Raw genomic sequence first — 1153433 nt, forward strand, 5'->3', positions numbered from 1 at the left:
CGCCCCGGTAAACTCAACGAGCCCCCAGACGCCCTCTCCCGAGGTACATGTGCCAGCGCACAAGTGGACCAACTCCGGGCCCTATACGACAGCCTTTGTCACCTGGGGGTCACTCGATTGTACCATCGGTTCAAAGCTCGCAATCTGCCCTATTCCGTGGAGGAAGTAAGGACAGTCACCAGGGACTGCCAGGTCTGTGCGGAGTGCAAGCCGCACCTCTACCGGCCAAACCGTGCGTGCCGGTTAAAGGCATCCCACCCCTTTGAATGCCTCAGCGTGGATTTCAAAGGCCCCCTCCCCTCCACCGACCGTAACACGTATATTCTCAGTGTGGTCGATGAGTACTCCAGATCCCCCTTCGCCACCCCATTCCCCGATATGATGTCTGCCACCGTCATAAAGGCCCTCAGCACCATACTCGCTCTGTTCGGTTTCCCCGCCTACATCCACAGTGACAGGGGACCCTCATTCATGAGCGATGAGCTGCGTCAGTTCCTGCTCAGCAGAGGTATAGCCTCCAGCAGGACAACCAGCTACAACCCCCGGGGAAACGGGCAAGTAGAACGGGAGAATGGGACGGTTTGGAGGGCCGCCCAGCTGGCCCTATGTTCCAGGAACCTCCCAGCCTCTCGCTGGCAGGAGGTCCTCCCTGACACCCTACACTCCATCCGGTCACTATTGTGCACCGCCACTAATAACACACCCCATGAACGTGTTTTTACCTTCCCCAGGAAGTCCACATCCGGGGTGTCGCTCCCGACTTGGCTCACAGCTCGAGGACTGGTCCTTCTCCGTAGGCACGTCCGACTCCACAAGGCGGACCCCTTGGTGGACAGGGTTCACCTGCTCCACGCCAACCCTCAATATGCCTACGTTGAGTTCCCCGACGGCCGCCAAGATACTATCTCACTCAGGGACCTGGCACCGTCAGGTTCCACCACAACACCCATGCGCCCCCCCCTCCCACCACGCCACCAATATTGACCCCACCAGACCACCCCCCCCCCCCCTTTCCCCCTTTTCCGCACAAGAGGACGAAGAGGACTTTGGCACGCTCCCAGAGTTCCACGCCGACTGGCCAGCATCAGCACCGCCACCACCACCATCGGTGCCACCTTCACCACCGCCAGCATCAACTTGGCCGCCACCGTTACGCTGCTCCCAACTAAGCACCGGACCGACTGAACCTTTGACGGATTCTGGACCGTCAACATGGACTTTTTCTTTTTCCCTACCACTGTACATAATTGCACTAATTGTATATAGTTTCACGTCACCCCCGCCGGACTCATTTTTAACAGGGGGTGAATGTGGTGAACCACTGTATTAGGGGATGTAAGGAAGGACCTGCACTACAGGTCCGCCGGTAGGCCCTGCCGGCTGGCTCCGCCCACTAGGAACTGTATAAATATGCATGACCTCCAGTGCCCTGCCATTTCGCCAGCTGCAGCAGGAGGCCACGCATCTGACTGTAATAAAGCCACAGTTGTACCCAACTTTAGTCTTTGTGCAATTGATCGTGCATCAGTGGATTTCCTCCGGGTGCTCCGGTTTCCTCCCACAAGTTCTGAAAAATGTGCTGTTAGGTGGATTGACTTTGCTAAATTACTTCTTCATGTCCAAAGGTGTGTTGGGGTTGCCGGAATAGGGTGGGTGATTAGGCCTGGGTGGGTGCTCTTTCAGAGGGTCGTTGCAGACGTAATGGCCTCCTTCTGCACTGTAGGAATTGTATGCATTCCTCACCATTCCTGTGGATACTGCACCTTGAAAGATCCATATCTTGCTGAGCTTCTCTGGAGCACGCCACAGTCCCTGTAATGAGAAATCCTTCCACTGACAAACTTGCTGCATCAACTTGCCTAACCTCCCTGATTGGCCGGAAGTATGGAGGCGAGCTCTTTATTGGTTTTCTCTGACAGGCTGTAATTGAAAGATTCTTACCACGGCGGTCAGGTTCATGACCCAAAAGTAGTCCCAACATTCAAAACAAAAACCAACCCGGGAAAATGCAGTCCAATGTTTTTCTAAACCTGATCAAAGAGAGGATTGCATTGTCTCCTCCATTGCTGAAAGAGGGATACAAGTGATGGTTCCCACTTGATCAAAGGAGCTCTCTCGCAGTGAGTCAGATGAAGTGGATTTGTGACAGCAACAGAACAAAGGGATCGGACCACATACATAGCCAACTGAAGTCATCTCATTTCTGAAATTCAGTTTTAGCATGACTATTTAAAACCACACAAAATCTATATTCAAATCTCCATGTTAGTCACAATGCATCAACACGAGTGATTCGACATTTATTCTTTGATTATGAATTGGACTAGATATTCTGTTTACTGAACAACATTTTGTTTAAGAGAGACATCATATTCATTTTATGAGATTTGCTCAGCTATTATGTCTGTCTTTGGATACCACAGCTGTCATGTAGAGATAAAGAAGTTTGAGTACAATAATCTTTATTGTCACAAGTAGTATTACATTAACATTATGCACCTTACATTATGCAATGAAGTTACTGTGAAAAGCCCAAATCCAGAATGGATCTTGATTCTGGATCGAGGCAACAAGAAGTCTCATTGATGTCCAATCCAGAGCCAGGTTGTGCATTAAATCTACATTTAAAAGTTTAGTGTTGAGCACATTGCTAATCATTGAGGGCTAAATGTTTGTCTTTACATGTGGGTAATTGTAGGCACATGGCATCAGCAGCATGTGGTTGGCACTGCTGCCTCACATCGCCAGGCACCCGGGTTCAATTGCGACCTCGGGTGACTTTCCCACGTGGAGTTTGCACGTTCTCCCCGTGCCTGCAAGGGTTTCCTCCAGTGCTTCGGTTCCCTCCCATAGCCCAAAGGTGTGCAGGTTAGGTTAAGGGGTTATTGGGATGGGGTGGGGAAGTGGGTCTAGGTGAGGTGCTTTTCACAGGTCGGTGCAGACCCGATGGTCGAATGACTCCCTTCTGCACTGTAGGGATTCTAAGATCAGGTGCTTGTAGTTCAAGGATAGCATGACTAAATCCAAAAAAACTGCCTCTCCCTTTTGTCCCTGTTCGATGGGACGGGGAGGGTGGGGAGAGGGTGGGGGGGGGGGGGGGGGGCGGGGGGGGGGTTGCAGTAACCAAGCGATATGGGACCAAGCCATGGTTTCTGTGTCTGGTTGGATGAATTCCATCAAGTTACATCACATGACCACCTATTGCCAACCACCCGATCCTGTCCCAGGGGCTGGTTTAAAACACTGGGCTAAATCGCTGGCTTTTAAAGCAGACCAAGGAGGCCAGCAGCACGGTTCAATTCCCGTATCAGCCTCCCCGAACAGGCGCCGGAATGTGGCGACTAGGGGCTTTTCACAGTAACTTCATTGAAGCCTACGTGTGACAATAAGCGATTTTCATTTCATTCAACCCCCCGGCCATTGATCACCCAATGTGTCCATTCTCACCATACTCCGCCTACCCACGCTAAGTGGAAAGCAAACAGGCTCTTTGTTATTCGATTGGACGATTCTTGGCTGTCAGTCAACAGACTTTATTCCATGTCTCTAATATTTCTATAACTCATAGTTCCAAGAAAATGAAACAAAAACACAATTGTTTTTAGTGCCCCTATTATTTTTCTCCTGTTGCTTGCAGCAGTGCCCTGGAGGCCAATTCCTGAAGACTCCAGGCCAATCGTGGAAGTTCGCCAAGCCTATACTGGACCAGTAATCAGGAGGTCATGAGTTCATAATCCCACCATAACAAGCTGGAAGATTGAATTCATTAAGTCTGGTCAATCATTGACTGGAGTCAGATAATTAACCATGAAAGTTTCCAGATCATTATATAAAACCCAGCTCGTTCATCAATGTCCCACTGCTTGACCTGATCTAAATGTAACTCCAGTCTGAAGTGGTTGTGGTTGGCTCTACAATGTCCTCTGGGATAACCTGGCAAGCCCAGGATGAACACCCACCACTATAATAATAATAATATAAGAGGGGTACAAGGGTCAGGCAATGAATGCAGTTTTGCCAGAGGCACCCACTTTCTGGGACAAACGTAAGGACGGGGACACAATCTATCAAATACAGGATAATTTTTCACACTCAGCGGGTTGAATTTTTGTGGAGGATGTGGGACGGTCGAGTCAGGACAGCATCTGTGGAGAGAGAACGGAGCTAAGGTTTTGAGTCTGGATGACCCCTTGTCAAAGCTGTTTTGGTTGTCTTAACACCACAAATTATCTACAGCTAGAAGTGCAGATGATACAAAACAGACAAAGGTGTCCGACTTGAAAGCTGCACAGGATAAACTCCAGGATGATTTGAAAATACTTGATATTTGCACATCCGGGTTGCAGATGAAATTCACTGCAGATAAATGCAAAGTGCTTCACCAGATAAAATATGCAGCAAGGGATTTAAATGGAAATGACAGAATACGCTCCATTTGCCTGGATGAGTGCAACTCCGACAACATTCAACAAAGCAGCCCTCCTGATTGTCACTACCTTGAACCATCACTTCCTCCACCAGTGTGTACCATCTACAAGATGCACTTCAGCAACCTGCCACCTCGATCATCTAGAAGGACAAGAGCAGCAGATGTATTGGAATACACAGTAGGTCTACTCCAAGCCACACACCATCCTGACTTGGAACTATATTGCCACCCCTTCCAAGCAGCACTGTGGGTACACCCACAGAGGTTCAAGACGATGATTCACCACCAGTTTCTCAAGGGTAATAAAGGGTGGGGGGAACAAATGCTGGCATATCCTATGAAAGAATTAAAAAAGTGTCTGGCAAATGAAAAATATCCACGGGTCTTGATTGAGAACAAATTGAAATTAATGCAACAATGCTCAGTGGCAGTAAGTGAATCAAATCAAATGTTGGGATGTATCAAAAGGCCAATATTAAAGCCAAACAAGTGAGTAATCCTGCACTATTTTAATCATTGGCGCAACCACACTTAGAATACTGTGTACAGTTCTATTCACCACAGGGTATTGCAATGACTGTGAAGGTACAAAGGGAGCAATCAGAGTGATTAAAGCAATCGAGAGATTGGGTTATGAGGAGTCACTGGACTAGAGATGGCTGAGAGATGATATGGTTGCTGCATATAACATTTTAAAGCGACTAGATAACGTAGATCATGATAAGGTATTTTACCTTTTCCAGAAGAGTAGAGCACAGCCTACCTTTGACGTGGAGTTAATTCAAAGTTATTCTGTGTAAACTTTATTTTGGAGGGGTCAATTATATCACTTGGCTATTTGGCTGGAGTGTGGTGCAAAGTAATGCCAGCAGCATGAGTTAAATCCATGTGCCAGTTCAGGTACTTCTTGGGCCTGTCTCCTCACCTTGCCCCATAGTGATGCCATGCTATAAACCATGATCAGCAATCCTCAGAGATCAAGAATGGTACATAGAAAGAGAGAAATAGTGGTCAAACTATTGAACATGCTCCTATGAGAGACCTTTGAAAAATCTAATATTCACTCATTCAATTAAATTAATTGCTTTCTGAAAATAATGGGCGGGATTCTCCATCAGCTGACACCAGAATCTGGAAACACTATTGGGTAGAGAATCGGTTTTGACGGCAAAATCGTGGCAGGTGCCAGTTTCCCACCAAATCGAAATTCTCAGGTGCCTCGACAGCGGGGTCAATGCGCTCCACCCCGCGTAATGTGAACACCGTTGGGATATCATTAGCAGGCCTGACCCGGTATTCCCCAGGGCCTCGCGATTCTCTGCCTCCACCGGGGGAATTCCCCACGGCGAGGTACACTTGTGCTTTTAAAAATCGGGAAACAAGTGCCATGACTGATGAGGGAGAGAGAGGAGGCAGGACATGGAGAGGCACAACCGTGAGCTGCCAGCCCTGACACTGGCCGGGCTGGCTGGGTGGGGGGCCTGCCAGGGCCGGGCGGTGTGGGGGAGGGTGGTGATCAGGGGATGGGCCATGGGGCTGGGGTGATCCCCCACGGGACTGGGGCGGTGCCCAGGCACGGACCATCATTGTCTCGGCAGGGTCTGCTTTCTCGCGTCCATGGAGCACAGGGAGTGGACCATCTCCATCTGGGACTGCGCCACATCACACTGTGACTGTGCCACCAACTTCTGGGTCTGAGCCACATCAGCCAGTGACTACGCCATCACCCTATGGGACTGGGCCACCTCCCTCTGCATCTGTGCCACATCCGCCAGGGCCTTGGCAATGCCGCCGATGCCCTCGGCCATGGCCCGCTGCGACTTAACCACGCTCAGGAACGCCGCTGCAATTTTCAGGTTGTCTGGCACATGGCTGCCTGTGTTCGGGCAGCCCTGTCCTGGGCTTCGTCCAGCACCTGCACAGATTGCCCAGGCCTTGGACATGCTAATCCATAGCCAAAAGCCTTGCCCCCAATGCCTCCGCCGCGGACGCCACCTGTGCAGCGTTGGCCTGGGTGGCACGTATTGTTGGTACCACCTCCTGCTGCTGCACGTGGTTGGACTCCTCCACCTGCAGGTGCTGGATGTTCGCTGACAACCCCTCATGTACTCCCTCGCTCTGCGACTGCACCTCCACGATTAATGGGACAGTCCATTCCAGAAGCCCGAAAACCGTCTGGATGGCAGCTAGCCCCTGGGGTCGGCCCGTCCTCTGACCGTACCTCCCTCGGGAGTTCCTACCTCCACCTGATGTACCGGAGCAGCTGTGTGGTGGATACCAGATCGTGTCCCAGGAGCTCTTCACTAAAGTGCCCAACCGCGGTGAGTGTCTCTGCGATGGTGGAGGGTGTTGGAGACAGGTGTGCCGGAAAATCTGTGTCATCCTCGGACTCAAGCTCTGGGGGTACCTGGGTCTTGGGTATACGGTTCCTTTCCGTGTCGGTATCATCCTCGTCCCTGTTCGGCACCCAGGCTCTGGCTCTGGCTGTGGCTGGGGACGGGGGACACCAGAAGGACCCGCCCCATCACCAGCAGGTCATGCAAGACACAAGACAGGACATGATTAGACCACGGGCCCGGGGGGGGAGTGTGGGTGTTTGGAGCGGGGGTGAGGAGTGGTGTGGGGGGTGGTGTGAGGATGGTGTGAGGTTGAGGGTGGGGTGGGGTTGAGGGTGGTGTGAGGTGAGGGTGGTGTGAGAGTGGTGTGATTGGTGTGGGTTTTTGGGTGGTGTGGGGGTGAGGTGCTGTATAAGTATAAATTGTTTCCTTTCTTTAACTTCATGTTTAGCTGACAACTATATATGTTTTCCAGGAAATGTTGATATTCTGTACATATGGCCAAGAGGTGTGTCGAAAAGAAAAGCAGCAGAGGCACCTTCAACCATGGCCATTATCTTTATCCCTTTTTTGCTTCTGGATATAACCAAAGGAGAAAGAAAGAGAAAATCACAGTCTTATTCAACATCAGCTTTTCATATTAATTTAAAGGGACAGACAATTCTCACTGCCAATACACCACTGACTCTGAAACTAATCTGTCAGTGTATGACTCAGTACCATTGTGGTTTTTAACTGTCAGAATGGAAAAACATGTTAGCAAATTGAACCTGATTTCACTAGAACAGAAATAGTTTGGTTTACTTTATTTTTACATCTTTGTTTCCCCCCTCTCTTCTGGATGCTGGGGTCGCGCCACAGGTAACCGTCTCCTTCTTCCGTGAGTGTCAGCAGGCTGTGCTACCACAGAGGGCTTCACAGCTGAGCCCCTGTGTTTCTGCATAAGTAACTTCCCATAGAAAGTACTAGACAGAGATCAAAAGTTGTGATTCTGGGTGACCATTGCTCTCCCGGGGGCCAGGTTCTAGTTTCTCGATCCCCATTTTGTCCAACTTCGAACTGGATTCAAATGCTAAGTCTTCCTGACTTGTATGGTGTAGCCACTTTAAATGGCCAACTCCCGATTCAAAATGGCGAATGGCAAAGGCTGATGGGAAAGTCAGCCAAAAAAACAAAAACCAGCAGCTGCAGGTTGACTGTGTATTTACCTCTGGAAAGGCCAGACAATATCGATACCAGCAACCATCAGCATAACAAAACACCAGCCATCTGCATACTAATGAGCAATCCCCGGGAACAATAAGCAACATTTAGACACACAAAGCAAAACCAGACTCTTCGGCGCCAGCAGGAGCCTACACAAAAGGAGGTGAACGAGCACCTCAAGACCGCCCATCGGTCAGGGAACCGCTCCAGCATTGGAGAAAATTGAACCAAGCGATTGGGACAAAGTCCAATCACTTGGGACCAGGTACAGGGTCCGCCCCGAAAGGCGGGAAGAACCAGGGGACTATAAGAGTTGAGCCCCAAGTTCAAATCGCTCTCTCTTCTTCACTCGTCACCTCTCTTCACCGCTCTCTTCTTCCTGCCCGGGTCACCCAGCAAAAGGAACCAACATTGACCGTGACTGGCGCAGTGACTCCAGTGATCATCGAAGCCAGTAAGTCTTAATTTAACGCTCGTTACGAGATAGGCGCTCCTAGCTACCAATCCGTACCAACTTCGAATCCCACAGACTCAGAACCTGAACGAAAGGCCATTTTTTCCCCTGACCTGGTGGGCCAGTCCGAAGTTAAGTATAGGCCTGTTAGTTGTAGAAGTAGCTTAGACGTACAATTTGTGCATGAGTAGCGATTACTGTGTATAATAAATGTGCTTTGATTTAAATCTTACTAATCGGTGTATTGGATTATTGATCATTACTTGGACTTGAACCTCGTGACGGTATCATAAAGATACCTGGAGACTCGAGAGCAAAGGTAATAAAACAGAGCAATTGAACCAAGGAGAAAATTAGCAACAATAGCACAACCACTCTCTGGAGTAACCAGCTGGGGAGCATGAAACAGCTGGATGGTTCGGTCATTCCCGAGGCCCCCTGAATTTCGACCCAAATCCTGAAGTTCAAAATGCCGCCCCTTAGAACATAGAACATACAGTGCAGAAGGAGGCCATTCGGCCTATCGAGTCTGCACCGACCCACTTAAGCCCTCACTTCACCCTATCACCGTAACCCAATAACCCCTCCTAACCTTTTTGGTCATGAAGGGCAATTTATCATGGCCAATCCACCTAACCTGCACATTTGGACTGTGGGAGGAAACCGGAGCACCCGGAGGAAACTCATGCAGACACGGGGAAAACGTGCAGACTCCGCACAGACAGTGACCCAGTGGGGAATCGAACCTGGGACCCTGGCGCTGTGAAGCCACAACGATATCCACTTGTGCTACCGTGCTGCCCCTTAGAATCTTGTGGTTGGTGCTACCGATTTGCGCATGTCAGAAGTTGCGAATCTGATTGTTATTGTCATCGCGTAATGTCAAAAACGTAACTCAGGACAGCCTGCGAGATCAGTCACCAAAACAGAAAAAGAAACACATATTTCATTTTAAAAATAGCCTCAAACAGGCAGACTCTGTGGAGAGAAGATGGTTTAAACATCCAAGAGGAAAACAAACATTTCTGAGTACAGTTGAACATTGGCCAAATGACTCAATGGTCCCAAAGTTCGAGGGGACCCACTATATTGATGTAACTACATTGGCATGGAACCCAAAGGAGAAGTTTTGGAATTTTCCTAGCTGCAACAGACTTTGAGAGAGCATGTTCAAGATCTCCATTATCCTTCACGCAGCATCCTGGCCGAGCTCGAATTTTAACGTTATGGCTCCTTGTTCTGGACTCCCCACCAGTGGAAATGGATTCTCTCTATCCAGACTATTAATTCATTGAACCATTTGAAACTTCTCAGTGAGATCATCCTTTAACCTTCTGCCTTCATGAGAACAGAAAAGCTGGGACTTTCCAGTCCCACTAATAGGACTGAATAATTTGACAGACCAGTCGACGTTCCTGTGGTGGATGGGGCTGAAAACTCCCACCCCTGGTATATGCAATATGACTACAAAGTGTAACCCTTTAAACCTTGGTATCAGAATACCAAGAATACGCATGACATCTTCCCCCACAGCCAATATAATCCTTCAGGAGTTCTGATGTCCAGGCTGGAACCTGCACCCTAAATATGATGTAACTCTTAGCTGTATAATAAATGTGCGGCGGGATTCTCCATTCCTGAGACCAGGGTGCGAAGGGCCGGTGCAGACTCGATGGGCCGAATGGCCTCCTTCAGCACTGTTAGTTCTATGATTCTATGATTCTCCCAAAACATTTTGAAGTTAATTTGTGGCGGGCTTTTCAGGGAGTTTCCCGCTGGCTCAGCCGGCAACTTCCCCAACGCCTCAATGACACTGAGCCACCTTTTTTGGACCGTGGGGAATTTCTCGCCGGTTTAGCCCACACTTACGGTGCGATTCTCTGGAAACATTTCCGAGTGCTGTGACGAGTGTGAATTGTTGCCAATTTCCTGGTGCTTGGCCCAGCGAGGTCGGCAACACTATTCAACATTAATTGGTCCACTGAATGAAGCCTCACGGGCTCCCCGCCCTGAATGCCGGCTCGCCAGCTGATTTGCCGGGACCGCGCTCGCCAGCTCCCCGCTAACAAGGTCGAGCAGCACTCAAGCTGCACTTGCTCAGCCAACCCCAGCCAGATCGCAACAATGGCGCCGAAGAGACCCGCCCCGAGATTCGGGGGCGCTGACCTGGGGAGGCTCCTCAACATGGTCGAGGCCAGGAGGGATGTCCTGTTCCCCCGAGTGTCCCAGAGGGTGAGCCACAAGCCAGCCAATGTTACCTAGGACGAGGTGGCGGCAGCAGTCAACTTGAGCAGTGTGACCAGGAGGACTGGCCTCCAGTGTTGGAAGAAGGTCAATGACCTACACCGGGCAGCCAGAGTGAATAGACACCAACATCTCACTCCCGATCACACCAACAGAGCATCCCCCCAGGCGACCCCCAACCATCCCGCCACACCCTTCAGCTCTCCCTCCACCCACCCCATCAATCCAACCCTCCACCCACCCCTTCAACCCCCCCTCCACCCCAACCCTCCCTTCACTCCCGCCCCCACAGCTGTGAACCACGCGTGCGGCTAACGATGCCCTGTCTGTGTGCCCTCAGGAAAAGCTCTCCCAGAATCGGAGGGAAGGGCCCAGACTGGCGGTGGGGTGCCAGACTTGAGAATCCTCACCACTTTCTAGGAGCGGGCCCTGGGGGTGACTAGTGTGGTTGAGTACAGGGCAGTCACCAACGCGGAGGCTGCTGGACACCGCAGAGGTGTGGGACCACCCGGCTCCACCTGGAGGACCTGTCAAACGTGAGTTGTTATTGCCTTACTGACTGGCCCATCCACATGTCCATTCTCCCGCCGGTCCAGCAGCCGACGGCACCGGCCCATCCCGGGCGGTCCCTCTCCTGACTCCGAGGAGGATGCCTTGGAGGAGAGCTCTGAGGATGCAACTGTTATAGTCGCGGTACAGATGTCATCCTCACCCTCCACCATCGCAGATACACACACCTCGGTGGGAAATGTTGGTGGTCAGGCGTCTGGGGCACAATCTGGTGAGCACCACACTGCTGATGATACACATACGGTGGAGGCAGGAACCCCCAGGTGAGACAGCAGTTGGAGGTCTGCTGGATCCCTGGACCCAGCTGGGTCCCAGCCTGATGCTGAGCCCCTGGAACAGAGTTACCCGGGGCTGATAGAGACGATAGGGACCAACCTGAATATTCAGAGGGTGAGGTCAGCGTCACTCCTGCAGATCCATAGCTGATTGGAGGAGTCCCAGAGGCTATGGGTGCAGGAGATGCCGCCGGCAATGCCTGGCACTGAGGCCAACACTGCTCGGGTGGTCACCGCAGTGGAGAGCCTGGTGCACGATGCTGGCACCATGAGCGAAGGTGTCCAAGGCATCAGGCAGTCGGTGAGGGCCATGGCTGAGGGTCTTGTCAGTATGGCTGCCTCACTGGGGGATGTCACCCAGAACTAGGCCGACCTTAATGGGCTTCTGCAGGATATGTCCTGCTCTCAGATGGGAATTGCCGAGACCCTGCGGAGCTTGTCACAGTCGCAGGGGGACTTGGCTAAGGCACTGCCGAGCATGGCCCAGTCACTGGGGGATGTATTCCAGTCACTGAGAAGCATTGCCAAGGGCGTCGACACCATGGTGCGGATCATGGGGAACCACCAGGGCTGGCATGGCCAGATGATGCAGGGGCAGCCGGGTCCTGAGCCAGCTGCCCCTCCATCCCAAGGTGAACCCCAGGGCCCTATGGGCACCGCTTGGGAGGATCGGGCGCTGGGTGCCAACCTTATCCGTCCCATGGTGCGGCGACGGTAGCTGCCAGCACTCTCAAGTTCCACCCTTCTATTGAGGCCGCGTCTCGGGGTCAGCACACGGGACAGGGCGGCACAGTGTGCATGTGCCATCGACAAGTGAGCCGGGGCCCTCCGGCCTCAGAGCCCCGGAGGACACCCGCCTGGGGCATCGAAGGCCACGGGATGAGGTAAGCAGCTGCCTGCCTCCACCTCTGATGTGCATCCTGGGGAAACACCAAGACATAGTGGTAGAGCTAAGAGGGCCAGGCACGTTGAGCATCACTGAGGGCACCGGGGTAGGGGGGAGGGATTAGGTAGCAGTTGGGGTTGGGGGCAGGGGTGGGGTTGGGGGGACGCCACGATCGGGAATGAAGTGTTGTACAGCACATTAAACAACTCTTTGCACAAACATCATGATGCCTCTGTCTCTTTGACCCCCGGACCCTTTGCCTGTCCCTCCAGGCAACCCTCCTCCCCGTGGCACCCACCCACCCTCCAGCCGTGGTCCTGTCCCAGGAGCTGTGTCCCACCCCCTGGATGTTCGGATGTTGGCTGCAGCGTGTGTGGTGCTGACTCCCACAGGCATCAAGGTGTGAACGGAATGCTAGGCAATGACTCCCACATGCTACATGGTCCGCCTACCCACGGGAACCCACTTGGCATGTGTCACATGCTCACTTAACCACGAGTGCCAATTCCCTATTAGTGATAGCCTTCAGCCGCGCAGCCAGAGGCCTCAGCAGTCGGTGGGAGTTATGGGTGATTGATAGGGCAGACGGGCAGGGGCAGGGATTGCCCCCGGAATGGGTTTTAGGATCTAAGGGTTGGTATGGTGGTGCCATGAGTGATAGCCCCCCTAGTTGCACCCCGGCGTCTCCCCATCCGACACTCCCATGGTGGCCCACCCATGCGGAAGGTTCCCCGCCCCCCGCCGAGCACAGGGGCAGAAAGCCCAGTGTCCCCGGGCACTTTGTCTGTGAGAAAAGATGGCTACTCACCTCCTCAGCTCCCCACAAAACTCTTCCATCAGGTTCACGTTTTTCAAAAGGAGTATTAACCGGTGCGAGCGTGAGCACTTGCTGGGGAGGCCGATGAATGACTGGAGGCCGTTGGGTGACAGGTGGCTCTCATTAATTGTATGCCAATGGGGCTTAAGTGATGGATAATTGGTTTCTCGTGCACATTGCGGCGTGATTCCGAATTTGCCTATGGGAGCGGGCCAGTTGCATCGCAAACAGTTTGGAGCCTGCCGCAGTTCCTGTATTTGGCCACTCACGCTATTCACCAGCCTCGTTACGCTTGATAGCGAGCGTAAGAAGGCCGGAAGATCGCGCCCTTAGAATTTATTTTCACATATGGGAGCGGAATTCAGATATCGGGCCGCCATTTTGAAAGGGTGCCCTGATTTCTGTCATGATATCCACATTAGCATATCATGGTGCAATCACACACACACTGATGGACAGGTAGTTGGACCAACCAACACACACACAACATCGCAGCCAATCACCAGTGAGAGCACACACACTATAAAACAGGGAACACCACGTTCCCGCTCATTCTACCAGAACATAGCTCAGAGCACAGAGCTCACAGCGTGCCACTCAGACATACACCATGTGCTGAGTGCCTCACCAAGATAGTGATAGGGCTGGGTCCACAGGTTAGCTGGTGAAGCACGAACCTCAGCCAGCAGTTATTAGTTGTTATTGTTTAAGACAATAAAACAGAGTTGTACCATCTACAACCGTGTTGGATCATTTGTGTATCGGAACACCCAACACGACATGATACCAGTAGTGGAAGCTGGCCAGCGACTGTGAGACCTACCTGCACCCTTTCAGAAATCCGCCATCCTGCTCCATGGAGAACATCAGCCCGCCGCAGCCGCTCCGAATCGCTGGAAATCTTGGCGTCAACTGGAAGCTGTTTCTAAGTGAGCTTGTGGGTCCCCCACATCCCATACCCATGGGTAATGTCACTCACCACACACATGGACACGACCCCACACCCGCCAAGGGAGGACTGCCCGCTATGGGGTCCCTGGGGTCCCCCCTCTTCAGGCGCCCCAAGCTCCCTTACAGCACCCGCTCCTTCCAGGACCACCACCCCTCCAACCTCCCGGAGGCTCCTACCTGCCTACCCTGCACCCGCCCACCCTTCAAACCCCCTCCACCCTCATTTCATTGGCAAGGACCCCTCGCCCCCTGGCCCTTGGCAGTGCCACCCTGGCACTTGGGCACGCTTGCACTGCCACCCTGGCACACAGGCAGTGCTCCTGCTAGCTTGGAAGTGCCATCTGGGAACCTGGCACTGCCAGGGTGGCAGTGCCAAGGTGCCAACTGGGCAGTGCCAAGGTACCCACTTTCCAGGGGGAGGGCTAGGGAGCCATCCTGCACTTACCCTGACTACCCTGGGATCTCCGATGGCCTGGCCTGATCGACGCCTGGATGCAGCCTCCCTGGGGAAGCTGAAGAATCGAAGGAGGCTGGTGGATCCCAGGTGAGTAGGTCGTAAGTAGGTTTATGACCTACTTTCGGGAGCGGCATTTGGTCGCATCCATTTGAGGAGGAGTTCCGACTCTGACGTCTCGCGGGATTTTGGAGAATCTCGTGAGGCGTGGCGCCTGTTCGGAGGCTCGCATGAAGCCTCTCCCGGCAGTCTCCACGGGAATCGCGCTCGAAGTGTTGATGCCGGGCCAGAACTTGTGGACTTACATGAGAGCAAAACTGGCGCTGTACCTGGAACAATTCAGCAACTGTGGTGGGGCTAGCACCACGTGGAACACAATCGACTCCAATGAAAAACGGTGTGGGATTCGCCGGGTCTGTGATTGACACTCAGGAGGCTGGCAAGCTGCAGCCGCATATACACATTACGCTCCCCCCACACACACCATCCCAGACAACAAGATGGCACTGGTTGTGCTGGAGTGCACCCATCCCGCTGATGCATCAGCTGGGGCCAGAGGACACCTGGGGAGTGGCCTGGGGCGACACCTATACAACCCGTGGCCCTACGTTCACAGGTCTGTTAGCGGTGTTCAGCTGCATGGCTGCCTTTCCGGCTGTCGCACTGATATGCCATGCCCGTCCACTCCGACCACACAGCCCACCTCATGGCCACCCCCCGGCCCTGGCAGACTCCCTCAGCCAGCGGCACAACTATCAGCAAACTATGACGATGATGGACATTTTCCGTACCCCCTCTCTCTCCCTGAGCAGCCATGATGCCAGTTTCATTATTTATAAAAGTACAAGTGAACGGAGACGTCGAGAACTCGGCGCATTGGAGGTGGAGAATCACAGAGGCCCCGGAGAATACCGGGTCAGGCCCGCTAATGACATGCAAACGGCGTTTACTGTACGTGCGTTCTGGACCGCATTGACGCCGCTGTCGAGGTGACGGAGAATTGCGATTTGGTGTCAAATCTGCACCCACCGCGATTTTGGCATCAGAACCTATTCTCCGCCCAATCGTGTTTTATGATTTCGCCGTCAGCCAAAGGAGAATCCTGCCTGTACTGTTTCAAATTGGTTGTTTGTTTTGTGCATATGGTATTTTAAAAATTCCTACATAATAGGTCAAAGATTGAAATAAGAATATAATAGATTATTCCATGGTTTGTATTGACACTCCAAAAAGAATTAATATAAGGCGATCTTTAACAAAAGGAAAGTGCTGCCTATAAAGTGATCTGTAATGTACTGCCGTGTGTTGTGTATAAAGGGGTCTGTAATGTCCAGTAATGTACTGCAATGTGCTGCCTATAAAGGGATCTGTAATGAAATGAAAATCGCTTGTCACAAGTAGGCTTCAATGAAGTTACTGTGAAAAGTCGCCACATTCCGGCGCCTGTTTGGGGAGGTTGGTACAGGAATTGAACCGTGCTGCTGGCCTGCCTTGGTCTGCTTTCAAAGCCAATGTACTGCAATGTGCTATCTATTGAGGAATTTGTAATGTACTGCAATGTGCTGTCCATAAAGGGATCTGTAATGTACAGTAATGTCCTGCAATGTACTGTCTATAATGGCATCTGTAATGTACTGCAATGTGCTGTGTATAAAGTGATCTGCAATGTGATGAACTGCAATGTGTTGTCAATTAAGAGATCTGTACTGTAATGTACTGCAATGTGCTGCCTATAAAGGGATCTCTAATGTAGTAAAACGTACTGCAATGTGTTGTCTATAAAGGGATCTGTAATGTACTGGAATATCCTGCAATGTGCTGTGTATGAATGGATCAGTAAAATACTGTAATGTACTGCATATAATGTTTTCACGGATGGCGAGGTCTTTGTAGTTGAAGTGATCAGAGAACATCCAGCTTTGTAAATGATATGCGACTGCACACTGTACTTGTTGACCAGGTTCTGTCACCCATGTGTGTATCTTTCAGTAACATTCACCTGTCGCACGTCACCTGTTGTCGGATTATAGAATATGTCCTGTCTCCCATGTGGGTGTCTTCCAGTAACGGTCTCCTGTCGTCACGCCACCTGTGGTCGGATGTTAGAATACGTCCTGTCTCACATGTGGCTATCTTTCAGTAGAGTTCTCCCGTCGTCACGCCACTTGTGGTCGGACGCTAGAATACCAATCCACATATATGGGCACCAATGTCTACACACAGTTTGGTCACCACATTATATACATATCATCACATCCTCCTCTTTTTCAGAATGATTGTTAAATCATTGACATGCACATATAAGCTATTTACAGATACATGAATTTTAAATGAGTCAAATTAAATGCATGCAAATTTTAAATGTCCATCTCTTTAAAAAATCAGTCTCTTGGCTGATTCTGCTGTTTCACCACCTTCGATGTGTGGGGTGTTCTTTGTCTTGAGCTTGTGGTGTTTAAAAGTCTTACCGGCTTCTGCTGCCAGCGCAACTTCCCGATTATGTTTCGAAGGAAGTGGTTCCATTTTATTTGGCTTCAGAGATTTCCTTGCTATACCAGGGCTCACCGTTATGCTGTTCAATATCGGCTGCAAGGGATATTGGCTGGTGTCCATGTGCTGCAAGGGCAGTTGAATTTCGAAGAGGGTATAAAAGAGCTGTGCATCCTGCAACCAGCAGAATTCATATCACCATAAAGATCCGAACCACAGAGCTCAACCACAACCTCCGAGGGCATTGTGCCTGCGTGTGGCTCCTCTTTGTCTGTGTGTCCTTGATGCTGTGCTGCAGGGCACTCATCTCAGCGATTTGCTGCTTTATGATTAGCAGATTGTTTTCTATGATTCTTCCGTTTTGATTTCGTTAGTCTTGCCGCTGCTGAGATATGTGTTGCATTGTGTTTATTATTTCATTTGACTCACGGTTGGGCAGCACGGTGGTGCAGTGGTTAGCACTGCTGTCTCATGGCGCTGAGGTTCCAGGTTCGATTCCGGCCCTGGGTCACCGTCCGTGTGGAGTTTGCACATTCTCCCCGTGTTTGCGTGGGTTTCGCCCCCACAACCCAAAGATGTGTAGGCTAGGTGGATTGGCCACGCTAAATTGCCCCTTAATTGGAAAAAATGAATTGGGTACTCTAAATTTAAAAAATATATATATATATTTGACTCACGGTTTTGGTCGTTGTGTTGGTGCACCCTCTCGGAGGCAACCCTGTCTTCTAGGCCCACCATGGTTTCGGTAACAGCTTGACAGTGCTTTCTGAGCAGAGTTGCGGCCTGAGCTTTGGATTTGTTCCCCGACGTCTGTTGTGTCTGTTTACTTTTGGTTGCTATGTGCACCATCTGTATGCAGTTGGTGCCTGTGTCTTGAATTTCTGTGTCGTCAATTGCATAATCGCTGTGCATTTCGGTGAGTTCATAGAAATCGTCGTCTTGGTCATATAGTCGCTGGACTAGTTGTAAGGCCTCACATGCTGTCACGCCTAGCAGTAATCTTTATCCACCTCGACAAGTGCGAATTCCACCAAATATGACTGGTTGTTAACCTCTACATGCAGAGTGCATTTTCCAAGCGTTTTAATGTGTGCGCCGTGGTAGTCTGTGAGACTGCACTCATTGTCTGGCTGAGTGTGTGGCTGAATGCACATCTTCTTGGCGTCTGCCTCGCTTATGAAATTTGCTCTGGCACCAGTGTCCATTTTGATGTATGTGCTGGTTTGATTTATCGTTAGCTGAATTGTCCAATTGTCTACCTGGCCGGTTCCTGTTTCTTCTATCTTGTAGAATCGTTCTGGGTCTTCCATGACAATATCGATGAAGAATGAATCTTCGGCGCCACCTGTTGCACTGATGTCCTCATCTTGCCTACGCCGGCTGGCATTTTGCAATGTAGAAGCGTTGTTTCTCATTTCATTTACGTAGTTGATGCTCCTCGGCACCTGTGTTTGTTCTATGGACTGGCATTGCTGGGCAAAATGGTTGCGCTTTGAGCATCTGGCACAAGTTTTGCCATATGCAGGGCACTTACGCGGGCTGTGCGTTCTGCCGCACCTCGGACACAAAGCGGCATGTCCCATCCCCATGCTGACCACGCCGGTAGCTTTGCTGTGACACAGCAAAGGTGGCGCGGTCTCGCTTTCTCGCTTTGCGCCACTTCCCTGTGTTTGAATTTCAGTGGTTTGTTGCAAAGCAACTCCACTGGCCTTGAATACCCATATTCCATCGAATAAAAGTCAAATCTCGTTTGCGCAGCAATCGTTCGCATAACGTGTCGCTTTTAAGTCCATAAACAATTTGGTCCTTGATTAAAGAATCCTGCAGGTCTGCAAAATTGCAGGATTGCGCTTTAAGACGCAAGTCTGTTACAAAAGATTTGAAAGCTTCGCCCAATTTTTGTGACCGCATACGAAAGACATTTCGCTCAAACATTACATTTTTCTTCAGATGGCAGTAGTCATCGAAGTGTCCAATTATTTTATCGTACCTTTTCAAGTCGCCCTCCGAGGCAAACTGGAATGTGTTATATAAGTTAATTGCCTGGGGACCTGCTACAGTCATCAGTAATGCTATTTTCCTTAGATCTGAGGCCTCCTGGAGACCCTAGGCATTAAAGTAATAAGTAAATTGTTGTTTAAAATCACGCCAGTTGGCATCTACATTACCAGTCGTGAGGAGTGGGCCGGGTGTCCTGAGTGCTTCCATCTTCCATCTCGCTTCACCTGGTTGTCTTGAGTTTCGCAGCCGATCTCTTTCTTGTCGAGCCTCCGATTGTCCTTTCTGATTTTTCTTGCCATATCTAGCTTTTCCTAACTGCACCCATTTGAAATTCAAATGGCACTCCGTGGTACCACCTAATGTTCTCTGTATGCACGAATGGCAAGGTCTTTGTAGTTGAAGTGATCAGAGAACATTCGGCTTTATAAATGAACAAAACTGTTTATTAATTAACCAAAACACTAAAGGGTTTCTGTGATGTCTGCTATGATTACTGTGGAAATGTCAGCTAAATACAAACAACTATAATTAACTAATATTGATTACTGTTGACTCAGGAGCTGCTCGATATGCGACTGCACACTGTACTTGCTGTCTAGGGTCTGTCTCCCATGTGGGTGTCTTCCAGTAATGTTCTCCCGTCGTCACGCCACCTGTGGTCGGACGCTAAAATACCAATCCACACATACAGGCCCAATGTCGACACACAGTTTGGTCACCACATTATACACACAGATGATAGTTCACATATCATCAAACTGCAATGTGCTGTCTATAAAGGTGGTGGAAGCAGGTTCAAAAGGAACTTTCAAAATGCTATTGGAGTTAAATTTGGAATGAAAACATTTGAAGGGCTATGTTAAACACTGGGATTGTTAGACGACGTGAATAGTTCTTTCAAAAAACCTGACACAGACCAGATGGGCCAAATGGCCCCCTGGGTTGTCTGATCCGATGTACAAACCTGGCTTTCAGTGGCTAATTGTAAATAAGCGTGACTGCAATCACACTCCTTTCATGAAAGAAATGACACTGGTGTGGCTGTGTGGTCATGGGTTCATAATTTCAACCGTCTAAATATGCTCACTGTAATTCCCTGCTGCAATATTGCAAAGAGTGCCTGAACATGCCAGAAACATGGGAATGCTGCATTCCCACATAGGCTAGATCGCACAAGAAACTTTACAAAGATGTACCTGGTGTCTATTAGTACTCAGCTTTCGCAGTGCGTTGGTAACACAGTTCGGTACTATATGTTCCAAGGTCAGCTTGTTCAGGATAGAAATATTGGGATCGCTTAGCAATTTGTAAATCAAAATCCACTTATACAATGCAATTGTAAACATCTAGCACAGGGCTAAATCGCTGGCTTTGAAAGCAGACCAAGGCAGGCCAGCAGCACAGTTCAATTCCCGTACCAGCCTCCCCGAACAGGCGCCGGAATGTGGCGACTAGGGGCTTTTCACAGTAACTTCATTTGAAGCCTACTTGTGACAATAAGTGATTTTAATTTCATCTGTAGAAGAAAATATTGTTTAAATTCACTTCCCTTATATGGAGGCTGCAGTAGCCCATATGATATATTACTACCAGAGATCGTAGCATGCGCCCATTTACTACACATTCTTTTCTGAAGGAATGCATTTTTGTCCCTATGCTCTACAAGTTATACGCCTTTGAGATAATGAAGCTCCTCTAAATGTAGTCTATTGTGAACCCCCGATTTTAATAGCTCCATCATTAATAATCATCTTTTTACATTGGAATTTTAAGCTCTGGAATTCCCTCCCAAAACTTCTCCACTCCTTGCGTCCCCATTCCTTCTTAGATGCTCCTTAAAACTTACTTCTTTGCCCAACCCCTTAGTCATCTGTTCGGATATCCTCTCCTGTGGCTTGGTGCCAAAATTGCTTTTATTGGTATTGTTCATTAAGCATCTGGGAATATTTTGTTACATTAAGGATGCTGGCTGGGATTCTCTGTTCTGTGCCACTAAGATCAGGAATAAGGTCGGACGCAGAATCCTGCGTCGGGCCAAAAATGGGCTTGGCGCTTGGCAGAAAACCCGTTCCCAGCCTCCGGTCCTGCTACTCGCCGTCGGGAACATGCAAACAGCTCCTTTGCATTAATTTGAATGTGATTAATGGGCTGGAAGCCCGAATCGCAACCCCCCCCCAACCCCCTCCCCCCCCCACCCCAAAAACCCTTGTGTTATGCTCCACTCCTCCCAGCTGGGAGTCACATGAGCATGATTTGTTACAAGTATTTACAAACGGGGTCCTGATGCCATGGCCTTTGAGGGGGAGCAAGGAGGTAAGTACCTTTTTCAGTGTCTTTGGGCTTGCTGGGAGGTGTATGCTTGGAGCTCTGGGATTAGTGGGGACCGACTTGATGGCAAGGGTGTGGACTCGAGGTGCCCCCCTCAGGATTGGGATGCCATTGCTGAACCACGCATTGCTGCTGTAGAAGGCTGGCAACTCACCAGTTAGGTGTTACTTACAGGCTCCTGACTGTTTTATCTGTTGACTGCTGCCAGAATCCTGGAAATGCTCTGAGATCTCCTGGTCATGTAGATATTCATCTACCCCACCCATTTGGAGACCCTCTTGTATCCACGGTAGAATCAAAGGGAAGGGCTTGACCATGCTCAAACACTGGTCCACCAGGTTCTGAGACTCCTCATTGCACGCCATAGATGCACAGCTCCACAGTAGAAGAAGTAGGGGATTGATCAGAGCTCAACCCACACAAAAGCCACATGTACCGTTGGTCGCTGAAACCCTTCCTGGCACGCAGCCTCTCTCGGAGTAATAGCCTCACTTGTGAGATTATCAGCTAACCCACTCCTAGGGGTTAGATGATTGCTTCAGGCCCTGCAGGTCAACCCTGCCCCATTGCTCTTACACGGTATGAGTATTTGGATCTCGTGTCTGCCCAGGAAACCTGAACAACTCCCTTTCACAACCTTGGTGTTACACACAGGCCCCACATCACACTGCAGCCAAGCTCCCAGCAAAGGCACACAGCCCTCGGTTACCCCCATCTGTAGGATGTGCTGCACACCAGTCTCTTGGCATAGTGTTGTATGCCTGCACAACATGAACATCTGCACCAGCAGTTGCCTCTGTTCTGGCCAAAGGCAGAAGCTTCACTTATTGAGGACACCCACAGTAGGCCCCACTGGGAGAAACAGCAAGACAGGGGCCTCAGAGCCCGTTGCAAACACCTGCTGTGGAAGCCACCGGTGCCCCATTTGGCAGGGATGGGTGGTGAGGATAGAGGCCTTGCAGATCAATGGCCGGGTGTAAGTCACTGATGGGGACAGGGCTGCAGTGTCAATTACATGATGTAGATGGGGTCGAGGGAGTGTGTGGGGAGGTTGTTGTTGGTACTGGATGGGGGGATGTTGAGGGTGGTGGAGCTCTAGAATTCAGGATGACCATGTAATTCAAGGAGTTTGAATGGTCAAGGGAGATAGAATTCGATACTCAGCCAGCAATGCTGCTATCTATCTGGCTGCTGCCACCATCGCGGATGCATAGTGGCAAAATTACCAGGGCCAGTCCAGGAAGACCCTGCATGACAGGAGCCTGCGCAGAATAGCAGTGGCCAGACGGTAAGGCTCAATGCCGGCCGTCAGCCAGGTTGAGGAGGAGGTACGAAAGCGGTGCCACATCTGGCCACATTTATACCGTTGGCACTTTTTCATCGAGGAGGTGCCAGATCGCGAGTGCTGCCATCGATTCCGGCTCACCAAGCAGACCATGTGACACCTGTGCCAGTCGGTGGCGCCCCTTTTATAAAAGTCCACATACAGGTGCATCCAAGATGCCCTATGCACCTGGGCAGCAACCGGCATCCACTTTAATCTGGACCAGGAATGCCGGGCTGCAGGATTTTCTCCCATCGCTGGCATGCACAGGTCCAGGTATTTATTGATGGCATGCATGTCACCCACAGATCACTGGTTAATGATGCCTGTGCAGAGGTCCCAGACCCAGGCGGTTAGACGTTATTGTGGTGATATGCATCACTGTAAATACACAAGGGGTTAACATAGATACACTAGGACACTGTAAATACACAAGGGGTTAATGTAAATACACTAGAACTAAATAAACACTCGAGGGAGCACCAGAGACATCATGACACACAGACATTCAACCAATAGGCCAGTAAGATAGGGCACGACCAATAGGCATTCAAGACACATCCAGAGGTGACACTACTACAAGGGGGCTACCCATATAAAAGGGCAGGGCACACATGCTCTTTTTCTTTCCATAGGCAACACTCAGAGACACAGGGGCAGATCAAGGAAGTATCACACCCACCGCATGGATTAGAGCAGACTGGTTAGTTAGATTGAGTTACTATAGTAAGATCAGCAGGAGAGTCGAATCCAAGTAGGAGAATTGTTAACTGTTCAATAAATGTGTTAAACCTATCTCCAAGTCTGAACCTTCCTTTGTCAGAGTATACATCAAGGAAGCAGCTTATGCTACGTGAAGTAGCATAACACAATATGGTTCCAGGACTGCTTGTTAAATCTACAGAGATCAACTCAACAAATCCGTGACAACCAGCAACAGCACCCAGGCATGATGTTCGAGATTCCGGTTCTGCAGCAGCTCAGGTACCATGGCAATCTCAGTGCAGAGATTCGAGATCTACCTGGTAGCGTCTGACTTAGTTGGCGTGGCGGATGCAGAGAAAATAAAGCTGCTACTCACCATCGCCGGTGTCAGAGCAGCAGAAATCTTTGGACCTTCAAATACTCTGAAGGACAATAAAAGAGAGACTTTCACACAGTCCTGGACAAGTTTCAGGAATTCTGCGAGGAAAACACAAGAGAGAACGGTAAAAGAGGCGCCAATACTGACTGTTATAACCTGCCTGCTTACCATTGGCTGGGGGCTAATGACAATCCCACAATCCTGTGGGAGTATGAGCTTCCCCAATGAGGGGGGCGGAGAAATCTTTAGCAGACTCCCTGTATAAATAAAGCTGGCCAGTTTGGGACCAGCAGGAAGGAGTAAGCAGCAAGCGAGGTTGCTGCTGTTGTGTATATATATATATATATATATATATATATGTTATTGTAAATAAATGTTATTTCTTTGTATCCTTAAAACTCATGCTGGATTCTTCGTAGCCCTCACAAAACTGGCGATGAGGGTTAAAGTAAATAGCTGTCTACACTGCTGAAGCCACCTCCCTGGATTTTTGTTGGACACAGGTTGGAAGTTGTTTTCTATTACGCCATGCATGTACGGACGTTTGGATGTTTTTGATGCTGCGCTGGAAAGCTGGAACCAGTATGCACAACGTATGCGTTACTATTTCCGGGCAAACAATATCACCGAAAACGAGCGCCAGGTGGTCATATTGCTCACCGCCTGCGGCCCGCATACGTTTGGAGTGATTAGGAGCCTTACGTACCCAGCTGCGCCGGACACCAAAACATTTCATAGATCATAGAATTTACAGTGCAGAAGGAGGCCATTCGGCCCATCAAGTCTGCACCGGCTCTTGGAAAGAGCACCCTACCCAAGGTCAACACCTCCACCCTAACCCCACTAAGGGCAATTTTGGACACTAAGGGCAATTTGACATGGCCAATCCACCTAACCCGCACATCTTTGGACTGTGGGAGGAAACCGGAGCACCCGGAGGAAACTCATGCACACACGGGGAGGATGTGCAGACTCTGCACAGGCAGTGACCCAAGCCGGGAATCGAACCTGGGACCCTGGAGCTGTGAAGCAATTGTGCTATCCACAATGCTACCGTGCTGCCTCTTTGATGAATTTAGTGGGACAGCATTTTAACCCAACCCCGTCCACGATATTCCAACGTTACCGGTTTAATACCACTGAGAGGACCCCAGGAGAATCCCTTGCCAACTTTCTATCCAGGCTGCGCAGGATTGCGGAGTACTGTGACTATGGTGAGACCTTGTCAGAAATGTTACGCGACCGCTTGGTTTGCGGTATTAACAATGCGGCCACCCAGAGAAAGTTGTTAGCTCAGCCAACATTGACTTTTCAACAGGCCATTCAAATAATATTGTCCCGAGAGAGCACAGAACGAGGAGTGCAGGAGTTACAGGGAATGGAAGTGCATGCCTTGAGGCGCAACCCCTTCCGTCCGAAAACGTCCCTCCGCACTCCTGCGGTACCTTGGGTGAGACGACGTCCGAATCGACGTCAGTGGCCATCGGACATTCCTCCCCGAAGGGAGCATTCTCCAGAACCAATGGATGAGGAGCCATGCCCGTGTCAGACTTGTAGGCGCCGGCCCCGTCGCGGACGCCGGTCCTGGGGGCGCCATCGTTCCGACCAAAACTGGGACCATCCCAGGGGCCGTACCTTCTATGTGGATGAACCTGCGGTGACTACTCCTGAGGACGTGGAGACGGGGGACGACTGCCTGCAGCTGCATTGTGTGGCAGCTCCCCGTGTGGCCCCCAATAAGGTGACAGTACGGATCAATGGTCACCCGCTTGAGATGGAGTTGGACACTGGCGCAGCGGTCTCCGTGATCGCCCAGAGGACATTCGACCGCATCAAGCAGGGTATACAGACCCTTACATTAACCGACACACAGGCCAGGTTGGCCACCTATGCGGGGGAACCATTGGACATTGCAGGAACTACGATGACTCCTGTTGTTTATGGATGCCAGGAGGGGCGTTTCCCACTTATCGTGGTGCGCAGCCATGGGCCCAGCCTGTTGGGTCGGGACTGTTTGCGCCATTTGCGGTTGCGGTGGCAGCACATCCTCCAAACAGTTTCTGGAGGGTTGACTGAGGTGCTAGGACGATACCCAGATGTATTCCAGCCCGGTTTGGGGAAAATAAAAGGGGCCGTAGCCCGTATCCAAGTCGAACCAGGAGCCACGCTGCACTATTTCCGGGCACGCCCGGTGCCTTACGCCTTGCTCGAGAAGGTAGAAGGGGAGCTCACTCATTTGGAAATTTTGGGTATTATCAGGCCCGTCCGTTTCACTTACTGGGTAGCACCAATTGTACCTGTAATGAAGCCAGATGCCACAGTTCGCTTGTGCGGCGACTATAAACTTACAGTGAATACGGCTTCCCGACTCAACCGATATCCAATGCCTCGCATAGAGGATCTCTACGCAAAGCTTGCAGGTGGACTCTCGTTCACAAAATTAGATATAAGTCACGCCTACCTACAGTTGGAGCTGGACCCTGCCTCCCGACCATATGTAACGATTAATACACACCGGGGCCTGTATGAATATGCACGTTTGCCCTTTGGAGTATCCTCTGCCTGCGCTATTTTTCAACGCGTTATGGAGGGCATTTTGAGAGGTTTACCGTGTGTCGCTGTCTACTTAGATGACGTTTTGATCACAGGGACGTCGGAGCAGGAACATTTGGAAAATCTGGAGGCTGTCCTGAGAGCTTTTCGGAGGCTGGAGTCCATTTACGTCGCACAAAGTGCATCTTTCAGGCGAAGGAAGTAGTCTACCTGGGTTATCGAGTGGACCGCGAAGGTTAACACCCCGTCGCAGAGAAGATGCGGGCGATTCAACAGGCCCCCGCCCCGACTGACACTTTGCATCTTCGTTCTTTTCTCGGCCTCGTAAACTATTACGGGAAGTTCCTCCCAATCCGGCAACTACGCTGGCCCCATTGCATCTTCTGCTAAAGAAAAATCACACCTGGGTTTGGGGTCAGCCGCAAGAAACCGCTTTCCGGCGGGTAAAACAACAATTGTCGTCGTCTGGGTTACTAACCCACTATGATCCTGGAAAGCCTTTGCTCGTCACATGTGATGCATCCCCGTATGGTATTGGGGCCGTCCTGTCCCACAAGATGGAGAACGGGGCCGAGCGGCCGATAGCTTTCGCCTCCCGCACATTGACTGCAGCGGAAAAAAAAGTACGCGCAGATCGAGAAGGAGGGCCTGGCAGTGGTCTTTGTGGTGAAACGTTTCCACCAGTACGTGTATGGCCGCCACTTCACTATCGTGACTGACCATAAGCCTCTGCTGGGACTTTTCAGAGAGGATAAGCCAATGCCGCCCATTGCTTCCGCACGGATCCAGCGCTGGGCTTTGTTGCTTGCTGCTTACGGGTATTCTCAAGCACAAACCAGGAACGCAGATAGCGAATGCTGACGCACTGAGCCGATTGCCTTTATCAACTGGCCCCATGTCGACCCCCACGACCGGTGAGGTGGTTGCAACCCTACATTTTATGGACACCTTGCCTGTCACGGCATCACAGATCCGTGAGTGGACCCAGATGGAGCCAGTCCTGTCAAAGGTTCGGCACATAGTCCTGTATGGTGGGCAGCATAGACAGCTCCCAGGCGAGATGCGGGCATTTTCCTCCAAGCTGTCAGAATTCAGTGTGGAAAACGGCATCCTCTTGTGGGGGACGCGTGTGATTGTCCTGGAAAAAGGACAGGAGCTGATACTAAGAGACTTGCACAATGGGCATCCAGGTGTGACCAAAATGAAAATGTTGGCCTGGAGTTATGTTTGGTGGCCAGGCCTTGACGCCGACATTGAGAAGGTGACCCAAAACTGCTCCATTTGTCAGGAGCATCAGAAGCTTCTGCCGGCCGCGCCCCTACATCACTGGAAATGGCCAGCGCGGCCTTGGGCATGCTTGCATGCTGATTTCGCCGGCCCTTTTCAAGGATCCATGTTCCTTTTATTAATCGATGCCCAGTCTAAATGGCTAGAGGTGCATAAGATGTTAGGCACAACGTCCTGCGCAACAATTGAGAAGATGTGTTTGTCTTTCAGTACACATGGCCTCCCCGAGGTGCTAGTCACGGATAATGTCACTCCATTCAGGTGTGAGGAGTTTGCGAGGTTCATGAAGATGAACGGCATACGTCATATCCTCACTGCCCCTTACCACCCGGCTTCAAATGGGTTGGCGGAGCGCGCAGTGCAGACATTCAAACGAGGCCTAAAGAAGCAGTCTTCCGGGTCCATGGACACGAGACTGGCTCGCTTTTTGTTTTCGTCTCGGACCAGCCCCCATGCGGTGACTGGGGTAGCTCCCGCAGAACTCCTAATGGGCCGGAGACTTCGCACCCGCCTTAGTATGGTTTTCCTGGACATTGCCGCACACAAGAACGGCAGGGACAGGGTTTTTCTTGGCATCGGCCGATTCGGCAGTTTGCGCCCGGTGACCCAGTGTTCGTTTGCAATTTTGCTGGTGGTGCCCAGTGGGTCCCTGGCGTAATCTTTCGCCACATGGGCCCTATATCTTACCAGGTGCCAGCCCAGGGTCGTCTCCAGCACAAACATGTAGACCACGTTCGGTCCAGAAGACTATCCCTTTCAAAGATTCCCCGCCCCCGGAGCTCATTTCTACGGCGGCAGAGACCAGAGACAATGGAAAGTAGTCCTCACAATCTTCCACTGGTGCCTCACTCAAAGCCTGCGCAGGTCGTTACAGAACCGCGTGGAGATAGAGATGCTGACATGACAGAGGCAGCAGACTCTGACTCCGAGATGGAGACACAGGATGCATCAGAGGGGGAATCCTCGGGCCCACGGGCCGTAGATGTACAACCGTTACGCCGTTCATCACGGAAGCGCCGGTCTCCGTCTCGTTACACGCCGCCCGATCCAGCGCCTCGTGCAAATGGTGTCCGGCCTGCAGCAAAACGAGTCTGACGCCCTCCTTTGCCAGGGTCTTGGACTTTGGGGGGGGGGGAGGGATGTTTATAACCTGCCTGCTTACCATCGGCTGGGGACTAATGACAATCCCACAATCCTGTGGGAGTATGAGCTTCCCCAATGAGTGGGGTGGAGAAATCATTAGCAGACTCCCTGTATAAGTAAAGCTGGCCAGTTTGGAACCAGCAGGACGGAGTAAGCAGCAAGCGAGGTTGCTACTGTTGTGTATATATATGTTATTGTAAATAAATGTTGTTTCTTTGTATCCTTGAAACTTGTGCTGGATTCTTCGTGGCCCTCACAAAACTGGCGACGAGGCGAAGGTAGGCCTGCAAATGCAGAAAATGGCAGTTTTGATTTGCAGCCTCCTTGGGAAAGGAGCCGCACATGCACAGTTGCGCAAGGAGTGCACAGAACGGAAAGGTCCGTTTGCGCATGCGTGTCGCAATTGCAAAAAAGATATCAAGTAAAGGAACAGCGATCTGCGCATGCGCAATCGCTCCCTACGCTCTACGTCACAAGCGTCATGACGTCAGAGGCCCCGGACCACGCCCACTTAAAGGGGAGATGTCCCAAAACAGTAAAAACAAATTTTAAAGCCGGAAAACACAATTCTTTCACCTGGAACGACAGCACAATGCCTGAACTTCGACCAGTAGCTGAAAGTAACCTCCGCAGAACCCTGCAACAAGCAGTTAGCACTGCCCAAAGCAATGATTTAGTCCTTGACGACTACAACTCTGACGTTTTTACTTCTTTGGACATCGCGAACATAGTGACAGCTCCGACACAAAAAGTGATGATCTGGTCCTTGAAGACTACGACTCAGATGACGATTTCATCTTGGGAGATGGCGACCCCAGTACCAAGTCCGAACCGCAACTAGAGGTGCTGTACATTGAAGACTCCGACGACAAATTCTTCGGATTGGGTAATCCTCAACCCAGCATATCTGACATCCCGACTCGTGAGTGCAGGATTATGCTGCGGCCTGTCGCCAAGAGACAGAGAGCGGTACAAGCCCACAGAGAGCGACCTGCTGCCACACAGAGGGTGGTCCACACACCACAAAGAGTCCCCGACTCCACACAGAGAGTGGTCCACACACCACAAAGGGTCCCAGCCTCCACACAAGAAGTGATGACAGTCTCCACAGAAAGACCAATGCACGATTCCACACAGGGAACGCTGCAAGACTCCACAGAGGGAGTGACACAAGCCTCCACAGCGAGCTCGTGGACAGACTCCGCGATGGAAGCAACGCAAGACTACAGTGTGCATTCCTGTATGATCAAGACCATGGACGCCCGGCAACCTTAACTGAGCAACCAGCAGCAGACGATGCAAGTCTGCCACGCTCACGTGAACAACAAAGTGACTATGACAGTCCACCCAGATTATTTGAGCCACCAGAAGAAGACTCTGACAGTCTACCCAGCTCAAGTGAACGACAAGAAGACACGGAGGCTCTACCCACTGTATGTGCGACAAGTGACGACGGCATCCCACTTCCCATGCCAGATGTGCAACGTGACAGACCTAGTGTGTACAGAGGCACTCGACAATCACAGTGAGACTACTGGTGCCTCCGGTGACGCCACGTTACTTCAAACCTCACTCGCTCGAGCCTCTCCACAAGCAAATGCATTCCTGAACGTTTTGACTCCGGTCAGGAAGAATCATGAAACCTCAGAAGATTCAAGTGAACCTGAAATGACTCCGGACAGAGAGCATCAAGAAACCTCAGCTGACACAGGTGAACCCGAAAGGGCTCCAGACGGGGAGCATCGACAAGCCAAAGCTGATTCAAGTGAACCAGACATGACTCCAGACAGGGAGAGATGAGGAATCAGTGACGGCACGCTCAAGGAAACAGCAGATGCCACAAAAGACACTGACACGAGTAACTGCATGAAGGACCCGTATTACCCACAGAGGGTGGTCGTTGAGCGCAACAAACAAAGAACAAAGAAAAGTACAGCACAGGAACAGGCCCTTCGGCCCTCCAAGCCCGTGCCGACCATGCTGCCCGACGAAACTACAATCTTCTACACTTCCTGGGTCCGTATCCCTCTATTCCCATCCTATTCATGTATTTGTCAAGATGCCACTTAAATGTCACTATCGTCCCTGCTTCCACCACCTCCTCCGGTAGTGAGTTCCAGGCACCCACTACCCTCTGCGTAAAAAACTTGCCTCGTACATCTACTCTAAACCTTGCCCCTCTCACCTTAAACCTATGCCCCCTAGTAATTGACCCCTCTACCCTGGGGAAAAGCTTCTGACTATCCACTCTGTCTATGCCCCTCATAATTTTGTAGACCTCTATCAGGTCGCTCCTCACCCTCCGTCGTTCCAGTGAGAACAAACCAAATTTATTCAACCGCTCCTCATAGCTAATGCCCTCCATACCAGGTAACATTCTGGTAAATCTCTTCTGCACCCTCTCTAAAGCCTCCACGTCCTTCTGGTAGTGTGGCGACCAGAATTGAACACTATACTCCAAGTGTGGCCTAACTAAGGTTCTATACAGCTGCAACATGACTTGCCAATTCTTATACTCAATGCCCCGGCCAATGAAGGCAAGCATGCCGTATGCCTTCTTGACTACCTTCTCCACCTGTGTTGCCCCTTTCAGTGACCTGTGGACCTGTACACCTAGATCTCTCTAACTTTCAATACTCTTGAGGGTTCTACCATTCACTGTATATTCCCTAACTGTATTAGACCTTCCAAAATGCATTACCTCACATTTGTCCGGATTAAACTCCATCTGCCATCTCTCCCCTCAGTCTCCAAACAATCTAAATCCTGCTGTATCCCCTGACAGTCCTCATCGCTATCCGCAATTCCACCAACCTTTGTGTCGTCTGCAAACTTACTAATCAGACCAGTTACATTTTCCTCCAAATCATTTATATATACTACAAACAGCAAAGGTTCCAGCACTGATCCCTGCGGAACACCACTAGTCACAGCCCTCAAATTAGAAAAGCATCCTTCGATTGCTACTCTCTGCCTTCTATGACCTAGCCAGTTCTGTATCCACCTTGCCAGCTCACCCCTGATCCCATGTGACTTCACCTTTTGTACTAGTCTACCATGAGGGACCTTATAAAAGGCCTGACTGAAGTCCATGTAGACAACATCCATTTCCCTACCTGCATCAATCATCTTTGTGACCTCCTCGAAAAACTCTATCAATTAGTGAGACACGACCTCCCCTTCACAAAACCATGCTGCCTCTCACTAATACGTTCATTTGCTTCCAAATGGGAGTAGATCCTGTCTCGAAGAATTCTCTCCAGTAATTTCCCTCCCTCTGATGTAAGGCTCACCGGCCTGTAGTTCCCTGGATTATCCTTGCTACCCTTCTTAAACAGAGGAACAACATTGGCTATTCTCCAGTCCTTCGGGACATCACCTGAAGACAGTGGGGATCCAAAGATTTCTGTCAAGGCCTCAGCAATTTCCTCTCTAGCCTCCTTCAGTATTCTGGGGTAGATCCCATCAGGCCCTGGGGACTTATCTACCTTAATATTTTTCAAGACGCCCAACACCTCGTCTTTTTGGATCTCAATGTGACCCAGGCTATCTACACACCCTTCTCCAGACTCAACATCTACCAATTTCTTCTCTTTGGTGAATACTGATGCAAAGTATTCATTTAGTACTCGCCCATTTCCTCTGGCTCCACACATAGATTCCCTTGCCTATCCTTCAGTGGGCCAACCCTTTCCCTGGCTACCCTCTTGCTTTTGATGTACGTGTAAAAAGTCTTGGGATTTTCCTTAACCCTATTTGCCAATGACTTTTCTTGACCCCTTCTAGCCCTCCTGACTCCTTGCTTAAGTTCCTTCCGACTTTCCTTATATTTCACACAGGCTTTGTCTGTTCCCAGCCTTTTAGCCCTGACAAATGCCTCCTTTTTCTTTTTGACGAGGCCTACAATATCCCTCGTTATCCAAGGTTCCCGAAAATTGCCGTATTTACCCTTCTTCCTCACAGGAACATGCCGGTCCTGAATTCCTTTCAACTGACACTTGAAAGCCTCCCACATGTCAGATGTTGATTTGCCCTCAAACATCCGCCCCCAATCTAGGTTCTTCAGTTCCCGCCTAATATTGTTATAATTAGCCTTCCCCCAATGTAGCACATTCACCCTAGGACCACTCTTATCCTTGTCCACCAGCACTTTAAAACTTACTGAATTGTGGTCACTGTTCCCGAAATGCTCCCCTACTGAAACTTCTACCACCTGGCCGGGCTCATTCCCCAATACCAGGTCCAGTACAGCCCCTTCCCTAGTTGGACTGTCTACATATTGTTTTAAGAAGCCCTCCTGGATGATCCTTACAAACTCTGCCCCGTCTAAGCCCCTGGCATTAAGTGAGTCCTCGTCAATATTGAGGAAGTTGAAGTCCCCCCATCACTACAACCCTGTTGTTTTTACTCTTTTCCAAAATCTGTCTACCTATCTGCTCCTCTAACTCCCGCTGGCTGTTGGGAGGCCTGTAGTAAACCCCCAACATTGTGACTGCACCCTTCTTATTCCTGATCTCTACCCATATAGCCTCACTGCCCTCTGAGGTGTCCTCCCATAGTACAGCTGTGATATTCTCCCTAACCAGTAGCGCAACTCTTCCACCCCTTTTACATCCCCCTCTATCCCGCCTGAAACATCTAAATCCTGGAACATTTAGCTGCCAATCCTGCCCTTCCCTCAACCAGGTCTCTGTAATGGCAACAACATCATAGTTCCAAGTACTAATCCAAGCTCTAGGTTCATCTGCCTTACCCGTAATACTTCTTGCATTAAAACATATGCACTTCAGGCCACCAGACCTGCTGTGTTCAGTAACTTCACCCTGTCTGCTCTGCCTCAGAGCCATACTGTCCCTATTCCCTAGTTCTCCCTCAATGCTCTCACATTCTGACCTATTGCTCCCGTGCCCACCCCCCTGCCATACTAGTTTAAACCCTTCCGTGTGACACTAGCAAACACAACAACAACATCTACAAATCCAACAACGAAGACAACATCAAGAAGCGTACCAGAGGCAACAACGTCGACAACAAGCACGGCAAAAACAACAACAATGGAACTACGACCGGTACAACATGGTACGACTCTGCAAATGCGGGACACTGTTACTGCTTCGCTCAGTACAATGACATACCATGGCAGGACGACACAGATTGCATACATCGCTACCACAAGCATCGAAAGAAAAAAAGAGTCAAATTTAGGCAACAAAGTGATTTGACCACTTCTTGGTTCCTTAAGCACAGGGACACTGACGACGTTCACAAGGACATGCCACCATCACATCACCAACTCACCAACCAAACAAGAAAGCCACTCGACCATATTAATTAATGAACTTTGGACTCATACATATTATTTGGACTTATTGTATGATAATCACTGTCATTATGATTTGTACATAACATCACTGATCTACCTATTTTGTTCAATTTTCTTTAACACTGTACAGAAAATATGTAACACGAAAAAAGGGGGAATGTGGTGATATACATCACTGTAAATACACAATGGGTTAATGTAGATACACTAGGACACTGTAAATACACAAGGGGTTAATGTAAATACACTAGAACTAAATAAACACTCGAGGGAGCACCAGAGACATCATGACACACAGGCATTCAACCAAAAGGCCAGTAAGATAGGGCACAACCAATGAGCATTCAAGACACATCCAGAGGTGACACTACCACAAGAGGGCTACCCATATAAAAGGACAGGGCACACATGCTCTTTTTCTTTCCATGGCGACACTCAGAGACACAGGGGCAGATCAAGGAAGCATCACACTCACCGCATGGATTAGAGCAGACTGGTTAGTTAGATCGAGTTACTACAGTAGATTATCAGGAGAGTCGAATCCAAGTAGGAGAATTGTTAACTGTTCAATAAATGTGTTAAATTTATCTCCAAATCTGAACCTTCCTTTGTCAGAGCATACATCAAGGAAGCAGCTTATGCTACGTGAAGAAACATAACACAACAGTTATAATGATGCTCACTCAGCAACCAGGAGCCTCATCAAGCAGTGCATCGTTGTCCTAACAATGAATTTCTTCTGCATCCTCTCCAAGACCTTGACATTCTTCCTAAAATGTGCATCCCAGAATTGAGCACGATATTCTGGGAGAGGCCAAATTGGTGCATAATTTCCTTGCTTTTGAACTTGAATGCAGTGTTAATAAAACCAAAGATCTCATAGGCTTTAACAAAGAGAAATTCAAGGGATCATTCATTGAGAATTTAAAAAAAAAATTCATCTATGAATCTAGGCCAGCATTTATTGCCCCTCCCCAGTGGCCCTTGAGAAGGTGATAGTGAGCTGCCTTCAGGACCTGATGCATGAAATGCTGGACAGTTGGCTTAACAATAACTAAAAGCTCAGTTGACTCTTACTTATTTATTATGGCCACTGGGTCAGGAGGGGTGGGAAGGCTTTAGACCACCTTGTATTTATGTGCCCCCCCAGCCAAAAACATGCCCGGATGTTGTGGGGGTGGGGGGGAGTTCGGGTTGGGGGGATGGGGGGGGGACTGTAAAATCCAGCCTGGTGTAATTTTTTGCAATCCTCCAGGACTCTGCCGCTGCACCACATCCAAGAAGATTGGAATATCGTGGCCAGAGCCTCCACAATTCCCACCCTTACTTCCCTCAGTAACCTAAGATGCATCCCATCCAAATTTTTTCAATTTAAGTGCTGACAACCTTTTGAGTAACTACTTGAGCTATGTTGATCCAATCCAATATCATGACTGCCTCATTTACGGTGATATTCACAACATTCTGTTCTCTGGTGAAGACTGAACAAAGTACATATTTAATAGATCAGCATAACCGCCACAGGATTATCTCCCATTTGGTCCATATTTCTTTGTTTGACTGTCTTTTTTCTCTTTACATGTTTATAAAAGACTTCGGGTTATTTTTTATATTGGTCCCTAATCATGGGCGAAATTCCCCCCCAACGGCGCGATGTCCGCCGACTGGCGCCCAAATCAGCGCCAATCAGACGGGCATCGCGCCGCCCCAAAGGTGCGGAATGCTCCGCATCTTTGGGGGCCGAGCCCCAACATTGAGGGGCTAGGCCGACGCCGGAGGGATTTTTGCCCCGCCAGCTGGCGGAAATGGCGTTTGTTGCCCCGCCAGCTGGCGCGGAAATGCGGCGCATGCGCGGGAGCGTCAACGGCCGCTGACAGTTTCCCGCGCATGCGCAGTGGGGAGAGTCACTTCCGCCTCCGCCATGGTGGAGGCCGTGGCGGAGGCGGAAGGGAAAGAGTGCTCCCACGGCACAGGCCCGCCCGCGGATCGGTGGGCCCCCATCGCTGGCCAGGCCACCGTGAGGGCACCCCCCGGGGTCAGATCACCCCGCGCCCCCCCCCAGGACCCCGGAGCCCGCCCACGCCGCCTGGTCCCGCCGGTAAATACCAGGTTTAATTTACGCGACTTTAAAAAAAATATATCTTTGTTCAAATTTTCAACATAATTTCAACAAAACCCCCCCTACAGGAAAAAGAAACAAGAACATAAGAACACAACCCACAAGAATTATACAAAGGATTTCCCCAAACTACCATAACCCCCCATATAACAATAAAAACACAAATAGGGAAACACCCCACCCTCACCCAAATGCCACCCCAAAAGAACCCCCCCCCCCCCCCGGGTGCTGCTGCTGACCTCCTCCTAACGCTCGGTTCGTAGCCACACTCGCCACCGGGGCTTTGTATAGTAGCCTAACCCAACTGATGAACCCCTCCCCGAACCCAAACCTCCGCTGCACCTCCCAAAGATACTCCCACTCCACCCTATCGAAGGCCTTCTCCGCGTCCATAGCCGCAACTAACTCAGCTTCCCCCTCCACTGAAGATATCATAATTACATTAAGGAGCCTCCGCACATTGGTGTTCAGCTGCCTACCCTTCACAAATCCCATCTGGTCCTCATGGATCACCCCCGGGACACAGTCCTCAATTCTCGTGGCCAGAACCTTCGCCAGCAACTTCGCGTCGACATTGAGGAGCGAGAGCGGCCTGTACGATAAACACTGTAATGGGTCCTTGGCCCGCTTCAAGATCAAAGAGATCAGTGCCCTGGACATTGTCGGGGGCAAGGTCCCCCCCTCCAACTAGCTGCTCCTCCTCCACCCTCGGGAACATCAGCCAATCTAGAAATTGGCGCATCCCCCCCCCCCCGCCGGGGGCTCCGACCTGTACAGCTCCTCATAGAGGTCCCTGAATGCCTTGTTTATTCCCACCGCACTCCGCACCGTGTTCCCCTCTTTATCCCTAACTCCACCAATCTCCCTTGCTGCCTCCCTCTTCCGAAGCTGATGTGCCAGTATCCGACTCGCCTTTTCCCCGTACTCATACGCCGCCCCCTGCGCTTTCCTCCACTGCGCCTCTGCTTTCCCAGTAGTCAGCAAGTCAAATTCCGTCTGGAGGTTCCATTGCTCCCTAAGAAGTCCCTCCTCGGGGGCCTCTGCATAGCTCCTGTCCACCCTTAATATACCCCCACCAGTTTCTCCCTCTCTCTCTTCTCCCTATGGGCCCTAATGGAGATTAGCTCTCCCCTGACCACCGCCTCCCAGACTACCCCCACCTGGCCCGAGATCACGTCCTCGTTCTCCGAGGCTTTTTGCCGCACCTCCCGGATCGCCGCCCCTTGGGCCTTCTGGGTCTCCACCAGCTTGTCGATCGATGCCTTCATCGGCTCTAGCAGTTCTGCCTTCAGCTCTGCAAAGCAGCGTTTGAGGAACTCCTGCTGCTCCTGCGACCATAGCACCCATGCTGCTTGGTCTCCACCCGTCGTCATCTTGCTTCTCCTCCCTCGCACTTTTCGTTGCACTAAAATCACTTTCTTGACGGCTCCACTCCTGGTCCAATCCATACAGTGCCGGGGAGCTGCACTGTCACCTTCCCACACTGGGAGCCGTCGAACATTTGCCGTTGGGGTTCCTCAAAAGAGCCCAAAAGTCTGTTTCTGGCGGGAGCTGCCGAACGTGCGACCTAGCTCAGCATAGCCGCACCCGGAAGTCCAACACTGGCTGCTACTTGATGCAGTCTTAACTAAAGGATGCTCCAGACTTTGCAATGAGTTCAACGTGTTTATTGAACTATTAACACAGTTCTCAAATTAGTTCGACTCTCTGCTAATCTAACTGTAGTAACTCGGTCTGTACCAGTTTGCTCTAAGCCACGTGCTGGGGTGTGATGCTGCTGATCAACCCTGTCTAACTCTCGAGATGTCTGTCTGTGGAAAGAGGCAGGGTTTGAGTGCCTCATCCCTTTTATAGTGATTATGTCATGCCCCCTTGTGGTGATGCCACCTCTGAGTGTCCTGACTGCCCATTGGTTGTGTCCTATTCTGAGTGTTCATTGGTTGTATGTTTGCATATCATGACATCTCTCCTTTTTTTCTTTTTTTTTTACATGTATATACATGTGGATGTGTCTGTCTAATGTGACTGACTGAGGAATACAGAACAGAACAAACAAAACAAATGCTCATAAGTCCAGTCTCTGAGGCTTACATCTGATCCTCGTCGACCGCCGGAGAGGTGGTAGAGGGGATGACGGTGTCTTGACAGGCGAGTGGGAGGCACGACTGGTGGCCTCGTGGTTCGAGGTGTCTGGAGGTGACAATTCGACGTGTGGAAATGGAGGGGAAAGTGGTTGTGGGCAAGAAACTTTTCGCAGTGCCCTTCGATTCCTTCGCACAATGGAGCCATCAGCCATGCGTATGACATAGGATCTGGGGACGGTCTGTCGAACAACGACAGCCGGAGCAGACCACCCACCATCCGGTATCTTGATCCTGACCGTGTCTGCCGGGGATAGCACGTCCAGATCGGTGGCATGTGCGTCATAGCCCTGCTTCTGGCTGTCGCAAAGCTGCTGCATCTTCTGCAGCACCGGGAGGTGATGAAGGTTGGGCAGGTGTATGACTGGAAGTGTCGTCCGCAGGTCCCTGTTCATCAGCTGTTGAGCTGGCGACATGCCAGTGGACAAGGGAGTCGCCTGGTACGCAAGTAGCGCAAGGTGTATGTCGGAAGCAGAGTCCGAGGCCTTGCGGATGAGCTGCTTAACGATGTGCACCCCTTTTTCAACTTTGCCATTGGACTGCGGACAGCGCGGACTGGAGGTGACATGCCTGAAATTGTAGCTCTTGGCAAACGTGGACCATTCTCAACTGTGGAAGCACAGGCCATTGTCGCTCATGACGGTGTTCGGGATGCCATGCCATGAGAATGTCTCTTTACACGCTTTGATGACGGTCCGTGAGGTGAGCTCTGACAGATTCAGCACCTCAGGATAGTTCAAAAAGTAATCGATGAATGAGATATAGTCGCGACCATTCGCGTGGAATCGGTCAATGCCAACCTTGGACCACGGAGAGGTCTCTAGGTCATGTGGTTGGAGCGTCTCCCTGCTCTGCGCTGGTTGGAACCTCTGACAGGTTTCGCAGTTCAGGACCATATCCGTGATGTCCTGGTTGACGCCGGGCCAGTAGACAGCTTGCTGGACCCTGCGTCTGCACTTTTCTATGCTCAGATGTCCCTCATGAATCTGCTGCAGCACCAGGCTCTGGAGACATAGCGGGCTGACTATCCTGTCCATCTTGAGCAGGATGCCGTCGATCAGCATCAGGTCGTCCTTGCCATTGTAGAATTGAGGGCATTGCCCTTTCTGCCAGCCATTGCTGAGGTTGTGGATGACTCGCTGCAACAGAGGGTCTTTGGCCGTCTCTTCTCGGATGAGAACAATCTTCTCATCTGTTGCCGGGAGAGTGCTTGCACACAGTTGTACCTGCAATACAATGTGCTAGGTGATCTCCAGTGGTTCACTGGGTGAGTTGACGGAGCGGGACAATGCATCGGTGATGATGAGCTCCTTGCTATGTGTGTACACCAAATTGAAATCATACCTCTGGAGTTTGAGCAGAATTCTCTGCAAACAAGGCGACATGTCGTTCAGGTCCTTTTGGATGATGTGGACCAGAGGCCTATGATCCGTCTCAACAGTAAATGTTGGCAAGCCGTAGACATAATCATGAAATTTGAGGATGCTGGTGAGAAGACCTAAACATTCCTTCTCAATCTGCGCATATCTGGTCTCAGTGGGTGTCATTGCCCGTGACGCATATGCTACTGGTACCCAGGATGCTGTGTCATCTCCTTGAAGCAACACCGCCCCAATGCCATCCTGACTCGCATCTGTGGATATCTTGGTCTCTCGGTCTGGGTCAAAGAACGCAAGGACGGGTGCAGTGGTGAGCTTGGCTTTCAGCTCCAGCCACTCTGTTTGGTTGCATGTTTGCATATCATGATAGGCAGGTTCCCTAGCAGCAGTGCCAGAAAGCCATGAAAAACGCCATAGACATGAGCAGGACCGGAAGATCTTGCCAACGGGAAATAGTGAGCAACCTCAGCCATCGGAAAACATGCTGCAAGAGTGCTGGAAAATCCCAGCCCATGTGACAATTGGTGTGGACCAGCAGGTACTTGGTTACCTGCTGTCCCTGATTCTCCATGCAGGTGGCCAATCTTTCCATGGAGATGGACTTCAGATGCGCACCTCCCCAACCTGACCTGCTTGTATTCAAAGTTCAACCTCTTCCTCTTGTCTGCCAGAACAATGGGCGAAATTCTCCGGAAACGGCGCGATGTCCGCCGACTGGCGCCCAAAACGGCACAAATCAGACGGGCATCGCGCCGCCCCAAAGGTGCGGAATGTTCCGCATCTTTGGGTGCCGAGCCCCAACATTGAGGGGCTAGGTCGGCGCCGGACGAATTTCCGCCCCGCCAGCTGGCGGAAAAGGTCTTTGGTGCCCCGCCAGCTGACGCGGAAATGACATCTCCGGGCGGCGCATGCGCGGGAGCGTCAGCAGCCGCTGACGGCATTCCCGCGCATGCGCAGTGGAGGGAGTCTCTTCCGCCTCCGCCATGGTGGAGACCGTGGCGGAGGCGGAAGGGAAAGAGTGCCCCCACGGCACAGGCCCGCCCGCGGATCGGTGGGCACCGATCGCGGGCCAGGCCACCGTGGGGGCACCCCCCGGGGCCAGATCGCCCCGTGCCCCCCCCAGGACCCCGGAGCCCGCCCACGCTGCCTTGTCCCACCGGTAAGGTAGGTGGTCTAATTTACGCCGGCGGGACAGGCATTTTAGCGGCGGGACTTCGGCCCATCCGGGCCGGAGAATCGAGCGGGGGGGCCTGCCAACCGGCGCGATACCCGCCCCCGCCGAATCTCCAGTGCCGGAGACTTCGGCAACCGGCGGGGGCGGGATTCACGCCAACCCCCGGCGATTCTCCGACCCGGCGGGGGGTCGGAGAATCTCGCCCCACATTTCTCTTCACGTCCTTATAGCTGGCAGCACATGTTCCTGGCGAGCTGCAGAAAATAGGTTGGGGGCAAGTAGTGTTGGAGGGTTTGTAGCCCTTGCATGGTGAGACTCCATCGGTAGAATTGCTGTATCTCTCCTGCCAATTGTAGAGTGGATGTATTATGTACCTTACAGGGTCTCTTTAAAAACTGAGGCTTGAACATTCAAATGAGGGTTGTGATTAACCCTGCCTGCTCTGTGTCATAATATGAACCCATGCACATCATGCAGGCAGTGACAGTCACCCAAGTGAGCCAATCAACATACAGAACAGAACACGACCAATCACCAGACATAACACCAGAGGGGGGGCTTCCAACTATAAAACACACGAGGCATCAGCACTCTGCCTCGTTCCACTGGTGACAACTGTAGTGACAGTCAGGGTGTACAAATCATTCAACACCTTCTACACGTGGATCAGAGCTAGCCTGGTCTAGATAGTTAATGTTAGTTTACTTAGGAGTAGTAGAGAGTCAACACACAGTCAGCTGTGTGCTTCGTTACTGAAGTTCAATAAATCTTATTGAACCAACGCCTATGTTTGGTGTATGCTTGATCATTTAACTGCATTGTGTTGCAGTCCGTGTTACCCCAGGGTGAATAACATGACACTCTGATTGGTGAAGAACGCCAGAAGCAGAATGCTAATGTTGTGACTCAGTTAAAGAGCCAGGCAAAACCCTTCTTCACAAACATTTGGGTTCTTGATCCACTGCCAGTTTTCCCTGTTTTAAGTGGGTCCAAATGTTAAAATTCAGTTCCATATCATTAATAATCCTGGGAGCTCTAGCTTCAGATTTCCCCTCATGGGAACGTATCTACAATGAACCCGAGCCTTCTCTTTATAGGCTTCTCATAGTTCAAATGCTCTTTGCCTACCAATCTTTCAATTCAATCCACCTGGGCCAGATTCCTTTCCAACTCACTGAAGTTAGTAGATTTTTATGCAACATCGTATCTTGTTCTTCTCCATAATTATTCTAAACATGATGCTGTTATGACAACTGCTCCTCATACGCTGGAACATGACCTTTTCTACCCCACTGCATTCCCCAGAACACGATGCAGTGTGCTGAAAACACACTGATCAGGAAAGATCTCTTGTACGGTATTTCAAGAATACGTGGGTCGCGTGTGGTCCCATCCATCGGAACTCGGAGTGGCGGCTGCGGACTCAGTCCAGCGCCGCCACAGTCAGGGGAGGGCCAATCCGCGGGCGCCACAGAAAATAAACCCTGATCTTGAAGACGTTCGGGGAAGGAAACCTTGCCGGGAGTGGAGGAGTGGAGGATTATTGTGACTAGTGCAGAATAAAGTGAGTTGTGCCCTGTCAGTCTTGCCTCTGTCTACAACACATTCAATGATTGCGTAAACCTTCTTAACCATGAAGGCCGGTCTTCGCAACTTTTCCCCTCGCCTGAGGTGTGGTGATCCTTAGGTTAAACCGCCACCAAAGGGGAAAGCAGCCTGGGACTATGGCGACTTTACCTTTTACGTAAACTTTCTGAATGATTTTCAGATCTGTGGCATACTGATAGGAGCACCTATAAATCTCATACAATTAAAACCAGTTTAATGGATCTACTTACAAAATTGTTCGATCATCCTTAAATGGGCATGCACCAATTGAATTCCCAACGAAAGTCACACACGTGATTCATTTGTAACTTTCTGAACCATCTCATTATGTCGAAGTAGTTGATGTAATTCTAACCAAGGAAAATAACGAGTGTAACACAATAAATGACCAAATGTGTATATTCAGAGTGGAAAAAGCACATTATGTCATTCAGTGTGAATTTATTGGAAACAAGGAACACCTTGTGAGGGCCAGATTGAGAATTTGAACAAAGTCACTTATGCCTAATCACAGAGCGACTGCCAGTGGGAAGATGCCCGAGGAGGGGATTCTCATCCATGGGCAAGAGATGGACAGTAGAGAATGGTGAAGGCTTATTAATCCCATCCTGCCCAGGCCTGATTTCTCCCACCCCACCAGGCGGTGTGTAAATAGTGGGGCCCCTGAAGGATTTCATTCCTGTCTGCTGCACCTATGAAGGGTGGCAGTACAGGCTCCAAGTTCCTCTTCTGGAGGGACAGGCATGGTCAGAAGCTTCCCCTGTCTCCAGTCTTTCCTCACCTCCCCTTTCCTGTCTGCTGAAAAGCCCAAGTTTACACTTCACTCCAATCCTTGGGGTGTGCCTGTCCCTCCAAGATCACTCCATGCAATAAAAAGAAAATAAGAACTTGGATTTATACAGCACCTCTCACAAACTGTGGAAGTTCCAAAGCTCTTTACAACCAATTAAATATGTTTGAAGTGCTGCCATTTTTGCAATGTAGTAAATATTGCAGCCAATTTGTCCACAGCAAACTCCCACACACAGCAATGTGATAATGACCAGATGATCTGTTTCTACGTGATATTGGTTGAGTAACAAATATTGGCCAGGACATGAAGGAGATCTCTGCTCATTTTGAAATGATGCCCTGAATTTTACACTCCCCCACTGGCAGGAAATTGCAAGGGCAGGATTCCTTCTGGTTCTCACTCACTCCAACCACACAACTTGGGTGGGCAAAGCCTTGGATAAGCAGACCGCCTTTGCTCTAATTGAGGCCCCCTAAGTGGCCAATTAATGGCCACATGAGGACATTTTCCCATCCAGCCTCAATTTCTAGGCTGGCAGGGACATTGAACCTCCTTGGGGGAAGGTCAGTTTTGTAGACCACGAAGGAGTCCACACCGAGTAGTTTAAATGAAACAAAGTTTTACTACGATAAACTATTACTTACAATGCACGATAGATCCCAACCGGGTCTTTCCCGTCAGTACTAAATCTGCCCGACTTTACATGGTTTAACGTTCCCCGCTCCCTTAACAGGAGAGCTCGTATTTGGCCAGGCTTACGGGGAGTCTGATTTTTCCACCCCGTAAGTCTCATGCACTTCATGACATCCCTCCTCCCAAAGTCCGAAGAATCCTCTGATGACTGGGGTGAAGGAGGGTGCTGGATTCACTTCGTATCTGGTTGTACATTGTGCATCCGCGGTGCCAGATCGTGAAGGCGAACGCTGCTTCCGACTGGAACGTCGGGATGGATGCTCTGCCTGAGGCCGCTGTACTGTTGATTCCCCATCGCAGATCAGCAACACATATCTGAATCTGTGTTGATGAACTCTCTCATATCAAGTCTTGACCCCCTTGGGACTCTCTGGTCAGATTCGGCTTGACAAGAACTTTGCGTTCACAAGGGACTTTACGAAGAATAGGTCACCTGGAATGAATGTGATCCGGGTGCTTTTGCATTATTCGACCACTTGATAGGAGGCCAGCCCTGTCTGGTGGATGATGGTCCCGGAGTTCTCCTGGGCGGCATCTGCAAAGTTTCGGACAGACTTGCGTTACCTGGTACAAAGAACCTGGCCAGTTGATGTCGAACGGGGCAACGCCCTTACATCTTCCTGCCTATATCAGAAAAAAACATATTAAGGTGGATCCAAAGCCTCTGGCCCATTAGCATTTCAGCCGGGGCCTTCCCAGTCACCGAGTGTTGGGTGGTCCGGCAGTACGAATTTGCCGTTCCCTGTAAGCCTTCAGAAAACCAGAGAACTCCTCACGCATTAAGGATGTGCCATTTGTCTGTAACTCACACTTTGGGAATGCCATGGGTACTGAAGGACAAATGCAACTTCTCAATGGTTGCTCTGGAGGTGGTCGCTGCCATCGTGAGGGCCTCCAGCCATTTGGAATGGGCATCAATCACGAGGAGGAACATCATGGCTTGAAATGGGCTGGCAAAGGCAGCATGCAACCACGCCCACGGCTGCTCTGGCCATTCCCAAGGGTGGAGGGGCACGGCCAGCAGGAGCTTCCGGTGCTCTTGTTAGATGTTGCATCGTTGGACCCGGCCACCAAATGTAGCTGCATGCTAATATTTTCATATTTGGCACCCCCCAGGTGTCCATTGTGGAGATCGTTCAAGATCAACCCCTGGCCCGGTTCCAGGTCAACGACGCACGCACCCCATAGTAGGACACTGTCATCCACACTAAACCCTGACATCTTTGATGAGAAAGTCCACAATTCACCTGGAAGCTGTCGATGCTGACCGCTACACAACACGAGATGCCAAACGTTTGAAAGAACCGGGTGTGTTGAGCCCACTCATGGATCCTAGATGCAGTGACCAGTAACAAATCTGTCATGATATCCACATCAGCATATCATGGCGCAATCACACACACACTGATGGACAGGCAGTTGGACCAACCAGCACACACATAACATTGCAGCCAATCACCAGTGAGAGCACACGCACTATACAACGGGGAACACCACAGTTCCCGCTCATTCTACCAGGAGATAGCTCAGAGCACAGAGCTCACAGCGCGCCACTCAGACATAGACCATGTGCTGAGTGCCTCACTAAGATAGTGATAGGGCTGGGTCCACAGGTTAGCTGGTGAAGCACGTACCCAAGCCAGTAGTTAGTTGTTACCATTGTTTAGACAATAAAACAGAGTTGTACCATCTACAGCCGTGTTGGATCATTTGTGCAGCAGAACACCCAACACGACAAAATCCATAACGTTTTTTAAAATAAATTTAGAGTACCCAATTAATTTTTTCCAATTTAGGGGCAATTTAGCGTGGCTAATCCACCTACCCCGCACATCTTTGTGTTGTGGGGGTGAAACCTACGCAAACGCGGGGAGAATATGCAAACTCCACACGGACAGTGACCCAGAGCCGGGATCGAATCTGGGACCTCAGCGCCGTGAGACAGCAGGGCTAACCCACTGTGCCACCGTGCTGCCCTGTAAACACATAAAGTTAAGAGTGGTGACAACTTTGTTTGCCCTGGGGTAAAGATGGAGCGCTAGTCGGCAAGGGTAGTCGGCTCGACACATCGATGTGCGCAATTTGGATGCCTGGACGATTGTCAAACGAGTACTCGTGGGCGGCCAATAAAAGTGCCCACCCCTGGAGTCTAGCTGAAGCGAGGGATGGAATTGACTTTTCCTCCTTCAAAAGACTGAGTAGCGGTTTGTAGTCGGTGACGATGATGAAATGGCAGCCGTAAAATTTCTTTGGCCACAGACAGTTTCTCGGAGGCAAAAGTGGTCGACCGATCCTGCCATGTTCCACCCAATGGGACAGAACAATGCGGGACGGTGATGCATTGCATGTGATGATGAGAGGTTTGGTGGGATCATATTGTGTCAACAACCCGAAAGATGAAAGTCGTTTCTTCACTTGCTGGAAAGCAGGCTCCAGCGACCTGCTCCACGCACACTCCTGTTATTTTTAAAGGCAGATACAGAGATCACGAGCATCGTCGCGAGATTCAGAATGAACTTGCTGTAATAAAGTTAAAAGAAGAATCGACATGGAGGCCCAACCAGGCCTACTCCAAGGCCATGATCCCAGGAACATCCACCCACCAACGCTGGAACTGACCACGTGACCCAGCCCAACCTGACCCAGGGAGACACTGCCAGCGACCCAAACCCAGACTAAACACCCTCAAAACAGGAAGACCTAACGCGAGGACCCGAACCCGCCAAAAGGTAGACCTGTCCTTGCGGAACCCCGGGGCCTGACATGTCCCCCTTGCAAGTCCAAAATCACAACCAGGGCCCAGGACCCTGCCAGATGCAATCACTTACCTTCCACAAGGCCAGACTTCTCCCATTGGATCCCGGGACCATCGACAAGCAGCCGCTGACCTATGAAGCGAGGGAAATTTGCCGGTCTGCAGGTGAGACTAAAACAACACAGTTTCAAGTCTCCTCGCGCCAGCATACACCTGGCAAACATCCAAATGATCGAAAACAAGCTGGACAAGCTTAACGCTAGACTTACCTCTCAGAGGGAAGAAAGGGACTGCTGTGTGCTCTGTTTCACAGAGACATGGCTCACCCCTGCCTCACCGGACTGTGCCATGCAACCTGACGGCTTCTCAATACACCAAATGGACTGCAAGGCGTCATCGGGCAAAGTGAAGGATGGAGGGGTTTGCCTCCTCATCAACTCCTCCTGGTGCCCAGACGTGGCGACCCTGGCGAACTACTGCTCCCCGGACCTGGAGTACCTGACTGTGAAGTGCCACCCGTACTATCTTCCAGTAAACCCAGAGGCCTTGTTCATAATGGCTGGGGACTTCAACCAGACCAACCTCAAGAGTGTACTGCCAAAGTTCCACCAATGCTTCTCCTGTCCCACCAGGAGTGCCACCATCCTTGACCACTGCTAAACAAACATCAAGGGCACCCGGCGATCCATCCCCTGAAAATTGGACCACAAGATGGTGCTCCTTCTCACAGCATATAAGCAGAAACTTAAGCACGAGAATCAGGTTTGAAGGTTGTGCAATGCTGGTCCGAAGCAACAGAAGAGATGCAATGCGATTGCTTAGAGTCAGTGGACTGGTCCATACTCAAGAACTCATCAGCCAACCTAAACGAGTCACATACTTCATCAGTAAGTGTGTAGGAGATTGCGTGCCAAAGATTGTAATACGGATGTTCCCCAACTGGAAACTATGGTTTATCCGGAGATTCACTCCCTACTGAAGGCCAGGTCTGAGACGTTCAAGACAGGTGACCCTGAACTGTACAAGAGATCTAGGTCCGACATCCACAAAGCCATCAGGGACGCCAAGACGCAATACCAGACTAAAGACATGGACTCTCGTCGGTTGTGGCAAGACTTAAACTTCTGACACTAAGATTGGTGGAGTAGCAGATAGTGAAGGGGACTGTCAGAGAATACAGCAGAATATAGATAGATTGGAGAGTTGGGTGGAGAAATGGCAGATGGAGTTCAATCCGGGCAAATACGAGGTGATACATTTTGGAAGATCCAATTCAAGAGCGAACTATAAACGAAAAAGCCCTGGGGAAAATTGATGTATGGAGACATCTGGGTGTTCAGGTCCATTGTACCCTGAAGGTGGCTGGGCAGGTCGATAGAGTGGTCAAGAAGGCATGCTTTCCTTCATCGGAAGGGGTATTGAGTATAAGAGTTGGCAGGTCATGTTACAGTTGTATAAGACTTTGGTTCAGCCACGTTTGGAATACTGCGTACAGTTCTGCACACATCAATGTGTCGAGCCGACTACCCTTGCCGACTAGCGCTCCCTCTTTACCCCAGTGCAAACAAAGTTGTCACCAAATTACCAAAAAGATGTGGATGCTTTGGAGAAGGTGCAGAGGAGGTTCACCAGGATGTTGCCTGGTATGGAGGGTGCTAGCTATGAATAGAGGTTGAGTAGATTAGGATTATTTTCATTCGAAAGACGGATGTTGAGGGGGACCTCATTGAGATCTACAAAATCATGAGAGGTATAGAAAGGGTGGATAGCAAGAAGCTTTTTCCCAGAGTGGGGGACTCAATTACTAGGGGTCACGAGTTCAAGGTGAGAGGGGAAAAGTTTAAGGGAGATATGCGTGGAAAGTTCTTTACGCAGAGGGTAGTGGGTGCCTGGAACGCTTTGCCAGTGGAGGTGGTACGATAGCGTCATTTAAGATGTATCTAGACAGATACATGAATGGGCAGGGAGCAGAGGGATACAGATCCTTAGAAAATAGGCGACAGTTTTAGATAGAGGATCTGGATCGGCGCAGGCTTGGAGGGCTGAATTTTTCTTTGTTCTTTGTTCTAATATAATGGGCCACAAAGCAAACCCAAATAGAATCTCTGGCAACAGAGCACCCCTCCCGGATGAGCTCAATGAATTCTATGCTCATTTCGAGCAGGAAACCAACAAACTGTTGTCACCTGCCCCAGCAACCTCGGACACACCCATACCTAATGTGACAGCTTCCAAAGTCAGATCGGCCTTCTTGAAAGTGAACCCTCAGAAAGCAGCAGGTCCTCAGATGTGTGGTGTGTTCGTGGTCACTTTCAACCATTTTGGGCAGCATGATAGCATGGTGGTTAGCACAATTGCTTCACAGCTCCAGGGTCCCAAGTTCGATTCCCGGCTTGGGTCACTGTCTGTGCGGAGTCTGCATATCCTCCCCGTATGTGTGTGGGTTTCCTCCGGGTGCTGCGGTTTTCTCCCACAGTCCAAAGATGTGCAGGTTAGGTGGATTGGCCATGATCAATTGCCCTTAGTGTCCAAAATTGCCCTTAGTATTGGGTAGGGTTACTGGGTTATTGGGATAGGGTGGAGGTGTGGACTTGGGTAGGATCCTCTTTCCAAGAGCTGGTACAGACTCGATGGGCCGAATGGCCTCCTTCTGCACTGTAAATTCTATGATTCTCCCTACTGCATTCCGTGGTTCCCACCTGCTTCAAGAAGGCCACCATCATACCGGTACCAAAGAAGAACCAGGCAAAGTGCCTCATCGAATACAGTCCGGTGCACTTGACATCTATTATTATTATTATTGTGAAGTGCTTCGAGAGGTTGGTCATGAGACACACCAACTCCATACTTCCAGAATGCCTTGATCCATTGCAATTTGCATACCGCCACAACTGGTCCACGTAGATGTCATCTTCCTGGCCTACACTCATCCCTGGAGCATCTCGACAACAAGGACTCTTACGTCAGACTCCTATTCATTGACTACAGCTCTGCCTTCAACATCACAATCCCAGCCAAGCTCATATCAAAACTCCAAAACCTAGGACATCAACAATCTGTCCTGGTCCACCCACGTCGACGCTACCACCAAGAAAGCACAACAGTGCCTATACTTCCTCAGGAAACTAAGGAAATTCGGCATTTCCACATTGACACTTAACAATTTTTACAGGTGCATCATAGATGCACCAGCATCACAGCCTGGCATGGCAACTGCTTGGCCCAAGACCGCAAGAAACTTCAGAGAATCATGAACACAGCCCAGTCCATCACACAAACCTGCCTCCCATTCATTGACTCTATCTACATCTCCCGCTGCCTGTGGAAAGTGGACAGCATAATCAAAGACCCCTCCCACCCGGCTTACTCACTCTTCCAACTTCTTCCATCGGGCAGAAGATAAAATTCTGAGAACACGCACTGACAGATTCAAAAACAGCTTCTTCCCGCTGTTACCAGACTCCTAAATGACCCTCTTATGGACTTAACTTATCTCTCTACACACCTTCTCCACTGTTGTTAGCATTACACGCTGTATGCTTCACCTGATGTCAATGTCTATGTATTTACATTGTGTATCTATCGTATGTTTTCATATATTGAATGATCTGCCTGGACTGTACGCAGAACAATACCTTTCACTATACCTCGTTACACGCGACACTAAATTTAAATCTAATCTAAATCGAATCTGATAGTTCACTAACCCTCAAAGCGAGAGAAGCTCAGCAGCGCTCGGAGGGGCAGAGGCAATGTCTTGGGGTCTTTTACATCCACCTGAGAGGGAAGATTGGTTTTGGTTGAACATTTAATTTGAAAATGCTGCGCATGTAAAGCAGCACCTGCGACAATGGAGAGCTCTACCAGCACCTGCTGCACTCTTGACAGCGTGCTGGAACAAGCGTCTGCTTCCATATTAGCATGTTAAAGGGGCCGAATACCTGCTTCAGGTGGCCACAAACACCTGAGAAAATGGTCCAGCCCAATGTCAATAAGGACTTCTTTCAGACTGTCCTGACACCTGAAATTGACTTTTGTTGAGTTACACAACTTAAAACAGGCGCAAAGAAGTTCAATTCCTGAGCTAAATATCCAGCAATGAAATGGGACAGAATTGATCTTGGTCCAGTTCCTGGACCCAGCTGATGGTGAGTCTGAGTGGATGGGGAATCTATGCGAATGCAATGGCAATACAAGGCGCTATGTCAACCAACACATTAACCTAGGTTAGATGAGAATTAAATTGTCTCTGGAGAGGTATTACTCTGTGCATGAAAGAAAATATACACCATTAGTTTTAAAGCCCATGTTTTCAATTTACTGCCACATGGTATAAATTAGTCACAACCTCTAAGGAGACAGGAACAAACAAATATTTATTGGGGTCACCAAATTGGCCGATTAACCTTGAAAGGAAGGTCAGCTCCATGAAAACAGCCAATTTAATCCGAAAACTGGTAACAAGTTAATTATCTTTCCTTTCCTTATGTTTTAAATAGTGCAGGGCCTGCATTATCAGATTATGTTACTCAAATCAGTCCGTTATACCAAGTGGAGTTCTACAGGGTTGGACAATATTTTTGAGGCCTAAAATCTTTTACAGATTGTAAATTCTTTTTGTTCAGTGTTAACCAACTTTTAATATTACTGTTTTTTAAAAATAAGTGTATTTTATTTACATTCCTCAGTTTGTTGATCTCTTCTTTGTCGATATATAATTTTATGTATTTAATTTCCTTCAATACAAAAGTTCGTTGTTCATTTTGGGGCCTGGACCCACTCAGGGGCTGCGATGGATCGCAGGATAATTATTTTTTGGTCTTCTTGACACATGCACCCAGGCGCCAAGAAGAACGTTGTACTGGAGAAGGGCACATCGCGTTTCACATGAAAGAACATAGAAGATGGGCATGGCTCCCTGGCATATAGAAGACATAGAAGTCAGTCACCGAGAGGCTAGAGGGAGGGCAGTTGGTCAGGAGGGAGAGGTCATTGTCCCCACACCAGTAAAGAGGAGGAGGAGGGGCAGGACAACCATGTACTACCCTGTGGGAAGGGTGCACAGACCTAGCACATCTTGCCTCAACATGATGGAATACTCGTGCTGAAGGTGACTGGGGCTAAGTCATGAGGCAGTGACAGATATGTTACATGGTCTAGCAACAAAAAAGCCACAATCCATTAACCTCCATGTCCTACCAGTGGTTGCGAAGGTAACCTCTTAACTTTTATGCCTCAGTATCTTTCCAGGGGTCTTTATTAAATTTAAAATGCGCGGGAGGAGAGAGCCGGGACAGCGAAAACAGCGCCGGAGGAGAGAGCCGGGAGATTTAAAAAGCGCGGGAGGAGAGAGCCGGGACCGCGAAAACAGCGCCGGAGGAGAGAGCCGGGTGATTTAAAAAGCGCGGGAGGAGAGAGCCGGGACAGCAAAAACAGTGCCGGAGGAGAGAGCCGGATGATTTAAAAAGCGCGGGAGGAGAGAGCCGGGACCGCGAAAACAGCGCCGGAGGAGAGAGCCGGGAGATTTAAAAAACGCGGGAGGAGAGAGCCGGGACAGCGAAAACCGCGCCGGAGGAGAGAGCCGGGAGATTTAAAAAGCGCGGGAGGAGAGAGCCGGGACAGCGAAAACAGCGCTGGAGGAGAGAGTCGGGAGATTTAAAAAGCGCGGGAGGAGAGAGACGGGACAGCGAAAACAGCACCGGAGGAGAGAGCCGGGTGATTTAAAAAGCGCGGGAGGAGAGAGCCGGGACAGCGAAAACAGCGCCGGAGGAGAGAGCCGGGAGATTTAAAAAGCGCGGGAGGAGAGAGCCTGGACAGTGCTGGGAGAGGTGAGTGCACAAACGGTGTGGCAGGAGTGCCTTTAGACACGGGGTGCTGATTGGAACAGAGTGCATCTGAGTTTAGGTGAATGACTGAGTTCGGGTGAGTGGCTGTGTTTTTGTTCGTGTTCGGGTTTATCCTTGAGGTTCTATAAAGAAATTATTTTTTTAAAAAAATATTTAAATTAATTAATTAGTTGAATATGGCTGGACAGGTGATGTCTGTTGCTGTATGATGATGGAACTGGTGGGTCCCATTGAGACCGTCAGTGACCACATCTGCAGCAAGTGTTGGCTGCTCGAGGAACTTCGGCTCAGAATTGATGAGCTGGAGACCGAGCTGCACACACTGCGGCACATTAGGGAGGGGGAACATTACCTGGACGCTTTGTTTCAGGAGGCAGTCACACCCGGTAGAATAAGTACTGTTAATTCGGTCAGTGGTCAGGGACAGAGTGGTGTGACTGCAAGGGAGGCAGGTAGGGGGATCCTGAGTTTAGGAGTTGAGGAGCCTCAGCCCTTGACCTTCTCCAACAGGTATGAGGTACTTGCTCCCTGTGTGGATGAGGAAGAGGGCTGTAGGGAGGATGCGTTGACTGACCACTGCACCGTGGTACAGGAAGCCATTCAAGAGGGGGGAGCAAAAAGACAAGTGGTAGTTGTAGGGGATTTTATAATTAGGGCGATTGATGGCATCCTTTGTAAGCCAGATCGAGAGTCCCGCATGGTATGTTGCCTGCCCGGTGCCAGGGTGAGGGACATCTCTGATCGGCTTGAAAGGATTTTGGAGAGGGAGGGGGAGGATCCAGTTATTGTGGTCCATGTTGGGACTAACAACATAGGTAAGACTAGGAAAGAGGACCTGTATGGGGATTATCAAACACTAGGGACTAAATTAAAGAACAGGTCCTCCAGGGTTATAATCTCTGGATTACTACCCGAGCCGCTTGCCAATTGGCATAGGGTTGAGAAAATTAGAGAAGTTAACACGTGGCTAAAGGAGTGGTGCGGGAAAGAGGGATTCCATTTCATGGGGCATTGGCATCAGTTCTGGGGCAGGAGGGACCTGTACCGTTGGGACGGTCTTCACCTGAACCATTCTGGGACCAGTGTTCTAGCGAATAGGATAAATAGGTTGGTCACAAGGACTTTAAACTAGCAAGTTGGAGGGGAAGGGAAATGTAAAGCTACGGACAGTATAATGGTTAATGGAGATCAAGGCAGCAGGTTACGTGACAGGTTATTATGTAGAGATATGGGTTCAAAGACAAGGAAAATTAGGAGAAAGGGTAAGAGGAAAAATAAATTGCGAAAAGTTACTGATCAAGGTGTTAGGATTCATAACAAAGACATAAAAAACAGCATAAGTGTACTTTACCTGAATGCTCGTAGTATACGAAATAAGGCAAATGAGTTGATGGCGCAAATCATCGTGAATGACTATGATTTAGTGGCCATGACTGAAACATGGTTAAAAGATGGTCACAACTGGGAGTTAAATATCCAAGGGTATCAGACTATACAAAAGGATAGAATGGATGGTAAGGGCGGTGGTGTCGCTTTGTTGTTTAAGGATGGCATCCGGGCAATAGTAAGGGATGATATTGGTGCTATGGAGGACAATGTAGAATCAATTTGGGTGGAAATCAGGAATAGTAAGGCGAAAAGGACACTGATAGGAGTAGTCTATAGGTTACCAAATAGTAACAGGATGGTAGGGCAGGCAATAAGCAAAGAAATAACGGATGCATGTAGAAATGGTACAGCGGTTATCATGGGAGATTTTAATCTGCATATCGATTGGTTTAACCAGGTTGGTAAAGGCAGCCTTGAGGAGGAATTTATAGAATGTGTCCGGGATAATTTCCTGGAACAGTATGTAATGGAACCTACAAGGGAACAAGCGGTCCTAGATCTGGTCCTGTGTAATGAGGCAGGATTGATTAATGATCTCATAGTTCGGGATCCTCTTGGAAGGAGCGACCACAATATGGTGGAATTTAAAATACAGTTGGAGGATGACAAGGTAAAATCAAACACTAGTGTTTTGTGCTTAAACAAAGGCGATGACAATGGGATGAGAGAAGAACTAGCTAAGGTAGACTGGGAGCAAAGACTTCATGGTGAAGCAGTTGAGGAACAGTGGAGAACCTTCCGAGCGATCTTTCACAGTGTTCAGAAAAGGTTCATACCGACAAAAAAGAAAGACGGTAGAAAGGGGAAAAATCGACCGTGGATATCTAAGGAGGTGAGGGAGAGTATCAAATTGAAGGAAAAAACATACAAAGTGGCAAAAAGTAGTGGGAGACTAGAGGACTGGGAAGTCTTTAGGGGACAACAGAAAGCTACTAAAAAAGCCATAAAGAAGAGTAAGGTAGACTATGAAAGTAAACTGGCTCAGAACATAAAAGCAGATAGTAAAAGCTTCTACAAATATATAAGACAAAAAAGAGTGGCTAAGGTAAATATTGGTCCTTTGGAAGATGAGAAGGGAGATTTAATAATAGGAGACGGGGAAATGGCTGAGGAGCTGAACAGGTTTTTTGGGTCAGTCTTCACAGTGGAGGACACAAATAACATGCCAGTGACTGATGGAAATAAAGATATGATAGGTGAGGACCTTGAGATGATTGTAATCACTAAGGAGGCAGTATTGGGCAAGCTAATGGGGCTAATGGTAGACAAGTCTCCTGGCCCTGATGGGATGCATTCCAGAGTGTTAAAAGAGATGGCTAGGGAAATTGTAAACGCACCAGTGATAATTTATCAAAATTCACTAGACTCTGGGGTGGTCCCAGGTGATTGGAAAGTAGCAAACGTGACACCACTGTTTAAAAAAGGAGGTCGGCAGAAAGCGGGTAATTATAGGCCGGTAAGCTTAACTTCGGTTGTAGGGAAAATGCTGGAATCTATCATTAAGGAGGAAATAGCGGGGCACCTGGAGGGAAATTGTCCCATTGGGCAGACGCAGCATGGGTTCACAAAGGGTAGGTCGTGTCTGACTAATTTGGTAGAATTTTTTGAGGACGTTACCAGTGCAGTAGATAACGGGGAGCCAATGGATGTGGTATATCTGGATTTCCAGAAAGCTTTTGACAAGGTGCCACACAAAAGGTTGCTGCATAAACTAAAGATGCATGGCATTGAGGGTAAAGTGGTAGCATGGGTAGAGGATTGGTTAACTAACAGAAAGCAGAGAGTGGGGATAAATGGGTGTTTCTCTGGTTGGCAACCTGTAACTAGTGGGGTCCCTCAAGGATCAGTGTTGGGCCCGCAGTTGTTCACAATTTACATAGACGATTTGGAGTTGGGGACTAAGTGCAATGTGTCAAAGTTTGAAGACGACACTAAGATGAGTGGTAAAGCAAAAAGTGCAGAGGATACCGGAAGTCTGCAGAAAGATTTGGATAGGTTAGGTGAATGGGCTAGGGTCTGGCAGATGGAATTCAATGTTGCCAAGTGTGAGGCTATCCATTTTGGGAGGAATAACAGCAGAATGGATTATTATTTAAACAGTAAGATGTTAAAACATGCTGCTGTGCAGAGGGACCTGGGTGTGCTGGTGCACGAGTCGCAAAAAGTTGGTGTGCAGGTGCAACAGGTGATTAAGAAGGCTAATCGAGTTTTGTCTTTCATTGCTAGAGGGATGGAGTTCAAGACTAGGGAGGTTATGCTGCAATTGTATAGGGTGTTGGTGAGGCCGCATCTGGAGTATTGTGTTCAGTTTTGGTCTCCTTACCTGAGAAAAGACACATTGGCACTGGAGGGAGTGCAGAGGAGATTCACTAGGTTGATCCCAGAGTTGAGGGGATTAGATTATGACGAGAGGTTGAGTAGGCTGGGACTGTACTCATTGGAGTTTAGAAGGATGCGGGGGGATCTTATTGAGACATATAAAATTATGAAGGGAATAGATAGGATAGATGAGGGCAGGTTGTTTCCACTGGCCGGGGAAAGCAGAACTAGGGGGCATAGCCTCAAAATAAGGGGAGGTAGATTTAGGACGGAGTGTAGGAGGAACTTCTTCACCCAAAGGGTTGTGAATCTCTGGAATTCCATGCCCAGTGAAGCAGTTGAGGCTCCTTCTTTAAACGTTTTTAAGAAAAAGATAGATACCTTTCTAAAGAATAAAGGGATTCGGGGATATGGTGTACGGGCCGGAGAGTGGAGCTGAGTCCACAAAGATCAGCCATGATCTCATTAAATGGCGGAGCAGGCTCGAGGGGCCAGATGGCCTACTCCTGTTCCTAGTTCTTATGTTCTTATGTCATGAGGAGACCTTCTGGTTTCTCTCAGTCAGCAGCTACTTCAGCCACCAATGCAGATCCGTGGTTGGCTTCAGGTGACAAGGGCTACCCCTCTACCCCTTAAGACCTTGGTTAATGACAAGCAGAAAACACAAGTCATGAGTATGAACACTATGGGCGGCACGGTAGCACAGTGGTTAGCACTGTTACTTCACAGCTCCAGGGATACGGTTTTGATTCCCATCTTGGGTCACTGTCTGCGCAGTCTGCAAGTTCTCCCTGCAGGGTTTTCCTCTGGGTGCTCCGGTTTCCTTCCACAAGTTCGAGAGATGTGCTTCTATAGGTAACTTGGACATTCTGAATTCTCCCTCTGTGTGCCCGAACAGGCGTCGGAATGTGGCGACGAGGGGCTTTTCACATTAACTTCATTGCAGTGTAAGCCTACTTGTGACAATAATAAAGATTATTACCAGACGCACCTTCAATTACTATCGATGGATAAACGTCAGTGTTTGTTGAGGATTTTACTTACCTCGTGAGCCTTATCAGCAATGACAATAATGCTAAGAAGGACATAAAGGCATGACTGAATAAAAGTGACATGTTCATTTAGCGGACTTTGAACCACCTGGAAGTCCAAATAGTACAGTCTTAAGACCAAAATCAGACTCTACAGCAGTAATGTAAAGTCAATCCTGCTACATGGATCTAAATGCTGGAGGGTACTGAAGACAAACATGGGCAAGGTCAATGACTTTCATCGTACCCAGAACGGGGAAAACGTCTGACATGGCGAGGGAACTAGGGGCCTTCATGGAACAGATGGGGGCGGTGGACCCATGGAGGTTCCTGCACCCGGGAGAAAAGGAGTTCTCGTTCTTTTTTCTGCGTCCAGGAAGGCGATCACCTCTGGTGTTCTCTCCCCGCGGGGGTGGAGGGAGGGTCATTATCACATTCCGCAGCCGCCTGATGTTCGCTGTGGGCTGCCTACCCTTGACAAAGCCCGTTTGGTCCTCTGCAACAACCCTCCGGGCCCTGGCCACAGCAGCACTCCCATCCTCCTCAACAAGGTACACAACAAGCCCAGTGGTAGAGGCCATGCTGAGAACGTGGACCCAGTTGAGACAGCACTTCGGGATAACCAAAATGTCCCTTATGGCCCCCATCTGCGGCAATCACAGATCCCCCCAGCCATGCTAGATACCACCTTCAAAAGATGGAGGCGGGACGGGGGCACACTGACGTTCGGGGACTTCTACGTAGGGCACAGACTGGCGACACTGGACGAACTGACGAGGAAGTGGAAACTAGCAAGAGGACAGGAATGTGACACCTTCAAATAAAGCACTTCCTCCGCAAAGGGACAGTAGAGTACCCCATGGCCCCAGAAAGCACACTACTAGAGGACCTGATAGGCACAAGCAGCGAGAAGGGGGGGCTACGTGGGTAAATGTACGGACAGCTACTGGACAGAACTCGGACTCCACTGGACGGGACCAGAAAAAAATGGGAGGACGAACTGGGGACAGAGGTAGGATCGGGAATCTGGAGCGAAGCACTGAGCAGGGTGAGCTCCACCTCCTCCTGCGCAAGGCTAAGCCTAATGCAGATCAAAGTGGTGCACAGAGTGCTCCTGACCAGAACCCGAATGAGCAGGTTCTTCCCGGAGGTGGAGGACAAATGTGAGCGGTGCCAGAGGGGCCCGGCCAACCACACCCACATGTTTTAGGCTTGCCCCAAGCTTGCTGGGTTCTGGGCAGCCTTCTCTGACGCAATGTCCAGGGCTGTGGGGGTGAGGGTGAATCCATGTCCAATAGTGGCAATCTTCGGGGTATCGGAGCAGCCAGAGCTACACATGGGGAAGCTTTCGCTTCCCTAATCGCACGGCGGAGAATCCTGCTCGGCTGGCGATCGGCAGCACCCACGGCTGCAGACTGGCTCGCTGACCTCTCGGAATTTCTCCACCTGGAGAAGATTAAGTACGCCATCCGAGCGTCGGAGGAAGGCTTCCTGGATGCTTGGGGGCAGTTGGTCGGCCTGTTCCAAAACCTGTTTGAGGCCAGCAACGAGGAGTAAGCCAGAGGAAAAAAAGGTGAAGAACCAAAGGACTGCGCAACCCGTGGGGGGGGATGGGGAAACCACAAGAGAAGAGGAAGGGTGCTGAAACCAATGGGGAGGGGGGGGGGAGGAGGAGGAAGGAGGGATATCATAGACCGATCCAGAGGGCAGCAAAATGTACGTACAGTTAGGCAAATGAAGGACAAACCAAACCTCTCTGTAAAATAAAGCAAATTAGCGCGGGCAAGAAAAATGTAATGTCTATAAGTAACAACTGTTTATAAATATGAGAAAAGCCAATAAAAAGATTTTGGAAAAAAAAATGACTTTCATAGTAATTGCCATGTAAGATCTGTAGCAGCTACTGGCCAAATAAAGGGCGAGATCTTCTAGCCTCTCCGCGGCATGTTTCTCAGCAGTAGGAAGTGGCCCGCTGTTGGCTGGCAGTGGGATCTTCTGGTTCCGCCGCTATCAATGGGATTTCCCATTGAATCCACCCCATACCTCCGGGAAACCCGTGGCAGGGGTGCGCCACCGGCGGGACTGAAATACCCCACTGGCGTGAACAGCAGGAAGATCTGACCCACAATTCCCAGTGAGGACCTGGACAAGAAGACTGGCTGCCACAGCATTGTCCCTGAAATCAAGAAGCACCAGATAAGATGGCTCAGGCACATGTTAAAGATGCCCAAGAACCAATACTGAAGTTTGCTCTCAGATGTACACCAGTTGGGAGACCTAAATGGGTCAAGTCAAAAAACATGCCGCAGGACTGTGGATGAACTGCAAGAGCTGGGGCTTGCATGGGACAAGGCATAAGTCACAGCACAAGAAAGGGACCGATGAAGGAACAGTGTTGCTGCCTAAAGTCTCAGCCGGGACTGGAATGACAAGACAGAGAACATCCACAGTCCACTTTGCTTTCATCTCAGAATTTTTTTTCTTACACATTCTAAAATGTAAATAAACAGCAGATGGGTTTTTAGATGTCTGATGAGATGTAGGAAACAGTCTCCTTTGTCTCCACAAACAAAGGAGATTAAAGTCCAGCCATTTTTCTTCCCCATACCTTTCTGTCAAGTGTCTCTGTTTGAAATGGGCGTTGACACCTCTTCAGGGGCAAAATGATATGTTCCCTCTGACAGATCTGTCATTATAATCCACAGAGGAACTTTCCAGAAAGTGATCACTTTACAATATCAGCCACCAGTGGACGGCATGTTGGCACAGTGGTTAGCACTGCTGCTTCACAGCGCCACTTGATGATGACAACACCATGAGCAGTGTTCCAATCTCTGAGGAGAAGGAAGATAAGGAGGAGGACTCTGTTCATTTGGAAGATTCCGAAATGGATGAAGAGGAGGAGGCCACCAGTATCAGAGCAGCTGGGGAGAAAGGGCATCTAGCCAGGGCTGACTCTGTGCAGGGGGTAATCATTGCCACTTGGGTCCTTGAGCAAAATAGATTCTCATAAGCTCCTCCAATATAATAATTGCCACCAGTCAGTCCCTCGTGACATACTTCCACTTAAAGAACCTTGTACATTGACTCCACAATTACTCTTGTGACTGCCCATTCCCCACAAGGTAGGTGATAAATATCAATTAATTAGACTCAGTCACATTCATATGGCTGAAACCCTCACCATCATAACTATGGGCCTCGTCATATTGCAAACACACATGGTAATAAGTCATTCACAAACTGGCCCCCTCACATGAATGCCAATGACTGTAAATGAAGGGCCTATACACCAAATAGTCCTGAATCAAGCCATCGCTACAGTGCTAAGAGTGACACAACATCAGAATTCAAACCCTGTACATGCTGATAGGATTGTACGTTGTAGAATGCATGCAGATATGACACAAGGAACCCTTGTTTTCTCATAATGCCCTTTGAAAGAACGTGCACACCATCCATTCCGGCCAATGGCCCAGTTTCCGTTATGGGCACCACATGCAACATTCCTGGGTTCCATTCTATAAGGATGAGACAAGCTTCTTAACTTGCCTGATTGCAGCAGGTCATTGAACCTTCTCCTGCACTGAAACCATGAGTGCTGATGGTCCCTTGTTGCACTCACCGCAGCCACAATTTGAATCCAGGCCTTCTTGGTTTCTGCAGGGGCATTACTGCAGCCAGCAGGGTAAAGGACTGGCCTCCTCTTCTGGATCTCCTCCACCAAAACCTGACAGTCTTGGTCAGAAAGGTGTGGGACAGCTGGACCCATCCTTTCCCCCACATCTCCCCTATGTGACACTCTATGGAAAAAAACGTAAGGTGAAAAGGGTTGTGAGCTATTTAGATTACAATGGCTGTAAAAACCTGCATGGGTTTATCCAGCTGGGGATGATTGTTTCCCTGTGCTCAGTGGAACTGTGAGCTCCCCTGCTGTGGGCGGGGTAGCTCACCCAGCAATAGTGTAGAAGCTTGGCCACTGTAGAGCCAATTAGATAGGAGAGAGGACCCGGTGAGGTGCACCAGACCTCGTGTAGCTAATGTTGTTTGCTGAATAAAAATACTTTTAAGAAACCCTTGGACTTGCCGCGCTTTCTCATAATGGCCTCATTTTTGTTTTTGCATTTTTGTGTGCTTAAATGCACTAACCATCTTCCCCATATCATCGATGATTATTGGTAAGACTTGGTGGAATAACTGGCTCTCTGTAAATGCTTGGTGCCTTATATGTTGTCACTGTGACTCCAAGGTAGCATGCTGTGCACTGCGACCAGCTCTACTGGTATTGATTGATTGATTGATTGATTTGATTTATTGTCACATGTACCGAAGTGCAGTGAAAAGTATTTTTCTGCGGCCAAGGAAAAGTACACAGTACGTACACAGTAAAGGAAAAGAATAATCAACAGAGAACATTGACAAATGGTACATCGACAAATAGTGATTGGTTACAGTGCGGAACAAGGGGCCAAACAAAGCAAATACATGAGCAAGAGCAGCATAGGGCGTTATGAATAGTGTACTTATAGAGAACAGACCAGTCCGAGGGGGAGTCATTGAGGAGTCTTGTAGCAGTGGGGAAGAAGCTATTCCTGTGTCTGGATGTCCAAGTCTTCAGACTTCTGTACCTACTGCCTGATGGAAGGGTCTGGAAGAAGGCAATGCCTGGGTGGGAGGGGTCTCTGATAATTCTGTCTGCCTTCCTGAGGCAGCGGGAGGAATATACAGAATCAATGTGGGGATGGCAAGCTTGTGTGAAACGTTGGGCTGAGTTCACCACACTCTGCAGTTTCTTGCGATCTTGGACCGAGCAGTTGCTATACCAGGCTGTGATGCAGCCGGATAGGATGCTCTCTATCGCACGTCTGTCGAAGTTTGTGAGAGTCGATGCAGACATGCCAAATTTCTTTAGCTTCCGTAGGAAGTAGAGACGTTGTTGGACTTTCTTGACTGTTGCATCAACATGAGTGGACCAGGACAGACTGTTGGTGATGGTGACCCCCAGGAACCTAAAGCTATCGACCATCTCCACTTCAGAGCCATTGATGTAGACGGGAGTGTGTATCGTGCTACGCTTCCTGAAGTCGATGATCAGTTTCTTGGTCTTTTTGACATTTAGAGAGAGGTTGTTTTCGGTGCACCATGCAACCAAGACATCTTTTCCCAAAGGTAGGGGAGTCTAAAACTAGAGGGCATAGGTTTAAGGTGAGAGGGGAGAGATTCAGAAGGGCCCAGAGGGGCAATTTCTTCACTCAGAGGGTAGTGAGTGTCTGGAATGGGCTGCCAGAGGTAGTAGTAGAGGCGGGTACAATTGTGTCTTTCAAAAAGCATTTAGATAGTTACATGGGTAAGATGGGTATAGAGGGTTATGGGCCAAGTGCGGGCAACTGGGACTAGCTTAATGGTAAAAACTGGGCGGCATGGACTGGTTGGGCCAAAGGGCCTGTTTCCATGCTGTAAACTTCTATGATTCTATGATTCTATGATCTCCCTCTTAGTCACACTATTATGCAGTTGCAGTGTGCAGCTGTGAGGCACCTGGTTGAGGGTCAATGCTGGGGGTGTATCCTAATAGATTGGTGACAAGAGGGAAAGTGGATGGGATAATGGTTTTCTGCCCCACCTGCTTGGAGGTCCCGCAGCCCCTAACCAGGCATTACAAAGTTGCCCCCCTATTGATTTAAATCAACGTTCCCATTGATTTGCATATGTGGGAAGTTTTTGATTTAATATTTATCTATCAATAAGGCAACAACTCCCAAACGGCCCTTTTCAAATTTAAAACAGGATCAACCAGCAAGGTGACAGCTTGTGAACCATGCTGCAGACCTTGGATATGCATTGGGGAGAGGGAATTTGGTACAGGGCATGGAGCAAATATCAAGTATCCAAGCACTATTTATGTCGCTGTGCATGGAGTTGAAAATAACAGGGTTCAAATGGGTAGATACTGCGATACTATTACATTGAGTGGAGGGATCCAGAACATGAGGCGAGGGGAGAGGGGCAGTCAGGGGGCACAATTTTAACATTAGGGCTGGGCTATTCGAGAGTAAAATCAGGAAGCCTCTTCCACACAAAATATAATGGTAATCCAGAAGTTTCTCTCCCAAAAGACCACAGATGCTGGGGGTTCAACTGAAATCATTAGAATTAAAGAATTGGTGTACAGATCATGATTTAATTGAATGGTAGAACAGCCTTGAAGAGCTGAATGGCCTACTCTGGTTCTTATATAGCAACAATAATGACTGGCATCTATATGATGATTCTTACAGAGACAAAGGTTTGAAGATGCTTAACATAGGTAAAAATCAAAAAGGTGGAGGCCAGGCCAAAGAAAGAGATATTGAAAAGCGTCACCAAACATTTTGTCAAAGAGGTGGGAGTTAATAAAGGTCTCAGAAGTGAGATGGAGCTCTTGAAATATTTAGTGAGGGATTTCTGGATTGTGTGAGCCAGTTGTCAATTCACAAAAGATCATTTAGAGAAGTGTTTTTCAAACTGTTTTGCCCGGGACTCATTTTTAGCAACCGGCCATCCTTCGGGACCCACATCGCCCAAACTTCGCGACACACCATTTTCACTTACCCTTAATGTGACAGATGAGCCTGCTTGGTCCTCACAATCTCACTTGCTTTGTTATTTAATGTTACATTTCTGCTGAGGACTTCAGCTGATAATTTAAGATGTCAGTACATCCGTTGAAAAAAAAGAGGTTTGTCCTCGAACTCGCCAGGCTCAGTCTTCAAATGTCTTTGAAGTTTTAAGGCTTTTAATCTTTCATTTCACAGCACTTTCCTACATATAACACAACAAACTTTGCATCCTGATTTGCATTTGGCACAATTAATAAACCCATACCTCAAGAAATCATCGTTATGCTGCTTTGTTCCTGTTTTCAGCTTCTCCTTCGTGGGTTGTTCACCAGAAGCCCTGGAGCTCACACCAGCACTGCTGGCAGCTGCAAAATGGAGGAATCTCTCTCGCGCCCAGAGCATGTGTCATCAGTGTAGAGGGCACGTGACCTGCTCTCTGCCACTGCTTTTGGAGAGAAGACTCCATCAATTTATTAAAAGAATTTGTTCCTGGGTCAGCGCACTGATGTCAGGTGGAGGCGGTCTGCCTCGCTGGGCTGCGTACTGGTGAGGGGGCACGCGTGCATGGGATGGACGGCATTCTGAAAGCTGATCACGGCCAGCACTTTTAAAATCCGGTCGCGGCTGTTGGGCACTTCTTCCCATGGTTGGAAAAGCCGCGGCTGATGGCTCTGTGAGTCTCCCGACACTTGCCCGTGACCCTGAGTTGGAAAATGACTGATCTAGAGACTCCTCAATGTTTCTTTGGATGGTGTTATCATGTTAACATTATTTGAATAATAAGCAAACGGTTCATCCATTCCTCTACAACTATCTGGTTTACATGCAAGTTTCTCCCTCATATAAAGTTTGGCATTCCACAAATATGGCTAAGCTTGTTCAATAATACCCTGCACCTTTGAAATAACTCAATAAAGCAGGTGTTCTGAGGAATTGATGCCTGATATTCCGGTGCATTCACAGTAATTTTAAAGTGTAAGGTTGTAAAGCGCTGAAAATATTTTGATATGACTGTACATGTTTTGACAAATTCCACTGGAATAGATCAAGTTTCTTATGTGTCAGCCGTGGCTCAGTTTGTAGCCCTCATGTTTGGAGATAGAAAGTTGTTCATTCAAAGTCCCACTCCAGTGACTTGGATATAAAATCTAGGCTGATCCTCCAATGCAATACTGAGGGAGTGCTGCACTGTCAAAGGTGTCCGGCGGAATTCTCCGTTCCTGAGACAAACCACCGGGGCAGGATTTGCGGACTGCCATGACAGTAAAACTGGCACCATACCTGTGGTAGTCACCACTGTTGTATTATATTGTATATACTGCACTACATACGAGGGTATTACGGTAAGGGCCCTGTACTACAGGTACGGGGGTAGACCCCTACCTGCTGGCTCCGCCCAGTAGGCGGAGTATAAATGTGTGTGCTCTCCGAACTGCAGCCATTTCGGTGGCAGCTATAGGAGGCCACACATCTTGGTGTAATAAAGCCTCGATTACTCTCTACTCTCGTCTCATCGTAATTGATAGTGCATCAATTTATTACACAGCGATTTTACAAAGATGGATCTCTGCATCAAGCCGGATTGGCTGCAGCTGCATCCTCAAGCAGACAACGCCAAAAAAAAGGACTTTGAACATTGGCTAGCTTGCTTTGAAGCATACATCGGAACTGCGACAGACCCAATCCCAGAAGCACAGAAGCTCCAGATTCTGTACACGCGGCTGAGCTCCGATGCCTTTCCCCTCATCCAGATCGCGCCTGGTGCTGCGAGTCAAGTGACACACGCAAGATTTCACTCCTGGCGTGAGGCCTGACTTGGGCCTCTCCCGCGATTCACCCGTCATGCCCACCGCGATGCGGTGGGAATATCATGCCCATGGAATAAAAATACTTCATTGGTGGAGGGCCAGTTTGGCAGGTTGAAAATGGATCTGTCCCAGGGTAAACTGAAATCAAAGATTGGCAGGTCAAACTGGACAGATCAATAGGTTGCCTTTAAAGAGGAGACTCCTCAGGTAAACTGAGGTACATTCCCATGAGGGAGGAGGTAGAGCAACCAAAGACTGACTTCCCTGGATTACGAAGGAGGTGGAGAATAAAATGAAGTTGCAAAAGGGTCCACATGATAGATACTTTGTTGATAATACAAGGGAGACAAAGGCTGAACATAGAAAGCTCAGAGAGAATGTGAAAAAGAAATAAGAGGGACAATGAAAGAGTAGAAGAAGACACTGGCAGCTAACTTAAAAGGTAATCCAAAAGTCCCCGACAGGTATAAAAAGAATAAAAGGGAAGTTAGAGGAGGGGTGTGGCTGATTTTGAGCTGAAAAAGATACCTATGGATGGAGACAGAGGGCATGGTTAAGGAACTATGGTTATCTTCACCAAGGAAGAAGATGGTATCAAGGTCATAGCGATAGAGAAGAGAGTTGAGATACTAAATGTGCTAAAAATGGATAAAGAGGAGGTAATAGAAAAGCTTGCCATGCTTGTGGTTGATATACGGTCATGGTAAATAGTCTTTTTTAACTAAAGGAAGGTATAACGTGAGGTTGCCCAGGATCAGTACCATGACCAGTGCTTTTCTTGATGTAAATTGAGACTATTGTGTATGGGGCACAATTTCAAAATTAGTAGATAAGATAAAACTTTCTCCATTTTTTGAGACTAAGTGAGGTGGCAGGCGGCTGCGGCAGCACATTTAGCGCTGGCAAAATGGCGGGATTCTGTGCCGGATTCTGCGTTTAGAACCTCTACCCACTGTATGTGGAGTCTTTGTGCATCCCCTACCAGTAAACGATGTGGCTTCACTTTGACCCACTTGTTTGTGAACTTTTCATGCAGCCTTGTCAGGGTCCAGCTTCCTCCCCCTCAGTCTTCACTCTGCCTTCAATTGTTCACCATCCGTAATAATAATAATAATAATAATAATAATAGCTTATTGTCACAAGTAGGCTTCAATGAAGTTACTGTGAAAACCCCTAGTCGCCACATTCCGGCGCCTGTTCGGAGAGGCTGGTACGGGAATTGATTCCACGCTGCTGGCATTGTTCTGCATTACAAGCCAGCTATTTTTTAAAATTTATAAATTTAGATTACCCAATTATTTTTTCCAATTAAGGGGGCAATTTAGCGTGGCCAATCCACCTACTCTGCACATTTTTGGGTTGTGGGGGCGAAACCCACGCAGACAGGGGAGAATGTGCAAACTCCACACGGACAGTGACCCAGATCCGGGATCGAACCTGGGACCTCAGCGCCGTGAGGCAGCTGTGCTAACCACTAGGCCACCGTGCTGCCCTACAAGCCAGCTATTTAGCCCACTGTGCTAAACTAGCCCCTGATACATCTCTGCCTGTCATCGTGTCCGCTAGCCCTTCCAACTCCCACTCTTGAGGGAGTGCAATGAAATTAAATGAAAATCGCTTATTGTCACAAGTAGGCTTCAATGAAGTTACTGTGAAAAGTCCCTAGGAATCAATGTTGGGATACTTGCTGTTCGTGGTTTATCTAAATGATTTAGATAAGAATGTCGGAGGGTTGATCAGTACGTTCGGGGTTGATATGAAAATTGGTGGGGTGGTAAATAGTGAGGAGAGTAGCCTTGGATTACAGGAGGATATAGACGGGCGAGTCGGATGGGCTGATCAGTGAACAAATGGAATTCAATCTGGGTAAGTGTGAGGTGATGCACTTGGGCAGGTCAAAAAAGGCAAGGGAATACATGATAAACGGCAGGATCCTGGAAAGCACCATGGATCAGAGGGACCTTGGTGTGCGTGTCCCCCGGTCCCTTAAGGTAGCACAGCAGGTGGACACAGTGGTTAAGAAGGCATATGGTATACTTGCTTTTATTAGCCGAGGGAAAGAGTTTAATAATAATAATCTTTATTGTCACAAGTAGGCTTATTGATGTGTTAAGTAAGTTGGTTCAACGTTGACTGCAACTGGATGCAGTGAAACTAGAAACTGGCTTCTGACACAGGAGATGGTCCAACACTGTTTTATTGAACTTCCTGATTGCTGTACATAGTCTGCTGTGAGTTGACCCTCTGTCAATCTAACTGATAACCTCCTACTGGCTTGACCAGACTAACTCTACCTCATGGTGACAGTGCTCACTGGCTTGTGCACTCTTACTATCTCAGTAGCTGTATCCTGTAGAGAGAGGGAGAGTCTTAATGCCCTGTGTGCTTTTATAGTGGTGGTGTCCTGTCTGGTGATTGGTTGTTATGTGTTGTGTGTGTTCATTGGCTATCCTGTGTGTCAGTCACTGCCTGTCTGCATCTCATTATATACATGAGTGGATATTATGACACTTATATTAACACTGCAATGAAGTCACTGTGAAAATGCCCTAGTCGCCACATCCGGCACCTGTTCGGGTACACAGAGGGAGTATTCAGAATGTCCAAATTACCTCAGGACCTGTGGCAGGAAACCGGAGCACCAGGAGGAATCCCATGCAGACACAGGGAGAACGTGCAGTCTCCATACAGACAGTGACCCAAGCCAGGAATCGAACCTGGGACCCTGGAAATGTGAAGCAACAGTGCTAATCACTCTGCTACCATGCAGGGAGGTTATACTGGAGCTGTATGAAACTTTGGTTGGGCCACAGCTAGAGAATTGTGTCCAGTTCTGGAAACCACATTGTAGGGAGGGATGTGCTAGCACTTGAAAAGGTACAGAGGAGATTTACCAGGATGTTGCCTGGGCTGGAGAGTTTTAGTTATGAAGAGAGATTGGATAGACTTTCCTTGGAGCAAAGGAGACTGAAGGGGGATATGATTGAGATGTATAAAATTATGAGGGGCATAGATGGAGTCGACAGGAAGAAACTTTTCCCTTTGCTGGAGAGATCAATGACCAGGGGACATAGATTTAAGGTAAGGGGTAGGAGGTTTAGAGGGGATGTGAGGTAAACCTTTTTCACCGAGAGTGTGGTGGGAGTTTGGAACTCGCTGCATGAAAGGGTGGTGGAGGCAGAGACCTTCATAACATTTAAGAAGTATTTAGATGTGTACTTGCAATCCCAAGCCATACAAGGCTATGGGCAAGTGCTGGGAAATGGGATTGGAATAGTTAGGTGGTTGATTTTGACTGGCGCAGACACGATGGGCTGAAGGGCCTTTTCTGTGCTGTAGACATCTATGACTCCAAGACTCTATGACTTGCACAGCCCTCCTTCCACGCTGCCCCGCTTGTATGCATCAGCCACTTCCTTGCCCCCTCACCTCGCACCCCACCTCCAGTCAAACATTGGACCGTTGGAGTGAAACGTCCATGAATCCCGCAGCACAGTGCTGTCGATTAAGACATGGAGCTGGAGGAATCAACCAGTGAGCCTCAGCAGATTGACAACAGAAGCAGTGCAACATTATGGCAGGTAGGTTATGTCACACCCACCTCAAACTCTTGAGCGACCTGAGGTCCGTCATTTATTTTGAAACGGGTTTGACAACGATGTGATTTCCCGCTGGCGTGACGCGAGATTGGAAGGCCGGACAAGAATTTGGCGATCAGCTATTTTAATTAGCATTCATGAGATGCAAATGAATGAAAATGGCGTCCACGCCACCGGGCAGTGGGAGAATCAACTAGGCATGAACCTGCCACTGGAAGAATTGCAAACTGTTTTTACACGAGTGGGTTTCCGTTGGGTTCTCCACTCCCGCCACAGGCAGAATGGGAGAATTCTACCCATAGCGTTTGATAAGGTTCCCCACGGTAGGCTATTGCAAAAAATACGGAGGCTGGGGATTGAGGGTGATTTAGAGATGTGGATCAGAAATTGGCTAGCTGAAAGAAGACAGAGGGTGGTGGTTGATGGGAAATGTTCAGAATGGAGTACAGTCACAAGTGGAGTACCACAAGGATCTGTTCTGGGGCCGTTGCTGTTTGTCATTTTTATCAATGACCTAGAGGAAGGCGCAGAAGGGTGGGTGAGTAAATTTGCAGACGATACTAAAGTCGGTGGTGTTGTCGATAGTGTGGAAGGATGTAGCAGGTTACAGAGGGATATAGATAAGCTGCAGAGCTGGGCTGAGAGGTGGCAAATGGAGTTTGATGTAGAGAAGTGTGAGGTGATTCACTTTGGAAGGAATAACAGGAATGCGGAATATTTGGCTAATGGTAAAGTTCTTGAAAGTGTGGATGAGCAGAGGGATCTAGGTGTCCATGTACATAGATCCCTGAAAGTTGCCACCCAGGTTGATAGGGTTGTGAAGAAGGCCTATGGAGTGTTGGCCTTTATTGGTAGAGGGATTGAGTTCCGGAGTCGGGAGGTCATGTTGCAGCTGTACAGAACTCTGGTACGGCCGCATTTGGAGTATTGCGTACAGTTCTGGTCACCGCATTATAGGAAGGACGTGGAGGCTTTGGAGCGGGTGCAGAGGAGATTTACCAGGATGTTGCCTGGTATGGAGGGAAAATCTTATGAGGAAAGGCTGACGGACTTGAGGTTGTTTTCGTTGGAGAGAAGAAGGTTAAGAGGAGACTTAATAGAGGCATACAAAATGATCAGGGGGTTGGATAGGGTGGACAGTGAGAGCCTTCTCCCGCGGATGGATATGGCTGGCACGAGGGGACATAACTTTAAACTGAGGGGTAATAGATATAGGACAGAGGTCAGAGGTAGGTTCTTTACGCAAAGAGTAGTGAGGCCGTGGAATGCCCTACCTGCTACAGTAGTGAACTCGCCAACATTGAGGGCATTTAAAAGTTTATTGGATAAACATATGGATGATAATGGCATAGTGTAGGTTAGATGGCTTTTGTTTCGGTGCAACATCGTGGGCCGAAGGGCCTGTACTGCGCTGTATTGTTCTATGTTCTATGTTCTATGTTCTATAGGCCCGAACCTTGTGTTCAGGATCAGAACCCCTGCTTCCGGTTCTGAAAAGACAAAATACTATGAAATGAAATGAAATGAAAATGAAAATCGCTTATTGTCACAAGTAGGCTTCAAATGAAGTTACTGTGAAAAGCCCCTAGTCGCCACATTCTGGCACCTGTTCAGGGAGGCTGTTAAGGGAACTGTTACGACTTACCCACTACTTAGCTGTTACTGCCCACTTACCTACTACCTAGCTGTTACTACCCAATTACCTTACTCTGATTTTTCAGAGCAATCTTCTGAGGATAAGTCCTGCAGAACTCAGTCAGTGCAGGAAATCTTGGGGTGAACAGCAGAGAGAATCTGCACAGAAACCACTTTTTACAGCATATTCTGCAAGGAAAGAGTTTAAATGTCCCAATTACCTTGAATAGAAGGTAAATATGTCAGAGAGTAGGATGGGTAAGGTAAGTGGGTAAAAGGGGGGTAGGGTGGGTACGAGTGGGTGAGGGGTAGGGTGAGTAAGATAAGTGTGTAAGGAGGTGGGGTGTGTAAGACCATAAGATTATAAGACAGAGAGCAGAAATAGGCCATTTGGCCCATTGAGTCTGCTCTGCCATTCAGTGAGATCGTGACTGATTTGAGATCATCCTCAACTCCACTTCCTGCTTTATCCCCATAATCTATAGACCCTTGTGGATTAAAAATCTGTCTATCTCAGCCTTGAGGTCAGACTTAAGGGGGTAAGGTGGGTGAGGGGGTAGGGAGGGCGAGGTAAGTGGGTAAGGGTTAGGGTGAGTAAGGGGCTAGGGTGCGTAAGGTAAGTAGGTAAGAGGTAGGGTGGGAAGCTAAGTGGGTATAGGGTAGGATGGCAGGTGAGTAGAGTGATAGGGAGGCAGGGTGAATGTGAGTATGTGGTTTGGGATGGAGTCAAGGGGAAGTTGGGGGAGTCAGGTGGTGGGGTCGGACAGGTGAGGTTGGGGAGGGAGTCGGTGGGTCGGTGGGGCTTCAGGTGGTGGGGGCTAGTCAAGTTGGGTTGTGGAAGAGTGGTGTGGTGGGGGCTAGTCAGATCAGGTGAGGGGGAGAAGTATGTGCAGGGGGGTAGTCTTTGGGTAGTAGGGAGAGGGGGTGGGGTGGTGTCCAGTGTGAGTGTTTCGATGTTTTGGTCGTCGGTTGCATAGTTATCCAGGAATCAGACTAAGTTTTTCTTGTCTAACATTTCCTGGGTAATTATACATGTAAGTAAATCAGAACTGTCTCAAGTCTCTGGCTCTAACTCAGAGTTGCAGACATTTTTGGAGGGTCCTGGGGAGCAGGAGAATTGCCCATTGGCAGTTCACACGTCCCGGACAATTCCAATCAAGTCCTTGCACTGGGACATCCAAGGGGGCTCATGGCAAATATTTCCGGGTATGTCCAGTCTCTGACAATCCGGAGGTCAGAAGATGTGCACCATAATGAACTTTGAGGAGGGCAGTAATAGATTTCAAGAGGACATGGAGCGGGGGATGGAATGAGAGGACACATGACAGATTAAATTTAATGCACAGAAGTGTGAATTTAAACATTTTGGTAGGAAGAGCAAAGTGATTAATATAAAATATGGGTAGATTTCTAAAAGGGGTGCAGGGACAGACAAATCTGGAGATAAATGTACACAAATCATTGACTGTGGCAGAGCAGGTTGAAAAAGTGATTTAAAAGATGCACAGCATCCTGGACTTTATTAACAGAGTACAAAAGTAAGGAATTTATGATGATCCTCTATAAAGGGCTGATGTAACCTCAATTGTGTTCAATTCTGGACACTGCATTTAGAAAGGATATGAAGGCTTTACAGCGTGTGCAGAAAAGATTTACAAGAATGAATCAAGGGACGAGAGAGTTCAGTTGCAAGGATAGATTGGAGAAGCTGGAGTTGATTTCCTTTGGGAAGAGAAGGTTGAGAGGAGATTTGATAGAAGTATTTACAATCATGAGGTGTCTAGACAGAGCAGTTAGGGAGAAATTGATCCCATTGACAGAAAGGGTTGGGAACCAGACAATGCAGATTTAAAGTTCCTGGCAAAAGAATCAAAGGTGAGGCGAGAAACATTTTTTATACAATGAGTGGTTGTGATCTGGAATGCCCTGCCTGAGAGTATGCTGGATGCAAGATTTATTTCTGGCTTTTATCATGGCTTGACATTCAATGACATTACCATCGCTGAATGTCCCCACTGTCAACATTCTGGGGGTTACCATTGACCACAAACCTAAACTGGATTTGTCATATAAATACTGTAGCTAAAAGAGCAGACCAGAGGTTAGGAATCCTGTGGTGAGTAGCTCACCTCCTGACTCCCCAAAGCCTGTCCACCATCTACAAGACAGAAGTCAGGGGTGTAATGGAATACTCTCCATTTGCTGGATGAGTGCAGCTCCAACAACACTCAAGAAGCTCGACACCATCCAGGACAAAGCAGCCCGCTTGACTGGCACCCCTTCCACAAACATTCACTCCCTCCACCGCCTAAATACAGTAGCAGCCGTGTGTACCATCTACAATATGCACTGCAGGAACTCACCAAGGCTCATTCGGCAGCACCTTCCATCAGGAACTCCAATACCAGTAGTGTGAGGTGGAAACTTTTGCCCAACTTTCCTTCAGCTGGGTACTTTGGGGGAAGGAAATTGCATTATTAAAGCACCTTTCGTGACTTGAGGACATCGTCAAGTGCTCTCTAACTGATGAAGTTATTTTTGAAGAATAGTCACTCTTGCAATGCAGCAAGTGCAGCAGTCAATTTGCACACAGCAAGGTTGAGCAGTCAGCAATGAGAAAAATAGCCAGATCATCTGGTTTAAGTGTCAGTTGATAATGCCAATGGCAACCTGACAACATAACTGGAAATCAGCAGAACTCTCAGTCCAAGAAGATCTATCAGAGCACGATGCTGTTGTCACAGTTTCGATGAACGCATTATGGTATGTGTTGCAGGTGTGTTCAACCTGTTGTGTGGCAGTATTTAACAATAATGATTAACCTTAACCTTATTCTATTGCCTGCGTGTTTGCTCTTCCTAAATAGTTCCAGTGAGAGGTGGTGGTGTGGTGAACGGTTACTACAACAGGTTTTCATAGGTATTATTGCAATTGGTTAAACCTTGTTATCTATTTATATCAAAGAGTTCCTTCTTTTAAACAACGCACTCGACTATCCTATTTGTGGTCTCAAGTTACACATGTTTACGACGAGAATGAAATGGAAGAGAAAAGAAGCAAAGTTTTTCTTTGTTCAGTGGGTGACACAGGGTTACATACAGTGAGCAGCTAGTTTCTTTGTGAATTTATTCAGCAGAATTTCAAGTTAGCAGCACCATGGTGGCTATGTTCGGGGAGGTTGGAGGGTTTAATGAGTGAAGTGTTGACTGGGCAGAAAACGTGGAGCGGTTGCAGCACCTCTTTGTAGCAAATGGAATAGAAGATGCGGTGAGGCAGCATTCGATTCTCCTAAATGTGGGGGTGAGGACTTATAAATTGATGAGGAATCTGACCATGCCACAGCAGCCAGGGGAGATTTCATTTGCAGACTTAGTCGCCCTGATGTGGAATTATCATCATCCAAAACCCTCAGTGACTGTTCAAAGATTCAAATTTGATAACCATTTTAGAACTCTGTGATTTCGGTGAAGTGTCAGATGATATGCTTAGAAATATGTTGGTCTGCGGCATTAACGAGGACAGCATTGAGCATTGGTTGTTGGGTGAGGCCAAACTGACTTTTAAGAAGGCTCTGGAAATTTCTCAGGGTTTGGAAATGGCTGCAGCAATGCTAGACATATTCAACAGGCTAATGGTGGCGCCCAGGCAGGGGCGCTGCACCAAGCACAGAAAGAAGCTGCAAGCGGAAAGGTGAAAGCAGTGGCGTATTTTGGGTGGGAGGGCCACACTATGCGAATCAGTGTAAGTTTCTGGATGCTGTTTGTCACTGATGCAACAAGAAGGGGAATTTAGCAAAGAAATGCAGGGGTGCGAAAGGCAAAGCAAAGGTTGAGCAAGAAAATTTTAATTCGAGGAAGTGTCAAGCAGCTACGCACCACAAGGAAACTCAGATCAGGCAGAGGAGCATTCTCACAACATGTTTAATATTAATGAGGCATGAGTGGAGTCTATTTATACTACAGTGATGGTGGATGGGAAGCGAATCAAGATGGAGGTGAACAGCGAGCTTCCGCATCCATAATTAGTAAAGAGACCTATAAGCCGATGTGGGACTTTAACTGAGCATCAGCCCTTACCCTAACAAAGATTAAACTTAGGACATGCACCGGAGAATCCATTCTATTACTTGGGACATTGGAAGTCCATATTGTGTACAACAGTCAAAAAGGAAGGGCCACCTCCTTGCGATCAAAGGGAAGGAGCCAAGTTTGCTAGGGCATGACTGGCTCAGCAAACTTCCATTGGCCTTGAGCGAGATCAAACACAAAAGGTGACCTAGGATGTTGTCAAGAGCTATCCAGGCGTGTTCAAGGATGAACTGGGTACATTATGTGGTACTATCGTGAAATTGTAACATAGATCTTCAGGCTATTCTTCGCTTTCTGAAGTCCAGAACCGTGCCCTATGCCATGAAAAGGGAAGTGGAGGAGGAGTTGGAACGACTGCAAAGGCTTGGACTCATTGAGCCTATTCAGATTTCTCGTTGGTCAGCTCCAATTGTTCCTGTCCTGAAAAATGATGGTATGGAGCACACCATCATTGGCTACAAGCTCACCATTAACCAGGTTTTCAAATTGGAAGCTTATTCATTACCTCGGGTGGAAGATGCGTTTTCAAATCTTGCAGGAGGCATGTTTTCAAAACTAGACATGAGTCAGACATATAAAAAAGTCTTGCGAAAGGAAGATTTGAAACAGTACATGACCATCGACACGTGGCTTGTTCAAGTATAATCATTTGATTTTTGGCGTATCCTCCAGTCCAGCGCTCTTGCAAAGGACAATGGACAACCTTTTACAAGGCATTCCTCATGTGGCAGTCTGCTTCGATAACATTTTAGGTACAGGAAGACTGGGAAGGAGCCCCTTAGCAACCTCGATTGAGGTTTAAACAGCTTTTGAGAGGCGGGACTGTGACTGAAGAGGGAGCAAACTTATGCACTTATGTAGAGCTCAATAAAAGTGAGGAGGTCTCTGCTGCCATTCTGTGGGAAGCGCTGAAGGTGGTTATTAGGGGGGAGTTTATTTTGATTCAGGCGCATAGGGAAAAGATGGAAAGGTTGGAGAGGCAGAGATCAGTGGAGGCCATTTTGGCGATGGACCGGAGGCATTCCGTGGCCACTGAGGAGGGGTTTTTGAAGGAGAGGAAGAAGCTCCAGCTGGAGTTTGAGCTTTTGTGTACAAGAAAGGCAGTGAGACAGTTGTGGCGGGCTAGGGAGGGGGGTGCTGTATGAGCATGGCAAGAAGACCAGCAGGTTGCTTGCGCACTAGTTGAGGCGGCAGGTGGTGGTGAGGGAGATTGGGTGGATGAAGAATTTGAGGGGTAGGATGGTCACTGAGTCAGGGAAGGTGAATAGGATAATTGAGGCCTTCTACCGGGGCTGTACAGAGCCCCCGGGTGGTTGGGGGGGGGGGGGGGGGGGGACTCAGACATAAGGCAGGTCTCGATGGCCTGGATTTTCCGGTGGTGGAGGAAGGGAAGGTGCGGGGGCTGGGTGATCCGATTGGACTGGGAGAAGTGAGAGGGTGTGTGGGTTTGATGCAGTCTGGGAAGGCCCAGTACCGGACGGGTTCCCAGCCAAATTTTGCAAAAATATGTTACAGAATTAGGGCCCAATTTAGTGGAGATGTTGAACAAGTTGCAAGGAGGAGCTCCCGCCCACATTGATATGGCATCAATTTCACTTCTTTTGAAGAAGGATACGGATCCAGAGGAGTGTGAATCGTTGTCGAATGTGGATATAAAGCTATTGGCTAAGGTGCTGGCGACATGCAAGGAGGGTTTTGTGCCAGGGGTGATAGATGAGGATCAAATGGGGTTTATGAAGGGACGGCAGCTGTTAGCTAATGATAAGAGCCTGTTAAATAACAATCTTTGTTAGTGTCACAAGTAGGCTTACATTAACACTGCAATGAAGTTACTGTGAAAATCCCCCAGTCGCCACACGACAGCGCCTGTTTGGATACACTGAGGGAGAATTCAGAATGCGATTATGATACCCTTGGGGGGAGGGCAGGTTAGAAAATGGAGGTGATAGTGTCTATGGACGCGGAGAAGGTGTTTGACTGAGTTGAGTGGGAGTATTTATTCGAGGTGTTGGGGCAGTTTTGATTGGGCAGGGCTTTGTGGATTGGATTAGATTGTTGTATGGTGCCCCCACAGTGAGTGTTTGCACAAATAATAATAGTTTGGGTTATTTCCGTCTGCACTGGGGAACGAGGCAGGGGTGTCCGTTGTATCTATTGGTTTTTGCACTGGCGATCGAGCCTTTGGCAATGGCACTTATGTTTTCGGGGGGGGTGCAGGTGGAGAGATATTGAGAGGGGAGGGATGGTGCATCAGGTCCCCCAGTATGCGGACAATCTATTGTTGTGTGTCACAGATCCGGTGGATAGTATTGATAGGATAATGGGGGTATTGACGGAGTTTGGGTCACTCTCAGGGTATAAGCTCAATGGAGGATAGAGCGATGTGTTCCCAGTCAATGCTCAGGTGTAGGGGCGGGGCTTGGAGAAGTTGCTATTTCCCCTGGTCAAGTCGAGTTTTCGATATTTGGCTATACGGGAGGAACATAACTGGGCCTAATTGCATAAATTGAATTTGGTAAACTTGGTGGAGGAGGTGAAGGAGGATTTTCAGAGGTGGGGCGTTCTTCCGCTTTCACTGGTTGGAAGGGTCCAGACAGTAAAGATGGCGGCTTTTCCAAAGTTTCTGTTCATTTTTCAGAATCTTCTGATTTTTGTGCCTAAGGCATTCTTTGGGAGGGTGAATAGGATAATTCCTGAATTTATATGGGCGGGTAAGGTATCCCAGATTAGGAGGGTGTTTTTGGAGAGGGACAGGCGGGGAGGGGGATTGGCGCTACCGAGCTTGCTGAATTATTACTGGGTGTCGAATGTGGAAACTTAGGAAGTGGGCAGTGGAGGAGCGGTCGGTGTGGGGGCAGATGGAGGAGGACTCATGTGGAGGGACGTGTTTGATGGCACTGTTACTGACGCCTCTTCCGTTCTCGTCGGCCAGGTACTCCACGAGCCCGGTGGTGGTTTCATCGCTCAGAGTGCGGAATCAGTGCAGGCAACATTTTCAGATGGAGGATCTGTCCTTGCGGACGCTGATCTGTGGCAATCACAGATTTGTCCCAGCAGGGCTGGACTCCACATTTAGGGTGTGGGAGCAGATGGGGATAAAGTGTTTTAGGGACCTGTTCGTAGAGGATTGGTTTGCGGAGTTGGGAGAGTTGGAGGAGAAGTTCCAGTTGGCGAGTAGGAATGGGTCCTTGCAAATCAGGAATTCTGTGAGAAAGGAGTTGGCCACATTCCCGAGGTTGGCAGCCCTGTTATTGCATGAAATAATTCTGCCTGAGGCCGAGGTAGGGGAGGGTAGGATCTTGGGCATATAGAGGGAATTGATGGAAAGGGAGAGGTCCTTGGGGGGGGATATAAAGCGGAAGTTGGAGGAGGAGCTGGGGGGGGTTACTTGAGGTGAGTTGACGGAGTGATGCCCTGCGAAGGGTAAATTTTACTTTCTTGTGTGCGAGGTTGAGCTTCATTCAGTTTAAAGTGGTGCACAGAATATGACAGTGTCGCAGATGAGGCGTTTTTTTCCAGGGGTCGAGGACAGAGGCAGGTGGTGCTAGAGGGGACCGGCCCATATCTTCTGGGCCTGCCCAAAGTTGGAGGAGTTCTGGGAGTCCTTTGCGGGGGACCATGTCAGAGATTCTGGGGATGAGATTGGCTCCGAGCCTGTGGGTGGCGATATTTGGGGTGCTGGAGGATACGGGACTGCAGGTGGGGAGAGAGGCTGACATGTAGGCCTTTGCCTCCCTGATAGCCCAGAGGCGGATCTTGTTAGGGTGGCGGGATCCAGAGCCGTCTAAGACGGCAGGGTGGGTGAGTGGCTTGGCGGAATTCCTTCAATTGTAAAAAATAAAATTTGCAAATAGGGGATCAAAGGAGGGGTTCTTTTCGAGATCGAGGCCGATCATCGCCTTCTTTAAGGAATGGTAAACGTCTGCTGGTGGGGGTGGGGGTGTTATTTTTACTGTATTGTAGGTTTTTTTGTGTTTTTTGTTTAATAATTGAAAGGTAGATTGGGTTGTGGCATGGTGGGAGGGGGGGCGGGGTGTATTCGGACCACGTATTATGGATGATGGTTACGTGTGTTCTGTGCTTTGTAAATCAGTTGAAAATGCCTTCAATAAAAATATTTCTTAAAAAAGGGAAGGGCCGAGTTTGTATGGCGCGACTGATTCAGGAAAATTCCCTTGAACTGGGGCAAAATCAAATATACAAGGGAGGTTGTTACGAGATATCCTGACATGTTCAAGGATAAACTGGGTACATAACCACTTCATCCTTTCATCAAGGGCAGCACGGTAGCACAAGTGGCTAGCACTGTGGCTTCACAGCGCCAGGGTCCCAGGTTCGATTCCCCGCTGGGTCACTGTCTGTGCGTAGTCTGCACGTTCCCCCGTGTCTGCGTGGGTTTCCTCCGGGTGCTCCGGTTTCCTCCCACAGTCCAAAGACGTGCAGGTTAGGTGGATTGGCTATGCTGAATTGCCCTTAGTGTCCATAAAGGTTAGGAGGGGTAGGGTTATGGGGATAGGGTGGAAGTGAGGGCTTATAGTGGGTCAGTGCAGTCTCGATGGGCCAAATGGCCACCTTCTGCACTGTATGTTCCATGTTCTATCCTGCGGAGTGGCCTGATAGGCCGTGGTCCAAACCGCATGTGGACTTTGACGGATCTTTCATAAATCATGTTTTTAGTTGTTGTAGATGCGCATTCAAAACGGTTGGAAGAACATATCATGAGTAATATTACAGCTCCTGAGATAATAGAGAAACTAGATCAAATTTTCGCACCTCATGAGTTACCAGATTCGCTTGTTTCAGATAACGATGCTACATTTACAAGTGAGGTGTGTAACGTTCTCATTGGATGGCCTGATTTGTATTACAAGAACATTTGTAGCTAAAGCTATAAACGATTTAGCAACATTAACTGTGGGTAAACTATATACAAAACAACAGATGAATAATAGTAAGATCATGTACAAGCAACCTCTCTCCAACTTCCTCCAGCCAGTCTGAGGGGGTCACCTGACTCTAATATTCACTTATATACCAGTGAGACATCTAGTGGTCGGTCGGTGAATTGCAACACAACAATGATATCACGACATCCCCTTTGAAGGAATAAATTAATACATTATCATCAGTATATTTACATGTGATATCATTAGCCTGTGAATCTAGCTATTAATTTTTTTCTTAATTTTTTAAAAACTGGTTTAACAAATATATCTATATATATACACAAGGACAGCAAGCATAGTATGTACAAATAGTCTAAATCTACAAATTGAGTCGATCAGGTTTTCTTCTGAATCTGGTTGATCTTCTCAAAGTTTGACCTTGCTGCTCAGAACTTGTAGATTCAATGTTCTCCATGACATTCTCATGCTCAGGAACTGCTGAACATAGAACATACAGTGCAGAAGGAGGCCATTTGGCCCATCGAGTCTGCACTGACCCACTTAAGCCCTCACTTCCACCCTATCCCTGTAACCCAATAACCCCATCTAACCTTTTTGGTCACTAAGGGCAATTTATCATGGCCAATCCACCTAACCTGCACGTCTTTGGATGGTGGGAGGAATCCGGAGCACCCGGAGGAAACCCACGCAGACACATGGAGAACCTGCAGACTACGCACAGACAGTGACCCAGCGGGGAATCAAACCTGGGACCCTGGCGCTGTGAAGCCTCAGTGCTATCCACTTGTGCTACCGTGCTGCCCGATCTGACACTGCAGCTGATGTTGATTCTGACGTAGATTTGTCATTCATCACGTTGTTGTGAAAATCTTCTCTGGTTTTCAAGAGTGCTGTAATGGGCGAGGCGTTTTCAGAACCCCAAAATGTATCATGGAGTTCAACCAACCTCTCCCTTTAATGGATTTGTTGCTTTTCCTAGCACACGGCTTTTTCCCTAGGTGTGGGATTACAATTATGGAGATGTGGGTTTTTAAACACAAAACACTGTTTATTCCATGAACTCAACTTAACATCTTAAATAAACATTGGATCTCTTAACACCCCTTACTTCAAAGATAACTCAGAAAGTATTGCAACAGTAAATAATTCCTTAAAATGTTCCTTCAAACTTCCAAGAGACTTAACACCTTTAAACAAAATCACATCAGGTTAAAGGCTTTACTTTAAATCACCCAAATGATCCAGAGATAGTCTTTAATGGTAGAGATGCAGCTCACTGCAAAACACAGACACACAACCAGCTCTTTTCAAAACTTGCAGCTCTCTGGAAACACACAGACACACACACACTGCTTTTTAAACTGAAACTAAAAACCTGCAAAATGGCTGAACTGAGCTGAGCTCCACCCACTCTATGACATCACTGTTTTCTTTAAGGTACATTGCTTAAACATCCATGTCTTAAAGGTACCCTCACATGACAGTGAGCTATGATTTCTTCTTAAAACCGACCCTTCCTCTGTCTGTACATTGTAGGAACGAGGTGCTACTTCTTCAAGTACAATGGCTTTTCTCGACCAATTGCCTGAATCTTCTATTCTCACAATGTCATCACTACTCAGAGATGGTAAAGTTCTAGACACTCTATCATAGAACTGATTTTGTTTCTCTTTAATGTTTTGCATTTCCTGCAGTACCACTGAATTCTCCTCCTTCTTTGCCAAGTATGGAAATGTGGCACGCAATCATCTATTCATGAGTAACTCTGCTGGCTATCTATATTGTGATGCTCTGTAACTCAATAGTGCAAGAAATTGATCAGATTGGCTGTCCATTGCTTTATTCAATAATTGGTTAACAATATGTACATCTTTTTTGGCTTTTCCATTGGCTTGAGGGTACAACGGACTCAACGTGATGTATTGAAATCATATGTGACTGCGAAGTGTTGCCACTCTTTACTGCTAAAACAAGGACCATTGTCACTCACGATGACTTGCGGAATTCCCTGTCTAGCAAAAGTGGACTTGATATGCAGTATAACACTGCTTGCCGTTATGCTTGACAGTAGAGCCATTTTGGGATGGTTGAAAAATAGTCCATGATCATTAAATAATCACTCCCTCATAGGTGAAAGGGATCAATAGCTACTTTCTGCAATGGTGCTATAGGTAAATCAGATATTTGCATAGGTTCTCTTGTTTGCTTGTAACGATATGTCTGGCATATGTCACAACAACTGACCATCCTTTCAATATCCTGGTTTATACCTGGCCAGTAAACAGAACCACAAGCTCTCTGTTTACATTTTTCAATGCCAAGATGTCCTTTGTGTATCCTCTTTAGTACATCATTGTGAAGAGATTGAGGGACGACTATAGCGTTCAAATGAAGCACTACTCCATTAACGATAGAGAGTTCAGATCTTATATTGTAGAACTCCATACATTGATCTCTGGGGCAATGTGGGGTGATGTTCCTCTTGAAGAGTGCGATCCTTCCTGGTCTCTTTTTGTATCTCACGTAGTTTTATAAATGGTAGTAGTGTGGAAATAGATTGACATGCAGACCTACATCTTCAGCAATTTCACTACTAATTCTTTGTATCGGCACTCTCGATAATGCATCTGCTAAGAACAAATATTTGCCAGGCGTGTAGATGAGATTGAAGTCATAGCATTGTAAGTTCATCATCAATCTCTGTATGCGTGGAAACATCTGGTTGAGATTTGTTTTGATGATGTTAAACAAAGGCCGATGATCTGTCTCAACTGTGAAAGTTGGACGCCCATAGATGTAGTGATGGAATTTCACCAAACCTACAACTAAACCCAGGCATTCTTTTTCAATTTGATTGTACCTCTGCTTTGTTGTCATCATGGATCGTGATGCATACGCGACTGGTTTCCAATCGTCATGCTTGAGTTGCAGAAAAACACTCCCAGACCATCTTTTGACACGTCTTTTGACACTTTAATCTGCTTGCATGGGTCAAAAGATTTGAGAACTGGCGTGGTGGTTAGTGAAATCTTGAGCTTCTTCCACTCTTGCTCATGTTGCTCAGTCCAATTGAAATCCGTTGTCTTGTGCAGGAGTTCACGTCGATGTCTTTTGCTGACATGTTTGGAATGAATTTCCCAATAAAATTGATCATACCCATCACTCTTAAGATGGCTTCCTTGTCCCGTGGTTTTGCCATGTTGAGAATTGTCTTTGTCAGGTTCAATGCCATGCAATAAGATCTTGCCACCTAGGAATGTGACCTTAGTTACTCCAAATTGGCATTTTTGCTTGTTGAGCTTCAACATATTTCTCCTGATGCTCATTAGAACTTTAAGCAACCTCATATTATGTTCGTCTGTGGTTGACCTCCAAATGATGATATAATCCACAAACACATGTACATAGATACATAGATACATAGAAGATAGGAGCAGGAGGAGGCCTTTTGGCCCTTCGAGCCTGCGCCACCATTTATCACGATCATGGCTGATCATCCAACTCAATAGCCTAATCCTGCTTTCTCCCCATAGCCCTTGATCCCATTCTCCCCAAGTGCTATATTCAGCTGCCTCTTGAATATATTCAAAGTTTTAGCATCAACTACTTCCTGTGGTAATGAATTCCACAGGCTCACCACTCTTTGTGTGAAGAAGTGTCTCCTTATCTCTGTCCAAAATGGTTTACCCTGAATCCTCAGGCTGTGACCCCTGGTTCTGGACACACCTATCATTGGTAACATCTTCCCTGCATCTACCCTGTCTAGTCCTGTTAGAATTTTATAAGTCTCTATAAGATTCCCCCTCATTCTTCTGAACTCCAACGAGAACAACCCCAACCTAGTCAATCTCTCCTCATATGACAGTCCCGCCATCCCTGGAATCAGTCTGGTAAACCTTCACTGCACTCCCTCAAGAGCAAGAACATCCTTCCTCAGAGAAGAAGACCAAAACTGCACACAATACTCCAAGTGTGGCCTCACCAAGCAAACAAAGTATACCTCTGATGCCTGTGATTATGTGCTCCATGGCATGGTGAAAAGTTTCTGATGCCAAACTTATGCCAAACGGCATTCTCAGAAAGTAGAACCATCCAAATGACGTATTAAAAGTGCAGTATTTTGTATTTTGTTCCTCTAGCTTTAGTTCCCAGAAACCCTGAGGAGCGTCAAGTTTCATAAAAGTTGCATACCAGCCATCTCAGATGTGATTTCCTCACGCTTTGGGATTTGGTAATGTTCTCTTTTGATATTCTCGTTAAGATATTTAGGACCCACACATATGCAAATATCACAATTCTTTTTCTTTACATAAACCATGGAGTTTACCCAGTCGGTGGGTTCTTCTATCTTTCTGATTACTTTTCATTTTGTGATTTTGTCCAGCTCTTTTTTGAGGCGATCCCGAAGAGGTGCGGGTACGCTTCTCGGTGAATGTATCACAGGTTTTGCATCCTCTTTGAGTTGTATCTTGGAGGTGAATGGTAGTGTACCAAAATCTGTGAACACATCGCTGAATTTGTTGATAATGTTCTCTGAATCGTTGGAGTGTCAATCCAATCCTTTGTGGATGCTAAATACCAACTGCACTAGACCCAATTCTTCACAGGACTGGTCAATTAATAATGAATCCAAGCCCTCAGAAACAACACAGAATGGGATGGAATAAACTGTGTTCTTCACCACCACACTCAGGTCACAAGCACCATAATATTTAATGCTTGACCCATTATAATCTCTCAGAAATATTTTGTGATTTCTTCTTATCGGCTGAATTTTTAGATTTTTTAAATCCATCATGCTGATTAAATTAGCTTTGGCACCAGTGTCTAACTTCAATTGGACCACTGTACCGTTCACTTCAAGTGGTAGCAACGATTTCAAGTGCATTTATTTTAAATAGAGTAACAGTTTGCATTTTATTTAAGTGCTGTAGAAATTTTTGATGTCGCCCAAAAATTCTTCTTCTCTGTTATTACTCCGACAAACAATGATATTTCATCAGTGGAGACTGTGTCTGATCTGGGGTTGAGCTTCGAGTGACAATTCTGAGCAAAGTGATTTTTTCCTTTGCATCTGGAACAAAACTTGCCAATTGCTGAACACTGCCTTAATTTGTGTCTTTGACCACATCTTTTACACAGAAATACTTTGTCCTGATCTTTAACCTGTTTGTTGGTATGCAAGGAGCTGCAGGAACTTTCCCGCCTTGTTTCAGAAGTTTCGCTCCTTTTTGGAAAAAGGGCAGCAACCAGGGTGTTTTCCTCCAAGAAGACTCCGCCATTCCTGAGAAACATTTTGGAATGCTGTGCTGCTAGCTCGTGAGTCTGACAAATCTCAACTGTTTGTTCCAAAGACATCTCCGATTCCCTCAGTAACGGTCCCCTCAGCTTATTGTCATTCACACCAAACACAATCTGGTCCTGGATCATGTAAGATTCCACCGCAGGAAAACTACAGGTTTTAGCTTTTAACTTTAAATCAGTGATGAAATGATCCATGGACTCCACTGTTTTCTGTAACCGTGATCTAAACACACAGTGTTCATAAATTTCATTCTTTCTGGGGTTGCAATGTGTATCAAATCTTCGAGTTACTTCGTTAAAATTTTCAACTTTGCAAATTTAAACGTGTTAAACACAGCAATTGCTTCGGGCCCTGCCGCTGTTAGGAGCATCGCTACCTTAAGTGAATCTGATTGATCTTCTTTACTGGTGTAAGAAACAGATGAAATTGTTGTTCAAACACACGCCAGTTGCTGTCCACATTACCATGAAATCTGAGACTCATTGGTGGATTCAAGGACTCCATTCTTGCAGTCTGCAAAATCTTCAAATCTCTGTGGATCTTGTGGCAGGCTTGTTTTTTTGGTACCGTCTAGTGTTCTTGTCGGATGGCCTGATTTATCTTACAAGAACACTTGTAGCTAAAGCTATGAACAATTTATTAACATTATCTGTGAGTAAACTATATGCAAATCAACAGATGGATAAAAATAAGATCAAGCACAAGCAACCTCTCTCCAGTTTCCTCCATCCAGTCTGAGGGATCACCTAACTCTAATATTCACTTATATACTAGTGAGACACCTAATGGTCAGTTGGTGAATTACAACACAACCATGATATCACTACAAGGTACTTCAGGAACTCATGCAAAAGAATGGTATTCCCCATGCATGTACTGTGCCATTTCATCCGGCTTTGAATGGTCTGGTGGAGCAAACTGTTTAAACTTTGAAAGAAATATATATTTTTTTTAAATAAACATTTTATTGAGGTATTTTTGGTACAGTAACAACAACAAAATAAACAATATACATGAAACCATAAACATAGTGCAAAAGCCATTTACCTCTTGTACAGGTCCCACCCTTATTGACCCCTAATGTAAACTACTCTCTCCCCCCCCCCCCCCCCATCTGCTGATGATTAATTTCCCGCAAAGAAGTCGACGAACGGTTGCCACCTCCGGGTGAACCCTAACAGTGACCCTCTCAAGGCGAACTTGATTTTCTCCAGAGAAAGCTAGCCATGTCCGATAGCCAGGTCTCCGACTTCGGGGTTTTGAGTCCCTCCAAGCCAATAGTATCCGTCTCCGGGCTACCAGGGAAGCAAAGGCCAGAACGTCTGCCTCTTTCTCCTCCTGGATTCCCGGGTCTTCTGACACCCCGAAAATCACCACCTCTGGACTCAGCACCACCCTTGTTTTTAAGACCGTGGACATGACATCCGCAAACTCCTGCCAAAATCCCCGAAGCTTTGGACATGTCCAAAACATGTGGACATGGTTCGCCGGTCCTCCCGCACATTTTGCGCACCTGTCCTCCACCCCAAAGAATCTGCTCATCCGGGCCAGTGTCATGTGAGCCCGGTCGGTGCACAACCTTAAATTGTATCAGACTGAGCCTGGCACATGTTGCGGACGCGCTGACTCTACTCAACGTGTCCGCCCATAGACCATCCTCTATCTCTCCTCCCAGCTCCTCCTCCCACTTGCGCTTCAGCTCCTCGGTCTGCATCTCCTCTGACCCCATAAGTTCCTTATAAATGTCTGAGACGCTCCCTTCTCCTGCCCACCCTCTGGAAACTACCCTGTCCTGAATCCCCCTTAGCGGTAGGAGCGGGAAGGTTGACACCTGTTTACGAAGGAAGTCCCGCACCTGCAGATGCCTGAATTAATTTCCCCTCACCAACCCAAACTTTTCCTCCAACGCCCTCATACTCAGAAAGCTCCCCTCTATGAACATATCCCCCATCCTCTCAATCCCCGCTCTCCGCCATAACCGGAACCCCCCGTCCATACTCCCTGGGGCAAACCGGTGATTATCACAGACTGGGGCCCAGACCGATGCTCCCACTGCTCCCACATGCCGCCTCCACTGGCCCCAAACTCTCATAGTCGCCACCACCACTGGACTGATGGAGTACCGTGCCGGCGGGAACGGCAGAGGCGCAGTTACCAACGCCCCCAAACTGGTGCCCTTACATGAAGCCGCCTCCATACGCACCCATACCGACCCCTCCCCCACCACCCACTTCCTGATCATGGCTATATTAGCCACCCAGTAATAGTTGCTAAAATTTGGCAGCGCCAGCCCGCCCTCTCTCCGACTTTGCTCAAGCATTACCGTCCTTACTCGCGGGGTCTTGCCCGCCCAGACGAAGCCCATTATCACCCTGTTGACCCGCTTAAAAAAGGGCCGTGGAATAAAGATGGGGAGACACTGAAATACAAATAGGAATCTCGGAAACCGTCACCTTCACCGTTTGCACCCTCCCAGCCAGAGACAACGGAAGCGCGTCCCATCTCCGAAAGTCGTCCTTCATTTGGTCCACCAGCCGGGCCAGATTCAATTTATGCAGCCGGTCCCATTTCCACGTCACTTGGATGCCTAGGTACCTAAAGATTCCCTCTACTAACCTAAACGTCAGCTCTCCCAGTCGCCTCTCCTCTCCCCTTGCCTGGACCACAAACATCTCACTCTTTCCCATATTAAGCTGATACCCTGAAAACCGGCCAAATTCCCCTAGAATCCTCAGGATTTCTTCCATCCCCTCCATTGGGTCCGAAACGTACAGAAGCAAGTCATCTGCATAGAGCGAAACCATGGTCCGAGATTGTAATCGCCAAGTACCCCATGTCCACCACCCCAGCCAGCAATGCTCAAAATAAAGAAATCAATCCGGGAGTACACTTTATGCACGTGTGAGCAGAAGGAGAACTCCTTCACCCTCGGCTGCCCAAACCTCCGTGGGTCCACCCCCTCCCATCAGCTCCATGAACCCTCTTAGTTCCTTTGCCATTGCTGGCACCCAGCCCGTTTTCGAGCTTGACCGGCCCAAGCCAGGGTCCATAACTGTGTTGAAGTCCCCTCCCATGACCGACCTGTGCGAGTCCAGGTCTGGTATCTTCCCCAACATCCTCTTTATAAACTCCACATCATCCCAATTTGGCGCATACACATTTACTAATACCCCCTGCACCCCCTCCAGTTTCCCACTGACCATAATATACTGACCTCCCACGTCCGAGACTATTCTACCCACCTCAAATACCACTCGCTTATTGATCAGGATAGCGACCCCTCTAGTCTTTGAATGTCGACCCGAGTGAAAGACCGGACTGACCCAGCCTTTCCTCAGTCTAACCTGGTCCGTTACTCTAAGGTGCATCTGCTGCAACATTACCACATCCGACTTCAATCCCCTAAGATGCGTGAACACACGTGCCCTTTTGACCGGCCCATTTAACCCTTGAACATTCCGGGTGATCAGCCTAGTTGGGGGGCTCATTGCCCCCCCTCCCCTCCGCTGATCAGCCATCCCCTTTTTTAGGCCCGCCTCCAGCCCGTGCTCCGCGTCTCCACTGGTCCATCCCCAGGCAGCCCCTGCCCCCAACCTCCTCTCAGTCCCTCAGCCCAAGTCCCTCCCTCATCAGCAGAACATTTGCCCCCCTTCCCCCCCTAGTAACAACACCCTGTAACCCAACCCCTTTACTAAACCAAACATATGCACCCCCCCCCCCCCCACTGTGCTTCCGTGAGCTAGCTCGCCCAGCTAGCTTGGTGGCCCCCATCCCCGGCGCCAGATAGTCTCCCACCTATTGTCCCTCACCCCCCCCCCCCCCCCCCGCTCATACAAACAAACTCCAACATCAAACAATCCCCACACAATTGTCCAACAGAAAAACACCAAAATCAAAACAAGCACACCACCATCCCCCAGTGAAAACCTTAACTCACTCAGCTCTACTGCTGGTTCCAAATCAATGCAAACGGCATCACAAACATCTTCCATGAAACGCAAAACGACAGAGAAAGAAAAAGAAAAAACAAAAGCATGAACGTTGCAGCCAAGCTCAAAAGTTCTCAATCCATCACCAACCCTTTCTTTTTCGCAACGTCCAACACGTCCTCAGGCGACTCGAAGCAGAAGTGCTGATCCTCACGCGTGACCCAGAAATGGGCTGGGTATAACAGTCCAAACTTCACCTTTTTCTTAAAAAGCATCGACCTCAGCTGGTTGAAGCCTGCTCTCCTCCTGGCCACCTCTACACTCAGGTCCTGGTAAACCCCGCAGGATGCTATTGTCCCATTTACAGCTCCGTGTTTGCTTGGTCCACTGTAGAATGCGCCCCTTACACGAGAACCTGTGGAATCTCACCACCATTGCCCTCGGGTGGTCTCCCATTTGTGGCTTCCTCGCAAGTGCTCTGCGAGCCCTATCCACCTCCAAGGGCCGGGAGAATGCCCCATCCCCCAGCAGCTTCACAAACATGTCTGTGATGTAAGCCCAGCCTCCGTCCCTTCGGACCCCTCTGGGAGCCCGACGATTCTTAGGTTCTGCGGCGGGACCCATTCTCTAGGTCCTCCACCTTCTCCAGGAGCTTCTTCTGCTGGTCCCTCAGCATCCCCACCTCCAGCTCCACCGCAGTCTGATGTTCCTCCTGCTCAGCCAGCGGCTTCTCCACCTTCTGGATCGCCCGATCCTGGGAGTCCAATCTATGCTCCAACCGCTCAATCGACTCTTTTATCAGGTCCATGCAGTCCCGTTTCTGCTTAACAAAGCCTTCCTGAATGACTTGCATCAGCTGCTCCGTTGACCGCTGGGTCGACAAGCCAGAGATCCGGTCCTCCGCCATGCTGTCTCCTGTTGCAGCTACAGCCGAAGCCTTCTCTATCTTTTTGTTTCTGCCCTTACGAACACTACTAGTCCTTCTCTCCATGCAGCAAAGTGGGAATTCAGTAAACAATTGCCACTAAAATCCGTTTTACAATTCAAATCCGGTAGAAAAACGGGGGAAGGTACACAAGTCCGACCAAAGCGGGAGCCACCATATGTGCGACTTACTCCTTCATAGCCGCCATGGGTAGTCCCTTTGAAAGAAAGATTGAAGTGAATGGCAGGTGATACTTTCAGAACCAAGGTCTCAAGGTTTTTATTTCAGCTTTGTATCACGCCACAATCCACTACAGGGCTCACTCCTGTGAAATTGTTGTTAGGTAGAAGTCCTACGTTTCGTCTGGATCTGCTTCATCCAGATCTAAGAGCGAAAGTGAGGAGGAGGCAAAAGAAGCAAAAGGTGGGGCACGACTACAATGCCAAAGAGAGGCAGTTCAAACCAGATGATCAGGACTTCATCAGAAACTTTGGTAGTAACCAGAGGTAGTTACTGTGAATAATGTAAATCAAAGTGGCCCAGTATCTTGGGTCGTGAGACTGCAACACAGAAGAGTTGTTCGCGGATACCAAGGCCATATTTGCTTATGGTATGACTCTGAGTCAGAAAAGGTTTCAAAGTCAGCAACCATTGTTGATAACAAGGTAGAAGAGTGGTACAGTTGTTGGGGTAGCACCCTGGCACAGTGGTTAGCACTGCTACCTCACAGGGACCGGAGTTCAATTCCAACCTTGGGTGTCTGTGTTGAGTTTGCATTTCCCCCGTGTCTGCATGGGTTTCCACGGGTGCTCCACTTTCCTCCCACAGCCCAGAGATGTGCAAGTTAGGTGGATTGGCCATTCTAAGTTGTCCCTTAGTGTCCAATGGGTAGGTGGGGTTATGGGGTTACAGGGATAGGGTGGGGGAGTGAGTCTAGGCAGGGCTCAGGGAGTTGGTGTAGACTCAATGGCCGAATGGCCTCTTTGTGCACTGTAGGGATTCTAATGCTGCTATGGGCGTTCAATAGGAAGTGGTTCCGTGTTTCAAGGTTTGCCGGTTGGCTTTTCTGTGGGAGGGGAAGAAGAACATTCATGTTCAGCTTCCCAATCTACCTTTTCACCTACGATTCCAGATCCACCATTACAAGATTCATCAGTGGCATTGCGTAGGTCGGAATACAACCGCAAAGCTCCTGACAAGCTTTCATACAGTTAACACATAACTTTTATTGTTTTTCTATCCTGATGGGGGATTGAAATTTAAGGGGGGAGAAGTGTTACAGAGTGTTCTTTTAAGCATTTCTCCCTTCTGAGCATGTCTGGACTTTGGCTGGGACTTCAGTCTGCAAGAGAGTCCTGCAAACCCAGACCTATTCCATGCTCCTGTTTTCCTTTGTTACTGCTATTCTGTTAAACTTCGTTAATTATTTATATAAAGAAGACCTTTCTTTGAATAGCACATTCGACTACCTTATTTGTGGACACACTGCCCATTCCTTGTATTAGTCCAGTAAACCGTTGCGGAACTGTTTCCAATGCATTTGTACCTTTCCTTAAATAATCAGATTAAACTGTACACAAGACTCCAGACGTGGTCACACTAATGCTCTGTACAGCTGAAGCATAACCTCCCTATTTTTGTAATCAATTCCCCTCCCAATAAACAATAGCATTTTATTAGCTTTCCTAATTACTTGCTGTATTTGTCTCGTAGCCTTTTGTGATTCATGCACTAGGACACCCAGATCCCTCTGCACCTCAGGGATCCGAACTTGAGATTTGAGTGCAAGAGGGGAGCTGGGTAACTGGCTGGGAGTTGGTTCAAGTGTCAGAAAAGGCTCAATATCTTTTTTTTAATTTAGAGTACCCAATTCATTTTTTCCAATTAAGGGGCAATTTAGAGTGGCCAATCCACCTAGCCTGCACATCTTTGGGTTGTGGGGGCGAAACCCACGCAGACACGGGGAGAATGTGCAAAGTCCACACGGACAGTGACCCAGACCCGGGATCGAACCAGGAACCTCGGTGCCGTGAGGCAGAAGGGCTAACCCACTGCACCACCGTGCTACCCTAAGGCGCAATATTTTTGAAGGACAAGCTCGGCAGGTCTGACAGCATTTGTGGAGGGAGAAACAGAGTTAACCTTCCGACACTGTACCACTCTTCCTCAAAGTTACATGGACTCAAAACGTTAACTCTGTTTATCTCTCCACAGATGCTGTCAAATTTGTTGAGCTTTCCCATCATTTACTGTACTCACCTCAGATTTTCAGCACCAACAATATTTTGGGTTTTTTCCAATATTTCTGTTTGTTTTATCTGTGTGCCAGGGTAGTAGGAGTCCTTATTCAGGACCATAAAGGAAACAGTAGACCTCCCTTGCCCTGGGCTTTGCCACCATTCCTAATTGTCCCTCTAGATCCCTCCAACATGCCTGAGTGCCAAGGACCATCCCTGGTGTCAGGGCCCTGTCACCTGAATTTTCATTCCGGTCCGCCATCTAGACAATGGTTCCTGGCAGATTCCAAGCAGGATTTGGGACCTGTTTGTGAAAATGAGGCCTGGAAGTAAAAATCTCGTCGGGCTTCAACAGATGAGTTTGTGGCTTGCCGAGGCCCCTTGCATCCGGTGATGAAATCAGGCAAGTCCCAGCTCTGCTCAGTCAGCCAATCTCAGCCTGGTAAACTGTAGGGACACCACAGTTAGCTTTCAGTGTGAGAAAGTTTCCTCGTCATTGTCCCTCATCACTTTGCTTCCATTCTGTTACATAAGGGCCAAACACACTATTTTAATAATTTTGAAAATTAGCTGACAACACTTATTTTCAAACGTGGCTTTGTTCAGCAATGGATGCGACAGATGTTCATAACTAAATCTGGCTGGCATCCAGCAGAAATTCGGAACAGATTCGGAGAAGAGAGGACGGTGGCTGGAACTTGTGTCACTCCTTGATCTGTACGATTCCAGATGACAACTGCCTTTTCTTCAGTCTTAACTCATTGCGGAGATGAACCCTTCAGCTCAGTCGGTGCTTTTTAATCCTCTGGTGAGGTAGGGGTGGGGGTGGGCGGGGGAGGGGGGAGAGAGAAAATACTTTAATCATTTTGTTAGAGATTTTGTGGGAATGGCACTACCCAGAGTGGTTGCTAAAAAAAACCTCCAACTTATGGAGTATATTTGCAAAATTGTTTGATCGTTTCTGATCGGGTGCACTATAGCACTCGAGAGGCCAACGTTTACATTTGCAGGAAGTTTGCAGTGTCAAAAGAAGGAGTTTTGTGCGTAATGTTTCACTGAAATGCCCTCTCCAACATGTTCAATTGGAGAAAACAATCATTGGTTTGATGTTCTTGAGGCTCTGATAGCTTGCAATAACTTATTCTCCCTGTGGAAGGCTGGAGCGGAGGGGAAACCGGACTATAAAAAGCAAAACATTCTGTCACACAGTATGACACAAATCATCTGGGGAATTCTATCCTCCTTTGAAATCTCTCCCTTTGCATGTAATTCAGTATCTTTGAATCAACGTTAACCACAGGAGCATTTCCTCAGATCTGGTTGGAAGGGTTACTATTTCACTGGACGGTTTACATTTTCTCACATCATCCTTTGCCAGCTTTCAGTGAACTCCAGTGTATGGGGCTGAACAACATTGTGCTAATTTTTTATTTAGTCATGATGTACTTCTGCGAGCTGCTGAGTCCAAGTAATATTCATTTGCTCCAGGTAGGAGCGATGTCAGGAATGTTATTAACTATTTTCTTGTGAGTACAACTTGCTCTCTCCCCAAGGCTCAGAAAGGTTAAGCAGTCAACAGCTGCGATATATAGAGCCAATCTCACCCTGGGCAGCAGGTGGGGTACAGAAAGGAAGAACTTGCAATTATCCAGCACTTTACTGAAGGCACTGTTGCTAAGTTTGCAGATGATACAAAGATCTGTAGAGGGACAGGTAGTATTGAGGAAGCAAGAGGGCTGCAGAAGGATTTGGATAGGCTAGGAAAGTGGGCAATGAAGTAGCAAATGAAATACAATGTGGAAAAGTGCGAGGTTATGCACTTTGGAAGGAGGAATTTACTCATAGACTATTTTCTAAATGGGGAAATGCTTAGGAAATCAGAAGCACAAAGAGACTTGGGAGTCCTTGTTTACAATTCTCTTAAAGGTTAACGTGTAGGTTCAGTCGACAGTTAAGAAGGCAAATGCAATGTTAGCATTCATGTCAAGAGGGCTAGAATACAAGACCAGGGATGCACTTCTGAGGTTGTATAAGGCTCTAGTCAGGCCCCATTTGGAGTATTGTGAGCAGTTTTGGGCCCCGTACCTAAGGAAAGATGTGCTGGCCTTGGAAAGGGTCCAGAGGAGGTTCACAAGAATGACCCCTGGAATGAAGAACTTGTCGTATGAGGAACGGTTGAGGACTCTGGGTCTGTTCTCGCTGGAGTTTAGAAGGATGAGGGGGGATCTTATTGAAATGTACAGGATATTGCGAGGCCTGGATAGAGTGGATGTGGAGAGGATGTTTCCACTTGTAGGTAAAACTAGAACCAGAGGACACCATCTCAGACTAAAGGGACGATCCTTTAAAACTGAGATGAGGAGGAATTTCTTCAGCCAGAGGGTGGTGAATCTGTGGAACTCTTTACCGCAGAAGGCTATGGAGGCCAAATCATTGAGTGTCTTTAAGACAGAGATAGATAGGTTCTTGATTAATAAGGGGATCAGGGGTTGTGGGGAGAAGGCAGGAGGATGAGGATGAGAAAATATCAGCTATGATTGAATGGCAGGGCAGACTCGATGGGCCGAGTGGCCTAATTTTGCTCCTATGTCTTATGGTCTTATGGTCTTTACACAACTTCTGGATGCCCCAAAGTGCTTTACAACCAATTAAATGTTTCTGAAGTGCAGTCATTGTTTAATGTAGGAAACATGGCAACGAATTTGCGTATAGCAAGCTCTTGCAAACTGCAATGCAACAATGGCCAGATCTTTTATTTGTAGTGATGTTGGTTGAGGGATAACTATTGGCCAGGGAGAACACAATCATAAAGAAATTGTGACAGAAAATGACCAGCTGGTACATCAGGCCTTCCCTATACTCCTAATGGCTGCAGAATCAGGACTAGACACTTCCTAACTCTATTCACTTCCTCAGCCCAGCGGTGTGATCTCCCAGGACAGGTAAAATAAGAGAATGATCCAGAGCCAATAAAGGGAGAACATAAGAACATAAGAACTATGAGCAGGAGTAGGCCATCTGGCCCCTCGAGCCTGCTCCACCATTCAATGAGATCATGGCTGATCTTTTGTGGACTCAGCTCCACTTTCCGGCCCGAACACCATAACCCTTAATCCCTTTATTCTTCAAAAAACTATCTATCTTTATCTTAAAAACATTTAATGAAGGAGCCTCAACTGCTTCACTGGCCAACGAATTCCACAGATTTACAACCCTTTGGGTGAAGGAGTTCCTCCTAAACTCAGTTCTAAATCTACTTCCCCTTATTTTGAGGCTATGCCCCCTAGTTCTGCTTTCACCCGCCAGAGGAAACAACCTGCCCGCATCTATCCTATCTATTCCCTTCATAATGTTATATGTTTGTATAAGATCCCCCCTCATCCTTCTAAATTCCAACGAGTACAGTCCCAGTCTACTCAACCTCTCCTCGTAATCCAACCCCTTCAGCTCTGGGATTAACATAGTGAATCTCCTCTGCACACCCTCCAGCGCCAGTACGTCCTTTCTCAGGTAAGGAGACTAAAACTGAACACAATACTCCAGGTGTGGCCTCACTAACACCTTATATAATTGCAGCATAACCTCCCTAGTCTTAAACCCCATCCCTCTAGCAATGAAGGACAAAATTCCATTTGCCTTCTTAATCACCTGTTGCACCTGTAAACCAACTTTTTGCGGCTCATGCACTAGCACACCCAGATCTCTCTGCACAGCAGCATGTTTTAATATTTTATCATTTAAATAATAATCCCTTTTGCTGTTATTCCTACTAAAATGGATAACCTCACATTTGTCAACATTGTATTCTATCTGGTAGACCCTAGCCCATTCACTTAACCTATCCAAATCCCTCTGCAGACTTCCAGTATCCTCTGCACTTTTTGCTTTCCCACTCATCTTAGTGTCGTCTGCAAACTTGGACACATTGCCCTTGGTCCCCAACTCCAAATCATCTATGTAAATTGTGAACAGTTGTGGGCCCAACACTAATCCCTAAGGGACACCACTAGCTACTGATTGCCAACCAGAGAAACACCCATTAATCCCCAGAAAGTCTTGGGAAAATTCCTCTCCGACCTGCTCAGATGATAGAAGTCAAAGCTAGTTCAGGAGATCACATTGACCATCGATTCCCTATTTCTTAACTACTCACCTAGTATAGAATGCAATCTTTGCCTCGGTCAAGAACAAACCCAGCTTTCTTTTGAAGGGGTGCAGAGAATCAGCACTCACTACACCAGCCAATGATGCATTCCAGAGGCTCACTACTCTCACAGAAGGGAAGGATTGCCTAGCATTCAACTATTGCCATTCCTGCATAGTTTAAATGCATGTCCTTCCCAATCAAATGCGAATATTTCATCCATAAGCAAGCAATCTAGTCCTTTCATTGTTTTATATAGCTCTATCAGGTTGCCTCTGGAGCTCTAAAGTGAACAGACCCAGCTCTTTAAACCTATTTGACTAACAAAAATAAGCTTTGTCTCATTTTTGTAGCTTTCTACGAATCTTTTACAAGGTCACTATATCTCCCATCATATGTGGGAGTCAAATGAGGCGCAGAACTCCACACGTGGTCTAAATATAATGTGCGTAATGGGAATTTCCATTTGATTCATATGGAATTTTTCTATTATTCCACGACAATACATTTGCTTTGACTACATCTTTTCTGCATTAGCCGTGGCCCTTGAATGACCTGTGCATAAGAACACTTCAATTTTTTATCTATCAGCCACTTTCAGAATCATTTCCAAGAAATGGTATGCGTATTCAGTGTAATCTTATGCCCACCTGAAGGGACAGGTGAGCCTCAATTTAACACCTCATCCAAATAACTACACTGATGACAGTGCAGCACTCCCCCTCAGTACTGAGCCTCTGACAGTGCAGCACTCCCTCAGTACTGAGCCTCTGACAGTGTAGCACTCCCTCAGTACTGACCCTCTGACAGTGCAGCACTCCCTCAGTACTGATCCTCTGACAGTGCAGCACTCCCTCAGTACTGACCCTCTGACAGTGCAGCACTCCCTCAGTACTGACCCTCTGACAGTGCAGCACTCCCTCAGTACTGAGCCTCTGACAGTACAGCACTCCCTCAGTACTGAGCTTCTGACAGTGCAGCACTCCCTCAGTACTGACCCTCTGACAGTGCAGCTCTCCCTCAGTACTGACCCTCTGACAGTGCAGCACTCCCTCAGTACTGACCCTCTGACAGTGCAGCACTCTCTCAGTACTGAGCCTCTGACAGTGCAGCACTCCCTCAGTACTGCATTGGGGAGACAGCTTAGATTTTATGCTCAAGTCTTCAGAGTAGGGCTTGAACCCACAATATTAAGACTTAGAGCTGAGAGTGTTACCATTGAGTCACAGCTAATACATTGGGCTCAGAACCCATGGCTGAAGATGGACAACACACCCAAGGTCCTGACTATTATTGACAGCATAAATCAAGTGCCTGAGCTCTCAAATAAGCAATGTTTTCTCCGGAGCATAGCTGTTTCAATAAGAGTAATCTCTGTAGTCAATTTCACAATGTTTACTTACACAAGGTTAAGTGGTTTCAAAGGCTTGCATTTCATTGAAACTTTAAAAACAATATTTTTTATTCCAATCCCGATCAAATTCTTACATACAAAGGCATAACTATATAATACAAACAGTTTGTCATTATTATTTTAACAAAGTAACTGTAATGACCCTAACCTCCCCCCCCACCCCCCAGCCCAATCATTCTCTCTTCCTCTTCCCTCCTCTCCCCCCCCCCCCCCCCCCCTGCAAACTGCTGGCTGTGAACAGGTCCTTAAAGATGGCCTCCACCTGGAATAGAACTTTTTCTCCAACCTCTCAAGGCATATTTAATATTTTCCAATCTCAGAAATTCCTCCAAGTCTCCCAGTCATGCTGAGTGCTTGGGTGGCACTGCCAATCTTCATCTAGGCGGGAGTCGTCTCCAGCCCACCAGGGAAGCAAACGGCAAGACATCAGTCCTCCTCCACTCAATAAACTCCTGCAAGTCTGACACCCCAAAGATCGCCACGAGTGGGCATGGCTCCAACTTGATCACAACGGTCTCCGACATGATCTCAAAAATCGAGACCCAGTCCAAAATGTTGCCTAAATTCATTCCAGACTTTTAAAGATGCCACTACCACAGGGTTCGTGGAGAAAACGGAAGAGGAGCTGTAACCAGTGCCTTAGGCACAATCCTACACACGAGGCCTGGTGCGCCGCCAATAATCTCTCCCTCAATGTCAACAAAATGAAGGAGATTGTCATCGACTTCGGGAAGCGTAGTGGAGAACATGCCCCTGTTTACATCAATGGGAACGAAGTAGAAAGGGTCAAGCCCTTCAAGTTTTTAGGTGTCCACATCACCAGCAACCTGTCCTGGTCCCCCCATGCCGACACTATAGTTAAGAAAGCCCACCAACGACCCTACTTTCTCAGAAGACCAAGGAAATTTAGCATGTCAGCTACGACTCTCACCAACCTTTGCAGATGCACCATAGAAGGCATTCTTTCTGGTTGTATCACAGCTTGGTATGATTCCTGCTCTGCCCAAGACCGCAGGAAATTACAAAAGGTCGTGAATGTAGCCCAATCCATCACGCAAACCAGCCTCCCATCCATTGAGCCTGTCTGCAATTCCCACTGCCTCAGAAAGGCAGCCAGCATAATTAAGGACCCCACGCACCCTGGACATACTCTCTTCCACCTTCTTCCGTCAGGGAAAAGCTACCAAAGTTTGAAGTCACGTACCAACTGACTCAAGAACAGCTTCTTCCCTGCTGCCATCAGACTTTTGAATGGACCTACCTCGTATTAAGTTGCTCTTTTCTCTACACCTTGCTATAACTGTAACATTATATTCTGCAGTCTCTCCTTCCTTCCCTATGTATGGTATGCATTGTTTGTACAGCGTGCAAGAAACAATACTTTTCGTTGTATACCAATACATGTGACAATAATAAATCAAATCAACTCAAATCCTCCATCGGTCCCCACCCCGGCCCCGGCTGCTCGAACCACATTCGCACCTTCCTGATGTTCGCCACCAAGGGGCATCATGACAAATACATGAATAGGATGGGAATAGAGGGATACGGACCCAGGAAGTGTAGAAGATTGTAGTTTAGTCGGGCAGCATGGTCGGCACGGGCTTGGAGGGCCGAAGGGACTGTTCCTGTGCTGTACATTTCTTTGTTCTTTGTTCTTTGTTCAAGTAATAGAGCATCAGGTATGATTGTGCCATCGCACCCGATTGTCGCCCTCTCTGCAGGAAGGCTCTTCTTATCCTGGGAGTCTATCCCACCCGGACAAACGCACAGATTAATTTATCAACTCTAGTGATAAAATATTTAGGGAGGAAGATTGGAAGACACTGGAACACAAATAAAAATCTCGGCAGAACGTTCATTGTGACTGTATGTACTCTACCCGCCAAGGAAAGCGGGAGGCATCCCACCTCTTCAAGCCCCCCTTCACCTCTTCTACCAAACTGGACAAGTTACAGTTTATGTAACAGTGCCAAATTGTGCTTCACCTGAATCCCTAGATTTTTAAACTTTCTCTTGGTCAGTTTAAACGGCACTTTCCCCAGCTCTGCCCTCCTCCCCAGGGAATTCACTGGGAAGATTTCGCTCTTGCTCATATTTAATCTGTACCCTGACAAGGATCTGAACTTATTCAACAGCTCCAAAATTCCTCCTGGACTTGGGAGAGCATCAGAAACATACAACAACAAATCGTCAGCGTAAAGGGAGGGACACCCTATGGTCTTTATCCCCCCCTCAATGGGCGGGATTCTCCACTCCCACGCCAAAGTGGTCGCACCGTCGTGAACGCCGTCGAGGTTCACGACGGCGCCGAACGGCTCCGGTCCCGACCGATTCAGGCCCTGACAATGGGCCAGGATCGGGGCCGCGTCATCTACACGCGCCAGGCCTTGTTGCCCACTTAAAAGCGGCGCCGCATAGATGACGCGGTCGGCGCCACATAACGGACGTCATCCGCGTATGCGCGGGTTGGCCGGCGCCAACCCGTGCATGCGTGGTTGCCGTCCTCTCTATGTCCGCCCCGCAACATCCATCCCCCATCTTCTTGCGGGGCGGACATAGAGAGGACGGCAACCACGCATGCGGGGTTGGCGCCGGCCAACCCGCGCATACGCGGATGACGTCCGTTATGTGGCGCCGGCCGCGTCATCTATGCGGCGCCGCTTTTACGCGGGCAACAAGGCCGTTCTCTCTATGTCCGCCCCGCAAGAAGATGGGGGACGGATCTTGCAGGGCCGCGGAAGGAAGGAGGTCCTCCTTCAGAGAGGACGGCCCGACGATTGGTGGGCACCGATCGCAGGCCACCCCACATTCCAGGTAAAGCCAGGTGCAGGATCCCCCCTCGCCCCCCCGCAGACCGCCCCCCCAGCGTTCACGCACCGCCCACGACTGCAGCGACCAGGTGTGGACGGCGCCGGGGGGAACCCGCCGTTTTGGCCTGGCCGCTCGGCCCATCCGGGCCTCAGAATAGCGGGGGTGCCGGAGAATCGCCATTTTCGGTGGGTTCGGCCGGGCCGTTCCCGCCGCTTGGGAGAATCGCGGGAGGGCATCGGACCAGCGTCCCCGGAAATTTTGGCGGCCCAGGCGATTCTCCCAACCGGCGTGGGAGTGGAGAATCGCGCAGAATACCTCTGTGCCCTCCTGACGATCTAAGCGTGATGGCCAATGGCTCAATCACTAACGCGAACAATAATGGGGATTGTGGACATCCCTGCCTTGTGCTCCTGTATAATCGGAACTATCCTGATCCCACTTCATTGGTCTGGACATTATTGTGGGGCACTATACTGCTGTCTCACCCAGGAGATAAATATTGAACCAAATCCGAATCGGCCCAAGGCCTTGAAGAGGTAGCTCCACTCCATCCGATCAAAAACCTTTTCCGCATCCATGGAGATGCTTACCTATTTGACGACAACTACCAGCCTTTGACAACCCCTGTCTGGTCCTCACAGATCTCCTGTGGCAGGCATCCCTCCAGTCGCTTTGCAAAAACCTTAGCTAATATTTTCACATCAGCATTTAACTGTGAACTAGGCCTGGAAGACCCACACACAGGGAATCTTTGTCCTTTTTTGGAATCAGAGAGATAGATGGCTGCGCAAACGTAGCCAGCAGTACCCCCTTTTTTAAAAAAAATAATTTTTATTAAAGGTTTTCATAAAATATCAATAACAAAATGAGAAAGAAAAAAGAACCCAACAGGGTTAAGTACAAAACACAATCTAAAAAAGCAACCCCCCAAACCCCTCCCCCCCGTACATAAATAATAAATTAACATTAACACCCCGACTTAAGACACCAGGTGTATACACCCCCTCAGACCCTCCAGTGTAAATAACATAAACACAAATAAAGTAAACCACCCCCCCCCCCCGCGCCCGCCCCACCCCCCGAGCTCCTGCTGCCATTGACCAATGTCTAGCGTTCTGCCAGAAAGTCTAAGAACGGTTGCCACCGCCTAAAGAACCCTTGTACCGACCCTCTCAAGGCGAATTTCACCCTCACCAATTTAATGAACCCTGCCATATCGCTGATCCAGGATTCCACGCTTGGGGGCCTCGTATCTTTCCACTGAAGGAGAATCCTTCGCCGGGCTACCAGGGACGCAAAGGCCAGAATTACAGGCCTCTTTCGCCTCCTGCACTCCCGGCTCCTCTGCCACCCCAAATATTGCGAGCCCCCAGCCCGGTTTGACCCTGGATCCTACCACCCTCGACACCGTCCTTGCTACGCCCTTCCAAAATTCCTCCAGCGCTGGGCATGCCCAGAACATATGGGTGTGATTTGCTGGGCTCCCTGAGCACCAAACACACCTGTCCTCACCCCCAAAGAACCTGCTGATCCTTGTCACGGTCATATGTGCCCTGTGCAGCACCTTAAACTGTATGAGGCTGAGCCTCGCGCATGAAGAGGAAGAGTTCACCCTCCCTAGTGCATCTGCCCACGTCCCCTCTTCGATCTCCTCTCCCAACTCCTCCTCCCACTTACCTTTCAACTCCACCACCGAGGCCTCCTCCTCCTCCTGCATCACCTGGTAAGTTTCCGAGATCTTCCCCACTCCCACCCACCCTCCCCGAGAGCACCCTGTCCTGTACCGTGTGTGGCAGTAGCCGTGGGAATTCCACCACCTGCCGTCTGGCAAACGCCCTTACCTGTAAGTACCTGAAGGTGTTCCCTGGGGGGGAGCCCGTACTTCTCCTCCAGCTCACCCAAGCTCGCGAACTTCCCGTCCACAAACAGGTCCCCCAACTTGCGTATGCCTGCCCTGTGCCACCCCGAAAACCCTCCACCTGTTCTTCCTGGGGCGAACCGGTGGTTCCCCCGTAATGGGGTCCACGCCGAGGCCCCGACTTCCCCCCTATGCCGCCTCCACTGCCCCCAAATTCTGAGGGCCGCCACCACCACCAGGCTCGTGGTATACCTCCTTGGAGGGAGCGGCAGCGGTGCCGTTGCCAGCGCCCCCAGACTCGTACCCACACAGGACGCCGTCTCCAGCCTCTTCCATGCAGCCCCCTCCCCCTCCATCACCCACTTGCGCACCATTGTCGCATTGGCAGCCCAGTAGTACCCACAGAGGTTGGGCAGCGCCAGCCCCCCCCCCCCCTATCTCTACTCCGCTCCAGGAACACCCTTCTCACCCTCGGAGTCCCTCGCGCCCACACAAACCCCATTATACTCCTGTTAACCCGCCTGAAAAAAGCCTTCGGAATAAACACGGGGAGGCACTGGAACAGGAACAAAAACCTTGGGAGCACTGTCATTTTGATTGACTGCACCCTACCCGCCAGGGACAGCGGCAACGCGTCCCACCTCTTGAACTCCTCCATTTGCTCCACCAGCCTTGTAAAGTTAAGCCTATGCAGGGCCCCCCAGCTCCTGGCCACCTGGACCCCCAAATATCTGAAACTCCTCTCCGCCTTTTTTAGTGGGAGCTCGCCAATCCCCCTCTCCTGGTCCCCTAGCTGAACTACGAACAGCTCGCTCTTCCCCATATTGAGCTTGTACCCCGAAAAGTCCCCGAATTCCCGAAGCATTCTCATTACCTCTGGCATTCCTCCCACCGGGTCCGCCACATACAGCAGCAGGTCGTCCGCATAAAGCGACACCCTATGCTCCTCCCCACCCCGCACCAACCCCCTCCAGTTCCTCGACTCTCTCAGTGCCATAGTCAGGGGTTCAATCGCCAGTGCAAAGAGCAGGGGAGACAGGGGACACGCCTGTCTTGTCCCTCGGTGCAACCGAAAGTACTCGGACCTCCTCCTATTTGTGGCCACACTCGCCATCGGGACCTCGTACAACAGCCTAACCCACCTGACAAACCCCTCCCCAAAACCGAACCTCTTCAGCAGCTCCCACAGGTACCCCCACTCTGCCCTATCGAAGGCTTTCTCAGCGTCCATCGGCACTACTATCTCCGCCTCCCCCTCCCTCGTCGGCATCATGATAACGTTCAAAAGCCTCCGCACATTTGCGTTCAACTGTCTCCCCTTCACAAACCCCGTCTGGTCTTCATGGATGATCTGCGGCACACAATCCTCAATCCTCGTGGCTAAGACCTTCGCCAGCACCTTGGCATCTACATTTAGCAAGGAAATCGGTCTGTAAGACCCACATTGCAGGGGGGGATCCTTGTCCCGCTTCAGGATCAAGGAGATCAGTGCCCGGGACATCGTCGGGGGTAAAGCTCCCCCCTCCCTTGCCTCATTAAAGGTCCTAACTAACAGCGGGCCCAACAGGTCCATATATTTTTTATAGAACTCGACCGGGAAACCGTCCGGCCCCGGTGTCATCCCCGCCTGCATGCTTCCTATCCCTTTGATCAGCTCCTCCAGCCCAATCGGGGCCCCCAGTCCCGCCACCAGTCCCTCTTCCACCTTTGGAAACCTCAATTGGTCCAGGAAACGGCCCATCCCTCCCTCCTCCCGTGGGGGCTCGGATCGGTACAATTCCTCGTAGAAGTCCCTGAAGACCCCATTGATGCCAACCCCACTCCGCACCACGCTCCCTCCCCTGTCCTTAACTCCCCCGATCTCCCTAGCTGCGTCCCGCTTCCGAAGCGGATGCGCCAGCATCCGGCTTGCCTTTTCCCATACTCGTAGACCGCCCCCTGGGCCTTCCTCCACTGCACCTCCGCCTTCCTGGTGGTCACCAGGTCGAATTCGGCCTGGAGGCTGCGCCTCTTCCTCAACAATCCTTCCTCAGGTTCTTCCGTATACCTCCTGACTACCCTCACCATCTCCCCCACCAGCCTCTCCCTCTCCCCCCGCTCCCTCCGCTTCTTGTGGGCCCTGATGGAGATCAGCTCTCCCCTCACCACCGCCTTCAGTGCCTCCCATACCATCCCCACTCGGACCTCCCCGTTGTCGTTGGTCTCCAAGTACCTCTCTATACTTCCTCGGACCCGCTCGCTCACCTCCTCGTCCGCCAACAGCCCCACCTCCAAGTGCCACAGCGGGCGCTGGTCCCTCTCCTCCCCCATCTCCAAGTCCACCCAATGCGGGGCGTGGTCCGAAATGGCTATTGCCGAATACTCGGTATCCTCTACTCTCGCTATCAGCGCCCTACTCAAAATGAAAAAGTCGATTCGAGAATAAGCCTTATGGACATGTGAGAAGAATGAAAATTCCCTAGCCCCCGGCCTTGCAAATCTCCAAGGGTCCACCCCTCCCATTTGGTCCATAAATCCCCTCAACACTCTAGCCGCCGCCGGCTTCCTACCCGTCCTAGACCTGGAGCGATCCAGTGCAGGATCCAACACCGTGTTAAAGTCTCCCCCATTATCAGGCCCCCCACTTCCAAGTCTGGGAAATGACCCAACATACGCCGCATAAAACCCGCATCGTCCCAGTTCGGAGCCTACACATTGACCAGTACCACCCTCTCTCCATGCAACTTACCACTTACCATTACGTACCTACCGCCATTATCTGCCACAATGCTCGACGCCTCGAATAACACCTTCTTTCCCACCAAGATCGCCACCCCTCGATTTTTGGCATCTAGCCCCGAGTGAAACACCTGACCTACCCACCCTTTCCTCAGTCTTACCAGGTCTGCCACCTTCAGGTGTGTCTCCTGGAGCATAACCACATCCGCCTTGAGCCCCTTCAGGCGCGCGAACACGCGGGCCCGCTTAACCGGCCCATTCAGTCCCCTTACATTCCAGGTTATCAGCCGTATTAGGGGGCTACCCGCCCCCCCTCCCCCGCCGACTAGCCATGACCCCTCCTCGGCCAGCCACGCGCCCGCACCCCACACCCGGCCTGTTCCCCACAGCGGCATACCCCCGTCTTGACCCACCCCACTCGCTCCAGCTCCTCCTTGATCTTAGCAGCAGCAACTCGATCCCCCCCCCCCCCAACCCCCCTCCCTCCACCCCCGGCTCGGACCCATCCTAGCTGGTTTACTCCCCCCATTGCACTTCCGTAAGTCAGCTGACTCCTGCTGACCCCGGCCACTCACGCCTCCCCTTCGACTCCTCCCATTGTGTGGCACACCCTCCTCTCCCGCTCCCCATTCACAGGCTCTCCCCCTCCATTCTAAACGCGGGAAACAATCCTCGCTTCCCCGCCCCCCCAAGTCTTCGGGGCGGGAAAAAACATCCCGCACTCTCCACCTACCAGGCCCCACCACCAACCAAAACAGTGCCCAACCCGCCCCATCCACCCTCCCCAACCCGAAAGAGAAAAACACAGAGAAAAAGAAACCCAAAACAATGCAAAGGCCCCCCCCTCCGAACCAAAAATAGGCGTAACATATCCACCGCAGTCCCCAATCGCCCATCCCGACCCTCAGTCTGTGCCCAGCTTCTCGGCCTGAACAAAGGCCCACGCCTCCTCCGGAGACTCAAAATAATGGTGCCGGTCCTTGTAGGTAACCCACAGTCGCGCCGGCTGCAACATGCCAAACTTCACCCCCTTCCTGTGCAGCACCGCCTTCGCTCGATTGTACCCGGCCCTCCTCTTCGCCACCTCCGCACTCCAGTCCCGATATATCCGAACCTCCGCGTTCTCCCACCTGCTGCTCCTCTCCTTCTTGCCCCACCTGAGCACACACTCCCGATCGACGAACCGATGGAACCGCACCAGCACCGCCCGCGGAGGCTGTTAGCCTTGGTCCTCCTCGCCAACACTCTATGGGCCCCTTCCAGCTCCAGGGGCCCCTGGAAGGACCCCACTCCCATCAGTGAGTTTAATATGGTGACCACATAGGGCCCCACCTCCGGCCCCTCCAGCCCCTCCGGGAGGCCCAGAATCCGCAGATTCTTCCGCCTCGACCGATTCTCCATCTCCTCGAACCGCTCCTGCCATTTCTTGTGGAGCGCCTCGTGCGCCTCCACCTTTACCGCCAGGGCTGAGATCTCGTCATCATTGTCAGAGATCTTTTGTTGAGCCTCTCGGATCGCCACCCCCTGGGCCGTCTGTGTCTCCAGCAGCTTATCAATAGAAGCCTTCATCGGCTCTAGCAGGTCTGTTTTAATCTCTCTGAGGCAGCGCTGGATACCCTCCTGTTGCTCCTCCGCCCACTGCCTCCATGCTGCCTGGTCTCCGCCCGCCGCCATTTTGTCCTTCTTCCCTCCCTTCTTCTGGTCCACCACCACCTTTTTTGTCACCCCCGCTCCTAGTTAAAGCCATATACTGACGGGGAACTATTATTAACTCCTTCCCACACCGGGAAACGTCGAAAAAGTGCCCTTGGGGGCCCTGAAAAGAGCCCAAAAGTTTCGAGAGGGAATCCTTTTGGCAGTGTTCGCTTCACCAATCTGCCCCAAAATGTCCGTGGAAACTCCTGAAAAAGGTCTAAGTGTCCATTCCAGATGGGAGCTGCCGAATACGTGACCTACTTCTCCATGGCCGCCACCGGAAGCCTCGTCCCCGCTTCTTCAGTGGCCCTGGTGAGATCTTTTCACAGTTGTTCCCTCTGCTGTTAAAATTCACTTTTGATAAAGGTCCTCAGGTCAGTTTGCAGCTTTAAGCTTGCCCTTCCCCCGATTGCATGCTGGAAGGGGCCCTGTTTATCCTGTTGCAGCCAAATCTTCCACTGCTTCTGCCGGGCCTGGCAGCCAAAAGACACAACACTCCTGGGGGACACCGTCAGGGGAGTGTTGCAGTCCTCTTGCCACACCGGGAAATGTCAAACAAATGCCGTGGGGGCCCTGTAAAGAGCCCAAAAGTCCGTTCCAAGCCGGAGCTACCGAATATGCGACCTAGCTCTGCATAGCCGCACCCGGAAGTGAGCAGTACCCCCTTGACAGACAGTCATTGAACATCACCAGTAAATGCCGAGAACTGTTTGTAAAATTCCCCCGGAAAACCACCTGGCCCCGATGTTTTCCCCAATTGCATGGAACCAATACAATCCATAACTTCCTCAAATTTCAACGGTGCCTCGAACCCTAGCCTCTTCACCAACTCCACTGCAAAGTCCAAACTATCCAAAAGCTGTTCCATCTCTTCACCATCCTCCAGTGGTTCAGACTTGTACAGCCTCCGATAAAAAGCATCAAAAGCTCCAACAATCTTGTCCGGAACAGTAAAGAACCCTCCCCCCCCATCTTTCAACTTGACTATCTCCCATGTGGCCACCTGCCATCTCAGATGATGAGATAATAAATGACTGGATTTGTCCCCGTGCTCATAAAACACCCCTCATGAGTGTGAAGCTGGCTCACCGCTTTCCCCGTCGACTCAAGCTCAAACTTATTTGTAACCTGAGTTGATGATGCAGCAGTACAAAACCTTGGTAAGGCCACATTTGGAGTACTGTGTGCAGTTCTGGTCGCCTCATTTTAGGAAGGATGTGGAAGCTTTGGAAAAGGTGCAAAGGAGATTTACCAGGATGTTGCCTGGAATGGAGGGTAGGCCTTATGAGGAAAGGTTGAGGGTGCTAGGCCTTTTCTCATTAGAACGGAGAAGGATGAGGAGAGACTTGATCGAGGTTTATAAGATGATCAGGGGAATAGAGCACAGGGCTAAATTGCTGGCTTTGAAAGTTGACCAAGGCAGGCCAGCAGCACGGTTCAATTCCCGTACCAGCCTCCCCGAACAGGCGCCGGAATGTGACGACTAGGGGCTTTTCACAGTAACTTCATTTGAAGCCTACTTGTGACAATAAGCGATTTCTTCTTCTTCTTCTTCGAGATAGAGTAGACAGTCAGAGACTTTTTCCCCAGGTAGAACAAACCATTACAAGGGGACATAAATTTAAGGTGAATGGCGAAAGATATAGGGGGGATGTCAGAGGTAGGTTCTTTACCCAGAGAGTAGTGGGGGCATGGAATGCACTGCCTGTGGAAGTAGTTGAGTTGGAAACATTAGGGACCTTCAAGCAGCTATTGGATAGGTACATGGATTACGGTAGAATGATGGGGTGTAGATGAATTTGTTCTTAATCTCGGACAAAAGTTCGGCACAACATCGTGAGCTGAAGGGTCTGTTCTGTGCTGTATTTTCTACGTTCTACGTTCTATGTTCTAACCTCATTCTCACACCAACAATTCTGTAGTAGGGGAATGGAGTACTGCTGCTTCACCTCCGGGATTCAGTCCATCAACCCCTACCTCTCTACCCTGCCATGTGCCTCCTGCAAGAAGACAACCTCTGTGCTCAAACTCTTCACATAGGCAAAACCCAGGGACCTTTTAACCAGACCATTAAACCCCCTTACGTTCCACGTAACCAACTTAATGGGGGCATCTGGACACCCCCCTCTATTAGACTCAGCCTTATCACTCACATGATGGCTTCCAACTAGGCCCAAACCTATCTCGACTCCAGGCCCATCCAAGATGCCTGCCGACCCCACCCTTATACATATCCATGCACAAAGAAATCCTTGTTGAAATAATGTTCCTTGTTTTAAAAGTGACTCGCAATTGAGATGGGTGCACCATTCCGAATCGCACCTAGTTTTGCAAAGCGCCGCCTTGGCCTTGTTGAACCTAACTGGTCGCTTGCCAGCCCCGACCCGATATCCTGGTAAATTCAAATGTGGTGCTCTTTCCAATAGCTTTCCCTCGTGGCCTTCGCCCACTTTAAGATCTGCTCTTTATCAGGAAACCTATGAACGTGGACCATGACCGCCAGCAGTGGATTCCCGAATTTTAACTTCCTTTGTAGTGACTGGTGGGCCTGGTCCACCTTGGGAGAGTTCACAAAGACCCACTCTCCCACCAACTTCCTTAACATCTTTCCCTAACAAACTCTGTGGCGCTCAGTAGCCCGACAATCTGCAGATTTTGGAGCCTGATTTTGTTCCCTTGGTCTTCGACCTAGGCCCTCAAAACACTTTGGGCCTCTGCCTCTGCCATCAACAGTACCTCAGTTGCAAAAGAGGCAATCCGGTCGCATTGATCCGAGACCACATCTTCCGCCTCCCAGGCCTTCATACCCTATGCCTCCATCCACTGCTCTACCCTCTCCAAAGTTACTCAAAGGTCTCTGGAAAGATCCTCTACCATTGCCTTTGTTTTTGGAACTCACCCATAAGGAATTCCATCAATTTCTCTGTTGATCCGAGGGAAAGCATTGACATGGACGACCCAGAGGACTTTACTATATCTTTTTTTCTCCACACTGTGAGGTACAGCTGAATCTGATTCAGCACTCTTATTCGACTTTTGCTTGGATTTACGACCTGCAATAATCCCACGCCGATGGAGAGAATGGTAAGTTAAGGTTATCTTTCTTTTTTATCTGCGATTTCATGCATAGATCGGGTGGTAAGGGCCAAAAAGTGTGTCGCTGAACGGGAGCTGCCTTGTACGTGACCGCTCACTGCATTGCCGCCATCGGAAGTCCAATTGAAACATTAAAGGTTGGGATGATTGACATTTTTATTGCCTTGCAGTGAAATGACTTTTTATAAACATAGTGGAAAGCAATGGATGAATGATTTTTTAATAGTTATTTTTTTATATATGCTACTGTCACTATAGGATTCATTGGTTCAGTATAATGTACAGTTGGTCAATGGCCATGGAAGTGCTATAGTTTTGCATTGGAGGCCATGGGGTGATGAGTGGATTGGCACATCTAGGCATGAGGGGCCAAAGAGGCTGGCTGGTGTACCATAGATTAGCATAGGGGGCATGAGAGGCAATAGGGAGTGGGTGGCTGTCCTTACCATGGCATGTGGAGGCGTGTGGATGACCTTTTAAAATGTCCCATCATGCAAACTAGGGTTCACAATTCCTGTGAGGGACCGTGAACCAGAGCTCTTTAAAAACCTGGCCCGACTCCATAAAAACTGCCGAGTTGTAGGACGTACGCAATGGAACCGGCCAGGCTGGGAGTGCAAGATGTGGGCTTTTGATACAAACTAGGCCACACCCTTAAAAGGCACTCCTGAAAACCAAACTGCAAGGGACCGGGGTGGGGGATTCCGGAGTTGGGACCCACTTGCTCTCACCTGCCCTTTTTAAAGGGCTCCTAAGTCAACCCAGCTCGATGAAAATTCAGCCCTATGTTCCAAATTTTGCAAGCATGAGTTTGTTGAGTACGGTCAATCCGTTTCCTATTGCGCACAGTGAAGGGACGTGCTGTTTGGTATGATCTGCCAGTCGTACAGCTTACAAACCCGGCATCACATCGGCACTGAAATTCAAGTTCCACGCGCGTCGCAGGCAATGCATCTTTTGGGCTTGACCTCAGCATCTTGTGTTGCCATAGCACCGCAGCAGTGTGGAACAGCCAACTTTATCTGTTGCTCAAATCTTTCAGATACCTGATCTAACTCAAGTTCATGCACTGTCACAAATAAGCCAATGGTCTCACTATTGGACCTCAAAAGGACCTCAAATTACCCTGGGAGGGCAAAGCATCTGAGAAATATCACCAATGATAAGCCTAGACTGCAGCTCCCGGATTTTATTGCTTTAACCCTGAATGTTCGAAACTCTGCTTCAGGTAAGTAAGGATGGCAAACAATGGCAGCTTTGTTGTCATTACTATCACAACATCCTGGCAATGTGGGAGTCTGTGCCGACAGTTAACTAGGTAGACACTAGGTATGTCACTACGTAGACATGTCCCCTCTGAAAAATGTGATGCTTTGCGATCTTATTGATGTGGGCGTGAGCAGTGAAGTAGATAAATGTACAGCCCTAGTTTTCTTTGTCCCACTATCTCCTTGCTTTCACTGCACACAAGGATTGACTGAAAACATTGCACAGCAAAGCCAGCTGAACTCAATGTAAAATTGTGCAAGAAAATGCAAATGCCCTCCAGCTATAATCCAGAAAAGGGAAACCATTGCACAAAAACAAAACTCCCCCCAGTCATGGGTGACAGCAATTGGGCAGCCCATTTTAAATCTCTCCTGATTAGAGTCAGTGAAAATAAAATCGTCCTTCAATTCTATATGAAAGCGGATCCAAACAAACCCAACATAACTGAACTATTTACTTTCTGTACTTCAGTGAAGAGAATTAAAGTTCAGAAAATATTTTTTAAAGAACCCTTTAACAACCTCTGAGTGTGTTTGGAGCTATACTTCAGTTTTTATGAGCTGAGACATTTAATACAGAATGTACTGAAGTAACACAGTGTAACTGTTATAATGTATTAACTGCACAATTTATCTTAATCAGCTGGATGTCATGTATTGCTTCCAGAGCTGGAAATTCACCAATGGGATGAAAGAATGAATAATGCATTGCAGTGAATCCGTGATACATAGAGATAGGTAATTAATGATCCATTTCTCACACTTTTAGTGTGTCAGTAGGTGAAGATATCTTTGTCACAGGCCTTACACAGGCTGTGTGGACTCTGCTTCGACATAGAAAACAGGGGGGGGCGATTCTCCAAAATGGAGCCCAAGAGTTTGCACCGTCGTGAACGGCGTCACGTTTCACGACGGTGCGAAACGGGCACAGGGACAACCGATTCTGGCCCCCACAGGGGGCCAGCACGGTGCTGGAACGGTTCACGCTGCTCCAGCCTCCTTTCCCGGCGCCAAATGGGTGGCGCGCCAAACCACACATGCGCAGTTGGGCCGCGCCAACCTGCGCATGCGTGGGGGACTTCTTCAGCGCGCCGGCCCCGACTCAACATAGCGTCGGTGTTCAGGGGCTGGCCGCGCAACAAAGTAGGCCCGGGGGGGAGAGGCCGGTCCGCCGATTGGTGGGCCCCGATCGCGGGCCAGACCCCATCGGAGGCCCCCCCCCCCCGGTGAAGGATCGCTTTTCCCCGCCCCACAGGCCTCCACCCGACTCTTCGCGCAGAGTTCCCGCCGGCAGCGACCAGGGGTGAACGGCGCCGGTGGGACTCTGTCATATCCATGAAGCCGCTCGGCCCATCCGGGCAGGAGAGTCGGCGGCCCCGCCGATTCCAGCGGCCGACGCCGACGTCGGTACATCATGGCGCGGTTGCGCCGATTCTCCAGCCCGCGCGGGGCTCGCAGAATCGCCCCCAGGGCTTCTGTTATAAAATTGTTCTGGCTCATAGTTATGAGGCGCAATTCAGCGGACTTAAAACTAAGTCCGGTTTCGGGCGGGTTTGGTGGGGTGTTTTTCGGTGGCTGCCAAGATTCACACCGCTATTCACTGGCACTTTGTTGGTTTTGTGGGGCCTCTGGTAGTCTCTCCCCGCCATGGCCTCACTTTGGTCAATTTAAGCTCAACTCGCCAAAAGGACAAGCTCCTCGCAGATTGAGGCGCCATTTTAACCTGCAGCCCTGATCCCTGCACTCCCGCTCCTTTCAACAGCCCTCCCCCCGGCTGGCAGCGGGATCCGCCGTTCCGGCAGCCAGGCAATGGGGTTTCCCATTGTGAAACCCGCGGGCTTGCGTACACTCCTGGCGAAGTTGAGGGCCCCGCATTATGTTCTCCCACCGGAACTAAATTGCAACTGGAAACAGTTCCCAAACATTCACCATGTACATTCATGCATGGTGAGGCTGCGAGGGATTCCTGAGAGAACCCCACTATCGGGCCACCATTTTGAGTGGGCAGCCCGATCGCGAGGTCCTGCGGCTGGCCACCTCCCTCCCCGCATTGCAATTCAGTCCCCACCCCATCCCCCGCATCACAATTCAACCCCCCAACCCTGATTTTCCCCAAGTCTGTGGGTGACCTGACCCGCCCCTCCCCTACAGAGCCCCCTCAATAAAGAGGCCCCCCCAGAGACCCCCTAAATTTAGACCCCTAAATACGGGGACTCCCAGAGATCCCCTAAATAAAGTGACTCCCTAAATAAAGAGATCCCCACAGATGCCCCAGAAAAGAGACCCCTGCCAGGAAGACCCCAGAAAAGAGACCCCTCTCTGGAGCCCCCCAGAAAAGAGACCCCTGTCAGGAAACTAGTGAGCAGTCCAGACAGAGGCAGTGAAAGATATTTATGTTGTAACACTCACCTGGGCAATACACCTGCTGGCTCAGACACAGGAAGCACCATGTGTCCATTCCTGGAAAAAGAAAGCAGCTGTGTTAAAACCCTTCAGATCTTTGAGTTGCAAGCCATTCGTTAATTTCCCTTATGGGCTGTGATTGACAGGTTCCACGCACACACAGATGTCAGCTTTGCTTCATTCATCTTCCTTCATGGTTGAGTAACTCGAAAGTATTCTAATCACAATGTTTATAAACATCAACCACGTCAAAGAGAGTTAAGTTCTGTCAACTTCCAGCTGAACACTTTAAAATCACTCTGCACGGTCCCGTGAAAATCATCCAGTCAATTTTAACGGACACTGGTGGAGGGGAAAATATTAGTGAGGACACTAGAAGAGTTCCCCTGGCCTTCAATGGAAACAAGGTGTAAATCAAGGCATGGATTTTCAGATTACGGACAAGTGTGTTCAGATAAAATTACCCCCCTTTTCTCCACGGTCAAATATCAAATGAAAACACTTTTGTATGCTGGCAATGTTGGGCGACAGTGTGAGCGGGCAGTGTGGATTACTCTATTAAAATGGATACATTTTTATAGAACAATCACTTTGAAACTGCATTGACTTTACCACAAAATAGTTGTTTGAAGGGAAATCATTTTCTTTAACCATAATAATGTGCGAAGGTCATGCTCGGCCATATGGTTTTTATTTTTGAAAACTTTCAGCTCCTGTTGTCAATTTCCCCATGATGATTAGCTTGGTAATTTTGAGTGCTTTGCATTAACTCAGGGAATAAGGACAGACAGTTTAAAGTTAGCTGTTTCCAAGGTGTCACGTAGAACCTGTTCTCAGACTGGATTGTAATTTGAGCAGCACGCAAAACTGTACATAATGTTTCAGAAGGTCCTCTTCTGCCAAACCCTTGTCTGTCAGCCTTGGAGGTACATGCAGAGCCAACAGATTATGCTCAAAGTTTGATTCCAAAATAGCATCCCAGGTGTTTGCAAGGCATGTCAAAATATGTCAATACTCGCTTGTCTCCTGCAGAGTTCTGGACTTCACATTGAAAATGCATGGAGTAATAATTTCATTAATGGGCTTATGCTTGTTTCTTTGGCACAGGAGATGTTCCCAACTGAAGCCAGTACAAATCTCAAATGGCATACACCCATACTTCTCTTTTCATTTCTATTCCTCTCCCAATGAACTGCAGTGCTCTGCCTGCTTATTGTTTTATTGCATTAATTTGTCTCACTACATCTAATGGTTTATGTATCTGTGCTCCTTGTTCCCTTTATTTCCTCTACCCCATTTAGTCTGTGGCCTCTTTATTCTTTCTATCAAAATGCACCAACCCTTACTTCTTTCTTCACCGTATGCTCTCCGCCCGCAGGTGAGATGTTCCGGTCCCACTGCCAGCGGGATTTAATTGATGGATTTTTGGCTGGCCCACCGCATGCACCATGGCATGTCCCGGCCCTTAGTTCACTGTCTGCTAATACCCCACCCTGATCAGATGGTTTGCCTTGTACTCTCAGGGCAGCGTGAGGACAGAGGCAGGCCTCAAGCCCACCTCAGCTGGGATAGGAATGGAACCTGTGCTGATGGTATTATCTGAACCATATGCTTGCCATCTAGTCCACTGAGCTCACCTGTCGCTTACCCTAGGCTTACCTGTACTGAAATTCATTTGCCAATCACATGGTCGTTCTGAAAGTTTACCAATATTGCATTTTATTACAGACTTTCTCAGCATTAACTTCCCAATTTGATGTCATCTACAAGTTTATAAATTATGGGCGTAATTTAATAGAAAAGATTCTATGTGTGGTAGCGAGTGAAAACTATCTTCCCTACCCTTTGCCCGGCGGGGACGTCACTGGTATCAAACGTTAATTGGTCCACTTAACGAGGCCCCATGGGCTTCACGTTGCAAATGATGGTCCCGCCGGCGGATTTCCCGGCACCAGGCCTGCCAACTCCCGGCCAACAAGGGCGAACCGCACTTAAACTGATCCTGCAGAGCAAACCCCACACAGCTCGCAGCCATGCCACCGAGGAGGCCAGCCTTACAATTCGGGGATAGCGGCTGAGCCAGATTGTTGGACGTGGTCGAGATTAGACGGGATGCCCTATGCCCCCGAGGGGATCGGAGGGTCAGCCACAAGGCAGTGAGTGCCGCCTGGGAGGAAGTGGCAGAGGCCCACACTCGGGGAGCATCACCAGGAGGACCAGCACCCAGTGCTGTAAGAAAATCAACAACCTCCACCAGGCCGCACGGGTGGGTTGACACCGCCCCCCTGACACAGCCCCGGCCGCCCCCCCATCATGAGCATGCACCTGGCACATTAGCAGGCCCCAGCCCACCCATGTCCAGCAGTGCCACCCACGACGCCCCCCCCCCAATATTCCCCATCCCCCCATCACCTGCCCAAATGCCCATTCCCCCCAACCCCCGCGATGAACGGTGCGTGAGGCTCACAACGCCCCCTCTGTCTCCCCGCAGGCCCACAACAGATGCCGGACATGTGGTGAACATATGCTATTACAATTCACCACTGTACTGTGTTGTATTATGTTGATGCCTTTGTGGGCTCCACCTGTGGCTCAGCCCCCTCGGGGTGGTATATGAACCTGTAAGCCTGTAAGCAGCACTCAGTACAGAGCAGTCGCAGGCAGGCACAGATCTAGTGTATTAAAACCACTGTTCACTTCTACTCTTCGTCTCGTGTGAATTGATGGTCGCATCAATTTAATACACTAAGACACTGCAATGGAAGCCGCCCTCAAACCTGATCGACTGGCACTTGACCCACAGGCAGCTGAAGCCAAGGGAATCTTTCGCACTGGTTCTGTTGCTTTGAGGCCTACCTCGCCGCCTCCTCCTCGCCCGCCGTCACCGAAGCGCAGAAGCTGAGTCTCCTCCACGCCCGGGTGAGCCACAGAATCTCCGTACTGATCGAAGAAGAGCCCACAACAGATGCCGGACATCAGAGTCCTCACTGCCTATGAGAGACGGGGCCTGGACGTTGTGGGGGTGGCCAAGGACAGATCGGTCACCGACGCAGAGGTTGGCCTATGTTGCAGAGGTGAGGATCCATCGGCCCCACCCAGATGACCTGTCACACGTGAGTTTTTAATGCCATGCAGAGCAGCCCATCCCTCTCACTGACCACATGTCCATTCTCCCGCAGGATCTCCACCTGACGGCACTGGCCCAACCTGGGTTGTCTCTCCACCGCTTCCCAAGATCCCAGCACTCAGCTGGATTGCAGTCAGATACCGGGTCCCTGGATAAGGTTTACCCGGAGCTGATGCAGACGATCGGGTGCGGCCGTGATATTCAGAGGAAGATGTCAGCGACACTCCAGCAGTTCCATACCAAATTGGAGGAGTCCCTGAGGCTACGGGAGCAGGAGATAATGCCGCAATGCGTGGCACCTAGGCCAACACTGCTAGGGTGACGACCGTAGTGGAGCCTGGTGTATGTCCGCAGCGTGAGTGGATGTGTCCAAGGCGAGGCTCAATCAGTGATGACCTTGGCTGAGCACCTCAACAGCATTTCCCAGTCGCTGGGGGATGTTCCAGTCTCAGGTTGGCATTGCCGAGACACTGCAGAGCATGTCCGAATCGCTGGGGGGGGGGGCGTGTCCATGTCGCAGGTGGGCATGTCCCAGTCACTGAGGAGCATCGCCGAGGGCATCGACACTGTGCTGCAGACATTGGGGACCTGTCAGGGCTGGCAGAGCCAGATAACGCAGGGGCAGTCGGGGCTCGATCCAGAGGCCCCTCCATACCGACCTGAACCCCAGGGCACTATGGGCACTGACTGGGAGGAGGGGACGCTGGGTGCCAACTCTGAGCCACTCTATGGAGTGGCAACTGCGGCCATAACTCCCTTGAAGACCCAACCCCCCTGACAACGGGGCGTCTTGCAGTCAGCACCCGGAACAGGGTGGCACAATGTGGCAAGTGCCGCCAGCAAGTGGGCCGTGGACCACCGGCCACCTGGTTTGGCAGCAGCACTGTGAGGGCAGCCTCCGACGGGCACCCCCCCCATATCCCCCGCCATCCAACACGTCCTGCTCATGCACCCCCAGCTGTAACGGGGGCCCCTGGTCACTGGACCCTACACCCTTTACCCCAGACACCCGTATGTAATGTTACCGGTACCAAACGCTGTTCCCCTCACCAGTGCACACACCCACCCTCTGGTCGTGGAAATGCCCCATGTACTGGGACCCAGCCCCTGGGTGTTCAGATGTTGGCTCTGCATCCTTGATGTTGCTTATTGTAGTACTCAGGCACAGTGTCCAGGCATCACAGTCTGATTAGGATGCTAGGCAATAACTCCCACATGCTACATGGCATGCATATGGGAATCTACTTGGGAGCTGTGAAGTGCTCACTTAACTATGATTGCCCTATCCCTATTAGCAATAGCTTTCAGCCACAGGTTCTGAAGCCTCCACGGTCATTGGTAGTTATGGGCGGTTGGTGGGGTGGACAGGCAGGAGCTGGGTTTGCCCCATAATGGCTACATACGGTTCAGGGGGGTGGGTTGGCAGACCTGCGGGCTCTGTGACACCCAATCCCCCCACCCCAGCCCATGGGTGATCCCCTCCAGCAACGGTGAACCACCCTGACCATGTCTGCCCCCCCCCCCCCACATAGGTTGGGCTCTCCCACCCCCACCCCCTGAGCACTGTGGCAGAAATCCCAGTGCCCCCGCGCTCATTTCCTGTGAGCGAAGATGGCTACTCACCTCCACAGCAGCAGCCATTCCACAGATACACATTTTTAAAAAGGTGTTCTAATCACCACCCACATGACCACTTGCTGGGGAGGTGGTTAGATCACAGGAGGCCGTTAGATAGGCCATTAATTATATGGAGAACGGCCTTAAGTGATGATTATTGGTCTCTCGCCACTCTACAGCGGGATCCTGATTTCGCCAACGGGAGCAGGCCGGTTAGGCCGCAAACTGATTAGCGCCTGGCACGGCTCTCAATTTTGGTCTCTTCCGCGATCTAACAGCCACTTGACACTCTCCTTCGAGCGCAATGCGGCCATTAAATTGCACCCTACATTTTCCATCCGTTCCCGCAGGTGGGATCTTCTTAGCCCTGCCAACAGCGGCATTCCCAACATGGGTTCCCCAGCGACGGAGGGTGGGGACAATGGAAATCCCCATTGACAGTGGAGGGACCAGAAGATCCCACCTCCGGCCAATGGTAGACTGCCTCCACCATGGCCAAACATGCGGCGGAATTGGGGGCGGGGAATCCTGCTGATAGAAAAAGAGGCCAAGGCACGTCTCAGATGTGTAATCATGAAAATAGACATCAAACCATAAAGGTTTGCTCTCAGAGGCGTTTTTAACTAGAGTCTTAAAGAAGAAGTAACCTCCTGTATCCTGATCAGATATTTCCTCTAACACAGTCATTTTCAAACTCAGAGTTGCGACCCACGGTTGGGTCATGGGCAGGTGTCTGGAGGGTCGCAGCGATCAGCGTTCCCGATCGCGGGAAGAAGTGCCCAACAGCCGCGACCTGTTTTTCAATATGTTGCTGTGACAGGCTTTCAGAATGCTGTCCATCACGTGCATACATGCCCCCTCACCAGTGAGCAGGCCCACAGCCCAGCGAGGCAGGTCACCTCCTCCTGACATCAGTGCGCTGACCTAGGAACAGATTCTCTAAAAAATTGATGGAGTCTTCTCTCCAAAAGCAGTGGCAGAGAGCAGGTCACGTGCCCTCTACACTGATGACACATGCTCTGGGCGCGAGAGAGATTCCTCCATTTTGCAGCTGCCAGCAGTGCTGATGTGAGCTCCAGGGCTTCTGGTGAACAACCCACGAAGGAGAAGCTGAAAACAGGAACAAAGCAGCATAACGATGATTTCTTGAGGTATGGGTTTATTAATTGTGCCAAATCAGGATGCAAAGTTTGTTGTGTTATATGTAGGAAAGTGCTGTGAAATGAAAGATTAAAAGCCTTCAAACTTCAAAGTCATTTCAAGATTAAGCATGGCGAGTTCGAGGACAAACCTCTTGATGTTTTTCAATGGGTGCAGTGAGACCTTAAATTATCAGCTGAAGTCCTTATCAGAAATGTAACATTGAATAACAAAGCAAGTGAGATTGTGAGGACCAAGCAGGCTCACCTGTCACATTAAAGGTAAGTGAAAATGGTGGGTTGTGACGTTCAGATAATAATAATCTTTATTATTGTCATAAGTAGGCTTACATTAACACTGCAATGAAGTTACTGTGAAAAGCCCCCAGTCGCCACATTCGGGCGCCTGTTCGAGAACACGGAGGGAGAATTCAGAATGTCCAATTCACCTAACAGCACGTCTTTTGGGACTTGTGGGAGGAAACTGCAGCACTCGGAGGAAACCCATGCAGACACGGGGAGAATGTGCAGACTCCACACAGGCAGTGACCCAAGCCGGGAATTGAACCCGGCTTCACTATGCCACCCTGTTCTGCCCATTGCCCTTGAGTAGCGCTGGTGTCAGGAGGGGGGATTCAAAAGAAATAGAGACCGCCGCCGTCTACTTGATGGCAGGCTCCGGGTTGGCCTCCAGAGCTTCCTCCCCCCTGACGGTGAACCTAGGGCCCCAGGGGACTCTATTGGATGGAGGGGCAGCTGGAGTGAGCTCCAAAGCCTCTCAATCATGTGGCTCTGCCAATCCTGGAGGCTCCCTACTGTCAGCACCATGGTGTGAATGCTCCTCAGTGACTGGGCCATGCTCTGCAGTGCCTCGGCAATGTCCACCTGCATCTCAGACTCGTCCCTCAGTGACTGAGACATGATGTTGAGGCCCTCAGCCTTGGTCGTCTCAGACTGAGCCATACCTTGGACACCACCACTCATGACGCGGAGGTCGTGCTCCAGGTTTACCACTGTGGTTTCCACCCTAGCCGTGTTGGGCTCAGTGCCACTCATTGTCGCCACCATTTCCTGCACCTTTGGGGTTCCTCCAATTGCCCTTGCAGTCGCTGGAATGTCACTAACGTACCCTCCTGAATGTCATGGCTCTGTCCTATCATCTGCATCAGCTCTGGGTGAACCTTGCCAGAGGCTCAACATCTGGCTGGGACCGAGCAGACCTCTGACTGCTGTCACCCTTGAATGTTCCTACCCACCTGATGAGCATCAGCAACTGTGTGGCGCTCACCAGATTAAGCCCCAGAAGCCTGTCCACTACTGTCGCCCACCGAGGTGCGTGTCTATGCTGGTGGAAGGTGGGGGTGACAGTTGTGATGCCTCGACAGCTTTCCTCCGAGGTGTTCTCTTGGGTGGCTGGGGCAGGGGGAAGGTGGTGGGTACAACTCTGAATGGCTCAGCCTCATCAGGTGGAGATCCTGTGAGACAATGGACATGTGGTCAGTGAGAGAGAAGGATCATCTTGTATGACATGAACAACTCTCTTGGGGCAGGTCATCTGGATGAAGGGACAGTGGATCCTCACCCCTCTGTTGCAGACCAACCTCGCTGTCAGTGACTGCTCTCCCCTTGGCCAATACCGCAATCTCCAAGGCGTGTTCCTCACAGGGAGTGAGGACTCTGATCTCTAGGACTCGGCCACCCGTCTTGGCCCTTTCCCATTGATTATGGGATAACTTCCCCTGTGGAGAGAAAGAGAGGGCATTGTAAGCCGCACACTAGATAGGTCAGGGGGTCTATAGCAGGTGTCATGTGTGGGCACCGCACCTGGACATAAGGGATTGTGCTGGCGCATGCCTGGTGGTTCTGAAGAACATACACAAAGATTTGATGTGGGGAGGGTGCAAGGTGCCAGCCAGTGATTTGTTCAGGGGGGGTTGGAATGTGAGGAGTGGCAGGCGGAACTGATGCCAGGAGAGATGTGGTAATTTATCCTTGGAGCACATGGGAGGTTGTTTGTCTACTTCTGACATTGGGCGGCGGTCCTGCTTGTGATATTGCCCGGACTGACAGCTGCTGCCACTGCCTCCCAGACGGCATTTCCCACCCAGCTGCTGGTCCTCCGACTCCCTCGGCGGAACAGGGTGCCCTGCCTCTCACCCACAGCATCGAGAAGTCCTGTCAGGTCAGCATCGCCAAAGCGAGGAGCAGGTCTGCGCGCTGCCATGCTTGTGTGTTGACTGCGAGTGAGTGACAAGGGAGCATTTGAAAACAGCTCTCCCTTGGCGAGTTGGACGGATTGGACTGCGAGGGAAACAGTAATGGTGAGAATCTCGGAGCGGCTTATTTTTATTGCTAAGTGTGAATACGGGCTGTGATCTTGCGAACTCGGTCATCGCCAAACTTCCCACCAAACAAAAATGAAAATGAAAATCGCTTATTGTCACAAGTAGGCTTCAAATGAAGTTACTGTGAAAAGCCTCTAGTTGCCACATTCCGGCGCCTGTTCGGGACGGCTGGTACAGGAATTGAACCGTGCTGCTGGCCTGCCTTGGTCTGCTTTCAAAGCCAACGATTTAGCCCTGTGCTAAACCAGCCCAGCTAAACATGCCCAAAGTGACACTTTGAAATCTTTCCATTGAATCGGCCCTCAGATTCTCATTTGATAGAAGTGAAAATTGGATGGTTTCTATAAAAAGCATGAAATCCAGTTGTTGGCTCAGGATACCAGATTAAAATTGACCCCAATGTTCTTGTTCTCTTTTTAACCATCAACAATGGGATACATATGTTCACACATACCTGAATGGCGTTTAGAACAGAAAAGCACAATTGTTAACACATTCATACCAATCATTTGTCAGAAATAAAAGTATTGAAAATTCAATCTCCAATTTCTTTCAGTCTTTTTAGGGAAAATAAACTTTGAAGGGCACACCCTTCAACTCCTGATAGATAGCAGGCTGGAAGATTCTGCAGACTGCACATGATCAGAATGCATTGATTCGATTGAATTTCTTATTAAATTGATGTCATGCTCAAATATCCTGTTGGATATTTGGATGCCTTTGAGACAAGCTGGGCCTTTTAAGTAAAACATTTAATGAGGCTATTAAAAGCAATAAAGAGCTTAACCTAATGCAACATTTTTCACATCCTCAGAACACCCCAGAGCACTTCCTAGTTAATGAGCAAGTTTCTAAAGTGTAGTCACTGTTGCCGTGTCGAGATATAGGGCGTCAAATAGTATAAAGCAAGGCTCACACGGGTCACTGGAACATAGGAATAGATAATTCAGCCCTCAAACCCGTGGCACCATTCAATTAGATTGTTTTAAAAAAAAAGGTATTTTATTCCAAACATAAACAATAACAACAAAATCACATTTCAATCAAACATTCTTCCCCTAGTAATCCCTTCCCTCCCCTCCCCCTACAATGAACAACTCCTCAACTATCCTCATGAACAGCCTCCACCGTACCTCAAAGCCCTCTTCTGACCCCCTTAATGCAAACTTAATCTTTTCCAACTGGAGAAACCTGTCCAGACCCCCCCAGCTACGTAGTAACCCCCGGTGGGGTATCTGACCTCCAATTCAATAGAATCCGTCGCTGGGTAACCAGAGAGTCAAAGGCTGCGACATCGACTCCCTTTCCCTCCAGCAGCCCTGGCACCTCCAAAACGCCACCATAGGGTCCGGCTTCACCTCCGCACCCACGATCCTCGATTAGGTCCCAAACACAGTCTCCCAGAAGCTCTCCAACGTCTCACAACTCTAAAACATGTGAACTTGATTCGCCGGCCCGGCCCACACCTCACACCCATCTGTTACCCCGGGGAAGAACCCACTCACCCCAGCCCGAGTTATGTGCACCCTGTGCACCACTTTAAACTGAATCAAGCACATTCTAGCACAATTCACTTGCTGAATTGCCTCACACCAGAGCCCGCATCTTATCTCCCTCCCCATCTCCCCCTCCCACGTCCGTGTTATCCTTTCCACCAGTGCCTTACCCTGCTCTCCCAACCACCTGTATATGTCCCCGATCCTGCCCTCCCCCATCTCATCTGGGAGCAGCAGTTTCTCCAGCTGCGTGCACTCCGGTAGTTGGGGGAACGTTGGCAGCTCCTTTCGCACAAAATTCCGTACCTGCCAATATCTAAACTCACTTCCCCTCGGTAACTCAAACCTCGCCCGCAGCTCATCCAAGCCTGTGGATTTCCCCTCTGAGAACATATCCCTGACCTGCTCCCATCTCTCCTCCCTCCACCACCAATACATCCCATCCAAACCCCACCCCCAACTTAAACCTGTGGTTCCCATACAATGGCGTCAACACAGACATCTGGTCCAATTTAAAATACCTCCTCAGTTGATTCCAAAAATTAACAGTCAACTCCACCACTGGACTCCCCGTATAGTTCCTTGGGGCTAACGGCAAGGGGGCCATCACCAGGGTCCTCAAACGTGAGCACTTACAGGACTCCTCCTCCAACCTGATCCACTCTACCCCCTATTCCCTCCCCACCTCCCCAGCAATGCCTCGCCTTCTCCACATTCAGTGCCCAATTGTAGTGAACCAGGTTCGGGAGCGCCAACCCCCCTCTCTGCCTCTACCTTTGTAGCAGGGCCCTCTTCACCCTCAGTACCTTCTCCGCCCACACAAATTCTGAGACCACCACCTCCACCTTCTCGAAAAAGACCTTAGGATCGGGAAGGACTCAAAAACAAACAGGAATCTTGGCAGCACATTCATCTTTACCACCTGCACCCTCCCTTCCAACGTCAAGTGCAATGTGTCCCACCTTTTAAAGTTCCCCTTAACTGCGTCCACTAACCAAGCATTGTGGCCCACTCATGCGTTACCTGAATCCCCAGATATCTTGCCACCTTAAATGGTAGCGCCCCCAGGTTTGCCCGCCACCCAGCCGCATTCGTCAGGAACACTTCACTCTTCCCTACATTCAACTTATTGTCAGAAAAAGCTCCGAATCTCTCCAACAAGCCCATAATTTTGCCTATACTTTCCAATGGGTCTGACATAAACAACAACAGGTTGCCCGCATACGGTGATACCCGGTGCTCCCTACCCCCCCTCAGACTCCCTCGTCACTGAGCCGACGCCCAAAGGGCCATCGCCAAGGGCTCGATCACCAATGCAAATAACAACAGTGACAGTGGGCACACCTGCCTCATCCCGCATGCAACCCAGATTACCCCAAACTCATCTTGTTTGTTCGAACACCAGCCATGGAAGAAGCACACAACAATCAAACCCACGCCACAAATTTTGGTCCAAACGCAAACCTTCCCAAGACCTCAAGCCGGCGCCTGCACTCTACCTATTCAAATGCCTTCTCTGCATTCATGAACACAATCATCTCTGGTTCCATCCCCCTGATTGAGTCAAAATTACATTCAGCAACCTCCTGATGTTACTGGAGAGCTGCCTCCCCTTCACAAAACTGGTTTGGTCCTTGGAAACCACCTCCAGGACGCATCCCTCCAACCTGCGTGCCAGCACCTTCGCCAGAACTTTCACATCCATGTTTAATAGTGAAATAGGCCTGTAGGCCCCACACTCCAGTGAGTCCTTCTGCTTTTTTTGGATCAGTGAAATCAACACCTGAGGTAACGTAGCCGACAGCTCCCTGTTTTCCACCACCTCACTAAACACACCCAACAGGTGGGGGGCCAATTCCGGCTCACACTGCTTGTAAAACTCCACTGGAAAACTGTCCGGCCCCGGGGCCTTCCTCGACTGCATCCTACTAATGCATTCCATCACCTCCCTTAAACCCAAAGGCTCCTCCAATGCCTGCCTCTTCCCCTCTTCCAACTCTGCGAACTCCAACCCATCCAGTGACTGTCCCATATCCTCAGCCTCACCAGCTCAGCCCTATACAACCCCTCGTACAAAGCCTTAAACACCTCATTTATCCTCTCCAGCTCCGACATCACCTCCCCTTCTCCGCCCTCACCTGCAAACATCCCTGGACTCTGCCTGCTGCCACAATTGATGGGCTAACATATGACTTGCCTTCTCGCCATACGCATATTGCACTCCCCTCACCCTCTGCAACTTCCCACTGCCTTACCCATTGTCAACCTGTCAAACTGCCCCAACAACATCTTCCTCTCTGCTAACAGCTCCTTTGTGGGGGCCTCCGAGTAGCTCCTATCGACCTCAACTATCTCGTCCAATAACCTCTGGTGCTCCCCCCTCCTCATCCTATCCCTATGGGCCTTGAACAAAATAATTTCACCTTGGACCACCGCCTTCAAGGCCTCCCAAAACTGTGTCTGCTTATACCTCACCATTCTGGTTGAAATCCACATAGTTCTTAATCACCACTCTCACCTTCCCACAAAATTCCTTATCAGCCAAAAGTCCCGAGTCCAACCTCCACCCCGGTCTCTGCACCTGTTCCAAACAAAGCCTCACATTTCACCAGTGCAGCGCATTGTCTAAGATCACAATACCTGCATATTCCGTCCTATCGTCCCCATCAGCACTGCCCAACTCACCACAAAAATCAATCCTGGAATGCACCCTATACATGTGAGAAGAAGGAATACTCCCTTCCTCCCAGGTCCCTGAGCTACCATCCCCATCCTTTTCATGAACCCTCACAGTTCTTTCACCATTCTCAACATTCCCATCGACTTCAGGCTTGACCTATCCAACCTTGACTCCTTTGTACAATAGAAACCCCCCCCCCATGATCAACTGGTGGCAGGTCCGTAATCTCTTCCAGTAACCTCTTCACAAAACCACCATTGTCACAAAGAACAAAGAACAAAGAAAAGTACAGCACAGAAACAAGCCCTTCGGCCCTCCAAGCCTGCGCTGACCATGCTGCCCGTCAAAGCAAGAACCTTCTACAGTTCCAGGGTCCGTATCCTTCTATTCCCATCCTATTCATGTATTTGTCAAGATGCCCCTTAAAGGACTTCCGGTTGCGGCTAAGCGGAGCTAAGTCGCACATTCAGCAGCTCCCGCTAGAAACAGACTTTTGGGCTCTTTTTATGGCCCCCAACGGTACTTTTCCGACGATTCCCAGTGTGGGAAGGGGACAGCAATATTCCCCCGGCACTGTATGGATTGGACCAGGAGTGGAGCGGTGAAAAAAGTGGAATTGGAGCAGAGAAAGGTGCGAGGGAGGAAGACCAAGATGGCGGCGGGTGGAGAGCAGGCAGTGTGGGCGCAGTGGTCACAGGAGCAGCATGAGTTTCTCCAGCGCTGCTTAACGGAGCTGAAGGCAGAGCTGCTGGAGCCGATGAAGGCGTCAATTGACAAGCTGCATGATACTCAGACGGCCCAAGGGGCGGCGATCCGGGAGGTCTGGCAAAAGGTCTCAGAGAATGAGGATGAGATCTTGGGCCTGGCAGTGAAGGTGGAGGCGCACGAGGCGCTCCATAAGAAATGGCAGGCGAAGTTCGAGGACATGGAGAACCGGTCGAGAAGAAAGAATCTGCGGATTCTGGGTCTCCCGGACGGGCTGGAAGGATCGGATGTCGGAACCTACGTGGTCACCATGTTTAACACGCTGATGGGCGCGGGTGCCTTCCAAGGGCCCCTGGAGCTGGAGGGGGCCCATCGAGTACTGGCGAGGAGGCCCAAGCCCAGCAAGACGCCGTGGGCGGTGCTGGTGCGGTTCCACTGTTTCGTGGACAGAGAATGTGTCTTAAAGTGGGCCAAGAAAAAGCGGAGCAGCAGGTGGGAGAACGCAGAGGTTCGAATATATCAGGACTGGAGTGCGGAGGTGGCGAAGAGGAGGGCCGGGTACAATCGAGCGAAGGCGGTGCTGCATCGGAGAGGGGTGAAGTTCGACATGTTGCAGCCGGCGCGATTGTGGGTCACCTACAGGGACCCTCATCATTACTTCGAGACGCCGGGTGAGGCATGGACCTTCATTCAGGCCAAAAAGCTGGACTTGGATTGAGGGCTGGGGACGAGGGGATGTGAGGGGGGATGGTTGGGACTGTTGTGTCGTGTTTTGGGGGATTGTGCGGTTGGTTGGGGAATGTTTCTTCTCTGTCTGTCGGGTGGGGTCGTAGGGGTGGCAGGTAAAAGCCTGTGGGCGTCGGTGGCTGGAAATGGAGATGGGGCCCCGTGGGGGGGGGGAGGCCCGAGTCGGGGGAATTGGGACTGGGCCTGGAAAGGGAGCTGCGCCAGAGGAGGCGGGGTCGGGTGGGTGAAAGCGCGGGCTTTTTCCCGCGCTAATGGTGGAAAGGGGCGGGGCCAGTGCTGGAAAGCGCGGGCATTTTCCCGCGCTGAAAGTGGAAGGGGTGGGGTCGGGAGGGGGTGGGGTGAGCCCGTTGACGGACAGGAGGGGGAGGGGAGACTCCCACATTGGGGGGGGGGGTCGATGGAGCGGCGGGAGTGGCCGGGGTCAGCAGGAGTTGGCTGACTCACGGGAGTGCAATGGGGGAGCAATGCTGCTAGGGGGAGACCTAGCCGGGGAGGGGTGGGGGTGTGGGGGTGGGGAACCGGGTTGCTGCTGGAATGGCCAAGAGGGAGCTGGAGTCTGTAGAAGAGGTCGGAGCGGGGGTCTGCCGCTGGGGGGAACAGGAAGTGCGGGGGGGGCGCCTGCACGTGGCTGGCCTAGAAAGGGTTATGGCTAATCGGCGGGAGGGGGGTGGTGGGGGGGGGGGGCAGCCCCCTGATCTGGCTAATAACCTGGAATGTAAGAGGCCTGAACAGGCCGGTCAAACGGGCCCGTGTGTTCGCGCACCTGAAGGGGCTGAAGGCAGATGTGGTCATGCTCCAGGAAATGCATCTGCGGGTGGCAGATCAGGTAAGGCTAAGGAAGGGGTGGGTAGGGCAGGTGTTCCATTTGGGGTTGGATGCAAAAGGTCGGGGAGTGGCGATTTTGATGAGGAAGCGGGTGTCGTTTGAGGCGTTGAGCATCGTGGCAGACAATGGAGGTAGATACGTGATGGTGAGCGGTAAGCTGCAGGGGGTGCGGGTGATCTTGGTAAATGTATACGCCCCGAATTGGGACGATGCGAGGTTCATGCGGCCGGATCCCGAATTGGGACGATGCAGGGTTCATGTTGGGCCGGATCCCGTATTTGGAGACAGGGGCCTGATATTGGGGGGGGGGGGGGGGGAATTCAACACGGTGCTGGATCCGGCATTGGATCGCTCTAGGTCTAGGACGGGCAGGAGGCCGGCGGCGGCCAAGGTGCTGAGGGGGTTTATGGACCAGATGGGAGGAGTGGATCCATGGAGATTTGCGAGGCCGGGGGCCAGGGAATTCTCATTCTTCTCCCATGATCATAAGGCCTACTCTCGGATTGACTTTTTTGTAATGAACAGGGCGCTGATTCCGAGGGTGGAGGACACGGAGTATTCGGCGATAGCCATCTCTGACCATGCCCCGCATTGGGTGGACCTAGAGCTGGGGGAGAAGAGGGACCAGCGCCCGCTGTGGCGCTTGGAGGTGGGGTTGTTGGCGGACGAGGAGGTGAGCGGGCAGGTCCGGGGGTGTATAGAAAGGTACCTGGAGGCCGATGATAATGAGGAGGTGCAGGTAGGGATGGTCTGGGAGGCGCTGAAGGCGGTGATCAGGGGTGAGTTGATCTCCATTAGGGCCCACAGAGAGGGGAAGGAGAGGAGAGAGAGGGAGAGGCTAGTGGGGGAGATGGTAAGGGTGGTTAGGAGGTATTCAGAGGCCACTGAGGAGGGACTACTCAAGGAGCGACGACGCCTCCAGGCCAAGTTCAACCTGTTGACCACCAGGAAGGCGGAGGTGCAGTGGAGGAAGGCGCAAGGGGCGGTGTATGAGTACTGAGAGAAGGCTAGCCGGATGCTGGCACACCAGCTTCGGAAGCGGGAGGCAGCGAGGGAGATCGGGGGAGTCAGGGATGGAGGGGGGAGCACAGAGCGAAGTGCAGTGGGTATTAATGGTGACTTCAGGGACTTTTACGAGGGGCTGTATCGGTCTGAGCCCCCATTGGAGGAGGGGGAATGGGTCGCTTTCTGGACCGGCTGAGGTTCCCGAGGGTAGAGGAGGGGCAGGTGGCTGGGCTGGGGGCGCCGGTTGGGTTGGAGGAACTGGGCAAGGAACTGGCGAGTATGCAGGCGGGGAAGGCACCGGGGCCAGATGGGTTCCCAGTGGAATTCTATAGGAAGTACGTGGACCTGTTGGGCCCGCTGCTGGTAAGGACTTTCAACGAGGCAAGGGAGGGGGGGGGTCCTGCCCCCGACGATGTCTAGGGTGCTGATTTCTCTAATTCTGAAGCGGGACAAGGATCCTGTACAGTGCGGATCGTATAGGCCGATTTCACTCCTTAATGTGGATGCAAAACTGCTAGCAAAGGTATTGGCCGTGAGGATTGAGGACTGTGTTCCGGGGGTCATACACGAGGATCAGACAGGTTTTGTGAAAGGGAGGCAGTTGAATACCAACGTACGTAGGCTCCTGAATGTAATTATGATGCCGGCGGTGGAGGGGGAGCTGGAGATAGTGGCGGCTATGGACGCGGAGAAGGCCTTTGATAGGGTGGAGTGGGGGTACCTGTGGGAGGAGTTGAGGAGGTTTGGGTTTGGGGAGGGGTTCGTCAGCTGGGTGAGGTTGCTGTACGAGGCCCCGGTGGCGATTGTGGCCACGAACAGGAGGAGGTCGGAATATTTCCGGCTATATCGAGGGATGAGGCAGGAGTGCCCTCTATCCCCCCTGATCTTTGCGCTGGTGATTGAGTCCCTAGCCATGGCTTTGAGGGAGTCCAGGAACTGGAGGGGGTTGGTGCTGGAAGGGAGGAACACTGGGTATCGTTGTATGCGGACGATCTGCTATTGTATGTGGCGGACCCGGTGGGGGAATGCTGGAGGTAATGAGGATCCTTACGGAGTTTGGGGATTTCTCCGGGTATAAGCTCAACATGGTGAAGAGCGAGCTGTTCGTGGTGCACCAGGGAGACCAGGAAAGGGGGATTGGTGAGCTTCCGCTAAAAAGGGCAGAAAGAAGTTTTAGATACCTGGAGGTTCAGGCGGCTAGGAGCTGGGGGGCCCTGCATAAGCTCAACTTAACGAGGCTGGTGATGTGTTGGGTGCTCTGAGGTACAGACGAACCAACACGGTTGCGATTGGTACAACGCAGTTTTATTCCATTAAACTATTGATACATCTGACTTGGTACTCAGCACGTTGTGACTGTGTGAGTGTCTTGCTATGAGGTCCTGGCCCTGTGCCGTCTCCAGATGGACTGCTTAGGAAGTGTCGTGTTTCTTGTTTTATACTATGTCTGCTCTTGTCTGTGATTGGCTGTCGTGTTATGTGTGCTAATTGGTCCGTTGGTCTGTCTATCATTATGTATGTGTTATGATGTATGTTTGAATATCATGACATCCCCCCTTTTTTACAAGATTGTGTGTCTACGTGTTATAAATATAAATGTGTCCTGAGTGCAGCTAAAGGTGTGTATGTGCGTAATATTTACATCATGTACATGGGGCTTAACTATATACAAGGGGTGATGTCAGGTGTGACATGCTAACGAGGTTGTACCATAACAAAAAGAAGAACAACATGGAAATTTGGAACGATCAAACGAAGCCTGTAACGAGAAAACAGAGACATGTTATAAAACAGTGGTTGCAAAAGTTTGACGTGTGAACAGTCTCATAAGTCCAGTCTAGTAGGTGGGCGACGAATTCGGGTTGACCGCCTCAAGGGTGGGTCGAGAACCATCGGCTGAGGTGCGAGCCTGGCCACGGGCGGCTACAGAAGGGGCATGGTATATGGCAGCTCCACAAAGTCGCTATCAGGAACCAGTGGAGGACACGGCGTCTGTGTAGGGACCTGTTGCGATCGTGGAAGTAAGCGAAGGGCTCGCCGATTGCGCCTACGCACGGATCCATCCGACATGCGTACCAGGAACGAGCGGGGAGCCACGCGTTGGAGGACTTCGGCAGGTGCTGACCAGCCACCTTCTGGTAGGTGGATGCGGACGTTGTCTCCAGGGGCCAGGGAGGGAAGATCAGTTGCCCGTGTGTCGTACGATCTCTTCTGACGATCGCGCTGCAGTTGCATCCTATGCAGTACCGGAGCATGGTCTATTGTTGGTGCCAGGATAGAAGGCACAGTGGTTCTGAGGGCGCGACCCATCAGCAGCTGTGCTGGTGAGAGACCAGTGGCTAGTGGGGCCGAGCGATAGGCCAGCAGGGCGAGGTAGAAGTCCGACCCGGCAGCAGCAGCCTTGCAGAGGAGCCGCTTGGCAATGTGAACGCCCTTCTCCGCCTTTCCATTTGACTGGGGATGCAGAGGGCTAGACGTCACGTGTGTGAAGCCATTCCTGGCTGGCAAAACAGGGCCCATTGTCCGACATGACAGTCATCGGAATGCCATGGCGAGCAAAGGTGTCTTTGCAGGCCCTGATGACAGCAGACGACGTCAAATCGTGCAGGCGTATGACTTCTGGGTAGTTTGAGAAGTAGTCAACTATGATGACATAGTCCCTGCCGAGCGCGTGAAACAGGTCGACACCCACCTTCGCCCAGGGGGACGTTACCAGCTCATGGGGCAGAAGCGTCTCAGGAGGTTGTGCCGGCTGAAACCTTTGGCAGATTGTACAGTTGAGCACCATGTTGGCAATATCGTCACTGATGCCCGGCCAGTATACCGCCCCTCGGGCCCTCCGTCTGCACTTCTCGACCTCCAAGTGGCCTTCGTGTAGTTGGTCGAGAACCAGCTGGCGCATGCTGTGCGGAGTCACAATCCGGTCCAGCTTCAGAAGTACACCATCAATGATGGCTAGGTCGTCTCGTACATTGTAGAACTGCGGGCACTGCCCTTTGAGCCATCCTCCCGTCATGTGGCGCATCACTCGCTGCAGAAGGGGGTCGGCCGCAGTCTCTCGGCGGATACGGGCCAGACGGGAGTCGTCAGCCGGCAGATTTGCCGCTGTGAAAGCCACCTGTGCCTCGACCTGACATACGAACCCCTCCGCACCTGGCAGCGTGCTCACTGCTCTGGATAGGGCATCCGCCACGATGAGGTCCTTCCCTGGAGTGTAGACCAGTTGGAAGACGTACCTCCTGAGTTTAAGTAGGATGCGCTGGAGGCGAGGGGTCATCTCGTTCAGGTCTTTGTTTATTATGCTGACCAGGGGGCGGTGGTCAGTTTCGACAGTGAACCGGGGAAGACCATATACGTAATCATGGAACTTGTCTAAACCGGTTAGCAAGCCCAGGCACTCTTTTTCGATTTGCGCGTAGCGCTGCTCTTTGGGGTCATGGCCCGCGATGCATAGGCAACCGGGGCCCATGACGACGTATCATCCCTCTGCAGGAGCACTGCTCCAATGCCGGATTGGCTGGCATCAGTTGAGATTTTGGTGGCACGAGACATGTCAAAAAACGGCAACACTGGTGCCGTAGTGAGTTTGCGTTTGAGCTCCTCCCATTCCAACTGGTGTGTGTGTTGCCACTGGAACTCTGTGGATTTTCTGACCAGGTGGCGCAGAGTCGTCGTGTGGGAGGCAAGGTTGGGAATGAACATTCCCAGGAAGTTGACCATGCCAAGGAAGCGTAGGACAGCTTTCTTGTCGGCCGGCTGCGGCATGGCTGTGATGGCGCTCACCTTGTCTGCATCCGGACGGACCCCTGACCGGGAGATATGGTCCCCCAGGAACTTCAACTCTGTATGGCCAAAGGAGCACTTGGCTCGGTTGAGGCGCAGGCCGTTTTCCCGTATGCGGGCAAAAACGCGTTGGAGACGATATATGTGCTCCTGCGGTGTGGTGGACAAGATGATGACATCGTCCACATATACGCGCACCCCTTTGATGCCTTCCATCATATGCTCCATGATTCTATGGAAGACCTCGGATGCCGAGATGATGCCAAATGGCATCCGGTTGTAGCAGAACCTGCCGAAAGAGGTGTTGAATGTGCATAGTCTTCGGCTGGCCGGGTCCAGTTGGATCTGCCAAAACCCCTTAGAAGCATCCAGTTTCGTGACTATCTTCGCCTGGGACATTTCACTCGTGATCTCCTCCCGCTTGGGTATGGGATAATATTCCCTCATAATATTATTATTGAGGTCTTTGGGGTCAATACAGATACGGAGCTCGCCGGAGGGCTTCTTGACACACACCATGGAGCTGACCCACGGCGCGGGCTCCGTGACCCTGGATAGGACCCCTTGGTCCTGGCGATCCTGCAGCTGCTGCTTGAGGCGGTCTTTAAGTGGCGCAGGAACCCTGCGAGGTGCGTGAACTACCGGGATGACGTCCGGTTTGAGGCGAATCCGGTAGGTATATGGCAGTGTTCCCATGCCCTCGAATGCCTCCTGGTTGTGGGCGAGGAGCGATTGGAGATGTGCTTTGAACTCTGCATCTGGGAAGTCAGACGTGCCGTCTGGAGAGAGAGAGTGGATTCGTTGCACGAGATGGAGAGCCTTGCATGCCTGTGCGCCCAGCAGGGAGTCCTTTGATGAGCTGACTATCTCGAACGAGAGTGTGGCCGTGTGTGTGTTGTGTGTCACCTGGAGCTGGCAGGATCCCATGGCCGGGATAACGTTCCCGTTGTAGTCGACCATCTTGCACCGGGATGGCCGGATTGGTGGTCTGACCTTCATGGCGTAGAAGGCTGACCATGCTATGAGGTTGGCGGCGGCAGCAGTGTCCAGGCGGAAAGTGATCGGCAATCGGTTGACCGTTAGGGTGGCACTCCATTCATCGCCCAGATTGATGGTGTTGACCCGGTTCCCATCAATGACCACAACCCGGAAGGCGTCTTGGTCATCTATGTCATTGGTTTGGATGTTGTGATGTGGAGGCTGAATGGTCCGCACGTTCCTGCGAGGTTGTCGGAGAATTGGAAGATCAACAGGTTGAGCTGCTCGACAGTAGGCAGCGTAGTGGCCCATCTTGCCACAGCGTAGGCATTGTCGGGTTTTTGCAGGACATTGCCCTTTTAAATGTGCAGCTCCACAGTTGCCGCACGTCATGACGTCATGGCGTTCGTTACGCCACTGCGCATGCGCAGTTCGGTCTTGCGTCGGGCATGCCTGCGCAGTATGTCCCTCAGTGTTGCCGTAGGTTTTGGCGCGCACAAACGCGGGAGGCCTTGAAAAGCGCGCGAAACGGCCGCCCTCGTCCGGGCCGCGGGCCGGGAGAAACTCGATTGCCTGGACTCCTTCGGCCTCGTGGGTGGCCTGGCTTGCCGATTCGTACGCATGGGACCCCTTCCGTGCCGATTCGGTCGCCTGAAATTGGGCATAGCGGCTAGTCGCATTCTCATGCAGGACACAGGCTTCAACTGCAGATGCTAAGGTCAGGCCTTTTATTTTTAGAAGCTGCTGGCGTAGGCCACTGGAGGCAACGCCAAAAACGATCTGGTCCCGGATCATGGACTCTGAGGTCGTGTCGTAACCGCAGGACTGTGCGAGTATGCGGAGGTGCGTCAGGAAGGACTGAAAGAGCTCATCCTTACCTTGCAGGCGCTGCTGAAAGACATACCTCGCAAAGCTTTCGTTGACCTCAACGTTGAAGTGCTTGTCGAGCTTGAGGAGGACCGTGTCATACTTAGCTTTATTCTCGCCTTCCACGAACACCAAGGAGTTGTATACATGGATGGCGTGCTGACCTGCGGTCGTGAGGAGCATGGCAATCTTCGTTTCGTCTGAGGCGCCCTGTTTTTCATTGGTTTGCATGAAGAGTTTGAAGCGCTGCTTGAAGAGCGTCCAATTTGTGCCCAGGTTCCCAGCGACTTGCAACGGCTGCGGTTTGTTGAGGGTGTCCATGGCTCAGGATGGCAGATTTGCTGGTAGGCATCGATTCACTCCTGGTACCATGATGTGTTGGGTGCTCTGAGGTACAGACGAACCAACACGGTTGCGATTGGTACAACGCAGTCTTATTCCATTAAACTATTTATACATCAGACTTGGTACTCAACACGTTGTGACTGTGTAAGTGTCTTGCTTTGAGGTCCTGGCCCTGTGCCGTCTCCAGATGGACTGCCTAGGAAGTGTCGTGTTTCTTGTTTTATACTGTGTCTGCTCTTGTCTGTGATTGGCTGTCGTGTTATGTGTGCTAATTGGTCCGTTGGTCTGTCTATCATTATGTATGTGTTATGATGTATGTTTGAATATCATGACAGCTGGTGGAGCAAATGGAGGAGGAGTTCAAAAGGTGGGATATGCTGCCGCTGGGGTAGGGTGCAGTCGGTTAAAATGACGGTGCTCCCGAGGTTTTTGTTTTTGTTTCAGTGCCTCGCCATCCTGATTCGTAAGGCCTTCTTTAAGCGGGTTAACAGGAGTATTATGGGGTTCGTATGGGCGAAGAAGACCCCGAGGGTGAGAAGAGTGTTCTTGGAGCGGAGCAGGGACAGGGGGGAATTAGCATTGCCAAACTTATGTGGGTACTATTGGGCTGCCAACGTGGCGATGATACGTAAGTGGATAATGGAGGGGGAGGGGGCGGTGTGGAAGAGGCTGGAGATGGCGTCCTGTGTGGGCACGAGCCTGGGGACGCTGGTGAAGGCACCGCTGCTGCTTCCTCTGACGAGGTACACCACGAACCCGGTGGTAGCGGCGACCCTCAAAATCTGGGGGCAATGGAGCTGCCACAGGGGGGAGGTGGGGGTTTCGGTGTGGTCCCCGATACGGGAGAACCATCAGTTTGTCCCGGGGAAAATGGATGGGGGGTTCCTGAGTTGACACAAGGCAGGTATTAGGAGGATGGGGGACCTGTTCATAGCCGGGAAGTTTGCAAGCCTTGGGGAGCTGGAGGAGGGGGGGGGGGGGGGGGGGGGGGGGGTGGGGGGGGGGGGGGGTAAGTTTGTGTCTGGTAAGGGATGCACTATTGTTTACTTTTTAACGTTTATTTGTTTATTTATGCACTTTTGTTCTTGTTGTTTCATTATTTGTGTTGGGGGGGGGTTCTATTTTTCTGTTGTGATAATCTGTGAAAAATTTTGAATAAAAATTATTTAAAAAAAAAGATGCCCCTTAAAAGTAATTATCATACCTGCTTTCACCACCACCTCCGGCAGCGATTTCCAGGCACCCACTACCCTCTGTGTAAAAACCTTCCCTCACACATCTCCTCTGAACTTTGCCCCTCGCATCTTAAACCTATGCCCCCTAGTAATTGACTCTTCCACCCTGGGGTAAAGCTTCTGACTATCCATTCTGTCCATGCCCGTTATAATTTTGTAGACTTCTATCCTCAACCTCCGTCATTCCAGTGAGAACAAATTGTGTTTATCCAGTCTCTCCTCACAGCTAATGCCTTCATAGCAGGCAACATCCTCGTAAACCTCTTTTATACCTTCTCCAAAGTCTCCACATCCTTCTGGTAGTGTGGCAAGCAGAATTGAACACTATATTCCAAGTGTGGCCTAACTAAGGTTCTCTAAAGTTGCAACATGACTTGACAATTTTTATATTCAATGCCCCGGCCGATGAAGGCAAGCATGCTGTATGCCTTCTTGACTACCTTCTCCATCTGCGTTGCCCCTTTCAGTGACCTGTGGACCTGTACACCCAGATCTCTCTGCATGTCAATACTCTTAAGGGTTATTATTAAGATTGTGGGTCTTCCAGAGGAAGTGGAGGGAATGAGCGCTACGAACTACATTACTATTAGGTTATTATTATTATTAGGCACATGGACGTTTACCAACACCACCGGCATCCCCACTAATACCCCATTCACTATCACTTCCCCCGCCACACTGGCCAACCATCACAGCCTCCCCCCTCCCCCCGTGCACTCCCGTTCACTAGCATTGCTCGCGAGCGAGGTGACTCCTGCCCAAAGAACCCCTCCATCCCTCCCCATCCCTCCTCCCACACAACCCACCTTAACTTGAGTAACAGGCCTCGATTACCATAAAAAGTATCAAAGACATCAACATCCCAAAACAGCCCCAGAAATACAACCATGAGAAAAACAATGTCAAAAGCACAAAAGACCTCCTGAAAAAAGTAGGAGGAGTGGGAGCAATCGTCCTCCTTACAAATTTAGAACTTCTTAACTTCCCCCCACATTGCAAACAAGAACAATAACAAAACCCAACTTTTGCAGACCTAACTCCTCCCACCCAAGTCACCATTCAGCTCTTCCCCCAGCTTATGATCCCGGATAAAGTCATTTGCCTCCTCCAGCGTCCCAAAGTTATATTCCCGGCCATCATAGGTTACCCAAGGTTTGGCCAGGTACAACACCCCGAATCGACTCTGTAGTCGATGCAGCACTGCCTTGGCCTTGTTGAGCCCCACTCACCACCTGACTAACTCTGCTCCAATGCCTTGATAAACCCGATTTGATTTCCCTCCCATTTACACACCCATTTCATCCTGGCCCACCTCAGGATCTTTTCTTTGTCTAGAAACTTGTGCATCCGCACAATCACTGCCCGTGGCAGCTTTACCGCTCTGTTTCTGCCTCAAGAACCTATGGGCCCAATCCACCTCTGGGGCCTTGTCCAACACCTTCACCTCCACCAACCTGACCAACATCCCCGCGACGTAGTTCATAGCTCGTTCTCTCCACTCGCATAATCCGCAGGTTTTGTCACTTGGACCTATGTTCCTGGTCCTCCACCTTTGGCTGCAAAGACTGGCAAAGATCCCCCGGATCACCACCTCCACTTCCAAAGACACAATACGGTCACTCTGGTCAGACACCACCTTCTCCACCTCCTGGATCGTGGCCCCTGTGTTCCGAGGCACTAATTCCAGGGACCCTCGAAGAGATGACACTGCCCCTCAGTCACCTTTGACCAGTCACTCTGCATTTCCTTCCTTTGCTGCAGAAACCCCTCTTTAATGAAGCCCATCAATTGCTCTGTCTGCAGCTTTCCTGTCAATGACGACACGTCCCCTTACGCCATTTTTGTAATTGGTACTGCATCACAAGTCTCCTCAAACTCTTTCATCAGGTCTTTCACTGTCTTTAGCTGGGTCTAGTAGCCTGTAACTTGCCCATCCAGGGAAGAACTTCGTTCCCTACACTCTCGGCTCCACTTCTCCACCAAATTTGAGCTGCCCTGTGTGTGACCACTCACTCCATGGCCACCACCGGAAGTCCATTCAATTAAATTGTTACAGATCAACTCTATCAACTAGCCTTGATCCATATCCCTTTATATCCTTAACCCTAAAAAAAAATCAATCTTAGTATTGCAAATGTCAATTGATCCAACATTCGCAGTGTTTGGCGATGAGAATAACAGCTTTCCAATGTGCTTGCATGAAGATGCGCTTCCTGATTTCACTGCTGAATAGTCTCGCTCTAATATTGAATCTGTGCAGTTATGTTCTTAACCCCTCCACCAGAGAAAATAGTTTCCACAGAATCTTTTTATCATTGTAAACACCCAATTAGATTACCCCTCAAGCTTTTAGAGTTCAAGGAAGATAAACCAAGCTTACAAACCAAGATCATTTAACCCTTTAAGCCTTGCTACCATTGTGGCAAATAACAAGTTCATGTTTTGGGATCTTCAGTTATGTTGACGAATTTGAATCGCTTTAGGACTTCACTTTTGTTACTTAGCATACAAGAAGTCACAAAGCCCAAACGGCTTTGTGACAGATCCACTGGCAGCCTCCCAGACAGTCTTGATCCACTGCAGTTTGCTTATCACCGCAACCGGTTCATAGCAGATGCTATCTCCCTGGCTCTACAATCAACATTAACACCTCGACAACAAGGACACCTACATAAGACTGCTGTTCATAGACTACAGCTCCCCCTTCAACACCATTAACCCAACAAGACTAATAACCAAACTCTGTGATCTTGGACTTGACCCCTCCATGTGCAGCTGGATCCTTGACTTCCTCACCAACAGACCGCAATCTGTCAGGATAGGCAACAGCACCTCCTCCATAACACCAGGGCCCCGTAAGGATGTGTGCTCAGTCTTCTACTGTACTCCCTATACACACATGACTGAGCGGCAAGATTTAACTCCAACTCAATCTATATGTTTGTGGATAATACGACTGTGGTGGGCCGTATCTCAAACAACGACAAATCAGACTACAGGAGGGAGATAAATCATTTGGTTGCATGGTGTACCGAAAACAACCTCTCTCTAAATGTCGGGAAGACTAAGGAACTGATCATCGACTTCAGTAAGTGTAGCACGACACACACACCCGTCTGCATCAATGGCTCCGAAGTGGAGATGGTCAATAGATTTAGGTTCCTGGGGGTCACCATCACCAACAGTCTGTCCTGGTCCACTCACGTTGATGCAACAGTCAAGAAAGCCCAACAACGTCTCTACTTCCTACGGAAGCTAAAGAAATTTTGCATGTCTGCATCGACTCTCACAAATTTCTACAGATGTGCAATAGAGAACATCCTATCCGGCTGCATCGCAGCCTGGTATAGCAACTGCTCGGTCCAAGATCGCAAGAAACTGCAGAGTGTGGTGAACTCAGCCCGGCGCATCACACAAGCTTGCCACCCCCACATTGATTCTGCATATTCCTCCCGCTGCCTCAGGAAGGCAGACAGCATTATCAGAGACCCCTCCCACCCAGGCATTGCCTTCTTCCAGACCCTTCTATCAGGCAGAAGGTACAGAAGTCTGAAGACCCGCACACCCAGACATAGGAACAGCTTCTTCCCCACAGTTACTAGACTCCTCAACGACTCCCCCTCGGACTGATCTGTCCCTGTAAGAACACTATTCACGATGCTTTATGCTGCCCTTGTTCATGTATTTGCTTTGTTTGGCGCCTTGTTCCGCACTGTAACCAATCACTGTTTGTCGATGTACCATTGCCAATGTTCTCCGTTGATTATTCTCTTTGTCTACTATGTACGTACTGTATACGTTCCCTCGGTCACAGAAAAATACTTTTCACTGTACTTCGGTACATGTGACAATAAATCAAATCAAAATCAAATCAAATCAAATCAAACTTGGATTCAATGCTCTTCCAGTTTCCACTGGACTGCTTCTTCCTGCTGGACCCATGGAGCTGCACTAACTGAAGATTCTGTAATAATCACTTGCCTGTCAATGCTGTCCACTGGATTATGGCCTCACACCTGGTATTGCAGGGGTCAGTTGGTGTGTTATGCCTGTTGTTACCTTTGTCCACTTGTGCAGAGCTTTCTGGATAGAAGGTCTGCTGGCAAGGTTCACCTTTAAAATGGAAGGGTGGGGGCAAGAACTGGCGTATACAATCTGTATATAGAGCATCTTTCTTGGAAAAAACAGATAATTACAAAAAGACTGGTGGATGACCAACTACTAAATATTATTTTTTACGTACTGAGAATAATTTCCAGTCCCTAGTGCTGATAATTCATAGCACTTAAAGCAAAATAAACTATATACATGTGTGAATTATCGCTTAGAAGTCAAGGTATGTGGCGGCAAGGGACTTTTCACAGTAACTTCATACTTGTGATAATAAAAGGTTATTTTTATTATTATTGTAGAGTTAAGCATTCCAGAAAGATTTAACACCGAAGCCAATTATGTTTTTACTAACAAGCTGGATATTGAGCCAGCTAATACAATATTACACATGTTTCTGTTCTTGTGAAAAGACACACGGAACTTAATTGTGCTGGTTAACAGGAATTCTCTTAACACAACATTTGAAGTAATTTACTTAAATGTTACCATCCCAAACCTAACTTCAGGGAAAACAAACAAGGAGATATGAAAAGAAAGAAACAATATACAAAACATATATTATCGATCGATCTATATATGCTTAGATTATTTTTCATGTAATTTATAATAAATTCAGATAAAAGAAGAATAAAAAATGTACATGAAGACATGTACAAAATTAGGGAAAATAATACATTTGCAAATAAAGCACTAACGATGGAGCATTCTCCCCATGGCTACCCTCAAGATATTTGTGACTACCACCTGCCTCTCCCACGATGACAAACCATGATTGTCACCAACAAAACCACCTATTTCAATGAAGAACTGGGTTAAACAAGGTTATGTCACTGCATCGATATTTTCCTCACTAATATTGCACCTCATCTCCAGAAAACTACTCACAGGCATGGAGATAATCTACAGGACCGATGGGAAACTGTTCAAGCCATGCCACCGTCAATCCCAAACCAAAATCACTCCAACCTGAGTTATTGAGTTTCAGGATGCAGATGACACCAGTTTGTGCGCTCGCTCTCAAACTGATCTCCAGGTCAACGTTGACCTTTTCTCTGAAACATATGAGAAAATGGGTCTTTCACTAAAAATCTAAAGAAAACAGAAGGGGTAAGTCATGGCAGGTGAGCTCTGTGGTAAAGGGCTAACAGAGGGAAACATTTATCTAAGCCAAAAACAGGAACTACCAAATAAGGCCCTGGCAGGATATTGATATTGGCTGTCTGCTCGACCACTCAAGTCGGCACAGAAACCCATCAACGCTAAATGGGATTTTATGATTACCCAATTACAGTATTTATCAAGGTAACACAAAACGACAAAAGATCATGCTATGAACATGTAACTAACGTTGCAACAGTAAAGATCAACTTTGCAACAGGAAGGATAATAAACAAAGAGGCCATCAGACTCCATAATTGGCTAATAGCTAGTCAGAAATGAGTGTTTCAGAGGACAATGGATCTTGATTAAATCACTGTGGTTAAACAAGAGTATCCTGTTTATTTTGTGGTGATATAAATCACTGTAAGTACACAAAGGGTTAATGTGAGCACACTACACCTAGCTAGACACTAGAGGAAGCACCAGAGACATGACACACAGACATTCAACCAATGGATCAGTAAGATAGGACACGACCAATGGGCATTCAAGATACACACAGAGGTGACACTACCACAGGAGAGCATTACACCAACCCATATAAAAGGACACAGCACACAAGATCTTCCTCTTTCCAGTGGAGACACTCAGTGTGTACACAGGGTTGATTTGAAACACATCACACCCACCACGTGGATTGTAGCAGACTGGTTCATCAGTCTGAGTAGCTATAGAAGGATTAAGAGGAGAATCGAATCCAAGTAGGAGAATTGTTAATAGTTTAATAAACTTGTTATAGCTATCTCCAAGTCTGAACCTTCCTTTGTCAGAGTGCACATCAAGGAAGCAGCTTATGCTACGTCAAGAGCATAACAAAACATGGTACCAGTGAGCGACTGTTAAATCCATATGGTTACAACTCAGCGAACAGTGACAACCAGCAACAGCAGTCAGGCAAGCTGATGTTCAAGATTCCAATTCCACAGCAGCTCAGGTACCAAGGCAATCTCAGTGAAAACTGGCATTGGCTCCGGCAGAGATTCAAGATCTACCTGGTAGTGTCCGACCTAGATGGCATGGCGGGTGCAGAAAAAATAAAGCTTCTACTTACCATCGTGGGTCCAGAAGCAGCTGAAATCTTCCAGACCTTCAAATACTCAAAGGGGCAAAACAAGAGCAATTTCCAGGCAGTCCTGGACAAATTCCAAGAATTCTGCGAGGAACATACAAGACAAAACGGTAAATGAGGCACCAAAACTCACCGCGAGGTAAGCTTGCAGCAACGAACGGCAGTTTTGATTTGCAGCCGTCTTGGAAAAGGTGCTGCACATGCGCAGTTGCGCAAAGAGCGCACAGAACGGGAAGGTCAGTTTGCACATGCGCGGGAAGCCGGACCCGGACCATGCCCACTTAAAGGGGAAATGTCCCAAAACACGGAAAAGAAAATGTCACCTGGAACAACAGCACAATGCCTGAAATTTGACCAGTAGCTGAAAGTAGCCTCCGCAGAACCCTACAACAAGCAGTTAGCACCGCCCAAAGAGATTATACAAATCTTGAAGACTACGACTCCGACCTTGAATTCTTCTTTGGACATCGCGGCCCAATGCCAGCTTCGATACAAAACGTGATGATATGGTTCTAGAAGACAACGACTCAGACGAAGATTTCACTTTGGGAGATGGCTACCCCAGTATCAAATGCGAACCGCAACTAGACGTGTTGTACATTGATGACCCCGACGACGAGTTCTTCGGATTGGGGAATCTTCAGCCCAGCATATATGACATCCTGACTCATGAGTGCAGGATTCTGCTGCGGCCTGACGCCAAGAGACAGAGAGCGGTGCAAGTCCACAGAGAGTGGCCTGCTGCCATAAAGAGAGTGGTCCACGCACCGCAAAGAGTCCCCGACTCCACACAGAGAGTGGTCCACGCACCACAAAGGGTCCCAGCCTCCACACAGAAAGCGATGAAAGACTCCACAGCGAGCTGGTGGACAGCCTCCACCATAGAAGCAACGCAAGACTCCATGGCTCAGTCCTTACATGAACAAGAAGTGATGACAGTCTCCACAGCGAGACCAATGCACGATTCCACACAAGGAACACTGCAAGACTCCACAGAGGGAGTGACACAAGCCTCCACAGCGAGCTCGTGGACAGCCTCCACGATAGAAGGCATGCAAGACTCCATAGCGCAGTCCTTGCATGAAAAAGACCATGAGGGTCTAGCAACCTCCTCTGAGCAACCAGCAGCAGACGATGCAAGTCTGCCACGCTCCAGTGAACAAGAAGAAGACTCTGACAGTCTACCACGCTCACGTGAACAACAAAGCGACTATGACAGTCCACCCAGATTGTTTGAGCCACCAGAAGAAGACTCTGACAGTCCACCACGCTCAAGTGAATGACAAGAAGCTACGAAGGCTCTACCCACTGTATGTGCGACAAGTGACGATGGCATCCCACTTCCCATACCAGATGTGCAACGTGACAGATCTCAGCTAGAATGTACAGAGGCACTCGACAATCACAGTGAGACTACTGGTGACTCCGGTGACACCACGTTACTTCAAACCTCATCCGCTCGAGCCTCTCCACAAGCAAATGCATTCCTGACTGTTTTGATCCCGGACGGGGAGCATCACGAAACTTCAGAAGATTCAAGTGAACCTGAAATGACTCCGGACGGGGAGCATCGACAAACCAAAGCTGATTCAAGTAAGCCGGACATGACTCCAGACTGGGAGCGCCGCAAACTCAGTGACGGCATGCTCAAGGAAACAGCAGATGCCACAAAGGACGCTGACACGAGTAACTGTGTGAAGGACTCATATTATCCACAGAGGGTGGTCCTTGAGCGCAACAAGCACGACAACAAAACCAACCAACACAACAACAACATCAAAGACAATAACAAGAAGCATACCGAAGCCACCAATGTCGACAACAAGCACGACAAAAACAACCCCTATGGAACTACGACTGGTATGGCATGGTACAACTCTGCAAATGCGGGACACTGTTACTGCTCAGCTCAGTACAATGACATGCCATGGCAGGATGATGCATCTTACCAATTCACGTTTGCTGCACTACCAACAGGCAACCTGGCTTTCAGGACAGATGCCATCAAGAATTGCTACCATAAGCATCAAAAAAAAAAGACAGTCAATGAAGTGATTTGAACACTTGAACATCTCCTGATGACCAAACACCAGGACACTGACGGCGTCCACAGTGGAATGACAACATCACCTTGACACTTCTATACCTGACCATATAAATTCATGAACCTTGGACTCATAACTTTTATTTTGTATTGTCTTATCCTCAAAGTCATCGCAACTGTGATTTGGCCTTGTATCATATTGGATAGTCATCACAGTTATTATAACTTGTACATAGCATCACTTATCTACCTAGTTTGTTCAATTTTCTTTAACACTGTACAGAAAATATGTAACACGTAAAAAGGGGGGATGTGGTGATATACATCACTGTAAGTACGCAAAGGGTTAATGTGAACACACTACACCTAGCTAGACACTAGAGGAAGCACTAGAGACATGACACACAGACAGTCAACCAATAGGTCAGTAAGATAGGACATGACCAATGGGCATTCAAGATACACACAGAGGTGACACTACCACAGGAGAGCATTACACCAACCCATATAAAAGGACACAGCACACATGATCTTCCTCTTTCCAGTGGAGACACTCAGTGTGTACACAGGGTTGATTTGAAACACATCACACCCACCATATGGATTATAGCAGACTGGTTCGTCAGTCTGAGTAGCTATAGAAGGGTTAAGAGGAGAGTCGAGTCCAAGTAGGAGAATTGTTAATAATTTAATAAAAGTGTTAAAGCTATCTCCAAGTCTGAACCTTCCTTTGTCAGAGTGCACATCAAGGAAGCAGCTTATGCTACGTCAAGAGCATAACAAAACACAGAGGACAATGGATCTTGTTTAAATCACTGTGGTTAAACAAGAGTATCCTGTTTATTTCTATTAATGAATGCAAGTCTTGATGATACAATAGAAGTCAGGCCAGGTGTGTGTGTATCATGCCTCAGCGCTAGCAGAACCTGGATAAAAGAAGGAATGTCAGAACACACAGTCAGCGACAACCTGGGAACCCCCGGGGCACCATCACAGAACAGGAGCCGTGAGCTCAGAGCTCAAAGAAGACATCCACACCAAGTGATCATAGCCTGGACAGCCTCTTTCACTCGAGTTTGAGCCATCTCTGTACTATATTCTCAGAAATTGTGATTATGTTACCTCTTCCAAATAAAGTAGAGTTGTACTAAATGCAGGTATGTATGTTATGTTTGTCTATGCCGATCAAGGAGGGTCTCGGTTAACAGCTTAAAGCTGTGGTGTGCTCTTCCCGCTCTATGGGGAGGCCGGGAACATTTTCAGTGCCCGGGCAGCATGTGTTCAGAAAGTGTCTCCAGCTGCAGCTTCTGGAAGGCCAGGTTTCAGAGCTGGAGCAGCAGTTAGGGACATTGTGGAGCCTCCTCAAAGTGGAGAGTATTGTGGATAGCATGTATAGAAATGTGGTTACACCTGACACTCAGCTTCTACAAGCAGGAAGGGAATTAGTGACCACCAGGCAGAGCAAGAGGAGGCAGTGCAGGAATCTTCTGTGGCCATTCAGCAGCAAAACAGATATACCGCTTTGGACATTTGGGGGGAATGGCATCTCAGAGGAAATCAGCAACAACCAAATTTATTGCACCACAATTTGCTCTGCTGCACAGGGGAGGAATAAAAAGTGTGTAAATGAAATAGTTGTAGACGATTCAATTGTAAGGAGAAGATATAGGCATCTCTGAGGCTGCAAATGAATTTCCAGGGTGGTATGTTGCCTCCCTGGTGTCTCAGAGTGGCTGTAGGACACTCTAGAGGAGGATGGTAAACAGCCAGTGGTCGGGGTACACATTGGGACAAACGACATGTTAAGAAAAAGGAACGAGGTGCTAAAAGGGGGGGGGGGCACGGTAGCACAGTGGTCAGCACAGTTGCTTCACAGCTCCAGGGTCCCAGGTTCGATTCCGGCTTGGGTCACTGTCTGTGCGGAGTCTGCACGTTCTCCCCGTGTGTGCGTGGGATTCCTCCGGGTGCTCCGGTTTCCTCCCACAGTCCAAAGATGTGCAGGTTAGGTGGATTGGCCATGATAAATTGCTCTAGTGGCCAAAAAGATTAGGTGGGGTTACTGAGTTGCGGGGATAGGGTGGAGGTGTGAGCTTAGGTCGGGTGCTCTTTAAAAAAAAGGCTGATGCAGGCTCGATGGGCCGAATGGCCTCCTTCTGCACTGTAAATTTTATAAAAGCAGGAAGTAAGTTGAAAAGTAGGACCTCAATGTCGTGATCTCAGGATTACTACCAGTGTTATATGCTAGTCAGAGCAGAAATAGCATGATATATCAGGTGAATATGTGGCTGAAGAGACGGTGTGAGGGGAGGATTTCAGATTCCTGGGGCATTGGGACTGGTTCTGGGGGAGGTGGGATCAGTACAAACTGGATGGGTTACACCTGGGCAGGACCGGGACTGATTTCCCAGGGGGAGTATTTTCTAGAGTGGTTGGGGAGGGTTTTAATTAAAATTGCAGGGGGATGGGATCCTAGCAAGAAGTTAGAGGAGGTGGAAACACATACAAGTAAAAAGACATACAGGGGAATAAGAAAAGTGACAGGCAGAAAAATCAAGGGCCAGAATCAAACAGGGCCATGGTGAAAAATAATGGGAACGGGTCAAGAATTGTGAAAAAGACAAGCCTTAAGGCTTTAAGCCTTAATGAGCCAAGCACTCACAATAAAGTGGATGAATTAATCATACAAATATATATTAACAGGTATGATATAATCGGGATTAGGGAGACAAAGCTACAGGGTGATTCGGGATAGGAATTGAACATCCAGGGGTATTCAGTGTTTAGGAAGGACTGGCAAAAAGGAAACGGTGGTGGGGTTGCATTGCTGGTTAAAGAGGAAATTAACGCAATAATGACGAAAAATATTAGTTCCAATGCTGCAAAATCTTTATGGGTAGAGTTGAGAAACACTAAGGGGCAAAAAAGGTTCATGGGGGTTGTATATAGACCCCAAAACTGTAGTGGTGATGTTGGGAATGGCATTAAACAGGGAATTAGAGATACAACAAAACCTGGGCGTCTTTGTACACAAGTTGCTGAACGTCAGCATGCAGGTGCAACAGGCGGTAAAGAAGGCGCACGGTATGTTGGCGGATTTGATTACAGGAGCAGGATGTCTTGCTGCAATTATAGGGGGCCTTGGTGAGCCCACACCTAGAATATTGTGCGTAGTTTTTGATGTGTTGGGTGCTCTGGATCCGTGGAGCACATACAGGCCACCAACACTTAAAATAGTACAACACTATTTTATTAAGTTAGAAACTGTTGAACATACTTTCACTGTGGGTCAACACGATGTTAGATTAAACTAAAGACCTATGGCTGTCCGAACCAGTCTAGCACTCAGCACATGGTGAAGATCTGTGCTGTAAGCTGTAAGCTCTGTCCTTCTAGGAGGCTGCATCTCGAATGAGCGGGAATTCTGATGCCCCCTGAATTTATAGTGAGTGTGCTCTAACTGGTGATTGGCTGTGGTGTTGTGTGTGTTGATTGGTCTTGCTGTGTGTCCATCAGTGTGTGTGTGTCTGCACCATGATATACTGGTGTATATTATGACATCCCCCCTTTTATAAAAAAATGTATGTGTGTGGCAATAAATAATGTATGGTGAGAATGTTCCTAACTGACTTCCGGTGACGGCGGGCGGGAGGCGGCCGCACAATGGAGAGCCCCCGCTCGGGAACGGCAATTTCGGGGCTTTAAGCCCGGTCCCAGGGTCCGCGGAGGCGGCAGAAGAAGGGAGAAGGCACTGAGAAGACACAGGAGGAAAAAAAGAACAAAGAAAAATGTCGAGCGTGAACAGAAAAACGGCCGAAAAAATCCCAGCTGGAGGTCCGTCGGGGAGTGGAAAGGTCACCGCGGGGTCACAAGGAAAAATGGAGGCTGGAGCACCAGGGAAGGCCGCACTGCTTACGGCTGAAGAAATAACCAAGGTGATGGCTGCGGAATTTGAAAAGCAGTTGGCGCAGATTGCGAAATGCATGGAGACGGTGAGAAGGAGATGAGGGAGGTTTTGAGTGTGCTGGTGGAGGAGGCGGTTTCCCCAGTGAGGACGGAGGTGGCGTGCGCAGTGGTGGAGGTGCGAGAGCAAGGGGAGGCGCTGAAGGAAGTGGAGGAGACGGTATTGCAGCACGGTGATCAACTTACCTCGATGGGGAAAGAGATGCGGAAGGTGATGGACACGAACAAGAATCTGCGAGGAAAAATGGAAGACCTGGAAAACAGATCCATGCGACAGAATTTGAGGATTGTGGGGCTGCCCGAAGGAGTTGACGGACCGAAGCCGACTGAGTATTTTGCCGCGATGCTGGCAAAACTACTGGGGGAGGGGGAGGACCCCTCCCGATATGAACTGGATCGGGCTCATCGGTCGTGGAGGTCTGTACCAAAGGCGAGTGAGCCGCCAAGGGCAGTGACTCTGTGCTTCCATAGGTACAGGGTGAAGGAGAAGGTCCTGAGCTGGGCCAAGCAGAAGCGGGTGGTGCAGTGGGCTGGAGCTGGTATACGTGTATACCAGGACTTTACGGTGGACCTGGCAAGGAGGCGGGCTGCCTTCAACCGGGTGAAGAGGGCACTCTACATTAGCAAGGTGCGGTGCGGCATTGTATATCTAGCGAAGCTGAGGGTGACTTACAAGCTCAGGGACTTTTATTTTGGAACGGCGGAAGCAGCGGAGGAGTTTGCGAAAGCAGAAGGACTGTGGCAGAACTGACAAACTGAGGAATGGCCATGTGCTGATGTAACCTCATGACTGTATTTTCTTCTTTTTTATATCACTGCGCGCGGGTGTAGAGACTAAAGGAGCCAATGTGGTATATATTTGGGCGAGGGAAGGGACGGGACTTTCACTCGAAATGAGGGTTCTTTGGGGTGTAGGTGGATATGCGGGGTTTGTGTGCTAAAAGGGGATCTTTGGGCTTTCCTGGGGCCGGGCAAGTGAGAAAGGGACCCGGGTGGGGGCCTCCACGCTGGCCGGTGTGTGCCGGCCAGTGAACGGGAGTGAGGTGGGGGAGGGGCTGCGGCCATCGGAGCCTGGCAGAACAGGGTCCGAGTGGTCTAGCCGGGGTGGAAAGTTGGGGGGGAAGGAACCGAGGGTAGGGGGAGGCGTTTTACAAGAGGCAGTGGATGGGAGGAGCTGGAGACCTGGGGTGGGTGGGGGGGGGGGGGGAGGAGCTGTGTAAGATTAAGGGTGACTACGGGTAATCCCTGATTTATTTTTGTCATTTGTTTATGTAAACATGCGGGCTGAGGTTTGGGGGTTGGTGGGTAGATGGGATCGTTGTTATTATGGGGACTGACATATCTTGCTGATTATTGTTTATTGTTGATGGATGTAAATGTGGGAGAAAATGTGAAAATGAAGGAGAATAAAAAAAAATTTTTTTAAAAGAGAATGTTCCTAACTACGTGTGGGGTGTGAAAACATATTTACAGGACTACGTACATGAGAACTAAGCTATTTACATGGGAAGGTGCCTGGTGCTGAGAAGCAGTATGCAACAAGAGTAACGAGATCAACACTATATACAAACCAGGGAAACGATCAAACAAAGCAACTAAACAATTCAGAGAGTCCATAAGTTCGCAAAGTTCATAAATGTAGCTCTGAGGTGGGTGATGAATTCTGGTTGACTCACTTATCTCTATCCATAGACACAATCACAGCAGACAGTCTCTCAGGTGGACATCTCTTTCTTTCTGGTTGAATTTGGCGTTCTGGAACCTGGTTGCTCGGTAGTGTCCTCATTCCTTTGTGGAGATGGTACTTCCTGGGCAGTTACTCCAGCATCTGTCACTGTCGGTGTTGGAACGTTCTCAGAAACAGAATCTGAACTTGTCGCTGTGTCTGGTCTCTGTTCCAAAGTATCGATCTCCACATTTCCCAAGGGAAGACCCTCTTCAGAAGTTTCTATGATGTAAAAACAATGAATTTACGAAATGTTGGCACCATTGGTTAGCCCATCCCTAATTACCCCTCAGAAGGTGGGGGTGAGTTGCCTTAGAATTTACATTGCAGAAGGAGGCCATTCGGCCCATCAAGTCTACACCGGTCCCCGGAAAGAGCACCTCACCCATCTGCAACCTATCCCAGTAACTCAGTAACCCCACCCAACCTTCCCTTAGACACTAAGGGGCAATTTATCATGGCCAATCCACCTCACCTACTGGGCAGCAATGATCCCTGTGCTCCCATATGCTTCAGTGACTTGAACAACCTACAGCAGGGACCTCAAAGCTCTGTTTAGTACCATCATGGTGCCTTCCCAAGATCCTCCAAATCCGATGATAACAAAGATGCTCCCACAGCAACATCCTTTTCCAAACCAACATTCCCAGTGTTGAGACATTAATGACTCCAAACCAGTTCTGTTGGGCGGACATTATGTTTGTGTGCCTGACCAAGATTCCAGAAGCAGATGCTCTACTCGTATCTCAGTGCGGCAGGAGACTCCTTGGAAGACAGTGCAAATGCTGTAGGGATGTCCTCAAAGCATCCCTGAAGAGGTCAAACATCCCCACGGATTCATCGAAGACCCCAGCTTGTGACCGACCAAAAGAGAGAAGGTTCATGCGGGAAGAAACCAAACACATCCAGAGACTTCACCAGCAACATGCGGAGACAAAGCTGAGGCTTCAGAAAGAGCTCAGAAACCTCCCAACAACTCAAGGACACCCTGTCTCACATGTGGCAGAGTCTGCAGATCGTGCATTGGTCTTATCAGCCATCTCAGACCCCATCAGCGGTGCCTCCCAAGAGCCTCCAAATCCGATGATAAGAAAAGTTGTCCAACAGCAACATCCTCCTGGAAGATGAATGAAAGGGACTACCTAAGAAGAAGAATCTTTTGATTTCAGCATTGTGAAAAGAAACGGAGCTGTTCTCAATGTTAATTAAACCTGTATCCTTAAAAATCCTAGTTAGAACCACATTTACACGGACGACAGGAGTGGAGGAGATTTCTCCATCTTCCACTGTCAAAGCAGCTGTTATCACACAGATTTCATTCTTGTGTTTGCCAATTGCTTAATTCCATTTTGATTTAGTACATAAGTACCCCTCTCAAACAGACACACACAGGGGGTGGGGGTGGGGATTCTCTGCCCAGTGCGCATCCCGCTATGCTGGGAAAATATCAGGAGAGCCCCTAAACGGGATTTCACCAGGCGGGTAAACAGATAGTGATTCTCCTGGTTTCCTGCAGCTAATGTAATCTGGTTCACGCCCAATAAGCCTTTAAATAAGCTTTGTCAATTTAAAGTCGAATTTTCCCGGCTCCCGATATTCTCCCCCAGCCTGCACAGCATGAAGCTGGCACTAATCACTACTGATCTCCACTTACAGAGACCAGGACCTGTGCAGGGTACCATGGGGCACTGCCAGGTTGGCACTGCCAAGGGTGTCGTGGCACTCCTGGGGTGGGGCCTGGAAGAGGCAGGGCCTGAAAGGGAGCATGTGGGGGGCATGAAGGAGGCGGGGTCTGAAGGGGACATGAAAGGGAACATGTGGGGGCATGAAGGGGGTGGGGTCTGAAGTAGGGGCATGAAGGGAGGGGGGTCATCCAGCAACCCCACAACAGGTGTTACTCACCTGATGCGGGGGTCACTGGTATCAGCGATAGTGAGGGGGATATTAGATGCCGGCAATAAGGAGAGGGAGTCTGAAGGGAGTCCCATTAGGGGTGGACCCTGAAGCCAGTGATCGTTGGGGGGGAGGGGGTGGGGGTGGGGGGAGGGGGGTGGTAGAGGGAGTTAGTGCCGGTGGGGGGGGGGGGGGGGCACTGAAGTCCCGATGCTGGCGATGTTAATGTTGGGGGACCTTTACTGTCACTTTGGGATCAGGCCACTGTCACATTCTTGTGCTTGGCTGGTAGGAAAGTCTAGTTCTTGACTAGTTAAGACATTTTATTATGAAACAAATGTGTTGTTAAGATAATTATGAGAAATATATTATAAACTACTAATAATGATAAATTATCCTAGAGTTACTGCAAGTATAACTATCCACTAATACGACTATCTCCAGATTTCTCGAGGTACAGAGTAACGTGGTAGATTTACACTGCCACCTGCTGGTTGGAGGTCAGTTACATCATTATATACATGATTGCTTATGCATATCACCACATCCCCTTTCCTTTGGAAATTTAGCTATTCATGACTTTGTTTTACAATACAATATGATATGCATAATTCTTAAGAACATTTAATATTTACAGTCCATCACAAATTCAATCCCTCAGGTTTTCGTCTTTGCCTTATCGACCTTCTGAGCATCGGTTGAACTTGTGAATGTGTTTCATTTTCATCTGTTGTTGCAGATGTTTCTTGTTGTTCTTGAATTTGTGCATTTTTACTTTGTTCTGGCTCTGAATGCTGAGACATTTCTTTATCAACTGTCTTTAGATTGCTTACAATGTCCTCTTGGGGGTTCCACAACGAAAGGTTGCTGAACCTTCAGCAAAGCTCTCCTTTTTCTCCTTGAGACTGTTCCACCATCAGTGATGATTAGATACAAATGAGGACCTGCCTGTTGCAGTACCTTACCATACTTGGTAAGTCCATTAATTAAACCGAAGCATTCTTTTTAAATTTGAGCATATGTGCGCTCTGTGTCAGACATTGACCTGGAAGCAGAGGCAATTGGAAGCCAATTTTCATCATTGGGGGTTCCACAACGAAAGGTTGCTGAACGGTTGCAATAACACCGTTCCCAACCCACCTTTCGACGCATCTGTCGATATTTTCGTCTTCTTTGTAGGGTCAACAAAATGTCAGTAATGGCGCTGCTGTCAATGCTTCTTGTAATGCTTGCCATTCCTGTTCATGTCTAGTAGACCACTGGAATGTAATGTCTTTCTTGATGGTTTCTCTGAGGTGTGAAGTTTTTGCTGCGAGATGAGGAATAAGTTTTCCAACAAAATTTACCATTTCTAACATTCGGGGTATATCTTTTTTGTCATTGGGAAGTGGCATACATAAGATTGCCTTTATTTTTTCTTGATCAGGTTGTATACCTTTTGCAGAAAGCTTACCTCCCAAGAATGTGGTATTGTCGAAACCAAATTGGCATTTGGTGTTATTCAACTTTAAGCCATTCTTTTTATTGCTCTTTTGTCGTGTTCTTCTCATGTTGATCCCCAGACGATAATGTTTTCAACATATACTCTGACTCCTGGAATTCCTTCTATTATGTGTTCCTGGCCCGTTGGAAAATTTCTGATGCAGAAATTACATCAAACAGCACCTTTAAAAAACAATATCGCCCGAATGGAGTGTTAAAAGTGCACAGCTTTGTGCTCTCCTTATCCAACCCGAGCTGCTAAAAGCCTTGTGATGGGTCTAATTTGCTAAAACAGGTTACATGTGATTTCTTCCCTCTTCGGAATCAGATAATGTTCTCTTTTAATGTTGAAGTTCAGATCTTTGGGGCCCATATAGATTCTTAGGTGGTTATTTCTCTTCTTAACGCAGACCATAGAGTTTATCCAATCTGTCGGTTCTTCAGTGCGTTTGATTATGCCCATGTCATTCTTTCTAGCTCATCCTTCAATCTGTCTTTTAATGGAGCTGGTACACGTCTTGGTGCGTGTATTACTGGTTGCGCCTTCTCTTTTAACTGGATTCGGTATGTGAAAGGTAAAGTGCCAAAGCCTTGAAATATCCCAGGAAATTGCTTCATTATGGAATCTACTGATGCATTTTGTCTGGTTATAGCACAGTCTGCACTGTAAACTTGTTTCACTAGCTCAAGTGCTTCACATGCTTGCACTGCCAGTAGAGATTCCCGTTCAGCCTCTACAATGGAAAATTTTACCGTGTGAACTTTGTTCTTTACATTTCCATCGAGCTTGCATGCCCCTGGCCTAGTGATTTCATTTCCGTTGTAGTCTTTCCATAGTATTACTTTATGTAACATTTGTGGTTTAATTCTCAGCTCTTTTAAATCTGACATGGCAAATTTTAACAGCATCGTCAAGCTGAAGCTCATTTTCTCTTAATAGCCTCTCGCGTACCTTGTTGTTACAAATCCCGAACTCGATTTGATCGTGGATAATCGATGCTTGTAAGGTAGCAAAATTACATGACTGAGCCTTCAATCACAAATCGGTCAAAAATCTATCAAACAATTTGCCTGCCTTCTGGGTGTGCGTGCAAAATATGTCGCGCTCAAACGTCTCTTTCCTATTGGAGTGGAATGCCGATCAAATTGATTTACAACTTCATCGAAGTTCTTGCTATCTGCCTCGCTATTGAAAACAAACATATTAAATATTTCCATCGCTGGTGGACCTGCTACAGTGAGCAGCAATGCTATGCTTCTCTCATCAGGCTGTGCCTGCAGACCAAGAACTGCAACGTAGAGTGTGAATTGCTGTTTAAAGACATGCCCATTTTCATCTACATTACCAGTGCCTCGAAGCTGGTGTGGTGCCTTCAGACCTTCCACCCTGGACTTCGAAGTCTAGCAGTGTGTTGAGTACTAGTTGCCAGTAGTTCACGAGGTTAGAAGAAGGTTTTTTCTTTTTCCCTTCTTCTTCTTTGTAGTTATCTTCAGTTGTTCGGAACTTCAAATAATCTTGTTTTCTTAGTAGATCTTCTATCCTGGTACCATGTTACATTTTTGTGCTTGGCTGGTAAAAATGATGCACAATAGAATGTCTAGTTCTTGACTAGTTAAGATATTTTATTGTAAGACAAGTGCATGGTTACGGTAACTATGAGAAATATATTACAAACTACTAATAATGATAAATTATCCTAGAGCTACTGCAAATATCACTATCCACTAACACGACTATCTCCAGACTCCTTTTTAAAAAAATTTTTTATTAAAGGTTTTCATAAAATATCAATAACAGAATGAGAGAAAAAAAGAACCCAATAGGGTTAAGTACAAAACACAGTTCAGAAAAGCAACCCTCCAAACCCCCCTCCCCCTGTACATAAATAATAAATTAACATTAACACCCCAACTTAACACAGCAGGTATATACACCCCCTCAGACCCTTCAGTATAAATAACAAAAACAATAATAAAGTAAACCCCACCCCCCCGCCGAGCTGCTGCTGCCATTGGCCAATGACTATCGTTCTGCCAGAAAGTCTAAGAACGGTTGCCACCGCCTAAAGAACCCTTGTACCGACCCTCTCAAGGCAAATTTCACCCTCTCCAATTTAATGAACCCTGCCATATCGCAGATCCAGGATTCCACGCTTGGGGGCCTCGCATCCTTCCACTGAAGAAGAATCCTTCACCGGGCTACCAGGGACGCAAAGGCCAGAATTCCGGCCTCTTTCGCCTCCTGCACTCCCGGCTCCTCTGCCACCCCAAATATTGCGAGCCCCCAGCCCGGTTTGACCCTGGATCCTACCACCCTCGACACCGTCCTCGCTACGCCCTTCCAAATTCCTCCAGCACTGGGCATGCCCAGAACATATGGGTGTGATTTGCCGGGCTTCCTGAGCACCTAACACACCTGTCCTCACCCCCAAAGAACCGGCTCATCCTTGTCCCGGTCATGTGTGCCCTGTGCAGCACCTCAAACTGCCGTCTCCACTGCCCCCAAATTTTGAGGGCAGCCGCTACCACCGGGCTCGTGGTATACCTCCTTGGAGGGAGTGGCAGCGGCGCCGTTGCCAGCGGCCCCAGACTCGTACCCACACAAGACGCTGTCTCCAGCCTCTTCCATGCAGCCCCCTCCCCCTCCATCACCCACTTGCGCACCATCGTCGCATTGGCGGCCCAGTAGTACCCACAGAGGTTGGGCAGCGCCAGTCCCCCCCTATCTCTACTCCGCTCCAGGAACACCCTTCTCACCCTCGGAGTCCCTCGCGCCCACACAAACCCCATTATACTCCTATTAACCCGCCTGAAAAAAGCCTTCGGGATAAACACGGGGAGGCACTGGAACAGGAACAAAGACCTTGGGAGCACCGTCATTTTGATTGACTGCACCCTACCCGCCAAGGACAGCGGCAACGCGTCCCACCTCTTGAACTCCTCCCCCATTTGCTCCACCAGCCTTGTAAAATTAAGCCTATGCAGGGCCCCCCAGCTCCTGGCCACCTGGACCCCCAAATACCTGAAGCTCCTCTCCGCCCTTTTTAGTGGGAGCTCGCCAATCCCCCTCTCCTGGTCCCCTGGATCAACTATGAACAGCTCACTCTTCCCCATGTTGAGCTTGTACCCCGAAAAGTCCCCGAATTCCCTAAGAATGCTCATTACCTCCGGCATTCTTCCCGCCGGGTCCGCCACATACAGCAGCAGGTCATCCGCATAAAGCAACACCCTATGCTCCTCCCCACCCCGCACCAACCCCCTCCAGTTCCTCGACTCCCTCAGTGCCATAGCCAGGGGTTCAATCGCCAGTGTGAAGAGCAGGGGGGACAGGGGACACCCCTGTCTCGTCCTTCGGTGCAGCCGAAAGTACTCGGACCTCCTCCTGTTTGTGGCCACACTCGCCATCGGGACCTCATGCAACAGCCTAACCCACCTGACAAACCCCTCCCCAAACCCGAACCTCTTCAGCACCTCCCACAAGTACCCCCACTCTACCCTATCGAAGGCTTTCTCAGCGTCCATCGCCATCACTATCTCCGCCTCCCCCTCCCTCGCCGGCATCATGATAACGTTCAAAAGCCTCCGCACATTCACATTCAACTGTCTCCCCTTCACAAACCCCGTCTGGTCTTCATGGATGATCTGCGGCACACAATCCTCAATCCTCGTGGCTAAGACCTTCGCCAGCGCCTTGGCATCTACATTTCGCAAGGAAATCGGTCTGTAAGACCCACATTACAGGGGATCCTTGTCCCGCTTCAGGATCAAGGAGATCAGTGCCCGGGACCCCCCTCCCTTGCCTCATTGAAGGTCCTGACTAACAGCGGGCCCAACAGGTCCATATATTTTTTATAGAATTCGACCGGGAAACCGTCCGGCCCCGGTGCCTTCCCCGCCTGCATGCTTCCTATCCCTTTGGTCAGCTCCTCCAGCCCAATCGGGCCCCCAATCCCGCCACCAGTCCCTCTTCCACCTTTGGAAACCTCAATTGGTCAAGGAAGCGGCCCATCCCTCTCTCCTCCAGTGGGGGCTCGGACCGATTAAATTCCTCATAAAAGTCCCTGAAGACCCCATTGATGCCAACCCCACTCCGCACCACACTCCCTCCCCTGTCCTTAACTCCCTCGATCTCCCTAGCTGCGTCCCGCTTCCGAAGCTGATGCGCCAGCATCTAGCTTGCCTTTTCCCCATACTCGTAAATCGCACCCGGGCCTTCCTCCACTGCACCTCCGCCTTCCTGGTGGTCACCAGGTCGAATTCGGCCTGGAGGCTACGCCTCTTCCTCAACAATCCTTCCTCGGGCTCCTCCGCATACCTCCTGTCTACCCTCACCATCTCCCCCGCAAGCCTTTCCCTCTCCACCCGCTCCCTCCGCTCCTTGTGGGCCCTAATGGAGATCAGCTCTCCCCTCACCACCGCCTTCAGCGCCTCCCATACCATCTCCACTCGGACCTCCCTGTTGTCGTTGGTCTATAAGTATCTCTCTATACTTCCTCGGACCCGGTCGCTCACCTCCTCGTCCGCCAACAGCCCCACCTCCAAGCGCCACAGCGGGCACTGGCCCCTCTCCTCCCCCATCTCCAAGTCCACCCAATGCGGGGCGTGGTCCGAAATTGCTATTGCCAAATACTCAGTATCCTCTACTCTCGCTGTCAGCGCCGTACTCAAAATGAAAAAGTCGATTCGGGAATAAGCCTTATGGACATGTGAGAAGAATGAAAATTCCCTAGCCCCTGGCCTTGCAAATCTCCAAGGGTCCACCCTTCCATCTGGTCCATAAACCCCCTCAACACTCTAGCCGCCGCTGGCTTCCTACCTGTCCTAGACCTGGAGCGATCCAGTGCCGGATCCAGCACCGTGTTAAAGTCTCCCCCCCATTATCAGGCCCCCCACTTCCAAGTCTGGGATCCGACCCAACATACGCCACATAAAACCCGCATCGTCCCAGTTCGGGCCATACACATTGACCAGTACCACCCTCTCTCCCTGCAACTTACCACTTACCATTACGTACCTACCGCCATTATCTGCCACAATGCTCGACGACTCGAATGACACCTTCTTTCCCACCGTGATCACCACCCCTCGATTTTTGGCATCCAGCCCCAAGTGAAACACCTGACCTACCCACCCTTTCCTTAATCTTACCTGGTCTGCCACCTTCAGGTGTGTCTCCTGGAGCATAACCACATCCGCCTTGAGCCCCTTCAGGTGCGCGAAGACGCGGGCCCGCTTAACCCGGCCCATTCAGTCCACTTACATTCCAGGTTATCAGCTGGATCAGGGGGCTACCCGCCCCCCTCCCCCGCCGACTAGCCATGACCCCTCCTCGGCCAGCCACGCGCCCGCACCCTACACCCGGCCCGTTCCCCACAGCGGCATACCCCCGTCTCGACCCCCCCCACTCGCTCCAGCTCCTCCTTGACCTTAGCAGCAGCAACTCGATACCCCCCCCACCCCCCCCCCCAACAGCCCCCCCCCCCCCCCCCCCTGGGCTAGGACCCATCCTAGCTGATTTACTCCCCCCATTGCACTTCCGCAAGTCAGCTGACTCCTGCTGACCCCGGCCACTCCCGCCTCTCCATCGACTCCTCCCATTGTGTGACACACCCTCCTCTCCCATTCCCCATCCATAGGCTCTCCCCCTCCCCCTTCCATTCTTTTTTAAAAAATATATATTTTATTGAAAATGTTTTCCAAACAACAATTTTTCCCTCTTACAAAGCAAACAAAACAATAACAAAACAGAAATTTTTAACAGTACACAGGTAACAAAACCCCATTGTCTATTGACCTAAACTAAACTAACCCCCCCCCCCCTCCCCCTGGGCTGCTGCTGCTGGTCATCTGTCTTCCCTCTAACGTTCCCCTAGGTAGTCGAGAAATGGCTGCCACCCCCCCCTTCCATTCTAAGCGCGGGAAACAACCCTCGCTTCCCCGCCCCGGCCCCGCCTCCTCCAGTCTTCAGCGCGGGAAAAAGCCCGCGCTTTCCTCCTACCCGGCCCCACCACCTCTGACGCAGCTCCTTTTACACGCCCGGTCCCCTCACCCCCGACTCGGGCCTCCCCCTCCCCCGCGGGGCCCCATCTCACCGCCGGCCACCACCCCTGTTCCGTTTACCTACCCCCTTCCAAGGGCCCCCCCGATCAACCCAACCAAAACAGTGCCCAACCCGCCCCAGCCACCCTCACCAACCCGAAAGAGAAAAACACAGAGAAAAAGAAGAAACCCGCAGCAATGCAAAGGCCCCCCCTTGAAAAAAGAAACATAACATATCAACCGTAGTCTCGAATTGCCCATCCCGACCCTCAATCTTTGTCCAATTTCTCGGCCTGAACAAAGGCCCACGCCTCCTCCGGAGACTCAAAATAATGGTGCCGGTCCTTGTAGGTAACCCACAGTCGCGCCGGCTGCAACATGCCAAACTTCACCCCCTTCCTGTGCAGCACCGCCTTCGCTCGATTGTACCCGGCCCTCCTCTTCGCCACCTCCGCACTCCAGTCCCGATATATCCGAACCTCCGCGTTCTCCCACCTGCTGCTCCTCTCCTTCTTGGCCCACCTGAGCACACACTCCCAATCGACGAACCGATGGAACCTCACCAGCACCGCCCGCAAGGGCTCGTTAGCCTTGGCCCCCCTCGCCAGCACTCTATGGGCCCCTTCCAGCTCCAGGGGCCCCTGAAAGGACCCCACTCCCATCAGCGAGTTCAACATGGTGACCACATAGGCCCCCACGTCCGGCCCCTCCAGCCCTTCTGGGAGGCCCAGAATCCGCAGATTCTTCCGCCTCGACCGATTCTCCATCTCCTCGAACTGCTCCTGCCATTTCTTGTGGAGCGCCTCGTGCGCCTCCACCTATACCGCCAAGCCCAAGATCTCGTCCTCATTGTCAGAGATCTTTTGTCGAGCCTCGCGGATCGCCACCCCCTGGGCCGTCTGTGTCTCCAGCAGCTTATCAATAGAAGCCTTCATCGGCTCTAGCAGGTCCGCTTTAATCTCTCTGAAGCAGCGCTGGATACCCTCCTGCTGCTCCTCCGCTCACTGCATCCACGCTGCCTGGTCTCCGCCCGCCGCCATTTTGTTCTTCTTCCCTCGCACCTTCTTCGGGTCCACCACCAACATTTTTGTCGCCCCGCTCCTAGTAGAAGCCATATACTGACGGGGAGCTGTTATAAACTCCTTCCCACACCAGGAAAAGTCAAAAAAGTGCCTTTGGGTCCCTGAAAAGAGGCCAAAAGTCAGTTTTTGCGGGAGCCGCCGAATGTGCGACTTAGCTCCGCATAGCCGCAACCGGAAGTCATCTCCAGACTCCTTAAGGTACAGAGTCACGTGGTAGATTTACACTGCCACCCGTTGGTTGGAGGTCGTTTACATTATTATATACATGATTACTTATGTATATCATCACAGGCACGGTGAAGCCGGGCTTGCTGCCGTGTTTCATCCCAGCTCCTCTCAGTGCCGGTGCAAAACTCTCTTCCCTCCAAATAAATTTGTAAGTGTGGGTAGGTTGCAATGAGAATCCCATTCAACCACCATCGGGAATCACACCTCATTTCCCACTGGAGACCACACTTAAAAATGTTTTGGAAGAATTCTGGCCATGGTTGAGGTTAAAAAAGACAGGCAAACCTGGTTTGATTGAAGACAGACAAATAATATAAATAGCTAAAAGATTAGAAAGAGGTATTTTTTCAGGAAATAATATTTCGTGTAAACCTCCTTCAAGATAGATAAAACACAATGTTCTGAGTAAAAGAATACAAATTGCAATAAATTAACAAGGAAGTTGTCTGACCTACGGATATTAAAGGAGCAGATTATCCCATTAGGATAAAGGATGGGATTTCATATAAAGGATTGGAGCCAAAACGAGAAAATGAATACAGATTGTCTCATTTTATTTCAATTACACAGAAAATTCAACACAGATTTAATTCATTTTTTATGTAGCCTGTTATGCGCCAGGATTTAGAGAACTCCAAAGTGTATCATGGAATTCACCTGACCCACAACTTTTAATAGATTGTGGTATTGGGAGCACACGGCCCACTCTACAGGTGTGGTACAGCAGAAATGGAAAAGTATTTTTTAAAGCAAAACAATGTTTATTCTATGAACTCAAGTTAACCTTTTAAAAAATACAGTGAACATCTTAGCAACCATTAATTCAAATACAACCCCCAAAGAATACAACACTAAGTAATCCTTAATAACTTCCCAAACAACATCCAGAAGACAAAAGAAACACCTTTTAACAGAAGCACATTAGGTTTACATTCACTACTGAAACATTTATAATTTTGAATTCACCAAATGATCAAGAGATAATATTTTCATGGCAGAGAGATCAACAGTGCACCTGCTTTGTCTGGCTTCAGCTGCAACACGGAAAACAAAACTAAAACACACCCTGCAGCAAACAGCCTAAAACAAAAGTAAAAAGCTGACAGGCAGCCCAGCTCCGCCCACACTCTGACATCACTGGTAAACACCCATTTCTTTAAGGTACATTTCTTAAACACCCATTTCTTAAAGGTACATTTCTTAAACACCCATTTCTTAAAGGTACTCTCACATGACACCTCCCCCCAAGACAAAAAAATAAACCATAAACTTCAAGATGGTTTCATTTTTCACCTTTTCACCATCCTTTAAGAAATGCGCACAGTAAATACACTTTTTCGTTTCAAAAAACAACACGCAAACAGATATAATAATATAGTCCATTTTTGTTCTTCTTCCTCCAACTGAAACTGCTTCCGTTCATCACATTCGTGACAAAGCATCGGCTATCATGTTTTCTCGTCCTGCCACATGTACTATTTGTAAATGAAATGGCTGTAACAATAAACTCCAGCGAAACAGCCTTGCATTGTTATTCCGGAATCGCTCCAAAAACATCAACGGATTATGATCAGTATATATAACGGTGTCAGACGGATTGCTGGTCACATAAATGTGAAAATGTTGCAAAGCCAGCACCAAGCTCAAAGTCTCCTTCTCAATCATGGAATACTTTTTCTGGTGAGAATTCAATTTCTTTGAAAAATAACCAATTGACCACTCTAGCCCTTCATCGTCGTCTTGTAGAAGCACCGCACCTACACCCACATCACTCGAAATCGCATTATTTCCCGTCGTGTCGAGGGTATCAGAAACTCCCAAATAACTTTTGTTTTCACATCCCGTGGGAACATTCGACCCTGTCCGATTGTATGGCCAAGGAAAGTGACTTGGGCCTTTGCAAATTCACTTTTGGCTAGGTTTATCACCAAACCAGCCTCCTGAAGTTGATCGAATAATTCCCTCAGATGTTTTAAATGTTCTGTCCATGTCTGGCTGAAAATTACCAGATGTCAATGTATACCGCACAATTGGGTAATCCTGAAACAACTTTGTTAGTTAACTGTTGAAATGTGGCTGGGGTGTTTTTCATGCCAAATGGCATAACTTTGAATTGGTATATACCATCTGGAATCACAAAAGCTGAAATCTCCTTCACCCTTTCGGATAAAGGTATCTGCCAGTAACCTTTAAGTAAATCCAGTTTATAAATAAAAGTTGATTGTCCCACTTTCTCAATGCAATTCTCCAAACGTGGGATAGGATAAGAGTCCGTTCTTGTAACTGTATTAACCTTTCTATAGTCCACACACAACCGTTGGGTACCATCTGGTTTAGGTACCATCACTATGGGTGAGCTCCATTGGCTGCAACCCACTTCAATTATGCCATTTTTAAGCATACTCTCAATCTCTTTGTTAACCTGTGCCAATTTTAAAGGGTAAAGTCTGTATGGATATTGTTTGATTGGAACAGCCGTTCCCACATCTACATCATGTGTAGCCATTTTAGTACGTCCCAATTTATCTCCACAAACTTGCCCATGTGATATCAATAACTCTTTCAGTCCGTTTTTCCTCTGGAAGGCAACTCAACAATTTATCCCAATTTTTAAGAACATTGTTGTTTTCCAATTTAATTTGAGGCATGCCAAATTCACAGTCATCTGGATTTGGTTCATCACTTTGAGTTAGAATCATTAAAACCCCCTCCTTTTTCTCTCCTTCCCTTTCAAAGTACCTTGTAAGCATATTCACATGACACACTCGGTGGGTGAGTCTTCCTTCTATCTGGTGTTTTTAACCACATAATTCACCTCACTTAATTTCCTTTCAATCTGATAAGGTCCACAAAACCTTGCTTTTAAAGGTTCACCTACCACTAGTAACAACACTGAAACTTTATCTCCACTGGCAAAACTACGAACTTTGGATTTCTTGTCCGCTACCCATTTCATCGCATTTTGTGCAACCTTTAAATGTTGTCTAGCCAATTCACCTGCTCTATTTAACCATTGCCTAAAATTTGACACGTAATCCAATAATGTAATTTCTGATTTCTCACTCACCAATTTTTCCTTAATCAATTTAAGTGGTCCTCTTGCCTCATGACCAAAAGTTAGTTCAAAAGGACTGAATTTGGTTGACTCATTAGGTGCATCCCTAATTGCAAACAGTACGAATGGAATTCCTTTATCCCGATCCTCTGGATAATCTTGACAATAAGCCCTCAACACTGTCTTTAATGGCTGATGCCACCTTTCTAACGCTTCCTGCGATTCTGGATGGTATGCTGTTGATTTAAATTGTTTTATTCCATAGCTATCCGTAACTTCTTTGAATAACCTGGAAGTAAAATTCGATCCTTGATCCGATTGTATTTCAGTGGGTAGTCCATATCTAGTAAAGAATTTAAGTAACTCCTCCACAATCTTCTTAGCTGTAATATTACATACATATTAGGACCAGTCAGCATGGATTTAGTAAGGGGAGGTCGTGCCTGACAAACCTGTTAGAGTTCTTTGAAGAGATAACAAATAGGTTAGACCAAGGAGAGCCAATGGATGTTATCTATCTTGACTTCCAAAAGGCCTTTGATAAGGTGCCTCACGGGAGACTGCTGAGTAAAATAAGGGCCCATGGTATTTGAGGCAAGGTACTAACATGGATTGACGATTGGCTGTCAGGCAGAAGGCAGAGAGTTGGGATAAAAGGTTCTTTTTCGGAATGGCAACCGGTGACGAGTGGTGTCCCGCAGGGTTCAGTGTTGGGGCCACAGCTGTTCTCTGTATATATTAACGATCTAGATGACGGGACTGGGGGCATTCTGGCTAAGTTTGCCGATGATACAAAGATAGGTGGAGGGGCAGGTAGTATGGAGGAGGTGGGGAGGCTGCAGAAAGATTTAGACAGTTTAGGAGAGTGGTCCAAGAAATGGCTGATGAAATTCAACGTGGGCAAGTGCGAGGTCTTGCACTTTGGTAAAAAGAATAGAGGCATGGACTATTTTCTAAACGGTGACAAAATTCATAATGCTGAAGTGCAAAGGGACTTGGGAGTCCTAGTCCAGGATTCTCTAAAGGTAAACTTGCAGGTTGAGTCCGTAATTAAGAAAGCAAATGCAATGTTGTCATTTATCTCAAGAGGCTTGGAATATAAAAGCAGGGATGTACTTCTGAAGCTTTATAAAGCATTAGTTAGGCCCCATTTAGAATACTGTGAGCAATTTTGGGCCCCACACCTCAGGAAGGACATACTGGCACTGGAGCGGGTCCAGCGGAGATTTACACGGATGATCCCAGGAATGGTAGGCCTAACATACGATGAACGTGTGAGGATCCTGGGATTATATTCATTGGAGTTTCGGAGGTTGAGGGGAGATCTAATAGAAACTTACAAGATAATGAATGGCTTACATAGGGTGGACGTAGGGAAGTTGTTTCCATTAGCAGGGGAGACTAGGACCCGGGGGCACAGCCTTAGAATAAAAGGGAGTCACTTTAGAACAGAGATGAGGAGAAATTTCTTCAGCCACAGAGTGGTGTGTCTGTGGAATTCATTGCCACAGAGGGCGGTGGAGGCCGGGACGTTGAGTGTCTTTAAGACAGAAGTTGATAAATTCTTGATTTCTCGAGGAATTAAGGGCTATGGAGAGAGAGCGGGTAAATGGAGTTGAAATCAGCAATGATTGAATGGTGGAGTGGACTCGATGGGCCGAATGGCCTTACTTCCGCTCCTATGTCTTATGGTCTTATGGTCTTATGGTTTTATCACTGCTTGAGGTTTCCCTATCACTTGACATGTGTGACATGATTGACAAAATTTAACTACATCTTTATGTAGTCCAGGCCAATAAAAATGTTTCTGGATTTTAGCTTGAGTTTTCCTTATTCCCAAATGCCCTCCCACTGGTACTTCATGTGCAACTCGCAACACCTCCTTTCTATTTCTATACCCTACTGGCAATACTACTTGATGAACTTCTGCCCACTTTTCATCCGCCTGCATATGTAATGGTCTCCATTTTCTCATCAAGACATCACTTTTACGGTAATAACACTCTGGTATACACATAAATTCCTCTTCTGTATATGCTTTCTGATACATCCATTTTATTTCTATATCTTTCTGTTGTAACTCCGCCAATTTTCCTGAACTAAAAATATCCGCCTCATCCTCCACCTGTTCGTGTTCTTTTTCAACTTCTGATCAAAACATTTTTCTGATGATTGCACTTCAACTTCATCTTCACTCTTTGATTTCTCCTCTTGTCTTAACCTGTGACTTTGCGACCTTGTTACTACACAATCCAGATAAATCCCATAATATTCGTCCTTCAACACTTCAATTGTCTGATTTTGCACTGGCTTATCAACCACAGTAGGCATCACTCCCACCTGTGATCCAGCGATATCATTACCCAAGATAAACTGTATTCCTGGACAAGATAGTTTCTCTATTACTCCTACTACCACTTCACCACTCTTCACTGGACTTTCCAACCTTACCTTATATAATGGAACACTACTCCTCCCACCCTGGAATTCCACGTATTTCCACCTTTTCTGGCAACATTCTTCCCAAACTACATAACTCCTCATTTCTTACCATTGCGGATTGACTAGCTCCCGTATCTCTTAAATTTGTAACTTCTTTACCTGTTCCTCCTGATATACATGAGTAAACTTTACCCACACAAGTAAATTCTTTAAAGAGATATCTTCCCTTCTTATCAATCACCACTTGATCAGGCTGTACAATCTTTTGCACCTCCTTCGCTTCACTTGAGCTTTCCTTTACCACTTTAACAAACCCCACTGTCTTATCCTGTTTTACCACATCAGCCTTCCCAGTGCTTTTCTTCAACCGCCAACACTGTGACTTTACATGGCCTAGTTTATTGCAGTGAAAACATTTGAAACTTTTCAGTCTCTTCCACCCTCCTGGATTTATTTTTTACTCTGAGGTACACTCTCTTTATTGTCTCCCATCAGATCACATTTACTTTTACCACTTGAGTATTTCTCATGTCCCCAGTTTCTATCCCTCACAGGCTGAAACTGATGTCGGAAACCAAGCTTTGATTTGTGAACTAATTCATAATCATCTGCTATTTATGCTGCTAACTTCGCAGTTTTAACCCTCTGCTCTTCCACATGAGTTCTCACTACATCAGGAATTGAATTTTTAAACTCCTCCAAAAGCATAATTTCTCTGAGAGCTTCATACGTTTGGTCTATTTTCAAAGCCCGTATCCACCTATCAAAATTACTCTGTTTGAGCCTTTCAAACTCCATGTATGTGTGACCAAAGTTTTTCCTTAAATTTCTAAACCTTTGTCTGTAAGCTTCAGCTCCGGTAGTGATGCAAACACTTCACTAGCCCTACCTACCAGCTTTGTTTGAATCAATAATACCCACATGTCCTGTGGCCATTTCATTTGTTTAGCCACCTTCTCAAATGAACTAAAAAAGGCTTCCACCTCCTTCTCGTCAAACCTTGGCAATGCTTGGACATATTTAAATAGATCCCCACCAAGCCTTTGACTTTGACGCTCTTTCTCACTATCCTCATCACTATCATCCAACTGTACGTTTCCCTTTACGTCTGCCAATTTTAACTGACTGTCATGTTTCATGGCCATTTTCCGAAGTTCAAACTCTCTCTCTTTATCTTTTTCCCTGATCTGTATCTCCCTTTCTCTTTCTTTTTGTTCTGCTAGGGATATTCTTTCTTTTCTCCTTTCTTCTCTCTCCTTTTCTTTTTCCTCTCTCTCTCTTTCTTTTTCTGCTCTCTCTCTTTCCTTTTCCTCTCATTCATATTCAAGCTGCTTTAATTCTTTCTCATGTTCCATTTGTTTAATTTGGAACTGAATTTTTGCCATTTCCAATGAGTCAAACTGTATCTCAGGCAACTTTAAATGCTTAGCCACCGTCATAATGACCTCATCTTTTCGCATTTTGTCAGGTAATGTTAGCTGCAATGTTTTTTCCAAATCTAACAGTCTGCTTTTAGTCTCTGTCCGTAAGGTACTGCGTGTGACTGTCTCCACCCCCAAAAACATCAGAGCCTCTGAAAGAGCCATTGTCCACAATACACTCCCTACTTAACTGAAATGCCACACCTGAAAAGCAACAACAATATGCTCACCCCTCACTGTCTTTAAGTTCACTAAGCCAATCCAATAGATAGACTTTTATCCCAGACTTGCCCCCAATTTGTTATGGGCCAGGATTTAGAGAACCCCAAAGTGTATCATGGAATTCACCTGACCCACAACTTTTAATAGATTGTGATATGGGGAGCACACGGCCCACTCTACAGGTGTGGTACAGCAGAAATGGAAAAGTATTTTTTAAAGCAAAACAACGTTTATTCTATGAACTCAAGTTAACCTTTTAAAACATACAGTGAACATCTTAGCAACCATTAATTCAAATACAACCCCCAAAGAATACAACACTAAGTATTCCTTAATAACTTCCCAAACAACATCCAGAAGACAAAAGAAACACCTTTTAACAGAAGCACATTAGCTTTACATTCACTACTGAGAACATTTATAATTCTGAATTCACCAAATGATCAAGAGATTGCCTTTTCATGGCAGAGAGATCAACAGTACACCTGCTCTGTCTGGCCTCAGCTCCAACACTGAAAACAAAACTAAAACACACCCTGCAGCAAACAGCCTAAACCAAAATAAAAAGCTGACAGACAGCCCAGCTCCACCCACACTCTGACATCACTGATAAACACCCATTTCTTAAAGGTAATTTCTTAAACATCCATTTCTTAAAGGTACTCTCACATGACAAGCCTCCAAATTCACTTCCTGAGAAGGTTTCCATGGTGTAGCCCACCACACAACAAGAGTTTGTGGAAAACAATGGCTACCCACTGTTGGAGGACAACAGTTCAAAACCTTCCATTATTGGAAGGATATTAGAACAATGGAAAGGTTGCCTGGAAGTAAAGTTATAAAGAAAGGTTGAAAATGTAATAGGTCATAATAGCATAGAATTTTACAGCGTTGAAGGAGATAATTCAGCCCATCGTGCCTGTCCCAGATTATGGAAAGAGCTTTCCAGTTAGTTCCTGGGCCCTGCGTACTTAGCCCCCTACTATACTCCCTATACACACACGACTGTGTGACAAAATCCGGCTCCAACTCCATTTACAAGTTTGCTGATGGCACAACCATAGTGGGTCGGATCTCAAACAACAATGAGTCAGAGTATGGGCAGGAGATAGAGAACCTAGTGGCATGGTGCAACAACAACAATCTCTCCCTCAATGTCAGCAAAACTAAGGAGCTGGTCATGTAAACCTTTATGACTCTAACTCTATTGACTTCAGGAAGCAAAGTAACGCACACACCGCTGCCTGCTTCAATGGTGCCAAGGTGGAGATGGTTGACAGCTTCAAATTCCTAGGTGAGCACATCACCACAATCTGTCCTGGTCCACCCATGTCGATGCTACGGCCAAGAAAGCACAACAGCGCCTACACTTCCTCAGGAAACTAAGGAAATTCGGCATGGCCCCATTGACTCTTGCCCAAGACCCAAGACCGTAAGAAACTACAGAGAGTCGTGAACACAACCCAGTCCATCACGCGAACCCACCTCCCATCCATTGACTCTGTTTACACCTCAGGCTGCCTTGGGAAAGCGGGCAGCAGAATCAAAGACCCCTCTCACCCGGTTATTCTCTCTTGCAACTTCTTCCATCAGGGAGGAGATACAAAAGTCTGAGGACATGTACTGATTCAAAACCAGCTTCTTCCCCACTGCTACCAGACTCCTAAACGACCCTCTTATGGATCTCTTCACACATCTCTTCTCTACGGAGTAGTACTGCATGCTTCGCCCAATGCCTGTGTCTATGTATTTACATTGTGTATTTATGTATGTCCAATGCTACTTTTTTCATGTATGGAGCGATCTGTCTGGACTGTACGCAGAGCAATGCTTTTAACTGTACCTTGGTACACGTGACAATAAAGCTAATCCAAATCCACTCCTCCAACCTTTACAAATACATACACAGCAAATGAAAGAGCAAATGAGCAAAAGATTGCTTCCAATGTTTGGCAGGTTGGTAATGAGGTGTCAGAGACAGAGGGTTAACACTCGATGAATAAATAAGGAACTTAGAAGCCTTTTGACAGAGAATAAATTCTAAGGCAGTCTGGTTGAATGCCGGAATTTTTATCTAATTCTATTACACAAAAGAACATTAGGACATGGAATTCTTTATCACAAGTGACTATTGGATCGAGGCTTTGAGTGTAATTTTCAATTTTTCACTGGCATTGCGGATTGGGTTCATTGAAATAAAAAAATAAAAAAATCAGGCCAGATTCCAAAAATCATTTACGCTATGTGGAGTTCCCAAGGGAATCTTCTGTTGCTGCCCGTCATGGCAGATCAGGAATCCTGCTGGAGACCAGTGTGAAATGGATTTGCATCCCAATAATGGGATGCAGCTGAAGGTCTGACCGGAATCTTCCCCTCACCAAACCCGATTCTCAGCGACGCCAGTGGGAAAACATGCCGGTACAGAACCATGCAGTAGTCAGGACTTACCTGAACACTATCTGGGTCTGCCTCCAGAGTTCTGGATGGTGGCTGCCAGCAACTCTGGACCCCAGAGCACCACAGCAGTGGGTGGAGGGAACATCTACACGTGGATCTTCCAGATACAGTGTCAACAAGGATGTCCATCTTCCAGCCTCAGAATGTTCCTGGAGATCCACGATCTTTCTTCAGGAGATCCATCTTCCAGCCTCAGAATGTTCCTGGAGATCCATCTTTGTTTTTCAGAGGTCCATCTTCTTTCTTCAACGGTGGATCGGCGCGTTTGAGCGTCTATTAAATATGGCACCCAGATATGATGGTGGCACATGCGCCATCATGCCTTCCCCGCCATGGAATATGGCACTCACCCCCGGGTGCATAATTAATGATGTTGGGGCTGGAAGATATGGCATGGCTTCCTGCTGGCCTCTGCAGCGGGAAAGACTCCTCATTTCCGCCGCCACCACAGGACTCAGCCCATAGTTTCCCTTAGCTCAGCTAGGATGAAAAGGGTTGAGCTTGACAACTTCACAGGGTCATGGCCCCACTTAAATATATGCCATGAGCTTAGATTATTGTATATCCTTTCACTTTGATTGAGAGCAAGAAAATTCAATTACTGGTACTGTTCTATGTTTAACTATGCCTGTTGAAGGCATATTGCTTCTTCAAAGAGAGAATATGGCAGAAGGCAAAGGGATACTGTCCCTTCAACTACTCAGAGTTAACTTAACTTGACATCATATTAATGAACCTCTGGCTGGTTGAAACAATGTGAAAAGCTCCGAACTATCAACCAAGAAGTAAAGCATTAAAGCCTGGCTCAAAATGGCAAACTCTCACGCTACCTCGTGTACTGATGAAAGCCGCAGGATTCCTGTGGGACTGGCGGAAAAACTGGAGGAACAGAAGAGAATGTACTGCTCAATACCATGCTGCAACTTCTCATCAGCTTATGTAACAACGGGACCGAATGGGATGGATGGGCATTTTATGGAACGGCATTTAAAATAAAAAATATCACTGCAGGAATTCTCAACAGGCCATCCTACTCTGCTCCCAGACCAGTTTAAAAAAAAAGAATTTTGAGTACCCAATTCATTTTTTCCAATTAAGGGGCAATTTAGCATTTTCAATCCACCTACCCTGCATATCTTTGGGTTGTGGTGGCGAAACCCACACAAACACGGGGAGAATGTGCAAACTCCACACGGACAGTGACCCAGATCTGGGAACGAACTTGGGACCTCGCCGCCGTGAGGCAGCAGTGCTAACCACTGTGCCACTGTGCTACCCCCCCAGACCAGTTTTTAAAGTTAATGTCCAATTCTTCAACACCATTTGGTCCTTTAAACTGTAGATTTTATTATACAGAAATGTATTTCAGTGTCACTGCCTCATGCTGAATTAAAAGGGACTGCTTATAATATCCATCTTGTAACATCCTTTAACAGCTTAACCTTTCAGGTTCAATTAGGCAACAGATTGCTAGTTCCGTCTGTGCGTTGGATATTGAGATCTAAACAACGAAGCAAAGTAGAAATAAATCTATTTCGACACAAGTTATTCCAAATCTCACTTTAAAACCTCTTGCAATGTCCAGTCACCAAAATGATTCACATTTAGAGGTACAGATGTGATATCACTGCACAATGTGTGCATCCTGATAAAATAATAAGTGCTCGGTACAGATTTATTTTGAATCATCAAATCAGAGAATGGTTACAATACTGAAGGAAACCATTCAGCCCATCATGTCTATTGTTATGACTGGCCCCAGATGAGATAACCCCTCAAATTGTTTTGCCACCAGCTGAGGAGGGATGAACTGGTTCCCTTTCTTTTTTCAACACCCCCCCCTTTGGTGATCGCAACAAGGTCAATTGTAAAAGGATCCCTCCCTCCGTGGATACCTTTACCCAGTTCAAATGTATCTGTTTTTTAAAAGGAACCAATTTAACCAGAATTTCTTGAGTTAAAGAAAGCGTTTATTAGTTAGTAAAACACAAGAAGGGTGCTTCCGGTGGCGGCCATGGTGTGAGTGGTCGCACATTTGGCAACTCCCGCTCGAGGCGTTTTTTCAGATCTTTTCCCTGTTTGTCGGGTGGATGTTTTGCGGAAAAATGGTGTAGGGGTGATTGGAGGAAAGTTTAACTCCACTGGAGGGGCTGGTGGGCGGATCCACGGGCCAGATGTGGGTCGAGAAGAAGGGAGCAGTTGGAGCAAGAGAATCTTCGTGCGACACACGTCAAGATGGTGGAGGGTAAAAGGTCTGCCTCGCCTGCCCAGTGGTCGACGGAGCAACTGGTGGACTTCTTAAATGAGAAGTTCAGCCAACAGAGGAGGGATGTCCAGGAGGACCGAGCCAACGTGGTACAGCCATTAAAAGCAGGAATTGACCATGTGGGGCAGAGGCTGGAGTCCCAGGGCCAGGCTGTTCGAAAAGTGGAGCAGGTGGTGGGGGAGCACGAGGAGCAGCTTGCCTCATTGGTGGCTGAAATAGTTGTGATGCCTGAAACTCAGAAGCTGTTCAGGGAGAAGGTGGTGATGTGTTGGGTGTTCTGGATCCGTGGAACACACACAGGTCACCAACACTTGAACTAGTGCAACACTATTTTATTGAATCATTGACTGTTTAACATACTCTGACTGTGGGTTAACATGATACTAGCTTTAACTAAAGACCTTTGCCTTGTCCTAACCAGTCGATGCACTCAGCACATGGTGAATGTCTGTGATACAGGCTGTGAGCTCTGTCCTCCTAGCTAGCTGCAACTCGAATGAGCGGGAACTCTGATGCCCCCTGTCTTTATAGTGCGTGTGCTCTAACTGGTGATTGGCTGTGGTGCTGATTGGTCCCACTGTGTGTCCATCAGTGTGTGGCTGCACCATGATATACTGGTGTATATTATGACATCCCCCCCTTTTATAAAATATGTACCTGCGTAGCAAAAATAGTGTATGGTGAATGTCCCTGACTACGTGTGTGCGAAAGACATATTTACAGGACTATGTACATGAGAACTAAGCTATTTACATGGGAAGGTGCCTTGTGCAGAAAAACAGTATGCAACAAGAATAACGAGATGAACACTATATACAAACCACGTAAAAGATTAAACGGAAGAACAGAACAAATCAGAAAGTCCATAAGTCCACAAAGTTCACAAATTAAGTCTCTGAGGTGGGCGACGAATTCTGGTTGACCGCCTCAAGGGTGGGTCGGGAACTGCCGGCTGAGGAGCGGGCTGGACTGCGTCAGAGTGAGCAGGATGCAGAGTGACCGGGATCTCTGCATAGTCCATAGCAGGAGGGCGAGGCTACAGTGGAGGATCATGTAGTGAGCGTGGAACGAGACGAAGGGCACGTCGATTGCGGCGCAGAATGGAGCCATCCGGTAGACGAACCAGGAATGAGCGGGGGGTGCCGGGGTGGAGGTTGGGGGGGGTCCGTGCCGGGGAGGGGGATGGGGGGTCCGTGCCGGGGAGGAGGTTGGGGTCCGTGCCGGGGAGGAAGTTTGGGGGGGTCCATGCTGGGGAGGAGGTTGGGGGGGTCCGTGCCGGGGAGGGGGATGGGGGGTCCTTGCCGGGGTGGAGGTTGGGGGGGGTCCGTGCCGGGGAGGGGGATGGGGGGTCCGTGCCGGGGAGGAGGTTGGGGTCCGTGCCGGGGAGGAAGTTTGGGGGGGTCCGTGCTGGGGAGGAGGTTGGGGGGGTCCGTGCCGGGGAGGGGGATGGGGGGTCCATGCCGGGGAGGAGGTTGGGGGGGTGTCCGTGCCGGGGAGGGGGATGGGGGGTCCGTGCCGGGGAGGAGGTTGGGGTCCGTGCCGGGGAGGAGGTTGGGGGGGGGGTCCGTGCCGGGGAGGGGGATGGGGGGTCCGTGCCGGGGTGGAGGTTGGGGGGGGGTCCGTGCCGGGGAGGGGGATGGGGGGTCCGTGCCGGGGAGGAGGTTGGGGTCCGTGCCGGGGAGGAGGTTTGGGGGGGTCCGTGCCGGGGAGGAGGATGGGGGGGTGTCCGTGCCGGGGAGGGGGATGGTGGGTCCGTGCCGGGGAGGAGGTTGGGGTCCGTGCCGGGGAGGAGGTTGGGGGGGGGGGTCCGTGCCGGGGAGGGGGATGGGGGGGTCTGTGCCGGGGTGGAGGTTGGGGGGGTCCATGCCGGGGAGGGGGATGGGGGGTCCGTGCCGGGGAGGGGGATGCGAGGGCAAGTGAGTTGGTCCACCTGGCCAGGTGCCAGCCTCCAACAGTTGGACCCATGTGGTCCATGCCACCTGGCTCGGGGGAGGAGGGGATATGGGCAATGATGACATGTCGTCGTTCCCCTCCCCCCCACCAGGCCGTCATGTTTTCCGATCATCCAGCAATGTTGGCCGCCGTGGCGGCAGCCGCTAATGTCTATGTTGCCCTGGATGAGGAGGAGGAGCGTGCCAGAGAGGCGGTGCAGGCTGCCGCAGAGGGACAGGCGGCAGCCGCCCAGGCTGGAGGGACACCTGACCGACAGGACGAGGAGGGGGAGGAGGACGTCGCGGCCCCACGGCAACGGAGGCACCCGAGGGCGCCCCGTGTGTACCGGCCCCGGCAGTCATACCAGGACCTCACGGACCGGGAATGCAGGAGGAGACTCAGGATGAGGCGGGAAACCGTGGCACACATCTGCCACCTGCTGGCACACCTGTCACCGTGTGGCACTGGCGGGGGACACCCTCTCCCCGTGTCCGTCAAGGTTACGGTGGCCCTGAACTTTTATGCAACGGGGTCATTCCAGGCACCGAGTGGGGACCTGTCCGGCATATCGCAGACATCGGTGCATCGGTGCATCCGGGTAGTGACAGATGCCCTATATGCCATGGCGCACCGCTACATCCGCTTCCCCGTGGACTGGGCCAGCCAAGATACCCGGGCCGTGGGCTTCTCTGCCGTGGCCGGGTTCCCCATGGTCCAGGGCGCGATTGATGGGATGCACGTCGCCGTGCGGCCACCTGCAGATAACAGGGCCGTGTTCACTAATAGGAAGGGGACCTATTCGATGAACATACAGGTGGTCTGCGACCACCGCATGATGATCCTGCACGTCTGCGCCAGTTACCCAGGCAGTGTACACGCCTCATACGTGTTGTCGCGGTCATCCATCCCCGGCATGTACGAGGGACGCCATCCCCGGCTGAAGGGCTGGTTGCTGGGCACAGGGGCTACCCATTGCGATCGTGGCTGATGACGCCTGTACGGAGGCCACGCAATGAGGCGGAGAACCGCTACAATGATGCCCATGGAGCGACAAGGGGAGTGATAGAGAGGTGCGTTGGCGTGCTGAAGATGCGTTTCAGGTGCCTGGACCTCTCTGGGGACGCCCTCCAGTATCGGTCAGATAGGGTCGGCCGCATCATTGTGGTGTGCTGCGTCCTGCACAACATAGCCCAGCAGAGGGGCGATGTGCCACAGGCAGAGGAGGGCGGAGTGGAGGAGCAGCAGGAAGAGGCGCAGTCCTCCCCAGATGAGGGGGATGGGGTAATGGTCAGGGCAGACGGGGTAGACACAGGCGGGTGGCTGTCCACCGTTACCAGCTGGCCCAGCGGGCACGGGACAGACTGATAGCCGCCCGCTTCACTGACTAGATGGGCGTGGGAATCGGGTAGTATGGCCACAGACCGCACACCATGGCAACAGCCGACCACCCCCACCCCCCCACCCATCCACCCACCCAGCACCCTCACCCCCCTCCCCAACCCCACCCACCCCACCCGCATGCACACCACCCCGCCCCATTGTCGATCCACCTGCGGCACAACGGGCCGGGCTCACACAGTTGCGGGTGGACGCGTGTCTATTGCAGGCCATGGAGGATGATGCCCTGCGGTGAGCTCCTGGCTCCACATCGTTGGACTATGTCTGACCCATGGCCACAGTACCACCATCCACCCGGACCACCCCTGCATGCGGCTGTGACACTGCAGCGCACGGTCCCGTCCTCTGCCCGGGGGATGTTGATGGCGGCCCAGGGGGAAGGGGGCAGACTCACCTGGGGCTGAGGTAAGACCACCCCTCACACACACACTTGCGCTCAACGTACATGACACCCCCGCACGCTTTGGACAGAGCACAAAGGCAGCTTCTGTAGGTGTAACATTGACTTTAATAACCAAAGGATTTCATGCATGTGCCCTAGCCCCTAAAACTTATCTGTGCCCTGCACCCGTGCCAACTTACTCAGTGTCTAATTGTTTGGCCTTACGGGCCCTTTGACTACGTCTACGTGGTTCCCCAGACGGCACAGCAGAACTGGAGGTGGACTCCTGTGATTCCTGCCCTCTGACACTGGATCCCTTTGGCGGCCGTTTCCTGGGGCGCCCTGGCCTAGATGGGCCAGGCTGCGGCCCAGGCGACTGGGATGGCGAGCTGCCAGCCTGTCCTGCCCGTTGCCCACCCTATGCACCTGGGACGGAAGGGGGGGGGGAGTCCGAGGTGTCGCGGTGTACCGGGACCTCCCCTACAGGGGGAGCCGGGACGGACCACACCACCTCCTCCTCCCTTGGGGTGCCCGATGGCCCCCAGGCCTCTACATGGGTGGGGGATGCGAACGGACTGGCCATCCGACGCCCCCCCCGACATCTGGCGCTGCCAGTCTTGGAGGCCCGTGCTGGTATCGACAGGGGTCTGCTGGTTTGCAGCCATGGAGCCCAGGGGGTTGGCAAACCCTGTCTGTGACAGTGCGACGCCGGCTCGCACATGGCCACTGGCACCGATGCCCTCAGCGATGGCCTGCAGAGACTGGGCCATGGCCTACTGAGACTCGGCCATGGCCTGCAGAGACTGGGCTATGGCGATGAGCGCCTCTGCCATCTGGTGCTGGCACTGGCTCATGGCCTCCTGTGAGAGGGCAGCCATGTCCTGGGCCACCGACGCCGCCTGCACGGAAAGCCCCAGGCCTCGCAAACCGTTCCCCATGTCTGACACCATCGCACCCATTGCCTCCACCGCGGACGCCACCCGTGCGGTGTCAGCCTGGGTGGCACGCATGACCGGCACCACTCCCAGCTCCTGGACGCGGGTGGACTCCTCCACCTGCGACTGCAGCCGCCGCAAGCCGGCCGTCACCCTCTTCGCTCGTCTCCGGTTCGGTGGTTGCATCGGATCTATGTGTGGGTGTGGTAACTCCAGGAACCCGGGATCCATCTGGGCGGCAGATGTTCGCTTGGGCTGGGCTGCCCTCTGACCGCCCGGCCCCTCTGCTGCTCCTACCTCCACCTGCTGTACCGGGACGGCTGTGTTGTGCGCACCAGTGAGTGTACAGACGCCTCATCACTAAAATGACCAACTGAGGTGAGTGTTTCTGCGATGGTGGAGGGTGTTGGTGACAGCAGTGGCATTGTGTCGTGCTCTTCGTCCCACTCTGAGTCCATGGCACTTTGGGGTGGGGGTTCGTCTCCACCCATCCACTCTGAGTCACTGTCCGGTATTTCGTCTTCCTGGGTAGTGCTGTCCCGGGTAGGGGTGTCCTGGGCAGTGCTGTCCCGGGTAGTGGTGTCCCGGGTAGTGGTGTCCAGGGTAGTGGTGTCCTGGGTAGTGGTGTCCTGGGTAGTGGTGTCCTGGGTAGTGGTGTCCTGGCTCGGATGTGACGAGGGCCTGTGGCTGCCCCCCTCGTCGCTGGGTGGTCGCTCCCGCACGTGACGGGGGTGTCGTCTCCCTGTTGCTCCAGGTCTCTCCGTCTCCCGTGGTGTGCGAGGGGCATCCTGCAGGCGTCGCATGCTGGAGGGTGCGGGTCTCTCCGTCTCCCGTGGTGTGCGAGGGGCATCCTGCGGGCGTCGCATGCTGGAGGGTCTGGGTCTCTCCATCTCCCGTGGCCTCCGAGGGGCATCCTGCGGGCGTCGCATGCTGGAGGGTCCGGGTCTCTCCCTCTCCCGTGGCCTCCGAGGGGCATCCTGCGGGCGTCGAATGCTGGAGGGTCCGGGTCTCTCCATCTCCCGTGGTCTCCGAGGGGCATCCTGCGGGCGTCGCATGCCGGAGGGTCCGGATCTCTCCGTCTCCCGTGGCCTCCGATGGGCATCCTGCGGGCGGTCTGCATCTGCGGGGATGGGTGCCTGGACGTTTGCTCCTGCGATACACAATGAAGCATGCATGGTTAGACACGCAGGCAGTGATCAGGTGATATGGGGGAGGGGGATATAGGGAAAGGGGGATATGGGGACGGGCTGTCGGTGGCTCACTTGCTAGTACGCCCACGACCTCTGCATCAGCAACCTCCCGCCGTCAGGTCCGCCAGCCAGTTCCAGGGCCCTTTCCTCGTGTTCGGTCAGTGGCCTCTCATCAGCGGGGCCTCCTCCAGTCCTCACATGCTCCCTATTATTGTGTGCGCGCTTCTCCTGTGGGGGGGGGGGGGTTGGCAGGGGTAAAAGGCAACACTGTTAGGCAGGTATATGAATGCACGCCATCGGTTGCGCGTGCATTGCAGAGGTTAAGGTTAGGGCTGGATTCATTTGGGGATATGGGGGAGGGGGGATATGGGGGAGGGGGGTTATGGGGGAGGGGAGATATGGGGGAAAGGGGGAGGGGGGATATGGGGGAGGAGGGGATATGGGGGAGGGGGGATATGGGGAAGGCTCACCCTGCCTGCTCTGACGAGGTTGTTCACCTTCTTGTGGCACTGGGTGCCTGTCCGTGGTGTCAGGGCCGCAGCGGTGACGGCCTCTGCCACTTCCCTCCACAGACGCCGGCTGTGGCGTGGGGCAACTCTGCGGCCGTACCCGGGATACAGGGCGTCCCTCCTCTGCTCCACCACGTCCAGGAGCGCCTCCACATCGCGTGACTCGAACCTCGGGGCTGAGCGGCGGCCAGCCATCCGGTCGGGTGTTCCGGTCGGGTGGGGGGGAGCAGCGCGGCCTTATGAGCCGTCACGCCATGCGGCGCGTATGACGCTGCACGGCGTGAACCACTGCGCAAGCGCGGATCCCGTTACGTCGCTGCTAGCCCATTTCGGGCCGGAGACTTTCGACCCATTTTTCCGACGTGACGCAAGTCGGATTTGCGCCGTTTTCTTGCGCCGATCGCCGGACCTTCCGCCGATAACGGAGAATTTCTGAAGGTGGCAGGACAGGTAGATAAAGTGGTAAAGAAAGCATCTGGAATATTTCTTTTTATTGCAGAATGTACAGAATACAAAGCAAGAATGCCATTCTGGAACTGTATAAAAGCTGGTTAGGCCACTGTTGGAATTTTGTGTACATTTCTGGGGCGTCATTCTCCGACCCCCCGCCGGGTCGGAGAATGGCCGTTGGCCGCCGTGAATCCCGCCCCCGCCCCCGCCGAAGTCTCCGAAGGGAGAAAAGTCGGCGGGGCGTTAATGGCGCCGCTGCTGCGGAGAATGTCACGGGTCTGCGCAAGGCAGCCAATTTTCGGCCTGCCGATATTCTCCCTTCCGGATGGGCCGAAGTCCCGTCGACGTGATGACCGTTCACGTCGACGTGAATCAAACCTCCTTTTCATCGGCGTGACTCGGTGCTCCAGGCTCACGCCGACCAGCGAGGAGGTGAGTGACGGCCTGGGGGGTTGGCTCTGGGCAGGAAATGGCGTGGCCGCAGACTGATTGCCTGAGGAGAGGTGTGTCTCGGCTTGTGTGTGTGTGCGGCGGGGGGGGGGGGTGGTTAGAGTAGGCTGGGCTCCGGGGGAGTGCCGGGAGGGGGTCCGTGCCGGGGTGGAGGTTGGGGGTTGTGGAGGGGGTCCGTGCCGGGGTGGAGGTTGGGGGGGGGTCCGTGCTGGGGTGGAGGTTGGGGGTTGGGGAGGGGGTCCGTGCCGGGGTGGAGGTTGGGGAGGGGGTCCGTGCCGGGGTGGAGTTTGGGGAGGGGGTCCGTGCCGGGGTGGAGGTTGGGGGGGGGGTCCGTGCTGGGGTGGAGGTTGGGGGTTGTGGAGGGGGTCCGTGCCGGGGTGGAGGTTGGGGGGGGGTCCGTGCTGGGGTGGAGGTTGGGGGTTGGGGAGGGGGTCCGTGCCGGGGTGGAGGTTGGGGGTTGGGGAGGGGGTCCGTGCCGGGGTGGAGGTTGGGGGTTGGGGAGGGGGTCCGTGCCGGGGTGGAGGTTGGGGGGAGGGGTCCGTGCTGGGGTGGAGGTTGGGGGGGGGGTCCGTGCTGGGGTGGAGGTTGGGGGTTGGGGAGGGGGTCCGTGCCGGGGTGGAGGTTGGGGAGGGGGTCCGTGCCGGGGTGGAGGTTGGGGAGGGGGTCCGTGCCGGGGTGGAGGTTGGGGAGGGGGTCCGTGCCGGGGTGGAGGTTGGGGAGGGGGTCCGTGCCGGGGTGGAGGTTGGGGGGGGGGTCCGTGCCGGGGTGGAGGTTGGGGGGGGGGTCCGTGCTGGGGTGGAGGTTGGGGGTTGTGGAGGCGGTCCGTGCCGGGGTGGTGGTTGGGGGGGGATCCGTGCTGGGGTGGAGGTTGGGGGTTGGGGAGGGGGTCCGTGCCGGGGTGGAGGTTGGGGAGGGGGTCCGTGCCGGGGTGGAGTTTGGGGAGGGGGTCCGTGCCGGGGTGGAGGTTGGGGGGGGTCCGTGCTGGGGTGGAGGTTGGGGGTTGTGGAGGGGGTCCGTGCCGGGGTGGAGGTTGGGGGGGGGTCCGTGCTGGGGTGGAGGTTGGGGGTTGGGGAGGGGGTCCGTGCCGGGGTGGAGGTTGGGGGTTGGGGAGGGGGTCCGTGCCGGGGTGGAGGTTGGGGGTTGGGGAGGGGGTCCGTGCCGGGGTGGAGGTTGGGGGGGGGGTCCGTGCTGGGGTGGAGGTTGGGGGGGGGTCCGTGCTGGGGTGGAGGTTGGGGGTTGGGGAGGGGGTCCGTGCCGGGGTGGAGGTTGGGGAGGGGGTCCGTGCCGGGGTGGAGGTTGGGGAGGGGGTCCGTGCCGGGGTGGAGGTTGGGGAGGGGGTCCGTGCCGGGGTGGAGGTTGGGGAGGGGGTCCGTGCCGGGGTGGAGGCTGGGGTGGGGTCCGTGCCGGGGTGGAGGTTGGGGGGGGGGTCCGTGCTGGGGTGGAGGTTGGGGGGGGGTCCGTGCTGGGGTGGAGGTTGGGGGTTGTGGAGGGGGTCCGTGCCGGGGTGGAGGTTGGGGGGGGGTCCGTGCTGGGGTGGAGGTTGGGGGTTGGGGAGGGGGTCCGTGCCGGGGTGGAGGTTGGGGGTTGGGGAGGGGGTCCGTGCCGGGGTGGAGGTTGGGGGTTGGGGAGGGGGTCCGTGCCGGGGTGGAGGTTGGGGGGGGGGTCCGTGCTGGGGTGGAGGTTGGGGGGGGGTCCGTGCTGGGGTGGAGGTTGGGGGTTGGGGAGGGGGTCCGTGCCGGGGTGGAGGTTGGGGAGGGGGTCCGTGCCGGGGTGGAGGTTGGGGAGGGGGTCCGTGCCGGGGTGGAGGTTGGGGAGGGGGTCCGTGCCGGGGTGGAGGTTGGGGAGGGGGTCCGTGCCGGGGTGGAGGTTGGGGGGGGGTCCGTGCTGGGGTGGAGGTTGGGGGGGGGTCCGTGCCGGGGTGGAGGTTGCGGGTTGTGGAGGGGGTCCGTGCCGGGGTGGAGGTTGGGGGGGGGTCCGTGCTGGGGTGGAGGTTGGGGGTTGGGGAGGGGGTCCGTGCCGGGGTGGATGTTGGGGAGGGGGGCCGTGCCGGGGTGAAGGTTGGGGGGGGGTCCGTGCCGGGGTGGGTGATGGGAGGGCAAATGAGTTGGTCCACCTGGCCAGGTGCCAGCCTCCAACAGTTGGACCCATGCGGTCCATGCCACCTGGCTGGGGCGAGGAGGGGATATGGGCAATGATGACATGTCGTCGTTCCCCTCCCCCCCACCAGGCCGTCATGTTTTCAGACCATCCAGCGATGTTGGCCGCCGTGGTGGCAGCCGCTCATGTCTATGTTGCCCTGGATGAGGAGGAGGAGGAGGAGGAGCGTGCCAGAGAGGCGGCGCAGGCTGCCGCAGAGGGGCAGGCGGTAGCCGCCCAGGCTGGAGGGACACCTGACCGACAGGACGAGGAGGGGGAGGAGGACGTCGCGGCCCCACGGCAACGGATGCACCCGAGGGCGCCCCGTGTGTACCGGCCCCGGCAGTCATACCAGGACCTCACGGACCGGGAATGCAGGAGGAGACTCGGATGAGCCGGGAAACCTGCTGGCACACCTGTCACCGCGTGGCACTGGCGGGGGACACCCTCTCCCCGTGTCCATCAAGGTTACGGTGGCCCTGAACTTTTATGCAACGGGGTCATTCCAGGCACCGAGTGGGGACCTGTCCGGCATATCGCAGACATCGGTGCATCGGTGCATCCGGGCAGTGACAGATGCCCTATATGCCATGGCGCACCGCTACATCCGCTTCCCCGTGGACCGGGCCAGCCAAGATGCCCGGGCCGTGGGCTTCTCTGCCGTTGCCGGGTTCCCCATGGTCCAGGGCGCGATCGATGGGATGCACGTCGCCGTGCGGCCACCTGCAGATAACAGGGCCGTGTTCACTAATAGGAAGGGGACCTATTCGATGAACGTACAGGTGGTCTGCGACCACCGCATGATGATCCTGCACGTCTGCGCCCGTCACCCAGGCAGTGTACACGACTCATTCGTGTTGTCGCGGTCATCCATCCCCGGCATGTACGAGGGACGCCATCCCCGGCTGAGGGGCTGGTTGCTGGGCGACAGGGGCTACCCATTGCGATCGTGGCTGATGACGCCTATACGGAGGCCACGCAATGAGGCGGAGAACCGCTACAATGATGCCCATGTAGCGACAAGGGGAGTGATCGAGAGGTGCTTTGGCGTGCTGAAGATGCGTTTCAGGTGCCTGGACCTCTCTGGGGGCGCCCTCCAGTATCGGTCAGATAGGGTCGGCCGCATCATTGTGGTGTGCTGCGTCCTGCACAACATAGCCCAGCAGAGGGGCGATGTGCCGCAGGCAGAGGAGGGCGGAGTGGAGGAGCAGCAGGAAGAGGCCCAGTCCTCCCCAGATGAGGGGGATGGGGGCAATGGTCAGGGCAGACGGGGTAGACACAGACGGGTGGCTGTCCACCGTTACCGGCTGGCCCAGCGGGCACGGGACAGACGGTGTCAGACATGGGGAACGGTTTGCGAGGCCTGGGGCCTTCCGTGCAGGCGGCGTCTGTGGCCCAGGAAATGGCTGCCCTCTCACAGGAGGCCATGAGCCAGTGCCAGCGCCAGATGGCAGAGGCGCTCAACGCCATAGCCCAGTCTCAGCAGGCCATGGCCCAGTCTCAGCAGGCCATAGCCCAGTCTCTGCAGGCCATGGCCCAGTCTCTGCAGGCCATGGCCCAGTCTCAGCAGGCCATCGCTGAGGGCATCGGCGCCAGTGGCCATGTGCGAGCTGGCGTCGCACTGTCGCAGACAGGGTTCGACAACCCCCTGGGCTCCATGGCTGCAAACCTGCAGACCCCTGTCGATACCAGCACGGGCCTCCAGGACTGGCAGCGCCAGATGTCGGGGGCGCGTCGGATGGCCAGTCCGTTCGCATCCCCCACCCATGTAGAGGCCTGGGGGCCATCGGGCACCCCGAGGGAGGAGGAGGTGGTGTGGTCCGTCCCGGCTCCCTCTGTAGGGGAGGTCCCGGTACACCGCTACACCTCGGACTCCCCCCCTTCCGTCCCAGGTGCATCGGGTGGGCAACGGGCAGGACAGGCTGGCAGCTCGCCATCCCAGTCGCCCGGGCCGCAGCCTGGCCCATCTAGGCCAGGACGCCCCAGGAAACGGCCGCCAAAGGGATCCAGTGTCAGAGGGCAGGAATCACAGGAGTCCACCTCCAGTTCTGCTGTACCGTCTGGGGAACCACGTAGACGTAGTCAAAGGGCCCGTAAGGCCAAACAATTAGACACTGAGTAAGTTGGCACGGGTGCAGGGCACAGATGAGTTTTAGGCGCGAGGGCACTTGCATGAACTCCTTTGGTTATTAAAGTCAATGTTACACCTACCGAAGCTGCCTTTGTGCTCTGTCCAAAGTGTGCGGGGGTGTCATGTACGTTGAGCGCAAGTGTGTGTGTGAGGGGTGGTCTTACCTCAGCCCCAGGTGAGTCTGCCCCCTTCCCCCTGGGCCGCCATCAACATCCCCCGGGCAGAGGACGGGACCGTGCGCTGCAGTGTCACAGCCGCATGCAGGGATGGTCCGGGTGGATGGTGGTACTGTGGCCATGGGTCAGACATAGTCCAACGATGTAGAGCCAGGAGCTCTTCGGAGGCGGGTTGTCATCATTCTCCATGGCCTGCGATAGACACGCGTCCACCCGCAACTGGGTGAGCCCGGCCCGTTGTGCCGCCGGTGGATCGGCAATTGGGAGTGGGGGGGTGGTGTGCATGCGGGTGGGGTGTGTGGGGTTGGGGAGGGGGGTGAGGGTGCTGGGTGGGTGGATGGGTGGGGGGTGTGGGTGGTCGGCTGTTGTCATGGTGTGCGGTCTGTGGCCATACTACCCGATTCCCACGCCCATCTAGTCAGTGAAGCGGGCGGTGTCAGCCTGGGTGGCACGCATGACCGGGACCACTCCCAGCTCCTGGACGCGGGTGGACTCCTCCACCTGCGACCGCAGCCGCCGCAAGCCACCCGTCACCCTATTCGCTCGTCTCCGTGTCGGTGGTTGCATCGGATCTATGTGTGGGTGTGGTAACTGCAGGAACCCGGGATCCATCTGGGCGGCAGATGTTCGCTTGGCCTGGGCTGCCCTCCGACCGCCCGGTCCCTCTGCTGCTCCTACCTCCACCTGCTGTACCGGGACGGCTGTGTTGTGCGCACCAGTGAGTGTACCAGACACCTCATCACTAAAGTGCCCAACCGTGGTGAGTGTTTCTGCGATGGTGGAGGGTGTTGGTGACAGCAGTGGCGTTGTGTCGTGCTCTTCGTCCCACTCTGAGTCCATGGCACTTTGGGGTGGGGGTTCGTCTCCACCCATCCACTCTGAGTCACTGTCCGGTATTTTGTCTTCCCGGGTAGGGGTGTCCTGGGTAGTGCTGTCCCGGGTAGTGCTGTCCCGGGTAGTGCTGTCCCGGGTAGTGCTGTCCCGGGTAGTGGTGTCCCGGGTAGGGGTGTCCTGGGTAGTGGTGTCCCGGGTAGGGGTGTCCTGGATAGTGGTGTCCTGGGTAGTGGTGTCCTGGCTCGGATGTGACGGGGGCCTGTGGCTGCCCCCCTCATCGCTGGGTGGTCGCTCCCGCACGTGACGGGGGTGTCGTCTCCCTGTTGCTCCAGGTCTCTCCGTCTCCCGTGGTCTCCGAGGGGCATCCTGCGGGCGTCGCATGCTGGAGGGTTCGGGTCTCTCCGTCTCCCGTGGTCTCCGAGGGGCATCCTGCGGGCGTCGCATGCTGGAGGGTTCGGGTCTCTCCGTCTCCCGTGGTCTCCGAGGGGCATCCTGCGGGCGTCGCATGCTGGAGGGTTCGGGTCTCTCCGTCTCCCGTGGTCTCCGAGGGGCATCCTGCGGGCGTCGCATGCTGGAGGGTTCGGGTCTCTCCGTCTCCCGTAGTCTCCGAGGGGCATCCTGCGGGCGTCGCATGCTGGAGGGTTCGGGTCTCTCCGTCTCCCGTGGTCTCCGAGGGGCATCCTGCGGACGTCGCATGCTGGAGGGTGCGGGTCTCTCCGACTCCCGTGGTCTCCGAGGGGCATCCTGCGGGCGGTCTGCATCTGCGGGGATGGGTGCCTGGACGTTTGGTCCTGCGATACACAATGAAGCATGCATGGTTAGACATCAGGCAGTGATCAGGTGATACGGGAGAGGGGGATATAGGGGAGGGGGGATATGGGGACGGGCTGTTGGTGGCTCACTTGCTCGTGGGGCCCCGACCTCTGCATCAGCAACCTCCCGGTCCTCAGGTCCGCCAGCCAGTTCCAGGGCCCTTTCCTCGTGTTCGGTCAGTGGCCTCTCATCAGCGGGCCCTCCTCCAGTCCTCACATGCTCCCTATTGTTGTGTGCGCGCTTCTCCTGGGGGGGTGGGGGGGGGGGTGGTGGCAGGGGTAAAAGGCAACAGTGTTAGGCAGGTATATGAATGCACGCCATCGGTTGCGCATGCATTGCAGAGGTTAAGGTTAGGGCTGGATTCACTTGGGGATATGGGGGATATGGGGGAGGGGGGGATATGGGGGAGGGGGGATATGGGGGAGGGGGGATATGGGGGATATGGGGGAGGGGGGAATATGGGGATATGGTGGAGGGGGGATATGGGGGATATGGGGGAGGGGGGATATGGGGGATATGGGGGAGGGGGGGATATGGGGGAGGGGGGATATGGGGGATATGGGGGAGGGGGGATATGTGGGAGGGGGGATATGGGGAGGGGGGATATGGGGAATATGGGGGAGGGGGGATATGGGGGAGGGGGGAACATGGGGGATATGGGGGAGGGGGGATATGGGGGAGGGGGGATATGGGGGAGGGGGGAATATGGGGGATATGGGGGAGGGGGGATATGGGGGATATGGGGGAGGGGGGGATATGGGGGAGGGGGGATATGGGTGATATGGGGGAGGTGGGATATGTGGGAGGGGGGATATGGGGGAGGGGGGGATATGGTGAATATGGGGGAGGGGGGATATGGGGAGGGGGGAATATGGGGGATATGGGGGAGGGGGGATATGGGGGATATGGGGGAGGGGGGATATGGGGGAGGGGGGATATGGGGGAAATGGGGGAGGGGGGATATGGGGGAGGGGGGGGATATGGGGGAGGGGGGATATGGGGGAGGGGGGATATGGGGGATATGGGGGAGGAGGGGATATGGGGGAGGGGGGGATATGGGGATGGGGGGGATTTGGGGGAGAGGGGATATGGGGGATATGGGGGACGCTCACCCTGCCTGCTCTGACGAGGTCGTTCACCTTCTTGTGGCACTGGGTGCCTGTCCGTGGTGTTAGGGCCACAGCGGTGACGGCCTCTGCCACCTCCCTCCACAGACGCCGGCTGTGGCGTGGGGCAACTCTGCGGCCGTGCCCGAGATACAGGGCGTCCCTCCTCTGCTCCACCGCATCCAGGAGCGCCTCCACATCGCGTGACTCGAACCTCGGGTCTGAGCGTCGGCCAGCCATCAAGTCGGGTGTTGCGGTCGGCTGTTCCGGTCGGGTGGGGGGGAGCTGCGCGGCCTTATGAGCCGTCACGCCGTGCAGCGCGTATGACGCTGCACGGCGTGAACCACTGCGCAAGCGCGGATCCCGTTACATCGCTGCTAGCCCATTTCGGGCCGCAGACTATCGGCCCATTTTTATGACGTGACGCAAGTGGGATTTGCGCCGTTTTTTGCGCCGATCGGCGGAGTTTCCGCCGATAACGGAGAATTTCGCCCCTGGTCAGCACATTATAGGGAGGATATAACTGATCTGCAGAGAGTGCAAAGAAGATTTACCACATGGTTGCCAGGGATGGGCAATAACAGCTATGAAGAATGATAGGTAGGCAGGCGTTGTTTTCCTTAGAATAAAGGAGGCTGATTGAGTTGTATGAAATTATGAGGGACCTAGATAGAGGAGACAGGGGGCGGGATTCTCCACTCCCGCGGCGAAGTGCCCACGCTGTCGTGAATGCCGTCGAGGTTCACGACGGCGCGAAACAGCCCCGGTCCCGACTGATTCAGGGCCCGATGATGGGCTAGGATCGGGGCCGCGTCATCTACACGCACCAGGCCTTGTCGCCGTGTAAAGGCGGCGCCGCATGCATGACGTGGCCGGCGCTGCATAACTGGCGTCACCCGCGCATGCGTGGTTGCCGTCCTCTCCGAGTCCACCCCGCAAGAAGATGGCGGACGAATCTTCCGGGGCCGCGGAAGGAAGGAGGTCCTCCTTCAAAGAGGACGGCCCGACGATTGGTGGGCACCGATCGCAGGCCATCCCACATTTGAGGTACCCCCCGGCGCAGGATCCCCCCTCCCCCCCCCCCCTGCAGGCCGCTCCCCCAGCATTCCCGCACTGTTCCCGACGGCAGCAACCAGGTGTGGACGGCGCCGGGGGGAACCCGCCGTTTTGGCCTGGCCGCTCGGCCCATCCGGGCCTGAGAATAGCGGGGGTGCCGGAGAATCGGCACTTTGGGTGACTCCGGCGATTCTCCGGCCTGCGGCCCGTGGAACTCGACGGGGCCGTTCCCACCGCTTGGGAGAATCGCGGGAGGGCGTCAGACCAGTGTCCCGGGAAATTTTGGCGGCCCAGGCGATTCTCCCAACCGGCGCGGGAGTGGAGAATCTCACCCAGGGAGTTTCCCCTAGCAGAGGCGTCAATTACCAGGGAGGATAGATTTATGGTGATTGGTAGAAGGGTTAGAGGGGATATTGGAAAAAAAAAATTACCCAGAGGGTGGTGGGTGCCTGGAATTCACTGCCTAGATTGGTGGTTGAGGCAGAAACCCCCAACTCATTTAAAAGGTGCCTGGATCTACACCTGAAGTGATGTAACCTGCAAACTATGGATCGGGTGCTGGAAGGCAGGATTAGAAGAAGCAGCTAATTTTGTTTACAGCTGCAGCAGAAAGATGGGCTGAATGACTTTTTCTGTTCTGTAACCTTCCTCTGGTTCTAATTACTCCTTGAACGTCTTGAGCAGATATGTCCAATATATGGGCACTAATGTTCCTCCCCTTCCTCTTCCATCAGCTTGCCCTTTGTGTTCCCTCTGCTTCCTTTCCCAGTCATCAAGAAGGCAGCTCATCACCACCCTCTCAAGGGCAATTCGGGATGGGCAATAATACTGTGAATAAATTAATTAATTAAAATGTTGCATTCCAAGAAGTGGACATACTAATCCACCCAAGTTTCAGAGCAACTGCTTTGTGGAGAAGCCTTGAAACCTTCACCTGTCACACCACACACCCCGTGGACATTGGCAACTTGAAAAAACTGTCGAATGCACCAAAGACCTGTAAAATCACATCAATAGGGAGAAGAAATCAAGCAACCAACTGATAATTAGTTGATCATGTTTTTAAATAGTGCTTTTGAGAGAAGCTTACTACTGCGGATAGCATGTTCAAGGATAAGAGAGGGGGCTAGCTGGAGTGTTGAGCTGAAAAGCTGACACTGTTGACATCAATGTCATTATCTGCCTGTTATGCATGTTTCATACACATGCACATTCACTGTATGTGTACAAATTCCCTAACAGGACAAGGTGGTGGTGCTGTGGTGCAGTGGTATTATTGCTTGACTAGTGATCCTGAGGCCCAGGGTAATTCTCTGGGCACCTGGGTTCAAATCCCAGCACAGGGTACAATTTTAAAACTCAATTTATTCAATAGGCCGAAGGATCTCTTTCAGTGTTGTAACAATATGGCATTTGGCATAAGCTGTCTTGTATGCATATGCAAGTCCCAAAATACGTGCTTGTTAGGTGAATTGGACATTCTGAATTCTCCCTCACTATACCCGAATCGGTGCCGGAGAAAGGTGCCGAGGGAATTTTTAATTCTCCAATTAAGGGGCAGTTTAGCATTACCATCTTCCTGCTCATCTTTTTGTTGTGGGGATGAGACCCATGTAGATATGGGGAGAATGTGCAAACTCCATATGGACAGTGACCCAGGGCCAGGATTGATTTCCGGGTCCTCGGTACCGTGAGACAGTAGTGCTAACTACTGTGCCACCCACGACTAGGGGCTTTTCACAGGAACTTCATTGCAGTGTTAATGTAAGCCTACTTGTGACACTAATAAAGATTGTTATTATACATTATTTTGGCCAAGGGCATTCAGAGTGCCCAAAATATGGGCAGTAAACATAGAAAATAGGAGGAGGAGGCCATTTGGTCCTTTAAACCTGGTGCGCCATTCACTATGATCATGGCTGATCATCCAACTGAATAGCCTAATCCCACCTCCCCCAGACCCTTTGATCCCATTTACCCCAGTGCTATCTCTAACTGCTTCTTGAAAATATACAATGTTTGGTCTCAACTACTTTATGTGATAGCGAATTCCACAGGTCGACCACTCTGGGTAAAACGATTTCTCCTCATATCTGTCCTAAACGGTCTGTCCCGCATCCTCAGTCTGTGACCCCTGGTTCTGGGCACCCCCACCATCGGGAACATCCTTCTTGTATCTACCCTGTCCAGTCATGTTAACATTTTATAGGTTTCTATGGGATCCCACCTCATTCTTCTGACCTCCAGCCAATACAATCCTAAACGATTCAATCGCTCCTTTTATGTCAGTCCTGCATCCAGGATCAGTCTGGTAAACCGTCGTTGCACTCCCTCTTGAGCAAGTTGATCCTTCCTCAGATAAGGAGACCAAAACTGCACACAGTATTCCAGCTGTGATCTCACCAAGGCCCTGCAATTGCAGCAACACATCCCTGCTCCTGCACTCAAATCCTCTCGCTATGAAGGCCAACATACCATGTGCCATCTTTACCGCCTGCTGTATCTGCATGCTTACCTTCAGTGACTGGTGCACAGGTCTCATTGCACACTCCCCTCTCCTAATTTTTGGCCATTCAGGTAATAACCTGCCTTCTAGTTTTTACTAACAAAGTGGATAACCTCACATTTATCCAAATTATGCTGCATCTCCCATTAATGTGCCCACTCACTCAACTTGTTCAAATCATACTGAAGCATTTCTGCATCCTCCTCACAGCTCACCCTCCCACCCAACGTTGTGTCATCTGCAAATTTGGAGATATTACATTTAGTTCCCTCATCTACACAGCTCACCCTCCCACCCAACGTTGTGTCATCTGCAAATTTGGAGATATTACATTTAGTTCCCTCATCTAAACCATTTTTGTAGTGAATAGCTGGAGTCCCAGCACCAATCCCTGTGATACCCACTAGTCACTACCTGCCATTTGGAAAAATTCCTGTTTATTCCTACTCTGTTTCCTGTCTGCCAACCAGTTTTTTATCCATCTCAATACACTACCCCTAGTCCCATATGCTTTCATTTTATACTAATCTCTTCAATGGGAATTTGTCAAAAGCCTTCTGAAAGTCCTAATACACCACTTCCACTGGCCTGCCCTTGTCAACTCTACTAGTTACATCCTCAAAGAATTCCAGTAGATTTGTCAAGCCTGATTTTCCTTTCATACATCCATGCTGACACTGTGTCCGATCCTGCCACTCTTTTCTAAGTACACTGCTATAGAATCTCTGATAATGGATTCTAGAATTTCCCCCACGACCGTCATCAGGCTTCCGGTCTGTATTTCCCTGTTTTCTCTCTACCTCCCTTTCTAAATAGTGGGGTGACATTAGCTAATGTAACTAATATTACTGATGTCCCCTGTTTCACATCCGATGAGTGTACAGCCCAAATCAAATGTTAGAATTGTGCAATTAGGTGCACCTTCATTTGTTTAACACGGAATATCATAATGAAGAAAGTGGTGTCCTTCTAGTCCCAAGTGCCTGCACTGACCAGGCATAAAAGGTATCCCTAAAATCTCAAAAAACAGTAAGCTAAGTCACTAAAAGTGTAACAATGGCAATGTTTTTACATTACTTATTCCTATTTGTTGCTACAAATTAGGCATTGATTGGCTACATTGAATCAGTTCCCAAATCTACCAGTAGATGGGCCACAGTCCAATGGGATTTGCAGACGGACCGCAGCAACAATTAAAAATGAAATGGAAAAAAAAATGAAAATCACTTATTGTCACAATTAGGCTTCAATGAAGTTACTGTGAAAAGCCCCTAGTCGCCACATTCCGGCGCCTGTTCAGGGAGGCTGGTACGGGAATTGAACCGTGCTGCTGGCCTGCCTTGGTCTGCTTTAGAAGCCAGTGATTTAGCCCAGTGTGCTAAACCAGCACAGTACAAATACACACACACACACACACACACAGAGGGTGGCACGGTAGCACAGAGGGTGGCACGGTAGTACAGTGGTTGGCACTGTTGCTTTACAGTGCCAGGGTCCCAGGTTCGATTCCCGGCTTGGGTCACTGTCTGTGCGGAGTCTGCACTTTCTCCCCGTGTCTGCATGGGTTTCCTCCGGGTGCTCCGGTTTCCTCCCACAAGTCCCGAAAGACGTGCTGTTAGGTAATTTGGACATTCTGAATTCTCCCTCTCTGTACCCGAACAGGCGCAGGAATGTGGCGACTCGGGGCTTTTCACAGTGACTGCATTGCAGTGTTAATGTAAGCCTACTTGTGACATTAGTAAAGATTATTATTATTACATTCAAACGTCCAGGGGACTATCGATGGCACACAAGTCACCCTATGAGCACTGGCTCGACAGGGGATGCCCTGCATTAACAGGAAGGGCTTCCACTCCCTGAATGTGCAGTTGGTGTGCGATCACCCACTGCACAACGTACACATTTGCGCACTATCCAGGCACTGTCCATGGCACATTTTCCTGATGCACTCTGAGGTTCCCAGAGCCTTTTAAACGCTCCCTCGGAAGAGGGGTTGGCTCGTGGGGGACAAGGTGTGCCTGCTAAGGTAATGCCTAATAGTGCCGGTGCAAGGCCCCAGACTGTTGCGGTGAAATGATGGAGCGAATGCTGGATAATGGAGGCAGCCTTACTGAGGCAGGTTAGGGAGGGTGTCCGAGGAAGAGGGGAATGCCCAGGAAAGGGAATGTCTGGGGACGTGTGAAATGTCCAGTGGAATGGGGACGAATGTCTAGGGGGGTGGGGAAAGAGCGTGTCTTTGAGGGCGGTTGATGGTGTCCATGGTGGGGTTCTAGGGGGAGAACTCGGGGTACTGGTGATAGCTGGAAAGATTCACAGGAAGAGGGGGTACACAGAGGGAAAATACGGTGGGGTTGCAGATCCAGGTGGAGGTCTGGTAGGTGAAGGTCTTATTGGATAGGTCACGGAGGGGGACAAGACAGGTGGCTCAGACAGCTGGCGGAGGAAGGGTCTGTGTGGGCATAGAAATCCTGCCCTGGATCTTCCCAAAGTAACAAAGGTAAGGAGCAGATATCAGAGTCTGGAGAAGGCATGGAGGGAGGATTAGCAGCTCTGTCCCACTATTTGCTTCTACTCCTTTTGTGATGCCGAAAGATAAACCTGCTGGTTAGTAGATGGTTTCAGTACATGTACCGGTTTAGAGAAACCTCCATTATTTACATTCCAATAACCTGCACTCCAATTACAACCCAGAATTTTCACAGAATAATAGTTTGAGCACCCACTGCATAATGCTTCTCTAATATAATGCTTTACTTGTTGTCTATTTTGTTTTGACAGGTGTTGCTGTGCCAAACATGCATGACCATGATGGTTGGCTCTCAATGGCACTCAATTTTCTGCCAATTTGCTTTGGCCACGGATTGGGCATTTCACTGTAAAATGGAATGCATGAAAGTTTTGTTCTACCTGCTTCCAGCATCCTCTTGAGTCAACTAAAGTGTTGCTTAATGGATTTATAAATGTTGGAATTCAGATCTTGCACAGGTCCTTGTATCGTGGGATTGGTGCAGAGGCTGTAGTCTGTGCCCTGGATTGTTTTGAGAGAGGTTACCTGCTGCACTATGTATCGAGTGTGTGTGGAGGGGTTCACAACTCTGACAGGAAACCCCGGGTCTGGGTCTTTCCTCTTTCTGTCAGTTTCCTACCGGCCTTGTCAGTGGAGGCGGCCATTGCCTGCTGCCTAAAAGGCGAATGGTGTCAAGGGTAGATTGGGTTGGGGGGGGGTAATAGTAGAATCAAGCTCCATGGGATGGTTCAGCACCTAGCATTTTCTGTGGCATGCGGTGTACTGAGAGAGTCGCATAACAATGGTCTACATGTGGTAATCTTTCACTGAAAACTTTAATTTGTTTAAAAAATATATCATCAGATTAGGTAGGACGAGGGGCCATGAAAGAGTGACCATTCCTCCCTAAGCAGGGACATCAGGAGCTATTCTTCAGAAAAATTGTGGTAGCGAGCGGGAATTGCCGTGAGCTTCCCGCCGCTCTCCCCAGCGACGCTGGTAACGCTATTCAACATTAATTGGTCCACTTAACGAGGCCTCACGGGCTTCTCGCCACAAATGAAGGCTCACTAGCTGATTCGCCAGCACCGCGCTCGCCAGCCCCCCGCTAACAACATTGAGCAGCATTTAAGCTGCACCTGCTCAGCCAACCCAGCCAGATCGCAACAATGGTGCCCAGGAGACCACCCTAAGATTAGGGGACGCTGACCTGGGGAGGCTCTGAGACACAGTGGACGCCAGGAGGGATGTCCTGTTCCCCCGAGGGTCCCGGAGGGTTAGCCATAGGGCAACCAGTGCTGCCTGGGATAAGGTGACGGCAGGGGTGAGCTCGGGGAGTATGACCAAGAGGACTGGCTTCCAGTGCAGGAAGAAGGTCAACGACCTACAGCGGGCAGCACGAGTGAGTAGACACCAATTTCCCCCCCGCCCCAACAGAGCACCCACCTCTCAACTCCCCATGCAACCCTCAGCCCTCCCCCCCCCTCACCCCTCAACCACCCCAACCCCACCTTCACATCCCCTCTCCCACCTCCCACCATGGCTGTGGCTAACGATGCCCCCTCAGGAAAAGCTCTCCCATAATCGTTGGGAGAAGGCCCAGACTGGCAGAGGGGTGCCAGACGTCAGGATCCTCGCCATCTTCGAGGAGCAGGCCCTGGAGGTGACTGAGGAAAGATTGGTCACCCCACGCAGAGGCTGACGGATGCCGCAGAGGTGAGGAACCATCGGCTTCCGCCCGAAGAATCTGTCAAACATAAATTGTTATTGCCTTACTGACTGACCCATCCCTCCCACTGACCACATGGCCATTCTCCTGCAGGTCCACCAGCCGACGGCAGCAGCCCTACCCGAGACGGCATCCTCTTCTGACTCCGAGGAGAACACTTCGGAGGAGAGCTGTCATCCCCACCCTCCACCAGGGCAGATACACACACCTCGGTGGGACATATTAGTGGCCAGGCTTTGGGGTCACAACCTGGTGAGCACCACACCACTGATGCCACACATCATGCGGAGGCAGGAACCCCCCAGGTGAGACAGCATTCGGAGGGCTGCTGGATCCCTGTACCCAGCTGTGTCCCAGCCTGATGCTGAGCTTGTGGAACAGAGTTACCGGGAGCTGATGGGACGATAGGAACCAATGATAGGACGTGCAGAGGGAGATGTCAGCATCACTCCAGCAGATCCATAGCCGATTGGAGGAGACCCAGAGGCTACGGGTGCAGGAGATGACTCCCCTTAAAAGCCTCTATTTGTAAGGCCCAGAATTCTGTCTGCATTTTTAACAGCCTGACAGACTTGGCCTGCCACCTTCAAAGCCAATCATGGAACAGGGTCTTGTCAAGTATTGAAAGTGGCAACAATGCCGTACAGCTACAGACCTCAAGGCTACAAATTGAGCAATCCTCATGCATAGCCCCTTTAAGAATTATTACTGTGCAGAGGTAGCCACATGTATTTCATAATTGTAATTTTACCACACATCCATGTACTTCTTCTGCAATGCTAGTATTGCATCAGGGTAACCTATTTTTATCTCTGTGTAGGTTCCAGTATTAAAAGATTAAAACACTAACAGAGAGCAGTGTTTTTGCATGCATATTGGGGCCAGGTGCTATTCATGCAGAGAGCAGCATTGTCAGTTTTGTTTCACAGATTTGTAGAAGTCTGATCTCCCTTGAGAGTGAAGGAGCCAGTGCTCAATGCTGCCAGTTCCTCCTTTGCCTGCTGGGCTAGGTGGCCACCAGTATCATTTAATCCAGCTCACCTCTCCCTCACTCCATCCAACACCTCACCTGGCTGGAAATCTGTCACCTTCCTGGTGCATTCCTGTCACAATGCAAATGGCCATCTTAGAAAGGGCACAGGTTAAGCTGAGGCCTGGATATGTCACTTCACTTCCCAAAAGGGCTTCCTGGGGTCTTGGAATGGGTAAAAGCCCACGCCTGCCGTTTACAAGGTCAGCAACAAAGGCAGATTGGGCGGAGATTCAGAACACTGGAACTCCTCACGTTACTGACCTCTGAGTTAGTCAATGTTTCATTCAGGTTCTCAAACAACTGATATGAGCACAACCTTGAGGCCCAGGCCGGGATTGTGACCTTGCCAGTAATATCCACATTTAGAATATCTTCTTCTTCGGCGATCACTTGCTAACGAGTGTGTGTCCACCTAAGAAACTCCGTGTTACTGGTCATGGGTTAGGTGGGTCCTTGCGTGGCTGATGAGCTTGGCAGGTATTTCCGGGAGGTGGAATCTGTCCTTGGACTCTAGATTCCTGGTATTCCTTTCTCAGGCCCCTTTCCGGGCCTTCCTCTTACCATCGGGTGTTATTGAAGAATTGTGTTCTTTCAGTCAGGAGGTTTCTCCAAGTAGGTCTCTTCTGAACAAAGGTCTCCCAGGAGTTGACATCTATGTTGCATCTCTTGAGGTATGCCTTCAGATATCTTTGAAGCGCTTACTTTGTCCTCCTTCGTTGAGCAGGGTAAAGAAGATTTGCTTTGGCAGTCGGGATTCTGACATCCTAAGCAAATGGCCGGCCCAGTGGAATTGGTTTTGGATGATCGTGGCCATTGATGCTGGTGCTCTTGGCTCCTTCAAGGATGCTGCTGTTAGTACTCCCTATCCTCCCAGTTGATTCAGAGAATTCGTCTCAGACAACATTGATGGTATCTCTCCAGGGCCTTGAGCTAGCACCTGTACATAGCCCATGTTTCTGGGCCATATAGAAGAGTTGTGAGGACGACTGCCTTGTACAAGGATCTTGGTATCAGCATGAAGATCGCAGTCATCAAAGACTCTCATCCTTAGGCGCCCAAAGGACTCTCGCGGATTGGATAAGATGTTGGACCTTCACATCGATGTCAGCCTTAGATAAGATCTGGCCCCCCAGGTAGGAGATATGTTCCACATTTGGTAGCGTTCCTCCATTGATCTTGATGGAGGGAGAGATGGGATCCTGCCCTGGGGCACATTGGTAAAGGAATAGAGTCTTCTTGAGGTTGAGGCTGAGAGAGGTTCTTTGGTACGCTTCCACGATGGGTCAAGCATGGCTTGGAGATTCTCTCCTAAGAGAATGGGGATGGCGATGTCATCCACATACTGAAGTTCCACGGGCGTTGTCCTTTCCCTGGATTGCCACCTTGCTGTGGTGGAGAGGTTTGAACGTTCTGTTGATCCAGAGAGCAATGCCATCGGTGTCTTAAACTCCTGGCAGGGTCACTCATGACAGTAAGGTCTGAGGGGAGGAACCAGAAAAAAAAACACAATTAGAATATGCATCCATTTTTTAGTTTGCTTATTTGAATTTGGTTTTTAATCCATTAATATCGACACCAATTTTCCCAAATATACTTCTTTGAAAGTCCCTTTATTGTAGTTCACAGATGGTTATAGATTCTTTGTCTTCACCAGTTGCCCTGCTGTGTGGGAAAATAGTGTGCATTACACTCATTTTAAACAATAACATTGGGTGTTAAACAGATTTATTTGTACCCCTTAGAAGGTTACAGCAAACATTAATTAATCCTTCATCAGCAATTTCTGGGTTTATATATAAATGCAAAGGATTTAATTATGCAAGGAGACTGTGTTAGTTTAATTTGCTTCCCCTTGAGTTTGGAAGATTGAGGGGTGATATGATTGAGGTGTTCAAAAGAAATTTAAAAATGGCATCTCGATCTCTTGCTACAATGGCAGGTTCTGGCGAGCAGAGCTCCCCACTTAAAAAAACCGGGGCTATGAGCGCCCTCGGCCACGCGTTCCCCATTCAGGCGCCTTATTCAAAGCGAGTCGTGTTGAATAGCTGCGAGTGCCGGGAAACACACGGCTAAACCCGCTCGCTATGGGACTTTGTCCCTTTTGCCAGAATCGCACCCAATGTCTACATACATATTGAAAACTGCCTATAGGCTGCTTACACTATAACTACATCCTTCCAAAAGTTGTTGAAATGTCACCTGTGGTGGGGGGCTGTCAGTAAAGTGTAACACGTTTATAAAGACAGATTCAATTATAACATAGGCAATTAGACTTTGGGTGTTACCTCAGATTCATAGAGGCTCTCCAGTGCGGAAGGAGGCCATATGGCCCACCAAGTCTGCTGACCCTTGGAAAGAGTACCCTACCTAGGCCTGTGTCCCGACCCTATCCCTGTAGCCCAGTAACACCACCTTACCCTTTTTGGGGCAATTTAGCATGGCCAATCCACCCAACCTGTACATCCTTGGACTATGGGAGGAAACCGGAGCAACTGGAGGAAACCCCGCAGACACGGGGAGAAAGTGCAAACTACACACAGATAGTCACCCGAAACTGGAATTGAACCCGGGCCTCTGATGCTGTGAGGCAGCAGTGCTAACCACTGTGCCACCGTACCGTCCCAGTTGGTAACACTCTTGCTTCTGAATCATGAGGTTGTGAGTTCAAATCCCACTCCAGGGAACTGACCACATAATCTAGAATGATGCTCTAGTGCAGTTCAGTAATAGGTGCCACCTTTTGGGTGAGATGTTAAACTGGATGTTAAAGGGCAGCACGGGGGCGCAGTGGTAGCACTGCAGTCTCACGGCGCCGAGGTCCCAGGTTCGATCCCGGCTCTGGGTCACTGTCCGTGCGGAGTTTGCACATTCTCCAAGTGTTTGCGTGGGTTTCGCCCCCACAACCCAAAGATGTGCAAGGTAGGTGGATTGGCCACGCTAAATTGGCCCTTAATTGGAAAAATGAATTGGGTACTCTAAATTTATTTTTTTTAAACTGGATGTTAAAAGTTCTATGGCATTACTGGAAAAAGAGCAGGGGCAGGCTCCTGAGCAATATTAACTCCTCCACTAATACCACTAAAGCAGATCATTCACAATCCTCTAAGCCTTGTAATTGGCTCACAAATGTGGAGGAAGTTTCAGCCCTTGGAGGCTGAGATTAGATACAGAGATGGGAGATCAGAGGCTGGGATATGGGAACAATGATTGGGTACAAATGCCTGATATGAGAAATTGACAACACCGGCCTACTGAATAATATGATCAGGGATAGTCAGCATGGCTTTGTGAAGGGTAGGTCATGCCTCACAAACCTTATTGAGTTCTTTGAGAAGGTGACTGAACAGGTAGACGAGGGTAGAGCAGTTGATGTGGTGTATATGGATTTCAGCAAAGCGTTTGATAAGGTTCCCCACGGTAGGCTATTGCAAAAAATACGGAGGCTGGGGATTGAGGGTGATTTAGAGATGTGGATCAGAAATTGGCTAGCTGAAAGAAGACAGAGGGTGGTGGTTGATGGGAAATGTTCAGAATGGAGTACAGTCACAAGTGGAGTACCACAAGGATCTGTTCTGGGGCCGTTGCTGTTTGTCATTTTTATCAATGACCTAGAGGAAGGCGCAGAAGGGTGGGTGAGTAAATTTGCAGACGATACTAAAGTCGGTGGTGTTGTCGATAGTGTGGAAGGATGTAGCAGATTACAGAGGGATATAGATAAGCTGCAGAGCTGGGCCGAGAGGTGGCAAATGGAGTTTAACGTAGAGAAGTGTGAGGTGATTCACTTTGGAAGGAATAACAGGAATGCGGAATATTTGGCTAATGGTAAAGTTCTTGAAAGTGTGGCTGAGCAGAGGGATCTAGGTGTCCATGTACATAGATCCCTGAAAGTTGCCACCCAGGTTGATAGGGTTGTGAAGAAGGCCTATGGAGTGTTGGCCTTTATTGGTAGAGGGATTGAGTTCCGGAGTCGGGAGGTCATGTTGCAGCTGTACAGAACTCTGGTCCGGCCGCATTTGGAGTATTGCGTACAGTTCTGGTCACCGCATTATAGGAAGGACGTGGAGGCTTTGGAGCGGGTGCAGAGGAGATTTACCAGGATGTTGCCTGGTATGGAGGGAAAATCTTATGAGGAAAGGCTGATGGACTTGAGGTTGTTTTCGTTGGAGAGAAGAAGGTTAAGAGGAGACTTAATAGAGGCATACAAAATGATCAGGGGGTTGGATAGGGTGGACAGTGAGAGCCTTCTCCCGCGGATGGATATGGCTGGCACGAGGGGACATAACTTTAAACTGAGGGGTAATAGATATAGGACAGAGGTCAGAGGTAGGTTCTTTACGCAAAGAGTAGTGAGGCCGTGGAATGCCCTACCTGCTACAGTGGTGAACTCGCCAACATTGAGGGCATTTAAAAGTTTATTGGATAAACATATGGATGATAATGGCATAGTGTAGGTTGGATGGCTTTTGTTTCGGTGCAACATCGTGGGCCGAAGGGCCTGTACTGCGCTGTATTGTTCTATGTTCTATGTTCTATGTTCTATTGTCCCTTCCCAGGAACGGCATTTCAAAGACAGTTCTAGTAGCCACATCACAGCTTGAGCAAGATCAATTAATTCAGAAAAGGTCAAGGACTGAACAATGAAACTGCCTCATCTACATGGTGCTGTGCAACTGCATGTGATTCACTTGGCTGCTGAGGAACAGCAAAGGAGGGCTGCAGCTTGTTAGGTACACCCATCCAGAGGTGCAGTCAGATACTGTGAAGGAGGCTTACATTTACCTCTGAGAAAAGTGCACGTAATAGGAGGAATGATCTCCTCAAACATCACAGTATACTCAGAGCTGTCAGCAAGAGATTTGCAGTCCATCAATCCACACAGGAGATATAGGCAGTGATATACTATATTGTCATTACAGTCTATTTCCATCTTGGAAGAAATATTCCTCAGCATCGGTCTGGTTCATTCATTATAAAAGCAAAATACTGCAGATGCTGGAAATCGGAAACAGAAACAGAAAATGCTGTAAAAACTCAGCAGGTCTGGCAACATTTGCAGAGAGAAACAGTGGGTGAGATTCTCTGGCCTCCCTGCGGCGTGTTTCTCGGTGGCGGGAGGTAGCCCACTGTTGGCGGCATCAGGATCTTCTGATCCTGCCGCTGGCAATGTGATTTTCCATTGAATCCACCTCACGCTGCCGGGAAACCCATGGAGGGGCTGCGCTGTCGGCGGTGGGCGGAATATCCCGCCGGAGTGAACAGCGCAAGATCTCGCCCAGAGTAAACATTTCGAGTCCATGTGAAGAAGAGTCACACGCGCTCAAAACATTAGCTCAGCTTCTCTGTCTGCAGCTGCGACCAGACCTGTTTATTTTGGCTCATTTATCAGTTTTGTGTAAGTTTATGTAGCTCTGATGCAGTGCAGACTAATAATAGTGGTGTTAAAAAGCTACATACATATTATGATACGGATTTCCCATGAAATACCTATTCAGCAGAAATACCTTACAGAGCTCTGTATTCAGGAAAGTACCAATAACTCCAAATGAAAATGAGTTTCGTACGTTATGTTAATGTGGTAAAAGTAAGTCTTTGAATGAACAATAACAAGATCTAGGCCATCACCCACATACCCCAGGTTTAAAACAGAAAAGAAACAACATTTCACAGTGAGTCATTCACCAAGGGAAGGGGGTGGCTTTAATTTCAGGGTGTATTCCTTACACACTGCAGTATTGCTCTGCTTAACTGAAGCATGCTTTTAACTTCCAATGGAACTTCAACAAGAAAGCAATTGCAGGTTGAAGACATTGAAGCCTAGAAACTATGAACTGTGACGACAGCCATGAAAAACATGGGGATGCCTTGGAGGTATTTTCTAAATCTATTCCAATATTTTCTTTATTTCTGAGTAATCGAACAAGAATGAAACTTGAGAGTGTAGAGAACCTGCACCATACAAATTTTTAAGAGCCTTGTGGATCATGCTTAAAGACCATCTGATCCATTTCGCCTGACCCACAAAATTGCAATGCCTTATGCATCACAATATACACACTCGACACAATATTTCCTCCAACATCTGTTTTCCGTACACAGCTGGCTCGTTGCACTGCGTAATCCTGTTAATATTGCGTACACGTCTTAAAGGGAAAATTGCTTGTGCCAAGCCTGCTTGTTCCCTGGGCAGGCGAGAGGGAACACTGCCCTCCATCCCATATAATCTCCTGGAAAAAGCAAAGAAAAAATAAAACGCGGGCTAAGAAAAGAAAAAGAACTCGGAAGTTGCTCTCTGAAGCCCTTGGGTGATCAATATGAGTCCACTATGGCTCTGAATGATTCTGTATAGTACGCACCTTTTGTAAGAGATTATCTCATCCCCTGCCAGAAACACATCCAACTCCCACTTGAAGGTATTCAGTGAATCAGAGTTAACTGCATGAGCCAGAGCTTTGTCCCCTCCTATCTGAGAAAATAACCACCTCTTGACATCTAATTTAGTTCTGGATCTTGCATAACTTGAGATTGTGGCCTCTTGGACTTTCCTAACCTATTAAGTTGAAACAAACTGTTTTCTCAAGAGCAATTTAATTACTTCATCACCTTAGAAATCATGATCAGACCACCCAAAGTCTATGGGATGGAATTGTCCAACATCCCTCACGTGTTTCCTGGTGGCAGAGGTGGCTCACCATTGGCTGCCGGCGATCCCGCCAGTTCAAAACACTAAAGACCGTCTGAGAGAAGGAATTCCTCCTCATCTCCATCTTAAATGGGAGACCCCTTATTCATAAACTGTGACCCCAGTTCTAGATTCCCCCATGAGGGAAACATCCTCACAACAACTAACCCGTCATTCCCCTCAGAATCTTACATGTTTCAATAAGGTTACCTCTCACTCTTCTAAACTCCAATGAGTATAGGCCCAACCTGCTCAACCTCTCCTTACAATACAAACCTTTGGGAATCAGGAATCAGCCTTGTGAACCTTCTCTGAACTGCCTCCAATGCAAGTGAGCTTCTCCTTAGGTAAGGTGACCGAAGCTGTATACAGTACTCCAGGTGCGTCTCACCAAAGCCATGCACAGTTGAAGAAAGACTTCTCTATTTTATATTCCCATCCCCCCCCCTTGCAATAAAGGCCAACATTCTGTTTTTCTTCTGAGTTACTTGCTGTACCTGCATGCTGACTTTTGTGATTCATGTAGGACACCCAGGTCGTCTGGACTGCAGCATTCTGCTGTCTTTCTCCATTTAAGTAATATTCTGCTTTTCTATTCTTCTGCAAAGTGGACAACCTCACATTTTCCCACATTGTGCTCTGTATACCAACTTTGTGCCCACTCACTTAACCTATAATAACTCATTCACCTGAGGAAGGAGCAGTGCTCCGAAAGCTAGTGATTTGAAACAAACGTGTTGGACTTTAACCTGATGTAAGACTGCTTCCTATGCTCACCCCAGTCCAACACCGGCAAGTCCACATCATCTACTAACTATATCGCATAATAGTCAGCATTGTGTCTGTCCTTGCCTTGTGGAATGATGGTGCAGTAGTGGTAATGTCACTGGTCTAGTAATTCAGAGGCTCAGGCTAATTCCCTGGAAGATGTGTTCCTATCCCACCATGCTGCCCTTGCCAGTGATGCCCACATCCTGTGAAAGAATAAAGAAAGAAAATGCAGGTGGATCTCTGGTGGCGTAATGCAGGGAGAAGATTCGCACAAGGTGGCTCCTGCTAGAATACTGTACTTATTACTCCTTTTCATAGTACCACGGGTTGTTTTCTCTTGAAAACCCAGAGTGATTGTTATAAGGATCTTGTATGACTGAAATGGCCAAAAATGTCAGGGGATGGAAGGTAAAAAGCAGAAGTTCGTCGACAGAGTCTGAGGCTTCTCAGACTTCATTAGCAGGTAAAATGGCAGAGTCAGTTTCTGGTGAGCACCCCTATGGTTAATATTTACAGCCCAAACTGGGATGATACAAATTTTATTAATACCCTGCTGGCCTCCCTCCCCAATTTAGACTCACACAGCTCATTTTGGATGGGAACTTGAACTGTGTCTTGGACCCTAGATTAGATCATTCCAAGCCAAATCTCTTACTCCATTGGGGGTGGCCAGGGCTTTGTTGTCTTTCATGGAGCAGATGGGGAGGGATAGGTCCTTGGTGCTTCCTGCACCCAGGCGATAAATATATTTTTGTTTTTTTCTTATGTTCACCAGGTATATTCGCAGATTGTTTTTACATAGAATTTACAGTGCAGGAGGAGGCCATTCGGCCCATCAAGTCTGCACCGTCTCTTGGAAAAAGCACCCTACCCAAGGTCCACACCTCCACCCTATTCCCATCACCCAGTAACCCCACCCAACACTCAGGGCAATTTGGACACTAAGGGCAATTTATCATGGCCAATCCACCTAACCTGCACATCTTTGGACTGTGGGACGAAACCAGAGCACCCGGAGGAAACCCACGCAGACACGGGGAGAATGTGCAGACTCCACCCAGACAGTTACTCAAGTGGGGAATTGAACCTGGGACATGGAGCTGTGAAGCAATTGTGCTAAACACAATGCTACCGTGCTGCCCTTGGTGTTGTAGATAGGTCTGTTATCCCTTGTAGCCATCTGGGATGGCCACTTTCAGCATATAAAATGGACATTCGCTGAGCATACAGGGAAAAATGGACAATGCAAAGTAACAAGCAGGCACAGAGCCTGAATGTGTATTTAGAAGACAGACTGCAGACAGAACCGAAACTCTTGGCCGATTTGCACATTGATGGCCCATCTCCGGTGAACAAAGACTAGTGCTCAGGTAGCTGGTACCGTCCCAGACATTCCGGCACCACTACCCCAGCAAGAAGGCACAAACAAAGCAAGGCCAACGGCCACTTAGGACACGCCCAGCCATCGAGGCACCCGCCCCTTTATTGGCTCAGATCGATGGCAGTGATTGAGAAGCTGCCCAATTAATTGGGACCAGGTTTAAGGCCCGCCTAAAAGCGCGCGAAGCCCCCCGAGTATAAGAAGGAATCCTCGCCGTATGTTCAGCCTCTTGGAATTGGCTCTCAACCGGAGAGACCCTTCCACCTGCACCACCAGAAGCAAGTAAGTTCAAGTTCAACGCTTGCTACCAGACGGAGGACCTTAGCTGTACTCCTGCTACCTCTTCGAACCCAACAGCCTCAGATCCGAACAACGGCCATTGTTCCTCTGACTTAAGAGGGCACCCGAAGTTAAGTATAGGTGTTAGTGATAGACATAGTTTAGCCTGTAGTGTTATTGTGCATGAGTAAATCATACTGTGTGTAAATAAAGTATCATTGACTTTGAACTAACTAACTGGTGTATTGGCTCTTTGATCGGTATTCGGTTGAACCTTGTGACGGTATCAAGAGGTACCTGACGACTCTGAAAGCATATTCATAATTAAGATTAAGAGAGGCGGCCTTATTATTCGCCATATTTATAGCCACCGAAAGAGAGCAACACCCTTAAGCGGTAACTGCTGAGTACTCAGCGATTTTTAGATTGTTATTTTGGACCATGCCCCGCACTTTGTTGATTTGGCGCTAGAATCTGGCCCAACCCAACATTCACCTTGGAGGTTAGACAGAACATTATGAGTGAATAAGAAATTTTGTGAGCGCAAGTCCACTGCCATAGACAAGATGGCGTGGATCGGTCATGTCTGTCGTTTTGGGCAGTCTATCCATCCAATCGTGGAGGTGGAGAGGAGAGGTGAGTTAGAATCCCCATTAAACCTTGATGAAATGTTATAATGCATTGGTTTACTGTAGACTGGCAAAGCTCATAGTCCGGATTGCTTTCTGATTAATTTTTATCAGACGTTCACAGGGCAGCTAGTGCCTTTAATTCTGGATATGTGTAATGATTCCTTATCCCGGGGTTCGTTGCCCTCTACTTTCACTCAGGCCTCTGTCTCTTTGATTCTTAAGAAGTACAAAGACCAGACAGAGTGTGGTTCATACTGACCTATCTCACTGTTGAACGTGATGTCAAGTTACTTGCCAAGGTGTTAGCGTTTCAGCTGGAGCCCTGCACCCCAGAGGTAATCTCGAAGGATCAGGAGGGTTTCGTGAAAGGTCGACAATTGTCCCAATATACGTCATCTGTTAAATATTGTCCTTTTTCCCTCTTTGGTGCTTAAACCAGAGGGGATTGTTTCCCTGGATGCCGAAAAGGCATTCGATAGAGTGCAGTGAGGGTATCTGTTCATGATTCTTGGGAGGTTCGGTTTTGGCTAGGAATTTATTTCTTGGATTTGGCTATGTTTAAAGCCCCCACTGCTAGTGTTCATGCAAATATTCTGAACTCTGGTTATTTTTCATTGAATAGGGGCACAAGACAGGACTGTTCACTGTCCCCGCTCCTATTTGCTTTGGCAATAGAACTGCTCACTATAGCGCAAGGTCCTCTGTTAAGTGGAGTGGGATAAATCAGGACGGGGTGGAGCATTTGCACGGATGACCTACCTCTCTAATTTACGGACCCAGCACTCTCCATGGATGAGATAATGAAGATTTCTGGCTCATTTTCTGGGTAGAAGTTGAACTTGGTCAAGAGAAAGTTTCCCAGTCAACCCCCCGGGGAAGAGAGCCCAACTGGGGAAGTTACCTTTATGCCTTACCAAAACTAGCTTTTGTTATCTGGTCCGGGTGGCCCACAACTGGGCCTCACTGCATAAATTAAATTACACTAGTATGGTCGACAGTATGACGACTTGCAGAAGTGAGATAACCACCCCCAAGATTTTTATTTATTTTTCAATGTCTCCCAATTTTTCTCCCCAAGTCCTTATTTGTTAAAATTAGCAAATTGATGCCCGCCTTTATTTGGGCGGATATGACTTCAAATATCCGTGGGGCGTTGCTCCAAAGAGACAGAAAATCGGGGGTTTGGCTTTACCCAATTTACTGTTTCACTATTGGGTAGCCAATATTCAGAAGATATTGTGGTTTAGCGTTCCCGGTTCAATATGGGGACAAATGAAAGCGAGTTCTTGCACTGTTTCTAGTCTTTATGCAACAGTTGCCCTTTTCTCTGGTGAGATTTTCCTCAAATCCAGTGGTGGTCTCCAACCTGAGAATTTGGAAGGAGTTTAGGCAGTATTTCAAGCTCCCACCCTGTCTTTGCTTGACCCCATTTGCAATAACCACCTTTTCCTACCAGCTGTTTTGGACTCGACATTTAAGTCTTGGGCGGGGAAGCACCTGGAGAGGTTTGGGGACTTGTTTGTGGGGGGGAGGTTTGCTAGTTTTAAGGAATTAGCTAAGAAATCTCAACTGCCCGGTTCCAGTCTTTTCAGGTATTTTCAAATTTGCGGTTTTTCATGCAAGGCCTTCCCCTCCTTTCCTTTGGTTCCACCTTCTTCCCTGTTGAAGAAGAGTTTGTCTTTGGTTAGGCCTGATGGGGGGGGACTATTTCGAACATATATGGCCAAATCCTTTCAATGGATTCTGCTCCGTTGAGTGAGGTGAGGAGGAAATGGGAGGGCAAATTAGGTCCCATTGTTAATCATTGAATTTACAGCGCAGAAGGAGGTCATTCAGGCCATCGAGTCTGCACCAGCCCTTGGAAAGAGCACCCTACTTAAGCCCACACCTCCACCCTATCCCCGTAACTCAGTAATCCCACCCAACCTTTTTGGACACGAAAGGCAATTTAGCATGGCCAATCCACTTAACCTGCACATCTTTGGACTGCGGGAGGAAACCGGAGCACCCGGAGGAAACCCACGCAGACACGGGGAAGAACGTGCAGACTCCGCACAGACAGTGGCCCAAGCCGGGAATCGAACCTAGGACCCTGGAGCCGTGAAGCAATTTTGCAAGCCACTGTGCTACTGTGCCACTTAAGGGGGGGGGAAGGAGTGAGTCCCTTCACAGAGCCTTGTCGTCATCTGCTTGGCTGAGTTTGATTCAATTCAAGGTTTTGCACAAAATGCACCTGACTAGAATTAGGATGAGTGGATTCTTCTCCGGGGTTGAAGATAAGTGTGAGTGCTGCCCTTGGGGCCGGCTAAACATACACACATGTTCTGGTCCTGTCTCAAGTTGATAAGCTTCTGGGTTTCTTTCTTTAACACCATCTCAGAGATACTCCGTGTAGATTTGGACCCATGCCTGCTGCTGGCCATATTTGGGGTGTCAGATTTGCCAATGCTCCAGACAGAGGTGAAGGCAGATGTCCTCGCCTTTGTCTCGTTGGTAGCCCAGAGGCAAATTCTGCTTGGGTGGAGATCTCCTACCTTACCCAGTGTCTCTGCCTGGTTGGGTGACCTCATGTCATTTCTGCATTTGGAGAAGGACACGTTCATCATCAGGGGGTCGGTGGAGAGGTTCTACCTAAGATGGTGACCATTTATTTCCTCTTTTAAGGAGTTAGTCACCATCAGTTGTTTGGGGTGGGGGGGCGGGGCGTTTAGTTTATTCTGTGTTAAAGTTAACGTGTGTTTTTTTATTTCTCTCTTCTATTGTGTATTTCTGTTTGATTGTTTCAGGTGGTTTAGTTTAATGTGGAAAATTTTCAATAAACATTTTTTTTAAAAGAAAGAAAATGCAAAACTATCCTGTCCCAAGTGGCAGGATAGTGATATTCCCATTTGGTGATATTCAGAGAAGGCCATAAACTTTGTGGGAGATTTCAATTTACAACCAGTAACTCAGTAACTCAGAAGCCCACCATGGCAAGTTGTGAAAGGCAATTCAATAAATCTAATCAACGTTAAGTGCCAGCCATGGCTTAGTGTTAACAGTGTCACCCCTGAGTTAAAAGGTAATGGGCTGAATCCTGCTGCAGAGACTTGAGCACGTATTTTAGTCTGATACTTCGGTATTGAGGGAATATTCCATTGTTTGAGGTGCTGCCTCCCATATGAGGTGTCAAATCATGGCACTATTTAAAGAGGAACTTCCCTAATGTTATACAAGAACCAAAAGCAGGGGTGGACCATCAAGCCCATTGAGCCTGCTCTGCCATTCGGTATGATCATGGCTGATATTGGGCTCCAACACCACTTTTCCACCAGGTTTCCATAACTTTAAATGTATTCAACAATGGAGCAGCCACAACCCTCTGGTGCAGAGAATTATAAAGATTCTCAACCCATTGAGTAAAGTAATTTCCCTCATCTCTGTCCTAAATTATTGTCCAGCAGGAACAATCTCTCAACCCCTACTCTCTCAAGCCCCCTCAGAACCTGTATATATTTTGATGAGATTGTCTGTCATTCTTCTAAACTGCAGAAAATACAGGCCCAATTTACACATCCTCTCCTCATTGGACAACCCCGGCACTCCAAGGACTAGTTTAGTGAACCTTCATCGTACTGTCTGCAATGCAAGAATGTCCTTCCTTAAATAGGGAGACCAAAATTGCACACAGTGGTCAGAATCTTGCCATGATTTGTCAAAGTGTTAGTTTTAATGAGAAAACCGGCATTTATCTCTCCAGCTGCACAGTCAGATTTCCTCTCCAGATTTTCCCTATGCACAGAGAATCTGGGGGGACTGGCTTTCGCCGTTACTCCAGTGGGGCGAGGCCTGATAGAGCCGGAAATGCTGGCTCCACAGAGATTGGGGCGTCCCAATCTGCAATCGAAATTAACTTTCCCCCCTTACGGACATAGGGGAACACCCGACAAGCATCAGGGCAACACCTTCCCTGCCCTACAAGCATCAGGACAACCACACACCCCACCACACATAAAAAGAATCCCCTTAATGGGGCTCTCCATAGGTTCCGCCTCAGGTGCGTGTTCACGTGCACAAACATGATGTGACACGGAAGCAAAAAGCCACAAACAGCAGCACCTCACAAAACACTTTTGCAGATAAATCTCCATCACTATTTCTGATTGTTGAAGTAAGCCCAGTCAGTAAAGACCACAGCTGAGATGGAAACAGGGAAACTTCTCTGCCAAACTGCAGAACACCAGAATCTCCAAACTCACCATTTGTCTGCTGAAGTCAGTTTGTTCAATGTCTTTTGGAAATCTAGGTATACTACATCTACTGGTTTCCCTTTATCCACTGTTATGGATCAGGGTTTAAAAACTCCAAAGTGTATTATGGAGTTCACCTGACCTATAACATTTTGTTGAATTTGGCTAGGATGAGCACAAGAGCCTTCCCTTCAGGTGTGATTCAACAGTCTTCCTAGACACTTTAATCAAACAAGCTTTATTCTAAGAACTTAGTTAACATTTATATAAATGCATAGCAAGAATTATTCTATCAATTACAAACATAACGATACCCCACAGCTTCAGTAATCTATGTATAACATTTAATGAATTTTCCCTTAACTGTTCCAATTCAAAAACAAATTCCCAAAAACCAAAACCCCTTTTCAAGGGCGTGGCCCAGCACTCTGCATTCTCACTTGAATAAGACTGGCTTTTCCTGAGATTCTGACCCCGTCTCACCAGCAGGTTTAAACCCTTCCGGAAAGCAAACTATATTTTTTAAGTTTCCAAAACAGCAGGTAGCTATAATCAATGGGTTTTTACTGGAACAGATATTTAAAATGAAAATAGAGAGAGACAGACTCTCTGCCTGAGTTCACAGAGCCAAAACTGAAAGCAAAAGCAAAAATCAAACCTCACAGCCACAGCTCAGCTCTACCCACAAAATGACATCACTGAAGCCATGTGATAAGTCACAAACCTTTCTTAAAGGAACACTCCCATGACACCACCCTGCTGGTTACTTCCTCCAAAAACCTCTGGGCCCTATCTACTGGCCGTGTCGCACCCAAACGGGTGCATGACGTGGTGGTAGATGCAGGGAGAAGCCTCCTGTGGGTTTCCTGGAAGCCAGTACGCTTCACGAGATCTATCTAGATCTTGCAAGGTGTTACGATCAGGATCCCACCCAACATTATGCGCCTAAGTCAATTTCAAACCCACTTAGGCGTGCTCACCCAGGATCTTACAGGCTTCCAGCATCTAACCGCCTCCCGAGGGAGGCATCAGAAGACCAGGTGGAGTGGCACCGGGGGGGGGGGTCTTCTGGGACATCGGAGGCCCCTGGGTGGTCTGGGACAGGGTAACCCCCTGGCCTGGCCTTTCCCCTGGGACATGGACAACTTGATACTGCCACTTTGGCACCTTGGCATTGCCAACCTGGCACTTCAAGGCGGGTATGAAGGTGCCCCTGGAAGGTTGAGGGGGGTGAAGGTGTGGGTTGTGGAAGGGGGGGAGCCTGAAAGTGGGTGTAGGAATGCCTGGAAAGGGGGGGGGTGCCCTCAGCGATCCCATAGCAGTGTGTCTACACTTGGGGATTTGTGGGGTAATGCCCATTTGTGTGCGGGGTGATATTGTCCATGGGTGGGGGTGTAGCCCACCTAGAGATCGGGGCATTGTTTAAAAATGGTGGCCCGATCTCTGAGGAGTCGGTCTGGCCATTGTGTTCACCTATCCAGTGATGAAAATAATTCTACTTGCGAGCTTGACCGGTGAAAAACTCCCCAGGGCCCAAAAAGGTGACTGCGTGTGGTGGTGAACTCGCCCACAGAGCCGGCGGGAAACTCCCAGCAAAACCCACCCCAAACGACACTTTGAAAATTTCCATTACATTGCGCCCTCTACTAAATTTGTCAGGCAGATTTCCCTTTTGTAAAACTACGTTGATTTGATTCCTGACCAAACTTACCCCACAATCTACAAAAACTCAAGCATATGGGGCTGGATTCTCCGCTCCCCGACGCCAAAATCTAGTTCGGCGACTGGGCGGAGATTAACATTTGACTCCCTTATCGGGAGCGGTGCAGGTTTTTGTATTCTATGCCCCCTGAAAAGTGACGTACTCCAGGAGTACACCGCACCGATTATCCATGGCCTCAGGCCATTGCCTGAGGCCCGTCCCATGAAGCTCCGTCCCCGACCCACTGAGTTCCCGACGGCGTGGGTTACGTGTGCTCACACTGTCCGGGGGCCGTGCGTGGCGGCTGCAGACTCAGTCCGGCACCGCCACAGACGGGGAGGGCTGATCCGCGGGCAGGGGGGGGCTTCATTCAGGGCTGGGGGCACTGTGGGGGGGCAGTCCAGGGCACGCCAGGGGCCAAAGGGAGGCACTACTTTCACGGTGCGGGTCCGCGGGCTGAGTCCACCATGAAGCACAGCATGCCCGCTGCAGGCCGCCACCATGCGCATGCACAGCCACCGAACCAGGAATGCTCAGAACCATATCAGCAGCTAGAGCCGGGTGCTCTACGCTGTCTCCCTGCTAGCCCCCAGCAAAATGGGGAATCAGTGGCCATTATGCACCAATTTACCTGGTGTAAAAGACCACCGTTTTCACGCCGGCATGGAGACTTATTTTCCAAAATGGAGAATCCAGCCCGACTTGAAATGTTGACGTGATTCAGTGGACTCAAGTTAAAACCACAGAAGCTCGCCAGCAGGAAAGGCTCCTCGCAGAGCTTTAGTACAATAGCTATTGTGTTTTAGAACAATAACGTTTATGTACACGGCACTGGAGGTCCCAGCGGATCTCTCCTCTATGGGCGCAATTTAACTAAGATCACACACCAAGCACATTTAACCGCATGATTCCCGGACCTCGCAGCATCGAGTAACACAGCCCTATCAAACGTTACTTGGGTTAGAAAAGGGGGCCTCAGTGGGGAGCGTGGGGCCTGGACAGCACATAGCCCCGTTTCCTGCACTGAGGAGCTCCGCTCACCGGAACTCCTCAGTGTAGCCAGTGATCTAAAAATGGTGTCCCGATCTCTGGAGCACCTGATGCGACCACTGACCACACCCCCCCCCCCAAGCCCTAATTCACTACAAGTGAATCCCCAGGCCCGCCCCTGCACCCCCCCCCCCCCCCCACCCCACCCCCACCCCCCGCATACCCTCCAACACCTGCACAGGGCAACCACGGCCCAATCACTGCCACGCAGAAAATGCCAGCTGACAGTGCCACCTGTGCACCCAGGCTGGCATTGCTAGGATGCCAGGCTGGCAGTGCCAGGATTCCAGGCTGAATGCCAGGGTGTCCGGGGGGCTCCAGCAGTGCCAGGATACCACCCTTGCCTAAGGGCATGCACCTGGGGCCTTCTGATCCCCTGAGAGACTCCCATGAGTGCTGTTCTGTCTGGTCTCTATTAGTGAATGGGGCTCACCCGAGGTCTCCGAGGTGAAAGGGATAGATCCCAATGCCTCTGGTCCCTCGGGAAACTACATATTCGCGTGAGACTAGCTGCATCGCTCGAATTCACAGATTTGCCAAAAAGTGATCCCACCCACAATGACTCATATCGCAACATCTCGTGAGATCGCATTAGATATCATGAGGCATTGCAAGCCGGGTATAATAATAATCTTTCATGTCACAAGTAGGCTTACATTAACACTGCAATGAAGTTACTGTGAAAAGTCCCTAGTCGCCACATTCCGGCACCTGTTCGGGTACATTGAGGGAGAATTCAGAATGTCCAATTCACCTAACAGCACGTCTTTCGGGACTTGTGGGAGGAAACCGGAGGACCCGGAGGAAACCCACGCAGACACAGGGAGAACGTGCAGACTCTGCACAGACAGTGACCCAAACCGAGAATCGAACCTGGGATCCTGCCGCTGTGAAGCAACAGTGCTAACCACTATGCTACTTTGCTAGACACTGAGAGTGGGTTCTCCCAGTTTCCATTGGCCATGTTATGCCACAGCACACTGCTTTTTGGGCGCAGCATGACCATTTGATTTCTACCTACGTCAGTACCCAAACTGGCCAACTTTATACAAAAGTTTAGTGTGGTTTAGTGTTTTTAGCATGGTTTAGTGTGCCCGCCCCCTTTAACAGGGGAGCTCATATTCAGCGAGACTCATGGGGATTCTAATCATTGCCACGTCGTAAGTTCCATGCGAGTTATAACACTCCTCTAACAGCTACCAAAGTACGAAGAATCCTCCAATGACTGTGGCAATGGAGGGCGGCGGGTACACTTTGTCTCCGGCTGTGCGTCATGCACCCGCGGCGCAGGAATGGGCGGTGTATACTGGGAAGGCGAATGCCGCTTCCGGCCGGAATGTCGAATCAGAATCTCTGCCTGAGTCTGCTGCACTGTGGATTCTCCAGCAGAGACCACCGACGGCTGGGTCTCCAACTCTGAATCTGTGTTGATGACCTCTCTCATGTTGGCATCTTGACCCCTTTGGGGTTCTGAACTGGCCCGCTCAGGCATCAGGTTCGGTTGGACAAGAACTTTTTGCTCACAAGGAATTTTATGAAGAATTGGTCGCCTGGACTTAATGTGATCCACGTGCTTATGCACTACTCAACCCTGGACTTGTATTTGGTAGGAAACCTGTTGGGCAGATTATGGTCCCGGAGATCCACTGGGCACTGTCTGCAATATTTCAGACATACACTGCTTCACCTGGTACAAAGGGCCTGAGCAGTTGATGTCGAACGGGGCAACAACTTTGCAGGTCTTGGTTGTGGCGCACCTTCCCGCCGATAACAGGGAAGACCATGCTAAGGCGAGTCCAAAGTCACTGTCCCATCAATTTCTCAGCTGGGCCCACACCAGTCATTGCATGCAGGGTGGACCTGTAACAAAACAGGAATCAGGCCAGCCGAGTGTCCATTGACAAAGAACAGTACAGCACAGGAACAGGCCATTCGGCCCTCCAAGCCTGCGCCGATCATGCTGCCCATCTAAACTCAAATCTTCTACACTTCCTGGGTCCGTATCCCTCTATTCCCATCCTATTCATGTCAAAATACCTCTTAAACATCGCTATCGTCCCTGCTTCCACCACCTCCTCCAGCAGCGAGTTCCAGGCACCCACTACCCTCTGTGTAAAAAATTGGCCTTGCACATCTACTCTAAATTTTGTCCCCCCCCTACCTTAAACCTATGTCCCCTAATAAGTAACTTTTACACCCTGGGAAAAAGCTTCTGTCTATCCACTCTGACCATGCCCCTCATAATTTTGTAAACTTCTATCTGGTCGCCCTTCAAACTCCCTCGTTCCAGTGAAAACAATCTGAGTTTATCCAACCTCTCCTCATAGCTAATACTCTCCAGACTAGGCAACATCCTGGTAAATCTCTCTGTACCCTCTCCAAAGCCTCCACATCCTTCTGGTAGTGTGGCGACCAGAATTGGACGCGATATTCCAAGTGTGGCCTAATTAAGGTTCTTTACAGCTGCAGCGTGACTTGCCAATTTTTATACTCAATGTCCCGACCGATGAAGGCAAGCATGCTGCATGCCTTCTTGACTACCTTACCTGCCTGCATTGCCACTTTCAGTGATCTGTGAACCTGTGCGCCCAGATCTCTCTGCCTGACAGTACTCCCATCTGTATTAGGCCTTCCAAAATGCGGAACACCACTAGTCACAGCAAGTTTAGCTATATATGGTTTAGGGTTCCCTGCACCCTTTGATGGTGGAGCTCATATTCAGCACGAAGACTCACAGGGAGTCTAATCATTGCCACTGCGGTAAGTCCCGTGCGGGTTATCACACACATTTATGGGATCTTGCTGCTCATAAATTGTATTTATAACAGTGACGACACATCATAAGCATGTAATTGCCTGTAAAGTGCTTGGACACATGCTAAGGTTGTGAACAATGTTGTAGAAATGCAAGCACTTTCCTTGCTTGGCACCAGAGAAAGGAAGACCAGGCTGGATTGTGGTAAAAATCAAACTGGTCCCATTGATGTTCCTTCAAATGAGGCAACCTGACACCCTTTCTGTTCTGGCCTACATGTACATCCACACAATAGACTCTTAATGCCTCTGAAATGACCAAATGAACTAACTCCTCAGGCAATGAAAGAGGGACAATAAGGACATGGCTTTTCCAGTGCCACTAACATGTTGACAATAAATGATTAAAGAACCTTTTGTTGCTCCCCCATTCAGTTCAAGAATTTCTCTGAACCAGAGCTCTGCATAAAGTTGATGAGTATGACAGGGAAGGATAATCGTTTCTGAATTGCATCCAGGAGAATTTTCTCCTTCGTCATGTTTCTGGCCCAGTCCTGGGAAATTAAATGGGCCAAATGGAATTGCCCACGGAGAATTTGGGGAACAGTGAGCATAATATGATAATGTTTAGGTTAGCTATGGAAAAGGACAAGGAGCAAGCTAGAATGAAAATACTCAATTGGAGGAGGGACAATTTCAATGAGGTGACGCCTGCTCCATGTAACTTGATCGGAGATGGGCAGACAAAACTGTCACAGAAACTAAAAAGGAGATGGTTCCCATATAATGCATTTCTCCAAGGGGGAGAGGTAGTGCAAGCAAATTCAGAGCTACACGGGGAATGAAAGAGAAGGCGAGTAAAGATGAAAAAGCCGTGTATACCAGATGTCAGGTCAAATATGGGAAGTTCAGAGAGGAGGTAGGGAAAAAAGAAAAGGAGAGGACGAGAGAGAACGTGAGAAAAGACTGGCAGCTACCATAAAAGGGTAGCCTTCTATAGGCTTATATATAGTAAAGGTGTACTAAGAGGAAGTGTGATGGTGCAAATAGGGGATCAATCCATGGAAACTGAGGTACTAAAAAAATACTTTGCATTTTTCTTTACGAGTGAAAGAGGAGATAAATGAGATGCTGAATGAGTTAAAAGTTGATAAAGGTATGTGTGTGGGGGTAATTAAAAAAGCTGTTTGAGATTAAAGTTTATAAATCACCAGGACTGGATGGGATGCATCTGAGGATGCTTAAGGAAGTAAGGATGGAAGCATAATGAATGTCAAGTGTGGTTTTCCATAACTGGAACATTCTGCTTTCAAATCACTGATTCGTTGAGCCATAAAATAGTTAAAGTACAGAAGGAGGCCATTCCGCCCGTTGTGTCCCTGTCAGCACTTTGCAAGATCAGCACAGCTAATTCAACACCTCTGTCTTTTCCCTACAATTTCCTACAATTTCTTGCTCTTTAAGTAATTATCCAATTCCCTTTTGAATACCACAATTGAAGCTGCCCCCAAAGCACTCCGTGGCAGAGCATTCTAACCCTAACCACAAGCTGCATAAAGAGGTTGTTCCTCATGTCACCTTTTGTCCTATTCGCCTGAAATCAGTGTGTTCTGGTTCATGGTCCTTGTGCAAATGAGAGCAGTTTCTCCCTTGTTGTTGAGGTTGCTCTTCTATTCTCAGCAAAGTGAAAAGAGACAGCTTAGTGTGTTTTGTGATGTAGCATCTGTGGAACTCTGAGCTGTCTATTGCACCCATCCATGTATGGGATCAGGGGAAGTACAAACCACATCCTGAGGAGCTCAAGAACGAGAAATATGATGCAGAGAATAATTCAAGGATAGGCAACCAGCTTTTAAAAATAAGTGAAGAAAACAGTAGGAAGATAGGAAGATAGTAATGAAGAAGTGGGATGGCGGGAAGAGGTTGTTGGTATTTTACATTAAGCTCTAGCATAGGCATATAACAGCTACAGCTTGCATTTATATAGTTCTTTTAATTAGTAAAACATCTCAAGATGCTTCATATAATCAGATTAAAATTGACACTGATGAAGGAGATAGTGGTGACGAAGATGAAAAATTCTTAGAGATGGTATGAAAATTAGGTCAGAAAGTTATGTCAAATGTGATGCCATGTTTGGGAACAGACCAACTTCATTAACAGGGGGATCAGGGAGTTATGGGGAGAAGGCAGGAGAATTGGAATGTAGAAACATATCAGCCATGATCGAATGGCGGAGCAGACTCGATGGACCAAATGGCCTAATTCTGCTTCTATGTCTTCTGGTCTTATATTTGGACTGGTGACCATTGCTTGATTAAAGAGCTAGGTTTTAGGGAGCATCTTCAAGAAGGAGAGTTGGAAAGATTTAGCAAAGGAATTTCAGGGGCCTAGACAGCATGTCGGATTTTGGAGTGCCCAGAGGCCAGAATTGGAAGACAGAGAGCTCTCAAAGGTTGTAAGAGACAATAGAGTTAGAGAGGGATGAATAGATTTGAATAGAAGGATGAGAAATTCCTAATATACAAAGCACATATCACTCCAATATATGTGACATAAATAGGAGATATTTAAATGTCTGTCGAGCTGTGCATGCTCTTTTGTAAAATATTACTTCTGCCGTTAGTGAAGGAGTTGCTGAGTCCACATTTGCATGGGATACATGTCAGAAGCTGTTGGTTTTTAGAAAGTAGCCACTCCAGTCATTGCCAGCAGAGCTTACGAGTCATCAGTAAATGATGTTAACAACAGTACAGGTGCTTTACTTCCTGTAGTCAGCTCCCTGATAGGCAGCCTTGCTCAAGGAACCACACATTGAAAATGGGATTAAAATAAATGGTTATAAAATCATTGCAAGGAGGAGCCTCAATTTCTGATCTCAGCTCCCAACAGGTGGACCCTATTATACTGGATCATTGTTTTAAAAAACTTTAAAACAAGTGCTTATTTGTTTCTCCTCACATTTGTATTTGGAGGAATTTATTAAAGCAATGGCGCTGAGTTAAATTAGTGTAACGTCCCGTGCACTGCAGCTTTCTGGAGGTTTCTTGCTGGATTGTATTGCACGGCATAATCTACCATTATTGATTGCAGACTTAATGCATCCATTTTAATCCATTTAATAGGCCATATAGATACACAGATGACCCTTTTACAACTCTTGAAAGATATTGATAATGATGCTTGTGTATTGTTAGCTTTCAAATTACAGTTGGCAATCTTAGTGCACAAATTACATTCCCCGGTTTACTGTTTACTAGAGGTTTACGGTTTACTAGAGGTTTCAGGCAGTTTGTTTTAATTATATGCCTCTGATTAGCAAACCATGGATTGTCATATGAATTTAAAAGTGAATTTGCTATTGCGCTTTGGAAATGGGGTAGGGCAGGGTGAGTGTATAAGATTAACTCCCAATTTGAAGCATTTTAGTTATCAAGGTACCTACAGGCTCAAAGCACTTGGCCTCCGCTCTTTAAAGAAGCATGGGGCTCCATTTTCCAACCCTTCCCACCAGCAGGATATTCCAGGCCCACCAAGGTGAACTCCCGTGGCGGGTTCCCCGGGCAGAGGGACGAGTGAGCCACTCAAACCGCTGTATGCATCAGCGTGACTGCTGGAAGTAGACTGGCACAGTCATCAGTGAGAAGATCTCATCGCCACTGTGTAGCTCTGCAGTGACACTTTACATTTTTTGGACGGTTCCTTCCTTCAGTTGTGGAGGGCTCCACTGGAGTCACATGAAGTGGCTGAGGCAGAGCTGCAAGTGGTCACAGGGAGCCTGAATGATAGTGGGTCCCGCTCTGCGCATGTGCTAATCACCCAGGTTGTTGGCCAAGGCCGCTGGCTTGAATTGGGTCAACTGGATGCCAAAATGTAATCATTTCAGGGCTGTACTGAGCACTCAGAACTGCACTGCTCTACGTTCTATGTAAGTCTCCATCTGGAGTCATTAAAGCGATCCGCAGGGAATGGCGTGCGGGTTCCCACTAAAAATAAGATCATTCCCACGTGTGAATATATTTCCAACTAGCTTTCAAAATGTAAGCCCAGCTTCTTCTACTGTGGTACAGCATCGTGCATACACTCTTATGTAAATGGTTATTTTCCTGCTTGTCAGCTGTTTTCCTTTTGGGAGATTTAATTTATGTTAATTTTATGTCAGCACAATTCATTCACAATATGCAAATAAAGATTTTTAAAAATCAGATTTAAAATCTGCTTAAAATCAGACTCACGGGGTAGTCTCTTTAGCTGCTGATTCAGAATGTGGACTGATGGCATACAAGATTGAGCTGGGTCACGGCAAGGTGTCAGCTATGGCTCAAAGGTAAACATTTCCAGCTCGAAAGTTGTAGGTTTAAGACGCAGCCCAGAGATTTAAGCCCACGATCCAGGCTAACATTTCATTAGGGGTGCCATCGTTCAGATGATATGCGAAGTCAAGGCCTGTCTACCATCTCAGGTAGATGTGAAAGATCCCCAAACAGTGTTTTGAAGAAGAACTGGGCAGATCTTCCTGGTGTCCTGGCCAATGTTTATCCCTCATCCAACATCATGAAAACAGATTATAATAATCTATGAAAATTCCCTAGTCGCCACACTCCGGCATCTGTTCGGGTACACTGAGGGAGAATTCAGAATGTCCAATTCACCTAACAAGTACGTCTTTCTTTCGGGACTTGTGGGAGGAAACCGGAGCACCCGGAGGAAACCCGGGGAGAACATGCAGACTCCACATAGACAGTGACCCAAGCTGGGAATTGAACCTGGGTCCCTGGCACTGTGAAGCAACAGTGCCAACCACTGTACTACCGTACCGCCAGCTGCTTGTTAACCTATTGCTATTTCAAGTATCTTTCTGTGTACAAATTGGCTGCTGCACTTCTAACATTACGACTATGAAAGTGGTTCATACCCACTTTAGGGCTCATCGAGACTACATAATTGCAAGTCCTTTCTTTCTATAATGCCTTTATATAAGTCAGACAGTGTGTTGATAACATTTTGCCAACTTTGTTTGTTATGGTTCCCATGGTGTTGTTCAATGATGTGGCCTAAATCCAGAAACAACAGTCCTTCTAACCATCTCAGCTGATCCTGGGTGTTACCACATTCATACACATCATGTTCCCACATCCTTTAATCTACACCCAAGCACCAACTCCAAATCATTACTTTCTTAAGCTAATATGTCATTAAAGGCTGTCATTCTTTGGCATGATCTTCAGTACAGTAGAGCACTGTTTCCCTCTGCATCGTGGAGTATGCCTTGTACACCACATGAATACATGGGTGGAAAAACCTCCACTTAAGCCATCATTGATGAGACAGCTCTTTCCAAATAAGAAATCTGACTGCCGGGGATTGGTGGTGGATCGCTGCATTGCTCAGGATATATTAGATGGACATAACATCAGGTCTCTCGTTGTTGCCTGGTGCACCCTCAGAACACATTGAGATCAAGTCCCACTCAAGAGACATGAGCACAAAATCCAGGCAAAAACTCCAATTTAATATTGAGGGAGTTCGGCACTGTCTGAGGTACCAGGCTGGATCCTCCGCTGTCGGGATTCTGCGTTACGCCGGCAGCGCACCCACGCCTGGAGATTTTGACTGCATGGAGATGCCCACAATGGGAAATCCCATTGGCCGGCTGGCGGGACGGAGAATCCCGCTGCCGGCGGGGGCGCCACACCAGAAAACTGATGCGGTAGGACGGAGAATCCTGCCCTCTATCTTTCAGATAAGACATTAACCTGCAACCCTGTCTTGCCTCTCAGGTCAGAGGCATCTTTCAGATCAGACATTAACCTGCAACCACATATTCCCTATCAGGTGGGCTGTGTCATAATATCCACTCATGTATACAATGAGAGCGAGTTAAAGATGTGGATGGCGTGATCCCCCGCAGTCGACAGGAACAGCGCGATTTTCCTGGCAACTGATGCTGCCTCGAGGTCGGAGGCAGTGATTGATACACAGGATAACCAATGAACACACACAAGACACAGAACAACCAATCACCAGACAGGACACTACCCCTATAAAACACACAAGGCATTAAGACTCTCCCTCTTCTCACAGGATACAGCTACAGAGATAGTTAGAGTGCACAAGGCCGTGAGCACCGTCTCCATGTGACAGAGAGCTAGTCTGGTCAAGCCAGTCAGAGGTTATCAGTTTAGATTAATCGAGTGTCAACCCACAGCAGATTATGTACAGCAACCAGCAGGTTCAATAAAACAGTGTTGAACCATCTCCTGTGTCAGAAGCCTGTTTCTAGTCTCACTGCATCCAGTTGCAGTCAATGTTAAACCAACTCCGATAACACATCATGGTACCAGGGAACTATTAACTCTAATGAACCTACCTCGAGTGAATCTGCAATGACCAGCAAGCAACTTCCAGCGGCATGGAAAAGATCCAGCCCACTCCGCAACTCCCGATCTCCGGCAACCTCGGCGGCAACTGGAAGGTCTTCAAACAGAAGTTCCTCCTGTATATCGAGGCCTCCAACCTCAAGGCAGCATCGGATGCCAGGAAGATCGCGCTGTTCCTGTCTATTGCGGGGGATCACGCCATCCACATCTTTAACTCGCTCACGTTTGCCGATGGCGAAGACAAGACGAAGTTCAAGACAGTTCTGCTGAAATTCGACAGCCACTGCAACATTGAGGTGAATGAGAGCTTTGAACGGTACATCTTCCAACAGAGGCTTCAGGGTAAGGATGAACCTTTTCAGTCCTTCTTGACCCATCCCCGCATCCTAGCGCAGTCATGTAATTATGACTTGACGACTGATTCCATGATCCGGGATCGGGGGCGCGATTCTCCAAGGCCCGCCGGTTGGGAGGATCGCCGGCCGCGCCAATATATCGCGCGACGCCAGTCCGACGCCGTCCCGCCATGCTCCTAACCGGCGAGAACGGCCCCGTCGAGATCTACACCGTGCCAGCCGGAGAATCGTCCGAGACACTCACAACGGCGATTCTCCAGTACCCCCGCTATTCTCCGGTCCGGATGGGCCGAGCGGCCGCTACGACACGACAGGTTCCCGTCGGCGCCGTCCACACCTGGTCGCTGCCGGCGGGAACTGTGCGGGAATGCTGGGGGTGTGGCCTGTGGGGGGGGGGTTCTGTCACCGGGAGGGGGCCTCCGATGGGGTCTGGCCCGCGATCGGGGCCCACCGATCAGCGGGCCGACCTCTCTAAAGGAGGACCTCCTTTCCTCCGCCGTCCCGCACGATCCATCTGCCATCTTCTTGCGGTGCAGCCTCGGGGAGGACGGCAACCGCGCATGCGCGGGTGACTTCATTTACGCGATGCCAGCCGCGTCATTTACGCGCCGCCGCTTTTTACGCGGCGCCAAGGTCCAGCGCGCATAAAATACGCTACCCCACTCCTAGCCCCCCGGGGGCAGGAGAATAGGGGGCTGGGAGCAGGCTCCGACGCCGGAGTGAAACACTCCGGTTTTCACTCCGGCGTCGGGATTTTGTCTCCCTTTGGGAGAATCCCGCCCCACATCATTTTCGGGGTCCAGTCCAACTCCCTGCGGGAGCAGCTACTCAAAATCAAACAGTTGACCCTCTCCGTCGCCATCGAAACGTGCGATGTCCATGAGCATGCCAGAAATCGCTACTCCCACATCAGGGCGGCAGAAACAGCAAAACTGGCCTCCCACGAGGCAGAAAGGGAGCAGGCCATCGCACAAATGCAAGGCCTGAGCATCGAGGAGAGTGACTGTTTCACGCGCTTTTCCCGGGTCCCTACGCATGCGCGCCACGACCGGGAGGACGATGAGGCCGAAGACCCTACTGCGCATGTGCGAACATCAGCCGACTGCACTGCGCATGCGCAACGGCGCACAGAATGCGCTGACGTCAGCGTCATGACGTGTACAAATTGTGGCTCCGCCCATTTAAAGCGGCAATGTCCAGCCAAAGGCAGGCGATGTCTACAGCGTGGAAAGCCTGGACATTATGCGGCCCTCTGCAGGTCCGCTCCACTGAGCAACAGCCAGCGATCCCAGCTGCAGCGCAGACGTGTCCGCTGCGTACAACAAGGCATGCAGGATTCTGATCCCGAAAGCCCGACGGACCCCGATGCTGACTGCCTCGAGTCTCCTTATCAGGTGGGCATCATCACCACACGCGAGCTGGTCTCCACCGCGCCTGCAAACCGCCTTTCAATCCTAAGTGTGGATCCTGACGACGAGTGGTGTGCTGTCATCACGGTCAACCAGTGTCGCATCCGATTCAAATTATACACTGACTCGTCTGCGAACCTCATATCCCAGTCAGACCTCGACAGCATCCGAGACCAACCTAGCACCCTTCCACCAGCCTGCCAGCTCCCTGACTACAATGGTAATGCCATAGCTGCCAGTGGGTCGTGTCAGCTAGGTGTATCTCACAAGGCAATCAAGGCGACATTATGATTCGAGATCATCCGGCCTGACAAGGCATCCCTGCTCGGTGCTTGCGCATGCAAACTCCTAAATCTGGTACAGCAGGTTCATGCCGTGTCCTCTACACCTGCGACTGCCTCGCCCAATGCGAACCTGCAGGCTGAGATAGGCAACATCCTCACACAATACCACAATGTGTTTGATGGGATGGGCACGCTCCCATATCGCTACAAGATACTACTCAAGCCGAATGCCACCCCAGTCATCCATGCACCACGCCGGGTGCCGGCTCCTCTCAAGGATCATCTGAAAACGCAGCTACGAGAGCTTCAAGACCAGGGCATCATTTCAAAGGTCACAGAACCAACAGACTGGGTCAGCTCCATGGTCTGCGTCAAGAAGCCCTCTGACGAACTCCGCATTTGCATCGATTCCAAAGACCTGAATCACAACATCATGCGAGAGCACTACCCAATCCCGAAGCGAGAAGAATTAACCTGTGAGTGGCTCATGCCAAATTCTTCACCAAGCTGGACGCCTCACGTGATACAGATACAGATACAGCTGGACGAGTCCAGTAGGAAGCTGTGCACGTTTAACACTTAGTTCGGCAGGTATTGCCACAACCGCATGCCTTTCGGTATCATTTCAGCTTCCGAAGTCTTTCATCGAATAATGGAGCAAATGATAGAGGGCATCGAGGGGGTGCGAGTCTACGTGGACGACGTGATCATCTGGTCCACGACGCCCGAAGATCACATCGCTCGCCTCAGATACGTTTTCCAGAGGATCCACGAAAATGGCCTCCAGCTCAACAGGGCCAAATGCTCATTTGGTCGGTCCGCTATCAAGTTTCTGGGTGATCACATTTCACAGCAACGTGTGCAACCTGATGCTGACAAGGTACTGGCAATCAATGCCATGAAGACCCCAAGAGGACACAAAGGCGGTCCTATGTTTCCTTGGGATGGAAAAATTTTCTCGGAAAATTCATTCCTAACATGGCATCCCACACCACAGGCCTCCGGCATCTCGTAAAAAAGTCCACAGTGTTCCAGTGGCTTCCCGCACATCAAGCGGAGTGGCTTGAGCTGAAGGAGAAGCTCACCACAGTCCCAGTACTGGCGTTCTTTGACCCGACCAAGGATACCAAGATATCCACAGACGCAAACCAGGACGGCATTGGTGCGGTGCTCCTCCAAAGAGATGACTCCTCGTCCTGGGCTCCAGTGGCATATGCATCCAGGGCCATGACTCCGACCGAACAACGGTATGCCCAGATCAAAAAAGAGTGTTTGGGTCTCCTGACAGGAATAGTCAAGTTTCATGACTACGTATACGGTCTGCCAAAGTTCACGGTGGAAACAGACCACAGGCCTTTAGTCCACATAATCCAGAAGGATTTAAATGATATGACACCTCGGCTGCAGCAAAGTCTTCTTCGTCTCCGCCGATATTGCTTCGAACTCGTCTACACACCGGGTAAGGAGCTGATCATCGCGGATGCCCTATCCCGATCCATCACCATGCAATGTGAACCGGGCGACTTCATTCGCCACGTCGAGGCACAGGTGCAGTTGTGTGCCAGCAACCTCCCAGCCACTGATGAACGAGTTGTCCAAATACGCGAAGAAACTGTCAAAGATCCTCTACTGCAGCGTGTGATGCAACACCTCGCCCAGGGCTGGCAAAAGGGGCAGTGCCCTCAGTTCTTCAGCGTTAAGGACGAGTTAACGGTTGTTGAGGGATCCTTCTTAAACTGGATAGAATTGTCATTCCCCGAAGCATGCAAACCATGGTGCTGGGGGTCGAGAAATGTCGACGCAGAGCTCGGCAGGCAGTTTACTGGCCTGGCATCAGCCAGGACATTGCCAACACGGTCCTCAACTGCACAACATGCCAGAAATTCCAACCATCCCAGCCCAAGGAAATACTGTAACAGCACGAGATCATGACCTCTCCGTGGTCCAAGGTGGGGATAGACCTCTTTCACGCAAATGGGCGTGAATTCGTACTTTTAGTCGACTACTTCTCCAGCTATCCGGAAATGGTGAAACTGTCGGACCTCACGTCCAAGTCAGTCATCAAAGCCTGCAAAGAGACGTTTGCCAGGCACAGGATACCACTCACAGTAATGAGTGACAACGGTCCATGTTTCTACAGCCAAGAGTGTCCGACTTTGCACGAGCCAACCACTTCAGTCACATCACATCCAGTCCCCATTACCCGCAATCAAACGGGAAGGCTGAGAAGGAGGTCCATATTGTCAAGCAGTTGCTTTGCAAGGCTGCAGACTCAGCCTCTGATTTTAACCTGGCGCTGTTGGCATACAGGGCAACCCCTCTGTCGACTTGTGCGTCTCCGACGCACCTGCTCATGAACCGCAACCTGAGGACGACGGTTCCAGCCATCCATGTTCCAAACCTTGACCACGTCACGGTGCTGCAGAAAGTGCAGCGATCCAGGGACCAGCAGAAGATCACATATGATGCTCATGCCACTGATTTGCCTGTGCTGGCTCCGGAAGATGTTGTTTGCGTCCAGTTGCCTGAGGGAGGCTGGTCAGCCCCAGCTGTTGTCGTCAGACAGTCCGCCCCCAGGTCTTTTGTTTATCAAATGGCTGATGGCTCCATTCTACGGCGCAACAGGAGGGCGCTGCGCAAAATTGCCTGCCCACCACCTGCCCGCACTTCTCCGCATGTCATCCTGCCGCCTCAGGACATCTCATACCACGTGGCCACTGATCTGGCAGCAATCCCACCTGTCCACGAGGCCACCGATCTGGCAGCAATCCCGCCTGTCCAGGTGCCGGCATCCCCTCCCTCCACCTCTGAGGCGATCGACAAGAATTCATCGCCCACCACAAAGACTGAATCTATACACTTGAATCCTGTAAATGTTGTTCAGTTTGCTCTGTATCTGCACGCTAGACACCTTCCCATGTACATATGTTCATTCACTCACCACTTGTACAAAGTCATACATGTTTATACAGCCACATTCCAAAATGTATTTCAAAAAGGGGAGATGTCATAATATCCACTCACGTATATAATGAGATGCAGACAGGCAGTGATTGACACACAGGATAACCAATGAACACACACGACACAGAACAACCAATCACCAGACAGGACACTACCACTATAAAACACAATGTGGAGATGCCGGCATTGGACTGGGGTGAGCACAGTAAGAAGTTATACAACACCAGGTTAAGGTCCAACAGGTTTGTTTCGATGTCACGAGCTTTCGGAGCGCTGCTCCTTCCTCAGGTGAAACACATAAGGCATTAAGACTCTCCCTCTTACCACAGGATACAGCTACAGAGATAGTTAGAGTGCACAAGGCCGCGAGCACCATCTCCATGTGACAGAGAGCTAGTCTGGTCAAGCCAGTCAGAGGTTATCAGTTTAGATTAATCGAGTGTCAACCCACAGCAGATTATGTTCAGCAGCCGACAGGTTCAATAAAACAGTGTTGGACCATCTCCTGTGTCGGAAGCCTGTTTCTAGTCTCACTGCATCCAGTTGCAGTCAATGTTAAACCAACTCAGATAACACATCAGGCTGTATTTGAAGGACAACAGGGGAAGTCGTTCTCTCATGCTGGTTACCGAAACAGAATATCAGATCATTATTGTATTGCTGTTTGTAGGAGTTGCTGTGGACAAATTAGCTGTATGTTTTCCACATTACAACTGTGAGTACACTTCAAAAAAGTACTTCACTGGCTGGGGAGCACTTTGGGATGTCTTGTATTTGTGAAATGTGCGATATACCTTCCAATGCTTTCCATTAACTTTTCATAGGGAAAGAAAAGGATAATTTGTTGTGTGGGTAGGACCAACTGACATTCCTCTGCAATAAAACATTGTTACCAAGTTTAGTTCAGCACAGAGAAAATGATGTAGGAAAAGGGGAAGGCTATTTGTGCATAGCAAGGCCCCACAAACAGCAAAGGGACAACCAGATAACTGCACAAAACTGGGCTTGGTAGTAACTGTTGTCTGGGTATCATAGATGTCTTTAGGAGATCAAAATGGCAGAAATGGTGCACATCCACAGTTCTGGGGTGAATCATGTCAGATGCCATTATAGATGAAGATATTAGTGCTTGGGCAGCTAATGTTCACCAGGAGTATGGTAGAGCAGGCAGATCATGACATTATTCAGTGCGCAATGCCAATTTAACAAGTGTTGCTATTTTGCAACTCAATGTACCAGCTGATGTCCTCTCAATCTCCTACAGCCGAATTAGCAGCAGCAAGGACACCCTACCAGCAGCATTTAAAGGGGTCATCAGCTACTTACATGTTAGTTGCGGGTTGGTTTCGTCTGGCTGCTAGTACAATTCTACAAAGATTTGGTGCTACCAACGTTCTTTCAAATTGTAAAACTCCACAGGGAATGGTGTGAAAAGGGCTGAAGGAAATTTCACTAACATCAAGGTTTCTGCACAAACTGCTTCTTCCTAGTAGGTGTGGACTGCAGCATGACTGGGAGAGCAACCACACGGAGCACACACAATAGCTGGCGGGTAGGAGGAGATGGAGGTGGGGGGTTTGGGGGGGAGCTTGATTGTGAAGGGCTTTTATCAGGAGGCCATATTCATCGTGAGAGGCTGGGAATTCCCTTAGCTGGGAAGGTGAAAGTTATCTGCAACCTCAGAGTCTCTAGGGCCTCACCTGAGTACGATCTACCTAGATGAAGGGGGAGGAACTATCCCCTTAATCCAGGGGCCTCTTGGACATAAATGCTTCGGATCATGTTTGAGCCAGGCGCAAGAGACCCTTCGGGGAAAGGAGCTGCAATATAATAGATATTTGAGTTCCTTCCAGCCATCGCTTCTGAGTGGTCACTTGCCTGGGACTTTGCAGTGACCATGACAATGAACTTGTGCATCTGGCTCCTTCCAGGTTGGATGGGAAGACATTGGCAACAACTTGCTGCTTGCCATCTGGTGTTGGACAAGGGAGGTCACTGAGGCTCTCTACTCAAGGAGAGATGCCTATGTTTCATTCCCTGATGAAAGGTCACGGATTTGAAACATCGTCCCAGAATGTCACATGACTTGGGAGCCCTTTGAAAATGGTGGGCATGAACCGAATCCTGGGTGTTTGCCAGGATGGGAATAAGGGTAAAGGTAGCCCAACTGCAAGCAGCATAGCTGCCCTGCTGGCTCCATTGCAAGTGTGGGCAGTTTAATGCCTACCCTGAAATTTACTGGAGTCAGTAAGATGTGGTTCACGGCCTCTCGGAGAATTCTCCAGCCGTGTGAAAACCCAGTACCAAGCAAAATAAAAACAAAAATAAAATAATCTGCCAGAAATTCTTTCATTGACAAACTTTGAAATACAAAAAAAAGATTTTTGTTTTTTCAATTTCAATGGTTAGATGCTGTAGTGTAGGTCAGATGTGTTTTATTAATGGCTTAGATGAAGAGACACAGGGTAATGCATCCAAGTATTCTGCTGATACAAAGCTAGGTGGCAAGGTTATCTGAAGGGAGAACACAGAGGCTTCAAAGCGATATAGTTAGGTTAAATAAGCAGGCAACATGACGGCAATAATAATAATAATCTTTATTAGTGTCACAAGTAGGTTTATATTTTTTTCCCATAAATTTAGAGTGCCCAATTCATTTTTTCCAATTAAGGGGCAATTTAGCGTGGCCAATCCACCTACCCTGCCCAGCTTTGGGTTGCGAGGGCGGAACACACGCAAACACGGCAAACTCCACACGGACAGTGACCCAGAGCCGGGATCGAACCTGGGACCTCGGCGCCGTGAGGCAACAGAGCTAACCCACTGAGCCACCGTGCTGCCCGTCAAGTAGGCTTATATTAACACGGCAATGAAGTTACTGTGAAAATCCCCTCGTCGCCACATTCGCCTGTTCGGGTACACAGAGGGAGAATTCAGAATGACCAATTCACCTAACCTGCACGTCTTTCGGGACTTGTGGGAGAAAACTGGATCACCCGGAGGAAACCCACGCATACACGGGGAGAACGTGCACACTCCGCACAGACAGTGACCCAAGCCAAAATGGAGCATAATGTAAGGAAATGTAAAGTTATTCAATTTGGTTATAAGAACAGAACAGCAGAATATTTTCTGGGTGCAAAACTTATAAATGTTAATGTTCACAGAGGCATGGGTGTACTTGTACAAGAAACACAAAGTTAGCATGCTGGTGCAGAAAGCAATTAGGAAGGCAAATGGCATTTTGTCCTTTATTGCAAGGAGATTGGAATACATGAGTAAAGAAGTCTTACTACAGTTGCACAAGGCTTTGGTGAGGCACATGTAGATTGTTTTGTGCAATTTTATTCTCCATATTTAAGGAGAGATATAATTGCATTGGAGATAGTGCAGTGAAGGTTCACTAAATTAATCCCTGGGATAAAGAGATTGTCCTATTATGAGAAGCTGAGTAAATTGGGTCTATATTGTCTGCAGTTTAGGAGAATGTGTAGGGATCTCATTGAACATACAATTTTCTGAAGGGGCTTGGTAGGCTGGGATGATTGTATCGAATGGTGGAGCAAGCTCAATGGGCCACATGGTCTACTTACATAGAATTTACAGTGCAGAAGAAGGCGATTCGGCCCATCAAGTCTGCATCGACCCTTGGAAAGCGCACCCTAATTAAGCCCACAGCTCCACCTATCCCCGTAACTCCACATAACCATTTTGGACAATTTAGAATGGCCAATCCACCTAACCTGCACATCTTTGGACTGTGGGAGGAAACCAGAGCACCCGGAGGAAACCCATGCAGACACAGAGATAACGTGCAGACTCCGCACAAACAGTGGCCCAAGCCGGGAATCGAACCTGGGGCCCTGGCGCTAACCACTGGGCTACCGTGCCAACCCTTGCCTGCTCTTATTTCTTACATTCTTATATTTTACTGCAGTGATTGATTATCGGGTTCTGTCCTGCAAAGATAAATTGACCATTAGTAGAGATTTGAAGCCGTATTTTCTTCAGTTTTGAATTTGTTTTCCCCATTGGGAAAAAAGTGCTCTTATGCATTCAAAACTGAAGAAATCACTGTTTGGATTCTCTAATGCAATAATCTGAAATGATTTAAATGCCTAGTCATTTTTTAAATGGAAAAATAACCTTTAGCACCTTTCACTTTGAGAAAAAATGGCCCCACCTGCTCCTGGACCTTTTATACTGACAGGATATCTGGTATAGCTTATGAAAAAAACATGATCTGTTTTTTCAATTTCAATAGACTTCATTGTTTACATTTCCCAGGATTTCCCATTATAACTGAGCCCAATATGAATGCTTGGCTGAGTTTCAAATTGTGTTCATATTTTGATTGACAGTATTAATAGGTTATTAAAGAATCATATGTATTTGATGTGGTTAGTTAAATAGATGTTTGTTTTACAATAGATTGACCACTTTGGGGAGGGAGGATTTAAATATTTTCGATGGGTTTTATGAATGAGAGTTTTCTCAGTATCAAGTGCATTTGAGTGAGAGCTTTATTAGATTGTTGGAAGTTTATTTCCTTCCTCTGCATATGGCTCTTGAGCTTTTCCAATCTTGGAAACCGGGTAATTGGCTGTGGAGAATGCATGGGAATATGGAGGTATCATGAGAAATAAGAGGGAGCATGGAGCAGGCATGGGGAATATGAGGGGCCATGGGAGTATGGAGGTGGTACAGGGAATTGAGAGGGCATGGGCGTATAGTATTTATTATTGTTACAAGTAGGCTTACATTAACACTGCAATGAGGTCACTGTGAAAAGCCCCTAGTCGCCATATTCCGACGCCTGTTCGGGTACACAGAGGGAGATTTCAGAATGTCCAAATTACCTAACAGCACGTCTTTCGGGACTTGCGGGAAGAAACTGGAGCAACCGGAGGAAACCTACGCAGACACGGGGAGAATGTGCAGATTCCACACAGACAGTGACCCAAACCGGGAATCGAACCTGGGACCCTGACGCTGTGAAGTAACAATGCTAACCATTGTGCTACCGTGCTGCCCATAGACGTAGCGGTAGAGAAAGGAGGGCCAAGCACGTTGAGGTTCACTGAGAGGACACTGGGAGGACGGGGGTAGGTAGGGGGAAATGAAGGGAGTGTGCGATGGGCAGGGCATTGGAGGGAAGGGAGGGAGGGTGGGGAGAGTAGAGCAGCACCATCGGAAGAGTTGGGCAGTGATACTTGTACGAGAAGCATTAAAATAACTTCACCACAACCAGCATGATGCCACTGGCTCTTTGTTCTGCGATGCGGGCTCACCATCAATCCCAAACCCCATCTACTTGCCCCCCGCAACACACACCGCGCTGCCCAACCCCCCTGCCCACCCGACACGTCCTGCCAATGCACCCCCGGCCATGACGGAGTGGGGGGGGTCTGCTCACCGGACAGCACACCCTGCACCTCAGAACCTCGATCAGAATGTCGCCAAACCCCGGCCGTGAACATGTGCCCGGTGGTGGCGCCCATCCCCTGGGTGTTCGGAGGTTGTTCTGCCTGCTGCAGTGTTCAAGCAGTGTCCATGCATCAAGCTGTGATTGGGATGCTAGGCAATGAGCCCCACATGCTCCATGGCCTGCCTACCCACAGGGATCCACCAGGTTCATTGCCTGTGGGCGAAGGAGGCCACTTACCTCCTCGGGTCCCCCTAGCAGCCCTTCTGCCAGGTTCATGTTTTTCAAAGGGAGTACGAATCGGCGGATGCGTGACCACTTGCTGCGGAGGCCGCTGGATAACAGGAGGCCGTTAGATATGGGTTAGCTCCCATTAATTGGATGGAAATAAGGCTTAAGTGGTGATTATTGGTTTCTCGCCAAGCTATGGCGAGATCCCAATTTCGCCTACGGGAGTGGACCGGTTGCATCGCAAGCGGTTTGGCGCCCAAGATAGTTCTCGTATTTGGCCGCTTCCGTTATTCACGGGTCCATCTCGTCGCGTCCTCGCTCAAGGCCACTGAATTGCGTCCTCAGTGTGGACGAAACCGGTGAGAAACTCTCCAGGGCAAAAGGACACGGTTTTCCGGCTTCGTTGCGCTCTCACTCAAGTGAAATGAGGCTGGCGAATAGCGGGAGAGGCCGAAAATAAGAACCGCACCCAGTCGATATACCTACGCCTCAGGACTTCAGTGGTGAAAGAAGGCAGCTCACCTTCTGAAGGGCAACTAGGGATGGGCAATAAATGCTGACATAACCAGAGAGGCCCACATCCTGTAAATGAATAGACTGGCTGCCTCAATTGTTCTGCACTCTTTCTCACATTCTTCCAGACAGATTTGTGTCTGTATGTTACACGGATATCACAGAAAACCTGTAACCTGACTTTCCATGTCTCTTCCCTTCCCATAGTAGTGCTAACTGTAGGAGAGGATTGTGCAACTTTGCATGTTAGGTATAAATCATAATTGATAGATCTTATAAGTGCGTGATGGGGTGTGGTAAACAAAATAGCGTGGGAGGCTAGTGGTGCAGTTGGCAGAATTTTACTGTTGAAGATGCATTTGACTTTGCTGACTTATGTGAGGTCATCAAACTTCTTGCAACACTGCATCCAGGTCTGAGACGAGGGGTGGGATTCTCCGAGCCTCTGCGCTGCAATCACGCTCGGCGCGGGGGCGGAGAATGGGCGACAAACCTGAGATCGGGGGCGTCATTCTCCGACCCCCCAGCGGGTCGGAGAATGGCCGTTGGCCGCCGTGAATCCCGCCCCCGCCGGTTGCCGAAGTCTCCGAATGGGGAGAAAAGTCGGCGGGGCGTTAATGTCGCCGCTGCCGTCGGAGAATGTCACGGGTCTGCGCAAGGCAGCCGATTTTCGGCCTGCCGATATTCTCCCTTCCGGATGGGCCGAAGGCCCGTCGCCGTGATGACCGTTCACGTCGACGTAAATTAAACCTCCTTTCAATCGGCGTGACCCTGTGCTCCAGGTTCACGACGACCAGCGTGGAGGTGAGTGACGGCCTGGGGGGTTGGTTCTGGGCAGGCGATGGCGTGGCCGCAGTCTGAATGTGTGAGGAGAGGTGTGTCTCGGGTTGTGTGTGTGTGTGTGTGCAGCGGGGGGGGGGGTTAGAGTGGGCTGGGCTCCAGGGGAGTGCCGGGAGGGGGGTCCGTGCCGGGGAGGGGGATGGGGGGGGTCCGTGCCGGGGACGGGGATGGGGGGTCCGTGCCGGGGAGGAGGATGGGGTCCGTGCCGGGGAGGAGGTTGGGGTCCGTGCCGGGGAGGAGGTTGGGGGGGGGCCCATGCCGGGGAGGGGGATGGGGGGTCCGTGCCAGGGAGGAGGTTGGGGGGGGTCCGTGCCGGGGAGGAGGTTGGGGGGGGTCCGTGCCGGGGAGGTGGTTGGGGGGGTCCGTGCCGGGGAGGGGGATGGGGGGGGTCCATGCCGGGGAGGGGGATTGGGGGTCCGTGCCGGGGAAGAGGTTGGGGTCCGTGCCGGGGAGGAGGTTGGGCGAGGTCCGTGCCGGGGAGGAGGTTGGGGGGGTCCGTGCCGGGGAGGGGAATGGGAGGTCCGTGCCAGGGAGGAGGGTAGGGGGGGGTCCATGCCGGGGAGGGGGATGGGGGGTCCGTGCCGGGGAGGAGGTTGGGGGGGTCCGTGCCGGGGAGGAGGTTGGGGGGGTCCGTGCCGGGGAGGAGGTTGGAGGGGGTCCGTGCCGTGGAGGGGGATGGGGGGTCCGTGCCGGGGAGGAGGTTGGGGGGGGGTCCGTGCCGGGGAGGGGGATGGGGGGTCCGTGCCGGGGAGGAGATTGGGGGGTCCGTGCCGGGGAGGTGGATGGGGGTCCATGCCGGGGGGGAGGTTGGGGTCCGTGCCGGGGAGGAGGTTGGGGGGGGGTCCGTGCCGGGGAGGAGGTTGGGGGGGTCCGTGCTGGGGAGGAGGTTGGGGGGGGTCCGTGCCGGGGAGGGGGATGGGGGGGGTCCGTGCCGGGGAGGAGGTTGGGGGGGGGGTCCGTGCCGGGGAGGGGGATGCGAGGGCAAGTGAGTTGGTCCACCTGGCCAGGTGCCAGCCTCCAACAGTTGGACCCATGCGGTTCATGCCACCTGGCTGGGGGGAGGAGGGGATATGGGCAATGATGACATGTCGTCGTTCCCCTCCCCCCCACCAGGTCGTCATGTTTTCCGATCATCCAGCGATGTTGGCAGCCGTGGCGGCAGCCGCTAATGTCTATGTTGCCCTGGATGAGGAGGAGGAGGAGGAGGAGGAGGAGGAGCGTGCCAGAGAGGCGGCTCAGGCTGCCGCAGAGGGACAGGCGGCAGCCGCCCAGGCTGGAGGGACACCTGACCGACAGGACGAGGAGGGGGAGGAGGACGCCGCGGCCCCACGGCAACGGAGGCACCCGAGGGCGCCCCATGTGTACCGGCCCCGGCACTCATACCAGGACCTCACGGACCGGGAATGCAGGAGGAGGCTCCGGATGAGGCGGGAAACCGTGGCACACATCTGCCACCTGCTGGCACACCTGTCACCGCGTGGCACTGGCGGGGGACACCCTCTCCCCGTGTCTGTCAAGGTTACGGTGGCCCTGAACTTTTATGCAACGGGGTCATTCCAGGCACCGAGTGGGGACCTGTCCGGCATATCGCAGACATCGGTGCACCGGTGCATCCGGGCAGTGACAGATGCCCTATATGCCATGGCGCACCGCTACATCCGCTTCCCTGTGGACCGGGCCAGCCAAGATGCCCGGGCCGTGGGCTTCTCTGCCGTGGCGGGGTTCCCCATGGTCCAGGGCGCGATTGATGGGATGCACGTCGCCGTGCGGCCACCTGCAGATAACAGGGCCGTGTTCACCAATAGGAAGGGGACCTATTCGATGAACATACAGGTGGTCTGCGACCACTGCATGATGATCCTGCACGTCTGCGCCCGTTACCCAGGCAGTGTACATGACTCATACGTGTTGTCGCGGTCATCGATCCCAGGCATGTACGAGGGACGCCATCCCCGGCTGAGGGGCTGGTTGCTGGGCGACAGGGGCTACCCATTGCGATCGTGGCTGATGACGCCTATACGGAGGCCACGCAATGAGGCGGAGAACCGCTACAATGATGCCCATGTAGCGACAAGGGGAGTGATCGAGAGGTGCTTTGGCGTGCTGAAGATGCGTTTCAGGTGCCTGGACCTCTCTGGGGGTGCCCTCCAGTATCGGTCAGATAGGGTCGGCTGCATCATTGTGGTGTGCTGCGTCCTGCACAACATAGCCCACCAGAGGGGCGATGTGCCGCAGGCAGAGGAGGGCGGAGTGGAGGAGCAGCAGGAAGAGGCGCAGTCCTCCCCAGATGAGGGGGATGGGGGTAATGGTCAGGGCAGATGGGGTAGACACAGGCGGGTGGCTGTCCACCGTTACCGGCTGGCCCAGCGGGCACGGGACAGACTGATAGCCGCCCGCTTCACTGGCTAGATGGGCGTGGGAATCGGGTAGTATGGCCACAGACCGCACACCATGGCAACAGCCGACCACCCCCACCCCCCACCCATCCACCCACCCAGCACGCTCACCCCCCTCCCCAACCCCACCCACCCCACCCGCACGCACACCACCCTCCCCCATTGCCGATCCACCTGCGGCACAACAGCCGGGCTCACACAGTTGCGGGTGGACGCGTTTCTATTGCAGGCCATGGAGGATGATGACAACCCGCCCTGCGGTGAGCTCCTGGCTCCACATCGTTGGACTATGTCTGACCCATGGCCACAGTACCACCATCCACCCGGATCATCCCTGCATGCGGCTGTGACACTGCAGCGCACGGTCCCGTCCTCTGCCTGGGGGGATGTTGATGGCGGCCCAGGGGGAACAGGGCAGACTCACCTGGGGCTGAGGTAACACCACCCCTCACACACACACTTGCGCTCAACGTACATGATACCCCCGCACTCTTTGGACAGAGCACAAAGGCAGCTTCTGTAGGTGTAACATTGACTTTAATAACCAAAGGAGTTCATGCACGTGCCCTAGCCCCTAAAACTCATCTGTGCCCTGCACCCGTGCCAACTTACTCAGTGTCTAATTGTTTGGCCTTACGGGCCCTTTGACTACGTCTACGTCGTTCCCCAGACGGTACAGCAGAACTGGAGGTGGACTCCTGTGATTCCTGCCCTCTGACACTGGATCCCTTTGGCGGCCGTTTCCTGGGGCGTCCTGGCCTAGATGGGCCAGGCTGCGGCCCGGGCGACTGGGATGGCGAGCTGCCAGCCTGTCCTGCCCGTTGCCCACCCGATGCACCTGGGACGGAAGGGGGGGAGTCCGAGGTGTCGCGGTGTTCCGGGACCTCCCCTCCAGGGGGAGCCGGGACGGACCACACCACCTCCTCCTCCCTCGGGGTGCCCGATGGCCCCCAGGCATCGACATGGGTGGGGGATGCGAACGGACTGGCCATCTGACGCCCCCCCGACATCTGGCGCTGCCAGTCCTGGAGGCCCGTGCTGGTATCGACAGGGGTCTGCAGGTTTGCAGCCATGGAGCCCAGGGGTTTGGCAAACCCTGTTTGTGACAGTGCGACGCCGGCTCGCACATGGCCACTGGCGCCGATGCCCTCAGCGATGGCCTGCAGAGACTGGGCCATGGCCTGCTGAGACAGGGCCATGGCCTGCAGAGACTGGGCTATGGCGTTGAGTGCCTCTGCCATCTGGCGCTGGCACTGGCTCATGGCCTCCTGTGAGAGGGCAGCCATTTCCTGGGCCACAGACGCCGCCTGCACGGAAGGCCCCAGGCCTCGCAAACCGTTCCCCATGTCTGACACCGTCGCACCCATTGCCTCCACCGCGGACGCCACCCGTGAGGTGTCAGCCTGGGTGGCACGCATGACCGGCACCACTCCCAGCTCCTGGACGCGGGTGGACTCCTCCACCTGCGACTGCAGCCGCCGCAAGCCGCCCGTCACCCTCTTCGCTCGTCTCCGGGTCGGTGGTTGCATCGGATCTATATGTGGGTGTGGTAACTCCAGGAACCCGGGATCCATCTGGGCGGCAGATGTTCGCTTGGGCTGGGCTGCCCTCCGACCGCCCGGCCCCTCTGCTGCTCCTACCTCCACCTGCTGTACCGGGACGGCTGTGTTGTGCGCACCAGTGAGTGTAGCAGACGCCTCATCACTAAAGTGCCCAACCGAGGTGAGTGTTTCTGCGATGGTGGAGGGTGTTGGTGACAGCAGTGGCGTTGTGTCGTGCTCTTCGTCCCACTGAGTCCATGGCACTTTGGGGTGGGGGTTCGTCTCCACCCATCCACTCTGAGTCACTGTCCGGTATTTCGTCTTCCTGGATAGTGCTGTCCCGGGTAGGGGTGTCCTGGGTAGTGGTGTCCTGGGTAGTGGTGTCCTGGGTCGTGGTGTCCTGGCTCGGATGTGACGGGGGCCTGTGGCTGCCCCCCTCGTCGCTGGGTGGTCGCTCCCGCACGTGACGGGGGTGTCGTCTCCCTGATGCTCCAGGTCTCTCCGTCTCCCGTGGTGTGCGAGGGGCATCCTGCGGGCGTCGCATGCTGGAGGGTCCGGGTCTCTCCGTCTCCCGTGGTGTGCGAGGGGCAGCCTGCGGGCGTCGCATGCTGGAGGGTGCGGGTCTCTCTGTCTACCGTGGCCTCCGAGGGGCATCCTGCGGGCGTCGCATGCTGGAGGGTCCGGGTCTCTCTGTCTCCCGTGGCCTCCGGGTGGCATCCTGCGGGCGTCGCATGCTGGAGGGTCCGGGTCTCTCTGTCTCCCGTGGCCTCCGAGGGGCATCCTGCGGGTGGTCTGCATCTGCGGGGATGGGTGCCTGGACGTTTGGTCCTGCGATAAACAATGAAGCATGCATGGTTAGACATCAGGCAGCGATCAGGTGATATGGGGGAGGGGGATATAGGGGAGGGGGGATATGGGGACGGGCTGTCGGTGGCTCACTTGCTAGTATGCCCCCGACCTCTGCATCAGCAACCTCCCGGTCCTCAGGTCCGCCAGCCAGTTCCAGGGCCCTTTCCTCGTGTTCGGTCAGTGGCCTCCCATCAGCGGGGCCTCCTCCAGTCCTCACATGCTCCCTATTGTTGTGTGCGCGCTTCTCCTGTGGGGGGGGGGGGGGGTCAGGGGTAAAAGGCAACACTGTTAGGCAGGTATATGAATGCACGCCATCGGTTGCGCTGCATTGCAGAGGTTACGGTTAGGGCTGGATTCACTTGGGGATATGGGGGATATGGGGGAGAGGGATATGGGGGAGGGGGGATATGGGGAGGGGGATATGGGGGATATGGGGAGGGGGGATATGGGGGAGGGGGGATATGGGGGAGGGGGATATGGGGGAGGGGGATATGGGGGAGGGGAGATATGGGGGAGGGGGGATATGGGGGAGGGGGGATATGGGGGAGGGGGGATATGGGGGAGGGGGATATGGGGGAGGGGGATATGGGGGAGGGGAGATATGGGGAGGGGGATATGGGGAAGGGGGATATGGTGAAGGGAGTTATGGGGATATGGGGGAGGGGGATATGGGGGAGGGGGGATATGGGGTAGGGGGGATATGGGGGAGGGGGGATATGGGGGAGGGGGGATATGGGGAAGGGGGGATATGGGGGAGGGGGGATATGGGGGAGGGGGAATATGGGGAGGGGGGATATGGGGAGGGGGGTTATGGGGGAGGGGGGATATGGGGGATATGGGGAGGGGGATATGGGGGATATGAGGGAGGGGGATATGGGGAGGGGGGATATGGGGGAGAGGGGATATGGGGGAGGGGGGATATGGGGATATGGGGGAGGGGGTATATGGGGAGGGGGATATGGGGGATATGGGGGAGGGGGGATATGGGGGAGGGGGGATATGGGGAAGGGGGATATGGTGAAGGGAGTTATGGGGATATGGGGGAGGGGGGATATGGGGGAGGGGGGATATGGGGTAGGGGGGATATGGGGGAGGGGGGATATGGGGGAGGGGGGATATGGGGAAGGGGGGATATGGGGGAGGGGGGATATGGGGAGGGGGAATATGGGGGAGGGGGGATATGGGGAGGGGGGTTATGGGGGAGGGGGGATATGGGGGATATGGGGAGGGGGATATGGGGGATATGAGGGAGGGGGATATGGGGAGGGGGGATATGGGGGAGGGGGGATATGGGGGAGGGGGATATGGGGATATGGGGGAGGGGGTCTATGGGGAGGGGGATATGGGGGATATGGGGGAGGGGGGATATGGGGGAGGGGGGATATGGGGGAAATGGGGGAGGGGGGATATGGGGGAGGGGGGGATATGGGGGAGAGGGGGGATATGGGGGAGGCTCACCCTGCCTGCTCTGACGAGGTCGTTCACCTTCTTGTGGCACTGGGTGCCTGTCCGTGGTGTTAGGGCCACAGCGGTGACGGCCTCTGCCACCTCCCTCCACAGACGCCGGCTGTGGCGTGGGGCAACTCTGCGGCCGTGCCCGGGATACAGGGCGTCCCTCCTCTGCTCCACCGCGTCCAGGAGCGCCTCCACATCCCGTGACCCGAACCTCGGGGCTGAGCGGCGGCCAGCCATCCAGTCGAGTGTTCCGGTCGGGTGGGGGGGAGCAGCGCGGCCTTATGAGCCGTCACGCCGTGCAGCGCGTATGACGCTGCACGGCGTGAACCACGTGTACAAGCGCGGATCCCGTTACGTCGCTGCTAGCCCATTTCGGGCCGGAGACTTTCGACCCATTTTTCTGACGTGACGCAATTCGGATTTGCGCCGTTTTTTGCGCCTTTCCGCCGATAACGGAGAATTTCGCCCCGGGTTTGCGCTGCTCCCACGATTCTCCGGTCCCTGGAGAATCGGTGCCAATCGGGCGCTCTCGGCCGACGCGGCGCCAGTCGGGGCTATTGAAAGAGGCCCCTGCGGCGATTCTCCAAGCGCAGCTGGCCGAGTTCCCGCCGGCGAGATTCTCTCATGGTTCCTCCCGTCGGGCACTCAGTCCACGGCTGCCCTGGTGGGGGGCAGGGGGATCATTCACCGGGGTGGGGCACGGCCTCCAGGACAGCCAGGCTATCGATCGGGGGCCACCGATCTGCGGGCGCCTGCAATCTGGGGGGCCTATCTTCTTGGTGCCGGTCCGTGGTTGGCCATGCCGTGCGGGGCGGTGGCCTTACATATGCGCGGACCCCCGACCGGAAGTGCAGGCCCCCGTATCGGCAGCTGGAGCTGCGAGGAGCACTCCGGGGCCCTGTTGCCACCTGCAAATCGGAGAATCCACGTAAGTCCAGAGTGATTCGCGGGTGTTTTTCCGCAGGCGTGGGGACATAGCCCCATCATTGGAGAATCCCGCCCGATGTTTCTGGCCTGGGGCGAGATTCTCCGACCCCCCGCCGGGTTGGAGAATCGCCGGGGGCTGGTGTGAATCCCGCACCCGCCAGTTGCCGAATTCTCCGGCACCGGAGATTCGGCGGGGGCGGGAATCGCGCTGTACCAGTAGGCGCCCCCCCCCCGCGATTCTCCGGCGTGTCAAGGCGACGCAGGCGAGCTCCGGGGTGATCTGGCCCCGGGGGGTGCCCCCACGGTGGTCTGGCCCGCCATCGGAGCCCACCGATCCGCGGGAGGGCCTGTGCCGTGGGGGCACTCTTTTCCTTCCGCCTTCGCCACGGTCTCCACCATGGCGGAGGCGGAAGAGACTACCTCCACTGCGCATGCGCGGGGATGCCGTGAGCGGCCGCTAACGCTCCTGCGCATGCGCCGCCCGGCAATGTCATTTCCGCGCCAGCTGGCGAGGCACCAAAGGCCTTTTCCGCCAGCTGGCGGGGCGGAAATTAGTCCGGCGCGGGCCTAGCTCCTCAAGGTTGGGGCTCGGCCCCCCAAGATGCAGAGGGCCGTGTGCTGTGGCATGCCACAGTTCGCTTGTATGGCGACTATAAATTTATAGTGAATACGGCTATCCGGCTCGACCGATATCTAATGCCTCGCACAGAGGATCTCTACGCGAAGTTTGCAGGCGGACTCTCATTCACAAAATTAGATATGAGTCGCGCCTACCTACAGTTGGAGCGGGACCCTGCCTTCCGGCCATATGTAACTATTAATACACACCGGGGCCTGTATGAATATACACGATTGCCGTTTGGGGTATCCTCTGCCTGTGCTATTTTTCAATGAGTCATGGAGGGCATCTTGAGAGGTTTCCCGCGTGTTGCTGTCTACTTAGACAACGTTTTGATTACAGGGACGTCGGAGCAGGAACATTTGGAGGCTGTCCTTAGACGCTTTTCAGAGGCTGGAGTCAATTTACGTCGTACAAAGTGCGTCTTTCAAGCAAAGGACGTAATCTACCTGTGTTTTCGGGTGGACCGCGAAGGTTTGCATCCCGTCGCAGAGAAGGTGCGCGCAATTCAACAGGCCCCCGCCCCGACTGACACTTCGCATCTTCGTTCATTTCTCGGCCTAGTAAACTATTGGGGAAAGTTGCTCCCCAATCTGGTAACTATGCTGGCCCCGTAGCACCTTCTGCTAAAGAAGAATCACACCTGGGTTTGGGGTCAGCCGCAAGAAACCGCTTTCCGGCGGGTAAAACAATTGTCCTCGCTGGGTTACTAACCCAGTATGATCCTGGAAAGCCTTTGCTCATCACGTGTGATGCATCCCCATATACATCATTTCATTTTCATTTTTTTACATATGGTATTGGGGCCGTCCTGTCCCACAAGATGGAGAACCGGACCGAGCGGCTGATAGTTTTCACCTCCCGTACATTGACTGCATCAGAAAAGAAGTACGCACAGATCGAGAAGGAGGGCCTGGCGGTGGTCTTTGCGGTGAAATGCTTCCACCAGAATGTGTATGTCCGCCACTTCACTATCGTGACTGATCATAAGTCTCTGCTGGGACTTTTCCGAGAGAATAAGCCATTACCACCCATTGCTTCCGTACGGATCCAGCGCTGGGCTTTGTTGCTCGCTGCATACGAGTATTCTCTGGAGCACAAACCAGGAACCCAGATAGTGAATGCCGACGCACTGAGCCGATTGCCTTTATCGACCGGCCCCATGTCGACCCCCACGACCGGTGAGGTGTTTGCAACCCTAAATTTTATGGACACCTTGCCTGTCACGGCATCACAGATCCGTGAGTGGACCCAGACGGAGCCAGTCCTGCCAAAGGTTCGGCACATAGTCCTGTATGGTGGGCAGCATAGACAGCTCCCAGGCGAGTTGCGGGCGTTTTCCTCAACTGTCAGAATTTAGCATGGAAGATGGTATTGTCTTGTGGGGGACGCGTGTGATGGTCCCGGAAAAAGAACAGGAGCCGATACTAAGGGACTTGCACAATGGGCAACCGGGTGTGACCAAAATGAAAATGTTGGCCCGGAGCTATGTCTGGTGGCCAGGCCTCGACACCGACATTGAGAAGGTGGCCCAAAACTGCTCCATTTGCCAGGAGCATCAGAAGCTTCTGCCGGCCACGCCCCTACATCACTGGGAATGGCCAGGGCGGCCTTGGGCGCACTTACATGCGGATTTCGCCGGCCCTTTTCAAGGATCCATGTTCCTTCTATTAATCGATGCCCTGTCTAAATGGTTAGAGGTGCATAAGATGCTAGGCACAACGTCCTGCGCAACAATCGAGAAGATGTGTTTGTCTTTCAGTACACATGGCCTCCCCGAGGTGCTGGTCATGGGCAACGGCACTCCATTCACGAGTGAGGAGTTTGCGAGGTTCATGAAGATGAATGGCATACGCCATATCCGCACCGCTCCATACCACCCGGCTTCCAATGGGTTGGCGGAGCGCGCAGTGCAGACATTCAGACGGGACCTAAAGAAGCAGTCTTCCGGGTCTATGGACACGAGACTGGCTCGTTTTTTGTTTTCAGACAGGACCACTCCACATGCAGTGACTGGGGTAGCTCCCACGGAACTCCTAATGGGCCGGAGACTTCGCACCCGCCTTAGCATGGTTTTCCTGGACATTGGTGCAAAAGTACGCCGCACTCAAGAACGGCAGGGACAGGGTTTTTCTCGGCATTGGCCGATTCGGCAGTTTGCGCCCGGTGACCCAGTGTTCGTTCGTAATTTTGCTGGTGGTGCCAAGTGGGTCCCTGGCGTAATCTTTCGCCGAACGGGCCCTATCTCTAACCAGGCGCAAGCCCTGGGTCGCCTCCAGCGCAAACATGTAGACCACGTTCGGTCCAGAAGACCATCTCTTCCAAAGATTCCCCACTCCCGGAGCTCACTTCTACAGCCACAGAGACCAGACACTGGAGATTATTCCTCACAATCTTCCTCTGGTGCCGCACTCAAAGCCTGTGCAGGTCGTTGCAGAACCACGTGGAGATAGAGACGCCGAGATGACGGAGGCAGCGGACTCCGACTCAGAGATGGAGACACAGGACGCCTCAGAGGGGGAGTCCTCGGGCCCACGGGCCGTGGATGTACAACCGTTATGCCTTTCATCACGGAAGCATCGTTCTCTGTCTCGTTACACGTCGCCCGATCCAGCGCCTCATGCAAATAGTATCCGGCCTGCAGCAAAACGAGTCAACACCCTCCTTCACCAGGGTGTTTGGTGGATTCCTTAACTTTGGGGGGGGAGGGATGTTATAACCTGCCTGCTTACCACTGGCTGGGAACTAATGGCATTCCCACAATTCTTATTGAGTATGAGCTTCCCCAATGAGGGGGGCAGAGACATCATGAGTAGATTCCCTGCATAAATAGAGCTGGCCAGTTTGGAACCAGCTCGAGAGGAGCAGCAAGGGAGTTACTGCTGCTGTTGTGTGTGTGTGTTTGTGATATATATATATATATACACATGTTATTGTAAATAAATGTTATTTCTTTCTATCCTTCAACTCGTGCTGGATTACTCGTGGCCCTCACAAAACTTTCTCACTGCTCCCATTATTCTTTTGCATACCCTGCGCTGCAGGGGCCTATAAACCAGTGATTTTCAAACATTTTTGCCTGGGACCCATTTTTACAGACCAGCCATCCTTCGGGACCCACGCCGGCCGCCCTTCGCGACCCACCATCTTCACTTACCTTTAATGTGACAGATGAGCCTGCTTGGTCCTCACAATCTCACTTGCTTTGTTATTCAATGTTACATTTCTGATAAGGACTTCAGCTGATGATTTAAGATCTCACTGCACCCGGTTGAAAAAAAAGAGGTTTGTCCTTGAACTCGCCATGCAATAACCCAGACCTCAAGTGAGCATCTTTATGCTTCTTTGTTCCTGATTTCAGCTTCTTCTCCTTCATGGGTTGTTCACCAGAGGCCCAGGAGTTCACACCAGCAATGCTGGCAGCTGCAAAATGGAGGAATCTCTCTGGCGCCCAGAGCACGTGGCGCTACCGTGATCTGCTCTCCGCTGCCGCTCCAAGTAGGAAGACTCCAGCAATTAAAATAAATCTACTCCTGGGTCAGCACGCTGATGTCAGGAGGATGCGTTCTGCCCTGCTGGGCTCTGGGCCTGCTCACTGCTGAGGGGGTACACATGCACGGGATGGTCAGCATTCTGAAAGGCATTTAAAAAAAAAAAATTTAGAGTACCCAATTTATTTTTCCAATTAAGGGACAATTTAGCGTGGCCAATCCACCTACTCTGCACATCTTTGGGCTGTGGGGGCGAAACCCACGCAGACACGGGGAGAATGTGCAAACTCCACACGGACAGTGACCCGGGGTCGGGATCGAACCTGGGACCTCGGCACTGTGAGGCAGCAGGTCTAACCCACTGCGCCACCGTGCTGCCCCTGAAAGGCATTTTTAAAAGCTGGTCGCTCCTTTGGGCACTTCTTCCCGTGATCGGGAATGCCGACGCACGGCCCTGCGATTGGGGATGCAGCAAAACATGGCCCCGCGGCCCTCCCGACACTCACCCAACATCCACCCGTGGATCCCGACCCTGGGCTTGTAAATGACTGCCACAAACCACTTGATGCACAATCAATAACTACTAAAACGAGGTTGTAGCACAACTGAAGGCTTTAATAGACTAGAACTGTTCCCCAGCAGCTCAGGTACAGAATGAGGGCTGCTGGGACGGCACTGATTCATATACCCCGCCTATCAGGGCGGAGCTACATACTATACAGCCAATGGTAAACCCCCAGGTTTAACCAATCGAACTTCAGCCTCTCGGGTACTGCAATACCTGATAATACCACACTCACCCCCTGTTAATAAGGAGTCTAGCGGGGGTGGTGGCCAGCGGCTACAACTGTATTCAACATGGTATGATCAGATATGGAGGTACCGTGATACCTCCTTACAGTGTTTAGTATTTACAGTTACAGATCGGTTAAACTGAAGCAATCAGTCGGTCAGGTGCCCTGGTCGTCCTCTGGGATTGTCTGAGCCTCGATGGTGATTCCGGTGGGGGCTCAGGCGTCTGCGACTCTGGGAGCGTGGCTTCGGCCTCCATGGCAGCTTTGTCACCTCTAGACGGCGCTGGTGGGGAAAACAGTTGACCTGGGAGGGGGGTACCTGTAGGGGGCGTCGGTGGGTGGGAAGGCCCAGGCAGGGGCGGCAGGAGAACTGACCCTCCTGTGAGGTGCTGTGGAGGGGGGAGGGGGGCGGGTGGTTGGGTTGCGCGTGGGGTTCCAGCGGGCGCCAGGTCCCATAGGGAGACCATATCTTGTCGGCAGTCAGGGAACGCCACGTAGGCGTATTGGGGGTTGGCGTGCAGCAGATGGACCCTCTCGACCAATGGGTCCGACTTGTGCGCCCGCACGTGTTTTCGGAGCAGGATGGGTCCGGGTGTTGCCAGCCAGATCGGGAGCGAGATCCCGGAGGAGGAGGAGACGTTCGTGAGGTGTCTGATTGGTGGGCGTACAGAGCAGTGACCGGATGGAGTGGAGGGCCTCCTGGAGGACGTCTTGCCAGCGGGAGACTGGGAGGTTCTTGCATCGTAGGGCCAGTAGAACGGTCTTCCAAAGCGTTCCGTTCTCTCTCTCTACCTGCCCGTTTCCCCGGGGGTTGTAACTGGTCGTCCTGCTCGAGGTGATGCCCTTGCTGAGCAGTTTGTCGCTCATAAAGGAGGACTCCCTATCACTGTGTATGAACGCGGGGAAACCGAACAGTGCAAAGATACTATGGAGGGCCTTGATGACGGTGGTTGCGGTCATGTCTGGGCAGGGGATGGCGAATGGGAACCGGGCGTACTCGTCAACCACGTTCAGGAAATACGTGTTGCAGTCGGTGGAGGGGAGGGGGCCTTTGAAGTCCATGATGAGGCATTATCGTTGTTGTAGGTGGAGAGGCAGACAGTGAGGGGGGGGTAGAAGTCCACCGAATTGGAAGGTCAGACTTTGTAGGTTACATTGGAAGTCCAACCCCAGGAGTGTAGCCGCGCAGAGGTGCGGAAGGACATAAAGGCGGAAATTGTTGAATTTCCTTCCTTGGATCGTGAGGTTTGCTAGACAGAACCCCTTTATCTCCACTGAGTGGGAACCGGAGGCCAGGGAGATTTACAGGGTGGGTAAAAAATGAACAGCGCCTTACCGTGTTGGGGTGTATAAAGCTCTCCGTGCTCCCAGAGTCGATCAGGCAGGACGTCTCGTGGCCGTTGATGAAGACCGTCGTCGTTGCTGTTGAGAGTGTTCGATGTCGAGTTTGGTCCAGAGTCACCGAGGCCAGATGCAGTAGTTGTGAATTTTGATCGGGTAGTGTGTAGTCGGCTGAGCTGGGGTCCTGGGGCCCCATCTAAGATGGTGTCTCCCATGGGTCGCACATGGTGGTCGGACATGGACAAAATGGCGGTGCCCATCCGTCCAGCAGGGTGTCCGGGGAACAAGATGGCGGCGCCCGTGGGCCGCACGTGGCCCTAGGATACGGGGGTGGCGGAGACTGCTAGCCGCTTGGGGCCCGAGGAGAAGTTCGCTGTGGCAGTCCGGAGTCGCCGCTGGAGACCGCGGCCACCGCTCGTGCCTGGCAGACCCCCACGAAATGGCCCTTCTTGCTGCACCCTTTGCAGGTGGATGTGCGGGCCGAGCAACGCTGGCGGGGGTGCTTTTCCTGCCCTCAGAAGAAACAGCGGGGCCCATCGGAGTTGGCGGGCTGCCTTACAGCGCAGGCCTGTGGGGACACGGGGAAGGTCTGTGGGGCTGCCGCTGTGGGATTCCACGTTGCCCAGGGGGCCGCCGCGCGGTCGGGCACCTAGCATTGTGCGTTCCTGGAGGCAACGTCCATGGACCCTGCCAGGGCCCGTGCCTCCCGAAGTCCCAGGGTGTTTTTTTTGTGTAACCTCTACCCTCATCTGTTGGTGCACTCTTAGGTTCGTACACTCTCTATCTCTTTCTGCCATGCTCTTATCATTTCCCTTATTCCTACCTTGTGCTTTTGCCTCATTTTTCATCTTTGTTTTATCCCATCCTCCCAAACTTTATTCCTCATCCCCACTATTTACTTTAAAGTCCTCTCTACCCCCCAGATATACAACTAATCAGAACACTTGTCCCAGCGCAGTTTAGGTGAAGACCATCCCAGTTGCACAGCTCTCACTTTCCCTCGGATTGGTTCCAGTGACACATGAATTGAAACCCATTTCGCATAGATGATGGCATAGAAAATCATATCTCCAAATTTGATAATGATACAAAGTTAGGTGGCATTGTAGAAAGTCTAGATGACAGCATAAAATTGCAAGGAGATATTGACAGACTAGGTGAATGAGCAAAATTGTGGCAAATGGAATTCAATGTAAGCAAATAGAACATAGAACATACAGTGCAGAAGGAGGCCATTCCACCCATCGAGTCTGCACCGACCCACTTAAGCCCTAACTTCCACCCTATCCCCGTAGCCCAATAACCCCTCCTAACCTTTTTGGTCACGAAGTGCAATTTATCATGACCAATCCACCTAACCTACATGTCTTTGGACTGTGGGAGGAAACCGGAGCACCCGGAGGAAACCCACGCAGACACGGGAGAACGTGTAGACTCTGCACAGATAGTGACCCAGCGGGGAATCAAACCTGGGACCCTGGCACTGTGAAGCCACAGTGCTATCCATTTGTGCTACCGTGCTGCCCACTAATGTGAGGTTATCCATTTTGGAGCAAAAAAGGATAGAGCAGAGTATTTTCTAAATGGAACGAGGTCAGGTACGGTGGACGTCCAAAGAGATTTGGGGGTTCAGATGCATAAATCCTTAAAATACCACGAGCAAGTGCAGAAAATAATCAAAAAGGCTGAGGAATGCTAACCTTTATAACTAGCAGATTGCAGTATAAAAGTTATGCTGCAGCTGTACAAAACCCTGGTTAGACCCCACTTGGAGTACGATGAACAGTTCTGCGCACCACACCTTAGGAAGGATATTTGGCCTTGGAGGCAGTGCAACATAGGTTTACAAAAATAATACCTGGATTATAGGGCTAGGTTACAAGGAGAGATTACACAAATTAGGCCTGTTTTCACTAGAATTTAGAAGGTTAAGGGGTGATCTGATCAAAGTATTCAAGATATTAACAGGGAAAGACAGGGTAGATAAAGATAAATTATTTCTACTGGTTCGAGATTCTAAAACCAGACAGCATTGTCCAGAAATTAGGGCCAGACCGTTCAGGAGAGATGTTGGGAAGCACTTCATCACGCAAAGGGTGGTAAAGTTTTTGGAACTCGCTCCCACAAACAGCAGTTGAAGCTAGAATCTGAGATAAATAGATTTTTGTTTAGCAAAGATATTAAAGAATATGGGCCCAAGGCAAGTATGTGGAGTTAGGCCACAATTCAGCCATGATTTCATTAAGTGGCGGACAGGTTTGAGGGACTGAATGCCCTATTCCTGTTCCTATGTTCCACTTCCAGATCTCGTCCAGCCTACTCTCTGATTGGTGCTAAAATGTGCTGTTCTAAGAAATTGTCCTGAAAACTCTCCATGAGCTCATCATCCAGGCTACTTTTCCCAATCTAATTTGTCCAATCTGTGTAAATTAAAATCACTCATGATTATCACCATACCTTTCTGTTATAACCTGCTGCTTACCACTGGCTGGAGACTAATGGCAATCCCGCAATCCTTTGGGAGTATGAGCTTCCCCAATGAGGGGGGCGGAGAAATCATTAGCAGATTCCCTGCATAAATAGAGCTGGCCAGTTTGGAACCGGCAGAGGAGAGTGAGCAGCAAGGATATATATATATACACTATTGTAAATAAATGTTATTTCTTTCTATCCTTCAACTCGTGCTGGATTCTTCGTGACCCTCACAAAACTGGCGACGAGGGTTAAAGTGGATAGCTGTCTACGCTGCTGAAGCCACCTCCCTGGATTTTTGTTGGATACAGGTTGGAAGTTTTTTTCTATTACACCATGCCTCTGCACGGACGTTTGGATGTTTTTGATACTGCGCTGGAAAGTTGGAACCAGTACGCACAATGGACGTGTTACTATTTCCGGGCAAACAACGTCACCGAAAACTAGCGCCAGGTGGTTATTTTGCTCATCGCCTGCGGCCCGCATACGTTTGGGGTGATTAGGAGCCTTACATACCCAGCTGCGCCAGACACCAAGACGTTTGATGAACTTGTGAACTTAGTGGGGCAACATTTTAACCCAACCCCGTCCACGATAGTCCAGCATTACCGGTTTAATACCGCTGAAGGACCCAGGAGAATCCCTTGCAGAGTTTCTATCCAGGCTACGCAAGATTGCGGAGTACTGTGACTATGGTGAGACCTTGTCAGAAATGTTATGCGACCGTTTGGTTTGCGATATTAACAATGCGGCCACCCAGAGAAAGTTGTTACCTGAACCAACATTGACTTTTCAACAGGCCATTCAAATAGTATTGTCCCGAGAGAGCGCAGAACGATGAGTGCAGGAGCTACAGGGAATGGAGGTGCATGCCTTGGGGTGCAACCCCTTCTGTCCAAAAGCATTTCCCCGCACCCCTGTGGTACCTTGGGTGGGGCGGCGTCTGGATCGACGCCAGTGGCCATCGGGCATTCCTCCCCGAAGGGAGCCTTCTCCAGAACCGATGGATGAGGAGCCATGTCTGTGTCAGACTTGTAGGCGCGACCCCGTCGCAGACGGCGGTCCTGGGGGCCGCCGTCGTTCCGACCGAAACGGGGACCAGCCCAGGGGCCATAACTGGGACCAGCCCAGGGGCCGTACCTTCCATGTGGATGAACCTGCGGCGACTACTCCTGAGGACGTGGAGACGGAGGACGACTGCCTGCAGCTGCATTGTGTGGCAGCTCCCCGTGTGGCCCCCATTAAGGTGACAGTACGGGTCAGTGGCCACCCGCTTGAGATGGAGTTGGACACTGGCGCAGCGGTCTCCGTGATCGCCCAGAGGACATTCGACCGCATCAAGCAGGGTATACAGACCCTTACATTAACCGACTCACAGGCCAGGTTGGCCACCTACACGGGGGAACCACTGGACATTGCAGGAACTACAATGACCTCTGTTGTTTATGGACGCCAGGACGGGCGTTTCCCACTTATCGTGGTGCGCGGCCATGGGCCCAGCCTGTTGGGTCGGGACTGGTTGCGCCATTTGCGGTTGCAATGGCAGCACATCCTCCAAACAGTTTCTGAAGGGTTGACTGAGGTACTAGGACGATACCCAGATGTATTCCAGCCTGGTTTGGGGAAAATAAAAGGGGCCGTAGCCCGTATCCAAGTCGAACCAAGAGCCACGCCGCGCTATTTCCGGGCATGCCCGGTGCCTTACGCCTTGCTCGAGAAGGTAGAAGGGGAGCTCACTCGTTTGGAGAGTTTGGGTATTATCAGGCCCGTCCATTTTGCTGACTGGGCAGCACCAATTGTACCTGTAATGAAGCCAGATGCCACAGTTCGCTTGTGTGGCGACTATAAACTTACAGTGAATACGGCTTCCCGACTCGACCGATATCCAATGCCTCGCATAGAGGATCTCTACGCAAGGCTTGCAGGTGGACTCTCGTTCACAAAATTAGATATGAGTCACGCCTACCTGCAGTTGGAGCTGGACCCTGCCTCCCGACCATATGTAACGATTAATACACACCGGGGCCTGTATGAATATACATGGTTGCCCTTTGGAGTATCCTCTGCCTGCGCAATTTTTCAACGTGTTATGGAGGGTATTTTGAGAGGTTTACCACGTGTTACTCTCTACTTAGGTGACGTTTTGATTACAGGGACGTCGGAGCAGGAACATTTGGGAAATCTGGAGGCTGTCCTTAGACGCTTTTCGGAGGCTGGAGTCCGTTTACGTCGCACAAAGTGCATATTTCAGGCAAAGGAAGTAGTCTACCTAGGTTATCGGGTGGACCGCGAAGGTTTACACCCTGTCGCAGAGAAGGTGCGTGCAATTCAACAGGCCCCCGCCCCGACTGACACTTCGCATCTTCGTTCTTTTCTTGGTCTCGTAAACTATTATGGGAAGTTCCTCCCCAATCTGGCAACTACGCTGGCCCCATTGCATCTTCTGCTAAAGAAAAATCACACCTGGGTTTGGGGTCAGCCGCAAGAAACCGCTTTCCGGCGGGTAAAACAACAATTGTCGTCGTCTGGGTTACTAACCCACTATGATCCTGGAAAGCCTTTGCTCGTCACATGTGATGCATCCCCGTATGGTATTGGGGCCGTCCTGTCCTACAAGATGGAGAACGGGGCCGAGCGACCGATAGCTTTCGCCTCCCACACATTGACTGCAGCGGAGAAAAAGTACGCGCAGATCGAGAAGGAGGGCCTGGCAGTGGTTTTTGAGGTGAAACGCTTCCACCAGTACGTGTATGGCCGCCATTTCACTATCGTGACTGATCATAAGCCTCTGCTGGGACTTTTCAGAGAGGATAAGCCAATACCGCCCATTGCTTCCGCACGGATCCAGCACTGGGCCTTGTTGCTTGCTGCATACGAGTATTCTCTGGAGCACAAACCAGGAACGCAGATAGCAAATGCCGACGCACTGAGCCGATTGCCTTTATCGACCGGCCCCATGTCAACCCTAAATGTTATGGACACCTTGCCTGTCACGGCATCACAGATCCGTGAGTGGACCCAGACGGAGACAGTCCTGTCAAAGGTTCAGCACATAGTCCTGTATGGTGGGCAGCATAGACAGCTCCCAGGCGAGTTGCGGGCATTTTCCTCCAAGCTGTCAGAATTCAGCGTGGAAAACGGCATCCTCTTGTGGGGGACGCGTGTGATTGTCCCGGAAAAAGGCCAAGAGCTGATACTAACAGACTTGCACAATGGGCATCCAGGTGTGACCAAAATGAAAATGTTGGCCCGGAGTTATGTCTGGTGGCCAGGCCTCGACACCGACATTGAGAAGGTGTCCCAAAACTGCTCCATTTGCCAGGAGCATCAGAAGCTTCCGCCGGCCGCGCCCCTACATCACTGGGAATGGCCAGGGCGGCCTTGGAACGCTTGCATGCAGATTTCGCAGGCCCTTTTCAAGGATCCATGTTCCTTCTATTAATTGACACCCAGTCTAAATGACTAGAGGTGCATAAGATGCAGGGGACAACGTCCTGCGCAACAAGTGAAAAGATGCATTTGTCGTTTAGTACGCATGGCCTCCCCGAGGAGCTGGTCACGGATAACGGCACTCCATTCACGAGTGAGGAGTTTGCGAGGTTCACGAAGATGAACGGCATACGCCATATCAGCACTGCCCCTTACCACCCGGCTTCAAATGGGTTGGCAGAGCGCGCAGTGCAGACATTCAAAAGAGGCCTAAAGAAGCCGTCTTCCGGATCAATGGACACGAGACTCGCTCGCTTTTTGTTTACGTATAGGACCACCCCCCATGCGGTGACTGGGGTAGCTCCCGCAGAACTCCTAATGGGCCGGAGACTTCGCACCCGCCTTAGTATGGTTTTCCCGGACATTGGCGCAAAAGTACGCCACACACAAGAACGGCAGGGACAGGGATTTTCTCGCCATCGGCCGATTCGGCAGTTTGCGTCCGGTGACCCAGTGTTCGTTCGGAATTTTGCTGGTGGTGCCCAGTGGGTTCCTGGTGTAATCTTTCGGCAAACGGGCCCTATATCTTACCAGGTGCAAGCCCAGGGTCGTCTCCAGCGCAAACATGTAGACCACGTTCGGTCCAGAAGATTATCCCCTCCAAAGATTCCCCGCCCCCGGAGCTCATTTCTACAGCCGCAGAGACCAGGGACAAGGGAAGGTAGTCCTCACAATCTTCCACTGGTGCCTCACTCGAAGCCTGTGCAGGTCGTTACAGAACCGAATGGAGATAGAGACGCTGACATGACGGAGGCAGCAGACTCTGACTCCGAGATGGAGACACAGGATGCATCAGAGGGGGAATCCTCGGGTCCATGGGCCGTGGATGTACAACCGTTGCACCGTTCATCACGGAAGCGCCGGTCTCCGTCTCGTTACACGCCACCTGATCCAGCGCCGCGTGCAAATGGTGTCCGGCCTGCGGCAAAACGAGTCCGACGCCCTCCTTCGCCAGGGTCTTCGGTGGATTCCTTGGACTTTGGTGGGGAGGGATGTTATAACCTGCCTGCTTACCATTGGCTGGGGACTAATGACAATCCTACAATCCTGTGGAAGTATGAGCTTCCCCAATGAGGGGGCGGCGGGGGAGAAACCATTAGTAAACTCCAAGTATAAATAAAGCTGGCCAGTTTGGAAACAGCAGGAAGGAGTGTGCAGCAAGGGAAGTTGCTGCTGCTGCTATATATATATGTTATTGTAAATAAATGTTATTACTTTGTATCCTTAAAACTCGTGCTGGATTCTTCGTGGCCCTCACAATAAAGAGAAATAGAAAAGCAGATATGTAGGCAAATTTCAGAGAAGTGTAACAGTAATACTGATAGTGATAATGAGGAATTTCAACTTCCCCAACATTAACTGAGGTAGTCATAGTGTGAAAAATTTAGAGGGTACGGAATTCTTAAAATGCGTCCAGGAGAAATTTTTAAAGCCGTACACAGAAGGTCCTGCAAGAGAGGTCCTGGACTTCAATTCAGGTATCAAAGCTGGACAAGTGGTTGAAGTATTGAAGTATTAGGGGGGGAACATTTTGCAGACAGTGATCATAACTCTGTCACATTCAAGATTGTTATGGAAAAGGACAGGAAGGGCCTGAGACCAACTTTCTAAACTGAGGGAAGGCCGATTTTAATAAGATCAGATATGATTAGGCCAGAGTGGACTGGGAGAAGACACTTTTAGGTAAATCTGTGACAGAACAGTGGGACACATTCAAGAACAAAATAGGGAAAGTACAGGGCCAACATGTTCCAATCAAGAAAAAGGTGGGATCAACAAAACCGGTGAACCCTGGATATCGAGGATTCTACAGCCTTGGATAAGGAGAAAAAAGGAGGCTTATGACAGGTAGCGAGGGCTCAAAATGGCAGAAGCCCTAGAGGCGTATAGAATGTGCAAAAAGGAACTTCAAAAGGAAACACAAAAGGATACTGGCGGGTAAAATAAAGGAAACTCCTAAGTTGTTTTACAAGCACATTAAGGGTGAAAGGATACTGGGGAAAGAGTAGGGCCCATTAAGGACCACAGTGGTAATTTGTGTGTGGAGCCGGAGGATATAGGTAGGGTGCTAAATGAATGTGTTGTGTCGGTGTTCACTTGTGAGAGGGATGGTGTGGGTATAGAAATCAGGGAGAAGGACTGTAATAAAATTAAAGAGATTAACATAGACAGAGTGAAGATTCAGAGTGGTCTGGCAGGCTTAAAAGTAGACCAATCTCCAGGGCCAGATGAAAGTGTATCCCAGGCTGTTGAGTGAGGCAAGGGAGGAAATAGCAGGGGTGCTGGCAATAATTTTCAATTCCTTTCTGGCCACAGGAGAGGTGCCGGAGGACTGAAGGCTAGCCAATGTGGCACCATTATTCAATCAGGGAGGAAGGGATAAACCAGGAAACTACAGACCACTCAGTCTAACCTCAGTGGTGGGGAAGCAATTCTCTGAGAGACAGAATGAATCTGCAGTTGGAGAGGCAGGGATTAATCAAGAACAGTCAGCATAGTTTTGTTAAGGGGAGGTCATGTCTGATCAACTTGACTTAATTTTTCAAAGAGGTGACCAGGTGTGTTGATGAGGGAAATATATTTGACGTAGTCTACTTGGATTTCAGCAAGGCTTTTGATAAGGTTCCACATGGGAGACTGCTGGCGAAGGTAAGCGCCCATGAAATCCAAGGAAATTTGGCAAATTAGATCCAGAATTAGCTGAATGGCAGGTCAGCTAATGGTCAAGGGGTGTTTTTCTGACTGGAAGCCTGTGTCCAGTGGGGTCCCGCAGGGATCAGTGTTGGGGCCCTTGCTGACACGAATGTAGGATGATTGATCAGTACGTTTGCGACTGATACAAAAATTGGTGGGGTGGTAAATAGTGAGAATAGCCTTAGATTACAGGAGGATATAGACGGTCAGATGGGCTGATCTGTGGCAAGTTGAATTCAAGCCGGGTAATTGTGTTGCTAACTTTTGGTTGGCTCTTAATTTGTTGCTCGTTGTATCTTTACTTAATTTGCTCTGTTTCTATAACCTTTGCTCTAGAGTCGCCAGGTATCTTTATGATACCGCCACGAGGTTCAAGTTGAAGTACTGATTAATAACCCAACACACCAATTAGTAAGATTCAAATCAAATCACATTTATTATACACAGTAAATCACTACTCATACATAAACTCTACTTTCTAGGCTATTCCTATCACTAAAAGGCCTATACTTAGCTTCGGAATTGGCCCACCAGGTCAGGGGAGCAAATGGCCTTTCGTTCGGGTTCTGAAGCTGCAGGATTCAAAAGCTGGTATGGACTGGTAGCTAGGAGCGCCTATCTTGTCGCGTGCATTGACTGGAGACTTACTTGGTTGATGCGGCAGCTTGGGCAGTTCACTCTCAACGGTTGATTTGCTGCTGAGTGACCCTGCCAAGAAGGACGATTTGAACTTGGGGACTCTACTTTATAGTCCCCAGGGGCTTCCCGTCGTTCAGGGCGGACCCCGTACCTGGTTCCAAGTGATTGGACTGCGTTTCGATCACCTGGATCGATTTCTCCAATACTGGAGTTGTTCCCTGATCACTGGGCGGTCCCTGAGTGTCCGTTGGCCTTCCGTTGTCTTGGCTTCTGCCGGTGCCGAGGAGTCTGGCTTGGCCTTATTCACCTTAAGTGTTTCAATTGTGCCCGGGGATCGCTTATTAATATGCAGTTCAGTGCTGTCTGGGCTTTTGCAAGTTCTAATACACAGGATTTCTGCACTTGCTGGTTTTTGCCTGTGTTGGCTGAATTTCCCTGCAGCCTTTGTGGATCTCCATTTTAAGTCGGGAAGTGGCCAACCCAGGTGTCTACAGTGTGAGGTGATGCACTTGGGCAGGACAAACAAGGCAAGGGAATACATGATAAACGGCAGGACCCTGGAAAACACTGAGAATCAGAGTGTGCAAAGGTAGCAGAACAGGTGAATGTAGTGCTTAAGAAGGCATATGGTACACTTTATTAGCCAGGACGCAGAGTTTAAGAGCAGGTCAGTTATACTGGAACTGTATAAAATGTTGATTAGGCCAGAGCTAAAGTATTGTGTGCAGTTCTGGAATCCACATTATAGGTGGGATGTGATCACAAAGGAAAGGGTGCAGAGGAGATTTACCAGGATGTTGCCTGCGCTGGAGAATTTCCACTATGAGGAGAGATTGGATGGACTGAGGTTTGTTTCCTTGGAGCAGAGGAGACTGGGGGTGGGGGGGGGGGGGGGGGGGGGGGGGGGGGAGGGCCGCTTAATTGAGATGTATAATTTTAGGAGGGACAAAGATAGAGTAGACAGGAAGAAACATTTCCCCTTGGTGGAGGGACCAATGACTAGGGGGCACAGATATAAGGTAAGGGAGAGGAGATGTAGAGGGAATGTGAGGAAAAACCTTTTTACCCAGAGGACGGTGGGCGTCTGGAACGTACTGCCTGAAAGGATAGTGGAGGCAGAGACCTTCATAACATTTAAGAAGCGTGCACTTGCTGATCCCAGGACATAAAAGACTATGGGCCAAGTGCTGAGAAAATGGGATTGGAATAGTACTGTTTTTGACCGGCACAGGCACGATGGGCCAAAGGACGTTTTGTGTGCTGTAGATATCCATGACTATGACTCTGTGACTTCCAACAACTGCCCTGCACATCCCTCTGTTCATTCTCCAAGTCATGCCATATTCCAAGAAGAGAATCCCCGCTGGTGCCCCCATGTGTGGAAGAAATTGGGTTGTGCAGAAGCTTTGAAGTCAGCAAAACATCCTTCAGCAGGTGGCACACCACTCAGTTGGCTTTTGCAACTTGAAACTTTAAGAAACAACACTTGCAAACCATAGCAATAGCAGAAAGGCATCAACCAGCAACTAAACAGCAAGTGATTGATCCCTTTAAATAAGGCGAGTGGAGGACCTTCCTAAACAATGGGCACAGATCCCCAGCCACACAGGTAAATAGAGAGTACGAAGCATGGAGTTCAAAATGGCAGCACTAGTATCAACACTCTGATTTGTCTGCTGCGTATACTTCTGGTCGCCATTCAAGGTGCACATACTACAGCCCTCACCAATATGGTGGCATGATTCGCCCTAGAAATATGCGTACACGCGCCATGGGCTCCATTTTGGAACTCCAAGGACAAAAATGTTCCAAAAGTGAATTTTCATCAATAGATCCCGGGCAACAGTGATTCATCACTAGATCCCGGTCTATATCAGTAGCACGCTAGACTTTATTATCTCATTAAACAGAGATAGTGAAAACCTTTGAAGAAAGAAGCTTTGATGTCTTTCATAAAAAGGTCATGTTTGCTTTTTGGTGGATTTTTAACTAAACTCTCCCAGTTAAAACTCCAATTACATCAAGCATTCAAAGAAAAGATAGCTATTTCTGGACCAGCCCTGTTATTACAACCCATCTTAGCTCTCGTTATAGATGTTTGTAAGTACCAGCAGATGGGAACTGAATGCAAAATAATTAGTGAATGGCACACACTGTTTAATATGTAGAGGTCCAACCAAGGGATGGGAAAGACTTACAGACTGCGCCACAGAAGCAGCCAACCGATCAAAGAGAGTTCAGCAGTAGAGTGACACTCCTGCTTTCCCAATATTTTGTCACAGGTTTGACTGATGCCTGATACTGCTAGCAAGGGTTGCCAGCGGTTGGCTGAGTTGCTAGACATACCGGGATGTTGCGATGGAAATAACACAAAGAAACACTTACATTTCTATCCCATTTTTCATAATCTCAGGACATCCCAACACCAACTAAGGATTTTTATCATCACTGTTGCAATGTAGGAAATACAACAGCTATTCTACTTAGTGAAAGCTCCCATCTAGAAATTAGTGATGTTAGTTGAGATAACATTTCTGTTCTCCAAAATAGTACAGTGGGAGTTTCTTCATTGATTCAGGGAGGGGAGCTGGAGCCTCCATTAGGTGTCCAAGCCTCTTCATAAGCTTGGGATCTGGTAACACAGTGCTTATGTTACAGGATTTGCAGTGGCCTAGTCTAATGATCTGGAGATGAGTTTAAATCCCATCAGGAAGTTGGGGAATTCAAATTAAGTTCATTAAAAAAAGTCTGGCAGAAAAGTTAATAACAAAAACCATGACCATGACACGATCCTCTGAAAGGTTCTGGTAAGCCACTTATTGGCTATGATGGGCAATAAATGCCAACCGTGCCAATGATGACCATGTCCGGGGAGAGCAGGAGGCCACTTGGGGAGTCAGTGTTCAGAGAGGCCCTTTGCGCATTGTGTCTGCATCAACAAAACTACACTAAATCTACACTATTCCCACTTTTCAGCACTTGGCCCATAGCCTTGAATGTTATGACATAAGTGCTCATCCACATTTTTTTAAATAAAAAGGTTGTCAGGTTTCACAGCCCCACTATCCTCCTAGGCAGTGCACTCCAAACTCTGGGTGAAAATCTTTCCTCAAATCCCCTCACCTTAAAATTATGCCCCCATTATTTGACCTTTCAACTAAGGGGAACAGTGGCTTCCTCTTCACCCTATCCATACCCCTCAATCAGCTCCCCCAGGCTTCTCTGCTCGAAGGAAAACAACCAAGCTGAAGGATATTGGAGGACGAAGCCAGACAGGGAAGTGAAGTACAGCCCCTGGTGTCTGCTGTTTCACAGCATCATGTACATGTACAGCTGAATGTAAAAAGGAGTTAAGAGAATGAGAATGATGGGCACATTACCCAACAAAACCAAGGAGGTATTTATGGGACCCATGGAACGGCGTTCAATCTGGATTACTTATCCATTGACACACATAACATCATGGAAGAATGGCAGTATGCCATATTTCTACAATCATTAGCTTTAGGTCTGTATAGACACCCCTGAGAAACCTAGTGAAGATTCCAACTATTACAAGAATAAGACTGCTCACTTTGTGTAATGCTACCTCTTCAAACAATAAATTTGATGAATTTCGATCAAGGAAATTAATATTTTGTAAGTGACTGAAACATGACACCAATCAGATCTATGTAGCCATTTCAAATTGCATTATTTGTCGAACCAAGGGTTCATCACATTGAAGATGGAGCGGCATTATGCATAAACAATGATCAGAATTGTAGCCACCTGGGTTGGCCACTTCCCGATTTAAAATGGAGAACCGCAAAGACTGAAGGGAAATTCAGCCAACACAGGCAAAGACTAGCAAATACAGAAATCATGTATATTGGAACTTGCAAAAACCAGACAGCACCGAAACCAGCAGCCATCTGCATAGTAATGAGCGATCCAAGGCACAATTGCAACACTTAAGGTGAATAAAGCCAAGCCAGACTCCTCGGCACCAGCAGGAGCCAAGACAAAGGAAGGCCAACGGACATTTAGGGACCGCCCAGCGATCAGGGAACAGCTCCAGTATTGGAGAAATCGATCCAAATGATCGGAACGCAGTCCAATCACTTGGAACCAGGTACAGCAGGCAGAAGCAGACATCCAAGCGGTGAAAACGCACCAGGACCCTGCATGGGTGAACGAAGGCAGGAACAGCCCCCCACAAAAGCCACAGGAGTGTTACAACTGTGGACAGTTAGGACACTTTTCACGAAAATGCAATGCCCCACGAAAGCCACAGAGAGCCCAGCAGACAGGCACTCTGAATAAGAATAAGACAGAGCCCATACATAGTGTAGGCACCCGTTCAGACCAGACGGACCTGAACGGAACGGACTGACGGTGTTCGAGCTCCCCCAGTTGGGTCTGCGACACCCTTTGGGACAGGTCCGGCCGACCAGTAGTTGCAGCAAAGATACGGGACAGCCCATCGAATTTCTCTGGGACACAGGAGGGCCCCACACCACAATCAATTCCTCCAGAAAGACACGTGGCCCACTACAGCCACCATCACCCTCAGTGGCTTTACAGGCCATTCACAGCAGGGACACATTAGAGACCCTGTACCCATTCAGATTGGCAATATAACGACAAAGCACCCCATAGTTTTAGTCGATCTACCCCACACAGCAGAACACATTTTGGGAATTGACTTTATGAACTCCCACCACCTTTCATTTGATCCGGTAAACCAATGTGTTTGGAGAATGGCAAAATCCGCAAGAGCTCCCGCAAGGCTCACAATAGGTGAATACGCAAACAAGATTAGCGCAGTCGGCGAATTCTGGTTTGACCCGACCACGATTAGCACGGACAAGCAGGTTAGGGCAGTTCTGCAGAAGCACAGGACAGCATTCGCGACCTACAAACACGACTGTGGCCGGATGACTGGTTCCGTTCAAATCACAGGACCTGACCCTAGACCCCAAAAGCAATACGGATTTCCCCAAGAGGCAGAGGGAGAAATCGCAAAAGTTACCAACAGCTTATTAGAGCAGGGCGTACTCAGATCAGTAGCCTCCACTAATAATGCCCCGATTTGGCCAGTGAGAAAGCCCGATGGATCATGGGCCATCGATTACCGGGAACTCAACAAAGTCACCCCCGCAGCAGCCCCCACGATAGCCACAAGTCCCGAGACCATGCTCAAACAGGGACTCAACTCACAATACTTTACGGTTTGGACGCCAGTAATGAATTCTGGTCCATTCCATTGGCAAAAGCGTGCCAATACAAATTTGTCTTCACTTTTAAAAATCAGCAGTACATGTGGACATGCCTTCCACAAGGATTCCACAACTCCCCCTCCATTTTCCACCGACAGCGGGCAAATGGATTATCGAAATTTTCTCGCCCCGAATGTCTGGTCCAGTATGTGGACGACCTAGTACTGCAGACAGACACCAAGGCAGAGCAAATCGAGCTTCTGGCCGAACTCCTGGAACTCCTACAGAGAATTGATTGCAAAGTAAACCCCAAAAAGGCCCAGATTTTGGAAAACAAAGTGATATATTTGGGTACGATTATTACGCACGGTAAACGCGAGATTGAGCACAAAGGAATTGACTCGATTGCCAAATTGCCACTTCCCCAGAATGTTTCAGCCCTCCGGTTGTTTTTAGGACTGGTTGGCGACTGCCGAAACCACATTGACGGTTTCGCCAGTAAGGCAGCATCCCTCTCGGAACTCCTAAAGAAAGGAGCCCATTGGGAATCGCTTCTGCAGCATACGGATGCTGTGATGCTTTGAAAAGAGCCCTCATTGCAGTCCCCGCACTACAGGTTCCAGACCCGCTTTCCTCCTACGCTATAAAGATAGCTAGCGCCGACCGCACCTTTCGGCCGTGCTCCTCCAGGAACGGCACAACCAGTTAAGACCCGTGGCTTACGCATCCAGACTTTTAGATCCTGTGGAGCAGTGATTTTCGGCCTGTGAAAGGCACCTGCTCCCAGTTTTCTGGCCAGTTCAGTATTTCTCCTACAGAACCGGACTAAACCCCATCACAATCCTCATGGAACACACCCCCACCGAACTTTTACTTGACGGATTACTTAAGGACGGTACAGTTAGCCAAATTAGAGCAGCTAGATGGACCCTTCTTTTGCAGTGATGTGGAGATGCCGGCGTTGGACTGGGGTGAGCACAGTACGAAGTCTTACAACACCAGGTTAAAGTCCAACAGGTTTGTTTCGATGTCACTAGCTTTCGGAGCGCTGCTCCTTCCTCAGGTGAATGAAGAGGTCTGTTCCAGAAACACATATATAGACAAATTCAAAGATGCCAAACAATGCTAGGAATGCGAGCATTAGCAGGTGATTAAATCTTTACAAATCCAGAGAGGGGTAACCCCAGGTTAAAGAGGTGTGAATTGTATCAAGCCAGGACAGTTGGTAGGATTTCGCAGGCCAGATGGTGGGAGATGAATGTAATGCGACATGAATCCCAGGTCCCGGTTGAGGCCGCACTCATGTGTGCAGAACTTGGCTATAAGTTTCTGCTCGGCGATTCTGCGTTGTCGCGGGTTCTGAAGGCCGCCTTGGAGAACGCTTACCCGGAGATCAGAGGCTGAATGCCCTTGACTGCTGAAGTGTTCCCCGACTGGAAGGGAACATTCTTTTGCAGGGATGGGACATCATTGTTAAAAGGACCAAGATCCACACTGTCTTAGCTGATAACCTTCAGTACCCAGGCACCCCCCATGAATGTGAAATCATCTCACCGCACCACAACACAGGCCCCTTTATTGCGAAAACAACCCCCAGAAATATAGGTAGTCCAACCCAGAGCCCCCAGCACACAGACACGTGCGCACCTTTAAGGATATATGTGGATGGTTCTTCCACAGTATTAGAAGGGAGGCGTATTACAGGATGCGGCATATATGTCGAGGACGCGCAGGGACGCGCCCTAGAAGAGATCTCCTTAAAGATACCAGGCCACTTAGGCGCACAGGCGGCAGAACTAGCAGCCGTTGCGTATATTATAGATCACCCAGATTCCTTCCCCAGCCCAGCAGACATATACTCGGACAGCCTCTATGTCTGCAATAGCCTTACAGAATTCCTATCCCTGTGGAAGGCAAGAGGATTTGTTTCCGCAGATGGAAAACCCCTCCCTTCAGCCCCATTGCTCCGCCACATTTTAGAGTAAGCACAGGACAAGACATTCGGAATTGTTAAAGTTCGAAGTCACCAGCATTCCTCCGCCCCTGGAAATGTAAAAGCCGACGCACTGGCCAAAGCAGGTTCCAGGCATGGATATTTTTGGACACCCCCCAGAAAGTGCACAGTGAATGCAGTTCAGGTGTCGCAGACTAATATCGAGGATTTAGTGCAGGCCCAGAAGCAGGATAGCAATCTCAGGGAGATTTTAAAAGGAAATTTACGGCACCTTACATTAGATTTAAAAATGCACTGACCACACATGACGGTGTGGTGTTAAAAGACACCCTTTATGTAGTTCCTGAACAGGACAGGAATCAACTTATTTGTTTATTCCATGACAGTCATGGCCATCAGGGAATTGATCCCACTACAGCCCACCTCAGGCAGCTCTGTTGGTGGCCGAGTTTAAAAGAAGGTGTAACGCACTACGTTGAGAATTGCCTTATCTGTGCCCAGAACAATCCGGACATATACGCAAAGAAGGCTCAACTTAGCCACACCTGCCCCGTTAACGGCCCCTGGACTAACCTCCAGATCGATTTTATAGGACCATTGCTCCCTTGCAGGATTGGTTACAAATACGTATTAGTCGTCATAGACACTTTTACGAAATGGGTAGAGGCTTTCCCATCCAGAACTAACACGGCAAAGACCACAGCCAAGATCTTAACCCACCACATCTTTACGAGATGGGGACTCCCCCGCAGCATTGAATCCGACCAAGGTTCCCATTTTACGGGACGTGTCATGAAGAACGTCCTCACGATATTTGGCATTACCCAAAAATTCCACATCGCATACCACCCCCAGTCAAGTGGTATCGTGGAGCGCATGAATCGGACCCTAAAATCCACCCTCAGAAAAATGGTCCAACAAAACAACACCACTTGGGACTCAGTCCTCCCTTTTGCGCTGATGTTTTTGAGAAATACTGTCTCAACTTCCATAGGTTACACCCCACACACTCTCATGACCGGACGCCCCATGAAAGGCACAGAATTTTTATTAGGATTGGACTTGACTAGCCCCGAAGTGACTGCCCTCACACACGAGAACGCAGTCAAGCAATTAATCGAAACGTCATGACAAATAAGGCTATGAACGAAAAGGTTGAAATCCTGGCTCCACCAGGCAATAGTGATCATGCCACAGCTCTTTGGAAGCCACAACAGTACCTACTGTCCCCCAGTTAGATTCACATGATTTAAACATGCCTGCTGAAAGACTGGAATATAGACATTAGGCAGAGGATGATGACTCATGACTGGTTTGAGATCACTTGCAACAGTGTCAGGAATTCTACAATACCCATAATCGTGCTATCGAGAATATTTCCCAACATGAGAGAGGGAAGAAAGAAAACATGAGAACAGGGATTTCAAAAGGATAGATGAGAAAGAGGTGGAAAAACCCCCAGATAAACTACCCACCAGCCCCACTCGTTCATACATGCTTCATTCTTCAATAAAATGTTTTTGCTGAACTTTCTGCCGAATTGCAAAATTATATCAATTCATCAAAATAAAAATAAAGCATACATAAGCTAGACTGTCTATTTCAACTGCAGCTAAGAGTCATGTAACGGTCATAAATTTTCTACAGAAGAGCTACTCATCACTGCCCACTTGATGTTGAATCACAGAAGTAGATGGAACAAATCTGTGAGTGCAGCAATGATTCAATTATTAGAGACAGACCTTTCTTTAGTCATACATGCTGCCCACCCATCTGCACTGGAACAATCGCGTAATCCCCATGCTACATGCCAAATCTCAAACAGACCAGGGGAGCAGGAACTTACACATAGAGATAAGGAAAACTGTTCATTAACCTTTACATTCTCAACAGCAAATTTCAGGCTTCCCAGGTCAGTTCCTAATATACTTAAATTTTACTTTCACCCCATCGACCGCAGTCAACATTCACTCCCATCACCGCTGACACATAGTTCCAGTACTGAAATGAAACGAAAATCGCTTATTGTCACAAGTAGGCTTCAAATGAAGTTACTGTGAAAAGCCCCTAGTCGCCACATTCCGGCGCCTGTTCGGGGAGGCTGGTAGGGGAATTGAACCCGCGCTGCTGGCCTGCATTGGTCTGCTTTAAAAGCCAGCTATTTAGCCCTGTGCTAAACCAGCCCCTAATGAGTATCATCTACAAGATGCAATGCAACAACTCTGCAAGGTTCCTGCGACAGCATCTTCCTAAGCTGTAATCATTACCAACTAGAAGGATACAAGATACATGGGAAGACTACCACTTGCAAGTTCCCCTTCAAATCACACACCATAATTACTTGGAACTACATTACCATTCCTTTACTGTTGCTGGCTTAAAATCCTGGAACCCTTTTCTTAACAGCACTGTGGGTGGTCCTGTAATACATGGACTGTGGCAATTCAAGAAGGCGACTCACCACCACCTTCTCAAGAGCAATTGCTGCTCTAGCCAGCAGTGTCCGCATCCCTTTACAAACACATTTGTTAAATAAATGCGCTTTTAGGATGTGGACAGCACTGGCAAGGCCAGCTGGTCATTGACTTCAGGAAGCAAAGTATCATACACACCGCTGACTGCATCAATGGTGCCGAGGTAGAGATGGTTGACAGCTTCAAATTCCTAGGTGTGCACATCATCAACAATTAATCCTGGTCCACCCACGTCGACGCTACGACCAAGAAAGCACAACAGCACAACTTTCTCAGGAAACTAAGGAAATTCAGCTCTTACCAATTTTTACAGATGCATCATAGAAAATATCCCATCTGGCTGCACCACAGCCTGGTATGGCAACTGCTCGGCCCAAGACCAAAAGAAACTACAGTGAGTCGTGAATATAGCCCAGGCCATCTCACAAACCCACCTCCCATCCACTGACTCTGTCTACACCTCCCGCTGCCTTGGGAAAGTGGGCAGCATAATCAAAGACCCCTCCCACCCGTCTTACTCACCCATCCAACTTCTTCCATCTGGCACGAGATACAAAAGCCTGAGAACACGGACTAACAGGTTCAAAAACAGCTTCTTCCTCGATGTTACCAGACTCCTAAACGACCCTCTTATGGACTAATCTAATCTCTTCACACATCTTCTCGATTGAGTAGTACTACACTCCTGAATGCTTGTATCTATGTATTTACATTGTGTATTTTATGTTTGCCCTATTATGTATTTTCTTTTCATGTATGGAATGACCTGTCTGAACTGTACACAGAACAGTACTTTTCACTGTACCTCGGTACACTTGACAATAAACAAATCCAATCCAATAATGATTCCTCATCCAGGTTGCTCTGAGAAGATGGTTGTGGATCTCATCCGTGAAATGAATTTTGAGGCTACCGAAAGTCCAATTAACACATTAAGGTGCATTTTTCATCCCTGCAGGACATTAGTGAACTGGTTGCAAATTTAGGAAAATGTTTTTGGTGTTTATTGTTTGATTTTATTAAATTCAATGTTACAATTTGTCACAGCAGGATTTGGACTCAGAATGTCAGGGTTGCAAGTCAATGCTATAATCACAGTAACAATAACCCCACAGTTCAACAGCAAACACCTAAAACCTGCTCCTCTCAGGTTTGGTCAGTAGCGGGGGGCTGGTCAGTTGGGGATTAGTTGGAGGCCGGGGTTGGGTGGTCAGTGGGGGCTTGGGGGGTGGTCAGGTGTTTTGTGGGGGCTTGGTGGTGGGGAATGGAACAACATGGAGAACTCTTGCGAAGGGGTTGTGCCTCTAGGACTCCACAGGTATTTTATCACTGAGCTGGCATGTAATTCCGCAATATAAATGTATGAGGGGCATAATTATTCCTCCTGGATGTCCCTAATGGTGGACCAGAGAGAAGCCATTAGATTCACAAGCACAGTGACAATTTAGCACCATGAAATCTATAGTCCAGATTTTGTGATGCACCATGATCCCTACTTGGCCCGTGATGTGATTGGCCTTTCCTGCCGCACCATGACCAACACTGCTGAACATAATTATAATATTTTCAATATTATTGCGCCTGAGCTCCAGGCCCTTTAAGCACCTCTAATTGGAAGATCACCAACCAATGATGCTGCAGGACCATCAGTAGTTTAAAGCAGGGTTTTTCATGGAGCGATCGGTCGCAACATTCCCAATTGTGGGAGAAGCATCCAACATCCACTACTGCCATTTTTATTGAGAATGGTGGTTGCTGCCATCTTTTAAATAATGAAATGAGGTTGTGTGCAGTCTTCTGGCCAGAAGCGGCAGCAGTGAGCAGGACATGCCCCCTGCATGTACATCTGGTGTCAAGCGCCTTGAATATATGTGCTTTTGGTGCCAAGTCACGGAGAAGAGCTTCTTCCATTTTATAGCTGTTGATAAGCAAGTCAAGAGGACTGTGAAGATTAATTATTTTCTTTCAAGAGATGGCCTGAGACACAAATAGCCAGTGTACCCACTGGACAGGATCTCATAACAGAACTGGAGAGAACTGTTCAGGAGAGTCCAATGCAGGACGGAGCAGTGCTAGTACAGAGCTCCAAGGCCTCTAGCTAACAGCCTACAAAGAAGAAACTTAACTCGAGAACAAAGCAGTATAACGATGATTTCGTGAGGTATGATTGTGTCAGTTGTTCCAATGATTCTATAGAGAGATTTGGGCCAAATGCAGGCAAATGAGGTTAGCTTAGATGTGCTTTTTGATTGGCATGGACCAGTGTGGGCCAAAGGACCTGTCTCTGTGCCATAGATACTATGGGCGGGATTCTCCGATCCCCGCTGGGTCGGAGAGTCGCTGGGGGCGGCGTGAATCCCGCCCCGCCACTCTGACGCCGGCTGCCGAATTCTCTGCCGCCGGATTTCGGGCGGGGGCAGGGATCATGACGCACTGGTTGGGGGCCGTTGGCAGTGGCCCATCCCCCGGCAATTCTCCGGGCCCTGCTGGGCCGAGCGGCCGTGCATTCCTGGCCAGTCCCGCCGGCATGAAATGGACATGGTCCATCCCGGCGGGACCTGGCTTGTCGGCCGTCTAGTGGGGTCCTCAGGGGGCATGGGGGGAACTGGCCCCGGGGGGGGGGGGGGGGCCACGGTGGCCTGGCCCGCGATCGGGGTCCACTGATCTGCAGGCGGGCCTGTGCCGTGGGGGCACTCTTTCCCACCGTGCCGGCCTCTGTAAGGCTCCGCGATGGCCGGCGCGGAGAAGAAACCCCCTGCACATGCGGAAGAAACATACCGGCGGTTCTGCGCATGCGCCAGAACACACCAGCGGTCATGCGCATGCACCAACTCGCGACAGCCGGCGGCGGCCCTTCAACGCCGTTTGACGAGGCGCCACCCCCTCCAGCGCCGGCTGAGGATTCTGCAATTTCCGGGCGGCCCGACGCTGGAGTGGTTCATGCCGCTCTTGCCGCCGGTACAGGCCGCCTCGCCAATTCCGGGAGAATCCCGGCCCATGATTCTAATAAGGATGCAAAGCCCATGTGTGCCATATGCAGAGTAGTACCGGCAATTGAGAGGAGAAGTTTCAGATTTTGAAAGAGAAGTGGTGGTTGAAAATTCCTTTTGAGGTTGAGTCAGTTATTAACTTACAGCTGCTGACTCCAAATTAAAAGAATACACTGCTGTACATGGCCTGTGATAGCACATTGCAAACACGCCAAGAGGCTGTCGGCTTTCTGGAGTAGTGGGCTGGATTAGCTAAATAGGAACAGAGACCCATAGGAAGCGTGTTTAGCCACGTGTTTCCCCGCGTTTGCAGTGCCGAGAAACACAATGCTATTAAATGTCACTTATGTTAGATAGGAGCCTCAGCAGGGAATGTGCGGCTGAGGTCGCACATAGCCCTGCTTTCTGCACTGAAGAGCTCCGCTTGCCAGAATTCCTCAGTGTAGCGAGAGATAAGGACGCCATCTTTAAATGGCATCCCGATCTCTGGAGCCCCTGAAGAAACCCCTGAACACCCAATAAACAACCCCGCAGGGCACCCCCAGCCGGATCACCACTGCACACAGAATGCCAATTTGGCACCACTGACTGTGCCATCTGGGCATCTTGGCATTGCCAGGCTGGCACCCATGTGGCATTTCCAGGGTGCCAGGTCACACCCTGCCCAAAGGGCATGCACTTGGGGGGCCTCTGATCCCCTGGGAGACCCCCAGGAGTGCCACCCCATGTGGTCCCTGTTTGTGGAGACCAGTACTGAATGGTGCTCGCCCGAGGTCTCCGAGGCAAAGGAGATAGATCCCAACGCCTCAGGGACCTCAGGAATTTGCACATTAAAGTGAGACTAGCTGTCTCGCTTTAATATGCAAATTTGCTGAAAGGTGATCCCGACTACAATGGGTGGGATTTACATTGCGTGAGATCACGCGAGGCGTTGCAAATGGGTAGATCCCGGGAGTGGGGTTTCCTGGCTTCTATCAGCCAAGCTGCGCCGCGGTGAGCTGCTTTTCAGGCACAGAATGGCTGTAAAATTGCGCTCTAGATCTCCCAGGAGTATCCAGTGCTGAGTAAAACAAGCATTTGTAGTCCTCAACCATTTACAAGGCGTTCTTTACATGTACCACCTATGCCAATGCCGTTTGCAATTTACAATCTGATTGATCAGCCAATATTTATCTGACATGTCATCTATTACCGCATGGCTACTTTTGGAAGACCTTACTAAACGGGCTCTCAGCTGCAGTGTCATAGCGACAATGTTTACATTTGTGCACTTATCTTGAAATTCCGCATTGGCAAATGCCCCACACCAACATTATCTGTCAGGAACTCTGTAGATGTTCCTATCCAGCATTCCATGGCCTTATCAACACCGTTCCTTTTTGTATTTGCTATGTATCACAGTGGACAGGCTAAATCTGGTAGTGATATCTATGAAGTGTTGTAAAAAATACCCCTATCCTGGGGCGAAATTCTCCCGAAATGGCGCGATGTCCGCCGACTGGCGCCCAAAATGGCATCTTTGGGGGCCGAGCCCCAACATTGAGGGGCTAGGCCGACGCCGGAGGAATTTCCGCCCCGCCAGCTGGCGGAAATGGCCTTTGTTGCCCCGCCAGCTGGCGCGGAAATGACATGTCGGGGCGGCGCATGCGCGGGAGCGTCAGCAGCCGCTGAAAGTTTCCTGCGCATGCGCAGTGGAGGGAGTCTCTTCCGCCTCCGCCGTGGTGGAGACCGTGGCGGAGGCGGAAGGGAAAGAGTGCCCCCACGGCACAGGCCCGCCCGCGGATCGGTGGGCCCCGATCGGGGGCCAGGCCACCGTGGGGGCACCCCCGGGGTTAGATCGCCCCGCGCCCCCCCCCCCCCAGGACCCCGGAGCCCGCCCACGCCGCCTTGTCCCGCCGGTAAATAGGTGCTTTAATTTACGCCGGCGGGACAGGCAATTTATCGGCGGGACTTCGGCCCATCCGGGCGGAGAATCGAGCGGGGGGGCCCGCCAACCGGCGCGGCGCGATTCCCGCCCCCGCCGAATCTCCCGTGCCGGAGGCTTCGGCAACCGGCGGGGGCGGGATTCACGGCAGCCCCCGGCGATTCTCCGACCCAGCGGGGGGGGTCGGAGAATGACGCCCCGGTCCCAAACTTTCAAGTCCATTGCCACTGCATGGTTAAACTCTGGCGAAAGGCTAGCTCAGCGTCTTGCTATATTTAATGCAGATTTCACACTAATTTTATCAATAAGGTCATCACATCCTTTATCTTGAAGTAGAGTCTTCAGTTTCTGTGGCGCTGGATATGCAAACTGTGTGTAATTTCCAAATTAGCTTATTTTTATCTACCAAATTCTTATTCGTAGTGGCTAACAAAACTTCATGAATCTTTGAGAAAACTCTGGCTTTCTTAGTTGTAAGCACTATTGTCCAGATTGAGCGAAGATGTACATATTTTTCAAACTCTATGAGTATGATGTAATGGCTGTCTCGCGCAAGTTGCGAATCCAAGGGAGCGGGTTAGATCGGGGTAGGTTCCGAAATCGGGAACCGCACCAATCGATTTCCGATCTAACTGGCTTGCTCCCGTTGGCGAGATCCGGGTCCTGCCGTGGCATGGCGAGAAACCAATAATCACCAATTAAGGCCAATTTCCATCCCATTAATCGGAAGGACTTGCTTTCTAACGGCCTCCTGTGATCGAACTGGCTCCCCCGCAAGCGTCACACAGGTGCCCTTTAGCACACCTATTTAAAACTGTGAAGCTGGCAAAATGGCTGCTGTGATGATCCAAGTAGATGAGTAGCCATCTTGGAAATTGAGCAATCAGCCCAGGGGCACTGGAGCTGCTGCCCCAGTGCTCGATGGGGGATTGAAGAGCCCTGGGGGGGAGGGGGGGGGCGGGCGAATGGTGGGAGGGGAGAGAAGGAGGCCATTTGGGGTGGATTGGCACCATCGGAGGGGAGTCGCCCCTGGCCAGCCACTGCAGGTCCAACATGCCACTCCCCCCGGATCGTGTATGCCCATACCAGAGGAAACTTCAGCTTTTGCCTGTCCGTCCCACCGAACACCTCCAGGACGGAACCCTGTCCATGGTAAGATGGTGAAGGTCTCTTTAACCCTCACTGACCATGATGGCCTCTGGCCTCACAGGTGAAGGCTGTGGAATTGGCAATGTTAGTAATGTGAGCACGTCACAGCTCCGGACGCTTGTTTGCCCGGGCAGTGACTATATACAATATGATCTGGGCCAAGCCCACCAAGATGCCTGGGCAGCAAGATTTTCCGCCATCGTCACAATGCCCACGACCAGGGAGTATTAGATGGCACACATGTGATCTTGCATGCACTGGGGGTCCAGGAGCATCCTTCATTAACAGGGAGGGGTTTCACTTCTTGAACGTTCAATTTGTGTGCGAACACCACCGGAAGATCTTTCACGTGCATGCATGCTTCCCAGGGAGTGTGCACAACAGCTACATCCCGGAGCAGTTGGAGATCCCCGGCATCTTAAAGGGGCATTCCAGGAAGACCAGTTGGCTCTTCAGGGATAAAAGTCCGCTTATGTCCTGGCTAATGACACATCTGCAGAGGCTGGTGAGTGGTGTGGAGACCCTATAACGAGGCCCATGGGGCCACCCAGGCTGTCATTGAGCGGTACATTGGACTGCTCAAAATGCCGTTCCGATGCCTCAACGGCCTCGGTGGTGCCCTGCAGTATTCCCGAAGAGGATCACCCGCTGTGTGGTGGACTGCTGTGCTCTTCACAAGCTGGCACAGCAGCAGGGCAATGTGCTGGAGGTGGAGGGGAAGGAATATATGGCCATCTCTGAGGAGGATGAGGGGGCACCGGACCAGGAGGGGCTGGAGGACGAGCATGGGGAGGACCAGTGAAAGCAGCCGGAGGATGGAAGATAGGAGGCGGCACCGAGAGTCCGGCAATCCCGGAGGGTCAGGGAAGCTCTCGCTCACTTCTCATAGGACATGGTTTCGTCCGTCATCTCAGCCCCTCTCCCCATCGCACCCACCGTCCCTCTGCTCCCCCCACCCGATCCGCCTCCCTCCGCTCCCACCCAATTACCCTGTTCCACCCTCCCAGGGTCTGTTACATCACTCCATGGCGAGGGGCCTGTGTTTGCACTGTCAGCGGGTCAATATACAAGGCAGGAGAATGATGATAACCCGCTCTGAGCTGGGCTCCGGTGCATCTCAATCCAGCCATAGTCTAACTCCTGTCTGTCTGCTGACAGCACTCTCACACCCATTACCTATTCATGGTATGCCTTGGGAGGTGTCCCGGATCTAGGACCACCGTGTCCGGGGGCGGGGGCCAGGGGAGGGCAGAGGACAACATGGGAGGGGTGATCCAGAACACCCATCGCATCAATCACCATTGTCTCCCTGTAGGGAGGCTCCAGGTTAGTCCCCAGGACTCCCTCCTCGGTGGGTGCCCGAAGGGCCCTGTGGGCCATCTTGGAACAGAGAGACAGATTGAGTGAGCTCCAGAGGCCCCTGTATTCTCTGGCTCTGCCAGCTCTGGTGACTCCTCATTGTCTGCACTGTGATGTCGATGCCCTCAGCGATTCCCCTCTGTGGCCGGGCCATGTTCTGCAGAGCCTCGTCAATGCCCACCTGAGACTAGGACACGTTCCTCAGCGACTGGGACATGCTCTGGTGTGCCTCGGCAATGCACACCTGTGACTGGGAGATGCTCCGCAGCGCCTCAACATGATTCATCTGTGTCTGGGACATGCTGTCGAGACCCTCAGTCATAGACGTCACTGACTGAGCAATACGTTGGACACCACCACTCAAGCTACTGATGTCATGCTCCAGGCTTTCCACTGCGGTCACCATCCTAGCAGTGTTGGCCTCGGTGCCACGCATTGCCGGCACCATAGCCATAGCACCCATAGCCTTTGGGACTCCTCCAATCAGCTTGGACCCGTTGGTGTGTCTCTGACATCCCTCTCTGAATCTCACGGCCGTACCCTAGCGTCTGCATCAGCTCCGGGATACCTGGTCCAGAGACTACGCATCTGACTGGGACCCAGCTGGGTCCTGGGATCCAGCAGACCTCCGACTGCTGTCTCGCCTGGGGGTTCCTGCAACTGTGTGATGCTCATCAGATTGTGCCCCAGAAGCTTGTCCGCTACTTTGGCCCACCAAGGTGTGTGTCTGCACTGGTGGAAGGTGAGCTATGATGCCTCGACAGTGGCATCTTCAGAGTTGTCTCTTGGGAGGTGGGTGAGGGCCCACCTTGGATGGACTGGCACCATCAGATGGAGATTCTGCAGGAGAATGGACATGTGGTCAGTGGGAGGGAAGGACCATTATGCCTGGCATGAATAATACACGGGTCATCTGATTGAGTGCCGGTGGATACCCACCTCTGTGGTGCAGGCCAATCTTAATGTTGGTGACCAATATGTTCTTGGCCACCCACCCCCACGATCTCCAGGGCCCGTTCCTTATAGGGGATGAGGACTCTGATTTCCGGCACACCCCATCCACCTGGGCCAACTCCCGATCGCTATGGGCTAACTTCTCCTGCGGGGAGAAAGAGACGGCATTCTGAGCTGCACTCTTCATGCATCGCAGGGTGGGGGGGGCATGACAGAGGGACAGGTGTGGGCACCGATGCTGGTGATGGGCGGGGTACACAGTTGGGTGCCAGGGTGTCATCATAGAATTTACTGTCCTGGGGAACAGAGGCGGTATCGTGCTGGGCGGTGATGCGTAGTGTCGTAGGGGGGGGTGGCCAGGGATGGCAGGCAGGACTGGTGCAAGGGGGCCAATGTCAACTCACCCGTGCGGCTTTATGAAGGTCGTTGAGCTTGTGGCAATGGTGGCGGTCTTCCTGGTGACACTCGCCGGGCGCACTGCTGCAGGCACTGCCTCTCAGGCTGCAATGGCTGTCCTGTGGCTGACCTTCTGACCCCTCGCAGGGGACCAGCCTATCTCATCAGGATTCCACCACATCCAACAGTCTGGCCAGGTCGGTGCCTCCGAATCGCGGTCTGGGTCTCTGGTTGGCACGGCTCCGTGTTGTCTGAGGTTGGCTCTGTGAAGTCAGTTTAAGTGCGGCTCTCCTTCATCAGTGGGGAGCTGCCGCACTTAATCCAGGTGAATTAGCTGACGGGACAGTCATGTCCGATGTGAAGCCCATGGGGTATCATTGCCGGCCCTAATTGGCGTTGGATACCGGTAGCGGTCTCACCGGATCGTCCATCGGGAAACACCCGGCAATTCCCGCTCGCTATCAGACTTAGAAACCTTTCTGTTATATTGAACTATGTCCCACAGCGAGGGCATTTAGCTGCGTGTTTCCCGGCACCTGTAGCGCTAAGAAACGCAAAGTTATCTAATGCGACTCCGGTTAGATACAGGGCCTCAGCGGGGAACGCGCGGCCGAGGTGCACTTAGTCTCGTTCCCTGTGTTGAGGAGCCCCGCTCGCTGATAGTCCAGATCTGGACATTTTTAAATGGCATCCGATCTCTCGACCCTCGACGTGACCCCCAAGCCCCAACTCACATATAAGGGGGTCCTTGATCCCCCGGGAGACCCCATGAGTGCCATTCTGTCTGATCCCCGTTTGTTTTGACTAGTGCTGAAGAGCGCTAGCCCAAAGTCTCCAAGGTGAAGGGGATAGATCGCAACGCCTTGGTTACCTCAAGGAACTGCATATTACAGTGAGACTAGCTGTCTCGTTCTAATATGCAGATTTGCCAAGAAGTGATCCCGCTCACAATGAGCGGGTTTCACATCACGACGCCTCTCGAGATTACGTTAGATCTCGCAAGGCATGGGAGTGAGGTCTCCTGGCATTTACCGCCTGCATTGCGCAGCGGCCGCTGCTTCTCTATCATTCTTCATCTCCACCCTGTACCTCGATCATTCGTCACATCTGGTGTCATCTGAGACTTTTTCCATCACAGATCGACTTAACCACAGCGGTATCATGCTAGAAACCACATCAATACTGAAAAACAAATTGATCCTTGCCATCTAACAAGGGAGGACTACCCGTTTGGAGGATGTTAATGTACTGTCATCTCCGAACCTGAAGCAGGGGTCACATTCATACACCCTGATCTTCTGCCGGGCTGTCTCATTGAGAGACCCCAGATAGCAGTTAAGCCAGCCCACACCACATACTGTGGAAGAGCAACCACTGTGCAAAATGAAGGAATCGACCGTCGATATGCTCGTTCCTGGATTCAAACTCTCAGTGACCAATACAATGCCATCATGGCAGTTACCATCATCATTTTCAGTCTCAGAAATTGTCTCATAAAATTACTTCAAAACATGGGGCGGGATTTTCCGACCCCCCCCCCCCCCGCTGGGTCGGAGAATCGCCGGGGGGTGGCGTGAATCCCGCCTCTGCCGGCCGCCGAATTCTCCGACACCGAAAATTCAGTGGGGGCGGGAATTGCGCCGCGCCGGTCGGCGGGCCCGCCCCGGCAATTCTCCGGCCCGCGATGGGCCGAAGTCCTGCTGCTGTCATGCCAGTCCCACCGACGTGAATCAAACCACCTACCTTATCGGCGGGACTGGCGGCGTGGGCTGGCTCCGGGGTCCTGAGGGGGTTGTGGTCGGGGCGATTTGGCCCCGGGGTGTGTCCCCACGGTGGCCTGGCCCGCGATCGGGGCCCACCGATCCGTGGGCAGGCCTGTGCCGTGGGGGGCACTCTTTTCCTTCCGCCTCAGCCATAGTCTCCGCGATGGCCGATGCGGAAGTGACACCCACCCCTGCACATGCGCGGGGACGACATCAGCAGCCGCTGACGCCTCCGCGCATGCACAGACTTCCGCCGCCTGGCGCAGTCCCTTTGCCGCTGGCTGGCGTTGCGCCAAAGGCCATTCCCGCCGTCCGGTGGCGCGCCAACCACTCCGCCGTGGGCCTAGCCCCTCAATGTGAAGGCTTGGCCCCTAAAGGTGCGGATTCTCTGCAACTTTGGGGCGGCCCGACACCGGAGTGGTTCCCGCCACTCCATCCCGCCAGGACCCCCCGCCCCGCTGGGTAGGGGAGAATCCCAGCCATCGTTCCTTCGCGGTGGACCACACGGTGGTTAGCACTGTTTCTTCACAGCTCCAGGGTCCCAGGTTAGATTCCCGGCTTGTGTGGAGTCTGCATGTTCTCCCCAGGGGTTCCTCCGGGTGCTCCGGTTTCCTCCCACAGTCCAAAGATGTGCAGGTTAGGTGGATTGGCCATACTAAATTGTCCTTAGTGCTCAAAAGGTTAGGTGGGGTTACTGGAATAGGGTGGAGGTGTGGGTTTAGGTGGGGTGCGCTTTCCAAGGGCCGGTGTAGGCTCGATGGGCCGAATGGTTTCCTTCTGCACTGTAAATTCTATGATTCTATGATAGTTCATCACTATGATACTGAGAATTGCACCAGTAACACCGATTAACCATATGCCATACATTTCTGGGGATTAAAGCTTATGGTCCCCATCCCAGGCACGCTTTTTGTCCCAACTTTCAAACTGGCTAGGGTTATGACCGTTTCAAACCTCCTGTCATTAACCCCCATCTCTGTTTTGATATTTTTGTCCAATGTTTAGTTGACCTTGGGATTGAGCTACCATTGAATCCCTTATTCTTTGTTTTTACAGGTATTTTGCTCGCATATAGAACATAGAACATACAGTGCAGAAGGAGGCCATTCGGCCCATCGAGTCTGCACCGACCCACTCAAGCCCTCACTTCCACCCTATCCCCGTAACCCAATAACCCCTCCTAACCTTTTTGGACACTAAGGGCAATTTGTCATAGCCAATCCACCTAACCTGCATGTCTTTGGACTGTGGGAGGAAACCGGAGCACCCGGAGGAAACCCACGCACACATGGGGAGAATGTGCAGACTCCGCACAGACAGTGACCCAGCGGGGAATCGAACCTGGGACCGTGGCGCTGTGAAGCCACAGTGCTATCCACTTGTGCTACCGTGCTGTCTAAATGCCTGGAGAGTGGCTGGAAACAACTGTTCTCCCCAGAATTCTCTTTAAGGTGCTGTAGCCATTTGATCTCGGACAGATTCTTTCCCCCAGAATTGAATCTCTGTTTTTATCAAAAGACTATCAACATGGGAAATGGAGGCACTGTCCAGTATTTTAAACGCCTATACAGAGTCCAGAATTCCAAGTGCAAATCTGTAATCTCTTGTAACATTTATCAAACTCCATGATATATTCTCCCATGGACTGATCCTCTGATTTCCTAAACCTATCAAAGATTGCCCAGGTTTCATATGCTACCAATAATTCATCCCTTTTGTAAAACCTATCCAAAAATTGGAACAGAAGGTCCAATCCCACTTGATCCAGATTATCCACATTCCACTCTTTTTACTCCTGATCGTACTTCTGGATGGTAACGATAGTGTTAATGCCATAACTTGCTTCTTTTGGGGTACAGAACATAGAACATTACAGTGCAGTACAGGCCCTTCGGCCCTCGATGTTGTGCCCAGAAGTAACCCTAGTCCACATTTCAACGTCAGCTTTCCATTGCTGATGTGGTTCAGAGTCAAACAATTGGTGGGTAGTCAAAACCTGCAATTTTGCAATGTCCTTCCATCATTCCGTAACTTAAATTGTCAGCAACAATACACTGGTTTTCCTTAGAGGATTGAGACAAAAACCTTCATGTACAGCAGTCAATGACCAAGCTTAAACTTCCTTCTCTGCTACCATTTGTTACTTACAACCAGGGGCTATGGTGGAAAAATCTATCCAATCTGGGCTTTTCACTTCAAGCTGGTTTATTGCAAGACACTCCCTCAGAGCAACTAACCCACAAGAAGCTCTCTTCCCACGGTGTTCCAATTATTTTGTACAACATAACGAATTAAGTAAACAAAATCAAATGATCTGAGGGACAAATTAAAGGGGCAGCCCGTCAAAGGGAAACTGCTTTAAACAAAAATCGAATCACAAATAAATCTTAAGACATTAAACCAAAATGTGATTAAAGGGGTCAATAAGGCACCCCAGCCACTGTGGTGCCCAACAGGTATGGAAGGTCCCAAGGGTGCCCATGGACACCGCATGCCCCCTCTCCAGGGACACCCGGCCATGAAAGTAGCCACAGAAGAGGGGCAACTCCTTTGATCGGCCACTGCCTGGACCTGTTGATGTTAAGCTTTGCCAGGTCCTCCTCTTTACCCGTCACTCTCCGCACCGAGTGAACAGTCAACCACATTGATGTGGGTAACATGTAGGCCAGATCAGGTAAAGGGTGGCAGGTTTCCTTCCCTAAAAAAAATTAGTGCACCAGATGGATTTTTGCAACAATTGACAATAGTTTCATGGCCATCATTAGGCTTGTAACTCCAATTTTTATTGAATTCAAATTTCACCATCTGCCACTGTGTGTTTTGAACCAGAGCATTACTGTAGGTCTCTGAATTATTCGTCCAGTGACAACACCGCTGCACCACCCTGAGGTTTCTTATGTCCATCTGAGAGGGCAACAGGTCCTCGATTTATCATTGTACATCACATAGAATCATAGAATCTCTAGACTCCCGAAAAACGTGCTGTTCGGTGAATTGGACATTCTGAATTCTCCCTCTGTACCCGAACAGGCGCCGGAATGTGGCAACTAGGGGCTTTTCACAGTAACTTCATTGCAGTGTTAATGTAAGCCTGCATGGGATAATAAAGATTTTAAAAATTAGAGTGCAGAATGAGGCCATTCGGGCCATCGAGTCTACATCTACCATCTAAAAGAGCACCCTAGCTAGGCCCAATCCCCCTACCCTATCCATGTAGCACTTCCTCGGTATAAAATTTTGCACTCAAGCCTTTGGACTGGGACTTGAACCTCTAACCATCTGACTGAGAGCCTGGCAGGCAAGGAGTTAAATGAATATCAGAGAGTGCCAGCACTGCAATGTATTCAAGCTGTTGCCCGGTACATTTTAATAATTTCAAATAGGCTGATTAACAGTGGAGAAGTTGAACAAGATAAATACAGCACAATCTATTATACCCTGGAGATGCAAAACTGAACTCTGATATCCTTTCTGCATTCATTTTGAGCAGTGTAATATCAGAATTAATCAGTTAATCATCTCTATCTTAACAGGAGGCCAGACATGCGCGAATCATTCCTTCAAGACAGTTCTCCTTCCATGTAAATCCAGTAATAAATGCCAAAACAAATGTAGAATTGGGGATTCTATCATCATTGCAATTGTTTTAATATCACTCACTAAAATAATAACTGATATTGTACAAACCCCAAATTGAGCTGCCACATTCATGATTGTGATTAGCTTTGGTATCCTTTTTCATTACTGCAGTTCACAAGAATATTGGAATTCTTCATTGTACATGTAAAGTGCAATCAATTTGCACACAAACATACAAACAAGAAGCAGGAGTAGGCCATTCAGCCAGGGAGGCCCTCATCCGTGCCCGCTTCACATAGGATGTGGCCTCTTCCATCATTCCATCTCTCCCCACCCCCCTCCCCTGTTCCTCTGCATCCCCCCTTCACCATCGTCCTCCCCCACCACCACACACCCTCCCCCCCCATTTCCAGGGTCTGTGTAACATCACTCCAGGGTGATGGGGCTGTGTTGGCACTGTCAGCAGGGTCATGGTCGAGGGCGGGGTGGGGGTTATGAGAGCCCACAGAGAGCTGAGCACTGGTGCTTTTCAATCAATGCCATCGCCTGACCCCTGCCTGTCTGCTGTGTGCCCCGTCACATCCATCACCTGCATATGGTGTGCCGGGGTGTGCGGGGCGAGGGGGAGCCCAGGACCCCCATGAATGGGGAGATGGGGCATGGGATTGGTCCTCGGCCCGCATTGCTGAACAAAGTACCAGAGGGGTCATACTGATCTAAGCCAACATACTTTAATGGTGAGCAAAAGTGTCCTCAACTGTCCCAATTTCCCAATGGTGTCGCCTCACTTACCCCACCCATTCCAAACACCCCCACCTTTTCCTCCTGCACCCCCTTTACCCCCTACCACACTTACACCCTACGTGGCTCCCCCCATTTCCCTACATACCAGTGCTCTCTCAGTAATCCTCGTTCTTAGCCTTCCGTGCTCTACCATTATGTCTAGGTGTGTCCCCAGGGAGCTGGAGGGTTTTGGGGTGGGGCCTGGAAGATGTATGGGGAGTATGAGGGGAGGGGGTCAGATGTCCAGTGCAAACTCACCCAAGGGGCCGAGTGGAGGTCGTTGGCCTTTTTGCAGCACTGGGTGCCAGTCCTCCTGGATACGCTCCCTGAGTTGACGGCCGCTGCCACTTACTCCCAGGCAGTGATGGCTGTCCTGTGGCTGAGCCCCTGGATTCCTGGGGCAACAGGGTTCCCATTTGGTCTCCACCGCGTCTAGCAGTTATCCAAGGTCAGCGACACCAAAGAGTGGGCCTGGTCTCTGTAGAGACTTGGCTGCGAGCTGAGTGAGGCTGACTGTGCAGAAGCGAATTAAGTGCTGCTGTCACTTGTTAATGGAGGGCTGGCGAGCACAGTGAATCAGCCGACGAACCGAGATTTGTGGTGTGAATCCCGGGAAGCCTCGTTAAGTGGACCAATTCATGTTCTGTTGTGGTGACAGGTGACAGCCTTACCCTTGGGGGGGGGGGGTGCAGTTCCCACTCGCTACCATACTGAGAAACGTTTTGGTTAACTTGCGTCCAGAATTATTTTCATTACTGGGGAGCCACCATTTTGAAAGGCACCCCGGTGTCTAAGAGGGTTTGTAGGTCACCCCATGGGCAATGTCACCCTCCACACGCATGGACATTACCCCTTTTAAGGCCGTCCCACTCCCCTTACACACATCCCCTTCCAAGATCCTTATCCTTCAACCACCTCAACTTTCTGGAGGCCCCTCCATACCTGCCCGACACCCCTCCCATTCTTCATAACCCCTCTGCACCCTCTTTTCATGGGCATGGTCCCCCTCAGACCCTGACCATTGACACTGCCACCCTGGCAGTGTTTCTGTGACTTTGCAGTGCCATCCGGGCACCTTGACAGTGCCAGGGTGGCAGTGACAAGGTGCCAGCCTGGCAGTGCCATGGGGCTCGTGTTTAAGGGGGAATATCAGGGGGCCATCCTGCACTGTCCCCGACCACGCAGGGGCTTCCGGTGGCCTGGAGACTCCCCCGGGTGCAAGACTTGGGCGGGATCCTGATAACGATGCCTCATGAGATCTGGGTAGATTTCGAGAGGTGTACTGGCTGTCGGGAAGTCCACGGGAGGCCTCTTTCAGCATCCACCGGCCGCGATGCATTGCAGTCAGAAACATTGCAGTTTTCTTCTGAACACTGAGTGTCACCATCACTGAAGTTGGGCTTCAGTAGCACAGGATGGGCGTTAGTGAATTGCATTTGGGTTGGACTTGATTTTAGTTACCATTTTTATTGCTTGATATGTGTTGTAAAAAAATCATAACATGGTGCAAAAACTTTAGCTGGAAGTAACTTATAATCAACAATGCTTTTGTTGAATCAATGACAATTACACGGCCTTTGTCACTGTGATCGATGTGTCACAGAAGTAGTTTTTGCTTCAACTGTCGTGTTGGGTGTTCCAATACACAAATGAACCAACACGGTTGTAGATGGTCCAACTCTGTTTTATTGTCTTGTACAATTATAACTAATAACTGCTGGCTGAGGTTCGTGCTTCACCAGCTCACCTGTGGACCCAGCCCTTTCACTATCTTGGTGAGGCACTCAGCACATGGTCTATGTCTGAGTGGCCGCTGTGAGCTCTGTGCTCTGAGCTATCTCCTGGTAGAATGAGCGGGAACTGTGGTGTTCCCCGTTGTATAGTGCGTGTGCTCTCACTGGTGATTGGCTGCGATGTTGTGTGTGTGTTGGTTGGTCCAACTATCTGTCCATCAGTGTGTGTGTGATTGCACTATGATATGCTAATGTGGATATCATGACATCAACATTACTTATCCTTAAATCTTAGTAATTTTTTGTTCCATCGTTGATTTATAAATTATGACCTGATTTTTTAGGATGGTGAGCGCTCGGTGCCCACTATCCTGAGAGTCAACAGGAAACACATCCCTGCCGACTCTGATTGGTCGAGTGCAATTGATTGGCAGCAGGAGGGTCTTCCATCTGTCCTTGCACACAGTATCGCCTTGGAGTGCTGTCAGCCAATCGGTATGTACCAGGCGTCCAGGGGTGGGAGGATAAGGGATGCCCTTGAGAGTCGGAATGATCTCGGTATCGGGGGTAGACTAGTAGGTGGAGGGCCGGAGCTCACAGGTCCCTGAGGGGTGGGCTCACCATAACCAAAAGGGCCTTCTGATTGAGCCCCCGCCCCCCACATCCCACCCAAGATCGAGGGTGGAAATTGTTTCTGTTTCGCACCCTGATCTAACCGAAACCCATCAGCCTAAAAATTGAAGCTGGGCAAGAAAAGGCCCAAGGGTGGCCACTTAAGTCCTTAATAGGGGCAATCTTCCCATCCAATTCCCTGCCCATCTCACTGTATAATTGCATTTGGGTTGGGGCAGGCGTGATCCCCGAGCCAATCCTGTCCATGCAATTGTACGTTTCTCTCACTGCCTTAGAACGCGTCGAGGGAGGGGAGTAGCAGAAGATTCTGGCCTATCTGATTCATCTCAATAAAACAGAAAGTGAAATGTTTTATTCAGGCCTTTGTGATAATGAAACACACAATGAACATTTGCAAAGAGTGGCAAATGTCATGTGATAAAATATCATGTGATTTAGCATCACATAAGTACCAGAAGAACCCTCGGAATGCGACGGGCCCAGATGGGATCCCTGGTCGTGTACTCAGAGCCTGCACGGACCAGCTGGCAGAGGTATTCACGGACATCTTTAACCTGTCCCTACTCCACTCCGAGGTCCCCACCTGCTTCAAGAAGACCACCATCATACCGGTACCAAAGAAGAACCAGGCAACGTGCCTCAATGACTACCGACCAGTGGCCCTGACTTCAGTCGTAATGAAGTGCTTCGAGAGGTTGATCATGAAGCGCATCACCTCCATACTCCCAGAATGCCTTGATCCACTGCAATTCGCATACCGCTGCAACCGGTCCACATCAGACACCATTTCCCTGGCCCTACACTCATCCCTAGAGCATCTCGAAAACAAGGACTCCTACATTAGACTCCTATTTATTGACTACAGCTCCGCCTTCAACACCATAATCCCAGCCAAGCTCATATCAAAGCTCCAAAACCTAGGACTTGGCTCCCCACTCTGCAACTGGATCCTCGATTATCTGACCAACAGACCACAATCAGTAGGAATGAACAACAACACCTCCTCCACAATAGTCCTCAACACCAGCGCCCCGCAAGGCTGCGTACTTAGCCCCCTACTCTACTCCCTGTACACACACGACTGCGTGGCAAAACTTGGTTCCAACTCCATCTACAAGTTTGCTGATGATACGACCATAGTGGGCCGGATCTCGAATAACGATGAGTCCGAATACAGCAGGGAGATAGAGAACCTAGTGGAGTGGTGTAGCGACAACAATCTCTCCCTCAATGTCAGCAAAACTAAAGATCTGGTAATTGACTTCAGGAAGCAAAGTACTGTACACACCCCTGTCAGCATCAACGGGGCCGAGGTGGAGATGGTTAGCAGTTTCAAATTCCTAGGGGTGCACATCTCCAAAAATCTGTCCTGGTCCACCCACGTCGACGCTACCACCAAGAAAGCACAACAGCGCCTATACTTCCTCAGGAAACTAAGGAAATTCGGCATGTCCACATTGACTCTTACCAACTTTTACAGATGCACCATAGAAAGCATCCTATCAGGCTGCATCACAGCCTGGTATGGCAACTGCTCGGCCCAGGACCGAAAGAAACTTCAGAGAGTCGTGAACACCGCCCAGTCCATCACACAAACCTGCCTCCCATCCATTGACTCCATCTACACCTCCCGCTGCCTGGGGAAAGCGGGCAGTATAAGCAAAGATCCCTCCCACCCGGCTTACTCACTCTTCCAACTTCTTCCATCGGGCAGGAGATACAGAAGTCTGAGAACACGCACGAACAGACTCAAAAACAGCTTCTTCCCCACTGTCATCAGACTCCTAAATGACCCTCTTATGGACTGATTTAATTAACACTACACACTGTATGCTTCATCCGATGCCAGTGCTTATGTAGTTACATTGTATATGTTGTGTTGCCCTATTATGTGTTTTCTTTTATTCCCTTTTCTTCCCATGTACTTAATGATCTGTTGAGCTGCTCGCAGAAAAATACTTTTCACTGTACCTCGGTACACGTGACAATAAACAAATCCATCCATCCATCCATGTGATTCAATGCCATGTGATCAAATGCCACATGATCAGATCTCAAGGAATATGCCAAACATGAGTTGGCAAACCTAAGCTGGAGATTTCAGAGACACGGATGAAGAAACAAAGTAATCTAACAAAAGGTTTAAATGGAGTCCATGGGGCTGATATTCTGATTGCAAGCTCCTGGCCCAGCTAGGCTACTTATCTAATGTGCAAAGTTGATGGGCCGACTTCATGCTGAGGATGCTGAAGCCGATACCGAGATCATCCCGACTCTCAAGGGCATCCCTTATCCTCCCACCCCTGGACGCATTTGGAAACTTGGCCCTATAAATGCTATGTTCTTTTAGTTCTCATGGGCTACAGACAATGTATCCAAAACCACTTGAGTCATTTTTTACCATAATTCTTTGAACTATCTTGGGACACATTGCGAAAGGAATTTTTTAAATCATTATTCATAAGTGCATAAGAATTCCAATTCCAATATTGGTAAGATCACTAGATTATTTCATAATTTCTTTTTTGTGTTATGGAGGCAGAGCCCTCATGACCATTTTTACTAAAATGGAGGTATAGACTCTTTCCCAGTACAAGATACATCACACAGCCCCTGTAGCAAATTACATGGTGCTTACAGATATATATAGTAAGGCTCTTACACAGTTCTGCGCATTTAGGTGGCAGTGCACATTGTAAAAACTGAGATTCATCCTTGGCAGGGAGCTGAGAGTGGGCAGGAAGAATGAGTCATGAGCCTTACTGTTCATTGGATTCTGGGGCGAAATTCTCCTACCCGCCCCGCCACATTTCTGCGCCGACCCGCCGGCGGGAGTCTCCGTAACACCGGCCGGTCAATGGGGTTTCCCATTGTGGGGCAGCCCCACGCCGTCGGGAAACCCCCGGGCGCCGGCAAAACGGAGACTCCCGCCGGCGGAGAATGACGCCCCTGGTCTTTGGGATGATTACAATGGCTACTGAGTGCTAGGCTTCCTCCCCTTCCTCAAATACTGTCAGTATCTTCACTACATCTAATTATTTAACTTTTGAGGACACTGATATAGCAGTGTAATTACCCTTTCATTTTCAAGTAGATTGACAATGCAATAAATTAATGTTTTATCATAACACGGCTGAAAATAGCAGTGAAATCAGGCGAAAAATTTGGAGTGAAATCTGGAAGTGCTTCATGGTAAGAACATGGATCACAAGAAACAGGAGCAGATTGGACTGTACAGCTCTTCAGGCCAACTCTGCTTTTCAATATGATCCCAATATCTCTCGATTGCCTTGGTGCCCAAAAATCTACCAGCCTTCGCCTTGGCAGAATCTGCAACATGTCAGGAACAAATAGAAAAAAACTCAAGCATCACAAGAAAGACACAGCTTTCCACAGTCAGATACAACTGGTACTAATATTGTGGGGAGCCGGAATGATAAAAAGACACACTACACTAGTAATTTCCTTTTAACTATCTTGGCATCATCATGAAAGCAAAATGATTTTCAAGAAACTTTCAAAAGGGGAAAATGGAGAAGACATTAAGACAAACCAGATTCGTACTGACACAGGGGAATGCAATTCTACTCAATACTAAAATGGCTGACTTCCGGTGCAATATGGGAGGTCGGGTTTCTGGGAGCTCCGATCAGGGCGAGTTCTTTTTCATTTTTGCCCATTTTTTCGGGTGATACTCACCAGAAAACGCAAGAGATCGACAGGACATGTTCCCCCGTGCTGATCCCATGTCCAAACGAAAAGCAAAAAAACCCAGGAAACCTGAAACTGACCTGCTCTCAATGGATTCGGGAGCCCCATGGAATGCCCCAGCATTTAAATGGCGACCACAGAGCAGCAGTCCCAATCATGCTATACATGCACTCTGACGCTCTCTGCACTTCAAAAAGCAGTGGATGCTGATATCGAACAGAAGATGTAAGTCAGTAGAGGAGGTGCAGGGACCGGTCCGGATGGAACTCGACAAAGCCATTGGAATGGGAAAAAAGCATAGTGAAACACTGAAAGGTGTCGAGGAGGTGCTTACAAGACACAAGTTTGTGTTGCTCAAGGCCAGGATTGCAGTGATGGCTGATGAAAATGATTTGTTTTGTTTTGGAAAATACTTTTTGCGTAATTTATAGCAATTTAATTAATAATCTTTAATAATCTGTATTGTCACAAGTATGTTTACATTAACACTGCAATGAAGTTACTGTGAAAAGCCCCTAGTCGCCACATTCCAACGCCTGTTCGGGTACACGGAGGGAGAATTCAGAAAGTCCAAATTACCTAACAGCACGTCTTTCGGGACTTGTGGGAGGAAACCGGAGCACCCGGAGGAAACCCACGCAGACACGGTCTTCCTTCAGCTGGGCCATTCATATCTGCTCCTCCCGTATTTCTCACTATTTTCCTCCCCAAAGCCGGACAAAACATATAACAAAGAATAACAATTAAACAGCAAGAACCTCCTTCCCTTGCAACAGAAAAACTTAGTTACTAAGTACCCCCATCCACCCTTCCCACCACCTCCCCCCCCCCCCCCCCCCCGCCCCCCCAAACAGATAACAGTGGCCAACTCTTTAAAGTACATTATAAACGGTCGTCATCTACGGTAAAACCCTTCCACTGACTCACTCACAGTAAACGTGACCTTCTCGAGATGTAAAAACTCCATCAAGTCACCCAGCCACATTGAGATGCTTGGCGACCTCCAGCCTGAAAGGATCCGCCTCCTTGCCACCAGTGAGGCAAAGACCAGAACATTTGCCCCCACACCTGTCCGGAACTCCGGCACATCCGAAACGCCAAAAATCGCCACTAATGGGCAAGACTCCAACCCAATGTTCAGGATTGCCGACATAGTCTCAAAAAAGGACCACCGGATGCCCATGAGCTTTTAGCACGATCAGAACATGTGCATGTGGTGCGCCGGCCCCCAGAACACCGAACACATCTGTCATCCAGCCCTTCAAAAATACAACTCATTCTAGCCTTTGTGAGGTGTCCCCGAACACCACTTTCAGCTGGATGAGACTCATCCGTACACAGGACGAGGCTGAGTTCTCCCTCCTCAGCGCCTCACTCCAAACCTCCTCCTCCAAGATCGGCCCCAGTTCCTCTGCCCACTTTGCCTTCATACCCTCAACAGAGCATGTCTCCTCTCCCACTATCTGCTGACAGATACCTGACCTGTTGGCTACCTCCAAACCAGAGCAGGATAAGATCCTCTCGAGCAAGGTATATTGGCTCTCATAGCGAGAGGTTTTGAGTATAGGACTAGAGATGTTTGATTCAATTGTATAGGGCATTGGTGAGACCAAACCTGGAGTATTGTGTGCCGTTTTGGTGTCTTTATCTTTGGGAGGATGTTCTTGCTATGGAGGGAGTGTAGCGAAGCTTTACCGGGCTGATTCCTGGGTTGGCTGGACTGTCATATGAGGAGGGACTAAATTGGTTAGGATTATATTCATTGGAGTTTAGAAGAGTGAGAGGGGATCTCATAGAAACCTACAAAATTCTAACAGGGTTAGACAGGGTAGATTCAGAAAGAATGTTCCCGATGGTGGGGGAGTCCATAAATAGAGGTCATAGTTTGAGGATAAGGAGTAAGAGTGGTGAATCTGTGGAATTCACTGCCACAGAAAGTAGTTGAGGCCAAAACGTTGTGTAATTTCAAGAAGGAATTAAATATAGCTCTTGGGGCTAAAGGGATCAAGGGATATAGAGGGAAGGCGGGATCAGGGTATTGAACTTGATGATCATAATAAATTGCGGAACAGGCTCGAAGGGCTGAGTGGCCTCGTCCTGCTTCTATTTTCTATGTTTTTATTCCAATATTTTCAATCGCGCAACTCAGTGCCTGGGATTTGCCCTGCGTTCCCCTTGGCGCCACAGCCTTCCCTGCTGGAGGAAATCTTACGGTTGGCAAGAATTGGAGAGGCGGGGGGGGCAAATATCTTGAATATCTATGAGTGGACCATCTCATTGGAATCTGTCGCTTGATCGGGTGAAAGTGAAGTGGGAGGAGGAGTTGGGACCCATCTTAGATGAAGGTGTGTAGAATGGGGCCCTCTAGAGGGTAAATTCCACCTCATCCTGCGCACAGCTCAGCCTCATCCAACTCAAGGTGGTTCATGGAGCTCATCTAATCAAAAGTAGGATGAGCGGGTTCTTTAACGATGGAGGAGTGGAGGAGTGGCGTGAGCGGGGTTCTTGTGTGCCTGCCAACCATACCCACATGTCCTGGTCTTGTCCAAAGGTGGCAAGCTTTTGGGTCTCCTTTCAGACGATGTTAGCGGTTCTTAACATTGATCTAAGCCTTGTCTGTTGGTGGCCATTTTCGGGCTGTCAGACACGTCGGGGCTGCGCACCGGTGGGTGAGGGAGGGTGCACTCGTCTTTGCCTCACTGATAGCCCGAAGGCGAGTTCTGTTGGGATGGGGTGTGCCCACTCCGCCTAGTGCCTTGGCCAGTTTGGGTGACCTTATGGTCTTTTTATACCTGGAAAAGGTCAAGTACACCATCAGGGATTTGGTGGAGCGATTCTACCTGAGGTGGCAGCCATTTATCTGTCACTTTAAAAAGCTAATTACCATCAGCTGTTAGGCGGGGCAGGAGGGTTTATGGGTGCGGTTAGGGGGGGATATGAGGTGGGGGGGGATGATTTTGGTTGTAGGCTTTGCTGTTTTTCTATATCTCTGATTTCTTGTGTTTACACAATGATTGTATACCATGTTTGAACAATTTTTATAGTCGTATTGTAGTACAAATCGTGTTTGTTAAATATGAAAACTTTAATAAAATATATATTTTTTTAAATACTAAAATGGCTTGGAATGATAACCGTTAAAATGTGAACCATCGTACTCAAAAGCCACATTAACGTCTGAGATCACCCAATTTACGTTTAATTTTATGCATTAGTTTCTTTGTAATTGAAAGGTTAGCTTTGAAGCAAGCATATACATTATATCTGCCATGAACTCCGTTATTCCATTGTAAGATGAACTTTTGTGTTCCGTGTATTACTATAATTCAATTAATGGAGTCCGAACCAGGGATAGGTTTTAAATTTGCAGAAGGTTCATAAACATTGTCAGACTGCTTTGCATCCACTTTATTTTCCCCAGTTGGAGATTATGCTAACTGTCTAAATGAGATTTTGGCTCTGATATTTAAAGAGAATGGCTAAGAAACCCAGAAATGCTGGTATTGCCGAGTTTCTGCCAAAGTTAGCGGCAGGACTCATTAAATTGAAAGGCTGATTGGCTGTCGGGCAGAAAAACCAGCAGTAGAAGGTCACAGTTCCAAACCCTCCTTCTATGCCAGTGTTTATCTAACTTTTTTTCCCGGGAGCCAGCTTTACCAATTGCCTAACCTTCTGGACCCACGTTGGCCGACTTTTGCAACCCATCATTATTTCTTACCTTTAATGTGACAGGTGAGCCTGCTTGGTCCTCGCAATCTCATTTGCTTTGTCATTCAATATTACATTTCTGCTGAAGACTTGAGGGGATGATTTAAGGTCTTGCTGCATCCTTTGAGAAAATTCAAGAGGTTTGCCTTTGAACTCGCCATGCCTTTGAAATTTTGAGGGTTTTAAACTTTCATTTACCAGTAACTCCCTGCATACAACACATATGGGCTTTACATCCTAATTTGCATTGGTTCAATTAAGGAAGCCATTACTCAATAATTAATTTGTATACTGCTTTGTTCCCGTCTTCAGTTTTTTCTTTGTTGGGTGTTCACCACAAGCCCTGGAGCTCAGCATGCAGCTCAAGGGTGCTGCTTTGTCTTTCCCTGGACTCTCCTGCGAAGCTATCTCCAGCAGATTCAGTTGTGAGATCCTGGCCTGTTTGTGTCTTTGGCCCTCTCTTCCTTATTACAAAATAATCCATCTTCAGTTCTTTACAGTCCTGTTGCTTGCTTGCTGGCCACTACAACTGGAGGAATCCCTCCTCCATGCCCAAAGCATGGACATACAGGGCATGACCTCAGTGTACGTGCCGTGCTCATGACTTGCTCTCTGCCATCCCTTCTGGTGGGAAGACTCCATCATTTGCTTTTAAAGGTCAGTCACGGCCAGCTTTCTTAAAGGCTGATTGTGGTCGTTAGACGCTTCTCCCACAGTCAGGAATGCCGCAACTGATCGCTCCACGACCCTTCCGACATCCACCCGCGACCCACTCGCAGGTCACAACCCTGAGTTTGAAAAACCCTGTTCTATGCTGTAGCATTCTGTGATAAATATCTCAAGGCACTTAAATGGTGACAAAAGACATGCTGAGAGATAGTAGAACAAGTGTTGGAGAAGGTGACTGCATGTTCGGTAAAAGAGGCATATTTTGAATCAGTTACTGAGGGTGATAAAGATGGGGGGTAAGATAAAAGGGTTTAAGGGGCAAGTTCCAAAGTGTGTAGCTAAAACGGATAAACACTCTGTCACCAACAGTACAGAAGAGGGAGAGGTAATTGCAAAGGGGCAAAAATTAGAAGAGTGAAACTTACCTGCTAGTGCACAAGAGTAGAGGAACTGCCACAGTCAAGGCGAGGGCAAGATCATTTGCAATGAGGGTGAGGTTTTTGAATTTCCGATGCATTGCATTTTGGGAAATCATTTAAATTGATGAAATAAGTCATGACAAAGAACAGTTTTTTGGGGGGAGTGGGGGTAAGTGGAAGTCAATGATGGCTTTTGAGAAAGTTACGGGTGAAGTAGGATGGATTCTAGGAGGGTAACATGGACAGCATTGGAAAAGACAAGGCTAGAGATGATGATGGTGTAGATGGGAGTGAGGTAAGAATAAAGATGCATAATGTTGCAAAGGTGAAATTAGGGTAAATAAAGTTTTTCCTTGTTGAGCGTTCACATAAGGAAGCACCCAGAGGCAAGGTTGTGTGTCCAGGCTAGAGGAGGCTAGGGCGTGTGCCGAACAAGGTGGCTTTGGTCTCACTAATGTTATTTTGGAGTCTGGTATACTCATGACTAAAGGAGTGAAGCAGCACATTGATAAGTGTGATTTCAAGGCTGGAAATGGGTGGCTCCTGTATACATGTAGAGCCTTGTCCCATGCTGAACAGTTTGCTGTTATCAGAAGGAGGCAGCACGTAGATGGGAAAGCTCTGGAATTATTTAATTTTACTTGCTTGGTTTGCAGCCAGAATGTTTCTATCTTCTGGTACACATTATTATAAGTGCCCAGTTCTTTTGTGGAGTCCTGTCGACAATTTTTCTTTCTTATGTCGCTTTTTAATGGAGTTAACTTTATTCTGTTTGATTCTCCAGATCCTTTCTGAAATTTTCTTGAGCCTTACTGTTTTCTGGCTATTTTGGTCTTGAATTAACTGATAGGATGGTACTTGCCTCACCAATTTGTTGTCCAGTCACCATTAAATGACTGGCTCTCTGCCATCAAGCACTATAAGTAGCCACAGTGTTATTGGAAACATATGCTCATTAACAATGTTGGCGTTGAGTCAGCAACTGCTGTCCGAAACTTACATTATGCTCCAGACAATGGGACAGTGTAGGATCAGTCTAGCCACAGGAAAAAAACATTCTTTTTCAAGAAACTAAGAATGTAAAATTGTTAGAAGCAATACTCCCCCGCTTTCTTCATTCTCCTTGCCATGTCTGAGTGTTTCATAAAGTAACATTAATCAATATCTTCCTTGTCAGGGATGTGATTGTTCTGCAGTGCTAGGAAAGTACTTATTTAACATGTTTAGTGCCCTTATGTTTAGAGACTAAAAAATAACGAGGTCATCCTTTTTGACATTCATCCCAACTACTAGTTTTAGCTATTTGAAGACGCAGCACTTTTCTTAATGACAGCCTCTGTAAAAATCTTGGAACCGTGAGCCAGAATCTTCCTAACTCCATCATGCATTATATCACATGACATTTGTAAAATGGGCTAAACACATCAAAAATCAACAGTTACTATTCGATTGTGTTTTTGACTTCACTACAAAGTGAATTGCACTCTTTTAGAGTTAAATTAATGTCATTCTTAATGTAAATTTTGATTTGTTCCTAACTCATGAAAATCTATCATTTGTTTGAATTTATTAATTTGTTCTTAGTTCACCGAATGTAGTTTATAAACAGAGAAGACTATTTTAGAGTGCAGAAAGCTGTCAGAAATGTTTGAGCAAAGGTTAAAGGGTAAAATAACAATACAAAAATTGCTAATGTTAGAAACGTGAAAGGAAAAACCCAAAATGTAAAAATAACCAGAAAGTCAGCCTGCAGCTGGAAAGAGAAGACATGTTAATGTTTTGATTATAAACCAAAAACATCAGAGGACGGGCCTACATCGTGACAGATCTTTCTCTTCAGTTGCCAGGCCCTGGCGATCATAGACTGCCATGATAATCTTGCTCTAGAGCCGTGGATAATCTTCATTGGTGGCTCATTCATCCAGTTTGCAAGGCTGTTTGGAAAGATTGTTCTTTGTCTACCTTGATAGCTTTTACCATTGATCTACCTCAATCTCTTTCTCATCAGCATCAGACTTTTTAAATCATAGGCCAGAAATTTAAGCAATTTTCATTTCACTTCATTCAATGCTCATTAGAGCATAATATGGTAGCAGGGCTCTTGGAGTTATCCCCACAAACTCTTCAGATAGTAGGGGCCAATCCCCTCGCATCCTAAAACTTCAGACCATCATTTTATTACGTGCCCAAGAAATCCCAATGATCTCTTCCTGATTTTGGTCAGCAGAGCGCTTTTGGGTGCAGATTTTACCAGCAGCACTTCACTGTGACTTATCCAAGATACCTTCACGTTTGCCTCAAAACCTACAACTTTTCAGCCTCAATTCTTCTCTGCAATATTTCACTGATCATCCAACGCTCGTGTCAAAATTCGTGTGAGGTCCATGATTCTCGGTTTTGTTTTCATGGCTAATTTTGAATTGATCATAATCTTTGTCATTTTTGAATGCATCTTTGGCCATTCCAATCCTTCGTTTTATTTCTTGGTCACACTTTTGTCCGATGTTAACACACTTCCTCGAGCACAAAATGTGTCTACCTGTGTTTCAGAAAGAAGAGCATTTTCTGCATTATATGTTTATGGAAAAATAGTCGCCCTAATTTTAACCCAGCCCTTAAGCATTGCAGCTTTGCTCATACCCTGTCTGGGCTACTACATCCAGTTCTAGACAATGCACAAGTTGGCCTTCCAGAGGGGGTAGATTTACCAGAATGATATCGGTGGGGTGAGGAGCAGGGGAAAGGCTGATGGGTTTTAAACTGAGGACAAGTTGAATAAACTTGGTTTTTATTTGCTACAGAATGGAAGGTTGAGTACTGATCTGATCAATGTGTTTTAAATGATAAAATATTCTCAGATCTTCCAAGCAGAAACAATGATCGTGTGTTTGCAGATATGCAAGAAAATACCCCCCAATCTGACGCTGCTCCACATTTCTTCTAGGATCATCTGAGCTGAGCGTCAAAATGAGTGGATGAATGAGTGAATGGGTAGGTGGGTAGGGTGGCAGGGTGGCTACATGGTAGGTTGGGTAGGTGGGTGAGGTGGATAGGTGAGTCAGGTGGGTAAGTGGGTAGGTAGGTTGAGTGGGTAGGTGGGTATGAGAGTAGCCGGGTCTGGTGTGGGGGGGCGGGGTGGGGGGTGGGGGGTGGTACAGCTCAAGGGCAGGCAGCTCTAGTTGGGTGGTAGTCATATGGTGGGGGTAGTCAGGTTGGCTGGGGCTGTAGCTGAATTGTGTGAGATAATTAGTTTGGGGATTGGTCACTTCTGGCTTGGGGGGGGGGGGGGTGTAGTTGAGTCGGTTGGAGTTAGTCAGGTCGGGTTGAGGGATAATAGGGTGCTGGGAGGTGGTCAGGTCAAGGGAGCAGTCAGGTTCGATCGTGGAGTGTTGGGGGAGGGGAAGTCAAATCTGGCCAAGGGGTGGTCAGAGGCGGTAGTCAGGTGGGGGGTAATTGGTTTGGGGGCTAGTCAGGTAGATCGTCAGGTGATAATTGTGGGTGATTGGGGAATCAGTTCAGAAGTTGTCCAGGAGATAGACTAGGGGCTGGATTTTCCGGCTCTTCCCACTTGCAGGATCTACCAGTCCTGCCAAAGTCAACAAGGATTTGAATGGATTCTACGATGGGAAATGCTCAGGGTCCCAACACACATCATTAGTCATCATCCAGTCTCCGACCCAATATGTCACAACATAGAATATAGAACATAGAGCAGTACAGCACAGTATAGGCCCTTCGGCCCATGATGTTGTGCCGACCATTTATCCTAATCTAAGATCAACCTAACCTACACCCCTTCAATTTACTGCTGTCCATGTGCCTGTCCAAGAGTCGCTTAAATGTCCCTAATGACTCTGACTCCACCACCTCTGTTGGCAGTGCATTCCACACACCCACCACTCGCTGTGTAAAGGACTGAACTCTGACATCTCCCCTATATCTTCCTCCAATCACCTTAAAACTATGTCCCCTCGTGACAGCCATTTCTGCCCTGGGGAAAAGTCTCTGGCTATCCACGCTATCCATGCCTCTCATCACCTTGTACACCTCTATCAAGTCACCGCCCTTCCTTCTTCGATCCAGTGAGAAAAGCCCTAGCTCCTGATGTGTTGGGTGTTCTGGATCCGTGGAACACATACAGGCCACCAACACTTAAAATAGTACGACACTATTTTATTAAGCTAGAAACTGTTGAATGTACTTTCACTGTGGGTTAACACGATGTTAGATTAAACTAAAGACCTATGCCTGTCCTAACCAGTCTATGCACTCAGCACATAGTGAAGATCTGTGCTGTAAGCTGTAAGCTCTGTACTTCTGAGAGGCTGCATCCCGAATGAGCGGGAACTCTGATGCCCTCTGTCTATATAGTGAGTGTGCTCTAACCGGAGATTGGCTGCGGTGTTGTGTGTGTTGATTGGTCTTGCTGTGTGTCCATCAGTGTTTGTGTCTTCACCATGATATACTGGTGTATATTATGACAGCTCCCTCAACCTTTCTTCATAAGACATGCCCTACGTTCAAGGCAGCATCCTGGTAAATCTCCTCTGCATCTTCTCCAAAGTATCCACAGCCTTCCTATAATGATGCGACCAGAACTGGACACAATATTCCAAGTATGGTCTAACAAGGGTTTTATAAAGCTGCAGCAAAACCTCACGGCTCTTAAACTCAATCCCTCTGTTAATGAAAGCCAACACACCATACGCCTTCTTAACAACCCTATCAACCTGGGTGGCAACTTTGAGGGATCGATGTCCGTGGACCCCAAGATCCCTCTGTTCCTCCACACTCCCAAAAATCCTGCCTTTAACCCTGTATTCAGCATTCAAATTAGACCTGCCAAAGTGAATCACTTCGCATTTATCTGGGTTGAACTCCATCTGCCACTTCTCAGCTCAGCTCTGCATCCTGTCAATGTCCCGTTGTAACCTGCAACATCCCACAACACTATCTACAACTCCACCAATCTTTGTGACATCGGCAAACTTACTAACCCACCCTTTCACTTCCTCATTCAAGTAATTTATAAAAATCACAAAGAGCAGAGGTGCCAGAGCAGATCCGTGCGGGACACCATTGGTCACCGACCTCCAGGCAGAATACTTTCCATCCACTACCACTCGCTGTCTTCTTTTCGCCAGCCAATTCTGTATCCAGATAGCCAAATTTCCCTGTATCCCATGCCCCCTAACTTTCTGAATGAGCCTACCATGGTGAACCTTATCAAATGCCTTACTGAAATCCATATACACATCCACTGCCCGACCTTCATCAATGTGTCTCGTCACATCCTCAAAGAATTCAATAAGGCTTGTGAGGCATGACTTGCCCCTCACAAAGCCATGCTGACTATCTTTAATCAAACGATGTTCTTCTAAATAATCATAATTCCGGGGCGCAATTCTCCCATCGGGAGACTAAGTCCCGACGCCCGAGTGAAAACCGGAGTGTTTCACTCCGGCGTCGGAGGCCGCTCCCAGCCCCCTATTATCCCGCCCCCGGGGGGCTAGTAGCAGCGTTGCGCCATTTACGGCGCCGGGCCTTGGCGCCACGTAAAAGCAGCGTCGCGTAAATGACGCGGCCGGTGCCGGGTAAATGATGTCAACCACGCATGCGCGGGTTGGCCGGCGCTAACCCTCGCATGCACGGTTGCCGTCCTCTCCGGGGCCGCCCCGCAAGAAGATGTCGGATGGATCTTGCGGGGCGGCGGAGGAAAGGAGGTCCTCCTTCAGAGGGGCCGGCCCGCCAATCGGTGGGCACCGAACGCGGGCCAGACCCCTTTTGAGGCCGCCCCGGTGCAGGAATCCCCCCCCCCCAGCGTTCCCGTGCTGTTCCCGCCGGCAGCGACCAGGCGTGGACGGCGCCGGTGGGAGGCCGTCGTGTTGGGAAGACCACGCGGCCCATCCGGGCCGGAGACTCGCCGCTCGCCCGTTACAAACGGCGAGCGCCGATTCTCCCAGCGGCCAGCCGCGATTCTCGCCGCGCCGGTTTGGGGGGTTGGGAGAATCGCGTGCGGGTGCCGGGGCGGTGTGGCGGGACTCGCGCGGCGATCCGGCGATTCTCCCACCCGGCGTGGGGGGGGGGGGGGGAGAATTCCGCCCCCTATCTCTCAGGATCCTTTCCAATATTTTGCTCACCACAGACGTAAGACTGACTGGACTGTAATTCCCAGGGATTTCCCTATTACCTTACTTGAACAGGGGAACAACATTCGCCTCCCTCTGTCTTGTGGGGAATCTGGAAAACGGGGCCTAATCTTAAATTAGAGCTCAGTCATTCAGAAGTGCTTTGTCACATAAAGGGGAGTAGAAGTCTGAACTCTGTCCTGCCTGAAAAGCAGTGGATACTGGGAGCCAACTGTCATGATATTCAAACACACACATCATGATAGACACACCAACAGACAAATCAGAACACACACCACAACCAATGACAGAAAGATATAAAAGCACAGACACGACCCCCGGTGGTCAGTATTAGCTGCAGAGGAGAACCAGGACACATCTGTTGCCAAACACACTTAGGGAGACAGCACGTGCAGAGTATCCAGAACGAACTGTATTATAAGAGTTATAATAAAATAGAGTTGTACCACATACAACTGTGTTGGCTCATCTGTGCACCAGAGCACCCAACACCACATGGTACAGGAGTGGATCGATACCTGCCGGCATACCTCAGTGTACACAGACAACCAGCAGTGCCCAGGCATGATGTACGAGCTCCCGGTTCCGCAGGCGCTCCAGTGCTACGGCGATCTCCGCGAAAACTGGCGGCGATTCCGGCAAATGTTCGAATTGTTCCTGGTGGCAGCTGAACTCAAAGACCTGGATGATAGGGAAAAAATTGAATTTCTCCTCACCATCGCCGGTGCAAGGGCAAGAGAAATATTCAGAAGGTTCAGGTTCTTCAGGAGGCAGCAAAGGTACGATTACCAGGCAGTCCTGGACAAATTCTCCAAGTACTGTGAAGAAAACGCAATCCAATCGGCACATAAAGGTAAGAAAAGCTGCAGTACTCACCTCGTGGCTGGGATCCCGGAGCCCGAATTCCCAGAGGCCGAAATCCCGGGCCTGAGAGAAGGCTGGGTCGAGGTCGGCGGCCATCTTGCTAAAGGTATCACGCTAGCACAGTTGCGCGAGAAGTGCGCAGAACCGGAAGTATCGTTTGCGCATGCGCGAGATGCTGCGCATGCGCAGTCCAGAAAACGGCAAGACAATGACAGTCCACCGACATGGTGTGCACCACCAGATGAAAACTCTGACAATTTACCCAACCCTAGTGAACAGCAAGCTGCTAATGAGGATCTATCCACGGGATGTGAGACGAGTGACGACAGCATCCCACTTCCCATGCAAAAGGTGCAAGGTGACGGACCTCGCCTAGTGCGTACCGAGGCACTCGACGATCACGGTGGGACCACTGACGACTGCGGTGGCGGCGCACCGCTTCCACCCTCGATGACTCGACCCTCTCCACTGGTTGGTGCATTCCTGCATGTTCCGACTCCAGAAGTGCAGCTTCAGGGAATCTCGGCTGCCTCCAGTGAACCTGTTGGGACTCCGGACGGGGGGCATCGACGGAAGGCAGACCGGACTCCAGATGGGGAGCAGCCAAGCGCCGACTCTGATTCGCGCATGCCAGACCTTGCTCCGGACGGGCGGTGTCGCGGCCTCGGTGATGGCACGCTCAGGGTGACGGCGGATGCCACGGCGACAGGGAATGGATCGCGTGGCAGTCCCACTGGGTCGGCAGTGGCAACCAGCACCGGCGGTCCAAGATGGACACACCAATTCGCGCCATCGCCAGACGTTGATGCGAGCAACAATTCTCTCTCCAAGGCGACATGCTTCGACGTTTCTCTGCGGAGTCGCCCTTCCGGCACAGCAGGTGGCCGGAACCAGCGTGCATGGTCTCGGCCAACTTCCACATCTGGCACAGTCATCGCCTTGCATGATATTAGTGATGGTGCTACTTCGATGGCAACGACCCGTCGGCTACAAGATGCCGTCCACCACAAACATAAAAAGAAAAAGACTCCACCTTGTTCCTGGCATGCAGGGCGGATGGATTGGTGCGTAGGCGCAATCAGCGAGCTTTGCGCCGCCTTCCACGCTCGCAACTGAACCGTACGCACACGCCGGATCCTCCACTGGTTCCCAAGGATGACTTTGTGGAGATGCCACGGATCATGCCCCTTCCATCGCCACCAGAACCAAACCACAGCCAAGGCACCACTAACAAAGATGTTGAATGTTATATTTGCACGAATGAAAAAACCAAGCACTGCACGAAGTACAACAAATGGTAAAGTAGAGACTTCGGCAACAGCATCACCTCCAACAGTCCAAGGTGAACCAGTGTGACCCCAAATCTCCACAGCTGAACCGGCTTGAGGACCAGCCCATTCTTGAGGCGGTCACCCATTAGACTGGACTTATAACGCTGTTCATACGTTCAAAAAGTCAAACACTTCTGTATTATAACCTGTTGTTGTTTATTGTTCCAGATATCGTCTGACCAGACCAATGTTCAAGTTTTTTTTTCTCTCGCATCCAAGTTTTGTTATGGTACAACCTTGTTAGTGTGACGCACCCGACATCGCCCCATGTAAATAGTTACATCGTATACACACGCTGTACATAACACACACACACACTCTTCGATGCACTCACGACACAATTATATTTATAACCACGTAGGCACATATCTTTGTAAAAAGGGGGGATGTCATGATATTCAAACACACACATCATGATAGACACACCAACAGACAAATCAGAACACACAACACCACAACCAATGACAGAAAGATATAAAAGCACAGACACGACCCCCGGTGGTCAGTATTAGCTGCAGAGGAGAACCAGGACACATCTGTTGCCAAACACACTTAGGGAGACAGCACGTGCAGAGTATCCAGAACGAACTGTATTATAAGAGTTATAATAAAATAGAGTTGTACCACATACAACTGTGTTGGCTCATCTGTGCACCAGAGCACCCAACACCACACCAACTGGTGCTTCAAACCTGAGGTTAATAGATTTTTATTGGGTATGGGTATCAAAGGACATCAGCACGGTAGCATGGTGGTTAGCACAATTGCTTCACAGCTCCAGGGTCCCAGGTTCGATTCCCGGCTTGGGTCACTGTCTGTGCGGAGTCTGCATGTTCTCCCCGTGTTTGCGTGGGTTTCCTCCGGGTGCTCCGGTTTTCTCCCACAGTCCAGAGATGTGCTGGTTAGGTGGATTGCCCATGCTAAATTTTCCTTAGTGTTGGGTGGGGTTACTGGATAGGGTGGAGGTGTGGGCTTGGGTAGGGTGCCCTTTCAAAGAGCCGGTACAGACTCGATGGGCCGAATGGCCTCCTTCTGCACTGTAAATTCTATAAAAAATGCAGGAAAATAGAGTTCAGGTACAGATTAGCCATGGTCCAACTGAATGGTTTAACTGGCTCGAAGGGCTGACTGTCCACTCCTGTTCCTATGTAACCCACTTGACAGAAAGAGGCAGGTTCAAGTAAAATCAATGGAATGTAACATTGGGCAGGATGCTGCAGACTCAAAATATGATAGCCAACTTTTAATGATTATATGAACGGCAGCAGCAAATAATGTGTGTGTGCACAGTCAGGGTCGGCAACTGCTCCTTAATCTGATGTGCCAAAGCTCAAAAATATCCCATCGCTGAGCAGTTGCCATTATAATCTTACAACTTTTACACCACTTCAACTATGTGGGGCTACCTTATGGCTGATTGAGAATCTCAATTTGGGTATAAAATAGGTCTGCTATGTTTGGACTCGCAACTGTCAGATAGACTGTCAGAATTCACAGTCTGAGGACATGCCATCAAAATTAAAATGTATATGATGCAGCAAATAACATTATGGCCACGTAACTGGTTTTATTGAGGACGAGGGATCTTTGATTCATGATCAGCCACCCTGCAACTCAGTTTCATCCCCAGGGTGCTATCTTGGTTCAGTTGTCTCACTCTCGCTTCAAACCCTACTGTACATATTGGGGGTGGGGTGGGCTCTTCTGTGGGAGAGGAGCATCGCCTGATTGCTTGTCTTAATTCATAACAGCAAACACTCTAGAAAATTGACAGGGGTTTGCATAGAAGTTCAAGGCAGATGAGCTGGAGATTCCCTGCAGTAATTCACACCCACAATTGAGACTGATACTAAATTGAGGCTGACATTAAACTGACAATGACTCAGCAGTGTTGAAGAGTGCGAACGGGGCCTTCCTATGGATGAGATGTGAGGCCTTTTCAGCTTGCTCAGACGGACGTTAGGAATTACAGGACATCATTGATGAACAGTAGGAAGTTCTCCTGATGCCATTGTCAATATTCATCCATCATTTGCGGTTTCCTTCATTTATTTGCTGTTTACAAGACCTTGCTATGTACAACTTGGCTGATAAGTTCACCTTAATTAAAAAATGATCAAGTTTGCGTTCATAAAAAAAACATATTTCAAAAATGAACCAACAGCTGCAAAACAATTTGAGACTTTCCTGGGAATATTAAAAGACGTTACGTAAATAGCCGTTCACTGTTTGTTTCTTTCTTTATGCAGGTTTCATGGTGGAAGGAGCTAGCCTTTGGCATGGTGGTAACAGCTGTACCTCTGTGAAAAGGTGAAGGATTCGAGCACTGCTGTATGCAGTGAGAGGAGACTACAATATCATTTCTAAATACTGGAATGGCAACCAGCAAGATACATGTGTGCCAGATGGACTGGCCACTATAGCTCAGGCAGTATTTTCACCTCTGTCAAAAGGGTTGGGTTTCGGCCTTACTCCAGACAACGCCAGTGGGAATAGACTAGACAGGATAGGACAGACAGGGATCCCTCTGTAGGTCTCAACCCATATCATTGACTCTGAATACTGAATTGGATACTGGGGATACTTCGACTGCTGGATGCTGGTAAGCACATTGCCCCCATCCCATCTCTTCCATCCCATTGTAAAGCATAGGTGGGGGCTCTTTAGGTCATGGTTTTGGTCCGGCTAGGAGAAGGTACTCAAGAGGTAAAATCCATGAGAAAGGCAACCGGAAAGTACCTTGGCTACTCTTTGCAATCTGACAATCTCAGGAGGTGAGTTAGGCCTGTCCTAGGGCATAATAAAATGGTAAGTCATAAAGGGTATAACGTTCCTGATAGATTCTCTAAGTAGGGTGTTCCTGAATAGATTAAACACTTGCTCAGGATAATCTGTAGAATAAATGGAAAATTCCTTCAGGTATGTTAAAGAGAAATGATATCGTCATAGGTTTTACAGGTGGAAACAAGGGCAATGGCTGCCCTATCTTTTAGAACTACTTTTCCAAAATAAGGTATAGAGACCGATAATATGGAGCAATATTTTTCTCAGACGTTAACTTCCTCTTAAAAAACAGGCCCACTCCCAATTGAACTACCTTAACTCAGTGACATCATGACACAGTAATCATATTGGAGGGACAGTGGATTAACTTAAGCAATTTAAGTGCCCCTGAGTTTCTGACAATTTCAGAAACTAAGCAGGCTACATACACAGGCACAGAGACAGAGTGACACACTTAGACACTTATTTTATTATAGTTAGTCTACAACATCTTTTTGTTGGCCAGTTGATTCACTAATGCAGCACAGGTACTGAGCGGGAAGTGAAAATGTTAATTGTGAAGACAGTTAAAGGTATGTCCTCTAATGGTCTTGTCTGTTCTTTAAACAATCTGGTGCCTCGAGATTTAAAGTCACAAAACCACCTGGATTCAGGTCTGCTGGAAGCTGTCAGGGACTCCATTTGAAATTTGAACCATTTCCAGGTATCAGCAGCTGCGTTTGTTGAATGAGGTCACAGCAATGATCCACCTGTGCCTTGAGCCAAATCTATTTTAGACCTAGTATTGTGTAATGAGGCAGGACTAATTAGCAATCTCAGAGTAGGTAAGTGGGAAAATGGGATCATAATACAATTTAATTCCATACCAACACAAAAGTAAACTACTGCAGATGCTGTCCATCCGAAATAAAAACAGATAATGCGCGAAAGACTCAAATTTTAGATTAAAAGACAAAGGTTTATAATTTATTTTTAAAATAAATTTAGAGTACCCAATTCATTTTTTCCAATTAAGGGGAAATTTAGCGTGGCCAATCCACCTACCCTGCACATCTTTGGGTTGTGGGGGTGAAACCCATGCAAACACGGGGAGAATGTGTAAACTCCACACGGACAGTGACCCGGGATCGAACCTGGGATCTCGGTGCCGTGAGGCAACAGGGCTAACCCACTGCGTCACCGTGCTGCCCAGGTTTATAATATTGAGAAGAATATTGGATTGGGAAAGTTTTGGAACAGCAAAGGGTGGCCAAAAATTGATTAAAAGGGGAAAACATAGAATAAAGTAAACTAACCAAGAATAAGGGGCGTGTCGGAGTCGGAGAATGGCCGTTGGCCGCCGTGAATCCCACCCCCGCCGAAGTCTCCGCTCCCGGAGATTGGACGGGGGCGGGAATCGGGCCGCGCCGGTTGGCGGGATCCCCCGCTGGATTCTCCGGCCCGGATGGGCCGAAGTCCCGCTCAGGAATTGCCTGTCCCGCCGACGTAAATCAAACCTGGTATTTACCGGCGGGACCAGGCGGCGTGGGCGGGCTCCGGGGTCCTGGGGGGGGCGCGGGGCGATCTGACCCCGGGGGGTGCCCCCACGGTGGCCTGGCCCGCGATCGGGGCCCACCGATCCGTGGGTGGGCCTGTGTCGTGGGGGCACTCTTTCCCTTCCGCCTCCGCTACGGCCTCCACCATGGCGGAGGCGGAAGAGACTCTCCCCACTGCGCATGCGCGGGAAACTGACAGCGGCCGCTGACGCTACCACACATGCGCTGGGAAACTGACAGCGGCCGCTGACGCTCCCGCGCATGCACTGGGAAACTGACAGCGGCCGCTGACGCTCCCGCGCATGCGCCGCATTTCCGCGCCAGCTGGCGGGGAAACAAACGCCATTTCCGCCAGCTGGCAGGGCGGAAATCCCTCCGGCGTTGGCCTAGCCCCTCAATGTTGGGGCTAGGCCGCCAAAGATGCGGAGCCTTCCGCACCTTTGGGCCGGCGCGATGCCCGTCTGATTGGCGCCGGCTTTGGCGCCAGTCGGCGGACATCCCGCCGTTGGGGGAGAATTTTGCCCATGAAATCAGATTGTAAGAGTGTTTACAGGTATATAAGAACATAAAAACATAATAACTAGGAGCAGGAATAGGCCATCTGGCCCCTTGAGCCTGTTCCGCCATTCAATGAGATCATGGCTGATCTTTTGTGGACTCAGCTCCACTTTCCGGCCCGAACACCATAACCCTTAATCCCTTTATTCTTCAAAAAACTATCTATCTTTATCTTAAAAACATTTAATGAAGGAGCCTCAACTGCTTCACTGGGCAAGGAATTCCATAGATTCACAACCCTTTGGGTGAAGAAGTTCCTCCTAAACTCAGTCCTAAATTTACTTCCCCTTATTTTGAGGCTATGCCCCCTAGTTCTGCTTTCACCCGCCAGTGGAAACAACCTGCCCGCATCTATCCTATCTAGTCCCTTCATAATTTTATATGTTTCGATAAGATCCCCCCTCATCCTTCTAAATTCCAACGAGTACAGTCCCAGTCTACTCAACCTTTCCTCGTAATCCAACCCCTTCAGCTCTGGGATTAACCTAGTGAATCTCCTCTGCACACCCTCCAGTGCCAGTACATCCTTTCTCAAGTAAGGAGACGAAAACTGAACACAATACTCCAGGTGTGGCCTCACTGACACCTTTTCCAATTGCAGCATAATCTCCCTAGTCTTAAACTCCATCCTTCTAGCAATGAAGGACAAAATTCCATTCACCTTCTTAATCACCTGTTGCACCTGTAAACCAACTTTCTGCGACTCATACACTAGCACACCCAAGTCTCTCTGCACAGCAGCATGCTTTAATATTTTATCATTTGAATAATAATCCCTTTTGCTGTTATTCCTACCAAAATGGATAACCTCACATTTGTCAACATTGTATTCCATCTGCCAGACCCTAGCCCATTCACTTAGCCTATCCAAATCCCTCTGCAGACTTCCAGTATCCTCTGCACTTTTTGCTTTACCACTCATCTTAGTGTCATCTGCAAACTTGGACACATTGCCCTTGGTCCCCAACTCCAAATCATCTATGTAAATTGTGAACAATTGTGGGCCCAACACTGATCCCTGAGGGACACCACTAGCTACTAATTGCCAACCAGAGAAACACCCATTAATCACCACTCTTTGCTTTCTATTAATTAACCAATCCTCTATCCATGCTACTACTTTACCCTTAATGCCATGCATCTTTTAAAAAAAATGGTTTTTTTATTATCCTCCTTTTTCACATTTTCTCCCGCATTTACACCCATCAACAATAAACAATAATCAGCAAGATATGTCAATCCCCATAACAATAACAACGATCCCATCCGCCCACAAACCCCCAAACATCAGCCCGCATGTTTACATAAACAAATGATAAAAAGGAATCAGGGATTACCCATAGTCACCCTTAATCTACACAGCCCCCCCCCCCCCCCCCAACTAATGTTCGATGTTATCCAGTTCTTGAAAGTGCATAATAAATAGTGCCCATGACTTGTAGAACCCCTCCGAGCTTCCCCTCAGTTCGAACTTAACCTTCTCAAGGGTCAAGTATTCCAACAGGTCTCCCCGCCATGCCAGGGCACTGGGTGGAGAGGCTGCTCTCCATCCCAGCAGGTCCCGCCTTCGGGCAATCAACGAGGCGAAGGCTATGACATCTGCCTCCGCACCTGTTTCCAACCCTGGCTGGAATGTCATGCATCTTTATCTTATGCAGCAACCTTTTGTGTGGTACCTTGTCAAAGGCTTTCCGGAAATCCAGAGAGACCACATCCATTGGCTCCCCGTTATCTACCGCACTGGTAATGTCCTCAGAAAATTCCACTAAATTAGTTAGGCACGACCTGCCCTTTATGAACCCATGCTGCGTCTGTCCAATGGGACAATTTCTATCCAGATGCCTCGCTATTTCTTCCTTGATGATAGATTCCAGCATCTTCCCTATTACCGAAGTTAAGCTCACTGGCCTATAATTACCCGCTTTCTGTCTACCTCCTTTTTACAACAGTGGTGTCACGTTTGCTAATTTCCAATCCGCGGGGACCACCCCAGAGTATAGTGAATTTTGGTAAATTATCACTTAGTGATAACAATCCTTTCAAGGTCCTCACCTGTCATAGCCTCATTTCTATCAGTCACTGCCATGTTATTTGTGTCTTCCACTGTGAAGACCGACCCAAAAAACCTGTTCAGTTCCTCAGCCATTTCCTCATCTCCCATTATTAAATCTCCCTTCTCATCCTCTAAAGGACCAATATTTACCTTAGCCACCCTTTTTTGTTTTATATATTTGTAGAAACTTTTACTATCTGTTTTTATATTCTGAGCAAGTTTACTCTCATAATCTATCTTACTCTTCTTTATAGCTTTTTTAGTAGCTTTCTGTTGCCCCCTAAAGATTTCCCAGTCCTCTAGTCTCCCACTAACTTTGACACTTTGTATGCTTTTTCCTTCAATTTGATACTCTCCCTTATTTCCTTAGATATCTACGGTCAATTTTCCCTCTTTCTACCGTCCTTCCTTTTTGTTGGTATAAACCTTTGCTGAGCACTATGAAAAATCGCTTGGAAGGTTCTCCACTGTTCCTCAACTGTTTCACCATAAAGTCTTTGCTCCCAGTCTACCTTAGCTAGTCCTTCTCTCATCCCATTGTAATCTCCTTTGTTTAAGCACAAAACACTAGTGTTTGATTTTACCTTCTCACCCTCCGTCTGTATTTTAAATTCCACCACATTGTGATCGCTCCTTCCGAGAGGATCCCTAACTATGAGATCATGTATCAATCCTGTATCATTACACAGGACCAGATCTAGGAACGCTTGTTCCCTCGTAGGTTCCATTTCATACTGTTCTAGGAAACTATCACGGATACATTCTATAAACTCCTCCTCAAGGCTGCCTTGACCGAACTGGTTAAACCAATCGACATGTAGATTAAAATCCCCATGATAACTGCTGTATCATTTCTACATGCATCCGTTATTTCTTTGTGTATTGCCTGCCCCACCATAATGTTACTATTTGGTGGCCTATAGACTACTCCCATCAGTGACCTTTTTCGCCTTACTATTCCTGATTTCCACCCAAATGGATTCAACCTTGTCCTCCATAGCACCGATGTCATCCCTTACTATTGCCCGGATGTCATCCTTAAATAACAGAGCTACACCACCTCCCTTACCATCCACTCTGTCCTTCCGAATAGTTTGATACCCTTGGATATTTAACTCCCAGTCGTGACCATCCTTTAACCATGTTTCATATAAAAAGGAGGGGAATAGCTAAAATATAAACATGGATCTCTTCGAGACAAAGGCAGGAGAGATTAACATGGGGAAAAGGGATTGGCAGAAACATTCAGCGGGATTCTTCAACCCACCGGCATGTCGGAGAATCCCCGGGGGGGCAGCGCGAATCCCGCCCCGTCGCCCCAATGCCGCCTGCCGTATTCTCCGGCACTGGTTTTCGGGCAGGGACAGGGTTCACGCCATTAGCACATTAGCAGAGGCCCCCCCGGCAACTCCCCGGGCCCCAATGGGCCGAGCGGCCGCCCGTTATTGGCCAGTCCTGCCGGCGTGGATTAGACATGGTCCCACACGGCGGGACCTGGCAGGTAAGTCAGCTGGGGCAGTACTGCGCGGAACCACGCAGTCCCTTCAGCATCCACCTAGCCCCCCCGGAAGTGTGGGGAATTCCGCACTTTCGGGGCTGGTGACGCCGGAGTGGTTCACGCCGGTTTTCCTGCTGGCATGGGGAATTAGTCCCACGAAAGGAGAATCCCGCCCATTGTTTGTGTCAGTCTACACAACAGAAAACACAAATTACGTACCACAAATAGAGGGTGACTAAACCAATAGGAGTAAAGAACTTAAAATAATTAATATCAGGAGAGAAAAAGTCCGAGAGAAACTTAAGAAACTAAAGCCTACAAATCCTGAGGATCTGATGGCCTAAATCCTATGGTTCTAAAAAGGCTGCTTCAAGGATAGTGATTATGCTGCATAAGATTTTCCAAAATCCCCGAGGCTCTAGAATGCTCCCAGTGAATTGGGAGTTAGTAAATGTAGCATTGGTATTCAAGGAAGGAGGAGGGGAGAAAGCAGGGGTGGAATTTCCATTCTGAAGTGTAAGTCCCGTGATGATTCCCGCTGGGCGGTGGAACGGCTGGACACGTGCAATCTTCCGATGTTCAGCTCATTAATTATGTATTCCCAAGAAGCACAGTTAATCTCATGGTGGGTAGGTAGACAGTCGTCTGCCCTGCCATTACCTCATGGGGCCAAAGGTCCTGGCACCATATTTAAATAGCAGCATTCACCCAATGCAGGCCATGAGCTTTACATTACTCCCCCAGAGTGCTTCTGGTTGTATCTTGTACTGGAAAAGCTGGCAAATGTGAGCAACCGCATCCTGGGATATACCAAGGCGCCTCCGGTGTTGCCTTTCACTAATTTCTAGATAAGAATACTGCCATTGCAGTGTACCATGTTCACCACCTTGACCTTTTTGAGGCCCGTTTGCCTCTTGCTGCTCAGGACCTTGCTTCTTCTGGCCCTTTATAACCAATGATGGGCCCTCCTTCTCTTTGTCTGGATGAGACCCATTATCAAGGCAGGGTCGCTAATGAAGGAATTTCTGCTATATGGGCTTATAAGTATTTGGTGAAATAAGGGTTAAAAGCTTGGGTTAGAGTGTGTTTGACTGCTGAAGTCATGTTTTTAAAAGACCTTTGAGCTGGATTCTCCGATCGCCAATCCGGAAATCGCATTCAGTGATCAGTCAGAGAATCCCCATTTACATCGGAATCAGGGGCGGCATCGTTTTTGCGCTGCTCCGCCCCCTCAAAGTTTCTGCAGGGGTTCGTACTGCAGTCATCTCTGTTCTGTAAACCAGTGTCAAAAGATCTCTTTCTCAAAGAGTAGCTCTGTAAAGCAAGTATTACTCTGTGTCATTGGTATTTATGGTAGATTGAGAGCTGAGATGGTTTATTTTCTTGTTGTTTAAGTGGGAATAAAGATAGCAATTGTATTCACTGTATTGAGCAGTATTGTTTAAGGGGTAATTGTAAGTTATTTTTGGGTGTCATGTGAAAGATTTTGATACTATGTTAGTAATAAAGTTTGTTTTAATAAACCATGTCCCTATTTCTTTGTGCAATCACAGCTGGAGCAAAGTATCCTTTCCGCACAGTCTTACAAATTAAAATAAAATATTGGGGTTCCAGACCAGTATCCGAGCCACTGCTAGAGTCTGGTCTGGGATCATAATAAATGCCTCAGGAAGTCACCAGTCCCGCCAACACCTCATGGAGTCAAAGATCTGGATGAATATTTGAATGGCACCAGGACAGGCACCCACTCTTTGCCATCCTGCAGCATCATTTATATCAGTTATATTTTGTGAAGAGATCAATTGTTTTGATTAACAGTTTTATGAGCTAGGATTAAAGTTTGTTGAGGAGTTTATTGAATGCCTGTTTGTTTATTTTTATAGTTTCATGAGCATTGCAAAGACTTCCCAAAGTTCTTCTAGAGTTCATGAATTCTACCCCTAATGGATACTGAATGGGTGGGCATGTAAGTTATGGAGTGGGATAAGAGGGGACCTAGGGGCATGGAGCAGTCATGAGGGTATGGATGGGACATTGAGGTGTGGAGTGGTTATTGGTGGTTTGGATAGGACATCGAGTATGAAGGTTGCATGGGGGTTTATGTTGAGTTTGGTGGGAGTTGAGGGCTAGGGTGCCTAACACTTGTGTACATAACTGAGTCAAAGTCCCAATAAACAAAGGCAAACGTCTACTATGTCCATTTTGGAAGCACTCTGCCTTTTTTACTGCCTCAGATATGCTTCTGGAGGCGGTGGTCCCAACTCCGCCCCATCTCTGATACCTGCCCACGAAAACAATGTGGGTGGGCACAGCCACTCAGGGGGCAGGTTTGTGATGGCGGGAAATGGCCCAAATTGCGAGTTCTGTCTTACCGTGAAAAATTAGGCTCTCGGTCTCCATATCTGAGGAAGGACATACTTGTCCTAGAGGTAGTACAATGAAGATCCACTAGGATCCTGGGATGAGAGAGTTGTCCTATAATGAGAGGCTGAGTAAATTGAGCCTATATACTCTGGAGTTCAGAATAATGAAAGGTGATCTCATTGAACATAGAACATAGAACATTACAGCGCAGTACAGGCCCTTTGGCCCTCGATGTTGCGCCGACCTGTGAAACCACTCTAAAGCCCATCTACACTATTCCCTTATCGTCCATATGACCACCCAGGAGTCCATACTGAAACATACAAGATTCTGAAAGAACCTGACAGGGTAAACACTAAATCTAGACCACAGGGACACAGACTCAGGATAAGGGAACAATCGTTTAGGACTGAGTTTGGGAGAAATTTCTTCACTCAGAGGGTTGTCAATCTTTGGAACTCTCTAACCCAGGGAGTTGTGGATGATCCACCATTGAAAGTGTTTAAGGCTGCAATAGACAGATTTGGGGGGGCAGAATTTTCTCTGAGGGTTTCTGAATCCTACCATCATGCTGAAATATGTGTCAGATTATCCTCGCAGTAGCCAATTAAAGCCAGAGGATAGGCTCTACATCCAATTAAAGATGGTGGAAACTGCCGCATGGAAATTGGAGTCAAACAGTAAATACCAGCCTTTCCTGCTTCACCCACATCCCCAGAAGGAACTCAGAAAAACTGCAGTACAGTAGTACTCACTACTGCCATGATTCGGTGGTAACACTCCCCACCTCTGAATCGAAGGTTTGTGGGTCGAAGCACCTCTCTCAAGATTTAGCACATAATCTGATTATCCCTTAGGCAACATGAATAAACATTAATAAAAACAGTGCTCAGGTGGGAGTGCCAAGTTGCCAGCCTGGCAGTGCCATAGTATCTGCGTTCTGGGGGTGCACCGGGGGTCACCCTGCCCTGTCCCTGACCACCCAGGAGCCTCCAATGGCCCGGGAGAGTTCCCGGGTGATGTTCCTCCTTGTCCATGTTTGTACTGATTTAGGCACGCGAGGTTTGGTCAAGCACATTGTGGTTGGAATCCTGTTCGCGATGCCTCACCTGATCTGTGTGTACTGGGTGCCAGGAAGTGTACTGGGTGCCAGGAGCTGTACTGGGTGCCAGAAAGTATACTGGGTGCCAGGAAGTGTACTGGGTGCCAGGAAGCCCGCGGGAGGCTTCTCTCGGTATCTACCGGCTTCGTCGCGCTCCCGTTCGAGCGCAAAAAGGGCCTGTAGTTCGCGTCCAGAATAGCTGGTCATTTTCACATTGCTGTTTACAGGGCTTTGCTCTGCAAAATCCTGGGGCAGCACGGTAGAACAATGGTTAGCACTATGGTTTCACAGCGCCAGGGTCCCAGGTTCGATTCCCGGCTTGGGTCACTGTGCGGAGTCTGCACGTTCTCTCCGTGTCTGCGTGGGTTTCCTCCGGGTGCTCCGATTTCCTCCCACAAGTCCTGAAAGACGTGCTGTTAGGTAATTTGGACATTCTGAATTCTCTCTCTGTGTACCCAAACAGGCGCTGGAATGTGGCGACTAGGGGCTTTTCACAGAACTTAATTGCAGTGTTAATGTAAGCCTACTTGTGACAATAAAGATTATTATTATGATTATGCGCAAATTGATGACTACCTTTCTGACATTCCAGCAGTAACTTAATGTCAAAAATATTTCATTGCCTGTCAAGTACTTTGGGACATTCTTAGGTTTTGAAAGATACTATGAAAAGCAAGTTCCTTCTCCATTCTTTTCTTTTACCAAGTAGAAACACATAACAGTGGTTAATTTTCCCAGTCCTCCCTTCCTAACTGTAGACTGGCAAAAAGATCGAGAAGCTGCAGAGAAACAGTGCTAACTCTGATTCTGGCAGTTTCTGGGGTTTCCACTATTTTCTGTCAGTAACAGATGATGAGCAGGACAGACTCTATGGTAGCGAACTCCATTCTCTAGCCACAAGCTAAATTCCCTGTCGCTGACAACTCAGCCCAACCAGACCATTCACAACAGATGTGTGGGTTGGAATTTTCTGGCCGTTCCCGCTGGCAGCCACACCTCCGCCATTCGCTGGCAGTGGGATTCTCTCTTCCCACTGCTTGTCAATGGGATTTCCCATTGAAACAACCCCTTGGCATCGGAAAACCAACGGGCAGGGGGGGTTGCTGCCGGCGGGAACAGAGAATCCCAACAGTCGGAAAATTCCGGCCGATATTTTAAGTTAGTTGTGTTTGGGAATTAGTCTATTGAATCTTGAGAAGTTAATACAAGAATGGCAAGTTAGGTATCTGGAATGTACAAACATTCTTGTGTCGAATGTATTGACCCTGTCCATCATGATTAGGACTTGACAAGAAAAGACAAAGGTTCATTTGGTTGTAGCTTTCCTACCATCCTGATAGTGGCATAACACAATGATAATGGAGTTGTTAACTAATCACAGCAATCAATTACTCTAAAGCAGACCAGACAGGACACAAGGAAAATTCTAGTGGTAGAAAACTTTGCCACAGGTCATTAAGTTACACTTTTCCTCCCAAGCGTGCTAACCCCATGCCTCAAATTATTCATATCCTGGTTCCCAAAATTATTTTCTGAAATAAATCTTATCTACTCTGCGCAGCTGAGAATCAAAGAATCTTTGTGCCCTGAGAACAATTGCCTTTCAAGACTAATAGAAATGTGGATGGCACAAAACTGGTGCCAAAATCCTGCCAAGGCAGATAAAAAGTTAAAGAAATCCTTTGAGGGACAATACACTGCATGTTGAATGAGGCTCGGTTTCTGGTCCTGCAACATGAATATCATGTCACCCCCATAAGTTACATCACCGGCATGGTTCTTATGATGTGAATTATCAGCTGTAAATCACATTACATTCACTTGCATTAACTGTGCAAATTCAGCAATTTGATGACATGCTGTTAATTTCAGTGAGGAGGCTCATGGTGGAGCTGCAATATTTTCAGTGTTGGCAAGGCTAACAGGCGAATTTTGCAAATTGTCCACTAATTTGTGGAGAATCTGGGCTCATGGCATATCTCTTTTTCACCACAAATTGCAGGATTCCTACCAAATAATTATGCCGTTAACTTGCTACAAACTGACATAATCAACCGGCGGGTGTAATAATAACTCGTGACTACAATTTGAGATTAATTTGACTGTCAAAACAAATTTTAATTTTAATACAGTAAATACACTGATGATTCCGTTCATAAGCACATTGCTCACTGTGATTGTGATCCATAATGTCTTGGAAAGTACCAGACTTTAGTTGGTTGATGCCCACCAGAGTGTGAGGCGGAGGGGTGGAGGGGGAAATGTGTGTGTGTGGGGGGGGGGGGGTCAGCCAGAGTTTGGTTGGAGTTTTCAGGGGAGAAATGGGGGAACAAGGAATAGAAGTAAAAGGATGATACAGGCATTGTCAACTGGATGTGAGCAGGTGTTGGAGAGGAAATGTATTTGCTGGAATTGATGGGAGCAGTGAATGTGGGAGTGCGGGAAACAGGGTTAATTCTCCTCACTCCACAAAAGTGTAGGTCGAGGGTTTCATCTGATTATCATAGATTATCATAGAATTTACAGTGCAGAAGGAGGCCATTCGGCCCATCGAGTCTGCACCGGCTCTTGGAAAGAGCACCCTACCCAAGGTCAACACCTCCGCCCTATCACCATAACCCACTAACCCCACCCAACACTAAGGGCAATTTTGGACACGAAGGGCAATTTATCATGGCCAATCCACCTAACCCGCACATCTTTGGACTGTGGGAGGAAACCGGAGCACCCGGGGGAAACCCACGCACACACGGGGAGGATGTGCAGTCTCTGCACAGACAGTGACCCAAGCCGGAATCGAACCTGGGACCCTGGAGCTGTGAAGCAATTGTGCTATCCACAAGGCTACCGTGCTGCCCGTAAATGTGACCTTTGCTGATGTGACCTTTTAAGCTAGTATTATTTTCACTGAGGTACTACTCATTAGCTATTTTAATGAATAAATGAATTGGTAGCATTGACCTAGACAATGCAAATTTGGCCAGGTCACTGTTGAAGAAACTGTTTGAAAATACACTCTCTGCCATGGTTGGAAATGTCAGTACAATATTTTAACAGCACATAAAATCAGTTAAAGAACTTCAAGCCGTTGCCAGTAAAGGCAGGGATTATGGTTTTCCTAATACAAGGCCTCCGCCCTTGGCATTTATTGAGGATTAATCTGTTTGAGTAGTGTCATGATATTCAAACACACACATCATGATAGACACACCAACAGACAAATCAGAACACACACCACCACAACCAATCACAGAAAGATATAAAAGCACAAACACGACACCTGGTGGTCAGTATTAGCTGGAGAGGAGGACCAGGACAGACCTGCTACACGACACACTCAGGGAGACAGCACGTGCAGAGTATCCAGAACGAACTGTATTATAAGAGTTAAAATAAAATAGAGTTGTACCACATACAACTGTGTTGGCTCATCTGTGCACCAGAGCACCCAACACCACATGGTACAGGAGTGGATCGATACCTGCCGGCATACCTCAGTGTACACAGACAACCAGCAGTGCCCAGGCAAAATGATAGAGCTCCCGGTTCCGCAGCCGCTCCAGTGCTACGGCGATCTCCGCAAAAACTGGCGGCGATTCCGGCAAGTGTTCGAATTGTTCCTGGTGGCAGCTGAACTCCAAGACCTGGATGATAGCGAAAAAATTGAATTTCTCCTCACCATCACTGGTGCAAGGGCAAGAGAAATATTCACAAGGTTCAGATTCTTCAGGAGGCAGCAAAGGTACGATTACCAGGCTGTCCTGGACAAATTCTCCAAGTGCTGTGAAGAAAACGCAATCCAATCGGCAAGTAAAGGTAAGAAAAGTGGCAGTACTCACCTCGTGGCTGGGATCCCGGAGCCCGAATTCCCAGAGGCCGAAATCCCGGGCCTGAGAGAGGGCTGGGTCGAGGTCGGTGGCCATCTTGCTAAAGGTATCACGCTAGCACAGTTGCGCGAGCAGTGCGCAGAACCGGAAGTTTCGTTTGCGCATGCGCGAGATGCTGCGCATGCGCAGTCAAGAAAACGGCCATCGGTAAAGGAACAGCGATCTGAGCATGCGCAGTAGCTTCCTACGTGCTACATACCGAGCGTCAGGATGTCAGAGGCCCCAGACCGCACCAATTTAAAGGGGAAACGTCCCAAATCCAATTTATAAGGGAAACGTCCCAAATCAAAAAAACAAAAATCTGTTAAAGCTGTAAAACAACCTTCCCTCACCTGGAATGACAGCACATTGCCGCAAATTGACCCAGGAGATGAATTTGACCTCCGAAGAACCCTCCGACAAGCAGTTACCTACGCACAAGCCGATGATTCCGACCTCGAATACTTTGATGACGATCTTTACAGTGTTTCCGGACCTCGCGAGCCCAATGATAGCTCCGTGGTCCTATACGACTATGACTCGGACGAACCTTTCGTGTTGCACATTGGCGGCCCCCACATTGAATCCGACGCAGATGCGGATTCATTTTTCGGATTTGAGGATCTTCAATCCAGCAGATATGACGTCACAACTTATCAGTACCGGATGATGCTGCAGCCTGACATTAACAGACAGGGAGCGGTGCAAGCACACGGAGAGCGCCCTGCTGCCACACAGAGCGTGGTCCACGTCCCGCTCAACGTTCCCGACTCTATGAAAGAAGACATGCAAGACTCCAGAGCGCAGTCCTTGCACGAACAAGAAGTGACTCCAGTGTCACAAGCCTCCACAGAGAGCTCGTGGACAGCCTCCACGATAGAAGCAACGCAAGACTCCAGAGCGCAGTCCTTGCATGAACAAAAAGTGACTCCAGAGTCACAAGCCTCCACAGGGAGCTCGTGGACAGCCTCCACGATAGAAGCAACGCAAGACTCCAGAGCGCAGTCCTTGCACGAACAAGAAGTGACTCCAGTGTCACAAGCCTCCACAGAGAGCTCGTGGACAGCCTCCACGATAGAAGCAACGCAAGACTCCAATGTGCAGTCCTTGCAGGAACAAGATCATGAGGGTCTAGCAACCTCTCCTGACCAACCAGCGGCAGACGATGCAAGTCTGCCATGCTCACGTGAACAGCAAGAAGGCTATAACAGCCTACCATGCTCCACTACACAGCAGCATGACCATGACGGTCTCTCATGCTACAATGAAGGGCACAGCGCTGAAGACTGTTCAAGCCCAACTGAAGACAAGCCAAAGGAATCGCCTCTTCCAAGCCCGAAGAAAAAAGGTTTATGCGCTGACCTTCAGGATCATTATAGCCGAACAGAGATTAATAATGCTGCACGGTCACAGAAGGATGCTGAGGATTTGCTAAAGAAATTAATTGAATGTTTAACTTGCAAGGAGCAGACTGAGAATTGCCAGTGTTTTAGTACGGATCAAAAACATGGACAAGACATTGATCCTCAGGTAATGGAAATAACACAACCTGAATTATATCTACAGCAGGGACAAATGTCTCCCTTCAACACAAAGCCGCAAAGTCCCAACTTCGGAGACCAGCAGTTAGTCAGTAATGACTCTTCAAACCTTGAGGGGAACATTAATTGCATTGAACCTATACACACTCCACTGATAAATGAGCAGAACATTGGAGCAAGAATCCTGAGGACACCGACATCGAGTAGCCAGATAACGAATTTAAAACCCGCAGCAGTTTCAAGTGAACCAAGTGTGCTTTCCACTAATGGTGAAGATGCAGATAAGGTCGACCCGATTATCCATTGTACCACACTAACCCCAGTGATTAAGCAGTTATGTATGGGGAGTATAATGTGGGCAATTGAGAACAGTAAAAGAGAGACTGTGACCATGCCAGTCCCAACAAAATCAGACCCAGAGACCATGAAGGCATGTACATTAGACAAAGATACATATGAGGTACCTGAGAAGAAAAGTGAAACGGAATGTTCTTTGGAAAATAGTACAATGTCGATAGAAAAATTGAATCCTTTATTCGAGACCATACATATGGGAGAATTTGGGGGTAATAAACAAGGTTCTGCAATGTCTGGGGGAAGATTTAAAATTCCAAAGAAGAAAAGCCCAAATGAAGGACAACGGCAAGACAATGACAGTCCACCGACATGGTGTGCACCACCAGATGAAAACTCTGACAATTTACCCAACCCTAGTGAACAGCAAGCTGCTAATGAGGATCTATCCACGGGATGTGAGACGAGTGACGACAGCATCCCACTTCCCATGCAAAAGGTGCAAGGTGACAGACCTCGCCTAGTGCGTACCGAGGCACTCGACGATCACGGTGGGACCACTGACGACTGCGGTGGCGGCGCACCGCTTCCACCCTCGATGGCTCGAGCCTCTCCACTGGTTGGTGCATTCCTGCATGTTCCGCCTCCAGAAGTGCAGCTTCAGGGAATCTCGGCTGCCTCCAGTGAACCTGTTGGGACTCCGGACGGGGGGCATCGACGGAAGGCAGACCGGACTCCAGATGGGGAGCAGCCAAGCGCCGACTCTGATTCGCGCATGCCAGACCTTGCTCCGGACGGGCGGTGTCGCGGCCTCGGTGATGGCACGCTCAGGGTGATGGCGGATGCCACAGCGACAGGGAATGGATCGCGTGGCAGTCCAACTGGGTCGGCAGTGGCGACCAGCACAAGTAGAAGATAAGGGGGTCAGGGTATAGTAGTGGGAGACCAACAGGGAAATGCAGCAGTGGGTGTGGGTTGAATTTAGAAGTTACAAAGCTGGGAGGTCTGAACTAAATAAGTATACAGCAGCACCAGCAAATCTCCCTTCCTTCAAGTAGCAGACCCTAGGCGGATTTTGGCATCATGGACTTCCATTTGATTTGTCCATGATTATGCATGGCAAAGTACTGCATTGAATTGCTATTGCCTTCTGCAATATGGCTGACCAGGAAACTGCCCCACTCTTACCACCTGCCGTCAGGTGTATTGGAAGGACTTATAGATATCAACTTATTTGACCATATTGTGAACACAACTTCCATGGACATCAACCCAGAGCTTAGGGCCCATAGGTAGGGATGCTCCCACTGCACCACAAGTCCTTCTCACCACCAGGCATAAAGAAGTAAAATGGGCGGGTAATGTGAACGTGTCTATGTCACAGTATGGCATGACCCAAAATTGAGTGCTGGAAATAGTACAAAGGAAGTTAATTTGACACAGCAAGTGCATATTGGTGTGTAAAACAATATATTACAAATATAGGTAGGGAGATGTTTTCTATGCATAAAACAAGTGCTTTAACTTTGAGACAAATCTGATTTAAGAATAGAAGAATATTTTCCCTTGAACAAACCTAGATCTAAATATACCATCTGCAATAAAGGCAAAAGCCGTAACTAATTAGTTTTTCCAGTCTATTTGACAAACACTGATCTGCCAGTACAGAACACTCTGTTACAGGCCGTGCTGTTCTTCCACTTACCTCAAGCACACTCCCAAAGCAGTGACACCTCCCACTGGTGCTGACAGTTAATTACAGGTACAGAGGGAGGGCTACTGACTTTTCCACAGCCAAACTGACACACCAACCAAGAATGGGACTTTCCCCATAGTGCATGCAAAACCAGTTTAGATTCAGCATTAGTAACTTTGCTCTTGTCAGTTCAACTTTAAGAAAAAATGTAAGAATACCACAAGTACCTCTATTCCACTGCAAATTAAATCTAATCTCACCTCATTTCTGTGGCAGAACATTGACATTAATTGTTTCAACAAATACAGATGGCAAATTCAGGTGATGAAATAACTCAAAAATTTGAGTGTGTTTTTAATAAAAGAGATCTTTCTGTGGTACTGTACATTCTGTAATATAAGGGGAAGCTTTGACACATGATTTTTATTTTCACGACTGGGCCAAAAAGCTTATAAGAAGCTTATTTTGTTTTGCATCATTCATTCATGGGATGAGGGCATTGCCGGCAAGGCCTGCATTTATTGTCCATTCCTAATTTCCCTTGAAAAGATGGTGTTGAGCCACTTTCTCGAATTGCTGCAGTCCATGGTGTAGGTGTACCCAGAATGCTGTTTGGGAGGGATTCCAAATTTGAGCCAGCTAGCAGGAAAGAACAGTGACATATTTCCAAGACAGACTGGTATGTGACTTGGAGGGGAACTTGCAGGTTGTAGTGTTCCCATGTATCTGCTGCCCTTGACCTTCTAGCTGGTGAGATTTTAGGTTTGGAAGCTGCCTAGCTGAGTTTCTGCAATGCGCCTTATAAATGTACACACCCTCCAGCCACTGAGCACCAGTGGTGAAGGGGTTCAATGTCAACAGTGGTGGATGGGGTGCTAATCAATGGGTAGCTTTATTTTGAATGTTGTCAAGCATCTTGAGAGTTGTTGGAACTGCACTCATCCAAGAACGTGGGGAATAGTCCATCATTTTTCCACCTAGAGTCATAGAGTTTTACAGCACAGAAAGAGGCCCTTCAGCCGATCATGTCTGTCCCATTGACATATCTATTCTAATCCCATTTTCCAGCACTTGGTCCGTAGCCTTGTATGTTATGGTATAACAAGTGCTCATGTAAATGCTTCTTAAATGTTGTGAGGATTCCCGCCTCTCCCACCCGACTAGGCAGTGTCTGACTTGTGCCTTATAGATTGATGTACCATCAATGACGACAGATGAGAGTTGGAAGAGTAAACTGTGGCTTTAATCAGCTAAAAGATACCTGCTGGCAGCCGGTCCCAGAATGAGGGCACAGCTGGAGGTTAGCTACCTTTATACTTGAGCCCGAGGGGCGGAGCCAGCAGGGACAAACCCAGCCATGTAACAAACAGTAAGAACACTAAGTACAATAAGTAAGAACAGTATGTACAATATAACACATGTGGTTCACCACATTCACCCCCTGTTTAACAAAAAGAGTCCGGCGGGAGTGAAGTGGACGGGTTAAATTAGAGATCGAGTCTGTCGGGGGTTTTGACCTTCCGCTGTGATCACCTCAGTCCCGGCTGTGGTGAGGACACTGGTGTTGAATGAAGTGTTGAGGCCTGCGTATCCAGGAGCGTGTCGTCTTCCGGATAAGTAGCAATAGAGGGAGACGGTGTAGAGTCGTGAGTAGCAACGGAGGGAGACAGTGTAGAGTCGGGGGTAGTGGTGATGGTCGCTGGGGAACCTGCGGGTGCCAAGTCCCGAAGGGAGACTGTGTCCTCCCGCCCACCATGGTGTACCACGTAGGCATATTTGGGGTTAGCATGGAGGAGAAGGACCCGTTCAACCAGGGGATCCGACTTGTGACTCCTTGCACGCTTCCGGAGCACGCCCTGGAACCGTCAACCAGGATGGGAGCTAGACCTCTGAGGTGGACTTCCTGGGGAAGACAAACATTCTCTTGTGAGGTGTCGCATTGGTGGCGGTACACAGGAGCAACCGGATGGAGTGGAGCGCATCGGGAAGGATCTCCTGCCAGCGGGAGACAGGGAGACTCCTAGACCGTAGAGCCAGCAGGACGGCCTTCCAGACCATAGTGTTCTCCCTCTCCACCTGTCCGTTTCCCCGGGGGTTGTAGCTGGTAGTCCTGCTTGAGGTGATGCCCTTGCTAAGCAGGACCTGACGCAGCTCATCACTCATGAAGGAGGAACCCCGATCGCTGTGGATGTAAGTGGGGAATCCGAACAAGGTGAAGAGGCTGTGCAGGGCTTCGATGACTGTGGCAGAGATCATGTCAGGGCACGGGATGGCGGAAGGGAAACATGAGTACTCATCAATGATATTGAGAAAGTACACATTACGGTCAGTGGAGGGGAGGGGCCCTTTGAAATTGATGCTGAGGCGCTCAAAGGGGCGGGAGGCCTTTACCAGGTGTGCTCTATCCAGCCAATAGAAGTGCGGTTTGCACTCCGCGCAGACCTGGCAGTCCCTGGTCATGGTCCTGACCTCCTCGATGGAGTAAGGCAGGTTGCGGGCCTTGACAAACTGAAAAAATTGGGTGACACCCCCGGGTGACAGAGGTCATTGTGGAGAGCCCGAAGTCTGTTGACTTGTGTGCTGGCACATGTACCGTGGGACAGGGCATCTGGGGGCACATTGAGCTTCCCTGGTCGATACAAGATATCATAATTATAGGTGGCGAGTTCGATCCTCCACCTTAGGATCTTGTCATTCTTGATCTTGCCCCGCTGTGCGTTATTGAACATGAAGGCAACCCACCGTTGGTCAGTGAGGAGGGTGAATCGCCTGCCGGCCAGGTAATGCCTCCAATGTCGCACAGCTTCCACAATGGCCTGTGCTTCCTTTTCGACGAAGGAGTGTCGAATTTCAGAGCCCTGGAGGGTACGGGAGAAAAAAGCCCCGGACTGCCCGCCTGGTTGAGGGTAGCGGCCAGAGCAAAGTCAGACGCATCGCTCTCCACCTGGAATGGGATGGACTCGTCTACTCCGTGCATCGGCTTTGGCAATATCTGTTTTGATGCGGTTGAAGGCCAGGCGGGCCTCAGCCGTCAGGGGGAAAATGGTGGATTTAATGAGTGGGCGGGCCTTGTCCGCATAATTGGGGACCCACTGGGCATAATAGGAAAAGAACCCCAGGCATCTCTTCAGGGCCTTGGGGCAGGGGGGAGTGGAAGTTCCAGAAGGGGGTGCATGCGGTCGGGATCAGGCCCTAGGACTCCGTTTTCCACAACGTAGCCAAGGATGGCTAGGCGGGTTGTGCGGAAAACGCATTTCTCCTTATTGTATGTTAGGTTAAGGAGCTTGGCGGTGTGGAGGAAATGTTGGAGGTTAGCATCATGGTCCTGCTGGTCATGGTCGCAGGTGGTGACATTATCCAGATACGGGAACGTGGCCCGCAGCCCGTACTGGTCAACCATTCGGTCCATCTCCCGTTGGAAGACCGAGACGCCATTGGTGGCGTCGAAGGAGACCCTGAGGAAGTAGTAGAGGCAGCCATGTGCCTCGAAGGCAATGTATTGGCGGTCCTCCGGGCGGATAGGGAGCTGGTGGTACACGGACCTCAAGTCAATAGTGGAGAAGACACGGTACTGCGCAATCTGATTGACCATGTCAGATATGCGAGGGAGAGGGTACGCATCAAGCTGCGTGTACCGGTTGATGGTCTGACTGTAGTCGATGACCATCTGGTGCTTCTCCCCAGTTTTGACGACCACCACTTGGGCTCTCCAGGGGCTGGTACTGGCCGCTATGATCCCTTCCCGCAGGAGTCGCTGGACCTCCAACCTGATAAAGGCCTTGTCCTGAGCACTGTATCGTCTGCTCCTAGTGGCGACGGGCTTACAGTGAGGTTAGCAAAGAGCGGGGTGGGGCGACCTTAAGGGTCGAGAGGCGACAGACGGTGAGAGGGGGCAGGGGTCCATCGAACTCTAAGGTAAGACTTTTGAGGTGGCATTGGAAATCTAGACCTAGTAGTAGGGCTGCGCAGAGTGGGGGGAGGACGTAGAGCTTGAAATTTTTGTACTCGACCCTCCGTACTGTAAGGGTTGTGATACAGTATCCACAGACATCCACGGAATGTGATTCAGAAGCCAGGGAGATTTTCTGGGTTGTGGGTAAAATTGGGAGGGAGCAGTGCTGTACCGTATCTGGGTGAATTAAACTCTCCGTGCTCCCGAAGTCGAAGAGGCAGGTCATCTCATGGCCGTTGATCCGGATGGCCATCATGGATTTAATGAGGTGATGAGGTCGAGATTGGTCGAGGGTGATGGAGGCAAGCTTCGGAGGTGGGTGGGCTGATCGAGGGTAGCGGAGGCCAGCGTACGATCTGGTGAGCAGGGGTTCCGGGAGGCGGCGGGGTGATTTCAAGATGGCTGCCCCCACGGGTCGCATGTAGCGGGTGGCGTCGAAGATGGCGGCCCCCACGGGTCGCACTTGCGGGTGGCGTCAAAGATGGCGGCCAAGATGGCGGGCCCCATGGGTCGCACGTGGTGGGTGGCGTCGAAGATGGCGGCCCCCATGGGTCGCACGTGGTGGATGACGTGGAAGATGGGGGCAGTCCCCGCGGGCTACATGCAGCACTGCTGGGTTTAGAAACAGGTTGGGCCTGGCAGACTTTAGAGAAATAGCCCTTCTTTCCTCACCCGTTGCAGATCGCGCTCCTCGCTGGGCAATGTTGTCTGGGGTGCTTACCCTGGCCACAGAAGTAACATTTTGGGTCTCCGGAGTTGGCGGGTCGTTGCACGGCACAGGCTTGCGGTGCCCCTGGGTCAGGTGATGGCGGCGCCCACGATGTCCACGAGGGTGCCGTGTGGTTGGAGGTGTAGGCATCCATGTTATGGAAGGCCACTTCCAACGAGTCCGAGAGCTGTACTGTGTCTTGGAGGTCGAGTGTACCCCCTTCTAGTCGGCGCTGGCGGATGTGATTAGATTTTATGCCTGCGGCATAGGCGTCCCGGATCAACAATTTGGTGTGCTTGACAGCTGATACCGCCTTACAACTGCAGTTTGGCCGAGTACCCGCAAGGCGTGCAGAAATTCAGCTTGCAATTCTCTGGGGCGCGGTCGCTTCGTGGCAACGAGATGCCTAGCGTACACCTCGTTGACTTCCTTAACATACTGCCCCTTCAACAGCATTATTGCATCCTCGTACGAGGTAGCGTCTCTGATAAGAAGGAAAGCTTGCGGGCTCACCCGGGAGTTGAGGACTCACAGCTTGTGGGTCTCAGCGACGGCGGTGGCGGAGGAATCAATGTAAGATTCAAAGCAGCTGAGCCAGTGTTCAAACGTGGCAGTGGCGTTGGCTGCTTGGGGGTCCAGCTCCAGGCGATCAGGCTTGAGCGATGGATCCATCTTAAAATTTCAGCTGATTAAATTGATGTACCATCAATGACGACAGACGAGAGTCGGAAGAGTAAACTGTGGCTTTAATCAGCTAAAAGACACCTGCTGGCAGCCGGTCCCAGAATGAGGGCACAGCTGGAGGTTAGCTACCTTTATACTTGAGCCCGAGGGGCAGAGCCAGCAGGGACAAACCCAGACATGTAACAAACAGTAAGGACAGTAAGTACAATAAGTAAGAACAGTATGTACAATATAATACAGTGGTTCACCACATAGATTGTGGCCAGGCTTTGGGGAGTCAGGAAATGAGTTAAGTGCCACACAATTCCCAGCTTCTGGCCGGCTCTTGTAGCCACAGTTTTATGTGGCTGACCCAGTTAAATTTCTGGTCAATGGTAACTTCAAAGTTATTGATAGTGGGGAATTCACCGATGATAATAAAGTTGAATATCAGGGGGAGATAGATTCTCTCCCGTTGGAGATGGGCTTCGCCTGACATATTTGTGGCATATATGTTACTGCCACTTATCAGCCGAAGCCAGTATGTTGACTAGGTCTTGCTGCATGTGGGTATGGATTGCTGCATTATCTGAAGAGTTATGAATTGAACTGATTACTGTGCAATCATCAGCGATCTTATGATGGAACAAAGGTCGTCAGTGAAGCAGCTATGATAGTTGAGTTGAGGACACTGCTCTAAGGAATTCCTATGGCAATGTCCTGGGGCTGAAATCATTGGCTTTCAACAACCACAACCGCCTTTCTTTGTGCTGGGTATAATTCCCACCAGCGGACAGTTTTTCCCTTGATTTCTATTAACTTCAATTTTATTACAGCTCCTTGATGCCACACTCAGGCCCAGATGTTTGCCATGACAGACAACTTCTCTGTCCACATACCAGTTTTGAGGTAACAGATCCCATTTAGCACTGTGGTAGTGCCACACAAAATTGAGCGTGTCCTCAGCTAGCCTTGGTGATGGACATTGAAGTCTCCCACGCAGAGTATCATCTGTGTTCTTGCTACTATCAGTGCCTCTTCAAATTGGTGTTCGACATGGGGGAGCACTGATTCATCAGTTGAGGGAGGGCGTTAGGTGGTAATCAGCAGGGGTTTCTTTGCCCATATTTGGGCTGATGCCATGAGACTTCATGGAGTCAAGAGTCCATGGACTGAATGCTGAGAACTCCAATGGCCACCCCCTCCCAACTGTATATCAGATCTGCCCTCTCTAGTGAAGCTGCCCTGCTGGTGGGACAGGACATACTCAGGGATGATGATGGAGGAGTTTAAGACATTGGCTGGAAGGGATGATTCAGTGCGTATGACTATGTCAGGCTGTTGCTTGACTAATTTGTGGGACAGCTATCCCACTTTTGGCACAAGGCACCAGATATTGGTAAGGAGGAAGAACTTTGTGGGGTTGACTAGACTGGGTATTCTTTTTCACATGTCCAATGGCTAAGCCAATTTCCTGTTTTCTTCTTACTTAACTTTTCCATAATGGTTTGAACAACTGAGGTGCTTGCTAGGCCATTCGAGCGTCAACCACGTTGCCGTGGGTTTGGAGTCATATGCAGACCTCACTGAATAAAGGTGGCTGACTTCCTTCCTTCAAGAACATTAATGAGCCAGATGGGGCTTTACAACAATCTGGTAATTTCATGATCATCGGTATGAATTATGTATTAATTAATTGAGTTTAAATTCCCCCCAGCTGCCTTGGTGGGATTTGAATTGATGCCTCTGGTTTGCCAGTCCGGGACTATTCCTGTTATATTAGCACAAAGGCCTGAGACATCAGGACATTCATGTTCAGGCAGTTTTCTTTAATCTCTCTCCATTGGTGTGTAGCGTCTCTGAAAATGCTGACAGAAGCTCACACATTTTCTATTGCTGTTCCAAAACAGTAGGGTGTGTGAGAGACTGTGAACAGTAGGATGTATCAGAAAGACCTTCACTCTGTATAATTCTATGCTGCCCTGGTATATATCCATTTATGTCACAGGCAACAAAAGAAAAAGAGAGAAAGATTTTCACAGTGTTTTTCACAGCCACCTAAAATCTCAAAGTGCTTTACAGCCAATGAAGTACTCTTGAAGTGTAGTCACTGTTGTAATATAGGAAATGCGACAGCCAATTTGCACACAACAAGATCCCACAAACAGTAATGTGACAACGGCCGGATAATCGTTTTTTGGGAGATTGATTGAGAGATAAATATTGGCCAGGACACTGAGGATAATGCCCCAGCTCTTCATCGAAATAGTACCATGGGATCTTACACATCCACCCAAGAAGGCATGGATGTCAGTTTAATGTTTCATCCAAAAGACAGCACCTCCAGCAATACAGCAGTCCCTCAATACTGGACTGGCGTGTTAGCCTAGATTTTTGAGCTCAAACTTGGGCCTTGAACCTTGTGACTTGGAGACAAATGTGTTATGGAACTTGGCATTTGGATCTGATCTCAGTTGACACTCTCACGTCTAAACCAGATGGTATGAGCACATAATCAAGGCTGGCCCGTTGGTGCAGTACTGAAGGAAGGCTGCAATATTGAAAATACCATCTGTTGGATGAGGCATTAAACTGAAACGCTGTGTCTCTATGCAGACTGATTCCTGGGATGGCAAGATTGTTGTATGAGGAGAGAGTGGATAGACTGGGCCTTTATTCACTGGAAATTAGAAGAATGAGAGGAGATCTAATTGAAACATATAAAATTCTGCCACGCCTGGACAGAGTGGATGCAGGGATGATGTTTCTTCTGGCTGGGTTGTCTAAAACGAGGGGGTCACAGTTTCAGGATATTCAATCGGCCATTTAGGATTGAAATGAGGAGAAACTTCTTCACTCAGAGGAGGTGAACCTGTGGCATTCTCTACCACAGAAGGCTGTGGAGACCAAGTCGCTGAATACATATAAGAAGGAAATAGATAGATTTCTAGACTCTAAAGGTGTCAAGGGGTATGGGGCGAGCACTGTGTATGGTGTTGAGATGGAGGATTAGCCATGATCATGTTGAAAGTGGCACAGGCTTGAAGGGCCGAATGGCCTTCTCCTGCTCCTATTTTCTATATTTCTGTGCTTATAAATCCGATGATATTAGTCAACGGGTGAAAAAGAGTTCCCATAGCTCAGTTGGTAACAAACTCGTCTCTGAATCACAAGGTTCCAGGTTCAAATCTCACTTTCGGGTCTGAGCGCAAAAAATCAAAGCTGACACTCCAGTGCAACATTGCCGGAGGTGCGGTTCCCCGGATGAGACATTGAACCGAGATTTCATCTGCCTCCTCGGGTTGATATGGTTCTATTTCAAAGAAGGGGGGGTGGGGGCATTCTCCCTACTGTCTTGGCAGCATCACAAAAAACAGATCATCTGGCCATTATCACATTGCTGCTTGTGGCGCACAATTTAGCTGTCACATTTCCTACGTCACAACAGTGACTACACCTCAAAACATAATACTTCACTGGCGCTGAAGCACTTTGAGCTATCCAGTGGTTGTTATAAATGCATGTCTTTCATTGTTTGGTTCATGTGGGATCTCGCTGTGCAGAATTGACTGCCACATCTCTCTACAAAACAATTTCCGTAGCTATTAAGCGTTACCAGCACTCTGAGGATATGAAAACTGTCCCATAAATGCAGGTCTTTTCCTTCTTCTGTAACATCTATTAGCCCCGTGAGTGATTAGTAAGAGTAGGCAGTTTTTATTTGTCACTGTGACGGTGGAATTACAATTTCTATTTGCACCACTGTTTGTCATAGAGTGCCTTTTAAACATGCATTGCATCCTGGCTAAAATATGTTAAGGTGGAATGTGGGATGTTTGCTTCAAAAACATGAGCTAGTGGAAAGACTAGAAATACATATTCTTTCGTGTCTAGTTTATAGAGTGTCAGTTCTGACTGAGATCCAAATCCCGTTGACAAAGTCAAAGTTTTCAGCTCAATTTTTAAAATTGATGAAAGTATGTGCCTCTGAGTCATATGCTGGTATTGAGCTCAGGCGCTGGTTTGAAAATGTCAAATTGAAAGGAGTGTGTGATATGAGGATCTTATCTGTATTTGGGAGGAATCACTCCTGTGTTTGTGTGGGCTGCTCATCTCCTGATTAGAACGCTCCAATGTGAGTTTCAGTGTTGAATACCAGACCAAAGTTTCTGTGACCTTTGTCGAAGGTTGACTGTGAGCCTATCTGACTCATAACAGGAGCTGCAGTACAGATTGGCACACAAGATTAGCTTCAGACAACAAACCTCTACATTTATTTAACCCCTTCAATGCTGTAAAACTTACCACAAGTCTTTGAACAAAATCCCTCCAAGCTCGGTGGCACTACTTTCTGTTAGGCCTAGGCTTGGCTGGGCCCTGGAACTGACCTCCTGCCCTACTGGAGCCCCAAACGTAAATTAACTTTTCCCTTTGGCTGAGCTTTTAATTTCATGTGCAACTGGTTCAATTATGCACTGCACAAGCTCCAACATTTCCAATCTTAAATTGTTAACAGAGCTCTACTTAGATCACAGATGCCTGCAGGTGGCCCAGTGGTATTGTCATGGGGCCAGTAATCCAGATACCCAGGGTAATGCTCCGGGGACCTGGGTTCGAATCCCACCACGGCAGAGAATGAAGTATAAATCCAATAAAATCTGGAATTAAAAGCCGAAAAACCATGTAAGCATTGTCAATTGTTTTAAAAACCCATCTGGTTCATTAATGTCCTTACCTGGTCTGGCCCACATGTGACTCTCGATCCACAGCAATGTGATTGACTCTTAAAAGCCGGCTACTCAGTTTAAGGGCAATTAGGGATGAGCAGTAAATGCTGGCCCATCCAGCGACACCCACATCCCATGAATGAATAATAAAATAGTAGATAAGGTGGCTCAGAAGCCATATGGGATACTTGCCTATATGAGCTGAGGCACAGAGAAAGGAGGTTGTGCTATTTAGGTTAGGCCACAACTGGAGTACTGCGTATCGTCTGGTCACCACATTATAGGAAGGATGCGATTACACTTGCGGAGGAGATTTACGAGGATGCTGCCTGGGCTAGAGGGTTTGAGTAATGAGGAAAGATTTGATAGGCTAGAGTTCTTTCCCTTGGAGCAGCGTAGGTTGTGAGGGGTCATGCTAGAGGTGCATAAAATCTTGAGGGGCCTAGATAGAATGAATAGAAAGGCACTTGTTCCATTAGTAGAGGGGGCAATAACCAGGGGGCACAGCTTTAAGTTAAGAGATAGAACGCCTCTAATGGCACAGGAGGGGGACCTCTAATAGACACACGAGTGTTGCAAAGGAGGGACCCACCACCCGCTTTTACTGACCAGCAGCCTGTAGTTAATCCTGCTGGGATTCACGTCACGTATAGGTCTTTCCCACTGTCCATTAAATTAAAGCAGTGGCGGGATGAGGTCCTTAGTTGGGCAGTAATTTCCCACTTAAGGGCCTTACTGGGCCTGGGGAAGCTGGACTACCCGATGCCTCACCTGCCGCCTGTAAAATTGGGGACGGGATGGGCAAGGTTGTTGGGCTGGCTACAGGCAGCCTGCCGATGGTACTGTGTCCAATTTCTGATCCATCAGTCTGTGGCTTATAAAAATCAGGCCTATCAAGTCAAATTAGCTCATTAGTGAACCTCCAAGTAGAAAAACCAGTCCACCGATAAGCTTCCTGAGAAGCCAAAGCGTTAGAGATAATGACAACATTACTGACCACCAACAATGGTGCTCCTTCCACACACACCGGTCTAGTTTTTAAGCCTCATGAGTCTCCATTAACAATTAGTGGTAATTCAACGAGTGCAAGAGTGAGACAAAATGAGGGTAACATTATTTCCAACTGCAAAGGATAGGCCTCGATAGTCTGTTTGCACATGCGGCTAAATTAAAATAAATTTTAATTCCTCACAACACCATCATATTATTAATTTGAAAATATGGATCCAGCCTAAATATTGCAGTGTAATTTACTGCCCCAATGTTTAGGAACTGCAACCAATTAAATTTTCTTTCATATGTACTCTTGACTGTGTGTATAAAAGGGACAAGGGTGTTACTATTTCACAAATTGGTAGCTTCACTAAGTGGTTGTGTCAGTCAGTTGTGTCCATATGTGAGACATATGGATAAGCTCACCACGTTTCATATTGACAGGCTTCGTAATCTTCTTCTCAAAAGCACTAATGAACACCCACCCAAAACCTCTGTCAGTTAAACAGGTAAAGTCAGCAACTAATTTACAGGCAGCATGTTTGTAGACACAGCAAAACAACTGGTCTGTTAATCTGTTTTGAAGATGGTTGAAGAATGAAGCTTGGCTAAGACAGTGACTGTTTTTGACGTATTTATTAACAGAAACACAACATACAAAACACCTTTCACTAATACATGCAATCAGAGTATGCATATGGTCCCAAATAAATGGACTAATAAAAAACAAACTAGACTGAATACAAAGACAGTAATGCAAAGAGTTTTTCACCTCTAGAACCTGAGTGACAATCCAGCCCAGCATGATGGGATTAACAACTCTTTCTGTTAGCAGTCAGAGTCTCATGTGAATGGTTCACAGTTTGATTGACAGCTCCAAGTGGTTATAAACTCTGTGAAATGGGACTATAAATTCCAATGCTTGCTTTTATAAGCAATCAGTTTTTTGTGGAAATAATGAATTCATTTTAATGGACACTTTAGAACTTTATTTAGTTTCCACATGGGTCTTGATGTCTGCCCATGGTGGATGCTTGGTGAGTTGGTATGGTATGTATAAGGGAAAATGTTGGTTTTGGGAGGGGCATGGGTTGGCATGAATTGGCATTAAGTTGACATACGGACTATCACGGTGGGCAGAGTGTGTGGGAGTGAGGGGATGTGAAGGCTGGAGGGCTTTTAAAAAAAATTGTTTTTCTCCTAAATCTTAGACAAAGTGCTAGTGCACCGAGGCAGGCCTTCTACCCAGTCCAGCTCTACACCCAGCTGCTTCAACGCCGTTCTCAAATCACCCACCCTACCGCTGAGAGCCAAAATCATAAGACCATAAGACTATAAGACATAGGAGCAGAATTAGGCCATTCGGCGCATCGGGTCTGCTCGGCCATTCAATCATGGCTGATATTTTCTCATCCCCATTCTCCTGCCTTCTCCCCATAACCCCTGATCCCCTTTTAATCAAGAACCTATCTATCTCTGTCTTAAAGATACTCAGTGATTTGCCCTCCACAGCCTTCTGTGGCAAAGAGTTTCACAGATTCACCACCCTCTGGCTGAAGAAATTCCTCCTCATCTCTGTTTTAAAAGGTCGTCCCTTCAGTCTGAGGTGGTGTCCTCTGCTTCTAGTTTCTCTTACAAGTGGAAACATCCTCTCCACGCCCACTCTAGCCAGACCTCGCAGTATCTTGTAAGTTTCAATAAGATCCCTCCTCATCCTTCTAAACTCCAAAGAGTACAGACCCAGAGTCCTCAGCCGTTCCTCATACGACAAGTTCTTCATTCCAGGGATCATTCTTGTGGACCTCCTCTGGACCCTTTCCAAGGCCAGCACATCTTTCCTTAGATACGGGGCCCAAAACTGCTCATAATACTCCAAATGGGGTCTGACCAAAGCCTTATACAGCCTCAGAAGTACCTCCCTGGTCTTGTATTCTAGCCCTCTTGACATGAATGCTAACATTGTATTTGCCTTCTTAACTGCCGACTGAACCTGCACGTTAACCTTAAGAGAATTGTGAACAAGGACTCCCAAGTCCCTTTGTGCTTCTGGTTTCCTAAGCATTTCCCCATTTAGAAAATAGTCTACGCCTAAATTCCTCCTTCCAAAGTGCATAACCTCACACTTTTCCACATTGTATTTCATTTGCCACTTCATTGCCCACTCTCCCAGCTGGAGAAATCCTTCTGCTGCCCCCTTGCTTCCTCACTACTACCTGTCCCTCTACAGATCTTTGTATCATCTGCAAATTTCTCAACAGTGCCTTCAGTTCCTTCTTCCAGATCATTAATGTATATTGTGAAAAGTTGTGGTCCCAGCACAGACCCCTGAGGCACACCACTAGTCACCGGCTGCCATCCTGAAAAATACCCCTTTATCTCCACTCTCTGCCTTCTGCCAGTCAGCTAATCCTCTATCCATGCCAGGATCTTACCCTTAACACCATGGGCTCTTAACTTATTTAACAGTCATATTTATCAGAACTTTCCAGGGCACTTTCTCCAGGGTCATATTTGCAGAGCCAGGGGGCGTCATTCTCCGACCCCCCGCCGGGTCGGAGAATGGCCGTTGGCCGCCGTGAATCCCGCCCCCGCCGAAGTCTCCACTCCCGGCGATTGGGCGGGGGCGGGAATCCGGCCGCGCCGGTTGGCGGGACCCCCCGCTGGATTCTCCGGCCCGGATGGGCCGAAGTCCCGCCCAGGAATTGCCTGTCCCGCCGACATAAATCAAACCTGGTATTTACCGGCGGGACCAGGCGGCGTGGGCGGGCTCCGGGGTCCTGGGTGGGGCGCGGGGGGATCTGACCCCGGGGGGGGCCCCCACGGTGGCCTGGCCCGCAATCGGGGCCCACTGATCCGCGGACGGGCCTGTGCCGTGGGGGCACTCTTTCCCTTCCGCCTCTGCTACGGCCTCCACCATGGCGGAGGCGGAAGAGACTCTCCCCACTGCGCATGCGCGGGAAACTGACAGCGGCCGCTGACGCTCCCGCGCATGCGCCGCATTTCCGCGCCAGCTGGCGGGGCAACAAACGCCATTTCCGCCAGCTGGCGGGGCGGAAATCCCTCCGGCGTCAGCCTAGCCCCTCAATGTTGGGGCTAGGCTGCCAAAGATGCGGAGACTTCCGCACCTTTTTGCCGGCGCGATGCCCGTCTGATTGGCGCCGGCTTTGGCGCCAGTCGGCGGGCATCCCGCCGTTGGGGGAGAATTTCGCCCAGGAAGTATCCCGACCCAACGCTCCCAACCTGGTGATCAGCACTAACATCTCTCAGCTTGATACATACAAAACTCAGTAAGAAAAAATAAACAATGATGTAAGTGTAACGTTTAAATAGATTAAGTGAGTGGGTAGACGGATTAAGTGAGTGGGCAAAACGATGGGAAAGGAGCTTAATGTAGGCATGTCTGAGGTCATCCGCCTTGGACTTAAGAAAGGCAAAGCAGTAGTTTCTAAAATGAGAAACTAGGAACTGTCGTTTAGTTTTTAATGAACTATTTGAAGATGATGGAACTGCAGAAAAGCTGCTGACATCTTTATGAGTGGCCTTGTAAATTATTTTTAAACCTACATTTAATGTTTAAGAAACAACATATGTTATAATGAAGGTTCCAGGAAAGTCTGTAAATATTTGAATTATGGTCTTGGTTATAAATTATGTACAGTTTTTAAAAATGGATTAAGTGAATGGGCAAAATGCACAGGTAAGTATTGGTGTAAAATGGGCAATATCGATTTGGCCTCCCAGAAGATGCAATGGCCCAATTTTGCCGTTCATTAACTTCAATGAAAGGGCAATGTGAATAATAGTTCAACATTTCCCGGTTTCTACTACCTCCCAGAGTTAAATTACCACCAATATGTAGAAACATATAAATGGAAATTACAAAAAATTAAGGTAGATTTTTTACAGTTGCATTGCAATTTACAAAAGTACTGAAATGATATTCAGTCCCCAGGGCTGTCTGCCCAGTTGATGAGCTCTCAAACAAATCGAATGATGAAAGGTAATTTACATGAAATGTGGAGGGGGTCAAAATGCAGCCAATCAAAGACTGAAAGCTCTTGTGTACAGAAGCTCCCGATGGACCCACCTGAAGTCCCAGGATCACGAAGGACCCAGGCTGCAGGCAAATACTTTGGGGGAGGGGGTGCAGTTTCACAGGGTAGGGTCACTTAGAGAGGAAGGTTTCAGGAGCAAGGGCAGGCCAGTGCCTATCAAGGGGATTCCTCCCACCTTTCCCCATCTCCACTCCCTCTATCAGGCACTGATTGCCTTTGTTCAAGGGACCTGATTGCAGCTGGGTTAAAACTGGCATCAAGGAAATGAGGCCCTTAAGTGGTCATTAATTGGCTACTTGGCGGAATTCCGGTGACAGGGATGTGCTGAGAAGTCGCACATCAGGTGGCTCTCCTCCCACAAACCTGGAAAATAGGCACTTTTTGCCCTTAAAAGCCCGCTGACACCAAAACATCATCCCCACACCACTACCAAAACACGACAAGAGGGAAATGCCAAATAACAACCATTCCAGAGGGCATGTGGAAACCAGGAAAATGCCTGGACAAACAAGCAACCGAGCCGGCCGATGCATGAGGCCGTGAAACTCGAGCCTCGCTAGAGTGAGAGAGACCGGCCAGCCACATGAGAAGCCCCCCCACACCAGGGGTGGATAGAGGATGTTTCTCTCAAGAGAATTGAGAGAGCATCGGGAAGAGATGAAGTCGGACATTCAAGTTGCGGCGAAGGGTGTGGTTGCCGAAGTTCTGGCGACCATGCAGGTGGCTCTGGATAAGGTGGAACGGTGACTGGAAACTAAAGAGGAAATGATCAAAGAGCTGGAAGAAACTGCAACAGACCAGGGAGACCGGATCATCGCCCTGGAGAAGGAGGTGGCAAGGCTGGTCGTGACGCAGGGGAATTTGAAAGAGACAATTGAAGACTTGGAGAACCAGTCGAGGTGTCAAAACCTACGAATCGTGGGCCTACTGGAGGGGACCGAAGGTAGGAACCCCACAGACTATGTGGCCCAAATGCTGAGCAGCCTGGTGGGAAGGGGTAGCTTCCCCAACCCACCAGAAATCGACCGAGCGTACCGGTCACTTCGCCCAAAGCCGGGGACCAGCCGAGGTCAATAATCACCAAAATGCAATGGTACGAGGACCGGGACCGGGTCCTGCGCTGGGCGAGGCAAATCAAAAACTGTAACTGGGAAGGCCACCGGATTCGGATTTATCAGGACATTGGAGCCGACCTGGCCAAGCTCCGGGCCGAATTTAATAGGGCGAAGGCCGTGCTGTACAAAAAACAGTGTAAGGTTTGGGATGCTGCACCCAGCCAATCTCTGAGTTACATTCCAAGGCAGGGAACACTTCTTCACGGCCCCGCCCCTGCTGACACGGACAAGTTCGTCTCGGAGAATGGACTAGAGAAGCAGCAGCAGGAACAGCGATGAAGAGCCCATAGGAAGGGACTCTTAACGTTTACTTTCTACTTTCTGAATTGCCAACTATGAACCACCACCATATTGACCACTTTGCGCGGGATTGTACTGCCTCGTTCTGAGGACGAGAGAGGAAAGAGAGGAAGGTAGGAACGAGTCCAGCAAAGCGTAGAAGAAGGTGAGGGGAATGGCAGACAATAAGCTCAGGGATCGGTGACAGGAGGATACATAACTAGCCCTGGGAGGGGGGCCACCACATTAGCGGGATGGCTAGCACCCGGAAGCGTGCAGGAGAGAGAGGCCGCGGCGCATCTCCCGCAAGGAGGAAAGTGCCTGGCAAGGGGGGTGGCAGATATCGGGAATAGGGGACAGCTTGGGGAATAAACAGGGGGAAGAGAGAAGAGGGGGCATCTACAGGGGAGGGGGGAAAGAAGACAGGGGGGGAGAAAACACCACAAGGGAAATACAGGTAAAGAAGGATTGAGGGCATTAGGCTGGCTACAACAGGCCACAAGAGATGACTTGGAACAAAATGGCACTGCAAGCAACCACTGGAGGGTCCCTGAACAAAGGGAAATCCCGGAGTGCAGGGGCGCACCCACATGGCGTACTCACATTTGACGGCCATTTTGGGTGCCCCCTGGACAAAGGGAAACCCTGGAGCGCAGGGACCCAGCCTCATGGGGAGAACAGTGCCCGAGGCCATCTTGGATGGCCCCGTATCAAAGGGAAAAGCCAGAGTGCAGGGGCTCATCCACCAGGTAAGTATAGTTGATCCCACGGGAGCAGGGGGACAAAAAAAAATTCCCCATCAGGATCGTCACTTGACACTTCAGGGAACTTACCAGCCCAGTGAAAAGATCCCAAGTCTTCACTCAAATGAAAAGTATGAAAGCTGATATAGTCTTCCTCCAAGAGATGCACCTGAGGGAGAAGGACCAATTGCGGGTAGGGAAGGGCTGGGTGGGGCAGACGTGCCATTTTGGATATGGGACGAGGGCGAGGGAGGTTGCCATAGTGACAGATAAGAGGACGGCATTAATGGCGACGAGGACGGGTATGGACCCAGGGGGACGGCGTGTCATGGTCAGCGGTATCCTAAACGGGGCACCGGTAGTATTGGTGAACGTGTACTACGTGTACCCACAGAGACAACACAGAGTTTATAAAGAAGACCATGCCAGAAATCCCCAACATAGACATACACTGACTAATCATGGGGGGAGACGTTAACTGTGTGCAGGACCCACGGGGCAGATAGGTCGAATCCCAAAACGGGGAACAACATCCAAGATGGCAAAAGAACTCAGCACATTCATGGAGCAGATGGGGGCAGTGGACCCCTGGCGGTTCACCCACCCAGGGGAGAAGGAGTTCTCCTTCTTCTCCCAGGTACACAATGTATATGCACGGATTGACTTCTTTGTAGTGAGGAACTCGGTGCTTCCAGGGCTAGTAAGAGCGGAATATTCCGCAATTGTAATCTCCGACCACACTCAGCATTACATGGATGTGAGGTTGGAGATGGGCCATGCCCAACGCCCCACATGGAGGTTGGGCATGACCCTCCTGGCCGACAAGGCTTCCTGTGAGAAAATATTACAGGCCATAGATGGGTTTGTTACTAACAACCAGAATGGGGAGGTCTCACCGTCCATATTCTGGGAGGCGCTGAAGGCTGTGATCAGGGGTGAAATTATTCCTTCAAAGCATGAAGAGATAGGGAAGAGAGGGCGGCTAGGCAACAGCTAGTTGACTCCTTACTGAAAGTAGACTGATGATACTCCGAGGCCCCGATCGTAGAGCTCCTGGCAGAGAGGAAAAAGCTGCAAATGGACTTTGACCTGCTCTCCACGAGGAAAGCAGCGCGCCAAATCCACCAGGCATGAGGGAAACTGTACAAGCACAGAGTCGAGGCCAGCCACCTGCTGGCTCACCAGCTGAGAAAGCAGGCAGCCACGAGGGAAATAGCACAGTCAGGGACAACAGAGGCAAATTAGTAGCATAGCCGGTTAAGGTCAATGAGGCATTCAAGACCTTCTACCTGGGGCTGTCCACCTCCGAGCCCCTGGCAGGGGACTTGGGGATGAAGCAGTTCCTCGATGGATTGGACATGCCAGTCACGGGGGAGGATAAGAAACGGGGCCTGGAGCACTGCTGAAAGTGAGAGAAATCATGGAGAATACCAGCTCCATGGAGGCGGGGAAGGCGCTGGGACCGGACGGTTTCCTGGCGGACTTCTACATCTACCTGTGGGAGATGTTCACAGATTCACTGGCGAGGGGCACACTGCTGTCTACGCTAGCACAAGCCTCAACTTGCTGATACCTAAAAGACAAAAATCCAACAAAATACAGTTCCTACAGACCCATCTTGCTGCTAGATGCAGACGTGAAAATACTGGCCAAGATCCTTGCCAAAAGGCTGGATGACTGTGCAGAGGTGGTAGCAGAAGACCAAACAGGCCTTGTCAACAGTAGACAGCTAACATTGAACATCAGGCGCCTGCTGAATGTGATCAGAGAATTCCTGAGGTGATCATCTCCCTGGACGCAGAAAAGGCCTTCGACAAAATCGAATGGAAGTACCTCATCGAGGTACGGGAGCGGTTCAGGCTTGGAACAGGGTTCACCGCCTGGGTGAAACTCCTGTACAGCGCTCCCACGGCGACCATACGGACAAACGCCACCAGCTCTAAGTACTTTCAGCTGCACAGAGGCACAAGGCAGGGATGCCCGTTAACCCAGCTGCTGTATGCCCTGGCGTTCGAATCACTGCCGATTGCACTTAGGGCAGCAAGGAACTGGAAAAGGATCCGGAGAGGAGACCGAGAGCACAGGGTTTCGCTCTATGAAGATTACCTGCTCCTCCACATCTCAGGCCCGAGAAGCAGCGTGTAAGGAATCATGGCGCTCTTGAAAGAGTTCAGAACCTTCTCGAGCTACAAACGTTACCTGAGCAAAAGCGAGATCTCCCCGGTGAACCCGCAAGGGGGAGGGGCAGAGCTGGAGGGGCTGCCGTTTAAACAGGCCCAGCGCAAATTCCGCTACCTGGGGATCCAAATCTCTCACGACTAGACAGAGATCCACAAATGGAACCTGACCAGCCTGATGGAGGAAGTAAAACAGGACCTGCAGAGATGGAACACACTCCCACTCTCCCTGGCAGGGAGAGTGCAGACGATCAAGATGAACCTACTGCCTAGGTTCCTCTTCCTGTTTAGATCCATCCCGATCTACATCCCCAAGGCGTTCTTCAATTCACCAGACAAATTGATTATGGCGCTTGTGTGGGAAGGGAAGAACGCAAGGATCACAAAGAGAGTACTGCAGAGAACGAGATCCATGGGGGGCTAAGCCCTCCCAAACCTGCAATATTACCGTTGGGGGCAACCGCGGAGAGGGTAAAGGGGCGGTTGGTGTGTTGCCTCCCAGGTGCCAGGGTCCATGATGTCTCGGATCGTGTTTTCGGGATCCCTAAGGGGGAGGGGGAGCATCCCCAAGTCGTGGTCCACATAGGTACCAATGACATAGGTAGGAAAAGGGATAGGGATGTAAGGCAGGAATTCAGGGAGCTAGGGTGGAAACTTAGATCTAGGACAAACAGAGTTATTATCTCTGGGTTGTTACCCGTGCCACGTGCTAGGGAGACGAGGAATAGGGAGAGAGAGGAGTTGAACACGTGGCTACAGGGATGGTGCAGAAGGGAGGGTTTCTGGATAATTGGGGCTCATTCTGGGGTCGGTGGGACCTCTACAAATGGGATGGTCTACACCTGGACCAGAGGGGTACCAATATCCTGGGGGGGAAATTTGCTAATGCTCTTCGGGAGGGTTTAAACTAGTTCAGCAGGGGATTGGGAACCTGAATTGTAGCTCCAGTATACAGGAGGTTGAGAGTAGTGAGGTCATGAGTAAGGTTTCAAAGTTGCAGGTGTGTACCGGCAGGCAGGAAGGTGGTTTAAAGTGTGTCTTCTTCAATGCCAGGAGCATCCGGAATAAAGTGGGTGAACTTGCGGCATGGGTTGGTACCTGGGACTTCAATGTTGTGGCCATTTCGGAGACATGGATAGAGCAGGGACAGGAATGGTTGTTGCAGGTGCCGGGGTTTAGATATTTCAGTAAGCTCATGGAAGGTGGTAAAAGAGGGGGAGGGGTGGCATTGTTAGTCAAGGACAGTATTACGGTGGCAGAAAGGATGTTTGATGAGGACTCGTCTATTGAGGTGGTATGGGCTGAGGTTAGAAACAGGAAAGGAGAGGTCACCCTGTTAGGGGTTTTCTATAGGCCTCCGAAAGTTCCAGAGATGAAGAGGAAAGGATTGCAAAGATTATTCTGGATAGGAGTGAAAGCAACAGGGTAGTTGTTATGGGGGACTTTAACTTTCCAAATATTGACTGGAAACGCTATAGTTCGAGTACTTTAGATGGGACCGTTTTTGTCCAATATGTGCAGGAGGGTTTCCTGACACAGTATGTAGATAGGCCAACAAGAGGCGAGGCCATATTGGATTTGGTACTGGGTAATGAACCAGGACAGGTGTTAGATTTGGAGGTAGGCGAGCACTTTGGTGATAGTGACCACAATTCGATTATGTTTAGTTTAGTGATGGAAAGGGATAGGTATATACCGCAGGGCAAGAGTTATATCTGGGGGAAAGGCAATTATGATGTGATTAGGCAACACTTAGGATGCATTGGATGGAGAGGAAAACTGCAGGGGATGGGCACAATGGAAATGTGGAGCTTGTTCAAGGAACAGCTACTGCGTGTCCTTGAAAAGTATATACCTGTCAGGCAGTGAGGAAGTGGTCGAGCGAGGGAACCGTGGTTTTCTAAAGCAGTCGAAACACTTGTCAAGAGGAAGACGGAGGCTTATGTAAAGCTGAGACATGAAGGTTCAGTTAGTGCGCTCGAGAGTTACAAGTTAGCTAGGAAGGGCCTAAAGAGAGAGCTAAGAAGAGCCAGGAGGAGACATGAGAAGTCTTTGGAAGGTAGGATCAAGGATAACCCTAAAGCTTTCTATAGATGTGTCAGGAATAAAAGAATGACTAGGGTAAGAGTAGGGCCAGTCAAGGACAGTGGTGGGAAGTTGTGCGTGGAGTCCGAGGAGATAGGAGAGGTGCTAAATGAATATTTTTCGTCAGTATTCACACAGGAAAAAGACAATGTTGTCGAGGAGAATACTGAGATTCAGGCTACTAGACTAGAAGGGCTTGAGGTTCATAAGGAGGAGGTGTTAGCAATTCTGGAAAGGGTGACAATCGATAAGTCCCCTAGGTCGGATGGGATTTATCCTAGGATTCTCTGGGAAGCTAGGGAGGAGATTGCTGAGCCTTTGGCTTTGATCTTTAAGTCATCTTTGTCTACAGGAATAAGGCCAGAAGACTGGAGGATAGCAAATGTTGTCCCCTTGTTCAAGAAGAGGAGTAGAGACAACCCCGGTAACTATAGACAGTGAGCCTTACTTCTGTTGTGGACAAAGTCTTGGAAAGGTTTATGAGAGATAGGCTGTATAATCATCTGGAAAGGAATAATTTGATTAGAGATAGTCAACACAGTTTTGTGAAGGATAGGTCGTGCCTCACAAACCTTATTGAGTTCTTTGAGAAGGTGACCAAACAGGTGGATGAGGGTAAAGCAGTTGATGTGGTGTATATGGATTTCAGTAAAGGGTTTGATAAGGTTCCCCATGGTAGGCTACTGCAGAAAATATGGAGGCATGGGATTCAGGGTGATTTAGCTTTTTGGATCAGAAATTGGCTAGCTGGAAGAAGACAAAGGGTGGTGGTTGATGGGAAATGTTCAGACTGGAGTCCAGTTACTAGTGGTGTACCACAAGGATCTGTTTTGGGGCCACTGCTGTTTGTCATTTTTATAAATGACCTGGAGGAGGGCGTAGAAGGATGGGTGAGTAAATTTGCAGATGACACTAAAGTCGGTGGAGTTGTGGACAGTGCGGAAGGATGTTACAAGTTACAGAGAGACATAGATAAGCTGCAGCGCTGGGCTGAGAGGTGGCAAATGGAGTTTAATGCAGAAAAGTGTGAGGTGATTCATTTTGGAAGGAATAACAGGAAGACAGAGTACTGGGCTAATGGTAAGATTCTTGGTAGTGTGGATGAGCAGAGAGATCACGGTGTCCATGTACATAGATCCCTGAAAGTTGCCATCCAGGCTGAGAGGGCTGTTAAGAAGGCGTATGGTGTGTTAGCTTTTATTGGTAGAGGGATTGAGTTTCGGAGCCATGAGGTAATGTTGCAGCTGTACAAAACTCTGGTGCGGCCGCATTTGGAGTATTGCGTGCAATTCTGGTCGCCGCATTATAGGAAGGATGTGGAAGCATTGGAAAGGGTGCAGAGGAGATTTACCATAATGTTGCCTGGTATGGAGGGAAGATCTTATGAGGGAAGGCTGAGGGACTTGAGGCTGTTTTCGTTAGAGAGAAGAAGGTTAAGAGGTGACTTAATTGAGGCATACAAGATGATCAGAGGATTAGTTAGGGTGGACAGTGAGAGCCTTTTTCCTCGGATGGTGATGTCTAGCACGAGGGGACATAGCTTTAAATTGAGGGGAGATAGATATAGGACAGATGTCAGAGGTAGGTTCTTTACTCAGAGGGTAGTAAGGGCGTGGAATGCCCTGCCTGCAACAGTAGTGGACTCGCCAACACTAAGGGCATTCAAATGGTCATTGGATAGACATATGGACGATAAGGGAATAGTGATGATGGGCTTTAGCGTGGTTTCACAGGTTGGCGCAACATCGAGGGCCGAAGGGCCTGTACTGCACTGTAATGTTCTATGTTCTATAAAGGAGCCAAAAGCCAAGTCGGTGATTATGGAGGAGGGCTACTGCAGAGGGACCTCCCTCCGGGCCCTCGCCACAGAGGCACTCCCATCCCCACCTAATAAATATTCAATGTGCCCAGTGGTGGTAGCAACACTCTAGCCGTGGAACCAACTGCGACAGCATTTCGGGCTAACTGAGATGTCTGACAAAGCCCCCAACAGCAACAACCACAGGTTCATGCCGGCGACTGTGAACGCCACCTTCAAAAGGTGGAGACAGGACGGGGAGACGCTGATAGTTAGGGACTTTTACACCAACAGCAAACTGACAATGCGCGAGGAACTGACAGAAATATTCCAGCTTATGGGGTGGAACGAAGTAAGGTACCTTTAGATCAAAAACTTCCGATAAAGGGAAACAAAGACGTACCCACGACCACCACGACAACACTGCTAGAAGACCTGCTGCACAAGGACATCTTGGGGAAAGGGAACTGTGGTGACATGTACGGATGACTGCTAATAGGGGCGAATACCAAACTGGACGAGACAAGGGGAAGTGGGAGGAGCACTTGGGTTTGAAATAGGGTGGGGACTCTGGAGCGAAACACTGCACAGGGTGAACTCCACCTCCATGTGCGCAAGGCTAAGCCTAACGCAGCTAAAAGTGACACACAGAGCCCACTTAACCAGAACTCGAATGAGCAGGTTCTTCCCAGAGGTGGAGGACAAATGCAAACGGTGCCAAGGAGGCCCGGCCAATCACGCCCATATGTTCTGGTCTTGCCCTAAACGCCTGGGTTTTGGACAGCCATCTTTGAGGCAATGTCCAAGTTGGTGGGAATGAGGATGGAGCATGCTCGAGAGCGGCAGTCTGTGGGGTATCAGAACAACCAGATCTCTTCATGGGGAGGAGGGCCGACGTTCTTGTCTTTGCTTCCCTAATCGCCTGCCGGAGAATCCTGCTCGGCTGGCAGTCAGCAGCACCACCAATGGAATGGATAAGAGGAGGGGCAACAGGGGAACAGCCAGAATGGAAAAACTACTGGGGAACGAAAAACAGGAACCTGTAATCACCACTGTAAATAATGCAAGAAGAAGAACGACAATATATATATGTAAATAATAGAAACCGACCGATGTGTAAATTGTTTTCTTTATCCTCTGCCTCCTAATGTTTGTCCACGCTTATCCTTGTTTTGTGTACCACAAAAAACTCAATAAAAACATTTTTAAAAATTAATTCGCCACTTAAGAGCCTTAATTAGTGGTGGGCCGGGAAGGTCGACCATGGGCCTTCCCACCCAGAACTTAGTTCTGGTAGAGACAAAAAGAGAGCCGTGTTCAGAAACACCACCACCTCATCTAATTACATAGCCTTCCCATGTCCATGCTCACCATTAGCAAGAGAAGTATCTGCCCATTAATTCTTTATCTCTCTACATATGTTGCTTGACCTGAGTATTTCTAGCATTTTCTATTTTTATTTCTGATTTTCGGTATCTACAGTATGTGACCTATAACAATATTTATTTTTGTTTCATACAGCGTTTGTACAACTAGATGAAAGTGGAGAAACTATGGAAAACTTTGAGGGGGCCCAAAAAGCTTTTACATTCAATGTTTAAGAAACAACCAAGGCCTTTGACAAGGTGCCGCATAGGAGACTGTTAAATAAGTTAAGAGCCCATGGTGTTAAGGGTAAGATCCTGGCATGGATAGAGGATTGGCTGACTGGAAGAAGGCAACGAGTGGGGATAAAGGAGTCTTTTTCAGGATGGTCGCCAGTGACTAGTGGTGTGCCTCAGGGGTCTGTGCTGGGACCACAACTTTTCACAATATACATTAATAATCTGGAAGAAGGAACTGAAGGCACTGTTGCTAAGTTTGCAGATGATACAAAGATCCGCAGAGGGACAGTTGTATTGAGGAAGCAAAGAGGCTGCAGAAGGATTTGGACAGGCTAGGAGGGTGGGTAATGAAGTGGCAGATGAAATACAATGTGGAAAAGTGTGAGGTTATGCACTTTGGAATGAGGAATTTAGGCATCGACTATTTTCTAAATGGGGAATACTTAGGAAAACAGAAACACAAAGGGACTTGGGAGTCCTTGTTCACGATTCTCTAAAGATTAACGTGCAGGTTCGGTCGGCAGTTAGGAAGGCAAATGAAATGTTAGCATTCATGTAAAGAGGGCTAGAATACAAGACCAGGGATGTACTTCTGAGGCTGTATAAGGCTCTGGTCAGACCCCATTTGGAGTATTATGAGCAGTTTTGGGCCCCGTATCTAAGGAAAGATGTGCTGGCCTTGGAATGGGTCCAGAGGAGGTTCACAAGAATGATTCCTGGAATGAACAGCTTGTCGTATGAGGAATGGTTGAGGACTTTGGGTCTGTACTCGTTGGAGTTTAGAAGGATGAGGGGGAATCTTATTGAAACTTACAGGATGCTGCGAGGCCTGGATATAGTGGACGTGGAGAGGATGTTTCCACTTGTAGGAAAAACTAGAAGCAGAGAACACCATCTCAGACTAAAGGGATGATCCTTTAAAACAGAGATGAGGAATTTCTTCAGCCAGAGGCTGGTGAATCTGTGAAACTCTTTGCTGCAGAGGGCAAATCACTGAGTGTCTTTAATACAGATAGGTTCTCGATTAATAAGGGGATCAGGGGTTATGGGGAGAAGGCAGGAGAATGGGGATGAGAAAAATGTCAGCCATGATTGAATGGCGGAGCAGACTCGATGGGCCGATTGGCCTAATTCTGCTTCGATGTCTTATGGTCTTGTGGGATTCTCCGTTCCTGAGACTATAAGTGTTGACACCGGGACAGGATTCACAGAGTTCCACGACAGCAAAACTGGTGCCAGAGCTGGACCGATTCAGTGACTGTGGAGGGGTTAACACCGGCGCCACGTGGAACACAATTGATTCCAATGAAAAATGGTGCAGGATCCGCCGGGCCCATGATTGACACTCGGGAGGCTGGCAAGCTGCAGCCGCTTATACACATTACAATCCCCACACACACACTCATCCCAGACAACACAATGGCACGGGTTGCGTTGGAGCACACCCATCCTGCTGATGGGTCAGCAGACCAGGGGCACCTAGAGGGGTGGCCTGGGTGGCATCTATACAACTTGTGACCCTCAATTCACAGTAGGCAGTTAGTAGCGTGCATGGCTGCCTTGCAGGCTGTGGCAACGGTGTTCCATTCCACCCTGACCCCATAACCCACCTCCTGGCCAACCCCCGCTATTCTCCCGGCATGTTTTACAATTTTTAAAAGCACAAGTGAACCTTCGTCAGTAATTAGCTCTGGCGGAGGTGGAGACTCGCAGAGACCCCGGAGAATACCGGGTCAGGCCCGCTAATAATATGCCAACGTCGTTTACTGTACGTATGGAGTGCAACACATTGACACCACTGTCGAGGCACAGGAGAATTGCGATTTTATTTTTATTAAGGGGCAATTTAGCGTGGCCAATCCACCTACCCTGCACATCTTTGGGTTGTGGGGGCGAAACCCACGCAAACACGGGGAGAATGTGCAAACTCCACATGGACAGTGACCCAGAATCAGGATCAAACCTCGGTGCCACCCCAATGGGCGGCACACCCCCAGGTGCAACTAACCCTAACCCTAATGTGCTGCGCATCTCTGCCAATATACGCACAACCACTGGCCTGCACGTATATCCGTGCCTAACACTGTTGCTCTTTATCCCTGCCACCCACACGCCCGCCCCCCACAGGAGAAGGGTGCACACAACGACAGGGAGCATGAGAGGACCGGAGGGGGCCCAGCTGATGAGAGACTACTCACCGTTCATGAGGAGAGGGCCATGGAACTGGCAGGCGGACCCGAGGACCGGGAGGTTGCCGATGCAGAGGTCGGGGGCACACCACCAAGTGAGATCCCCCACGGCACGTCCCCCTTCCCCTATTTCCTCCCTTCCCCACATCCCCCCTCCCCATATACCCCCTCTCCCATATCCCCCCTATCCCCCCTTCCCATATCCCCCATCCCCCATATCCCCCATATCCCCCCTCCCCATATCCCCCCTCCCCCATATCCCCCCCCCATATCCTCCCACCCCCATATCCTCCCACCCCTATATCCCCCCTCCCCCATATCTCCCCTGCCCCATATCCCCATATCCCCCCTCCCCCACATCCCCACATATTCCCCCTCCCCATATCCCCCATCCCCCATATTCCCCCTCCCCATATCCCCCATATTCCCCCTCCCCATATCCCCCATATTCCCCCTCCCCCATATTCCCCCTCCCCCATATCCCCCATATACCCCCTCCCCCATATCCCCCATAATCCCCTCCCCCATATCCTCCCTCGCCCATGACCTCCCTCCCATATTTCCCCCTTCATGGCGTCCATGAGACAGGGAGAGGCCCGGCCCCTCCGGCATGCGACGCCCCCACGACTCCCCAGGACGGCCACGAGATAGGGACAGGCCCGGAGCAACAGGGAGACGACGCCCCCGTCTCGTGCGAGTGCGGCAACGCAGGCCTGTGACACCCAGCGACGAGGGGGGCAGCCACAGGCCCCCGTCGCAGTCGAGCCAGGGCAGCCCTACCCAGGGCAGCCCTACCCAGGACAGCCCTACCCAGGACAGCCCTACCCAGGACAGCCCTACCCAGGACAGCCCTACCCAGGGCAGCCCTACCCAGGGCAGCCCTACCCAGGACAGCCCTACCCAGGACAGCCCCACCCAGGACAGCCCTACCCAGGACAGCCCTACCCAGGACAGCCCTACCCAGGACAGCCCTACCCAGGGCAGCCCTACCCAGGACACCCCTACCCAGGACACCCCTACCCAGGACAGCCCTACCCAGGACAGCCCCACCCAGGACACCCCTACCCGGGACAGCCCGACCCAGGACAGCCCTACCCAGGACAGCCCTACCCAGGACAGCCCCACCCAGGACAGCCCTACCCAGGACAGCCCTACCCAGGACAGCCCTACCCAGGACAGCCCTACCCAGGACAGCCCTACCCAGGACAGCCCTACCCAGGGCAGCCCTACCCAGGGCAGCCCTACCCAGGACAGCCCTACCCAGGACAGCCCTACCCGGGACAGCCCGACCCAGGACAGCCCTACCCAGGACAGCCCTACCCAGGACAGCCCTACCCAGGACAGCCCTACCCAGGACAGCCCTACCCGGGACAGCCCTACCCGGGACAGCCCGACCCGGGACAGCCCTACCCGGGACAGCCCGACCCGGGACAGCCCTACCCAGGGCAGCCCTACCCAGGATAGCCCTACCCAGGACAGCCCTACCCAGGGCAGCCCTACCCAGGACAGCCCTACCCAGGACAGCCCTACCCAGGACAGCCCGACCCGGGACAGCCCTACCCAGGACAGCCCGACCCAGGACAGCCCTACCCAGGACACCCCTACCCAGGACAGCCCTACCCAGGACAGCCCTACCCGGGACAGCCCCACCCAGGACAGCCCTACCCAGGAGACCCCTACCCAGGACAGCCCTACCCAGGACAGCCCTACCCAGGACAGCCCTACCCAGGACAGCCCTACCCAGGACACCCCTACCCAGGACACCCCTACCCAGGACAGCCCTACCCGGGACAGCCCGACCCGGGACAGCCCTACCCAGGACAGCCCTACCCAGGACAGCCCTACCCGGGACAGCCCTACCCAGGACACCCCTACCCAGGACAGCCCTACCCAGGACAGCCCTACCCAGGACAGCCCTACCCAGGACAGCCCTACCCAGGATACCCCTACCCGGGACAGCCCGACCCGGGACAGCCCTACCCAGGACAGCCCTACCTGGGACAGCCCTACCCAGGACAGCCCGACCCGGGACAGCCCTACCCAGGACAGCCCTACCCGGGACAGCCCTACCCGGGACAGCCCTACCCAGGACAGCCCGACCCGGGACAGCCCTACCCAGGACAGCCCTACCCAGGGCAGCCCTACCCAGGACAGCCCGACCCGGGACAGCCCTACCCAGGACAGCCCTACCCAGGACAGCCCTACCCGGGACAGCCCTACCCGGGACAGCCCGACCCAGGACAGCCCTACCCGGGACAGCCCTACCCAGGACAGCCCTACCCAGGGCAGCCCTACCCAGGACAGCCCGACCCGGGACAGCCCTACCCAGGACAGCCCTACCCAGGGCAGCCCTACCCAGGACAGCCCTACCCGGGACAGCCCTACCCAGGACAGCCCGACCCGGGACAGCCCTACCCAGGACAGCCCTACCCAGGGCAGCCCTACCCAGGACAGCCCTACCCAGGACAGCCCTACCCAGGACACCCCTACCCAGGACACCCCTACCCGGGACACCCCTATCCGGGACACCCCTATCCGGGACACCCCTACCCGGGACACCCCTACCCGGGACACCCCTATCCGGGTCACCCCTACCCGGGACACCCCTACCCAGGACACCCCTACCCGGGACACCCCTATCCGGGACACCCCTACCCGGGACACCGACACACATGACACTGAAATACAGGACACTGACACACAGGGGACAGGTGGACAGGAACCGCCACCCCAGGGGACCATGGACTCAGAGTCGGACGATGCTCACGACACAACGCCACTGCTGTCTCCAACACCCTCCACCATCGCAGAAACACTCACCTCGGTTGGGCACTTTAATGATGAGGCGTCTGCTACACTCACTGGTGCGCACAACACAGCCGTCCCGGTACAGCAGGTGGAGGTAGGAGCAGCCGAGGGGCCGGGCAGTCGGAGGGCAGCCCAGGCCAAGCGAACATCTGCCGCCCAGATGGGTCCCGGGTTCCTGGAGTTACCACACCCACCCATAGACCCGATGCAGTCACCGAGCCAGGGACGATCGAAGGGGGTGACGGCTGGCTTGTGGCAGCTGCAGACGCAGGTGGAGGTGTGCACCCTTCGTCCAGGAGCTGGGAGTGGTGCCGGTCATGCGTGCCACCCAGGCCGACACCGCACGGGTGGCGTCCGTGGTGGAGGCAATGGGTGCGACGGTGTCAGACATGGGGAACGGTTTGCGAGGCCTGGGGCCTTCCGTGCAGGTGGCGTCTGTGGCCCAGGACATGGCTGCCCTCTCACAGGAAGCCATGAGCCAGAGCCAGCGGCAGATGGCAGAGGCACTCAACGCCGTGGCCCTGTCTCAGCAGGCCATGGCCCAGTCTCTGCAGGCAGTGGCCCAGTCTCAGCAGTCCATCGTTGAGGGCATCGGCGCCATTTCCCAGGTGCTGGCCGGCGTCGCCCAGACACAGGCAGGGATGGCCAACTCCCTGAGCTCCATGGCTGCAAACTTGCAGACCCTTGTCAATACCAGGGCAGGCCTCCAGGACTGGCAGCGCCAGGTGTCGGGGGGGCGTCGGATGGGCGGTCTGTTCGCACCCCCGACCCATGTAGAGGCCCCGGGACCATCGGGCACCCCAAGGGAGGAGGAGGTGCTGGGGCCTGTTCCGGGTCCCCTGTAGGGGAGGTCCCAGAACACCGCGGCACCTCGGACTCTCCCCCTTCCGTCCCAGGTGCATCTGGTGGGCAACGGGCAGGACAGGCTGGCAGCTCGCCATCCCAGTCGCCCGGACCGCAGCCTGGCCCATCTAGGCCCGGCCGTCCCAGGAAACGGCCGCCAAAGGGCAGGAATCACAGGAGTCCACCTCCAGTTCTGCTGAAGAGTCTGGGGAACCACCTAGACGTAGTCATAGGGCTCGTAAGGCCAAACAATTAGACACTGAGTAAGTTGGCACGGGTGCAGGGCACAGACGAGTTATAGGGGCTAGGGCACGTGTATGAACTGTTTGTTATTAAAATCACTTTCACACCTACAGAAGCTACCTTTGTGCTCTGTCCGAAGTGTGCGGGGGTGTCGTGTGCGTTGGGCGCCAGTGTGTGTGTGAGGGATGGTATTATGTCGGCCCCAGGTGAGTGTGCCGCCCTCCCCCTGAGTCTCCCTCGCCATCCCCCCGGGCAGAGGACGGGACCGTGCGCTGCAGTGTCACGGCCCCATGCAGGGATGGTCCGGGTGGATGGTGGTACTGTGGCCATGGGTCAGACATTGTCCAACGATGTAGAGCCAGGAGCTCATCGCAGAGCGGGTTGTCATCATCCTCCATGGCCTGCAATAGACACGCGTCCACCGGGGACCGTGTGAGCCCGGCACGTTGTGCCGCAGGTGGATCTGCAATGGGGGGGGGGGGGTGCAAGCGGGTGGGGTGGGTGTGGTTGGTGGTGGGTGGATGGGAAGGGGGGGGTGGGGTGAGGGTGTTGATGGTGGGTGGGTGGGGGGGGTGAGGGTGGTCGGCTGGTGCTGTGGTGTGCGGTCTGTGCCCATACTCGGCGATTCCCACGCCCCCCTAGTCCGTGAACCGGGCGGCTATCAGCCTGTCTCGTGCCCGCTGGCCCAGCCGGTAATGGTGGGCATCCTCCCGCCCATGTCCAGTCCGTCTGTCCTGACCATTGCTCCCATCCTCCTCATCTGGGGAGGACTGGGCCTCTTCCTGCTGCTCCTCCACTCCGCCCTCCTCTGCCTGCGGCACATCGCCCCTCTGCTGGGCTATGTTGTGCAGGACGCAGCCGACCACAACGATGCGGCCGACCCTATCTGATGGGTACTGGAGGGCCGCTCCAGAGCGGGCCAGGCACCTGAAACGCATTTTCAGCAGTCCAAAGCACCTCTCTATCACACCCCTGGTCGCTGCATGGTCATCGTTGTAGCCATTCTCCGCGTCAGTCTGTGGCCTCCGTATAAGCGTCATCAGCCACGACCGCAATGGGTAACCCCTGTCGCCCAGCAACCAGCCCCTCAGCCGGGGGTGGCGTCCCTCGAACATGGTGGGGATGAAAGATTGCACCAATACAAATGAGTCATGTACACTGCCCGGGTACCGGGCGCAGACGTGCAGGATCATCATGCGGTGGTCGCAGACCACCTGAATGTTCATGGAATAGGTCCCCTTCCTATTGGTGAACACGACCCTGTTATCCACAGGTGGCCACATGGCGACGTGCATCCCATCGATCGCGCCCTGGGCCATGGGCATCCTGGTTACGGCAGCGAAGCCCACAACCCGGGCATCCTGGCTGGCCCGGTGTACAGGGAACTGGATGTAGCGGTCCGCAATGGCATATAGGGCGCCTGTCACTGCCCAGGTGCACCGGTGCACTGATGCCTGCGAGATGCCGGACAGGTCCCCACTCGGCGCCTGGAATGACCCCATGGCATAAAAGTTCAGGGCCACCGTAACCTTGACGGACACGGGGAGAGGGTGACCTCCCCCAGTGCCACGCGGTGCCAGGTGTGCCATCAGGTGGCAGATGTGTGCCACGGTTTCCCGGCTCATCTGGAGTCTCCTCCTGCATGCTCGGTCTGTAAGGTCCTGGTACGACGAGCGGGGCCGGTACACACGGGGTCTCCTCGGGCGTCTCCGTCGCTGTGGCGCCACGACCTCCTCCTCTCCCACCTCGTGCTCCTCCTCCTCCTCGGGCTCCTCCTCCTCCTCGGGCTCCTCCTCCTCCTCGTGCTCCTCCTCCTCCTCGTGCTCCTCCTCGTGCTCCTCCTCCTCTTCGTGCTCCTCCTCCTCCTCCTCGCCCTGTCGGGCGGTCGGCCCTCCAGCCTGGGCGGCTGCCGCCTGCCCCTCTGCGGCACGCTTCTCTGCGGCAGCCTCTGCCACCTCCCTGGCATGCTCCTGCTCCAGCTCCCCCAGGGCAACATGTAGAAGTGCGGCTGCCGCCACGGCGACCAACATCGCTGGCTGATCAGCAAACATAACGGCCTGCAGGGGGTGGGGGTGGGGGGGGGGGGGTGGGGGGGGGGGGGGGTGGGGGGGGGATGACGACATGTCATCACTGCCCGTACACTCGCCCCCCTCCCCGGCACTCGCCCTCTCCCCCCTCCCCGGCACTCGCCCTCTCCCCCCTCCCCGGCACTCGCCCTCCCTCCCCTCCCCGGCACTCGCCCCCTCCCCGGCACTTGCCCCCTCACCCCGGCACCCGCGCCCACCCTGGCACCTGCCCCCTCCCCGGCAGTCGCCCTCTCCCCCCTCCCCGGCACTCGCTCTCTCCCCCCTCCCCGGCACTCGTCCTCTCCCCCCTCCCCGGCACTCGCCCTCTCCCCCCTCCCCGGCACTCGCCACCTCCCCGGCACTCGCCCCCTCACCCCGGCACTCATCCCTTCACCCCGGCACTCATCCCTTCACCCTGGCACTCGCCCCCTCACCCCGGCACTCGCCCCCTCCCCGGCACTCGCCCCCTCCCCGGCACTCGCCCCCTCCCCGGCACTCGCCCTCTACCCCCTCCCCGGCACTCGCCTCTTCCCCCTCCCCGACACTCGCCCTCACCCCCCTCCCCGACACTCGCCCTCTCTCCCCTCCCCGGCACTCACCCCCTCACCTCGGCACTCGCCACCTCACCCCAGCACTTGCCCCTTCACCCGGCACTCGCCCCCTCACCCCAGCACTCGCCCCCCTCCCCGGCACTCGCCCCCCCTCCCTGGCACTCACACCCTCACCCCCCTCCACCCCCCCTCCACCTCCCCTCCACCCCCCCTCCACCCCCCCGCCCCGCCCCCCGCACACACACAGACTGCGGCCAAACTGTTACTTCTCCTGTGGCCACCCCACGCCGTGGCCAACCTCCGCGGTGTCCAGCGTCAACCATCAGCATTGGTTGACGCCGTTATATAGGTGGTTTAATTTACGCCGGCGTGACTCGTGGTCACGTGGCGGGACTTCGGCCCATCCGGCTGGGAGAATTCGGGCAGACCCGGGGTCCATGGCATCGTGCCGGTCCCCGCCATTCTCCGAGGCGGGCGGCGCGATTCACGCCTCGGCGACTTTTGGGGGGTCGGAGAATTGGGAGGCCGGCGAGGGCGGGATTCACGCCGACCCCCGGCGATTCTCCGACCCGGTGGGGGGGGTGGGGGGGTCGGAGAATCCCGCCCCTTACCCTTCCAGGGGGATCTGAGGCAGACTGTGCACTTTTCAGGACTGAAGGTGGCAGTGGCTTTAGACTCCTTCATGAGTTTGCACGATATACAGCGAGCAATCATCTGAATGGGGCCGCCATTATCCCACAGAATAGCTTTGATGTGCCAATTTTGAATGATAGACTAACCACTCTGGTGTTAATGTGGGATAATTGAATCAAAGGAAGCTCCTGATCAGACCCCGATGGGGGCAAACATTCTGGAGCGTGAACTGACTATGAGACTTTGAAGCAACTATTAGGAAAATGGAATCCACGAGACTTACAAAGGGTTAAATTCAAAAAATAGTTACAAATGAGCAGACTATAGACAAAGAGTGTAAAGCTGTGCCACCTGCATGCAGTCAATACAAGTACTTGTTAATTTCTCTTACTCTACCACTACATCTTGGTGCCGTTCTGACGTAGGCAGCTGAGGTGGAAGTAGCCTGCTGGCTGCTATTCCCTACTGACCGAGATGACTTTGGCAGGTGTCCTCTGGCCCGAGGATTAGAGGGCACTGGCTTGCTCAGGGCCTCCTGCTCAGGTGCAGGTCCACCCTCCTCGGCCTGACCTGCTGGAGATGACGGGGTCACTGGTGTCATAATATCCACGCATGTATATAATGAGATGCAGACAGGCAGTGATTGACACACAGGATGACCAGTAAGCACACAGCACAGTGCAGCCAATCACCAGACAGGACACCACCACTATAAAGCCAGAGGGCACTAGGTTTCCCGCTCTCTCTGGACCCAGCCACTGAGACAGTCAGAGTCCACGAGCTAGCACAGTGCAAACACCATGCGGTAGCTAGTAAGTGGGCCAGGAAGATAAAGGGCTGGAAAGATAAAGATAGATAGTTTTTGGAAGAATAAAGGGATTAAGGGTTATGGTGTTCGGGCCGGAAAGTGGCGCTGAGTCCACAAAAGATCAGCCATGATCTCATTGAATGGTGGAGCAGGCTCGAGGGGCCAGATGGCCTACTCCTGCTTCTAGTTCTTATGTTCTTATGTTCTCAGTCTGGTCAGGCTAGTACAAGGTCTCCAGTCAGTTCAGTATAGTGTCGACCCACAGTTAAATATGTATGTTAGTTCTATCGTTCAATAAAACCGTGTTGGATCTTCTACAGTGTTAGAGGTCTGTTTCTCGCATCGCTGCATCAAGTGCAGTCTGTTGTGTTGGGCTCTCTAGATCCGTGGAACACATACAGGTCACCAACACTTGAAATAGTGCAACACTATTTTATTGAGTCATTAACTGTTTAATATACTCTCACTGTGGATTAACACAATATTAGCTTTAACTAAAGACCTTTGCCTTGTCCTAACCAGTCGATGCACTCAGCACATGGTGAATGTCTGTGCTGCAGGCTGTGAGCTCTGTCCTACTAGGAAACTGCAGCTCGAATGAGCGGGAACTCTGATGCCCCCTATCTTTATAGTGCGTGTGTTCTAACTGGTGATTGGCTGCGGTGTTGTGTGTGTTGATTGGTCCCACTGTGTGTCCATCAGTGTGTGTGTGTGTATCTGCACCATGATATACTGGTGTATATTATGACATCGCCCCTTTTATAAAAGAATGTACATGTGTGGCAATAAATGGTGTATGGTGAGAATGTCCCTAACTACGTGTGTGCGAAAGACATATTTACAGGACTATGTACATGAGAACTAAGCTATTTACATGGGAAGGTGCCTGGTGCAGAAAAACAGTATGCAACAAGAATAACGAGACGAACACTATATACAAACCATGTAAACAATCAAACAGAAGAACGAACAATTCAGAAAGTCTATAAGTCCACAAAGTTCACAAATTAAGTCTCTGAGGTGGGCGACGAATTCTGGTTGACCGCCTCAAGAGTGGGTTGGGAGCCGTCGGCTGAGGAGCGGGCTGGACTGCGTCAGAGTGAGGAGGATACAGAGTGACAGGGATCTCTGCATAGTCCATGGTAGGGTCAGCAGGAGGGCGAGGCAACAGTGGAGGATCACGTAGCGAGTGTGGAACGAGACGAAGGGCGCGTCGATGGTGGCACCAAATGGACCCATCCGGAAGACGAACCAGGAACGAGCGGGTGGCCACCTGCCGAAGGACAACAGCGGTTGCAGACCAGCCACCATCCGGAAGATGGATGCGGAGGTTGTCATCTGGAGCCAGAGCAGGGAGATCAGCTGCACGGGAGTCATGAGCCGCCTTGTGCTGTGCACGAGACAGCTGCATCCGTCAAAGGACCGGAACGTGGTCGAGGTCTGGGACATGGATGGACGGCACCGTCGTCCTCAGGGTACGACCCATGAGCAATTGGGCTGGCGACAGGCCAGTGGACAGTGGGGCGGAGCGATAGGCTAGCAAGGCGAGGTAGAAATCGGACCCAGCATCGGCAGCCTTGCAGAGGAGCCGTTTGACTATATGTACTCCCTTCTCCGCTTTGCCGTTGGATTGGAGGTACAGGGGACTGGATGTCACATGGGCAAAATTGTACGACCTGGCAAAGTTGGACCATTCCTGGCTTGCGAAGCAGGGGCCATTGTCTGACATAAACGTGAGTGGGATGCCGTGTCGAGCAAAGGTGTCCTTACAGGCACGGATGACTGCAGACGATGTGATATCGTGCAACCGTATCACCTCTGGGTAATTTGAAAAGTAGTACATGATCAGGACATAGTCTCTACCCAGCGCGTGGAACAGGTTGATGCCCACCTTGGTCCAAGGTGACGTGACCAACTCATGGGGCTGCAGGGTCTCACGTGGTTGGGCCGGTTGGAAGCGCTGACAAGTGGGGCAGTTGAGCACTGTGTTGGCTATGTCATCATTAATGCCGGGCCAGTACACAGCCTCTCCGGCCCATCGGCGGCACTTTTCCACACAAAGGTGGCCCTCGTGGAGCTGTTCCAGGACGAGCTGGCGCATGCTATGCGGGATGACAATGCGGTCCAGTTTCAGCAGAACCCCGTCTACTACCGCCAGATCATCGCTGACATTATAGAACTGAGGGCATTGGCCCTTGAGCCACCCGTCTGTTAGGTGGCGCATGACACGCTGTGGCAAGGGGTCAGCCACCGTCTCGTGGTGAATTTGGATGAGGCGTTCATCCGTGGCAGGTAGATTGGAGGCCACGAAGGCCACATGGGCGTCAACCTGGCAGACGAATCCCGCTGGGTCACATGGAGTGTTGACTGCCCTGGAGAGACCGTCAGCAATGATGAGGTCTTTGCCTGGGGTGTATACCAGCTGGAAGTCATATCGCCGGAGTTTGAGAAGAATACGCTGGAGGCGAGGTGTCATGTCGTTCAAGTCTTTCTGTATTATATTGACCAGCGGGCGATGGTCGGTCTCGACGGTGAATTGAGGAAGTCCGTACACATAGTCGTGAAACTTAACCACACTGGTCAGAAGGCCCAGGCACTCCTTTTCTATCTGCGCGTAGCGCTGCTCCATGGGGGTCATGGCACGTGACGCATATTCAATGGGGGCCCATGATGAGGCCTCATCACGTTGCAGGAGCACCGCCCCAATGCCGGATTGACTGGCATCGGTCGAAATTTTGGTCTCTTTTGCTGGATCAAAGAAAGCTAAGACCGGGGCCGTGGTGAGTTTAGTTTTCAGTTCTCTCCATTCGCGCTCGTGGGCAGGGAGCCATTGGAAGTCTGTCGCCTTCCTGACCAGGTTCCTGAAAGCCGTGGTATGAGAGGCGAGGTTAGGGATGAACTTCCCTAAAATGTTGACCGCGCCCAGAAATCGGAGGACCGCCTTCTTGTCCTCTGCCGTTTTCATGGCTGTGATAGCAGCCACCTTGTCCACATCCGGCCGCACACCCAACTGGGAGATGTGGTCCTTGAGGAACTTGAGTTCCGTCTGACCAAAAGAGCATTTGGCCCTGTTTAGGCGGAGGTCCTGCTCACGTATACGTTTGAATACGCGCTGGAGGCGACTGACATGCTTCTGCGGGGTGGTGGACCAAATGATTATGTCGTCGACATAGACGCGAAGACCTTCAATGCTTTCCATCATTTGTTCCATAATCCTATGGAACACTTATGAAGCAGATATGATCCCAAAAGGCATCCTGTTGTAACAATATCTGCCAAAGGGGATATTAAATGTACACAGTTTCCTGCTGGATTTGTCGAGCTGGATTTGCCAGAATCCTTTTGAGACGTTGAGTTTGGTGAAGAGCTTGGCGCGAGCCATCTCGCATGTGATCTCTTCGCGCTTGGGAATTGGATAATGCTCCCTCATGATATTGCGATTTAGATCCTTGGGATCAATGCAAATTCTCAATTTGCCGGAAGGCTTTTTTACACATACCATGGAACTGACCCAGTCGGTCGGTTCCGTGACTCTGAAAATCACTCCTTGGTCCTGGAGATTCTGCAGCTGCTGCTTGAGGCGGTCCTTAAGGGGTGCTGGGACCCTACGAGGTGCGTGCACCACAGGCGTGGCATTCTGTTTCAATAAGATCTTGTCGGTGTATGGGAGCGTGCCCATGCCTTCGAAGACGTCGTGGTGCTGGTTGATGATGGCGTTGAGTTGTGCCCTGAAGTCGGTGTCCTGAAAGGCAGACGTGTCATCAGGTGAGAGAGAGTGAACTCTCTGAACTAGGTTCAACAGCTTGCATGCCTGCGCGCCAAGCAGGGAGGCTTTCGAGGAGGCCACGATTTCAAAAGGAAGGCTGGCTTTGCGTGACCTGTGCGTCACTTCAAGTTGGCACGAGCCGCTGGCATCAATGGCATTGCCATTGTAATCCAATAGCTTGCAGGCTTCTGGAAGGATGGCTGGTTTGACACAAAGGCTTTGGAAGTCAGACCAATGAGATTGGCGGAGGCACCAGTGTCCAGGCGGAATCGTATTTGGCACCGGTTGACCGTCAGGGTGGCACACCACTCATCGTCTGGATCGATGCTGTACACTGACAGCGGCTGGTGTCTTTGCGTCGGGGACACCCTGTTTTTTGTCACGATGCAGACTTGAAAAGGCGCCTTCGGGTCCTCGGGGTCACTGTTGCGTGGGAGGTCCGCATTGGACTCGGTGACCGTGGGTTGAATTGCCCGGACATTCCTGCGCGGCTGGTTGAAGCGATATTAATTGGCAGGCTGAGTTGCTCGGCATAAGGCAGCATAGTGACCAAGTCTGCCACATCTTAAGGCATTGTCGAGATTTGGCAGGGCATTGCTGTTTTAAATGGGCGGAGCCACAGTTGCCGCACGTCATAGCGTCAGCACGTTTGCTGCACCACCGCGCATGCGCGGTGCGGTCGTGCGTGGTGCGCGCCTGCGCATTATGTTCTTCGACGTCGCCGTCCCCTCATTTGGTGCGCACAAGCGCGGGAGTCCGCGAAAAGCGCGCGAAATGGCCGCCCTCATCCAAGCTGAGGCCCTGGAGTTGCTCAATTGCTTGGACCCAATCCGCCTCGTGGGGACCTTGCCGCGCCATTTCAGCCACTTGAATGTGGGAATACCGACTCGTGGCGTTTTCGTGTAGGACACAGGTCTCAATGGCGTTCGCTCGGGTGAGCTGCTTTACTTTGAGGAGCTGCTGTCGCAGGGGGTCCGACTGAACACCGAAAACGATCTGGTCGCGTATCATGGAGTCGGAGGTGGGCCCGTAGCTGCAAGACTGTGCAAGGATGCGGAGGTGCGTGAGAAAGGATTGGAAAGGTTCATCCTTACCCTGCAAACGCTGTTGGAACACGTAGCGCTCGAAGCTTCCATTCACCTCTACGCTGCAGTGAGTGTCAAACCTGAGGAGGACCGTCTTGAACTTTGTTTTATCTTCATCATCCGCAAAGGTGAGAGAATTGAAAATGTGGATTGCATGGTCCCCGGCCGTGGATAGGAGGAGAGCAATCTTCCTGATATCCGAGGCGTCCTCCCAGTCTGTGGCCTCAAGGAAGAGCTGGAAGCGTTGTCTGAATATCTTCCAGTTGGCCCCTAGGTTGCCGGCGATGCGGAGCGGCGGCGGCGGGCAGGTGTTGCCCATTTTGCAGGATGACGGAATGCTGGCGGAAGGCAGATCACTTGCAGGTAGGTCTAAGAAGTGCTAAATCCCTCAACTCCTGGTATCATGTTGTGTTGGGCGCTCTGGATCCGTGGAACACATACAGGTCACCAACACTTGAAATAGTGCAACACTATTTTATTGAGTCATTAACTGTTTAACATACTCTCACTGTGGGTTAAAATGATATTAGCTTTAACTAAAGACCTTTGCCTTGCCCTAACCAGTCGATGCACTCAGCACATGGTGAATGTCTGTGCTGCAGGCTGTGAGCTCTGTCCTAACTAGGAAGCTGCAGCTCGAATGAGCGGGAACTCTGATGCACCCTGTCTTTATAGTGCGTGTGCTCTAACTGGTGATTGGCTGCGGTGTTGTGTGTGTTGATTGGTCCCACTGCGTGTCCTTCAGTGTGTGTGTCTGCACCATGATATACTCGTGTATATTATGACAGTCCACACCGAACCGACCTGCCTAACACATCAACTGGCAGAAGGGAGATGGAGTAGCAAGGCACTCTTGGAGTATTCTGGGTTGATGCCCTTAGGGTGCCTGACTGGCGCTCCTCCTGCCAGTGGGTGCCCGATGATACCTCCTTGCCTCTTTGAGGAGAAAGGGCACCTACAGGGAGGTCAATGTTCCCGTCCCCCTCTCACCTGGCTGTTGCATCTTGTAGATGGTACACAAGGCTGCCACTGTTCGTCAATGGTGGAGGGTGTGAATGTTTGTGGAAGGGGGAGCAATCAAACGGATACTTTGTCCTGGATGGTGTTGAGCTTCTTGAGTGTTGTTCGTGCTGCACTACCCCAGGCAAATGGAGAGTATTCCATTACACTCCTGACTTGTGCGTTGTAGATGGTGGACAGGCTTTGGGGTGTCAGGGGGTGAGTTACTCACCGCAGGATTCCTAATCTCTGACCTGCTTTGGTAGCCACAGTATTTATTTGGCTAGCCATGTTCAGTTTCTGATCATGGTAACTCCCAGGATGTTGATAGTGGGGGATTCAGCAATGGTAATGTCATTGAATATCAAGGGGCGATGGTTAGGTCCTCTATTGCTTGAGACGGGGGTTACCATGACGGTCATTGCCTGGCACTTGTGTGGCACCAATGTAACTTACTACTTGTCAGCCCAAGCCTGGCTATTATCCAGGTCTTGCTGTATTTGGACACGGACTGCTTCATTATCTGAGGAGTCGTGAATGGTGCTGAACATTGTGCAGTCATCCGCAAACATGCCCACTTCCGACCTTATGATGGAACGAAGAGCTTTGATGAAGCAGGTGAAGACGGGTGCGCAGCAAGTCGTCCGTCGCACTGTTACTTCATGGGGCCGTGTGTCTGGGTGCCATGTTTACAGAGCACCCGGGCAGCCATTCAATCACTGCACACCAGGAGCTCTGGATTGTGTTTCAACCGCAGTGCTGAAAAGAGAGAAACATTTTTCCCCAGCCTAGGATACTACTCTGAGGAACTCTTGCAGAAATGTCCTGGAGCTGAGATGATTGACCTCCAACAACCACAACCACCTTCCTTCGTGCCAGGTATGACTCGAACCAGCAGATAGTTTTCTCCCCGATTCCCATTGACTCCAGTTTAGCTAGGGTGGCACTCATTCAGTGCTAATGTCCCATCTGCCGGTGGTATGTAACATCCCTGTGCATTCAAACACTTAGAGTGCCTCAGTGATACTGTTATGAGAGTGTCAGTTTGCAGTAAGTAGACTGCTCACTTACCCTGGCGGAGTGCAGAAGATCATTCATCCTTTCTTTCTGGAACACATGGGCACTAACCCCTCCTGAAACCTTCTCCCAGGCCATCGTGGTCAGACAGGAGGGCCTCCTACTCCCATTCCCATGGAAACAGGAACTTCCCCCTTTCCTGGCTGATCTGGGGGGGGGGTGGGGGGGGGGGGCGGGGGGGTTATCGCCTGGGCTAAAGGTTGCTCTTTTTTTGACACTGCAGTTGATACACAATCCAGAGCTCCTGCTATGCAGCGACTGACTGGCTGTCCGGGTGTCCTGTAAACATGGCACCCAGACACGTGGCCCCATGAAGTAACAGTGGGACCTGCGACTTGCTGCGCACCCCTCCATGAGATTTGGCATGTTCCACAGGGATGCATAAATACCCAGCTGAACAGTTTACGGTCACACATGTTCAGCCATCCTGCCACCCAGCAGGAATCACTCCGACTTCCTCACCCGCCACTAAACCTAGACTTCAGAGCAAAAGGTTCCATCATTATGTTTAAACCTAAACGCAAAACTGAAAAGTACTTAGGCAACCTGCTTTACTGGCTTTAATATCCAATATTAAGTGTAATATTGGTGTGGTGATATACATCACTGTTAGTACACAAAGGGTTAATGTACATACACTACACCTAGCTAGACACTAGAGGGAACACCAGAGACATGACACACAGGCAGTCAACCAATAGGTCAGTAAGATAGGACAAAACCAATGGGCAGTCACGATACAGACAGAGGTGACACTACCACAGGAGGGCATTACCCATATAAAAGGACACATCACACATGCTCAGGCTCTTTCCAGTGGAGACACTCAGTGAGTACAGACACAGGGTTGATTGAACATCACTCCCACCACATGGATTGTAGCAGACTGGTTAGTCAGTCTGAGTAGCTCCAGCAGGATTAACAGTAGCGTCAAATCCAAGTAGGAGAATTGTTAATAGCTTAATAAATGTGTTAAAGCTATCTCCAAGTCTGAACCTTCCTTTGTCAGAGTGCACATTAAGGAAGCAGCTTATGCTACGTCAAGAGCATAACAAAACAATTGGTAGCTAGCACACAGAGACAGATGTCCACATCTACATTTCAAGATTCATGTAAGCATTCCTCCATTAGCGAGTGACTTAGTTAGACAGTGTGACCCCAGCTGCTATACACAGCACTCTCTAACAGGTTTCAGATACGACCTGACCTAATGTAACCCGAGCACCATGACATACCTTTGCATAATTTAACAAGGAAATATAATTGTCTAGATTCCCACTGTGAGGTTATGCTCACAGAGCGTCTCTAAATGCGAATGTAAATTGGAGATATGCCACGCCCTCATGGAGCATCACAATGACTAACTATAATTGGCACCTTTCTGTCACCCTCAGTTTTGTATTACTTTTTTTTGCAGCAGTTGCTGTGTATTAAGCTCTCCCTCTTAAGAGTCTGTCAGTGACAGTTATGAATGGAAGGTATTGCTCACTGAAAATAATTTTTTAAAATCATAGAATCATACAGCACAGATGAAGGTCATTTGCCAATTGTTCCTGTGTTGGCACTTTGGTAGAACTATCCTGTAAGTCCCACTTCCCCTGCACCTTTCTGAGAGCCCTATAAATTATTTCCCTTCAACCAGATATTCAATTACTTCCTGCAAGTTACCGATGAACCTGCTTCCACGGATTTCAGGTCGTGCATTCCAAATCAGAATTTGCATTGATACATCACCTTTTACAACCTCAAAAGAAACAGCATCAACAACTTGAGACATCCCAAAGTGCTTCACAGGCAATTAGCTACTTTTGAAGTGAAATCGCTGTTGGAATGCAGGAGATGCAGCAGCCAATTCTTGGACAGCAAGCTCCCTAAGTAATAATAATAATAGCAATTTTATAATATTCATAATAATAATCTTTATTGTCACAAGTAGACTTACATTAACACTGCAATGAAGTTACTGTCTAAAGCCCGTAGCCTTGTGGTAATGTCCAGATAATCTACTTAAACAAAGTCAGTTCAGGGGCAAACACTGGTCAGGAAATTGACAAGAGCTCTGTCATGTTGGGTGCTCTGCTACATAGACGAACCAACACGGTTGCGGATGGTACAACTCAGATTTATTACTAACAATATTAACATTGGTAAACTGGTTACTGTGGTTCATTCATTACCCTCTAACCAGTGGACCTAGCCCTAACACTATCTTGGAGAGGCACTCAGCACATGGTGGATGTCTGAGTGGCTTGCTGTGAGCTCTGTGCCCTGAGCTGTCTCCTGCTGGAATGAGCGGGAAGTGTCGTGTTCCCCGTTTTATAATGTGTATGCTCTTGCCTGTGATTGGCTGTGATGTTATGTGTGTGTTGATTGGTCCGTTGATCTGTCCATCAGTGTGTATGTATGTTTGCTCCATAATGTTTACCTGAATATCATGACAAGCTCCTCTTCTTCAAAATAGTGCTATGGGATCTTTTACATCCACCAAAAAGGGAAGACTCCTCAGTGGTAACATTTTTGCTTCAGAATCGGAAGACTGTCGGTTCAAGTGTCAACTCTCAAATATAATGTCATGGGTTCAAGTTCCATTCCAGAGTCTTGCGCATAAAGCCACGCTTTTCCCATCACATTGCGGCTGCCGCCAATTCCATTGCACCGGGTGTATTGCGGGAGAGGCCCAAAACGAACTTTGCGCCAGGTCCCGAACCGATCATGATCCAGACGTTCGGTACGCCCAGTCGGCATAATACATTACCTTCAGCATGGTCCAAGCCCAACAGGTTGCCTGGGCAGCGGGATTCGCCACCATCGGCGAAATGCCTTAGGTCCAGGAAGTGATCGATGGGACGCATGTCTCCCTATGATCACCGGCGCATAAGGGGGCGCTTTTCACAAACCAAAAGGAGTTTCACTCGATGAACATTGAGTTGGTGTGTGACCATGAGATGCACATCATGCACATCTGTGCCAGATACCCGGGCAGTGTGCACAACGCCTTCATCCTGGCATACTCGACGGTTCCCGACACCTTCAAGGTGCTCCCATGGGTGAGTGGTTGGCTCCTAGGTGACAGGGGTAATCCACTGCGGTTGTGGCTGAAAACGCCACAGAGCGACACAGAGAACCGCTGCAACGATGGCCATGCAGCGGCCAGGGGCATGATCGAGCGGTACATCGGCGTGTTCAAGGTGCGGTTCAGACACTTTACCACTCTGGAGGGGTCCTCCCGTATAGCGCTAGGAGAGTCTCTCACATCATGGTGGCTTACTGCGTCCTCCACAACATGTGCAGCAGAGGGGCGTCATGCTGGAGGGGGCAGACGAATCGTCTCCAGGTTCACTGACTAGGGACCCCGGCCATCGGCAACCCTAATGTCCCGTCCCACCCCACTACCCTCCCCTGTCCACCCTAACTGCATCCCCCCCATCACAACTACACCTGTCCACCCTCCCTGCGCCCACCACCCCCACACCTATGTCCCGTCCCCCCCCCCTCCACACTCCGTATTCCACACCTGCTTCACTCCATGGTGCTGGCCCTTCATTGGCAGTATCAGCGGGTCTGGTCCATGGGATGGAGAATGATGATGACCTGCTCCACGATGAGCTCTGGTGCTCCACATCGTTGGACGGAGTCTGACTCTTGCTCATGACAACACATTCCATTGTCCACCCCAGTGATCCCTGCATGTGAGCTGACCATTCCACCGCTCGATCCCATCAAACTCTCGGGTTGGTGAAGGTGGGGACGGGCTCCGGGATGCATTGGGTGGGGGGGGGGGGTGGAAGGGTGTGGGGCTAGGGATCGGGGCTATGTGCAGTGGCTTCCAGCCCAGCCCATCCTACAGACAGAGCACCAAGGCAGTTTGGAACATTAGTGTTTCTTGTGATACATAACCCCTATCTTGTGCCCTAGCCCCTAACACTATCCTATTCACTGCACCAGTGCCAACCTAAATGGTGTCTAGCTTTCTGCCCTCACGCGCCCTAACCTTCCATCCAGTTACGTCCCCAGACGTACATCAGGAGTGGAGGTGGCCTGCTGTGAATCCCGTCCTGTAACTTAGGTCCACTTTGGCGGCCGTCCTCTGGAGTGGCCGGGCCTGGGCGGGACCTGCAGTCCTTTGGGTGTCCCAGTGGTGTGGTGCCACCCTGTTCTGCCTGCTGCCCATCGGATTCGTCAGGGACAGATGGGGGGATTTAGGCACTGGCACAGGCCCCAGCACCTCCTCCTCCCTCGGGGTGCCCAATGGCCCCCGGGCTACTCCTGATGGTGGGGTGCAGTTGGAGCAAGCTCCAGGGGCTCTGCTGCCACCTGGCGCTGCCAGTCCTGGAGGCCCACTCTCAATGCTCAGCAGGGGTTCATAGAGGATTCTCAGGGGGTTTGACAAGGTAGATTTAGAGAAGTTGTTTCCCCTTGTGGGAGAATCTAGGACTAGAGGGTATATTATCAAAGTAAGGGGTCACCCATTTAAGGCAGCGATAAGGAGGAATTTCTTCTCTCAGGACCTGGCAATCCTCTGTCCGTTTCTGCAGGGAAAACCGGGGGTTTTACGTGGCGCGGATGCTAGCTCCCACCAGAGGGAGGATCGGTGCCGAGGTAGCGGCGACTTTCTGGTCCTAATACCAGGCACTTCCTCCGTACATAGCATCAGGATCGGACAATCCAGCACTAAGTACTGACGCCGGGACAGGATTTGTGGAGTTGCACAACAGCAAAATTGGTGTCGCACCTGGACCGATTCAGCTCCAGTTAAAGGGCTAGCACCGACACCATGTGGAATACAATCGATTCCAATGAGAATCGGTGCCGGATTCACCAAATTCGTGATTGACACTCAGGAGGCTGACAAGCTGCAGCCGCTTTTACACACTTCACTCCACACACACACATTCCCAGCCAACAAGATGGCAGCGAGGAGAGCAGCTCCCCATTTCACAGACACTGAGTTGGAGACCCTCCTGGACATGGGACTGAGCCTGCCAGCTGCCGTCGTTCACCGTGCCTGGGCGCAGGTGGCAGAGGTGGTCAGTGCCACCAGCAATACTGTTCGGACCGGCCAGCAGGGCCAGAAAAAATTGCACAACCTCCTCGGGGTGGCCATGGTGAAAAGGCAATACTGTGCCTATAGCAATAACCCCGTCTCACACATCCGTAACACGACCCCCTCCCACACACCCGGAGGACAGGTGAACCCTCACCCTCCACCACGACGGCTGCCATGCCGGGCGCCCTGACCACTGATGCCACTAGCTACCCATCCCCTGGGCTGAATGCGTCGGACTGTCTAACAGTCATTTTCTGATTCCCCTCCCCCAGGAGGAGGTCGCCCATAACCGCCAGCATCGGGAGAACCAGGAGGGGGTCCGCCAGACCTGTGGCCCCTCACCGTGGATGAGCAGAGGGCACTGGATGTGGACGGTTGCCCAGAGGAAAGGGAAATTGCCAGGGTGGAGATCGGCTACGGGCAAGGATGTGAGACCCCCGCTTAGTTGCGATTCAACCCCCTCCACATCACCACACACCACCCTCACCCTCACACCATCTTAACCCCACCCCGACACCACGCCCACCCCCACACCACTCTCACCCTCACTCCCATCCTCACCCCCACCCCTACATAACCCTCACCCCCACCATCACCCTCACCCCCACACTCACCCTCACACCCACACTCACCCTCACACCACCCTCACCCTCACCCCTGCACCATCCTCACACCACCCTCACCCCCATACCACCCTCACTCCTACACTCACCCTCACCCCCCCATACCATCCCCACACTACCTTCACCCCCACCCTCACCCACATCTACTCCACCCTCACCACCACACCATCCTCACCCTCACTCCCACCACCCCTACTTTCACCCTGCCCGCGGTCTAATCATGCATCTTGCAGGACCTGCTGGTGATGGGACGGGTTTATCTCGTGTGCCCCGCCCCCAGCAGGTAACAGAGCCGGAGCCCCCGCCATGTGCCGAGCAATGAAGATGACAGCAGTACAGGCGGCAGTCCTCGACAAGATACCCAAGACACCCCGGAGCTCAAGTCCGAGGATGACACGGATTTCCCGTCAGAGTGCCTCCAACACCCTCCACCATCCCAGAGACACTCACCTCGGTTGGGCACTTCAGTGATGAGGCTCCTGGGACACTATCTGGTGCACACCACACAACTGCTCCGGTACAACAGATAGAGGTAGGAGCACCCGAGTGGGTGGATGGTCAGAGGGCGGGAAGACCCCAGGGAGTAGCTTCCGTCCAGATGGGTTTCTGGCTTCTGGAACGGGCAGTCCCATCGATTGTGGAGCTGCAGTCACAGAGCCAGGGACCATATGAGGGGTTGTTAACAAGCAGGATCAGGAGGTGGAGCCAACAATGTGTGCCAACCTGGTCAACACCCCGCAGGTGGTGTCTGCAGTGGAGGCATTGGGGGCAAGGGTTTTGGCTATGGATCAGTATGTCCAAGGCCTGGGGCATGCAATGCACGCGCTGGCCGAGGCCCAGGACAGGGTTGCCACCTCCCAGGCAGCCATGTGCCAGAGCCACTAGGAAATTCCAATGGCACTCCTGAGCATGGCCCAGTCACAGCAGGCCATGGCTGTGAACGGCGGCGGCATTGCCCAGGAGCTGGCCGACATGACGCAGCCACAGAGGGAGGTGGCCTAGTTCCAGAGGGAGATGACGCAGTCACTGGCTGAAAGGTGTTAGCACCTTCAAAGGGTGATGTGGCGCAGTCCCAGGCAGTGATGGTCCACTCCTTTTGCTCAGCTGATGGCCGGCAGCATGCAGACCATGGTCGAGGTCAGAGCGGGCCTCCAGGACTGGAAGCATAGGTGGCGGGGGAGTCTCAGGGGATGGCTCCGCTCGCACCCCGTCCCATGGAGTAGCCCAGTGGCCATCGGACACCCTGAGGGGAAGCCGGTGACTCCACAGAGGAGATGCCGGAACACCGCAGCACCTCGGACTCCTCCTCTCCTGTCCCTGGTGCATCTGGTGGACAGCGGACAGAACAAATCAGCACCATGTTGACCCCCTCCGCACCAGAAGATACCCGCCAATGGGGACCCAGGTTGCAGGACAGGTATCACAGCAGGCCCCCTCCGCTCCTGATGTACTGTCTGGGGGATCCACCTAGACGTAGCGTTAGGGCGCATAAGGCCAGAAAGTTAGATACCAGTTAAATTGGCATTGGTGCTGGACACAGTTTAGTTATAGGAGCTAGGGCACGTATCTGTAAATATTTGTGCACATTAAACACCTGGTAACACTGTTACAACCTGCATCGGTGCTCTGTCAGATGGGTGTGAGGGGTGGGTTGGTGGAGGACGCAGCAGGCTGCCACGATGCGGGCGACCCTCTCAGCTCCTGAGGGCCCTTCCAGGTCCAGCTCCTGACTTGTATCTTCAGGAGGCCGATGCACCGCTTGATCACGCCCCTGGTCTCCGCATGGGTGTCGCTATAGCGGGTCTTGGCATCGTTCTGTGGCCTCTCGATATGTGTCATCAGCCACAACCGCAGTGGATTACCCATGCCCACCCTGGAGCCAACCACTAGTCTTGAACATGTCAGGAATCGTCGAGTGTGCCAGGATGAAGGTGTCATGCACACTGCCTGGACATCGGGTGCAGACTTTCATGATGTGCATCTGATGGTCACATATCAGCTGTGTGTTCACTGAGTGGAACCCCTTTCGGTTTATGTAGAGCGGCCTGTCATCTACAGGTAATCGTAGGGCGACATGCATCTTGGGCCCGGGGCACCCCGTCGATGGCGGTGAACCCCACTGCCCAGGCATCCTGGTGGGCTGGGTCCACATTGAAGTGGATGTATGTGCTGACCAAGCTTACTGGGTCTCTGTGACGGCGCGGATGCACCTGCGCACTGATCTCTGTGAGATCCGTGACAGGGGCTGGTTTAGCACAGGGCTAAATAGCTGGCTTTGAAAGCAGACCAAGGCAGGCCAGCAGCATGGTTCAATTCCCGTACCAGCCTCCCCGAACAGGTGCCGGAATGTGGCGACTAGGGGCTTTTCACAGTAACTTCATTTGAAGCCTACTTGTGATAATAAGCGATTTTCATTTCATTCATTTTCAAGTCCCCACTTGGCGTCTGGAAGGACCCCGTGGTGCAAAAGTTCAGGGCGACCGTCACCTTGATGGCCACTGGGAGCGGGTGTCCTCCCTCATACCCCCGCGATGCCAGGTGTGCCATCATCTGACAGATATGTCACATTGTCTCTCTGCTCAGCCGGAGTCTTCAACAGCATGCCCAGCTTGGCAGGTCCTCAAATGACAGGCCCTGCTGGTACACACGAGGCCTCATGCGGCGCCTCCTTAGCGGATCCTCCTCCATGGCCTGTTGGGCGGCTCGCTCTCCATCCTGGTCGGCTGCCTCCTGTTCCGCTGCTGCACGTTCCGCTGTTGCACGTTCCGCTATTGCACACTCTGCTGCTGCAGCTTCTTCCTCCTTGAGCAGCTCCAACTCGTACAGCCGCAGGGCATCCCCAAGGCTGCAGTGAATAGCAGGAAGGCCACCATTGATCTTTGAATTCCAATGTCCATTGTCTGCAGGGGGTGAAAAGCCGACATGTTAACATGGTGCATACACCCATGCCCAACCATCCAACCATGTCCAAAGAGCTACGCGGTGCCCCTGGTTGGCTCTGCAGACTCTACCCCCGCATGTTTCCTCCCCCCCCTCATCTCCACACCCCTGGCTCCATCGGTGCCCGGCACCATGGGGTCTTTGGTCCTGGTATTCATCCCTGCTGCCAGGTGTACCGTCAGCTGGTGCTGCCCTTGCCAGCAATATACTCCACGCCCTTGGCCGGCGCCCCCCTTGGGGCTGCAGTGGCTGTTGCCCTAGGTAGGCTGCCTGATTACTCGCCGATGGGTGGCGGCTGGTTGGGTGGGAGGGTGGTATGGGAGAGGATGCGGGGCTGATGGAGTGAAGGGTGGGGACTGGGATGCAGGATTGGGGGCTGCGGGGACACCCATACGACTGGTGTCACTCTGCAGAACCAGGGGCAAGGTGGGTAGTCAGTGGGGTGACCATCAAGATGGCTGCCTTGCAGGCTGTAGCAATGGTGGTCTGTGCCTGGAAACCACCTTAGTCCTGTGGGGAGTCACTCCGACCACACGCCTGTTCCCCTGTCACCCCCCCCCCCCCCCCCCCACCACCCCCCCGCCCCCCCCCGGCCCTGGCCGGCCCTACCCTCCCGCCGGGTCGGAGAATGGCCGTTGGCTGCCGTGAATCCCGCCCCCGCCCCCGCCGAAGTCTCCGGTACCGGGGATTGGGTGGGGGCGGGAATCGGGCCGCGCCGGTTGGCGGGACCCCCCGCTGAATTCTCCTGCCCGGATGGGCCGAAGTCCCGCCCAGAAATTGCCTGTCCCGCCGGCGTAAATCAAAGCTGGTATTTACCGGCGGGACCAGGCGGCGTGGGCGGGATCCGGGGTCCTGGGGGGGGCACGGGGCGATCTGACCCCGGGGGGTGCCCCCACGGTGGCCTGGCCCGCGATCGGGGCCCACCGATCCGCGGGCGGGCCTGTGCCGTGGGGGCACTCTTTCCCTTCCGCCTCCGCCACAGTCTCCACCATGGCGGAGGCGGAAGAGATTCTCCCCATTGCGCATGCGCGGGAAACTGTCGGCGGCCGCTGACGCTCCCGCGCATGCGCCGCATTTCCGCACCAGCTGGCGGGGCAACAAACGCCATTTCCGCCAGCTGGCGGGGCGGAAATCCCTCCGGCGCCGGCCTAGCCCCTCAATGTTGGGGCTCGGCCCCCAAAGATGCGGAGCATTCCGCACCTTTGGGCCGGCGCGATGCCCGTCTGATTGGCGCTGTTTTGGGCGCCAGTCGGCGGACATCGCGCCGTTGGGGGAGAATTTCGCCCCTGATGCCAAACCATGCAACATTTTAGTACACTAACCATTAATACTGTAATGTAGCAACAAACCAGCAACAGAAAGTTTTTCAAAGTAATCAGTAATTAATCAATAAGAAGTCTTACGAAAGCAGATTAAAGTCCAACAGGTGTGTTTCAAATCACTAGCTTGCGGAGCACTGCTCCTTCCTCAGGTGAATGGAGAGGTAGGTTCCAGAAACATTTATATAGACAAAGTCAACGATGCAAGACGATAATTTGAATGCGAGCATTTGCAGGTAATAAAGTCTTTACAGAGCCAGAGACTTAAAGACTTAATTACCTGCAATAACAGACACAGCCTGAAATAAAAGGAGAATTTTGCAGATGTTGCGGGGATCAGAAAAAAACCCTGCTCTGACTTTCCTTCAGAGTCGTGAGGAATGTTAGGCACACTGAGCGTGATCTAGCAGCCACGTCAACTGTGGCTGAAAATCTGTAATGGCTGCTAAATCTCACAAATGGTCAAAAACAGGGTTTGTGTCGGCGCGATCTCAGTTTAAGATCTTCCTTGTCCCCCGCTGCTGAAATAATCATTTCCATACATTTTAATAAATTTACATTTTTAAAAAAAACGCATTTTATTCAAACTTGTTTCAAAGTAGGTTACAGCAAATAAACACCCCGGAAAACATTCTTCCCAACAATCAACTATACTGTTTGTACAGATTTTTCTCCTTTTTCACCCCCCCCCCCCCCCCCCACCCCCACCCCCCCCCCCCCCGTGACGAATAACTCCTCAAACACGGTCACAAACATCCCCCACCTTTTCTCAAACTCCCCCGCTGAGCCCCTTAACTTACACTTTATCTTCTCTAACCGCAGGAAGTCATACAGGTCACCCAACCAAGCTGCTACTCCCGGTGGCGATGCCGACCGCCACTCCAGCAAAATTTGTCGCCGTGCAATCAGAGAGGCGAAGGACAAGACATCGGCCTTCCTCCTCTCCATGAGCCCCAGCTTCTCTGAAACCCCAAATATCGCCATCAAAGGGTCCGGGTCCACTCCCTCCTCCACTATCCTGGCTAAGACCGCGAACACTCCCGCCCAGAATCTTCCCAATTTTTCACACCCAAAACATGTGCGCATGATTCACTGGCCCCCGCCCACACCTCTCACACTCATCTGCTACCGCCTGAAAGAACCCACTCATTCTCGCCCGAGTCATATGCACCCTGTGCACCACCTTAAACTGTATCAGGCTCATCCTTGCACAAGAGGAGGTCCCGTTTACCCTTCACAGTGCCTCACTCCATACTCCCCAATTGATCTCCATTCCCAACTCCGCTTTCCATTTCTCCTTGATCTTCACCACCCGCTCACCTCCCTGCCCCCCCCCAGCCACTTGTATATATCCCCAATTCTTCCCTCCCCTTTCCACATCCGGAAGCAGCAGTCGCTCCAGCAGGATGTATCCCGGCAATCTAGAGAACCCCTTCCAGACCTTTCGTGCAAAGTCCTTAACCTGTAGATACCTGAACTCACTACCCCTCGGCAGCTCTACCCTCTCTCTTAGCTCCTCCAGACTGGCGAACCCTTCCTCCAAATACAGATCCCTCACCTTGACCAGCCCCACGTCCCTCCACCTCCTGTATACACTGTCCAGCCCCCCCGGCTCAAACCCATGATTCTCGCACAGCGGCGTTAGCACCGACATCCCTTCCACTTTAAAATGCCTCCTCAGCTGATTCCATATCTTCACCGTGGACTGCACCACTGGGCTCCCTGAGTACCTACGCAGAACCATTGGCAATGCTGCAGTCACCATAGCCCTCAAACTAGACCTCTTACAAGATTTTCTGGGCAGCACGGTAGCATTGTGGATAGCACAATTGCTTCACAGCTCCAGGGTACCAGGTTCGATTCCGGCTTGGGTCACTGTCTGTGCGGAGACTACACATCCTCCCCGTGTGTGCGTGGGTTTCCTCCGGGTGCTCCGGTTTCCAAAGATGTGCAGGTTAGGTGAATTGGCCATGATAAATTGCCCTTAGTGTCCAAAATTGCCCTTAGTGTTGGGTGTGGTTACTGGGTTATGGGGCTAGGGTGGAGGTGTTGACCTTGTGTAGGGTGCTCTTTCCAAGAGCCGGTGCAGACTAGATGGGCCGAATGGCCTCCTTCTGCACTGTAAATTCTATGATCTGTGATCTATGATTCCTCCTCCATCCTAACCCACTCTACCCCTTCTCCTTCCCACCACCGCCGCACCTTGTCCACATTCGCCGCCCAATAATAATGAAGCAAGTTTGGCAATGCCAACCCCCCCTGCTGCGTCTGCCTCTGTAGAAGGGTCCTCCCCACCCTCGGTATCTCCCCCGCCCATACAAAGTCAGAGATGATCGTGTCCACTTTCTGAAAAAAGGCCTTTGGTATAAAGATCGGGAGAGCCAGAAAGATAAACAAGAACCTCGGCAGAATATTCATTTTCACCACTTGGACCCTCCCCACCAACGTTAAGTGCGTTTTGTTACCTGTGTGGTAGGTAACATGTGCTACTCAAACCTTGGTTAATGATGAGGTCTTCTGAATCTGGATGAAGAAAACTCGAACTCGTCCAGTAGTAACAAAAGGTTTATTGAGTAACTATAACAACAATTGCAAGAGTTCTTTACTTTAACATTGATACTAATGATAAGGTTAACAAGATCTAACTACGGTAACTATACATAACTCCACTAGCCATCTGAACAAGTCTGCTATTGCCCTGGGCACAGTGCACCCGAGAGAGAGAGAGACCCAATGTGGTTGCCTTTTATACCCATGTTGATCCGGCCCTCTAGTGATCATGTGGTGCTACTGATTACACATTAATCCCTTGTGTACATGCACACATAGAGATCACTACACAGTGTATCCCACCTCTTAAGATCCTCCCTGGCCTCCTCCACCAGCTTCGTTAAGTTCCACTTATGGAGCCCCGTCCATTCCCTCGATACCTGAATCCCCAAGTACCTAAACCTATCCCTCGCTACCGTAAATGGCATCCTCCCTAGCCCGCTGTGCCAGCTCATTCACCGGGAATACTTCGCTTTTCCCTACATTCAGCTTGTATCCTGAGAACCCTCCAAACGTCCTCAACAGGCCCATAATCCTTCCCATACTCTCCAACAGATCCGAAACATACAGCAAGAGGTCATCGGCATAGAGCGACACCCGATGCTCCCTCTGTCCCCTTATTATCCCCTGCCACTCTGCCGACCCCCTGAGAGCCATCGCCAATGGCTCTATGGCTAGCGCAAATAGCAGCGGCGACAGCGGGCACCCCTGCCTCGTACCCCTGTGTAAGTCAAACCTTCGTGAGCTCATATCGTTCGGCCTCACCCTCGCTCTTGGCGCCACATACAGCAACCGCACCCATGCCACAAATCTTGACCCAAACCCAATCCTTCCCAAAACTTCAAACAAGTATCGCCACTCCACCCGATCAAATGCTTTCTCCGCGTCCATGGACACCACCACCTCCGGTACCAGAGCTCTTGACGGATTCATCACCACATTCAACAGCTGTCTTATATTACTCGCGAGCTGCCTGCCCTTCACGAAGCCTGTTTGATCTTCTGCAACCACCCCTGGGACACAATCCTCCATCCTCCCCACCAATAACTTAGCCAATACTTTCACATTCGTGTTCAATAGTGATATGGGTCTATAACGACCCACATTCCACCGGATCCTTCCCTTTTTGGGGGATTAGTGCGATTACTGCCTGCTTCATCGTCTCAGGCAACTCCCCCTTCTCCAGTGCTTCATTAAACGCCCCCAACAGATGTGGTGCCAGGTCCGCCGCAAATTCCTTATAAAATTCTGCCGGGTACCCATCCGGCCCAGGGGCCTTCCTGACTTCATACCCCTGATACTATCCAGCACCTCCCTCAGCCCCAGGGGCTCCTCCAATGCCTGCCTCTTTGCTTCCTCCACCTGGGGAAATTCCAGCTCGTCCAAAACCCACCCTATGTCCCTCTCCTCTCCTCCTGGGTCTGCCTCATAAAGTCCCTATTAATACTCTCTAAATGCCTCATTTATCTTCCCTGGCTCTGACACCACATCCCCAGCCCCAGTTCGGATCTTCAATATTTCCCTGGATGCAGCCTGCCTCCGCAGCTAGTGCACCAGCATGCGGCTCGCCTTCTCCCCATACTCGTATTGCACCCCTCTTGCCCTACGCAGTTGCCCTACCGCCCTCCCCGTTGTCAGCCTGTCAAATTGCCCCTGCAACCTTTTCCTCCTCGCCAATCCCTCCACGGTGGGCACCCTCGAATATTCCCTGTCCACCTCCACTATCTCGCTCACTAGACGGTCATGTTCCACCCTCCTTTCCTTATCCGCACGAACCGTAAATGAGATAATTTCTCCCTAGACCTCTGCCTTCAGTGCTTCCCAAAAAATCTCCGCCAACACCTCCCCATTCTGATTGAACTCCACATATTCCCTAATCGCCAACCGCACCTTATCACAAACACCTCCATCCACCAACAACCCCGAGTCAAACCTCCACCCTGGCCTCTGCTCTCGACCCGTACTGAACCGAATATCCAGCCAGTGGGGTGCATGGTCCGAGATAACTATCCCCACATACTCTGTCCCCTCCACCCCAACCAAAATCTCCCGACTCACTGCAAAGTAATCAATCCTCAAATACACCTGAGAGACGTGTGTAAAGAAGGAATACTCCCTTCCCCCTGGGTTCTGAAAGCGCCATGGATCCACCATACCCATCCTCTCTATAAACCCCCCCAGCTCCCTTGCCATTCGTACCCTACCCATCGACCTGGGGCTCGACCTATCCACCCTCGGATCCAGGACACAGTTAAAATCTCCTCCCACGATCAACTGGTTCGTGGCCAAATCTGGGATTGCTGCCAGCAACCCCCTCATAAAACCCACATCATCCCAATTTGGGGCATACACATTTACCAACACTACTGCTGCCCCTTCCAATACCCCACTCACAATCACATATCTCCCACCTGGATCCCTCACCTCCTTCGCACTCACAAATCCCATTTATTTGCTCATTAAAATCACCACACCCCTCGATTTCAAATCAAACCCGGAGTGAAAAACCTGCCCAACCCACCCCTTCCTTAACCTAACCTGGTCCTTCACACGGAGGTGTGTCTCCTGAATAAATTTATATTTGGTTAATGGGTTTGACGCCATAGCACCCACCCACGACGTTTCTTCCCTTCTGGCGGCATGACTTCACGTCAACGCAAAGCAATACTGGTTTTCAAAGTTAAAAAACAGTCGTGATGACCATGTCGGTGGTACAGAGGTGCCTATAGCCTCTGGGGATTGAGGGACATGCCAGGGCAATGTTCCCTGGCACCCTGGTAGTGCCTCCTGAGAGTGTCCACTGCCATATGTATATTGTCAGGGGGCAATGCCAAGGGGAGTTACCTTCTTCCATTGGGGTGGGTATCCCTTCTGCATGTGGGAGGGATATCTTTATCCATCGAGGAGGGAAAGGGCGGTGGGGGAGCCATCTGCGTGCGGGAGTTGGGGTGTTCCCCTTATCCATGGGGGGGGCTTGTCAGTGGAGTGTCTCCTTTTGTGTGTTGGGGTTGGGGGCATTCCCCTTATCAATGGGGGGCTTGGTTGGGGGTCACCCTCAGTGTGTGAGGGCTGAGGGGTTCCCCTTATCCATGGATGGGGAGGTGGGGGAGAGTGTGGATGGGGTGTTCCCCTTCTGCGTTGGAGGCCGGGGGTGGGGGGTGGGGTCCCGATGTCCATTGGTGGGGGGGAGAGGCCTTAATTTTAACTTTGAGATCAGGGAGCCCTTTTTAAAGGGCACCCCAATCTCTGATTCCTACCATTTTTAGGCCCTGCCCCTCCAGCTGGCTGTGTGATCCTCGCCGGCACTCTGAAATTGTACAGAGTGCTGTTAAATCAGGCGAGAAAAGGCTTCTGAGAAGCCGGCGAATTTCACACAGCTTTTCTCGCCTGATATACCATTGAAACGCCGGTTGTCCGGATTAGGAGTTTTATGCTTGTAATGAGCAATTCGTAAATAAATATAAAAGTGTGTGTGTAGCTCTTTTCTTCATCAACTGGCTTTCCGGAGTATTGCTAGTAGAACAACAGTGAATACATGCTCGAAAACAAGACATTGCACACTATATATGAGCATATATAATTGCAGGTTACTCACTCAGCAAGGCATGATGCTTCTTTGGAATCACTTTTGCCATTCCTTCTAGAGTCAGCTAGTCCTGTTTATTTCTGGTATGTTATTATTCTGTATGGAACAAATAAATTATGCAGTTTTACAATTTTGATTCTCCATATCATCAAAATCATGCTGATGTCCCATCCTGCTGCTTTCCACTAAGCTGTCCAATTTTTTTTTTGTTTTCTGGTTGAGAATATGAGTTGTAATTTTCCAAGTGTCTTGCATGGCCTTGGCAATGCAGCCAAGAGGTCAGGCTGGTAATATACTCTTGGCTCTCAGCAAGTGCCAATCTGAGCCAACTGCTACATGGCAAATGGAAACCGTATACAGTCCCTGCTAGAACACCTTGTAGTCATCCTTCCCAGGTGAGGCAAAGCTTAGGTACAATTGAAGTCTGCTGCTCCTACCTTGCCTTCCAGCTGCACGTATCCGAGAAGCAGGCTGTTGCTGTTGCTGCTCCCCTCTCTGAAGTCCAGTTACAGATCACTGAGTGGCTGCTAATGCTGATCATATTGCTCCTCATCGGAGGTCCAATTAAATTCAGCCAAGGCCCCACCCATCCTAATTCAGAAAACCTCCAAAGTATGGAAAGTAAATACTCAGAAAAACAACTGGAAACCAACGAGCAAATAAAAAAGCAACTGCGGTACTGAATATTTAGTCCTGTATTTCCGTGAGTTTGAACCGGTCCCCTCAATTGCCCTTGTGTTCTTGCCTTGTGTTTACTGCTGAATTTCAGGACGTTCAAGAAACCACAACTGTGCTATTAGATTTGAAAGTCTGTTAAAGTAATGAAATGTTATTTCAATTGAGCACTTATCAAATGTTAATTAGTATATGTTTCTCTCCCGAGGGCATTCCTTGCAAGAAACCTCGAGTTAAACACGGAAGTCAGCAGGTTAGGAAGAAGCTTCCCAATCAACTTGCATTTTACCTGGTTCTTGGCGCTTCCCAGCACCCAAAGCGATGCATTTCTCAAGGCTAAAATTTCTCCCTCGGATTCTGAAACTCAAATGTAAATTGGTAGAAACACAGAATGGTAGCAGTACAGGAGCAGGCCATTCGGTCCGTTGTGCCTGTACCGGCTCTCCGAAAGAACAGCTCACCTGGTCCTTTCTCCCATCTTCCCCCGTAACCCTACACGTTCTTCCATTTCAAATGATAAGCCAAACCTTCCTTGCTCTTGTGCTCTATGCCCCTATTAATAAAGCCGAGGATATGTATGCTTTATCAATCACGTTCTCAACCTATCCTGCCACCTTCAATATACACCCTGGTCCCTCTGATCTGCACCCCCTTTAGAATAATATCCTTTATATTGTCTCTCTGTGTTCTTCCTACCAAAATGAATCACTTCACACCTCTCTGCATTGAATTTCAATTGTCACTTGTCCACCCATCAAATTGTCCATGAACTTTTTAAAGTTCTGCAATATCCTCATATTTCACAATTCTCCAAGTTTTGTATCACCGCCATACTAAATGGGTTAGATTTCAAAAAGATCTAGCAGCTCAAAACTGGGCATCCACGAGGGGCTGTGAACCATCAACAGTAACATTGTATTCAGCCACAAACTGTAACCCCATGGCCTGGCACATTCCTCACGGTACCATTGCCATCATTCCTGGTTCAGTGAAGAGTGCAGGAGCAGCACCAACACACGTAAAAATGAGGGCCTGGATTCCCAATTTCTAAGATTAAAGTGTCGATGCCGACGCAGGATTTGTGGAGTTCCATGACAGTACAACTGGCGCCACACCTGGACTGATTCATCGACTGTGAAGGGGCTAGCACCGGTGCCATGTGGAACACAATCGATTCCAATGAGAAACGGTGCCGGATTCGCCGGGTCCGAGATTGACACTCAGGAAGCTGACAAGCTGCAGCCGCATATACACACTTCACTCCCCACCCACAGCATCCTAGCCAACAAGATGGCAACAAGGAGTGCAGCCCCAAGATTCACCAATGCCAGCTGGACGCCAGCTAGACGCCAGCTGCCCACCCCCTGGGCTACATTCGTCGGACTGTCTAACGCTGTCGTTATCTGTTTCCCACCCCTCCCCCCCAGGGGATGGTCGCTCATGACCGCCAGAAGCGGGAGAAAACTGGAGGGGGACCGCTGAACCTACAACCTCTCACCCATGCAGAGCAGAGGGCCTGGATGTGGTCTGCGGACCGGAGGAAAGGGAGGTCGCCGGCGTGGAGTTCGGCCGCAGGTGAGGAAGTGTGACCTTGCTGAGTTGCAGTTCCCCGTGAAACGTGTGTCAACCACCCCCCCCCCAACAACACTTCCACACCACCGTTCCCCCACCCTGACCCCCACATCACCCTCACTCCCACCCTCACCCAACACCACCTCCACCCTCACCACCCCCACTATCCACCACCCCCACTATCCCCCCCCTCCGCCGCACCACCCTCAATCGGCGCTGACTGAGGCCCATGATAAGGCCGCCGCCTCACAGAGCCACCAGGAAATTGCAGTGGCCTTCTGAGCGTGGCCCAGTCACAGCAGGCCATGACTGGGAACGTCAATGGCGCAGACACAGAGGGAAATGGCCCAGTCCCAGAGGGAGATGGCCCAGTCACTGGCTAATGTGACACAAACCCAGAAGGTGGTGGCACAGTCGCAGTGTGATGTGGTGCAGTCCCAGACGGAGATGCTCCATTCCCTGTGCTCCATGGCCGCGAGCATGCAGACTCTGGCCGTCACCAGAGTGAGGCCTCCATGACTGGTGGCATCAGGTGGTGGGGGAGCCTCAGGGGGCAGCTCTGCTTGCATCCACATCCCTTGGAGTAGCACGGGAGGGGAGGTGCCGGAGTACCTCAGACTCCCCCTCCCTATCCTGTCACTGGTGCATCTGGTGGGCAGTGGGAATAACAGGGTAGCACCATGCCACCCGGGATGCCCGAGCAGCAGCCGAGCCTGGAGAAAGCCAACGGGAACCCAGGCCGCAGGGCGGGAACCACAGCAGGCCACCTCCACTCTTGATGTACCATCTGGGATCTACCAAGACGTAGCGTTAGGGCCCATAAGGCCAGAAAGTTAGATACCAGTTAAGGTGCCATGGTGCAGGGCACAGTTTAGTTTTAGGGGCTTGGGCACAAATCTGTATATACATTGTTACATTAAACACCTGTTGACACTGTTACAACCTGCCTCAGTGTTCTGTCAGATGCGTATGAGGAGTGCACTGGAATGGGCAGGCGTTGGGATGAAGTGGAATGGGTGGACTTTGTGGGTGGCCTGGGCTCCCCCCACCCCGCCCCCCAACTGTCCCCACCAGGCGAGGGGGTGGCTGGGGGAGGGACAGGGGGTGTGGCCAGATGTGGTGTCCGTGCTCCATGCCAGTCCCGCCACCCCACCCCCAATTGGTGAACCTGGAGGCGATCAGTGTGGCCCATGCACGTTGTCCCTGGCGCACACTCTTTCCTCCCCCTACCCTCACACGCACTCGCTTTACCCCACCCCTTGCGCACACTCTTTCTTTCCCCCCGCTCCCCCCACACTCGTTCTCTCCCCCCCCCCACTCGTTCTCTCTCCTCCCCCCGACCACCAGTGGTAATTGTGAGATGCAGGAGCTCGAAGAAAATGCGATGGCCATATAATTTCCCAAGATTCTATGACATTGTTTTCCTATATATTAATCATCTGAGTCCCCACATGTCAATTAAACTATGTCTTTAAAGTGAAAAGTATTAGTGCCGGTATGCACTTTATTTGGAACCATGAACCATTGAATCATTAATCTTTAGTATAGCTAGAAACTCTTATTCAGCTAAATTAATGGCTCGCACGGTACCTCTTCAATTTTCGACAGCATTTGAGATTAAATGGTATCAGGTCTAGCAAACTAACCAATCTTCAGTGCCTCAGACAAACTAAGGCCATTTATGCATCTACATTCAAGGAGTCAATATCTAAAGCATTTGTACCTCCCATTGTCTCATCTTGAACAGTGAAAATGAATATAAAACATATACATTTACAATTCAACCAGATCCTGCTCTTCAACACTAACCACCATGCTAAATTTTTCAAAGGACCTAAGCAGCTTTTCTGGCCATTAACAGAAGCTTTACCATGGGAATGCCACCTGATCAGTTATATTTTTTCAATGCATTTTTGGCATTCAATTGTGGCTTTAGTTAACTTCCGCTGATAACTGTACATGCAATCTTGCCAAAGTTTTATACTTCATGAAATATTTATTTTTGAGGCTGCTTTCTGACTATTTATGTAAATAACTTTATTTTTCTTCACTATAACTTATTTCCATCAACTGAACACCCCAACATCCATTTCTCAAACCATTCCTGATACATGAAAATTGAGCCCATTCTTAAAGCAGGAGGGATCTGGGGATGGATTCCCCATTTTGGGGACTAAGTCCCTACGCCGTCGTGAAAACTGGTGTCAAAAGAACACAGATTCACCGTCTTGCTGGGGGCTAGCAGGCAGCCGTCGTAGAGCTCGCAGCTCCAGCTGCCGATACGGCCCCCAGCACTTCCGGATCAGAGGCCGCGCATGCCAACGCAGCGGCCTCCAGTGGCCGCACCATGCTTCATGGCGGACTCAGCTCGCGGACCTGGACCGGCAAAATAGTGCCCTGCATCAGCCACTCTCACGCCCCGGACCGCCCGCACACATTGCCCCCAGCCCCGAATGAAACCCCCCCAGTAATGATATGTATATATGTAGACAAGTAAAGGGTTAATTATTACATCTCAGTGTGACACGACCAGGAGAGGGCACCACCTGATTCCACTATAAATATGAGAACTCAAAGGATCTTGGGTCTCTTCCAACCAGGAGTGACTTGACCAGAGTTCTTCAAACTTTTTTTCTGGGGACCCATTTTTACCAACCGGCCAACCTTCGCGACCCACGCCGGCCGGCGTGATCGACCCACCATTTTCTCTTACCTTGTTTACTGCTGACAAAAATGGAGGAAATGGTTTTGGGTCCCTTTGGCCCTCGTACGCGCTCCTCCAATGGAACCTGTTGGATGAGGGTGAAGCCTTCCGGTGTCGGAAAGTATGGAGTCTCAATCTGTCCAAAGTTCTGCATTTTTTTCCTGTAAGATTTTATCAAATAAAACCCGTCCGAACTTGCAAAAAAAAATGAATAAAATAAATGAATAAAATGAATTTAAAAACCCCGAACTTGTAAAAAAAAAGAATAAATAAATGGAAAAAATAAAAATTAAATGAATAAATGAAATGAATAAAATGAATTAAAAAACCCCGAACTTGTAAAACAAAAAGCTGCGACCGTTTAAAAAAATAGCGGCCGCACTGCGCATGCGTGCCTGATCATCGGCGCGCATGCGTATAGTTTTACGCATGCGCGCCGATGATCGTACGCGTATGCGCAATGCGGCTGAATTTTTTTTACATGTTCATGGCCATTTTGAAGGCCGCTTGCAGCTGGCGTTATTAAAAGCCGGGTGCTGTGCGGGGATTTGCGCGATCGGGAGCGCCGCGAAGGACGGCTCCGCGACGTTCCCGACACCCACCCACGGGTCGCGCCCCCGAGTTTGAAGAACACTGGACTAGACAGTAGAGTGTAAGAGAGATAGATCACAGCATCGTTTAGCACGTGTACTTGAAATTAGTTATTACTTTAATATAGATAACTTGATTACTAGTTATAGTTCTGTGGAATGTGTGAACTCAATATTAATCAATCGTTATTCAATAAATCAGTTTTGTTTTAAGTTAAAGATTGGTGTGATTCAGTCTATCTGAATTGATCCATCTGTGACAAAGCTACAATCCTATCCCAGTCCTCCAGCTGGTTTCCTCAGATCCCATGATTTCACTCCTACTATTCTGCTTGGAATTACAGGTGTTGATCACTACCAGCCCTATAGTTACCTGGTGTGCAACTGTGTCAGCTACTCCCACTGTTTAATTCAAAGTTTAATTCAAAGTGGAATCACACCATCAGACCATTCTGGATTATGAAGCAATGAGTAATGATATATTACCAAAGTAATATAACACCCCCCCCCGCCCTCCGATCAGCCCTCCCCTGACTGTGGCATCCCGGACGTCCGCAGCAGCCATGCGAGGATCCCGGATGGTGGGACCATGAGAGGTCCACGCTGTCGGGAATTCGGCCGGTCGGGGACGGAGCATCGCGGGGTGGGCCTCAGGCAATGGCTTGAGGTGGTGGATACTCGGCGCGACGTACTCCACGGGCACGCCGCTTTTCGGGGGTAGAGAATTTTAAAACTGGCGCCGCTTCCGATTTTGGCGACAAAATGGATTCTCCGCCCTATCACCGAATGCAATCTCGGCGGCGGGGAGCAGAGAATCCAGCCCCTGGGCTTTCCAGCCTGGGAAGGAGAATACTAAAAGGAGATCTCAAGGCCGGGTGCAAGATAGTAAGTGATAGTTTAACCCAAAAAATAACTTTGAATTAAACAGTGGGAGTAGGACAAGCTGACACAGTTGCACACCAGGAAAAGGTATCTATAGTGCTGATAGTGATCAACACCTGGAATTCCAAGCAGAGTAGTAGGAGTGAAATCATCGGTTCTGAGGAAACCAGCTGGAGGACTGGGATAGGATTTTAGCTTTGTCCCAGATGGATGAATTCAGATAGACTGAATGGTTTTCGTCACCAGTAAGCATCTTATGGGACCATCTTTTGATGCAGTTGTGTCTTACTTTCCTCCAGCCCATTCCACACCACCCCCATCACCATCTCCTGTTCTGTCCAATCTAAAATGAGCTAATGTTTGTTGTTTGTGGTATGCAAGTTACTTTAAGGCTATTCTAAGTGCCGGTATGAAAGTCCACGCCCACGGCTGTTTTGGCAGACCAACTGAAACAGATAAATCACTTGTACCCACAGTGACGCCCCCGTGTTCTCAGACCTTTGAAACAGGAGAGAAACATGGCTCCAAACTGAAACATTTTGGTGTCAGTAAACATCTGCCCTATCTTCTCAAAGTCTATCCGCTTCACATGGTTAAATTTTCACTTCACTAGTTAACCATCAAAGTCACCTTATTATAAATCTGAATTCTCACAAAACAGTCAGGAGAAATATGCATTTCTTGTATCAATAATGAGAAAATTAATTGTCTCCTCAATAGTTTAATTTTTATCCAGAAGATCTTTTCAGTTCTCCTCTAAACACGTTTTTTTCTTTCTTGTCACCTTAGGGGTGGATTCTCCATTGCCCGGGATTCCTGATCGGGAGGAGAATGGAGCATCCCCGATATGGGATTGACGCCGGGCACCAAACCCGTTCACACTATCACAGTACCACAGTAAAACACAGTACAGAAAAGGCCCTTCGGCCCATCGAGTCTGCACCGCCGCATGAAAGGCACCTGATCTGCCAATCCTAATCACATTTGCCAGCACTTCACCCACAGCCTCAAATGTTAAGACATGCCAAGTGCTCATCCAGGTCCTTTTTAAAGGATGTGATATAACCCGCCGTTACCACCCTCCCAGGCAGTGCATTCCAGACCCGTCACCACCCTCTGGGTAAAAAAGGTTTTCCTCAAATTCCCCGAAACCTCCTGCCCTCACCTTGAACAGTTATTCCCTATTCACCCTGTCCATTCCCCATTATCTTGTACACCTCGATCAGGTCGCCCCTCAGTCTTCTCTGCTCCTGCGAAAACAACCCAAGCCTATCCAACTTCTCTTCATAACTAAAATGTTCCATCCCAGGCAACATCCTGGTGAAACGCCTCTGCACGTGTTCCAGTGCAGTCACATCTTTCCTATAATGTGGCGACCAGAACTGCACACAGTACTCCAGCTGTGACCTCACTAATGTTCTATATAACTCCAACTTTTGTAATCTATGCCACAATTGATAAAGGTAAGAGTCCCAAATGCCTTTTTCACCACCTGATTAATCTGCCCTTCTGCCTTCAGAGATCTATTTACAAACACGCCAAGCACTTTTTGTTCCTCAGGACTTCTGAGTGTGGTGCCATTCATTGAATATTTCCTTGTCAAATTGTTCCTTCCAAAGTGTAACACCTCACACTTCACACGCACACACACTCCGAACCCCTGCCGGCAGAGTCAGTCAGCTACCTGCCCTCTGCCGGCAGCACCATGGAAAACCACAATTTGCATGTATTTTAATCTGATTAACGTCCTGGAAGCCTGATTCTCTAACCCCTCCTTGACTTGATGCAGGGATTGTTGGGGAGTGTAGTGCTGGACCTCAGGGAGTAGCAGGGAACGGCTTGGTGACAACTGCCTGCACTCGGGATGTCCCCCTTTGGATCGGGGCTTTGGCTGAGACCCCCATTGCTGCTATAAATTTAAACTCACTCCCTAGCTGCAAATTACAGGATCCTGGTGGTTGAGACTGCTGACTGTTCACAGAACCCTGCAAATGCTCTGAGGGTTATTGGTCATGTGGCAAATTTCCCATCCCGTCCATCTGGATACCCTCATATCCCAGCAGTGTCATCAAGGGGATGGGCGTGGGCATGCTCAATCGCCAGCCCATCAGCTGTTGGCACTCCTCAGTGCACTCCTTAGAAGCCCAGCCCCACACCAAAGGAAGCAAGGGATGGGCAGAGCTCACCCCAAACAAAGGACACATGCACCGGTGCCGCTGGAACCCTCCCTGGCACTTAGCCCCATCTCAGAGTAAAGGCCTCACCATTGACATTATCAGCTAGCCCACCTCTGAGGACCACGAACTGTCTCCAAGTCCACTGTGCTCCTGATCCCATCATCCTGTCCCAGCCAGGAAACATGATCAGCTCCCTGTCACAACCTGTGTGTAGAGCCCAGGCTCCACATCACACTGGAGTTAAAGTCCCAGCGAACCCACACATCCCTTACTCAGCCCCATCTGTAGGACCCTCTGCACACCAGTCTCTTAGCATAGAGGCAGACGCCTGCACAGTATGAATGTCTCCACCGTACAACCAGTTGCTTCCCTTTTGGCGGCAGATACAAGGTTCACCCAATGAGGAGACCCACAGTAGACCCCATTGGGAGCAACAGGACAGAGACCAAAGAGTCGATCGCTAAGACCGGTTGCAGCAGCCATCAGTACTCCAGTTGGCAGGGGCAGTTGTTGAGGATAGAGGCTCCCTACATCACAAGCCGGGTGCCAGTCGCTGATGGGGACAGAGGTACAGTGCAAACTACTTCCTCTCAAATGGATGGGGAAGGGAGGGATGGGAGGGGGGAACATGTTGAGGGTGACCATGTAACCTGGTGGCATTGGATGGTGAGGGGTACCTGCACCTTGCTAACATTCTTTGTCTCTCCCCACTCCACCTGCGGCGACATGGATTTCGGAGTACAGGCAGCTATGCTTGGTAGCTACCTGGCCACTGCTGCGGTCTCGAATGCATGGTGGCACAAGCACCAGGGCTAGCCCAGGGAAGACATGCACAAGAGGAGCCTCCCGAGAGCAGCGGGGACCGGCCAGTGAACCTTATGAGCTGGTCATCCAGCAGGCCGTGGAGGGGCTGCAAAGGCAGTGTTGCATCAGGCCACATGTGTACATCGGCACTTGTGGATTGGATTTGATTTGATTTATTGTCACGTGTACCGAGGTACAGTAAAAAATATTGTTCTGTGTGCAGTCCAGGCAGATTATTCCATACATGAGAAAACATCTGACATACAATAAATACACAATGTAAATACATAGACATCGGGTGAAGCATACAGACTGCAATACTAGTCAATAAGAAGATGTGTGGAGAGATCAGTTCAGTCCATAAGAGGGTCATTCAGGAGTCTGGTAACAGTGGGGCAGAAGCTGTTTTTGAATCTGTTAGTGTGTGTTCTCAGAGTATTGGATCTCCTGCCCAATGGAAGAGGTTGGAAGAGAGAATAATTTGTGTGGGAGGGGTCTTTGATTATGCTGCCCGCTTTCCCAAGGCAGCGGGAGATGGAGACAGTCAATGGATGGGAGGCGGGTTTGTGTGATGGACTGGGTGTGTTCACAACTCTCTGCAGTTTCTTCCGGTCTTGAGCCGAGCAGTTGCCATACCAGGCTGTGATGCAGCCAGATAGGATGCTTTCTGTGGCGCACCTGTAAAAGTTAGTAAGAGTCAATGTGGACATGCTGAATTTCCTTTGTTTCCTGAGGAAGTATATGACCTTTCTTGGTCATAGCGTCAATGTGGGTGGACCAGGATGGATTGTTGGTGATGTGCATATCTAGGAATTTGAAGCTGTCAACCATCTCCCCCTCGGCACCATTGATGCAGACAGGGGTGTGTACGACACTTCGCTTCCTGAAGTCAATGACCAGCTCTTTAGATTTGCTGAGATTGAGGGAGAGTTTGTTGTCATTACACCTCGCAACTAGGTTCTCCATCTCCCTCCTGTACTCTGACTCATTCTTGTTCGAGATCCGACCCACGTGTCATCAGCAAACGTTTAGATGGAGTTGGAGCCAAATTTTGCCACACAGTCATGTGTGAATAGGGAGTATAGTAGGGGGCTAAGTACCCAGCCTTGCAGGGACCTGGAATTGAGGACTGTTGTGGAGGAGGTGTTGTTGTTTATCCTTACTGATTGTGGTCTATGGGTCAGGAATGCAAGGGTCCAGTTGCAGAGGGAGGAACCAAGTCCTGGGTTTTGGAGTTGGGATATGAGCTTGGCTGGGATTATGGTGTTGAAGGCAGAGCTGTAGGCAATGAATAGGAGTCTCCTTCCACGAACTTCCAGACTGGGTGTGTTGCTGACTACTGTGGCTCATCAGGGTGACATGTGCCAAATGGTGGCACTCCTGGTAGCAAGGAGTATGGGAGAGGTCGCCTGCTCTCTGTGGCCGTCAAAGTGACAGTGGCCCTCAACTTCTATGCCTCTGGCTCATTCCAGGGTTTGAGTGGGGACCTGCGTGGGATCTCACAAATGTCAGCACACAGGTACACCCATGCTACCACGCATTCATGGATGCCTATGTGCCCGGCATCAAACTACATCACCTTCAACCTGGACAAGGTCAAACAGGATGCTTGAGCAGCAGGATTTAGCCCCATTGCTGGCATGACCCAGGCTCAGGGGGTTATCAATAGCACACATGTTGCGCCCCCCCCCCCCACCCCAAGCACTGGTTCAACATGGAATGCCCTTCATCAATAGGAAAGGCTTCCACTCCATAAATGTACAGTTGGTGTGTGACCACCAGCTACACGTCATGCACGTCTACGCACAATGCATACATCCTGGCACACTTGTCGGTTCACTACACCTTAAAGGTGCTCCGTCAGGTGAGGGGTTGGCTAGTGGGTGACAAGTCTTACCCACTGAGGCCATGGCTAATGACACCTGTGTGGAGACCCAGACCGAGGCAGGAACCGTGATACCACAACTCTCACTTAGCAACCAGGAGCGTGATTGAACGACCCATCGGCCTTCTGAAGATGTGCATCCGATGCTTGGATTGCTCTGGTGGGACCCTCCAATATAGTCTCCAGTGGGTCGCAGTCATTGTGGTGGCTTGCTGGGTGCTCCATAACATTGCACAGCAGCGGGGCAATATGCTGGGGGGTGGAGTGGAATGGTAGGCCTCACCTGACGAGGAGGACGATGATGGTGTCCAGGAGGATTTGTGCGTGAAGTTTACTCTTCTAAACTCCAGCAGGTGGGGCTGGTTTAACACAGTGGGTTAAACAGCTGGCTTGTAGTGCAGAACAAGGCCAGCAGTGCAGGTTCAATTATTGTACCAGCCTCCCCGAACAGGTGCCGGAATGTGGCGACTAAGGGGCTTTTCACAGTAACTTCATTGAAGCCTACTTGTGACAATAAGCGATTATTATTATTATTACTATTACATAAGCAATTGCTATTACATTGCTTCCCTCTTCCCCTCCCACACATCTATATCTGTCACACTTTACCCTCCGATGTTAGTTTCTCTGCAGTATGGCCTATGACACCTTTTGTTCCCTCTGGGGACTGCCATTAGCACTCTTTCCCCTTGCTTTCTGTGGCTATTAGCACCCCGTTTCCCTGGGTTTCTGTGGCTATGATTCATCTTTTATTCTCACTCCACAGTATAAATATTTCCCACTTTCTCTGTCTTTAGCTTTGACAAAAGGTCATCTGGACTCGAAACGTTAGCTCTTTTCTCTCCCTACAGATGCTGGCAGACCGGCTGATATTTTCCAGCATTTTCTTTTTGGTTTCAGCCTTATTTGGATTTGTTTATTGTCACGTGTACCGAGGTTCAGTGAAAAGTAGTTTTCTGCGAGCAGCTCAACAGATCATTAAGTACATGGGAAGAAAAGGGAAGAAAAGAAAATACATAATAGAGAAAATGCATAATAGAGATATTATTTGAACTGTTTTTAACACATTCATACTCTTCCTTCACTAAAAAGACCAACACTGAACACAATGCACCAGATGTGGTACACCAATGCCCTGTATAACTGAAGCATAACCTCTCTACTGTTCAATTCCCCTTGCAATAAACAATAACATTCTATTAGCTTTCCTAATTACTCACTGCACCTGCATACACACCTTTTACGATTCATGCACTAGGACACCCAGATCCCACTACATCTCAGGGCTCTGCAACCTCTCACCATTTAGATAATATACTTCTTTTTTATTCTTCCCATCAAAATGGACAATTTCACATTTTCTCACATTATATTCCATTTGCCCGATTTTTGTCCACTCACTTAAACTATCGATATCCATTTTGGGGCCTCCTGATGTCCTCTTCATAACATACGTTCCTACTTATCTTTGCGTCATCTGCAAATTTAGCAACCATACCTCAGTAGAATCTCTGTGGGTAGAGTTGATGAATCACAAAGGAAAAAAGACCCTGATGGGAGTTATGTCCAGGCCCCCTAGCAGTAGTCAGGATGTGGGGCAGAAAATAAATCAGGAGATAGAAGAAGCATATAAGGCAATATTGCAATAGTCATGGGTGACTTCAATATGCAGGTGGACTGGGAAAATCAGGTTGGTAGTGGATCCCAAGATAAGGGGCTGGATTCTCCCAAAATGGGACTATTTTCCCACGCCGGCGTAAAAGCGCTGGCCTTTTACTACAGAGATTCCTGTAAAAAAGAAGAGCTAATTCAATGCTCTGCAGGGGGTTAGCAGGGACCCGGAGTAAATCTCGCAGCTTTAGCTGCGGATACGTGTCCCTGCACTTCCGGTTTGAAGTCCGTGCATGCGCACGGCGGCGGCCTCCAACGGCCATGCCGAGCTCCATGGCAGACTTGGACCGCGGAGCCAGACCCAAAAATGAGACCCCCCCCCCCCCGATCGGCCACGCGCCTCTAACCGCGCGGATCTAACCTCCGACCGCCTATAATACCCGTCTGGTGTCTGATCCCCCGCCCCCGACCAGGACGGCCGTGGACATAGTCTGCAGCCACCACGCCAGCAACCCGACCGGCAATAGGTGGTTAGTACCACGTCATTAGGAACGTGGCCAGTCGGGAGTGGAGATCGCTGGGCGGGCCTCTGTCAATGGGCCCCCAGCCACATGGCGTACTCCGCGATCATGCCGATTCACTGGAGGCAGGAAGGGTCCCAGAAGATAGGAAATGGCTAATGTAAAAGCCCTGTTTAAGAAGGGAGGGAGGTAGAAGATGGGAAATTATAAAGAACAAAGAAAACCCTTCGGCCCTCCAAGCTTGTGCCGATCATAAAGCCCTAACTTAAAAAAAAACCTTCTGCCCTTACTCAGTCCGTATCCCTCTATTTCCTCCCTATTCACGTACCCATCCAAATTCCTCTTAAATGTTGCTAATGTGCCTGCTTCCACCACATCCTCTGGCAGTGCGTTCCAGGCTGGATAGCCTGACTTTGGTCATTGTTAAGATTTTAGACTCCACTATTAAGAATAAGATTGCTTTGCCATGGCCATAGAACCCTTAGCAATGGCCCTGAGAGCAGCGAATACCTGGAGGGATATAGTGAGAGGGGGGTGGAGCACAGGGTCTCTCTCTATGCGGACGATTTGTTGCTTTATATCACGGACCCGGTGGGGGGGATGACCGAAATCATGGAGGCATTAGGAGAATTTGGGCGATTTTCAGGCTTTCAGTTAAATATGGGAAAGAGCAAGATGATCGTGATTCAGGCATGGGGGCAGGAAACGAAGGAGCTACCTTTTAAATTGGTTGGGAAGCGTTTTAGGTACCTGGGGATTCAAGTGGCCAAGGGTTGGGGGCAGCTTCACAAGTTAAATTTGGGCAAAGCAGTGGATCAAATGAGAAGGGATTTTTGTAGATGGGAGATGCTCCCACTGACGCTGGCGGGGAGGGTTCAGACGGTGAAGATGACTGTCCTTCCGAGACTGCTTTTCTTTTTTCAGTGTCTCCCGATTTTTGTCACAAAGGCTTTTTTCAGAAGTATGAATGTGGCGATACCGAGGTTTATTTGGACGGGCAAAACCCCAAGAGTAAAGAGGACACTCCTGGAACGGGCCCGCGGGGAAGGGGATTGGCTCTCCCGAGCTTTATTAACTATTACTGGGCCAACATATTGATGGTCAGGAAGTGGGTAGTGGGGGTGGGGTCGTTCTGGGAGTGGATGGACGCAGCATCCTGCAAAGGTACGAGTCTGGAGGCTTTACTGATGGCGCCCCTGCCGTTCTCGCTGGCTCGGTACTCCACAAGTCCTGTGGTGGTGGCAGCCCTGAGGGTGTGGGGGCAATGGAGGCAGCACATGAGACTGGAGGGGGCGTCAGTGTGGTCACCGATCTGTGACAATCACCGGTTTGGCCCGGGGGGGCTGGATGGGGGCTTTAAGGTATGGCAGCGGGCAGGGATTGAGAGGTTTGGGGATCTATTCATCCAGGAGGGCTTCCCGATCTTGGAGACATTAGAAGAGGAGTTTGATTTGCCGGGAGGGAACGGGTTTCGGTATCTTCAAGTGCGGGACTTTGTACGGAGACAGGTCCCAAGCTTTCCTCGCCTCCCCCTGAGGGGACTACAGGATAAAGTGCTGTCAAAAACAGGGGTTGGAGGTGGGAAGGTTTCGGACGTATACAGGGAATTGTTAGAGTGGGAAGGGGCCCCTATCAGAGAGGTGAAGAGAAAGTGGGAAGAGGAACTAGGAGGGGGGCTGGAAACTGAACTGTGGGAAAAAGCCTTGAAAAGGGTAAATGCATCCTCGTCCTGTGCTAGACTCAGCTTGATTCAGTTCAAGGTAGTCTACAGGGCCCACATGACGGTAGCTCAGATGAGTAGGATCTTCGAGAAGGTGGAGGACAGATGTGGGCGGTGTGGGGTAGCCCGGCCAACCATGTTCATATGTTTTGGGCATGTCCGAAACTGAGGGAATTCTGGCAGGGATTTACAGATGTTATGTCGGAAATCCTGGAAGGTGGGGTAACTCCGAGTCCAGAATTAGCTAAATTTGGGGTGTCGGAAGATCCGGGGGCAAAGGGGGGGAGGGTGGCCGATATTCTGGCCTTCTCCTCCCTGGTGGCCAGGAGACGGATCTTGCTGAGATGGAGGGACTCAGAACCCCCGAAATCAGGAGTGTGGGTCAGCGATATGGTTGAGTTTCTCAGTCTGGAGAAAATCAAGTTCGCTCGAAGAGGATCAATACAGGGATTCGCCCGGAGTTGGCAGCCGTTCATCGATTTCTTTAACAAAAACTAATCGTCAGCTGTAAGGGGGGAAAGGAAAAAAGTGGGGGGTAGGAAAACAGGAGGCATGGTAATGTTAAAGAATGACAGGGGAATTTAGTATACGGGGAATTGGGGATAGGGCGGAAGAAGTGGGGTACGTGGTCTATTGTTTGTTGTTACTTTAGGGGGTATTTTGTGTGTCGACCCACCCGGTTGTTTTAGAAATATCAATATTGTAAATTGTGAAAATTACAAATGCTTCAATAAAATATTTTCTGAAAAAAAAAGAGACTAAAATTGCGGAGTACTTGGGAATGCATGATAAAATAGGACTGAGTCAGTATGGCTTCGTCAAGGAGCAGCATGGTCGCACAGTGGGTAGCCCTGTTGCTTCACAGCTCCAGGGTCCCAGGTTTGATTCCCGGCTTGGGTCACTGACTGTGTGGCGTCTTCATATTCCCCCTGTGTCTGCGTGGGTTTCCTCCGGGTGCTCCGGTTTCCTCCCACAAGTATCGAAAGACATGCTGTCAGGTGAATTGGATATTCTGAATTCTACCTCTGTGTACCCGAACAGGCGCCGGAATGTGGTGACTAGGGGCTTTTCACAGTAACTTCATTGCAGTGTTAATGTAAGCCTACTTGTGACAATAAAGATTATTTTAAAAAAAGGAGAGGTCATGTCTGACAAATCTGTTGGAATTCTTTGAGGAGGAAACGAGAGAGTGAGACAAGGGAGAGCCAGTGGACGTGATCTATTTGGATTTCCAGAAGGCTTTTGACAAGGTGCAGCACAAAGGCTGCTGAATAAGATAAGCGCCCATGGTGTTAGGGGCAAGGTACTGACATGGATAGAGGTTTGGCTGACTGGCAGAAGGCAGAGAATGGAGATACAGGTGTCTTTTCAGGATGCCAGCTGGTGACTAGTCATTAATGATCTGGAAGAAGGAACTGAGGGCATTGTTGCTAAGTTTGCAGATGATACAAAGATATGTAGAGGTAATGTGAAGGAAGCGGGGAGGCTGCAGAAGGACTTGGACAGGCTAGGAGAGTGGGCAGAAAATGGCAGATGGAATACAATGAGGAGAAGTGTGAGGTTATGCACTTTGATAGGAAAATAGAGGCATGGGGTGGGATTCTCTGGCCACGTCCGCCCGGCAACCGGACTTTTCTATTGTCTGTGTTTCGCCCGTGGCATTCTTGCGGCAGGCGGGGCGGAAAAATCCAGCCCATAGACTATTTTCTAAATGGGGAAAGGTTTTGGAAATCAGAAGAACAAAGGGACTTAGGAGTCCTAGTTCAGGATTCTCTTAAGATTAACGTGCAGTTCAGTTGGTAGTTAGGGAGGCAAATGCAATGTTAGCATTCATACCGAGAGGGCTAGAATACAAGACCAGGGATGTACTTCTGAGGCTGCATTAGGCTCTGGTCAGACCCTATTTGGGGTATTGTGAGCAGTTTTGGGCCCCATATCTAAAGAAGGATGTGCTGGCCTTTGAAGGAGTCCAGAGGAAATTCACAAAAACTATCCCAGGAATGAAGAGCTTGTCATATGAGGAGCGGTTGAGGACCCTGGGTCTGTACCCGATTGAGTTGAGAAGGATGAGGGGCATCTTATTGAAACATACAGAATATTGAGAGCCTAGAGACACTGGACATGGAGAAGACATTTCCACTAATAGGAGAGATTAGAACTGAGGGCACAGCCTCAGACTGAAGGGCCGATCCTTTAAAACAGAGATGAAGAGGAATTTCTTCAGCCAGGGGCTGGTGAATCTGTGGAACTCTTTGCTGCAGATGGCTTTGGAGGTCAAATCACTGAGTGTCTTTAAGACAGAGTGAGATAGCTTCTTGATTAGGGGTTACAGGGAGAAGGCAGGAGAATGGGGATGAGAAACACATCAGCCATGATAGAATGACAGAGCAGATTAGATGGGCCAAATGGATTGGGTTTGTTTATTGTCACGTGTACCGAAGTACAGTGAAAAGTATTTTTCTGCGAACAGCTCAACAGATAGAACATAGAACATATAGTGCAGAAGGAGACCATTTGGCCCTTCGAGTCTGCACCAACCCACTTAAGTCCTCACTTGCTCCGGATTCCCGATGCCCAATGACCCCTCCTAACATTTTTTGGTCACTAAGGGCAATTCATCAAGCCCAATCCACCTAACCTGCACGTCTTTGAACTGTGGGAGGAAACCGGAGCACCCGGAGGAAACCCACGCAGACCCGGGGAGAACATGCAGACTCCGCACAGACAGTGACCCAGCAGGGAATCGAACCTGGGACCCTGGAGCTGTGAAGCTACAGTGCTACCCACTGTGCTACCGTGCTGCCCAACAGATCATTAAGTGCATGAGAAGAAAAGGAAATAAAAGAAAATACATCATAGGGCAACACAAGGTACACAATGTAACTAGATAATACCGGCATCAGGTGAAGCATACAGGGGTGTAGTGTTAATCAGGTCAGTCCATGCGAGGGTCGTTTAGGAGTCTGGTAACAGCGGGGAAGAAGCTGTTTTAGAGTCTGTTTGTGCGTGTTCTCAGACTTATGTAACTCCTGCCCGATGGGAGAAGTTGGAAGAGTGATTAAGCCGGGTGGGAGGGATCTTTGCTTATACTGCCCGCTTTCCCGAGGCAGCGGGAGGTGTAGATGGAGTCAATGGATGGGAGACAGGTTTGTGTGATGGACTGGGATGTGTTCACGACTCTCTGAAGTTTCTTGCGGTCTTGGGCCGAGCAGTTGCCATACCAGGCTGTGATGCAGCCAGACAGGATGGTTTCTATAGTGCATCTGTAAAGGTTGGTAAGAGTTAATGTGGACATGTCGAATTTCCTTATTTTCCTGAGGAAATATAGGCACTGTTGTGCTTTCTTGGTGGCAGCGTCGACGTGGGTGGACCAGGACAGATTTTTGGAGATGTGTAACCCTAGGAATTTGAAACTGCTAACCATCTCCACCTCGGCCCCATTGATGCTGATAGGGGTGAGTACAGTACTTTGCTTTCTGAAGTCAATGACCAGCTCTTTAGTTTTGCTGGCATTGAGAGATAGATTGTTGTCGCTGCACCACTCCACTAGGTTCTCAATCTCCCTCCTGTATTCTGACTCGTCGTTATTCGAGATCCGGCCCACTATGGTCGTATCGTCAGCAAACTTGTAGATGGAGTTGGAACCAAATTTTGCCACGCAGTCGTTTGTTATACAGGGAGTATAGTAGAGGGCTAGGTATGCAACCTTGCAGGGCCCCGGTATTGAGTACTATTGTGGAGGAGGTGTTGTTGTTCATTCTTACTGATTGTGGTCTGTGGGTCAGAATGTCGAGGATCCAGTTGCAGAGTGAGGAGCCAAGTCCTAGGTTTTGGAGCTTTTTTATGATCTTGGCTGGGATAATGATGTTGAAGGCGGAGCTGTCGACAATAAATAGGAGTCTGATGTAGGAGTCCTTCTTGTCGAGATGCTGTTGGGGTGAGTTTAGGGCCAGGGAGATGGTGTCTGCTATGGACTGGTTGCGGTGATATGCGAATTACAGTGGATCAAGGCGTTCTGGGAGTACGGAGGTGATGCGCTTCATGATCAACCTCTCGAAGCACTTCATTATGACTGGAGTCAGGGCCACTGGTCGGTAGTCATTGAGGCACGTTGCCTGGTTCTTCTTTGGCACCAGTATGATGGTGGTCTTCTTGAAGCAGGTGGGGACCTCAGAGCGGAGTAGGGACAGGTTAAAGATTTTTTTTTTTAAATTTAGTGTACCCAATTAACTTTTTCCAATTAAGGGGCAATTTAGCGTGCCCAATCCACCTACCCTGCACATCTTTGGGTTGTGGGGGCGAAACCCACGCAAACACGGGAAGAATGTGCAAACTCCACACGGACAGTCACCCAGAGCTGGGATCGAACCTGGGACCTCAGCGCCGTGAAGCTGCAGGGCTAACCCACTGCGCCACCATGCTGTCCTGGGACAGGTTAAAGATGTCCGCGAACACATCTGCCAGCTGGTCCACGCAGGCTCTTAGTGCACGACCAGGGATCCCGTCCAGACCCGTCGCCTTCCGAGGGTTCACTTTCAGGAAAGCTGATCTGACTTCGGAAGCTGTGTTGGTGGATATGGGTGAGTTATGGGCTGCTGGGACACTCAACCCGAGCATAGAATGCATTGAGTTCATCGGGGAGGGGTGTGCTGCTGCTGGAGATACTGCTCGGCTTCGCTTTGTAGCCGTTATGTTGCTTAGGCCTCGCCACAACTGCCGAGAGTCTGTAACGCTAGTCTGTGACTCTAGCTTGGTCTGATATTCTCTCTTGGCATCGCGGATGGCTTTGCGGAGGTCGTACCTGGATTTCTTGTTTAGGTCAGGATCGTCTGTCTTGAACGCCTCAGATCTGTTCTTCAGTAGAGATCTTCAATCTCGTGATTGAGCCATGGTTTCCAGTTGGGGAACGTATGTACTGCTTTCTATGGCAGGCAGTTGTCCACACATTTGCTGATGAAGTCTGTGATGGTGGTGGCATACTCATTTAAGTTGGTCACTGAGTTCTTAAATATGGACCAGTCCACTGTCCCCAAGCAGTCACATCGCAACTCTTCTGTTTCCTCGGACCAGCACTGCACGACCTTCTTAGCTGGATTCTCCCGCTTGAGTTACTGCTTGTATGCTGGGAGAAGGAGCACCGTCTTATGGTCTGGTTTCCCAAAGTGCGGTCGGGGGATGGAATGGTAAGCACCCTTGATTTTTGAGTAGCAGTGGTCGAGAGTTTTGTCGCCCCTGGTGAGTCAGGAGATGAACTGATGGAATTTTGGCAGTACACTCTTGAGGTTGGCCTTGTTGAAGTCCCCGGCCACAATGAAAAAGGCCTCCGGATGTTCTGTTTCACAGTTGTTTATAACTATGTACAGTTCGGCCAGCGCCTTCTTCACTTCTGCCTGGGGTGGGATGTAGACCGCTGTGATAATGGCTGAAGGGAACGCACGTGGGTGGCACTTCACGGTCAGGTGTTCCAGGTCCAGAGGGCAGTAGGTCGCCAGGGTTGTCACATCCAAGCACCAGGAGGCGTTGAAGCGGAGGCAAACCCCTCCACCCTTCGCTTTGCCTGATGACGCAGTGCGATCTGCCTGATGAATTGAGAAGCCTTCAGGTTATATGGCACAGTCCGGTGAGGCGGGGGTGAGCCATGTCTCTATGAAACAGAGCACATAGCAGTCTCTGTTGGCCTAATTCTGCTCCTATATCTTATGGTCCCTTCATTGAAATTATTTATATAAACTGTTAAAAGTTGAGGCTCCAACACTGAATCCGATGGCACACTACTCATAACATCCTCGAACTAGAAAAAGACCCATTAACGCCTACTCTTTGTTTCTTATTAGCCGGCCAATCTTCAATCTATGCAAATAGGTTACCCCCTCCACCATGAGCTTTAATTTTTCTACAATAACCTTTGATATGGCACCTCATCTAATGCCTTCCCAAAATCTAAGTACAGTATATCCACCATTTCCCCTGTATTGACAGCACATGTTCCTTCTTCAAAGAACTCCAATAAATTGGTTAAACGTGATTTCCTTTTCAGGAAACCTTGTTGCCTCTGCCTGATTAATTTGAATGTTTCTTTTATTTTGAAAATGTTTTTATTGCAGTTTTTCACTTTATACACTGTACAATAGACAACGGTATGTGGATCAGGCACAATATACAAGAGCTTTCCATTGGGAGTGCTGCCGTGGTGAGGGCTTGGAGGGCCTTCCCTGTACAGGAGCTCTCCTCCGTCCTTACCCATTCCATTTCTGGTTCTTTCACCCATCCCCTCACTCTTTCTGCAGTGCCTGCCCAGTGGTGGTATTGTGGTTTGGGAGAGACAGCCCCCCCCCATGTTTCTTCTTCCTCGTGGGAACTTTTTGGGGATCCTTGGGTCCTTCCCCTCCCACACAAAAGCCACAATCATTTTATCGACCGCGTTGAAGAAGGTCTTGGAGATGTAGATCGGCATGGATCTGAACAGGAAGAAGAATCTGGGCAGCATATTCATCTTGCTCGTCTGCACCCTCCCCGTTAGACACAGTGGGAGTGTGTCCCATCTCTGTAGGTCCTTTTTTATTTCCTCCGCCAGACTGGTAAGGTTCCTCTTGTGGATCTGTGTCCAATCATGTGCAATCTGGATCCTGAAACAAAATTTACTTTGGGCTAGTTTGAATGGCTGTCCCTCCAGCTCTGCCCCTCCCCCCTCCCCCTTCGGGATCATGGGGAAGACTTCACTCCTGCCCAGTTGAGTTTGCAGCCCGAGGAGCCTCCAAACTCTCTCCAGTCGCTTCATGATCCCTTCCATGCCGCTTTGCGGGTTCGAGATGTAGAGGAACAGGTTATCTGCAGAGAACGTGACTCTGTGTTCTCTGTCGCCTCTTCGGATCCCCTTCCAGCTTCTCGCCGCTATGTGGGCCTTGATTGCCAGGGCGAATATGAGTGGGGACAGCGGACATCCCTACCTTGTGCCTCTGTGCAGCTGGAAGGATTCAGAGCTTGTGGTGATGGTCCATACACTCGCCTTGTGGGCATTGTACCATGAGGCTCTGCGGTCGGGGCCTCAGAGCACCTTCTGTTGACCTCCAGAATGGAGTCGATCAGTTGCTGCCTCGCCGCCCTCTCTTCCCTGTCTCTATGAGCCTTATAGGCGATAATTTCTCCTCTAATCACAGCCCAGCATCTCGCAGAACGTGGAGGGTAAGACCTCCCAGTTCCAGTTGTCAGTAATATATTTGTCTATGGCCTGTGATGTTTTCTGGCAGAAGACCTGGGGCTGGTTTAGCACAGGGCTAAATCGCTGGCTTTTAAAGCAGACAAAAGCAGGCCAGCAGCGCGGATTCAATTCCCATACCAGCCTCCCCGAACAGGCGCCGGAATGTGGCGACTAGGGGCTTTTCACAGTAACTTCATTTGAAGCCTACTTGTGACAATAAGCGATTTTCATTTCAAGACCTTGTCGGCCAAGAGGGTCATGTCCAACCTCCACGATAGCACATTCCCGGATTATCCTGTGTTTCTGTTGAGGAACCTGCAAGGGGTGATGCCGTGTTTTCTATTTGTGAAAAGGCTTTGTATTGGTACCAATATGTATCAGTGACACTTCCTTGGTGTTTAATGGTCAGTGTGACATATAGAATGTTACGTAGTTGATTTTCAAATCTTTGCTACTGTTGACCGTTTATTAAAAAAATATTCTCAACTCTCAAGTGCCTCCTCGAAGGCGCAGGTGTCATGCCTCAGAGGATGATTAGTGCGCTGCATGTCTAGCAAACTTTGATGCCTGAACAGTGTGCCTGTCTCTAGGAGCATCAGCACCATAGAGGCAATAATCAAACAGCGAAGAGCAGGGCTTCACCACCGAGGGTCCTCTCGCGGTCAATGGTTAAGTGTCTGGTGAGTGAAGGGCAGCTGAACATGGACTGAATGTTCCCGGAGAGGTCTGGGGTCTAGGGGCTCCTGATCTGACTGGGCGAGTGTGCAGAGCAAGGGTTGCCAGCACAACTGGCTCATTGATTGGCACAGAGAAGGCGGCACAGTCAGGGTAAGGGTGGAGGCGGCTTGGGGGATTTGAGGGTCCCAGGATGGAAGCCCTAACAGATTGTTGGTATCTCTCCTTCTCCAATTCCTTCCAGATAAAACTATGTTTGCTGGTCTGGATCCCGCAGAGCCTGCCATCACTGTGCTTGTGACAGCCGAGACGGGCAGGAGGCTTAGAAAGCAACAGTGACAACGCAGGTTGGAGTGGCACACCATGTGCAGGGGGCTGCTGCGTATCCTGAAGACCTAGTAGCCCATCTGACTGAGGAGGGATCCAGAAGGAGAGGCGAGTGACGACTCAAGGTGTACAGATGCCATTGATCGTTCCATGAGTTGAGGGACACCATGTGCTGCAGCAGACTCCATCTCAGCAGAGAGGCAGTGCAGCACCTGTGCCATGTCCTTGTGGACATGGCACCCTGTAGATGAGAAGGACACCCGCACCCAGTGGCCGTGAAGGTTGCTGCAGCCCTCGACACTCATGCCACTGGTTCATTCCAGGGCTCGAGCGGGGACCTATGTGGCATATCACAATCTTCCGTCCATAGGTGCATCCAGGAGGTGATGGATGCTCTGAATGCCCGGGCTTCAGACTATATAAACTTTGACCTGGGCCAGGCCCACCAAGATGCCCAGGCTGTAGAATTTGCCACCATCGCGGGATGCCCCTGATCCAGTGGGCAATCGATGGCATGCATGTCACCCTGCAAGCACCAGGAAATCAGGGAGTCCCCTATATTAACAGAAAGAGGTTCCACTCCCAGAATGTTCAGATCGTGTGCGACCACTGCCTCAGGATTTTGCATGTGTGTGCCCACTACCCTGGGAGTACATCTACATCCCGGGGCACGTGGAGATTCCGAGTATCATCAAGGGTGGGCTCATGGGGGAGAAGAGATACTCGCTGAGGACTTGGCTGATGCTGGTGCAGAGGCCTGAGACCGAGGCAGCGACCCGATACAATGTGGCCCACATTACCACCTTTGCTGTCGTTGAGCGGTGCATCGGGCTGCTGACAATGCGGTTCCGATGCCTTCACTGCTGTTATGGGCCAGGGTTTAAGAGAACCCCAAAGTGTATCATGGAGTTCACCTGACCCACTACTTTTAATAATTGTGGTTATGGGGAGCACACGGGCCTACTTTCTAGGTGTGATGCAACAGAGATCTACAGTACTTTTAAATTAAAACAATGTTTATTTATGAAACCAGTTGACACTTTATAAACCCACAGTAAACATCTTAACAACTATCAACACCAATAAATTCCCCAAAGAATACAGTACTCTATAAGTACCTCTTAATCTTTCCTTGAAACAGCCATAAGACAAAAAAGAACCGTTTTTACACAAAGACACCAGGTTTAACTTCTCTACTGAGAGCAGTTACCACTTTGAAACCACCAAATGAACATTCTTTAGCTTGCAGAGATTCATACACATCTTGTTGGGATTGCAGCTTCTCCAAATCTAAAACAAAACTAAAAAACACCCTGTAGCTGACAGCCCAAAGCGAAAGTAAAAGCAGACAGACAGCCCAGCTCCAACCACACTCTGACATCACTGATAAACACCCATTTCTTAAAGGTACATCCACTACAGCTATTTTATAAACACTCATTTCTTAAAGGTACTCTCACATGACACCGCTCTGATGGTGCCTTGCAGTACACCCCCCAGTCTCTTGCTTTGTGGTGGTCTCCACAATCTGGTAAAGCAGCGGGGCAACATTCTGAGGGAGGAGGAGGCAGAGGGACATGCAGCTTCATCTGAGGAAGAGGTCGCTAAGGGGGTGGTGTTGGGGGGCGGACCATGAGGGTTTGGAGAATGAGCCCGAGGAGGAACCGGAGGATGGAGGAGAGGCTGTGGCAAGCGTCCAATGTGTGAGGGGGACCAGGGAGTCCCTCATCATCTCCAGATTCTCCTAGGACGAGACTGTGTCCATCAGCTCAACACTCCCCCCTCTCCTCCCATCCCCCCCCCCCCCCACCCCCCACCCCCCAAACACCACCCCCTTAGCGACCACCCTGTCCCACTCCAGAGTTACGGGCCTATGTTGGCACTCAGTGGGTCACCATACAAAGTAGGAGAGTGATGATCACTTGCTGTGAGAAAAGGTCTGGTGTTCCTCAGTTTCTGCTAAAGTCTGACTCCTGTCTTTCTGCTGACAGTGCACTCACACCCATCCTCTGGACAGGGTCTGCATCAGGGACTTTTGATCTTGGACAATTGTGCTCGGTGCTCGGGTGAGGGGGGGGCACTGTGAAGATTAACGTGACAGAGGCTTCACATGTATGAGATGTGACATGTTTTAACAGTGAACATTGCACTGTGACAGATTTCCATTCCCCCTAGCTACAGATAATGACCGCACCAGTGCCCACTCCATGCTCCTCACTCTTCTTGATCTTTCATGGTCTACTGCTATGTCTAGGTGTGTCTCTAGGATGCACATCGGAGGTAGAAGCAGCCTGCTGCTTTCCACGCCCTGTGGCCTTTGATGTCCTTGGCAGACACACTGCCGACTTATCGGTGTCACTGGCACCGTGCCACCCTGTTCTGCCCTTGAGATGCACCGGTGTCAGGAGGGGGGAATTCGGAAGAACTGGAGACTGCTGTAGTCTCTTTGGTGGCAGGCCCTGGGTTGGCCTCCAGTTCTTTCTCCTCCCTGACAGTAACTGCAGAGTCCTGGGGGACTCCATGAGTGAGCTCCAGTGGTCTCCGAGTCATCTGGCCCTGCCAGTCCTGGAGGCTCCCCATGGTCTGCACCATGGTGTCGACCAGCGATGGTCCTCAGTGACTGGGCCATACACTGCAGTGCCTCTGCAATCTCCACCTGTTTCTGGGACACATCCCTCATCTCCTGGGACATGATGTTGAGACTCTCAGCCATGGAAGTCATAGACAGAGCCATGCCTTAGACACCGACGCACATGATGTGGATGTCATGCTCCACGTTTTCCATTGCGGTCGCCATCCTAGCAGTGTTGGCCTCAGTGCCATGCATTGATGCCACCATCTCCTGCATTGAAGCTTTTGGAGTGCCTCCAATCAGCCTTGCAGTCACTGAAATGTTACTGACACCCCTCCTGAATCTCACAGCTCTGACCGATCAGCTGCATCAGCTCAAGGAGAACCTTCTCTAGTGGCTGGGACCTAAGCTGTGTCCTGGGATCGAGCAGACCTCCAACTGCTCACTCCCTCGGATGTTTCTGCCTCCATCTGATGTGCATCAGCAACTGTGATGTGCTCACCAGGTTGTGCCCCAGACTCCACTCCACTAATGTCGGCCACTGCACTGGTGGAGGGTTCCGATAGCTGTGATCTCTCGCCAGTCGTCTTTAATTAATAATCTTCATTGTCACAAGTAGGCTTACATTAACACTGCAATGAAGTTACTGTGAAAATCCCCTAGTCGCCACATTCTGACGCCTGTTCGGGGACACACAAGGAGGATTCAGAATGTTCAAATTACCTAACAAGCACGTCTTTCGGGGAGGAAACCCACACAGACACGTGCAGACACCACACAGCCAGTGACCCAAGCCGGGAATCGAACCTGGGACTCTGGTGCTGTGAAGCAACAGTGCTAACCACTGTGCTACCTGAGTTTTCTCGGATCTCTCCTCCGAGGTGTTCGCTTGGGTGGTGGCGAGAGTGGGAACGATTCTGGATGGTCCTGCCCATCAGATGGAGATCCTGCGAGACAATGGACATGTGGTCAGTGAGAGGGAAGGATACTTTTGTCTGACATGAACAACTCTCTTGACACAGGCCATCTGGGTAAAGAGGAAGTAGATCCTCACCTCCCTGGCGCAGGCCAACCTCACTGTCAGCGAGTGTCCTCTCCTCAGCCAACCCCGTGATTTCCAGGACCCGTTCCTCATAGGGGGTGAGGACTCGAATCCCTACCCCCACCCCGTCTTCACCTTTTCCCATTTATTCCCAGGGATATCTTTTCCTGCGGAGACAAAGAAAGGACATTGTGAGCCGCACACTTGATGAGTCAGGGGAGTCTACAGCAGGTGGCGTGTAAGGGCATCAAACCTGGACATGTAGGGGTTATGCTGGTGGGTGCCAGTGGGTTCTGAGGCTGTGGGAGGTTGCGAAGTGTCAGCCAATGCATTGAGGGTGGGGATTGGGAATTTGAAGGGTGGCAGATGGAACTGATGCCAGGAGAGAGGTAATAACTTACTCTTGCGGCTCGTTGGAGGTCGTTGATCTTCTTCTGACATTGGACGGCGGTCCTCCTGGTCATGCTGCCCGCACTGCCAACTACTGTCGCTGCCTCCCAGGTGGCATTGCTGATCCTGCTGCTGCTCCTCCGACCTCCTCAGGGGAACAGGGCACCCTGCCGCTCAACCACATCGTCAAGAAGCTTGGCCAAGTCAGAATCCCGAAAGCGAGGAGCAGGTCTGTGCACTGCCATGGTTGTGTGTTGACTGAGTGAGTAGTGAGGAATGTTTAAAAGCAGCTTTGTTGGCAGTGAGCAGCTGAGGCGTGAGTAGGGTGAATTCTTGGCACTAAGTGGGCTGCGATCTCGCCAATATAGCCATCGCGAAACTCCCAGCCAAATGCATCCAAAACCGAACCTTAACATTGGTCCTCTGAATTGCGCCCAAAGAGTAATTTTTGTTGATTGCTAAATTACAGAAAAAAACTAGATTTGCCTTAAAACTGTGTCACTAGACAGAGCAACACACAGCCCTTAGGGCCAGGAAACTGGAGATTGTTGAAATGATGTCGGGTGTCAGATAACACGAGAATGCAGGTGGGAAGAGACTGGACAAGGGGAGAGAAAATAGACTCAAGATAGGAAAAAATGAGAGCCGTGGGGGCAGGAACAGGCTGATATGATGGATCTGCTAGAACTATCTTGTTGGTGGATTTTGAAAAGGAGGTAGAAGTGGGCTGTGCGGGGCTAGGGCCTCTGAGGCTTGAGGCTGAGGACATGAATAGGATGGGAATAGAGGGATACGGACCCAGGGAATGTAGAAGATTTTAGTTTAGACGGGCAGCATGGTCGGCGCGGACTTGGAGGGCCAAAGGGCCTGTTCCTGTGCTGTACTTTTCTTTGTTCTTTTCTTTGTTCTTTGAGGGAAGATCACCAGAGGCAATGAGGTCAATGAGAGGTCTGGGAACAATGGCTTGATGTTCAGTGGTGAAGTCATTGTCCGGGGGAGGTAGGAAGAAGTATCTGAGAGTTGATGCACAGTCATTGCAGGGTAGATGTTGGTACGCAAGACATCAATGCCATCAGCCTTGTCATCAGGTTTGATAACAAAGTCAGGGTTATACTTGAGAAAACAGAGCACAGGAAGTTCAGAGGGAGCCAGATTAGACTGGATGAGGGGAGCAGAGAAATTATGCTGGCCGATGTTATGCTGACAGATATCAATGAAAAGGTCAAGACTGGGTAAGAGGCCAGAGATGGGGGTCCAGGTGGAGGGAGCTTTTAGCATTAGTGGGTAGAGGTGGAAAAGTGATTCAATGCAAGATGCAGTCGGCAACCTCTGCTGGACATACCTGCAATGCAAGAATAAGTTCAAGGGAAGGCGGTGCCGGAGTGGTATTGTCACTGGACTCGTGACCCAGAGACCCAGAGTAATGCTCTGGGGACCCAGGTTCAAATCCCACCACAGCAGATGGTAGAATTCAAATTCAACAAAAATCTGGAATTAAAAAATGTCTGATGTTGATTGTCGTTAAAAACCCATCTGGTTCACTGATGTCCTTTAGGGAAGGAAATCTGCTGTCCTTACCTGGTCTGGCCTACATGAGTCTCTAGACCCACAGCAATGTGGTTCCCTCTTAAATGCCCCCTCGAGGGCAATTAGGGATGGGCAATAAATGCTGGCACAGTTGGCGATGCCCACATCCCATGAACAAATTTAAAAAATGTTAAGTTACGCCTCCTATTACATATCTATCATTACTCCATGATTAACCTTTCATGACTTGTTGCCTAAGTACTCATTACCCATCTATTCCTCAATTGGCAGCACTCTCCTCCAATCACTGAATACACTTCATTCCAGCTCTTTCAGTTCCCATTGCAGCCTGTTGCATCTGCTACCCTGCTCAGGGTTACTTCCTTCACCTCTTCATATCTCTACCATCATCCACTGCCAGTTGTGATTCAGTACATCTGAGGCAGAAGCTTTTGTATTAAGTCTAAACTCAGAGACATAAGTACAAAACTGTTATATATGTGGGTTATTGTACTTGTGTGCAAGGTCTCTTTAAGAAGGGTACACGTGACACGCATGACATCATTGTCTATTTCGTAGGCTTTTGCCATTAGTCTAGTACCAATCCTTGTACAGTGAAGACCTATTTAATAAACATCTTTTGAGTTTGCATTAAACCCACGTGTATCAGAAATCTATTTATTTTGTACTGTTAGTGCAAAGATACAGCACAAACACATGGCTGCTACTCCTGTGCTGTACAGGGGGTGCATTGTGTTGTCAGAACAGATAAGGGCCGGGATTTTCCGAACCCGTGCCGGGTCGGAGAATCGCCGGGGGGGTTGCGAGAATCCCGCCACGCCGTTCCAACGCCGGGCCGCCGATTCTCTGGCAACCGGAGAATCAGCGGCAATCGGGCCCGCGCGGTACCCTGCCGAGTTACGCCAAGTCCCAGCAAGTCCCCCTGGCGTGGTTTACATATGGTTCCACCCGGCGGGACCTCGGCGTTCTGGCTGCGGGGGCCGTCCTGGTTGGGGGTGGGGGTCTCCACGGTAGCCAGGCCCACGATCGGGGGCTAACAATCGGCGGGTGTGCTCATTCCGGGGGGGGGGGGGGGCTATGTTCCTCTGCGCGGGGCCCCTGTAGGGTCGCGCGGGGGCCGACGTGGAGACGGCCGTGGCGCGCATGTGCGGACCCGCGCTGGCCATGGTGCGCATGGGCGGACCCGCGCTGGCCGTGTAGGGACAGCTTTCTGCGCCGGAGCAGCACACAGCACTCCGCTGCCGTTCTAGCCTCCGAAGAAGAGCCCGGCGTCAACACTTGGCTGCGATATCGGTGAATCCCAGCCCAAGATGTTAAACTGTGGCCTTGTTTTCTCTCTGGTGTTCTTAAAGGATCCCGTGGCAATGTTCAAGGAAGAGCAGGGGAGTTTTTCCCAGTGTCCTAACCCCCCCCCTCACTCAACATCACCAAAATATCTGCTCATTATAATATTTCTGTTTGTGTGAGCTTGCTGTGTGTACATTGACTGTCAGGTTCCCTACATTATAACAGTGACTACACTGGAAGGTAGTTGGTTATAAAGTGGGTTAGGGTATCCTGAGGTTATGAAAGGTGTTATATAAATGCAAGACTTTCTTTCTCACACCAGCAATACTATAGTACAAGTGCATCCTCTAAACTTCACATGACTTCAATATGGACACACTTCCTTTATTCTTGCAGGCCAAACTGTCATTCAATAACAGGGAGCAAACTGTCACAGGAGTGCTGTCCATGGCTGTCCCCACCAAAAGAGCAGGTGATAAGTACACCATAGGCATGGGATGTGTCAAAGCTGAATGTCTGACAAGGTTGGAGGAGAGGACGAGTAGTTTTTTCACTATCTTCATTTCTTTCGCTTCTCACCTAATTTACCCTTCAGCTCCTCTACCAGTGCTTCCCCCTCTTCTTTCATCTCCTGGTATATTGCCGACACCTTGCCCTCCCCGACCCATACACCCGAGATCACCCTGTCTTGAATTTCCTGTGCCGGGAGCAACGGGAACTCCCTCACCTGCCGCCTCACAAACACCCTCACCTGCATGTATCTAAAAGCAATTCCCGGGGGTATCTCAAACTTCTCCTCTAGTGCCCCTCGGCTCGCAAACGTCCCATCAATGAACAGGTCCCCCATTCTTCTAATCCCCGCCCGATGCCAGCTCTGAAACCCCCCGTCCATCCTCCCCGGGACAAACCGGTGGTTACCCCTGATCGGGGACCACACCGAGGCTCCCATTGCACCCCTTTGCCGCCTCCACTGGCCCCAGATCCTTAGCGTTGCCGCCACCACCGGGCTCGTGGTGTATGTTGACGGCGAGAGCGGCAGCGGTGCCGTCACCAGCGCCCCCAGGCTCGTTCCTTTACAGGACGCCATCTCCACCCTCTTCCATGTCGCCCCCTCTCCCTCCATCACCCACTTGCGGATCATCGCCACATTTGCTGCCCAGTAGTAGCTCCCTAGGTTCGGCAGCGCCAACCCTCCTCGGTCCCTACTGCGTTCCAGAAACCCTCTCCTTATCCCCGGGGTTATAATCGCCCACACAAACCCCATAATACTCCTACCTACTCTCTTAAAAAAAGCCTTGGTGATCACGATGGGAAGGCACTGAAACACAAACAGAAACCTCGGAAGGACCACCATTTTGACCGACTGCACTCTACCCACTAGTGAGAGCGGTAACATGTCCCATCTTTTGAAGTCCTCCTCCATCTGCTCCACCAACCTCGTCAGATTCAGTTTATGTAGGGCCCCCCAACTCCTGGCTATCTGGATACCCAGGTACCGAAAGCTCCCCTCCGCCCTCCTCAGCGATAGATCCCCTATCCCCCTTTCTTGGTCCCCTGCCTGTACCACAAAAAGCTCACTCTTCCCTACATTGAGCTTATAGCCCGAAAAATCCCCAAACTCCCTTAGAGTCTGCATGACCTCCACCATCCCCTCCACTGGATCCGCCACGTACAGCAACAGGTCATCCGCATAAAGTGACACCCGATGCTCTTCTCCCCCTCGGACCACCCCCCTCCATTTCCTAGACTCCCTCAATAACATGGCCAAGGGTTCAATCGCCAATGCAAACTACAGGGAGGACAGGGGGCACCCCTGCCTCGTCCCTCGGTACAGCCGAAAGTACTCCGACCTCCGCCTGTTCGTCACCACACTCGCAACCGGGGCTCTGTAAAGGAGTTTAACCCAACTAATAAACCCTCCCCCGAACCCAAACCTACGCAGCATTTCCCAGAGGTACTCCCACTCTACTCGGTCAAAGGCCTTCTCTGCGTCCATAGCTGCCACTATCTCCGCCTCTCCCTCCTCCGATGGCATCATTATCACGTTTAAGAGCCACCGCACATTGGTGTTTAGTTGCCTGCCCTTTACAAATCCTGTCTGGTCCTCGTGGATCAGCCCGGGACACAGTCCTCGATCCTCGTAGCCAGCACTTTTGCCAGCAACTTAGCATCCACATTGAGGAGCGAGATCGGCCTGTACGATCCACATTGCAGTGGGTCCTTGTCCCACTTTAGGATCAAAGAAATCGTCGCTTCCGACATTGTCGGGGGAGGGTCCCTTCCTCCCTTGCCTCATTAAAGGTCCTCACTAGTAGCGGGGCCAACAGGTCTACGTACTTCCTGTAGAACTCCACCGGGAACCCGTCCGGTCCCGGGGCCTTCCCCGCCTGCATGCTCCCCAAACCCTTGCTCAGCTCCTCCAACCCAATTGGTGCCCCCAAACCAGCCACCTCTTGCTCCTCCACCCTCGGGAATCTCAGTTGGTCTAGGAATCGTCTCATCCCCTCTTCCCCCACTAACCTCTCCCTTTCTATGCCCTCTGTCTTCTCCCTATGAGCCCTGATGGAGATTAGCTCTCCCCTGATCACCGCCTTCAGCGCCTCCCATACCAGCCCCACTCGCACCTCCCCATTGTCGTTGGCCTCCAAGTACCTTTTGATGCACCCCCTCACCTTCCCACACACCACCTCATCTGCCAGCAGTCCCACATCCAGCCGCCACAGAGGGCGTTGGCCCCTCTCCTCTCCCAGCTCCAGTTCCACCCAGTGCGGGACGTGATCCGAAACGACTGTGGCCGAATACTCCGTTCCCTCCACTTTCGGGATGAGCGCCCTGCCCAGAACAAAAAAATCTATCCGGGAGTAGGCTTTGTGCACGTGGGAGAAAAAAGAAAATTCCCTGGCCTGCGGCCTGGCAAACCTCCAAGGGGTCCACTCCCCCCATCTGATCCATAAACCCCCTCAGCACCCTGGCCGCCGCCGGCCTCTTTCCAGTCCTTGATCTGGAGCGGTCTAGTGCTGGGTCCAACACCGTATTGAAGTCCCCACCCATTATCAGGCCTCCTACCTCCAGGTCCGGAATGCACCCCAACATGCGCTTCATGAATCCGGCATCATCCCAGTTCGGGGCGTATACATTTACCAACACCACCCACGTCCCCTGCAACTTAGCGTTTACCATCATATATCGCCCTCCGTTATCCACTACGATATTCTTGGCCTCAAATGAAACCCGCTTCCCCATCAATATTTCCACCCCTCTATTCTTCGCGTCCAGCCCAGAGTGGAATACCTGTCCTACCCATCCCTTTCTTAACCTGACCTGGTCCGCCACCTTCAGATGTGTCTCTTGGAGCATGACCACGTCTGCCTTCAGTCCCTTTAAGTGCGCGAACAATCGAGCCCTCTTCACCGGCCCGTTCAGGCCCCTCACGTTCCACGTTGTCAGCCGGATTAGAGAGCCCCCCCCCCGCCGACTAGCCATCTCCTTTTCTAGGCCAGTCCCGTGTCCGCGCCGCCCTCACCCTCCAGTCCCCCAGCCGGGAGACCCCCGCCACGACCACCTCTTCTGTGTCTCATTCCCCTTCGGCCAGTGCAGCAGCAACCCTTTTTCCCCCCCCTTCCCCCCCTCCCCTCCCCCCCGTTAGACCCCTGTCTAGCTTTTTTGCTCCCCCCATATCACTCCCGTAAGTCAGCTGACACCTGCTGACCCCGGCTTCCCCCGTCGTCCCATTGACCTCCCCGTGTGGGAATCTCCCAATCAGTGTGCGTTTCTCCATTCCCCCTCCCGCCTTTCTTCCCTAGCGCGGGAAAAAACCCTGCGCTTTCCTAAGCCCACCCCGCCCCCTCTGGCGCAGCTCCAGTCGCGGCCTTGTCTCTCTCTCCCCCAGCCCATGTAACAGTTCCTGCGCGTGATTGATCCCCTATATACAACAACCATCAAACATCAAACATCCCCCCCACCCTCACAAACCCTCAGTTTGAGTCCAACTTTTCGGTGTGAATAAAGGTCCACGCCACTTCAGGCGTTTCGAAATAATGGTGCTGATCCTTGTATGTGACCCACAGTCGCGCTGGCTGGAGCATTCCATATCTCACTCCTTTCCGGTGCAGCACCGCCTTGGCCCGGTTGAAACCCGCTCTCCTCTTTGCAACCTCCGTGCTCCAGTCCGGGTATATTCGGATCTCTGCATTGTCCCACCTGCTGCTCCGCTCCTTCTTGGCCCATTTCAGGACCCACTCTCTGTCCGTGAACCGGTGCAACCTCACCACCATCGCCCTTGGCGGCTCATTTGCCTTGGGCCTCCTCGCCAGCAGCCGGTGTGCCCCATCCAGCTCATGCGGTCTTGAAGGGGCCTCCGCGCCCATCATCGCCTCGAGCATCGTGCTCGCGTATGGCCCGGCATCGGCCCCCTCCACTCCTTCTGGGAGACCCAGGATCCTCAGGTTCTTTCTCTTCGACCTGTTCTCCAGGTCTTCGAGTCTTCCCGCCCACCTCTTGTGCAGCGCCTCGTGCTGCTCCACTCTCACCGCCAGGCCCAAGATCTCGTCCGCATTCTCACTGACTCCTTTCTGCACCTCCTGGATCTTTACCTCGTGGGCCTTCTGGGTCGTCCCTAGTCCTTCAATTGCCGACAGCATAGGCGCCAGCATATCCTTCCGCAGCTCCTCGAAGCAGCGCTTGATGAACTCCTGCAGCTCCGGCCCACACTCAGCTTTGTCCCCGGCTGCCGCCATTTTGCTTTTCTTCCCTCGCTTCTCCCGCTGCTCCAATGCCACTTTTTTGGCCGTTTCACTTCTGGTCCGGTCCATAAAAGTTGAAGGGGGACCTCGCTCTTCCCTTCCCCACGGGTCGTCTTCAAAAAAATTTCCGTTGGGGCTCCTCTAAAGAGCCCGAAAGTCCGTGATAGCGGAAGCTGCCGAATCGTGCGGCTTAGCTCCGCATAGCCGCAACCGGAAGTCCTTGAAGGAACATTTTAAGGAATTATTTACTGTGGCAATATTTTCTGAGTTATCTTTGAAGTAAGGGGTGCTAAGAGATCCAATGTTTATTTAAGATGTTAAGTTGAGTTCATGGAATAAACAGTGTTTTGTGTTTAAAAACCCACGTGTGCATAATTGCAATCCCACACCTAGGGAAAAAACCATGTGCTAGGAAAAGCAACAAATCCATTAAAGGGAGAGGTATGTTGAACTCCATAATACATTTTGGGGTTCTGAAAATGCCTCACCCATAACAAAGTCAATACATTACCCCCAAGGTGGTACCCTGTTAAAAGTCTTTTGAAAGTCCTGATACACAACATCCACAGGTTCACCCTTATCAACTCTACTGGTCACATCCTCAGAAAATTCCAGAAGATTTGTCAAGCATGGTTTCCCTTTAGTGAATCCATGCTGACTTAAACCAATCCTGTCCCCGCTTTCCAAATGCTCAGTTATTTCATTCTTAATAATTGACTCCAGCATTTTCCCCACCACCGATGTCAGTCTAACTGGTCAATAATTCCCCGTTTTCCCCCTCCCTCATTTTTTAAAAGTAGGGTTACATTAGCTACCCTCCAATCCATTGGAACTCTTCCAGAGCAGGTTTTAATCCCGTCAATTTCCCCAAAACAATTTCCTGACTAATAAGAGTTTCCTTCAGTTCCTCATTCATGCTAGCCACTCTGTCCCCTAGTATTTCCGGAAGGTTATTTGTGTCCTTCTTAGTGAAGACAGATCCAAAGTAATTGTTCAATTGCTCTGCCATCTCTTTGTTGCCCATCATGAATTCATTTGATTTTAACTGTAAGGGACCTACATTTGTCTTCACCGGTCTTTTTCTCTTCACAAATCGAAAGAAGCTTTTGCAGTCAGTTTTTATGTTTTCTGCAAGTTTACTCTTGTATTTTATATTCCCATTCCGAATGAAACCCTTTGTCCTCCTCTGCTGAATTTAACATTTCTCCCAGACCTCAGGCTTGCTGATTTTTTTGGCCAATTTATATGCCTCCTCTTTGGCTTTAGCACTAACCCTGATTTCCCTTGTTAGACATGGTTGACCTTCCCCATCTTACTCTTGCGTCAGACAAGGATGTACAAATGTTGAAATTCATCCATGTGTTCTTTAAATGTCTGCCATTGCCTACCCACCGTCAACCCCTGAAGTATCCTTTGTCAGCTTATCCTAGCCAATGCACATCTCATACCATCAAAGTTAGCTTTCTTTAAGTTTAGGACCCTAGTCTCTGACTTAACTGTGTCACTCTCCAACTTAATGAAGAATTCTACCATATTATGGTCACTCTTGCCTACAAATCTCACACCACAATGTTGCTAACTAATCCTCTTTCTCTTGATCCCAGACCAGACCCCAACAGTGGCTAGGATACTGGACAGAAACCCCAATATTTTATTTTAAATTTGTAGGACTGTGAGAAACATATATCCTGCTCCAGGAGTGATTTTACAAAAAAATAAGGATATCGTATATTAAAACAAACTTTATTACTAACACAGTATTAAAATATCTTTAACATAATACCTGAAAATAGCTAACATTTACCCCTTAAACAATACTAATCAATACAGTGAATACAGTAATCCTTAACTGCTATATTTGCCTGCTCAAACAACAAAAAAACCACCTCAGTTCTCAGTCCACTGTTAAATACAGTTAGCACTCAGGAACTCTTGCTTTACAGAGATGTTCTTTGAGAAAGAAAGATCGTCTGACACTACTTTAAAGAAAGGATTTGAATCCTGTCAGAACCATGCAAAATCTCTGGGTGTATTTCTTCAGAAGCTGCTTTAACTTGTTTCGTCTCACCTTTTAATTACACTCAACTGAACTCCTTGGGAAGAAACTATTAATCTAGCTACAGACATATCTTTTAACTGAACTGAACTTCTGCTCACATCTGCAACTAAAACGCAGCTAACTCTGCTTTTCTACAAACTGCCTGATACCTCGGCTCCACCCAGTAATTATATCATTTGCTAGCTGAAATCTAATTAACTCCACAGAGAATCCCCTGAATCAAAACAACAGTCCAAGCTTCTACAATGGCCTAATTGCACCCCAGCTCCTCAAAATCTTTCAACCCAAGATTCTTTAAAAAACACTACTAACCCAGATTTTTAAACGTTATTGCACCAAACACCTATTATATTACATGCCTGAAATACCTACATTCATCATACACAGTCCTCAGAGAAAATGAAAAGAGGGCAGCAACACAGAACTCTAAGTATAACTCAACCTATACTTGCAGACACTGATCTAGAGACTGGCACCGTAGAAGGTTTAGAGAGAAGGTTTGGTTTGCACATGAAATTCACCCAGAACTTGTGCGAAGGAGTGAGGGCAGGGAGTATAGGATGGCCCAGTCACCAGATCATTGGAGCTCACATCCTTATCCCACTATACAAGGTCCAAAGGGAGACGTTTGATAAGAATGCCAATGACAATTCACACAGACATTGGAACGGTATTGGGCTGTCCACCAGCAAGGTGGTGTACAATGTTAGAGAATGTGGAGGATTCAACTCCAGCTTGTGAATTGTCTTCATGCAGACCATGCAGTTAATTTTGGAGTGAGTAGTCAGCTCTATAGCATTATAGGAAGCCTCATAGCAACAGGGCCTCTGACGAGAGCTCCAACAGCATCACTGGAACCTCAGCCTCACGCCATCTTGATTCTAGGTTTCAGCATCTCCTCTAGCTTACAAAGCCAAGAGAAGAACACGGCTAGTGGCCTCAAGGGTCTCCCAGCACACATGCACTATTATCTTTCAGAACAGTGAAAGCATTGAGAGTAGCATTGGTTCCATGTGGAGGTATCTATTGACCTATCAGGATGACAATGCGCTAACTCCGCCTTCAGCTTCTCAACCAATGCTCGTGTTGGGCCAGTGGGGTAAACCTACCTCGGCCAAAACTGAATCACAGGGATCTGCAATCGGATCGTCAATGGAAACAGCTCCATGAGGTTACCCACCATGACCATCTCAAGTGAATTCAGTTGCCAATTGACAGCCTACCACCTCCCATGCAGTAGCTCCATCTGAGGAGCAATGGGATAAGTAAACAGGCACACACGACAGGTTCTAAAGATTACACAAATGGATAGGCAGTACTGCTTTTAGCATTTGTCAAGACATCAATAGTTTGATGAAACATAAATAACAACAGGCTGATTGCACACAACATTGACTGTGAGAGCCGTGCACTCCTTCTGCACCAAAGTGGAAATATTACTTTTGTTTTTACCATTTGAAGTTGATGACAGTTCTATCAATATATAAATGATTAAGCATTTTCTATAACTTGGTATGAAATATTTGCGTGTATTAAATGTACTCAATCTTATTCATGCGGTCATGGTCAGTGAACAAGCTTGATTTCAATCTCACAGCCCGCAGAGGGATGGCCTCTCATGTGGCCCACCCTCGAGCCTAGGTTGCTCATCACTGCCTTAGGAACAAGATAGCTGATGCACATCCCCATTAATGTCATGAGTACGGCCTCAACCAGGACCTTGGATTCATGTTGCATTACATTCACCCCCCACCATCTGGCCTGGGCTTGTGAAATCCTACCAACTGTATTGGCTTGAGATAATTCACACCTCTTTAACCTGTGATTATCCCTCTCTCCAGTTGCTCCGTCTGCACCTGTAGACTTAATTACCTGTAAAGACTCACATTCAAAGTATTGTCTGGCATCTTTGACTTTGTCTATGTTTCTGGAACCCACCTTTTTGTTCACCTGAGGAAGGAGCAGCGCTCCGAACGCTAGTGATTCGAAACAAACCTGTTGGACTTTAACCTGGTGTTGTAAGACTTCTTACTCATGTTATAGTGGAGCAAATTGGATGCACAAAAGGCCAGAATTAGAGTAATGTAGAGTTTGTAGAGAGTTGTGGAGCTAGACAAAGTTACAGAAGCAGATGAGGCCATGGAAGGATTTGAACATAAGGGTGAAGATTTCAAATTAAAAGAGAATTTTAAGCTTTACTTTCCCTGCTCTGGTCATTTACGGTACTGCACCAAAGGCATAACCCAGTTTCTTAATGACCAACTAAACTGGAAACTCAGGTGCACTAAAATGCAGCCATCAGTTTAGCTTTGTATATGTTGACTCCAAATCGTACATTTTTCATGCCAGCATTGCCATTACATTTGAATGGTGTCCTCGGTACAGTTCACTTAAGGTCATGTATTAAAATATGAAATCCATGGAGTGTGCTTAACCACTCCCCTCCACTGCAATGTCATATAGCACATATCAAATCAAATTGGATCAACAAGCTAGGCTGTAATTTTAGTTCAGCTATTCAAGATTCATTTCTTGGCATTCCCTCTTATTAAACAGTGGGTTTTTTGATAGCTGCACGCAATTTATTTTTAGTTCATGTTGCCAGCAGCAATGCACTCTGTGTTTATGAGTGTCAATGGCTACATTTTATATTTGGTTATAAATCATCATAAATAAGGACATTTGCGTGGATTTGTAGCATGCTCCTCTCTGTGAAGCTTTGACATTATGGTGTGTTGGTGCCAACTTCGTCCCCAAACTTAGGTGCGCACAAAAATCTTTACGTTATTTTTATGATTGCATCATTAGGGTGGAGTGCAGTGGAAGAGCTTGTTCATCCATCAGTTCCGGCCACCACGATTGTGGTCAGTTAGGGTCAAATTAGTCCTCCCAGTGCAAGCAATCCCAAGACTTGAGGCTGTCAATTCGCTAATCCCAATAGAAACTATTCTGAGGCTAGAGTGAACAGTCAAATTAGAAAGTTTGCATAGAAAACTAGGAAGGACATAGAGCAAAATAATAAAAAGAAAACAGAAAGAGTAGGAATTAAATGGAAGAAAAATGATATGCCAATTACTAACATAGATCTCGCTCCACATACAGGCTCCAGTCTCCATCAGTTTGCTTTACACATGGGCTGGATTCTCCGATCCCTGATGCTGAAATCGCTTTTGCAATGCTCCAATCCCTGAAAGCGGCGTACTCTAGGAGTAAGCCACGCGCCGTACCCACGGCCTCAGGCCATTGCCTGAGGCCTGCCCCGCGATGCTCCGTCCCCGACCAGCCCAATTCCCGACGGCATGGGACACGCGTAGTCTCATCCGTCGGGAACTCGGCGTGGCGACTGTGGACTCAGTCCAGCGCCGCCACAGTCAGGGGAGAGCCGATTCGCGGGCAGGGGGGGCATTATTCGGGGCTGGGGGCACTGTGGGGGGGTGGGGGGGGTCCAGGGTGCGCGGGCTGGATGAAGGGGGGGGACTATGTTTGCAAGCCAGCTCCGTGGGCTGGGTCCACCATGAAGCACGGCAGCCGCTGCAGGCTGCAGCCGTGCGCATGCACGGTCAAGATCCAGGCAATGCTCCGAGCCTTATCGACAGCAAGAGCTGGGAGCTCTACTCTGCCTGGCTGATAGCTGCCCCCCCCCCGGAGCAGGGAATCGGTGGCCATTTAACGCCAGTTTTCCTGACGTAAATCACCACAGTATTCACGCCGGAGTGGGAACGTAGTCTCCCAAAAGGAGAATCCAGCCCCGGGTCTCTGCACTCTCCACTTTATACTCCTATGTCTCTGTGCTCCCCACTTTATACTTCCGTGTCTCTGTGGCTCCCTACTTTATACTCTCGGGTCTCTGTTCTCTTCACTTTATACTCCCTGGTCCTTGTGCTCTCCGCTTTATACTCATGGCTCTCTGCGCTCTCCACGTTATACCTCGGGTCCCTGTGCTCCCTACCTAATACTCTCGGGTCTCTGAACACTCCACCTCATACCCACAGGTCTCTCTGCTCTCCACTCTATACTCCCGTGTCTCTGTGCTCCCCATTTTATACTCCCACCTCTCTTGTTCTCCACTTTACGATCTTGGGTCCTTGCGCTCTCCGCTATATACTCATGGGTCTCAGCACTCTCCACGTACTACCGCAGGTCCCTGTGCTCCTCACTTTATACTCCCGGGTCTCTGTGCTCTCCACTTTATACTCATGGGTTTCTGCACTTTCCACTTCATTCTCACAGGTCTCTGTGCTCTCCACATTCTACTCCCAGGTCTCTCTGCTCTCCACTTTATACTCCCGGGTCTCTGTGCTCTCCACTTTATACTCCCGGGTCTCTGCACTCTCCACTTTCTACTCCCAGGTTTCTGCACTCTCCACTTTCTACAGCCAGGTCTCTGTGCTCTACACTTTATACTCCCGGGTCTCTGTGCTCTTCATTTATACGCCCGGGTCTCTGTGCTCTCCACTTTATACTCCCAGGTCTCTGTGCTCTCCACTTTCCACTCCCGGGTCTCTGTGCTCTCCACTTTCTACTCTTGGGTCTCTGCACTCTCCACTTTCTACTCTCGGGTCTCTGTGCGCTCCACTTTCTACTCCAGGGTCTCTGTGCTCTCCACATTCTACACCCAGGTCTCTGTGCTCTACACTTTATACTCCCGGGTCTCTGTGCTCTTCATTTATGCTCCCGGGTCTCTGTGCTCTCCACTTTATACTCCCAGGTCTCTGTGCTCTCCATTTTCCACTCCCGGGTCTCTGTGCTCTCCACTTTCTACTCTTGGGTCTCTGTGCTCTCCACTTTCTACTCTCGGGTCCCTGTGCTCTCCACTTTATACTCCCAGGTCTCTGTGCTCTCCACTTTCCACTCGCGGGTCTCTGTGCTCTCCACTTTCTACTCTCGGGTCTCTATGCTCTCCACTTTCTCCTCTCGGGTCTCTGTGCTCTCCACTTTATACTCCCAGGTCTCTGTGCTCTCCACTTTCCACTCCCGTGTCTCTGTGTTCTCCACTTTCTACGATCGGGTCTCTGTGTTCTCCACTTTCTACTCCCCGGTCTCTGTGCTCTCCACTTTCTACTCCCGGGTCTCTGTGCTCTCCAGTATATACCCTCATGTCTCTCTGCTCTCCACTTTATATTCCCGGGTCTCTGTGCTCTCCACTTTCTAATCCCGGGTTTCTGTGCTCTCCACTTTCTACACCCGGGTCTCCGTGCTCTCCACTTTCTAATCCCGGGTCTCGGTGCTGTCCACTTTCTACTCTCAGGTCTCTGTTCTCAGCACTTTATACTCTCAGGTCTCTGTGCTCTGCACTTTATACTCTCAGGTCTCTGCGCTCTCCACTTTCTCCTCTCGGGTCTCTGTGTTCTCCACTTTCTACTCCCCGGTCTCTGTGTTCTCCACTTTCTACGATCGGGTCTCTGTGTTCTCCACTTTCTACTCCCCGGTCTCTGTGCTCTCCACTTTCTACTCCCGGGTCTCTGTGCTCTCCAGTATATACCCTCATGTCTCTCTGCTCTCCACTTTATATTCCCGGGTCTCTGTGCTCTCCACTTTCTAATCCCGGGTTTCTGTGCTCTCCACTTTCTACACCCGGGTCTCCGTGCTCTCCACTTTCTAATCCCGGGTCTCGGTGCTGTCCACTTTCTACTCTCAGGTCTCTGTTCTCAGCACTTTATACTCTCAGGTCTCTGTGCTCTGCACTTTATACTCTCAGGTCTCTGCGCTCTCCACTTTCTCCTCTCGGGTCTCTGTGTTCTCCACTTTCTACTCCCCGGTCTCTGTGCTCTCCACTTTCTACTCACGGGTCTCTGTGCTCTCCTCTTTCTACTCCCGGGTCTCTATGCTCTCCACCTTCTACACCCGGGTCTCCGTGCTCTCCACTTTCTACTCCCAGGTCTCTGTGCTGTCCACTTTATACTCTCAGGTCTCTGTGCTCTCCACTTTATACTCTCAGGTCTCTGTGCTCTCCACTTTATACTCCCGGGTCTCTGTGCTATCCACTTTCTACTCTCAGCTCTCTGTGCTCTTCACTTTATACTCCCAGGTCTCTGTGCTCTCCGCTTTCTACTCCCGGGTCTCTGGGCTCTCCACTTTCTACAACCGGGTCTCTGTGCTCTCCACTTTCTACTCCTGGGTCTCTGTGCTCTCCACTTTCTACTCTCAGGTCTCTGTGCACTCCACTTTATACTCTCAGGTATCTGTACATTCCACTTTATACTCCCGGGTCTCTGTGCTATCCACTTTCTACTCCCGGGTCTCTGTGCCCTCCACTTTGTACTCCCGTGTCTCTGTGCTCTCCACTTTCTACTCTTGGGTCTCTGTGCTCTCCACTTTGTACTCTTGGGTCTCTGTGTTCTCCACTTTCTACTCCCGGTCTCTGTGCTCTCCACTTTCTACTCCCGGGTCTCTGCACTCTCCACTTTCTACTCCCAGGACTCTGTGCTCTCCACGTTCTACTCCCGGGTCTCTGTGCTATCCACTTTCTACTCTCAGGTCTCTGTGCTCTCCACTTTCTACTCCCAGGTCTCTGTGCTCTCCGCTTTCTACTCCCGGGTCTCTGTGCTCTCCGCTTTCTACTCCCGGGTCTCTGTGCTCTCCACTTTCTAATCTCGGGTCTCTGTGCTCTCCACTTTCTACTCCCGGATCTCTGCACTCTCCACTTTCTACTCCCAGGACTCTGTGCTCTCCACTTTATACTCCCAGGTCTCTGTGCTCTCCACTTTATACTCCCAGGTCTCTGCACTCTCCACTTTCTACTCCCGGGTCTCTGTGCTCTCCACTTTCTACTCCCAGGTCTCTGTGCACTCCACTTTATACTCCCGGGTCTCTGTGCTCTTCATTTATACTCCCGGGTCTCTGTGCTCTCCATTTTATACTCCCAGGTCTCTGTGCTCTCCACTTTCTACACCCGAGTCTCTGTGCTCTCCACTTTCTACTCCCGGATCTCTGCACTCTCCACTTTCTACTCCCAGGACTCTGTGCTCTCCACTTTCTACTCCCGGGTCTCTGCTCTCCACTTTCTACTCCCGTGTCTCGGTGTTCTCCACTTTCTACTCTCGAGTCTCTGTGCTCTCAACTTTCTACTCCCGGGTCTCTGTGCTCTCCAGTATATACCCTCATGTCTCTCTGCTCTCCACTTTATATTCCCGGGTCTCTGTGCTCTCCACTTTCAACTCTCGGGTTTCTGTGCTCCCCACTTTCTACATCCGGGTCTCCGTGCTCTCCACTTTCTACTCCCGGGTCTCTGTGCTGTCCACTTTATACTCTCAGGAATCTGTGCTCTCCACTTTATACTCCCGGGTCTCTGTGCTATCCACTTTCTACTCCCGGGTCTCTGTGCTCTCCACTTTCTACTCCCGGGACTCTGTGCTCTCCACTTTCTACACCCGGGTCTCTGTGCTCTCCACTTTGTACTCCCGTGTCTCTGTGCTCTCCACTTTCTACTCTCGGGTCTCTGTGCTCTCCACTTTCCATTCTTGGGTCTCTGTGTTCTCCACTTTCTACTCTCGGGTCTCTATGCTCTCCACTTTCTCCTCTCGGGTCTCTGTGCTCTCCACTTTATACTCCCAGGTCTCTGTGCTCTCCACTTTCCACTCCCGTGTCTCTGTGTTCTCCACTTTCTACGATCGGGTCTCTGTGCTCTCCACTTTCTACTCCCGGGTCTCTGTGCTCTCCAGTATATACCCTCATGTCTCTCTGCTCTCCACTTTATATTCCCGGGTCTCTGTGCTCTCCACTTTCTAATCCCGGGTTTCTGTGCTCTCCACTTTCTACACCCGGGTCTCCGTGCTCTCCACTTTCTAATCCCGGGTCTCGGTGCTGTCCACTTTCTACTCTCAGGTCTCTGTTCTCAGCACTTTATACTCTCAGGTCTCTGTGCTCTGCACTTTATACTCTCAGGTCTCTGCGCTCTCCACTTTCTCCTCTCGGGTCTCTGTGTTCTCCACTTTCTACTCCCCGGTCTCTGTGCTCTCCACTTTCTACTCACGGGTCTCTGTGCTCTCCACTTTCTACTCCCGGGACTCTATGCTCTCCACCTTCTACACCCGGGTCTCCGTGCTCTCCACTTTCTACTCCCAGGTCTCTGTGCTGTCCACTTTATACTCTCAGGTCTCTGTGCTCTCCACTTTCTACTCTCAGGTCTCTGTGCTCTCCACTTTATACTCCCGGGTCTCTGTGCTATCCACTTTCTACTCTCAGCTCTCTGTGCTCTTCACTTTATACTCCCAGGTCTCTGTGCTCTCCGCTTTCTACTCCCGGGTCTCTGGGCTCTCCACTTTCTACAACCGGGTCTCTGTGCTCTCCACTTTCTACTCCTGGGTCTCTGTGCTCTCCACTTTCTACTCTCAGGTCTCTGTGCACTCCACTTTATACTCTCAGGTATCTGTGCATTCTGCCGGATCTCTGCACTCTCCACTTTCTACTCCCAGGACTCTGTGCTCTCCACTTTATACTCCCAGGTCCCTGTGCTCTCCACTTTATACTCCCAGGTCTCTGTGCTCTTCATTTATACTCCCAGGACTCTGTGCTCTCCACTTTATACTCCCAGGTCTCTGTGCTCTCCACTTTATACGCCCAGGTCTCTGCACTCTCCACTTTCTACTCCCAGGACTCTGTGCTCTCCACTTTCTACTCCCAGGTTTCTGTGCACTCCACTTTATACTCCCGGGTCTCTGTGCTCTTCATTTATACTCCCGGGTCTCTGTGCTCTCCATTTTATACTCCCAGGTCTCTGTGCTCTCCACTTTCTACACCCGAGTCTCTGTGCTCTCCACTTTCTACTCCCGGATCTCTGCACTCTCCACTTTCTACTCCCAGGACTCTGTGCTCTCCACTTTCTTCTCCCGGGTCTCTGCTCTCCACTTTCTACTCCCGTGTCTCGGTGTTCTCCACTTTCTACTCTCGGGTCTCTGTGCTCTCAACTTTCTACTCCCGGGTCTCTGTGCTCTCCAGTATATACCCTCATGTCTCTCTGCTCTCCACTTTATATTCCCGGGTCTCTGTGCTCTCCACTTTCAACTCCCGGGTTTCTGTGCTCCCCACTTTCTACACCCGGGTCTCCGTGCTCTCCACTTTCTACTCCCGGGTCTCTGTGCTGTCCACTTTATACTCTCAGGAATCTGTGCTCTCCACTTTATACTCCCGGGTCTCTGTGCTATCCACTTTCTACTCCCGGGTCTCTGTGCTCTCCACTTTCTACACCTGGGACTCTGTGCTCTCCACTTTCTACACCCGGGTCTCTGTGCTCTCCACTTTGTACTCCCATGTCTCTGTGCTCTCCACTTTCTACTCTCGGGTCTCTGTGCTCTCCACATTCTACTCTTGGGTCTCTGTGTTCTCCACTTTATACTCCCAGGTCTCTGTGCTCTCCGCTTTCTACTCCCGGGTCTCTGTGCTCTCCACTTTCTACTCCCCGGACTCAGTGCTCTCCACGTTCTACTCTCGGGTCTCTGTGCTATCCACTTTCTACTCTCAGGTCTCGGTGCTCTCCACTTTCTACTCCCAGGTCTCTGTGCTATCCGCTTTCTACTCCCGGGTCTCTGTGGTCTCCACTTTCTACTCCCGGGTCTCTGTGCTCTCCACTTTCTAATCTCGGGTCTCTGTGCTCTCCACTTTCTACTGCCGGATCTCTGCACTCTCCACTTTCTACTCCCAGGACTCTGTGCTCTCCACTTTATACTCCCAGGTCCCTATGCTCTCCACTTTATACTCCCAGGTCTCTGTGCTCTTCATTTATACTCCCAGGACTCTGTGCTCTCCACTTTATACTCCCAGGTCTCTGTGCTCTCCACTTTATACGCCCAGGTCTCTGCACTCTCCACTTTCTACTCCCAGGACTCTGTGCTCTCCACTTTCTACTCCCGGGTCTCTGCTCTCCACTTTCTAATCTCGGGTCTCTGTGTTCTCCACTTTCTACTCCCGGTCTCTGTGCTCTCCACTTTCTACTCCCAGGTCTCTGCACTCTCCACTTTCTACTCCCAGGTCTCTGTGCTCTCCAATTTATACTCCCAGGTCTCTGTGCTCTCCACTTTCTACTCCCGGATCTCTGCGCTCTCCACTTTATACTCCTAGGTCTCTGCACTCTCCACTTTATACTGCCAGATCTCTGCACTCTCTACTTTCTACTCCCAGGACTCTGTGCTCTCCACTTTATACTCCCAGTTTTCTGTGCTCTACACTTTATACTCCCAGGTCTCTGTGCTCTCCACTTTCTACTCCCGGGTCTCTGTGCTCTCCACTTTATACTCCCAGGTCTCTGTGCTCTCAACTTTCTACTCCCGGGTCTCTGCGCTCTTCACGAAATACCCTCATGTCTCTCTGCTCTTCATTATATACCCTCATGTCTCTCGGCTCTCCACTTTCTATTCCCGGGTCTCTGTGCTCTCCACTTTATACTCCCGGGTCTCTGTGCTCTCCACTTTCTACTCTCAGGTCTCTGTGCTGTCCACTTTATACTCTCAGGTCTCTGTGCTCTCCACTTTCTACTCTCAGGTCTCTGTGCTCTCTACTTTATACTCCCGGGTCTCTGTGCTCTCCTCTTTCTACTCTCAGCTCTCTGTGCTCTTCACTTTATACTCCCGGGTCTCTGTGCTCTCCACCTTCTACTCCCGGGTCTCTGTGCTCTCCACTTTCTACTATCAGGTCTCTGTGCTCACTACTTTCTACTGTCAGGTCTCTGTGCTCTCCACTTTCTACTCCCAGGTCTCGGTGCTCTCCACGTTCTACTCCCGGGTCTCTGTGCTCTCCACTTTCTACTCCCGGGTCTCTGTGCTCTCCACTTTCTACACTCAGGTCTCTGTGTTCTCCACTTTCTACTCCCCGGTCTCTGTGCTCTCCACTTTCTGCTCTCGGGTCTCTGTGTTCTCCACTTTCTACTCCCGGGTCTCTGTGCTCTCCACTTTCTAATCCCAGGTCTCTTTGCTCTCCAATCTCTACTCCCGGGGCTCTGTGCTCTCCACTTTCTACTCCCGGGTCTCTGTGTTCTCCACTTTCTGCTCCCGGGTCTCTGCACTCTCCACTTTCTACTCCCAGGACTCTGTGCTCTCCACTTTATACTCCCAGGTCTCTGTGCTCTCCACTTTCTACTCCCGGGTCTCTGTGCTCTCCACTTAATACTCCCAGGTCTCTGCAATCTCCACTTTCTACTCCCAGGTCTCTGTGCTCTCCACTTTATACTCCCAGGTCTCTGTGCTCTCCACTTTCTACTCCCGGGTCTCTGTGCTCTCCACTTTATACTCCCAGGTCTCTGCACTCTCCACTTTATACTCCCAGGTCTCTGCACTCTCCACTTTCTACTCCCAGGACTCTGTGCTCTCCACTTTCTACTCCCAGGTCTCTGTGCTCTCCACTTTCTACTTCCGGGTCTCTGTGCTCTTCACGAAATACCCTCATGTCTCTCTGCTCTTCACTATATACCCTCATGTCTCTCTGCTCTCCACTTTCTACTCCCGGGTCTCTGTGCTCTCCACTTTCTACTCCCCGGACTCAGTGCTCTCCACGTTCTACTCTCGGGTCTCTGTGCTATCCACTTTCTACTCTCAGGTCTCGGTGCTCTCCACTTTCTACTCCCAGGTCTCTGTGCTATCCGCTTTCTACTCCCGGGTCTCTGTGCTCTCCACTTTCTACACCCGGGTCTCTGTGCTCTCCACTTTGTACTCCCGTGTCTCTGTGCCCTCCACTTTCTACTCTCGGGTCTCTGTGCTCTCCACATTCTACTCTTGGGTCTCTGTGTTCTCCACTTTATACTCCCAGGTCTCTGTGCTCTCCGCTTTCTACTCTCGGGTCTCTGTGCTCTCCACTTTCTACTCCCCGGACTCAGTGCTCTCCACGTTCTACTCTCGGGTCTCTGTGCTCTCCACTTTCTACTCCCAGGTCTCTGTGCTATCCGCTTTCTACTCCCGGGTCTCTGTGGTCTCCACTTTCTACTCCCGGGTCTCTGTGCTCTCCACTTTCTAATCTCGGGTCTCTGTGCTCTCCACTTTCTACTGCCGGATCTCTGCACTCTTCACTTTCTACTCCCAGGACTCTGTGCTCTCCACTTTATACTCCCAGATCCCTGTGCTCTCCACTTTATACTCCCAGGTCTCTGTGCTCTTCATTTATACTCACAGGACTCTGTGCTCTCCACTTAATACTCCCAGGTCTCTGTGCTCTCCACTTTATACGCCCAGGTCTCTGCACTCTCCACTTTCTACTCCCAGGACTCTGTGCTCTCCACTTTCTACTCCCAGGTCTCTGTGCACTCCACTTTATACTCCCGGGTCTCTGTGCTCTTCATTTATACTCCCGGGTCTCTGTGCTCTCCATTTTATACTCCCAGGTCTCTGTGCTCTCCACTTTCTACACCCGAGTCTCTGTGCTCTCCACTTTCTACTCCCGGATCTCTGCACTCTCCACTTTCTACTCCCAGGACTCTGTGCTCTCCACTTTCTACTCCCGGGTCTCTGCTCTCCACTTTCTACTCCCGTGTCTCGGTGTTCTCCACTTTCTACTCTCGGGTCTCTGTCCTCTCAACTTTCTTCTCCCGGGTCTCTGTGCTCTCCAGTATATACCCTCATGTCTCTCTGCTCTCCACTTTATATTCCCGGGTCTCTGTGCTCTCCACTTTCAACTCCCGGGTTTCTGTGCTCCCCACTTTCTACACCCGGGTCTCCGTGCTCTCCACTTTCTACTCCCGGGTCTCTGTGCTGTCCACTTTATACTCTCAGGAATCTGTGCTCTCCACTTTATACTCCCGGGTCTCTGTGCTATCCACTTTCTACTCCCGGGTCTCTGTGCTCTCCACTTTCTACTCCCGGGACTCTGTGCTCTCCACTTTCTACACCCGGGTCTCTGTGCTCTCCACTTTGTACTCCCGTGTCTCTGTGCTCTCCACTTTCTAATCTCGGGTCTCTGTGCTCTCCACATTCTACTCTTGGGTCTCTGTGTTCTCCACTTTATACTCCCAGGTCTCTGTGCTCTCCGCTTTCTACTCTCGGGTCTCTGTGCTCTCCACTTTCTACTCCCCGGACTCAGTGCTCTCCACGTTCTACTCTCGGGTCTCTGTGCTATCCACTTTCTACTCTCAGGTCTCGGTGCTCTCCACTTTCTACTCCCAGGTCTCTGTGCTATCCGCTTTCTCATCCCGGGTCTCTGTGGTCTCCACTTTCTACTCCCGGGTCTCTGTGCTCTCCACTTTCTAATCTCGGGTCTCTGTGCTCTCCACTTTCTACTGCCGGATCTCTGCACTCTCCACTTTCTACTCCGAGGACTCTGTGCTCTCCACTTTATACTCCCAGGTCCCTGTGCTCTCCACTTTATACTCCCAGGTCTCTGTGCTCTTCATTTATACTCCCAGGACTCTGTGCTCTCCACTTTATACTCCCAGGTCTCTGTGCTCTCCACTTTATACGCCCAGGTCTCTGCACTCTCCACTTTCTACTCCCAGGACTCTGTGCTCTCCACTTTCTACTCCCAGGTTTCTGTGCACTCCACTTTATACTCCCGGGTCTCTGTGCTCTTCATTTATACTCCCGGGTCTCTGTGCTCTCCATTTTATACTCCCAGGTCTCTGTGCTCTCCACTTTCTACACCCGAGTCTCTGTGCTCTCCACTTTCTACTCCCGGATCTCTGCACTCTCCACTTTCTACTCCCAGGACTCTGTGCTCTCCACTTTATACTCCCAGGTCTCTGTGCTCTCCACTTTATACGCCCAGGTCTCTGCACTCTCCACTTTCTACTCCCAGGACTCTGTGCTCTCCACTTTCTACTCCCGGGTCTCTGCTCTCCACTTTCTAATCTCGGGTCTCTGTGTTCTCCACTTTCTACTCCCGGTCTCTGTGCTCTCCACTTTCTACTCCCATGTCTCTGCACTCTCCACTTTCTACTCACAGGTCTCTGTGCTCTCCAATTTATACTCCCAGGTCTCTGTGCTCTCCACTTTCTACTCCCAGGTTTCTGTGCACTCCACTTTATACTCCCGGGTCTCTGTGCTCTTCATTTATACTCCCGGGTCTCTGTGCTCTCCATTTTATACTCCCAGGTCTCTGTGCTCTCCACTTTCTACACCCGAGTCTCTGTGCTCTCCACTTTCTACTCCCGGATCTCTGCACTCTCCACTTTCTACTCCCAGGACTCTGTGCTCTCCACTTTCTTCTCCCGGGTCTCTGCTCTCCACTTTCTACTCCCGTGTCTCGGTGTTCTCCACTTTCTACTCTCGGGTCTCTGTGCTCTCAACTTTCTACTCCCGGGTCTCTGTGCTCTCCAGTATATACCCTCATGTCTCTCTGCTCTCCACTTTATATTCCCGGGTCTCTGTGCTCTCCACTTTCAACTCCCGGGTTTCTGTGCTCCCCACTTTCTACACCCGGGTCTCCGTGCTCTCCACTTTCTACTCCCGGGTCTCTGTGCTGTCCACTTTATACTCTCAGGAATCTGTGCTCTCCACTTTATACTCCCGGGTCTCTGTGCTATCCACTTTCTACTCCCGGGTCTCTGTGCTCTCCACTTTCTACACCTGGGACTCTGTGCTCTCCACTTTCTACACCCGGGTCTCTGTGCTCTCCACTTTGTACTCCCGTGTCTCTGTGCTCTCCACTTTCTACTCTCGGGTCTCTGTGCTCTCCACATTCTACTCTTGGGTCTCTGTGTTCTCCACTTTATATTCCCAGGTCTCTGTGCTCTCCGCTTTCTACTCCCGGGTCTCTGTGCTCTCCACTTTCTACTCCCCGGACTCAGTGCTCTCCACGTTCTACTCCCGGGTCTCTGTGCTATCCACTTTCTACTCCCGGGTCTCTGTGCTCTCCACTTTCTACACCTGGGACTCTGTGCTCTCCACTTTCTACACCCGGGTCTCTGTGCTCTCCACTTTGTACTCCCGTGTCTCTGTGCTCTCCACTTTCTACTCTCGGGTCTCTGTGCTCTCCACATTCTACTCTTGGGTCTCTGTGTTCTCCACTTTATACTCCCAGGTCTCTGTGCTCTCCGCTTTCTACTCCCGGGTCTCTGTGCTCTCCACTTTCTACTCCCCGGACTCAGTGCTCTCCACGTTCTACTCTCGGGTCTCTGTGCTATCCACTTTCTACTCTCAGGTCTCGGTGCTCTCCACTTTCTACTCCCAGGTCTCTGTGCTATCCGCTTTCTACTCCCGGGTCTCTGTGGTCTCCACTTTCTACTCCCGGGTCTCTGTGCTCTCCACTTTCTAATCTCGGGTCTCTGTGCTCTCCACTTTCTACTGCCGGATCTCTGCACTCTCCACTTTCTACTCCCAGGACTCTGTGCTCTCCACTTTATACTCCCAGGTCCCTGTGCTCTCCACTTTATACTCCCAGGTCTCTGTGCTCTTCATTTATACTCCCAGGACTCTGTGCTCTCCACTTTATACTCCCAGGTCTCTGTGCTCTCCACTTTATACGCCCAGGTCTCTGCACTCTCCACTTTCTACTCCCAGGACTCTGTGCTCTCCACTTTCTACTCCCGGGTCTCTGCTCTCCACTTTCTAATCTCGGGTCTCTGTGTTCTCCACTTTCTACTCCCGGTCTCTGTGCTCTCCACTTTCTACTCCCATGTCTCTGCACTCTCCACTTTCTACTCACAGGTCTCTGTGCTCTCCAATTTATACTCCCAGGTCTCTGTGCTCTCCACTTTCTACTCCCGGATCTCTGTGCTCTCCACTTTATACTCCTAGGTCTCTGCACTCTCCACTTTATACTGCCAGGTCTCTGCACTCTCTACTTTCTACTCCCAGGACTCTGTGCTCTCCACTTTATACTCCCAGGTTTCTGTGCTCTCCACTTTATACTCCCAGGTCTCTGTGCTCTCCACTTTCTACTCCCGGGTCTCTGTGCTCTCCACTTTATACTCCCAGGTCTCTGTGCTCTCCACTTTCTACTCCCGGGTCTCTGCGCTCTTCACGAAATACCCTCATGTCTCTCTGCTCTTCATTATATACCCTCATGTCTCTCGGCTCTCCACTTTCTATTCCCGGGTCTCTGTGCTCTCCACTTTATACTCCCGGGTCTCTGTGCTCTCCACTTTCTACTCTCAGGTCTCTGTGCTGTCCACTTTATACTCTCAGGTCTCTGTGCTCTCCACTTTCTATTCTCAGGTCTCTGTGCTCTCTACTTTATACTCCCGGGTCTCTGTGCTCTCCTCTTTCTCCTCTCAGCTCTCTGTGCTCTTCACTTTATACTCCCGGGTCTCTGTGCTCTCCACCTTCTACTCCCGGGTCTCTGTGCTCTCCACTTTCTACTCCCAGGTCTCGGTGCTCTCCACGTTCTACTCCCCGGTCTCTGTGCTCTCCACTTTCTGCTCTCGGGTCTCTGTGTTCTCCACTTTCTACTCCCGGGTCTCTGTGCTCTCCACTTTCTAATCCCAGGTCTCTTTGCTCTCCAATCTCTACTCCCGGGGCTCTGTGCTCTCCACTTTCTACTCCCGGGTCTCTGTGTTCTCCACTTTCTGCTCCCCGGTCTCTGCACTCTCCACTTTCTACTCCCAGGACTCTGTGCTCTCCACTTTATACTCCCAGGTCTCTGTGCTCTCCACTTTCTACTCCCGGGTCTCTGTGCTCTCCACTTAATACTCCCAGGTCTCTGCAATCTCCACTTTCTACTCCCAGGTCTCTGTGCTCTCCACTTTATACTCCCAGGTCTCTGTGCTCTCCACTTTCTACTCCCGGGTCTCTGTGCTCTCCACTTTATACTCCCAGGTCTTTGCACTCTCCACTTTATACTCCCAGGTCTCTGCACTCTCCACTTTCTACTCCCAGGACTCTGTGCTCTCCACTTTCTACTCCCGGGTCTCTGTGCTCTCCACTTTCTACTTCCGGGTCTCTGTGCTCTTCACGAAATACCCTCATGTCTCTCTGCTCTTCACTATATACCCTCATGTCTCTCTGCTCTCCACTTTCTACTCCCGGGTCTCTGTGCTCTCCACTTTCTACTCCCCGGACTCAGTGCTCTCCACGTTCTACTCTCGGGTCTCTGTGCTATCCACTTTCTACTCTCAGGTCTCGGTGCTCTCCACTTTCTACTCCCAGGTCTCTGTGCTATCCGCTTTCTACTCCCGGGTCTCTGTGCTCTCCACTTTCTACACCCGGGTCTCTGTGCTCTCCACTTTGTACTCCCGTGTCTCTGTGCTCTCCACTTTCTACTCTCGGGTCTCTGTGCTCTCCACATTCTACTCTTGGGTCTCTGTGTTCTCCACTTTATACTCCCAGGTCTCTGTGCTCTTTGCTTTCTACTCTCGGGTCTCTGTGCTCTCCACTTTCTACTCCCCGGACTCAGTGCTCTCCACGTTCTACTCTCGGGTCTCTGTGCTATCCACTTTCTACTCTCAGGTCTCGGTGCTCTCCACTTTCTACTCCCAGGTCTCTGTGCTATCCGCTTTCTACTCCCGGGTCTCTGTGGTCTCCACTTTCTACTCCCGGGTCTCTGTGCTCTCCACTTTCTAATCTCGGGTCTCTGTGCTCTCCACTTTCTACTGCCGGATCTCTGCACTCTTCACTTTCTACTCCCAGGACTCTGTGCTCTCCACTTTATACTCCCAGATCCCTGTGCTCTCCACTTTATACTCCCAGGTCTCTGTGCTCTTCATTTATACTCACAGGACTCTGTGCTCTCCACTTAATACTCCCAGGTCTCTGTGCTCTCCACTTTATACGCCCAGGTCTCTGCACTCTCCACTTTCTACTCCCAGGACTCTGTGCTCTCCACTTTCTACTCCCAGGTCTCTGTGCACTCCACTTTATACTCCCGGGTCTCTGTGCTCTTCATTTATACTCCCGGGTCTCTGTGCTCTCCATTTTATACTCCCAGGTCTCTGTGCTCTCCACTTTCTACACCCGAGTCTCTGTGCTCTCCACTTTCTACTCCCGGATCTCTGCACTCTCCACTTTCTACTCCCAGGACTCTGTGCTCTCCACTTTCTACTCCCGGGTCTCTGCTCTCCACTTTCTACTCCCGTGTCTCGGTGTTCTCCACTTTCTACTCTCGGGTCTCTGTCCTCTCAACTTTCTACTCCCGGGTCTCTGTGCTCTCCAGTATATACCCTCATGTCTCTCTGCTCTCCACTTTATATTCCCGGGTCTCTGTGCTCTCCACTTTCAACTCCCGGATTTCTGTGCTCCCCACTTTCTACACCCGGGTCTCCGTGCTCTCCACTTTCTACTCCCGGGTCTCTGTGCTGTCCACTTTATACTCTCAGGAATCTGTGCTCTCCACTTTATACTCCCGGGTCTCTGTGCTATCCACTTTCTACTCCCGGGTCTCTGTGCTCTCCACTTTCTACTCCCGGGACTCTGTGCTCTCCACTTTCTACACCCGGGTCTCTGTGCTCTCCACTTTGTACTCCCGTGTCTCTGTGCTCTCCACTTTCTACTCTCGGGTCTCTGTGCTCTCCACATTCTACTCTTGGGTCTCTGTGTTCTCCACTTTATACTCCCAGGTCTCTGTGCTCTCCGCTTTCTACTCTCGGGTCTCTGTGCTCTCCACTTTCTACTCCCCGGACTCAGTGCTCTCCACGTTCTACTCTCGGGTCTCTGTGCTATCCACTTTCTACTCTCAGGTCTCGGTGCTCTCCACTTTCTACTCCCAGGTCTCTGTGCTATCCGCTTTCTACTCCCGGGTCTCTGTGGTCTCCACTTTCTACTCCCGGGTCTCTGTGCTCTCCACTTTCTAATCTCGGGTCTCTGTGCTCTCCACTTTCTACTGCCGGATCTCTGCACTCTCCACTTTCTACTCCCAGGACTCTGTGCTCTCCACTTTATACTCCCAGGTCCCTGTGCTCTCCACTTTCTACTCCCAGGTCTCTGTGCTCTTCATTTATACTCCCAGGACTCTGTGCTCTCCACTTTATACTCCCAGGTCTCTGTGCTCTCCACTTTATACGCCCAGGTCTCTGCACTCTCCACTTTCTACTCCCAGGACTCTGTGCTCTCCACTTTCTACTCCCGGGTCTCTGCTCTCCACTTTCTAATCTCGGGTCTCTGTGTTCTCCACTTTCTACTCCCGGTCTCTGTGCTCTCCACTTTCTACTCCCAGGTCTCTGCACTCTCCACTTTCTACTCCCAGGTCTCTGTGCTCTCCAATTTATACTCCCAGGTCTCTGTGCTCTCCACTTTCTACTCCCGGATCTCTGTGCTCTCCACTTTATACTCCTAGGTCTCTGCACTCTCCACTTTATACTGCCAGGTCTCTGCACTCTCTACTTTCTACTCCCAGGACTCTGTGCTCTCCACTTTATACTCCCAGTTTTCTGTGCTGTCCACTTTATACTCCCAGGTCTCTGTGCTCTCCACTTTCTACTCCCGGGTCTCTGTGCTCTCCACTTTATACTCCCAGGTCTCTGTGCTCTCCACTTTCTACTCCCGGGTCTCTGCGCTCTTCACGAAATACCCTCATGTCTCTCTGCTCTTCATTATATACCCTCATGTCTCTCGGCTCTCCACTTTCTATTCCCGGGTCTCTGTGCTCTCCACTTTATACTCCCGGGTCTCTGTGCTCTCCACTTTCTACTCTCAGGTCTCTGTGCTGTCCACTTTATACTCTCAGGTCTCTGTGCTCTCCACTTTCTATTCTCTGGTCTCTGTGCTCTCTACTTTATACTCCCGGGTCTCTGTGCTCTCCTCTTTCTCCTCTCAGCTCTCTGTGCTCTTCACTTTATACTCCCGGGTCTCTGTGCTCTCCACCTTCTACTCCCGGGTCTCTGTGCTCTCCACTTTCTACTATCAGGTCTCTGTGCTCACGACTGTCTACTGTCAGGTCTCTGTGCTCTCCACTTTCTACTCCCAGGTCTCGGTGCTCTCCACGTTCTACTCCCGGGTCTCTGTGCTCTCCACTTTGTAGTCCCGGCTCTCTGTGCTCTCCACTTTCTACTCTCAGGTCTCTGTGTTCTCCACTTTCTACTCCCCGGTCTCTGTGCTCTCCACTTTCTGCTCTCGGGTCTCTGTGTTCTCCACTTTCTACTCCCGGGTCTCTGTGCTCTCCACTTTCTAATCCCAGGTCTCTTTGCTCTCCAATCTCTACTCCCGGGACTCTGTGCTCTCCACTTTCTACTCCCGGGTCTCTGTGTTCTCCACTTTCTGCTCCCGGGTCTCTGCACTCTCCACTTTCTACTCCCAGGACTCTGTGCTCTCCACTTTATACTCCCAGGTCTCTGTGCTCTCCACTTTCTACTCCCGGGTCTCTGTGCTCTCCACTTAATACTCCCAGGTCTCTGCAATCTCCACTTTCTACTCCCAGGTCTCTGTGCTCTCCACTTTATACTCCCAGGTCTCTGTGCTCTCCACTTTCTACTCCCGGGTCTCTGTGCTCTCCACTTTATACTCCCAGGTCTCTGCACTCTCCACTTTATACTCCCAGGTCTCTGCACTCTCCACTTTCTACTCCCAGGACTCTGTGCTCTCCACTTTCTACTCCCAGGTCTCTGTGCTCTCCACTTTCTACTCCCGGGTCTCTGTGCTCTTCACGAAATACCCTCATGTCTCTCTGCTCTTCACTATATACCCTCATGTCTCTCTGCTCTCCACTTTCTACTCCCGGGTCTCTGTGCTCTCCGCTTTATACTCCCGTGTCTCTGTGCTCTCCACTTTCTACTGCCGGATCTCTGCACTCTCCACTTTCTACTCCCAGGACTCTGTGCTCTCCACTTTATACTCCCAGGTCCCTGTGCTCTCCACTTTATACTCCCAGGTCTCTGTGCTCTTCATTTATACTCCCAGGACTCTGTGCTCTCCACTTTATACTCCCAGGTCTCTGTGCTCTCCACTTTATACGCCCAGGTCTCTGCACTCTCCACTTTCTACTCCCAGGACTCTGTGCTCTCCACTTTCTACTCCCGGGTCTCTGCTCTCCACTTTCTAATCTCGGGTCTCTGTGTTCTCCACTTTCTACTCCCGGTCTCTGTGCTCTCCACTTTCTACTCCCAGGTCTCTGCACTCTCCAATTTCAACTCCCAGGTCTCTGTGCTCTCCAATTTATACTCCCAGGTCTCTGTGCTCTCCACTTTCTACTTCCGGATCTCTGTGCTCTCCACTTTATACTCCTAGGTCACTGCACTCTCCACTTTATACTGCCAGGTCTCTGCACTCTCTCCTTTCTGCTCCCAGGACTCTGTGCTCCCCACTTTATACTCCCAGTTTTCTGTGCTATACACTTTATACTCCCAGGTCTCTGTGCTCTCCACTTTCTACTCACGGGTCTCTGTGCTCTCCACTTTATACTCCCAGGTCTCTGTGCTCTCCACTTTCTACTCCCGGGTCTCTGCGCTCTTCACGAAATACCCTCATGTCTCTCTGCTCTTCATTATATACCCTCATGTCTCTCGGCTCTCCACTTTCTATTCCCGGGTCTCTGTGCTCTCCACTTTATACTCCCAGGTCTCTGTGCTCTCCACTTTCTACTCTCAGGTCTCTGTGCTGTCCACTTTATACTCTCAGGTCTCTGTGCTCTCCACTTTCTACTCTCAGGTCTCTGTGCTCTCTACTTTATACTCCCGGGTCTCTGTGCTCTCCTCTTTCTACTCTCAGCTCTCTGTGCTCTTCACTTTATACTCCCGGGTCTCTGTGCTCTCCACCTTCTACTCCCGGGTCTCTGTGCTCTCCACTTTCTACTATCAGGTCTCTGTGCTCACTACTTTCTACTGTCAGGTCTCTGTGCTCTCCACTTTCTACTCCCAGGTCTCGGTGCTCTGCACGTTCTACTCCCGGGTCTCTGTGCTCTCCACTTTCTACTCCCGGGTCTCTGTGCTCTCCACTTTCTACTCTCAGGTCTCTGTGTTCTCCACTTTCTACTCCCGGGTCTCTGTGCTCTCCACTTTCTAATCTTGGGTCTCTGTGCTCTCCACTTTCTACTCCCGGATCTCTGCACTCTCCACTTTCTACTCCCAGGACTCTGTGCTCTCCACTTTATACTCCCAGGTCTCTGTGCTCTCCAATTTATACTCCCAGGTCTCTGCACTCTCCACTTTCTACTCCCGGGTCTCTGTGCTCTCCACTTTCTACTCCCAGGTCTCTGTGCACTCCACTTTATACTCCCGGGTCTCTGTGCTCTTCATTTATACTCCCGGGTCTCTGTGCTCTCCATTTTATACTCCCAGGTCTCTGTGCTCTCCACTTTCTACACCCGAGTCTCTGTGCTCTCCACTTTCTACTCCCGGATCTCTGCACTCTCCACTTTCTACTCCCAGGACTCTGTGCTCTCCACTTTCTACTCCCGGGTCTCTGCTCTCCACTTTCTACTCCCGTGTCTCGGTGTTCTCCACTTTCTACTCTCGGGTCTCTGTGCTCTCAACTTTCTACTCCCGGGTCTCTGTGCTCTCCAGTATATACCCTCATGTCTCTCTGCTCTCCACTTTATATTCCCGGGTCTCTGTGTTCTCCACTTTCTACTCTCGGGTCTCTGTGTTCTCCACTTTCAACTCCCGGGTTTCTGTGCTCCCCACTTTCTACACCCGGGTCTCCGTGCTCTCCACTTTCTACTCCCGGGTCTCTGTGCTGTCCACTTTATACTCTCAGGAATCTGTGCTCTCCACTTTATACTCCCGGGTCTCTGTGCTATCCACTTCCTACTCCCGGGTCTCTGTGCTCTCCACTTTCTACTCCCGGGACTCTGTGCTCTCCACTTTCTACACCCGGGTCTCTGTGCTCTCCACTTTGTACTCCCGTGGCTCTGTGCTCTCCACTTTCTACACTCGGGTCTCTGTGCTCTCCACATTCTACTCTTGGGTCTCTGTGTTCTCCACTTTATACTCCCAGGTCTCTGTGCTCTCCGCTTTCTACTCCCGGGTCTCTGTGCTCTCCACTTTCTACTCCCCGGACTCAGTGCTCTCCACGTTCTACTCTCGGATCTCTGTGCTATCCACTTTCTACTCTCAGGTCTCGGTGCTCTCCACTTTCTACTCCCAGGTCTCTGTGCTATCCGCTTTCTACTCCCGGGTCTCTGTGGTCTCCACTTTCTACTCCCGGGTCTCTGTGCTCTCCACTTTCTAATCTCGGGTCTCTGTGCTCTCCACTTTCTACTGCCGGATCTCTGCACTCTCCACTTTCTACTCCCAGGACTCTGTGCTCTCCACTTTATACTCCCAGGTCCCTGTGCTCTCCACTTTATACTCCCAGGTCTCTGTGCTCTTCATTTATACTCCCAGGACTCTGTGCTCTCCACTTTATACTCCCAGGTCTCTGTGCTCTCCACTTTATACGCCCAGGTCTCTGCACTCTCCACTTTCTACTCCCAGGACTCTGTGCTCTCCACTTTCTACTCCCGGGTCTCTGCTCTCCACTTTCTAATCTCGGGTCTCTGTGTTCTCCACTTTCTACTCCCGGTCTCTGTGCTCTCCACTTTCCACTCCCAGGTCTCTGCACTCTCCACTTTCTACTCCCAGGTCTCTGTGCTCTCCAATTTATACTCCCAGGTCTCTGTGCTCTCCACTTTCTACTCCCGGATCTCTGTGCTCTCCACTTTATACTCCTAGGTCTCTGCACTCTCCACTTTATACTGCCAGGTCTCTGCACTCTCTACTTTCTACTCCCAGGACTCTGTGCTCTCCACTTTCTACTCCCAGTTTTCTGTGCTCTCCACTTTATACTCCCAGGTCTCTGTGCTCTTCACTTTCTACTCCCGGGTCTCTGTGCTCTCCACTTTATAATCCCAGGTCTCTGTGCTCTCCACTTTCTACTCCCGGGTCTCTGCGCTCTTCACGAAATACCCTCATGTCTCTCTGCTCTTCATTATATACCCTCATGTCTCTCGGCTCTCCACTTTCTATTCCCGGGTCTGTGTGCTCTCCACTTTATACTCCCGGGTCTCTGTGCTCTCCACTTTCTACTCTCAGGTCTCTGTGCTGTCCACTTTATACTCTCAGGTCTCTGTGCTCTCCACTTTCTACTCTCAGGTCTCTGTGCTCTCTACTTTATACTCCCGGGTCTCTGTGCTCTCCTCTTTCTACTCTCAGCTCTCTGTGCTCTTCACTTTATACTCCCGGGTCTATGTGCTCTCCACCTTCTACTCCCGGGTCTCTGTGCTCTCCACTTTCTACTATCAGGTCTCTGAGCTCACTACTTTCTACTGTCAGGTCTCTGTGCTCTCCACTTTCTACTCCCAGGTCTCGGTGCTCTCCACGTTCTACTCCCGGGTCTCTGTGCTCTCCACTTTCTACTCCCCGGTGTCTGTGCTCTCCACTTTCTACTCTCAGGTCTCTGTGTTCTCCACTTTCTACTCCCCGGTCTCTGTGCTCTCCACTTTCTGCTCTCGGGTCTCTGTGTTCTCCACTTTCTACTCCCGGGTCTCTGTGCTCTCCACTTTCTAATCCCAGGTCTCTTTGCTCTCCAATCTCTACTCCCGGGGCTCTGTGCTCTCCACTTTCTACTCCCGGGTCTCTGTGTTCACCACTTTCTGCTCCCGGGTCTCTGCACTCTCCACTTTCTACTCCCAGGACTCTGTGCTCTCCAATTTATACTCCCAGGTCTCTGCACTCTCCACTTTCTACTCCCGGGTCTCTGTGCTCTCCACTTTCTACTCCCAGGTCTCTGTGCACTCCACTTTATACTCCCGGGTCTCTGTGCTCTTCATTTATACTCCCGGGTCTCTGTGCTCTCCATTTTATACTCCCAGGTCTCTGTGCTCTCCACTTTCTACACCCGAGTCTCTGTGCTCTCCACTTTCTACTCCCGGATCTCTGCACTCTCCACTTTCACTCCCAGGACTCTGTGCTCTCCACTTTCTACTCCCGGGTCTCTGCTCTCCACTTTCTACTCCCGTGTCTCGGTGTTCTCCACTTTCTACTCTCGGGTCTCTGTGCTCTCAACTTTCTACTCCCGGGTCTCTGTGCTCTCCAGTATATACCCTCATGTCTCTCTGCTCTCCACTTTATATTCCCGGGTCTCTGTGTTCTCCACTTTCTACTCTCGGGTCTCTGTGTTCTCCACTTTCAACTCCCGGGTTTCTGTGCTCCCCACTTTCTACACCCGGGTCTCCGTGCTCTCCACTTTCTACTCCCGGGTCTCTGTGCTGTCCACTTTATACTCTCAGGAATCTGTGCTCTCCACTTTATACTCCCGGGTCTCTGTGCTATCCACTTCCTACTCCCGGGTCTCTGTGCTCTCCACTTTCTACTCCCGGGACTCTGTGCTCTCCACTTTCTACACCCGGGTCTCTGTGCTCTCCACTTTGTACTCCCGTGGCTCTGTGCTCTCCACTTTCTACACTCGGGTCTCTGTGCTCTCCACATTCTACTCTTGGGTCTCTGTGTTCTCCACTTTATACTCCCAGGTCTCTGTGCTCTCCGCTTTCTACTCCCGGGTCTCTGTGCTCTCCACTTTCTACTCCCCGGACTCAGTGCTCTCCACGTTCTACTCTCGGATCTCTGTGCTATCCACTTTCTACTCTCAGGTCTCGGTGCTCTCCACTTTCTACTCCCAGGTCTCTGTGCTATCCGCTTTCTACTCCCGGGTCTCTGTGGTCTCCACTTTCTACTCCCGGGTCTCTGTGCTCTCCACTTTCTAATCTCGGGTCTCTGTGCTCTCCACTTTCTACTGCCGGATCTCTGCACTCTCCACTTTCTACTCCCAGGACTCTGTGCTCTCCACTTTATACTCCCAGGTCCCTGTGCTCTCCACTTTATACTCCCAGGTCTCTGTGCTCTTCATTTATACTCCCAGGACTCTGTGCTCTCCACTTTATACTCCCAGGTCTCTGTGCTCTCCACTTTATACGCCCAGGTCTCTGCACTCTCCACTTTCTACTCCCAGGACTCTGTGCTCTCCACTTTCTACTCCCGGGTCTCTGCTCTCCACTTTCTAATCTCGGGTCTCTGTGTTCTCCACTTTCTACTCCCGGTCTCTGTGCTCTCCACTTTCCACTCCCAGGTCTCTGCACTCTCCACTTTCTACTCCCAGGTCTCTGTGCTCTCCAATTTATACTCCCAGGTCTCTGTGCTCTCCACTTTCTACTCCCGGATCTCTGTGCTCTCCACTTTATACTCCTAGGTCTCTGCACTCTCCACTTTATACTGCCAGGTCTCTGCACTCTCTACTTTCTACTCCCAGGACTCTGTGCTCTCCACTTTCTACTCCCAGTTTTCTGTGCTCTCCACTTTATACTCCCAGGTCTCTGTGCTCTTCACTTTCTACTCCCGGGTCTCTGTGCTCTCCACTTTATAATCCCAGGTCTCTGTGCTCTCCACTTTCTACTCCCGGGTCTCTGCGCTCTTCACGAAATACCCTCATGTCTCTCTGCTCTTCATTATATACCCTCATGTCTCTCGGCTCTCCACTTTCTATTCCCGGGTCTCTGTGCTCTCCACTTTATACTCCCGGGTCTCTGTGCTCTCCACTTTCTACTCTCAGGTCTCTGTGCTGTCCACTTTATACTCTCAGGTCTCTGTGCTCTCCACTTTCTACTCTCAGGTCTCTGTGCTCTCTACTTTATACTCCCGGGTCTCTGTGCTCTCCTCTTTCTACTCTCAGCTCTCTGTGCTCTTCACTTTATACTCCCGGGTCTATGTGCTCTCCACCTTCTACTCCCGGGTCTCTGTGCTCTCCACTTTCTACTATCAGGTCTCTGAGCTCACTACTTTCTACTGTCAGGTCTCTGTGCTCTCCACTTTCTACTCCCAGGTCTCGGTGCTCTCCACGTTCTACTCCCGGGTCTCTGTGCTCTCCACTTTCTACTCCCCGGTGTCTGTGCTCTCCACTTTCTACTCTCAGGTCTCTGTGTTCTCCACTTTCTACTCCCCGGTCTCTGTGCTCTCCACTTTCTGCTCTCGGGTCTCTGTGTTCTCCACTTTCTACTCCCGGGTCTCTGTGCTCTCCACTTTCTAATCCCAGGTCTCTTTGCTCTCCAATCTCTACTCCCGGGGCTCTGTGCTCTCCACTTTCTACTCCCGGGTCTCTGTGTTCACCACTTTCTGCTCCCGGGTCTCTGCACTCTCCACTTTCTACTCCCAGGACTCTGTGCTCTCCACTTTATACTCCCAGGTCTCTGTGCTCTCCACTTTCTACTCCCGGGTCTCTGTGCTCTCCACTTAATACTCCCAGGTCTCTGCAATCTCCACTTTCTACTCCCAGGTCTCTGTGCTCTCCACTTTATACTCCCAGGTCTCTGTGCTCTCCACTTTCTACTCCCGGGTCTCTGTGCTCTCCACTTTATACTCCCAGGTCTCTGCACTCTCCACTTTATACTCCCAGGTCTCTGCACTCTCCACTTTCTACTCCCAGGACTCTGTGCTCTCCACTTTCTACTCCCAGGTCTCTGTGCTCTCCACTTTCTACTCCCGGGTCTCTGTGCTCTTCACGAAATACCCTCATGTCTCTCTGCTCTTCACTATATACCCTCATGTCTCTCTGCTCTCCACTTTCTACTCCCGGGTCTCTGTGCTCTCCGCTTTATACTCCCGTGTCTCTGTGCTCTCCACTTTCTACTCCCGGATCTCTGTGCTCTCCACTTTATACTCCTAGGTCTCTGCACTCTCCACTTTATACTGCCAGGTCTCTGCACTCTCTACTTTCTACTCCCAGGACTCTGTGCTCTCCACTTTATACTCCCAGTTTTCTGTGCTCTCCACTTTATACTCCCAGGTCTCTGTGCTCTCCACTTTCTACTCCCGGGTCTCTGTGCTCTCCACTTTATACTCCCAGGTCTCTGTGCTCTCCACTTTCTACTCCCGGGTCTCTGCGCTCTTCACGAAATACCCTCATGTCTCTCTGCTCTTCATTATATACCCTCATGTCTCTCGGCTCTCCACTTTCTATTCCCGGGTCTCTGTGCTCTCCACTTTATACTCCCGGGTCTCTGTGCTCTCCACTTTCTACTCTCAGGTCTCTGTGCTGTCCACTTTATATTCTCAGGTCTCTGTGCTCTCCACTTTCTACTCTCAGCTCTCTGTGCTCTCTACTTTATACTCCCGGGTCTCTGTGCTCTCCTCTTTCTACTCTCAGCTCTCTGTGCTCTTCACTTTATACTCCCGGGTCTATGTGCTCTCCACCTTCTACTCCCGGGTCTCTGTGCTCTCCACTTTCTACTATCAGGTCTCTGTGCTCACTACTTTCTACTGTCAGGTCTCTGTGCTCTCCACTTTCTACTCCCAGGTCTCGGTGCTCTCCACGTTCTACTCCCGGGCCTCTGTGCTCTCCACTTTCTACTCCCGGGTGTCTGTGCTCTCCACTTTCTACTCTCAGGTCTCTGTGTTCTCCACTTTCTACTCCCCGGTCTCTGTGCTCTCCACTTTCTGCTCTCGGGTCTCTGTGTTCTCCACTTTCTACTCCCGGGTCTCTGTGCTCTCCACTTTCTAATCCCAGGTCTCTTTGCTCTCCAATCTCTACTCCCGGGGCTCTGTGCTCTCCACTTTCTACTCCCGGGTCTCTGTGTTCTACACTTTCTGCTCCCGGGTCTCTGCACTCTCCACTTTCTACTCCCAGGACTCTGTGCTCTCCACTTTATACTCCCAGGTCTCTGTGCTCTCCACTTTCTACTCCCGGGTCTCTGTGCTCTCCACTTAATACTCCCAGGTCTCTGCAATCTCCACTTTCTACTCCCAGGTCTCTGTGCTCTCCACTTTATACTCCCAGGTCTCTGTGCTCTCCACTTTCTACTCCCGGGTCTCTGTGCTCTCCACTTTATACTCCCAGGTCTCTGCACTCTCCACTTTATACTCCCAGGTCTCTGCACTCTCCACTTTCTACTCCCAGGACTCTGTGCTCTCCACTTTCTACTCCCAGGTCTCTGTGCTCTCCACTTTCTACTCCCGGGTCTCTGTGCTCTTCACGAAATACCCTCATGTCTCTCTGCTCTTCACTATATACCCTCATGTCTCTCTGCTCTCCACTTTCTACTCCCGGGTCTCTGTGCTCTCCGCTTTATACTCCCGTGTCTCTGTGCTCTCCACTTTCTACTGCCGGATCTCTGCACTCTCCACTTTCTACTCCCAGGACTCTGTGCTCTCCACTTTATACTCCCAGGTCCCTGTGCTCTCCACTTTATACTCCCAGGTCTCTGTGCTCTTCATTTATACTCCCAGGACTCTGTGCTCTCCACTTTATACTCCCAGGTCTCTGTGCTCTCCACTTTATACGCCCAGGTCTCTGCACTCTCCACTTTCTACTCCCAGGACTCTGTGCTCTCCACTTTCTACTCCCGGGTCTCTGCTCTCCACTTTCTAATCTCGGGTCTCTGTGTTCTCCACTTTCTACTCCCGGTCTCTGTGCTCTCCACTTTCTACTCCCAGGTCTCTGCACTCTCCACTTTATACTCCCAGGTCTCTGTGCTCTCCAATTTATACTCCCAGGTCTCTGTGCTCTCCACTTTTTACTCCCGGGTCTCTGTGCTCTCCACTTTACACTCACAGGTCTCTGTGCTCTCCACTTTCTACTCCCGGGTCTCTGCGCTCTCCACTTTATACTCCCGGGTCTCTGTGCTCTCCACTTTCTACTCTCAGGTCTCTGTGCTGTCCACTTTATACTCTCAGGTCTCTGTGCTCTCCACTTTCTACTCTCAGGTCTCTGTGCTCTCTACTTTATACTCCCGGGTCTCTGTGCTCTCCTCTTTCTACTCTCAGCTCTCTGTGCTCTTCACTTTATACTCCCGGGTCTCTGTGCTCTCCACCTTCTACTCCCGGGTCTCTGTGCTCTCCACTTTCTACTATCAGGTCTCTGTGCTCACTACTTTCTACTGTCAGGTCTCTGTGCTCTCCACTTTCTACTCCCAGGTCTCGGTGCTCTCCACGTTCTACTCCCGGGTCTCTGTGCTCTCCACTTTCTACTCCCGGGTCTCTGTGCTCTCCACTTTCTACTCTCAGGTCTCTGTGTTCTCCACTTTCTACTCCCCGGTCTCTGTGCTCTCCACTTTCTGCTCTCGGGTCTCTGTGTTCTCCACTTTCTACTCCCGGGTCTCTGTGCTCTCCACTTTCTAATCCCAGGTCTCTTTGCTCTCCAATCTCTACTCCCGGGGCTCTGTGCACTCCACTTTCTACTCCCGGGTCTCTGTGTTCTCCACTTTCTACTCCCGGTCTCTGTGCTCTCCACTTTCTGCTCCCGGGTCTCTGCACTCTCCACTTTCTACTCCCAGGACTCTGTGCTCTCCACTTTATACTCCCAGGTCTCTGTGCTCTCCGCTTTATACTTCCGTGTCTCTGTGCTCTCCACTTTCTACTGCCGGATCTCTGCACTCTCCGCTTTCTACTCCCAGGAATCTGTGCTCTCCACTTTATACTCCCAGGTCCCTGTGCTCTCCACTTTATACTCCCAGGTCTCTGTGCTCTTCATTTATACTCCCAGGACTCTGTGCTCTCCACTTTATACTCCCAGGTCTCTGTGCTCTCCACTTTATACGCCCAGGTCTCTGCACTCTCCACTTTCTACTCCCAGGACTCTGTGCTCTCCACTTTCTACTCCCGGGTCTCTGCTCTCCACTTTCTAATCTCGGGTCTCTGTGTTCTCCACTTTCTACTCCCGGTCTCTGTGCTCTCCACTTTCTACTCCCAGGTCTCTGCACTCTCCACTTTCTACTCGCAGGTCTCTGTGCTCTCTAATTTATACTCCCAGGTCTCTGTGCTCTCCACTTTCTACTCCCGGATCTCTGTGCTCTCCACTTTATACTCCTAGGTCTCTGCACTCTCCACTTTATACTCCCAGGTCTCTGTGCTCTCCACTTTATACGCCCAGGTCTCTGCACTCTCCACTTTCTACTCCCAGGACTCTGTGCTCTCCACTTTCTACTCCCGGGTCTCCGCTCTCCACTTTCTAATCTCGGGTCTCTGTGTTCTCCACTTTCTACTCCCGGTCTCTGTGCTCTCCACTTTCTACTCCCAGGTCTCTGCACTCTCCACTTTCTACTCCCAGGTCTCTGTGCTCTCCAATTTATACTCCCAGGTCTCTGTGCTCTCCACTTTCTACTCCCGGATCTCTGTGCTCTCCACTTTATACTCCTAGGTCTCTGCACTCTCCACTTTATACTGCCAGGTCTCTGCACTCTCTACTTTCTACTCCTAGGACTCTGTGCTCTCCACTTTATACTCCCAGTTTTCTGTGCTCTCCACTTTATACTCCCAGGTCTCTGTGCTCTCCACTTTCTACTCCCGGGTCTCTGTGCTCTCCACTTTACACTCCCAGGTCTCTGTGCTCTCCACTTTCTACTCCCGGGTCTCTGCGCTCTTCACGAAATACCCTCATGTCTCTCTGCTCTTCATTATATACCCTCATGTCTCTCGGCTCTCCACTTTCTATTCCCGGGTCTCTGTGCTCTCCACTTTATACTCCCGGGTCTCTGTGCTCTCCACTTTCTACTCTCAGATCTCTGTGCTGTCCACTTTATACTCTCAGGTCTCTGTGCTCTCCACTTTCTACTCTCAGGTCTCTGTGCTCTCTACTTTATACTCCCGGGTCTCTGTGCTCTCCTCTTTCTACTCTCAGCTCTCTGTGCTCTTCACTTTATACTCCCGGGTCTCTGTGCTCTCCACCTTCTACTCCCGGTTCTCTGTGCTCTCCACTTTCTACTATCAGGTCTCTGTGCTCACTACTTTCTACTGTCAGGTCTCTGTGCTCTCCACTTTCTACTCCCAGGTCTCGGTGCTCTCCACGTTCTACTCCCGGGTCTCTGTGCTCTCCACTTTCTACTCCCGGGTCTCTGTGCTCTCCACTTTCTACTCTCAGGTCTCTGTGTTCTCCACTTTCTACTCCCCGGTCTCTGTGCTCTCCACTTTCTGCTCTCGGGTCTCTGTGTTCTCCACTTTCTACTCCCGGGTCTCTGTGCTCTCAACTTTCTAATCCCAGGTCTCTTTGCTCTCCAATCTCTACTCCCGGGGCTCTGTGCTCTCCACTTTCTACTCCCGGGTCTCTGTGTTCTCCACTTTCTACTCCCGGTCTCTGTGCTCTCCACTTTCTGCTCCCGGGTCTCTGCACTCTCCACTTTCTACTCCCAGGACTCTGTGCTCTCCACTTTATACTCCCAGGTCTCTGTGCTCTCCACTTTCTACTCCCGGGTCTCTGTGCTCTCCACTTAATACTCCCAGGTCTCTGCAATCTCCACTTTCTACTCCCAGGTCTCTGTGCTCTCCACTTTATACTCCCAGGTCTCTGTGCTCTCCACTTTCTACTCCCGGGTCTCTGTGCTCTCCACTTTATACTCCCAGGTCTCTGCACTCTCCACTTTATACTCCCAGGTCTCTGCACTCTCCACTTTCTACTCCCAGGACTCTGTGCTCTCCACTATCTACTCCCAGGTCTCTGTGCTCTCCACTTTCTACTCCCGGGTCTCTGTGCTCTTCACGAAATACGCTCATGTCTCTCTGCTCTTCACTATATACCCTCATGTCTCTCTGCTCTCCACTTTCTACTCCCGGGTCTCTGTGCTCTCCGCTTTATACTCCCGTGTCTATGTGCTCTCCACTTTCTACTCCCGGGTCTCTGTGCTCTCCACTTTCTACTCTCAGGTCTCTGTGCTGTCCACTTTATACTCTCAGGTCTCTGTGCTATCCACTTTATACTCTCAGGTCTCTGTGCTCTCCGCTTTCTACTCCCGGGTCTCTGTGCTCTCCACTTTCTAATCTCGGGTCTCTGTGCTCTCCACTTTCTACTCCCGGATCTCTGTGCTCTCCACTTTCTACTTCCGGATCTCTGTGCTATCCACTTTCTACTCCCAGGTCTCTGTGCTTTCCACTTTCTCCTCTCGGGTCTCTGTGTTCTCCACTTTCTACTCCCCGGTCTCTGTGCTCTCCACTTTCTCCTCTTGGGTCTCTGTGTTCTCCACTTTCTACTCCCTGGTCTCTGTGCTCTCCAATTTCTACTCACGGGTCTCTGTGCTCTCCACTTTCTACTCCGGGGTCTCTGTGCTCTCCAGTTTATACTCCAGTGTCTCTGTGCTCTCCACTTTCTACTCTCGGGTCTCTGTGCTCTCCACTTTCTACTCTTGTGTCTCTGTGTTCTCCACTTTCTACTCCCGATCTCTGTGCTCTCCACTTTCTACTCCCGGGTCTCTGCACTCTCCACTTTCTACTCCCAGGACTCTGTGCTCTCCACTTTATACTCCCAGGTCTCTGTGCTCTCCACTTTCTACTCCTGGGTCTCTCTGCTCTCCACTTTCTACTCCCAGGTCTCTGTGCTCTCCACTTTTTACTCCCAGGACTCTGTGCTCTCCACTTTATACTCCCAGGTCTCTGTGCACTCCACTTTCTACTCCCGGGTCTCTCTGCTCTCCACTTTCTACTCCCAGGTCTCTGGCCTCTTCACTTTTTACACTCAGGTCTCTGTGCTCTCCACTTTCTACTCCCAGGTCTCTGTGCTCTCCACTTTCTACTCCCAGGTCTCTGTGCTCTCCACTTTTTACTCCCGGGTCTCTGTGCTCTCCACTTTCTACTCCCGGGCCTCTGTGCTCTCCACTTTATACTCCAAGGTCTCTGCACTCTCCACTTTCTACTCCCAGGTCTCTGTGCTCTCCACTTTTTACTCCCACGACTCTGTGCTCTCCACTTTATACTCCCAGGTCTCTGTGCACTCCACTTTCTACTCCCGGGTCTCTATGCTCTCCACATTCTACACCCGGGTCTCCGTGCTCTCCACTTTCTACTCCCGGGTCTCTGTGCTGTCCACTTTATACTCTCAGGTCTCTGTGCTCTCCACTTTCTACTCTCAGGTCTCTGTGCTCTCCGCTTTCTACTCCCGGGTCTCTGTGCTCTCCACTTTCTATACCCGGGCCTCTGTGCTCTCCACTTTCTACTCCTGGGTCTCTGTGCTCTCCACTTTCTACTCTCAGGTCTCTGTGCTCTCCACTTTATACTCTCAGGTCTCTGTGCTTTCCACTTCATACTCCCGGGTCTCTGTACTATCCACTTTCTACTCCCGGGTCTCTGTGCCCTCCACTTTGTACTCCCGTCTCTCTGTGCTCTCCACTTTCTACTCTTGCGTCTCTGTGCTCTCCACTTTCTACTCTTGGGTCTCTGTGTTCTCCACTTTCTACTCCCGGTCTCTGTGCTCTCCACTTTCTACTCCCGGGTCTCTGTGCTCTCCGCTTTCTACTCCCGGGTCTCCGTGCTCTCCACTTTCTACTCCCCGGACTCTGTGCTCTCCACGTTCTACTCCCAGGTCTCTGTGCTATCCACTTTCTACTCTCAGGTCTCGGTGCTCTCCACTTTCTATTCCCAGGTCTCTGTGCTATCCGCTTTCTACTCCCGGGTCTCTGTGGTCTCCACTTTCTACTCCCGGGTCTCTGTGCTCACCACTTTCTAATCTCGGGACTCTGTGCTCTCCACTTTCTACTTCCGGATCTCTGCACTCTCCACTTTCTACTCCCAGGACTCTGTGCTCTCCACTTTACACTCCCAGGTCTCTGTGCTCTTCATTTATACTCCCAGGTCTCTGTGCTCTCCACTTTATACTCCCAGGTCTCTGTGCTCTCCACTTTATACGCCCAGGTCTCTGCACTCTCCCCTTTCTACTCCCAGGACTCTGTGCTCTCCACTTTCTACTCCCGGGTCTCTGCTCTCCACTTTCTAATCTCGGGTCTCTGTGTTCTCCACTTTCTACTCCCGGGTCTCTGTGTTCTCCATTTTCTACTCCCGGGTCTCTGCACTCTCCACGTTCTACTCCCAGGACTCTGTGCTCTCCACTTTATACTCCCAGGTCTCTGTGCTCTCCTCTTTCTACTCCCGGGTCTCTGTGCTCTCCACTTAATACTCCCAGGTCTCTGCAATCTCCACTTTCTACTCCCAGGTCTCTGTGCTCTCCACTTTATACTCACAGGTCTCTGCACTCTCCACTTTCTACTCCCAGGACTCTGTGCTCTCCACATTATACTCCCAGTTTAATGTGCTCTCCACTTTATACTCCCAGGTCTCTGTGCTCTCCACTTTCTACTCCCGGGTCTCTGTGCTCTCCACTTTATACTCCCAGGTCTCTGTGCTCTCCACTTTCTACACCCGGGTCTCTGCGCTCTTCACGAAATACCTTCATGTCTCTCTGCTCTTCATTATATACCCTCATGCCTCTCGGCTCTCCACTTTCTATTCCCGGGTCTCTGTGCTCTCCACTTTATACTCCCGGGTCTCTGTGCTCTCCACTTTCTACTCTCAGGTCTCTGTGCTGTCCACTTTATACTCTCAGGTCTCTGTGCTCTCCACTTTCTACTCTCAGCTCTCTGTGGTCTTCACTTTATACTCCCGGGTCTCTGTGCTCTCCACCTTCTACTCCCGGGTCTCTGTGCTCTCCACTTTCTACTATCAGGTTTCTGTGCTCTCTACTTTCTACTGTCAGGTCTCTGTGCTCTCCACTTTCTACTCCCAGGTCTCGGTGCTCTCCACGTTCTACTCCCGGGTCTCTGTGCTCTCCACTTTCTACTCCTGGGTCTCTGTGCTCTCCACTTTCTACTCTCAGGTCTCTGTGTTCTCCACTTTCTACTCCCCGGTCTCTGTGCTCTCTACTTTCTGCTCTCGGGTCTCTGTGTTCTCCACTTTCTACTCCCGGGTCTCTGTGCTCTCCACTTTCTAATCCCAGGTCTCTGTGCTCTCCAATCTCTACTCCCGGGACTCTGTGCTCTCCACTTTCTACTCCCGGGTCTCTGTGTTCTCCATTTACTACTCCCGGGTCTCTGCACTCTCCACGTTCTACTCCCAGGACTCTGTGCTCTCCACTTTATACTCCCAGGTCTCTGTGCTCTCCTCTTTCTACTCCCGGGTCTCTGTGCTCTCCACTTAATACTCCCAGGTCTCTGCAATCTCCACTTTCTACTCCCAGATCTCTGTGCTCTCCACTTTATACTCACAGGTCTCTGCACTCTCCACTTTCTACTCCTAGGACTCTGTGCTCTCCACATTATACTCCCAGTTTACTGTGCTCTCCACTTTATACTCCCAGGTCTCTGTGCTCTCCACTTTCTACTCCCGGGTCTCTGTGCTCTCCACTTTATACTCCCAGGTCTCTGTGCTCTCCAATTTCTACACCCGGGTCTCTGCGCTCTTCACGAAATACCTTCATGTCTCTCTGCTCTTCATTATATACCCTCATGCCTCTCGGCTCTCCACTTTCTATTCCCGGGTCTCTGTGCTCTCCACTTTATACTCCCGGGTCTCTGTGCTCTCCACTTTCTACTCTCAGGTCTCTGTGCTGTCCACTTTATACTCTCAGGTCTCTGTGCTCTCCACTTTCTACTCTCAGGTCTCTGTGCTCTCTACTTTATACTCCCGGGTCTCTGTGCTCTCCTCTTTCTACTCTCAGCTCTCTGTGCTCTTCACTTTATACTCCCGGGTCTCTGTGCTCTCCACCTTCTACTCCCGGGTCTCTGTGCTCTCCACTTTCTACTATCAGGTCTCTGTGCTCACTACTTTCTACTGTCAGGTCTCTGTGCTCTCCACTTTCTACTCCCAGGTCTCGGTGCTCTCCACGTTCTACTCCCGGGTCTCTGTGCTCTCCACTTTCTACTCTCAGCTCTCTGTGCTCTTCACTTTATACTCCCGGGTCTCTGTGCTCTCCACCTTCTACTCCCGGGTCTCTGTGCTCTCCACTTTCTACTATCAGGTTTCTGTGCTCTCTACTTTCTACTGTCAGGTCTCTGTGCTCTCCACTTTCTACTCCCAGGTCTCGGTGCTCTCCACGTTCTACTCCCGGGTCCCTGTGCTCTCCACTTTCTACTCCCGGGTCTCTGTGCTCTCCACTTTCTACTCTCAGGTCTCTGTGTTCTCCACTTTCTACTCCCCGGTCTCTGTGGTCTCTACTTTCTGCTCTCGGGTCTCTGTGTTCTCCACTTTCTACTCCCGGGTCTCTGTGCTCTCCACTTTCTAATTCCAGGTCTCTGTGCTCTCCAATCTCTACTCCGGGGACTCTGTGCTCTCCACTTTCTACTCCCGAGTCTCTGTGTTCTCCATTTTCTACTCCCTGTCTCTGTGCTCTCCACTTTCTACTCCCGGGTCTCTGCACTCTCTACGTTCTACTCCCAGGACTCTGTGCTCTCCACTTTATACTCCCAGGTCTCTGTGCTCTCCTCTTTCTACTCCCGGGTCTCTGTGCTCTCCACTTTTTACTCCCAGGTCTCTGCACTCTCCACTTTATACTCCCAGGTCGCTGCACTCTCCACTTTCTACTCCCAGGACTCTGTGCTCTCCACTTTCTACTCCCAGGTCTCTGTGCTCTCCACTTTCTACACCCGGGTCTCTGCGCTCTTCACGAAATACCTTCATGTCTCTCTGCTCTTCATTATATACCCTCATGCCTCTCGGCTCTCCACTTTCTATTCCCGGGTCTCTGTGCTCTCCACTTTATACTCCCGGGTCTCTGTGCTCTCCACTTTCTACTCTCAGGTCTCTGTGCTGTCCACTTTATACTCTCAGGTCTCTGTGCTCTCCACTTTCTACTCTCAGCTCTCTGTGGTCTTCACTTTATACTCCCGGGTCTCTGTGCTCTCCACCTTCTACTCCCGGGTCTCTGTGCTCTCCACTTTCTACTATCAGGTTTCTGTGCTCTCTACTTTCTACTGTCAGGTCTCTGTGCTCTCCACTTTCTACTCCCAGGTCTCGGTGCTCTCCACGTTCTACTCCCGGGTCTCTGTGCTCTCCACTTTCTACTCCTGGGTCTCTGTGCTCTCCACTTTCTACTCTCAGGTCTCTGTGTTCTCCACTTTCTACTCCCCGGTCTCTGTGCTCTCTACTTTCTGCTCTCGGGTCTCTGTGTTCTCCACTTTCTACTCCCGGGTCTCTGTGCTCTCCACTTTCTAATCCCAGGTCTCTGTGCTCTCCAATCTCTACTCCCGGGACTCTGTGCTCTCCACTTTCTACTCCCGGGTCTCTGTGTTCTCCATTTACTACTCCCGGGTCTCTGCACTCTCCACGTTCTACTCCCAGGACTCTGTGCTCTCCACTTTATACTCCCGGGTCTCTGTGCTCTCCACTTAATACTCCCAGGTCTCTGCAATCTCCACTTTCTACTCCCAGATCTCTGTGCTCTCCACTTTATACTCACAGGTCTCTGCACTCTCCACTTTCTACTCCCAGGACTCTGTGCTCTCCACATTATACTCCCAGTTTACTGTGCTCTCCACTTTATACTCCCAGGTCTCTGTGCTCTCCACTTTCTACTCCCGGGTCTCTGTGCTCTCCACTTTATACTCCCAGGTCTCTGTGCTCTCCACTTTCTACACCCGGGTCTCTGCGCTCTTCACGAAATACCTTCATGTCTCTCTGCTCTTCATTATATACCCTCATGCCTCTCGGCTCTCCACTTTCTATTCCCGGGTCTCTGTGCTCTCCACTTTATACTCCCGGGTCTCTGTGCTCTCCACTTTCTACTCTCAGGTCTCTGTTGTCCACTTTATACTCTCAGGTCTCTGTGCACTCCACTTTCTACTCTCAGGTCTCTGTGCTCTCTACTTTATACTCCCGGGTCTCTGTGCTCTCCTCTTTCTACTCTCAGCTCTCTGTGCTCTTCACTTTATACTCCCGGGTCTCTGTGCTCTCCACCTTCTACTCCCGGGTCTCTGTGCTCTCCACTTTCTACTATCAGGTCTCTGTGCTCACTACTTTCTACTGTCAGGTCTCTGTGCTCTCCACTTTCTACTCCCAGGTCTCGGTGCTCTCCACGTTCTACTCCCGGGTCTCTGTGCTCTCCACTTTCTACTCTCAGCTCTCTGTGCTCTTCACTTTATACTCCCGGGTCTCTGTGCTCTCCACCTTCTACTCCCGGGTCTATGTGCTCTCCACTTTCTACTATCAGTTTGCTGTGCTCTCTACTTTCTACTGTCAGGTCTCTGTGCTCTCCACTTTCTACTCCCAGGTCTCGGTGCTCTCCACGTTCTACTCCCGGGTCCCTGTGCTCTCCACTTTCTACTCCCGGGTCTCTGTGCTCTCCACTTTCTACTCTCAGGTCTCTGTGTTCTCCACTTTCTACTCCCCGGTCTCTGTGCTCTCTACTTTCTGCTCTCGGGTCTCTGTGTTCTCCACTTTCTACTCCCGGGTCTCTGTGCTCTCCACTTTCTAATTCCAGGTCTCTGTGCTCTCCAATCTCTACTCCGGGGACTCTGTGCTCTCCACTTTCTACTCCCGAGTCTCTGTGTTCTCCATTTTCTACTCCCTGTCTCTGTGCTCTCCACTTTCTACTCCCGGGTCTCTGCACTCTCCACGTTCTACTCCCAGGACTCTGTGCTCTCCACTTTATACTCCCAGGTCTCTGTGCTCTCCTCTTTCTACTCCCGGGTCTCTGTGCTCTCCACTTAATACTCCCAGGTCTCTGCAATCTCCACTTTCTACTCCCAGGTCTCTGTGCTATCCACTTTATACTCCCACGTCTCTGTGCTCTCCACTTTCTACTCCCGAGTCTCTGTGCTCTCCACTTTTTACTCCCAGGTCTCTGCACTCTCCACTTTATACTCCCAGGTCGCTGCACTCTCCACTTTCTACTCCCAGGACTCTGTGCTCTCCACTTTCTACTCCCAGGTCTCTGTGCTCTCCACTTTCTACTCCCGGGTGTCTGTGCTCTTCACGAAATACCCTCATGTCTCTCTGCTCTTCACTATATACCCTCATGTCTCTCTGCTCTCCACTTTCTACTCCCGGGTCTCTGTGCTCTCCACTTTATACACCCGTGTCTCTGTGCTCTCCACTTTCTACTCCCGGGTCTCTGTGCTCTCCACTTTCTACTCTCAGGTCTCTGTGCTGTCCACTTTATACTCTCAGGTCTCTGTGCTATCCACTTTATACTCTCAGGTCTCTGTGCTCTCCACTTTCTACTCTCAGGTCTCTGTGCTCTCCACTTTCTACTCCCAGGTCTCTGTGCTCTCCGCTTACTACTCCCGGGTCTCTGTGCTCCCCACTTTCTACTCCCGGGTCTCTGTGCTCTCCACTTTCTACTCCCGGGTCTCTGTGCTCTCCACTTTCTAATCTCGGATCTCTGTGCTCTCCACTTTCTGCTCCCGGATCTCTGTGCTCTCCACTTTCTACTCCCGGATCTCTGTGCTATCCACTTTCTACTCCCAGGTCTCTGTGCTTTCCACTTTCTACTCTCGGGTCTCTGTGTTCTCCACTTTCTACTCCCCGGTCTCTGTGCTCTCCAATTTCTCCTCTCGGGCCTCTGTGTTCTCCACTTTCTACTCCCCGGTCTCTGAGCTCTCCACTTTCTACTCCCGGGTCTCTGTGCTCTCCACTTTCTACTCCCGGGTCTCTGAGCTCTCCAGTTTATACTCCAGTGTCTCTGTGCTCTCCACTTTCTACTCTCGGGTCTCTGTGCTCTCCACTTTCTACTCTTGGGTCTCTGTGTTCTCCACTTTCTACTCCCGATCTCTGTGCTCTCCACTTTCTACTCCCGGGTCTTTGCACTCTCCACTTTCTACTCCCAGGACTCTGTGCTCTCCACTTTATATTCCCAGGTCTCTGTGCTCTCCACTTTCTACTCCCGGGTCTCTCTGCTCTCCACTTTCTACTCCCAGGTCTCTGTGCTCTCCACTTTTTACTCCCAGGATTCTGTGCTCTCCACTTTATACTCCCAGGTCTCTGTGCTCTCCACTTTCTACTCCCGGGTCTCTCTGCTCTCCACTTTCTACTCCCAGGTCTCTGGCCTCTTCACTTTTTACTCTCAGGTCTCTGTGCTCTCCACTTTCTACTCCCAGGTCTCTGTGCTCTCCACTTTCTACTCCCAGGTCTCTGTGCTCTCCACTTTTTACTCCCGGGTCTCTGTGCTCTCCACTTTCTACTCCCGGGTCTCTGTGCTCTCCACTTTATACTCCCAGGTCTCTGCACTCTCCACTTTATACTCCCAGGTCTCTGTGCTCTCCACTTTCTACTCCAGGGTCTCTCTGCTCTCCACTTTCTACTCCCAGGTCTCTGTGCTCTCCACTTTTTACTCCCAGGACTCTGTGCTCTCCACCTTATACTCCCAGGTCTCTGTTCTCTCCACTTTCTACTCCCGGGTCTCTATGCTCTCCACTTTCTACACCCGGGTCTCCGTGCTCTCCACTTTCTACTCCCGGGTCTCTGTGCTGTCCACTTTATACTCTCAGGTCTCTGTGCTCTCCACTTTCTACTCTCAGGTCTCTGTGCTCTCCACTTTATACTCCCAGGACTCTGTGCTCTCCGCTTTCTACTCCCGGGTCTCTGTGCTCTCCACTTTCTACACCCGGGTCTCTGTGCTCTCCACTTTCTACTCCTGGGTCTCAGTGCTCTCCACTTTCTACTCTCAGGTCTTTGTGCTCTCCACTTTATACTCTCAGGTCTCTGTGCTTTCCACTTTATACTCCCGGGTCTCTGTGCTATCCACTTTCTACTCCAGGGTCTCTGTGCCCTCCACTTTGTACTCCCGTCTCACTGTGCTCTCCACTTTCTACTCTTGGGTCTCTGTGTTCTCCACTTTCTACTCCCGGTCTCTGTGCTCTCCACTTTCTACTCCCGGGTCTCTGCACTCTCCACTTTCTACTCCCAGGACTCTGGGCTCTCCACGTTCTACTCCCGGGTCTCTGTGCTATCCACTTTCTACTCTCAGGTCTCTGTGCTCTCTTCTTTCTACTCCCAGGTCTCTGTGCTCTCCGCTTTCTACTCCCGGGTCTCTGCGCTCTTCACGAAATACCTTCATGTCTCTCTGCTCTTCATTATATACCCTCATGCCTCTCGGCTCTCCACTTTCTATTCCCGGGTCTCTGTGCTCTCCACTTTATACTCCCGGGTCTCTGTGCTCTCCACTTTCTACTCTCAGGTCTCTGTGCTGTCCACTTTATACTCTCAGGTCTCTGTGCTCTCCACTTTCTACTCTCAGCTCTCTGTGCTCTTCACTTTATACTCCCGGGTCTCTGTGCTCTCCACCTTCTACTCCCGGGTCTCTGTGCTCTCCACTTTCTACTATCAGGTTTCTGTGCTCTCTACTTTCTACTGTCAGGTCTCTGTGCTCTCCACTTTCTACTCTCAGGTCTCGGTGCTCTCCACGTTCTACTCCCGGGTTTCTGTGCTCTCCACTTTCTACTCCCGGGTCTCTGTGCTCTCCACTTTCTACTCTCAGGTCTCTGTGTTCTCCACTTTCTACTCCCCGGTCTCGGTGCTCTCTACTTTCTGCTCTCGGGTCTCTGTGTTCTCCACTTTCTACTCCCGGGTCTCTGTGCTCTCCACTTTCTAATTCCAGGTCTCTGTGCTCTCCAATCTCTACTCCGGGGACTCTGTGCTCTCCACTTTCTACTCCCGAGTCTCTGTGTTCTCCATTTTCTACTCCCGGTCTCTGTGCTCTCCACTTTCTACTCCCGGGTCTCTGCACTCTCCACTTTATACTCCCAGGTCTCTGTGCTCTCCTCTTTCTACTCCCGGGTCTCTGTGCTCTCCACTTAATACTCCCAGGTCTCTGCAATCTCCACTTTCTACTCCCAGGTCTCTGTGCTCTCCACTTTATACTCCCACGTCTCTGTGCTCTCCACTTTCTACTCCCGGGTCTCTGTGCTCTCCACTTTTTACTCCCAGGTCTCTGCACTCTCCACTTTATACTCCCAGGTCTCTGCACTCTCCACTTTCTACTCCCAGGACTCTGTGCTCTCCACTTTCTACTCCCAGGTCTCTGTGCTCCCCACTTTCTACTCCCGGGTCTCTGTGCTCTTCACGAAATACCCTCATGTCTCTCTGCTCTTCACTATATACCCTCATGTCTCTCTGCTCTCCAATTTCTACTCCCGGGTCTCTGTGCTCTCCACTTTATACACCCGTGTCTCTGTGCTCTCCACTTTCTACTCCCGGGTCTCTGTGCTCTCCACTTTCTACTCTCAGGTCTCTGTGCTGTCCACTTTATACTCTCAGGTCTCTGTGCTATCCACTTTATACTCTCAGGTCTCTGTGCTCTCCACTTTCTACTCTCAGGTCTCTGTGCTCTCCACTTTCTACTCCCAGGTCTCTGTGCTCTCCGCTTACTACTCCCGGGTCTCTGTGCTCCCCACTTTCTACTCCCGGGTCTCTGTGCTCTCCACTTTCTACTCCCGGGTCTCTGTGCTCTCCACTTTCTAATCTCGGATCTCTGTGCTCTCCACTTTCTGCTCCCGGATCTCTGTGCTCTCCACTTTCTACTCCCGGATTTCTGTGCTATCCACTTTCTACTCCCAGGTCTCTGTGCTTTCCACTTTCTACTCTCGGGTCTCTGTGTTCTCCACTTTCTACTCCCCGGTCTCTGTGCTCTCCAATTTCTCCTCTCGGGCCTCTGTGTTCTCCACTTTCTACTCCCCGGTCTCTGAGCTCTCCACTTTCTACTCCCGGGTCTCTGTGCTCTCCAATTTCTACTCCCGGGTCTCTGAGCTCTCCAGTTTATACTCCAGTGTCTCTGTGCTCTCCACTTTCTACTCTCGGGTCTCTGTGCTCTCCACTTTCTACTCTTGGGTCTCTGTGTTCTCCACTTTCTACTCCCGATCTCTGTGCTCTCCACTTTCTACTCCCGGGTCTTTGCACTCTCCACTTTCTACTCGCAGGACTCTGTGCTCTCCACTTTATACTCCCAGGTCTCTGTGCTCTCCACTTTCTACTCCCGGGTCTCTCTGCTCTCCACTTTCTACTCCCAGGTCTCTGTGCTCTCCACTTTTTACTCCCAGGACTCTGTGCTCTCCAATTTATACTCCCAGGTCTCTGTGCTCTCCACTTTCTACTCCCGGGTCTCTCTGCTCTCCACTTTCTACTCCCAGGTCTCTGGCCTCTTCAGTTTTTACTCTCAGGTCTCTGTGCTCTCCACTTTCTACTCCCAGGTCTCTGTGCTCTCCACTTTCTACTCCCAGGTCTCTGTGCTCTCCACTTTTTACTCCCGGGTCTCTGTGCTCTCCACTTTCTACTCCCGGGTCTCTGTGCTCTCCACTTTATACTCCCAGGTCTCTGCACTTTCCACTTTATACTCCCAGGTCTCTGTGCTCTCCACTTTCTACTCCAGGGTCTCTCTGCTCTCCACTTTCTACTCCCAGGTCTCTGTGCTCTCCACTTTTTACTCCCAGGACTCTGTGCTCTCCACCTTATACTCCCAGGTCTCTGTTCTCTCCACTTTCTACTCCCGGGTCTCTATGCTCTCCACTTTCTACACCCGGGTCTCCGTGCTCTCCACTTTCTACTCCCGGGTCTCTGTGCTGTCCACTTTATACTCTCAGGTCTCTGTGCTCTCCACTTTCTACTCTCAGGTCTCTGTGCTCTCCACTTTATACTCCCGGGTCTCTGTGCTATCCACTTTCTACTCTCAGCTCGCTGTGCTCTTCACTTTATACTCCCAGGACTCTGTGCTCTCCGATTTCTACTCCCGGGTCTCTGTGCTCTCCACTTTCTACACCCGGGTCTCTGTGCTCTCCACTTTCTACTTCTGGGTCTCTGTGCTCTCCACTTTCTACTCTCAGGTCTTTGTGCTCTCCACTTTATACTCTCAGGTCTCTGTGCTTTCCACTTTATACTCCCGGGTCTCTGTGCTATCCACTTTCTACTCCCGGGTCTCTGTGCCCTCCACTTTGTACTCCCGTCTCACTGTGCTCTCCACTTTCTACTCTTGCGTCTCTGTGCTCTCCACTCTCTACTCTTGAGTCTTTGTGTTCTCCACTTTCTACTCCCGGTCTCTGTGCTCTCCACTTTCTACTCCCGGGTCTCTGCACTCTCCACTTTCTACTCCCAGGACTCTGTGCTCTCCACGTTCTACTCCCGGGTCTCTGTGCTATCCACTTTCTACTCTCAGGTCTCTGTGCTCTCCACTTTCTACTCCCAGGTCTCTGTGCTCTCCGCTTTCTACTCCCGGGTCTCTATGCTCTCCGCTTTCTACTCCCGGGTCTCTGTGCTCTCCACTTTCTAATCTCGGGTCTCTGTGCTCTCCACTTTCTACTCCCGGGTCTCTGCTCTCCACATTCTACTCCCGTGTCTCGATGTTCTCCACTTTCTACTCCCGGGTCTCTGTGCTCTCAACTTTCTACTCCCGGGTCTCTGTGCTCTCCAGTATATACCCTCATGTCTCTCTGCTCTCCACTTTATATTCCCGGGTCTCTGTGCTCTCCACTTTCAACTCCCGGGTTTCTGTGAGCTCCACTTTCTACACCCGGGTCTCCGTGCTCTCCACTTTCTACTCCCGGGTCTCTGTGCTGTCCACTTTATACTCTCAGGACTCTGTGCTCTCCACTTTATACTCCCTGGTCTCTGTGCTATCCACTTTCTACTCCCGGGTCTCTGTGCTCTCCACTTTCTACTCCCGGGACTCTGTGCTCTCCACTTTCTACACCCGGGTCTCTGTGCTCTCCACTTTGTACTCCCGTGTCTCTGTGCTCTCCACTTTCTACTCTCGGGTCTCTGTGCTCTCCACTTTCTACTCTTGGGTCTCTGTGTTCTCCATTTTATACTCCCAGGTCTCTGTGCTCTCCGCTTTCTACTCCCAGGTCTCTCTGCTCTCCACTTTCTACACCCCGGACTCTGTGCTCTCCACGTTCTACTCCCGGGTCTCTGTGCTATCCACTTTCTACTCTCAGGTCTCGGTGCTCTCCACTTTCTACTCCCAGGTCTCTGTGCTATCCACTTTCTACTCCCGGGTCTCTGTGCTCTCCACTTTGTACTCCCGGGTCTCTCTGCTCTCCACTTTCTGATCTCGGGTCTTTGTGCTCTCCACTTTCTACTCCCGGATCTCTGCACTCTCCACTTTCTACTCCCAGGACACTGTGCTCTCCACTTTATACTTCCAGGTCTCTGTGCTCTCCACTTTATACTCCCAGGTCTCTGTGCTCTTCATTTATACTCCCAGGACTCTGTGCTCTCCACTTTATACTCCCAGGTCTCTGTGCTCTCCACTTTATACGCCCAGGTCTCTGCACTCTCCACTTTCTACTCCCAGGACTCTGTGCTCTCCACTTTCTACTCCCGGGTCTCTGCTCTCCACTTTCTAATCTCGGGTCTCTGTGTTCTCCACTTTCTACTCCCGGTCTCTGTGCTCTCCACTTTCTACTCCCGTGTCTCTGGACTCTCCACTTTCTACTCCCAGGTCTCTGCACTCTCCACTTTCTACTCCCAGGTCTCTATGCTCTCCACTTTATACTCCCAGGTCTTTGTGCTCTCCACTTTCTACGCCCGGGTCTCTGTGCTCTCCACTTTATACTCCCAGGTCTCTGCACTCTCCACTTTATACTGCCAGGTCTCTGCACTCTCCAATTTCTACTCAAAGGACTCTGTCCTCTCCACTTTATACTCCCAGTTTTCTGTTTTCTCCACTTTATACTCCCAGGTCTCTGTGCTCTCCACTTTCTACTCCCGGGTCTCTGTGCTCTCCACTTTATACTCCCCGGTCTCTGTGCTCTCCACTTTCTACTCCCGGGTCTCTGTGCTCTTCACGAAATACCCTCATGTCTCTCTGCTCTTCATTATATACCCTCATGTCTCTCGGCTCTCCACTTTCTATTCCCGGGTCTCTGTGCTCTCCACTTTATACTCCCGGGTCCCTGTGCTCTCCACTTTCTACTCTCAGGTCTCTGTGCTGTCCAGTTTATACTCTCAGGTCTCTGTGCTCTCCACTTTCTACTCTCAGCTCTCTGTGCTCTTCACTTTATACTCCCGGGTCTCTGTGCTTTCCACCTTCTACTCCCGGGTCTCTGTGCTCTCCACTTTCTACTATCAGGTCTCTGTGCTCTCTACTTTCTACTGTCAGGTCTCTGTGCTCTCCACTTTCTACTCTCGGGTCTCTGTGCTCTCCACTTTCTACTCTTGGGTCTCTGTGTTCTCCACTTTCTACTCCCGATCTCTGTGCTCTCCACTTTCTACTCCCGGGTCTTTGCACTCTCCACTTTCTACTCCCAGGACTCTGTGCTCTCCACTTTATACTCCCAGGTCTCTGTGCTCTCCACTTTCTACTCCCGGGTCTCTCTGCTCTCCACTTTCTACTCCCAGGTCTCTGTGCTCTCCACTTTTTACTCCCAGGACTCTGTGCTCTCCACTTTATACTCCCAGGTCTCTGCACTCTCCATTTTCTACTCCCAGGTCTCTGTGCTCTCCACTTTCTACTCCCAGGTCTCTGTGCTCTCCACTTTTTACTCCCGGGTCTCTGTGCTCTCCACTTTCTCCTCCCGGGTCTCTGTGCTCTCCACTTTATACTCCCAGGTCTCTGCACTCTCCACTTTATACTCCCAGGTCTCTGTGCTCTCCACTTTCTACTCCAGGGTCTCTCTGCTCTCCACTTTCTACTCCCAGGTCTCTGTGCTCTCCACTTTTTACTCCCAGGACTCTGTGCTCTCCACCTTATACTCCCAGGTCTCTGTTCTCTCCACTTTCTACTCCCGGGTCTCTATGCTCTCCACTTTCTACACCCGGGTCTCCGTGCTCTCCACTTTCTACTCCCGGGTCTCTGTACTGTCCACTTTATACTCTCAGGGCTCTGTGCTCTCCACTTTCTACTCTCAGGTCTCTGTGCTCTCCACTTTATACTCCCGGGTCTCTGTGCTATCCACTTTCTACTCTCAGCTCGCTGTGCTCTTCACTTTATACTCCCAGGACTCTGTGCTCTCCGCTTTCTACTCCCGGGTCTCTGCGCTCTCCACTTTCTACACCCGGGTCTCTGTGCTCTCCACTTTCTACTTCTGGGTCTCTGTGCTCTCCACTTTCTACTCTCAGGTCTTTGTGCTCTCCACTTTATACTCTCAGGTCTCTGTGCTTTCCACTTTATACTCCCGGGTCTCTGTGCTATCCACTTTCTACTCCCGGGTCTCTGTGCCCTCCACTTTGTACTCCCGTCTCACTGTGCTCTCCACTTTCTACACTTGGGTCTCTGTGCTCTCCACTCTCTACTCTTGAGTCTTTGTGTTCTCCACTTTCTACTCCCGGTCTCTGTGCTCTCCACTTTCTACTCCCGGGTCTCTGCACTCTCCACTTTCTACTCCCAGGACTCTGTGCTCTCCACGTTCTACTCCCGGGTCTCTGTGCTATCCACTTTCCACTCTCAGGTCTCTGTGCTCTCCACTTTCTACTCCCAGGTCTCTGTGCTCTCCGCTTTCTATTCCCGGGTCTCTATGCTCTCCGCTTTCTACTCCCGGGTCTCTGTGCTCTCCACTTTCTAATCTCGGGTCTCTGTGCTCTCCACTTTCTACTCCCGGGTCTCTGCTCTCCACATTCTACTCCCGTGTCTCGATGTTCTCCACTTTCTACTCCCGGGTCTCTGTGCTCTCAACTTTCTACTCCCGGGTCTCTGTGCTCTCCAGTATATACCCTCATGTCTCTCTGCTCTCCACTTTATATTCCCGGGTCTCTGTGCTCTCCACTTTCAACTCCCGGGTTTCTGTGCTCTCCACTTTCTACACCCGGGTCTCCGTGCTCTCCACTTTCTACTCCCGGGTCTCTGTGCTGTCCACTTTATACTCTCAGGACTCTGTGCTCTCCACTTTATATTCCCGGGTCTCTGTGCTCTCCACTTTCTACTCCCGGGACTCTGTGCTCTCCACTTTCTACACCCGGGTCTCTGTGCTCTCCACTTTGTACTCCCGTGTCTCTGTGCTCTCCACTTTCTACTCTCGGGTCTCTGTGCTCTCCACTTTCTACTCTTGGGTCTCAGTGTTCTCCACTTTATACTCCCAGGTCTCTGTGCTCTCCGCTTTCTACTCCCAGGTCTCTCTGCTCTCCACTTTCTACACCCCGGACTCTGTGCTCTCCACGTTCTACTCCCGGGTCTCTGTGCTATCCACTTTCTACTCTCAGGTCTCGGTGCTCTCCACTTTCTACTCCCAGGTCTCTGTGCTATCCACTTTCTACTCCCGGGTCTCTGTGCTCTCCACTTTGTACTCCCGGGTCTCTCTGCTCTCCACTTTCTGATCTCGGGTCTTTGTGCTCTCCACTTTCTACTCCCGGATCTCTGCACTCTCCACTTTCTACTCCCAGGACACTGTGCAATCCACTTTATACTTCCAGGTCTCTGTGCTCTCCACTTTATACTCCCAGGTCTCTGTGCTCTTCATTTATACTCCCAGGACTCTGTGCTCTCCACTTTATACTCCCAGGTCTCTGTGCTCTCCACTTTATACGCCCAGGTCTCTGCACTCTCCACTTTCTACTCCCAGGACTCTGTGCTCTCCACTTTCTACTCCCGGGTCTCTGCTCTCCACTTTCTAATCTCGGGTCTCTGTGTTCTCCACTTTCTACTCCCGGTCTCTGTGCTCTCCACTTTCTACTCCCGTGTCTCTGGACTCTCCACTTTCTACTCCCAGGTCTCTGCACTCTCCACTTTCTACTCCCAGGTCTCTATGCTCTCCACTTTATACTCCCAGGTCTTTGTGCTCTCCACTTTCTACGCCCGGGTCTCTGTGCTCTCCACTTTATACTCCCAGGTCTCTGCACTCTCCACTTTATACTGCCAGGTCTCTGCACTCTCCAATTTCTACTCCAAGGACTCTGTCCTCTCCACTTTATACTCCCAGTTTTCTGTTTTCTCCACTTTATACTCCCAGGTCTCTGTGCTCTCCACTTTCTACTCCCGGGTCTCTGTGCTCTCCACTTTATACTCCCCGGTCTCTGTGCTCTCCACTTTCTACTCCCGGGTCTCTGTGCTCTTCACGAAATACCCTCATGTCTCTCTGCTCTTCATTATATACCCTCATGTCTCTCGGCTCTCCACTTTCTATTCCCGGGTCTCTGTGCTCTCCACTTTATACTCCCGGGTCTCTGTGCTCTCCACTTTCTACTCTCAGGTCTCTGTGCTGTCCACTTTATACTCTCAGGTCTCTGTGCTCTCCACTTTCTACTCTCAGCTCTCTGTGCTCTTCACTTTATACTCCCGGGTCTCTGTGCTTTCCACCTTCTACTCCCGGGTCTCTGTGCTCTCCACTTTCTACTATCAGGTCTCTGTGCTCCCTACTTTCTACTGTCAGGTCTCTGTGCTCTCCACTTTCTACTCCCAGGTCTCGGTGCTCTCCACGTTCTACTCCCGGGTCTCTGTGCTCTCCACTTTCTACTCCCGGGTCTCTGTGCTCTCCACTTTCTACTCTCAGGTCTCTGTGTGCTCCACTTTCTACTCCCCGGTCTCTGTGCTCTCTACTTTCTGCTCTCGGGTCTCTGTGTTCTCCACTTTCTACTCCCGGCTCTCTGTACTCTCCACTTTCTAATCCCAGGTCTCTGTGATCTCCAATCTCAACTCCCGGGACTCTGTGCTCTCCACTTTCTACTCCCGGGTCTCTGTGTTCTCCACTTTCTACTCCCGGTCACTGTGCTCTCCACCTTCTACTCACGGGTCTCTGCACTCTCCACTTTCTACTCCCAGGTCTCTGTGCTCTCCACTTTTTACTCCCAGGACTCTGTGCTCTCCACTTTATACTCCCAGGTCTCTGTGCTCTCCACTTTCTACTCCCGGGTCTCTCTGCTCTCCACTTTCTACTCCCAGGTCTCTGGCCTCTTCACTTTTTACTCTCAGGTCTCTGTGCTCTCCACTTTCTACTCTCAGGTCTCTGTGCTCTCCACTTTCTACTCCCAGGTCTCTGTGCTCTCCACTTTTTACTCCCGGGTCTCTGTGCTCTCCACTTTCTACTCCCGGGTCTCTGTGCTCTCCACTTTATACTCCCAGGTCTCTGCACTCTCCACTTTATACTCCCAGGTCTCTGTGCTCTCCACTTTCTACTCCAGGGTCTCTCTGCTCTCCACTTTCTACTCCCAGGTCTCTGTGCTCTCCACTTTTTACTCCCAGGACTCTGTGCTCTCCACCTTATACTCCGAGGTCTCTGTTCTCTCCACTTTCTACTCCCGGGTCTCTATGCTCTCCACTTTCGACACCCGGGTCTCCGTGCTCTCCACTTTCTACTCCCGGGTCTCTGTGCTGTCCACTTTATACTCTCAGGTCTCTGTGCTCTCCACTTTCTACTCTCAGGTCTCTGTGCTCTCCACTTTATACTCCCGGGTCTCTGTGCTATCCACTTTCTACTCTCAGCTCTCTGTGCTCTTCACTTTATACTCCCAGGACTCTGTGCTCTCCGCTTTCTACTCCCGGGTCTCTGTGCTCTCCACTTTCTACACCCGGGTCTCTGTGCTCTCCACTTTCTACTCCTGGGTCTCTGTGCTCTCCACTTTCTACTCTCAGGTCTTTGTGCTCTCCACTTTATACTCTCAGGTCTCTGTGCTTTCCACTTTATACTCCCGGGTCTCTGTGCTATCCACTTTCTACTCCAGGGTCTCTGTGCCCTCCACTTTGTACTCCCGTCTCACTGTGCTCTCCACTTTCTACTCTTGGGTCTCTGTGTTCTCCACTTTCTACTCCCGGTCTCTGTGCTCTCCACTTTCTACTCCCGGGTCTCTGCACTCTCCACTTTCTACTCCCAGGACTCTGGGCTCTCCACGTTCTACTCCCGGGTCTATGTGCTATCCACTTTCTACTCTCAGGTCTCTGTGCTCTCTTCTTTCTACTCCCAGGTCTCTGTGCTCTCCACGTTCTACTCCCGGGTCTCTGTGCTATCCACTTTATACTCCCACGTCTCTGTGCTCTCCACTTTCTACTCCCGGGTCTCTGTGCTCTCCACTTTTTACTCCCAGGTCTCTGCACTCTCCACTTTATACTCCCAGGTCTCTGCACTCTCCACTTTCTACTCCCAGGACTCTGTGCTCTCCACTTTCTACTCCCAGGTCTCTGTGCTCTCCACTTTCTACTCCCGGGTCTCTGTGCTCTTAACGAAATACCCTCATGTCTCTCTGCTCTTCACTATATACCCTCATGTCTCTCTGCTCTCCAATTTCTACTCCCGGGTCTCTGTGCTCTCCACTTTATACACCCGTGTCTCTGTGCTCTCCACTTTCTACACCCGGGTCTCTGTGCTCTCCACTTTCTACTCTCAGGTCTCTGTGCTGTCCACTTTATACTCTCAGGTCTCTGTGCTATCCACTTTATACTCTCAGGTCTCTGTGCTCTCCACTTTCTACTCTCAGGTCTCTGTGCTCTCCACTTTCTACTCCCAGGTCTCTGTGCTCTCCGCTTACTACTCCCGGGTCTCTCTGCTCCCCACTTTCTACTCCCGGGTCTCTGTGCTCTCCAATTTCTAATCTCGTATCTCTGTGCTCTCCACTTTCTGCTCCCGGATCTCTGTGCTCTCCACTTTCTACTCCCGGATCTCTGTGCTATCCACTTTCTACTCCCAGGTCTCTGTGCTTTCCACTTTCTACTCTCGGGTCTCTGTGTTCTCCACTTTCTACTCCCCGGTCTCTGTGCTCTCCAATTTCTCCTCTCGGGCCTCTGTGTTCTCCACTTTCTACTCCCCGGTCTCTGAGCTCTCCACTTTCTACTCCCGGGTCTCTGTGCTCTCCACTTTCTACTCCCGGGTCTCTGTGCTCTCCAGTTTATACTCCAGTGTCTCTGTGCTCTCCACTTTCTACTCTCGGGTCTCTGTGCTCTCCACTTTCTACTCCCGATCTCTGTGCTCTCCACTTTCTACTCCCGGGTCTTTGCACTCTCCACTTTCTACTCCCAGGACTCTGTGCTCTCCACTTTATACGCCCAGGTCTCTGTGCTCTCCACTTTCTACTCCCGGGTCTCTCTGCTCTCCACTTTCTACTCCCAGGTCTCTGTGCTCTCCACTTTTTACTCCCAGGACTCTGTGCTCTCCACTTTATACTCCCAGGTCTCTGTGCTCTCCACTTTCTACTCCCGGGTCTCTCTGCTCTCCACTTTCTACTCCCAGGTCTCTGGCCTCTTCAGTTTTTACTCTCAGGTCTCTGTGCTCTCCACTTTCTACTCCCAGGTCTCTGTGCTCTCCACTTTCTACTCCCAGGTCTCTGTGCTCTCCACTTTTTACTCCCGGGTCTCTGTGCTCTCCACTTTCTACTCCCGGGTCTCTGTGCTCTCCACTTTATACTCCCAGGTCTCTGCACTCTCCACTTTATACTCCCAGGTCTCTGTGCTCTCCACTTTCTACTCCAGGGTCTCTCTGCTCTCCACTTTCTACTCCCAGGTCTCTGTGCTCTCCACTTTTTACTCCCAGGTCTCCGTGCTCTCCACCTTATACTCCCAGGTCTCTGTTCTCTCCACTTTCTACTCCCGGGTCTCTATGCTCTCCACTTTCTACACCCGGGTCTCCGTGCTCTCCACTTTCTACTCCCGGGTCTCTGTGCTGTCCACTTTATACTCTCAGGTCTCTGTGCTCTCCACTTTCTACTCTCAGGTCTCTGTGCTCTCCACTTTATACTCCCGGGTCTCTGTGCTATCCACTTTCTACTCTCAGCTCGCTGTGCTCTTCACTTTATACTCCCAGGACTCTGTGCTCTCCGCTTTCTACTCCCGGGTCTCTGTGCTCTCCACTTTCTACACCCGGGTCTCTGTGCTCTCCACTTTCTACTTCTTGGTCTCTGTGCTCTCCACTTTCTACTCTCAGGTCTTTGTGCTCTCCACTTTATACTCTCAGGTCTCTGTGCTTTCCACTTTATACTCCCGGGTCTCTGTGCTATCCACTTTCTACTCCCGGGTCTCTGTGCCCTCCACTTTGTACTCCCGTCTCACTGTGCTCTCCACTTTCTACTCTTGGGTCTCTGTGCTCTCCACTCTCTACTCTTGAGTCTTTGTGTTCTCCACTTTCTACTCCCGGTCTCTGTGCTCTCCACTTTCTACTCCCGGGTCTCTGCACTCTCCACTTTCTACTCCCAGGACTCTGTGCTCTCCACGTTCTACTCCCGGGTCTCTGTGCTATCCACTTTCTACTCTCAGGTCTCTGTGCTCTCCACTTTCTTCTCCCAGGTCTCTGTGCTCTCCGCTTTCTACTCCCGTGTCTCTATGCTCTCCGCTTTCTACTCCCGGGTCTCTGTGCTCTCCACTTTCTAATCTCGGGTCTCTGTGCTCTCCACTTTCTACTCCCCGGTCTCTGCTCTCCACATTCTACTCCCGTGTCTCGGTGTTCTCCACTTTCTACTCCCGGGTCTCTGTGCTCTCAACTTTCTACTCCCGGGTCTCTGTGCTCTCCAGTATATACCCTCATGTCTCTCTGCTCTCCACTTTATATTCCCGGGTCTCTGTGCTCTCCACTTTCAACTCCCGGGTTTCTGTGCTCTCCACTTTCTACACCCGGGTCTCCGTGCTCTCCACTTTCTACTCCCGGGTCTCTGTGCTGTCCACTTTATACTCTCAGGACTCTGTGCTCTCCACTTTATACTCCCTGGTCTCTGTGCTATCCACTTTCTACTCCCGGGTCTCTGTGCTCTCCACTTTCTACTCCCGGGACTCTGTGCTCTCCACTTTCTACACCCGGGTCTCTGTGCTCTCCACTTTGTACTCCCGTGTCTCTGTGCTCTCCACTTTCTACTCTCGGGTCTCTGTGCTCTCCACTTTCTACTCTTGGGTCTCTGTGTTCTCCACTTTTTACTCCCAGGTCTCTGTGCTCTCCGCTTTCTACTCCCAGGTCTCTCTGCTCTCCACTTTCTACACCCCGGACTCTGTGCTCTCCACGTTCTACTCCCGGGTCTCTGTGCTATCCACTTTCTACTCTCAGGTCTCGGTGCTCTCCACTTTCTACTCCCAGGTCTCTGTGCTATCCACTTTCTACTCCCGGGTCTCTGTGCTCTCCACTTTGTACTCCCGGGTCTCTCTGCTCTCCACTTTCTGATCTCGGGTCTTTGTGCTCTCCACTTTCTACTCCCGGATCTCTGCACTCTCCACTTTCTACTCCCAGGACACTGTGCTCTCCACTTTATACTTCCAGGTCTCTGTGCTCTCCACTTTATACTCCCAGGTCTCTGTGCTCTTCATTTATACACCCAGGACTCTGTGCTCTCCACTTTATACTCCCAGGTCTCTGTGCTCTCCACTTTATACGCCCAGGTCTCTGCACTCTCCACTTTCTACTCCCAGGACTCTGTGCTCTCCACTTTCTACTCCCGGGTCTCTGCTCTCCACTTTCTAATCTCGGGTCTCTGTGTTCTCCACTTTCTACTCCCGGTCTCTGTGCTCTCCACTTTCGACTCCCGTGTCTCTGGACTCTCCACTTTCTACTCCCAGGTCTCTGCACTCTCCACTTTCTACTCCCAGGTCTCTATGCTCTCCACTTTATACTCCCAGGTCTTTGTGCTCTCCACTTTCTACGCCCGTGTCTCTGTGCTCTCCACTTTATACTCCCAGGTCTCTGCACTCTCCACTTTATACTGCCAGGTCTCTGCACTCTCCAATTTCTACTCCAAGGACTCTGTCCTCTCCACTTTATACTCCCAGTTTTCTGTTTTCTCCACTTTATACTCCCAGGTCTCTGTGCTCTCCACTTTCTACTCCCGGGTCTCTGTGCTCTCCACTTTATACTCCCCGGTCTCTGTGCTCTCCACTTTCTACTCCCGGGTCTCTGTGCTCTTCACGAAATACCCTCATGTCTCTCTGCTCGTCATTATATACCCTCATGTCTCTCGGCTCTCCACTTTCTATTCCCGGGTCTCTGTGCTCTCCACTTTATACTCCCGGGTCTCTGTGCTCTCCACTTTCTACTCTCAGGTCTCTGTGCTGTCCACTTTATACTCTCAGGTCTCTGTGCTCTCCACTTTCTACTCTCAGCTCTCTGTGCTCTTCACTTTATACTCCCGGGTCTCTGTGCTTTCCACCTTCTACTCCCGGGTCTCTGTGCTCTCCACTTTCTACTATCAGGTCGCTGTGCTCTCTACTTTCTACTGTCAGGTCTCTGTGCTCTCCACTTTCTACTCCCAGGTTTCGGTGCTCTCCACGTTCTACTCCCGGGTCTCTGTGCTCTCCACTTTCTACTCCCGGGTCTCTGTGCTCTCCACTTTCTACTCTCAGGTCTCTGTGTTCTCCACTTTCTACTCCCCGGTCTCTGTGCTCTCTACTTTCTGCTCTCGGGTCTCTGTGTTCTCCACTTTCTACTCCCGGGTCTCTGTACTCTCCACGTTCTAATCCCAGGTCTCTGTGATCTCCAATCTCAACTCCGGGGACTCTGTGCTCTCCACTTTCTACTCCCGGGTCTCTGTGTTCTCCACTTTCTACTCCCGGTCACTGTGCTCTCCACCTTCTACTCCCGGGTCTCTGCACTCTCCACTTTCTACTCCCAGGTCTCTGTGCTCTCCACTTTTTACTCCCAGGACTCTGTGCTCTCCACTTTATACTCCCAGGTCTCTGTGCTCTCCACTTTCTACTCCCGGGTCTCTCTGCTCTCCACTTTCTACTCCCAGGTCTCTGGCCTCTTCACTTTTTACTCTCAGGTCTCTGTGCTCTCCACTTTCTACTCCCAGGTCTCTGTGCTCTCCACTTTCTACTCCCAGGTCTCTGTGCTCTCCACTTTTTACTCCCGGGTCTCTGTGCTCTCCACTTTCTACTCCCGGGTCTCTGTGCTCTCCACTTTATACTCCCAGGTCTCTGCACTCTCCACTTTATACTCCCAGGTCTCTGTGCTCTCCACTTTCTACTCCAGGGTCTCTCTGCTCTCCACTTTCTACTCCCAGGTCTCTGTGCTCTCCACTTTTTACTCCCAGGACTCTGTGCTCTCCACCTTATACTCCCAGGTCTCTGTTCTCTCCACTTTCTACTCCCGGGTCTCTATGCTCTCCACTTTCTACACCCGGGTCTCCGTGCTCTCCACTTTCTACTCCCGGGTCTCTGTGCTGTCCACTTTATACTCTCAGGTCTCTGTGCTCTCCACTTTCTACTCTCAGGTCTCTGTGCTCTCCACTTTATACTCCCGGGTCTCTGTGCTATCCACTTTCTACTCTCAGCTCTCTGTGCTCTTCACTTTATACTCCCAGGACTCTGTGCTCTCCGCTTTCTACTCCCGGGTCTCTGTGCTCTCCACTTTCTACACCCGGGTCTCTGTGCTCTCCACTTTCTACTCCTGGGTCTCTGTGCTCTCCACTTTCTACTCTCAGGTCTTTGTGCTCTCCACTTTATACTCTCAGGTCTCTGTGCTTTCCACTTTATACTCCCGGGTCTCTGTGCTATCCACTTTCTACTCCAGGGTCTCTGTGCCCTCCACTTTGTACTCCCGTCTCACTGTGCTCTCCACTTTCTACTCTTGGGTCTCTGTGTTCTCCACTTTCTACTCCCGGTCTCTGTGCTCTCCACTTTCTACTCCCGGGTCTCTGCACTCTCCACTTTCTACTCCCAGGACTCTGGGCTCTCCACGTTCTACTCCCGGGTCTCTGTGCTATCCACTTTCTACTCTCAGGTCTCTGTGCTCTCTTCTTTCTACTCCCAGGTCTCTGTGCTCTCCGCTTTCTACTCCCGGGTCTCTGCGCTCTTCACGAAATACCTTCATGTCTCTCTGCTCTTCATTATATACCCTCATGCCTCTCGGCTCTCCACTTTCTATTCCCGGGTCTCTGTGCTCTCCACTTTATACTCCCGGGTCTCTGTGCTCTCCACTTTCTACTCTCAGGTCTCTGTGCTGTCCACTTTATACTCTCAGGTCTCTGTGCTCTCCACTTTATACTCTCAGCTCTCTGTGCTCTTCACTTTATACTCCCGGGTCTCTGTGCTCTCCACCTTCTACTCCCGGGTCTCTGTGCTCTCCACTTTCTACTATCAGGTTTCTGTGCTCTCTACTTTCTACTGTCAGGTCTCTGTGCTCTCCACTTTCTACTCCCAGGTCTCGGTGCTCTCCACGTTCTACTCCCGGGTCTCTGTGCTCTCCACTTTCTACTCCCGGGTCTCTGTGCTCTCCACTTTCTACTCTCAGGTCTCTGTGTTCTCCACTTTCTACTCCCCGGTCTTGGTGCTCTCTACTTTCTGCTCTCGGGTCTCTGTGTTCTCCACTTTCTACTCCCGGGTCTCTGTGCTCTCCACTTTCTAATTCCAGGTCTCTGTGCTCTCCAATCTCTACTCCGGGGACTCTGTGCTCTCCACTTTCTACTCCCGAGTCTCTGTGTTCTCCATTTTCTACTCCCGGTCTCTGTGCTCTCCACTTTCTACTCCCGGGTCTCTGTGCTCTCCACTTTTTACTCCCAGGTCTCTGCACTCTCCACTTTATACTCCCAGGTCTCTGCACTCTCCACTTACTACTCCCAGGACTCTGTGCTCTCCACTTTCTACTCCCAGGTCTCTGTGCTCTCCACTTTCTACTCCCGGGTCTCTGTGCTCTTCACGAAATACCCTCATGTCTCTCTGCTCTTCACTATATACCCTCATGTCTCTCTGCTCTCCACTTTCTACTCCCGGGTCTCTGTGCTCTCCACTTTATACACCCGTGTCTCTGTGCTCTCCACTTTCTACTCCCGGGTCTCTGTGCTCTCCACTTTCTACTCTCAGGTCTCTGTGCTGTCCACTTTATACTCTCAGGTCTCTGTGCTATCCACTTTATACTCTCAGGTCTCTGTGCTCTCCACTTTCTACTCTCAGGTCTCTGTGCTCTCCACTTTCTACTCCCAGGTCTCTGTGCTCTCCGCTTACTACTCCCGGGTCTCTGTGCTCCCCACTTTCTACTCCCGGGTCTCTGTGCTCTCCACTTTCTACTCCCGGGTCTCTGTGCTCTCCACTTTCTAATCTCGGATCTCTGTGCTCTCCACTTTCTGCTCCCGGATCTCTGTGCTCTCCACTTTCTACTCCCGGATCTCTGTGCTATCCACTTTCTACTCCCAGGTCTCTGTGCTTTCCACTTTCTACTCTCGGGTCTCTGCGTTCTCCACTTTCTACTCCCCGGTCTCTGTGCTCTCCAATTTCTCCTCTCGGGCCTCTGTGTTCTCCACTTTCTACTCCCCGGTCTCTGAGCTCTCCACTTTCTACTCCCGGGTCTCTGTGCTCTCCACTTTTTACTCCCGGGTCTCTGTGCTCTCCAGTTTATACTCCAGTGTCTCTGTGCTCTCCACTTTCTACTCTCGGGTCTCTGTGCTCTCCACTTTCTACTCTTGGGTCTCTGTGTTCTCCACTTTCTACTCCCGATCTCTGTGCTCTCCACTTTCTACTCCCGGGTCTTTGCACTCTCCACTTTCTACTCCCAGGACTCTGTGCTCTCCACTTTATATTCCCAGGTCTCTGTGCTCTCCACTTTCTACTCCCGGGTCTCTCTGCTCTCCACTTTCTACTCCCAGGTCTCTGTGCTCTCCACTTTTTACTCCCAGGACTCTGTGCTCTCCACTTTATGCTCCCAGGTCTCTGTGCTCTCCACTTTCTACTCCCGGGTCTCTCTGCTCTCCACTTTCTACTCCCAGGTCTCTGGCCTCTTCACTTTTTACTCTCAGGTCTATGTGCTCTCCACTTTCTACTCCCAGGTCTCTGTGCTCTCCACTTTCTACTCCCAGGTCTCTGTGCTCTCCACTTTTTACTCCCGGGTCTCTGTGCTCTCCACTTTCTACTCCCGGGTCTCTGTGCTCTCCACTTTATACTCCCAGGTCTCTGCACTCTCCACTTTATACTCCCAGGTCTCTGTGCTCTCCACTTTCTACTCCAGGGTCTCTCTGCTCTCCACTTTCTACTCCCAGGTCTCTGTGCTCTCCACTTTTTACTTCCAGGACTCTGTGCTCTCCACCTTATACTCCCAGGTCTCTGTTCTCTCCACTTTCTACTCCCGGGTCTCTATGCTCTCCACTTTCTACACCCGGGTCTCCGTGCTCTCCACTTTCTACTCCCGGGTCTCTGTGCTGTCCACTTTATACTCTCAGGTCTCTGTGCTCTCCACTTTCTACTCTCAGGTCTCTTTGCTCTCCACTTTATACTCCCGGGTCTCTGTGCTATCCACTTTCTACTCTCAGCTCTCTGTGCTCTTCACTTTATACTCCCAGGACTCTGTGCTCTCCACTTTCTACTCCCGGGTCTCTGTGCTCTCCACTTTCTACACCCGGGTCTCTGTGCTCTCCACTTTCTACTCCTGGGTCTCTGTGCTCTCCACTTTCTACTCTCAGGTCTTTGTGCTCTCCACTTTATACTCTCAGGTCTCTGTGCTTTCCACTTTATACTCCCGGGTCTCTGTGCTATCCACTTTCTACTCCAGGGTCTCTGTGCCCTCCACTTTGTACTCCCGTCTCACTGTGCTCTCCACTTTCTACTCTTGGGTCTCTGTGTTCTCCACTTTCTACTCCCGGTCTCTGTGCTCTCCACTTTCTACTCCCGGGTCCCTGCACTCTCCACTTTCTACTCCCAGGACTCTGGGCTCTCCACGTTCTACTCCCGGGTCTCTGTGCTATCCACTTTCTACTCTCAGGTCTCTGTGCTCTCTTCTTTCTACTCCCAGGTCTCTGTGCTCTCCGCTTTCTACTCCCGGGTCTCTGCGCTCTTCACGAAATACCTTCATGTCTCTCTGCTCTTCATTATATACCCTCATGCCTCTCGGCTCTCCAATTTCTATTCCCGGGTCTCTGTGCTCTCCACTTTATACTCCAGGGTCTCTGTGCTCTCCACTTTCTACTCTCAGGTCTCTGTGCTGTCCACTTTATACTCTCAGGTCTCTGTGCTCTCCACTTTATACTCTCAGCTCTCTGTGCTCTTCACTTTATACTCCCGGGTCTCTGTGCTCTCCACCTTCTACTCCCGGGTCTCTGTGCTCTCCACTTTCTACTATCAGGTTTCTGTGCTCTCTACTTTCTACTGTCAGGTCTCTGTGCTCTCCACTTTCTACTCCCAGGTCTCGGTGCTCTCCACGTTCTACTCCCGGTTCTCTGTGCTCTCCACTTTCTACTCCCGGGTCTCTGTGCTCTCCACTTTCTACTCTCAGGTCTCTGTGTTCTCCACTTTCTACTCCCCGGTCTCGGTGCTCTCTACTTTCTGCTCTCGGGTCTCTGTGTTCTCCACTTTCTACTCCCGGGTCTCTGTGCTCTCCACTTTCTAATTCCAGGTCTCTGTGCTCTCCAATCTCTACTCCGGGGACTCTGTGCTCTCCACTTTCTACTCCCGAGTCTCTGTGTTCTCCATTTTCTACTCCCGGTCTCTGTGCTCTCCACTTTCTACTCCCGGTTCTCTGCACTCTCCACGTTCTACTCCCAGGACTCTGTGCTCTCCACTTTATACTCCCAGGTCTCTGTGCTCTCCTCTTTCTACTCCCGGGTCTCTGTGCTCTACACTTAATACTCCCAGGTCTCTGCAATCTCCACTTTCTACTCCCAGGTCTCTGTGCTCTCCACTTTATACTCCCACGTCTCTGTGCTCTCCACTTTCTACTCCCGGGTCTCTGTGCTCTCCACTTTTTACTCCCAGGTCTCTGCACTCTCCACTTTATACTCCCAGGTCTCTGCACTCTCCACTTTCTACTCCCAGGACTCTGTGCTCTCCACTTTCTACTCCCAGGTCTCTGTGCTCTACACTTTCTACTCCCGGGTCTCTGTGCTCTTCACGAAATACCCTCATGTCTCTCTGCTCTTCACTATATACCCTCATGTCTCTCTGCTCTCCAATTTCTACTCCCGGGTCTCTGTGCTCTCCACTTTATACACCCGTGTCTCTGTGCTCTCCACTTTCTACTCCCGGGTCTCTGTGCTCTCCACTTTCTACTCTCAGGTCTCTGTGCTGTCCACTTTATACTCTCAGGTCTCTGTGCTATCCACTTTATACTCTCAGGTCTCTGTGCTCTCCACTTTCTACTCTCAGGTCTCTGTGCTCTCCACTTTCTACTCCCAGGTCTCTGTGCTCTCCGCTTACTACTCCCGGGTCTCTGTGCTCCCCACTTTCTACTCCCGGGTCTCTGTGCTCTCCACTTTCTACTCCCGGGTCTCTGTGCTCTCCACTTTCTAATCTCGGATCTCTGTGCTCTCCACTTTCTGCTCCCGGATCTCTGTGCTCTCCACTTTCTACTCCCGGATCTCTGTGCTATCCACTTTCTACTCCCAGGTCTCTGTGCTTTCCACTTTCTACTCTCGGGTCTCTGTGTTCTCCACTTTCTACTCCCCGGTCTCTGTGCTCTCCAATTTCTCCTCTCGGGCCTCTGTGTTCTCCACTTTCTACTCCCCGGTCTCTGAGCTCTCCACTTTCTACTCCCGGGTCTCTGTGCTCTCCACTTTCTACTCCCGGGTCTCTGTGCTCTCCAGTTTATACTCCAGTGTCTCTGTGCTCTCCACTTTCTACTCTCAGGTCTCTGTGCTCTCCACTTTCTACTCTTGGGTCTCTGTGTTCTCCACTTTCTACTCCCGATCTCTGTGCTCTCCACTTTCTACTCCCGGGTCTTTGCACTCTCCACTTTCTACTCCCAGGACTCTGTGCTCTCCACTTTATACTCCCAGGTCTCTGTGCTCTCCAATTTCTACTCCCGGGTCTCTCTGCTCTCCACTTTCTACTCCCAGGTCTCTGTGCTCTCCACTTTTTACTCCCAGGACTCTGCACTCTCCACTTTATACTCCCAGGTCTCTGTGCTCTCCACTTTCTACTCCAGGGTCTCTCTGCTCTCCACTTTCTACTCCCAGGTCTCTGTGCTCTCCACTTTTTACTCCCAGGACTCTGTGCTCTCCACCTTATACTCCCAGGTCTCTGTTCTCTCCACTTTCTACTCCCGGGTCTCTATGCTCTCCACTTTCTACACCCGGGTCTCCGTGCTCTCCACTTTCTACTCCCGGGTCTCTGTGCTGTCCACTTTATACTCTCAGGTCTCTGTGCTCTCCACTTTCTACTCTCAGGTCTCTGTGTTCTCCACTTTATACTCCCGGGTCTCTGTGCTATCCACTTTCTACTCTCAGCTCTCTGTGCTCTTCACTTTATACTCCCAGGACTCTGTGCTCTCCGCTTTCTACTCCCGGGTCTCTGTGCTCTCCACTTTCTACACCCGGGTCTCTGTGCTCTCCACTTTCTACTCCTGGGTCTCTGTGCTCTCCACTTTCTACTCTCAGGTCTTTGTGCTCTCCACTTTATACTCTCAGGTCTCTGTGCTTTCCACTTTATACTCTCGGGTCTCTGTGCTATCCACTTTCTACTCCAGGGTCTCTGTGCCCTCCACTTTGTACTCCCGCCTCACTGTGCTCTCCACTTTCTACTCTTGGGTCTCTGTGTTCTCCACTTTCTACTCCCGGTCTCTGTGCTCTCCACTTTCTACTCCCGGGTCTCTGCACTCTCCACTTTCTACTCCCAGGACTCTGGGCTCTCCACGTTCTACTCCCGGGTCTCTGTGCTATCCACTTTCTACTCTCAGGTCTCTGTGCTCTCTTCTTTCTACTCCCAGGTCTCTGTGCTCTCCGCTTTCTACTCCCGGGTCTCTGCGCTCTTCACGAAATATCTTCATGTCTCTCTGCTCTTCATTATATACTCTCATGCCTCTCGGCTCTCCAATTTCTATTCCCGGGTCTCTGTGCTCTCCACTTTATACTCCAGGGTCTCTGTGCTCTCCACTTTCTACTCTCAGGTCTCTGTGCTGTCCACTTTATACTCTCAGGTCTCTGTGCTGTCCACTTTATACTCTCAGCTCTCTGTGCTCTTCACTTTATACTCCCGGGTCTCTGTGCTCTCCACCTTCTACTCCCGGGTCTCTGTGCTCTCCACTTTCTACTATCAGGTTTCTGTGCTCTCTACTTTCTACTGTCAGGTCTCTGTGCTCTCCACTTTCTACTCCCAGGCCTCGGTGCTCTCCACGTTCTACTCCCGGTTCTCTGTGCTCTCCACTTTCTACTCCCGGGTCTCTGTGCTCTCCACTTTCTACTCTCAGGTCTCTGTGTTCTCCACTTTCTACTCCCCGGTCTCGGTGCTCTCTACTTTCTGCTCTCGGGTCTCTGTGTTCTCCACTTTCTACTCCCGGGTCTCTGTGCTCTCCACTTTCTAATTCCAGGTCTCTGTGCTCTCCAATCTCTACTCCGGGGACTCTGTGCTCTCCACTTTCTACTCCCGAGTCTCTGCGTTCTCCATTTTCTACTCCCGGTCTCTGTGCTCTCCACTTTCTACTCCCGGGTCTCTGCACTCTCCACGTTCTACTCCCAGGACTCTGTGCTCTCCACTTTATACTCCCAGGTCTCTGTGCTCTCCTCTTTCTACTCCCGGGTCTCTGTGCTCTCCACTTTCTACTCCCAGGTCTCTGTGCTCTCCGCTTACTACTCCCGGGTCTCTGTGCTCCCCACTTTCTACTCCCGGGTCTCTGTGCTCTCCACTTTCTACTCCCGGGTCTCTGTGCTCTCCACTTTCTAATCTCGGATCTCTGTGCTCTCCACTTTCTGCTCCCGGATCTCTGTGCTCTCCACTTTCTACTCCCGGATCTCTGTGCTATCCACTTTCTACTCCCAGGTCTCTGTGCTTTCCACTTTCTACTCTCGGGTCTCTGTGTTCTCCACTTTTTACTCCCCGGTCTCTGTGCTCTCCAATTTCTCCTCTCGGGCCTCTGTGTTCTCCACTTTCTACTCCCCGGTCTCTGAGCTCTCCACTTTCTACTCCCGGGTCTCTGTGCTCTCCACCATCTACTCCCGGGTCTCTGTGCTCTCCAGTTTATACTCCAGTGTCTCTGTGCTCTCCACTTTCTACTCTCAGGTCTCTGTGCTCTCCACTTTCTACTCTTGGGTCTCTGTGTTCTCCACTTTCTACTCCCGATCTCTGTGCTCTCCACTTTCTACTCCCGGGTCTTTGCACTCTCCACTTTCTACTCCCAGGAATCGGTGCTCTCCACTTTATACTCCCAGGTCTCTGTGCTCTCCACTTTCTACTCCCGGGTCTCTCTGCTCTCCACTTTCTACTCCCAGGTCTCTGTGCTCTCCACTTTTTACTCCCAGGTCTCTGTGCTCTCCACTTTCTACTCCCAGGTCTCTGTGCTCTCCACTTTTTACTCCCGGGTCTCTGTGCTTTCCACTTTCTACTCCCGGGTCTCTGTGCTCTCCACCTTATACTCCCAGGTCTCTGTTCTCTCCACTTTCTACTCCCGGGTCTCTATGCTCTCCACTTTCTACACCCGGGTCTCCGTGCTCTCCACTTTCTACTCCCGGGTCTCTGTGCTGTCCACTTTATACTCTCAGGTCTCTGTGCTCTCCACTTTCTACTCTCAGGTCTCTGTGCTCTCCACTTTATACTCCCGGGTCTCTGTGCTATCCACTTTTTACTCTCAGCTCGCTGTGCTCTTCACTTTATACTCCCAGGACTCTGTGCTCTCCGCTTTCTACTCCCGGGTCTCTGTGCTCTCCACTTTCTACACCCGGGTCTCTGTGCTCTCCACTTTCTACTTCTGGGTCTCTGTGCTCTCCACTTTCTACTCTCAGGTCTTTGTGCTCTCCACTTTATACTCTCAGGTCTCTGTGCTTTCCACTTTATACTCCCGGGTCTCTGTGCTATCCACTTTCTACTCCCGGGTCTCTGTGCCCTCCACTTTGTACTCCCGTCTCACTGTGCTCTCCACTTTCTACTCTTGGGTCTCTGTGCTCTCCACTCTCTACTCTTGAGTCTTTGTGTTCTCCACTTTCTACTCCCGGTCTCTGTGCTCTCCACTTTCTACTCCCGGGTCTCTGCACTCTCCACTTTATACTCCCAGGTCTCTGTGCTCTCCACTTTCTACTCCCGGGTCTCTCTGCTCTCCACTTTCTACTCCCAGGTCTCTGTGCTCTCCACTTTTTACTCCCAGGACTCTGTGCTCTCCACTTTATACTCCCAGGTCTCTGTGCTCTCCACTTTCTACTCCCGGGTCTCTCTGCTCTCCACTTTCTATTCCCAGGTCTCTGGCCTCTTCAGTTTTTACTCTCAGGTCTCTGTGCTCTCCACTTTCTACTCCCAGGTCTCTGTGCTCTCCACTTTCTACTCCCAGGTCTCTGTGCTCTCCACTTTTTACTCCCGGGTCTCTGTGCTCTCCACTTTCTACTCCCGGGTCTCTGTGCTCTCCACTTTATACTCCCAGGTCTCTGCACTCTCCACTTTATACTCCCAGGTCTCTGTGCTCTCCACTTTCTACTCCCGGGTCTCTGTGCTCTCCACTTTCTAATCTCGGATCTCTGTGCTCTCCACTTTCTGCTCCCGGATCTCTGTGCTCTCCACTTTCTACTCCCGGATCTCTGTGCTATCCACTTTCTACTCCCAGGTCTCTGTGCTTTCCACTTTCTACTCTCGGGTCTCTGTGTTCTCCACTTTTTACTCCCCGGTCTCTGTGCTCTCCAATTTCTCCTCTCGGGCCTCTGTGTTCTCCACTTTCTACTCCCCGGTCTCTGAGCTCTCCACTTTCTACTCCCGGGTCTCTGTGCTCTCCACCATCTACTCCCGGGTCTCTGTGCTCTCCAGTTTATACTCCAGTGTCTCTGTGCTCTCCACTTTCTACTCTCAGGTCTCTGTGCTCTCCACTTTCTACTCTTGGGTCTCTGTGTTCTCCACTTTCTACTCCCGATCTCTGTGCTCTCCACTTTCTACTCCCGGGTCTTTGCACTCTCCACTTTCTACTCCCAGGAATCGGTGCTCTCCACTTTATACTCCCAGGTCTCTGTGCTCTCCACTTTCTACTCCCGGGTCTCTCTGCTCTCCACTTTCTACTCCCAGGTCTCTGTGCTCTCCACTTTTTACTCCCAGGTCTCTGTGCTCTCCACTTTCTACTCCCAGGTCTCTGTGCTCTCCACTTTTTACTCCCGGGTCTCTGTGCTTTCCACTTTCTACTCCCGGGTCTCTGTGCTCTCCACCTTATACTCCCAGGTCTCTGTTCTCTCCACTTTCTACTCCCGGGTCTCTATGCTCTCCACTTTCTACACCCGGGTCTCCGTGCTCTCCACTTTCTACTCCCGGGTCTCTGTGCTGTCCACTTTATACTCTCAGGTCTCTGTGCTCTCCACTTTCTACTCTCAGGTCTCTGTGCTCTCCACTTTATACTCCCGGGTCTCTGTGCTATCCACTTTTTACTCTCAGCTCGCTGTGCTCTTCACTTTATACTCCCAGGACTCTGTGCTCTCCGCTTTCTACTCCCGGGTCTCTGTGCTCTCCACTTTCTACACCCGGGTCTCTGTGCTCTCCACTTTCTACTTCTGGGTCTCTGTGCTCTCCACTTTCTACTCTCAGGTCTTTGTGCTCTCCACTTTATACTCTCAGGTCTCTGTGCTTTCCACTTTATACTCCCGGGTCTCTGTGCTATCCACTTTCTACTCCCGGGTCTCTGTGCCCTCCACTTTGTACTCCCGTCTCACTGTGCTCTCCACTTTCTACTCTTGGGTCTCTGTGCTCTCCACTCTCTACTCTTGAGTCTTTGTGTTCTCCACTTTCTACTCCCGGTCTCTGTGCTCTCCACTTTCTACTCCCGGGTCTCTGCACTCTCCACTTTATACTCCCAGGTCTCTGTGCTCTCCACTTTCTACTCCCGGGTCTCTCTGCTCTCCACTTTCTACTCCCAGGTCTCTGTGCTCTCCACTTTTTACTCCCAGGACTCTGTGCTCTCCACTTTATACTCCCAGGTCTCTGTGCTCTCCACTTTCTACTCCCGGGTCTCTCTGCTCTCCACTTTCTATTCCCAGGTCTCTGGCCTCTTCAGTTTTTACTCTCAGGTCTCTGTGCTCTCCACTTTCTACTCCCAGGTCTCTGTGCTCTCCACTTTCTACTCCCAGGTCTCTGTGCTCTCCACTTTTTACTCCCGGGTCTCTGTGCTCTCCACTTTCTACTCCCGGGTCTCTGTGCTCTCCACTTTATACTCCCAGGTCTCTGCACTCTCCACTTTATACTCCCAGGTCTCTGTGCTCTCCACTTTCTACTCCAGGGTCTCTCTGCTCTCCACTTTCTACTCCCAGGTCTCTGTGCTCTCCACTTTTTACTCCCAGGACTCTGTGCTCTCCACCTTATACTCCCAGGTCTCTGTTCTCTCCACTTTCTACTCCCGGGTCTCTGTGCTCTCCACTTTCTACACCCGGGTCTCCGTGCTCTCCACTTTCTACTCCCGGGTCTCTGTGCTGTCCAATTTATACTCTCAGGTCTCTGTGCTCTCCACTTTCTACTCTCAGGTCTCTGTGCTCTCCACTTTATACTCCCGGGTCTCTGTGCTATCCACTTTCTACTCTCAGCTCGCTGTGCTCTTCACTTTATACTCCCAGGACTCTCTGCTCTCCGCTTTCTACTCCCGGGTCTCTGTGCTCTCCACTTTCTACTTCTGGGTCTCTGTGCTCTCCACTTTCTACTCTCAGGTCTTTGTGCTCTCCACTTTATACTCTCAGGTCTCTGTGCTTTCCACTTTATACTCCCGGGTCTCTGTGCTATCCACTTTCTACTCCCGGGTCTCTGTGCCCTCCACTTTGTACTCCCGTCTCACTGTGCTCTCCACTTTCTACTCTTGGGTCTCTGTGCTCTCCACTCTCTACTCTTGAGTCTTTGTGTTCTCCACTTTCTACTCCCGGTCTCTGTGCTCTCCACTTTCTACTCCCGGGTCTCTGCACTCTCCACTTTCTACTCCCAGGACTCTGTGCTCTCCACGTTCTACTCCCGGGTCTCTGCACTCTCCACTTTCTACTCCCGGGTCTCTGCTCTCCACATTCTACTCCCGTGTCTCGGTGTTCTCCACTTTCTACTCCCGGGTCTCTGTGCTCTCAACTTTCTACTCCCGGGTCTCTGTGCTCTCCAGTATATACCCTCATGTCTCTCTGCTCTCCACTTTATATTCCCGGGTCTCTGTGCTCTCCACTTTCAACTCCCGGGTTTCTGTGCTCTCCACTTTCTACACCCGGGTCTCCGTGCTCTCCACTTTCTACTCCCGGGTCTCTGTGCTGTCCACTTTATACTCTCAGGACTCTGTGCTCTCCACTTTATACTCCCTGGTCTCTGTGCTATCCACTTTCTACTCCCGGGTCTCTGTGCTCTCCACTTTCTACTCCCGGGACTCTGTGCTCTCCACTTTCTACACCCGGGTCTCTGTTCTCTCCACTTTGTACTCCCGTGTCTCTGTGCTCTCCACTTTCTACTCTCGGGTCTCTGTGCTCTCCACTTTCTACTCTTGGGTCTCTGTGTTCTCCACTTTATACTCCCAGGTCTCTGTGCTCTCCGCTTTCTACTCCCAGGTCTCTCTGCTCTCCACTTTCTACACCCCGGACTCTGTGCTCTCCACGTTCTACTCCCGGGTCTCTGTGCTATCCACTTTCTACTCTCAGGTCTCGGTGCTCTCCACTTTCTACTCCCAGGTCTCTGTGCTATCCACTTTCTACTCCCGGGTCTCTGTGCTCTCCACTTTGTACTCCCGGGTCTCTCTGCTCTCCACTTTCTGATCTCGGGTCTTTGTGCTCTCCACTTTCTACTCCCGGATCTCTGTGCTCTCCACTTTATACTCCCAGGTCTCTGTGCTCTTCATTTATACTCCCAGGACTCTGTGCTCTCCAATTTATACTCCCAGGTCTCTGTGCTCTCCACTTTATACGCCCAGGTCTCTGCACTCTCCACTTTCTACTCCCAGGACTCTGTGCTCTCCACTTTCTACTCCCGGGTCTCTGCTCTCCACTTTCTAATCTCGGGTCTCTGTGTTCTCCACTTTCTACTCCCGGTCTCTGTGCTCTCCACTTTCTACTCCCGTGTCTCTGGACTCTCCACTTTCTACTCCCAGGTCTCTGCACTCTCAACTTTCTACTCCCAGGTCTCTATGCTCTCCACTTTATACTCCCAGGTCTTTGTGCTCTCCACTTTCTACGCCCGGGTCTCTGTGCTCTCCACTTTTTACTCCCAGGTCTCTGCACTCTCCACTTTATACTGCCAGGTCTCTGCACTCTCCAATTTCTACTCCAAGGACTCTGTCCTCTCCACTTTATACTCCCAGTTTTCTGTTTTCTCCACTTTATACTCCCAGGTCTCTGTGCTCTCCACTTTCTACTCCCGGGTCTCTGTGCTCTTCACGAAATACCCTCATGTCTCTCTGCTCTTCATTATATACCCTCATGTCTCTCGGCTCTCCACTTTCTATTCCCGGGTCTCAGTGCTCTCCACTTTATACTCCCGGGTCTCTGTGCTCTCCACTTTCTACTCTCAGCTCTCTGTGCTCTTCACTTTATACTCCCGGGTCTCTGTGCTCTCCACCTTCTACTCCCGGGTCTCTGTGCTCTCCACTTTCTACTATCAGGTCTCTGTGCTCTCTACTTTCTACTGTCAGGTCTCTGTGCTCTCCACTTTCTACTCCCAGGTCTCGGTGCTCTCCACGTTCTACTCCCGGGTCTCTGTGCTCTCCACTTTCTACTCCCGGGTCTCTGTGCTCTCCACTTTCTACTCTCAGGTCTTTGTGTTCTCCACTTTCTACTCCCCGGCCTCTGTGCTCTCTACTTTCTGCTCTCGGGTCTCTGTGTTCTCCACTTTCTACTCCCGGGTCTCTGTACTCTCCACTTTCTAATCCCAGGTCTCTGTGATCTCCAATCTCAACTCCCGGGACTCTGTGCTCTCCACTTTCTACTCCCGGGTCTCTGTGTTCTCCACTTTCTACTCCCGGTCACTGTGCTCTCCACCTTCTACTCCCGGGTCTCTGCACTCTCCACTTTCTACTCCCAGGACTCTGTGCTCTCCACTTTATACTCCCAGGTCTCTGTGCTCTCCTCTTTCTACTCCCGGGTCTCTGTGCTCTCCACTCAATACTCCCAGGTCTCTGCAATCTCCACTTTCTACTCCCAGGTCTCTGTGCTCTCCACTTTATACTCCCAGGTCTCTGTGCTCTCCACTTTCTACTCCCGGATCTCTGTGCTCTCCACTTTATACTCTCAGGTCTCTGCACTCTCCACTTTATACTCCCAGGTCTCTGCACTCTCCACTTTCTACTCCCAGGACTCTGTGCTCTCCACTTTCTACTCCCAGGTCTCTGTGCTCTCCACTTTCTACTCCCGGGTCTCTGTGCTCTTCACGAAATACCCTCATGTCTCTCTGCTCTTCACTATATACCCTCATGTCTCTCTGCTCTCCACTTTCTACTCCCGGGTCTCTGTGCTCTCCACTTTATACTCCCGTGTCTCTGTGCTCTCCACTTTCTACTCCCGGGTCTCTGTGCTCTCCACTTTCTACTCTCAGGTCTCTGTGCTGTCCACTTTATACTCTCAGGTCTCTGTGCTATCCACTTTACACTCTCAGGTCTCTGTGCTCTCCACTTTCTACTCTCAGGTCTCTGTGCTCTCCACTTTCTACTCCCAGGTCTCTGGCTCTCCGCTTACTACTCCCGGGTCTCTGTGCTCCCCACTTTCTACTCCCGGGTCTCTGTGCTCTCCACTTTCTACTCCCGGGTCTCTGTGCTCTCCACTTTCTAATCTCGGATCTCTGTGCTCTCCACTTTCTACTCCCGGATCTCTGTGCTCTCCACTTTCTACTCCCGGATCTCTGTGCTATCCACTTTCTACTCGCAGGTCTCTGTGCTTTCCACTTTCTACTCTCGGGTCTCTGTGTTCTCCACTTTCTACTCCCCGGTCTCTGTGCTCTCCAATTTCTCCTCTCGGGTCTCTGTGTTCTCCACTTTCTACTCCCCGGTCTCTGAGCTCTCCACTTTCTACTCCCGGGTCTCTGTGCTCTCCACTTTCTACTCCCGGGTCTCTGTGCTCTCCAGTTTATACTCCAGTGTCTCTGTGCTCTCCACTTTCTACTCTCGGGTCTCTGTGCTCTCCACTTTCTACTCTTGGGTCTCTGTGTTCTCCACTTTCTACTCCCGATCTCTGTGCTCTCCACTTTCTACTCCCGGGTCTTTGCACTCTCCACTTTCTACTCCCAGGACTCTGTGCTCTCCACTTTATACTCCCAGGTCTCTGTGCTCTCCACTTTCTACTCCCGGGTCTCTCTGCTCTCCACTTTCTACTCCCAGGTCTCTGTGCTCTCCACTTTTTACTCCCAGGGCTCTGTGCTCTCCACTTTATACTCCCAGGTCTCTGTGCTCTCCACTTTCTACTCCCGGGTCTCTCTGCTCTCCACTTTCTACTCCCAGGTCTCTGGCCTCTTCACTTTTTACTCTCAGATCTCTGTGCTCTCCACTTTCTACTCCCAGGTCTCTGTGCTCTCCACTTTCTACTCCCAGGTCTCTGTGCTCTCCACTTTTTACTCCCGGGTCTCTGTGCTATCCACTTTCTACTCCCGGGTCTCTGTGCTCTCCACTTTATACTCCCAGGTCTCTGCACTCTCCACTTTATACTCCCAGGTCTCTGTGCTCTCCACTTTCTACTCCCGGGTCTCTCTGCTCTCCACTTTCTACTCCCAGGTCTCTGTGCTCTCCACTTTTTACTCCCAGGACTCTGTGCTCTCCACCTTATACTCCCAGGTCTCTGTTCTCTCCACTTTCTACTCCCGGGTCTCTATGCTCTCCACTTTCTACACCCGGGTCTCCGTGCTCTCCACTTTCTACTCCCGGGTCTCTGTGCTGTCCACTTTATACTCTCAGCTCTCTGTGCTCTCCACTTTCTACTCTCAGGTCTCTGTGCTCTCCACTTTATACTCCCGGGTCTCTGTGCTATCCACTTTCTACTCTCAGCTCTCTGTGCTCTTCACTTTATACTCCCAGGACTCTGTGCTCTCCGCTTTCTACTCCCGGGTCTCTGTGCTCTCCACTTTCTACTCCCGGGTCTCTGTGCTCTCCACTTTCTACTCCTGGGTCTCTGTGCTCTCCACTTTCTACTCTCAGGTCTCTGTGCTCTCCACTTTATACTCTCAGGTCTTTGTGCTTTCCACTTTATACTCCCGGGTCTCTGTGCTATCCACTTTCTACTCCCGGGTCTCTGTGCCCTCCACTTTGTACTCCCTTGTCTCTGTGCTCTCAACTTTCTACTCTTGGGTCTCTGTGCTCTCCACTTACTACTCTTGTGTCTCTGTGTTCTCCACTTTCTACTCCCGGTCTCTGTGCTCTCCGCTTTCTACTCCCGGGTCTCCGTGCTCTCCACTTTCTACTCCCCGGACTCTGTGCTCTCCACGTTCTACTCCCGGGTGTCTGTGCTATCCACTTTCTACTCTCAGGTCTCGGTACTCTCCACTTTCTACTCCCAGGTCTCTGTGCTATCCGCTTTCTACTCCCGGGTCTCTGTGGTCTCCACTTTCTACTCCCACGTCTCTGTGCTCTCCACTTTCTAATCTCGGGTCTCTGTGCTCTCCACTTTCTACTCCCGGATCTCTGCACTCTCCACTTTCTATCCCAGGACTCTGTGCTCTCCACTTTATACTCCCAGGTCACTGTGCTCTTCATTTATACTCCCAGGACTCTGTGCTCTCCACTTTATACTCCCAGGTCTCTGTGCTCTCCACTTTATACGCCCAGGTCTCTGCACTCTCCACTTTCTACTCCCAGGTCTCTGTGCTCTCCACTTTCTACTCCCGGGTCTCTGCTCTCCACTTTCTAATCTCGGATCTCTGTGTTCTCCACTTTCTACTCCCGGTCTCTGTGCTATCCACTTTCTACTCCCGGGTCTCTGTGCCCTCCACTTTGTTCTCCCGTCTCTCTGTGCTCTCAACTTTCTACTCTTGGGTCTCTGTGCTCTCCACTTTCTACTCTTGGGTCTCTGTGTTCTCCACTTTCTACTCCCGGTCTCTGTGCTCTCCACTTTCTACTCCCGGGTCTCTGTGCTCTCCACTTTCTACTCCCCGGTCTCCGTGCTCTCCACTTTCTACTCCCCGGACTCTGTGCTCTCCACGTTCTACTCCCGGGTGTCTGTGCTATCCACTTTCTACTCTCAGGTCTCGGTGCTCTCCACTTTCTACTCCCAGGTCTCTGTGCTATCCGCTTTCTACTCCCGGGTCTCTGTGGTCTCCACTTTCTACTCCCGGGTCTCTGTGCTCTCCACTTTCTAATCTCGGGTCTCTGTGCTCTCCACTTTCTACTCCCGGATCTCTGCACTCTCCACTTTCTACTCCCAGGACTCTGTGCTCTCCACTTTATACTCCCAGGTCACTGTGCTCTTCATTTATACTCCCAGGACTCTGTGCTCTCCACTTTATACTCCCAGGTCTCTGTGCTCTCCACTTTATACGCCCAGGTCTCTGCACTCTCCACTTTCTACTCCCAGGTCTCTGTGCTCTCCACTTTCTACTCCCGGGTCTCTGCTCTCCACTTTCTAATCTCGGATCTCTGTGTTCTCCACTTTCTACTCCCGGTCTCTGTGCTCTCCACTTTCTACTCCCTGGTCTCTGGACTCTCCACTTTCTACTCCCAGGTCTCTGCACTCTCCACTTTCTACTCCCAGGTCTCTGTGCTCTCCACTTTATACTCCCAGGTCTCTGTGCTCTCCACTTTCTACTCCCGGGTCTCTGTGCTCTCCACTTTATACTCCCAGGTCTCTGCACTCTCCACTTTATACTGCCAAGTCTCTGCACTCTCCACTTTCTACTCCCAGGACTCTGTGCTCTCCACTTTATATTCCCAGTTTTCTGTGCTCTCCACTTTATACTCCCAGGTCTCTGTGCTCTCCACTTTCTACTCCCGGGTCTCTGTGCTCTCCACTTTATACTCCCAGGTCTCTGTGCTCTCCACTTTCTACTCCAGGGTCTCTGCGCTCTTCACGAAATACCTTCATGTCTCTCTGCTCTTCATTATATACCCTCATGCCTCTCGGCTCTCCACTTTCTATTCCCGGGTCTCTGTGCTCTCCACTTTATACTCCCGGGTCTCTGTGCTCTCCACTTTCTACTCTCAGGTCTCTGTGCTGTCCACTTTATACTCTCAGGTCTCTGTGCTCTCCACTTTCTACTCTCAGGTCTCTGTGCTCTCTACTTTATACTCCCGAGTCTCTGCGCTCTCCACTTTCTACTCTCAGCTCTCTGTGCTCTTCACTTTATACTCCCGGGTCTCTGTGCTCTCCACTTTCTACTATCAGGTCTCTGTGCTCTCTACTTTCTACTGTCAGGTCTCTGTGCTCTCCACTTTCTACTCCCAGGTCTCGGTGCTCTCCACGTTCTACTCCCGGGTCTCTGTGCTCTCCACTTTCTACTCCATGGTCTCTGTGCTCTCCACTTTCTACTCTCAGGTCTCTGTGTACTCCACTTTATACTCCCAGGTCTCTGTGCTCTCCTCTTTCTACTCCCAGGTCTCTGTGCTCTCCACTTAATACTCCCAGGTCTCTGCAATCTCCACTTTCTACTCCCAGGTCTCTGTGCTCTCAACTTTATACTCCCAGGTCTCTGTGCTCTCCACTTTCTACTCCCGGGTCTCTGTGCTCTCCACTTTATACTCTCAGGTCTCTGCACTCTCCACTTTATACTCCCAGGTCTCTGCACTCTCCACTTTCTACTCCCAGGACTCTGCACTCTCCACTTTATACTCCCAGGTCTCTGTGCTCTCCTCTTTCTACTCCCGGGTCTCTGTGCTCTCCACTTTCTACTCCCGGATCTCTGTGCTATCCACTTTCTACTCCCAGGTCTCTGTGCTTTCCACTTTCTACTCTCGGGTCTCTGTGTTCTCCACTTTCTACTCCCCGGTCTCTGTGCTCTCCAATTTCTCCTCTCGGGTCTCTGTGTTCTCCACTTTCTACTCCCCGGTCTCTGAGCTCTCCACTTTCTACTCCCGGGTCTCTGTGCTCTCCACTTTCTACTCCCGGGTCTCTGTGCTCTCCAGTTTATACTCCAGTGTCTCTGTGCTCTCCACTTTCTACTCTCGGGTCTCTGTGCTCTCCACTTTCTACTCTTGGGTCTCTGTGTTCTCCACTTTCTACTCCCGATCTCTGTGCTCTCCACTTTCTGCTCCCGGGTCTTTGCACTCTCCACTTTCTACTCCCAGGACTCTGTGCTCTCCACGTTCTACTCCGGGGTCTCTCTGCTCTCCACTTTCTACTCCCAGGTCTCTGTGCTCTCCACTTTTTACTCCCAGGACTCTGTGCTCTCCACTTTATACTCCCAGGTCTCTGTGCTCTCCACTTTCTACTCCCGGGTCTCTCTGCTCTCCACTTTCTACTCCCAGGTCTCTGGCCTCTTCACTTTTTACTCTCAGGTCTCTGTGCTCTCCACTTTCTACTCCCAGGTCTCTGTGCTCTCCACTTTCTACTCCCAGGTCTCTGTGCTCTCCACTTTTTACTCCCGGGTCTCTGTGCTATCCACTTTCTACTCCCGGGTCTCTGTGCTCTCCACTTTATACTCCCAGGTCTCTGCACTCTCCACTTTATACTCCCAGGTCTCTGTGCTCTCCACTTTCTACTCCCGGGTCTCTCTGCTCTCCACTTTCTACTCCCAGGTCTCTGTGCTCTCCACTTTTTACTCCCAGGACTCTGTGCTCTCCACCTTATACTCCCAGGTCTCTGTTCTCTCCACTTTCTACTCCCGGGTCTCTATGCTCTCCACTTTCTACACCCGGGTCTCCGTGCTCTCCACTTTCTACTCCCGTGTCTCTGTGCTGTCCACTTTATACTCTCAGCTCTCTGTGCTCTCCACTTTCTACTCTCAGGTCTCTGTGCTCTCCACTTTATACTCCCGGGTCTCTGTGCTATCCACTTTCTACTCTCAGCTCTCTGTGCTCTTCACTTTATACTCCCAGGACTCTGTGCTCTCCGCTTTCTACTGCCGGGTCTCTGTGCTCTCCACTTTCTACACCCGGGTCTCTGTGCTCTCCACTTTCTACTCCTGGGTCTCTGTGCTCTCCACTTTCTACTCTCAGGTCTCTGTGCTCTCCACTTTATACTCTCAGGTCTTTGTGCTTTCCACTTTATACTCCCGGGTCTCTGTGCTATCCACTTTCTACTCCCGGGTCTCTGTGCCCTCCACTTTGTACTCCCGTCTCTCTGTGCTCTCAACTTTCTACTCTTGGGTCTCTGTGCTCTCCACTTTCTACTCTTGGGTCTCTGTGTTCTCCACTTTCTACTCCCGGTCTCTGTGCTCTCCACTTTCTACTCCCGGGTCTCTGTGCTCTCCGCTTTCTACTCCCGGGTCTCCGTGCTCTCCACTTTCTACTCCCCGGACTCTGTGCTCTCCACGTTCTACTCCCGGGTGTCTGTGCTATCCACTTTCTACTCTCAGGTCTCGGTGCTCTCCACTTTCTACTCCCAGGTCTCTGTGCTATCCGCTTTCTACTCCCGGGTCTCTGTGGTCTCCACTTTCTACTCCCGGGTCTCTGTGCTCTCCACTTTCTAATCTCGGTTCTCAGTGCTCTGCACTTTCTACTCCCGGATCTCTGCACTCTCCACTTTCTACTCCCAGGACTCTGTGCTCTCCACTTTATACTCCCAGGTCACTGTGCTCTTCATTTATACTCCCAGGACTCTGTGCTCTCCACTTTATACTCCCAGGTCTCTGTGCTCTCCACTTTATACGCCCAGGTCTCTGCACTCTCCACTTTCTACTCCCAGGTCTCTGTGCTCTCCACTTTCTACTCCCGGGTCTCTGCTCTCCACTTTCTAATCTCGGATCTCTGTGTTCTCCACTTTCTACTCCCGGTCTCTGTGCTATCCACTTTCTACTCCCGGGTCTCTGTGCCCTCCACTTTGTACTCCCGTCTCTCTGTGCTCTCAACTTTCTACTCTTGGGTCTCTGTGCTCTCCACTTTCTACTCTTGGGTCTCTGTGTTCTCCACTTTCTACTCCCGGTCTCTGTGCTCTCCACTTTCTACTCCCGGGTCTCTGTGCTCTCCGCTTTCTACTCCCGGGTCTCCGTGCTCTCCACTTTCTACTCCCCGGACTCTGTGCTCTCTACGTTCTACTCCCGGGTGTCTGTGCTATCCACTTTCTACTCTCAGGTCTCGGTGCTCTCCACTTTCTACTCCCAGGTCTCTGTGCTATCCGCTTTCTACTCCCGGGTCTCTGTGGTCTCCACTTTCTACTCCCGGGTCTCTGTGCTCTCCACTTTCTAATCTCGGGTCTCTGTGCTCTCCACTTTCTACTCCCGGATCTCTGCACTCTCCACTTTCTACTCCCAGGACTCTGTGCTCTCCACTTTATACTCCCAGGTCTCTGTGCTCTCCACTTAATACTCCCAGGTCTCTGCAATCTCCACTTTATACTCCCAGGTCTCTGTGCTCTCCACTTTCTACTCCCGGGTCTCTGTGCTCTTCATTTATACTCCCGGGTCTCTGTGCTCTCCACTTTCTACTCCCGGGTCTCTGTGCTCTCCACTCTCCACTTTCTACTCCCGGTCTCTGTGCTCTCCACTTTCTACTCCCGGGTCTCTGCACTCTCCACTTTCTACTCCCAGGACTCTGTGCTCTCCACGTTCTACTCCGTGGTCTCTGTGCTATCCACTTTCTACTCTTTCTACTCCCAGGTCTCTGTGCTCTCCGCTTTCTACTCCCGGGTCTCTGTGCTCTCCGCTTTCTACTCCCGGGTCTCTGTGCTCTCCACTTTCTAATCTCGGGTCTCTGTGCTCTCCACTTTCCACTCCCGGGTCTCTGTGCTCTTCATTTATACTCCCAGGACTCTGTGCTCTCCACTTTATACTCCCAGGTCTCTGTGCTCTCCACTTTATACGCCCAGGTCTCTGCACTCTCCACTTTCTACTCCCAGGACTCTGTGCTCTCCACTTTCTACTCCCAGGACTCTGTGCTCTCCACTTTATACTCCCAGGACTCTTTGCTCTCCACTTTCTACTCCCGGGTCTCTGTGCTCTCCACCTTATACTCCCAGGTCTCTGCACTCTCCACTTTCTACTCCCAGGTCTCTGTGCTCTCCACTTTATACGCCCAGGTCCCTGCACTCTCCACTTTCTACTCCCAGGTCTCTGTGCTCTCCACTTTCTACCCCCGGGTCTCTGCTCTCCACTTTCTAATCTCGGATCTCTGTGTTCTCCACTTTCTACTCCCGGTCTCTGTGCTCTCCACTTTCTACTCCCTGGTCTCTGGACTCTCCACTTTATACTCCCAGGTCTCTGCACTCTCCACTTTCTACTCCCAGGTCTCTGTGCTCTCCACTTTATACACCCAGGTCTCTGTGCTCTCCACTTTATACTCCCAGGTCTCTGTGCTCTCCACTTTATACTCTCAGCTCTCTGTGCTCTCCACTTTCTACTCTCAGGTCTCTGTGCTCTCCACTTTATACTCCCGGGTCTCTGTGCTATCCACTTTCTACTCTCAGCTCTCTGTGCTCTTCACTTTATACTCCCAGGACTCTGTGCTCTCCGCTTTCTACTGCCGGGTCTCTGTGCTCTCCACTTTCTACACCCGGGTCTCTGTGCTCTCCACTTTCTACTCCTGGGTCTCTGTGCTCTCCACTTTCTACTCTCAGGTCTCTGTGCTCTCCACTTTATACTCTCAGGTCTTTGTGCTTTCCACTTTATACTCCCGGGTCTCTGTGCTATCCACTTTCTACTCCCGGGTCTCTGTGCCCTCCACTTTGTACTCCCGTCTCTCTGTGCTCTCAACTTTCTACTCTTGGGTCTCTGTGCTCTCCACTTTCTACTCTTGGGTCTCTGTGTTCTCCACTTTCTACTCCCGGTCTCTGTGCTCTCCACTTTCTACTCCCGGGTCTCTGTGCTCTCCGCTTTCTACTCCCGGGTCTCCGTGCTCTCCACTTTCTACTCCCCGGACTCTGTGCTCTCCACGTTCTACTCCCGGGTGTCTGTGCTATCCACTTTCTACTCTCAGGTCTCGGTGCTCTCCACTTTCTACTCCCAGGTCTCTGTGCTATCCGCTTTCTACTCCCGGGTCTCTGTGGTCTCCACTTTCTACTCCCGGGTCTCTGTGCTCTCCACTTTCTAATCTCGGTTCTCAGTGCTCTGCACTTTCTACTCCCGGATCTCTGCACTCTCCACTTTCTACTCCCAGGACTCTGTGCTCTCCACTTTATACTCCCAGGTCACTGTGCTCTTCATTTATACTCCCAGGACTCTGTGCTCTCCACTTTATACTCCCAGGTCTCTGTGCTCTCCACTTTATACGCCCAGGTCTCTGCACTCTCCACTTTCTACTCCCAGGTCTCTGTGCTCTCCACTTTCTACTCCCGGGACTCTGCTCTCCACTTTCTAATCTCGGATCTCTGTGTTCTCCACTTTCTACTCCCGGTCTCTGTGCTATCCACTTTCTACTCCCGGGTCTCTGTGCCCTCCACTTTGTACTCCCGTCTCTCTGTGCTCTCAACTTTCTACTCTTGGGTCTCTGTGCTCTCCACTTTCTACTCCCGGGTCTCTGTGGTCTCCACTTTCTACTCCCGGGTCTCTGTGCTCTCCACTTTCTAATCTCGGGTCTCTGTGCTCTCCACTTTCTACTCCCGGATCTCTGCACTCTCCACTTTCTACTCCCAGGACTCTGTGCTCTCCACGTTCTACTCCGTGGTCTCTGTGCTATCCACTTTCTACTCTTTCTACTCCCAGGTCTCTGTGCTCTCCGCTTTCTACTCCCGGGTCTCTGTGCTCTCCGCTTTCTACTCCCGGGTCTCTGTGCTCTCCACTTTCTAATCTCGGGTCTCTGTGCTCTCCACTTTCTACTCCCGGGTCTCTGTGCTCTTCATTTATACTCCCGGGTCTCTGTGCTCTCCATTTTATACTCCCAGGACTCTGTGCTCTCCACTTTATACTCCCAGGTCTCTGTGCTCTCCACTTTATACTCCCAGGTCTCTGCACTCTCCACTTTCTACTCCCAGGACTCTGTGCTCTCCACTTAATACTCCCAGGTCTCTTTGCTCTCCACTTTCTACTCCCGGGTCTCTGTGCTCTCCACTTTATACTCCCAGGTCTCTGCACTCTCCACTTTCTACTCCCAGGTCTCTGCACTCTCCACTTTCTACTCCCAGGTCTCTGTGCTCTCCACTTTTTACTCCCGGGTCTCTGCTCTCCACTTTCTAATCTCGGATCTCTGTGTTCTCCACTTTCTACTCCCGGTCTCTCTGCTCTCCACTTTCTACTCCCGGGTCTCTGGACTCTCCACTTTATACTCCCAGGTCTCTGCACTCTCCACTTTCTACTCCCAGGTCTCTGTGCTCTCCACTTTATACTCCCAGGTCTCTGTGCTCTCCACTTTCTACTCCCGGGTCTCTGTGCTCTCCACTTTATACTCCCAGGTCTCTGCACTCTCCACTTTATACTGCCAGGGCTCTGCACTCTCCACTTTCTACTCCCAGGACTCTGTGCTCTCCACTTTATACTCCCAGTTTTCTGTGCTCTCCACTTTATACTCCCAGGTCTCTGTGCTCTCCACTTTCTACTCCCGGGTCTCTGTGCTGTCCACTTTATACTCCCAGGTCTCTATGCTCTCCACTTTCTACTCCAGGGTCTCTGCGCTCTTCACGAAATACCTTCATGTCTCTCTGCTCTTCATTATATACCCTCATGCCTCTCGGCTCTCCACTTTCTATTCCCGGGTCTCTGTGCTCTCCACTTTATACTCCCGGGTCTCTGTGCTCTCCACTTTCTACTCTCAGGTCTCTGTGCTGTCCACTTTATACTCTCAGGTCTCTGTGCTCTCCACTTTCTACTCTCAGGTCTCTGTGCTCTCTACTTCATACTCCCGGGTCTCTGTGCTCTCCACTTTCTACTCTCAGCTCTCTGTGCTCTTCACTTTATACTCCCGGGTCTCTGTGCTCTCCACTTTCTACTATCAGGTCTCTGTGCTCTCTACTTTCTACTGTCAGGTCTCTGTGCTCTCCACTTTCTACTCCCAGGTCTCGGTGCTCTCCACGTTCTACTCCCGGGTCTCTGTGCTCTCCACTTTCTACTCCCGGGTCTCTGTGCTCTCCACTTTCTACTCTCAGGTCTCTGTGTTCTCCACTTTCTACTCCCCGGTCTCTGTGCTCTCTATTTTCTGCTCTCGGGTCTCTGTGTTCTCCACTTTCTACTCCCGGGTCTCTGTGCTCTCCACTTTCTAATCCCAGGTCTCTGTGCTCCCCAATCTCTACTCCCGGGACTCTGTGCTCTCCACTTTCTACTCCCGGGTCTCTATGTACTCCACTTTCGACTCCCGGTCTCTGTGCTCTCCACTTTATACTCCCGGGTCTCTGCACTCTCCACTTTCTACTCCCAGGACTCTGTGCTCTCCACTTTATACTCCCAGGTCTCTGTGCTCTCCTCTTTCTACTCCCGGGTCTCTGTGCTCTCTACTTAATACTCCCAGGTCTCTGCAATCTCCACTTTCTACTCCCAGGTCTCTGTGCTCTCCACTTTATACTCCCAGGTCTCTGTGCTCTCCACTTTCTACTCCCGGGTCTCTGTGCTCTCCACTTTATACTCTCAGGTCTCTGCACTCTCCACTTTATACTCCCAGGTCTCTGCACTCTCCACTTTCTACTCCCAGGACTCTGCACTCTCCACTTTATACTCCCAGGTCTCTGTGCTCTCCTCTTTCTACTCCCGGGTCTCTGTGCTCTCCACTTAATACTCCCAGGTCTCTGCAATCTCCACTTTATACTCCCAGGTCTCTGTGCTCTCCACTTTCTACTCCCGGGTCTCTGTGCTCTCCACTTTATACTCCCAGGTCTCTGTGCTCTCCACTTTCTACTCCCGGGTCTCTGTGCTCTTCACGAAATACCCTCATGTCTCTCTGCTCTTCATTATATACCCTCATGTCTCTCGGCTCTCCACTTTCTATTCCCGGGTCTCTGAGCTCTCCACTTTCTACTCCCGGGTCTCTGTGCTCTCCACTTTCTACTCCCGGGTCTCTGTGCTCTCCAGTTTATACTCCAGTGTCTCTGTGCTCTCCACTTTCTACTCTCGGGTCTCTGTGCTCTCCACTTTCTACTCTTGGGTCTCTGTGTTCTCCACTTTCTACTCCCGATCTCTGTGCTCTCCACTTTCTGCTCCCGGGTCTTTGCACTCTCCACTTTCTACTCCCAGGACTCTGTGCTCTCCACGTTCTACTCCGGGGTCTCTCTGCTCTCCACTTTCTACTCCCAGGTCTCTGTGCTCTCCACTTTTTACTCCCAGGACTCTGTGCTCTCCACTTTATACTCCCAGGTCTCTGTGCTCTCCACTTTCTACTCCCGGGTCTCTCTGCTCTCCACTTTCTACTCCCAGGTCTCTGGCCTCTTCACTTTTTACTCTCAGGTCTCTGTGCTCTCCACTTTCTACTCCCAGGTCTCTGTGCTCTCCACTTTCTACTCCCAGGTCTCTGTGCTCTCCACTTTTTACTCCCGGGTCTCTGTGCTATCCACTTTCTACTCCCGGGTCTCTGTGCTCTCCACTTTATACTCCCAGGTCTCTGCACTCTCCACTTTATACTCCCAGGTCTCTGTGCTCTCCACTTTCTACTCCCGGGTCTCTCTGCTCTCCACCTTCTACTCCCAGGTCTCTGTGCTCTCCACTTTTTACTCCCAGGACTCTGTGCTCTCCACCTTATACTCCCAGGTCTCTGTTCTCTCCACTTTCTACTCCCGGGTCTCTATGCTCTCCACTTTCTACACCCGGGTCTCCGTGCTCTCCACTTTCTACTCCCGTGTCTCTGTGCTGTCCACTTTATACTCTCAGCTCTCTGTGCTCTCCACTTTCTACTCTCAGGTCTCTGTGCTCTCCACTTTATACTCCCGGGTCTCTGTGCTATCCACTTTCTACTCTCAGCTCTCTGTGCTCTTCACTTTATACTCCCAGGACTCTGTGCTCTCCGCTTTCTACTGCCGGGTCTCTGTGCTCTCCACTTTCTACACCCGGGTCTCTGTGCTCTCCACTTTCTACTCCTGGGTCTCTGTGCTCTCCACTTTCTACTCTCAGGTCTCTGTGCTCTCCACTTTATACTCTCAGGTCTTTGTGCTTTCCACTTTATACTCCCGGGTCTCTGTGCTATCCACTTTCTACTCCCGGGTCTCTGTGCCCTCCACTTTGTACTCCCGTCTCTCTGTGCTCTCAACTTTCTACTCTTGGGTCTCTGTGCTCTCCACTTTCTACTCTTGGGTCTCTGTGTTCTCCACTTTCTACTCCCGGTCTCTGTGCTCTCCACTTTCTACTCCCGGGTCTCTGTGCTCTCCGCTTTCTACTCCCGGGTCTCCGTGCTCTCCACTTTCTACTCCCCGGACTCTGTGCTCTCCACGTTCTACTCCCGGGTGTCTGTGCTATCCACTTTCTACTCTCAGGTCTCGGTGCTCTCCACTTTCTACTCCCAGGTCTCTGTGCTATCCGCTTTCTACTCCCGGGTCTCTGTGGTCTCCACTTTCTACTCCCGGGTCTCTGTGCTCTCCACTTTCTAATCTCGGTTCTCAGTGCTCTGCACTTTCTACTCCCGGATCTCTGCACTCTCCACTTTCTACTCCCAGGACTCTGTGCTCTCCACTTTATACTCCCAGGTCACTGTGCTCTTCATTTATACTCCCAGGACTCTGTGCTCTCCACTTTATACTCCCAGGTCTCTGTGCTCTCCACTTTATACGCCCAGGTCTCTGCACTCTCCACTTTCTACTCCCAGGTCTCTGTGCTCTCCACTTTCTACTCCCGGGTCTCTGCTCTCCACTTTCTAATCTCGGATCTCTGTGTTCTCCACTTTCTACTCCCGGTCTCTGTGCTATCCACTTTCTACTCCCGGGTCTCTGTGCCCTCCACTTTGTACTCCCGTCTCTCTGTGCTCTCAACTTTCTACTCTTGGGTCTCTGTGCTCTCCACTTTCTACTCTTGGGTCTCTGTGTTCTCCACTTTCTACTCCCGGTCTCTGTGCTCTCCACTTTCTACTCCCGGGTCTCTGTGCTCTCCGCTTTCTACTCCCGGGTCTCCGTGCTCTCCACTTTCTACTCCCCGGACTCTGTGCTCTCTACGTTCTACTCCCGGGTGTCTGTGCTATCCACTTTCTACTCTCAGGTCTCGGTGCTCTCCACTTTCTACTCCCAGGTCTCTGTGCTATCCGCTTTCTACTCCCGGGTCTCTGTGGTCTCCACTTTCTACTCCCGGGTCTCTGTGCTCTCCACTTTCTAATTTCGGGTCTCTGTGCTCTCCACTTTCTACTCCCGGATCTCTGCACTCTCCACTTTCTACTCCCAGGACTCTGTGCTCTCCACTTTATACTCCCAGGTCTCTGTGCTCTCCACTTAATACTCCCAGGTCTCTGCAATCTCCACTTTATACTCCCAGGTCTCTGTGCTCTCCACTTTCTACTCCCGCGTCTCTGTGCTCTTCATTTATACTCCCGGGTCTCTGTGCTCTCCACTTTCTACTCCCGGGTCTCTGTGCTCTCCACTCTCCACTTTCTACTCCCGGTCTCTGTGCTCTCCACTTTCTACTCCCGGGTCTCTGCACTCTCCACTTTCTACTCCCAGGACTCTGTGCTCTCCACGTTCTACTCCGTGGTCTCTGTGCTATCCACTTTCTACTCTTTCTACTCCCAGGTCTCTGTGCTCTCCGCTTTCTACTCCCGGGTCTCTGTGCTCTCCGCTTTCTACTCCCGGGTCTCTGTGCTCTCCACTTTCTAATCTCGCGTCTCTGTGCTCTCCACTTTCTACTCCCGGGTCTCTGTGCTCTTCATTTATACTCCCAGGACTCTGTGCTCTCCACTTTATACTCCCAGGTCTCTGTGCTCTCCACTTTATACGCCCAGGTCTCTGCACTCTCCACTTTCTACTCCCAGGACTCTGTGCTCTCCACTTTCTACTCCCAGGACTCTGTGCTCTCCACTTTATACTCCCAGGTCTCTTTGCTCTCCACTTTCTACTCCCGGGTCTCTGTGCTCTCCACTTTATACTCCCAGGTCTCTGCACTCTCCACTTTCTACTCCCAGGTCTCTGTGCTCTCCACTTTATACGCCCAGGTCCCTGCACTCTCCACTTTCTACTCCCAGGTCTCTGTGCTCTCCACTTTCTACCCCCGGGTCTCTGCTCTCCACTTTCTAATCTCGGATCTCTGTGTTCTCCACTTTCTACTCCCGGTCTCTGTGCTCTCCACTTTCTACTCCCGGGTCTCTGGACTCTCCACTTTATACTCCCAGGTCTCTGCACTCTCCACTTTCTACTCCCAGGTCTCTGTGCTCTCCACTTTATACTCCCAGGTCTCTGTGCTCTCCACTTTATACTCCCAGGTCTCTGTGCTCTCCACTTTATACTCTCAGCTCTCTGTGCTCTCCACTTTCTACTCTCAGGTCTCTGTGCTCTCCACTTTATACTCCCGGGTCTCTGTGCTATCCACTTTCTACTCTCAGCTCTCTGTGCTCTTCACTTTATACTCCCAGGACTCTGTGCTCTCCGCTTTCTACTGCCGGGTCTCTGTGCTCTACACTTTCTACACCCGGGTCTCTGTGCTCTCCACTTTCTACTCCTGGGTCTCTGTGCTCTCCACTTTCTACTCTCAGGTCTCTGTGCTCTCCACTTTATACTCTCAGGTCTTTGTGCTTTCCACTTTATACTCCCGGGTCTCTGTGCTATCCACTTTCTACTCCCGGGTCTCTGTGCCCTCCACTTTGTACTCCCGTCTCTCTGTGCTCTCAACTTTCTACTCTTGGGTCTCTGTGCTCTCCACTTTCTACTCTTGGGTCTCTGTGTTCTCCACTTTCTACTCCCGGTCTCTGTGCTCTCCACTTTCTACTCCCGGGTCTCTGTGCTCTCCGCTTTCTACTCCCGGGTCTCCGTGCTCTCCACTTTCTACTCCCCGGACTCTGTGCTCTCCACGTTCTACTCCCGGGTGTCTGTGCTATCCACTTTCTACTCTCAGGTCTCGGTGCTCTCCACTTTCTACTCCCAGGTCTCTGTGCTATCCGCTTTCTACTCCCGGGTCTCTGTGGTCTCCACTTTCTACTCCCGGGTCTCTGTGCTCTCCACTTTCTAATCTCGGTTCTCAGTGCTCTGCACTTTCTACTCCCGGATCTCTGCACTCTCCACTTTCTACTCCCAGGACTCTGTGCTCTCCACTTTATACTCCCAGGTCACTGTGCTCTTCATTTATACTCCCAGGACTCTGTGCTCTCCACTTTATACTCCCAGGTCTCTGTGCTCTCCACTTTATACGCCCAGGTCTCTGCACTCTCCACTTTCTACTCCCAGGTCTCTGTGCTCTCCACTTTCTACTCCCGGGGCTCTGCTCTCCACTTTCTAATCTCGGATCTCTGTGTTCTCCACTTTCTACTCCCGGTCTCTGTGCTATCCACTTTCTACTCCCGGGTCTCTGTGCCCTCCACTTTGTACTCCCGTCTCTCTGTGCTCTCAACTTTCTACTCTTGGGTCTCTGTGCTCTCCACTTTCTACTCCCGGGTCTCTGTGGTCTCCACTTTCTACTCCCGGGTCTCTGTGCTCTCCACTTTCTAATCTCGGGTCTCTGTGCTCTCCACTTTCTACTCCCGGATCTCTGCACTCTCCACTTTCTACTCCCAGGACTCTGTGCTCTCCACGTTCTACTCCGTGGTCTCTGTGCTATCCACTTTCTACTCTTTCTACTCCCAGGTCTCTGTGCTCTCCGCTTTCTACTCCCGGGTCTCTGTGCTCTCCGCTTTCTACTCCCGGGTCTCTGTGCTCTCCACTTTCTAATCTCGGGTCTCTGTGCTCTCCACTTTCTACTCCCGGGTCTCTGTGCTCTTCATTTATACTCCCGGGTCTCTGTGCTCTCCATTTTATACTCCCAGGACTCTGTGCTCTCCACTTTATACTCCCAGGTCTCTGTGCTCTCCACTTTATACTCCCAGGTCTCTGCACTCTCCACTTTCTACTCCCAGGACTCTGTGCTCTCCACTTTATACTCCCAGGTCTCTTTGCTCTCCACTTTCTACTCCCGGGTCTCTGTGCTCTCCACTTTATACTCCCAGGTCTCTGCACTCTCCACTTTCTACTCCCAGGTCTCTGCACTCTCCACTTTCTACTCCCAGGTCTCTGTGCTCTCCACTTTTTACTCCCGGGTCTCTGCTCTCCACTTTCTAATCTCGGATCTCTGTGTTCTCCACTTTCTACTCCCGGTCTCTGTGCTCTCCACTTTCTACTCCCGGGTCTCTGGACTCTCCACTTTATACTCCCAGGTCTCTGCACTCTCCACTTTCTACTCCCAGGTCTCTGTGCTCTCCACTTTATACTCCCAGGTCTCTGCGCTCTCCACTTTCTACTCCCGGGTCTCTGTGCTCTCCACTTTATACTCCCAGGTCTCTGCACTCTCCACTTTATACTGCCAGGGCTCTGCACTCTCCACTTTCTACTCCCAGGACTCTGTGCTCTCCACTTTATACTCCCAGTTTTCTGTGCTCTCCACTTTATACTCCCAGGTCTCTGTGCTCTCCACTTTCTACTCCCGGGTCTCTGTGCTGTCCACTTTATACTCCCAGGTCTCTATGCTCTCCACTTTCTACTCCAGGGTCTCTGCGCTCTTCACGAAATACCTTCATGTCTCTCTGCTCTTCATTATATACCCTCATGCCTCTCGGCTCTCCACTTTCTATTCCCGGGTCTCTGTGCTCTCCACTTTATACTCCCGGGTCTCTGTGCTCTCCACTTTCTACTCTCAGGTCTCTGTGCTGTCCACTTTATACTCTCAGGTCTCTGTGCTCTCCACTTTCTACTCTCAGGTCTCTGTGCTCTCTACTTCATACTCCCGGGTCTCTGTGCTCTCCACTTTCTACTCTCAGCTCTCTGTGCTCTTCACTTTATACTCCCGGGTCTCTGTGCTCTCCACTTTCTACTATCAGGTCTCTGTGCTCTCTACTTTCTACTGTCAGGTCTCTGTGCTCTCCACTTTCTACTCCCAGGTCTCGGTGCTCTCCACGTTCTACTCCCGGGTCTCTGTGCTCTCCACTTTCTACTCCCGGGTCTCTGTGCTCTCCACTTTCTACTCTCAGGTCTCTGTGTTCTCCACTTTCTACTCCCCGGTCTCTGTGCTCTCTATTTTCTGCTCTCGGGTCTCTGTGTTCTCCACTTTCTACTCCCGGGTCTCTGTGCTCTCCACTTTCTAATCCCAGGTCTCTGTGCTCCCCAATCTCTACTCCCGGGACTCTGTGCTCTCCACTTTCTACTCCCGGGTCTCTATGTACTCCACTTTCGACTCCCGGTCTCTGTGCTCTCCACTTTATACTCCCGGGTCTCTGCACTCTCCACTTTCTACTCCCAGGACTCTGTGCTCTCCACTTTATACTCCCAGGTCTCTGTGCTCTCCTCTTTCTACTCCCGGGTCTCTGTGCTCTCTACTTAATACTCCCAGGTCTCTGCAATCTCCACTTTCTACTCCCAGGTCTCTGTGCTCTCCACTTTATACTCCCAGGTCTCTGTGCTCTCCACTTTCTACTCCCGGGTCTCTGTGCTCTCCACTTTATACTCTCAGGTCTCTGCACTCTCCACTTTATACTCCCAGGTCTCTGCACTCTCCACTTTCTACTCCCAGGACTCTGCACTCTCCACTTTATACTCCCAGGTCTCTGTGCTCTCCTCTTTCTACTCCCGGGTCTCTGTGCTCTCCACTTAATACTCCCAGGTCTCTGCAATCTCCACTTTATACTCCCAGGTCTCTGTGCTCTCCACTTTCTACTCCCGGGTCTCTGTGCTCTCCACTTTATACTCCCAGGTCTCTGTGCTCTCCACTTTCTACTCCCGGGTCTCTGTGCTCTTCACGAAATACCCTCATGTCTCTCTGCTCTTCATTATATACCCTCATGTCTCTCGGCTCTCCACTTTCTATTCCCGGGTCTCTGTGCTCTCCACTTTATACTCCCGGGTCTCTGTGCTCTCCACTTTCTACTCTCAGGTCTCTGTGCTCTCTACTTTATACTCCCGGGTCTCTGTGCTCTCCACTTTCTACTCTCAGCTCTCTGTGCTCTTCACTTTATACTCCCGGGTCTCTGTGCTCTCCACTTTCTACTATCAGGTCTCTGGGCTCTCTACTTTCTACTGTCAGGTCTCTGTGCTCTCCACTTTCTACTCCCAGGTCTCGGTGCTCTCCACGTTCTACTCCCGGGTCTCTGTGCTCTCCACTTTCTACTCCCGGGTCTCTGTGCTCTCCACTTTCTACTCTCAGGTCTCTGTGTTCTCCACTTTCTACTCCCCTGTCTCTGTGCTCTCTACTTTCTGCTCTCGGGTCTCTGTGTTCTCCACTTTCTACTCCCGGGTCTCTGTGCTCTCCACTTTCTAATCCCAGGTCTCTGTGCTCCCCAATCTCTACTCCCGGGACTCTGTGCTCTCCACTTTCTACTCCCGGGTCTCTGTGTTCTCCACTTTCTACTCCCGGTCTCTGTGCTCTCCACTTTCTACTCCCGGGTCTCTGTGCTCTCCACTTTATACTCTCAGGTCTCTGCACTCTCCACTTTATACTCCCAGGTCTCTGCACTCTCCACTTTCTACTCCCAGGACTCTGCACTCTCCACTTTATACTCCCAGGTCTCTGTGCTCTCCTCTTTCTACTCCCGGGTCTCTGTGCTCTCCACTTAATACTCCCAGGTCTCTGCAATCTCCACTTTATACTCCCAGGTCTCTGTGCTCTCCACTTTCTACTCCCGGGTCTCTGTGCTCTCCACTTTATACTCCCGGGTCTCTGTGCTCTTCACGAAATACCCTCATGTCTCTCTGCTCTTCATTATATACCCTCATGTCTCTCGGCTCTCCACTTTCTATTCCCGGGTCTCTGTGCTCTCCACTTTATACTCCCGGGTCTCTGTGCTCTCCACTTTCTACTCTCAGGTCTCTGTGCTGTCCACTTTATACTCTCAGGTCTCTGTGCTCTCCACTTTCTACTCTCAGGTCTCTGTGCTCTCTACTTTATACTCCCGGGTCTCTGTGCTCTCCACTTTCTACTCTCAGCTCTCTGTGCTCTTCACTTTATACTCCCGGGTCTCTGTGCTCTCCACCTTCTACTCCCGGTTCTCTGTGCTCTCCACTTTCTACTATCATGTCTCTGTGCTCTCCAATTTCTACTGTCAGGTCTCTGTGCTCTCCACTTTCTACTCCCAGGTCTCGGTGCTCTCCACGTTCTACCCCCGGGTCTCTGTGCTCTCCACTTTCTACTCCCGGGTCTCTGTGCTCTCCACTTTCTACTCTCAGGTCTCTGTGTTCTCCACTTTCTACTCCCCGGTCTCTGTGCTCTCCACTTTCTGCTCTCGGGTCACTGTGTTCTCCACTTTCTACTCCCGGGTCTCTGTGCTCTCCACTTTCTAATCCCAGGTCTCTGTGCTCTCCAATCTCTACTCCTGGGACTCTGTGCTCTCCACTTTCTACTCCCGGGTCTCTGTGCTCTCCACTTTCTACTCCCGGGTCTCTGTGCTCTCCACTTAATACTCCCAGGTCTCTGCACTCTCCACTTTCTACTCCCAGGTCTCTGTGCTCTCCACTTTATACTCCCAGGTCTCTGTGCTCTCCACTTTCTACTCCCGGGTCTCTGTGCTCTCCACTTTATACTCTCAGGTCTCTGCACTCTCCACTTTATACTCCCAGGTCTCTGCACTCTCCACTTACTACTCCCAGGACTCTGTGCTCTCCACTTTCTACTCCCAGGTCTCTGTGCTCTCCACTTTCTACTCCCAGGTCTCTGTGCTCTTCACGAAATACCCTCATGTCTCCCTGCTCTTCACTATATACCCTCATGTCTCTCTGCTCTCCACTTTATACTCCCGTGTCTCTGTGCTCTCCACTTTCTACTCCCGGGTCTCTGTGCTGTCCACTTTATACTCTCAGGTCTCTGTGCTGTCCACTTTATACTCTCAGGTCTCTGTGCTCTCCACGTTCTACTCTCAGGTCTCTGTGCTCTCCACTTTCTACTCCCAGGTCTCTGTGCTCTCCGCTTTCTACTCCCGGGTCTCTGTGCTCTCCACTTTCTACTCGCGGGTCTCTGTGCTCTCCACGTTCTACTCCCGGATCTCTGTGCTCTCCACTTTCTACTCCCAGGTCTCTGTGCTCTCCACTTTATACTCCCAGGTCTCTGCACCCTCCACTTTCTACTCCCAGGACTCTGCGCTCTCCACTTTATACTCCCAGGTCTCTGTGCTCTCCACTTCCTACTCCCGGGTCTCTATGCTCTCCACTTTATACTCCCAGGTCTCTGCACTCCCCACTTTCTACTCCCGGGTCTCTGTGCTCTCCACTTTATACTCCCGGGTCTCTGTGCTCTTCATTTATACTCCCGGGTCTCTGTGCTCTCTACTTTCTACTCCAGGGTCTCTGTGCTCTCTACTTTCTACTCCCGGGTCTCTGTGCTCTACACTTTCTACTCCCGGGTCTCTGTGCTCTCCACTATATACTCTCTGCTCTCCACTTTCTACTCCCGGGTCTCTGTGCTCTCCACTTTCTACTCCCGGGTCTCTGTGCTCTCCACTTTCTACTCCCGGGTCCATGTGCTCTCCACTTTCTACTCTCAGGTCTCTGTGCTGTGCACTTTCTACTCTCAGGTCTCTCTGCTCTCTACTTTCTACTCCCGGGTCTCTGTGCTCTCCACTATCTACTCCCGGGTCTCTGTGCTCTCCACTTTATACTCCCAGGTCTCTGCACTCTCCACTTTATACTCCCAGGTCTCTGTACTCTCCACTTTATACTCCCAGGACTCTGTGCTCTCCACTTTATACTCCCAGGTCTCTGTGCTCTCCACTTTATACTCCCAGGTCTCTGCACTCTCCACTTTCTACTCCCAGGACTCTGTGCTCTCCACTTTATACTCCCAGGTCTCTGCACTCTCCACTTTCTACTCCCAGGTCTCTTTGCTCTCCACTTTCTACTCCCGGGTCTCTGTGCTCTCCACTTTATACTCCCAGGTCTCTGCACTCTCCACTTTCTACTCCCAGGTCTCTGTGCTCTCCATTTTATACTCCCTAGTCTCTGTGCTCTTCATTTATACTCCCGGGTCTCTGTGCTCTCCACTTTCTACTCCCGGGTCTCTGTGCTCTCCACTTTCTACTCCCAGGACTCTGTGCTCTCCACGTTCTACTCCGTGGTCTCTGTGCTATCCACTTTCTACTCTCAGGTCTCTGTGCTCTCCACTTTCTACTCCCAGGTCTCTGTGCTCTCCGCTTTCTACTCCCGGGTCTCTGTGCTCTCCGCTTTCTACTCCCGGGTCTCTGTGCTCTCCACTTTCTAATCTCGGGTCTCTGTGCTCTCCACTTTCTACTCCCGGGTCTCTGTGCTCTTCATTTATACTCCCGGGTCTCTGTGCTCTCCATTTTATACTCCCAGGACTCTGTGCTCTCCACTTTATACTCCCAGGTCTCTGTGCTCTCCACTTTATACTCCCAGGTCTCTGCACTCTCCACTTTCTAATCCCAGGACTCTGTGCTCTCCACTTTATACTCCTAGGTCTCTTTGCTCTCCACTTTCTACTCCCGGGTCTCTGTGCTCTTCACTTTATACTCCCAGGTCTCTGCACTCTCCACTTTCTACTCCCAGGTCTCTGTGCTCTCCACTTTATACTCCCAGGTCTCTGCACTCTCCACTTTCTACTCCCAGGTATCTGTGCCCTCCATTTTATACTCCCGGGTCTCTGTGCTCTTCATTTATACTCCCGGGTCTCTGTGCTCCCCACTTTCTGCTCCCGGGTCTCTGTGCTCTCCACTCTCCACTTTCTACTCCCGGTCTCTGTGCTCTCCACTTTCTACTCCCGGGTCTCTGCACTCTCCACTTTCTACTCCCAGGACTCTGTGCTCTCCACGTTCTACTCCGTGGTCTCTGTGCTATCCACTTTCTACTCTCAGGTCTCTGTGCTCTCCACTTTCTACTCCCAGGTCTCTGTGCTCTCCGCTTTCTACTCCCGGGTCTCTGTGCTCTCCGCTTTCTACTCCCGGGTCTCTGTGCTCTCCACTTTCTAATCTCGGGTCTCTGTGCTATCCACTTTCTACTCCCGGGTCTCTGTGCTCTTCATTTATACTCCCGGGTCTCTGTGCTCTCCATTTTATACTCCCAGGTCTCTGTGCTCTCCACTTTCTACTCCCAGGACTCTGTGCTCTCCACTTTATACTCCCAGGTCTCTGTGCTCTCCACTTTATACTCCCAGGTCTCTGCACTCTCCACTTTCTACTCCCAGGTCTCTGTGCTCTCCACTTTCTACACCCGAGTCTCTGTGCTCTCCACTTTCTACTCCCAGGTCTCTGTGCTCTCCACTTTATACTCCCGGGTCTCTGTGCTCTTCATTTATACTCCCGGGTCTCTGTGCTCTCCATTTTATACTCCCAGGTCTCTGTGCTCTCCACTTTCTACACCCGAGTCTCTGTGCTCTTCACTTTCTACTCCCGGATCTCTGCACTCTCCACTTTCTACTCCCAGGACTCTGTGCTCTCCACTTTCTACTCCCGGGTCTCTGCTCTCCACGTTCTACTCCCGTGTCTCGGTGTTCTCCACTTTCTACTCTCGGGTCTCTGTGCTCTCAACTTTCTACTCCCGGGTCTCTGTGCTCTCCAGTATATACCCTCATGTCTCTCTGCTCTCCACTTTATATTCCCGGGTCTCTGTGCTCTCCACCTTCTACACCCGGTACTCCGTGCTCTCCACTTTCTACTCCCGGGTCTCTGTGCTGTCCACTTTATACTCTCAGGACTCTGTGCTCTCCACTTTATTCTCCCGGGTCTCTGTGCTATCCACTTTCTACTCCCGGGTCTCTGTGCTCTCCACTTTCTACTCCCGGGACTCTGTGCTCTCCACTTTCTACACCCGGGTCTCTGTGCTCTCCACTTTGTACTCCCGTGTCACTGTGCTCTCCACTTTCTACTCTCGGGTCTCTGTGCTCTCCACTTTCTACTCTTGGGTCTCTGTGTTCTCCACTTTATACTCCCAGTTCTCTGTGCTCTCCGCTTTCTACTCCCGGGTATCTGTGCTCTCCACTTTCTACTCCCGGGTCTCTGTGCTCTCCAGTATATACCCTCATGTCTCTCTGCGCTCCACTTTATATTCCCGGGTCTCTGTGCTCTCCACCTTCTACACCCGGGTCTCCGTGCTCTCCACTTTCTACTCCCGGGTCTCTGTGCTGTCCACTTCATACTCTCAGGACTCTGTGCTCACCACTTTATACTCCCGGGTCTCTGTTCTATCCACTTTCTACTCCCGGGTCGCTGTGCTCTCCACGTTCTACTCCCAGGTCTCTGTGCTATCCACTTTCTACTCTCAGGTCTCGGTGCTCTCCACTTTCTACTCCCAGGTCTCTGTGCTATCCGCTTTCTACTCCCGGGTCTCTGTGGTCTCCACTTTCTACTCCCGGGTCTCTGTGCTCTCCACTTTCTAATCTCGGGTCTCTGTGCTCTCCACTTTCTGCTCCCGGATCTCTGCACTCTCCACTTTCTACTCCCAGGACTCTGTGCTCTCCACTTTATACTCCCAGGACTCTGTGCTCTCCACTTTATACTCCCAGATCTCTGTGCTCTTCATTTATACTCCCAGGACTCTGTACTCTCCACTTTATACTCCCAGGTCTCTGTGCTCTCCACTTTATACGCCCAGGTCTCTGCACTCTCCACTTTCTACTCCCAGGACTCTGTGCTCTCCACTTTCTACTCCCGGGTCTCTGCTCTCCACTTTCTAATCTCGGGTCTCTGTGTTCTCCACTTTCTACTCCCGGTCTCTGTGCTCTCCACTTTCTACTCCCGGGTCTCTGGACTCTCCACTTTCTACTCCCAGGTCTCTGCACTCTCCACTTTCTACTGCCAGGTCTCTGTGCTCTCCACTTTATACTCCCAGGTCTCTGTGCTCTCCACTTTCTACTCCCGGGTCTCTGTGCTCTCCACTTTATACTCCCAGGTCTCTGTGCTCTCCACTTTCTACTCCCAGGTCTCTGCACTCTCCACTTTATACTGCCAGGTCTCTGCACTCTCCACTTTCTACTCCCAGGATTCTGTGCTCTCCACTTTTACTCCCAGTTTTCTGTGCTCTCCACTTTATACTCCCAGGTCTCTGTGCTCTCCACTTTCTACTCCCGGGTCTCTGTGCTCTCCACTTTATACTCCCAGGTCTCTGTGCTCTCCACTTTCTACTCCCGGGTCTCTGTGCTCTTCACGAAATACCCTCATGTCTCTCTGCTCTTCATTATATACCCTCATGTCTCTCGGCTCTCCACTTTCTATTCCCGGGTCTCTGTGCTCTCCACTTTATACTCCCGGGTCTCTGTGCTCTCCACTTTCTACTCTCAGGTCTCTGTGCTCTCCACTTTATACTCTCAGGTCTCTGTGCTCTCCACTTTCTCCTCTCAGGTCTCTGTGCTCTCTACTTTATACTCCCGGGTCTCTGTGCTCTCCGCTTTCTACTCTCAGCTCTCTGTGCTCTTCACTTTATACTCCCGGGTCTCTGTGCTCTCCACCTTCTACTCCCGGGTCTCTGTGCTCTCCACTTTCTACTATCAGGTCTCTGTGCTCTCCAATTTCTACTGTCAGGTCTCTGTGCTCTCCACTTTCTACTCCCAGGTCTCGGTGCTCTCCACGTTCTACCCCCGGGTCTCTGTGCTCTCCACTTTCTACTCCCGGGTCTCTGTGCTCTCCACTTTCTACTCTCAGGTCTCTGTGTTCTCCACTTTCTACTCCCCGGTCTCTGTGCTCTCCACTTTCTGCTCTCGGGTCTCTGTGTTCTCCACTTTCTACTCCCGGGTCTCTGTGCTCTCCACTTTCTAATCCCAGGTCTCTGTGCTCTCCAATCTCTACTCCTGGGACTCTGTGCTCTCCACTTTCTACTCCCGGGTCTCTGTGTTCTCCAATTTCTACTCCCGGTCTCTGTGCTCTCCACTTTCTACTCCCGGGTCTCTGCACTCTCCACTTTCTACTCCCAGGACTCTGTGCTCTCCACTTTATACTCCCAGGTCTCTGTGCTCTCCACTTTCTACTCCCAGGTCTCTGTGCTCTCCACTTTCTACTCCCGGGTCTCTGTGCTCTTCACGAAATACCCTCATGTCTCTCTGCTCTTCACTATATACCCTCATGTCTCTCTGCTCTCCACTTTCTACTCCCGGGTCTCTGTTCTCTCCACTTTATACTCCCGTGTCTCTGTGCTCTCCACTTTCTACTCCCGGGTCTCTGTGCTCTCCACTTTCTACTCTCAGGTCTCTGTGCTGTCCACTTTATACTCTCAGGTCTCTGTGCTGTCCACTTTATACTCTCAGGTCTCTGTGCTCTCCACTTTCTACTCTCAGGTCTCTGTGCTCTCCACTTTCTACTCCCAGGTCTCTGTGCTCTCCGCTTTCTACTCCCGGGTTTCTGTGCTCTCCACATTCTACTCCCGGGTCTCTGTGCTCTCCACTTTCTACTCCCGGATCTCTGTGCTCTCCACTTTCTACTCCCAGGTCTCTGTGCTCTCCACTTTATACTCCCAGGTCTCTGCACTCTCCACTTTCTACTCCCAGGACTCTGTGCTCTCCACTTTCTACTCCCGGGTCTCTGTGCTCTCCACTTTATACTCCCAGGTCTCTGCACTCTCCACTTTCTACTCCCAGGTCTCTGTGCTCTCCACTTTCTACTCCCGGGTCTCTGTGCTCTCCACTTTATACTCCCAGGTCTCTGCACTCTCCACTTTCTACTCCCAGGTCTCTGTGCTCTCCACTTTATACTCCCGGGTCTCTGTGCTCTTCATTTATACTCCCGGGTCTCTGTGCTCTCCACTTTCTACTCCCGGGTCTCTGTGCTCTCCACTTTCTACTCCCGGGTCTCTGTGCTCTACACTTTCTACTCCCGGGTCTCTGTGCTCTCCACTATATACTCTCTGCTCTCCACTTTCTACTCCCGGGTCTCTGTGCTCTCCACTTTCTACTCCCGGGTCTCTGTGCTCTCCACTTTCTACTCCCGGGTCTATGTGCTCTCCACTTTCTACTCTCAGGTCTCTGTGCTGTCCACTTTCTACTCTCAGGTCTCTCTGCTCTCCACTTTCTACTCCCAGGACTCTGTGCTCTCCACTTTATACTCCCAGGTCTCTGTGCTCTCCACTTCCTACTCCCGGTCTCTGTGCTCTCCACTTTCTACTCCCAGGTCTCTGGCCTCTTCACTTTTTACTCTCAGGTCTCTGTGCTCTCCACTTTCTACTCCCAGGTCTCTGTGCTCTCCACTTTCTACTCCCAGGTCTCTGTGCTCTCCACTTTTTACTCCCGGGTCTCTGTGCTCTCCACTTTCTACTCCCGGGTCTCCGTGCTCTCCACTTTATACTCCCAGGTCTCTGCACTCTCCACTTTATACTCCCAGGTCTCTGCACTCTCCACTTTATACTCCCAGGACTCTGCACTCTCCACTTTATACTCCCAGGACTCTGTGCTCTCCACTTTATACTCCCAGGTCTCTGTGCTCTCCACTTTATACTCCCAGGTCTCTGCACTCTCCACTTTCTACTCCCAGGACTCTGTGCTCTCCACTTTATACTCCCAGGTCTCTTTGCTCTCCACTTTCTACTCCCGGGTCTCTGTGCTCTCCACTTTATACTCCCAGGTCTCTGCACTCTCCACTTTCTACTCCCAGGTCTCTGTGCTCTCCATTTTATACTCCCGGGTCTCTGTGCTCTTCATTTATACTCCCGGGTCTCTGTGCTCTCCACTTTCTACTCCCGGGTCTCTGTGCTCTCCACTCTCCACTTTCTACTCCCGGGTCTCTGTGCTCTCCACTTTATACTCCCGGGTCTCTGTGCTCTCCACTTTCTACTCCCGGGTCTATGTGCTCTCCACTTTCTACTCTCAGGTCTCTGTGCTGTCCACTTTATACTCTCAGGTCTCTGTGCTCTCCACTTTCTACTCTCAGGTCTCTGTGCTCTCTACTTCATACTGTCAGGACTCTGTGCTCTCCACTTTCTATTCTCAGGTCTCTGTGCTCTCTACTTCATACTCTCAGGTCTCTGTGCTCTCCACGTACTACTCTCAGGTCTCTGTGCTCTCCACTTTATACTCACAGGACTCTGTGCTCTCCACTTTCCACTCTCACGTCTCTGTACACTCCACTTTCTACTCTCAGTTCTCTGTGCTCTCCACTTTATACTCCCGGGTCTCTGTGCTCTCCACCTTCTACTCCCGGGTCTCTGTGCTCTCCACTTTCTACTCTCAGGTCTCTGTGCTCTCCACTCCCAGGTCTCTGTGCTCTCCACTATATACCCTCATGTCTTTCTGCTCTCCACTTTCTACTCTCAGTTCTCTGTGCTCTCCACTTTCTACTCCCGCGTCTCTGTGCTCTCCACTTTGTACTCCCGGGTGTCTGTGCTCTCCACTTTATACTCTCAGGTCTCTGTGCTCTCCACTTTCTACTCTCAGGTCGCTGTGCTCTCCACTTTCTACTCCCGGGTCTCTGTGCTCTCCACTTTCTACTCCCGGGTCTCTGTGCTTCCACCTTCTACTCCCGGGTCTCTGTGCTCTCCACTTTCTACTCTCAGGTCTCTGTGCTCTCCACTTTCTACTCTCAGGTCTCTGTGCTCTCCACGTTCTACTCTCAGGTCTCTGTGCTCTCCACTTTATACTCCTGGGTCTCTGTGCTCTCAAACATCAAACAGAACCACAACTCGGACTAAAAAGATAACCAACAGATAACAAATAGGGGAACACAGCATAACTCAATAAATAGCTAACAACCGCACCCCTCCTTGCCATACCCATCCCCCACCCTCTCTGCCTCCACTTTGTCTTGTTAACCCCAAACGCCCCACCCTCCCCCTGCTGGCTTAACTGTCCGTAAAGAAGTCAATGAACGGTTTCCATCTCCGGGCGAACCCTTCCATCGACCCCCTCGAGTTGAATTTTATTTTCTCCAATCTAAGGAAATCTGCGAGGTCGCTCATCTATACCCCCGTTACGGAGTCTCTGAGTCCCTCCACCCCAACAATATCCGTCTCCAGCTACCAGGGAGGCAAAGGCCAGAACGTCAGCCTCTCTCGCCCCCTGGTCTCCCGGGTCTTTCGACACTCCAAACACTGCCAATTCTAGACTAGGAACCACCTTCACCCTCAGAATCTCTGACATCACATCAACAAACACCCGCCAAAGTCCCTGCAACTTTGTGCAGGCCCAAAACATGTGAATATGATTCCCCCCCCCCCCCCCCCCCCCGCCCCGTACACCGCCGAGACCTATCCTCCACCCACCTCAAAGAACTCGCTCATTCTGGCCATCGTCATATGCGCCCTGTGGGCTACCTTAAATTGTCTGAGACTCAGCCTGGCTCTCGAAGAGGATCCATTCACATTCCTCAAGGCTTCCTGCATACCAGCCAGCCTTGTGCTCTCCTCCCAGCTCCTCCTTCCACTTTTGGTGAACTTTTCCTATCGGGGCGCCTTCCCAAACGATCAATTCCTTATATATCTCTGACACTTTGCCATCTCAACGGCTACTTTCTACAGCACCTTGTCCTGCAACCCCGCGTACGGTGGATTAGGAAAGGAGTGCACCCGTTTTATCACACAGTTCCGCACCTGTAAATATCTGAACCCATTTCCCCTGGGCAACTCATACTCCTCCGCACTCTCCATTTTATACTCTCGGATCTCTGTGCTCTGTTATGGGTCCGGGTTTACAGAACCCCAAAGTGTTTAATGGAGTTCAACCGACCCACAACTTGAAATAGATTGTGGTGTGGGAAGCACACGGCGTACTCTCCAGGTGTGATATAGCAGAAATGGACAAGTGAGATCCCCACCATGTCTTTGACTATGACGCCCTGTCTCACTATCCTCATCAATCTCATCCAACTGTATGTTTCCCTTTGCGCCTGCCAATTTTAACTGATTTCCATGTTTCATAGGCATTTTATGAAGTTCAAACTCTCTCTCTTTTTCCCTTTCCTCTCTATCTTTTTCTTTGTTTCTTTCTTCTCTCTCCTTTTCTTTTTCCTCTCTATCTCTATCTCTTTCTTTGTTTCTTTCTTCTCTCTCCTTTTCTTTTTCTCTCATTGCATATTCAAGCTGCTTTAATTCTTTTTCATGTTCAAATTGCTTAATCTGCAAGTGGAGCTTTGCCATTTCTAATGAGTCAGAATGTATCTCAGGCAAATTTAAATGCTCAGCTACCGCGGTAAGTACCTCATCGTTTTGCATTTTGCCAGGCAATGTTAACTGCAATGCTTTTGCCAAATCTAACAGTCTGCTTTTAGTCTCTGTCTGTAAGGTATTGCATGCTACCGTGTCCACCCCCAAAAACCTCTGAGCCACTGAAAGAGCCATTGTCCACTTAAACTAAAATACCACACCTGAAAAGCAACTACAATATGCTCACCCCTCACTGTCTTTAAGTTTGTTACGCCAATCCAATCGATAGACTTTTATCCCGGACGAGCCCCCAATTGTTATGGGTCCGGGTTTACAGAACCCCAATGTGTTTCATGGAGTTCAACCGACCCACAACTTGTAATAGATTGTGGTGTGGGAAGCACACGGCATACTCTCCAGGTGTGATACAGCAGAAATGGACAAGTGGTTTTTTAAACAAAACAATGTTTATTCTATGAACTCAGGTTAACCTTTTAAAAGCAAACATTGAATATCTTAGCACCCATTACTTCAAAGATAACCCCAAAAGGCTACAATACTAAATAATCCTTCAAACTGTTCCTTTAAACATCCAAAAGACTTCAAACATTCAAAAATAGGAGCACATTAGGTTACATGCAATATATTTATAGTCTTTGGATTGCAGAAATCAACAGTCCAGCTCTGTGTTTCTTCCTGCAGCTCACAGCAAAACACACAGACACTCCCAGCTGCCTTCTCAAACTGCAACTCAAAAAGCAGAAGTGAGCTCAGCTCCCCCCCCCCCCCCCCCCACCCTCTGACATCATTTCAGTAATATGATCAGCTCCATTTCTTAAAGGTACATTGCTTAAACATCCATTTCTGCTTAAACATCCATTTCTTAAAGGTACTCTAACATGACAGCTCACACTTTAAACTCCCGAGTCTCTGTGCTCTCCATTTTATTCTCTCGGATCTCTGTGCTCTCCACTTATTACCCAGGGGTCTGTGTGCTCTCACTTTATACTCTTGAGTCTCTGTGATCACCACTTTTTACTCAGGATTCTCTGAGCTCTCCACTTTAACCTTCCGGCTCTCCGTGCTCTCCACTTAATACCCAGGGGTCTCTGTGCTCTCCACTTTATGCTCTCGGATCTCTGTGCACTTCATTTTATACTCTCGGGTGTCTGTGCACTTCATTTTATACTCTTGGTTCTCTGTGCTCTCCACTTTATACTCTCGGGTCTCTGTGGTCTCCACTTTATACCCTCGGGTATCTCTGCTCGCCACTTTATACTCTCAAATCTCTTTGCTCCCCACTTTCTACCCCCGGGTCTCTGCATTACCCATTTTCTACTTCGGGGTCTCTGTGCTCTCCACTTTATACCCGCAGGTCTCGGTGTTATCCACTTTATATCTAGTCTGCACTCTCCATTGTATGCTCTTGGGTCTCTGAGCTCTCCACTTTGTACTCCCAGATCTCTGTTCCCTCTACTTAATACTCTCAGGACTCTACACTCTCCACTTTATACTCTTGGATCTCTGTGCTCTCCATTTTATACCCTCAGGTCTCTGTGCTCTCCACTTTATATTCTTAGCTCTCTGCACACTCCACTTTATACTCTCGATTTCTGTGCTCTCCACTTTCTCCTCTCTGGTATCCTTGCTTTCCACTGTCTACTCTCTGTTTTTTGTGCTCTCCACTTTACACTCTCGGGTCTCTGCGCACTCCAACTTATACTTTCAGGTCTCACTTTATATCTTGTCTGGTCTCTTGCTTTATACCCTATCTGTTCACTCACTTTATAATCTGTCTGCTCACTCACTTTCTACACCGTCTACTTTCTTGCTTTATAATCTGTATGCTCTCTTGATTTATACCTTTTTTGATCTCTTGCTTTATACACTGTCTGCTCTCTCACATTATACCCTTTCTGCTCTCTCACTTTATATTCTGTCTGCTCTCCTGCTTTAACCTTTATTTGCTTTTTCACTTTATACCTTGTCTGGTCTCTTGCTTTTTTGTCTCTGTCTGCTAACTTGCTTTATATACTCTCTGTCTGCTCTCTCGCTTTCTACCATCTCTCTAACTTTATGTTCTGTCTGCTCTCTCACGTTATCCTCTTTCTGCTATCTCACTTTATCCTCTGTCTGCTCTCACACTTTATATCTAGTCTGCACTCTCACTTTATATTCTGCCTCCTCTTTTGCTTTATAGTCTGTCTGCTGTTTCCTTTTATACCCTCTGTCTGCTCTCTCGTTTTATACTTTGTCTCCTTTCTCGCTTCATATTCTGTCTCCTCTCTTACTACATACCTTGTCTGCCCTTTTGCTTTATCCTCTGTCTGCTCCCTTGCTTTATACACTGTCTCCTCACTCGCTTTATACTCTCAGTCTGCTCTCTCACTCTCTACTCTGTCTGCCTTATACCCTGTCATTCTCTCGCTTTACACTCTGTCTGCTCTCTCACTTTACACTCTTGCTTTATATTCTCTTTGCTCTCAAATAGAACATAGAACAGTACAGCACAGAACAGGCCCTTCGGTCCTCGATGTTGTGCTGAGCCTTGTCTGAAACCAAGATCAAGCTATCCCACTCCCTGTCATTCTGGTGTGCTCCATATGCCTATCCAATAACCGCTTGAAAGTTCATAAAGTGTCCGACTCCACTATCACAGCAGGCAGTCCATTCCACACCATAACCACTCTGAGTAAAGAACCTACCTCGGACATCCCTCCTATATCTCCCACCTGAACCTTATAGTTATGCAGCCTTGTAACAGCTACATCCACCCGAGGAAATAGTCTCTGAACGTCCACTCTATCTATCCCCTCATCATCTTATAAACCTCTATTAAATCGCCTCTCATCCTCCTCCGCTCCAAAGAGACAAGCCCTAGCTCCCTCAACTTTTCCTCATAAGACCTATCCTCCAAACCAGGCAGCATCCTGGTAAATCTTCGTTGCACCCTTTCCAATGCTTCCACATCTTTCCTATAGTGAGGTGACCAGAACTGCACACTATACTCCAAATGAGGTCTCACCAGGGTCATGTCCAGTTGCAGCATAACCCCACGCTCTTAAACTCAAGCTCCCTGTTAATAAGTGCTAACACACTATAGGCCTTCTTCACGGCTCTATCCATTTGAGTGACAACCTTCAGAGATCTGTGGACATGAACCCCAAGATCTCTCTGTTCCTCCACATTCCTCAGAACCCTGCCGTTGACCCTGTAATCCGCATTCAAATTTTTCCTACCAAAATGAATCACCTAGCACTTATCAGGGTTAAACTCCATCTGCCATTTTTCGGCCCAACTCTGCATCCTATCAATGTCTCTTTGCAGCCTACAACAGCCCTCCACCTCATCCAGTACTCCACCAATCGTGGTGTCATCAGCAAATTTACTGACCCACCCTTCAGACCCCTCCTCCAAGTGATTGATAAAAATCACAAATAGCAGAGGACCAGGCACTGATCCCTGTGGTACACCGCTGGTAACTGGTCTCCAGTCTGAAAATTTTCCATCCACCACCACCCTCTGTCTTCTATGTGATAGCCAGTTACTTATCCAATTGGCCAAATTTCCCTCTATCCCACGCCTCCTTACTTTCTTCATGAGCTGACCATGGGGAACCTTATCAAATGCCTTACTGAAATCCATGTATACGACATCAACTGCTCTACCTTCATCTACACACTTAGTTAACTCCTCAAAGAATCCAATCAAATTTGTGAGGCAAGACTTACCCTTCACAAATCCGTGTCGACTATCGTGGATTAAGTGCATCTTTCCAAATGGTCATTAATCCTATCCTTCAGGACCTTTTCCATTTACTTACCGACCACCGAAGTAAGACTCACCGGCCTATAATTACCAGGGTCATTCCTATTCCCTTTCTTGAACAGAGGAACAACATTCGCCACTCTCCAGTCCTCTGGCACTATCCCCGTGGACAGTGAGGACGCAAAGATCAAAGCCAAAGGCTCTGCAATCTCATCCCTTGCCTCCCAAAGAATCCTAGGATATATCCCATTTGGCCCAGGGGACTTGTTGACCCTAAGGTTTTTCAAAATTGCTAATACATACTTCTTCAGAACATCTACCTCCTCCAGCCTACCCGCCTGTATCACACTCTCGTCCTCAAAAACATGGCCCCTCTCCTTGATGAACACTGAAGAAAAGTATTCATTCAATGCCTCTCCTATCTCTTCTGACTCCATGCACAAGTTCCCACTACTGTTCTTGACCGGCCCTAACCTCACCCTGGTCATTCTTTTACTTCTCACATAAGAGTAAAAAGCCCTGGGCTTTTCCTTGATCCGACCCGCCAAGGAATTTATATTCTGTCTGCTCTCTCGCATTATTCCTTGTCTGCTCTCTCACTTTATATTCTGTCTGCTCTCTTGTATTATACCTTTTCTGCTTTCTTGCTTTATACCCTGTCTTCTCTCCAACGTTATCCTCCATCTGCTCTCTTACTTTATACTCTGTGTTGGCTCATTCGCGTTGTACTCTGTCTACTCTCTCACTTTATATTCTGTGTCTGCACTCTTGCTTTATAGTCTGTCTGCTCTCTTGCTTAATACCTTGTCTGCTCTATAATTTTTTATTCTGTTTCTTGTCTCGTTTTGTCCTCTGTCTGCTCTCTCACTTCATTCTCTGTCTGCGCTCTCACACTTTATGTTCTGTCTCCTCTCGCACTTTATACCTTGGCTGTTCTCTTGCTTTATATTCTGTCTACTTTGCTCTATTGCTTTACATTCTGTCTGCTCCCTCATTTTATACTCTTTCTCTCTCTGCTCTCTCGCTTTAGACTCTGTTCACTCTCTTGCTTTATACCCTGTTGGCTCTCTCATTTTATACTCTATCTGCTCTCCCACTTTACACTCCGTCTGCTTTGTGCTTTATACCCTTTTTGCTCTCTGGACTTAAACTCTATCTGCTCTCTCACTTTATACTCTGTCTACTCTCTGACTTTATACTCGCTGTCTGCTCTCTTGCTTTGTACTTTGTCTGCTGTCTCGCTTTATACCTTGTCTGATCTCTCTCACTTTTATATTCTGTCTCCTCTCACTTTATCCTCGGTCTGCTCTCTCACTTTATTCCGTCTGCTCTATTCCCTGTCTGCCCTCTCATTTTGTATTCTGTCTCCTCTCTGACTTTATCCCCTGTCTGATCTTTCACTTCATACCCTTTCTGCTCTCTGGATTTAAACTCTGTCTGCTCTCTAACTTTATATTCTCTCTTCTCTCTTGCTTTATATCTTGTCTGTTCCCTCACTTTATATTCTGTCTGCTCCCCCGCTTTATATTCTGTCTGCTTTCTCAATTTAACCTCTGTCTCTGCTCTGCTTTATATTGTGTCTACTCTTTCACTTTATACCCTGTCTGCTCTCTTGCTTCATACCCTTTCTGCTCTCCAGCTTTAAACTATGTCTGCTCTCTAACTTTATTGTCTGCTCTGTCATTTTATATTCTGTCTCCTCTCTGACTTTATACCCTGTCTGCTCTCTCGCTTCATATCTTTTCTGTTCTCTGGCTTTCAACTCTGTCTGCTCTCTTGCTTTATACTCTGCTCTCTCACTTTATAATCTGCCTGCTATCTCACTTCATACTCTGTCTCCTCTCTTGCTTTATACCTTGTCTGCTCCCTCACTTTATACTGTTTGTTCTCTCACTTTATACTCTTGTCTGGTCTCTTGCTTTATAATCTCTGTCTGCTCTCTCGTTTTAACCTCTGTCGCTGCTCTGCTTTATACTCTGTCTGCTCTCTCAATTTACACCCTATCTGCTCTCACATTATACTCTGTCTGCTCTATCAGTTCATCCTCTCGGTCTGCTTTCTCGCTTTATCCATCTGTCTGCGCTCTCACTTTATAGTCATTCCGCTCTCTTGCCTGACACACCAGCTGCAGTCTCACTTTATATTCTGTCTACTCTCTTGCTTTATACCATATCTGCTCTCTCGCCTTATACCTTGTCCGCTCTCTAACTTTATATTCTGTCTGTTATCTTGCTTTATCCTCTGTCTGCTCTGTCTGTTCTCTCACTTTATTCTCTGTCTACTCTCACTCTTTATATTGTGTCTCCCCTCTCCCTTTATACCTTGCCTGTTCCCTCACTCTTTATTCTGTCTGCTCTCTTGCTTTTTCACTCTGCCTGCTCACTCACTTTATACTCTCTGTCTGCTCTCTAACATTATATTCTGTCTGCTGTCTTGCTTTATACCCTGTCTGCTCTCTTGCTTCCTACCCTTTCTGCTCTTTGCCCTTAAACTTTGTTCTCTAGCTTTGTACTCCATCTGCTCTCTTAGTTGACGCTGTCTGCTCCCTTGCTTTTATACTTTGTCTGCTCTCTTACTTTATACCTTGGCTGCACTCTCAATTTTATATTCTGTCTCCTCTCACTTAATTCTCTGTCGCTGTCTCACTTTAATCTCTGTCTGCTCTCTTATTTTATATTCTGTCTCCCCTCTCACTTTATACCATGTCTGCTCCCGCTTTACATTCTGCCTCCTCTCTCACCTATACCTTGTCTGCTCTCTCATTTTATATTCTGTCAGCTCTCTAACTTTATATTCTGTCTTCTCTCTCACTTTATACTCTTTGTCTGCTCTCTCACTTTACACTTTGTCTCCTCTCGTGTTTTGTACCTTGTCTGCCCTCTAACATTATATCCTGTCTCCTGCCTTGCTTTGTCCTCTGTCTGCTCTCTCACTTAATTCTCTGTCTTCTCTCTCAGTTTATTTTCTGACACCTCTCTTACTTTATATCTTGTCTGTTCTCTTGCTTTGTACATTGTCTGCTCTCTCACTTTATGCCCTCTCTCTGCTCTCTCGCTTTTGACTCTGTTCGCTCTCTTGCTTTACATCCTGTCGGCTCTCTCATTTTACACTCTATCTGCTCTCTCACTTTACACTCTGTGTGCTATCTTGCTTTATACACTGTCTGCTCTCTCACTTTATATGCTGTCTGCTCTCTCACTGTATATTCTGTCTCCTCTCTCACTTTATACTGTGTCTGCTCTCACTCTATATTCTGCCTCTTGTCTCACTTTATACCTTGTCTGCTCTCTCAGTTTATACTATATCTGCTCTCTAACTTTATATTCTGTCTGCTCTCTCACTTTATGCTCTCTGCCTGCTCACTTGCATTATCCTCTGTCTCCTCTCACGTTTTATATCTTGTCTGTCTTCTAACTTTGTATTCTGTCTCCTGTCTCGCTTTGTCCTCTGTCTGCTCTCTCACTTAATTCTCTGTCTGCTCTCTGTTTATTTTGTGGCTCCTCTCTCAATTTATACCTCGTCTGTTCTTGCGCTTTATATTCTGTCTGCTCTATCACTTTATACTCTGTCTGCTCTCTCACTTTATACTCTCTCCCTGCTCTCTCACCTTAGACTCTGTTCGCTCTCTTGCTTTATAACCTGTCGACGCTCTCATTTTATACTCTATCTGCTCTCCCACTTTACGCTCTGTTTGCTAACTTGCTTTATACCCTGTCTGCTCTCTCATTTTATACGCTGTCTGCTCTCTCATTGTATATTCTGTCTCCTCTCTCACTTTATACTGTGTATGGTCTCACTTTATATTCTGCCTCCTGAATCGCTTTATACTTTGTCTGCTCTCTGATTTTATATTCTGTCTGCTCTCTCACTATCCTCTGTCTCCTGTTGCACTTAATACATTGTCTGTTCTATCGTTTAATGCTTTGTCTGCTCTCTCACTTTACACTGTTTCTCCTTTCTTGCTTTATTCTTTTTCTGCACTCTCATTTATGCACTCTGTCTGCTCTCTCGTGTTTTGCATTCCGTCAGCTCTCTTACTTTATATTCTGTCTATTCTCTCGCTTTATAATCTGAATGCTCTCTCGCTTTATCCTCCGTCTGCTCTCACTTCAGTCACTGACTACTGTCTCGCTTTATCCTCTGTCTGCTCTCTCACTTTATACTCTTTCTCCTTACTCGCTTTATTCTTTGTCTACACTCTTGTTTATACTCTCTGTCTGCTCTCTCGCTTCAAACTCTGTCTGCTCACTCGCTTTATACTGTTTGCTTTTTCACTTTATATTCTGCTGTATCGCTTTATACTCTGCTTTCTCTTACTTTATTTCTCTGTCACCTCTCACTTTATAGTCTGCTTTCTTGTGCTTTATTTCTCTGTCTGCTCTCACTTTATAGTCTGCTTTCTTGTGCTTTATTTCTCTGTCTGCTCTCGTGCTTTATTTCTCTGTCTGCTTTATAGTCTGCTTTCTCGCTTTTTACTCTGTCTGCTTAATTTATTTCTCGGTCTGCTCTCTCACTTTATAGACTGCTTTCTCGCGTTATACTCTGTCTGCTTTCTCTCACTTTCTCCTCTGTCTGTTCTCTCACTTTATATTCTGTCTGCTCTCTCGCTTTAAACTCTGTCTGCTCCCTCACTTTATACATTCTAACTGCTCATTCACTTTATCCTCTCTGTCTGCTCTCTCGCTTTACACTCTGCCATTTTGCTTTATACTCTGTTCCCTCACTTTTTACCCTGCCTGCCCTTTCACTTTATACTCTGATTGCTCTATTATTTTATACTGACTTTATGCTCTGTCACTTTATTTTCTCGGGTCTTCTTAATCTCGTGCTCTCATGTCTCCACCACCTCTATTTCATACTCCCAGGTCCACTTTCTCCATTTTTTACTCTGGGGCTTCGCTCTCCATTTTATGTTTTTTAAAATCCATTTACGGGATATGGACATCGCTGGTTCGGCCAGCATTGATGATGACCCACTCTGCGATGAGCCCTGGTGCTCTGTACCATTGGGCGCAGTCTGACTCCTGCCTTCGGTAGCACTCTCCACTATCCGCCTGGCTGAACCCTGCATATGTGCTGGCCAGTCCATCTCAGAGGCCCATCGATCCCCTGCGCTGATGGAGGTGGCTGCAGGGTCCGCAGTCCAGGGTTTGAGGGAGCGTGGCGCGAGAGAGGTGGGAAGTGGGCAGGGCCGGATAACAGGGCAGTGTGTGGTCGCCGCCCTGGGGGCTCTGGCCAGTGCCGACCTCCAACGCCCGCTCCCCACACCAGTGGGCTCCCCACCCCCTACCCCCACCCCACCTCCCACCCCACTGGCACACCTTCTGTTCCCAGCCCAGCCCACTCTTCGGACAGGTATTTATTATGCTATTTACAGGTATTGTGCCCCAGCCCCCATGGCTAACCTATGTGCTGCACCCATGGCAATTTAACTGGCCTCTACCTTTCTGACCTTCCTCCATCTAGGTGGTTCCCCAGCCGGTACATTCGGAGTGGAGATGGCCTGCTACGATTTCCACCCTTTAACCTATCCCCTTTGGCGGCTGTCGTCTGGAGCTACAGGACCTCTATGTACCTGGCTCTGTGCCAAATGTGGCCTAGTGCCACCCTGTTCTGCCTGCTGCCCATCGGATGCGCCAAGGACAAGTGGGGGATTCAGGAGGGTGCAGCAGTGAGCACCTCACCTGTGGGAATCACTGGCATGGGCCCCGACACCTCCTCCTCCCTCAGAGCCCCCGGCCTACATCCTGGAATGGGAGTGCGGCCATAGCGAGTGCTTGGAGCTCCGCCATCACCTGATGCTCACGGCCATGGCGCACAAAGATTGTGCCACATCCCACAGGGACTGTGCCACATCGCTCAGGGACTGGGCCCCATCGCACAGGGACTGTGTCACATCTCTCAGGGACTGGGCCCCATCGCACAGGGACTGGGCCCCATCGCACAGGGACTGGGCCCCATCGCACAGGGACTGGGCCCCATCGCACAGGGACTGGGCCCCATCGCACAGGGACTGGGCCCCATCGCACAGGGACTGGGCCCCATCGCACAGGGACTGGGCCCCATCGCTCAGGGACTGGGCCCCATCGCTCAGGGACTGGGCCCCATCGCTCAGGGACTGGGCCCCATCGCTCAGGGACTGGGCCACATCGCTCAGGGACTGTGTCACATCGCTCAGGGACTGGGCCCCATCGCTCAGGGACTGTGTCACATCGCTCAGGGACTGGGCCCCATCGCACAGGGACTGGGCCCATCGCACAGGGACTGGGCCCCATCGCACAGGGACTGGGCCCCATCGCACAGGGACTGGGCCCCATCGCACAGGGACTGGGCCCCATCGCACAGGGACTGGGCCCCATCGCACAGGGACTGGGCCCCACCGCACAGGGACTCGGCCCCATCGCACAGGGACTGGGCCCCATCGCACAGGGACTGGGCCCCATCGCACAGAGACTGGGCCCCATCGCACAGGGACTGGGCCCCATCGCACAGGGACTGGGCCCCATCGCTCAGAGACTGTGTCACATCGCTCAGGGACTGTGCCCAATCCCTCAGGGACTGGGCCCCATTGCACAGGGACTGGGCCCCATTGCACAGGGACTGGGCCCATATCGCACAGGGACTGTGTCCCATCGCACAGGGACTGGGTCCCATCGCTCAGGGACTGTGCCACATCGCACAGGGACTGTGCCACATCGCACAGGGACTGTGCCACATCGCACAGGGACTGTGCCACATCGCACAGGGACTGTGCCATATCGCACAGGGACTGGGCCCCATCGCACAGGGACTGGGCCCCATCGCACAGGGACTGGGCCCCATCGCTCAGGGACTGGGCCCCATCGCTCAGGGACTGGGCCCCATCGCTCAGGGACTGGGCCCCATCGCTCAGGGACTGGGCCCCATCGCTCAGGGACTGGGCCCCATCGCTCAGGGACTGGGCCACATCGCTCAGGGACTGTGTCACATCGCTCAGGGACTGGGCCCCATCGCTCAGGGACTGGGCCCCATCGCTCAGGGACTGTGTCACATCGCTCAGGGACTGGGCCCCATCGCACAGGGACTGGGCCCCATCGCACAGGAACTGGGCCCCATCGCACAGGGACTGGGCCCCATCGCACAGGGACTGGGCCCCATCGCACAGGGACTGTGCCCCATCGCACAGGGACTGTGCCATATCGCACAGGGACGGGCACATCGCACAGGGACTGTGCCATATCGCACAGGGACGGGACAACATCGCTCAGGGACGGGACCACATCGCTCAGGGACTGTGCCACTTCACTCAGGGACTGTGCCAAATCGCTCAGGGACTGTGCCCCATCGCCCAGGGACTGTGCCACATCCCTGAAGGACTGTGCCACATCCCTCAGGGACTGTGTCACATCGCTCAGGGACTGCGCCACATCGCTCAGGGACTATCACATTGCTCAGGGACTGTCACATTGCTCAGGGACTGTGCCACATCGCACAGGGACTGTGCCCCATCGCTCAGGGACTGTGTCACATCGCGCAGGGACTGTGCCACATCGCTCAGGGATTGTGCCAGGTCTCTGTGTCTGGTTCAGGTCAGCCAGGATCAGGGAAATGCTAATGTCCACAGACATGGTCCATTATGACTGTGCCAAGCTCTGGACTCCATGTTGCCCAGGTATATTGCTGCCTGTGACATGACCGCCCTGTCCTGTGCCTCAGCCACCACCCGCACAGAGTGCCCCAGGCCTTGGACATCTTAACCCATGGCCGATACAGTCATACCTTTTGCCTCCACCGCGGACACCACCCATTCGGTGTTGGCCTGGGTGGCACGCATTGTCAGCACTCCTCCTCCCCCTGCAGGCGGTTGGATTTGTCCAACTGCATCTGTAGGTACTGGATGGTTGATGGTTGCTGCCCCCCCCCCCCCCCCCCCCCCCCCCCCCCCTCCTGTGGTTCCTGGCTCTGCGCCCGAATTTCCAACATTGGTGGGACTGCCGTTTCCAGAAGCCTGAGACCCATCTGGGCAGCTGTTAGTCCCTGGGGTCGGGCTGACCTCCGACCATCCGCCCCCTCGGGGGATCCTACCTCTACCTGATATACTGCAGTAAGTGTGTGGTGTGCACCAGATAGTGCCCCAGGAGCCTCTTCACTAACATGCCCAACCGAGGAGAGTGTCTCTGGGATGGTGGAAGGTATTGGTGGCAGCAGTGCTGAGAAGTCGGTGTCATCCCCGGACCTATCCTCCGGGGTGTCATGGGGTTGCGGCCGGGGGTCCTATCACCAGCATGTCTCACCTCGTTGCCAGATGAGTCTTGGGGTTGCAGCTGTGGACAGGGGATGCCAGATGGCCTCACCTTACCGCCAGGTGATCCTGCAAGACAAAAGACAAGGCGCATGGTTAGGTCGCGGGTGGGGGTGGTGGGGGGGCACACATGCCGTAGGGACTTTGTAATCCATCGGAGGCTCACTTGATTCCCCAATGCCGACCACCACCTCACCGACTGCCCATTTTCCAGGACCACCGACCAGGTCCAAAGCCCTCTGCCATGTGGCAGTGAGTGGCCGCAAGTCTGGCGGAATTCTCTCTTTCCCTGCGGTTATGGGCTGCCTTCTCCTGTGGGGGTGGGAGGAGGCAGGCAATGCAGTGTGAGACACTCAGAGGAGGGCAACACGGGGCTTCCGCTGCTGGCGGCCTGTGTGTGCAGGGCACCCGGCCATGGCGGGTGGTATGAGTGCCTGCATGTGGTGCAGGGTGGGGTGCGTGCCATCTGCCAGCAGAGCGTTCAATCACCCTCTAAGGTGGTGGAGAAGGGGGGGGCGTTGGCCATGGGTGTTTGGATGGGGGTTGGTGCCAGGGGCACGGTGGTGGAGGCGGCTCACCCTGGCAGCCTGCGGCTTGGTCACCCTCATCCATCACTGCCTGCCGGTCGGCCTAGTGCGGCCGCCTGGGGGTGTGGGACGGGGTGGTTATGGGTGTGGAATAGGGCTGGTGGCAGGGACATGGAGGCGGTGACTCACCCTGGCCATCCTGAGGAGGCCACGCAGCTTCTTCCTGCGCTGCTGTCTGGACCTGGCGGTGGGGCCTACAGCGCTCACAGCCTTTGCCTCCTGTGCCCAGGCCCGGTTTACGTCCACGGGTAGTAGCCCGCTTCCCACCCTGGGGATCAGGGTGTCCAGCCTCTCCTCCACGGCATCCGACAATGTCTCCAGCTCCGCATCTGCAAATCTCGGGGATGCTCTTCGGGTTGGCTTCATCTTGGCTGCAATGAGTGTGTGGGAGGAGTAGGACACTTAAATGGGGCTGCAGTCAGGCTCTCCAGTGCCAATCTCCACCCTGGTAAATCAGACACCGGCATTCATTGGAATTACACTAGTTTCACATGGTGCCGGTGCTAAGCCATTAACATGTCCTGAATGACTCGGGCACCACTTTCAGCAACGTGGAACTCTCGCGATTCAGTCGCGAAGTTAGTTTAGTTTCAAATGGAAATTGCTGGTTAAGTATGCATGGTGTTCTTGGCATGCTCCCCGGCACTCTTCATTGAACCAGGGTTGATTCCCTGGCTTGGTGGTAATGGTAGAGTAGGAGATTTGCCGGGCCATGAGGTTGCAGATTGTGGGTGAGTACAATTCTGCTGCTGTTGATGGCCCACAGTGCCTCATGAATGCCCAGTCTTGAGTTGCGTGATCTGTTTGAAGTCTATCCCATTTAGCACTGTGGTAGTGCCACACAACACGATGGAGGATATTCTCAGTGTGAAGCTGGGGCTTTGTCTCCACAAGGACTGTGCAGTGGTCACTTCTACCAATACTGTCATGGACAGATGCATTTGCCGCAGGCAGATTGGTGAGCATGAAGTCGAGGATGTTTTTCCCTCTTGTTGGTTCCCTCACCACCTGCTGCAGTCCCAGTCTATCCGAGGGTATCAAACCTTTCGGAAGGACAGAGTGGATGGTAAGGGAGGTGGTGTAGCTCTGTTATTTAAGGATGACATCCGGGCAACAGTAAGGGATGACATCGGTGCTATGGGGGATAAGGTTGAATCCATTTGGATGGAAATCAGGAAATAGTAAGGAATAGTAAGGCGAAAAAGTCACTGATAGGAGTAATCTATAGGCCACCAAATAGTAACATTATGGTGGGGCAGGCAATAAACAAAGAAATAACAGATGCATGTAGAAATGGTACAGCAGTTATCATGGGGGATTTTAATCTACATGTCAATTGGTTTAACCAGGTCGGTCAAGGCAGCCTTGGGGAGGAGTTTATAGAATGTATCCGCGATAGTTTCCTAGAACAGTATGTAATGGAACCTACGAGGGAACAAGCGGTCCTAGATCTGGTCCTGTGTAATGAGACAGGATTGATTCAGGATCTCATAGTTAGGGATCCTCTCGGAAGGAGCGATCACAATATGGTGGAATTTAAAATACAGATGGAGGGTGAGAAGGTAAAATCAAGCACTAGAGTTTTGTGCTTAAACAAAGGAGATTACAATGGGATGAGAGAAGAACTAGCTAAGGTAGACTGGGAGCAAAGACTTTATAGTGAAACAGTTGAGAAACAGTGGAGAACCTTCCAAGTGATTTTTCACAGTGCTCAGCAAAGGTTTATACCAACAAAAAGGAAGGACGGTAAAAAGAGGGAAAATCGACCGTGGATATCTAAGGAAATAAGGGAGAGTATCAAATTGAAGGAAAAAACATACAAAGTAGCAAAGATCAGTGGGAGACTAGAGGACTGGGAAATCTTTAGGGGGCAACAGAAAGCTACTAAAAAAGCTATAAGATAGATTATGAGAGTAAACTTGCTCAGAATATAAAAACAGATAGTAAAAGTTTCTACAAATACATAAAACAAAAAAGAGTGGCTAAGGTAAATATTGGTCCTTTAGAGGATGAGAAGGGAGATTTAGTAATGGGAGATGAGGAAATGGCTGAGGAACTGAACAGGTTTTTTGGGTCGGTCTTCACAGTGGAAGACACAAATAACATGCCAGTGACTGATGGAAATGAGGCTATGACAGGTGAGGACCTTGAGAGGATTGTTATCACCAAGGAGGTAGTGATGGGCAAGCTAATGGGGCTAAAGGTAAACAAGTCTCCTGGACCTGATGGAATGCATCCCAGAGTGCTAAAAGAGATGGCTAGGGAAATTGCAAATGCACTCGTGATAATTTACCAAAATTCACTAGACTCTGGGGTAGTCCCGGCGGATTGGAAATTAGCAAACGTGACACCACTGTTTAAAAAAGGAGGGAGGCAGAAAGTGGGTAATTATAGGCCAGTGAGCTTAACTTCGGTAGTAGGGAAGATGCTGGAATCTATCATCAAGGAAGAAATAGCGAGGCATCTGGATGGAAATTGTCCCATTGGACAGACGCAGCATGGGTTCATAAAGGGCAGGTCGTGCCTAACTAATTTAGTGGAATTTTTTGAGGACATTAACAGTGCGGTAGATAACGGGGAGCCAATGGATGTGGTATATCTGGATTTCCAGAAAGCCTTTGACAAGGTGCCACACAAAAGGTTGTTGCATAAGATAAAGATGCATGGTATTAAGGGGAAAGTAGTAGCATGGATAGAGGATTGGTTAATTAATAGAAAGCAAAGAGTGGGGATTAATGGGTGTTTCTCTGGTTGGCAATCAGTAGCTAGTGGTGTCCCTCAGGGATCAGTGTTGGGTCCACAACTGTTCACAATTTACATAGATGATTTGGAGTTGGGGACCAAGGGCAATGTGTCCAAGTTTGCAGACGACACTAAGATAAGTGGTAAAGCAAAAAGTGCAGAGGATACTGGAAGTCTGCAGAGGGATTTGGATAGGCTAAGTGAATGGGCTAGGGTCTGGCAGATGGAATACAATGTTGACAAATGTGAGGTTATCCATTTTGGTAGGAATAACAGCAAAAGGGATTATTATTTAAATGATAAAATATTAAAACATGCTGCTGTGCAGAGAGACCTCGGTGTGCTAGTGCATGAGTCGCAAAAAGTTGGTTTTCAGGTGCAACAGGTGATTAAGAAGGCAAATGGAATTTTGTCCTACATTGCTAGAGGGATGGAGTTTAAGACTAGGGAGGTTCTGCTGCAATTGTATAAGGTGTTAGTGAGGCCACACCTGGAGTATTGTGTTCAGTTTTGGTCTCCTTACTTGAGAAAGGACGTACTGGCACTGGAGGGTGTGCAGAGGAGATTCACTAGGTTAATCCCAGAGCTGAAGGGGTTGGATTACGAGGAGAGGTTGAGTAGACTGGGACTGTACTCGTTGGAATTTAGAAGGATGAGGGGGGATCTTATAGAAACATATCAGATTATGAAGGGAATAGATAGGATAGATGTGGGCAGGTTGTTTCCACTGGCGGGTGAAAGCAGAACTAGGGGGCATAGCCTCAAAATAAGGGGAAGTAGATTTAGGACTGAGTTTAGGAGGAACTCTTCACCCAAAGGGTTGTGAATCTATGGAATTCCTTGCCCAGTGAAGCAGTAGAGGCTCCTTCATTAAATGTTTTTAAGATAAAGATAGATAGTTTTTTGAAGAATAAAGGGATTAAGGGTTATGATGTTCGGGCCGGAAAGTGGAGCTGAGTCCACAAAAGATCAGCCATGATCTCATTAAATGGTGGAGCAGGCTCGAGGGGCTAGATGGCCTACTCCTGCTCCTAGTTCTTATGTTCTTATGTTCTAGCAGCTATGCCCTTTCGGATCCGGCCAGCTTGGTCTGTGGTGGTACTACCAAGTCATTCTTGGTGATGGACATTGAAGTCCTCCACCCAGAGTATATTGTGTCCTTGCTGCCGTCAGTGCTTCCTCCAAGTGGTGTACAACATGGAGGAGTACTGATTCATCAGCTGATGGTGGCCGGTATGTTGTAATTTGCAGGTTTCTTTGCCCATGTTTAACCTGAAACTTCATGGGGACCAGAGTTGATGTTGATGACTCCCAGGGCAACTCCATCCCGACTGTATACCACTGTGTTCCCACCTCTGCTGGGTCTGTCCTGCCGGTGAGACAGGACATAGCCAGGAATGGGTCTGGGACCTAGTTTGTAAGGTTTGATTCTGTAAGTATGATTATGTCAGGCTGTTGCTTAACTAGTCTGTGAGACAGCTCTCCCAACTTTGACACAAGCCCCCAGATGATAGTGAGGAGAACCTTGCGGGGTCGGCAGAGCTGGGTTTGCCGTTGTCATTTCCGGTGCCTAGGTTGGAAGGAGTAATGTGACAAGGAAGTATTCAATGAATGCACCATACTGGGAAGTTCTGAGGAACAAAGGGACCTTGGCGTGCTTGTAAATAGATCTCTGAAAGCAGAAGGGAAGGTTAATAGAGTGGTGAAAAAGGCATATGGGACACTTGCCTTTATCAATCGAGGCATAGATTACAAAAACAGGGAGGTCATCTTGGAGTTGTATAGAACTTTGGTGAGGTCACAGCTGTAGGACTGTGTGCAGTTCTGGTCGCCACATTATAGGAAGGATGTGATTGCACTGGATGGGCTGCAGAGGCGAATCACCAGGATGTTGCCTGTGATGGAGCATTTAAGTTATGAAGAAAGGTTGGCTACGCTTGGGTTGGTTTCGCTGGAGCAGAGAAAACTGAGCGGTGACCTCACCGAGGTGTACAAGACTATGAGGAGCATGGAGAGGGTGGACCGGGAGCAGCTGTTCCCCTTAGTTGAAGGGTCAGTTACGAGGGGACACAAGTTCAAGGTGAGGGGCAGAAGGTTTTGGGGGGTGTTATAACCTGCCTACTTACCATTGGCTGGGGACTAATGACTATCCCACAATCCTGTGGGAGTATGAGCTTCCCCAATGAGGGGGGCGGAGAAACCACTAGTAAACTCCTAGTATAAATAAAGCTGGCCAGTTCAGGAACCAGCAGGAAGGAGTATGTAGCAAGGGAAGTTAATGCTACTGTTATGAATATATGTTATAGTAAATAAATGTTGTTACTTTGTATCCTTAAAATTCGTGCTGGATTCTTCGTGGCGCTTACAAAACTGGCGACGAAGGTTAAAGTGAATAGCTGTCTACACTGCTGAAGCCACCTCCCTGGATTTTTGTTGGATACAGGTTGGAAGTTGTTTTCTATTATACCATGCCTCTGTACGGACGTTTGGATGTTTTTGATGCTGCGCTGGAAAGCTGGAACCAGTACACACAACAGATGCGTTATTATTTCCGGGCAAACAATATCACCGAAAACGAGCGCCAGGTGGTCATATTGCTCACCGCCTGCGGCCCGCATACGTTTGGGGTGATTAGGAGCCTTACGTACCCAGCTGCGCCGGACACCAAAACATTTGATGAACTTGTGAATATAGTGGGGCAACATTTTATGCCAACTCCGTCCACGATAGTCCAGCGTTACCGGTTTAATACCGCTGAGAGGACCCCTGGAGAATCCCTTGCCGATTTTCTATCCCGGCTACGCAGGATTGCGGAGTACTGTGACTATGGTGAGACCTTGTCAGAAGTGTTACGCGACCATTTGGTTTGCGGTATTAACAATGCGGCCACCTAGAGAAAGTTGTTAGCGGAGCCAACATTGACTTTTCAACAGGCCATTCAAATAGTATTGTCCCGAGAGAGCGCAGAGCGAGGAGTACAGGAGCTACAGGGAATGGAAGTGCATTCCTTGGGGTGCAACCCCTTCCGTCCGAAAACTTCCCTCTGCACTCCTGCGGTACCTTGGGCGAGGCAACGTCCAGACCGACGTCAGTGGCTGTCGGACATTCCTCCCCGAAGGGAGCCTTCTCCAGAGCCAATGGATGAGGAGCCATGTCCGTGTCAGACTTGTAGGCGCCGACCCCGTCGCGGACGGCGGTCCTGGGGGCGCCAGAGGCGCCGTCGTTCCGACCGAAACGGGGACCAGCCCAGGGGCCGTAACTGGGACCAGCCCAGAGGCCGTACCTTCCATGTGGTTGAACCTGCGGCGACTACTCCTGAGGACGTGGAGACGGAGGACGACTGCCTGCAGCTGCATTGTGTGGCAGCTCCCCGTGTGGCCCCCATTAAGGTGACAGTACGGGTCAATGGCCACCCACTTGAGATGGAGTTGGACACCGGCGCAGCGGTCTCCGTGATCGCCCAGAGGACATTCGACCGCATCAAGCAGGGTATACAGACCCTTACATTAACCGACTCACAGGCCAGATTGGCCACCTACATGGGGGAACCACTGAACGTTGCAGGAACTACAATGACCCCTGTTGTCTATGGACGCCAGGAGGGGCGTTTCCCACTTATCGTGCTGCGCGGCCATGGGCCCAGCCTGTTGGGTCGGGACTGATTGCGTCATTTGCGGTTGCAATGGCAGCACATCCTCCAAACAGTTTCTGAAGGGTTGACTGAGGTGCTCGGACGATACCCAGATGTATTCCAGCCTGGTTTGGGGAAAATAAAAGGGGCCGTAGCCCGTATCTAAGTTGAACCAGGAGCCACGCCGCGCTATTTCCGGGCGCGCCCAGTGCCTTACGCCTTGCTTGAGAAGGTAGAAGGGGAGCTCACTCGTTTGGAGAGTTTGGATATTATCAGGCCCGTCCGTTTTGCTGACTGGGCAGCACCAATTGTACCTGTAATGAAGCCAGATGCCACAGTTCGCTTGTGTGGCGACTATAAACTTACAGTGAATACGGTTTCCCGACTCGACCGATATCCAATGCCTCGCATAGAGGATCTCTACGTGAAACTTGCAGGTGGACTCTCATTCACAAAATTAGATATGAGTCACGCCTACCTGCAGTTGGAGCTGGACCCTGCCTCCCGACCATATGTAACGATTAATACACACCGGGGCCTGTATGAATATACACGGTTACCCTTTGGAGTATCCTCTGCCTGCGCAATTTCTCAACGTGTTATGGAGGCCATTTTGAGAGGTTTACCACGTGTGGCTGTCTACCTAGATGATGTTTTGATTACAGGGACGTCGGAGCAGGAACATTTGGAAAATCTGGAGGCTGGAGTCCGTTTACGTCGCACAAAGTGCGTATTTCAGGCAAAGGAAGTAGTCTACCTAGGTTACCGGGTGGACCGCGAAGGTCTTCACCCCGTCGCAGAGAAGGTGCGTGCAATTCAACATGCCCCCGCCCCGACTGACACTTCGCATCTTCGTTCTTTTCTCGGTCTCGTAAACTATTACAGGAAGTTCCTCCCCAATCTGGCAACTACGCTGGCCCCTTTGCACCTTCTGCTAAAGAAAAATCACACCTGGGTTTGGGGTCAGCCGCAAGAAACCGCTTTCCGGCGGGTAAAGCAACAATTGTCGTCGTCTGGGTTACTAACCCACTATGATCCTGGAAAGCCTTTGCTCGTCACATGTGATGCATCCCCGTATGGTATTGGGGCCGTCCTGTCCCACAAGATGGAGAACGGGGCCGAACGACCGATAGCTTTCGCCTCCCGCATATTGACTGCAGCGGAGAAAAAATACGCGCAGATCGAGAAGGAGGGGCTGGCAGTGGTTTTTGCGGTGAAACGCTTCCACCAGTACGTGTACGGCCGCCATTTCACTATCGTGACTGATCATAAGCCCCTGCTGGGACTTTTCAGAGAGGATAAGCCAATACCGCCCATTGCTTCTGCACGGATCCAGCGCTGGATTTTGTTGCTTGCTGCATACGAGCATTCTCTGGAGCACAAACCAGGTACGCAGATAGCAAATGCCGACGCACTGAGCCGATTGCCGTTATCGACCGGCCCTATGTCGACCCCCACGACCGGTGAGGTGGTTGCAACCCTAAATTTTATGGACACCTTGCCTGTCACGGCATCACAGATCCGTGAGTGGACCCAGACGGAGCCAGTCCTGTCAAAGGTTCGGCACATACTCCTGTATGGTGGGCAGCAAAGACAGCTCCCAGGCGAGTTGCGGGCATTTTCCTCCAAGCTGTCAGAATTCAGCGTGGAAGACGGCATCCTCTTGTGGGGGATGCGTGTGATTGTCCTGGAAAAAGGCCAGGAGCTGATACTAACAGACTTGCACAATGGGCATCCAGGCGTGACCAAAATGAAAATGTTGGCCCGGAGTTATGTCTGGTAGCCAGGCCTCGACACCGACATTGAGAAGGTGGCCCAAAACTGCTCCATTTGCCAGGAGCATCAGAAGCTTCCGCCGGCCGCGCCCCTACATCACTGGAAATGGCCAGGGCGGCCTTGGGCACGCTTGCATGCAGATTTCGCAGGCCCTTTTCAGGGATCCATGTTCCTTCTACTAATTGACGCCCAGTCCAAATGGCTAGAGGTGCATAAGATGCAGGGGACAACGTCCTGCGCAACAATTGAAAAGATGCGTTTATCGTTTAGTACGCATGGCCTCCCCGAAGTGCTGGTCACGGATAACGGCACTCCATTCACGAGTGAGGAGTTTGCGAGGTTCACGAAGATGAACGGCATCCGCCATATCCGCACTGCCCCTTACCACCCGGCCGCGCAGTGCAGACATTCAAAAGAGGCCTAAAGAAGCAGTCTTCCGGATCAATGGACACGAGACTGGCTCGCTTTTTGTTTATGTACAGGACCACCCCCCATGCAGTGACTGGGGTGGCTCCCGCAGAACTCCTAATGGGCCGGAGACTTCGCACCCGCCTTAGTATGGTTTTCCCGGACATTGGCGCAAAAGTACGCCGCACACAAGAACGGCAGGGACAGGGATCTTCTCGGCATCGGCCGATTTGGCAGTTTGCACCCGGTGACCCAGTGTTCGTTCGGAACATTGCTGGTGGTGCCCAATGGGTTCCTGGTGTAATCTTTCGCCAAACGGGCCCTATATCTTACAAAGTGCAAGCCCAGGGTCGTCTCCAGTGAAAACATGTCGACCACGTTCGGTCCAGAAGACCATCCCCTCAAAAGATTCCCCGCCCCCGGAGCTCATTTCAACAGCCGCAGAGACCAGAGACAAGGGAAGGTAGTCCTCACAATCTTCCACTGGTGCCTCACTCGAAGCCTGCGCAGGTCGTTACAGGACCGAAAGGAGATAGAGACGTTGACATGACGAAGGCAGCAGACTCTGACTCCGAGATGGAGACACAGGATGCATCAGAGGGGGAATTCTCGGGTCCACGGGCCGTGGATGTACAACCGTTGCGCCGTTCATCACGGAAGCGCCGGTCTCCATCTCGTTACACGCCGCCTGAGCCAGCGCCGCGTGCAAATGGTGTCCGGCCTGTGGCCAAACGAGTCCGACGCCCTCCTTCGCCAGGGTCTTCGGTGGATTCCTTGGACTTTGGGGGGGGAAGGATGTTATAACCTGCCTACTTACCATTGGCTGGGGACTAATGACTATCCCACAATCCTGTAGGAGTATGAGCTTCCCCAATGAGGGGGGAGGAGAAACCACTAGTAAACTCCTAGTATAAATAAAGCTGACCAGTTCAGGAACCAGCAGGAAGGAGTATGTAGCAAGGGAAGTTACTGCTACTGTTATGTATATGTGTTATAGTAAATAAATGTTGTTACTTTGTATCCTTAAAACTCGTGCTGGATTCTTCGTGGCCCTTACAAAAGGGGGATGTGAGGAAAAGCCTTTTTACCCAGAGGGTGGTGACGGTCTGGAAGGCATTGCCTGGGAAGGTGGTAGAGGCGGGTTGCCTCACATCCGTTAAAGATTATCTGGATGAGCAATTGGCACGTTAACATTCAAGGCTATGGGCCACGTGCAGGCAAATGCTAATAGGTAGGCAGGTAAAGTCCTTTCCATGCGTCGGTGCAGACTCGATGGGCTAAAGCGCCTCTTCTGCGTTGTATTATTCTGTGATTCTAAACCATCCAGACAAGGCATCCAGACAAGGTGGCTTATCCACTCTAGGCAGCCTTTCCAGTATATCCTCCCTGTCAATTTCTATCCCATCCATTACCTCTACAATCTTTGCCTCTACCGATCTTTTGTTAGCATTCACTTCCTTAGTAAACATCGATTACAAACTGCTTATTTCGTGTTTTAGCCTTAACTTGGTCCTCTAAGTATTTATTATCTTCTTTGTTCCTAATCGCCCCCATTTCCTTGTTGTGCCTTTGACCTAGAGGCAATGCGACATACCTGCTGTAACCCTTGTGTGAACAGTGTGGTGAACCACTGTAATAGGAGATGTAAGGTAGGACCTGCACTACAGGTTCGCCGGTAGCTCCTGCCGTCTGGCTCCGCCCATGGAGAACTGTATAAATATGCATGACCTCCATTGCCCTGCCATTTCGCCAGCTGCAGCAGGAGGCCACGCATCTGACTGTAATAAAGCCACAGTTGTACCCAACTTTAGTCTTTGTGCAATTGATCGTGCATCAATTTATTACAGTCAGATTTTCCACAGAATGGATATCCGAATTAAGCCCGATCGCCTGCAGATGGATCCGCACTCGCCCGACACCAGGAAAGACTTCACTCACTGGCTAGCATGTTTCGAGGTTTACATCAACGCGGCGGACCCCGCGCCAACGGAGGCTCAGAAGATAAACGTCCTGTACTCCAGACTGAGCTCCAGCGTGTTCCCGTTGATCCAAGACGCCACGAATTACACAAAAGAAATGGAACTCCTTAAGGAACACTACGTGCAGAAGGCGAACAATTTCTTCGCCAGGCATGTACTTGCCACCCGCTCGCAACTACCTGGTGAGTCCATCGAAGACTTCTGGCAGGCCCTAATTCCACTCGTCCGGGACTGTGACTGTCAGGCCGTTACGGCCGCCAAACACGCGAATCTCCTCATGCGCGATGCCTTCATGACGGGGATTGCGTCGGACCGCATCCGAGAACGATTACTGAAAGGGGCCACGCTCGAACTGGCAGAGACGAAAACCTTGGCGCTCTCCTTGATGGTCGCATCCTGTAACGTACAATCGTACCCGTCCCGCCGCGCTGCCCACCCTTCTACACCTTCCTACCCCTCCTAGACCCCACCGACGACCTCCTCAGCCGAGGCCCTGCCTTCCCAATACGCCTGCGCTGCACGCTGATCCGCGCACCCCGGGAGTCCCCGCTGCTACTTCTGCGGTCAGCAGAAGCACCCCCGCCAACATTGCCCAGCCCGCACTGTAGTTTGTAAAGCCTGCAGTAAAAAGGACCACTCCGCGGCTAAGTGCCAGGCCCGTGCAGTTGCTGCGATCGCGCCCGCTATCGCCCCCCTCCCCCACACCAGACGCACAATGGGAGCCGCCATCATCTCCTCCCGGGTCCATGTGCGACCAATGGGCGCAGCCATCTTGTCCCCCTTCGGCCACGTGCGCCCCATGGGTGCCGCCACCTTGTCCCGAACCCGCAATGTGCGCACCATGGGCGCCGCCATCTTGTCCCGACCCCGCAATGTGCGCACCATGGGCGCCACCATCTTGTCCCCCACAAGATCTCCGGACATCCCGACTCGGAACCAAACACACTCGCCACCCGAAGCATCCGATGGCTACCCGCAGCTCGCTTCAATGACGCTGGACCAATCTCGCCTGCACAACCTGCCCACCGCGTCGACGACGGTTAAAATCAACGGCCACGCGACCTCTTGCCTGCTGGACTCCGGGAGCACCGAAAGCTTCGTTCACCCAGATACGGTAAGGCCCTGCTCCCTCGCGGTCCACCCTGCCAATCAAAGGATTTCCCTAGCCTCCGGATCCCACTCCGTCCCGATCCGAGGTTTTTGTACAGTCACCCTCACGGTCCAGGGCAAAGAATTTAGTAACTTCCGCCTCTATGTCCTTCCTAATCTCTGCACTGCACTCTTGTTGGGCCTGGACTTCCAGTGCAACCTCCAGAGCCTCACCCTCAAATTCAACGGGCCCTTACCCCCCCTTACCGTTTGCGGCCTCGCAACCCTCAAGGTCGATCCCCCCTCCCATTTTGCCAATCTAACTGCGGATTGCAAGCCCGTTGCCACTAGGAGCAGATGGTACAGCACCCAGGACAAGACCTTCATCAGGTCCGAAGTCCAGCGGCTGCTTAAGGAGGGTATTATCGAGGCGAACAGCCCCTGGAGAGCCCAAGTGGTAGTGGTTAAAACTGGGGGGAAATACAGGATGGTCGTGGACTACAGCCAGACCATCAATCGGTCCACGCAGCTCGACGCGTACCCCCATCCCACGCATATCTGACATGGTCAATCAGATTGCGCAGTACCGGGTCTTCTCAACAATTGACCTGAAATCCGCCTACCACCAGCTCCCCATCTGGAAGTCGGACCGGCCATACACTGCCTTCGAGATGGACGGTCGCCTCTACCACTTCCTTAGGGTCCCTTTCGGTGTCACAAATGGGGTCTCTCTCTTCCAAAGAGAGATGGACCGAATGGTCGACTAGTACGGTTTGCGGGCCACCTTTCCGTACTTAGATAATGTCACCATCTGCGGCCATGACCAGCAGGACCACGATGCCAACCTCGATAAATTCCTCCGCACTGCCACCCTTCTCAACCTGACCTACAATAAAGAGAAGTGTGTGTTCAGCACGACCCGGTTAGCCATTCTCGGCTATATAGTCCAAAACGGACTTCTCGGGCCCTCCCCCGAGCGCATGCACCCCCTCATGAAACTTCCCCTCCCCCATTGCCCCAAGGCCCTCAAACGCTGCCGGGGGTTCTTTTCCTACTACGCTCAGTGGGTCCCAAACTATGCGGACAAGGCCCACCCACTCATTCAGTCCACCCAATTCCCCCTCGCGGCCGAGGCACAACACGCTTTCGCCCGCATCAGAGCAGACATCGCCAAGGCCGGGATGCGCGCAGTGGATGAGTCACTGGCTTTCCAAGTAGAAAGCGACGCTTCAGACGTCGCCCTTGCCGCCACTCTAAACCAGGCAGGCAGACCCGTGGCATTCTTTTCCCGCACCCTTCATGCCTCTGAAATTCGACACTCATCCGTCGAAAAGGAGGCCCAAGCTATCGTTGAAGCTGTGCGGCATTGGAGGCATTACCTGGCCGGTAAGCGATTCACTCTCCTTACGGACCAACGGTCGGTAGCCTTCATGTTCAATAACACACAGCGGGGCAAGATCAAAAATGATAACATCTTGCGGTGGAGGATCGAGCTCTCCACCTATAATTACGAGATCTTGTATCGCCCCGGTAAACTCAACGAGCCCCCAGACGCCCTCTCCCGAGGTACATGTGCCAGCGCACAAGTGGACCAACTCCGGGCCCTACACGACAGCCTTTGTCACCCGGGGGTCCCTTGATTGTACCATCTGGTCAAAGCTCGCAATCTGCCCTACTCCGTCGAGGAAGTGAGGACAGTCACCAGGGACTGCCAGGTATGTGCGGCGTGCAAGCCGCACTTCTACCGGCCAGACCGTGCGCGCCTGGTGAAGGCTTCCCGCCCCTTTGAACGCCTCAGCGTTGATTTCAAAGGGCCCCTCCCCTCCACCGACCGTAACACGTACATTCTCAGTGTGGTCGATGAGTACTCCAGATTCCCCTTCGCCATCCCATGCCGCGATATGACGTCTGCCACCGTCATCAAGGCCCTCAGCACCATCTTCGTTCTGTTCGGTTTCCCCGCCTACATCCACAGTGACAGGGGATCCTCATTCATGAGCGATGAGCTGCGTCAATTCGTGCTCAGCAGGGGTATAGCCTCCAGCAGGACGACCAGTTACAACCCCCGGGGAAACGAGCAAGTAGAACGGGAGAATGGGACGGTTTGGAGGGCCGTCCAACTGGCTCTACGGTCCAGGAACCTCCCAGCCTCTCGATGGCAGGAGGCCCTCCCTGACGCTCTACACTCCATCTGGTAACTACTGTGCACCGCTGTGGTGAATGGAACTACTGTTAATTACCAGTGCACTGTGATATCATGTTACTGCTGTATCGTGTTACGTTATGTGATTAACCCTGTGGGCTCCACCTATGGGCCATTGTACGGCTTCACCCACAGGGGATATGTCGGGGCATGTACGGGCTCGCCCATGGCTCCACCCCTTACAGGAAGTATAAAGGCAGCTGACCTGCGGGGCCGCATTCATTGTTGTACCGGTCACAGGCAGGCTCAGTTGTAAGCTGATTAAAACCACGGTTTACTTCTCAACGTGTCTCTCAGTGAATTGATGGTCGCATCAATTTAATCAGCTTAAAATACTACTATGGAATCAGCCCTCAAACCTGATAGACTGGAACTCGATCCACAGGCCGCGGAGGCGAGAGAAATTTTTTCGCACTGGCTTCGTGCTTCAAGGTCTATCTCGCCATCCGTCACGGATGATCAGGAACTGAGTCTTCTCCACGCACGGGTGAGCCATCGTATTTCTGTCCAGCTCGACGGCGCCGCGTCCTATACAGAGGCCCTCGCACTACTCGAACGCATATATGTACGGCCCGTGAACGAGGTCTACATGCGACACATCTTCACCACTCGCCGCCCTCGCGCGCAACTGTAACTACCAGGCCGTTACCGCCCCTCAGCATATGGAGCTCGCTATCCGAGACGTTTACGTGGCGGGGGTCCAATCGAACTATGTAAGACAGCGCCTGCTCGAAAAAGGGGCCCAGGACCTGGAGGATACGGTAACACTAGCTACCTCTCTGGAGGTCGCGTTTCAGAGCCTTACTGCGTTCCCAGCCGACCACGCGACCCCCTCGTGGGCCCCCGACCAGAGACTACCCCAGGCTTGTGCCGCGCGGCCGCCCGCCCATCATGGGGGGCTGCCCTGCTATTTTTGTGGCCAGTCCCAACACCCCCGACAGCACTGCAGGTCCGCAACGCAAACTGTAGTAACTGTGGCCGAAAAGGAAACTTCGCCAAGGTCTGCCTGGCCAGGTCTAAAAACTCGAACTCACAGACCCGATCCACAGACCCACAGGCCCGCAGACCCCGCAAAGTGGCAGCGTGTCTACCGACTCCGCCTCCGCACAACATGTGCGACTCATGGGGGCCGCCATCTTGGCCATTCTCCCCCACGCGGCCGGCCACGTGCGATCCATGGGGGCCGCCATCTTGGACGCCATCGTCCTCACCGCCCGCCACGCTTGACCAATGGGGGCCGCCATCTTGGCCGCCATATGCTACACCGCCCGAGATGTACGAACGACATGGACAGCAGCCATCGCGGGGCCGCCCCAGCACCTCCGATCACGCCGCCGGCTACCCCCAGCTCAGCGCAGTCACCCTGGACCAGTCGTGACCGAAGCACCTCCGGAGCTCCTTGATGGCCGTCCGGGTAAACGGGTACAAGACACCTTGCCTTTTCAACTCCGGGAGCACAGAGAGCTTCATTCACCTGGACATGATAAGACGTTGTTCGCTCCCAATATTCCCGACACAACAAACTATCTCCCTCGCCTCTGGGTCGCACTCGGTGCAAATCCAAGGGTGCACTACTGCAACCCTAGCGATCCAGGGCGCTGAGTACGTTAATTTTAAACTATATGTGCTCCCAGACCTCTGCGTTCCTCTCCTCTTAGGACTCGATTTTCAGTGCAACCTCAGGAGCCTAACTCTTAAATTCGGAGGGCCCCTGCCCCCGCTCACCATATGCAGCCTCGTGACCCTAAAAATCGACCCTCTCCCCCTCTTTGCGAACCTCACCGCCGATTGTAAGCCAGTAGCCACCAGAAGCAGACGGTCTAGCATGCAGGACAGGACGTTCATTAGGTCCGAGGTCCAGCGTCTCTTGCGGGAAGGGGTCATAGAAGCCAGCAATAGCCCCTGGAGAGCTCAGGTGGTGGTCGTCAAGACCGGGGAAAAGTTCCGGATGGTGGTTGATTACAGCCAGACCATTAACCGCTTTACGCAACTCGATGCGAACCCCCTTCCCCGGATTGCAGACATGGTAAACCAGATTGCGCACTACTGCATGTTCTCCACGGTGGATCTGAAGTCTGCATATCACCAGCTCCCAATCCACCCGGAGGACCACCACTACACGGCGTTTGAGGCAGATGGCCGCCTCCGGGTCCCCTTTGGCGTCACAAACGGGGTTTCGGTGTTCCAACGATCGATGGACCGAATGGTGGACCAGTACGGGCTGCGGACCACGTTTCCGTACTTGGAAAATGTCACCATCTGCGTCCATGATCAGCAGGACCACGACGCCAACCTCCACAGATTTCTCCAAACCGCCCAAAAACTCAACCTCACCGACAACAAGGAGAAATGCGTTTCCCGCACAACCAGGCGAGCCATCCTCGGCTACGTCATGGAAAACGGGGTCCTCGGGCCCGACCCTGACCGTATGCGCCCCCTCCTCCAATTCCCTCTCCCTCACCGCCCCAAGGCCCTGATGAGGTGCCTTGGATTTTTCTCCTATTACGCCCAGTGGGTCCCCCAGTATACGGACAAAGCCCGCCCACTATTTAAGGCCACCAATTTTCCACTGGCAGCCGATGCTCGCCAAGCCTTCAACTGCATCAAGGTGGACATCGCCAAAGCTGCAATGCGCACGGTGGACGAGTCCGCCCCCTTCCAGGTGGAGAGCGATGCCTCAGAGGTCGCTCTCGCCACCACTCTCAACCAAGCAGGCAGACCGGTAGCGTTTTTTTCCCGCATCCTCACCACCTCTGAAATTCGACACTCCTCAGTCGAAAAAGAAGCCCAAGCCATCGTGGAAGCCGTATGGCACTGGAGGCACTACCTCCCTGGTAGGAGGTGTACCCTCATCACCGACCAATGATCGGTTACCTTTATGTTTGACAATACGCAGCGGGGCAAGATCAAGAATGACAAGATCTTGAGGTGGAGGATCGAACTCTCTACCTATAACTATGATATAGTATATCGTCCTGGGAAGCTCAACGAGCGCCCAGATGCCCTGTCCCGCGGCACAAGCGCCAGCGCACAAGATGACCGACTACGGGCTATCCACGATGACCTCAGCCACCCGGGGGTCACCTGGCTCGCCCACTACATCAAGGCCCGCAACCTGCTCTACTCCATCGAGGGGGTCAAAGCTGTAACCAGAGATTGCCAAATCTGTGCGGAGTGTAAACCGCACTTCTATCGACCAGATAAGGCCCACCTGGTAAAGGCGTCCCTGCCCTTTGAACGCCTTAGTATCGATTTAAAAGGGCCCTCCCCTCCAGTAATCGCAACACGTATTTCCTGAACATCATAGACAAGTTCTCCCGTTTTCCGTTTGCCATTCCCTGCCTCGATATGACCACTCCCACAGTCATCAAAGCCCTGCATAGTGTCTTCACCCTGTTCGGTTTCCCCAGCTATGTCCACAGCGACAGGGGCTCGTCGTTCATGAGCGACGAACTGCGTCAGTACCTGCTCAGTAAGGGCATCGCCTCGAGCAGGACTACCAGCGATAACCCCAGGGGAAACGGGCAGGTGGAGAGGGAGAACGCGACAGTCTGGAAGACCGTCCTACTGACCCTATGGTCCAGGAATCTCCCAGTTTCTCACTGGCAGGAGGTCCTCCCTGATGCGCTCCACCCTATTAGGTCCCTCCGTTGCACGGCCACAAACCAGACCCCTCATGACCGCTTGTTTGTTTTCCCTAGGGGAGCTACCTCAGGGGCCTCGCTTCCGCCCTGGCTGATGACGCCGGGTCCAGTCCTCCTCCAAAAACATGTTTGGAGCCATAAGACCAACCCCCTGGTAGAGAGGGTCCAGCTCCTGCACTCCAACCCACACTATGCGTACGTCGAACACCCCGATGGCCGGCAGGATACCGTCTCCCTCCGGGACCTGGCGCCCGCAGGCTCTGACACCATGACCACTACTGCATCCCCCACACTAGGTCCCGTCCAACCTCCCATGTTCAGCGCCCCTACCCCTATCCAACCTCCCATGTTTAGCGTCCCTACCTCGATATGGTTCTCGCGCTCCCTCCCACCCACCGCACCAGTCCACAGGAATGAAGCTCTGGAAGAGCCGCTCCAGGAGTCCACGCCTGTGCCTGCTCTGGGCCCAGCTCCACAGCCACCCGAAACGGCTGAAACACCAGTGCTTCGGCGGTCGCAACGTACGATCCGGGCACCGGACCGACTGAATCTGTAAACCCGTCACCCCCGCCGGACTTCATTTTTTAAACAGGGGGTGAATGTGGTGAATAGAATTACTGTTAATTCACCAGTGCATTGTGATATCATGTTATTGCTGTATTGTGTTACGTTATGTGTTTAACCCTGTGGGCTCCAACTATGGGCCATTGTACGGCTTCACCCACAGGGGGATATGTCGGGGCATGTACGGGCTCGCCCATGGCTCCACCCCTTACAGGAAATATAAAGGCAGCTGACCTGCGGGGCCGCATTCATTGTTGTACCGGTCACAGGCAGGCTCAGTTGTAAGCTGATTAAAACCACGGTTTACTTCTCAACGTGTCTCTCAGTGAATTGATGGTCGCATCAACCGCCTCTAATAACACACCCCATGAACGTGTTTTTACCTTCCCCAGGAAGTCCACATCCGGGGTGTCGCTCCCAACTTGGCTCGCTGCTCCAGGACCGGTCCTTCTCCGTAGGCACGTCCGACTCCACAAGGCGGACCCCTTGGTGGACAGGGTTCACCTGCTCCACACCAACCCTCAATATGCCTACGTTGAGTTCCCCGACGGCCGCCAAGATACTGTTTCACTCAAGGACCTGGCACCATCAGGTTCCACCCCAACACACACCCCCACCAATGCGCCCCACCTCCCACCGCGCCACCAATATTGACCCCACCAGACCACCCCCCCTCCACTTTTCTGCACAAGAGGACGAAGAGGACTTCTGCATGCTCCTGGAGTTCCCCGATGACTGGCCATCATTAGCACTGCCACCACCGCCATCGCTGCCACCTTCACCACTGCCAGCACCGACTTCGCTGCCACCATTACGCCACTCCCAACGAAGCACCAAAGCACCGGACCGGCTGAACCTTTGACGGACTCCGGACCGTCAACATGGACTTTTCTTTCCCTACCACTGTTCATAATTGCACTAATTGTATATAGCTTCACGTTACCCCCGCCAGACTCATTTGTAACAGGGGGTGAATGTGGTGAACCACTGTAATAGGAGCTGTAAGGTAGGACCTGCACTACAGATTCGCCGGTAGCTCCTGCCGGCTGGCTCCGCCCATGGAGAACTGTATAAATATGCATGACCTCCAGTGCCCTGCCATTTCGCCAGCTGCAGCAGGAGGCCACGCATCTGACTGTAATAAAGCCACAGTTGTACCCACTTTAGTCTTTGTGCAATTGATCGTGCATCAAACAGGTCACCAAATATACTGCTCTCCCTGTGAGGACACAATAACACTCCCTGCCAAATCCAGGAACTCACTCCAACACTCTCAAAACACTGCCGTCTTTCCGGACACTTTTCAATAATAGAGGTTTATTAGAAATTACTTTACCTACAAGTTGAGCACCTGGTCCTTAAAATAATTCTGGTGCTGGCCCACTTTTTCATCTGAACATATGTCCTTTGGTGAGTGACAAGCGAATACATTGATTGGATCTGCATGTTGCAAGTTTGCAGAGCATCAAGTTAATTGGTGGTGGGCTGGGTGACATCATGACAGCACCAGTTCAGAGGCTTCTGGTGCATGCAGAGCACCCCTATGTGAGTGCCCTTCCCCGCCACACGCGCCACGGCAAAAACAGCGTACCCCACACAGAGGAGCTCCAGATTCTGTAGTATCACTGCCAGTGGAGCTACAGAATCTGAATTTTACCACACCCAGACAGTTTCAAGAGATGATCCCCTGTTCTTCGAAGAATTAGAAAATATTCATCTCTTGTGCTTACTGCCTTGATACTGTGTGTAAATAATTATACTTGATCATTAAAATTGGACCATATCTTCTCAAACTAATATACAACAGTGACTATGGACGTGATTTATCGGCTGCCTCGCGCCTGACTTGGGACGCAACGCGGCTGGTAAATCTCGCCAGAGGCCTCTTGCAAGATTTACCCAGCCCGTCATGCCTCGCGAGATCTAACAGGATCTGCAGTTAGGCACATTTAAATATGTCTCTGCTATAGTTAATTAGCCCCTGGAATCTACCGGTCTCGCTGAGGAAATTCCAGCTGGGCACTGTTTAGCACCGGTCTCCACAAACGGGGACTAGACAGAACGGCACTTGGGGAGGGGGAGGGGGAGGGGGAGGGGGGCCGGTCTCCTAGGTGATCTGAGGCCCACGCATTATCGGCCGCTGGGCAGGGTATACCCTGGCACTGCTGATGCCACCCGGGGACCTTGGCACTGCCAGCCTGGCACCCTGGGAGTGCCACCCAGGCATTAGCAAAAGGGGTGATATATTGTGATGGCCAAGGGACCAGCACTAGACGAGTTTGCTCCTCTTAATCTCATCCAATATCATTATTTCTATCCGCATATTAAACTCAACTTGATCTGGGACATGTGATAACCACACTAAATGCTAGTCCAACAGGAAACACATTTATTGCCTAAACTAAAAGAAAATTACTGCGGATGCTGGAATCTGAAACGAAAGAGAAAATGCTGGAAAATCTCAGCAGGTCTGGCAGCAACTGTAGGGAGAGAAAAGAGCCAACGTTTCGAGTCCGATGACCCCTCGTCAAAGCTGACACATTTATTGACTAGTCACCTGCTTCGTATTTGACGTATTCCTCCACTGTGTAATGCCCTAAACTGTGGTTTAGCTGGATAATTACATAACACCTCAAACTATTGGAAGATTTGAAAGTCAGTTGGCAACCGTGGCCAATCATTGTAACCACAGCGATGTGAAACTAACAATTACTCTAGCAACCTACTCATCTTTAACTGAATCGCACACTCACTACCAAGCACAACGTCGTGGGGCACAATGGGCGGATTCTCCGGCCTCCCAACCATGTGTTTCTCGGTGGCACAAAGCGGCGTGCTGTTCGCTGGTGGTGGGATTCTCTCTACTCCCAGTACTGTCAATGGGAATTCCCATTGAAGCCAAACCACTGGGAAACCCACGGGAAGGGGGATGCACTGCTGGCGGGACCAGATAATCTCACCGCTAGCAAACAGCCGGAAACTTCCAGCCATTATTTTTTTGCTTTTCTACATACTTGACAACAGGTGTGGGTATGCTGAGAACTGTGGCTATCCACAAGTGTGAATGTTTTTATTCTTTAAACAATATTAAGAAAAGTGAAAGAATTTTCATTTATAGCTTCATGCTCACTTTTATGCCACTAGCTCTTTAAAATACTGAACTCAAATTCACAAACTGCCACAGTGGGATTTGAAATTGAGCTCTTCATAAGCCACAAATGTAACACTGTTATTCAAAAAAGATGGGAGGCAGAAAGTAGGAAATTTTAGTCCAGTTCGTTTAAAATCTGTCATTGGGAAAATGCTCAAATCAATTATTAAAGAGGTAGTAGCAAGACATTTTGAAAATCATAATATAAGCAGGCAGAGTCAGCATGGTTTTGTGAAAGGGAAATTAGAGATCTTTGAGGTAACAAGCAGCATTGATAAAGAGAAACCAGTAGGTGTAGTTCATTTGGATTTCCAAAAGGCATTCAATAAAGTCTCACATAAAAGGTTACCGGAGAAGATAAGAGTTCATGGTGTTGGGGGTGATATATTAGCATGGACAGTAGATTGTCTAACTAACAGGAAACAGAGATTTGGGATGTCTGGGTCATTTTCAGGTTCACGAACTGTAACTAGCGGAGTACCTTAGGATCAGTGCTGGGGCCTCATCTGTTTGTGATCTATATTAATGATTTGGATGAAACCAACTGCACTAGAGCCAAATTGCTGATGATGCAAAGTGTAGGATCGAATTCCCCTCCAACTGGGAAATTTATGGAAAATAATTTCAAACCCACGAACGTGTTTTAACCTCATGATTGGAGCTATAAATTACAAAAGCTAAGCTGCAGGGGCTTGGTAGCAAGGGATTAATTTGGGCATTTAGCAAAAACAGTGACTCATCAAATGGATTCGGACATTGACTGATTGCTAACAGGGAACAATGGTAGCAGGAAACTGCCATTACCTACTTTCAAATACTTCAATCCAAAAGTCTGATGACCCAGTCCAAAGGCACAGGAGCTGATGACATGTGTCTGGATTTTGCACGGAATCACCTAATTGGACATTGAAACAACATGAAATATGTTTTGACATGTCTGAGTTAAATTATTATAAAAAAAGAACACACCTGAGTTTCTGGGCTACAGTTGGAAGGAGGGTCAGGACTGGTGACTCAGGCCTACAATCAATACCGAACAGACCAGCCGTGTTGTGAATTGTAAGTTTTAGCCAAATCGTGTTGATATTGGTCTGAGGGTTTTCTGAAGGTTTGGGGCAGAAGTCTCGTGTTTTTTGCTGGTAACTTGTCATTTGTTTCAGCCCAATCTTAGTAGGTAGTTGGGAGGTCAGGGCATAGCCAAGTGGGCAGTTGGGTCGGCGGTGTAGTCGGGAGGTCGGGGTAGTCAGGTGGTCAAGGCGTGAGGTAGTCAGCTGGGCAGCCAGGTGTGGGTAGCCGGGCAGTCAGGGAGGTCGTCAGGTGATCGGGGTCACTCAGGTGGGCAGTTGGGTTTGGAGATAGTTGGGTGGTTGGTGAGTTATTTAGCTGATGGTCGTAGAATGGTGTGGGTTGGTGACTTGGGGGGTTACCTGGTGGTGCTTGTTGAGATATTGAGATATGTTGAGGTAACTATCAGACTAGTTATTAAACTGTGTTACGTTTTCAGGGGAAGTATCCCGGTAAGTTCCACATATCTGGCCCAAGTCTGTGACCCTTAGCTCAGTGTCAGAGACTGAGGATCCTGGGCTGCGGAAATCAGCCCAGGAAGTTTAAACTTCCAAACATATGTGTGCGTCAGGACATTCTCCTCATGTCTGCGTGATTCTCACTGCCGCAACCCAAAGATGTGCAGGATAGGTGGATTGGCCACGCTAAATTGCCCCTTAATTGAAAGTAAATAATTGGGTACTCTAAATTTTAAAAAACAACTTCCATGTGGACCTGATGCAGGTTTCCAAACATATGTCCCATCTCCAATGTTCTGAGACCAGAATATTTGGATGAGTCTGCAAAAAGATTGATTGGTTAAGTCAGCGGGCACATAATATGGTGGAATGTAGGAAAATGTGAGGTTGTCCACTTTGGCAAGAAGAATATGAAATCAGAATATTAATTAAATGGAGAAAGACTGTAGAATCCGGCAGTACAGAGGCGTCCTTTATGTCATAGAATTGTTACAGCACCAGAATTAGGCCATTCTGTATCTGCACCGACTCTCCAAATTACACAGAGTTAGCATGCAGGTACAGCAAGTAATTAGGAAGGTCTTCATTGCTAAGAGGATTGAATATAAAAGTAAAGAAGTCTTACTACAACTGTACAGCGCATTGATGAGACTGCACATGGAATACCGTGTACAGTTTTGGTCCCATTACTCGGAGAAGCATGTCGTTGCATATGAAGCATTACACAAAAGGATTGATCGGTTGATTCCTGGGATGAAGGAGTTGTCTGTCGCGTTGGGTGTTACGCTATACAGACGAACGAACACGGTTGTAGATGGTACAACTCTGTTTTATTACTCTTGATAACAACATCTGTAAACTTATGACTGTGGTTCGTAATTTACCTGTTAACCTGTGGACCCAGCCCTAACACTATCTTAGAGAGGCACTCAGCACATGGTGTATGTCTGAGTGGCACGCTGGGAGCTCTGTGCCCTGAGCTGTCTCCTGCCGGAATGAGCGGGAACTGTGGTGTTCTCCGTTTTATAGTGCGTGTGCTCTCACTGGTGATTAGCTGTGATGTTGCGCGTGTGTTGATTGGTCGGTTGATCTGTCCATCAGTTTGTATGTGTGTTTGCACTGTAGCCATGTAAAATGGCTGCGTTCCGATTAATCTGGCCAAAACCCAGTTTAAAATGGCTAACCCGAAAGACTGCTGGGAAAAGCAGCCAAGAAGACACAAGCAGACAGCTGCAGACAGGTTCGCATATTCAGCTCTGGGAACGTAGCCCAGATCGATACTCAGGGCTATCAACAGCCCTTCAACCCAGGTATCCGCAGTTTCATTCAGGACTGTTTACACCTAATCAACTCAGACATCCACAGTTAAATCGGCTATCCCCGGGAACAATTGCAACATATTAGCAATTGAATACCGGGCCAGACCTGTCGGCGCCTGCAGTGGCCGAAACAAAGACAGGTGAGCGACCACCCCCCGATCGAGGAATCGCCTCACCATTGGACACATCGACCCCAGAGACTGGGGACAGAATCCAATCACTTAGGAGTCAGGGTCAAGGGCCGTCCCGGGAGGCGGGAAGCCCCATGGCCCTATAAAAGTAAAGGTCCAAGTTCAGATCTCTCTCTCTCTCATCTTCGCCTGCTCGAGACCTTCGCAAGACCAGCCACCGGTAGCAGTAAGTTTGAATCCAACGATCGCTATCCGGTAGAGACACCTAGCCACCGACCTGTAGCAGCCCTTTTGAATCCCGCGGGCCAGATCTGGTTGGACAAGCCATTCGTTTCCCTGACCTGGTGGGCTCTTCCTAAGTTAAGTATTGGCCAGTAGTGATAGGTTTGTTATATAGAAAGTAGTATTAGGGAATTAATATTGCTTGTTGTATATAATAAATGACCGTTGTTTTAATCCTTACTAAGCGGTGTGCTGTGTTATTAATCATAACCTAAACTTGAACCACGTGGCAGTATCATAAAGATACCTGGCGACTCATGAGCAAAGGTGACCTAAACAGAGCAAATAGACTAAAGCTAGAAAGAGCAACAGCACCATGATATGTTTATCTGAATATCATGACATCCCCCCTTTTTACAAGAATATGTGCCTATGTGGTAATAAATATTGGTGTGTACTGAGTGCAGCTGAATATGTGTGTGCAATATCTACAACATGTACATGAGGCTAAACTATATACATAGGAAGGTGTCAGGTGCGACATAGCAACAAAACAAGTGCAATCATCAAACATCGAAAACGAACTCCAGGAACGACAAAAAGAGAAACACATTAACATTGTGGCATAACACTTTAGTGAGTCCAATGTGCAAACAGGCTCATAAGTCCAGCCTAGTAGGTGGGCGATGAATTCGGGTTGACCGCCTCAAGGGTGGGCTAGGATCCACCGGCTGAGGAATGGGCCTGGCCACAGGCGATAGAGGAACAGGCATGGTGGCAGGAAGCTCCACAAAGTCAACATCACGGACAACAGGAGGCCGTGGCACCGGTGCATGATCACGTAGCGAGCACGGAAGCAGCCGAAGAGCCCGGCGATTACGCCGGCGAATGGAGCCATCAGGCATGCGAACCAGGAACGAGCGGGGAGCCACACGGCGGAGAACTTCGGCAGTTGCCGACCAGCCACCCTCTGGTAGGTGGATGCGGACGTTGTCTCCAGGCGCCAAGGCAGGAAGATCAGTTGCCCGAGTGTCATGTGCCACCTTCTGCTGAGCACGCTGCTGTCGCATCCTCTGCAGTACTGGAGCATGGTCGGGTTTAGCAACATGAATGGACGGCACAGTGGTCCTGAGGGCGCGACCCATGAACAGCTGGGCTGGTGAGAGGCCAGTGGACAGTGGGGCCGAGCGATAGGCCAGCAGGGCTAAACAGAAATCCGATCCGGCATCAGCAAAACTGTACACAGTATTCCAGAGGAGCCGCTTGACGATATGGATGCCCTTTTCCGCCTTGCCATTTGACTGGAGGTGCAGAGGGCTGGACGTCACGTGTGTGAAGCCATACGAAGCGGCAAAAGAAGACCATCCTTGGCTCGCAAAACAGGACCCATTATCCGACATGGCGGTAAGCGGAATGCCATGGCGAGCGAAGGTTTCCTTGCATGCTCTGATGACAGCTGACGATGTCAAATCGTGCAGGCGTACGACCTCTGGATAATTTGAAAAATAATCAATTATGATGACGTAGTCCCTGCCGAGCGCATGAAAAAGGTCCACACCCACCTTCGCCCAGGGGGACGTTACCAACTCATGGGGCTGAAGCGTCTCAGGGGGTTGCGCCGGCTGAAACCTTTGGCAGGTGGGGCAGTTGAGCACCATGTTGGCGATGTCGTCGCTGATGCCCGGCCAGTATAGAGCTTCTCGGGCCCTCCGCCTGCACTTCTCAACCCCGAGATGGCCTTTGTGTAATTGTTTGAGGACCAACCTGTGCATGCTGTGTGGAATCACAATCCGGTCCAGCGTTAGGACGATACCGTCAATGACGGCCAAGTCGTCCCGGACATTGTAAAATTGTGGGCACTGTCCTTTGAGCCCCCCTTCCGTCATGTGGCGCATCACACGTTGTAGAAGGGGTTCAGCCGCAGTCTCCCGGCGAATACGGGCCAGACTTGCATCATTAGCTGGCAGATTGGCTGATGTGAAGGCCACATGCGCTTCAACCTGACACATGAACCCCCCCGATTCGGGCGGTGTGCTCACTGCTCTGGACAGGGCATCCGCGATGATGAGGTCCTTACCAGGGGTGTAGACCAGTTGGAAGTCGTACCTCCGGAGCTTGAGCAGAATGCGCTGGAGGCGAGGGGTCATCTCATTCAGGTCCTTTTGTATGATGCTGACCAGGGGGCGATGGTCGGTTTCCACGGTGAACTGAGGGAGACCATACAAGTAGTCGTGAAACTTATCTATGACGGTTAACAAACCCAGGCACTCCTTCTCAATCTGCGCATAGCGCTGTTCTGTGGGGGTCATGGCCCGCGAGGCATAGGCAACCGGGGCGCATGATGCAGTGTTGTCCCGTTGCAGGAGTACCGCCCCAATGCCGGACTGGCTGGCATCAGTCGAGATCTTCGTATCTCGAGAAGTGTCGAAGAAAGCCAATACCGGGGCTGTGGTGAGCTTAATCTTGAGCTCCTCCCATTCCTTCTTGTGTACGGGCAGCCACTGGAACCCCGTAGTCATCTTCACTAGGTGGCGAAGAGCCGTTGTGTGGGAGGCAAGGTTGGGAATGAACTTCCCCAGGAAGTTGACCGTCCCGAGAAAGCGTAGCACTGCCTTCTTGTCTGCCGGCTGCGGCATGGCTGTAATAGCTGTTACTTTGTCTGCACCCGGACGCACCCCTGACCGGGATATGTGGCCACCCAGAAACTTTAGCTCAGTTTGGCCAAAAAAACACTTGGCTCGGTTGAGGCGCAGGCCGTGTTCTCGTATCCGAGCAAAGACACGCTGGAGACGACAGATGTGCTCTTGTGGTGTGGTGGACCAGATGATGACATCGTCAACATAGACACGCACCCCTTCGATGCCCTCCATCATCTGTTCCATGATTCTGTGAAACACCTCGGATGCCGAGATGATGCCAAACGGCATTCTATTGCAGCAGAACCTGCCAAAGGGAGTGTTGAAGGTACACAGCTTCCTGCTGGACTGATCCAGTTGAATCTGCCAAAAAGGGGCTTTGTAAAGATTTTAGCCCGGGCCATTTCGCTCGTGATCTCTTCCCGTTTGGGTATGGGGTAGTGTTCCCTCATGATGTTGTTGTTCAGGTCTTTCGGGTCGATGCAGATCCTGAGTTCGCCAGAGGGCTTTTTTACGCACACCATGGAGCTGACCCATGGCGTGGGCTCCGTGACCCGGGAAAGTACTCCTTGGTCCTGGAGATCCTGCAGCTGTTGCTTGAGGCTGTCTTTGAGTGGTGCTGGGACTCTATGAGGTGCGTGAATGACCGGGGTGGCGTCCGGTTTGAGCCATATTCTGTAAGTGTAGGGCAGTGTGCCCATGCCCTCGAAAGCCTCCTGGTTGTGGGCGAGGAGCGAGTGGAGCTGTGCCCTAAAGTCTGCATCCGGGAAATCGGACGTGCCTTCTGAAGACAGAGTGTGTACCCGCTGAACGAGGTGGAGAACCTTGCACGCCTGTGCGCCTAGCAGGGAGTCCTTCGATGATCCAACTACCTCAAAGGACAGTGTGGCTGTGTATGCATTGTGTGTAACCTCGAGCTGGCAGGATCCCATGGCCGGGATAACATTCCCGTTGTAATCGACCATCTGACAGCGGGATGGCCGAATCAGTGGTTTGACCTTCAAGGTGTAGAAGGCTGGCCATGCAATCAGATTGGCGGAGGCACCAGTGTCTAGACGGAATGTGATTGGTGATCGGTTGACCGTTAGGGTAGCACACCATTCATCACCCGGATTGACGCTGTGCACTGGCATCGGCTGGTGGGTCCTACTTGGGGACATCCGATTCCTGTCAATGACCACAACGCGGAAGGCTTCCCGGTCGTCAGTATCACCGGTCTGTACATCGTCAGGGTATGACTCGGTGTATGGAGGCTGAATGGCCCTCACGTCCCTGCGAGACTGGCGGAATTGGGGAGCGTTGGCAAGTTGAGCTGCTCGACAGCAGGCAGCGTAGTGTCCCATCTTGCCACAGCGGAGGCATTGTCGATTCTTTGCTGGACATTGCCGCTTTAAATGTGTGGATCCACAGTTGCCGTACGTCGTGACGTCATGCGTTTGTTGCGCCACCGCGCATGCGCAGTTCGGTCCTGCGTAGAGCGCGCCTGCGCGTCACGTCCCTCTGCGTCGACGTCTCTTTTGCCGCGTATAAGCGAGGCCGCGGAAAGCGCGCGAAATGGCCGCCCTCGTCCGGGCCGCAGGCCGGGAGGAACTCGATCGACTGGACCCGCTCGGCTTCGTAGGACCCCTGCCATGCCGATTCGGCCGCCTGGAATTGGGAGTACCGGCTGGTCGCGTTTTCATGGAGGACTCAGGCTTCGATGGTGGTGGCTAGGATGAGGCTCTTAATTTTGAGGAGCTGCTGGCGTAGGGTGCCCGAGGTGACCCCAAAAACTATCTGGTCCCGAATCATGGAATCGGAGGTGGCCTCATAGCCGCAGAACTGCGCGAGGATACGGAGGGGTGTCAGGAAAGATTGAAAAGGCTCATCCTTACCCTGCAGGCGCTGCTGGAAGAGGTACCTCTCGAAGCTCTCATTCACCTCGACGCTGAAGTGTTGCTCAGGTTTTAGAAGGATCGTCTTGTACTTCGTCTTGTCCTCACCTTCCGCGAACACCAGGGAGTTGTAGATGTGGATGGCGTGTTGCCCTGCCGTGGAGAGGAGGAGGGCGATTTTCCTGGTGTCCGATGCATTCTCCCTGTCTGTGGCTTCTAGGAAGAGCTGGAAGCGCTGTTTAAACAGCTTCCAGTTGACGCCGAAGTTTCCAGTGATTTGGAGCAGCTGCGACGGGCTGATGGTGTCCATGGCGCAGGATGGCGGATCGCTGAAGATGTGCAGGTAGGTCTCACAGTTGCTGGGTTCCAATCCTGGTGCTATGTCGTGTTGGGCGTTACACTATACAGACGAACCAACACGGTTGTAGATGGTACAACTCTGTTTTATTACTCTTGATAACAACATCTGTAAACCTATGACTGTGGTTCGTAATCTACCCGTTAACCTGTGGACCTAGCCCTAACACTATCTTAGAGAGGCACTCAGCACATGGTGTATGTCTGAGTGGCACGCTGTGATCTCTGTGCCCTGAGCTGTCTCCTGCTGGAAAGAGCGGGAACTGTGGTGTTCCCCGTTTTATAGTGCGTGTGCTCTCACTGGTGATTGGCTGTGATGTTGTGTGTGTGTTGATTGGTCGGTTGATCTGTCCATCAGTGTGTATGTGTGTTTGCACCATGATATGTTTATCTGAATATCATGACATTGTCTATGAAGAAAAGTTGAGAAGGTTGAACCAATACCCACTGGAGTTCAGAAGAACGAGTGGTGATCTTAATGAAATATAAATGATTCTGAAGGTGCTTGACAGAGTAGATGCTGAGGGAATGTTGCCTCCTGTCGGGGAATCTAGAACTAGGGGGCACAGATTGAAAATAAGGGGTCTTCCATTTAGGATGGAGATGAGGAAGAATTTCTTCTCTCAGGGAGTCTTTCGTCTTTGTTATTCTCTCCCCAAGAGAGGTGGAGGCTGGGTCATGAAATATTTTCAAAGCTGAATTAGACAGATTTTTGATCTACAAGACAGTCAAGAGTTATGGGACACCAGTAAGAAATTGGAGATAAGGGGCGAGATTCTCCGACCCCCCCGCCGGGTCGGAGAATCGCCGGGGGCTGGCGTGAACTCCGCCCCCGCCGGTTGCCGAAGCCTCCGGCACCGGATATTCGGCGGGGGCGGGAATCGCGCCGCGCCGGTTGGCAGGACCCCCCGCGCGATTCTCCGGCTCGGATGGGCCGAAGTCCCGCCGCTAAAATGCCTGTCCCGCCGGCGTAGATTAAACCACCTACCTTACCGGCGGGCCAAGGCAGCGCGGGCGGGCTCCGGGGTCCTGGGGGCGCGGGGCGATCTGGCCCCAGGGGGTGCCTCCACGGTGGCCTGGCCCGTGATCGGGGCCCACCGATCCGCTGGCGGGCCTGTGCCGTGGGGGCACTCTTTTCCTTCCGCCTTTGCCACGGTCTCCACCATGGCGGAGGCGGAAGAGACTCCCTCCACTGCGCATGCGCGGGAATGCCGTCAGCGGCCGCTAACGCTCCCACGCATGCGCCGCCCGGAGATGTCACTTCCACACCAGCTGGCGGGGCACCAAAGGCCTTTTCCGCCAGCTGGCGGGGCGGAAATTCGTCCGGCGCCGACCTAGCCCCTTAAGGTTGGGGCTCGGCCCCCAAAGATGCAGAGCATTCTGCACCTTTGGGGCGGAGCGATGCCCGACTGATTTGCGCCATTTTGGGCGCCAGTCGGCGGACATCGCGCCGTTTCCGGAGAATTTCGCCCAAGGGCACAATCAGATCAGCCATTGTTTTATTGAAAGGCGGAAAGGTTCGATGGACTGAATGAGCTACTCCTGTTCCTATTTCTTTTGATCTTATGATCTCTCTAAAATTACTAGTCTAGACATTTGGATTCTTTATTAAATCCCTCAATATTCTCAAATATACTCAAAACCCTCAAATCCCTCACGTCTCTGCTATTATAAGAGAGTAGTCATTCCTGATGTAGCTGCACTTTACCACCAACCTCCCAGCCCTGATTGTCCTTTGTCCCCTCATTTTCACTCAATGGGGTGATTCCCCAATCCAGCATCTGTAAAGTGTAGCGATGCTCCATCAGCAGATCCTGGGAAATTGCAGGTGTCTGACCCATGTCTTTCCTTCCATTTCCCTCTAAATTACAGAATGAATGGTCTTTTCTTGCACTTTTACTCGCACAAATTGTATTTTCTACCAGCACTGCTCCCCATTGAGAGGACCCCTTTATCTTTTTCCCCCTCTTTTCCCATCCGCTTCTGGCAATCCTGTGCCATTGGCCCTTATTCTGGTGTATGCAGATGGCTTGAATAATATTTCTGGCAGGTCTGTTGGTCCCACCACCCGGCAGTCTGTGTCTCCTGCTTTCAGTCTTTTCCTAGAGGCGTGGGAAATTTAAATCAGTTAGGTCCTGCACTCTCCTCTTGCTTGATGCCATGCCTCTTGGCTGCTAATCTTCTGACTGTAACCTTCACTCTTGAAAAGTAGAAAAGTATATTGAAAAGAATAATGAGGCTAAAAGATGAGATTGGGAGGATGCAGTCGGGGAACGTGGCAGGGCCGGATGGGTTTCCGGTGGAACATTATAAAAAATTCAAAGATAAGCTGGCACCCCTGATGGTGGGGATGTTTGAGGAGGCGATAGGGAAAGGGGTGTTGCCACAAACTTTAGGGCAGGCATCGATTTCCCTGTTGCTTAAAAAAGATAAGGACCCGACGGAGCGTGGGTCGTATCGGCCCATATCACTTTTAAACGTGGACGCAAAAGTATTGGCGAAGGAGATAGATGAAGATCAGACAGGGTTCGTGAGAGGGAGGCAGCTCTTTTCAAACGTTAGAAGGGTATTGAACGTGGGTTATGGTACCGGCAGAGGGGAAGAAATCAAAGGTAGTTGTGGCATTGGACGCTGAGAAGGCGTTTGACTGGGTAGAATGGGGATACTTGATGGCAGTTCTGGAGCGGTTTGGGATTGGACCAAGATTTATGGACTGGGTAAAGCTATTATATAAGGAGCCGAGGGTGAGCGTCCGCACAAACAACATCAGCTCGAGATACTTTTCTCTCCACCGTGGGACTAGGCAAGGATGTCCCCTGCTGTTTGCACTTGCGATTGAGCCGTTGGCCATCGCATTAAGAAGTTCGGGGATATGGAAAGGAATAGTGTGGGGGGGGGACAGAGCATAGGATGTCCTTATATGCCGATGACTTGCTGTTATACGTGTCGGAACAGAGTGTGTCGATAGGGGGAATACTGGAGCTGCTTCGGATGTTTGGGACTTTCTCGGGGTACAAACTAAATCTAGACAAGAGTGAGTATTTTGTGGTGTCTCGGCCGGGGGTGGGGGCAGAGGTGGGGGAGCTGCCATTCCGTAGGGCAGGGACTCATTTTAGATACCTGGGGGTGCGGGTTGTCTGGGAGGGGGGGGGGGGGGCTCCGCAGTACAACATTTGTAGTTTGATGGGGAGACTGTAAGCTGATCTGGCAAGGTGGGACCGTCTCCCTCTGTCACTGGCGGGTCGGGTACAGGCGGTTAAAATTAACGTGTTGCCGCGATTTCTGTTTATTTTCCAATGCCTGCCGATTTTCCTGCCAAAGGCATTTTTCAGAGAGATTGAAGGAATGATTACCTCGTTCATCTGGGGAGCGAAGGTGGCTAGAGTTAGAAAGGTGCTACTACAGAGGGGAAGGCAGGCAGGGGGTTTGGGCCTTCTGAACCTGACGTATTATTACTGGTCGGCGAATGTGGAGAAGGTACGGAGCTGGGTCAGAGAGGTTGATTCCCAGTGGGTCAGAATGGAGGAGAGTTTGTGCAGGGGGTTGGGATTAAAGGCATTAGCAACAGCGCCTCTCCCGATGGCCCCGGGGTAATACTCAGAGAGTCTGGTAATAATAGCTTCATTGAGAATTTGGAGGCAGTTTCGCCAACACTTCGGGTTGGGGCAAAGTCAAGGGAAATGCCGATTCGGGGGAACCACAGATTTGAACCAGGGAAGTGGGATGGAAATGTTCAGAAATGGGAGGAGAAGGGGATTAAGACACAAAAAGATTTGTTTCTGGGGGTCGGTTTGTAGGATTGAAGGAGCTGGAAGCGAAGTATGGGCTGGAGCAGGGAGAAGTGTTTAGATACATGCAGGTTCGAGATTTTACCAGAAGGGAGATACAGAACTTCCCGGTGAAGCCGGCCTCCACATTGCTGGACCCGGCCTCCACATTGCTGGAGGAGGTGCTGACGACAGGGGGACTGGAGAAGGGGCAGTGTCAGAGGTTTACGGAGCTATTTTGGAAGAGGAGAAGGCACCACTGGAAGGGATCAAAGCAAAGTGGGAGGAAGAGTTGGGAGAGGATATGGAGGAGGGGTTCTGGTGTGAGGTGCTCCGGAGAGTGAACTCCTCCACCTCATGCGCGAGGTTGGGGCTGATACAGCTGAAGGTGGTATATAGAGCACACCTCACGAGGGCGAGGATGAGCCGATTCTTTGAAGGAGTAGAAGATGTGTGTGAACGTTTTGGGGGGGCCTGCAAATCACATTGATATGTTTGATCCTGTCCACGCTGATCCTGTCCAAAGCTAGAGGATTACTGGAAGGAGATTTTTAGGGTAATCTCTAAAGTGGTGCGTGTGAAACTGGACCCGGGCCCTCGGGGAGCCATGTTCAGGGTGACTGACCAGCCGGGGTTGGAAATGGGTGCAGAGGCGGATGTTGTAGCTTTCACCTCGTTGATCGCCCGAAGGCGGATCCTGATGGGATGGAGAGCAACCTCTCCACCCCGTGCCCTGGCGTGGCGGGGGGCCTGTTGGAATTCTTGACTCTTGCGAAGGTTAAGTTTGAACTGAGGGGAAGGGTGGAGGGGTTCTACAATTCATGGGCATTATTCATTATGCACTTTCAACAACTGGATAACATCGAACATTAGTTGGCGGGGGGGGTGGTGGTTGGGAGGGTTGGGGGGAGAGGGACTGTCTGTGTTAATGATGACAATGGGTGATTTCTGATTCCTTTTTGTCATTTGTTTATGGAACATGCGGGCTAATGTTTGGGGTTTGGTGGGAGGATGGGATCGTTGTTATTGATTTGGGGATTGACATATTTGTTACTGATTATTGTTTATTGTTGGTGGGTGTAAATTTGGGAGAAAATGTGAAAAAGGAGGAGTATAATAACATTTTTTTAAAGAAAAAAGAAAAGAATAATGAGGCATGAAGGGAAGGTATCTGAGAGAAATGTAACACAGAGAAGTGCAATGTGATACATTTTGGTGGGGAAAACAAAGAATGGAAATAAAAACTGAAGAGTGCAGTTCTAAAGTGGGTACTGGAACAGGACAATGAACCAGTAGATATGTGCACAAATCATTAAAGGTGGCAGGGATGGCCGAGGAAGTGGTTAAACAAGTAGATGGGATTCTGGACTTTATAAATAGAGGCATGAAGTGTGGAAAAAGGAAGTTATGATGACCCTTTATAAAACACTGGTTCAGCCACAAATGGAGTATTGCAGGCATTGCACTTCAGGAAGGATGTAGAAGTCCGTAGAGGCAGTGCAGAAGAGATTTAGATTGGTTTCAGGGAGGAGGGACCTCAGTTAGGATGATAGATTGGAGGAACTGGGGCTGTTGTCCTTGGAGCCAAAGGTTGAGAGGAGTTTTGCGAGGTGTTCAAGATCATGAAGGGTCTCAACAAAGTAGGTAGAGAGAAACCTCGCATCAGCGGAAGGACCAAAATCCAGAGGAGACAGATTTAAGGTGATTGGCAAAAGAACCAAATGAGACATAAGAAAAGCTTTATTACGCAATGAGTCTTATGATCCTACTCTGTCTGGTGCCCAACTCCCCAATGCTGCCATGACGCAGGCTATTTATTTGGGTCAAGGTTGATTATTCACATGGGGTTGGCTTCTCGCAGGATCCTCAAGCAGCAAAAGGGAACCTGCAGAAAATTAGATAAACCGCCCGCTCCAGCAATGGTAGAGTTGGGTGGGAAAAGTAAAAGAGGCAGAAGAACTCTAGAAAATAGTCAAATGCCTCATATTGGGACAATGCCTTCAATGTGCAAGTGGCCAGGTGCATTATGGAAGAAGATGAGGCCAGGACTGGGCCCCCTCCTACAAACCGGCAGAATAGCCTCTCTCATCTTGGGGATCCCTGGAGTTGGCAGTATCAGCAGTAGCAATCCCAAGTCCCCACCATTACTTATATGCTGCGGGTGGAGAAAGGACAGCTCACAGCCCTCCGAGCTGGAGCAGTGCAAGGAAAACAAAGTTGGGGGCAGGAACTTAGGAGTCGGCCTTGACATCAGGGGCAAAATTCTCCGTAATCGGCGCGATGTCCGCCGACCGGCGCCAAAAACGGCGCAAATCAGTCGGGCATCGCACCACCCCAAAGGTGCGGAATCCTCCGCATCTTGAGCAGCCGAGCCCTAACCTTGAGGGGCTAGGCCCACGCCGGACTGATTTCCACCCCTCCAGCTGGCGCGGAAATGATATTGCCAGCCGGCGCATACGCGGGAGCGTCAGCGGCCGCTCATGGCATCCCCGCGCATGTGCAGTGGAGGGAGTCTCTTCCGCCTCCGCCATGGTGGAGACCGTGGCGAAGGTGGAAGGAAAAGAGTGCCCCCATGGCACAGGCCCGCCCGCGGATTGGTGGGCCCCGATCGCGGGCCAGGCCACCGTGGAGGCATCCCCCCGGGGCCAGATCGCCGCGCGCCCCCCCCCAGGACCCCGGAGCCCGCCCGCGCCGTCTTGTCCTGCCGGTAAGAGAGGTGGTTTAATCCACGCCAGCGGGACAGGCATTCTGGCAGCGGGACTTCAGCCCATCCGGGCCGGAGAATCGCCGGGGGGGGCCCGGCAACCGGCGCGATTCACGCCCCCGCCGAATCTCCGGTTCCGGAGAATTCGGCAACCGGCGGGGGCGGGATTCACGCCAGCCCCCGGCGATTCTCCGACCCAGCGGGGGGGTCGGAGAATCTCGCCCCAGATTTCCTTGAATGGCTGATTTCCCTGAATAATCTGATTTCCCTGCAGTGTCAACCACTACCAACCAACCACCAAACCCCCACTCCCCGCAACTTGATTCAGAACAGGGGAGGAACGTCTAGTCACGTACATGTATGTGGGTGAGTGTGTGTGGGTGTGGGTGTGAGTCAGTGTGTATTTGCTTTGAATGTGTGTAGAAATTAGGATGACGGATGGGCAATTCAAGACATATTAAAATCAGTGTAAGACACTCCACATATGATACAAAATGCAGTTCATCAAAAGTGCAATGATAGCTGGAATAAAAATATAAAACACTGGAAATACTCAATGTAGGTAGCATCTGTCGAGAGACAAACAGAATTAACATTCCAGGTTGATGACCTTTCACCAGAATTGGCAAGAATTTGAGATATAACAGGTTGTAGGCAAGGATAGTGGCAGGGACAGGGGAATAGGAGGAAAGAACGGTCTTTGACATGTGAAAGGAAGTTTTGAAAGCAATCACCACTTCCTAAAAGAGTTTGAAACATTAGTAGATGAATTATGAATCTATAACGAGCCTCACAGTGCTGACAAGGGTTTTAATGTTAACATATTTGTTTGTAGTCGCAGTCCCTTAATTTGAGGGTGGCGTATACTCAGGTCATGTGTTTCTGCCATGGACCTTCATGTCACAGAATAGGCCAATTTTTGCCCCACATAACTTTGGCACAAGGGGCAGGATGCCCCATGAGCTAGTGGGATTCGAGATACAGGATTGGTTTCGATGTCAGAAAACTCTGCCGTTGCTTTGCCTCATCATTATGATGTTAGAACTCAAAAATAATGCAGCTTTATGGACAAGTTGCTGTCATTTTGAATGATTGGTAGCAAGCTCCTCCCAGTCATTAAGGTTAATACCACCATTCTTCAAAAAGGGCATCAGAGTGTCTTTGATGCATTTTCTTTGTCCTCCCCTGGGACATGGGGATTTCAGAGTTGAGCGAACAGGAGCTGGTTGCGTAGATGATTTTTGGCCCTGTGGACACAGTGTCCAGTCCATGCAAGTTTATTTTGTAGGAGTTTTGCCTGGATGCTTGTAGAGCTGGCTTCAAGAAGGCCATAACGTTTGTTCAACGGTCCTCGCATTGAATCCAGAGGATGCGGCTGAGGTATTGGAATTCCTCTAGTGCCCTTATGTGTTGCTGATATACTGTCCAGGTCTTACTACAATACTGGAACGTAGTGCTGATAACTGCTCTGTGTGCCAGGATTTTTATTGACTTGCAAAGTGTTTGTTGTCAAACACTCGCTGCCATAGTTTGTAGAAGGTCGAAATGGCGCAGTTGATCCAATGTTAGATCTCCTCGTTAATAGTGGCCTTTTGAGAGAGATGGCTATCAACATATGGGAAATGTTCAACGTACTCCAGGGTATCTCCTTCAACATATGGTACACCAGGTGTGGATTGAAACATGAATTTTGCTTTGGCAACACCCAAGGAAAGGCTGAGTTAGCGGCATGCAGAATTGAAGAGATCGGAAGTTAAAAAGCATTAATACGACTAATTGCAGATTCACTTTTAAAGTGGACCAACCAAATCTGCACAAAATCATCACTTGAGGTACAACTGGAAATTGATATAATTTGCACCATGTGATAACCTTGAGAAGATAGAATACACAGCAGAATGTAATCACATAATGTCATGATATTCAAACACACACATCATGATAGACACACCAACAGACAAATCAGAACACACAACACCACAACCAATAACAGAAAGATATAAAAGCACAGACACGACCCCCGGTGGTCAGTATTAGCTGCAGAGGAGAACCAGGACACATCTATTGCCAAACACACTCAGGGAGACAGCACGTGCAGAGTATCCAGAACGAACTGTATTATAAGAGTTATAATAAAATAGAGTTGTACCACATACAACTGTGTTGGCTCATCTGTGCACCAGAGCACCCAACACCACATGGTACAGGAGTGGATCGATACCTGCCGGCATACCTCAGTGTACACAGACAACCAGCAGTGCCCAGGCATGATGTACGAGCTCCCGGTTCCGCAGGCGCTCCAGTGCCACGGCGACCTCCGCGAAAACTGGCGGCGATTCCGGCAAATGTTCGAATTGTTCCTGGTGGCAGCTGAACTCAAAGACCTGGATGATAGGGAAAAAATTGAATTTCTCCTCACCATCGCCGGTGCAAGGGCAAGAGAAATATTCAGAAGGTTCAGGTTCTTCAGGAGGCAGCAAAGGTACGATTACCAGGCAGTCCTGGGCAAATTCTCCAAGTACTGTGAAGAAAACGCAATCCAATCGGCACATAAAGGTAAGAAAAGCTGCAGTACTCACCTCGTGGCTGGGATCCCGGAGCCCGAATTCCCAGAGGCCGAAATCCCGGGCCTGAGAGAAGGCTGGTTCGAGGTCAGCGGCCATCTTGCTAAAGGTATAACGCTAGCACAGTTGCGCGAGAAGTGCGCAGAACCGGAAGTTTCGTTTGCGCATGCGCGAGATGCTGCGCATGCGCAGTCAAGAAAACGGCCATCGGTAAAGGAACAGCGATCTGAGCATGCGCAGTCGCTTCCTACGTGCTACATACCGAGCGTCAGGATGTCAGAGGCCCCAGACTGCACCAATTTAAAAGGGAAATGTCCCAAATCCAATTTAAAAGGGAAACGTCCCAAATCAAAAAAACAAAAATCTGTTAAAGCTGTAAAACAACCTTCCCTCACCTGGAATGACAGCACAGTGCCGCAAATTGACCCAGGAGATGAATTTGACCTCCGAAGAACCCTCCGACAAGCAGTTACCTACGCACAAGCCGATGATTCCGACCTTGAATACTTCGATGACGATCTTTACAGTGTTTACGGACCTCGCGAGCCCAATGATAGCTCCGTGGTCCTATATGACTATGACTCGGACGAACCTTTCGTGTTGCACATTGGCGGCCCCCACATTGAATCCGACGCAGATGCGGATTCATTTTTCGGATTTGAAGATCTTCAATCCAGCAGATATGACGTTCCAACTTATCAGTACCGGATGATGCTGCAGCCTGACATTAACAGACAGGGAGTGGTGCAAGCACACGGAGAGTGCCCTGCTGCCACACAGAGCGTGGTCCACGTCCCGCTCAACGTTCCCGACTCTATGAAAGAAGACATGCAAGACTCCAGAGTGCAGTCCTCGCATGAACCAGAAGTGACTCCAGTGTCACAAGCTTCCACAGCAAGCTCGTGGACAGACTCCACAATTGCAGAAATGCAAGACTCCAGAGCGCAGTCCTTGCACGGACAAGAAGTGACTCCAGTGTCACAAGCCTCCACAGAGAGCTCGTGGACAGCCTCCACGATAGAAGCAACGCAAGACTCCAGAGCGCAGTCCTTGCACGAACAAGAAGTGACTCCAGTGTCACAAGCCTCCACAGAGAGCTCGTGGACAGCCTCCACGATAGAAGCAACGCAAGACTCCAGAGCGCAGTCCTTGCACGAACAAGAAGTGACTCCAGTGTCACAAGCCTCCACAGAGAGCTTGTGGACGGACTCCACGATGGAAGGAACGCAAGACTCCAGAGCGCAGTCCTTGCAGGAACAAGACCATGAGGGTCTAGCAACCTCTCCTGACCAACCAGCGGCAGACGATGCAAGTCTGCCATGCTCACGTGAACAGCAAGAAGGCTATAACAGCCTACCATGCTCCACTACACAGCAGCATGAACATGACGGTCTCTCATGCTACAATGAAGGGCACAGTGCTGAAGACTGTTCAAGCCCAACTGAAGACAAGCCAAAGGAATCGCCTCGTCCAAGCCCGAAGAAAAAAGGTTTATGCGCTGACCTTCAGGATCATTATAGCCGAACAGAGATTAATAATGCTGCACGGCCACAGAAGGATGCTGAGGATTTGCTAACGAAATTAATTGAATGTTTAACTTGCAAGGAGCAGACTGAGAATTGCCAGTGTTTTAGTACGGATCAAAAAAATGGACAAGACATTGATCCTCAGGTAATGGAAATAACACAACCTGAATCATATCTACAGCAGGGACAAATGTCTCCCTTCAACACAACACCGCAAAATCCCAACTTCGGAGACCAGCAGTTAGTCAGTAATGACTCTTCAAACCTTGAGGGGAACATTAATTGCATTGAACCTATACACGCTCCACTGATTATTGAGCAGAACATTAGAGCAAGAATCCTGAGGACACCGACATCGAGTAGCCAGATAACGAATTTAAAACCCACAGCAGTTTCAAGTGAACCAAGTGTGCTTTCCACTAATGGTGAAGATGCAGATAAGGTCGACCCGATTATCCATTGTACCACACTAACCCCAGTGATTAAGCAGTTATGTATGGGGAGTATAATGTGGGCAATTGAGAACAGTAAAAGAGAGACTGTGACCATGCCAGTCCCAGCAAAATCAGACCCAGAGACCATGAAGGCATGTACATTAGACAAAGATACATATGAGGCACCTGAGAAGAAAAGTGAAACGGAATGTTCTTTGGAAAATAGTACAATGTCGATAGAAACATTGGATCCTATATTCGAGACCATACATATGGGAGAATTTGGGGGTAATAAACAAGGTTCTGCAATGTCTGGGGGAAGATTTAAAATTCCAAAGAAGAAAAGCCCAAATGAAGGACAACGGCAAGACAATGACAGTCCACCGACATGGTGTGCACCACCAGATGAAAACTCTGACAATTTACCCAACCCTAGTGAACAGCAAGCTGCTAATGAGGATCTATCCACGGGATGTGAGACGAGTGACGACAGCATCCCACTTCCCATGCAAAAGGTGCAAGGTGACAGACCTCGCCTAGTGCGTACCGAGGCACTCGACGATCACGGTGGGACCACTGACGACTGCGGTGGCAGCGCACCGCTTCCACCCTCGATGGCTCGACCCTCTCCACTGGTTGGTGCATTCCTGCATGTTCCGACTCCAGAAGTGCAGCTTCAGGGAATCTCGGCTGCCTCCAGTGAACCTGTTGGGACTCCGGACGGGGGGCATCGACGGAAGGCAGACCGGACTCCAGATGGGGAGCAGCCAAGCGCCGACTCTGATTTGCGCACGCCAGACCTTGCTCCGGACGGGCGGTGTCGCGGCCTCGGTGATGGCACGCTCAGGGTGACGGCGGATGCCACGGCGACAGGGAATGGATCGCGTGGCAGTCCCACTGGGTCGGCAGTGGCAACCAGCACCGGCGGTCCAAGATGGACACACCAATTCGCGCCATCGCCAGACGTTGATGCGAGCAACAATTCTCTCTCCAAGGCGACATGCTTCGACGTTTCTCTGCGGAGTCGCCCTTCCGGCACAGCAGGTGGCCGGAACCAGCGTACACGGTCTCGGCCAACTTCCACATCTGGCACAGCCATCGCCTTGCATGATATTAGTGATGGTGCTACTTCGATGGCAACGACCCATCGGCTACAAGATGCCGTCCACCACAAACATAAAAAGAAAACAGACTCCACCTTGTTCCTGGCATGCAGGGCGGATGGATTGGTGCGTAGGCGCAATCAGCGGGCTTTGTGCCGCCTTCCACGCTCGCAACTGAACCGTACGCACACGCCGGATCCTCCACTGGTTCCCAAGGATGACTTCGTGGAGATGCCACGGATCATGCCCCTTCCATCGCCACCAGAACCAAACCACAGCCAAGGCACCACTAACAAAGATGTTGAATGTTATATTTGCACGAATGAAAAAACCAAGCACTGCACGAAGTACAACAAATGGTAAAGTAGAGACTTCGGCAACAGCATCACCTCCAATAGGCCAAGGTGAACCAGTGTGACCCCAAATCTCCACAGCTGAACCGGCTTGAGGACCAGCCCATTCTTGAGGCGGTCACCCATTAGACTGGACTTATAACGCTGTTCATACGTTCAAAAAGTCAAACACTTCTGTATTATAACCTGTTGTTGTTTATTGTTCCAGATATCGTCTGACCGGACCAATGTTCAAGTTTTTTTTTTCTCTCGCATCCAAGTTTTGTTATGGTACAACCTTGTTAGTGTGACGCACCCGACATCGCCCCATGTAAATAGTTACGTCATAAACACACGCTGTACACAACACACACACACACTCTTAGATGCACTCACGACACAATTGTATTTATAACCACGTAGGCACTTATCTTTGTAAAAAGGGGGGATGTCATGATATTCAAACACACACATCATGATAGACACACCAACAGACAAATCAGAACACACAACACCACAACCAATGACAGAAAGATATAAAAGCACAGACACGACCCCCGGTGGTCAGTATTAGCTGCAGAGGAGAACCAGGACACATCTATTGCCAAACACACTCAGGGAGACAGCACGTGCAGAGTATCCAGAACGAACTGTATTATAAGAGTTATAATAAAATAGAGTTGTACCACATACAACTGTGTTGGCTCATCTGTGCACCAGAGCACCCAACACCACACATAATAGATTCAAAACCCACTTCTAAGCCAGTCTTACACAATATATGACCCACATAGAGTCATGTTAACCCAGATAAATATCTACAAAAAGCCCCTAAGGGTGGGATTTTCCCTTTTGGAGGCAGAGTGTTGCAGGCCACTGGCCCCAACAGCAGCTTTCTCTGCCATATGGCTAGCAACATAGAAAAAAAAATTGCAAGGGGTGGGTCCCACAATGCCCTGCCAAAATATGTTTTTTTAACGATTGGGATGCCATTTTTAAAGGCTGTCTGGTACAGGAAATTAAAAATAGAACCCGCACCCACTCCACACAACACGCCATTCCCTGGACACTGCCCACTGGCACTGTCCCATGGGTAGTGCCAGGGGGCAGTGCCCAGTCAGTGTTTGGGTAGTGCTACGGTACTTCCTGGGCATAATCCTCTCTTCATTGCGTGATGCATTCACCTGAGCACCCCTGGCAGGTCAGCCCACCAGGTGCACGAGGTGGGAGACCAGCAGTAATTCATGTCAGCATGCCCTCATGCTGAGGTGAATGGATTATCAGGTGTGGGGGCCAGATAATTAGATTTAAATTTATTCTAATCGGGTTGAACATCAGGAATCCTGTTACATCACTGATGGGGGAGCGTGGGGACAATTGTGACGGGATATCCTGTCAATGCGATTTGGACCTCCTGCAAGATTTTGCGTTTCCATTGCCATTCATGCCCAATGCGAAAGGGAATGCAAAATTTCAGCGTAAGACCATGGCCCTGCACAGGAAGGAAAGGTTCCATGCCACTCGCTTCATAAAACTATGCGCATTCAGAATTTGCTCTGTGACAGCTTAACCTGGCAAGGCTACGAGAGTAGTTGACTGGTACTGAGTACTGTCATTGAATCGGGGAGGAGGAATTTATAAAAGAAACCTTGCTATTAAATCCAAATTTCCTCTTGAAAGAAAACGAAATGTTTTCTTCCTAGAACTTGCCATAATCAATCCTTACATATGTGCTTAAATCATAATTATATCCCACACTGGTTGCATATTTTTGCGACCAGCTATCCCACAGATACTGATTACTATGTCAGAATTCTATTTTTAGTTGTTGCTTACCTCAGGATCACACCATTGCTCAATGGCATTGATTTTATAATGCACAGTTGTGCAGAAGCAATATTTTTCAAAAAGAAAACACTTGCATCCCAAAAACGTGCTGTTCGGCAATTTGGACATTCTGAATTCTCCCTCTGTGTACCCGAACAGGCTGAATGTGGCGACTGGGGGCATTTCACAGTAACTTCATTGCAATGTAAGCCTACTTGTGACAATAAAGATTATTATTTGGGGGTGGTTTAGCACAGTGGACTAAACAGCTGGCTTGTAATGCAGAACAAGGCCAGCAGCGCGGGTTCAATTCCCGTACCGGCCTCCCCGAACAGGTGCCGGAATGTGGCGACTAGGGGCTTTTCACAGTAACTTCTTTGAAGCCGACTTGTGACAATAAGCAAGTATTATTATTATAAGTGCTTTACAGCCAATGGAGTACTTCTGAAATGTAGTCGCCATCGTAATGTAGAAAACACAACAGCCAATCTCTGCATAGCAAGCTTCTACAAACAGCAATGAGACCATTACCAGATATTTTGCTTTATTGATGTTGGTTGAGGGATAAATATTGGGCAAGACACCCAGTTATAATTCCTCTGCTCTTCAAAATAATGCCATGAACTCTTTTACATCCAATTGAGATGGCACAAGTTGCCTTTGGTTTAACTCCCTCAGTGAAACACTGAAGTATCAGACCAGATTAAATGGTCAAGCCACTGAAGTGGGACTTGAACCAACAACCTTCCAAGTCAGGAGTAAGAACACTACTACTGACCCAAGGCCAAACTATTATTGCAGTCATAGCTTGTGTTAGTTATGTATACTGCAATTGCCTGCAATTCCTGCAAAGGTTATCAGCATAGCCACCAGAGAAATGGCATAAAAGGTTAAAAGCAGCCATTTACATGTGTTTTTCTGGCAGGAGATTGGGAGAATCGATACACGTTCTTCCCCACTTTGCAGCCACAGTCATTTGTTTTCTCCTTTTGCAAGCAATGCTTTTGATTCTCAAACTTCAATAGTTTTTTTAACAAGCCCTATTCAAAATGATAAAAGCAAATTACTGCGGATGCTGGGATCTGAAACCAAAGAGAAAATGCTGGACAACCTCAGCAGGCCTGGCAGCATCTGTAGGGAGAGAAAAGAGCTAACGTTTCGAGTCCAGATGGCATGTTGATACAAACTAGCTGAGGGTCTATTTGTGTAAAATGCATCCATGGAAGCAGATTATCCAATCAAAACATGTCTGTAACTGTGTTCCTTTCACAATTCTCAAAAGGCTAAGTTCACCAACACGATAATCTGTGCAAAACAAAGGAGAAATTGTACAACAGAATTGAAAAAAAACACTACTTCACTGGCTGGGTTGGTGATCCTGATTGTCAGCATTTTTAAGAAATGCACCCAATGTTTTGAGATACAAGGATGAGCCATAAACCTATACGGAATTTGAGGAGCATGATCACACATCACAGCCTTAGCTACCTTGAGATCAACCACTGTGAGGATGCTTGAGGAAGTCTAGAAGCATTATGATGTATGAGGAGCACATAGTAGTGCAGAGTTGAAGGATACATAAAGGGCTTTGAATAGAGCGTAACTTGCTATAAATACATCAAGAAATAAGAGACTCAGAAAAGTCTTTTGAAGATGTAGTTACAAATGTCATATAATATCAAACAGCAAGCTAATATTGATAACATTATTTTTTTAAAAAATACTTTTATCGTACTTTTTGCATTTAATATCAAAACTTTGCAGAGCAATATAAAAACAATAATAATAACCAAAATGATAACAACACAACACAAGTATCACAAGCTGCCACTATGTCCGTGACAGTAGTGCCAGTCCTATCATTTGAAATGAAATGAAATGAAATGAAAATCGCTTATTGTCACAAGTAGGCTTCAAATGAAGTTACTGTGAAAAGCCCCTAGTCGCCACATTCCGGCGCCTGTTCGGTGAGGCTGTTCCTACATTATTTACATTAGTGTGTATCATACAGTTTTTTAAGTGTTCTTTTTGGGACATTGATAACAGGCTAGCACTGTGGTTTCACAGCGCCAGGATCCCAGGTTCGATTCCTCACTGGGTCACTGTCTGTGCGGAATCTGCACGTTCTCCCCATGTCTGCATGGGTTTCCTCCAGGTGCTCCGGTTTCCTCCCACAGTCCAAAGACGTGCACGTTAGGTGGATTGGCCATAATAAATTGCTCTTAGTGACCAAAAAGGTTAGGAGGGGTTACTGGGTTATGGGGATAGGGTGGAAGTGAGGGTTTAAGTGGGTCAGTGCAGACTCGATGGGCCAAATGGCCTCCTTCTGCACTGTATGTTCTGTGTTCTATGTTCTATATTATCACAGAGGCCAGGTAGCAAAAACATTGTACTGTTGGAAAGAATTTACATGTCTACTCCAATCACCATGTCTGAACTCACACTGCTTTTACATTTAGAGGAAAAACAATGGGAGGGCAAGTAATGGAGCAGTTATGAATCTCTCAATTGTACATATTTAATTTTAACCAAAGATGAAAATGAAGAAGGGTGGGGTAATGACTTAGGCCAAGCCTTTGCGATTGGCCAATTAGAATACGAGTTCCCTGATTAATGGCCCAATCAGGGAACCCCTTTCTGTGTATATAACAGGGAGTTCAGATCCTCTGCACTCCCGGTGTAGACAGCAGACTGAATGGTCATGGCTGTTCAGCTGTTGGGTTTGTAAATACAAGGAATTCTGGTGACGGGACTTCTGCCTCCGTGGACTTTTTACAGTGGCGATGAGGAAAACGGAATGACCCAAAGAAACCTGCTCGTCAGCAGCTGATGCATATTGAGGGTAAGCCACTTACAGGCAAAGTGCCTGGACTCTTTTGACCCTACAGTGGAAGACTGGGCCCAATATATAGAGCGGATGAAGTACTTCGATATAATTCCGGATGAAAAGCAACGGGTCATTCTGCTGACCGCGTGTGGGCCAGCAGCCTTTGCCATTCTGCGCAGTCTCACTTTTCTGGAGGCACCGGACACGAAAACTTTCCAGGAATTAACGGACTTAGTAAAAGAGTACTATGACCCCAAGCCACCTCTGATCCTGCGAAGATACCGGTTTTACTCAGCATTCCGAGACATAGGGGAGTCAGTTACAAACTTTTTAACAAGATTAAGGCGATTAGCAGAGGCTTGCGAATTTGGCCTGACGCTAATTGAGATGCTCCGAGACTGTTTGGTATGTGGAATAAATAAGTTAGCAATACCGAAACATCTGTTAGCAGAGGCCGAGCTGGATTGCAAACCAGCATTGCAGCTGGCTTTGTCCTTAGAAAAAACGGCAAGCAGAGCGCATGCGTTACAGGGTACTCCGATGGAGGTAGACGCCCATACCAGTGAAACTGAGTTAAGGGACGACCGCTGGGGGATAGGCAACTGCATTGCCACCCTCCGGAACGACTCGGATACTAAGTTAACCAGACCCACTCGCAGAGGCCCTCCCAAGCAAGGGAAATTAGGTCCAGACAGACGGCAGACCCTGCAGCCTTTCGCCCGGCAAAATATTGTAGTTATTGCCAGAGATAGGCACCAGAAAGGAGGAATAGAAGCCCAAAACCATCATCTTGGAGAAGGTCACGTAGGCCGGGTACAGGAGAATGCATACCCTAGATGCCCCACTTACCTCCGACGAGGAACAACTAAATTGTGTAACGATGGTGAAATCAAAACCTATTAAATTATCCATAAGGTTGAATGGACGTCCCACACTGATGGAAGTTGACACTGGAGCAGCTGTATCAGTGATAGGGGAAAATGAATTCAATAAAATTCACACTGGACTCCAACCCTTATTCCTAACCAGGACCTCGGCAAAACTGAGGACATACACAGGGGAAACACTGCGAGTGTTGGGCACAACGCATATAACTGTGGCTTATGGAGAGCAACTGGTTAGGCTGCCTTTAATGGTAGTGAAAGGTGTGGGACCAAGCTTATTGGGACAAAACTGGCTAAAAGAGATCCAGCTGGATTGGGTAAACATTTTCCAGTTGGAAAATAGCCACCTAAGCGAATTCCTGTGCAAATACCCAGAGGTTTTCCGAGACGGGCTCGGAACAATAAAGGGAGAAAATCTTTGCATGTAGATCCAGAGGCAGTGCCAAAATTCTACAAGGCCCGACCAGTACCCTTCGCATTAAGGCAGAAAGTCGATATGGAAATAAAATGATTGGTGCGTCAGGGAATAAAAAATCCGGTCCAGTTTGCAGAATGGCCGGCACCCGTGGTGCCTGTCCTTAAGCCGGACGGCTCGGTCCGCCCTTGTGGAGATTTCAAACAAATGATTAATCGCTACTCACAACTGGACAAATACACAATTCCCCGGATTGAAAATTTGTATGCAAAGCTGGCTGGAGGACTCCTATTCTCAAAGCTGGATATAGGCCACGCATATCTACAGCTGACGCAGGGCGAAGAGTCCCAAAAAGTCTCAAAGATAAACACCCTGAAGGGCTTTTTTCAGTATACAAGATTACCCTTCAGGGTATCGTCGGCTTGTGCGATATTCCAGAGGACAATGGAGAATATATTGCAAGGGCTACCACAAGTCGCCATTTACCTGGACGACATCCTCATTACAGGAAAAACAAAGGCAGAACACCTGCAAAACCTGGAGGAAGTCCTTAGGAGGTTTTCAGCAGCAGGCGTGCGTCTAAAGAGGGAGAAATGTGTTTTCCTAGCACCTCAAGTAACCTATCTAAGGTACAAGGTTGACAAATCAGGGCTACACCCTTTGGAGGATCGGGTGAGGGTGATTAAAGATGCTCCGGCCCCCACCACAATCCAGGAGTTAAGGTCTCTTTTAGGACTGGTGACATATTATGGAATGTTCATACAGAACAGAGCTTCCATCTTGGACCCCCTACACCAATTACTAAAAAAGGTGCAAGCCTGGGAGTGGTCCGTCCGCCAAGACAGGGCTTTCAAGAAGATAAAAGAACAGTTTTCCTCAGAACGTCTTGGCACACTACGACCCCAGGAAAGAGTTAGTGCTCACGTGCGACGCATCTCCATATGGCGTTGGTGCAGTTTTGGCACACAGGGCAAAACGGACAGGACCGACCTATTGCGTTTGCTTCCTGGACGCTGGCAGCAGCAGAATGAAAGTAAGTCCAAATCGAAAAGGAAGGATTGGCTGTGATCTTCGCGATGAAGAAATTTTACTTGTACGGGCGGAAATTCACTATAATTACAGACCACAAGCCATTGCTGGGTTTGTTGAAAGCAATACCACCAATAGCTTCAGCCCTGATCCAACGCTGGGCCCTACTACTGGCGGTGTACCAGTATCAACTGGAGCACCGGCCAGGAACCCGGGTGCCAAACGCCGATGCACTAAGCAGGCTGCCATTACCGGAAGCCCTGCCATTAGTACCCAAAATAGAGGAACAGTAATAACGTTACATTTCCTGGACACCCTTCCAGTGGCTGCACATAACATTTGTTTATGGACCCAAAGGGACCCGGTTTTATCAAAAATAAAACACATGGTGCAAACTGGGGAGAAGGAAAGACCGGTCCAGGCGGAATTCCACCCTTACTGGAGCAGAAGAGAGCAGATCACTGTGGAAGACGGGATCCTGCCATGGGGGCTCTAGTAATCGTTCCAAGTCAAGGCCGTCGAGCCATACTGGCTGAACTAAATCATGGGCACCCGGGAGTCTCAAAAATGAAGATGCTGGCCAGGAGCTATGTCTGGTGGCCGGGCCTGGACACAGACATAGTGGCATTGGTAGGTCGGTGCCAAGAATGCCAACAAGGTGCCACCGGCAGCCCCGCTGCACCCATGGGAATGGCCGGGTAGACCATGGTCGCGACTTCATGTCAATTCTGCAGGCCAGTTTATGGGTTCAATGTTTTTTATAATAGTAGATGCCCATTCCAAATGGCTGGACGTCTACAAAATGAACTCTGCAAATTCAACAACTACCATCGGTAACTCCCTGAGGTGTTAGTTTCGGATAATGGATCGGTTTTCACTTGCCAGGACTTCACAAAATGTACAAAGTCAAATGGCTTTTGGCACATAAGGGCAGCACCATACCACCCAGCATCGAATGGTTTGGCGGAGAGAGCCTTCCAGACCTTAAACGCCGGGTTGAAGAAACAGTCAGCAGAATCATTGGACACCAAACTGCCGCGCTGGCTATTTGACTACAGCCACAACGGGAATAGCACTGGTGGAGCTATTCATGAACAGATGACTCCGGAACCGGCTGAGTCTACTATTCCTGAATTTAGGTGGCAGAATAGAGCGACACCAAGAGGCTCAATGCAGGGGCCATGACAACACTCGCCGAGAAAGGCAGTTCAGCACGGGTGAAAATGTATGGGTCAAAAATTATGCGAATGGCCCCACATGGGTAGCAAGAACAGTCAAAGCCAGGACAGGACCTGTGTCGCATGAGATACGTGTGGGAAAACATGTAATAAAGAAACACCTGGACCAGGTGCGGGCCTCAGATTAGTTTCCTCCTCCGGAGCTGACTCAGACCAGCATACCAAGGACCGCGCAGAGTCGTCCCCGACAAACTATTCACGTCCCTCCAGCACCACTGGTGAGGACATCAGACTCGGATATGGACATCGTGGATGATGCGCAGCTGCCGCCGGAGGAAAGGGGCAAACCGCCCCTCAGACGCTCACATCGGAAAAGACTGGTGCCTAGCCGTTATACCCCCCCCCCCTACGTCGGAGGCCCAAGTGGAGGAGCCGGACCTGGCGCAAAAATGAAGCAGGAGACCCATGAGTCAGTAGGACCATGGGGGCTCCTCAGACTTTGGGGCAGCGGGGTGTAATGACTTAGGCCAGGCCTTTGAGATTTTCCAATTAGAATACGAGTTCCCTGATTAGTGGCCCAATCAGGGAACCCCTTCCTGTGAGTATAACAGGGAGTTCAGATCCTCTGCACTCCCGGTGTAGACAGCAGACTGAATGGTCATGGCTGTTCAGCTGTTGGGTTTGTAAATAAAAGGAATTCTGGTGACGGGACTTCTGCCTCCGTGGACTTGTTACAGGTGGGATGCAGAATTAAAGACTTAAAAATTTGCTTCCGACCAAAAAAACTTTCACTTCAGGTTTTAACTGAGGCCAAAAGGTCATCTGAAAGACTATCTGCTCCAAAGAGGCGGGTAAATATAGCTACCAACGGACAACGATCACACTTGTCCTCCACGTTTGCGAAAAACGCACTCATCCTCACCAGGTCAAGTGCATCTTGTGTAATACTTTGAACTGGATGAAACTCAACCAGGAACAAGAGGATGTGGAGATCACCCTTTAGAGGGCCTCCCTCCAAACCTCATCCATAGGTGCAGAGCCCAGCTCCCTCTCCCATCTCGCCCTCACCCCATTGAATGGGGCAGGAACTGACCAGAGAATTTAGCCATACAAATCTGAAATTGGGCCCTTGTCAAGTTTAGCCAAGGATAAAACCCTCTTCAACACGGATCAGGGCAGGGCCAAAGCAAAGGTAGGAAAAACTTAACGAGAAAAGTCACATCTGAAAATAACAGAAGAGGCTAGAATTGGGCAACTGAAATTTGTCAGCCAGCTCCCTAAAACTGGCAAACCTCCCCCCTACAAATAGGTCCCCAAAATGCTCAAGTCCCTTTGCCTTCCAAAATTTAAATGAAGGGGGCACCCAGAAGGTAAACAGAGGTGATTATTACAAATAGGGACTGAAGAAGACAGGGAAAGGAGCTTAAAGTGCTGCTGAAACTGTTCCATATCCTAAGGGAGGAGACTACCACTGGTTTTGAGAAAAATCTAGCAGGAGAGAAGGCCAGTCATGCAGTAATTCTGGCATGAAGAGTAGAAGTAGTTCATGAGAGAGCCTCCATTCGCCCCCAAATCAAGTCAGGGTCACTAATCCACTGAAAGACTTTTTGGATGTTGGCAGCCCAATAGTAAAACAAACAAATTGGGAGAGCCAAGCCTCCTGCCCGTTTGTCTCTCTGGAGCAGAGCACTGCGGATCTGGGACACTTAACCATCCTTAATAAAAAGTATTTGGGCAAATAAAATGGGAATAGTTTGAAAGAAAAATAAAAAACCTGGGAAGTCCATTAATTTTGATTGTTTGGATCTTACCCGCCAGATACAGAAGGAGGTTGTTCCACCTCTGTAGAACCGCTCTGACATTATTGATCAGGCTTGAATAGTTTAATTTATCAAGGAGGCCCAAGGTTAGCACTGCTGCCTCACAGCACCAGGACCCGAGTTCAATCCGGCCTTGGTTCACTGTATGTGTGGAGTTTGTATGTTCTTCCTTGTCTGCGTGGGTTTCCTCTGGGTGCTCCAGTTTCCTCCCACAGCCCAAAGATGTGTGGGTTAGGTGGATTGGCCATGATAAATTGCCCCTGAGTATCAATGGATGTGCAGTTTAGGTTATGGGGTTACGAGGGATAAGGTGAGGATGGACAGGTGAGTGGATATGGGTAGAGTGTGTAGCCATCTGGTATGGCCACTTGCAACCAGGAACAGAGAAGGTCACAAAGGATAGCGGGAAAAATGGACAATGCGAGATTCAGGCAGGCTCAGAGCCTGAAATGGATATTTGCGAGTGACGAATCAAGATGGTATCGAAACCCCAACCGATTAGCATTAGATGGCCCATCTCCGCCAGACAAAGGTCTGATACTTGAGCGACCGGTACAGTCCCAGACATTTCGGCGCCACACCCTGTACTAGGGAAGCGTAAACAACAACGTCAATGACCGCTTGCGACACGCCCAGCCATCAAGGCACCCGCACATTTATTGGTTTGAATCGAACGCAATGATCAGGAATCGCCCAATTAGTGGGGTCCAAACTGAAGGACCGCCCAAAAGAGTGCGAAAACCCCCAAGAATAAAAAGAGAGACCACCGTGTGTTCGGCCTCTCTTGGACCTGGCGCTCCGGCAACATCCCCTTCCAAGTGCAGCACCACCAGAAGCAAGGTCAAGTTCAACGCCCGCTACCAGACGGATGAGCCTAGCTGAGCAGCAATTACTTCTACAGACCCGATAGGTCCAGAATCGAACAACGGCCACTGTTCCTCTGACCTAAGCCGGGTGCCTGAAGTTAAGTACAGGTTGTCATAGTCGATAGGTGTAGTTTAACTAGTAGTGTTTATGTTGCATGATTAATTGTGGGTGTAAATAAAGCACCCTTGACCTTGAACTAACTAACTGGTGTTTGGCTCTTTGATCGATATCCAGTTGAACCTTGTGGTGGTATCATTTGATACCTGGCGACTCTGAGCATTAGAATATAGATACCTAGAGAAAGGAGGGCAACCTCACTGATTGCCATATTTACAGACGTTAAAAAAAGGCAACAGTTATTGGCGACATCTGACGGGACTCGACCCAGAAGTGACTGTGTCACTCCGAGGGAACCCACAAAACGGTTGAATTAGAAATCCAAATTGGCAAAGTAAAAGAAACCACAAGCGAGACCAGTATCGATCAAACCTCCAGAATTCGGAAGTGTGTAATTTGCATGCGTACTAACAAAGGGATATAAGGTAAACTCGATAGATTTTGTTGCGTGAAACTTTCGAGAGTTGCGTAAACCGGAAAATAGCTTGAGCCGTACCCGTATTTGCACCACCGCTTTATTCCCCCTTATCCCAAATTCCCGGTAGAGACAAAGATAATTGTAGGGATGGCCATGAAGGCAATGGAACGCCTTATGCATCCACAAGAGCCCGAGGCCGCAGCGACCAACAGAGCAGAACAGTGTCCCATATGGGAAGAAGAGATTAGGAAATACCTAAAGGGAAAAGGATGGCCCCTATGGTCGGAATTTTGACCGAATGAGGAAACGGGTCCTGGCAGCATAGGGCAAACCTGATGGGATAGCCTGACCAAGATCCACAAAAATAATTTGAGTAAGGTTCGTAAGCCGATGGCAATCGTGTCCTGCTTGGCACAATTGCGAGGCACAGGAGGTCGTGAGGACGCTCCGTAGACAGCTTGAGGAGAAAGGAATAAGTAGAGAGGGAAATGCTAGCAAATGTGAGAGATTAAACGAGCAACTCCGGGAGCAGCTAGCGGTGAAGGACAAGGAGATGGCTGATGTCTAGAGGGCACACCAATCTTGTCTCGCCCACCTCAGTAGCTTTCAGCTTCAATACGATAAGGCCTACCAGGTCACGCAACGTGCGGTGTTGGTAAGAGAGGAAACGGAGAACCAGGTAGAACAGTTGAGGAAACAATGTGAGGATTTGAAGGCAGCCCTCCGAGCACTCCACAGTTCCACCACGGATCAGATGCAGAGTTCGGTGGATCATGCCAAGTGCAGGCAGCAAATTGCAAAATTGCAATCACTGCTATCCGTTCAGAATGGGTTCAGAGATACCTTTGGCCCACAGCTAGATCAGGAAGATGTCCCCGATTGGCAGGAAATTAGTGAAACGGCCCAAGGATACGTAATTGAGACGAAAAAATCAGAATAGAGCCCTCCCAGGCCCCAAAAAGGAAAGCACCCGCACCACCGACTGCACAGGTAACACCCGAACCAATGAACCCCATCACTACGCAGCGCAGGGTCACCACGGAAGACCAACCCAATTTTGTTTACACCACCCCACTAACCATCACCCAGTTAAGAGATGCCCGCGATAAAGTTGCAGAGCAAGAAAGAGTAGGCGCCACAATGAATCCAGTAATGATAAAAGAATAAAGGGATTCGGGGATATGGTGTACGGGCCGGAGAGTGGAGCTGAGTCCACAAAGATCAGCCATGATCTCATTAAATGGCGGAGCAGGCTCGAGGGGCCAGATGGCTTACTCCTGCTCCTAGTTCTTATGTTCTTATGATAAAGTTGAGACTTTTAACCCCACATAGGGCAGCACGGTAGCCTTGTGGATAGCACAATTGCTTCACAGCTCCAGGGTCCCAGGTTCGATTCCAGATTGGGTCACTGTCTGTGCGGAGTCTGCACGTCCTCCCCGTGTGTGCGTGGGTTTCCTCCGGGTTCTCCGGTTTCCTCCCACAGTCCAAAGATGTGCAGGTTAGGTGGATTGGCCATGATAAATTGCCCTTAGTGTCCAAAATTGCCCTTAGTGTTGGGTGGGGTTACTGGGTTATGGGGATAGGGTGGCGGTGTTGACCTTGGGTAGGGTGCTCTTTCCAAGAGCCGGTGCAGACTCGATGGGCCGAATGGCCTCCTTCTGCACTGTAAATTCTATGATAATCAGACCCACACCACTTTTTCGAACGAGTTAAGCAACAGACCCTCATGTACGGTTTGGACGAGCAGGAAGAGGTAAAGCTCATAGTGATGTGCCTAGACCCGTCAGTTCGTTCAGCCCTTCCTGACCCACAAAATGTAGGAGGAGGTAGCCTCCAAGACATGAAAACATCCATTTTAGACACCATTGGCTACAATAGAGGAGATCTGGTTGAAGGACTCAACCGGTGCCGACAGAAAAAGGGAGAACATCCAACAGCATTTGCTGGACACCTCTGGATCCACTTTACCGCAGTATTCGGTGAGTTAGCCCGCGCCCAGTTATGGGTAGACAATACGGCCAAATGGAGCCATATTCTAGTATCCCATGCCACGGAGGCAGGACAGAAAGCATGTGCCAATTACGACCCCTCAGACCTGGCACACAATGAAGTGTGGGTACTGAAACTCTTATCGAGAGCTTGGGAACAATCCTTACGGAGAAAGACAGACCAAGAAAGAGTAGACGCCACAATGAATCCAGTCAAGGGCACACAAAGACCCCGCATGGATAAATGAAGGCAGAAGTAACGCACAGCACCCTAAAGTGCAGGAATGTTATAATTGTGGACAGAAAGGACATTACGCACGAGAATGTCAAACCCCCCCGAAACAGCAACTGAATCAGCATACAAATGCCACCCCTAGGAACAATGCCAGTCCCATCCACAGCGTTAGCGCCCGAGCAGATAATTTGGCCATAAACGGCACCGACTGATGGTGTTCGGGCTCCCCAACCTGGGTCTGCGATACCCTTTGGGATAAGTCCGGAAGACCGGTAGTTGCAGGCACAGTCCAGGGACACCCAGTAGAGTTCCTTTGGGACACAGGAGGGTCCCGAACCATATTAAACTCCTCCACGATGTACCAGCGAGATATATGGCCCACTACAGGCACCATTACCCTTAGTGGCTTTACAGGTCACCTCCAGCAGCAACACATCACAGCCCCTGTGGATGTACAGATCGGTAACATTAAAACAAAACACTCGGTCGTTTTGGTAGATTTACCCCAGGCAGCAGAACACATCTTGGGAATAGATTTTATGAGTACACACAACCTTTTGTTCGACCCCGTAAATAGATGTGTGTTGAAAATGGCCAGAGCAGCACGTGCCCCCGCCACGCTCAGAGTAAGAGACTATGCACACAGAATTAGCTCAGTGGAAGAGTACTGGTTTGATCCACAAACCGTTACCACAGAAAACGGTTAGAGAAGTCTTAAAAAGACACAAAGCATCGTTTGCCAAGCATGGCTGTGGCAAAATCCCAGGAGTGGTTAACATAACAGGTCCCAATCCTAAGCCCCAGAAACAATATGGCTTTCCACAGAAAGCCGAGGGAGAGATAGCCAAAGTAACCCAGAGTTTATTGAACCAAGAAGTGATTCAGCCCGTAGCAGCAACGAACAATGCCCCAATTTGGCCCGTAAGGAAACCAGATGGTTCATGGCAACTGACCATCGATTATGGGGAATTGAACAAAGTGACTCCATTAGCAGACCCCACCTTTACCACGAGTCCTGAGACCATGTTAAAACACGGACTGCAGTCAAAATTTTTCACGGTATTGGATATTAGCAATGGCTTTTGGTCCGTTCCACTGGACAAAGCGTGCCAGTACAAATTTGCGTTCACTTTCCAGGGACAGCAATACATGTGGACGTGCCTTTCACAAGGCTTCCACAACTCCCCCTCCATTTTTCACAAACAATTGGTGAACGGATTATCAAAATTTTCCCGCCCTGAATGCCTTGTGGACAACTTGCTCCTACAGACTGACACCAAGGAAGAGCACATTTTGCTTCTTTCGGAAATATTAGGACTCCTCAAAGAAATTGGATGCAAAATTAACCCCAAAATGGCCCAAATTCTCCAGGAAAAAGTCACTTACTTAGGTACGGTCATCACGCATGGTAAGCGTGAAATAGAACAAAAACGGATAGATTTGATTATAAAATTGCCCTTGCCCCAAAATGTTACAGCACTACGGTCATTTTTAGGACTGGTCAGTTATTGCAGGAACCACATAGACGTTTTCACCACAAAAGCAGCCCCACTTTCCGAGCTCCTTAAGAAACAAGCCCCATGGAAATGGCTCCCACAGCACATGGCGCCGTGGATGCATTGAAACGCGCTCTAAGCACAGCCCCCGCTTTGCAAGTCCCAGATCCACACTCCCCATATGCATTAGAGGTAGCGACCACCGACCGAACCATTTTCGGCCGTACTCCTACAGGAAAGGCATGGTCGTTTAGGACCAGTAGCCTATGCCTCATGAGTTTTAGATCCAGTAGAGCAGGGATTTTCAGCCTGCAAAAGGCAACTGCTAGCAGTTTTCTGGGCGGTACAGCACTTCTCGTACATAACCGGACTCAACCCCGTAACCATTCTGACCGAGCACACCACGACACAGCTTTTATTAGACGGTAGACTAAAAGACGGCACAGTAAGCCAAATTTGAGCAGCGCGATGGACCCTACTCCTACAAGGACGCGACATTACCGTAAAACGGACAAAAAAGCGCACGTTTCTGGCCAACAATTTACACTATGCAGGAACCCCACATGAGTGAGAGATCATAGCCCCCAAGCACAGCACAGGCCCCTTTGTTCCCAAGTCGGTACCGAAAAAGACAGACATCCGACCACATACGACCCAGCCCACAGACAAAGCTCTGAAAATTTATGTAGATGGCTCCTCCACAGTCCTTGATGGAAAAAGAGTCACAGGATGTGGGATTTATGTAGAGGACGCGCAGGGACGCGCTTTAGAAGAAATCGCATTAAAGTTGCCTGGACATTTAGGTTCGCAGGCAGCCGAGTTAGCAGCCATCGCTTACATTGTGCAGCACCCCGATTCATTCCCGACCCCAGCAGACATATATTCAGACAGTTTGTACGTCTGCAACAGCCTGACAGAATTCCTGCCCCTGTGGGAATCTAGAGGATTTATATCCGCCGACGGAAAACTGCTATCCTTAGCGCCATTACTCAAACACACTCTCCAGACAGTTAAAGGTAGAAAATACGGAATAGTTAAAGTTAGAAGTCACCATCGTTCCTCCCCACCCGGTAACGTGACAGCTGACGCCCTAGCGAAGGCAGGCTCACGACGGCCACTTTTGGAAATCCCCCGCGAGTGCCCCAGGACACGCTGTTCAGGTTTCACAGACCAACATTCAAGACTTAGCCCAAGCACAGAAACAAGACGAGGCAATAAAGGAAAAGTAAACTTCCCAGCTCCCTACAAAACGTTTAAGGATACTTTGACGATCCATAAGGGAATCATTTTAAAAGATGGTATTTATGTGGTCCCCACCCAGGATCGGAACGAGATCATTTGCAAATTCCATGACGGACATGGACACCAAGGGATAGAATCCACCCTTGCCCACCTCAGACCTCTCTGCTGGTGTCCTGATTTAAAAACCGACATATCTCATTACATTGAGAATTGCTTGATTTGTGCCCAGAACAACCCAGACCGATATGCGAAGAAAGCCCAGCTAAGACACGCCTGCCCTGTTAATGGCCCATGGACAAACTTGCAGCTAGACTATATTGTCCCCTCCTCCCATGCAGAAATGGATACAAATATGTGCTGGTTGTCCTCGACACATTCATGAAATGGGTCGAAGCTTTCCCCTCAAGAACAAATATGGCCAAAGCCACGGCAAAAATTCTAACTGAGCAAATTTTCACCAGATGGGGACTCCCCCGCAGTATTGAGTCAGACCAAGGTTCGCACTTCACAGGCAGGGTCATGAAAAATGTCATGACGATTTTTGGCATAAAACAGAAGTTTCACATTGCCTATCATCCGCAGTCCAGCAGCATTGTGGAACGCATGAATCGGACACTAAAGGCCGCACTTAGGAAGATGGTACAGCAGCGTAATACGACATGGGACACAGTGCTCTCATTCGCACTGATGTTTATTAGAAACACAGTGTTGAGTTTGACAGGTTACACCCCCCCATACCCTCATGACCGGACAACCATGAAGGGTACAGAGTATTTACTTGGACTTGATTTGGCCAGCCCCGCAGTCACCACCCTTACCCACGAGAAAGCGGTCCAAAACATGTTGGAGAATATTAAAGCAGCACAGCTCGCTGCAGCTGTTCGACTAGGCGCCAGACGAAAGCAGAGTAAGGCCTGTTTTGATAAGACAGTACATCCGGCAGAGTATACAGTCGGACAGCAAGTCATGATCTCCCTTTACAACCCCAGCTCATTCTTCTCCCCTAAATTTTCAGGGCCCTATTCAATCTCTGACAAAGTAAGCCCCCCAGTTTATAAAATCACATATCCTAATGGAAAGTCAGGATGGTTGCATGTAAACCAGCTAAAGGTTTATGGAACGCAGTGCAGCCACTCCCACCACCTCTCATTGGCACTGGCAGACAACGGAGACCCGCCCACTGACAACCCAATCCAGCCCTGCCCCAGACACAACCTTGACTCCGCCCCCAGAGTCCAATTTCACCCTAACACTTGTTTCGGCTGCTAGCGATAGCGACAGCACAACGGACGTCCTTGATAGGCCTGAAAAATGGAAACACAGACCAAGCCCCAGTCACTACAGCCCCAGTGACACCGACCACGATTTGTTCAGCCCCTTAGAGACAATTTATTTGCCGTTACTGTAACCTGACCCACCACCCGATGATCGCGTCACCCCCGTTGCCTCCACTGCTCTACAGAACATGAAACATTGGCACCGCGACAATTCCTGTCATCTGACATGGAACGATGAGATGGACCCCACATCGGCACACGCCGCATTGCCACTCAAACTCCAGGCACGAGTTTGGCACCCGGGAGATGGCGATGACTCCGAATCTGACTCCCACCATGCTAACCCCTTTGAGACCCTTTTTGGAATGGAACCTTGATATGTCCAGATGATGAGAGAAAGGAACCGATTGAGATTTACGGTGTCCTATTCCCTGAGTGAACCTGCCCCCTTTCTTCTTTATTTTGTTTTTAATGTTGAATGTTCTCTCTCTCGTATGACTTTGTGTGTCGGCCTCATGAAAATTTCTTGATACAGTTGTGACTACCCTTCTGACGCCACATGGCAGTTAAAGGCACAAGTTTGCTGAAGTCCATATATCCTCAAATTCTTACCGCTCTTGGAAGGTCACTCAGGCAGTGGAATAATGGCACTGATCCCCGCCCTGCCTGAGGACCCCCTATACATTTGGTCAGCCAAGCTCGGGTAGTAGAGCAACGGCACTGATCACCGCCCTACCCGGAGATTCCACCCATTCTTGCACTGCCGGGGATCATACGCACCCCATTCGGAGAATTATTTTCGAAACTCTTTTGCTGTTCTTTTTACAACTGTGGTTTAAAGAATGCACTTTGCCACAACTTTTGTCCCCTTTCCGGCAACCCTTCGGTTGCTAGCCCCCCACCTGCTATTTACATGTTCAAAACACTTGATTGAAACGAGTTTGCAGAGGACGGAGAACTTGCCTGCCCACTCAGCCCATCAAACACAGGCTGCGAGGCACTGTGACAGATTTTTGTTTTCCGGATGTCTTGTCTCCCAAATGGTTGTTTAAAAAAAAAAATGAGGGAGTCTCATATGGTGACGATTCTAAATGGGAAATTGATGATAAGAAGAAACAGACAGACAAACGAGATATTAAGCAACAAGATAATAACAGATCTTGTGTTTGTACCCTCAGGAAGATACGGAGATACCTGAAGACAGAGAAAAATACAGACAAGATGAAGACGAACCTGATGATCTGCATCATGATCGTCGTTGGAGCAATACAGTTGCGTGCGTTACCCACCCCTACATCCCTCACCACACAGGCCCTAAACATTACTACCCAACACGACACCGCCAGCCCAGACACTACACCATACATAGACACAGCCACTGATACCCCCACATGGTGTGAGAATATCATAAAATGGTACTCCCTGTTGTAAACAGTAGAAGCCCTACTGGTGATAGCTATACTTTGCAGTGTCATCCAGACGATCAGACTTCGGAAATGGAGGAGAGCCTCCCGCCCTACAGTATAAACACTTGGAGCCCCTTTCCTCGGACTCCAGCAAACCCCACACTCTTTTTGAACCTTCCCTCCTTAATAAATTCCGCGGTTGTTGTTTTTTTTAATAAAGTTACTTTCTTTGTACATGGACATTAGTGATAAGTAAGAATGTGATGCTGCTATTGGTTATTTTGTATTGTAAGATAAGTTCTTTGGTTATTAGATAGCAGCATGAGTGTAGTCTAGTTAGAGACAGTTAGAGGTTCCCCTTTTTGTGTAAAGAGACTGGAATGTATGTTTGAATGTTAAATGCCCCCTTAGGATTTTTTAGAGATATGTGTTGTATTAGGAAAACTTTTTGACTCATAGGACAGAGTAGGATAGAACCTGTCCTTGATTGAGGGTACCCGGTGATGCGCAATTAATTACTCTCGAGACAAGGTGAGTCATAACTAATTTGCTTTAATCTGCTAGAATTGTTCCCAGCAGCTTCGATACAGAAAATGAAGGCTGCTGGGACGGCATTGGTTCTTAGCTCCGCCCTGAGAGGCGGAGTATATGTACATCAGCCAATGGTAGACTCCTGGGTCTAGCCAATGGTCATCCACCTCTCAGGTACCGCAATACCTGGTATTACCACATCCGGCATGTCAGAGAACAGGCGAAGATCCAGTAGTGTGATCCTTCACGCTTCACGTTGAGGATCAAGAGGACAGAATGTAGCCATCTGGGATGGCCACTTACAACCAGGAACAGAGAAGGTCGCAAAGCATAGCGGGAAAAATGGAAAATGCAAGATTCAGGCAGGCTCAGAGCCTGAAATGTATATTTGCGAGTGAGGAATCCAGACGGTATCGGAACTCCAACCGATTAGCTTTTGATGGACCGATTAGCATTAGATGGCCCATCTCCGCCAGACAAAGGACTGATACTTGAGCGACCGGTACAGTCCCAGACATTTCGGCGCCACTCCCTGTACTAGGGAAGCGTAAACAACAACTTCAATGACCGCTTGCGACACGCCCAGCCATCAAGGCACCCGCCCATTTATTGGTTCGAATTGAACGCAATGATCAGGAATCGCCCAATTAGTGGGGTCCAAACTGCAGGACCGCCCAAAAGAAAACCCCCAAGAATAAAAAGAGTCCACCATGTGTTCAGCCTCTTTTGGACCTGACGCTCCGCCAACGTCCACTTCCAAGTGCAGCACCACCAGAAGCAAGTTCAAGTTCAACGCCCGCTACCAGACGGATGAGCCTAGCTGAGCAACAGTTACTCCTACAGACCCGATAGACCCAGAATCGAACAACGGCCACTGTTCCTCTGACCTAAGCCGGATGCCTGAAGCTAAGTACAGGTTGTCATAGTCGATAGGTGTAATTTAACTAGTAATGTTTATGTTGCATGATTAATTGTGTGTGTAAATAAAGTACCCTTGACCTTGAACTAACTAACTGGTGTTTGGCTCTTTGATCGATATCCGTTTGAACCTTGTGGTGGTATCATTTGATACCTGACAACTCTGAGCAATATAATATAGATACCTAGAGAAAGAAGGGCAACCTCACTGACTGCCATATTTACAGTCGGTAAAAAAAGGCAACAAGTGTTCTTTCAAAGGGTTGGAAACTGGTATTGGAAAGGCGAAATGGCAATGAGCTAAATTGAGCTCTTCTACTGGTGGGGGGGTTTCATTGGAAAAAAACATATTCTTACCTACGTTCAGTTTATAATCAGAGAAAGAACCAAATGTATTAAGTACCTTCATCGTGCTATCTATGGAAGGAATTGGGTCTGTAACGTACAAAAGTAGGTCATCTGCATAAAGCGACATCCGATGCTACACCCCACCCCAACAAATACCCCTCCATTGAGGTCCTCACCCCAACAAATACCCCTCCATTGAGGTCCTCACCCCAACAAATACCCCTCCATTGAGGTCCTCACCCCAACAAATACCCCTCCATTGAGGTCCTCACCCCAACAAATACCCCTCCATTGAGGTCCTCACCCCAACAAATACCCCTCCATTGAGGTCCTCAATGCTCTAAAGAGAGACTCGATTGCCAAAGTAAAGAGAAGTGCGGAAAGGGGTCAGCCTGTCTTAGTACCCCTACCAAGGGGAAGTAATCTGAGTGTAGAGTGTTTGTGTGAATGCTGGTAGAAAGGACGTTATACAACGGACATATCCAGGAAGCAAATTTATGGGAGAATTCAAATCTCCCGAGAATCTCAAATAGGTAATCTCACTCCACCCTCTAAAATGCTTTTTCAGCATCAAGAGATACTATAAACTCAGGCTCAGATGCTTAGAAGGGGGAAAGAATAAAGCTTAAAAGGCGGCGAATATTCACCGACAATTGTTGGCCCTTCACAAAGCCTGTTTTATCCAGCGGATCAGAGGTAATGAACCGCGGGACAGTGAGTCATCAAACATATCCAATATTGGGAACTTGCGGGGCGGCCATGGAGTGAGTAGTTGCACATTTGGTGGCTCCTGCTTGAGGTGGTACTTTGGTCCTTCTCACCCGATATAGAGGGTGTTATCTGATACAATGTGCATGAACAGTGAGAGATAGAAATGCTCCTCCAATAGAGGGTGTTTATGGCTAATCGAATGAGGAATGCAACGATTAAGGTGCAGTAGTCTGGCCGGGAGGACTTTCACAGCACAACAGAGGGAAAGATGTGGGAAAGCTGTGGGGCATCTTTGCCGGTCCAGTAGTCTAATAAGAAATTTGTGGAGTTTCTGAAAGCCAAATTCCAACAGCAGAGACAGGATGCTTTGGAGGACCTAGCTAAGGTGGCAGAGCCGATCAGGGCGGTTACTGGGAGAGTGGAGCAAAGGTTGGGAGGTGCTGAGTTTGCCGCTCCAGAAGATAGAGGAGTCGGTGATGGAGTAGCAAAGGGCCAGAAGCGGCAGAGGGAGAAGGTGAAAGACTTGGAGAATCGCTCTAGGAGGCAGAATCTTCAGATTGTGGGGGCTGCCTGAAGGGATTGAGGGAACACAGACCACAGAGTGATTATGTTTGAGACGGAGAGGGGGTCTTTGACCGATCTCCCGAGGTGGATTGAGCACATAGGGCATAGAGGAGGAGGCCGAAGGCTGGGGAGCAGCTGAGGGAGATGGTGGTGCAGTTGCATTGTTTTCTGGTAAAAGAGAGGATTCTGCGGTGGGCAAAGGAGACAAGAGACTGTACCTGCGAAGGAAATGTGGTGCATATCTACCAGATCCAGGATGCGGAGTTGACCAAATGGCGAACGCCTCTATAAGAAAGGAGTGAAATTTGGGCTATTATATCCTGCTCATTTGTGGGTCATGCACCAGAATCAGGAATTATATTTTGATATGCAGGAGGAGACAGGTAAATTTGAGAGTGACCATGGACTGGGGAACTTGTGAGGACATTGAACTTTGGAGATGCCAGGGGAATGTGGGGGTATATGCTGAACGATGTTGTATTTACCGTGTTTGGGTGTGGATTAGGTAACTGTGTTCAACTGTTCTTGGGAAATTACGGGTCAGGAGCGGTAGGGAGAAGGGGACAGGCAGTTGCCTTGAGTGGGGGCCACTATACCAGCAGGTAGGCTAGTTAAAGGGATTGAAGTGTAGGTTGATCTGAGGAGGGAGTGGTGGGAGTGTAGTGGTATCATGGTTGTGTTGTAATTCACCGACTGACCACTCGGAGCCTCATTAGTATATAAGTAAATGTTAGAGTCGGGTGACCTGAGACTGGCTCAAAGATAGTAGTTTGTGCATGTTCATACTGTTATTCATCTGTTGATTTGTATATATTTGACCCACAGTTAATGTTAATAAATCATTTATAGCTTCAGCTACAAGTGTTCTTGTATTATAAATCAGGCCATCTGACAAGAACATTACATGTTATGAGGGGTGGATAGGAAAAACCACTGAGAAAATTGGAAAAAATACTGAGAAAATTGGAAAAAATTTTGAGAAAAAACTATCAGCCTGCCAAAAGGTCCACAGAGATTTGAAGATTTTGCAGACTGCCAGAATTAACAACATGGAGTTGTTGAAGCCACCAATGAGTCTCATATTTCATGGTAATGTGGACAGTGTGTGTTTAAACAACAATTTAATCGGTTTCTTACTGCAGAAATTTAGGAGATCAATCAGATTTGCGTACGATAGCGATGCTCCTAACAGCGGCAGGGCTCGAAGAAATTGCTGTGTTTAATACGTTAAATTTGCAAACGATGAAGATAGTAAAAATGTTAACAAAGTAATTTGAAGATTTGATGAACATTGCACCCCAGAAAGAATGAAATTTATGAACGCTATGTGTTGAGATCACGTTTACAGAAGAGAGAAGAGTCCATAGATCATGTCATCACTGATTTACAGTTAAAAGCTAAAACCTGTAATGTTTCTGTGGTGAATCTTCCCTGATTCAGGACCAAATTGTGTTTGGCGTGAATGAAAATAAGCTGAGGGAACGGTTGCTGAGGAATCACTATTTGTTGATGTACTATTTGTCAATGTACTCTGTCGCTTATTCTTTTTGTCAACTATGTATGTACTGTGTACATTCCCTTGGCCACAGAAAAATACCTTTCACTGTACTTCGGCAACTCGGCACATGTAACAACAAATTAATTAATCAATCAATCAATCAATCAACTGTCCTTGGAATAAAGAGTTAAAATTTGTCGGGCTCACAAGCTAGCAGCACAGCATTCTAAAATGTGGCGGGGTCTTCTTGGAGGAAAGTACTCCGGTTGCCTCCCTTTTTCCAAAAAGGCAGGAAAGTTCTGACAAAAGGCGAGCAAGTCCCTGCAGCTCCTCACATACCAACAAGCAGGTTAAAGATCAGGACATTTCTGTGTAAAAGATGTGGTCAAAGGCACAAATTAAGGCAGTGTCCAGCATTCCAGATGCAAAGGAAAAAATCACTTTGCTCAGAATTATTGCTCTTAACTCAACCCCGGATCAATCAGCACAGTGGAAGACACAGTCTCCAGTGATGAAACATTATTGTTTGTTGGAGTAATAACAGAGAAGAATACATTTTTGGAGACATCCAAAAATTCTCCTGCACTTAAAAAAAAGCAAACAGATACTCCATTTAAAATATATGCTGTTGATGAGGACAAATGGCTGCTACCACTTGAAGTGAATGGTACAGTGATCCAACTGAAGTTAAACACTGGTGTCAAAGCCAATTTAAGCAGCCTGACTGATTTAAACAATCTAAAAATTCAGCCACTTAGAAGAAATCACAAAATACCTCAGATATTATAATGGTTCAAGCATTAAATGTTATGGTGCTGGTGACCTGAGTGTGGTGGTGAAGAACACAGTTTATTCCGTCCCATTCTGTATTGTATCCGAGTGCTTGGATTCATTATTAGGTGATCAGCCCTGTGAAGAATTAGGTCCAGTGCAGTTGGTATATAGCATCCACAAAGGATTGGATCAACACTCCAAAGACTCGGAGAACATTATCAGCAAATTCAGCGACGTGTTCACTGATTTTAGTGCACTCTCATTCGCCAACGAGATACAATTTAAAGAAGATGCATTATCTAAAGCACCGATACAAACTATTAGTAGTGAAATTGCTGAAGATGTAGATCTGCATGTCAATCTCATTTCTACCCTGTCACCCATATCAGATATGAAACCACAAGTTATCAAGAAGATAGAACCTACCAATGGTGTAGATTCTAAGGTATGTGTGAACCAAAAAAATGGCGATGCTCGTATAGGCATCGTATTAGGATCCCAAGATCCTAATGAAAAAGTATACATATTGTAAAATAATCATTACAGAAAGCAATGAACAGCCAACCTGACCCATATCTTGCGAAATCGTGTTACAAAGCATTACCATTGTCACATGGTAGGATGCCAGCAGAGTTACTCGTGAATAGAAGGTTGCTTACCACAGTTCCATAGGAGGAGAATGCAGTGGTACTGCAGGAAATGCAAAACATTAATGCAAAACAAAAGCAGTTCTATGATAGAGTGGCGAGAACTTTACCACCTCTTGAGTAATAATCATTGTCATCAAAATCATCTTTATTAGTGTCACAAGTAGGCTTATATTATCACTGCAATTAAGGTACTGCGAAAATCCCCTAGTCACCACACTCCGGCGCCTGTTTGGGTACACAGAGGGAGAATTCAGAATATCCAATTCACCTAACAAGCAACCCTTCCTCTGTCTGTACATTGTAGGAACGAGGTGCTACTTCTTCAAGTACAATGGCTTTACTCGACCAATTGCCTGAATCTTCTACTCTCACAATGTCAGCCACTTGCTGCTCCAACCTCTCCGTTTTCAGCATATACACCCTGTGATGCGGTGGACCAGATGATAACGTTGTCTACGTAGACGCGTACCCCTTCGATGCCCTCCATCATCTGTTCCATGATGCGATGGAACACTTCGGAGGCCGAAATAATGCCGAATGACATCCTATTGTCGCAGTATCTGCCAAATGCAGTGTTGAAAGTGCACAGCTTCCTGCTGGACTGATCCAATTGAATCTGCCAAAAGCCCTTTGAGGCATCAAGCTTGGTGAATATTTTTGCCCAAGTCATTTCGCTCATGATTTCTTCTCATTTGGGTATGGGGTAGTGTTCCCTCATAATGTTGTGATTCAAATCTTTTGGGTCAATACAGATCCGGAGCTCGCCGGAGGGCTTCTTGACGCACACCATGGAGCTGACCTATGGCGTTGGCTCCGTGACCCAGGAAAGCACTCCTTGGTCCTGCAGGTCCTGCAGCTGCTGCTTGAGGCAGTCCTTGAGTGGTGCTGGGACCCTACAAGGTGCGTAAATGACAGGGGTGGCGTCCGGTTTGAGCCGTATTTTGTACGTGTAGGGCAGTGTGCCCATGCCCTTAAAAACCTCCTGGTTGTGCGCGAGGAGTGAGTGGAGTTGCGCCCTAAAGTTTGCATCCGGGAAATCGGACGTGCCTTCTGGTGACAGAGTGTGTACCCGCTGAACGAGGTGGAGGATCTTGCACGCCTGTGCACCTAACAGAGAGTCCTTCGAGGATCCTACAATTTCAAATGATAATGTGGCTTTGTATGAGTTGTGTGTAACTTCGAGCTGGCAGGACCCCGTGGCCGGGATGACGTTTCCATTGTAGTCAACCAGCTGACAGTGGGATGGCAGAATCGGTGGTTTAACCTTCAGAGTCTGGAAAGCTGACCATGCGAGGAGATTGGCGGAGGCACCAGTGTCCAGGCGAAATGTGATTTGGGATTGGTTGACTGTTAGGGTGGCACACCACTCATCGCCCGGATCAATGCTGTGCACTGGCAGCGGCTGGTGGTTCCGACTTGGGGACATCCGGTTCTTGTGGATTACCGCAACGCGGAAGGGCTCCCTGTCTTCGTTATCGCTGGTCTGCATAATATCTGGATATGACTCAGTGTAGGGGGGCTGAATCATCCGCACGTCCCTGCGAGGCTGGCGGAATTGTTGGGAGTTGGCAGGTTGAGCTGCTCGACAGCAGGCAGCATAGTGGCCCATCCTGCCACAGCGGAGGCATTGTCGCGATTTGGCCAGACATTGCCGCTTTAAATGGGCAGAGCCACAGTTGCCGCACGTCGTGACGTCATAGCGTTCGTTGCATTTGTTGCGCCACCGCGCATGCGCGGTGCGGTCCTGCATAGAGCGCGCCTGTGCATCACGTCCCTCTGCGTCAATGTCCCCTCTTTTGGCGCGTACAAGCGCGGGAGGCCTCGTAAAGCGTGCAAAATGGCCACCCTCGTCCGGGCCGCGGGCCGGGAGGAACTCAATCAATTGGACCCGCTCTGGCTCGTAGGACCCGAGCCGTGCCTTTTCGGCCGCCTGTATTTGGGAGTACCGGCTGGTCGCGTTCTCATGGAGGACGCAGGTCTCGATGGCAGTCGCTAGGGTGAGGCACTTTATTTTAAGGAGCTGCTGGCGTAGGGTGTCCGAGATGACCCCAAAAATTATCTGATCCCGTATCATGGAGTCGAAGGTGGCCTCATAGCCGCAGGACTGCGCGAGGATACGGAGGTGTGTCAAGTAAGATTGGAAAGGCTCATTCTTACCCTGCAGGCGCTGCTGGAATAGGTACCTCTCGAAGCTCTCATTGACTTCCACGCTGAAGTGTTCTTCGAACTTCAGAAGCACCGTCTTATATTTTGTTTTGTCCTCGCCTTCCGCGAATGCCAGGGAGTTATAGATGTGGATTGCCTGTTGCCCCGCCTTGGAGAGGAGGAGGGCGATCTTCCTGGTGTCCGATGCATTCTCCCAGTCTGTGGCTTCTAGGAAGAGCTGGAAACGCTGTTTAAACAGCTTCCCGTTTACGCCGAGATTACCAGCAATTCAGAGCGGCTGCGGCGGGCTGATGTTTTCCATGGAGCAGGATGGCGGATTTCTGAAAGGGTGCAGGTAGGTCTCACAGTCGCTGGTTAGCATCCACTACTGGTATCATGTCGTGTTGGGTGTTCTGATGCACAAATGATCCAACACGGCTGTAGATGGTACAACTCTGTTTTATTGTCTAAACAACTGTAACATTTAACTACTGGCTTGGGTGCGTGCTTCACCAGCTAACCTGTGGACCCAGCCCTATCACTATCTTAGTGAGGCACTCAGCACATGGTCTATGTCTGAGTGGCACGCTGTGAGCTCTGTGCTCTGAGCTATCTCCTGGTAGAATGAGCGGGAACTGTGGTGTTCCTTGTTTTATAGTGCGTGTGCTCTCACTGGTGATTGGCTGCGATGTTATGTGTGTGCTGGTTGGTCCAACTGCCTGTCCATCAGTGTGTGTGTGACTGCACCATGATATGCTGATGTGGATATCATGACATCGCTGACACGGACTAATGGAAGAAGGAGAAGGAATATCCCCAGTCCCATCTGCATCGGTACCGTGCACCAAAAGAAAACACAAAAAAACAGGCAGAAACACAGCGAAGACACCAGCCCAGACAGTAGACAAAAAAGCAGCACCAATACAACAACAAGCATATGAGCAAACGTTAACCAACAATATGCAACAGTACAAAGACACCAGCCATTAACATGGCCTTCCAAACTTGAACTATAAACAGTCATTATTACACGGAAGTGGCCAACAGCCTTCAAGGACGTGTCATTACGGCCTCCAATGTGTCCAGTTGAGGTGAGCCACCACCATCCTCCTCTGTAATCCCAATGTCCGGGCACCTGCTCCAGCCAGCCCCCAGTCCAAACCACAAAAGTAGGAGCGGCAGGAACAACACTTGGCTTCCAAACATAGAAATTGTCAACAATCAGCAATCCAAACAAAAGCAGCATCAGATGGTAAATTAGTCCTCCAAACCTCCACTATGTTGCAGTTGATTCGGGCCTCCACCCTTCTTCACCAGCAGGGCACCTGACTTCCTTTCTCTCCTGCAACAAGTTATTCAGATGAACCAACCACCACCCTTCTCTCCTCCTTCTTCCAAGTGTCAGCAGCAGTAGTCCATCAAACAAGCAGAAAGCGGGGCAGGCAGTTGTCAAATCCAGCCTCAGGCTGAGCCCCAGGCCAGGCCTTACCTGCAGAATGTCCGGCCCCTCTCCCTCTCCCTCTCTCTCATGTTTGCAAATGCCTGTAGCAGTCTCTCAGCAATGGAATTGAGAGCCTCCACAGCCCATGTGTGCTCTCCCCACAATCCTTAGTGAGTGAGCTCCCCCAATGAGGAAGGCAGAGAAATTAGCAGTCACCTGCATCAATTGAGCTAGCAAGTGTGGAACCAGCTAGAGGAGAGAGCAGTGATGAAGTACTGCTGCTGTATTATATATGTAATTGTGAATAAAGTTATTTCTTTTTGACTCGACAAACTCGTGCTGGATTCTTCGTGGCCCTCACAAAACTTACAAAGTCACAACAGCAGCTAGCTAAAAAGGCCAAATTGCTATTAAATGGGCCTTATCCATATTTTGGATAAGACAATAAACTAAGGGCCAGTTTACGTGCTCAGCTTAATGTAAAAGATCCCATGGAACTTTGCAGAAGAGAGGGAGAGTTTATCTCCCAACTAACATCACTGAGGAAAAACACTGGTTACTTGCCTCATAGTTGATTGTGGAACGACTGAATATTCTGTAAACTAGTTTTGACAAATGTCGCATTTACGTTGCAAATGGTGCCACAGCAAACCATACTCTCGCAGAATCTTATCCCACTTCACATCAAAGTCAGATCAGGCCCTGCTCTTATTTACGCATTCAGTTCAGTGCCAGTCTGAACCTGAAGCTTTGCGCCTAACCCTATGACGCATTGGCTATTACTGCACAATGAGGATTTGTACACAGTCAGGCCAATCCTGTTTACTGCAGTACTGAGGTCTTCATTTTCTTAACTTCGGAAAGTCAGGATAGGGGCCACTGGAGTGTTATATTTAAACTGGTTCATACAAACTACATGGAGACGTTTCAGAATGTTAATCTTTGTGTCACAAAATAGGGATCAATTCTATGCTTCTTTGTATCATGCATAATTATAGAATATGTTTTGTCTGGATGGATGAAGTCATTCAATTCTTGGAATTAATTCTGACCTATTCATGTTAACTCAGTAGAAGCAAGTGTTTAGTTCCATTGAAAGCACTCACACAGAAGGACATTAAAAGCAGTATTGTCTGTAACTGGTGCTTATGGCTAAAATACAAGCTTGTGGACAACTTGATGGAAAAATGCACAAACTTCTGAATAAATTGAGACTTAGTCAAATTTGAGCCCAGAATCTCCTGCATGTCTGTGCCCAGAGACATACGCAGTGGGCACCAATCAAATTGACGGCCCAAAAGATCAAGGAATTCTGAATTTCAGTGAATTGTGCATCAGTACAAGGCATCCAGATCTTCCGAAATAATTTCGAATCATTTCTCTGTCCAAATGCATCTCCAACCATGAAAATGGTAGCAGCTTGGTGAGGATAGTATCAAATAGAAAAAAACACTGTATAAATCTGCAAGGATTAGTGGCAGGTCAGAAATTGGACAGATTTTAAGAACAAGCGAAGAACATTAAAAGCAGTATTGTCTGTAACTGGTGCTTATGGCCTAAAAGAAAAGCAGAAAGTATTTTTTTTATTCTTTCATGGGATGTGGGCCAAGCTGGCGGGGCCAGCATTTATTGCCCATCCCTAGTTGTCCTTGAACTGAGTGGCTTGTGAAGAATCTAACGAAGAGACACACAGGAATGCACGGTCGGATGTAAAATGAACACAGGTTTATTTGGTGCACACAACTAACTCTCCTCGCCCCGAAGGGTCACCCTCCCCGAACTGCACCAAGATCAGGGTTTTTAACCAATGAGGTACCCCCTTGTTAAGGGGAAGCCCCACCCTGTTTTACCAGGGATATTCACACTCCGTGGTGGTTATGGGGAAATGGATGGTGCATAGTCCAAGACCTCCGAAGATATTATAACTCCCCTGCGCCGCCCCCCCCCCCTCAAGTCCAGAGAGACGTCCACATTCATTGACTGTGGATGAAGTCCCAATGTCCGTTTGCAGAGGGGGCGGAGCATCGCAACTGGACCAGTGAGGTCGACGCAGGCGTCGCCGTGGTTAGTGGCTAATATCCATGTTGGAGTCTGAGTTCTGTGTGTCAGCGTCAGCATTCCAGCCTCCGGGACATTGACAGATGGAGAAGGCGACAGACAGGACTACGATTGGGGCTGCAGACGTTACGAGACTGGAATGTACCGGGCCAGCTCCGGCGGCTCTGGAGTGCCGCTGCGGATGTGGTTCACATGGTAGCTGGACTCCTTTCCTTGCACCCGGACAGCATAGGAGACTGGCCCTGTAGGTCGAAGCACCACGCCTGGGATCCATGTGGCACCAATGCCGAAATTCCAGACATAGATGGCGCCCTGGCCTTGAAACGGTACAGTAGCGTGCTTTGGTCAGCATCCACCTCCGAACAGTCCTGCCTCCAGGATGACCAGGCTGAGGTGTGTCCTGAGGCGTCGTCCAATTAGCAGTTCTCCTGGTGCCAGTCTCATGGCAGCGTGAAGCATGGTCCAGTAGCTGAATAGAAACCGGGCCAACGAGGTGTCCAGGATCCGGTGGTCAGCTTCTTCATTCTGCGCTTGACTGTTTGGACCGCCCGCTCAGCCAGATCGTTCAAAGCCAGGTGGTACAGAGCAGTCCGCACATGGCAGATGCCGTTCGAAGCCATGAACGTTTCGAACTCCCCGCTGGTGAAAGTGACGCCGTTGTCGGACTCCAACACTTCGGGGATGTCATGGGTGCTGAAGGTGTGCTGCAACCAGTCCATGGTTGCCCTCATGGTTGTGGCCTGTATTTTGTGGACCTCGAGACACTTGGAGTGGATGTCCACAATGATCAGGAACATGGCAACCTGAGGGTGGCACGGTAGCACAGTGGTTAGCACTGTTGCTTCACACCGCCAGGGTCCCAGGATTGATTCCCGGCTTGGGACACTGTCTGTGCGGCGTCTGCACATTCTCCCCGTGTCTGCGTGGGTTTCCTCCGGGTGCTCTGGTTTCCTCCCACAAGTCCCGAAAGACGTGCTGTTAGGCGAATTAGACATTCTGAATTGTCCCTCAGTGTACCCGAACAGGCGCTGGAATGTGGCGACTAGGTGCTTTTCACAGTAACTTCATTGCAGTGTTAATGTAAGCCTACTTGTGACACTAATAAAGATTATTTATTATTATTTTAAAAAATAAATGAGCCGGCAAAGTCGACATGTATGCGGGACCACAGTGGCCCCAGTCACTCCCACAGGTACATCAATGGCGACGGTGGGGCCTTCCAATGCTCCTGGCACGTGCCGCAGCACAGGGACACCTTTTCAATTTCGGAGTCTATTCTAGGCCACCAGACACAGCTCCGGGGGTGTCCATTGTGGAGGTCCTGCAGCAGCGGCATGCATCCGGGACGACTACCTGTGTCCCCCACAATAAGACACCATCCAGCACGTTGAGCTCCGAGCGTTTTATAGTATAGGCTTTCAGGTCCGTATTCAACGATGTGGCGGAACTGGGATAACTGCTGGTCCATTTGGGTCCTCTCTCTTTGATACGAGCTTCCGTGACCGGTAGAAAGACCATGAAATGGAGAGCAGCGATGACCTCCACGGCCAAGGCGGGTGCCGATGGCCTCGTGGAGAGAGGGAGCCGGCTCAACACATCAGCATGCAGGATCCGCCTGCCAGGACGGTGTACTAAGGCGTAATCATATGCGGCTAATAGCAATACCCACCGCAGGATCCTGGCCGATGTGATCGAGGGGATTACTTGAACTTCCTTAAATAACCTGAACAAGGGCTTGTGATCGGTGTAGACCATAAACACATGGCCGTAGACGTACTGGTGGAACTTGCGAACCCCAAAAACGACAGTCATGTCCCCCCTCGTCAATTTGCAGGTAATTGCGCTCTGCATCAACTAGAGTGCGGGATACAAATGTAATAGGCCGTTCCGACCCGTCGCACATTTGGCGTGCGAGGACGGCTCCACTCCATGAGGAGAAGCACCACGTGTGGATAGAAGCGTTTTGGCGGGGTATAATCATAGAATTTGCAGTGCAGAAGAAGGCCATTTGGCCCATCAGGTCTGCACCGGCCCTTGGAAAGAGCACCCTACTTAAGCCCAGGCTTCCACCCTATCCCTGTAACCCAGTAACCCGACCTAACCTTTTGGACACTAAGGGGCAATTTAACGTGGCCAATCCACCTAACCCCCACATCTTTGGACTGTGGGAGGAAACCGGAGCACCCGGAGGAAACCCACGTAGACACGGGGAGAAAATGCAAACTCCGCACAGTCACCTGAGGCCGGAATTGAACCTGGGACCCTGGAATTGTGAAGCAGTAGTGATAGCCACTGTGTCACCGTGCCGCCCATGGGTGAACAATTCTTCAGAGAACAACATCTGTTTCACCTCCGCAAACGCCTTCTGGTGCATGGGGCCCCATCCCACAGGCCCCTCTTCAACAGCTGGTGGAGTGGGTTAAGCAGCGTTGCCAAGTTGAGGATAAACTTCCCATAATAATTGATCAACCCTAAGAAAGACCATAGCTCGATTTGACCTCATGGGATGGGTGCCTGTTTGATTGCCCGCACTTTGTCCTCCACAGAGTGTAGGCCGTGTCGGTCCATCCGATACCCCAGTAGGTGACCTCAGGGGCATTAAAAATGCACCTCTCCCTCCAGAGCCAGACGCTGGCCTCATCGAACTGCCTGAGGACTGCAGTCAGGTTGTCCAAGAGTTCTCCGTCCGAGGTTCCAGTGATCATCCAAATACACAGCCACCTTGGGCAGACACCACAGGATGGTCTTCATTAACTGCTGTAATATCACACAGGCCAAGGAAACCCCAAACAGCAACCAAGTGTATTCTTATAGTCCCTTGTGGCTGTTGATGGTGATGAAGCGCCTGGAACCAGGATCCAGGACCAGCTGCAGGTACGCATGGCTAATGTCAAATTTGGTAAACGTCTTGCCGCCGCTAAGCTTGGCGTAAAGATCCTCAATGCGTGGGACCGGGTAATGGTCGTGGGACGGGAGATCCGGTTCACTATCATTTTATAAACCCTGCACAACCGCATGGATCCATCAGGCTTCAGCATACTGGCGCAGTCCAGTCAGAGAAGTGGGTGAGGTGGATGATTTCCAAGTGCTCTAGGCGATCCAGCTCGGCAATGAAATTGGGGCGTAGTGCGTATGGCAATGATTGGGGCGTAGTGCGTATGGTACTGGCTGGATGCGGAAATAGCGGGGCTGTGCGTGCAGTCCACGCTTATTTTTACCACTGCTCCCTTGACGATACTAAGACTACGAAGATCCCTAGAAACTTCACCAGGACCCCTTCTGGGCTTTGGGGGTACATGTGGCAGACCCGTAGCCAGTCCCTGCCCAACAAACTGGGACCACCATCATGGACCACCACCAAGGGCAAGCGTGCCGACTGGTCACCATATGTCACCGGTACCAGAGAGGTGCATTCGATGGCCAGGGATTCTCCTGTATGTGTGGCCAACCTGGCATCCGCATCTCGGAGGGCCAAGGTCTAGAGGATAGATGGAATCTCGTTGAACGTAGAGCAGCTTACAACTGCAGTGCTGGCTGTGGTGTTGGGTGTTCTGACACACAGATGAGCCAACACAGTTGCATATGGTACAACGCTTCTTTATTTAAACTTACTATTTACAGTTTGGTCTTTGCACTCTGCACGTGGGGGTTTCCCTGCTTGTGGTGTTTTAACAGCTCTTTCTTGTTCCCTTCTCCCCAGACCTACTGAACACCAGGTGTCGTGCTCGTGCTTTTTATATGGTTGGTGTTCTTGTCTGTGATTGGTTGTGGTGTTGTGTACTCTGATTTGCCTGTTAGTGTGTCCATCATGATGTGTGTGTTTGAATATCATGACATCCCCCCTTTTTACAAAGATATGTGCCTACGTGGTGATAAATATGATCGTGTCGTGAGTGCATCTAGGAGTGTGTGTGTGTCGTGTGCAGCATGTGCATATGACGGAACTATGTACATGGGGCGATGTCGGGTGCGTCACATGAGCCAAGTTGTACCATAACATAACATAAATGCGAACGAGAGAAGAAGAGAAAAAAAAAAAACTTGAACAGTTGTCCAGTCAGACGACCTCTGGAACGATAAACAACAACAGGTTATCATGTAAAATTGTGCAACTTGTTAAACATATGAACGGTATTATAAGTCCAGTCTAATGGGCTTGCGACGAGTTCGGGTTGACCGTCAGGGTGGCACACCACTCATCGGCTGGATTGATGGCATTGACCTTGTTGACATCAATGACGGAAACTCGGAAGGCATCCTGGTCATCTGCATCACTTAACTGGAAGTCTTGATGCGTGGGCTGGACGGTCCTGACTCGTCTGCGAGGTTGTCGAGGATGCGCGGGATCCATGGGTTGAGCCGAACGACAGTGGGCTGCGTAGTGGCCCATCGTGGCACATCTGTGGCACTGTCGGTTTTTTGCAGGACATTGCCCTTTTAAATGTAGAGCTCCACAATTGCCGCACGTCATGACGTCACGGCATTCGTTGCGCCACTGCGCATGCGCAGTGCGATCTTGCGGTGGGCGCGCCTGCGCAGTGCGTCCCTCGTTGTGGCCGTTAATTTTGGCGCGCACCTGCGCGGGAGACCGCGAAAAGCGCGGGAAGCGGCCGCTGTCGTCCGGGCCGTGGGTCGGGAAGTAATCGACGGCCTGGATGCGTTCGACGTCGTGGGCGGCCTGGCTTGCCGATTCGACGGCTGGGGACCCCCTCCATGCCAACTCGGACGCCTGAAATCGGGCAAAACGGCAGGTAGCATTTTCGTGGAGGACACAGGCTTCCACAGCAGACGCTAAGGTGAGGCTTTTCATTTTAAGAAGCTGCTGGCGTAGGCCACTAGAGGCAACGCCAAAAACAATCTGGTCCCTGATCATGGACTCTGTGGTGGTGCCGTAACCGCAGGACTGCGCTAGAATCCGGAGGTGCGTCAAAAAGGGTTGAAAAAGCTCCTCCTTACCTTGCAGGCGTTGCTGAAAGAGGTATCTTTCAAAACTTTCATTTACTTCAACTTGAAAGTGCTGGTCCAGTTTGAGGATGACCGTGTCATATTTGGCCTGGCTTTCGCCTTCTTCGAACACCAGTGAGTTGAAAACGTCGGTTGCGTGCGGACCTGCGTAGAAGAGGAGCATTGCAATCTTCGAGTCATCCGAGACATTCTGTTTTTCGGTGGCACGGATGTACAGGTCAAATCGCTGCCTGTAGAGCTTCCAGTTGGTACCTAGGTTCCCCGTGACTTGCATCGGCTGCGGTTTGCTGGTGTGGTCCATGTCCAGAATGGCAGGTTAGTAGGCAGGTATCGATCCACTCCTGTACCATGTGGTGTTGGGTGTTCTGACACACAGATGAGCCAACACAGTTGCATATGGTACAACGCTTCTTTATTTAAACTTACTATTTACAGTTTGGTCTTTGCACTCTGCACGTGGGGGGTTCCCTGCTTGTGGTGTTTTAACAGCTCTTTCTTGTTCCCTTCTCCCCAGACCTACTGAACACCAGGTGTCGTGCTCGTGCTTTTTATATGGTTGGTGTTCTTGTCTGTGATTGTTTGTGGTGTTGTGTACTCTGATTTGCCTGTTAGTGTGTCCATCATGATGTGTGTGTTTGAATATCATGACACTGGCCAGATGGGTGCGACTCTAGGTGCGGTCACGCAATGAAGCTGTCGGTAGGCATCGTCCTGGTCATCAGCACAGTATGCCTGACTGCAAGAGGGTCGGTAACATCTGGGTGGACGGTGGGGAAACAACATCCTCATGAACCCATCTGGGGTCTTGGTCCCAGCGCCCACCCGATTGCCTGCGGTCGCCACCTTGGTATCCTGATTCAGGAGAGCTGGCTTGTAAGGCCTCGGGTGTTCCATGGCACCAGCTTCTGTTCCTGTGGCAGGGCCACCGCCCCACCCCTCCTCTCGCCCTGGGGGTTGCTCCCCTTGGGTCTGGTTTTGGTCAGCCCACAGCCACTCCGCTGATCGGTTCAGGATCGTCATTCTCTGGAGTTCCTGGACCCTGAGTGCTGCATTCTCTCGGGAGATGGCGATTTCAATCGCTCACTGGAGGGTCAAGTGGGATTCCGTCAGCAGTTTTTGCTGTGTGTCAGCATCACAAAGGCCACAAATGAAACGGTCTCTCATGGTCTCATTTAATGTGAGCCCAAATTCGCAAGGTGTGGTGAGTATCATTAAGCGCCCCAAAAAGTCACCGTTGGACCCCCCTTGGGCCTGGAAAGCTGAATAGAAGCAAATTCTGCAGACTATAATTTGGGTTTTGGATTCAAATGCTCCTCAACCAGGGCCCCAATACATCAAATGACCGGGAATCTGGCCTGTCCAAATGGGTGAGGCTTTTTATAAGCACATAGGTCAGCCCACCAACTGCTGTCAGCAATATCACAGTTTACCTCTCATTCCCAGTTATGGCATTTGAGCAGAAAAAGTATTGTACCCCCTCAATATAATATAGTACAATAATCTTTATTGTCACAAGTAGACTTACATTAACACTTCAATGAAGTTACTGTGAAAAGCCCCTAGTCACCACATTCCGGCACCTGTTCGGGTACACTGAGGGAGAATTCAGAATGCCCAAATTACCTAACAGCACGTCTTTCTAGACTTGTGGGAGGAAACCGGAGTACCCGGAGGAAACCCACGCAGATACAGGGAGAACGTGCAGACTCTGCACAGTGACCCAAGCCGGGAATCGAACCTGGGACCCTGGTGCTGTGAAGCAAGTGGGTCCAGTCATCACTACTCACATCGAATGGCTCGAGTTTCCCTATGTGCAGCATCCCTATCGCTGGAGGAAAAGCCTCCTGGGGCCTTGACGAAGTGATTTAACGGTGCAGTATATGGTGCAGGCGGCAGCTCCACTTCACCTCATTGCCAGTGTAGAATCCAATGAAGAGACACACAGGAATGCATGGTAGGATGTAAAACGAACGGAGATTTATTTGGTGCACACAACTAATTCTCCTCGCCCTCGAAGGTCACCCTCCCCGAACTGCACCCAGGGTCCAAGTCGGGGTTTTTATCTAATGAGGTTCCCCATGTTAAGGGTAAGCCCTGTCCCATTTTACCCCGGACGTTCATACTCTTTGGTGGTTACAGGGAAATGGATGCTGCATTGTCCGTGACCTCCAAGGGGGTCATAACAGCTTGCTAGGCCATTTCAGAGGGCATTTAAGAGTCAACCACATTGCTGTGGGTCTGGAGTCACATGTAGGCTAGACCGGGTAAGGACAGCAGATTTCCTTCCCTAAAAGACATTAGTGAACCAGATGGGTTTTTATGACAATCGACAATGGTTTCATGATCATCATCAACTTATAATTCCAGATTTTTACTGAATTCAAATTTCAACATCTGCCAAAGCAGGATTTGAACCTGGTGTAGCCATCTGGGATGGCCACTTCCCGAATACAAAATGGACACTTTGGCAAAGATTGCAGGGAAAATGGACAATGCTGAGAAAACAAGCAGGTTCAGAGCTTGTCTGTATATTGGAGCCGCAGCTCCCAGACAAGACCAAAACTGTAAGGCCCATTAGCATACTAATGGCCCATCTCCGGGAACAAAAGAGTAACATTTGAGTAACCGATACTGAGGCAGACACCCCGGCGCCAGAGGAGACCGAAACAAAGCAGGCCAACGGCCACCTAGGACACGCCCAGCCAACAGGGCACCCACCCCTTTATTGGATGAAATCAATAGGAATGATCAAGAAACGGCCCAATTAATTGGGGCCAAGTTCAAGGCCCGCCCAAAAGAGCGCAAAGCCCCTTTGGGTATAAGAAGGAGCCCCAAGAGAGAATCACTCTCTTGGACCCGGCTCTCACAGCAGAGAGACCCGTCCACCAGCTGCACCAGAAGCAAGTAAGTCCAAGGTCAACGCTCGCTACCAGACGGACGACCCTAGCTGTTCCCCTTCAATCCCAGCAGCCTCAGATCCGAACAACGGCCATTGTTCCTCTGACTGAGTGGGTGCCCGAAGCTAAGTATAGGCTTTAGCAGTAGTGATAGTTTAATCTGTAGAGTTTCGTGCATGAGTATATTTAACTGTGTGTGTAAATAAATAAGCATTGACTTCCAACTAACTAACTGGTGTATTGAGTCTTTGATCAGTATTCGGGTTTGAACCTTGTGGCGGTGTCGAAAGATACCTGCTGACTCTAGAGCAAACGTAATTAGGATTAAGGAAGGCGACCATATTGACCGCCATATTCAGAGCCAACCAAAGAGAGCAACATTTACTGGCGACTGGTGGGACTCGACTTAGAAGTGGCCTGGTCACTCCAAGAGAACCCAAATTTGAATTGGAATCCAATTGGAAACAGAAAAACCACAAGTGTGAGAACGATACTGATCAAACCTCCGAGATTCGGAAGTGTGTTAATGCCTGCTAACAGTGATATAAGGTAAACCTGAGAGATTTTGTTGCGTAAAACTGTCGGGAGTTTTGTAGGCTGGAAAATAGCTAAGCCGTACCCGTGTTTACATCACCACTTTATCACCCCCTGTTCCAAATTCAGTAGAGAACCCAGAGATAGAGAGAAAATGGCAATGAAGGCAATGGAATGCCTTATGAACCCCCAAGAATTTGAGGTTGCAGCGACCAGTAGAGTAGGCCAGTGTCCCGTATGGGAAGAAGAGATCAGAAAATATCTCAAAGGGAAAGGATGGCCCCTTTGGAGTGAATTCTGCGCCAATGACGAAACAGGTCCCGGGAGTATAGGACATTCTTGGTGGGAGATCCTGTCAGAGATTCATAAGAAGAGCTTGGGGAAAGCTCGCAAGCCGATGGCAATCGTGTGCTGCTTGGCACAATTGCGAGGCACAGAGGAGATCGTTAGGACGCTCTGTAGAGAGATTGAGGAGAGAGACAGAAATAATGAGGGAGATTTTAGCGAATTTGAGAAGGAGAATAAGGAGTTAAGAGAACTGTTAACAGTGAGGGACAGAGAGGTGGATGATGCCAAGTGGGCACCCCAGTCTTGTCTCGCCCATTTGAGTAGTTTTCAGACCCAGTACAATATGGCCTACCAGGGCATGCAACGCACGGTCTTGGTAAGACGAGAAACCGAGCAACAGGTAGAGCAATTGCAGAAACAGTGCAATGATTTGAAAGCAGCCCTACGAGCTCTCCACATTTACACAACGGAACAAAGGCAGAGCTCCGTAGATCACGCAAAGTGCCAGAAGCAAATTGCAGAATTGCAATCTCTGCTTTCTGTCCAGAATGGGTTTCAAAGTACGTTTGGACCCCAGTTAGACCAGGAAAACGGCCCCGATTGGCAGGAGTTAAATTAAATTACCCACAGATTACGGACATCTATGTACGCAAGAAAACCCCTAGAAAAGGAAAGCACCCCAAACCCCGACTGAACAGGCAGAACACACCCCCATGAACCCTGTAACCATACCCCGCAGGGCCACAGCAGAAGGAAACACAGATTTCCTATATACAACCCCATTAACCGTGACCCAATTACGAGATGCGTGTCGAAAAATTACGCCGTTCCTTCCCACATCAGACCCCCACCAGTTTTTCACTAGAGCTAAACAGCAGGCTACCATGTATGGCCTGGACGAAAAGGAGCAAGTGAAGCTCACAGTTTTAAGCCTCGACCCTTCAGTCGTGGCAGCCCTTCCCGACCCACAGAATGTAGGAGGAGGCACACTCCAAGAAATGCACACAGCGATCCTGGATGCGATCGGCTATAACAGAGGAGACCCCATAGAAGGCCTAAACAAGTGTAGGCAAAAGAAAACAGAGCACCCCACAGCGTTGGCTGGATGCTTGTGGATAAATTTCACAGCAGTATTTGGAGAGTTAGCCCGCGCCCATTTGTCCGCGGATATTATGGCCAAATGGACTCGAATCCTAGTCTCTCATGCAACAGAGACAGGACAGAGAGCTTGCGCAAATTATGACCCCTCAGACGAGGCCCACAATGAGAAATGGGTTTTGAAAAGATTGTCCCGCTCTTGGGAACAATCCGTCCAAGGCAAAACTACATTTGCAAAACCAGAGGAAGAGCAGGCAGACACGCATCCAGTTAGGACGCACCAGAACCCCGCATGGGTAAATGAGGGCAGGAACAGCCCACCGCAAAAACCAGGAATGCTACAATTGTGGACAATTAGGACACTATGCACGAGAGTGCAACGCGCCCCAAAAGCAGCAGAGAAACCAACAGACAGGCACCCTAAATAAGAATAGGGCAAAGCCAATCCATAGTGTTGGCGCCCATTCAGAGAACGCAGACATGAACGGCACCGACTGACGGTGTTCGGGCTCCGCAATTTGGGTCTGCGACACCCTTTGGGACAAGTCCGGTAGACCGATAGTAGCAGGCAAAGTCCAGGGACACCCCGTAGAATTTCTTTGGGACACAGGAGGGTCCCGCACCACACTCAATTCCTCCACGATGTTTCAACGAGACACGTGGCCCACAGCAGACACCATCACACTCAGCGGCTTTACAGGTCATTTACAACAAGGACACATCACAGCCCCTGTAGCGATACAAATAGGGAACATTATGACTAAACACCCCGTAGTTTTGGTCGATCTACCCCAGACAGCTGAACACATCCTAGGAATCGACTTTATGAGCTCCCACAACCTCTCATTTGATCCGGTAAATAAATGTGTATGGAGAATGGCAAAGGCAGCATGAGCCCCCACCACGCTCACAGTTGGAGAATATGCAAACAGAATCAGCGCAGTAGGAGACTTCTGGTTTGACCTTCGAGCCATTAGTCAGGACAAACAGGTTAGGGAGGTCTTACAGCAACACAAAGCAGCATTTGCACAGCACAAGCACGACTGTGACAAGATAGCTGGCTTAGTGAATATTACAGGTCCCGACCCCAGACCCCAAAAATAGTATGGTTTTCCCCAAGAAGCAGAGGGAGAAATCTCAAAAGTAATACAGAGTCTGCTTGATTAAGGTGTACTCCGATCAGCACCAATTTGGCCTGTCAGGAAACCCGATGGATCATGGCGACTGACCATTGATTACCGGGAACTGAACAAAGTAACCCCAGTAGCAGCCCCCACCATAGTCACGAGTCCCGAGACCATGCTCAAACAGGGACTCCAGTCAAAAGAAATTTCGGTTTTGGACATTAGCAACGGCTTTTGGTCCATTCCATTGGATAAAGCGTGCCAATACAAATTCGCCTTTACATTCCAGGGACAACAATACACGTGGACGTGCCTTCCACAAGGCTTCCACAACTCCCCCTCCATTTTCCACCGGCAGCTGGCAAATGGACTAGCAAAATTTTCCCGACCCGATTGTCTGGTCCAGTATGTAGATGACTTGCTACTACAGACAGACATAAAGGGAGAGCACATTTCACTTCTCGCCGAACTCCTAGGACTCCTAAAACAGATTGGATGTAAAGTGAACCCCAAGAAGGCCCAGATTTTGCAGGAAAAAGTGATTTACTTGGGTACAGTAATCAGTCATGGTAAACGCGAGATCGAGAAAAAGAGAACTGACTCGATCGTTAAATTGCCCTTTCCACATAATGTCTCAGCCCTCCGGTCATTTCTAGGACTGGTTGGCTACTGCAGAAACCATATCGACGGTTTCGCCGCAAAAGCAGTGCCCCTATCCGACCTTCTCAAGAAATAGGCGTCTTGGGAATGGCTTCCACAGCACACGGATGCCGTGGATGCTTTAAAGAGAGCCCTCAGCACAGCCCCCGCACTACAGATCCCAGATCCACTTACCCCGTATGCAATCGAAGTAGCAAGCACCGACCGAACCCTTTCGGCCGTGCTCCTCCAGGAACGCCATGACCGATTAGGCCCCGTGGCATACGCCTGACGCGTGCTAGATCCTGACGAGCAAGGATTTTCTGCCTGCGAAAGGCATCTGCTCGCAGCTTTTTGGACAGTACAGTACTTCGCCTATATTACAGGACTCAACCCCATCACCATTCTCACTGATCACACCCCAACACAGCTATTATTAGACGGTCGACTTAAAGATGGCACAGTCAGCCAAATCCACGCAGCCTGTTGGACCCTTCTTTTACAGGGACGGGACATTACAGTTAAAAGAACCAAGACCCACACTTTCCTAGCCGACAATTTGCAATATGCAGGTACCCCACATGAGAGTGAGATCATCACCACAAACCATAATTCAGGCCTATTTATACCCAAATCAGCTCCCAGGAAAGCAGGTAATACACCCCAGAGACCCCAGCCCACAGACACGTGCGCACCCCTGAAAATTTATGTGGATGGCTCCTCCACAGTTTTGAATGGAAAGAGAATCACCGGTTGCGGCATTTATGTAGAGGGCGCGTCCCTGCGCCCTGAAAAGAGATTTCATTAAAGTTGCCAGGACATCTAGGCTCTCAGGCAGCCGAACTGGCAGCCATAGCTTACATTGGTGATCACCCTGACCAGTTTCCGACCCCAGCAGAAAAATATTCGGACAGTTTATATGTCTGCAATAGTTTAACAGAATTCCTACCCCTGTGGGAAACTAGAGGATTCGTTTCCGCAGACGGAAAGCCCCTACCCTCAGCCCCATTACTCCGGCATATCCTAGAGACAGCTAAAGATAGGAAATATGGTATCATTAAGGTTCGCAGTCATCACCGTTCTTCCCCCCCTGGTAACATTAAAGCAGACGCCCTAGCAAAGGCAGGTTCCAGGCATGGTCACTTTTGGAACACCCAAAAGAGCACCCCAGTACACACGGTTCAGGTCACAACATTCAGGATCTAGCGAAAGCCCAAAAGGAAGATGAAAAGCTCAGGGAAGTTTTAAAAGGAACCTTCCCAGCCCCGTACGATAAGTTTAAGAACGCAATAACCACACATGACGATGCGATTTTGAAAGACGGCATTTATGTAGTTCCCAGCCAGGACAGGAACCAGATTATTTGTCAGTTCCATGACAATCATGGACACCAAGGCATTGAACCCACCCTAACTCACCTCAGACCTCTCTGCTGGTGGCCTGATTTAAAAACCGATGTAACCCATTACATTGAAAATTGCTTGATCTGTGCCCAGAGAAATCGGGACAGATATGCAAGAAAGGCTCAGCTTAGTCACACCCGACCCGTTAATGACCCGCGGACGAATTTGCAGATAGATTATATAGGACCCCTACCCCACTGCAGTAATGGTTTTAAGTATTTGTTGGTGGTCATTGACACCTTCACAAAATGAGTGGAAGCTTTTCCATCCAGAACGAACACGGCCAAAACAACAGCTAAAATCCTAACACAGTACATCTTCACAAGATGGGGCCTCCCACGCAGTATAGAGTCCGATCAAGGCTCCCATTTTACAGGACGAGTAATGAAGAACGTCCTCACAATTTTTGGAATTAGGCAGAAGTTTCACATAGCATACCACCCCAGTCAAGCGGCATTGTAGAGAGGATGAACAGAACTCTAAAAGCCACTCTCAGGAAAACGGTGCAATAGAACAACAGCACCTGGGATTCCGTTTTCCCATTTGCTTTAATGTTCTTACAAAACACGGTATCCACGTCCACAGGATACACCCCCCACACCCTCATGACCGGACGCCCCATGAAAGGAACAGAGTATTTATTAGGACTGGATTTGGCCAGCCCCGCAGTCACCGCCCTCACGCATGAAAATGCTGTACAGCAGCTTATTGAGAATATAAAGGCAGCCCAGCTCGCAGCAGCTGTGAGACTTGGAACCAGGAGGAAACAAGGCAAACGCTTGTTTCGATAAAACGGTACACGCCATCGAGTTTGTAGTAGGGCAGCAAGTGATGCTTTCCCTATACAACCCCAGTTCATTCCTTTCCCCCAAATTATCCGGACCATACTCCATTTCAGACAAAGTCAGCCCCTCGGTATACAAGATCACATATCCCAACGGCAAGTCTGCGTGGTTCCACATAAACTAACTTCAGGCTTATGGCTCGCAGAACAACCATGCACACCACATCTCGCTCGCAGCAGCAGATGACCATGCCCCGCCCACAGATGACGCATTCCTACCCTCCCCCAGCCAGTCCAGCCCGTCCTCAGACACGTCTTCAACTCCACCCCCAGAGGCACGACTCTGCCTCTCCCTTCCTTCAACCAGCAGCGACAGTGATAGCGATAGCAATGATGACAGCCACAGCACACCACGTTATGATTACACCCCTGCACCAGGCCCCACTCCCAACGAATCCGAGCATGATTCCAGTGACCCCTTCGAAATCACGTACATCAAAGCCCCTGACCCAGACCCACCGCCCGACGATTACGGATTAAAACCTAGTAGCTCCAACCTCGACACACAATTCTGGCACCGAGACAATTCATTCAGGCTCATCCGGAATGATGAGATGGACCCCAATTCGCCCCAAGCAGCTTTAGCCAAACTACTCCAGTCAAGAGTATGGCAGCCGGGAGATGATGACATGGAGTCTGACTCCCACCAAACAAATCCCTTTGCGATCCTGTTCGTACTGAGCAATGAGGTGGCCAGATGATGGTAAAAAGGAACCGATGGAGAGTTACAGTGTCCTTTCTGATGGAACCTGCACCATGTTTGTTGTATGTTTGTTTGTTTAATGTACATGTTAAATGTTGTTTGTGAATTTAAACGTTTTCATGGCCCCATGCCACCACTCTTTTAACGGCCACTGGCACTGAATGGAACAAGTTTGTCCGCGGACAACCAGTCAGCTACTCTTATGATTCAATCATAAGAGGCAGCCCCCACGATGACGACATTCTTACCCGTTCTTGCCGGTCGCTCAGGCAGTGGAGAAATGGCACTGGTCCCTGCCCTGCCTGAGGACCCCCCTCTGGTCAGCTACGCTCGGGTAGAGCACAAATGGCACTGATCACCGTCCTACCCAGGGATTCCACCCTTTCTTACCCGCAGCGGCCCATACGCACCCCATTGTGGCACTTTCAGTTTGAAATGTTTTTGTTTGTTTCTGGCGACCCTTAGGTTGCTTCCGTATGCTATTTACATCCTCAAACATTAGGATGGTAGATCGCACAGGCTGCGAGACGGCTCGCACTGTGTCAGTATTTTTCTTGGTTTAAAAAAAAATGGGGGAGTCACAGATGGTGACCAATTATGATGGGTAATTGGCAACAAAGGACAGACAGACAGACATACCGAGATCTTAAGCAAGATAATAACAGATATTATGCTTGTGTCCATAGAACTCCGGAACCTCAGGAACCCCAGAGGAAGAAAAAGAAGAAGACCGACAAAAGGAAAGATGAAGACAACCTTCATGTTCTACACTTGGATCTTCGCGGGATCCCTCCAATTGCGCGCGGACGCTACCCCCACCCCCCCCCCAACCCCTTTAAGTGAATTAAAGTGCATCTGTTTTTGTGTGTGTTTTGTTCGTTTTAATAAAGAAATGTAAACCTCAGTGCTTGACTGCCAAGCCAGAGAGACTTGTGTTGCTGCTATTTGTACAGTTTAAAATGTTGCAGATTATTTTTGATTGTTTAAGTGAGGATAGTTTATTTAGGATAGTTAGAGGTTCCAGTTTTTTAAATTTTGTAATGCATGCCTGAATGTCATAGCGCCCCGTAGAATTTTATAATGCTGTATGTATATAAAATAACTTAGGTAAAGTTGCAATTCATAGGACAGAGCACTATAGAGCCTATGAAGTGCTTATGGGTACACAGCTTGGTCAGAGAACGAAGACGATGCGGTAATGTGATCCTTCACACTTCGCTTTGAGGATCACAAGGAGGAAGTGTAGCCATCTGGGATGGCCACTTCCCGATTACAAAATGGACACTTTGCAAAGATTGCAGGGAAAATGGACAATGCTGAGAAAACAAGCAGGTTCAGAGCTTGTCTGTATATCGGAACCGCAGCTCCCAGACAAGACCAAAACTGTAGGCCCATTAGCATACTAATGGCCCATCCCGGGAACAAAAGAGTAACATTTGAGTAACCAATACTAAGGCAGACACCCCGGCGCCAGAGGAGACCGAAAAAAACCAGGCCAACGGCCACCTAGGACACGCCCAGCCAACAGGGCACCCACCCCTTTATTGGATGAAATCAATAGGAATGATCAAGAAATGGCCCAATTGATTGGGGCCAAGTTCAAGGCCCGCCCAAACCTTGAACCTTGTGGCGGTATCGAAAGATACCTGGCAACTCTCGAGTAAACATAATTAGGATTAAGGAAGGCGACCATATTGACTGCCATATTCAGAGCCAACCAAAGAGAGCAACACTGGGTCCCCAGAGCATTACCCTGGGTCTCTGGATTACTAGTCCACTGACAATACCACTGCCTCCCTGTAAAGTATGAGAGAAAGCTAGCTGGAAATAAAAAAGCAGATGCTAATACTTTCTACACATTTTAAAGCAAGTATTAATCCTCCAGAGAATGAGTCCAGGGAATTAATGATGGAAAGCAAGGAAATGGTGGAAGCTTTGAACAAGTACTGTGTCTGTTTTTACTGTAGAAGACTTAGAAAACGTCCCAAAGATACTTGAAAATCAAGAGTTGGGAGGGAGGAGCTTAAAACAATCACCACCATCAGGGGAAAGGTACTGGGAAAGCTATTACACTTGAAGGCTGAAAAATCCCAGGACTTGATGATGTTCATCCTAGGGTCTTAGGAGTAGTGGTTACAGAGATAGTAGATGCATTGGTTATAATCTTCCAAAAGGGCTGGAGGTTTTGTTTTGCTGTTTTCCTATTGCTTTTGACAAAGTGCTGCTTTCTCCCAAGTCTGGTTTGCGGAGCTTGGTTCCAACTCTGTATTCCAGATCCTAGAATGAAAATTCATTTGCAGAAGAATTCAATTCAGTGAGAAGCAGTCAGAGAAACCTCACTCGACTCATTTCTGGCTTCAAGGGTTTATCTTATGAAGAAAGGTTGAACAGGTTGGGCCTATACCCATTGGCGTATGGAAGAATGAGAGGTGATCTTAGTAAAACATACATTGGGCCTTAACTTCCATGGAGTGGCAATTAAGGTCAGATTGCCTCTCCGGTCCTAGTTACCTACCTCAAACTTATGCCATTTATTTTTCGCTCAATCATTAGACTCAGGCCGGAGGAGAACAGTGTAGTGCAACGCATTCCCAAAGTCTTCTGTTGGAGTAGCTGAGTCGGAGGTAAGGAAGACATGTCCCTTTTTTTATGGCTGCTGTAAAGCAGGTAAATTTACGGTCCGGTATTTTGAGAAGCCAGGGAGAAGGTAGGGTTTGTAAGTGTGTAGGATAGGGGGGAAAGAATTGGGTGGGGCTCAGTGGGGGGAGTAATGCCAGTGGGGGGGGGTTCGGCAGGAAATTGGGTGGCCAGTGGGGAGCACCTGGGGGGTCGAGGTCATCAGTGGGTGGGGTGGTCTGGTATTCAGTGGGGGGGGAGGGAGGTCAGTAAGGGAGTCAATTAGGTGTGGTTCGTCAGTGGGGCAATAGTCACTGGGGGATTTGGGGAGGTCAGTGAGGGTTTTGAGTGTGGGTGGTCAGTGGGGAAGATCAGGTGAGGTGGTCAGTTGGTCAGTACAGAAGGGGTTGAGTGGTCAGTGGTCAGTGGGAAAGGGTTGGGGATAGTCAGAGGGGGATGAGGCTAGTCAGGGCAATGAGGGTGTAGTTCGGAAGGTGAGGGTGTAATTGGGGGTGGAGAGGGCAGTAGGGATGGTGACAGTATAGTTTGGTGGTGTGGAGGGTAGTCGGGGGGTGGGGATGCTGGTTTGGGTGTAGTTGTGGGGTGGGGAAGGTAGTCAGGGTGTCCCTCAGTGGGGAGGCGGGTAGTCAGTGAACGAGGAGTGTTTTCAGGGTGGCCCAGATGACTTTGAGTGTAGTCGGGATATCTTGTGGGGGGGTTGGGAAGTGGGAGGTAGTCGGGGTTGGGGAGTGATCAAGGCTCATGTAGAGGGTTGGGAGGGGAGGTGGGCGGAGTCCATGGGCGGGTCTGTTAGGGTTGGTCATTAGTACTGTAATTACAGAGAAGTTAGGAGTGCTTTTAATTCTTTGAACCTTTTCAGGGCAACTTTTATTGTAAGACAGTCAGAACCATCCAAACTTTGCAATTTAGGTTGCATTAACGGATGCTTCTCATTGCTGGATAGTTGCCCAACAGATGTTTGAACTTCCCAGGCAATTGCTGTGGAATTCATACCTGGGGAATTCCGTTGGGTTTCCCCAATGCATTTTGGGGGTAAACTTCCAGGTATCATGCCCAGGGAACAGGCACTATTGACTATAAAATCTCGCGGGGATTTGATATGATGGCTACAGGGAAGATGATTCTTCTTGTCGATGAAACAAGAATCGGAACAAGGCTTAAGAATAAGACAAAAATTAGGAAAACATTTTTCTCTCAAAGGATCATTAGTTCATGGAATTTTCTTCCCCAGAAAGCAATGGAGGCTGAGTAATTGGAAGTATTCAAGGCAGCGTTACACAAATATTTTTGAGAAACAAGAGAAACAAGGGGCACAGAGAAAAGTGGAATTGAGATCACAATCGGTTCAGCTACGATCCTGTCAAATGGTGGAGCAGGTTCGAAGGACCAAATGGCCTATTCCTATTCCTAGGTCCTATGTCCCAATGCTCCTATGTACCCTAAAGTTACAATGCCTATATACATATATATGTAGGTTTCCTGCAATTACGCTTGTTCAGAAGTTCCTTCAAATTTTGACCACATTTTAATGTGCAGCAGGAAATAATCATTTTCCTGGTGTTTCATTGTAATTTTTGGAGGGTTTTATAAATCCATCCTGCCTAAGACCTTTATTGTATTCTAAGTTCCACTGAATGGATTTTCATGGCAAAAATATAACTAACATTATAAACTGAAAAGCTCCCTCAATTGTAGGTTGTTAAACACGCTGGCCACGATTTTCTGGGCCTGTTCACTGGGGCACAAATCCCATTATGGCCGCTAGCTCTGAGATCTTTTCTGCCTCCTACTAACAACGTAATCAGGTTCACACCCACCTGTAATATTCTTTGATTGGGCTGATGTGAACAAAGAACATTAGACTTTGTTTTATAAATAAAGCTATTTATTATTAACACTGCATTAACGAATATCTAAAATGTCCAAGATGAATACAGTGGGAAATAAACATCTATCGCTAACTTACACTAAGATACAATAGAACTACTTTAAACTGCGACTGCTATCGACTCCTGACAAACATCTTCGATGGAACACATGGGTTCTGGGACTCCGTACTCATCCCACCTGCTGGAGGGATGGTAGAACTACAACAATAAAATATATAACTTATAATACACATGCAGATCATAGAATTTACAGGAATGATGAACTACTCATATTATGTACAGATGATAGTCTACCTATCATCACACCATGAAGAACACTAAACTGATTACCATGAATTGGAATTAATTTTAATATTCATAAATGGCTTAACTCCATTGGTTCCAAGATCGTCATTCATTCCCTTCCCCCCAGGTCGGCGTGACATAACATCGGCTGGAGTGCCGGGAGCGGTGTCAAGGGCGGAACCTCTAAGGTACCCTTTGGGGGGGGGGGGGTCCATTATATGGGGTAGGAGTGCGATGGTGGAGTGGGGTGGCTGTGCCTGCATGGTGGTGGAGGCGAGCGGGGGAGAGCAAACACTTAACATGGGGGATTTCTCCGCAGCTGGTGAGAATGGGATGAGGGGGTAGAGTCGGGTCACCTGATGCGTGTGTGGTGTGGGTGGGGATGACCCTCCATGATGGAGGGTTGTTCAGGGGTGTTCCCCTTGGTCTGCCGGGGGTCCCGGTGTCCGGGACGGGGGATAGGGGGCCTTTGACCTCTCTTTGAGATCGGGCACCCTATAAAAATGGCATCCCGACCTCGGAATCCCTGCTTTTCCAGTGTGTTTAGGCCTCACCCCTTCCCCAGTTGACTGTGTAATTGAGGTACCCTCAATAATGATGCTTAGAGATTAAACTGTAAAGAAGGCTTTATTAGGCTAATAACTATGCTACAGATTTGGACGAGAGCTGACTGCTATACAGACCATGAGGCAGGCCTTTATGTATGGCTCCCAGATGGGCGGAGTCCCCAGGGTTCCAAGCCTGGTCTTAAAGGGGACATCACCTTACATGATGATAAGGCAGTAACCGTTCATCACATTCACCCCCTGTTTAAAAAGGAGTCCGGCGGGGGTGAAGTGCCATCATCGGTCCATCCGTCTCGGCGGCCGGATCGTCCTCCTCGATCTCCTCAATTCGGGCGGTGGTGCGGCGGGCACGGACGTCCCGGTTGAGGGCACATCCGGGAGCACAGCGGTCGGAGCTTCGGTCCGGGTCGGGGCAGAGGAACTAGGCAGGGCCGGGGTAGCGGAGCCGGCGCTGGCGGGGTGTGTAAAGGGGGGGCGCAAGGGGGGGTGCACGGTAGGAGCTCACCAATGGGTGGTAGGGCTGGAAGGGGGTGTGTTGTAGGGGGCGACGGGTCCTGCAGGGGAGCGGCGCGGGAAGGGGCGTCTGTGGTGGAGGATCCAGCGGGCGCCAGATCCCGGAGGGAAACCGTATCTTGCCTGCCGTCGGAGTACTCCACGTAGGCGTAACTGGGGTTGGCGTGGAGCAGTCGGACCTTTTCAACTAGGGGGTCCGTTTTATGGCTCCTCGCGTGCCTCCGGAGAAGAACAGGTCCCGGAGCCATCAGCCAAGGTGGAAGCGAGACCCCGGAGGTAGACCTCCTGGGGAAGAGAAACAATCGGTCATGAGGGGTCTCATTTGTGGCCGTGCAGAGCAGTGACCTAATGGAGTGTAGGGCATCGGGTAGGACCTCCTGCCAGCGGGTGGTTGGGAGATTTCTCGACCGCAGGGCCAGAAGGACAGCCTTCCACACGGTTGCGTTCTCCCTCTCCACCTGCCCGATTCCCCGTGGGTTATAGCTGGTCGTTCTGCTCGAGGCGATGCCTTTGCTGAGCAGATACTGACGCAGTTCATCGCTCATGAACGATGTACCCCGGTCGCTGTGGATATAAGCAGGGAAACCGAACAGGGTGAAGATGCTGTGCAGTGCCTTAATCACCGTGGCTGAGGTCATGTCGGTGCAGGGAATGGCGAATGGGAAATGGGAGAACTCATCGATCACGGTGAGGAAATAGGCATAACGGTTGGTGGACGGGAGGGGCCCCTTGAAGTCCACGCTCAGTCGCTCAAAGGGGCCCGAGGCCTTCACGAGCCGAACCTTGTCTGGCCGATAGAAGTGCGGTTTGCACTCCGCACAGACCTGGCAGGCCCTAACCATGGCCTTGACCTCCTTGGTTGAGTAAGGTAGGTTGCGGGACTTGATGAAATGGACATGCCGGGTAACCCCCGGGTGGCAGAGGTCATTGTGGATGGCTTGCAGGCGGTCCTCCTGCGCGTTGGCGCATGTGGCGCGGGACAGGGCATCTGGGGGCTCGTTGAGCTCCCCTGGACGATACTTGATATCGTACGAGTAGGTGGAGAGTTCGATCCTCCACCTCAAAATGTTATCGTTTTTTATTTTGCCCCGTTGTGTGTTATCGAACATATAGGCGACTGACCGTTGGTCGGTGACGAGGGTAAACCTCCTACCGGCGAGGTAGTGTCTCCAGCACCGCACAGCCTCCACAATGGCTTGTGCCTCCTTTTCGACTGCAGAGTGTCGAATCTCGGAGGCGGTGAGGGTTCGGGAGAAGAACGCTACTGGTCTGCCTCCTTGATTGAGGGTAGCAGCCAGGGCGATGTCTGATGCATCGCTCTCTACCTGGAAAGGGATGGTTTCGTCCACCGCGTGCATGGCGGCCTTGATGATGTCGGCCTTGATGCGGTTGAAGGCCAATTGAGCCTCAGCCGAGAGGGGAAAAGTGGTGGTCTTTAGGAGTGGGCGGGCTTTGTCCGCATACTTGGGGACCCACTGGGCGTAATAGGAGAAAAGCCCCAAGCACCGTTTGAGGGCCTTGAGGCTGCGGGGGAGAGGGAGTTCCTTAAGGGGGCGCATGCGGTCGGGGTCGGGACCTAGGACCCCGTCTTCCACGACATAGCCGAGGATGGCCAGCCGGGTGGTGTGGAAAACGCATTTGCCCTCGTTATAGGTCAGGTTAAGGGCTCGGGCGGTCTGGAGGAACTTTTTGAGGTTAGCGTCATGGTCTGCTGATCATGGCCGCAGATGGTGACATTGTCCAAGTACGGGTATGTAGCCCGCAAACCGTACTGGTCCACCATTTGGTCCATCGCCCTTTGAAAGACGGAGACCCCATTTGTGACACCAAAGGGGACCCTGAGGAAGTGGAAGAGCCGGCCGGCTGCTTCGAAGGCAGTATAGAGGCGGTCTTTTGGTCGGACGGGGAGCTGGTGGTAGGCAGATTTGAGGTCGACCGTGGAAAAGACTCGGTATTGGGCGATCCGATTTACCATTTCCGCGATGCGAGGAAGGGGGTACGCATCAAGCTGCGTGAATCGGTTTATGGTCTGGCTATAATCCACGACCATCCGTTTCTTCTCCCCGGACCGGACTACCACCACTTGCGCTCTCCAAGGGCTGTTGCTAGCTTCGATGACCCCCTCTCCCAGTAAACGCTGGACCTCTGACTTGATAAAAGCCATATCTTGGGCACTGTAGCGCCGGCTCCTGGTGGCGACGGGCTTACAGTCGGGAGTGAGGTTAGCGAATAGCGAGGGGGGTGCGACTTTCAGTGCCGCAAGGCAGCACACCGTGAGGGGGGGCAAGGGTCCGCCGAACTTCAGTGTCAGGCTTCGGTGGCTGCACTGGAAATCCAGTCCGAGCAGCAGGGGGGCACAGAGGTGAGGGAGGATATAAAATTTGAAACGGGTGTATTTGGCACCCTGGATCGAGAGATCCGCCATACAGTACCCCGTGATTTGTACCGAGTGGGACCCAGATGCGAGGGCTATGGTTTGGGATGTGGGATGGGTGCGTAGGGAGCAGCGCCTTACCGTTTCAGGGTGGATAAAGCTCTCCGTGCTCCCGGAGTTGAAGAGGCATGCAGTGTCGTGCCCGTTGACCTGGACCTGCATCATGGAGTTCTGCAGGTGTTTTGGCCGAGTTTGATCGAGGGTGATCGCACCCAGTCGCGGGTAGTCGGAGTCGTAAAATGGCCGCTGCCGTTGGTCGCACGTGTCGGGTCGAGAAGATGGCCGCCGACCAGATGGCCGCTCCCATGATTCGCACGAGGCTGATGACGCGTCAGAAGAGGACGTGTCGGGTCGGTGCGCAGCAGTATTGCGAGGCCTGCGGGCCTGAGAGCCTGATTTTCGGGCCGGCTGTTCTTTGTTTTTCTGGCCCCTGGGTCTGGCCAGGCAGACCCTCGCAAAGTGCCCTTTCTTCCCGCAGTCGCTGCAGATCGCGGCGCGGGCTGGGCAGCGTGGGCGTGGGTGCTGGCCCTGCCCGCAGAAGTAGCAAGGTGTGCCCCCATCGTGAGCGGGTCGCCGCGTGGCGCAGGCCTGTAATACGGGCGAGTCTGAGGAAGTCCGGGGGGGGGCTGGCAGAGTCCGCGGGGTACATACCCAAGTTATGTCGGGCCACCTCCAGCGAGGAGGCGAGCGTTAGCGTCTCCTGGAGGTCTTTTGCCCCGTTTTCGAGCAGTCGCTGCCGGATGTAGGTCGAGCGGATGCCGGACACGAAAGAATCTCTGATGTGCAGGTTCATATGGACTTCCCCTGTCACATCCTGATGGTCACAGTCCCTGGCCAGCGCGGTGAGTTTCTCAACAAACTCGTCGAGCGATTCCCCCGAGCGCTGCCGGCAGGTAGAGAGCAGATGCCGGGCGTGCACCTCATTGACGGGTTTAACAAACCGCTTGCGGAGCAACTCAATCGCTTCCTCAAAAGACGTCGCCTTTTCGAGTGTGGCGGAGATTCTGTGACTCACCCAGGCGTGGAGTAGACGCAGCTTGCGTGGCCCCAGGATGGGAGTCTCTGCGGAGTCCAGGTAGGCCTCGAAGCACCGCAGCCAGTATTTAAAAATTTCCTTTGCCTCCAGCGTTCGTGCTTCCAGATTGAGCTTCTCTGGTTTTAGGCCTGCGTCCATCCTGAATCTAGTCTAGCCTAATAAATTGAGGTACCCTCAATAATGATGCTTAGAGATTAAACTGTAAAGAAGGCTTTATTAGGCTAATAACTATGCTACAGATTTGGACGAGAGCTGACTGCTATACAGACCATGAGGCAGGCCTTTATGTATGGCTCCCAGATGGGCGGAGCCAGAGGCGGAGTCCCCAGGGTTCCAAGCCTGGTCTTAAAGGGGACATCACCTTACATGATGATAAGGCAGTAATCGTTCATCACAGTAATCCTCACCCGTACTTTGAAATTTCAGAGGCAGTTAAACCAGCAAGCTTCACACAGCTTTTCTCGCCTGATCCAACACTGCAATTTTTGGAAAATTCCGCTCGCTGTGCCTGATGCATATGCACGTTGGTTGAATAAGTGAAAACTTTAATTTTCATACTTGTAAAATGAATATATTGTGCAAATTCAGTGCATCCATTCATAGAATCATAGAATCCCTACAGTGCAGAATGAGGCCATTTGGCCCATCGAGTCTTTCCCTCTGAAAGAGCACCCTACCTCACTCCCCTGCCCTATCCCCATAGCCCCATCTAACCTATTGGACACTAGGGGGCAATTTATCATGGCCAATCCACCTAACCTGCACATCTTTGGACTGTGGGAGGAAACCGGAGCACCCGGAGGAGACTCATGCAGACACAGGGAGAATGTGTGCAAACTCCACACAGACTGTCACCCAAGGCCAGAATCGAACCCGAATCCTGGTGCTGTGAGGCAGTAGAATTGAACCCTGATTATTTGCACTGATTTAAGCCCAGGCATATTTGAACAAGGCTTGCAGTAAATTTGATCGAAACTTGATAATGGACACATTTCTGGGCTTCACATTCGGGATGCACACACGATGAAAATTCCAGACCTCGGTTTATCAAAAAGTGTGTACAGCAAGGTCTACTGGATTCTGATCCTGGTAGCACTATGGATCCAGAGGACGACTGCCTGGAGTCCGCATATCGTGTGGGCATCATCACTACATGTGAATATGCCTCCTCAAATTCAGCAAGACGCCTATCTATCCTCAATGTAGATTCTGCGGACGAATGGCGTGCTGTCATACTCGTTAACTAATGCAGCATCCAGTTCAAGCTGGACACTGGTGCTTCAGTCAATCTCATCTCTCAAGCTGATTTTGACCGCATTAAAAAGCAACCCAAAATTCTTCCGCCAGCTTGCCAGCTCCTTGATTATAATGGCAATGCCATAACTGCATTAGGATCTTGCCATCTGTTTGTCTCCAACAAGACCATCAATGCCACACTGCGATTCAAAATTGTCAAGCCTGACAAGGCATCCCTGCTCGGTGCCCATGCATGCAAGCTACTCAACCTCGTACAGTGAGTCCATGCCATGTCCTCTTCCAATGTGGATCTTCAGGCTGACATTGATGACACCCTACCGCAATACCCGGATGTGTTTAGTGGAATGGGTACGCTGCCATACTGCTACAAGATCTTACTCAGGCCTGAGGCCATGCCTGTAATCTATGCACCACGCCGGGTGCCGGCTCCTCTGAAGGAATGTTTAAAGGCACAGCTGCAGGAGCTCCAAGACCAGGGCATAATCTCTAAAGTGACAGAAACCGACTTACTGGGTCAGCTCAATAGTCTATGTGAAGAAGCCCTCAGGAGAGTTGCATAGATCCCAAAGATCTTAACCGGAACATAATGCAGGAACACTACCCGATCTCGAAGCGGGAGGAACTGGCCAGTGAGATGGCACACGCCAAATTCTTCATGAAGCTAGATGCATCGCGTGGTTTCTGGCAGATACAACTGGACGAGTCCAGCAGGAAGCTCTGCACGTTCAATACACCTTTCGGACGGTACTGTTATAACCGGATGCCGTTCGGCATTGTTTCAGCCTCTGAAATCTTCCACAGGATCATGGAGCAGATGATGGCGGGCATTGAGGGTGTGCGTGTCTATGTAGATGATGTAATCATATAGTCCACGACCCCCGAGGAACACATATCTCGTCTCAAACAAGTCTTTCGACGTGTCCATGAAAACTGCCTCAAGTTGAACAAGGACAAGTGCTCCTTTGGCATGTCATCCATTAAGTTCTTGGGCGACCAGATATCCCAGCAGGGTGTGCAACCAGATTTGGACATTAACGCCATGAAGACCCCGGAAGACAAAAAGGCGGTACTACGCTTCTTCGGTATGGTAAGCTTCTTTGGAAAGTTCATTCCCAACCTGGCATCACACACCACGGCTCTCAGGCATCTGGTGAAGAAGTCCACTGTATTCCGGTGGCTACCCACACATCAAGCAGAGTGGCTCGAGCTAAAGGCAAAGCTCACCACTGATCCGGTACTAGCGTTTTTTGACCCGGACAGGGAGACAAAAAATCTCCACGGACGCAAGCCAGGACGGCATTGGTGCGGTGCTCCTCCAGAAGGATGACTCCTCGTCCTGGGCTCCAGTGGCTTATGCGTCAAGGGCCATGACTCCTACAGAACAGAGGTATGCCCAGATAGAAAAAGAGTGCCTGGGCCTCCTAACTGCCATTGTAAAGTTCCATGACTCCGTCTACAGTCTATCAACCTTTACGGTGGAGACTGACCACAGACCCTTGGTCCATATCATTCATGATGACTTGAATGATATGACGCCCAGGCTTCAGCGCATTCTCCTTCGACTCCGCAGGTACGATTTTGAGTTAGTATACACACCAGGCAAGGAGCTAATAATTGCGGATGCCCAGTCCCGCTCCATCACCTCGCCCTGTGAACAGGTTGACTTCATCCGCCAGATTGAGGCACAGGTGCAACTGTGTGCCAGCAACCTCCTGGCTTCAGATGAACGAGTGATCAACGTTCAAGAAGAGACTGCAAAGGACCCACTCCTGCAGCGTGTAATGCACCACCTCGCAAATGGTTGGCAAAAAGGGCAATGCCCTCAGTTCTTTAATGTCAAGGATGACCCAACAGTCGTCGAGGGGATCCTCCTCAAGCTAAATTGCATTGTTATTCCTCGCAGCCTGCAGAGCTTAGTGCTCAAACAAATCCATGACGGACACCTCGGTGTCGAAAAGTGTAGGCGCAGCACCCGGCAGGCTGTCTATTGGCCTGGAATCAACCAGGACATATCCAACATGGTCCTCAATTGTGCAACCTGCCAGCGCTTGCAGCCTGCTCAGGCGAAAGAAAACTCCAGCAACACGAGATTGTGACCTCTCCGTGGTCCAAGGTGGGAATCAACCTTTTTCACGCCAATGGGCATGACTATGTGCTCATCATAGATTACTTCTCAAGTTACCCGGAGGTTGTGAAGCTGTCAGACCTCACATCAAGGACAGTCATCAAGGCCTGAAAGGAGACATTTGCCAGGCATGGTATTCCACTCACTGTCATGAGTGACAATGGTCCCTGCTTCCACAGCCAAGAGTGGTCCAATTTCGCCAAGTTGAGCCAATTCAAACACATTACCTTAAGCCCCCACTACCCGCAGTCCAACGGGAAGGTCGAGAAAGGGGTCCATATAGTGAAGCAACTGCTCTGCAAGGCTGCGGACTCTGCTTCTGACTTCAACCTTGCGCTGTTGGCGTACAGGGCAACCCCTCTGTCCACCGGTATGTCTCCGGCACAACTCCTCATGAATAGAGACCTGCGGGCGACTGTTCCGGCCATACACTTACCAGACCTGGATCACCTCCCAGTGCTGCAAAAGGTGCAGCAACTCAGGAACCGGCAAAAGCTGACGTACGATGCTCATGCTACCGATTTCCCTGTGCTATCTCCGGAAGATGCTGTTCGGATCAAGCTACCTGATGGAGGCTGGTCAGCTCCAGTTGTTGTTGTTCGACAGGCTGCTCCCAGATCGTTTGTGGTTCGTATGGCTGATGGCTCCATTGTCAGGTGCAACAGAAGGGCACTGCGCAAACTTGCCTGCCCACCACCAAATCTCACCTTTCCAGATGTTGTTATGCCTCCTCCGGATACCTCGCACCATGAGGCCACCAATCTGGCAGCATTCCCACCTGTCAAGGCCCCCACCTCCACCTCTCAGGCGATCGACAAGGATCCGATGCCAGCCCCAAAGATTGGACTTATAGACATTTATCTTGTAAATATTGTTCTGTATCTGCACGTTGGACACCTTTCATGTACATATTCATTCACTCGCCATTTTATGTAAATAGTTATACATGTACATACAGTCGCATATGCTCTAAGCAACCGATGATTTTTTTTTTTAAAGGGGAATGTCATGATATGCACTCATGCACATAATGAGATACAGACAGGCAGTGACAGATGCCCAGTACAGCCAATCAACATACAGGACAGAACACAACCAATCACCAGACAGTACACTAGAGGGGGTTTCCCACTATAAAACACTCGAGGCACCAGCACTCTGCCTCTTTCCACTGGTGACAACTGTAGTGACAGTCAGGGTGTATATATCAGTTAGCACCTTCTAACGTGGCTCAGAGCTAATCTGGTCTAGTTAGTTATAGTTAGCACACTTAGATTAGCAGAGTGTCAACCCACAGCAAGCTGTGTGCATTGCTCCAGAAGTTCAATAAAACGTATTGAACTAACGTCTAAGTTTGGTGTCTACTTTACAGTACAACTGCATCCAGTTGCAGTCCGTGTTACCCCAGGGTGACTAACACGACAGTAATGACCTGAACAGTATCAAAATATCAAATGTAGATTCATAGTGCACCCAGTCAAGAGGCCATTTGATCTATTGTGTCTTCCATGGGCCATTAGTATGGTTTAAGGAATCTCCAGGAACAGCCCCTGAAGCTGATTGAAAAAGCAGATACCAGCTCCTCAATCACTTATTGGGCCTTCAAGGTTGGGACCTGCTGATGCAGGGAATCTGGCAGTGGGACTCTGCACCAAGTTTCAACAGATATCCTTTGTACACAGGCACAGAAGCTTCCTTCAAACTATGACCACACTAGGGCAATCAATGCTGACCGGGACTTTATGGGTATGCTTTCTCCTTTGCACTGTGCTTGTTCAATTTCAATACCCTCGAAACGGGGGGAGGAAAATTGGCCACTCTTTGTCATAGGTTTAATTAAATTGAGTGCATTGAAATCATCAGCTTTATCACATCACCATCAAATAAATGATATTGCACATTAATTCACAAGCACATGCTGCTTACAGATATCACAGCCACATTAGTCCTTAAATAACTATCTTCTATCAGATTAAGGTGACTTAAACTGTAATGTCAGACAGCCTGAGAAACAAACATCACACTGGGCTCCATTTATAATTCTTAGGAATAGGTCAAATTAGTCAAGTCAAATGATTCCACAAAGGGATAACAGCTCGTAAATCTATATGACTTTATGAAGTTGTCTCACCTTTTGATGAATTGTTGCTCTCATCAATTCGAGATATTCTGATGCCTATACAAATTGGAGGGAAGTGGTGGCATAGTGGAAACGGTCTAATAATCCAGAGGTCCAGGTGGACTCCAATTCCACCACAGCAACTGATGCAATTTAAATTCAATTAATAAATAGAATGTTTTTAAAAGCTCGCCTTAATGATAGGGATTGTTGTAAAAACCCAGCTGGTGTGCCAATACCCTTCAGAGAAGGAAATCTGCCAGCCTTACCTGGTCTGGTCGACATATGACTCCAGATCCACAACAATGTTGTTATGGACCAGGGTTTAGAGAACCCCAAAGTGTATCATGGAGTTCACCTGACCCACAACTTTTAATAGATTGTGGTTATGGGGAGCCCATGGGCCAACCTTACAGGTGCAGTGCAACATAGAGTTAAAGTAGAACCAGTTAACACTTTATAAACCCACAGTAAACATCTTAACAACTATCAACACCAATCATCCCCATAGATATAATATTCTATAAGTAACCCTTAATCTTTCCTTGCAACATCCATAAGACAAAAGACCCTTTTTAACACAGAGCTCAGGTTTAAATTCTCTACTGAGAGCAGTTATCACTTTGAAATCACCCAAATGATCTGGAGACAGTCTTTAGATTGCAGAGAGATCCTTATACAGCTCCTTGCTTTTCCTGCAGCTATCCAGCTCTCAAAACGAAACTAAAAACCCACAGACACACACCAGCTTTTGTTCAAAGCGAAAGTGAAAGACAGCTATCCCAGCTCCACCCACACTCTGACATCCCTACAGCTATTCGATAAATACCCATTTCTTAAAGGTACATCCACTACAGCTATTTGATAAATTTGATTTATTATTGTCACATGTATTAGTATACAGTGAAAAGTATTGTTTCTTGCATGCTATACAGACAATGCATACCGTACATAGGGAAGGAAGGAGAGACTGCAGAATATAATGTTACAGTTATAGCAAGGTGTAGAGAAAAGATCAACTTAATATGAGGTAGGTCCATTCAAAAGTCTGATGGCAGGAGGGATTTATGGACTAGAAACTGGACTGAATATCGACATTCGAGCTGCTGTACATAGTTTTAAGCTGTTCTTGAGTCGGTTGGTATGTGACCTCAAACTTTGGTATCTTTTTCCTGACGGAAGAAGGTGGAAGAGAGTATGTCCGGGATGCAGGGGGTCCTTAATTATGCTGGCTGCCTTTCTGAGGCAGCGGGAATTATAGATAGAGTCAATGGATGGGAGGCTGGTTTGCGTGATGGACTGGGCTACATTCACGACCTTTTGTAGTTTCCTGTGGTCTTGGGAGGAGCAGGCTCCATACCAAGCTGTGTGATACAACCAGAAAGAATGCTTTCTATGGTGCATCTGTAGAAGTTGGTGAGGGTCGTAGCTGACATGCCAAATTTCCTTAGTCTTCTGAGAAAGTAGAGTCGTTGGTGGGCTTTCTTAACTATAGTGTCAGCATGGGGGGACCAGGACAGGTTGTTGGTGATCTGGACACCTAAAGACTTGAAGCTCTCGACCTTCTCTACTTCATTCCCATTGATGTAGAGAGGGGCATGTTCTCCACTACACTTCCTGAAGTCGATGACAATCACCTTCATTTTGTTGACATTGAGGGAGAGATTATTGTCATCGCACCAGTTCACCAGATTCTCTATCTCATTCCTGTACTCTGTCTCATCATTGTTTGAAATCCGACCCACTACGGTGGCGTCATCGGCAAATTTGAAAATCGAGTTGGAGGGGAATTTGGCCACACAGTCATAGGTGTTTTCGGAGTATAGTAGGGGGCTGAGGACACAGCCTTGTGAGGCACCGGTGTTGAGGATGATCATGGAGGATGTGTTGCTGCCTATCTTTACTGATTGTGGTCTATGGGTTAGAAAGTTCAGGATCCAGTCGCAAAGGGAGGAGCCGAGGCCAAGGCCACGGAATTTGGAGATGTTTCGTAGGAATGATGGTGTTGAAAGCTGAGCTGTAATCGATAAATAGGAGTCTGACATAGGTGTCTTTGTTATCTAGGTGTTCCAGGGTATAGTGCAGGGCCATGGAGATGGCGTCTGCTGTGGACCTGTTGCAGCGGTAGGCGAACTGTAGTGGATCAAGGCAATCCGGGAGGCTGGAGTTGATTCGTGCCATGACTAACCTTTCGAAGTACTTCATGATGATGGATGTCAGAGCCACTGGACGATAGTCATTAAGGCACGCTGCTTGACCTTTTTTTGGTACTGGGATGATGTTCGTCTTCTTGAAGCAGATAGGGACTTCAGATTGTTGGAAAGAGAGGTTGAAGGTGTCTGCGAATACCCCCGCCAGCTGATCTGGCAAGACCTGAGTGCTCTTCTGGGTACCCCATCTGGGCCAGTGGCTTTCCGTGGGTTGACCTTCGAGAAGGCTGTTCTGACGTCTGCAGTAGTGATCTCAGATACAAGTTCATCCGCAGTTTCTGGGGTGGAGGGCTCGCTCTCGCTGACCCCTTGCTCAAAGCGGGCATTGAATTCATTGAGCTCATCAGGGAGGGGTGCGTTGGAGCCGACGATTTTTCATCCCTTCATCTTGTAGCCCGTTATGTCTTGCAGACCTTGCCATAGACGGCAGGGATCCATGTGGCTAGCCTGGGGCTCGAGCTTGGTCCGGTGCTGTCTTTTGGCATCTTTGATGGATTTCTTTAGATCATATTAGGGGCAGCATGGTAGCACAAGTGATTAGCACTGTGGCTTCACAGCGCCAGGGTCCCAGGTTTGATTCCCTGCTGGGTCACTGTCTGTGCGGAGTCTGCACGTTCTCCTCGTGTCTGCGTGGGTTTCCTCCGGGTGCTCCGGTTTCCTCCCACAGTCCAAAGACGTGCGGGTTAGGTGGACTGGCCATGATAAATTGCCCTTAGTGACCAAAAAAGGTTAGGAGGGGTTACTGGGGATAGGGCTTAAGTCGGTCGGTGCAGACTCGATGGGCCGAATGGCCTCCTTCTGCACTGTATGTTCTATGTTCTATATCTGGCTTTCTTGTAGAGGTCAGGGTCGCCTGACTTGAACGCCTCAGACCTGGACTTCAGCAAGCAGGGGCAGCACGGTAGCATTGTGGATAGCACAATTGCTTCACAGCTCCAGGGTCCCAGGTTCGATTTCGGCTTGGGTCACTGTCTGTGTGGAGTCTGCACATCCTCCCCGTGTGTGCGTGGGTTTCCTCCCACAGTCCAAAGATGTGCAGGTTAGGTGGATTGGCCATGATAAATTGCCCTTAGTGTCCAAAATTGCCCTTAGTGTTGGGTGAGGTTACTGGGTTATGGGGATAGAATGGAGGTGTTGACCTTGGGTAGGATACTCTTTCCAAGAGCCGGTGTACACTCGATGGGCCGAATGGCCTCCTTCTGCACTGTAAATTCTATGATAATCTATGATATCCCTTTTCATCCAGGGGTTCTGGTTGGGAAACACGCGGATTTGCTTCTTTGGCACACAGTCTTCTACACACTTACTAATAAAGTCAGTTACTGTAGTGGCGTACTCGTTCAGGCTGGTCGCAGAGTTTTTAAATACTGACCAGTCCACTGACTCTAAGCAGTGGACCCAAACATCCATTTCTTGAAGGAACTCTCAGATGACAATGTGGTTCACTCTTAAATGATCTCTGAAATGGTGTCAAATTCACTCAGTTGTATCAAACCGCTACAAAGCCTACAAAAAGGATTGAAACTGAATGGATGACCTGGCATCAGCCTAGACACCGGCAATGACCATGGAAAAACCAGCCCTCTCAACCCTCCAAAGTCCCCCTTCCTAACATTTGGGGACTAGTGCAAATTTGGGATCACTGTCCCATAGACTAGTGAAACAACAGCCTGACATAATCATACATACGGAATCGTAATTTACAGACATTGCCCCTGACTCCACCACCTCCAACTATGTCCTGTCTAACTGAGAGGGACATAGTGATATACAGTCTTGAGGGAGCTGGCCCGGGGACTCTCAACATCTATGTCTCATGGCATCAGGTCAAACATGGCAATGAAACCTCCTGCTGATTTGCACCTACTGCGCTCCCCACCCATCAGCTAATGAATGAGTATTCCTCCATGTTAAATTCCAAACTGATCTAGGAACTCAATACTGGGCATCCTGAGGGGCTGTGGGCTATCAACTGTAGCAAAACTGTGTAGAACCACAACCTGTAACCTCATGGCCCAGCATATCTCCTACTCTACCATTCCCATCAAACCGGGGGATCAACCTAGGTTCAACAAAGGGCGGCATGTGGTGCAGTGGTTAGCACTGGGACTGCGGCATTGAGAACCTGGGTTCGAATCCTGGCCCTGGGTCACTGTCCGTGTGGAGTTTGCACATTCTCCCCATGTCTGCGTGGGTTTCACCCCCGTAATCCAAAGATGTGCAGGGTAGGTGGATTGGCCACACTAAATTGCCCCTTAATTGGAAATAAATAAATAAATATTTAGGTACTCTAAATTTCTAGAAAGAAAAACCTTGGTTCAATGAAGAGTACAGGAGGGTATGGCAGGAACAACACCAGGCATACCTAAAAAAATGAGGTGTCAACCTGGTGAAGTTATAATACAGGACTCTTGCAGCCAAACAGCGAAAGCAAAATGTGATAGATAGAGCTAAGCGATTCCACAACAAACAATCAGGTCTAAGTTCTGCAGTCCTGCCACATCCAGCTGTGAATGGCAGTTGACAATTAAACAACTTGCTGGTGGAGGAGGCTCCACAAATATCACCAACTTCAATGATGGGGGAGTCTAGCATATCAGTGTAAAAGACAAGGCTGAAGCATTTGCAGCAATCTTCAGCCAGAATTGCCAAGTGAATGATCCATCTTGGTCTCCCCCTAAAATCCCGAGCAACACAGATACCAATCTTCAGCCAATTTAATTCACATGATATCAAGAAATGGCTGAAGGCATATGATACTCTAAAGGCTAAGGGCCCGGACAACATTCCAGCAATAATACTTAGAACATAGAACATACAGCTCTAAACATACAGGCCCATCCACCCACTTAAGCCCTCACTTCCACCCTATCCCCGTAACCCAATAACCCCTCCTAACCTTTTTTGGTCACTAAGGGCAATTTAGCATGGCCAATCCACCTAACCTGCACGTCTTTGGACTGTGAGAGGAAACCAGAGCACCCGGAGGAAACCCACGCAGACACAGGGAGAACGTGCAGACTCTGCACTGACAGTGACCCACGGGGAATCGAACCTGGGACCCTGGCGCTGTGAAGCCACCGTGCTAACCACTGTGCTACCGTGCTGCCCTACTTGTGCGCCAGAACTAGCTGCATCCCTAGTCAAACTGTTCCAGTACAGCTACAACACTGGCATCTACCTGGCAATATGGAAAACTACGCAGGTATGTCCTGGTCAGAAAAAGCAGGACAAATCCAACCCAGCCAATTCCTGCCCCAACAGTCAACTCTCGATCATCAGCCACTCCTCAGATACTGAAACAGTCCATGCCCATTTGCAGCAAGACTTTATATAACATTCAGACTCGGGCTGACAAGTGGCAAGTAACAGTTGTGCCACACAGTGCCAGGCAATCACCATCTCCAAGAGAGAATCAAACCATTGCCCATTGACATTGAATGGCATTACCATCACTGAATCTCCCACTATCAACTCCTGGGGGTTATCACTGAGCCCAAACTAAACTGGACAGCCAGAAAATACTGTGGCTACAGCCACAGGTTAGTTGCTGAAAGTTCTGGCGAGGGTAACTCACCTCTTGACTCTCAAAAGCCTGCCCACCATTTAGAATACTATGTACAGTTTTGGTCCCCTTATTTAAGGACAGATGTTATTATCTATGGAGGCAGTGCAGAGGAGGTTCACTCGGATGATAGGTATGGAGGGACTGCCAAATGAGGAAAGATTAAACAGGTTGGGTCTGACCTCCTTGGTGTTCAGAAGAACGGGAGGTGATATGATTGAAACATATAAAGATTCTTAGGTGGTTAGCAGGGTAAATGTTGGGAGGACATTTTCACTCATGGGAGAGTGTAGGACCAGAGGGCACAGTCACAAAATAAGGGGGTGTTAATTTAAGATGGATTTGAGACAGAATTTATTCTCTCAAAGAGTGATGAATCTTTGAAATTATTTACCCCAGGAAGTTGTGGAGGCTGAGTCCTTGAACATTTTCAAGGCTGAGGTTGATAGGTTTTAATCAGTAGGGGAATTAAGGGTTAATGAGAAGGTGGAAAAGTGGACTTAGTGAGAGTTAGATCAGCCATGATCTTATTAAATGGTGCAGCAGGATCGAAGGACTGAATAGCCTACTCCTTGTCCTATTTCATAGAATCCCTACAGTGTAGATGGAGGCCATTCAGCCCATCGAGTCTGCACTAACCCTCTGAAAGAGCATCCGACCTAGGCCCACTCCTTGCCCTATCCCTGTAATCCTACCTAACCTTTGGAAGGGGAAATTTAGCATGGCCAATCCACCTAACCTACCCACCTTTGTATTGCGGGAGTAAACCGGAGCACCTGGAGGAAACCCATGCAGACACGTGGAGAAAGTGAAAACTCCATACAGACAGTGACCCGAGGCCAGGATTGAACCCAGGTCCCTGGCGCTGTGAGGCAGCAGTGCTAACCACTGTGCCACCGTGCCATCTACTTCTTATGGTCTTACAAGGAACAAATCAGGAGTGTGACAGAATATACTTTCCACTTGTCTGGATGAGTGCTGTTCAAACAACACTCAAGGCATTTGACACCATCCAGGGCAAAGCATCCCGCTTCCCTGGCACATCATCCACCACCACAAACATTCACGCCCTACACCTTCGACGTAGACTGGCAGCAGTGTGAACCATCTACAATCTGCACTCTGAGAACTCACCAAGGCTCCAGAGACAGCACCTTGCAAACCCACAGCCTCTACTATCTAGAAGGACAAGGTCTGCAGCTGCATGGGAAAAGCACCATCTGGAAGTCCCCCACCAAGTCACACACCACCCTGCCTTGGAACTATATTGCCATTCCTTCACTGATTCTGGATTCAAATCCTGGAACTCCATCCCTTCCACGCAACGCCGCAGGAACTCTTGTTGGTCAGGGCCCCATATTAAACTGCCTCCTTCCGACACCATCTTGCTTTGTGCCTGCCTTCCTGGCCGCTGCTCTAGAGGATCCACCGCAATCCGGCCACTTTCCTCTCTTTTTTCCATCCGTATCCAGGGGGGATTCCCTTCTGGTTTACCACACAGTGTTTTTTGCCGTTAAAATTGCCGCTGGGGCTCCTATCAAGAGCCCAAAAGTCCGTTCCACCGGGAGCTGCCGAAACGTGCGACTTAGCTGGTCATCGCCGCACCCAGAAGTCCTCCTGGAACTCCATCCCTAACAGCACTGTGGGTGTACCTACACCACTTGGACCGCAGCGGATCAAGAAGGCAGCTCACCACCACCATCTCAAGGGCAATTTTTAAAACAAATTTAAAATCATGTGCAATGATTCTGTTTGCAGCACCTTCACATGCAAATTGGACGTTGAGAGAGTAGAATTTCTTTTGGTTCCAGTATAGGGCACAGTTGACATCCAGCGATGTGTGTGCAGTCTAAGGAAGCCTGAAATTTAAGTGAAGCCATGTGTTCACTCCGTCTGCTTCTTACCAGCATGTAAATGCATCCACGGGTGTCCTGGCCATTCCCAGGGATGAGGGAGCCCACCGGTGGGATCTTCTGATGCTCCTGGCACACTGGAGAACTGTGCACAATCCTCTTGATGCCCCCATCGATGCCAGGCCACCAGACATAACTATGAGTCAACATCTTGATTCTAGAGGTGACCGGGTGGCCACTGTGAACGTCCTTCAGCAGAGATTCTTGCCCCAGCGGTGGGATGACCATGCGACTTCCCCACAATATTTTGCCATCTTCTATGCTAAGTTCCGAGATCTCCAGGGCAAAAGACCGGAAAGCTCTAGGAAGGGCACCCCTTTCTACGCTGCTCAACAGCATGAGGCAAAGTTTCATCAATCCTGGATCTCGCTGTGTCTATGCGCCAGGTATGTCGACTTTTTATAATCCCGAAAGTCCGGGCCCGCAGGCTTTCAGGAGGAGGACCTGTTCACTGTCTTCCCACAAAATCCCATTCGGCTGGAGAAAATACCTCATGCACTCCGCATACTGCCTCCAGTCGTCCAGGCCTGCATCAAAGTCTTCCAACTTCCCGAATAGCAGCATTTTGAACTGTAGTGACCCTACTGTGGTGTTGGGTGTTCTGACACACAGATGAGCCAACACGGTTGTATATGGTACAACGCTATTTTATTCAAACTTACTATGTACAGTTTTGTCTTTGCACTCTGCACGTGGGGGTTCCCTGCTTGTGATGTTGTAACAGCTCTTCTCTGTTTCTTTGTCCCCAGACCTACTGACCACCAGGTGTCGTGCTCGTGCTTTTTATGTGGTTGGTGTTCTTGTCTGTGATTGGTTGTGGTGTTGTGTGCTCTGATTTGCCTGTTGGTGTGTCCATAATGATGTGTGTGTTTGAATATCATGACATCCCCCCTTTTTACAAAGATATGTGCCTACGTGGTAATAAATATGATCGTGTCGTGAGTGCATCTAAGAGTGTGTGTGTGTCGTGTGCAGCATGTGCATATGACGGAACTATGTACATGGGGCGATGTCGGGTGCGTCACATGAACCAAGTTGTACCATAACATAACATAAATGCGAACGAGAGAAGAAGAAAAAAAAAACTTGAACAGTTGTCCAGTCAGACGACATCTGGAACGATAAACAACAACAGGTTATCATGTAAAATTGTGCAACTTGTTAAACATATGAACGGTATTATAAGTCCAGTCTAATGGGCTTGCGACGAGTTCGGGTTGACCGTCAGGGTGGCACATCACTCATCGGCTGGATTGATGGCATTGACCTTGTTGACATCGATGACGGAAACGCGGAAGGCATCCTGGTCATCTGCATCACTTAACTGGAAGTCTTGATGCGTGGGCTGGACGGTCCTGACTTGTCTGCGAGATTGTCGAGGATGCGCCGGATCCATGGGTTGAGCCGAACGACAGTGGGCTGCGTAGTGGCCCATCTTGCCACATCTGAGGCACTGTCGGTTTTTTGCAGGACATTGCCCTTTTAAATGTAGAGCTCCACAATTGCCGCACGTCATGACGTCACGGCGTTCGTTGCGCCACTGCGCATGCGCAGTGTGATCTTGCGGTGGGTGCGCCTGCGCAGTGCGTCCCTCGTTGTGGCCGTTATTTTTGGCGCGCACCTGCGCGGGAGACCGCGAAAAGCGCGGGAAGCGGCCGCTGTCGTCCGGGCCGTGGGTCGGGAAGTAATCGACGGCCTGGATGCGTTCGACGTCGTGGGCGGCCTGGCTTGCCGATTCGACGGCTGGGGACCCCCTCCGTGCCAACTCGGACGCCTGAAATCGGGCAAAACGGCAGGTAGCATTTTCGTGGAGGACACAGGCTTCCACAGCAGACGCTAAGGTGAGGCTTTTTATTTTAAGAAGCTGCTGGCGTAGGCCACTAGAGGCAACGCCAAAAACAATCTGGTCCCTGATCATGGACTCTGTGGTGGTGCCGTAACCGCAGGACTGCGCTAGAATCCGGAGGTGCGTCAAGAAGGGTTGAAAAAGCTCCTCCTTACCTTGCAGGCGTTGCTGAAAGAGGTATCTTTCAAAACTTTCATTTACTTCAACTTGAAAGTGCTGGTCCAGTTTGAGGATGACCGTGTCATATTTGGATTGGTTTTCGCCTTCTTCGAACACCAGTGAGTTGAAGACGTCGGTGGCGTGCTGACCTGCGTAGAAGAGGAGCATTGCAATCTTCGTTTCATCCGAGGCACTCTGTTTTTCGGTGGCACGGATGTACAGGTCAAATCGCTGCCTGAAGAGCTTCCAATTGGTACCTAGGTTCCCCGCGACTTGCAACGGCTGCGGTATGTCGGTGCGGTCCATGTCCAGAATGGCAGGTTAGTAGGCAGGTATCGATCCACTCCTGTACCATGTGGTGTTGGGTGTTCTGACACACAGATGAGCCAACACGGTTGTATATGGTACAACGCTATTTTATTCAAACTTACTATGTACAGTTTTGTCTTTGCACTCTGCACGTGGGGGTTCCCTGCTTGTGATGTTGTAACAGCTCTTCTCTGTTTCTTTGTCCCCAGACCTACTGACCACCAGGTGTCGTGCTCGTGCTTTTTATGTGGTTGGTGTTCTTGTCTGTGATTGGTTGTGGTGTTGTGTGCTCTGATTTGCCTGTTGGTGTGTCCATCATGATGTGTGTGTTTGAATATCATGACACCTACGTCCCAGGATAGCAAATTACCAGGTGACTAGGCGGTCCTATGAGCAAGTCCAGAGTCTCCTTTTTCCTTGTCATCAGCTTAGTAACTTGTGGAAGCCAGGGGTAAGTGAACAGAGGCTTGTTTAACTATATACAATATTCCGCTCAATGCAGCAATTCGCTCCCAGTACAGTCCTTGTTGGAAGAACTAACCATCAGGCCAGCTTTTATCTGGGAAGCTCGTACTCCACGTGTCCTATGGGGAGATCAACAATGGTTTCCCCGTCTTCCTCATGGGGGATTAGAACAATTCACGAGAATACTTGTCAGAGGCATAAGTTGAGCTACTGCACCCCTTAAGAGAGATCAGTTTTGTATCCTAATGTTTTTTTCATTAAAAGGACAATGTTTTTGAGACTCTAAAGGCTGTCAATGATTCAATGCAGCCAGTGATCTGAATTGAATCATGTAGTTTAACTAAGCCCCACATTCAATCCATGGCCCTGTTAGCTGATCTAACCCAGGGCAGTGAAGGGATTGCACAGTCAACCTCAGAGTCTGTGAACCAAGCAGCAGGAAAGTCAGTCACGATCTACAAACAACTGTGCAGTGCAGAAAATGTCTATCGGTGACGTGATAAACTGTGGACCATTTTCAGTTGACACAATCACATTGAATGAAGCTCAAAACCTTTCATTCGATTCAGCTACTATATTCCTCTTATCAGGATGGTTGAGTATACAATGACATAAATGCAGATCATCCCTTTGAGATTGGCTACTATGATGGCAGCTTAAACCCCATGGCTATGATTTTTTTCACTGATCAGGCAATACAAGTTGGATTAACCCCAGACCACAGTAAACAATGTTCGATAATGATATTATCCCTTGGACCATGTGAACAATATTTTGCAATTTACAATCTGTCTGTTTAAATTCTGCTCACATTACAATGACTAATGGAATTTATGGCTTTATTTAAAAAAAACTAAAAAATTGAAATCTTAGAATGGGATGAATCGCAGAACTCCTTTCATATTTAATAGATTTCATTTTACGGGTGACATCTTCCTTTATAGATTTTATGACTCAGATCTCAATTACACAAGTAATAACACACAAAGGTGAACAAAAGGTGAACACACAAAGGTGAGCAGACCAAGGCAGGCCAGCAGCACGGTTCAATTCCCGTACCAGCCTCCCCGAACAGGCGCCGGAATGTGGCGACTAGGGGCTTTTCACAGTAACTTCATTTGTAGCCTACTTGTGACAATAAGCGATTTTCATTTCATTTTCATTTTTCAGATGAGTTAAGTTGTTCAGAGCCATTAAAAAGAAAAGGCTCAACGAATAATCCAAAACCTATTAACTTTTGTATGAATTTTTACAGCCACAAAATAAATAAATGTTGACACAGCAGCTTAGCAGAGCAAGAACCATGCAACAAAGTTTTGCTCAGAATATAATTACAATACCATCGCTGCATAGGAAAATTTGACTCATTCTGGTAGAAAAATAGGGCACTGTTTTTAGAAGGTGGGAGCCATGTGACTGTGAGATGATTTATTTTTTACTCATGGTTTATTAGCATGTAGTATCGATATGACTGGAAAAGGATATTGGTTTTGCTGACTAGAAACTGGAGAGATGCAAACTGATAAAGTAGGTGAGGGGAATTTTCGGGGCTACAGTGGCCAATTGAAGCTAAACCCAAGCTTGTGTGTAGGTGTAAACATCAGACACAGTTCATTGACATTAAAATTTCTAAATGTTTATACCACAGCCACAGAAAACATAATGTTATCTTCTATGCAACAGTGCTGCAGCATTATCCAGGTATTTATTTTAGTTTGCAAAAACTAAATGCTTGTTTTACTCTTGGGTAGTTAACCTTCTGTAACTGCAAGACTATTCAAATACATCAAAGTGTCAACGATCTGAAGGTTAAAATGAACCATTTTCATAGAATCATAGACTGATACAGAACCAGAGCTATTTAGTCTAACTGTGTCCCAAATACTCAACAAGAGTTTACTGTGTTTATATCCATAATTGTTGTGACCGAAGGTAAGGCCTCTACACGTAGCCAGACACGAAGGATACAACTAGGTTTATTCTACTCTCTCCCTCTCCGCTCCCCCTCAGAGTCCTCTTCCCAACCTGCTCCCAGGCCGGGGCTTGTACCCTGTGGGGATCCTCTAATTGGGAGGAAGCTCCGCCCCCTAATCACCTGGGGAGTTCTATTCCAAGGTGGAGGAAAGGAATTTAATACAATGCAGGAGCAAGCCCCTTTGGGGGCCGTAACATCCCTCCACCCCTTCCCCCTCCCACCGCCCCCCCCCCCCCAAGTCAGGAGAAATGTCCATGTTGTCCTGCGGCAGATCCCTTGACCGCTTGGGCAGAGGTTGAGGGTCCAGAGTCTGCGTAGCCGCCTGGGAGGCCTGTAGCGCACCAAAGAACGTTGTTTTCGTGATGAGCGACAAGGTTGGGGCGGTTCGGCCAGCGAGGCTGTCAGTGCTATTGGCGGCAGTACGTGATCGCCTGGCGACCCAGTGTCCATGCCTGATCCAGCGTCGTTGTCATGGCCGTCGCTGTTGGACCTGCGGGTGCAGCGGTCTTCTCATTTCCTGCCTTCCGACAGCCGGCAGGTACAGTGAGATGGTGTTCAACCTCGGCAGGGCCTCGGGGATCCATCTAAGCAGCCCAGGGTTGGCGCAGGATCCGGAGTGAGGCCTCTGGGTGTTTCCCCGGCGGCTCTTGGTCCTGTCACCACATGCAATCCAGGTGGTGGTGTGCTTCATTTCCCTGGGCCTGGATCACGTAGGACACTGATCCTGTTGTGCGGATGACCACACCAGGTATTCATGTGAATATCGTCCCAAAATTTCGGACATAGACCACATCGCCTGTTTTGAAGGTGCGGATCTTTGGGCCCTGACGTGAGTCCCTTCTGGAGTGGTCCTGATGCTGACGGATCCACGACCCAAATTTGGGAAGGACTAGACTGAGGCGAGCTCTGAGCCATCGCCCTGTGAGTAATTCCGCTGGTGCGATCCCGGTCGAGGCATGTGGCATTGTGCAGTAACTCAAAAGGAAACATGCTGACACGTTTGAGGCAGGGTAGTACAGGGCCATACGTATATGCCAGATGCCCTTTGCAGCCAGGAACGATGCAAACTCCTGGCTGGTGAATGTCGTTCCATTGTCAGATACCAGGACTTTAGGCAACCTGAGCATTCTAAAGATTCCTGAAGTCTGTCCACAGTGGCTCATGTGGTTGCAGTGGGAACCCAGTGTACCTGCAGCCACTTCGAGTGGGCATCCACCAGTATGAGGAACGTGGCCCCCTTGAACGGACCGGCAATGTCTATGTGGACCTGCGAGCACGGCTTCCCGGGCCACTCCCAGGGGTGCATTGGGGCTGCTGGCAGGACCTTTTGATGCTCCTGGCATAGTGTGCAGTTGTGGACCACCGTCCTGATCTCAGAGCCTAATCCAGGCCACCAAATATAACTGCGGGCCAGCATTTTCAATTTGACCACTACCGGATGTCTGTTGTGCCGGTCGACCAATAAAGATGTGTGGCCCTGCTCGGGCACAATCACTGACGTCCCCCACAAGAGTACGCCATCCTCGATACTCTTCTCTGGCAGCTTTACGGTGTAGGCCTTCAGTTCATCCAGCAGGGCCATGTGCTGGGCTCTGTACTAGACCGCATGTCGGACACACGACAATTTTCGGGTCCACCTGGGTCCATTCTTTTATGCAGGCTGCCATCACCGACAGGATGTCTAAGAATTGGAGGGTGGCTATCACCTCCATGGCCGTGTCGGGTGCCAGAGGCTTTGTGGCAAGGGGCAGTCAGCTTAACGCATCTGCATGCGGAATCCTTGTGCCCGGATGATGTTCCAGGGGATATTCGTAAGCGGCGAGCAGCAATGGCCATCGCTGGACCCGGGCAGACACGATCGTGGGATCACTCGGTATTCTCTAAACAACCCCTGCAGGGGCTTGTGGTCCATGTATATCGTGAATGTGCGTCCATGAATCTATTGGTGGAGCCATCAGGCTTGCGGTGTACCAGCACTGCTCCAATGCCATACAGTGAGGCATCGCATGTAAGGAGCAAAGATTTGGATGGGTCGAAGTGGGTGAGTAACTCACCTGACGAGAGGCGTGTTTGACTTCTTGGAAAGCCCTCTGGTGTGAGGGGCCCCAGTCCCAATGCTGTCCTTCTTCAGCAGTTGGTGGAGCGGGTTGAGCAACATGACCATCCAGGGAATTAATTTTCTGTAATAGTTTACCAGACCTATGAAAGAGCGGAGCTCTGTGGGGTCATGAGGGATGGGGGCCTGGCGGATTGCCCGCACCTTGTCCTCCACTGGATGGAGGCCCCTACAGTCTACCTGGTAGCCCAAATACATGACAGACACACTTCTCTCTTTGGAGGCGGACTCCAACCCTCGCAAACCGCTTGAGGACCTCAATGAGGTTTTCCATGTGTTCCATGTATGACATTCCGATGATGAGAATGTCGTCCAGGTAAAATGGTCACTCGTGGCAATCCACGTAGTATGTTCTCTATGACACGCTGGTAGATGGTGCAGGCCGAGGAGACTCCAAACGGAAACCAGGTGTATTTGTACAGACCCCAATGGGTGTTGATTGTACTTCTGTGACCCTGGGTCAAGCAGCAGCTGTAGTATGCATGGCTCATGTCCAACTTCGTAAATGCCTTGTCCATGCTGAGCCGGGCATAAAGGTCTTCAATCCGAGGGACCGGGTAATGGTCGAGACGGGACCCTTGGTTTACGGTCATCTTATAGTCGCTCCAAAGTCGCACCAACCCGTCGGGCTTCATTACTGGGACCACTGGTGTGGCCCAATCCATGAAATAGATAGGGGGATAATGCCCAACTGGTCCAACCAGCCCAACTCCCGCTCAACCTTGTGTCGGAGTGTGTAGGGCACGGGGCAAGCGCGGAAATACCTGGGCTGGGTATTCTCATCCACATTGGTCATGGCCACCGTACCCTTTATTGTCCCGAGACCTTCCGAAAAAAACGACGTAAAGTTTTCCAGCAAGCGTTCTGGCTTGCGGGTATAGGTCTGGCATACGAGCTGCCAATCCAGTCGCAGATATCGCAGCCAATTGCGCCCAATAGACTCGGCCTGTCACCATGCACAATAACCAATGGTAGGCACGCTGACTGATCCCCGTACACCACGGGCACATGGGCAGTGCCCTCAATTGCCAAAGGTTCCCCAGTATAGGTGGCTAGCCAGGCTCCCGTGTCCCTGAGTTGCAGCGACTGTAGACACGGATTGCCATGAATGTGAGGTGGCTGATGCGGGAGACCGCTGCCCCTGTGTCGAGCTCCATCTTGGTGGGGTGTCCATTAAGCTGCATAGTCACCCAGATGGGTGCGGTCCTGGGGCCCGTGACACAGTGTAGTGGGACAGGTGGTTCCTCAGCCTTCCAGGAAGTGCGTATGGCCTTTCGGGAAGTGATGATGACTGGCCTGTTACCTGGGAATGGCTCCTTCACAGGACCTCCAGGAGCCTCATTCCTGGCCGCAGTGTCCCGCTTGATGCGGGCAGCTGCCGTCTGCAAGTGCCTGGTTGGGGAGGCGCCCCAGGAACTTCGGGGTGAGTCTCAGCGGCGATTTTGTGACCTGCAATGGCCCCCCACTCTGAGATGAACCCGGTTGCTCATTTCCGGTAAGTGCCTGCCGGCGATCCTGCCGGTGTCCAATGTTGAGGACCGCCATGCCCTGCAGATTCTGGGGGCTGCGTTCAGTGCTCTCCGGGGAAAGCGTCACGTCTGCAGCCCGCTGGAGGATTGGGGCAACTCCATCAGCAGCTTCCACTGCGTCTCCTAGTCCCGCAATCCCCAAACGAAGCAGTCTCTTACGGATTCACCCAGGGAGGCTCCGAACTCGAAGGGGGCGGCGCGCCAAATACTCCTCATTGGACTCCATCAGGGCCTGCGAAGCTACATGAAACTGATACCGGCAGACCATGATAGGAGGCTGCGGATTCAGGCCAACCAGACCAACCAACATATCAAATGCTAGTTCGTCAGGCTTGTCCGGGTAAGCGAGGTTATTAATCAACGGTGGTCAGCAAAACCACGGTCTGCTGCTCACTGTTCACAATGGGATTGGTTCTAAAAAAGTTGCAGCATTTCCACATACTGGGTTCAATCATCAGTATGGGCATCAAAGTTTCAAGCTTACTGATGAGTGCCATTGGTTTGTCTGCAGCAGAGGCCTCTCCAAGCTCCAAGGAGGTAGGCCGGAGGCTCAGAGTCCAGTGGTTGCGGCAGCTCCACTTAACCCTCATCGCCAGTGTTGTAGAAAGTAAGGTCTCCACACGTAGCCAGCCAGACAGGATACAACTGGTCCACTAGAAGTAGTGGAAGCCCCCAATGCATGTCCATCCATTTGGAATGGGCATTGATTAAGATTAAAAGCATAGAATCCATGAATGATCCAGTGAGATCGGCGTGCACCTATACTCAGGGTCTCTTTGGCCTCCCCCATGGGTTCAGTGAGGCTGACAGCAGGATTTTCTGATTCTCTTGGCAGGACGGGCACTGTCTTACCATATTTTCAATGTCTGCATTGATACTGGGCATCAGGCATAGCTCCTTGTGAGCATCTTTATTTTTGAGACTCCTGGGTGGCCACTATGTAGCTCCTGTAATGTCGAGCGCTGACCTCGATGCGGGGCGAGCATTTGGGCTCCCCACAGGATAATTCTGCCTTGCACACTTAGTTCCTGCCGTTTGGTGAGGAAGGGTTGTAATTCCTCTGTGGGGTGTCCTTGTAGTCCACCACTTAGGATGACATGGTGCAGCTTTGCCAGTATAGGTTCCTTTAGAGCCCATGTCTTTGACGGATTAAGACGGGGGGCTGGATTCTCCGCCGGCAGGATGCTCCGTTTTGCCGTCAGCCCGCGGGTTTCCCGACGGTGAGGGGCCATCCCACAATGGGAAACCCCATTGACCAGCTGGCGTAATGGAGCATCCCGCCAGCGGGGCAAAACAGAAATGTGGCGCAGTGAGGCACGGCGGGGAGAAGAATCTAGCCCAAGGTACCCATGAATGGTAGTCATAATAACTTTTTCCATCACTGGCAAGGGGGGGGGGGGGGCAGGAGGCTCGTGGGCAGAGGTAAACGGGTCAGGGCATTTGCTATTTGCAATCCTGGTTGATGCTCAAAAGTATACTCGAATGCAGCCATTAATAGTGCCCAGTGTTGCATCCGGGCCGAGGTGATGGGAAGAATTGCCTTATCCTCCTTAAAGAGGCCCAATAGTGGTTTGGGTCTGTGATGATGGTAACGTGTCGTCCGTAGATGTATTGGTGAAGCTTTTTTACCATAAATATCACGGCCAATCCCCCTTTTCCAATCTGCACTTATCTCCTCTCTGAGTCTGTCAGGGTCCTGGATGCATACCTAATTGGCTGCTTGGTACCATCGTCCCATTGGTGAGAATGTATCGCTTCTACTCTGTAAGGAGAGGCATCGCATGTTAAATGAGTGGTCTTGAGGGTTCCTAATGTGCCAATATGTTTGATGAAAGCAATTGCTTCTTCACCCACACAGAAGCTCCATCTTATGGTGTTTGCCACGACCATTTCTGATTCTTTATTAACAATGTGTACAGGGGTGCCAGCAAAGTGACTAGGTTAGGTATAAATTTCCTGTAATCATTTATGAGACTAAGATGCAGCAACTTTGCGATTGCTCACTGTAGTCCTCCAGGGAGGTTTCCCATCTATTTCTGGTGTCTTGCAGCCATCGACCTGGCTCCTTATCTCTCTTGTGTAATTGTTGATTTGGCGGCGGGTGGGTCACATGAGCGTTGCCCATGGGGAACCAGTTCTTCAGTAAGGATCAGGATGCTGTGATCCATGGAACCCGAAAGCTTCTGGACTCCTTTCTCTGTGTGCTCGTGGAATAGTGCCAATTCCATAGCCCTATAAAGGTCCAGGGCAGCTTCTGCCAGCAGTTTCCTCTGGGTTGTGACATTATTTATCCCGCATATTGGTCGGTCCTGCAGCATCTCTGGGAGGGACGGTCCAGATGCACAGTGTTCGGCCAGTTTCCGAAGTCTTGTCAGGAATTTCTTTACTGATTACTATCTAGGGCCTTTAGCATAGTAAGCTGCCCCAAACTGGTTCACAGACAGTGAAACAAGCCACCCACAGAGATATTAGGGCAGGTGGCAAAAAAGTAGGTTTCAAGGAGCATTTCACATGACAAGACAGAGGGCGGGATATTCCACGTCTCCCGCCGCGTGTTTCACGATAGAGGAGGTGGCATGACATTGGCTGGCGGTGGGATCGTCCAGTGCCGCAGCTGTCAACAGGGTTTCCCGTTTTATGCATCCACTGGGAAACCCATGCCGGTTGTTCGCCGTCGGTGGAACTGGAAGATTCCCACCGGTGGAAAGTCTGGAAAATCCCAGCCAGAGTGGGAGAGAGGCAGACAGCGTTTCGAACAAGTTCTCCAAGTATTGGTATGCTGGAGGCAGTTGCTGAAATAGGGAGGGGTGGGACCATGGAGGATTTCAACACAAGAATGGTCCAGTATCAGTTTATTTTCTCATTGTTGCAATGGAGGCACTAACCAATGATAGTAAATGGTAACGACCTCAGCGTAGCAGATAAAAGAACTTGAGAAACGTGCAAACGTCCAGTAACATACAAGGAAACCATGTTTTCTTTAGGAGTGAATGATTCAGATAACATTGTGCAAATGCATACTGTTGGCAGGAAGCCTCACCGCTGCACATTTATCAAATCATAGGCTGAAATTTTACAGACCCCTAGAGAGCAGGGGGCCAAGGCAGGGAAACCAAAGAATTGGGCGCCATGGTGACGGCACTTTGCACACAATTCCCCCCCCCCCCCCCCCCCCGCATCCATTGCGATTTTGCCAATGGCTGGTAAGGTATTTGGTGGCCTGCTCACCTGTGGGCCAATTGAGGCTCATATATGGCCAATTAATGACCTTTAAGGGCCTCCTGCTGGGATTTTACCCACGGTGGGGGAGGGCAGCACCAAGTGCCCAGCCAGTCAAAAGAACCCTGACAGACAGATGGCTGGGCAAGGAGGATATGCTTCCCTCTCAGATCCCCTCGTGCCCATCGAGGCCCCCCCAAGGTGTCAACTCCCCAGCAAGTTCATCCTCTTTGATCTGTCACTCATGCTCCCAGCCCTCTCACCCTGGCCTCATCCCACAGTCTGGGCTCCATTGCCTTGAGGACTGTTGCAGACCCAGCATTGCCCACTACTCCCAGTAATGCTACTGAGACAAGAGTGCTGCCTGCCATTTGACAGGCAGGTAGAGCTCAAAGGCAGGACTTCATCTTGGATGGGAACAGAAGGCCTGCCTCAAGCTAATTAACCATATTTAACTGTCATTAAATGGCTTCCGGTGCTGGCTATGAAGTCAGTGGTCGCACATAAGGTGGTCCTGCCTGAGATCGGATTCTTTGGCCCTTTCTGCCCGTTTTGCGCGGTTCTTGCAAGTTGAAAAAGTGGGAATATTAAAGAATAAGTCATTCTCCTTTGGTGGGTAATTTTGAAGAATTACCAGTCATGGAGTTCGACGAATAAGGGGCAACATTCAGACCAGGAGGACTGGCATGATGCCACAGGGGACAAGATGGTGGAGGGACCTGTGGCATCATTACCCCCCACAATGGTCGATGGAGGATCTGGCTAAGGTGGCAGAGCTGATTCCGCCTGCCCTGCAGAGAGTGGAGCAGAAGCTGGAGGCTCAGAATGCGTCAATCCAGAAGGTGGAGGAGTCAGTGGCTGACCATGAAGATCGGATTGCCTGATTGGAGGCTGAAATGTTGATGATGGCGGAATGGCGGAGGGTCAGAAAAAGGTGAGGCAGAAGATTGATGACCTGGAGAACTGTTCGAGGATCCAAAACCTGCGGATTGTGGGGCTGCCTGAAGGGATTGAGGAAACGCAAGTCACCGAGTACTTGGCTAAGATGTTTGAGAGGTTGGTGGGGAGGGAGTCTTTGACCGTCCTCCTGAAGTAAATCGAGCACACAGGTTATTGAGGAGGAAGCCGAAAGCAGGGGAGCTGCTGAGGGCGATCATCGTGGTGCTGCATCGGCACTTGGACAAGGAGAGGATCTTGAGGGGGGCGAAGGAGACACATGAGTGCATCTGGGAAGGACATACAGTCTGTATCTACCAAGACTTGGAAGGGAAGCTAGCCAAGTGGTGGGCCGGGTTTAATAGGGCTGAGGCGCCCCTATTCAGGAACAAGGTGCGATTTGGGGTGCTGTACCCTTCTCACCTGCGGGTCACTTATGGGGGACAGGAGCGTTACTTCAACACAACAGAGGAAGCAAGCAACTTTTTAAGGGACCATGGACTGGGGGGCATTTGAGAACATTGGATGTGGGTTGGGTTCACCTGTGAAACAGACTGGAGGTGTTGTACTCCGGGAGGATTCTCTGTCGGCGGGATACTCCGCTTCGCTGGCAACGCACCCATGCCTGCGGGTTTCCCGACAGCATGGGATGGCCACAATGGGAAACCCCATTGGCCGACTGCCGGAACGGAGGATCCCGCTGCTGGCGGCGGGGGGGAACCGAGTCGGAAAACAGAACTTGTGGGATGGAGAATCCCACCTGTCATGTTTGGTTTTGTTTATATTACCTACTCCACATAATTAATTGTGTAAACGTAGAGTTTTATATCTTTTCTGCCTCCCCATGATGGTAGTAGTGATGTTAGTAATATAATTATTGTGGGGCTTGGTGGGTGCGGCGAGGGGGTGTGTGAATGGAGGGGCTTGGTCTGATACGGGGTGTGGGTGGAGCAGGGGTGTGGAAGGGTGGTTCGGTACAGAGGAAGTTTGCCTTTTGTCTCGGGTGGGGGTCATCCTGCTAGGGGGTAGGCTAGTTAATGGAAGTGAAGTGCGGGACTGAGCTGTGATGGGGGAGAGGGGTTTGGGGTTTATGGGTTAAGTTGATCTTCTTTGTTTGTGGCTTGGGTGGGGATGGTAGGCCTGGGGAGGTGGGACTGTTTGTGTTTGGGATGGGGGGGAGGGGTGAGTTGTTGACATTGAAGGTTTTGTTGTGGGCAGTTGGTTAGGGGGGGATGGTGGCGACCGTCTTGAGGAGACTTGAGAGGTGGGTGGGGCATGGGCCTGGAGGAGTCCATGGAAATGTGGAAGTGGCTGATCAGGGTGGGGGGTGGTGCCTGGAGCCCTCCGACCAGACTGGTGTCTTGGGACGTTAGAGGACTGAATGGGTCGATCAAGAGGTTCCGTGTTTTCGTCCACTTGAAGAGTTTGAAGGCAGATGCAGTGTTTATGCAAGTGACGCATCTGAGGGCTGCGGATCAGATGAGGTTGAGGAAAGGTTGGGTGGAGCAGGTGTTTCTTTCAGGGTTAGCTATGAAGGAGAGGGGGATTGCGATGCTGATCAGTGGCCCTGTTGGTTAGCAGCATATTGGGTGATCCAGGGGATAGGTATGTAATGGTGAGTGGGAGGCTGGAGGGTTGGTGAATATCTATGCCCCCACCTGGGATGACGTAGATTTTATGAGGAGAGTGTTGGTGAAGGTTCCACACCTTGACACGTACCGGTTGATTCTGGGGGGGTGATTTTAATACCGTTCTTGATCCTAGGTTGGATTGGTCGTGCCCCAAATCTTTGAAAGTGCTGCCGATAGCGAGAGAATTGGTGATGTTTATGCAGGTGGGGAGTGTGGACCCGTGACGGTTTGGTAGGCCGAGGGCAAAGGAATTTTTGTTCTTTTCTCATGTACATCGGGTGTATTCCCAAATTGACTTTTTTGTCATGGACAAGACATTGTTGCTGGTGGTGGTTGGGGGGAGTACTCGGCAATCGTGGTGTCAGATCATGCACCGCATCTTGTGGGGGAGAGTGTTTCCAGCGACCGCAGTGGAGGCTGGATGTGGGGTTGTTGGCTGATATGAAGATTTGTGAGAAGATGGGGTGGCCATACGCACTTATGTTGAGCTTAATTAAACTGAGGAGGTCTTGGCCTCCGAGCCGTGGGGGGCACTGAAGGTGGTAATTAACGGGGAGTTTATTTCGATCCAGGCACATAGGGATAAGGTGGAACGGTTGTTGAGGAAGAGGCTGGTAGAGGCCATTCTGGCGGTGGATCAGAGGTAGACGGTGGCCTCTGAGGAGGGGTTGTTGAAGGAGAGTAGGAAGCTCCAGATGGAGTTCGATCTTATGCCTATGATGAAGGTGGTGGGGCAGTTGCGTCGGGTTTGGAGGGACATGTACAAGCATGGGGAGAAGGCCAGCAGGTTGCTTGCACACAAGGCGGCAGCGAGGGAGATTGGGTGGGTTATGGATTTTGGGGGTAGGGTGGTCACTGAGTCATGGAATGTGAATGGGGTATTTGAGACTCTCTACTGGGGACTGTACAAGTCGGAGCCCCTGAAGAGGGACTTTGGCATGAGGCGGTTTTTGTATGGCCTGGACTTTCTGGCGGTAGAAGAGGGAAGGTGCAGGGGTTGGGTTTCCCGATTGGGCTTGGGGAAGTGATGGGGTGCGTGGGTTCGATGTCACAGATCCGGTGGATAGTATTGATAGGATTATGGGGGTATTGACGGAGTTTGTGTCACTCTCAGGGTACAAGCTCAATGGAGGATAGAGCAAGGTGAGCCTGGTCAATGCTCAGGTGTAGGGGAGGGGCTTGGAGAAGTTGCTGTTTTGGCTGGTCAAGTCGAGTTTTTGATATTTGGCTCTATGGGAGGTACATAACTGGGCATAATTGCATAAGTTGAATTTGGTGAACTTGGTGGAGGGGGTGAAAGAGGATTTTAAGAGGTGGGATGTTCTTCCGCTTTCACTGCTTGGGAGGGTCCAGACGGTAAAAATGATGTTTTATCGAAGTTACTGTTAATTTTTCAGAATCTTCCTATTTTTATCCCTAAAATGGAGGGAATGTCCTTGTGGACACCAATCTGTGGCAATGATAGATTTATCCCAGCAGGGTTAAATTCTATGTTCAGGTGGGGGAGCGGGTGGGGATAGAGTCTTTTATGAACACTCGATGGTCTCATGGACTGGGCCTTGGTAGGTCACTGTGCATTTGGCACCAAGATGGGGAGGGGCCAGGAGACTGAGCAGAGAGAGAAAAACATGCGCATGATATTCTTCCAGGACCACGAGGGGATCATGGGACATGTGATAGGTGTTGGCCGGGGGGTACAGTTGTTGAAAGTGGTCTCATAATAGAACCAGAGCAGCACAATTTCAACAGCTGATTGATTGACGAGGTTGAAAATTAACCAAGGAAAACAATCACGAGGGGAAGGGCCTGAGGGTTTGTAGGAGGAGTCAACTGCCACACTTTTGGGCTGCTTAATGAGGCACCCTTATAATTTGTGCTTTAGGACCTGGAGAGCAAGGCTCAGCTGAGACACGTTAGTCAGATTCAAATGTCAACTGAAGGATTTGGGCACCTTAAAGCATGGTGTTCATTCTTGCGAGAATCCACAGCTGCATGGGGCCAAATGTTGATGGGGTTTAAACGGGCTTTCACATAGGAATGCACAAAGGTCACAAGGATCCAACTGTAAAGGGGCAATGCTGAAGTGCAAATGCAAAAAGCTCGAAAGACCTCCACACATGAGAATCTGAGAGGTTCAGCCTTTACGTGTCTACACAATTACAGTCATCACATAAGTGAACGCTGGGCTCTACTCTACCCCAAAGGAGGCAGCCTAACTGAGGCTCAGAGTGCCAGCTGTATACACCCAGGTCCATCGCCGTGTTGCTCTATTTATTTATCTCGGTGAACCACAAGTCTTTCCCTTATATCGATCAAATGACCACACAACCAGTTAGTTAGTTCAAAAGATGGTTTATTTACATACACAAGAGTTATCTCAACATACAAACACAATATCTACTACGAGTTAAACTACACCTATCAGCGACAATAACGTATACGTAACTTCAGGGCGACTGGCACTGTGCAAATGGATAAAGGCCTTTATCTGGATTTCACTTGGCTGATTCGAAGAAAGTGGCTCTGTCTCTGCTGGGCTTAGCCGTCAGGTAGCGATCGTTGGTCTTGAACTTAGCTGGCTGTTCCTGCTGCAATTGGGTTAGGCACAGGCCGGATCCAAGAGTGACAGAACAAATGGCTGGGCTCTCTTTTATCCCCCTGAGATTTTGTGCTCTTTGCGGCGGTCCTTAACCTTGGATCCAATAGTTCGACAGGGCTCTGATCATTCCCTTCGATTTTGGCCAATAAAGGGGCGGGTGCCTTGGTGGCTGGGCGGGTCCTTAGCGGTCATTGACCTTGGCAGTTGGGCTTTCTGAGTAAGGGGAGTGGCACCGATCAGTCTGTGGCTGTACCGGTTGCTTGATTGGAGTTCTATTGTCCTGGGAAAATGGGCCATTGAAATGTAAATGAGTGGGGGCTTTCAGTCAGGTCTAGTTACCTGTGTTTTAGATACACATAGGCTGTGTATCTGGGTATCTGTGTATCTGAGTCCTGGGTTGGCCATAATTCACATGGTCCTTTGCAGGTGGCCATCTTAGATGGCTACAGCTGCCAGGCAGGGCAAAGGGAAGAGCCTCTTCCTGAGGCAGAACATGGACCAACGAGGCCCCTTGAAGACCCAAAAGCTGAGAAGGAGAGACCAATTCCATGGAGGCATTTGGCATGACCAAGGATATACCGAAGATGTCTCTCATACTTGCAGATGAGCAAGAGACAATGAGTAGATACCTTCACTGGTCAAAGGATGTTGCGGCTCACATCTCCACGTTATTTCGGAGGATCTGACACTGCACAGCCTGGGAGACCATCCATTGCCAATGGCTCTGAAGGTGACCATGACACTCAACATTTTTGCAAGTGGCTCATTCCAGGGTTCCACTGGACCTCAGTGGAATATCACAATCCTCTGAATATCACAATGCATCCGAGAGGGTTACGGATGCCCTATTCAAAAGACACACAATCACGTCCAGTTCTCCTACGTGAAGCCAGCCAAACTGCCAGAGCAGTGGGTTTTGCAACAATCTCTCGCCTCTCACAGGTGCCATCGGCTCACACATGTGGTTTTAAGAGCTTCCTGGCAGCAGCCACTAAGATTCATCAATAAAAAAAGAGTTCCATTCTCTCAACATGCAGTTGATGTGTAACCACCAAAAGCTGATCTCACACGAGATGGAGGAGCTGCACATCTCTGTCAATGAGGAGGATATCAAGGGGGATGAATTTGATGAGGGCGACTATGTTGAAGCCCCAGAGGAAGATGTCATAGCATGGGTCAGACATGGCAACAGTAGTGGACTCGCCAACACTAAGGACATTCAAATGGTCATTGGATAGACCTGTGGACAATAAGGGAATAGTGTAGATGGGCTTTAGAGTGGTTTCACAGGTCGGCGCAACATCGAGGGCCGAAGGGCCTGTACTGCGTTGTAATGTTCTATGTTCTATGGCAAGCGTGCCTGTGAGATCCTTATAGCCATACGTTTCCAGGATGATGATGACAACTAGTTCATATGAGCCACTTTCACCTGTGCTCTCCATGCAGCCTCTACATTAACACCTTTTTTGCTAGCCTCCGCATCTCTGTGAAGCTCATCAATCTAGAATGAGTAGTCACAATCTTGTGTGACAATGGCCCCATCCTTGGAAGGCTAGGCAGCCTATGGAACATGTGACCATTCTGTTATGGGATAAGGACTCCCCCAGTGCTCACAATGAAGAAAGTAGACAGAATAATAATCTTTATTATTGTCACAAGTAGGCTACATTAACACTGCAATGAAGTTACTGTGAAAGGCCAACCTCCAGCATGATTTTGTTCTTTTGGACACTGCGATTTGTCACTCTCAGTCATGGAGGTGAGCCTTGTGTGCGCAGAGAGAGTTTCAGCAGCCCTATTGGCTGATCATTGACCCGAACCTATGACCCAGGCTTCTCATGGAGCTTCCCAAGTTCACACCTTGGCATCTGTGGCCCAGAAAATGTTGACACTGCATTTAGGCATTATTCAGTAACTTCATTGCTGATGAAGAGCACACCTCAAATGCAGTGGAGCTTTGCTCTGATCCCATTTGAGGCCTCCACATTTTCATTCCAGTAATTTCAAATAGCTGCATGGAAACCTGGCACACGGATGGCATTGTGGTTATCAGGTAACCATGCCAATTGCCCATCAGAGATTTGGCGCAGGAATTATGTCAAGTCATGCTAGCCAGTCCTTCAATTTAATAGTCCAGCATCATGTGCTTAGACACATGCCATGCAGGTGGAGAATGGGAACGACTATAGTGATGATGTCCAGCTGTACATGCAGCCGCAACAGACTGTCATGAGTGCTGAAGTACAAAGAACAAAGAACAAAGAAATGTACAGCACAGGATGTGTACCCGAAAAGTACCCGATTATTGAAACGTAACCCACACTCAGGCCTGACAGGAAATATATGGAGGCTATTTAAAGATGACGACTTTGATTGACCCCAATGCAAATTGCAATTCAAACTTTTCAGACACACATAGACCAGTCTTCAGTACAACTGCATCAGGAGAATAAACCACACTGCAAAATCTATACTCCTGAGGCCACATGATTTAACCCTCTGACCCAAGTCTCCGATATGTATTGCAAAACCACTTTGTCAATAGAGCAAGAGGCTTTGCTCATGTCACTGCTGTAGACAGAAACGTGTCTCATTGTTCTGAGATTGTGTGAGATACCACTGACTTGAGGCACATGATAAGTGAGGAGGGAGGCACCTGTTACGCTTGTATGGCCTTGGAGCATTGCATCAAATAGAAGAGCCATTCACAAGATGAGAATTTCGGATAAGCAAAATAGATTTACAGAAACGCAAAGTATGTACAGTGAATGAACACCCGTGCCACTCCTGTGCTCTCAATGTTTCTTTATTTTTCACACTCTGCCGCTACATCTAGGTGCTTCGCCAATATTCACTGCAGAGATGGAGGGAGTCTGCTGACTGCTATGCCCTATTGTCTGAGATGACCTTGGCACATGTCCTCTGGAGGGCTGAGGCCTGGAGGGCCCTGGCTTGCTTTGGGTTTCCTGCTGTGGGGCAGGTGCCTTGGATTCAAGGGTGGGATAAAAGGGGAGGAGTTGGGAGTTTCAGGGAGAGGGTTGAGTTGGTGCTTTGTGGCTTTGAGACGGTGATTTCTATGTTGGGCTCAGCACAGTGTGGAGCTCTCTGGGCATTGCTGCCCTCTGGCAGAGGCAGTTTGGTTCTCTCTGCCACTGTGCATGTCTAGGTCCCATCTGCATATCCACTCTATTATATACTCAACAGGGAGCAACTCCACTAAGAAAAACAGGGAACAAAGAGGAAGGAAGCCTGGTGCTTGCAGGCATCCACCTCTGGCAGTGGATCATGGTGGTCACTAGGGAGGACAAGGAACACGTCCCCGCAGAAGATGCCATGATGCACAGGCAACATGTATTTGACATGACAGACGTCCAATCTGCAGACGTTTGCAATTTTCAAGAAAAGCCATGATGAGCATATGCCAGATGATCGGCTCGGAGATAGCCGCCAATTGTGTGGGTGGATACCCAATGCCTGTGGCTCTGAAGGTCAAAGTGGTACTAAACCTTTATGCCTCCAAATCGTTCCAGGGCACAGTGGGTGATCTTTGCAGAGTCTTGCAGTCAGCTGCATGCAACTGTGTAAAGCTGGTGACTGGCATTCTGTTCAGGCGGGTGAGTCAAGTCAACCAGGCTGAGCGGGCCAAAGGTTTTGCCACCATTGCAGGGTTCCCCTGCACCAGGGTGCCATACCTTGCACCCACGTGGCCATCAAGGCCCCAGCCAGCCAGGCTCATTTGTGAACAGGAAGGATTCCATTCAAGGAACGTTCAAATAGTCTGTAACCACAAAACCAAGATTCTGCAGGTTTGTGCAAGGTACCCAGGAACAATGTCTCCATATTACAGCACTGCAAATTCCAAGGCTCCTCGCTGCTCCAGCTCGCTTCAAATGGCTGGTGACGAGGGATATCCATTGAAGAGGTGGTCGATAACACCTGTCAGGCGCCCGAGGACAGAGGCAGAGGAGAGATACAATCACTGCCATATATCCACAAGGGCGGTGTTGTGAGGAGCACTGGGCTGCTGAAGACATGGTCACAATGCCTGGACTGCTCCGGGGGCACCCTGCAGTATCTACCTGAGAGAGTATCACTCATCTTAGTCTGCTGAGGACTTCATAACTTTGCCCTCTCCCGGGGCGAACCTCTGAATCTGGGGGACACCTGGATCAGAAGAGGACACCGGCATCGACTCGAATGCAGATCCCGGACAGCCAGAAGTCAAGGGAGCACAACCTGGCATCAGGAATATACAGGGGGAGGGAAACAAGGCAGGCCCTGATTCAGTGCTTTATCGGATAGTCTGCCATGCCCTGCCCTCCTATGGAGTCCACGGGCATCACCTCGCTCTCAAACAACTCACAGTGAACCACTTCATGAGCCCAAATGCCTGACAAAAAAAGGATTATACCCCAGATGTCTATCCGCAGCCATTTATGAGACTAAAACCATTCAAGCACACAGGACATTGATGTTTTGTGAGCAAAAATAATTTAATGATGACAGAAATCACATAACAGTATCCAGCTGCATAATCTACAGAAAACGGTGAGAGAGAATTAAATCAAAAGCACCCTGTGTAAAGCCATGGTTGTGCTCAGTGTGTCTTAAGATTACGTATGCAGATGGTACAGATGCCACCACCTCGCTGTCAGTGACATGAGAGGCGGGCTGCTGATGTAGTTGACTTGTTGGTGCAGATGACCTTGGCGACTGTGCTCAGGCTCAGTGACATGGCTGGGCACGCCTCAGTCACCACAAACTCAGACGATGGTGCGCGGACTAGCAGAAAGTCAGACAAGATGCTGCCCACATCAGGGACACCATAAGAGGAAGCCCCAGAGAGGCCACCGTCTCTGTCCATGCCTTCTTGGTGAGGTCTCCTCCTACTATCCATGAGGATTAACATGTCCCTCCTGGCAGTGGCTGCCTCGACCAGGGCTCTGGGGCAGTCGTACAAGAAACGAGGAGCTTGGTGGCCACCAGAATCTCTCCCTCTTCCCGCTTGCAGTGTCCACCAGCGCTGGCCAGTCTGCAGGCCATGATGGCTCAGTGGACTTTGCATGCCACATTTATACATTGTGGTACATGGCACCCCCGGGTTCTCAACCCCAGAGACACCACTGGCCCAATGCGACTTCCATTTCAGTGGCCAGTCAGTGTAATATTCCCAATTCATCTCGGGCGGGACTGGGATTCTCAGCTGGGCGTTCATATTCTGCCTCCAATCTGGTGATGGCCTCTGACAATCCTGTCTGTCTTTGGAGCTCCAACATTTACCTGAGGGTCAATTCCAGAGGCTCATCCTTGGATAGTCCTTAGCAGGAACCGGGCCTCCAATAGTCCTTCTAGGTTCGGTGACCTTGGCTGTAAATGCCTTCACCTGCTGTGAATTAGAATCAGTGCTGTGCTCACGCGATGGTGACCCCAAGCCTGCTTTAAAGCTAGGTCGCCACCGATGTATGGGTCTTTGTGGTGCTGGAGGGTGCAGGTGAATGCACTGATGGTTCAATACCGAGTGGGTCCTCAGGATCCTCACCCGAGGGGGCTTGAGGGCGGAAGCTGATGGGCTGGCTGGAAATGCGGCTCCTTTCCTTGCTAGTGGTTGCAATAGAGAGAAGAGATAATTAGTGATTGGCTGTATAGTCACCAACATTAAAGAGCACTCAGTTTTGGCAGGTAGATGAAGACTGTTGGATGGGGCCTCACTGGCATGTTGGGAGACACTGGTGTTGCCTTCAGCACTGGAACAGTCCCTGTGCCTGCTAGATATCACTTCTGTTAGCTCCTCAAAGAGGATGAGTGACCTGAGTTCTAGCATCCTGTAGCCATCTGAGATGGTCACCTGCAAAGGACCATGGGAATTATGGCCAACCCAGGACTCAGACAGATACACAGTCTATGTGTATCTAAAACACAGATAACCAGGCCTGATCGAAAACCCCCACTCGTTTGCATTTTAATGGCCCATTTTCCCAGGACAATAGAACTCCAATCAAGCAACCGGTACAGCCCCAGACTGATCGGCGCCACTCCCCTTACTCAGAAAGCACAACTGCAAAGGACAATGACCTCTAAGGAACCGACCAGCTACCAAAGCACCGGCCCCTTTATTGGCCGAAATCGAAGGGAGTGATCAGAGCCCTGTCAAACTATTGGGTCCAAGGTTAAGGACCGCCCCAAAGAGCGCGAAATCCCAGAGGGATAAAAGAGGACAGAGCCATGTGTTCTGTCTCTTTTGGACCCGGCCTGTGCCAGCCTCTTTTGGATCTGGCCTGTGCCAACCCAATTGCAGCAGGAACAGCCAGCTAAGTTCAAGACCAATGATCGCTACCTGACGGATGAGCCCAGCAGAGACAGAGACACTTTCTTCGAACCAGCCAAGTGAAATCCAGATAAAGGCTTTATCCATTTGCACAGTGCCGGTCACCCTGAAGTTAAGTATAGGTTATTGCAGCTGATCGGTGTAGTTTAACTCGTAGTAGATATTGTGTTTGCAGTTGAAGTAATCCTTGTGTATGGAAATAAACCATCTTTTGAACTGACTAACTGGTTGTGTGGTCATTTGATCGATATAAGGGAAGGCTTGTGGTTCACCAAGATAAATAGAAATACCCACAGTATTGGCGACGCTGTTGGGATATAACATCATATTATAAATAGAGCTTCATTATTAATAGAGCAACAATCCCCCTCTAGTCTGGGATCTCTCCCTGTTGTTGAGGGCAAGCTTCTCCTGCATAAAGACAGACTGACAGGCTGTGAGCAGGACAGATGGCAAAGCAGACGATAAGCATGCCTACCTTCTGTAGGGGCATGAATGTGGATCATCACTTCCTTGTCAAGTGCCAATAGGCCACAGAGATAGGCTCTTCTTCAGTGCTGACCCCGCGTGGAGGATAAATCTTCTCAGTCTGCATTTCAGACTCTGAATCTGCACGATAGCATAGTGGTTAGCACAATTGTTTCACAGCTCCAGGGTCTCAGGTTCGATTCCTGGCTTGGGTCACTGTCTGTGCAGAGTTTGCATGTTCTCTCCCTGTGTGCATGGGCTTCCTCCGGGTGCTCCGGTTTCCTCCCACAGTCCAAAGATGTGCAGATTAGGTGGATTGACCAAGCTAAATTGCCCTTAGGTTAGATGGGGTTGCTGGGTTACAGGGATAGGGTAGAGGTGTGGGCTCGATTGGCCAAATGGCCTCCTTCTGCACTGTAAATTCTATGATTCTACGATAGTCTTCACTGTAGGGGGAACAAATCTCGGGTCCCCATAGTGCCTTGCTGGAGGTAGTTGCAACAGACGTCAAAGATGTCTCCGTTGGAATGGGCTCCCTGCTTTTCAGGTTGTCCAAGTGTTTTTTCAGGCTCTCCCCTTGGACTTTGACTTTGTAAGAAACCAGACCAGTCTTTTCCAGCATGACCCCTGTGGTCAATTGGCAGCCATCTTCAAAGTTCTGCACATAAATGGCATCTCCTGTTCTGAAGGTCCTTTCAGGTCCTCTAGTGTTACAGTTCCTTTTCTGGGTCTCCTTCTTTGACTTCACCTTTCCCCCCAAGTTGGGAAACAGCAGGCTAAGCCTGGTGCGCAGTCCTCGTCCCATTAACAATTCCACTGATGTGTCTCCCATCGTCGTGTAGGGCATGCTTCTCTAATCAAAGAGGAAGCGGGTTAATTTTATATCCAGGGAACCAGTGGGCAGTTTCTTCATGCGGTTTTGAATGTTTGAAATGCCCATTCAGCCAGTCCTTTAACAATGGATGGTACGGCGCCGTTTGGATGTCTTTAATGCCGTTTAACTTTGTGAGCACCTGAAATTACACACTGGTAAAGGAGGTACCATTATCGGATGTGAGGATGTCTGGTATGATGCAAGTACAGAAACCTTACCGGAGTTTTTCTATTGTGGCATGAGAAGTAGTGGAGGACATATGGTGTACTTCTAACCGTTTTGAGTGGGCGTCAACCATAATAAGGATCATGATCCCAGGAATGGACCAGCAAACTCCAGGTGCACCTGTACCCATGGTCTTCCTGGCCATTCCTATTGGTGCAAAGAGGCCAAAGGTGGGAGCTTCTGGTTCTCCTGCACAAGGAGCGCTGTTTCACCAGATTCCTGATGTCTGTATCAAGCCCGGGCCACCAGACATAGCTCCTTGCATTTTCATCCTGGATACCCCGGGGAGTCCATTGTGTAATTCCGTCAGGATTGGGTGCTGACCTAGGTGGGGGATGACTACTAGGGCTCCCCACAGGAAGATGCCATCTTCTACACTCAGCTCTCGTCGTTTAATGAGGATGGGCTTCAGGTCATCCATGGGGTGTCCTCGGATTGCACCACTGAGGATCATATTGTGCAATTTTGCAAGTGTGGGGTCCTTCTGCGTCCATATTTGAATTTTCTTTGGGGATACTTAAAAGGTATCTAGAAAGTTCAAGGCCATAAAGACGTTTCCAATGCCAGCATAGAGGTCTAGCTTGTGAGCATCGAACGGCAACTACAGCATCCGCATTGGCAATATGTGTTACTGGGCAGTGGCGAGAGAGTATTCGTAGGCCGCTAACAATAATGCCCGATGTACGACCTGAGCCAAGGCGATGGGAGGAATTGTTTTGACTTCTTTGAAGAGGCCCAGCCAGGGGTTATAGTCTGTTACGATTGTGAAATGTTGGCCAATCCATCCTTTTTGATCTGAGAATAGAGTCTTTCCATGTCCACCAAGGCTCTAGTGCCATTGTCACATCGATGGGAAGGGACTGCCCCTACTTCATTTGGAGAGGCATCACATGTTAATACCAGTTCACTTTTGGGATCGTAATCATAGAATCCCTATAGTGCAGAAGGAGACCATTTGGCCCATCGAGTCTTCACCAGCCCTATGAAAGAGCCCAATCCCCACCCTATCCCCATAACACCAACTCAGGGCAATTTAGTATGGCCAATCCACCTAACTTTGGACTGTGGGAGGAAACCGGAGCACCCAGAGGAAACGCACGCACACACGGGGAGAATGTGCAAAATCCACACAGACAGTCACCCAAGGTCGGAATCGAACCCAGGTTTCTGGCGCTGTGAGACAGCAGTGCTAACCACTGTGTCATCATGCTGCCCCAAATGCATCAGGATATTTGATGATAGTAACTGCTGCTTCACATTCATGAAGGCTTCAACCTGCAGCACTTGCCATGACCACCTCTGGTGTTTTTGCAAGCGTGTGAACAGGGGGTGACAGGAAAGTGGCCATGTTTGGGATAAATTTCCAATAATAGTTTACTAGGCCTGCAAAATATTTTAATTATGCCGTATTTTGCGGGGTCGGTGCCTCTTCGATGGCCTTAACTTTATCTTCCATGGGGTGTAAGCCTTTCTTGACTCGGTACTCTAAGTAGATCACTGCGCCTGCCTGGAACATACATTTTTCCTCATTTGAGACAGACACTTGGGGCAGAAAACATTCTCAAACCTTCCTCCAGGTTTTCTAGGTGCTCTTTTCCACGGCTCCTGTGATTAGTACATCCGTAAAGTATACTGCCAACTTAGGTAGCCCTTGGAGAATGTTCTCCATCACATGTTGAATAATGGCGCATGCTGACAAACCTGCAAAGGAGACAGGGGGTGTATTCACCCTTACGGGTGTTAATCATCACGTACTTCCTGGATGACTCGTCTAGTTCTAACTGGAGGTAGGCATGGCTCATATCTAGTTTGGTGATGGTTTGACCCCCTACCAGTTTGGCACATAGATCTTCTATGCGTGACATGGGGTACTGATCTAAACATGAGGCTTTATTAACAGTTAGCTTATAGTCACTGCAAAACTCACACTGTGAACTGCATTGGTCATATTATCCTGAGGTTCTCTATCCGCTCGAGTTCGGCCTCTACTTTGCAAAGCATATGGGACTGGCCATGCCCTGAAATATTTTGGTAGGGTATTGGGGTCAACATAAATCTTTGCCCTTGCTCCCTTTATTCTACCAAAGCCTTCTTGGGTACCAGACAATGACCTCGTACAGTTCACCGGTTCTAGTTTAAAAATTTGTAACCAGTTCAGACAGATCCTCTGGAGCCAATCTCTGCCTCAGAGGCTGGGTCCTGGCCCTCGTGCAACCATGAGCAGGAGTCAGGCCATCTACTGCCCATAGGTAACAGGGGGCCTGGTGTTCCCATAATCTTCAAAGGTTCCCCTTATATGTGGCCCAACTGACCCGAGTATCACACAGGCCTAGGGGCAAGATGCCTATCCAGAGATGTCGGTAGATTTTTTCCGCAACAATGGAGACAACAGGCCCCGTATCCACTTCCATTTCCGCTCAATGTCTGTTGATCAAGAGTGTTATCTTTCTTGGAGCAACCTCAGGGGTGATGATGCAGTTTAGTTCCATCGTTTCATCCTCTATGAGATAATTGACTTGCAAGGCCGGGGCCTGAGGTGGCTTTGGCTTTCGGCCTATGCGGCACACGTACTGCTGATTCTGGCAGCCTTGTCATTTGGCCACATTCACAGCAGCCTTGCAGCTGACAGTTGTAGTCCTGCAGGGAGGCTTTCCTGGTATTTCTAGGGTTATCTGGCCGTCCTTTGAGTTGCCAGAAGTCCTGCCTGAATGTTGAGTTGGTGGTGGCTAAGGCACTAGGGAGCCTTGTCTGGGAATCCTGAGTTTTCTGTATGAGGGTCCTAACCACCCCCCCCCCCCCAACCTGAGAATGCTACTGAGTTCTTGGACCCCTTTATCTCGGCGTTCTCCAAGGATAGTTTTCTAATTTTATAGGTCTAGGGTGGGTTCTACCAACAATTTTTATTTGTGTTGTGACACGTTAGCCAGTCGCCTAGCATCTCGGTCAGGGATGGGACAAACTCACAGTATTTGACCAGCTTCCTTAATTCCTTAATGGTGGCCAGTAATTCTGGACACCAGTTCCTCAGGGGTCCTCCCAGCCATGTTGAATTGGTAACGCTGGAGGATTACTGACGACTTTGGGTCGTAATAGTTTTTTTACTCGATCCACAAGCTCATTCAACGTTTTAGTGTCAGAGGCTGCAGGATAAGTTAAACTCTTAATAATGCTGCACATCTGGACCCCGCATGCTGTCAAAGGATTACTTTGTCTCTCATTCCCTTCTATGCCATTGGTGCGAAAGAAGTAGTGCATGTATTCGGTGTACTGGGGCCAGTCGTCCACATCCGCATCAAAATGTTTGAGCTTCCCAAACAAGGGCATTTCCAGGTTTCTCTTTTGCTTTGTTTCTTACCGGAGTTGTCGTTGGAGACTTTTGATATGACTGCTCAGAATCCCGTGGTTGATCCTCGTTGCCAAAGGAGTAATTCCAGGAGGGACAGAGTGAAAAGATAAACTGGTGTATTTTAAACTGAAAATAAAGCCGCTACAGAGGCACAAAAACAAACGTCCCAGCCCAGGACCATCGGGAACGGCCTTTCCGGGTCTGAGGGCTACGCTTAAAGGTCTCACTGACAAGCTCAGCTGGTCGGGCCTCCGCCAGCTCAGCACGGGAACTCGTATTCTACAAAGCCCGCGGGGAGATCAATCAGCGATCCCCCATGGTCCTCATAGAGTGATCACAATTGACTTACCCTGGCAGAGAGGATGAGATCATTCATTCTCTTCCTGCGCAGGATTGCAGTCTTCATCTAGGGCTGTTGGTTTCCCTGGCCATCTGCTCCCAAGCCTTGGTATTGAGGTTGGTGGAACTCTGGCTCACATCATGAGGGCATAGGATCTCCCATCAGTCCTTGTGGTGATACACCACTGTACCTCCCTACCATTGTACATAGTATATAATAGTTGTGCGTAACGTGGCCCTGTAATACAGTATATTGTACTGTAACTCTGCAGAGGTTCGGTCACTGGTAGGTAACCCGACCTGGCCACGGAGAGCTCCGCCTTAGCCACTCCCCCGGGAGTCAGTATAAGAACCTCTTCTGGGACAGGCCCCATTCTGTCTGGGGTCGTCTGTGTCGGGTAAGCCTCCCTTGTAGTATATTAAAGCCTGAGTTAAAGTCTCACATGTCTTTGTGGTTCTTGACGCTTAGCGCATCAGTCCTCGGGTGCCTGGAGGAGTGTCACCGGTGCCTTTTTACTGAACTTGGGTGCACAGCGCTTGTTTCTTCTCAGGGCCATTCCAGAACTTGCTATGACAAGCCCGCAAGGCTGCAGAGTGAATGTGTGCAGATGCCATTTAAATGTGGCTCCCTGAAATACAAACTGCTGAGGCAACAATGGGGCAGACAAATCCGACCCTGCTCCTCTGCGAGATACAACGTGTTGTTCATTCATGCATACTAAGGTGGTGAAATGTGGATGATATGGCACAGAAACCCACCAAGCCAACCAACGAGATCCATGCCGCCTTTCCTGCCCGCCACTGCATTTACTCTCGGTGTTGAGGTCAGTGAGACAGGCGTCTCTTTGTATGAAGCAGGTAGTGTATGAGATGACTTTATGAGGTCCTATGTTTTGATTCAAAAGGGAGGGAAGCAAGAGTTATTTAAGTCAATCCTGGTTTAAAACCAGGAAAACCCCCCTGATCATCTGGATATCAGCATGGAATCTTTTACAGCCATCTGAGAGGGGAGAAAGATCTTGATATAGCGTCTCATCCAAAAAAAAGAACCTCTGATAGTGCAGCTCTCCCCCAGTGTTGCACAATATTGGCATCGAGAGAACATATTACAAAGGTATGAAAGTTTTTCTACGCCCTTGAGACTGGTGCCATCTGGTTGTCTGGTGCTTCAAACCAGCGAAGTTGGATGTCACATTTGGGGGTTGGATGTCAAAACATTCAAGGCTAAGGCAAAGTGCTGGCTGATGGGATTAGGTAGGCAGGGCAGTTGTTTTTCATGCATCGGTGCAGACTCGATGGGTCGAATGGCCTCTTCTGCGCTGTATTCTGTCATTCCGTCATTCTGTGAAGGGGTTGGAGAGAGTGAGGGATTTACTTTTGGAGGGGCGGTTTGCCAGCCTGGAGCAGCTGAAAGAGAAAGTGTGGCTCTTGAGCTCGGATGATTTTGGGTACCTCCAGGTTCGAAATTTTGTTCGACAGATGTTTCCAACGTTTCCGGTGGCGCCGCCTCCAACCCTATTGGATAAGATTCTTTCCTGTTCGAGGGCAGTACATCGGGCATCTATGGACGGATTTTGGGAGAAAAGTTGGTCTCGGCGGAGGGGGTGAATGTGAAATGGGAGGAGGAGCTGGGATCCATGCTGGACGAGGAGGTGTGGAGTGAGTCCCTCCGCAGGGTGAACGCTACGTCATCCTGCGTGAGGCTGAGTCTGGTCCAGCTCAAGGTAGTGTTTAGGACACACCTCACCAAGGCCAGAATGAGTGGTTTCTCTGAGGAGGCCGAGGGTAGGTACGAGTGCTGTTCAAGAGGGCCTGCGAACCCCATCCATGTGTTCTGATCCTGTCCCAAGCTTGTGGGTTTCTGGGTCTCTTTTTTCAACACTGTATCCACAATCCTGAACATTGAGCTGGAGCCCTGTTCTTTAATGGCTATATTCGGGGTATTGAATCTGCCGGAGTTGCGAACGGAGACGGGGCGGATGCCTTGGCATTCGCCTCACTGGTTGCTGGGAAGCGAATCCACCTGAGTTGGAGACTGGTGACGCCACCTAATGCCTCGGCGTGGCTAGGTGACTTAATGGACTTTTTACACCTTAAGAAGGTCAAATATACTGTGAGGGGGTCAATTGAAGCGTTCTACCATAAATGGCACCCGTTTAATTTGTACTTTAAGGAATTGGTCACTGTTAGCTATTGGGATGGAGGGAAAGGAGTGGGGGGAGTGTCGTTTACTGGGTTATTATTCTTATTACTTGGTTTACTGTTGTTTGTAATTTTTGTACTTTTTGTATTCTTTGGGTATAAAAATATTTTCAAAAAAATATATCTGGTGCTTCACAACATGTGCCTGGTGCTGTCTGAAACATAACTGAGTCTTGGAGACATTGATTTGGAGTCCAAAGGTTTTGGCAGCACTTGACAATTTGTTTGCCATATGCATTCTTTGGGAAGCTAGGGCACAGTTATCTGCACACATAAACTCTCTGAGTACTACCCCCTGTGACTTAGATAGAATCAGGACATGAGATTCCCTGAACAGAACCTAATATTGATATCTGCAAGCATGTCTCTGATTGCTTCCTTAAGCATTGGCGTAAAGAAGAGATTGAAATGTTGGGGAGTCACAACACAAACCTGCTTTATGCTATTGGTTACCATAAGGGCACAAACATGTCAAACAATGCCATCAAGCATTGGGCATCAAGTTTTGACAAACATGTTCAGGTATCCTAGCTTGGAGAGTAAGTGCGATAGACCAGGTCAACTCACAATGACAAAAGCTAAAGGTCTATGAACAGCATATATAGATCAACTATTGGTAAAGCTATCCAAGCACACATCCGGAAAGCAAGTTCTCCATACAGTTGACTCCATGATCACGTCTGGGAGCACCATGGCATTAAGCTGAAGACCAATATCAAACTCTATCCTAACTAACTCTTGCCTAACTAACTTAGTGGAATTTTCTGAGGACATTACCAGTGCGGTAGACAACGGGGAGCCAATGGATGTGGTATATCTGGATTTCCAGAAAGCTTTTGACAAGGCGCCACACAAAAGATTGCTGCATAAGATAAAGATGCATGGCGTTAAGGGTAAAGTCGTAGCATGGATAGAGGATTGGTTAATTAATAGAAATTAATGGGTGTTTCTCTGGTTGGCAATCAGTAGCTAGTGGTGTCCCTCAGGGATCAGTGTTGGGCCCACAACTGTTCACAATTTACAGAGATGATTTGGAGTTGGGGACCAAGTGCAATGTGTCCAAGTTTGCAGACGACACTAAGGTGAGTGGTAAAGCAAAAAGTGTAGAGGACACTGGAAGTCTGTAGAGGGATTTGGATAGTTTAAGTGAATGGGCTAGGGTCTGGCGGATGGAATTCAATGTTGACAAATGTGAGGTTATCCATTTTGGTAGGAATAACAGCAAAAGGGATTATTTAAATGATAAAATATTAAAACATGCTGCTGTGCAGAGGAACCTGGGTGTCATAGTGCATGAGTCGCAAAATGTTGGTTTACAGGTGCAACAGGTGATTAAGGAGGCAAATGGAGTTTTGTCCTTCTTGATTTGATTTATTGTCACATGTACCGAAGTACAGTGAAAAGTATTTTTCTGCAGCCGAGGGAGCGTATACAGTACATACATAGTAGACAAAAGAATAATAAACAGAGAACATTGACAAATGGTACATCGATAAACAGTGATTGGTTACAGTGCAGAACAAGGGATCAAACAAAGCAAATACATGAGCAAGAGCAGCATAGGGCATCGTGAATAATGTTCTTACAGGGAGGGGTTGTCGTTGAAGAGACTTATAGCTGTGGGGAAGAAGCTGTTCCTATGTCTGGGTGTGCGGGTCTTCAGACTTCTGTACCTTTGGCCTGATAGAAGGGCCTGGAAGAAGGCAATGCCTGGGTGGGAGGGGTCTCTGATAATGCTATCTGCCTTCCTGAGGCAGTGGGAGGTGTAGACAGAATCAATGTGGGGGTGGCAATGTTGTGTAATGCGTTGGGCTGAGTTCACCATACTCTGCAGTTTCTTGCGATCTTGGACCGAGCAGTTGCCATACTAGGCTGCGATGCAGCCGGATAGGATGCTCTCTGTTGCACATTTGTTGATGTTTGTGAGAGTTGATGCAGACATGCCAAATTTCTTTAGCTTCCGTAGGAAGTAGAGATGTTGTTGGGCTTTCTTGACTGTTGCATCAACATGAGTGGACCAGGACAGACTGTTGGTGATGGTGACCCCCAGGAACTTAAAGCTATCGACCATCTCCACTTCAGAGCCATTGATGCAGACGGGTGTGACGTGCTACGCTTCCTGAAGTCGATGATCAGTTCTTTGGTCTTTCCAATTGCTAGAGGGATGGAGTTTAAGACTAGGGAGGTTATGCTACAATTGTATAAGGTGTTAGTGAGGCCACGCCTGGAGTATTGTGTTCTGTTTTGGTCTCCTTACCTGACAAAGGACATACTGGCGCTGGAGGGTGTGATTCACTAGGTTAATCCCAGAGCTGAAGGGGTTGGATTACGTGGAGAGGTTGAGTAGACTGGGACTGTACTCATTGGAATTTAGAAAGATGCGGGGGGGGGGATCTTATAGAAACATATAAAATTATGAAGGGAATAGATAGGATAGATGCGGGGAGGTTGTTTCCACTGGCGGGTGAAAGCAGAACTAGGGGGCATAGCCTCAAAATAAGGGGAAGTAGATTTAGGACTGAGCTTAGGAGGAACTTCTTCACCCAAAGGGCTGTGAATCTATGGAATTCCCTGTCCAGTGAAGCAGTTGAGGCTCCTTCATTAAATGTTTTCAAGGTAAAGATAGATAGTTTTTTGAAGAATAAAGGAATAAAGGGTTATGGTGTTCGGGTGGGAAAGTGGAGCTGAATCCGTAAAAGATCAGCATTGAATGGCGGAGCAGGCTCGAAGGGTCAGATGGCCTACTCCTGCTCCTAGTTCTTTTGTTCTTATTTTCTTATCCAGGTCCCTCATTATGCTGAGCTCAAGAGCATGGAGACCTTCAGGAAATTAAATTTAGATGGACAGGCCATGTCTTCCAGCACGGATGACTACAGAATTACCAAACACATCTTCGATGGAAAATCTGTCGCAGGGCAAACAATATCAAGATGGTCAGTACAGATGATCGAAGGACACCTTACAAGGCTGGTTTAGCACAGTGGGCTAAGACAGCTGGCTTATAATGCAGAACAGGACCAGCAGCGCGAGTTCAATTCCCGTACCAGCCTCCCCGAACAGGTGCCGGAATGTGGCGACTAGGGGCTTTTCACAGTAACTTCATTGAAGCCTACTTGTGACAATAAGTGATTATTATTATCTGCATTGCAACCCATCTCTCTTGAGAAAAAACTGCAGTTGACCGGCCCATGTGGAGACACGCGCTAAAACTTGGTTCAAAGTATTTCAAGGCCTATCTATGCCAAACTCGCAACATCCAACATACCTAGAGGACGGCCGGAGGTGGCCTAGCTGCAGGACTTTCTCCATTCACCAACAATGATGTGAACTGCCAGTCTCTGGATATCCATGATATCAGGCATCAGGCTCTTCAGTCATGAGAGGACCCACAGAAGATGATGAAACCACTTGGGAATACTCGAACAACAAGGAATCTAACACCAACCAGTGTTACACTGAAGTGTCAGCTTAAAATTGTGCTCAAGTCCCTGGAGTAGGGATTGAACTCAGAACCTTCTGACTCAATGAAAGAGATTGTTACCACTGAGACACAGCTGACACCTATCTGAGTCAGACCAAATCCTCAGCTAAGGAGGAAGTGGTGAGAGTCATGAGAATCTCATGGGAAATATTAAAGTCACATCTGGTGGAAGCTTCTCAGATTGAGTCAAATAAAAGTAGAATTTAAGTATAAATTGCTTTTGATCACATTTTGCAGAAACATGATGCACACTGCGGAACAAAAGACACACTCGGTTCATTACACAATTAATTCATGAAGAAAGTCTTGAAAATGTTATATTTATAAATAATGAGGTTTTTGCACTTGAGGAATAAGTGGATCTTGCTCATTTGCCAATCTCCAATATCATGATATGCAAACATGCAACCAATGAACACTCAGAATAGGACACAACCAATGGGCAGTCACGACACTCAGAGGTGGCATCACCATAAGGGGGCATGACATCAACACTATAAAAGGGATGAGGCACTCACACCCTGCCTCTTTCCACAGACAGACATCTCGAGAGTTAGACAGGGTTGATCAGCAGCATCACACCCCAGCACGTGGCTTAGAGCAAGCTGGTACAGTCAGACTGAGTTACTACAGTTAGAAAAGCAGAGAGCCGAACTCATTTGAGAACTGTGTTAATAGTTCAATAAACACGTTGAACTCATTTCAGAGTTTGGAGCATCCTTTCGTTAAGACTGCATCAAGTAGCAGCCTGTGTTGTCCGAAGCAGCATAACACAACATAGAGCACTGACAGTAAGCAGAGTGGGAGGAAATGAAGTCTAGGTGGCTGTGGAGGTCGTGGAATTAAAGTGAATCTGGATTAACATCTAGACATTGCATTGCTTCTGGAACCTTGCAATGCAATTTGCTACATTTCTGTTTTGGGGTGACCAGACTTTGTGAAAGACATTACAGAAATGTTTTTCTTAAAGACCAGTTGGAAGTACTTGGTTTGTGTTGCTTGGTTGGATGTAGAGCATCGCTTTCCATTGTCCATCTCTGACGATACACTCCCCCTAATTTGGCAAGGGGATGGGAAACTGATTTATAGAGCAGGAGATAGCGTTGCTGGAGTTCAGGAAGTTGAGGGTAGTGCAGTACTGAGGAAGGTACCAAGGTCACAAGAGTGGACCTGCAGGCATGAAGGTGGGTTGAAGTGTGTCTACTTCAATGTGAGGAGCAACAGGAATAAGGTTGGTGAGCTTGAAGCATGGATTGGTGCCTGGGACTACGATGTTGTGCCCATTACGGAGACGTGGATAGAACAGGGTCAGGAATGGTTGTTGGCGGTTCCGAGGTTTAGATGTTTCAGTAAGGTTAGGGAAGGTGGTAAAAGAGGTGGAGGAGTAGCATTGTTAATCAAGGATAGTATAATGGCTGCAGAAAGGCAGTTTGAGGAGGATCTGTCTACTGAGGTAGTGTGGGCTGAAGTTAAAAATAGGAAAGGAGCGGTCACTATGTTAGGAGTTTTCTATAGGCCCCCAAACAGTAACAGAGATGTGGAGGAAAAAATTGCAATGCAGATTTTGGATAGGTGCGGTAGTCACAGGGTAGTTGTCATGGGTGACTTTAACTTTCCAAATATTGATTGGAACCACTATAATTCGAATAGTTTGGATGGGGCTGTTTTTATCCAGTGTGTGCAGGAGGGTTTCCTCACACAATATGTGAATAGACCGACAAGAGGCGGAGCCACATTGGATTTGGTACTGGGTAATGAACCGGGCCAAGTGTTAGATTTGGTTGTGGGAGGGCACTTTGGAGATAGTGACCACAATTCGGTGACTTTCACTATAGCAATGAAGAGGGATAGGAACATACGGCAGGGCAAGATTTATAACTGGAGGAAGGGTAATTACGATGCGATTAGGCAAGAATTGGGGAGCATAAGATGGAAACAGGAACTGTCAGGGATAGGCACAATTAAAATGTGGAGTTTGTTCAAGGAGCAAATACTGTGTGTCCTTGATATGTATGTCCCTGTCATACAATGGTCGTGTGAGGGAACCATGGTTTACAAAAGAGGTTGAATGTCTTGTCAAGAGGAAGAAGGGGGCTTATGTAAGGATGAGAAAACAAGGTTCAGTTAGGGCACTTGAGGGATACAAGATAGCTAGGAAGGAGCTCAAGAAAGGGCTTAGGAGAGCTAGGAAGGGGCATGAGAAGTCCTTGGCGGGTAGGATCAAGGAAAACCCCAAGGCTTTTTACACTTATGTGAGGAATAAAAGAATGACCAAGTTGAAGTTAGGGCCGGTCAAGGACAGTAGTGGGAACTGTAGCCATGTAAAATGGCTGCGTTCCGATTAATCTGGCCAAAACCCAGTTTAAAACGGCTAACCCGAAAGACTGCTGGGAAAAGCAGCCAAGAAGGCACAAGCAGGCAGCTGCAGACAGTTTTGCATATTCGGCTCTGGGAAGGTAGCCCAGATCGATACTCAGGGCTATCAACAGCCCATCAACCCAGGTATTCGCAGTTGCATTCAGGACTGTTTGCAGCCCATCTATTCAAACATCCACAGTTAAATCGGCTATCCCCGGGAACAATTGCAACATATTAGCAATTGAATACCGGGCCAGACCTGTCGGCGCCTGCAGTGGCCGAAACAAAGACAGGTGAGCGACCACCCCCCGATCGAGGAATCGCCTCACCATTGGACACATCGACCCCAGAGATTGAGGACAGATCCAATCACTTGGCACTCAGGGTCAAGGGCCGCCCCGGGAGGCGGGAAGCCCCTGGGCCCTATAAAAGTGAGGGTCCAAGTTCAGATCTCTCTCTCTCTCCTCTTCGCCTGCTCGAGACCTTCGCAAGACCAGCCACCGGCAACTGTAAGTTTGAATCCAGCGATCGCTATCCGGTAGAGACACCTAGCCACCAACCTGTAGCAGCCTTTTGAATTTGTTTCCCTGACCTGGTGGGCTCTTCCTAAGTTAAGTATTGGCCAGAAGTGATAGGTTTATTATATAGAAAGTAGTATTAGGGTATTAATATTGCTTGTTGTATATATAAATGACCGTTGTTTTAATCCTTACTAAGCGGTGTGCTGTATTATTAATCATAACCTGAACTTGAACCACGTGGCGGCATCATAAAGATACCTGACGACTCATGAGCAAAGGTGACGTAAACAGAGCAAATAGACTAAGGCTAAAAAGAGCAACAGAACGTGTGCATTGAGTCTGAAGATATGGGAGAGGCCCTAAATGAATACTTTTCTTCAATGTTCACAAAGAAGAGGGGCCATGTTGTTGAGGTGAATAGTGCGATACAGGCTGGTAGACTGGAGGAGGTAGATATTCGGAAGGAAGATGTGTTACAAATTTTGAGAAGCCTGAGGATAGATAAGTCCCCTGGGCCTGATGGGATATATCCTAGGATTCTTTGGGAGGCGAGGGATGAGATTGCAGAGTCTTTGGCTTTGATCTTTATGTCCTCACTGTCTACAGGAATAGTGCCAGAAGACTGGAGAGAGGCGAATATTGTCCCCTTGTTCAAGAAAGGGAATAGGTATAACCCTGGGAATTATAGGACGGTTAGTCTCACTTCGGTCATCGGTAAATTATTGGAAAATGTCCTGAGGGATATGATTTATGATCATTTGGAAAGATACAGCTTAATCCAGGATAGTCAGCACGGATTTGTGAGGGGTAAGTCTTGCTTCACAAGTTTGATTGTATTCTTTGAGGAGGTAACTAAGTACATAGATGAAGGTAGAGCAGTTGATGTCGTATACATGGATTTTAGTAAGGCGCTTGATAAGGTGCCCCATGGTCGGCTCATGCAGAAAGTAAGGAGGCATGGCATAGAGGGAAATGTGGCCGATTGGATCAGTAACTGGCTATCACATAGAAGACAGGGTGGTGGTAGATGGTAAATTTTCGTCCTGGAGCCCAGTCACCAGTGGTGTACCACAGGGATCAGTGCTGGGCCCTCTGCTATTTGTGATTTTTATCAATGACTTGGATGATGGAGTTGAAGGTTGGGTTAGTAAATTTGCTGATGACACCAAGAGTGGTGGAGTAATGGATAATGTGGATGTGGAGGGCTGCAAAGAGACGTTACATAGAATTTACAGTGCAGAAGGAGGCCATTCGGCCCATCGAGTCTGCACCGGCTCTTGGAAAGAGCACCCTACCCAAACTCACACCTCCACTCTATCCCCATTATCCAGTAACCCCACCCAACACTAAGGGCAATTTTGGACACTAAGGGCAATTTATCATGGCCAATCCACCTAACCTGCACATCTTTGGACTGTGGGAGGAAACCGGAGCACCCGGAGGAAACCCACGCACACATGGGGAGAACGTGCAGACTCTGCACAGACAGTGCCCCAAGCCGGGAATCGAACCTGGGACCCTGGAGCTGTGAAGCAATTGTGCTAACCACAATGCTATCGTGCTCCCAAAATTGATAGGATGCAGAGCTGGGCTGAAAATTGCCAGATGGAGTTTAACCCTGATAAGTGTGAGGGATTCATTTTGGTAGGGCAAATTTGAATGTGGATCACAGGGTTAACGGCAGGGTTCTGAAGAACATGGAGGAGCAGAGAGATCTCGGAATTCATGACCATAGATCTCCATGGAACCCCGGTGGGCTCCGCCCCTGGCTCCGCCCTCACTGGGGGATATATAGACCGGCCACCTATGGGTGGCACTCATTTGTACAACAGATACTGACAGGCGAGTTCATGGATAATAAAGCCTAGTATTCACTCGTTCTCATGGTCGTACAGTGAATTGACGGTATAACAATTTATTATCCATCGACAGCACCATGGAAGCCGCTCTAAAGCCAGATAAGCTCGAACTTGGCGCGCGAGCGACAGAGGCCAAGGAGATCTTCGAACACTGGCGTCACTGTTTCGAGGCCTACCTCGACTCCTCCACAACGCCTCCCTCTGAAACCCTCAAGCTGCGACTCCTCCATGCTCAGGTGAGCCATCGAAACTCCGTGATGATAGAGAAAGCGGCCACGTACGAGGCGGCGGTCGCGACCCTCAAGGCGCATTTCGTGAAGTCTGTAAACGAGGTGTTCGCCTGACACCACCTCACTACTCGCCATCAATGCGCCGGGGAATCGCTGGACGAGTACCTGGAAAACCTGACCCTACTCGCAAGGAACTGCAGCTATCGGGATGTGACGGCGGAGGAACACATGAACCTACAGATCCAGGACACCTACGTGGCTGGGGTCTGATCGAACTACATCAGGCAGCGTCTGCTGGAAAACGGGGCCACTGACCTGCGGGACACCAGAGCCTCAGTTTGTTCCCTGCGGACCCGGCGAACCCCTCGTGGACACCATTGTCACGGCCCCCATCGGACCCGGCTACGTCACAGGCCTGTGTGTCCAGTCCAGACCGGGGAACCACAGTGCTACTTCTGCGGCCAGGGTCAACACGCCCGGCAGCGTTGCCCAGCCCACACAGCGACGTGCAGCGACTGTGGCAAAAAGGGACACTTCGCCACAGTCTGTCTGGGCCGACCTAAAGCCCAGAAGTCGAAAACTCATCAGGCCCGACCCATGGACTCACAGGCCCGCAGACCCCGAAATGTGGCTGCGTGCCAGCCGGGAACGCCCCCTTCAGACGCGTCATCAGCCTCGTTCGACTCGTGGGGGCCGCCATCTTGGCCGCCGGCTCCAACACTGGGGTAAGATTAAGAATGACAAAATCTTGAGGTGGAGGATCGAACTCTCCACCTACAATTACGATATCAAGTATCGTCCTGGGAAGCTCAATGAGCCCCCAGATGCCCTGTCCCGCGGCACATGCACCAGAGCGCAAGATAGCCGACTTCAGGCTATCCACGATGACCTCTGTCACCCGGGAGTCACCCGGCTTACCCACTTTATTAAGGCTCGCAACCTGCCCTACTCCACTGAGGAGGTCAAGGCCATGACCAAGGGCTGCCAAGTCTGCGCGGAGTGCAAACCGCACTTCTACCGGCCAGACAAGGCCCACCTGGTAAAGGCCTCCCGGCCCTTTGAGCGCCTCAGTATTGACTTCAAAGGGCCCCTCCCCTCCATCAACCATAATGTATACTTCCTATCCGTCGTTGATGAGTATTCCCGCTTCCCCTTCGCTGTCCCCTGCCCCGACATGACCTCGGCCACGGTTATAAAGGCACTGCACAGCATCTTCACACTGTTCGGTTTCCCTGCATACGTCCACAGCGACCGGGGCACATCGTTCATCAGCGATGAGCTGCGTCAGTACCTGCTCAGCAAAGGCATCGCCTCGAACATGACTATGAGCTATAACCCGCAGGGAAACGGGCAGGAGGAGAGGGAGAACGCGACGGTATGGAAGGCCGTCCTTCTGGCCCTCCGGTCTAGACGTCTCCCGATCCCCCACTGGCAGGAGGTCCTCCCCGAAGCCCTCCACTCCATTTGATCACTCCTCTGCACAGCCACGAATGAGACCCCTCATGACCGTTTGTTTGTCTTCCCTAGGAAGTCCATTCCGGGGTCTCACTTCCATCCTGGCTGACAACTCTGGGACCTGTCCTTCTCCGGAAGCATACGAGGAGCCATAAGACTGACCTCCTGGTCAAGAGGGTCCAGCTGCTGCACGGCAACCCCCAGTACGCCTACATCGCGCACCAGGACGGACGGAAAGATACGGTCTCCCTACGGGACCTGGTGCCAGCTGGTTCCCCTGCGCCCCCCCGCTGCCTACCGCCACCCCCCGCGTCCCTTATGCCCCCTGGGTCTCCTGCATTGCTCCGCGCCTGCACTGCCACCATCCACCACCCCCATGCCTACCCCCACCCCTTAATCGTCTCCGACACGCCGGACTGAAGCTCAAGCTCCAAACAAAACGCCCCCGGAGTTACCACCTTCAACAACCGTGCCCGCCGCATCGCCAGAGCTGAGGAGGTCTAAAAGAACGATCTGGCTTCCAGACAGACTGAACATTTGATGACCCCACGTCACCCCCGCTGGACTTGATTTTTTTAACAGGGGGTGAATGTGGTGAATGTATTCACCTAAGTATGAACTGTCTGTATAGTGCTGTGACCTATGACCTGGAAATGATAATATGGTCTTCCAGGTACTGTACTGGAAACCCGGTGGCTCCGCCTCTGGCTCCGCCCTCACAGGGGGATATATAGACCGGCCACCTGTGGGTGGCACTCATTTGTACAACAGATACTGGCAGGCGAGTTCATGGATAATAAAGCCTAGTATTCACTCGTTCTCACGGTCTCACAGTGAATTGACGGTATAACACGTGGAATTTTGATTAAAAGGCATAGGTGAATGTTGGAGGAATAGTTTCCCCGGGAGTGGAATGTCTGATGGCTATCAGACTCGGCAGAAAACGGTGAGAGATTTGGCTGAAAAGTTGAAACAATCTTGTGCTGCAGCAACAGCCTCATCCAACATGCAGGTGGGGGAAGGGCAAGCTGGAAGGCCCCAGATACAGGAAAATGGGATTTGTGAGTGTGAAGGAGGTGAGAAATCCGGGTGGGAGATATGTGATTGTGAGTGGGTATTGGAAGGGGCACCGGTAGTGTTGGTAAATGTGTATGTCCCAAATTGGGATGATGTGGGTTTTATGAGGGGGTTGCTGGTAGCGATCCCGGATTTGGCCATGCACCAGTTGATCATGGGAGGAGATTTTAACTGTGTCCTGGATCCGAGGGTGAATAGGTCAAGCCCCAGGTTGATGGGTAGGGTGCGAATGGTGAGGGAGCTGGGGGTGTTTATGGAGAGGATGGGTATGGTGGATCCATGGCATTTTCAGAACCCAGGGGGAAGGGAGTATTCCTTCTCTTCACACGTCCATAAGGTATATTCGAGGATCGATTACTTTGTAGTGAGTCGGGAGATTTTGGTTGGGATGGAGGGGCCAGAGTATGCGGGGATAGTTATCTCAAACCATGCGCCTACTGGCTGGAGATTCGGTTTAGATTGGGATGAGAGCAGAGGCCAGGGTGGAAGTTTGATTCGGGGGTCGCTGGCGGATTGAGGTTTTTTGTGATAAGCTGCGGACGGCGATTAAGTGATTATGTGGAGTTGAATCAGAATGGGGAGGTGTCGGCGGGCATTTTTTGGGAAGCACTGAAGGCAGTGGTCCGGGGAGAAATTATTTTGTTCACGGTTTGTGCGGATAAGAAAAGGAGGGTGGAACATGAGCGTTTAGTGAGCAAGATAGTGGAGGTGGACAGGATTATTCGAGGGTGCCCACTGTGGAGGGATTGGCAAGGATGAAAAAGTTGCAGGGGCAGTTTGACAGGCTGACAACGGGGAGGGCGGTAGGGCAACTGCGTAGGGCAAGAGGGGTGGAATAAGAGTATGGGGAGAATGTGAGCCGCATGCAGGCACACCAGCTGTGGAGGCAGGCTGCGTCCAGGGAAATAATGAAGATATGGACTGGGGCTGGGGACGTGGTGTCGGAGCCAGGAAAGATAAATGAGGCATTTAGGGAGTACTACGAGGGACTTTATGAGGATCCAGGGGGCGAGGAGGGGGATATGGGATGGTTTCTGGACAAGCTGGAATTTCCCCAGGTGGAGGAAGCAAAGAGGCAGGCATTGGAGAAGCCCCTGAGGCTGAGGGAGGCGCTGGATAGTATCAGGGGTATGAAGTCAGGAAGGCCCCTGGGCCGGATGGGTACCTGGCGGAATTTTATAAGGAATTTGCGACGGACCTGGCACCACATCTGTTGGGGGCGTTTAATGAAGCCCTGGAGAAGGGGGAGTTGTCGGAGACGATGCTGCAGGCAGTAATCAGACTAATCCCCCAAAAAGGGAAGGATCCAGTGGGATGTGGGTCGTATAGGCCCATATCACTATTGAATACGGATGTAAAAGTATTAGCTAAGTTGTTGGCGGGGAGGATGGAGGACTATGACCCGGGGTGGTTGCAGAAGATCAAACAGGCTTCGTGAAGGGCAGGCAGTTCACGAGTAATATAAGACGGCTGTTGAATGTGGTGGTGAATCTGTTGGGGCTCTGGTACCTGTGGTGTTGGGTGTTCTAACACACAGAAGAGCCAACACAGTTGCATATGGTACAACACTTGTTTATTTAAACTCACTATTTACAACTTGGTCTTTGCACTCTGCACGTGGGGGGCTCCCTGCTTGTGGTGTTTCAACAGCTCTTTCATGCTTCCTTCTCCCCAGACCTACTGACCTCCAGGTGTCGTGCTCGTGCTTTTTATGTGGTTGGTGTTCTTGTCTGTGATTGGTTGTGGTGTTGTGTACTCTGATTTGCCTGTTAGTGTGTCCATCATGATGTGTGTGTTTGAATATCATGACATCCCCCCTTTTTACAAAGATATGTGCCTACGTGGTAATAAATATGATCGTGACGTGAGTGCATCTAAGAGTGTGTGTGTGTCGTGTGCAGCATGTGTCTATGACGGAACTATGTACATGGGGCGATGTCGAGTGCGTCACATGAATCCAGTTGTACCATAACATAACAGAAATGCGAACGAGAGAAGAAGAAAAAAAATTTTGAACAGTTGTCCAGTCAGACGACATCTGGAACGATAAACAACAACAGGTTATCATGTAAAATTGTCCAACTTATTAAACATATGAACTGTATTATAAGTCCATTCTAATGGGTTTGCGACGAATTCGGGTTGACCGCCTTAAGGGTGGATCAAGAACCACCGGCTGCTGTGCAGGCATGGCCATGGGTGGCGATGGAAAGGGCGTGATGTGCGGCAGCTCCACAAAGTCATCCTCGGAAGCCTGTTGAGGATCTGGCGTGTTGTGTGGCTGTGAACGTGGAAGTCGGCGAAGGGCGCGCCGATTGCGGCGACGCACGGAACCATCCGGCATGCGAACCAGGAACGAGCGGGGAGCCACTTGTCGGAGGACTTCGGCCGGTGCTGACCAGCCACCATACGGTTGATGGACGCGTACTTTGTCTCCGGAGGACAGGGGGGGCAGGTCCGTCGCTCGTGTGTCGTACCGACCTTTCTGGCGATCACGCTGCAGTTGCATGTCCCGAAGAACCGCCTCATGGTCTGTTGTCGGTGCCAGGACGGAAGGTACCGTCGTCCTGAGGGAGCGACCCATTAGTAGCTGCGCTGGCGAGAGGCCCGTGGATAACGGGGCCGATCGATAGGCCAGCAAGGCAAGGTTAAAGTCCGATCCGGCATCAGCCGCCTTGCACAGGAGCCGCTTTGCGATGTGGACACCCTTTTCAGCCTTCCCGTTCGATTGTGGATGCAGAGGGCTGGATGTCACATGAGTGAAACCATATGCTGCGGCAAAGGACGACCATTCACGGCTGGCAAAACAAGGTCCATTGTCTGACATGACAGTCCTTGGAATGCCATGGCGAGCAAACGTTTCCTTGCAGGCCCCAATGACTGCGGACGACGTCAGATCATGGAGAGGCATGACTTCCGGGTAGTTTGAGAAGTAGTCTATAATAACAATGTAATCTCTGCCGAGCGCGTGAAATAGGTCAACACCCACCTTCGCCCAGGGGGACGTCACCATCTCGTGTGGTAGAAGTGTTTCCGGAGGTTGCGCCGGCTGAAACCTCTGACAGGTTGTGCAGTTGAGCACCATGTTGGCTATGTCTTCATTAATACCCGGCCAATATACCGCCGCCCGGGCCCTTCGTCTGCATTTTTCGACACCCAAGTGGCCTTCGTGTAGTTGACGAAGAATCATCTGGCGCACACTGTGTGGAATGACGATCCTATGCGATTTCATAAGGACCCCGTCTATATTGGTGAGATCATCTCGCACATTGTAAAACTGGGGGCACTGCCCTTTTAGCCACCCTTCCGTCATGTGGCGCATCACTCGCTGCAGCAGAGGGTCAGTCGCCGTCTCTGCGCGTATGTGGGCCAGACAAGGATCATCAGCTGGCATATTTGCTGCTGTCAGAGTCACGTGTGCCTCAATTTGACGCACGAACCCCTCCGCATCTGGTGGTGTGCTCACTGCTCGGGAAAGAGTGTCCGCCACTATGAGTTCCTTCCCCGGAGTGTAGATCAGTTCAAAATCGTACCTCCTGAGTTTGAGTAAGATGCGCTGGAGGCGAGGAGTCATGTCGTTCAGGTCTTTGTTAATGATGTTGACCAGGGGGCGGTGGTCAGTTTCGACCGTGAATCGTGGCAGGCCATACACATAGTCGTGGAACTTGTCCAGTCCAGTTAACAAGCCCAGGCATTCTTTTTCGATTTGCGCGTAGCGCTGTTCGGTAGGGGTCATGGCTCGTGAGGCATACGCAACCGGGGCCCATGATGACGTGCTGTCTTTTTGCAGGAGTACCGCTCCAATACCAGATTGGCTGGCGTCTGTTGAGATCTTTGTAGGGCGAGTCGCGTCAAAGAAGGCCAGCACTGGTGCCGTGACCAGTTTGTGCTTGAGCTCCTCCCATTCCTGCTGATGCGACTGGTGCCAGTTGAATTCCGTCGATTTTTTTACGAGATGGCGCATGTTTGTTGTATGAGAAGCCAGGTTGGGAATGAACTTCCCAAGGAAGTTGACCATGCCCAGGAATCTTAAGACAGCCTTCTTGTCAGCCGGTCGTGGCATGGCTGTGATGGCGCTAACCTTGTCTGCATCGGGACGGACCCCGGACCTTGAGATGTGGTCCCCGAGGAATTTCAGCTCCGTCTGGCCGAAAGCACACTTCGCACGGTTGAGACGCAGGCCATTTTGCCGTATGCGGGTGAAGACACGTCGAAGACGATGCATGTGTTCCTGCGGAGTGGTGGACCAAATGATGATATCGTCCACATATACACGTACCCCTTCGATGCCTTCCATCATCTGCTCCATAATGCGGTGGAATACTTCAGATGCCGAAATGATGCCGAATGGCATCCGGTTGTAGCAGAATCTGCCAAAAGGGGTGTTGAATGTGCATAGTCTTCGGCTGGCCGGGTCCAGTTGGATCTGCCAGAATCCTTTGGACGCATCCAATTTAGTGAATATGTTGGCTCGCGCCATCTCGCTGGTGAGGTCTTCTCGTTTTGGGATGGGATAGTGTTCCCGCATGATGTTGTTGTTCAGATCTTTTGGATCTATACATATACGGAGCTCGCCAGAGGGCTTCTTTACACAGACCATGGAGCTGACCCATGGCGTGGGCTCCGTGACCTTGGATAGGACCCCTTGGTCCTGAAGAATCTGCAGTTGTGCCTTGAGGCGGTCTTTGAGAGGCGCAGGAACCCTGCGAGGTGCGTGAACGACAGGGATGGCGTCCGGTCTGAGTCGAATCTTGTACGTGTGTGGCAATGTCCCCATGCCTTCAAAAACCTCCTGGTTGTGAGCGAGGAGGGAATGGAGATTCGCGTGGAACTCAGCATCCGGGAAGTCGGATATCTCATCTGGAGAGAGAGACATGATGCGCTGTACCAGGTGAAGGACCTTACACGCTTGTGCGCCCAGTAACGAGTCCTTTGATGAGCCCACAACTTCGAAGGGGAGTGTGGCCGTGTACCCCTTGTGAGTCACCTGTAGCTGGCAAGATCCTACGGACGGGATAACGTTCCCGTTATAGTCAACCATCTTAAGCCGGGATGGTGTGATGAGTGGTTTGACCTTCATGGCCTGGACTGCAGAGTAAGCAATCAGGTTGGCGGATGCGCCGGTGTCCAGACGGAAGGCGACGCGCGATCGGTTGACCGTCAGGGTGGCACACCACTCATCGTCTGGATTGATGGCATTGACCTTGTTGACATCAATGACGGCAACTCTGAAGTCATCCTGGTCATCTGCATCACTTAACTGGAAGTCTTGATGCGTGGGCTGGACGGTCCTGACTCGTGTGCGAGGTTGTCGAGGATGCGCCGGATCCATGGGTTGAGCCGCACGACAGCGGGCTGCGTAGTGGCCTATCATGGCACATCTGTTGCACTGTTGGTATTTTGCAGGACATTGCCCTTTTAAGTGTAGACCTCCACACTTGCTGCACGTCATGACGTCACGGCGTTCGTTGCGCCACTGCGCATGCGCAGTGCGATCTTGCGGTGGGCGCGCCTGCGCAGTGCGTCCCTCGTTGTGGCCGTTATTCTTGGCGCGCACCTGCGCGGGAGACCGCGAAAAGCGCGGGAAGCGGCCGCTGTCGTCCGGGCCGTGGGGCGGGAAGAAATCGACGGCCTGGATGCGTTCAACGTCGTGGGCGGCCTGGCTTGCCGATTCGACGGCTGGGGACCCCCTCCGTGCCAACTCGGACGCCTGGAATCGGGCAAAACGGCAGGTCGCATTTTCATGGAGGACACAGGCTTCCACAGCAGACGCTAAGGTGAGGCTCTTTATTTTAAGAAGCTGCTGGCGTAGGCCACTGGAGGCAACGCCAAAAACAATCTGGTCCCTGATCATGGACTCTGTGGTGGTGCCGTAACCGCAGGACTGCGCTAGAATCCGGAGGTGCGTCAAAAAGGGTTGAAAAAGCTCCTCCTTACCTTGCAGGCGTTGCTGAAAGATGTATCTTTCGAAAGTTTCGTTTACTTCAGTTTGAAAGTGCTGGTCCATTTTGAGGATGACCGTGTCATATTTGGCCTGGTTTTCGCCTTCCTCGAACACCAGTGAATTAAAGACATCATTTGGGTGGGGGCCTGCGTAGAAGAGGAGCATTGCAATCTTCGAATCATCCGAGACATTCTGTTTTTCGGTGGCACGGATGTACAGGTCAAATCGCTGCCTGTAGAGCTTCCAGTTGGTGCCTAGGTTCCCCGTGACTTGCATCGGCTGCGGTTTGCCGGTGTGGTCCATGTCCAGAATGGCAGGTTGGTAGGCAGGTATCGATCCACTCCTGTACCATGTGGTGTTGGGTGTTCTAACACACAGAAGAGCCAACACAGTTGCATATGGTACAACACTTGTTTATTTAAACTCACTATTTACAACTTGGTCTTTGCACTCTGCACGTGGGGGGCTCCCTGCTTGTGGTGTTTCAACAGCTCTTTCATGCTTCCTTCTCCCCAGACCTACTGACCTCCAGGTGTCGTGCTCGTGCTTTTTATGTGGTTGGTGTTCTTGTCTGTGATTGGTTGTGGTGTTGTGTACTCTGATTTGCCTGTTAGTGTGTCCATCATGATGTGTGTGTTTGAATATCATGACAGTACCGGAGGTGGTGGTGTCCAGAAGGCATTTGATCAGGTGGAGTGGCGGTACTTGTTCGAAGTTTTGGGAAGGTTTGGGTTTGGGCTGAGATTTGTGGCATGGGTGCGGTTTCTGTCTGTGGCACCAAGAGCGAGGGTGAGGACGAATGATATGAACTCACGAAGCTTTGACTTACACAGGCGTACGAGGCAGTTGCTGTTTGCGCTGGCCATAGAGCCGTTGCGATGGCTCTCAGGGGGTCGGCAGAGTGGCGGGGGATTATGAGGGGACAGAGGGATCATGGGGTGTCTCTCTATGCCGATGACCTCTTGCTGTACGTTTCGGATCCATTGGAGAGTATGGGAAGGATTATGGGCCTCCTGGGGAGGTTTGGAGGGTCCTCAGGGTACAAACTGAATGTGGGAAAAGCGAGGTATTCCCGTTGAATGAGCTGGCACAGTGGGCTAATTTAGGGGGGATGCCATTTACAGTAGCGAGGGATAGGTTTGGGTATTTGGGGATTCAGGTAGCGAGGGAATGGACGGGCTCCATAAGTGGAAATTAACAAAGCTGGTGGAGGAGGCCAGGAAGGATCTTAGAAGGTGGGATACACTGCACTTAACGTTGGCGAGGAGGGTCCAAGTGGTGAAAATGAATATTCTGCTGAGATTCTTGTTTATCTTTCAGGCTCTCCCAATCTTTATACCAAATGCCTTTTTTCGGAAAGTGGACACGATCATCTTGGACTTTGTATGGGCAGGGAAGGTGCCAAGGGTGGGGAGGAACCTGCTTCAGAGGCAGAGGCAGCAGGGAGGGTTGGCGTTGCCGAACATGCTTCATTATTATTGGGCGGCGAGTGTGGACAAGGTGCGGCGGTGGTGGGAAGGAAAAGGGTAGAGTGGGTAAGGATGAAGGAGGAATCTTGTAAGGGGTTGGGTTTGAGGGGAATGGTGACAGCAGCATTGCCAATGGCTCCGAGTAGGTATTCAGGGAGCCCAGTGGTGCAGTCCACGGTGAAGATATGGAATCAGCTGAGGAGGCATTTTAAAGTGGAAGGGATGTCGGTGCTAACGCCGCTGTGCGAGAATCATGGGTTTGAGCCGGGGCGAATGGACAGTGTATACAGGAGGTGGAGGGACGTGGGGTTGGTCAAGGTGAGGGATTTGTATTTGGAGGAAGGGTTTGCCAGTCTGGAGGAGCTAAGGGAGAGGGTAGAGCTGCGAGGGGTAGTGAGTTCAGCTATCTACAGGTTAGGGACTTTGCGCAAAAGATCTGGAAGGAGTTCCCTAGATTGCCAGGGTACACCCTGCTGGAGCGACTGCTGCTTCCGGATGTGGAAGGGGAGGGAAGAATTGGGAATATTTATAAGTGGCTGGGGGAGCAGGGAGGCGAGCGGGTGCTGAAGATCAAGGAGAAATGGGAAGCGGAGTTGGGAATGGAGATCAATTGTGGAGTCATTCGAGGACCTGCCGGACCGGGCATGCCGTTGGAGGCTGTGGATGAGCACAGGGAGACAGTGCAACACATTTGCTAGATGATGGCACACCTGGCACTGCAGGGGTATGGGGGAGGACACCCGCTCCCGGACCATCAAGGTGACGGTCGCCCTCAACGTTTACGCAACAGGCGCCGAGTTGGAACCTGTCTGAGATCACACAGGCATCGGTGCACAGGTGCATCCGCGCCATCACGGACTCCCGATACGCCCAGGTGGATCAGTACATCCAGTTCCATGTGCACTGAGCCCACCAGGATGCCCGGGCAGCGGGGTTCGCTGCCCTCGCCAGGATGCCCCGGGTCTAGGGGCTGCGCTATGAGCACCGGCGGATAACAGGCCGCTCTACACTAACCGAAGGGGGTACCACTCAATGAACGGACAGCTTGGTGTTCCGGGTGGCATGGTGCCACCCCGTTCCTCCCGCTGACCACCAGATGCACCAGGGACAGGAGGGGGGAGTCCGAGGTGCTGCGGTATTGCAGCACCTCCCCTGCAGGGGTCACCGGCACGGGCCCAGCACCTCCCCCTCCCTTGGGGTGCCCGATGGCCCCCGGGCTACTCCATGGGACAGGGTTGGGAGCGGAGCCATCCCGAGGCCCCCCCCCGCCACCTGGCGCTGCCAGTCCTGGAGGACAGCTCTGGTCTCGACCAAGGATCTGCACGTTCTTGGCCATGGAGCACAGCGACTGTGCCACATCACGCTGCGACTGTGAAGCTACCCTGACGGTCTGTGCCACATCAGCCAGTGACTGTGCCACCTCCCTCTGTGTCTGCGCTACGCCGGCCTGCACCAGGGCAATGCCGCCGACATTCTCAGCCACGGCCTGCTGCGACTGGGCCGTGCTGAGAAGCGCCGCTGCCATTTCCAGCTGGCACTGGCACATGGCTGCCTGTGAGAGGGCAGTCCTGTCCTGGGCCTCGGCCCCCCGTCGGCACAGAATGCCCCAGGCCCTGGACAATCTGACCCATAGCCGATACCGTCACCCCCATTGCCTCAGCCCCCCGCCGCCACAGAATGCCCGAGGCCCTGGACAATCTGACCCATTGCCTCCACCGCAGACGCCACCCGTGCGGTGTCGGCCTGGGTGGCATGAATGACCGGCACCACCCCCTACTCCTGCACACGATGGGCTCCTCCACCTGCGCCTACAGGTGCTGGCTGCTCGCCAACACTCCATCCTCTAGTCCCTGGGTCTCTGACTGCATCTGCACTGTGGCTGGGACTGGATGTTCCAGGAGAAGGGAACCGTCTGGGCGGCAGCTTGTTCCTGGGGCTGGCCTGCCCTCCGCCCGTCTGGTCCCTCGGCTCCTCTACCTTCACCTGCTGTACCGGATGAGATGTGTGGTGCGCAGCAGATAGTGTCCCAGGAGCCTCTTCACTCATGTACCCAACCGAGGTGATAGTCACTGGGATGCTGGAGGGTGTTGGAGACAGCTATGACAGAAAGTCCATGTCCTCCTCCGACCCGAGCTCCGTGGTGCCCTGAGTCTCGGGCAGAGGGCTAGAGTTCGGGCTGCTCTCCATGTCGGTGCTCAGCCGTCTAGGGGGCACCGGCTCTGGAACTGGCTGGGGGCAGGGGGCTCCGGGTGGACCTGCCCCATCTCCAGCAGGTCCTGTAAGACACAAGACGGCATGCATGGTTAGAGAGCGGAACAGGTGGGGGCGGGGGGGCGTGGGGGAGGGGTGGTGGGGAAAGGTGGGGGGTGAGTGAGGTGAGGGGTTGCGGGTTGGGGGGTGAGGGGGGGTGGATTGCGGGGGGTGAGGGGGATGTCATGGGGATCCGCAAGTAATCGGATCACTTGCTCGCCCGCCGAGACCTCCGCGTCGACGACCTCCCTTTCCTCCGGGCCGCCGACCACGTCCATTGCCCTCTGCTTGGGCACGATGAGGGGACCTGGTGGCCCCTCCGGCTTCGCCCACTCACAGTAGTTGCGCGTGGTCTTCTCCGGGGGCGGGGGAGGGGGCAAACACAAACAACAACACAGTTAAACGTTCCAAGTTAAACGTTCCAACGCCTGCAATGCAGTCCAGGGGTTGGGTAGATGATGGTATCAGTGGCCAGGGCATCTGGCTATTTGGCTATTGCGGCTGGCATGGGTGCTGGCTTGTGGGGCAGGTTGGGTCTTTGGCCATCCTCCGGGGGGTGGAGACCCAGGGACTACAGGATAGGATGATGGTGGGCATCAAGCACCTGCAGGCGGGTGTGTGGGCGGGGGAGGGGGTTAGTGCCAGGGGCTCGGTGCTGCCTCCTCACCCTGGCCGCCCTGAGGAGGTCGTGGAGTTTCGTCCGGCACTGCTGGCCAGTCCGGCCGACATTGCCTACCCTGGGCGACATTTCCCACCGTGCTGACCGCCTCTGCCACCTGCGCCCAGGCACGGCGAACGGTGGTGCCTGGTGGCCATCTCCCGGGCCAGGCTACAGGGACCTCCGCCTCTCAAACAAACAACAAAGAACAAAGAAAAGTACAGCACAGGAACAGGCCCTTCGACACTCCAAGCCCGTGCCGACCATGCTGCCCGACTAAACTACAATCTTCTACACTTCCTGGGTCCGTATCCCTCTATTCCCATCCTATTCATGTATTTGTCAAGATGCCCATTAAACGTCACTATCGTCCCTGCTTCCACCACCTCCTCCGGCAGCGAGTTCCAGGCACCCACTACCCTCTGTGTAAAAAACTTGCCTCGTACATCTACTCTAAACCTTGCCCCTCGTACCATAAACCTATGCCCCCTAGTAATTGACCCCTCTACCCTGGGGAAAAGCCTCCGACTATCCACTCTGTCTATGCCCCTCATAATTTTGTAGACCTCCATTAGGTTGCCCCTCAACCTCTGTCGTTCCAGTGAGAATAAACCAAGTTTATTCAACCACTCCTCATAGCTAATGCCCTCCATACCAGGCAACATTCTGGTAAATCTCTTCTGCACCCTCTCTAAAGCCTCCACATCCTTCTGGTAGTGTGGCGACAAGAATTGAACACTATACTCCAAGTGTGGCCTAACTAAGGTTCTATACAGCTGCAACATGACTTGCCAATTCTTATACTCAATGCCCCGGCCAATGAAGGCAAGCATGCCGTATGCCTTCTTGACTAGCTTCTCCACCTGTGTTGCCCCTTTCATTGACCTGTGGACCTGTACACCTACATCTCTCTGACTTTCAATACTCTTGAGGGTTCTACCATTCACTGTATATTCCCTACCTGCATTAGACCTTCCAAAATGCATTACCTCACATTTGTCCAGATTAAACTCCATCTGCCATCTCTCCGCCCAAGTCTCCAAACAATCTAAATCCTGCTGTATCCTCTGACAGTCCTCATCGCTATCTGCAATTCCACCAACCTTTGTGTCGTCTGCAAACATACTAATCAGACCAGTTACATTTTCCTCCAAATCATTTAATATACTACAAACAGCAAAGGTCCCAGCACTGATCCCTGCGGAACACCACTAGTCACAGCCCTCCAATTAGAAAAGCATCCTTCCACTGCTACTCTCTGCCTTCTATGAGTTAGCCAGTTCTGTATCCACCTTGCCAGCTCACCCCTGATCCCATGTGACTTCACCTTTTGTACTAGTCTACCATGAGGGACCTTGTCAAAGGCCTTACTGAAGTCCATATAGACAACATCCACTGCCCTACCTGCATCAATCATCTTTGTGACCTCTTCGAAAAACTCTATCAAGTTAGTGAGACACGACCTCCCCTTCACAAAACCATGCTGCCTCTCACTAAGACGTCCATTTGCTTCCAAATGGGAGTAGACTCTATCTCAAAGAATTCTCTCCAGTAATTTCCCTACCACTGAAGTAAGGCTCACCAGCCTGTAGTTCCCTGGATTATCCTTGCTACCCTTCTTAAACAAAGGAACAGCATTGGCTATTCTCCAGTCCTCCGGGACATCACCTGAAGACAGTGAGGATCCAAAGATTTCTGTCAAGGCCTCAGCAATTTCCTCTCTAGCCTCCTTCAGTATTCTGGGGTAGATCCCATCAGGCCCTGGGGACTTATCTACCTTAATATTTTTCAAGATACCCAACACCTCGTCTTTTTGGATCTCAATGTGACCCGGGCTATCTACACACCCTTCTCCAGACTCAACATCCACCAATTCCTTCTCTTTGGTGAATACTGATGCAAAGTATTCATTTAGTACCTCGCCCATTTCCTCTGGCTCCACACATAGATTCCCTACCCCGTCCTTCAGTGGGCCAACCCTTTCCGTGGCTCCCCTCTTGCTTTTTATGTACGTCTCCTCCACGCCGTCCAGAAGGGTCTCCAGCTCAGCGTCCCTGAACCATGGCACTGCTCTCCTTGAAGCCATCTTGTTGGCTGGGACGGTGTGTGTGGGCGAATGGATCGTTTAAGGGTGGCTACGGCGTGTGGGCCTCATGTGCGGCAATCACGAACCCGCCAACTCCGGCAGCATTTTGCATGGAACCGGTTGCGTTCCACGTGGCGATGGTGCCAACCCATTTAGAGTTGCTGAATCGGTGCAGCTATTGCGCCATTCTGCCCGTCGTAAAACACCACTGTTTCCACGTCGGCGTCAGCACTTAAGTCTCAAAATCGGAGAATCCAGCCCCATCTCTTTCTACCACTATAACATCAAGTGACCCTGTGCCTGCCTCAGCTCATCGGCTGCTGAAACTCTCATCCAGGCCTTTGTTACCTCTAGATTTGACTATTCTAATATTTAGCTGGCTGGTTTTCCACATTCAGTGTACATTTCCTCTCGTCCAAATCTCTGCTGCTCATGTCATTACTCGCACTAATCCTGTTCACTTCTCATCGTCATTATCATCAGGTCAAATTCCTGTGCTGGCTCATCTATGTTGGTTTGCATCAATTTTCAAATCCCTCCATGGCCTCACCCCTCTGTATCTTTGTAATCTTCTCCACACCAGCCTCTGAGATATCGGTGCTCAAATCCTTCCGTGGCATTGTCTACTTTCTGCTACTCTATCCCTGATTGTAATCACTGTGCCACTAGCAGCCATGCCTTCAGCTGCTTGGGTCCCAAATCCTGGAATTTCCTTCCTAAATCTCGCCAACCCTCTCTCTCTCCTCTGCTAAGAAATTCCTCAAAATCTACCTCTTTGATCACGTTTTTGGGCATCTGCACTGATGGACCGTCAAAGACCACGAGACGAGAATGGTGAAACAATTGAGGCTTTATTGCGCAAGATGTTGTGCCTCCTGCAGCTGGAACTAGAATGGGAGCAGTGCAGGAGAGCTTACACTTTTAGACGCCACCTGCTGGGCGGAGCCAGCAGGCAGGGATTTACCGTGGTACCTGTAATACAGTGGCAGTACCGTAATACATGCAATGTGTTACCAGTGGTGTTTACCACATTCACCCCCTGTTTAAAAAAGAGTCCGGCGGAGGTGAAGAAATACGTTACAGATTGAGTATGTCGGGAGCTCTGACCCTCCGCTGCGATCGCCTCAGTCTTGGTGGTGATGTGGGCGCTGACGTGGTCACCTGCGACTCCGGGAGCGTGTTGTCCTCGCCTTCGTCACCCCTTAGTGGATCCAGTGAGGGGACGGATCCTGCTGGGGTGGGGGCTGCGGTGAGGTTCGCTGGAGGGAGGGTGGGTGGCGCAGGGGTGAATGAGGCAACCGGGGGCGAGAGCGGTATCAGGTCGGGGTTTGTGGGTGGGGACCCAGCGGGTGCCATGTCCCAGAGGGAGAGTGTGTTCTGGCGCCCGTCGGGGTGTGCCACGTAGGCGTACTGCTGGTTTGCATGGAGGAGGTGGACTTTCTCAACCAAGGGATCCGATTTATGCTTCCGGACATGCTTCCGGAGGAGGATGGGTCCAGGAACTGTCAGCCATGTTGGGAGCGAGACCCCGGAGGTGGACCTCCTAGGGAAGGCAAACACACGTTTGTGAGGGGTCTCATTAGTAGCGGTGCATAGGAGCAACTGGATGGAGTGGAGCGCATCGGGGAGGACCTCCTGCCAGCGGGAGACCGGGAGATTTCTAGACCAAAGGGCCAGCCGGACGGCCTTCCAGACTGTCCCGTTCTCCCTCTCCACCTGCCCGTTTCCCCGGGGGTTGAAGCTGGTCGTCCTGCTCGAGGCGATGCCCTTGCTGAGCAGGAACTGACGCAGCTCATTACTCATGAAGGAGGATCCCCGATCGCTGTGGATGGAGGTGGGGAAACCGAACAGAGTGAAGATGCTGTGCAGGGATTTGATTACTGTGGCAGAAGTCATGTCGGGGCATGGGATGGTGAAAGAGAACCGGAAGTACTCATCAATTACGTTGAGGAAGTACACGTTGCAGTCGGTGGAGGGGAGGGGCTCTTTGAAGTCCATGCTGAGGCGCTCAATGGGGCGGGAGGCCTTCACCAGGTGCGCTCTATCTGGCCGGTAGAAGTGCGGCTTGCACTCTGCGCAGACTTGGCAGTCTCTGGTTACGGTCCTGACCTCGTCAATGAAGTAGGGCAGGTTGCGGGCCTTGTCAAAATGGAAGAACCGGGTGACCCCCGGGTGGCAGAGGTCATTGTGGAGAGCCCGGAGTTGGCCCACTTGTGCGCTGGCACATGTACCGTGGGATAGGGCATCAGGGGGCTCATTGAGCTTCCCCGGGCGATACAAGGTCTCATAGTTATAGGTGGGGAGCTCGATCCTCCTCCTCAAGATCTTGTCATTTTTGATCTTGCAAGCTGCGTATTGTTAAACATGAAGGCAACCGACCGTTGGTCAGTGAGGAGAGTGAATCTCTTGCCGGCGAGGTAAAGCTGCCAATGTCGCACAGCTTCCACAATGGCTTGGGCCTCCTTTTCGACAGAGGAGTGCCCAATTTCGGAGGCATGGAGGGTGCGGGAAAAGAAAGCCACGGGTCTGCCCGCCTGGTTGAGGGTGGTGGCCAGAGCTACGTCTGATGCATCGATCTCCACCTGAAAGGGGAAGGTCTTGGCGACTGGAGGGCCTCAGCCGTCAGGGGAAAAACTGTGTACTTGATGAGTGGGTGGGCCTTGTCTGCATAATTAGGGACCCACTGGGCATAGTAGGAAAAGAACCCCAGGCATCATTTCAGGGCTTTGGGGCAGTGGGGGAGAGGGAGTTCCAGGAGGAGGCGCATGCGGTCGGGGTCGGGCCCTAGGACTCCATTTTCCACTACGTAGCCAAGGATGGCTAAGCGGTTGGTGCGGAACACGCATTTCTCCTTATTGTAGGTGAGGTTAAGGAATTTGGCGGTATGGAGGAATTTTTGGAGGTTTGCGTCGTGGTCCTGCTGATTGTGGCCGCAGATGGTGACATTATCTCGGTACGGGAACGTGGCCCGCAGCCTGTACTGGTCAACCATTCGGTCCATCTCTCGCTGGAAGACAGAGACCCCATTGGTGATGCTGAAGGGAACTCTAAGGAAGTGATAGAGGTGGCCATCTGCTTCGAACGCAGTGTATTGGCGGTCCTCCGGGCAGATGGGGAGCTGGTGGTAGGCGGACTTCAAGTCAACTGTGGAGAAGACTCGATACTGTGCAATCTAATTGACCATGTCAGATATGCGTGGGAGGGTGTACGAGTCGAGCTGCGTGTACCGGTTGATGGTCTGACTGTAGTCAATGACCATCCTGTGCTTCTCCCCAGTCTTCACTTCCACTTCTTGAGATCTCTCGGGGTTGTTACTGGCCTCAATGATCCCCTCCCGCAGAAGCCGTTGAACATCCGACTTGATAAAGGCCCTGTCCTGCGCACTGTACCGTCTGCTCCTAGCGGCGACGGGCTTGCAGTCCATGGTGAGGTTTGCAAACAGTGAAGGTGGATCGACCTTAAGGGTCGTGAGGCCGCAGACGGTGAGGGGGGGCACATGTCTGCCGAATTTCAAAGTAAGGCTTTGGAGGTGGCATTGAAAGTCAAGACCTAGTAACAGGGCAGCGCACTGATGGAGAGGACGTAGAGCCTGAAGTTGCTGAACTCTACGCCCTGAACAGTGAGAGTTGCGACACAGTACCCCCGGATTTCAACGGAATGGGATCAGGAGGCCAGGGAGATTTTCTGAGTGACGGGGAGTACCGGGAGGGAGCAGTGTCTTACCGTAGCAGGGTGGATGAAACTCTCTGTGCTCCCGGAGTCAAAGAGGCAGGTCGTTTCGTGCCCGTTGATCTTTACCGTCGTTGTAGAGGCGGCGAGGTTGCGGGGCCGAGACTGATCCAGGGTGATGGAGGCGAGCTGTGGAAGATGTTGAGAGGTCCCGGGTTGATCAGCGGTGGTGGAGGTATCAGCGGGCAGTGAATGGCCTGACGAGCAGGGGTCCTGAGGCGCGGTCCAAAATGGCGTCGAAGATGGCGGCGCCCACGGGGCGCACATGGCGGGCGGCATCAAAGATGGCGGACCCACGGGCCGCACATGACTTGTGGTGGAGAAGATGGCGGCACCCACGGGGTGCACATAGCGGGCGGCGTCAAAGATGGCAGCGCCCACGGGCCACAAGTGGCTTGTGGTGGAGAAGATGGCAGTGCCCCTGGATCACACGTGGGGGGTGTTGCAATGCCGGGCCTGGAAACAGCGGCGACCGACCAGGCCTGGCAAACAGAAACAAAGTGGCCCCTTCTTCCCGCACTCGTTGCAGGTCGTGCTCCACGCCGGGCAGCGCTGCCTGGGATGTTTACTCTGGCCACCAAAATAACATTTGGGCCCACCAGAGTTGGCTGGCTGCCGCGCGGTGCAGGCTTTCGGTGTACTCGAGTCGGTAGCTGGTGGGGCTCACGATGCCCACGAGGGTGCCGCGCGGTCGGAGGTGTAGGTCTCCAAATTATGGGAGGCCACTTCCAGGGAATTGGCAAGCTGCACAGTCTCTCCAAGATCGAGCGTACCCCCTTCCAATAGCCACTGGCGAAGGTACGTAGACTTAATGCCCGTGACATAAGCGTCTCTGATCAGTAGTTCGGTGTGTTGGACTGCCGAAACTGCCTGGCAGTCACAGTTCCTACTTAGAATCTGTAGAGCCCGCAAGAAATCGTCCAGAGTTTCCCCTGGGAGTTGCCATCTCGTGGCCAGGAGTTGCCTGGCGTACACTTGATTCACCGACTTAATGTACTGTCCCTTTAGTAGCGTCATTGCTTCTGTGTAGATGGGCGTATCCCGGATGAGGGGGAAAATTTGACGGCTCACCCGTGAGTAGAGGACTTGGAGCTTCTGTGGGTCCGAGGGTTCTTCAGTGGCTGCTCTGAGGTAGCCTTCAAAGCAGGCTAGCCAGTGCTCGAAGGCGGACGTGGCATTGGCTGCGTGAGGGCTCAGCTCCAGGCGATCAGGCTTGATTAGGAAGTCCATCTTTTAGAATCTTGTGCAATAAATTGATGTACCGTCAATTTCCACAAGACGAGAATGACGTGTTGGGTGCTCTGGATCCGTGGAACACATACAGGCCACCAGCACTTAAAATAGTGCAACCCTATTTTATTAAGTTAGAAACTGTTGAACATAGTTTCACTGTGGGTTGACACAATGTTAGATTAAACTAAAGACCTATGCCTGTCCTAACTAGTCTATGCACTCCGCACATGGTGAAGATCTGTGCTGTAAGCTGTAAGCTCTGTCCTTCTAAGAGGCTGCATCCCGAATGAGCGGGAACTCTGATGCCCCCTGTCTTTATAGTGAGTGTGCTCTAACTGGTGATTGGCTGTGGTGTTGTGTGTGTTGGTTGATCTTGCTGTGTGTCCATCAGTGTGTGTGTATCTGCACTATGATATACTGGTGTATATTATGACATCCCCCCTTTTATAAAAGAGTGTATGTGTGTGGCAATAAATAATGTATGGTGAGAATGTTCCTAACTACGTGTGGGGTGTGAAGACATATTTACAGGACTACGTACATGAGAACTAAGCTATTTACATGGGAAGGTGCCTGGTGCAGAGAAGTAGTACGCAACAAGAATAACGAGATCAACACTATATACAAACCAGGGAAACGATCAAACAAAGCAACAAAACAATTCAGAGAGTCTATAAGTCCGCAAAGTTCATAAATTAAGTCTCTGAGGTGGGCGACAAATTCTGGTTGACCGCCTCAAGGGTGGGTCGAGAGCCGCCGGTTCAGGAGCAGGCTGGACTGCGTCAGAGTCAGGAGGATGCAGAGTGACAGGGAGCTCTGCATAGTCCGTGGCAGGGTCAGCAGGAGGGCGAGGCAACAGTGGAGGATCACGTGGTGAGCGTGGAACGAGACGAAGGGCGCGTCGATTGCGGCGCAGAATAGAGCCATCCGGTAGACGAACCAGGAACGAGCGGGGGGCCACCTGCCGAAGGACAACAGCGGTTGCAGACCAGCCACCATCCGGAATATGGACGCGGATGTTGTCATCTGGAGCCAGAGCAGGGAGATCAGCTGCACGGGTGTCATGAGCCGCCTTGTGCTGTGCATGAGACAGCTGCATCCGGCGAAGGACCGGAACGTGGTCGAGGTCTGGGACATGGATGGACGGCACCATCGTCCTCAGCGTACGACCCATGAGTAACTGGGCTGGCAACAGGCCAGTGGACAGTGGGGCAGAGCGATAGGCCAGCAAGGCAAGGTAGAAATCGGACCCAACATCGGCAGCCTTGCATAGGAGCCGTTTGACTATAAGTACTCCCTTCTCCGCTTTGCCGTTGGACTGGGGGTACAGGGGACTGGATGTCACATGGGCAAAATTGTACCCCCTGTCAAAGTTTGACCATTCCTGGCTGGCGAAGCAGGGGCCATTGTCCGACATAACCGTGAGCGGGATGCCGTGTCGAGCAAATATTTGTTTACATGCACGAATGACTGCAGATGAGGTGATGTCGTGCAACCATATCACCTCCGGGTAATTCGAAAAGTAGTCACGATCAGGACATAGTCTCTATCCAGCGCGTGGAACAGGTCAATGCCCACCTTGGTCCACTGTGACGTGACCAACTCATGGGGCTGCAGGGTCTCACGTGGTTGGGCTGGCTGGAAGCGCTGACAAGTGGGGCAGTTGAGCACTGTGTTGGCTATGTCATCATTAATGCCGGGCCAGTACACTGCTCCTCGGGCCCATCGGCGGCACTTTTCCACTCCAAGGTGGCCCTCGTATAGTTGTTCCAGGACAAGCTGGCGCATGCTATGCGGGATGACAATGCGGTTTAGTTTTAGAAGGACCCCGTCTACTACCGCCAGATCATCTCTGACATTATAGAACTGAGGGCATTGGCCCTTGAGCCACCTGTCCATTAGGTGGCGCATGACATGCTGTAGCAAGGGGTCAGCCGCCGTCTTGCGGCGAATTTGGACAAGGCGTTCATCCGTGGCAGGTAGATTGGAGGCCGCGAATGCCACATGGGCGACAACCTGGCAGACAAATCCCGCTGGGTCACATGGAGTGTTGACTGCCCTGGAGAGACCGTCAGCAATGATGAGGTCTTTGCCTGGGGTGTATACCAGCTGGAAGTCATATCGCCGGATCTTGAGAAGAATACGCTGGAGGCGTCATGTCGTTCAAGTCTTTCTGTATTATATTGACCAGCAGGCGATGGTCGGTCTCGACGGGGAATTGAGGAAGCCCGTACACATAATCGTGAAACTTAACCACACAGGTCAGAAGGCCCAGGCACTCCTTTTCTATCTGCGCGTAGTGCTGCTCCGTGGGGGTCATCGCACGTGACTCATTTGCAACGGGGGCCCATGATGAGGCCTCAACGTTGAAGGAGCACCGCCCCAATGCCGGATTGACTGGCATCGGTCGAAATTTTGGTCTCCTTTGCTGGATCAAAGAAAGCTAAGACCGGGGCCGTGGTCAGTTTTGTTTTGAGTTCTCTCCATTCACGCTCGTGGGCAGGGAGCCATTGGCCGTGGTATGAAAGGCGAGGTTAGGGATAAATTTACCTAAAAAATTAAGCATGCCCAGAAATCGGTGGACCGCCTTCTTGTCCTCTGGTGTTTTCATAGCTGTGATGGCAGCTACCTTGTCCGCATCCGGCTGCACATCCAATTGGCAGATGTGGTCCCCGAAGAACTTAAGTTCCGTCTGACCAAAAGAGCATTTGGCCCTGTTGAGGCGGAGGCCATGCTCATGCATACGTCTGAATACGTGCTGGAGACGACTAACATGCTCCTGCGGGGTGGTGGACCAAATGATTATGTCATTGACATAGACGCAAACACCTTCAATGCCTTCTATCATTTGTTCAATAATCCTATAGAACACTTCTGATGCAGAGATGATCCCACTTCCCCCACACCACCCCAACCTCAGCACCCCCACCACCTCCACACCACCCCAACCCAGCACCCCCACCACCTTCACACCATCCCACCCCCACCACCCCCACACCACCCCAACCCCAGCACCCCCTCCACCTCCACACCATCCTACCCCCACCACCTCCACACCACTCCAACACCAGCACCCCCACCACCTCCACACCATCCCACCCCCACCACCCCCACACCATCCCACCCCCACCACCCCTACACCACCTCCAGACCATCTCACCCCCACCACCTCCACACCACCCCAACCCCAGCACCCCCACACCATCCCACCCCCACCACCTCCACACCATCCCACCCCCACCACCCCAACCACAGCACCCCACCACCTCCACACTATCCCACCCCCACCACCCCCACCACCCCAACCACAGCACCCCACCACCTCCACACCATCCCACCCCCCCACCCCGACACCACCCCAAACCCAGCACTCCCACCACCTCCACACCATCCCACCCCCACCACCTCCACACCATCTCACCCCCACCACCCCACCACCCCAACCCCAGCACCCCCACCACCTCCACAACATCCCACCCCTATCACCTCCACACCATCCCACCCCCACCACCCCCACACCATCCCACCCCCACCTCCCCCACACCACCCCAACCCCAGCAACCCCCACCTCCCCACCATCCCACCCCCACCTCCCCTGCACCATCCCACCCCCACACCCCCACACCACCCCAACCCCAGCACCCCCCACCTCCACACCATCCCACCCCAACCACCTCCACACCATCCCACCCCCTCCACCCCCACACCAACCCACCCCCACCACCCCCACACCACCCCAACCCCAGCACCCCCACCACCTCCACACCATCCCACCCCCATACCCCTACACCACCCCAACCCCAGACCCCCTCCGCCTCCACACCATCCCACCCCCCCACCCCCACACCACCCCAACCCCAGCAGCCCCACCACCTCCACACCATTCCACCCCTACCACCTCCACACCATCCCACCACCTCCACACCATCCCACCCCCACACTATCCCACCCCCCACCTCCCCACACCACCCCTACCCCAGCACCCCCCCCCCACCTCCACAACATGCCACCCCCACCTCCCCTGCACCATCCCACCCCCCCACCCCCACACCACCCCAACCCCAGCACCCCCCACCTCCACACCATCCCACCCCCACCACCTCCACACCATCCCACCCCCACCACCTCCACACCATCCCACCCCCATCGCCCCCACACCACCCCAACCCCAGCACCCCCACCACCTCCACACCATCCCACCCCCACCACCTCCACACCATCCCACCCCCACCTCCCCAACACCATCCCACTTATAATGTCAGAAAACATCCCAAGAAATTTTGTGCAATCAGTTAAAAAGTTTATCACTGCATTATAAACAAGGGAATGAAAGAGGTAATTTCACATAGTCTTACTGTCAGTGTGAACCACATGAGGCATGATTTGGATAGCTACCCACACTCATTATTCACACAACTTCAAAAGTCCCTAAAGACAAATAAGGGAAAGCAAATGAGTACTTTTTCATCCAAAGGGAATTGGGAATTTAGTTGTGAAGGAAGGCCATTAAAATTGACAATTTCAACTGGTTCAAAGTTAAAGAAATGGGCATTTGCTGAAAGCTTGGATAGAAATGGAGTGCTGAGATTGGTGAACGAGGAATTGTCTTCAACTCTTTCCTCTTAAAAATGTTTGCACTTTTGTTTTGCAGATGCAAATTTGTCACTAGTGAGGGATGGAAAACCAGCATATCGGGCGGGATTCTCCAATCCCGCGGCAGAGTGTCCACGCCGCCATAACGCCGTCACGTTTTACGACGGCGTGATCGGACCGCTCCCACGTCTAATTTTGGCCCTTACAGGGGGCCAGCATGGCGCTGGAGCGGTTCATGCCGCTCCAGCTGCAGATCCCGGCGTGAACTGTGCGCCGCAAGATCCGGGCATGCGCAGTTGTGCCGGCGCCAACGAGGACATGCGCAATGTCGCCAACACGCGCATGCGCAGTGGCCTCCTTCAACGTGCCAGCCCCGACACAACATGGCGCAGGGCTACAGGGGCTACAGGGATCGCGGGCCAGGCCACATCGGAGGACCCCCCCCTGGGGTCGGACCACCCCTCCCCCCCCCCTCCCCCCCCCCCCCCCACAGGCCGCCACCCGAACCTTACACGCCGAGGTCCCGCCAGTCCAGAGCAGGTTAGAACGGCGCCAGCGGGACTCGACTCTTTTCCTACGGCCGCTCGGCCCATCCGGGCCGGAGAATCAGCGGCCCGGCCACATAGAGCGACCCGCGACCGGCACCGCACCAACCACCCCAACGGCAATGGCGCCGATTCTCCGCAGTGCGGAGAATCGCGTACCAGCGTCGGGGCGGCGTGGCCCGTTCGCGGGCATTCTCGGCGCAGGGCTGGGAGAATCCCCCCCCATCCACACTGAATTCAGAAGCCAGCACTCTGACATATGCGACTGAACTTTACACTTGTTAACTTGAATAAAATATCCATTCAAGGAATATGTTGAAAAGAAAATGTCTGTTAACTGTAGCCACCTGAGATGGCCACTTACAACTAGGGACAGAGAAACGCGCAAAGCCTAGCGGGTAAAATGGACAAGGCAAGACTCAGGCAGGCTCAGAGCCTGAAATGTATATTTGCAACCAAGAAGCCCAGACAGTATCGAAACTCCGACCAATTAGCATTTTGATGGGCTGATTAGCATTTGATGGCTCATCTTCACCAAAACAAAGGACTGGTACTCGAGCGACCGGTACAGTCCCAGACAGAGTTTCCAGTCAGACAGCAAGTGATGATCACCTTATACAACCCCAGCTCATTCCTATCCCCTAAATTTGCAGGACCCTATTCAATCTCGGACAAAGTAAGTCCCTCAGTTTATAAAATCATGTATCCGAACGGAAAATCAGGATGGTTCCATGTAAATCAGCTTACGGTTTATGGAACGCAGTTCAGCCACTCGCACTACCTCTCGTTGGCGATGTCAGACAATGACGACCCGCCCACTGACAACCCAATTCCCCCCCCTCCCCCAGCAGAAGCAGCACGTCCACAGACATGACCTTGACCCTGCCCCCAGAATCAAATTACACCCTGAAGCTTGATTCGGCTGCTAGCGACAGCGACAGCACAACTGAAGCCCCTGAGAGACCCGAACAATAGACATACAGACCAGGCCCCAGTCACTACAGCCCCAAAGACACTGACCAGGATATGTTCAGCCCCTGAGAGATGATTTATTTGCCCACACCGGAACCTGACCCACCACCCGACGATAGTGACACCCCCCCTTGCCCAGACTGCCCTACGGAGCATGACACATTGGCACCGTGATAATTCCTGTCGTCTGACAAGGAATGACGAAATAGACCCCACATCGGCACACGCCGCGTTAGCACGAAAACTCCACACGCGAGTTTGTCACCCGGGAGATGGTGATGACTCCGAGTCTGACTCCCACCATCGTAACCCCTTTGAGACCCTTTTCAGAATGGAACCTTGAGGTGTCCAGATGCTGAGAGTCAGGAACCGATTGAGATTTACGGTGTCCTATACTCTGATGGAACCTGCCCGCTTTTCTTGTTTAGCTTGTTTTAAATGCGCCTATCTAACAGCCTCACGTGATCTAACCGGCTCCCCAATGAGCGGTCATGCGGGTGCTGTTTAGCACAGTTATTTAAAAACATGAAGCTAGCAAAATGGCTGCTGTAGGGATCAGAAGAGGTGAGTAGCCATCTTGGTAAATGGGCAGTCAGCCCAGGGACATTGGGGCTGCTCAGGGAGGTGTGGGAGCTCCCAGTGGGAGGAGGGGGGTTTTGGCCCCGTTGGGGGTGTCGGCCAACATTGGTGGGGGGTCGCCCCTGGGCTGGAGGAGGGGAGGGCTAATTGCCGCGAGTTCGACATGCCACCTCTCCAGAATGTGTATACCCTTACCAGGGGCGACCTCAGCTTCTGCCTGTCTGTACCACCGAGAAACCCCAGGGCAGAGCCCTATGTGACATTATGTATATTGTATGGTGAATGAAGGGTTAACAATTTAATGTGAATGCTTCCAACCACTAGAGGGCGATCAAGAACACACATGTGGATCACGTGATCCCTTAATTCGGGGAGTAGGTGATTAGGTAGGTTAGAGAGTAGTCATGTTTTCAGAAGCTGTGTAGACAGAATCATAGTTCAGTTATTTATCATCCTTTGTATCTTAGTAAGCAATTCAAATCTATTTAGTTGTCATGTTAATGAATAAGTTTTGTTGAAAACATAGCTTAATGTTCTTTGTGAAACACTACACTTCGAAGCCATCCTCATCCAGAAAGCAAAGAACGTCACACCCTGTGCATGATAATATGGTCACTTTAACTCCCACTGACTGTGCCGGCCTCTGGCCGCCCAGCTGAAGGCTTTCGCTAATAGGAAATTGGTGATGTTTTTTTTTAAATTCCCAATTAAAGGACAATTTAGCGTGGCCAATCCACCTATCCTCCACATTTTGGGTTGTGGAGGTGAGACCCACGCAGACATGGGAGAATGTGCAAACTCCACACGGACGGTGATCTGAGGCCGGGATGAAACCCGGGTCCTCGGCACCATGAGGCAGCAGCGCTAACCACTGCACCACAGTGCCAGGTGCAGGAATTGGCAATGTAAGTAATGTGAGCACTCAACAGCTCCCAAGTTGATTTCTGTGGGTAGACATGCCATGTCGCAGGCAGGTGTGGCTGTCTAGCATCCCAATCAGACTCCGTGGCCCGGACACATTGCCTGAACACTAGAGGCTGCACGGTACCATTGTGGATAGCACAATTGCTTCACAGCTCCAGGGTCCCAGGTTCGATTCCGGCTTGGGTCACTGTCTGTGCGGAGTCTGCACGTTCTCCCCGTGTGTGCGTGGGTTTCCTCCGGGTGCTCCGGTTTCCTCCCACAGTCCAAAGATGTGCAGGTTAGGTGGATTGGCCATGATAAATTGCCCTTAGTGTCCAAAATTGCCCTTAGTGTTAGGCGGGGTTACTGGGTTATGGGGATAGGGTGGAGGTGTTGACCTTGGGTAGGGTGCTCTTTCCAAGAGCTGGTGCAGACTCGATGGGCCGAATGGCCTCCTTCTGCACTGTAAATTCTATGAAACTGCACGGACAGCAGCCAACAGCCATACTGTCTAGAGCTGGGCCGCAGCACTGGGGACACCACCGTGACCAGTGGGTGGGTGGGTGAATTGGGAGTGTGCCCGGGCCCAGTCCCAGTTCGGTTCCCGGCAGGGGTCTGGGGTTCGCTGCCCGGGGGCCTCTGCTGTGGCCAGGATGTGTGTGCAGGGCAGGGTCGCCCAGCACAACCAGCTCGTTGGATGGCACCCTGCAAGATAGCAGGGAATGTAAGGGTGGGGGATTCGAGGGTAACAAACGGGCTGTCAGTCTCACACCCTCTCCAATTCCTTATAGATATCATAGTATGGATAATATTGTGGACCCCACAGCAGCAACCCTTGCAGTGGCAGTGACAGGCCAGGTGGCCAGACGCTGGAGAAGGCAGTGGCAGCAGCATCAGCAGAGGCTCGAGGTGGCAGCCCATGTCCAGGGGCCCGCGCCACACCATCAGGTCAGGGAGGGACCCAATGGAGGGGGCCAGCAACGTCCCAAGATGTTGGGCAGCACGGTTTTTCAGTGGTTAACACTGTCGCTTCACAGCTCCAGGTTCGATTCGCAGCTTGGGTGACTGTGTGGAGTCTGCATGTTCTCCCATTATCTGCGTGGGTTTCCTCCGCATTCTCCGGTTTCCTCCCACAGTACAAAGATGTGCAGGTTAGGTGAATTGGCAATGCTAAATTGCCCTTAGTGTCCAAATAAATGTTAGGTGGGGTTACTGGGTTACGGGGATAGGGTGGAGGTGTGGGGCTTATGTAGGCTGCTTCCAGGGGCTGCTGCAGACTCGATGGGCCAAATGGCCTCCTTCTGCACTGTAAATTCTATGATTCTATGTACAAGTGTCATTGGCCAATCGAGGAGATGTTGAACAGCATGTTCCGCAGGAAGCTCCACCTCAACAAGTGGGTGGTGCGGCACCTGTGCCATGTCCTTGCAGGCTTGGCATCACATGGAAGAGGAGGACACTCCCGATGGCCATCAAGATCACCAGGCATATCCTAACCAACAGACCACAGGTGCATCCATGAAGTCACGGTTGCCCTGTTTGCCCTGTCCTTGGCCACCCCCGGAACTATATAAACTTTGACTTGAACCAAACCAACCAAGATGCCCAGGCAACAGGTTTCTCCACCATCGCCGGGATGCCCCAGGTTCAGGGGGTAATAGATGGCACAAATGTTGCCTTGACGATAGGGATAGAGATTAAGACGAAGAAGAAAATTATGTTTATGCCCCTGGGCAAAGGTAGCATCAATGACGAATTGGGAGAATGTTTTGGGGATAATTTCTTTGATCAGCATATTCTGGAGCCAACCAGGTGTGATGATATGCATAATGTAAGTTTGTACATAATGCTATGCATGACCTCCAACCACTATGTGGCATTGTAAACCCCATCTGTCACCATGTGATCTGGGAGTTGGGCGTTGGGAGTTGGACCTGCTGGGAGATAGAGGTATTTGCCATAGTTCCATGACAGTTGTTCAGTGTTAGTTGTTTGTTAGTTAATATATCCTGGTTATCTTACCACACAGTTTGTTCTGTAATAAATTATTTTAAACTACATGTTCTGTAGATTGTCATTCACTCCGGTCAGTCTACAGAACATGGCACTAGGGAGCAGGCTATACGAAACCTGGTATTGTGCAATGAGATGGAATTAATTAATTACCTCAAAGTGAAGGCTTCCCTCGATAGCAGTGGTCATAATAAGCACTTAATTGTGCAAAGATAGGTGACAGATCAGAAGATTGGACAGAATATAAAAATAGCGAATAATAATGAAACAATTAATAAAGAGGGAAAAATTAGAGTACGAGAGAAAGCTAGCTAGAAATATAAAGACAGGAATTAAAAGTTTCCATCGATATTTAAGAAAGAAAAGAGTTAACAAAGTGAGAAAATGACTCTGGGCAGTTAATCATGGCAAATAAGGAGATGGCAGGTGAATTGAACAATATTTTGCACTGGCCTTCACTACAGAGGAATTACAATCATCAGGAAAGTGGTACTTAGCAACTTGTTGGAACTGTGGGTTGTCAAGTCCTGGGTCCCGATGGATTTTATCCTAAGGTCTTAAAAGGAATGGCTCTTGAGATAGTTGATGCATTGGTTTTAATTTTCCGAAGCTCACTAGATTCAAAGAAGGTTACATTAGATTGACAAAAGCCTTTATTCAAAAAGGGAATGAAATGGGAAGTAAGGAGCTACAGGCCAACTAACTTAACATCTGTCATAGGGAAAATGCTAGAAGCTATTATTAAAGGTGTTATAACAGAACTTAGACAGGGGGGGCACAGTGGCATAGTGGTGATTACTGTTGCCTCACGGCACTGAGGAACTGGGTTCGATCCCGGCCTCGGGTACCTGTCCATGTGGAATTTGCACATTCCCCCCTTGTCTGTGTTGGTCTCACCCCCACAATCCAAAGCTAAGCAGAGTAGGTGGATTGGCCACACTAAGTTGCCCCTTAATTGGAAAAAAATAATTGGATATTCTAAATTTTGCCCATTTTGGCTGAACAAATAAGAAAGAAGCGTATTATCTAAATGGTGAGAGTTTGCAGAGGGATCTAAGTGTCCTCTCGCATGAATCGCAAAAGGTTGGTATACAGGTGCAGCAAGGAATCAGAAAAAGCTAATAGAATGTTACTGTTTATTGCAAGGGGAATTGAATACAAGAATAGGGAGATTATGCTTCAGTGGACAGGAAGACCACTGACAACCCATCCAGCTTCTGTGTACTGATGGCAATGAATTGGAATCAAAGGAGAAATCCCATCATATCACTTCTTACTCTCTAGATTCAGCAATCTCCTTTGTTCTTCCTTTAAGCCATACATAAAATTGGCAACAGGATTTTCACTTTTTGACAAAAATTCTGAATCACTCAGCTCAATATTTAACTCCAGGGGCGTCATTCTCCGACCCCCCGCCGGGTCGGAGAATGGCCGTTGGCCGCCGTGAATCCCGCCCCCGCCAAAGTCTCCGCTCCCGGAGATTGGGCGGGGGCGGGAATCCTGCCGCGCCGGTTGGCGGGACCCCCCGCTGGATTCTCCGGCCCGGATGGGCCGAAGTCCCGCCTGGGAATTGCCTGTCCCGCCGACGTAAATCAAACCTGGTATTTACCGGCGGGACCAGGCGGCATGAGCGGGCTCCGGGGTTCTAGGGGGGGCGCGGGGCGATCTGACCTCGGGGGGTGCCCCCACGGTGGCCTGGCCCGCGATCGGGGCCCACCGATCCGCGGGCGGGCCTGTGCCGTGGGGGCACTCTTTCCCTTCCGCCTCCGCCACGGCCTCCGCCATGGCGGAGGCGGAAGTGACTCTCCCCACTGCGCATGCGCGGGAAACTGACAGCGGCCGCTGACGCTCCCGCGCATGCGCTGGGAAACTGACAGCGGCCGCTGACGCTCCCGCGCATGCGCCGCATTTCTGCGCCAGCTGGCGGGGCAACAAACGCCATTTCCGCCAGCTGGCGGGGCGGAAATCCCTCCGGCGTCGGCCTAGCCCCTCAATGTTGGGGCTAGGCCGCCAAAGATGCGGAGACTTCCGCACCTTTTTGCCGGCGCGATGCCCGTCTGATTTGCGCCGGCTTTGGCGCCAGTCGGCGGGCATCCCGCCGTTGGGGGAGAATTTCGCCCCAGATTTCCATTTTCTTCTGTGTCTGTATGTATTTTGAAGTTTTTGAAAAATACTTCAACCAACCAAACATCCAAATCATCATTCATAACAATTAAATTCACCTTATCCTGTTTAAATTCAGAATCATTGTCATGCAAGAGTGCCTTTAAGAAATGGATGTGTAAGCAATGTACCTTTATGAAAACAGTAATGTCAGAGAGTGGGTGGGGCTGGGCTTTAGGTCAGCCATTTTGCAGGATTTTAGATTCAGTTTAAAAACGCAGTTTGAAAAGTGCCTGGCTGGTTTTGCTGAGAGCAGCTAAAAAGTGCCTGGCTGGTTTTGCTGAGAGCAGTTTAAAAGTAGAAAGCCAGTTTGAGACAGCAGCTTGAGAAGTTCTGTTTTGCAGTGATCTGCTTAGAAGGGAGAAAGCCAGGTTTAAGAAAACAACGTGGGTGTGTCTGCGGGTTTCCAGAGAGCTGCATGTAGAAATCAAGGTGCTGGAGCTGAAGTCACCCAAGCTAATATATCTCTGCCATGCTACAGAAAATATCTGTATCCTTTAACCTGATGTGATTCTGTTTAAAGGTGTTAAGTCTCTTGGAAGTTTGAAGGAACATTTTAAGGAATTATTTACTGCTGCAATATTTTCTGAGTTATCTTTGAAGTAAGGGGTGTTAAGAGATCCAATGTTTATTTAAGATGTTAAGTTGAGTTCATGGGATAAACAGTGTTTTGTGTTTAAAAACCCACGTGTCCATAATTGTAATCCCACACCTAGGGAAAAAGCCGCGTGCTTCAAAAGCACCAATCCATTAAAGGGAGAGGTTGGTTGACCTCCATAATACATTTTGGGGTTCTGAAAACGCCTCGCCCATAACAATTGGGGGCTCGAGGGGGATAAAAGTCTATCTATTGTGAACTTAAAGACAGTGAATGATTGTTGCTTTTCCGGTGTGGTATTTTAGTTTAAGTGGGGCAAGTGTTGTGAACAATGGCTCTTTCAGAGGCTCAGAAGTTTTTGGGGGTGGAGAATGTCACACGTAGTACTTTACGGACAGAAACGAAAAGCAGACTGTTAGATTTGGCAAGAACATTGCAGTTAACGTTACCTGATAAAATGCGAAAAGATGAGGTAATTATTGCGGTGGTTAAGCATTTAAAGTTGCCTGAGATAGAGTTTGACTCATTGGAAATGGCAAAAATTCAGTTGCAAATTAAACAAATGGAACAATAGAAAGAATTAAAGCGGCTTGCATACGAGAGTGAGAGAGAGGAAAAAGAAAGAGAAAGAGAGAAAGAGGAAAAAGAAAGAGAAAGGGAGAGAGATGAAAAAGAAAAGGAGCGAGAAGAAAGGAGAAAAGAAAGAATAGCCCTAGCAGAACAAAAAGAAAAAGAAAGGGAGATACAGATCAGGGAAAAAGATAAAGAGAGGGTGTTTGAATTTCAGAAAATGGCCATGAAACATGACAATCAGTTAAAATTGGCAGACGTAAAGGGAAACATACAGTTGGATGATAGTGAGTGGATAGTGAGAAAGAGCGACATAGTCGAAGGCTTGGTGGCAATCTATTTAAATATGTCCAAGCATTGCCAAGGTTTGACGAGAAGGAAGTGGAAGCCTTTTTCATTTCATTTGAGAAGGTAGCTAAACAAATGAAATGGCCACAGGACATGTGGGTGTTACTGATTCAAACAAAGCTGGTAGGTAGAGCTAGTGAAGTGTTTGCATCACTACCGGAGGATGTATCTGGAACGTATGAGGAGGTGAAGAAATTAATCGAAAGTGCATATGAGCTAGTGCCTGAAGCTTACAGACAAAGGTTTAGAAATTTAAGGAAAGAATTTGGTCAAACATACATGGAGTTTGAAAGACTCAAACAGAATAATTTTGGTAGGTGGATAAGGGCTTTGAAAATAGACCAAATGTATGAAGCTCTCAGAGAAATTATACTTTTGGAGAAGTTTAAAAATTCAATTCCTGATGTAGTGAGAACTCGTGTGGAAGAACAGAGGGTTAAAACTGCAAGATTAGCAGCGGAAATGGCAGATGATTATGAATTAGTTCATAAATCAAAGATTGGTTTCCGACATCAGTTTCAGCCGGTGAGGGATAGAAACTTGGGACATGAGTAATACTCAAGTGGTAAAGGTAAAGGTGATCTGATGGGAGACAATAAAGTGAGTGTACCTCAGATTAAAAAAGAAATCCAGGAGGGTGAAAAAGAAATGAAAAGTTTCAGATGTTTTCACTGTAATAAACTAGGCCATGTAAAGTCACAGTGTTGGTGGTTGAAGAAAAGCACTGGGAAGGCTGATGTGGTAAAACAGGAAAGGACAGTGGGGTTTGTTAGAGTGGTAAAGGAAGGCCCAAAGGAAGCGAAGGAGGTGCAAACGCTTGTACAGCCTGTTCAAGAAGTAATTGTTAAGAAGGTGCCAGATGTCTTTAAAGAATTTACTTGTGTGGGTAAAGTTTACTCATGTGTATCAGGAGGAGCAGGTAAAGAAGTCACAATTTTAAGAGATACAGGGGCTAGTCAATCTATAATGGTAAGAGATAAGGAATTATGTAGTTTGGGAAGGATGTTGCCAGAAAAGGTGGTGATATGTGGAATTCAGGGTGAGAGGAGTAGCGTTCCATTTTCTAAGGTAAGGTTGGAAAGTCCAGTGAAGAGTGGTGAAGTGGTAGTAGGAGTAATAGATAAACTATTTTGTCCAGGAATACAGTTTATTTTGGGTAATGATATAGCTGGATCGCAGGTGGGAGTGATGCCTACTGTGGTTGATAAGCCAGTGGAAAATCAGTCAACTGAAGTGTTGAAGGGCGAATATCCTGGGATTTTTCCGGATTGTGTAGTAACAAGGTCGCAAAGTCACAGGTTAAGACAAGAGGAGATATTAAAGAGTGAAGATGATGTTGAAGTGCAATTATCACAAACGATTTTTGATCAGATGGTTGAAAAAGAACAAGAACAGGTGGAGGATGAGGCGCATATTTTTAGTTCAGGAAAATTGGCAGAGTTACAACAGAAATATGTAGAAATCAAATGGATGTATCAGAAAGCATATACGGAAGAGGGATCTAAGCGTATACCTGAGTGTTATTACCTTAAAAGTGACGTCTTGATGAGAAAATGGAGACCTGTACATATGCAGGCGAATGAAAAGTGGGCAGAAGTTCATCAAGTAGTATTGCCGGTAGGGTACAGAAAGGAGGTGTTGCGAGTTGCACATGAGGTACCAGTGGGAGGTCATTTGGGAATAAGGAAAACTCAAGCTAAAACCCAGAAACATTTTTATTGGCCTGGACTACATAAAGATGTAGTTAAATTTTGTCAATCATGTCACACATGTCAAGTGATAGGTAAATCTCAAGCAGTGATAAAACCAGCGCCCTTAATACCCATTCCAACATTTGAGGAACCTTTTACAAAGGTCCTAATCGATTGTGTAGGACCGCTTCCTAAAACAAAAAGTGGGAATCAATATCTTTTGACTATAATGGATGTCCATAGGTTTCCAGAGGCCATTCCAGTACGTAATATTACAGCTAAAAGGATTGTGGACGAGTTACTTAAATTCTTTACGAGATATGGACTACTCACAGAAATTCATTCGGATCAAGGAACAAATTTTACTTCAAAGTTATTCAAAGAAGTTACGGATAGCTTAGGAATAAAACAATTTAAATCAACTGCATACCATCCAGAATCGCAGGGAGCATTAGAAAGGTGGCTTCAGACATTAAAGACAATGTTGAGGGCGTATTGTCAAGATTATCCAGAGGATTGAGATAGATGAATCCCATTCGTATTGTTTGCAATTAGGGATGCACCTAATGAGTCTACCAAATTTAGTCCTTTTGAACTAATTTTTGGTCATGAGTTAAGAGGACCATTTAAATTGATTAAAGAAAAATTGATGGGTGAGAAATCGGAAATTACAGTATTGGATTACGTGTCAAATTTTAGGGAACGATTAAATAGAGCAGGTGAATTGGCTAGACAACATTTGAAAGTTGCGGACTTCCGGGTGCGGCGATGACTAGCTAAGTCGCACGTTTCGGCACCTCCCGTTTCAACGGACTTTTGGGCTCTTATCGGGAGCCCCAACGGAAATTTTCAAAGGCTAAACCCAGTGTGAGGCGACATAGGAAGGAGTCCCCCCGGGTGTGGATGAAAAGAAGTGATAGTAGTGGCCAGATTGTGGAGGATCCTCTGGAGCAGTGGCAGAGAAGGGAAGGGAGAAGCAAGATGGCAGCTGAGGGAGCCCAGTTGGTATGGGGCCTGGAATAACAGGAGTTCCTCCGGCGATGTGTGGAGGAGCTCAAGAAGGAGGTGCTGGCGCCGATGCTGCAGGCGATTGAGGGACTGAAGGAGACGCAAAAGACCCAAGAGATGGAGCTCCGTGGAGTGAAGGCAAAAGCTGCCGAAAATGAGGACGAGATACAGGGCTTGGTGGTGAAGACGGAGACGCACGAGGCGCTACACAAGAGGTGTATGGAGAGATTGGAAGCCCTGGAAAATAGCTCGAGGAGGAAGAACTTAAGGATTTTGGGTCTTCCCAAAGGGGCAGAGGGAGCGGACGTTGGGGCGTACGTGAGCGTGATGCTCCATACCTTAATGGGAGCTGAGGCCCCGACGGGCCCCCTGGAAGTGGAGGGAGCGTACCGGGTCCTCGTGAGAAAACCAAAGGCAGGGGAAACACCGCGAGCAAATGGGCTAAGACGACACGGAGCAGCAGATGGGAGAACGCGGTGATCCGCGTCCACCAAGATTGGAGTGCGGAGGTGGCAAGAAGGAGGGCGAGTTTCAATCGGGCCAAGGCGGTGCTCCACAGGAAGAAAGTGAAATTCGGAATGTTGCAGCCGGCAAGACTGTGGGTTACACACCAGGGCAAACACCACTACTTCAAGACGGCAGAGGAGGCGTGGACATTCATTCAAGAGGAGAAGTTGGACTAGATTTGGGAAAGGATGTTTGGAATGAAGTAGCGAGGTGGTGGCAAGAAATTGTAAATCAGATGGGGGAATTTTTTCCCCTCGAAGGAGGGGGACACGAAGAAATGTGGGCGTCGGTGGGGAAGGGGATGGGGAAGGAGAGAGGGAGCTGCGCCATTAGGGGCGGGGCCGAGAGGGAAGCACGGGCTCTGTTCCTGCGATATGGAAATTGTGGCGGGAAAAGGGGGCGTAGGAACGAGGGGGCCTCACACGCAGGGAGGCTAAGGCTAAACGGGGGAAGCCGAGGTCAGCCAGTGTTTGCTGACTCAGGGAAGCAACATGGGGGGTGCAATCAAGCTAGAGCGGGATCTAGGCGGGGGGGTGGGGGGGGGGGATTAACTGGGTTGCTGCTGATAAGGGGAAGGGGGAGCTGTTACGGGATGGGATGGTCGGGACGGGAGGGTGCTGTCTGGGGGACAAGCGGTTGCGTGGGAACCGGGTGAGGAGCTGGTTTAAAAAAGGGGATGGCTAGTCGACGAGGGGGTGGGGTTAAGAGCCCCCCAACCCGGTTGATCACGTGGAACGTGAGAGGGTTGAACGGGCCGATTAGGAGGGCAAGGGTATTTGCGCACCTAAAGAAGCTAAAGGCAGACGTGGTTATGCTTCAGGAGACGCACCTGAAACTGGCGGATCAGGTCAGATTAAGAAAAGGATGGATGGGACAGGTATTCCACTCGGGCTTGGATGCGAAAAATAGAGGGGTGGCAATACTGGTGGGGAAACGGGTATCGTTTGAGGTGAAGACCATAGTGGCGGACAGTGGGGGTAGGTACATGATGGTGAGTGGCAGATTGCAAGGTGAAGCGGTGGTGCGGGTGAACGTATATGCCCCGAACTGGGATGATGCAAACTTTATGAAGCGTATGTTGGGGCGCATCCCGGACCTGGAGATGGGAAAGTTGGTAATGGGGGGGGACTTCAACACGGTGCTGGACCCAGGGCTGGACCGGTCCAGATCTAGGACCGGGAGGAGGCCGGCAGCGGCCAAGGTGCTTAAGGGCTTTATGGAGCAGATGGGAGGAGTGGATCCCTGGAAATTTACTAGACCGAGGAGTAAAGAGTTTTCATCCTTCTCCCACGTCCATAGAGTGTACTCCCGGATAGATTTCTTTGTCCTGGGAAGGGCGCTGATCCTGAAGGTGGCAGGAGCGGAGTACTCGGTTATAGCCATTTCAGATCATGCCCCACATTGGGTAGATCTGGAACTAGGGGAGGAAAAGGAGCAACGCCCACTTTGGAGATTGGACATGGGACTGTTGGCGGACGAGGGGGTATATGGAAGGGTGAGGGGATGTATTGAAAGATACCTAGAGGTCAACGATGACGGAGAGGTCCAGGTGGGAGTAGTCTGGGAGGCGCTGAAGGCGGTGGTGAGAGGGGAGCTGATTTCCATAAGGGCCAATAAGGGGAAACAAGAGGGTAAAGAAAGGGAGAGACTGATTGGGGAGATTCTGAGGGTGGATAGGCAATATGCGGAGGCTCCGGACGAAGAGCTACACAGGGAAAGACGGAGACTACACACGGACTTTGACTTGTTGACCACGGGTAAGGTGGAGACGCAGTGGAGGAAGGCACAGGGAGTACAGTATGAATACGGAGAGAAGGCGAGCCGACTGCTGGCCCAACAACTTAGGAAGAGGAGGGCGGCGAGAGAGATCGGAGGAGTTAGAGACGGGGAGGGAAGGATGGAACAGAGAGCGGAGAGGGTGAACGGGGTATTTAAGGTATTCTACGAGAGGTTGTATAAGGCCCAACCCCCGGAAGGGAAAGAGGGAATGATGCATTTCCTAGACCAGTTGGAGTTCCCGAAGGTTGAGGAGCAGGAGAGGACAGGACTGGGAGCGCAGATTGAGGTAGAGGAGGTGGTAAAAGGAATCGGGAACATGCAGGCAGGGAAGGCCCCGGGACCAGATGGGTTCCCGGTGGAATTCTATAGAAAATATGTGGACCTGCTGGCCCCACTCTTGACGAGAACCTTCAATGAGGCTAAGGAAAGGTGGACACTACCCCCGACGATGTTGGAGGCGACGATATCGCTGATCCTGAAAAGAGACAAAGACCCGCTGCAGTGCGGGTCATACAGGCCCATCTCCCTCCTGAACGTAGATGCCAAGTTATTGGCCAAAGTGATGGCGACAAGGATAGAGGACTGTGTCCCTGGGGTGGTGCATGGTGACCAAACAGGATTTATTAAAGGGAGGCAATTGAATACCAATATACGGAGGTTATTGGGGGTGATGATGATGCCCCCACCGGAGGGGGAGGCGGAGATAGTGGTGGCTATGGATGCAGAGAAGGCATTTGATAGAGTGGAGTGGGACTACTTGTGGGAGGTACTGAAGAGATTTGGATTTGGAGAGGGGTTCATTAGATGGGTTCGGCTCCTATACGGGGCCCCGGTGGCAAGTGTGATTACGAACAGGCAACGATCCGACCACATCCGACTATATAGGGGCACAAGACAGGGGTGCCCCCTGTCCCCGTTACTGTTTGCGTTGGCAATTGAGCCATTGGCCATAGCGCTGAGGGGCTCTAGGAAGTGGAGAGGGGTACTTAGAGGAGGAGAAGAACATCGGGTGTCATTATACGCGGATGATCTGCTGTTATATGTCGCGGACCCAGTGGAAGGGATGCCTGAGATAATGAAGACACTCAGGGAGTTTGGAGAGTTTTCGGGATACAAACTGAATATGGGGAAGAGTGAACTGTTTGTGATGCACCCCGGGGAACAGGGCAGGGGAATAGACGAGCTGCCGCTGAGGAGGGTAACAAGAGATTTCCGGTATTTAGGGATCCAGGTGGCCAGGGACTGGGGAACCTTGCATAAGCTTAACTTGACACGACTGGTAGTGCAGATGGAGGAGGACTTTAAGAGGTGGGATATGGTGCCCCTGTCATTGGCGGGCAGGGTGCAGGCGGTTAAAATGGTGGTCCTCCCGAGGTTTCTTTTTGTGTTTCAGTGCCTCCCCATACTGATTACAAAGACCTTTTTTAAGAAGGTGGACAGGAGCATCATGAGCTTTGTGTGGGCCGGAAAGACCCCAAGGGTAAAGAGGGGGTTCTTGCAGCGCAGTAGAGATAAAGGGGGATTGGCACTGCCGAGTCTGAGTGATTATTATTGGGCCGCTAACGTGTCTATGATGTGTAAGTGGATGAGGGAAGAAGAAGGAGCGGCGTGGAAAAGGCTGGAGATGGCGTCCTGTAGGGGAACTAGCTTAAAAGCACTGGCAACGGCGCCGCTGCCGTTCTCCCCGAAAAGGTACACCACAAACCCAGTGGTGGTGGCGACTCTGAAGATCTGGGGGCAGTGGAGACGACATAGGGGAGTGACGGGGGCCTCAGTGTGGTCCCCGATAAGGAACAACCACAGGTTCGTCCCGGGAAGGATAGACGGGGGATTTCAATCTTGGCAGCGAGCAGGAATTGCGCAACTGAAGGACTTGTTCTTGGACGGGACGTTCACGAGTCTGGGAGCACTGACAGAAAAATACGGGTTGCCACCTGGGAATGCATTTCGTTATATGCAAGTGAGGGCATTTGTGAGGCAACAGATGAGGGAATTTCCGCAGCTCCCGGCACAAGTGACCCAGGACAGAGTGATTTCGGGGGCATGGGTGGGTGATGGTAAGGTGTCCGATATATACAGGGAAATGAGAGACGAGGGGGAGACGATGATAGAGGAACTGAAAGGAAAATGGGAGGAGGAGCTGGGGGAAGAGATTGAGGAAGGGCTGAGGGCAGATGCCCTAAGTAGGGTAAATTCCTCGTCCTCGTGTGCCAGGCTCAGCCTGATCCAATTCAAGGTACTACACAGGGCGCATATGACGGGAGCAAGATTGAGCAGGTTTTTTGGGGTGGAGGATAGGTGCGGGAGGTGCGCGGGGATCCCTGCAAACCACACCCACATGTTTTGGTCATGTCCGGTATTGCACGGGTTCTGGGTGGGTGTGGCAAAAGTGATTTCAAAGGTGGTGGGGGTCCGGGTCAAACCAAACTGGGGGTTGGCTATATTCGGGTTTGCAGATGAGCCGCGAGTGCAGGAGGCGAGAGAGGCCGATGTTCTGGCCTTTGCGTCCCTAGTAGCCCGGCGAAGGATTCTACTTGTGTGGAAAGAAGCTAAACCCCCGGGCGTGGAGGCCTGGATAAACGATATGGCAGGGTTTATAAAATTGGAGCGGATAAAGTACGCACTAAGAGGTTCGGCTCAGGGGTTCACCAGGCGGTGGCAACCGTTCCTCGACTATCTCGCAGACCGATAAGGGAAAATAGGAAAGACAACAGCAGTAACCCAGGAGGGAGGGGGGGGGGGCAGTTGGGGGAGGGTGCATTCAGGTCTTTGGGGGTTTTTTGTGTGTTGTTACATATTTGTTGTTCATAGTTATCTTCTCAATGTTACTATTTCTTTTCATTTATTTGTGTTGGCACTTGCCGTTAGTTAATATATTATTTTAAAAACGATCAATGTATATATTGTTACAAAGTTGTAAAAATGGAATATTCTTGGTTGATCGAAAAACTTTAATAAAATATATATTTTTTTAAAAACATTTGAAAGTTGCACAAAACATGATGAAATGGGTCGCGGATACAAAATCCAAAGTTCGTAGTTTTGTCAGTGGGGATAAAGTTTTAGTGTTGTTACCAGTGGTAGGGGAGCCTTTAAAAGCTAGGTTTTGTGGACCGTATCAGATTGAAAGGAAATTAAGTGAGGTGAATTATGTGGTAAAAACACCAGATAGAAGGAAGACTCACCGAGTGTGTCATGTGAATATGCTTAAAAGATACTTTGAAAGGGAAGGAGAGAAAAAGGAGGTTTTAATGATTCTAACTCAAAGTGACAAACCAAATCCAGATGACTGTGAATTTGACATACCTCAAATTAAATTGGAAAATGAGGATGTTCTTAAAAATTGGGATGAATTGTTAAGTTACCTTCCAGAGGAAAAACGAACTGACCTGAAAGAGTTATTGATATCACATGGGCAAGTTTGTAGAGATAAATTGGGAAATGTAGCCATGTAAAATGGCTGCGTTCCGATTAATCTGGCCAAAACCCAGTTTAAAATGGCTAACCCGAAAGACTGCTGGGAGAAGCAGCCAGGAGACACAAGCAGGCAGCTGCAGACAGGTTTGCATATTCAGCTCTGGGAACGTAGCCCAGATCGATACTCAGGGCTATCAACAGCCCTTCAGCCCAGGTATCCGCAGTTTCATTCAGAACTGTTTACACCTAATCAACTCAGACATCCACAGTTAAATCGGCTATCCCCGGGAACAATTGCAACATATTAGCAATTGAATACCGGGCCAGACCTGTCGGCGCCTGCAGTGGCCGAAACAAAGACAGGTGAGCGACCACCCCCCGATAGAGGAATCGCCTCACCATTGGACACATCGACCCAGAGACTGGGGACAGAATCCAATCACTTGGGACTCAGGGTCAAGGGCCGCCCCGGGAGGCGGGAAGCCCCTGGGCCCTATAAAAGTAAAGGTCCAAGTTCAGATCTCTCTCTCTCTCTCTCATCTTCGCCTGCTCGAGACCTTCGGAAGACCAGCCACCGGTAGCAGTAAGTTTGAATCCAACGATCGCTATCCGGTAGAGACACCTAGCCACCGACCTGTAGCAGCCCTTTTGAATCCCGCGGGCCAGATTTGATTGGACAAGCCATTCGTTTCCCTGACCTGGTGGGCTCTTCCTAAGTTAAGTATTGGCCGGTAGTGATAGGTTTATTATATAGAAAGTAGTATTAGGGTATTAATATTGCTTGTTGTATATAATAAATGACCGTTGTTTTAATCCTTACTAAGCAGTGTGCTGTGTTATTAATCATAACCTAAACTTGAACCACGTGGCGGTATCATAAAGATACCTGGCGACTCATGAGCAAAGGTGACCTAAACAGAGCAAATAGTCTAAAGCTAGAAAGAGCAACATAATTGGCGACATCCTGACGGGACCCGACTTAGAAGTGGAAAACCACTCCGGGAGAACCCCAACATTTTGAATTAGAATCCAATCGGAAACAAAAAAAAAAAACCCCACAAGTGTTCAAGCGGTTCTGGTTAATAATTCACAATTCAGAAGTGTGTATATGCATGCATAACTAACAGGGTTATAAGGCAAAACTGATAGATTTTTTGTTGCGTCAAAACTATCGGCAGTCGGTATTTCGGAAATTAGCGCAAGTCGTACCCGTATCTACCACACCACCCTGTTCCAAATTCGAACGTACCGAGCAGATAAGAGAGAGCCATGCAGGCAATGCAAGCGATGCAGCGCCTCATGAACCCCGAAGATTTTGCTGTCGCACCAGTCAGCAGCGTAGGAGCAGGACAGTGTCCCGTTTGGGAAGTGGAAATCCGCAAATTTCTGCAGGGCAAAGGATGGCCCGTGTGGAAGGATTTCTGCAGTAACGACGATTCAGGTCCTGGAAGTATAGGGCATACTTGGTGGGAGAACCTGAGTGAGATTCACAGAAAGAGTTTAGCAAAAGCGCGCAAGCCGATGGCAATTGTGTCCTGTCTGGCACAATTGCGAGGCACAGAGGAGGTCGTCAGGACGCTCCGCAAGGAAATAGAAGGCATACATCGGATAAGTAAAACCGATATATGTGAAATTGAGAAAGAGAACCAGGAATTGAAAGGGAAATTAGCAGCAAAGGACCAAGAGGTGGCTGACGCCAAACGGGGTCACCAATCTTGTCTGGCGCACTTGAGTAGTTTCCAGTCACAGTATGAGAAGGCTTATCAGGACCTGCAGCGTGCAGTCCTGGTAAAGAAAGAAGCAGAAAACCAGGTAGAGACGCTCCAGAAACAATGCAGTGATCTCAAGGCAGTCTTGAGAGCGCTCCACGCCACAACAACGGAATAAAGGCAGAGTACTTTGGACCATGCAAAGTGCCGAAAGCAGGTTGCAGACTTGAAAGCACTGCTTTCTGTCCAAAAGGGATTTCAAGAAACCTTTGGGGAAAGTTTAGAACAGGAAGACGGCCCTGATTGGGAAGAATTGCAGGAGACAGCGCAGAGATATGTTCAGGGAGCATGTGCACAGGAAAAACCCCAAAGGAGGAAAGCACCCCCACCCCCCCACACAACAGATAATACAGGCTCCCATGAACCCTGTAACAACCCACCGCACCGCCACAGCAGACGCGGCGGAAGTCTTATATTCCACCCCCCTCACAGTGACCCAATTACGGGACGCGTGTGCCAAAATCACACCGTTCCTCCCCGCTTCAGACCCACACCATTTCTTTGCCACCGTCAAACACCAGGCGACCATGTACGGCCTGGATGAGAAAGAGCAGGTAAAGCTCACGGTCCTCAGCTTAGACCCATCGGTCGCAGCAGCCCTTCCCGACCCACAGAATGTAGGAGGGGGCGCCCTTGCAGAAATGCATACCGCGATCCTGGATGCGATGAGGTACAACCGGGGCGACCCCGTAGACGGTCTGAATAAATGCAGACAGAAAATGTCTGAACACCCCACAGCGTTCGCAGGACGCTTGTGGATTCATTTTGAAGCCGTTTTCGGCAACGTAGATCGTGCCCATTTGTCCCCAGACAATATGGCCAAGTGGACCTGCATCCTTATCTCCCATGCCACGGAAGCAGGACAGAAGGCCTGTAACAATTATGACCCCTCGGAGGAGGCTCATAATGAGAAGTGGGTGGTCAAGAGATTGTCCCGCGTTTGGGAACAAGCGGCTCACGGTAAATCAGCCACTAGAACCCCCGAGGAAAACCAAGCCGCCGCAGACGTGCAGGCAGTAAGAACCACTCTCCACAACCCCGCCTGGGTAAACGAGGGAAAGAACAGCCACCCAGCCAAACCGCAAGAGTGCTACAATTGCGGACAATTGGGACATTTTGCTAAGGAATGCAATGGCCCTAAGAAACCACAGAGTGCCCAACCGACAGGCACTCTCGATAAGAAAAAGGCAGAGCCCGTAGCGGCCGAGAACTGAGGTGTCCACATGATGATTTAAAGGAGACACTTGGTGAAAAGTGTTGTCCTTTCTGATGGAACCTGCAGAATGTTTTACGTTGTCTGTCTGTTTGTTAAATGTTTATGTTGTCTGTCCGTTTGTTAAATGTTGTTCGTCCTACAGGAGAATTTTCTCACCGCCCCACACCCATTCACCTGAAGTTTTAACTTTTCCCACTGACACCCACCGCGGCCACACGCCGATTCTGCCGATACCTCTGAGGACTTGCCTCAGAGGCCCACCAGACCAGACGCCCGATCGTAGCTACTCTTCTGATTGGATGGTATAATCAGAACAGTAACCCCACCATGATGACTACATTTTTGTCCGTTCTTTGGTCGCTCAGACAGTGGAGAAACGGCGTGAGACCCGCCCTGCCTGGGGACCCCCCCCGTTGGTCATAAACGCTCGGGTAGGGAAGATACGGTATTGGTAGCTGTCCTACCCGGGGACTCCACCCAAATCGTACCCGTCGCGGCCCACATGCACCTCATTCGAACTTTACTTTCAAAAACCGTTTTATTTTATTTAGGCAACCTTTGGGTTGCTGCCACATGCTATTTACATCCTAGAGCATTTGGATGGTAAAGTTAGCACTGGTCCACCATTGGGAAGTGTGCCGTGTCCAAACATTTGTTTTGGAAAAAAAATGGGGGGGGGGAGAGCCACATACTGTGACTAATTATAAGGGTTTAATTGGCCCCCAAGAAGGACAGACACACTAACACACCAGATATTAAACCGAAGTATTTACACACACTACGCTTGTCTTACAGAACTCCAGAAGCTCCAAGTCCGGAGAAAACCAGCGAACACAGGAAAAGGAAAGAAAGAAGACAGCCATGAGGACTCCTTTCTTCGTGCTCAACATATTTTTGATGGACTTTTTGTTGTGCGGGAACATTACTCCAAACCCCCCTGCCGTTAACGCTTCACTGCCCCATAGTACCGAGGGCCCAGTCACCAACCACGCTGCATTATCCTGGTTTGCCAAGTTCATAACTTGGTACTCCCTGTCGTACATCATTGAGGCACTGTTGGCATTGGCCATACTCTGCTGTGCAGTACAGACCATGCGCCTCCGCAAGTGGAAAAGGAGAGCGTACCACGCTCGAACCCCGGTATATCGGATCTGATCCCCGATATTCGGCTATGACCAGACCCCAGACCCCCGCGACCTATAAAGAATAAAGAGTATTCGCGTGCATTATTCCTGTAAATAAAGAAATATACGGAACGTTTCATAACAAAAAATGTATGATCCTGAGCTTGACTGCCAAGCCAGGAAAGAGTATATTAAATATTGTGATTGTTGTTGTATGTTTTAGGAAGATAGGATAATGCAATGTTTAGGAGTATAGAGTGTTTAGGTAAAATTAGAGGTTCCCCGTTTATTTTTTTATAGACACATGCCCCTGCCTGACATAGCGCCCTCAAGAATTGTTTAGGTAAATTTTTGTGCATAGCTAGGGTCAGAGTTGTGGCCATGTGGGAGGTACCCCCCCCCCAGTCGGGAAACAAAGAGGACAAAATTTATGTGATCCTTCACGCTTCGCGTTAGGATCACAAGGCGGGAATGTATTCCGATTAATCTGGCCAAAACCCAGTTTAAAATGGCTAACCCGAAAGACTGCTGGGAGAAGCAGCCAAGAAGACACAAGCAGGCAGCTGCAGACAGGTTTGCATATTCAGCTCTGGGAATGTAGCCCAGATCGATACTCAGGGCTATCAACAGCCCTTCAACCCAGGTATCCGCAGTTTCATTCAGGACTGTTTACACCTAATAAACTCAGACATCCACAGTTAAATCGGCTATCCCCGGGAACAATTGCAACATATTAGCAATTGAATACCGGGCCAGACCTGTCGCCGCCTGCAGTGGCCGAAACAAAGACAGGTGAGCGACCACCCCCCGATAGAGGAATCGCCTCACCATTGGACACATCGACCCAGAGACTGGGGACAGAATCCAATCACTTGGGACTCAGGGTCAAGGGCCGCCCCGGGAGGCGGGAAGCCCCTAGGCCCTATAAAAGTAAAGGTCCAAGTTCAGATCTCTCTCTCTCTCTCATCTTCGACTGCTCGAGACCTTCGGAAGACCAGCCACCGATAGCAGTAAGTTTGAATCCAACGATCGCTATCCGGTAGAGACACCTAGCCACCGACCTGTAGCAGCCCTTTTGAATCCCGCGGGCCAGATTTGATTGGACAAGCCATTCGTTTCCCTGACCTGGTGGGCTCTTCCTAAGTTAAGTATTGGCCAGCAGTGATAGGTTTGTTATATAGAAAGTAGTATTAGGGTATTAATATATAATTGTTGTATATAATAAATGACCGTTGTTTTAATCCTTACTAAGCGGTGTGCTGTGTTATTAATCATAACCTAAACTTGAACCACGTGGCGGTATCATAAAGATACCTGGCGACTCATGAGCAAAGGTGACCTATACAGAGCAAATAGAATAAAGCTAGAAAGAGCAACAGTACTAAAATGGCTATACATGATGTAGATGTGGGAAATGCTGTTCCTATCAAACAACATCCATATAGACTTAATCCTTTAAAATTGGCACAGGTTAACAGAGAGATTGAGAATATGCTGAAGAATGGCATTGTTGAAGTGGGTTGCAGCCAATGGAGCTCACCCATAGTGATGGTACCTAGACCAGATGGTACCCAACGGTTGTGTGTGGACTATAGAAAGGTGAATGCAATTACAAGAATGGACTCTTATCCTGTCCCACCATTGAAGGATTGCATGGAGAAAGTGGGACAATCTGCTTTTATTTTCAACTTCCAGACATGGAAAGAGCATTTAAAACATCATATGGAGTTCTTCGATCGTCTTCAGTAGGCGGGTTTGGTGGTGAACCTAGCCAAAAGTGAATTTGGAGAAGCCCAAATCACTTTCCTTGAGGAGTTTCCGATACCCTCAAGACGAAGGGAGGCAATGTGATCTCTTAACATGAATGAATTTGATCGAACAGCTGTGCAAAAGCTTTGTGGCATGATTACTCCACTAATGGACTTGCTGAAGAAACGTAAAAAAATTCAATGGACAGCGGACTTTCACCAGTCATTTGACTGCCTGAAAGCTGTGATCACCAATGCTCCTGTATTGGAGAATTGCAAGGGGCTCTGTGGTCAGATTGAACTCGAGTATCTGATTCTAAAGAGAAATGCCGAGGAATAGAGGAATGGATGGATCGTGCAGAGACGTTGTTCAAAGAGACTGTCAATCAAGAAAGATTTCGGTTGGAGGAAGAAGAACAAAGAAAAATGGACTATATTTTTATACTGTTTGCATGTGTTGTTTTTTTTTTGAAACAAAAAGGTATATTTACTGTGTACATTTCTTAATTGATGGTGCAAAAGTGAAAAATGAAACCATTTTGAAGTTGATGGTTTATTTTTTTTCTTGGGGGGAGGTGTCATGCAAGAGTGCCTTTAAGAAATGGATGTGTAAGCAATGTACCTTTAAGAAAACAGTGATGTCAGAGAGTGGGTGGGGCTGGGCTTTAGGTCAGCCATTTTGCAGGATTTTAGTTTCAGTTTAAAAAAGCAGTTTGAAAAGTGCCTGGCTGGTTTTGCTGAGAGCAGCTAAAAAGTACCTGGCTGGTTTTGCTGAGAGTAGTTTAAAAGTAGAAAGCCAGTTTGAGACAGCAGCTTGAGAAGTTCTGTTTTGCTGTGATCTGCTTAGAAGGGAGAAAGCTAGTTTTGAAAAAACAACGTGGGTGCGTCTGTGGGTTTCCAGAGAGCTGCATGAAGAAATCAAGGTGCTGGAGCTGAAGTCACCCAAGCTAATATATCTCTGCCATTCTACAGAAAATATATATATCCTTTAACCTGATGTGATACTGTTTAAAGGTGTTAAGTCTCTTGGAACTTTGAAGGAACATTTTAAGGAATTATTTACTGCTGCAATATTTTCTGAGTTATCTTTGAAGTAAAGGGTGTTAAGAGATCCAATGTGTATTTAAGTTGGTAAATTGATTTCATGGAATAAACAGTGTTTTGTGTTTGAAAACCCACGTGTCCATAATTGCAATCCCACACCTAGGGATAAAGCCGCGTGCTTCAAAAGCAAAAATCCATTAAAGGGAGAGGTTGGTTGAACTCCATGATACATTTTTGGGTTCTGAAAACGCCTCGCCCATAACAATCATTCATAACTTTGAGTTCTTCTTCCTGGTTTACTCTTTCAGTTTCTTTTCCAAAGAGATGAAGCTTTAACACTGTGTCCTTTCTCGCAAGGTTTTTCTGCCAAGTAAAATCCTCTTTAGTTGTTTTCAGAACTTGATTGAGGTAATGTCGATGTTCAGCTGAGAAAACTTGAAATGCTTTTTCATTCAGTTCACACATTTTTATTGATTTCTTTTTGCCATTCTTCCTTCAATTACATTCACGCTTTGTCTAACATGGTCTCCACGTTCATTTACATTCATTAATTTACATGTGTCCTTCCTTGACTCTCCATGGTGTCAACACTGGATTCAGCTTTGCCAATTTCCACCAAATATGTTTTCCCTTTACTTTGTCTCATTTTGCTCATACTTAATTTGTATTTTTAATTCAGAAAGGCTTGAACCCATCTCCAACTGCCAGAGGACGCGGAAGTAATACTGGGTGATTCACAGTCCGCAACTCACGATGAACAGCTGTCACAAAGTCGAATTCGCCATTCCAGCTTTCCAATAAAAATCTGGCCAGCCCTTTGTGTCATGTTTCTGTATTTGCAATTTTTTTCCTTCTGTGTTCTCTCTTGTTCTTCAATTTGGCACAAGTAGTAGTCATGTGACTTAAAAACCAGTGTTAACCAGATTATATGCATCAAATAACATATCCACCTCCCTTTCTTTCTTTAAAAGCTTCCTGAAAAGTCATTTCTTTAGCCAAGTTTTTAGTCATCCCTTCTTTCTCTGGTTCGGTATCCATTATTTTACTCTATGCATCAGGATGTGCCTTGAGTTATTCTTTCTGTATCGAAGGAGCTACAATTTGAAATTGTGGCAGTAGTATTTTTTCTAGTAATGCTGTTCTGAAAGTGGAATGAAGCTATTCCTAAGTAAAACAAAATACAGCGTCTTACATGGGATCAGCCAGTATTAAAGCCAAAACCACATTTGTTTATGAACTGGTCCAACACACATACATAGGATTTGCAGCTAAAGAAATATGCAATTATTTTAGGAAAAATGTATGCCTGCTCACATTTTCTCCCTCTACCCAGATTGGCAGAGGTAGGATTTTAAAGAAGAAAATATTCCCTGAATATGAGCATTTATTACCCATTTATACTGAGTTTGATACAACAAAACAGCTTCCTAGGCCACGTCAGAGGGACTCGAGTCACATACATAGCCAGGCTGAGAAAGGCCAAGACGTTTCCTTCCCTGATGGACATTAGTGAACTTGAACTGCAAACTTCCTCATGACCGCAATCAATTCTGCAACACAGCCAACCACTGCAAGGAGCAATCCAAGCACAGGAAGCTAATCTTGATTTCTCAACCCTCTCTTCTGCTCACAAAATGGAGCATGTCTCTTCCTTGTGCTCATTGAAAACAAAGCCCTGATTTTAATTCCCCGACCCCTTCTCCCATGCCTGGCAAGAATGGCGTGTCCGGGAGGAACTGCCCCAGTGTGATACCCACCTCATCAACATTGACATTGCTCCATTTTAACCAAAAAGGATTGGGCAGCATGTTGGACCCCTGCCCCAGGAAGGTGAGGGCCTATTCGAAATACAAAAGTTGTGATCCCATTTTTCCCGATTTTCAGTCATGCCTTTGCCTGTTTCTGATTTTGCCAACAAGTGCGGCTGCCAATACTGAGGAGGCCTGGAATAGTCCAGGAGGAGACTACGTACAGCTATCTTCAGCTGCAATCAAGGATGAAAGGAAGATTTTTAAAGAAGCATTCAGACATCTTGCAAATCTATTTGATTTCCAGCAATAAAAGATCTTTGGAATTTTATAGCCCAGTGATCTGTGTGTGCTCAGTCATTGAGTATGTTCACCACTAAGAGCAATTGACTTTTGGACACTAAGACAATCAAAGGATATGAGGATAAGGCAGGAAAGCGGAGTTGATGTAAAAGTTAAGACGTGATCCTATTGTATGGCAGAGTAGAGTCACAGAGCCTACTTCTGCTCATATTGATGTTCCAAAAAGGAGGATCTTATAATTTGGTACCTAACATTAGGTTCTAAATCCATATAAAATTTAAAGATATGCTGTTGTGGAATTTTCCTGTTCATATTACTATTTTAAATGATGTGGAATCACTGTTTTAAAATTTGGATTGTTCCTGTTTTGGGGTAATTAACCCCATGCCCGGTCCCATTGAGGCAGACCAGAAGATAAGAAGAAATAGGAGCAGGAGTACACCATTCAGTCCATCAAGCCTGCTCTATCATTCAATAAGAGCATGTTGATCTGATTGTGGCCATAATTTCACTTTCCTGCCTGAAGCCTGTAACACTTGATTCCCTTCAGAGATCTGGCCAATTCATCCTTGAATATATTCAATGACCCAGCATCCACTGCTCTCTGGCGAAGAGAATTCTAAGGAGTAACAGCCCTCTGACAGAAGGAGTTCATCCTCATCTCCACCTTAAATACTGAGACTCCTTGGGTGGGATTCTCCGTCGGCCGACAGCAGAATCGAGAAAGGCTATCGAGCAGAGAATCAGTCGTGAGACCAAAAACGTGGCTGGCGCCATGCACCAGCTACAATGCCACGCTCGGTGCCTTCACAGCGGCGACAATGCGTTCTACTCTGCACGTCCAGTAAATGGCATCCATATATCATTAGTAGGCCTGACCCGGTATTCTACAGGGCCTTCGCGATGCTCCGCCTCTGCCAGGAGGAAATAACGATGGCCTGTTTCACTTGTGGTTTCAAAAATCGGGAAACACGTGCCATGGCTGGTGAGGGAGAGAGAGGAGGTAAGACATGGGGGTGGGGTGGGGTGAGCAGGGGATGGGCCGTGGGGTCGGGGTGACCCACCATGGGACCGAGGCAACCAGGCATGGAGCGCCGTTGCAGCAGCCTACAAGGCAGCCATCTTGCTGCGCACCCACCAGGCAGCACGTGGCACAGTGGTTAGCACTGCTGCCTACAGCGCTAAGGACCCGGGTTTGGATCCCGGACCTGGGTCACTGTCCATGTGGGGTTTGCACATTTCCTCACGTCTGCATAGGTTTCACCCAAACCACCAAAAGATGTGCAGGTTAGATAGATTGGCCACGCTAAATTGCCCCTTAATTGGAAAAAAATAAAATAATTGGGTACTCTAAATTTATTTTTTAAAATAATAATCTTGCTGCGCACCCCACCGTGGCCCATGGTTATGCAGAGTGACACCAGCCATATGGGTGCCCTCACTTCCCCGCATTCCAGCCATCCACCCTCCAACCTACCAACTGTCATGTGAGAGTACCCTTTAAGAAATGGGCATTTAAGAAATGTACCTTTAAGAAATGGAGCTGCTCATGTTACTGGAGTGATGTCAGAGTACGGGTGGAGCTGAGCTCCACTTCTGCTTTTTAGTTTCAGTTTGAGAAAGAGCTTGGGTGTGTCTGTTTTTCAGTGAGCTGAATCTGAAGTTAAAAGTGAGCTGCACTGCTGTGATCTCTGCCATCCAAAGACTATCTATGGATCATTTGGTGAATTCAGAAGAATTATGAATGTTTTCAGTCTTGAATGTAAACCCTAATGTGCTCCTGTTTGAAGGTTTGTTAAGCCTTTTGGATGTTAAAAGGACAGCATACTGATTACTTAGTGTTGTATTCTTTGGGGGTGTATTTGATTTACTGGTTGCTAAGATATTCACTGTTTGTTTTAAAAACGTTAACTTGAGTTCATAGAATAAACATTGTTTAGTTTTTAAAAACCACTGGTCCATATCTGCTGTACCATACCTGTAGAGTGAGCCGTGTACTCCCCATACCACAATCTATTAAAAGTTGTGGGTCAGGTGAACTCCATGATACACTTTGGAATTCTCTAAACCCTGGCCCATAACAATTGGGGGCTCGAGAGGGATAAAAGTCTATCTATTGGATTGGCTTAGTGAACTTAAAGACAGTGAAGGGTGAGCATTTTCAGGTGTGATACTTTACTTTAAGTGGGGAGCGTGTTGTTGACAATGGCTCTTTCAGAGGCTCAGATGTTTTTGGGGGTGGAGACGGTCACACACAGTACCTTACGGACAGAGACTGAGAGCAGACTGTAAGATTTGGCAAAAACATTGCAGTTAACATTACCTGACAAAATGCGAAAAGATGAGGTAATTATGGCGGTGGCTAAGCATTTAAAGTTGCCTGAGATACAGTTTGGCTCATTGAAAATGGCAAAAATTCAGTTGCAAATTAAACAAATGGAACACGAGAAAGAATTAAAGCAGCTTGAATACGAAAGAGAGAGAGCGGAAAAAGAAAGAGAGAGAGCGGAAAAAGAAAGAGAGAGAGAGGAAAAGGAAAAGGAGAGAGAAGAAAGGAGAAAAGAAAGAATAGCCCTAGCAGAACAAAAAGAAAGAGAAAGGGAGATACAGATCAGGGAAAAAGATAAAGAGAGAGAGTTTGAACTTCAGAAAATGGCCATGAAACATGACAGTCAGTTAAAATTGGCAGACGTAAAGGGAAACGTACAGTTGGATGATAATGATGAGGATAGTGAGAAAGAGCGTCATAGTCGAAGGCGTGGTGGGGATCTATTTAAATATGTCCAAGCATTGCCAAGGTTTGATGAGAAGGAGGTGGAAACCTTTTTTATTTCATTTGAGAAGGTAGCTAAACAAATGAAATGGCCACAGGACATGTGAGTATTACTGATTCAAACAAAGCTGGTAGGTAGAGCAAGTGAAGTCTTTGCGTCACTACCGGAGGAGCTATCTGGGACATATGAGGAGGTGAAAAAATCCATCTTGTGTGCATATGAACTAATGCCTGTAGCTTATAGACAAAGGTTTAGAAATTTAAGGAAAGAATTTGGTCAAACGTACATGGAGTTTGAAAGGCTCAAACAGAATAATTTTGATAGGTGGATAAGGGCTTTGAAAATAGACCAAAGGTATGAAGCTCTCACAGAAATTATAATTCTGGAGGAGTTAAAAAATTCAATTCCGGATGTAGTGAGAACTCATGTGGAAGAGCAGAGGGTTAAAACTGCGAGGTTAGCAGCAGAAATGGCAGATGATTATGAATTAGTTCATAAATCAAAGTTTTATTTCCAAAATCAGTTTCAGCCTGTGAGGGATAGAAACTGGAGATATGAGAAGTACTCAAGTGGTAAAAGTAAAGGTGATCTGATGGAAGATAATAAGGAGAGTGTACCTCAGATTAAAAAGGAAATCCAGGAGGGTGGAAGAGACATGAAAAGTTTCAAATGTTTTCACTGCAATAAAGTAGGCCATGTAAAGTCAGTGTTGGTGGTTGAAGAAAAGCACTGGGAAGGCTGATGTGATAAAACAGGATAAGACAGTGGGGTTTGTTAAAGTGGTGAAGGAAAGCCCAAGTGAAGCGAAGGAGGTGCGAAAGATTGTACAGCCTGATCGAGAGATAATTGATAAGAAGGTGCCAGACCTCTTTAATGAATTTACTTGTGTGGGTAATGTTTACTCATGTGTATCAGGAGGAGTAGGTAAAGAAGTCATAATTTTAAAAGATATGTGAGCTAGTCAATCTTTAATGGTAAGAGATGAGGAGTTATATAGTTTGGGAAGAATGTTGCCAGAAAAGGTGGTGATATGTGGAATTCAGGGTGAGAGGAGTAGCGTGCCATTATATAAGATAAGGTTGGAAAGTCCAGTGAAGAGTGGTGAAGTGGTAGTAGGAGTAATAGAGAAACTATCTTGTCGAGGAATACAGTTTATCTTGGGTAATGATATAGCTGGATCGCAAGTGGTAGTGATGCCTACTGTGGTTGATGAGCCAGTGGTAAATCAGACAACTGAAGTGTTGAAGGACGAATATCCTGGGATTTTTCCGGATTGTGTAGTAGCAAGGTCGCAAAGTCACAGGTTAAGACAAGAGGAGAAGTCAAAGAGTGAAGATGAAGTTGAAGTGCAATTATAAGAAACTATTTTTGATCAGTTAGTTGAAAAAGAACAAGAACAGGTGGAGGATGAGACAGATATATTTAGTTCAGGAAAATTGGCGGAGTTACAACAAAAAGATGTAGAAATAAAATGGATGTATCAGAAAGCATACATGGAAGAGGAATCTGAGTGTATACCAGAGTGTTATTACCGTAAAAGTGATGTCTTGATGAGAAAATGGGGACCTTTACATACGCAGGCGGATGAAAAGTGGGCAGAAGTTCATCAAGTAGTATTGTCTGTAGGGTATAGAAAGGAGGTGTTGCGAGTTGCACATGAGGTACCAGTGGGAGGTCATTTGGGGATGAGGAAACTCAAGCTAAAATCCAGAAACATTTTTATTGGCCTGGACTACATAAAGATTTGTTAAATTTTGTCAATCATGTCACACATGTCAAGTGATAGGGAAATCTCAAGCAGTGATGAAACCAGTGCCCTTAATACACATTCCTGCATTTGAGGAACCTTTTACAGGGGTCCTAATTGATTGCGTAGGACCGCTTCCAAAAACAAAAACTGGGAATTAATATCTTTTGACTATAATGGATGTGTCTACTAGGTTTCCAGAGGCCATTCCACTACATAATATTACAGCTAAAAAGATTGTGGAGGAGTTCCTTAAATTCTTTACTAGATATGGACTACCCACAGAAATACAAACGGATCAAGAATCAAACTTTATCTCAAGGTTATTCAAAGAAGTTATGGATAGCTTAGGAATAAAACAATTTAAATCAACTGCCTACCATCCAGAATCACAGGGAGCGTTAGAAAGGTGGCGTCAGACATTAAAGACAATGTTGAGGGCGTATTGTCAAGATTATCCAGGGGATTGGGATAAAGGAATTCCATTCGTACTGTTTGCAATTAGGGATGCACCTAATGAGTCAACCAAATTTAGTCCTTTTGAACTAACTTTTGGTCATGAGGTAAGAGGACCACTTAAATTGATTAAGGAAAAATTGGTGAGTGAAAAATCGGGAAATACATTATTGGATTACATGTCAAATTTTAGGGAACGATTAAATCGAGCAGGTGAATTGGCTGGACAACATTTGAAAGTTGCACAACATGTGATGAAACGGGTCACGGACAAGAAATCCAAAGTTGGTAGTTTTGCCAGTAGAGATAAAGTTTTAATGTTGTTACCAGTGGTAGGTGAATCTTTAAAAGCAACGTTTTGTGGACCTTATCAGATTGAAAGGAAATTAAGTGAGGTGAATTTTGTGGTAAAAACACCAGATAGAAGGAAGAATCACCGAGTGTGTCATGTGAATATGCTTAAACGGTACTTTGGGGCAGCTCGGTGGCGCAGTGGGTTAACCTTTATGCCTCACGGCACCGAGGTCCCAGTTTCGACCCTGACTCTGGGTCAGTGTCCGTGTGGAGTTTGCACATTCTCCCCGTGTTTGCGTGGGTTTCGCCCCCACAACCCAAAAATGTGCAGGCTAGGTGGATTGGCCATGCTAAATTGCCCCTTAATTGGAAAAAAAATGAATTGGGTTCTCTAAATTTATTTATTTTTTAAAGAAAAAAAAAAGGTACTTTGAAAGGGAAGGAGAGAAAAAGGAAGGGGTTTTAATGATTCTAACTCAAAGTGACAAACCAATCCAGATGACTGTGAATTTGATATACCACAAATTAAATTGGAAAATGAGGATGTTCTTAAAAATTGGGATGAATTGTTAAGTTACCTTCCAGAGGAAAAACAAACTGACCTGAAAGAGTTATTGATATCACATGGGCAAGTTTGTGGAGATAAATTGGGAAGTACTAAAATGGCTATACATGATGTCGATGTGGGAAATGCTGTTCCAATCAAACAACATCCATATAGACTTAACCCTTTAAAATTGGCACAGGTTAACAAAGAGATTGAGAGTATGCTTAAAAATGGCATAATTGAAGTGGGTTGCAGCCAATGGAGCTCACTCATAGTGATGGTGCCTAAACCACACGGTACCCAACGGTTGTGTGTGGACTACAGAAAGGTGAATGCAGTTACAAGAACGGACTCTTATCCTATCCCAGGTTTGGAGGATTGCATTGAGAAAGTGGGACACTCAGTTTTTATTTCCAAATTGGATTTACTTGAAGGTTACTGGCAGGTACCTTTATCCGAAAGGGCGAAGGAGATTTCAGCTTTTGTGACTCCAGATGGTATATACCAATTCAAAATTATGCCATTTGGCATGAAAAACGTCCCAGCAACATTTCAACGGTTAACTAACAAAGTTGTTTCAAGATTACCCAATTGTGCGGTATACATCGACGATCTGGTAATTTTCAGCCAGACATGGAAAGAACATTTAAAACATCTGATGGAGTTATTCGATTGACTTCAGGAGGCTGGTTTGGTGATAAACCTCGCCAAAAGTGAATTTGGAAAAGCCCAAGTCATTTTCCTTGGCCATACAATCGGACAGGGTCGACTGGTCCCACGGGATGTGAAAATGAAAGTTATTGGGGAGTTTCCGATACCCTCGACACAACAGGAAATAATGCGATTTCTTGGTATGAGTGGATTTTACCGGAAATTTTTACCCAATTTCAGCAGTGTGGTCGCTCCACTGACGGACTTGTTCAAGAAATGTAACAAATTCCAGTGCAGCAGAGTGTCAACAGGCATTTGACAGCCTGAAGGTTGTGTTAACCACTGCTCCTGTGTTAGCCATCCCAAATTACACCAAACCATTCAAAGTGGTGGTTGATGCGTGTCATGTGGGTGTAGGTGCGGTGCTTCTACAAGACGACGACGAAGGGCTAGAGCGGCCTGTTGGTTATTTTTCAAAGAAATTGAATTCTCATCAGAAAAAGTATTCCCCGATTGAGAAGGAGGCTTGAGTTTGGTGCTGGCTTTGCAACATTTTCACATTTATGTAACCAGCAATCCGTCTCACACCGTTATATATACTGATCATAATCCGTTGACATTTTTTGAGCGATTCCGGAATAACAATGCGAGGCTGTTTCGCTGGAGTTTACTGTTACAGTCATTTCATTTACAAATAGTACATGTGGCTGGGCGAGAAAACGTGATAGCTGATGCTTTGTCACAAATTAGATGAACGGAAGCAATTTCAGTTGGAGGAAGAAGAAGGAAAAAAATGGACGATATTATTTATTGTACCTGTTTGCGTGTGTTGTTTTTTTTAAACAAAAAGTATATTTACTGTGTGCATTTCTTAAAGGATGGTGAAAAGGTGAAAAATGAAACCATCCTGAAGTTGATGGGTTTTTTTTTCTTGGTGGGAGGTGTCATGTGAGAGTACCCTTTAAGAAATGGGTGTTTTAAGAAATGTACCTTTAAGAAATGGAGCTGCTTATGTTACTGGAGTGATGTCAAAGTATGGGTGGAGTTGAGCTCCACTTCTGCTTTTTAGTTTCAGTTTGAGAAAGAGCTTGGGTGTTTCTGTGTTTTTCAGTGAGCTGAATCTGAAGTTAATAGTGAGCTGCACTGCTGTGATCTCTGCCATCCAAAGACTATCTATGGATCATTTGGTGAATTCAGAAGGATTATAAATGTTTCAGTATTGAATGTAAACCCTGATGTGCTCCTGTTTGAAGGTTTGTTAAGCCTTTTGGATGTTAAAAGGACAGCATACCGATTACTTAGTGTTGTATTCCTTGGGGGTGTATTTTATTTACTGGTTGCTAAGATATTCACTGTTTGTTTTAAAAAGGTTAACTTGAGTTCATAGAATAAACATTGTTTTGTTTTTAAAAACTACTGGTCCATGTCTGCTGCACCACACCTGCAGAGTGAGCCGTGTGCTCCCCATACCACAATCTATTAAAAGTTGTGGGTCAGGTGAACTCCAGGATACACTTTGGGATTCTCTAAACCCTGGCCCAGAACACAACTCACTGCCCCAACAGGCCGCCATCTGCCAGCAGGACAGGACACGGCCCACCAAAGGGCAACGCCCACAGTAGCTTCTGCAGGAAGGCGCCAGGCGGGGATTGTGGAGTGTACCATTGGCATGGGTAGCGGCAGCCAATGGAAACCCTGACAGCAGGGACATGTTCCAGGCCAGAGGCTCCATGGTGCCGGGCACATACGGGACCAGGAATGCCAGGTTCAGAGTGCCGGGGGAACGGCCAGGGTTGGGTGTGGAGAAGGAGTGGGGGGCCGGACATGTGGGGTCAGGGGCTGCAGTGCAGATTGGGGCCAACATGTAGCTCAGTGGACCTGGTTGGGTACGGGGGTATGCACCATGCTAACATGTCTGCCCTTCACCTCCTGCAAACAATGGACTCCGGAATCCAACCAGGAATGGTGGCCTTCATCCTAGTCGCTGCAGCCCTGGGAGATGCACTGAGGCTGCACGATCTGGAGATGCTCGAGGGGGACCCTGCAGCAGTGGAGCCTACTCCAGAGGTACTGGAGGCAGCCGGTGAGATGCCTGGGTCCAGCAGCTGGTCAATGTGGTGCATGTCGTCCTTCGAGCATTGGCCCATGTCGGGCCGGTCTTCACAAATTGAATAGGGTTCCACTTAATGAACATGTAGCTGGTGTGTGACCATGAGCTCCACATCATGCACATCTCTGCACGATACCTGGGCAGTGTGCACGGTACCTTCATTCTGGCACACTTGACGGTTTCTTACCTCTTTGAGGAACACCTCTGGGTGAGGGGTTGGCTCCTGGGTGACAGGGGTAATCCACTGTGGTCGTGGCTGATGACGCCTATCCAGAGGCCACTGACGATGTGGAGACCCGCTACAATGATGCCATGCCGCGACCAGGGTTGTGATCAAGTGCTGGCGGAGGAGGATGCATGCCAGGCCTCGTCCAACAATGAAGATGCAGGGGAAGGCCGAGGATGGGCAGGTCATGGGGCCTGGGCCGGCACAGGAGGGCGCACAACCTGTGTGCCTGGGCCGGCGTGCATGGGATGCTATTAACGCCTCCAGGTTCATGGGATGGAGGATGATGACAACCCACTCTGGGATGAGCTCTGGTGCTTCGCACTGTTTGACAATGTCTGACTCCTGCACTTTCCACCACCCACCTGGGTGATCCCTGCATGCAAGCTGGTCATTCCATCACAGGGTCAAACTGAGAGAGGCTGGGTGGGGAAAGGGTGCATGGGATGGAGAGGGATGGGGTGAAGCGCCGGAGCGGAGAGCCCACTCACACCGTCCGCCCATCTCCCCCTCGCCCCAGCGTCCCCTCTGCAGCAGCCAGCCCATCCTTCACACCCCTCTGACAGAGCATAGAGGCTGGTTGATTACGTGCAACATGCTGGGATTAAATGGCCTGGACAAAAGGTTGCAGGTTTTTCGCATATTAAAGTAGTTTGAAGGCAGATGTTGGGTTTCTTCAGGAGACGCACATGAAGCTGGGGAACCTGGCGAGGCTGATGAGGGGCTGAGTGGGACAGGTGTTCCACTCGGGGATGGATATGAAGATGAGGAGGTGGCAGTGCTGGTCAACAAGAGAGTAGCCTTAGTGGTCGGCAGTATTGTAACCAATCCTGGGGGTAGATTCGTGATGGTTAGCGGGAAGTTTGAGGGAACACCTGTGGTGCGAGTGAATGTATATGCCCCAAATTGTGATGATGTGGATTTCTTGAGGCATGTTCTGGGGAAGATTCCGGACCTGGACATGCATCGGCTGATTATGAGGGCAAATTTAAATACGGTTTCGGAACCTGGGTTGGACCGGTTGTGCCCTAATCTCCAACAGTTTCAGCTTAGGCGAGGGAATAAAAAAAGAACAAAGAAAATTACAGGACAGGAACAGGCCCTTCGGCCCTCCCAGCCTGCGCCGATCCAGATCCTTTTTCTAAACCTGTCTTCTATTATCCAAGGATCTACTTCCCTCTGTTCCCCGCCCGTTCATATATCTGTCTAGATGCATCTTAAATGATGCTATCGTGCCTGCCTCTACCACCTCCGCTGGCAAAGCGTTCCAGGCACCCACCACCCTCTGCGTAAAAAACTTTCCACGCACATTTCCCTTAAACTTTCCCCGTCTCACCTTGAAATCGTGACCCCTTGTAATTGACACCCCCACTCTTGGAAAAAGCTTGTTGCTATCCACCCTGTCCATACCTCTCATAATTTTGTAGACATCAATCAGGTCCCCCCTCAACCTCTGTATTTCCAATGAAAACAATCTTAATCTACTCAACCTTTCTACATAGCTAGCACCCCACCATCCTGGTAAACCTCCTTGATGCGACCATCAATTCACTCGAAGACACGTGGAGTAATAAACCGTGGTTTTAATCAGCTTAGAACTGAGCCTGCCTGTGACCGGTACAACACTGAAGGCGGCCCCGCAGGTCAGCAGCTCTTATGCTTCCTGTAAAGAGGATGGAGCCATGGGCGGAGCCCGTACATGCTCCAACATATCCCCTGTGGGTGAAGCCACACAATGGCCCATAGGTGGATCCCACAGGGTTAATAACATAACACAGTGCACTGGTGAATTATCAGTAATTATACATTCCCCACATTCACCCCCTGTTCAAAAATGAAGTCCAGCGGGGGTGACGGGCTCAAAGATTCAGTCAGGGGTATCGTACGTTGCGACCGCCGAAGCACTGGTGTTGCAGCCGCTTCGGGTGGCTGTGGAAGTGGGTCCGGAGCAGGCACAGGCATGGACTCCGGGAGCGTCTCTTCCGGAGCTTCATTCCTGTGGACCAGTGCGGCGGGTGGGACGGAGTGCGGGAACCATATAGGGGTGGGGGCCCTGAACATGGGAGGTTGGACGGGACATAGTGTGGGGGATGCGGTAGTGGGAGTGGTGTTGGAGCCTGCGGGCGCCAGGTCCCGGAGGGAGACGGTATCTTGCCGGCCATCGGGGTGTTCGACGTACGCATACTGTGGGTTGGAGTGCAGGAGCTGGACCCTCTCCACCAGGGGGTCGGTCTTATGGCTCCGAACATGTTTTCGGAGGAGGACTGGACCCGGTGTCATCAGCCAGGGCGGAAGCGAGGCCCCTGAGGTAGCTCCCCTCGGGAAAACAAACAAACGGTCATGAGGAGTCTGGTTTGTGGCCGTGCAAAGGAGGGACCTAATAGAGTGGAGCGCATCGGGGAGGACCTCCTGCCAGTGAGAAACTGGGAGATTCCTGGACCGCAGGGTCAGTAGGCCGGTCTTCCAGACCGTCGCGTTCTCCATCTCCACCTGCCCGTTTCCCCTGGGGTTATAACTGGGAGTCCTGTTCGAGGCGATGCCCTTACTGAGCAGGTACTGACGCAGTTCGTCGCTCATGAACGACGAGCCCCTGTCGCTGTGGACATAACGGGAAACCAAACAGAGTGAAGACACTGCGCAGGGCTTTAATGACAGTGGGGGTGGTCATATCAGGGCAGGGGATGGCAAACGGGAAGCGGGAGAACTCATCTATGATGTTAAGGAAGTACGTGTTGCGGTTATTGGAGGGGCGGGGCCCTTTGAAATCGATACTGAGGCGTTCAAAGGGCCGGGATGCCTTTACCAGGTGGGCCTTATCCGGTCGATATAAGTGCGGTTTACACTCTGCACAGATTTGGCAGTCTCTGGTTATAGCTCTGACCTCCTCGGTGGAGTAGGGCAGGTTGTGGGCCTTGATGTAATGGGCGACCCAGGTGACCCCCGGGTGGCAGAGGTCATCGTGGATAGCACGTAGTCGGTCATCTTGCGCGCTGGCGCATGTGCCGCGGGACAGGGCATCTGGGGGCTCGTTGAGCTTCCCAGGACGATATACTATATCGTAGTTATAGATGGAGAGTTCGATTCTCCACCTCAAGATCTTATCATTCTTGATCTTGCCCCGCTGCGTATTGTCAAATATGAAGGCAACCGATCGTTGGTCGGTGACGAGGGTAAACCTCCTACCAGCGAGGTAGTGCCTCCAGTGCCGCACGGCTTCCACAATGGCCTGGGCTTCTTTTTCGACCGAGGAGTGTCGAATTTCGGAGGTGGTGAGGGTGCGTGAAAAAAACGCCACCGGTTTGCCTGCTTGATTGAGGGTGGTGGCGAGAGCGACCTCTGAGGCGTCGCTCTCCACTTGGAAGGGGACGGACTCGACCACCTCGCGTATCGCAGCTTTGGCGATGTCTGCCTTGATGCAGTTGAAGGCCTGGCGGGCCTCGGCTGCCAGTGGAAAGAAGGTGGCCTTAAATAGTGGGCGGGCTTTGTCCGCATACTGGGGGACCCACTGGGCGTAACGGCAGTAAAATCCAAGGCACCTCTTCAGGGCCTTGGGACAGTGAGGGAGACGGAGTTGTAGGAGGGGGTGCATACATTCAGGGTCAGGCCCTGGGACCCCGTTTTCCATGACGTAGCCGAGGATGGCTAGCCTGGTTGTGCGGAAAACGCATTTCTCCTTGTTGTAGGTGAGGTTGAGTTTTTGGGCGGTTTGGAGAAATCGGTGGAGGTTGGCGTCGTGGTCCTGCTGATCATGGCTGCAGATGGTGACATTGTCCAACTACAGAAACGTGGCCCACAGCCCATACTGGTCCACCATTCGGTCCATCGCTCGTTGGAATACCGAAACCCCGTTCGTGACGCCAAAGGAAACCGGGAGGAAATGGAAAAGGCGGCCGTCTGCCTCAAAAGCCATGTAGTGGCGGTCCTCCGGGCGGATTGGGAGCTGGTGGCATGCAGACTTCAGATCCACCGTGGAGAACACGCAGTAGTGTGCGATCTGGTTTACCATGTCTGCAATCCGGGGAAGAGGGTACGCATCGCATTGCGTAAACCGGTTAATGATCTGGCTGTAATCAACCACCATCCGGAACTTTTCCCTGGTCTTGACGGCCACCACCTGAGCTCTCCAGGGGCTATTGCTGGCCTCTATGACACCCTCCCGCAAGAGACGCTGGACCTCGGACCTAATGATCGTCCTGTCCTGCATGCTATACCGCCTGTTTCTGGTGGCTACTGGCTTGCAATCGGCGGTGAGGTTTGCAAAGGGGAGGGTCGATTTTTAGGGTCGCAAGGCTGCATATGGTGAGCGGGGGCAGGGGCCCCCCGAACTTAAGAGTTAGGCTCCTGAGGTTGCACTGAGGTCGCGTAGGTAATCATCTAGCGACTCTCCGGGGCGCTGGCGGCGAGTGGTGAAGGCTTGTCGCGCGTATACCTCGTTCACAGGTCGCACATAGAGGCGTTCGAGTAGTGCGAGGGGCTCTGTATAGGAAGCGGCTTTGTCGAGCTGGACAGAAATGCGATGGCTCACCCGTGCGTGGAGGAGGCTCAGCTTCTGTTCGTCAGTGATGGATGGCGTAGATGACGCGGCGAGATAGGCCTTGAAGCATCGAAGCCAATGTGAAAACATTTCTTTCGCCTCCGCGGCCTGTGGATCAAGTTCCAGTCTGTCAGGTTTGAGGGCTGATTCCATAGTAGTATTTTAAGCTGATTAAATTGATGCGACCATCAATTCACTCGAAGACACGTGGAGAAATAAACCGTGGTTTTAATCAGCTTAGAACTGAGCCTGCCTGTGACCGGTACAACACTGAAGGCGGCCCCGCAGGTCAGCAGCTCTTATACTTCCTGTAAAGGGGGTGGAGCCATGGGCGGAGCCCGTACATGCCCCAACATATCCCCTGTGGGTGAAGCCACACAATGGCCCATAGGTAGAGCCCACAGGGTTAATAACATAACACAGTGCACTGGTGAATTATCAGTAATTATACATTCACCACACTCCTCTGCACCCGCTCTAAAGCATCCACGTCCTTCTGGTAATGCGGCGACCAGAACTGCAGGCAGTATTCCAAATGTGGCCTAACCAATGTCCCATACAACTGTAACTGTGACCTGCCGTCTCTTGTACTCAATACCCCGTCCGATGGAGGCAAGCATGCTGTATGCCTTCTTGACCACTCTATCGACCTGCGTTGCCACCTTCAAGGTACAATGGACCTGAACTCCGATTTGTTGGGAATTGTTGGGGTTTATGGAGTGTATGGGGGGCTAGGGGGGCAACCCATGGCGATTTGAGAGGCTGAGGGCGAAGGAGTTTTCGTACTTCTCGCATGTGCACCGTGTGTACTCCTGGAATGATTTATTTGTCTTCAACAAGGCGTTGTTGGCGGGGGTGGTTGTATTGGAGATTTTGGAGAGTGTGGACACGCTGCACTGGGTGGATTTGCAGGTGGTGCAGGGGGAGGCTCAGCGGCCTTAGTGGAGGTTGGATGTAAAGTTGCTGCCAGACAAGGGGATCTGTGAGAGGGTGTGGGTGACCATCCGAAATGGGCGGCATGGTAGAACAGTGCTTAGCAATGTTGCTTCACAGCGCCAGGGTCCCGGGTTCAATTCCCACTTGGGACACTCTGTGTACTGAGTCTGCACGTTCTCCCCGCGTGTGCATGGGTTTCCTCCGGGTGCTCCGGTTTCTGCCCACAAGTCCCAAAAATGGACATGCTTGTTAGGTGAATTGGACGTGTGGCGACTAGGGGATTTTCAGAGTAACTTCATTGCAATGTTAATGTAAGCCTACTTGTGACACTAATAAAGGTTATTATTATTATGTGGAGCTGAATAATACAGGGGAGGTTTCTGCTTCCAGGTTGTGAGAGGTGCTGAAAGCAGTGGTAAGGGGGGAATTTATATCTATTCGGCCACACAGATATTTGCGGAGGGTGAATGAGTCCTTGTCGTGTGCTAGACTAAGTCTTATTCAATTTAAGCATAGAGCTCACATGATGATGTCTAGGATGAGTCGGTTCTTTTCGGGGATAGGTGTGGGCGGTGTGCGTGGGGAGCCGGCAAACCATGTACATATGTTTTGAGTGTGTCCAAGGTGGAGGGAGTTTTGGAAGGGATTTTCGGACCTAATGTCAAGTATTTTGAGGGTAGAGATAGCTCCGAGTCTGGAGGTGGCGATATTTGGAGTGTCGGAGGATCCGGGAGTTCAGGTGGGCAGAGTGGCCAACGTCTTGGCCTTTGCCTCCCTGGTGGCCCGGAGACAGATTTTGCTGTGGTGGCGGGAATCGGAGCCGCCAAAAGGTAGGGGGTGTGGGTGAGCAATTTGGCAGAGTTTCTGCATTTAGAAAAAAATATGTTCGCCATTCGAGGGGTGGAGGAGGGGTTCACCTTGAGGTAGAAGCTGTTATCGACTTCTTTCAGGAGTATTGAGTTGTCAGCGGGGGGTGGGTGTTTACTCTTTGATTGGTGGGGGGGGGGGGGAGATAGATTTGAAAAGGGAGGCGGGTACTGGGGTAGCGGGGCAAGTGGGAGCTGTGGTGGGGGGGAGGGGGAATGCAGGGCGGAGGGGTTTTGTTACCTGTTTCCGCAGTTGGCTTTTGTACTTTTGTGATTATGTATATATTTTAAATGCCTTCAATAAAATGTTTTTCAAAAATAAAGTGTAGATATCCCATCTGCTGGTTGTGTGTGAAATCCTTGTGCACTCAAACCCTTACACTGCCTGATCCCTTATGAGAGTGCAAGTTTGTAGTGTGTAAAAGGCACATTTCCCCTGGTGGAGCGCAGCAGATGATTCATCCTCTTTTTACACTGCAGGGCAGTTCTCCTCTGCGTCCCATGTGTGCTAATCTCTGCTGTGACCTCCTCCCAGACTGCTATGGTCAAACTGGAGGCCTTCTGCTGCCATCCCTTGGAAACAGTACCTCCTGATTTTCCTGCATGGCCTAAAGGAAAGTTTCCAGGGAGGCATCACATGAAACATGGGGCCACAGGTTAAGGTTTTCTCTTGGAGCTTTTGTTGGATGCAGAATCCAGACCTCCTGGCCTACAGTCAGTCAATGTCTGTCCAGTTACCCTTTAAATATTGAGCCTGGACTGTCGTGTTAAGCACACTGAGATAACACGGGCTGCAACTGGATGCAGCTTTTACTGAAATATACTCCAGACCTTGAAGTTAGTTCAATTTGATTTATTGAACCTGTCAGACAGTTAGCACAGTTCTCTGTGAGTTCGACTCTCTGCTAACCTAAGTGTGATTACTCTGTCTGACTGAACCAGACTAGCTCTTAGCCACGTGCTGTAGGTGTTATGTGGTATATACACCGGACTCACTCTGTAGATGTCCCCAGTGGAAAGAGGCAGAGTGTGAGTGCCTCGTGCCTTTTATAGTGGGAAACCACCCCCAAGTGTTCTGCCTGCTGATTGGTTATGTCCTGTTCTCTGTGCTCATTAACTGCCTGTCTGTATCTCATTATGTGCATGTCTGCATTTCATGACATCTTCCCTTTTGAAATGATTTTCTGTAGCATATTGAAAGTATTTACATGTGTAGGCTGAAAAACTAACTTATTTACATAAAATGGCAGATGGGAATATATGTCTCGGATCGTGTTTTCCGGGTCCTTAAGGGGGAGGGAGAGCAGCCCCAAGTCGTGGTCCACATTGGCACTAACGACATAGGTAGGAAAGGGGGCAAGGATGTCAGGCAGGCTTTCAGGGAGCTAGGATGGAAGCTCAGAACGAGAACAAACAGAGTTGTTATCTCTGGGTTGTTGCCCATGCCACGTGATAATGAGATGAGGAATAGGGAGAGAGAGCAATTAAACATGTGGCTACAGGGATGGTGCAGGCGGGAGGGATTCAGATTTCTGGATAACTGGGGCTCTTTCTGGGAAAGGTGGGACCTCTACAGACAGGATCGTCTACATCTGAACCTGAGGGGCACAAATATCCTGGGGGGGAGATTTGCTAGTGCTCTTTGGGGGGGTTTAAACTAATGCAGCAGGGGCATGGGAACCTGGATTGTAGTTTTAGGGTACGAGAGATTGAGAGTAAAGAGGTCAGGAGCACAGATTTGACTTCGCAGGAGGGGGCCAGTGTTCAGGTAGGTGGTTTGAAGTGTGTCTACTTCAATGCCAGGAGTATACAAAATAAGGTAGGGGAACTGGCAGCATGGGTTGGTACCTGGGACTTCGATGTTGTGGCCATTTCAAAGACATGAATAGAGCAGGGACAGGAATGGTTGTTGCAGGTTCCGGGGTTTAGGTGTTTTAGTAAGCTCAGAGAAGGAGGCAAAAGAGGGGGAGGTGTGGCGCTGCTAGTCAAAAACAGCATTACGGTGGCGGAGAGGATGCTAGATGGGGACTCTTCTTCCGAGGTAGTATGGGCTGAGGTTAGAAACAGGAAAGGAGAGGTCACCCTGTTGGGAGTTTTCTATAGGCCTCCAAATAGTTCTAGGGATGTAGAGGAAAGGATGGCGAAGATGATTCTGAATAAGAGCGAAAGTAACAGGGTAGTTATTATGGGAGACTTTAACTTTCCAAATATTGACTGGAAAAGATATAGTTCGAGTACATTAGATGGGTCGTTTTTTGTACAATGTGTGCAGGAGGGTTTCCTGACACAATATGTTGACAGGCCAACAAGAGGAGAGGCCACATTGGATTTGGTTTTGGGTAATGAACCAGGCCAGGTGTTAGATTTGGAGGTAGGTGAGCACTTTGGGGACAGTGACCACAATTCGGTGACGTTTACGTTAGTGATGGAAAGGGATAAGTATACCCCGCAGGGCAAGAGTTATAGCTGGGGGAAGGGCAATTATGATGCCATTAGACATGACTTGGGGGGGATAGGTTGGAGAAGTAGGCTGCAAGTGTTGGGCACACTGGATATGTGGAGCTTGTTCAAGGAACAGCTACTGCGTGTTCTTGATAAGTACGTACCGGTCAGGCAGGGAGGAAGGTTTAGAGCGAGGGAACCGTGGTTTACCAAAGAAGTGGAATCTCTTGTTAAGAGGAAGAAGGAGGCCTATGTGAAGATGAGGTGTGAAGTTTCAGTTGGGGCACTTGATAGTTACAAGGTAGCGCGGAAGGATCTAAAGAGAGAGCTAAGATGAGCAAGGAGGGGACATGAGAAGTATTTGGCAGGTAGGATCAAGGAAAACCCAAAAGCTTTCTATAGGTATGTCAGGAATAAAAGAATGACTAGGTTAAGAGTAGGGCCAGTCAAGGACAGGGATGGGAAGTTGTGTGTGGAGTCTAAAGAGATAGGCGAGATACTAAATTAATATTTTTCGTCAGTATTCACTCAGGAAAAAGAGAATGTTGTGGAGGAGAATGCTGAGACCCAGGCTATTAGAATAGATGGCATTGAGGTACGTATGGAAGAGGTGTTGGCAATTCTGGACAGGCTGAAAATAGTTAAGTCCCCGGGGCCTGATGGGATTTATCCTAGGATTCTCTGGGAAGCCAGGGAAGAGATTGCTGAGCCTTTGGCTTTGATTTTTATGTCATCATTGGCTACAGGAATAGTGCCAGAGGACTGGAGGATAGCAAATGTGGTTCCTTTGTTCAAGAAGGGGAGTAGAGACAACCCCGGCAACTATAGACCGGTGAGCCTCACGTCTGTTGTGGGTAAAGTTTTGGAGGGGATTATAAGAGACAAGATTTATAATCATCTAGATAGTAATAATATGATTAGGGATAGTCAGCATGGCTTTGTGAAGGGTAGGTCACGCCTCACAAACCTTATCGAGTTCTTTGAGAAGGTGACTGAACAGGTAGACGAGGGTAGAGCAGTTGATGTGGTGTATATGGATTTCAGTAAAGCGTTTGATAAGGTTCCCCACGGTAGGCTATTGCAGAAAATACAGAGGCTGGGGATTGAGGGTGATTTAGAGATGTGGATCAGAAATTGGCTAGCTGAAAGAAGACAGAGGGTGGTGGTTGATGGGAAATGTTCAGAATGGAGTTCAGTTACAAGTGGCGTACCACAAGGATCTGTTCTGGGGCCGTTGCTGTTTGTCATTTTTATAAATGACCTAGAGGAGGGCGCAGAAGGGTGGGTGAGTAAATTTGCAGACGACACTAAAGTCGGTGGTGTTGTCGACAGTGCGGAAGGATGTTGCAGGTTACAGAGGGACATAGATAAGCTGCAGAGCTGGGCTGAGAGGTGGCAAATGGAGTTTAATGTAGAGAAGTGTGAGGTGATTCACTTTGGAAGGAATAACAGGAATGCGGAATATTTGGCTAATGGTAAAGTTCTTGGAAGTGTGGATGAGCAGAGGGATCTCGGTGTCCATGTACATAGATCCCTGAAAGTTGCCACCCAGGTTGATAGGGTTGTGAAGAAGGCCTATGGAGTGTTGGCCTTTATTGGTAGAGGGATTGAGTTCCGGAGTCATGAGGTCATGTTGCAGCTGTACAAAACTCTGGTACGGCCGCATTTGGAGTATTGCGTACAGTTCTGGTCACCTCATTATAGGAAGGACGTGGAAGCTTTGGAGCGGGTGCAGAGGAGATTTACTAGGATGTTGCCTGGTAGGGAGGGAAAATCTTATGGGGAAAGGCTGATGGACTTGAGGTTGTTTTCGTTAGAGAGAAGAAGGTTAAGAGGAGACTTAATAGAGGCATACAAAATGATCAGGGGCTTAGATAGGGTGGACAGTGAGAGCCTTCTCCCGCGGATGGAAATGGCTAGCACGAGGGGACATAGCCTTAAACTGAGGGGTAATAGATATAGGACAGAGGTCAGAGGTGGGTTCTTTACGCAAAGAGTGGTGAGGCCGTGGAATGCCCTACCTGCAACAGTAGTGAACTCGTCAACATTGAGGGCATTTAAAAGTTTATTGGATAAGCATATGGATGATAATGGTATAGTGTAGGTTAGATGGCTTTTGTTTTTTGACTTCCCATGTGGGTGCAACATCGTGGGCCGAAGGGCCTGTACTGCACTGTATCGTTCTATGTTCTATATGTACATGTGAAAACAGGTGTCTAATGTGCGAAAACAGAACATAGCAAACAACACAAATGTTCATAAGTCCAGTCTCTGGGGCTTGCTTCTGATCCTGGTCGACCGCCGGAGAGGTGGTGGTGGGGACGACAGCGCCTTGATGGGCGGGATTGAAGCCGGACTGGTGGCCTCATGGTTCGAGGTGTCAGGAGGTGGCACAATAACAGATGGAAACAACAAAGAATGTGGTTGCGGGCGGGCAACTGTGCGCAGTGCCCGTCTGTTTCGCCACACAACAGAGCCATCAGCCATACGCACAACATACGATCGAGGAGCAGCCTATCGGACAACAACTGGTGGAGCTGACCAGCCTCCATCAGGTAGCTTGATCCGAACAGCATCCGCCAGGGATAGCACAGGCAAATTGGTGGCATGAGCATCATAGCCCTGCTTTTGCCGGTCCCTGAGTTTCTGCACCTTCTGCAGCACCGGGAGGTGATCCAGGTTGGGCACGTGTATGACTGGAAGAGTTGTCCGCAGGTCCCTGTTCATCAGGAGTTGAGCCGGTGACATGCCGGTAGACAGAGGGGTTGCCCTGTATGCAAGCAGCGCAAGGTTGACGTCAGAAGCAGAGTCCGCGGCCTTGCAGATGAGCTGCTATGTGCGCCCCTTTCTCAACCTTCCCATTGGACTGCGGGTAATGTGGGCTGGAAGTGACGTGATGAAACTGATATAGCTGGGCAAATCTTGACCACTCTTGGCTGCTGAAGCAAGGACTGTTATCACTCATGACAGTGAGTGGAATACCATGCCTGGAGAACATCTCCTTCCAGGCCTTGATGCCGGTCTTGGATTTGAGGTCCGAGAGCTTCACGACTTCTGGGTAGTTGGAAAAATAATCAATGATTAGCACATAATCACGACCATTGGCGTGAAAGAGGTCGATGCCCACCTTGGACCACGGGGAGGTCATGATTTTGTGCTGCTGAAGCATCTCCTTGCTCTGTGCTGGCTGTAAGCGTTGACAGGTCGGACAGTTGAGGACCATATTTGAGATGTCCTCACTAATCCCAGGCCAGTAGATAGCTTCCCTGGCTCTGCGCCTGCACTTCTCGACACCCAGATGTCCCTCGTGGATTTGCCGGAGCACCAAGCTCGAGACTGAATGGAATGACAGTGCAGTCCAGCTTGAGGAGGATACCATCAACCACCATCAGGTCGTCCTTCACATTGAAGATTTGAGGGCACTGCCCTTTATGCCAGCCATTGGCGAGGTGGCGCATGACATGCTGCAGAAGAGGGTCTTTGGCTGTCTCGTCGCGAATGCGGATCAACTTTTCATCCGACGCCGGGAGGTTGCTGGCCCACAGCTGCACCTGTGATTCGATCTGTTGGATGAATGCCGGCGGGTCAGCAGGCAAGGTTATGGAGCGGGACAAGGTATCTGCAATAATGAGCTCCTTGCCATGCGTGTACACGAACTCAAAGTCGTACCTTCTGAGTCTGAGGAGGATGCGCTGCAGCCGGGGCGTCATGTCGCTCAGGTCCTTGTGGATAATGTGGACCAGAGGCCTGTGGTCCATCTCGACGGTGAACATCGGCAGGCCGTAGACATAATCGTGGAAATTGAGAATTCCAGTGAGAAGGCCCAGGCATTCCTTTTCAATTTGGGCGTACCGCTGCTCGGTGGGTGTCATCGTCCGTGATGCGTAGGCAACCGGTGCCCAGGATGAGGTGTCATCGCGCTGGAGCAACACCGTGCTGATGCCGTTCTGGCTCGCATCTGTCAGGGTCAGAAAATGCCAATACAGGTGCAGTGGTGAGCTTGGCTTTCAGCTCCAACCACTCTGCTTGATGAGCTGCCTGCCACTCAAAGGCAGTAGACTTTTTCACCAGGTGTCTGAGGGCCGTGGTGTGTGAGCCAAGTTTGGGATAAACTTGCCCAAAAAGTTTACCATGCCTAGGAAGCGCAGCACCGCCTTCTTGTCTTCCGGGGTCTTCATGGCTTTGATGGCCTTGACCTTGTCTGTGTCGGGGCACACACCCTGCTGAGATATCTGGTCACCTAAGAACTTCAGTGTCGTCATGCCAAAGCAGCACTTGGCCGTGTTCAGCTTGAGGCCATTGGCATGGACACGGCGGGATACCTGCTGGAGACGAGAGATGTGCTCTTCAGGGGTTGTGGACCATATGATAACGTCGTCCACATACACATGAACCCCTTCAATGCCCTCCATCATCTGCTCCATGATTCTAAGGAAGATCTCTGAGGCTGAGACAATGCCGAACGGCATACGATTATAGCAATACCTGCCAAACGGTGTGTTGAAGGTGCAGAGCCTTCTGCTGGACTCATCCAGCTGGATTTGCCAGAACCCGTGTGACGCATCTTTGTGAAAAAATGGGCATGTGCCATCTCACTTGTTAGTTCCTCCCGCTTTGGGATGGGGTAGTGTTCCCGCATTATATTCTGGTTGAGATCCTTGGGATCAATGCAGATGCGCAGCTCCCCCGAAGGCTTCTTTACACAGACCATCGAGCTGACCCAGTCAGTCGGTTCTGTAACTTTGGAGATGATGCCCTGGTCCTGAAGATCCTTTAATTGCGCCTTCAGGCGCTCTTCAGTGGAGCCGGGACCCGGCGTGGTGCGTGGACCACAGGCGTGGCATCAGGCCGCAGCAGGACCTTGTACCGATATGACAGGGTGCCCATCCCGTCAAACACATCCAGATACTGAGCGAGGATGTCGCCAATGCCAGCTTGAAGATCCACGTTGGGGGAGGTCATTGTGTAGACCCGCTGCACAAGGTTTAGCAGCTTGCATGCATGTGCGCTGAGCAGGGAAGATCTGTCTGGCTTGACAATTTCAAACCTTAGCCTTGCGTGAATGCTCCTGTAGGAGACGAGCAGATGGCAGGATCCCAGTGCTGTGATGGCATTGCCGTTATAGTCCAGGAGCTGGCAGGATGCTGGAAGGAGCTTGGGTGGCTTCTTGATGTGGTTGAAATCTGCCAGTGAAAGGAGATTGGCAGAAGCACCTGTGTCCAGCTTGAACTGGATAGAGCATTGATTTACTTGTATCACCGCACACCATTCGTCCGCAGAATCCACAGTGAGGACGGGCAGGCTCTGTGATGATGTCAGTGAGGCATGGTCAAATGTGGTGATGATGCCCACATGGTAGGGGGACTCCAGGCAATTGTCCTCTGGATCCATTATGCTGCCAGGATCAGAACCCTGTAAACCTTGTTGGACACTCCGAACGTGTCTGCGTTGTAATTGGGAGCGCTGGCCCTTGACTGGTGGTGCAGACCTGCACAAGGCTGAATAGTGTCCAGGCTTTCCGCAATTTAAACAGCGCCTGCCTCTTGCAGGGCAATGTTTCTTTAAGTGGCCGGTGCCACAGTTCGGGCACGTCCTGACGTCGTTACGCTCCGTTCGTCGTCACACATGCGCAGTGCGGTCGGCAGACGTTCTCACCTGCGCAGTGTGGTGATCGGCCGCATCGTTATCCCATTCGCATCGCGCATGTGTGGGGCTACGGGAAGAGCGCGCAAAATGGCCGCTTTCATCAATGCAGAGGCGATGCATCCGGCCGATGGCCTGCACACTCTCTGCCTCGTTGGAGGCAAGTTTCTCATTTTCAGCCGATTTGTATTGGGAATACCAATTTTTTGCGTGCTCATGCACTGCATGTTTCAATCGAGACTGCCATATGCTTGATTTTTAAAAGCTGCTCTCTCAGAGGATCAGAGTGAACTCCAAAAATGATTTGATCTCTGATCATGGAGTCAGCAATATCACCAAAGTTGCAGGACAGCGCTAGCAGGCGGATGTTAGTTAGGAAGGAGTTGAAAGATTTATCTTTACCTTGTAAGCGTTGTTTGAATATATAGCGCTCGCAGATTTCATTGGTGTCCACTTCACAATGACTATCGAACTTGTCCAGGATGGTCTGAAACTTTGTCTTGTCCTGGCCTTCGGTGAAGTTAAACGAGTTGAAGAGTTCGATGGCTTGATCACCCGCTGCTGGGAGGAGAAGCGCAATCTTTCTTGCATCAGACGCACCCTCGAGGTCTGAAGCTTCGATGTACAGCAGAAACTTTTGCTTGAAAGTCTGCCAGTTGGCACTGAGATTGCCGGAGGTCCGCAGCTGTTGAGGAGCCTGGATCTTCTCCATGGTGCTGGGATACATTTTCTGGTCGTCACGGAACAGATTGAGGTAAACCACCTAGAGATAGCAGTCTTCTGGAACCATGTCGTGTTAAGCACACTGAGATAACACGGGATGAAACTGGATACAGCTATAACTGAAAGATACTCCAGACCTTGAAGTTAGTTCAATTTGATTTATTGAACCTGTCAGACAGTTAGCACAGTTCTCTGTGAGTTCAACTCTCTGTTAACCTAAGTGTGATTACTCTGTCTGACTGAACCAGACTAGCTCTTAGCCACGTGCTGAAGGTGTTACGTGATATGTACACCGGACTCACTCTGTAGATGTTCCCAGTGGAAAGAGGCGGAGCGTGAGTGCCTCGTGCCTTTTATAGTGGGAAACCACCCCCAAGTGTTCTGCCTGCTGATTGGTTATGTCCTGTTCTCTGTGCTCATTAGCTGCCTGTCTGTATCTCATTATGTGCATGTCTGCATATCGTGACATGGACCTTTGATCCCATGAGGTAAAGGCGGGGATAGTGACTTCCTGCCTACCCCAGTCACCAAATACACTGTGCTGTGCACAAATTAATAAGTAATGAGCTGAACAGTTCGAGATCATGCGCCTTCACCCATTCCCATCCCCCAAGGGAATCGTTCCCACTTCCGCCACCAAATTTCCACTTCAGAACAGAAGATGCCACCCCTCTGATCTCTGAATTTTCTGTAGCTGGTCCCTTCACAGCTGCATAAGGCTCAAGCATTGAGAGCAGCAAGTCTCTCTGAGCAGTGTGCAACTTTGGATTTTAAGAAACATTCTATTTTTGTCTTTCTGTGGGCTGAAAGAGTTACACTTTCATACTCTGCTCAATGAATCACTCATGTGAAAAGCAGTAAGTGTGACATAAAGTGTCCATCAAGTTTAATATTGCAAAGAGAATTTTCAAGATGACGACAAGCTGGATCTGTCTGCCTCCGCCTGTAGCGGAGACATGTCGATGAGGTGATCACCAGTTTGTGAACCCAAGCCTACTCTTGAATTAGGTCCCACCAAGGTGTGTGTGTCTGCTCTGCTGGAGGGTACAGGTGAATGCAGTGATTGTGTTTCCTCTGACGATACTGCTGCGTGTTCCTCAAAGGTGGTCTGGGGCTGAGTCGTCTGGAGGATGAGGCACACCTCCTTTTCTTGCTGGTACCTGGAATAAAGAGAAATGAGAATTGTCGATGTATACGCACTGGCTTGTTGAGAGGCTGATCTCACCTTCCATGCAGAAACATCTCTCTTCTCCAGCAATCTCTATAGTGCTCTTCAAAGCCCAGATCTCAGGGGGTGCCCCCTCTGGTCATGACACACTCTTTTGATATGGGAAATCTTGTCCATCAAGACAGAAGAAGTGACTGTGAACCCAATGGATAAATGAGCAGTTCAGATGCATGCCTATTGTCTCTGCTGAAACCTCCTCAGTGAGACATCAAGATGTTGTTTGTGCAGGAACCTACATGAGATCATGACTTTAAGGTGGCTGGCACACATTCAGTGCTGATGTTCCATCTGCTGATCATGTGTAACATCCCTGTGGGCTCTAACACGTAGACAGCCTGGTGCCATTATGAGAGTGTAAATTTCCATTGAGTAGATGTTTCACTTAAACTGGCAGAGGGCAGATCATTCATGCCTTTCCTGCCCCCTGGGTGCCAACCTCCCTGGCAAACCACCTTCTAAGCCGGCATGGTCAGATAACAGGGCCTCCTGCTCCCATCCCTTGGAAAGAGGACCTCCTCTTATTTCTCGGTGCCATCATAAGCATCTTCTCAGCAGCACCTAGCCTACAGTGAGTGAATATCTGGCCAGATGCTGTTGAAACGTGACACCAAGACCTTCAACCCATGAGGTAACAGCAGGAAACTTCCTGCCCACCCTGCCACGAGGTTCGCCAAGTTCCTTGCTGATGCATAATTAATCAGCTGAAAAGTGGAAGATAGAACATAGTCAGCCATCCTGCCACCCAATGAGAATCATGCCAACTTTCCCGCCCACCACCAGACTAAGGGTTCGATTCAGCAGACACAAGTTAAAGTCCGCTTTTAGTCGCAACTGGCTGGGTGTTTCTCTGCAGCTGCAGCTGCAGCGCCGACAACTACAATGCGTTATTCAACAGTACCTTGTCATTTTTTTCTGTCTTGGGAGCTTCTCCCCACTGAGGCCACACTAAGGAAGCTGTACTTAACCCCCCCCCCCCTCCTTTTCTAGGGCCCTCAAAAGCCCCCGCACCTCCACTCTTATGGGCAAGGCCCCTCTGGACCTGACCTCTGCGACTGCCAATGAGCACCCTGGCACTACCTGTCTGGCACCCAGGCTGGCACTGCCAGGGTACCTGAGTGGCTCTGCCAGCATACCAGGCTGGCAATGCCAAGGTGCCCAGTGCCAAGGGATGTGCCAGAGTACCACCATGCCCTCTCCCCGACCACCCGGGGATCTCTAATGCCCTGTAAGACCCACCGAAGTGCCATCACATCTTGTCCACGTTTGTGGAAACCAGTGCTAAATGGCAGCCTGGTGAGGTCTCGCAGGTGCAGCTGTTGACTCCTGCACGCCGGGTAAATCTGGCATCCAGTATTCAAATAAGACAAATGGTTCAGCCCAGCGAGGGCGCGATCGAGATCTCGCCGGGTGCAGCCAGTCGGCTTACGCACGATCAGCCCGCCGCCTGCGGGTCACCTGTTGCGCCCGGATCACCGCCGGGCACAACAAGGTCGCTGAATCACACCCTTCGCCTCCAGAGCAGAAAATTCTCCCAATGTTTTACATCAGTGACCTTTCATCAGAACATTCTGCGAGTTCAGCGGGTTCTGATGAAAGGTCACAGACCTGAAACGTTAACTTTATTTCTCTCTCCTCATGCTGCCAGACCTGTTGCGTATTCCCAGCATTTTCTGTTTTCATTTCAGCATCCTCAGTATTTTGCTTTTGCTTCACCCAAGGACTAATTCAGATGACAGAAATTGGAATAATAGGTCTGATTTTGGCGGGGATCATGATATTGGCACAGGTTTACTCAGTACAAGCCTACAGAAAATGTGACAAATGTTTTGTGGTGTATACAGAATTTAGACTCCACGAAGAGGTAAAGAAACATCTGTTGTGGTCAGTTAACACCCTAACGTTCATCAAAATCTCTGTTGCTAAACTAATAATGCATCTGTTCCAACTGGTCAAGTATTTGTGCTGTAACTTGGAACAATAGGTTAAAGGATCCCATCCGTGATCCTCAGTACATTGGTCTGGAGTTTATGACTGAATCTTTGAATGTGGCTGGACAAGTTGAAAAGGCTGTTAAAAGATCCAAACGATATTGGATCTTTTACTTTGTGAATGAAGGCAAAGAGCACAAATAAAGCAAAGAGGTTCTGCAAAACATTTATAAACTACTAACGAACCCTTGTGTGTTCTTCCGGGCACCATACTTTAAGAAGGATGTTGAGGCCTTTAAGGAAGTGCAAAAGTGATTTACTAGAATGGTCCAGGGGAGTGAAGAGTCTGGGGAATCTGGTTCTCCTTAGAGCAGAGAAGGGTAAGGGAAGATTTAGTAGAGGTGTTCAAAATTAGAAATTTTGATGGAGTAAATAAGATAAACTCTTTTGACTGGCAGGTGGATCTTTACCGGATAATTGCCGAAATGAAGACCAATATTTTCACGCAGTATGTTGTTAGTGATCTGGAATGCGCTGCTTATAAAGGTGGTGGCTCCAGATTCCATAGTAACTCTCCATAGGGAATTGGCTATCGGTTTGAAAAGGAAGATATGCAGGGGTAAATGGAAAAAGATCAAGGGAGTGTGAGTAATTGAATAGTGCTTTCAAAGAACCGACATAGACACAATGACCTACATGATCTCTGTCTGTATTATATGCCTCGATCATCATGAGTCATTGCTGGTGTGCCTGGACTTCCTCCCACCATGAATTTTCCTCCTGACACTGGAAAGATTTCAGATCTGGTAGCACAGTGGTTAACACTGTTGCTTCACAGTGCCAGGGTCCCAGGTTCAATTCCCGGCTTGGTTCACTGTCTGTGCGGAGTCTGCGCGTTCTCCCTGTGTCTGCGTGGGTTTCCTCCGGGTGCTCTGGTTTCCTCCCACAAGTCCCAAAAGGTGTGCTGTTAGGTAATTTGGCATTCTGAATTCTCCCTCAGTGTACCCGAACAGGTGGCGGAATGTGGCTTTTCACAGTAACTTCATTGCAGTGTTAATGTAAGCCTACATGTGACAATAAAGAATAGTATTATTATTATAATTTGCGTAACCCCACCCCTCCACTAGCAGAGAGTTGTGCCAGGCCTGGAGTAGGAGCAGAGATTTGGAGCAGCAGGTCGCAAGGATCTACCACAGCAGGAGAAGAAAGAAGCAGTTTACCAGCCTGAAAGAAAAAGAAACGGTTCTGCTGCAGTTGGGATCTATGCACGGTCATGCTCAGAAAGCAATGGTTCATGTTCTTCAATAATTATTCCTCGGAGGCCTCTTCTCTACTGACTTTTCACTGCTTGGCAGCACGGTTTAATGGGCAGTCACTGTAAAGTGCATTCAATCAGAACAAGTTCCTAGAGTTGTAGTTCCCTAATTTAAATGTATTTTGCCCGTGTGCACCTACCAGGGCAAAGAGGCAGATGGAAAATTCAACCTGTGATATCTTTAAATTTTGGCATCTTTTTAATGGAGGTCTAACCAGAAGTTATGTGTTGCAAGGAGATGGGGACCTTGCAGAGAACATGTCACATGACAGGGAGAGACATGTACAACAACAGCGAGAGTGAATGGGTTTGGGTGGAATTTTCCCATTATCAGACATAGTGCAGTGGCGGGTGGCACCAGCGGAGCCATTCCCGCTGGCCAGATTGGCAGGATCCAGCACCAGATTCTGCATTTTGAATCTCATTAATTATGCACAGGCAACCTCCCTTCTGAGTCATCTGGCAGGTCGCCAGCTGATTCGACCACCCACTGTCAACTGTTTAGGGGCTGTTTAGCACAGGGCTAAATTGCTGGCTTTGAAAGCAGACCAAGGCAGGCCAGCAGCACGGTTCAATTCCCGTACCGGCATCCCCGAACAGGTGCCGGAATGTGGCGACTAGGGGCTTTTGACAGTAACTTCATTGAAGCCTACTTGTGACAATAAGCGATTTTCATTTTTTTTGTTTACAACTGGCGGGTTTGAAGGTCATGGTGCCATATTTAAATACCAGTCCAGCACACTCATGTAACTCTCTCCAGTCCACCTGCCTCACCAGAGGAAGCAGGATGGCAACAACCCAGTAGGAAAAGACTAGCAGCCTCGAGAAAAAGTCTGTTTCTCGATTCAACCACCTTCTCCCCAAGCCCATCACCTGCGAGATGCCCATGCCACACTTGAACCTCTACCCACCGCATGAGAAGTCTTCGTGTAACCCCTTTGAGTAAACAATGTGGTGCCTCTTGTTTGTAAGCTCTTCATGCAACCTTGTCAGGTCCAGCTTCCCTCCCCCCACAGTCTTCTCTGTGCCCTCCATTGTCTGTCTTCTTCATCCACCTCGTTGCCCTGTGTTCCCCCACTCCTTGCATAGACCTCCTTTCACATTGTCCTCATCTTCGTCAGGCCACCCACTGGCCCCGGCCACACCTCGCACTCCACACCCAGTCGAACTTCAGAGCTTTGTTGCAGTGGCACCAAGGGTCTCACAACACAGAGCTGTCCAGATAGACACTGCTGTGTGGCTCCAGGGGGAAGGAGACCCTGTACTCTCCAATGCCAGGTGCAGACTCCCCACCCCCCCGCAGGCCTGCGCTGCCAGAGCGGCAGATCACCCGGGTGGGCCCCGCTGCTACTTTTGCGGGCAGGGGAAACACCCCCGAATGCGTTGCCTGGCCCGCTCGGCCCTCTGTAAAGGGTGCGGGAAAAAGGGGCATTTTTTAGCTGTGTGCCAGGCCCGCGGGTAGCCTCAATCTCCGGGGAAGAACCCCAAACTTAACCCGCCAGTGATCCATGTGCGGCCAACTGGCGCCGCCATCTTGGGTCCCGGACTCCAACGGGCGCCGCCATTTTGTGCTTCCCCGGCAACGTGCGATCCATGGGCGGCGCCATCTTGTCCACCCCCGACCGTGTGCGACCCGTGGACGCCGCCATCTTGGCTGACGACTAAGGACCCCGGGATGGACGGCCACACGGGGCCTGAAGTAAACTCCCCGATGCAGCAACTACGACTGGCTTCTGTGACCCTGGACCAGTCGCGGCCCCGAACGCTCCAAACAGCATCAACGACTATATTTATAAACGGGTACGAGACGCCCTGCCTGATCGACTCTGGGAGCACAGAGAATTTTATACATCCCGATACAGTAAGACGCTGTTCCCTTCCGACCCACCCGAGTAATCAAAAAAAAAATTCTGGCAGCGGGGTCCCATTCTGTAGAGATCAAAGGGTTCTGCATCGCGAACCTCACGGTGCAGGGGAGGGAGTTCAAAAACTACCGGCTTTACGTCCTTCCCCACCTCTGCGCTGCCACACTCCTGGGATTGGATTTTCAATGTAATCTCCAGAGCTTAACGTTTAAATTCGGCGGCCCTATACCCCCATTCACTATCTGCGGCCTCGCGACACTCAAGGTCGATCCACTTTCCCTGTTTGCGAACCTCACCCCGGATTGCAAACCCGTCGCCACTAGGAGCAGACAGTACAGTGCCCAGGACCGATCTTTTATCCGGTCAGAAGTCCAGCGGCTGCTGAGGGCAGGCATAATTCAGGCCAGCAATAGTCCCTGGAGAGCTCAGGTGGTAGTTGTAAAGACCGGGGAGAAGCAGAGGATTGTCGTAGACTATAGTCAAACCATCAATAGGTACACGGAGCTGGGTGCGTACCCTCTCCCCCGCATATCCGACATGGTCAACCGGATTGCACAGGACAAAGTCATTTCCAATGTGGACCTAAAGTCCGCCTACCACCAGCTCCCCATCCACCTGAGCGACCGAAAATACACTGCCTTCGAAGCAGATGGGTGGCTCTATCATTTTTTAAGGGTTCCATTCGGCGTCACTAACGGGGTCTCGGTCTTCCAATGGGAGATGGACCGAATGGTTGATCGGTACGGTTTGCGGGCCACATTCCCGTATCTCGACAACATTACCATCTGCGGCCACGACCAGCAGGACCACGACGTCAACCTCCGCAAATCGCTCCAGACCGCAAACGCCCTGAATCTCACATACAACAAGGAAAAATGCATGTTTAGCAGCAACCGTCTAGCCATCCTCGGCTACGTAGTGCGAAATGGAGTGATAGGCCCAGACCCCGAACGCATGCGCCCCCTCATGGAGTTCCCCCTCCCCCACTGCTCCAAGGCCCTGAAATGCTGTCTGGGCTTCTTCTCTTATTACGCCCAGTGGGTCCCCAACTACGCGGACAAGGCCCGTCCGCTAATCCAGTCCACGGTTTTTCCCCTGTCGACAGAGGCCCGCCAGGCCTTCAGCCGCATCAAAGCAGATATCGCAAAGGCCACGATGCACGCGATCGACGAGTCCCTCCCCTTCCAAGTCGAGAGCGACGTGTCTGACGTAGCTCTGGCAGCCACCCTCAACAAAGCGGGCAGACCCGTGGCCTTTTTTTCACACACTCTCCACGCTTCAGAAATCTGCCATTCCTCAGTGGAAAAGGAGGCCCAGGCCATAGTGGAAGCTGTGCGGCATTGGAGGCATTACCTGGCCGGTAGGAGATTCACTCTCCTCACTGACCAACGGTCGGTTGCCTTCATGTTCGATAATGCACAGTGGGACAAGATCAAGAACGACAAGATCTTGCGGTGGAGGATCAAACTCTCCACCTATAACTATGAGATCTTGTATTGTCCCGGAAAGCTGATCGAGCCTTCCGACGCCGTATCCTGCGGCACGTGTGCCAACGCACAAGTGGACCGTCTCCGAACCCTCCACGAGGACCTCTGCCACCCGGGGGTCACCCGGTTCTATCACTTCGTAAAGACCCGCAACCTGCCCTACTCCATCGAGGAGGTCAGGACCGCCACCAGGAACTGCCAGATCTGCGCAGAGTGCAAGCGCATTTCTACCGGCCAGAGAAAGCGCACCTGATAAAGGCTTCCCGTCCCTTTGAGCGCCTCAGCCTGGACTTCAAAGGCCCCCTCCCCTCCACCGATCGCAACACATACTTCCTGAACGTGATTGACGAATACTCCCGGTTCCCATTCGCCATCCCCTGTCCCAACATGACCGCGGCCACGGTCATTAGAGCCCTCGGCATCATCTTTACACTGTTCGGTTTCCCCGCCTACATACATAGCAATAGGGGGTCCTCCTTCATGAGCGACGAAATGCGTCACTTCCTGCTCAGCAAGGGCATCGCCTCGAGCAGGACGACCAGTTACAACCCCCGGGGGAACGGTCAGGTAGCGAGGGAGAACGGAACGGTCTAGAAGACCGTCCTACTGGCCCTGCGGTCTAGAAGTCTCCCAGTTTCCCGCTGGCAGGAAGTCCTCCCGGACGCCCTCCACTCCATTCGGTCGCTGCTGTGTACAACAACGAATCAAACACCTCACAAACGCCTCCTTGTCTTCCCTAGGAAGTCCTCCTCCGGAACGGCACTTCTGACCTGGCTGGCAGCCCCGGGACCCATCCTGCTCCGAAAGCATGTGCGGACGCATAAATCGGACCCATTGGTCGAGAGGGTTCATCTCCTCCACGCGAACCCTCAATCCGCCTACGTGGCGTACCCCTCAGGCCGACAGGACACGGTCTCCCTGTGGGACCTGGCACCCGCCGGAGCCCCACACACCACCCCCCCAACACCAGTGACCCCCTCTGGAGCCACACACACCCCACCAACACCAATCACCCCTCTCCCTCCCGCCGGCGCAACCCACAGCCGTCCCCTTCCAGGGTGGATCGGTCCTTCCCCCGGCCCCAATTAGGGGTATTGGAGCAGGACGAGGCATCGCGACGCTCCCAGAGATGACAGGGCCCGAACCTGCGCCTGCATCACCACCGGGGCTAAGACGATCGGCGAGGACGACCAGGGCACCCATTCGATTCATCGAATCAGCATAATGAAGCAAGAAATGCCTCTGTGAATAATTTTTTTGGTTGCCCAGTGAAAGCGGCATTGTAAGTAATTGCTATCGGAGCATAGCCGCCGTGTTAGCGGCATCCTAGGTACCGACTCTGGAAACCCCTACCACCATACGGCCCACTACCCCGCCGGGTTCCTTTTTAACAAGGGGTGAATGTGGTGGTATGTATTAGGGGTATTAAGGTACCCTGTGATGCCGAGAGGCTATGGGTGGATAGACACTGGATCCTGATTGGATCAGCCGCCTGCTGGCTCCACCCAGTAAGGCGGAGTATAAGAGCCAGGGTTCTCCCAGCAGCCACATTCTGTAACTGGGCTGCTGGGGAACAAGTCTGCGTAATAAAGCCATCGTTTGACTCCTTCTCATCTCGTCTCGTGAGTGATTGATTGTGCTACAAAACATAAGCACATCAGAGTTTACAGTCACTACTGAAAACATTTATAATTCTTCTGAATTCACCAAATGGTTAAGAGATAGCCCTTCTTGGCAGAAAGCTCAACAATCCAGCTGCTTTGTCTGACTTCAGCTGCAACTCACTCAAAAACGAAACCAAAAAGACAGACACTCCCAAGCTTTTCTCAAAGTGAAACTAAAAAGCAGAACCAGAGCTCAGCTCCACCCACACTCTGACATCACTGCAGTAACATGAGCAGCTCCATTTCTTAAAGCGACATTCTCATGAAACTTGTGTGGCGCGAATGTAACTTGTCAGCCCAAGCCTGGATATTGTCCAGGTCTTGCTGCATTTGGACATGGATTGCTTCATTATCTGAGGAGTCGCGAATGGTGCTGAACATTGTGCAGTCATCTGCAAACATTTCCATTTCTGACCTTATAATGAAAGGCAGGTCATTGATGAAGCAGCTGATGATGGTTGGGCCTTGGACACTACCCTGAGGAACTCCTGCAGTGGTGTCCTGGAGCTGAGGTGATTGACCTCCAACCACCACAACCAACCTCCTTTGTGCCAGGTATGGCTAACCAGCGGAGAATTTTCCCCCCTGATTCCTATTGATTCCAGTTTTGCTAGGGCTCCTTGATGTCATATTCTGTCAAATGCTGCCTTGATGTCAAGGGCAGTCACTCTCACCTCACCTCTGGAGTTCAGCTCTTTTTTGGCTCCCGCTAGATTCTCCACTCTTGTCCACTATCGAACCCATGGAATTCCATCCTATATTACATATTACTACAGCAAGCTGGATGCCTGAAATGTCAGGGGAGAGAATGATGGGGGAGAGAACTCGGGATATTTTTTGTGCCTGCAATGATTATTTGTTCATCTGCCATTCAAAATGTGACGCAAATAGAGTTCAATCCAGCATTTGGAAAAACATAGTCAGTAATTTTTGTGGTAACGTTAAGCCCTCATTCCAACCATCCCAGGCAAGAGAGATTCTACTCTGGTCTACCCATTCTACTCTGGTCTAATTCTGGATACAGAGACCCTGGAAAAGGTGCAATAAACATTTCAATGATGATAGTAGTCGTGCGAGGTTCGGCCCTCCCCCGACTGTGGCAGCGCTGGACTGAGTCCGCAGCTGCCATGCCGAGTTCCCGATGGATGAGACCATGAGAGACACATGCCATCGGGAATTCAGTCAGTCGGTGGTCGGAGCATCGGGCGGCGGGCCTCAGGCCCTCGGTACGGCGTGCGGAGTACTCTCCGAGTATGGTGCTTTGGATGGGGGGGGAGCATCGTGAAAGCGGCGCCGCCCCTGATTTGGTCATGAACGGGGATTCTCCCGCCGATCACCGAAGGCGATTTCGAAGTCGGCACCCGCAGAATCCTGCCCCTTATTGTGAAGGTAAAGGGAATGGCTGAAGCGCTACACAAGTACTTTGCATCTATCTTCATTGAAGAACTGGAAGCTGGCAATGCCACAGGAGGAGGAGGAGAGTAGTAATTGGATTAAATACAAATAGATAAAGAGGAGGTACTCAGATTATTGGCAGAGCTTAAAGTTGAAAAGACACTGGGTTTGAATGAATTGTATCCTAGATTGCTGAGGTAAATAAAGGTGGAAATTGTAGAGATGTTGACTGTAATTTTCCAATCCTCTCTAGATATTGGAATGGTGGCTGAGGACTGGATGATGTCATTACCCTGTTCAAAAAAAGAGGCGAAAACACTCAGCAACTAAAAGCCAGTCAGCCAGATGGAAGTGATGGGAAGCCTTTTAGGGACAACAGGCTGAATTTAGTTCCAGAGTCTCGATTCCAATGTTGGGCTGAATTTCAGGTTGGGAATCCGAAAAAGGCTGCAACAAGACCCTGGAGGAGATTTTTGAGGAGATTGCCAATGAAGAGGTCATCTATGGGAGTCCCATCTAATTAAATGGTGAGTGGTTTCTGCAACTAGAAGGACCAATTGGACTACCCAGGCTCTGGGCGCATGGCACTCTGGCTCTGATGGCACCTCAACATAGCAGAACTCATTGAAGACTCGTAAATGGTACCAAATATACTGTGGCCACAGCTGTCAGGCCATTATTGCAGAGGGGAATCATTTCCATACAGCTGTGGCCGCGCAGCCCAATGGATCCATGCCGGGCTGCTTTTCAGGATGTGCCTCTGGCAACACCACACGCTACCCCACCCCACCAACAGGTGGGTATCCACTGTTCCCCTGAAGCTGCCTTCCTGGAAATAGGCCAGAGGTGGGAACATGCCCACAGGCCAGAAAGCCAGCCAGTAGTGAAGATTGCTTGCACACCAGCTTCCAAACGAGTCTCAACCTCAAGAGCAAAATTCAACCCAATAATCCAGGACAAAATTGTTATTTAGAATAATATGGGTTAGTAAACAAAATCTGGCACAGATGAGCTAAAGTTAAATTGTGTTTGACTAGCTTCATTGAGTTGTTTGATGGAATAGAATTAAGTGTTGCTGAGGTTAGCGTGGTTGATATTGTGTACATGGACTTTCAAAGATGTTTGATAAAGTACACAATAAATTTGTTGGCAAAATTGAAGTCCATGGGATTATAAGGCCAGTGGCAGCATGGATAAGAAATTGGCTGAGGGACATAAAGCAGAGAGTCGTGGTGAACGATAGACAGAGCTAAGTGGGCTCCTGCTGAGATCCTCAACATCACAGATGCCAGTCTTCAGCCAAGAAATGTCGAAAGGCCCTGGATGCATTAAAAACTATGGGCCTTGACAACATTCTGGCAGTATCACTGACAATGCTGCATCCCTGGGCAAGCCTTTCCAGGGCAGCTACAACAATGTGGACAACTTCCCAGGTGTGTCCTGTCCACAAAAAGCAGGACTAATCCAACCTGGCCAATTTCTGCCTTCAGTCAACTCTTTGTTTTTGTTTTTTGTTTTTTAAACGATTTTATTAAGGCATTTATGATTTTATAACAATAAACAGTACAAATATAAATGTACGCATAGTTCAGTGTGTAATTCATCCCACCATCTCGCATTGTTCCCGCCTTCTCTAAACACAAAATAGCCTAACTCCCCCCTTACTCCCTAACCCCCTCCCCTTTTATTGAATCTGCTGACAGTTTAGTTTTCTCCGAAGAAGTCGATAAACAGCTGCCATCTCCGAACGAACCCTAACGTTGATCCTCTCAGGGCGAAATTAATTTTCTCAAGTCTGTGAAACCCAGCCATGTCGCTATTCCGAACCTCTGAATTCGGGGGTTTTGAGTCCCTCCACGCTAATAAGATCCGTCTCTGGGCTACCAAGGAGGCAAAGGCCAAAACATCAGCCTCCCTCGTCCCCTGGACTCCCGGATCTTCCGACACTCCGAAAATCGCCACCTCTGGACTCGGCGCCACCCTTGTTTTTAGTACCATGGACATGACATCTGCAAATTCCTACCAGTATCCCCTAAGCTTCGGGCATGCCCAAAACATATGGACATGGTTTGTTGGTCCTCCCGCACACCTCACACACCTGTCCTCTATCCTGAAAAACTTGCTCATCCGGGCCATCGTCATGTGTGCCCGGTGAACCACCTTGAATTATATCAGGCTGAGTCTGGCACATGATGAGTGCCGTGTTGACTCTGCTCAGAGCATCCTCCCACAGACCCGCCTCTACCTCCCCTCCCAGCGCATCTTCCCATTTACGCTTTAGCTCACCTATCTGGGTTTCCTCCCACTGCATAAGTTCTTTATAGATTTCCAGTACCTTCCCCTCCCCCATACCAGAAACTCCCTTGTCCTGTATCCCCTGTGACGGTAGAAGCGGAAAGGTCGAAATCTGCTTTGTGCAAGTTCCCTTATCTGCAGATATCGAAACCCATTCCCTCCCGGCAATTCAAACTCCTCCTCCAAATCCTCTAAACATGGAAAGCTCCCATCAATAAATAGATCCCCAGCCTCTCAATCCCTGCTCTCTGCCACCTCCGAAACCTCCATCCAGCCTCCCGGAACAAACCGGTGATTACCACCAACAGTGCCCCCGTGAGGGGCAGCACGGTAGCATTGTGGGTAGCACAATTGCTTCACAGCTCCAGGGTCCCAGGTTCGATTCCGGCTTGGATCACTGTCTGTGCGGAGTCTGCACATCCTGCCCGTGTGTGCGTGGGTTTCCTCCGGGTGCTCCGGTTTCCTCCCACAGTCCAAAGATGTGCGGGTTAGGTGGATTGGCCATGATAAATTGCCCTTAGTGTCCAAAATTGCCCTTAGTGTTGGGTGGGGTTGTTGGGTTATGGGGATAGTGTGGAGGTGTGGACCTTGGGTAGGGTGCTCTTTCCAAGAGCCGGTGCAGACTCGATGGGCCGAATGGCCTCCTTCTGCACTGTAAATTCTATGGAAAAAAAACCACGAATTGGAGCCCACACCGACACTCCCTCCACTCCCATATGATTCTGCCACTGCCCCAAACTCTCAGGGCTGCCATTACCACTGGGCTTGTGGAGTACCGGGCCGGTGAGAATGGCAGAAAAGCCGTTACCAATGCCCCCAAACCTGTGTGCCCTTACATGATGCCGCCTCTACTCGCTCCCACACAGCCCCCCTCCCCCCCCGACACTACCCACTTCCTGATCATGGCTATATTTGCCACCCAGTAGTAATTACTAAAGTTAGCCAGCACCAGCCCCCCCCCCCCCTTCCCCCGCCCAACCTCGGCTTCGCTCCTGCAGCACTTTCTTTACACGCAGTGTTTTACCCGCCCACACAAAACCAGAGATCACCCTATTCACCCGCTTAAAAAAAGGCCTTTGGTATGGAGATAGGGAGGCACTGGAAAACAAACAGAAATCTCGGGAGGACCGTCATTTTTATGGTTTGTACCCTTCCCGCCAGTGACAGCGGGAACATGTCCCATCTCCGGAAGTCCTCCTTCATTTTTTCAACTAGCCAGGTCAAATTTAATTTATGCAAATGCTCCCATCCCCGTGCCACCTGAATTCCCAAATAATGGAAACTCCCTCCCATCACTTTAAACGACAGTTCCCCCAGTCTCCTCTCCTGCCCTCTCGCCTGGATCACAAAAGCTTCACTTTTACACATTTTCAATTTGTACCACGAGAACCGACTAAATTCCCGTAAGATCCGCATAATCTCCCCCTAATGGGTCAGAAATGTATAGGAGTAGGTTGTCTGCATATAATAAGAGCCTATGTTCCACCCCCCCCCCCCCCCCCCCCCTCCACCCCCGGACAAGCCCCATCAGTCCTCTGATGCTCTCAGCACCATCGCCAATGGCTCTATGGCCAATGCAAACAATAGTGGGGAGAGACGACATCCTTGCCTTGTCCCCCAGTGCAGTTTAAAGGAGTCCGACGTCAGCCAATTCGTCCGTATGCTCACCACCGGTGCCTGATATAGCAACTGAACCCAATCAATAAAGCCCTGCCCATGCCCAAACCGTTCAAGGACCTCCACAGATAATTCCATTCCACCCGGTCAAAGGCCTTTCCATGTCCAAAGCGACCAGTATCTCCGCCTCCCTCCCCTTGGAGGGCATCATGATTACATTTAGGAGCCTTCTCACGTTGGCCGTTAGCTGCCTGCCTTTAACCAGGCAGGCAGCTCCCTGGCCGCCTCCCTCTTCCTTAGCTGTTGTGCTAGCATCCTACTGGCCTTCTCCCCATACTCATATCCCGCCCCCCTCGCCTTCCTCAACTGTCCCACCGCCTTTCCTGTAGATAGCAGACCAAACTCCATCAGCAGCTTCTGCCGCTCCTTCAACAACCCCGCCTTCGGGGCTTATCAGTCTACTCTTGATCAACAGCAAAGTGATGGGAGATGTTGTCAGAAGTACTCTCAAGTAGCACTTAACAGCAATAACCTGCCCACTATTGTTCAGTTTGGGTTCTGCCAGAGCCATTTGGCTGCAAACCTCATGACAGACTGATCCAAATGTTAATAAACAATCTGAATTCAAGAGGTGACAGGAGAGTTATTGCCCTTGAAATCAAGGCAGCATTTGACTGAGAGTGGCATAAAAGAGCCCTAAGAAAATTGAAGTGAATGTAGAGCACAGGAAAGAGTCCCCACTGGTTCGAATCATACCGAGTATAAAGGAAGATGGTTGTGGTGGTTGGAATTCAACCAGTTCAGTCCTGGGACATCACTGCAGGAGTTCCTTAGGGTAGTGTCTTAGGTCCAATCATCTTCAGCTGCTTTATCAATGACCTGCCTTCTATCATAAGCTCAGAATGATTGATGATTGCACAATGTTCAGCACCATTCGCGACTCCTCAAATATTGAAGTAATCCATGGCCGTTAGCAGCAAGACCTGTACAACATTCTTGCTTGGGCTGATAAATAAAATTCATACCACATGGTTGCCATGTAATGACCATCTCTAACAAGAGAGAATCTAATCGTCTCTCCTTGACTCCATCACTGACACCCCCTCTATCAACAACCTGGGAATTATTGACCCAAAATTTAACTGTACCCGCCTTATAAATACTGTGGCTACAAGATCTTCAACAACATTCATGAAGCTCAGCACCATCCAGGACAAAGCTATCCCTTTGATCCAAATCCCATCCACACCTTAAATATTCAATCTCTCCACCTCTGGCACTCAGTGGCAATAGTGTGCGCAATATTCAAGATACACTGCAGCAACTCATCAAGCCTGCTTTGACAGTGCTTTCCAAACTTTCAACCTCTATCACCTAGAAGAACAATGGCAGCAGATACATGGGAACACCACCATCTGCAAGTTCCCCTCAAAGCCACACACATCATACTTCCTTGGAACTTCACTGTCATTGCGTCAAAATCCTGGAACTCTCTCGAAAACAAAACAGTGGGTGTATCCACATCAGATAGACTGCAGTATTCAAGAAGCTGGCTCACTATCACCTGTTCAAGAACAATTAGGGTTGTAAATACTGGTCTTGCCCAGTAACATTCGATGAAGGGGATAGGTACCAGATGCTTCCATCTATGAGGAATCCAAAACTAGGCGTTATAAATACAAAACAGTCACTAATAAATCCAATAAGGAATTCGGGAGAAACCTCTTTATTCAGAGAGTGATTGAACTGTGGATCAAGTTACTTAACAAGATGAATAGCATAGGTGCATTTAAAGGAAAGCTGGTTAAGTACCTAAGGAAGAAAGGAAAGAAAGATTTCCATTTATATCGCACCTTTAATGACCACAGGACATCCAAAGAAGTGTTTTTCAAACTATTTTGCCCGGGACTCATTTTTACCAACCAGCCATCTTCAGGGACCCATGCCGGCTAACCTTTGTGACCCCGCCGGCCGACCCTCCCGACCCACTATTTTCACTTACCTTTAATGTGACAGATGAGCCTGCTTGGACCTCTCAATCTCACTTACTTTGTTATTCAATGTTACATTTCTGATAAGGACTTCAGCTGATGATTGAAGATCTCCCTGCATCCGTTGAAAATAAATCAAGCGGTTTGTCCTCAAACTCGTCATGTTTAGTCTTCAAATGTAGTTGAGGCTTTGCGGGTTTGAAATTTTAATTTGCCAGTGCTTCCCTGCATATATCACACTTATGGGGCGGGATTCTCTGACCCCCCGGCGGGTCGGAGAATCGCCGGGGGGCGAGGTAAATCCCGCCTGGCCGCCCCGCCATATTCTCCAGCCCCCCAAAAATTCCGTTGCCGTGAATCGTGCCGTGCACCTCGGAGAATGTCAAGGACCGGTGCGACACACCGGCGTAAATCAAACCACCTATTTGACAGCGTCAACCAGTCGTGACGGTTGGTACCGGCCAGCGCGGAGGTAGGGGTCGGCGTGGGGTGGCCGCCGGAGAAGTGACGGCACAGCCGCAGGTGGTGGACGGGTTCGCAGGAGCCGTTGGACTGTACATGCCGTGGGGCAGAGGGGTTTGGGTAGGAGGGGCTGAAGGGAGGGAGGGGGGAGGGAGGGGGAGGGGGTGGGGGAGGGAGGGGGTGGGGAGGGAGGGGGAGGGCAGAAGGATGGGGATGGGGTGAGGGAGGGGGAGGGGTGCGGGAGGGGCTGTGGGGAGGGGGGGTTGGAGAGGGTGCGTGATGGAGAGGGTGCATGATGGAGAGGGTGTGTGATGGAGAGGGTGCGTGATGGAGAGGGTGCGTGATGGAGAGGGTGCGTGATGGAGAGGGTGCGTGATGGAGAGGGTGCGTGATGGAGAGGGTGCGTGATGGAGAGGGTGCGTGATGGAGAGGGTGCGTGATGGAGAGGGTGCGTGATGGAGAGGGTGCGTGATGGAGAGGGTGCGTGATGGAGAGGGTGCGTGATGGAGAGGGTGCGTGATGGAGAGGGTGCGTGATGGAGAGGGTGCGTGATGGAGAGGGTGCGTGATGGGAGGGTGCGTGATGGGGAGGGTGCGTGATGGGGAGGGTGCGTGTTGGGGAGGGTGCGTGTTGGAGAGGGTGCGTGTTGGAGAGGGTGCGTGTTGGAGAGGGTGCGTGTTGGAGAGGGTGCGTGTTGGAGAGGGTGCATGCCGGGAGGAGAGCAGGAGGCCGGAGAGAGCGAGTGATGGAGAGGGAGCATGCCGGGGAGGAGAGAGGGGGGGTTGGGGAGGGTGCCTGCCGGGGAGGAGAGGGGGCGGGGTTGGGGAGGGTGCGTGCTGGGGAGGAGAGGGGGCGGGGTTGGGGAGGGTGCTTTCCTGGGAAGAGAAGGGGGGGGGATAGGGGAGGGTGCGTGCTGGGGAGGAGAGGGGGGGGTGTTGGGGAGGGTGCAGGCCGGGGAGGTAGGAAGGGGGGTCAGGGGAGTGTGCGTGCCGGGGAGGAGAGGAGGGGGGGTGTTTGGGGAGGGTGCATGCCGGGCAGGAGTGGGGCGGGGTTGGGGAGGGTGCGTGCCGGGGAGGAGGGGGGGTTTGGGGAGGGTGCGTGCCGGGGAGGAGAGGGGGCGGGGTTGGAGAGGGTGCGTGCCGGGGAGGAGGGGGGGGGGAGGGTTTGGGGAGGGTGCGTGTCCGTGAGGAGAGGGGGAGTTTGGGATGGGGATGTGCCGGAGATGGGGGGGTGTCCGCCTAGACATGTGCCAGCTGAACAGGCCCCAGCACCTTCTCCTCCCTCGGGGTGGCCGATGGCCCCTGGGCCTCTACATGGGTCGGGTATGCGGACGGACCGAGCACTTGAAGCCCCCCCGACACCTGGCGCTGCCAGTCCTGGAGGCCCACCCTGGTATCAACAAGGGCCTGCAGGTTTGCAGCCATGGAGCTCAGGGAGTTGACCATCTGGCAATGCCGGCCAGCACCTGGACAATGGCGCCAATGCCCTCAGCGATGGCCTGCAGAGACTGGGCCATTGCCTGCTGAGACTGAGCCATGGCGTTGAGCGCCTCTGCGATCAGCTGCTGGCTCTGGCTCATGGCTGCCTGTAAGAGGGCAGCCATATCCTGAGCCACGAAAGCCCCACACCTTGCATACTGTGACCCATGCCTGACACCATCGCACCCATTGCCTCCACCGCAGACGCCACCCGTGCAGTGTCAGCCTGGGTGGCACGCATGACTGGCACCACTACCTGCTCCTGCACGCGGGCGGACTCCTCCACCTTCGTCTGCAGCTTCCGCAAGCCGGCCGTCACCCACTTCGGTCGTCCCTTGGTGCGTGCCTGCATCGGGTCTGTGGGGGGTGTGGTAACTCCTGGAGCATGGCCCCTCGGCTGCTCCTGCCTCCGCCTGCTGTGCCGGGACGGCGGTGTTGTGTACACCAGTCAGTATCCCAGATGCCTCATCGCTAAAGTGCCCAACCGAGGTGAGTGTCTCTGCGATGGTGGAGGGTGTAGGAGATAGCAGTGGCGTAATGGCGTGTTCTCATCCGACCCGAAGTCCGGGGTCCCCTGGAGTGGTGATTCCTGTCCATCCGCCCCCTGTGTGTTAGGGTCCTGTGTGTTAGGGTCCTGTGTGTTAGGGTCCTGTGCGTCAGTGTCCTAAGCGTCAGTGTCCTGTGCGTCAGTGTCCTAGGCGTCAGTGTCCTGGGCGTCAGTGTCCTGGGCGTCAGTGTCCTGGGCGTCAGTGCCCTGTGCATCAGTGTCCTGGGCGTCAGTGTCCTGTGCATCAGTGTCCTGTGTGTCAGTGTCCTGTGCGTCGGTGTCCTGGGCGTCAGTGTCCTGGGCATCAGTGTCCTGGGCGTCAGTGTCCTGGGTCGGCTGCGACGGGCCTGTTGCTGTGGCTGCCCTCCTCGTCGCTGGGTGTGGCCCACCGGCGTTGCCACACTCGCACTAGACGTGGGCGGCGTCCGCCTGGTCCTCCGGGTCTGTCCCTGGCTATTAGCCACCCCGGAACGTCCTGAGGGCGGCGTATGCCTGATGGGTCGGGTCTGTCCCCCTCTTCCCCCATATCCCCCTCCCCCCAAAACCCCCCTTCCCCTATATCCCCCATCCCCCCATATCCCCCTTCCTTCATATTCCACCTCCCCCACCTCCAAATCCACCCATATCCCTCCTTCCCCCATACCCCCTTCCCCCAATATCCCCCTTCCCCCATATCCCCTTCCCCCATATCCCCATATCCAACCTTCCCCCATATCCTCCCTTCCCCCATATCCCCTTCCCCCATATCCGGGGATATGGAGGAAGGGGGATATGGGGGAAGGGGGGATTTGGGGGAAGGGGGGATATGGGGGAAGGGGGGATATGGGGAAGGGGGGCTATGGGAGGATATGGAGAAGGGGGATATGGGGGAAGGGAGATATGTGGGAAGGGGATATGTGGGAAGGGGATATGTGGGAAGGGGATATGGGGGTAGGGGGGATATGGGGGAAGGGGGATATGGGGGAAGGGGGATATGAGGGATATGGGAAATGAGGAAGGGGGGCTATGGGGGAAGGGGGATATGGGGAATGGGGCTATGGGGGAAGAGGGATATGGGAGAAGGGGGATATGGGGGAAGGGGATATGGAGGAAGGGGATATGGGGAAAGGGGGGTATGGGGGATATGGGGGAAGGGAGATATGGGGAAGGGAGATATGGGGAAGGGGGATATGGGGAAAGGGAGATATGGGGGAAGGGGGATATGGGGGATATGGGGAAGGGGGATATGGGGGAAGGGGGATATGGGGAAGGACGATATGGGGAAGGGGATATGGGGGAAGGGGGATATGGGGGAAGGGGGGATATGGGGGAAGGGGGATATGGGGGATATGGCAGAAGGGGAGATATGGGGAAGGGGATATGGGGATATGGAAGAAGGGGGATATGGGGGAAGGGGGCATATGGGGGAAGGGGGGATATGGGGGAAGTGGGATATGGGGGAAGTGGGATATGGGGGAAGTGGGATATGGGGAGGGGGCTATGGGGAAGGGGGCTATGGGGAAGAGGGCTATGGGGAAGGGTGCTATGGGGAAGGGGGCTATGGGGGAAGGGAGGATATGGGGGAAGGAGGATATGGGGAAGGGGGATATGGGGGATGGGGATATGGGGGAAGGGGAGATATGGGGAAGGGGGATATGGGGGATATGGAGGAAGGGGATATGTGGGAAGGGGTCATATGGGGGGATATGGGGCAAGGGGGATATGGGAGAAGGGGGGATATGGGAGAAGGGGGGATATGGGGAAGGGGAGATGGGGAAGGGGGAAAAGAGGGCAGGCAGTGGGGGTCTCAGTTGGCACTGCGTGGCGGGTGGACATTTTGCCGGTCTCGGGGGGGGGTCTTTTGTGCAGTGATGCCGCGCGGCGTCATTGACGGCGCACGCGTCTGTGATGGGTGGTGCCGTCATGAGTGGCGTCATGCCGCTACTAGCCCATTCCGGGCCGGAGAATTCGCGTTGTTTCGGGGGGCCCGACGAAGGAGTGATTCGTGCCATTTGTGGCGCCGGGTTCAGGCCATCGCGCCGATTCACGGAGAATCCCGCCCATGAACTTCGAACCCTGATATGCAATGGCACAATTAATAACCCACACCTCAAGAAATCATCTTTATGCTGTTTTGTTCCTGTTTTCAGCTTATTCTTCGTTGGTTGTTCACCAGAGGCCCTGGAGTTCACACCAGCACTGCTGGCAGCTGTAAAATGGAGGAATCTCTCTCGTACCCAGAACACGCGACGTCAGTGTACGCGGCACGTGACCTGCTCTCTGCTGCTGCTTCCAGTGGGACGACTCCGTCGTTTGCTGAAACAATCGCGCTGACATCAGCAGGAGGTGGTCCATCCCACTGGGCTCCCGGCCTGCGCACTGCTTGATCTGGCACGCATGCTGCCATTTTTAAAAGCAGGTCGCAGCCGTTTGGCATTCCTCCTGTGATCGGCAACGCCACGATCGATCACGCCGCGACCTTCCTGAAACCTGTCCACGACCCACCTGCAGGTCCCGACCCCGAGTTTGTAAACGACTAACCTAAAGTGCTTTTCAGCCAATGAAGTACTGTTGAAGTGTAATCAATGCTGTAATGTAGGAAACTGGGTACAAACATTGAACCAAATGACAGGTTTATGTGCTGTAAATTTGACATAATATTATGCAATACCACGTAATAAGGTAAATCATCGAGAGCACCATATTGAATAAAACTATGATGGTAGGATGTGGTGACAAAGGTTCAAACTGATAGAAAGCAAGACTGATGTTGAAAGTTTTCTTCACACAAAGAATGGGCAGCACATGGAATGAAACCCCAGATGGAGGAGGGAAAGGAAAACTCTGGATTGTTTAAGGAACAGTTCAAAACTGTGTAGAAGAGGTGGGGTGTGTTTGTCATGAATGGATGAGGTATGATACATTGACTTGCCTTTCTTAGCTACATCTATCTTGGGAAATAGGTCGATTCCATGAAATTACTAAGGAGGCACAGTTGTTTTGACTCCAAAGCAACTCCCACAGTTCTGTCTCCCAGTTGGCTTGTCAACTCCTTCAATATTTTCCTCTTTAGCTGCCACACACAGGCAACCATTTTCAACAGGAAGAATTGGATATACTTCCAGGGGCTGGTTTAGCACACTGGGCTAAATCGCTGGCTTTTAAAGCAGACCAAGCAGGCCAGCAGCACGGTTCAATTCCTGTACCAGCCTCCCCGAACAGGTGCTGGAATGTGGTGACTAGGGGCTTTTCACAGTAACTTCATTGAAGCCTACTTGTGGCAATTTTCATTTCATTTCATTTTCATGTAGTCTCCTGACCAGGCCAGCAGCAGTCTGTAGTACTTTTGTGGAGTTGGGCGATTTTCTGTTTTTGAGTGTTCCTTTAAGGACCACTGGTTAGACTGCTTAGGTATTTTAGACCTGGAACCAACTAAGTGGAATGAATATTCATGGCATGACCTCCGCCAATTTATAGAAACATTTTGGTTGGGGTCCTACACCCAGCTTTAAAAGCCTAATTTGCACAAGCAGGGTACTTTTTTCAAAACAGGCATTTGGGACGCTTCATACCTGGGAGTTGCTGCTTTACAGTTTGTCAGCCGGAGCACTTTGGATGGAAATCAATTCCAGGAGATCGTGACCCAAAAATGATGTTACTGTGAAGCACCTTAATTTGTTTTGTTACGTTACAGTTGCTATATAACTGCAAGTTTTTGCTGTAGTTGAGGTGTTGACCAGCCATGATCGAAGCGAAGGGGATGAATTACCTACTCCTGTGACTCACCATAAGCCACACTGACAATCTGAGATACACCAGGCAAATGTAAATCCTGCTTTCATTTAGGTATTATGGTGCATTTATTTTTTTGCTCCCTTTTTGACTTATTAATTTTCCCTCCTTTTTGTATTTTCTTCCCTCCCAACATTCGCCACAAGAGATTTAGAAGATGGGCAGGTAATATTCTTTCAAGTCCTCTGCCAACGTGCTAATGAGCCCGATGTAAGATGTCTGAGTACATCTGCCATGTTGGTTGGGATACCTATTGATTTTCTTTTGACTTCTCTCCCTGCAAGGAAGCACCTATCCACTTCCCCTTGCTACGTGACTAACGATTGAGAGCTTTCTACGTGGAGTGTCTCAAAGGTGAATCCACAAACCACGGATTTGTTACACAGAACTAACACTGATATATTGTAACCGTCTGCATTTGTAGGCGCGAGCTTGCCCTGGCAGAATGTGGTTACCAAATGGAGCTGACGTCAATTATAAAATCTAAAGTCATTATTAAATTGAAACTTTTGTAATAACAGTTCTACTTAACATCGTTTCGTAGTTTTAGTAGAAAGTGGATTAGGACCACCAAATGCAGATAGACCACTGACCATCATAAAGGTTCATCTCTACACTCAAAATGTCTTCTTAGCTGATCATTGTGGTTTATACAAAAGCAGATTATTTACGTATCCCATAATGTGTCATTACTTTCAAAGATGGGCATTTACACCTACGTGCTCTTCGTCAGCAGATGTGCACTGCTCAGTGTCTCATTTGAATGGGGGTTCCAAAACAATACATTTTAGAATTCGTGAGCAACGCCAAGTCATCTCAAAGTCTGACTCAAAAAAACACTGCAATATTCACACAGCTAGTGCTGACTGTATGTCACATGAAGTGAGGATTGGTGCCTCATCTATCATATTTGCACTTCAAAGCAAATGTGTATGACAGCTACAGTACAGATTAATTATTTCCTTCAGAAACTTTATTAACACAAATGAAATTAATCATAGAGTCAAACTTCAAATCACACAAACAAATTAAGCACAAAATTGCACACTGTTGATAATATGAAATGTCACGCAGCACAGTAGCACAGTGGTTAGTACTGTTGCTTCACAGTTCCAGGGTCCCAGGTTCGATTCCAGGCCTCGGGTGACTATCTGTGCGGAGTCTGTATGTTCCCCCCATGTCTGCATGAGTTTCCTCCGGGTGCTCCGGTTTCCTCCCACAGTCCAAAGGTGTAGGTTAGGTGGATTAGCTGTTCTAAATTGTCCTTAGTTTCCAAAAAGGGCAGGTGGGGTTACTGGGTTACGGGGATAGGGTGGAGTGTGGGCTTAATTATGCTGCTCTTTCCAAGGGCCAGTGCAGACTCAATGGGCCGAATTGCCTCCTTCTGCACTGTAAATTCTATGATTCTATGATATTGAAATGAGAATTTTCTGTTAAAATAGTTATATCAATAAACTTTTAAAATTTTACTTCCCTTTGGTTTGTGGTAATATATTACATATTTTTCTGGATTCCTTACATTTGTAATGATTTATATTAATGCTGTTTTTAACACAAGGTCTATTCGTGAAAAATAATTGAAACATTCATATTCAGACTTTCTTGGATTACAGTCTCAGATGTGAGGATGCACTGCGAGCGCTAATTACTAATTACTAATTTTTTGAATTAATTTGATTTCACGAAATGTGGGCTTTGCTGGCTAGGCCAGCAATTGTTGCCCCTCCCTAACTGTCCTTCAGAAGATGGTGGTGAACTGCTTTCTTGAACCGCTGCAGTCCACGTGTTGCAGATATACCCACTGTGCTATTAGGATGAGAGTTCCAGGATTTTGACCCAGCGACAATGAAGAAACGGTGACATATTTCCAAGTCAGGGTGATGAGTGACTTGGAGGGGAACTTCCAGGTGATGGTGTTCCCAATATTCTGCTGCATTTCTAGATGGTAGTAGTCTTGGATTTGGAAGGTGCAAGCTAAGGAGACTTGGTGAGTTTCTGCAGTGCATCTTGTAGATGGTACACACGGCTGCTACTGTACGTTGGTGGTGGAGGGAGTAAATGTTTGTGGAAGGGGTGCCAGTCAAGCGGGTTGCTTTGTCTTGGATGATGTTGAGCTTCACGAGTGTTGTTGGAGCTGCATTCATCCAGGCAAGTGGGGAGTACTCCATTACAATCCTGACTTGTGTCTTGTAGGCGGTGGACAGGCTTTGGGGAGCCAAGAGGTGAGGTATAGGCCACAAGATGCCAAGCCTCTGACCTGCTCTTGGAGCCACAGTATTTATATGGCAAATCCAGTTCAGTTTCTGGTCAATGGTAACACCCAGGATGTTGATAGTGGGGGATTCAGTGATTGTAATGCCATTGAATGCCAAGGGGTGATGGTTTGATTCTCTCTTATTGGAGATGGGCATTGCCTGGCAGATGTTTGGCGTGAATGTTACTAGCCACTTGTGAGCCCAATCCTGGATTTTGTCCAGGTTTTACTGCATTTTCACATGGACTGTTTCAGTGCCTGAGGAGTCGCGAATGGTGCTGAATATTGTGAATCATCAGTGAACATTCCCACATCTGGCCTTACGTTGGAGGAAGGTCATTGATGAAGCAGCTGAAGATGATTGGGCCTAGGACATTATCCTGAGGAACTCCTGCACTGATGTCCTGGAGCTGAGGTGACTGACCTCCAACCACCAAAACCATCTTCCTTTGTGTCAGGTATAATTCCAACCAATGGAGAGTTTTCCCCCTGATTCCTATTGACTCCAGCTTCACTAGGACTCCTTGATGCCATACTCAATCAAATGCTGCCTTGATGTCAAGGACAATTACTCTCACCTCACTTCTGGCATTCAGTTCTTTTGTCCATGTTTGAACCAAGGCTGTAATTAGGTCAGGAGCTAAGTGACCCGGATGGAACCCAAACTGAGTGTCAGTCATCTGTTATTGCTAAGTAAGTGCCGCTTGAAAGCACTGTTGATAGCCCCTTCCAGCACTTTACTGATTATTGAGAGTAGACTGATTGGGCGGTAATTGGTCGGGTTGGATTTGTCCTGCTTTTTGCGTGCAGGGCACATCTGGGCAATTTTTTACATCAGTGTTGTAGCTGTACTGGAACAGGTTGGCTAGGGGTGTGGCGAGTTCTATTGCCAGAATATTGTCAGGGCCCGGTTGCTTTGCAGAATCCAGTGCCTTCAACTGTTTCTTGATATCACTTGGAGTGAATCGAATTGGCTGAAGATTGACATCAGGGATGCCGGAGATCTCTGGAGGAGGCTGAGATGGATCATTCACTCGGCACGTCTGGGTGAAGATTATTACAAATGCTTCAGCCTTGTCATTTGCATTGATGTGCTGGGCTTCTCCATCATTGAGGATGGAGATATTTGTAGAGCCTCCTCCTCCAGTGAGCTGTTTAATTGTCCACCGCCATTCACGATGGATGTGGCAGGACTTCAGATCTTAGATCTGATCAGTTGGTTGTGGGATCGCTTAGCTCTGTCTTTACTTGCCGCTTATGCTGTTTGGCATGCAAGTAGTCCTGTGTTGGCGCTTCACCAGGTTGACACCTCATTTTTGGTCTGCCTGGTGCTGCCCCTGGCAAGCCCTCCAGCACTCTTCATTGAACTGTTCATTCTTCATATCTTGATGTAGCACATTTTTGAAAAGGAACCATTGCTGGTCATTTTTTAAGTTCTTTCATGAAGTATGGGCGTCACTGGTTAGGCCAGCTTTTATTGACCATCCCTAATTACTAGGCCATTTCAAAAGGGTTCAATGGTGGGCATGGGGAGAGAATATTGCTGGAGGCCCAGAAATCAGTTTCATGCCAGCGTGAATTGACAGTGGGATTTTCCGCTGGTTCTCACCATGGCGGGTCAGAAAACCCATCAGAGACCAGTGTGAACCTCATTTGTATCTTGTTAATGGAATGCAGGTGAAAGCCCGAACTCCCTATACCAGATCCGCCGCGATGTCAGTGGGAAAACACGCCAGCATGAAACACGTTTGGAACTATGTTGCATGCAGACGTCGGGACTCACTTGAACAATGCCAGAAACTGACTCTGGAGTTCAGGGTGGAAGCCGCTGGCAACCATGGACCCTGGAACACCATAACAGAGAGTGAGGGGTGCACTGCAGGTGGGCCTTCCAGATTCAGTGTCCTGGAGAGGCTCCATCTTCCACCTCAGAATGTTCCTGGACATCCATCCTCATTTCAGAAGGTCCACCTTCTTTCTTCAATAGTTGTTCAGTGATCCTGGGAGTGATTTCAATATGGCGCCCAGACACAACGTCAGACTATGTACCATCCAGGCCTGCCCTGCCACTGAAAACAGCGTAAAGCTGCATAATTAATAAGGTCGCGCTGGACAATTTGGTGTGTTTTCCTACCAACCACCACAATGGGAAACTCTCCATGTTCCCACGCCCGCCACGAAGGACTTAGTCTCAAAATGGGAGCATTCTGACCCATGTTTCTCAGCCACTCTATTCCACCTATCCTTTCTTGCTAATAGCATGAGCGGACAAACAGCACCTCCACTTGCATTTATATAATGCCTGTAACATAGTTATAAAGTCCCAAGTTGCATCACAACTTAAAGGGTCTTAAAGGGAAGAGAGAGGTAAAGGGTCGGAGAAGTGTCGGGCAGAAATCCAGAGTTTATGACTGTAATAATTCCAGTAGAAGTGGAGTGAAAGGCCAAACTAGTTTATTTAACTTTATTTATTTATTTTAAATTTAAAGTACCCAATTGTTTTTTTTTCCAATTAAGGGGCAATTTAGCGTGGCCAATCCTCCTACCCTGCACATCTTTGGGTTATGGGGGTGAGACCCACACAGACACAGGGAGAATGTGCAAACTCCACACGGACAGTGCCCCGGGGCCGGGATCAAACACGGGTCCTTGGCGGCGCGAGGCAGCAGTGGTAACCACTGCGCCACCTTTAATCTGGTTTATTTTAAACTGAAGATAAAGCCGCTACCGTGCCACACCAAACAAACGTCCCAGGTCTATCGGGAACTGTCGGTCCAGGTCTGGGAGCTACATGTAAAGGTCCCGCTAATGAGCCCTAGCTGGACGGGCCTCCGCCTGCTTATGACAGGAACTCGTATTCTATGAGGGCCATGGGGAGATCAATCAGCGAACCCACGTATTCCTCGTGAGGGTTATCACACCCCTCCCCCTTCAATTCCAAATCCTCCCCCTAGGCAATGAGGCCTCTTTCGTCACAAAGCAGAAGGCCTCGAATTGGCAGCAAGTAGAACCAAATCAGGGGGCATGAAGTGGACTAGGGATCATCACTTCCTTGTTGAGCGTTGAAGAGCCAAAATCAGAGGCACATCTTTGGAGCTGACCTCTAATGGAGGATCAATCTCCTCAGACTCCATTTCGAACTCTGAATCTTCATTGCCGGGGGGAATGACTCTCGGGTGCCCCATAGGCCTTGCCGGAGGTCGTCGCAACAGGTGGCAAGGATGTTGTCTCTGCTGAAGTTGTCTCTGCTGGCGTGGACTCTCTGCTTCTCAGGTGGTCCAGGTGTTTTCTCATGGCCTTCCCTTGGACTTTGACTTTGTACCTAAGCATACCAGCCTTTTCCAGCATGACTCCTGGCATCTATTGTGAAACATCCTCAAAGTTCTGCACATAAATGGCATCTCCTGTTCTGAAGGTCCTTTCAGGACCTCTGGTGTCACAGTTCCTTTTTTGGGTCTCCTTCTTTGACTTCACCTTTCCCCCCAAGTTGGGAAACAGCAGGCTGAGCCTGGTGCGCAGTCCTCGTCCCATTAACAATTCCACTGATGTGTCTCCCATCGTCGTGTAGGGCATGCTTCTCTAATCAAAGAGGAAGCGGGTTAATTTTATATCCAGGGAACCAGTGGGCAGTTTCTTCATGCGGTTTTGAATGTTTGAACTGCCCGTTCGACGAGGCCATTAGACAATGGATGGTACGGCGCCATTCAGATATTTAATGTCGTTCGTCTTCATGAATGCCTGAAATTCTAGAAAAGGGATACCTTTATCGGATACAAGGACATCTAATATGCCATGGGACAGAAACTTTAAAATCTGTTTTTATTTTTTTTTATATTTTATGGTACATGGTTATCATTGCCAAGTCAAAGTTGTATTTTTACAAATTTCCATCGGGGGGGTGGTTAATTTAATTTTCTTCAGTTGGATATATTTCGACAGGTTGGCCAGCCAGTCTGCAGCTTTGGGTGGTCCTGTCGATTCTTCGGTGGGTGACTAGGGAGGCAAAGGTTAGGGCATCGGTCCTCCTCCCCATGAAGAGCTCTGGCTGACCTGAACCCCAAAGACCGCCACTTTTGGGCATGGCTCCACCCTCACCCCCACAAACAGGATATTGCATCAAAGAAGGTTGTCCAGAAGCCGACAAGTCTGGGGAAGGCCTAAAACATGTGGGTGTGGTTGGCCGAGCCTCCCCGGCATTGTTCACATTTGTCCTCCACGTCTGGGAAGAGCCTGTTCATTTGGGTTCTGGTCAGGTGCGCTCTGTGCACCACCTTTAGCTGCATTAGGCACCTTTAGCTGCATTAGACTTAGCGTTGCGCATGTGGAGGTGGAATTTGCCCTGCTTCGATCCAGAGTCCTCACCGTACTTTTATCCCCAGTTCTTCCTCCCATTTTTCCCTCGTCTTGTCCATCGGGGAGCGTGCCTCCTCCAACAGTCTCCAATACAGGTTCCTGCAGTTCCCCCTCCGTAAGTCACCTTCATCCAACATCTCCTCTACCAGTGAGTGTCTCAGCATTTGTGGGTACATCAGTGTTTCCCTATGGAGGAAGTTTTTGATCTGTATGTGTCGTAGCTTGTTTCCTTTGGGCAGTTGAAACCTCTCTGTCAGTTCTTCTAGCATCGCTAGTCTATTGTCCGTGTAAAAGTTACTAACTGTCAACGTCCCACTGTCCTGTCTCTACATTTTAAGGATGCTGTCCATTGTGGCTACCGTGAACCTGTGGTTGTTGCAGATGGGGGCAATGGTGGACATTTTGGTCAGTGTTGCCTTAGTTGGTTCCATGTCTAATGTGTAGCTACCACCACTGGGCTTTGAGCATTTGTCTGGCGGGGATAGGAGTGCTGTCGTGACTAGGGGTCGGAGGGACATCCCTATGCAGGAACTCCCTCCATCCTCACCCATTCTGCTTCTGGCTCCTTCACCCATCCCCTCACTCTTTCTGCTGTGGTCTCCCAGTGATAGTATTATATGTTTGGGAGGACCAGGCCTCCCATGTTTCTTTTCCTTTGTAGGGAGAGGTGCCATCCTTTCCTACGCTGCCACCCCTGGGGTTGCATAGAAATTATCATAGAATTTACAATGCAGAAGGAGGCCATTTGGTCCATCGAGTCTGCACCGGCTCTTGGAAAGAGCACCCTACCCAGGCCCACATCTCCACCCTATCCCCATAACCCAGTAACCCCACCCAACACTAAGGGCAATTTTGGACACTAAGGGCAATTTATCATGGCCAAACCACCTAACCTGCACATCTTTGGACTGTGGGAGGAAACCGGAGCACCCGGACAAAACCCATGCACACACGGGGAGGATGTGCAGACTCCACACAGACAGTGACCCAAGCCGGAATCGAACCTGGGACCCTGGAGCTGTGAAGCAATTGTGCTATCCACAATGCTACCGTGCTGCCCTGCGTTGCGCATGTGAAGGTGGAATTTGCCCTGCTTCGATCCAGAGTCCTCACTGTACTTTTATCCCCAGTTCTTCCTCCCATTTTTCCCTCGCCTTGTCCATCGGGGAGCGTGCCTCCTCCAACAGTCTCCAATACAGGTTCCTGCAGTTCACCGTTGCAGGACAGGGTGTTGTTGAGGCATGAGATAGAGGAGGGGACGGTGTCCGATATCTACAAGGAGTTGATGGATTGGGACGGAGCCCTGGTGGGGAATATAAAATACAAGTAGGGGGAGGAGCTGGGAGACAATGTCGGGCCCGAGACGTAGGCAAAGGCCCTGCGGAGGGTGAATGCATTCTTGTCGTGTGCGAAGCTAAATATTCATTCAGTTTAAGATGGTGAGTAAGGCTCATATGACCGTAGTGAGGATGTGTAGGTTCTTTGAGGGGTAGAGGATAGGTATGGGTGGTGTGCAGGGAAGCCCGCGAATCACGCCTGCGAATCACGTTCAGGGCGTGCGCAAGACTCAAGGAGTTCTGGCAGGGGTTTGCGGATGTGGGCCGGGATTCTCCGATATCGCGGCCAAGTTCTGACGCCGGCGTCAAAACCAGCGCGAGCGACGCCGGCGTCGACCCGATCAAAAGTGCGCATATTCTGTGCCAAGGAAGGAGGCCAGCAAAACCCCTTCCCCCCACCGCCTCCCAAAACCCCTTCCCCACCTCCTCCCACCACCCCTTCCCCCACCTCCTCCCACCACCCCTTCCCCATTTCCTCCCACCACCCCTTCCCCACCTCCTTCCATCACCCCTTCCCCTCTCCTCCCACCACCCCTTCCCCATCTCCTCCCACCACCCCTTCCCCATCTCCTCCCACCACCCCTTCCCCATCTCCTCCCGCCACCCCTTCCCCCCTCCTCCCACCACCCCTTCCCCATCTCCTCCCACCACCCCTTCCCCTCTCCTCCCACCACCCCTTCCCCACCTCCTCCCACCACCCCTTCCCCTCTCCTCCCACCACCCCTTCCCCTCTCCTCCCACCACCCCTTCCCCACCTCCTCCCACCACCCCTTCCCCACCTCCTCCCACCACCCCTTCCCCCACCTCCTCCCACCACCCCTTCCCCCCTCCTCCCAACACCCCTTCCCCCCTCCTCCCACCACCCCTTCCCCTCTCCTCCCACCACCCCTTCCCCACCTCCTCCCACCACCCCTTCCCCACCTCCTCCCACCACCCCTTCCCCCCTCCTCCCACCACCCCTTCCCCTCTCCTCCCACTACCCCTTCCCCACCTCCTCCCACCACCCCTTCCCCTCTCCTCCCACCACCCCTTCCCCACCTCCTCCCACCACCCCTTCCCCCACCTCCTCCCACCACCCCTTCCCCCCTCCTCCCACCACCCCTTCCCCTCTCCTCCCACCACCCCTTCCCCACCTCCTCCCACCACCCCTTCCCCACCTCCTCCCACCACCCCTTCCCCCCTCCTCCCACCACCCCTTCCCCTCTCCTCCCACCACCCCTTCCCCCTCTCCTCCCACCACCCCTTCCCCCACTTCCTCCCACCACCCCTTCCCCCCCTCCTCCCACCACCCCTTCCCCACCTCCTCCCACCACCCCTTCCCCCACCTCCTCCCACCACCCCTTGCCCCCCTCCTCCCACCACCCCTTCCCCCCCTCCTCCCACCACCCCTTCCCCCACCTCCTCCCACCACCTCTTCCCCCACCTCCTCCCACCACCCCTTCCCGCCCCTCCTCCCACCACCCCTTCCCCCACTTCCTCCCACCACCCCTTCCCCCTCCTCCCACCACCCCTTTCCCCCTCCTCCCACCACCCCTTCCTCCCACCTCCTCCCACCACCTCTTCCCCCACCTCCTCCCACCACCCCTTCCCGCACCTCCTCCCACCACCCCTTCCCCCTCCTCCGACCACCCCTTCCTCCTACCTCCTTCCACTACCACTTCCCCACCTCCTCCCACTACCCCCTCCCCACCTACACCCACCACCCCTTCCCCACCTCCTCCCACCACCCCTTCCCCACCTACACCCACCACCCCTTCCCCACCTCCTCCCACCACCCCTTCCCCACCTCCTCCCACCACCCCTTCCCCACCTCCACCCACCACCCCTTCCCGACCTCCTCCCACCACCCATTCCCAATCTCCTCCCACCACCCCTTCCCCCCTCCTTCCACCTCCCCTTCCCCACCTCCTCTCACCACCCCTTCCCCCCTCCTCCCACCACCCCTTCCCCTCTCCTCCCACTACCCCTTCCCCACCTCCTCCCACCACCCCTTCCCCTCTCCTCCCACCACCCCTTCCCCACCTCCTCCCACCACCCCTTCCCCCACCTCCTCCCACCACCCCTTCCCCCCTCCTCCCACCACCCCTTCCCCTCTCCTCCCACCACCCCTTCCCCACCTCCTCCCACCACCCCTTCCCCACCTCCTCCCACCACCCCTTCCCCCCTCCTCCCACCACCCCTTCCCCTCTCCTCCCACCACCCCTTCCCCCTCTCCTCCCACCACCCCTTCCCCCACTTCCTCCCACCACCCCTTCCCCCCCTCCTCCCACCACCCCTTCCCCACCTCCTCCCACCACCCCTTCCCCCACCTCCTCCCACCACCCCTTGCCCCCCTCCTCCCACCACCCCTTCCCCCCCTCCTCCCACCACCCCTTCCCCCACCTCCTCCCACCACCTCTTCCCCCACCTCCTCCCACCACCCCTTCCCGCCCCTCCTCCCACCACCCCTTCCCCCACTTCCTCCCACCACCCCTTCCCCCTCCTCCCACCACCCCTTTCCCCCTCCTCCCACCACCCCTTCCTCCCACCTCCTCCCACCACCTCTTCCCCCACCTCCTCCCACCACCCCTTCCCGCACCTCCTCCCACCACCCCTTCCCCCCTCCTCCTACCACCCCTTCCTCCTACCTCCTTCCACTACCCCTTCCCCACCTCCTCCCACTACCCCCTCCCCACCTACACCCACCACCCCTTCCCCACCTCCTCCCACCACCCCTTCCCCACCTACACCCACCACCCCTTCCCCACCTCCTCCCACCACCCCTTCCCCACCTCCTCCCACCACCCCTTCCCCACCTCCACCCACCACCCCTTCCCCACCTCCTCCCACCACCCATTCCCAATCTCCTCCCACCACCCCTTCCCCCCTCCTTCCACCTCCCCTTCCCCACCTCCTCCCACCACCCCTTCCCCATCTCCTTCCACCTCCCCTTCCCCACCTCCTCCCACCTCCCCTTCCCCATCTCCTTCCACCTCCCCTTCCCCACCTCCTCCCACCACCCCTTCCCTATCTCCTCCCACCATACCTTCCCGCCCCTCCTCCCACCACCCCTTCCCCACTTCCTCAAAACCACACCTTCCCCCTCTCCTCCCACCACCCCTTCCCCCTCCTCCCACCTCCCCTTCCCCCACCTCCTCCCACCACCCCTTCCTCCCACCTCCTCCCACCTCCCCTTCCCCACCTCCTCCCACCTCCCCTTCCCGCCCCTCCTCCCACCACCCCTTCCCCACCTCCTCCCACCACCCTTCCCCCACCTCCTCCCACCACCCCTTCCCCCCTCCTCCCACCACCCCTTCCCCTCTCCTCCCACCACCCCTTCCCCACCTCCCCCCACCACCCCTTCCCCACCTCCTCCCACCACCCCTTCCCCCCTCCTCCCACCACCCCTTCCCCTCTCCTCCCACCACCCCTTCCCCCTCTCCTCCCACCACCCCTTCCCCCACTTCCTCCCACCACCCCTTCCCCCCCTCCTCCCACCACCCCTTCCCCACCTCCTCCCACCACCCCTTCCCCCACCTCCTCCCACCACCCCTTGCCCCCCTCCTCCCACCACCCCTTCCCCCCCTCCTCCCATCACCCCTTCCCCCACCTCCTCCCACCACCTCTTCCCCCACCTCCTCCCACTACCCCTTCCCGCCCCTCCTCCCACCACCCCTTCCCCCACTTCCTCCCACCACCCCTTCCCCCTCCTCCCACCACCCCTTTCCCCCTCCTCCCACCACCCCTTCCTCCCACCTCCTCCCACCACCTCTTCCCCCACCTCCTCCCACCACCCCTTCCCGCACCTCCTCCCACCACCCCTTCCCCCCTCCTCCTACCACCCCTTCCTCCTACCTCCTTCCACTACCCCTTCCCCACCTCCTCCCACTACCCCCTCCCCACCTACACCCACCACCCCTTCCCCACCTCCTCCCACCACCCATTCCCAATCTCCTCCCACCACCCCTTCCCCCCTCCTTCCACCTCCCCTTCCCCACCTCCTCCCACCACCCCTTCCCCATCTCCTTCCACCTCCCCTTCCCCACCTCCTCCCACCTCCCCTTCCCCATCTCCTTCCACCCCCCTTCCCCACCTCCTCCCACCACCCCTTCCCTATCTCCTCCCACCATACCTTCCCGCCCCTCCTCCCACCACCCCTTCCCCACCTCCTCCCACCACCCCTTCCCCATCTCCTTCCACCTCCCCTTCCCCACCTCCTCCCACCACCCCTTCCCCATCTCCTCCCACCATACCTTCCCGTCCCTCCTCCCACCACCCCTTCCCCACTTCCTCAAAACCACACCTTCCCCCTCTCCTCCCACCACCCCTTCCCCCTCCTCCCACCTCCCCTTCCCCCACCTCCTCCCACCACCCCTTCCTCCCACCTCCTCCCACCTCCCCTTCCCCACCTCCTCCCACCTCCCCTTCCCGCCCCTCCTCCCACCACCCCTTCCCCACCTCCTCCCACCACCCCTTCCCCACCTCCTCCCACCTCCCCTTCCCCATCTCCTCCCACCTCCCCTTCCCGTCCCTCTTCCCACCACCCCTTCCCCCCTCCTCCCACCTCCCCTTCCCCACCTCCTCCCACCACCCCTTCCCCATCTCCGACCATATCTTCCCGCCCCTCCTCCCACCACCCTTCCCCCCTCCTCCCACCTCCCCTTCCCGCCCCTCCTCCCACCACCCCTTCCCCGCCTTCTCCCACCTCCCCTTCCCCACCTCCTCCCACCACCCCTTCCCCATCTCCTCCCACCATACCTTCCCGCCCCTCCTCCCACCACCCCTTCACCCCTCCTCCCACCTCCCCTTCCCGCCCCTCCTCCCACCACCCTTTCCCCACCTCCTCCCACCACCCCTTCCCCACCTCCTCCCACCACCCCTTCTCCCACTTCTTTCCTCCATCCCCTCAGCCCTGTCTGCGTGTCTAACCATGCATGCAGTATTGCAGGACCACACGCCGATCTACCCATCCCAGCGAATGCAGATCACCCCCAGCCGGTGCGAGGGCGGCAACAAGCCAGTGACCGGCCCGGGCCATCAGGTGTAGCCCACCCCCCTCCAGTGCCGGGCGGCCACGCCCTTGGTACTCATCCAGTGACGGGGAGGACAGCCACACCAACAGCCCCCCGTCCCAGTCAACTCACAACGCCACAACACAGGGGACGGAGACAAGGGGACAGTCGGGCGGGGCACCACGACACAGGGGACCTACACCGATGACACGGACACACAGGACACACAAACCCAGGACACCCACACACAGGGGACGGACAGACAGGACACACCACCCCAGGGGATGGACGGACAGGACACACCACCCCAGGGGATGGACGGACAGGACACACCACCCCAGGGGACGGACGGACAGGACACACCACCCCAGGGGACGGACGGACAGGACACACCACCCCAGGGGACGGACGGACAGGACACACCACCCCAGGGGACAGACGGACAGGACACACCACCTCAGGGGATGGACGGACAGGACACACCACCCCAGGGGACGGACAGACAGGACACACCACCCCAGGGGATGGACGGACAAGACACACAACCCCAGGGGATGGACGGACAGGACACACCACCCCAGGGGACCCCGGACTTCGGGTCCGATTAGGACCTCCACGTAACGCCACTGCTATCTCCTACACCCTCCACCATCGCCGAGACACTCACCTCTGTTGGTCACCTTAGCGATGAGGCTTCTGGGTGCGCATCACACAGCCAGCCCGGTACAGCAGGTGGAGGTAGGAACAGCCGAGGGGCAGGACGGTTGGAGGGCAGACCGGCCCCAGCAACCAGCTGCTGCCCAGACGGGTCCCGAGATCCTGGAGTTCCCACATCCACCCATAGACCCGATGCAAGCACGGACCCAGGGACAAGTGAAGGGGGTGACGGCCGGCCTGCAGCAGCTGCAGAGTGGAGGAGTCCAACGTGCAGGATGGTGCCGGTCATCCTTGCCACCCAGACCAAAACCGCACGGGTGCGCCTGCGGTGGAGGCAATGGGGGCGACGGTGTTGGACATGGGTCGCAGTATGCAAGGCCTAGGGCTTTTTGTACAGGCGGGGGCCGTGGCCCAGGACATGGCTGCCCTCTCACCAGGCGACCATGAGCCAGAGCCAGCTGCAGATCGCAGCGGCGCTCACCACCGTGGCCTAGTCTCAGCAGGCCATGGCTGAGAGCACCGGCGCCATTGCGTAGGTGCTGATGGGCGTCACCCAGACACAGACAGGGATGGCCAACTCCCTGAGCTCCATGGCTGCAAACGTGCAGACCCTTGTCAACCCCAGGGCGGGCCTTGCAGGACCGGCAGCGCCAGGTGCGGGGGGTAAGCCTTGAGTGCTGGATCCGCTCGCACCCCCCCCCCACCCCCAATCAGGCACCCCAAGGGAGGAGGAGGTACTGGGTCCCTTTCCGAGTCCCCCTGCAGGGGAGGTCCCGGAACATAGCGACACCTCGGACTCCCCCCCTCCCCCTTCCGTTCCAGGTGCATCTGGTGTGCAACGGGCAGAACAGGGTGGCACTATGCCATCCCGCACGCCGGGGTGCAGCCAGGCCCATCCAGCAGGGCCGCCCCAGGAAACAGCCGCCAAAGAGGACCCAAGTCACAGGGCAGGAGTCACAGCAGTCCGCCTCCAAAGAACAAACAAAGAAAGAACAAAGAAAAGTACAGCACAGGAACAGGCCCTTCGGCCCTCCAAGCCTGTGCCAACCATGCTGCCCGTCTCAACTAAAATCTTCTACACTTCCTGGGTCCGTATCCCTCTATTCCCATCCTATTCATGTATTTGTCAAAATGCCCCTTAAACGTCACTATCGTCCCTGCTTCCACCACCTCCTCCGGCAGCGAGTTCCAGGCACCCACTACCCTCTGTGTAAAAAATTTGCCTTGGACATCTCCTCTAAACCTTGCCCCTCGCATCTTAAACCTATGCCCCCTAGTAATTGACCCCTCTACCCTGGGAAAAAGCCTCTGACTATCCACTCTATCTATGCCCCTCATAATTTTGTAGACCTCTATCAGGTCACCTCTCAACCTCCGTCGTTCCAGTGAGAACAAACCGAGTTTATTCAACTGCTCCTCATAGCTAATGCCCTCCATACCAGGCAACATTCTGGTAAATCTCTTCTGCACCCTCTCTAAAGTCTCCACATCCTTCTGGTAGTGTGGCGACCAGAATTGAACACTATACTCCAAGTGTGGCCTAACTAAGGTTCTATACAGCTGCAACATGACTTGCCAATTCTTATGCTCAATGCCCTGGCCAATGAAGGCAAGTATGCCTATGCCTTCTTGACTACCTTCTCCACCTGTGTTGCCCCTTTCAGTGACCTGTGGACCTGTACACCTAGATCTCTCTGACTGTCAACACTCTTGAGGGTTCTACCATTCACTATATATTCCCTACCTGTATTAGACCTTCCAAAATGCATTACCTCACATTTGTCCGGATTAAAATCCACCTGCCATCTCTCCGCCCAAGTCTCCAAACAATCTAAATCCTGCTGTATCCTCTGACAGTCCTCATCACTACCCGCAATTCCACCAACCTTTGTGTCGTCTGCAAACTTACTAATCAGACCAGTTACTTTTTCCTCCAAATCATTTATATATACTACAAAGAGCAAAGGTCCCAGCACTGATCCCTGTGGAACACCACTGGTCACAGCCCTCCAATTAGAAAAGCATCCTTCCATTGCTACCCTCTGCCTTCTATGGCCTCGCCAGTTCTGTATCCACCTTGCCAGCTCACCCTGATCCCGTGTGACTTCACCTTTTGTACTAGTCTACCATGAGGGACCTTGTCAGAGGCCTTACTGAAGTCCATATAGACAACATCCACTGCCCTACCTGCATCAATCATCTTTGTGACCTCCTCGAAAAACTCTATCAAGTTAGTGAGACACGACCTCCCTTTCACAAAACCATGCTACCTCTCACTAATACGTCCATTTGCTTCCAAATGGGAGTAGATCCTGTCTCGAAGAATTCTCTCCAGTAATTTCCCTACCACTGAAGTAAGCTCACCGGCCTGTAGTTCCCTGAATTATCCTTGCTACCCTTCTTAAACAGAGGAACAACATTGGCTATTCTCCAGTCCTCCGGGACATCACCTGAAGGCAGTGAGGATCGAAAAATTTCTGTCAAGGCCTCAGCAATTTCCTCTCCAGCCTCCTTCAGTATTCTGGGGTAGATCCCATCAGGCCCTGGGGACTTATCTACCTTAATATTTTTTAAGACGCCCAACACCTTGTCCTTTTGGATCTCAATGTGAGATTCTTCTGCAGACTCAACATCTACCAATTCCTTCTCTTTGGTGAATACTGATGCAAAGTATTCATTTAGTACCTCACCCATTTCCTCTGGCTCCACACATAGATTCCCTTGCCTATCCTTCAGTGGGCCAACCCTTTCCCTGGCTATCCTCTTGCTTTTTATGTACGTGTAAAAAGCCTTGGGATTTTCCTTAACCCTATTTGCCAATGACTTTTTGTGACCCCTTCTAGCCCTCCTGACTCCTTGCTTAAGTTCCTTCCTACTTTCCTTATACCCCACACAGGCTTCGTCTGTTCCCAGCCTTTTAGCCCTGACAAATGCCTCCTTTTTCTTTTTGACGAGGCCTACAATATCTCTCGTTATCCAAGGTTCCCGAAAATTGCCGTATTTATTCTTCTTCCTCACAGGAACATGCCGGTCCTGAATTCCTTTCAACTGACACTTCAAAGCCTCCCACATGTCAGATGTTGATTTGCCCTCAAACATCCGCCCCCAATCTAGGTTCTTCAGTTCCCGCCTAATATTGTTATAATTAGCCTTCCCCAATTTACTTCTAACCATTGAGTGGGCGGGCTTGGACTATAATAAGGAACATGATCCCAGGAATGGACCAGCAAACTCCAGGTGCACCTGTACCCATGGTCTTCCTGGCCATTCCTATTGGTGCAAAGAGGCCAAAGGTGGGAGCTTCTGGTTCGCCTGCACAAGGAGCGCTGTTTCACCAGATTCCTGATGTCCGTATCAAGCCCGGGCCACCAGGCGTAGCTCCTCATGAGCATTTCAATCCTGGATACCCCGGGGTGTCCGTTGTATAATTCTATCAGAATTGGGCCCTGACCGGGTTGGGAGATGACTACTTGGGCTTCCCACAGGATGATGACATCTTCTGTACTCAGCTCTTGTCGTTTAATGAGGATGGGCTCCAGGTCATCCATGGGGTGTCCTCGGATTCCAACACTGAGGATCATAATGGTGCAATTTTGCCAATGTGTGGTCCTTCTGGGTCCACCCCAATTGTTATGGGTCAGGGTTTAGAGAACCCCAAAGTGTATCATGGAGTTACCTGACCCACAACTTTTACTAGATTGTGGTATGGGGAGCACATGGCCCACTCTACAGGTGTGGTACAGCAGAAATGGAAAAGTATTTTTTAAAGCAAAACAATGTTTATTCTATGAACTCAAGTTAACCTTTTTAAAACAAACAGTGAACATCTTAACAACCATTAATTCAAATACAACCCCCAAAGAAAACAACACCACGTAATCCGTAAGCTGTCCTTTTAACATCCAGAAGACTTCTTAAAAAAACTTTAAACAGAAGCACATTAGGTTTACATTCACTACTGAGAACATTTATAATTCTGAATTCACCAAATGATCAAGAGATAGTCTTTTGATGGCAGAGAGAACAGCAGTACACCTGCTTGGTCTGGCTTCAGCTACAACACTGAAAACGAAACTAAAACACACCCTGCAGCAAACAGCCTAAAATGAAAGTAAAAAGCTGACAGACAGCCCAGCTCCACCTACTCTCTGACATCACTGCAATAGTAAACACCCATTTCTTAAAGGTACTCTCACTACAGATATTTATGTACACAACCATTTATAAACACCCATTTCTTAAAGGTACTCTCACATGACACAGTGTAATAATTCCAGGAGGCACGGAGTGAAATTAAACTGAAAATAAAGCTGCTATCGTGGCACACAAAACAAACACCTCAGACCAGGACTATCCAGAACTGCCGGTGCTCGTCTCGGAGCTACGTTTAAAGGTCCTGCTAACCGAGCCTCAGCTGGGAGGGCCTCTGCCCACTCACCACGGGAACCTATGTTCTACAAAGCCCACATGGAGATCAGCAATCTGCCTTGGTCCTCGTGAGAATTATCACAATGGCCTAGGCAATTGAAGGCAGATTACCAATGGTGGGTAGAAGGGAGCTGGTGATGAAGAAGAGGCAGGGTTGGAATAATACTGAGCTCTCAGGAGGGGTGTGGAGCTGGAATAGTTCACAGAGTGAGACAATAGAAGAATTGGGACAGAAGGATGATAATTTAAGCTTTGAGGTGACGTTGGACTGGGAGCCAATACAGGTGAACACGGACGGCAAAATTTTGATTGAACTCAGGTTTCTGGAGGCTGGAAGTTGAGATTACCTCCTCACAAGACTACAGTTGAGATCAGAAACTTGGTGATGTGGTGAGTCCTAAATGCCGATGTCCTTTTACAGCATTTTTTAAAGTAATACATTATGCATGATACCACATCAAGCAAATTAACTGAAGTAAATTTCTAAGGTCACTGAAACCACAAGCAGAAGTGAATGACAACTATTTCTACAAGTCAAAGAACATCTGTACTCTACAATCAGTAGTGCTGGGCTCTATCTTACAGAGGTTCGATAACCACTTTCAGAAACATGTCATGTAATTCTTGATCTTTTGTGATGACTAGAGTTTCAACTCATTGTGACTCTCTCTATGATTATTGCTTTCTGTGGTGATGATAACACCCACGTATTAAAATGCATTATCAAGGCGAAATTCAACTTGTGTCCAATACAATTGGCAAGTCTGCGGAGCGATTGTTCTATGTGCTTGTTTGTGCCACCCTGAGGCAGCAGCCCAATTTAGCAATGGGCTTCATTTGACTGAAAGTGGCAAGATGTGAACACCAGAACTGTGCACAGATGCACCTCACTGGTTAGGATCTGTCACCTTCCGGCCAACAGGCAATGGTCTACTTTCACTGGTTCCAGTGAAGTATGATTAAGGAAAGTCTTTGGATGGCCTCCAGCACTCCCTTTAAATCTTGTTGCAACTAGGCTGAGCTCTGCCCATTTGGACATGAATTTTGCATCAGGCTCCTACAATTGGCAGAGTCCCCCTATTTGCTTTGTAAAGCATGCAGGGTGCTCACTCATTCATAGACCTGCCTGAATATGGCATTTGGTGGGCCTTGGGTGTTAATTCAGGTGCAAAATAGATGGTGGTGAGAGGAATTTCTCCCTTATTGGGCAACCACTGCAGCAGTCATGATGGTGGGCGTGAAGGTCATGAGAATCAGGCGGGACTACCCGCTGATGGTGAGTGTCAATAAGGCTCATTGGTGAACCACGCAAAACCAATACCCCTGAGCTCACTAGGAGTTACGGGTGGCTCAGCGATTTAATGAAATTCACACAAGTCTCTCATGCCTCCCGAAAACTATCCAGCAAACCCTGAGTCCCTCACTGACAGGCACTCAATTTCCTCTCAAGGAACCCAGCATCAGGAAGGGGAGGGACCTCTTAAAGCCCTCACTCCTGCCTTTTCTTCCAAAACCCCCTCTGCTCCTTGGCGACCAACATCCCGCTCCATCTACCTATCTCCAGGGATCCAGCGATGGTCCCTGGTGTAGGCCTTAGAGCATTAGCCATCTCTCCCAGTGATGTTGCCTGCAAAGGAGAGCTGCCAACTTCTGATTGGCAGATCTCATGGGCTGGATTCCTGCCCTAATGGAGCCTTAGTCGTGTGGGAGGCCCAAAACAGTTGAGTACCTGAATGCACTTAAATTGCATCGGGCCTCCCAGAGAGAAGTGATACGAGGCTCCTATTGGTTCTAACTAATGGGGGAGGGACTCCTGTTGCAAGAACTAAATTCAACCCTATAAGTTTTTGCAGACCCGATAATCAATTGAAACCTTTGGTAACTGGGAGTTTCAAACTCATTCAAGGCTTTTAAGAATACAACAGGATTTTGGATGAACATATCCTGAGAGCAGGTGCAAACCTCACCAGAATGTTAACTTGCTAATGTTGCTCAGTTTTCTACGCAGAATCCATTTGTACCTTTATTCACAGCTCCTAGTCCAGGTATGTGCAGGGAGCACATTCTCGATGAAAAAGAAAGTTGTGTATAAATGCTAATTAATGGACTGCCGGGAGCTCAAACCAAGTGGTAAAGTAGAGGACAATCTTTGTTAGCCTTTGACAGGCTCAATAGGAATATCAATCCATTGATAGCTTTGTCTCAGATGAAGGGGAGAGAATTTTGAAGAGGTAGAAGTTAAGGGAAAGGAAACCCAATGTGTAGGTGTCAATCTGCAGGCAAGTGATAAGCAGTCCAGCCTGGTTCAACTTTTGTAAACCACTCCATAGTGTAAGCCAACACTGCAGTATGCCTGAATGAGCTGCAGGCAAATTGGAAGCTGGTCATCATTATCATTGGTATTGTCAGTCCTCTACTCCATTTTTAGCCGCAAGTATCCTTGAGGTAGATAGCATAACTCTGCACAGTGCTCAAGAACCTGGACTGGCATTTAAACCCACAACATTCTGAGTCAGAAGCGCAATTGTTATCAATGAACTACAACTAACGTATTGCTGTTTGTGGGGCATTGCTTTGTACAAATTGGCTCCTGTGAAGAAGCACAAACCAAGAAGTAGAGAGGAATTTTATGAAAATAAATATTTGCATTGATACGATACTTTTCATGACCACGTGACATCTCAAAGCACTTTACAGCCGATTAATTACTTCTGAAGTGTAGTTGCTGTTGAATTGCAGGAAATTCAGCAGGCAATTTAGACACAGCAAGGTCCCATAGAACGCAATATGATAATGACTAGGTCATCTGTTTTTGTGATGGTTATTGAGGGATAAATATTGACCAGGATATCGGGGTTAGCTCCCACGAACATTTTTGCAATAGTGCCATGGAATCTTTTCCATCCACCTTAGCAGACAGACGGAGCTTCTGTTTAACGTTGCATCTAAAAGATGGTACCTCCAACAGAGCAACACTCCCTCAGTGCCGTACTCGAGAGTCAGTCTTAGATTTGTGTTTAAACCCTGGAGTGGAACTTGAATCCATGTGATTCAGAGGTAAGAGAGGTAGGACCGAGTTACAGCTGATGCACCTTTCCTGACCATACAGGCAATAAAGTGCAGTCACTGCTCTGTTGTAGGAAATGCAGTAATCAATTGGAGCACAGCAAGCACCCACAAGTAGAAATGCGATAAATGACCAAATAATCATTCTTCTTTAGTGAAATTGGAGCAAGGGATAAATATTGGTCAGGACACTGGGACAACTCCCCGTTCTTCTTCAAAAAAGTGCTGTGGGATCTTTAATATCACCCACCCCGCCACCCCAGATTGCTTGTTAACTGCCTTACCTGTACCTTGCCTGAGCCTGAATCACAATAGTGCAACTATTGGGAAGCCACAAATCACGACTGTGATCAATCTACTTATTGACAATCAATTCATGTGTAACCTCACAGATTGCTAAATAATTCACCAACGGTACTAGCAGCAGTCCAAAGACGTGCAGGTTAGGTGGATTGGCCATGATAAATTGCCCTTAGTGAGCAAAAAAGGTTAGGAGGGGTTATTGGGTTACGGGGATAGGGTGGAAGTGAGGGCTTAAGTGGGTCGGTGCAGACTCGATGGGCTGAATGGCCTCCTTCTGCACTGTATTTTCTATGTTCTACCACAGATTACTATTGGGGTTAACATGCAATTATTATGAGCTCACAAAATATCACAGAAAAAGCACCAATCAATTTACAATTTAAATACAAAGATTAATTTCTAACAGCACTACAATGAATTACTATTTAAGTTAATGATTAAAGCAGCAATCTACACCACTACAAGTTATTATTGAGGTTAACTACAAAGCGTGCACAGCCAAGGTTCTAAGCAGCAGGCAATTTCAGAGTCTAGTACAAACACTGCACCTTCAGGCCCCAATCTCCGCAGGTAGTCAGTTTCAGGATCTATCAAGGCAGGCAGCAGGGTCCAGGGAAGGCAAGGCAGCTTCAGGTTCCAGGTTCAGTAGGCTATCATACTTCAGCAGGCCACACTTTTGGATTCCTCTGCAGTCGGCTCTCCAGTGTCTCGCTGCTTATGGGACACAACCGATCAGGTGGACATGTATAGACCCGGGTTGGATGCACATGAACAGGACTGTTAAAAATCCTGAGTTTTCAGAGCACCTCACAAGATGGCAAGTGAAGCTGAATTTAACTGGGAAATCATGGGTGCGATTTAATGGAAATAAAACAGAGTTCACTTGCAGCGCCGATAATGACCCCGATATTAAACGGTACGCTTCTCCATTTTGGGGCCTCGACGAGAAATTCCGCTCGAGGCCGCACTTAAGACGTATTTTCTGTACTAACGAGTTCAGCTCGCCAATGCAGGAATACATTGGGAGTGGTGCCCCAATCTCTGGACCCCCCACCGTGGCCTTGGATCCACCCAACTTACCAATTAGGGGTCCTCGAGCCCGCCGCACCCCCCTCCCCCCACCCCCCAAAAGGGCAGGGCACCTCTAGGCTTGCCACCTGATCGGTTGTGCCTCTGCATGCATTAGATATAGTCGCTGCAAAGAGAGTGTGGCTGATTAGATCATTCTCACGAAAAGTCAGGACAGGCCAGATGGACTGAATGGCCTCCCTCTGTGCTGTAAGATTTTCTGGTTCTAAAATAATTAGAATTGGATTGGGAATAAGTTTTTTCCTGTTGTTTCAATTGTATCACACCCACGGGGAACAAGCTGACCTTCAGCTGAAGGGGGGCAACTCCAGTGTAAAGTATCTGTTGACCTATATGTGAACTGGTCACTTGCTGTTAGCCCTGTAGTCTAAATCTGGAGCTCTGTTGTGTGCTCAGCAAGCAAGCTACAAGAAAGCATACTTGTACATTTAAATGTATTGAAAACTAATAAAGGGCTGTTTTTTGAAGATCGTTAAAGAGTGCAGCTGTAAAATTAAACGCATGTGTTGCCTGAAAATTGTGTCCGAGGCAATCAGTTGCCTCTGTTGGCAATACTGTGGCACTTTTGTAATGCAGTCATTCAGCAGCTGCACGCATTGCAGACACTGTGGTTGTGTGCCTGTCTGTGAGTTGAAACCTGCTCAGCAGCTGAATTTGCTGACTAACAGAGACTGGGCTGCTTTATAGACTTTATACTACCGTTTGTCAGTTTCGGTGTGGTGGCAGGGACTGTTGAGAGAGGGTGCAGCATAACCTGGGGGGGGGGGGGGGGGCAGAGAGTCAGGAGAGGGCCATAAAGTTGCCAACTCTGGTTCAAGGCATTACTATTGGCTTGATCTCCGGATGCTCGAGGCACAAGGGGTGGAATCTTACCAGAATTTGGCAGTGTCAGGCTCAGACAGGCAGCACGGTAGCACAGTGGTTAGCACTGTTGCTTCACAGCGCCAGGGTCCCAGGTTCAATTCCCAGCTTGGGTCACTGTCTGTGCGGACTCTGCACGTTCTCCCCGTGTCTGCGTGGGGTTTCCTCCGGGTGCTCCGGTGATCTGATGGACAGATCAATGGACCAATCAATACACACACAACATCACAGGCATACACACGATAAAACGGGGAACACAACACTTCCCGCTCATTCCAGCAGGCGACAGCTCAGGGCATAGAGCTCACAGCGTGTCACTCAGACATACACTATGTGCTGAGTGCTTCTCCAAGATTGTGTTAGGGCTAGGTCCACAGGTTAGAGGGTAATGAACGAACCACAGTAACCAATTTACAGATGCTGTTATTGTTAGTAATAAAACTGAGTTGTACCATCCGCAACCGTGATGGTTCGTCTATGTAGCAGACTACCCAACACAACACCTCCCACAGGCTGGTTTAGCACAGTGGGCTAAACAGCTGGCTTGTAATGCAGAACAAGGCTAGCAGCGCGGGTTCAATTCCCGTACCGGCCTCCCCGAACAGGTGCCGGAATGTGGCGACTAGGGGCTTTTTACAGTAACTTCATTGAAGCCTACTTGTGACAATAAGCAATTATTATTATTACAGTCCAAAGATGTGCGGGTTAGATGGATTGGCCATGCTAAATTGTCCTTAGTGTCCAAAAAAGGTTAAGTGGGGGTTACTGGGTTACAGGGATAAGGTAGATATGTGAGCTTGAGTAGGGTGCTCTTTGTAAGGGCCGGTGCAGACTCAGTGGGTGGGATGGCCTCCTTCTGCTTGTAAATTATATGATACTATGAAAACTGGCGTGTAACTCTCCAGTTGCACAGACCAGTTTTCTCTCCAGATATCAAGAGAAAAAAAGGGCCTGTGATTTATGCTGCCTCTCTGGCAGGGTGGGGCCTTGGAACCGGCAACCGGCTCTACAGATATAGGGTGCAATCTTTAAAGGGAGCTCCCAATCATCACGACAGCCTAACGGACCCAAGTATCCATCAGGGAGATATTGGGGCTCACCACAGCCCCACACCCCATCCCACCACCACCAATATTCATCGTCACTCACTGTCTCATACTGTTATGGCCCAGTGTTTAGAGAACCCCAAAGTGGATCATGGAGTTCACCTGACCCACAACTTTTAACAGACTGTGGTATGGGGAGCACACGGCCCACTCTACAGGTGTGGTACAGCAGAAATGGAAAAGTATTTTTTAAAGCAAAACAGTGTTTATCCTATGAACTCAAGTTAACCTTTTTAAAACATACAGTGAACATCTTAGCAACCATCAATTCAAATACAACCCCCAAAGAATACAACACTAAGTAATCCTTAATAACTTCCCAAACAACATCCAGAAGACAAAAGAAACACCTTTTAGCAGAAGCACATCAGGTTTACATTCACTACTGAAAACATTAATAATTCTGAATTCACCAAATGATCAAGAGATAGTCTTTTCATGGCAGAGAGATCAACAGTACACCTGCTTTGTCTCCAGCACTGAAAACGAAACTAAAACACACCCTGCAGCAAACAGCCTAAAACAAAAGTAAAAAGCTGACAGACAGCTCAGCTCCACCCACACTCTGACATCACTGATAAACACCCATTTCTTAAAGGTACATTTCTTAAACACCATTTATTAAAGGTACTCTCAGATGACACCTCCCCCCAAGAAAACAAAATAAACCATCAACTTCAAGATGGTTTCATTTTTCACCTTTACACTATCCTTTAACAAATGCACATACAGGTATAATAATATAGTCCATTTTTTTTTCGTACTTCTTCCTCCAACTGAAACTGCTTCCGTTCATCACATTCATGACAAAGCATCGGTTATCACATTTTCCCGTCCTGCCACATGTACTATTTGTAAATGAAACGGCTGTAACAATAAACTCCAGCAAAACAGCCTTGCATTGTTATTCCGGAATCGCTCCAAAAACGTCAACGGATTATGATTAATATATGTACCGATTGATGGTCTGGCTGTAGTCCACGACCATCCTGTGTTTCTCCCCAGTTTTAACCACTACCACTTGAGCTCTCCAAGGGCTGTTGCTGGCCTCGATAATACACTCCTTAAGCAACCGCTGGACTTCGGACCTGATGAAGGTCTTGTCCTGGGTGCTGTACCGTCTGCTCCTGGTGGCAAAGGGTTTGGAATCCACAGTTAGATTGGCAAAAAGGGAGGGGGGATCGACCTTGAGGGTCGCGAGGCCGCAAACGGTAAGGGGGGGTAAGGGCCCGCCGAATTTGAGGGTGAGGCTCTGGAGGTTGCACTGGAAGTCCAGGCCCAACAGGAGTGCAGTGCAGAGATTAGGAAGGACATAGAGGCGGAAGTTACTAAATTCTACGCCCTGGACCGTGAGGGTGACTGTACAAAAACCTCGGATCGGGACGGAGTGGGATCCGGAGGCTAGGGAGATCCTTTGATTGGCAGGGTGAACCGCGAGGGAGCAGAGCCTTACCGTAACTGGGCGAACAAAGCTTTCAGTGCTTTCAGTGCTCCCAGAGTCCAGCAGGCACGAGGCCCCGTGGCCGTTGATTTTAACCGTCGTCGACGCGGTGGCCAGGTTGTGCGGGCGAGATTGGTCCAGCGTCATCGAAGCGAGTTGCGGGTAGCCATCGGATGCTTCGTGTGGCGAGCGTGTGCGGTTCCGATGTTGGGATGTCCTGAGACCCTGTGGGGGACAAGATGGCGGCGCCCATGGTGTGCACATTGCGGGGTCGGGACAAGATGGCGGCGCCCACGGTGCGCACATTGCGGGGTCGGGAAAAGATGGTCGCACATGGACCCGGGAGGAGAAGATGGCGGCTCCCATTGTGTGTCTGGCGTGGGGGAGGGGGCAATAGTGGGCGCGATCGCAGTGACTGGGCGGGCCTGGAACACAACCGCGAAGTGGCCCTTTTTACTGCAGGCTTTACAAACGGCAGTGCGGGCCGGGCAGTGTTGGCGAGGGTGCTTCTGCTGACCATAGAAGTAGCAGCGGGGACTCCCGGGGTGCGCGGATCGGCGTGCGGTGCAGGCGTATTGGGAAGGCAGGGCCCCGGCTGAGGAGGTCGTCAGCGGGGTCCAGGAGGGGTAGGAAGGAGTAGAAGGGTGGGCAGCGCGGCGGGAGAGGTACGATTGTACGTTATGGGGTGTGACCGTCATGGAGAGCGCCAAGGTTTTTGTCTCCGCCAGTTCGAATTTTGTGTAATTCGTGGCGTCTTGGATCAACGGGAACACACTGGAGCTCAGTCTGGAGTACAGGACGTTTATCTTCTGAGCCTCCGTTGGCGCGGGGTCCGCCGCGTTGATGTAAGCCTCGAAACATGCTAGCCAGTGAGCAAAGTCTTTCTTGGCGTCGGGCGAGTGCGGATCCAGCTGCAGGCGATCGGGCTTAATTCGGATATCCATTCTGTGGAAAATCTGACTGTAATAAATTGATGCACGATCAATTGCACAAAGACTAAAGTTGGGTACAACTGTGGCTTTATTACAGGCAGATGCGAGGCCTCCTGCTGCAGCTGGCGAAATGCCAGGGTCTGGAGGTCATGCATATTTATACAGTTCTCCGTGGGCGGAGCCAGCCAGCAGGAGCTACCGGCGAACCTGTAGTGCAGGTCCTACCTTACATGTCCTATTACAGTGGTTCACCACAATAATAATAACCTTTTATTGTCACAAGTATGAAGTCACTGTGAAAAGCCCCTAGTCTCCAGCTTCTGTTTGGGTAAGCTGGTACGGGAATTGAACCCGCAATGCTGGCCTTGTTCTGCATCACAAGAGGCACAGTGCTGCCTACTCACCATGGCCGCCCTGAGGAGCTCGTGCAGTTTTTTTTTTCATGCCACTGCAGGCCGGTCTGGATGATGTTGCTCGTGGCGCTGACCGCCTCTGCCACCTGCGCCCAGGCACAGTGAACAGGTGGCAGCTTCCTACCCTGGCCGGCATACATGGTGGCCTGCCTCTCCACAACCGCATTCCTGAGGGTCTCGAGCTCAGCATCTGTGAATCTTGAGGCCGGCGTCTTGCTGCCATCTTGTTGGCTGGGATGGTGTGTGTGGGGAGTGAAGAGTGTATATGCGGCTGCAGCTTGTCAGCCTCCTGAGGTTCAATCCCAAACCCGGCGAATCCCGCACCGTTTCTCATTGGAATCGGTCGTGTTCCATGTGGCGCCGGTGCTAGCCTCTTAACAATCTGTGAAATGGTCCAGGTGCGGTGCCAGTTTTGTTGTCGTGGAAGTCCACGAATCCTGCCCCGGCGTCAACATTAGTCTCAGGAACGAAGGGGAATCCAGCTGAGTATCTGCCTCTTTACACTTGCAAATGCTTCCACTTGTGGCACTCCCCATGTCCATTTTATTTCTTCTTCAGCAGTGTATGTAGGGGTGCCAACAGAGTGGCTAAGTTTGGGATAAAGTTCCTATAATAGTTCACGAGCCTCAAAAATGGCCTCAGTTCGATCATATTTTCTGGTATCGGGGCTCCGTTTATGGCCTGGACCTTTTCCTCCACTGGGGGCAAGCCATCGTTATTTATGCAATATCCCAGGTACGTGACCGCCTTCGCCTGAAACATACACTTGTCTCTCTTTAGGTGGACGCCCGTTTGGGAGAACCACTTGAAGACTTCTTCCAAGTTGTCCAAGTGTTCCTTCTCGCGGCCCCCAAAATGCGCACATCGTCCAAGTATACCCTTGGGCAGTCCCTGGAGGATGCTTTCCATTATCCTTTGGAATATCGCACAGGCGGATGAGACCCCGAAGGGGAGCCGCGTATACTCGTACAAACCTCTGTGGGTATTGATAAAAATGTACTTCTGTGATGCTGCACCCAGCTCTGGTTGGAGATACGTGTGGCTCATGTCATGTGGAAAAGTGTGAGGTTATGCACTTTTGAAGGAAGAATGGAGGCATAGACTGTTTTCAAAATGGGAAAAGGCTTCAGGAATCAGAAGCACAAAGGAACTTAGGAGTCCTAGTTCACAATTGTCTTAAGGTTAACGTCCAGGTTCAGTCGACTGATAGGAAGGCAAATGCAATGTTAGCAGTCACGTCAAGAGGGCTAGAATACAAGAACAGGGATGTACTTCTGAGGCTGTTTAAGGCTCTGGTCAGACCCATTTGGAGTATTGTGAGCAGTTCTGGGCCCCATATCCCCCCCCCCCCCCCCCCCCCCCCCGGGTTGCGCAGTCCTTTGGTACCTCATCTATCTTGATGGGTGTTTAAAAAATTCTTGTTAGGTTACTACTTGTTGCTGGCCTCGAACAGGTTTTGGAACAGACCGACAAACTGCCCCCAAGTATCCAGGAAGCCTTCCTCTGACCCTCGGGTGGAGAAATTCCGAAAGATCAGCGAGCCAGTCTGCAGCTGTAGGTGGTGCTGCCGATCACCAGCCGAGCAGGATTCTCCAGCGTGCGATTAGGGAAGCAAAAGCGAGGGCGTTCTGGGCCCCATATCTAAGGAAGGATGTGCTGGCCTTGGAAAGAGTCCAGAGGAGTTCACAAGAATGATCCCTGGAATGAAGAGCTTGTCATATGAGGAACGATTGAGGACTCAGGATCTGTTAGAGTTTAGAAGGATGAGGGGGGATCTTATTGGAACGTATAGGATACTGTGAGGCCTGGATAGAGTGGACGTGGAGAGGATGTTTCCACTTGTAGGAAAAACTAGAACCCAAGGGCCTCAGACTAAAGGGACGATCCTTTAAAACAGATGAGGAGGAATTTCTTCAGCCAGAGGGTGGTGAATCTGTGGAACTCTTTGCCGCAGAAGGCTGTGGAGGTCAAATCGCTAAGTGTCTTTAAGACAGAGATAGATAGGTTCTTGATTATCATAGAAACATAGAATTTACAGTGCCAGAATTAGGCCATTTGTCCCATCAAGTCTGTACTAGCGCTTGGAAAGAGCACCCTGCCTAAGCACACTACCTAAGCCCACACCTCCACCCCTCCACCCTATCCCCATAACCCCACCTAACCTTTTTTGGACACTAAGGGCAATTTAGCATAGCTAATCCACCTAACCTGCACATCTTTGGACTGTGGGAGGAAATGGAGCACCCGGAGGAAACCCACGCACACACGAGGAGGATGTGCAGACTCCGCACAGACAGTGACCCAAGCTGGGAATCGAACCTGGGACCCTGGAGCTGTGAATCAGCTGTGCTAACCACTGTGCTACCATGCTGCCCCCATTAATAAGGGGATCAGGGGTTATGGGAAGAAGGCAGGAGAATGGGGATGAGAAACATATCAGCCATAATTGAATGGCGGAGCAGACTTGATGGGCCAAATGGCCTAATTCTGCACCTGTGATTTATGGTCTTATGGTCTTAAGTCCAGCTTTGTAAACGAGTGGCTCCTGGCTAGTTTTGCATACAAGCCTTCTACACACGGCATCGGATACTGGTCCAGGCAGGAGGTCCTGTTCACTGTCAATTTATAATCACCGCAGAGACGAACCAGCTTATCCGGTTTCATTGCCGAGACCACCAGTGCAGTCCATTCTGCAAATCAGACCGGGTGTATGGCCGTGATTCTCCAATCCCGTGGCCAGGTTTTGACGCTGCCGTGAAAAGTGGCACGGGCCTCAAGTGTCAGGTATTCACCCCTTCCTAGGGGGCTAGTAGGGGGTCGGGGTGCTGTCCGCAGCCCCGGAGCCCGAAAGCCGGCCCGCCATGGCCGGCACGAGTCCGCGCATGCGCGCCACGCCCGGCGTGATTCCGCGCATGCGCGTGGGTTCCCGTCTCCACGCCAGCCCCCGGGCAATATGGCAGAGCCCTACAAGGTCCCGGCGCAGAGGAACATAGGCCCCCTACGGAACTAGCGCGCCCGCCGATCGGTAGGTCCCGATCGCAGGCCAGACCACCGTGGAGGCCCCTCCTGGGGTCTGATCCCCCCACAGCCAGAACTCCAAGGACCGTATGTAACTCACGCCGGCGGGATTCGGCCGAACACGGCGGGCACTCGGCCCTTCGAGGCGCGATGAATTGCCGGGGGGTGACGCTTTCAGCAGCCCCCAACCGGCGCGCCGCCGATCCCGCGGGTGCCCGAGAAACGGCGCCAGAGAATCGGCGGGCCGGCGTCAGAGCGGCAGGATGGGATTCTCACTCCCCCCCCCCCCCGCACCCCCTCCCCCCCCCCCCCCGCCCCCCGGCAAATCTCCAACCTGGCGTGGGATCGGAGTATCCCGGCCATGATATCCAAATTTTCCAAGCGTCAAAATTTGGTTTCTACCTTCACGAGCATGGCGTAGAGGACCGGTCATGCTCTGAAGTATTTGGGCTAAACCTCCGGATCAATGTAAATCATGCCCTGGTTCCTTTTATTTTTCCTGGGCCGTCCTGGAAAACCTCTGGATATTTCCTGAGGACCTTGTACAGGCTGCCCATGCCCATTTGGAAGATTTGCTTCCAGTCCAGGTGAAGTGTTCATAGCCAATCGTGGTCCGACAGGTTGGTCCCGGCTCTTCTGTCACTTTTAGTGGAAGCCTGACTGTCTGCTATCCACGGGTGGACAGGGTCATGATGGTATCTATGATGTTCAATGGCTTCCTGGTTTACGTCATCAACCGGGCCTTGGTATAATATATAATAATAATCTTTATTGTCACAAATAGGCTTACATTAACACTGGAATGAAGTCACAATGAAAAGCCCCTAGTCGCCACATTCCGGCGCCTGTTCGGGTACACAGAAGGAGAATTCAGAATGTCCAAATTACCTAACAACAGTGCTAGCGATTGTGCTACCGTGCTGCCCATCACGCATGCCCAAGAGCAAGATGCTCGTGTGAAGCCATGCAGGCGGGGAAGGCACCGGGAAAGGACGGTTTCCTGGCTGTTCTCTACAAAATATTTGCGACGGCATTGCCCGCATTTGCAGGAGATGTTCATAGATTCACTGGCGAGGGGCACACTGATGCCTACGCTAGCACAAGCCTCAATCTCGCTAATACCCAAGAAATGCAAAGACACAATAGAATCCGGGTCCTACAGACACATCTCACTGCTCAAGGCAGACGTGAAAATACTGGCCAAGATTCTAGCCAAGAGGCTGGAGGACTGTGTACCAGAGATGGTAGCAAGTGACCAAACAGACTTTGTCAAAGGTGGACAGCTAACATCGAACATTAGGCGCCTGCTGAACGTGATATGACCCCACCCGGGGAGAGGTCGTCTCTCTGGACGTAGAAAAGGCCTTTGACAGAATCGAATGGAAGTACCTCATAGAGGTACTGGAGCAGTTTGGGCTTGGAGCGGGGTTCACCGCCTGGGTGAAACTCCTGTACAACACTCCCACAGCGAGCGTACGCACAAATACCATCAGCGTTAAGTACTTCCAGCTGCACAGGGGCACAAGGCAGGGATGTCCCCACTGCTGTTTGCCCTAGCGATCGAACCACTGGCAATTGCGCTGAGGGTGACAAAGAATTGGAAGAGGGTCCAGAGAGGAGACAGAGAGCACACAGTCTCGCTATATGTGGATGACCTGCTCCTCTAAATCTCGGACCCGCAAAGCAGCATGGAGGGAATCAAGGCACTCTTGAAAGAGTTCATCAGAGGATTTTGAGTCCGTGGCTGACAGGTAAATGAGGCTCTTGATTATGCCGAAGGTTGAGGACTGCAGACCTTCCGTCGGTCCTCTCCACCAATGCCATTCACCTGGGTGAAATACCGCATTCCCTCAGCATATTTGGGCCCAGTCCTCCAGGCTTACATTAAAGGCATCTAATTTCCCGAAGAGCAGCATTTGCAAAACTCCTCCGAACTCGTTCTTGCGCTGCAATATTCCAATGCGGCTGGGACCTCCAGAATCGCAATTGTTGTTTTTATCTCGTCACCAGTATGAAGACCCAGAAGGCTCTTATAGGTAAATAAACGCAAGTTTATTTTAGTCATAGAAAGTATGACGGCATACACACAATAATTCCCAGTCGGGACTACCAAAATGCTGGTCCCTGTCCGAGCCGGCTTTTACATAGCTCGGTAATGAGCCCAGCTGTGCGGGCCTCCGTCCACTAGCGGGGAAGCTCATATTCCACAAGACCCATGGGAGAGATCGATTAGGATATCCCCATGGAACTCTGAGGGCTATTACAGGATCTATTGATAGAGTTATTAGATTATGTGCGTCCTAATGTTTGACATTGTTTGGCTCATTGACATTGCCCATACAAGGGACTACTTTTCAAGTAATGGAGCGCAAAGAAGTAACCACTGGTCATGATTCAGATAACGTTAAGGAGACTCAACTATTGGAATCCTCTGATGATCCTCCTGAGTCTCATAAGTCATCAAGGCCCTCCCTGGCAGCAGCAAAGATTTCCGAAAGAAATAACAGTCAGCAGCCTCTCCTGCTAAAATCAGAAATAGACCCACATCCAGCCTTTACATTGTCCTTTCATTTGAACATGAAAACAGTCGAACTTCCCACTGGGCATGCTTCATGGAACCCACCTTATTATTATTACTTTGTGGACATATTATTACAGTCAATCAGACCAGCTTATTTGGCTCTTAATTATCAATTCTAAAATGGCAGACTGGCTGCCAATCTCAGAGCCCACATGCCCACCATATTATTGCATACCGCCATATTAACTTCTGGGGGCTATGGCAGCCCAGATTTTGCAATGTAAAATTCAGCCTATTATTGCAGAAATATTTACTGTGCCAATATTTAAACATCGTATGGGCCCCTGTTATTTTTCTTCACATTAAGTGTCCTAGGCCCGAACATCTTTAGCTGCTTCATCAATTCCCTCTAACATAAGGTCAGAAATGGGGATTTTCACAATTGACGGCACAATGCTCAATTCTATTTGCAAACCCTCTGAGAATGAAACAGTACATGCCCACATGTGGGAAAACCTGGACAACATTCAGGCTTAGGCTGATAAGTGGAAATTAAGATTCATGCTCCACATCTTTTTTTTAAACTGTGTGCTTATATTACAAAATGGCTTTGTTCCCTAAATTGTGAAAAGCAAGAGTAGAGGCTTCACCTTTTATTTTGACGTAAAACTCAAGCGGTTGAAGTCAATTCTTGTCATTCTATGACATCTATTTTGATAAGGAATCTCTGAGTACCAGCATTGGGGTACTGAAGTCAACTGAGGGAATGGGCAAACTGTTCAAGCATAAATAGGAAGGAAACAAGGTTGGAGAGTTTCTCAGAAATGCAACTAAACCATACTACTTAACAGGAATTGAGCTGCATGAAGAGAGATATAGATAGAATTTGGTTTCCTTAGCAGTAAGAATTATGTTATTTATGTCATTAAAATTTGTTTAAATATTAATACTTCCAGTAAATTGAAATGTACTTTCACACTCCTGTACTCATGTTAAATATTTTATTGAGAATATTCTGGTGTCATAGAATTGTTTTTTGGAAAATTCCGCTTCTGGAACACAATTTAAAATATAAGAAATAATAATTTGATGTTAAATCAAAATATGAAATGTTCTGCCTTTACCTCTTCCAGGGTTCTTTTTTGTTTTGAAATATGTCTTAATATTTTTGTAGTAGGAAAAATGAAATTTGGTTGCATGCTGAAAAAGAACAGTTCAAACTAGTAACCAGTCTTAACTGAGTGTATTCTTGAGTCAGATCGAAAATATTACCAACGTTCACAATTTAACCTTTAGGCACGGTACAGGATGGCAGCGTTACCATCAAACAACAATTTCAGTTGTATTTGTTCAGCTGCATCTTATGCCCTTGTTTTTTTTTCTGCATTGTTTGGCTGACATGTCTCATTGTGTGTGAGTCAGTTATTTTGAAAATTTGCCAAATCATATCTTACCACGACGCCACTGCTAAACCTTTATTAATGTATGTTTTTGAGCCACTGAGGATTTCTAGGACTTCTCTGTATGCAAAAACATGTTAATTATACAGAATAATATATCTTTCCCTTTTGTCCTGCCAGGCACTTTAGAGCTACTTAACAAATATGTTAATAGATATGTCACACAAATAATACTGCTATTGTGTTATTTTATTTCACTACATTTGCATTCAGTTCTTTTAGCATCATGAGGAAGTCTGGATTGTTAATGCCTTTCAAAATGGATACAGAGTCTTTGAACTGTAATTTAAAAATGTTTACATTACTAAAGTTGCTGAAATGTCTCAGTACACTGAAAGAAATGAATTTAAAATGCCTTTCTTTGAAGCTCAGGCTGTGACTCAGGTCAGTCACGTTACTAAAGCTAATTTAATCTTAGCAAACTACTGATATGTTTAGATTGAATGTGTTGCTGGAGCTTCATTTGAATGAAGTAACAATGAACAAATTGTGAACATTTAGGCTCTTGGACAAACATTTGGCACAAGAGAGTTGAGAAAGCCTTTGTGTAACCCATTATATTCAATTATGGCTGTTTTGATTTAAACTTTATTTTTCTATCCTAATTTATGGTCAGCCAATTGCTAGTCTGACAGAATGCTGGTTTTAATGACCTGAGAAGATTTTATTAAAGTCAGCATCCCAGCAGTGGGCTACCCTACCGTCAGCAGGATTTCAGTTTAACCAACTGTTGTTATGAACAGGATGTGATGTTACATTGGATTACATAGAATCAACAGCATGGAAACAGGCCATTTGGGTTAACTGGTTAATGGCAGTGTTTACAATCCTCCCACACTAATTATGTCTTTGGTTCCTTATCCTAAAACCCCACAGTTCCTTCTCCCCAGTGTATGCTTCAAGCCTTCCTTTAAATATATCAATGCTTCAACCGTTTCATGAGGCATTGAGTTCCACATTTTCACCATTTGCTGTGTAAAGAAATTCATCCAAAACACTTTGATTTGTTAGCAGCAATTTTACATTTATGCCCTCTTGTTCTGTCCATCCACGCCGTCAAATTGCTTCCCAATTTTAAAAATAAATATCAGATGGTCTCCCTCTTCCAGGAAAGAGAGCCCCAGCCAGCTCAATATTGCCCGATGTCTTCTATAAAAATGTAAAACCATCAACGTGTATTCATTTAGTATTGGTTAGAAAAAATTTCAACTGCTAAACATCACTGTATCGAAAACAAATGGATTAAGAATGATTTTGGTATGTTTCAAAAATGTATTTTTATTGCATTGGGTCCAAATCCACAAATTAGACTGGAGATTCTGTGGAAATACTCAGTATTCTCATTTCTACTCTGATCACATTTGTAAGATAAAAAGAATATTGAACAGTAAATTAACATTGCTGCCCGGTGCAATTTTGATCAATTTAACCAACTTTGTTGGACTTCCTCTGCAAACATTCCATGTAGGCAAAACCAGTGAAGCTTCATAAAGCTCTATATATAAATCAGATTTAATATGGTCCTTTTTTTACCAGCTGAGTGAATTGGATTAATATGAAACAATTAAACAACTAATTGGAAAATTTATAGATTTTACTCAAAGACAAAATTAGCCCTTTCTATTTTCTAGTTAAATTTAAATACGTGTGAAGGCAACTTGTAGGATGGTTGTGTGTCCCTTCAACGCCATACAGGCAATTAGGCAGTTCCATAAGTCAACTGCAAATGTTCTGTAGACCTACATATTGTTTCACTTAACATTAATGTATAACGTGTCTATCTGATCTAATTATCAATTGTCAATTTCCTTTCCAGTGAGATGTAAGTCTCACCAATGCTGCAGAAATGATTCAAGATGGATGGAATTTCCCCTCCTCAACTCTACCCACGTATGAGTTCTGTTAAACACCTTGTCAGGGCAGTCATGAAATCTATGAGACTGCAGATAATTTGTATCAGAATATTTAAAGTAATGGGACATTTTAAGAGTTTGAGGTTCCATTTACATGGCTGTATCAAAATAAATTCATATTTTGTAACATTGTGGACCTTTAAATGGATATGTTGGAAATAGTTTATTAACATCTTAATAGAATGAAAGAACCACTGAATATTACAGTACAAAAGGAGGCATTCTGGCTGCGATTTTCTGAGCTCATTCGCCATGGACGCAAATCCCATAATGGCTTCTATACCTCATGAGTGGCCAAAAATAGGATTTGTGCTGGCGAGAATTCCGAATGCAATCTTCCTGGGCCCTCCCCACTGATATAATCAGGTTCACCCCCCTAGAAGGGCGAGAACCTGATCTGAAAGCATTTGAATCTATTTGAATGTAATTAACAAGTTTAAAGGCAGATGCTCCAGCCTCACTGAATCTACCTACCTGCCCACCAGTGCTTGTCTTACGGGTGTGAATTACTATTGCTCTATACAAAGGTGGACCAGGCGCCATGGACTCTGAGAGGGAAAAAGGTCAGTAGCACTCTCCACCATGTATGGTGCATAAGGGGAAAGTGACCGCTGGACAGATGTGGAGGGGGGGGTCATTCAAGGGTGCTGGGGTTTTGGGGGTTAAGCAGGGAGTTTTTGTTGTCCTGTGTTGCTATTAAGCCTGCTGTGTGTCTGTTTTAAAAAACCCTCGCAGCCCTGAGCAATTCTGCAACCCAGATTAAAAGCAGTTAACAGCCCAGAGTGAGTGAAAGGCTCTTGTTTACAGAGCACTGCAAAGGCCAGAGTGAGTGAAAGGCTCTTGTTAACAGAGCTGCTGGGTGCCCTCAGAGATTCTAGTGATAGGCTTTTCCTTCCCCCAGCTGCTGACTGCCCTCAGAAAATATAGAGCAACACTTTTTGTCTGAAAACCGTTTCACTGCCAGTAATGAATCTTCAGCCTGTGTCCCAAAGAAGTGAGAATGAACTCAGATAGCAGTTGCCAATGGCCTAGAGTCTGGATGTACTGGGGGAGCGGGGCTCATGAACCAGAGGAAAGGGATTGATGAGACGGAAGGTTGCCAGCCTAAATAGCTGGCTGGATGTGACTCTGAGAGAGAGGGTAGAAGAACAGTGATGATCAGGCTGGGGTGAGGGGGTTGGTGGGGGGCGGGGGGGGGGGGGGGGGGGGGGGGGTTGTGTGGCAGGCGCCGCTGCACACTCACTCAGAGATAATGCAGTGGCTGCCCAGGAATGGCATAGTCTTACATCATGACAACAATTGGAAAACTGGATGACGAAGCCTGAGTATGAGCTATTAGTGCAGCCTTTCCCTGCCTCAGAGAGTAGTTCTGCCCTCTAATAGTCCTCAGAGTCTTGCTCATCCAAATAAATGCCCTCATCATTTCACCCTCACCAATGTCAGCTGCCACAATCTCACAGTTAAGGTGAGGGGCTGAAACGTTAAGTGCCAAGGGATGAAGGTTTGGTGCAGGGCATCTGGAGGGATAGTGTTGAGTCTCACAACTGCAACCACCTGGGTTGGGGGAATCCAACAGCCTTCAAGATTATTTTTGATCAATTAAGCCTGCTGTGTGTCTTTTAAAAAACACTCGCAGCCCTGAGCAATTCTGCAACCCGGATTAAAAGCAGTTAACAGCCCAGAGTAAGTGAAAGGCTCTTGTTTACAGAGCCCCCCCCCCCCCCCCCCCCCACACCCCCAGAGGAGGGTTCATTGACATCTGAACAGGGTGATGGGCCTGGGTTGTTCGTGTGCTGGAGTCGCTGGTCAAGGCAGGAAGGTGATGGCGAGTCGCTGTGAGGAAAGCTGTGAAGCCCCTCAAGCAGCTTCTGCTTGACTCCAGTCTGTTGGCTGGCTGTACAGTGACTCCCGTGCTGATGTCTGAGTAAGGGTTGGGGGTTCATGCCTTTGTCCCACAGCTCCAAGTGGGGAGAAGGGACAAGGTAAAGGATTCATTGATGCTGTCATTCCAGGATGTCTGTCACTGTAGGTCTCATTGGGTGTCACTGTTGGCATTGCTTGGAGGTCTGTAGGAGGAGTTGAGTTGAGGTGGGGAGGTGACCTTTCTCTGTGGGAGATGGGTCAAAGATAGAGGTGTTAAAGCTTTGAAGCTCAAAATGGTTTAATTTGGTGAGCAGTGACAGTAATACTTCGATTACACCCTAACTTCAACCGTGCCAACTCTGTGCATCTATAGCTTGTTAATCTTGCGAGGCCACTCGTGCCCACTCTGTAGGCCTATAACTCCTTAATCTTACAAGGCCTACCACTATGTCTAGGTGAGTCCACAGAATGCACATCAGAGGTGGAAGCGGCCTGCTGCCTTCTGTACCCTGAACCCCGAGATCCCCTTGGCGGGCATCATCTGGAGGGTCCGAACCTAGAGGGACCCGGTCGACTTTTGGGTGTCACTGGTTTAACCACATTGCACTATTCTGTCTGCTGCCCCTGAGATGTGCCGGTTTCAGGAAGTGGGGATTCAAAAGGGCTTGGAGCTGCCAGAGGCTCGTTAATGGAAGGCCCCGAGATGGACTCGAGCGTTTCCTCCACGGGGTGCATGTGGACCTCTGGGTTTGTGTTGATAAGCGCCAGAGGGGGTTGAGGATGATGCTGGGAGGCCAGGTGTGGGGCGGCAGCAAGTGGGTTAATGGTGACATCCCAGGGGTGATGGAAGGTCAATGCCAAGGGAAGATGGGGGCATTCACACTTGCAGATCGTGGAAGGTCATTCGTCATTTCGTGACAATTAACCCCGTCCTCCTGGTCATACTGCTGGCACTAACTACTGCTGCCACTGTCTCCCATACAGGATTGATCACGTAGCTCGGGCGCCTCCTCCCAACACATGGGTAGGTGGTTGCCCTCCACCGGATCCAACAGTCTTGTCAGGGCCCCCTTCGGGAATCTTGGCGCAGGTCTGCAAGTAATATTTCTGCTGACTTGACTGAGAGTGAGTGATCAGGATCCAATTAAATTCATTGCTTAGCTGAATCCCGCGAGGCGGGGTTGTGGTGGTGGGGGGGTATGTAAATTGGATGCCTAACGACTCAGACACGGCGTATCACTTGGGGGGAATTAAAATTGACCAAGTGGCTCAAGATCACTACCCGGATCACACCGACCTTCGTGCCGAAAATGACGCTTTGCCATTTTTCCAGAAAGTTCCACCCTCTATCTTTTCTGGCCTGTCTTCTCTGTAGTGATTCTCAGAAAAGCATTAGCAATCGGTCCTATTTCCTTCAAAATCTTTGATATTGTTCTTTGTCCTTTTCCTTTTGAAAAGTTATTAGATACTGCTTCTACTATTGTTTATTGCAGAGCATTCCGTGTCTTAACAATCCTTTGCATAAAACACTCATATCCTGTCCCTTCATTCTTTTTGTGATGATCTTAAATTTAAGCCCTCTGACCAATTCAATCATCAAAAACTCTCAGAATCTTGAATGGATTTTATCAGATCTCCTCGAACCTTCACTGATGAATACAAGAAGATCCCTTGGCATTGAAAAGGAGCAGTGGTATTATTCCCAGTGTTCCGGCTAAGGTTTATTTCTCAGCCAACATCACAAAAAAAGGCTATCTGGTCAATATCACATTGCTGTTAGTGAAACATTGTTGTATGCAAATTGCCAGTGGTGTTTCCTATGTTACATCATTGACTACACCGCAAAAGTACTTAATTGGCTGTAAAGCACTTTGGGTCATCCTGAGGTAACGAAGGATAGATGCTATTGTCATGTGAATGTCCCGTTAAGAAGTGTGTTTTATCAAATGGCCGCAGTGATGTCATTGTGTGGGTGGAGCTGGAATGTGATTCTGCATTTTACTTTTGTTTTGAGCTGGAAGCTCTTTTTGGCTCTGTGTTTTAGTTTCTCTTTCAGTTGGAGAGCTGCATTCAAACCAAGCTGATGTGTATGGTCTCTCTCTCTGTTAAACAAGGTGTTTAGATCACTTGATAATTTAAAAGTGATAACTGTTTCTGTAGAGAATTCAAACCTATTGTCTTTGTTGAAAAGTGTTTTAGCTTATGGATGTTGTTAGGAGAGTTACTAAGGGTTACCTATAGAGTACCGTATCTTTTTTGGGGGGTTATCAGTGTTGGTAGTTGGTAAGATGTTCACTGTGGTTTATAAAATGTTAACTGTATTCATAGAATAAACAATGTTTTTGTTTAAAAATACTTTTAGTTCTCTGTTGCATCACAGCTGTAAAGTGGGCCCTTGCCCTTCCCATAACCAAAATCTATTCAAAGTTGTGGGTCAGGTGAACTCCATGATATACTTTGGTGTTCTCTAAACCCTGGCCCATAATAAATTGGGGGCTCATCCAGGATAAAAGTCTATGTTTCGTGATTGGGTTGGCTTAGTGAACTTAAAGACAGTGAGGGGTGAGCATATTTGCGTTTGCTTTTCTGGTGTGGTATTCCAGTTTAAGTAGGGAGTGTGTTGTGGACAATGGCTCTTTCAGAGGCTCGGACGTTTTTGGGGGTGGAGAAGGTCACATGCAATACCTTCCGAACAGAGACTAAAAAAAGGCTTTTAGATTTGGCAAAAACATTGCAGTTCATGTTACCTGACAGCATACAAAAAGAAGAGGTCCTTACGGCGGTAGCTGAGCATTTAAAATTGCCTGAGATCCAGTCTGACTCATTAGAAATGGCAAAAATTCAGTTACAGATTAAACACCTGGAACATGAAAAAGAATTAAAGCAATTTGAATACAAAATGAGGGAAAAAGAAAGAATGGCCCCAGCAGAACGACAAGAAAGAGAAAGGGAGGTACAGATCAGGGAAAGAGAGAGAGAGGGAAAAGAAAAAGAGAGAGAGGAAAGGGAAAAAGAGAGAGAGTTTGAACTTCAGAAAATGGCCCTGAAACATGACAGTCAGTTAAAATTGGCGGATGTAAAATGAAACGTACAGTTTGAGGATAGTGATGAGGATAAAGAGAAAGAGCGTCATAGTCGTAGGCTTGGTGGGGATCTATTTAAATATGTCCAAGCATTGCCAAGGTTTGATGAGGAGGTAGAAGTCTTTTACATTTCATTTGAGAAGGTGGCCAAACAAATGAAATGGCTACAGGACATGTGGGTATTACTGATTCAAACAAAACTTGTAGGTAGGGCGAGTTAAGTGTTTGCATTACTATCAGAGGAGGTATCTAGGACATATGAGGAGGTGAAAAAATCCATCTTAGGTGCATATGAACGAGTGCCTGAAGCCTACAGACAAAGGTTTAGAAATTTAAGGAAAGAACCTGGTCAAATGTACATGGAGATTGAAAGGATCAAACAGAGTAATTTTGATAGGTGGATAAGAGCTTTGAAAATAGACAAAATGCATGAAGCTCTTAGAGAAATTATACTTTTGGAGGAATTTAAAAATTCAATTCCTGATGGAGTGAGGGTTAAAACTGCTAAGTTAGCAGCAGAAATGGCAGATGATTATGAATTAGTTCATAAATCAAAGCTTGGTTTCTGACATCAGTTTCAACCTGTGAGGGAGAGAAACTGGGAAAAAGAGAAATACTCAAGTGGGAGAGGTAAAGGAGATCTGATGGGAGATAATAAAGAGAGTGTACCTCAGATTCAAAAAGAAATCATAGAATTTACAGTGCAGAAGGAGGCCATTCGGCCCATCGAGTCTGCACCGGCTCTTTGAAAGAGCACCCTACCTAAGCCCACACCTCCACCTTATCCCCATAACCCAGTAACCCCACCCAACACTAAGGGCAATTTTGGACAGTAAGGGCAATTTAGCATGGCCAATCCACCTAACCTGCACATCTTTGGACTGTGGGAGGAAACCGGAGCACCCGGAGGAAACCCACGCACACACGGGGAGAACGTGCAGACTCCGCACAGACAGTGACCCAAGCCGGGAATCGAACCTGGGACCCTGGAGCTGTGAAGCAATTGTGCTAACCACCATGCTACCGTGCTGCCCCAGGTGCAATCCAGGAGGGTGGAAGAGAAATGAAAAGTTTCAAATGTTTTCACTGTATTAAACTAGGCCATGTAAAGTCACAGTGTTGGTGGTTGAAGAAAAGCACTGGGAAGGCTGATGTGATAAAACAGGATAAGTTGGTGGGGTTTGTTAAAGTGGTAAAGGAAAGCCCAAGTGAAGCGAAGGAGGTGCAAAAGATTATACAGCCTGATCAAGAGGTGATTGATAAGAAGGTGCCAGATCTCTTTAAAGAATTTACTTGTGTGTATCAGGAGGAGCAGGTAAAGATGGCACAATTTTAAGAGATATGGGAGCTAGTCAATCTTTGATGGTAAGAGATGAGGAGTTATATAGTTCGGGAGGAATATTGCCAGAAAAGGTAGTAATATGTGGAATTCAGGGTGAGAGGAGTAGTGTTCCATTATATAAGGTAAGGTTGGAAAGTCCAGTGAAGAGTGGTGAAGTGGTAATAGGAGTAATAGAGAAAATATCTTGTCCAGGAATACAGTTTATCTTGAGTAATGATATCGCTGGATCGCAGGTGGGTGTGATGCCTATTGTGGTTGATAAGCCAGTGGAAAATCAGACAACTGAAGTGTTGAAGGGCGAATATCCTGGGATTTTTCCGGATTGTGTAATAACAAGGTCGCAAAGTCATAAGTTAAGACAAGAGAGGAAATCAGAGAGTGCAGATAAACTTGAAGTTCAATTATTAGAAACAATTTTTGATCAGATGGTTGGAAAAGAACAAGAACAGGTGGAGGATGAGGCGGATATTTTTAGTTCAGGAAAATTGGCGGAGTTACAACAGAAAGATATAGAAATAAAACAGCTGTATCAGAAAGCATACACGGAAGAGGAATCTGAGTGTATACCAGAACGTCATTACCATAAAAATTATGTCTTGATGAGAAAATGGAGACCTTTACATATGCAGGCGGATGAAAAGTGGGCAGAAGTTCATCAGGTGGTATTGCCGGTAGGGTATAGAAAGGAGATGTTGCGAGTAACACATGAGGTCATTTGGGAGTAAGGGAAACTCAGGCTAAAATCCAAAAACATTTTTATTGACTGGCCTACATAAAGATGTAGTTAAAGTTTGTCAATCATGTAACACATGTCAAATGATAGGGAAACCTCAAGCAGTGATAAAACCAGCGCCCTTAATACCCATTCCGGCATTTGAGGAACCTTTTACAAGGGTCTTAATTGATTGCGTAGGACTGCTTCCTTAAACAAAAAGAGGGAATCAATATCTTTTGACTATAATGGATCTGTCTACTAGGTTCCCAAAGGCCATTACAGTACACAATATTACAGCTAGAAAGATTGTGGAGCAGTTACTTAAATTCTTTACTAGATATGGACTACCCACAGAAATACAGTCGGATCAAGGATCAAATTTTACCTCAAGGTTATTCAAAGAAGTTATGGATAGTTTAGGAATAAAACAATTTAAATCAACTGCGTACCATCCAGAACCGCAGGGAGCGTTAGAAAGGTGGCATCAGACATTAAAGACAATGTTGAGGGCTTATTGTCAAGATTATCCAGAGGATTGGGATAAAGGAATTCCATTCGTACTGTTTCCAATTAGGGATGCACCTAATGAGTCAACTAAATTCAGTCTTTTTGAACTAATTTTTGGTCATGACGTAAGAGGACCACTTAAATTGATTAAGGAAAAATTGGTGAGTGAGCAGTCAGAACTTACGTTATTGGATTACATGTCAAATTTTAGGGAACAATTAAATAGAGCAGGGGAATTGGCTAGACAACATTTAAATGTTGCACAACATGTGATGAACCGGGTAGCGGATAAGAAAGCAAAAGTTTGTAGTTTTGCCAGTGGATATAAAGTTGTAGTATTGTTACCAGTGGTAGGTGAACCTTTAAAAGCAAGGTTTTGTGGACCTTATCAGATTGAAAGGAAATTAAGTGAGGTGAATTATGTGGTAAGAAAGCCAGATAGAAGGAAAACTCACCGAGTGTGTCATGTGGATATGCTTAAAAGATACTTTGAAAGTGGAGGAGAGCAAAAGGCGGAGGTTTTAATGATACTAACTCAAAGTGAAGAACCAAATCCAGATGACTTTGAATTTGACATCCCTCAAAATAAATTGGTAAACGAGGATGTTCTTAAAAATTGGGATCAATTGTTGAGTTATCTTCCAGAGGAAAAACAAACTGACCTGAAAGAGTTATTGATATCACATGGGCAAGTTTGTGGAGATAAATTGGGAAGTACTAAAATGGCTATACATGATGTAGATGTGGGAAATGCTGTTCCAATCAAACAACATCCATATAGACTTGACTCTTTAAAATTGGCACAGGTTAACAAAGAGATTGAGAGTATGCTTAAAAATGGCATAATTGAAGTGGGTTGCAGCCAATGGAGCTCACCCATAGTGATGGCACCTAAACCAGACGGTACCCAACGGTCGTGTGTGGACTATAGAAAGGTTAATGCAGTTACAAGAACGGACTCTTATCCTATCCCAGGTTTGGAGGATTGCGTTGAGAAAGTGGGACAATCAGCTTTTATTTCCACATTGGATTTACTTAAAGATTACTGGCAGGTACCTTTATCCGAAAGTGCGAAGGAGATTTCAGTTTTTGTGACTCCAAATGGTATATACCAATTCAAAGTTATGCCATTTGGCATGAAAAACGCCCCAGCCACATTTCAACGGTTAACTAACAAAGTTGTTTCAGGATTCCCCAATTGTGCGGTATACATCGACAATCCGGTGATTTTCAGCCAGACATGGACAGAACATTTGAAACATCTCATGGTGTTATTCGATTGACTTCTGGAGGCGAGTTTGGTGATAAACCTAGCCAAAAGTGAATTTGGAAAAGCCCGAATCACTTTCCTTGAGGAGTTTTCAATACCCTCGAGACAAAGGGAAATAATGCGATTTCTTGGCATGAGTGGATTTGATCGAACATGTGTGCAAAGGTTTTGTAGCGTGATTGCTCCACTGATGGATTTGCTGAAGGGACGTCGAAAATTTCAATGGACAGCGGAGTTTCAACAGGCATTTGACTGCCTGAAAGCTGTGATAACCAATGCTCCTGTGTTGGAGAATTATAAGGGACTCTGTGATCAAATTGAACTAATGTATCTGACTTTAAAGAGAAATGCCGGGGCGTAGAGAATTGGATGGATCGTGCAGAGACCTTCCTGTTCAACGAGACTGTCAATCATGAAGGATTTCAGTTGGAGGAAGAAGAACGGAAAAAATTGACTTTATTAATATACCTGTTTGCGTGTGTTGTTTTTTTAAACAAACAAGTATATTTACTGTGTGCATTTCTTAAAGGATAGTGCAAAGGTGAAAAATGAAACCATCTTGAGGTTGATGGTTTTTTTTTCTTGGGGGGAGGTGTCATGTGAGAGTACCCTTTAAGAAATGGGTGTTTAAGAAATGTACCTTTAAGAAATAGAGCTGCTCATGTTACAGGAGTGATGTCAGAGTATGGGTGGAGCTGAGCTCCACTTCTGCTTTCTAGTTTCAGTTTGAGAAACAGCTTGGGTGTGTCTGTGTTTTTCAGTGAGCTGAATCTGAAGTTAAACGTGAGCTGCACTGCTGTGATCTCTGCCATCCAAAGACTGTCTATGGATCATTTGGTGAATTCAGAAGGATTATAAATGTTTTCAGTCTTGAATGTAAACCCAAATGTGCTCCTGTTTCAAGGTTTGTTAAGCTTTTTGGATGTTAAAAGGACAGCCTTTTCAACCTTACAACACCAGGTTAAAGGGGGGCTCGTTTAGCACACTGGGCTAAATAGCTGGCTTTTAAAGCAGACCAAGGCAGGCCAGCAGCACGGTTCAATTCCCGTACCAGCCTCCCTGAACAGGCGCCGTAATGTGGCGACTAGGGGCTTTTCACAGTAACTTCATTTGAAGCCTACTTGTGACAATAAGTGATTTTCATATTCATTTTTCATTTCATTCACTTAGTGTTGTATTCTTTGGGGGGTGTATTTGATTTACTGGTTGCTAAGATATTCACTGTTTGTTTTAAAAAGGTTAACTTGAGTTCATAGAATAAACATTGTTTTGCTTTAAAAAATACTTTTTCATTTCTGCTGTACCACACCTGTAGAACATAGAACATAGAACATAGAAAATACAGCACAGAACAGGCCCTTCGGCCCACGATGTTGTGCCGAACCTTTGTCCGAGATTAATCATAGATTATTATTGAATTTATAGTGCAGAAAGTGGGCCGTGTGCTCCCCATACCACAATCTATTAAAAGTTGTGGGTCAGGTGAACTCCATGATACACTTTGGGATTCTCTAAACCATGGCCCATAACAAAGTTAACCTTTGAAGCTTTGAAAAATCTTTCCAAAGACAGGGGGCGTGATTCTCCATTTGCCGACGCCGAAATTGCAAAACGTCATTGGGCGGAGAATAGTTTCCAACGGCAAAATCGCAGCGGCGCCCGTTTGATGGCAAATCGCGATTCTCCGTCACCTCAACAGCGGTGTCAATGCGTACCGGAACGCACGTACAGTAAACACCGTTTGCATATCATTAGCGGGTCAGACCGGGTATTCTCTGGGGCCTCCGCGATTCACCGCCTCCGATGGGCTGAGTTCCCGATGGAGTTCACTCGTGCTTTTAAAAATCGAGAAACCAATTTAGTGGCTGATGAAGGAGAGAGACGAGATAGGACACAGAAAGGAGCGACTGCGGGCTCCCGGGCTGGACACTAGCAATGCCGGCTGGGGTGGGGGGTCCCTGCCAGGGCTGGGCGAGGAGGGGTGACGGGTTAACAGATCAAGTGGCCGGGGTGGTGCCGCACAGGACTAGGACGGTGCAAAGGCACGGACCACTATTACCACCGCCATCTTGCTGCACACCCACTGACCACCCACCTTGTCATCTGGTTCTGCAGAGTGCCACTGACCATATGGGCGTTACCACCCCTGCACCCCACCCTCCGCCACCCCCACCCCCCCAGCTGCCACTCGCAAGTGGCCCATTAAGGGCAACATCCACAGTAGCCCGTACAGGGGCCGCGTTGCACACCCATGGCGGGGGCAGTGCTAGCCGATGGTACCGCCGGCATCAGAGACAGGCACTAGGGTCAGAGGTCCCCACGGTGCCAGCCATCGACAGGGCCAGGGGTGCATAGATGGGGTGGGGGGACATGTTGGGGCAGAACCCGCAGTGACAACCAGGGTCACCAAGTAGCCCATTGTTGAGCTGTTTAGCACAGGGCTAAATTGCTGGCTTTGAAAGCAGGCCAGCAGCACGGTTCAATTCCCGTAACAGCCTCCCCGAACAGGCGCTGGAATGTGGCGACTAGGGGCTTTTTACAGTAACTTCATTTGAAGCCTACTTGTGACAATAAGCGATTTTCATTTCATTTCATTTCATTTCATTTTCATTTCATTGGACCTGTTGGGCACGGAGGTATGCACCATGCTAACATGTCAGCCTTTCACCCCCTGCAGACAATGGATATTGGAATGCAGCCAGCAATGGTGGCCTTCCTGCTAGTCGCCGCAGCCTTGGGGGATGCCCTGCAACTGTAAAAGATGGAGCTGTTCGAGGAGGAAGAGGAAGCTGCAACAACGCAGCGGGCAGCAGTGGATCGTGCCAGTGGAGTGTGCCGCAGAGGGATAGGTGGCAGCTACCAGGATGGGGAGAGAGCCACTTAATAGGCCGAGGAGGAGTAGGTGCTAAGTAGGTGCTGCATGAGGCCTCGTGTATACCGGCACCACCTGTCATTCGAGGGACCTGCTGTATCGTGCATGCTATCGAAGACTCCGGCTGAGCAGGGAGACAGTGCAACATATCTGTCAGATGTTGGCACTCCTGGCACTGTGGGGGTATGAGGGAGCACACCCAGACCCGGTGGCAATCAAGGTGACGGTTGCCCTGAATGTTTTCACCAAGGGGTCCTTCCAGGCACTGAGTGGGGACCTGACCGGGATCTCACAGACCTCGGTGCACAGGTGCATCCGTGCCGTGATGGAGGCCCTATATGCCCAGGTGGGTCAATGCATCTATTCCAATGTGGACTGAGCCCACCAGTCGGCCCGGGCAGTGAGGTTCATGGGATGATCGACAGGATGCATGTCCCCCTACGAACATCTGCAGATGAAAGGGGTACCACTCGATGAAAGAGCAGCTGATATGTGACCATCAGCTGCAAATAATGCACGTCTGCACCTGATACATGTGCAATGTTAACAAATGCTTTCATCCTGGCACAGTCAATGATTCCCAACATGTTCGAGATGCCCTCCTGGCTGGAGTGTTGTCCCCTGGGTGATGGGGGCTAGCCACTGCGGTCTTGGCTGATGACACCTGTCCGGAGGCCACAGACCGACGTGAAGACCCGCTACAATAATGCCCATGCAGCAACCAGGCCTATGATCAAGCGATGCTTCGGTCTCCTGATGGTGTGGTTCAGCTGCTTGGACTGCTCTGGATGGGCCCACCAGTATGAAGCTGAGAGGGTCACCTGCATCATGGCGCCTGCTGCGTCCTCCACATCATCATGCACCAGAGGGACGATGTGCTGGAGGAGGAAGAGGAACACCAAGCATCGTCCAATGAGGAGGATGCTGAGGAGGACGAGGATGGGCAGGACATGGGGGCCAGGAAAGCACACGCGGCCGACGGGTGCCAGGGCCAATGCGCACGGGGCAATCTGATCGCCTCCAGGTTCACCAACTGGGTGGATGGAAGGGAGTTGTGGAGTGGGGGTGACTGGCCAGGGACACGGACACCGCATCCCAACCCCACACACATCCCCTCCCCCAACCCCCACCCTCGGCCAAACCCCCCCCCACCTGCAACCCCCTCCGTGATACATACCTGACTCATTACAGGGATGAGGCAGTGGGTTGGCAGTAACAGTGGGTCTGGTTCATGGGATGGAGAATAATGACAACCCGCTCTGCGATGAGCTCTGGTGCTCCACATCATTTGGCAATGTCTGACTCCTGCCCACGGTAGCACTTTCACTGTCCACCTGGGTGATCCCTGTATGCAAGCTGGCCATTCCATCACACGGTCCCGTCGAATTCCTGGGGGGTGATGGTGGTGCGGACGCCCTCGGGGTGTGTGTGGGGGGGGGGGGGTGGATGTACCCAATTCCCCCCCCCCCCCCCCAACGTCCTTCCCCCCATGGCCAGTCCAGACCAGCCCACCCCTCACACCCATTGACAGAGCACCGAGGCGGGTTGTGTCAACGTGTACAGGTGTTTAATGTGAACAAATATATACAGTTGTGTGCCCTAGCCCCTATAACTAGACAGCACTGTGCCAATTCAACTGGTGTCTAACGTTCTGGCATTACAGGCCCTAACGCTACGTTTAGGTGGTTCCCCAGATGTTACAGCAGGAGTGGAGGCAACTTGCTGTGACTCCTGCCCTGTAAGCTGGGTCCTGTGCCTCGGCCAGCGCCTGCACAGAATGTCCCAGGCCTTGGACATTCTGGTCCACAGCCACAACCATCACCCCCAATGCCTCCATCGTGGACACCACCCGTGCGGTGTTGGTCCGGGTGGCTTGCATGGTCGGCATTAACTCCTGCTGCTGCACGCGGCTGGACCTCTCCAACTGCATCTGCAGGTGCTGGATGCTCGTTGACAACTCCTCATGCAGTCCCTGGCTCTGCAACTGCATCCCCACTATAGATGGGACTGTCTGTTCCCGAAGCCATCTTGTTGAATGGGAAAGCGTGTGTGAGGAGTGAAGTGTGTATCTGCAGCTACAGCTTCTCTGCCTCCTGAGTGTCAATTGCGAAAGCGGTGAATCCGGCACCGTTTCTCATTAGAATCGATTGTGTTCCACGTGTCGCCGGTGCTAGCCCTTTAACAGTAGTGGAATCAGTCCAGGTGCAGCGCCAGATTTTCTGTCGTGAAGATCCACGGATTCTGCGTTGGCATTCGGCGAAGGATAGTCTTGTACAGCAAGTCTAAATGTTAACCACTGGTGTTGGAATAGGTAGTCATTATCTTGAAATGTGAGTAGAAATGGCATTGGTAATTCAAATTAACGGGTCTAACATTAGTTTTTCAATCTTTGGGTATAATATAATTCAATAAAACAATTTTACAAGTGTAATTTGAACCAAAATCACAACATTTTAAAAACTGTCAGATTTATTGGACGGAATTCTCCATTGGCTGACCCCAAAATTGGGCGGAGAATCGGTTTTGTTGCCGGTTTCACGCCAAATCGTAGTTCTCCGGTGCCTCACCAGCGACGTCAATGCGTTCTACTCCACGCGTACAGTAAACGCTGTTTGTATATCATTACCGGCCTGACCCAGAATTCTCCTGGGCCTCTGCGATTCTCCGCCTCCACTGGGAGAAATTCCCAACGGCGAGGTTCACTACAGGCACCGTAGCTGATGAGGGAGCGAGAGGAGGTAGGACAAGGAAAGGCCCGACCGTGGGCTGCCGATCCTGACACTGGCCGGGCTGGCTGGGGGGCGACCTGCCAGGGCCGAGGCGGCGTGGGGTGTCGGGGGCAAGGGCCGTGTGGCCGGTGTGACCCCCCATGAGACTAGGCCTGTATCCAGTACGGACCTCTATTGCGCCTTCTGCAAGGCAGCCATCCTGCTGCGCACCCCACTCACGCCCCACCTTGGCCCCTGGTTCTACAAAGTGCCACCGGCCGTATCGGTGCCTCCACCCCATCAGCACGCACGCCAGCCCCCAAGCCCCGGCACCCCACCCCACCCCCCCCACACCCCAGTCCCAACCCCACCAGCCCTGCAGCCCAGCCCCCATCCCCTAAACCCACCTTCTGCCATGGCCCTGCCACAACCGGCAGCCACCCGCCAGTAGGACATCACGCAACTCACCGAATGGCAATGCCCACATCAGCCCCAACAGGGGGGCACCAGACGAGGGCCGCAGAGTGTAACGCTGGCAAGGGCAGCACCAGCCTGCCATACCCCTGGCAGCAGGAATGGGCGCCAGGGTCAGACACCGACGGGGCCAGGGGTGCAAGGATGGCGGGGTGGGGGTGTACATGCGGGGGCAGAGCCCCAGTGCTAACCGGGGCCACCGTGTAGTCCGGTGGACCTGGTTGAGCACGGGGTATGTACCATGATAACATGTTGGCCTTTCACCCACTGCAGGCAATGGATATTGGAATTCCACCAGCAATGGTGGCCTTCCTGCTAGTCGCGCAACCCTGGGGGATGCCCTGCGGCTGTACGAGCTGGAGCTGCTTGAGGAGGAGGAGGAAGCTGCAGCAGAACAGGAGGAACAGGAGGCAGCCGGTGAGGATGGAGAACCGGCCGCCCAACAGGCTCAGGACAGGGAGGTGCAAAGAAGGCGTCGATGCGACCACGCATGTACCGGCAGCGCCTGCCATTCGAGAACCTGCCGGACTGGGCATGCCAAAGACTCGGACTGAGCAGGGGGACAATGCGACATATCGGCTAGATGATGGCACTCCTGGCACCGCGGGGGTATGAGGGAAGACACCCGGTCCCGGTGATCAACAAGATGACGGTCGCCCTTGCCGCGATGTCCCAGATCCACGGGGTGATCGACGGGATGCATGTCACTCTACGAGCATCTGCAGATGACAGGGCAATCTTCACAAACCAAAAGGGGTTCCACTCGATGGCGTGCAGCTGGTCTGCATTTGATACCTAGGCAGTGTGCACGACACATTCATCCTGGCACCTCAACGATCCCTCGCCTCTGTGAGGCATCCCCGCCAGCTAGAGGGTTGGCTCCTGGGCAACAGGCGTTATCTGCTGCAGTCGTGGCTGATGACGCCTATCCAGAGGCCACTGACCGACGCAGAGACCCACTACAACAAAGCCCTTGCTGTGACCAGGTCTGTAATCAGGCGGTGCTTTGGCATCCCGAGGATGCGGTTCAGGTGCCTTGACGGCATTGGAGGGGCCCTCCTGTATGAATCTGGGATAGTCGCCCGCATCGTGGCGGCCTACTGCATCCTCCACAACATCACGCAGCAGAGGGGTAATGTGCTGGAGGAGGAGGATGAATGTCATTGAGGGTGTTGGAGACAGCTGTGATGGGAAATCTGTGTCATCCCCGGACTCAATCGCCGGAGTGTCCTGTGATTTGGGTCGATGGCTCCCGTCCGTGTCAGTGTCGTCCTCATCGCTGATCAGCACGTGGGATTCTGACTGTGTCTGGGGTCGGGGGTGGGGGGCACCAGAAGATCCCGCCTCAACATCAGCAGCTCCTGCAAGACACAAGGCAAGATGCATCATTGCATCGCGAACTGGGAGTGGGGTGGGGGTGTGGAGGCTATGTTGGGGAGGGGGAGTTGTTTGGGAGGGGGGTGTATGGGTGGCGGTGATGGTGGAGCGGGGGGGGGGAATGGTGTAGGGGTGGGATAGGTGTGGGTGTAAGGGTGATGTGGGGGTGTTGAGGCTGTGTTGGGGAGGGGGAGGTGTTTGGGAGGGGGGTGTAGGGGTGGCGGTGATAGTGGAGCGGGCGGGTGGGGGATGGTGTAGGGGTGGGAATGGTGTGGGTGTAAGGGTGATGTGGGGTGTTGAGGCTGTGTTGGGGAGGGGGGTTTGGGAGGGGGGTGTAGGGGTGGCGGTGATGGTGGAGCGGGGGGATTTGGGACGGTGTAGGGGTGGGAGTGGTGTGGGTGTAAGGGTGATGTGGGGGTGTTTTAGTCTGTGTTGGGGAGGGGGGGTTTGGGAGGGGGGTGTAGGGGTGGCGGTGATGGTAGAGCGGGGGGGGTGGTGTAGGGGTGGGAGAGATGTGGGCGTAAGGGTGATGTGGGGGTGGTGGTGGGGGTGAGGGTTGTATGGGGGTGGTGACACACGTGCCATGGGGAAATCACAACTCAGTGGGGTTTCACTTCCTCCCTGGATGCCTGGTGACTACCCTTTCCTCGGTCCGCCGACCACATCCAGGGCCCTCTGCTCTGCTGCGGTGAGGGGCCGCAGATCCGGCGGTTCTCCTCCAGTCTTCTCCCGCTCCCGGCAGTTATCGGGGGGGACAGAAAACGCACAGTGCTAGACCATCCAAAGCATGCAGCCAGAGGATGGGTAGTTGGTGGCATGTGGTGCAGGGTGAGCGCCGGCTGCCCTCCAGGTGGGGGGGTTACGGGTGTGTGGGATGGGGGTTAGTGCCAGGGGCACTGTACTGACTACTCACCCTGGCCACCCTGAGGAGGTTGTGCAGTTTTGTCCGGCACTGCTGCCTGGCACGGGTGGCTTGCCCATGGCGCTGACCACTTCTGTCACCTGCGCCCAGGCCTAGCGAACGGTGGCAGCTGGCAGCCTTCTTCCCACCCTGGGGTACATGGTCACCCACCTCTCCTCCATGGCATCTAGCAGGGTCTCCAGATCTGCGTCGGTAAACCGTGAGGCCATGCATCTTGCTGCCATCTTGTTGGCTTGGATGGTGTGTGAGGGGGGTGAAGTGTGTATATGCGGCTGCAGCCGGTCAGTCTCCTGAGTGTCAATCACGCACCGGCAAATCCCGCACCGGCAAATCCCGCACCGTTTCTCATTGGAATTTATTGTATTCCACATGGTACCGGTGCTATCCTCTCAATGGTCGTTGAATCGGTTCAGGTGCAGCACCACTTTTGCTGTCGTGGAAGTCCACAAATCCTGCCCTTGAGCCAACACTTAGTCTCAGGAATGGAGAATCCAGTTGATTGTCTTTGACATCTGACGTAAAATGTTCGGCAATTTCATCTGAGTCACTTTGGCTGTGTCAATTGTCAGGATCCCATTTTGAGTCAAATATAGTGGTTTTGGTTTCATTATTATCCCTCCACAAGATGTCAGATTCCTCCCCATCCATTGAATTGGATATTATACATTTTTTGAAGAACTGATGTCAGTTTGCGCATTAATAACATCCCTCAATTTGGAGACGAATCCACACAAACTGCCAAGCATGCAGATTTCCACCTATATGAAAGTATTTTTCTCAGCCAACTATTCGCCTATTCCATTTGACTTGAACGTGATCCTTGAATGGCTTGTTGCGGCACACACCCAAAGACTATGGGTGTTATTTCTTCACATGAGGTCCTAATGTATTCCACACGAATAAGATGCATTCTTTGAGTAGGCCATCAGGATGCCTATTATACACATGCACAACTTCACTTCACTTCATCCTCTTCCATGGAAACTGTTGCACAGAAACTCCTGAAGGGAATTTGATTTTCAGAATGGTTGCACCTTTGAAAATTACTCTATGCTTCACTTTTGCTCTGTCGGCCAGGCAGGGTAGTGTAGCGCACAAAGACTCACGAGAGACGAATAGAGATGAAGTCGATGAGACTTTATTAAGCGTGACTTGTTCCCCGCAGTTCAGTAACAGACTGGCCTGCGGGGGAGAACTCCAGGTTCTTATACTCCGCCTTCAGGGCGGAGCTAGAGGTCAACAGCCAACCAGGACCCGGGATCTGTCAGCCAATTACATCACGGCTTCACAGTCCCACATGACCCCTAATGCATACTACCACATTCACCCCTTGTTAAAAATGAACCCGGCGGGGTGGTGCTTCGCATGGTGGTAAGGGTTTACAAGGCTGGTCCTGGGAGGAAAACTTTTGCATGTCATCACAGTATGTACAGGGTTTTTTTTTTTGTTTTGCACTATTTACAGTAGTCGTAAGGGGGAAAAGAAAAAAAGTTCTCGTTAAAGTCAACATTGTAGTGTTACATCCATGCCACGAGTCGGTCGGGCGGTCTGGTCGTCCTTGTCGATCGCCTCGGCCCCGGTGGTGGTGCTTGTTCCCGTGTTGTCGTCTCCGGGAGCCTTACGGTTTCTGCTTCAGCTTCACTTCTGGTCGGACCTGGGAGGAGGACCGATCCTCCCGGGAAGGGGGCGGTGGCGGGGTGCGCCGGTGGCAGGGAGGGGGTGATTGGTGTCGGGGGGGGTGTGCGTGTTGCCGGCGGGCGCCAGATCTCGCAGGGAGACCGTGTCCTGTCGGCCGTCGGGGTACTCCACGTAAGCGTACTGCGGGTTCACGTGGAGGAGGTGAACCCTCTCAACCGACGGGTCCGACTTGTGCGCCCGCACATGTTTTCGGAGCAAGATGGGTCCTGGGGCCGCCAGCCAGGTCGGCAGCGACGTTCCAGAGGAGGACTTCCTGGGAAAGACAAGGAGGTGCTCATGAGGCGTTTGGTTAGTGCTAGTACACAGTAGCGACCGGATGGAGTGGAGAGCATCCGGGAGGACTTCCTGCCACCGTGAAACTGGGAGGTCCCTGGACCGTAGGGCCAGTAGGACGGTCTTCCAGACCGTGCCGTTCTCCCTCTCTACTTGCCCGTTCCCCCGGGGGTTGTAGCTGGTCGTCCTGCTCGAGGCTATACCGTTGCTGAGCAGGAACTGGCGCAGCTCGTCACTCCTGAAGGAGGACCCCCTGTCGCTGTGGACGTATGCGGGGCAACCGAACAGTGTGAATATGGTGTTAAGGGCTTTAATGACTGTGGCCGCTGTCATGTCAGGGCAGGGGATGGCGAAGGGGAAACGGGAGTACTCGTCCACCACATTCAGGAAGTATGTGTTGCGGTCGGTGGAGGGGAGGGGCCCTTTGAAATCCAGACTAAGGCGTTCAAAGGGACGGGAAGCCTTGATCAGGTGCGCACCATCCGGCCTGAAAAAGTGCGGTTTGCACTCTGCGCAGATGTGGCAGTTCCTTGTGACTGTACGGACCTCCTCCACAAAGTAGGGGAGGTTGCGGGACTTTATAAAGTGGTAGAACCGAGTGACCCCCGGGTGGCAGAGGTCCTCGTGGAGGGTTTGGAGGCGGTTAATTTGTGCGTTGGCACATGTGCCTCGGGATAGGGCATCGGACGGCTCGTTCAGTTTTCCGGGACGGTACAGGATCTCATAGTTGAAGGTGGAGAGCTCGATCCTCCACCTTAAGATCTTGTCGTTTTTAATTTTGCCCCGCTGTGCATTATCGAACATGAAGGCTACCGACCGTTGGTCCGTGAGGAGAGTGAATCTCCTGCTGGCCAGGTAATGCCTCCAATGTCGCACAGCTTCCACTATGGCTTGGGCTTCCTTTTCCACTGAGGAGTGGCGGATTTCTGAGGCGTGGAGGGTTCGGGAGAAAAAGGCCACGGGTCTGCCCGCTTGGTTAAGGGTGGCCGCTAGAGCTACATTGGAGGCGTCACTCTCGACCTGGAAGGGGAGGGACTCGTCGATGGCGCGCATCGTGGCCTTTGCGATATCCGCTTTGATGCGGCTAAAGGCCTGGCAATCCTCTGTTGACAGAGGGAAGGTCGTGGTCTGTATTAGGGGGCGGGCCTTATCTGCGTACTGGGGGACCCACTGGGCGTAATATGAAAAGAACCCCAGGCAGCGTTTTAGGGCTTTTGAGCAGTGAGGGAGGGGAAATTCCATGAGGGGGCGCATACGTTCGGGGTCGGGGCCTATTATCCCATTGCGCACTACATATCCCAAGATGGCTAGCCGGTTTGTGCTGAAAACGCACTTGTCCTCGTCGTATGTGAGGTTCAAGGCTTTAGCGGTCTGGAGGAATTTTTGGAGGTTGACGTCGTGGTCCTGCTGATCGTGGCCGCAGATGGTTATGTTGTCGAGATACGGGAACGTGGCCTGCAACCCGTGTTGATCAACCATTCGGTCCATCTCTCGTTGGAAGACCGAGACCCCGTTTGTGACGCCAAATGGGACCCTTAGGAAGTGGTATAATCGCCTGTCTGCCTCGAAGGCTGTGTACTTGCGGTCACTTGGGCGGATGGGGAGCTGATGGTAGGCGGACTTGAGGTCCACGGTGGAGAAGACCTTATATTGGGCAATCCGATTGACCATGTCGGATATGCGGGGGAGAGGGTACGCATCTAGTTGTGTGTACCTGTTGATGGTCTGGCTATTGTCTATGACCATCCTTTGCTTCTCCCCTGTCTTTACTACTACCACCTGTGCTCTCCAGGGACTATTTCTGGCCTGGATTATGCCTTCCTTCAGTAGCCGCTGGACTTCGGACCGAATGAATGTCCGGTCCTGGGCGCTGTACCGTCTGCTCCTAGTGGCGACGGGTTTGCAATCCGGGGTGAGGTTTGCAAACAAGGATGGGGGCTCAGCCTTGAGGGTTGCGAGGCCGCAGATAGTGAGTGGGGGTATTGGGCCGCCGAATTGGAAGGTTAGGCTCTGCAGATTGCACTGGAAGTCTAATCCCAGTAATGTGGGCGCGCAGAGTTGGGGAAGGACGTAGAGCCTGTAGTTTTTAAACTCCCTCCCTTGCACCGTTAGGGTTACTATGCAGAAGCCTTTAATCTGTACGGAGTGGGATCCTGCAGCTAGGGAAATCTTTTGCGCACTGGGACGGATGGTCAAAAAACAGCGTCTTACCGTGTCGGGGTGGATGAAGCTTTCTGTGCTCCCGGAGTCTAGCAGGCATGGTGTCTCGTGCCCGTTTATCAGCACCGTTGTTGTCGTCGTCTGGAGCGTCCGGGGCCGTGCTTGGTCCAGCGTCATTGAGGCCAGACGTGATCGTAGTGCTTGAGCGTCTTCCTCGAACCCCGTGGAGCCGTCGACACTGGGATCCGTTGTTGCCGTCCAAGATGGCGGCGGGGGTGAACAAAATGGCCGCCCCCATGCATCGCACATGGCTGGGGGGTCACAAGATGGTGGTGGGGTGGACAAAATGGCCACCCCCATGCGTCGCACAGGGCTGGGGGGTCCCAAGATGGCGGCGCCCCTCCTCCCCTCATGGTGGCCGGGACCCAAAATGGCGGCGCCTGCGGGTCGCACATGGGGCGCTGGGGGGGTTGGGGAGCGTTTGAAACGCGCAGGACTCCTTGTTCTCCGGGGACAGCGGTGGCCGGGACCCAAAATTGCTGCGCTTGCGGGTCGTACATAGGGCACTGGGGGGGTTGGGGAGCGTTAGAAACGCGCAGGACTCCTTCTTCTCCGGGGACCGCGGCGACCTCCCGGGACCGGCACACAGCCGCAAAATGGCCCTTTTTCCCGCAGCTCTTGCAAATCGCTGCGCGGGCCGGGCAGCGCTGCCGGGGGGTTTCGCCTGGCCGCAGGAATAGCAGCGGGCTCCCCCGGGACGACTTGGAGTCTGAACCGCGCAAGCCTGTGGGGTGGGGGGGAGGGGGTTTGTCGCGACGGGGGTCCACGGAGCCCAAGGGGCTGCTGCGCGGTCGGGGCCGTACGCGCGGGCGTTTCGCGCGGCTACATCCAGGGAGGCTGCAAGGGCCCGTGCCTCTGAGAGTCCCAGCGACTCTTTTTCCAAAAGTCTTTGGCGGATTTGGGGAGAGTTCATACCAGCGACAAAAGCATCGCGCATCAACATTTCCATGTGTTCAATCGCGTTTAGCGGCGGGCAGCTGCAGGCCCGTCCCAAAATTAGCAGCGCAGCGTAGAATTCGTCCAGCGATTCTCCGGGACTTTGCCGTCTCATTGCGAGTTGGTAGCGTGCGTAGATCTGGTTCACTGGGCGAATATAGATGCTCTTTAGTGCTGCGAACGCCGTCTGGAAATCCTCTGCGTCTTCGATGAGAGGGAAAATTTCCGGGCTTACCCTCGAGTGCAGGACCTGTAGTTTCTGGTCTTCTGTGACCCGGCCGGGGGCCGTTCTGAGGTAGGCCTCGAAACAAGTCTGCCAGTGTTTGAAAACTGCTGCTGAGTTCACTGCGTGGGGGCTGATCCTCAGGCATTCCGGGATGATCCTGAGCTCCATAGTCCTTTAAGCACGCTTAATAAATTGTAGCGCACAAAGACTCACGAGAGACGAATAGAGATGAAGTCGATGAGGCTTTATTAAGCGTGACTTGTTCCCCGCAGTTCAGTAACAGACTGGCCTGCGGGGGAGAACTCCAGGATCTTATACTCCGCTTTCAGGGCGGAGCTAGAGGTCAACAGCCAACCAGGACCCGGGATCTGCCAGCCAATGACATCACGGCTTCACAGTCCCGCATGACCCCTAATGCATACTACCACAGGTAGTACCACCATGAATCTCCTCACGCATGCATTGCATATCTAGTGATGATGTAAACATTCTGACGATTTTCAGGGACCCATTCTGATAAATGCTTTTCAAAATCTGATCCATGGCTGGTCTTTGTTCTCACGGTGCATTTGGGAATCTTCTTCAGGGCAGATTCCTTCCTCTTCCATTCTCTCACCAATTTTTCACTAACATCGAATTACCTCGCTGCAGCATAATTATTTGACGAATTAGCAAATGTTACAACTTTTAGCTTGAAAACAGCTTTGTATTTCATTTGTTTTGCTGGAGGACACATTTCTGTTTGTTACTCATCATGCCCTGTGCAGTCTGCTCTGTGTGGATGCATCTTAAACTCCCATGTATCATCTTGACAACACAGCCTGTATTGCCTCCTTGATCACATGTGTTGACTTAGAAGCTGGATCAAAATCCTGGAAATCCCTTCCTAACAGCACAATGGGTGCACATACACCACATGGACTGCCGCGGTTTAAGAAGGCAGTTCACCACCACCTTCTCAAGGGAAATTGGAGATGGGCAATGAATGCTGGCCTCTCCAGTGACGCCTACCTCCCTTGAATGAATGAAAGAAAAGTTGAGTATAACCCGTGGCACGGTAGCACAGTAGTTGGCACTGTTGCTTCACAACTCCAGGGACCCGGGTCCGATTCCCGGCTGAGGTCACTGCCTGTGTGGAGTCTGCACGTTCTCCCTGTGGCTGCATGGGGGTTTCCTCCGGGTGCTCCGGTTTCCTCCCACAAGTCCCGAAAGATGTGCTTGTTAGGTGAATTGGACATTTTGAATTCTTCCTCTGTGTACCCGAACAGGCGTTGGAGTGCGGCAACTAGGGGATTTTCACAGTAACTTCATTGTAGTGTAAGCCTACTTGTGACACTAATAAAGATTATTATTATTATTTCTGACCTGAAAAATCGAGGCCAGCTCTTAATGCGAGTATAGCCCTAAACATGCATTTATTAGCTGAAAAATGGGAGTTGAATTATATGTAGGGAAAGGCCTAAAATTATATCTTGGTGCCAAAAACCCTGATCGTCTTATACGCTGGGTCAACTTATACGCCATGATCTATGGTAATAAAACCATCATGGCTTTGGTTTAAATAGTGACTTTGTGGTTTAAATTACTTTGATTTTCTTTACAAATCGGAATGCAAGCTGTAAGCACTTTTGAGCCCATACTTTGCCCATTACTTTTAATTAATTCCTCAGCTAAAATATGAAGCTTATGCTTGATACCCCTATGGTGCTAGAGCAATCATTGCTGAGTGGCAACCACATTGTTGTTTCCGAAAACTACTTCCAAATGAAACTAGGATAACAGCCCCAGATAGCACCCAAACTCCTGGGAACACTTCCAAACACAGCTGCCTCCAGATGTTCTTATATCAGTATAATCATTTACTTGCAGAGCAATCATTAACGGGCAACTCTATGCCACGTTAAGTCAATTTATTTGTGATATTCAATTTACTTTACATGCTTTTACACCCAGGTATACTTATGCAGTAATTATTTGGACAACTGAAGTGGATCCTGGTGTTTAATTTACTGCAGAAAACTTGCATTTATATAGCATCTTTTACAACCTCAGGAGATCCCAGTGCTTTCTAGCTAATGATGTACTTCTTAGTGTTATCACTGCTGGAATGTAAAAATTGCAGCTGTCAATTTACACACAAGCTGCCACAAACACCAATATGAAAATGACCAGCTGTTCTGGGTGTGATCTTCCGGCCTCATTACACTTGCTCTCAAGCGCGACGAGGCCGGTGAATAGCGGGAGAGGCCATAAACAGGAACCGCACCAGACGCCAAACAGTTTGCGATACAACCGGCCTTCTAACGTAGGTGAATTTTGGATCTTGCCATTGCGAGGCGAGAAACCAATTATCACCACTTAAGCCCCAATTCTATACAATTAATGAGAGCCACCCATCATCCAATGGCCTTCTGTCATTCATCAGCCTCCCTAGCAAGTGGTCACGCTGGCGCCGATTAATACTCCTTTTAAAAACGTGAACCTGGTAGAAGGGCTTCCATGGGGAACCGAGGAGGGGAGTAGCAATATTTGCTCACAGGCAAAGAGTCCGGGGGCACTGAACTTGCTGCCCCTGTTCTTGGCAGGGAATGGGTGACTGGTGGATCTCTGTGTCAATTCGGAACTCTGGATATCCGTAATACCTTCTCAGTTCTCAAATAACAGAGGTCAAGTCTGTGCTTTTTGGCAAAGTTCAGTTGAACTTTATTTGTCAGCTTGTGCCTGTGGTAAACTTTATTTGTCAATACAAAATTAGGTCAGATTGATTGTCTTTAACGAATACAGTAGTTGAGTTTTCATTCAATTACAAATAGTGGTAATTCTTCAAATCATAATACACAGTATAAAATGACTGAGCGATTTAAACAAAAGAAAGATGGCGATTTAGCAAAAGCAGGCAAAGAAAATAGGTTTCAGAAAGAGATAGATTGATTCCAGAATGGATTTTTCCATCCCGACAAGTGACTCTTAAGGAGATTATTATCTTAAGGTATCTCCTGCTTTACAGCTGTGATTGGCTTTAACTAATTTATAATTCACTCAATTCTGCCAAACTGTCTGTCCGTCAATTTAAGAGAGATATGTATTTAAATATATTGGTACAAATTTTCCGATACCATGTCCTGCCAATTTTCCAACTTATCCACAAATGCATCTAGGCATGATTGGAGAAACACAGTTTTTGCTAAGAAAGTATCTCTCTTGACAGGCTGTTTCCATAGAAATGGAACTGACCATTCTTTCACACAATGGGGCCTTTCAGCCAGCTGACGTCACTGTTCTTTCAGTCTCAAGCAATATGCAAAGGTTCCCAGCTAAAGTTGATTCCCATACTCTCGTGGTTAATATAATTTTGGTTAATTATTCTTAATGAGTTCTCAATTAAACCTTTTACCTATATCATCTATAGCTAACTAGAAATCCAATTTCTATGAGGGACCGTCCGGAGGTGTGGGCCGCCATGGGAGGGTGGGGGGGAGGTGCTGGGGAGGCAACTGGGGGGGCAATCGCTCGCAGCACCACCATGCCAACCGCTGGATCCCAACCCCATTCCGGGGGCGACCCCCACTGACTGCTGAGGCCTCTAACTACGCGGCTGAAGGCTATCACCAGTAGGGAATTGGTAATCGTGGTTAAATGAGCACTTAACACATGCCAAGTGCATTCCCGTGGGTAGGCAGGCCATGTAGGATGTGGGAGTCATTGCCTGGCATTCCGATCGCACCTTATGCCTGGACACTGTGTGGGAGTCAACACCACACACACAGCGACCGATCACCCAGGGGATGGGACATAGCTCCCAGGACATGGCCATGGCCAGAGGGTGGGTGGGTGCCACGGGGAGGGGTTTGCCTGGAGAGATAGGCAAAGGGTCTGGGCGTCAGTCCAAATTGCAGAAGAAAGTGACAGAGGCATCATAATGTTTATGCAAAAAGCTGTTTAATGTGCTGTACAACACCCCATTCCTGGTAGTGCCACCCCCACCCCCACCCCCCGGAAACCCCCAGGCCCCAACTCCAGCTCTCCCTCCCCTCCCTTACCTAACTCCTCCCCCCTACCCCAGTGCCCTCAGTGATGCTCACGTGCCTGGTCCTCCTAGCTCTGTCACTATGTCTTGGTGTTTCCCCAGGATGCACATCAGAGGTGGAGGCAGGCAGCTGCTTACCTCATCCTGTGGCCTTCGATGCCCCAGGCGGGTGTCATCTTGGGGCTCTGAGGCTCACTTGTCGACAGCATATACACACTGTGCCACCCTGTCCTGTGTGCTGACCCCGAGACACAGAAGGGCCTCATCAGAAGGGTGGAACTCGGGGGAGCCGATGGCCGCCGTCGCCGCCCCATGGAACGGGACAAGTTGGCACTCCCCTCCTCCCAGTCGGTGCCCATAGGGCCCTGGGGTTCATCTTGGGATGGAGGGGCAGCTGGTTTGAGCCCTGGCTGCCCCTGCATCATCTGGCTCTGCCAGTCCTGATGGTTCCCCATAGTCTGCATCATCGTGTCAACGCCTCGGTGATGCTCCTCAGTGACTGGGACACATCCCCCAGTGACCGGGCCATGCTATGCGGTGCCACAGCCCACCAGCGACTGGGACAAGCTCAGCAGTGCCTTGGCCATTCCCACCTGAGAGCGAGACATATCCTGCAGAACCCCATCAAGGTCAGCCTGGTACTGGGTGGCATCCCCCAGTGAGGCAGACACTGCCGAGACCCTCAACCATGGCCCTCACTGACTGCACGACGCCTTAGACACCTTCGCTCATGGTGCCGGCATCGTGCACCAGGCTCTGCACTGCGGTCACCACCCTAGCAGTGTTGGCCTCGGTGCCATTCATTGCAGGCATTATATCCTGCGCCCATAGCTTCTGGGACTCCTCCAATCGGTTATGGATCTGCAGGAGTGACGCTGACCTCACCCTCTGAATGTTCAGGTTGGTCCCTATCGTCTCTATCAGCCCCGGGTAACTCTGTTCCAGGGGCTCAGCATCAGGCTGGGACCCAGCTGGGTCCAGGGATCCAGCAGACCTCCAACTGCTGTCTCACCTGGGGGTTCCTGCCTCCACCGTATGTGTATCATCAGCAGTGTGGTGCTCACCAGATTGTGCCCCAGAAGCCTGATCACTAACATTTCCCACCGAGGTGTGTGTATCTGCGATGGTGAGGATGACAGCTGTGCCGCGATTATAACAGTTGCATCCTCGGAGCTCTCCTTCGAGTTTTCTCTTTGGAGTCAGGAGAGGGGGCTGTCCGGGATGGTCCGGCGCCATCAGCTGCTTGGCCTGCAGGAGAATGGACATGTGGTCAGTGGGAGGGATAGATCAGTCAGTGAGGCAATCACTACTCACGTTTGACTGGCCCTCCGGCGGCATCCACCAGCCTCTGTATTGGTGACCGCCCTGTCCTCGGCCACACCAGTCACCTCCAAGACCACTCCTCAAAGGAGGTGAAGATTCTCAAATCCGGCACCCCACTGCCAGTCTGGGTCCTCTCCCGCCGAGAGGGCATTGTTAGCCACACGAGTGGTTCACAGTTATACGGATGGGTGTGAAGGGAGGGTTGAAGGGATGGTGAAGGGAGTGCTGAAGGAGGAGTGAGATGTAGGGTGGGTTGGGGGTCACTTGGAGGGCTGCTTTCTTGGGGGGTTAGGGGGGTGGGGGGTTGGTATCTACTCACTCTGGCTGGTCATTTACCTTCTTCCGACACTGGAGGCCAGTCCTCCTGGTCACACAGCCCAAGTTGACTGCTGCTGCCACCTCGTCCAGACAACACTGGCTGTCTAGTGGCTTACCCTCCGGGACCCTCGGGGGAAAAGAATACCTCTCCTCCACCGCATCCAGGAGCCTCCCCAGGCCAGCAGCCCCAAATCTCGAGGCTGGTCTTTTTGGCGACATTGTTATGAGTTGGCTGGGGTTGGCTGAACAGGTGCGGCCTAAGTGCTGCTCAACGTTGTTAGCAGGGGCTGCTTTCAGTCCCAGCAAACCAGTTGCCGAGCTGGCATTCGGGGCAAGAAGCCCGTGAAGCCTCGTTAAATGAACCAATTAACGTTGAATAGTGTTGCCGGCCTCTTGGGCCGAGCGCCGGGAAACTCGTGGCAATCCCCACTCGCTACACCACTTGAAACTTTTACCGTAGAATCACGCCCTCTGTTTTTACTGATATTAGTCGAGGGATAAATATTTGCCAGGCAACAGGGAGAACTCTCCTGTTCTTCTTCAATACGGTAATGAATCTTTTATTATAAGGAATCCACCAGAGAAGGCAGATTATTCAAATGTCTGATCCGAGAGATGGCACTACCAAAAGTACAGCACTGCCTCAGTAGTACATGCAACATCAGCTTGGATTTTGAACTCAACCCTTTAAGTACTAACGATTAAATTTAAGGATTTTTTTTGCTCTCTGTCAATATTTAAAAATAATTTTTCATTCCCTCTATTTCTCTTTCCTTTATAACAAAAATGAAAATGTAAATAAGCATGAGCAGCTTGAAATGTTAACTTGTATTCCCTGTATATTAAAAAGCAAATCAAATAGATTGTTACTCCTGGATGGAAACATATAAATGTGTTCATGCCATAGCCTCAAATATGCATGCACAAGGCTCTAAGACTCGTGATCCTCAAAATCAATAAATTAGCTCAGACAAATGTCTGCCCTTTAAGCACCACTTAGGTGGAATGACATCGTGGATCCAGTATGAAAGCAACGTTACAGAGTAAAATGGAAATATTACCTGGCTTTGGTGATAATTTTACTTCTGCTCCTATCATCTTAAAATAGATCAGAGCTTAACAAAAACTAAAGTGGCTTTCTTCTAGATCTTAAGTTGTTCAGTGTTCATTACCACATCTAATATCATCAGTAAAAAAATGATATTGGGCAGCACTCATAACTTGCATGTCATCACACGAGCAGTAAATATGAGGATAAACTCCACATGTTCCTGTCAAAATAGGCCCACTGCTCGAATACATGACAAGAGCATCAATAATAATTTACTGAGGAAATTCTTGTCCCAATTTGGCAGAGGTTATGGAAGATATTTTGGGTGATGCAACAAACAATTTTCTCCAAATCTAAAACATCCTTGAGCCATTTGAGCTCTTATCTTTTGCATTCTGCCAAATTGTAATCTTTTACACATGCCCGTCATTATGCATTCAACAACAACTTGCATTAATCCAACAGCTTTATCATAAGTAACATCTCAAGGTATATCACAAATAAATGTAAAGAAAATGGACACCAAGTCAGGAGGAGAAAGTATAAACAGTGATCAAAGGTTTACTCAAAGATCTTGGTCTTGAGGTTTTAAGCTTTGGCATAATTTTGCACCACTTAATGTACAGTATTTACAATATCGGTATAGTGAAACCTGACCTTCAGTGACGTCAGAGTTGAATTTAGCCATTTGATTAATAAAATTGAAACATTTAAAATGAGGTTAAGATATTTCTGCTTCATAGCATTCTCAAGATCTCTTACCGACTGATAAAGCTTCTTAATCTTCCACAGCTGACTTGTCAAGATCAAAATTATATCATTGAGAACCAACTATTTTAAAATAATCATTGCTCGTGTTACTTTCAAGCCTTTAACTCGACTTTAACAGAGTTCAACCAAGTTTGAGTCCATCACTAATAGTAAGCCCTATGTATCATTTATTGTATTCTGCTTAAAGAATAATAGGCAGTATAAATGTAACTTCATTCATTCAAAGAAATGGATGATGGATATTGGCAATATTAAGGGACCTATGCTTAATGTATTTGTATGGCATTACTTAGGCTGTTATTTTTAAAAGCAGTCATGAAACCATTGCAGTTATTTTAAATTGATAAATATCTGTTAAAACAACAAATAGAGGAATATTATATGAACACATCACTAATATTGCTTCAGCCTTTTGGCTCCTTGATGAAACATAGGCCACGGACAAATTCTCTCCATCTAATCCTGTCTTGAGCCAAACACTCCAGTTGTTGCTTTGTATCGCCCTTGCCTCTCATCCCCTTTCTTGTCCTGCCTCCTATGTTTCTTGGTCTGTCTTGCTTTCTCTTTCCTTGTGCGTTCTATGTGAGACCTTTCCATGTAATGTTCTTCCACGGCTTCCTCAAAGTATGGCCTATCCAATTCTACTTTTGCCTTTTGATTTGAAGGATCATTAGGTCTTGTTCTATCTCCTCCCATAGCCTGATTTTATTGATGGTATCTGATCAGTGCATCCTAAGGATCCTTCTGAGGCACACTGTTTATTATTTACTTATTATTTCTGTTCTTTTCAATGTGTCTCTTCAACCATTGTTCTTTTCTGTCTCTATGTCCTGTCTCACCTGCAGGACAGACCCAGCAGAGGTGCCGGCACAGTGGTATACAGTTGGGAGGGGGTTGCCCTGGGAGTCCTCAACATCGACTCTAGACCCCATGAAGTCTCATGGCTTCAGGTTAAACATGGGCAAAGAAACCTCCTTCTGATTACCATGTACTGGTCACCATCAGCTGATGAATCAGTACACCTCCAGTACACCTTAAACCACTTGGAGAAAGGACTGAAGGTGGTAAGGGCGCAGAATATGCTCTGGGTGGGGGATTTCTATGGCTCGGTAGTACCACCACAGATCGAGCTAGTGGGTCCTAAAAGATGTAGCTGCTAGACTGGGACTGCAGCAGGTGGTGAGGGAACCAACAAGAGGGAAAAACATACTTGACCTCATCTTCACCAGCCTGCCTGCTGCAGATGCATCAGTCCATGACGGTATTGGTAGAGTGACCACCGCACAATCCTTGTGGAGACAAAGTCCCGTCTTCACATTGAGGATACCCTCCATCGTGTTGTGTGGCACAACCACTGAGCTAAATGAGATAGATTCAGAACAGATCATGCAATTCATGACTGGGCATCCATGAGGCACTGTGGGCCATCAGTAGCAGCAGAATTGTATTCAACCACTATCTGCAACCTCATGGCCCAGCATATACCCCACTCTACCACTATCACCAAGTTAGGGAATCAACCCTGGTTCAATGAAGAGTGCAGGAGAGCAAGCCAGAAGCAACATCAGGCATACTGAGAAATGAGGTGTCAACCTGGTGAAGCTACAACACAGGACTACTTGTGTGCCAAACAGCATAAGCAGCAAGCAATAGACAGAGCTAAGTGATTCTACAACAAACAAATCAGATCTAAGCTCTGCAGTCCTGCCACATCCAGCTGTGAATGGTGCTGGACAATTAAACAACTCACTGGAGGAGGAGGCTCCACAAATATACCCATCCTCAATGATGGAGGAGCCCAACACATCTGTGCAAAAGACAAGGCTGAGGCATTCGCAACAATCTTAGCCAGAAGTGCCGAGTGGATGATGCATCTCAGTCTTCTCCGGAGGTCCCCAGCATCACAGATGCCAATACGATTCACTCCACGCCATGTCAAGAAACAGCTGAAGGCACTGGACACTGCAAAGGCTATGGGCCCTGACAATATTCCAGCAATAGTCCTGAAGACTTTGTGCTCCAGAACTTGCCGCAACCCAAGCCAAGCTGTTCCAGTACAGTTACAACACTGGCATCTACACGGCAATGTGGAAAATTGCACAGATGAGTCCTATACATATGGAATAGGACAAATCCAACCCAGCCAATTACCGCCCTATCAGTCTACTCTCCATCATCAGTAAAGTGATGGAAGGAGTTGTGATGACCTACTAGGACCTAGCGTTTAGGCCAGATTGAAATTGGGCATTTTAAATTAAAGAATTGGGCACTTAAAACAAACCACAGTCGCTCCAGCACAGCCTCATAGGAATTCGGACTGACCAAGTTTGAATACACTAGAGGTCAGACAAGCTGCCAAGACATGTCCGGACCTGCCCTGTCAATCGGCCATCAAAAGATAATCAATCCGAATGATATGCACCGGCCTGTTGTTGCAAATCCAGGCCGGGCCAGACTCTCAGGTGCCTAGAGTTCCCGCCGTCACCTTATTTGGCAAGGTGTACATGCAAGTGCGACCTGGAGATGGACACCTGGGGCGGGCCCAGGTGACCTGTCAATGGGACATGAATCGGATCATTGAACACTAAAAGCCCCTTTTGATACCCCATTGGCAAAAGGAAGTGGGAAAAAGGCACAAAGTCAGAGGGTGATAAAAATAGGCACTCTGGACCCCTCGATCGCGAAGACTCGGCATGCAAAGTGACCTTGACCAGACCAGACCAGAAGGAAGGAAGGAAAGGACCACTAGCAAGAACCACCTTCATGGAGGCGGGCCAGTGGAATTCCAGCAATCAGACCCATTGCCCTACCAAGCCAACCCAATGGGTAGTATACAGTGTTCTTGGGTACCTCTAGTATTTTGTGAGCAATATAAGGCATAATTGTGTTCAATAAATAACGTTGAACTTTGAACTTGTGTTTGTGGTTTGTTTGCTCATAATTAAAGGCATCCTAGGTAAAACCTTTGAGTAAGTGAACTGATAAGATTGATCCGGGCATACAGGTCTACAGATCTTTGAAAGTGGCAACACAAGTAGACAACGTAGTCAAGAAAGTATATGGAATGCTTGCCTTCATTGGACGGGGCATCGAATATAACATTTGGCAAGTCATGTTACAGTTGTATAGAACCTTGGTAAGGCCGCACTTGGAATATTGCACACAATTCTGGTCACCACACTACTAGAAGGATGTGGAGGCTTTGGAGAGGGTTCAGAGGAGGTTTACCAGGATGTTGCCTGATCTGGGGGGTGTCAGCTATGTGGAGAGGCTGAATAGACTCAGACACTTTTCATTGGACGACAGAGATTGAGGGGCGACCTGATAGAGGTCAACAAGATTCTGAGAGGCATGGATAGTGTAGATGGGCAAGCACTCTTTCCCGGGATGGAGGGGCCAGCCACTAGGGGGCAGAGTTTTAAGGTCCGTGGGGCAAAGTTAAGAGGAGGTGTGTGAGGCAGGTTTTTTACACAGAGGGTGGTGAGTGCCTGGAACCCGCTGCCAGGGGAGGTTGTGGAAGCAGATACATTAACAGTGTTCAAAAGACATATTGACAAATACATGGATAGAGGATGGATATAGAGGGATACGGCACTAGGAAGTGCTGAGGGTTTTAGCCAAGGGTAGTATCATGACCAGTACAGGCTTGGAGGACCGAAGGACCTGTTCTTGTGCTGTATTGTTCGTTGGTCTTTGGTCAAAAGTATCTGAGGTTTAACAGGTACAACAGAGTCATCAACAGTGCTATAAAGCAGCACGGACTCAGCAATAACCTAGTCATGGATGCTCAATTTGAGTTATGCCAGGGTCACCCAGCTCCTGACCTATTTTTAGCCTTGGTTCAAACATGGACAAAAGAACTGAACTCCAGAGGTGAGGTGAGAGTGACTGCCCTTGACATCAAGGCAGCATTTGCCACGTGTGGCATCAAGGAGCCCGAGTAAAACTGGAGTCAATGGGTATCAAGGTTAAAACTTTCTGCTGGTTGGAGTCATATCTGGCACAAAGGAAAGTGGTTGTGGTGGTTGGAGGTCAGTCATCTCAGCTCCAGGACATCACTGCTGGAGTTCCTCAGGGTAGTGCCCTCGGTCCAACCACCTTCAGCTGTGTCATCAACGACCTCCCTTCCTCATAAGGTCAGAAGCGGGGATGTTCGCAGATGACTGCACAATGTTCAGCACCATTCATGACTCCTCATATAATGAAGCTCTCCATGTCCAAATGCAGCAAGACCTGGATAATATCCACCTGGAGGCTCCGCTCCAAGTCACTCACCACCCCAACTTGGAAATGTATCACCATTCCTTCACTGTCGCTGGCTCAAAATTCTGGAACTTACTCCCAAACAGCACAGTAGGTGTACCTACACCTCAGAGACTGCAGTGGTTCAAGAAGACAGCTCACCGCCACCTTCTGAAGGCTTGGGCTGACAAGCGGCAAGTTATATTTACGCCATACAAGTGCCAGGCAATGATTAAGAACGGATGTAATCATCGCCCCGTGACATTCAATGACATTACCATCGCTGAATCCCCCGCATTCAACATCCTGGGCTTTACCATTAATCAGAAACTTAACTGGACTAGCCATATTAATACTGTAGCTATCAGAGCAGGTCAAAGGTTAGGAATCCTACGCCGAGTAACTCACTTCCTGACCCCCCCCCCCCCCCCCAAGTCCGTCCACCATCTACAAGGCACAAGTCAGGAGGGTAATGGAATACTCTCCCCTTGCCTGGATGAGTGCAGCTTCAACAACACTCAGGAAGCTCAATACCATCCAGGACAAAGCAGCCTGCTTGATTGCTCTTCCTTCCACAAATATTCAAAGTATCCACCACCGATGAACAGTGGCAGCCATGTATACCATCTACAAGAAGCACTGCTGTAGCTCGCCAAGGCAGCACCTTCCAAATCCATGACCACTACCATCTAGAGGGACAAGAACAGCAGCTACCTGGGAATCCCATCACCTGGAGGTTCCACTCCAAGTCACTCACCACCCTGACTTGGAAATATATCACCGTTCCTTCACCGTCGCTGGGTCAAAATCCTGGAAATCCCTCCCTAACAGCACGTAGGTGTACCTACACCTCAGGGACGGCAGCAGTTCAAGAAGGCAGCTCTCCACCACCTTCTGAAAGGTAATTAGGGATGGGCAATAGCGATACACACATCCCGTAAATGAATTTTTTAAAAGCTAAGGGCCACTTCATTAGCTTAGATTTCATTTGGTCTCTTTATTGGAAAATCAATGTTACATTTATTTCAGGTCCTATATTTTATACCTTTGACATATGTCTTTTAAATACTGGGTTTGTGATTGCACTCTCTGATAGCACTTCCCATACCCATGATCACTACCTCCTAAAAGGAGGCATATGGGAACACACACTCACCTTCAACTTTCCTTCCAAGTCACTGACTTAGACATATATTGCTGTTCCTTCACCTTTATTGTATTAACATAGGAGAAGTCCCCACCTATCAACACTGTGAGAGCACTTTCATGGATGGCAGAAGGACTGTCACTTTCTAAAGAAGGACTGTCGCTTTCTCAAGGCAACTAGGGATGGTCAATAAATATCAAAGAAATGGTACTACAACAGAAACCAAATGTTAACATTTTAAAGGGGATGCAGAAATAGAGAGACATGAGTGTTCATGTACACAACCTTAAAGGCACATGTTGAGAAGGCTGTTAAGAATTTGTGGTTATGACTTCCGGTGGCGGCCATGGAGTAGGAGGTCACACATTTGGTAGCTCCCACTTGTGACAGAGCTTTTGGAACTTTTCTCCCGATTTTGTCAGAATTTTATTGGAATAATCGGTGGAGAGTGAGACAGTGGGGAGAAATTCCCCACCGGTATATGGAGCAGTGGACTAGAAGTGGTCTTACAAGGAGACATAGTCGAGCAAAGAAGATGCGTGAAGAACCAGCAGCCCAGGAAAGCATGGCAGAGGCGCAGGTTCCAGGTGCGGTGGCACAGTGGTCGACGGTACAGCTGGTGAAGTTTTTCGAGGAGAGCTTCGCCAAGCTAAAGAAGGATATGCTAGACCCGATTCAGGCATCGATTGATCGGGTGGGACAGTAGCTAGAAGCCCATGGACGGGCGATCCAGAAGGTGGAAGAAAAGGTGTCCGAGCACGAGGACTATCTAACTGCGTTGGAGGCCGAGGTGGGGCTGATGAAGGACACCAGAATAGACTGCAGGAGAAGGTGGAAGATTTGGAGAACAGGTCCAGGAGACAGAAGCTGAGGATCGTAGGCCTCCTGGAGGGTAGTGAGGGATCGGACGTGAGAGCATTTGTGGCAGGTATGCTGGAAAAGTTGATGGGGGGGGGGCGCGTTTACTCGACCCTTGGAGATGGACAGAGCGCATAGAACGCTTGCGAGGAAGCCGCGAGCGAACAAACTGCCGAGGGTGATGGTGGTGTGGATGCACCAGTTCCTGGACAAGGAACAGATTTTGTGGTGGGCTAAGCAGATACAGAGCTGCAAGTGGGAGAACTGTGAGTTGCGCATCTACCAGAAGCTGGCCAAAAGGCGAATATGATTTAATAGGGCAAAATCAGCCCTCTTCAAGAAGCGGGTGAAGTTCGGGATGTTATATTTGAGGGTCTGTGGGTCACATTTGAGGGCCAGGAACTTTACTTTGAATCGCCGGACGATGCGATGAATTTTATCAAGGACAAAAGGCTGGCAGGGATCTAACGACACAAACCTTGGGGGAGGGCATTGCGGGGTCGTTTTGGCTTAAAGTTATTTATGTGAGGTTCTGGATATTCAATGCTTTCTGCAACAAGGTATTATTCTTGTTTTTCTGCCCCTTCCTTTTTCTTTGGTTTTCATTTTGTTAAGATGTTTGAGCAGTTGCTCAGAAATGTAATTTAACTCTGTTCTGGTGGGTGATGGGGGATGGATTATTTTTTTCTACTGTTTGTTTACTGGGGACTCTGATGCTCTGAATACGTATGTCCGAGCGGGGGCGAGGAGGTAGAGCAATAGGGAGATAGGGTGTCTGGCGCCATGGGCGGGAGATACCAGGCTAGCTAGATGAGCTTGTTCACGGAAGCGCAATGGGGTGTGATCAGGTGATAAGTTGATATGGGGGGTTGGGATTGTGGTGCTGATGGGGGGTTGGGATTGTGGTTCTGCTAATAGGGGTGGGGGGAGCTGCTCTGCTGACAGGGGGGGAACTGTTGCTAGGGGACAAAAGGGAGGCCGAAGACGGCGAATGCACGAGGGCGGGCCCGAGGAGGCGAGGGACGCGAACTTGGAGGCTGGCCTTAGAAGAGTGATCGCTGATCGGCAGGAGGGGGGGAGGGGGGGGGGAGCCCCCGACTAGGCTGATCACTTGGAACGTCAGAGGGCTAAATGGGCCGGTTAAGAGGGCTCGCGTGTTCGCACATCTGAGGGGACTGAAGGCGGACGTGGCAATGTTACAAGAGATACCCGGAAGGTTATAGACCAGACCAGACTGAGGAAGGGGTGAGTCGGCCAAGTATTTCATTCAGGGCTGGGCTTTAAGACCAGGGGCGTTGCAATCCTGATCAACAAACGGGTGGCATTCGAGGCAGGGAGAATTGTGTCGGACGCGGGGGGCAGCTACATCATGGTGAGTGGGAAGCTTGAGGGGATGCGGGTGGTACTTGTGAATATATATGCACCAAATTGGAACAATGTGGAATTTATGAGGCGGGTGTTAGGTAAGATCCCGGACCTAGAGTCACATAAACTGATCATGGGGGGAGATTTTAATACGATCATTGACCCAGGGTTGGACCGGTCAAAATCTAGGACAGGGAGGGTGCCAGCGTAGCAAAGGAACTAAAGGGGTTCATGGAGCAGGAGGGGGGAGGGGGTAGATCCATGGAGGTTTGGACGGCCAAGAGTGAAGGAGTTTACTTTTTTCTCCCATGTGCACAAACTATATTCTCGGATCGACTCTTTTATCCTGAGTAAGGCGTTACTGGCGGGGGTGGTTGATACCGAGTATTCGGTGATTGCTGTGTCGGACCATGCCCCACATTGGGTGGATTTACGGGTGAGTAAGGAGACAGAGCAGCACCCATTATGGAGGTTGGATGTGGGACTATTAGCAGATGAAGGGATGTGCAGACGGGTGAGCAAGTCCATCCAGAACTATTTGGAAATAAATGATATGGGGGAAGTCGCAGCAGCAATGGTGTGGGAAGCTCTGAAGGCAGTGGTTAGGGGGGAGTTAATTTCGAAACGGGCCCATAGAGAAAAGATGGAATGAGCAGAGATGGATAGGCTGGTTGGGGAGATACTCCAGGTGGATAAGAGATATTCGGAGGCCCAGGAGGCAGGGTTACTGAAGGAGCGGCGGAGGTTACAGATGGAGTTTGGGCCGTTATCTACAGGGAAGGCGGTGGAGCAATTGAGGGAGGTGAGGGGGGCGGTATATGAGTGTGGGGAGAAGGCCAGTAGGATGCTAGCACATCAGCTGAGGAAACGGGAGGCGGCCAGGGAGATAGGGAGAGTAAAGGACATAAGTGGGAAAGGTCTTGGACCTAGTAGGGGTGAATGGGGTGTTTAAGGAGTTTTATAGCAAGCTATGTGAGTCGGAACCCCCGGCTGGGTTGGAGGGGATGAGGCAGAACCTTGGTCAGTTGAAGTTCCCGAAGGTGGAGGAAGGACTGGTGGAAGAGTTGGGGGCCCCAATAGAAATTGAGGAAATAACGGAGGGGCTGGAGGCCATACAGTTGGGTAGGGCCCCGGTACCAGACAGCTACCCAGTGGAATTTTACAAGAAGTTCTCGGAAAAGTTGGGCCCGCTGCTGGTGAGGACATTTAACAAGGCAAGGGAGCGGGGTGTCCTTCCCCCAACAATGTTGCAGGCTTCGATATCATTGATTCTGAAGTGGGAGAAGGACCCTGAGTTATGCGGGTCATACAGGCCAATCTCCCTATTGAATGTGGCGCCAAACAGCTGGCTAAAATTTTGGCCACAAAGATAGAGGACTGTGTTCCGGAGGTAATAGGGGAACACCAGACGGGGTTTGTGAAGGGCAGGCAACTTACGGCCAATGTTAGAAGTCTCCTAAACGTTATCATGATGCCCTCGGGGGGGGGGGGGGGGGGGGGGGGGGGGGGAGTGGAGATGGAGGTGATGGTTGCGATGGTCGCGGAGAAGGCCTTTGACCGGGTGGTGTGGAATTATTTTGTGGGAGGTGTTAGGAAGGTTCGATTTTGGACAGGGCTTCATTGATTGGGTGCGGTTGCTATATCAGGCACCAGTAGCAAGCGTGCGAATGAATCAGCCAATGCCGGGCTATTTTAAGCTGCACCGGGGGACAAGGCAAGGGTGCCCCCTCTCCCCGCTGTTGTTTGCTTTGGCCATAGAGCCATTGGCTATGGCGTTAAGAGCTTCTAGAAACTAGAACGGGCTGGTCCGGGGAGGTGGGGGCGGGACGTGGGTGGGACACCGGGTCTCGCTTTACGCGGAAGACCTGCCCCTGTATATTTCTGACTCGTTAGGGGGGGATGGGGGAGATTATGCGGATCCTAGGGGAATTTGGCCGGTTTTCGGGGTATAAATTGAATATGGGTAAAAGTGAGATGTTCGCGATCCAGGCAAGGGGGCAGGAGAGCAGACTGGGAGAGCTGCCGTTTTAGAGTGGTGGGAAGGAGTTTTCGCTATTTGGAAATCCAGGTGGCATGGGAATGGGAGACATTGCACAAGCTAAACTTGTCCCGGCTTGTAGAGCAATTGAAGGTGGACTTTAGGAGATGGGACATGCTTCCGCTGTCACTGGCGGGGAGGGTACAGACCGTGAAAATGACGGCCCTCCCCAGAGTTCTGTTCATTTTTCAAGTGCCACCCCACCTTTATCGCGAGGACCTTTTTTAAACTAGTAAATCGGGTGATTGGGGCTTTGTGTGGGCGGGTAAAATCCCACGAGTGATGAAAGTGTTGCTGGAGTGTAGCCGGGAGGAGGGTGGGTTGGCACTGCCGAACTTTTATAACTACTACTGGGCGGCAAATATAGCCATGATTAGGAAATGGGTAGTGGGGGTGGCTCCTGCCACCACTGGGGATACAGGACAGGGTAGTTTCCAGAGCGGGGTGGGAGAGGGGAAGGTATCGGATATCTACAAAGAACTTATGGAGTCGGAGGAAACTCAGATAGAGGAGTTAAGGGCAAGTGGGAAGATGAGCTTGGGGGGGAGAAATAGAGGCGGGTTTGTGGGCGGATGCCTTAGGCAGGATTAACACATCCTCATCATGTGCCAGGCTCAGCCTGATACAATTTAAGGTAGTCCACCAGGCACACATGACGGTGGCCCGGATGAGCAAGTTTTTTGGGATAGAGGACAGGTGTGCGAGGTGCGCGCGGGAAGGCCAGCAAATCATGTCCACAGGTTTAGGGCATGCCCGAAGCTTAGAGGATTTTGGCAAGGTTTCGCTGATGTCATGTCCACCGTACTTAAAACACGGGTGGTGCTGAGTCCAGAGGTGGCGATCTTTGGAGTGTCGGAAGAGCCGGGAGTCCTGGGGGCGAGAGAGGCTGACGTTTTGGCCTTTGCCTCCCTGGTAGCCCGGAGACGGATACTGTTAATGTGGAGGGACTTGAAGCCCCCAAAATCAGAGACCTGGGTTAGCGACATGGCTGGGTTTCTCAGTCTTGAGAAAATAAAGTTCGCCCTAAGAGGGTCAATATTAGGGTTCATCCGGAGGTGGCAGCTGTTTGTCAACTTTTGGGGGGAAAATTAAATGTCAGCAGAGGCAGAAATCTAGGGGGGGGGGGTGTCAGGCTATTGCTTCTGTGCTGGGGGTGTGAGGAACATGTCAGGGATGGAAATGTCTTATACACTATGTTCACGTTGTTGTTATTGTTATTATTAGAAAAGCTATACTCTAATAAAATGATTTTTTTGAAAAAAATTATTATGTGATTATATAAATAAGGGTGGCATGCTGGCACAGTGGTTAGCAATGCTACCTTACAGTGTTAGGGACCCAGGTTTGCTTCCGAACTTGTCTATGTGGAGTTTGCACATTCTCCCTGTGTCTGCGTGGGTTTCCACCGGGTGTTCCAGTTTCCTCCCACAGTCCAAATATGTGCAGGTTATTATTATTGTCACATGTACTGAAGTACAGTGAAAAACATTTTCTGCGGCCAAGGGAACTTACACGGACACAGTAGACAAAAAGAATAATCGACAAAATAAGAGGCAGCATAGGTTTAATTGCCTTCTTCACCAGTCTCCCCAGAATTTTACTAATAAAACCACCGCCCCCGCCCATCCTGACTATCTCCAATCGCCTGGCCTAGAATGGCCCTTGTGATCCTAAAACGACAAGCATTTGGCCTTAATTCCGCCCGGTTCGGAATACATGCAATGCGCGTTGTGTTCGAAGGATCAGGAAATCTCGAACAGGTCAATATTCCAAGCGCACTTCAGAAAGGCACTTCCACTGTTCCTATACTGGGAACGGATTGTTTATTACAACTGCTTTATGGCTGATCTTGATATGGATCGAGATTTAACGCAAATAAAGGCAGAATACTGCGGATGCTAGAAATCAGAAATAAAAACAGACAATGCTGGAAAAATGCTCCACAGATGCTGTTAGACCTGCTGAGTTTATCCAGCACTACCAGTTTTTATTCGAGATTGTACCCGGCAGCTTGAAAAATGTGTACAAAGAAAGTGCGCTTAAAAGGATTTAGGTGAAACATGGGGAATAAATAAATCCAATGATTTCAGCAACGGAGGTCCATGAATGATGTATCACCATTCTGCAGCTCCTGTCGATTACTATTTCCCTTTCCATTCCAAAAACAATGAGGGTAAAGTAGGAGTAAGTCTAACATGATGCCTCTTTTTTCTTTGGAGAGCCGTCCAGTTCTGTTACCATCTTGCAGGAGACGTGTGGTTTACCTCATTTCCAATCGGGGACTCTTTTGACAGCAGGAGTGGAAAAGTGTGTTTGTTAACATCATTCATCGGTTTATAAAAAGTGTCGGAGCCATAAGCTGATGTATCAAAAAAATCACAATGTGATAAAATAGTGAATAGGGAAATAGCTTATTTTCAAGGGGAGAACGGGCGAGAGCAAAGGCGGGGAAATTACAAGCAGCGAACATAATTGTAATTGAATTAGCCCAGCATTCGCTCCCAATAAGAGCAGAGTTTCTAGATCTGGAATGCATTGTCTACAGCTCTGATAGGTCAGCTGAAGCCCTGAATGAACTGACCTAACACTGAGCAGCATATCGCCGCCAAGATTTTTTGGGGGACTTTCATTTTCATTCTTATAGACATAATCCAAATCTCTCATTTATGTCAGACACCTGAGACGTTTCTATGAAGTTCTGATATTAGACAGATATCCCAAGGTGTTCGCTAGAAGCAGCGCATATAACACCATTGCACTCCTTTATTAGTCCTTAGATTTGAAAACTTTTGCAAATTATTTTTGAAGAACCTCCCCCCAAATGACCGTTGGATGCACGGTGGCACAGTGGTTAGCACTGCAACCTCACAGCGTCGGGGAGCCGGGTTCCAATATACCGATGTCAGGATGATGGCGCATCAATACAGCCTATTACACTTGGTGACAATCATCACAAACACCCTATTATTTCGCTTTATTCCTAGCTAGTTTCGTCAGTGAGAAATCTTTTCAATTCAAATGTCTGAATTATTTCTGCCATTGTGTTTACTGCCATTTGCGTGGTTTGGTTAGGATTATTATATATTACTGTCGCCACAGGAAAAATGTCACCTTGACCTTTTCTGAATCTTTACCAGGGACGGCCACTTCTCGGTTGGCACGTGGAGCGCAATCAGCTTTCCGAGCGTGGAATCTTTCCGCCCGAGAGTCACGTGTGGTGCTGGGCGGGGTGGGTGCCGAGAGTAGCTACCAATCAGCACTTCCTCTCGGCTTTTTAAGCACCAGGTGCCTCCTGCCACTGGGGCCAAACACGCCCATTGCCTGGAAGTCGGTTATTTAACCAGCCCTGCAGTTCCCCCCTCCAAATCACAGTCCTCTTCTTTCAGGTACAGGAGGAGGACGGTCAGCCCTCCAATTAGATCATGGCTGATCTGTTTATTAACTCCACCAGTCTATTTTGTTTCTGCAGCCCTTGGCCCCAACACAAATCCATCAATCTCAATTTGAAATGTTCAATGGACCTAGCCTAACAACTCTTGGGGTGAGGTGGGGGCGGGTAGTTCACAATTTCACTACCCTCACATCTATCCCTGAAGAGTTCACCTCTAATTTTAAGATCGTGTCCCCTTGTTCCGGACTTCTCCACAAAAGGAATTCGTTTCTATCCACCCATTCTTGTGGATCATCTTAAATACCCCAATTAGATCATTCTTAATTCTTACATTTTGTTTTCCCCCTGAAAAATTTATCCCCCAGTCTTGATGGAAGACGAAATACCTGAAACACTGAAGTCTATTAAGCCTGGACAGATGCGTCCCCGCACGCTGAGTATTTCCATGTTTTAAATAATTCTCATTCTGCAGGTTTGTCTTTTCGTCACCCGATAATTTTTTTAAAGCTGCTGTAGTCTAATGGTTCCAAACAAAAGGTTCAGAAGCATCACTGGTACCACCTTGTCGTTTTCCAACTAACAAATTTTCAATGATGATCTCAAGGACTGCAATTTCGTTAAATAGTAAATGTGTTCAATGTTGACACCAGGTCGCCTGAGCACTGCGCCTGAGCTAGTTGCTGTTTCCTGCATTACTTGGAACTCGTTTATGTTCAAAGCTGTTAGAAGTTGAAGTAGTTACAATATCCCCTCAAAGCGGCAGTTTTAAGTTCGTAACTAGTTCTCGAAATTCATAGCGAATATGAGAATGGAGGCGGGGGTGAAAAACCCCCCAAGCAAATCTCAATTTACAAGCTTTCTTGAGGTTAGGGATGGGGAATAAATGCTGACCCAGCCAGCGACGCCCACTTTCCAGGCAATAATGTACTAAAAAAGGATTATGAGAGTAAGGCGTCCACTTTTTGACTGAGTCAAATAGAGCTGTAAAAGATGGATTATCAAAAATAAATAGCTACAACCGCATCGTGTGCAGGATGACTGGCTGCTTGCTGCTTATCTATTTGCCTTCGAGATTTACGTCCGTTCAAAAGCAGTAGAAATTGTGTGGAAGTATTAAGTAATGCCAAATGGCAACTATTGTTGCAGCGTGAAAGGGCCTCTTCGGTTTGGTGCGTTTATTATCAGTTTGCATCTATGCATCGTATATTTATCTTGCCTCTGCCATCAGTCCTACCTGGTATCTCTATTTTAATTTCAAAGCCAACTCAGCAGAAGTTTATGCTAAAAGCTTTTGGACTCCCTGCAGGTTTTTGGTCAGGTTTCCAACTCTCGACAACGTAACGACACGGTGCTCTCATGAGAGATCGGTGGGGCCTGTAACTTATCCGAGAGCAAAAAATACTGCCCCATTCCTGCTGTTAATGTGACCTCTGTTGTCCCAGTTGCCAAGGAGTTTCAAGGGCCACCAAACAGGGAGTCAGTAGAGTTGGTGTTCTGATGAAAGCTCATGGGACCTGACCCGTTAGCTGTTTCCCGCTCCACAGCCGCTGTTTGACCTGCATTTCCAGCATTCCCTGTTTTAATTCCAGATTCCCAGCATCTGCACTGTTTTGTTTTTGTTGAATTATTATTTTTGTTCATTTTGACTTCACTTTACCCTTTCTTCTCGGTGATTTCTGCTTTTTGAGAATGCGGCTCCCAAGTCTGTTCCCGATGCCACTCAGATGAGGAAGTGTTGGGGAAAGGGAGTGGAAGGAATCTCGCTCTATTTCCCTGGGGTGTCTGACAAGGAACTTTGTGAGGCTAGCTAACTCACGCAACCGTGCAGCGTTAAATTACCTGCACTGTAAAATATTGTTTGGGTTTAAATATAAAATGCTGCAATATTACGGACTATCATACAATCTGACATTTAACCAATTGGAAGCTTATGTCTAATAGTTTTCCTCATCTCAGAACGTTTCATTTCTGCTCACGTTCAGCTCTGTCTTCTTTTTCCTCTCTCCTTCTGAACAGAGCCCTTCAAAAGAATGACACACAGCTGATTGACACAAACACACGTGCTCCATTAAATTTAAAGGGCTTTTTCAAAGTCATACTGAGTGCCCATGTTGTCTCCTAGTCCCTCAATACAGTGAAGCCTCGTTCGATAGACAGGACCATTTCATTCAGAATGGTACTCAATGGCACCACATGACCTCACAGAAAAGAAACAGGAAGGTATGAAACTTATCATCGAATACCACAGAAAGTAAGAAATAATCGTGCACAATTTTACTTTCAGTAATGTTCAACTCTCTTAAATTGTAGCTCTGTATTATTCCCAGGTCCAGAATGGTAAAGGTGATATGCACTTATTTTGATCGATTGAAGTTGGATCATAGATGGTAACATGAAAAAGGAAATTGGCAGATATTTGGAAAGGAAGAATTTGGATGGCAATGGGGAAAGGAGAGGGGAGTGGGATGAATTAGATGGTTCTTTCAAAAAAAATCCGACACAAGCATGGTGGCTGAATGGCTGCCTCCTTTGCTACGATCACAGACACTTAGAACCCCACAAGTCCAATCGAATTTCCGAGTACAGTTTGGTTAATTTGGGCACAACTTTACAACATTAACTTCGTTAGATAGATCTCCAGAATTAGACAGAATATCTCAAAATCAGTAATTTTGTTAATAACATGGTCACAAATTGTACTGAATATATGCATTCATTCAGGACATAGTAGAAGACAGCAACTGAGAGAATCCTATCCCAAGGGCTTTATGTAAAAATGAAAGTGCTAATTGTTTTAAATGTTTTATTCATCAATACAGGCGATATAATATTGATATGTTTAATAACTTGTTCTCGGGTGAAGGATTTATAGTTGCAACGATGCTTTAGGAATTTGTATCGTTTTAATTAGTACACTTTGATCAGGTCTGTATTTAAATATACATTTTTCAAACTAAAAATATCACATCTGCCCTTTATGAGAAAATCGCCAAACCGAAACCGTTAAAAAAACACGCCAACGCGGAAATAGCTCATCAAGACCAGGGAAAATCTTAAGAGTTCAGTATCAAATAGCATACAGTGTGACGAGAACTCTGCAAACTCAATGTGGTGGATAGTTTCGATGCCACAGTTTTCATACTCTTGTGGGCAGGTCTTCATCTCAAGGCAAGTCTAGAACTAATATCAGCCGTTCTGTCCATTACTGAAATGAACGTGGGGTTTGAGTAAGGAAATATACAGCAGACAAATTTTAACATTCTAGAAGTTGAAAGGACAACAACATAATATTCCTAAAGCAGTGATGTATTTTTCTGGTTCCCGCCAGGTTATTATCATATTACAGGCAAATATTTTCAGTTTGTTTGACACTATGGCAACCAAATGACGGATTCAAAAGGGAATCATGCAGAACTCCGATCCTGACTGATGCAACAATTACATAGGGTGATATAGGGCGAGGGAAAAGATTGCTGGGTGGTATATTTTCTTTAGAATTAAATTTGCAAGAATGTTTGCCTCTTCCACTTTTATGAATGTGACTATATACTGGAAACTGCCTCCAGAAGGAATTCAGCCGTTTGATGTGTCGACACCCCTTCAGAAGATTCCCAATAGGAGATATCGGAAAGGTTTTAGCTGTAGTTTAAGACACGTAACAGGGAATTAGCATATGACCTCAGTTATAGTAATTATAGCATGCGCCTTGATTGCGCTCCAGCATAAATACTATGGGGTGAATTTGGCATTAAAATCCAAATGATTCGATTTTACAGAGATCGGATTAGATTAGAACATCAATAACATGCCAAGCAGGATATATGATTCAATATGCCAGGATTTATAATCGAACTTTTCATATCATTCCTGCTAGGTCAAAATCCTGGAACTCCCCACTATAGCATTGTGGGAGCACATGTCCCACATAGACTTCAGTGCTTCGAAGGTCCACTATTACCACTTTCTAAAAATCCAACTAAAATGGGCAGTAACTGCTGGATTGACAACGCTGTCTGCATCGCAAGCATCAACATTTTAGCAATATGCAAACCCCATTCAGCTTGAGGAATTCTACTCTATGGATGTAAAAACAGCCATTCAATAAACGAACTAAATAATAAACAGTAGGTGCAATCAGGACCCTTTAAAGTTCCAAATAGAGCTGAAAACCCTCACAACATTGACAATACTATGGCACGTACCTCCAGTTCCTACATCAGAATCACTCTTTCCCTTCATTCTTGTTTTTTGCTACATTCAGTAGTGACAATTATTCAACCTATCAAATAATGAACACATAGCTGACCCACGTTTAATGTCTTAATTTATTTTTGAGCTTCTGAAAGCTTCAGTCCAATTCATGTCAGCTCAGAGCACAAACTAATCTCTGCGCTGATTTTAACTGTCGATTTCAAGAGAGTGGCTGGCATAGCGACTGGAAATGTCCTTGAGGTGAACGGTGTGCCCTGCTGCGGTTGATGTTGAAACACATTTTCAGGACCGAGTTGACAAAACTGTAATCTACACTTGGCTACACAATACCTGTTTTGGTGTCTGATGCTGACGTTGATAACAAATAAATAAAAAACACAAACATCTCTCATCTAAAAGAGCATAAAATATCTCCAAAATTAAAGTGGGGAAAACCTTAGTTTATTTGTAGGTCATCTGAGCAAGAATCTTTTCATTAGATTTCTGCCTGCTAAATCACTGTCACTTTATTAGCCTTCATTTTTCAATGACCAAAATTACTGATGCCATAAGAACAGAAGAAATATGAGGAGTGAGCCATTCGGCCCCTCAAGCTAGTTCTGACATTCAATAGGATCATGGATGTGTGGCCTTAATTGTTCCCCTGCCACCCACCTACCCCCATCCCCACTCCATTTACCTTGGTGCCCTTGCAGATCAAAGATCTGTCTAACTCAGCCTTCAATAAGACCAGTCTCCAGTGCTCTCTGGGGAAAAGATTCCCACAGACTAATTAACTCCTGAAAGAAGACATTTGTCATCCCTGTCTTAAATGGGAGACCCCTTATTTTTCAATTGTGCCCCTCGTTCTCGATTCCCCCAGAAGCCACAAGGGGAATCTATCAGCATGCAGAGGCCCCTCAAACTCTTATCTGTTTCAATAAAATTACCTACTATTTTTCTAAACTCCCATGAATATAGGTTCAACTTGCTCAACCTTTCCTCGTAAGACAACTCTCCTCATAACAGAATCAACCTGCTGAACTTGATCCCTTCCTAAGTGAGGAGACCAAAATGGTACTCCAGATGCAGTCTCACCAATGCCCTGTTACATTGCAGCAAGACTTCCCAAATATTACACTTCCCACACTTGCAATCCGGACTCACCTTTAATTTGCCTTCCTAACAACTTGTACCTGCATACTAATTTTTTGTGAGTCATGAGGAAACTCAGATCTCTCTGAACCACAGCACTCTGCAGACTATCTCTACTTAAATAATATTCTGCTCCCCTATTCCTCCCCCAAAGTGGAAAATCTCACATTTTCTCACATTATACTCCATCTGCCAAATTTATGCCCACTCACTGAATCAATCTATTTCCTGTTGCAGGTTCCTATGTTCTTTGCACAGCTTGATTGCGTACCTATCTTCGTACTGTCAGCAAATTTGGCTGCAATACACTTGGCCATTGATCCAAGTTATTAATATAAATTTTCAATAATTGAGGCTCCAGTACTGATCCCTGTGGCATCCTAATAGTTACAGTTTGCCAACCTGAAAAATATCCATTTATCCCAACTGTTTCGTGTTAGTCAATCATGTATCTATACTGATATATTACCTCAACCCAATGAGCTATTACCTTGTGTAGCAGTGGCGTATTACAGTTCACTCAAGAAGTCTGAGTTACTGTGGCAGCATGCACTTACATCTATTGTGTTTGGTATTCAGTGTCTAGCAAGGAATCTACCAAACCAGGATCTTTACTGAATCATACATGGTAAGATAGCGATCTGTTACAGAGCAAGTTATCATGGAATTTCTTTGAACTTCCCTGGAACTGCCCCTAGGCACAACTGTCCTCTTGTACATCTTATAACGATCTCTCGATCACCAGATGTGCCCACATTTATATCTGAGTACCTTGTCATACAACCCCGTCTCAAGACTGCATGGTGGGTCTGTACCACCACCTGCTGGTTGGAGGTCGCACCACCAGCCATCTACAATATTGCTTACAGGCATATCACCACATCCCCCTTCCTCAGAAAACATTGTTTGTTTACAACCATTATTACTATTTTAATTTTATACATTTGTGATATGTTTAAACAATGTAAACAAGTTTAACTAGGATGTCCATAAAGATGATATGCCTGGTCAGTGCCTGTCTCTTTCGCACAGGTCATTGTGCCTCCCTCACGGGATCACCTCTGTGATCATGCGAGCTGTTGCCAGCCTCTTTGAAGACTGGTTTGCATGCCAGCCTCTTGTTCATTCTCATCTTTACTCTGTGCCTTTGGAAGTCCTGTGTCCATGATGGCAACGTGTACATCACCAGCCTCTTTCTTTTTCACTTCTTGCCACAACAATGTTTGCTGCTTCTCTGTGTGTCTGCTGTTTCTCTGGTTTATCAGTCATGACCTCACCTTCTTCTTTTTTACTTTCGTCAATAGGATGAGATAGCTCTCCCAGTCTTCTCTTTTTTCTCCATCTTGTTTCGATAATTGGTTTGCAAATTCTTCTGTGTTTATGTTTGGGCTTGGCAGCCCCTGGTTCGGTGCTGGTCTGCACCCTGTGCTCTGAGGTCTGCGGAGTCTCATGTGGATCCTGAGGCACCAATACGTCATCACTGGGTGTGACCACGCTTCAATGGGTTGTTGGAGAACCTTGCTTTCTGGTGCCTGGGTGGAGGTTAGATCTACGACAGCAGGTGCTGACCCTCCTTGGCTCGCTGGAGCATCACTCAATGGCTCCTCTTCACTGAAAATCACAATGCTGACACTCTCTGGTCATGATGATCCAGGCTTTGGGTCATCATGGTCTTTTTCGATAATATATGATTGATCCATTGAGCTGCATAGCGAGATAGTCATCAGCTCCTCCGCTGTTTCACTCTCAGAGTTGTCAATCTCTTCAACATCAGAGTTCCTATCATCGTATTCATCATCGATTTCTTCCCACTCATCCTCAGTATCCTCAAAGATCTCCGCTGTTTCACTCTCGGAGTCGTCAATCTGTTCAACATCAGAGTTGCTATCATTGTATGCATCATCAATGTCGCCCCCCACCCCCACCCAGGGCGGCACATGGCACAGTGGTTAGCACTAGATCCTATGGCGCTGAGGACCCGGGTTCGAATCCCAGCCCTGGGTCACTGTCCGTGTGGAGTTTGCACATTCTCCCTGTGTCTATGTGGGTCTCACCCCCACAACCCAAAGATCTGTCGGTTAGGTGGATTGGCCACGCTAAATTGCTCATTAATTGGAAACAAAAACAATTGGGTACTCTAAATTTTTAAAAAAGAATCAATGTCTTTCCATTCATCCTCAGCATCCTCGAGGATCAGGGAATCGACTACCGAAATCATTTAAGAGGCCTAAAACGATTCACCAAGTACCTATGGAGCAAGCTTCTTTAAGATTGGGACGATGTTGTTGGTTCTAGCTTGATCAGTGGCTGGTCCTCCGTGGTATCAGCAACTTCGATCTCATGTTTTTATTTTTGAGTGCCCCATCTCAGAGCTTCCGCTCTTCTCAGCATCCAGAATGGTTTAGGCGAGACCACCTCTTCATTCCTTCCAAACCAGCGGAGTAGGGCTTCTTGGGTCTTCTCATTAAGCCCCTCCTTGCTCCTGTAAAAAAGATTTATGAGCAGTTGATACTGGTCTTCATCTGTCTCACCTCCCACACCATTACCTTCTGCATCCTCTTCAAAGTCTTCAAACATATATTCATAGTATTCATCACCGGATTCATCATCGTCTGCAATGATTTCACCTGTAAAATACAACATTGCACATGGAATTATGTGTTCACGCAGGGGGCCTCCAAGTTCAAAGTCAGCATTAAGTTTGGCTGCCAAGCTTTTGCTTAACATTCCACGCTGTGGAACTTCAGGAGGACTGAAGAAATTAAAGAACGCTTAATTTGGTACAGTTTGCCTAACTGTTCTGCGAGTTGTGCTTCAGTTTAGTTTTTATTGTTTTCAAGATGACATTTTTCCCCTCCCTCCAGTCAATCTTATAGCCTGTGCACCCCATGATTTCTGGTTCATCAAAGAATGATTCAAGCAGCCGCGAATCCATCTGATATACTTTCGTAATCACCTCGTTTGTGTAATACTCATTGGGCTCGAACTTAAACTCCAGAGTGAAGCTCCTCGGCTTCTCAAGCTCTGTCCATTTAACATTCACAAAATGCAGATGCTTTAATACGGGCTCAACATGCTCCTGTATCATGCCACTGAGCACGTGTAGGTTCTTGAAGACTGTTAACCAGAATTGCGGAATGATCTCTGGCTGTTCTAGCTCTTTGTCTGATTTGTCGTCCACTGCCTGGATTTCTTCTGAATCCTCATATCACACTCTGATATTTTGTAGGGAACTGTAGTATTCAGCTGGCCAGCCATCTTCTGGGCCACACAGTTCCTCAACTAAGTTCCAACATGAATCCGCTCTTATGATGGACTTAATATGTTCCGTAATACAGCAGCAGCCCCGGCCGATCAGCAACTTTCAACTGCGTGTTCAGCTTGTGCAAAACAGTTCGACTGTGGAGGTTGGGTTTCGTTTTAGTGTCAAAGTCACATCGTAATAATGAGTTATTCAGGACACCCTCGATTTCAACTTGGTTTTAATGGTTTCCAGAGAGTTCTTACTAGTTTCGGTCTTTTTTGAAATTGTGTCTTCATCCTTTTTCTTCAGACTCTTCTGATCCTTAGTTGCAATGAGATTGATGAAGAACTGTTCGTCGATATTTATCTCATCAGCCACATTCACTGATCTTACATGGTCCATTGTGGAACACGCAAAACATTGTTTCGCAAAATGCCCAATACGGCCGCACCTGGAACAGACTTTTCCAAAGGCCGGACATTGCCATGGGGCCATGTCGAGTGCCACAGTCTTGGCACAAGATAGGGCTCCTGACGGCCGCATAAAATGGCTGCCCACACTGAGACCATGGGCTGGATTCTCTTTTTTTGGGACCATGTCCCCACACCATCGTGAAAACTGTGGCCTTTCACGACAGAAAAACAGGCGGGAAAGGGCCACATATTCATAGCCCTGCAGGTGGCTAGCAGTGACCTGGCGTGAAACTAGCAGCTTTAGCTGCAAATACGGGCCCCCGCACTTCCGGGTCAGAGGCTACGCATGCGGCGGCCTCCAGCGCCGCGCCATGCTCCATGGCGGACCTCAGACTGCAGAGCTGGATCTCCCAAATAATGCCCCCGATCGGCCGCATGCCCAACCCTGACCGCCCAGCCAAAAATACCCCGGGCCCATATGAGGCTGCACCTGCCCTCCAATCGGCCCGCCCCCGACCATGGTGGCTGGCGGCTGAGTCCGCAGCCACCACGCTGGTATCCCAACTGGCAGGACTATGAGTGGTCCATGCCATCGGGACTTTAGCCTGTTGGGGGTGGAGAATGGCACAGCGGGCCTCCAGCAATGGCTGCAGGTAGGTGATACGCAGCGTGGCATACTCAGAGAGTACCCCGCTTTTTAGGGCCCGGAGAATCGGGGAACCGGCGCCATTTCAGCGTCAGGGTGCGGAGAATCCAGCCCCATGTTTTTTCATAACGTGTGTCACAGCACCAATGGCATTGGCGTCTTCCTTTGAGTTTCGACAAAATGTTTTGATTAGAGTGTGCTGATTTGCTGTGCAGCTACCCTGCTTGCCTGGCAAATCTTTATTGCTTGTTCCAATACCAAATCTTCTTCCCGCAGCAACCTCTCACGGAGCTTATCATTAGCTATACCAAAGACAATTTGGTCGCAGATCAAAGAAGATTTCAGGCTACTGAAGTTGCATGACTGGGACTTCAGCCTCAACCCAGTGACAAAACTGTTGAATGATTTGCTGGGTACACTTACGCAACATGTATCTCTCAAATGTCTCATTCATTTTGGGGGATCAAAGTACCCAATGACTTCATCGTATCTCTTGCTATCCTCCTCATTGTCAAATGCAAATGTATTATATAGTTCAATTGCTTGAGGACCAGCTACCGATTTGCCTTCATCAGCCTAGGCCTGCAGGCCTAGGGGTGAAACATAGAGTTTGAACTGCTGCTTGAAGAGCCGCCAGTTTTCATCTACATTACCGGATATCTGAAACTGGTGGGGGGCTTTTAACCCTTCCATCTCGTGTTTCAGTGTCTTCTAGTGCGTTGAGTTGCCAAAGGTTGCAGTTCAACAGATCTGTCTTTCCGCCAAATTCTTAACTTTGTCACTGCCATCGTTACCTTCAAATCTAGATTATTATTATTATTCAGTGCTCTGGTACCGTGTTGTGTTTGGTATTCAATATCTAGCAAGGAATCTACCAAACAATTTCTGACTTGTCCAAACCAGGATCTTTATTGAATCACACGTGGTAAGATAGCGATCTGCTACAGAGCAAATTATCATGAAGTTTCTTTGTACTCCCCTGGAATCACCCCTAGGCACGACTGTCCTCCTGTACATCTTACAACCATCTTTCGATCACCGGATGTGCCGCCACTTATATCCGAGTGTCTTGTCACATGATCCCTGTCTCGAGACCGCAGAGTGGGTCTGTACTTCCACCTGCTGGTTGGAGGTCGCACCACCAGCTATCTACAATATTGCTTTCAGGCATATCACCACAACATGCATGTTGTAGTCTGGAGCTATGGATAGTGTATGGTAGAGGCTCCAAAGTTTTTTCCACCACATGCCGATCAGAAATCTCTCCCACTCTTAATGTCTGCCAACAGCGTGTCTTGGAAGGGTTTACAAGTTGGCCATGCTATAAACACACCTTCCTTGGCCATCAAATCCCTGGTTCGAATTTTTCGTTGGCATGCCTGCTAATAATAATGGAGGCAATTGAGGGAAATAAAACTCCATTTGACCAGAATTTATCGTTGTCTGTGGACCAGCTGAATTTGATTTTTTTTTCATGCAAGGAGGGGATAAAAGGGTGTGTCAGTCAGCTCAAACCACCCCCCATTTACCTCCCTCCCCCAATCCCCTCCAGCATTTCCTTCCCTCCCCCAACCCCCCCATTTCCCTCCCTCCCCCAATCTTCCCCACCATTTCCCTCCCCCCCAATCGCCCCCCCACCATTTCCCTCCCTCCCCAATCCCCCCACCATTTCTCCCTCCCCCTAATCCCCACCCCCCCCACCATTTCCCTCCCTCCCTCCCATCCCCCCCACCCACCATTTCCCCCCAATCCCCACCACCACCATATTCCTCCCTCTCCCCCAATCCCCCCTCCATCATTCCCCCCTCCACCATTTCTCTAGATTACTAGTCAAATGACAATACCATTACACCACCGCCTCCCTATATGCCACCTACATTGTTAGCAACAGGAAAGTCAATCACATTAGTATTTTTTGACTACTGTAAAAAAAGGTAACCCGATGAAACAATCAGGATTTGCTCATCATATGAAAAAATAAATACAATTTAGCAAAAGGCTTCTGAGTTTAAATAGCTGAATCTTTCGTGTTGACAATTATTCCAAATAATCTAACCTGAGACTAAGGTCCTGATTTACTGGGTAGCAGTGATCACCATGCTCCTTTGTCCTTCAGAGGCTTGGACAACCCACAGGAGGTACTTCAAAGCATCATCAGCGGGGTCTTCACAAAATCCTCCAAATCTGGTGGTCCAGGATTATAATAGGTCCATAAGGTGTAGGTATTTTTGTAGCACAAATGATATTGTTATCTATCAGCCTAATACGGTATGTTGTCCAGGTCTTGCTGCATGCAGACATTGTCAGCTTCATTATCTAAAGAGATGTGAATGGAACTAAATACTGTGCAATTATCAGTGAACATCCACACATCTGACCTAATGATGGAAGGATGTCTTCGATGGAGCAGCTGAAAGTGATTGGGCCTGGGACATTGCCCTAAGGAAATCCTGCAGCATGTCCTAGGGTTGAGACAATTGATCTCCAACAACCACAACCATCTTCCTTTGTGCTAGGCATGATTCCAACCAATGGAAAGCTTTGCCCCTTTTATTTTACTTGGGCTCCATAATACCATATTTGATCAAATGCTGCCTTGATGTCAAGGGCAGTCACCTTAACTCTGGAATTCTGCTTGTGTGTCCATACTTGGACCTAGATTGTAATGAGGTCTGAAGCCAAGTAGTGCTGATGGAACCCAAGCTCAGCATTTTTAAAACATTTGTGAGATGTGGATATTGATGGCAAGGCAAATATTTGTTGCCCATCACAAAATGCCCTTGAGAAGGTGGTGACAAACATCTTCCTGCAGTCCATGTCATGGAGATACATTCATAATGCTTTTAGGGAGAGAGTTCCAGGTTTGTGACCCAGCAACAGTGAAGGAAAGGCAATATAGTTCCAAGTAAAGATATTGTGTGGCACGGAGAGGAATTTGCATGTGTTGGTGTCCCCATGCATTTGCTCCCCTTGTCCTAGGTGGTAGATTTGTGAGTTTGGAAGATGCTGTCAAAGCAGGCTTGGTGAGTTGCTCCAGTGGTACACACTGCTACCATTGTGCTCCATTTGGTGGAGAGCACGGATGTTTGAAGTGGTGGATGGGGACTGCTGATCAAGCGGGCTAGTTTTGTCCTGCATAATGTTAAGCTTTGTGACTGTTGTTGAAGCTGCACACAGCTAGGATTGTGGGATGTATTCCATCACACACCTGATTTGTGCCTGTTAAATGGTACACATGCTTTGGGAGTCAGGAAATTAGTTATTTGCTGTGGAGTTCCCAGCCTCTAATCTGTTCTTGTAGCCACAGTGTTTATATGACTGGTACAGTTGTGTTTCTGGCCAATGGTAACCCCCAGGAAGTTGATGGCGTGGGAGTCAGCAATGCTAAGCCATTGAATGTCAAGAGAAGATTGTTAGATTCTCTCTTGTTAGAGTAGGTAATTGCCTGCCACTTGTCTGGTGTGAATATTACTTTACACTTATCAACCCAAGGCTGAATGTTGTTCAGTTCTTGCTGCATGCAGGCATGGACCGCTTCACTATTTGAGCAGTCTCGAATGGTACTGAATACTGTGTCAACATCAGTGATCATCCCCACTTCTGATTTTAAGATGAAGAGAAGGTCATCGATGAAGTAGCTGAAATTGGTTGAGCCAAGGACACTATCCTGTGAGGCATTCATAGAACATAGAACATACAGTGCAGAAGGAAGCCATTCGGCCCATCTGGACTGCACCGACCCACTTAAGCCCTCACTTCCACCCTATCACCGTAACCCAATAACCCCTCCTAACCTTTTTGGACACTAAGGACAATTTAGCATGGCCAATCCACCTAACCTGCACGTCTTTGGACTGTGGGAGGAAACCGGAGCATACGGGGAGAACATGCAGACTACGCACAGACAGTAACCCAAGCCGGGAATCAAACCTGGGACCCTGGCGATGTGAAGCCACAGTGCTAACCACTTGTGCTACCGTGCTGCCCAAGTCCCAGGACATTCCTGCAGTGATGTCCTGGGACTGAGATGTCTTCCCTCTGACAACCACAGTTATCTTCCTTTGTGCTCGGTATGACTCCAACCAATGGAGAATCTTTCCTTTGTTTCCCATCGACTTCAATTCTGCTCAGAGTCCTTGATGTCATATTCAATCCAATGTGGCCTTACCATCAAGAACAGTCACCCTCCCCTCACCTCTGGAGTTCAGCTTTATGTCCATGTTTGGAGCAAAGATGTTATAAGGTCCAGAGCTGTGTGCCCACGGCCGAATCCAAACTGAGCATCAGTAAGCAGGTTATTATGTTGCCTGGTAGCGCTGTCGACAACACCTTCAATCACTTTGCTGATGATTGAGAATAGACTGATGGGGCAATAATTGGTCAGATTGGATTTGTCCTGTTTTTTGTGCATGGGTCATACCTGGGCAATTTTCCACATTGTTGTAGGCATGCCAGTATTGTAGCTCTATCAGCTTATCTGGGGCACAGCTAGCTCTGGCATAGCCAGTAATACTGCCAGGATGTTATCAGGGCCTAAAGTTGTTATTGTATCCATTAGCTTCAACCAATGCTTTATATCATATGGAGTGAACAGAATTGGCTGTAGACTAAAATCTGTGATGCTGGGGACTTCAGTCGAAATAGATCATCTACCCAGCATTTCTGGCTGAAAATGGTTGGAAACATGTCTTTTGTGGTGATGTGCTGGACTCAGTGAGGAGGGGATGCTTATTCAGACTTCTCCTATTAGTTGTCCACCACCATTCATAAGTGGATATGGTATGATCGCAGAGCTTTGATCTCATCCATTGGCTGGGTGTCATTGAACTGTCTGTAGCATGCTGCTTCCACTGTTTTAACATGCATGTGGTCCTGTATCGTAGCTTCACCAGGTTGGCACCTCAATTTTAGGTACACTAGGTACTTCTCCTGGCATGGTCACCAACTCTCCTCATTAATCCAGGATTGGTCCCCTGATTTTCTGGTAATGGTAGAGTGAGGAATATGGCAGGCTATTGGGGTGCACATTGTGGTAAAATATGCCCAGTCTCGAGCTCCAAGATCTCATCTGAATGCATCTAATTTAGAATGATGATGGTGTCCCACAAATGATGGAGCATGTCCTGAGTGTGAAGGAAAGTCTTTGTTTCCACCAGATTGTGCAGCAGTCATACTTATCAATACTGTCATGGGGAGATTCATCTGCAATTGGTAGAAAGGTGAGGAAGAGTTCAAGTAGGTGTTCCCCTTGTGTTCCATGTGCTGTAGGCTCAATCTGGCAAATGTGCCCTTCAGGACTCAGCCAGCTCAGTCAGTAATGGTGCAACCATGCCACAAGTTGCTAAAATTGCCACATGCAGAACTTTCGTCTTTTTTGTATTATTGTCAGGTCAAAATTAACTGAATCTATAAGCTAAAATAAATTGTCTTAGCATTATTTGTGGTGAGAAAGAGTCTGTCTGATGGCTTTGCAATACAGATGATAGTATGCTTTCTTCTGAAATGCACAGTCTTTGGACTGCTGGTCATGAGGTCACTTCTGGTGTCAAAAACACATGCTGCCAACTGTCTACCAGCTGCTAGACAAAGCAGGGTGCAAATACAGCAATGCTGCCAGAGAAAACATGAAAAGCAAGTTAAGCTACTTATTTATATTTATTGACTCTTCCATCAGGTGGAAATGTAGATATAAACTAATGGTGGTGACTAGTACTGTCACAAATAACCAACTTTGTAGATGATTATGAAAGACTATTCAACTGAGGTAGCAGCTGACACTTAAGGTTGTGCACAAGATACACTTTGATGCAGAAAGGCTCCTGGGCTTATTGATGTCATCGAATAAGAATTAAATTCTGCTGCCCAGAAATGTTTGCACTGGCAAAGTTGGTGCAAGGAATAATCCCTGCACTGGAACAGACAGAGATCCAAGGCAGGCTTCATATTGGGCCTTAGGTCTTATTTAAATGAGATTCACAAGCTACAGATACACAAGAGGCATCCTTAGAAGCCTGCCAGCAAATAAGCTTTCACTCCTGAACGTGACCCTCAGGTAGTCTAGGGAAGTGACTGAGAGTAGGGGTCAATTGGGAAAGACAAGATGATCTGAAGGGAGGAGGTAATGGGAGAGAGAGGTGATTGTGGTGGGGGGAGCAGTAGCAGCAACATTTCTCAGCCCAATGGTGGAGATGGGAGAATCGCCCAGCTTCCTCCTGGCTCCAAATTCAGTAAGACTGCTGGCCAGGTAACATATAGACCATGGCTGGTTGAGTGTTGGCTGCATTCAAGGCAGACTAATTTTGTAAAAGGAGCTTTAAACAGGTATCTGGAAAGGATCCAATGCTGATTTCAGGCAGGGACTCTGTCATGATATCCATATTAACATATCATGGTGCAATCACACACACACACTGATGGACAGGTAGATGGACCAACCAACACATGCACAACATCACAGCCAATCACCAGTGAGAGCACACGCACTATAAAACAGGGAACACCACAGTTCCCGCTCATTCTAACAGGAGTTAGCTCAGAGCACAGAGCTCACAGCGTGCCACTCAGACATACACCATGTGCTGAGTGCCTCACCAAGATAGTGCTAGGGCTGGGTCCACAGGTTAGCTGGTGAAGTACGAACCACAGCCAGAAGTTAATAGTTATTATTGTACAGAATAATAAAACAGAGTTGTACCATCTACAACCGCGTTGGTTCGTTTGTGTATCGGAACACCCAACACCACATGATACCAGGCCTGGAAACTCGCCAGCGACTGTGAGACCTACCTGCACTTCTTCAGAGATCTGCCATCCTGTGCCATGGACACCATCAGCCCGCCGCAGCCGCTCCAAATCGCTGGAACTCTCGGCGTCAACTGGAAGCTGTTTAAACAGCGCTTCCAGCTCTTCCTAGAAGCCACAGACAGGGAGAATGCATCAGACACCAGGAAGATCGCCCTCCTCCTCTCCACGGCGGGGCAACACGCCATCCACATCTACAACTCCCTGGCATTCGCGGAAGGTGAGGACAAGACGAAGTACAAGACGGTCCTTCTAAAATTTGAGGAACACTTCACGCGGAAGTTAATGAGAGCTTCGAGAGGTACCTCTTCCAGCAGCACCTGCAGGGTAAGGATGAACCTTTTCAATCTTATCTGACACACCTCCGTATCCTCGCGCAGTCCTGCAGCTATAAGGCCACCTCCGACTCCATGATTTGGGATCAGAAAGTTTTTGGGGTCACCTCGGGCACCCTACGCCAGCAGCTCCTCAAAATAAAGCGCCTCACCCTCGCCACCGCCATCGAAACCTGCATCCTCCACAAAAATGCAACCAGCCGGTACTCCCAATTCCAGGCGGCCGAATCGGCACGGCAGGGGTTCTACGATGCCGAGCGGGTCCAGTCGATCGAGTTCCTCCCGGCCCACGGCCCGGACGAGGGCAGCCATTTCGTGCTTTCCGAGGCCTCCCGCGCTTGTACGCGCCAAAAGAGGGGACGTCGATGCAGAGGGACGTGATGCACAGGCGCGCTCTACGCAGGACCGCACCACGCATGCGCGGTGGCGCAACGAACGCCATGACGTCACGACGTGCGGCAACTCTGGATCCGCACACTTAAAGCGGAAATGTCCAGCTAAAACGCAACAATGCCTCCGCTGTGGCAGGATGGGCCACTACGCTGCCTGCTGTCGAGCAGCTCAACCTACCAACCCTCCACAATTCTGCCAGCCTCGCAGGGACGTGCGGGCCATTCAGCCCACATACACCGAGTCATACCCTGACGACGTGCAGACCGGTGACGCCGACGACCAGGAACCCTTCCGCATTGCGGTAATAGACAGGAACTGGATGTCCCCAAGTAGGACCCACCAGCCGATGCCAGTGCACAGCATTAATCCGGGCGATGAATGGTGTGCCACCCTAACGGTCAACCCGAATTCGTCGCCCACCTAATAGACTGGACTTATGAGCCTGTTTGCACATTGGACTCACTGATTTGTTGTGCAATAATGTTAACGTGTTTCTTTCTTGTCGTTCCAGGAGTTCTCTTTCGATATTTGATGATTGCACTTGTTTTGTTTGTGGTACAACCTCGTTACTCTGTTGCACCTAACATCTTCCTATGTATATAGTTTAGCCTCATGTACATGTTGTATATATTGCACACACATACTCAGATACACTCAGTACACACCAATATTTATTACCATGTAGGCACATATCTTTGTGAAAAGGGGGGGATGTCATAATATCCATATTAACATATCATGGTGCAATCACACACACACACTGATGGACTGGTAGATGGACCAACCAACACACACACAACATCACAGCCAATCACCAGTGAGAGCACACGCACTATAAAACAGGGAACACCACAGTTCCCGCTCATTCTAACAGGAGATAGCACAGAGCACAGAGCTCACAGCATGCCACTCAGACATACACCATGTGCTGAGTGCCTCACCAAGATAGTGCTAGGGCTGGGTCCACAGGTTAGCTGGTGAAGTACGAACCACAGCCAGACGTTAATAGTTATTATTGTACAGAATAATAAAACAGAGTTGTACCATCTACAACCGTGTTGGTTCGTTCGTGTATCGGAACACCCAACACGACAGACCCTTGATGTCTTTTTCTGCTTTGACCAATATGGCAAGCAAGAACACTTCTCACCCAGAAGTTGATATTTTGGGATCAACTGTTTTTTTTTAGACTAGTGTCTACTATTGTGTTGCATCTCCTCATAGAAAAGCATTATATGTATTTTGAATAATGCCAGGAAAGCAATAACATTTCTTCTGTGATTCTTGGAGAAAATTATTTATGATTTTGTTCCTTAACTTACTGTTTTCACATGTTAGATGGAGGACGATTTGATGCTACTTGTAATGAAAATAAAGAGTCCTTCAGAAATGTAATTTGATAATTGATAGCCCAAGTTTATTTCCTTTGAAACGCTATATACAGAAAATTATAGTGCAGAGTTTACTGTGTTCCATGCCAGAATATTGCAAGTAATTATGTAGCAAGTAATATTTATGAAGATGAAAAATTGGTTCAGCCATATCGCTTTCTTGGCTGTACCAGTGCGGCTCCAACAACACTCAAGAAGCTCGACACCATCCAGGACAAAGCAGCCCGCTTGATTGCTCCCCCTTCCACAAACATTCAAATCCTCCAACACCAATGAACAGTGGCAGCCATGTGTACCATCTACAAGATGAACTGCAGTAACTCACAAAGGTTCATTAGACAACACCTTCCAAACCCACGACCACTACCATCTAGAAGGACAAGAGCAGCAGATACCTGGGAGCCCCACCACCTGAAGGTTGCCCTCTAAGTCACTCACCACCGTGACTTGGAAATATATCGCCGCTCCTTCACTGTCGCTAGGGTAACATCCTGGAACCCCCTCCCTACCAGCACAGTGGATGTAGCTACACTTCAAGGGCTGCAGCGGTTCAAGAAGGCAACTCACCACCACATTCTGAAGGGCAAGTAGGGATGGGCAATAAATGCTGGCCTAACCAGCGACGCCCATATCCTGTAAAAATGAGCTAAAAAAAATAAGAGAATTCATGTCGAGTTAATTAATGGGGATTGATTCTAAATCCTAAATGCCATTATAAATGCTCTTGAGGAGATGGATTTGTTGTGAATGACAAGTTGTTGAAAGCACCTAGTTTGCATTCGAACACATGTCCCACGATTAGCAGGAGGCCCGTAGACCTGTTAAACTTGTTCTAGCACAAGACCGCGGCTTGCCTTCCATCTCAACTTAATACGTTCCTGCCCAATCGCCATATAACCTTAATTCCCTTCAAGTCCAAAAATCTATTAATCTCAGTCTTGAATTTACTCAATAACTGAGTATCCTCTGATAGATAACTCCAAAATGTAAGGTCCTTCTGAGTGAAGAAAGTTGTCTTCTTCTTAGTCTGAAATAGCCAACCTGTTATCTTGGACTTTTCCCCCTAGTTCCAGACTCTCCAGCCAGGGGATACAACAGTTCAGCATCTATCCTGCCATGTACTCTCAGAATCCGATTTGTTTCAGTGAGATTGCAATTATATACCTTATTTATTACAATACCCTGGGTCACTGTCCGGTTAATTCCAGTCCCCCCTGACCCAGAGTCGCAACATAAGTGAATCAACAAATAATACTTAGAATCGTGTCAAGGGGCAAAATTCTCTGGAAACGGCGCGATGTCAGCCGACTGGCGCCCAAAACGGCGCACATCAGTCGGCCATCGCGCCGCCCCAAAGGTGCGGAATGCTCCGCATCTTTGGGAGCCGAGCCCCAACCTTAAGGGGCTAGGTCGGCGCCGGACGAATTTCCACCCCGCCAGCTGGCGGAAAAGGCCTTTGGTGCCCCGCCAGCTGGCGCGGAAATGACATCTCCGGGCGGCGCATGCGCGGGAGCGTTAGCGATTCCCGCGCATGCGCATTGGAGGAAGTCTCTTCTGCCTCCGCCATGGTGGAGACTGTGGCGAAGGAGGAAGGAAAAGAGTGCCCCCACGGCACAGGCCCGCCCGCGGATCGGTGGGCCCCGATCGCGGGCCAGGCCACCGTGGGGGCACCCCCCGGGGCCAGATCGCCCCGCGCCCCCCCCTGGACCCCGGAGCCCGCCCGCGCCGCCTTGTCCCGCCGGTAAGGTAGGTGGTTTAATCTACGCCGGCGGGACAGGCATTTTAGCGGTGGGACTTCGGCCCATCCGGGCCGGAGAATCGCGCGGGGGGCCCGCCAACCCACCCCCGCCGAATATCCGGTGCCGGAGACGTCGGCAACCGGCGGGGGCGGGATTCACGCCAGCCCCCGGCGATTCTCCGACCCGGCGGGGGGTCGGAGAATCTCACCCAAGATCTTCGGCCCCAGACTGCTCCAGTGACTTACAGACACCATGGGCTGAAATCTCCATTCTGGAGACTAAGTGCTGATGCCGTTGTGAAAACTGTGGAGTTTCACGATGGCGTGATCGGGTCCACAGCTGCAGCAATTCAACCGCTCCAAAGGGGCTAGCACAGGCGTAACGTACTAGAACGGCGGCTGATTCGCCGGTTCCATGATTGACGCCCCGCCGCGGCTGGACATAATGCATTCTCCCCTCCCACACATAAGCGTTGCAGACAATATGGCTGCAAAGAGCGCAGCACTGTGCACCGGGACGCCGAACTGGACCCTCCTTTACTCCGTGGAGGAGAGGAGGCTGGTGTTGTACCCCGGGCCGGGTAGGAGATCATTAGGCGCCATCGTTCACTGTGCCTGGGTGGAGGTGGGAGCCGCCGTCAGCGCCGTCGGGGAGGTGGCCCGTACTCGAGACCTGTGCACGAAGAAACTGCACGACCTCCTCAGGCCAGCCAGGGTGTGTACCCTACCCCCATACACATGTGACCCAGACTCCCCCCCCCCCCCCCCACCGACCCACATGCCAGCACCCATGCCAGCCACAATGGCCGTATGCCCTGGCCACTGATACCATCAGATATCCAAACCCTGGGCTGCATGCGCCGGACTGTCTAACAGTGTCATTGTTTGTGTTCCCCCCCCCAGCCCCAGGCAAGGCCGCGCACAACCGCCGGGAGAGGGAGAAGACTGGAGGGGGACTATCAGACCTACGTCCCTTCACCGTGCCCGAGCAGAGGGCACTAAACATTGTCGGTGGGCTGAAGGAGCGGGAGGTCACCGACACGTAGGTTGGCAGCGTGCCACAAAGTGAGACCCCATGCCTAGTTGCGGATCTTCATGACACATGTGTGCCCCCCCAACCCCCCTCACCCCCAACCCTTCACCCCACCCCCAACCCCCCTCACCCCACCCCCCCCAACCCCCATCATCCCATCCTCCAACGCCTCTCACGTCAGCCCTCACCACCTCACGCTCACCCCTGTACCGCTGTCTAGCCATACATGCCATCTGTGTCTTACAGGACCAACCGTGGATGGGCCTGGCCCATCTGGGGCCCCCGCTCCCAGCCAGTGCCAGAGCTGGTGCTCCCCAGATAGCCGAGCACTGACGAGGAGAGGAGTCGGAATACCAACCCTCTGCCCAAGACCCAGGAGACCCCGGAGTTCGGGTCAGAGGAGGACATTGACTTTCCATCACAGCTGTCTCCTACACTGTCCACCATCTCAGAGACTATCACCTTGGATGGACAAATTAGTGAAGAGGCTCCTGGGACACTCACTGGTGCACACCACACATCGCATCCGGTACAGCAGCTGGAGGTAAGAGCAGCTGAGGGGCTGGACGATCGAAAGGGCAGGCTAGCCCCAGGAACCAGCTGCCACCCAGACGGGTCCCGGGCTCCTGGAACATCCAGTCCCACTCATAGTGCAGGTGCAGTCAGAGACCCAGGGACTAGAGGAGGAAATGACAGCTGGCTTCCAGCACGTGCAGGGGCAGGTGGAGGGGTCCATCAGCAGGGGCTGATGCCAGTCATGCATGCCACCAGGCCGAAACCTCTCACGGGCAACCATGTGCCGGAGCCAGTTGGAGAGTGCAGCAGTGCTCTTCAGTGCGGCCGAGACACAGCAGGTCATTGCTGAGAGATTCGGTGGCATTTCCCAGGTGATGGCCCAGTCACAGCAGGCCATTGCAGAGAGCATCGGCAGCATTGCCCAGGTGCTGGCCGGCGTCGCACAGACATAGAGGGAGGTGATCTAGTCCCAGAGGGAGGTGGTCCACACTGGCTGATGTGGCACAGACCCTCAGGGTCGTGGCACAGTCGCACAGTGATGTGGTGCAGTCCCAGACAGAGATGGCCCACTCCCTGTGCTCCGTGGCTGCGAACATTCAGACCCTTGTCAGTACCAGAGCGGGCCTCCAGGAGTGTCAGCGCCAGGTGGTGGTGGGGCCTCGGGGGATGGCTCCGTTCGCACCCCTGAACCATGAAGAAGCCTGTGGGCCATTGGGCACCCCGAGGGAGGAGAAGGTGATGGGGCCCGTGCCGGTGACTCCTGCAGGGGAGGTTCAGAAAACCACAGCACCCCGGACCCCCCCCTCCTGTCCCTGGTGCATCAGGTGGGCAGAGGGCAGAACAGGGCGGCACCACGCCACCCGGGACCAGGACCAGCCAGGTGCATCCAGGCTGGGCCGCCCCAGGAGACATGCGCCAACAGGGACCCTAGACGCAGGGCAGGAGTCACAGCAAGCTGCCTCCACTCCTGCTGTACCATCTGGGGAAACACAAAGGCGTAGTGGTATGGCCCATAAGGCCAGAAAGTTAGACACTAGTTAAGTTGGCACGGGTGCAGAGCACAGCTTAGATATAGGGGCTACGGCACAGACTGTATATAATTGTTCAGAATAAACACATGTCCACACCGTGAAAACCAGCCTTGGTGTCTGATGGGTGTGGGGCAGTCAGTGATGGCCCCTGGGGGAGAGGGGTGGTGGACGAGTGAAGCCCAGTGGGTGGACTGTTTGGCACCCCCCCCCCCTCCCCCGACCGTCCCCATCACTTCGTCCCCAGCTATTCGACAGGACCGTGTGATGGACTGGCCAGGTCGTATGCAGTGATCAACCAGGTGGAAGGTGCTATTGTGGGCATGAGTCAGACATTGTCTAACGATGTTGAGCATGGAGCTCATCGCAGAGCGAGCTGACATCAAAGTACATCCCATGGACCAGACCCGCTGTCACTGCCAACCCAGTGTCCCCGGCTCTCGGTGCCGCAGGTATATATAATGGAGGGAGGTGTGCATGCGGGTGGTTTGGTGGTGTGGGAGGTGAGGGTATTTGGTGGTGTGGGAGGTGAGGGTGTTCAGTGGTGAAGGGGTGTGGTATTGTGGTACCCGTGCCCCTGTCCAGCAAACCCCCTCGCCCCTAGTTGGTGAAACGTGTCTCGATTAATGTGTCCCGTGCACGCTGGCCCTGGCAGTACATTTGTGCAGCCTCCGGTACCTGGCCAGCGCTCTGTGCCTGGCCTGGCCCATGTCCCGCTCATTGCCCCCTTCCCCTCATCCTCCTCGTCTGATGAGGCCTGCCCTTGCCCCTCATCCTCCTGCTGGGCTATGTTGTGGAGAACGCAGCAGATCACCACAAAGCAGCCGACCCTTTTGGCCTTGTACTGGAGGGCCCCTCCAGAGCGGTCCAGGAACCTGAAGCGCATTTTCAGGAACCCAAAGCATCTCTCGACAACACCCGTGGTCACACAACGGGCATCATTGTAGCGGTGTTCCGCGTCGGTCTGTGGCCTCCATATAGGCATCATTAGCCACGACCGCAACGGGTAACCCTTGTCACCCAGCAACCAGCCCCACAGCACGGGGTGGGGGGTGTCCCTGGAACATGTCAGGATCACAGATTGTGCCAGTATAAAGGAGTCATGTACACTGCCCGGGTACCGGGCGCAGACGTGCAGGATCCACACCTGTTGGTCACAGACCACCTGAACGTTCATGGAGTGGTACCCCTTCTTGTTCGTGAACTGCGACCTGTTATCCGCTGGTGGCCATAGGCTGACATGCACCCCATCGATTACCCCCTGGACCCGGGACATCCCGGCGACGGCAACAAACCCCACTGCCCGGGTATCCTGGTGCACTGGGTACTGGATGTACCAGCCCGCAAGGGCATACAGGGCATCCGTAATGGTGCGGATGCAGCTGTGCACCGATGTCTGGGAGATGCCAGACAGGCCCCACTCGGCAGCTGGAAAGACCCCGTCGCGTAGAAGTTCAACGCTACCATCACCTTGACGGCCACCGGGAGCAGGTGTCCTCCCCCATTCCCATGCGGTGCCAGGTGCACCATCATGTGACAGATATGTCTGACAGTCTCCCTGCTCACCTGCAGTCTCCTCCTGCATGCGCGGTCCGGGAGGTCCTCAAAGGACATGTGGTTGCGGTAGATGAGTGGCCTAATCCAGCGCCTCCTCGGCACCACCTCCTCCTCTGTGTCCTGTTGGGTGGCCGGCCCTCCAGCTTGAGCGGCTGCTACCTGCCCCTCTGTAACCCCACCTCTGCTGCAGCCTCCGCTACCTCTCTGAACCACGCCCGCTCACGCTGCCACAGGGCTCCATGCAGGTCAGCGGCTGGCACCACAGCGGCCAACATCACTAGTTGATGACCGAATGCCATAAATATCTGCAGGGGGTGAGAGAAAAATATGTCATCATGGCGCATATACCTGTGCACAACCAGGTACTATGGGCTGCATGGTGGCCCTGGTTGTCACTGAGTGCCCCAGCCACGCATGCCTCCCCCCCTCAACCCCGGCCCCGTCAGTGCCCCTGGTCCTGGTGCCTATCCTTACTGCCAGAGCCACCGTTTGATGGCACTGCCCTCCCTGGGGGCTGCCGTCGGTGTGGCCCTGGGTGGTCCCCTGGTGGGTGTCGTCGGTTGAGTGGGGTGGCCGGGGAGGGGGGGGCATTTTCTCTGCGTCCACCCAGGGGCCAGGGTGGGTGGCCAGCAAGATGGCCACCGTAATGGCACTCAGTGCGGGGGCACCGCTCCTGTCCTGGCGGGGTCTCTGCGGCTGCTCGGACTGTCCCCCCCTTCCCTGCCCCTCCCCCGGCCACCCATCCCCCACAGAAAGCACGGCCGGTGTCCAATACGGGAGCCTGCAGCCCCCCACGGCACCTCCTACCTCCTCTCGCAGCGCCTCAGCCAGCACGCCAGCTTCACAATTTTTTAATAGGACATTAGAAACACAGTCGGCAACTTAAAAAGGGCTAGGTTAGTCAGGTATTTCACTCTGGATTTGATGGAAGGACTCAAAGGGTAGCGGTAATGGTCAGCAAAAGAGTACGGTTCCAGGTGGAGAATGTGGTTGCAGATCAGGGGGGCAGATATGTGATTGTGACAGGGGCGCTGGAGGGGAGGTTAGTGGCGCTGGTAAGTGTATATGGTCCCAATTGGGAAGATGTAGGATTCGCGAAGAAGGTGTTTGGGGCCATCCCCAAGTTGGACACACATGAACCGAGAGTGGGGGGGGGGCACTGGAGGTTGGTGCAGGAGTTGTCATGTGAGAGTACCTTTAAGAAATGGGTGTTTAAGAAATGTCCTTTACGAAATGGTGTTTATCAGTGATGTCAGAGTGTGGGTGGAGCTGGGCTGTCTGTCAGCTTTTTACTTTCGTTTTAGGCTGTTTGCTGCAGGGTGTGTTTTAGTTTTGTTTTCAGAGCTGAATAGCTGCAGTCACAGCCTGAAGGGGTATTAGTCTCTCTGTAATCTAAAAACTGTAAATCGATCCTTTGGTGATTTAAAACTAATAATTGCTCTCAGTCGTGACTTTAACTTGATGTGCTTCTGTTTAAAGTTTTTTTTAAGTCTTATGGATGTTAAAAGGACTGCTTAAGGATTACTTAGTGTTGTATTCTTTGGGGTTGCATTTGAATTAATGGTTGCTAAGATGTTCACTGTATGTTTTAAAAAGGTTAACTTGAGTTCATAGAATAAACATTGTTTTGCTTTAACAAATACTTTTCCATTTCTGCGGTACAACACCTGTAGAGTGGGCCGTGTGCTCCCCATACCACAATCTATTAAAAGTTTTGGGTCAGGTGAACTCCATGATACACTTTGGGGTTCTCTAAACCCTGACCCATAACAGAGTCAAGGTTGGACAGGTCACGGCCACGCTCGCTTGTCCCATCAGGGGGGGCGAAGGCGTTGGCTGGGCTAATAGTGGAAATGAGAGGGTGTCCCTTGGAGGTTTCTGCACCCGAGAGAGCGGGAGCACTCGTTTTTCTCAGCGGTCCATAAGGTATACTCGCGGATCGACTTTTTCGTGGTGGGGAAGGCTTTGCTGGCTGGGGTTAAGGGGTCGGAGTACTCGGCAATTGCAGTATCAGATCATGCTCCGCATTGGGTGGATATGGTACTGGAGAAGGGGGTAGTACAGAGGCTGGGGTGGAAATTAGATGTGGGACTGTTGGAGGACCAAGGGTTTTGTGACAAAATTGAAAAAGTAATTGAGGAATATGTAGGTTTCAACTGTACGGGTGAGGTGTCGAAGGCAGTTGTCTGGGAGGCTCTAAAGGTGGTGGTGAGGGGTGAGGTGATCTCATTTAAGGCCAGGGTAGACAAAGAGGAGAGGTTAGAGTGGCAGAGGGTAATGGATGATATGCTGGATGTAGATAGGAGTTACGCAGAAGATGGAACGCAGCGAAGTTGGAAAAGAGGAAGGAACTACAGGCGAGCTTTGACCGGCTATCTACCAGGAAGGCGGTGCGCCAACTGAGGCGAGCAAGGATTGCAGTTTACGAGCATGGAGAGAAGGCGGGGCATATGTTAGCGGATCAGCTTCAGAGGGAGGCGGAGGCAAGGGAAATTGTTCAGGTGTGGGATAGGGCAGAGAAATTGGTAGTGGCTCTGGATCTAATTAACAAGGTCTTTAAGGAATTCTATGAGCGGTTGTACAGGTCAGAGCCACCTGGGGAGGCCGGGACATGCAGGAATTTCTAGATGGGCTGGAGTACCTGAGGTTAGGGGATGGGAACAGGGCTACATTAAAAGGAGCGATAGTGGAGCAGGAGATAAAAGATGCGATTGGGAGGATGTAGTCGGGGAAGGTGGCAGGGCCGGGTGGGTTTCCGGTGGAATATTATAAAAAATTCAAGGATAAGCTGGCACCCCTGATGGTGGGGATGTTTGAGGAGGCTTTAGGGAAGGGGGTGTTACCACAAACCTTGGGGCAGGCATCGATTTCCCTGTTGCTTAAAAAGATAAGGATCCAACGTCGTATAGGCCCATATCCCTTTTAAACGTGGAGGCAAAAGTATTGGCGAAGGTACTGGCAGGTAGGCTGGAGGATTGCCTCCTGAAGGTTGATAGATAAAGATCAGACAGGGTTTGCGAGAGAGAGGCAGCTCTTTTTGAACGTTAGGAGGGTATTGAACGTGGTTATGGCACCGGCGGAGGGGAAGGAAACAGAGGTGGTTGTGGCATTGGACGCTGAGAAGGCATTTGACTGGGTAGAATGGGGGTACTTGATGACAGTTCTGGAGCGGTTTGGGATTGGACCAAGATTTGTGGACTGGGTAAAGCTACTATATAAAGCCATGTTGTGGAGATGCCGGCGTTGCACTGGGGTGAGCACAATAAGAAGTCTTACAACACCAGGTTAAAGTCCAACAGGTTTTTTATCGAATCACTAGCTTTCAGAGCACTGCTCCTTCCTCAGGTGAATGAAGAGGTGGGTTCCAGAAACATATATATAGACAAAGTCTAAGATGCAATACAATACTTTGAATGCGAGGTTTTGCAGATAATTAAGTCTACAAGTCCAGACGGAGCAACTGGAGAGAGGGAGGGATAATCACAGGTTAAAGAGGTGTGAATGGTCTCAAGCCAGGACAGTTGGAAGGATTTCGCAAGCCCAGGCCAGATGGTGGGGGGGTAAATGTAATGCAACATGAATCCAAGGTCCTGGTTGAGGCCGTACTCATGTGTGCGGAACTTGGCTATATGTTTCTGCTCGGCGATTCTGTGTTGTCGCGCATCCTGAAGGCCACCTTGGAGAACGCTTACCCGAATATCAGAGGCTGAATGCCCTTGACTGCTGAAGTGTTCCCCAACTGGAAGGGAACATTCCTGCTTGGCGATTGTCGCGCCGATCGGAGCCTACAGATCCTGCGGGCGGGCTGGTTCCGTATGGGCCATTTTTCCTCCGCGCCAGGCCCCTGTAGGGCTCTGCCATATTGCCCGGGGGTCGGCACAGAGAAGGGAACCCCCGCGCATGCGTGGAAATATGCCGGACGGTCCGCGCATGCGCAAACTTGCGCCGGCCCTTCGGCGCCGGCTGGAGCTGGGGGAACCACTCCGGTGTCAACCTAACCCCTAAGAAAGGTGAGCATTCCTCACTTTCGGAGGCTGTTGACGCCGGAGTGGTTGGTGCCAGTTTTCCTGCCGGCCCCATTATTGCAGAACACCCCCCAGGGTACCCTTATATGCCAATGACCTGTTGTTATACGTGCCAATAGGGAGAATATTGGAGCTGCTTCGGGTGTTTGGGTTTTTCTCGGGGTACAAATTAAATCTAGACAAGAGTGAGTATTTTGTGGTGTCTTGGCCGGGGGTGGGGGCAGGGGTGGGGGGACTGCCATTCCGTAGGGCAGGGACTCACTTTAGATACCTGGGGGTGCAAGTTGCTTGGGATTTGGGGGGGGGGGGATCCGTAGATACAACATTTCTAGTTTGGTAGGGAGAATGAAAGCTGATCTGGCAAGGTGGGATGGTCTCCTTTTGTCACTGGTAGGTCGGGTACAGGTGGTTAAAATGACAGTGTTGCCGCGATTTCTGTTTAGTTTCCAATGCCTACTGATTTTCCTGCCAATGACATTTTTTAGAGCGATTGAAGGGATGATTACCTCGTTCATATTGGGGAGGGAAGGAGGCCAGAGTTAGAAAGGTGCTGCTGCAGAGGGGAAGGCAGGCAGGAGGTTTGGGTCTTCCGAAACTGATGTATTATTACTGGACAGTGAATGTGGAGAAGGTGCGGAGCTGGGTCAGAGGGGTTGATACCCAGTGGGTCAGAATGGAGGAGAGTTTGTGTAGGGAGCCGGGATTGAAAGCGCTAGCAACAGCACCGCTCCCGATGGCCCCGGGGAAATACTCAGGGAGTCCGGTAATAATAGCTTCATTGAGAATTTGGAGGCAGTTTCGCCAACACTTCAGGTTGGGGGCAGGGTCAAGGGAAATGGATTCGGGGGAACCACAGATTTGAGCCAGGGAAGTGGGATGGAAATTTTCAAAAATGGGAGAAGGGGATTAAGACACTAAAAGATTTGTTTCTTGGGCGCTGGTTTGCAGGATTGAAGGAGCAGGGAGCGAAGTATGGGCTGGAGCCCATATACAATGTTTAGATACATGCAGGTTCGAGATTTTGCCAGGAAGGAGATACAGAGCTTCCCGGTGGAGTCGGCCTCCACATGGCTGGAGGAGGTGTTGACGACAGGAGGACTGGAGAAGGGGGTAGTGTCGGTGGTTTAAGGGGCTATTTTGGAAGAGGAGAAGGCACAACTGGAAGCGATCAAAAAAAGGTGAGAGGAAGAGTTGGGAGAGGGTATGGAGAAGGGGTTCTGGTGTGACGTGCTCCGGAGAGTGCACGCCTGCACCTCGTGCGCGAGGTTGGGGCTGATACAGCTGAAGGTGGTATGTAGAGCACACCTCACAAGGGCAAGGATGAGCCGGCTCTTTGAGGGGGTAGGTGTGTGTGAACGTTGCGGGGTGGGGGGGGGGGGGGGGGGGGGGTGCAAAACATGTTCATATGTTTTGGTCCTGTCCAAAGCTAGAGGATTACTGGAAGGAGGTTTTTAGGATAATCTCTAAAGTGGTGCACGTGAAACTGGACTCGGGCCCTCGGGAGGCCATATTTGGGGTGCCGGACCTGCCGGGGTTGGAAACAAGTGGGGAGGCAGATGTTGTAGCCTTCGCTTCGTTGATCACCTGAAGGCGGATCCTGTTGGGATGGAGAGCAACCTGTCCACACTGTGCCCTGGCGTGGCGGGGGGACCTGTTGGAATTCTTGAAGCTTGAGAAGGTTAAGTTTTAACTGAGGGGAAGGATGGAGGGGTTCTACAATTCATGGGCATTATTCATTATGCACTTTCAAGAATTGGATAACATTGAACATTAGTGGGGGGGGGGGGGGGGGGGGGCGGGGGGGGAGGGCGTTGGGAGGGTTGGGGGGGAGGGGGATTGTATGTGTTAATGGTGACTATGGGTGATTCCTGATCCCTTTTTGTTATTTGTTTATGTTAACATGCGGGCAGTTGTTTGGGTTTTGGTGGGAGGATTGGATTGTTGTTGTTGATATGGGGATTGACATTATATTCGTTACTGCTTGTTTTCAAATAAGAACAGAGCGCACGGAGAATCCAGCCCCATGTTTGTAAGCAAAACACAATAACAGTTTATTGACAAGAACATGTTAAAACATGCAATAATTAAACTAGATAAAGACCTGCTAATCTATTACTTTTCCCTTTTGCTTCATCATCAAAAGAGTGTTCATCAGGGGAGAGAGAGATGAACTGTGGATCTTCAAGCATCTTAATCAAAAAAAGCGTTCATCAGGAGAGAAGAGTGCTTCGCTCTTGAGTTCGACAGGACATCCTGGAACATCATCCACTGGGCCAGACCAAATAGCACTGATACTGGGTGTCTCCAGAGGCCAAACCAAATAGCACATCTGCCTGGGGAGGGGTTCAGTAATCATCCAGATAAACAAAAAAAAAGGGAATCTGGTTTAAATAGGAGGATCTCTATTCATTCTTTTAAACTAAGAGAGTAAAGGCCCTTCTAGTCAACTTCTCCACATAGGATAACACTCCCATCCTAAGAAACAATCTAATGAATCTTCATTGCGCTCTGTTCTTACTTGAATATATACTTCCATTAGAACAGAGACAAAAACTGCCAGTATTCCAGGTGTGGTCCCACCAAAGCCCTGCACAATTGCAGAAAGACATCCTTACTCTTGTGCATCAACCTTCTTGCAAGAAAGGGCAACAGACCATTTGCATCCTAATTGCTTGGTACCTGCATGTTGTCTTTCTGTTTCATGTACAAAAAAAACCAAATCCCTCTGAACGCCAACATTTAATGGTTTCTCACCATTTAAAATATTCTGTTTTATAGTCTTTCTGCTAAGTGAAGAACATCTCATTTCCCCACATTATACTGCATCCGTTTGTCACACTCTCAATGTGGGCAGTCAAAATAATAATAATAATCTTTATTGTCACAAATAGGCTAACACTGCAATGAAGTTATAAAGAATATTAAACTCACAATGGTATGAAGGGCTAGTTGGCTAGGGTAGAGTGAAAAATTATCAGTTCCCTTCACCGCTCCTTTGGACCTAGCTATCTGCAGCAGGCGACTGGGGCTGGTTTTATCCATTGCAGGCTTTGTAGGCAAGGAATTTATTGTATTTTGTGGCATTTATTGCTCATTCCCAAATTGCCCTTGAGAAAGTATTGGAGAATGACTTTTTGAACCACTCTCGTCCACGTGGTGAAGGTATTTCCACAGTGCTGTTAGGTACAGAGTGCCAGGATTTAGATCAGTGACATTGTAGGAAAGGTAATATATTTCTAAGTTAGGAAGTCTATGACTTAGAGGGGAATGAGAAGGTGGTGGTGTTCCCATATACGTGATCTTATCTTTCTAGGGAGTAGAAGTTGTGGGTTTGGAAGGTGCTGTTGAAGGAGCCTTGGTGAGTTGCTGCAGTACATCTAATAAATAGTTGGCAAAATACATTTTGTTTATGTGGCACCCTGGACTCATAAGCCGCCCAGATCGAAAAAATACAGAAGCGCACATTCGAAAAATCTCTTATGCAATCTACCCAATTTCAGAGTTGATTATCCCCATTGAATCCAGAGCAGTTAAGCCAACACCAAAGTTTGACTAACTTCAAGCTCACTAGATGCAGGACAGAAGTACTGATGTAACCCTATTCCTTACATAGGCTGAATTTTATTCGCCACCCACAGACAGGAAAACAGTCCGGCAGATTCAGAATTTAGGACTAAGCCATCACCTTCCCCATCATAGGTTAAAAACTCTCAGAGATATATTAAGAGCGTGAACATGCCAGCAAGCAAGCGTGAGAAAGAGAGAGGGAGAAAGAATACGAGAAGGATGCAGCATTTGTGGTGAACAAAATTAAGGATAAATGTAAACGTTGCCACAGTCCCAGAGGACCATAAGCTGTTCTCCCCTTTGAGAGCTGACTGATGGTGATTTAACCTGAGGGTCACCACATCTCAGGCGAGGGGCAATATTGATAAGGCAGAGCCATCATGAATAACCTCAGACGATATGGGAATTGGACCCATGCTGTTGGCATCGCTCCGCACTATGCATCTAGCCAACTGAGCTCGCTGATTCCCTAAAGTTAAAGATTGTGTCAAATTGAAAGAAAAGACTGTACTGCTGCAAAGATTAGTGGTAGGCTAGAAGATTGGAAACATTTTACAAACTAGCTAGGAATAAAGCATATAGAATCCCTACAGTGCAGAAGGAGGCCATTCCCCCATCACGTGTGCACCAACTCTTTGAAAGAGCACCCTATCAAATCCACTTTCCCCCACCCTATCCCTGTAACCCTACCTAACCTGCACAACTTTGGACTATGGGAGGAAACCGGAGCACCGGGAGGATACCCATGCACATGGGAAGAAAGTCACCTGAGGCCGGATTTGAACCTGGGTTTTTGGATTTGGATTTGCTTATTGTCACATGTACCGAGGTACAGTGAAAAGTATTTATTACAGGGTCCCTGGAGCTGTGAGGTAGTGCTAACCACTGTGCCACCATGCGGCCCAATTTTTAGGGGCGTGGCATGTGAGACTTGCAAGCAGTATGGTAGGGGGCTGATTATTTCTTACATGCCAACAAAAGGCGAGAGAAAGGTCTGTTTGGCTGATGCTGGGGAGAGATATAGGAGGTCCCCTAACAAGCAATTGTTGAAGGTTAATGCATCAAGGGTGGCTCGAGACTCCTTATTACATAGATTACATAGAACATACAGTGCAGAAGGAGGCCATTCGGCCCATCGAGTCTGCACCGACACACATTAATCCCTCACTTCCACCTTATCCCCGCAACCCAATAACCCCTCCCAACCCTTATGGACACTACGGGTAATTTAGCATGGCCAATCCACCTAACCTGCACGTCTTTGGACTGTGGGAGGAAACCGGAGCACCCGGAGGAAACCCACGCACACACGGGGAGAACGTGCAAACTCCGCACAGACAGTGACCCAGCGGGGAATCGAACCTGGGACCCTGGCGCTGTGAAGCCACAGTGCTAATCACTTGTGCTACCGTGCTTGATGCAGCAGGCTGAGAGAAGCTCAAGGTTTGCATGGCAAAAACTGTACGTGTTTGGGAATAAGCCAAGTAAGTACTTGGCCTGTAGGACTAAGGCGGCTGCAGACTCTAGGGCTATCCCCTCTGTGTGTGACTCAGGGGATGGGAGGTTAAAGAAGATGGCAGAGATTAGTGGAGTTTATAGGGATTTCTGTGCTGAGTTATACAAGTCAGATCTGTCTGGGGATGTGATGGCAGGCATGGAATTTATTTTTCTTCCCTTGGGCTACCTGTGGCTTCACAAGATCAATGTTTGGCCCTTAGTGCTCTTATCTCTAAAAATGAGATGGCTGCGGCTATAAGGGAACTTCAACTGGGTAAAACCCCAGGGCCAGATGGTTTAGGGTGTGACCTTCAGAGAGCCACTCTTGGCTATGTACCTTCACTCCTTTGAGGTAAGGCTGTTACCACCAACACTTTGAGGCCAACATCTCCCTGATTTTGAAGGCAGGTAAAGACCTGGCGGAATGTGCCTCTTACAGGTCAATCTCCCTTTTGAATGTAGATCTGAAATTGTCTAATGTACTGGCAAGACAGTTGGAGGGTATCCTTCCAATAATTGCTTGGGAGGACTGGGTTTAAGGGCAGATTCTCCAGTAACAATGTTAGGAGATTGCTAAATGTGAGTCAGGCCTTCCAGAAGAGGGCATTTCGTGGAATGTGATCTCCTTGGATGCCTTTGATCTGGTTGAATGGCATTAACACGCTACAGAGATTTGGAGTGGGTGAGGACTGTGTTAAATGAATTGAGGTGTTGTACCAACGGCCTGTGTAGCGGTGCTCACAAATGGTTTTAGGTCTGAGAATTTTGGGCTCCAGAGATCCCCGATTACCAGTTATTTGCGATGGCCATATGAAATGAAATGAAAATGAATGAATGAAAATCGCTTATTGTCACAAGTAGGCTTCAAATGAAGTTACTGTGAAAAGCCCCTAGTCGCCACATTCCGGCGCCTGTTCGGGGAGGCTGTTACAGGAATTGAACTGTGTTGCTGGCCTGCCTAGGTCTGCTTTCAAAGCCAGCAATTTAGCCCTGTGCTAAACATAGAACCATTGGCAGAGGCTATTAGGTGGGACCCCAGAATATTGGGGTTGGAGTGTGGGGAGAAGCAGCACAACATTACACTTGATGCGGACGATGTGGTGCCGTTTGTATCAAAGCTGGATGTCTCTGTTCCTGCTATCATTAGCATGGTCAATAGGTTTAGTGCCTCCTCCAGTTATCAAATTAATTTTACAAAGTCAAAGGCTATGTCAGTCGGAAAGCTGAAGGTCAGACCTCTTCCTCTACCCCCCTCTCCCGTCGCCAATTTCCGTTTTTGGTGGAACTTGGCTCATTGGTTATCCCTGCTGCTTTCATGTTAAGGTAGGATTTCCTTGATTAAAATGAACATGTTGCCCGCAGTGTTGCTTCACAGCACCAGGGTCCCAGGTTCGATTCCCAGCTTGGGTCACTGTCTATGCGGAGTCTGCACATTTTTCCCGTGTCTGCATTGGTTTCCTCCGGGTGCTCCGGTTTCTCCCACAAGTCCCGTAAGATGTGCTGTGAGGTAATTTGGACATTCTGAATTCTCCCTCTGTGTACCTGAACAGGCATCGGAATGCGGCAACTAAGTGATTTTCACGGTAATTTCATTGCAGTGTTAATGTAAGGCTACTTGTGACAATAAAGATTATTATTATATTAGATTGTTACACCCACTGCGGATGTTGCCAATTTTGTATCATCTACAGTTTTGAAGGAGATCAATAGATGATCAGTTAGTTTACTTGGAACAAGAAGAAGCTTTACCTAAAGTTTACCAAGCTCCATTTCCCAGGGGCTAGGGGTGGTATGGGTGTCCTAGGCTATACCAACTGGCTTCTCATCTTAGATTCATAAGGGACTGGGTTAGACAGGACCCTACCTCCATTTGGTTCAACATTGAAGCAGACCAGTTGGTTTAGCCTCTGCATGTTATTTTATGGAGACATTCATAGAATTTACAGTGCAGAAGGAGGCCATTCGGCCCATCGAGTCTGCATCAGCTCTTGGAAAGAGCACCCTACCCAAGGTCAACACCTCCACCCCATCCCCACAACCCCACAACCCAGCAACCCCACCCAACACTAAGGGCAATTTTGGAAACTAAGGGCAATTTATCATGGCCAATTCACCTAACCTGCACATCTTTGGACTGTGGGAGGAAACCGGAGCACCCGGAGGAAACCCACGCACACACGGGGAGGATGTGCAGACTCCGCACAGACAGTGACCCAAGCCGGAATCGAACCTGGGACCCTGGAGCTGTGAAGCAATTGTGCTATCCACAATGCTACCGTGCTGCCGGTGAGGTTCTGCTAAATATGATAATCCTATTATTAATATTCTTAGAGTAGATTGGCCCACTAATCAGAAGGGAGATCTAAACTGACTTACGCTCTCTCCCCCTTCCAGAACAGTCCATACTTCCCACCAGGTCTAATGGACCATTCGATACACAGAGGGATAGGGGCATTTGGAGGCTGGGAGACATGTTCGGAAATGCTTCCTTGTCATCCTTTGAGCAATTAAGTCAACAATTTGAAATCCAGAGACACCCCTTTAAGTATTTACAACTCAGAGACTTTGGGCGGGATTCTCCGCCGGAAGGATGCTTCGTTTTGCCGGTGTCCGGGAGTTTCCCGACAGCGTGGGGCTGCCCCACAATGGGAAACCCCATTGACCGGCCAGCGTAACGGAGAATCCCGCCAGCGTGGTAAGGCAGAAATGTAGCATGGCAGGGCGGAACATCCCACGCTTTATCCTTAATAAGACAACCTTGCATCTTGTCTCCTCTATTCCCCGGTGGAAAAACATCCTGAATTCTCTGGCGCCTAAACAGTTAATCTGCAAGTTTTATGGTACTTTATGTTCTAGATTCTGTGTTACTACATTGGATAAAAGACTTGGCAACTAATATTGATAAGGAGACATGGAGCAGTATATGGGATTATGCCAGTAAAATTTCTGTTTGCAATAGAATGAAGGAGACTCAATTTAAGATACTGCACCACTTTCATATCACGTCTAGTCTTAGACACGGTTTAATCCTGCTATATCCCCGACGTGTCTAAAGTGCCTGGTAGTCGAGGGTGATTATATAAACTGTGTATAGATTTATGTTAAAATTCAATCCTATTGGTCTGGTGCAGTCAGAGAACTGGAGAAGATCTTTGATAGAGCCTTAAGTTCTATATTCCTAATTCTGGGTCTACCAAATGGGAGAATTACTTATGCCAATGAAAAAAGCTGTAAACTTTCCTGGGCAGGATTCTCCGTTAGCTGACAGCAAAATTCGGAAATGCGATTGGGCGGAGAATCGGTTCTGACTCCGAAATCGCGGCAGACGGCGATTTGACGACAAATCGCAATCCTCCAGCACCTCGTCAGCGGCATCAATGCGTTCCGGAAGGCACCTACTGTAAACACTGTTTGCATATTATTAGTGGTTCACTTGTGCTTTTAAAAATTATGAAACCGTCATGGCGGTTGCTGAGGGAAAGGAGGTATAGAAAGTGTCCAACATTGCCATAGTTTGCTGACAGTTTTGCCGCTGGCTCGGGGGCTTCTACCAGGGCTGGGGAAAGTAGTGGGAAGGTGGCAAGGAGGTGGGCTGTGGGGTTGGGTGGACGGGCACGGAACACCATTGCCGCAGCTGCCAAGACAGCCATGTAGCTGTGCACACCACAACCAGCCCACTTTGAACTTAGTGCCATGGGTCATACAGGTGTCCCCCCAGGACACCTCCCTGGGTGCCCTCTAGCCCCAGCTGACCCTAGAACGTATGGGCACGTTCCAGCACAACCAGTGCCATCGTGTTGGCTGGGATGAGTGTGTGTGGGGATTGTAATGTGTATACGCGACTGCAGTTTGTCAGCCTCCCGAGTGTCAATCACGGACCCTGCGAATTCCGCATCATTTTTCATTGGAATCGATTGTGTTCCACAAGGCACCGGTGCTAGCACCTCCACAGCTGCTGAATCGATCAAAATCTAGCGGCAGTTTTTCTGTCGTAAAAGCCCACGGATTCTGCGTTGGCGTCAACACTTAGGGCGAGATGCTCAGTTTCCCGATGCTGATTTCGTAATCGCCAATCAGGCAGAGAATCCCTTTTTACGATGGAATCGGGGGCGGCGCCTTTTTTACGCAGTTTTCGCATGTTCCGCCCCCTCTGAAACTGCGTAATCGCGGTGCGCGCCACACACCATTGGGACGGCCTCAAGACGTCACCTGAAGGCCCTCCCCCGATGCACCGCCCCCGATGGGCCGAGTTCACGATGGTGTGGGGACGTGTGGTCCCAGCCGTGCGGGAACCCGGCGTGGTGGTTGTGCACTGTGACCAGCGTCGTCACAATTGGGCGGGAGCAGTGCTGGTGGCCGGGGGGGCTTCCGCGAGAGCTAGGGGGACTGGTGGGGGATGGTGAGGGGTGTCGAGGGGGGCACTATCTGGCAAGTCGGGTCCGCGCACGGCCGGTGCCATGTTGTACGGCATGACCGCTGCTGGTCGTCGCTGTGCGCATGCACGACCACGGACCCAGCAATTCTCCGGCCATTTATTTCGTGGAGGCTGGGTGCTTTACGTGGCGCGGCTGCTAGCCACTCACTGGTCGCTGCATCGGTGAGGGGGCGCCACCGAATTTGTCCACGTAAAACACCACTGTTCATCCGCACTTAGTCTCAGAAACGGCGAATCCCGTCCCCTAACATTTGCAGCTCACAAGAATATCCTATGCTCCTGAGTCAATGACAAATATCCTTCAATTCAAAACGAGCATTAAAATAATTATGGAATGTATCCCTATGGGATTCCTGACATCTGTGATCTCCTCTAAGTCTGATACATTCCCTAAGTATAGGATCCCTAACTTAAATTTATTGGCTCTATCTTATTTGAATCACTCCTGTTGGGTTTCTGTGAACCATGCTGTAAGTCTTGATCTCGCAATACATAAAGGAGCGTGGCCTGAACTATTAGCCTTACATATTTATGAGGCCTTATCCTCCTTTCCCCCTTAATATGAATCTGTGTTTAGATTGATTTGATGTCAAAACTGGAGGCACTAATTCCTTAAATTTTTGTTCTAAATTTATCCTGTCTTGGTTGTTCCTATGTTTGCAATGATATTTGTTCTGTACTGTACCTGTTTTGCATTGGAATAACATTTTTTTTAAATCAAACAATACAGAAAATTCCACAATCATATAAAACACATACAGGCATATTGCAAACAGTTTGTCATTTTTCATCTTTGTAAACTAATTATAACCCAAAGAAAAGCTCCCATTCCACCCTTTCTTCCCCACTCCACCCCACCCCCATCCCCTCCCCTCTTAAGTGTTAGCAACATTGCTGGCGACAAACTGATCTGAAAAGACCTAGATAAATGGCTGCCACCTCGAATGAAACCCTTCCTCCAATCCCCTAAGGGCATACACAAGTTTTTCTAGTTGCAGGAACTCTGCCACATCCTCCAACCATGCCAAAGTTTTGGGTGGCACCGCCGACCTCCATCCAAGTAGGATTCGGCGCCAGGCAATCAGAGGGGCGAAGGTCAAGATATCGGCTACCTTCCCCTCTCGCAGCTCCAGCAACTCTGATATGCCAAAAATTGCCACCAAAAGGCATGGCTCCAGCCTCACCCCACAATCAGCAACAGTCCCAAACACAGATGCCCAAAACCCGACTAGCTTCGGGCAGGACCAAAACATATGCATGTGGTTTGCTGGTCCCCTTAAGCACCTCTCACACATATTCTCCACATCAGGAAAGAACCCAGTCATACACGCTCTAGTAATATGAACCCTGTTTACCTGGCACAAGAGAAAGCTGAGTTGACACAATACAATATTTCACCTGTTTTGCATTCATCACAGTAATTTTACTGTTAAGATATTTGTAAAAAATGTAAAAATCTAATAAAAAGACATTAAAAAAACAAGAACTATATTATACTGTTTAACTCCACTATACTGTTACAGATTATATACAGGTTCACAAGGATAACACAAGTTACAAAATCTATCTAATACTCTAATGTTCACATAAGTACAAAGTCCTTGTAAATTAATAGATGATCCATGGTCAGACACACTCCACTGAAACTGAGTGATGGATGCCAGCCCAGATGCTATGGATTTCTCATCAACTCCCCCCAGACATGAAAATGAAATGAAAATCGCTTATTGTCACAAGTAGGCTTCAAATGAAGTTATGGTGAAAAGCCCCTAGTCGCCACATTCCGGTGCCTGTTCGGGAGGCTGGTACCGGAACAACGGGACATTTGTCAGCCCGTGAGTCAACTGGTCTCATTGTAACCCTGTCTTTCACAAGAGGTTTCCAATCTTAACGCTTAAAGTACTTACTTTGGAACCTTCAACATGGATCTGCCTCCAGGGTTTGAACCTCTCCTTCTGATGTTCCTCTCCCTTCGATTGTCACATTCATTCAAGCTTTGCCTTCCACACTGGTAGCTATTCAGCTGTACCAACAAAACACATCATACGGAGTCACCTACCTTTGGTTGTCTCCTTGGGATCTTCTGGCTTCTTGCAAGCCCATTTTAGTCCAAGTCTGCTTTCAGACTTTAAACTTGGAGCCTTCCTCTGCTCCTCGTTTTTGACTTCACTTAACAGGACTTTTCTAAATTCATGTTCTTTTCCTTTAACTTAAAAAGTTCTTTTTGGGACATTTCTCCTTTTCCTTTATGATCTTTCCTTTCCATACGGTTCCCTCTCCCAGTGACAACTTGATATCCCCCTTGAGATCCAGAACTCACTCGACATTCACTGAAGACTTATTTTCCTCAGCAATCTGCTAGCATGACCAGTTAGAGAGAGACTTAATCTGCCCCTTTTACCTGAGAGCATAATCACCAACTGAACTAAAAAATGTTGTTCTGTCTCTGTGGGTCCCATGCTCTAGATCCCTGTCGCTAGGCAACAGCAGTTTTTTCTACCTTGTTTGATTTAACTTCAAGAGTCATAAAACCCCATTAAAAAATGCAAGTATATAAACAGCTCCAGACCTGACTCCACTCAAATTGAACTGGACCGATTTCACCATTTAAATTCACAAATAAAGAATTTAGATTAAACTTAAAGCTATATCTTGTTCCTAACACTCAAATACAACGTAACCAATTTCTATTTCCTAACATTCTGAAGTGGAAAAATTCAGAACTGGCCAAGTACACAGCCCAATGCAAACAATAGAGCCTTTTCCAAGTTTAGGTTCTTCATCGAGGTCAAAGCCATAGACACTGACAACTCGATTGTCCACATGTGGGCATTTGTGGAAGCCTCCCATACCAGGAGTGTAGGTTTCTACTAAAACCCAATTGGCATTCTGTGAGCTGGATAAAAAAGGATTCAAGTTAAAAATACCAACATGTGGCCAGAAATTAAACTATTTTTCAGAGTAACTGAAGTGGGATTATTTTGCAATAAAAGTACTCCACCCTGCACTTTCCTTCTTTGCGGTTTTTAGTTTTGAATTGGGTGCATGAAAAGGGTGGAGCAAAATATATTTAGAAATAATTTTGATCTAAAATTGTACCGAGGGCACAAACTGGGCACCTGTTCAATGCAATATTTACCCAAAAGGCAAACCAGATTAAACAATGTACAACAAGAAATTGTGTATTGTTGGGGAAATCTGAAGACAAATGTAGCCCTTTGTTATTGTTTATTTTGGCATCCTTATCTTTTATTGTTAAAAACACAAACGCATTCATCATTTTGATCCTTCTGTAGTCATTTTTCAACCTCCTGACCTCTTTTGCCTTTTAATTAAACTGTGATCTATGCTCCGTCACACCGACCACACACTCACGTTTCCTGATCTTTGCTTATTTGTGCCCTCATGAATATTGTTAGAATATTGCCCTCTTTAAATAAGGTAATTGATGAGTATAATAGTTAATAATGGCTTGTCCAAATTTATTAATAACTGCCCATGATACTGAAACCTGAAATGCAACTTGTTCAACTTGACTTAAGATGGAGTTTGAGATTCTTTACAATAGAAAGTTTGTTCCTATAGTTGAACAAGTGATAACCCAGATTTTGCTTTCATTGGCAAAGCGATAGTACACACTCGAAGAAAGCGCCTACAAAGATCTGAAATCTCGGTGGTGTGGATTTCACCTTTCTGACATTAATTTTAATTTAGCACCAAGTCAAGGGGATTTCCAGGCATCCAGAAAATATAATGTTATCAAGCAGCATGTCACATTGACGATTCCTCAGAGAGCAAAGCAGGAAATAAAATGCACCAATTACACTTCTCTTTGATATCATTTTACAGACAGTAAAAAAAATGATTCTTCACATGTGTGCAATTAAGGTAGAAGCTGAAATATCAAGGACGGGATTCTCTGAGCCTCCGCGCCAAAATCGTGCTCGGCGCGGGGGCAGAGAATGGAGTCAGACCCGCGGTCGGTGTCCGACGCCTTCCCACGATTCTCCGCGGACTGGAGAATCGCGGCCAGTCGCATGTGGTCGAGGTGGCGCCGGTCAGGGGCCATTGAAAGAGGCCCCCACGGCAATTCTCCGCCGACAACTGGCCGAGTTCCCGCCGGCGTGGTTCACTCATGGTTCCACCCAGCGAGAGCTCGGAGTGGCGGCTGCGGACCGAGTCCACGGCTGTCCTGGTGGGGGGGGGGGGGGGTGCGGGGGCATCCGTCACCGGGGTGGGGGCCTGGAGGCCAGGCTCGCAATTGGGGGCCACCGATCGGCGGACGGGTGCGATCGGGGGGAGGGGCCTATGTTGTCGAGGCCGGCCAGCTGTGTGGGTCAGCGCATGTGCGGCCTGAAGTGCAGGGCCCCCAATCGGCAGCCGGAGCTGCGATGACTACTCTGGGGCCCTGCTAGCCCCTTCAAAAAGGAGAATCACACTGGACTATCTAGAGAAAAGTCCAGAGTGATTCACACCCATTTACCCGCGGGCGTGGGCCAAATTCCTCATTTTCAGAGAATTCCGCACCCCATTCTAAAAACATGGGGCTGGATTCTCCGCTGTTGGGATTCTCCGTTGTGCCGGCAGCACACCCATGCCTGGGGATTTCCTGACGACGTGGGACCGCCCACAATGGGAATTCCCATTGGCCGGCTGGCGGGATGGAGGATACCGCTGCTGAAACTAAAAATCGCTTATTGTCACAAGTAGGTTTCAATGAAGTTACTGTGAAAAGCTGGCGAGGACGCGCCGCACCAGGTGCGCCGGGACAGAGAATCTCGCCCCCTGGAATTTTTTTTTAATCACAGGGGGATATTTGACATTCCATAAATACCATGATTTTATTTTGAGGTCAGGGATGTTATTCAAAAGTAATTATGGACATAGAATGCTGTTAAAAAGCCTTTTACCCGTTCTAAGTCTGATGCATTCTGTAAAGTGTGGGACCCCTATCTCAAACCTTTAGGGCACGATCTAATTGCCACGTTGCGCCTGATCGGAATTCGAGTTTGCCGGTTAGTTCACGGGATAGGCCGAAAGCAGGATCCATGCTGGGCACTGATGGGTTTCTGATCTAAATGGCCCGTTCCCATTGGAGCAGTCTGGATACCACCGCGACGTGGTAATAAACCATTAATCATCAATTAAGGCCAATCTCCACATCATTAATGGAATGGACCCCCTATCTAACCTCCACCCATGATCTAACTGGTTCCCCAGCGAGTGGTCACGCAGATGCTCTTCAGCATACCTATTTAATAATGTGAAGCTATCACCGGTGCTGGGACTGTGTGCCTGCTTGCTACCGTTCCTTCTGCTTCCTTGACCTAGATTGAGGCATGGGAGGATTTGGCTGGCCTGCTACCAGACTGGAGACAGAGGAGGAGTGCTTTTCTCGCCCCTCTTCTATGCTCTGTGCTTGTGTGGCTTCAGGTAATGATTTTTTATGCCTTGAGAGTCTGCTGTTGGGGATTGCCAGAGGGGCCAAGAAGATTACCATTGTGACTAATTGGGACTGTGTGCCTGCTCATTGTATCCCCTCTGCTTCTTGGGGTGAGGCAAGGGGAAGACTGGGCTGGCCTCTTACCGGACTGAAGGGGGCGGCCTGCGCTTGCAGTTTGCTGGTCTTTTTTGTTAGACTACTGCTCGTTTATTGACTTTCGTTGTTTCATTTTTGGAACGTGTGTGTTACTTGCTACTGCCTCCTTAATTCCCATGGCCGGACCTTGGACTGGATGGTGTCAGGTGACCAGATGCCAGTACTGCAAAAGAGGAGGGGTGGTGGCCTGATTCCACTGCACAACTCGGAGGTTCTGTCGAGATACCTTTGTGGGCCACTGGTGACTTTATACGCTGGTGACTATGTTCTGCTCCGAATTTGAGGGGCCGTGTACATTGCTGGTGCTTTTTTTATATTTTGGGGGGCAGTGTACATTGTTGGTGCTTTTTTGTATTGTTATCTGTTTATCTTTCGTGTTTTGATTTTGTATGCCTGCTATCGTATTGTTGTTTATGTTTGTTGCCTAGAGTCTGTGGGTTTGTATACTGCAGCCCCTTTTGCTCTGTGGCATGGAGGACCTGGAACCACTGCCAGTGCTGGAGAGGGGGAATGGGGTGTTCTCTCTCTCTTCCGCTATACTCCTTGTTGGTGTGACTTTTCCGATGGAGTGTTTTGGCGGTTTTCCACTGATGCGGGTCTACTGCTAGGGATGCGGGGGTTGGGGGGGGGGGTGTGGGGGGGTGGAGAGAAGAGTTTCAGCAGCGTTGGCTGGCAATCGAGTGTTTGTCTGCTGCGGCCTCTTTTGTCTGAAGTCTAGAATCCGGAAAGGGGGTGCAACCTCGCTCTTCTGCCATGCCCTCTGGCCGGGTGCCATTGGAGACAGAGGAGCAGCGGGTCGACTTTGCTGCTGGTGTCTTTAATTTTTATTTTTGATAAATTTAGAGTACACAATTATATTTTTCCAATTAAGGGGCAATTTAATGTGGCCAATCGACATAACCTGTATATCTTTGGGTTGTGGGGGTGAAACCCATGCAGACACAGGGAGAATGTGCAAACGCCACACAGCCAGTGACCGGGGGCCGGGATCGAACCCGGATACTCAGCGCGGTAGGCAGCAGTGTTAACCACTGCACCACCGTGCTGCCCTGATGCTGGTGTCGTTATAGCAGTGTTACTTGTTACTGGTTTCTGTCACTGTCCTGTATTTCAGTTTGTCTCCTTGGTGACTTCATTGTCTTTTTGCCTGTTTATTGTTTTGTGTTATTGTTTTATGATTTGCTTTATTTCCATTGAACATTGGAACTGTCATGAGGCTGAATTCCTCTCCAAGGGGTAATCGGTTGTCTGTAACTATTAAAGTCCGGGCAGGTTACATCAGTCTGCGGTTTCACAGTTCTTCGGTGGCTGCAATTGAGATTTCCGAGTGGCTCCTGCTCTAATGCATCTGGTTGCAGCTTCGCTCTGTTTAAACTTTGCTGCCACCTCTACCTCTTTGGCTGGGGCGGGGGTGGGTGTGTTGCCTTTTTCACTTGCTATAGATCTGGCAGTCAATAAGGTTGCCCTTCTTATATCCAGATAGTGATATGATATGCTCAAAGTCGCCAGGTATCAAATGATACCACCACAAGGTTCAACCGGGTATCGATCAAAGAGCCAAACAACCAGTTAGCTAGTTCAAGATCAATGGTACTTTATTTACACACACGATTAACTTACACATGCAACATAGACACTACGAGCTAAACTACACCTAACAACTATGACAACCTGTACTTAACTTCAGGCACCCAGCTTACGTCAGAAGAACAGTGGCCTTTGTTCGAATCTGGATCTACTGGGTCTGGAGAAGTAACTGCTGCGCAGCTGGGCTCATCCGTCTGGTAGCGAGCGTTGAACTTGAACTTGCTTCTGGTCGTGGTACTGCGATTGGAGATGGACATTGCTGGAGCGCCAGTTCCAAAAGAGATCGAACACATGGCAGTGTCTCTCTTTATCCTTGTGGAATTTTGCACTCTTTTGGGCGGTCCTTAGGTTTGGACCCAATTAATTGGGCCGTTCTTGATCACTGCCTTCGATCTGAGCCAATAAAGGGGTGGGTGCCTTGATGGCTGGGCGTGTCCTAAGCAGTCATTGCCCCTATTGTTGATGCTTCCTGAGTAAAGGGAGTGGCGCCGAAATGTCTGGGATTGTATCGGTTACTCGAGTATCAATCCTTTATCTTACGGAGATGGGCCTTAAAATGCTAATCGGTTGGGGGTTTTGATGCTGTCTGGATTCTTTGCTCACAAATATACATCCAGGCTCTGTGCCTGCCTGAATCTTACATTGTCCACATTTCCCTTTAGGCTTTGCGAATGTCCATGTTTCTTGTTGTAAGTGGCCATCCCAGACAGTTATAGTCAGTCCTTTTGATCCTAAACACGAAGCGTGATGGATCACATGACTGAATCTTCTTCTGTTCTCTGGTATGCCGGGTACCCTCAATCAAGAACAGGTTCTATCCTACTCTGTCCTATGGATTGGAACATTTACCTAAGTTTTTTCTTAATACAACACACATCTATAAAACTTCTAAGGGGGCACTATAACATTCAATCACACATTTCAGTTTCTTTACACAAAAGGGGAACCTCTAACTGTCCTTACCTAAACTACACTTATGCTCCTAGATAATAACCAAAGGAACTTATATTACAGTACAAAATAAACAATAGCAGCATCACATTTCTACTTAACACTTATGTCAATTTACAGAGAAAGTAATCTTATTAAAACCGCGGAATTTATACTCAAAAAGAGTATGGGGTCTGTTGAAGTCCGAGAAAAGGGGCTGTGAGTGTGTATGCTGGAGGGCGGGAGGCTCTCCTTTGCCATTTCCGAAGTCTAAGTGTCTGGACGACACTGCAAAGTATTGCTATAATCAATAGGGCTTCTACCGTGTACGAAAGGGAATACCACTTTATGATATTGCATCATGTGGGGGTATCAGTAGCTGTGTCTATGTGTGGTGTAGTGTCCAGGCTAGGGGTATCGTGTTGGATGGTCATGTTTAGGGCCTGTGTGGTGAGGGGTATAGGGGCTGATAACGCGCGCAACTGTAGTGATCCAACGACGATCATGATGCAGGTCATCAGGTCCGTCTTCATTTTGCCTTTGTCTTCCTCTATCTCCTGGTATATCCGTATCTTCCTGGGGGTACAAGCATAATATCTGTTATTATCTTGTTGTTTAATATCTCGTTTGTTTGTCTATTTCTCCTTAACATCAATTTCCCATTTAGAATTGTCACCATATGTGACTCTCTCATTTTTTTTTTAACCAACCATTTGGGAGACAAGACATCTGAAAAAGAAATTCTGTCACAGTGCGAGCACTCTCGCAGCCTGTGTTCGATGGGCTGAGTGGGCGGACAATTTCTCCGTCCAGTGCAAATTTGTTTCAACCAAGTATTTTAACATATAAATAGCAGGTGGGGGTTAGCAACCGAAGGGTCGCCGGAAAGCAAACACAAATTGTGGCAAAGTGCATTCTTTAAACCACACTTTTAAAAAAACAGTAAAAGAGTTTTGAAAAGAACTTTCCGAATGGGGTGCGTAAGAGCCGCGGCAGGGCAAGAATGGGTGGAATCCCCGGGTAGGGTGGTGATCAGTGCCGTTACTCCACTACCTGAGCTTGGCTGACCAAATACATAGGGGGTCCTCAGGCAGGGCGGGGATCAGTGCCGTTACTCCACTGCCTGAGTGACTTTACAAGAATGGTAAGAATTTGAATTTCTATGGACTTCCGAAAAATTTGTCCCTTTAACTACCATGTGGCGTCAAAGGAGTAGTCATAACTGTATCAAGAAATTTTGCATGAGATCGACACACAAAGTCATACAAGAGAGAAACATTCAACATTAAAAAACAAACTAAAGAAAGAAAGCAGGCAGGCTCCATCAGGGAATAGGACACCGTAAATCTCAATCGGTTCTTTTCTTTCATCATCTGGACACCTCAGAGTTCCATTCTGAAAAGGGTCTTAAAGGGGTTAGCATGGTGGGAGTCAGACTCTGAGTCATCACCATCTCCCGGTTGCCAAACTCGTGACTGGAGTTTCTGTGCCAAGGCGGTGTGGGCGGATGTGGGATCCATCTCATTGTTTCTTATCAGTCGATAAGAGTTATCGCGGTGCCATTGTTTCTTATCCTGTAGGGCGGTAGAGGCAAGGGGGGTTCGCTATCGTCGGGCGGTGGGTCAGGTTCTGGTAGTGGCAAATAAATGGTCTCTGAAGGGCCGAACATATCGTGGTCGGTGTCACTGAGGCTGTAGTGACTGGAGCCTGGTCTGTTTTTCCATTGGTCGGGGATTTCAAATACGTCCGTGGTGCTTTCGCTGTCGTTATCGCTAGCGGCCGAATCAAGTGTGAAGCTGAAACTCATCTCTGGGGGTGGAGTCAAGGTCATGTCTGTGGACGTGTTTTTCTGGTTGGGGGAGGGCTGGATTGGGTTGCCAGTGTGCGGGTCTTCGTTGTCTGCCATTGCCAGTGAAATGTGGTGTGAGTGGCTGCACTGCGTTCCATAAACCTTAAGCTGGTTTATATGAAACCATCCTGACTTTCCATTTGGATACGTACTCTTATAAACTGAGGGGCTTACTTTATCGGAAATTGAGTAGGGTCCTGCAAATTTGGGGGAGAGGAATGAACTAGGATTGTACAGGGAGACCATGACTTGCTGTCCAACTGTATATTCTACCGGGTGTACTGTTTTATCAAAGCAGGCCTTACTCTACTTTTTCCTAGCGCCTAGTCGAACAGCTGCAGCGAGCTGTGCTGCTTTAATATTCTCCATTATTTGTTGGACCGCTTTTCGTGGGTAAGGGCGGTGACTGTGGGGCTGGCCAAATCAAGTCCAAATAAATACTCGGTACCTTTCATGAATCGTCCGGTCATGAGGGTGTGGGGGGTGTATCCTATCAAACTCAACACCGTGTTTCTAATAAACATCAGTGCGAATGGGAGAACTGTGTCCCATGTCGTATTGTGCTGTTGCACCATCTTCCTAAGTGTTGCCTTTAGGGTTCGGTTCATGCATTCTACCGCTGAATTGTGGGTGATAGGCAATGTGAAACTTTTGTTTAATGCTGAAAATTGTTAGGACGTTTTTCATTACTCTTCCTGTGAAGTGCGAACCTTGGTCCGACTCAATACTACGGGGGAGTGCCCATCTAGTAAGAATTTTTGCTGTCGTTTTAGCCGTGTTTGGCCTGGAAGGGAATGGTTCTACCCATTTTGTGAAGGTGTCGATCATGACCAACACATATTTAAATCCATTTCTGCAGGGGGGAAGGGGACCAATGTAATCTAATTGTAAGTTCGTCCATGGGCCATGAACAGGGCGGGTGTGTCTTAGCTGACCTTTATTTGCGTATCAGTTCGGGTTGTTCTGGGCGCAAATCAAACAATTTTCAATGTAGTGGGTTACGTCAGTTTTTAAATCGGGTCACCAGCAGAGAGCTCTGAGGTGGGCAAGGGTGGATTCTATCCCTTGGTGTCCATGTCCATCATGGAATTGACAAATAATCTGGTTCCTGTCCTGGGTGGGGACCACATAAATACCATGTGATTCCCTCGTGTACCGTTAAAGTGTCTTTGAACCTATCATAGGGAGCTGGGAAGTGTCCTTTTAAAATTTCCTTTAGCGTGTCGTCTTCCTTTTGTGGCTGTGCCAAATCTTGAATATTGGTCTGTGAGACCTGGACCGCGTGTACTGGGGCACTCTCGGGGGGTTGCCAAAAGTGGCCATGTCGTGAGCCTGCTTTTGTTAGGGTGTCTGCTTTTACGTTACCAGGTGGGGAGGAACGATGGTGGCTTCTAACTTTTATGATTCAATATTTGCAATCTTTAGCTTCTTTAAGAATGTGTTTTAGTAATGGCGCTGAGGGTAGGGGTTTACTGTCGGCGGATACAAATCCTCTAGATTCCCACAGGGGCAGGAATTCTGTCAAGCTGTTGCAAACATACAAACTGTCCGAATATATGTCTGCTGGGGTCGGGAACGAATCTGGATGCTGCACAATGTATGCAATGGCTGCTAACTCGGCTGTCTGCGAACCTAAATGTCCTGGCAACTTTAATGAGATTTCCTCTAATGTGCGCCCCTGCGCGTCCTCTACATAAATGCCACATCCTGTAATCCTTTTCCCATTTAGAATGGTGGAGGAGCCATCTACATAATTTTTTAGCGAATTATCTGTGGGCTGGGTTCTCTGTGGTCTGATGTCTGTCTTTGTCGGTGACGATTTGGGAATAAAGAGTCCTGTGTTGTGCTTGGCTGCAATGATTTCACACTCATATGGGGTTCCTGCATATTGTAAATTATCGGCCAGAAACGTGTCCTCTTTACTGTAATGTCGCGTCCTTGTAGGAGTAGGGTCCAGCGCGCTGCTCGAATTTGGCTTACTGTACCGTCTTTTAGCCTACTGTCTAACAGTATCTGTGTTGGGGTGTGCTCGGTCAAATTGGTTACGGGGTTGAGTCCTGTTATGTACAAGAAGTACTGAACAGCCCAAAAAACTGCGAGCAAGTGCCTTTCGCAGGCTGTAAATCCTTGTTCTACCAGATCTAGAACTCGTGAGGCATAGGTTACGGGTCCTAAACGATTGTGCCTTTCCTGGAGAAGTACGGCCGAAAGGGTTCGGTCGGTGGTCGCTACCTCTATTGCGTATGTGGAGTGTGGGTCTGGTGTCTGCAAAGCGGGGGCTGTACTGAGGGCGCATTTCAATGCATCTACGGCATCCGTGTGCTGTGGAAGCCATTTCCATGGGGCCTGTTTCTTAAGAAGCTCGGAAAGGGGGGCTGCTTTTGTGGCGAAACAGTCTATATGGTTCCTGCAGTAACCGACCAGTCCTAAAAATGACCGGTGTGCTGTAACATTTTGGGGCAAGGGCAATTTTACAATTGAATCAATACGTTTCTGTTCTATCTCACGCTTACCATGCGTTATGACTGTACCTAAATAAGTGACCTTTTCTTGGAGAATTTGGGCTTTTTTGGGGTTGATTTTACATCCAATTTCTTTCAGGAGACCTAATAGTTCAGAAAGAAGTGAAATGTGCTCTTCCTTGGTGTCAGTCTGTAGGAACAAGTCGTCCACATACTGAATGAGGCATTCGGGTCGGGAAAATTTTGTTAATCCGTTCGCCAATTGTCTGTGAAAAATGGAGGGGGAGTTGTGGAAGCCTTGTGGAAGGCATGTCCACGTGTACTGCTGTCCTTGGAAGGTGAACGCAAATTTATACTGGCATGTTTTATCCAATGGAATGGATCAAAAACCATTGCTAATGTCCAGAACCGTGAAAAATTTTGACTGAAGTCCCAGCTTTAACATGGTCTCGGGACTCATGGCAACGGTGGGGGCTACTAACGGAGTTACTTTGTTTAATTCTCTATAATCGATGGTCAGTCTCCATGAACCATCTGGTTTACTTACGGGCCAAATCGGGGCATTGTTCGTTGAGGCTACAGGCCGAATTCCACCTTGATCCAATAAACTTTGAATGAGTTTAGCTACCTCTCCCTCGGCTTGCTGTGGAAAACCGTATTGTTTCTGGAGCTTAGGATCAGGACCTGTAATGGCGACCATTCCTGGAATTTTACCACAATCGTGCTTGTGCTGGGCAAAAGATGCTTTGTGTTTCTTCAAGACTTCTCTAACTATTTTGTCCGTGGTAATGGTTTGTGGATCAAACCAGTACTCTTCCACTGAGCTAATCCTGTGTTCGTAGTCTCCTACTGTGAGCGTGGCGGGGGCTTGTGCTGCTCTAGCCATTTTCCACACTCACTTATTTACAGGGTCGAAAGAAAGGTTGTGTGAGCTCATAAAATCTATCCCCAAGATGTGCTCTGCTGTCTGGGGTAAATCTACCAAAACGACAGAGTGCTCGGTTTTAATGTTACCGATCTGGATATCCACAGGGGCTGTAATGTGTCCCTGCTGGAGGTGTCGTGTAAATCCACTAAGAGTGATACTGTCTGTAGTGGGCCATATATCTTGCTGGTACATCGTGGAGGAGTTTAACGTGGTTCAGGATTCTCCTGTGTCCTAAAGGAACTCTACCGGTCTTGTCCCAAAGTGTGTCACAGACCCAAGTTGGGGAGTCCGAACACCGTCAATTGGCGCCATTTATGGCCAAATTGTCTGCACGGGCGCTAACGCTGTGGATACTTCTGGCATTGTTCCTAGGTGGGGCATTTGTGGGATGATTCCGTTGCTGATTCGGGGGGGCTTGGCATTCTCGGGCGTAATGTCCCTTCTGTCCACAATTGTAGCAATCCTGCGCTTTAGGGTGCTGCGTGTTATTTCTACCTTCATTTACCCACGCGGGGTCTTGGTGTGTCCTTACTGGATTCATGTTTGCGTCTACTTTCTCCTGCTCTGCCTTTTTCTGTGGGGATTGTTCCCAAGCTCCAGAGAGTCTCTTCAGTACCCACACTTCATTGTGTGCCGGGTCTGAGGGGTCGTAATTCGCACATGCCTTTTGTCCTGCCTCCGTGGCGTGGGAGACTAAAATACGGGTCCATTTGGCCGTATTGTCTGCAGATAAATGGGCGAGTTTTAAATCACCGAATATTGCCGTGAAGTGTATCCAGAGGCGCCCAGCAAATGCTGTTGGATGCTCTCCTTTCTTCTGCCTACATCGGTTGAGTCCTTCTACTGGATCTCCTCTATTATAGCCAATTGCATCTAGGATGGCTATTTTCATATCCTGGAGGCTACCTCCTCCTACATTTTGTGGGTCGCGAAGGGCTGAACTTACAGACGGGTCAAGGCTCCTTACCATGAGTTTTACTTCTTCCTGCTCGTCCATGACGGTCTGTTGCCTAACTCGCTCAAATAAATGGTATGGGTCTGATGTGAGGTGAAAGGTTTCTATTTTATCACGGGCATCCCTTAACTGGGTGATGGTTAGTGGGGTGATGTACATGAAATCGGGTTGGTCTTCTGTCAGTACTCTGCGCTGCGTGGTGACTGGATTCATAGGGTTGGGTGCTGCCTGTGCAGTCGGCGGTGCGGGTGCTTTCCTTTTCGGGGCCTGGGGGGTTCTATTCTGAAGTTCTATTTCATTCACATATCAATTGGCCGTTTGATTAAGTTCCTGCCAATCGGGGCCATCTTCCTGATCGAAATTTGGTCCAAAGGTATCTCTGAACCCATTCTGAACTGAGAGCAGTGATTGCAATCTTGTAATTTGCTGCCTGCATTTGGCATGGTCTACCGAACTCTGCCTTTGTTCCGTGGTGTAACTGTGGAGTGCTCGTAGGGCTGCCTTTAAGTCCTCGCATTGCTTTTTCAATTGTTCTGTTTGGTGTTCTTTTTCCTCTCTTACCAAAACCCCACGTTGCATGTATTGGTAGGCCTTATCATCTTGGATCTGAAAGCTACTTAGGTGAGCGAGACAAGATTGGTGTGACCGTTTTGACATCCGCCATCTCCTTGTCCTTCGCTGCTAGCTGCTCTTGGAGTTGCTCATTTACTTTCTCACACTCACTAACATTTCCCTCACTACTCTTCTCTTTCTCTTCAAGCTGTCTGTGGGCCGTCCTCACGACCTCCTCTGTGCCTCGCAATTGTGCCAAGCAGGACACGATTGCCATCGGCTTACGAACTCTACTTAAATTCTTATGCATCTCGGTCAGGTTATCCCACCAAGTTTGTCCTATACTACCAGGACCTGTCTCCTCATTTGCACAAAACTCAGACCATAGGGGCCATCCTTTCCCCTATAGGTACTTCCGAATTTCCTCTTCCCATATGGGACACCGTTCTGCCCTGTTGGTCGCTGCAACCTTGGGTTCCTGTGGGTGCATAAGGCGTTCCATTGCCTTCATTGCCATCTCTACCGTAATCTATGTATCCCTACCGTGAATTTGGGACAGGGGGAAATTAAAGCGGTGGTGCAAACAGTGGGTACGGCTTAAGCTATTTTCCGGTTCACACAACTCCCGAAAGTTTCACGCAACAAAATCTATCGAGTTTACCTTATATCCTGTTAGTATGCATGCAAATTACACACTTCCGCATCTTGGAGGTTTGATCGATACTGGTCTTACGCTTGTGGTCTATTTTACTTTTCCAATTTGGATTTCTAATTCAACCGTTTTGTGGGTTCTCTCGGAGTGACACAGTCACTTCTGGGTCGACTCCCGTCAGGTGTCGCCAATAACTGTTGCCTTTTTTGCTTGCTATAAATACGGCAGTCAATAAGGTTGCCCTTCTTTTATCTAGATAGTGATATGATATGCTCTGAGTGGCCAGGTATCAAATGATACCACCACAAGGTTCAACCGGGTATCGATCAAAGAGCCAAACAACCAGTTCGTCAGTTCAAGATCAATGGTGCTTTATTTACACACAAGATTAACTTACACATGCAACATAGACACTACGAGCTAAACTACACCTAACAACTATGACAACTTGTACTTAACTTCAGGCACCCGGCTTAGGTCAGAGGGACTGTTGCCTTTGTTCGAATCTGGATTTACTTGGTCTGGAGAAGGAACTGCTGCTCAGCTGGGCTCATCCATCTGGTAGCGAACGTTGAACTTGAACTTGCTTCTGGTCGTGGTGCTGCGATTGGAGATGGACGTTGCCGGTTCCAAAAGAGATCGAACACATGGCAGTATCTCACTTTATCCTTAAAGCCAATAAAGGGGCGGGTGCCTCGATGGCTGGGCATGTCCTAAGCGGTCATTGACCCTGTTGTTGATGCTTCCTGAGTAAAGGGAGTGGCGCTGAAATGTCTGGAATTGTATCGGTTACTCGGGTATCAATCCTTTTCTTACGGGGATGGGCCATTAAAATGCTAATCGGTTGGGGGTTTCGATGCTGTCTGGATTCTTTGCTCACAAATATACATCCAGGCTCTGTGCCTGCCTGAATCTTACATTGTCCACATTTCCTTTTAGGCTTTGCGAACATCCATGTTTCGTGTTGTAAGTGGCCACCCCAGATGGCTACAGGTGGTGGTGGTGGTGGGGGAGGCAGTGTAGCTTGGTTGCCTTGCTACCGGACTGGAGGGGGGTTGGGGGGGAGAGGGTAGCCTTCTCGAAGCTTGAGAAGAGTATGGTGAGAGGTACTCGGATACTACTGCGGCTATCTGGGAGCTATGTGCTTGCGTTATTTGTTGCTTGATTACTGTTTTCTGTTATTGTTTTGTTCTCTGGTTTGTCTCCTTTGTAAGGGTGCTTTGTTGGTAATTTCCTTGTACTGTTGCTTGTTTACAGTTTCATGTCATTGGTTTGTATTTTGCTTTGTTTTTGTACAATGGAATTGTTATTAAACTAAAATATACCCCAAGTGGATTGTCTTGGGTCGACGTGCCATGTCACAGGTGGGTGTTACTCCCTATCGTCCCAATCAGACTGTGAGGCCTGGACACTCTGCCTGCACCCTGGAGGCATCAACAGCACAGGAGCAGCAGCCAACAATCAAACCTCCTAGGGCTAGGCCTCAGCACTGGGGATATCCCCACGACCAGAGGGTGGGTGGTGGATAGGGGAGGGAACCTGCGCCCAGTCCAAATAATGTTCCCTGCGGGGGCCCGGTGCCCAGGGGCCCCTGCTGTGGCCGGATGTGGGTGCAGGGGCGGGGCCCCCAGCACAACCAACTCATTGGATGGCATGCTGGGAGAAGACAGGAAATATAAGGGTGGGGAGGTTTGGGGGACAAAGGTCCCGGGTGGTGGTTCTAATGATTGTCGGTCTCTCACCCTCTCCAATTCCTTACAGATATCACATAATGGATGATATTGTGACCCCTGCAGCAGCTGGCCTGGTGATGGTGGTGGCAGGCCAGGCGCCGAAGAAGGCAGTGACATCGAGAGAGGTTCGAGGCAGCAGCCCATATGCAGGTGCCTACCCCACACCCCGAGGAACCGGCCGTACACCAGTCCAGGGAGGGACCTAGAGGGTGACTTTATTGTCACAAGTAGGCTTTCATTAACACTGCAATGAAGTTACTATGAAAAGCCCCTAGTCGCCACACTCCGGCGCCTGTTCAGGTACACAGAGGGAGAATTCAGAATCTCCAAATGACATAACAGCATGTCTTTTGGGACTTCTGGGAGGAAACCGGAGCATCCGGGGGAAACCCACGCAGTCATGGGGAGAACATGCAAACTCCGCAGACAGTGACCCAAGCCGAGAATCGAACCTGGGACTCTGACGCTGTGAAACGACAGTGCTAACCACTGTGCTACCGTTCCACCTCAACAAGGGGACGGTGCAACAGCTGTGCCATGTCCTTGCGAACTTGGCACCACGTGGAGGAGGCTAACAACTCCCGGAGGCTGTCAAGGTCACCACAGCCATGAACATTTACACCTTGCCTTCATTTCAGGGCTCGAGTGGGGGCTTGTGCGGCCTATCCCAACGAACAGCCCACAAGTGCATCCGTAAGGTCACAGATGCTCTGTTTGCCGGGGCATTGGACTATATAATCTTTGACTTGGACCAGACCCATCAAGATGCCCAAGCAGCAGGATTTTCTGCCATCACCGGAATGCCCCAGGTCCAGGGGGTAATAGATGGTACGCATGTCGCCTTGTGCGCACCAGGCAGTCCATGAGTGCCCTTCATTAACAGAACGGGTTGAATTCCCTGAACATTCAACTTGTGTGCATTCAACACCCCAAGATCATGCACGTGCTTGCACACTTCCCAGGGAGTGTGCGTGACAGCTACATCCTGGGGCAGTCGGAGATCTCCGGCAACTTCGAGGGCCACCCCAGGATGACCGGTTGGGTCTTGGAGGATAAGGGGTACCCTGCAGAGTTCTTGGCTAATGACACTAGTATGGAGGTCGGAGAAGGATGCAGAGGCCCAATAGAACGAGGCCCATGTAGCCACCTGGGCTGTCATTGGGCGGTACTGTCAGCGGGTCAATATACAAGACAGGAGGGTGATGATAACCAACGGCGAACTGAGCTCTGGTGCTCCTCAATCTATGCCATTGTCTGACTTCTGTCTGTGCTGATAGTGCACTCACACCCATCACATGCACATAGTCTGCATCGGGGTGGGGAGCAGATCTAGGACCACCTTGTCCGGGGGGAGAGCTGGGGCCAGGCCCAGGAGGTGCAGGCTGACCCGCAGTGCGGAATAACATGACAGAGGCTTTGCATATCTTGGGTGTAACTTGTTTTAATGGTGTACAATCACGGTAGCACAGTGGTTAGCCTGTTGCTTCACAGCGCCAGGAACCTGCGTTTGATTCCTATTTATGACACTAATAAAGATTATTATTACAATCATGACCCTAACTACGAATGGTGCCACCCCCTGCCCCATCCCCGCAATGATCCTCAAACTGCTTCGCCTTCCGTGCTGTGCCGTTATGTCTAGGTATGTCCCCAGGATGCATATCAGAGATGGAAGCAGCTACTGCGTACTGCACCCTGTGAACTTTGATGCCTCTAGAGGGTGTCGTCCAGGGACCGGCTGCCTTGCTGGTGGCACATGCCTCGTCCCGCTGATCCCAAGATGCGCCAATGTCAGAGGGGGAGGGGGGTTCACAGGGTGGGCGACTGCCGGCATCTCCCTGTATGTAGGTTGGCCGTCACCTTGAACGGGGGGAGGGGGTGGGTGGCTGGGGGCTGGAGTGAGCTCCAAAGGCCCCTGCATTATCTTGCCCTGTCAGCCCTGGCGGCTCCCAATTTAAAAAAAAAATTGTTATTAAGGCTTTCACAGAATATCAGTAACAAAATGAAAAAGGAACCAAACAGGGTTAAGTACAAAACACAGTCCAAAAAAGCAACCCTCCATACCCCCCTTCCCCCTGTACATAAATAATAAATTAACACCCCGGCTTAACACAAAGCAAACATAGCAAATATATACACCCCCTCAGACCCCCTAGTGTAAATAAACAGAAATAAAAATAAAGTAAACCCCCACCCCCCCCGAGTTGCTGCTGCCATCGACCAATGTCTACCGTCTCTGCCAGGAAGTCTAAAAACGGTTGCCACCGCCTAAAGAACCCTTGTACCGACCCTCTCAAGGCGAATTTCACCCTCTCCAACTTAATAAACCCCGCCATATCGTTGATCCAGGATTCCACGCTTGGGGGCCTCGCATCCTTCCACTGAAGAAGAATCCTCCGCCGTGCTATCAGGGACGCAAAGGCCAGAATACCGGCCTCTTTCGCCTCCTGCACTCCCGGCTCCTCTGCCACCCCAAATATTGCGTGCCCCCAGCCCGGCTTGACCCTGGAACCTACCACCCTTGACACCGTCCTCACTACACCCCTCCAAAATTCCTCCAGCGCTGGGCATGCCCAGAACATATGGGTGTGATTCGCTGGGCTCCCCAAGCACCTAACACACCTGTCCTCGCCCCCAAAGAACCGGTTCATCCTTGTCCCGGTCATGTGTGCCCTGTGCAGCACCTTAAACTGTATGAGGCTGAGCCTCGCGCACAAAGAGGAAGAGTTCACCTTCCCTAGGGCATCTGCCCACGTCCCTTCCTCGATCTCCTCTCCCAACTCCTCCTCCCACTTACCTTTCACCTCCACCACCGAGACCTCCTCCTCCTCCTGCATCACCTGGTAAGTTTCTGAGATTTTCCCCACTCCCACCCAGTCCCCCGAAAGCACCCTGTCCTGTACTGTGCGTGGCAGCAGCCACGGGAATTCCACCACCTGCCGCCTGGCAAGCTCCCTTACCTGTAAGTACCTGAAGGTGTTCCCAGGGGGAGCCCATATTTCTCCTCCAGCTCACCCAGGATCGCGAACTTCCCGTCCACGAACAGGTCTCCCAACCTTCGTATCCCTGCCCTGTGCCACCCCGAAAACCCTCCATCTGTTCTCCCTGGGACGAACCGGTGATTCCCCTGTAATGGGGTCCACACTGAGGCCCCAACCTGCCCCGCTGTGCCCCCTCCACTGCCCCCAGATTTTTGAGGGCAGCCGCCACTACCGGGCTCGTGGTTTACCTCTTTGGAGGGAGTGGCAGCGGCGCCATTACCAGCGCCCCCAGACACGTACCCACACAAGACGCCGTCTCCAGCCTCTTCCATGCAGCCCCCTCCCCCTCCATCACCCACTTGCGCACCATTGTCGCATTGGCGGCCCAGTAGTACCCACAGAGGTTGGGCAGCGCCAGCCCCCCTATCTCTACTCCACTCCAGGAACACCCTTCTCACCCTCGGAGTCCCTCGCGCCCACACAAACCCTATTATGCTCCTGTTGACCCGCCTAAAAAAGGCCTTCGGGAAAAACACGGGGAGGCACTGGAACAGGAACAAAAACCTTAGGAGCACCGTCATTTTGACTGACTGCACTCTACCCACCAAGGACAGCGGCAACGCGTCCCACCTCTTGAACTCCTCCTCCACTTGCTCCACCAGCCTTGTGAAGTTAAGCCTATGCAGGACCCCCCAGCTCCTGGCCACCTGGACCCCCAAATACCTGAAGCTCCTCTCCGCCCTTTTTAGTGGGAGCTCGCCAATCCCCCTCTCCTGGTCCCCTGGGTGAACCACAAACAGCTCGCTCTTCCCCATGTTGCGCTTGTACCCCGAGAAATCCCCGAATTCCCTGAGGATCCTCATTACCTCCGGCATTCCCCCCACCGGGTCCGCCACATATAGCAGCAAGTCATCCGCATAGAGCGACACCCTATGCTCCTCCCCATCCCGCACCAACCCCCTCCAGTTCCTCGACTCCCTCAGTGCCATAGCCAGGGGTTCAATCACCAGTGCAAAGAGCAGGGGGGACAGGGGACACCCCTGCCTCGTCCCGCGGTGCAACCGAAAGTACTCAGACCTCCTCCTGTTCGTGGCCACACTCGCCATCGGGACCTCATACACCAGCCTAACAAACCCCTCCCCAAACCCAAACCACTTCAGCACCTCCCACAGGTACCCCCACTCTACCCTATCGAAGGCTTTCTCAGCGTCCATCGCCACCACTATTTCTGCCTACCCCCTCCCTCACCGGCATCATGATAACGTTCAGAAGCCTCCGCACATTCGCGTTCAACTGCCTCCCCTTCACAAACCCTGTCTGGTCTTTGTGGATGACCTGCGGCACACAATCCTCAATCCTCGTGGCTAAGACCTTCACCAGCACCTTGGCATCTTCGTTTAGCAACAAAATCGGCCTGTAAGACCCACACTGCAGGAGTTCCTTGTCCCGCTTCAGGATCAAGGAGATCAGTGCCAGGGACATCGTCGGGGGCAAAGCCCCCCCCCCCCCCCTTGCCTCATTGAAGGTCCTAACTAGCAACGGGCCCAACAGGTCCATGTATTTTTTATAGAATTCGACCGGGAACCGTCCGGTCCCGGTGCCTTCACCGCCTGCATGCACCCTATCCCTTTGGTCAGCTCCTCCAGCCCAATTGGGCCCCCCCCATCCCGCCACCAGTCCCTCCTCCACCTTCGGAAACCTCAATTGGTCCAGAAAGCGACCCATCCCTCCTTCCTCCAGTGGGGGCTTGGACCGATACAATTCCTCATAAAAGTCCCTGAAGACCCCACTCCGCACCACACTCCCTCCCCTGTCCTTAACTCCCCCGATCTCCCTAGTTGCGCCCCGCTTCCGAAGCTGATGCGCCAGCATTCGGCTTGCCTTTTCCCCATACTCATAAATCACCCCCTGGGCCTTCCTCCACTGCACCTACGCCTTCCGGGTGGTCACCAGGTCGAATGCGGCCTGGAGGCTGCGCCTCTTCCTCAACAGTCATTCCTCAGGCATATCCGCATACCTCCTGTCTACCCTCACCATCTACCCCACCAGCCTCTCCCTCAGCTCCCTCTTCTCCTTGTGGGCCCTAATGGAGATCTGCTCTCCCCTAACCACCGCCTTCAGCGCCTCCCATACCATCCCCACTCGGACCTCCCCATTATCGTTGGCCTCCAGGTACCTCTCAATGCTTCCTTGGACTCGCTCACTCACCTCGTCGTCCGCGAACAGCCCCACCTTCAAGCGCCACAACGGGCGCTGGACCCTCTCCTCCCCCAGCTCTAAGTCCACCCAATGCGAGGCGTGATCCGAAATGGCTATCGCCGAGTACTCGGTATCCTCTACTCTCTCTATCAGTGCCCTGCTCAAAATAAAAAAGTTGATCCGGGAATAAGCCTTATGGACATGTGAGAAGGATGAAAAGGTTATAAAACAGAGCCAATTGAACCAACCAAAAGTTAGCAACATATTACTGACGACATCCTGACAGGACCCGATCTAGAAGTGGCTTAACCACTCCGGGAGAACCCAAAATTTGAATTAGAAATCCAATTGGGAACAGAAACACCACAAGTGTTCAAGCAGTTCTGATCAATCCTCATAATTCGGAAGAGTGTTAATGCATGCGTAACTAACAGGGCTATAAGGTAAACTGATAGATTTTTGTTGTGACATAACTGTCGGGAGTTTGTATTCCGGAAAATAGCGCAAGCCGTACCCGTAATTACAGTACCGCCTTCATACCCCTTGTTCCAAATTTAAAGAGAAGTATTCAGAGAGGAAAGATGGCAATGCAACGCCTCATGAACCCCGAAGAATTTGTGGTCGCAGCGACCAGCAGTAGAGCAGGACAGTATCCCGTTTGGGAAGAAGAAATCAGAAAGTACCTCAAAGGGAAAGGATGAACCAAGCGATTGGAACGAAGTCCAATCACTTGAAACCAGGTACGGGGTCCGCACCGAAAGGCGGGAAGGCCCTGGGGACTATAAAGCAAAGCCCCCCAAGTTCAAATCGTCCTTCTTGACAGGGTCACTCAGCAACTCAAAGCAACCCTTGACAGTGACCTGTCCGCGGCCTCCAAAGACGAAAGTCTCAAGTCAACGCTCGCTACGAGATAGGCGCTCCTGGCTACCAGTCTAAACCAGCTTTTGAACCCTGCAGTTTCAGAACCCGAACGAAAGGCCATTTGTTCCCCTGACCTGGTGGGCCAGTCCAAAGCTAAGTATAGGCCTGCTAGTGATAGAAATAGCCTAGAAAGTAGAGTTTATGCATGAGTAGCGATTTACTGTGTCTCATAAATGAGTATTGATTTGAATCTTACTAATTGGTGTGTTGAGTTATTGATCATTACCTGAACTTGAACCTCGTGGCGGTATCATAAAGATACCTGGTGACTCTAGAGCAAAGGTTATAAAACAGAGCCAATTGAACCAACCAAAAGTTAGCAACACCTATGATTTGGAGCAGGGAGTTTCGACCCCATTTGGCTTCTTAGGATGGATCCCCATGTGTTATGAAAATTTTGTGGACCACCTGTAGCACATGTATGTTTTATGCATAGAAATTGGTTATATAATTAAAATATACAGATTTGTCTTGTTACTTACTCAATGTAAGTGTACAATTTTTGGCCCCATGCCGAGGACTCCATCTACATTTGTACCCTGAGGAAGGAGCAATGTTCCGAAAGCTAGTGATTCGAAACAAACCTGTTGGACTTTAATTTGGTGTTGAAAGACTTCTTACTGTGCCCACCTCAGTCCAACGCCGGCATCTCCACATCATTCATTTGTACCGAACACCCACAACAATTTTTTACTTTGTATTAACTGCCTCAGAGGCTGCTTCTTCCCGCCTCTGAAGATGGCTGCCTCAGTTCATAATCCATGGCCAGAGTTTTGGCCAGATCCCAGTGTTTCTGATGTCAAGTGTCAGAAAGCTGACAGTACTTTTGCAGCTTTTTGTTAGCGTGTGCCTGAGGATTGCAATAACTAGTCATAAGACATAGGAGCGGAAGTAAGACCATTCGGCCCATCGAGTCCACTCCACCATTCAATCATGGCTGATTTCAACTCCATTTACCCGCTCTCTCTCCATAGCCCTTAATTCCTTGAGAAATCAAGAATTTATCAACTTCTGTCTTAAAGACACTCAACGTCCCGGCCTCCACCGCCCTCTGTGGCAATGAATTCCACAGACCCACCACTCTCTGGCTGAAGAAATTTCTCCTCATCTCTGTTCTAAAGTGACTCCCTTTTATTCTAAAGCTGTGCCCCCGGGTCCTAGTCTCCTCTGCTAATGGAAACAACTTCCCTACGTCCACCCTATCTAAGCCATTCATTATCTTGTAAGTTTCTATTAGATCTCCCCTCAACCTCCTAAACTCCAATGAATATAATCCCAGGATCCTCAGATGTTCATCGTATGTTAGGCCTACCATTCCTGGGATCATCCGTGTGAATCTCCGCTGGACCCGCTCCAGTGCCAGTATGTCCTTCCTGAGGTGTGGGGCCCAAAATTGCTCACAGTATTCTAAATGGGGCCTAACTAATGCTTTATGAAGCTTTAGAAGTACATCCCTGCTTTTATATTCCAAGCCTCTTGAGATAAATGACAACATTGCATTTACTTTCTTAATTACGGACCCAACCTGCAAGTTTACCTTTAGAGAATCCTGGACTAGGACTCCCAAGTCCCTTTGCACTTCAGCATTATGAATTTTGTCACCGTTTAGAAAATAGTCCATGCCTCTATTCTTTTTTCCAAAGTGAAAGACCTCGCACTTGCCCACGTTGAATTTCATCCGCCATTCCTTGGACCACTCTCCTAAACTGTCTAAATCTTTCTGCAGCCTCCCCACCTCCTCCATACTACCTGCCCCTCCACCTATCTTTGTATCATCGGCAAACTTAGCCAGAATGCCCCCAGTCCTGTCATCTAGATCGTTAATATATAAAGAGAACAGCTGTGGCCCCAACACTGAACCCTGCGGGACACCACTCGTCACCGGTTGCCATTCCGAGAAAGAACCTTTTATCCCAACTCTCTGCCTTCTGCCTGACAGCCAATCGTCAATCCATGTTAGTACCTTGCCTCGAATACCATGGGCCCTTATTTTACTCAGCAGTCTCCCGTGAGGCACCTTATCAAAGGCCTTTTGGAAGTCAAGATAGATAACATCCATTGGCTCTCCTTGGTCTAACCTATTTGTTATCTCTTCAAAGAACTCTAACAGGTTTGTCAGGCACGACCTCCCCTTACTAAATCCATGCTGACTTGTCCTAATCCGACCCTGCACTTCCAAGAATTTAGAAATCTCATCCTTAACAATGGATTCTAGAATCTTGCCAACAACCGAGGTTAGGCTAATTGGCCTATAATTTTCCATCTTTTTCCTTGTTCCCTTCTTGAACAGGGGGTTACAACAGCGATTTTCCAATCCTCTGGGACTTTCCGACTCCAGTGACTTTTGAAAGATCATAACTAACGCCTCCACTATTTCTTCAGCTATCTCCTTTAGAACTCTAGGATGTAGCCCATCTGGGCCCGGAGATTTATCAATTTTTAGACCTCTTAGTTTCTCTAGCACTTTCTCCTTTGTGATGGCTACCATATTCAACTCTGCCCCCTGACTCTCCGGAATTGTTGGGATATTACTCATGTCTTCTACTGTGAAGACTGACGTAAAGTACTTATTTAGTTCCTCAGCTATTTCCTTGTCTCCCATCACTAGATTACCAGTGTCATTTTGGAGCGGCCCAATTTCTACTTTTGCCTCCCGTTTGTTTTTAATGTATTTAAATAAACTTTTACTATCATTCCTAATGTTACTGGCTAGCCTACCTTCATAATTGATCCTCTCTTTCCTTATTTCTCTTTGTTATCCTCTGTTTGTTTTTGTAGCCTTCCCAATCTTCTGACTTCCCACTACTCTTTGCCACATTATCGGCTTTCTCTTTTGCTTTGATGCATTCCCTAACTTCCTTTGTCAGCCATGGCTGCCTAATCCCCCCTCTGATAACCTTTCTTTTCTTTGGGATGAACCTCTGTACTGTGTCCTCAATTACTCCCAGAAACTCCTGCCATTGCTGTTCTACTGTCTTTCCCACTAGGCTCTGCTCCCAGTCGATTTGTGTCAGTTCCTCCCTCATGCCCCTGTAGTTACCTTTATTTAACTGTAACACCTTTACATCTGATTCTACCTTCTTTCTTTCAAATTGGAGATTGAATTCTACCATATTATGATCACTGCCTCCTAAGTGTTCCCTTACTTTAAGATCTTTAATCAAGTCTGGCTCATTACATAACACTAAGTCCAGAATGGCCTGTCCCCTCGTGGGCTCCATCACAAGCTATTCCAAAAAGCCCTCCTGTAAACATTCAATGAATTCCCTTTCCTTGGGTCCACTGGCCCTTATGTAGAGTACAGGGGGAGAGGAGACTCAGAGCCTGCTGCCTTTGCCTGCTTCTGTCATTGTGGCATAAGCACCACCCGGTGTCAAGGCTTGTTCCTTTTCGTCTTGATGCGCTTTTCTCTCCCTCGCTTTACATAGATCAATCTGCTGCTGTTCAGGTTAACCTGGAGCCAGGCTCGAAAAATCATGTTTGAAACAATCTTTACCTCCTGTTTTGCAGGCTGTACTTTTAATGAAGATCATCCTTTCAGGAGTTGCAAAATTAAAGAGTTAACAATTAATTGCAAGTAATTTGTTGACTGGATTAAACAGACTCATGAATTTACATAATCACCATGCATTGGAGGTAACTAAAGTAAATCCAGGCAGACTACAAAACTAATAGATTTATTTATAAAAGAAGAATGAAATGCAAAATACTACCATTATATTGGCCCAGTTTTGCAGTGGAAATAATGGTGAAATCATCTGTGCATTAAGGCCAAACTCAGACAACTTCCAGCATCCACATTTACAGTTAAATGCAGAAATCAAGAGATTGATGTCTGTGTTGGCCCTGCTCATCCAGAGGCTATGTTATAATGGCATTTTGCCAAGAGATTCAGCACTCACAAAAGTTACAGTAAGTCTATTCCAGTGTAAGTCAATTTTTAGCATGGTAGTCACAAACAAATACAGTGTAGAAGAAGCCCTTCGGCCCATCGAATCTGCACTGATGCATTAAAAACACCTGACCTACCTACCTAATCCCATTTTCCAGCACGTGGCCCATAGCCTTGAATGTTATGGCCTGCCAAGTGATCATCCAGGTACTTTCCAAAGGAGTGAGGCAACCGCTTTTCCACCCTTCCAGGCAGTACATTCCAGACCATCATCATCCTCTGGGTAAAAAGATTTTTCCTCAAATCCCCCCTAAACCTCCTACCCCTCACCTTGAACTTGGGTCCCCTTGTAACTGACTCTTAAACTAAGGGGAACAGCTGCTTCTTATCCACCCTATCCATGTCCCTCAGTCTTGTACACCTCAATCAGATTGTCTCAATCTTCCCTGCTTCAGTAAAAACAATCCAAGCCTATCCAACCTCTCTTCATAACTTTAAATATATATATATTTTTATTAGAGTTTGCATTTTTACACTGTACATAAAAATAGATGAGACGGTTACATGTTGTTCCTATTCAGCATGCCCCCTTTGCTGCCCCTCCGTTCTATCAGTTGTTGGCTTTGAACAGGTAATGGAACAGGTTGATGAATTGATTAATAGCCTCTACGCTTTGTAGAAGTCATCTTCAGACCCTCAGATGGTGTACTTGATCTTCTCCAGGTGAAGAAATTCCGATAGGTCTGCCAGCCATTCTGTCATTGGGCGGTACTGTCAGCGGGTCAATATACAAGAAGTCAGATTGTAATTTTAATTTCCTTTTACAAATTAAGGTCAGTGTGACCTGGACCTTGATTACTAGTTGCCTAGCAGGCTTTTTTTTTAAAAACAAGTGTCAACAAGTATGTGAATAGCAGGTCACTACTTAACAACTTTTCCAAATAGTCAATGGTATATAATGGTAAAAGATTACGGATTGCAAGATCAAGGGGCACAGTTTAGCCTTCGCGTTGTGCCTGTCATGGATCTGGGCGCACCGGGTAAATAGCGGAAAAGGCCAAAATCAGGATTCGCGCCGGGCGCAAACAAGTTTTGTCAATCATTCGGCCTGCACCCGATGGCAAGTTCTGGATTTCGCCCCAAAATGGTGAACATATCAGTGATCCTCATTTGCATTCATTTCAATCTCATGAGCAAGATTGAAGTCCAATGCAGCGGCCTCCCTGGAATTACACAATGGCTGCCAAGGGGAAGCGAGGTGGATGAGTAGCCATTTCCATTTTTGCAAGGACACCGAAGCTGCTGCACTAGTGCTCGGGGGCAGGGGGGGACCCCTCAAGGAGGTTTGGCTTCGTCAGGGGACTGAAATGTTCTAGGTGCAGGGGAGGGTTGGGGGGGGGGGGGGGGGGGGGGGGGTGGGGGGAGGGGCGATGGGGTGAAGTGCTTTGCATATGTGAGGCCTTCAAGCCATCTTTAAATATTGAGACCCATTACAGAGGAAACCGCAGCTGCAGCCTGTCTGTCCTACCAAACACTTCCAGGATAGAGCCCTACTCTGGCTTATCTCACGAAAGCCAATTTCACTCCCTTTGACTGTGAGCAGCCTATAGCTTTACAGCTGAATGCTATTGCAACTGAGCCTTGTTAGTTGTGATAGCACTTCACGCTCCTCAATGCTCAAGTGCCTCCTCGAGGGCACAGCTGCCATGTTGGAGGATGATTAGTGCACTGCATATAAAGCAAACTTTGAAGCCTGAAAACTGTGCCTGATACTCTAGGAGCGTCAGCACCACAGAGGAAGCTGCCAACAATCAAACACTAAAGAGCAGGCCTTCAGCACTGGGATCCTCCCGCAACCAAAGGGAAAGTGTGTGGATCAGGGGAGGGCACCTGAGCACGGCCCCCCGCTGATGTTCCCAGCTGAGGCCTGGGGTCTAGGGGTTCCTGATGTGACTGCGGGCGAGTGCGCAAAGCAAGGGTTGCGAGCACAACTGGCTCGCTGGATGGCACTCAGAGAAGGCAGGACACGCAAGGGTGAGGGAGGCTTGGGGGATCAGTGGGTCCCAGAATGGGAGCCGTAACTGATTGTTGGTCTATAGCCTTCTCCAACTCCTTACAGATACCAAAATGTTTGCTGGAGTTGATCCTGCAGCGGCTGCCCTCGCATTGCTGGTGGCAGACAAGGCTGTCAAAAAAGGCAGCAGCGACGGCGAAGGCTGGAGACGGAACCCCATGTGCAGGGGGACGCTGTACACCCTTAAGACCCAGCTACCCAGCAGGCTAAGGAGGGATGCAGAAGAAGACAGCGACAGCCCAAGGTATACAGGCGTCATTGGTCATTCAATGAGATGACAGACAGCATGTGTCGCAGAAGACTCCATCTCAGGAGAAAAACAGTGCGGCAACTGTGCCACGTCCTTGGAGACATGGCACCCTGTGGCCGTGTAGGTCACCGCTGCCCTAAACATTTATACCACCAGTTCATCCCATGGCTCAAGTGGGGACCTGTGCGGCGTTTCACAATCTATAGCCTACAGGTCACAGGTGCCCTGTATGCCCGGGCATCGGACTCCAGGCCCACCAAGATGCCCTAGCTGCAGGATTCACCACCATCGCCGGGACGCCCCAGGCCCAGGAGGCAATTGATCGCACACATGTTGCCCAGCACGCATTAGGGCATCAGGGAGTGCTCCTTATTAACAGGAAAGGGTCCCACTCCTTGGATGTTCAGATCATGTGCGATCACCACCTCTGTATCATGCACGTGTGTGCCTGCCCCCCAGGGACCGTGCATGACAGCTACATCCTGCGGTACTCTGAGATCCCAGAGACCACCCCAGGGTGAAGGGTTGGCTCTTTTGGGGACAAGGGATACAAACTGAGATCATGGCTGATGACGCTGGTGTGGAGGCCCGAGACCGAGGCGGGGACAGTATAATGAGGTTATGTTGCCACCTGTGCTTTCACTGAGCAGTGCATCAGACTGCTGAAAATGCGGTTCCAATGCCCGGACAGCTCTGGTGGTGCCCTGCAGTAAACGCCCCAGAGAGTCTCCTGCATTGTGATGGTCCACAACCTGGCAAAGCAGCGGGGTAACATGCAGCCTCGTCTGAGGAGGACCAGGAGTGGCTGGAGGACGAGCTTGAGGAGCTGGAGGATGGAGGACAGGCATCGGCAAGGGTCTGAGAGGCCCGGAGGACCAGGGAGGCCCTCATCATCTCCAGATTTTGATAGGATGAGGTTGCGTCCATCAGCTCAAACCCACCTCCATTTCCCTCCCTCCCCCTAATCCCCTTTCCCCCTCCATTTCCCTCCTTCACCCCCATTTCCTCCTTCACCCTAAACCTCCCCATTTCCCTCCTTCCCCTCCAAATCACTCCCCCAAATTCCCCCTCCCCCATCAGACTGCCTCCTCCTCGAGCACCCTGCTCCACTCTTCGCCTCCCTGAGCACCCTGCTCCACTTTCCAAAGATCTGTGTAACATCACTCCAGTGTGATGGGCCTGTGTTGACACTTTCAGCGGGTCAATGTGCAAGGCAGGAGAGTGATGATAACTCACTGTGAGGAAAGCTCTGGTGCTCCTCAGTTTCTGCAAAAGTCTGACTCCCGTCTTTCTGCTGACAACGTGCTCACGCCCATCCTTCAAACGAGGTCTTCATTGGGGACTTTTAATCTTGGACCACTGTGACTGGAGGACTGTTGTGCTCGGGGGTTGGGGGGAGCGGAGAGCAACAGGGGGTGGGGTTGCACGCAGGCCCGCTGTGAAGATTAAGGTGACAAAGGCTTCACACGTATCAGGTGTTGCATGTTTTAATTTTACATTAGCATTCCCCCTAGCTACAGATAGTGATCTCACCAGTGCCCACTCAGTGCTCCTCACTCTTGATCTTTCGTGGTCTAGTGCTGCGTCACGGTTTGTCCCTAGGATGCACATCAGAGGTGGCAGCAACCTGCTGCTTTCTGCGCCCTGTGGCAGACATCTCTGGAGGGCAGCAGCCAACCTACCCAACACCCTGTTCTGCCCGCCACCCTTGCGATGCGCCAGTGTCAGGAGGGTGGATTCGGAAGAACTGGATTCGCCATCAACTTGCTGGCATGCTCTGGGTTTGTCTCCAGCGCTTCCTCCTCTATGTCTGTGTCCAGAGTGCCCTTGGGGACCCCATGGGATGGAGGGGCAGCTGAAGTGAGCTCTAGAGGCCTCTGATTCATCTGGCTCTGCCAACCCTGGCGGCTCCCCATTGTCTGGACCATGGTGTTGATGCCCTCAACGATGCTCCTCAGTGACTGGGATATGTTCCTTAGCGATTGGACATGATGTCGAGGTCCTCAGCCATGGTCATCACAGACTGAACCATGCCTTGGGCACCACCACTCAAGACCCGACGTTGTAGTGCAGGCTTTTCATTGAGATCGCCACCCTAGCAGTGTTGGCCTTGGTGTCACGCATTGTCAGCACCATCTCCTGCACCCGAAGCCTTTGGGACTCCTCCAATCGGCTATGAATCTCTGGAATGTCGTTGACATCCCATCCGAATGTCGTGTACTATCATCTGCATCAGCTCTGGGATAACCTGGTCTAGAGGCTCGGCATTTGACTGGGACTCAGCTGTGTCCTGGGATCCTACAGGCCTCCGACTGCTGTCTCTCTTGGATGTTCCTGCCTCCACCTGAAGTGCATCAGCAACTGTGTGGTGCTCACCAGAATGTGCTCCAGAAGCCTGCCACTACTTTTTTCCACGTGTGTTGTGTCTCTAGGCTGGTGAATGACTCCGGATGCCCGACCTCATCAGATGGAGATCCTGCGAGACGATAGACATGTGGTCAGTGAGAGGGAAGGATCATTTTGTCTGTTCTGAACAACTCACTGGAGACAGGTCACATGGGTGAAAGGGCAGTGGATCCTTACCTCTGTGGCACAGGCCAACCTCGCTGTCAGTGACTGCTCTCTCCTCGATCAACCCCGCAATCTCTAGGGCCCGTTCCTCATAAGGGGGAGAACTCGGATCTCTGGCATCATGCCCCCCATCTTGGCCCTTTCCCTCTTATTATGGGCAATCTTCTCCTGCTGGGACAAAGAGAGGGCATTGTGAGCTGCATGCTTGATGGCCGGGGGGGGGGGGTCTATAGCAGGTGGCATGTGTTGGCACCGCACCTGGACCTGGGGTGGTGCTGGTTGGTTCCAGAGGGTTCTGAGGAATAAGCACAAAGTTTAGATGTGGGGAGGGTGCAAGGTGTCAGCCAGTGATTTGTGTGTGGGGATGGGGGTGGGGGGGTTGTTCTTCTTCCGACATTAGACGGCGGTCCTCCTTGTCATGTTGCCTGGACTGCCGCTGCTACTATCTCCCAAGCGGCATTGGTGACCCTGCTGCTGGTCCGCCAAACCCCTTGGGGGAACAGAGTGGCCCGCCTCTCATTCGACAAGCCTTATGAGATCGGCATTGCCAAAGTGAGGAGTAGGTCTGCACGCTGCCATGCTTGTGTGTTGACTGGGAGTGAGTGGCGAAGGAGTTTGTCCAAGCAGCTCCCTCTTGTTAGCAGCAAGAAGTTGAGGCACAAGTTCGGCGAATCAGACGGCAAGACAGCCAGTAATGGCAAGAATCTTGTGCGGGCTCATTTTTGCCATTAAGCGCCGTTGAATGCAGGCTGCGATCTCGCCAATGCAGCTGACAAGAAACACCCCGTCAAACATGACACTTAGTAATTATTCCGTTGAAATGCACCCAAGATTTGCATAGAATTTTTAATTGGTGCAACTTTCAAAATATTGCAACAAAATAGGCTTACATGCAGTGTGCAATGTGGTGCTTTTTCTTTAATTTTCCAAATTCGTAAAAATAACAAGTTTTTTCTACCATAAAAGCCAAATATTAGGTAAATACAGTGAATCAAAGTTATACTTATACATAAGACCCTGATGATATCAGTGATACCAATAAAATTAGTTTAAATCTAAGACTATTATTAAGTATAGGCAACCTGTGGTAAATGTTAATGTGAAGTGAATTTTCAATCTCGGTTCTCAATCCAAGAAGAGAGTGGGTGAGGCATCAGTTGAATGCAAGTCAACCTGTGAGGGCGTCACAGACCTCACAGCTACTTGGTTCGGCTGAAACAATCCTGGAAGTCCTCATCTACTGCCGTTCTCTGGTGGGGAAACAATATAAATGAGAAGCACAGTTGAGACACACATTTTTGAAAATTATTTTGAGTAAAAGAAAATAAATTCAGGTATTAAATTTATGACACCGTAATAAGATTGTTAGATTCTAGTCGACATAGAAGCCTTTATTCTGACATTGATGAGGGGTGAGCTTAGGTCCATTGGGGCAAGCCAGACAGGAGGCTGGGCTGTTTTAACTCCTGGGTCTCATTTCAATACACTCAGCATGAATCGCGCTGCTACAGAACTCTGAGACGCCACATTCTGAACAGAACTTGGGATGTGCCTATTAGAGCATGGTCACAACCCTGCTTGCGTTTCTTGCTGTGCAACTTTATTTAACTGGTCAGAGTGTAAGCCTTTTCCTAAACTGCATTACCTGGTAGAGAAAGATTAACAGAAAACCATTAACTCTCCCCTTCTTTCTGTAGGATAACACAACACACAGTAAAGAACACACAAAGGCCGGGCTGGAGAATTGCCGGGCCAGGCGCGAATCGCGTGAAGCTGTCCCGATGCCGGTCGGCTGATTCTCCAGAGCGGAGATTTGGCGCCATTGGAACCGGCGCGGTGCCTAGAATGCCCCCCCCCCCCCCGGCGATTCTCCGCCCAGGGTGGGCCGAGTGGCCGCAAAAATATGCGTGTCCCGCCGGCGCGGTCCACGTGTGGTCTTACCCGGCGGGACCTTGCCCTGCATCTATCCGGGGGAGGCCTGTTGGGTGGGGAGGGGGGTCCGACCCCGGGGGGGGGGGGGCCTCCGCTGTGGCCTGGCCCGCGATCGGGGCCTACCGATCATCGGGCCGGCCTCTCGGGCTGGGGGCCTCTTTTGTTCCGCGCCGGCCCCTGTAGCCCTACGTCATGTTGCGTCGGGGCCGGCGCGGAGAAGGAAGCCACCGTGCATGCACGAAATGGCGCCGGTCGGAGCGCGCATGCGCACATCCATTTGATGCCGGTATCGGCAGCTGGAGCAGGGTGGGTCTCTCCAGTGCCAGTGCCGTGCTGGCCTACTGAGGGGCTCGCAATCGCTGCTCCTGGGGGCCAGTTGACGCCAGTGAAACACAACGACGTTTACGATGGTGTCAACACTTAGCCTCAGGATCAGAGAATCCCGCCCATAGTGTCTGTCAACTGATTGAATGACCAACGACGCCTGTGCACCATGCGTCGTCGCTGGCTTCCCTTGCTGGGATCCTTCTCAGCCTGATGGGCAGCCGGGTCTTCAATGTTCAATGTGTGCGGCGGCCCCCTGCACTTGTGGTGCTGCCTCTAGCCTGTATTGGCGTTGCTGCCGTCTCTGATGTCTGCCCGTCTCAGCTGCCACAAGCAACGCGAGGACAGCTGCTACAGGATCGACTCCAGCAAACATTTTGTTTTATCTGGAGGGAATTGGAGAAGGAGAGAGAGACAGACAAGCAGTTTGGGGTTCCATCCTGGGACCCTCAAATTCCCCAAGCCTTCCTTACCCCTACATTTCCCCCCTTCTCTCAGAGCCCCATTCAGTGAGCCAGTTGTGTTTGCAAACCTTGCTCTGCACGCTCACTCCTGGCCATACCAGGAACCCCTAGACCCCGGGAACATGAGGGAGGCCATGCGCAGGTTCCTTCCCCGATCCACACACTTACCCTTTGGTCACAAGTGCTGACTCCACAGAGCTGAAGCACTGCTGTTTAGTGTTTGATTGTTGGCAGCTGTCTCTATGGTGCTGAAGGTCCTAGAGTTCAGGCACACTGTTCAGGTTTTAAAGTTTCCTTGGCATGCAGTGCGCTAATCATCCGCTGAGACATGGCACATGTGCCCTCGAGGAGGCACTTGAGTGTTGAGGAATGTGAAGTGCTATCACAACTAACAAGGCTAATTCCTCATTTGAAATAGCCTTCAGCTGAGAAGCTAGAGGCTGCTCACAGTCAAAGGGAGTGAAATCGAATTTCAGGATAGAAGCCACAGCAGGGCTTAAACAGTAGCCACACTGTAGGAAAGGGTATAAATCAACAAATAATAGCAGCATGTAAAAATAATAGAGCAGCAATTATGGGAGACTTTAATCTTCATGTTGATTGGACTAATCAAGTTGGAAAAGGGAGCAACGACAACAAATTTATACAATGCATCAGGGATTGTTTCCAGAGTAATGCGTCATGGAGCCCGCTCGGGAACAAGCTATCTTGGATTTAGTAATGGGTAATGAGGCAGGTCTAATAAATGACCTCAGAGTAAAGGATATTCTCGGAAGTAGTGATCATAACATGATAGAATTTAATATTCAGTTCGAGAGTGAGTAACGTGGGTCAGAAACTGTGTTTAACTTAAATAAAGGGAATTGGAATTAAATGAGGATAGAGTTAGCTAAAGTGGACTGGGCGGATAGATTAGCAGGAAAAACAATAAACAAGTAGTGGCGGACATTTAAGGAGGTAATTCATGACTCACAGAAAAAATATATCCCAGTCAGGAAGAAAGATTGTAAGAGAGGGATAACCCAATCATGGCTAACCAGGAAGTTACGGAGAGCATTAAGTTGAAAGAAAACACATAGAAGGAGGCGAAAGTCAGTGATAACCCAAAAGACTGGGATAAATTGAGAATCCAGCAAAGGAGGCCTAAAAAGTTAATAAAGAGAGAGGAAATAAAGGGCAAACCAGCAAGGAATATAAAAACTGACAAGAGGTCCTTTAAATATATAAAAAGGAATAGAGAGGTTAAAGTGAACATAGGTCTCTTAGAAAACGAATCTGGGAAGATAGTTGTGGGGACGAAGGAAATGGCAGAGGAGTGAAACGGATATTTTGCAGCTGTCTTTACAGTTGAAAACTGCCAATGTGGCATCCCTATTGAAAAAGGGAAGGAGGCAAAAAGTGGGTATCTATCGGCTGATTAGCCTAACATCTATTGTTGGAAAAACGTTGGAATCAATTATTAAGGGAAGCAATAGCAGCACATTTGGGAAATCATAATCTATTAAAAAATATTTTAAAAATAAATTTAGATTACCCAATTATTTTTTCCAATTAAGGGGCAATTTAGCGTGACCAATCCACCTAACCAGCACATCTTTGGGTTGCGGGGGCGAAACCCACGCAGACACGGGAAGAATGTGCAAACTCCACATGGACAGTGACCCAGAGCCGGGATCGAACCTGGGACCTCAGCTCCGTGAGGCAGCAGTGCTAACCACTAGGCCACCGTGCTGCCCTGGGAAATCATAATCTAATCAAGCAGAATCAGCATGGCCTCATGAAAGGGAAAGCCAGTCAGAGCAGGAAGCCTAGAGATCGGTGATCAGGGAGTTGTAGCATTGGAAAAGCGAGGCTGTGGATTGTGTGAGCAAGGGGTCTCCACATTACATCTAAACTTTTATTCACCGCAAATATGTAGCATGCTTCACTACCTCAACGAGCATTCTCAAGACGTTCACCTCATGTCCAGCCTGTCGGTCATCCTAACTCGTGTCCTTTCTCTTTCTTCTTCGCCCTTAACAGCAGTAAAAAAAACTACACTGGAAACCTCGGAGGAGAAACATGCTTTCAAGGATGGACTATCCAATGCCACATCCTCTCCCAGGTGCTGGCTCAGATACTGTATTCTAGTTGGATAAGTCATTCAGTCAGGATTGTCAGCATGTGGGAACATACCGAACTGCAGTTTATGTACTGCTGGAAGGAACAGCCGAGGAAAGAGCTCTCCCAAGGGTGAAGCCCCTGCTGAGGACACAGATTGGAGCTCATTGGCACAACCATATGGAGAAATTGGTGCCATCACATGAGTCAAAAACATATTGGATAATCTGCCAAGGAATGTCAGCATAATGGCTTGAGAATCTGGAGGAATCCTCCTCTATGCATATGTTGGCATCAGACCTCTGCAGTCTACCATCATGAGTATAGCTAGCGGATGCCATGGCAGCTAGGCCCTCATAGCAGGCAAATGCATTTGCAAGCTTTTCAGATCAAACAGAATATCAAAAGGACTGTCTTGCAGGCTCTGGTTTCCATCTTAAGAGGGGAAACAATTCATAGGGGACATACTGGACAGATTAGTGAACTGGACAAGAGCTTCAAAGGAGCTCTCCAGTGACTACTGGACTGGAGTGCCAGGCTTATACGATGGGAGTGGCAGAGGGACTATAGGTGTAATAGGTGCAAGCCTTACATAACAGTAGCTTGCCTGTTCCTTCACTATTCCCTCAACCAATATTTACAATGGAATCAGTATGTCCACTATACCAGACTACCCCAGCAGTAGTCAAAGTACAGCAGTTTGCAGCCAGGCCTTGCCAGGCACAGGGACCAAGAGCTCACTGGTTGCAAACATGAATCATCCCAGTGTGAGTAGCTTCGGCTAACTTTTCCCAGTCCACTTGGAGTGCACCTTGGAGAAGTATTGGAGTTAGGAAACCATCTTATAAGAAAAGTGCTGCAGGTATGACGCTTGAGTGAACAATGAATATATGGCAATTCCTGCGATGAAAATTAAATTTATAACAGTTCACTTCCAATTATTTGAAATATAGAAAATAAATTGGTTTCACTGATAAAAGTAGAAGGGAAATTAGAAGCTTTATAACCAATATTTGAACCATAAATATTTATTGTCGACTAAGTGATGTCACCTTCCAGCCTCAGATCCCTGGACACTGGTTTATGAAAACTAAGTAACTTCTCCAGAGGGGTTCATGAATTCAATCTTGCTGAGCAAGATTGCTAACATTCTCGGCAAGAGTTAAATTTAATGTCAGGATCTAAAATGAACTGTGTCACATAATTCAAAAAAGTTAATTAATAGTAATACAAATAGGAAAATTCTACAATGCCCATTCTACATAGATTAAAACCCTAGGATAGGCACAGATTTGATCTTGGTTGCCAGAATGCAAACAAAATCACAAAGTGGTTCAATCAAAGGTCTGTTTAAATATCCTACCCTTGTCCTTGATTGCAGATGAAGACCTCCTCAATCTTGAAGCCCATACTGGTTGTCCAAGCAAACACCAGCAAAAATATGCCACTGTAAATATTTTAAAATGGTGTCAGGATCCGAATGACATGATCAGACTCCAATCTTGCATTTCAATTAGATGCACACCTTAGTGGAGAAAGGGCCTGTCAAGATTTTTTAAATACACCAGTTAAAATGATGAATAATACAAAGTGCAAAGTCAACATGGACACAGGGAGTTGTCACCATGTCTCATTCTCATAGAATTAGCATCGTTCCTATAGAGCAATTTGTTGTCGCGATAGAAGCAGATTTCCACATTGTATTTTTGATTGACTTTGTCAAAATATCACATATGTGTCCACTCATGGTGACAGCCAAAGTCATAAAAAGGCAGCAAAACGATTTCTAGAGCAGGATTATTTTATAGTTAATGCAATCATGCATCGCTGGGGAAAGAAGTACTGCAGCAAATCATTTTACCCAATAAATAAAATTGTTTTGTATATTTCTTATATAAACCATGTTCATTTTAATATTGTCTAGCCATTCAATTTTCTTTACAATACACAAAACCCATCAAAGCGTTTCAGTTGCTGGTGGTTGAGAATAGCAGCCAAATCTCAACAACTAACAAATAGTTTGCAGAGTTAAAATCAATGAATCCTGTTCTTTCAGGTGGGCGTAAAATGTCCTGTAGCACTATTTTAAAGAGGAGCAGTGTCTTGGCCAATATTTATCCTTCAATCAACATCATGAAAGGAAAAGATAATCTGCCCATTGCAATGTGCCTTGGCTGCCATGTTCTCTGCATTCCAACACTGACTTTTCTTCAACTTAATTGCCTGCAAAGTGCTTTGGGAATTTCTGAGATCATCAAAGATGTTATACAAGTGTATTTCTTTCTTCTCAGAATACCTTTCCAACTTCAATAAATTACTTTGGTATTTTTCTCCCTTCCAAACGCCTCCTAAAGTCCTGAGGCGGGATCCTCCGTTAGCCGACACCAAAATCGTGAAACGTGTTTAGCCATCTCTCACTACCGCCCTGATGTCATCCTTAAATATCAGAGCTGCACCACCTCCCTTACCTTCCTGTCTGTCCTTCCGAATAGTCTGATACCCCTGGATATTTAAGCCTATAAGACCATAAGACATAGGAGTGGAAATAAGGCCATTCGGCCCATCAAGTCCACTTCACCATTCAATCATGGCTGATTTCAACTCCATTTACCCGCTCTCTCTCCATAGCCCTTAATTCCTTGAGAAATCAAGAATTTATCAACTTCTGTCTTAAAGACACTCAACGTCCCGGCCTCCACCGCCCTCTGTGGCAATGAATTCCACAGACCCACCACTCTCTGGCTGAAGAAATTTCTCCTAATCTCTGTTCTAAAGTGACTCCCTTTTATTCTAAGGCTGTGCCCCTGGGTCCTAGTCTCCCCTGCTAATGGAAACAACTTCCCTACATCCACCCTATCTAAGCCATTCATTATCTTGTAAGTTTCTATTAGATCTCCCCTCAACCTCCTAAACTCCAATGAATATAATCCCAGGATCCTCAGACGTTCATCATATGTTAGGCCTACCATTCCTAGGATCATCCGTGTGAATCTCCGCTGGACCCGCTCCAGTGCCAGTATGTCCTTCCTGAGGTGTGGGGCCCAAAATTGCTCACAGTATTCTAAATGGGGCCTAACTAATGCTTTATGAAGCTTCAGAAGTACATCCCTGCTTTTATATTCCAAGCCTCTTGAGATGAATGACAACATTGCATTTGCTTTCGTAATTACGGACTCAACCTGCAAGTTTACCTTTAGAGAATCCTGGACTAGGACTCCCAAGTCCCTTTGCACTTCAGCTTTATGAATTTTGTCACCGTTTAGAAAATAGTCCATGCCTCTATTCTATTTAACTCCCAGTTATGGCCACCCTTCAACCATGTCTCTGTAATGGCCATTAAATCATACTCATTCATGATGATTTGTGCCATCATCTCATTTACCTTGTTTTGAATGCTTCGTGGTCCTGTGTAATGAGACAGGAATGATTAATGATCTCATAGTTAGGGATCCTCTCGGAAGGAGCGATCACAGTATGGCTGAATTTAAAATACAGATGGAGGGTGAGAAGGTAAAATCCAATACCGTTGTCTTGTGCTTAAACTAAACTAAGCTATGGTCGACTGGGAGCAAAGACTTAATAGTTGGACAATTGAGGAACAGTGGAAGACTTTCAAAGTAATTTTTCATAGTGCTCAGCAAAAATATATAGCAGTGAAAAGGAAGGACTGTAGGGAAAGGGATAATCAGCCATGGATATCTAAGGAAATAAAGGAGGGTATCAAATTGAAAGAAAATGCTTCCAAAGTGGCAAAGATTAATGGGAAACTAGAGAATTGGGAAACCTTTAAACGCCAACAGAAAGCCATGAAAAAGCTATAAAGAAAAGTAAGATAGATTATGAGAGTAAACTAGCTCACAATATAAAAACAGATAGCAAAGGTTTCTACAAATATATAAAATGAAAAAGAGTGGCTAAGGTAAACATTGGTCCTTTAGAGGATGAGAAGGGGGATTTAATAATGGGAAATGAGGAAATGGCTAAGACATTAACAGGTATTTTGTGTCAGTCTGAACAGTGGAAGACACAAACATGCCAATAATTGATGGCAAGGAGGCAATAGCAGGTAAGGGTCTAAGAAATGATTATTATCACTAAGGAGGGAGTGTTGGGCAAGCTAATGGGTCTAAAGGTAGACAATCACCTGGCCCTGATGGAATGTATCCCAGGGCACTAAAAGAGATGGCGGGGGAAATAGCAAATGCGCTGGTGGTATTTTACCAAAACTCGCTGGACTATGGGACGGTTCCGGCAGATTGGAAAACAGCAAATGCGGTGCCACAGTTTAAAAAAGTAGGTAGACAAAAGGCGGATAACTATAGGCCAGTTAGGTAACTTCTATAGTGGGGTAAATGCTTGAATTTATCATCAAGGAAGAAATGGAGAGCCATCTGGATAGAAATTGTCCCATTGGGCAGACGCAGTAGGGATTCATGAAAGGCAGGTCACGTTCAACTAATTTACTGTGATGTATCTGGATTTCCAGAAGGCTTTCAAAAAGGGTGCAGCACAAAAGGCTGCTGCACAAAATAAAGGTGCACGATGTTATGGGGATCAGTGGCTAGTGGTGTGCCTCAGGGATCAGTGTTGGGACCGTAATTGTTTACAATTTACATAGATGATTTGGAGTTGGGGACCAAGTGTAATGTGTCAAAGTTCATAGATGACACAAAGATGAGTGGTGGAGCAAAGTGTGCAGAGGACACTGAAAGTCTGCAAAGGGATATAGACAGTTTAAGTGAGTGAGCAAGGGTCTGGCAGATGGAGTACAATGTTGGTAAATGTGAGGTCATCCATTTTGGTAGGAATAACAGCAAAATGGACTATTATTTAAATGACAAAAAATTGCAGCATGCTGTTGTGCAGAGGGACCTGGGTGACCTTGTGCATCAATCGCAATATGTTGGTTTGCAGATGCAGCAGGTAATTAAGAAGGCAAATGGAATTTTGTCCTTCATTGCTAGAGGGATGGAGTTTAAAAACAGGGAGGTTATGTTGCAGCTGTATAGGGTGCTGGTGAGGCCACACCGGGAGTACTGTGTACAGTTTTGGTCTCCTTATTTGAGAAAGGATGTACTGGCAATGGAGGGGTGCAGAGGAGATTCACTATGTTGATTCCGGAGCTGAGAGGATTGGCTTATGAGGAGAGACAGACTATACTCAAAGAATAAGGGGGGATCTTATCTAAACATATAAAATTATGAAGAGAATAGATAAGATAGAAGCAGGGAGTTTGTTTCCACTGGTGGGTGAAACTAGAATTAGGAGGCATACCCTCAAAATAATGGGGAGCAGATTTAGGACTGAGTTGAGGAGGAACTTCTTCACCCAAAGGGTTGTGAATCTGTGGAATTCCTGCCCAGTGAAGCAGTTGAGGCTACCTCGTGAAATGTTTTTAAGGCAAAGATAGGTAGATTTTTGATGTAGTAGTGTCAACAATGAACATTAGACTTTGTTTTATAGCAAAACTACTTATTACTAACACTACTCTAAAGAATTCTATAATGCATACGATTAATGCAGTTTGAAATAATGGTTTAACACTAACTTATACTAAGATACTACAGAGCTACTCTAATATGCAACTGCTATCAACTCCTTACTAACACCTTCTTCTTGAACACATGGGGCTGAATTCTCCGCCAGCAGGATGTTCTGATTTGCCAGCAGCCCGGGGGTTTCCCGACGGCGTGGGGCTGCCCCACAATGGGAAACCCCATTGACCGTCCGACGTAACGGAGCATCCCGCCGGCAGGGTGAAACGGAAATGTGGCGCGCCGGTGCCTGGCTTACGTGTGATTCCATACCCCCAGCAATGTGGCTGACTCTGAACTGCCCCCTCAAGGTCAATTAGGGATGGGCAACAAATGCTGGTCAAGCCAGCAATGCCCATGTCCCATGAACAGATTTTTAAAAAATAATAATTAATAGATGCAATATTAATCACCTCTTGTGGCTACTTGTGTACTTATTGATCTTGAAAAGATACCAGAATTTAAAAACACATATGTTAGACTGGGTTTGCTAAAGGTGGTGATAGAGAGAGAACTCAACAAGAAGCAAAAATCTACTTGACCTTGTCCTCAGCAATCTACCTGCATGCAGATAGATCTGTTCAAGTCTGAACTGGTAGAACTGATCATCTCATAGTCCTTGTGGAAACAAAGTCCAGTCTTCACATGGAGGATATCCTCCCATGTTGTGTGGCACTACACAATGTGGAAGGAGATAGATTCAGAACAGTTTGAGAGGCTCAAAACTGCAGAGTTGTATTTAACTCACCAATCTATAAATACGTGATTCACTAAATCATTAATTCTACCATTACTATCAAGTTAGGGGATAAACCCTGGTTGTATGGGGTTTGACGGAGAGCATTCCAGGAACAGCACCAGTCATTCCTAATAACGAGATGCCAAGCTGGTGAAGCTACAACGCTGAACTACATGCAAAGTGGAAGCAGCATGCTACAGCTGGAGCTAATAAAACCCTCAACAAATGGATCAGCAAAAAGCTATTCAGTGCTGCCACATCCAGCCATGAATGATGGTGGACAATTGAACGACTGAAGTTGAAAACTCAACAAATACCTCCATCTTCAATGATGGGAGAACCAAGCCCTTCAGTGCAAAAGGCAAGGCTGAACTTGAAAGTGGATGAATCATCTCGGCCTCCTCCAGAGGTGCCCAGCATCACAGATGTCAAGTCTTCAGCCAGTTTGCTTCACTCCATGCGTTTTCAAAGAACAACACAATGCACTGGATAGAGCAATAGCAATGGGCCTTGACAACATTCTGCCTATAAAACAGAAGACTTGTGCTCCAGAATTAGCCAGGCCCATAAACAAGTTGTTCTAGTGCAGCTACAACACTAGCATCAAACCAACAATTTGGAAAATTGCCCTATTCACAAAAAGCAGCACAAATCAACCCAGTCCGTTCTCAAAAGAATGGATGATATCGACAGTGCTTTCAAATGGTACTTACACAGCAATAACCTGCTTGCTGATGCTCAGCTTGGGTCCTCCAGGGCAACTTGGCTACAGATCTCATTATAACCTAGGTCTAAACATGGGCAAAAAAAGAAAAAAAGTGAATTTCAGAGGTGAGGTGGGGATGACCTTCATTGTCATCAAGGGAGCATTGGACTGAGTGTGGCATCAAGGAACCTGAAGCAAAATTGAAGTCAATCGGAATCAGAAAGGAAACTCTCCACTGGCTGGAGTCATATACCAAGCACAAAAGAAGATGGTTGTTGGAGGCCAAACACTTCAGTCCCAGGACATCACTACAGGGGTTCCTAGGGGCAGAGTCAGAGGCCTAACCATCTTCAGCTGCTTCAACAATGACTTCTCCCCATCATAAGGTTAGAGGTGGAGATGTTTGCTGATAATTGCAGTGCTCAGTACCTTTTAAAATTCTACAGATACTGAAGCAGCTCTTGCCTGCATGCAGCAAAACCCAGGACATTTAGTCTTGGGTTAAGTGGCAAATAACATTCACAGCACAGGCGGACGAGGAGGAGAGCGAACGGGTCCGAGGAAGTATAGAGAGGTACTTGGAGACCAATGACAATGGGGAGGTCCAAGTGGGGATGGTATGGGAGGTACTGAAGGCGGTGGTGAGGGGAGAGCTGATCTCCATTAGGGCCCACAAGGAGCGGAGGGAGCGGGGGGGGAGAGGGAGAGGCTGGTGGGGGAGATGGTGATGGTAGACAGGAGGTATGCAGAAGAGCCTGAGGAAGGATTGTTGAGGAAGAGGTACAGCCTCCAGGCCGAATTCGACCTGGTGACCACCAGGAAAGCGGAGGTGCAGTGGAGGAAGGCCCAGGGGGCGGTCTACGAGTATGGGGAAAAGGCAAGCCGGATGCTGGCGCATCAGCTTCGGAAGCGGGACGCAGCTAGGGAGATCGGGGGAGTTAAGGACAGGGGAGGGAGCATGGTGCGGAGTGAGGTTGGCATTAATGGGGTCTTCAGGGTCTCCTACGAGGAATTGTACCGATCCAAGCCCCCACGGGAGGAGGGAGGGATGGGCCGTTTCCTGGACCAATTGAGGTTTCCAAAGGTGGAAGAGGGACTGGTGGCGGGACTGGGGGCCCCGATTGGGCTGGAGGAGCTGATCAAAGGGATAGGAAGCATGCAGGCGGGGAAGGCACCGGGGCCGGACGGGTCCCCGGTCGGGTTCTATAAAAAATATATGGACCTGTTGGGCCCGCTGTTAGTTAGGATCTTTAATGAGGCAAGGGAGGGGGGGCTTTACCCCCGACGATGTCCCGGGCACTGATCTCCTTGATCCTGAAGCGGGACAAGGATCCCCTGCAATGTGGGTCTTACAGACCGATTTCCTTGCTAAATGTAGATGCCAAGGTGCTGGCGAAGGTCTTAGCCACGAGGATTGAGGATTGTGTGCCGCAGATCATCCATGAAGACCAGACGGGGTTTGTGAAGGGGAGACAGTTGAACGCGAATGTGCGGAGGCTTTTGAACGTTATCAGGATGCCGGCGAGGGGGGGGGAGGCGGAGATAGTGGTGGCGATGGACGCTGAGAAAGCCTTCGATGGGGTAGAGTGGGGGTACCTGTGGGAGGTGCTGAAGAGGTTCGGGTTTGGGGAGGGGTTTGTCAGGTGGGTTAGGCTGTTGTATGAAGTCCCGATGGTGAGTGTGGCCACAAATAGGAGGAGGTCCGAGTATTTTCGGTTGCACCGAGGGACGAGACAGGGGTGTCCCCTGTCCCCCCTGCTCTTCGCACTGGCGATTGAACCCCTGGCTATGGCACTGAGAGAGTCGAGGAACTGGAGGAGGTTGGTGCGAGGTGGGGAGAAGCATAGGGTGTCGCTTTATGCGGACGACCTGCTGCTGTATGTGGCGGACCCGGTGGGAGGAATGCCAGAGGTAATGAGGAACCTTCGGGAATTCGGGAACTTTTCGGGGTACAAGCTCAATATGGGGGAAGAGCGAGCTGTTCGTAGTTCAGCTAGGGGACCAGGAGAGGGGGATTGGCGAGCTCCCACTAAAAAGGGCGGAGAGGAGCTTCAGATATTTGGGGGTCCAGGTGGCCAGGAGCTGGGGGGCCCTGCATAGGCTTAACTTTACAAGGCTGGTGGAGCAAATGGAGGAGGAGTCAAGAGGTGGGACGCGTTGCCGCCGTCCTTGGCGGGTAGGGTGCAGTCAATCAAGATGACGGTGCTCCCAAGTTTTTGTTCCTGTTCCAGTGCCTCCCCGTGTTTATCCCGAAGGCTTTTTTCAGGCGGGTTAACAGGAGTATAATGGGGTTTGTGTGGGCGCGAGGGACTCCGAAGGTGAGAAGGGTGTTCCTGGAGCGGAGTAGAGATAGGGGGGGGCTGGCGCTGCCCAACCTCTGTGGGTACTACTGGGCCACCAATGCGACGATGGTGCGCAAGTGGGTGATGGAGGGGGCTGCATGGAAGAGGCTGGAGACGGCGTCCTGTGTGGGTACGAATCTGGGGGCGCTGGCAACGGCGCCGCTGCCGCTCCCTCCAAGGAGGTATACCACGTGCCCGGTGGTGGTGGCAGCCCTCAACATTTGGGGGCAGTGGAGGCGGCATAAGGGGGAAGTTGGGGCCTCGGCGTGGACCCCATTACGGTTCGCCCCAGGAAGAACAGGGGGAGGGTTTTCGGGGTGGCACAGGGCAGGAATACGAATGTTGGGGGACCTGTTTGTGGACGGGAGCTTGGGTGAGCTGGAGGAGAAGTACGGGCTCCCCCCGGGGAACACCTTCAGGTACTTACAGGTAAGGGCGTTTGCCAGACGGCAGGTGGTGGAATTCCCACGGCTACTGCCACACACAGTACAGGACAGGGTGCTCTCGGAGGGGTGGGTGGGAGTGGGGAAGATCTCGGAAACTTACCAGGTGATGCAGGAGGAGGAGGAGGCCTCGGTGGTGGAGTTGAAAGGTAAGTGGGAGGAGTTGGGAGAGGAGATCGAAGAGGGAACGTGGGCAGATGCCCCAGGGAGGGTGAATTCTTCCTCTTCGTGCGCGAGGCTCAGCCTCATACAGTTTAAGGTGCTGCACAGGGCACACATGACCAGGACAAGGATGAGCCGGTTCTTTGGGGGTGAGGACAGGTGTGTTAGGTGCTCAGGGAGCCCAGCAAATCACACCCATATGCTCTGGGCATGCCCAGCGCTGGAGGAGTTTTGGAAGGGCGTAGCGAGGACAGTGTCGAGGGTGGTAGGATCCAGGGTCAGACTGGGCTGGGGGCTCGCAATATTTGGGGTGGCAGAGGAGCCGGGAGTGCAGGAGGCGAAAGAGGCCGGAATTCTGGCCTTTGCGTCCCTGGTAGCCTGGCGAAGGATTCTCCTTCAGTGGAAAGATGCGAGGCCCCCAAGCGTGGAATCCTGAATCAGCGTTATGGCAGGGTTCATTAAATTGGAGAGGGTGAAATTCGCCTTGAGAGGTCGGTACAAGGTTTCTTTAGGCGGTGGCAACCGTTCTTAGACTTTCTGGCAGAACGATAGACATTGGTCAATGGCAGCAGCAGCTCGGTGGCGGGGGGGGGGGGGTTTACTTTATTTTTGTTTACGTTATTTACACTGGAGGGTTTGAGGGGGTGTATACACCTGTTGTGTTAAGTCGGGGTGTTAATGTTAATTTATTATTTATGTACGGGGGGGGGAGGGGTTTGGGGGGTTGCTTTTTTAGATTGTATTTTGTACTTAACCCTGTTGGGTTCTTTTTTCTTTCTCATTTTGTTATTGATATTTTATGAAAACCTTTAATAAAAATTATTTACAAAAAAAACATTCACAGCACAAAAATGCCAATGACCATCCCCAACCTGAGAGAATATAACCATCTCCCCTTATTGTTCAACAACATTACCATCGCTGAAATCCTGACCATCATCATCCAGGCGGTTACAACCGACCAGAAACTAAACTGGACCAACCATATAAATACTGTGGCCATGAATTGGATACAATCTGAATTGTTTTTTGAAGCAAACAATGAGATGGATTAAGGGCTTGCCCTGTCCACTCTATGCATTGGCTTTGTAACTTTAAGAATTAGATCTTAAAAATTTAAATACTGTGGCTACAATTGCAGGCCAGAGGCAGAGAATTCTGGAGCGAGTAATTCACGACTGCCAAAGCCTGCCCACCATCTACAAGATACAAGTCAGTGTGATGAACTACACTACACCTGCCTAGACGATTACAACTCGACACCATCCAGCACCAGCAGCTGCTTGATGAGTACCCCATCCACCACCAATGCACAGTGGCAACAATACATACAGTCTACAAGATGTATTGCAGCAACTCACCCAGTCTCCTTTCGACAGTGCATGCCAAACCCACATCTACCTTCTTCGTCTATCCTTACGTAACATTGTGTTGAACTGTGTTGTCAAAGATTTACACCGCAGAAGCAATGGTGAAACGGTTAGCAAGGCTCTGGGTTTCCAACTTTAATCCCAAATTCTGACTGTTCCTTGTCCTCATGAGGAGATAGTTCAAACGAGTGCTTTTCATTAGCTTAGGGCAATGGTAACCTGGTTATCACTCCTCCTCTGTAACTAGAATTGCATCTTATTTCCTTTATTCCCCAGGAGTAACATTACGTGTGAACAAATGACATTATTCTAAATACAGGGGACGGGATTCACTCAGCCCGGGGCCGGGCCGGAGAATCCCCACGACCGGGCCACGCTGCCCCGACGCCGGCACGCGATTCTCCGCAGAGCGGAGAATCGGCGCCATTGACGTGGCGCTGGTCGCTGGCCCGCCGATTCTCGGGGCGGGATGGGTCGAGCGGCCGTCGTGGAAACACTGAGTCCCACCGGCGCCGTTCTTACCTTCTCTCAGCCGGCGGGAACTCAGCATGGAAGGGTCGGGTGTCGACCTGTGAGGGGGGCGCCAACCCCGGGGGGGGGTCCTCCGATGCGGCCAGGCCCGCGATCTGGGCCCACCAATCGGCGGGCTGGCCTTTCTGGCTGGGGGCCTCCTTTCCTACGCGCCGGCCCCTGTAATCCTGCGCCATGTTGCGTCGGGGCAGGCACATTGAGGCACTGCGCATGCGCGCGTTGGCACCGGCGCCACTGCGCAAGTGCACCCAGTTCGCGGCGGGATCGGCACCTGGAGCGGCGCAAACCGCTCCAGCGCCCAATTAGCCCTCTGTAGGGGCCAGAATTAGTCGTGGCAGCGGCCCGTTTACGACGGCGTGGACAATCTGCCGCAGGATGAGAGAATCCCACCCAAAGTAGTTGTACAATGTTACATTCTTTTATTCACATAAAACATGTTAACCTGATCCTACGACAATTAAGAACAAATATTAGCTGTGATTCAAATAAAGGCATCAAGGCATTTAGTAAGCCAAAGGCTAATTAAAATTTATATGGTTGTTGTTTAAAGATAAGGCATAGGATTCTCAGAGTCCGCGCCGGGTCGGAGAATCGCCGGGGGGCGCAAGAGTCCCGCTCCTACGCCAGGCCGCCGATTCTCCGGCGACCGGAGAATCGGCGGCAATCGCTCCTGCGTAGTCGCAGTCGGGTATGGTATTTATTTTGGGGAACTCGGCGTGGCGACTGCGGCCTAAGTCCAGCGGCGCCACAATCGGGGTGGGAAGAGAGCCAATCCGCGGGCAGCGAGGGCTGGGGGCACTGATGGGGGGTGGTCCGGGTGTGGCGAGCCACCGTTCCCAAGTCGGGGTCAGCACTTAGTCTCAGAATTGGAGAATCCAGCTCATGGTGTCATATTAGTTCAAAGGTTTGTCAGCTTTAAAATAAGCAAAAAAAATACCTTGTATTACAGAGTGTAATTTTAAAAAATTGCTTGAACACAGAGCTTTTGCGCCTTTCAAGCTATTTGGTTCATCAAGAACATCCTTGCAAGCAGCTGCCTTAACTATTAAGTGCATCACTAACAGAAATTCAAACTGCACTATTTAAAAGATGGTCAAGGTACAATCTTAAAATGCTACTTCATAGCACTCTTAAACTGTTACTTCATAGCACCCTAAAAATTTGTATTTTTAAAATCTTGCACCATTGTGGTGAAGGTGATTCCACAATGCTGTTGCTAGGCAGAAATTCCCAACATAATCCAGTCGCAATGAAGGATATGTATCAGGATGACGTATGACTTGGGTGAGAATTTTTGATGTGGGTGGTTATCCATACACATTCTGCCCTTGTCCTAGGTGGTAAAGATGCCAAATTTAGTAGCAATTTGTTTTGGTTTCCCAGATCACATCAGAGGAGAGGAGGCGTGGAGTCAACCTCATTGGTTTGGTGCTAGAGTAACATAGAAGCCACACTGGCTAGAAATGGCTCTGACGGAGAGTCACCCAGACTCAAAACGTTAGCTCTGTTCTCTCTCCAGAGATGCTGTCAGACCTGCTGAGATATTCCAGCATTTTCTGTTTTTGTTGGCTATGAATGACATGCATCCTTCCTTAAAGGACAACAAAAAGAGTTGTGATTTACCAGTACCAGTTTTTTATTTCCAAACTGCATTCAAGTTCTCAAACTGCTTCGGTGGTATTTAAACTTACATTCTCTAGATACTACTTCAGGATTGCGGTATTACCATAACTGTAAGAACTGCAAGGGTTAATGAAGTGTCCAGAGTAGCCAGTAGAGGGAGCTACAGCTACAGGTATATAAGGCAGTAATGCTAAGCCTTGAGGGAGAGTGTGTGCAGGAGTTAGCTGGAGAGAGTCAGAAGTACAAATTGTGTGAGTGAGAGCAGATCATAATTTATATCAGTATTAAGATTAGCTGTAGATTAGTGTAGCTTAAATGTTAATAATCAACTGTGTATTCTTTAGGAGTATGCGTCGAATCCAAATTAGTAGTGTTAATAAATTTATAGCTTTGTTTAAGTTCAAGCTATTTTGTGGTCTTTGTGAACACTACGCCAACCATCCTGAAATAAGCAATACAAAGAACACCACAAGGATGACTAGCCCCGTAACATAACCACTACATTACTGTACCTGTTTACTCTGGTGTAAGGATATCAGCAGATGGGCACTGTGTGCGTCTGATGCTGCCTGAATTTCCTTTTTTGCTCTTAATGGGAAACCCATCATACCCTGCCTGAAATGGTGAGGGGAAAAATGGCAACATGGAGGAAATTAGAGTAAAAGCAATTCCAAAAAGGTTTTTCTTTATTGGATCATCTGAAAATTTGCCACCTAATATCAGAATTGAAACTGGGCAGGCATAAAGTGGGTGAAGATTCATTGTCAGAATTTTGACCAACTGTCTAGTTGAACTGACTACTTATAATGCAAGGTGATATCCATTAATTCAGGAGTACATGCTCCACTCACACTGTTTCTACTGTCTATATATATGTTTTTGGAACATACCTCTTCATTCACCTGAGGAAGGAGCAGCGCTCCGAAAGCTAGTGACATCGAAACAAACCTGTTGGACTTTAACCTGGTGTTGTAAGACTTCTCACTGTTTCTACTGTTATACGTGATCATTAACACCTTAGAATCATAGACTCCCTACATTGCAGAAGGAGGCCATTCGGCTCATCAAGTCTGGCCCGACCCTCTGAAAGAGCACCCTACCTCAGCCTAATCCCCACTGTATCCCTGCAACCCCATCTAGCAGCAATTTAGACTAGCCAATCCACCTAACCTGCACATCTTTGGACTGTGGGAGGAAACCGGAGCATCCGGAGGAAACCCATGCAGCCACGGGAAGAATGTGCAAACACCACAGTCACCCGAGGTCGGAATCGAACCCAGATTCCTGGCGATGTGAGGAAGCAGTGCTAACCACTGTGCCACCATTCTTGGAAGTCAGTGGGGAAAATCATACATCATTGGGAGCTAGATTGTTAATAAGGAAAGTAGTCCACAAGCTGAGGGAATAGCTCCATATAACAGGCATGTTGCACTTGAGTCCAAAAGCTCAGCACTTGTATCATTGACTGCTATAACTTTGCGAAGCTACATGACACAGAACTACCATCTAAATGAGTCCTGATCAACTGCTCTTTTTTAAAAATTCATTTACAGGATATGGGCGTCGCTGGTTAGGCCAGAATTTATTGCCCATCTCTAGTTTCCCTTCAGAAGGTGGTGGTGAGCTACAGTCCATGAGGTATAGGTCCTACCTAACTGCACTGTGGGTGTGAGTTCCAGGATTTGGACCCAGTGACAGTTAAGGAAAGGTGATATATTTCCAAGTCAGGGTGTTGGAGCTGCACTTATCCAAGCAAGTGGAGAGTAGTCCATTACACTCCTGATTTGTGCCTCGTCGATGTGGACATGCTTTGAGGGGTCAGGAGGTGAGTTACTCACCGTAGGAGTTCTAGCCTTTGACATGCTCTGGTAGCCACAGTGTTAATATGACTAGTCCAGTTCAATGGTAACCCCCCAGGATGTTTATCGTGGGGGATTCAGCGATGATAATGCCATTGAATGTCATGGGGCGATGGTTAGATCTTGCCTTGTAGATCATTGCCTGGCACTTCCTAGCACTTGCGGGACGCGAATGTAACTTGCCACTTGTCAGCCCAAATCTAGATATTGTCCAGGTCTTGCTGAATTTGGACTCAGATTGCTTCATTTCCTGAGGAGTCACGAATGTGCATCATCTGCAAACATCCCCACTTATGATGGACCTTATTGATGAAGCAGCTGAAGATGGTTTTGCCTAGGATGCTACCCTGAGGAACTCCTGCAGTGATGTACTGGAGCTGAGAGATTGACCTCAAACCACCACAGCCATCTTACTTTGTGTCAGATATGACTCCAACCAGTGGACAGTTTTTCCTGATTCCCATTGACTCGTTTTGCTTGGTGATAGAGTATTGATTTATTCATAGTTTTAGGTGCTAGTTGAATGCATGTAGCTGAGAGGTAAAATCATTAAAAGTGGGGCAGCACGGTGGTGCAGTGGTTAGCATTGCTGACTCACGACGCCGAGGTTTGATTCCAGCTCTGGGTTACTGTCCATGTGGAGTTTGCACATTCTCCTCGTGTTTGCGTGGGTTTCGCCCCCACAACCCAAAGATGTGCAGGGTAGGTGGATAGGTCATGTTAAATTGCCCCTTAATTGGAAAAAATGAATTGGGTACTCTAAATTTATATATTTTTTAATTATTAAAAGTGTCTTGACTGTGGGAATCCAGACATTGTTTCAGTGACTGTTTCACATAATGACTTAGCCATTGTATTCCAGTGTCTTGACTGTGGGAATCCCAACATTGTTTCAGTCATTATTTCACATAATGAATCAGCCATTGTATTCCAGTGTATTCAGCACTGAGAATGTTCACAGTCCATTCAATTAATCAGTTACAGCAAGGTCTCTGGGCCGAGCTGTGTAACATGGAACACGTGAGAAACATTCCCAGTAATTTTCCTGAGACTGCGCATGCAGACGCTGAGCTAGTTTTGATAGGGCACCAGTCAATCTTAAGTAATGTCCAATGTTTGATTCGCAAATCATCCTTTAAGTAACAGACATTTATTTGAACAAACCAGGCGGTCTCAGCTGAGAATTAGAAACCCATTGAGAGTAAATGAGGGGTTAAACCAGAGATAAGAATTCCCTTAAAAGTAGGACCTCGTGGTCAAGATCTTTGTTCCTGAATGTCTGAATTCTTGAATCATCTGTCTGTTTGTTTGTGTTAAAGTGATTTCTTTATGTTTTATGCTTTTTGCCATGTGTTCGATCTTTTTTATGTATTGTTTGAAGTTTTGTTTCTAAGATTTGATTCAATTCTTATTCAAGTGCATTCAAGCGAATAATTACCAATAAAGTCACATTTTTGACACCTCCAGTCAACCGGATTATCGACTCTTATTAGAAGTTAAAATAAGAGTCCCAACACTCAGTCTCCTTGATGCCATACTCGGTCAAATGCTGCCTGTACACTTTACTGCCCTGGGCCATCTCTTCACAATATATTATCAATTGTTTCTGTGTGTGATCTAAGAGGCCTCCAAACCCATCTTCACAGTTGCTTATAACTGAAGAGTTTAAGACTCACTCTTGGAATTTAAGCATTCAGTAAGAGCTTTTATACAAGATGTACCATTCTTTAAAAAATGACAAAACACATACAAACAACTAGAGACCTAACAAATCAACTTCATGTACATCAATAATCTATCAGGAATAAACTTGAACATATCTCCATAATAATGATGTGGGTGTCGTGGATTGACATGCAAAAGTTGCTGCCGAACTAACTTCTTTGAGGAAGTGGCATTCCAAACGGACTCTAGAAAGCCTTACAAAGTATTGTACCTACACTGTGAAAGGTTACTAGTTAAACTCAAAGCTGGTAAATCCTGCTGATAGACAAGAAACTGGTTGCACACTGTAAAATAGGAGCTAAAAGCGAAGTCCCAAGGAAATTAATGACTCCCAAAGGACAAGAGATTCAAAAGCTCAATGCAAATTGGTCAAAGTTGCATACCAAAGTAGGAGAACATTTAATTCCAAAATGACAAAACAGGAAATACAAAACAAGTTCAATAAAATATGTAATGTTAGATCAGTGACATATGAAATTTGATACTGTTAAGTGTAGATTACTGTTAATATTAAAATTGGTTCACATATATTCAACTTTATGAAGTGTTGAAACAGTGAAGAATGATTTTTTTTTAAATAGGGATCTTCAAAGATTCAATGCTCAACATGAGAACCATTGCAGAAGAATAAATCAACAAAACAAATAGAACAGATAATTACATTATCAAAGCGGCAGAGTACTAGGTAAGGGAAGTGTAGCCATCTGGGATACCACTTACAACCAGTAACAGAGAAGGTTGCAAAGCGTAGGGGGAAAAATGGACAATGCGAGATTCAGTCAGGCTCAGAGCCTGGAAATGTATATTTGCGAGTGAGGAATCCAGACGGTATTGAACCCCCAACTGATTAGCATTTGTTGGACTGAGTAGCATTAGATGGCCCATCTCCACCAGACAAAGGACTGGTACTTGAGCGACCGGTACAGTCCCAGACATTTCGGCGCCACTCCCTGTACTAGGGAAGCGTAAACAACAGGGTCAATGACCGCTTGCAACACACCCAGCCATCAAGGCACCCGTCCATTTATTGGTTCGATTCGAACATAGTGATCAGGGATCACCCAATTAGTGGGGTCCAAACTGAAGGACCGCCCAAAAGAGCGTGAAAACCCTCAAGCATAGGAAGAGAGTCCACCATGTGTTCGGCCTCTTTTGGACCTGGCGCTCCGGCAACGTCCATCTCCAATCGCAGCACCACCAGAAGCAAGTTCAAGTTCAACGCCCGCTACCAGACGGATGAGCCTAGCTGAGCAGCAGTTACTCCTACAGACCCGATAGATCCAGAATCGAACAACAGCCATTGTTCCTCTGACCTAAGCCGGGTGCCTGAAGTTAAGTACAGGTTGTCTTAGTCGATAGGTGCAGTTTAACTAGCAGTGTTTATGTTGCATGATTAATTGTGTGTGTAAATAAAGTACCCTTGACCTTGACCTAACTAACTGGTGTTTGGCTCTTTGATGGATAGCCGATTGAACCTTGTGGTGGTATCATTTGATACCTGGCGACTCTGAGCATTAGAATATTGATATCCAAAGGAAGGAGGGCAACCTCACTGACTGCCATATTTATAGTAGGCGAAAAAAGGCAACAGAAGTCAAACTGAAAGTGCAAAGTATGCTCAGGCCACACTAAGTAACACAATGGGATTGGATTGGGTTGGTTTATTGTCACGTGTACTGAGGTACAGTGTAAAGTATTGTTCTGCGTGCAGCTCAAACAGATCATTCCGTACATGAAAAGAAAATACATAATAGGGCAAACATAAAATACACAATGCAAATACATAGACACAGGCATCGGGTGAAGCATACAGGAGTGTAATACTACTCAGTAGAGATCAGATCAGTCCATAAGTCCATGAGAGGGTTGTTTAGGAGTCTGGTAACAGTGGAGAACAAGCTGTTTTTGAATCTGTTAGTGCATGTTCTCAGACTTTTGTATCTCCTGCCCGATGGAAGAAGTTGGAAGAGTGAATAAGCCGGGTGGGAGGGGTCTTTGATTATGCTGCCCGTTTTCCCAAGGCAGCAGAAGATGTAGACAGAGTCAATGGATAGGAGGTGGGTTCATGTGATGGGACTGTGCGGTGTTCACGACTCTCTGTATTTTCTTCCGGTCTTAGATCGAGCATTTGCTATACCAGGCTGTGATGCAGTCAGATAGGATGCTTTCTATGGTGCATCTGTAAAAGTTGGTAAGAGTTAATGTGGACATGCCGAATTTCCTTAGTTCCCTGAGGAAGTATAGGCGCTGTTGTGCTTTCTTGGTCATAGCGTGGGTTGGGTGGGTGGACCAGGACAGATTGTTGATGATGTGCACACCTAGGAATTTGAAGCTGTCAACCATCTCCATCTCGGCCTTGTTGATGCAGACAATGCTTTGCTCTCTGAAGTCAATGACCAGCTCTTTAGTTTTGCTGACATTGAGGGAGAGATTGTTGCCGTTACACCACTCCACTGGGTTCTCTATCTCCCGCCTGTATTGAGTCATCATTGTTTGAGATCCGACCCACTACGGTCATGTTGTCAGCAAACATGTAGATGGAGTTGGAGCCAAATTTTGCCATGCAGTCGTGCATGTCTCGGGAATATAGTAGGGGGCTAAGTACCCAGCCTTGCAGGGTCCCGGTATTGAGGATTATCGTGTAGGAGGTGTTGTTGTTTATTCTTACTGATTGGGGTCTATGGGTCAGGAAGTCAAGGATTCAGTTGCAGAGTGAGGAGCCAAGTCCAAGGTTTTGGAGCTTTGATATGAGCTTGGCTAGGATTATGGTGTTGAAGGCGGAGCTGTAGTCAATAAATAGGAGTCTGATGTAGGAGTCCTTGTTGTCAAGATGTTCCAGGGATGAGTGTAGGGCCAGGGAGATGGCATCTGCTGTGGACCAGTTGCGGTTGTATCCAAATTGCAGTGGATCTAGGCATTCTGGGAATATGGAGTTGATGTGCCTAGATGTGTGTCATCAACATACAAAGGAAACATTCAAGCACCTGCAAGTTCAAAAAAACATGAAGTTGATTCCGAAGTGCCGATTTTTTGTGGTCAGCGAGTATTGGGATGTGTAGGAAGTTAAAATAGAGACAGCATCCTTCCTGCAATTTCGCACTCCATTCCCACCCCCTTCCTGCCAGTCTAAAATGCATGTTTTAGACAGTGACTGATACCCTCGCAGTAAGTAGGAGGGGGCTTCATATTAAATATGCAAGGCTAAAGTCGTATGCCGACCCAATTTTAATGGGCACATGGGCAATATCCAGTGAAAAAGTTGTAAGAGAAGCCGGGATACAAACAGTATCACATTCAAAAGTTGGCTGGAAGGGGCGGCACGTGTCGCAGTGGTTAGCACTGGGACTATGGCGCTGAGGACCTGGGTTTGAATCCCGGCGCTGCGTCATTGTCCGTGTGGAGTTTGCACATTCTCCCCATGTCTGCATGGGTTTCGCCCCACAACCCAAAGATGTGCATGTTAGGTGGATTGGCCACACTAAATTGGCCCTTAATTGGTAAAAAAAATAATAATTGGGTACTCTAAATTTATAAAAAGTAATTTTTTTAAAAAAGTTGGCTGGAAAGGTAATTTCTTCGTTTTATGTTTTTGACTTTCCTTGTGCACCAGTAAGGACAGGAAATCTTTGGCCTCCCCTTCCCTGGTCATCCCGATTCGCTTACCTTACTGCTGAGGGCCGTGTTCTCAGGTCCCCTACTGTGGCCTCCTTCCATTCAAGTTCCGCTCGTGCGTTTTGCTGGCCACTTGCTAATTCCCGATGGGGTGGAGTGAGAGAGGCAACTGGGAGGCAGACAGTAATGAGGCATGTGAGTTAAAATGGCTTGAGAGGCACACCAGCACACCATACCCCCATATCGAACTTGCACCTCGATTTAATGTCAGAACGTTGGGTTATGAGAAGACCAAGGAAACTTGGACTTTGCAATGAGAATCAAGAAGCTAATTATAACTTTTGTTTTGTGATTAGGATAAACAGGAAAATGAGTATATAAACACACTTAACCACTTGCAGACTCTATTCACATTATACGCACTTTATACGGATTGCTGAAAAAATTAAGGAAGAAAATAGCAGAACGTGAATTGCTGCAAGTTGTTGACAGATTACATGCTCTGCTATTAGCTTCGCAAAAGTAGCATCTCGCACTTAACTTTCTGTAGCGCACAATGACTTACGAGAGAGACGAGTAGAGATGAAGTCAATGAGGCTTTATTAAGCGAGACTTGTCCCCAGCAGTTCAGCAACAGAATGGAGCGGCGGGGAGAAGCTCGGGTTCTTATACTCCGTCTTCAGGGCGGAGCTAGGAGTCAACAGCCAACCAGGACCCGGGATCTGTCAGCCAATAGCATCACGGCTTCACAGTCCCACATGACCCCTAATACATACTACCACATTCACCCCTTGTTAAAAATGAACCCGGCGGGGTGGTGGTTCGCATGGTGGTAGGGGTTTATAAGGCTGGTCATGGGAGGAAAATTTCGGGCATGTCATTACAGTTTTAGTAAGAGAAAAAAAATTTTTTTGTTACAGTCCAACAACATTCTTGGTGTCATGCTGATGCCACGAGTCGAGCGGGCGGTCTGGTCTTCCTCGTCGATCGCCTCAGCCCCGGTGGTGGTGCAGGTACTTGTTCCGGCGTTGTCGTCTCCGGGAGCGTTTCGGTGTTTGTTCCTGTTTCACTCCTGGGCGGACACGGGAGGAGGACCGATCCTCCCGGGAAGGGGGCGGTTGCGGGGTGCGCTGGTGGCAGGGAGGGGATGATCGGTGTCGGGGGGGTGTGAGTGTTGCCGGTGGGCGCCAGGTCTCGAAGGGAGACCGTGTCCTGTCGGCCGTCGGGGTACGCCACGTAGGCTTACTGCGGGTTCGCGTGGAGGAGGTGAACCCTCTCGACCAACGGGTCCGACTTGTGCGCCCGCACATGTTTCCGGAGCAAGATGGGACCTGGGGCCGCCAGCCAGGTCGGCAGCGACGGTCCGGAGGAGGACTTCCTGGGGAAGACAAGGAGGCGCTCATGAGGCGTTTGGTTAGTGGTGGTACACAGCAGCGACCGGATGGAGTGGAGAGCATCCGGGAGGACCTCCTGCCACCGGGAAACTGGGAGATCCCTGGACCGTAGGGCAAGTAGGACGGTCTTCCAGACCGTGCCGTTCTCCCTCTCTACTTGCCCGTTCCCCCGGGGGTTGTAGCTGGTCGTCCTGCTCGAGGCTATACCCTTGCTGAGCAGGAATTGGCGCAGCTCGTCACTCATGAAGGAGGACCCCCTGTCGCTATGGATATATGCAGGGCAACCGAACAGTGTGAATATGGTGCTAAGGGCTTTAATGACTGTGGCCGCTGTCATGTCGGGGCAGGGGATGGCGAAGGGGAAACGGGAGTACTCGTCCACCACGTTCAGGAAGTATGTGTTGCGGTCGATGGAGGGGAGGGGCCCTTTGAAATCCAGACTGAGGCGTTCAAAGGGGCGGGAAGCCTTGATCAGGTGCGCTCTATCCGGCCTGAAAAAGTGCGGTTTGCACTCCGCGCAGATGTGGCAGTTCCTGGTGACTGTACGGACCTCCTCCACAGAGTAGGGGAGGTTGCGGGACTTTATAAAATGGTAGAACCGAGTGACCCCCGGGTGGCAGAGGTCCTCGTGGAGGGCTTGGAGACGGTCTATTTGTGCGTTGGCACGTGCCGCGGGATAGGGCATCGGACGGCTCGTTCAGCTTTCCGGGACGGTACAAGATCTCGTAGTTGAAGGTGGAGAGCTCGATCCTCCACCTTAAGATCTTGTCATTTTTAATTTTGCCCCGCTGTGCATTATCGAACATGAAGGCTACCGACCGTTGGTCGGTGAGGAGAGTGAATCTCCTGCCGGCCAGGTAATGCCTCCAATGTCGCACAGCTTCCACTATGGCTTGGGCTTTCTTTTCCACTGAGGAGTGGCGGATTTCTGAGGCGTGGAGGGTTCGGGAGAAAAAGGCCACGGGTCTGCCCGCTTGGTTAAGGGTGGCCGCCAGAGCTACGTCGGAGGCGTCGCTCTCGACCTGGAAGGGGAGGGACTCGTCGATGGCGCGCATCGTGGCCTTTGCGATATCCGCTTTGATGCGGCTGAAGGCCTGGCGAGCCTCTATCGACAGGGGGAAGGTAGTGGTCTGTATTAGCGGGCGGGCCTTGTCTGCATACTGGGGGACCCACTGGGCGTAATATGAAAAGAACCCCAGGCAACGTTGCAGGGCTTTGGAGCAGTGGGGTAGGGGAAATTCCATGAGGGGGCGCATGCGTTCGGGGTCGGGGCCTATTATCCCATTGCGCACTACGTATCCCAGGATGGCCAGCCGATTTGTGCTAAAAACGCACTTTTCCTCGTTGTATGTGAGGTTCAAGGCGTTAGCGGTCTGGAGGAATTTTTGGAGGTTGGCGTCGTGGTCCTGCTGATCGTGGCCGCAGATGGTCACGTTGTCGAGATAGGGGAACGTAGCCTGCAACCCGTGCTGGTCAACCATTCGGTCCATCTCCCGTTGGAAGACCGAGACCCCGTTCGTGACACCAAATGGGACCCTTAGGAAGTGGTATAGACGCCCATCTGCCTCGAAGGCTGTGTACTTGCGGTCACTTGGGCGGATGGGGAGCTGGTGGTAGGCGGACTTGAGGTCCACGGTGGAGAAAACCTTATACTGGGCAATCCGATTTACCATGTCGGATATGCGGGGGAGAGGGTACGCATCTAGCTGTGTGTACCTGTTGATGGTCTGACTATAGTCTATGACCATCCTTTGCTTTTCCCCGGTCTTTACTACTACCACCTGTGCTCTCCAGGGACTATTGCTGGCCTGGATTATGCCTTCCTTCAGCAACCGCTGGACTTCAGACCGAATAAATATCCGGTCCTGGGCGCTGTACCGTCTGCTCCTAGTGGCGACGGGTTTGCAATCCGGGGTGAGGTTTGCAAACAAGGACGGCGGTTCAACCTTGAGAGTTGCGAGGCCGCAGATAGTGAGTGGGGGTATTGGGCCGCCGAATTGAAATGTTAGGCTCTGCAGGTTACACTGGAAATCTAATCCCAGTAATGTGGGCGCGCAGAGTTGGGGAAGGACGTAGAGCCTGTAGTTTTTAAACTCCCTCCCTTGCACCGTTAGGTTCGCGATGCAGAAGCCTTTGATCTGTACAGAGTGGGATCCTGCAGCTAGGGAAATCTTTTGCGTACTTGGATGGATGGTCAGAAAACAGCGCCTTACCGTGTTGAGGTGAATGAAACTTTTGGTGCTCCCGGAGTCGATCAGGCATGGTGCCTCGTGTCCGTTGATCAGCACCGTTGTTGTCGTCGTCTGGAGCGTCCGGGGCCGTGATTGATCCAGCGTCACCGAGGCCAGTCGTGGTCGTAGTGTCTCGGCGTCTTCTTCGGACCCCGTGGAGCCGTCGATGCTGGGGTCCTTTGTTGTCATCCAAGATGGCGGCGTCCATGAATCGCACGTGGCCGGGGGTGGACAAAATGGCCGCCCCCATGAATCGCACGTGGCTGGGGAGTCACAAGATGGCGGCGCCCATCCTCCCCTCGTGGTGGCCGGAACCCAAAATGGCGGCGCCCGCGGGTCGCACATGGGGCGCTGGGGGGGTTGGGGAGCGTTTGGGATGCGCTGGGCTTGTTCTTCTCCGGGGATTGCGGCGACCCCCCGGGACCGGCACACAGCCGCATAATGGCCCTTCTTGCCGCAGCTTTTGCAAACAGCTGCGCGGGCCGGGCAGCGCTGCCGGGGGTGTTTCGCTTGCCCGCAGAAATAGCAGCGGGCCCCCCCGGGATGATCTGGCGCTTTAACCGCGCAAGCCTGTGAGTGAGGGGGGGTTTGTCGCGACGGGGGTCCACGGAGCCCAAGGGGCTGCCGCGCGGTCGGGGCCGTAGGCGTGGGTGTTTTGCGAGGCCACATCTAGGGAAGCTGCGATGGCCCGTGCCTCTGAGAGTCCTAGCGACTCTTTTTCTAAAAGTCTTTGGCGGATTTGGGGAGAGTTCATACCTGCCACAAACGCATCGCGAATTAGCATGTCCGTGTGTTCAATCGCGTTCACCGGCGGGCAGCTGCAGCCCCGTCCCAAAATTAGCAGCGCGGTGTAGAATTCTTCTAACGATTCTCCGGGACTTTGCTGTCTCGTTGCGAGTTGGTAGCGTGCGTAGACCTGGTTCACAGGGCGAACGTAGATGCTCTTCAGTGCTGCGAGCGCCGTCGGGAAATCCTCTGCGTCTTCTATGAGGGTAAATTTCCGGGCTCACCCTCGAATGCAGGACCTGCAGTTTCTGGTCTTCTGTGATCTGGCTGGGGGCCGTTCGGAGGTAGCCTTCAAAACAAGCTTGCCGGTGTTTAAAGACTGCTGCCGAGTTCACTGCGTGGGGGCTGATCCGCAGGCATTCCGGGGCGATCTGGAGCTCCATAGTCCTTTAAGCTCGCTTAATAAATTGTAGCGCACAATGACTTACGAGAGAGACGAGTAGAGATGAAGTCGATGAGGCTTTATTAAGCGAGACTTGTCCCCAGCAGTTCAGCAACAGAATGGAGCGGCGGGGAGAAGCTCGGGTTCTTATACTCCGCCTTCAGGGCGGAGCTAGGTGTCAACAGCCAACCAGGACCCGGGATCTGTCAGCCAATAGCATCACGGCTTCACAGTCCCACATGACCCCTAATACATATTACCACACTTTCTCTCCATTTGCCTGCTTGAGTCCAGTTCCAACAAGTCAAAAAGCTTGAAACTACCCAAGACAAAGCAGCTTACTTAATTGGCACACCTTGATCACAGTACAGTACGAAGTCTTACAACACCAGGTTAAAGTCCAACAGGTTTGTTTTGATGTCACAAGCTTTCGGAGCGCTGCTCCTTCCTCAGGTGAATGAAGAGGTCTGATCCAGAAACACATATCTAGACAAATTCAAAGATGCCAAACAATGCTAGGAATGCGAGCATTAGCAGGTGATTAAATCTTTACAGATCCAGAGATGGGGTAACCCCAGGTTAAAGAGGTGTGAATTGTATCAAGCCAGGACAGTTGGTAGGATTTCGCAGGCCAGATGGTGGGGGATGAATGTAATGTGACATGAATCCCAGGTCCCGGTTGAGGCCGCACTCATGTGTGCGGAACTTGGCTATAAGTTTCTGCTCGGCGATTCTGCGTTGTCGCGGGTCCTGAAGGCCGCCTTGGAGAACGCTTACTCGGAGATCAGAGGCTGAATGTCCTTGACTGCTGGAGTGTTCCCCGACTGGTTGAGGCCCCGACACATGAGTGCGGCCTCAACCGGGACCTGGGATTCATGTCACATTACATTCATCCCCCACCATCTGGCCTGCGAAATCCTACCAACTGTCCTGGCTTGATACAATTCACACCTCTTTAACCTGGGGTTACCCCATCTCTGGATCTGTAAAGATTTAATCACCTGCTAATGCTCGCATTCCTAGCATTGTTTGGCATCTTTGAATTTGTCTATATATGTGTTTCTGGATCAGACCTCTTCATTCACCTGAGGAAGGAGCAGCGCTCCGAAAGCTTGTGACATCGAAACAAACCTGTTGGACTTTAACCTGGTGTTGTAAGACTTCGTACTGTGCTCACCCCGGTACAACGCCGGCATCTCCACATCTTGATCACAGTGGCAGCTGTGTGTACCACGTATAACATGTACTGCAGCAATTCACCAAGGTTTCTTTAATCCACAAGTTCTACCACCTAGAAGAACAAAGGCAGTAGGCGTAAGGAAACATCACTTCCAAGTTTTCCTCCAAACCACACACAGCATCCTGACTTGGAATTGTATCACTGTTCCTTCACTATTGCTGGATGAAAATCCTGGGATGCAATTTCTAAGTACATATGTAAATACCAAGTAGGGCAAGATTCTCCCAAAGGGAACAAAATCCCCTAGTGAGCGCATTTAGCTGGGTGTTTCCTGGCGTTGCAGTGCTGAGAAACACATGGCTATTCAACGTGACTCGCATTGAATAAGGGGCCTGAATGGGGAATGCGCGGTCGAGGCCGCACATATGGCGTCACGATCTCCAAGGTCCCCAAAACGATGCCCAACCTCCCCCCCCCACAGCCTGAACACAATGGGAGAGTCCCCAGCCCCCCACTGTACTCACGCGGGGCACCCCCAGTCCAATGACGCACAAAAAGTGGCAGCTTGGCACCACCAACCTGGCAGTACCCATGCCAGCTGGCAGTGCCACTTGAGCACCTCAGCAGTGCCAGACTGGCACCCAGGTGGCACTGCCAGAGTGCCCAGGTTGTAACAGCCAGGGCACCACGCTGCCCAAACGGCATGCAGCTGGGGGCCTCCAATCCCTTGGGAGACCCCAAGTTCCGTTGCATCTGGTCTGCGTTTGTGGGGACCAATGCTGAACAGCGGTTGCCCGAGGTCTCTGAGGAGAAAGGGTTGAATCCCAAAGCCTCAGGTACCTCGGGAATCTGCACATTAGAGTGAGGCTCACTCTCTCGCTCTAATATGCAGATTTACCAAAAGGATTTACAGCGCAATGTCTCACGAGATCTCACGAGGCACGGGGAGTCGGATAGATCCCGGGAGTGGGGGTCTCCTGGCTTTTATCGGCCACGCTCACCGCAGCAAGCTGCTTTCCCAGCGCACCTTGGCCGTTGGATCATCCATGGACTGAAGCAGTTCAAGAAAGCTATTCACCAGCACCTTCAGCAAAGTTGGCTACAATACAGGGGTTCCTTCATCCAGGTCATTAGTTAGACCATAAATAGTTAAGGCCCCAGCATTAACCCTATGGCATTCCAATCATTAGTTTACTTAGCCGCAAATGACCCATTTATCCTGACTCGCTGTTTCCTGTTAGTTAGTCAATCCTATAACCATGCTAATATATCACCCTCAGCACTATGACCGTGCTTATGCACTAATTTATTTTTATCTAGTGCCATGTTAAAGACCTTTTGGAAATCCAAGTACAGTCTCATCTTCTAAAGAACTAACCTACTTCTAGAAGCTTTTACTCTCTCACTCTAATGTACCCCTCTATATCTTTTGTCATGCTTTGATGGTTTCTAACACCTTCCTAATCTTTGGCCTACCACTAACCTTTTCAGCATTGTATGGCTTTTCTTTCAATTTGGCCCATCCTTAACTTTTTTAGTTAACCACGGATGATGCATCCAGTCTTTCTGTTTCAATGAAATATATCTTTGTTGATCGATATCAATTATCTCCAGACATGTTTACCACTGCTCCTCTACCATTAAATCTAATTTCCCAGTCAACTTCAGCAAACTCTGTCTCATACCCTTGCCTTTATTTAGGTTTTGGACTCGAGTTTTTCTTCCTCAAACTGAATATGAAATTCATCATGTTATGATCACTCTTGTCTAGAAGGTCCTTTACTATGAGATCATTAATTAATCATGTCTCATTACACATTACTAGACCTAAAATAGACTTCTCCCGGGTTGGTTCTAGAACATATTGTTCGAAAAAAAAATCCTGAATACACTTTATGGACTTATTGTCCTGGCTACCTGTGCCAATTTTATTCATCCAATAGGTACGAAGAATATTGATCCAATTTCTGCAGTATTTTTCTTACAGGCCCCCATTATTTTTTGATTGAAACTGTGTCCTACAGACCTACTGTGGTGACCGATAAACTACTCCCATCTATCTCCAGTGAAGTCTAGGCTTGTCTTGCCACTGAACGAAGATAAATCAGAACAAGAGAGTGAGGTTAATGATGTACAACTTTCCCTCACTATAATCCAATTCATGCACAAGTCATGTTCATTATTTTTCTATCATTTGTGACCCATCACCTATCTGTCACAAGAGGGTGGCACGGTGGTGCCGAGTAGTTAGCACTGCTGCCTCACGGTGCCAAGGGCCCAGGTTTGACCCCAGCCCAGCGACACTGTCGGTGTGGAGTTTGCACATTCTCCCCATGTCTGCATGGGTCTCCCCACAACCCAAAGATGTGTAATGTAGTGGATTGGCCATGCTAAATTGCCCCTTAATTGGAATAAAAACAAAATTTAAAAGTATCTATCTGTCACATGTGATGGTCCCTGGTGATCACATGTGTAGGAAGTGTATCCAACTTCAGCTAATGGCTAACTGCATTTTGGAGCTGGAGAGGCAGGTGGACTCACTGGAGATTATCCGCAATGTTGTAATTGTTGTGGACAGCACATTCAGTAAAGTGGTCACACCACTGGTAAACATCGAACAGGCAGAAAGAGGATGGATGATCACCAGGCAGAGTAGACAAAGTCAGGTAATGCAGGAGACCCCTGTGGCTGACCCCTCTCTAATAGTTTAGATACTGTTGAGGGGGATGACTTCTCAGGGTATCGTAGTGGAAGCCAAGTCCATAGTACCATGAGTGGTGCTGCTGCAAGGAGGGGAGGAAGAATAATGGCAGGGCTGTAGTGATAGGAGATTCAATAGTAAGGGGAACAGATAGGTGCTTCTGTGGCTGCAAAATAGACTCCAAGATGGTGTGTTGCCTCCCTGACGCCAGGGTCAAGGATGTCTTGGAGCAGGTGAAGGGCATTCTGAAGGGGAAAGGTGAACAGCCAATGGTTGTGGTATATATTGCTACCAACGACCTAGGCTTGAAAAGGGATGAGATCGTACAAGCAGAATATAGAGAGTTAGGACATAAATTAAAAAGTAGGACCACAAAGGTTTACTACTCAGGATTACTACTGATACTACATGCTCGCAAGAATAAAAGTAATAGAATATGCCAGATGATTATGTGGCTGGAGAAATGGTGTAGGAAAGAGGGATTCAGATTCCTGCGACATTGGGACTGGTTCTGGAGAAGGTGGGACTGGTACAAGCAGGATTGGTTACATCTGGACAGAATCAGGACCAATGTCCTCCCGGGGAGTGGGTTTTGCTAGTGCTATCGGGAAGGATTTATACTAGAATGGCATGGGGATGGGAACCTGAGAAAGGAGACTGAGGTGTGAGAAACAAGGATTAGAAGCAAAAGACAGAAATGTAAGAAGCAAAAGTGGAAGGCAGAAAAAACAAGGAAAAACAAATAATGCAAAATAAAGCAAAGGTGTTTAATAAGGTTAAAAATCATAGAATCATAGAATTTACAGTGCAGAAGGAGGCCATTCGGCCCATCAAGTCATCAACGACTCTTGGAAAGAGCACCCTAATCAAGCCCACGCCTCCACCCTATCTCCATAACCCAGTAACCCCAAAATACAAGTCTAAAGGCTTTGGGCGTCATTCTCCGACCCCCCGCCGGGTCGGAGAATGGCCGTTGGCCGCCGTGAATCCCGCCCCCGCCCCCGCCGAAGTCTCCGAAGGGAGAAAAGTCGGCGGGGCGTTAATGGCGCCGCTGCCGCGGAGAATGTCACGGGTCTGCGCAAGGCAGCCGATTTTCGGCCTGCCGATTTTCGGCCTGCCGATATTCTCCCTTCCGGATGGGCCGAAGTCCCGTCGACGTGATGACCGTTCACGTCGACGTGAATCAAACCTCCTTTTCATCGGCGTGACCCGGTGCTCCAGGCACACGCCGACCAGCGAGGAGGTGAGTGACGGCCTGGGGGGTTGGCTCTGGGCAGGAAATGGCGTGGCCGCAGTCTGATTGCGTGAGGAGAGGTGTGTCTCGGCTTGTGTGTGTGTGTGTGCGGCGGGGGGGGGGGTGGGTGGTTAGAGTAGGCTGGGCTCCGGGGGAGTGCCGGGAGGGGGTCCGTGCTGGGGTGGAGGTTGGGGGGGGTCCGTGCCGGGGTGGAGGTTGGGGGTTGGGGAGGGGGTCCGTGCCGGGGTGGAGGTTGGGTCCATGCTGGGGTGGAGGTTGGGGGTTGGGTCCGTGCTGGGGTGGAGGTTGGGGAGGGGGTCCGTGCTGGGGTGGAGGTTGGGGTCCGTGCTGGGGTGGAGGTTGGGGGGGGTCCGTGCTGGGGTGGAGGTTGGGGGTTGGGGAGGGGGTCCGTGCCGGGGTGGAGGTTGGGGGGGGGTCCGTGCTGGGGTGGAGGTTGGGGGTTGGGGAGGGGGTCCCTGCTGGGGTGGAGGTTGGGGAGGGGGTCCGTGCTGGGGTGGAGGTTGGGGGGGGGTCCGTGCTGGGGTGGAGGTTGGGGGTTGGGGAGGGGGTCCGTGCCGGGGTGGAGGTTGGGGGGGGGGGGGGGGTCCGTGCCGGGGTGGAGGTTGGGGGTTGGGGGGGGGTCCGTGCTGGGGTGGAGGTTGGGCAGGGGGTCCGTGCCGGGGTGGGTGATGGGAGGGCAAATGAGTTGGTCCACCTGGCCAGGTGCCAGCCTCCAACAGTTGGACCCATGCGGTCCATGCCACCTGGCTGGGGGGAGGAGGGGATATGGGCAATGATGACATGTCGTCGTTCCCCTCCCCCCCACCAGGCCGTCATGTTTTCAGACCATCCAGCGATGTTGGCCGCCGTGGTGGCAGCCGCTCATGTCTATGTTGCCCTGGATGAGGAGGAGGAGGAGGAGCGTGCCAGAGAGGCGGCGCAGGCTGCCGCAGAGGGGCAGGCGGCAGCCGCCCAGGCTGGAGGGACACCTGACCGACAGGACGAGGAGGGGGAGGAGGACGTCGCGGCCCCACGGCAACGGAGGCACCCGAGGGCGCCCCGTGTGTACCGGCCCCGGCAGTCATACCAGGACCTCACGGACCGGGAATGCAGGAGGAGACTCCGGATGAGCCGGGAAACCGTGGCACACATCTGCCACCTGCTGGCACACCTGTCACCGCGTGGCACTGGCGGGGGACACCCTCTCCCCGTGTCCGTCAAGGTTACGGTGGCCCTGAACTTTTATGCAACGGGGTCATTCCAGGCACCGAGTGGGGACCTGTCCGGCATATCGCAGACATCGGTGCATCGGTGCATCCGGGCAGTGACAGATGCCCTTTATGCCATGGCGCACCGCTACATCCGCTTCCCCGTGGACCGGGCCAGCCAAGATGCCCGGGCCGTGGGCTTCTCTGCCGTTGCCGGGTTCCCCATGGTCCAGGGCGCGATCGATGGGATGCACGTCGCCGTGCGGCCACCTGCAGAGAACAGGGCCGTGTTCACTAATAGGAAGGGGACCTATTCAATGAACGTACAGGTGGTCTGCGACCACCGCATGATGATCCTGCACGTCTGCGCCCGTCACCCAGGCAGTGTACACGACTCATTCGTGTTGTCGCGGTCATCCATCCCCGGCATGTACGAGGGACGCCATCCCCGGCTGAGGGGCTGGTTGCTGGGCGACAGGGGCTACCCATTGCGATCGTGGCTGATGACGCCTATACGGAGGCCACGCAATGAGGCGGAGAACCGCTACAATGATGCCCATGTAGCGACAAGGGGAGTGATCGAGAGGTGCTTTGGCGTGCTGAAGATGCGTTTCAGGTGCCTGGACCTCTCTGGGGGCGCCCTCCAGTATCGGTCAGATAGGGTCGGCCGCATCATTGTGGTGTGCTGCGTCCTGCACAACATAGCCCAGCAGAGGGGCGATGTGCTGCAGGCAGAGGAGGGCGGAGTGGAGGAGCAGCAGGAAGAGGCCCAGTCCTCCCCAGATGAGGGGGATGGGGGCAATGGTCAGGGCAGACGGGGTAGACACAGGCGGGTGGCTGTCCACCGTTACCGGCTGGCCCAGCGGGCACGGGACAGACTGATAGACGCTCGCTTCACTGACTAGATGGGCGTGGGAATCGGGTAGTATGGCCACAGACCGCACACCATGACAACAGCCGACCACCCACACCCCCCACCCATCCACCCACCCAGCACCCTCACCCCCCTCCCCAACCCCACACACCCCACCCGCATGCACACCACCCCCCCCCAATTGCCGATCCACCGGCGGCACAACGGGCCGGGCTCACCCAGTTGCGGGTGGACGCGTGTCTATCGCAGGCCATGGAGAATGATGACAACCCGCCTCCGATGAGCTCCTGGCTCTACATCGTTGGACTATGTCTGACCCATGGCCACAGTACCACCATCCAACCGGACCATCCCTGAATGCGGCTGTGACACTGCAGCGCACGGTCCCGTCCTCTGCCCGGGGGATGTTGATGGCGGCCCAGGGGGAAGGGGGCAGACTCACCTGGGGCTGAGGTAAGACCACCCCTCACACACACACTTGCGCTCAACATACATGACACGCCCGCACACTTTGGACAGAGCACAAAGGCAGCTTCGGTAGGTGTAACATTGACTTTAATAACCAAAGGAGTTCATGCACGTGCCCTAGCCCCTAAAACTCCTCTGTGCCCTGCATCCGTGCCAACTTACTCAGTGTCTAATTGTTTGGCCTTACGGGCCCTTTGACTACGTCTACGTGGTTCCCCAGACGGTACAGCAGAACTGGAGGTGGACTCCTGTGATTCCTGCCCTCTGACACTGGATCCCTTTGGCGGCCGTTTCCTGGGGCGTCCTGGCCTAGATGGGCCAGGCTGCGGCCCGGGCGACTGGGATGGCGAGCTGCCAGCCTGTCCTGCCCGTTGCCCACCCGATGCACCTGGGACGGAAGGGGGGGAGTCCGAGGTGTCGCGGTGTACCGGGACCTCCCCTACAGAGGGAGCCGGGACGGACCACACCACCTCCTCCTCCCTCGGGGTGCCCGATGGCCCCCAGGCCTCTACATGGGTGGGGGATGCGAACGGACTGGCCATCCGACGCGCCCCCGACATCTGGCACTGCCAGTCCTGGAGGCCCGTGCTGGTATCGACAGGGGTCTGCAGGTTTGCAGCCATGGAGCCCAGGGGGTTGTCGAACCCTGTCTGTGACAGTGCGACGCCGGCTCGCACATGGCCACTGGCGCCGATGCCCTCAGCGATGGCCTGCTGAGACTGGGCCATGGCCTGCAGAGACTGGGCCATGGCCTGCAGAGACTGGGCTATGGCCTGCTGAGACTGGGCTATGGCCTGCTGAGACTGGGCCATGGCCTGCTGAGACTGGGCCATGGCCTGCTGAGACTGGGCTATGGCGTTGAACGCCTCTGCCATCTGGCGCTGGCACTGACTCATGGCCTCCTGTGAGAGGGCAGCCATTTCCTGGGCCACAGACGCCGCCTGCACGGAAGGCCCCAGGCCTCTCAAACCGTTCCCCATGTCTGACACCGTCGCACCCATTGCCTCCACCACGGACGCCACCCGTGCGGTGTCAGCCTGGGTGGCACGCATGACCGGGACCACTCCCAGCTCCTGGACGCGGGTGGACTCCTCCACCTGCGACCGCAGCCGCCGCAAGCCACCCGTCACCCTATTCGCTCGTCTCCGTGTCGTTGGTTGCATCGGATCTATGTGTGGGTGTGGTAACTGCAGGAACCCGGGATCCATCTGGGCGGCAGATGTTCGCTTGGCCTGGGCTGCCCTCCGACCGCCCGGTCCCTCTGCTGCTCCTACCTCCACCTGCTGTACCGGGACGGCTGTGTTGTGTGCACCAGTGAGTGTACCAGATGCCTCATCACTGAAGTGCCCAACCGTGGTGAGTGTTTCTGCGATGGTGGAGGGTGTTGGTGACAGCAGTGGCGTTGTGTCGTGCTCTTCGTCCCACTCGGAGTCCATGGTACTTTGGGGTGGGGGTTCGTCTCCACCCATCCACTCTGAGTCACTGTCCGGTATTTCGTCTTCCCGGGTAGGGGTGTCCTGGGTAGTGCTGTCCCGGGTAGTGCTGTCCCGGGTAGGGGTGTCCTGGGTAGTGGTGTCCCGGGTAGGGGTGTCCTGGGTAGTGGTGTCCCGGGTAGGGGTGTCCTGGATAGTGGTGTCCTGGGTAGTGGTGTCCTGGTTCGGATGTGACGGGGGCCTGTGGCTGCCCCCTCATCGCTGGGTGGTCGCTCCCGCACGTGACGGGGGTGTCGTCTCCCTGTTGCTCCAGGTCTCTCCGTCTCCCGTGGTGTGCGAGGGGCATCCTGCGGGCGTCGCATGCTGGAGGGTCCGGGTCTCTCCGTCTCCCGTGGTCTCCGAGGGGCATCCTGCGGGCGTCGCATGCTGGAGGGTCCGGGTCTCTCCGTCTCCCGTGGTGTGCGAGGGGCATCCTGCGGGCGTCGCATGCTGGAGGGTCCGGGTCTCTCCGTCTCCCGTGGTCTCCGAGGGGCATCCTGCGGGCGTCGCATGCTGGAGGGTCCGGGTCTCTCCGTCTCCCGTGGTCTCCGAGGGGCATCCTGCGGGCGTCGCATGCTGGAGGGTGCGGGTCTCTCCGTCTCCTGTGGTCTCCGAGGGGCATCCTGCGGGCGGTGTGCATCTGCGGGGATGGGTGCCTGGACGTTTGGTCCTGCGATACACAATGAAGCATGCATGGTTAGACATCAGGCAGTGATCAGGTGATACGGGGGAGGGGGATATAGGGGAGGGGGGATATGGGGACGGGCTGTCGGTGGCTCACTCGCTAGTACGCCCCCGACCTCTGCATCAGCAACCTCCACCCGGTCCTCAGGTCCGCCAGCCAGTTCCAGGGCCCTTTCCTCGTGTACGGTCAGTGGCCTCTCATCAGCGGGCCCTCCTCCAGTCCTCACATGCTCCCTATTGTTGTGTGCGCGCTTCTCCTGTGGGGGGGGGGGGGGGTGGTGGCAGGGGTAAAAGGCAACAGTGTTAGGCAGGTATATGAATGCACGCCATCGGTTGCGCGTGCATTGCAGGGGTTAAGGTTAGGGCTGGATTCACTTGGGGATATGGGGGATATGGGGGAGGGGGGGATATGGGGGAGGGGGGATATGGGGGAGGGGGGATATGGGGGAGGGGGGATATGGGGGAGGGGGGATATGGGGGATATGGGGAGGGGGGATATGGGGGAGGGGGGATATGGGGGAGGGGGGATATGGGGGAGGGGGGATTTGGGGGAGGGGGGATATGGGGGATATGGGGAGGGGGGATATGGGGGAAGGGGGGTATGGGGAGGGGGATATGGGGGAGGGGGGATATGGGGGAGGGGGGATATGGGGGAGGGGGGATATGGGGGAGGGGGGATATGGGGGAGGGGGGATATGGGGGTATGGGGGAGGGGGGATATGGGGGAGGGGGGATATGGGGGAGGGAGGATATGGGGAGGGGGATATGGGGGAGGGGGGATATGGGGGAGGGGGGATATGGGGGAGGGGGGAATATGGGGGATATGGGGGAGGGGGGATATGGGGGAGGGGGGATATGGGGGAGGGGGGATATGGGGGAGGGGGGTATGGGGGAGGGGGGATATGGGGAGGGGGGGGATATGGGGAGGGGGGATATGGGGGATATGGGGGAGGGGGATATGGGGAGGGGGGATATGGGGGAGGGGGGATATGGGGAGGGGGGGATATGGGGAGGGGGGATATGGGATATGGGGGAGGGGGAGATATGGGGGAGGGGGGATATGGGGGAGGGGGGATATGGGGGAGGGGGGATATGGGGAGGGGGGGATATGGGGGAGGCTCACCCTGCCTGCTCTGACGAGGTCGTTCACCTTCTTGTGGCACTGGGTGCCTGTCCGTGGTGATAGGGCCACAGCGGTGACGGCCTCTGCCACTTCCCTCCACCGACGCCGGCTGTGGCGTGGGGCAACTCTGCGGCCGTGCCCGGGATACAGGGCGTCCCTCCTCTGCTCCACCGCGTCCAGGAGCGCCTCCACATCGCGTGACTCGAACCTCGGGGCTGAGCGACGGCTCGCCATCCAGTCGGGTGTTGCGGTCGGGTGTTGCGGTCGGGTGGGGGGGAGCTGCGCGGCCTTATGAGCCGTCACGCCGTGCAGCGCGTATGACGCTGCACGGCGTGAACCATTGCGCAAGCGCGGATCCAGTCACGTCGCTGCTAGCCCATTTCGGGCCGGAGACTATCGGCCCATTTTTATGACGTGACGCAAGTGGGATTTGCGCCGTTTTTTGCGCCGATCGGCGGACTTTCCGCCGATAACGGAGAATTTCGCCCTTTGTGACCAGGGGCGAGATTCTCCAAACCCCGCCGGGTCGGAGAATCGCCGGGGGCTGGCGTGAATCCCGCCCCCGCCGGTTGCCGAATTCTCCGGCACCAGAGATTCGGTGGGGACGGGAATCGCGCCGCGCCGGTTGGTGGGCCCCCACCCTGCGATTCTCCGGCCCGGATGGGCCGAAGTCCCGTTGCTAGAATGCCTGTCCCGCCGGGGTGGATTAAACCACCTCTCTTACCGGCGGGACAAGGCGATGCGGGCGGGCTCCGGGGTCCTGGGGGGGGGGGCGCGGGGCGATCTGGCCCCGGGGGGTGCCCCCACGGTGGCCTGGCCCGCGATCGGTGCCCACCGTTCCGCGGGCGGGCCTGTGCCGTGGGGGCACTCTTTTCCTTCCGCCTTCGCCACGGTCTCTACCATGGCGGAGGCGGAAGAGACTCCCTCCACAGCACATGCGCGGGGATGCCGTGAGCGGCCGCTAACGCTCCCGCGCATGCGCCGCCCAGAGAGGTAATTTCCGCGCCAGCTGGCGGGGCACCAAAGGCCTTTTCCGCCAGCTGGCGGGGCGGAAATCAGTCCGGCGCTGGCCTAGCCCCTCAAGGTTAGGGCTCGGCCCCCCAAGATGCGGAGGATTCCGCACCTTTGGGGCGGCGCGATGCCGGACTGATTAGCGCCGATTTTGGCGCCGGTCGGCGGACATCGCGCCGATACCGGAGAATTTCGCCCCTGATGCGCAGAGCATTCACAATAAGATAGATCAATTAACAGCACAAATATATACAAACAGTTATGATATAGTTGCAATTACAGAGACGTGGCTGCAGGGTTACCAAGGCGGAAACGAACATCCAGAGATATTCATTATTTAGAAAGGACAGGGAAAGGAGGTGGGGGTAAATGAGGAAATCGATGCAATAGGGAGGAAGGATATTGACTGGGAAAATCATGATGTGGAATCTCTTAAGTGGAGATCAGAATCACCAAGAGCAGAAAATGTTTGTTAACATTGACCAGTTCAAAGAGAGGCAAGTGCAGTGAAATCACACTTGAGTGATTGGAAGGCATTTGGTGCACTTTCATCTCTTTGATGTGGGCAATGTTTACAAACATTGGGGGTTTCACCAATTAGGCCACTGAAGGAGAAGGGATATGAATGGATCAAAGCTGCAAATGTTTTTTACGAGCTGTCAATCATAAACAACTATTCCAAAGCCATGAATGGACTACAGTCAGTAGATCTGTGGGGACCAGAGGCAGGCACAGCTTTTCTTCTTCAAAAGAGCAGCAAGGTATTACAGCTATAATGCTTCCCACAGCCCCTGCCTGGACTGGGGTCCCTTTTCTGAGGGGGGGGGGGTCTGTGGAGGATTAGATTTTTAGGTAGGGGTCCATGAGAAGGTCCCCCTATTACAGAGGTCCCCTATTACTGGGGTCCATGTGGGGGGGGGGGCGGGGGTCGTCCCCCTATAACAGGGTCCCAGTGGGGAAGCGGAGGGTCAGCCCTGTACTTGTGGTGGTGGGGAGGGCACGTAGGCAATCCAGGTGTTGAGGCTGATTTGCGGTGCGGGGAAGGGAGATGGGCTCAGACGGTCGCTCCCATCGTGGCCCAGGAATGGTGGATCTTGCGTTGAGCAACTGTTGCCCACTGGGCCCACCGCGTCAGGTTCACGATTGTAGATACCACGCCACGTGATTCCCGGAGAACCATGGGAGGGTCAACCATGGGTCATTATGACCCATTTGCATTTATTTTTATGCTCCTGCTAGCGTGCATCGTGGAACTCGGGGAATGGCATTTGGCGCCGATGCCAAATATGCCCTGGTGCCCAATTCTCCGTCCCATCGGGGAACACAATAACAATAATAATAATCTTTATTGTCACAAGTAGACATACATTAACCCTGCAATTAAGTTACTGTGAATAACCCCTATTCGCCACATTCCGGCGCCTGTTCGGGTACACTGAGGGAGAATTCAGAATAACCAATTCACCTGACAGCACGTCTTTTGGGATTTGTGGGGGGAAACCGGAGGAAACCCACGCAGACATAGGGAAAACATGCAGATTCCACAGACAGTGACTCAAGGCGGGAATCGAACCTGGGACCCTGGAGCTGTGAAGCAACAGTGCTACCCACTGTGCTACCGTGCTGCCCTTCTGGGCGTCCCAGGGACGGTGAATCCCTTCCAAGGAGTTTGTAGACAGATATAGATAGGTTGGGTGAGTGGTAAAAAATCTGGCAGATGCAGTATAATGTGGCAAAACATGAAGTTGTTCACTTTGGCGGGAAGAATAAAAAACCTGATTATTACTACAAATGCAGAATTCTGAGATGCAGAGTAATCTAGGTGTTTTAGTGCATGAGTCACAAAAAGTGAGTATGCTGGTACAGCACATAATCAAGAAGCCTAATGGAATGCTTTCTTTTATCACAAGAGGAATTGAACATAAAAAAGGATGTTACGCTTCAGTTAAAAAGGGCACTGGTGAAACCACATCCTGAGTAATGTCTCCTTAGTTAAAGAAGAATGTAGATGCATTGGACACGGTTCTGAGGAGGTTTACTGGAGATTTATACCTGGAATGAATGGTTTGTTTAGAGGAAAGGTTGGACAGACTGGACTTGTTCCACTGGAGTTTTGAAGAGTGTGGGATAACTTGATTGAAGTGTGTAAGATCCTGAATGGTTCTGACAAGGTGGACGTGGAAATAATGTTTCCTCTTCTGGGTGTGTCCAGAACTAGAGGCACGGTTTTAAAATTAGGAGTTGTCCTTGGAACCCTCTGCCTCAGGTGGTGGTAGTGGGGTCATTGAATATTTTAAGGCGGAGGTAGATAGATAATTTTTGGGAAGGTAATCAAAGGTTATTGAGGGTAGTTGGGAATGTGGAACTTGAAACACAAACAGATCAGCTGTGATCTTATTGAATTTGCAGCAGGCTCGAGGGGCCAAATGGCCTAATTCTGCTCTTATTTTGTATGTTCGATGTGCATTTGTGCATTGCTCTTGCCGCACTGCTCCAGGCTTCCTGTGAAGGTACATTGCCTCACCCATACGGCTGTCAAATACAGCAATGACCTCAGTTGCCACCCTTCTATAAATGCCAGGGCTCTGATGCCCTGTAACTCCCATACATTAGCTGCAACATTTAAACAAGCCCAGATAAATTCCACTGAATTACAACTTTAGTTACCTTAACTAGCATTCAAGTGCAGTTTTTCAAATTGCACATACTTAACTTGCTGTCTGCCACTGCTAAAATCTTGTCCCAGCATGATGATGTCAAAAGTACTTGCTAATGTCATCCCATGTGCTTTTTCAGCCCCTCCCCTGCCTCAAAGGTCACCCACAGAGAGGCCTATGTTTCAAGGAACCCTTGATATTCAGAATATTTCAAAACTAATTACAGTGTAATATATTTACTCAATTTCTTTTATTCATTCAGAGGATGTGGGTGTCACTGGCAAGGCCAGCATTTATTGCCCCCCCCTACTTTTCCGTGAGTAAATGGTGGTGAGCCACCTTCCTGAACAGCTATAGACTGTGTGGTATAGGTACACCCAGTATTGTTAAGAAGAAAGTTCAAGGATTTTGAGCCAATGACAATGAAGAAATGGCAATACATTTCCTCATTGGGGCGGTGTGTGACTTGGAGGGAAATTTGGAATTGTGTACTGTTTCCATGCACCTGCTGCCTTTGTTCTTTGTGGTGATGGAAGGTGCTGTTGAAACAGCCTTGGTAGATGATGCACACGGTTGCCTTGGTGCGTTGGTAATGTTGAGAGTGATATATTTGGGTCATGAATAACAGTTTTTTTCAAACTTTTTTCCAGGCACCCATTTTTACCAACCGGCCAACCTTCGGGATCCAACCCGGCCGACCTTTGCGACCCACGCCGGCTGACCTTTGCGACCCATGCCAGCCGACCTTCGCGGCCTACGCTGGCTGACCTGCGCGATCCACCATTTTCTCTTACCTGGTTTGCTGCTGCCAAAAATGGCAAATGCTCGCATTCAAAGCATTGTCTTGCATCTTTGACTTGGTCTATGTATATGTTTCTGGAACATACCTCTTCATTCACCTGATGAAGGAGCAGTGCTCCGAAAGCTAGTGTTTGAAACAAACCTGTTGGACTTTAACCTGGTGTTGTAAGACTTTTACTGGACAAAAATGGAGGAAATGGTTTTGGGTCCCTTTGGCCCTCGTACATGCTCCTCCAATGGAACCTGTTGGATGAAGGTGAAGCCTTCCGGTGTCGGAAAGTATGGAGTCTCCATCTGTCCAAAGTTCTGCATTTTTTCCTGTAAAATTTTATCAAATAAAAACCCCCCGAACTTATTTTTAAAAATGAAATGAGTAAAGTAAATGGAAAAAGTAAAAATAAAATGAACAAAATAAAATGAATAACCCCCCCCCCCCCCCCGAACTTGTAAAAAAAAATTAAAATAAAATGAATAAAATAAATGGAAAAAAAAAGAATAAAATAAAATGAATAAAACCTTGCTGAACCTGGGAAAAAAATAGCTGCAACCGTTTTTTTAAAAAGCGGCCGCACTGCGCATTCGTGCCCGATCACCGGCGCGCTGTGCATAGCTTCGCGCATGCGCACCGATGATCTGGCACGCATGCGCAATGCGGCCGCATTTATTTAACATGTTTGCGGCCATTTTGAAGGCTGCTTGCAGCCGGCGTTTTTAAAAGCCGGCTGCTGCGGCTGTTGCACGCGGATTTACGCGAGCGGGAGCACCGCGACAGACGGCTCCGCGACCCTCCCGACACCCACTCGCGCCCCCGAGTTTGACTATGCCTGATGTATAAGGTGCCAATGAAGCAGACTGCTTTGTCATGGGAAATATTGAGCTTCTTGAGTGTTGTTGGAGCTGCATCCAAGCAAGTGGAGAGTGTTTCATCATACTCTTGATTTGTGCCTTGTCGATAGTGGCTTTGTGGAGTCAGGAGGTGAGATATTCCCAGGTGAAAATTACCAGCCTCTAATGTGACCTTGCAGCTCCGGTATCTATTTGGCTGGTCCAGTAAGGTTTAGTAAATGACAGAAACTTAGCAGAGGGACAGAACAAGCTTTCACTTTGATGTTGTGCCTTGCTTTAGTAGGCTGCCATTCAGTCAATGTACTATTTGCATCCTGTGACTTCTACGCTTTGACTAAATATTTTAAGTCAAAACACAGTCCTAGACAAACTGTATACGTATGAGCTTCCTGTACATCTACCAGTGGCCGAGACTAACATTTACCTTATCCCCGTAGGAAAACATGAATTTATTTTTCATCTGCAACTCTGCATTCCAGTTTTGACTAGCAACTGCCACTTCAATAACTTGTATACAGCCAATTGGAGTTGTAGAATGCAACATTACATTCCCACTAGCTAACAGGCACACTACACTGCCCAATCCCACTTTAGACCTGCTCTGGCTATTCTCTAACTGATCATGGCCCACTGTAGAAGTGTTTGAAACTCAACATTCTAAATTGTCTTAACTGCCCACAGATATTCTGCAATTTAATTAAGACTTAAAAGTAATTCTATTTTACAAAAAAGTAATGGAATATTGACTGGGAATATTGAATGCAAACATTCAGCTTTTGGCATTTTCTGTATTTTTAAACTTTTTAATCCAAATATTTATTTTATTTGGGACAAAGTCAAAGTGAAGTCATTGAGAACAGCTTCACTTTATGTATTTTGTGCATCTTCTGTTTCTGCATTCTCTCTCTCTCTCGTTTTCTCTGTCGCTCTTTTACTTTATCTTTAATTCCTGATATTTGCAGATGCTTCTCAATTTCCTCTTTTAGAACCATTAGATTCATAAAGAGATGTTCGCTACAATATATTCCTTAAAAAAAGAACAAATTGACTCCAAAACTGAATGATTAGCCATCCAGTATCTAAACCAAATAATCTTTCTGCAGTCGTTTTAGCCTAAATCTGTACAGCCCAATGCTGACTCCTTTCTGAATTGTATTCCAGCAATGAAGCTCATTCGCTGCTGGCGGCATTGATCAATTACATTCTACTTCTATCAACAGTCCTCCCAGTCACAGAAGATATGTCTGTTGCATGTCAGTATTGGAACTCACTAATTTCTCTCCGTGTTAGCTTCCCGGTTTGCAGCATTCACATTCTACAAGACCAGATGCTGCACTAGGGGAAGGGTAAATCTTCTTTTTCTACATATTCGATTAAGGGTAAATGGGCAATTTCATCTTCTTACAACATAGAAGTACAACACCAAACAATTTTTCATTATTATGACCGGAAACTTTTTTATTCTGTTTCTCTCCACAGATGCTGCCTAACCTGCTGATAATTTCCATGATTTTCTGTTTTTATTTCAGTATCTTTTGTATCTATGTTAATTCGCTTCTAGGCATGCCCATCTTGAAGTCCTGCTCTTCTCTCAATGGCATTCCCCCACACAGGACCATCTGTCACTTGTTCTTTAGCTTTGCTTTCATAGAATTTTCAGTGCAGAAGGAGGCCATTCAGCCCATCGAGTCTGCACCGGCCCTTGGAAAGAGCACCCCACATAAGCCCACGCCTCCACCCCATCCTGTAACCCAATAACGCCACCCAATCTTTTTGGACACGAAGGGCAATTTATCATGGCCAATCCACCTAACCTGCACATCTTTGGAGTGTGGGAGGAAACCGGAGCACCTGGAGGAAACCCACACAGACACGGGGAGAATGTGCAGACTCCGCACAGTGACCCAAGCCAGGAATCGAACCTGGGACCCTGGAGCTGTGAAGTAACTGTGCTACCATGCTGCCCATTGAGAACTGACCTTTGTTCACCAATAACAAGCTCTGTTATCTTACCTTTATACCACTATCAGCAACTTCTTTAGTCCTTGATGCTACCATTAGCACTTCCTTTTTGTTGCGTCCATGACATTGTTGTCAATCTATCCTCAGCTCCGACCTAATCCTGACCTTCTATTGTGCTCCGCCTCCTCCAATCCCCTCTCCAACTATATAGCTCATGACAACTCTACCCTCTGGAAAGGTCAGGGGAGAGAGAGCAACTGGAGACTTTGGGAGTACTCCTATCAGGATACAGACCGAGTACGGGCAAAAGGTTTTTGTTTTAGTTAGGGCATCATGATCGGCACAGGCTTAGAGGGCCGAAGGACCTGTTCCTGTGCTGTACTTTCCTTTGTTCTTTGAAAGGGGAAGCATGAGGGAGGCACCCCTCCTCTGTTCCCACCTGAGGCCCACAAAAGCTAAAGTGCTGTCCCGCCACCCTGACGTCCTCCTCTTGCCGGCCTCAGAATTTCAGCCATTAATTAGCCACTAAAAGGCCTCAATTGGGGTGAGGGCAGGCAGATCACCATAGGCCTCACTCCATCTCAACCCCTCCACCCTTCCCCCAACCTCACCTGCATCAAAAACCGGACTCAGCTCACCTTCCCACTTTCTCATCACCCCAACCAACAGAGCCTTCTCTGCCGACAGGATCTGGCCATAAACGTCCAAAATCCTGCCCTCACCCACCTCGGCATGAGATAAAATTCTATTCAAGAGGGAGGGCAATGGTGCCAAGGGAAATGAAGAGATCTCCTTCGGCAAGAAGTCGCAAACCTGAAAATACCCGAAATAAATTAGACTTGGGGAATTGGAATTTGTCCAACAGCTCCTCAAAACCAACAAACCTACCCTCCACAAAGAGGTCCCCAAATCTCCCCAGCCTCTTCTTTCCCATGACCTGAACTTCGGTCTAAACCCGCTGGCGCAAAGAAATGATTCCTACAAATAGGACTGACAACGACATGGAGCCAAACTTAAAATGTTGGCTGAACTGCCTCCAAATCCTCACCGCGGACACCACTTTCTGACTCGAGGTAAATTTTGCAGGGGAAAACGAAAATGAGGCAGTTACCAAGGCCTCCATGCTAGAACCAGAGCCTCATGACATCCTGTGACACGTTCATACAGTATTAAATTTGCATGCAACGAATATTCATTAATGTAAAACTTGTAAAAATAAAGTCTTAGCTCCAACATAAAACCAGCAGTGCACTGGAATCTTATTGCACCTGGTTCATGTTTGTTTAAATGGGGCGTGCACTAGTCAGCATTGTGCAGTTGTGTGAGGTCAGCGGTTTTCCTTGTTGAACCTGACAGCAAGAGGGAAGAGAGTAGGAGAACAAGATTGGCACCTTCGTGGAAGCTTTTTCTCCAGCTTGTGGATTCTAAGGCAAGCGATTCCCACATGTCGATGGGGATTTTGCATGTATTTAGGGAGGCTTTCACAGTGTCCTTGTAGTGTTTCCTCTGCCCTCCTAATGATTGCTTGCCGTTACGGAGCTCGGAGTAGAGCACTAGTTTTGGGAGTCGTGTGTTGGGCATGCGGGCAATGTGGCCCACCCATTGCAGCTGGTCGAGCGTGGCCAGGGCCCAGTGCCTTGATATTGGGGATATTGGCCTGGGAGAGGATGCTCACGTTGGTACACCTATCCTGCCGGTGGATTTGCAGGATTTTGCGGAGGCAACGTTGGTGTTATCTCTCCAAGGATTTAAGGTGTCTGCTGTACATTGTCCGTGATTCTGATACATACAGGAGGGCAGGGACTACGTCTGCTCTGTCGACCGTGAGCTTGGTGCTAGGTTTCAGGTCTCGGTCTTCGAATACTCTGTTCCTCAGGCGTCTGAAGACTGCACTGGCGCATTGGAGTCGATGTTGGATTTTGTCATCAATGTCTGCTTGACAAATCCCAAATTTCTTTACCCGTCAGTCTGGCCTCAATAAAAGTCGAGATGGATTTGCAGGTACAGCATTAGTTATTTTATTTAGCTTGCAAGCTTGATTCATTTCACAGAAGCATAGGACACATCCAGTCTCCTACATCCCGGAAAGCGAATGAACAAAGAGACAAAGGGATCTCTGCAAATCAATTCAAATGGTATCAAGTTTCACATACACGATTCCCATAGGTCAGCCTATACCCCTCCTGACCTAGTCAGACATTCTGATTGGCTCACTTCCAATCCCTTCCTCTGGCCCCTATTACCCAGCATCCTTTTCTCCCCTTTGGTGGACACACCTCTTCCTGCTTTGCCATGCGGTCTGAAATCCTTTGTCTGTGAACTCACCAGAATGAGACTGGCCTATCTCTACATTACAGTAACTAATATCTCTAAAGTAACTATTTTATATCACATTCGTCATTCCCTCCTTTTATCATTCCATGATAACCGAACTATCCAATCCATAGCTACGGTCCCTCATCTAAAAAGATCTGTCACTGCATTTCCAGTTCCTGGCGTAGCCCCCCTTCATCTGCTGCACCCTCATGGATTTTGACAGCTAAGATTTTAGGGGCGTTGATCTGTTCCAGTGTACCCCGCATTCTACCTATCACACATTTAAGGATGGCTGGGCCCACAAAGATGCAGCCGATAGCCACCACTAAATACATGACCATATTTATCAACCAGTCCTTCCAACCTCCAAATCCCCAGTTACCCCAAGCGCCAGGATCCTGCATTCCGTCCAGGTGATCCCGTATGTGATCCATAAATTTAGTGATGTTAGCGGTCAAGTCCTGAACTCCCATGATACACTTGCCCTGCACTATGGCGCATACCCCACCCTCACGGGCCAGAAGATAGTCAAGAGCATACCGGTTCTGCATTGCAAACAACCGTAGCTGAGACAATTCCTTGGTTATTGCCACGAGGGCTCCCAAGGTTTCATTTCCCAAGATGGTAAGGCCACAAATAAAATAATTCCTATTGCTGACAGCCAAGGAACCCCCCCCCCCCAGTAGCCCAGTTTATCTAGCTTCGAAACGCCCATTCGGGCCGCCAAGCAATGCGGAAAGCCCTAGTCCCAACAGTGATATGAAAGACATTCCCCCAGCCACAAAGGAGCTGGAGGCCGGGGTTCAATGGAACGCAAGTGGTGTTGTAATAAACGCATTGGCCAGACGCCTGGGTGATATGGCACCTCCTGTCCGTACAGTTGGGGAACAGACATGTTATATTCGTTTCCACCTCTACCAGCAAACAGCCGTATCCTTCACTGCTGAAACAATTCTCGTACGACCGGGAATCCCTATTGGGAGTGAAGTGGCTAAGTATATATGCCCTCCACCGTTGCAGCCTATCATACTGTGAATGGGAATTATCCCGAGGAAGGGGAAGGCAAATAGCCGGTGGTGCTGAACCCGGATCGTAAGGAAGAGTGACTTGCTCGGGCAGTGGCTCGGAATGCTGACAATGAACCACCGTTTGGGGAGTGCCCCAAAGCGGTGAAACAGAAAATAACCTAAACACTGCTACGGGGTTCGGGTAGCAGACAACCCGTCCGTGGCCATACAAGCGATGGTAAATCTGGTAGAAGTGATTCATACTACCCAGGTTTTCCTCAGTTTGGCCTTTAACTAAATTAAGTGTATCTCCCGATAACCTACGTTCTAGCTGTACTTCCCTTCTCACACGCCCCATCTCTCTCTCGTCCCTCTCTCTCTCTCACAATCTCTTCCTACGCTCTCCTGACGGTCTGATGTTACCTTTGTCACACCAATCTTAACACATCCAAAATCAAATTTACATGTACTCCAAAAACAAGGCAATGTCCATATAATGTTCCCTTCCCATCGCCGGGACCGGTGCAATTGCTTCATGAGTCCTGCATTCTCCTTAACTTTGAGGACCTTCCATGAGTCGATACCATGTCCTCGTATATGGGGGCAGCGAAGAACATCATCTTTGCATAGGTGATGTATCCTTGTAGATTGGTTGGGGTTACAAATGTAGTTAATATTCCCCTTTTCCATGTCCGTCGCCAATAACACGCCAAGCGAGGTGAGGCCAAATATCACACAGACGGTGCGTAGCCACCCCATCATGCTCCACACCTGTAAAATAGCACTGGAGAAGGGAGGCAGGTTAATCTGTCCAAGAAAATGAGGCCCGTTATCAGAACTCAACTGAGCTGGTCTACTGTACCGGGGAATGATTTCCCGCATCAGAACTTTAACCACAGTAGCAGCTTTATTATCGGTAGTCGGATACGCCTCAACCCATCTGCTGATCCCATCCACAATGACCAAAACATATTTATAACATTGACACCTTTCCAACTCAATGTAATCCATTTGGAGCGTCTCAAAGGGACCACTGGCCAACGGGGTTTGCCCCATCCCACAAGGGATACCTTTTCCGGCGTTATATTGCTGACAAATCAAACACCGATTACTGATACTCTGGGCCAACCCCTGCATTTTAGGGGGCCACCAAGTGTCCAGCAACAAATCACTAGTCCCCCGAGCCCCACAATGAGTTGCAAAGTGTACACATTCGATGACCCATAAAGCCAGTACATCAGACATACAAGTCTGATGTGCTGGCGTGGTCCATAAAGAGGAAACAGAATCATATGTACAACCTAACCGTTTCCACATTTGTTTATCACTCTCAGGAGCGTCCTCCTGTAACCTTATGACGTCTTGGATGGTTGGCATTGACTTGTCAGAAGCAGACATATTTACAGTAGATCGTTTAGTCTGACTTAACATTTTAGGCACCATCACTTGCTGAATTTGCGCTGCTGTCCACGCTGCACAATCTGCTTGTTCATTACCAATGTCAACTGGGGTCTTACCATTTGTGTGGGCAGCGCATTTAATAACGGAAATCTGCGCGGGCATAAGAAGGGCCTGCAGTAAGTCATTAACTAAACCCCGGTGGGATATTTGACAACACATAATCATGTCAGGTTGTTCTGACGAAATGTCACTCAAATCGTCCCTTATTGTGGTAGTTTCCTGAATCAAGGCTAAACAGTCGTGGCCAGGTGCGTCTTCATGGACAGGGGGACCACTAAGAAAACAGGCTGGATTGATAGTGGTAGTGTTTAAATGTCAGACGTGGATTGTTCAAAAGGTATACCTCATACCTATTCTGATGAGCTGCGGTAAGATGCTGAGTCTGCAGTTGCCTCAGTAGTGCGATGACCGAGTGGGAGCTATACACCGTAATATCCTGTTGGAGGGTGAGAGCATGTAACGGCTATGCGATGGCATTGATTGAACGTAAATCCTGTACTAATCGGTACTGGTCTGGTTTGGCTGGTTTAGGCACAGCAAGTATGGGGGTGTTACATTCTGATTGGCAAGGGACCAAAATACCCTGTTGCAACAGCTCTTGAATTAATTTGTCTATAGACGGAGCAGCTTGGGATTTCAGGAGGTATTGCCGAATGGAAGGTAGCTTTACATGATCCTTAATCGTTACCTTTGTAGGTGTAACATTTGTCTTTCCCACTTGTGATGGGTATTTCGCCCAGACCTGTGGACTGACATATTCCAAAACATCATGTCCCCAGTGATGCTGCAGTCGAGTGTTAATTGTTTCAGGGACCTCAAAATATTTTATGGCAGTGCCGTCTGGCATGACTTGAAGTGCGTACTCTGTTGGATCCGAATGATCCACTGCCCTCCTTACCATTTGCCCCAGATCCCTGGCATGGTACTGGTCGTGGACCTGACGTGTAATATGAGGGCTTACCGAAGCTGACTGTTGCCATAAATGTGGTGATATTGTAACAAAATCGGCTGTACCTTCTTTTCCCGTGACTGTGGCTGTAACCTTGACTGGCCATTCGGTCCCAATTAATGGCCGGTATTTGTCCTCCAACTCCCTGTTTTGTCCGGTTCTGTCATAGGCCAGGGTAACGTGATGCAGTGAATGTTCAATGTCTAACGTCCACCACTGGGGGTGATAGAAATATAGCACTGTTGTCTCATCCTCCATGATTGGACCGTTACCCCTTCGTCTCCGTACTCTAGCTGTAGCTGGAAGATACACAGTAAATCTCGGGCCAACAAGTTACAGTCCAATCCAGTAGTCACTACAAACTGATGATCTGCAGACTTATTCTCGTAAGTGACTGTCACAGGTTCAGAAATAGGATACTGACACACCTGTCCTTAGAACCCCGACAATTGCTGGGTGTGGTCGGATAATGGTAGTCGAAGTTCTGATTGCACAGAAGACATGGCTGCTCCAGTGTCGTTTACAAATGAGTGATGTTCATCTCCTATCTGCAGAGAGATAATAGGTTCCCTGTCCGATTGGAGAGTCCTTATGACTAAATTAGCTAGTCAATCCTGTGTTGGGAAAGGGTTTGCCTGGGAGAAGTCAGTGTACCTCGTCTGTCTTCCTCCTTCTGCTGCCTGTCTTTTAAAGGGGCATTCCTGTTGCCAGTGATCTGCACGTCCGCAATTAAAACATGCATTGCTCCCTCTATATCTGCCCCGTCCTCTTCTCCCAGTAGACCAATGGCCCTTCAGAGGGGGCGGCGGTTGTAAAGCTGTTGGTGCATACAGTGGGCCATAAAAAGGAGCTGAGGGTCCCTTTGGGTGGGTTTGATATCCTCCCCCTCGCTGATCCACCCACCCAAAGTCACAATATTGGGGCTCCTGCTGGTAAACTACCATTTCTGCCGCTTGTTGGGGTCGCAGATCATCCTTTTTCATTACATACTCAGTCTTAACCTTTGTAACTGAGCCTCCTTCCTGGCCTACACCCTCCTTCCAATAAAATCTGACTGCCCTTGCCACCTGGGAAGGGTCGTTCTCTGTCCAATTCATGTTATTACATTTCACAGCAGTAGCCACGGAAGGTGGTAGGCAATGCATTAACATAGCACAGTATTGAGGGGAATTCTGACCATTTTGATATGGCAAGTCGCCTGACTGCCCACGGTAGATTTCATTAAAACGCTCCAGAAATTCCTCTGGCTCTTCAGTCTTCTTAGGTTTTAGGTCTAAGATAGCAGAAATATTTATGGGCTTTTGAAATGTGCTATTCAACGCATTCAGGATCTGTGTCCGTCTATCGTCGTCTAACGCATGGGCTTGCTGAAGTGCGGCGTGGCTAGCATAATTCAGGTGATTGGTATCTTCCTAATCGGCAACTGTCTCTGCGTCTCACCAGGGGGCACTCTAGCTATTTCCTCTGGTTCTTCCAAGACTTCAACGTCCCTCCCTGTCACTAGAGGGAGTTCTTTCTCTTCAAAATCATCTGTTGCAGCTCCCTTTGTTCTGAAATTTGCGGTTTCCCCTTTGTTTGGAGGGATTTAGGTGGTATGCTTAATTGTTTCTGGTTATGATTAAGCCCTTCTCTTGCTGTCCGAGATCTGGTCCTAGAGCTAACTGGGCTTGCGGAACAGAGCTCCTCTTTCTCTACTGATCGTGAAGATGGTAAATCAGGACCCACACTATCAACGAAAAAGGGCTGGAGTTACTGGCATGATTGGAATCTGGGGAGCAGTGACTGGATATAAATTATTATACTCTGGTGGTTCTGGAATTAGTGAAGACAATGCTACAGGTGCAGTCAAAACTTTTACTGACATTTTTAAATTATTGAATTAATCATTTTCTGTCAATTCAAGGCCAGCCATTGAACTACGTAGCTCATCTTTTGTTTGACCCGTGCCTTTCCTATCTCTACTTGCGCGTTTTATTTTTCTTGGCAAAACGATTGAAAAGGTTCTAACAGTGTTCTTTTAAAACTTAAAAATGTTTGAAAATTCAAATTGAATTACTGCAACTTGCAAGCTTAGCTCTGATCTCAACTCAGAACTAAATTTACGATTTGCTTAACACAACTTGTATAACATTTACAACTTAATTAATTCTTTATCTTAACAATTTTTCTTTTAACAAGTTTTTCTTACATTCACAAAAATGTTGGCAAAGTCAACTATCATCTCCAGATTTACACTTTTTAAAATGGTGTCAGTGATCTTCTTTAAGTTTCTATTAATTCACAAATAAAATGAGATAAACATTATTTCAAGTAAGTAAAACTTAAGATTCTGGCAATTTCAATCAATTGCTTTCGAAAATAACAACTTTTATCAAAGAGGTGGAGAATCCCACTGGTTTCCTTTAATTAATTCAAAACGTAACTTTGCTGGAGTTCACTGACTCAAAGGAAAGGTATCCGATTACACTACAGGCTGCTGCTGTTATCTCAAGGCCTGAGTGAGAAGCACTGTCTGTCGTCTTTAACTTTGGCTGCTGCTGTTAACCGTTTGAGAGACTTCTGCTTCAACCAATATGCAGCATCCAGCTTTCAAGACGGGATGTTCTTGTCTTGAAATTTATCCAAGCAATTCCCCACAATCTCAACTAGTCCTCAGAACTGTGTTTTTCGCCACTACAGTCCAAGGGTACAATTTTTTTTTTTAGCTTAATCAACTATAGATTTAAAACACTCACACATGGAATTGAATCATCTTCAGATTTAAAAACACTCATTGAACTGAACCCTCATCCTGAGGTCACATCAGCCATAAAAACACTTATACTGGACTGAACCTTCACTACTGAAGTCACATCAGCCATAAAAACACTTATACTTGGAATTGAATCATCATTTTAGATGTCCCATCAACCCAAAACCTAACCCAAGCCGAATCAACAATATGAAATCCCATCAATTAAATTTCTAATCCCCAGACTGACCTTTGATTTCATCGAGACGATCTTTCCGTACCAACCGCGAGTGACCAGACTAATCAGACGATAAGAAGAGGGGAAAAATCAATGTGTGGTCATTTTCCAGCTTTACATTGTGGGCCCTTTTTCCCCATCCTCCTGTTCATAATCAGTCTAATTCTGATTTCGCAGTTGGTCAGAACCGTCTTGAGAAATCCCGGGTTTTCGGCACCAAATGACAAATCCCAAATTTCTTTACCCGTCAGTCTGGCCTCAATAAAAGTCGAGATGGATTTGCAGGTACAGCATTTGTTATTTTATTTAGCTTGCAAGCTTGATTCATTTCACAGAAGCATAGGACACATCCAGTCTCCTACATCCCGGAAAGCGAATGAACAAAGAGACAAAGGGATCTCTGCAAATCAATTCAAATGGTATCAAGTTTCACATACACGATTCCCATAGGTCAGCCTATACCCCTCCTGACCTAGTCAGACATTCTGATTGGCTCACTTCCAATCCCTTTCTCTGGCCCCTATTACCCAGCATCCTTTTCTCCTCCTTTGGTGGACACACCTCTTCCTGCTTTGCCATGCGGTCTGAAATCCTTTGTCTGTGAACTCACCAGAATGAGACTGGCCTATCTCTACATTACAGTAACTAATATCTCAAAAGTAACTATTTTATATCACATTAGTCATGCTCGTACCAAGAGGAGTCCCCCGAGGTATGGGAAATGATCCACATTGTCCAAGGCTCACCGTGGATCTTGATGCTTGGGGGGGGGGGGGGGGGTGCAGTTTTGTGTGGCAAGAGCGGGCTGGTAGAGAACCTTTGTTTTGATGTTTAGTCTGAGGCTCATTCTTTCATATGCCTTGGTGAATTTGTCGACGATAATTTGTAGCTCGGCCTCTGAATGTGCGCGCACACGGGAATTTTCTGCGTACTGCAGTTCAATGATAGAGGTTAGGGTGGTCTTGGTTCTGGCCTGGAGGTGTTGAAGGCTGAAGTTTCCCGCTTGTCCAGTAGGTTAGCTCCACACCAGTGGGGATCTTCAGGGTGACGGGGTGGAGTGGGGCTGCAAGGAAGATGGAAAAGAGCCTTGGTGCAATGACGCAGCACTGTTTGACCCCAGTTTGCACACATATTGGGCCTGTGGTGGTTCCGTTGGTGAGGATCACGGCTTAGACAATAAGACCATAAGACAGAGGAGCAAAATTAGGCCACTTGGACCATCAAGTCTGCTCCGCCATTCACTCATGGCTGATATTTTCTCATCCCCATTAGAACATAGAACATAGAACAATACAGCGCAGGACAGGCCCTTCGGCCCACGATGTTGCACCAAAACAAAAGCCATCTAACCTACACTATGCCATTATCATCCATATGTTTATCCAATAAACTTTTAAATGCCCTCAATGTTGGCGAGTTCACTACTGTAGCAGGTAGGGCATTCCACGGCCTCACTACTCTTTGCGTAAAGAACCTACCTCTGACCTCTCTCCTATATCTATTACCCCTCAGTTTAAAGTTATGTCCCCTCGTGCCAGCCATATCCATCCGCGGGAGAAGGCTCTCACTGTCCACCCTATCCAACCCCCTGATCATTTTGTATGCCTCTATTAAGTCTCCTCTTAACCTTCTTCTCTCCAACGAAAACAACCTCAAGTCCATCAGCCTTTCCTCATAAGATTTTCCCTCCATACCAGGCAACATCCTGGTAAATCTCCTCTGCACCCGCTCCAAAGCCTCCACGTCCTTCCTATAATGCGGTGACCAGAACTGTACGCAATACTCCAAATGCGGCCGTACCAGAGTTCTGTACAGCTGCAACATGACCTCCCGACTCCGGAACTCAATCCCTCTACCAATAAAGGCCATTCTCCTGCCTTCTCCCCATAACCCCTGATCCCCTTATTAATCAAGAACCTATCTATCTCTGTCTTCAAGACACTCAGTGAATTGGCCTCCACAGCCATCTGCGGCAAAGAGTTCCACAGATTCACCACCCCCTGACTGAAGAAATTCCTCCTCATCCATCTCTGTTTTAAAGGAATGTCCCTTTAGTCTGAGATGGTATCCTCTGGTTCTAATTTTTCCTACAAGTGGAAAAATCCTCTCCATGTCCACTCTATCCATGCCTCGCAGTATCTTGCAAGTTTCAATAAGATCCTCTCCCATCCTTCTAAACTCCAACGAGTACAGACCCAGAGTCCTCAAACATTCCTCATACGACAAGTTCTTCATTCCAGAGATCATTCTTGTGAACCTCCTCTGGACCCTTTCCAAAGCCAGCACATCCCTCCTTAGATATGGGGCCAGTTAGAAAACTGCTCACAATACTCCAAATGGGGTCTGACTAAAGCCTTATACAGCCTCAGAAGTACATCCCTGGTCTTGTATTCTAGCCCTCTTGACATGAATGCTAACATTGCATTTGCCTTCTTAACTGCCGACTGTCCGGGGATGTGCGGGTTGGGTGGATTGGCCATGCTAAATTGCCCAATAGCGTTCAAAAAGGTTAAATGGGGTTAGTGGATTGTGGAGATAGGGTGGAGGTCTGGGTTTGGGTGGGTGGTCTTTCCAGTGCGGACTTAATAGGCCAAATGGCCTCCGTCTGCACTGTAAATTCTATGTCTAAATTCTATGCCCGATTGCTGAAGCCTTTTGAGCAGAGGCCAGAACATCTCATTATTGTTCACGGTAACTTTTGCAAGCCCTTTCCTTCCACACAGGCTACGAGATAGGAGTGCACCATGGAGCTTCAAGAGATATAAAAAATTTAAAAACAGCGTTTCCATTGACTTGTATCTATCTCAGGTTGCTGGTACTATTGAATCTTGGTGTTCTGATTAGGATGTATCCAACAAGCAGACTACGGCTCTAAAAACCCTGAAAGTTGCCACCCAGGTTGAGAGGGTTGTTAAGAAAGCGTATGGTGTGTTAGCTTTTATTGGGAGAGGGATTGAGTTTCGGAGCCATGAGGTCATGTTGCAACTGTACAAAACTCTGGTGCGGCCGCATTTGGAGTATTGCGTGCAATTCTGGTCGCCGCATTATAGGAAGGATGTGGAAGCATTGGAAAGGGTGCAGAGGAGGTTTACCAGAATGTTGCCTGGTATGGAGGGAAGATCTTATGAGGAAAGGCTGAGGGACTTGAGGCTGTTTTCGTTAGAGAGAAGAAGGTTAAGAGGTGACTTAATTGAGGTATACAAGATGATCAGAGGATTGGATAGGGTGGACAGTGAGAGCCTTCTTCCTCGGATGGTGATGTCTAGCACGAGGGGACATAGCTTTAAATTGAGGGGAGATAGATATAAGACAGATGTCAGAGGTAGGTTCTTTGCTCAGGGAGTAGTAAGGGCGTGGAATGCCCTGCCTGCAACAGTAGTGGACTCGCCAACACTAAGGGCATTCAAATGGTCATTGGATAGACATATGGACGATAAGGGAATAGTGTAGATGGGCTTTAGAGTGGTTTCACAGGTCGGCGCAACATCGAGGGCCGAAGGGCCTGTACTGCACAGTAATGTTCTATGAACCTGAACATTAACCTTAAGAGAATCGTGAACAAGGACTCCTAAGTCCCTTTGTGCTTCTGCTTTCCGAAGCATTTCCCCATTTAGAAAATAATCTATGCCTAAATTCCTCCTTCCAAAGTGCATAACCTCACACTTTTCTACATTGTATTTCATTTGCCACTTAATTGCCCACTCTCCTAGCTTGTCCAAGTCCTTCTGCATCCCCTTGCTTCCTCAATATTACCTGTCCCTCTACAGATCTTTGTATCATCTGCAAACTTCTCAACAGTGCCTTCAGTACCTTCTTCCAGATCATTAATGTATATTGTAAAAAGTTGTGGTCCCAGCACAGACCTCTGAGGCACACCACTAGTCATCGGCTGCCATCCTGAAAAAGACCCCTTTATCCCCACCCTCTGCCGTCTGCCAGTCAGCCAATCCACTATCCATGCCAGGATCTTACCCTGAATACCATGATCTCTTAAATTATTTAACAGTCTCCTATGCGGCACCTTGTCAAAGGCCTTCTGGAAATCGAAATAAATCACGTCCACTGGTTCTCCTTTGTCTAACTTCCTTGTTCCCTCCTCAAAGAGCTCTAACAGATTTGTCAGACATGACCACCCTTTGACAAAGCCGTGCTGACTCAGCCCTATTTTACCATGCACTTCCAAGTGCTTCGCGATCTCATCTTTAATAAGACTCTAAAATCTTACCAATGACTGAAGTCAGGCTAACCGGCCTATAATTTCCCATCTTCTGCCTCCCTCCCTTCTGAAACAGTGGTTTTACATTAGCCACCTTCCAGTCCTCTGGGACCCTTCCTGCCTCCAGTGATTCCTGAAAGATCATCACTAATGCCTCCACAATTTCCTCAGCTATCTCTTTTAGGACCCTGGGGTGTCGTCCATCCGGTCCAGGTGAATTATCCACCTTCAGACCTTTCAGTTTCCCCAGAACCTTCTCCTTAGTAATGGTCACTGCACTCACCTCTGCCCCCTGGTTCTCCTGGAGCTCTGGCATACCGCTGGTGTCTTCCAGCGTGCAGACTGATGCAAAGTAACTATTCAGTTCCTCTGCCATTTCTTTGTTTCCCATTATTACTTCTCCAGCCACATTTTCTAGTGGTCCAATTTCTATTTTTGCCTCTCTATTACTTGTATATATTGTTATGGGCGAGGCGTTTTCAGAACCCCAAAATGTATCATGGAGTTCAACCAACCTCTCCCTTTAATGGATGTGTTGCTTTTCCGAGCACGCGGCTTGTTCCCCAGGTGTGATATTACAATTATGGACACGTGGTTTTTAAACACAAAACAATGTTTATTCTATGAACTCAACTTAACCTTTCAAATGAACATTGGATCCCTTAACACCCTTATTTCAGAGATAACCCTGAAAATAATACACCACAAAATGATCCCTCAAAATGTTCCTTCAAACATCCAAAAGGCTTCAAACCTTCAAAATAGTAACACACCAGTCACAATTAATATATATTTTCTGTTTTATGGCAGAGATATATATGCTTGGTTGACTTCAGCTCCAGCACCTTGCTTTCTTCCTGCAACTCTCTGGAAACACAGACACGCCCAAGCTGCTTTTTCAAACTGGCTTTCTCCCTTCAAGCAGATCACAGCAAACCAGAACTTCTCAAGTTGCTGTCTCAAACTTGCTTTCTCCTTTTAAGAAGCTCACAGCAAAACAGCCAGGCACTTTTAAACTGCTCTCAGCAAAACCAGCCAGGTACTTTTCAAAACTGAAACTTCAAAAATGGCTGAACTGAGCTGAGCTCCACCCACTCTATGACATCACTGTTTTCTTAAAGGTACATTGCTTAAACATCCAATTCTTAACAGTACTCTCACATGACACCTCCCCCCAAGAAAAAAAAATAAACCATCAACTTCAAGATGGTTTCATTTTTCACTTTTGCACCATCCACTAAGAAATGTACACAGTAAATATACCTTTTCGTTTTTAAACAAAACAACACACGCAAACAGGTATAACAATATAGTCCATTTTCCTTTGTTCTTCTTCCTCCAACCGAAATCCTTCTCGATTAACAGGCTCTTTGAACAAAATCTCTGCACGATCCATCCATTCCTCTACTCCGCTGCATTTCTCTTTAGAATCAGATACTTTAGTTCAATCTGACCACAGAGCCCCTTGCAATTCTCCAATGCAGGAATATTGGTGATCACAGCTTTCAGGCAGTCAAATGCCATTGAAATTTTTGACGCTTCATTAGCAAGTCCATCAGTGGAGTAATCGCGCCACAAAACCTTTGCACAAATGTTCGATCAAATCCACTCATGCTAAGAAATCGCATTATTTCCCTTTGTCTTGAGGGTATCGGAAACTCATCAAGGAAAGTGATTCGGGCTTCTCCAAATTCACTTTCGGCTAGGTTCATAACCAAACCCGCCTCCTGAAGTCGATCGAAGAACTCCATACAATATTTTAAATGTTCTTTCCATGTCTGGAAGTTGGGAATAAAAGCAGATTGTCCCACTTTCTCCATGCAATCCTTCAAACGTGGGATAGGGTAAGAGTCCATTCTTGTAACTGCAGTCACCTTTTGATAGTCCACACACAACCGTTGGGTACCGTCTGGTTTAGGTACCATCACTATGGGTGAGCTCCATTGGCTGCAACCCACTTCAATTATGCCATTCTTCAGCATACTCTCAATCTCTCTGTTAACCTGTGTCAATTTTAAAGGGTTAAGTCTATATGGATGTTGTTTGATAGGAACAGCATTTCCCACCTCTACATCATGTATAGCCATTTTAGTACTTCCCAATTTATCTCTACAAACTTGCCCAGGTGATATTAATAACTCTTTCAGGTCAGTTCGTTTTTCCTCCGGAAAGTAACTTAACAATTCATCCCAATTTTTAAAAACATCCTCATTTTCCAATTTAATTTGAGGTATGTCAAATTCACAGTCATCTGGATTTGGTTTGTCACTTTGAGTTAGAATCATTAAAACCTCCTTTTTCTCTCCTTCCCTTTCAAAGTACCTTTTAAGCATATTCACATGACACACTCAGTGAGATTTCCTTCTATCTGGTGTTTTTATCACATAATTCACCTCACTTAATTTCCTTTCAATCTGATACGGTCCACAAAACCTAGCTTTTAAAGACTCACCTACCACTGGTAACAACACTAAAACTTTATCACCACTGGCAAAACTACGAACTTTGGATTTCTTGTCCGCTACCCGTTTCATCACATTTTGTGCAATTTTCAAATGTTGTCTAGCCAATTTACCTGCTCTATTTAATCGTTCCCTAAAATTTGACACGTAATCCAACAGTGTAATTTCCGATTTCTCACCCACCAATTTTTCCTTAATCAATTTAAGTGGTCCTCTTACTGTAGCCACCTAAATTGGCCAACTCCCGATTTAAAATGGTGAACAGCAAAGGCTGATGGGAAAGTCAGCCAACAAGACAGAAACCAGCAGCTGCAGGTTTGCTGTGTATTTACCTCTGGAAAGGCCAGACAACATCGATACCAGTGACCATCAGCATAACAAAGTAACAGCCATCTGCATACTGATGAGCAATCCCCGGGAACAATAAGTAACATTTTGGACACAAAGCAAAGCCAGACTCCTCCGCACCAGCAGGCGCCAACACAAAGGAGGTGAACGAGCACCTCAAGACCGCCCATCGATCAGGGAACCGCTCCAGTATTGGACAAAATCGAACCAAGCGATTGGGACAAAGTCCAATCACTTGGGACCAAGTACAGGGTCCGCCCCGAAAGGCGGGAAGCCCCTGGGGACTATAAGAGTTAAGCCCCAAGTTCAAATCGCTCTCTTCTTCACCTCTGCGTCCTGCCTGGGTCACCCAACAACACGAACCAACATTGACCGTGACCAGTGCAGTGACGACCGACAGACGTAAGTCTTAATTCAACGCTCGCTACGAGATAGGCGCTCCAAGCTACAAATCCGTACCAACTTCGAATCCCACAGACTCAGAACCCGAACGAAAGGCCATTTGTTCCCCTGACCTGGTGGGCCAGTCCGAAGTTAAATATAGGCCTGTTAGTTGTAGAAGTAGCTTAGACGTAGAATTTGCGCATGAGTAGCGATTACTGTGTATAATAAATGTGCTTTGATTTAAATCTTACTAATCGGTGTATTGGGTTATTGATCATTACTCGGACTTGAACCTCGTGGCGGTATCATAAAGATACCTGGCGACTCGAGAGCAAAGTTAATAAAACAGAGCAATTGAACCAAGGAGAAAATCAGCAACATTACCTCATGACCAAAAATTAGTTCAAATGGACGAAATTTGGTAGATTCATTAGGTGCATCACTAATTGCAAACAATACGAATGGGATTCCTTTATCCCAGTCCTCTGGATACTCTTGACAATACGCCCTCAACATTGTCTTTAATGTCTGATGCCACCTTTCTAACGCTCCCTGCGATTCTGGATGGTACGCAGTTGATTTAAATTGTTTTATTCCTAAGCTATCCATAACTTCTTTGAATAACTTTGAAGTAAAATTCGATCCTTGATCCGATTGAATTTCTGTGGGTAGTCCATATCTAGTAAAGAATTTAAGTAACTCCTCCACAATCCTTTTAGCTGTAATATTACGTACTGGAATAGCCCCTGGAAATCTAGTAGACACAGCCATTATAGTCAAAAGATATTGATTCCCACTTTTTGTTTTAGGAAGCGATCCTACACAATCAATTAGGACCCTCGTAAAAGGTTCCTCAAATGCTGGAATGGGTATTAAGGGCGCTGGTTTTATCACTGCTTGAGGTTTCCCTATCACTTGACATGTGTGACATGATTGACAAAATTTAACTACATCTTTATGTAGTCCAGGTCAATAAAAATGTTTCTGGATTTTAGCTTGAGTTTTCCTTATTCCCAAATGACCTCCCACTGGTACATCATGTGCAACTCGCAACACCTCCTTTCTATACCCTACCGGCAATACTACTTGATGAACTTCTGCCCACTTTTCATCCGCCTGCATATGTACAGGTCTCCATTTTCTCATCAAGACATCACTTTTACGATAATAACACTCCGGTATACTCTCAGATTCCTCTTCCGTATATGCTTTCTGATATATCCGTTTTATTTCTACATCTTTCTGTTCTAACTCCGCCAATTTTCCTGAACTAAAAATATCCTCCTCATCCTCCACCTGTTCTTGTTCTTTTTCAACTATTTGATCAAAAATCATTTCTGATAATTGCACTTCATCTTCACTCTTTGATTTCTCCTCGTCTTACCCTGTGACTTTGTGACCTTGTTACTACATAATCCGGAAAAATCCCAGGATATTCGTCCTTCAACACTTCAGTTGTCTGATTTTCCACTGGCTTATCAACCACAGTAGGCAACACTCCCACCTGCAATCCAGCTATATCATTACCCAAGATAAACTGTATTCCTGGACAAGATAGTTTATCTATTACTCCTACTACCACTTCACCACTCTTCACTGGACTTTCCAACCTTACCTTATATAATGGAACGCTACTCCTCTCACCCTGAACTCCACATATCACCACCTTTTCTGGCAACATTCTTCCCAAACTACATAATTCCTCATCTCTTACCATTAAAGATTGACTAGCCCCTGTATCTCTTAAAATTGTGACTTCTTTACCTGCTCCTCCTGATACACATGAGTAAACTTTACACAGACAAGTAAATTCTTTAAAGATATATGACACCTTCTTAACAATTACTTCTTGAACAGCCTGTACAATCATTTGCACCTCCTTCGCTTCCCTTGGGCTTTCCTTCACCACTCTAACAAACCCCACTGTCTTATCCTGTTTTACCACATCAGCCTTCCTAGTGCTTTTCTTCAACCACCAACACTGACTTTACATGGCCTAGTTGATTACAGTGAAAACATTTGAAACTTTTCATGTCCCTTCCACCCTCCTGGATTTCTTTTTTAATCTGAGGTACACTCTCTTTATTATCTCCCATCAGATCACCTTTACCTTTACCACTTGAGTATTTCTCATGTCCCCAGTTTCTATCCCTCACCGGCTGAAACTGATGTCAGAAACCAATCTTTGACTTATGAACTAATTCAAAATCATCTGCCATTTCCGCTGCTAATCTCGCAGTTTTAACCCTCTGTTCTTCCACATGAGTTCTCACTACATCAGGAATTGAATTCTTAAACTCCTCCAAAAGTATAATTTCTCTGAGAGCTTCATAGGTTTGGTCTATTTTCAAAGCCATTATCCACCTATCAAAAGTACTCTGTTTGAGCTTTTCAAACTCCATGTATGTTTGACCAAATTCTTTCCTTAAATTTCTAAACCTTTGTCTGTAAGCTTCAGGCACTAGCTCATATGCACCTAAGATGGATTTCTTCACCTCCTCATACGTTCCAGATACCTCCTCCGGTAGTGATGCAAACACTTCACTAGCCCTACCTACCAGCTTTGTTTGAATCAGTAATACCCACATGTTCTGTGGCCATTGCATTTGTTTAGCTACCTTCTCAAATGAAATGAAAAAGGCGTCTACGTCCTTCCTGTCAAACCTTGGCAATGCTTGGACATATTTAAATAGATCCTGTCTTCGACTACGACGCTCTGTCTCATTATCCTCATCCATCTCCTCCAACTGTATGTGTCCCTTTGCATCTGCCAATTTTAACTGATTTTCATGTTTCAGAGCCATTTTCCGAAGTTCAAACTCTCTCTTTTTCCCTTTCACCTCTATCTCTTTCTTTGTTTCTTTCTTCTCTCTTCTTTTCTTTTTCCTCTCTATCTCTACCTCATTCTATTTCTCTGATTGCATATTCAAGTCGCTTTAATTCTTATTCATGTCCAAGTTGCTTTAATTCTTTTCATGTTCAAATTGCTTAATCTGCAACTGGAGCTTTGCCATATCTAATGAGTCAGAATGTATCACAGGCAAACGTAAATGCACAGATACCGCGTTAAGCACCTCACCTTTTCGTATTTTGCTAGGCAGTGTTAATTGTAATGCTTTTGCCAAACCTAACAGTCTGTCTTTAGTCTCTGTCCATAAGGTATCACGTGTTATCGCGTCCAACCCCAAAAACTTCTGAGCCTCCGAAAGAGCCACGGTTCACAACACTCTCCCCACTTAAACTAAAATACCACACCAGAAAAGAAACAATCCTTCACTGTCTTTAAATTCACAAAAGCCAATCTATTAGATAGACTTTTATCCCCCTCGAGCCCCCAATTTTTATGGGCGAGGCGTTTTCAGAACCCCAAAATGTATCATGGAGTTCAACCAACCTCTCCCCTTAATGGATTTTGTTGCTTTTCCGAGCACGCGGCTTGTTCCCAAATGAAATGTTTTTAAGATAAAGATAGATAGTTTTTTGAAGAATAAAGGGATTAAGGGTTATGGTGTTCGGGCCGGAAAGTGGAGCTGAGTCCACAAAAGATCAGCCATGATCTCATTGAATGGTGGAGCAGGCTCGAGGGGCCAGATGGCCTACTCCTGCTCCTAGTTCTTATGTTCTTATGTTCCCCAGGTGTGATATTACAATTATGTTCACGTGGTTTTTAAACACAAAACAATGTTTATTCTATGAACTCAACTTAACCTTTTAAATAAACATTGGATCCCTTAACACCCCTTACTTCAAAGATAACCCTGAAAATAATACACCACAAAATAATCCCTCAAAATGTTCCTTCAAACATCCAAAAGGCTTCAAACCTTCAAACCAGTAACACACCAGTCACAGTTAATATATATTTTCTGTTTAATGGCAGAGATATATAAGCTTGGTTGACTTCAGCTCCAGCACCTTGCTTTCTTCCTGCAGCTCTCTGGGAACACAGACACACCCAAGCTGCTTTTTCAAACTGGGTTTCTCCCTTCAAGCAGATCACAGGAAACCAGAACTTCTCAAGCTGCTGTCTCAAACTGGCTTTCTCCTTTTAAGCAGCTCACAGCAAAAGAGCCAGGCACTTTTTAAAAAAAATAATTTTTATTCAATTTTCCACAAAATATCAACAACAAAATACAGACAGCTGGAGGAATTTTGGAAGGGCGTAGCGAGGACGGTGTCGAGGGTGGTAGGATCCAGGGTCAAACCGGGCTGGGGGCTCGCAATATTTGGGGTGGCAGAGGAGCCGGGAGTGCAGGAGGCGAAAGAGGCCGGAATTCTGGCCTTTGCGTCCCTGGTAGCCCGGCGAAGGATTCTCCTTCAGTGGAAAGATACGAGGCCCCCAAGCGTGGAATCCTGGATCAGCGATATGGCAGGGTTCATTAAATTGGAGAGGGTGAAATTCGCCTTGAGAGGGTCGGTATAAGGGTTCTTTAGGCGGTGGCAACAGTTCGTAGACTTTCTGGCAGAACGCTAGACATTGGTCAATGGCAGCAGCAGCTCGGGGGGTGGGGGGGGGGGGGGGGTTTACTTTATTTTTGTTTATGTTATTTACACTGGAAGGGTCTGAGGGGGTGTATACACCTGTTGTCTTAAGTCGGGGTGTTAATGTTAATTTATTATTTAGGTACGGGGGGGGAGGGGTTTGGGGGGTTGCTTTTTTAGATTGTGTTTTGTACTTAACCCTGTTGAGTTCTTTTTTCTTTCTCATTTTGTTATTGATAGTTTATGAAAACCTTTAATAAAAAAAAAATTTTTTTTAAAAATCAAATTCAGCCTGGAGGCTACGCCGCTCCCTAAGCAATCCCTCCTCCGGGGCCTCCGCGTACCTCCTATCCACTCTCACCATCTCCCGCACCAACCTCTCCCTCTCTCTCCTCTACCCCCTCTCGTGTGCCCTATTGGAAATCAGCTCTCCTCTGACCACCGCCTTCAGCGCCTCCCAGACCACCCCTACTTGCACCTCCCCATTGTCATTAGCCTCCAGGTACCTCTCTGTACACCTCCGGACCTGCCCACTCACCTCCTCCAGCAACCCCACCTCTAGGCGCCACAGCGGGCGCTGGTCCCTCTCCTCCCCCAACTCGAGGTCCACCCAGTGCGGAGCATGATCAGAAATGGCTATCGCCGAGTACTCCGTATCCTCCATCCTCAGAATCAGCGCCCTGCTCATGACAAAAAAGTCAATCCGGGAGTAGGCCTTGTGAACATGGGAGAAGAATGAAAATTCCCTGGCCCCCGGCCTTGCAAACCTCCATGGATCCACCCCTCCCATCTGGTCCATGAACCCCCTCAGCACCTTGGCTGCCGCCGGCCTCCTGCCCGTCCTAGACCTAGAGCGATCCAATGTCGGATCCAGCACCGTGTTAAAATCCCCCCCATTATCAGGCCCCCCGTCTCCAGGTCCGGAATCCGGCCCAGCATACGCCGCATGAACCCCGCATCGTCCCAATTCGGGGCATATACAATGACCAACACCCGCTCCCCCTGCAGCTTGCCACTTACCATCACATACCTACCGTCATTGTCTGCCACAATGCTCGACGCCTCGAACGACACTCTCTTCCCCACCAAGATCGCCACCCACCGATGTTTTGCATCCAAACCTGAATGAAACACCTGCCCTACCGACCCCTTTCTCAACGTTACCTGATCCGCCACTCTCAGGTGCGTCTACTGAAGCATGGCCACATCCGCCTTCAGCCCCTTCAGGTGCGCGAACACCCGGGCCCACTTGATCGGCCCATTCAGTCCCCTTACATTCCAGGTTATCAGCCGGATCAGGGGCTACTCACCCCTCCCCCCTGCCGACTAGCCATATCCCTTCCTCGGCCAGCCACGTGCCCGCGCCTCCAGCACGGCCCCTTCCCCACAGCGGCAGACCCCTGCCCCGACCTCCTTTACCAACTCCAGCTCCCCCTTGGCCATTCCAGCAGCAACCCGCCCCCCCCCACCCCACCCCCGCCTAGGTCCCCCCCTAGCTGCATTGCTCCCTCCATTGCACTCCCGTAAGTCAGCTGACTCCTGCTGACCCCGGCCACTCCCGCCGCTCCATCGACACCCCCCAGTGTGGAACTCCCCCCCCCCCCCCCCCGCCCCCCCCCATGTCCACCAACGGGATCTCGTCCATTCCACTCCCAGCGCGGGAGAAAAAGCCCGCGCTTCCCAGCTCCGGCCCCTTCAGCCCCAAACGCGGGAAAGCAAGCCCGCGCTTTCCACTCGCCAGTCCCCACCTCCCCAGCGCAGCACACTTTCCAGGCCCGGTCCCACTACCCCCAACGCAGGCCCCCCCCCCCCCCGCCGCCGCCGCCGCCGCCGCCGCCGGGCCCCATCTCCCCTACCGACCATCAACCCCTCTCAAGCAGTTTACCTACCCCCCCCCCCCCCCCGCCCCCCCCACGAGCCCGCCCGGCAGACCTAATTAAAACAATGCCCAATCAACCCCCAAAAAACAAAGAACCCCTCCCTCAAAACTCAACCCAACAATCCCCAACCATCCCTCCACCGCGACCCCTCATCTCCGACCCTTAGTCTGAGTCCAGTTTTTCGGCCAGAACAAAGGCCCACGCCTCCTCCGGGGACTCAAAATAGTGGTGTTGATCCTTATAGGTGACCCACAGACGCGCCGGCTCCAGCATACCGAACTTCACCCCCTTCCTGTGCAGCACCAGCCCTCTTCTTCGCCACCTCCGCGCTCCAATCCTGGTAGATCCGGACCTCCGCGTTCTCCCACCTGCTGCTCCGCTCCTTTTTGGCCCACCTTAACACTCTCTCGATCAGCAAACCGGTGGAACCGCATCAGCACCGCCCGCGGCGGCTCGTTGGGCTTGGGCCTCCTCACCAGCACTCGGTGGGCCCCCTCCAGCTCCAAGGCCCACTAAAAGGCCCCCGCTCCCATCAGCGAATTCAGCATGGTGACCACATAGACCCCACGTCCGATCCCTCCAGCCCCTCCGGGAGACCCAGGATCCGCAGGTTTTTCCGCCTCGACCAGTTCACCATCTCCTCGAACCTCGCCTGCCATTTCTTGTGGAGTGCCTCGTGCGCCTCCACGTTTCCCGCCAGGCCCAGGATCTTGCCCTCATTCTCCAAGACCTTCTGCCGGACCTCCCGGATCGCCGCCCCTTGGGCCATCTGGGTGTCCAGCAGCTTATCGATTGAAGCCTTTATTGGCTCCAGCAGCTCTGGTTTCAGTTCCTTAAAACAACGCTGGAGAATCTCCTGCTGCTCTTGCGCCCACTGCCTCAACGCTGCCTGGTCTCCGCCTGCCGCCACCTTGGTCCTCCTCCCTCGCACCTTTCTTTGCTTGAATGCCACTTTTTAAAAAATTTTATTTTTATATAATCGCCCCACTCCTGGTCCACTCCATACACTATCGCGGGAATGTTGCTATCCCCTTCCCACACCGGGAAACGTCGAACAGGCGCGTTACGGGCCCTGAAAAGAGCCCAAAAGTCCGTTTTTAGCGGGAGCTGCCGAACGTGCAACTTAGCTCCGCATAGCCGCAACCGGAAGTCCCCACAGCCAGGCACTTTTAAACTGCTCTCAGCAAAACCAGCCAGGCACTTCAAAAATGGCTGAACTCAGCTGAGCTCCACCCACTCTATGACATCACTTGTTTTCTTAAAGGTACATTGCTTAAACATCCAGTTCTTAAAGGTACTCTCACATGACAATATTGAAAAAATCTCTTCCTATCTTCCTTTATATTACTAGCTAGCTTGCACTTATACTTCATCTTCTCCCCCCTTATTGCTTTTTTAGTTGTCCTCTGCTCGCTTTTAAAGGCTTCCCAATCCTCTGGTTTGCCACTAATTCTCGCCATTTTGTATGCTTTTTCTTTAGCCTTTATGTTGTCCTTGTCATCCCTCGTCAGCCATGGATGCCTTGTCATCCCCTTAGCATGTTTCCTCCTCCTTGGGATGAATTTCTGTTGTGCGTCCCTAATAACCCCCAAAACTCCTGCCATTGCTGTTTCACTGTCTTCCCTGCTAGGCTCCTTTTCCAATCAACTCTGGCCAGCTCCTCCCTCATGTCTTTGTAGTTACCCTTATTTAATTGTAATACCGTTACATCTGATTGCAGCTTCTCCCTCTCAAACTGCAGGGTAAATTCCATCATATTGTGGTTACTGCTCCCTAAGGGTTCCTTCACCTTAAGCTCCCTAGTCAAGTCTGCCTCATTACACATCACCAAATCCAGAATTGCCTGTTCCCGAGTAGGCTCTGTCATAAGCTGCTCCAAAAAAACATCTCTTAAATATTCCACAAAGTACATTTCTTGGGATCTACTACCAACCTGATTTTCAAAGTCCATCTGCATATTGAAGATCCCATGATTATTGTAATATTGCCTTTTTTACATGCCTTTTCTATCTCCTGATTTATTTTCTGCCCCACATCCTGACTACTGCTAAGGGGCCTGTACATAACTCCCATCAGGGTCTTTTTACCTTTGTGATTCCTCAACTCTACCCACAGAGATTCTATGCCTTCTGATCCTATATCGCTCCTTGCTATCGATTTAACTTCATTCCTAACAATGCAACCCCGCCCCCTTCGCCCATCTGCCTGTCCTTTTGATAGAATATATATCCTTGGATATTTAGATCCCAGCCCTGATCCTCTTGCAGCCACGTCTTTGTGATGTCCACAACATCGTACCGGCCGATTTCAATGTGCGCAACAAGCTCATTTACCTTGTTCCGTATTGTTGCTAACTTTTGCCTTAGTTTAATTGCTCTGTTTTATCACCTTTGCTCTTGAGTCGCCAGGTATCTTTATGATACCGCCACGTGGTTCAAGTCCGAGTAATGATCAATAATCCAATACACCGCTTAGTAAGATTTAAATCAAAGCACATTTATTATACACAGTAATCACTACTCATGTACAAATTCTACGTCTAAGCTACTTCTACAGCTAACAGGCCAATACTTAACTTGGAACTGGCCCACCAGGTCAGGGAAACAAATGGCCTTTCGTTCGGGTTCTGAGCCTGCGGGATTCGAAGTTGGTACAGATTGGTAGCTAGGAGCGCCTATCTCGTAGCGAGCGTTGAAGTAAGACTTACTGGATATCGGCGGCGGCTGAACCGGTCACTGTCAAGGGTTGGGTCGCGTTGCTGAGTGACCCGGTCAAGAAGAACGATTTGAACTTGGGCTTAATTCTTATAGTCCCCAGGGGCTTCCCGCCTTTCGGGGCGGACCCTGAACCTGGTTCCAAGTGATTGGACTTTGTCCCAATCACTTGGTTCGATTTTCTCCAATGCTGGAGCGGTTCCCTGATCGATGGGCGGTCCTGAGGTGGTCGTTCACCTCCCTTTATGTCGGCTTCTGCTGGCGCCAAAGAGTCTGGTTTTGCTTTATGTGTCTAAATGTTGCTCATTGTTCCCGGGGATTGCTCATTAATATGCAGATGGCTGGTGTTTTGTTATGCTGATGGTTGCTGGTATCGATCGTGTCTGGCCTTTCCAGAGGTAAATACACACTTAACCTGCAGCTGCTCGTTTGTGTCCTGTTGGCTGACTTTCCCATCAGCCTTTGCCATTCGCCATTTTAAATCGGGAGTTAGCCAATTTAAATCGGGAGTTAGCCATTTTAACTGGCTACAGTATACTGCGCGCATTTAGGTACACCACCCTCAATCCTGCATTGGCCACCTCCCTTTTCACACTCTCCTCAGTCACTGTACCCTGTACTGTGGCCCTTTTTGATTTTTGACTATGGCTTCTCTGTCTTACACTTTCCCCCTTACTGTCATGTCATCGTGGAGCAGATGGAGAATGGTGACGAATTTCTGCTCCACAGAGTCGAAGGCCTTTGCTAAGTTGATGCTGCTCCCTGCACTTTTCCTGGATTTGTCGCACGCTGAATATCATGTCCATTGAGACTCTTCATGGGCGGACGACGCACTGGGACTCAAGGAGCTCTTCAGCCTCTGGGACGAGACGGTTGAGGAGTATTCTCGCGATGACCTTTCCCGTTGCAGAGAGTAGGGCAATCCCTCTGTAATTTCCACTGTCGATCCTGTCTCATTTCTTGAAGATGGTCACAATTAAGGCATCTCTGAAATCATGCAACATGCTCTCTTCCTTCCAGACAAGGGTGGTGAGATTGTGGATTCTTATCAAGAGTGCATCTCTGCCGCACTTTAGTACTTCTTCGGTTTCGGCGGGAGTGGAGCTGGCTGGTTAGTCAATTTCAGCAGGAGCTGAGAATTTTTCATTTTTCTTTTTTTTTTTAATTAGTTTTTTAGGCGGGAACAGGAAGTCGACCCGCGGACGTCTGGGAAGACCCTCACCAATAAATTCTGGTGGAGAGGAAACCCGAGACACTACACGTGTAGTGTCTCCCACCCGCCCTCCTCCTCTAACCTAATAATAAAACCCATTGGTCTGAGGTAAGTACCATATTTTATTATATTATTATTATTTTTTATAAAAATTTAATTTAGTTGTTAGCCAGATCTTGGTAGAAAGTAAGAGGAATGGCAGGGAAGGGAGTGCAATGTTCCTCCTGCAGGATGTTTGAGGTGAGGGATGCAGTTAGTGTCCCTGCTGATCTTACCTGCAGGAAGTGCTGCCATCTCCAGCTCCTCCAAGACCGAGTTAGGGAACTGGAGCTGGAGTTGGAAGAACTTCGGATCATTCGGGAGGCAGAAGGGGTCATAGATAGCAGCTTCAGGGAATTAGTTACACCAAAGATTGGAGATAGGTGGGTAACTGTAAGAGGGACTGGGAAAAAGCAGTCAGTGCAGGGATCCCCTGCGGTCGTTCCCCTGAGAAACAAGTATACCGCTTTGGATACTTGTGGGGGGGGGGGGACTTACCAGGGGTAAGCCATGGGGTACGGGCCTCTGGCACGGAGTCTGTCCCTGTTGCTCAGAAGGGAAGGGGGGAGAGGAGCAGAGCATTAGTAATTGGGGACTCTATAGTCAGGGGCACAGATAGGAGATTTTGTGGGAGCGTGAGAGACTCACGTTTGGTATGTTGCCTCCCAGGTGCAAGGGTACGTGATGTCTCGGATCGTGTTTTCCGGGTCCTTAGGGGGGAGGGGGAGCAGCCCCAAGTCGTGGTCCACATTGGCACTAACGACATAGGTAGGAAAGGGGACAAGGATGTCAGGCAGGCTTTCAGGGAGCTAGGATGGAAGCTCAGAACTAGAACAAACAGAGTTGTTATCTCTGGGTTGTTGCCCGTGCCACGTGATAGTGAGATGAGGAATAGGGAGAGAGAGCATTTAAACACGTGGCTACAGGGATGGTGCAGGCGGGAGGGATTCAGATTTCTGGATAACTGGGGCTCTTTCTGGGGAAGGTGGGGCCTCTACAGACAGGATGGTCTACATCTGAACCTGAGGGGCACAAATATCCTGGGGGGGAGATTTGTTAGTGCTCTTTGGGGGGGTTTAAACTAATGCAGCAGGGGCATGGGAACCTGGATTGTAGTTTTAGGGTAAGGGAGAATGAGAGTATAGAGGTCAGGAGCACAGATTTGACGTCGCAGGAGGGGGCCAGTGTTCAGGTAGGTGGTTTGAAGTGTGTCTACTTCAATGCCAGGAGTATACGAAACAAGGTAGGGGAACTGGCAGCATGGGTTGGTACATGGGACTTCGATGTTGTGGCCATTTCGGAGACATGGATAGAGCAGGGCCAGGAATGGATGTTGCAGGTTCCGGGGTTTAGGTGTTTTAGTAAGCTCAGAGAAGGAGGCAAAAGAGGGGGAGGTGTGGCGCTGCTAGTCAAGAGCAGTATTACGGTGGCGGAGAGGATGCTAGATGGGGACTCTTCTTCCGAGGTGGTATGGGCTGAAGTTAGAAACAGGAAAGGAGAGGTCACCCTGTTGGGAGTTTTTTATAGGCCTCCTAATAGTTCTAGGGATGTAGAGGAAAGGATGGCGAAGATGATTCTGGATATGAGCGAAAGTAACAGGGTAGTTATTATGGGAGACTTTAACTTTCCAAATATTGACTGGAAAAGATATAGTTTGAGTACAATAGATGGGTCGTTTTTTGTACAGTGTGTGCAGGAGGGTTTCCTGAAACAATATGTTGACAGGCCAACAAGAGGCGAGGCCACGTTGGATTTGGTTTTGGGTAATGAACCAGGCCAGGTGTTGGATTTGGAGGTGGGAGAGCACTTTGGGGACAGTGACCACAATTCGGTGACGTTTACGTTAATGATGGAAAGGGATAAGTATACACCGCAGGGCAAGAGTTATAGCTGGGGGAAGGGCAATTATGATGCCATTAGACGTGACTTGGGGGGGATAAGGTGGAGAAGTAGGCTGCAAGTGTTGGGCACACTGGATAAGTGGGGCTTGTTCAAGGATCAGCTACTGCGTGTTCTTGATAAGTATGTACCGGTCAGACAGGGAGGAAGGCGTCGAGCGAGGGAACCGTGGTTTACCAAGGAAGTGGAATCTCTTGTTAAGAGGAAGAAGGAGGCCTATGTGAAGATGAAGTGTGAAGTTTCGGTTGAGGCGATGGATAGTTACAAGGTAGCGAGGAGGGATCTAAAGAGAGAGCTAAGACGAGCAAGGAGGGGACATGAGAAGTATTTGGCAGGAAGGATCAAGGAAAACCCAAAAGCTTTCTATAGGTATGTCAGGAATAAGCGAATGACTAGGGAAAGAGTAGGACCAGTCAAGGACAGGGATGGGAAATTGTGTGTGGAGTCTGAAGAGATAGGCGAGATACTAAATGAATATTTTTCGTCAGTATTCACTCAGGAAAAAGATAATGTTGTGGAGGAGAATGCTGAGCCCCAGGCTAATAGAATAGATGGCATTGAGGTACGTAGGGAAGAGGTGTTGGCAATTCTGGACAGGCTGAAAACAGATAAGTCCCCGGGACCTGATGGGATTTATCCTAGGATTCTCTGCGAGGCCAGGGAAGAGATTGCTGGACCTTTGGCTTTGATTTTTATGTCATCATTGGCTACAGGAATAGTGCCAGAGGACTGGAGGACAGCAAATGTGGTCCCTTTGTTCAAAAAGGGGAGCAGAGACAACCCCGGCAACTATAGACCGGTAAGCCTCACGTCTGTAGTGGGTAAAGTCTTGGAGGGGATTATAAGAGACAAGATTTATAATCATCTAGATAGGAATAATATGATCAGGGATAGTCAGCATGGCTTTGTGAAGGGTAGGTCATGCCTCACAAACTTTATCGAGTTCTTTGAGAAGGTGACTGAACAGGTAGACGAGGGTAGAGCAGTTGATGTGGTGTATATGGATTTCAGCAAAGCGTTTGATAAGGTTCCCCACGGTAGGCTATTGCAAAAAATACGGAGGCTGGGGATTGAGGGTGATTTAGAGATGTGGATCAGAAATTGGCTAGCTGAAAGAAGACAGAGGGTGGTGGTTGATGGGAAATGTTCAGAATGGAGTACAGTCACAAGTGGAGTACCACAAGGATCTGTTCTGGGGCCGTTGCTGTTTGTCATTTTTATCAATGACCTAGAGGAAGGCGCAGAAGGGTGGGTGAGTAAATTTGCAGACGATACTAAAGTCGGTGGTGTTGTCGATAGTGTGGAAGGATGTAGCAGGTTACAGAGGGATATAGATAAGCTGCAGAGCTGGGCTGAGAGGTGGCAAATGGAGTTTAATGTAGAGAAGTGTGAGGTGATTCACTTTGGAAGGAATAACAGGAATGCGGAATATTTGGCTAATGGTAAAGTTCTTGAAAGTGTGGATGAGCAGAGGGATCTAGGTGTCCATGTACATAGATCCCTGAAAGTTGCCACCCAGGTTGATAGGGTTGTGAAGAAGGCCTATGGAGTGTTGGCCTTTATTGGTAGAGGGATTGAGTTCCGGAGTCGGGAGGTCATGTTGCAGCTGTACAGAACTCTGGTATGGCCGCATTTGGAGTATTGCGTACAGTTCTGGTCACCGCATTATAGGAAGGACGTGGAGGCTTTGGAGCGGGTGCAGAGGAGATTTACCAGGATGTTGCCTGGTATGGAGGGAAAATCTTATGAGGGAAGGCTGATGGATTTGAGGTTGTTTTCGTTGGAGAGAAGAAGGTTAAGAGGAGACTTAATAGAGGCATACAAAATGATCAGGCGGTTGGATAGGGTGGACAGTGAGAGCCTTCTCCCGCGGATGGATATGGCTGGCACGAGGGGACATAACTTTAAACTGAGGGGTAATAGATATAGGACAGAGGTCAGAGGTAGGTTCTTTACGCAAAGAGTAGTGAGGCCGTGGAATGCCCTACCTGCTACAGTAGTGAACTCGCCAACATTGAGGGCATTTAAAAGTTTATTGGATAAACATATGGATGATAATGGCATAGTGTAGGTTAGATGGCTTTTGTTTCGGTGCAACATCGAGGGCCGAAGGGCCTGTACTGCGCTGTATTGTTCTATGTTCTGCAGGGATTCCATCGGAGCCAGAGGCCTTGTTGTTCTTAATCTGTCGGATGTTTTTTTCGATCTCATGGTGAGCTGGGGTTGCGCTGAAATGGTGGCAGGTAGCATGTTATAGGATGGTGTTGAGGATGCTTGTGTCAAAGGCTGTGGCTTGGTTGAGGAGGTCCTCGAAGCGTTCTCTCCATTGGGCGTTGACTGCCTCTGCCTTTGATGAGCGCCTCTCCGTTTTGGCTCTCAATGGGGAGGGCCCCTGGGTAATTGACCATAGATTGTTTTGATTGTGAGCAAGCCATGCACATCGTGGTTGTCAGCGAGTTGCTGAATATCCTGCGCTCTTTCCACCTCCCATCTGTTCTTTAGGTCGCGGGTTTGTTGTTGCACATCAGCCTTCAGTTGCCTAAAAGCTTGTTTCCTCTGTCTCTCTCTTGAGTTTTGGTGGAGCTGCCAGTTCAGGAATGCCTTGCGCTTGCGGTCAAGGAGATCCTGGATCTCCTGATCGTTCTCGTCGAACCAATCTTGGTGTTTCGTGGCCGAGAGCCCGAGCGTCTCTTCGCTGGTGCTGACTATGGTGGCTTTTAAGGCGGTGTTCTGTAGCTCTGGCTCATTGGTTGTCGCCAGGTTAGCTGTGAGAAGCCAGCTGAGTAGCCCTTTCTTCTCAGGGTCTTTGAGAACATTGAATCTCCTGTGGCAGAATTTCCTCTGCCTGTGTCGGTTTGGGGCCAGGGTGATAGAAATGGCAGAGCAGATTAATCAGTGGTCAGTCCAACAGGCATCAGTTCCGGTCATGGCGTGGGTGATGTGGAGATCTTTGAGGTCCCTTGCCCAGACGATGATAGTCTATTAGGTCCCAGTGTTTGGGTGTTGCCATGAGGTCTTCTGCTTGTCCCACTGGTGGAACAGGGTGTTTGTGATGACCAGGTCATGGCTCTAAAAATGTTGTCAGGAGGAGGATTCTGTTGCCGTTTGTTTTCCCCACGTCTTCCCTGCCTAACATGCCTTTCCAAAGGTTTGCATCCTTCACGACTCTAGTATTGAAGTTACCAAGGAGAATCAGTATGTTTTCCTTTGGGATGCAGGATGGTGATTGGTCGAGGCTGGAGTAGAATGCCTCTTTTGTCTCCTCTGTTGCATCTAAGGTTGGGGTGTAGGCACTGACGGCTGTGATATGTTGTTTGTGGGCCAGGGTAAGCTGTGGGGTCATGAGTTGTTCGCTCACCACAGGGAGGTTCTGTTGAGATGTCCGACCAACTCATTTTTTACAGAGAAGCCGACCCTGTAGAGATGGCGTTCATTTTCTGGTTTGCCTTTCCAAAAGAAGGTATATCCGCCACCATCTCCTGCCAGTCATGTCTCGCTCAGGGCAGTGATGTCAACGTTGAGGCATTGGAGTTCCTGGGTTCTATGATGGGGGTGCGACGTTCAGTTCTGTTGTTGTTGAGATTGTCCATGAGGGTCCAGACGTTCCAAGTGTCGAAATTAATTTTGGTGGGTGGAGTGGAAGATGCCTGTGCATGAAGGGTGGTTTTTGCAGACCAAACACCACACGGGCCTTGTGGAGCAAGGTTTTGGCCCAGTGGCAGAGAGATCTGAGACGACTGGAGACCAGGCTTTGCTGCAGGACGGGGACTAACACAAACTCATCGTCCTCCGCTTGTCTACCTGTCAGTGATGTCGCATTTACCACTCCCCCTCATGCCTTTCAGTCTCACTCCTGCTTGCACTGCTGCTCCTCTTGCCCCGTTGCTGCTCCTCTCGCTCCGCTGTTGCTCCTCTCACTCCGCTGCTGCTCCCCTCACCCCGCTGCTGCTACTCTCGCCCCACTGCTGCTCCTCTCACCCTGCAGCTGCTCCTCTCACCCTGCTGCTGCTCCTCTCACCCTGCTGCTGCTCCTCTCACCCTGCTGCTGCTCCTCTCACCCTGCTGCTGCTCCTCTCACCCTGCTGCTGCTCCTCTCACCTCGCTGCAGCTCCTCTCGTCCCTGCTTGTGCTGCTCTTCTCCCCAGATCAATCAGCTGCTTCCTTTTGCCCTGCGTCATTTTCTGAGTCCTGACGTCATCTCAGGAGCTCAGTCTCTGGATTCAGTGAGGGTGTGCTGCGCTGCTCCTTTTGAAGTTTCGCTCCCATGCTCCACCCTGAGTCCGCTCCCTGGAGACTTACTCTGTGTCTCTGCAGCTCTCCTTGCGCTCTTACCGTGACTCTGCCGCTCTCCTTGCGCTTTTACCCTGTGTCTCTGCCGTTCTCCTTGCGCTTTTACCCTGTGTCTCTGCCGTTCTCCTCTCGCTCACACCGTGACTCTGCTGCTCTCCTTGCGCTTTTACGCTGTGTCTCTGCCGCTCTCCTCGCGCTCTTACCATGACTCTGCCGCTCTCCTTGCGCTTTTACCCTGTGCCTCTGCCGTTCTCCTCATGCTCTTTTACCCTGTCCCCACTGGTCTCAATCCACAACGCAAGTGGACGCCGGCTTCTCAGGCTGCAATAGCCGCCGTATTGGGTCTCCCCGTCGTGGGGCGGCTCAGTGTTGAGCCCACCGGTCAGCAGCGCCTTCCGCCCATTGTTGCCAACGCTGTGGTAGGAGGGTGATGGTCACCGCCAAGGTAAGAAAATGAGGGGTCTCAAGGGTGGTGTCAGTTCTGTTCAGATATAGGTCCATCACAGGGTATTGGCTGACAGGGTCCTTACAGGGTTTTGAGTTCACCTACAACATTTCAATTATCCCTGCTGAGAGTGATCAGGAACAATGTCCTTTGCATTGCTTCGAATGGAGAGCCAGCTGAGCATGCAAGTTCAGCCATGTGCCACAGACTGACGAGCACAACATTGAACATTAATATGAGCATTCAATCAATTGAACAAAAAATATATAGTTTCTTCCACAATTAAGGAAATGTCCCTAACTCCCCTGTAACCATCAATGTGTGCCAAAGGGGGCATGCCAGTACATTTAGCTCTCTGACTAAGCTGGTCTCAACAAATAATGATGATGCACACATGAATAAAATGAAACCAATGTAATATGAACTATTTACAAGTGAAATTTAAATTTGAAAAAAACACCCATGACACCATTGTGGTGGAATTGGGCAGGAAGGTTTTGGCTGTGATGCAGAGCCAGCCTCCCTGTTTGACCAAAAGACTCTTTGATAGCCCACCCGTAGCTACAGCATTGTCAGTGGATGGCGAGTTTCACCGCTGAAAAGCTTCCCCCTGCCAGAATGCACGCCGCTGGTGCTTTCAATTTCAATGGTAATCGTATGGGAAATGGGAAAAAGAGAGCGGATGTGACGCACATTTCTATTTCTGCTGTCGAGAACAGCATGCCACTGACAAAATGTCACTTATATATTACCTTTCGTTCTTGTCTTATTATTTTATCCTTGTTTTCTGTCTTCGGTACACCTCTTCTACAATCTCTGTCTTCAGTCCCCTCAAAAGGTTATTTTATGCTCTTATCCACCTTTTTTTTATTGTCTTCTTTTTCTCATAGTTTATTTTTGTTTGGTCACCACCCCCAGCTCTTCCATAAGATAACCTTTTGTCTCTGACCTGCATTAAATTTTCTACTGCTATGTTTCTACTGCATTGTTTCAAACAGCCACCATTGTGGTAGCTTGTACTCACGGACAGTAATGCTAGTTCTGGGCAAAAGAAGTATTATTGTGCAAAATATGCAGTTACAAACAATAAACATTTAAATGTAACTCAAAAACTTAAAATGGATGGTACTCTAGTGAATTATGTAAGACCAGAACGGGTTGAAGTATGAGGAGAGATTAAACAGTTTGGGCTTATACTCGCTGGAGTTTAGAAGAATGAGAGGGGATCTGATCGAGGTATATAAAATACTAAAAGGGATTGATAAAGTAATGTTCCCCCTTGTGGGGCAATCTAGAATGAGAGGTCGCAGAATAGGTTGAGAGGCGGTAGATTTAGAACTGAGATGAGGAAAAACTACTTCTCGCAGATGGTGGTGAATTTCTGGATCTCGCTGCCCCATAGTGCGGTGGAGTCTGAGTCATTAAATGGTTCAAGAAGTAGTTAGATAAATTTCTGATTTTAAAACTGGGTTGAAGGGATATGGGGAACTGGCAGAGAGCTAGATTTGAGACCAGGAAGAGATCAGCCGTGATGTGATTGAATGGCAGAGCAGGGCCAAGAGGCTGAATTGTCTACTTCTGCTCCTAATTCCTATGACTATTGATAAATTATTTAGTTTTTGATCCCTGCTTCAAACTCCGTTCCCTAACTATGAACTCCATTCCTCTGTCAGACAACAGTCTGAGATTAAGCCAGTTCTTTTTCAATCTTGGTGTCACATTCAACCCAGATGAGTTTCCAACTACATATTCATGCCATCACTAAGATGGATGGATGGATTTGTTTATTGTCACATATACTGAGGTACAGTGAAAAGTATTTTTCTGTGAGCAGCTCAGACACATCATTTAGTACATGAAAATAAAATAAAAAGAACATACATAATAGGACAACACAAGGTACACAGTATAAATACAGACACCAGCATCGGGTGAAGACTACAGGAGTGTAGTATTAATCACGTCAGTCCATAAGAGGGCCGTTTAGCAGTCTGGTAAGAGCAGGGAAGAAGCTGTATTTGAATTTGCTTGTGCGTGTTCTCAGACTTTTGTATCTCCTGTCCGATGGAAAAAGTTGGAAGAGTGAGTAAGCCGGGTGGGAGGGGTCTTTGATTATGCTGCCCGCTTTTCCCAGGCAGTGGGAGGTGTAGATGGAGTCAATAGATGTGAGGCAGGTTTGTGTGATAGACTGGGCTGTGGTCACGACTCTCTGAAGTTTTTTGTGGTCTTGGGCCGAGCAGTTGCCATACTAGGCTGTAATGCAGCCAAGATAGGATGCTTTCTATGGTGCATCTGTATTTCCCTATTTCCACATCCGTAACATCGCTCAACTTCATCCCTGTCTCAGCTCATCTGCTGCTGAAACCATCATCCATGCCGTTGTTATTTCTAACAGCTGTTCTAACACATTTTATTATTTAATCTTTATTGTCATAAGTAGGCTTACATTAACACTGCAATGAAGTTACTGTGAGAATCCCCTAGTCACCACATTCCGGCGTCTGTTCAGGTACACAGAGGGAGAATTCAGAATGTCCAAATTACCTAGCAGCACGTCTTTCCGGACTTGTGGGAGGAAACCGGAGCACCCGGAGGAAACCCACACAGACACGGGAGAACGTGCAGACTCCGCACAGACAGTGACCCAATCCGGGAATCGAACCTGAGACCCTGGAACTGTGAAGCAACTTACTAACCATTATGCTACCGTGCCGCCCACATTCCTGACTGGTCTCCCCAATTTTACCCTCCATAAACTCGAGGTCATCCTAAACTCAATTGATCATTTCTTAACTCACACAAAGTCCTGTTCTCCTACCACCTGTGTTCGCTGACCTACATTGGCCCTTGTTCAAGCAACATCTTGATTTTTAAATTCTTATAAATTTTTTCAAATCATTCCAAGGCCATGCCCGTCCGTTTCTGTAATCTTCTCCAACCCCTCAACCCCCTGAGATATCAGTGGTCCTCTAATTATTGTGAATTCCCTATTATAATGCTCCACCATTGATGGCCACTGTTTCAGTTGCCTAGTCCCCAAGCTCTGGAATCTCTTCCCTCACCTCTCCACCTCGCTTTCATCCTCTAAGGCACTTAAAACCTACTTCTTTGACCAAAGTTTTGGTCATCTGATGAAACATCTTAATGTGGCTCAGTGTCTTACTATACTTTCTAATGCTCCTGTGAAATGCCTTGGAATATTTCATGACATTAAAGGCGCAATATAAATATATGTTGTTGCAGTAAATTCAATGAATGTCAGCACTCCCCGTGATGAATGACTCCCAGGTGAGCTTCCGACCTCATATTTGTGCCATCACTAAGAACATCTATTTCCACATCCGTAACATTGCTCAACTTCATCCCTGTCTCAGCTCATCTGCTGCTGAAACCCTTGTAGCACACAATGACTTACGAGAGACAAGAAGTGATGAAGTCGATCCAGGCTTTATTAAGCAATGCTTGTCCCCAGCAGCTCAGCAACAGAACGAAGCTGCGGGGAAAAGCTCGGGTTCTTATACTCCGCCTTCAGGGCGGAGCCAGGAGTCGGCAGCCAACCAGGATCTGGGACCTGTCAGCCAATAGCATCTCGGCTTCATAGTCCCACATGACCCCTAATACATACCACCACAACCCTCATCCATGACTTTGTTAACTCTAGACTCAGCTATTTCAACGCAGTCCTCAAGTCCTTTGGCTCAAAGGATAAAACAGCTCCCAGGGTAAGTTTCTATGCTTTTAAAATGCATTCCTGTGAAAATATTATCCAGCACAAATCACTACTCTTTTTCCCAGTCTCAGCAACTGGGCCCATGATACTGCAGTGTTATGGTGTGTGATGGTGCTGTTGTGTGTGTCATTGCGTTGATTATGCAGTGCTCATCAGCAATCCTTTATTTAAATTTGCACCTTATGAGCTCCAGAAATGTGTCAAAGAAAGCAGTCTTTATGTAAAATTGTGTGCCAAATATTTTTCCATTTGCTTGTCAAAACAAAATGCTCTTGCTCCTTTCAAATGTCTGTTTTACCTCTTCCTGGACAGTAATTATGACTTTGTACCTTATTATAGAACCGCTATACATGGTGTCCAACAGGTGATACCAGAGTCACAAGTAGCTCTAACGTTCAAGCAACTCATCCTATTGGTGCTCATATTTCATATTTTATGGGCTTAAAAGAATTAGAATTGTTTTAAGCAGTTACCTCAATGGTGGTTAAATTGTAGGTTGGAACGTCATGGTCGGTTGGCAATTTAAAATACCGTATATGCAGATTAATGTGAAAATGGATATAAACTTGATGTGACTGCCACGGTTCATAGTACATGTCAATGTGGTCACAAGAACAAAGGCTCAGAAATCCCCTGACTGTATCTGCAGTATCGTGCATGAAATGTACAAGTATCTGAGGCACTCACGAGTTATGAGCAGCATCAGTGCAACACTATGCAATTTATTAACATTTTCTTTTCTCTTGTAGTCGACGACAAATACAGGCTCCCATAATTATTTGATGGGATACAATAGCATTGTTCATAGATTACTTGACAACAATACAAACAAGTCAGATCAGGTTTTATTTTACTAAACTACAGTAAGAAATAATAACTTCTATACTTTTAATTCACATTTATACTCAACAGCAACACCCCGGACCTCCGGTTGCGGCTATGCCTAGGTAGGTCGCACGTTCGGCAGCTCCCGCCGGGAACGGACTTTTGGGCTCTTCAGAGGGGCCCCAACGGCAATTGTTCGACGGCTTCCAGTATGGGAAGATGACAGCAAGGTCCCCCCGACATTATATGGATTGGACCAGGAGTGGAGCGGTTAAAAAAGTGATCCTGGTGCAGCGGAAAGTGCGAGGGAGGAAAAGCAAGATGGCGGCGGGTGGAGACCAAGCAGCGTGGGTGCATTGGTCGCAGGAGCAGCAGGAGTTTCTTAAACGCTGCTTTGAGGATTTGAGGACAGAAATGCTGGCGCTAATGAAGGCGGCGATTGAGAAGCCTGTGGAGACCCAGAAGGCCCAAGGGGCGGCAATCCGGGAGGTGCGGTAAAAAGCCTCGGAGAACGAGGATGAGATCTTGGGCCTGGCGGTGAAGGTGGAGGCGCATGAGGCGCTGCACAAGAGGTGGGTGGAAAAATTTGAGGACCTGGAGAATAGGTCGAGGAGGAAGAATCTTCGGATTCTGGGTCTCCCTGAAGGAGTGGAGGGGCCCAATGCCGGGGCATATATGAGCACGATGCTCAATTCGCTGATGGGCGCGGGAGCTTTCCTGAGGCCCCCGGAGCTGGATGGGGCTCATCGGGTCCTGGCAAGGAGACCCAAAGCCAACGAACCGCCAAGGGCTGTAGTGGTGAGATTCCACTGCTTTATGGACAGAGAGTGTGTCCTGAGATGGGCCAAAAAAGAGCGGAGCAGCAGGTGGGAGAACACGGAGATCCGAATTTACCAGGACTGGAGTGCAGAGGTGGCTAAGAAGAGGGCTGGTTTTAACCGGGCTAAGGCAGTGCTCCATCGAAAGGGGGTGAAGTTCGGGATGCTGCAGCCAGCGCGATTCTGAGTCACGTTCCAAGATCGGCACCACTATTTTGAAACACCTGATGAGACATGGAACTTTATCCAGACTGAAAAGTTGGACTCAAACTGAGGGTTTGTCGTGGGGGGATGTTTACTGTGTTTACTGCGTTTGGGGAATGTTCTTTTTGTTTGAGTGCTGGGTGGGGATGGGTGAATGGATTTGATGTGGGGGCTGTGGGAGAGTGTGGGCGTCAGTGTTGGAGGGGCAGGGCCCCGCGGAGGAAGAGGGTGGGGCTGGGGGGGGGAAGGACGTTGCTGGAGAGGAGCGCACACTGACTGCCAAGGGGTGGAGGGATTCTCACACTGGGGGGGGTCGATGGAATGGCGGGAGAGGCCGGGGTCAGCAGGAGTCAGCTGACTTACGGAAGTGTCATGGGGGGAGCAAAATGGCTAGATGAGGATCGGGGGGGGGGGGGACTGGATTGCTGCTACATTGGCCAAAGGGGAGCTGGAAGTAGGAGAGGTAGTCGGGGCGGGAGTCCGCCGCCTGGGGGACTGGAGGGTGCGGGAGGCGCAGGCACTTGGCTGGCCTAGAAAAGGAGATGGCTAGTCGGCAGGGGGGGGGCGCGAGTAGCCCCCCGATCCGGCTGATAACTTGGAATGTGAGGGCCTGAACGGGCCGGTCAAGAGGGCCCAGGTGTTCGCGCACTTAAAGGCATTGAAGGCAGACGTGGCTATGCTCCAGGAGACACATCTGAAGGTGGCAGATCAGGTTAGGCTGAGAAAGGGATGGGTAGGGCAGGTCTTTCATTCAGGGCTGGATGCGAAGAACAGAGGGGTTGCAATACTGGTGGGGAAGCGGGTGTCTTTCGAGGCACTGAATATTGTAGTGGATAATGGAGGTCGATATGTGATGGTGAGTGGTAGGTTGCAGTGGGTGCAGGTGGTACTGGTGAACGTATATGACCCGAATTGGGATGATGCCGAATTTATGAAACGCATGCTGGGTCGGATTCCGGATCTGGAGGTAGGAAGCTTGATAATGGGGGCGGACTTCAACACGGTGCTGGACCCAGCACTGGACCGTTCTAGGTCCAGGACGGGTAAGAGGCCAGCTGCGGCCAAGGTGCTCAGGGGGTTTATGGACCAGAAGGGGGTGGGGGGAGTGGATCCATGGAGGTTTGCCAGGCCGCTGGCCAGGGAATTTTCCTTCTTTTCCCACGTCCATAGAGCCTACTCCCGAATAGATTTTTTTCATTTTGAGTAGGGCACTAATCCTGAAAGTGGAGGGAACGGAATATTCGGCCATAGCCATCTCGGACCACGCCCCGCATTGGGTGGAGCTGGAGTTGGGGGAGGAGAGGGACCAGCGCCCGCTGTGGCGCCTTGATGTGGGACTGTTGGCGGATGAGGGGGTGTGCGAGCGGGTGCGGGGGTGTATTGAAAGATATTTGGATGCCAACGACAACGGGGAGGTGCAGGTGGGGGTAGTCTGGGAGGCGTTAAAGGTGGTGGTCAGGGGAAAGCGAATCTCCATTAGAGCCCACAGGGAGAAGAGAGAGGGGAGGGAGAGGGAGAGGTTGGTGGGAGAGATTTTAAGGGTGGACAGGAGGAATGCAGAGGCCCCGAGGAGGGGCTACTTAGGGAGCGACAGAACCTCCAGACAAAATTCGACCTGTTGACCACAGGGAAAGCAGAGGCACAGTGGAGGAAAGTGCAGGGGCGACGTATGAGTACGGGGAGAAGGCGAGTCAGATGCTGGCACATCAGCTTCGTAAGAGGGAGGCAGCGAGGGAGATTGGTGGAGTTAAGGATAGAGGGGGCAATATGGTGCGGAGTGCGGTGAGAATAAACAAGGTATTTAGGGACTTCTATGGTGATCTGTACAGGTCTGAGCCCCCAGCGGGGGAGGAAGGGATGCGACGATTCCTAGATCAGCTGAGGTTCCTGAGGGTGGAGGAGGAGGTGGCTGGTTTGGGGGCGCCGATTAGGCTGGAGGAGCTGGTTAAAGGATTGGGAGCATGCAGGCGGGGAAGGCCCCGGGGCCGGATGGGTTCCCGGTTGTATTTTACAGGAAATACGTGGACCTGCTGGGCCGGTTGCTAGTGAAGACTTTTAATAAGGCGGGGGGGGGGGGCGGGGACCTTGCCCCCGACAATGTCCAGGGCGCTGATTTCTTTGATCTTGAAGCAGGACAAGGATCCATTGCAATGTGGGTCGTATAGACCGATCTCGCTCCTCAATGTTGACGCTAAGTTGCTGGCGAAGGTGCTGGCTATGAGAATTGAGGACTGTGTCCCGGGGGTGATTCATGAGGACCAGACGGGATTTGTGAAGGGTAGGCAGCTAAATACAAATGTGCGGAGGCTCCTCAATGTGATTATGATGCCCTCGGTGGATGGGGAAGCGGAGGTAGTGGCAGCTATGGACGGGGAGAAGGCCTTTGATCGGGTGGAGTGGGAGTATCTTTGGGAAGTGTTGCAGAGGTTTGGGTTCGGGGAGGGGTTCATCAGTTGGGTCAGGCTGCTATATAGAGCCCTGGTGGCGAGTGTGGCTACGAACCAGCGGAGGTCGGAGTACTTTCGGCTGTACCGGGGGACGAAGCAGGGGTGCCCCGATCCCCCTTGCTGTTTGCACTGGCAATTGAGCCGCTGGCCATGGCACTGAGGGAGTCCAGGAAATGGAAGGGGTTGGTCCTGGGGGGAGAGGGACACCGGGTGTCGTTTTATGCTGATGACCTGTTGTTGTATGTTGCGAATCCAGTAGAGGGGATGGCGGAGGTCATGTGGATCCTTAGGGAGTTTGGGGACTTTTCGGGGTATAAACTCAATGTAGGGAAGAGTGAGCTCTTTGTGGTGCATTCAGGGGACCAGGGAAGGTGGATAGACGAGCTACCGCTGAAGAGGACGGAAAGGAGCTTTCGGTGCCGAGGGATCCAAGTAGCTAGGAGTTGGGGGGCCCTGCACAAGCTCAATTTGACGCGGTTGGTGGAGCAGATGGAGGAGGATTTTAAAAGATGGGATATGCTGCCATTCTCACTAGCGGGTAGGGAGCAGTCGGTCAAAATGACGGTCCTCCCGAGGTTTCTCTTTGTGTTCCAGTGCCTTCCCATTATGAACCCCAAGGCCTTTTTCAAACGGGTAAGCAGGAGCATCATGGGTTTTGTGTGGGCGAATAAGACCCCGAGGGTGAAGAGAGTGCTTCTGGAGCGTAGCAGGGATAGGGGGGTGCTGGCGCTGCCGAATTTGTGTGGCTATTATTGGGCAGCCAATGTGGCGATGATCCGTAAGTGGGTAATGGAGGGAGAAGGGGCGGCATGGAAGAGGCTAGAGATGGCGTCTTGTGTGGGCACGAGTCTGAGGGCGCTGGTGACGGTACCGCTGCCGCTCTCGCCGACAGGTACACCACGAGTCCAGTGGTGGCGGCGATGCTGAAGATCTGGGGGCAGTGGAGGCGACACAGGGGCGAGGTGGGAGCCTCAGTTTGGTCCCCGATACTGGAGAATCATCGGTTCGTCCCGGGAAGGATGGATGGGGGGTTTCTGAGCTGGCATCGGGCAGGGATTAGAAGAATGGGGGACCTGTTCATCGATGGGACATTTGCGAGCCTAGGGGCGCTGGAGGAGAAGTTTGGGCTACCCCCGGGAAAAGCTTTCAGGTAAATGCAAGTGAGGCAGCAGGTGAGGGAATTCCCGCTGCTTCCGGCACGTGGGATTCAGTACAGGATGATTTCGGGTGTATGGGTTGGAGAAGGCAAGGTTTTGGCGATTTACCAGGAGCTGAAGGAAGAGAAGGAGGCCTCGGTGGAGGAGTTAAAGGGCAAGTGGGAGGAGGAGCTTGGGGAGGAGATAGATGAAGGTCTGTGGGCTGATGCCCTGAGTAGGGTTAATTCTTCCTCCTCTTGCGCCAGGCTCAGCCTAATACAGTTCAAAGTTACTCACAGAGCGCATATGACAGGGGCGAGGTTGAGTAGGTTCTTTGGGGTGGAGGACAGATGTGGGAGATGCTCGGGGAGCCCGGCAAACCACGTCCATATGTTCTGGTCGTGCCCGGCGCTGGATGGGTTTTGGAGGGGTTTTGCGAGGACTATGTCCAAGGTGGTGAACGCCCGGGTCAAGCCGAGCTGAGGATTAGCATTATTTGGGGTATCGGATGAGCCGGGAGTGCAGGAGGCGAAAGAGGCCCATATTCTGGCCTTTGCGTCCCTGGTAGCCCGGCAGAGGATTTTGCTACTATGGAAAGATGCGAAGCCCCCTAGTGTGGAAGCTTGGATCAATGACATGGCAGGGTTCATCAAGCTGGAGAGGATAAAGTTTGCTTTGCGAGGGTCTGTGCAAGGGTTCCTCAGGCGGTGGCAACCGTACCTAGACTATCTTGTGGAGCGTTAGGAGGAGGTCAGCAGCAACCCAGGGGCGGGGGGGGGGGGGGGGCTTCATTTGGGGTGGTGTTTGGGTGAAGGGGGGGGGGTTTCCCTATTTGTGTTTTTAAATGTTCTATGGGGGGTTATTGTATATGGGGGAATCCAATGTATAATTTCTGATTGTTGTGTTCTTGTTTCTTTCTTCTTGTTGGGGGGGGGGGGGGTTTGTTGAAAAATTTGAATATATATATTTTTTAAAACATCAACACCCCATCATTAAATGTAATTAAGCACTGTTTGCTATCTCTCCATGACCTTGCAAACCAATGAAAACTGTCACAAATGAATATTAGTTGATGCGACCATCAATTCACTGAGAGACACGTTGAGAAGTAAACCGTGGTTTTAATCAGCTTGCAACTGAGCCTGCCTGTGACCGGTACAACAATGAATGTGGCCCCGCAGGTCAGCTGCCTTTATACTTCCTGTAAGGGGTGGAGCCATGGGCGAGCCCGTACATGCCCCGACATATCCCCCTGTGGGTGAAGCCGTACAATGGCCCATAGGTGGAGCCCACAGGGTTAAACACATAACGTAACACGATACAGCAGTAACATGATATCACAGTGCACTGGTGAATTAACAGTAGTTCCATTCACCACATTAGTAATACCTGAATTAACAATGACATATGTTTCATATTACAAGATGGGTGAGAGTGGACATTCAAAGCATCCTATGTGTCCTTTTCACAACATATGCATTGTTCACGTATATGTAAGTACTAATATGCATATTTTTGTGTAAAATATCATGATATGGTAATGATACAGGAACAGTTAATGAAAACAACGTAGCCTGTCACCAAAAATCCAAGCTGTTATCTAGCCTCTTCCGTTGAGATATGGATTCCTTTTACATGGGTTATCACAAACACGTGGGATAATTTGACCTGCTGGTTTACTACTACTGGATGGTAGGTCGCGTGTGTTGTGCGCTTTCCTGTAGGGACCGCCCCGCCTACTCTTTTCGCAATGTTGACGCAATCTATAAATAGTAGAACAAAAGGACAACTTCCTTGAAGCTTGCTGAAACTGCATAAAAGGGTAAGCATTGTCGTTGGGTAGAACATAAGCGGCGATTTGCGAAGATTCTTTATTCTAAAGAATACCCATTCCGTTCAGAGTTGGATTACTTGAGATATCGATGTTCGCGAGTCAGTAAGTGTCCCATATTGTTTTCTTCTATTAAAACTACATAAAGTATTTGTGTGCCTGTATGAATTTTATCAGCGACTATTGTTTCTTTTGTTCGCTACATTAAAGATTATTTAGGGGTAAAACACCCTAGTTTTGGAGCTCCTAAACTTATGTGGCGAATGTGTAGCGTTTAACGAAATAGTGCATGATTGAAAAGCATATTTTGGAGCATATTAAGTTGCACCCCATCGGGCTGATACTAATTGTGCCTAACGACGGAATGACGCAATTAGAAATGTAATGTTAAAATCACTGATGCGAAATTAATTATTACAAAAAATAGTCGCACATGACACTCCCAGTGTTTATTTTCGTGTAGATATTTTGTTCACTCTTGAACTATCCGATACTATTGAGAAAACAGGTCAACTGATGTAAGAATTTCAGTAATTACTGGAGAAAGAAACGTGATACGTTGTTTATTTATGATATTTGTTTGAAGTTGGATTAAAACTGTTTTTGTTCTAAATGTTGGAAAAGAGAGAATAAAATTGCGACCTCTTCGTTTACCTTGTTATTAATTTGACATCGCCGGATTATGCTGTTTATGTAAACCGAACAGCACACCTTGGCTAAGGTAACATAAAGCAACTTCGACAACATTGCACAGAAGCAATAATACTACAGTATTTACGTTGATACACGGTGGTACTGCGGCGTAAGGAGATTGACAGCCCGGACTTCCATACAATAGGCGATCTACAATTGGGAACATTACAAATTAGAACAGTGACAGCGTCACCGAACCAATCGGAGTCTCTAGGAGGGTGGGACTTCCGCTTCAGAGGAGTACTTTGTTACAAACAGTAAGCCATTTACAATACTGCAGATTGGAGTGGGTGGCTGTTGTATTTTGTACTGACAGATTCAAAGTGAAACTTGGGCAAAATAGGCCTGTGCATTGACTAAATAAACGGAAAGTGACGCTACAAATCAAATTTGTTTTATAACTCCCGTGCTTGTTCTTGGTCTATCTGTTAATGGGTTGGATTTTGATTAAACGTTGGGAAAACAGTCTACAATATAGGTCCATTAAAAAAAATTGTCGCTCGGAGTTTAAATACGCTGAACAGTACCGTGGTTAAACAACTACAACTCACAGCATAAGCAAATCTTCAATACCCTAAAATGTGATTTCCGATGGAAGTTTAGTACAGCGAATGCAAGATACAATACTAAAAACATTTTTTACATGACTACACTTTTTTTTCCCTTGCCGACTATATTTGGAATAGTAGATCAGCAAAAAGTTGTATACTGTGGGGTAATATATTTTGGAGATGCTGGTGTGCAGCTCCTTTTTTGCAGTCTGCTCGTCTGTATTTTAAGGGCGTTTTTCTGCGTCGCGCAACATCTTGTCTAGCAGGAATAGTACAACTTGGTTCTGGATAGTCAATGATTGAATGTTCCTAAGACTGCTTGAGCACAAGCACTTTTAATGGGGACTAGGTAATATTTACGATGTTAACAATGAGCTGCGATATTTCGACTTCTAAAATCGAAGGCACTTGTTGATCGTTCTGGTGGAATTGGAATCGCACCTCCTATTGGTCTGTTCAAAACAGGCTGCCTTCCCGAACAGTCAGAATTCGTCCCCAAAGTTAAGTACAGTAATTATGCTTGATCAACAATATCGGTGTTCAAAAAGTGCCTTTCACATCGTAAAATGTTCCAAAATGCTGTAAGTGTTAAATGAATAACATTTGATATTCGACAACATAAGGAAATATTGGGGACAATGACCCAAAAAAAAGCTTGATCAAAAAGGTAGGAATTACAGTGTCTTAGAATTGGAAAAATAGAAAGAGTGGCAGAAATGTTTACTGAGGGAATTCCAGAGGTAAGGGCCAACAGTTTTTAGACACAGGAGCACTGCAGAGAGCTAGTGTGAGGTGGAGCTGTCTATTGTCAGCTTACATATGGAAAATCATTGGATTCTGGAGAAGTACAGAACATAGAAGGATTACGAAACTGCCACATGTGACACCCCTATTCAAAAAAAAGGAGGGAGGCAAACTGTGGGTAACTAGGCTGATTAGCCTAACTTCTATTGTTGAAAAAACTGTTAGAATCAATTATTAAGGAAGTAATAGCACATTTGGAAAATCATAATCTAATCAAGCAGTCAGCAGAACTTCATGAAAGGGAAATTGTATGTCTGGAAGTTTCAACCAGAGTGGATATGGGGGAGCCAGTAGATGTGTTGTATTTGGAATTCCAGAAGACATTCAGTAAGATACCTCACAGAAGTTTAAATCATAAGATAAGAGTCCATGGTGTTAGAGGTAGTATATTGGCATGCATAGAGAATTGGCTAATGGGCAGGAAACCGCGCGTGGTGATAAGGGGTCCTTTTCAGGTTGGTGACCTGTAACCAGTGGGGTTCCACGGGGATCAGTGCTGGGACTGCAACTGTTTACAATATATGTTAATGACTTGGAGGAAGGAACCGAGTGTGCTGTAGCCAAATTTGCAGCTGACACAAAAATAGGTTAAAAGGCAAGGTGCGAGGGATACAAATATTTTGCAAAGAGATAGATAGGTTAAGTAAGTGGATAAAAAGTTGGTAAATGGAGTATAATGTGGGAAAATGTTCATTTTTGGAAGGGAGAACAAAAGAACAGTATTATTTAAATGGAGAAAAGCTGCAACACAAGGAGTCTTGGGGGTACTAGGGCATGAAACACAAACACACGGGTGCAGCAGGTAATCAAGAAGGCTAATGGAATGTTGGCCTTCATTTCAAGCAAGAGTACAAGAGGGATGCCTTGCTGCAACTGTACCAGGTACTAGTGAGACCACATTTGGAGTACTTTGAGCAGTTTTTTGGTCTCCTTATTTAAGGAAAGATCCTTATTTCATTGGACGTGGTTCAAAGAAGGTTCATGAGGATGATCCCAGTATGTAGGGATTGTCTTATGGGCATGTTGGGATCAAGATATTATCAGCCATGTTCTTATTCAATGGCGGAGCAGGCTCAAGGGGCCGAATGGCTGACTCCAAGGCCTTATGGAAACTGACTGTTTTTTGTGTTGCGGAGGACCAGAATATAGATGAGTGTTATGGGCCAGGGTTTAGAGAACCTCAAAGTGTATCATGGAGTTCACGTGACCCACAACTTTTAATAGATTGTGGTATGGGGAGCACACGGCCCACTCTACAGTGTGGCACAACATAAATGGAAACATTTTTTTTTAACCAGAAATGGAGAAGTATCTTTTAAAGCAAAACCATGTTTATTCTATGAACTCAAGTTAACCTTTTTAAAACAGTGAACATCTTAACAACCATTCATTCAAGTACAACACTAAGTAATGGTTACGCTGTCCTTTTAACATCCAGAAGACTTACAAAAAACATAACCTTTAACAGAAGCACATCAGGTTAAAGTCACTACTGAAAATATTTATAGTTCTGAATTCACCAAATGATCAAGAGATAGTCTTTTCATGGCAGAGAGAACAGCAGTACAGCTGCTTTGGCTGACTTCAGCTCCAACACTGAAAACAAAACTAAAACACACCCTGCAGCAAACAGCCTAAAATGAAAGTAAAAAGCTGACAGTCAGCCCAGCTCCACCCACACTCTGACATCACTGAGAAACACCGATTTCTTAAAGGTACATTTCCCAAACACCCATTTCTCAAAGGTACTTTCACATGACAGGAGGGGTCCAAGGCTAGAGCCTTTGACAATGCCCAATAATGGTGTAGGAGTAGGAAAATAAGCCATTGCTTTAAGAAGGCAGAGAGGTGACTTGATAGAGGTGTACAAGGTAATGAGAGGCATGGATAGAGTGGATAGCCGTGTACAAGGTGATGAGAGGCATGGATAGAGTGGATAGCCAGAGACTTTTCTCCAGGGTGAAAATGGCTGTCACGAGGTGACATAATTTTAAGGTGATTGGAGGAAGGTATAGGGGAGATGTCAGAGGTAGGTTCTTTACACAGCAAGTGGTGGGTGTGTGGAATGCACTGCCAGCAGAGGTGGTGGAGTCAGAGTCATTAGGGACATTTAAGCGACTCTTAGACAGGCACATGGACAGCAGTAAATTGAAGGGGCGTAGGTTAGGTTGATCTTGGATTAGGATAAATGGTCGGCACATCGTGGGCTGAAGGGCCTGTACTGTGCTGTACTGTTCTATGTTCTCTGGCTATGACTGAATAGACTACACCAGTGTAGTCCTGCCCAGCTGGATGACTGGAGAAGTGTTGGAGGAAAATGGTGTGGTAAGCTGCAGGCAGAATTTACTGCTGTCCATGTGCCTGTCTAAGAGTCGCTTAAATGTCCCTAATGACTCTGACTCCACCACCTCTGCTGGCAGTGCATTCCACACACCCACCACTCTGTGTAAAAGAACCTACCTCTGACATCTCCCCTATAACTTCCTCCAATCACCTTAAAATTATGTTGCCTCGTGACAGCCATTTCCACCCTGGGGAAGGACAAAGAGGAATAGTTTACATTTTCAACAGTCCCATAAGATTCTGTATTTGTTTTCTTATTACCAATAAATCTTTGGTTCAAGGAATTAAAGTTGGCCAAACCATGATGAGATTAATCCCTGGTATAGGTTGGCTTTTTAAAAAAGGTTTCATTGTAGTATATGCATACAATCACATGTCTTTTCAAATTATGTTATGTCATAGATTTGATATTAGTTTGTGTAGATTGCAGTGAGTCAAAGCTGTTCCATTTTCATTATTATCAGTTAACAAGTTCAATCCTGTCTGTCCCTTGTTTGAAAATAAAGTGCAATATCACAAAGATGAGGGGGGTCTAACAGCCCATCTAGATTACAGAAATACAAAATAACAAAGAAAAGTACAGCACAGGAACAGGCCCTTCGGCCCTCCAAGCCTGTGCCAACCATGCTGCCCGACTAAACTACAATCTTCTACACTTCCTGGGTCCGTATCCCTCTATTCCCATCCTATTCATGTATTTGTCAAGATGCCCCTTAAATGTCACTATCGTCTCTGCTTCCACCAACTCCTCCGGTAGCGAGTTCAGGCACCCACTACCCTCTGTGTTTTTTTTAAAAAACCTTGCCTCGTACATCTACTCTAAACCTTGCCCCTCGCACCTTAAACCTATGCCCCCTAGTAATTTACCCCTCTACCCTGGGGAAAGGCCTCTGACTATCCACTCTGTCTATGCCCCTTATAATTTTGTAGACCTCTATCAGGTCGCCCCTCAACCTCCGTCGTTCCAGTGAGAACAAACCGAGTTTATTCAACCGCTCCTCATAGCTAATGCCCTCCATACCAGGCAACATTCTGGTAAATCACTTCTGCACCCTCTCTAAAGCCTCCACATCCTTCTGGTAGTCATCACAGACTCTACAACAATTGCAGCATTTTTGCCTTCACAATCCCACTCCAAAGATCCAGGTAATGATTAATCATGACACGAGAATGCATATCTTTATTCTGTGATCATCTTGCTTTTTGTTTCCTTGACCTGAAATCATAGTTTACCTTAAGTGTGCCTGATTTGCCTTTTCTATTCTCTTAGTATTTTATTTAGTACCATATGAACTCTTTTCAAGGTGAATAATATGTTTTTCTTGTGCATCCTTAAAACACAATCCCTTAATTCAATGTATAAAATATTGAAATCTACTGTAAAAGACAAACGGTTGAAGTGCATATTTAATACTGTACAAAACATTTTGTTACAAAGTATATTAGAACTTCAATTATTTTCCATAATGAGTGCACTCTTACTTCTACCCCTCCTTCCCCTTAATTGCTTAACATTCAATTTGCCCTGTGTACAATAGCACTGTGGCTGGCACAAGAAATTAAGTTATAAATGTGTTTAGAAGTTAATACAAGTTGAATGGCTGCTATTTTGCTCTTGTTTCTTTTAATACACATTTTCTGCTCGTCTGGATTCTTTCATTGTAAAATGAGAAATTTGTAAACATTTCAAAAGGAGTTTTATTTTCTCTACCACCTCTAAACTGCCAATTGACCAAGTTGTATCTTTCCATTTCCAGCTCCATAACATTGCCCAACTTCACCTCGCCTCAACTCATCTGCAACTGAAACTCTCATCCATACCTTTTGTTATCTCTAGATCATATTCCTGAGAGTTCCTTGCCAGCCTGCCACATTCTACCCTCTGCAATCTTGTCATTCAAAATTCTGTTGCATACCTACTAACTCACTTCAAGTCCTGTTCACTCATCATCACCCCTGTGCCCGATGTTTTCAGTTGCCATTGCCAACACGGTGGAATCCTGCAACCTCTCTTCCTTTTATAAGATACTCTTTAAAACCTACCTCTAACCTAGGTTATGGCCATCAGCCATAATATTTCCTGGTGGCTTTGTCAGATTATTGGTAATGATGATTCACAGGAACTTTGGATGTTTTATTAATGTTAACGGTACTAAGTAGAAATTGTTATCGACTTGTTTTAATAATCTGATGGCACAAAAGGTTTTGTAAGTTGCCATTCATTCTTTTACGAACTGTCTTAAATCAGTGTTCTCTTGATTTTTTTTTTTTAATCCTTCTGCCAATGGGAACAATTTCTCTCTAATCTGTCTCGACCCATTCTGATGTCCCATCTCTCTTATTAGTACCCTTTTACTATTTATGTACCTAATCTAAGACTTTTCAATTCCCTTTTATGATAGCTGCCAGTCGCTTTTCATATTCTCTCTTTGACCTCTGAACTTTCTATATTCAGCCTAGTTTTCACTTGTATTGGCAAACTGACACCCTTATTCTCCATCATCTTGCTATTTTTTTGGATCCAGGAATCTCTGGCTTTGGTTGCCATACCTTTCCCCTTGTGGGAATGTACCTTGATTCTACCTGAGCCAGCTCCTCTTTAAAGACAGTCATTTGTTATAGAACATTACAGCGCAGTACAGGCCCTTCAGCCCTCGATGTTGCGCCGACCTGTGAAACCACTCTAAAGCCCATCTACACTATTCCCTTATTGTCCATATGTCTATCCAATGACCATTTGAATGTCTAAAGTTTCTTACAGTTCTGCCTGCCAATCTTTGATTCCAGTTTATCTGGACCAGATCCGTTCTCCTCCAGCTGAAATTGGCCCTCTTGCATTAAGAATATTTACTCTAAATTGTTCCGTGTCCTTTTTCAATGGCTAACCTAAACCTTATGATCCTCTGATCACTGTTTCCCCTGATACCTTGACCCACCTCGTTTTCAAAAAACAAATCTAGCAGCCTCCTTCATCATTGGTCTAAAAGTATAATAATCAAGAAAATTCTCCTGAACGCACACACTTCAGAAACTCTTCCTTTCTTTTGTGCCCTTTACTCTATTACTAATATGTTATATATTTGAATATTTAAGGTCCCCGTTTTTGCTGCTCTAATTTCCCTGCAAATTGGCACCTCTGGTAGCCTACAGAATACAGGTAGTCGTACCTGTAGCCATACAGGTAGTCATATAATGGTACCTCTGTTGCTTGACTCAACCCAAATAGATTGTCCTTGATCCCTCTTTCTAGCACCATTATATCAATAGCCAATACTGCCACCCCTTCTCCATTAGTTCCTTCCCCACTTTCTTGAAAAGTAGAATCTCTTGATGATCTCAGATGAAAGTTAAGTGACAAACCGTCATTTTAACTTTAATAATCAATTAATCTAAAATTTACTACTGCTAACAGCAGGCTTTTGATTTGGTGGTGGCATTCGCGTTGCCCCAGCATTTGAACCCTACTGCAGACTGCCCTTACAAGTGGCATTCTGGGTTTAACATCCACCAGGATATTTAGTTCTAGTTGTTATAAATGTAAATGCCCCCACCCCTGACAATGTAAAGATTGTGCAACCTATAAAACACTCCTGTTTTGTAGGGTTAACCAATATGACAGTTGGTATAAAAATTGTCGTATGAAGCACCTTGATTGACTGTAATCTGACATGCTGTTAACCAGCATGTGACTGCTTCCACTACTTAATACTATTCTCCAAGGGATTCCGAATGACTACAGCACAGAAGGTGGCCATTGGGCTCATTGTGTCCATGCCAACTCTCTGCAAGAGCAACTCTGCTAGTCCCACTCCCCATTCCTGTAGCCATGCCAATCTTTTTCCCTTCGGGTACCAATCCAGTTCCATTTTGAAAGCCACAATTGAAACTGCCCTCACCACACTCACATTAGTGCATTCCAGGTCCTAACCATTTACAGTATGTTTAATAAAAAAATAAACTTTTTTTTTCTTCTAGTTGCCATTTGTTTGTCAATCATCTTAAATCAATGTCCTCTAGTTCTTGATCCTTCTGTCCTTGGGAACAGTATCTCTCTTTACTCCATCTAGTCCCTCATGATTTTGAACACCTATGAAATTTACCCTAAAAACAACCACAGCTTCTAACTATTCATAGAACTAAAGTCCCTCATCCCTGGAACCATTTTTGTAAGTGGAAGATTGTGAAAACTCTTAACTACTGCCAAGATATTCTTGGTCAAGGTTCCAATTGAAAAATGCTATCTTTCACCAGTGACATTGAATCATTTAAACTTTCAGCAATTTAATTCATTTCATCAATATACATCGTGAGTCAACTTACCAAATTGTAGTGTCCATCCATGTCAGTTGGAGAAAATATAACTTGTTAACTTTACTGACCAGACTGATTTTATTTCAAGATTTTTTAAAAATGATTTGGCAAGTGTAAACAGCAATCACTTAGTTGTGAGGGCACTTTTTTGTCATCATTGTTCAACCACAATCATCCACCCACCAGATACAAATCAAACTTGGAAAAGGAGGTCCTTCCACTCGCCTCCCAAAATAAAATCATGCTTATGCATAAATTTAATCCAGTACTCATCCTTAGACATAATTGAGATAAATTATATGTATCTAGAGACTTGAACATCTGTAGAAGAATGGAGAATTCAGCCATCTGAGCTCCTAGGATTCATGTCTTACTCGCCTGTTATAGCCAATTTTCCTTGCTCTTACTATCAAGCTATATTTCTGAAACATTAATTTTCTAAACTTCTACATGAGCAAGTTCCCTTGGCTTCTCCAAGTTTGAAAATAATGTAAAACCTTCTTAGATTCCTTATGCAACACGCATGTTATTTGAAGGCGGGGGGAGGGGAAAGAATGGGCCTGCTGTCAGGCCGTATACCAATATAGACCATAACATGATCACCAGTAACTGTGCAAGATGGCTGAACTTGAATCATTCTGTATTTCTTGTAGCCATTGAAAGTTTAAGATATATATAAGATATATGAGGTCTTTTGTGAAGAAGCACAAAACATAGGTGTTCACAATTGATGTTAATGTACGATCTAAATTGGGAGAGGTAGGATATATCATAGTTCTATGATACTATGATATATCCTACCTCTCCCAATTTAGATCGTACATTGTGAACACCTATGTTTTGTGCTTCTTCACAAAAGACCTCACGCTAATGACTAAATATTCTGCGTGTGGATACTTTATGAAAAGCAAGTGAGGGTGCCACCACTGGTTAGCACTGTTGTCTATGGCTTTTGAGGACCTGGGTTCGATCCCGGGTCACTAGCTGTATGGAGTTTGCACATTTTCTCCATGTCTGCATGGGTTTCACCCCCACAACCCAAAGATGTCCAGGTTAGGTGGATTGGCCATAATATATTGCCCCTAAATTGGAAAAAAATAATTGGGTACTCTAAATTTATGCAAAGCAAGTGCAAAGTGCCAAACGAGAGAAAAAATAGATCTGTAATAATTACATCAACTTTAAGCTCCATAACCAAGATTAAGATACCACTCAAAGTGATGAGGGGAGGGTTAGATAAGTCTTAAATTCATTTAGGTGATGGTTGATCACAAACTTCTCAGGACATTCTTTGGCTGGTGCCATATCATCCTACCTAAGGGATAGTCGTCCAAACTGCAGTCTGTGGGGGCCACGTTGTATTGAGCACTGTATTTCCAAAGGCTCTAACCCCAGGCTATTTAGTCTTATTTGTGCTTTCTTTCTTAAACTCCTGTTTCCTCTATTTGAATTTAATGAGGTTGCAAACATAGAACATTACAGTGCAGTACAGGCCCTTCGGCCCTCGATGTTGCGCCGACCTAAAGAGTGAAACCACTCTAAAGCCCATCTACACTATTCCCTTACCGTCCATATGTCTATCCAATGACCATTTGAATGTCCTTCGTGTTGGTGAGTCCACTACTGTTGCAGGCAGGGCATTCCACGCCCTTACTACTCCGAGTAAAGAACCTACCTCTGACATCTGTCTTATAATCTTATCTCCCCTCAATTTAAAGCTATGTCCCCTCGTGCTAGACATCACCATCCGAGGAAGAAGGCTCTCATTGTCCACCCTATCCAATCCTCTGATCATCTTGTATGCCTCAATTAAGTCACCTCTTAATCTACTCTCTAACGAAAACAGCCTCAAGTCCCTCAGCCTTTCCTCATAAGATCTTCCCTCCATACCAGGCAACATTCTGGTAAACCTCCTCTGCACCCTTTCCAATGCTTCCACATCCTCCCTATAATGCGGCGACCAGAATTGCACGCAATACTCCAAATGCGGCCGCACCAGAGTTTTGTACAGCTGCAACATGACCTCATGGTTCCGAAACTCAATCCCTCTACCAGTAAAAGCTAACACACCGTACGCCTTCTTAACAACCCTCTCAACCTGGGTGGCAACTTTCAGGGTTTTTAGAGCTGTAGCCTGCTTGTTGGATACATCCTAATCAGAACACCAAGATTCAATAGTACCAGCAACCTGAGACAGATGCAAGTCAATGGAAACGTTTTTAAATTTTCTATATCTCTTGAAGCTCCATGGTGCACTCCTATCTCGTAGACTGTGTGGAAGGAAAGGGCTTGCAAACGTTACCGTGAACAATAATTAAATGTTCTGGCCTCTGCTCAAAAGGCTTCAGCAATCGGGCATAGAATTTGGACATAGAATTTACAGTGCAGAAGGAGGCCATTTGGTCCATCAAGTCTACACTGGAAAGACCATCCACCTAAACCCAGACCTCCACCCTATCTCCACAATCCACTAACCTCCATTTAACCTTTTTGAACACTATTGGGCAATTTAGTATGGCCAATCCACCTAACCTGCACATCTTTGGACTGTGGAAGGAAACCGGAGCACCTGGAGGAAACCCACGCAGACTCCGCACAGACCTTGACCCAAGCCGGGAATCAAACCTGGGACCCTGGAGCTGTGAAGTGTGTGCTAACTACTATGCTACCGTGCATGTAAACATTAGGGTAATTTCTGTTGGCCTACTGCAGACTGGCAATAAATAACCTATATCATGGTGGCACAGTTGCAGCATACTGCTGCCTCAATTCCAGGGTTCAATTCTGGCCTCTGGTGACCGTCTGTGTGGATTTGCACTTCCTCCCCGTGTCTGCGACGGTTTGCTCCGGTTTCCTCCCACAGTCCAAAGATGTGCGGGTTAGGTGGATTGGCCATGCTAAATTACCCCTAGTGTCCAAACGTTTGGGTGGGGATACTGGGTTACAGGGTGGAGGTATGAGCTTAAGTGGGTGCTCTTTCCCAGGCCTGGTGCAAACTCGATCGGCCGAATGGCATCCTTCTGCATTATAAATTCCATGAAATCTTGGCAGCCATTTTGACATTTAAGAATTGCGATCTTATCTTTGTTTTCAGAGGGTGGCCACGTATATCTGAAAGTTTAATGGGTTCTCTCAAATGTCATGCTTGATCACTTTAGACTGAACTACATTGATATAGAGACCTGGATATGTATAAGTTGAGATGGCTGGTAGTGCTCAAGGGCACCAGAAATTATCAGTCTAGTTGATACTGTAGATCTTTCTTGCAAACCTCCTTTAAATCATTTAGCAGGCCCCGATAATTAACTTACAGACCCCAATTTTACGATAAAACTATGTAAACTCTGATTTTTAAGTAAACTTGCTCAGATGGTACCCACAAATTCCAGGTGCACACCAAACACAAAGCCACAACTGGAACCATCTGCAGCTTCGGATCCTTGCAGAATGTGACATTGAAAAGTTTGACAGACCCTCCTCAACTGAAGGGTGGTGGTGAGGGGGATAGAATCGGCATTTAAAAAAAAATAATAACCTAATTCCTTAACGCCAATCTAATAGAGTTTATTAGGGCTGCGTACTTCTAAATATTCTGTAAATCCGAAACATTTAGATCCGCCCCGTTCCCCCTTACAAAAAAGTACCAACAGACCTGCAAAGTAAAGTCGTGGGTCAGTTGGGTAAATTCAGCATTAAAGCTCGGCGCAGTTGGTGTTTGCTGCTGAATCACGCAGTCTGGTGAAGTGGTCCTAAATAAAATAGTGTCAGTGTATTGAGAAGGGGAACTGAGTGGCGGAACTTGTTGTTTGATGTGAAGAGCCGTTGGCCGAGTGGCGGCGGCTGGCGCCGCTGCCGTTGGAGCCCAATTTCAAACTGTCAGCGCGAGGCGTTTCTGTTACCCAGCATGCCGCGCGGCCCGCCACTAACGAATTTGAGTCGAATCTCGGCTTTCGGCGCCATTTTCGACTGGAGCAAAAAGAACACAGCAGCAATAGCACCACATACAGACACACGGGATGGACAGTGGGAAAGAAGACAGCACTGGTGAGGTTCGGAGAGATGGAGGATGTGAGGCCAGACAGACTGGGAGGGGAGAACGAGAGATTAGGGTTGAAGTCAACCCATCGACAGAAGTCGGTCACACAGGTAAAGCAGCTTGGTTACGGATTGACCAACAGGACCTCGCTCTCTCCTCTTCCCCCCCCCCCCCCCCCCCAAAAAAAAAACATCAGTAAGAAGAGCAGAAGGATGAAAGACCGACTCGGATCCGACGCTCACTTCGGAGGCAGCAGGTTTGTTCCATTTTTCTTGCCTCTTGTCCATGTCACTTTTTTGAGCGGGACGGGATTCGCGGGACAGGATTCTCTCCCCCCGCCAACCTTTGTTCCGCTGATACCTTAAATTGTGTTTCTGATTTAGTCCTTGCGAAGAGAGAATGAGGGGGTGGTTGAAGCAAGAAAATAAGCCATGAACGTTGAATCGGTGTCTTGTCGCAACGAATGACTGGGGAGTTATAATTAAAGCAAGATTTAAAAATTGGCAAAGCGATTATGGGAAAGGAGGGAGGGGGAGAGAAATGTGTAAACACACACAAAATAGCTGATGGTGGGGGAAAAACTTTTTTAAATTGCGTGACAGTGCGAAGGAATCGCGAACTCTTACTGACTGGCACTTGGTGCAAAGTCGCCAAGCTCCCCTCCCTAACCAAATTATCGTTTTATTCAGAAACCCATACTCCAGTTTGGTAAGACTTTTTTTAAATTTAGAGCAAGTTGAAAGCTGTTGACTATATCTTTTTTGTAATGTTATACTAAGTTATTTTAATGGTGTATGGGTCGGCGGGTCTGGGACTGACTTTCCCCACCCACCCGGTTACAGTAAGTACAGTACGATGATCATTGGTATTACCGCAAGTTAATAACATGCTCCACTCCAGGTCACAACTTTCGGCTGTTTTTCACCCTCCTTTCACCCCCTTCTGTGTGGATCAAATTCTCCAGAACCACTCGTTTCAAAAATTGGAACAACGTTTAGCACTATCCTGTAGTTTTCATCGGTCCTCGTAAGTGAGTTTCTGAATTGGTGCGGGCGGGGCGGGGTGGGTGGGGGGGGGGACAGTTCACGGTCCAGTACTGTCTGAATCATTCATTCATTCATTTTCGGTATTACTGTAAGTGCCAGTACCATCTGAAACATTTTCTCTTTCTCCCCCCCCCCCCCCCCCCCAAACGTTACACAATCGTCTCCATGAACAAATGGTAGTTTTTTTCCCCTTCAATTTCCCGTAATTATATTGGCGGATTTTTTTGCAATGGGCAGAATTGGAAGTTTAATGTCTTCGGAAGTAATTACACACCTTTTTAATGACTTTTAAATTGCTAGAATAACGGTATTTGATTCAACTTTTTTTCTTCTTCGCTGGCGTGGGCGCAAATAAGTATGTGTACGTATGAAATCTTTGAATCTTAAAAAAACCCGTTATTGGCTGATGTCTGAGATGGATTAGGGTAGGTTTAAGGGAAAGAAATACAGAAAAATGTAACTTGTGAAAGTATAGTAGATATATACTGAAAGCTGATGCCTCAAGTCATGTTGAAATTGCGTAAATTTGGCTTTAATGATGTATGCTAATTGTATTGCGATGCACTATTTTGTATAATTTTCCATAATTGAGTAAAGTCTGGGACTCTTGAAGGAAAATCTCGATTATCACATTTAACAATGGGCACGATGTTCCGCTATAAGATGTGGGTGTGCACCATAAACTATTTCAGTTATACTCGGGTTTTTTATGTTGCCCTAAGTGAATGAAATAGGTTTCATTCTAACATTGTACATGGGTGAAATGTTTACTAGGTGGTTAATTTTCCCTACATTTGGTGAGCAAATGTCAATATAACTATTGCTTTTTGAAACGGGTTAGACCTCGTGAAAAGCACTGCGATATCATGCTGAGCAATACCAAATTGGAATTACACTTGCTACAGGATAGTCGGTGAGACCGCACATTCTGAATGTATTTTATTTAGTAGGTCGAGGCCACGAATTAAAATGTTTTTTGTTTTAAACGGTAAACTTCTCAAAATGACGAGAATGTAAAGTTGTAATGACCCTTTGCTGTCTCCGCCAGCCCCTGTTCCTGCATGTGTTTGAAGTTTCAAGTATTAGCGCAAGGGCTTTTCTAAAGATTGTCGAACTTATTTCCATCTATTAATGACAAAAATAAAACAACATTTCAAAAATAACTAGGACACAAAAAAACTGGTACAGTAAGTGTAATCAATACTTGAACGTTACCAGTTGTACCTCTTATGTTCCGTTATCTCGTTTATTCTCATTTTTTGACCACTACCGAAATAATAGCAATTGTTTGCAGGGCAGATTTGTGAGAGATATATATATTAGTAATTGTACGGTATAGCAACAATAGAAACAATCTTTTGGAGCATTTAGTAGCATCTGGTGTTCGAGCTTTTGTAAAATGTTCGTTCCCCTCGTTTGTTTCAACCTTTAGCCTATTATGTAACGGTGAACATACTTTACTGGACAATATATTTATGTTGAGAAAACATTATTTTATTTTCCTTGCGTACTCGTCTGAATCAAATTGAGACTTGTCAGGATGACTAAGTGATACGATGACAGACTGTTTATCAAATGGATCCTACAATAATTACGTTAAATGGTGATGTAATTTTTTTTTCTGTACTGTACAATGTTAAAGTGCATAGTGTTTAAACAAAACAAAATTGCACCATGTATCATATTAATTAGCCCAGGAACGTCTAGAATTAATGCCTTGCCATGATTCAGAAATGGAAGATGTAGGTTTCCTTTAGATGGTCTTTTAATCTCAGGTGGCCTAAAACTGGAGGTAATGAGGTGGGCCTGGCTGCACCTTCAACTCCTTCTTCTTTTACAGGAGAATAATGTGACCTCCGGGTTGGAGGGTTGGGGAAACAATCTTAGGACAATTATTAGATGGCTTACTGGCACAATCCGTTTTGTTACTGTAAGATCACTAGGGGAGAGGGTGGCTTAGGTCATGATGGGATTAAGGCAATTAAGTGAATGTGTTATATGCTAAGACTCAGGCAACAATTAAGAACCCATTTATGTCTCTTGAATATTAAGGAACTACTTGTAGTGCTTTGTAATCTTTACACAATAGCCCCACACAGCAGTACAAACAGAAATATACTATCCTATGCTTATTCAGTTATAGTATTTGTTTGCTAATTTCTCAACCAGAGTACACTCCATTGAGCTTTTGCCGTTAGTTCATTTAAAGTTCAGAATATTTTATGTTTGAAGGAATTATTACCTACTCAATTTTGCAACTTTTTAAATAGAGTTGTGGTACAAATTTTGCATTAAGAGCAAATAATAGTTTTAAATGGAATGAAAACTTTCTTTGTCAAGATGAATACTGATATGGTACATTTTTAGGTATTCCTATACTTCTGATGCATGTAATGTTGGAAAACTGAATTTCATATTTTCGGAAAATCTAATTTTGTAGAAGGTGCAAAAACATCAGATTTTCAGCGAAATGCATATTTTTGCTGCTATTTTGATAATGAAAAGGTTAATTTTGTGTAGTTTAAAGCAGTTGTTTTCCCATCTCTTCAAAAAGACAATCTCTTCAAAAAGACAATATAGTAGCATTTGCATCATTATGTTGTCAGGTTGCCTCTGTATTGATAGTCATAGCTAATCCAATTCTGATTTTTATCTGGCAGAATGTATGGCATTATTATCTGCAACGGCTCTTGACATGTGGTTATGCTGGGTTTTTTTTTGTATTCCTCCTACACTAATCCAATTGTGTCACAACCCTGCTTTGCAGTTTTTAATTTAGTACCTAATGCACCAACTTCAAAACTAGATTTTATTGTAGAGGGGATGTTAAATGGGTGAATTACAAACAAAAATTGGAAAATCTTATCCAAATGCAGATTTTAATGTGTATTTCAAAACAGTACATTGGCAATGCATGATTTTTTAAATCTGATTAATTGTACCTTGAACTATGCACTGTAACAGATTATAACTAAGATAAAATAATTTCTACCCATTGCATTTTAGGGTTCACTGATGAAACCCTGATTCATATTGGTTTGAAAAAGGTAAGAGCATAAATTGAAATTGCAGCGGCCAATAGATTAGTGACTTAAATATTTTGCATTCTAGCTCCAGTTGTTAACATTGCAAAAATATAATGAAAATCTAGTTGAATGCTTACTGTAACTTTGTTTTTAAAATTATTATGGGAGAACGATATGCAATAATATACATATTGAAAATGCCAGATTTTAGCACGGTGTTCTTGGATGATTAACATTTCTTGGATACAATTTAGTTTCAGAAATGCAAGCATAATACATTTGTGCTTATTGGATTTGCTGTGTGTGTTGTGGCAAATGGTCCCTTTTAACTGGCCTTGTTGCTTCTTTTGCAACAAATTACATTGACATTGAAAGCACTAGGACCTTGGAGAAGCTTTTTCCTGCATTGCCATGATTTTGCATTGTACCTAATTCAAGCCTAGACTTTTACTGTCCTACAGTACATTCCTTTAACTTCATGATCCGCTCAGAAACCTGGAAATACTTTGGGTATTTTTGGTGAATGAAGAAACATAGTGACATCCCTATAGGGAAAGAGGAAAACTGAGTGAAGAGATGAATGTAACACCGACTAAAAGGATTTCATATACATGTTGTTTTTGAAAAGTAAATTCTTAACCCCTTCAGCACTGAAAGACCTAACTTTCAAATCACGTTTCACAGTGATTTTATAAATTATGAATCATGTTCCTTCTAATTTATAAAAAAAAAAAAAACCTGAATTGTTTTTGTTTGCGTTGATGGAATGCTGTGATGATTATGGATTTAACTACATACTCTTCCCAAGGTCAGTTTCATAGCTATTGTTAATACCAGCCATTCCCTACATCAAATATAATAGTTAATTACAAATTAAAGTCACTCACATAGGCCCAACAGTGTCCCTCAGTTGCGAAGGTGCACCCACCTTGCAATTCTGGGACATTTCTGCTTGTCATTAATCAGCTTTTATGTGCGAGTTTGCCAATCACTGTTGAATTAAGAGTTTGCCAATCACTGTTGAAATACACTTCAATGCTGAAACTTCACACCGCTTAGAATAAAATTGTTGGTGCAGAAACATATTTGGGTTATGTATAGTCTTCAGAGAATAATCATCCACCTAGATTTTGAACATTGGTCCCATAGGCTGAAGGGAACATTTGCTGAAGGTCACTGCAACCTGTTTATCAGAAGGGGAAGCAGTGGGACTTCTGGTTCATTCGACTCCTTCAGGGAAGAAGGAAGGTGTGGCCTACGTGAGACTCCTGACCCACAATGTGATTGACTCTTAAATACCTTTCAAAATGGCCGAGCAGTCTACTTGGTTCAAGTGCAAATGGGGATGGGCAACCAATGCTGGTTCCAACCAACAATGCTCACATCCCATGAAATATTTTTTAAAGAAATATTTTATTCACTGCATTGTAAAACAGCATAACTGTTGAACTGAAGGGTCCAATTACATTCCTTCAATGGTAGCAATAAGTCAGAAAATGAATGAAGCTAATAAATTCATGGTAAAAGGTAATTTTGCAGACTGAAGCTTGGTCAGGAATGGTGTTCTCCATGGTTAGTGCTTGGAATCCTGTTTCACGTTGATTGAAAATATTTTAATTCGGGTTTTAACATTTTATACATAGAAAAAAAAACACAGAATAACAAAAGACCCCTTCTCCCCCCCCCCCCCCCCCCCCCCCCACACACACACACACACACACACTCTATCTACCAACCGTCCTATGAGAATAAAATACCCCCCCAAGTGAACCTTTTGTGTGCCCAATTCTTTTTCTTTCAATTAAGGGGCAGTTTAGCATGTCCAATCCACCTACCCTGCAGATCGTTGGGTTGTGGGGGTGAAAACTACGCACACAGGGACAGTGGGCTGGGATTGAGCCCGGGTCCGTGTGTTATGGGCGAGGCGTTTTCAGAACCCCAAAATGTATCATGGAGTTCAACCAACCCTGCCCTTTAATGCTATTGTTGCTTTTCTGAGCACACGGCTTGTTCCCTCGGTGTGGGATTACAATTATGGACACGTGGGTTCATGAACACAAAACAATGTTTATTCCATGAACTCAACTTCACCTCTTAAATAAACATTGAACATAGAACATAGAACAATACAGCGCAGTACAGGCCCTTCGGCCCACGATGTTGCACCGAAACAAAAGCCATCTAACCTACACTATGCTATTATCATATGTTTATCCAATAAACTTTTAAATGCCCTCAATGTTGGCGAGTTCACTACTGTAGCAGGTAGGGCATTCCACGGCCTCACTACTCTTTGCGTAAAGAACCTACCTCTGACCTCTGTCCTATATCTATTACCCCTCAGTTTAAAGTTATGTCCCCTCGTGCCAGCCATATCCATCCGCGGGAGAAGGCTCTCACTGTCCACCCTATCCAACCCCCTGATCATTTTGTATGCCTCTATTAAGTCTCCTCTTAACCTTCTTCTCTCCAACGAAAACAACCTCAAGTCCGTCAGCCTTTCCTCATAAGATTTTCCCTCCATACCAGGCAACATCCTGGTAAATCTCCTCTGCACCCGCTCCAAAGCCTCCACGTCCTTCCTATAATGCGGTGACCAGAACTGTACGCAATACTCCAAATGCGGCCGGACCTGAGTTCTGTACAGCTGCAACATGACCTCCCGACTCCGGAACTCAATCCCTCTACCAATAAAGGCCAACACTCCATAGGCCTTCTTCACAACCCTATCAACCTGGGTGGCAACTTTCAGGGATCTATGTACATGGACACCTAGATCCCTCTGCTCAGCCACACTTTCAAGAACTTTACCATTAGCCAAATATTCCGCATTCCTGTTATTCCTTCCAAAGTGAATCACCTCACACTTCTCTACATTAAACTCCATTTGCCACCTCTCAGCCCAGCTCTGCAGCTTATCTATATCCCTCTGTAACCTGCTACATCCTTCCACACTATCGACAACACCACCGACTTTAGTATCGTCTGCAAATTTACTCACCCACCCTTCTGCGCCTTCCTCTAGGTCATTGATAAAAATGACAAACAGCAACGGCCCCAGAACAGATCCTTGTGGTACTCCACTTGTGACTGTACTCCATTCTGAACATTTCCCATCAACCACCACCCTCTGTCTTCTTTCAGCTAGCCAATTCCTGATCCACATCTCTAAATCACCCTCAATCCCCAGCCTCCGTATTTTTTGCAATAGCCTACCGTGGGGAACCTTATCAAACGCTTTGCTGAAATCCATATACACCACATCAACTGCTCTACCCTCGTCTACCTGTTCAGTCACCTTCTCAAAGAACTCAATAAGGTTTGTGAGGCATGACCTACCCTTCACAAAGCCATGCTGACTATCCCTGATCATATTATTCCTATCTAGATGATTATAAATCTTGTCCCTTATAATCCCCTCCAAGACTTTACCCACTACAGACGTGAGGCTCACCGGTCTATAGTTGCCGGGGTTGTCTCTGCTCCCCTTTTTGAACAAAGGGACCACATTTGCTGTCCTCCAGTCCTCTGGCACTATTCCTGTAGCCAATGATGACATAAAAATCAAAGCCAAAGGTCCAGCAATCTCTTCCCTGGCCTCCCATAGAATCCTAGGATAAATCCCATCAGGTCCCGGGGACTTATCTATTTTCAGCCTGTCCAGAATTGCCAACACCTCTTCCCTACGTACCTCAATGCCATCTATTCTATTAGCCTGGGGCTCAGCATTCTCCTCCACAACATTATCTTTTTCCTGAGTGAATACTGACGAAAAATATTCATTTAGTATCTCGCCTATCTCTTCAGACTCCACACACAATTTCCCATCCCTGTCCTTGACTGGTCCTACTCTTTCCCTAGTCATTCGCTTATTCCTGACATACCTATAGAAAGCTTTTGGGTTTTCCTTGAGCCTTCCTGCCAAATACTTCTCATGTCCCCTCCTTGCTCGTCTTAGCTCTCTCTTTAGATCCTTCCTCGCTACCTTGTAACTATCCATCGCCCCAACCGAAACTTCACACTTCATCTTCACATAGGCCGCCTTCTTCCTCTTAACAAGAGATTCCACTTCCCTGGTAAACCACGGTTCCCTCGCTCGACGCCTTCCTCCCTGTCTGACCGGTACATACTTATCAAGAACACGCAGTAGCTGATCCTTGAACAAGCCCCACTTATCCAGTGTGCCCAACACTTGCAGCCTACTTCTCCACCTTATCCCCCCCAAGTCACGTCTAATGGCATCATAATTGCCCTTCCCCCAGCTATAACTCTTGCCCTGCGGTGTATACTTATCCCTTTCCATCATTAACGTAAACGTCACCGAATTGTGGTCACTGTCCCCAAAGTGCTCTCCTACCTCCAAATCCAACACCTGGCCTGGTTCATTACCCAAAACCAAATCCAACGTGGCCTCGCCTCTTGTTGGCCTGTCAACATATTGTTTCAGGAAACCCTCCTGCACACACTGTACAAAAAACGACCCATCTATTGTACTCGAACTATATCTTTTCCAGTCAATATTTGGAAAGTTAAAGTCTCCCATAATAACTACCCTGTTACTTTCGCTCATATCCAGAATCATCTTCGCCATCCTTTCCTCTACATCCCTAGAACTATTAGGAGGCCTATAAAAAAAACTCCCAACAGGGTGACCTCTCCTTTCCTGTTTCTAACTTCAGCCAATACTACCTCGGAAGAAGAGTCCCCATCTAGCATCCTCTCCGCCACCGTAATACTGCTCTTGACTAGCAGCGCCACACCTCCCCCTCTTTTGCCTCCTTCTCTGAGCTTACTAAAACACCTAAACCCCGGAACCTGCAACATCCATTCCTGTCCCTGCTCTATCCATGTCTCCGAAATGGCCACAACATCGAAGTCCCAGGTACCAACCCACGCTGCCAGTTCCCCTACCTTGTTTCGTATACTCCTGGCATTGAAGTAGACACACTTCAAACCACCTACCTGAACGCTGGCCCCCTCCTGCGACGTCAAATCTGTGCTCCTGACCTCTATACTCTCATTCTCCTTTACCCTAAAACTACAATCCAGGTTCCCATGCCCCTGCTGCATTAGTTTAAACCCCCCCAAAGAGCACTAACAAATCTCCCCCCCCAGGATATTTGTACCCCTCCGGTTCAGATGTAGACCATCCTGTCTGTAGAGGTCCCACCTTCCCCAGAAAGAGCCCCAGTTATCCAAAAATCTGAAACCCTCCCGCCTGCACCATCCCTGTAGCCACGTGTTTAAATGCTCTCTCTCCCTATTCCTCATCTCACTATCACGTGGCACGGGCAACAACCCAGAGATAACAACTCTGTTTGTTCTAGTTCTGAGCTTCCATCCTAGCTCCCTGAAAGCCTGCCTGACATCCTTGTCCCCTTTCCTACCTATGCCGGTGGTGCCAATGTGGACCACGACTTGGGGCTGCTCCCCCTCCCCCCTAAGGACCCGGAAAACACGATCCGAGACATCACGTACCCTTGCACCTGGGAGGCAACATACCAAACGTGAGTCTCTCACGCTCCCACAAAATCTCCTATCTGTGCCCCTGACTATAGAGTCCCCAATTACTAATGCTCTGCTCCTCTCCCCCCTTCCCTTCTGAGCAACAGGGACAGACTCCGTGCCAGAGGCCCGTACCCCATGGCTTACCCCTGGTAAGTCGTCCCCCCCACAAGTATCCAAAGCGGTATACTTGTTTCTCAGGGGAACGACCGCAGGGGATCCCTGCACTGACTGCTTTTTCCCAGTCCCTCTTACAGTTACCCACCTATCTCCAATCTTTGGTGTAACTAATTCCCTGAAGCTGCTATCTATGACCCCTTCTGCCTCCCGAATGATCCGAAGTTCTTCCAACTCCAGCTCCAGTTCCCTAACTCGGTCTTGGAGGAGCTGGAGATGGCAGCACTTCCTGCAGGTAAAATCAGCAGGGACACTAACTGCATCCCTCACCTCAAACATCCTGCAGGAGGAACATTGCACTCCCTTCCCTGCCATTCCTCTAACTTTCTACCAAGATCTGGCTAACAACTAAATTAAATTTTTATAAAAAATAATAATATAATAAAAATATGGTACTTACCTCAGACCAATGGGTTTTATTATTAGGTTAGAGGAGGAGGGCGGGTGGGAGACACTACACGTGTAGTGTCTCGGGTTTCCTCTCCACCAGAATTTATTGGTGAGGGTCTTCCCAGACGTCCGCGGGTCGACTTCCTGATCCCGCCTCCCAGCAACCTCCTTCCGCAATGCTCCCGCTGAAACTGACTAACCAGCTGCTCTCACGCCGCCGAAATCGACTGGCCTGCCCCTGCAAAGAGAAGTGCTTTTAAAGGTTGACTTACCTCCCAGCAACCTCCTTCCGCAATGCTCCCGCTGAAATTGACTAACCAGCTGCTCTCACGCCGCCGAAATCGACTTTGGATCTCTTAACACCCCTTACTTCAAAGGTAACCCCACAAATATTACAACACTAAATAATCCTTCAGTTATTCCTTTCAACATTCATGAGACTTAACACCTTTTAAACAGAAACACATCAGGTTAAAGGCTTTACTTTTGAGTTTAAATCACCCAAATGATCCAAAGATAGTCTTTCAAGGCAGAGCTCACAGCAGATCCAGCTCACTGCAAACACAGCCACACACCCAAGCTCTTTTCAAACTGAAACTTAAAAAAAAAACTGCAAAATGGCTGATCTAAAACCAAGCTCCACCCACACTCTGCCATCACTGCATTTCTTAAAGGTACATTGCTTAAACATCCATTTCTTAGAGATGCCCTCATGACACGTGGCAGCAGTGCTAACCACCACCACCATGCTGCCCACCTCGAGGTGAACTTCACCATCTCAATACACAGTAACTCAGTCAGATCCCTTGGCCACACTGAGGCACAGGGTGGAGAAGCTGACCTCCACCCCGACAGGACCCGCGTGCGAGCCATCAATGAGGCGATTAAAATATCCACACCCGTCGGCAGGTCCCACACTCCAAATATGATCCCCAGGAACTGGGCTCGAAGTGCAAGATTACTGACATGGTGCTTGAAAAAGGACATGCAAAATTTCTCCCAACTTCATGCAGGTCTAGAACATGTATACATGGTTGGCTGGGCCTCTCCCACACCGCTCGCAAGTATCTTCCACCCCCTCAAACAACCGGCTCATCCTTGACATAGTCAGGTGCGTCCTGTGCACTAACAGTAACTCCACTCACACACCAGGTGCAAGTGTTTGCCCTCCAGTGACCTCCCCAGCTCCTGCTTTCCCTGTAGACAAAACGTCTGCAGCTCCTTTCTACTGGCCAAAAGGTCCAGACTGGGATCCTCCGCATAATTCCCATCCACTTCCAAAATTTCAACTACCAACCAGTGCTGCTCCTTTCTTGCCCCCTATCCACCTGCACCATAAAACAAAATGATCTTGCGCCTTCAGCGCTTCCTATACCACTGGTGAGACCTCCATTTTTAATGCACCCCACATAATCATCAATCACCTTTGACATCCTCGCACAAAAACCTGGATCCACAAGCAGCTACCACATCCAGACTCCATGCAGGCAGGCCCTTCTCCCAAGACCACATCCACCAAATGCGGAGCATGATATGAAATAAAGATAGCCAGGTATTCCACTTTCCTCACCCCCAACAGCCATGACTGCCCCATAACAAAAGTAACCGATCCTCGAATTATGCACTGGCAAGAAAAAGGAATACTCTGTATCCTCTGGATGCAAGAACCGCCACAGCTTCTCTCTCCCCCCCCCCCCCCCCCCCCCCCCCCAAGGGAAACGCCTGACTCGCCCACTCCTTCCGAAGCCTAACCTGTTCCTTCACCTTCAAATGGATCTCCTGCAACAGCACCACGTCGGTTCTCAAGCACCCTAAATGCAAAAAGACTCTTGCCCGCTTCACTGGTCCATCCAATCCTTGCACATTCCACGTTCCTATTAGGATAGGAGAGATACCCACCATAAGACATAGGAGCGGAAGTAAGGCCATTCGGCCCATCGAGTCCACGCCGCCATTCAACCATGGCTGATTTCAACTCCATTTACCCGCACTCTCTCCATAGCCCTTAATTCAGTCAGTCCAATCAGGCATAACCTCCCTGCGGGGCATAGCTGCCCCCTCCGCCAACTTCATAGCTCCACTGTCCACCCAAAATCGTCCTCTGCTCTACCCCACGCTTGGGACCAAGCCCTGCCCTAGTCACCGTTTTACCCCCCATTCCAGAAACCCCAACCCACTTCTTCTCTGCAAGCTCGCCATGCCCCACTGTTCACACCTCCTAGGCCAGTCAGACCTGTCCACACCGGCTTGGCCAGTCATGGCCCCACCTCACTCCTGTTCACTAGCCAACTTAAGTTTGCTAGTGAGGTGGTGGCCCCCTCCCACCACATACCTAACCCAACAATCAACAGATCCCCAACACCTAGCCCTTCTAAACACCAAATATGTTAAACCCCAACAAAGGGAAACACATTATCCCACTGTCCCCAAACAATCCTCTTCCAACCACAACCTGAATTAACGTCCAAACTCCATTCAGGCCTTCACAAAAGCCTCCGTCAACTCCAAGAAATTGTCCTTGAGTTATACGTAACTCTCCGCTTGCCAGGGAGACCACCCCAAACCAATATCACTTGTAAAATGCTTCATTTGCCCTAAAAAGACTGCCTGCCTTGCCAGTTCCAGTGTGATGTCCTGGTATATACGAATGCCACTGCCTTCCCACCACACCTGATTCTGCTTGGCTCATCTCTGATCTTTTCCTTCATCTGATAGCTGCGAAAACTGACTATCACAGCTCTTGGTGGGTCATTCACCTTTGACTTCAGCTGACCGACCAATGAGCCCTATCCAGCTCAAAGAGGGAGGTGTTTTTCTCCTCCCCCAACAACTTGGCAAACTTCTCCGAAAAACACTCCGGCCCCTTGGGCAATCCCACAATCCAAAGATTCTGTCACCGTGTTATCTAGGTCCCCCACTTTGCCTCTCAACCCCTTATTACTTTCCTCCACCTTCCGCAGCTTCTCTCCCATCCAGGCGAGCTGGTCGCTGTGCTGCAACAATGCTTCCTCCACCCCCTTCGATGTCTTTCCAAGAGCTTCCTTTATCAGGGCCAGTAGAGATTCCTTTATTGGGGCCAATGTATCTTCCACCAACTGTTTGCGTATTCACGTCATTTCCTTCTCTTGCTGCCCAAAATGTTTGGCAAACTGAACTCCACTGCCATCACCTCTGCCAGCGTGCCCACCGTAATGGGGCTTGCTCCCGCCATCTTTCCTCCCACAGAACTCCGCACTGAACTTAGGCCCTCAAGCGGACTAGCGTTCATTCCTCTTCGTGCTATATTCTTCTGTTGGGATTTCGACATCCTCTAATTATCACAACTTTTAACTACTGCTGATTTTAAAAACTACCCCCACCCCAAAAAAAACTGGGCAAAACGGGCCAAAACCGAGAACTGTGTGACCTCCACCTATAATAATTATAATAGTCTTTATTGTAACAAATATGCTTGCATTGCAATTAAGTTACTGTGAAAAGCCCCTCGTCGCCACATTCCAGCACATATTTGGGTACACTGGTAAAATACAGAATGTCCAAATTACCCAATGGCACGTCTCGGGACTAGTGGGAGGAAACTGGAGCACCTGAAGGAAAGCCACACCGACACTGGAGAATGTGCAGACTCCGCACAGACCGAAACCCAACCGGGAATCGAGCCTGGGACCCTGGTGCTGTGAAGCCACAGTGCTGTCCCACGGACGTCCGCACTATTTCTATTGACAGATCAATCACTTAGCAAATGGAGTACAGAGTAAAATTTCAAAACGCCAGTGATCCCAAACTTGGAATAAGGAATAGGGGGGATAGTAGAAATGAATAGCACCAGGGCGCACGCAAACTAACAGAATGGTCAGACAAATGACAGATAGCATTGGGCTTTATTAAAAGAAGAGTTGAGTACAAAAACAAAGTATGCTGAAATAAAAATAGAAAGTGCTGGATAAACTCTGCAGGCCTGGCAGCATCTGTGGAGAGAAAGAGTTAAATGTTTTGAATCTAAATGATCCTTCTACAGTTATGCTGAACACGCAAAGCTCGGGGGGGGGGGGGGCGGGGCGGTTTGCTGCAAGGTTAGGTTGGAGAAGCTGGTGGTGGTCTCCTCAATCGTCTTTGCTCCAAGGAGGGATTTAATAGAGGTGTGCAAGATTAATGGGTTTAGGTAAATTAGACCAGGAAAATCTCTTTGCTAATGGTACAAGGGCTAGGGGAAGCAGACATAAGGGGCGTCATTCTCCGACCCCCCCACCGGGTCGGAGAATGGCCGTTAGCCGCTGTGAATCCCGCCCCCGCCGAAGCCTCCGGTACCGGAGATTGGGCGGGAATCGGGCCGCGCCGGTTGGCGGGCCCCCCCCGCTCAATTCTCCGGCCCCGACGGGCCGAAGTCCCGCCAAGAAATTGCCTGTCCCGCCGGCGTAAATTAAAGTAGGTATTTACCGGCGGGACAAGGCAGCGTGGGCGGGCTCCGGGGTCCTGGGGGGGGGGCGCGTGGCGACCTGACCCCGAGGGGTGCCCCCACGGTGGCCTGGCCCGCGATCGGGCCATCGCGAGGGGCCGTGGGGGCACTCTGTCCCTTCCGTCTCCACCATGGCGGAGGCAGAAGAGACTCCCTCCACTGCGCATACGCGGGAAACTGTCAGCTGACGCTCCTGCGCATGCGCCGCCCCGAATGTCATTTCCGCGCCAGCTGGCGGGGCGGAAATCCCTCCGACGTCGGCCGAGCCCCTCCATGTTGGGGCTCGGCCGCCAAAGATGCGGAGCATTCCGCACCTTTGGGGCGGTGCGATGCCCGTCTGATTGGCGCCGTTTTGGGCGCCAGTCGGCGGACATCGCGCTGTTGGGGGAGAATTTCGCCCCAGGTTTTGATGCAGGTGAGAATGTGAGGGAAATCCTTTTACACACTTGAGTGGTAATGACTTGGAACTCTCTGCTTTACAAGGGTGGTGGAAACAGGTTATCAATGATTTCACTTGAAGGAAATAAACTTGTTGGACTCTGGGGATAGAGTGCGGAGGCAGGGTTGAGGTGCGTCTGACTGATTAGTTCTACGGAGAGCTGGCATGGTCTTGATGGGCTGAATGACCACCTTCTGTGCTGTAAATGAGTCTAACTCTAATTGTAAACAGATTTTCCTTGGTTTACATGGGCATATTAATTGAGTCATTCCTGACTGCGGCATGCTGTTTTAAAACTTTAATACCTGAGCACGTCGTGTTATCCTGTACCTACTGTATGACTTAATTTCTCATTCAGTACATTTAACAGGGTTGAGATGATAGATTCACTGATGAATTACAGCTGACCTTGAAATTGAGAAGAAGACAAAACCAACTGGCTTGTAGGTTATGTTTTGTTTCTGCTGCTTTTCACTTGCTGTAAATAAAGTATTGTAAGTTTTTTTTTTTTTTTTTTTTTTTTTTTTTGATACTACTGCATTGCAAGTATCGTAGTTGACAATCAACAGATACTGCCTTTTGGTTGTGACATTTTGAGTCAACCAGTAAATGTAATGTCATTTATTCTACACCGCTTTCATATTTTTATTTTGTTTACAAATTAGAGGGGGGAAAGTATTTGGACTTTTCTTAGCAAGTGGGAAATCATTTGGCAAATTCAAAATGGATATGGCTGGATTCCAACATTTGGTCAGCTATAGCGGCTACTTGCATAACAACCTCCAGAATTTCGGTACACCAATGAGTGGCTGCCACCCCAGGGATCAGTCTGGTAAACCTTCGCTGCGCTCTCTCTATGTAGAACATCTTTCCTCCAATAAGGAGACCAAAACGACACACACTATTCCAGGTGTGCCCTCACCAAGGCCCTGTAATTGCAGCAAGACATCCCTGCTCCGGTACTTTAATCCTCTCGCAATGAAGGCCAGCATGCCATTTGCCACCTTTACCACCTGCATGCTTACCTTCAGTGAATGGTGTACGAGGACACTCTGGCCTCGTTGCACGTTTCCCCACCCCTCCTTAATTTATGGTCACTCAGATAATAGTCTGTCGCCTTGTTTTTGTTACTAAAGTGGATAGCCTCCCATTTATCCTGGGGTCTTAACACCTATCCCCACTAGTCACTGCCTGCCATTTTGAAAAAGACCCATTAATTCCTATCTTTGTTTCCTGTCTGCCAACCGGTTTTCTATCCATCTCAATACACTACCCCCAATCGCATGTGCTTTATTTTTACATGCTAATCTTTTATGCTGGACTTTGTCAAAAGCCTTCTGAAAGTCCAAGTACACCGCATCCACTGAATGGCTTGTTATTATGTTCATTATAAGGATAATGCAAGTGGTTTTCTGAAAGAAAAAAATAATTGGTGTGACGGTGAGATTACTTTGTAGGAGTATAGACCAGTACAAAGTAGAATACTATCTTGGCCACTAATGCTTTTCAATTTATAAAAAAAAAAAAATACTTAATGAGACTGGTGCAGGTAGTGCAGCCTAAAAGGTTTGAGAACCCCATGGGTAATTGTTAGCTCAACCCTTGCTTTTTGGTATCATAGTTCATTTTTGTCACTATTTTTTAAAATCTCAAACTTTTTTTAAAAACAAAAATTCATGGGGCGGGATTCTCTCAGCCCGGGGCCACGCCAGAGAATCCCCGCGACCGGCGCAAATCGCGCCACGTCGACACGCGATTTTCCGCAGAGCGTGGTTGGCGTGGCTCTGGTCGGGGACTACGCAGCCGTCCTGCCGATTCTCTGCCCAGGACGTCGTAAAAAAGCTGAGCCCCGCCGGCGCTGTCCATAACTGTTCTCAGCCGGCGGGAACTCTGCGTGGAAGGGTCGGCCTGTGTGAGGGGAGGAGGGGGGGGTGGTCCAAGGTCCGACCCCGGGGGGAGGGCTTTTAATGTAGCCTGGCCCACGATCGGGGCCCACCAATTGGCGGGCCGGCTTCTCTGGCCCCCTGTAGGGGCCAGAATTGCTGATCGAGAAACGCGACGGCGTCAACTCTTAGCCTCCGGATCACGGAATCCCGCCCATTGTACTTAGATTCTTCCCTATTCTCAGTTCCTTCCATTCACAATTTGTATGTTCAGGAATGAACAATTGAGCATAATGCTAAGATTCATAGAGCTACTGTGCATGTTTTAAAGTCTTTCTGCAGTAATCGTGGTCAGTTCAAAAGGTTTTAATTCAGCAGATTATCATTGGCCTATGCTTCAGGAAGGAAGAAGGCAAATTGCATAAATGTATGGCCTGCCCCTGCTTTGAGCTCAATTTTACTTTGTATTCTGATATGGTTTGAAACTACACTCTTCAGTTAGCATCAGTGACAATAAATACATGCTCTGCACTGACATTCTTTTTCAAAAAAAAAATATAAATTAGAGTACACAAATCTTTTTTTTTCCAAATCAGGGCGAATGTAGTGTGGCCAATCCACCAGCCTGCACATCTTTGGGTTGTGGGTGTGAGACCCATGCAAACACTGGGAAAATGTGCAAACTCCACACAGTGGGCCGGGATCAAACCCGGGGCCTCAGTGCTGTGAGGCAACAGTGCTAACCACTGTGCCGCTCTAGCACTGACTTTCTTAAAGAGTAGTGAAACTGAGGAATTTATTTGGATCGAATACCATAAAATTATTTTATTTGAAAAATAAATTAAATTTTGTCATACATGAAACATTATTCTTAGCAATGGAGAGATAGCATTGCTGTAAAAAATAGTGGAAGGGATTCTCTGTTCCCTAACGCCGATTTCTTAATTGGCGATCGGACGGAGAATCCCTTTTTACTACCGCATTGGGGGCGGCGACTGTTTTAAGATGTTCCGCCCCACTCCAAAACGGCGTCATCCGAGAGTATGGCAAATGCCGTTGGGGACAGCCTCAGGACATTGTCTGAAGGTCCTCCCCCGATACTCTGCCACCGATGGCTCGAGTTCACAACGGCACGAGGTTTTCGTTTTTCGTGAACCTGGCGTAGCGGTTGCGGACTGTGTCCAGCACAGCCACAACTGGAGGGCGAGCCATACAGCTGGCTGGGGGTCTTCGGTGAGGGGTGGCGTGGGGTGTCCAGGGAGCACTATCTGGCAGGTCGGGTCTGCGCACGGCCGGCGCCATGTTGTAGGGCGCGACTGCTGCAGGACATCGCCGTGCGTATGCACAGCCATGGACCCGGCAATTCTCTGGCTGCTTATTTCGTAAAGGCAGTGTGTTTTACGTGGCACGGCTGTTAGCCCCTCACCGGTCGGAGGTTCGGTGCTGGGGCCTTGCCGATTTTCTTTCTTCATCGTAGAACTAGACTCTTCCTTCGGACAGCCTTAAATTCTGAGAATCCAGCCCAGTGTTTCCTTTTTGGGGGGGGGGCGGGGGGACAAACAACGGTACTGTTACATCAAGATCAGTGTTTTTAGTTTGAGTGGCCCACAAAGTACTGTTAAATAGCAAAATCCCCACAGAAGAGAAGATTTAGCCACATTAAACATTTATGTTTAAAGTTGGTGGCGCAATGGTTTAGCCCTGCTGCCTCAAGGCGCCGAGGTCCCAGGTTTAGGGTAACACCAGTGGATCGCACTGTGGCTTCAGTGCCAGAGTCCCAGGTTCGATTTCCCGCTGGGTCACTGTCTGTGCGGCGTCTGCACGTTCTCCCAGTGTTTGCGTGGGTTTCGCCCACACAACCCAAAGATGTGCAGGCTAGGTGAATTGGCCATGCTAAATTGCCACTTAACTGGAAGAAATGAATTGGGTATTCTAAATTTATTTTTAAAAAAAAAAAGAAGAAAAAATATGTTTCAAGTTACTCAATTGCTTAATCATTTGTTGAAATTGATTAATAACCTTTCACTGAATAGCTGATTTGGTGAGATGCAAAATGCCCTGTTTATTCATTTAGCTGCGCACTCAAAAAAACTACTGGGGATAAATTTAGAGATGACCAGTGAAAAATAACACTGAAATTAAGTTTTCTATTGAGGGATTGGCATCTGTCAAAATCTATATTTGCAAAGCGGAATATTGCAAATTGCTGTTTATTCTTGGGAACCTCTGTAATTTCTTAAAGGTACATTTCCCAAACACCCATTTCTCAAAGGTACTTTCACATGACAGGAGGGGTCCAAGGCTAGATCCTTTGACAACGCCCAATAATGGTGTAGGAGTAGGAAAAGAAGCCATTGCTTTAAGAAGGTAGAGAGGTGACTTGATAGAGGTGTACAAGGTGGAGAGGCATGGATAGAGTGGATAGCCAGAGACTTCCCCCGGGGTGGAAATGGCTGTCACGAGGTGACATGGTTTTGGGGTGGTTGGAGGAGGGTGTGGGGGAGATGTTGGAGGTAGGTTCTTTGCGCGGGGAGTGGTGGGTGTGTGGAGTGCGCTGCCAGCGGAGGTGGTGGAGTCAGAGTTATTGGGGACATTTGGGCGACTCTTGGACAGCAGTAAATTGAAGGGGTGTAGGTTAGGTTGATCTTGGATTAGGATAAATGGTCGGCACAACATCGTGGGCTGAAGGGCCTGAACTGTGCTGTACTGTTCTATGTTCTATGAGTCTTGTAAGAGTAGTCAATTTCGGATGGATTGGTTGAACAGTTGAGATGTGAAAGAACCATCAGTGGTTGTACAGTTATCCAAAGGGTAGTACATATTTAGCACAGTACTATTTAGAGGGCTCTAGTATCTCCCTCCTGGGTCTTTATTCTCAATTATAAGTATTTCTGTTGCAGTACAAATTTCTAACTAAGTTTGCACACTTGATAGCGAGCAAAAAATTGCTGTTCAAGTACACTATCTATCATTTATGAAGTGCATTTTTAAAATTTTTTTAATTTTTGTTTTTCCCAATTATCGGGAAGTGTGGCATGGCCAATCCACCTAACCTGCACATCTTTGGGTTGTGGGGGTGTGACCCACCGAGACATGGGGAGAATTTGCAAACTCTACACAGACAGTGATCCGGGGCCAGGATCGAACCTGGTCCTCAGCGCCAAAAGTGGGATTGTTATATTGTGTGTAGGTATCAGATTCGGAAAGTTCTTAACATGGCTACTTTTAAATATTTGAGGCCTTTTTGAAGCTCTTATTTCAGAGACTTTGTTACTATCGATCACTAATCTTTTGAAGCCTCCAAATATCCTTCTAAAAATGGGGGTTGACTTGTACACAATGAGTATAAAAACATGAACAGGCCAGTAGTTGCCATTTTGAAATATGCAGACACACACACCAATAATTCCTATAAAATCAACTGCATGGTTTATTGAATTAATCAATTGTGTAACGGTACATTTTAACCACAAACATTAAAATGTCAAATTCATTGACTTCATCTGATTCTGAGTTCATCAAATTAATTCAGTTACTTTGCCTTGCATCATCATAAGGAAGCCGCTCTGGATCTAATGTGGCCCTTTTGTTTCCGATCATCCCTCCACAACGGTCATCTTCCTTTCCATCCATTGAATTGAATATTCAACGTTATTTTTGAATGATCTGGCTATACCTTTTACACTAATAGCATCCCACACTCTGATAATGAAACGACACAATATCAAACTGGGCAGTATGAATATTTTCACTTTTATGTGAAGGTTTTATTTTCACTGTCGATCATCCACTTATTCCGTTTGGCACGAACATGATCCTTGACTGGCTTGTGAGGTATGCACCCCAAGGTTGAATTACAGATGTTAAACCTCTGGGGTGACTGCAATGTGGGCGTAATTTCTTCCCAGGTGCGTCGTGATCTCATTGGTGATATGAGAATTTGACCTATGTCACAATAATAGGTTACATACTTTACGTAGGCCAGTGAGATGTCTATTCCACATATTCTCGATCCATCCATAATAACTTCAGTCCATTCAACTATTGTGTTGGACATGCACAAAAGCACATGCAGGGAACTTTGTTTGGCATGGATTTACATTTGAAAATTACCATAGCTTTAATTTTATTCCATTGGCCATGCAGCCTAGTGCCACCATGGATCTTGTCTTTTCATCTCTGTTGTTTTCTCTAGGACCGTATTTGATACTTTTCACGACAACAGTTTAGCTGCTGGACATTTCCATGTTGCCGATGTGATTTAATGGGTACTTGAGGTTTTGCCGCTGTCTGATAATGAATTGCTGGGAATCTGGGCATCAAGGTCTTCATCCCTGATCAATTTTGGTCTTCTGTCGCAACACTAGCAGACTGTTTGTTTCATTCTGTAAAGTAGTTACACCAATTAGGTGTTGGGCTGAAGTCTTTGATGGACTTGATGTTTCGGTGCAACATTGTGGGCTGAAGGGCCTGTACTGCGCTTTATTGTTCTATGTTCTATGACTCTTGGTTTGATGTGGCCCACTAAAGTGCATATATGCACATTGTATTTCTGGTGATGTAACTATACCAACAAATTGAGGGCCCATCCTGAAACCTGCTTGTTAAGATCAGACCAGTGACTGGTGCCTGTCCTGAAGGTATTTGGTTTGGGGCATTTTCAGGATGGATTCCTCCCCCTCCCATTCTCGCACCAATTTCTCACTAACATCAAATTTCCACACTGCAGCAGTCATCTGACGGGTTATCACTTCTAGCTTGAAAGCAACCTTGTACTTCTGTTCGTCAATTGCCATGCCATGCACAATTTGTTTTGCGTGGACGTGTCTTAAACTCCTGCACATCATCTTTGCACTACTGCCCATATCCTTTCCTTCATCCCATGTGCCAACTTGAAATATAAGGTGAGGAAAACTTGGTCTCTGGGGTGAAAATTTGAGGTTGCCTAATGTAAGTGCAGCATTTGATAGCTGAAATATGAGAAGTCACTTGTACACAAGAATACATGCAAAAGCACGATTCTTGGCGTGGAAGAAGTAGGGTCGTTTTATAAGCTAGTCGAAGAATTAGGGTCACTTTATAAGCTGGTTTGACTTTTAAATGATCTACATTTTTATTTTTAAATTCTTCTTCAGTTTTAGGGTCAGAGCGATTTTGCTGCAAATTTTTCGAGAATAAATGTTTTTTAAAAATTTGTAATATCAATAATTAATTCATTTCTTTTGGAAAAGTACTACTTAAACATACAAAGTTTGTGCCTCAGAGGTTTGGACTGGAAATTGTTATATATAGAAGTTTGTACATATGAACTGATTTTAAGAAGCTAAAAATACAGATAGCACAAATTTAACAATTGACAATTCACACCGTTTATAAATGGGGAAAATTAGAGTAGTAAAGGCCATCATTCAAAAAAAAAAAAACTTTTTTCTTCAGTGCACACTTTTGTTGATCTATTCTTTAATGGGTGCATTAATCATAATGAATGTTACCAAGTTACTTGCTATTAAGAGTTGATTAATTCAGTTATTGTCCAATTAAACCAAGAAATCTAATCCAGAAATTGTGAACCTAGATTATAGACTTGCCGAATCCCTCCATGTGACTCACTAAAATTTGTAAGATTACAATTAACTAATTCACTGCTGTACCTGCTACCTGGATATTCTTTCCCTTGCAGTTCCTTGTTTGTAGAAATATACCAAGTTTTCCCTTTTTTTATACAGAGTTCTCTCTCCAGAGCTGATGGAATATATGTGCATACTCTATAAATTTGAGGATTTGTTTTGAAGATTTTTTGAGGGGGAAGAAAGAGAGCGGGTGAGTGAGTACGGGCAGCTTGTGATTTTTTTTTTTTTTAATTTAAAAATCTTCATAAATAGGAAATCAAATGTTTTTGGATCTGTGCAGATGTGCGTTGTTTGTATTTTAAAACAACATAATCTATTCTTAGTTCAGGATTGATTCATGTAAATGATCTTAAATTTCCATTAGGACTAAACTAAAATTCCTACTTTTGTGTCACTTGCATATATGAATTATTAGATCATTTTAAAGTTTTAGTTTGGTAAATGAAGGCTGTGTATGCTCAATTGAAAGAAGTAACAGTTGGTGTTGATTGAAAATAGTTACATGTGGATTTCTAACTGTTGTCACAACATCCTGGAATATTGGGTTGTCTGGTTTGGATTCTAGCTTTTTTTATACCAAAATAAAATAATTTTAGCATTAGAACCAAATCTATATAATTTGGTGATATTCTTCAGAGCAGCTGTGCAGTGTGGTTTTTAAGCAAGTGAAATAGCCATTTCATTTTGCATCAAGGGAACTTTTACAAATTATAAAAAATTAGTACATGTTTCGTAAACCTGATTGTTCTTTCTATAGAACAATTTTTTAAAATTGTCATGCCCTTTTATTGCATTTAATGAGATTTTTCAGTGTCTTAAAATATGTTGTGAGCACTGCATTGTAAAGAATCATAGAAGTCACAATGCAGAACGAGGCCATTTAGCCCATCGAGTGCACCAGCTCTTGAAAAGAGCACCCCACTTAAGCCCAAGCTTCCACCCTATCCCAGTAACCCCACCTCACCTTCTCCTGGCCAATCCACTTACCCTGCACATCTTTGGACTGTGGGAGGAAACCGGAGCACCCGGAGGAAATCCACGCAGACACAAGGAGAATGTGCAGACTCCACACAGACAGTGACCCAAGCCGGGAATCGAACCTGGGACCCTGGAGCTGTGAAACAATTGTGCTAACCCCTATGCTACCGTGCTACCCCTATGTTTAAACTCCGATTCAGATGTTGTATGTATGGACACCTAGGTGGAACTATGCCTATAGGCATGAAAAGCAAATTAATCTTGCGTAATGCAAGGCTTATAATTTTGAATATCAGGTTTCATTGAAATGTATAAAATGTTTAAATTACTGGGAGGTTATATTGTTTAAGAACATACAAAATAAAAATTAATTATGCAAATATGGTGGCTATTGGAAAGCTTTTTTCAAACATTTATTCGGTGTGAATTGGTGCTTATTACTTCATAGCATTTACAGTGCAGAAGGAGGCCTTTCGGCCCATTGAGTCTGCACCGGCCTTTTGGAAAGAGCACCCTACTTAAACCCACGCCTCCACCCCATCCCCATAAACCCAGTAACCCCACCTAACCTTTTGGACACTAAGGGGCAATTGATCATGGCCAATCCACCTAACCTGCACATCTTTGGACTGTGGGAGGAACCGGAGCACCCGGAGGAAACCCACGCAGACACTGGGAGAAAGTGAAAACTCCACACAGTCACCTTGTTTGCCCAGATTTGCTAGTTCTTTTGAGGCAGGGGGATCATTAATTCTAATGAATATAAATCATTGCAAGTAGCCTCACGGTGCCGAGGTTCCAGGTTCGATTCCAGCTCTGGGTCACTGTCTGTGTGGAGTTTGCACATTCTCCCCGTGTTTGCGTGGGTGTCATCCCTCAACCCAAAGAGGTGCAGGATAGGTGGATTGGCCATGTAAATTGCCCCTTATTTGGAAAAAATGAATTGGTTACTCTAAATTTAAAAAAAAAAAAAAAAAATTATTGCAAATTGGCCCTGATGTTCCATATGATTTTATTTCATCTTGACATCTGCGATTATTGGGGAATAGGTAATACTAAAGTATTCTCCAACAGACTAGCAGCTTGACACCATGTAAGACAAAGCAGCCCGCTTGATTGCTCCCCCTTCACAAACATTCAAACCCTCCACCACTGACTAGCCGTGTCCACCATCTACAAGATGCACTGCAGTAACTCACCAAGGTTCCTTCGACCGCACCTTCCAACGCCATCCAGACCACTACAATCTGAAGGACAAGTGCAGCAGATATTTGGGAACCCCACCACCTGGAGGTTCCTCTCCCAAGTCACTCACCACCCTGACTTGCAAATATATCGCCGCTCCTTCACTGTCGCTGGAGCACAATCCTGGAACTCCCTCCCTAACAGCACAGTGGGTGTACCTACACCTCTGACTACATTCAGTTCAAGAAGGCAACTCGCCACCGCCTTCTGAAGGGCAACTATGGATGGGTAATAAATGCTGGCCTGACCAGCGACACACCCATCCCATAAATTAAGTGGTTTGTTTCTTTTTTTTTTAAAGGGAGAATTCTCTCGATGCTGCCTTAATGGGGGGAAAAGAAAAAAACAAAATCATGGGGAAAAAAGAAAAAAACAAAATCCGTCTCTGAACATCAGTTAGTTATGATAACTTGCATGTTTAAAGCAGTTATGGTTTAACTCTAATTTCTTTAAATAGTTGGGGCACACTTCAGCTGCAGTTTTCAAGTTCCCCAAAATTGATGTGAAAATGCTCAACGCTGGTAGAAATTTAAACAATTCAAAATTTTCTCCATCAATGTTTTACTACACTGAGAATTGATTTTAGCTTTACCTTCTATGATAGACTTCCACTTTTAATACTCTTGTTTGTTTTCTTTCATCAGTTCTTCTAGCATACTAAAATTACAATGGCTATGTTTATCTTCACTAACCATCATTTTATCTAAAATAAAAAGAAAACTACCTGCATTCTGCTTTTGTGGCTGAAAGAAGACCAGTTCTGGAAAAAAATGATAGCTGTTTGTTACTGGTGCATTTTGCTTCAGCAATCTGAAAATTAAATAAATGAGGTTTGTGATATTTGTTCGAAATGTTAACGGGTGTCCAACTGAAACAATATTGCCCTTTTTTTTTTTTGAGGACCTGAAGTCTGGCCTAAATTTAATTATTTTTCTGTTCTTGATCACTCAAGTTATTTCAGATAAATACATAAATTATTGATTACTTTTCTATGGTGTTAATAAACCAGCTTGAAATATGCGAAACTTTGCAAGTGTGTAAATTAAAATTGGGTTTCTTGTGGAATGATTTGTTTAGACCTTGCTTTGCAGTGTATAAGGTATATAGATGGATTAAATCTGATCATCTATTTCTGCTTCTGTTTGGGTTGGCAGCTTTCCAATGAAGGGGACGTTTTTATTTCCTAACCTGTACCTGCCCCACAGCAGCATTTCAAGTCCTAAGTTGTGAAAGAAGGACATGGTTATGGTTTAATCATTTTGGATCAGCTGTATTGATGCAGTGCACAATGACTCTTCCTGGTGTGTAAAACCTGTAACCCACCGCCAATCAAGACAGCCATTCTATTATGAGCAACAATGATATCCCTGCCCAGTTTCTTTGGAGAAAAGAAATGGTGTCACTTATCCAGGAATGCATTTGTTGCAAAATTGTCTCGGCTACACATTATTTAAATTTTTATTTTAGTTTATGGTATTTTGAAAACAATCATTTATATTTTAAGAATTTTGATTTCGGGTAATTTTGTAACTGATAACTAAATATCATTGTGGTATATGAAATTCTACTTGTCCATTCAACAGATTTGGTTATTTATTTAGGTGCAATGTGAATGGTTTCAAACTTGTAGCCTATACATTTTCTTACTCATCCCCTCAAATTGTGATTTGACACTCTTCAACTTGTGTATAAAGCATGAAAATTGAATATAGTATTATTCTTCTTTCTGCAACCCCCCGCTCCGCCAAACCACCATTCTCTTTGTAAATTTGTAATAAGAAACATACGGCTTTTTGGCATGCTGCCATATAAGAATCTCTTTAAACTTTTGTTTTGCACTGACTTTTGATACAAGGTAATGTTTATTTCTGCAGTCTTGACATAATTCGTAGGAAGGCAGAGTATGTGCTATAGAAAGAATCAGGTGTGGGTGAAAATAATATGAAGTACAAGATATGTCAGTAGGCAGCTGACATGGCCTGGTCAGATAGGCTTGGCAGTCAATCTTTGTGCTTTATTAAAGCAAGATGTTCCAGAAAGAAAGGTGAAAATGGCCACCATACTTTTCTAATTGTTAGTTTATGAATATAAATAAGGGTTCATTGAGACCGTTTTTATGCCTGTGTCCTCCAGCATTTTATTTCATACAGTATTACAACTGATTAAACAATCTTTATTCAGTTCAAATGAAAAACTGTTGCCAAAGTTTATTTTTCCATGCTCATTTTTCATTTACTGTATTACAGTATGTTTGTGTAAATTCAAAAGGGCGACTTGAAATGTAGTAATCAATATATAAAAGGCAAAAGAACATCCATATTATGGGCATTTAATGGATTGGAAGCTTTTCAGTTAATTTTGGTTATGTTTAAGTGGGCAAAACTCATTTGTGCTTAAATGTTTGGCCTTTTCTGAATTAAAATTAGGAAGGAAGTTCCTAATTAAGACATCATTTAGGTATAAAATCCTTTGCATTCAGATATGAAAGTGAGCAACATCAGTGTTAAAGTTATTTCACTTGACATTTGGTTTATTTTTTTGTGGGTGAATAATAATGAAATTGCATATAATATATTAATCACAAAGCCTTGCCAGACAGTTTGCCTCAGTTTCCAACATTATAATTTTAGGATCTGATCCAGTGTGCAATAGACTAATATATTTCTAACCATAATATTCAACCCTGGGTCAAAGAACTTCGGCCGTTGCAGAAAGATATTTCTGTCGTGGTTGCTTTGCATTGACTTCAGCGTCATTTCATTTGTTCTGAAACTTTTCTTAACATTTAAACAATACGTATTTGTGCTATTTAAAAAATACAATGTTTGGAGCTAAACACATAGGTTTCATAGTATTTAAACTCCATTTATTGTAAATGACAAGTGTGGTGACAATCGGGATTGTGCAGAGCTGATGAAAATTGCAGTTAATAACTTCAATGGTGACAAACAATTGTATTGCCTAAATGCACAAATGATACAAGTGGCAAAGCATTTCATTAAGTGTGACCTTATTATGCACTGAAATCTTTCATAAAAGGAATCCATTCTGAGTTGATATAAAATTATGATAACCGTATCCGATCAGGGTGAAACTGAAACATGTGGGTTCTGAATTCAGCTACCCACTTACCAATGACTAAGCATAAGTAAATTTGCTATAAGGTTTAGTTTTATTTACTAATGTTAGAACTAAGATTGTGACTGGGCAGTTGCACGTCAATATTAGTTAACGTTTGGAAAATCTTATTTGGTTTATACCTTTGCAATTATTCCTATTGTGGCACAGGGTGCAAATAAATATATAGTATAATTAAGCATCATAGAAATTTATAGTCCTAATTTGTAGAATTTTGCACGATAATAGAAAAAGATCTAGAAAAATATCTGAAAAGGAGATTGTAAAATCTCATTACTGAACCACACAGACTTGAGTGAGCTGTGAATTTTGTATGATTTGAAAGAACACCTGGAACATGCTGTCAATGGTGAGTGTTGTGTTCATTTCATGGGCATGTGGCTCCTGGCAGAACATTAAGTGCCTATTAAGTTCTACTATATTGCATGTGGGTGCAGAAATTTATTGGGTTGCACAGGTGTGAATTTTTAAAAAGTTTGCCTTTCCACACAGGAAATATTGACCTAGCTAAAATTGTCAGTCTTGACTTGAATTTCTACGAGCACAACAGGAGTGACTAAGTAAAAACATAATATCTCCTTGTTTTAATATAGAATAAACTAAAATTTAGCAGGTATGAACACTGCTGTATTATCATACAATCCCAAGTGTTAGAAGTTGAGATACTTGGAGGTTTATCTCTGTTGTTAACATTTCATAACACTAATATCGGGTGATGCCCATTGTTCCTATTTTTGATGTCATCGCTACTGCCATCTTGCACATTTTTGTACAGGATTTAGAATGTTGCTTAATTTTTTATTGAATACTTATAATAATAATAATAATAATGTCAATACAATCTCCAGCATAGAGATTTTGAAACTTAGTTTTTGTGGTCTTTGCTTCCTCAAAATTTTACTCTTGCTGTTGATTTTAATTGCTTTTCAAACTCTTGTGTATTTCTTCACTGGGGAAAAAAAAAAGCAATTTGTATTGTTAGCTGAATTTGAACAGGATAATGTTTCTGTGTTCAGGTGCCAGTGTCTCAACAAAACCCTTGCTAATTTTTCCCCATCTCCTCTCCAAAAAATCATTACTTAAAGTAAAATTCCTGAAGATGTACCTATATTGCAATCAAAATTTGTTTCCCCACAGTAGCTGCTTGCCCAGTGCTAATGGGGGAAGAGATGCTTCAAAGTAATTTAAATCTTGCTTAATGCCACCTATTAAATTCTTGGGCCCTTTTTGAATTAAAATCCAAAGCACTTTTGTTTTGGTTTTAAAATTTATTGTAACTAGTGTTGTGTTATACCTCTTCATGTAGCGTAAGCTGCTTCCTTGATGTATGCTCTGACAAAGGAAAGATCAGATAGGTTTTACACATTTATTGAACAGTTAACAATTCTCCTACTTGAGCTCTACTTTGCTGCTAATCTTTCTATAGTAACTCTGTCTAACCAGTCTGCTCTAAGCCATGCGGTGGGTGTGATGCTTCCGATCTGCCCCTGTGTCGCCTGTGGAAATAGAGCATGTGTGCCCTCTGTTGGCCTCTTGTGCTAGTGTCATCTCTGGGTGTATTGACTGCCCGTTGGTCGTGGCCTATTCTGTGTGTTCATTAGCTGTATGTCTGCATGTCATGATGTCTCTGGTGCTCCCTCGTCATCTTGCCTGGGTGCTGTTGCTGGTAGTCACGGATCTTGGCACTCCTGGAACCATGTTATGTTATGCCTCTTCATGTAGCATAAGCTGCTTCCTTGATGTATGCTCTGACAAAGGAAGGTTCAGACTTGGAGATAAGTTTAACACATTTATTGAACAGTTAACAATTCTCCTACTTGAGTTCGACTCTCCTGCTAATCTTGCTAAATTAACTCCGTCTAACTAACCAGTCTGCTCTAAGCCATGTGGTGGGCGTGATGCTTCCAATCTGTCCCTGTGTTGCCTGTGGAAAGAGAAAGAGCATGTGTGCCCTGTCCTTTTATTTGGGTTGCCCCCTTGTGGTAGTGTCACCTCTGGCTGTCTTGACTGCCCATTGGTCGTGTCCTATTCTATGTGTTCATTAGCTATATGTCTGCCTGCCATGATGTCTCTGGTGCTCCCTCTAGTGTTTACTCAGATGTAGTGTATGCACATTAACCCCTTGTGTATTTACAGTGATGCATATCACCACAACAGGTTAGTTCTGCTGCCATGAGAAGGGTTTCAAAATGCCCTATCTGGTATTGAGGATTTTTCTAATGTAATTTTCTTGGCATGGTTTAATATTTTGTTGTTGACGACATCTTGTAGTCTTGCACTCTCTCTCTTGAGTGCTTTGACACCTCAAATGTTAATTTTCTCCTTCCTCTGAGCACAGTACTGCAAAACACTAGCAAACCTGGGGGAAAAAATAGATTTGCATTGAATAAAACTAACTGGCTACAATACAAGGAGTTGTATTCAGAAGAACTGAAGGCAAGGGGTGTATTTTGTCATTGGTAACCCATGCATCTAACTTTTTTTGAACAACCTCCTGACTTTCAAATGACTCTCATGTGATTTGTGCATTACACAGGTTGGTCTGCTGTGTTTTTGAGGCTGAACTTATTGTAGTGTCAGTCAACAACTCTTAAAGAACATTTTTAAAGCAAATAAAATGCATTATTAAGGGACAGTGATTAAATGTGTGGATATATATATATAATTCCCCTTTACTTCATTACTGCATGTGTATCAATAGAATATATCTCCTCAAGTTAGTATGCTACTCAAATATGTCTTAAAATTCTGTTACAGTAAGATCTGGTTAGATGCTGACTTTCAGCTGAAGAACAAATTGGATTAATTGTATTATCGTGCCATGTTCAGTAACGCTGTAGTGTTCAATCAGGTGAGTTTGTCTCTAGGTTGTTGTCCAGTTTATCTGCTTTACAGTATAGACGAGCAATTATCAGGTGAGTTGCTAGAGGGAGTAACCGTGGCTGTAAGAAAATCTGTGACCAATTCAAATTCTGATTCCCTGGGTTGCTGAAAAGTTCAGTAGAAAGCTGAAGAGAAAACATTTAGAACACAGAACTTTCTTGCCTCAGAATTTGTATAATATTTTAACACCAACATTTACCTGCATTTTCTGCTAGGGACTACTCCCCAAGACTTATTAAACTCTCCAATCCATGAAAAACCCAAGACTTTTGTTTTTTAATAGAATGTTTCTGACTGACCTGGCTTCATTTCTAGAAGTGGTAGTATACATGGCCCATAAAAATTCCATTCTCCCTTTGTGAAAGCTTTCTTTTTAATCAGTTAAGAAGCGTGTGACTCTTGCTACTAAAGATCTGTCAGCGGACACTTTTTGTGCTGTTAGCACAAACTGAATGTGAACTTGTATAACTGCTGTCAGCAAACTAACAAAAGGGATCACATAGAAATTGTCTCTCCTTTCCTTTCAAGAGGTTTTCATTCAGCTTTATGTAAAGTCATCTTTCCCATGCGTCCTCTCATCATCACATTGACGCAAATTAAGTTGATGTAGCGCTGATCTGCTCAAGGGCAGTTCCTCCGCTCCTTTCTCCAGGTTTCATGGCCCTGCACTTCCTCAGCTACTCATAAGAACTCTCATTTTCAACTTCAGTTAGCAATATGACGAGGAAAACAAAATGAGGCGGTTCCCCATTGGCACCTGTAATTAAAGGAAAGACAAGTTTTCTTCCTGAAGGATCCTCTCAAGTGTAAACAGCCATCATTCCTCAAGGTTCTAGCAATTCTATTGTCACCACCAAAGATTTTCTATTTTGGCCATGGCTCGTAACCCTAAAGATGGGACCCTGATCTGGGGAGACTAGCAAAAGGGCAGGGATGACCAACCCCCGTTGTCTCAAATGACCCTGCTACCCTAAGTAAATGACAGTTCTACATTTTAGCCATCAGTAAGCAGGACATATTGTCAACCTGTAATAGTGATTCTGAATTAAACATTTAAATAGTTAGATATACTAGTGAGATCTTGTTCTAATTGCAAACCTTTCATCCAACGCAGAAATAGACTTTTAAGAGATTGATTCCTTTCCACATGTTACAGTTTGTGTAAATCTGTTAGGAATTATTAGATCTAAAGGAAAAATTCAGCACAGATTCAAGACAACTGAAGATAAGCATCACCTTTAATGGTCAAGCTAAAATGGATATGATCTGTCTGTCTCCCGCCCTGCGTATATAGTCAACCTTCCAAATCTTGACACTTTTACCATCATACAAACCATGGGAGGTATGATTTTTAATCAGATCCTGTGAAGAATGCCCATCCTTTTAAATGCAAAATGGGAAGAACTTCAGCAGAGAACATAAGTCAGTAAATGGAGCAGGCCTCTTGCATTTGAAATCTTACCTGATACAAATGTCATTCATTTTAATCAATTACAATTGTATTTGTACCGGCAATTGTATTTGTATTGTGCCTCAAAGCCCTGAGGGGTTTTGCAGGGCATTCTAAAACAAAAGATGACACTGAAGCTTGTAACAACCAAACATTTGGTGAACGAGGTAGGTTTTTAGGATTGTCTTAAAGAGGAAAGCAAAGAGGATACCAGAGCCTGAGGTCCAGGCTGCTGAAGCCACAGCCAGCAAAAGTGGAACAATTAAAATCTGAGATGCTTAAGATGCCAGAATTAAAGGAGCAGAGATATCTGACGGCTGTGGTCTGGAAGGGAATACAGAGACTGGGAAGGAACAGGCCATGGAAGGATTTGAAAATTAGGAGAATTTTAAATCTAGCTGTTAAATCTAACTGCTAGTGTAGGTCAGCAGACACAGGGGTGATGGGTAAATGGGACTCCGTGCAAGGTAGGATACAAGAAGCAGATTTTTTTGATGACCTCCAGTTTATTAAGGCAAGAACATGGGAGGCCAGCCAAGAATGCATTAAATTGATCAAGTCTAGAGATAACAAAAGGAATAGAACATACAACATTACAGCGCAGTTCAGGCCCTTCGGCCCTCGATGTTGTGCTGACCTGTGAAACCACTCTAAAGCCCATCTACACTATTCCCTTATCGTCCATATGTCTATCCAATGACCATTTGAATGCCCTTCATGTTGGCGAGTCCACTACTGTTGCAGGCAGGGCATTCCACGCCCTTACTACTCTCTGAGTAAAGAACCTACCTCTGACATCTGTCTTATATCTATCTCCCCTCAATTTAAAGCTATGTCCCCTCATGCTAGACATCACCATCCGAGGAAGAAGGCTCTCACTGTCCACCCTATCCAATCCTCTGATCATCTTGTATGCCTCAATTAAGTCACCGCTTAACCTTCTTCTCTCTAACGAAAACAGCCTCAAGTCCCTCAGCCTTTCCTCATAAGATCTTTCCTCCATACCAGGCAACATTCTGGTAAATCTCCTCTGCACCCTTTCCAATGCTTCCACATCCTTCCTATAATGCGGCGACCAGAATTGCACGCAATACTTCAAATGCGGCCGCTCCAGAGTTTTGTACAGCTGCAATATGACCTCATGGCTCTGAAAATCAAGCCCTCTACCAATAAAAGCTAACACACCGTACGCCTTCTTAACAACCCTCTCAACCTGGGTGGCAACTTTCAGGGATCTATGTACATGGACACCGTGATCTCTCTGCTCATCCACACTACCAAGAATCTTACCATTAGCCCAGTACTCTGTCTTCCTGTTACTCCTTCCAAAATTAATCACCTCACATTTTTCTGCATTAAACTCCATTTGCCACCTCTCAGCCTAGCGCTGCAGCTTATCTATGTCCCTCTGTAACTTGTAACATCCTTCCGCACTGTCCACAACTCCACCGACTTTAGTGTCACCTGCAAATTTACTCACCCATCCTTCTATGCCCTCCTCCAGGTCATTTATAAAAATGACAAACAGCAGTGGCCCCAAAACAGATCCTTCTGGTACACCACTAGTAACTGGATTCCAGTCTGAACATTTCCCATCAACCACCACCCTTTGTCTTCTAGCTAGCCAATTTCTGATCCAAACTGCTAACTCATCCTGAATCCCATGCCTCTGTATTTTCTGCAGTAGCCTACAATGGGGAACCTTATCAAACGCTTTATTGAAATCCATATACACCACATCAACTGCTTTACCCTCATCCACCTGTTTGGTCACCTTCTCAAAGAACTCAATAAGGTTTGTGAGGCACGACCTACCCTTCACAAAACCGTGTTGACTATCTCTAATCAAATTATTCCTTTCCAGATGATTATACATCCTATCTCTTTTAAACCTTACCAAGATTTTGCCCACAACAGAAGTAAGGCTCACTGGTCTATAGTTTCCGGGGTTGTCTCTACTCCCCTTCTTGAACAAGGGGACAACATTTGCTATCCTCTAGTCTTCTGGCACTATTCCTGTAGACAAAGCTGACTTAAAGATCAAAGCCAAAGGCTCAGCAATCTCCTCCCTAGCTTCCCAGAGAATCCTAGGATAAATCCCATCCGGCCCAGGGGACTTATCTATTTTCACACTTTCCAGAATTGCTAACACTACCTCCTTATGAACCTTGAGCCCTTTTAGTCTAGGAGCCTGAATCTCCGTATTCTCCTCGACAACATTGTCTTTTTCCTGTGTGAATACTGATGAAAAATATTCATTTAGCACCTCTCCTATCTCCTCGGACTCCAAGCACAACTTCCCACTACTGTCCTTGACTGGCCCTACTCTTGCCCTAGTCATTCGTTTATTCCTGACATGTCTATAGAAAGCTTTAGGGTTATCCTTGATCCTACCTGTCAAAGACTTCTCATGTCCCCTCCTGGCTCTTCTTAGCTCTCTCTTTAGGTCCTTCCTAGCTAACTTGTAACTTTTGAACGCCCTAACTGAACCTTCATGTCTCATCTTTACATAAGCCTCCTTCTTCCTCTTGACAAGTGTTTTGATTGCTTTAGTAAACCACGGTTCCCTTGCTCGACCACTTCCTCCCTGCCTGACAGGTACACACATCAAGGACACGCAGTAGCTGTTCCTTGAACAAGCTCCACATTTCCATTGTGCCCATTCCCTGCAGTTTTCCTCTCCATCCGATGCATCCTAAGTCTTGCCTCATCGCATCATAATTGCCTTTCCCCCAGATATAGCTCTTGCCCTGCGGTATATACCTATCCCTTTCCATCACTAAAGTAAACATAATCGAATTGTGGTCACTGTCCCCAAAGTGCTCACCTACCTCCAAATCTAACACCTGTCCTGGTTCATTACCCAGTACCAAATCCAATATGGCCTCTCCTCTCGTTGGCCTATCTACATACTGTGCCAGGAAACCCTCCTGCAGACATTGGACAAAAACAGACCCATCTAAAGTACTCTAACTATAGCGTTTCCAGTCAATATTTGGCAAGTTAAAGTCCCCCATAACAACTACCCTGTTGCTTTCGCTCCTATCCAGAATCATCTTTGCAATCCTTTCCTCTACATCTCTGGAACTTTTCGGAGGCCTATAGAAAACCCCTAACGGGGTGACCTCTCCTTTCCTGTTTCTAACCTCAGCCCATACTAACTCAGTTGACGAGTCCTCATCAAACATCCTTTCTGCCACCGTAATACTGTCCTTGACTAACAATGCCACCCCTCTCCCTCTTTTACCACATTCCCTGAGCTTACTGAAATATCTAAACCCCGGCACCTGCAATAACCATTCCTGTCCCTACTCTATCCATGTCTCCGAAATGGCCACAACATCGAAGTCCCAGGTACCAACCCACCTTATTCCGGATCCTCCTGGCATTGAAGAAGACACACTTTAAACCACCTTCCTGCCTGCCGGTACACTCCTGCAACTTTGAAACCTTACTCATGACCTCACTACTCTCAACCTCCTGTATATGAATGGGGGTTTTGAGCAGTGGTGGGGGACGTGTAAACAGGGGTTCCTGGTAATGGTGCAGATATGTGCTTGGAAGCTCATCACAGCATCAAATCTGACACTAAAATAGCAGGCACTCTGGTTCACCCTCTAGCTGTTGCCAGGGAGAGAAACTGAGTCTGTGGTGAGGGAACAGAGTTTGTGATCGGTACAGGAGACAAATGTTTTGGAATTTTCAATATTTGGTTGGAGAAAATTTATGCACATCCAGTACTGAATGTCACACTAGCAGTCTGATGATAGAGACCATGGAGTGTTGAGAGAGCTGGTAGTGAGGTAGAGCTGGATCATTGGTTAACATGTACAAGCTGGCGTGTTTTCAGATGATGCCATGTGGTTCAGAATTGTAGATGAGAAATAGGAGGGGACCGATTTGAGGAATCCCAGAGGTGGGAAGAGACAATGATTCTTGTCGTGTTAATCACCCTGGGGTAACACGGACTGCAACTGGATGCAGTTGTACTTGAAGGTAGACTCCAAACTTCGGTGTTGGTTCAATACGCTTTATTGAACTTGTTAAGCATTGCAGTGCACACAGTTCGCTGTGGGTATGACACTCTACTAATCTAAGCGTGCTTACTATAACTAACTAGACCAGACTAGCTCTGAGCCACGTAGAAGGTGCTAACTGATATATATACACCCTGACTGTCACTACAGTTGTCACCAGTGGAAAGAGGCGGAGTGTTGATGCCTTGTGTGTTTTATAGTGGGAGACCACCTTCTAATGTTCTGCCTGGTGATTGGTTGTGTTCTGTCCGTGTGTTGATTGGCTGTACTGGGTGTCTGTCACTGCCGGTCTGTATCTCATTATGTGCATATGACATTTCCCCTTTTTAAAAAATGTTTTTTAAAATATGTTGGCTGCTTGGAGCATATGCGACTGTATTTACATGTAGAACTATTTACATTAAATGATGAGTGGATGAAAGCAAGTGGATGAATATATACATAAGAGGTGTCTAGCGTGCAGATACAGAACAGAATTTACAAGATAAATGTATATAAGTCCAATCTTTGGGGTTTGCGTCTGATCCTTGTCGACCGCCTGAGAGGTGGAGTGGGGACGACGGCAGGATTGCTGCCAGATTGGTGGCCTCGTGGTGCGAGGTGTCCAGAGGAGGCATGACAACATATGGAAAAGTAGGATCTGGGTGGTGGGCAGGGAACTTTGCACAGTGCCCTTCTGTTGCGCCTGACAATGGAGCCTTCAGTCATACAAACTACTAACGACCTGGGAGCCTGTCGAACAACAACAGCTGGAGCTGACCAGCCTCCATCAGGTAGCTGGATCCGAACAGCATTCTCCGGAGATAGCACAGGCAAATCGGTATCCTGAGCATCGTACGTCAGCTTTTGCCGGTTCCTGTGTTGCTGCACCTTTTGCAGCACTGGAAGGTGATCCAGGTCTGGTAAGTGTATGGCTGGAACAGTCGTCCGTAGGTCTCTATTCATGAGGAATTGAGCCGGAGACATACCGATGGACAGAGGGGTTGCCCTGTACGCCAACAGCATACGGTTGAAGTCCGAAGCGGAGTCTGCAGCCTTGCAGAGCAGTTGCTTCACTATATGGACCCCTTTCTCAACCTTCCCGTTGGACTGCGGATAGTGTGGGCTTGTGATGTGGTTGAATTGGTACGACTTGGAGAAATTGGACCACTCATGGCTGTGGAAGCAGGGACCATTGTCACTCATGACAGTGAGTGGAATACCATGCCTGGCAAATGTCTCCTTGCAGGCCTTGATGGCTGTCCTTGATGCGAGGCCTGACAGCTTCACAACTTCCGGGTAATGTGGGAAGTAATCTATGATGAGCACATAGTCAAATCCATTGGCATGAAAAAGGTCGATTCCCACCTTGGACCACGGAGAGGTCACGATCTCCTGTTGCTGGAGTGTTTCTCTTGGTTGAGCAGGCTGGAAACACTGGCAGGTCGCACAATTGCGGACCATGTTGGATATGTCCTGGCTGATGATTCCAGGCCAATAGACAGACTGCCGGACTCTGCGCCTACACTTTTCGACACCTAGGAGTTCCTTGTGGATTTGTTTGAGCACTAAGCTCTGCAGATTGAGGAATGACTATACGATCTAGCTTGAGGAGGATCCCCTCGATGACTCGGGTCGTCCTTCACATTAAAGAACTGAGGGCATTGCCCTTTTTGCCAGCCATTTGCGAGGTGGTGCATTACACGCTGCAGAAGAGTGTCTTTGGCAGTCTCTTCACGAATGCTGATCACTCTTTCATCTGAGGCCGGGAGGTTGCTGGCACACAGCTGCACCTGTGCCTCAATCTGGCGGATGAAGTCCACCTGTTCACAGGGCAAGGTGATGGAGCGGGACAGGGCATCTGCAATTATCAGCTCCTTGCCTGGTGTGTATACTAACTCAAAATCGTACCTTCGGAGTTGAAGGAGAATGCGCTGAAGCCTGGGCGTCATGTCATTCAAGTCCTTATGAATGATATGGACCAAGGGTCTGTGGTCAGTCTCCACTGTGAATGTAGGAAGACCGTAGACGTAGTCATGGAACTTTACAATGCCGGTTAGGACGCCCAGGCACTTTTTTTTTCTCTATTTGGGCGTACCTCTGTTCAGCAGGAGTCATGGCCCTTGATGCATAAGCAACTGGAGCCCAGGACGAGGAGTCATCCTTCTGGAGGAGCACCGCACCAATGCCGTCCTGGTTTGCGTCCGAGGAGATTTTTGTTTCCCTGTCCGGGTCAAAAAACGCTAGTACCGGAGCAGTGGTGAGCTTTGCTTTGAGCTCGATCCACTCTGCTTGATGTGTGGGTAGCCATTGGAATGCAGTGGACTTCTTCACCAGATGCCTGAGAGCCATGGTGTGTGAGGCCAAGTTGGGAATGAATTTTCCCAAAAAGTTCACCATTCCGAGGAAGTGTGGTACCGCCGTCTTGTCTTCCGAGGTCGTCTTGGTGTTACTGGCATTGACCTTGTCCGAATCTGATCGCACACCCTGCTGGGATATCTGGTCGCCCAAGAACTTGATGGTTGACATGCCAAAGGAGCACTTGTCCATGCAAACGGCCTAAAGCTGAACAAGGCTATGTCTAAAGACTTGTTTGAGACGAGATATGTGTTGGTCGTGGACAATATGATTACATCACCTATGTAGACGCACACACCCTCCATGCCCTCCATCATCTGCTCCATGGTCCTGTGGAAGATTTCAGAGGCTGAGACAATGCCAAATGGCATACGGTTATAACAGTACCTGCCAAATGGTGTGTTGAACGTGCAGAGCTTCCTGCTGGACTCATCCAGTTGTATCTGCCAGAAACCACGCGATGCATCTAGCTTCGTGAAGAATTTGGCTTGTGCTGTCTTACTGGTCAGTTCCTCCCGCTTCGGTATCGGGTAGTGTTCCCATATTATGTTCTGGTTAAGATCTTTGGGATCTATGCATATCCGCAACTCTCCTGAGAGCTTCTTCACACAGACCATCGAGCTGACCCAGTCAGTCGGTTCTGTTACTTTGAAGATGATGCCCTGGTCTTGGAGCTTCTGTAGCTGTGCCTTTTAAACGTTCCTTCAGAGGAGCTGGCACCCGGCGTGGTGCATGGATTACAGACGTGGCATCAGGCCTGAGTAGGATCTTGTCGCAGTATGGCAGAGTGCCCATTCCATCAAACACATCCGGATATTGAGCAAGGATGCCAGCCTGCAGATCCACATTGGAAGAAGACCTGGCATGGACTCGCTGTACGAGGTTGAGTAGCTTGCATGCACAGGCACCGAGCAGGGATGCCTTATCAGGCTTGACTATTTCGGATCGCAGTGTGACATTGATGGTCTTGTTGGAGACGAATAGATGACAAGAACCTAGTGCAGTTATGGCATTACCATTATAATGGAGGAGCTGGCGGTAGAATTTTGGGTTGCTTTTTAATGCGGTCAAAATCCGCTTGAGAGATGAGATTGGCAGAAGCACCAGTGTCCAGCTTGAACTGGATGGTGCATTGATTAACTTGTATGACAACACGCCATTCGTCCGTGGAATCCACTTGAAGATAGATGGGCGTCTTGCTGAATTTGAAGAGGCACGTGTAGTGATGAAGCCCACATGATCGGGGGACTCCAGGAAGTCATCCTGGATCCGTAGTGCTACCAGGATCAGAATCCAGTAAACCTTGCTGTACACAGCGAACGCACTTGCATTGGAGTTGGGATCGCTGGCCCTTAAATATAGATGTTGTAGAAATTATACCGTACAAAAAGAAGCCCATTCGCCTGTATTGACTCTCTGAAATAGTTGTATATTATCTATTCCAGTCCTATTCCTCTACTTTAATTTTTCAAAATGTATTCAATTCCCTTTTAAAAATCACCATGGATTTTGATGGTACCACTGTTTCCGATAAGACATTAGAATCATAGAATTTACAGTGCAGAATTAGGCTATTCGCCCGTTGATCTACACTGGCCCTTGGAAAGAGCACCCTGCTTAAGCCCACGGCTCCACCCTATCCCAGTAACCCCACCTCACCTTTTTGGACATTAAGGGCAATTGATCATGGCCAATCCACCTAACCTGCACATCTTTGGACTGCGGGAGGAAACTGGAGCACCCAGAGGAAACCCAGGCAGACACAGGGAGAACGTGCAGACTCCGCACAGACAGTGACCCAAGCCGGGAATCGAACCTGGGACCCTGGAGCTGTGAAGCAACTGTGCTACCGTGCTGCCCGTAAAACTATTTCCGAAAAACCCTCTGCTTAAGAAAAATGTCCATCTTTTTTTAATTGTGCATTTACTTATCAACCTCATCTGCCATCTAACTACCCACTAGTTATCAATCTCATCTGCCCATCTACAGAAAATGCTGGACAATATCAGTCTGACAGCATCTGTTGAGAGAAAAGGGAGCTGACGTTTCGAGTCTGGATGACTTTGTCAAAGGCTCCAGACTTCATCAAAGTCATCCAGACTCCATGTTCGGTGCGATCCACCGGCCGCGTTGCACTCATTAGATACCGGGAAAGGCCTCCCGCGGGTTTCCTGGATCTACCCAAGTCCTGCGTGGCGTTGGAGTCAATCACACCTAAAAGGGGCAGGACCAAACTACACTCTCAGTAGTTGGCTTTAAACTGACTTCGCGGGATCTACTGGCATCCGGGATCTACCAGCCCCCCTGGAGAGTCTGCAGCCGGGCACCATAGAGCACTGGTCCACAGAAACATGGACCAGGCGGAACAGCACCCAGGGGTCTTCTGGGCTATCGGAGACCCCCTGGTGGTCAGGGATAGTGCATGGTGGCCCCAGGCCCTCCCATCGAACAAGGGCTCCTTGACACTGCCCAGCTGGCACTTCTAAGCTGGCAGGAGCAGTGCCAGTAAACACACTGCCAAGGGGGACCATGCCCATGAAAAGGGGGTATGAAGGTTTTGGGGGGGCTGCATGGCAGGTTAGTAGGGGCCTCTGGGAGGTTGGGAGGTGTGGCAATGGGGGGGCCTGTAAGGGAGGATGGGGGCCTGAAGAGGGGGGGACCCCCAGGGACCCCATAGCGGGATGTCCCCACTTTGGGGGGGGGGGGGTTAGTAGTGTCCATGTATGTGGGGGGTGATATTGCCCATGGGTGAGGGGCCCACCAGCTCACTTAGAGATAGGGGCATCCTTTTAAAATGGCGGCCCGATCCCAGCTCCCAGTGCTGAAAATAATTCTAAGTTTGGGCTAAACTGGTGGAAAACTCCCCAGGGCCCAAAATGTAATTGGACAGCGGTGGAGAACTGAAAAACCTGCCACAAACTAACTTCAAAATTGTTCAGTTGAATCGCGCCCATTAGCTCCCTTTTCTCTCCACAGATGCTGTCTGACCTGCTGAGATTGTCCAGTAGTTTTTGTTTCAGATTCCAGCATCTGCACTAATTTGTTTTTATTATCATCTGCCATCTAACTGCCCGCTGCTGACCTCTGTCCTCCTGTAGTTTTACCATTTTCCCTATTTCTACATTATCTGAAAATTTGATTTTTGCCTCCTGTATCGGAGTCCAGGGGTGAGATTCTCCGATCCCCCGCCGGGTCGGAGAATCGCCGGGGGCTGGCGTGAATCCCACCCCCGCCGGTTGCCGAATTCTCTGGCACCGGATAATCGGCGGGGGCGGGAATCGCGCGCGCCGGTTGGCGGCCCCCCCAGCGATTTTTTTTTTTTTTTTTTTTTTTTTTTTTTTATTTATTTTTTTTTTTATTTTATTTTATTTATTTATTTTTTTATTTTTTTTTTTTTCCCGGCCCACATGGGCCGAAGTCCCGCTGCTAGAATGTCTCGCCGGCGTGGATTAAACCACCTCTCTTACCGGCGGGACCAGGCGGGGTCCTGGGGGGGTAGCAGGGCGATCTGGCCCGGTGGGGGTGCAGGGCGAGGCGATCTGGCCCGGGGGGGTGGGGTGCAGGGCGAGGCGATCTGGCCCCGGGGGATGCCCCCACGGTGGCCTGGCCCCGATTGGGCCTGTGCCTTGGGGGCACTCTTTCCTTCCGCCTTCGCCATGGTCTCCACCATGGCAGAGGCGGAAGAGACTCCCTCCGCTGGGGATGCCGTGAGCGGCCGCTGACGCTCACGCGCATGCACCGCCCGGCAATGTCATTTCCGCGCCAGCTGGCGGGGCACCAAAGGCCTTTCCCGCCAGCTGGCGGGGCGGAAATCAGTCCGACGCAGGCCTAGCCCCTCAAGGTTAGGGCTCGGCCGGTCAATATGCGGAGACTTGCGCACCTTTGGGGCGGCGCGATGCCGGACTGATTTGTGCCGTTTTTGGCGCCGGTCAGCGGACATCGCGCCACTTATGGAGAATTTCGGCCCATATCAAAATACGGTACATAATAATTTTTTTAACAATATATTTTATTAAAGTTTTCAAACAAAATCTTTCCGTTTTTACAAATCAACATAAAAATAATACAATAACTGATAATTAACATTATTTAAATAATATAGTGAACTAGCAAAGTGACAAAACGTTCTGCCAGATAGTCAAGGAACGGTTGCAAACGCCTGGAGAACCCCTGAGCCAATCCTCTCAGCGCAAATTTCATTCGTTCCAGCTTTATGAACCCTGCCATGTCGTTTATCCAGGCCTCCACGCCGGGGAGTTTCACTTCCTTCCACATAAGTAGGATCCTTCGCCGGGCTATCAGGGACGCAAAGGCCAGAATATCGGCCTCTTTCGCCTCCTGCACTCCCGGCTCTTCAGCTACCCCGAATATCGCTAACCCCCAGCCTGGCTTGACCCGGACCTTCACCTTTGAGATCACCTTTGCCACTCCCCTCCAGTACTCATCTAATGCCAGACACAACCAGAACATGTGTGTGTGGTTCGCGGGGCTTCCCAAGCACCTGTCCTCCACTCCGAAGAACCTGCTCATTCTTGCTCCCGTCATATGTGCTCTATGTAGAACCTTAAATTGAATCCGGCTAAGCCTGGCACACTAAGACGAGGAATTTACCCTCCTTAGGGCATCAGCCCACAGCCCCTCCTCAATCTCCTCCCCCAGCTCTTCTTCCCATTTTCCCTTCAGCTCCTCTACCAGCGCCTCCCCCTCATCTCCTGATATATTTCGGACACTCTGCCCTCCCCGACCTATACCCCCGAAATCACTCTATTCTGGATCCCCTGTGTCGGGAGCTGCGGAAATTCCCTCACCTGTTGCCTCATAAACGCACTCACTTGCATATATCTGAAGATATTCCCCGGGGGCAACTCATATTTTTCCTCCAGCGCTCCCAGGCTCGCAAACGTCCCTTCTATAAACCGGTCCCTCAGTTTCCTAATTCCTGCTCGTTGCCAACTCTGGAACCCCCCGTCCATCCTTCCTGGGACAAACCTGTGGTTATTCCTGATCGGGGACCACACCGAGGCACCCTGTCACCCCCCTGTGTCGCCTCCACTGCCCCCAGATCCTCAAGGTTGCCACCACCACTGGGTTTGTGGTATACCTTTTCGGGGAGAACGGCAGCGGCGCCGTCACCAGCGCCTTTAGGCTCGTTCCTTTACAGGACGCCATCTCTAGCCTCTTCCACGCCGCCCTCTCTCCCTCCCTCATCCACTTACAAACCATCGCCACATTGGCGGCCCAGTAATAGTCGTTCAGGCTCGGCAGCGGCAGTCCCCCTCTATCCCTACTGCGCTGCAGGAACCCCCTCTTTACCCTCGGGGTCTTCCCTGCCCACACAAAGCTCATAATGCTCCTGTCTATTTTTTTGAAAAAGGCCTTTGTGATCAGAATGGGGAGACATTGAAACACGAAAAGAAACCTCTGGAGGACCATCATTTTTACCGCCTGCACTCTGCCCGCCAATGAGAGCGGCAGCATATCCCACCTCTTGAAATCCACCTCCATCTGCTCCACCAGTCGCGTCAGATTAAGTCTATGTAGAGTTCCCCAGTTCCTAGCTACCTGGATCCCCAAGTATCGGAAGCTCCTTTCCACTCTCCTTAACGGCAGAGCGTCTATTCCTCTTCCCTGGTCCCCGGGGTGTATTACAAAAAGCTCGCTCTTCCCCATATTTAGCCTGTATCCCGAGAAATCTCCAAACTCCCTCAATATCTGCATAGCCTCTGGCATCCCCTCTACAGGGTCCACAACATATATCAGTAAGTCATCAGCGTAGAGTGACACTCGATGCTCCTCTCCCCCTCTAACCACCCCCCTCCATTTCTTAGAGTCCCTCAACGCTATGGCCAGTGGTTCAATTGCCAATGCGAACAGTAATGGGTACACCCCTGTCTTGTTCCCTGTGTAGCCGAAAATACTCCGATCTTTGCCGGTTTGTGACTACACTTGCCACTGGGGCCCCATATAGCCTGACTCATCTGACAAACCCCTCCCCGAGCCCAAACCTCCTCAGCACCTCCCACAAATACTCCCACTCCACCCTATCGAATGCCTTCTCCGCATCCATCGCCGCCACTATCTCTGCCTCCCCCTCCGCTGGGGGCGTCATCATCACCCCCAGCAGCCGTCGAACGTTGACATTCAGTTGTCTCCCCTTTACAAACCCTGTCTGGTCTTCATGCACCACCCCCGGGACGCAATCCTCTATCCTTATCGCCAGCAGTTTGGCGTCTGCATTTAGGAGTGAGATAGACCTGTATGACCCGCATTGCAGCGGATCTTTATCCCGCTTCAGCATTAATGATATCGTCGCCTCCGACATTGTCGGGGTAGGTATCCCCCCCTTCCCTGGCCTCGTTAAAGGTTCTCGCCAACAGCGGGGCCAACAGGTCCACCTATTTCCTGTAGAATTCCACCGGAAACCCGTCTGGTCCCGGGGCCTTCCCTGCCTGCATCTTCCCCAGTCCCTTAATCACCTCGTCCACCTCGATTGGCGCCCCCAGACCTGCCACCTCCTGCTCCTCCACCCTCGGGAACCTTAGTTGGTCCAGAAAATGTAGCTTTCCCTTCGGGGGTTGGGACTTGTATAGCCTCTCATAAAAGGTCATAAACACCTCATTTACCTTCCCTGCTCTCTGCTGCATGGTTCCCGTTTCATCCCTAACTCCCCCAATCTCTCTCGTCACTATCCTCTTACGAAGTTGGTGGGCCAGCAGCCGGCTTGCCTTTTCCCCATACTCCTATCTCATCCCCTGTGCCTTCCTCCACTGTGCCTCTGCCTTTCCTGTGGTCAGCAGGTCAAATTCCGTCTGAAGTCTTCGCCTTTCTCTGTATAGTCCTTCGTCTGGGACCTCTGCATATCTTTTATCCACCCTCAAAATCTCCCCCACTAATCTCCCTTTCTTTGCCCTCTTGTTTCTCCTTGTGGGCTCTAATGGAGATCAGCTCTCCCCTAACCACCGCCTTCAGCGCCTCCCATACTACCCCCACCTGGACCTCACCAACGTCATTGACCTCCAGGTATCTCTCAATACACCCCCGCACCCTTCCACAGACCCCCTCATCCGCCAATAGTCCCACATCCAGTCGCCAGAGTGGGTGCTGCTCCCTCTCCTCTCCTAGTTCCAGATCCACCCAGTGTGGGGCATGGTCTGAAACGGCTATGGCCGAGTACTCCGTTCCTGCCACCTTCGAGATCAGTGTCCTACTCATAACAAAGAAGTCTATTCGGGAATATACCTTGTGGACATGGGAGAAAAAGGAGAACCCTTTGGCCAACGGCCTAGCAAACCTCCACGGATCCACTCTCTCTCCATTTGTTCCATAATTCCCCAAAGCACCTTGGCCGCTGCCGGCCTTCTTCCGGTCCTGGATGTGGACCGGTCTAGCCCTGGATCTGGATCCAGCACAGTATTAAAGTGTCCGTCTCTTCTCTCCCCCCCCCCCCCCCAAAATATACATTTGCCAGCACGACCGCCTTTCCCTGCAATCTACCACTCACCATCACATATCTGCCCCCATTATCCACCACTATATTCTTAGCCTCAAACGACACCCGTTTCCCCACCAGTATCGCCGCCCCGACCCCCCCCCTCCCCCCTGTTTTTCACGTCCAACCCTGAGTGGAATACCTGTCCCACCCATCCTTTTCTTAACCTAACCTGATGCGTCTCCTGGAGCATGACTACGTCCGCCTTCAGTCTTTTTAAGTGCACGAACACCCGGGCCCTCTTAATCGGCCCATTTAGGCCTCTCGCATTCCACGTGATCAGCCGGATTGGGGGGGGCCTCCCTCTCTTTTCTCTCTCCCCCCCCCCCTCCCCCCCCCCCCCCCCCCCCTCCCAACTAGCCATCCCCTTTTCTGGGCCAGACCCCCGCCCAGGTCCCGCGCACCCACCTGTCCCCCAGGCGGCGCCTTCCCGTCCCGACCACCTCTTCTCTAGTCAGCTCCCCCTTGCACTCCGCAGCAGCAACCCAGTTAGTCCCGTTTCTCCCCCCCCCCCCCCGCTAGATCCCCATCTAACATGGTTACTCCCCCCATAATGCTTCTGAAAGTCAGCTAACTCTAGCTGACCCCGGCTTCCCCCGTTCTCTCTTTGACCCCCCCTGCGTGTGGGGCTCTCTTCCTTCCTGCGCCTATCTTCCCGCCATCATCTCCATAGCGCGGGAGAAACCCCGCGCTTTCCTATCGGCCCCGCCCCCTATGGCGCAGCTCCCTCATTCCCCATCCCCCCTCTCTGTCCCTTTTTTCCACCGGCGCCCACATTTCTTCGTGTCGTCCCCCCCCCCCCCCCCCCCCCATCAAGGGGAGAGAAATTCCCCATCCAACGTTACTGTATAATCAACCTCCCATTTCCCAATTTACATTTCAGTACCACAACCTCGTTGTTGCCCCCCCCACAGCAAACTCTCAGTTCTAGTCCAGTTTCTCCTCTTGGATGAAGGTCCATTCCTCATTCGCCGTTTCGAAGTAGTAGTGCTTGCCCTGATGCGTGACCCACAATCGCGCCGGCTGCAGCATCCCAAATTTTATTTTCTTCCTGTGAAGCACCGCCTTGGCCCGATTAAAGCTCGCCCTCCTTCTCGCCACCTCCGCACTCCAGTCCTGATACATTCGTATCACCACATTCTCCCACTTGCTACTCCGTACCTTCTTGGCCCAGCTCAGAACAGCCTCTCTGTCCATAAAGCGGTGAAATCTCACCACTATCGCCCTTGGTATTTCACCCGCCTTTGGTCTTCTCACAAGGACCCGGTGCGCTCCTTCCACTTCCAGAGGGCCGGTTGGGGCCTCAGCTCCCATTAGCATATGGAGCATCGTGCTCACAAGCCCCAACATCAGCTCCCTCTGTTCCTTCGGGGAGACCTAGAATCCGTAGGTTCTTCCTCCTCGAGCTGTTCTCCAGGGCTTCCAACCTTTCGATACACCTCTTATGTAGCGCCTTGTGCATCTCCGTTTTTACCACCAGGCCCTGTATCTCATCCTCATTTTCGGCTGCCTTTGCATTCACTCCACTGAGCTCTATCGCCTGGACCTTTTGTGTTTCCTTCAGTCCATCGATTGCCAATAGCATCGGCGCCAGCACCTCCTTCTTTAGTTCCTCCACACACCGTCGGAGGAATTCTTGCTGGTCCGGGCCCCATGTCGTCTGGGCTCCATCCGCCGCCATCTTGCTTCTCCCTTCTCTTCTCTGCCGCTGCTTCAAAGGATCCTTCGCAATCTGGCCACTGCCACTGGTCATTTCCATACACCCCTGGGGGGGCACCTTCCTTCGTCACCCCACACTGGGTTTGGTCTGAAAAAATTTCCGTTGGGGCTCCCGAAAAGAGCCCAAAAGTCCATTAGAACGGGAGCTGCCGAAACGTGTGGCTTAGCAGTGCATCGCCGCAACCGGAAGTCGGTACATAATTATTGACCATGGGGAAAACTCATTTTACGTTCTTCAAGTGAAAAACATTTGTTAATCATGACTGTCCTTTAATCAGAATCCCATCTGCGTAGCCATATTCCCTTTAACACAAGACTCCACAGTAATTTTATTGCAGTGTATAAGTCTACTTGTCACAATAAAGATTATGATTATTATATGACATCTTATGAAATACCATTTCAAAATCCATATGAGAGCACCCATTGCATTAACTTTATCATATGGCCCATTATCATCTTAATGGAGTGCATTAAATCTAATGTTACATTACAGGGCTTCTTGACCATTTTTCAATACAGAATATTGAAACAATTGAGTTTAAAAACTGGGTTTTAAAAATGTATTTCCCTAAACTTACACCGACTGGTTAATAAAATCACAGACTTGTTAACTGAATAATTTATATCTGTTTTCACCAGTGGGAAAATACACCAAAATACCAGTGATACAAGGGATATGAAAATACATTGAGAAGCACTTGGAAATTAAAATAATGTTTTTTTGTGAACCAATAATGGAGATGTGGATGTAAAAACAGTCATTTAATAAACAAACTAAACAATAAACAGTAGCTGCATTCAGGACCTTTTAAGTCCCGAAAGACTTGCTGTTAGGTAATTTGGACATTCTGAATTCTCGCTCTGTGTACCCGAATTCTGAATCCTCCCTCGGTGTACCCGAGTAGGTGCCGGAGTGTGGCGACTTGAGGCTTTTCATAGTAACTTCATTGCAGTGTTAATATAAGCCTACTTGTGACAATAAAGATGATTGTTATTAAATAGGCTTACACTGCAATGAAGTTACTGCGAAAACTCCCGAGTAGCCACACTCCGGCGCCTGTTCGGTACATCGAGGGGGAATTCGAATGTCTAATTCACCTTACAAGCATGTCTTTCAGGACATGTGGGAGGAAACCCATCCAGACACTGGGAGAATGTGCAGACTCCACACAAGCAGTGACCCAAGCAGGAATCGAACCTGGGACCCTGGCGCTGTGAGGCAATGGTGCTAACCACTGTGCTACCATGCCATCGGCACTCTTGCAGGGATCACTGGCACGGGCCCCATCACCACCACTTCCATCACTGTGTCTGATGGCCCCCAGGCTACGCCTTGGGACAGGGTGCAGCCGGAAGGAACTCCGGGAGCTCCTACACCACCTCGTGCTGCCAGTCGTGGAGGCCCGCTCTCTCCTTGACCAGGGTCTCCATGCTCGCGGCAATGGAGCACAGGGACTGGGCAACCTCCCTCCGGGACTGTGCCATCCATGACTGTCTCAGGCCAACCAGCCCCAGAAATGCCATTGACGCCTGCTACCAAGATCCATTGTGCCTGGGCCAAGCTCTGAAGCGCCGCTGCAATTTCCAGGTGACCTTCGTACACCGCTGCCTGTGATGGGGCTGCCGTGTTATGTGCCTCAGCCACTGCCTACACAGTGTGGCTCAGGACTTGGACATTTTGACCCATGTCCAATACCATCACCCGCACGCCCTCCCAACGTGGACTGCACCCGTTCAGTGATGGCCTGAGTAGCACGCATGGCCTGCATCACCACCTGTCCCTGCAGGCAGTTGGACTTGGGTTGATCCGCCCTCCGACCATCCTCCACGCACTCAGAGTTCCTACCTCCACCTGCTGTACCGCTGCCTATGTGTGTGGTGCGCACAAGATGGTGCGCAGGAGCCTCTGCAGTATATTGCCAAACCCAGGTGGCTCTGGGATGGTGGAGGGTGTTGGAGGCAGATATGATGGAAAGTCGGTGTCGTTCCTGGACTGGTGCTCTGAGGTGTTGTGGGCTGGCGTTTGGGGGCTTGCCTCTTTGCTCAACGTGGCCGGGGGATACCAGAAGGTTGGATTTCAGGTGGGGGTGGTGGTGGTGGGGTGGGGGGTGGCGTCACGAGTGCCATAGAGTCACTTCAACTCAGCAGGGGCTCACTTGGTTCCCCAATCCTGACCACTGCCTCGGCAATTACCTGCTCTCCAGGCCCACAGTCCAAGTCTGTGCTCTGCGGTTGGGCGCCGCCTTCTCCCAGGAGGGGGTGCGATTGTGCGCTTCCTTCTGTGTGTGTCGAGGGGGGAGGGGAGGGGGGGGAAAGAGAAATCAGCATTTTTCTTGTGGAGCTGTGGAAGACCAAATGAATTCAGGTGATCATATACACACATCACTGAAAACTAGTGCACATTATTTATAAAAATAATCAAAGTCTAATAGAATTTTGGCCTTTAATCTCTAGGGGATTGTAATTCAAAAGTGTGGACTTCATGTTTCAGTTGTATACAGACATGATCGAACTCCCATCTGGAATATTACATTCAATTTTGGTTACCCAACTTCGGGAATTATATTGGACTCAGAAAGGATGCGGCATGGATTCACCAGAATATCAGGGCTGAATTATGAGAGAGATTCCATGAAATTTCACCTGTGTCGAAAGGTCAAAGGTCCAAGCTCTTACTCCAGAGACTGGAGCACCGTACGCAGAATTAAAGTGCATGGGATTGGGGGTAATTTATTGGCAAGGATTGCGAATTGGTTAGTAGACAGAAAACAGAAATGGGCCTTTTTCAAAATGTCAGGCAGTGACTAATGGGGTGCTGCTGAAATCACTGCTTGGGTCGCAGTTATTCACAACACATACTAATGATTTGGATTAGGGAACCAAAAGTAATGCTTCCAAGTTTGCTGACGACATGAACTTGGTGGGAGTAGTGAGTAGTTAAAAGGCTTCAGGACGATTTAGACCAGTGCGTGAGTGGGCAAATACATGGGAAATGTGGATAACATGGATAAATATGAAGTTATTCACTTAGGACAGAGAAAAAGTTTATTTAAATGGTGATAGATTGAGAAATGTTGACATACAAATTGAGACCTGGGTGTCCTAGTATACTAGTCACTGAAACAAGCATGCAAGTACAACAAGCCGTTAGGGAGGTAAATAGGATGTTGGCCTTCATTGCAAGAGGACTGAGTAAAGGAACATGGATTTCTTACTGCAGCTGTACAGGCCCTTGGTGAGGTCACAACAGGAGCTTTCTGTGCAGTTTTGGTCTCCTTAGCCAAGAAAATATATATTTCCCACAGGGTGAGTGCAGCGAAGGTTCACCAGAATGATTCCTGCGATGGCAGGATTGTTGTTTGAGGAGAGATTGGATCAACTGGGCCTGTACTCGCTGGAATGAGCCCGGATCTAATTGAAAGATATATATGCAGGGATGTTACTTCCTCTAGCTGGAGGGTCTAGAACAAGGGGTCCCAGTCTCAGGATACGAGGTAGGCCATTGAGGAATGAGATGAGGAGAAATGTCTTCACTCAAAAGGGTGGTGAACCTGTGGCATTCTCTACCACAAGGTTGTGGTGATCAAATCACTGAATATATTTAAGAAGGAAATAAACAGTTTTCTAGACTAAAGGGGTATGGTGGGAGTACTGGAGTATGGCGGTGAGATGGAGGATTAGCCATGATCATGTTGAATGGCAGAACAGACTTGAATGGCCTACTGCTGCTCCTATTTTCTGTGTTTCACTGCTGAGAAGTGCTGCTTTTAGGACAAAGGTCCTAAAGCATGGCACCATCTGCTGCCTTGAATGCAGATAAAAGCTCCTGTGATACTATTCCTGATGTCCTGGCCAATAATATTATTCCTTCTACCAAAACAAATTCTGGTCATTATTACATTATAACAATGACTAAACTTCAAAGGTAATCCATTGGCTGTAAAGGTACGTGCTGTGGTTGTGAAAGATGCTGTGCAAAATGCTATTTCTTGAAGATGGCTTGTACCCCCTTGAATTTAGGTGATTACGTGATTTGACTGATTAGATACAAAAAAAATACTTTTCCTTTTGGTAGGAATTGAATTCAGAACAAAGAACCCCATTTTAAAATTTGAGCTAGACTAGAGGCCAGGAGAGGAGGTTGGGAAAGCTGCCATTTAAGGTGGTGGTGTCGAGTTTCAGGTACTTGGGCATCCAGATGATACGGAGTTAGGCGCAGCTGCATAAAATTTGACCAGTTGGTGGAGCCGACGGATGGGGATTTTAAGAGGTGGGATATGCTGCCACTGTCATTGGCGGGACGGGTGCAGACAACGAAGATGATGGTCCTGCCAAGGTTCCTCCTGATCTTTATCCCAAAGTCATTCTTTAAAAGGTCAACATGTTGTGTGGGCGGAGAAGACCCCGCGGGTGAAGAGTTTTTGTGGAGCGGGCTAAGGAGTGGGGAGGGTTGGCTTTGCCAAATATAATGAATTACTACTGGGTGTCTAACATCGCTATGGTCAAGAAATGGATAGTGGGGGAAGATATGGTATGGGGCGGATGGAGGTAGCTTCTTGTAGAGGAACTAGCTTGTGGGGCATTGTTGATAGTGCCTCTGCCGTTCTCGATGGCCAGGTACTCTGTGAGCCCAGTGGTGGTGTCGGCCTTGAGGATATGGAGGCAGCATTTGTGACTGGAGGGTGCCTCAGTGTGGGTCCCGATTTGTGATAATCATAGGTTTGCACCGGGGTGCTGAATGTGAGGTTTCGGGGGTGGGGGCAGGTGAGGATTGAGCGATTCGGGGATCTGTTTGCAGGGGGCAGCTTCAAGAGGACCTGGAGGAGGAATATGGGGCGGGATTCTCCTGAATGGCCCGGTGCCGGCGTAGAAAAATGTTGCGAACCACTCCTCCACACTTCAGGGGCTAGGCAGGCAGCGGAGGTGTTGGAGCCATGCCAGCCGGCGCGAATTAGCGTATGCACGGAACCGCCGCTGTGGTTCCGCGCATCCGTAGTCCGGCCGGCGTATTCTGGTGCATGCGCAGGGGGGCGTGTCTTCTCCACGCCAGCCATGGCGGAGCCCTACAGAGGTTGGCACAGAAGAAAGAAGTGCCCCCCGCGGCACTGGTCCACCCGCAGACCGGTGGGCCCCGATCGTGGGCCAGGTGACCATGGTGGCCCCCCCCCCCCGGGCCGGTTTCTCTCTCTTCCCCCCCCCCCCCCCCCCCCCGCCCCCCGAGGATCACACCAGCCGACCTACCAGCGAGGTCCCGTCATGTGGGACCATGTCCATTTCATGCCGGCGGGACTGGCCAGAAACCGACGGCCACTCAGCCCATCGGGGCCCAGAGAATTCTGGCGTGGCGTGATCCCTGCCCCGCCTGAAAACGGGTGGCGGAGAATACGGCGGCAGAGCGGCGGGGCAGGATTCACACCGCCACCCGGGGATCCTCCGACCAGGTTGGGGGGGGTCGGTGAATCCCGTCCATGAGCTGTCCCGGGCAATGGTTTTGGGCATTTATAGGTCCGGGATTTTGTGAGGAGGGAGCTGTCTTCCTTTCCCGGACTGCCACTCCTGGGGCTGCAATGGGCATGTCCAAAACTGAAGGGGTTCTGGCAGGGGTTTGCGGATGTAATGTCAGAGGTATTGGGTGTGAAAGTGGCCCAGAGTCCAGAGGTAGCAATATTTGGGATTTCGGAAGACCCAGGAGTGCATGGGGCGAGAGAGGTGTCTTGACCTTCGCCTCCCTGATAGTCCGGAGACAGATTTTGCTTGGGTGGAGGGACTCTGGGGGGCCGTCAAAAGCAGGGGTGTGGGTGAGTGACCTGATGGAATTCCTGAGGTTGGAGAACAACAAAGAACAAAAATGTACAGCACAGGAACAGGCCCTTCGGCCCTCCAAGCCTGTGCCGACCATGCTGCCATGAAGGTCAGTTCTTCTTGAAGGGGTCGATCAATGGGTTCTCTCTGAGCTGCAAGCCGTTCATTTAAGGAGGATTGAGGTGTCAGCAGAGGGAAAATGGGTGGGTGGGGATAAGGGGGTTAAAATGGGGAAGGCAGGATGGGAGGAGGGGTATGGCGGGGGGGGGGGGGGGGTGTTGCTTATATATTATGTTGTACAATTTTACTTCTCTTATTTGTTTTATTTGTTTATACACATGCCTGAATAAACTATTTTTTAAAAAACCATGAACTTATTGATTGGAAGAGCAAGCTCTGAGTGAGCTATGCCTGTCTGACCTTGTTTTACTGCATGTTTACTTGGTCTGCCTTTGTAAGAAACAAAACACACCTGTGCAAGATACAAATAATATCCAATTGAAATCTCTCCAGCATACTGTTGTAGCACCCTTGGGTTACACTACATATAGTTTAAATTTTTGGCTCTACTGCCACACTTCTTAACACCCAACAACCCGAGTTGAACAAAGAACAAAGAAATGTACAGCACAGGAACAGGCCCTTCGGCCCTCCAAGCCCGTGCCGACCATGCTGCCCGACTAAACTACAATCTTCTACACTTCCTGGGTCCGTATCCTTCTATTCCCATCCTATTCATATATTTGTCAAGATGCCCCTATCGTCCCTGCTTCCACTACCTCCTCCGGTAGCGAGTTCCAGGCACCCACTACCCTCTGCGTAAAAAAACTTGCCTCGTACATCTACTCTAAACCTTGCCCCTCTCACCTTAAACCTATGCCCCCTAGTAATTGACCCCTCTACCCTGGGGAAAAGCCTCTGACTATCCACTCTATCTATGCCCCTCATAATTTTATATACCTCTATCAGGTCTCCCCTCAACCTCCTTCGTTCCAGTGAGAACAAACCGAGTTTATTCAATCGCTCCTCATAGCTAATGCCCTCCATACCAGGCAACATTCTGGTAAATCTCTTCTGCACCCTCTCTAAAGCCTCCACATCCTTCTGGTAGTGTGGCGACCAGAATTGAACACTACTCCAAGTGTGGCCTAACTAAGGTTCTATACAGCTGCAACATGACTTGCCAATTCTTATACTCAATGCCCCGGCCAATGAAGGCAAGCATGCCGTATGCCTTCTTGACTACCTTCTCCACCTGTGTTGCCCCTTTCAATGACCTGTGGACCTGTACTCCTAGATCTCTTTGACTTTCAATACTCTTGAGGGTTCTACCATTCACTGTATATTCCCTACCTGCATTAGACCTTCCAAAATGCATTACCTCATTTGTCCGGATTAAACTCCATCTGCCATCTCTCCGCCCAAGTCTCCAGACAATCTAAATCCTGCTGTATCCTCTGACAGTCCTCATCGCTATCTGCAATTCCACCAACCTTTGTGTCGTCTGCAAACATACTAATCAGACCAGTTACATTTTCCTCCAAATCATTTATATATACTACAAAGAGCAAAGGTCCCAGCACTGATCCCTGTGGAACACCACTGGTCACAGCCCTCCAATTAGAAAAGCATCCTTCCATTGCTACTCTCTGCCTTCTATGGCCTCGCCAGTTCTGTATCCACCTTGCCAGCTCACCCCTGATCCCGTGTGACTTCACCTTTTGTACTAGTCTACCATGAGGGACCTTGTCAAAGGCCTTACTGAAGTCCATATAGACAACATCCACAGCCCTACCTGCATCAATCATCTTAGTGACCTCCTCGAAAAACTCTATCAAGTTAGTGAGACACAACCTCCCCTTCACAAAACCGTGCTGCCTCTCACTAATACGTCCATTTGCTTCCAAATGGGAGTAGATCCTGTCTCGAAGAATTCTCTCCAGTAATTTCCCTACCACTGAAATAAGGCTCACCGGCCTGTAGTTCCCGGGATTATCCTTGCTACCCTTCTTAAACAGAGGAATGCTTATGGAAATGAGGAGCACCACTGTATGAAAGGGAATATCTGAGGGAAGATTGTTGTGTTCCTTATTGTTGAAGTTTCATAATTTCATTACATCTAAAAAAAACTGCAGGTTTTATTATATCACATGATAATCTGAATCATCTCCAGTTGGAACACCATTTTGCAATCACAAATTGCATTGTTTTGTAAAATTGCAAGATATAAGAATTATCAAAGATGTGCTAGCCGCTAAAGTCAATGAAATTGAAGGGAATGACACTTGTACAGTCATCAATGTACTCGAAAAAGAGGTGTGGGAAAGGGCCTAAGTAGGACTAGACAAAGAATAAAGGAAATAAATGTGTTGCTGGGGATACCCGCATGGTTCCTAACTGTTTTGATGAAATTCATCAACGTGATGCATTAACTTCATTAACAACACAGTATTGTGCTGTTTTTATTTAGGTCCCAGCGATATGTGCCTTTTTGTGGGATGTAAAAGCAAATACTGCTGCTGATGAAAATATGGAATAAAGATCATGGGTGGGATTTCCCGTTTCCAAAGGCCCGCCCCCGATGGGCCGCGTTCCCGACCGTGGGGCTGACGTGTGGTCTCGGCGATCGGGAACCCGTCATGCCGGCTGCGGACGGTGTCCAGCGCCGCCAGAGTCGTGTTGCTGGCCGGGGTGGCCACGGTGTCCAGGGTGGCACTATCTGGCAGGTCGGGTCTGCACACGGCCGGCGCCATGTTGTACTGCGCGATCGCTGCAGGTCATCGGCGTGAGCATGCATGGCCACAGACCAGGCAATTCTCCAGCCGTTTATTTTGTGGAGCCTGGGCATTTTAAATGGCGTGGCTGCTAGCCTCTCACCGGTCGCAGCATCAATACTGGAGCGTCGCCGATTTTTTTCCCACTTAAAATGCCATGGATCCTCCGGACATAGCCTCAAAATCGGAGAATCCAATGCCAGCTCTGAAGTGTCAAAAGGACTCTGAACATTAACTCAGTTTCTCTCTCTCCGATGTTGCCTGGCCAGCTGAGTATTTCCAGCATTTTCTGTTTTAATTTTGTGGGATATGTTTGACGCAAACAGTAGATTGAACTGTGAATAAAATCTTCTGTTCTGTTTCAGGATGGGACAGGAAGGAAGTGACTGAATACAAGTCATTATTTAATGATTCTCCCCTGAATTGTAGCAGTATGTTTATCCCCTCCCTGCCCCGTAATTTGCATTTCTGTTGTTGGTGCTATTTGTTCAGCGATTCAGACATGCAAATTGGCTACCACTCTGCCCACATGAATTTTGAACAATTCCCATTCCCGCAGGTGCCTGATTTGCTGGTGCCGAAATTAGTGCTGAAGAGCCTGACTAGCTGGAGCTGTTGATAAACACTCACGATAAACCCACTCATTCCAACCATTCGAGAAAGTGAAGTGGATAGAATGCTGGACGCCATGGAGGAGAGGAGGGTCACCCCCTTCCCCAGGGTCTGGCGGAGACTCAATCCGGCCATCATCAACAGCATCTGAAGAGGTGCCAGAGTCAATTAGTGCTGCCAGCCTCACTAGAAGGACCAGAGCCCAGTGCCACAAAAAGGTGAATGACCTCCTTTTGGCAGTTAGGGTGAGTCACCACATCTATGCCCTTGACATCACTCCCGTCCCTCACTCCTCACATCACCCCCCAACCCCTTAAGAGGCCACCAACACCCAACCTGCCAGTATCTCCCTTGCTACCAACCCCAACACATTATTGTCCTCTTTCCAGTGCCTGGTATAGCTGGAGGAGTCCAACCACCTTCAAGTGCAGGAGATGTTGCCGACAATGTGTGATATCCAGGCCAATACTAAACAGGTAGCGTCTGCAGTGGAATGCTTGGGGCAAGAAATCCCAGCTATTGGTTAGGACTTCCAAGGCTTCGGGCATACTGTGGTCGATGGCTGAGGCATAGGACAGGGGAGTCACAAGCAGACATGTCCCAGGCCCATATGGCCATTGAGGTGTTCCAGAGTTTGGCCCATTCACAAAGGATCATGGCTGAGGCATCAAGAGCATTCGTTGGGTGCTGACTGACCTTGGCCAGTCACAGTGGGATGTGACCCAGGCAGTGAGGGACGTGTCCCAATCTTAGTGCTCCATGGCTGAGGGTGCACTATTGAGATCATAGCTCAGACAAAGGTGTGCCTCCAGGACTGGCAGCACCAGGTGACGGTACAGTCTCCAGAGCTCACTCAGGCCTCCCCTCCTTCCCATTGAGTACATCAGGAGCCATCGAGCACTCTGAGGGAGGAGAAAATGATGGGGCCCTTGCCTGTGTATCCAACAGGGGAGGTGCTGGAACACCTCAACCCTTCAGAATCCCTGACACTGACAAATCCAATAGGCAGCAGGCAGAACAGGTGACAAGCCGTCAGTGTGCCATGCTGCATGTGTCCATGTATCTTTTGTTTAGGATGAACTCTGCTCTTCCCCTGCAGTTGGTCTGTGCTTCTGATGAGTGCAGAGAGGAGTGACTGCACCTGGTATGCTGGTGACTAAGCATGGCCACACCCATTCCGTTGATGATACTGCTGGGGTTTGAGGTTTCCTGAGTGGTGACCTGGTGGGTTCCCAGGTGACCGAGACATTCTGAACATTTACAGGACACCGTGAGTAGTCAGTAACGTGAACAGCCAGGTGCCTGTAAGGAGCACCAATGGGGTGTGTTTAAATCCACATCCTGCAGCAATGGCGGTCTGAGCCAGGACACCCAGATTCCGAGGGCGCACCCAGAGTCCATGCACTTGGCACCAAGTCGTTCCCCGCTACTCCCCTTAGTCCAGGAAGCTGCCCCCTAGCAAGCTCAACAGTTTTTTGAGTTTTCTTGCCTTTCTCTTCCCCCTCAACAGCCATGGCGCCCAGCCCCTACATCTAAATATTTGCACCAATTCACACCTGTGACTGCTGCCTAAGAGGGGCGGAGCATCGTGGAGGGGTGGAGCATGAAGCATCCAACCCACTAATGAGATTTAAATCCATGCAAATGACTTTTGCATGGACATGCTGGCATGGGGTGCAAACTTCAATAACGCCACCAGCGAGGGAGCATGGAGTCTGAATTGGCACCGGGCATAAATGGCAATTTTTTTTTTTTTCCCCCCATTGTGTGCTATTCTCTGCCGAATCACAATTCTTGCTGCTGGCATCCGGAAGTGGAGAATCCGGGCCTCCAAACCCAAAGTAATTTCTCAGTTACAATAACAGCAAAGTATTATAGATACTGGAGATGTGAAATATAATCAGACTTCTGGAAAAGCTCCGCACGTCTAGTAAGAGAAACAGTTAATCATTTCGAGTTCAATGTGACCTCTTCAGAACTGAAGAGAAGAGAAATGTGATGGGTTCCATGCTGTTGAAAAACGGGGATGGGTCGGGTGGAATAAGAGGGAGGGTGAGGGTGATTAAATACCAAAGATGTCATGGAACAAAAGGCAAAGGAGTGGTAATGATTATAGTAAAGAAAGCATTGTCCTTGTTTTGTGGCTTTTTAACCCCAAAGAACAAAGACAATTACAGCACAGGAACAGGCCCTTCGGCCCTCCAACTGCACCGACCATGCTGCCCGTCTGAACTAAAAAACCCTACCCTTCCGGGGACCATATCCCTATATGGATACATAGATACATAGATGATAGGAGCAGGAGGAGGCCTTTTGTCCCTTCGAGCCTGCTCCGCCATTCATCACGATCATGGCTGATCATCCAACTCAATAGCCTGATCCTGCTTTCTCCCATTCTCCTCCAAGTGCTATATCCAGCCGCCTCTTTAATATATTCAAAGTTTTAGCATCAGCTACTTCCTGTGGTAATGAATTCCACAGGCTCACCCCCCTCTTTGTGTGAAGAAGTGTCTCCTTACCTCTGTCCGAAAGATTTACCCTGAATCCTCAGGCTGTGACCCCTGGTTCTGGACACACCCATTATTGGTAACATCTTCCCTGCATCTATCCTTTCTAGTCCTGTTAGAATTTTATAAGTCTCTATGAGATCCCCCCTCATTCTTTTGAACTCCAGCGAGAACAGTCCCGACCTAGTCTATCTCTCCTCATATGACAGTCCCGCCATCCCTGGAATCCGTCTGGTAAACCTTTGCTGCACTCCCTTGAGAGCAGGAACATCCTCTCCTCTGAGGAGACTAAAACTGCACACAATACTCCAAGTGTGGCCTCACCAAGGCCCTGTACAATTGCAGCAACCATCCCTGCTTCTATACTCGCAACCTGTTGCAATGAAGGCCAACATACCATTAGCCTTCTTTACCGCCTGCTGAACCTGCATCTCTCTCCTAGCTAATGCCCTCCATACCAGGCAACATCCTGGCAAATCTTTTCTGTACTCTCTCCTCCACATCCTTCTGGTAGTGTGACGACCAGAATTAAACACTATATTCCAAGTGCAGCCTAACTAAGGTTCTATAAAGCTGCAATATGACTTGCCAATTTTTAAACTCCGTGCCCAGGCCGATGAAAGCAAGCATGCCGTATGCCTTCTTGACTACCTTCTCTACCTGTGTTGCCACTTTCAGTGTACTGTATGCCCAGATCCTTCTGCCTATCTATACTCTTAAGGGTTCTGCCATTTTCTATATATCTCCCATCTGTATTCGACCTTCTTAAGTCCCCATTATGCTTCTTTACACAGACCATGGAAGTAACCCAGTCTGTGCGGACTTCAATGCGCTTAATGACCCCCCAAAGCAGTCATTCTCTCGAGCTCTGCCTTTAGTTTATCACTTGAATTGAAAGACAACTGGAATTGTCAATTTAAATGGGGTTCCCCTATTGACAAGTTTGCTCCAATGGTGGCATGATTGAAACTATCATCTCAACTGATTTGAAGGTACAAGAAAGATGAGATAATTGGACCATTTTTCAATTGGAAAAAATAAGATATGCTCAAAATTTCCAACAAACCAGATTTGTTTCCTGGTCAATAAAGCCATATTCACCATTAATTTGCTTTACTTCAACAAAGAACAGTTTTCAGTTATATATCATTATTCATGTTTATGGGGCATCACAAATTTATAACCATTATAAAGTACTTCAGAATTGTAGTCTTTTTATATTGTAGAGAATTAAGATGGCTAATTTAATATACAGCAAGGTCATGCATGTGCATGCGTGTCCACCCCAGTGAGATAAACGACCAGTTTACCGGTTTTGTTTTGTGTCATGTTTTTACCAGAACATCTGGACAATTTCCCTAGCCTTTCTTAAAATACTGACATGGGATCTTTTACACCTACCTCAGAAAGAAAACTAGTCTTGGCTAAAGCAAAACAGCACCTTCAGCAATGCAGAACTCCTTTAATGCAAGCCTAGATTGTATGCTAAAATCCCAAGTGGGACTTGAACCCAGGCCCTTTTGGCTCTGAGGCAACAGTGCTGGTTCTGAGCTATGGCACTAAATTTTGTGGTTATTCTTTAAATTGCATTTAGCTTAATTCCTTTATTTTGTCATGTGCCCAAGTTCCTTCTGCACAGGAGACCGGTTAACAATTATTCCATTGGCCTCTGCTAACATTGGTTGTAAGATTCAGAGTAAAGTCATTCTTGCTTCAGTCGTTTCCTATTCCTCCACTCTCTCAAATGCTTCAGTAAATAGAAACCTGTACTATCCAAAATCTGCATCGAATTTCCAACACCGCTTGCAATATGTTGTGCCACCAGTTGACTATCTGGTTTTAACATAATGCATAATCTCTGATGAGATTATTAATTCATTAAGAAATTGAACAGACTAGGATGACATTGTGGCGTAGTGGCTAGGACTGCTGCCTCTCAGCGCCGAGGACCCGGGATCAATCTGAGCCCTGGGTCAGTCGCTGTGTGGAGTTTACACATTCTCCCTGTGTCTGCGTGGGTCTCATCCCCACAACCCAAGAAAGGTGTGCATGGTAAGTGGATTGGCCACACTAAATTGCCCCTTAATTGGGAAAAAAAAGAATTGGGTACTTTTTTTTTTTAAATGTTTTAATATTGAACAGACTTGTCAATATGTCATTACTTTCATTTCCATTGACTTCATGAAGTCAGCTTGTAGAATGGCAAAGAACCCATTTACTGTCTGCTTAGAGTAGGTATTTTCAAAGTGGGGGACGTGACCCGCGGGCGGGTGTCGGGAGGGTTGCAGAGCCATGCATCGCAGATGAGAATTCGGGTGCTACAGCCACAGCAGCCTACTTTTAAAAATGCCTGCTGTGAGCGGCTTTAGAAATGCAGGTGCACTGTGCATGCGTGCACGCTCATCAGTGCGCATGCCCAGAGCCCAGAGAGACTCACTGCCTCCTGACGTCAAAGCACTGACCCAGGAGATTTTATTTTTAAAAATTCAATTCTGTCTTCCTGCCTGAAGCAACGGCAGAGAGCAGGTCACCCAAATACTGGCATCACGTGCTCTGGGCATGATTGCGATTCCTCCATTTTGTCAGCAGTAAACCAGCAACAGCACTGTAAAATTTAAAATGAATCGTTTTGAAATAAGGAAGAGCGGGCCAGAAACAGAGGCCAGGATCTCTCAACTAAACCTTATGGAGAGAGTGGCTCAGGAGAGTCCAAAACAGGACAAAGCAGTGCTGGTGCGAGCTCCAGGGCCTCTGGTGGACAGCCCATTAAGAAGAAGCTGAAATCGGGCACAAAACAGTATAAAGATGATTTTTTAAGGCATGGATTTATTAATTGTGCAAATGCAAATCGGGAGGCAAGGTCCATGTGTGTTAAATGCAGGGAAGCACTGGCAAATGAATGATGGCTTTCGGCACTGAAGAAATCGATGCATTCCAAAAGTCATTGAAAGTTTGGCAATTCCGAGTGCAAAGCCAAAATTACTACATGTTCCCCACACTGCTATGACACATCGACGAAAACAGCATTAGTAAGGAAACTGTAAATGGACTGGCAAACCTTATTCAGTCACGTCTGGCTGTGCTGATCAACAATTTTGGGCGCTACTTTCCATAGGAGATGTTTAAGATTTTGAGAGAGAAGAGGTGGGTGAAAAATCCCTTTGAGATTGAGACCCCAGAATCAGTTGTTAACCTGCAGCTGATCCCAAATGAAGAAACTGAACTCCTGCGCCTCAGCTGTGACAGCACATTTAAAAACCTGGCACAATTCAATGAGGCTGTCAGCATTCTGGAGTAGCGTCTCCCAAGGAGTATCCAGAGCTGAGTAAAACAAGCATTTTGTTGCTTTTGCCCTTCACAACAACCTACATGTGAGGTTGAATTTTCCGTTCTCACAAAGATAAGAACAGCACAAAGGAACCGGCTGAATCCTGCACCCGATATGCGCATAGCCCTCTCCTTCCGTGAGCCTGATTGGACTGAGAACGTGAGGATCAAGCAGGCTCACCTGCATCAAAGGTAAGAGAAAATAGTGGGTCGCGAAGGTCGGCCGGCGTGGGTCCCGATGGCCGATTGGTAAACATGGGTCCTGGGCAAAAAAAGGTTTGATAAACACTTGGGAGCCACATTAAATTTTAATTTTGTCCCTACATTTCCTTAGCAATTTGCAGATAACACAACAGAGTGAATGCACCCTTCTGACCTAGGAAGTTAGTTGTAGAGTCCTTACTGGTTCAGACTACCCCAATTTAAATTATTTTGTTAGAGTTGAGTGAGGAGAGGCAAGATGCAAGTTGATCCTGTATTGAAATCAGGATAGTCAAATTAATAGAATCTCTTCACTGACGAATGTTGTCTCAGTGGACTTGTAATATTGCTTCTTAAAAGCAACATTTCTTGATTTCAAAAGATACATCCAACATTGTCTAATTCCCAAAATTTTAACATCAGTTATTTGACCTGTCACTTTAGAATGTCATGGTTCAACAAAAAAAACAGTCTATTTGTACCATGTTACAGCAAGGCTGCTGTGTGACCTTTTGCTTTACTTTCCATTTCTGTGTACTGTTGACGTGTTCAAAACAAAACTGCTCAAGTAAGGCTGCTTTTAAATAAAATGGAAGAAACTTTTTATGAAAAATCTGTTCTTGCATTTGAACCACACTTGCAATCTTGTGATACACTTGTATTAATTATCCTATGCACCCTAATATTTTTAATATGTTGCAGTTTTTCTTGTGATCCAGTGAAGAAAGGAATAATCTTTATTAGTGTCACAAGTAGGCTTACAATTAAGTTACTGTGAAAATCCCCTAGTCGTCACGCTACGGCACCTGTTCAGCTACACTGACAGGCACATCTTTTGGGAGTTGTGGGAGGGAAGAAACCGGAGGAAACCCACGCAGACACTGGGAGAACGTGCACGCACAGACAGTGACGCTAGCCGGGAATTGAACCCGGGTCCCTGGTGCTGTGAAGCCACAGTGCTAACCACTGCTACCGTGCCACCCACCCATCTAATGGACTCCGCCTTCAGTGTAGCTGTTACTTTAATTATCAGCAGTTTAAAGCATTTCTCATGTATGAATTAAAATACAGTTTGCTTAATCCATTGTTTGAGATGAAATTGTGAGCACTCAAGCTTTGTATTTTAAAATATCTTATTCCTCTATCCAACTATACGTGTATACTCTCAATTTACACATCAATGACAATATAAGTATAACATGCCCTTTCATAGACCCGAAGCTTGACCCGGTGAAGCCATCAGCAGTATCGGACCCATAGGCTACACGCTGCACGATTCAGAGATGACGACCTGGCCAGATTGCTGGATGCGGTTGAGACCAGACTGGATGCCCTGTTCTCCCGAGAGGCTTGGAGGGGCAGTCACTGTCACCTGGGAGGAAGTGGCAGCGACCACCAGTTCTGGGAGCATCACTAGGAGGACCAGCACCCAGTGCTGTCAGAAGATCAACGACCTCCACTGGTCCCCTGGCATATGCACCCCACACCCACCGAGCATGTGCCTGGCACCAACCATGCCCAGCACCGTACCGTGCCCACCCATGTGAGACCACCGTATTCGTGGCACAGCTGTCATCCCCAATCTCCTCCAGCGCAGAGACCCACTTCGGTGGGTGACAGTGGTGGTCAGGCTTCTAGGGCACAATCTGGTGAGCACCCCACAGTTGCTGATGCACATCAGGTGGAGGCAGGATCGCCCAGGCGAGACAGCAGTTGGGAGGTTGCTGGATCCCAGGACCCAGCTCTGGACCAGGTTTACCTGGAGCTGATGCAGACGATGGGGTGCGTTTGTGATATTCCGAGGGATGACAGCGACACTCCAGCAGGTCCATAGCGGATTGGAGAAGTCGCGGAGGCTACGGGCACAGGAGATAGCGCTGGCAATGTGTGGCACCAAGGCCAACACAGCTAGGGTGCGAACCACAGTGGAGAGCGTGGTGCATGATGTCAGCATGAATGGAGGTGTCCAAGGTGTGGATTAGTCAGTGACTCCCATGGCTGAGTGCCTCAGCAGCATGTCCCAATCCCAGCTGGACCTGGTATGAGGTGCTATGGAGCATGTCCCATTCACAAGTGGGCATTGCCGGGGCGCTCCATAGCAACCGGGAGGAGGGGGCGCTGCTGCCAACCTGGACCAAGCTTGCGGAGTGATGACGGCAGCTACCAGTTCCCACGAGTTCCACTGCCTTGACAACGTTGTGTCTCGGAGTCAGCACCCGACTGTGCCACCAGAAGGTGGGCTGGGCCCATCCAGGTCCCCAAGCGGACACCCGTCAGGGGCACTAAGTCCACAGGACTCAGTTGACAGCAGGCTGCCTCCACCTCTGATGTGCATCCTGGGGGCTGTAGAGCATAGACTCGCCAACACTAAGGGCATTCAAATGGTCATTGGATAGACATATGGACGATAAGGGAATAGTGTAGATGGGCTTTAGAGTGGTTTCACAGGTCGGCGCAACATCGAGGGCCAAAGGGCCTGTACTGCGCTGTAATGTTCTATCTATAGAAGGCTAGGCAGGTCGAGGAACACTGAGAGGGCACTGTTGGGGGGGGAAGGGGTGCAGGGATTGGGTTGGGAGGGAGGGGGTGAGGCGGCACCATTGGGGTCTTGGGGTAGTTGGAGACACGCATGTACAGCATTAAAAAGTGTTACACCCGAGAAATATGATGTCTCTTTCACTTCCGCAAAGCGAGCCGACCACCCATTCCCTACCACCACCACTTGCAGGTGATGAGTGTGAGCGACCACTCAGCAAACAGGCAGGGTTCAGACTATGGCATAAATTGAGGAACACCAGCTGTCAGCAGATTATCATGCACCGCCCTGTCTTCAGCACAGTAGCATAATGGTTAGCACTATTGCTTCGCAGCTTCAGGGTCCCAGGTCCGATTCCCGGCTTGTGTCACTGTCTGTATGGAGTCTGCACGTTCTCCCTGTGTCTGCGTGGGTTTCCTCCCATAGTCCAAAGATGTGCAGGTTAGGTGGATTGGCCATGCTAAATTGCCCTTAGTGTCCCAAAATGTTAGGTGGGGCTGGGGTGGCGTTGTGGGGTGCTCTTTCCAGGGGTCAGTGCAGACTTGATGGGTCGAATGGTCTCCTTCTGCAGTGTCAATTCTATGACAGTGCCCCGCTGATGGTCACAGTCCCATCGCCCTGGAGTGATATTTCACAGTCCCTGAGAGGGTGGAACTGGATGGGGGGGAATTGGTGGGGGTGGGGGGGAAGAAGAGAGGAATGCAGTGACTAACTAGGCCGCGTCCTATCCAAAGTGGGTGAGGATGAAGTCTTCCCAGGCCCTCCCCATAGCCGCCTGTCCTCCATCCTCAGGCTGGTCTTGTGGGTCCTCACCGGGCTCATCCACCAACCCCTCCTGGTCCAGGGGGGATAGCGCTCGAAGAGGCCGGGGATGTCCGACTCCCCCAGGATGTGGTGGTCGCACGCAAGCGGGACGTTCAGGAAGTGGAACCCCTTCCTGTTGATGTAGGGCACTCCCTGATGGCCCGAGCATGCAAGGCGACATGTGTGCCATCTATTATTCCCTGGATTGGCAATGGTGGAGAATCTTGCTGCCTGGCCACCTTGTTGAGCCTGGTCCATGTCAATATAGTTCACTGCGCGGGCAAACACAGTGACGTCACGGATGCACTTGTGGGCTGTAGCTTGCGAGGTGCTGCACATGTCCCACTCGAGCCCTAGAATGATCCTAAGGTGTAAACATTTAGGGCTGCGTTGACCTTGATGGCCATCGGGAGCAGGTATCCTCCTGCACGTGATGCCAATTCCGCACGGACATGGCACAGGTGCTGCATCGTCTCCTTGTTGAAGCAGAGGCTCATGCGGCACATGCTGTCCGTCATCTCCTTGAAAGACCAGCGACGCGTGTACACCTTGGGCCATTATTGGTCTCCCCCTCTGGGTCCCTCCCTGACCTGAATGGCGGCCTGAGTGTGTGGCAGGGCCTTGCACATAGGCCGCCACCTCGGGTCTCTGTTGACGCTGCTGCCACTACCTTCTCTGGCGTCTGACCGCCTGGCCAGCCAGCAAAACTGAGGGCAACACCAGGAGGGGTCCAAGATATAATCCATCCCGTGTTATGCCTGTAAGGAATTTGAGAGGGTGTGAGACTGACTATCAGCTGTGTCTTGCACCCCGGAACCGTCCATTCTCCCATTGCGCTCCTTTTATTTTTTTTTTCTCTCTCTCTCTCTCTCTCTCTCTTCCCCCCCCCCCCCCCCTCCCTCCCTCCAGGGAGTGGCATGGTACACCTGTGGGCGCTGAGACCCCCTGAGCACTGGGGCAGCAACCCCAGTGCCTCCAGGCTCATTACCTGGGAGCGAAGATGGCTACTCAGCTACTTGGGTCCCCGCAGCAGCCGGCTTCACATTTTTAAAAAGATGTACCAATCGCGCCCACATGACAACTTGCTGGGGAGGCAGTTAGATCAGGGGAGGTTGTTACAGTTAATTGCATGGGGATTGGCCTTAAGTGGTGATTATTGGTTTCTCGCCACGGCAGGATCCTGTTTTCAACAACAGGAGTGTGCGAGTTAGATCGCAAACTGGTCGGTTTGGTGCCTCCCGCAACCTAATGCCCACTTAGCGCTCTCATTCGAGCGTGACGTGGCTGTTAAATCACGCCCATGGTATTTTTAAGACCAAACTTTATTACTAGCACAGTATTAAAATCTTTATCATCACGCCTGAAACCAGCTTACTATTCCCCTTAAACCATACTACTCAACAGATGAATGCAATATCATTACTTGCTATCTTTATTTCCACTTAATCAACAAGAAAATAGGCCCCCTCCGCTCTCAATCCACCCTAAATACCAATGGCAGAGTAATACTTGCCTTGCAGCAGAAAGAGATCTCTTTACACTGCTTTACAGAACAGATCTGACTCCAGTTCGAAGCGCTGCATAAACTCTGGCTGGATGGGTTCAAAAGCTGGGTATCAATTGGCATGTTTCAGCTCCCCATGTGCTCAGATTGGTTACAGTGCGGAACAAGTGCCAAACATAGCAAATACGACATGAGCAAGAGCAGCATAGGGTGTCGTGAGTAGTGTCTTACAGGGAACCGATCAATCAGAGGGTGAGTAGTTGAAGAGTATAGTAGCTGTGGTGAAGAAGCTGTTCCTATGTCAGGATGTGCTGGTCTTCAGACTTCTGTATCTTCTGCCTGATGGAAGGGTCTGGAAGAGATAAAAGCCTGGGTGCGGGGATCTCTGACCATGCTGTCTGTCTTCCTGAGGCAGCGGGAGGTGTAGCCCAAATCAATGGGAGGGTGACCAGCTTGTGTGATGCGTTGGGCTGAGTTCACGCACTCTGCAGTTTCTTGCGATCTTGGGCCGAGCAGTTGCCATACCAAGCTGTGATGCAACAGGATAGGATGCTCTCTATGAAACATCTGTAGAGGTTTGTGAGAGTCGATGCAGACATGCTGAATTTTTTTAGCTTACGTTGGAAGTAGACATTGTTGGGCTTTCTTGACTGTTGCATCAACGTGAGTGGACCAGGACAGACTGTTGGTGATGGTGACCTCCGGGAACTTCGGCCATCTCCATTTCGGAGCCATTGATGTAGACGGGGACGTGTGTCATACTACGCTTCCTGAAGTCAATGATCTGTTCCTTGGTTTTGCTAACATTTAGAGTTGTTTTTGGTACATCATGCAACCAAGTGATCTATCTCCCTTCTGTAGTCTGACTCGTTGTTTGAGATACGACCCACCACCGTCATATCATCCATAAAAACTTATAGACTTAATTGGAGGTGTGCACACCTTCAATCAGAACTGAAACTGAAAAATGCTTTCTCCAAAAGCCTGATATCTTAGCTCCACCTAGCAATGACATAATCTCACCAAGCTGAAAATTAATTAACCCCCCCCCCCAGGAAAATTAATTAACCCCCCAGGAATTCCCTTCATCAAAACAACATTGCATTAGCCCAAGCTTTTACAATGGTTAATTGCACCTCAGGCTCAAAAGCTTTGTTGGCTTTCAAACCAAGATTCTTCCTTTTTTTAAAAAAAAAAAAAAACATGACTGCAGCAGTCAAACACATTAACCCAGGTTTTTAACCTTTACTCCACCAAATACTTATAATCCAATCTATCTAAAATTCTACATTCATCACACCATAAATACGAGCCCCAATGCACTGAAAATTTAAACCACAGCCGTCACAAACATTACCAAGATACCATCCCATCGATTTTTTTTAAAACATTGCTCATACAAAAACCAGCACCAACCATGCAGAAAAATGAAGACTGCTGCATGAATAACTAAACAGAAAATTATTGTGAACAAATATCTAAACTGTTTCGAGAGTCTGAATTGTGACATGAATATGGAGATTTCTTGTCAACATCAAGTACTGAAAGACGATTCATTTATGTTCAAAAGCACTTTTTAGAGGATTTAGACTTTGTCAGATAGGCAACAATGAACAGGAAATAGTAGTAGCCCAAACATCCTGTAACAAATGGCATATTATTTAGTTTGACTAATCCATACCTGTTTAATGTCCCATTATGTTTTGTACTGGGAGTGCAAGGTTAAAGTGCAGTGTTCTGCTCATATTATCTAGGATCTGCATGAATAGGGCTAGCAACTGTTTCTTTAACCAACTATCTTTCCTTGGATTGCCACCTTTCCATGATGGAGAGTTTTGAACGTTCCATTGATCCCGAGAGTAATGCTGTTGAGGGTCTTGAGCTCCTGGCAGGGTAACCCATGACGGTAAGGTCGGAGGGAGAGGAACCAGACAAGGTGCAATCCAAAACAAGTCCTCAGTGGCACATCAGGCAGAAGATAGTCATATGGTATCAATGGCTGTGATGGTGGATGAAGACTACAGCAGCAGGGAGATCCCAGTTGTTGAGATTCCCTTGCCACTGGGAACTGAACCTACCCTTTGTCAAGGACCGTGTTTCTGCTGATGTGTAACAGCATACCCATGTTAAAAAGATGTCATGCACCAGGCACCTACCTAGAGGAAACCAGCCCCCCCCCCCCCCAAATAGACAAGCCCTCCAGCGATTGATGACAGGAAAAGGACCGTGAGATCTGGAAGTCCCTAGCTTCGGACTAGCATGAAGGCAGAGTTTGATTCCGTCACCTCGCTCTTGGAATAGGAACAGGAGAGCATTTCTCCAGCTTTCTTCATGACTGAGCAGCCCTCTTCAGGATCCAGTTTGCTCACCCTGCATGGGGAAAAGGCTAGAAAAAGTGCTCTTAAAAATAGTTTGTTCTGTCCCCAACCTAGCTGGAAAACTGCATCCAGCAGGCTCATCTACCTACGGTCAGAAAATCAAACTTCAGAATGCAGATGACATCGCCATCTCCACTCTCAGAAGTGACATCGCCATCTCCACTCTCAGAAGAGAATTTCCAAGCCTTGCTTGACACCTTCACAGAAGCATACCAAGGAATTGGTCTCTGCCTCAACCTCAAGAAGACTCAAGTCCTATCCAGTCTCTCCCTCCAAGATCAATGGAGAAACCCGACCAAACGTGGAACATTTCCCATACCTGGGGAGCCACCTCTCCTCTCTAAGGCTACATCAATGCGGAGATCCAACGTTGTATCCAAACTGCGAGCGCCTCCTTGGGAGGCCTTAAGGATGAGTCTTAAATGACCGTAATATCCATGCTGACACAAGATTCTCGTGTACAAGGCAGTTGTCCTCCCAGCTCTTCTATACGGCTCAGAAACTTGGACTACGTACAGACACCACCTCATCGGTCCAGGAGAGGTACCATCGTGCTGTCTGAGACTGTCTTCCCAGCTGATGGGGAGAGTCAATGTACTAACACCAGCATCGAGGCCATGATCGTCTGAAACCAACTCCATGGTCATGTGCTTAGGATGTCAGCGTCCCGACTCAGCTCAAGAAAGGCTTACGAACAAAAGGAAGTGCTTCAAAGACACCCTGAAGGCTTAACTCAAGAAATACAACCTTGATGTCAACCCCTGGTAAACCGTTGCTCAGATGAGACTAACTTGGAGGAACCCCTTGATTTGAAGGGATACAAATCTTTGAGGACATCGAACGGTGAGGAGGCCCAGAAAAGGAGCCTGAGGAGGGAATACCAGCGAGAGTCCAAGGACCAACACCTCCCATAAGTACCTGCCAAGTGTGCAGTTGAAGATGCGGCTCTAGGATTGTGCTCATCAGTCATCCAAGACCAGCAACAAGAGTTTCTTAGGTGAGCAGTCATACCCGTTAGCGAGTGATCGCTGGATGGAGGAGTTTGAAGGATAGTAAATGCACAGCACAAAGTGAAACTGAAGGATTAAATTGAGAAAAAGAAAAACATACTTATTTCCCAACAACAATAGAAACAACCTGAAGGAATGATACTCCACATTTGTAGTATTGTTGAAAAAGTGGCATGCTTTTATTTATTCATGGGGATGTGGGTGTCGCTGACTAGCATTTGCTCATCCCTAATTGCCCTTGAGAAATTGGCAGTGAGCTTTCTTCTTGAACCGCTGCAGTCCACATGGTGTAGGTACACCCACAGTGCTGTTCAGGAGGGAACTCCAGGATTTTGCATGTCAGGGTGGTGAGTGGCTTGGAGGGTGTTATGTATCCTAGAAAACCTCCCTGGTGGTGAAGCATCACATGACCTGTAGTGAAGTCAGCAGAATGCTTGCGCAGGCTTCAGTTCTCCATCTTGAATTGTATGAGCAACATCCCTAAATAAAACCTCGTGTTTGTAAGAATCCAGAGTGTGGACACCTCCATTTCTTTCTCTTTGCAGCAAACTCAAAAATATAAAACTAGAGGGGGAGTTCCAGCTGGTGGTGTTCCCATGTGTCTGTTGCCCTTGTCCTTCTAAATGGTCGCGATCTTGGGTTTGCAAGGTGCTGTCTCTGGAGCCTTGGTGAGTTCCTGCAGTGCATCTTGTAGATGGTTCACACTGCTGCCACTGCACCCCCATGGTGAAGGTGGTGAATGTTTGTGGATGGATGCCAGTCAAGTAGGCTACTTGGTTCTGCATGGTGTTGAGCTTCTTGAGTGTTGGAGCTGCACACATCCAGGCAAGTGGGGAGTATTCCATCACACTCCCAGCTTGTGCCTTATAGATGGTGCACAGGCTGAGGAGGAATCGGGAAGTGAGTTACTCACTGCAGGATTCCTAGCCTCTGACCTGCTCGTCTAACCCCCTCGCACCTTCCCCACCCAACCCAGGATAGTTGGCATTGGGGCTCTCACAATGGGTTTCCCTTCAGACCCCCACCACCATGCCAAAATCAGGCCACACAGCCCTGCCCAACCCTCTCCAAATTGCCGATACTAATCGGCACCTCACTCACCATACTTGCCGGTACTAATTAACACCCCTTCCTCAAATTGCCAGTACTAATCGCTGCCCCCCCCCCCCCAATGGTACCAATCGCAGCTTCTTGCCCCCCCCCCCCCCCCCGGGGGGGCAGTAGAATACCAGGATCTGGGTGAGTCCGGCCCGAAACTGACCCAATGCTAATTTAAACACCGTGGTTAGCTTTCCTGCCTCAGCTTCAGGGTCCCGGCTTCAATTCAGGCTTTGGGTGACTGTCGGTGTGGAGTTTGCACTTTCTCCCCGTGTCTGCGTGGGTTTCCTCCCACAGTCCAAAGATGTGCAGGTTAGGTGGATTGGCCATGATAAATTGCCCTTAGTGTCCAAAATTGCCCTTAGTGTTGGGTGGGGTTACTGGGTTATGGGGATAGGGTGGAGAAGTGGGCTTGGGTAGGGTGCTCTTTCCAAGAGCCGGTGCAGACTCGATGGGCCGAATGGCCTCCTTCTGCACTGTAAATTCTATGATAATCTATGATAAATTGCCCCTTAGTCCAAAAGGTTAGGTTGGGTTACAGGGATAGCGTGGAAGCGCGGGCTTAAGTAGGTTGCTCCTTCTAAGGGCCAGTAGAGACACAATGGGCCAAATGGCCTCCTTCTCCACTGTAAATTCTACGATTCTGTTAGTCCAATTCTGTTTCTGGTCAATCGTCACCCCCCCCCCCCCCCCCCCCCCCCCCAGAAGGTTGTTAGTGTGGGATTCAGTAGTTGTAATGCCATTCAATATCATGAGGTGGTGATTAGATTCTCTCATGTTGAAGATGGTCATTGCCTGGCACTTGTGTGGTGCAAATGTTACTTGCCACTTACCTAAGACGCAATATTATTGTCCAGGTCTTGCTGCAGTTGGACATGGACTGCTCCAGTATCTGAGGTGCCACAAATGGTGAGCAATCATCAGTGAACATCCCGTTTGCGTGGGTCTTGCCCTCCCAACCCAAAGATGTGCAGGCTAGGTGGACTGGCCATGCTAAATTGCCCCTTAATTAAATAAATTCTAAATTAAATAAAAATCAATGAACATCCCCACTTCTGACTTTATGATGGAAGGAAGGTTATTGACAAAACAGCTGAAGTTGGTTGAGACACTACACTGAGGAATTTCTGCAGGAATATCCTGGAAGTGAGACGATTGACCTCAGCACCCACAATCATCTTACTTTTGTGCTCGGTATGATTCCAACCAGTGGAGAGTTTTCCCACTGATTCCTCGTGACTCCAGTTTTGCTGGGAGACTTTTGAAACTTTGTCCTGATGAGAACAAGACAAAAGGCTTCGACATTGTGTCTTTTCTTTCCGCAACATACATAGTGTACGTTTGTAATATTTAATTTCAGTGCGAGAGATTGACTGTCTATAATTAACACATCACATCATTAAAGAATACTTACTCGAAATGACCAGACTTCCGTTTCTGTGACAAGTTTACTTTATATCTATAGTGCAAGTACAAGAGCTTCGTGCCACTCGTCTCTTTTGAATGGTGCAGGGTGAGAGCCAGACAAGTGAGACACTGTTTTCACAAAGGGTTGGCACATCTCCAGCTATTAACTTCTCATTGTTTTTTTTTACATTTGAGAGAACATCTGGCTGCACCTGAGCCTGCTGTGGCATTTAATAATGGGGATTACTATTAATCTTGCCATTATTCTAACTGCTGATATTTTGAGTTTGAAGGCTGTAACTTTTCACCATTGTAGCTTTGTTTCTGTTTTCTCTACGTGTACCACTACCATCAATAATCACATCAGCTAACCTTTTACTAAAGGATTTTGTACAATAACATACTTTTAAAGCTTGTGAGTTTGCCTTTGTTGAAACCAGAGTGGGTTCAATCCCCAGTACAGAACTTGAGCATTTTAATGGAGTGAATAATAGACTCTCTGTATGGGGAATTGGTGATGAGTTGTCAATTTAAAATTACCACTAAGAATGAGGAGAACGTTTAGGAGAAATTTCTTTGTGTTTAGGAGTATGGAATACTTTGCTGCAAGTAGTTCAGACACAGCAAATCTCCAAGTCGTCACTTCCTGTGATAAATCTCCCAGTATTAAACTTCAATACAATGCACAGGGCATGCTACATATTTTGGGAGATGCAGTTCTTTGGATGAGACATCAGACCCTTTTGCCCATTCCAGTGATTCAGGTATATGTTTGATGTTTGCAATGCCATTTGAAGAAAATAATGAATTTCCTCTGGTGTTCTTCCTCAACCCTTGCTGTTTGTGTGAATTGTGTGCAAAGTTGAAAAAAGCTTACTCAAGTCACTGACCCAAAGTAATTCAATGTACGTTATGTGCTTTGAGATGTAATGAGGTACTTTAGAAATGCAAGTCCTTCCTTCGGTCCTGTTTGTCAGGGGCAGCCTTGTTTGTGTAGCTGGACACTTTTGGATCTAAATATTGACAGTGCTATTTTGGTATAGAAGCACTATAAATGTTTGTCATTCAGCAGGACAAACCTGGGCAATATAAATCCAACACTGGTCTTTGGCACTATAATAACCAGGATGCCTTAGTACCGATTTCCTTTGCCAAGTCCAGTGCACTCAGCTGTTTCTTGACGTAAAAACTGAATTGAATTCGCTGCAGACTCATTTAAATGTACGGACCTGAGGCAGAGACAGAAAATAATCTCCACTTTGCATTTCTGGCTGAAGTTAATTTGCAAAACTTCAGATTTGCTTTTTGCACTGTTGTACAGGGCTCTGCCACCATTGATTTAATAGGGGATGTTCACAAATTTTCTGTTAATCATTCACCAATATTACTGGATGTGGCAAGTCTGCAGAGGTTTAATTTGATTTTTGGTTGTAGGCTTTCCGCTTTGCCTGTAACATGTTTTTGTTATTTTTGAAATTAAGACTTTACTTTCAGGCATGTCCGTTTATTTCCTAGTGTTCTTTTCTAAGCTCCTCATTCGAACCAGATTTGATCATCAGTATTGTTACGAGTGACCATTGCAAAGGATACCCTCCCAAGTTGTGTGGCTAAATGGGATAGATTGAGAACTGCTCAAAACTGGGCATCCATAATGTGGGCCGGAAGCAGCCGCAAGAAAGCAGGAAAACTTGCATTTATAAAGCACCTTTCATGTCCCCACTGGACATTCCAAATGCTTAAGACCCAGTTACGTTCTTCTTGTAAGTCACTGTTGTAATAGCACAGTTGTTGTCCATCACAATCTAACCTCATAGCCTGGCACAACCTTTACCAGATGACCAACCCGGGCTCAATGAGGAGTATAGGAAAGTATCAGCGGGCACACTTAAAAATTAAGTACCAGCTTAGTTAAGCTACGACATAGGACTACATGTAGCATGGTATAGACTGAGCAAAGCAATTCTGCAACCAACAGATCACATCAAAACTTAAAAACTCTGCCACATCCAGTTGTGAATGGTGATGGACAATTAACAACTGACGGGGGAATGTAGCTCCATGAACACTCCTACTGGTGCTTATCACATCAGTAACGCCAGGTTTAAATGCCTTCAAGCTGAAGTACAGAGTGAGTGAGCCATCTCCACTTCTGAAGTTCCCACCATCCTCAAAGCCAGTCTTCACCTATTTCGATTCAGTGATATCAACAACAGTTGAGTGCACAGAAATAAGAAAGGCCACCGGCTTTGATAATATCCTGGTTGTGGTGCTGGAGCTTTGTGCCTCTAGCCGTGTCTCTAACCAATATATTCCATGACCGCTGCAGAACTGACATCAACCCGACAAAGTGGAAAATAGCACAGGAACATCCTGTACACTATCCTGGACAAATCCAATCCAGCCAGTTACCGCCCCATCAGTCTCCATCATCGGCGAAGCGATGTAAGGTGTCATTGACCACAATATCAAGCAGTACTTGCACACCACTAACTTGCTTACCAGGGCTCCATTTGGGTTCCTCCAGAACCACTAGGCTCCAGACCTCATTACCATCAGAGTCCAAATGTGCCAAATTCCAGAGGTGAAGGTCAAGTTCAGCACGGTAGCACAGTGGTTAGCACAGTTGCTTCACAGCTCCAGGGTCCCAGGTTTGATTCCTGGCTTGGGTCGCTGTCCGTGCGGAGTATGCATGTTCTCCCCATGTCTGCGTGGGTTTTCTCCGGGTGCTCCAGTATCCTTCCACAGTCCAAAGATGTGCAGATTAGGTGGATTGGCCATGCTAAATTGCCCTTGGTGTCCAAGAAGGTTGGGTGGAGTTACTGGGTTATGGGGATAGGATGGAGGTGTGGGCTTGGGTAGGGTGCTCTTTCCAAGGGCCGGTGCAGATTTGATGGGCCGAATAGCCTCCTTCTGCACTGTATATTCTATTCTATAAAGTGACTGCATTTAACATCAGGATAGCAATTGCCCCAGTATTGCAGCAAGGAGTGCTCGTAAAAATGGGAATCGACTGGTGAAGAAAAACGTTCCACTGGCTGGAATCATGGCTAGCACAAAGGAAGATGGTTATGGTTGTTGATGGGACATTTACCGCAGGTATTCCACAGGATAGTATTACTTTGTTATGCACCTTTATGCTTCTACTTTAGCACAGATCTTTTTTATCCCCACCACCCAATTCTTTCCTTGTTACCTGGTTAAAACCAGTTGCATTGCTATAGATTTTCCAATTTTGACCTGAAGTATTGACTACGTTTTCTCTCTCTCTCTCTCTCTCTCCACAGATGTTGCCTGACCTCAATATTTCTAGAAGTGGCAAGAACAACTTATTGGACAGTCTCCATCTTTGCAACAAGGAAGTCTGTGAGCTCTCCACACTTGCTGGAGGTGAGGGTGGAGACGATGGGCATTTAAGGTTTGCATAAGAGAAAAGAAACCAGTGATAGCTTTGCATTCCAGACTGATCCTGAAATAATGAGAAGTTTTGACATGAGGAGGAACTAATATTGCTTTGTGACACATGTATTATGATCCTAGACCAGACCCACAACAGTGGCTAGGATACTGGACAGAAACCCCAATATTTTATTTTAATTTTGTAAGACTGAGGAAAGGATAATTCGTTCCAGGAATGATTCCACCAAGAAATAGGAAAATTAAAACAAACTTTATTGCTCACACAATATTAAAATCTTTAACATCGCACCAGAAAATGGCTTACAATTACCCTTAAACAATACTACTCAATGCAGTGAATGCAATTCCCTTAACCGCTGTCTTTATTCCCAGTCCACTTTAACTACCAATGGCACGTGGGAATACTTGCTTTGTAGAGATGTTCTTTGAGAAAGAGATCTCTTGCCATTGCTTTTAAAAAATAAAAAAAAAGATCTGTCTCCTGAACGCTGGCTGTTTGTCTTCAGAAGATGCTTTTTTCAACTCCCCCTTATTCTCAAACAAGTCTGCCCTGCTTTAAAGACTGTTACTCTCTTTAAACTGAACTGCAGTTAGAGCAAACTGTTTGACATCTGGACACTGCTTCATTCAGATCAAAACTGAACTGCTTTCTCAAAATGCATGATGCCATAGCTCCACCCAGCAACAACATTACTGTGCCAAGCTGAAATTAATTAACGCCACTGGGAATCCCCTTTATTAAAACAAAATTCCAATATCCCAAGCCTTTTACGGTGCTTTAATTGCACCCCTGGCTCCCAAACGTTCAAACTAAGATTTATTTTAAAACATGACTACAGCAATCGCAAACACTGTAACCAAGGCTTTTAACCATTGCTGCACCAAATGCCTATAATACAATATATCTGAAATTCCTCCATTCATCACATACAGCCAAATGTGAAAGTGAATAACTAAAATCAGTTGTCCACCAAACCCATTCAGATGTGTCCCTTGCACTTAAGGCAATAGAGTTGAGGGCCGTATAAGGGGTATGGCCAAGATGAGAAAGAGTAATGATTTCACTGGTAACTTGGGTATCAAAGATGGAAGTGAGGTGTTGGTTGAGCAGATCATTGATTGCAGAATGTCAGAATAAAAGCAGAGTTAAAGATGAGACAGTTTGAGGGCGGCATGTGGCGCAGCGGTTAGCACTGGGACTGCGGCGCTGAGGACCCGGATTTGAATCCCGACCCTGGGTCACTGTCGGTGTGGAGTTTGCACATTCTCCCCATGTCTGCATGGGTTTCACCCCCACAAACCAAAGATGGGCAGGTTAGGTGGATTGGCCACGCTAAATTGCCCCTTAATTGGAGAAAAAATCATTGGGTATTCTAAAAAAAAAAATTCTTTTTAAAGGTGAGAGAGTTTGGATTTTGGGAGCGAATGGAAGTGTTTTCCAGGGGCACACACTGAAGGAAACACAGATTGGGAGGGTGAAGGGGAATATGGGTGAAGAGAGATAAAAGGAAATTCTGAGATGGCCTTATCTGTGATCAAAACAGGGTGGGGGGAGGGGGGGGCGGAGCAATGAGGATATGAAAGATGGCAAGATCAGGGAGATGGGGATTTATATGAACTGAAAAGTTTACATGCAGGTGAATCAGCTCAAGATGGTTGGGATTAGGCCATTGCCCCCAAGGAACATCTGGCCTCCCAACAATCACACTCATTTTCTTGTGTTAGGTAAGACTGCAGCCAAGCAGAGTTTTTCTTCCAAATTCCAGCTGACTTAAATTTTACTCCGGCTCCTTGATGCCGTACTCAGTCAGCCTTGATGTTGAGGGCAGTCGCTCTCTGGAATTTTGGTCATATTTGGACCAAAACTACAATGAATTAGGCTGATGGGTCCTCACAGAAACCAAACTGAGCATCAGTGAGCAGGTATCGATGAGCAACTGCCACTTGATAGTACTATCAACAGAACCTTCCTTCCATCATGCTGATTGAGCATAGACTGGTGGAGTGGTCTGGAATTTGTCCTACTTTATGTGCACAGGGCATATTGTGGGCAATTTTCCACGTTGTCGAGTGCAAGCTGGTAGCTGCATTGGAAAAATTTGGCAAGGGGTACAAGTCTTCAGCGCTGCAGTCAGAATATTGTCAGGGCCAAACGCCTACTCGGCGCACCTATCCAGTGTACCTGGCTTTTTTGTGATATCACGTCAATGAGTCAAATTGGCTAAAAATAATGGAGACCAATATTTTCTCTAAAGCCATGAACACCCGCAGCAACTTGGGAGTCTAGCCAGGTTGGCCATTAATAGGTCCAGGCAGCCGGTGGTCGAGAGGGTCTCCGACCTGACCGTCTGCAGCTGTGTTCGCTGCCTGATGTCCCTGAAAAGGGAGCGCACAGTGTCTGTCGCCACCATTGAGGCCTTCCGTGCTGGGACTGAAGTGCATTATTAATCTCTACTCGTGTTTTGTTTTGATGATTTAAGTTTCCTTTGAGATTCTGTTTACTTTGCAGTATCCCTTTTAGGATCTGTATTTTTAATTTATACCACAGTTTGTTGATTTGATTAACATATAAAAGCAGCACAACAACTTGGACTGTATCGTACATGAAACAAGCAGGCTGCACAGCCACCTTAAAGGGATTGCAAAGCAAAGAGAAATTGGAGGCAGCATTGATGGAGATCTCAATAGGAGAACAAGATGAATTTGTTGCAAATGCTCCAGCTTGGTCTTTTACACTTGTACTGTGCTCTGCCATCATCGAGGATTTGGATGTTCATGGGGCCACCGCTCCCTGTTAGTTATTTACTTGTCACCATCATTCATGACTGGATATGGCAAGACTCGTGATCCATTGGTTGTGGGATTGCATATATGTAGTTCTGTGTGGTAGCCTCACCAGGTCTGTCAAAGCGGAGTGTTGGAGGTCTGTCAAAGCGGAGTGTTGGATTGCTTAGTTTGATGGTTGAGGTAGAGTGAAGGATACTCTCGGCTATGAAGTTCGAGATCATGATGGAATGCAATTTTGCAGAGGATGGCCACAGTACCTAATTGATGCCCCAGTTTTGAGCTGCTGGATTTGTTCTGAATCTATCTCATTTGACACTGCAGTAATGCTACACAACATGGTGGATGGTGTCCTTCATGTAAACACCGGACTGTCCCCTACCAATACCATCATGGACAGATGAGTAGGTTTTTCCCGTGCCACCTGCCGAAGGCCCAATCTAATCCTGTGTCTTTGGGGCTCAGTCAGTGGTGGTGCTACTGAGCCAACCTAGGTGATGGACATGGATGTTCCCCATCCAAAGTACATTCTATACCTTTATGCTTCTTCCACGTGGTGTTCAATAAGGAGGAGTTCTGATTCGTCCACTGGAAGTCAGTGTGATGATAATCAACAAAAGGTTTCCTTGGCCATGTTTAACCTGATGTCATCGACTTCATGGGTTCTCAGTCAATGTTGAGGACTTACAGGGCCATTTCTCCGAACTACATATGACTGTGCTACATCTGATGGGTCTGTCAAGCCAATGGACCAGGTGTGCATGTTATAGGCTGGGATATTAGCTGAAGGGTATGGTTTTGCGAATGTTATAAAAGGTTAACAGAAGGGATATGTTAAAGTATGATGTAGATGATGATGATGTACTACTGACATCAGTCAGACATGTGTTAGACTCAACAGAAAGAGAGACTTGGAATCCTGATTAGGGGCAACTTGCCTACTCTGTAACTTTGGATGTAGTACTAATAAATAGGTGTTCCACAGATACCAGCATCAGTCTACAGTGTGTCTAAGAACCAAGTCCAATGCTTAAGAGTCCAAGGTAGAAGAACCCATCTCAGAACATGGTGGCAGCTGCAGAGACATCGATGTAAAAGGCAGAATGAAAACTTTTGAAAACAGCTTGTATAAAAAAAAAAAAAAAAAAAAAATTAAAAATGGAGACACACTGGAGAGGGGCAACGATTACTGTACGTGATAAGCAGTCCCTGCTTGCCTTGCCTGTTTGACTGCTTCAAGGTAGAAAAACCAGCAGTAACAGTTATGGCAATGCCATTTTCTCCAGTAGTAAGCAACTTCAGGTCTTTGTGAAAAGGAGCCAAAACTTCAAGTTAGTTCCTTACTTTATGCAGTAGATCTGGTAACTGAAGACTTTCTCCTAAGGCAGGGTGTCTAAGCGTCCACTGTGGACTTTAGTCCATTCTTCTAGCCTTTGACACTTTGCCCAAAGCAAAATTTAGTGATTGAACACAAATGCTTTAACCAGCAATTGCAACAATCGATTCAATTATTCCTATGCAGCCTAACTGGTTCTTGCAAATACAGAGCACTGAAGGAAAAACTAATCTATGATCACACCGATATCCAGAATGTAAGAATGGTCAAATATGCAGAGGACAGCATTTAATCGAGCTACAATTCGGGCAACTCCAAGGCTTCACATGTCTCCATAGATTGAGTAAGCCCATGGACAGTGGCCCCACCCATAAATAACGACTAAACCAAGGAAAGGGTGGGAAACTCCACATCGGCAGTCGTGTTGTGGTGCAAAATTCCAGCATAGACTCCCAAGAGTGCCCAGCATGGGGAACAGAATGCTTCCAGCATGACACAACTGGACTGCAGTACCAGGCATTTTAATCAAAGTCATAGACCAGAAAGTATTTATGAATCATATTCCTTGAAGGCCAGAAAAGGCTGAAATTATGATGTTCCGAATTCAGGTTTTTGATACTTTTAAGACCGATACTGGAGCTGCCATTAACCTATTAGCATATAGACTCAACTGGCTTCAGCCAATGACCCTTCACACATTAGACATCAAGTTATAAGGTCCAGACTGCATCGGCCTTTCAGTCAAAGGTAGAATTCTTGCTCCTTTTAGTGAAGAACGTAGAGAATCACTGTACATCCCAATTGAGTGGTGATGTTGGTCTGCCTCTTGGAATCCTTGAAAAAAACATGATGCTCATTTCAACAACTCACTGTCTTTCATGAAACAACCTTTTATTGTTTTATGAATCTTCAACCTTTTAGTTAGGAGTGGAAATTCTTCCCTCAGAAGCTGGGGAAGTTATACTCGGGCAGTAAGTTATTTTCGTTCACAGACACCATCCACTAGACCCAGGGCAGACATAGAAGTTATGAATCTCTTGGTTCTTTGCAAGGTATGGCCAGAGGTGGCAGATGCAGAAGGCACTGTGGCAGATTATGACCATCCTGTTCATGAGACCCAATGCGGGGACCGATTAGCCTCCCCGTAAGCCTCGTGGAATACAAACTCCCCCGATGAGGAGTGGGGCCCATCACCGGGGTGATTGAATACAGATATTAAAAACCTGCCGAGATAAGAGCCTAGGCAGAGAAGTCCCGGCTGGAACCTGGATTGTGACCTGTATATAGCTTGCTTTAACACTAAATTATTTTCGTTATAGTCTCATACCTGACTCCTGTGACCACAAAACATCCACAGGAAGACCTGCTGGATCTGAATTGGCTTTTCTTTGGGAGTGATGAGGAAGAATCCCTTGCAGTATTGAGTGACTGAGGTTGAGGTCTTTGCCATTGATAGATGCACTTATGAAGTCTGACTTTTTAGAAGAATCTGCTGTGCTTTTAGTGGCTGAGTAACATTCAGATCCTGGTTCCACTAAACCATGGCACCTGGGAAGCGACATGCAATTTGAGACTGGATCATGTCTACAAACGGAACTATCTACCCCAACTGCCCCCTCAACTATCGGATCCCATTCTTGCTATATGTACTGTTTCCTCCATGGGTAATCACTTCCACTTTACAGTGCTTTGCTTAGTAGTCACTCATGGCTACCTTTTGTGTTGCCTTTTTTATGAACATCACTGGTACCTAGACAAATCCAGCTCCCACACATGATCCCCTTTCTACCCTGAATCCCAGTATCCTTCACTGGCTTTTTAATATCTCAGTTTATGGGTAATTGTGTTTTGGAATACCTGCCTCAAAAAATTATTTTCTTCTCTGAATATTGTGGAATATGTCAAATTGACTCGACCTGCACCGCTTTCTGCTTGGGAAGCACAAACCTTATACATTTCCCTATATTTGTGTTCAGTCCACCTGGCTGAGAGTCCATACAGGTCTACATTATATATTCCATGAACATTGCTTCAGACTTTGATCCTATAGTAACAATTTGTATGTTTACCACAACAGATATTTAACTTTTTAAAAAATATTGCTTATTTTATTATTTCCATTTACCTGCTCTTGGTTTGAACGTCTTGGCTCTTCCGAAGCTATTACATTGTTTTGAAAAAAATTGTAAATTAAAGTTGGTGAATAATCTCTTGAAAAATACTTGGCTTTCTTGACACTGCTACTCATTTTTTTTGGTCTGTGAGAAAGCTAGCCAACAAAAAATTGCTGGAGGATGAAACTCCTAAGCCGTGATGACACCGTATTCAAAATGTCAATCTGTAATTCACTGTATCCTGTTCAGTAAATCCAAGTGTTAGGGTAGACTCCCACCATTCATCAATTCTGAATTGAAATTTGAATTGGTATTCTCTGGACTGATGGTCGCAGAAATAGCTTGGGATCAGAGTTCCTCCTCTAAACAGCAATGGGAACTTTGGGGAGGAGACTAGCGGGACAGCCCTGGACTCACTCGATCATTGCTGCCAAACAACAAGAGGCAAACAGTGAGCACAAAGTGCTGTTTAACCTTGGGAGTATGTGGTGAGGTTGACCGGAATGTTTGTATGCCTCTTGGTACTGGCAGAGACTAGGATAACTCCGTGACTGATGTAAAAACAACTCAGCAGGTCTGGCAGCATCTGTGGAGAGAAACAGATTTAACGGCAGGCATGAGCCCGTATGATTCTTCAGTGTTAATATCAGATTTCCAGCGTCCGCAGCATTTTTCCTTTTATTTCAGTGGCTGATGTGTCTGGAATGTGGGAAACCCAGGAGGCCATACCACTCAACCAGGAAGTTGAATGTGTCCAGGCTTTTTTCACTTGGGTTGCTGACTCTGCTTTGCAATCAGTGACACTCAGCCTAAAGAGTGGAGGGAGGGATGTGTGGGCAATGCTGGTGAAAGGGAGTGATTAATGGGGGTGGGGGAAGGGGAGAGGGCTGTTTATGAAATGGGGGAGATAGTGTGTCTCGGGGGAAGTGATGGGCTTCACTGAGTCTCACCAGAGAAAATGGAAAGTTTGGATGAAATCCACGTTGAGTATATATATTTGGAAAAGAGTTTGGGAATAACTGGTACAGAACCTGGCTGTTGGTTGAAGGGCGGGGGGTTATTGCTCTTTTGTATGTAACCAATATGTGCAGTTGGGAGGAATGTGGTTTGGGAGAGGGGTGCTGGAAGCATCAGTTCTCAGGCGGTGACTGAGTTTTCTTTGTTTAACTTTGTGGGTGCATTTGGTGGCCATCTTGGGTGGGCCTTGGGCCTATTCTCGGAGCAGGCGCTTGATAATCCCTCTCGGTGGAAATTGTTGACTCCGGGTTGAGAGAGGGGGGGGGGCGGGAAGAGGCCCCGATTTGGTTGGTCACCAGAGTTGGGAGGGGGTTAGGTGGCCCAGTAAAATTGTTGAGTATTTGCTCACCTAAAGAATCTGAGGATTGTGGTGTTTTTGCAGGAGACACATCTGCGGGTGAGGGATCAGACCAGACTCTGGAAGGGGCAGGTGAGCAGCAATTTGGACTTTGATGGCAGGGTCGGGGGTGGGCAGCAATTTTGATGGACAAATGGGTTATTTTCTCAGCTGACAAGATCGTGGCAGACTCTTATGGCAGGTAATTGATGGTTACTGTGTCCTTGACAGGCACGTTGATGGCATTGGTCAGTGGCCATGCCCCGAATTGGGACGATACAGCATTTATTAGAAAGCTGTTGGTTTCAATTCCAGATTTGGATACACGGCGACTGATTTTTGTGGTAACTTAAACTGCGTACTTGATCCGAAGATGGATCGTTCTAGGCCTAAATCATTGGCTCTTTCGGGGATGGCAGAGGCGCTGTTGGCATTTATGGAGCAGATGATGGGGGGGGGGGGGGGGGGGGGGGGTGCAGATCAGTGGCAGTTAATGCACCTGGGGAATAAGGAATTCTCGCTCTTCTCTCCAGTCCACAAGGTTTGTTCCAGGATCAACTTTTTCTGGTGGGTGGGTGTCTCCCTTGTGCGAGGAAAATAGAATACTCAGCCATTGTCATTTTGGTCCATGCTCCATATCTGGTGGATTTGGTTTTGGTGTCAGGCCCCGCTCAGCACCCGTCATGGAGGTTGGATGTAGGGTTCCTGGCAGAGAGGGCTTTGTGGGTGTATGTCTAAGGCTATTGAGGAGTATGTCTGGTTCAATGTGAATGAATCTGTCTCCCCCTCCATGCTCTGCGAAGCCTTGAAGGTGGTTCTTAGAGGAGAGATAATATCATATAATGCACATATGGAAAGGGAGGTAAGGGTGGAGCGGCAGAGGTTGGTGGGTGCTATCCTGGAGGTGGACCGCAGGAGTACATGTGACCTTACCCCAGAGCTACTAGCAAGCAGGAAGAAGCTGCAGTCACAGTTCAATCTGTTCACAGGAAAGGCTGTGACCCAGCTGCGGCGTTCAAGAGTTTTATTTTAACTACTATGAGGAGATGGCCAGCCATCTTTTAACCCATCAGCTGAGGCGGCAGGTGGCTTCGCAGGAGATTATTAAGGTTAAGGATTCAGTAGGCAGCTCGGTTTCCACTCCGGATAAAGTCAATGTTGCATTTGAGGCTTTCTACAAGGGTCTCTATAGAGCAGAGCCCCCAATGGGAGGGGTTGGACATGTTGACATTTTTAGATGAATCGACCTTTCCAGTGGTGGGACCATTAGGCCCTGAGTAGATTTTGATAGGTATTGGGTGGATGCAGATAGGTAAAGCTCCTGAGCCTGATTGTTTCCTGTCGAATTTTACAGGATGTTTGCTCAACTATTGGTCCCGTTGCTGCTCGACATGTTTAATGGCTCCATGTCCTGGGGGTCTTTGCCGGTTACTCTTTCACAGGCTTCTATTTCTCTTCCGTTGAAGGATAAGAACCCCATGGAATGTGGGACATACCAGCCTATCACGCTATTGAATGTTGATGCAAAGATACTGGCTAAGGTGTTGGCATTGAGGATGGAGATAAGTCTCCCTGGGGTGATTGCGGAAGATCAGACAGGTTTTGTTAATGTTGAAATCTACCATGCAGTTCAAGTGTAGTCTCGTATACACTTTGAACTCAGTAGAAATTTAAGCTACACATCTCGGATGCGAAATGAAATCTTTTATTGTGTCTATTGATTAGAATTGGGAGTTTGAGAACTTCTTGTGGTTACAAATCAAATATTCTCATTAAAACCCCTGCCAGCAGAAGACTTTAAGAGATATAATCGACTTAGTAGTTTACAAACCGGTTTAACTTTCAAAATACAGTAATGGTTTCTTGCTCAAAGCAAAAACAGCTTGCGCAGACTTTAAGAGTTAGAGAGGGGAAATATGAAAATACGAAATAAGGATAGTGAGTAGTTGGGTAAAAGGTATAGTGTGGATGGAAAATGGCTGCCTGGACCTCTATGTTTAAGGAAAATCCATCTGTCCCTACCCCTGTAATGTGCTGATTGGCTTGAATGAGTCTCCAATGCATTTGGTTGGATGGTTAGTTGTCAATCATTAATATGCACCATAGCTGTAGATATGGTGCATTTTTAGATGTTTGTATTGGAATGTGATCTACACTTTTAATCAGCTCTGGTTTCTACTGTTTTTTTTCTGCTGACTGCTATACGATAAACAATGGTGGATTCATGTTGTCATAGTGCTTATTTTGACCTTGAATCAGATTGTGATACTGTTTAATACTTTTAATGAAACTAATTTGAACTTCTGCAATTCTGTTCATTAGAGCAATGGACAGTTTATAATGTCAATTCAACTTTTCAGTTGAAATGTTGCATTTGTTTCTAGCTAGCCTGTGGATGTTTAAATTCTGTGCTTTTTGTTACTGCAAGCTCTGTTTTTGTAATCCAAGGCTATGCTTGAAGTCTTATGATGAAATCCATTTTAAAATGGATTTCAAACTGTGCTTTAGTATTTACATCAAAATGGCTAAAGCAAAGACCCTTTTACCTATCAGAAATGGCTGATTCCCTTCAGTTAAGGATCGGCAATTGTCAGCCAACATTCAGTGGCTGTTGAATATTGCTCTCTCCCTTTCCGCTGGGACCGAGCCAGAGGTGGATTGTGTTGTAGGATGCCGAGAAAGTATTTGATAGGGTGGAATGGAGGTACCTTTTTGGAGTCCTAGAGTGGTTCAGTCTAGGGCCAAAGTTTATTTCATGGGTATGGTTATTATACAGGGCCCCCCAAGGCTAGTGTTCATACCAACAAGGTACTTATTGAATAAGATGACAAGATAGGGGTGTCCAATGTCCCCTCTCCTACCTATTTGCTTTGGCAATTGAAGCCTTAGCCATTGCTTTGAAAGCTTCAGGTAAGTGGAAAGGGATAAAGCGGGGTGGATGGGGGGGGGGGGGGGGGGCGCGGCAAGAGAATGGAGCTCAGGGTGTCTTTATATACTAACTATATGCGCTTTATGGTACGGACCCAGTCCCCACTGGGTGAAATAATGAAGCTACTGAGGAGCTTTGCCTCCTTTTTGTGATACAAGTTGAATCTGGAAAAGTGTTGAGTACTTTCCGGTTAATCCCTCCCGGGGAGGGGAACCAACTTGGGGTGCTGCTTTTTTATGTTGCCAGATCTGGCTTCTGGTATTTGGGTAACCAGGTGGCCCACAATTGGGCCCAGCTCCATAAATTGAACTACGCAAGTCTGGTGAATTAAGATTAAGTCCGATTTGCAAAAGTGAGACAACCTGCCCCTGTCGATGGCGGGCAGAGTTCAGTCTTTTAAAATGAATATTCTCAAGGTTTTTGATTCCTTTTCAATGTCTTCCCGTTTTTCTCTCAATCTTTTTTTTGTTAAGGTTAATACATTGGTATCATCCTTTATAGGGCAGGCAGGGCGCCGAGAATCCTCAGGACGGTTCTTAAAAGAGATGCAGTCTGAGGCCTAGCATTACCCAATTTGGTTTTTTTTTTATTATTGGGCAGCCAATGTTGAGAACATGTTGGTGAGGTGCATTGATCTGGGTTCCATATGGGAACAGATGGAGGCGAGCTTGTGTAGGGAATCTAGTTTGGGAGCACTTGTGACAGCCTCGCTTACATTGTCTCCGGCACGGTACTCTTCAAAGCCGGTGATTATTTCCACTCTGAGGATATAAAGATCATTCAAGCAGCACTTGGATCCATATCGATTATGGCCCTATTTGCGCTAATCATTTATTTGAGCAATCAAGACTTGACATCATGTTTGGGGTGTGGGGAGGAAAAGGGTGTGAGAGATTTGGGGATTTGTTTGTGGAGGAGCTGACGGTGAACTCATTCAGGTACCTCCAGATTCGGAATTTTGGGCAAAGGGCCTCCCTGACTTTTCCCATGGTGCCACCTCCTTCTCTGAAGGAGAGGATCCTTTCACTAGCGGGGTCAAACGAGGATCACACGTCTGGACCCTGTCGGGGGGGAATCGGTGGTGAAAATGGAGTGGGGGGGGGGACCTATAGTGGATGATGTGTGGAGCGATGTCCTCCTTTAGGTGAACTCGACATCTTCATACGTGTTGCTCAGCTTGATCAAGCTGAAGATAGTGCACAGGGCTCACCTGACCAAGGCTGAGTTGAGCGACTTCTTTCAGGGAGTAGAGGACAGGTGCGAGCGGGGGACTTGCCAACCGTGCATGCATGTCCTGTCATGTACCAAACTAGTAAGTTTTTGGGTCTCCTTTTTCTGAATATTGGTCTGGAGCCTTGCCCTTTTGTGGCCGTTTTCGGGGTGTCGGGCTCGCCGGGACTGCAAACTGGAGTGACAGCAGACGTCCTCACCTTCGCCTCGTTGATTGCCTAGAACTGAGTTCTGCTGGGGTGGAGGTGTCCCACTCCTCCTCAGTATGGTTGGATAACCTAACAAATTGTTGTACCAGAAGAAAATCATGTACACTGTCAGGGGATAGTTATGGGGTTCTACTTGAGATTGCAGCTTACTTAAGGCATTAGTCACAGTCGGTTGGTGGGGGGGGGGGGGAGGGTTTGGGTTTTAATTTTTTCTTTTGTGGGTGAGGTGCATTACAGTTGGTTGTGTTTTTGTTACGTTGTTCTTTGTTACATCCGCTGTTTGTGATGTTGTTATAAAATATATCTTAAATGGAGAATCTTTAATACAAATATTTTTTAAACTTTCTGAATGCCTTGCATGAGAGGTGTTCATCCAGTGGGAAGTATCCAATTATACAATAGTATAACCTGAAGGTATATCAATTTTGGTGTGACCCGAGTAGCATCACCTCACGTGTGCCTCTGTGATATTTCTGATGGTGGGCTGAAGCACTTGCTGTGATGAAACTAGAAACACTAGTCTGCTATTATGTTGAAGACAGTTAAGAACATAAGAAATATGAGCAAGAGTAGACATTACAGCTCCTCCAGCCCGCTCTCCCTGATCCTTGATAAGACCGTTGACATAGCACCTACTCAGGAAAGCGGCAACTTTCAACAAAGGCTCCAGGAACTCAAGGGCCTGGCAGTCCTAAACATTGGGTGTCGCCGAGACCACAAGCCAATGGCTACCGGTAGTGAGGTGACTGGGACTTCATGGGTCGGAAGACACTGCAGGTCCCGCAACCTCCGCCGCAACTCGCCACTGAGCGACCGTGGAGCATCCTCCGACTCCGCATTCCCAAATGACAGTACCGAGCAGGAAACCAAGGCCAGGAACGAGGATCCGGACAATCTCATGTGGGCGCCATCCCCCGGCAACGAACAAGTCTCCGTTCTCCCCACACACACACTCGCACCCCCCCCCGCCCCAAGAGGCTGTATTTCCTGGAGGACTTGGACGCTGAGGAGTCAACCCTGCTACTCTGAGTACCCAATACTACTGGCCCCAGAACGGCACCTCTCCGGGTGACACTGCTGTTAAACGGACCCCCCCCGCTCCGAGATGGGACTGGACACAGGAGCGGAAATTTCGGTCCTCAGGCTACACATGTTTGCCGCCATCCGAACAGGTCTTCGGCCACGAGCTTCACAACACGGGGAGCCCTTAGAAATCAAGGACATCGCCAATGTACCCGTGGCATAAGGAGACCAGTCTGCGTGCCTACCATTGGTAGTCCGAGGCAACAGGCCCAGCTAATTGGGGCGGGATTGACTGTCGCCTACATTTGGATTGGCAACGCGTGTGCCAGATGTGCCCCGGATGGCGTGCTGTCCCAAGTTCCGTCGGTTTTCGCCAAAGGCCTCAGGACCATTAAATGACTACAATAAAGTTGGAGGTAAACCAGCCCGGTATTTCCGTGCCCACCCTGTGCTGTACGCACTTCGCGCCAAGATACACCAAGAAATGGACCGTTTGGAGCAGCTGACGATTATTCACCCTGTCCACCATGCCAATTGGGCCACTCCCATGGTCCCAATGTTGAAGCTGCTCTGGGGACTAAAGAATGACCGTGAACCGGGTATCCCGCCTTGACCGTTACCCAGTCCCTTGGATTGAGGATCTCCACGTCCGGCTCAGCAGCGGAAAAACGTTCACGAAGCTGGACATGAGCCATGTGCACTTGCAGCTGGTGCTCGAGCCAAGTTCCCGGAAATACGTAACGATCAATACACATAGGGGATTGTATGAATATATGCGGTTGCCATTCAGTCTCCTCGGCTTGTGTGATATTCCAGAGGGTATGGAGAACAACTTGCGAGTGTTGCCAGGGGTGGCCATCTACCAGGATGATGTTTTCATCACCAGGACTTCACATCAGGAACATGTAGAGAACCTATCTGAGGTCCTCGAGCGGTTTGCTCTGGCCGTGGTCAGCCTCCAGAGGAAGTGCTTTTTCCACACACCGGAAGTTTCGTATCTCGGCTACCGGGTGGATGGCAGAGGCCTCCATCCAGTGGAGTAAAAGGTGCAGATGATTTGCCAGGCCTCCATCCCTCAATATCAAATGGAATCCCGCTCTTTCCTTGGCTTGGTGAACTATTACGGGATGGTCATACCCAGGATGGCCATGCTGCACAGTCCGCTCGACCAACTACTGAAGAAGGGACTGGGGCCCCCGTATCAGAAGGTGTTTCACAAGGTGAAGCAGCGGCTCTCGTCAGAGGCATTACTTCCATTTTGACCCAGACAAGCCCCTGCTCCACACGTGCAATGCCGCGACATATAGAGTCGGGGTGGTCCTGGCGCACCATATGCCCGACGGCTCAGAGTGACCTACAGCTTTTGCAACCTGCACGCTGGTGGACGCAGAGCAGAACTATGCCCAGGTAGAGAAGGAAGGCTTGGCAGTGGTGTTCGCGGTGCGGAAATTCCACCAGTACGTTTATGGGCGGCCGTTCAAGGTTTATACCGACCACAAGCACCTGTTGGGGTTATTTAAAGAAGATCGCGTGGTCCTGCGAATAGCATCCGCCCTGCTGCTGATGGCCTACGAGTATGCTGCAGAGCATCGCCCAGGCACAAGAATCCTGTACATGGATGCATTGAGCTGCTTGCCGCTACCCACGAAACCGCCTGCTCCTGCCCCAGCCACGGAGGTGATGGCCGCTCTCAATTTCATGGGCACCTTGCCAGTAACGGCAGCTCATGTCAGAGAATGGACACAGACCGACCCCAAGTTGTCAAGTGTTCGACATATGGTCCAATACGGGTCCCGACATAGGGCGATACCAGAAGGGCTGAGGGCTTACACTGCCAAACTACCCGAGATGAGCGTCAAAGACTGTCCTCCTGTGGGGGACGCGGGTGTTGTTTCCGAACGGGGGCGTGCACCCCTGCTGAAAGACCTCCATAACGGGCACCCGGGGTGGCCAAGATGAAAATGTTGACGTGCAGCTGCGTTTGGTGACCCGTACTGGATCGGGCGGGTGGCCCAAAATTGCACCCCATGCCAGGAATACCAGAAGGCCCTACCGGTGGCCCCAATGCACCCCTGGGAGTGACCCAGGAAGCCTTGGTCCCGTGTACATATCGATGCCAGGCAGTTTCAGGAGGCAACATTCATTACAGTAGTGGACCCACACTCTAAGTGGCTGAAAGTACGCCAGGTCCGCACAGCGACCACTCGAGCAACAACGGACAGACTGGGCTGTTTTTAGCACGTGTGGACTGCCTGGGGTCCTGGTGTCTGACAAGGGACGACGTTCACGAGCCAGGAGTTTGCTTTGTTCATAGCCGCGAATGGCATCAGGTTTGGACAAACGGCCCCAGTCTCCAATGGGCTAGCCGAATGAGCGGTACAGACGTTCAAGAGAGCCATGAAAAAGATGACCCCAAGGTCGTGGGAAACGCGGTTGGCGAGATTTATTTTCAGTTATCGTACGACGCCTCCGGTCACAACCGGCATCGCACTGGCAGAGTTACTCATGGGGCGGCACCTCCGGACATGTGTGAGCCTTGTCCTCCCCGACATTGGGGAGGACCACTCCGAGACGGACTCTCACGGGCGTGCACCTTTGGGTGATGCGATTTATGTGAGGAGCTTTGGAACCGGAGCCACATGGATCCATGGGACAGTTCTCCACACGATGGGGCCAGTCTCCTACACGGTCCAGGTGCAGGGGGCAGAGACACAACGCCATCTGGACCACTTATGACGACGCAACCTAGAACCACCGGCACTGGGTCCAGAGGCCCCACGAAGAACCGGGACACCATCCCCCGTACGGCCAAAGAGGAGCCCCGAGACTAGTGGGAAACCTGGACCTCACCCACTCGTTCTGCCTCCTGAGACGCCGGGGAACCTGGAGCGCCCGTGGACCCAGCCAGGGACGGCGTAGACAGCGAGTCAGATTCCGACAAGGATATTGGACCGCCCAGCGACGACACACCGGCATCACTTGTACCAGCAACCTTACCTGGGCCATGCCAGCTGTGATGTTGTTCTTGGAAGCGGCAGTCCCCGGTACACTATACACCTCCAGGATTGGCTGTACAGCCCCTGGAACTCCGGTCACAACCCAAGCGGCCATAGGACTCTCCACCTGAGGACATGGCTATTTCTCCGGACTTTGGGGGTGCGTGTTATGACACCCCCTACAGAGACAGAGCTGTATAACATCTGCTTCCCCTCCGACACACCTGAGAATAAGCTACAGGTGACTAGGGGGCACAGATCACTCCTAATTGGAGGAGCTCCCCACAGAATATAAACCAGTGACCTGGAAGCAGTTTGGAGAAGGAGACCCTGCGGGGAGTGGAATGTGGCGAGAAGTGATTATTGTGACTAGCGTCACAATAACGTGGAATAACGTGAGTTGTACCCTGTCAGCCTGGCCTCTTGTGGAGTCTTTGCCTCCCTCTACAGCGTTGCTACAAAAAAATAGAATATGTTCAGGCCTTGTGCTTTTTTTTTTTAATACAATATGTTCAGGCCGAATGCTTTTTTAAAAAATCACTCAGCAGCTTGGAGAGCCAGTGGTTGCCCAATGTTTTCTCCATGACATCGTCTCAGTCAATCTGAGTAGATTTGCTAACCAATTGGCACGTTTTTCACCTTTGGTATAAACTGTTGTGATCAAAGGTGAATAGCTTCGGACTTCTGGTGGCGGCTATGAAGGAGTAAGTCGCACATTTGGTGGCTCCCGCTCTGGTCGGACTTGTGTACCTTCCCCTGTTTTTCTCCTGGACTTTAATTGTAAAACTGATGTTAGTGGCAATTGTTTGCTGAATTCCCACTTTGGTGCATGGAGAGAAGGGCTAGAAGTGTTCGTAAGGGCAGGAACAAAACAGTAGGGAAGGCTTGGGCTGTAGCTGCAACAGAAGACAGCATGGCTGAGGTTCGGATCTCTGGCTTGTCGACCCAGCAGTCTAGGGAGCAGCTGATGAAAGTCTTTCAGGAAGGCTTTGCTACGCAGAAACGGGACTGCTTGGACCCGATAAAAGAGTCGATTTGAGCGGTTGGAGCATAGATTGGATGCCCAGGATCGCGTGATCCAGAAGGTGGAGAAGGTGCTGGCTGAGCAGGAGGAACATCAGACTGTGGTGGAGCTGGAGGTGGGGATGCTGAGGGACCAGCAGAAGAAGCTCCTGGAGAAGGTGGAGGACCTAGAAAATAGGTTCCCCCAGCAGAACCTAAGAATCGTCGGGCTCCCGGAGGAGTCCGAAGGAACGGACGCTGGGGCATACATCGCAAACATGTTTGTGAAGCTGCTGGGTGATGGGGCATTCTCCTGGCCCTTGGAGGTGGATAAGGCTCACAAGAGCACTCACGAGGAAGGCCACGAATGGGAGACCCCCCCCCCCTTGAGGACAATGGTGGTGAGATTCCACTGGTTCTCGAGCAGGTGGGTAGGGTGCAGGCAGTCAAATGGTAGTCCTCCCGAGATTCCTTTTTGTGTGTTTCAGTGCCTTCCGGTGATGGTCACGAAGGCTTTTTTCATGAAAATTGAGAAAAGTGTCATGAGTTTTGTGTGGGCCGGGAAGACCCCGAGAGTGAGGAGGGGGTTCTTGCAGCGTAGCAGGGATGGGGGGGGGGGGGGGGGGGGGGGGCTGGCACTACCGAGCCTAAGTGAATACTACTGGGCCGCCAATATCTCAATGGTGTGTAAGTGGATGGAGAAGGGGAGGGAGCGGCGTGGAAGAGATTGGAGATGGCGTTCTGCAAAGGAACCAGCCTACAAGCAATGGTGACGGCGCCGTTGCCGTTCTCCCCGAAGAAATACACCACAAGTCCAGTGGTGGTGGCAACACTAAAAATTTTGGGGACAGTGGAGACGACATAGGGGAAGGACGGGAGCCTCGGTGCGGTCCCCGATAAGAAATAACCATAGGTTTGTCCCGGGAAGAATGGATGGGGGGATTTGGAGCATGGCAGAGAGCTGGGGTTGTGCAACTGAGAGATCTGTTCGTAGACGGGACGTTTGCGAGTCTGGGAGCGCTGACGGAAAAACATGGGTTGCCCCAAGGGAATGAATTTCGATACATGCAACTGAGGGCTTTTGCGAGGCAGCAGGTGAGGGAATTCCGCAGCTCCCGACGCAGGAGATTCAAGATAGTGATCTCAGGGACATGGGTGGGGGATGGTAGGGTGTCGGAATATATACAGGGAAATGAGGGACGAGGGGGAGATCATGGTGGATGAGCTGAAGGGGAAATGGGAAGAAGAGCTGGGGGAAGAGATTGAGGAGGGGCTGTGGGCTGATGCCCTACGTAGGGTAAACTCGTCGTCCTCGTGCGCCAGGCTAAGCCTGATAAATTCAAGGTTTTACACAGGGCGCATATGACCGGAGCAAGGCTCAGTAAATTTTTCGGGGTAGAGGATAGGTGTGGGAGATGCTCGAAAAGCCCAGGCAAACCACACCCACATGTTTTGATCATGTCCGGCACTGCAGGGGTTCTGGGTGGGGGTGGCAAAGGTGCTTTCGAAGGTGGTGGGGGGTCCGGGTCGAGCCAGGCTGGGGGTTGGCTATATTCGGGTAACAGCAGCAACCCAGGGGGGAGGGGGGGGGGGGGGGGGGGTTCTTTACTCAAGAGTGGTTAGGGTGTGGAATGGGACTGCCAGCTGTGATAGTGGAGTCGGACACTTTAGGAACTTTCAAGTGGTTATTGGATAAGCACATGGAGCACACCAGAATGACAGGGAGTGGGATAGCTTGATCTTGGTTTCGGACAATGCTCGACACAACATTGAGGGCGGAAGAGCCTGTTCTATGCTGTACTGTTCTATGTTCTATGCTCTCCAGTCCAGGCAGCATCCTGGTAAATCTCCTCTGCACCCTCTCCAAAGCATCCATATCCTTCCTATAATGAGGTGACCAGAACTGGACACAATATTCCAAGTGTGGTCTAACCAGGGTTTTATAAAGCTGCAGCAAAACTTGCAGCTCTTAAACTTAATCCTCCTGTTAATGAAAGCCAACACGCCATAGGCCTTCTTAACAACCCTATCAACCTGGGTGGCAACTTTGAGGGATCTATGTACGTGGACCCTAAGATCTCTCTGTTCCTCCACACTTCCAAGAATCCTGCCTTAATGCTGTATTCAGCATTCAAATTTGACCTTCCAAAGTGAATCATTTCACATTTATCTAGTTGAACTCCATCTGCCACTTCTCAGCCCAGCTCTACATCCTGTCGATGTCCTGGTGTAACCTGCAACAGCCCTCTGCACTATCTACAACTCCACCAACCTTCGTGTCATATTGTAAATTTACTAACCCATCCTTCCACTTCCTCGTCCAAGTAATTTATAAAAACACAAAGAGCAGGAAGTCCCAGAACAGATCTCTGCGGGACACCACTGGTCACCGACCTCCAGGCGGAATACTTTCCATCCACTACCACTCGCTGTCTTCTTTCAGCCAGCCAATTCTGTATCCAGACAGCCAAATTTACCTTTATCCCAAGCCCCCTGACTTTCTGAATGAGCCTACCATGGGGAACCTTGTAAAAATGCCTTACTGAAATTTATATACACCACATCCACTGCCCGACCTTCATCAATGTGTCTCGTCACATTCTCAAAGAATTCAATGAGGCTTGTGAGGCATGACCTGCCCCTCACAAAGCCATGCTGACTATCTTTAATCAAACTAAATAATCATAATTCCTATCTCTCAGAATCCTTTCCGGTATTTTGCTCACCGCAGATGTAAGACTGACTGGTCTGTAATTCCCAGGGATTTCCCTATACCCTTTCTTGAACAGGGGAACAACATTCGCCTCCCTCCAATCATCTGGTACTACTCCAGTGGAGAGTGAGGACGCAAAGATCATCGCCAATGGCGCAGCAACCTCCTCCATCGCTTCCCAGAGTAACCTTGGGTATGGGTATATCCCATCTGGTCCCAGGAGCCTTATCTATCCTGATGCTTTTCACAATTTGCAGCACATCCTCCCCTTATTATCGACCTGTTCGAGTCTGTTAACTTGGTTCATGCTGTACTCATGAGCAACAAGGTCCCTCTCTAGTGAACACTGAAGCAAATATTCATTTAGGGCCTCCCCCTACCTCCTCAGACTCCAGGCACAAGTTCCCTCCACTATCCCTAATCGGCTCTACTCTCACTGATCATCCTCTTATTTCTCACAAGTGTAGCACGTGTTGGGGTTTTCCCTAATCCTTCCCGCCAGGTCTTTTTCATGCCCCCTTTTAGCTCTCCCAAGTCCATTTTTGAGTTCCTTCCTGGCTACCTTGTAACCCTCTAGAGCCGTGCCAGATCCTTGCTTCCTCAACCTTACGTAAGCTTCCTTCCTCTTGACTAGAAGCTCCACTTCTCATGTCATCCAAGGCTCCTTCACCTTACCATTCCACCCTTGTCTCAGTGGGACAAAACTATCCAGCACTCGCAGCAAGTGCTCCTTAAACAACCCCCACGTTACTGTTGTGCATTTCCCTGAGAACAATTGTTTCCAATTTATGCTCCTCAGCTCCTGTCTGATAGCAGTACCCCCCCCCCCCCCCCCCCCCCCCCGTTAAATACCTTCCCATACTGTCTGTTCCTATTCTTCTCCATGACTATGGTAAAGGTCAAGGAGTTGTGGTCACTGTCGCCGAAATACTCTCCCACCGAGACATCTGACACCTGGCCTGGTTCGTTGCTAAGCACCAAATCCAATATGGCCTTCCCTCTATTCGGCTGATCTACATATTGAGTCAGGAATCCTTCCTGGACACACCTGACAAAATCTGCTCCATCCAAACCATTTGCACTAAGGAAGTTGAAGTCACCCATGACAACAACTCTGTTACTTCTGCACCTTTCCAAGATCTGCCACCCAATCTGTTCCTCCATCTCTCTGTTGCTACTGGGGGGTCTATAGAAAATTCCCAATAAAGTGACTGCTCCTTTCTTGTTTATGACTTCCACCCATATTGACTCAGTAGACAAACCCTCCTCGACTACCTCCTTTTCTGCTGCTGTGATGCACTCCCTAATTAACAGTACCACTCCCCCTTCTCTTTTACCTTGCTTCCTATTCTTCTTAAAAACATCTAAACCCCAGAATATCTAACAACTGTTCCTGTCCCTGTGAAATCCAAGTCTCCGTAATGGCCACAACATCGTAGCTCCAAGGACTGATCCATGTTCTAAGTTCATCTCCCTTATTCCTGACACTCCTTGCATTGAAACAGACACGCTTTAACCCATCCCACTGAGTGCAACTTTGCTCTATCAACTGTCTATCCTTACTCACAGACTCGCTGCATACTATTTCTGCCTGTTCAGCAGCTACCCCATCCTCTGATCCATAGCTCTGGTTCCATCCCCCTGCCAAACTAGTTTAAACCCTGCTGAAGAACTCTAGCAAACCTCCCGCCCAGGATATTGGTGCCCCTCAGTTTAGGTGCAACCAGTCCTTCATGTAGAGGTCCCACCTTCCCCAGAAGGTATCCCAATGATCTACGTATCTGAAGCCTTCCCTCCTGCATCAGCCACTTGTTCAGCTGCACTCGCTCTCTGTTCCTTGCCTCACTTGCACGTGGCACTGGTAGCAATCGTGAGATTACTAATCTGCTCGTCCTGCTCTTTAGCTTCCAAACTAACTCCCTAAAATCACTTTTTAGATCCTCATCCCTTTTCTTAGCTATGTCGTTGGTGCCTTTGTGCACCACGACTTCTGGTTGCTCCCCCTCCCCCTTAAGAATCCTGTAGACTCGATCCGAGACATCCCTCACCCTGGAGGCAACATACCCTCCGGGAGTCTCATTCTTGACCACAGAATCTCCTATCCATTCCCCTAACCATTGAGTCTCCTATCACTATCGCTTTTCTATTCTCCCCCTTCCGTTCTGAGCCACAGAGCCAGGCTCAGTGCCAGAGCCCTGGCCAATATAGCCTTCCCTGGTAGGTCGTCGTTTTCCCCCCCCCACCCCCAACAGCATCCAAAACGGTATACTTGTTTTGAAGGGGAACGGCGTCCAAAACGGTATACTTGTTTTGAAGGGGAACGGCCACGGGGGAATCTGTCTGCCCGTTCCCTTTCCTTCCCCTTCCCTGACTAACCCAGCTACTCTTGTCCCGGACCTTAGTGTGGCTACCTCCCTATAAGTCTTCTCTATCATGCCCTCTGCCTCCCAGATGATCCGAAGTTCATCCTGCTCCAGCTCCTTAATGCGCTCTCCGAGGAGCTGGAGTTGGGTGCAATTCCCGCAGGTGTAGTCAGCGGGGATACTAGTGGTGTCCCTCACCACCCAATCCTACAGGAGGAGCATGCAACTGCCCTAGTTTCCATCCCCTCTGATTGGATTTCCCAAAGACATTTAAAAGGAGAAAACCCGTTGGACCCTTAAAAAAAAAAAAATATATATATATATACTGCTGCTATTCTCTCAAGATTGGTGATTCTGCTGAAAGATACAAATATAACTTGCTGCCCCCTGAAAACAAAAACAAAAAAATACAAACAACTCTTGCCTTGCGGACTGTAGCTGAGATTCTGCCTGTGAACCAGCTGGAACTCTGCCCCCCGACTCTGCTCCCAGTCAGCTGCACTCTTTGCTTTGTAAACTCCCGGCTCCCCTCATGCTCTTTGAGGAAATGAAAGGAGCACCTAACTCCCTCAGTCACAACTCCCAATTTTGCACTCTAATGCAGCTCAGTCAGCCCTCCAGTGCAAACGGTCCGATGAGGAGGAACTAAATTGGTTAGGATTATATTGATTGGAGTTTAAAAGAGTGGAGGGGAATTTCATAGAAACTTATAAAATTCTCAGGATTAGACCAGGTAGATACATAAAGAATGTTCCCGATGGTGGGGGAGCCGAGAACTAGGTAGGGCACATAGTTTGACGATAATGGGTAAACCATTTAGGATTGAGAGGATGAGAAATTTCTTCACCCAGAGAGTGGTGAATCTATGGAATTCACTAGCACAAAAAGTAGTGAAGGTGAAAAATTGTGTAATTTCAAGAAGGAATTAAATATAATTCTTGGGGCTAAAGGGATCAAGGGATATGGGGGCAAGGTGGGATCAGGGTATTGAACTTGATGATCATCCATGATCATAATTAATGGCCTCCTCCTGCTTCTATTTTCTATGTATGCTTCTATGTAGTCTGTCTTCGACCACCTAATCGAATCAATAATATGTCTTCAGTTGAGCTCCATGACCTTTAGTTAACAATTTGTTATGTGGAAACGTTAGCAAATAACTTCATGAGGACAGTACAAACTAAGTCGATAGACATTCTCCTATCTGCTACTATATGTATTGCCTTCAAAAATTTAATCCGGTTTGATAGACATTACCAAGTCTGAACAAGTGCTCAGATAGTCTGTCTTTAACAATTTCAATAACTTCCTCAAAACAAATGTGAGACTAAGATCCATACTTAAGTTTCTCATGTAAAGTTTGACTTTGTTTTCTGAATTGCAAGAAATAGAAGATTTCACTGGTGAGAAAGGGGAAACTTTTCTAATTGTGACATTTACAACTGTTTATCAAGAATTTGCTGAATATCCACAAAATTCAAGAAATACCTTCTTGTGTTTTTCTTCAATAGGTTGACTATTTTGTAGATGAGTGGTAGTGTGTTGATTTCCATGGGTCTTGACCTGAAGAAATTATTTTGAAAATGTGATCTATTTTGTTATTGTATATTTTTAATGCTACTGAAAGTACCTAACATAAAGCAAAATACTGTAGAAGCTGGAAATCAGAAATTTAAACAGAAAATGGTGGAAATAGTCAGCAGGTCAGACAGAATATTTTACATAGTTGCTTAGAACCTCCAGTGATAAAGAAACTAAGTAATGTAGCAGGAGAGTTTCAATGTTCTGACCAGCTCGTACGGTGACTGCTTGTAAAATAAAATGTTCTGAAAAAATTATTTGAGTAAATAAAATGTCGGTGTAACTTCTTCAAGTCTAGTGTTTGCTAATGTCCATTTGGACTATTATTTGTCAGTCTCGTATTAGACATTTTAGTATCTGTGATTTCATTTTTTTTAATACAAAATTTAATTCCAATTAAATAAAATATTTTTGTATTGAACAGTACCCTTTTTCTGTCTGTTCCATTCTATTTTCCCTTCCCCAACTGAATTTTTAGGTCAATCATGAATATATCTTCCTCTAACTGGAGAGGTAGATTGTTCTGGACAAGGATATACTGTGACTGTCAAAAGCCATAACAGTTGAGTTGGTAAGTAGGATGAGAGGGTCTTTTTTTTTTTTAACATCTGTTTTGGTTGATAGACACACTATTAATGTAAACTGTGTCCTGCTTCACAATATTTCTAGTCATAAACATTTGCGATGGAACAATACCATGGATAGTGAATATATATTCAAATATTAAGTCCTGAAATGGATTTCTCTGAACTGGGGATAAATGAGCTGTCTCGATGTATAATGAGAAGATAATTTACAGTTTATACCGTTATGCTTATTGTCTGAGGCATTTTAAAATTGAGAACATTTTTTTTTTTCTTTAAATCAATATTTTAGACGAACACCCAGATGCGATTCCTATTATATAATATATATCCTATTTTTATTTTTTTAATAATTTTTATTAAAGGTTTTCATAAAATATCAATAACAAAATGAGAAAGAAAAAAGAACCCAACAGGGTTAAGTACAAAACAAAATCTAAAAAAGCAACCCCCCAACCCCCTCCTTCCCTGTACATTATTCATAAATTAACATTAACACCCCGACTTAACACAACAGGTGTATACACTCCCTCAAACCCTCCAGTGTAAATAACGTAAACAAAAATAAAGTAAACCCCCCCCCCCCCACCCCCCCAAGGTGCTGCTGCCATTGACCAATGTCTATCGTTCTGCCAGGAAGTGTTCTGCCAGGAAGTCTAAGAACGGTTGCCACCGCCTAAAGATCCCTTGTACCGACCCTCTCAAGGCGAATTTTACCCTCTCCAATTTAATGAACCCTGCCATATCGCTGATCCAGGATTCCACGCTTGGGGGCCTCGCATCTTTCCACTGAAGGAGCATCCTTCGCCAGGCTACCAGGGACGCAAAGGCCAGAATTCCGGCCTCTTTCGCCTCCCGCACTCCCGGCTCCTCTGCCACCCCAAATATTGCGAGCCCCCAGCCCGGTCTGACCATGGACTCTACCACCCTCGACACCGTCCTCGCTACGCCCTTCCAAAATTCCTCCAGCGCTGGGCATGCCCAGAACATATGGGTGTGATTTGCTGGGCTCCCTGAGCACCTAACACACCTGACCTCACCCCCAAATACCGGCTCATCCTTGTCCCGGTCATGTGTGCCCTGTGCAGCACCTTAAACTGTATGAGGCTGAGCCTCGCGCACAAGAGGAAGAATTCACCCTCCCAAGGGCATCTGCCCATGTCCCCTCTTCGATCTCCTCTCCCAACTCCTCCTCCCACTTACCTTTCAACTCCACCACCGAGGCCTCCTCCTCCTCCTGCATCACCTGGTAAGTTTCCGAGATCTTCCCCACTCCCACACACCCCCCGAGAGCACCCTGTCCTGTACTGTGCGTGGCAGTAGCCGCGGGAATTCCACCACCCTTACCTGTAAGTACCTGAAGGTGTTCCCCGGGGAGAGCCCGTACTTCTCCTCCAGCTCACCCAAGCTCGTGAACTTCCCATCCACAAACAGGTCCCCCAACTTTCGTATCCCTGCCCTGTGCCACCCCGAAAACCTTCCACCTGTTCATCCTGGGGTGAACCGGTGGTTCCCCCGTAATGGGGTCCACGCCGAGGCCCCAACTTCCCCCCCCCATGCCACCTCCACTGCCCCCAAATTTTGAGGGCTGCCACCACCACCGGGCTCGTGGTACACCTCCTTGGAGGGAGCGGCAGCGGCGCCGTTGCCAGCGCCCTCAGACTCGTACCCACACAGGATGCCGTCTCCAGCCTCTTCCATGCAGCCCCCTCCATCACCCACTTGCGCACCATTGTCGCATTGGCGGCCCAGTAGTACCCACAGAGGTTGGGCGCCCCCACCCTATCTCTACTCCGCTCCAGGAACACCCTTCTCGCCCTCGGAGTCCCTCGCGCCCACACAAACCCCATTATACTCCTGTTAACCCGCCTGAAAAAAGCCTTCGGGTTAAACACGGGGAGGCACAGGAACAGGAACAAAAACCTTGGGAGCACCGTAATTTTGATTGACTGCACCCTACCCGCCAAGGAGAGCGGCAACGCGTCCCACCTCTTGAACTCCTCCTCTATTTGCTCCACCAGCCTTGTAAAGTTAAGCCATTGCAGGGCCCCCCAGCTCCTGGCCACCTGGGCCCCCAAATACCTGAAGCTCCTCTCCGCCCTTTTTAGTGGGAGCTCGCCAATCCCCCTCTCCTGGTCCCCTAGCTGAACTACGAACAGCTCGCTCGTCCCCATATTGAGCTTGTACCCCGGAAAGTCCCCGAATTCCCTAAGGATCCTCATTACCTCTGGCATTCCTCCCACCGGGTCCGCCACATACAGCAGCAGGTCGTCCGCATAAAAAGACACCCTATGCTCCTCCCCACCCCGCACCAACCCCCTCCAGTTCCTCGACTCTCTCAGTGCCATAGCCAGGGGTTCAATCGCCAGTGCGAAGAGCAGGGGGGACAGGGGAGACCCCTGTCTCGTCTCTCGGTGCAACCAAAAGTACTCGGACCTCCTCCTATTTGTGGCCACACTCGCCATCGGGACCTCGTACAACAGCCTAACCCACCTGACAAACCCCTCCCCAAACCCGAACCTCTTCAGCACCTCCCACAGGTACCACCACTCTACCCTATCGAAGGCTTTCTCAGCGTCCATCGCCACCACTATCTCCGCCACCACTATCTCCCCCTCCCTCGTCGGCATGATAACGTTCAAAAGCCTCCGCACATTCGCGTTCAACTGTCTCCCCTTCACAAACCCCGTCTGGTCTTGATGGATGATCTGCGGCACACAGTCCTCAATCCTCGTGGCTAAGACCTTCGCCAGCACCTTGGCATCTACATTTAGCAAGGAAATTGGTCTGTAAGACCCACATTGCAGGGGGTCCTTGTTCAACTTCAGGATCAAGGAGATCAGTGCCCGGGATATCGTTGGGGGTAAAGCCCCCCCCCCCCCTCCCTTGCCTCATTAAAAGTCCTAACTAACAAGCGGGTCCAACAGGTCCATATATTTTTTATAGAACTCGACCGGGAAACCGTCCGGCCCCGGTGCCTTCCCAGCCTGCATGCTTCCTATCCCTTTGATCAGCTCCTCCAGCCCAATCGGGGCCCCCAGTCCCGCCACCAGTCCCTCTTCCACCTTTGGAAACCTCAATTGGTCCAGGAAACGGCCCATCACTCCCTCCTCCTGTGGAGGCTCGGATCGGTGCAATTCCTCGTAGAAGTCCCTGAAGACCCCATTGATGCCAACCCCACGCCGCACCACGCTCCCTCCCCTGTCCTTAACTCCCCCATCTCCCTAGCTGCGTCCCGCTTCCGAAGCTGATGCGCCAGCATCCGACTTGCCTTTTCCCCATACTTGTAGACCGCCCCCTGGGCCTTCCTCTACTGCACCTCCGCCTTCCTGGTGGTCACCAGGTCGAATTCGGCCTGGAGGCTGCGCCTCTTCCTCAACAATCCCTCCTCAGGCTCTTCCGCATACCTCCTGTCTACCCTCACCATCTCCCCCACCAGCCTCTCCCTCTCCCCCCGCTCCTTATGGGCCCGAATGGAGATCAGCTCTCCCCTCACCACTGCCTTCAGTGCCTCCCATACCATCCCCACTCGGACCTCCCCGTTGTCGTTGGTCTCCAAGTACCCCTCTATACTTCCTCGGACCCGCTCGCTCACCTCCTCGTCCGCCAACAGCCCCACCTCCAAGCGCCACAGCGGGCGCTGGTCCCTCTCCTCCCCCATATCCAAGTCCACCCAATGCGGGGCGTGGTCCGAAATGGCTATTGCCGAATACTCGGTATCTTCTACTCTCGCTATCGGCTCCCTGCTCAATGAAAAAGTCGATTCGAGAATAAGCCTTATGGACATGTGAGAAGAATGAAAATTCCCTAGCCCCCGGCCTTGCAAATCTCCAAGGGTCCACCCCTTCCATTTGGTCCATAAATCCCCTCAACACTCTAGCCGCCGCCGGCTTCCTACCCGTCCTAGACCTGGAGCGATCCAGTGCCGGATCCAACACCGTGTTAAAGTCTCCCCCCATTATCAGGCCCCCCACTTCCAAGTCTAGGATCCGACCCAACATACGCAGCATAAAACCCGCATCGTCCCAGTTCGGAGCATACACATTGACCAGTACCACCCTCTCTCCCTGCAACTTACCACTTACCACTATGTACCTACCGCCATTATCTGCCACAATGCTCGACGCCTCGAATGACACCTTCTTTCCCACCAAGATCGCCACCCCTCGATTTTTGGCATCTAGCCCCGAATGAAACACCTGACCTACCCACCCTTTCCTCAGTCTTACCTGGTCTGCCACCTTCAGGTGTGTCTCCTGGAGCATAACCACATTGCCTTGAGCCCCTTCAGGTGCACGAACACAGGGGCCTGCTTACCCGGCCCATTCAGTCCCCTTACATTCCAGGTTATCAGACGGATCAGGGGGCTACCCTCCCCCGCCGACTAGTCATGCCCCCTCCTCGGCCAGCCACGTGCCCACACCCGGCCCGTTCCCCACAGCGGCATACCCCCGTCTCAAACCCCCCCCACTCGCTCCAGCTCCTCCTTGACCTTAGCAGCAACAACTCAATTCCCCCCTCCCCGGCTAGGACCCATCCTAGCTGGTTTACTCTCCCCCGCCCCCCCCATTGCACTTCCGCAAGTCAGCTGACCCCGGCCACTCCCGCCTCCCCTTCGACTCCTCCCATTGTGTGGCACATCCTCCTCTCCCGCTCCCCATCCACAGGCTCTCCCCCCTCCGTTCTAAGCGCGGGAAACAATCCTCACTTCCCCGCGGGAAAAAAGCCCGCGCTCTCCACCTACCAGGCCCCGCCACCAACCAAAACAATGCCCAACCCGCCCCATCCACCCTCCCCAACCCGAAAGAGAAAAACACAAAGAAAAAGAAACCCAAAACAATGCAAAGGCCCCCCCCTCCCCCGAACCAAAAATAGGCATAACATATCCACCGCAGTCCCCAATCGCCCATCCCGACCCTCAGTCTGTTTCCAGCTTCTCGGCCTGAACCAAGGCCCACGCATCCTCCGGAGACTCAAAATAATGGTGCCGGTGCTTGTAGGTAACCCACAGTCGCGCCGGCTGCAACATGCCAAACTTCACCCCCTTCCTGTGCAGCACAGCCTTTGCTCGATTGTACCCGGCCCCCCTCTTCGCCACCTCCGCACTCCAGTCCTAATATATCCAAACCTCCGCGTTCTCCCATCTGCTGCTCCTCTCCTTGGCCCACCTGACCACACACTCCCGATCGACGAACCGATGGAACCGCACTAACACCGCCCGCGGAGGCTCGTTAGCCTTGGGCCTCCTCGCCAACACTCTATGGGCCCCTGGAAGGACCCCGCTCCCATCAGCGAGTTCAATATGGTGACCACATAGGCCCCCACGTCCAGCCCCTCCGGGAGGCCCAGAATCCGCAGATTCTTCCGCCTCGACCGATTCTCCATCTCCTCGAACCGCTCCTGCCATTTCTTGTGGAGCGCCTCGTGCGCCTCCACCTTTTTACCGCCAGGCCTAAGATCTCGTCCTCATTGTCAGAGATCTTTTGTCGAGCCTCTCGGATCGCCACCCCCTGGGCCGTCTGTGTCTCCAGCAGCTTATCAATAGAAGCCTTCATCGGCTCTAGCAGGTCCGTTTTAATCTCTCTGAGGCAGCGCTGGATACTCTCCTGTTGCTCCTCCGCCCACTGCCTCCACGCTGCCTGGTCTCCGCCCGCCGCCATTTTGTCCTTCTTCCCTCCCTTCTTCTGGTCCACCACCACCTTTTCTGTCGCCCCGCTCCTAGTTAAAGCCATATACTGACGGGGAGCTATTATTAACTCCTTCCCACACCGGGAAACGTCGGAAAAGTGCCCTTTGGGGCCCTGAAAAGAGCCCAAAAGTCAGTTTTTGCGGGAGCCGCCGAATGTGCGACTTAGCTCCGCATAGCCGCAACCGGAAGTCTCGAGAGGGAATCCTTTTGGCAGTGTTCGCTTCACCAATCTGCCCCAAAAAGTCTGTGGAAACTCCTGAAAAAGGTCTGAGAGTCCGTTCCAGACGGGAGCTGTCGAATGCGCGACCTACTCCTCCATGGCCGCCACCGGAAGCCTCGTCCCCACTTCTTCAATGGCCTTGGTGAGATCTTTTCACAGTTGTTCCCTCTGCTGCTAGAATTCACCTTTAATAAAGGCCCTCAAGTCAGCTTGCAGCTTTAAGCTTGCCCTTCCCCCGCCTGCATGCTGGAAGAGGCTCTGTTTATCCTGCAGTTTAAAGCCAAATCTTTTACTGTTTCTGTCGGGTCTGGTAACCAAGAGACATACCATTCCTGGGGGACACTGTCAGGGGAATGTTGCAGTCTTCTTCCCACACTAGGAAATGTCAAACAAATGCTGTGGGGGCCCTGTAAAGAGCCCAAAAGTCCGTTCCAAGCGGGAGCTACCGAACACCTTCGGTGGAATATCCCATTGACAGCGGTGGCAGCAGCGAATCACACTGCCAAGGAATGGCACACCGCCTCCAGCCGCCAAGAAACATGTGGCTTGAAGGCCGGAGAATTACGCCCAATGTTTAGTTTGAAATGCTATGCTTGGATAATGTTTGTGTTGATCTAGCATTAAGTCTATTTAGCGTCTTTTTGCTCATCCCAAATGCATCTCACAGTAAAAATAAAGATCTGGAATATGTTGATTCATAGTTAATTTATGCCTAGTGTAGCCATTGAAGTAAAACATGGGGGTCGGTTTAGCTCAGATGGCTAGACAGCTGGTTCGTGGTGCAGAGTGAGTCCAACTGAGCGGGTTCAATTCCTATACCAGCTGAGGTTATTCATGAAGGACCTGCTTCCTCAACCTTACCACTCGCCTGAGGTGTGATGATCTCAGACTAAATCACCATCAATCAGCTCTCTTTCCCCTCTTTCCCCCACCCCCCAAAAAGGGGAAAGCCGCCTATGGTCCATGGCCATTTCACTTCAGTGTAGCCATTTCAGTTTAATATTATTTTTGTAACTTAGATCTTTTGGTTTTTTTGGAGAATTGAGGGGTCTTAAACCTGTAAACCCTTTTTTAAAATAAATTTAGAGTACCCAATTATTTTTTTTCCAATTAATGGGCAATTTAGCACGGCCAATCAACCTATCCTGCACATCTTTTGGGTTGCAAACTCCACACAGACAGTGACCCAGGGCCGGGATTCGAACCCGGGTCCTCAGCACCGTAGGCAGCAATGCTAACCACTGTGCCACCTTAAACCCTTCTATCATCTTCATAGAATAATGAATATATTGTTGGTTGTGAGTGCTTACCTCCCCAATTTATAAAAAAAAAAAAAAAAGCTTAAAGTCTCAAGAATTATCCCATACTGCACTCTTGTGCATTGACCATTTCTCAAATTGACATCCTTTTGGTTCATGGAATTACAAATTTAGTGTTGATTTGTGAGCTGTTCTGCTGGTATTTGTGTATCCACTTAAATCGGAGTTGATGCTTACTCATCTCATATCAAGTAACACTCAAGAGTCAGCAAACAAGAAACCTTGGTTCATCAATCTGGATTCAATGTTAGTCACATGGTCTCGTCAGGTGAAAGAACAATATTTTCCCACTTTTTCTTCTACAAATTTGTCTTTCTTTTAAAATACTTTTCACAGTGTAATTTGAATTCAACTGGTACAGAAACTTTTTTCGTTTATAAATACTATTTTGTTCCTGTAAGTTGAAAATAAATCTGAAATAAAAACAAAACCCTTGAAATACAGAGTGAATTATTGACGATCAGAAAAAGAGACTGATTTATTTGTCTGCTAGAGCAATTAACTCCTCTTTCCATTTAACAAGTGTACTTTCAGCATTTTGTTATACTAATCGTGTTTAGTTGCAATACAAAACTGGTTTTACATATTCTTAAGCATTGTGATACATTTTTGTTGGATATTGTTCCTTTGGTAAGTTTTTTTTTTTTAATTTTAAATTTCCAATTAAGGGGCAATTTAACATGGCCAATTCACCGACCCTGCACATCTTTTTGGGTTGTGGGGGTGAGTCCCGCGCAGACACTGGGAGAGTGTGCAAACTCCACACGGATAGTGACCTGGGGCCGGGATCGAACACTGGTCCTCGGCGTTGTGAGGTATCAATGCTAACTACTGCGCCACCCTTTGTGGTAAATTAAAGAATATTCAAGAAACTGACAAGTGGAATTTTGCACGTTGATGGAACTATTACAGGGAAAATTAAAACCGGGTTGTAATGCTTACCGAGTCCTTCCTGTCTAATGTCATTGTAATTCTTAATTAGTTCTCTATTCCCATAAACTTATAATTAAATAGTTCAGCTGCAGAAATATAATTTGTGCTATGATCTCTCCATTAATTTGTGTTGCGATAATTGATATTTTTAATTGGTAATATTGTGTAATATATTTCAGTTCATACTTAAATTAACTTGGTTTTATTTCTTAATAAGGAAGAATTACATAAGCTTTGGACAAGAAAAAAATCCAATGTGGAGATCCTGTGGTGAACTAGCAGCACATAATGGTTTGTGAGTTGTACGGAGATGCAGGCCACATTGTGCTGCCACATGAACACAGGAGTATAATCTGATTTCACTACAATGTCTTCTCATCAGAATACCAAATTGCCATCTGATGCTTAGTAATGGTGCTATATATTGAAAGCAAATACAACATTCTGATGTCAGCAATGCCTTAGCAGCATGTAAATATTGGAGTTAAGCTCTTGTGAAAGTCCCCAATATTAATTGTGCTGCTGGAGCAAGGCTGACTGCTTCTGCTGCTGCCAAAGTCACACCGGAATCCTCGGTATTCATATGCGATGAATACGGTAGTGGTTATTTTTCTGACTGTGACGAATCTCAACATTGCTTTGTAATCTGTAACTAGAGTGATAAGTTTTTAGTACTTTTCTTAGTGTTTTGATATTCTATTTATAAATCTCTAAATAATCTGTAATCTTAAAATGATCTTGTCAATACACATGGATATCCTATTTTTGTATTTTCAGACCCATAATGAAAACTTACTTCAGATTTGTACTTCTGTCATAGGCATTTAGAGGGCAACTGGAATAATTGCCACAACATTTGTCCTGTCCCAAATTGAAAAGCACCATGTTATTTTAACATTAGTTTAAAAGGATCCAATATATATATCATTATTTATGCTAAATATATATTTTTTTTGTTTTAATACTAAAATATAGAATTTTTCAACATTCTTGTCTTTATAATTTATTAAAAACTGCAGCTTACATTGCTCAATTGTGATTTTGTACATTTGAATATTCAATCTCAATTTTGAGGAAATCCTCATTTTTTCGTAACCTGGATATTTTTCGTTTGTAACAACCTTAAGAATACTTTTTTTGAATGTGTTTATTGTATGATACTTAATGTGTCCATCATACACCCAAGACTCCTCCTGGTAATTCTTTAAAAGAAAGAGGAAAAAGCCAGCTATTGATTTGGAACTTGGAGCAAAATTGTTACAATTGACCTCAGCAATTTATAACCAGTTGCCTGGGGCTACCTACTTATAGCAATGCTTTTAAAGGTACTGCCAGAGTTAGCAGATAGCGGTACAATTTATTTTGAGCTACAAAGATGTTGAACTCCACTACCTGTTATAGTAAGTTAGCCATTCTTCGGGGAAATAGGATATGTTGAAAAGATCCACTGTATTGAATTCTCATCTGTCTGATTATTTTGGTAAAAGGGATCTGGTAAGCAAAAGGCAGCATAAGGGTAGGCAGTGAAAATAATTTTGAATTTTGTATTTTACTCCAACATTTAGAAGATAAATGTCTGAATTTTCTTTTTTTGCCACTTTTGCTACTTTTTATTGTGCCCTAGAAGAGATTTTTCCATATCCATCTTCTCCGATAATCTTAAATTCATTATCCTTTATTCTCCCGTGTCTGCGTGGGTCTCACCCCACAACCCAAAAAATAGATGTGCAGGTAGGTGTCAATTGTCCATGCTAAATTGCCCCTTAAAGAAAAAAAAGAATTGGGTACTCTAAATTTAAAAAAAAATCATTATCCTTTACTACCGGATGTCCAACCTTATTCAGTATTAACATTTTTAAGTTTTCAAACCTTTACTAAATTTTCACTTGGCCTTCAATGCCGCAGTGAAATAGTCCCAATATCTAGGTAACCTAGACTGATGAGTGGACCGCGTGAGTGGCTCTCCTGCATCTCAGTGGGCCACAGGGTTGAAATCGGGTTTGTTCACTAACCAGTCGTTAGCACTGCTGCCTCACAGCGCCCGGGACCCAAGTTTGATTCCAACCTTGGGTGATTGTCCATATGGAGTTTGCACAGTCTCGCTTTGTCTGCATGGATTTCCTCCGGGTGCTCCGGTTTCCTCCCACAGGTTAGGTGGATTGCTAGATGCTAAATTGCCCCTTAGTAACTAGAGGTTGGATGGATTACAGGTTTGCGGGGAGTGGACAGAGGTAGACTGCTCTTTCAGAGGGTCGGTGTGGTCCCGATGGGCCAAATGGCTTCGTGCACTGTAGGGATTCTATGATTCTACCTCTGGTTTTCCTTCGTAACTGTAATTTCCCTTTCCTAGCATCATACTGGTGTGTATACTGATCTTAAGTCACTTTAATGCTCTTGATTTAATGAAATATCCAAAACTGCATTTAGTACGCCAACAACTACCCTAAATAGTGTTTTGTATAAATCCATCTTTACTTCTTTGAAGAAGAAAAGGTGTGCTTATGACAGATATCAAGTGGATAATGCAATGGAAAACCAGGCTGAATATAGATGGTTCAGAGGAGAGCTGAAGTGGTAAATCAGAAAAGCATAGAGGGAGTATGAAAATTGACTGAAGCTAACATTAACAGGAATCCCAGAGTCTTCTATGTACCCTATAAATGGTAAACTGAGTTGGGCCGATTAGGGACCAAAAAGGGGGATTTATGCACGGAACAGGGAGAATAGCTGCGGAATTAAATTAATACTTTGCATCTGTCTTTACCAAGGAAGAAGATGCTGCATAGGCCATGGTGAAAGAGGAGGTACTTTATACACTAAAATAATTTAAAATTGATAAGTAGGTGGTATGTGATGGGCAGTCTGTACTAAAGTTGATAAAGCACCAGAAGTGGATGAGATGCATCCAAGGATACTGAGGGAATTGGGAGTCAAAATTGATGAGGCACTGGCATAAATTTCCTGCATTCCTTAGTCTCTGGGGTGGTTCTAGAAGACTGGAGAATAGCAAATATTGCACATTTCTTCATAAAATGGTGTATAGATAAGCCCAGTTACAGGCCTGTCTATTTAACTTCAGTGGTGGGGTAACCTCATTCAGGACAAAATTAATAGTCACGTAGGTTAATTAAGGAGAGTCAGTGTGGATTTCTTAAAGGAAGATCATGTTTAACTAACTTGCTGGAGGCTTTCAAAGAGGGTTGATGAGGGCAATGCTGTTGATGTGTGTTGAGTTGGACTTCCAAAAGGCATTTTGAACAGACTTATGAGCAAAGTTATAGTTCATGGAACGAAAGGGAAAGTAGCAACATGGACACAAAATTGGCTGAGTGAAAGGGTTGAATGTTTTTCGGGTTGTAGGAAGGTTTATGATGGAATTCCCCAGGGATCAATGTTGGGACCCTTGCTGCTCTTGATATACATTAATAACCTGGAATTTGATGTACAGGGCGCAATTTAAAAGTTTGCTGATGTTGTTCACTGGTGGCCCTGGAACTTTGGATACAGCTCACCAGCACTGCTTTGTTCTGCCGTGGACTCTCCTGCGAAGCTCTCTCTAACAGATTCAATTGTGAATCCTCTTTGTAAAGAATTGAAGATGGATAATTTTGTAATAAAGGAAGAGAGGACCAGAGACACACCTGTTGCTTGCTTGCTGGCAGCTACAAAATGGAGGAATCTCCTCTCTGTGATTTCGCTCCAAGTGTACCTGTCTGTCCTCTCTGTCACCGCTTCTGGTGGGAAGACTCCATCTATTTAATTTAAAATATGGCCCTGGGACAGTACGCTGACATGAGGAGGAAGTGGTACTGGGATAGCACGCTGATAGCAGGAGAAGACAGTCTGCACCACTGTGCTCTGGGTATGCGCACTGCTAGATCCGTCTGAGGCGGCACACATGCACGGGATTGCCGGCATTCTTGAAAGCCAGTCCCGCTGGCATCTTTTAAGAGCTGGTTGCGGCTGTTGGGCACTTCTTCCTGCGATCACGACACCCGCCCGAGACCCACCCACAGGTCCTGAGTTTGAAAATAAGTGGATTAGATAAATTGGCACTGTTTCTCTTCGAGAAGAGAAGGCTGGGAGGAGATTTGATAGAGGTATCCAAAATCATGAGGGGTCTAGACAGTAGAGAGGGAGAAACTGTTCCCACTCGTGAAAAGATCAAGAACCCGAGGGTACAGATTTAAAATAATTGGCAAAAGAATCAAAAGCGACACTCAACTGTTTCACGCTGTGGGTGGTTGGGGTCTGGAACACACTGCCAGAGTGGGAGAGGCAAGTTCAGTCGAGCCATTCAAAAGGGAATTGGACTGTTGTCTGTCAAGAAGAATGTGCAGGGTTGCAGGGCGAAGGTGGGAGAATGGAACTAGGTGAGTTGCTCATTCGGAGAGCCATTGCAGACGCTGTGGACTAAATGGCCTCTTTCTGTGCTGCAACAATTCGGAGATTCTTGTTTTGTGTGTCCCTGGGCGAGATTCTCTGTGAATCGGCGCGATGGCCCGAACCTGGTGCCAAAAACTTTGCGAATCACTCCGGCGTCGGGCCCCCCAAAACGTCGCGAATTCTCCGGCCCGGAATGGGCTAGTAGCAGCGTGATGCCATTCGCGATGGCGTCACCGACGCGCATGCCTTCAGTGAGACCCCCCACTCCTTGCCATCCAAGGGGAGAGGTATGGGGGAAGGGGGAACAGACCCGGCCCAGCAGGTGGACGCCACCCTCATGACGTTCCAGGGCGGCCACGAGCCAGGGACAGACCCAGAGCACCAGGCGGACGCCACCCACATCTAGTAGGAATGCGGCGACGCCGGCGGGCCACAGCCAGCGATGAGGAGGGCAGCCACAGCAACAGGCCCCCATCACAGCCGACCCAGGACACTGACGCCCAGGACACTGACGCACACGACACCCACACACCGGGGACGGATTGACAGGAATGACCACTCCAGGGGACCCCGGACTTCGGGTCGGATGAAGAGCACGCCATTACACTGCTGCTATCTCCTACACCCTCCACCATCGCAGAGACACTCACCTCGGTTGGGCACTTTAGCGATGAGGCATCCGGGACACTAACTGGTGCGCACAACACAGCCATCCCGGTACAGCAGGTGGAAGCAGGAGCAACCTGAAGCGGCCGGAGGGCAGCCTGGCGCAGGCAACCATCTGCTGCCCAGACGGGTCCAGGGTTCCTAGAGTTACCACACCCACCCATGGACCCGATGCAGGCATGGACCAAGTGACGGCCGGCTTGTAGCAGCTGCAGACGAAGGTGGAGGAGTCCACCCCGCCTGCAGGAGCAAGTAGTGGTGCCGGTCATGCATGCCACCCAGGCTGACACCGCAAGGGTGGCGTCCGCGGTGGAGGCAATGGGTGCGACGGTGTCAGACATGGGTTGCAGTAGGCAAGGTGTGGGGCTTTTGTGGCCCAGGACATGGCTGCCCTCTCACAGGCAGCCATGAGCCAGCAGCAGATTGCAGAGGCGCTCAACGCCATGGCCCAGTCTCTGCAGGCCATTGCCCAGGTGCTGGCCAACATCACCCAGACACAGACGGGGATGGGCAATTCCCTGAGCTCCATGGCTGCAAACTTGCAGACCCTCGTTGATACCAGGGCGGGCCTCCAGGACTGGCAGCGCCGGGGGGGGGGGGGGGGGGGGCGTCGGGTGCTCGGTCCATACGCATCCCCAACCCATGTAGAAGCCCCGGGGCCATCGGGCATCCCGAGGGAGGAGGTGGTGCTGGGGCCTGTTCCGGGTCCCCCTGTAGGGGAGGTCCAGGAACACTGCGACACCTCGGAGCCCCCACCCCCCTTCCGTCCCAGGTGCATCTGGTGGGCAACGGGCAGGACAGGCTGGCAGCTCGCCATCCCAGTCGCCCGAGCCGCAGCCTAGGCCGGGCCGCCCCAGGAAACGGCCGCCAAAGGGGTCCCTAGTCGCAGGGCAGGAATCACCTCCAGTTCTGCTGGGGAACCACCTAGACGTCATAGGGCTCGTAAGGCCAAAAAATTAGACACTTGAGTAAGTTGGCACGGGTGCAAGGTACAGATTAGTTCTGGGGCTCGGGCACGTGTATGAACTGTTTGTTATTAAAATCACTTTCACACCGACAGAAGCTGCCTTTGTGCTCTGTCCGATGCGTGCGGGAGTGTGGTATGAGATGAGCGCCAGTGGTTGTGTGAGGGGTGATAAAAGGTCAGCCTCAGGTGAGTGTGCCCTCTCCCCCTGAGTCTCCCTCGCCATCCCCCCGGGCAGACGATGGAACTATGCGCTGCAGTGTCACGGCTGCATGCAGGGACGGTCCGGGTGGATGGTGGTTCTGTGGCCATGGGTCAGACATTGTCCAACGATGTAGAGCCCAGAGCTCATCGCAGGGCGGGTTGTCATCATCCTCCATGGCCTGCAATAGACACGCTTCCACCGGCGACCGTGTGAGCCAAGCCCGTTGTGCCGCAGGTGGATGTGCAATGGAGGGGTGGGTGGGTTGAGGGTGGTAGGCTGGTGCCTTAGTGTGCAGCCTGTACCCATATTCGGCGATTCCCACGCCCCCCTAATCCGTGAACCGGGCGGCTATCGGCTTGTCCCGTGCCCGCTGGCCCAGCCGGTAACGGTGGGCAGCCTACCGTCCATGTCCAGCTCGTCTGTCCTGACCATTACCCCCATCCTCCTCATCTGGGGAGATCCGCGCCACATCTTGCTGCTCCTCCCCTCCCCCCTCCTCTGCCTGCAGCACATCGCCCCTCTGCTGGGCTATGTTGTGTAGGACGCAGCAGACCACAACGATGCGGCCGACCCTATCTGATGGGTACTGGAGGGCCCCTCCAGAGCAGTCCAGGCACCTGAAGCGCATCTGCAGCAGCCTAAAGCACCTCTCTATCACACCCTTGGTCACTGCTTGGGCATCGTTGTAGCGGTTCTCCGTGTCAGTCTGTGGCCTCCGTATAGGCGTCATCAGCCACGAGCGCAACGGTAACCCCTGTCGCCCTGCAACCAGCCCCTCAGCCGGGGGGGGGGGGGGGGTCTGGTCCGGTCCGGTCCCTCGAACATGGTGGGGATGAAAGATTGCGCCAACACGAATGAGTCATGTACACTGCTCGGGTACCGGGCACAGACGTGCAGGATCATCATGCGGTGATCGCAGACCACCTGAATGTTCATGGAATAAGTCCCCTTCCTATTCATGAACACAGCCCTGTTATCCACAGGTGGCCGCACAGCGATGTGCATCCCATCGATCACCCCCTGGACCATGGGCATCCTGGCCGCCGCAGCGAAGCCCGCTGCCCGGGCATTCAGGCTGGCCCGCTGCACAGGGAACTAGATGTAGCGGTCCGCAATGGCATATAGGGCATCTGTCACTGCACGGGTGCACCGATGCCTGCGAGATGCCGGACAGGTCCCTACTCGGCGCCTGGAATGTCCCCGTGGCATAGTTCAGGGCCGCCATAACCATGTCGGCCACGGGGAGAGGGTGTCCTCCCCCAATGCCAGGTGTGCCACGGTTTCCCGGCTCATCCGGAGTCCCCTCCTCCATGCCCGGTCCGTGAGGTCCTGGTATGACGAACGGGGCCCCATCGGACCCCGCCGTGGCACCACCTCCTCCTCGTCCTGTCGTGCGGGCAGCTCACCAGCCTGGCCGGCTGCCACCTGCCTCCCTGCATAGCCACGACTGTTGCCAGATGGCACATGGCCAGGTGATAACCCTCCCCGGCATGCACCCTCCCCAACCCCGCCCCGCCCTCTCCTCCCCGGCATGCATCCGCCTCAACCCCCCCCCCCCCCCCCCCCTCCCTGGCACGCACCCTCCCTTAACTCCCCCGGCACGCATCCTCCCCGGCACGCACCCTCCCCTAACCCCCTCCTCCCCGGCACGCACCCTCTCCATCACTTGCCCCCTCTCCTCCATGGCACGCACCCTCCCCTAACCCCCCCTCCTCGACATTGTCCGAGGCGCACGGCGCGATTCATGACAACGGGATTTTGGGGGTCCGGAGAATATCGCGGAGCGGCCGTGCGGGATTTACACCCACCCCCCCCCCCGCAAGGCGATTCTCCGACCCGCCAGGGTGTTGGAGAATCCCGCCCCCTATTTCTGAAATCCAAAATTTAATTTTTCAAGCCTTTACTTTCACCCTCTCTTTATGAATTGTGTATTAAAATCTTGTTGGGAGGAGGAGGGTGTCTCTGCTGTTTATCCACACCATTCAGTGTCCGCACTAAATATATACTCCCATTCCTTGTGTGCTTTCTCCCCCCGCTCAGAAATATTACCTCATACTTAATCAACATGAAATTGCACCAGCCACTTTTCTGCCTTTTCATTAACACTACAATCTTCCGTCCGGTTGCGGCGATGACCAGCTAAGCCGCACGTTTCGGCGGCTCCAGCTCCAACGGACCTTCGGGCTCTTTTAAGAGCCCCAACGGGAAATTTTCTCACGACGAAACCCGGTGTGGGGTGAGTTAATCGGGAGTCCCCCCCAACGAAAGAGGAAAATATCGGCGGCGGCGGCTACATCGCGAGGAATCCTCGACGATAGGGACAGAAGGGAAAAAGAAGCAAGATGGCGGCGGAGAAAGCCCAGGCGACATGGGGGCCCGATCAAGACGAATGTTTAAGATGGTGTGTGGAGCTACTAAAGAAGGAGGTGCTGACCCCAATGCTACAGGCAATTGAGGGGCTTAAGGAGGCACAAAGGACCCAGGAGACAGAGCACCGCGTGGTGGAGCAGAAGGTGACGGATAATGAGGACGAGATCCTGGGCCTTGCGGTCAAAACACAGATGCACGAGGCGCTCCACAAAAAGTGTATTGAAAGGATTGAGGCCCTAGAAAACAGAGCACGAAGGAAGAACCTTCGGATCCTGGGTCTCCCTGAGGGAGTGGAAGGAGCGGACTGCGGGGCTTACGTGGGCACGATGCTAAGCTTGCTGATGGGAGCTGAGGCCCCTTCGGGCCCCTTAGAAGTGGAGGGGGCTCATCGGGTCCCGGCGAGGAGACCAAAGGCGGGAGAACCACCTAGGGCGACAATCGTGCGATTTCACCACTTTAATGATAGAGAAGTGGTTCTGAGATGGGCCAAAAAGGTACGGAGTAGTAGATGGGAGAATGCAGTGGTACGGGTGTACCAGGATTGGAGTGCGGATCTGGCGAGAAGGAGGGCGAGTTTTAATCGAGCCAAGGAGGTGTTACACAAGAAGAAGGTGAAGTTCGGGATGCTGCAGCCGGCGCGACTATGGGTCACGTACCAGGAGAGACCTCACTACTTCGAAACGGCGGAAGAAGCATGGACCTTTATTAAAGATGAGAAATTGGATCGGAACTGAGGGACTGATATTAGAGGGAAATGTCACTGTCGATGTATATAGAGATGTAAATTGGGAAGGGGGGAGACACTAAGAAATGTGGGCGCCGGGGGGTGGGGAAAGAAGAGACATAGGCGGAGGATGAGGAATGGGAGTGGGGTGGGAGAGGGAGCTGCGCCACAAGAGACGGGTCAGCTACAAAGATGTTCCCGCACCAGAAAGATAATGGCGGGAAGATAGGCGCAAGGTAGATGGGAGTTCCCCACACGGGGGGGGGGGGGGGGGGGGTCGGTCAAGAAGTGAGCAGGAGAAGCCGGGGTCAGTTGAAGCCAGCTGACTTGCGGAAGTAATATGGGGGGGGGGGGGGGGGGGTCAAGAAGTGAGCAGGAGAAGCCGGGGTCAGTTGAAGCCAGCTGACTTGCGGAAGTAATATGGGGGGAGCAATCACGCTAGAGGGGGATCTGGGGAGGGGGGGAGGATAACTGGGTTGCTGCTGCAGAAATCAAAGAGGAACTGGCTAAAGGGGGGGGGGAGGATAACTGGGTTGCTGCTGCAGAAATCAAAGAGGAACTGGCTAAAGAAAGGGTGGTCGGGGCTGGAATGCGACACCTGGGGAACGAGTGGGAGCGCGGAATCGGGACGTGGGACTGGCCTAGAGAGGGTGATGGCTAGTCGACACGGGAAGGGGGCAGGTAGCCCCCTAGTGAGGCTGATCACTTGGAACGTGAGAGACCTAAATGGACCGATTAAAAGGGCCCGAGTGCTCGCGCACTTGAAAGGACTGAGGCTATGCTCCAGGAGACGCACCTGAAGGTGGCGGACCAAGTTCGGTTAAGGAAAGGATGGGTGGGACAGGTGTTCCATTCAGGGCTAGATGCAAAGAATAGAGGGGTGGCCATACTGGTGGGGAAACGGGTATCATTCAAAGCAAGGAGCATTGTAGCAGATAGTGGAGGCAGATATGTAATGGTGAGTGGCAGGCTGGAGGGAATGGAGGTTGAGTTGGTTAACGTATATGCCCCGAATTGGGACGATGCGGGATTTATGAGGCTGATGCTGGGACGTATACCGGACCTGGAGGTAGGAAACTTGATAATGGGGGGAGACTTCAACACCGTGCTGGACCCAGGGTTAGATAGATCCAGATCTAAGACCGGAAGAAGGCCGGCAGTGGCCAAGGTGCTTAAGGGGTTTATGGAACAAATGGGGGGAGTGGATCCATGGCGATTTCTTAGACCGAGGGCCAAAGAGTTCTCCTTCTTCTCCCATGTTCATAAGGTGTACTCCCGGATAGATTTTTTTGTTTTGGGAAGGTCGTTGATCTCGAGGGTGGAAGAAACTGAGTATTCAGCCATAGCTATTTCGGATCATGCCCCACATTGGGTGGACCTGGAACTAGGAGAGGAGAGGGAGCAGCGTGCACTCTGGCGATTAGATGTGGGATTGTTGGCGGATGAGGGAGTTTGTGGAAGAGTGCGGGGATGTATCGAGAGGTACCTGGAGGCCAATGACGACGGGGAGGTCCGAGTGGGAGTGGTATGGGAAGCACTAAAGGCGGTGGTCAGAGGGGAGCTGATCTCCATCAGGGCCCACAAAGGGAAAACCGAGGCCAAGGAAAGGGAAAGACTACTGGGGGAGATCTTAAGGGTGGACAGAGAATTTGCGGAGACCCCGGAGGAGGGACTGTACAGGGAGAGACGGTCGAACTCCGTCTGGAGTCGTCTTCTGACCACCAGGAGGGCGGAGGTGCTGTGGAGGAAGGCACGGGGTGAGGTATGAATATGGGAAAAGGCTAGTCGCCTGTTGGCCCATCAGCTGCGAAAGAGGACAGCGGCGAGGGAGATAGGGGGAATTAGAGACGAAAAGGGAGCTACGGTGCGGAGAGCAGGGAAGATAAACGGGGTGTTTAAGACCTTTTACGAAAGACTTTATAGGTCCCAACCCCCGGAGGGAAAAGAGGAGATGCGGCAGTTCCTGGACCAATTAAAGTTCCCGAGGGTGGAGGAGCAGGAGGCGGAAGGCCTGGGGGCACCAATTGGGGTGGACGAGGTTACCAAGGGGCTGGGGAATATGCAGGCAGGGAAGGCTCCGGGACCAGATGGGTTCCCGGTGGAATTTTATAGAAAATATGTGGACCTGCTGGCTCCGCTGTTGGTGAGGACTTTTAACGAGGCCAGGGAAGGAGGGACTCTACCCCCGACAATGTCGGAGGCGACGATATCGCTAATTTTGAAGCGGGATAAAGATCCGCTGCAGTGCGGGTCCTATAGGCCTATTTCACTATTAAATGTGGACGCCAAATTGCTAGCAAAGATGCTGGCATCGAGGATAGAGGACTGTGTCCCGGGGGTGGTGCACGAAGACCAGACAGGATCCGTAAAAGGGAGACAACTAAATGTCAACGTGCAACGGCTATTAGGGGTGATAATGATGCCCCCCAGTAGAGGGGGAGGCAGAGATAGTGGCGGCAATGGATGCAGAGAAGGCATTTGACAGGGTGGAGTGGGAGTACCTATGGGAGGTGCTGAGGAGGTTCGGGTTCGGGAACGGGTTTATTAGCTGGGTCAAACTCCTTTATGGGGCCCCAATGGCAAGTGTGGTCACGGGTCAGCAAAGATCGGAGTATTTCCGACTATACAGGGGAACAAGACAGGGATGCCCGCTATCTCCATTACTGTTCGCGTTGGCAATTGAACCACTGGCCATGGCGCTGAGAGACTCCAGGAAATGGAGAGGTGATTAGAGGGGGAGAAGAACACCGAGTGTCACTCTACGCGGATGACCTACTGTTGTATGTGACGGACCCAGTGGGGGGGATGACAGAGATCATGCAGATATTGAGGGAGTTCGGAGATTTCTCGGGATATAGGCTTAACATGGCGAAGAGTGAACTTTTCGTGATACACCCTGGGGACTAGAGTAGAGGGATAGATGGCCTGCCTCTAAGGAAAGTGGGAAGAAATTTCCGATACCTGGGGATTCAGATAGCCAGGAGCTGGGGAACCTCACACAGACTTAATCTGACACGACTTGTAGAACAAATGGAAGAGGACTTCAAGAGGTGGGACATGCAGCCACTGTCACTGGCGGGCAGAGTGCAGGCAATTAAGATGATGGTCCTCCCGAGGTTCCTATTTGTATTCCAATGTCTCCCTATACTGATCACTAAGGCCTTCTTTAAAAAAAATAGACAGGAGCATCTCGAACTTCGTGTGGGCAGGGAAAGTCCCGAGGGTAAGGAGGGGGTTCTTACAACGTAGCAGAGACAGAGGGGGACTGGCGCTGCCGAATTTGGGCGACTACTATTGGGCCGCCAATGTGGCGATGATCCGTAAATGGATGATAGAGGGAGCGGCGTGGAAAAGACTAGAGAGAAAGTCCTGTAAAGGGACGAGTCTAGAGGCGCTGGTGACGGCGCCACTACCGTTCTCACCAAAAATTTTTACCACTAACCCAGTGGTGGCGGCAACATTAAATATCTGGGGACAATGGAGGCGACAGAGAGGTGTGCTGGGAGCCCTGGTGGGGTCCCCAATCAGGAACAACCATCGGTTTGCCCCAGGGAGGATGGATGGAGGATTCCAGAGCTGGCACCAGTTGGGAATTAGGAGGGTGGGAGATTTATTTATAGACGGGACGTTTGGGAGCGTTGGAGGAAAAGTATAAGCTGCCCCGGGGAAATTTCTTTAGGTATATGCAGGTGAGGGCGTTCACAAGACAACAGGTGAGGGAATTTCCATTGCTCCCGACACGGGATCCAGGATAGAATGCTCTCTGGGGTGTGGGTCGGGGAGGGCAAGGTGTCAGAGATATACCGAGAGATGAGAGAAGAGGGGGAGGAGCTGGTGGGCGAACTAAAAGGAAAGTGGGAAGAAGAGCTCGGGGAGGAGATAGAAGAGGGTCTGTGGGCTGATGCCCTAAGCAGGGTAAATTCCTCTTCCTCGTGCGCCAGGCTTAGCCTGATTCAATTTAAGGTGCTACATAGAGCACACATAACGGGAGAAAGGTTGAGCAGGTTCTTCGGAGTGGCGGACAAGTGTGGGAGGTGCGGACTTCCGGGTGCGGCGATGACCAGCTGAGTCGCACGTTTCGGCAGCTCCCTGTGAAACGGACTTTTGGGCTCTTGATAGGAGCCCCAACGGCAATTTTAACGGCTGAAAACACCGTGCGGTAAACCAGAAGGGTGTTCCCCCTGGACACGGATGGAAAAAGGAGAGGAAAGTGGCCGGATTGCAGCGGATCCTTTGGAGCAGCGGCAAGGAAGGCAAGCAGAAACCAAGATGGCGTCGGAAGGTGGCAGTTTCATATGGGGCCCTGAACAACAAGAGTTTTTGAAACGCTGTGTGGAGGAGATAAAAAAGGAAATGAAGAAAGAGTTGTTGGCCCCGATACTACAGGCGATCGAAGGGCTAAAGGAGGAACAAAAGACCCAGGAGCAGGAGCTTCGGGTCGTGAAGGCGAAAGCAGCAGAGAATGAAAACGATATACAGGGCCTGGTGGTGAAGTCGGAGATACAGGAGGCACACCAGAAACGATCTGTGGAGAGGTTGGAGGCACTGGAAAATAACGCAAGGAGGAACAACTTGAGGATTCTTGGCCTTCCTGAAGGTGTGGAGGGGACGGACGTCGGGGCATATGTGAGCACGATGCTGCACTCGTTAATGGGAGTGGAGGCCCCGACGGGTCCGTTGGAGGTGGAGGGAGCATACCAAGTTATGGTGCGAGGATCGAGAGCAGGAGAAGCTCCCAGAGCCATAGTGGTGAGATTCCTCCGTTTTAAGGATAGAGAAATGGTCCTTAGATGGGCGAAGAAAACTCGGTGTAGTAAATGGGAGAACGCGGTGATCCGCGTCTATCAAGATTGGAGTGCGGAGGTGGCGAGAAGGAGGGCGAGCTTTAATCGGGCCAAAGCGGTACTTCATAAAAAGAAGATAAAATTTGGAATGCTGCAACCGGCAAGACTGTGGGTCACATATCGAGGGAGGCACCACTACTTTGAGACGGCGGATGAAGCGTGGACTTTTATTGTCGAAGAAAAATTGGAATGATTGGACTACGAAAATGAACGTTTGGACAAAGTGGTGGGACGAGTGGGGGGGGGGCGAAGAGGGATTGTATGATTAATCCTGCGGTATGGTAACTTTTCTTTCTCCCACAGGTGGTGATGGGGGGAGGTGGGGAGGGAGAGGAGATGGGGCGTTGGCCATGGGAGGCGGGGCCGAGGGAGAGGCGCGGGCTTGGTTCCCGCGCTATGATAATTATGGCGGGAATAGAGAAGCAGGAAGGAGGGGGCGCCGCACGGTGCGAGCCGTGATCACGGGGGGAAGCCGAGGTCAGCCAGAGTTTGCTGACTTCTGGGAGCAACATGGGGGGAGTAATTACGCTAGCGGGGGGGTCTAGCGGGGGAGGGGGGAATTACTGGGTTGCTGCTGCTGGGGAAAGGGGGGAGTGGGTACGGGAAAGGATGGGCGGGGGGGCACCGTCTGGGAGAAATACAGCTGCGTGGGAACTGGGCGAGAAGCTGGAAAAAGATGATGGCTAACCGGCAAGGGGGGGGGGGGGTGGGAAGCCCCCCAACTCGGCTGATCACGTGGAACGTGAGGGGGCTTAACGGGCCGATAAAGAGGGCACGAGTACTCGCACACCTTAAGAAACTTAAAGCAGATGTGGTCATGTTACAGGAAACGCACCTGAAACTGATAGATCAGGTTAGGTTGCGCAAAGGATGGGTAGGGCAGGTGTTCCATTCGGGGCTGGATGCGAAAAACAGGGGGGTGGCTATATTAGTGGGGAAGCGGGTAATGTTCGAGGCAAAGACTATAGTGGCGGATAACGGGGGCAGATACGTGATGGTGAGTGGCAAATTACAGGGAGAGATGGTGGTGTTGGTAAACGTGTATGCCCCGAATTGGGACAATGCCAATTTTATGAGGCGAATGCTAGGACGCATCCCAGACCTAGAGACCGGAAAGCTGATAATGGGGGGAGACTTTA

Source organism: Scyliorhinus torazame, chromosome 8 (genome assembly GCF_047496885.1).
Source record: "Scyliorhinus torazame isolate Kashiwa2021f chromosome 8, sScyTor2.1, whole genome shotgun sequence".
In the NCBI taxonomy this organism is placed as follows: domain Eukaryota; kingdom Metazoa; phylum Chordata; class Chondrichthyes; order Carcharhiniformes; family Scyliorhinidae; genus Scyliorhinus; species Scyliorhinus torazame.